General features: G+C 40.8%; 4 protein-coding genes, 3 non-coding genes and 3 pseudogenes across 20 annotated transcripts; 4 read left to right on the plus strand and 6 right to left on the minus strand.

Moving 5' to 3' along the window:
* Positions 1-866: 866 nt before the first annotated feature.
* Positions 867-19169, minus strand: MCM4 (minichromosome maintenance complex component 4). Of its 4 annotated transcripts, none has more exons than XM_045896579.3 (17): positions 19106-19169; positions 18878-18961; positions 18340-18504; positions 17831-17994; positions 17635-17736; positions 17298-17393; positions 17121-17216; positions 15748-15886; positions 13161-13381; positions 9709-9829; positions 7338-7597; positions 6514-6879; positions 5934-6061; positions 4642-4849; positions 3164-3392; positions 2474-2607; positions 867-1634 (listed from the first exon to the last, which is right to left on the minus strand). In XM_045896579.3, the coding sequence occupies exons 2-17, from the start codon at positions 18945-18947 to the stop codon at positions 1542-1544; spliced, it is 2592 nt and encodes an 863-aa protein (XP_045752535.1). In that variant the 5' UTR covers positions 18948-18961; positions 19106-19169; the 3' UTR covers positions 867-1541. The 4 variants fall into 4 exon arrangements, with proteins under 4 accessions (XP_045752535.1, XP_064444433.1, XP_064444431.1 ...); XM_064588363.1 differs by having other exon boundaries at positions 19063-19107; XM_064588361.1 differs by lacking the exon at positions 19106-19169 and having other exon boundaries at positions 18878-19056.
* Positions 19170-19834: 665 nt separating this feature from the next.
* Positions 19835-264827, plus strand: PRKDC (protein kinase, DNA-activated, catalytic subunit). 4 transcript variants are annotated; one of them, XM_064588357.1, is made up of 86 exons: positions 19835-20027; positions 21736-21812; positions 21914-22006; positions 23547-23621; positions 24378-24486; positions 25257-25369; positions 25463-25562; positions 31845-31900; positions 31984-32014; positions 32510-32667; positions 36078-36224; positions 37977-38141; positions 38603-38771; positions 39083-39132; positions 39743-39868; positions 41157-41309; positions 43041-43156; positions 43487-43646; positions 44376-44462; positions 44903-45022; positions 45434-45593; positions 57546-57652; positions 59700-59790; positions 60878-61041; positions 61713-61865; positions 67924-68031; positions 78528-78754; positions 86533-86627; positions 88115-88214; positions 89748-89881; positions 94331-94585; positions 98449-98672; positions 99364-99575; positions 99965-100097; positions 100535-100693; positions 101542-101745; positions 109105-109290; positions 109682-109786; positions 110855-111022; positions 112700-112827; positions 129162-129369; positions 132394-132572; positions 134255-134423; positions 134691-134756; positions 135864-135936; positions 137019-137167; positions 139342-139479; positions 139678-139797; positions 159568-159711; positions 163489-163640; positions 164258-164389; positions 165584-165695; positions 168171-168295; positions 168381-168530; positions 169840-170013; positions 170841-170939; positions 172755-172962; positions 174635-174824; positions 175980-176195; positions 179874-179986; positions 182017-182148; positions 192280-192459; positions 202782-202987; positions 204985-205123; positions 205999-206187; positions 207080-207304; positions 209079-209187; positions 210784-210895; positions 232820-233009; positions 238349-238523; positions 239906-240096; positions 240902-241079; positions 241886-242046; positions 245359-245570; positions 247367-247454; positions 247545-247688; positions 253521-253725; positions 254906-254973; positions 255660-255880; positions 256242-256334; positions 258685-258774; positions 259199-259270; positions 259344-259545; positions 260363-260551; positions 261145-261284; positions 263423-264827. In XM_064588357.1, the coding sequence occupies exons 1-86, from the start codon at positions 19874-19876 to the stop codon at positions 263625-263627; spliced, it is 12405 nt and encodes a 4134-aa protein (XP_064444427.1). In that variant the 5' UTR covers positions 19835-19873; the 3' UTR covers positions 263628-264827. The 4 variants fall into 4 exon arrangements, with proteins under 4 accessions (XP_064444427.1, XP_064444428.1, XP_064444429.1 ...); XM_064588358.1 differs by having other exon boundaries at positions 170841-170872; positions 172754-172962; XM_064588359.1 differs by lacking the exon at positions 41157-41309.
* LOC123860686 (small nucleolar RNA SNORA62/SNORA6 family) lies at positions 101780-101931 on the minus strand. Its single transcript, XR_006794805.1, has one exon. It is a non-coding gene; the product is annotated as a small nucleolar RNA SNORA62/SNORA6 family (small nucleolar RNA).
* A 47494-nt stretch (positions 264828-312321) lies between the features above and the next one.
* On the minus strand, positions 312322-883367 carry SPIDR (scaffold protein involved in DNA repair). 8 transcript variants are annotated; one of them, XM_064588365.1, is made up of 20 exons: positions 883232-883367; positions 834852-835007; positions 833742-833808; positions 819597-819758; positions 811388-811551; positions 666816-667060; positions 643476-643576; positions 614030-614243; positions 466216-466411; positions 463969-464216; positions 392605-392745; positions 361764-361851; positions 360470-360613; positions 360318-360377; positions 346110-346296; positions 345266-345418; positions 328490-328583; positions 327309-327423; positions 326964-327017; positions 317285-321263 (listed from the first exon to the last, which is right to left on the minus strand). In XM_064588365.1, the coding sequence occupies exons 1-20, from the start codon at positions 883262-883264 to the stop codon at positions 321108-321110; spliced, it is 2778 nt and encodes a 925-aa protein (XP_064444435.1). In that variant the 5' UTR covers positions 883265-883367; the 3' UTR covers positions 317285-321107. The 8 variants fall into 8 exon arrangements, with proteins under 8 accessions (XP_064444438.1, XP_064444435.1, XP_064444434.1 ...); XM_064588364.1 differs by having other exon boundaries at positions 346110-346320; XM_064588369.1 differs by lacking the exon at positions 833742-833808 and adding an exon at positions 836630-836716 and having other exon boundaries at positions 346110-346320; positions 819581-819758; positions 883232-883323.
* CEBPD (CCAAT enhancer binding protein delta) lies at positions 318420-319637 on the plus strand. The gene has a single exon (XM_045896585.3). It carries the CDS (start codon positions 318420-318422, stop codon positions 319239-319241), a length of 822 nt encoding a protein of 273 aa, XP_045752541.1. The 3' UTR covers positions 319242-319637.
* Positions 405601-405704, minus strand: LOC123860677 (U6 spliceosomal RNA). Its single transcript, XR_006794794.1, has one exon. It is a non-coding gene; the product is annotated as a U6 spliceosomal RNA (small nuclear RNA).
* LOC123860238 (E3 ubiquitin ligase RNF121-like) lies at positions 781224-782026 on the plus strand (annotated as a pseudogene).
* Positions 782712-783609, plus strand: LOC123859091 (small ribosomal subunit protein uS5-like; annotated as a pseudogene).
* A 43374-nt stretch (positions 883368-926741) lies between the features above and the next one.
* Positions 926742-926881, minus strand: LOC123860750 (U1 spliceosomal RNA; annotated as a pseudogene).
* Positions 926882-982214: 55333 nt separating this feature from the next.
* Positions 982215-982378, minus strand: LOC123860748 (U1 spliceosomal RNA). Its single transcript, XR_006794860.1, has one exon. It is a non-coding gene; the product is annotated as a U1 spliceosomal RNA (small nuclear RNA).
* Between the last annotated feature and the right edge of the window lie 171055 nt (positions 982379-1153433).

Here is a 1153433-nt window from a genome sequence, read left to right on the forward strand (position 1 = left end):
CAAAATATAAGGCATTTTGCAAACCTGTCAAGAACAGCACCTAAGAATGATGACTGACAAAAAGAGTTTGATGAAAATTTGACTCTAAGGGCACCTGGGTGGCTCAGTCAGTTAAGCATCCGACTCTTGGTTTCAGCTCAGGTCATGATCTTGGGGTCATGGGATTGAGCCCTGTGATGGGCTCTGCACTTAGCGCAGAGTCAGCTTGAGATTCTCTGCCTCTCCCTCTACCCCTCCCCCTTGTTCACATATGCTCTCTCTAAAATAAATAAGTAATAAATAATAAATAAAATCTAAAAAAAAAAGCCTCTAAATATCATTCCAATGTTAACATTTTAATGCTATTTAACCATTCAGTTAGTCCTATCATTTCCTACGATACTGGATTAATGAATGTTGATCCTAAATTATAAAAAAAAAGGCTAACTCATATAATAACTTCAGTGTTTCAGAGATTATTTATTATAGTCCTATTTCCATATAAAATTCCAGCCTATGGTGGTTTTATAAGAATAATGCCTGCTACGGGATGCCTGGGTGGCTCAGTTGGTTAAGCAATCTGCCTTCGGCTCGGGTCACAATCCCAGTGTCCTGGGATTGAGTCAGTCTCGCGTCAGGCTCCTTGCTCAGCAGGAAGCCTGCTTCTCCCTCTGCCTGCCACTCCCCCTGCTTATGCTCTCTCTCTGATAAATAAATAACATCTTAAAAAAAAAAAAGGATAATGGCTGCTAGGATTGAAATAAATTGGAATTTATAGTGAATTTTTTTGGTGCGTTCTAAAGTTCTTACCACTATCATGAATTTCCATGAATACAGTATTTATTAAAGCTTTTTTTCTTAATGAAAAATAATACCAGATAACCAAATATTACTTACTCAATCCTTTATTTAGGAAAAAGTTCACATATTAGGAAAAAGTAGAAGTTAACCTAGAATCTAATCATTTCCAACCACCTATTTTTTTTTTTTTTAAATCTTATGGAAGCCATCAGAACAAGCCTCTAGAAGGAATTACACTTGAGAGCTGTAAGAGGGAGAAAGGCTCTGGTCCTTCATTACCTCACACTGAATGATATGCACTGGCTAAGTTTTATCTTATATTACAAAAACTTCAAGCATATGGATGATTGCCTTTAGAAAGTCCAGCACAAAAAACATGACCCATGACCCAGACTGCCATCTCCAAAAAAGACTGACATCCTCACATATACATACATACATACATACATATATGGCAATACAGATTAAAAGCCCTGGTGCTAAAATAATGGCACTTAAAAAAAAAATAGCCTCTACTGTAAATTGTAAATTGGCACAGCATTTTCACTTAAAATGTTAAACAAGTGAAAACATACACTTCACTATGAAAACTGAACCTAGGTTAGAAAATTTTTATGGAGCCTAATAATGACTTTAGGAATCTATTTCCACTGACAGCAACAGTGGCAGCCGATTGGCCCCTATGCAGCACACATATGGTACACAACTACAACACCCAAGTGCAGATAAGCCACACACAGACAGCACTGCTCACAAGAGCTTCAGAGCAAGCGGACAGTTTTGCCAGTTACTGTTAAGAAGTCATCATCAGCCAAGGCACGCAGGGCTTCTTCAAACATATCTTTGGTAATAGCCTTGGGGGAAGAGATGAAAACAATTATTTTACATGTCAAGTACTCCCTTAACTGTTAGGTACACATTGATTTCAATGTAAAGAATCACCAGTCTCTTTTCTTTTTGGTGGCTATACACATTCCTTAGGTTCTAACTCAGGAGGGGCAACCATTTCCTGTAGAGGGCCTGATGGTAAACAGACAGGCTGGACGTCTACCCATATGGTCTGTAGAAGTATAGAAATATTCAACTCTGCCCCTGTAGTGCTAATGCAGCCGCAGAAAATATGCAAGTGAAGAGGCATTATGAAAACGAGCAAATGGCTGGACTTGGACCCTCGAGTTCTTTTCACTGGGCAACCCAACTTTATTTACAAAAGGGAACCTGATCATTTCATCATTAAAATAAGATGCATGGCTAACATGCATGGTTAACACTATGTATAATCGGAAGAAGCTGCAAACATCCTAAATATCCAACAATTGGTTAGGAAATGATGGAATAGGCATGCAAAGGGATCTTACCCAATCATTATAAAGTCTATTTGCCATCACAGATGTTAATAGCATATTTTTAATAAAAACCCAAAGAAAAAGCAAGTTATATAACAGTGTAACTCTAATTGACTATGTTCATTTTTCAAAGAAAAGACATGTGTACATATACACATACAAAAACTATTAAAGGAATACAGCAAAATTTTGTGATTATTTCTTGGGTTTATGGGTGATTTTACTTTTTTAAAAAAATCCAGATCTATATTTAATACTGAAATGAAAGACTTAAAAAAACCTTAAAAGAAGTACTAAATTAAAAAAGAAAAACTCCATTATGCAAAAAATACTTATAAAACACATACTATGTCAGATTGTCCCCGGATGTCTTCAAAAAGTTGCTGATATTTTAGAGCTGGTGTTTTGCCCTTAGATAAAATAAGTTTTTTCAGTGCTTCAGCTAACTCTTCTTTCCGTTTACGAGAGGTGGCACTCATTCCTGATTTAAAAGAAATGAAAAAAAAAATTAATGAAAGTATTTCTGCTACAAGGAATTTGAAATATTTCAAATTTCCATAAATATTTCTTTAGCAGTGCTGCTACAAAAAAAGGTTAGTGGACAGTGGCTGAATGCGAAAATATATTCAAAATTGTGAGTTCTGAACTCTCTGCTGTTTCCAATTCTCTATAAGCCAGTAACTGCTTGTTTCCACTGAAACACAGTCCACATAATCTGTATAGCAAGTAGACAGCGCTCATTAAGAAATGAATTACTTCTTTAAAATGGACTAACAACGGGTGCCTAGATAGCGGAAGAACACTGTGAAATTAGATACAACACTGTGTGTGTGCATGCAGTGTGCTAGGCATATTTTTCTCAACTTTTAACAGATTCTCAAAGAGGCCCTAATCTGAAAAAGGTTAAGAGCCTCTGCCACTTCAAATGATTTGTTAGCTCAAATATGAAATATAAATTACTTGTATGTTAAGTGTATATATATATATATGCATTAAAAAATTCTCATGTGCTCTTATGTTCAATGTGAACAACAGACCTGTAGTTAAAATAGATATGTCCACAATGCCAGTCCGGGGGTCAGTGGCAGACTGCTTTAGAGCTTCCCGATGGAGACGTTTTGCTTCTTCAACATCAACTGCTTCAACTTTGCTGGAGAATCGTACTTTAGCATGGGCTTCTGCTAGTCGAATTAATGACTCCAGCTGTCGAGGGTATGCAGAAACCATTCCTCGGCTGCTACCAATCTTCCTCATGTCTACATAAGCCTAGTGTAGACAGGAGGAAAAAAAAAAAAAAAACACCCAAAACTCCTTGTAACAATACTTCAATTTTGTGGCTAAACTCTGAACAGTTAGGATTCTATTAAATAAACTACCAGCTGCCACGTGCAGTACTAAGGGGAATTAGAAGTCGGATCTTAGCCTTGGGCCTTATAGCTCATCAAGAAGGTGGTATCTGATGTGGCTATGAGGAATGAAGAATGGGAGTGGGCAGGGAGGTGTGTGAGGCTGGCACTCAAGGGACATGGTGTGTTGGGGTAAAGGGCAGGTCACAGTTATAGCAGAGGACTATCAGAGTGCTGTCTGAAAAAGGTGCTCAGGTACCAACTCTGGTTTATGCCCCTGCTGAGGGTTCATTTAATGAGTGAGGCATGCAAAGATTACTGGAATAATGAATAAATAATGAATAAAGCTGAGTTGTATTAAACTCACATATATATAACATAACTTTATTTTTTTTTGAGCAACTCTCAAGTATATGATACAAATGGAAAATTACAAATCACCTATAACCTTCTTTGGGTATTTTCAGGTGTTTAGTTAGGATGTAAAGGCATCAAAACACCAAGAACCTTCTTAATATCATAACGTATGAATAACTGAAGGTGTCATTATGCACTGCTGTCCATGTGAAAGGATACTGAAAAGTGAACACCAAGTACTCACAAGTCATTTTGCTTTTTAGAAACAAGCAAATGGAAGCTCAGAAAAATTAGATGACTTCTCCAGAGTTACAAAGTTACTAAGTAGCATAACTTCTATTTCAACTCATGTATTCCGATCTTAAATTCACTGTGCTTAGAAATATTTAATTATAGGGGCGCCTGGGTGGCTCAGTCGTTAAGCGTCTGCCTTCGGCTCAGGTCATGATCCCAGGGTCCTGGGATTGAGCCCCGCATCAGGCTCCCTGCTCCGCGGGAAGCCTGCTTCTCCCTCTCCCGCTCCCCCTGCTTGTATTCCCTCTCTCGCTGTGTCTCTGTCAAATAAATAAAATCTTTAAAAAAAAAAAAAAGAAATATTTAATTATAAAAAGTTTGTACGACATATATAAAAAAAAAAGCTTTTCCCCTTTTTTATCTTTGGAAAAGTCAATTTTGCAACGGAGGAGGAAAAAGTAGTTATAGGAAGTAGGTTATTAATAAAATTACTTTTTTAAGGGAGATAGTCAGCTAGTTACATTAATGCTACTGGCTATAGGCTCAACAAAAACATTTTTCAGGGTTTAAACACGGACCTCAATGAGAGCCTGGCTGGCTTCCTGGCTCAGACGAGGCATGACCATGCTGTGGGCGTAAGCAATGTAGTCCTTCAGCACTGCCATGTCCATGAACTCCTCCTCCACTTGCTCCTCGCTCTGGTAGTACAAAGCGACAAGGTGGTGGGCCAGACGCCTATCATAGGCTTCGTCCTGAGGGTCCAGCATGAGGAATATCAAATCAAACCTGAGAAAATATTGTAAAAACACTGTTTTCCTGCTTGGGACACCAACACAGCCACATATGTAACTTAAAAATTGCTCCTGGGGATCCTGGGTGGCCCAGTCGGTTAAGCCTCTGACTCTTGGGTTGGGTCATGATCTCATGGGTTGAGATTGAACACTGCATCGGGGTCTGGGGTCCATGCTCAGTGGCATGTCAGCTGGAGATTCTCTCTCCCCCTCTCTGCTATCCCCCCTCCCCTAAGTGCTCTCTAATTAAATAAATCTTAAAAAAAAAAATTGCTCCTGAGCCACCTAGGCATGTACAGTGAACATGTGTGTAGTCAGGGCTGCTGAGGGAGAATTAAGAGTCTGCTGTCCAGTTGTCTGGTGAGCCTTCAGATCAATCCCCTTCTCCCTAATCTGGCCCCAGCAGGCACCCACTCTTCTGGCCATTAGGTCTGCCCAGGAAATGGCTGGTCACCAAACAGCTCAGTCAAAGAAGTAAGATTCTTTCAAGGGAACTGTTATTGTAATTTTGAAGACTGGAAGATTTAAAGGAAAAAGCATTTAACTGTTTTGGGAAAAAAACAACAAAACACAACTTTGGGAATAATTAAAATCTAAAATCCATTTATGAATACTGTAAATACTATTATAATCTAAAATACTATTTATGAAATACTATTACAATCCATTAATGAAATATTTGTAGCAGTATGGTTGAGAAAAACTGTGGACTACACAACTCTAACAAATTTAATTTTTTAGAACCTTATCTGTCATGTGAAGCTTTTCTCTGTACTTTGATGATATTCTTTAGCGACTTTAAGACTGAGATGAGCAGTAAGTGATGGGCTTCTGAAAAAGATGTCAAGGTGAAATGTGTCCTAACAGCTTCAAAGAATGAGTAAATGTTAAGGTGCTACCTACAGCTGAGTAGAGAAACACAGGCTTTGCCATGAAAACCTGACTACCCATGTTAGAAAACTTTGCATTAGAGGGAAGAACTTATGATGCTACCACTTGTTGAATTTTATTATTTCCTTTTATCTCAACCTGAAAATTCTACAAATGAGCAAAGTAAGATCATCTTTATGTTCTCATACCTTGATAATAATGTGTGAGGTAGCTGGATATTTTCAATGGTAGTTTTTTTAGGATTCCATTGAGACTCAATAGGATTTGCTGCTGCCAGGATAGAGGTACGGGCATTGAGCTGGCAAATAATCCCAGCCTGTCAGAGAAAACAGTGCAGTTAGAAGCTTCACCCTGGTGCTAGCAGGAATAGCGTGAGCTATCTTCACCTGGTGTGCCCTTTGCCATATATCCACTGTCACCAAGAGCCACACACATCACCTTGGAAGGATGGTATCAACAGATTTATCTGGGACAATGCCATCCTCAGATTCACGCCAACAACTGTATTTTAGACAAATGTATGCTGGAACCACATTCTTCTCAGAAACTAAACCCCCTGCATGACCTTTAGGACAAACTCAAGTTCTGTGAATACCATGTATTAGTGGGTTAGTATAGCAAAAAAGATGAAAGAGGAAATACTCAAAGACACTTAGCTGAAACCTAATAGGAAAAGTATTCATGAGTTTCCCAAAGTTAGAACCAAGGTGAATACAGATGCTACATTTCTAAGTGTGCCCATGTTTACACATGGAGAATGGGCCTCACCTTTGCAATGGAAAGAGTCTGCTGTTCCATAACTTCATGTAGTACTGATCTTGTACTTTCATTCATCTTGTCAAACTCATCAATACAGCAGATACCATTGTCACTCAGGACAAGGGCACCAGTCTGCAAGACAAGCTGCCTTGTCTCAGGGTCTTTCATCACATACGCAGTGAGGCCGACTGCACTGGAGCCTTTCCCGGACGTGTACTGGCCCCTGGGGACCAGATTGTACACATACTGCAGCAGCTGGGACTTGCTGGTCCCAGGGTCACCACACAACAGGATGTTGATCTCAGCACGAAATTTGCCTCTTCCTGTGTGACTAAAATCCTTTCTTGTTCCACCAAAGAGCTGAAGCAAGATTCCCTAAACAAACATGTTTAAACATTCACTTACTACAGAGTAACTGAGATCTAGTTTAAATGTTAGAGGTATTTTCTTATCCTGTGAATAAAAAATTGTAATTAAATTAAGGGAAGGTATAAACACGACAGTGCTTTAAGTTATCACTAACCAGTTTATATAGAAGCACATACAACTGTGCCAGAATGGTGGCCATGTAAATCCCTATTCTGACCCCATCTGGCTTTTGCTATGTTTAGAAACATGTAAGTTCAATGTAGATATGAGGAAATGAACAAGGATGCTGGGATTCTTATCAACCAACAACCAAGTTAGATGGTGAGCACCTTGCTCTGTGATCAGGCAACAGTTCTTATCCTTTAGGGGTGGGGGGGGAGGGTGATGGCAGTAGCGGGGGATGTTCATGCCTTTTGATCTCAAAGAACTATAAATCCTGATCAAAGTTAAAAGTCCACTGCTACCTTCTTTATATCTTCGTGTTCATAAATGCTTGGAGCCAAGGCTGACGCAAGTCTCTCATAAATGTCTGGCTTTCTAGAAAGTTCCTTGAGCAATTCCACACGCTTCTCTGAAAAAAGTTTCTGCTCTGCTTCTTCATCAAGGCCATGCAGACGTTTTGCATCAGTTTTCCGATAGTGAATGACATCAATGTGGGTTTTGTAGACAGACTTCACATTACTCACTCTTGAGTTGACTCGAATAGGAACAGCTCGATAGATGCCTGAGGGCACAACCAAGAGATGTTTTTACCTTCCCTAAATGGCTCATAAACTAGCAGGCAGCACTTAAAAGATCTGAGGGCTGGCAGTGGAAGTGAGCTTTGAGCACACTGCCTTCATGGCCCTCCTAGAATCAAGGACTCAGGCCTATATTGCAAAGCTCCCTGCTGAAGGAGGCAAGGCAAGTTGGGAAGAACACAGGTTTTTGAAAAAAGCAGACCTAAAAACATGTTCATCTGTGACCATCCGTTAGCTCTATGATCTTGGGCACCTATCTGAGTATAACCATACTGCACATAATCATTCTGAGACTTAAATGAAATTACTCTGGCTTTAGCACAATGCTGGCCTACAGCTGTGTTCAATCAATAGTATTTTTAAATAGTATTTTCATTTCTCTTAAGTTGAATGTACAGAATCTGCTTAGTAATTATTTGGCTAGAACAAAGTACTAAAATCCTGTACCAAAAATTTGGGAAGGAAATCCTAAAAGCTCTTTTAAAAATGACTCGAATAAATAAATAAAATCTTTTAAAAAATTACTCAAAAATTATTTCACAGACAAGACAGTCTACTGAATCAAAGGTAAAGATATGGTAAAGGAAAAATTACTACATGTTAATAATAAGAAGTGTTTCTAGGTGAATGGCCATAACCTCACATGCTTCCTAAAGAATTTAATTTAAGAACATTAAAAGAAATAAATGAACAATCAACACTTCAACCATACCAACTCATTTCTTCTCCAGGAAGAAGTTTCCCAAACTGACATTTGTGATGTTTATCTTTTTTGACTTTCAATCTAGAAGGCTTGGGCTCTGGGACAATCCAATTTCTTGCTGTTTCCTGAGGAGCAAGCATCTGCTCTCTCTATCACAGGCTTCTTAGCAACTTACCATAGATCACCAATCCTTTTGTTTATTTAACAGGTCAATGTAATTCTTTTTCAAAACATAAAAACCAGTTTATATGTAACATTCTGAGAGTACACAACCTTCTTCATAGCAAGCTGAATTAGGGATGGATGACTAAAGTGGCCTAATTATCTTTACTGGTGCTTGCAATGATTCATCATCACAGAACAACATCAATACTTATTTTACATCTATATGGTGCTTTCCACAGCCCCCATCCCCAAATACGTTCACCTGTATCATCACATTAATTCCACTTGGCAGTTGAGGATATTACAATAGCAGATTAAACACTTTATCAAAAGATTCAGACAAGTAGGATGGCAGAACGAGGACTGCACATCTTTCACTAATGACACATTCTTTCACATTGTTAATGGACTACAAGTGCTTTTATAACTTAAGATTGCTATGGGCAGCTGTTGGGCTTCATACTGGGGAGACACATGATGAGAAGTCCCAACTCACTGAATACAACCAATGGGCTACACCAAGAGCCACGGCCACTCCCTGGACTCAGTCCCCACCTTGACCTCAATGAACTGTGCCTGCTGTCCACACAAACACAGCCCCTTTGAGAAACCAGTGCTCATGCTGCTCTGAAGCATCAAGAGAAAGACTGGCATATTCACATGGTACAGTGGAACGAGCACTTTCTTGGCCAGAAGAGAGGAGGAACCCTGTGTCACAGATTACCATAGAACCTCAGCTACAGTGAGCTGCAAGTCTCTGAATCTCCGCTTCCTCTAAAAATACCGTAATGTAACTCCTGTATGGAAGCAAGGTGCTCTGACCCATTTCCTCTCTATAATAAGTAAATGTTAACCCTTGGCTGTACATTTGGGAAGTAAGTAGCAAATTACTTAAAATTCCAAAATTGGTGAGTACTGCTTCCTGGAGCTGCTGGTATAACTCCAATCTTACCAATACTAGTCTTGTCTGAGTTGTTTTTTCAAGATACCAATGCTATCAGGTCAAATTACACTCACAGCTCTGGAACACTGAGAGCAAAGAACAAGCAACTGCAAGGACAACGCACTGAAAGGTTCCATACTGCTAGGTAAAAAAGTGATTAAAGCATTACAGGCAGGACCAAGCCTCATGCCAATGAATTCATGATCAAGCCAAAGGACTGACTAAAAAGTATCAAAAAAAAAAGCAAGACATACTTATCTCATTAATACAGCCTTCATTCTTACCTGTAACGTTCACTCTGTCTCCAGGCTGAACCTTGTCAACAAGATCATTGTGAGCAAAAAGGATGACAGTATGAGGTGTCTGCCCTGCAGGCATATCTTCAGGAGACTCTTGAAGTTTGATCTGAAAGAGCAGTGGAAACAGAAAACTCAGGAAACGACAAGCATAATTCAGACAAAACTGCCAGTCTTTGTACCACTCTATTTTTTATGTTTACCACATTTTTATTTTATTAAAAAGATTTCATTTATTTAGAGAGAAAGCATGCATGCATGTGTGTGCACCTGAGTAAGGGAGGGATTGAGGGAGAGGGAGGGAAGCAGACTCCCAGCTGAGCATGGAGCCAGCTGCAGGCCTCGATCTTACAACCTGAGCCAAAAGCAAGAGTTCCACACTCAACTGACTGAGCCACCCAGGCACCCCTACCACATTTATTTTTAAAACACCATTCTTGGGGCACCTGGGTGGCTCAGTCAGTATAATATCTGCCTTTGCTCAGGTTATGATCCCAGGGTTCTGGGATCGAGCCCCGCATCGGGCTCTCTACTCAGTGGGGAGCCTGCTTCTCCCTCTGCCTCCCCCAGCTTGTGTTTGTGTTCTCTCTCAAACAAATAAATCTTAAAAAAAAATAAAACACCATTCTTTGTTTTTATCTCCAGATAGCTAACATTTTTCTTTTTTTTAAAAAACCTTTAATGTGATATGAACATACATTTTGTAAAGATATTGTGTATTTACAAATTCTCCTATCTGGGGGGCGTGGTCAGTGATTTATGTGACTATTTTTCGCCATTTCAAGGTTGTAGTGGATATTGCTTTGTATAAATGTTTGTCTAAATTTCTAATTATGTTTTTAGCAGTTACTTCTAGAGATTTCCTGGGTGGAGAAGTACACACTTTTCAGGTTCACGGTTAAGCACTTTTGTGCATCTCTCCTAGTCACTGCGTGCACCTCATAAACACTTAGCCTGGTTACTCATCTAACAGGTATTTGCTGAGCACCTGGCATGTGCTGGACCCTGGTTCTAGGTGTTGGGGACTCCACAGTGAATGAAGTCTTCCCTCAGAGTGGAGTGAGGACAGACAATAACATTTGACAGTGACAAATGTAATGGGCAGAAGAAAAAAAGAGCAAGGAACAATGGGCAGTGGGGGTGGAGGAGATGCTTTTCATAAAGCAAGGTTAGGGAAGGCCTTTCTCAGGTCAAGGAACCTCTAGGAAGAGGTCTAGGGGACGTTAGGGAGGAAGCCATGTGTTCTGAATGGTAAGAACAGCAAGTGCAAAGGTCCTGAGGCAAACCTGTGCTTGGCTGAGAAGCCCTGTATAAGGAAGTGGTTGAGACACCATCAGTGAGGTCTGTGGGTACAAAGGTGTGTTGTGGTGATGATGTTGGGCCACATAGTTTGGAGACTACTCTAGGATACTAAGTTTTATTTCAAGTCAGTTTGGGAGTCTTTGAAGCATTCTAAGAAAGAATATTACACTATAAGCTCCTTGGGAGCATGGTTCCACATTTGTATCTCTAGCTCTCAGCACCATGCTGGCATGACTTGAGGTACATTTGCTCCAATAATTGACAGCAATATTAGATGAAAATTTAGATCTATAACTTTCAATTCTTTGGTTAGTAAAAACATTGAACACTTTTTCACATTTGCTAGTATTTTTCTTATTGAGTCCCCATATGGAAATTAGCTTTGTAGTATTTTTTTTTTAAAGATTTTATTTATTTATTTGACAGAGAGATAGAGAGAGAGCACAAGTAGGCAGAGAGGCAGGCAGAGGGAGAGGGAGAAGCAGGCTCTCTGCTGAGCAGGAAGCCTGACGTGAGGCTCGATCCCAGGACCCTGGGATCATGACCTGAGCCGAAAGCAGCCGCTTAACCAACTGAGCCACCCAGGCGCCCCAACTCTATAGTATTCTGAACATATTTTATTTAAATTTTAAAAAGTTGTTTAAACATTGTAACAAAATTAAAAAAACTTAACAGTCCTTGTCCCTGTGCCTACTTTAACACCATTATAATCAAGGCAAATAAATGATTTTGACTTTTCCCACTTATTTCTATGTTGTTTTAATAACTTCATCTTGACATTTTCATTATTAAAGGGGTGCCTGGGTGGCTTAGTCAGTTAAGCATCTGACTCGTAGTTTCGGCTTAGGTCATGATCTTGCAGTTGTGAGACTGAGCCCCGTGTGGGGCTCTGCACTCAGTGTGGAGTCTGCTTCATTCTTTCTTCCTCTCCCTTCCTTTTTGCCCCTCCCTGTGCGCACACTCTCTCTAAAATAAATAAAATCTTTTAAAAAAACTTCATTAAATGGGCACCTGGGTGGCTCAGTCGTTAAGCGTCTGCCTTCGGCTCAGGTCATGATCCCAGGGTCCTGGGATCAAGCCCCGCATCGGGCTCCCTGCTCCACGGGAAGCCTGCTTCTCCCTCTCCCACTCCCCCTGCTTGTGATCCCTCTCTCGCTGTCTCTCTCTCTGTCAAATAAATAAATGAAATCTTTAAAAAAAAAAAAAAAATTTCATTAAAGACACAAAAGCCAAACTTCCTTTAAAATGTGTGAGAAAAACTTCAGAAAAATTGTCAACTCATTCTGTACCAGTGGAACAGCTGCAAAATGACAAAATTTAACCAAGTAATTTTTACCAATATATTTTTCAAAATATTTTAAAGTAATCTCTACACCCAATGTGGGGCTCAAACTTCTAACTCAGAGATCAAGAGTCACATGCTCTACCAACTGAGCCAGCCAGGCACCCCAATTTTTACTGATCGTATGTTTTATATGCTTTTGTCTGATATACTAAATTTTTTCACAAGCTTAAGTATTTCCTATAGAAACATCTCATGTTAAAATTTTTTTTAAAGATTTATTTTAGGGCACCCGGGTGGCTCAGTCAGTTAAGCATCTGCCTTCGGCTCAGGTCATAAGCCCAGGGTCCTGGGACCGAGCCCCGCATCGGGTTCCCTGCTCAGCCGGGGAGCCTGCTTCTCCCTCTCCCTTTTCCCCTCCCCCATGCTCGTGCATACTCTCTCTCTCAAATTAATAAATAAAGCCTTAAAAAAAGATTTTAGAGAGAGAGGGGAAGGGGGAGGGGTGGGGGAAGGACAGAGGTAGAGGGAGAAAAAGTCTAAAGCAGACTCTGCACTAAGCACAGAGCTGGATGTGGGGCTTGATCTCTCAAGCTGAACAGAAACCAGACGTTTAACCAACTGTGCCACCCAGGCACCCCTCACATTAAATTTAGTAAGTCAAAAAGTGGAGATAATAGTGAAATAATGCATTTTTCTTATTACAAAGTATCTTAGGCCATGAGAACGTGGCATATATAATAACAACCTGGTGCTCACTGGCAATTAAAAAGGAACATTCCCATCCCAAAGCTGAAGCCTTAAGCACTAATATGCCAAAGGGGAGGCCTCCCAGGGTACCCAAGAAGGCACATACCATCTGCTTGTCAGAGAACACAGAGCGGTTGTGGATCAGCGCCATGCTGTGGGTGGTGTGGCAGCGCTCACAAACAGAGGGCTCGGCAATGCGGCCACGGTCAATCTCCACCCGAGTTGTGTGGGCACACACTTGGCACTGGAAGAAGGCCTCTTGCATCTCTGGAATCAGCTGGGATGTCCTGATTACCATGCCACTGATGGCAATAAGCTGGTCGATGTCTACAAGGAGTTGGGGAGAGAAGTCAGCTTATCCATCAGCCACTGCCCACAGCCCAGCCAGAGGTGGTCTCTTCCCTGAGCTATATTCCTGCCAGGGCAGGTCTGGGTCTGCCATCAAGCCCAGGAGAATCTTACTGGGAGATGCAGAGGTACCTGGGGATGGCTGGGGTCACAGGTAGGTGCTGTGGCCAGGGCATGAATGTTTCACTGGGTATCCTCAGGTCTGGCCTGGGATGCCCTTCCTGTGTTGTCTCCCTTCTTCTCAACTCCGATGGACCTCTGGCCTTCTGCCCCATGGCAGGCATCCACCACCTTCCTGCTCATCTACCCCCTGCTCTCCACCTTCTGGGTTTGCATTAGAAACTTTACACTTTTGCCTTCTTTGCCCCATGGACTTCTGCCTCATGCACTGTATCATGTGGAAGTCCTGCTGTCTCAGTGTATGTGAAATGCATTGGCTCCAGAGCCAGATGGTCTGGGCTGAGTACCTGTGTGACCCTGGGGACACCCTTAGCCTCTCTGTGCCCATCTACACATGGCATTAATGACACCTACCTTACACTTGTTGAAGATTAAGAGCCTGCATACATCAAGCCTAAAAAGAACAGTACTTGGCAGAAATAAGCACTATATAACTTAGCCAATCATTACCATCTATATAAGAAAGCCCTTGTATAGAATATTTTTCACTCTTGCTCCTGGTTTGGACTTTCCCTGATAAGAAAACTTTAACCTAACTAATTCCCACTGCTGGTTCCAAACGAGTTATACTGTTACTCATAATCAACAAAACATGGCCTGTAGTTAGCCACAGCTGGCCTTGTAGTTTATCTCAGCCTTCCAGTACTTATTGCTGCTTCACAAGGTCTTTCCCACTTGGTCTTGTCCTCCCTTCTACCTATTTACAAATCTTCCTTTCTTCTCTCCCTACCAATCCTTATTTTACTTTAAAAAGTAACCTCCGTAGTATGTTACACAAATCAACATAAAAGTTAAAAACTTTTAAAATCAGTTAAGTATCTGGCAATTCCTCTTCCTCTGAAATTATGATAATCTCCAGTCTTACCCTGAAATTCTTCATGTACCAATGCTCTGCCTCTGAAAAACGAACTATAGCACTCTCAGTCTCCTACTTCCTCCAATGTCTCCACTGAATACCCTATCACAGAAGTGAGGTCGGGAACCAATTTCATAAGAAAGTATGTATTCCTTTATTCAACAGTGAACTCCAACACTTGCTCCTTTGTTAGCTGTTTTGTTTTCTTATAGTGACATTTGTGTCTTTTGCGCATTCATCTATAGGGCTGTTTATAAATTCTCAATAGTGTTTATATCTTAATCTTCACACATAGCAAATACCATGTTTGTCCTGAATTTCACTCTTATGGTCGCTGTCCAGCTTAGGACCCTGCTGCTCCATACTGGAGCTACTATTAAAGTCTCTTAACTGAACTTCAAAATACCTTGCACACTAGACCCACCATGAACTTCTCAAGAGTAGCAAAAGCTTTCTCACTTTCTTCTGAACAAGTATCAGTGGCTCCCTACTGACTCTGGAATAAAAATCTGTATTAAATTGGAATTCAAAGCTCTTCGGGACCCAGGCTTTCCAGTCCTCACACAAACATTTCCTCCCTTACTTTCTGCATCAGCCAGCACTTATAACCTGCATATAGTTCTGCTTTGCTTCTGCCTACATCCCCTTTGTGCTGTCCAGCGTGAATTCTGCTTTTCAAATCCTTATTATAATTCAAATTTCTCTTTTACCATGAACTCTTCCTACCTGAGTCTAGCATTCTCCTTCCCTCCCTGGGCTGAGACATCTCCTGCACTGCTCTCTTGTTCTCTGTTTTCTTTTATTTACTTTCCAAACTAGATTTTTTTTTTTTAAAGGTTTATTTAATCATTTGAGAGAGGGACAGAATCCTCAAGCAGACTCCCTACTGAGTATGGACCTGAGATCATGACCTGAGCCACAATCAAGAGTCGGATGCTCAACCCACTGAGCCACCCAGGTGCCCCCCAAACTAGATTCCTTTCTTAAGCTCCAAAGAAGGGATTATATTTTGTATTTGTTTTCTGCAGTGATTTTGAAAACGTGCCTACTTAGTAACTGTAAAATTATTACATTTGGGCAAGTTCACCTTAAGATAGAGAATTGTCAAGAGTTACAACCTCTTTTATGTAATTTCAGTTAAGTTAAAAGAAGGTAGGGTGGGTTGAAAGGCATATAGGGTAAATGAATCTGCCATATATTTAGTCAATTTATAATCTATTACCACCACTATCACATATACCAATTCTTTTAAAATTCCTTGACGAAATAAGATTTTATTTTTTATTTTCCTGCTATTAAAAAACATTACCTTCTGGATTCAGGTTCCTCATATTTTTCGTCTTTAATGCATTGAATGGTCTTACTTGAATCTGATGTTCTAAGATTGAGTCAGGGTAACAGTCAAAGAAGATCTCATTGACAGCCATGTCAAAGGTTGGGATAACTTCCTATAAAAATGAATGTAAAGAAGCCAAGCTGTGTTTATATTTCCATCTTAGAATTAAAGACAAGAAATAAGGCATTTCATATTAGCAAAGTATAAAAACAAATACATCTGGCATAATCCTTAAGTATCATCTCTATATAATCACGAACATGCTGTTTAAAAACATTAGGTACATTGAGACTGAGCTCTCTCACCTCTGCATATTCTCATTTGGGTTAAATGTGGTCATATATATGAAACCTTCACAATGTACTGACATACCTTAGGCTTTTAATTAGTAATGAAAAGTTTCTGAACTCAGAAACTCATAACTTTTATGTTAGGGAACTCGACCAAGGTCACACAGCTATTAAACAGCAAGATCAAGATATAAAATAAATATAGCTGATACTTCAATAATAAAATCTGACATAAAGCTTAAAATAAAAAGGTTATAAGGGTGCCTGGGTGGCTCAGTTGGTTAAGCGCCTGACTCTTGATTTTGGCTCAGGGCATAATCTCAGGGTTGTGAGATTGAGCCCCGTGTCAGTCTCTGCGCTGGGTCTGGAGCCTGCTTAAGATTCTCTTTCTCCCTCTCCCTCTGCCCCTCCCACCCCAAATTAAAAAAAAAAAAGAAAGAAAGAAAAAGATTACAACATGGTTAACATAATCTGCTACGGACAACACACAGTGTAATGCATTTATTTATAAAATATTTTTGCTTAAAGGATGCCTGGGTGGCACAGTTAGTTGAGTGTCTGACTCTTCATTTCAGCTCAGGTCATGATCTCAGGATCATGAGATCCAGCCCCAACTGGGGCTCTGCACTGAGCCTGGAGTCTGCTTAAGACTATCCATACCTCTCCCTCTGCCCCCACACCCCCCGCCACCTCCTGCGTGTATGCACTCTCTGAAATAAATAAATCTTAAAAAATTTTTTTTTTCACTTAAGGTAATTTACTTCATCCAACCCAAGCAGCTATGAATTTTAAGATTCACCATTATTTTAAATACTATTAAGGAACAACCTGCCAATTAGACTATGACCTGCCACTGACAATAATACACATCCTAATTTTGGAAACGTGAAAGTGTGAGGAAATGTTCATCTTAAAGGAGAAGAAATATGATTTTCTTAAGTTGTGGTGCTCTGGAGGCACATTCTTTTTGCTATCCAGGAAATTCTGCTACTCAAAAACCCTCTAGGTGTTCTGGGTGTTTACTATAATCCATCAAGGTCAAAATCAAAGTCTTACCTGTGGGTAGCAGATGAGCTGTCTGTATAGATTTTTGTCAAATGATTTTATGTGTTCACAGTTTACATTTAAAAATGGCTCCCCGATGACATTTATCTAGAAGAGAAAACAAACAAGTTATGTTCTGCTGATTGTTTTAAAATGCATTAATTTGATTTTATAAGACTATTTGATTACCTCCCCAAGTCGTTGCATGTACAAAGGTTCAGTAATATCTATGCCAATATTTTCCTCTTCTTTAGCCAGAAGGTCAATAAAACGCTGAAGGAATCTCTTGATGTGGAGAGAAAAAGAGTAAGTTTGATGCATTAGGAATAACAACTACTTACAATGCAAAATATTATGAGTATGTCACTATTTGGAGACAGACGTAAATAGTATTTTTTCTTTTTAAAAACATCAACAATTCTAAGCCACCTAAAATTCTACCCCAGTGTTACAGCTACTGAGGTACTGTTTCTAAACCTTTTCTCCCAGCATTTTCAGAACCCTAAAGTATTAAGGTACAGCTCACCTGAAAATTTTCTTTGCATGTCGCCACATTTACATCTGTTCCCCAAATCACAAGTTTTTGGCCTAGAGACTGCTCACTCGCCACTATATCTTCTGTTGCTGGCTATACAGAAAAATATGATAGAACCAGTTAGTAGGGAATTACCCATTTTATGTTCCCCAAATGCCCCTATCAGAAAACTGTACTGTGTACTCACCACATCAGACTGCAAATCCACCTGCAGGCCCTTCCGTGCAGACCCCAGGTCAGGCCTCTGCCTCACAGGTGTGCCTCTAACACCACTCCTTGGAGTTCCCTCTACCCGAGAGCTGGGAGTGCCATATGTCAGCGGTGAACTAACGTCAAAGTCAAGGGGAACTGCTATAAAAACAAATTTGAAAGCCTACAATAAAATTCTGGTAGCCTATCAAATCCTAAACTACAGCATGTTGATTTAAGTCATCTAAGCACAAGAGCAAATAATATTCCTTGTAACCTGTGGTGGTGAAGATTCTGAGGACTATTAAACCTTCTAGTATAAAAAAGCACCAACACTTTTTTTCTCTGTTCACTAAGCCCGAACATGTACCTATCTTTGTACTCTTAGTGAACATATTAGCTCATGTCGGGTTACATCAACTACCCGTTAACAAACCAGCAAATCTGACCGGCTAAAGCATCATCCATATATTAACCACAGTAGAACTTAGATCGCCAAAAACATACTTGAGGAATGTATTTGAGCAGGGCTGGAAAATAACATATCCTGCGCGGCAGGGCTCTGCAGGTCAGCTCCAGGTGAGGTCGGCATAGGCTGTAACTCTCCTGTAGAGGTAGAATCTTCGCCTCTACGTCTCTGATATGGTGACGACCTGGCATCTTCACTTCGAGCTTGTGACACAGAACACAGAAAAGATGGCCATCAATTCTCACGTTTGGTCTTCCGGGAGTTCCATCAAGTCTCTTGGGAACAAATACAAACCAAACAAAACAGAGACAAATGGGCAGGGACATGCTTAACAATTAGGGTGGAAACGAGGGCCCAGCACTGCCTGCCTCACAAAAAAAGTATCTGCACGCTAGAATTGACAGAGCATGAGCAAATGCTCGCCGTCCTCACATCTTACTCCACCTGGGACTTAAAGCCTGCGCTCAGAGCCAGAAATCAGGCGCACAGCCCAGGTCTCTCTGTGGTGGCCGGAAAAAGCCAGAAGAGGGGAAGGGAGGGTAACGTGGCGGGCTCGACTCACGGTAAGGGACTTACGCGTCTGCGCAGGGGTCAACCGCCCGCGCCGGCTGCCGCGGCGGCTCGGGGTGGACGCCGGGGACGACATGGTGCTCGTGGAATCTGCGCGAGAAAAGGGCAGTTTCCACCCGCATCCGCCCCGGCTTCCTCCCTCCCCACCGCACAGATACCCTCTCTGGGCTCCGCAGCCCACACGCTGCTACCGGGGAAGCTCGCCTCTGACGCCCGCAGGGCACCCGGACGCACCTGGTGGGTCCCCGTCCTACACCGCACGAGCGGAACAAGGTTTCGCGCCTTCGGCACCATTGTCAACGCCCTCGGCGGTGCCCCACCAATCACAGCAGCGCTCTCGCATGGCTCCGCCTCCGGAAGGTGCCACTGTGCACCAATAGGGGGTACTGAACGGCCTCCTTAGGCGCCCCACGGAAGGCAGACTCAAGCCTCGCTCGGTGCCCCCCTCCGTTTAGATGGTCTGGCCCCCTGCTCGACTGCGTTTTCGCGGGAAATCTGGGGAGTCCCGCCAGACTGTGTTCACGGAAGGGTTGATCTACACTGTATTGTTGGATAAGGAGAATATTCTTTATCCCTTAAGCATCTTCATTTCTAAACACATTACACATGCATTTTTCACTCTTTATCAAGGGACTACTTCGTAGATCTTAACCCAAGCCTCTAGTTTCTTTTTTATCTGCCTCCGGTGTTTAGTCAACTCTAATTCACCAGCCATCCTCCCCCTCTATTTCCGGAGGTCAAACCGCTAGATTCCTGTTTCTCTATAAGCTCCGATGTATGCATGCTAAGTGTATTGTATGCAACACATGCCTGCCAATATCTTAATTGACATCTCAATGGGCTCTTCCTACGGAGAAGACCCCTCTTTTCAGGGTCCCCCGGAAGTTTCCCGCCACCGCGAGCCCCGCCCCTGCCCTGGGAACTCCGCCCCCGTACCCGTGAGCCCCGCCCCCGAGCCCCGCGGCATTTTGGGGCGCATGCGCAGTGCCAGGTCTGGGCGTGATGGCTGACTCCGCGTCTGGTATGCGGGGTTCTCTACTGCAGTTGCAGGAGTCCTTGTCTGCCGGCGACCGCTGCAGCGCCGCGATGGCCAGTTATCAGCTGATCCGGGGCCTGGGACAGGAGTGCGTGTTGAGCACCGGCCCCGCGGTGCTGGGTGGGTACTGCCCCGGCCGCGCCAAGGAGGGTCCCAACGCGCTTGCGCGTTTGGGTTTTCGCGTTTTCCGGTTGTGCCGGGGCGGCGGGGCCTAATAGTCTAGAGTTTCTGTCGTGGTGGGTTTATCTAACAGTGTTTTGAAAAAGTCCAGTCGTTTGATTCTGGATTGTCGAAATTTCTGTGGTTGTGTATAAAAACAGGTTTGTCGCTGCTTTTTTTCTTAGCAGGGTAAAGATGTTTTAAAAGTAAAGTTGGTGAAAATACCCTAAATTTGGCAATCATTGCTATGCAAAGGAGGCAGAGGGAACCAAAGGAATGTATTTTCTTTCACCTTTTTTAAAAGCGCCTAAACCCACCAGTACATTTTTGCAACTCTTACGTTTGCTGTTCCTACTTCTGAGAAGCATTGCAGAAATCTAACTATAGTTCTGCAGTTTTTTTAACTTTTTTAGCAGTCCCTGAATGAGAATCTTTTGCTCCTTTGTAGTGAAAGTGCCTCTTTTCAGCACTTTTAAAATATATCATTGCAAGAAAACTTTTGATGCCATCTAGTACCTGTAATATTGTCAAGGATATATTATTAATGGGGGGAAGTAAATTTTAAAAAGTAACATGTAAATGCTTTCTAGTCTCAGGGTTTTTTTGTGTGTGTGTGTGTGTGTTTTAATTTTAGAGAGGGGGTAGGGGCAGAGAGAGAGAGAGAATATCTCAAGTAGATTCCCCACTGAGCATGGAGCCCCATGCAGGAGTCCATCTCACTACCGTGAGATCATGACCTAGGATGATATCAAGAGTCCCATGCTTAACCGACTGAGCCACCCAGGCACCCCTAGTCTCAGAGTTTCTAAATTAGAATTCCTTTTTTGTTCCTTTAGTTAACTTGTTTATAAAGCAGTTCCAAGTTTACTCTGAATGTTTAGTATATGTTTTTTCAGGTGGAAGGTTATAGAGGAATGTATTAGTTTTCTGTTGCTGCAGTAACAAATACCACAAGCTGAATGGTTTAAAACAACAGGTTTAACAGTCTTAAAATTCTGTAGTTAGAAGCCCAACAGGGGTCTCAACCAAACTAAAACCAAGGTATCAGGCAGGTCACTTTACTTTCTAAAGGCTCTCGTGTAGAATCCATTTCCTTTTTCATTCAGGTTGGCAGAATTCTTTGCAATTATAGGACTAAAGTTCCTTTTTCCTTCCTGATGTTCCCTGCTTGTAGAAGCCACCCTCATTTCTTGAATCATGGTCTCCCATCTTCAAAGCCAGCATGGGTCTAGTAAATCCTGTGCTTGAAATCTCTCTTCTCTCCTGTTCTCTTTCCATTTTTCTTCCTCTATCCTCCACTAGTAAGGGCCCATGTTATTATATTGGACCCATGGATAATCCAGGATAATCCCCCCCCACCTCTTTTTAAGTCAACTGATTAACCTTAATTCCATTTGCAGCCTTAATTTCCTTTTTCCATGTAAAGTTAGTGTATTCACACGTGTGATATTGGGATTAGGGTTCAGGTATTTTAGGGTCCGTTATTCTGCCTGTGTCATCCCAGTGGAATATCACCTAGAGTTTCCTGTTTTTCTTGTTTAAATACAGCAGCCTTAAGTTAGTGTATACTTGCTTATAAGGCTGAATTGAGAAACATGCAGCCCATTTAGGGTGGGCTTATGGAGTGCTTCTTGGCAGCTCTCTTACCTTTTTTTTTTTTTTTATCCAGCGTTACAGATTTCCTTAGTTTTTTCCAAAGATTTTGGTTTGCTTGTATTTGTTCGGAAGTCACTTAGCATTGATGAAGTAAGTTGAAGATTTCATTTTCCTTTTCTTGTACATTCCTTTATGTTGGAGTGACTCTTTCTTGCCCATATTTACTACAATGTTTCTTTCTTTCATTATAGTTTCGTGATTGTAGAGAAGAAGTCTTAAAATTTTTATGTATTTTCTTAGAAAAAATTGGCCAGAAGATCACACCTTATTCTCTTGAAATTAAGGTAAGGAGAAAAAATGTATCTCATTATATACCAACATCTATTTTAACTTATGCTGTAAGTTAAATTTGGGTTTATATTTTATTCCTGCTTTTCTCATCAAGGAGTTTACTTATTTGTGCTTGATTGTGGACTAGAAATGTAGTGGGCTATTCTTTTTATAGATTTAATAAGGTAAGGCCCTTGTCAGAAACTACTTTGATAACTTTTTGCACATAGGATAAATAATGGATTTTATAAAAAGTCATAATAAATTTGGTTTTTTTAATTGTGAGGAGATTTCAAAACACTAAAAATTTTAAAGAATTCTTCTGCTGGGTAAGATTCTTATTTCATGTCCTTCCTGTGTGCCCTTCGGCAGCAGTTTGAAGTTTGCCTTTCTTGTGCGTCCGTTCTCTTTCCACCTGCCTTCCCCATGTGTCCTTATAATTTACTGTGGAATTAGTGCTCATAAAGTTGTTCTTTCTCAGGCTTGTTTATACTTTGAACAAGTGCCACAAGTTAAGTTGTTTTTATTGGTCCCGAATTGCTTTTAGTTCTTGGATGCTAAGATTTGATGAAGAAGTATATATTCAATCTGGGGTAATTTATAAGAAGCTATTTTATTAATTATAATTAACTCTAATATATGACATAATAATCATCAATCTTTTTTTTAATAGGTTTTAATTTTATTTTCTTTTGATTTCTAGCCTTTTGAGTTTGGAATCCTAACACAGTTGACCCTTGAACAATAGGGGGTTAGAGACATTGACCCCCTGCATGCAGTTGAAAATCCATGTATTTGACTTTTGACTCCCCAAAAAGTTAACTACCAGTAGCCTACTGTTGACTGGAAGCTTTACTGATAAACATAAATAGTTGATTAGCACATATTTTGTATGTTATGTGTATTACAGCTTGTATTTTTATAGTTGAGTAAGCTAGAGAAAAAATATTCAGGAAATCATAGGAGAAAATACATTTACAGTACTGTACTGTATTTATCGGAAAAAATCTGAGTATCCAAGTGGACCTGCAGAGTTCAAGCCTGTGCTGTTCAAGAGTCAACTGTATTTTAAAAAATTGCTTCAACAGTAGAAGTAACTAACATCTGTAGAGTGCTCCATTGTTTACAGAGTTCTTTCATGGTACAGTTTGTCTTACTTATTTTTACCAGAACTCTTTGAGGTAGGTATTTTTAATCTCTTTAGCTTACAAATGAGACTTAGAAGTTAAGAAACTTCACCCAAAACGTGGAGCCAAGTGGCCTCCTTCCAGAGTGCCTGCTTGTTTTATTAGACTGAGCTGTTCTGTTCCCAACCATTCTTCTCTGAATTGTTTTAGTTACTTTTAAAATTTTTGATGCTTGCTTTCTTGATATATGGCAACAAGTGCTATGGGAGGTATGCATGGAAGCATAACTTTTTTTTTTTAATCCTGCTCACGTGTCCATTTACTTTGTGTTTTTGTGACTATTGCTCCCCTCAGAGATGTACTTTTAGCTGTTGTGAAGAACTGAGATCTTATTGATGATTTTGATATGTCTCCTTTTAAAACCTAGAATACTTGTACCAGTGTTTACACAAAGGATAAAGCTGCTAAATGTAAAATCCCAGCCCTAGATCTTCTTATTAAGGTAATTGTATTATTCTAAGTACATGTATTTCATATTAAACATACAACTTAAAAAGCAGAAAATTAGAGTTTTAAGTTATGTTTTGAGTGAGAGATGTTGGAGGCTAGGCTTTGGTCACATTGATGTATGGACAAGATTTTCTGACCATCACCTGTTAATACCCTGACCTTTTGCTCTAAGTCTCTTCGGGGTAGCAGAGGAAGGATTTTGGGTTGTGAGGGGAATTAAGAGGAAAAATAAGCAAGGAATGTACTGCTCCTGTTTATTCTCATCACCCTGACTCTTAAAACCTAAGGCTACTAAGAGTTGCCAGAATTCGCATCATTGTAGCTTTGAGTTCTTTCCTAAACCATACCATGAAAATGGGTCTCTATGTTGTATTTAAGTGCTTCTTGGGGGCTCACTGTCACCTCTTTCTCTCTCAGATGCATCTCTTTTATTGCATCTCTATTTTAGAATTCCTTTGGGTCTTGTTAGTCCTTGTCTTAAGTGCCTCCGAGAGAATGGTTCTAGTCATATTGGTTTCTTGGGAAGGTAAATTTAAGTCTACACCCTCTTTCCTTTGTAACCCCTGTGTTCTACCACCCACCTCAACCTCTGCCTCCCAAATAATCAGGCTAGATAGGAGTGCTGAGAGGCCAAGGAAATCCCTTAGAGACACGTGATTCTGGAGCTTTGTTTGTGTAGAAACAGTGCAGAAGAGGAAGCCTTGTCATTATTTTCCTATTTAGACAATGCTAGTTTGTATTATTTTAGTTACTTCGGACTTTAAGAAGTTCTAGACTCATGGATGAATTTAGAATTGGAGAGTTATTTAGCAAATTCTATGGAGAACTTGCATCGAAAACAAAAATACAGGATACAGGTGAGATGCATTCAAATGTTATTTTTATTTTTATTTTTTTTAATTTTTTTTTAAGATTTTATTTATTTATTTGACAGAAAGAGACATAGCAAGAGAGGGAACACAAGCAGATGGAGTGGGAGAGGGAGAAGCAGGCTTCCCGCTGAGTAGAGAGTCCGATGCGGGGCTCGATCCCAGTACCCTGGGACCATGACCTGAGCCGAAGGCAGATACTTAATGACTGAGCCACCCAGGCGCCCCCAAATGTTATTTTTAAATATTTTAACAAATTGACGTTAAAAAATTAGTGTAAAACTTAGGTTTTTCTCTATTAAAGCATTTATATGTTTTACAGATGAATCCTTTTTGCTGAAAACAAACCCAAATGGAAATAAACAAAAACATGTGAAGACTTCTGCTTCTGAAAGTTTAATCTTGATGAAATGATTTATTTTAAGTAGGCTCCACACCCAATGTGAACCCACAACCCTGAGATTAAGAGTTGTGTGCTCTACTGACTGAGCCAGCCAGGTGCCCCATGAAATGATTTCTTTAAATAGAAAGCTCACAAAAAAAAAAAAAAACCTCACAACACATGTCAAATGTTACTTAGTTTATAATAGTAGATTGGCATAAAATTTATCAGGAAAGATTCTGATACATAAAACTAGATATTTTCTGTGTCTTATTATGAAATTACTTTTGAACTAAACACTCATTTTGTTATTCATACATTTTTGTTTATTTAAATGTAAATTTTGGCCTTCACTTATCTTAAATTTATTTTTCAGTTTTAGAAAAAATATATGAGCTTCTAGGAGTATTAGGTGAAGTTCATCCTAGTGAGATGATAAATAATTCAGAAAAACTGTTCCGGGCTTTTCTGGGTGAACTTAAGACCCAGGTATGGCAAACTTTATGCTGTTCTGCTTCCAAAGATTTGATTGTGTTTTTCTCTTTTTTAACGATACCTTCTTTAAAACACTTTTTTTTTTAGATGACATCAGCAGTAAGAGAGCCCAAACTGCCTATTCTGGCAGGGTGCCTGAAGGGATTGTCTTCACTCATGTGTAACTTCACCAAATGCATGGAAGAAGGTATTGTTTGACTTCACTTGATTTTCTTCTTGGTTCAAAAACTATAATTCTAGGGTGCCTGGGTGGCTCAGTTGGTTAAGCAACTGCCTTCGGCTCGGGTCATGATCCCGGAGTCCTGGGATCGAGTCCCACATCGGGCTCCCGGCTCAGCGGGGAGCCTGCTTCTCCCTCTGAACCTCTCCCCTCTCATGCTGTTTCTCTGTCTCTCTCTCTTTCTCTCAAATAAATAAATAAAATCTTTTAAAAAAAAAACTATAATTCTAAAATGAATTGCCTGTTTATTTTTTTGAACTTTTAAACCAATTGTGGATTCACACACAGCTGTGAGAAATAATACAGAGAGGTTCCATTTACTCACTTTCTACTACTAGTGATGACCTCTTTTATAACTAGTATAGTAGCGTAACCAGGATATTGACATTGATAAATCTGCCAACCTTATCCACATTTCACTAGTTTTATGTGCACACCTTTGCATATGTGTATTTCATTCTCTGCAGTTTTATCATGTATAAATTTGTGTATGCATCACCATAGTCAAGATACTAAATAGACCGTCACCATAAGCACTCCTGCTATCCTGTAATAGCCACAGCCACCTTTCTTCCCCACCACCGCCCTCCCTCCACCCCAAACCACTACTTTTTGACTTGTGAATATGCTGCTAGAAAGTGCAAATACCTTTTGGAGTCCCTGCTTTCATTTTTTGAGGGATATACCCAGAAGCGGAATTGCTATATTATATGGTAATTCAGTGTTTAATTTTTTGCCATATTGTTTTCCAAAGCAGCAACAACTATTTTATATTCCCACTAGCAATGCATAAGGATTTCAGTTACTCCATATCCTTGCCAATACTTGATATTTTCTGGTTTTTGATAATAACCATCATAATGCGTGTGAAGTCGCATATCATTGTGGTTTTCATTTACATTTCGTTTATGACTAGTGATGTTGAGTGACTTTTCATGTGCTTATTGGTTATTTACATATTTTCTTTGGAGAAATATAATTTAAGTTCTTTGCCCAATTTTTTGATGGTATCATTTTACTTTTTGTTGTTGAATTGTAGGAGTTCTTTGGTATTCAGATATCAATTCCTTACCAAATACATGATTTGCAAGTGTTTTCTCCCATTTTATGGGTTACCTTTTTGTCCTCTGATGTGTAACAATTTTTTATTTTGATGAAGTCGTTATCTGTTTTGTGGCCTGTGCTTTTGTCATGTCCATGAAATCATTGCCAAATCACTGTTGAAATGTTTATGTGCCTTTGTAAAAAGTTACTTGGGTGCATATGTGTGTGCAGTTCTATTTCTAAGTTCTCTATTCTGTTCCATTGGTCTATGTATTTATCTCTCTGCCAACACCACACCATCTCTTTGACTATAACTATAGAGTAAGCCTTAATGTCGAGTAAAGTCCTCCCATTTTATTCTTCTTTTTCAAAAGAACTGCTTTTTTTTTTTTAAAGATTTTATTTATATGTTTGTCTGAGAGAGAGAGCACACAAGCAGGGGAAGCAGCAGGAGAGGGAGAAGCAGGCTCCTTGCTAAGCAAGGAGCCCAATGTGGGACTCGATCCCAGGACCATGGGATCATGACCTGAGCCGAAGGCAGATGCTTAACTGACTGAGCCACCCAGGTGTCCCCAAAAGAACTGCTTTTGAAATCATTTATTTATTTACTTTTTTTTAGTAAACTTTTTAAAGATTTTATTTATTTGAGAGACAGAGAATGAGCAGTGGGGAGGGGCAGAGGGAGAGAGAAAGGGAGAAGCAGACTCCCCACTGAGCAGGAAGCCCGATGCAGGACTCAATCCCAGGACCCTGGGATCATGACCTGAGCTGAAGGCTTGACCTGAGCAGACGCTTAACTGACTGAGCCACCCAGGTGCCCCTATTTACTTATTTTTTTAAAAGATTTTATTTATATATTTGAGAGAGAGCAAGAGAGGGGGAGCACAACCGGGGGGTGCAGGGGAAGGGGCAGAGGGGGAAGCAGACTCCCCGCTGAGCAGGGAACCTGGTGGGGGCTCGATCCCAGGACCCTGGGATCATGACCAGAGCCAAAGGCAGAGGCTTTGCTGACTGAGCCACCCAGGTGTCCCTGAAATCATTTAAGTGCTATGCTTTTCCATGTATATTCTAGAATAAGTTTGTGTCTACAAAACACCTTGCTTGGATTTTGATAGTCATTGCATTAAACCTGTGTATTAATCTGGTGAGAACTGACATCTTTGCTATGCTGAATTTTCCAATCCATGAACACAGTTTATCTCTCCATTTATTTAGGTCTTCTTTGATTTCTTCCATCAGTATTTTGTAGTTTTTAGGATATAGATTCTTGCCTATGAATTTTAAAGTTTGCTTATTATGCTTTTCTTTATAGTTCTAACGTTTCCTTGTATCTCAAAATTAAAGTTTTAGAGGATAATCTAGCTAGGATGGCATTATATGCATTATGAAATACATTTCTTTTTAAAAGGCAACGAAAACTTTTAACCCTAAAAGATTCTTTAAATGACAAAAAATTCTCTATTTACCCTTCCTTACCGTTTCTGTTCAAGTAATTGCCAAATTTTTGTACCTCCTGTGTGTTTGCTTTTATTAGGTTGAAACCCAACATCCAATGATTTTTGACCTACAAAAACAGCAATTTCATGTTTCAACCTAATATTTTTACTCCTCTGTTGCTTACCAAGGATGTTGTAGTAGCTCTGTGTGATTTCTCTTCCTTTATTTTCTCTCATCTGTCCCATATTCTGTTGCCAGCTTCCCATTTCATCAGGTTCTGGCTCACAGATCACCCATTTGAAACTTTTATGATTCCCCTGAGATGAGTCACTTCCTCTGGCTTCTGTATTCTCCTGTTACAGCACTTCCTATGATATATTTTTAATTTATCAGGTTATGTGTTTATTTCTGTCACTTGCACCTGCTGGTAGGTAATGTTGCTGATTTGTCTTTGTATTTGCTTGGCATATTAATTGATATTCAGTGAACACATACAGTTTAAGAAGAATAACAGCACTTATTGCGCATTTACCGTGTGCTAAAGACTATTCTAGAATAGTTGCAGGGAAAATTCCAGTAATAGCTCTGGAATTTTCTAGATTAGGAAACTAGAACTAAGACAAGTTGCTTGTCCAAAGTCACACAACTGATGTGGTAGCAGAGTAATGGCTCCCAATGATGTCCTCATTCTAATACCCTGAAGCCTATATAAAGAAATACAGCCCTTCTGACACCCTGATTTTACCTCAGTGAGACCCATTTCAGATTTCTCATCTCCAGAACTGTATAGTAACAAATTTCATGATAGTTTGTTATAGCAGCAGTAGTAAATTATATAACCAATAAGACTAGGATTTAAACTTTGGTCTGAGGCTATAATTTATAGTTTTTCTGTCATGCCATGATCATGTGACATCAAGCACTAAATACTAATACTAATATTTTCATTCATATAGTATGTGTTCCTTGGGTGCCTTCTATCTAAAGAATGATGAGTTAGGTGTTGGATTCAGTGATCAGAATCACCAGATTCCTACCATCTTGAACTCAGTTTAGTAGAGGAAACAGACAATAAATAGATGAATAAGCTATTACAGATTTCAGGGTTCAATTTTGCAAACAGTTTGGGTACAGTGAATAGGAATACCAGAGTGTGGAGAGGGTAGAGGATGTATATAGCCTGCTGGTTCTTTGTGAGGAGGCAACAAGAAGCTAAGGCCTGCAGGATGGCAAGGAGACAGCTGGGAAAGAGCTCAGAAGAGCATGCCAGGCAAAGGGACCAGCAAGTACCAGGCCTCAAGCCTGGCCAGCGCACAGTGGTCAGAAGGGTTCAAGAGAACTGGCATGTCTGGAGTAGAGTGGCACACAGAGAACTGGGGAGAGAGTGCACAGGATGTGGGGTCAGTGTGTGAGGGGATTTTGAGTTGGAATTTTATTTCAAATGGCTTGAGAAACCATGTTTTTTCTCTGATGAATAGGTATGGGGTAGTTGATGTTTTACAGGGGTCTACTTGACTGCTATCAGATGTGAGATTTGTTTTGGCGTAGGATTGAGAGACTTTGCTCATGAATGTGGCCGTGAGCAGCTGAAGTAGGTGCAGTGGTGTTTAACCTGGGTGGGGCAGGTTTCAGGCAAAACCTGGCTTTTTGTTTTGGACATGTTTAACCATAGATGCTATGGAGTGTCTCAGCTTAGATGTTAAGGGTGGGGTTGTATATGTAAGACTGGATCTTGCAGGAGAAATTAGACTTTAAGATATAAATTTGGAAGTTTTCAGCAAACAGGTAATATGTGAAACTCTGAGTATGAGTAAGATTAGCTGGGGAGCAGGTGCAGAGAGACTGGGGCAAGGATGTAAGATGCATTGCTGTGGGTGGAGTCTGAATGCAAAGCCACCAGAGCTGCAGAGTGGGTCCAGGCAGGTTCAGTTGAGTGTTAGAGGACAAGCTGGACAGAGCAGGTTAAGGGTTAATAGGGTGAAGACAAGCTGGAATGGAAGGGAGGAAGTGGAGACTATCTGCAGAAAACCTTTTAGAGAAATCTTAACAGAGGAGACCAAAGAAATGTATAGCTGAAGGGAGACAAGGTGGTAAGAGAGAGTTTTTAGAAATAGATACCAGAATTCGTACATTTATGTTCCTAGCAACACTACCCATAATAGCTAAAAGGGAGAAATAACCCAAGTGTCCATCAACAGTTGAGTGGATGAACAAATGTAGTATCAACACACAACAGAATATTATTCGGTCTTAAAAAAGGAGGGAAATACTGTCCCATGCTACAACATGTGGACTAGAGGACATTATGCTAAGTGAGGTAAGCAAGTCACAAAGGTATAAATACTGTATGAGGTAGCAGGAACAGGGAAATTTATAGGTTCAGAAAGTAGAATCAAGGGTACCTGGGGCTAGGGGGCAGGGGAGTTAGTGTTTAATGGGTACAGCCTTTCTGTAGGGGATGATGAAAATGTTTTGGGTATAGATAATGGTGGTGAGTACACAACAATGTAAATATTTAACACCATTGAATTTTACACTTACACAGAGTTAACACTGTAAATACTCTGTTATATATATTTTACCACGATAAAAAAGTAAATACAAGAGCATCCTTGTTGAGGGAGTGGTCCACTAGAAAGCAGAGGTGCACATAGGAGAGCGGACAGTGGAAGGCAGAGCCTGGGAAGGGTCACGGAGGTGAAGACCATTGCCACTACTGAGAGCTCAGGCCTTTGCATTCCTGCACCTCGCTGTGTTCACCTGAGTCCCCCCATTCTAGACCAACTGTGTGCTGACAAGTACCTCACGCCCTTGAGTCTGTACACCTCTGTCTACATGGTCACTTTTTATTAGTATTAGAATGACCTTTTTTTTGAATTAGTTCCCATTCTTTTAGGCCCAGCTCAAGTGCTGCCATATCTGTAAAGCCTGTCTTGAATACTTAATAGCCAGAAGAAATCTCTCCTTATATTAGATATAAGGAGCTTTTTAAATATTTCTTTTATGGAATTATCCTACAGACATGCTGATGTTTCTCTCCTCTTAAACCCTCTCTGACCCCTTTTCCCTCTATCTTCTTTGACAGTTGGGTTCTGTTTTTAAATGTATATCAGTCCTTTCGATCAAAGCAAACAATTTTTGAGCCTCTGCTATTTGCAAGTCACTGTTACAAAGGCAGATAACTTAGCGATGAGTAAAGCTTGATTTCTGGACAGCTGCAGTGAATATTGGTGGGAGACCGTTAAACAATTGTGGTGTCTGTCAGGTCAGAATAAGAGTCTTGGGTTATACTTGTATAGCTGTTTTATCTTTAGGTGATAAGTTTACTAAGGTCAAAGCTCATATTTTATTCATATTTGTAATTCCCATAGTAATTTGGTGTACTGTGTGCTGAATAAAAGCCTGGCAGTACAGGGATGATGATCATGTGCTTGGCCTTATATAATCCTCCATACAACTCTCAAAAAAGCTGTATAGTGTCCCTTTTTATAGATAAGAAAACTGAGGCCCTGAGAGATTACCTAACAGAGCTTGTAAGTGATGAGGTGGAATTGAAACCCATGTCCTTGTTATACATTTTTTTCTTACTTTACTGTAGTAATAACTGCAGCAGTCATAGCTTGCAGCTCTTCAGCTGAAATGAATGATAGAAGACGTGATTCCTGAATTTGAGCTGTATGAAATAAAGCTGTTGGTTGTGAAGAGTTTCTGAGGTTAGATGATACTGCTGGGATTTGTAACGGAGGCTTCTTTTTGTTTTCTCGCCAGATCCCCAGACTTCAAGGGAGATTTTTGATTTTGCATTAAAGGCAATTCGTCCTCAGGTAGGATTAATATTACTCTAATTCTTTTATAGCTGAGACTTGCAATTGTCAAACACTGATGGTAATTTTTTTTTTTTTAATAGATTGATCTGAAGAGATATGCGGTACCCTTAGGTAAGATTGTATATTTAACAAGATGGAATATTTCAGATTTTTAAATTAATGTCTTGAGTAAACTTTTGCTTAGACTATGAATGAGAGTCTTATGATAATGTCTCTGATGTTTCACATACAGTTACTTGGAGGCTCTTGGAGACTTTGTTTTTAGCATGCAAACTCTGGTTAAATGGTCACGCTTAGATTACATGATTTAAAAAAAATTACTTTGGAACATCTTTTAGGGGATCCAGATTGTTTGATACTGATTTTATCTAAATAAACCCTGATCCTACTTCTGAAATTTGTTCTGGGGGTCACTGGCCCATTGATTCAAATGAAGGTTGGCAGTGTTAGAACTCTGATCAGAATCCCTAAGTTATTACAGTATAGTGATAGTGGATCTTCATGAACAGTTTTAGTTTTGACATAGACATACACTTAAAGCTTTCTTAGTTTTTTATTCTGCTTTTTGTTGTTCTATTTTAAATACAATGGTTTTTGCAATTGCAGCTGGCTTATGCTTATTTACGCTGCATGCATCTCAGTTTAGCACCTGCCTTCTGGACAACTACGTTTCTTTATTTGAAGTACTGTCAAAATGGTGTAGCCATACGAATGTAGAATTGAAAAAAGCTGCACATTCAGCTCTGGATTCTTTTCTGAAACAGGTATTCAACTTTTATTTAAAAATATTTTTTCCACGCAAAAAATTAAATTTCAGTTTTGTGCATGCACATTTGAAAAATGAATACAGGTTGATCTATTAGCTTCTGTAGTATTTAAATAAAAAAGCTTGGTTATTGATCAGCTGCATGGGTGGCAGCAGGACTGAAAGAAGGGTAGGAAGATACCAGATCTGATCACAGCCTCAGAGGCAAGACCGGGGGAGTCTAATGGACATGAGAAATGGCAATGAGGAGGTAGAAGGAAGAAAGGCTGGGGGGTCGGGGATCCTCTGAGCCAGGGGCAGCCACGTGGGGGTGAGGGCCAGCTGTCATGTTAAGATGTTTGTGTTCCACCTTACTTCGAGAATAAGAAGAATCCATTTGCCCTTGTGTATTTTCCATCTAGTTAGGATGTGATTGTCAAATTGAGCCTGTAAATTTGGAAGTGCTAGAGGGAATGTACTTGTGACTCTGAGCATCCAGAGGTGTCTAGAAATACCTGCTGTTCAGGCCAGGTATTACGGAATTAGACTGGTTGGGTTGTCTCTGATGGAAAACTCTTTTAAGAATCACCAAAGTTTTGTTTGGAGCAATGTTATAAATGGTAGTTAAATTTACAAGCTATTCCATGAAGACCTGTCTGAACTGTGGCACAGACAGTATCCCGTTGTAAGGATATACACAGTCTGTTTATAGACACTTGAGTTGTTTCCAGCTTGGGGCTATTTTAAATAAAACAGTTAAGAACATTGTGACGAAGTGTTTTTGTGGACATACGCTTTCACTTCTCTTGAGTAAAAACCTAGAAGTGGAATTGCTGGGTCATATGGTAGGTATATATTAAAATGTAAAAAAACTGCTGAACTCTTTTCAAGCTGCTTCCACCAGTTTAATTCCCACCAGCAAAGCATGGGAGTTTCTGTTAGCCCACATCGGCATCAACACAGGGTATTGTTGGTCTTTTCAATTTTATCTCTTCTCATGGATGTATGATGTTACCTTACTGTGGTTATAATTTGAATTTCCATGGAGACTATTGATAATGATCTTTTCTTATAGTTACTAGTCTTCTTATATTTTGTGAGGTACTCATTCAGATATTTGGTTTATTTTAAAATTAGGTTGTATGTCTTTTTATAAATGAGTTGTGACAGTTCTCTACATCATTTGGATACAAGTCCTTTTCTAAAAATATTGCAAATAATTTCTGTGGCATCTTTGAAAAAGCAGATGTTTTCTTAGCAGCATCTTTGAAAGAGCAGATGTTTTAAAGTTTAAGTCCAGTTTACTAGTTTTCCAACTTGTTCTTCCTTTCTGTGTCCTGAAAATTTTTGCCTATCTCATGGTCGTAGAGATTTTCTCCTACTTTTTTTCAAGAAGTTTTATAGTTCATAGTTTTAACATTTACAGTTAGGTCTATAGTCCATTTTGAATTAGTTTTTGTGTATGGTACAAAGTAAGGATTGCAAGTTGATCCCCCATTTTTAGCTGTGAGCATCATTTGTTGAAGACTTTTCTTTCCCCAGTGACTTACCTTGGTACCTTTGTCAAAAATCAATTGATAGGGTTTATTGGTGGACTCTCTATTTTGTTCCATTCACCTGTCTGTCCTTACATCAGTACCTCACTGTCTTGATTATTCTAGCTTTATATTAAGTGTTGAAATTAAGTGGTGGATGTCCTCCAGCTTCTGTCTTTTCCATTATTATTTTGACTATTGTATGTAAATTTAAACATTGCTCCTGAGGGAAAGAAATTTTTCAATAGATTTATATAAAGTTCTTATAAACATTGTAGGATAGCAGCATAGAATTCAAAAAAATGTAGAAGGGTACAAAGAAGACTTAAAATCTTCTGGAATCCTACCATTAAGGAAAAAAAAATCACCATTTTAGTGGCATTGCTTCTAGACCTCCTCCTTCCTTTCTCTGTCCCTTACTCTCTCCTCCTTTCTCTCTCCCTTTACCTCCTTTCATTCCCTTTCTTCCCAAGGGAAAGGAATGGGGATGGAAGAAGAGCAGTGTCTTAACATAAAGGAATATTCATAATTTCTGTGACTTTATGATTTTCCATTATGTTGGATGTTGTCCTGATAGTGCATTGAGAGCTACATGATTAATTTGTAATGGCAACATAATTGATACATAAAATTATACTTATATTTAAGTCCATATTTATATTTGTCCTCTGCTGTTGGATAATTGTTTCCAACTTTTTGCTACTATATGCGGAAAACAATTGGATAATAATGTATAAAAAGGATGTTTGCTGAAAGCACAATAATAAAAAATTAGAAACAGTTTATAAATGTATAAGCACTATAGTTTATTCATAAAGTGAAAAACTATTCTGTGATTAAGTTGATGGTGTTTCCTAACATCTTGAGGAACATGTTCCTGATATGCTTATGAAGAAGGAAATTTTGAGGCAGTATGTATGATACCTCATTCTTCTAAAATAAATGGGGTTTCATTCAGGATTAGGGTATGTGTTGGTAGGTTGACAATGAAAGGTAGATACCTTTTTTCTGCCTTTGATAATTATCTAGATTCTTTCCATACTTGTCTTTTAGACAGTCTTTATGCTGAAATTAGGAATGATTTTTTGAACATTTGTATTAGTTCTTGCATTTAGGTTACTGTTGCAGTATGGTAGATGGAGATCAACTTGCTTCTCAAAGTACTTTTTTCCCTTGCCTCACCTAATTCAAGCTTTATAGTTTGTAGCTTATTTTTTTGAAAGATGAGATGCTTTGTCTTTCTTACTGATCATGAGTCCTGAGCTCTGTTTTGTGTTGCCCTAATGAGACACTGAGTCTGTTAATTCTGAACTCGCTGGCCGCTGGGCCTGCACGACTCTACACCACGCTGTGAGTTACAGACGAGCTCTAACTATGCTTTCTGCTTCATCAGGGAGCCTAAATTCAAAACCTGGTTTTTGTGCATGTCTTCCTACATTGGCCTGGTCTCTTTCAGTGCCTTTCTCTCGGAAAAAGGCATCACATGTAATAAAGAGAGTGTTTTTTCTAAATTTGGTGCAGCCTAAGCAAATTGAAGTGTAGTTCTTTATCAATAAAAGCGATTGTGGGGGCGCCTGGGTGGCTCAGAGGGTTAAGCGTCTGCCTTTGGCTCAGGTCATGATCTCGGGGTGCTGGGATTGAGCCCCGCATCGGGCTCCCTGCTTGGCGCGGAGCCTGCTTCTCCCTCTCCTCTGCTGCTCTTCCTGCTTGTGCCCTCTTGCTTTCTCTGTCAAATAAATAAATAAAGTCTTTAAAAAAAAAAAAAGCGATTGTGTGGAATTATAACAACACATTGATAATATCTAATTAAACAATGCTAACCTTTTTACATTATAATAGATTCCTTTGTTTTGCTATTAAATATTTCTAAAAAGTAAATATTATGCAATTGCAGATTTCTTTTATGATGGCGAAAGATGCAGAAATGCATAAGAGTAAGCTACAGTACTTTATGGAGCAATTCTATGGAATCATCAGGAACATGGATTCAAACAGCAAAGATTTATCCATTGCTATTCGTGGATATGGACTTTTTGCAGGAGTATGGCTCGTTAATTTATTCTTTTTATTTCATTTTGAGCATTTAAAGGAATATAATTTATTGCATTTTTTAATAGCATCTCACACTTGTGACAATATTGTTGTTACTTGCTTTGTTGTTAACTTGTTTTTTTCAATGCCAACTATGTGCTAGGATTCTGAATACGTATTATCTCAAATTCTCATAACTCTCCTACAAGCTTTTAGGAGTATTATTCCACTTTTCAAATGAGGAAACTGAGACCTAGAGAAATTAAGTAACTTGTCAAAGGACACACAGTTAATAATTTATAGAGCCAAGACGTAAATTCAAGCCTGAAGACTTGAAACAACATGTTTTTTCTACTGTGCTATGCTGCCCATTATTTATGAAGTAAAATTATAGTTGATGTCACTCAGTGTTTTAGAAAGAGAGGTTCTTGGGGCGCCTGGGTGGCTCAGTTGTTAAGCGTCTGCCTTCGGCTCAGGTCATGATCCCAGGGTCCTGGGATTGAGCCCTACATCGGGCTCCCTGCTCCACAGGAAGCCTGCTCCCTCTCCCACTCCCCCTGCTTGTGTTCCCTCTCTCGTTGTGTATCTCTCTGTCAAATAAATAGATAAAATCTTAAAAAAAAAAAATAGGTTCTTACGACAGAAGTATATTTAAGAATATTAATGGGGTGCCTGGGTGGCTCAGTCAGTTGAGCATCCGACTCGATTTCCGCTTAGGTAATGATCTCAGGGTTGTGAGATGGAGCCCCACGTCAAGCTCTGTGCTGGGCGTGGAACCTGCTTAAGATTCTCTCTCTCCCTCTCGCCTCCCCCCGTCTCACCCCAACCCTCTCTAAAAAAAAAAAAGACTATTGATAATAACTATAGTTATTTCCGTCTTAGTGGATCTCTGTGACTTCTACTTTATGGAGAAAATCACTTCCTACCTCTCTTTCTACAGATCTCCCCATCAGTGTCTACTCCCTTTTTCAGGGTACGAGAGCCCTTCTTCCCAGCTTTCTACTCTCACTACTCATTCCATTTCTGATCATTTCCCCATTTGCTTCCAAATGATCCTTCCTTCTCTTGCTCTTTTTAATTTTCATCTTCATTTGTCTCTGTTGGCTCCTTTGAATATATATAGGGCAGAAGAACCAGTATGTGAGAAGGCTTAGAGGTAAATGAGAACATGGAATTTTCAATTTTATACACTATGGTCTAACCAACTTAAACTTGTTCACTGTAGTTAGAATATGTTCACAGTGTAGCTGGAGCATGATAGACAAAAAGGGAGAGGACTCTAAAAAGATTAGTCAGATCCTCAGGGAAACTAGATTAGATCTGAGGTCCAAAGAAGCCTTTGAAAAATCTGAAGCTGAGTAGTAGCATTATCAGATTTGTGAGTTACAAAGATGGCTCTGGGTGTAGTGTGCAGAATGGTATCGTAGCTATTCCAGCTCTGAGTTTACGTCTCGGTCCCCCTTTAGGTGACTACCTCATGGGGCGCAGACTGCATCTCATTTGTCTTTGATAGCTACCATCTAAGCAATATCTAGAATAGCTGACTATCAATAGATTTTTTTGTGTATAAATACATATTTAGAATATAATTACAGATTATTTCTAAAAGCATCTTTATGAGATATATTGTATTTTATAATTTTCATTTCCATTAAAAAGCTTGTTAATATACAGCTTATCACATGGCTTAACATGACACCTTAAATAACATTATTTTGACATTGATAAGATTGGTAAAGACTTTTGTTTACCTTTCCAAAAGCCTTGCAAGGTTATAAATGCAAAAGATGTTGACTTCATGTACGTAGAGCTCATTCAGCGCTGCATGCAGCTGTTCCTCACCCAGATAGACACTGTTGATGACCACGTTTACCACATGCCAAGTTTCCTCCAGTCTATTGCAAGTGTCTTGCTTTACCTTGATACAGTAAGTGAAATAATTAAATTGAGCACGATTTTAACTATTTAATCTCAGTTCGTCAGATAATTTCACGGAGTCATATGAATTATATGCATTTAGTACAGGCACCATTGTGAACAAGGTGACATTTTTAGTTATACTTTGTGTTAATAGAATTATTGTCATGAAAGTTGACTTTTTGTTATCCAAAGCAGGAAAAATTATTTGTTACTTGTTTTATCTTTCTAAAAGATTAAGATTGCTTCTTGAGATAGAATTGCACCTTAGGTATCGTTCAGACAGCTTTACTCTGATTTTTTTAGGCAATCACAATAAGTGTTCAGCTTATTAGTAGATTGGATATAAGCCAGGTTTTTCATTTATCTAATATGTGTCCACTTGAGTTGTAATTACTTTGGATATTTGTATTATTCCTATATATATTTATTCCCTCCTCTAACTTTCAGTTTGCTCTCCATTTCTGATAGGTTCCTGAAGTGTATACTCCGGTTCTGGAACATCTCATGGTGGTACAGATAGACAGTTTCCCACAGTATAGTCCAAAAATGCAGTCAGTGTGTTGTAAAGCCATAGTGAAAGTTTTCCTAGCCTTGGGGGGAAAAGGACCAGTTCTCTGGAATTGCATCAGTACCGTGGGTAAGTTTGGAACTCACCCTTGTTTTTATGATGATGAATGACGAATACTTAACGTGTTGTTTGATATAGATACCTTTCATATCTTTTGATGCCTCTTGGAAAACTCATGTTTTGGTGGATCAAAACCTCCTTTCCCATCCTTTTTTTGAACCTTTTTTTAATTCCTTTTGCTTCTGAATCTTAATAATCCAAAATTTTAAACCAAAGAAATTAAACTTAAAGGAAAGAATTGAGAGGTATAGTTACATTCAGTGAAATAATGGTTTGCTTTTTGTTGTTTCCTTCATTTTTATTTACATTTTCTTTTTCAGTGCATCAGGCTTTAATCAGAATATGTTCTAAGCCAGTGATCGTTCAAAAGGTACATTCCAAATCTAAAGTTTTGGTATTTAGTCTTTTGTCACTGAAAGTTAGAAGTGATACTGGGGTTTTTAGTCTGTAAATATACAAAAATGGCCTTTTAATTATTAGTCATGCCTCACATTTTGAAAAGTGTAAGACATAATGCCTCTCTATTTTTTCAGGTGAATAAACTTCTCCTAAGTTATGGAACATCCTTAAATGTAACTTTACTATTATTTACACATTTTTATAAGAAGGGAATGTTTTCTCTCTTGAAACTTTGAGACAAAATGCTTAGGTTTGTCATGGAAGGCATATCTTAGTTACTCGAAGTTACAGGAAATAGGATGAGGTGGAAGATTGACCTGAGTAGGAAAGTGAGATAAATGACTTGGGTATTGTTTTGAAATATTTGTTCTTGCATCACTATTTTAGTCCCTGTTAGAAAAATCATGATTTCTTTTTCAGCTTGCTTATCCTTTCATGCTATACTGTCTTCCTCAATCAAATTATAGTCTCCTACTAGTGGGTGTTTTAGCTTAGAAGACTCTGAAAATCAGAACGTTCTGGCAGCCTTGCTTATTTTGTGAATCCACCAGTAAATATTGGCATGTTGTTTTCCTGCCCAGGGTGTTGAGTCTGAATCTGAAGATTATCGTGCATCAGGGGAAGTTAGAACTGGCAGATGGAAAGTGCCCACATATAAAGACTATTTGGATCTTTTTAGAAGTCTCCTGAGTTGTGACCAGATGATGGTAAAAATGACTGTTTTAAAGTTATGAAAGTACCGTTGTTCCTCTAATTAGTCTCCACAGTTTAACCCTTAGGACTTTCAGAATTAAATTTTACTAACTTTTCCATTGGTTTTTTTTTAAGTACTTTGAGTAATAAAAAATTAAAATGGTATAAGTTAAGAACAAAATCGTACAACTCATGTAAACTTAATAATTGCCGTAGCTGAGTCCTCATTTCATCCATGAGTAGCCAGTGTAGTATTTTTGATGCTAAGTTATTCTTCCTAACAGATCCAGCCTCTTAGGTAACAAAAGTGTAACAGTATTGTCACCATGGGAGAGCTATTCTCTTTATTTGTTAAAGATGAAGATTAAAAAGAGATAAATCTCACTGATTCAGTTGGTGTGAAGAAGATTGGTACACAGTTATTTACATTATTTATGATTAGAATAATGCCTCCTGCTTAATGTTTCTGGTAGATCTTTCTCTGATGTCAGCTTTAAGCCTGGTTCTAGCCACCATTTTATCATAGACTTTGACAAAGCATTATAGCCTAGGAAAAACAATTTTTGTCCATAGATGATTTCTATCCTGTGAAAAATCTTAGGAGTTTTTAGTTGTTTTCGTATTGAGATAAAATAGTATAGCAGTGTTAGTAATTTTACTTAATATTTCTTTCTTATATGTGACATTAGATATTCCTATAGTTTGAGGTCAAGTTCCATAGAATATTTGAGTGAAGGCAGAGTAATTGGTCTATGTTTTTGGAATAGTAGAATATTTTCACTTTTACAGAAATGACAAATTATACTTTTAAGTCCATTCTGAGGATAGGTATACATTTTTTCACATGTATGTATGCTTACATGTGTATATATATGTGCATGCATGCATATTTTTGTGTTTATACATAAATGTATAAGGATGTGTATTTCCACAAACATAAGTATATAATGTATGTGTGTGTATAGTATACATATGTGTTTTTACACACACACACACACACACACACACACCAAGTGAGATAAATGCCTTGACAAGGATTGGCCTAAATCTTCTCATTTGCCACTGTGTGCTTTGTATCTGTTACATGCCTGGGTAGGTCATATCTGACTGAAATGATACTGTCCTAGTAATTTAGGAAAGTGTCTACATTTTTCAGCTTGAAAACTTCCAGGTAAATCTGCTGTAGTTTACACAGAAGTTTCTATAATACCTAATTATGCGTATACATATATGCATTGTAATGCTTATACAGATACTTGTTTACATTAAATTTTGAAGTTTATTATTTTTCTTTATTTAAAGGAGTCTCTTTTAGCAGATGAAGCATTTCTCTTTGTGAATTCCTCCTTTCAAAATCTGAATCGTTTGCTATATGATGAATTTGTCAAATCAGTTTTGAAGATTATTGAGAAATTGGATCTTACACTAGAGAAACAGAATGTTGGGGGACACGAGGTTAGAGGTTTTGTCAATAATAATTTTCCATCATTTTTATACCAGCTCTCTTTGTATGTAAGCATCCAGGGAATAATAGCACATTTGTAGAATGTTGTAGGAAATTGATTTCTGCGGCATTCATGTGTGTCATTGATACTTTGCTATTTGAATAGCCCAGTGTGTAGAAAATGTTATTCCTATATTTGTTCAAAAAGTAATTTATATGTTTAATATTTTGAAACCACTTATTTTTAAAAAGTTGTTTACTAGGTTTTTACTCATTTCTTAGCAATAGTAAAGAGTCAAATCTTACTTTGCGTAGAGGTGACTTTTTGTAGTAGGGTAGGGAAACCTGGAATTCCTATTGTTTATAGCTAAGGAAACTCCAAAGTCTGGGTGCAAAGTATTAAATGTATTCTTGAGATAGTAGAATATAGGCAATAGGCAGAAAATGAAGAATACACATTCCCTTTTTTCTGTATCCAGATTTCCCGGCCTGGATAGAAGGTAAGTCATGGTTTAAGGCCGCCAGCTAGAAGCTGCTCTGCTCTTATCTGAGGACAAGTTTTAGTAAAACACTATGGTAATGACACTAGTGTTGAAGGGCTTGAGTTCCAGTGGAAAACATCTAATTTGCTTTTCAGCCCAGTGATTTTTTTTTTTCCCTTAGATTAGATTATGCATGTTAGTACATGTGTACTTCTACTGCAGTACCGTGAAGTTAGACAAGAGATAATGGGGTGGATATGCAGAGGATAAATAAAGGAAGCAGTAAAAGGCCATTTATCACATTGACTGTATTGCATTTGTATTGTTCTATTTTTTATGCTAGTTGATGGGAACACCAGTGTGTGTTCTATTACTTTTTATGCTTTGTTTATGTCTAAAATAATTTCATTGAAAAAGTTGCTGAAGGGGCTTCCTGGAACTGTGTCAGCCAACAAACGTGCTTTTTAGGATACATGTCTTTGTCACTTTCGTTGTCTTCAGTGGCTTCCCTTGCACTTTCTTTCTCTTCTTGTTTTCTGCTCTCTTCTGTTTCCTGATGTTTTTACTTCACCTCCAGGAGGTCAGTGGTCACCTCTGTGAGCATTTCCCAGTAAGCCTATACTCCGCCTTATACCCTCCTTTTTTACAGCTTCCAGTCTGCATTTCTTTTCCTTTTTTTTTAAGATTTATTTATTTGAGAGAGTGTGCTTGTGCACGCAAATTGGGGGAGGGGCAGAGGGAGAGAATCTCCAAGCAGCCTCCCTGCTGAGCACAGAGCCCAGCACAGGGCTTTGTCCCAGGACCTTTAGATCATGACCTGAGCCGAAATCAAGAGTCGGCCGCTTAACTAACTGAGCCACCCAGGCGCTCCCCGGTCTGTATTTCTAACTGCTTGTTTAACATTTCCACCTGAGTTTCATAACACAAGCACAGTATGTTCATAGTAAGTTACTGTTACTTAACATGGTCAATTATTCCTCTGGTTCTCAGCTTGAAACCTGCAAGTCATTACTGACACTTTTTGTGTTCTGAAATTCTACCTCTGTCAACAGGTTTTTTGCTTCAAAAAGTTACAGCCCCCCCTTTATATTTTGTATTTGCACCACTCACCTCACTTTGTAACTTCCTATGTGTCCTTTTCTTTAATGTTTTCTGCAAGCTCTGTCAGCTTTATTAAATTGTATTAGTTGTAATTTTGAGGACCCATCTGTACCTTTCTCACTTTGATACAATGTTTGTTTGGGTACATCTACTTTTAAGGATGAAAAGGAAGTTACTGGTGTTTGGGTGATCCCGACCTCAGATCCAGCTGCTAACTTGCATCCTGCTAAACCCAAAGATTTTTCAGCTTTCTTTAACCTGGTGGAATTTTGCAGGTATTTTTTAAAATTCTAATTATTTAAGGGTGGAAATCACCAGTTATTAGCTATAATATAGGAAAACCACGTACACAGATGTATGAAATGAAATAGTTTTAAACTCTAAAATTGCTTATATGAACCATTAAAATATATCTATAAACATACCAGCTTAGAATTACCATTGTTTTTCTCTTTAAAAGATGCTCAGGTGGGGAAAAAAGGGAATATGAAAATGTTCATATAATGGAATCATATACCTTTTTGATTATGTCCCTTATAATTTTGAAGCTAAATAAAAATATATGGTAGGAAATTCTACATTAAGCTTTTAATTTGTTTTTACAGAGAGATTCTTCCTGAGAAACATGTAGAATTTTTTGAGCCATGGGTACATTCATTTGCATATGAATTAATTTTGCAGTCTACACGGTTGCCTCTCATCAGTGGTTTCTACAAATTGCTTTCTGTTGCTATGAGAAATGCCAAGAAAATAAAATATTTTGAGGTAAGCTTTTTTTTTTTGTGGGAACATTGAATATTCTTTTGTTTTTTAGGTTGTATGAGTATGTATAAAGGCATTATAAAAGATTATAGTATATTGCAGTTTTAAAATCTCATTGTATTTTCCGTACTTTTAAAAACTGATAGTGTGAGTGGCAATTGAATGACACTGTTAAAAAAATTAATAGCATTTCCTGTTCTGATTTACAAACACTTGGCTAATAAGGTTAGATTAACAGAAGTTCTCAAAGTGTGGTCTAGGACCAGTATCAGCATTACTTGGGAAATATATGCCCTCTGCAGACTTATCTAATCAGAAACTCTGGGGGCAAGGCTGAGCAGTCTGTGCTCACAAACCACCCAGGTCATCTGTTGGCTAGCGACATTTGAGAATAACTGAATTAGTATAGCTAACACTCTATAGTCAATCATGAGTGGTCCAACTGGTTACATACAGGGTGAGCAGTTCTCTTGGTTCATAGGTGTATGTATTGGAAGACAGGGAAGGGGGGAATGGATTTAGCTAGGCCTCTGGCTTTTGACCAGCCGTTCACTTTCCATCCTATGCTTTCTCACTGTCCTCTGCCTGAAGTGTTATCAGAGCCAGTTTTTTTTCCTCTCTGCATAAGACCTTGGCAAAGTGAAAATGGAGTCACCCCTTAGAAGTGCTAGGTTAGGACACACAAATCCATGATTATTGTTCACTTTACTAATTTACTGCTTTATTCGACAGGGAGTTGGTCTGAAGGGTCAGACACAGTCTCCTGAGGATCCAGAAAAGTATTCTTGCTTTGCTTTGCTTGCAAAATTTGGTAAAGAGGTAACTTTTAAATGATTTTTGCAGTGTTATCATGGGCTATTTAAAAAGGAAAGTATGTTGATAAAAAATCTTAGTGATCATAAATTATCTAATTACTTAAAAATTGGTTTGCTTAATCCAGATTGGGATTAAGGGATTAGGAAACACTGATAGAGGAAAATCATTGTGTTTCAAAAATCCCTTGAGTTTTCATGATACACCTTGACTGATTTCAACTTGAAACTAATGGATTCTTTAGCTCTCTTATAATGAGAATTAAGTACTTCAACAAATGAACTTTTCCTCGAGATTAGTGCTTAATTTGTAATTAAGCCATGTCATATAAAAGCTGCATGATCACTTTTTATATTTGAGAATAAGGTAAATATTTTTTAGTTGATTTTCAAATTATAGGCTCTAGTCAGGTGCATAGCACTGTATTTCTCTTCTTTCTTGTTAAGGTTTCAGTTAAAATGAAGCAATACAAAGATGAACTTTTGGCCTCCTGTTTGACCTTTATTCTGTCCCTGCCACATGACATCATTGAACTTGATATTAGAGCCTACGTTCCTGCATTGCAGGTAGATGCATTATCTTAAATCCATTTTCTTCACGTAATGTTATGTTTTCTAGAAAACATGGAAATATCAAGGTCTTGCCACTGCAGTCACAGTAGGTGCTTACCCATCAGACACCCCTGGTTCTGCCACTTAGTAGCTTTGGGACTTGGGATACTTGGCTTGGCCTCTCAGAGCTTCCCTTACAGGTGGACATGAGGATTAAACCTATGTGTTCAAAGTCTGCAGTGTAACACCAACTACATAGACTGATGGTGTTTGTTTTCCCAATAATGACATGGGATGCACTACTTACCTCCAGAAATATCTGTCAGTAGAAGGGTTTATTCATTAGAAACCAAAACTAACTGGTGTTTTTTCTTTAAATGTTAAATTTCCTACATTTCAGCTTACCCTGTTTGTATTAATATATAGATGGCTTTTAAACTGGGCCTGAGCTATACCCCACTGGCAGAAGTAGGCCTGAATGCCCTAGAAGAATGGTCTGTTTACATTGGCAAACATGTAATTCAGCCCCATTATAAAGACATTTTACCCAGCCTTGATGGATATCTGAAAACTTCAGCCTTATCAGGTAAGGTTTAGAAGAATTGTGATGTGTATCTTAAATAAAATAGCAATGTAATAACTTCAATAGGACTATTTGTATTTTTATAATTTCTGAAATTTGAACATATTTAAAATATGTTTGATATTTTTGTTATCTCCCCAATTTAGTCAGTATAATTGGGACATAAGAAATAACATTGGGACATATAATTGAGGTATTAAACCTGTTTTTCATTTTACTCACTTATATCCTACCAAGATTTATAGAATCTTCAAGGGCAAGAGCTCTATCTTTAATATCATGAACGCCTTATAAATCCTAATACACTGCCTTGAAATAAATAAATAAATACATTGTTAAATGGGAATTAAAACTATAAAAATTCAATATTAATTTTACATTTTGTTGATTTTTATTGGCTTTCCAAATATAATTGATGAAGTACTAATATTAGCCAGTTATGAAGAATTATCATAGTAGATACAGGTTTAGGAAAAGATTCAAAGGGAAAAAATCATTGGCCAGGCAAAAGTATACTGGTCAAGAAAAGTAGTAGAGTTCAGAAGACAGATTTACTTGAACCAGAATGAAGATGAACATTGTTATTAGATGGAGCAAAAAGAAAGATTCAGATTGGAGAAAGACACTGAAATATTGCTAAGAATTTAAACATTACTGTCATGAAAAATTAAATGAATTAAGTGGAAAATTAAGTGTTAATTGTATCTATGTAAGTCATTTTTTGTTCAACTTAAGTTTTGTTGGTTTGGAAACATTTAAGTGGAAGTTGTGTGACACATTTTATTCAGAGTCTGGTTTTTATGACAACCTTGATGCATATTCAGAGTTTAAGAAGAGTCACAATTTTGAGAGATTTTTCTGTAAATGCTAACAATAACAAGCATTATTTAGAGACAAAAAAATATAAGCTAGTTAATGTTTATAGCTTACTTAGGCTTTAGAAATTCACATTATATAAGGATTGCTGCTATTTGAGTAAATCACTAAAATACATGGACTTAGTTTAAAAAATGAATATATCTAGTAGCAAATGGTACTTTTTGCTTTCTGGAATTTAGTTCAGTCAGTTAGCTCATTGAAAAGATTTATGTTTCTTTTGGGGCACCTGGGTGACTCAGTCAAGCATCTGACTTTGGCTCAGGTCATTATCTCAGGGTCCTGGAATCAAGCTCTGTATCAGGCTTCCCACTTAGCAGGGAGTCTGCTTCTCCCTCTTCCTCTCTCTCTGCCTCTCCCCGCACTCGTGCTCTGTCTCTCTCTCAAATAAATAAATAAAATCTTTAAGAAAAAAAAGGAAATGATGTGTTTCTTTTATTTTTTTTTAAAGATTTTATTTTTATTTGTCAGAGAGAGAGAGGGAACACAAGCAGGGGAGCAGGCAGAAGGAGAAGCAGGCTTCCCGCTGAGCAGGGAGCCTGATGCGGGACTCAATCCCAGGACCCTGGGATCATGACCTGAACTCAAGGCAGACGCTTAACCGACTGAGCCACCAAGGCATCCCATGTTTCTTTTAAATGAATAAGGGAAGATACTGTGATTCTTCTAAGCAGAGGATTTATCTACTCATAAATATGTATAATGTAGATAATTAGAAGATAGGGAAAAACAGTGAGTAAAATTAAATAACAAGAGAAAATCCATAATCTTAAAAACTATTTTTAGTAATGTTTTATTTGAAATGATCAAACTTTCAGGATAGTTGCATTAATAGTGAAAGGAACTCCTGTATACACTTTACACAGATTCCACAGGTAAGGTTTTGTTCCCTTTGCTTTATCATTACATGTACACTCCTTGTATTTCAAGATAATATAGGTGTGTGTATTTACACATGACATTTTTTTCTGAACCCTTTGTGAGTAAGTTGCAGGCATCATGGATATTTATGCCTAAATGTTGCAATGTGTATTTCTTTCCTTTTTTTTTTTTTTTTTTTTAAGATTTTATTTATTTATTTTAGAGAGCGCTTGAGCGGGGTGGGGAGCAAAAAGAGAGGGATAGGCAGATTCCGCACTGAGCACGGAGCCTGACGTGGGGCCCAACCCCATGACCCTGAGATCACGACCCAAGTCAAACACCAAGAGTCAGCTGCTTAACCAACTGAGCCACCCAGGCGCCCCATCCCCCTCTTTCTTTTTCTCTTCCTTTCTGGCTCTCTCTCTGTCTTTCTCTCACATGCACATACTTATATACATACATATATGGATAAGTAAATGTAGAAATAGAAATGAAAGTGTGTGTGTGTGTATGTGTATGTATATATAATACATGCATACATTTCAGATCAGTCCACTGAAAGGACCTGCCTTGGAGTAGTGATACCTTAATAGTAATGAGCAAACCTATTGCCCAGATTATAGCTTCTAAATATCATTTTACCCTGGGGCGCCTGGGTGGCTCAGTCGTTAAGCGTCTGCCTTCAGCTCAGGTCATGATCCCAGGGTCCCAGGATCCCCCCTGCTTGTGTTCCCTCTCTCACTGGTCTCTCTCTGTCAAATAAATAAATAAAATCTTTAAATAAATAAATAAATAAATATCATTTTACCCTAAAAGAAACCAGTACTCCTTGAAGAGATGACTGGCTCCAGCTTGGAACAGGGAAAATACAAGATAAACCTAGAATATTATATTTTCTGAGACATCAGGAAATTAAGGAAGTGTTCAAAGAATGATGGAGAAATGTCACAGGCCAAATTGGGGATAATTTGGATCAGCAAAAGAAGATAATCACAGGGGAGGATCAAGATGGTGGAGTAGGAGAATCCTGAGTGCACTTCCTCCCATGGACACACTGAAGCTACAATCACATATAAAGCACCTCTCTCTGAGAATGACCTGAGACTAACAAAACAGCTCTTTTATAGCTAAAGATAAAAAGTCACATTGAGACAGGAAGGGCAGAGGTGAAGACTGGCCAAGACCCTTACTCCCAGTGCAGTGACCCACAAGCAGGAGGAATATCATAGGTGTGGAGGTCCTCCCTGAGGAGCAAAGGGTTTAAACCCTATATTGGGCACCCTTCCCTGGGAACCTGTACCAGGAAGATGAGCCCCATGACATATGACTTTCAAAACCACTGAGACTTAATTCTGGAAGAGCTGGAAGGCTATGAGAAACCAAGACTGCACTTTTAAAGGGCCCGTACACAGACTCACTCACTCTGAGACCGAGCACAGGCAGCAGTTTGAAAAGCACCTGGATCATATGTGAAGGAGATTTATTGACTGATTTAAGAATGTATGCTGGAGGGGTAGGGCTGTGTAGGAACTTTCTCTGGGAATATACATACATATGTATGTATATAAGTATGTGCATGTGAGAGAAAGACAGAGAGAGCCAGAAAGGAAGAGAAAAAGAGAGAGGGGGCTGGGGCGCCTGGGTGGCTCAGTTGGTTAAGCGACTGCCTTTGGCTCAGGTCATGATCCTGGAGTCCCAGGATCGAGTCCTGCATTGGGCTCCCTGCTCAGCGGGGAGTATGCTTCTCCCTCTGACCCTCCCCCCTCTCATGGCATCCAGTGTTAATGGATGCCAGGTCTGACACTCTGTCTTGCTGGCACCAATTACCCTGCGCTGGTTTTCCTCTGTGAACCAGCCCTGTGCAACCTGCCCACCTTGGCAGACACCCCTCCAAAATGGCTCCCACCCCACTGTACTGGCAGGTGACTTTGGCCTGGACCAGTGCTCCCCAACCCCAAGTGGCTCCAACCCCACCACACCCTGTAGTCAACCTCAGCCAAGACTGCCTCCCCACCATCAACTCCTGCCTTGCAGGGGCAGCCCCACCACCAGTATACCCAGAACAGTCATAGCCGGCCCTCACAGCCAGCAGATTAGATGATATAGAAGAATGGATCAGTGATCTAGAAGACCGGGTGGTGGAAATTACTCAAATGAAACAGGAAAATGATAGGAAAAGAAAAATGAATTTTTAAAAATAAGAATAAGGGCTCTTTGGGACAACATCAGGCATACTAACATAGGCACTATGGGAGTCCAGAAGAAGTAGACAAAGGGGCAGAAATTTTACTTGAATAAATAATGGCTGAAAACTTCCTAACCTTGGGAAGGAAAATAGACATCCAGGTCCAGGAGGCACAGAAAGTTCTAAACAAGATGAACCCAAAGAGGTCCATAGCAAGCCACATAATTAAAATGGCAAAAAAATAACAATAAAATCTTGAAAGTAGCAAGAGAAAAGCAACTAATTATATAGAAGGAGAACCCCACAAGTCTGTGAGCTGATTTTTCAGCTGAAACTGCAGACCAGAAGAGAGTGGCATGATATATTTAAAGTGATAAAAAAAAAAAAAAAAAAAAACTACAATCAAGAATACTCTTCCCAGGGGCACCTGGGTGGCTCAGTTAAGTGGCTGCCTTCAACTCGGGTCATGATCCCAGGGTCCTGGGATTGAGCCCCGGATTGGGCTCCCTGCTCATCAGAGAGCCTGCTTCTCCCTTTCCCTCTGCCTGCCACTCTGCCTACTTGTGCTCTCTCTCTCTCTCTCTGTCAAATAAATAAATAAAATCTTTAAAAAAAAAGGAATACTCTTCCCAGTGAGGTTATCATTCAGAATTAAAGGAGAGAGAGGTTTCCCAGACAAACAAAAACTAAAGGAGTTTATCACTATAAGCCAGGCCTTACAAGAAATGTTAAAGGGACTTCTTTAAGTTGAAAAGCGAGGGCATTAATTAGTAACAAGAAAATACATAAAAATACAAATCTCACTAGTAAAGGTAAATACATAGTGAAGATAGTGGATTAATCACTAAACAAAGGTAGTAAAAGCAATTATACCTATGATAGTTAAGAGGTATGCAAAATAAAGAGATGTAAAAATATTGAGTAAAAAAAAATATTGAGTAAAAAACATGGGGGAGTAAAAATGTGCTACTTTTAGAATATGTTCAATCATAAATGACCATCAATTTTTTTTAAAGATTTTATTTGAGAGAGTGAGACAGAGCATGGGGGGGGCAGGAGGAGGCAGAGGGAGAGGTAGAAGCAGACTCCCCACTGAGCTGGGAGCCTGACGTTGGGCTCAATCCCAGGACCCTGAGATCATGGCCTGAGCTGAAGGCAGACACTTAACCTGACTGAGCCCCCTAGGTGCCCCTAATGACCATCAATTTAAAATAGACTGCTATAGGGCGCCTGGGTGGCTCAGTTGGTTAAGCGACTGCCTTCGGCTCAGGTCATGATCCTGGAGTCCCTGGATCGAGTCCCACATCGGGCTCCTTGCTCAGCAGGGGGTCTGCTTCTCCCTCTGCCCTCTTCCCTCTCGTGCTCTCAGTCTCTCATTCTCTCTCTCTCAAATAAATAAATAAAATCTTAAAAAAAAAAAATAGACTGCTATTTACATAGGGTGTTATAAACCTCATGGTAACCACAACTCAAAAACCTATAGTAGATACACAAATAATAAAGAGAAAGGAACCCAAATATGCAGTGAAAGTCATCATATCACAAGGGAAGAGAGCAAGAGAAGAGGAAAGGAATGAGAACTTTAACACAACCAGAGAACAATGAACAAAATGGCAATAAGTACATACCTATCAGTAATTACTTTAAATGTAAATGGACTAATGCTTCGATCAAAAGACAGAAAGTGAATGGATTAAAAAAACTAAAACTAAACAAGACCCATCAATATGCTGCCTATAATGACTCACGTCAGACCAAAGGACAAAAAGACACATACAGACTGAAAGTGAAGGGATGGAAGGATCTTCTCTGCAGCTGGAAATTAAAAAAGAAAAGCCAGAGTAGTAGTATTTCTATTGGACAAAATAGACCTTTTTTTTATTTGAAATTTTATTTTTTTTAATTTGTATTTTTTGAGAGAGGCTTGGATTGCTATGTACTGCTATCTTAGGACTGCCTTTGCAGTATCCCATAGATTTTGAACCAATGTATTTTCATTCTCATTAGTTTGCATGAATTGTTTAAGTTCCTCTTTAATTTCCTGGTTGACCCATTCATTCTTTAGCAGAATGCTCTTTAGCCTGCAAGTGTTCGAGTTCCTTCTAAATTTCTTCTTGTGATTAAATTGAGTTCAAGTTTGAAAGCATTGTGGTCTGAAAATTGCAGGGAATAATCTCAGTCTTTTGGTATTGGTCTAGACCTGATTTGTGATTCAGTATGTGATGTATTCTGGAGAAAGTTCCATGTGCACTGAGAAGAATGAGTATTTTGTTGATTTAAGATGGAATGTTCTGTGTGTATATGTGTGTATATACACACACACACACACACACACACCAGCCAAGTCCATCTGGTCCAGTGTGTCATTCAAAGCCCTTGTTTCTTTGTTGATCTTCTGCTTAGATGATCTACATTGCTGTGAGTGGGGTATTGAAGTCCCCTACTATTAATGTATTATTATCAATGTATTTCTTTATTTTGGTTATTAATTGTTTTATATAATTGGCTGCTCCCACGTTGACATATTTATAGTTGTTAGATAGACCCTTTAAGTATGATATAGTGTCCCTCTACATCTCTTACAGTAGTCTTTGGTTTAAAATCTAATTTGTTTGATATAAGGATTGCTACCCCAGCTTTCTTTTGGGGTCCATTAGCATGGTAAATGTTTCTCCAACCCCTCACTTTCAGTCTGGAGGTGTCTTTAGGTCTAAAATGAGTCTCTTGTAGACAACATATGGATGGTTCTTGCTTTTTTATCCAATCTGATACCCTGTGTCTTTTGGTTGGAGCATTTAGCCCATTTACATTCAGAGTAACATTGAAAGATACGAATTTAGTGCCATTGTATTGCCTGTAAAGTCCCTGTTTCTGTAGATTGTCTCTGTTACCTTCTGGTCTGTGTTACTCTTCGGGTCCCTCTTTGCATACAGAATCCCCCTTAATATTCTTGCAGGGCTGGCTTGGTGGTCACATATTCTTCACTTTCTGTCTGTCCTGGATATTCTCTCTCTTTCAGTTCTGAATGACAGCCTTGCTGGATAAAGTATTCTTGGCTGCATATTCTTCTCATTGAGTACCCTGAATATATCTTGTCAGCCCTTTCTGGCTTGCCGGGTTTCTGTGGATAGGTCTGATGTTATTCTTATGTTCCTCCCTCTGTAGGTAAGGAACCTCCTCTTCCTAGCTGTGCTCTCAGTATAGCTTCTTTTTCTCGATGATTTGCAAGCTTCACTATTACATTTCAGGGTGTTGATCTATTTTGTTATTTTATGAGGGGTCCTCTCTGCTTCTTGGACATGAATGCTTGTTTCCTTCCCCAGTTTAGGGAAGTTCTCAGCCATGATTTGCTCAAATGTACCTTCCAGCCCTCTCTCTCTCCACGCCCTTTTAATCCCAATAATTCTAACATTGGTTTGTTTCAAGGAATCATTAAATTCTCAAAGGCTTTCTTCATGGGCTGTTAGTTGTCTTTCTCTCTTTTCCTCAACTTCCTTCCTTTCCATCAGCCTGTCTTCTAGATCACTTATTCTCTCTTCTGCTTTATTGACCCTAGCTGTTATAGAATCTCATAGCATTTTTAAGTTCCACCTGATTAGTTCTCATTTCTGCCCTTAGAGATTCTGTATTGTCATTTATGCTTTTCTTTCAAGCCTAGCTATTTTTTTTAAAGATTTTATTTATTCATTTGAGACAGAGCCATACAGAGAGAGAGCATGAGCAGGGGGAGAGGCAGAAGCAGGCTCCCTGCTGAGCCAGGAGCCCAATGTGGGGCTTGATCCCAGGACCCTGGGATAATGACCTGAGCCGAAGGCAGATGCTTAATCATCTGAGCTACCCAGGGGCCCCTCAAGCCTAGCTATTAAGTTTATAATTGCTATCATGAATTCTATCTCTGACATCTTACTTATATCCATATTGATTAGCTCTGTGGCAAATAACATTGCCTCTGGTTCTTTCCTTTGTTGTGAATTCCTTCTAGTCATTCTGTCCAGGGAAGGATGAGTGAGCGAATGAACAGAGTCCAAAATGTCAACCATGACCCAAGCAAAATGCACCCTGGAAAAAAATCCAAAGTGGTCGGATGCCACCACAGAAAAACAAACAAAGCCAAAATGAAACTAAACAATAAAAAAGGGTGGGGAAGAGAGACTCTAATCTCACAGTGTGGACAAAGCAGGGTGATTCACTTGTTCCTGATTGAATTTTGGTCTGTGTGTTAGAAAACACTACATCCCAAAATTGCAAAGAAAGCAAAACTTTATATATGTATATATTTATATATTCAATAAAATTGAGTAGAGTGAAAAAAGGACTGGAATGAAGCATGTGAAAAAATAGAAGTTAAAAAGTGACTTAAAATGTAAGTGGGTAAAATAAGAATTTAGTTGAAACAGCAAAAAGGTAAAAAAAAAAAAAAAAAGAAATTGAAAATTTTAGACTGAAGGATAAATGAGTTGTGAAGAAACACCTGGAGCTCAATTTACTATTTTCTGCTGGTGCTAGGGTTTTACAGTCTTGTGGGATCCATAAGCTTGTCATTCACCTGTACCTCCAGTCTATCTTCTCGTGGAGGGGTGTGCTGTGTTGCTTCTCAGGTATCTTTGCCTAGGCAGAGTTGGTTCAATGTAAGCTGGTCGTCTGTGTGGCTTCTGTTCCCTGGAAGTTTCCCACGCCTCTTCAGAGGGTCAGAGCAAAAATGGCCATGCCCACATCTCCAGCCCAGAGCCGCAAGATTGCGGTCCCCCCTCTTCAATAAACCGTCCTGGTCAAACTGTCTCCACTTCTGTGTGCGCCAGACTCTGCAGACTCCCGTGGCTCGTGCCCACTGCAACTCTCCAGGGAGGTGGGGAGTTCAAGGGACCCTGGAGTGTCTCTGCGCTTTGTGTCTTTGCAACCGCAAGTGGTTTGGGCTCACGCGCGCACCCTTCTGTGCTGCTCTCAGGTCACGGTTGGGTGCTGCCCTACTGCCCTGTCCAGCGCCACCACCAACCTGAGAGCTGCTGCCCAGTTGTGGGCATAGACGTTTCATCCCTATCGGGATGGTAAACGGCCTGCACCTTCTAGTCCTTTTCAGGGTGCCCAAAGAGCCGTCTCCCTACCGGCCTTGCTTACAGTTTATGTCCACCGGAGATGAGAGTCCCTTCTGGGCCCGCTGACCATAACCAGTTTCCCCACTCCACTTCCTGGGCTCTCTGTCGGTTCAGGCACCCCAGTTCTTTCTGTGTCTCCTGGGATCTGGAAACTACAATGACCCTGAGCCCCTTTTAGAAAGGGATGTCTTTCACTGGAGCAGATTTCTAAGGGTCCCAATTTTGTGCTCTGGTGTTCTATCACTTTCCAGGAGCCAACTTATGGAGGCTCCCTCCCCCTCCATTTATCTTCCAGTAGCTCCCTGCAGATTCACGACTCTGCGCCTCTTATCTTGCAAAAAGCAGTTGTTTTTCTTTTCTTTTTTTTAAAGATTTTATTTATTTATTTGACAGATAGAGAGCACAAGTAGGCAGAGAGGCAGGCAGAGGGAGAGGGAGAAGCAGACTCTCCACCGAGCAGGGAGCCCAACGTGGGGCTCGATCCCAGGACCCTGGGATCATGACCTGAGCTGAAGGCAGCCGCTTAACCAACTGAGCCACCCAGGTGCCCCAGCAGTTGTTTTTCTGCTTCTTGAGTTCCAGATATATTTTCTTACATCTCAGGCTGAATTTGTGGGTGTTTAGAATGGTTTGATAGATACCCAGCTAAATTCGAGGGACCAGATGAAACAAGGTCCCCTACTCTCCCGCCATCTTAAGAATGCCCATTTTTTCTTTTTTTTTTTTTTTTAAGATTTTATTTATTTGTGAGAGAGAGAATGAGAGAGAGCATGAGAGGGAAGAGGGTCAGAGGGAGAAGCAGACTCCCTGCTGAGCAGAGAGCCCGATGTGGGACTCGATCCCGGGACTCCAGGATCATGACCTCAGCCGAAGGCAGTCACTTAACCAACTGAGCCACCCAGGCGCCCCTTAAGAATGCCCATTTTAAAAGTTTAAACCAAAATTATTAAACTTGTCTCGTTTGCCAAAGATGTGCCTTAATTATGTAATATGGTTTCCTAAAATGTTTCTGAATTAGTTTTTCTAAGATTTTTTTTTTAAAGTATGGCACATTTAAAGCCTTATAGTGAATGCTGAAAGCATTTTCACAGAATTACAGGAATATTCATTTTACATTTTACTTTATAAGGCACAACAGAGGTCTTTAAAGAGATTTATAATCTAATCTATTAATACCCTCCAAATATAGGAGAACATTATGCACGTAGGGAGAAGTAAAGGCCTTTGTCAATTCAGGCACATATATACGCCAGCAGATGCAGAGCATATTGCTTTAGTTCTGCAATTTGAGTCATAGCTCAAGAGACTCAAGAGTGAGACAAGAGACTCAAGAGTGAGACAAAACACTGACTAGTCCAGGTATCAAAGAGCTGTTTTTCCCAGTGTGTGAAATTCTGAACTAATTTGAGCTCAAAGAAAAAATACCAAAAAACCCAAAACAAACAAAAATCCAGATCCTCTCTTTATCTCTGGACCATCAGCTAGTGGATCTCTAACATCCGTACACAAAAGGTCACAAAGTGGTAAGCAGAGAAATTCTTAGTTATTGCTCCAACCCGTGGAGACTAGCTTATTGGGCATAAGCAAACCAAAAGCACAAAATTATAGAGAGGAGAACTAGACAAAGAGAAAGCAGAGGTAAGGTTCTGTTATCATTTGGGATTCACTTCGGGAGCCAAGAAAAGACATGCTGGGATTAAACCATCCCTGAGGTGTCTTCCAGCAAAGCAGCTTACCTGGCTCTGTCAGCCAAAACACTGGACATCTCCAGAACTAGTGAAAAATAACTTTATAGTTTTAAAACTGTAACTCTACATTGGTATAAAGTGCACGTGTCAAAGATTTTATTTAACTCAGTAGTAATAAAGGAACTAGTAAAATGTTAAACTGGCTTCTACAACCTGAATCTAATCATGAGAAAACATTAGACAAATCAAATAGAAGGACAGTATACAAAATTCCTGGCATATAATTTTTTAAGTGTTCAAATCATGAAATTCAAGGGAAGACTGAAGAACTGTTTCAGTTTAAAGGATACTAAAAAGACAGGACAACTAAATATGTCATGGTTCTGAACTAAAGACGTTATTAGGATCGATGCTGGAACATGAATGGAGCTGAGGATTAATTGTGGGTCATGTCTCAAGACAAGTATCCAGATTTGGATAGTTGACGTGGCTGTCACATAGGAGAATGTCCTTGCAGGACTGAAATATTCAGGGATGAGGGGGCATCAGGTTGGTAATTTACTCTTAAGTGGTTCAGGAAGGAAGTTTTGTATCATACTTTAAAATTTTCTCTAAGTTTATGATCATTTCAAAAAAAATTTATAAGGAGATATTTTACAGCTCCTCATTGCTTCTCACTGAGTTTTCACCATAATAGTTTTAGTGTCCCTTGATGATTATTCCTAATATTCATTAATGCTGTGATCGTTGCAAAATAGTAATTTTCCAACTCCATCATTCCTGTATACTAGTTGGCATTTTACTATAAGCAGTAACTTTCTTTTCTCACCTATTTTTATTAGTAGGGACTTGTGGATCCTTACTTTTCCAATGACTCCAATCTTTTATTATTATTAATTTTGAAGCTCAGATTGTTTCAATTTGGCTTTCATATAAAGAATGGGGGCTGGCTGCATTTCTTCAAGCAGCTCCTTACTTCTGGAACCACAAAGTGATTCAGGCTCCTCTTATAAATACAGGTCTGCCCAGTCTCTGGAGTTAGCCACTTCTCCAAGGAACCATGTTCCTTTTAGTAGACAATGATATTTAAACCAGGACAACCACTATAATTTCCTTTTGTTGTCAAAACATTTTAACCATAATTAAAATTAGGATTTTAATGCTTCTATTTGGCAATATTGTGTGTTCCCTAGTATTCATCAAAAAACTGAATGAATGCTATTTAAAATTGATTTTTGTTTATTGTTGATAGATGAGACCAAGAACAATTGGGAAGTGTCAGCACTTTCTCAAGCTGCCCAGAAAGGATTTAATAAAGTTTTATTAAAGCATCTGAAAAAGACAAAGAACATTTCATCAGTAAGAAATCCCTTGTATTTTCTTTACCTTAAACAATGCAGAGATTAGATTCTAATGCTTATGAAAAGTAAAAATCTTCATTTAAAATGTTAATTCTTATATATAAATTGCAGTATAGAAATAATTTCAATATGTTTTTAGCTGTAAGAATGTAAGAAATATTAACTCTTTGGTTTATTGTCTTGATCTTGTTTTCCTGTTTTCTTCACCTTCAGATGTATTTAGTGGATAATAAAAAGTAGTATGTTTCATATTCAATAAGCAATCAGAATATTGATATGGGTATGTAAGAGTGAATCATTTACATACTAGATCTTAAAATATATCATTTTATCAAATTTAATTCATGCCAGTTTTTGTGTTTTTTGGTGATGATTTCTTAAGATCAGGTTTTTGAGATGTGGCGTATAATGTAATAGGAAAAAAAGAATAAAGAGAGAAAACAGTATAGAGAAAATATGTATTTTAGGTATGAAGTGAAAATTAAAATTTGAAAAACTTCTTATGTTTAGAACTGATAATGCAAGCTCCAGGGTAAATTCTTTCTACCTCATTATCTTTGACAGCTTTTGATTGAGAGACTGCATACAACTAGAAATGTCTGTCTAAAATATTTAAATTATTTTATCACATATAAATAAGGCAAGTTAAAATTACTTGAGAATACCTCAAGTTTTGCAAATAAAATTTCTTTACAGATACATAATCCCATATTCTCTAGGTGAGTGGTTCTTGAAGTGAGGACCCCTGTGGGTTCCAGGGTACAAGGCCAAAACTATTTTTACTCAGTGACATTTGCACTGTGGTGTAATGGTGGGTAACACTGTTGGTTCCTTAGCACTTTATTAAATCTTGACCCTTGAAGGCATGTCTTTTTAATGTTCTGTGTGATGAAACAGGAAGTATGCATAAAACAGTCTACTGCATAGTGCAGTGTAACAGTTCTCTTCAGGAAAAGCACTTTTGTAATGCTTTGAGCTGTGAGCTCAAGTAGCGACTTATTTCATGAACACCATTTTTACTTGAAAGAACAACTGACAAGACAAACTGTAGCTATTCAGTATTTGGCAGAGATTTTATCTAAAATAAATAGAGTGAGCCTGTCACTTCAAAGAAAACATTTGAGATTATTTGTTGCCAATGATAAAATTCAAGCTTTTTAAACAAAAATTAAATTTTGGAAAACTTGAAACCATCACCATGAGCTTGACAGCTTCTCAGTACTTAAAGATTTTTCTGAAGAGATTGGTGATATTAACAAATGTGATTTTTTTTTTCCATATGTAATGAAATGTGTAAACATTTGGAAGATCTGCATAACCGAATAAACCAATATTTTGAGATGACCAGTACATTATGCTACCAAATCATGCATGGGTAAAAAAAAAATCCACTCAAAGTGCAAGATAGACCAATGGATTTTAATGTAACAGACCTTACCACTTGTTCAGTTTTAGAGTAGTGTCAAAGAATAACCACAGTTATCTAAAAAGATTATTAAAATACACCCCCCTCTTCCAAGCATGGCCCAAACAACGTATCACCATAGTTGTTTTCTAGTGAGCCAGACAAAGAGATGCACAAATGTGAAAGTGTCACTTTCCTGAGGTTTTTAAATTTTATTTGGAAAATACAGTTACTTTTCCTAAAACTATGTCATTTGTTAACGTGTAATGGGTTTCATATTTTTAAATAAAATAATAACAATGTCAAGGTTTTAATCTCTAGTATGATAAATATTGATAAATATGACCCACTTTAAAAGTTCTTTGGGGATCCTCAGTATTTTTTAAGGGTATAAAGGGTCCTGCCAAAACTTTGGAACTGCTGGCCTTGGAAATGGATATCTAACTGCAAAACTGGAAAACATGTGACTTCTTTCCATGAATTTGCAATAATATTAACAGCAGTACTATGTAGATATAATGAGCCATTAAGAGACATTAATAACAGAGAGGGTCGTAAAATAGTTTATTTTTTCCTCTCATAATTCTCTTAATTTTTAACTCTCTTATCATCACATGTATATCATTGTTCAAATTTGCAGAATGAAGCACTGTCCTTAGAAGAAATAAGGATTAGAGTAGTACAAATGCTTGGCTTTCTAGGAGGACAAATAAACAAAAATCTCCTAACAGGTAAACTTTGCTTTAAAATAAATTTACCTCTGTAGATGTATTTGTACTTTAATTTGGATGTGTAAAGATCATGGTATATTCTGGTATTTGCTCCTATATGTGATTTATATATTTTCAAATAAGATTACAAAGAACAGTATTTTGCCTAATGAAATGCTTTGACTATACCCATGCAATCTGGATAATTCACCACTAGTTGGGAAAATGTTCTAGCCTGATTTGTTAAGTACATTTTCCATTTTGAAACAGAATCTAGTTTGACATTTTTTTTAAAATATTAAACATTGTGTCAGGAATTCAAAGTTAATCTTTTTTAAATCCGATATTTTTACACTAATCAAAAACTAATGATGTAATGTATGGTGATTAACATTACATAAAAAAAATACGATATTCTTAGTATTTGGATATTTCTAGAGTGTTTTTGACTGGAATCAATATTTTAGATTAGTAAAAATTCATCTGTATTTTTAGTTTTGAAATTTCATATTAAGTATACTAGTGACTTTTGGTTATTTAGGAAGTTAGAACCTATACTGAGAAAATAAGTTTTACAAAGGGGAGATTTTTAATAAAAATATTGTTCTTTTATCATTTTTCCATGTAACACCTAAAATAATTCTTACTGAAAATGGAAATTAAACATTCCTAGACTGTTAAATTTGTTTAAAAATAATTTTACTTTTTTTTTTTTTTAAAGATTTTATTTATTTATTTGACAGACAGTGAGAGAGGGAACACAAGCAGGGGGAGTGGGAGAGGGAGAAGCAGGCTTCCCACTGAGCAGGGAGCCCGATGTGGGACTCAATCCCAGTACCCTGGGACCATCCATGACCCTAACCGAAGGCAGACACTTAACGACTGAGCCAGCCAGGCACCCCAAAAAATAATTTTACTTTAAATCGAAGTTAGAAATAGTTTGTCAGTGGTTTCTAATGTTGTAATTACATGTCTGAAGTAAAACAAAACAGAAAAGGAAAGATGAATAACATACTTAACACACTCTTCTTTCACTAATGAATTGTAGAGCAATTGCTATTAGAAAGATTTTGAATGAAAACATGCTCTTCCTGATTTTTTTTAACAGTTGCATCCTCAGATGAAATGATGAAGAAATGTGTGGCATGGGACAGAGAAAAAAGACTCAGTTTTGCAGTACCGTTTATAGAAATGAAACCTGTCATTTATCTGGATGTGTTCTTGCCTCGGGTCACAGAATTAGCTCTTTCAGCTAGCGACAGACAAACTAAAGTACTTTTTTCATTACACATTATTTAGAATCTCTGCTTTTTAAAACCTGAATTCCAATATCACTAATTTTATATTTTCCATAATATGGTAATTAGACAATGATTCAGTTATCAGAAGTAGTGTCACTGATAAAAAGGAAATATCTAATAGATAATAACCTGGCAAAACATTAATACACCAAGATTGTTCATAATAGAAAATACAGTACAAAGGGCATTTAAAAGTGATTTCCAGTCTGTGCACCGTTATCTCCTTAACCTGGGAGATTAGAAACACATAATCTCAAGTTTTTATGAAATTCATTTGTAAATTTCTGAAGTACTTTAAAAGTATATTTACTAAAAGTGATGGTTGAAAATGTGTTAACAATCGAAGCAAAGTTCTGTAGTAATGGCCACAGTGAAATATATTTCTATGAATGTACTAGTCCCAATTTGTCTAAATCTTTTAAGTTTCAATTCTTACCTCTTGGATACAGACTAAAGTGCCCAGAGCGTTAATTTTACACAAGAAGTGCTACTTCCAGCTAAGTATAATTATATAAATTTATATATTTTACATCTGCTGTAAAAAGTTTCTTTTTAAAGGGCTAAATGGAGTTAACATTTCAAAATATTCTTCCCTTGTAAACCTGGAAACTTAAACTCGGTTGAACTCCTGGCTTATTTTAGGTTGCGGCTTGTGAGCTTTTACACAGCATAGTTATGTTTATGTTGGGAAAAGCCACTCAAATGCCTGAAGGTGATCAAGGTTTCCCACCCATGTACCAGCTCTACAAGCGAACTTTTCCTGTGCTACTTCAACTTGCATGTGATGTAGATCAGGTAAGTGAATGATTTTGAATCTGACACAGTTGCAAAGTTGGGTCTAGTTCAGTGATCGTCAGAGCTTGCTGCAGGTTGGAATGCCCTGGGGATCTTAAATACTGCTACTTGGCTGCTGCCCCTTCTGACTGATTTAATTCCTCAGGGATTTGACCTTAGGGATTGGGACTTTTAAAAGCTCTCCTGGTGATTTTTAATGTGCCACAATTTGGGAATGAATCACTGAACAGTTACTGATAGGGTAGGCATCTAAAGCTGAGTTGGCAGTCTCCCCTCATGTAGGGACTTACAGTCTCAAGGAGTGAAGGAGAGATAGGTAACCATGTACAAGATTGCAAATGTTGACAAATGGCCTCTGCCTGATGAATTTGTGGTAAATTCTCCATTGCTGCAATGAAGGAGAAAAAACTAGAATTCTCAGTTCAGTTGATGAAGCTAGTATATCTCTGATACTAGGGTGCACACATAAAAAAGGAAACTAAATGAAAAACTCATTTGAGGGGCGCTTGGGTGGCTCATTCATTAAGCTTCTGCCTTCAGCTCAGGTCATGATCCCAGGGTCCTGGGATGGAGCTCCACATTGGGCTCCTTGCTTCACAGGGAGACTGCTTCTCCCTCTGCCTGCCACTCCCCCTGCTTGTGCGCTCTCTCTCTTTCTGATAAACAAAATCTTAAAAACAAACAAACAAACAAAACCTCATTTAAAAATATAGATGGAACATTCTTCACCATATATAAATGAATACAATCCAGCAAAGTATTAAGATGTGCTGTGAATAAATAGGATTTTTGTTTAAAACTGGAAATTCACCACAGAATCAGATTTCAGAAGCAGTGATTGTCACCATAGAAGCCTAAAAGGTATTTGTCCTGCTAAACTAGGAAGAGTTTAATGTTATCTTTAATACGATAAAGAATGTCTCCCTGAAGACTAGAGCCAAATCATCCCCAGGCATGAGGCACTAATGCCTTGTGCTTGGGCCAGGACAGAAGCCCAAGGTGAGGCAGTGAGTTGGCCTGTTGAGGGGCACCTCCAGCACCTAACCAGAGCAGTTCCTGTAGTATGGAGTGGTTGTTTAGTATTACTTCACGTGCATTTAATTAATTATTTGAAGTGGTTAGTATTTGAGCCTCTCACCAGGCTGAGTTCCCTGAGGACAAGGACAGTAGAAAGGAAGGAGAAGAGATTATTATTTTGATTATAATTTTTTTTATTAAACCTGGAAAGCCCAAAAATACCAACTGCTAAACTCGAGGAGTTAGTAAAGGAAGAAGCTGATGAATTACAAAATTCTCATATATGAGTATTCTCATAAATACATACATATATATAGCTTTTCTTTTAGAGAGAGAACTGGGGGGGGAGGGGCAGAGGGAGAGAAAGAGAGAGAATCTTAAACAGACTCCACCCTCAGCGTGGAGCCTGACACTGGGCTTGATGTCATAACACTGAGATCATGACCTGCGCCTACATCAAAAGTCAGACACTCGACTGACTGAGCCACCCAGGCGTCCCAGCATTCTTATATATCTTTAATATTAGTATTGACCACTTGGAAAATATGTAAATATGTTTACAGCATCTCATTAATAGCAGCATCAAATATATATATATAAAATGTCTTTAAATAAATTTTAATATGCCAGGTGATGTATATTTTATGAATATAAAATGAGCATGCTCTGGGGCGCCTGGGTGGCTCAGTTGGTTAAGCAACTGCCTTCGGCTCAGGTCATGATCCTGGAGTCCCGGGATCGAGTCCCACATCGGGCTCCCTGCTCGGCGGGGAGTCTGCTTCTCCCTCTGATCCTCCCCCTCTCATGCTCTCTGTCTCCCATTCTCTCTCTCAGATAAATAAATAAAAAATCTTAAAAAAAAAAAAAATGAGCATGCTCTGTACTTGAGATAGAAGAATCAATATTGTGGGGCACCTGGGTGGCTCAGTTAGTTGAGCATCTGCCTTCGGCTCAGGTCATGATCTCAGGGTCCTGGGATTGAGCCCTGCATTGGGCTCCCTGCTCAGCAGGGAGCCTGCTTCTCCCTCTCCCTGTGCCCCTCCCCTTGTTTGTGCCCCCCCTCAAATAAATGAATGGAATCTTTTTTAAAAAAAAAGAAGAATTTGGGCGCCTGGGTGGCTCAGTTGGTTAAGCGACTGCCTTCGGCTCAGGTCATGATCCTGGAGTCCCTGGATCGAGTCCCGCATCGGGCTCCCTGCTCGGCAGGGAGTCTGCTTCTCCCTCTGACCCTCCCCCTTCTCATGTGCTCTCTGTCTCTCTCATTCTCTCTGTCTCAAATAAATAAATAAAATCTTTAAAAAAAAAAAAAAAAAAAAAAAAAAGAAGAATTAGTATTGAAAAAATGCCAGCTCTTCCCTAATCAGTCATTAAGTTTGGTATCATTCCAGCAGAAAGCCCAGAATTAATTTCATTTTAACCCAAAAAGTAATCTGAAAGAATAATTGCTTGAGCCTAACCAAGAAAAATTTTGAAAGGGTAGAGTACTAAAGGAAGTCTTGCCTTAGCAGATGTTAAAATGAAACCATGTTAAATATAATAGCATTGAACTAGGCACAGATAGATTGGTGGGAGGATCTTATAGCTGCCAAGTGGACTCATGTGTATACATAAAAATTGTATATATGGTAGAAGAGGCTTTCTAAGTTAGAAATGGATCATTTAGTAAATCATATTAGGCCAGTTGGCTAACATGAAAAATTAATTTCAAATTAAGAGAAGGAAAAACAAACTATATTACAGAAAAATGTAATGAGTTATAACATGTCTGTGTGTATCTTTGGATCAGAATGGTCTTTTTTATTGATAAAATATGTTACTTAATATAGAAACACATGAAGCTAAAAGTGAATCTCCCATCTCATCACCTCTTTCCCACTCTTATTCCCCTGGAAAAGCCACTTTCTCCCCTGCTGAAAGGTTGGTGAATATATGCCCAGATCTTTGTAAAAACATGTTTTCACAAACATGCATATTCAAAAACTTTTATGTACAAAATGTGATTTCTGCTACTTGGATGGACTTTGTTATCATTACATTATAGGCATCCTTCCACGTCTTTCCCTAAAGTCTGCATAGAAAGGGAGATTTTCCTACAAAATATAGAAGCAGATATATGGAAGAAAAATATTAACGTCTTGACAGTTTTGACTTTATAAATGCTTAAAAATACTGAATGGCACAAAAAACACAATTTTTCTATGTACATAACGTAGGGAAATTTTTTTGCAACACTCCACTGAGGATAAAAGAGCCTTAAATGGGCAAGTGGATAAAGAACACAAATAGAGGGGCACCTGGGTGGCTCAGTCGTTAGGCGTCTGCCTTCGGCTCAGGTCATGATCCCAGGGTCCTGGGATCGAGCCCCACATCGGGCTCCCTGCTCCACGGGAAGCCTGCTTCTCCCTCTCCCACTCCCCCTGCTTGTGTTCCTGCTCTCGCTATCTCTCTCTCTGTCAAATAAATAAAATATTAAAAAAAAAAAAAAAAACACAAATAGACAGTTGATAAATAAGAGATATATATAGCCAATGAAAGATACTTTTAAATATTTCATCTTTTTAGTAAACAAGGAAATTCAAATTAAAATATTGTTTACATCTATTGTCAAATATTTTATCTTATTATTATTTTTTTAAAGATTTTATTTATTTATTTGAGAGAGAGAGAGAGCACAGGCACGGGGACCAGCAGAAGGAGAGGGAGAAGCAGCCTCCCCAGCTCTGAACAGAGAGCCCAATGTGGGGCTGGATCCCAAGACCCTAGGATCATGACCTGAGCTGAAGGCAGATGCTTAACTGGCTGAGCCACACAGGCCGCCCCTATTGTCAAATACTTTAAAAAATTGACAGTGTTTAGTGTTGACAAGCATGTAGGGAAAGGACCTTGAGAGTTGTGGCTGGTGGGAATGTGAATGGACCCAGGCTATAGGTGGGCAGAGCAAAAGGCTGGGTGACCTGCACCCTGGACCAATACTTTGATTACTACAGATGTGCTCAGAACAGTGTATGTGACTTTTCAGTGATTTCTTCCTAATAGTCAGAAATACCTGCATTTCTAATAATAGGATTTGGGCAACTGGATCATGGTATATCTATATATGAGATACGAGGCAGCTAATAAAATATTGATATAGCTTATGTATTTATATGAAAATACTCAAAATTAAGAGGAAAAGTGGTTACAAAAATGTGTATTTATTTTTACATATGCATATATGTATATTTAAATGTGTGTAAATAAAATATTTTGAAAGTTACAGTGATTTTGAATGTTCTCAGTCATTATCTTTGGGATATAGGATTGTAGATATAGTTTTCTACATTTTCTGTAGTTTCTATAAGGTGTGTATATGTATATATATACATTTGTGTGTATGCATGTGTATTATATGTATATAATTTACTTACTATGGATAAGAGAGTGTAATTCTTTTGGGGAAAAAAAGTGATGCTTTAAGACCAAGTTAAACTTCCACACTTAAAGGTAAGAACTTGGGGCGCCTGGGTGTCTCAGTTGGTTGAGCATCTGCCTTCAGCTCAGGTCATGATCCCAGGGTCCTGGGATCAAGCCCCGCATCGGGCTCTCTGCTCGGCAGGAAGCCTGCTTCTCCCTCTCCCACTCCCCCTGCTTGTGTTCCCTCTCTCGCTGTGTCTCTCTCTGTCAAACAAACAAATAAATAAATAAATAAAAAATAAATAAAAAATGAAAAATAAAAAAATAATCAATCTTTTACTTTGATTAATCCTAAGGTTAGAAAGATACTCTTTTGGGAAAAAATATCCAAGGGCAAGAGGACTGTGTTGTTTAGTCTGAGTCCCAAGACATTTTACATGGTTTTGACATGATATACATACCAAAGTGCTTCATTCTTGAGCTCAGTGTCAGTGGGGAGATAGAACTCCCCTGGATTTCTTGGTATTTCTATAGGAGCCTTAGCCTTCTGAGACACAGAAATATTTAAGATACAAAGTTTGCCTTCATTTCTGCCATAAACATTTTACTTTTCATATATAATGAGGATTAGATGTGTAATCATTTGTGTAGGTAATTGCTATGATCCAAAAGGATAATAAGACCTCTTTTAACTACCCAAGAGATCACATGGTCACACCAGACTAGGCCACCACGTTAAGCTCCCAAGGTTCCAGGAAGATGAGTACTGTCTCCCTGGGTATTATCTTTCAGAGGGGAGGAGTCCAGGCCTGGCAGACATCTGGGATTGTAAAAGCCAGAGACCCACAAGGCTCTCTGCTCCCGGAGAAACTTTATTTACATTCTAGAAGGTTGGAGTGAGAACCCAAGATCTTTTCCATCCCAAGCTCTAAGTAGTAAAGATTTTACTCCTTCTTTTTGGCAGGGTGAGAGAGTTGATTCTTTGTCCTTTATCTCTTCTTCTGTGATATGGGCTTTAAAGTTTGTATACATAGGGTGTTGATCTGACTTTCATTTTGTCACCACAAGGGTGTGAATCATGCTGTAGGGAACCACGTGGTCATTATTTGCCTTTTTTGGGGGAGAGAGAGGGAGAGGGAGAACAGGGTGGGGGGGGACGGGGCCAAAGGAGAGGGAGAGAGAGAATCTTAAGCAGGCTCCATGCTAGGCATTGGGGCTCAATCTCATGACCCTGAGATCATGACCTGAGCTGATATCAAGAGTTGGATGCTTAACCGACTGAGCCACCCAGGCACCTGGTCAGTATTTGCTTTTTAGTTGAATAATGATAATGTCTCTGATCCAGAATACCTTATATGCATGTTTAGGATCAAATTAATGAAGATAAATATTTTTAAGAAACAAACAATATCTGCCTCCATAATTGAAGAACAATAAGTTTTAGTATGCATATTTTTCTCTGCTGGACTCAGGAAACAGCGAAGAAGAGCTAGAAAGAACATGTTCATCATTGAATTTTAACTAGAAAAGGAAACTAATAAAACCATTGTATTATTACTTAATTTTTCCTGTCATTTAGACAGAACTCTTTCCAATATTAAATTACTTTACCATAAAGAAAATAAACTCTAATGGTATTGTTCTTCAGGTGACAAGGCAACTATATGAGCCCCTAGTTATGCAACTGATTCACTGGTTCACAAACAATAAGAAATTTGAAAGTCAGGATACTGTCGCCTTACTAGAAACGATATTGGTAAGTAATGGTTGATTCTTTTCCTGTTATTTGCATTTATCTGTGTTTAGAACTTTAAGAAAAATTACCTGTCAAGATATCAAAATGTAGCTTGTAGCTAGGTCATATTGTCTTTTTCTTTTGTTTTAGAGAATTTGTGAAATGACATTTTAACCGACAGGATGCCATAGTTATTTACTGAAGTGTTACTTTTAAATATCTACAAGCAGTGGGCACATTTTTTAAGATTTACTTATTTGAGAGAAAGAGAGAGAGAGCACACACAAGTGGGGGAAGGGGCAAAGGGAGAGAATCCTCAAGCAGACTCCCTGCTGAGTGCAGAGCCTGACATGGGCCTCGATCCCATGACCCATGAGATCATGACCTGAGCCAAAACTAAGAGTTAGATGCTCAACCGACTGAGCCACCCAGGTGCCCCTGCACATTTTGTTGTTGTTATTTTGTCCTCTTTTTTGGGAGAGTGGTTGTAAATTGACAGACTTCATTATGTTAAGGCTCTGTGTGTGTGTGTGTGTGTGTGTGTAGAGTAGGAGGAGTGAATAAGAATGTGCTTAGACTTTTCATCAGTTGCAATACCCTCTTTTTAAAAAAAAAAAATCTATAGTACAATAATTAAGAGTAAAAGGAATTTTTTGAGCTTATCCAGTTTTCTCCTGCATTCAGATTCGACAACTAAAGAGCCCTAGAAAGAGTATCCATTTCTGTAGAACTATCCTGAGACTGTAAAGTAGAATCATTAAGATTTGATCACTAGTTCATTGAAGGCAGAAGCAGGGAGGTCAGCTAAAGCCTTAGTGTCTTTTGACACTGATTTTATTATAATTTTCTGAGTTTTTGCAAATGAGTTTACATTGGATTCCTTTAAATGTCATCATATTTGCTTTTACCTGTTTTTTCATCCAATAATTTGGTTTTGTCATATATTGACTTTGGAATCAGAAGCTCCAGTTAAGTGGATAGCAAGTTCATCCAAACAGACTTCTTTTAATTCCATGTTTTTGTAAACTGATTCCAATTTGAATGTGTGTGTCACTTTCTGTTAACTTTGAGAGGAGCCAGAGGAAATGAGGAATTTGACATTGGGCATCTGGACAGAGGAAATAAAGGCAGTAGGTGCTTGGTGTGTTTGTGAGGATTTCGGCTGTTGTGTTTTGCTTGCATGGGAGCATATTGTGAGGCAGGCTGGGAAGACATGTCAGGCAGAGCAGCAGAACATTGCATGTAGGGCAACCACATGCTCCAGTTTTCCCAAGACAGTCCTGATTATACTGGTTGTGTATGTGTCTCTCTTCATTCTCAGAGTTACCCTAGTTGGATGCCATGTTGTGGGCAGTGGGAGTTACTGAACATTTTAAATTAGGATGGTGACATGGTATCTGTGGTTTAATTCCCTGCAGTGTCTACCAGTGAGTCTTGCCTATAATAAATACATTTAATTAAATTTAACTTGCGGCTTATTTTCATTCAGATGAATTTATTCTAATGTTTCTATTCTGAAGTTTCTGTCTAAGCTGTTTCTCTTGCCCTCTTGATCCTTGAAGGGGCTTAAGTAAGGGTTTCAGAAAGAAATCAGATAAGATCATGATAATGTAAAGTGAGATAGTTGAGGAAAGGAAAGATAAAGGAGGAAATGTGAAGTTGGTACAGCGCTTGAGTGAAAGCATGTCTATAGGTTTCCCAGGAAGAATTGCTAATTCCCTAATGTTACCACATGCTTTATTTACCACTGCTCTGAGAAGCAGTAAGTATCACCTCTTCACATTTCCACAGTTAATTGCTTCTTGAATTCGAAATAGCACTGTAATCAGAGATTTTGCATGTAGCAAATAACTGGGATGTTAGGTAGAAGAACTCCCTTATTTCAGTGTTCAGTATAGTTTTTCAAGTTAAACCTTTCCTACACAGATCTAAGAGGGAATTAGGTCTAGAATGAAACAAAAACATTCAAATTTCCTTCTTTGCATTTTTTTTCAGATACTTAAAAATGGCGCCTCTAGGAGACTGCTTTTATGGAAACTTATATTTTCAGAACCACATTTCCATGTGATTTTTCTTTTTTTTTTTTTGTTTCTGTATTTCTTTTTTTTTTTATTAACATATTATTTGTTATGGGGTACAGGACTGTGATTCATGGGTCTTACACAATTCATAGCGCTCACCATAGGACATACCCTCCCCAATGTCCATCACCCAGCCACCCCATAACTCCCACCCCCCTCCACTCCACCAACCCTCAGTTTGTTTGCTGAGATTAAAAGTCTCTTATGGTTTGTCTCCCTCTCTGGTTTCATCTTGTTTCATTTTTCCCTCCCTTCCCCTATGGTCCTCTGTCTTGTTTCTCAAATTCCTCATATCAGTGAGATCATATGATATTTGTCTTTCTCTGATTGACTTATTTCACTTAGCATAATACCCTCTAGTTCCCTCCACATTGTTGCAAATGGCAAGATTTCATTTTTTTGGATGGCTGCATAATATTCCATTGTGTGTGTGTGTGTGTGTATATATATATATATATATATATATATATACACCACATCATCTTTTTTTTTTTTTTTAATTTTTTTAAAGATTTTATTTATTTATTTGAGAGAGAGAGAACACCTGAGAGGGGATAGGGTCAGAGGACGAAGCAGACTCCCTGCTGAGCAGGGAGCCTGATGTGGGACTTGATCCCGGGACTCCAGGATCATGACCTGAGCCGAAGGCAGTCGCTTAACCAACTGAGCCACCCAGGCGCCCTATACCACATCATCTTTATCCATTCATCTGTTGATGGACATCTTGGCTCTTACCATAGTTTGGCTATCGTGGACATTATTGCTACAAACATTGGGGTGCATGTGCCCCTTCAGATCACTACATTTGTATCTTTGGGAAATATCCAGTTGTGCAGTTGCTGGGTCATAGGGTAGTTCTATTTACAACATCTGGAGGAACCTCCATACTGTTTTCCAGAGTGGCTGCACCAGCTTGCATTCCTACCAACAGTGTAGGAGGGTTCACCTTTCTCTGCATCCTCGCCAACATCTGTTGTTTCCTGACTTGTTAATTTTAGCCATTCTGACTGGTGTGAGATGGTATCTCATTGAGGTTTTTTGATTTGTATTTCTCTGATGCCAAGTGATGTTGAGCACTTTTTCATGTGTCTGTTGGCCATTTGGATATCTTCTTTGGAAAAATGTCTGTTCATGTCTTCTAGCCATTTCTTGATTGGATTATTTGTTCTTTGGGTGTTCAGTTTAATTAAGTTCTTTATAGACTTTGGATACTAGCCCTTTATCTGATATGTCATTTAAAAATATCTTCTCCCATTCCATAGGTTGTCTTTGGGTTTTGTTGACTGTTTCCTTTGCTGTGCAAAAAGCTTTTTATCTTGATGAAGTCCCAATAGTTCCTTTTTCCCCTTGCTTCCCTTGCCTTTGGCGATGTGTCTAGGAAGAAGTTGCTGTGGCTGAGGTCAAAGAGGTTGCTGCCTGTGTTCTCCTCTAGGATTTTGATGGATTCCTGTCTCACATTTAAGTCTTTCAACCATTTTGAGTCTATTTTTGTGTGTGGTGTAAGGAAGTGGTCCAGTTTCATTCTTCTACATGTGGCTGTCCAATTTTCCCAACACCATTTGTTGAAGAGACTGTCTTTTTTCCATTGGACATTCTTTCCTGCTTTGTTGAAGATTAGTTGACCATAGAGTTGAGGGTCCATTTCTGGGCTCTTTTCTTTTCCACTGATCTGTGTGTCTGTTTTTGTGCCAGTACCATACTGTCTTGATGATGACAGCTTTGTAATAGAGCTTGAAGTCCGGAATTGTGATGCCCTCAGCTTTGCTTTTCTTTTTCAACATTCCTCTGGCTACTTGGGGTCTTTTCCGGTTCCATACAAATTTTAGGATTATTTGTTCCAGCTCTGTGAAAAATATCCATGGTATTTTGATAGGGATTGCATTGAATGTGTAGATTGTTCTAGGTAGCATAGACATTTTCACAATATTTGTTCTTCCAATCCATGAGCATGGAACGTTTGTCCATTTCATTATGTCTTCCTCAGTTTCTTTCATGAGTATTCTATAGTTTTCTGAGTACAGATTTTTGCCTCTTTGGTTAGATTTATTCTTAGGTATCGTATGGTTTTGGGTGCAACTGTAAATGGGATGGACTCCTTAATTTCTCTTTCTTCTGTCTTGTTGGTGGTGTATAGGAATGCCACTGATTTCTGTGCATTGATTTTATCTCCTGCCACTTTAATGAATTGCTATATGAGTTCTAGCAGTTTTGGGGTGGAGCCTTTGGATTTTCCACATAAAGTATCATATCATCTGCAAAGAGTGAGAGTTTCACTTCTTCTTTACCGATTCGGATGCCTTTTATTTCTTTTTGTTGTCTGATTGCTGAGGCTAGGACTTCTAGTACTATGTTGAATAGCATGATGAGAGTGGACATCCCTGCCGTGTTCCTGACCTTAGGGGAAGAGCTCTCAGTTTTTCCCCATTGAGAATGATATTTGCTCTGGGTTTTTCATAGATGGCTTTTATGATATTGAGGTATGTACTATCTATCTAAACCCTCTGAAGAGTTTTGATCAAGAAAGGATGCTGTACTTTGTCAAATGCTTTTTCTGCATCTATTGAGAGGATCATGTGGTTCTTATTCTTTCTTTTATTAATGTTCTGATTTGCGGATGTTGAACCAACCTTGCAGCCCAGGGATAAATCCCACTTGGTCGTGGTGAATAATCCTTTTAATGTACTATTGGATCCTATTGGCTAGTATTTTGGTGAGAATTTTTGCATCCATGTTCATCAAGGATATTGGTGATCAGGCAAAAAAAAAATGTGATCAGGCAGGAGACTAGAACAAAGCCATACACTAGCCATAATTCTCCTTTTTGATGGGGTCTTTGTCTGGTTTTGGGATCAAGGTAATGCTGGTCTCGTAAAATGAATTTAGAAGTTTTCCTTCCATTTGTATTTTTTGGAACAGTTTCAGAAGAATAGGTATTAATTCTTCTTTAAATGTTTGGTAGAATTCTCCTGGGAAACCATCTGGCCTTGGGCTCTTGATTGTTGGAGATTTTTTTTTTTTTAAGATTTTTATTCATTTGAGACACAGAGATACACAGAGAGAGAGCATGAGCAGGGGGGAGAGGCAGAGAGAGAGGGAGAAGCAGGCTCCCCGCTGAACCAGGAGCCAGATGCAGGGCTCAATCCTAGGACCCTGGGATCACAACCTGAGCCGAAGGCAGATGCTTTACCATCTGAGCCACCCAGGTGCCCCATGTTGGGAGATTTTTGATTACTGCTTCAATTTCCTTACTGGTTATGGGTCTGTTCAGGTTTTCTGTTTCTTCCTGGTTCAGTTTTGGTAGTTTATAAATCTCTAGGAATGCATCCATTTCTTCCAGATTATCTAATTTGCTGGCATATAGTTGCTCATAATATGTTCTTATAATTATTTGTATTTCTTTGGTATTGGTTGTGATCTCTCCTCTTTCATTCATGATTTTTTTTTATTTGGGTCATTTTTGTTTTCTTTTTTTTTTTTTTAATTTTATTTATTTATTTGAGAGAGTGAGAATCAGAGAGAGAGAGACTATATGAGAGGGGGGAGGGTTAGAGGAAGAAGCAGGCTCCTTGCCGAGCAGGGAGCCCGATGTTCTTTGGGTGTTCAGTTTAATTAAGTTCTTTATAGACTTTGGATACTAGCCCTCGATCCAGGGACTCCAGGATCATGACCTGAGCTGAAGGCAGTTGCTTAACCAACTGAGCTACCCAGGCGCCCCCATTTCTGTTTTCTTTTTGATAAGTCTGGCCAGGGGTTTATCAATCTTATTAATTCTTTCAAAGAACCAGCTCCTAGTTTTGTTGATCTGTTCTACGTTCCTCTGGTTTCTATTTCATTGATTTCTGCTCTGAAATTTATTATTTCTTGTGCTCTGCTTGGTTTAGGCTTTATTTGCTGTTCTTTCTTCAGCTCCTTTAGGTGTAGGGTTAGGTTGTGTATTTGAGACTTTTTTTGTTTCTTGAGAAAGGCTTGTATTGCTATATACTTTCCTCTTAGAACTGCCTTTGCTGCATCCCAACAATTTTGAAAGTTTTGTTTTCATTTTCATTTGTTTCCATGATTTTTTTTAATTCTTTAATTTCCTGGTTGACCCATTCATTCTTTAGTAGGATGCTCTTTAGCTTCCATGGATTTGAGTTCTTTCCAACTTTCCTCTTGTGATTGAGTTCTAGTTTCAAAGTATTATGGTCTGAAGATATGCAGGGAATGATCCCAGTCTTTTGGTACCAGTTGAGACCTGATTTGTGACCTAGGATGTGATCTATTCTGGAGAATGTTCCATGAGCACTAGAGAAGAATGTGTATTCTGTTGCTCTGGAGTGAAATGTTTTGAATATATCTGTGAAGTCCATTTGGTCCAGTGTGTCATTTAAAACCTTTATTTCTTTGTTGATCTTTTCCTTAGAAGATCTGTCCATTTCACTGAGGAGGGTGTTAAAGTCCCCTACTATTACTGTATTATTGTTGATGTGTTTCTTTGATTTTGTTCTTAATTGGCTTATATAATTGGCTGCTCCCATGTTAGGGGCATAGATACTTAAAACTATTAGATCTTCTTGTTGGATAGACCCTTTAAGTATGATACAGTGCCTTCCTCATCTCTTATCGTAGTCTTTGGTTAAAAATTTAATTTGTCTGATATAAGGATTGCCACTCCAGCTTTCTTTTGATGTCCATGAGCATGGGAAATGGTTTTCCACCCCCTCACTTTAAATCTTGAGGTGTCTTTGAATCTAAATTGAGTCTCTTGCAGACAGCATATCGATGGGTCTTCCTTTTTAATCCAATCTCATACCCTGTGTCTTTTGATTGAGGCATTTAGCCCGTTTACATTCAGGGTAACTATTGAAAGATATGAGTTTAGTGCTATTGTATTGCCTGTAAGGTGACTGTTACTGTATATTGTCTCTGTTCCTTTCCGGTCTCTGTTACTTTTAGGCTCTCTCTTTGCTTAGAGGACCCTTTTCAGTATTTCTTGTATGGCTGGTTTTGTGTTTGCAAATTCCTTTAGTTTTTGTTTGTCCTGGAAGCTTTTTATCTCTCCTTCTATTTCCAATGACAGCCTAGCTGGATATAGTATTCTTGGCTGCATATTTTTCTCGTTTAGTGCTCTGAATATATCATGCCAGTCCTTCCTGGCCTGCCAGGTCTCTGTGGATAGGTCAGCTGCCAATCTAATGTTTCTACCATTATAGGTTATAGAGCTCTTGTCCCGAGCTGCTTTCAGGATTTTCTCTTTGTCTCTGAGACTTGCAAGTTTTACTATTAGATGTCGAGGTGTTGACCTATTTTTATTGATTTTGAGGGGGGTTCTCTGTGCCTCCTGGATTTTGATGCCTGTTTCCTTCCCCAAATTAGGGAACATTTGCTCCAATATACCTTCTGCCCCTCTCTCTCTTTCTCCTTCTTCTGGGATCCCAATTATTCTAATATTGTTTCATCTTATGGTATCACTTATCTCTCAAATTCTGCCCTCATGATCCAGTAGTTGTTTCTCTCTCTTTTTCTCACCTTCTTTATTCTCCATCATTTGGCCTTCTCTATTACTAATTCTCTCTTCTGCCTCATTTATCCTAGCTGGTAAAGTCTCCATTTTTGATAGCATCTCATTAATAGCCTTTTTGATTTTGACTTGGTTAGATTTTAGTTCTTTTATTTCTCCAGAAAGGGTTTCTTTAATAACTTCCATGCTTCATTCAAGCCCAGCTAGTATCTTTAAAATCATCATTCTGAACTCTAGGTCTGACATCGTAGTAATGTCCGTATTGAGTAGGTCCCTGGCAGTTGGTACTGCTTCTTGTTCTTTTTTTTTTTGAGGTGATTTTTTCTATCTTGTCATTTTGTCCAGATAAGAATAGATGAATGAGAGAACAAAATACTAAAAGAGTAACAATGACCCCAGAAAAATATGCACTAAACAAATCAGAAGAGACCCAAAACCAGGGTTAAAGAAAGGAAAAAAAAGGGAAAGAAAAAAAAAAAGAATATGATCAGGCTGGTGAATAGAACAGAGCCACACACTAGATTTTGGGTGTATTTTGGTCTATTAGAATAAACTGCCTCCCCCCAAAAAAAAGAAAGAATAAAGTGCCTCCCCAAACTTTAAAGAATAAAACACTTATGTATATCCAAAAATAAGAGTAAATACATTGAACTGATGGAATATGACTGTAAAGATGAAAATTAAAGATTTTTAAAAAGGAATTGATAAGAAGTTGGTTGAAAAAAGAAAGAAGAAAAATTTAAAAAAAAATGTGATCAGGCAGGAGACTAGAACAAAGCCATACACTAGAGATTTAGGGTATATTTTGGTCTGTGAGAGGAAACTGTATCCCAAAATTTTAAAGAAAGAGAAACATGTATATATATATATATATATATATATATATACACAAAAGATAAGGTTAAATACAATGAAGGGATAGAATATGGTTGTAAAAAGGAAAATTAAAAAAGATTTTTAAAAAGGAATTGGGGGCGCCTAGGTGGCTCAGTCGTTAAGCGTCTGCCTTCGGCTCAGGTCATGATCCCAGGGTCCTGGGATCGAGCCCCACATCGGGCTCCCTGCTCGGCGGGAAGCCTGCTTCTCCCTCTCCCACTCCATCTGCTTGTGTTCCTGCTCTCGCTATCTCTCTGTGAAATAAATAAAATCTTTAAAAAAATAAAAATAAAAAGGAATTGATAAGTTGTTGGTTGAAAATGAAAGAAACATTTTTTAAATAAAGAAAATTTAAAAAATTAATATGGAAGACTAAAGAATCATGGGAAAAACGCCATGATTTCTATGTGCTGTATTCCCCTAGCTCTGGAGTTTTGCAGTTCTCATTGATTGTTAAACTTGGTCTTGGCTGGATGTTTTTGCTGATCTTCGGCAGGAGGGGCCTGTTGCCATGGTTCCCAAATGTCTTTGCCCGAGGCTGAATTGCCCTGCCCTTCCCAGGCGGACTAAGTAATCTGCTCAGGTTTGCTCTCCGGAGCTTTTATTCCCTGAAAGCTTTCTCTACAGCTTTGGACGACGAGAGTGAAAATGGCAGTCTCCCGATCTCTGGTGCTGGAGGAGCTGAGAATTTGGGGACCCACTCCTCAGTGTGGCCTCAGAGAAAAGCAGTCAATCACTCCCGTCTCCCCAGTCTCCAGCTGCACTCGTGCTCACCCAGCCTGTGACCGAGCGTTTCTATCTCTGGCACACGACCCAGTGTGGAGTCTCCAAACCCAGCAGATCCCTGCAGTGCGCTCCCGCGCCGCTCCTCCCAGGGGAGGAAGGGGAGTCTCCCCAGATCTGCTGCTTGTTGGGTCCCACTGCTCGACTGTGCCGTGGATCATGGTTTATGGCAACTCTGAGCTGAGAGCCCACTCCTCGGCTCCGTCTGTGCAGCCGGTTTCCCTGCTCTGATACCTGGGAGTTCTGCCACACTCAGGCACCCCTGGTCTTCCTGTGACCCCGAGGGTCCTGAGACCACACTGTCCCAGCAAGGGTTCCACCCCCCGCTTAGCCACTGGAGTCATGTCCCTCAGCAGAGCCGACTTCTTTAAGTTCCGATTTTGTGCCCCGCTGCTCTATCACTTGCTGGTAGCGGCTGATGGAGGCTCCCTCCCCCCGCCATTTATCTTCCCAAATATCGCCTCGGATTCACTTCTCCGCACATCCTACCTTCCATAAAGTGGTCATTTTTCTGTTCAGATAGTTGCTGCTATTCTTCAATCTCATGTTGAGTTTGTAGGTGTTCAGAATGCTTTGATACCTATCTAGCTGAATTCCTGGGACCAGACGAAATTTAGGTCTCCTCCTCCACCACCATCTTGCTTCTCCCCCATGATTTTTCTTTATGTAGCATTACAGTTCTCTTGGAACCCAGAAGGATCTTATTTTCTTTAACCTCAATAAAGCATCTCAAATACTGTTATAAAGTAAAATCACCAGAGAAACTTTTAGGATATAGCCATTGGGTTTCTTCAGGGAAAGGAAGAAATTTTGTTACTACGTAATTAAAATAGTCTTTCTTTTTTTCATGGATTTTTCAGTTTCTTAGTTTTTTGTTTGTTTTATGTTTTGTTTTTTAAAGATTTCATTTATTTGGCAGAGAGGGAGAGAGCAAGCAGAAGCAGGGGGAGCAGCAGACGGGAGAAGCAGGCTCCTCGCTGAGCAGGGAGCCCGATGTGGGGCTTGATCCCAGGACTCTGGGATCGTAACCTGAGCTGAAGGCAGCCACTCAGCTGACTGAGCCACCCAGGCGTCCCGTTTCTTAATTTTTTGGAAAGAAAGTGTTTTCATTATGTCAAAAGGACATTGTTATTAGAGTTTAGTTTCTAAACCGTCTGATTGGTTTTACTTGTGCTTATTTTTTCTTGAATAGTGCTCTAAATTAATTTTCACAACATGTTGTAGTTATACTCAGAAAAGACCAGGGTGTTCAGTTGACATCTTATGTTTTGTTTTAGGATGGAATTGTAGACCCTGTTGACAGTACTTTAAGAGATTTTTGTGGTCGGTGTATTCGTGAATTCCTCAAATGGTCCATTAAGCAGACAACACCGCAGCAGCAGGAAAAAAGTCCAGTAAACACCAAATCGCTTTTCAAGCGACTGTACAGCTTTGCCCTTCACCCTAATGCTTTCAAGAGGCTAGGAGCATCACTTGCCTTTAATAATATCTATAGGGAATTCAGGTAAGTAAGCCATATGACAGGGAAGAATATAAAATAAGTTCTTGAAATTTTTAGTAGTGATTGTGAAAAGTGCTGTTTATGTATCCATGTATTCATATATCAGGCATTTAGTTAACTATTATGTGTCAGATGCTGTGCTATTTTCTGGGGATTAAAAAATGAATTAAAATACAGTTCGCATTCAGGAAGCTCAGAAACTACTGAGAAATACGTACAAACATAATACCACAGCAGTCTTTTAAATGCAACAGAGGACATAATCTTTGGAGCACAGAAGAGGAGTATCTAAGCCAGCTTGAGTAGGTTAAAGAAGTCTTCCTGTAGTGTTTATACTTAGATGAAGCTTAAAGGATAAATAAATCAGCCAAAGCATTTCAGATCAAAGAAATGGGGTAGAGATAAAAAATAGGATGTTATATAAGGAGATGAAGACATTTTATTTTCCTTGACTGTGGAGTTGGAAGTTTGAAAGGGAGCATAGTGAGACTGGCCTGCAGCTTTTGTTTGTATTGTTAAAAAACAGGTTACTTCTAGTGACAACAAGTTCCTGGAGTTTTGGGAGAAGAGAGCTGCATGTTTAAATTTCTTCCTAAAATCCACCTGCCCATAGCTATATGGAGAGTAGATCTGAGTGATATAAGACAGGGCCAGGACACCAGTGAAGGGGTTGTTTCAGAAATCAAAAAAAAAAAAAAAAAGAATCATTAGTCCCTGACCTAAGGTTTTAGTAGTGTTTGTTCATTCATTTATTGTTACTTATTAAGAATATTATGTGCCAAGCACTGTGCCAAATGCTGATGATAAACAGATACAACCATTCATGAGGATTACATTTTAAAAAAGAGATAGATAATAATTAATTACATAGATAATTGTAAAACTTGTTGCTGAAATCAGTTCTTTTAAGTAGTAGTAGATGATTACAAGTAATCTTATAATGAGGAACCTGACTTTGTTTGGTCCAGATAGTTCTCTCATGAAATGACAGTTATGATAAAGAAGAAGGAACAATTGTAAAAGTAAGATAGATGATAGAGAAGGATGGATGGATGGATAGGAAACTGTGTATGTGTATATGTGTACATGTGCACATTTATATGAAAATTGACTAAAGTTTGAAGCCACTATGTTATTTTTTTTTAGCTTTTTAAAATTGTGAAACTTATATGTACAGAAGAGTGTTTAAAACATATGTATGAATCTGTCACAATTTTCAGATGACACAGTATTATATAGAGAAAACCCTAAAGACTTCACCAAAAAACTATTAGAACTAATAAATGAATTCAGTAAAGTTGTAGGACACAAAATCTATATATACAAATCTGTTGCATTTCTATACTTTAATAACCAAATATCAGGCTGTGAAATTAAGAAAACAATCCCACTCATAATCACATCAAAAAGAATAAAATATCTAGGAATGAATTTAACCAAGGAGATGAAAGACCTATACATTAAAAACCATAAGACATTGGTGAAAGCAACTGAAGAATCAGTGGAAAGATAAACCATGCTCATGTATTGGAAGGATTTATATTGTTAAAATGTCCATATTCCTCAAAGCAATCAACATATTCAGTGCAATCCGTATCAAAATTCTAATGGCATTTTTCATAGAAACGAAACAATCCTAAAATTTGTGTGGAACAACAAAATACATTGAAGAGCCAAAGCAATCTTGAGAACGAAGAACAAAGTTGGAGGCATCATGCACCCTGATTTCAAACTATACTACAAAAGCTGTAGTAATCAAAACAGTGTGGTATTGGCATAAAACAGGTTAATGGAACAAAATAGCCTAGAAATAAACTCAGGCAAACATGGTCAATTAATTTTTGACCCAGGAGTGAAGAATAAACAGTGGAAAAAGGACAGTCTCTTCACTACATGCTGGTGTTCGGAGAACTGGACAGCCACATGCAAAAGAATGAAACTAAACTCTAGTATCTTACACCATGCACAAAAATTAACTCAAAATGGATTAAGGACTTGAATGTAAGACCTGAGAAGCCATAAAATTCCTGGAAGAAAACATAGGTGGTATGCTGTTTGACATCAGTTTTGGCAATGATGTTTTGGTTCTAACTCTAAAAGCAAAGGCAACAAAAGCAAAAATAAATATGTGGGACTGTATCAACTAAAAGCTCCTGCATGGCACAGGAAACCATCAATAAAATGAAAAGGTGACAAAAGGTGATCAATATCACTAGTCATCAGGGAAATGCAAATCAAAACCACAAGGAGATATCACCTCATGCCTGTTAGAATGGCTACTATGAAAAAGACAAGAAATGACAAATGTTGGCAAGGATGTAGAAAAAGGGGAACCCTTGTGCACTGCTGATAGGAATGCAAATTGACAGACCCACTATGGAAAATAGTATGGAGGTTCCTCAATAATTAAAAATAGAAGTACCATATGATCCAACAATTCCACTTTTGGGTATTTATCCAAAGGAAATGAAACATTCAAAAAGATGTATGCACCCCCACGATTATTGCAGCATTATTTAAAATAGCCAAGATATGGAATGTGTCCATCAGTGGATGGATGGATAAAGAAAATGTGGTATATGTATACAACGGAGTATTATTCAGCTGTGAAAAAAAATGAAATCATGCCATCTGTGAAAACATGGATGGACCTTGACAGCATTATGTTAAGTAAAATAAGTCAGAGAAAGACAAATACCTATGGTCTTACTTATTTGTGAAATCTTAAAAAAAAAAAAAAAAAAGACAAAATTCAAAGATACAGAGAAGAGAGAGATTGGTGGTTGCCACGGGCTGGGAAGAGAGGTAGGCAAAATGGGTGACTGGTCAAAAGGTACAAACTTCCAATTATGAAATAAATAAGTCAGGAATGTACAGACATTCCTCATTTTATTGTGCTTCATTTTTTAAAAAAGATTTTATTTATTTATTTGAGAGAGGGTGAGCGAGAGAAGATGGGGGGGCAGAGGGAGAAGCAGACTCCCTGCTGAGCAAGGAGCCCGATGCGGGACTTGATACCGGAACTCTGGGATCATGACCTGAGCCGAAGGCAGGTGCTTAACCGTCTGAGCCACCAAGCATCCCTTATTGTGCTTCATTTTATTGCTCTTCACAGATACTGCATTTTTTACAAATTGACTTTGAGTAGGCACTACTTTTCCAACATTTACTCACTTTGTATCTCTAAGTCATGTTTTGGTAATTCTTAAATTATTTCAAACTTTTTCATTATTCCTGTATTTGGTGTGGTGATCTCTGATGGTGATCTTTGATATAACTATTGTAATTGTTTTGGGGTGCCATGAACTGCTCCCAAATAAAACAATGGCCTTAATTGATAAATGTGTGTGTTTTGACTGCTCCACCAACTGGCTGTTCCCCTATCTCTTTCCCTCTCCTCGTGCCCCCCTATTCCCTGAGACACAACAGTTTTGAAATTAGGCCAATTAATAACCCTACAATGGCCTCTAAGTTTTAAAGTGAAAGGAAGAGTTGCACATCTCTCAATTTAAATCAGAAACTAGAAATGATTAAGCTTAGTTCAGAAGGCATATCAAAAGTCGAGATAGGCCAAAAGCTAGGCCTCTTACACCAGTTAGACAAGTAGTGAATGCCAAGGAGAAGTTCTTGAAGGAAATAAAGCTGACACTCCAGTGAACACATGGATGAAAAGGATGTGAAACAGACTTATTGCTGATATGAAGAAAGTTGTAGTGGTCTGGATAGAAGATCAGACCAGCCATAAAACTCCCTTAAGCCAAAGCCTCATCCAGAGCAAGGCCCTAACTCTCTTTAGTTCTATGCAGTGAGAAGGTAAGGAAGCTGCAGAAGAAGAGTCTGAAGCTAGCAGAGGATCCATGAGGTTTAAGGAAAGAAGCTGTCTTCATAACATTAAAGTGCAGGATGAAGCAGCAGGTGTTGATATAGAAGCTGCAACAGGTTATCTAGAAGATCTAGCTAAGATAATTAATGAAGGTGCCTACAGTAAGCAACAGATTTTCAGTGTAGATGAAACAGCCTTCTACTGGAAGAATAATCCATCTAGTACTTTCATAGCTAGAGAGAAGTCAGTGCCTTGCTTCAGAGCTTCAAAGGACAGGCTGACTCTCCTGTTAGAGGCTAATATAGCTGGTGACTAAGTTAGAGCCAGTTCTGATTTACCATTCCGAAAATCCTAGGGCCCTTCAGAATTATGCTAAATTTACTCTGCCTGTACTCTCTAAGTGGAACAACAAAGCCTGGATGATAGCCATCTGTTTACAACCTGGTTTACTGAATATTTGAAGCCCACTGTTGAGAATTGCTCAGAAACAAAGATTCCTTTCAAAATATTACTGCTCAGTGACAATGCACCTGGTCACCCAAAAGCTCTGATGGAGAGATATCATGAGATTATTTGTTTTCATGCCTGCTAACACAATATCTGTTCTGCAGTTAATGGATCAAAGAGTAATTTTGACTTTCAAGTCTTATTATTTAAAACATACATTTCGTAACGCTATAGATGCCATAGAGAGTAATTCCTTTGATGAATCTGGCAAAGTAAATTGAAAACCTGGAAAGCATTAACCATTCTAAATGCCATTAATTACATTCATGATTCATGGCAAGAGGTCAAAACATCAACATTCACAGCGGTTTGGAAGAAGTTGATTCTAACCTCATGGATGACTTTGAAGTCAAGGTTTAAGACTTCGATGGAGGGAGTAACTGCAAATGTGGTGAAAAGAGCAAGAGAGCCAGAATCAGAAGTGAAGCCTGAAGGTGTGACTGAATTGCTGCAATCTCATGACAAAACTTTAATGGATGAGGAATTGCTTCTTATGGATGAGCAAAGAAAGTGGTTTCTTGAAACGGGATCTACTTGTGTTGAAGATTATGTGAAGATTGTTGAAATGACGATAAAGGATTTAGAATACTGTATAAACTTAGTTGATAAAGCAGTGGCAGGGTTTGAGAGGATTGATTTCATTTTGAAAGAGACTCTGCTGTGGGTGAAATGCTACCAAATAGCATCACATGCTTTAGAGAAATTGGGTCTGGAAGGAAGAGTTGATCTATGCAGCAAACTTCTCTGTTGCCTTATCTGAAGAAATTGTCACAGCCGCCCAACCTTGAGCAGCCACAAACCTGATTAGTCAACACCAGCCATCAACATCGAGGCAAGACCCTCCACCAGCAAAATGATAGTGACTTGCTGAAAGCTCAGAAGATGGTTAGCATTTTTTAGCAATAAAGTATTTTTAATTAAGGTATGTACATTTTTAGACATAATACTGTTGTGCACTTAATATACAGTACAGTGTAAACATAACTTTTGTATGCCCTGGGAAACCAAAAAATTCACTTCACTCCCTTTTTTGAGATAATTGCTTTATTTTGGTCACCTGGAACCAAACTCGTAAGATCTCTGAGGTGTGCCTATACAGTACAGTATGGTGACCATAGTTAATAATACTGTATTGCATATTTAAAAGTTGCTAGGACAGTTGATTTTAAATGTTCACATCACAAGGAAAAAAATTTTGTAACTGTATGGTGATCCATGTTAACTAGACTTACTGTGGTGATCATATTGTAACATATACAAATGCAGAGTTATGTTGTACTCCTGAAATTAATATAATGTTATATGTCAAGTACGCCTCAGGTTAAAAAAAAAACTCTGTAAAGTTTCTTGAATGATAATAAAACAAGTTTTTGTATACTCACCCCCTCGGTTAAGAAATGGAGTATTTTCAGTATTTCAGACCTTCCTCTGCTCTGAACTAATCATTCTTTCTTTACATTACTTATTCCCTTGTTTGTGTTTGTTTCATTTTGTATGTATATACCCTAAATGATATACTTTTGGATTTTGGAAAGCAGTAAAAGTCAGTGTTTTCGCTGTTAGGTGAAGTATCCTGGGATATTCTGTTCAGTGGAGACTGGTTTCAGCTTCCATGAAAGATTACAGAAGCGCATTCCAAGGAATTAGAGTGACAAGGTTCATGTTAGTTTTGGGAAGCAGAGCTCTCCAGAATGGTGTGAAGTAGACTACAACTGACATCTGGGAGAAATACTGTCTGGGAGTGTGGACTGCCCTTTAAATTCTGCATCTCAGTTCCCATTGGTCCACCCCCATGTGTCAGGAGCATGTCAAAGCAGAATTCTCTTGTGGGATAAAGGAGGACTGTCAGCTGCTCCAGATTGAACATGGACAGGAGAAGAACTTTACCTGATCGTGGTAGGCCAGATTAAGAGGAATTTAGGCTTTCTTCTTTATAGGTTGAAAAATCCATACGGTGGTGTTTTGGTGGAGACAGCTTTAACAAGTCTCTTTTTTGGATCCTTGCTCACCTGTCAAGTCTGGGTCTCCTTGCCTCTCCTCTTGGATGTCCTCTGTACTTCCTCCCTGTGTTTGATCTTTTGTTTCCTTTTCCTCTCTTGTCTTCCTTTTTGGATACTATTGATTTGTTGGATCACATTCGAAGTGGCTTTTTGAGAAAAGGTGCATGAGTGATAAATTTTTTGAGGTCTTGCATGTTGAATACTATAGATACAAGTTCTCTTTTTTCCTTTCTGCGTGCTAATGAACTGTTTTGTACACCTTTCTTTGGAAGCACAGTTTTAGGGCATCATTTTGTCATGTCATTTCTCTAATTACCTATTTTAGTTGGTGTTGATACATAAGCTAAAAACTATTATGCTCAGCCTGGCCTTTCAAGACCCCCCCCACCCCAACTTTTGCAATCTCATCACAAACTGCTCTTCCAAGTGAACCTTTTCTTCTAGCTTTGCCAGTTTGCTTGCTGTCTCCTGTGTTTTTCATCTTGCCTCCATGTCTTTGCCCATACCACACATTTATGGGGAATGTCCTTTATTTTCAGTGTCAGATCGGGGTGTGTGACACTAGGGGAGATGTGGAGCTTGTGGAACTCTGACAGGCCCTGCCCCTCCTAGGATTCAAACTTTAAAAAAAAGAAAAAAAAAAAGAAACTGGGACAGTATTCCTGCCAAACCAAGCATCAGTTTGTAATTCTTGTTCTAAGTGCTCTCCGTCCTCCAGCACCTCACTCCAGTTCTGTTTGTTCCAGGAATGCACTCCTTCCCGTGGGCTGTGCAGTGACCCAGCACTTCATCACACAAGTAGAACTTCCAACTCGTGCTATTCTCTGAACTCCTCTGAGACTTAGTACCTAGCCCTGTCATTTTATACTTAATCATTTGCTGTCCTGTGTTATTAAGGAACAGATTTTCGAGGGAGAGATCTGCCCTCTGCCCTTCACCCACCCATGAGTTTACTCTATATAAGAAGATGGTCCACAGACATTGTTGATTGAATTAATTACTTTCATGTGCCTGATGTGCTTGTAAAAGGCTTAGCGTTTACTGTTGGTGTTGACTTACTTTTGGATAGGGTGAGAGCTCTTGAAATTCTTTTATTCTGAAAGAATGTGGATGTGGTATGAGACCTTTTCTATTAAGCTTAATGAGGTGTGTGGAAGTGTGCTCAGAACAGTGGTTCAGAGCTTATGTGCTATGAGCAGTTCTACAGATGGAAGGGTACTTGTGTGCACAGAAAAAGCCACTGTTGTCTCTTGGTTTATGTACTTTTTGGTCTGCTCTTGAGGAAGTTTTCTTTGAGAAGTATTTTAGGTTGCTTTATGTTTCAAAACATTTGAGCCATTTTTTTTTAAAACAAGTTTAATTTATGTGTTCTTTGATAACATTACTTTTTTCCCTTGTCACTCCTGCTTTATTGTTTTCCTAGGTGAGGTTCAATATTCTTTATTTTACAGGGAAGAAGAGTCTTTGGTAGAACAGTTTGTGTTTGAAGCATTGGTTACATATCTGGAAAGTCTGGCCTTAGCACACACAGATGAGAAATCCTTAGGTAGGTCTTATCTGAGCTTTTTGTTTGTACACCAGTTCTGTTTGCCTGACAAATCTATAAGAGCTTTTCCACTCGGGTTAAGCCTCAAGTAGTTCTCTCATAAGGTGGTGGTTTCTTTTCTTTCATCTCCCATTTAGAATGGTAAGTGTGAAGGGGAGATATGAGATATGCCCCTCTGGTGCCCCTTCAGTGCCTGCCTCCTCTAAGGCCCACAGATTTTCCAGGGAGTGCCCTTGGTGGCCACTGGGCTTGACCCCTGGCTGGTCAGAGATCCTGCCCAGGGCAGGTGGGACAGTTTTATTGTGAAGCTCCAATGAAGCCAGCCAGTTACTGTGATGACACGAAATGTGAGAATGTACGATTGCACCATGTAAAGAAAGCTGGGTATGATAACCATTGAGATGTGGCCAGTGTCTCACTGATGACAATTTGAAACATGGAAAATAGATCTCATTACAAGATTGTGATAAAGCTGTTTTGACCATAATTAAGAAATAATACAAAATAGTAAGTCAGACATAGATTTAAATTAGCTAAGAGAGTAATAAATGGTAGTCTTTACAATGAAATTCTGTCTAGCGTGTATTATGAACATCCTGGAATTTCTGGGCTAGAAGTCTTCTTAGACATCTTACCCAGAGAACACAAGCGACTGATGTAGGTCACATAGCTGTGTGTGGCAGAATGCTCTTTCACTTATCCAGATTTTATTTTGTTTTTTCAAAAGACAGGTTGAGCTCTATTACTCTTCATGTTGATAGCCTGCTATGGGTAAAAATGCTTAAAATTTAGCTCTTGTCATCAAAGAGCTTAAAATTGTTTATCTTAACAGCTTATATAGGTGAATTTTCTCAACAAGTGAAACTTAACTTTTAAAAATCACTGCCATATTTTCAAAGCATAAAAAGAAAACTTTTTCTTGGTTACAGAACTCAAGTTCTGTAAGGCTCCTTTCCTGAATAACCCGAGATGTCTGTGGATGGTTTTACTAATTTACTTTGGTTCTCCTCCAGTGGCTATATTATCAAGCTATCGAATGGCTTAACCTACATAAGAACAAGGGGAGGTCAAGGAATTTATACCCCTTAAATAATAGGCTTAAATTGAGGTAAATAGGATCTGGCCTGGTATGTGAGTTTTGTAATACCCATAGAGTCTCTTCCACCTCAAATCCATTATGTGAGGCTGTGCTTTGGCTGGCTGGGGACTGGTGGAGCAGTTTCTCATTAGGTGCAGTATTGCTGTGAGTGTGTTTGTGCATGTGCACTATACTATCCTGCAATCTTAAATGTGGGTTTTGTTTTTGTTTTGGGACAATATAAATCATTTATTTAAAATTTGCATTCTGAGGGATGAAACAATATTAACTCTATTGTAAAATTACCTTTTTAGTTAAAAAACTAGGTCAATAAACTTATAATGCTATTTTATTAATAATAATTAGCTATTTATCTCCTTTGGAAATATATTTTTATACTCGAGAACAGGTACAATTCAACAATGTTGTGATGCCATTGATCACCTAAGGCGTATCATTGAAAAGAAGTATGTATCTTTAAACAAAGTAAAAAAGCGACGTAGGCCACGGTAGGTGCTAATTGCTTCCCTTTTTTATTTTTTCCAACATAAAACTAATTCTCAGTTAGTAAAAGAATTTGGAAGGAATGTGAGGAAGCATAAAGAATCAATTTTCTAAACAAGGACTGCGTGGAAATAGGAGTTAATTTCTAGGACACTAAAAAGCTTTGTGTTTGAAAATGCTTGGTTTAAGGTATAAATTTGTAACACATTTTATCTGCACTAATTTTTTTTTTTTTTTGAGACAGAGATAATGAGAGACAGAGAGCATGAGAGGGAGGAGGGTCAGAGGGAGAAGCAGACTCCCTGCCGAGCAGGGAGCCCGATGCGGGACTCGATCCCGGGACTCCAGGATCATGACCTGAGCCGAAGGCAGTCGCTTAACCAACTGAGCCACCCAGGCGCCCTGCACTAATTTTGAATACAAATTTGGTGTGGAATTATTTGACTAGAAAATGCATGAGCTATTATGGAGTAAATTTGAAATATAAAAACTGAAATATTGAAATAGTAGCATTTTGACAGCCATGGAATTACAGAATTATGAAATGAAGCTACCCAAAGCCAAGGCAGGCTTATTAACCAGTGGTATCCAGTCTTGACTGTTAATTCCATCCTAGCAAGGTCTTATTCTCCAGAAGGATGGGGTGTGCCATGCATCAGCCCCTCCAGATCTGTGCAGGGTGTCTAGGGAGTCTGCTGGCTGCTACCACTCTGCAGAAGCATTGGCACATGTAAATTAGACATTAATATTTTCTCTGTTGTTTTAAAATTGATCCCTTCAGATCCTATTGTTAACTTTTGACCTCTCTAGATCATTGGTTCTCAAACTGAAACATGCATCAGAATTACCTGGAGGTCTTGTTAAAACATAGGTTGCGGGCGCCTGGGTGGCTCAGTTGGTTAAGCGACTGCCTTCAGCTCAGGTCGTGATCCTGGAGTCCCGGGATCGAGTCCCGCATCGGGCTCCCTGCTCGGCGGGGAGTCTGCTTCTCCCTCTACCCTCCCCCCTCTCATGCTCTCTCTATCTCATTTTCTCTCTCAAGTAAATAAATGAAATCTTAAAAAAAAAAAAAACAACAACAAACATAGGTTGCTGCATCCTGCCCCCAGAATCTTTCAGTAGGTCTGGAGTGGGGCCAAGAATTTGCATTTTCTGCCAAGTTTTACAGATAATATTGATGCAGCTGGCTCAGGGACCACAATTTGAGAAACATTGCTTTAGATTTCAAATCCCCCTTTGTTTTAAGGTACATTGAAAAGGAAACATGAAAATATTGGTACTGTTGTTTTAAGAAATACTTTTTAACTTTTCCCTCGAGTTAACAAAAAATGAAGGTAAACAGCATTTAGGACCAATATATTTAACCTGTGACATTTTGATGGCATACTAGTGATAATACATTAAAAATAAATTGAATGCCTTTTGATGAAGTTTCTACATGTGTGGCAAAATTGAGTTTATGGTTTCTGTACTAACACTTAGCTAAATGCTAAATGTTGGGGCATGTGTATTAAATATAGTGTCTTATCTCCATTTAGAGGATTTCCACCTGCGGCATCATTGTGTTTACTGGATGTGGTCCAGTGGCTGTTAGCCCACTGTGGGAGGCCCCAAACAGAATGTCGACACAAATCCATAGAACTCTTTTATAAATTTGTTCCTTTATTGCCAGGTATTGTGATCTTTATGTCCTATAAATTATAGGTTTTGCTGTTACCAGTAGTAAAAGAGATGTATACTTATTTAAAATGTAACCTTTCCATTATATAGATGAGTGTAACAAATAATACATTCCTAATAAAAGGATAAGTATATTCAGTAATCATTACAGATCATTTGTATGACAAAGGATAAACTATGGGGTGTACATTTATCAAAGATTTATAGAAGGAAAGAAAAAAATCCTATTTTGATGTCAAACGATACAGAGGAAGTAAATTTAGAATTTCCCAGTATCTTTTTTATCCTACTACATTTTTGCTTTTTTAATCTCATTTAAAGGAAATGAAAAAGGGTTGGATAACCAGTGCAGTCAACATGATATTCAGTTAATAGTGAAATAATGCAGTTGTTTTATTTCACCATGTGATTAATAAGAAATTGCTAAACTGCTAAATCTGAATGATCTCAGATTATTGTGATATTAAAGGAAAGCAATGAACCCATGCTTTTTAATAATTATTGCACTAAGCCATTAAACAATACTTACAGACTTGAAATATTACTAAATTTTTTAGTACAGGAATAAATGTATTCTGTTTTCTCCAGTTAAGTCCAGACCGAGGTTTGGGAGTGTAGGTGTGGGGAAACTGTGCCTCAGGAGGGACCGAGGCCCTGGCTTCCCCCTATGGAATGCACTGTGCAAGAGTCCAGAACCAAGAGGTGCTATGGTGTCTGGATAAGAAAGGTCATGGTACTCTATAAAACATGAGGAAGACCCAGTTCTTTTTAGAAAATAGGGTGGAGTACTACTTTGGGGCTTTTTCCTCATGGAAGAAGAAGTGACAATTACTTGGTATAGTTCTAAAACTTAGAAGATTCTATTCTATATTTTATTACATTATGGAATGTATTATGATGATATATGCCATAGATTTATATAGCATATGTTGCAGTTGTATTAGTACTACATATACTTTCTGGTATATAAATATTTGTCTATATTTATTTACTATAATTATATATATAAAGTGGTAATGTGTATTTGGATTTTTAATGTAGAGAATTGTTTAAAAAACACCACTAGTATTTTATATTTGCTTATTGCTTTTAGTTAACAAAGTTAGTCTTATATGTTGTCATTCTTACAATACACCTATAAAGTCCATGAAGATTGGATGGGTGGAAGGGTGGGGCATGTTTTCCTTATTTTTATTTTTATTTTTTTTAAGATTTTATTTATTTATTTGACAGAGAACACAAACAGAGGGAGTGGGAGAGGGAGAAGCAGGCTTCCCACGGAGTAGGGAGCCTGATGCGGGGCTTGATCCCAGGACCCTGGGATCATGACCTAAGCCGAAGGCACATGCTTAACAACTGAGCCACCCAGGCGCCCCAATATTTTCCTTATTTTTAAATGAAACTTTGGCCCAGATATTATATGGGTGCAACTGCTAGTTGGCAGACCTTACCTCCCTCCCAGGCAGATCTCTGACTCTCCCTCAGCCCACACAATTTCTAGTGTTGTCAGCTTGACTGATCCTAGACATTTCTATTGTTCTTCTCAGTTGCCTACAATAGAGACCTCACGTATTTTCAATGAAATAAGTAGAACTCTGCTTCTCAGAATTGTTTCTGTTACACAAAGGATACCAAGTAGTAGATGAACCTTGCCCTGCTGCCAATATATATTTTGTATAAAAGGAATGAACATTCCTTCACTTATGCTCCTCTGTGCCCTCCAATGTTGCATCCACCATTCTCTCTCTGTTTTCCCCCCAGTAGTTTTTTTCCCTTAAGTTTTTATTTTAATTCCAGTTAGTTAACATACAGTATCATACTAGTTTCAGGTATACAGTATAGTAATTCAATAATTCTATATATTACCTGGTGCTCATCATGTCAAGTACACTCTTAAGCCCCACCACCAGTTAAATGATCCTTTAACCATCAGTTTGTTCTTTATAGTTAAGAGTCTGTTCCTTGGTTTGCCTCTTTTTGCCCCCATACGTTCATTTGGTTTTTTTGTTTGTTTGTTTTTTAAGATCTTATTTATTTGAGAGGGCACAAGCAGGGTAGGGGCAGAGGGAGAAGCAGATCCTGCTGAGCAGGGAACCCAACTTGGGCCTCGATCCCAGGACCCCAGGATCATGATCTGAGCAGAAGGCAGACGTTTAACTGACTGAGCCACCCAGGAGCCCCTGTTTTGTTTGTTTGTTTCTTAAATTCCACCTTTGAGTGAAATCACACAATGTTTGTCTTTTTCTGACTCGCCTAGCATAATGCTCTCAAGCTCCATCCATGTCATTGTAAGTGGCAAGATTTCATTCTTTTTTATGGCTGAATAATATTTATACTGCATCTTCCTTATCCACTCATCAGTCGATGGACACTTGGGCTGATTCTATATCTTCGTTGTAAACAATGCTGCCTTCAGTGGTTTGTGTGTGTGTGTGTGTGTGTTTTAAGAGGGTGGGGAGCGGAGGAGGGAGAGAGAATTTCAAGCAGGCTCTACACCCATCGTGGAGCCCAACAGGGGGCTCAATTGATCCTACAACCCTGAGATCATGACCTGTGCTAAAATCAAGAGTCAGATGCTTAACCAACTGAGCCAACCAGGTGCCCCACCCCCAGTGGTTTTTAAGGGTCAGTGTTAGTTGTCTTTTTAGATCAGAAATCCTGTGTCCTAAAAGAGTACGCTGTTGTCAGGGCTGCTGGGCAACACCTAGATCAGTGGGCCATAATGACAAGTATACAGACATGTCCCTACGACATGTGTCAGGGGCTTCTGACTGCTGAGACTCATGTTGGACAGAAAGCCAGGGTGACAGCAGCCGTAGTTCAGAGGAGGAGAGTGAGAAGGAGGCAGGGATTTGGGAAGGTTCCCGGCAATCCAGATGTGCTTTCCCAGGCCCGTCTCTTGGTCCTCATATTCCCTTATCCTCTTCTTTCTCTACACCTGTCTCTCTCTGTCCTTTCTGTCCTTTCTTTTCTATGACTCTTAGCTAGTATTTGATATAGAACTTAAATATTATTTTTACTCATTATATTATTTTATTTTTCAATATTTAGTGAAAATAATGGAATGTTTAATAGTTCTCCCTAAAACAAACCTGAAAACATGATATTAAATCTTTTACTTCTATAGCGGTGATAGGTATATTTTAACACGATAGGAAAACTACTTCTTTTTACTACATCAGAAATACATTAGTGTTTTGAATTCTTTTCTAACTTCATTAGAATCAGGATGATTTGACCTTTTGAGCGTCACTGATTTCAGAGCATACAAAATAAAATTTAATGTTTTTTCTTTAGTTTAGAAAATGATTAATACCTAAAGGAAAAAATGCTTTTAAAAAGCAGTTAATTCGGGGCACCTAGGTGTCTCAGTCAGTTGAGTGTCTGCCTTTGGCTCAGGTCATTGATCCCAGGGTCCTGGGATTAAGCCCCGCATTGGGCTCCCTGCTCAGCGGGGACCCTGCTCCTCTCTCTCCCTCTGCTGTTCCCCCTGCTTGTGTGTGCACCCTCCCTCCCTCTCTCTCTCTGTCAAATAAAATCTTTAAAAAATAAATAAAATAGGGACGCCTGGGTGGCTCAGTCAGTTAAGCGTCTGCCTTCAGCTCAGGTCATGATCCCAGGGTCCTGGGATCGAGTTCCACATCGAGCTCCTTGCTGAGCAAGGAGCCTGCTTCTCCCTCTGCCTGCCTCTGTCTCTCTCTCTCTGATAAATAAATAAAATCTTAAAAAATAAATAAAATTAAAACATAATTCAACTCTTATTTAATAAAAACTGCATTTAACTGAGTGATAGATGCTATTCTAAGCACTATTTCAAGTATTAACTACTTCAATTCATTTACTCTTTGTAGGAACCTCAGAGGTAGATACTGTTAGGATTCTCATTTACAGATGAGGAAACCGGGACATGAGAGAGGCCAGGGCCACATAACCCGGAAGTAGAATAGGAACTTGAGAGTCACAGTGCTCTTTTTGTGTTCATCCTTTAAATTAGTCCTGAAAAAAAGGGATAACAATTGTCAAGAAAAAAGGCAAGGGAAAGGATATGATGTTTATAACTGTTCAAATGGTATCCAACCATTTTTATAATGTTTAAAGTAACTGAAGAGGATGGCTTTGGTGGAAATACCTTCTTGGCAGTAATTACAGTGAAACAAGTTGTGATTGCTATAGTTAAAAAAAAAAAGATTATCCCTTATCATTCTGAAATTGTATTGCTCTGGTAGGTACTTTATATGGGACTTTTATGGAAACTATATTTGAAATACTGTGATATTGCCGGTCTTGTTCTGGTCTGAATATGTTTGTTAACATATCAGACTTTTAATTCTTATTTTTTATTATTGGGGGATGTTACTTTTAATTAGGTACCATGATTAGATTAATTTTAATTATGTGAAAGTTATTTATATGTGTGTTTTAATCTTGTTTCTTTTTTAAGGCAATACATCCCCTTCTTTATGGCTGAAGGATATTCTCAAGAACAAAGATACTTCCTTTCTCATAAACATATTTGAGGGGGGAGGAGGAGACTGTGATCGGCTGTCAGGCATCCTTGCTCAGCCCACCCTCTTCCATCTGCAAGGGTCGTTCAGCCTGAGAGCTGCCCTGCAGTGGATGGACATGCTTCTGGCGGCTCTGGAGTGCTACAACACATTCATTGAAGAGAAAACCCTTGAAGCATCTGAGATCCTGGGTAGGTAAAACCTACACCCCCAGTTAACTGTGGCCCAGTTCTACCTGGAGTCATTCTGCGCAAAAGAGCAATGGGGTGTTTGACTAGACAGGCACCACTGTCTCAGAATCCCAGAAACAAAGGCGATAGCAGGGAGCATTAATTTAGTACTTGCATTCTTGAAGCTCACAGTGAGGGCAGGGTTCTGGTGTATATGACAGCACTGAGGCTACAGAAACCTGCCCAGTCTGTACTTCTGTGCCCTGTTTACAGGTTCTTGATGATCCTTTTATCAAATAACCTTTTGAGGTTTTCATTTGCACATAACACATTAAAAGAGTTCTTCCTGGGTGTCTGGCTGGCCCAGTTGATAGAGCATGCAATTCTTTTTTTTTCTTTTTTTTAGAGAGAGTGTGCAAGCAGGGTGGGGAGGGGTAGAGAAGCAGAGAGAGAGGCGGAGGGAGGGAGAGAAAGAATCTTAAGTAGGCTCCACGCTCAGTGTGGAGCTGGATGCAGGGCTTGATCTCATGACCCTAAGAACAAAATCAGGAGTTGGAAGCTTAACTGAGTCACTCAGGCACCCGGAGCATGCAACTCTTGATCTCAGGGTTGTAAGTTCCAGCCCCACGTTGGGTGTAGAGATTACTTAAAAGAATAAAATCTTAAAAAAAAAATGTTTATGGGGGCACTTGGATGGTGCAGTCGGTTAAGCAGCTGACTCTTGGCTTTGGCTCAGGTCTGATCTCACAGTCCTGAGATCAAGCCCTACATTGGGCTCCATGCTCAGCACTGAGTCCGCTTCACATCCTCTGCCCCTCCTGCTAATGTTCTCTATCTCTCTCTCCCTCTCTCAAATAAATAAATAAATCCTTAAATGTTTATGAAATAAATGAATTCTTCCTGACATGAGGCTCTGTGATCTTATTCCATGGTTTTTGAGTAGCATGTCTTTATTTTTCTTACATTTTCCTATTCCTTAGTGTTTTTATTGTAGCATGATGATAATAGTGTTGTTTACAGAGGATAGAATGCAGGGTGGAGTGTTTTGTGTGCTCCTTAGCCCTTGCTGGGAAGAAGGAGATGGGAGGCTCCATCCTTCTAGTGACCTAAATGGGACCTCAGAAGGCGGGAGATGGCTCCTGGGAGGTGGGTCTCTCCCAGAATAGAGTACCCGGGAGCAGAACATAGCTGAGAGGTAAGTTGCTCTGGGCTTCGAGGTTCTCTGAGCAAACTATTTTAGTCTTCGGGGGTTTCACCTAAATCCTCTCTCATGGGCTGAACATCCAACTTACCACTCAGACATGTCCTGTTATTTAAATGATTTTCAGTGTAGACAGAGCATCCATTCTGGTGGTGGCTGACTAAAGGAACTACAAATCTCTAATTCTGTCAGAGCTGAAGTCTGTATTTCAGGAATTTGGGAGAAAGAACCAGGCTGTCTTGTCTTCCTTCTAGCTTGAGGAAGTCGGAGCCAGACATGGTGGGGAGTGTGAAATTTGGGTGTGTACACACATGCTGGGGTTCAGGGAAACAGATTCTATGCTTTTGAGATCTGACTCTCTAGCATGGGATTCTGCATGATTCTAGTATGGGATTTTAGAAGGATAGGTCAGATAAGTTCTGAAACTTTAAAAACAGCAATAGTATAGCTGTTCACTTACAAACAGTACCTTAAATTTGTTGTTTTAAGAGATCTATATCATTTTGAAATTTTCTTTTTTTTTTTTTTTTAAGATTTTATTTATTTGACAGAGAGAGATACAGCGAGAGAGGGAGCACAAGCAGGAGGAGTGGGAGAGGGAGAAGCAGGCCTCTCGCGGAGCGGGGAGCCTGATGCAGGGCTTGATCCCAGGACCCTGAGATCATGACCTGAGCTGAAGGCAGACGCTTAATGACTGAGCCACCCAGGCGCCCCTCATTTTGAAAATTTCAACAAGGAATAAAAGCATAGGAAATATGTCAGCCCCTCTCCCCTAATTGCATTACCTAGTGACAAACACTAAGACAGTATAGTCTTTACTTTTCTAAACTTTTTCTATACATATAATATATATTTTAATTTTTATTTTATAACTTAATGCAATTATTGCATGCTTTACTGTAATTTGCTTTTTAAAAAGAAACTTAACTTTTAAAGAGAAACTTAACCTATTGGATGTCTTTTTAGGTCAGTAAATATACCTTGAGCTAATTTAAATGAGCACATATTACTAAATTAAGTGAATGTGTCACAATTAAGCAGTCTTCAAACTGTTTTATTCATTTACCTTGTGAGGAGTGGGGAACATTAAAAACAATGTACCTTCTTTCAAACTTGACAAAAAATTCCCCGTTGCTTTCAGTTGTAATTTCTGGTGTATCATAAATGTGGGTATTTTAACATAAAACTGTTAGCATTACTTAAAAAATGTATTCAGTGGAGCCTAAGTACTGTAGAGGTTTTTTTATTTAACATCAACAGCCTTAACAGTTTCTTTACTGGAAATTTTGCAAAGTTCCTGAATTATTCTTACCATTCTATACCCTTAACATTTTTTTTATTCTAAGTCTTCTGTGTTTTTATGCTTATGTTTTTACTCATAACTCTTTGTCTTTGCAACAAAATGGTCTACATGTTACAGGTTTCTTCTGTGTTGCATTATCATTGCATTTGTTATTAGGGCACTTTATGTTTATTACCACTGTAACGAAATAAGCATAGTAAAAATTTTGTTGAATAATTATTACATATAAAAAGTAAAATTATATGGTTAGAATTCTATTTTTGTTTTGTATAGATTTTACTAAAAAATAACTTTTTCACATAAACAAGTGCCATATTTGAGTGGTGCTAAATGAACTTGCTAAAATGCTCATTTTTTTCCACATTTAGCATATCTGTGATTGGAATGTGTCATACAGCCCCTGGTCTGTTGGATTCAAGGATATTTGGTGTTTGAAAATGAAATTCTTAATATTTTTCTCTCATTTCTTTGAATACATAGTGATCTGTCATCAAAATTATTTTTAATGCTCTGTCGAGTTGGCAATTTGATGAACTTAAATTTTATGGAAACAAAGAATTAGAAACCCTCAGACTTACAAAAGCATTTCTTTTTTTTTTTCTTTTAGATTTTTATTTATTTATTTGAGAGAGAGAGCATGAGCGGGAGGAGGAACAGAGGGAGAGGGAGGAGCAGACTGCTTGCTAAGCAGGCAGCCTGATATGGGGCTCGATCCCAGGACTCTGGGATCATGACCTGAGCCGAAGGCAGACGCTTAACCTACTGAGCCACCCAGGCACCTCTATAAAAGCATTACTTACTCAGTCATTACCTTTACTCTTTCAACATGTATACCGCTTTTTAAGACTGTCCCTTTGTTTGGGAGGTCTTGACTCTCTGGTACAAAACTACAGTAAGACTAAGTAGAGGAGAAAGTTGTTTTGTCTTTCTTCCATAAGCAAGACTGGGGTAATCATGAAAGAAGTAGGGATGGGGGGACAGAGAACCAGTACCTTTGTGTTTTTAGACATGTGAGTTTTATGAAAAAGTCTCTTTGGGAGTTGATGCAATTGTTTCCATAAAAAGACCACTGCCAGAATTTGTTTCTCTGTTGCCTCTTTGAAGGACATTTCAGTTGTTTCTGTTTCTTCATTATTAAAAACAAAGCTAAAATGAACATCCATATAAACACATCTTTACAATTCTGCCATTATTTCATTTGGATAAAATTTCAATGCTGGATCAAAGCATATGAGCTTTTTTAACATTTGATAGAAATTGGTGTGCATATTTTTTAAAGCTTTTTTGAATTTTGACTAAAAGTATATCATGCCTATTTACATTAATCATAGTGGAGTTAGAAGAAAGCATATGTTAATAATTCAGTATAATTTTTTTTAGGTACTGAAACACAGTCTTCACTTTGGAAAGCGGTGGCTTTCTTTTTAGAAAACATTGCTATGCATGATATTATGGCAGCAGAAAAGTGCTTTGGCACTGGGGCAACAGATCACAGACCCAGCCCGCAAGAGGGAGAAAGATATAATTACAGCAAATGCACAATTGTGGTCCGGATTATGGAATTTACCACAACGCTGCTCAGCATCTCCCCAGAAGGCTGGAAGGTAGGTCACTCCTGGTGCTCTTAGTTTGAGGTCAGTACTTGGCACTGGAAAAATATTTTCTAGTACCTATTAAAAGTGGTTTTGGTTTTCTTAGAACTTTCCATTGCTATAGGAGTTATGTGTTTTTGAAAGTAATAAAATTCTTCATGTACATCAGATTCTTATTGTGTGAATAAAATACAAAATAGTTTTTCTAAATGTTTTATTGGATATTGCATTTTATGCTATGATCAAACGTTTGCGTTAGGAAACATGCATTAACAAATATTTGTAAATGTCTGTGAGGCTTATTATATAAACAAAGTCCAGTCGGTGTATCCATTTAATACATACTAAGTGTCTACTCTAAACCCGGGGCCATAAAACTATGGTCCACAGGCCAAATCCCACCTGCTGCCTGCTATTGTAAGGAAGGTTTCATTGGAACTTGTCTAAGCCCATTTGTCCATGTATTGTCTGTGGCTGCTTTCACATTATAATGGCAGTTAGTTCAGCAGCTGCAGCAGAGACCATAGGGCCCACAAAGCCTAAAATATTTATTTTCCAACCCTTTACAGAGAAAGTTTGCCAACTCCTGCCCTAGCCGGCAAAAATTCCCAGCTTCATGGACCTTACACTAGTGAAAATTTAAGTGCTGACTAATGGATGTGGTTTGTTTTTTTTTTTTTTTCCCCCAAATCATCTTTTACAGCTCCTTGAGAAGGATTTATGTAATAACAAAAACCTTATGAAACTCTTGGTGAAAACCCTATGTGAGCCCTCGAGCATAGGTTTCAATATTGGTGATGTCCTAGTTATGAATCATCTTCCTGATGTTTGTGTAAGCCTGATGAAAGCACTAAAGAAGTCCCCATACAAAGACACCCTTGAGATGTACCTCAAGGAAAAAATAACAGCACAGAGGTGGGCATTCAGATCATGCTTGGGATCAGTGTTGTGTTGGAATTTAAGGTTGTAACATACTTTGGCAGCTGTGTGTGTTTCTGCTATAGCCCCATTTCCTAAAGTAAAGGATCTCATCAGTTGTTTGATTTTCATGCTTTCCCTGTACCTTATGGTAAGCAAGCCTCTGATGTGGCTTAGCCCCATGTTGATTTCCACGGTTGGATTAGCTCATGGGCCCTGTGTTCATTGTTAACCCATGTTTGCTTTCCAGGGTCATGTAATGAATTTGAGTGTCAAGTAATCAGTAAACACATGTATAACAGAACACACATAGTTTTTCAGTGTATCCTGCTAGTTTAGTGAGATTAATACTCCTCTTGTTTCTTTTTGTTTTTCTTACATGGCAGCATTGAGGAGCTCTGTGCTGTTGACCTGTATGGCCCTGATGCTTATGTGGATAGGGCCAAGCTGGCGTCTGTCGTGTCAGCTTGTAGACAACTTCACAAGGCTGGTTTTTTGCATGTTGTATTACCATCTCAGGTAACCACAGCCAATCTGTTTTTACATTTCTCTTAGCTTTATTAAGCTAATTAGTCCATTTATTTATATATATGTTTTAAACATCCTTTATGTATGGAATATGCTGAAGTGGGTGTTATAGAATTACTTGTGCCAGACATGTGTTAACTTAGAATATAAATATAAAAATTTATAAATATAAAATAAAATGAAGGACATTTATATTTCCAACAGGCTTTTGAAGAACTTTAGGGACGAACTGCTATCGTGCCTTTGTGGGTAGGCAATATAAATGAAAAAATATAGCATAGAAAGCAAAGTTGAGTGAAGATTTTCCTGACAATTAGAATGCAATCAGTGTTAATGAACACGGATTTTTTTTAATTCATGAAAGGTTTGAAATTGTGTTTCTATAAAATATCTTATTGCTGGATGTTTCAGTGTTGACTTTATTTTAGTCTGCAGATCAGCATCATTCTGTTGGCACAGAACTTCTTTCCCTGGTTTATAAAAGCATTGCACCTGGAGATGAACGAGAGTATTTTCCTTCACTAGACCCCAGTTGTAAGCGATTAGCCAGTGGACTTCTGGAGTTGGCCTTTGCTTTTGGAGGACTGGTAGGAACAGCAGCTACATGCTATGCTATCCTAATGATGTAAATATATAGTTCACTTACAGTGTGTTCCTAAAAACAAGAATTTAGCTGGAATTTAGTAAGTTCTTAGCTAAGCAAGTACTTTAATAGATTTATATGATCTGACTTCCTTTCTAAAAGGTTTTTTTTTAATAAAAGAAATAGGACAATATTCTTCTTAAATTGGGGTTTTGTCTATTGCACTTTGTTTCCAAAAAGACTTTATAAGGCAGAGAACATTTTGTGAATATAAAGCTGAACTGTGTTGACACAGTGGCTTCCTCTTCCCCTATCCTTTGTGATTTTCAGATGGCTGATTTGGGAGCACCCCTGGAGGATAATTCCAGAGGCACCACAGAAAGATATCTTCATGGATTTTCAAACTGTTCAGGGCTGGTCTCACACAGTCTCTGCTGTAGCTGAGATCTGCTAGCCAGTCCTTTGTGTTCATTCCTTCTACCTGTCTTCCCTTTCCTGTAGCAGAAAGCTCTTCTTTGCCCATTTGTTCACTTAATATAAACAAATCACGTGTTTAAATGGTCTAAAAATGCCCTTACTAGCCTCTCCCCTCAAGAGCAACAACAACAAGATTTTCTGGAAATTTGGGAGAAACATGAGTCAAGGAAGATTTCTTTCCCAAAATGAAACCTAGAAAATGCAAGCTTGTTGAAATGTATACAATTCAAACTTGAACCCAGGCCTTCAAATACCAGGTTCTCTTTAGACCTTACTGTGTGATTTTCCACTTCCAAAGGTAGCAGCTTCCCAGGAGTCTTTCTCTAATGGGTAAAATACATACTCCTGTCATTGTACCTTTCCTTGCTTTTTCAGTGTGAGCACCTTGTGAATCTTCTCCTGGACACAGCAATGTTGTCTAAGCCAGCCCCAGGAGTGTCCCAGAGAAACATGGTCAGCTTCTCTCACGGAGAGTATTTTTATAGCTTGTTCTCAGAGACAATCAACACTGAATTATTGAAAAATCTAGATCTTGCTGTATTGGAGCTCATGAAATCATCTGTGGATAATCCCAAAATGGTAATGAATTTTTTTTTATTTTTACTTTTTTTTTACTTGTAGCAAGAATTACCATCAGACTCCACTCATTGGGCCAGAGACCCTTGTGGTGTTAGCCAGAGATTTGCCCCCCACGTCATACACTACCTACACTTGTGAGTTCATTGTGAAATTTTTACTTAAGTGAAATATGTTTTCTTATATAATGCCTATAAAAAGATTGCCATATTCTTGAAAAATGTCTAAACAAAACAGTTTCTCTTCCCGGAAGGTTTAAAGCTCTTGCCAATGTTTGAAAACAAAATCAAAGGAAAGAAAACCCAGCTTTAATGAACATTTAATAATGTTAAGTGGACATTGAAACAGTGATTATTTTTTTTAATCTCTCACTCCCTCAGAATCTCTAGGCCGAATATTACAAGGCACAGCTATGTAGTATAAACTTTTGTGAAGAAGTGGTTTTGGATCTCATAAGCCTGTCATGAGGCCTGAGCCTGCCTTTGTTTTTGCACCAGCTGCCAGCTGGTTTTGTGCACTCCGGTGCTTTCTGTAGTCATGGTCCTTTCACAGGTTGGTACAGAGAGTCATTATTTCCTGTGTGCTCCTGCTGTAGCCCACTTTGCCCCCTCACGTTGAACCTTGGATCTCAGTATTTAATACATAGTTGACTTTGGTTTGCTAAACTTGTAAAATTTTGAAATTTAACCCAGTCTGTAGATGGTCAGGAGCTGGGAACTATTGGGAATGACCATTTTAAGGGAGAATGCATAATTTCCTACTGAGTTAAGCTTTTATTCCAAACAGTGCTTGTTGTCTGTCGTAGGGGAGTATTTTGTGGCAGGTTGTACTAGGTTTTTGTATTTAAAGTTAGAAATGAACTTTTAGTAGACCCGTGACACCCAGGAAATAGAACATTATGATCTCTGAAGCTGTTCAGACTTCTGGTGAAGGTAATGGATAAAAACCATACATATTTACTCTACTTTCTCTTCGGTTCCCGCTAAAGTGACAGAAATGGGTCTTTTTCGTTTTCTTTTTGTTTTTAAAGCACAATTAAAACACAAAAAAATGTGTTTTTAAAGACACATTAAAGGAGGAAAGACAAGAGTGACAGCATTTTGGAAGCTAGAAAGCAAAAAGACAAGTTATAACAGACTTTAGAGTCCAAGAAAACTGCAGTGTAACATAGTGGTGGGGGATGGGCAGCTGATTTGTGCTGCAGAACCCAGACTTTCTGGGGTCTGGTGATGGAGTCCCAGGCCTCCAGAGTACCGGAAGCAGGATGTGAAGGAGAGGCTGAAAAGAGGAGGACTGTGTGAATGTTAGGAACTCAAGGAACTGATCCTTCTGCACTTGAGGACACTGGGGGCAGCCACATCTCTGGAAGGGATAAGTATCTCTGCACTGGGGCACTCTAGGCAGAGTTGAGTGTAAGATACCTTTTCTTTAAATTTTTTTCTTTTTAATTGAAAGACCTATAAAGATAAGAGTCATGTTCTGTATATAAACACCAGTATTTCTTTGAGCAATGACATAGAGTTTGAAATACGTCACACTATATAAAAAACATTTTATTATTCCATAAGTGAGAACTCTTGTTTTGTACTTTGATCTCTCAAGTTTAATGTCACTTCTCCCACTCTTCTGACCTTAGTCTCCCACTAGTATTTTTGAACAACCAAAATATTTCTGGTGTGTGCTGTATTTTTGTATTTTGCCCATTTTTCTTTTGGGGTGAAACTTCTTATTAATTTTTAAGAGATTTTTGTATATTAAGGATAGTAGACCTCTGTCATGTATGCAGAAAGTACTTTTTTCTATTGGCCATTTGTCTTTCAATCTCACTTAGAGTGTTTATTCTATACAGAAATATTTATTATAGTTAAATTTATTAATCTTCTTTTCTATCATTCCTATCTTCCGTGTCATACTTAGAAAGGCCTTCTTCACCCCAGTATTATCGGTCTAAAATCTGCCCATCTTTTCTTCTGTTACTTTCATAGGTTCTTTTTTTAACAAATATAAATAATGCAAAGAGCACACTTGCATATTCTTGAAAGTGAAATTTAGAATTGTTTTTTTGGGTTATCACCCTTTCCACAACATGGTAGGGATTTTAAGTGATAATACACCGAATACTGAGTAAATTTAAACCAAATTGACCTTTTTAAACATAAGCCTACTTCTTCTAAGGTACATATTTCCATTTATTCAACCCTTTACTCATATTCTCAAATTTTTTTTGTCATACTATTATGTAGAATGCTATCATTTTATTCATCTAGTTACTGCACATTTCTTAAGAACATTTCTAGATATTGGATGCTATTCAGTTGTAAATGTAAATGGAACATTTTCCCTTTATATTTTTTTTTTGGAAAGATTTATTTATTTGAAAGAGAGAGAGAGAAAATGAGTGGGGGAGGGCCAAAGGGGGTGGGGGAGAGAGAGAGAGAGAGAGAGAGAGAGAAGCAGACTCCCTGGCTGAGCATGGAGCCTGACACAGGGCTCAGTCTCATGAACCTGAGATCATGACCTGAGCTGAAATCAAGAGTCAGACTCTTAACTGACCGAGCTACCCAGGCTCCCCACCTTTTTATTTTCTTTTCAAGGATGTGGTAATCAGAAAACTACTGATTTTGTTTATTTTATAACCATTCACATGAATGAATATTCTTTTTCTTTTTTCCAAATTTATGGAGATATAATTGATATATAACATTTTGTAAGTTTTAGGTGTACAACATGCTGATTTGATTTAATCAAATTTGATAATCATACAGAATGATTACTGTGATAAGTTTAATGTTCATCACCTTATATTGATAAAATTTTTTCCATACAATGAGAACTTTTAAGCACATCAGCATTTTTCGGATATGTGATACAGATTTTTAACTTCAGTCACCATGCTGTACATTACATCTCCAGAACTTAATTATCTTATAACTGGAAGTTGTACCTTTGACCACTTTCATTCATTTTGCCCAACTTCACATCCCCTGCCTCTAGCAAGCACCAGTCTGTTCCCTATGAGTTTGATTTTTTAGATTCCATGTATAAATGATACACAGTATTTAACTTTCTCTGTAGGATCCATTTCACTTAGCATAATGTTGTCAGGGTCAAATCTATGTTGTGACAATTGGCAGAATTTTCTTCTTTATAATGGCTGAAAAAACTTCATTGTATATGTATATACCACATCTTCTTTATTCATCTGCTGATGGACACTTAGTTTGTTTCCATGTCTTTGGCTATTGTATATAATGTTGCAATGAACATGGGGATGCAGATATATTTTTTAGATAGTGATCTCCTTTTCTTCAGATAAATACCCAGAAGTGGAATTGCCGGACCATATGGTACTTCTGTTTTTAATTTTTGGAAGGACTGCCACACTGTATTCCATAGTGGCTGCACCAGTTTACACTCCCACTAGCAGTGCACAAGAGTGCCCTTTTCTTCACATCCTCACCAACACTTTTGTCTTTTTGATGCTAGTTGTTCTTACAGGTATGAGATGATACCTCACTATGGTTTTGATTTGCATATTCCTGATGATTAGTGATGTTGAGCATTTTCATGTATCTTTTCATGTACCTTTTGACTACCTGTCTTCTTTGGAAAAATGTCTATTCAGTTCCTCTGCCCATTTTTAAATTAGATTGATTTTTTCTGCTGTTGAGTTGTATGAGTCCTTCATATATTTTGGATATTAACCCCTTATCAGATACAAGATTTACAGATATTTTCTGCCATTTTATAGCTTGCCTTTTCATTTTGTTGGTGATTTCTTTTGCTGTGCAGAAACTTTTTAGTTTGATGTAGTTCCACTTGTTTATTTTTACTATTGTAGCCTTTGCTTTTGGTGTGAAATCCAAAAAAACAATCATTGCTAAGACCAATGTCAAGGAGCTTATCCCTTAAGGAATTTTATGGCTTCAGGTCTTAAGTTCAAGTCTTTAATACATTTTGAGTTGATTTTTATGTATGGTGTAAAATAGATTTCAAGTTTCATTCTTTTGCATGTAGCTGTCCGGTTTTCCCAGTACCATTTATTGAAGAGACTATCCTTTCTCCATTGTATATTCTTGGCTTCTTTGTCCTTCATTGTATATTCTTGGCTCCTTGCATGTGTTTATTTCTGGGCTCTCCGTTCTGTTCCATTGATCTATGTGTCTATTTTTATGCCAATACTGTATTGTTTTGATTACTTTGACATAGCATGAAATCAGGAAGCATAATGCCTCCAGCTTTGTTGTTCTTTCTCAGGATTGCTTTGATTATTCAGGGTCTTTTGTGGTTCCATACAAATTTTAGGATTGCTTGTTCTATTTCTATGAAAAATTCCATTGGAATTTTGATAGGGATTATATTGAATCTGTAGATTGCTTTGGATAATACCAACATTTTGGCAATATTAATTATTCTATTCCATGAGTACAGGGTATCCTTCCATTTATTTGCATCTTCAGTTTTTTTCATCAGTGTCTTCTAGTTTTCATCATACAGGTTTTTAATCTCCTTGGTTTAATTTATTCCTAGGTGTTTTATTCTATTTGATGCAATTGTAAATGGGATTGTTTTCTTAATTTCACTTTCTGATAGTTGGTTATTAGTGTATAGAAATGCAACAGATTTTTGTATATTGATTTTGTGTCCTGCAACTTTACTGAATTTATTGATTCATTTTAATAGTTTTTTGGTGGAGTCTTCAGGGTTTCCTATATATAATATGCCATCTGCAAACAGAGATAGTGTTACTTCTTCCCTTCTGTTTTTGATGCTCTTTCTTTTTCTTGTCTGATTGCTATGGCTAGGACTTCCAATACTATGGTGAATAAAAGTGCTAAGAGTGGACATCCTTTTCTTGTTCCTGACTAGGGAAAAAGCTCTCAATTTTTCACTATCAAGTGTGATGTCAGCTGTGCATTTATCATATATGGCTTTTACTATGTTGAAGTATGTTCCCTCTGTACCCGATTTGTTGAGTTTTATCATGAATGGTTGTTGAATTTTATCAAATGTTTTTTCTGTATCTATTAAGATGATCCTATGATTTTTGTCCTTTATTTTGTTAATGTGGTATATCACGCTAATTGATTTGCAGATGTTGAACCATCCTGGCATCCCTGAAATAAACCCCACTTGATCATGGTATATGATCCTTTTAATGCATTGTTGAATTTGGTATGCTGATGTTTTGTTGAGGAGTTTTGCATCTTTGTTCATCAGAGATATTTTCCTGTAATTTTCTTGTAGTTTCCTTGTCTGGTTTTGGTATCAGGATAATGCTGGCCTCATGGAATGAGTGTGGAAGTGTTGACTTGTCTTCTAGTTTTTTTAGAAGAATTTGAGGATTGGTCTTAGTTCTTCCTTAAATGTTTGGTAGGATTCACAGTGAAGCTATCTGGTCCTGAACTTTTGTCTGTTGAGAGGTTTTTGATTACTGATTCAACCTCCTTACTATTAATTGGTCTGTTCAAATTATCTCCTCAAGATTCAATCCTGGTAAGTTGTATATTTCTAGGAATTTATCAGTTTTTTTCTAGGTTGTCCAATTTGTTGGTGAATAATTGTTCATAATGGTCTTTTATGATCCTTTGTATATCTTTGGTGTAGAAATACCTTTTTGAAACAAGGAAGTTAAGTGAAAGCCTCCCTGAATTCTGAACTTTGAGGCTTTTAGCTCTCTTCCCCCAGTTTGGCTCCCAGAATATGGTTGGTTAGGTATAATACCTTCAGGCAGGATATCAGAATATTTTGACAAGCCTAAGAGAAAATGAAGATTAAGTGTCATCATTGCCCAGCCAACCTTCACTGATCCTTATTGCCAGTGACCTTGCCACTGCCCAGTACTTTTAGTCAGTATCTCAATATGTGCCAACAGCCAGGGAGCACCAGGCATCGAGGAAATGGATTCTAAAAGGGATAGGCAGGTAAAAAGCTATTTGACACAGAGACTATTCAGTGAAATGGAAATGTAAAGAGAAAAGAACCACAGAAATGAAAGAAGATAGCTTATTGACGAAATAAGAATTGCTACTGAAAAGAACACTGAACAAAAAAGAACATTTGAGAATTAAGCATAGGCATCAGAAATTAAAAAATGAAATGGGTTTGGAAGATAAAATTTAGAAACTCTCCCAGAGAATAAAGTAAAAAGACAAAACAGAAAGTAATAGAGAAAACATGATGAAACTTGGGATCCACTGATAAGGTCCAGCACCAGGACCTCCTCCTCAGGGGGAAGATACGCCCTCAAGAGAATGTCCCAGAAATGAAGGCCTTGAGCTTCCAGATGGGAAAGGGCCATTGAGTATCCAGCACAGTGTATGAAAGCAGCCTCACATGGAGCAAATTTCTTGACAGTTCAGAACCCCAGGGGCTTCACCATGAGAAAAGATTCTAAAAAGTTTCTGCAAGAGAACCTGATTACATTTTAAAGGATCAAGAAATCAGATGCCGTTTGTCTTTGCAACTGCAGAGTGGACACTAGAAGACTGTAAGCCAAATTCCTTTCACAATTCAGCAAAGAAGATTCCAACCTAGAGTTCTGAATCTGGCTAGACTATCAGTCATGTGTGAGAGTTGAATGCAGATGTTTCAGATGTTCCAGATCTCAAAGGAATCTTATCTCCTATGCGCTCTCATCAGTCAGCCAAGAAAGTGGAAAATGTTGGATCTGGGAAGTTGGCTCAAACACAGAGAAGGGGACCATTCTCCTGGAGGGTGCTGAAGTGACACCCAGAGGGCAGTGATCACAGACATTCCAGAGTGGGAGCTATGTTGCCACTGAGATGGAGCTGATAGACTTCCTGATGTGTTTAGATGTCTTGAGGTGACTTCATTAATTGGGGAGAGTTTGATGGCAAATAATGATAGGCACATTGAAAACAGCAAAGAAAGCAGGCAAGTTAATACTTCAGGGAGATCAGAATGTTGTGTAAAAATGATTGCATTGTCATAATGATAAGAATATTGAATATTAATCTAACCAAAATTAGGATTTCATCTACTGGAAAGGTGTTGGGACAGGAAATGTGTGTGTGTGTGCAAGCATGTGTATATGCTTCTGTGCATGTGCCTGTATAACAGAGGAGAGTTAATTCTTCCTCTTATCGAGAATGCTCCCAACTAAGAAAATAAGCAATAGGATGAACATGATTTCATAAAGGAGACCACCTTATGCTTTTGTGGGAAAATTTACATGTTAAGTTTTTCTTCTCAAATTTGAGGAGTTATGAAATAAATAGCTATTACAGAAATAGCATCTTTATTTTCCAAGAATAGCTTTGAACTGAAAGTAGATTTTGTTATATATCCATCAGTCTCGATACTGAGGATTTTTCTTCAAGTACCACACACTTATTTCAGGTAAGCACCGTTCTGAATGGTATGTTAGATCAGAGCTTCAGGGATCGAGCCAGCCAGAAACACCAAGGACTGAAACTTGCGAGTACAATTCTGCACAACTGGAAGAAGTGGGACTCCTGGTGGGCCAAAGATTCTGCTCCTGAAAGTAAAACAGCAGTGCTGACCTTACTGGCCAAAATTTTGCAGGTACCTTGAGAAACCTTAAAAAGGAAGTTGTTTTGGACTCTGTAAGTTTTATCTTTAAAAATGTGATGGAGATTTCTTAAGAAGCTCATTGCTTTGATAAGTAAAAAAATATTTTCACTGGACATTGGCTGATTACCTTACATTTTATACTTTTTCCATTATTATCATTTATATTCATTATCCTTTCCTATACTTTACCTTTTAGTGTCTTTACATGCATTGTCTTAGCCCATAAATTTAAAATATTTCAGAACAAGAATTGTTAAAATATTGTTGAAGCCGAAGAACAAATTTCTAGATTATTTCTGAAATTAAAAAACTTAGAAACTGTGTTAAAGGAAATTAGAGGCATAATACAGAAATGTATCATGTTTTATTTCCTCTCCTTTAGATTGATTCATCTGTATCTTTTAATACAAATCACAGTGCGTTCCCTGAAGTCTTTACAACATATGCTAGTCTACTTGCTGATTCAAAGTTGGGTTTACATTTAAAGGTAAGTGATGAAAAAGATTTTTCTTTCGGATTACATTCTCCATTATTTTCCCATTTTATATTTTTACATATTTGTGATGTTTTCTGTTTTTTATTATGGAAAATTTCACACATACTAAAAAGCAGAGATTACGTGACCCTTGTGTACCTGTCACTCAGCCTCAATAGCCATCTGTCTATGGGCATGTCTGTTTCAACTATGCAGCCACTCCTACCCTTGAAAGATACCCCTGGCATCATGTTACTTGATCTGCACATACTTTTTTATGTCTCTCTAAAAGATAAATATAATCACAATGAGTTTCCCATACTTAGAAGAATTAATATTTGTCTTTTTATATGTGTGGTTCAAATTGGCTTTTTTGAGAATTGCTCTATTAGTGAATGACAGAATTTAAACTATTACTCAGTCATTTTTCTATTAATAACTATATCTTGGTAATTTTTAGAGTCAAGAACTTAATATTATAATTTTAAAGTCCTATAATAATTAGATTTTATGTTCTAATAAAATATGGCCTTAATGAAAGACGTCTTTTTAGTAGACTGTAAGGATATTTCTTTGGAATTTTCTGTTCTGTGGTTAATCAAGTTTCTCATTCCTCAGTATGAGGGAGCCTGGGAACTTTCTTGCCACGCAAGGGAGATGAGAAATACCATCTAGTTTCTTTTACTCTTGTTATAAACTTCTGAATTAGCTCTATGAGAAATATTTATAAATTTTCCCATAGGTTGTTCAGTATGCTCTTTCCACACCAAACTTATCCAGTGTATCTGTATGAGAGTCTGTATTTGTAGAAGGAGAAATCACACAGCATCATCATACAGTGTCCTATTTAATTACATGTATAGCCCTGAGTTGGCCTGCTGGCCTCCAGAGTAGAAGCTGAGATACAGTATTATGTTCAGGTTGGTTTTCAGTGTAATCTAGAAGGTATTCTGAAGTCATTCATTGAATCCACACAATGCTTTATTTGCAAAGCCTTAAGAAAGCAGTAATTTTATTTATTCTATAGGATTCATAAGCCCTGACTGGTGCAGTTTCATTATGTCTGCATTGCTCCCACAGGGTCAGGCTGTAATTCTTCTTCCATTCTTCACCAATCTTACTGGAGGCAGTCTTGAGGACCTTAAGCATGTCCTTGAAAAGCTTATCATTTCTAATTTCCCCATGAAGTCTGAAGAATTTCCCCCGGGAACTCTGCGGTACAATAATTATGTAGACTGCATGAAAAAGGTTAGTTTTTAGTAGTACCAAGTAGTGAAGTTAAAACATTGTATTTCTGTTAAATTTCTTGATGAAAAGAAGTAAGTGAAATATTCAGAGCCAGAGAGGTATTGTAACTTTAAGAATTCAGTTCAATTCATTTTGAAAGCTGGGTAGCTGTGGAGGCAGATGCATGTCTAAATCCTTTGGAATTCATTCCCTCTTGTTTTAAATTGAAATCTTTTATACAGAAAAACAGTGTGAAATATTCTATGCATAATGTATAAATTTTGAAAATTAATGCCAAAAAGAGCTAAGAAATAGAATAAAGTAGTGGTTATTTGAGAAACATTTAGTGATTATCACCTATATTATTTAATATATAGATGAGGGTCTCTAAAATACCAGTGGCTTAAACAAGGTGGTAGATTGTTTTTCCGTACAATACTAGATTGTTGTTATTTATAGCAACTATATACAGGTTTCCCCTGCTATCCAGAAGTGGAACATTTCTGTGAAAACTTTTGTAAGCCAAAATGTCATAAAGCAAATAAGCAGTTACCATTAATTTGTATGGAAATTTTTTGAGCATTCCCAGAACCAAAAAATATCCTCTCTTAGACTCTTTTGATACCAAAGGACACATCTTGCTAACAGGTGCACAGAATAAATTGAGATAACGCACAGATGCTCAAAGACAACAGTTCAAAGCTATGGTGGCTTGATGCTGAGATGCTGAGTGTAGTTTCTGGGGAAAGAGCTTGGTGGTGCCACTCTCAATGCTCAGGATACATGCTGCCTCTAGCTTGCCAGTCACCTTTCTTGAATGGTGCATTCCTGTAATCAGCAGGTCATTAATGGGGTGACACCATTATGTAGGTGCCATCTAAGCATCCTGTTTCCCAAGCAGTCTGTTACCTAACGGTTAGAGTATCCGCAAAGCTTCTACATAGATCTTTGGTACTTTCTCTTAATGTAAATGTGCTAATGTAAATATAAGTACAGTCACTGAACATTTGAGAGAAGCTTCCAACCTTAAAAGATGTAAACCAACAGGAAAAAGGAACTCAGAGGGAACTGAGTCAACAAAGGGAGATGGGAGGTGAGAACATCAAAGAAACTGTGAGAGTAGTTTCAGAGATGAGAGAAGGCATTGTGTCTGTGAAGTAGAACAAATAAGTGCTCTTGGAAATTAAATATATAAAAGCAAAATTTTAAAAAAATTCACAAAACAGAAGATAAAATTGAGGCTATTTCCTAGAAAGTAGAACAAACAAACAGACATCAAGATGGAAAATGGGGGAGTAGAGAACATTAGATGAACAGCCTAGAACAGCTGCTGTGCAGTGAAGATGGTGTGGAAAAGACATGTCTCCAAAATAAAAAAGCCCCCAGAGTACCTGGAATGGTGAAGACAAAAACCTCAGTAAAGTCACATCATCGTGGAATGTCAGAACCTGGAATCAGATCTTTCAGAAGATCCTGCCTGCTGTAAGAGAAAAAACATCTGCAAAACCTTAAAAGAATCAAAACTCAAATATTTAGCAAACGTCATTATATGCCAGGCATTCACTGTAGCTGCAGAAATGGCAAAAATGTTAGCATTTGTTACTTCTCTGTGAAATCCGGTTTTAATTTTCCATTTTGTTATTACTGGTAAGAACAAAACAAAAATAAAGATCCAAGAAAAAAATTTTTTTTCTCTAGTTTCTAGATGCATTGGAATTATCTCAAAGTCCTGTATTGTTGCAGTTGATGACGGAAATTCTTTGTCGGGAACAGCAACATGTTATGGAAGAATTATTTCAATCTACTTTCAAAAATATTGCCAGAAAGTAAGTCATCCTATTCTAGTCTGGGACCGGAGACACCATATACTTTTTATTTCTGTGGGGAATTATCTTCTCTGTTCCAAAAAAAGTTGAGTAGCAATTGCAGTCAACTCTTACAACTCAATTTTATTTTGTTTTTCTTGATGGAGAAAAAAAGACTTACTGTGAAAGTTTCAAACATTTTTTTTATTGTGAAAGTTTCAAACATATGCAAAGCTAAAGGGTAAGCCTGTAACTGAACATCCAGATCAAACACGCATTAAGCACTTTCCAGCCTTATCAACCCTATTTTAGCCTCTTTTTTTTGTGCTGTAGTTACTGAAATAAAGCAGATCCCTGATGCCATGTCATTTCACCTCTAATTCTTTTTTTGTTTCTTTTTAATTTTAGTTAACATACAGTGCGTTATTGGTTTCTGGGGTAGAATTCAGTGATTTATGACTTACAACACCCAGTGCTCATCACAAGTGCCCTCTTTAATAAACATTACCCATCTAGCCCATCCCCCACATTCCTCCATCAACCCTCAGTTTGCTCTCTATTGTTAAGAGTCTCTTATGGTGTGTTTCTCTCTCTCCTTTTTTTCTTTTCCCTCTTCCCATATGTTCATCGGTTTTCTTGGGGTGGGGGCGCAGGCAGACGGAGAAAGAATCTTAAGCAGGCTCCATTGTGGGCTCCATCTCATGACACTGAGATCATGACCAAAACTGACTCAAGAAGAAATAGAAAATCTGAGTATATCTTTAATCAATAAATAAATAGAATTACTCATTTAAAATCTTACAAAGGAAAGCCCAGATCCAGATAGCTTCCCTGGTGAATTTTCATCAGATATTTAAAGGAGAAATAAGACCAACCCTTCATAAACTTTTCAGAAAATAGAGGAGAAAGGAATACTTCCCAGCTTATCCTGTGAAGCTACTATAGACAGATAACAAAGCCAGACAGAAACATTGCAAGAAACGTATAGACCAATATCCTTCATAAATATAGACACAAAATTTTTCAAAACTATATTAAAAAAAAATTCCAACAACATATATATATTCTACAATATAATCAATTGGGATTTGTCCTAGGAATGCAAAACTAGTTCAGCATCTAAGAATCAGTTAATAGTATATACTATATTAAAAGACTAAAGGACAAAACCACATTATCATTTCAGTAGATACAGATAAATTTTCAATGAGATCCAAAATCCATTCATGATAAAAAGGACAAAGGTCATCTATGGAAAACCAACAGCCAACAAAATTTTTAATAGTAAAAGACTGAATGTTATTCTCCTGTCTATGAACAAGGCAAGGGCATTTGCCCTTTTCAATTCAACATGCAGTTTTGGGGCACCTGGGTGGCTCAGTCAGTTGAACTTCCTGGAGTTCAGAACTGGAGGTTCTAGCCAGTGCAGTCAAGCAAAAGAAAGATATAAAAGGCAACCAAATTGGAAAAAAAAGGAGCAAATTCTTTTTTTTTTTGAGAGAGAGAGAGCATGTGTGCATATGCGGGGGAGTGGGGTGGGATTGAGTGGGCCAGGTGGAATGGGGCGGGGTAGAGAGAGAGAGAGGGAGAGAAGCCCAAGTAGACTCCGAGCTGAGTACAGAGCCTGACTTGGGGCTCAATCCCATGATCCTGAGACCATCACCTAGCCGAGAACAAGAATCGGAAGTTCAACTGACACCCAGGTGCCCCAGAACTCTCTTTATTCACAGATGGCATGAGGTAGAAAATCCTAAAGATCTACAGAAAGCTATTAGAACTAATGAACAATTGTAGAAAATTTGTAGGGTATAGGATCAATGTTAAAAAATCAATTGTTTTTTTTATATATGAGCAGAAAACATTTAGAACTATAAATAGGAATATAATTGCATTCATACTATCACCAAAAAGAACAAAGTACTTAATAAATTTAACAAATGAAGTACAAGACTTGTACACTAAAACTTAGAGCCCATGTTCATGAATTTGAAGATTCAATATTGTTAACATGGCAGTTGTGTAAATTTAATGCAGTCCCTATAACAATTGTAGCAATACATTTTTTGTGTGTGCAGTTTAAAATTTTCATTTTAATTATAACTTACTTAGAATATACTCTCTGAGGATACACAGTGAAAGTTAATTTCTAAAATCCCTTGGTAAATTATTTTTCAATATGTGGTTATTAAACCAATTAGGTATGCTTATTTTAATTAATTTTCAGAAATAGAAATTGTTTATCTTTTGCCTTTTGATCTAATTTTCTTTTTGAAAATGTAAAATATTTACATGATTTGGAAGTCATAACTATATAATGAACTGTATTTAAGAGTCTTGCTTCTGTCCGTGTCCCCTCTCTTATTCCTCCTCATCTCCCTTTTATTCCACCTCATATCTTCTACAGATAACTCCATGTCAGTACATAGAGATCTTCCTCAATCCTTTTTTAATTTAAATAACTGTATAATTATTCACTGTACAGAAATAGCATAGTATTTTAAAGCAGATTCCTACTGGTAAACTTTTGGGTTCAATATTTTGCTATTAAAAATAATAACACAGTGAATAGCCCTATGTATGTGTAATTTTTTTTTGCCTATATATATATTTTTAAATTTTATTTTATTTTACTATGTTAGTAATCATACAGTATATCATTAGTTTTTGATGTAGTGTTCCATGATTCATTGTTTTTCTATAACACCCAGTACTACGTGCAATACATGCCCTCCTTAATACCCATCACCGGGCTCACCCATCCCCCCACCCCCCGCCCCTCTAAAACCCTCAGTTTATTTCTCAGAGTTCATAGTCTTTCTTGGTTCGTCTCCCCCTCTGATTTCAGCCCCTTTCATTTTTCCCTTCCTTCTCCTAATGTCTTTCATGCTATTCCTTACGTTCCACAAATAAGTGAAACCATATAATAATTGACTTTCTCTGCTTGACTTATTTCACTTAACTAATCTCCTCCAGTCCCATCCATGGTGATGTAAAAGTTGGGTATTCATCCTTTCTAATGGCTGAGTAATACTCCATTGTATATATGGACCACATCTTCTTTATCCATTCGTCTGTTGAAGGGCATCTCAGCTTTTTCCACAGTTTGGCTATTGTGGACATTGCTGCTATGAACATTGGACTGCATATGGCCCTTCTTTTCACTACATCTGTGTCTTTGGGGTAAATACCCAGTAGTGCAATTGCTGGGTCATAGGGTAGCTCTATTTTTAATTTTTTGAGGAACCTCCACACAGTTTTCCAAAGTGGCTGTACCAACTTGCATTCCCACCAACAGTGTCAAAGAGGTAACTGCCTATGTTCACCTCTAGGATTTTGATGGATTCCTGTCTCACATTGAAGTCTTTCATTCATTTTGAGTTTATCTTTGTGTATGGTGTTAGAGAATGGTCGAGTTTCATTCTTCTGTATATAGCTGCCCAATTTTCCCAGCACCATTTATTGAAGAGACTGTCTTTTTTCCATTGCTTATTTTTTTCCTGCTTTGTCAAAGATTATTTGACCATAGAGGTGACGGTCCATATCTGGGCTCTCTATTCTGTTCCACTGGTCTATATGACTGTTTTTGTGCCAGTACCATGCTCTCTTGGTGATCACGGCTTTGTAATATAGCTTGAGATCAGACAATGTGATGCCCGCAGCTTTGTTTTTCTTTTACATTTCCTTGGCGATGCGGGGTCTTTTCTGATTCCATACAAATTTTAGGATTCTTTGTTCTAGGACTTTGAAAAATGTCATTGCAATTTTGATCGGAATGGCGTTGAAAGTATAGATTACTTTAGGCAGCATAGATATGTTAATAATGTTTATTCTTCCGATCCATGAGCATGGAATGTTTTTCCATCTTTTTGTGTCTTTTTCAATTTCTTTCATGAGTGTTTTGTAGTTCCTAGAGTATAGATCCTTTACCTCTTTGGTTCGGTTTATTCTGAGGTATCTTATGGTTTTTGGTGCTATTGTAAATGGAATCATTTCTCTAATTTCTCTTTCTACAGTTGCATTGTTAGTGTATAAGAAAACAACTGATTTCTGTGCATTGATTTTATATCCTGCCACATTACTGAATTTGCTGTATGAGTTCTAGTAATTTGGGGGTGGAGTCTTTTGGATTTTCTACATAAAGTATTATGTCATCTGCAAAGAGAGAGAGTTTGACTTCTTTGCCAATTTGAATACCTTTTATTTCTTTTTGTTGTCTGATTGCTGTTGCTAGGACTTCTAGTACTATGTTGAACAATAGTGGTGAGAGCGTGCATCCTTGTCGTGTTCCTGATTTTAAGGGAAAGGCTCTCAGCTTTTCCCCATTGAGGATGATATTTAACTGTAAGTTTTTCATAGATGCATTTTATGGAGTTATGAAATGTTCCCTCTATCCCTATATTCTGAAGTGTTTTACTCAGGAAAGAATGCTGTATTTTGTCAAATGCTTTTTCTGCATCAATTGAGAGGACCACATGGTTCTTCTCTCTCCTCTTATTAATGTGTTCTATCACATTGATTGATTTGCGAATGTTGACCCACCCTTGCATCCCGGGCATAAATCGCACTAGGTCGTGGTGGATGATCCTTTTAATGTATTGTTGAATCCTGTTAGCTAGGATTTTGTTGAGAATTTTGGAATCCATATTCATCAGGGATATCGGACTGAAATTCTCCCTTTTGATGGGCTCTTTGCCTGGTTTGGGGATTAAGGTAATGCTGGCCTCATAGAATGAGTCTGGAAGCTATCCTTCTGTTTCTATTTTTTGAAGCAACTTTAGGAGAGTAGGTATTATTTCTTATTTGAATGTTTGGTAGAATTCCCCAGGGAATCCATCAGGCCTTGGACTCTTGGGGAGGTTTTTGATCACCGCTTCAATCTCATTACTGCTTATTGGCCTATTCAGGTTCTCAATTTCTTCTTGTTTCAGTCTTGGTAGTTTATAGGTTTCCAGGAAGGCATCCATTTCTTTTATTTTATTTTATTATGTTATATTAGTCACCATAAATTACATGATTAGTTTTGATGTAGTGTTCCATGATTCATTGTTTGCGTATAACACCCAGTGCTCCATTCAATACGTGCCCTTCTTAATACCCATCACTGGGCTAACCCATCCCCCAACCCCCCTCCCCTCTAAAACCATTAGTTTGTTTCTCAGAGTCCATAGTCTCTCATGGTTCGTCTCCCCCTCCAATATCCCCCCCTCATTTTTCCCTTCCTGCTATCTTCTTTTCGTTTTTAAACATATAATGTGTTATTTGTTTCAGAGGTACATGTCTGTGATTCATCAATCTTACACAATTCACAGGGCTCACCATAGCACATACCCTCCCCAGTGTCTTATCACCCAGCCACCCCATCATTCCTATCCCCCCACCACTCCATCTTTCCTATCCCCCCACCACTCCAGCAACCCTCAGTTTGTTTCCTGAGATTAAGAATTCCTCATATCAGTGAGATCATATCATACTTGTTTTTCTCTGACTTATTTCGCTTAGCATAATACCCTCTAGTTCGATCCACGTTGTTGCAAATGGCAAGATTTCATTTTTTTGATAGCTGCATAATATTCCATTGTATGTATGTATGTATGTGTGTGTGTGTGTGTATATATATATATATATATATATACCACATGATCTTTATCCATTCATCTGTTCAGGACATCTTGGCTTTTCCCATAGTTTGGCTTTTGTGGACATTGCTGCTATAAACATTGGGGCGCACATACCCCTTTGCATCAATACATTTGTATCTTTGGGGTAAACACCCAGTAGTGCAATTGCTGGGTTGTAGGGTAGCTCTGTTTTCAACTTTCTGAGGAACCTCCGTATGTTTTCCAGAGTGGCTGCACCAGCTTGCATTCCTACCAACAGTGTAGGAGGGTTCACCTTTCTCTGCATCCTCGCCAACATCTGTCGTTTCCTGACTTGTTATTTTTAGCCATTCTGACTGGTGTGAGATGGTATCTCATTGAGGTTTTTTGATTTGTATTTCTCTGATGCTGAGTGATGTTGAGCACTTTTTCATGTGTCTGTTGGCCATTTGGATATCTTCTTTGGAAAAATGTCTGTTCATGTCTTCTGGCCATTTCTTGATTGGATTATTTGTTCTTTGGGTGTTCAGTTTGATTAAGTTCTTTATAGACTTTGGATACTAGCCCTTTATCTGATATGTCATTTAAAAATATCTTCTCCCATTCCATAGGTTGTCTTTGGGTTTTGTTGATTGTTTCCTTTGCTGTCCAAAAGCTTTTTATCTTGATGAAGTCCCAATAGTTCCTTTTTCCTCTTGCTTCCCTTGCCTTTGGCGATGTTTCTAGGAAGAAGCTTCGGCTGAGGTCAAAGAGGTTGCTGCCTGTGTTCTCCTCTAGGATTTTGATGGATTCCTGTCTCACATTTAAGTCTTTCATCCATTTTGAGTCTATTTTTGTGTGTGGTGTAAGGAAGTGGTCCAGTTTCATTCTTCTGCATGTGGCTGTCCAATTTTCCCAACACCATTTGTTGAAGAGACTGTCTTTTTTCCATTGGACATTCTTTCCTGCTTTGTTGAAGATTAGTTGACCATAGAGTTGAGGGTCCATTTCTGGGCTCTTTTCTTTTCCACTGATCTGTGTGTCTGTTTTTGTGCCAGTACCATACTGTCTTGATGATGACAGCTTTGTAATAGAGCTTGAAGTCCGGAATTGTGATGCCCTCAGCTTTGCTTTTCTTTTTCAACATTCCTCTGGCTACTTGGGGTCTTTTCCGGTTCCATACAAATTTTAGGATTATTTGTTCCAGCTCTGTGAAAAATATCCATGGTATTTTGATAGGGATTGCATTGAATGTGTAGATTGTTCTAGGTAGCATAGACATTTTCACAATATTTGTTCTTCCAATCCATGAGCATGGGATGTTTTTCCATTTCTTTATGTCTTCCTCAATTTCTTTCATGAGTATTCTATAGTTTTCTGGGTACAGATTCTTTCCCTCTTTGGTTAGATTTATTCCTAGGTATCATAGAGTTTGGGGTACAATTTTAAATGGGATCGACTCCTTAATTTCTCTTTCTTCTGTCATGTTGCTGGTGTATAGAAATGCAGCTGATTTCTGTGCATTGATTTCGCATCCTGCCACTTTACTGAATTCCTCTATGAGTATAGTAGTTTTGGGGTGGAGCCTTTGGGTTTTCCACATAAAGTATCATATCATGTGCAGAGAGTGGAGTTTCACTTCTTCTTTGCCAATTCGGATGCCTATTATTTCTTTTTGTTTGATTGCTGTGGCTAGAACTTCTAAGTACTATGTTGAATAACAGTGGTGAGAGTGGACATCCCTGGCATGTTCCTAACCTTAGGGGAAAAGCTCTCAGTTTTTGAGAATGATATTCACTGGGTTTTTCATAGGTGACTTTTATGATATTGAGGTATGTACCCTCTATCCCTACACTCTGAAGAGTTTTAATCAAGAAAGGATGCTGTACTTTGTCAAATGTTTTTTCTGCATCTATTGAGAGGATCATATAGTTCTTGTTCTTTCACTAATATATTGTATCACATTGATTTCCGGATGTTGAACCAACCTTGAAGCCCAGGAATAAATCCCACTTGGTCGTGGTGAATAATCCTTGCAATGTACTGTTGGATCCTATTGACTAGTATTTTGGTGAGAATTTTTGCATCCATGTTCATCAGGGATATTTGTCTGTAAATTCTCCTTTTTGATAGGGTCTTTGGTTTTGCGATCAAGGTGTAATGCTGGCGTCATAAAATGAGTTTGGAAGTTTTCCTTCCATTTCTATTTCTTGGAACAGTTTCAGAAGAATAGGTATTAATTCTTCTTTAAATGTTTGCTAGAATTCCCTTGGGAAGCCATCTGGCCCTGGACTCTTGTTTTTTGGGAGATTTTTGATGACTGCTTCAATTTCCTTAGTGGTTATAGGTCTGTTCAGGTTTTCTATTTCTTCCTGGTTCAGTTTTGGTAGTTGATACATCTCTAGGAATGCATCCATTTCTTCCAGATTATCTAATTTGCTGGCATATAGTTGCTCATAATATGTTCTTATAATTGTTTGTATTTCTTTGGTGTTGGTTATGATCTCTCCTCTTTCATTCATGATTTTTTTTTATTTGGGTCATTTCCATTTTCTTTTTGATAAGTCTGGCCAGGGGTTTATCAATCTTATTCTTTCAAAGAACCAGCTCCTAGTTTCGTTGATCTCTTCTGCTGTTCTTTTGGTTTCTATTTCATTGATTTCTGCTCTGAAATTTATTATTTCTCTTCTACTGGGTTTAGGCTTTATTTGCTGTTCTTTCTCCAGCTCCTTTAGGTGTAGGGTTAGGTTGTGTATTTGAGACCTTTCTTGTTTCTTGAGAAAGGCTTGTATTGCTATATACTTTCCTCTTAGGACTGCCTTTGCTGCATCCCAAAGATTTTGAATAGTTATGTTTTCATTTTCATATGTTTCCATGAATTTTTTAAATTCTTCTTTAATTTCCTGGTTGACCCATTCATTCTTTAGTAGGATGCTCTTTAGCCTCCATGTATTTGAGTTCTTCCAACTTTCCTCTTGTGATTGAGTTCTAGATTCAAAGCACTGTGGTCTGAAAATATGCAGGGAATGATGCCAGTCTTTTGGTACTGGTTGAGACCTGATTTGTGACCTAGAATGTGATCTATTCTGGAGACTGTTCCAAGGGCACCAGAGAAGAATGTGTATTCTATTGCTTTGAAATGGAATGTTCTGAATGTATCTGTGAAGTCCATGTGGTCCCGTGTGTCATTTAAAGCCTTTATTTCCTTGTTGACTTTTGCTTAGATGATCTGTCCATTTCAGTGAGGGGGGTGTTAAAGTCCTCTACTATTACTGTATTCTTGTTGATGTGTTTCTTTGCTTTTGTTCTTAATTGGTTTATATAATTGGCTGCTCCCATGTTAGGGGCATAGATACTTAAAACTGTTAGATCTTGTTGGATAGACCCTTTAAGTAGGATATAGTGTCCTTCCTCATCTCTTATTATAATCTTTGGCTTAAAATCTAATTTGTCTGATATAAGGATTACTACCCCAGCTTTCTTTTGGTGTCCATTAGCATGGTAAATGGTTTTCCACCCCCTCACTTTCAATCTGGCTGTGTCTTTGGGTCTAAAATGAGTCTCTTGCAGACAGCATATCAATGGGTCTTGTTTTTGTATCCAATCTGATAGCCTGTGTCTTTTGATTGGGGCATTTAGCCCGTTTACATTCAGGGTAACTATTGAAAGATATGAATTTAGTGCCATTGTATTGCCTATAAGGTGACTGTTACTGTAGATTGTCTGTGTTCCTTTCTGGTCTATGTTACTTTTAGGCTCTCTCTTTGCTTAGAGGACCCCTTTCAATATTTCTTGTAGAGGTGGTTTGGTGTTTGCAAATTCTTTTAGTTTTTTTTTTTGTCCTGGAAGCTTTTTAACTCTCCCTCTATTTTCAGTGACAGCCTAGCTGGATACAGTATTCTTGGCTGCATATTTTTCTCGTTTAGCGCTCTGAATATATCCTGCCAGTCCTTTCTGGCCTGCCAGGTCTTTTTGGATAGGTCTCCTGCCAATCTAATGTTTCTACCATTGTAGGTTATAGAACTCTTGTCCCGAGCTGCTTTCGGGATTTTCTCTTTGTCTTGCAAGTTTTACTATTAATTGTTGGGGTATTGACCTATTTTTATTGATTTTGAGAGGGGTTCTCTGTGCCTCCTGGATTTTGATGCCTGTTTCCTTCCCCAAATTAGGGAAGTTCTCTACTATAATTCGCTTCAGTATACCTTCTGCCCCTCTCTTTCTTCTTTTTCTGGGATCCCAATTATTCTAATATTGTTTCACATTATGGTATCACTTATTTCTCAAATTCTGCCCTCGTGATCCAGTAGTTATCTCTCTTTTTCTCAGCTTCTCTATTCTCCATCATTTGGTCTTCTATATCACTAATTCTCTCTTCTGCCTCATTTATCCTAGCAGTTAGAGCCTCCATTTGTTATTGCACCTCATTAATAGCCTTTTTGATTTCAACTTGGTTAGATTTTAGTTTTTTATGTCTCCAGAAAGGGTTTCTCTAGTATCCTCCCAGCTTTTTTCAAGCCCAGCTAGTATCTTTATAATCGTCATTCTGAACTCTAGTTCCGACATCTTACTAATGTCCGTATTGATTAGGTTCCTAGCAGTCGGTACTGCCTCTTGTTCTTTTTTTTTTTTGAGGTCAGTTTTTCTCTCTTGCATTTTGTCCAGAGGAGAATAGATGAATGAGAGAACAAAAGGCTAACAGGGTAACAGAGACCCCAGGAAAATGTACACTAAACAAATCAGAAGAGCCCCAAAACCAGGGGGAAAGAAAGGAAAAGAAAGAAAAAAAGAATATGATCAAATATGATCAGGCTGTTGCATAGATCAGTAGATCTACACTAGAGTTTGGGCATATTTTAGTCTGTTAGAAGAAAGTGCCTCCCAAAATTTTAAAGAAAGAAAAACTTATATATGTACAAAAATAATGGTTAATACGATGAAGGGATGGAATATGATTGTAAAGATGAAAATTGTAAAGGATTTTATAAGAGGAATTGATAAGATAGGAAGTTTTTTGAAAAAAGAAAGAAGGGAAATTAAAAGAAAAAAGAAAACGTGATCAGGCAGGAGACCAGAACAAAGCTATACACTTGAGATTTAGGGTATATTTTGGTCTGCTAGAAGAAACTGTATCCCAGAATTTTAAAGAGAGAACAATTTATATATATATACACAAAATATAAGGTTAACTACAATGAAGGGATAGAATATGATTCTAAAAATGAAAAAGATTTTTTAAAAAGGGATTGATAAGATGTTGGTTGAAAAAGGGAAAAAAAAATCAAAAAAAATAGAAAAAGAAAAAGAAGAAAAATTTAAAAGTTAACTTTGAAGACTAAAGAATCATCGGGGAAAAAAGCCATGAATTCTATGTGCTGTATTCCCCTGGTGCTGGAGTTCTACCGTTCTCGTTGATCAGTAAACCTGGTCTTGGCTGGCTGTTCTTGCTGATCTTCTGCGGGAGGGGCCTGTTGCAGTGATTCTCAAATGTCTTTGCCTGAGGCAGAATTGACCAGCCCTTGCCAGGGACCAGGCTAAGTAATCTGCTCTGGTTTGCTCTCGGTAGCTTTTGTACAGTTTTCTGTACAGCTTTGGAGGACGAGAACTCGGGACCCCACTCCTCAGTGAGCCCCCAGAGAAAAGCAGTCAATCACTGCCATCTCTCCGGTCTCCAGCCACACTCCATGCTCACCCAGCCTGTGACCGAGCATTTCTATCTCTGGTACAGGATGCCGTTTGGAGTCCCAAACCCAGCAGATTCCTGCAGTGCAATCCAACGCCACCCCTCCTCAGGGAGGAAGGGCAGTCTCCCCAGCTCTGCCGCTTGTTGGGTCCCTGCTGGAAGAGTAGTGGCCTGACTGTGCCGCGGATCATGGTTTATGGCAACCCTGAGCTGAGATCCCACGCCTTGGCTCCGTCTTTGCAGTCAGCTTCCCTGCTCTGATACCTGGGAGCTCTGCCGCACTCAGGCACCCTTGGTCTTTCTGTGACCATGAGGGTCCTGAGACCACACTGTCCCAGCAACAGTTCCACCCCCTGCTTAGCCACTGCAGCAACGTCCCTCAGTGGAGCAGACTTCTAAAAGTTCCAGTTTTGTACTCCGCTGCTCTATCACTTGCCGGTATCCGGCTCCCTCCCACCGTGGTCTGTCTTCCCAGGTATCGCCTCGGATTCACTTCTCCACACGTCCTACCTTCCAGAAAGTGGTTGCTCTTCTGTTCATAGAATTGCGGCTATTCTTTTCTTCGATCTCCTGTTGAATTTGTAGGTGTTGAGAATGGTTTGATACCTATCTAGCTGAATTCCTAGGACCAGACAAAATTTAGGTCTCCTACTCCACCATCTTGCTCTCCTCCGAAGGCATCCATTTCTTCCAGGGTCCTCAATATTAGGATATAGCTGTTGGTAATAATTTCTAATAATTGTTTCTATTTCCTTTGTGTTAGTCATGATCTCTCCCCTTCATTCGTAATTTTATATAGTTTGGGTCCTTTCTCTTTTCTTTTGGATAAGTCTGACCAGTGGTTTATCGATCTTATGGGAGATCTTCTTTCAAAGAATCAGCTTCAAGTTTCGTTGATCTGATCTACTTTGTCTCTGCTTTCTAATTTATTGATCTCTGCTCTAATCTTAATTATTTCTTTTCTAATGTGTTGCTTAGGCATCGTTTGTTGTTTTTTCTCCAGTTCTTTAAGATGTAAACTTCGTTGATGAATTCGGGATTTTTCTGGTTTTTTGAGTGAGGCTGGGATGGCTATGTATTTCCCTCTTAAGACCACCTTTGCAATATGCCATAGGTTTTGGACAGATGTGTTTTCGTTCTCATTGGTTTCCATGAATTGTTTAAGTTCTTTGATTTCCTGTTTGACCCAAACATTCTTGAGCAGAGTGGTCTTTAGCTTCCAAGTATTTGAATTTCTTCCAAATTTTTTCTTGTGATTTGAGTTCCGGTTTCAAAGCATTATGGTCTGAGAATATGCAGGGAATAGTCTCAGTCTTTTGGTATCGGTTGAGACCTGATTTGTGGCCCAGTATGTGCTCTATTCTGGAGAAGGTTCCATGTGCGCCCAAGAAGAATGAGTATTCTGTTGTTTTGGGGTGGAATGTTCTGTATATATCTATGAGGTCCATCTGGTCCATTGTGTCATTCAAAGCTCTTGTTTCTTTGTTGATTTTCTGCTTAGATGATCTGTCCATTGCTGAGAGTGGAGTATTGAGGTCTCCTACAATTAACGTATTGTTATCAATATGACTCTTTATTTTGGTTAACAGTTGGCTTATGTAGATGGCTGCTCCCATGTTGGGGGCATAGATATTTACAATTGTTAGATCCTCTCGTTGGATAGACCCTTTAAGAATGATATAGTGTGAGGGATGCCTGGGTGGCTCAGTTGGTTAAGCGGCTGCCTTCGGCCCGGGTCATGATCCCAGGGTCCTGGGATCGAGTCCCACATCAGGCTTTTTGCTCAGCAGGGAGCCTGCTTCTCCCTCTCTCTCCCTCTGCTTGTGCTCTCTCTGTCAAATAAATAAAAATCTTTAAAAAAAAAAAAAAAGAATGATATAGTGTCCTTCTGTGTCTCTAACTACCGTCTTTAACTTAAAATCTAATTTGTCTGATATGAGAATTGCTACCCCAGCTTTCTTTTGATGTCCGTTGGCATAGAAGATGGATCTCCATCCCTTCACTTTCAGTCTGAATGTATCTTCAGGTTCAAAATGAGTCTCCTGTAGACAGCATATGGATGGGTTCTGTCTTTTTATCCAATCTGCAATCCTCTGCCTTTTTATGGGAACACTTATGCCATTCACCTTCAGAGTGATTATTGAAATATATGAATTTATTGTCATCATGTTGCCTGTGAAGTTCTTGATTCTATAGATTGTCTCTGTAAATTTCTATTCTATATCACTCTTGGGGTCTCTCTGCTTTTATAGAACCCCCCTTAATATTTCTTGCAGGGCTGTCTTAATGGTCACATGTTCTTTCAGTTTCTGCCGGTCGTGGAAGCTCTGCATCTATACATCCATTCTAAATGACAGCCTTGCCGGATAAAGTATTCTTGGCTGCATGTTCTTCTCATTTAATACCCTGAATATGTCTTGCCAGCCCTTTCTGGCTTGCCAGGTGCCTGTGGATAGGTATGACGTTGTTCTGATGTTCCTCCCTGTGTACGTAAGGAATCTCTTCCCCCTAACTGCCCTTAAGATGGTTTCCTCGGTTCTAAAGATTTGTGAGTTTTACTATTACATGCTGGGGCTTTGGTCTGTTTTCCTTGATCTTGGGAGGGGTCCTCTCTGCCTCTGGGACACGAATGTTTGTTTCATTCCCCAGATTAGGGAAGTTCTCAGCTACAATTTGCTCAAATATATTTTCTAGTCCTCTCTCTCTCCACCCCCTCAGGGATCCCAACAATTCTGTCATTGGAATGTTTCACTTATTTCTCTAATTATGTTTTCATGGATTTTAAGCTGTTTCTCCCAGGCCTCCTCTTTTTCCTTTTCTATCAATTTGTCTTCTAGATCACTAATTTGTTCTTCTGCCTTGTTTACCCTAGCTGTTAGAGTATCTACATTAGATTGGATCTCATTGATAGCATTTTTTAAGTTCTGCCAGTTCAGCTCTCATTTCTGCCCTTAGGGACTTTATGTTGCCATTAATCTATTTCTCCATTCTAGCTATCGTCTTTATAACTGAAGTCCATTTCCAACATCTTGCTTATATCTGTATCCATTTGTAAATCTGTGGCAAAAGTCACAGTCTCTGAGTCGTTCCTATTTTGGGGGGTCCTCCTAGTCATTCTGTTGTGGGGTGGTTGAGGGAATATACAGAGTCCAAATTACTCATCACAATCCAAGCGAGATGCACCTGTTTTATAGGGGCCTTAGTATTGTCGGCCTCTTGTTCTCCCAGCCTGTCTTCCAGGGGAGGGACCTGTCATGCAGTTACTCAGGCAATCCTGTTTGGGCCGGTGGGGGGGGAATTGGGTTCAGTGAAAACCGGCTTTTTGGGGCTTTTGTTGTCTGTTGGCTTTCCCTGGTGGCTTTGCACGTCTCTTCTGAGAGTCAGAGCAGAAGAGACCGTTTCTAGCCCTCTGCCTTAGAAGAGAGAGATCGCAGTCTGTTCTTCAGTGAGCTCTCCAGGCCAAGCCATCTCCGTTTCTGTCTGTGTTGCTAAAAACGGCAGCATCGTGAGTTGTGTGCCCCTAGCGGTGCTCCCAGCTCTTCCTTCCAATTCCAGGCACGTCTTTGCCCTTCTAAAACCACCAGCCACCCCCAGTTCTCACATGTGGCCCCACCACTCCAGGTTTCAGTCCAGGGGGCTGCCCTAAAGTCCTTTCCCTACCTCTACCGGTCTGTGAGTCTGTGCCCCATCCCCAGCACCAGAGGCTTTCAAGCACTGATGGTGCAGGATCCCGAAGGCTCCCTCCGCCTTCCTTTTATCTTCCGATATCTGCCCGCGGAATCACAGCTCCCTGGATCATACCTCGAAACCAACTGCCTGCAATATTCTGTTTGTAGAGATTCAGATATATCTTCTTACATCTCATTCTGATTTTGTGGGTGATCAGAGTGGTCTGGTAGATATCCAGCTCAATTCAGGGGATCGGTTGGAATAAGTTCCCCTACTCCTCTGCCATCTTTTCCTCTCCTTCCTTGCTAATATATCTTTAGCATGGATTCCAAAACATAATTCAAAAGGTAAATGCGTTTGTAATTTTGCCAGCTTTCACCGCATCCTTCATTTGGGGGCTATAATTTGTTGCATTTCCTCGGCAGTGTACAAGAGTGCCTATTTCATCACAGTCTTGCCAGTAGAGTATATTGTGATTTTTTCCAATTTTATAGGTGAGAAAGAATTTCTCAGTGTTGCTTTAATTTATATTTCTCTTATTACGAATGAAATAGAGCATATAGTCATATATTTAAGCTCATTTGCATTTATTTTCAGTAAACTATCTGCTGGCCCGTTTTTATAATCAGATTTTGCTCTTTTTCTTTTCCTCTAACTCCTTTTAGCTTTCTCTGTAAGAGTTTTAAGGCTGTGCATCTCTGCTGTGCTCACTATCAGGAAGCTCCTCAAAAGAATTTAAATCTAAGATAGTGCCCAAATAAATATTACAGAAGCCCATGTAGCATTTAATAGTGTCCTGAGCCTTAACATTTTATGACTGAATTACCTTCTAAATCGAACCTTTTTGCCCTGGTTAATATTTAACTACTGAGTATCAGGATTTTAGAACTGGAAAAGGATTTTAATGATCCTTGAGTCTTAACCTCATATTTTTGTAGGTGAGGAAACTAACTCTGTATTCTTGGTTTATAGACAAAATCTTACAGATGATCATTAAACTATCTTATATTCCAGATGAGAATATAAAGGGTCAGATGAATATATCTCTGTATAGGAGATAGGAATGGCAGTTTGTTACTAGGAAGAGACTAGAATTTTTAAATTGTAACTCCTGAGTTTCAAATTCTGGACCTGTGATCATCTTCAGACCTGAGACTATCCCAAAGCCTTCCAGATGTTTTCTAAAGAAATCAGATTTGAAAGTAAATGAAAACAGTTCTTAATGCCTAAATTTGGCATGAAGATTTCTGGGGATGAGTACAATAATATGGTTCATGTACAAATGCTTTCTGTATTTTGTGGTTTTTATATATAATAATCTTTAAAATTATTTATAGTCATTGGTGTTTATTTTGCTTGTTATGTGGGTAGGCACTCGTAAAATATTTGTTCAAAGCAGGGATGTTCATATAATTTTCTCTTTTTCTTAGGAGTTCATGTGTCACACAATTAGCCCTTTTGGAAAGGGTGTACAGAATGTTCAAGAGGGACGACCTACTTTCAAATGTTACTCGCCAAGCATTTGTAGATCGCTCCCTTCTCACCCTTTTGTGGCATTGTAGCCTGAGTGCTTTGAGAGAGTTCTTCAGCAAAATTGTGGTGGATGCCGTTGATGTGTTGAAGTCTAGATTTACAAAGGTATTGTACATCTATTATTAAATTTAATATTACTAAGAATTGACAAATCTCCTTGATCGGTGTCCTTAAAAATTGCAGTGTGTTCACTCAGAGGATCTTTAGTGCTCAAGGAGTGTTACCTCAACAGTTTGGTAACAATCTGTAGTTACATGGGTTCTGCATTAGGTTCCTGAGGGTGCTGTAAGAAATTACCACCAATGTGGCTTAGAACATCTTTATTCTTTTAGTTCTGCAGGCCAGAAATCAGCATCCTTGGGCTTCAGTCAAGGTGTTGCAAGGCTCCAGAGGCCCAAGCGGCAAATCCGTGTTTTGCCTCTTCCCGCTTTTGGTGGCTGCCAGCATTCCTTGGCTTGTGGCCCGATCACTCCTCTCTTTGCTTCTATGGTCACATTGCTCCTCCTCTTCTAACTGCTCTCTGCCTCCCTCTTATAAATATATGATTGCATTTAGGAACCACTTAGATAATCTCCCCATCTCTTTACATGATTTTATCTGTATAATCCTTTTTTATCATATAAGGTAACATTCACGGTTCCAGTGATTAGAACATGGGTATTTGTAAGGGGATATTATTCAGCTGAATACAGTCCACCTGCACCAAATATTCCCACTTGCAAAATACATTTATCCCATCCCAATATCCCCCAAAGTCTAAATGCATTACCTCATCAACTTTTAAGTCCAAAATTGTGTCTGAATATCATCAGTTCAGGGTCCTAACTTTCATCATTTAAATCATAATGAATCAGGGCGCCTGGGTGGCTCAGTCGTTAAGCGTCTGCCTTTGGCTCAGGTCATGATCCCAGGGTCCTGGGATCGAGCCCCGCATCGGGCTCCCTGTTCGGCGGGAAGCCTGCTTCTCCCTCTCCCACTCCCCCTGCTTGTGTTCCTGCTCTCACTATCTCTCTGTCAAATAAATAAAATCTTAAAAAAAAAAAAAATAAATCATAATGAATCAGATATGGGTGGGATTCTGCGTGTGATCTGTCATGGGGCAAAGTTCTTTCCATTTGTGGACCTGTGAAACTAGAAGACAAATAATGTGTTTCCAGAAGACAGTGGTTCAACAGGTGGGATGATTATTATATTCATTCCTGTTCCAAAAAGGAGAAAATGAAGTAAAAAAGAAGTTAGTGTTCCATAGCACTTTCAAGGTCCAGGCAGGCAAATTCTGTTAGGTTTCAAGACCCGGGAATAATGCTTTGTTGCTTAATATTCTGCCCTCTGGACCAAAGTCTCCATTCTTGGAGTCATTCTTCTTTTTTCTTGAAGGGTAGCATATATTGCAGCTGAGTAGTTTTATCAATCTGTTTCTTGCCTGTAGAATTCAGGGAGTACAAGAGCCTTTTTTTTTTTTTTTTCCCATTTCATTTTGTCTCTGTCCCTTTCAGTCCAAGCTGGTGGTGCTCCTTCTGGTATGATGTTCTCAAAAACTATAAAGCTCTCCTATTTGTGTCTTGGAGGTTTACTCCATTAGATAAGAGAGTCCTCCACAGATCTTTGATGGATAATGGCATCTCTGTTCCTGGTTCTGCTGAAATGGTTGAGGGCATCCATGAGTACCATGCTTAATTTTTTCAGCACTAGCTCAAGATTGTCCAGCCACATCCTTGTTCTCTCCAGAGCCACTTTTCTAACAGTGAATCTCCTAATGTTAGCATCTTTTACCGTCTGGGTAAGCTGAGAATTTCTCAAGTCATCACATTTTGGTTCCTTTTGCTCAGTAGTTCTTAACTTTTTGTTTTGCACCTCACATTGTATTATAAGCAGCAAAGAATTGGAAGCAGGCAGCACCTTCAACAAATTTGCTTGGAAATTTTCTCAGCTAAATATTCAAGTACATGGCTTACAAGTTCTGTTTTGTGTGTAACTATAGAACACTTACTCAGCTAAGTTTTCTGCCGCTGTAAAACAAGGATCCTCTTTCCTCCAGTTTCCAAAAATACGTTATTTCCTTTTGAGACCTCACTGGCAACTACTTTAACCTCCAATTTCTACCAAAAATGTGTTTATGATGATTGAGATGTTCTGTAAGACAGTTTTAGCTTTTTCTGCCATGCTTTTCATTTCCTTCTGAGTCCTCACCACCAGTGCCTTCAGTGTTGGTATTTCTACTAGCAGTCACTATAGGCAGTTGGCTTTTTCTGTCTTGCATGGGAAATTTCTTTTAGCCTCTACCTATCATCTGTTTGTTAGAGCAGATCCAACTCTTGATACCAGAATGTGTATTAGTTTCCTGAATCTTCAGTAACAAATTACCATAAGCTTGGTGGCTTAGAACACCAGAAATTTATTCTTTCCCAGTTTTGGAGGCCAGAAGTCCAAAATTAGTTTCACTGAGCTGAATTTATGGTTTTGTCATGGCTACACTTGCCCCAGCGGCCCTGAATATCCACTCCTTGCCTCCTCCAGCTTCTGATGGCTACTGGCATTCCTCAGTATGTGGCTACATCATTCTGGCCTCTAATTCTGTCATCACATTGCCTTTTCCTGTATGTCTCATCCCTCTCTCTGTCCTCTTACAAGATTACATGTGGTTTCATTTATGGCCCACGGGAACAACCCAGAATTGTCTCCTTATCTCAAGATCCTTAATCACATTCGAAAAGTCCTTTCCTGCCTTATGAGATTGCATTCACAGGTTCTAGGGATTAGGATGTGGTATCTTTTAGAAACTACTGTAAATAGTTGAACATTTTGTTTTTTAATACATTGAAGTTTCACCTGCTATTGTCATGCCTTCGATAAGATTTTCTGCAAAAGCCCTATACTCATGTCCTAAGTTTACTATTTGGACATTGTACATTACTTCCTGCCACACTCAATATAACACATAAATATTTAGACCTATGTTCCTGACCTTGGGTCATCTCCTATTGAAGTGATTCAATATCTATGTTAAAACTGCATTCTATGTAAAGAGCATTGAATATTAAATATATTTAATTGAATATTCAGTATATTCAATAAACTATTTTTCGTGTTTGGTAAGACCAAAGATAATCATCTGTTACCTTTTCTTAGCTAAATGAATCTATCTTTGATACTCAAATCACCAAGAAGATGGGCTATTATAAAATGCTAGATGTGATGTATTCTCGTCTTTCAAAAGAGGATGTTCACTCGAAAGAATCTAAAATTAATCAAGTTTTCAACGGCTCATGTGTTACAGAAGGAAATGAACTTACAAAGACACTTATTAAGTAAGGTTTTAGTTAACTTTGTTATTTGATTTGTATTTGATTTGTTGTATTTGATTCGTTAATATTTTTGATGCATATATTTTTATGCTTGCATATAATGTGAATAAATGGTTAAGTTTGTTTAAATACCAGTTTTTATAGTTCTCTTGGTTTTTTTCTTAGGTACAAACTACTTAGATAGACTTTAATGTAGCAGGTTATTAGGTAGCATGTTTATCCTATACTCATCTTTTACAAGGAATAAAACTTTTTTCTGTTGTTATTGTTTTTTTCCTACCATTTTCCCCCCTTAATAGCTTGATATATTTTTAATGGTATGATTTATAATATGAAGGTATTTTATTTTTCCTGACTGTAATTTGAAATGAAAGGAATGGCAGTATGTTCAAGCAGGTATTCTATAAAATACAAAGTAATCGAATACATTTTCTCTAAAACTGGCCTTCTAATGAAGTTCTCTTTTAGTGAATATTGAATGCACACATTGCCATAGCTCATTTTGCATATCCCAAACAAGCTTATCCTTACTTTCCTCTTACCCTAATTCTTATTTTATATCCTCTAGGAATGACATCACCATCCATTCATTTGCACCGAGAGCCCTGTTTTATTTTTGCTTCTTCATCTCTCCAGTCTCCATGCATACCCTGTCAGTCACCAGATCTGGTGGATTTTATCTCCTCAGCCTTCCCAAGACTGGGGCCCTTCTTTCATCTTCCTTCCTTCATACAGTGTTGTAGCGCCTGGTGTTCTTTGGTGAACCACTGAAGTGCAGTCTCCTTTGTAGTTATTCTCCCCACTCCTGGGCTTGTCTCTCAGTTTTTCCATATTACTGCTAGTATGATAATACCTCTGCAGTATGAACCTGATTGTTTCATTCTCCTACCTAAAACATTTCAGACTACCTAAAACACTTTAAAAGAACTTCATCTTCAGTATCAGGGACCAGCAAAATTTTTCTGTAAAGGGCTTGCCTGGTAGTAACTGTTTTCAGCTTTTCAGGCTGTCTGGTCTCTTGCAACTACTACACAGTACTGGAAAAGCAGCCATAAATAATATGTAAATGAATGGGCATGGCTGTGTTCTGACAAAACTCTTCAAAAGTAGTTGGTCACCTGGGCACTGTTTGGAGACCCCATCCTGCAGAATGAAGTCTGAGCTCCTTAGCATGGCAGGCAAGCTCTTGTAGGAGCACACCCCTCTCCACCTTGTGCTCACTGCCAGCCACTGCTGTACCCACCTCATCTTCTGAACACACTGTGTGGCTTAGCTCTTACTGTAAGTGACACTCTTCTCTCTGTTCATAATCCTCACATACATTTTCCCTTTGACTAACTTAGAATTCAAAACACAGTTCTTATAATTTCTCTTAAAACCTTTTGTTGATTCCTTCACCTGGGTTACTATCCATCTTCCTTGCTTCCATCTCTTAACTTGTGCTGGTTGCTGTTGCTATGCTTACCAGTGTGGTGAAATCCCTGGACGCTGCCTTTGCCTTGAGATGGGCATGGGTTCAGTGACTTGCTTGTCTTTTATTTCCAGTACGTGGTACTATGCCAGACACAAACTTGACACTCAGAAAAGGCTGAACTGAATTGAGATCCTGTTATCTAGCATTGTTGGGCTTGAGCAACGATTTCCCTGTTACATGAATTAATTTTTAACCTGGATCTACTCTGCAGATTGTGCTATGATGCATTTACAGAGAACATGGCAGGTGAGAATCAGTTGCTGGAGAGGAGAAGACTTTACCACTGTGCTGCATACAACTGTGCCATTTCTGTTATCTGCTGTGTCTTCACCGAGTTAAAATTTTACCAAGGTTTTCTCTTCAGTGAAAAACCTGAAAAGGTAGACTTCTGAAATTTTCACAGTTGTTATCACTGTAGGATTTCAAGTTAGACTATATAAATTAAAGTTATATCATAATTTGCACGTTCTTATAATATTAAAGATGTAGCTCTTGTAGTTCTGCATACATACATATATGCACACCCATATATATTAAAGCTGAAGTGCTTCCACATGAGTTATTAAGTAAGCATTAATTCTATAGTAGCATCAGCAATAAGGATTTCCACTATTCAGATATTTTTACATGATTCTTTGGATTTACAGAACTTGCTTATTTTGGAAAATCTGATTGACCTGAAGCGCTGCTATACATTTCCTGTAGAAGTTGAGGTGAGTGAAATTTTTCAGTGGTTTCCTGAGTTTAAAAAATTTACCAAGTACTTATAGAAAAAAAAAATGTTTTGTTGAACATGTTAAATTCTCAATATTCAAGTCTGCTTTGAACTATAAAATCTGGTAGTTTAATGTAGTTCAGCCCGAGGTATAATCTCAGGCAATTATAAAAAAAATTATCATAACTTGATTTTTCCCTTTCTTAACTAGTAAAAGATAGAAAATGGCAATAAAAGGAGCTATTCGGACATATCCAAGAAGTTGTTTGCTGAGTAAATTCCTCTAGTCAGTGAAATTGAGATCCATCCAGATACAGAATTATAATGCTGTGGCCTGCTTGGGTGATTTGGCAGGATAATGGAGGTGCTGTGAGCAGAAGTCATGGGGATAATTGGAAAACTTTGCTGTGGCAAATGTGACAAGCTTGATTTTAGTCACGCTAAGTTTGACATGCTAGCCTCAGCAATTGGTGGGACGTTGTAGGTGCAACCTTTCACAGCCCACTGGAAATGGGAATTGGGCAGAGTGCCAGAGCTTGTGCACCATGGTCTAGGTCAGGAGCTGTCACTCATGTTAGTGTCCATGGCTGCTGACTTCACCATGTGTGAGTGGTTCATGAGTTCATGTAAACAGTTGCTTCCTGCCTTGTGCCCTTTTGAAACAAGACTGGGAACATTTTTCAAGGTGTATGTTCAAGGAATAAACAAACAAACAAAAATAGCACTCAGACACTCGCTATATGTTACTTCTGAACTTTACTATAGCACTGTATAGTGCTATGATATACCATAACTGTATAGTTAAGGAAACTGAGGCTCATAGGTCAAGTACAGACTATTGGTAATCTGGGCATGTGGCTACCAGAACTTAGTCTGCACTGGGTCCCAGAGCCCAGAGCGGGGAGGCAAATGCCTCAGTGGGGTTCTGCGGGAAATGCGTTTCGTAAGGGTACTCACCTGTCTTTGTGGATACTTTTTGGTGATTTTAAATTTGATAAAAGTCTTGTTTAAAAATTAATTTTTTTTGCCAAATTGCTACTAAAATTGAAAATGTGTGATCATGATTCTAAAAAGTTTTAAATTGTGTATTTGTTTTGCCTAATAGGTTCCTATGGAAAGAAAGAAAAAGTACATTGAAATTAGGAAAGAAGCCAGGGAAGCCACAAATGGGGATTCAGGTAGGATGTTTTCAAAATGATGAGAATGATTCCAATTTGTTAAGTAACAAATGATATTTGCTATGTAAATAAAAAATATTTTAAATATCCAAAAACATTGAAATTGAGTTTGAAAAGATTTTAAGTGGCAAATAGAATTATATTTTGAAAGAAATGCAATGAGCTAAACCTCAGAATGGCCAAAGAGGGCTGAGAAATGGTATGCTTTTCTTAATAGTGCAAGATAGGTTGATAGTTATTTGTTTGCATATGGATTATATTTATATTTTGTTTAAATACATTCAGAAATATGTTAAAATATAAGTCCCATCCTGCCACTCCTCTGCTCCAAACCTCCCATCAGCTCCCACCTCCCTGAGGACAGAGCTGCCTAAGGCCCCTGACCTACCTGCCTCCTCCCTGCCACTCTCCTTCCTGCTTACTCTGCTCTAGCAGCACTGTTCCCCTGCCTATGCTTGTAGGCACCAGGCTCACTTTGGCCCCAGGGCATTTGCATGTGATGTTTCCTAAACCTGCAATAATCTTATTCCCAGATATCAGCGTTTTGTTTAATACTAACCTTTGAAGGAAGTTCTCCCTGGCTTCCCTATTTAAAATTAACTCTCTTGCTCCACATGAGCCTTGTTTTAGTTTTTTGCTTAATTTTTCTTCATAGCTTTTTTTTCTTGACTTGAGAATAAAATTTGAACCAGTGTTGTAAATTCCTTACATATGTGGATTGTGGATTAGTTGTTTTTCAGTAGTATCTTTTCCCACATCTGTGTTAGACTTTATGTGCAAACTGTACCCCATCAAAATTTTAAATGCAAGGAAATTATGTTACTGTCATATCCAAAAATTGTGTATAGTTTAACTTAATTTCTCTGTCCATGATAGTAGAGAATAATTGCTCAATAATAACAAAACCAAAGGAGGTCTTTCCCCGTTTCCTTTTGCTTTGTTAATCTGGATAATCTGTTGAGAATCACAGAAAAGAAAAAAGCCTTAGTTAACACAGTCTTTTAATTTTAGTATCATTTGAGCTTAGAGAAATACATTTTTTTATCAATTTAAATAAATATATTTTCTTCTTTATATTTCAGGTGCCCCTCATTATCTATCTTCCTTGTCGTATTTGGCAGACAGCAGCCTGAGTGAGGAAATGAGTCAATTTGATTTTTCAACTGGAGTTCAGAGCTATTCATACCGTTCCCAAGACCCTAAATCTACCCCTGGTCATTTTCGGAGACAGGTGATCACATTTTGTATATTGAAAAATATTGTTGACATTTGTAAAGGAAGGGGGGCTTCATTGTTAGGGGAAGCCAGTTCTCTGTGGGTAGTCCTCAGACAATAGCGTTTGGAGAATTTACCAGGATCTAAGTCCCAGCCTTGCATCCTATAGGCAATTGGATTTCATCAGTAGGATGAAAGGAGGAAAGAAGGCTCTCTCCCAAGGGCTGATTCACATTAGCCAGTCTCCATGAAATTAGTGTTTGAGGGGCGCCTGGGTGGCTCAGTCGTTAAGCGTCTGCCTTTGGCTCAGGTCATGATCTCAGGGTCCTGGGATCGAGCCCCACATCAGGCTTTCTGCTGGGCGGGAAGCCTGCTTCTCCCTCTCCCACTCCCCCTGCTGTGTTCCCTTTCTCGCTGTCTCTCTCTCTGTTAAATAAATAAAATCTTGAAAAAAAAATTAGTGTTTGAAATCAACTGCATTTAAGGGTCTCCAGTGAGAAAGATAACTACTGTAGAGATTCACATACCATGCTGATGTGACTGTTGTATTATCCTCTGTGGAAAATGAAGAAGCTGCTCAAATATTTGATGTTATCAAACTGAAATAACTAAATGCATCTGTGTTCACAAATGATAGCTTAACCTCATGAACAGAGCTAGGAAACGTGTCGGTAGATACATATCTGTGCACTTACAGAGGCACACCCATGTGTACAAATGTGTAAAACCATGAGCTCCAAATGTGTAAAACCATGAGCTCCTGGATACCAAAAATGGTATCCAGGGTTCATTCAAGTTTTTCCCTTTCTGGTTTCTTAGACATGCACTGACTCACCTCTTCCTTCCCTCAATCCCTCTGCTGTCCTCTGAATGCTGATGCCTTCCTGGAGTGGGTCCTGAACCACAGGCAGGCACCCCACTCTCTCCCTCCCCACTCCCAGACACTGCCAGGCAGCTCTTGTCCCACTCTGGTCTGCCAGAGTGGCTTTTTGCCTGAGGAGGACAGGAGCAGTACAGTGTTTTTGAAGTTGAGTTTGACTGTACTTTATGTTGCCCCTATGGTGGGCTTCTTCCTTTTTAATGAATGCTTCAAGGAGGAGCCCATTCATTAATTCTTTCACCCAGATTATGTCGTACATCTGCGCTGGGCATTAAAAAAGTACAACTTTGTTCTATTATGGCTACATTGTCTAGTGAGACTCATCCTTCATGAATAGGCCATTTACATTGAGGCATCTTGGGTTCAGTCCTCATGCCTTCAATTTGACTGCATGACTTGAGTCTCCAGTTTCAGATCTATCCAGTCCTTGTGAGAAGCATCCTGACAAATAATTTTGGCTAAAAAACATGTCGAGTAGATCTGAATGCAGTCAGATACTGTGATTAATTCCTTTGACACCTTACCAGGTATATGGAAAAAGGGACATTAAGATTACTGATTGATTTTTATGGCTCATTATTTTTTTTTTGTTTCTTATAACCCTGATTGGATAAAATTTACTGTTTATTATTTACAATTTATTGTTCCACTGTGTGTGTGTGTAAAATTTACTATACGTGTATGTAAAACTTCAGTTCATCATTACACTTATAAAATGATTACCTCTGCTATAATTTCTAAGAATTTTAGGATCAACAGTGGTTTAAAAGTTTTGTTCTTTTATTGATTAAAATTTCAAGGCAAATTAAGGATTTTACATTTTTTAGTTTACTGAGAAAAAAATATAGGTGAAAATTTATCTTACAGTTGTGTTTCAGTAATTCTGCTTTCTCCATAATGTGGCAACTAAGAATCATGGAGACTGTTGCTCTCAAGGTGTTCAGAGTTCTGGGGCCTCCCCGGACACAAACATTTGGAAAGATCTTAGTGTTTGTACAAAGCAACGTGTGTCCGCATGGATGGTGTGAACTAAGTATGACCCCGGAGGGAGTGACCCTGCATATAAAGATCAGAGGGAAAATATGTATCTAGAATGTAAGGAAGACATGAGGTCTTGGGGGTTTTTTTGCTTTTTTTTTTTTTTTTAAGTTGTTTAATAAGAAAACCCAACAAATGTGTTTAATATTATTACCAATTTATCATTGTTACCTTACTGTGTGTTTTATGATATTGCCCCAAAAGGCAGAATATCATATACACTAAAATTTTAACAGTTTACTCTGCATCATTGGATTCTTCCCTTTTCCTAGGAGCATAAAGACCCCATGGTCCAAGATGCTGTCCTAGAGTTAGAGATGGATGAGCTCAATCAACACGAATGTATGGCAACCATGACAGCCCTGATTAAGCACATGCACAGAAATCAGATACTACCTAAAGGAGAAGAGGTTTGTTTCTGCTAATCTTGTCTCATTTAATACTGTTTATTGGTATCATAGTAAGAATGAACACTTAATATCGAATACCAAATTCTATATCTACTAAACATTTTTTGTTGCTCATGTCTTACTTTGTCATCTCATAATATCAAAATGTGAAGTTATTTTCTTCCACATTTTAAGGTACTCATGAATGTATCATTTCAGGGTTCAGTGCCAAGAAATCTTCCTCCATGGATGAAATTTCTTCATGACAAACTAGGAAATCCATCGGTATCATTAAATATCCGTCTCTTCTTAGCCAAGCTTGTTATTAATACAGAAGAAGTAAGTAATTTATTATTTGCTTAAAAATTCTTTGCAATTAGTAAGAAGGTGGAGGAATAGGAGGATGCTAAGTTTGTCTCATACCTCGAATGCAACTAGATAGTTACCAAATCATTCTGAACACCTGAGAAATCAGTAGGAGATCTGAGAAAACAAATGCTGCAAGTTTACCAGTAGAAAAATATGACCACAGGGGTGCCTGGGTGGCTCAGTCAGTGAAGTGTCTGCCTTCAGCTCAGCTCATGATCCTGGAATCCTGGGATCAAGCCCTCAGTCGGGCTCCTTGCTCAATGGGGAGCCTGCTTCTCCCTCTTCCTCTGCCCCTCCCCCCATTCCTGTTTTCTCTCTCTCTCTCTCAAATAAATAAGATCTTTAAAAACAAATGACCACATTTTGGAAGGTAGGAGGTATGGAGACTTGAATCCAGTGTGATATAGCTGAGGATACAGCTGAGGGGTGGGAGCCTGCTTAAAGAGAATACCACAAAATATTAATAAGCAATGGAATGCAAAATCGGAACTTTTAGAAGTCTGCTACAGTGGGGCATGTTCCTGGCTTAAAGGTGCTCAAATGGTGAAGCAGGGCAGAATTCCAGGTGTGACAGCGTGCTCTCAGGATCCCCGGGGTCTCAAGAAGAACAGGTGGTGCCTGAGTGTGGCAGAGTTCCTAGGCATAAGAGCAGGGAAGCCGGCTTAGAACAGTGAGTTTAGGTGCCGACTTTCTCCTCTCTGTTGCCATTAAGTGTGTAGCAGTCATGCAACCAGTTTCCTGGGAGGGGTCCAGCAAAAAGCAGAAATGTGGTAAGAACCACCCCCCCCCCCCAGAAGAACAGCATGGGTCTGCCCCACAGGAGTCCCTAAAATTTGGAGTTTTGAAACTCAGTCTTGTGCCTGAGATAAAAATGCCTGGTCACGGGGCAGGTGAACACAGAGTTCTCATGGAAACTGGGGAGACAAGACTGATTGGTTGCTTTTCTGTGAGGGCTCACTGAAGAGTGGAGGGCGTCTGCATATTCATCCTGCCCATCAGTGCTGAAAGCCTTCGGGGAGCAAAACAGTGCCACCTAGTGGAGTCCAGAGCTGCTTACACCAAGCCCTACCTCTGCTCATTGGAGGTGTTTTTTCACTAAGGCGAGTCCACCTGAGAATCAGTGCAATAGACTCCCCCCGCCCCGCAGAAGACCAGCACAAACAACTCACTCTCACCAAGTTTATTAATCATAGGGGGTTACAAAGCTTCAGCTTGGGGAAAACACTATATAGCATTCTTCACATTTTTATTCATTAGTCTTTTAGTATTCCTTTTTGTTATTTTCTTACTTTTCCAAATCTTTTCTTATTCTTTTAAATTTTTATCTACTTATATGCTTTATATATTATTTTTGCTTTCTTTCATTGTATTTTATTTAATAATTATATATGCATATAGATATAGATATATTTCTCTTTCTTCCTTTCATTCATTCATTCAACATTTTGGGATCTAGTTTCTTTTAACAAGACCAAACACAACCAGGATCTACTTTTATGTTTTGTTCAGTTTGTTTGTTTGTTGTTTTGTTTTCTTTTTTCTGTTGTCATTGTTATTGTTTATTCTCCTTTTTTTTTCTGGACAAAATAACAAGACAGAGAAATTCACCACAAAGGAAAGAACAGAAGGTAGTACTCACTGCCAGGGATTTAATCAATATGGATATAACCAAGGTGTCTGAACTAGAATTTAAAACAATGATTATAAAGATACTAGCTGGGCTTGAAGAAAGCATTGAAGACACTAGAGAATCTCTTACTGTAGAGATAAAAGAACTAAAATCTAGTCAGGCCAAAATTAAAAATGCTATAACCAAGATGCAGTCCCAAATGGAGACCAAAAAAAGAGGATGAATGAAGCAGAAGAATGAATCAGTAATATAGAAGATAAAATGGATGGAAAATAAGGAAACTGAAAAGAAGAGGGAAAGAAACCTATTAGATCAAGAAGGTAGACTGAAGAAACAGCGATTCCATAAAGCAAAATAATATCCATGTTACAGGAATTCCAGAAGAAGAGTGGGAGAAAGGGGCAGAAAGTGTATTTGAATGACTTATAGCTGAGAACTTCCCTAAACCGGGGAACGAAATAGGTCTTTAAGTCCAGGAGGCACAGAGAGCCCCCCTCAAAATTAAAAATAGGTCAACATCTTAACATATTATAGTGAAACTTGCATATTACAAAGATAAAGAGAAAATCAGGGTGCCTGGGTGGCTCAGTCGGTTAAGCATCTGCCTTCAGCTCGGGTCATGATCCCAGGGTCCTGGGATTGAGTCAGTCCCATGTCAGGCTCCTTGCTCAGCAGGAAACCTGCTTCTCCCTCTCCCTCCAGTGGTGCTCTCTAATGCTCATTCATTTGCTCTCCCTCTCTCAAATAAAGAAATAAAACCTTAACAAAAAGAAAAAGAGAAAATACTGAAAGCAGCTTGGGACAAGAGGTTCTTAACCTACAAGGATAGAGGTATAAGGCTGGTAGCAGACCTGTCCACAGAGACCTGGCAGGCCAGAAAGGACTGACATGATATATTCAACGTGCTAAATGGGAAAAATAGCAGCCAAGAATACTTTATACAGCAATGCTGTCATTCGAAATAGAAGGAAAGATAAAGACTTTACATGACAAACAAAAACTAAAGGAATTTGTGAAACTAAACGAGCCCTGAAAGAAATATTAAAGGGGATCCTTTGAGCGAAGAGAGAGCCCAAAAATAAAGATCAGAAAGGAACAGAGACAATCTACAGGAACAGCGACTTTATAGGTAGATAATACAATGGCACTGAATTCATATATTTCAAGAATTATTCTGAATGTAAATGAACTAAATGCTCCAATCAAAAGATATGGGGTATCAGAATGGATAAAAAAAACAAGACCCATCAATATGCTGTCTACAGGAGACTCGTTTTTAGACCCAAAGACACCCCCCCAAAGATTGAAAGAGGGGGTTGGGGTGCCTGGGTGGCTCAGTCGGTTAAGCAGCTGCCTTCGGCTCAGGTCATGATCCCAGAGTCCTGGGATTGAGCCCTGCGTCAGGCTCCCTGCTTGGCAGAGAGCCTGCTTCTCCCTCTCCCTCTGCCTGCCTCTCTGCCTACTGTGCACTCTCTCTCTCTGTCTCTGTCAAATAAGTAAATAAATAAAATCTTTAAAAAAAGAAGAAACTTAGGGGATTGAGCACCATTTATCATGCCAGTGGACATAAAAAAAAAGCTGAAGTAGCCATCCTTATATCAGGCAAACTAGATTTTAAACCAAAGATTAATAAGAGATGAAGGACACTATCTCATAATAAAAGTGTCTATCCAATAAGAAGATCTAAGAATTGTAAATATTTATGCCCCTAACTTGGGAGCATATATAAACCAATTAATAACAAAATTAAAGAAACTCTTTGATAATAGTACAATAATAATAGGAGACATTAACACCTCATTTATAGAAATGGACAAATTATCTAAGCAGAAAATCAACAAAGCAACAAAGGCTTTGAATGACACACTGGACCAGATGAACGTAACATATATTCAAAGCATTTCATTTTAAAGAAACAGAATACACATTCTTCTTGAGTGTACTTCCCACATACTGGGTCACAAATCAGGTCTCAACCACTACAAAAAGATTTGAGATAATATGCATATTTTCAGGCCACAATGCCATAAAATTTGCAGTGAACCACAAGAAAAACAAATACATAGAGGTTAAAGAACAGCGTACTAAAGAATGAATGGGTCAACCAGGAAATCAAAGAAGAATGTAAAAAATACATGGAAGCCAATGAAAATGAAAACATTACAGTTCAGAACCTTTGGGATGCTGCAAAGGTGGTCCTAAGAGGGAAATATATAGCAATACAGGCATTGCTCAAGAAACAAGAAAGGTCTCAAATACACAACCTAACCTTACACCTAAAGAAGCTGGGAAAATTACAGCAAATAAAGTCTAGATCCAGCAGGAGAAGAGAAATAATAATAATTAGAGTAGAAATCCATGATAAAAAAAAGTAGAACAGATCAACGAAAGTAAGAGCTGGTTCTTTGAAAGAATTAATAAGATCGATAAACCCCTAGCCACACTTACCAAAAAGAAAAGAGAAAGGACCCAAATCAATAAAATCATGAATGAAAGGGGAGAGATCACGACCAACACCAATGATAGACAAACAATTATAAGAGAATATTATGAGCAGTTATATGCCAACAAATTAGGCACCCTGGAAGAAATGGATACTTGCCTACAAACATATAAACTACTGCAACTGAAACAGGAAGAAATAGAAAACCTGAACAGACCATAATCAGCAAAGAAATTGAATCAGTAATCCAAAATCTCCCAACAACAAGAGTCCAAGGTCAGATGGTCCCCCAGGGGAATTGTACTAAACATTTAAAGAATTAATACCTATTCGTCTGAAACTGTTCCAAAAAAAAAAAAAAAACAAATGGAAGGAAAACTTCCAAACTCATTTTATACAGCAAGCATTACCTTGATCCCCAAAAAGGCAAAGACCCCACTAAAAAGGAGAATTACAGATGAATATCCCTGAGGTACATGGATGCAAAAATTCTTAACAAAATACTAGCTAATAGGATCCTTCAGTACATCAAAAGGATTATTCACCATGACTAAGTGGGATTTATTCCTAGGCTACAGGGGTGGTTCAGCATCTGCAAATCTCTCAAGGTCATACACCACATTACTAAAAGAAAGGACAAGAGCCATGTGGTATCCTCAATATATCTCTCTGACATGAATGGATAGAGGGAACGTTCCTCAATACCCTAAAAATCATATAGGAAAGACCATACCTATAAAAAGTCATATAGGAAAGACCCACATAAATATCATCGTCAATGGGGAGAAATTAAGAGCATTTCCTCTAAGGTCAGGAATACAACAGGGATGTCATCTCTCACCACTGTTATTTAACACTGTATTGGAAGTCCCAGCCTCAGCAGTCAGACAACAAAAAGAAATGAAGGGCATCACATTGGCAAAAAAGAAGTCAAACCTTCACTCTTTGCAGACAACATGATACTCTATATAGAAAACCCAAAGGATTCCACCAAAAAATTGTCAGAACTGATACAGGAATTCAGGAAAGTTGCAGGATATAAAATCAATGCCCAGAAGTCAGTTGCATTTCTATTCGCTTAACAGAAGAAGAATGAGAAATCAGGGCATCGATCCCACTCACAATTGCAGCAAAAGCTGTAAGATATCTAGGAATAAGCCTAAGTAAAGAGGTAAAGAATCTGTACTCTGAAAACTATAGAACACTCATCAAAGAAATTGAGGCAGACACAAAAAAATGGAACAACATTCCATGTTCATGGATAGGAAAACAACTATTTAAAAAATGTCATGCTACCCAAAGCAGTCTACACATTCAATACAGTCTCTATCAAAATACCATCAGCATTTATCACAGAGCTGGAACAAACGATCCTAAATTTTGTATGGAACCACAGAACATCGAAATAGCCAAAGGAATGTTGAAAAAGGAAAGCAAAGCTGGAGGCATCACAATTCCAGACTTCAAGCTGTATTACAAAGCTATAATCATTAAGACAATATGGTACTGGCACAAAAAACAAGACACATAGATCAGTGGAACAGAACAGAGAATTCAAAATTGGACCCTCAACTCTATGGTCAACTACTCTTTGACAAAGCAGGAAAGAATATCCAAGCAAAAAAGGATAGTCTCAGCAACAAATGGTGTTGGGAAAATTGGACCGCCACATGCAGAAGAATGAAACTGGACCATTTTCTTACACCATACACAAAAATAAAGTCAAAATGGATGAAAGATTGAACTGTGAGTCAGTTATCCATCAAAATGCTGGAGGAGAACACAGGCAGCAACCTCTTCGGCCTTGGCCACAACACCTTTTTGCTAGACATGTCTCCAAAGGCCAGGGAAACAAAAGCAAAAATGAACTATTGGGACTTCAAGATAAAAAGCTTTTGCACAGCAAAGGAAACAGTCAGCAATGAAAAAGGCAAGCTACCGAATGGGAGAAGATATTAGCAAACGACATATCAGATAAAGGGCTAGTATCCAAAATCTATAAAGAACTTATCAATCTCAACACCCCAAAAACAAAAAATCCGGTCAAGAAATGGGCAGAAGACATGAACAAACATTTCTCCAAAGAGCACATACAAATGGCCAACAGATACATGAAAAAAATGCAACAACATGTTGGTGAGGATGCAGAGGAAGTAGAACCCTCTCACATTGTCGATGGGAATGCAAACTGGTGCAGACAGTTTCCTCAAAAAGTTAAAAATAGAACTATCCTATGACTGAGCAGTTGCACTAGTAGGTATTTATCTAAAGGATACAAACATAGTGATTTGAAGGGGCACATGCAACCCAACATTTATAGCAGAAATGTCCAGAATATGCAAAATATGGAGAGTGCCCACATGTCAATGGACAGATAAATGGATAAAGAAGATGTGTGTATATATATATATGCAATGGAGTACTACTTAGCCATCAAAGAAAACTAAATCTTGCTATTTGCAACAACATGGATAGAACTACAGGGTATTAAACTAAACGAAATAAGTCAGAGAAGGACAAATACCATATGATTTCACTCATGTGGAATTTAAGAAACAAAACTGATGAACATAGGGCAAGGGCAAGAAAAATAAAATGAAAACAGAGAGGGAGGCAAACCATGGGAGACTTTTAATTGTAGGAAACAACAGAGGGTTGCTGGAGGGGAGGAGAGTGGGGGTATAGGGTAATTGGGTGATGGGCATTAAGGAGGGCACTTGATGTGATGAGCATTGGGTGTTATATGCCACTGATGCATCACTAAATTCTAGCCCTGAAACTAATAGTATAGTATATGTTACCTAAATTGAGTCTAAATAAGAAATTGAAAAACAAGTCTTTGCAGTTATATATATCTACTGACAAGAAAACCTGTAATAAAGAAACAAAGCATGACATTTTTGTTCTCTGAATAAGTTAGCCAACCATATTTATTTGTTCAACATCATTCTTCTGTCATTTTTTTAAACCTGAAAATTAAAATTGTTAGAAATGATCTCTGTATGAATTACATGTGTTAGCAAGTTTCTTTTTTTTAATCTTTTGTTTAATTTAAATTCAATTAGCCAAGGTATGGTACATCATTAGTTTCTGATATAATGTTCAATGATTCATTAGTTGAATATAACACCCAGTGCTCATCATATCATGTGCCCTCTTTAATTCCCATCACCCAGTTACCACATCCCCCCACCTAACTCCCTTTCCACAACCATCAGTTTGTTTCCCAGAGTCAAGAGTCTTTCATGGTTTGTCTCCCTCTCGGATTTCTTCCCATTCAGTTTTCCCTCTCTTCCCCTATTGTCCTCTGCACTATTCCTTCTGTTCCACATATGAGTGAAACCATATAATTGTCTTTCTCTGATTGACTTATTTCATTTAGCATAATACCCTCCAGTTCCATCCATGTTGATGTAAATGGTAGGTAGTCATCCTTTCTGATGGCTGAGGAATAATCCATTGTATATATGAATCACATTGTATATTTGAATCACTTCTCTATCCATTCATCCGTTGAAGGACATCTTGGTTCCTTCCACAGTTTGGCAATTGTGGACATTGCTGCTATGAACATTGGGGTGCAGGTGCCCCTTCTTTTCACTACATCTGTATCTTTGGGGTAAATACCCAGTAGTGCAAATGCTGGGGCATAAGGTAGCTCTATTTTTAACATCCTGAGGAACCTCCATACTGTTTTCCAGAGTGACTGTACCAGCTTGCATTCCCACAAACAATTTAAGAGGGTTCTCCTTTCTCCACATCCTCACCAACATTTGTTGCTCCCTGTCTTGTTAATCTTAGCTATTCTGACTGGTATAACGTGGTATCTCATTGTGGTTTTGATTTGTATTTCCCTGATGCTGAGTGATGTGGAGCATTTTTTTCATGTGTCTGTTGGCTGTTTTTATGTCTTTGGAGAAGTGTTCATGTCTTCTGCCCGTTTCTTGACTGGATTTTTTGTTCTTTGGGTGCTGAATTTGATAACTTCTTTGTAGATCTTGGATACCAGCCCTTTAACTGTATTGTCATTTGCAGATATTTTCTCCCATTCCGTAAGTTGCCTTTTAGTTTTGTTGGTTATTTCCTTTCCTATGCAAAAGCTTTTTATCTTGAAGTCTGAATAGTTCATTTTTGCCTTTGTTTTCCTTGCCTTTAGAGATGTTTCTTGTAAAAAGTTGCTTTGTTCAAGGTCGAAGACATTGCTACCTGTGTTCTCTAGGATTTTGATGGATTCCTGCCTACACATTTAGATCTTTAATCCATTTTGAGTTTATCTTTGTGTATGGTATAAGAAAATGGTCCAGTTTCATTCTTCTGCATGTGGCTGTCCAATTTTCCCAGCACCATTTATTGAAGAGACTGTCCTTTTTCCATTGGATATTCTTTCCTGCTTTGTTGAAGAGTAGTTGAGGGTCCATTTCTGGGCTCTCTCTTCTGTTCCATTGAAATATGTTGTTTTTATGCCAGTACCATGCTGTCTTGATGATCACAGCTTTGTAATATAGCTCGAAGTCGGGAATTTTGATGCCTCTAGCTTTGGTATTCTTTTTCAGCATTCCCCTTGCAATTTGGGGTCTTTCTGGTTCCATACAAATTTTATGATTTTTTTGTTCCAGCTCTGTGAAAAATGCCAATCGTATTTTGATAGGCGTTCCATTGAATATGTAGATTGTTCTGGGCAGCATGCATTTTCACAATGTTTATTCTTCCAATCCATGAGCATGGAATGTTTTTCCATCTCTGTGTCTTCTGCTATTTCTTTCATAAGTGTTCTGTAGTTTCTAGAGTATAGATCTTTTACCTCGTTAGTTAGGTTTATTTCTAGGAGTATCTAATGGTTTTTGGTGCATTTGTGATTGGGATCGATTCCTTAATTTTTCTTTCTTCAGTCACATTGTTAGTGTATAGAAATGCAACTGATTTCTGTGCATTAATTTTGTATCCTGCCACATTGCTGAATTGCTGTATGAGTTCTAGCAGTTTGGGGGTAGAGTCTTTTGGATTTTCCACATAACATATCATGTCATCTGCAAAGAGAGAGAGTTTGTCTTCTTTGTCAATTTGAATGCCCTTTATTTCTTTTTGTTGTCTGATTGTTGAGGCTAGGACTTCTAGTACTATGTTGAACAATAGTAGTGAGAGTGGGCATCCCTGTCGTGTTCCTGACCTTAAGGGAAAAGCTCTGAGTCTTTCCCTGTTTAGAATGATATTTGCTGTGGGCTTTTCATAGATGGCTTTTATGATATTGAAGTATGTTCCCTCTATCCTTCTACTTTGAAGAGTTTTAATCAGGAAAGGATGCTCTATTTTGTCAAATGCTTTCTCTGCATCACTTGAGAGGATCATATGGTCCTTGTCTTTTCTTTTATTAATATGCTCTATCATGTTGATTGATTTGCGAATGTTGAACCACCCTTGCATCCCAGGAATAAATCCCACCTGGTTCTGGTGAGTGATCCTTTTAATGTACTGTTGGATCCTATTGGCTAGGATCTTGGTGAGTATTTTAACATTCATGTTCATCAGGGATATTGGTCCGTAATTCTCCTTTTTGATGGGGTCTTTGTCTGGTTTTGGGATCAGGGTAATGCTGGCCTCATAGAATGAGTTTGGGAGTTTTCCTTCCATTCCTATTTTTTGAAAAAGCTTCAGAAGAATAGTATTAGGTTTTCTTTACATGTTTGCTAGAATTCCCGTGGGAAGCCATCTGGCCCTGGACTCTTGTTTTTTGGGAGGTTTTTGATTACTACTTCAATTTCCTTATTAGTTATTGGTCTGTTCAGATTGTCTATTTCTTCCTGTTTCAGTCTTGGTAGTTTATAAGTTTCCAGGAATGCATCCATTTCTTCCAGATTGCTTAATTTGTTTCCATATAGTTGCTGGTAATAATTTCTAACAATTGTCTGTATTTCCTTGGAATAGTCGATCTCTCCCCTTTCATTCATGATTTTACTAATTTGGGTCCTTTCTCTTTCTTTTGGGTAAGTCTGGCCAGAGGTTTATCAATCTTACTAATTCATTCAGAGAACCAGCTTCTAGTTTTGTTGATCTGTCCTACTGTTTTTCTGGTTTCTGTTTCATTGATTTCTGCTCTATATTTATTATTTCTCTTCCCCTGCTTAGTTTAGGCTTTATTTGCTGTTCTTTCTCCAGGACTTTTAGGTATAGGGTTAGCTTGTGTATTTGGGATTTTTATGATTTTTTGAGAGGCTTGGATGGCTGTGTACTTCCTTCTTAGGACCATTGCTGTATCGCACAGGTTTTAAACTGATGTGTTTTTATTCTCATTAGTTTCAATGAATTGTTTACATTCTTTTTTAATTTCCTGGTTGACCCATTCATTCTTTTAGCAGGATGTTCTTTAACCTCCAAGTGTTTGAGTTCCTTCTAAATTTCTTCTTGTGATTGAGTTCCAGTTTCACAGCATTGTGGTCGGAAAATATGCAGGGAATAATCTCAATATTTTGGTATCAGTTGAGACTTGATTTGTGACCCAGTATGTGGTCGATTCTGGAGAAAGTTCCATGTGCACTCGAGAAGAATGAGTAATCTTCTCGATTATTAGAATGGAATGTTCTGTATCTATCTGTGAAGTCCATCTGGTCTAACGCGTCATTCAAAGCTCTTGTTTCTTTGTTGATCGTCTGCTTAGATGATCTGTCCATTGCTCTGAGTGGAGTATTGAAGTCCCCTACTATTTTTTTTTTTTTTTTAATTCATAAGAGACAGAGAGAGGCAGAGGGAGAAGCAGGCTCCCCGCTGAGCAGGGAGCCCAATGTGGGACTCGATCCCAGGACCCTGGGATCGTGACCTGAGCTGAAGGCAGACGCTTAACCATCTGAGCCACCCAGGCACCTGAAGTCCCCTCCTATTAATGTATTATCATTGTGTTTCTTTACTTTGGTTATTAATTGTTTTATATAATTGGCTGCTCCTATGTTGGGGACAATAGATATTTACAATTGTTAGATCTTCTTGTTGGCTAGACCTTTTAAGTATGATATAGTGTCCCTCCAAATCTCATACTGCAGGCTTTGGTTTAAAATCTAATTTTTTAATATGAGGATTGCTACCCCAGCTTTCTTTTGAGGTCCATTAGTATGGTAAATAGTTCTCCATCCCTTCACTTTTAATACGGAGGTGTCTTTAGGTTCAAAATGAGTCTCGTAGACAGCATATGGATGGGTCCTGCTTTTTTTGTCCAGTCTGATACTCTGTGTCTTTTCATTGGAGAATTCAGCCCATGTACATTTAGAGTAACTATTGAAAGATATGAATTTAGTGCCATTGTATTGCCTGTAAAGCCCCTGTTTCTGTAGATTGTCTCTGTTACTTTCTGGTCTGTGTTACTCTTCGGGTCTCTCTTTGCGCACGGAATCTCCCTTAATATTTCTTGCAGGGCTGGCTTGGTGGTCACATACTCTTTCAGTTTCTGTCTGTCCTGGATATTCTCTATCTCTCTTTTCAGTTCTGAATGACAGCCTTGCTGGATAAAGTATTCCTGGCTGCATGTTCTTCTCATTGAGTACCCTGAATATATCTTGTCAGCCCTTTCTGGCTGTCTGGGTTTCTGTGGATAGGTTATTCTAATGTTCTTCCCTCCGTATGTAAGGAATCTCTTCCCCCTGCTGCTTTCAGGATAGCTTCTTTTTCTCTGTGATTTGCAAGCTTCACTATTATATTTCAGGGTGTTGATCTATTTTTATTGATTTGGGGAGGGGTCCTCTCTGCCTCTTGGACATGAATGCTTGTTCCTTCCCCAGTTTAGGGAAGTTCTCAGGCTTGATTTGCTCAAATATACCTTCAAGCCCCCTCTGTCTCTCCACCCCCTCTTGGATCCCGATGATCTGATATTGGTTCTTTTCAATGTATTATTAAACTCTCTGAGTCTTTCTCTATGTGCAGTGAGTTGTTTTTCCCTCTTTTCTTTAATTTCCTTTAATTCCATCAGCCTGTCCTCTAGATCACTTATTCTCTCTTCCACCTCATTGACCCTGACTGTTAGAGTATCCAGTTTAGACTGCATCTCATTCATAGCATTTTTAAGTTCAGCCTGATTAGATCTTATTTCCACTCTTACAGATTCTGTATTGTCACTTATGCTTTTTTCAAGCTTAGCTATTAACTTTATGATTGCTTTCCTGAATTCTGTCTCTGACATCTTATATCCATATTGATTAGCTCTGTGGCAGAGAATACTGCTTCTTGTTCTTTTTTTGGTGAGTTCTTCCTTCTAGTCATTCTGCCCATAGAATGATGAGTGGGCAAAGGAACAGAGTCCAAAGTATCAACCACAACCCAAGCAAAATGCACCCTGGAGCTCAATATACAATTTTCCCCTGGTGTTGGAATTTTACAGTTTTATGGGATCTATAGGCTTGTTGTCCACCTGTTCTTCCAGTCTGTCTTCTGGGGGAGGAGCCTGCCACATTGTTTCTCAGTTATTCCTTCCTGGGTGGAATTGTCCCACTCCCTGTCAGGGGGATGGACTCATTGCAAACTAGTCCTCTGTGTGGCTTTTTTTCCCTGGAGGCTTTCCACACCTCTTTAGAGGATCAGAACAAAAATGGGCTATGCCCATTCCTCTCTGGCTCAGAGCAGAAAGATTACAGTCTGCCTTCCTTAACAAATCCTCTGGGACAAAGTCTCCACTTCTGTATACGCCCAAAACTGCAGCCTCCCATGGTGCACGCCCTCTGCAACTCTTTCAGAGGTAGTCCCAGGGGCCCTGGAGCACCACTGCCCTTTGTGACTTAAAACCACAACCATCCGGGGGCTTGCACTCGCACTCAAAGCTCGTAGATCATGTCTGGGTGCTGCCCTAATATCATTTCTGGGGCGCTACTGCCCTGTGAGTTTTTGTCCAGTCACAGGCACAGGCTCCATTCCTTTTCAGGCTGCTCAGGGAAAGAGAGATTATTGACTTGCCGGGCTCGCGGTTTACAGCATCCTGAGCCAAGAGTCCCCTCCTGGGCTTGCTGACCATAACCTGCTTCCTGGCTCCACTGCTTAAGCACTCTACTGGTTCAAACACCCCCTTTCGCTTTGTGACTCCTCAGATCCCAAGACCACAATGCCCCACCTAGAATTCTGCCTTTTCATTTCCAGAGCCCCTTTCAGAGAGGATGTCATTCATTCCTTAGAGCAGATTTCTCAGGGTTCCGATTTTGTGGTCTGGTGTTATATCACTTTCCAGGAGCCAGCTTATGGAGGCTCCTTCCCCCTTCTTCTTTATCTTCCAGTATCTCCCTGCAGATTCACGACTCCACATGTCCTACCTTGCAAAAAGCAGTCGCTTTTCTGCTTGTAGAGATCCAGATATATATTCTTACATCTCAGGCGGATTTCGTGGGTGTTCGAAATGGTTTGATAATCTAGCTAAATTCAGGGGACCAGTTGAAACGGGGTCCCCTACTCCTCTGCCATCTTGCCTCTGTCATATGTTAGCAAGTTTCTTATGGCTTCCATTGTAATTGGTTTTAGTAGCAAAAAAAATGTTGAAAATATTCCTGATAATGGTATATGAAAAATAGGTAACTCTTTAGGTAGGTGCTAAGTTTATCAGTTGGTTTATGTATAGCACCACATCAGGGGAGAGCCTCTTCCACCAGTGGGCTTAGGGTAGATTTTTCAGAGAGCCCTTGAATGATGTGTAATGTGCAGTGGGAATTTATATTCTGTGTAGAAGGAACACTGTGGGGCAGGGATGGCCTCTGAGAGAGCCAGTCATGTCTGCACTGAATGCACAGACCATGGTACACGGTCTAGAGAAGAGTCAGTGGCATGGTCACATATCCTCAGGCCGGTGAGCTAGGCCAGGTTATCAGGATCCATATAGAGGGTGCGGCTCATTTGATGAGCAGTAGGGAGCCACTGATGGGTGCTAGGTGGAATGACTTGATCCAGTTTGCTCTATAGAAAGTCCTTCTAGGAAGCACTGCAAATGTGGGACTGCAACAGGGCCTGTGTTCCTCAGGGTCACACTTGATTTCTAGCTCCTAGGGCTGCTGTAACAAGGGTTACCACAAACTGGGCAGCTTAAACAACAGAAACTTACTGTCTCATGGTTCTGTAAGCCAGAAGTTTGATATCAAGATATTGGTAAGGATGGTTCCTTTTGAGAGCTCTGAGGGAGAATATGTTCCAGGCCTCTCTCCCAGGTTATGGTGGCCACAGGCATTTTTTGGCAAATGGATGGTATTTTTCAAGTCTTCACATTGGCTTTCCTCTCCACATCTGTTTCAGTATGTACAAATTTTCTCTTTTAATAAGGACGTTGTCATTAGATTAGAGCCCACTGTAATGACCTCTCTTAACTTGATAATGTTCAAAGACCCTATTTCTAAATCAGGTCATGTTTATAGATGCTGGGAGTTAGTACTTGAGCATCCTTTTGGAGGACACAGTTCAACCCATAATGCTTGGGATCACATGTGATTTCTGGCTCCTGAGTGCTGACTTGATGGCTACCAAAAAGGGAACTGTTGTCTTTATTTGGGGATGATTTCTTCGTAGGCTGGGAGTGGGTAAGCAGGTTGACAAAGAAGCATGCTGAACTTGTTGACAAATGTAGATCTGAAGTGCCTCTGAGATGTCACGGGGAGATTCCCTGGGACTTGTGCATTTCCAGAGCTCAGGAATGACCAGGAGAATGGGTTCCAAAAGGAGATGTTCCAGACAGCCGTTGTCTTTTTTTTTTTTTTTTTTTTTTTTTTTAATTTTTAAATTCAATTTAGTTAACATATACTGTAATACAAGTTTCAGGGCTAGAATTTAGCGATTCATCCGTTGGATGTAACACCCAGCGCTCATTCCATCACGTGCCCTTCTTACTGCCTGTCACCCAGTTACCCCATCCCCCCACCCACCTCCCCTCCAGCAGCCCTCTATTTGTTTCCTACAGTTAAGAGGCTCTTACGGTTTGCCTCCCTCTCTGTTTCCATCTTATTTTATTTTCCTTTCCCTTACTCTATGTTCATCTGTTTTGTTTCTTAAATTCCACATTTAAGTGAGATCATATGGTATTTGTCTTTCTCTGAATGACATGTTTGCTTAGCATAATATCCTCTAGTTCCATCCATGTCATTGCAAATGGCAAGATTTCATTCTTTTTTTTTTAAAGATTTTATTTATTTATTTGACACAGAAAGAGAGCACAAGCAGGGGGAGTGGCAGGCAGAGGCAGAGGGAGAAGCAGGCTCCCCACAGAACAGGGGGAGCCCAATGTGGGACTTGATCCCAGGACCCCGAGATCATGACCTGAGCCAAAGGCAGTTGCCTAACCAACTGAGCTACCCAGTACCCCGCAAGATTTCATTCTTTTGGATGGCTGAGTAATATTCCATTGTGTGTATATATACACCATATTTTCTTTATCCATTCATCTAGAGAGTCCATTGTCTTATGGAAAGAAAGATTAGAACTTGTGTTTACATTTATTATTAAAATTTTAACTTTATTTTCCTCATTATTTTAAGTTTTTATTTAAATTCCAGTTAAAGTGTATTATTAGTTTAGGTGTACAATTTAGTGATTCAGCACTTATATACAACACCCAGTGCTAATCACAGGGGCACTCCTTAATCCCCATCACCTGTTTAACCCATCCCTCTGCCTCCCACCCCTCTGGCAACCATCAGTTTGTTCTCCATAGTTAAGAGTGTGTTTCTTGGTTTTCTTCCCTTTTTTCCCTACTATGTTCATTTGTTTTGTTTCTTAAATCCACATATGAGTGAAATCATATGGTGTTTGTCTTTCTCTGACTGACTCATTTCCCTTAGCATAATACCCTCAAACTCTATCCACACTGTTGCAAATGGCAAGTTTTCATTCTATTTTATGTCTAAGTAATACTGCCATATATATATATACATATACACACATATACAGATACATATATGTATGTGTATACACACCCCCCCACAACTTCATCATTCGATGGACACGTGGGATGTTTCCTTAATTTGGCTGTTGTTGATCATGCTGCTATAAACATCGGGGTGCATGTATCCCTTCAAATCTGTACTTTGTATTCTTTGAGTAAATACCTAGTAGTGCAGTTGCTGGATTGTAGGGTAGTTCCATTTTCAACTCTTTGAGGAACCTCCATACTGTTCTCCAGAGTGGCTGCACCCGTTTGATTCCCACCAACACTAAGAGGTTCTTCTTTCTTTGCATCCTCACCAACATCTGTTGTTTCCTGAGTTAATTTTATCCATTCTGACAGGTGTGAGGTGGTATGTCATCATGGTTTTGATTTGTATTTCCCTGATGAGTGCTGTTGAGCATCTTTTCATGTGTCTGTTAGCCATCTATTCATGTTTTCTGTGCATTTTTTAACTGGATTATTTTTTGGGTATTTTTATAAGTTATTTTTATATTTTGGATACTAGCCCCTTATTAGATGTGCCATTTGCAAATATCTTCTCCCATTCCATAGGTTGCCTTTTAGTTTGTTGATAGTTTACTGCTGTGCGGAAGCTTCTTATCTTGACAAAGTCCCAGTAGTTCATCTTTGCTTTTACTTCCCTGCCTTAGGAGACATATCTAGTAAGAAGTTGCTACGGCCAATGTCACGGATTAGTTACTGCCTCTGTTTTTCTGTAGGAATTTGATGGTTTCCTGTCTCACATTTAGGTCTTTCGTGCATTTCAAATGTATTTTTGTGTATGGTGTAAGAAAGTGGCCCAGTTTTATTCTTCTGCATGGTCCTAATTTTCCCACCATCATCTGTTGAACAGACATTCTTTTTCCCAGTGAATATTCTTCCCTGCTTTGTTTAGTTGACTATAGGGTTGAGGGTCCATTTCTGGGTTCTGTGTTCTGTTTCAGTGATCTACATGTCTGTTTTTATGCCAGTACCATACTGTCTTGATGACTGCAGCTTTGTCATATAGATTGAACTCTGGAATTATGATGCCTCCAGCTTTGCTTTTCTTTTTCAACATTCTTTTGGCTATTCGGGATCTTTTCTGGTTCCATACAAATTTTAGGATTGTTTGTTGTAGTTCTGTGAAAAATGCTGGTGGTGTTTTGATAGGGATTGCATTGAATGTATAGATTGCTTTGGGTTAAATTGACACTTTAACATATGTGTTCTTCCTATCCGTGAGCGTGGAATGTTTTTCCATTTCTTTGTATCGTTTTTAATTTCTTTCATAAGTGTTTTATAGTTTTCAGAATACAGATCCATTACCTCTTTCGTTAGGTTTATTTCTAGTTATCATATGGTTTTTGGTACAATTATAAATGGATCAATTCCTTGATTTCTTTCTTTGCTGCTTCATTATTGGTGTATAGAAATGCAACAGATTTCTGTATGTTGATTTTGTATTCTATGACTTTGCTGAATTTGTGTATTAGTTTTAGCAATTTTTTGGTGGAGTCTTTCAGGTTTTCTATATACAGTATCATGTCATGTGCAGATAATGAAAGTTTGACTTCTTCCTTGCCAGTGTGGATGCCTTTTATTTCTTTTGTTGTCTGATTGCTGTGGCTAAGACTTCCAGTATGGTGTTAAATAACAGTGGTGAGAGTGGACATCCCTGTCTTGTTACTGACCATAGATGAAAAGGTCTCAATTTTTCCCCACTGAGGATGATATTAGCTGTGGGTTTTTCGTAGATGTCCTTTATGATGTTGAGGTATGTTTCTTCTAATCTTACTTTGTTAAGGGTTTTTATCATGAAGAGATGTTGTACTTTGTCAAATGCTTTTTCTGCATCTATTGAAAGGATTTTCTTTTATTATTGTGTATCACATTGATTGACTTGCAAATATTGAACCACCTTGCGGCCCAGAAATAAATCCCACTTGATTGTGGTGAATGATTCTTTTAATGTGCTGTTGAATTCATTTTTCTAGTATTTTACTGAGAATTTTTACATCCATGTTCATCAGGTATTTGGCCTGTAGTGCTCTTTTTTTTTTTTTTTAAGATTTTATTTATTTGAGAGAGAGATTGAGAGAGAGAGAGCACATGAGAAGGGGGAGGGTCAGAGGGAGAAGCAGACTCCCTGCTGAGCAGGGACCCCGATGCAGGACTCGATCCTGGGACTCCAGGATCATGACCTGAGCCGAAGGCAGTCGCTTAACCAACTGAGCCATCCAGGCGCCCAGTAGTGCTCTTTTTTAATGGAGTCTTTGGTTTTGGTTAAAATTTCAACTTTAATTTATTGGTTATACAGATCTTCCTTGACTTAGAATGAGGTTACATCCCAGTAAACGCATCATAAGTTGAAACTATCATAAGCTGAAAATGCATGTAGTACACTTAATTTGCCAAACATCATAGTTTAACTTCACCTACCTTAAACGTGCTTAGAGCCCTTATGTCAGCCTCTAGTTGGGCAAAATCATACACAAAGCCTATTTTATAATAAAGTGCTGAATATCTCATGTAATCTGTACTGAAAGTGAAAACCAGAACAGATATATGAGTGCAGTATGGTTTTAAGTGTATCATTTGTTCACCCTTGTGATAGCGTAGATGACTGGGAGCTGCAGGTGCTGCTTGCCTCTGCAGCATCTCGGGAGTATCGTCCTGCACATCACAAGCTCAGGAAAAGATACAAATTCAAAATACAATTTCTACTGAAAGCATATTGCTTTTACAGCATCATAAAGTCCAAAAATCTTAAGGTGAACCATTGTAAGTCAGCGACTGTCTGTAATTTAATAATAAAGTTTGTATTTGTAAATTATAAATCAACCAGTAGACATATATGGAGAGTGTTCCAACTTTTTTTACTTATGGGGTGCATAAACAAAAAAGATTTCAAAGCACACAGATTTAAGCTGTAAGAGAATCCCTGAGGAAGCATATTTAATAAAAAACAAAGCAGCAAAGGTTAAGAAGATAGGTAGCTTGAATTATACTTTAGTCTATTCTTTTACATCAAAATAGCTTTCTCTTGAAATTTCTAAAATAAACTAGATGGAATTTAGTGTATGGATGCATTTTATTTAGATTTCATAGACCTTGGGCAAATGAAGTCTATAACATAGTGACTTCTATAAGAATAGATGAAAAAAAATTAGCCACATGCACCTACCTAATTTTTGTGTTCTCATTTTTCATATACCCTATGCATTTGCATAAAATAACAGAATTCTCTAGAGCCACATATTATTCATATGGGACAAGATTGATATAGAATACTTTGATTTTGATTTTTAAGAGCATAGTTATATCACGTTTTCAATAAAGAAAAGACCAGTAATCCATTTCCTTCGAATTGTGGTTTCAGGGACCCATGAGGAGAGAATTCAACAAAGAATCTGATCTGATTAAGCAGAGTAATTGCTGGAATTTACACCTGTTTCAGATTTAGGTCAAGTCATAATATTAAATTTAGCTGATGAAAGACTTTTTTTTAAAGATTTTTATTTATTTATTTATTTTAGAGATACAGAGGCGGAGAGCATAAGCAGGGGGGGCGGGCAGAGGGAGAGGCAGAGAGAGAATCCCAAGCAGACTCCATTCTGAGCATAGAGCCTGACATGGGGCTCAATCCCAGGACCCCGAGATCATGACCTGAGCTGAAACCAAGAGTTGGACGCTTAACTGACTGAGCCACCCAGGTGCCCCTGGAGGACAGATTCTTGAATTAATATTTTGCTTATTCAAAACAATTTTTTTATATTTGACTTTTAAATTCTCTTGTAGGTCTTTCGCCCTTATGCGAAGTACTGGCTAAGTCCCTTGCTGCAGCTGGTAGTTTCTGAAAATAACGGAGGAGAAGGAATTCACTATATGGTGGTTGAGATAGTGGTTACTGTTCTTTCATGGACAGGAATAGCTACTCCTGTGGTAAGAATGGATACATCTTTTATGCAGTACTATATATCAGTCTCTTGCTGATATAAATGGAATTTATGACAAGCTTCTCTTAATGACAAGAGTCATCATTTTTAGCATTAATTGTCATATTGCTGTGGTGCTGCTATACTAAATGGCCTCATACTGCTTTAGTTCTCTTTTCTTTTGTGTCTGCTTTTGATAATTCCTCTGACTTTGCTTTTATTTTTAAGCTATCAGGTGTTTTTTGTTTGTTGCTTTTCTCGGAGCTTGGAAACTAGATAACTGATTTATTAAAAATACGTGTGAAATAAATGTCAATAGGCCCTGAATATGAGGTCCTGAAAAATTCTGCTAAAACTAATGTCCATAGATTTTTTGGCATTTGTTTTGCCAGCTTACCTACTTCCCTAATACTGTCTCTAGCCCATTAATGGTTGAGATTGCCAAAGAAAAGTGAGTACCAGGTGAATGATACTGTGTCATACTGAGGCAGTCTTGTGGCTTCCCCCAGTACAGATTCGTGTGTGCTGGAGCTTTGCCCATCACTTAAAAACTTTAGCACAAAAGGTTTCATGTAATAGTATCCTGGGAACATTCCTTAATAAACATAATATATGGACATAGAGTTTTTACATGTGTCTATGTCTGGATGCGCCTGTCTTATTTCACAGTAAACCGAATTTAGATTTCTTAGCTTTAATGTGATAAAATAATTTGTACTCTGCTAATACATGAAAAAATTGTGAAAGTGTATAGTTTAACTTAGGAACCATTGGGAAAGATTGAGTTCAATGTCAGGTGCTTGGCTGAGCTTGAGAAACTGAACTGCTAGGTGTCAGAATAGCTGCATAAAGCAACAGTGAGTCAAAGTGAGAATCAAGTGAAGCCTTTAATCATTTATTGTGGTAGTACAAGCAAGAGGCTAAAGCCAGAGGAAGCGTTGACTCCCCTTGTCTGTTTCCCCCATGAACATTACAACATGGTCTGGTCTGATCGAGGTTCAGGTGGATTAGCACAGATCTGAGTGTCATCTTACTGTTGAGGGAGACCTGAATTAAAGGCTCAGCAGTTTTATGGGACCCTGGAGTTGAGAGGAGGGTGAGGGGGAAGGGATGGGAGTGGAAAAGCCCTGAGGACTGAATCAGCAAAGGGAAAGTGTTCTCAGAGTTGCCCTTCCTCCCTATAAGGAGGTCTCAGCAGAGACCCCTAAAGAAGATAAAGAGACCAAGGAATGAAGGTGCCTGGGCTAGGAATGCAAACATGTGACACAGCATGACCATTCTGGGGGTTGCAGGTCATGGATGGCTAGGGGTCTAACTGCAGCTACCCTTGGAGACTGCAGAGCACTGGCTGTGTTCCAGCCTGCTGCATGAGGTTAGCTTGCCCATGAGCCCTGCCAAGTAAAGCCTTTTTCACTGCCTGTGGTTGGAACTGAAAAATCACCCATAGGCTTTTCATCAGAATCCGGAAGCCTCAGTAGACTGGTGGATTTCTTTTATAAATGGACTTTTGGATTCAAAAAATGCTTTTCTAAGCATTCCATGCTCATGGATTGGAAGAACAAATATTGTTAAAATGTCTATACTACCCAAAGCAGTCTCCACATTTAATGCAATCCCTATTGCATTAAATAATGCCAACAGTCCTAAAATTCGTATGGAACCACAAAAGACCCCAAATAGCCAAAGCACTTCTGAAAAAGAAAAACAAAACTGGAGGCATCACAATCATGGACTTCAAGCTCTTTTACAAAGCTGTAATCATCAAGAGTATGGTATTAGCACAAAAACAGACACATAGATCAATGGAATAGAATAAAGAACTCAGGGCGCCTGGGTGGCTCAGTTGGTTAAGCAACTGCCTTCGGCTCAGGTCATGATCCTGGAGTCCCTGGATCGAGTCCCGCATCGGGCTCCCTGCTCGGCGAGGAGCCTGCTTCTCCAACCCTCCCCCCTCTCATGTACTCTCTCTCTCTCATTCTCGCTCTCTCAAATAAATAAATAAATCTTTAAAAAAAAAAAAAAGAATAAAGAACCCAAAAATGGACCTTCAAATCTATGGTCAACCAATCTTCGACAAAGCAGGAAAGAATATCCAATGGAAAAAAGTCTCTTCAACAAATGGTGTTGGGAAAATTGGACAGCCACATGCAGAAGAATGAAACTGGATCACTTTCTTACACTATACACAGAAATAAATTCAAAATGGATGGAAGACCTTAATGTGAGACCGGAAACCATCAAAATCCTAGAGGAGAACACAGGCAGGAACCTCTTTGTCCTCCGCTGTAGCAGCCTCTTACTAGATACATCACCACAGGCAAGGGTGGGACCTCATCAAGATAAAAAGCTCTGCACAGTGAAGGAAACAATCAACAAAACTAAAAGGCAGCCTGTGGAATGGGAGAAGATATTTGCAAACAAGTTATCTGATAAAGGACTAATATCCAAAATCTACAAAAAACTTATAAAACTCAACACCCAAAAAACAAATAACCCAGTTAAGAAATGGGCAGAAGACATGAGTAGACACTTTTCCAAAGAAGACATTCAGATGGCCAACAGACACTTGAAAAGATGCTCAACAACACATCATTAGGGATATACAAATCAAAACCACTACAAGATACCACCTCACACCAGTCAGAAGGGCTAAAATTAACAACTCAGGAAACATGTTGGCGAGGATGCAGAGAAAGAAGAACCTCTTAGTGTTGGTGGGAATGCAAAGTAGTGCAGCCACTCTGGAGAACAGTATGGAGGTTCCTCAAAGAGCTGAAAATAGAGCTACCCTATAATCCAGCAGTTGCACTACTAGATATTTACCCAAAGGATATAAAAATACAGATTTGAAGGGATACATGCACTCCGATGTTCATAGCAGCATTATCAATAGTAGCCAAACTATGGAGAGAGCCCAAATGTCCATCGCCTGATGAATGGATTGAGATACATATCTACAATGGAATATTACTCAGCCATCAAAAAGAATGAAAACCTGCCATTTGCAACAGCATGGATGGAGCTAGAGTGTATTATGCTAAATGAAATAAGTCAGTCAGAGATAGGCAAATACCATATAACTCATATGTGGGATTTAAGAAACAAAAGATTAACATATGCAAAGGGGGAAAAGAAAAAGAGAGGGAAGCAAGCCATAAGAGACTTTAATTATAGAGAAGAAACTGAAGGTTGACAGTGAGAGGTGGGTAAGGGATGGGCCACATGGGTGATGGGTATTAAGGAGGGCAGTTTCATGATGAGGACTGGATGTTGCTCGTAAGTGATTGATTAATCACTGAATTCTACTCCAGAAACCAATATTGCACTGTATGTTCACTACCTAAAATTTAAATTTAAAAAAATGCTTTTGCTAAGTGAAATAAGTCAATCAAAGAAAGACAATTATCATATGGTTTCACTCATATGTGGAACGTAAGGTATAGTGCGGAGGACCACACGGGAAGGGAGGGAAAACTGAATGGGAAGAAATCAGAGAGGGAGACAAACCATGAAGGACTCTAGAAAACAAACTGAGGGTTACAGAAGGTAGGGGGGTGGGGGGATGGGTAACAGAATGACAGGTATTAAGGAGGACATGTGTGGTGATGAGCACTGGGTGTTATACACAACTAATGAATCGTTGAACACTACATCAAAAACCAATGATGTATTATATGTTGGCTAATTTGAACATAATACAAAAATATAACAAAAAATATTTTTAAAAAGTGCTTTTCCAGAATGGAATACTGCATATTAATATAGAGTTTCTGTACGTTTTTAGGGTGTCCCTAAAGACGAAGTGTTGGCAAACCGATTGCTTCATTTCCTAATGGAACATGTTTTTCATCAAAAAAGAGCTGTGTTTAGACATAACCTTGAAATTATAAAAACCCTTGTTGAATGCTGGAAGGATTGTTTATCTATCCCTTACAGGTATAAATTTACTAGATTTTGCAATATCATTTATACATTTTTTAAATGTAGCATGTTTAAATGGTGATTACAGTGAAATTTCATTACCTGAAATGATAGAAAAAGGAAGATAATTTGAAATCAAATCATTTGTAAGGGTGTAATATTGCTACTAGTAAAATTACAACCTCTAAAGTTTGATACTAGAAGCACCTGTGGACAGGTTACTCCAGGTGGCCCCTGTTCCATCTCCCAGCTCGCCTCTGGCTTTGCTCACACACTAGGGTTATGGGGTGCCCTCTCTGCCTTTCACTGTCCCAGCCCAGGGGTAGACTGTAAGACTTTCCTTTGATTCCTTTTAGCACAGCCTGAGGCAAGCTAAAACTTTCTTAAGGTTTCAGTATCAACTAAGGGAGAATTGGGGCAAAATTAGATCGTAAGAAATACAGACCTGTCCGTGTTGCACAGCTAGAATAACTTGAATGCACACAAAGAGGGTATTAACAAGAAGGGCGTTAGATGTAGGGAAAGACAAAGTATTTCTTACCCTGAAAATTAGCCATCGAAAATTTTATATCTTCTTGCTGCTTATTTTACTGTATGATAACCTATACTTGTTCTTTATGCTTATGTTTCAGGTTAATATTTGAGAAATTTTCCAGTAAAGATCCTAATTCTAAAGACAATTCAGTAGGAATTCAATTATTAGGCATTGTAATGGCCAATAATTTGCCTCCTTATGACCCAGAATGTGGCATAGAGAGCATAAAGTGAGTATCGAGGAGTTTTGGCTTTGCTTCTTTTTTAGGTTAAAGTATAGATGAATTGGATTGACGGATTGGAGTGTGGTCTAATTTTGATAAATGTAAGGACCTAGACCCATGTTAAAAATATTTCTACCAAAATTTAGGTAGTTGGGCTTAGAGGTCATTTGGGAGAAGAAATATGTTAATGGAGTGAATGAGGAAAGTTATGTTTTTCAAAATTAGTGTAATTTTTTTCAAGTGTGATTTAGCAAATAGGAAGTGTTAGGTATTTCCTAAAGTCACATTTTCAGTATTTGCTCTGAAAGCGACATGAACTCTGGACCATTCATGACCGGATCATGACCTGAAATGGATGCCTAGACATTGTGCTGCCCTGTCGCTGTACTTCTACTGTAGCTGCAGCCCCTGCTCCCTCTATCAGGACCCTTTGCAGGTGGGGGTGGATGCCGCCCAATGTCTGGAGGGGGGTGCTGCTAGTAAGATAATCCTGTACCATCATGGAATGGAACTTCATTGTCCTACTATTTCAGGATTTTTGAAAAGTCAGCGTTCACATCATGGTTACTGGAGATTTCAGCATGTCCCTTCTGAGCTTTTCCCATTACTTTGGAAGTGTCCCACTCTGGTTGGTCCTCCTGTGTTAGCCTCCTGGCACCAGTTGCACCAGTCACCTGGTATCATAGACAGACATGTGGCTCCGCACAGATTTAATGGGAAATAGTTTACTTTTAGACAAATTACCATTTTTGAACTTTGATTCCCCCAATGACAGCCAAACTTGAGGCTAACATGATGTGGCCTCTGGAGTCTGGGGGCACTGCACTGGTACTCACTCTCCTCATTTTATTGTCCTCCTCTTGTCATAGCAGATGGCTTTCAAGGGTTGTCAGTAAATCATGATATTGGATAGTAGCTTTCTTTTTACTACAGTTTTTATAGCATCCAGCACTGTGTTTTGCTTTGACTACAGCAGGTCCCCTGTGATTGAACTGTGGACTTTAATGTGCCTTCCAGGTCATGATGTCAGAGCCTTAAGTACATCTTCATATATGTTTTCACACAAATAATTTCAGTCATGTTTTATGTTTCATATTTTCTCAATTTGTGCTATTAATGTGGAATGAGGAGCAAAGTTGTTATATTTTTATGTCAATAGAATGTAGTATTGTGCATGTTTATTTTCTGTATTTGTTACAGATACTTTCAAGCTTTGGTCAGTAATATGTCCTTTGTAAAATATAAAGAGGTATATGCAGCAGCAGCAGAAGTTCTAGGACTTACTCTTCGATATATTACCAAGAAAGAAAATGTGAGTGTGTTATACAATTTTAAATAAATACTTCTTTTTCAGTTTTGATTTATCATAACCCTCGTTACTTATATCCTCTATAAGATAATAAACCAAAGTGGGCATTCTGCATTTATTAATACTCCACTCTTCCCTACTGTATACAGTGCTCAGGGGTTTTTTTATATTTTATTTATTTATTTGTCAAAGATCAAGAGAACACACACAATCAAGGGGAGTGGCAGGCAGAGGGAGAAGCAGCCTCCCCGCTGAGCAAGGAGCCTGATGTGGGACTCAATCCCAGGACCCTGGAATCATGATGTGGGTCAAAGCCAGACACTTGACCGACTGAGCCAGCCAGGCATCCCCAGTGCTCAGTATTTTTTAAAGAGGACATAAGATTTTTTTAAACACTTGGAAACTTGGTAAACATTTAAAGATTGGTAACTTTTTATTGTGAAAGTCAGGATATGAGTCCTTAACCAGCTTTCATTCCTCTGAAGGTAGTGTCAGGATTTCCTTTTGGAGAAAATTACTCTGTTAGATACCTGCTGTGGTTAGTTAGGGCTAAGTTAACTAGTAAAATCCCCCACTTCCATTTTGGGACATAATATAGCTGTCAGACAGGACAGGGCACCTCAGGGAGCTTTCTCAGTCGTGTGTGCCCTGCCCACTTTACAAGATTGTGAGAATAACCTAACTGAATCTTTTAGTGCAATATACATTCAGAGTACTGCAGTCCTCAATAGAATGTAATTATTACAAATGTATGTAAATTTCATGGGCCAGTGTATGGAAATTCATGTTCTAACTTGAAAAAAGCATAGTGGAGCGATGTTTACTGCTACATCCCATGATGCTTACTGTCCTCCCATGGTTAGTAAGTGAGGTGCTGCATGTTTTGGAGCCTCCAAAACCTCTGTCACTCATTGTGATAAGCCACTCTTGCCACGTCTCATTGCAGTCTGTCCAGGATGACACAGTTGATCATTCCTCCTGATTACCTTTGTCATTGCTTCTAGGACACTCTCTCGACTCTCTTCCAACTTCCCTGGGAGTTTCCTCTCCCTTCTTTAGTGCCGTGTTTCCTGGCCACCTCCCTAGCTCTGATATTGGTCCTCTTCTCCTTCCCTGCTCCCCTGTCAACCATCCAGCTTGTGTTTGAAAACTGCCTCTGTGTTCATGATTCTCAACTTCATACCTCCAGTCCCCATCCTCTCCTGAAGGAAAAGATGGAGAGTGGAGAGTGGGCTACTTTCACTCTCTGGCTGGATGAGGAGAGGTTTAGGCAAGTCGGGAGGTCCTGAGGGCAACCACAATATCCCAACACAGTGAATTGGACCCCTGCCCATTTTGCTAGTCAGGCATTTATTTGTGTTTAAAAGAAAATTAAGGGAAATAGACCCATTTAGGGAGATCAGTCTTCACTTATAATTTATTTTAGGGATTACCAGCTATTTTTGTAAAATAAAATTTATAAATTCAGAATAACCTTGTTATTATTACATGATTCTAATGTCCCTAGAAGTTGGGTTTCAGTTTATATAATATGCTAAGTTTTCAGTACAGATGGAGCAAATTATAGCAGATCCCAGGTTTAATCTCTCTTCACTTAAATTTCAAGTTAGTAAGAATGATAAACACTTTTGTTTTACATAGTTCTTTTCTGAATATAAAATGGTATTGATTTAGTGTAGAAAATAGAAAAACAGAGTAAAATATAAAGAAGTCAGTGAGAGTCACTCATATTCTAACCACGGAATTGCTTTTGGCCCATGAGATGTAGTCTCCAGTCATCAGTACGTATGTGCATGCACTTGTCTTCTGTTGTTCACCTATATTGAATTCTTTTATAATTTTGGTTATGTATGTTGGGTACTTACTGGCTGGCTCTGGGCTCTAGGGGTGCAGCCAAGGAACAGGGCAGGCCAAGCCCCTCCCTGCCTCAGGTAGATAGCATTTGGTGAGGGGAGATAGACAATACACAAACAAATCTATCATGGTAGATAGTAGTATGTGATGAAGAAAAAACAGGATATAGGGAGATAGACAGTGAGGGGTTGGTTGTTTAGATAAAGTTGCATGAACATTCTGATTTATGTGAATATTTGACCAGAGATGTGAACACTGGCGTCATAAAATGTGTTTATACAGCATTTAGTCACTGATTTTAGTTCAGCTTCTCAAATACTCGTTAGCAGTAATCTTTATCAACCTGCCATCTGACAGGCGCTAGACGCTACCAATGGTAGAAGCACAAAGCAGGCGTGGCCGTGGCCTGGCTCACCCAAACGCACAGCCCCAGGGCCTCTTGTGCCCAGTGTTTATGCCAACCTGGGCATGCTCCTGGCACTATACCCTGTGAACACCTTTACCTTGTAGGTGATAGTATTCAACACCTTCCTTGGGTTCACTTAACTATTCAAGACAAACCTATTTTCAGTAACCAACAGAAGTTTCCACCTTTGTGAATTTGAAAAAAATTTACTTTTTCAGGTATTGGAGGAGTTGGTGTATGAACTGATCATAAAGCAGTTGAAGCAACATCAGAATACGATGGAGGACAAATTTATTGTGTGCTTGAACAAAGCAGTGAAGAACTTTCCTCCTCTTGCTGATAGGTAAGATGTCAGTTGTGGTGGATGTCCTGTTGCGGGAGAGGGTCTGCAACTGCCCTCTTACTCATTGGCCATGTCCACTGTTTAGGTTTATGAACACCGTCTTCTTCCTGCTGCCAAAATTTCATGGCGTGATGAAGACCCTCTGTCTGGAGGTGGTGCTGTGTCGTGCAGAGGAAATAACAGATCTCTACTTACAGTTAAAGAGCAAGGATTTCATTCAAGTCATGAGACACAGGTAAGTGTGAAGCTAGCCCTATATTCTCAGAGGCAGCTGGCTCATAAAATTTTGATTTGTTCAGCTTTCTCCTTCAACTCAGAAAGAACTTGTAGGTTTTCATAAAATATATATTTGTTAAATTTTAATCAGAATTAAAGGTGGTGGGACCTGACCCTCCTGCCTCTACTAACCTGGCACTTTGGAGAAGCCACATCTCAAGCATTGTCTAAGGCTCTTCTCAGATTTAAAATGCATGGTTTTGAGTTCTGTACCCATTTTGCCAACTAGGAGGCTTCCATTATTTGTTAAAAGTGTTCATTTATTTTCACATTATACTATTAAAATAAATATTAAAAGATGCTTTGATCACTTACAGTATTTTTATTTCTCTGTATTTATTTATTTCTCTCTTCTTTTCCACTCTTGTCTGTATACATTTTTTTTTTTAAAGATTTTATTTATTTATTTGACAGAGACACCGCGAGAGAAGGAGGAACACAAGCAGGGGGAGTGGGAGAGGGAGAAGCAGGCTTCCCACTGAGCAGGGAGGGTCATGACCCGAGCCGAAGGCAGACGCTTAACGACTGAGCCACCCAAGCGCCCCAGTGTATACGTATTTTTTACATAGGGACAAATTATTGATAAATGCCAATAACAAAGAATCTATGTTGTTACATTGTAATATCCTTCATTAGAAAATTATTCAGTATCTACTGTGTGTAAAGCATTAAGTTGGGTGCTTCAAGGAAGAAAAGATACATAAAAACAGGTGTACACAGTAGGGGCCCAGACTACCCTAACTTGCTTTTGACCTGCCAGGTGGCCTGACTAGCACTTGAAATCGTTTTTTCAAAATGTGAGATCCTTTATATTTAGTTTATTTTGTTTGACATTTCAGGTTTTTTAAAATATGCTTTTATTTTAGAATAACTGTATATTTATAGAAAATTTGAAAGATAATACACAAAGTTCCCACATACCCTTCATCCAGTTTTTCTATGTCACATATCGTGGTACATTTGTCAAAACTAAGAAATTAACATCAGTAAATTAATGTTAACTAAACTAGATTTTATTTGGCTTTTACCAGTTTTCCCACTAATGTTCCTTTTTCTATTCCAGGATCCAATCCAGGATACCACAATGAATTAATTTAGTCATTTTTAATATTCTAGCTCATGATAATTTTTTAAGATACAAGTTTTATGTTTCCATTGTAACAAATTTTGAAATACAGAAAAGCACAAAGAAAATGTTACCTGTCATATCTGAAAGTATAATAAAAGTTGTTAAATTTGTGTGTTTTAAAAAATCTCTCTTGTTACAGAGACGATGAAAGACAGAAAGTGTGTTTGGACATAATTTATATGATGAAGGCAAAATTGAAACCAACAGAACTCCGAGAACTTCTGAATCCTGTTGTAGAATTCATTTCTCATCCTTCTCCAGTGTGTAGGGAACAAATGTATAATATTCTAATGTGGGTTCATGACAATTACCGGTAAGGTGTACATTAACTTTTTTTTTTTTTTTAAGATGGGGTTGGTGGTAGAGGGGCAGAGGGAGAGGGAGAGTGAGAATCTTAAGCAGACACCACACTCAGCATGGAGCCCAACATGGGGCTCAATCTCACAATCCTGAGATCATGACCTGAGCCAAAATCAAGAGTTGGACACTTGACCGACTGAGCTACTCAGGCACCCCACTACATTAACATTTTATATTACTATTTTTAAGGGAGCATTTGGGTGCTTATAGCAATCTGGAACAGATTATAATAATAAAACATTTTTAAACATGATTAATAATTAAAACAAGTTTATTTTAGTATATTGACATGTATCCTTATTTTAACTCCTTTTATGTACCTGTGGGATTTCAGAATGTGCAGTTACTGGTTGAGTTAGTTAATAGTGTAATCTGTTTTTATAGTTATCCCTTTAAAATTTACAAAATTAAGGAAATGATCTCTGTGGGATGTCTTCATCCTACAGGACTTCCATCACACCACTTCCCGTAGGGTGTGAGCCTGTCCTAGGACCTCTTAGCATTCCCAGGGAGCCCTCTGCAGCCCTCCTCCCATTACCACTCTGCCCCATGCACCTGAGCCCTATCACATTGCAGGTGGAGCTGTGACAGGCACTTGGATAGGCTTGCAGAGGCACCAAAGAAGGGTGTCAGGGTACATACTCATGAGGGTAGGTTCTGCTGTGATTTGGGAAGTTAAAGTACCATGGGAAAAGATTATTTTTTAATGATGGTGTTATCGGGATTGCACAAAAGTGATAAACAATATTAATGTTTTGTCATTTTGTTATTTTTTCTCAGAGATCCAGAAAGTCAAGCAGATGATGAGTCTCGGGAAGTATTTAAGTTGGCAAAAGATGTGTTGATTCAAGGGTTGATTGATGAGAACGCTGGGCTTCAGTATGTGCTTCTCCTGGAATAATTGGGCCAGGACAAATAAAGTTAGGGATATTTCTTCCTAGATTTGCACTGAGTATTTTTCAGCACTTTTAGAATTATATTTATAGTATTAGCATTTTCTTTGCTTTCTCCATTCATAGTGTTTAATAAACCACATTAAGACTTAAAAATCCTGACAAGTTATTTTAATATAAAAGTCTTACAAAAGTGGTATGAATAAAGCTTTCTCTGCTCATGCAGTGAATCAGTGTCTCAAAATGAAAAAATCTGTAATGACAATTACTATGTTTATCATTTAACTCAAATAGTTGAGATCACACTATACGTATTAATAATGAGTGAAATGTTTGAAACTTTAGAAATAAGAGAGAACTATAATATTGACTATATGGGGAAGTATAAATGATGATTATTTTCTTTCGGGTTTGGCCAGCAAACCCTGAGATGGTGAATGAAAGGATTTCTCCCAACACCTTCGTAGGAGAAAGGGGAGGCCTGGGGGCCAGACGCTCAAGTGGCGAAAGGCCTTGAGCCAAGCTCAGTTTCCGCTTTTATCATGAGTTTAACTAATACACCATGTGCAAGGCAAGGAGTTCGTGAAGTATGTGACCACTACAGGTGCCTGTATTTTAAACCCACGCCCTGGATGAGACCCTTGAGCTCAGTAAGAATCCGGCTGCGTTCAGCCAAGAAACTTCAGAGGAGGCCCAGCATCCGGGCACTCCTCCTTTGATTTTCAATTAGTCTTATCCAGGGAGGTATATACAAGTCAGGTTTTATCTATCCAGGCACTGTGAATCCTCAGTTTTCCTCTAAAATGCCAACCGTGTTAGTTTTATGAATGTTTTATCAAGTACTAATTATATAAGAAGGGACATAAACTTTTTGTATGGTTCTATATTTCAATTTTCCATTCTGCCACAATTTTAAACTCATTTTGCTTTTCAGAAATGCATTTGCATTTCATAAGCATTCATAAATTGTAAAACCTAACCTGTATTTTTCTTTAGCGGGGGGAAGGACAGAGGGAGGGAGAGAGAGTCTTAAGAGAGAGAGGATCACACCCAAGAGAGAGAGAAAGCCCCCAATGTGGGCTTTGATCTCACAACCCTGAGATCATGACCTGAAATCAAGAGTCAGACTCTTCATCACCTGAGCCACCCAGGCGCCCCGAGCCTAACCTGGTTTTTGTTTTTTGTTTTTTTTTAAGATTTTATTTATTTATTTGACGGAGAGAGACACAGCGAGAGAGGGAACACAAGCAGGGGGAGTGGGAGAGGGAGAAGCAGGCTTCCCGCGGAGCAGGGAGCCCGATGCCGGGCTAGATCCCAGGACCCTGGGATCATGACCTGACCCGAAGGCAGACGCTTAAGGACTGAGCCACCCAGGCGCCCCCCCCCAACCTGGTTTTTAACTGGTTTAAGTTTTGAATATTTTATGGCACTAATTTTTGGAGTGAATTTTTTTAGCAAGGCAGTGAAGGAATACATATTTCTTAAGGTGTTTCCTCGGTTTCCAAATAGTTAATATTATATACTCATTGAAAACTTCCCAAACAGTAGAGATGAGAATAACATCATCCAGTTTTTCACCTCTTGTTAAATATGTTAAGGTTTTGGAATATTCCCTTCCTTCAGTGCATATTATTGTTCATAACTCAGATTAAACTCTTTATACAATTTTGGGTGTGGTTTTCCTCTGTGTTAAGCTTTATAGAGATGACAAACTGCCTTCTCCACATGACACTGTGTATAGGACATTCTTTCTTATTTGCCAGTATCTGAGAAATATGCTTCTTTCCTCTCTGCTTTTCAGATTAATTATTCGAAATTTCTGGAGCCATGAGACTAGATTACCTTCCAGTATCTTGGACCGATTGTTGGCACTAAATTCCTTATATTCTCCGAAGATAGAAATGCACTTTTTAAGTTTAGCAACAGATTTTCTGCTTGAAATGACCAGCATGAGCCCAGATTATCCAAACCCTGTGTTTGAGCATCCTCTGTCAGAATGTGAATTTCAGGTGAAGTACTTATCTCTGTAATAATAAATTTTATAAGCTTTTCCTGTCTTTTAGTCAACAAACATTTTCTAATAGAGTTAAACTAGCTGTCTTTTATTGAAATATAAATGACGTATGACATACTAGTTTCAGTTGTACAACATGATTTGATATTTGTTTGTATTGTGAGATGATCACCACAGTACCCCTAGTTAACATCCATCACCACATAGTTACAAATATTTTATCCTTGTGATGAGAACTTTTAACATCTACTCTCTTAGCAACTTTCAAATATATAATACAGTATTACTAACTATAGTCACCGTGCTACACATTCTATCTCCATGACTTATTTATTTTTTAACTGGAAGTTTGTACCTTTTGACCCCCTTCACCCATGTCCCCTTCCCCCCATCCTCTGCCTCTGGCAATCACCAGTCTGTTCTCTATATCTCTCAGTTCACTTTTTTTTTGTTTTGATGTTGTTGTTTAGATTCCACATGTGAGATCATGTGGTATTCGCCTTTCTCTGTCTGAAATATTTCACTTAGCATAATGCCCTCAAGGTCCATCCATGTTGTCACAGATGGCAGATTTCCTTCTTTTTTATGATTCAATAATAGTCCATTGTATATGTGTGTATATGTGTACACACACATACACATCACATTATCTTTATCCATTCATCCATCGATGGATACTAAGGTTACTTCAACGTCTTGGTTACTTTGAATAACGCTGCAGTGAACATAGAGGTACATATATCTTTTTGAGTTAGTGTTTTGTTTCCTTTGGATAAATACCCGGAAGTAGAATAGCTGGATCATTTCTTTTTTTAATTTTTTGAGGACCTCTATACTGTTTTCCTTAGTGTTTGCACCAATTTATATTCCCACCAACAGTGTATAAGGGTTTCCTCTTCTCCACGTCCTCACCAACACTTGTCATTTCTTGTCTTTTTTATCATAGCCACCTGACAGATGAGAGGTGATATCCCATTGTGATTTTGTTTTGTGTTTCCCTGATGATTAGGGATACTGGGCTTCTTATTTTACTTGAAATACTCAACACATTCCTTTCTGAAACACATTTGCTTCAGCCTCATCTGCTCACACTCTTCATATGCTCACACTTGTCCCCCTTTCAGCCTCCACTTAGATTTTCCTTTCTCCATAATGCCATTCTCCTTCCTCATCATCTCCCCATCAATTTGGTAGATACCGAGTTTGCATTTTCTCCAGGCAGGCTTAACAACCTGTGATGATTTACATATATGGACGTGCTCACTTCATCTCTGCCAACCTGGGCAGCAGAGCCTGACTGTTTTGCTTGCACTTGTCCTAGTGACTTTCCTAGTGTCGAGCACATGGTAGGACTTTGGAAGGAGTTGAGCCCTTTAGCTTGTTACTGTTGTGGTGACATTATTGAGGTGGCATTAAGCCATTTAATGCAAAATGTGAAGGAGGAGAAATACGGTTTTTCTCCCCCAGTACTAATCAGTATTTCTAGTTGGCAAATAATTATTTAGTTAAAATTTTTAAATTCAGAAAGGTGGTTCTTCAGCTGCTTCCCACAGAGATACATGAAATTATAGTACATATTTGCTGATAGTAGCAATGGATTTTAATAAAAATATTTCAGTGTTGGTAAAGAAGGACCATTATTTCACTTGGAGCTCTCTTATGTGCAGGAATATACCATTGATTCTGACTGGCGTTTCCGAAGTACTGTTCTCACTCCAATGTTTATTGAGACTCAAGCCTCCCAAAGTGCTCTCCAGGCCCGGACCCAGGAGGGATCCCTCCCAGCTCAAGGGGTGATGGCTAAGCAGATACGGGCCACCCAACAACAGTATGACTTCACACCTACACAAACTGCAGGTAACTGTCCACCTGAACACCTGCCTGCTCTGCACCAGGCAATATGATCTGTGGAAGTGGCCTCTACTACAAGAACATTGACTGTAAGAGAAGTGAAACAATAATAGTAAAAAGTGGTAAGAACCACAGAAAAGATACATCAGTCAAAGGAGAAAAGCATTGGGGTTCCAAGAGTCATCAAATTCTTAGAGTTGGAAGGGGGAGGGCTGAGGAGGAGTGATGGGGAGCTGGTGTTTAAAGGATATGGAGTTTCTGTTTAAGAAGATGGAAGGTGCTCTGCAGGTGAATTGAGGCGATGGTTGCCCAACTGTGTGACACCATAGTACTGTACACTTTAAATGGTTAAAATAGTTAATTTGGTGTTCTCTAAATTTTCAGTAAAAAAAAAAAAGGGATTATTTTTGACTAGGAAAAACAAAAGTTACAGTACATGTATGTATGTTTTATTTTGGTTTTGTCCAGAAAAATCCATTTAGTGCATCATATTTAAAATCCCTTATCTCAAAAGCAAAGTACTGAAGAGCTAAACCAAAATCATTTACTGTGTTTATAGTTTATTAAACTTTTCTTTTTTAAATCATTCACCTATTTCCTTTGATCAGAGAAGTACAAGTTGTGGAGTAAAACACCTAAATCATTTCATATAAGCATTTCAAATGTTTTTCCCTTAAATGAATTTTTTCATGTTCCATTGGTTCTAGAAGTATGAATGATTTGAATAATTACCATAGATATTTTATGACATTATATTAGAAGCCATGAATCTTTAGTACCTTATAGTAGATACAAAGTATCATTCCTATAATGATCACAGTGGCTTGAAAGAGTGCGTGGGGTGTTTCCTGCTTCACAAATGAGGACACTGAGGCTCAGACACCTAAGCTTCCTCGGGTCGCTCACTAGTAACCTGATAGAGCTTCTGCCTAGTGTCTTTCTGCTGTGACGTGGCTGTCTACCTGGAGGAGCTGTCCCCAGTGACTATGGCAGGTGAGCCCGTGGAGGCCCCAGGTGCCACCAGGATGATACATCCCTTGTTGCTCACAGTGTGTCTGGCAGTTGGCACTGCTCCAGATGCAGTGCTGGGGTGGTATGGGCTTGGCAGGGTTGTGCATTGCTGAGCATGCTGTGACATGCTCTGGTCATGCCTGTTTGTAGATGGCAGAAGCTCCTTTAATTGGCTAACTGGGAGCAGTATTGACCCACTGGTGGATTATACAGTCTCCTCATCATTGGATTCCTCATCTTCCTCCTTGCTGTTTGTCCACAAGAGGAGTGAAAAGTTACAGAGAGCACCCTTGAAGTCAGTGGGACCTGATTTTGGGAAAAAAAGGCTGGGCCTTCCAGGAGATGAGGTGGATAACAAAGCAAAAGGTAAAGTAAGCTTGCTGAAATATACTTAAAATAAGTTAATGCAGAAGATTAGATAAAGAAAGTACATTTCTGACTGCATTCACGTTTCCTTATAACCTGTGAATAAGCCAATTAAAATTTAATTCGGGGGCTCTGGGATGGCTCAGTCAATAGAGAATGCAACTCTTAATCTTGGGATCATGAGTTCGAGCCCCATGTTGGGGGTAGAGTTTACTTAAAAAAATAATAAAATTTAATTCAGTAAATGTTGTTTGGGCACTTACCACGTTGAAAGCCTAGTTTGAGGTGTTCCAGAAAAGCTATTGAGTAAATTGGACTCAGTCCATTCATTTAGTGACTTTCTGAACATCAGGGCTTGGTAAGTAAACAGGTAGGTGACCTTGAGATGAGGCAGAATTAGTAAGTCTCAGAGAGAGAGAATGAGAGAGTGCCAGGAAGACCTGGGGAAGAGGCTGCCTTTGGGACTAACCTTGGGAGCTAGGGGTGTGGGAAGGGGGAGGGTAAACAAGGATTGAGGCAGGAAGTGTGGAGCATGTTTGGGAAGGGGAGGGGACCCAGATCAGCTTAAGATTGTTTAAGGACTGGCAGGCCTTGTAGAAGTCTAGCCTGTGCGACAAGCCCACTGGGAGCATAGAGCAGACAGCTAGGGATGTGGGCCTGCAGCTATTGGAGGCAACCATGGCTTTCTGTAGTGAACCAAGCAGACAGGCAGGGTTCTCTGGATGACCTCTTGGAGGGGGTCTGCATGGAGCAGCATGTGGGGTGCCTGAAGAGGCCCTGGAGGCCAAGGCCACAGGCACCCCCACCCCACCACACACCCAGGGTCCTGGTGGGGAAGATGAGGGGAGATGTGTCACAGGGGCTGCAGGGAAGTGCTAGCAGAGCTCTAAGACCCAGTACTGGCTGAAAAGCAACTCAACTTTTTATGAGAATGGCAGCTCTGGGAGTGAGTCAAAGCCCAGAGGAAGAAAACGGAGAGAGAGAAAAGGTCCCAACACAGAGCCTTGGGGAAATGCCAACCATATGAATTTAGATATAAAGAAGTAAAATTAGGAGCAAGGATAAATTCCTTTTATTTATTTTTTCTTTTTTATTAAGTTTTTTATTTTAATCGCAGTATAGTTAACATACATTGTTATATTAGTTTCAGATGTACAATAACATAGTGATTTAACAATTCTATACATCATTACTCAGTGATCATGATAAGTGTACCCTTAATCCACTTCCCCTACTTTACTCATCCCCCCACTCACCTCCACTCAGATATGCTTTATTTTATTTATTTTTTAAGATTTTTTTAAGTAATCTCTATACCCAACATGGAGCTCAAACTCACAACCCCAAGATCAAGAGTTGCACACTCTACTGACCGAGCCAGCCAGGTGCCCCTGATACCCTTTATTTTAAATGAGTAAGGGTAAATTCCTTTAGGAACTAAACACATACATGAAATACTTTCCTCATTTCCAACCACTCTTTTTCACATTTATGTTGCAGATCTGTGGCCATACATAATTCTGTGAATTAATGTAGGTGAGGTAAATCTAGCTTGCTTTCTCTCACCACTCTGGGTTTAAGGGGGCTAATGAGCCCCCTCCTGCTCCTGTCTATTCTGCTCCCTGCTTGCTTGCCTCCCACCAGTCTTCTTTCTTTTATATCCTCTTCCTCTGCTGTTTCTCTGCCAGACTGTCATCCAACCAGAGTGCATAGTTCTCTTGTCCTTCTGTAACTGACGATGAAAGTCCCGAAGTTAAAATGCAGTCCCAGAATGACTATATTACTTTCCCGTGACTCATGAAGTGTCTTGCTCACCTCAAACCCATGGCACATATATCTTCCCACAGAATTGTTGAGGTGTGCATTTGGGGCAGCCTGAAGTCCAGTTAATGCTTGATGATTGCCCATGACCCACTCATTAATAATTATTCTGGTTTAGATTTCTACATATTATTACTTGATTTCCTCTGAGTTGTACCACTGTCTTTTACTTTTACCCAACACATAAATGTTTCATCTCAAAAGAAATCTCTCCTGGAGCTTCTGAGCTACCCTGATCCAGGCTACTTGCTCTTGGGGTGTCTGCTCAGCTATGGTCTAGAGACCACCTCTTCATCCTGAGGGTCTTTTCACCTCTCTTGGATCTGATTCTTCTTCCTTGGCTTGTTCCTTCTTTCTGGTGAAGCACTTCTTGAGTATTCCTCAGAAGAGGGGTCAGAAACAGCTGTTTTTGATGCTTTGATGGCACTCATACCTGCTGGGTAATTTAGCTATAGAATTTTGAGTGTGAATTCATCAGGGTTTCCTAGTCCCCAGGGTTGGGTTGGGAAACCTGGTGGCATTCATTTTGTTGATTCTTTGTAAGAATTGTACTTTTTTCTCTGCAGAAGATCTTAGGATCCTTTCTTTTAAATCAATTAGGAAATTTCACAAAGGGTCCTTTGGAGCATGCAGATCTGTTTTAGTCCATTTTTCTGGGCACTAGGAGGGTCCTTTCAGACTGCTAACACATTTTCCAGTTCTGGAATATTTTTTCTTGGATGATTTAGTTGATGATTTCCTCATATCAGTTTTCTTTTTGGAATCCTGTTGCTTGGATATCAGACCTTATCAAATCTTGTAATTGTCTTGGTGGTTTTTTTTTTTCCTTTTTGCTTTGTATTCTGGGAAATCACTTTAACCTATCTTCTAACCCTTGCTTTTAAGTTATGATATCATATTTTTAGTTTCCATGAGCTTTTTATATTCTCTGAATGCCTTTCCAGTCCTTGATCCACTGTTGCAATTTCTACTTTTGTCTTTTTGATAAATGATAATATTTTGAAATTTTTTTCCCCTGGATGGACTGCTTTCAACAGTTGCTCTTTCTCTATTGCTTTTTTGTTTTGTTTTTTCATTTCTGTCTTTCATGTTTGAAGCTTTCCTCAAAATGTCTGGTGACTTGGCTTTTAGCTTATACTCCCAGATGGGGCACTAAAAAGCCATTTGGAATAGCTACACATTGGGAATGTGGAGGTCAGACTAGACCAGGACACTGAAACTCCTGACGTGTTGATATCGTTGCCTGTGCTTTTGTGCTGGTGGATTACCCAGAGGCAAAATCTCCAGTCTCTTGCCTGCAGGCTAGCAGGCCAGGGTGCCAGCACTCTAGACGCCAAGCAGAAGCAGGCAGCTACAGGTTCCAGAAGCCCTTGTGGTCGCTCGTGGTGTAGTTGCTGTGCCTGCAGCTGTGCCGACCCTGTGCACCCATGGGCCGTGTGTCCTCTCCCAGGGTCCACACCTGCAGCACGAGGGGCAGTGCTTTCTAACCGCACCTCCTGCTGCAGCCTCACTTTCCTCCCTTCCCGTAGACATGCCTGCTGCTGCCAGGTCCAAAGCCTTCCAGGTCTTCTCCACTGTCCTTGCTTTGTCCCTGTTCTCTGCATGGTGGCACTGGGGTTGGGCTGAGTTAGTGACAACTTTCTACTCTCTAGCTTCCAAAACTGGTTAGTGGTCTCCTCTGCTATTCTCTGTTCTTCATAGACTTATGCCATTAAAACAAAACAGAACTGCTAGATGAAAGTAAAAAATGGAGGTAAGCAAATAATTCTACTTTTATTTTAGGGGATTCTAGAAAGGAGGTAAAGTAAACTACAAACATCAAATTGGCTATCTGTAACAAACCTTTATATTCTTCAGGTATAGACAATCGGGCAGAAATATTAAGATTACGCAGACGATTTATAAAGGACCAAGAAAAGCTCAGTTTGATTTATACCAGAAAGAGTATTGCTGAACAAAAACGAGAGAAGGTTTGTATCTGTTTCGAGAATTTGAGTGGTCAGAGATATTTACTTTATATCAAAGGATATATACTAAAGAAATAAGTTTCTTGTCAGATATTTCTTCCATAACAAAATTACAGAAGCAGCACTATGAGTTAAAGTTACTTATGAACCAAAGATTATTCCTCTGACTAATGTAGATGTAAAGGACAGTTGTGACTCACTAATGAGGTCATGGGAATCTTGGAATGGGGCCTGTGTGGGTAGTCCTTTGGATCTGCGGTATGTTGTGGCTCACAGGCACTGCCAGGACCTCATACCTGCCCCTTATCTCAGACTCACTGCAGCTTGGCTTTGTTCTTCTCTGTGACAGCCTGGCTTTCTCCATGTGATAGAGACACAGCCTCCAATCATTCCTGAATGGTCTTACAACTTTAGCTGCTGGGAAGAATTAGCCAGAGCCTTGACCCACTTTGGGTCTGGAGCCACTGTGGGACCACATCACAACCAGCCACTCTCCTAGGGGTACCTGGATAAAGAGGGAATGGTGAGCCCAGAGAAAGCGGTGAGCAGGCCAGGCGGATGGTCCAGGGTTATCTGCTGAAAGCAGTTGACCTAGCATGGCATAAATTAAACGTTTATCAAAATGTGGAAATAATGAAAGAGTTTGTTTAGCCATAGCTTCAGTATTACTTACAAATCAGTAATTATGACAAAATTTTCAAGAAAGACAAGATTGTGAGTTAAAAAAAAAACCTGAGTTTGTTCTAATTCAGTTTAAATCCTCAGTCACTTAATTAACTTGCAAATCTGAGTATGAAGTAGTTGAATGGTTCCACTATATCTTCTGTGGAAAGAAAAGGTACATTTCATCTTTCTCTTGTCTCTGTAAGTACAGCTATTCTCTTGAAGATGAGGGTCCAAAATCAGTGCCCCACAGTCATCCCACCTCCTTCTCACTGGCCCCACCACACATGGAGAGCGTTCTGCTTTTTCTACTCGGAGAAGTAACCACAAGCTACTAATTAAGCCTGAAACCTAAGTAGGTGTGCCTGAAGGAAATAACAAGCAGAATATAAACAGAAGGAAAAGATAAAACCAGGATTGTTGGGTAGAAATCACAGGGAGATATTTTGGTCTGATACAAAGAAAGTCCTTTAAATAATTAATAAATGTGGAATGGCCTGCTGTGTGAGGCCATGCATTCCCTGTGACACAGCTGTTTTCATCTGAAGTGGCTGACCTCTCAGTAAGAATGGCATGGAGGTAATCAAGCATCAAAAGTCCATGCGCTTTATTTGTTGGGAGCATTGTGCTCAGTGTCAGGCACTACTCTCAATGCTAGTGGTACAGAGGCAAATACAATACAAGCATTCATGGAGCTACAACCCAGGGTGTACAACAGAACAACAATAACAAAAAAAATGAATGAGTTAAGATTATAACGTGCAGTGTTGAAATTAAGTGATGACTATGTGTGGGAAGACTGTTAAAGAGGAAGTGAGAAAGCAAGCCTCTTTGAAGATGATATCAGAGATGGGAACCAAATGATGAGAGAAAAACTGTGAAAAGACATTCTAGGCAGAGATGAACAGGTCCCACAGTCTTGTGTGGTGGGGAGTCGGGGGTGACTCAAGAGCAGGTTCAAGGCTAGTCTGGCCTGAGCAGGTGAGCAGGGTAGGGAGGAGCTGGGATTTAGGGGCTGTGGTGATATCACTGGGCCTGATAGCCAAGGTTTTTTTTTTTTAAAGAGGAAGTACAGCCCTCTGAGATATGGCTTTAAAAAGTTTTAATTCAAGTTCTGTGAGTTTATAAATATTCACATTATTTTGTGAGGAATATTTAAATAATCTTCTTACTACTCATTTGATAGCAATTTTTATTTTGGATTTATTGTCTACCATAGACTGTAGTGACCAAACCATTTTGGATAAAAATTGTCATCAGGATCACCTTTATGTTAAAGATAAGTACTGACTAACTGTTTCATAGTTCATGCACTACAGATTTCTTCAGTAAGAATTCTAATCTTCTTTCTCTGGTTCTAATGATTATAGGAGATTAAGAGTGAATTAAAAATGAAGCACGATGCCCAAGTCATTTTGTACAGGAGTTACCGTCAAGGAGACCTTCCTGACATTCAGATTAAATACAGTAGCCTGATCACCCCCTTGCAAGCTGTGGCCCAGGTTGGTCCTTGAATGCTGCATTTTTCTATTGACAGAAAAAAAACTGTTTTAACAGTTTCAGGGGGCTACTATGTGCAAGGAGAAATGGTTGATGCTACACTGTATCATAAATGAGGTGTTGATTTGTCTTTAACAATGGACTTGGTTAAAAGACATTGGTCCAAGTCTTGGCCCTGCTGTTTCCTGGCTCTAAAACTTCTTTTCACAGGTGCAACTCACTTAGAGTCATCTAGAAGATAGCCCTGCAGGTGGGATCCTTGTCAAGACATTTAATGCTCTGAGACAGAGCTTCTTCACCTATAAAACCAGGGAGTGAAATCTATTTTTCTTACCAATAATATTGGTCAGTGAAATAATGTGTAATAAATTTTAAAATGCTAAGCCACTTAAATCATTGCTTATACAAGATCCTTTTGGAGGGCTGGGGGGATCAGGAGACTATCAGTTTATGGGTGGAATTAGTATTTTACTTCTCTGTTAATTTTCTTAATAGCGGAGGATTGGAAATATTTTTCTAAGTTGTTAGGGTTGAGAGTGAACGAAGTTTTCTAGCTGAATTCTCTGACAAAACCAGGATATTTATTCCCAGAAAGCCTAATTAATATTTCTTTGACTTTTATCAAAAAAACTTTAAAAATTATGCTAGGTGCTGAAATATAATGCCATATATTTTATTATATGTAAATTTTCAGAACTAATATTATGTGTAATACTAAGTTATATCTGCATAGTCTTTTACTCTTTTTTTAAGCTTTTTATTTAATCTGAATAAATACAGATTGACAGGAATTTGCAAAAATAGTACTTAGTCCCATATACTCTTTTTTTTTAGTCCCATATACTTTTTTTTTAATTTTTTTATTCTTATGTTAATCCCCATACATTACATCATTAGTTTTAGATGTAGTGTTCCATGATTCATTGTTTGTGCATAACACCCAGTGCTCCATGCAGCATGTACCCTCCTCAATACCCATCACCAGGCTAACCCATCCTCCCACCCCCCTCCCCTCTAGAACCCTCAGTTTGTTTTTCAGAGTCCATCATTTCTCATAGTTCGTCTACCCCTCCGATTTCCCCCCTTCATTCTTCCCCTCCTGCTACCTTCTTCTTTTTTTTTTTTAACATATATTGCATTATTTGTTTCAGAGGTACAGATCTGAGATTCAACAGTCTTGCACAATTCACAGCGCTTACCAGAGCACATACCCTCCCCAGTGTCTATCACCCGTCACCGCATCCCTCCCACCCGACCCTCCACTCCAGCAACCCTCAGTTTGTTTCCTGCGATTAAGAATTCCTCATATCAGTGAGGTCATATGATACATGTCTTTCTCTGTTTGACTTATTTCGCTCAGCATAATACCCTCCAGTTCCATCCACGTCGTTGCAAATGGCAAGATCTCATTCCTTTTGATGGCTGCATAATATTCCATTGTATATATATACCACTTCTTCTTTATCCATTCATCTGTCGATGGACAACTTGGCTCTTTCCACAGTTTGGCTATTATGCACATTGCTGCTATAAACATCGGGGTGCACGTACCCTTTCGGATCCCTACTTTTGTATCTTTGGGGTAAATACCCAGTAGTGCAATTGCTGGATCATATGGTAGCTCTATTTTCAACTTTTTGAGGAACCTCCATACTGTCTTCCAGAGTGGCTGCACCAGCTTGCATTCCCACCAACAGTGTAGGAGGGTTCCCCTTTCTCCACATCCCTGCCAACATCTGTCCTTTCCTGACTTGTTAATTTTAGCCATTCTGACTGGTGTGAGGTGGTATCTCATTGAGGTTTTGATTTGAATTTCCCTGATACCGAGCGATATTGAGCACTTTTTCATGCGTCTGCTGGCCATTTTGATGTCTTCTTTGGAAAAATGTCTGTTCGTGTCTTCTGCCCATTTCTTGATTGGATTCTTTGTTCTTTGGGTGTTGAGTTTGATGAGTTCTTTATAGATTTTGGATACTAGCCCTTTATCTGATACGTCATTTGCAAATATCTTCTCCCATTCTGTCGGTTGTCTTTTGGTTTTGTTGACTGTTTCCTTTGCTTTACAAAAGCTTTATATGTTGATGAAGTCCCAATAGTTCCTTTTTGCCCTTGCTTCCCTTGCCTTTGGCGATGTTTCTAGGAAGAAGTTGCTTCGGCTGAGGTCAAACAGGTTGCTGCCTGTGTTCTCCTTTAGGATTTTGATGGACTCCTGTCTCACATTGAGGTCTTTCAACCATTTGGAGTCTATTTTTGTGTGTGGTGTAAGGAAATGGTCCACTTTCATTCCTCTGCATGTGGCTGTCCAATTTTCCCAACACCATTTGTTGAAGAGACTGTCTTTTTTCCATTGGACATTCTTTCCTGCTTTGTCAAAGATTAGTTGAACATAGAGTTGAGGGTCCATTTCTGGGCTTTCTATTCTGTTCCATTGATCTATGTGTCTGTTTTTGTGCCAGTACCATACTGTCTTGATGATGACAGCTTTGTAATAGAGCTGAAGTCCGGAATTGTGATGCCGCCAGCTTTGCTTTTCTTTTGCAACATTCCTCTGGCTATGCGGGGTCTTTTCTGGTTCCATACAAATTTTAGGATAATTTGTTCCATATCTTTGAAAAAAGTGGATGGTATTTTGATGGGGATTGCATTGAATGTGTAGATTGCTCTAGGTAGCATTGACATCTTCACAATATTTGTTCTTCCAATCCATGAGCATGGAACGTTTTTCCATTTCTTTGTGTCTTCCTCAATTTCTTTCATGAGTATTTTAGAGTTTTCTGAGTACAGATCCTTTGTCTCTTTGGTTAGATTTATTCCTAGGTATCTTATGGTTTTGGGTGCAATTGTAAATAGGATCGACTCCTTAATTTCTTTCTTCTGTCTTGTTGGTGTATAGGAATGCCACTGACTTCTGTGCATTGATTTTATATCCTGCCACTTTCCTGAATTCTTGTATGAGTTCTAGCAGTTTTGGGGTGGAGTCTTTGGGGTTTTCCACATAAAGTATCCTATCATCTGCAAAGAGTGAGAGTTTGACTTCTTCTTTGCCGATTTGGATGCCTTTTCTTTCTTTTTGTTGTCTCAATGCTGTGGCTAGGACTTCCAATACTATGTTGAATAGCAGTGGTGATAGTGGACATCCCTGCCTCGTTCCTGACCTTAGGGGGAAAGCTCTCAGTTTTTCCCCATTGAGAATGATATTCACTGTAGGTTTTTCATAGATGGCTTTTATGATATTGAGGTATGTACCCTCTATGCCTATACTCTGAAGAGTTTTGATGAAGAAAGGATGCTGTACTTTGTCAAAAGCTTTTTCTGCATCTGTTGAGAGGATCATATGATTCTTGTTCTTTCTTTTGTTAATGTATTGTATCACATTGATTGATGTGCGGATGTTGAACCAACCTTGCAGCCCAGGGATAAATCCCACTTGGTCGTGGTGAATAATCCTTGTAATGTAGTGTTGGATCCTATTGGCTAGTATTTTGGTGAGAATTTTTGCATCCATGTTCATCAGGGATATTGGTCTGTAATTCTCCTTTTTGATGGGGTCTTTGTCTGGTTTTGGGATCAAGGTAATGCTGGCCTCATAGAATGAGTTTGGAAGTTTTCCTTCCATTTCTATTTTTTGGGACAGTTTCAGAAGAATAGCTATTAATTCTTCTTGAAATGTTTGGTAGAATTCCCCTAGGAAGCCATCTGGCCCTGGGCTTTTGTTTTTTGGGAAATTTTTGATGACTGCTTCAATTTCCTTAGTGGTTATAGGTCTGTTCAGGTTTTCTATTTCTTCCTGGTTCAGTTTTGGTAGTTGATACATCTCTAGGAATGCATCCATTTCTTCCAGGTTATCTAATTTGCTGGCATAGGGTTGCTCATAATATGTTCTTACAATTGTTTGTATTTCTTTGGTGTTGGTTGCGATCTCTCCTCTTTCATTCATGATTGTGTTGATTTGGGTCCTTTCTCTTTTCTCCTTGATAAGTCAGGCCAGGGGTTTATCAATCTTCTTAATTCTTTCAAAGAACCAGCTCCTAGTTTCGTTGATCTCTTCTGCTGTTCTTTTGGTTTCTGCTCTGATCTTTATTTCTCTTCTCCTGCTGGGTTTAGGCTTTATTTGCTGTTCTTTCTCCAGCTCCTTTAGGTGTAGGGTTAGGTTGTATACTTGAGACCTTTCTTGTTTCTTGAGAAAGGCTTGTATTGCTATATGCTTTCCTCTTAGGACTGCCTTTGCTGCATCCCAAAGATTTTGAATAGTTGTGTTTTCATTTTCATTGGTTTCCATGTATTTTTTTAATTCTTCTTTAATTCCTGGTTGACCCATTCATTCTTCAGTAGGATGCTCTTTAGCTTCCATGTATTTGAGTTCTTTCCGACTTTCCTCTTGTGACTGAGTTCTAGTTTCAAAGCATTGTGGTCTGAAAATAGGCAGGGAATGATCCCAATCTTTTGGTACCAGTTGAGACCTGATTTATGACCTAGGATGTGATCTATTCTGGAGAATGTTCCATGGGGACTAGAGAAGAACGTGTATTCCGTTGCTTTGGGATGGAATGTTCTGAGTATGTCTGTGAAGTCCATTTGGTCCAGTGTGTCATTTAAAGTCTTTATTTCCTTGTTGATCTTTTGCTTAGACGATCTGTCCATTTCAGTGAGGGGGGTGTTAAAGTCCCCCACTATTATTGTATTGTTGTCGATGTGTTTCTTTGCTTTTGTTATTAATTGCCTTATATAATTGGCTGCTCCCATGTTAGGGGCATAGATATTTACAATTGTTAGATCTTCTTGTTGGATAGACCCTTTAAGTAGGATATAATGTCCTTCCTCATCTCTTATTACAGTCTTTGGTTTAAAATCTAATTTGTCTGATATAAGGATTGCCACCCCAGCTTTCTTTTGGTGTCCATTAGCATGGTAAATGGTTTTCCACCCCCTCACTTTCAATCTGGTGTTGTCTTTGGGTCTAAAATGAGTCTCTTGCAGACAGCATATTGATGGGTCTTGTTTTTTAATCCAGTCTGATAGCCTGTGTCTTTTGATTGGGGCACTTAGCCCAGTTACATTCAGGGTAACTATTGAAAGATAGGAATTTAGTGCCATTGTATTGCCTGTAAGGTGACTGTTACCGTATATTGTCTGTGTTCCTTTCTGGTCTATGTTGCTTTTAGGGTCTCTCTTTGCTTAGAGGACCCCTTTCAAGATTTCTTGTATGGCTGGTTTTGTGTTTGCAAATTCCTTTGGTTTTTGTTTGTCCTGGAAGCTTTTTATCTCTCCTTCTATTTTCAATGACAGCCTAGCTGGATATAGTATTCTTGGCTGCCTATTTTTCTCATTTAGTGCTCTGAATATATCCTGCCAGTCCTTTCTGGCCTGCCAGGTCTCTGTGGATAGGTCTGTTGCCAGTCTAATGTTTCTACCATTGTAGGTTACAGATCTCTTCTCCCAAGCTGCTTCAGGATTTTCTCTTTGTCTCTGAGACTTGTAAGTTTTACTATTAGATGTCGGGGTGTTGACCTATTTTTATTGATTTTGAGAGGGGTTCTCTGTGCTTCCTGGATTTTGATGCCTGTTTCCTTCCCCAAAGTAGGGAAGTTCTCTGCTATAATTTGCTCCATTATACCTTCTGCCCCTCTCTCTCTTTCTTCTTCTTCTGAGATCCCAATTATTCTAATGTTGTTTCATCTCATGGTATCGCTTATCTCTCGAATTCTGCCCTCGTGATCCAGTAGTTGTTTATCTCTCTTTTTCTCAGCTTCTTTATTTTCCATCATTTCGTCTTCTATATCACTCATTCTCTCTTCTGCCTCATTTATCCTAGCAGTTAGCGCCCCCATATTTGATTGCACCTCATTAATAGCCTTTTTGATTTCTACTTGGTTAGCTTTTAGTTCTTTTACTTCTTCAGAAAGGGTTTCTCTAATAACTTCCATATTTTTTTCAAGCCCAGCTAGTATCTTTAAAGGAATGATTCTGAACTCTAGATCTGACATTGTACTAATGTCCGTATTGAGTAGGTCCCTGGCAGTCGGTACTACCTCTTGTTCTTTTTGTTGAGGTGATTTTTTTCATCTTGTCATTTTGTGCAGGGGAGAATAGATCAATGAGAGAACAAAATGCTAGCAGAGTAACAACGTTCCCAGAAAATATACTCTAAACAAATCAGAAAAGACCTGAAGCAGTGGGAAAAGAAAGGGAAAGAGAGAAAAAAGATAAAGATAAAGATAAAAACAAACAAAACAAAACAACAACAACAACAAAAACCCAGAATGTGTTCAAATATGATCAGCCTGGTACATAGATCAGTGCCACACACTAGATTTTGGGTGTATTTTGGTCTGTTAGAAGAAAGTGCCTCCCAAAATTTTAAAGAAAGAAAAACTTATATATGTACAAAAATAAGGGTTGATATGAAGGGATGGAATATGAATGTAAAGATGGAAATTTAAAAATTTTATAAAAGGAATTGATAAGTTGTTTTAAAAAGAAAGAAGAGGATTTAAAAAAAGAAAAAAAAAGGGATAGAATGTGATCAGTCAGGGGAGTAGAAAAAACTATATACTAGAGATTTAGGGTATATTTTGATCTGTTAGAAGAAACTATCTCAATTTTAAAGAGAGAACAACTTACATATATATGCCAAAAATACGGGTAACTACTACGGAGGGATAGAATATGACTCTAAAAATGAAAAATAAAAATGTTTTTTAAAAAAGGGATTGATAAGATGTTGGTTGAAAAAAGGAAAAAGAAAAATTCAAAAAAAAAAAAGTTAAAAAAAAAATTAACTTTGAAAGACTAAAGAATCATTGTAAAAAAGCCGTGAATTCTATGTGTAGTATTCCCCTAGTGCTGGAGTTCTGCCGTTCTCATTGATCGGTAAACTTGGCCTTGGTTGGCTGTTCTTGCTGATCTTCTGGGGGAGGGGCCTGTTGCCGTGGTTTCCAAGTGTCTTTGCCGGAGGCGAAATTGCCCCGCCCTTGCCTGGTCTGGGCTAAGTAATCTGCTCGGGCTGCTCTCCAGAGCTTTTGTTCCCTGCGAGCTTTCGGTACAGCTTTGGAGGCGGAGAGTGAAAATGGCGGCCTCCCAATCTCCGCCCCGGAGGAGCCGAGAACTTGGGCCCCGCTCCTCAGTGAGCCCCCAGAGAAAAGCCGTCAGTCACTCCCGTCTCCCCAGTCTCCGGCCGCACTCCGTGCTCACCCGGCCTGTGACCGCACATTTCTATCTCTGGCACCCGACCCCGGGTGGAGTCTCCAAACCCAGCAGATCCCTGCAGTGCACTCCTGCGCGGCTCCTCCCCGGGGAGGAAGGTGAGTCTCTCCAGATCTGCCGCTTGTTGGGTCCCTGCTGGAGGAGCAGGGGCCCGATTAGGCCATGGATCACGGTTTATGGCAACCCCGAGCTGAGAGCCCGCGCCTGGGCTCCGCCTCTGCAGCCGGCTTCTCTGCTCCGTTACCTGGGAGCTCTGCCACACTCAGGCACCCCCAGTCTTTCTGTGACCCCGAGGGTCCTGAGACCACACTGTCCCGGAGGGTTCCACCCCTCTCTTAGCCACCAGAGTGATGTCCCTCAGTGAAGCAGACTTTTAAAAGTTCCGATTTTGTGCTCCAGGGCTCTATCACTTGCCGGAAGCAGCTGACAGAGGCCCCTCCCCCGCCGCCTATCCTCCCGAATATCCCCTCGGATTCACTTCTCCGCACATCCTACCTCCCGGAAAGTGGTCGCTTTTCTGATGAGAGAGTTGTTGCTATTCTTTTCTTCGATCTCCTGTTGAGTTTGTAGGTGTTCAGAATGGTTTGATCCTTATCCAGCTGAATTCCTGAAAGGAGACGAAATCCAGGTCTCCTACTCCTCCGCCATCTTGCTCTGCCCCCCCCAGTCCCATATACTCTTTACCTGGCTTCCCCCACTGGTGGTATCTTATTTAACCATAGTACATTATGATCTAGAAATTGACATTGGAACAACAGTGTTAACTGGACTGGTGTTAACCATTTTTCCCTTCACATGCACACGTGTGTGTGTGTGTGTGTGATTCTCTGCAATTGTAGCATGCCAACTGATTGATGTAATTACTATCACAAAAGAGCCCTTGGTTGTTACAGAGTGCTTTCACATTTCTTTCATTAGATTCTCCCAGTAATTTTGTGACATAAAGACACATTTACAGATGAAGAACTGAAGGTTAGCAAAGAATGGATAATATGGTTCAAACTTTGTATCTTGCTGGGTGTGGAACTAAGGCAACACCCCCTCCTTTGTTTTGACACCTGGCCTTGTGCTATTCTTCACCCCCATTATTTCCCAGTTTTTCTAGTGCACTGCACACATGTATTCACATCACTGCCTCAGAAATGATGCTGCCACCTGCTCTCCTAGGCATGGTTTGCATCTGCCCATGTTGGATAGGTATGTAGTATGTACTGATGGTAGCAGGTTATAGGCCTGATACAGCTGAGAGACCCATGTCCAAGTCAGTTCATCTCATTGGTGCTTGGAAAATATTAAGATGGTGAATATTGTTTTGAAAAAAACATAACTACATTTTTTCTGTCCTTTGAAAAAGAATGTGTTTCCTTATATTTCTCAAATTCCAAAACTTTATTCAAATACTATATATGGAGCAACTCCTTCTGGATGCCTGGGACTGCTCTAAGCACTGAGGTGCAGCTCTGGACAATACAGACAAGGTCTCTTCTGCTGTCCAGGGGCTCCCCTTCTTCATCATGAGCATTACACGCTAGAGAACTGAAGAAGAGCCTGTAAACTAGCCATTGTCCAGCAGCAGCATTTTGTTGCTCTGAAAACATTATCTTAAGTACCATTGCATTATCGTAACAGAAGGAGCATTTGGAACTCCCTGGGCAATGAGGGAATTTGTGCATACGACTCAAGAATTGGGTTGTAGACATGGGAACCTGTCTGCCGCAAGTTAAGTGAATAAAGTTATCAAACAGATACCATATGAGAGAGTGTGCGTGTCAGTAAAAGACCAACCCATGGCAGTGAGTGTCTTCATGTAGTGTAGTATGAGTGATACTTTCTTTTTTTCCTAATTTATATTTTCTGAAATTTTTTATAACAACCATATAACTTTCTGTAATACAAATACATAAATAATAGAGAACACAAGTTGTACTTTTTATTCAGACATAGTTTTTATCAAGGAAAATAATTTTGAAATCTTATTAATTCATGCATTCATGCCTTCCTTTAAAAAAATACAGACAATGCATGCTGGGACTGTTCTTAGTACTGATGTCATAGGCACAGATAAAGGATAATGTTCCTGTGGTCATGGAGTGTGAGGGTTAAAGCCATAAAAGATCAGGTAGCATTCTGTTAGAGCTGAGTACACCAAACATGAAAAGCACAAAAATGGCTACTGATGGTTTTAACAGTTTAAGTGGTCATAATGATGGGACTCTGAAATTTTAAGTTGGCATTTTATTTAAGCTTATCAGTTATCTTTAGCTTTATGATGATGCTAATATGACGATGGTTCCTAAAAATCTCATTTAGGGCGCCTGGGTGGCTCAGTTGGTTGGGCAACTGCCTTCGGCTCAGGTCATGATCCTGGAGTCCCGGGATCGAGTCCCACATCAGGCTCCCTGCTCGGCGGGGAGTCTGCTTCTCCCACTGACCCTCCCCCATCTCGTGCTCTCTCTCTCTGTCTCATTCTCTCTCTCAAATAAATAAATAAAATCTTTAAAATAAATAAAATAAAATAAAAATCTCATTTAATCTTTCTTGAAGATCTTATCAATTACTGCAGTGGTCACTTGATATGCATTATCTTGGCTAATCCTTACCACAACGCTGGGATGTGTTGTTATCCCCACTTTCAAGATGAGGTATCTGAAGGTCCAGACTCACCCATGAGTTAAACTATGTGGCTACATATGTGATTGAGCCAGCTTACATTATTTCTGGGTCCAAAATCCATGATATCACAGGTATATTTGGTTAAATTTCAAATACTAGCTATGTCAATGCCTGTTAAAACTTTCTAAACAGAATTGAGATGTAAATTAGATATGCTTGCAGCAGTTTGTGTTTTCAAATAAAGCTCTGATAGTATTAGTGAATTATAGCATTCTTACTTCAGATCCTAATTTGTCTTTGTTTTGGATATTTTACAGAGAGACCCAATAATTGCAAAACAGCTCTTTGGCAGTTTGTTTTCTGGAATTATAAAAGAAATGGATAAATACAAGACCAAGTCTGAGAAAAACAACATTACTCAAAAGTTGCTCCAGGACTTTAATCATTTTCTTAACACCACTTTCTCTTTCTTTCCACCTTTTGTTTCTTGTATCCAGGTAAGTTTGTACACATGCTTCATAAATATTGCATTATCTACTTTGCCATCACATGACTGTGTCATAATAACTTCATTTGTTTCACAAGCTGAAGCACAAGGTGTTTGAGTAGATGTGCTCTGTATGGTTACCTCTTCCCAGATGGGTGGGTGTGATTTATTTGTTTTTGTTTTTTTTTTAAACAAGCATATAGGGGCGTCTGAATCTTGGTTTCAGCTCAGGTCATGATCTCAGGGTCCTAGGATCAAGCTCCACGACAGGCTCCATGCTCAGCGGGGAGTCTGCTTGAGGATTCTCTCCCTTAGCCCCTCCCCCCCATTTGCACCTGCTCTCTCACTCTTTTTTCCTCTCTCTCTCTAAAATAAATGGATGAATCTTTATTTAAAAAAAAAAAAAAAAAAACCCAAAACTCCAAACTTATATTTGACTGAATAATTAGAAATCAGCCTTGGTATAAAAGTGCTGTGATTTTTTTTTTTTTTAAAGATTTTATTTATTCATTTGAGACAGAGAGAATGAGAGACAGAGAGCATGAGAGGGAGGAGGGTCAGAGGGAGAAGCAGACTCCCCGCTGAGCAGGGAGCCCGATGCGGGACTCGATCCCGGGACTCCAGGATCATGACCTGAGCCGAAGGCAGTCGCTTAACCAACTGAGCCACCCAGGCGCCCAAGTGCTGTGATTTTTAATAAGCCATAAGCCAGTCCCTTCAGTGTTTTGGTTAAGCCCTGCATGTCATTATATACTGTTTCACCAGATTATTTCCTGCCTCACGATTGCCTTCAACAGATGTTGATTGAGCATATTCCTAACTTTGTTCTAAGTGGTGGGGATGGTGAATGGGGCAAAGAAGCACAAATCTCTGCCCTCCTGGAAATACAATGGGTGACAAACAATAAACAGACAAATATAGAAGATAACATGAAGTAGTCTTAAGTGTCATAGAACTTGAGTACTACAGAAGGACTAGTGTAATATAGGGTAGTAATGAAGCAGGGAAGGAGACAGCCTCTTGAACAGGGTGGGGTGGTGGGTATGTACCATGATAGATATTTAGATGGGAGTGGTCAGAGAAGGCCTTTCTAAGGCAGTACAGTTTGAGCAGATGTTAATGTAGGCATTGTTTCAGTTACTACTTAAACATGCTTACTGGAAGGTTACTTTTTCATATAAGAAATGTTTCCTTTGCCGTTGAAAACATGGATCGTTACAAAGTCCCTAATATAAAACTGTTTCAATTCATTATAGTATTTAAAAAATTTTTTTATTTAAATTCAATTTAATTAACATAGGGTATTGTTAGTTTCAGAGGTAGTATTTAGTGATTCATCAATCTTATATAACACCCAGTGCTCATTCCATCAAGTGCCCTCCTTAATGCCTACCAACCAGTTATGCCATCCCCCCACCCACCTCCTCTCCAGCAACCCTCAGTTTATTTCCTATAATTAATTAGGAGTGTCTTATGGTTTGTCTCCCTCTCTGTTTTCATCTTTTTGTTTTTCCTTCCCTTCCCCATGTTCATCTGTTTTTGTTTCTTAAATTCCACATATGAGTGAAATCATATATTTGTCTTTCTCTTATTTCGCTTAACATAATACCCTCTAGTTCCATCCATGTCATTGCAAATAGCAAGCTTTCATTCTTTTTGATGCATGAGTAATATTCCATTGTATATATACACCACATCTTCTTGATTCATTCATCTGTCGATAGACATCTGGCTCCTTCGATATTTTGGCTATTGTGGACATTGCTGCTATAAACATTGGGGTGCATGTGCCCCTTCAAATCACTATGTTTGTATCCTTTGGATGAATACCTTAGTGGTGCAATTGCTGGGTCATAGGGTACTTCTATTTTTAACTTCTTGAGGAACCTCCATACTATTTTCCAGAATGGCTACACCAGTTTGCATTCCAACCAACAGTGTAAGAGGGTTCCTGTTTCTTCACATCCTCGCCAACATCTGTGTTTCCTGAGTTCATTTGAGCCATTCTGACGGGTGTGAGGTGGTATCTCACTGTGGTTTTGATTTGTATTTCCCTGATGCCAAGTGATGTGCATTTTTTCATGTGTCTGTTGGCCATTTGTATGTCTTCTTTGGAGAAATGTTTATTCATGTCTTCTGCCCATTTCTTCACTGGAGTTTTTGTTTTTTGGGTGTTGAGTTTGATAAGTTCTCTATAATATAATAATAGTAATATATTTTGGATACTAGCCCTTTTTCTGATATGTCATTTGCAAATATCTTCTCCTATTCTGTAGCTTACCTTTAGTTTTGTTGACTGTATCCTTCACTGTGTAAAAGTTTTTTATCTTGATGAAGTCCCAATATTTCATTTTTGCTTTTGTTTCCCTTGCCTTTGAAGATGTGTCTAGCAGGAAGTTGCTGCAGCCGAGGTCAAAAGGTTGCTGCCTGTTCTCTAGGATCTTGATAGATTCCTGTCTCACATTTAGGTCTTTCATCCATTCTGAGTCTGTTTTTGTGTATGGTGTAAGAAAGTGGTTGAGTTTCATTCTTCTGCATGTGGCTCTCCAATTTTCCCAACACCATTTGTTGAAGGGGCTGTCTTTTTTCCATTGGATATTCTTTCCCGCTTTGTCAAAGATTAGTGGACCATAGAGTTTGAGGTTCCATTTCTGGGTTCTCTATTCTGTTCCATTGATCTATGTGTCTGTTTTTATACCAGTACCATACTGTCTTGATGATGACAATTTTATAATATAGCTTGAAATCTGGAATTGTGATGCCTCCAGCTTTGCTTTTCTTTTTCAACATTCCTTTGGCTATTCAGGATCTTTTCTGTTCCATACAAATTTTAGGATTGTTCCAGCTCTGTGAAAAATATTTGTGATATTTTGATAGGGATTACATTGATGTGTAGAATCTACTTTGGGTAGCATAGACATTTTAACAATATTTGTTCTTCCTATTCATGAACGTGGAACGTTTTTCCATTTCTTTGTGTCTTCCTCAATTTCCTCATAGGTGTTCTGTAGTTTTCAGGATACAGATCCTTTACCTCATTGGTTAGGTTTATTCGTATTATGGTTTTTGGTGCAATTGTAAATGGGATCGATTATCTGGTTTCTCTTTCTTCTTCATCCTTGTTAGTGTATAGAAATGCAACTGACTTCTGGGCATTGATTTAATATCCTGGGACTTTGCTGAATTCCTGTATCAGTTCTAGCAATTTTTTGGTGGAATCTTTTGGGTTTTCTACAGAGTATTATGTTGTCTGCGAAGAGTGAAAGTTTGACTTCCTCTTTGCTGATTTGATGCCCTTTATTTCTTTTTGTTTTCTGACTGCTGAGTCTAGGACTTCCAGTAGTATGTTGAACAATGAGGTAGTAAGGGAGGACATCCCTGTCGTGTTCCTGCCGTTAAGGAAAAGCTCTCAGTTTTTCCCCATTGAGAATGATATTCGCTGTAGGTGTTTTGTATTTGGCTTTTATGATATTAAGATATGTTCCCTCTAACCCTACATGGCAGAGAGTTTTATGAAGAAAGGATGCTGTATTTTGTCAAATGCTTTTCTGCATCAATTGAGAGGATCGTATGGTTATTGTCCTTTCTTTTATTAATGTAGTATATCACCTGAATTGATTTGTGGATGTTGAACCACCCCTGCAGCTCAGGAATAAATCCTACTTGGTTGTGGTAAATATTTCTTTTGATGTACTATAGGATCCTATTAGCTAGTATCTTGGTGAGAATTTTTGCATCCATGTTCATCAGGGATATTGGTCTTTGTCTGGTTTTGGGATCAAGGTAATGCTGGCCTCATTAGAATGAGTTTGGAAGTTTTCCTTCCATTTCTGTTTTTTGGAACAGCTTCAGAAGAATAGGTATTAATTCCTTAAATGTGTGGTAGAATTCCAGTGGGAGGCCATCTGGCCCTGGACTCCTGTTGTTGGGCAATTTTGGATTTCTGATTCAATTTCTTTGCTGGTTATGGGTCTGTTCAGGTTTTCTATTTCTTCCTGTTTCAGTGGGGTAGTTTATATGTTTCTAGGAATGCATCCATTTTTTCCAGGGTGCCTAATTTGTTGGCATATAATTGCTCATAATATTCTCTTACAATTGTTTGTATTTCTTTGGTGTTGGTTATGATTTCTTCTCTTTCATTCATGATTTTATTGATTTGGGTCCTTTCTCTTTTCTTTTTGGTAATTTGGGCTACAGGTTTATCGATCTTATTAATTCTTTCAAAGAACCAGCTCCTACTTTTTTTGATCTGTTCTACTGGTTGTTGTTTTTTTTTTCCTATATCATGGATTTCTGCTCTAATCTTTATTATTTCTCTTCTCCTGCTGGATCTAGGTTTTATTTGCTGTTCTTTTCCCAGGTTCTTTAGGTGTAAGGTTAGGTTGTGTATTTGAGACCTTTCTTGTTTCTTGAGGTAGGCCTTTATTGCTATATACTTCCCTCTTAGGACTGCCTTTGCTGCATCCTAAAGGTTCTGAACTGTTATGTTTTCATTTTCATATGCTTCCATGTATTTTTAAAAATTCTTTAATTTCCTGGTTGACCCATTCATTCTTTTTTCTTTTTTTTTAAAGATTTTATTTATTTATTCATGAGAGACAGGGAGAGAGAGAGAGGCAGAGGCAGAGGGAGAAGCAGGCTCCCCACTGAGCAGGGAACCCAATGTGGGACTCAATCCCAGGACCTCGGGATCATGACCCGAGCCAAAGGCAGACGCTCAACCATCTGAGCCACCCAGGTGCCCTACCCATGCATTCTTTAGATGGATCCTCGTTAACCTCCATGTATTTGTGTTCTTTCCAAATTTTCTCTTGTGATTGCATTCAAGTTTTAAAGCTTTGTGGTCTGAAAATATACATGGTATAATCTCAGTCTTTTTCTACTGGTTGAGACCTGATTTGTGACTAAGTATTGTCATCTATTCTGGAGAACATTCCATGTACACTTAAGAGGAATGTGTATTCTGTTGCTTTAGGATGAAATGCTCTGAATATATCTGTGAAGTCCATCTGGTCCAAGGTGTCATTCAAAGCGTTGTTTCCTTGTTGATCTGCTTAATGATCTGTCCATTGGTATGAGTGGGGTGCTAAAGTCCCCTACTATTATTGTATTATTATCAATGAGTTTCTTTAATTTTGTTACTAATTGGCTTATATATTTGGCTGCTCCCAAGTTAGGGCCATGAATATTTATAATTGTTAGGTCTTCTTGTTGGATAGACTCTTTTATTAGGAGGTAGTGCCCTTATTTATCTCTTATTACAGTCTTTGGTTTAAACACTAGTTTGTGTGATATAAGGATGGCTACTCCAGCTTTCTTTTCATGTCTATTAGCATGGTAAATGTTCTCCATCCCCTCACCCCTCACTTTCAATCTTTGGGTCTAAAATGAGTCTCAGCATATCAATGGGTCTTATTTTGTTATCTAATCTGATACCCTTTGTCTTTTAATTGGAGCATTTAGTCCATTTACATTCAGAATAATTCTTGAAAGATATGAATTTATTGCCATGTATTACTTAAGTCACTGTTCCTATAAATTGTCTCTGTTCCTTTGTGATCTTTGTTACTTTTGGGCTCTCTTTTCCCTCAAAGGATCTCCTTTAATATTTCTTGCAGGGCTGTTTTAGTGTTTACAAATTCTTTCAGTTTTTGTTTTTCCTGGAAACTCTTTATCTCTTCTCCTATTCTGAATGACAGCCCTGCAGGATCAAGTATTCTTGGCTGCATATTTTTTCCCATTTAACACATTGATTATGCCATGGCAGTCTTTTCTGGGCCTACCAGGTGGAAGGGTCTCCTGCCAGCCTTATGTGCTCTTGTAGGTTAAGGACCTCTTGTCCTGAGCTGCTTTCAGGATTTTCTCTTTATCTCTGAAATTTTAAGCTTTACTATATATTATGTCAGGGTATTGACCTATTTTTATTGATTTTGTGGGGGATTCTCTGTGCCTCCTGGACTTGAATGTCTGTTTCCTTCCCCAGAGTAGGGCAAGTCTGATCTATAATTCGTTCAAATAAACCTTCTTCCCCATCTCTCTCTTCATCTTCTGGGACCTCTATTACTAAAATTTCACTTTATGGTATTGCTGATTTTTTGAAGGGAGACTTCATGATCCAGTAGTAGTTTATCTCTCTTTTTCTCAGCTTCCTTATTTTCCATCATTTTATCTTCTGTATTACCGACTCTGTCTTCTGCCTCATTTATCCTAGCTGTTAGAGCCTTCATGTTTGAGTGCATCTCAGTAATAGCATTTTTAATTTTGGCCTGATTAGATTTTAGTTCTTTTATTTCTACAGTAAGGGATTCTCTAGTGTCTTCTATGCTTTTTTCAAGCCCAGCTAGTATCTTTATAATTGTTTTGATTTCTAGTTCCGACATCTTACTTATATCCATATTGATTAAATGCCTGGCAGAGAGTAGTACTGTCTGTTCTTTCTTTTGCAGTGAATTTCTCCTTCTAGTCATTGTATTTAGGAAAGTAGGGGGAAAGAGAAAAACAAAACAGCAAAAACAGCAATAATAACAACAGAAACCTCAGGAAGTTGTTTCTGCTGTATGCTGTGTACACTCTGCTGTTGTATTTTGGCTGCTCTTTCCTACTGGTCCTTCCTCTACAGAGTTCCTCCTTGCTTGCAGTGGGGAGTGTTTTGACCTTTAAGTACATGTGGTTTGATTTGTTTGTCGTTAAGCTTGTAAAGGAAAAAAGAAAGAGAAGGAAAAAAAAGACAAAACAAAGCCTGATCCAAAACAAGAGAAAGGGAAATGGAACAAAAGTGGATACAAACAGACAAACAATAAACTATAAGCCTGATTCTAGAAAATAAGAAGGAAGGAAAGAAGAGTTGGGAAAGAAGAAAAGAGAGAAAAAAAGTAGCCAGGTCCAAAAAATAAGAGAAGGAAACAGTCGAACCAACAACTGAAAAAAAAGATTATCAGCCTGATTCAAAAAAAGAGAAAAGGGAAAAAAATAATTAAAGGATGAAGAATAAAAAATAAGATATAGAAAAATACAAAGTGAAAAAATAGCTTAGGGGTGGCTGGGTAGCTTAGTCATTAAGCATCTGCCTTCAGCTCAGGTCATGATCCCAGGGTCCTTGGATCAAGCCCCGCATTGGGCTCCCTGCTTGGCAGGAAGCCTGCTTCTCCCTCTCCAACTCCCCCTGCTTGTGTTCCCTCTCTGGCTATGTCTGTCTCTGTCAAAGCTGGAACCAGGTTATAGGCAATCTGCACTCAGCTCTGTCCCCTACTCCCCTCTGTCCCAGAAAAGACTTTGCAGAGGCTTGAATCTGTTGTGGCTGACCACAGAAACTACGGCCAGGTTAATTGCAGTGTGCTCCAGTCTCTGCTTTCTGCTCAGTTCAGCTACAGAAAAGCAGCTACGCAGAGTGCACACAGAGGTTTAAGCCTGTTGTGGCTCACAGCAAAAAGTTGTTTAGAGGTTTTCTGCCCTCTCTATGTACCTGTGACCCTGCTGTTTGAGCACTGCTCAATGGTTCCAACTGAACTTTGGTCCTTGGAGAGGCAAAATACCTCTTCCAAATGCCCTCTGGAATGGGTGTGATCTCTCCCTGTGCAACCCAGGGGATCTCCTCACTGTGGCTTATTGTGTGGTTCCTACCCACCGGGCTGTTTCCCACTTTCTCCCTCTTCCTGACGTAGCTCTGAGAAATGGGTTCTGTCCCCTTTGTGGCCTTGTGGCTTTCCTCTCCCCCAGTCCAGGGCTCTGAACCTTATATCTGCCCCATTCTATTGCTCCCAACTGTGCAGATTGTTTTCTTAATCCTCTGATAGTCCCAAAATACTTGAATGTTGATCTAGCTGTATTTGAAGGACATGGCAAGGTCAGGGTCCCCCTACTGCTCCACCATCTTAACTCCAACCCCCAAAGCCCATTTTAGTAATTTTGTAACTAGTAACCTCCCTGGAATAAATTAAAGTATATATTCTTTAATATTATTTGTCAGTAGCTTTGGTTTGCAAACTAATTGTATAATAATTCCCTGAGATGAAATACTAGGTTTTCCTGTTTTGTTCTTTCCTATGTAGCATGAAGCTATTAATATTTTAAAAAGCTAGCTTTTTCCATTGTTGTTTGAGAGAGTCATTAACTGTCATTAAGTAAATAAATGACTTCTCACTCTGGAGCTTGTTACTTGGCATTGCGTATGGAAAAAGCAGCATGAATGTAAGTCAGTGCCTGCAATTTGCAGCATTTGCTGTTATGACTTTCTATTTGTGGTTCATATGTGAAAGTATGATTTTTTTCCTCTCTCCATGGCATCTTAGTACATTTGGCATAGCGTTCACGTGAGTTCTTATTCTAACGAGCACTCTCTTTGAGATGCCACTGCCCAACCATGACATCCCAGAATGAGTTTCTTGTCTGCTGTATATCCTGTATTTGTCAGACTATCCTCACTATATCCCTCAGACTGGAAGAGAAATCCATTTAGCCATTTTTCCATGACACAGTCAGTGACTGGCAAACATATACTAATTTGGTGTCCTACATATATGCTGTCCATTGCTTGTTTGACCTTTATAAAAATTTGGATTTTCTTTACAAAGCACTTATTGAGGATATTGTATGTGTGCATTTCTATTTAAGAACTATGGAATATTTGAAATGAAGAAATGTATCTTGCCTTCACCTAATAGGTGTGAGGTAAGGGTCCAAACAAAGATCATTGTTATTCCAGTAGATCGTCAACTTTTGAAAATTAGACTTCATTACTTTATTCTGTTTTGGAATTTATGAAAAGTGAAACCAGCTGAAGATTTCTTGCTTAGCCAATCATTCTTTATAAAGTAAAATGATACTGTCGACGAGATTATACAGAATAGTCAGTCTTCTTGAAAATAGACTTACAGAACTCATTTAAATTATGAGGGTGCATTTACGTATAAAGGAATGATACACCAGTAATAGTTGTTTACTTATTTAAAACTTTCAGAAAAGACTTCTGTTGCAAATGGGAATAAATCTTAAGCTACATGCAGTCAGGGACAGCATTGTTTACTACAACATCTGGAACATAGAAGGCATTCAGTAAATATAGAATGAGTTGATTCCTTGAAAATTAAAAGTATATTTATTTTAAAGATTTTATTTATTTGAGAGAGTGAGAGTGATCGCGTGTGCACATGTGTGCCCGTGCACTAGCAGGGAGAGGGACAAAGGGGGAGGGAAAAGGAGAGAGAGAATCTCTCCAGCAGACTCTGCTGAGCAGGGAACCCAACGTGGGGCTCGATCTCGTGACCCTGAGATCATGATCTGAGCTGAAACCAAGAGTCAGATGCTCAACCAACTGAGCTACCCAACAGCCCCCCAAAATATATTTATTTTAAAATAGTCTTATGTAATTCAGGATTTCACTCTCTAAATTAGAATGATGATATCTCAAAATCTGACAGCTCAGCTAAGACCAAGACTTTGCTGTGTTATTAACTGAAACAGAATTTTATTTGGATTTTCTTTCCTCTACCACTAGTTCCTTCTAAGAGTGACATTTTTGTTTGCTAGCTTGCTTTGGAGAATCTGCATTTTTTCAAGTCCTCTAATGTAGAACTTAAGTTGCCTTGGTCAGACTTAGCACGTGGTCCTTGTATGGCACAGCTGCGAGGAAAGTGTCATGTTTGTGGCTTAGGCGGGACTGTCTTTACTGTCTTTCCAGATACCTGCCTATATGTGTATGCATAGACATACACACAAGAATTATGTGCATACATGCGGGTTTGTTTTAATGAAAATGCTGCCGTACTATTTATAATGTTCTGTATATTGATTTGTAGCTTATTTTTATTGGTGTATATAGGACTCTCAAATTGAGAGTTACAAAGTAAGGTCATATAAAAATTCCTGAAATCCTCTAATTCAATATTATTGTGAATAAGTTAGCCCCTAGGTGGAAGGAGATGGGAAAAACGATGCTAAATAGTGTAACAGAGATAAGTATACCTACTACTTGGTGATTGGATATAAAATCTGTGTTTCAGCTGCTTTTCTCACCTATTCAGTCTAAATATTCCTGGGAACTACAATTGTTGTTTGGATATATAAATTATATATACAAAATTTTTTATGTTTTGCTAGTGGTTTTCTTGCTTTAAATTAACCTCTGAATTGGAAGTGTAAAAATAAAAGGTCATTTCCTCCTTTGAGCAAGCTGAATGTTGAGGAAATTTTGTTAATAGAATTACACAGAGAAATTTTTGGTTATATCACTACTTACATCAAAATGTTCTAAAATGTTTAGTAAAATGACTTATTTACTTGTGAAGATACAAAGTACCACAGGCAAAATAGCTGCATGTGTTTGTGGTTTCACAGGAAATCAGTTGCCAACACACAGACTTGCTGAGCCTCGACCCAGCTTCTGTCAGTGCTGGCTGCCTGGCCAGTCTACAGCAGCCTGTAGGCGTCCGCCTTCTCGAGGAGGCCCTGCTCCACCTGGTGCCTCAAGAGCCACCTGCCAAGAGGTTTCGGGGGAGGACTGTCCTCTCTCCTGATGTCGTCAGATGGATGGAACTTGCTAAGTAAGCTCTGTGATCCAGACTGTTGGGAGAACAGTGAATTTGACTGAAGCAATACAGAAAAAACTTCACTCTGGTAGAAAATGAGCAAATAAAGTTGATAGTAACACTTCTGTGAAATTTTTTGAAAAATCTCTCTGGCGAAGTACCATTCCATAAGTCAAGAATAGCTGTCACACAAGGAATGTCTTGCTTCAGGAAAGAGAACATCAGTTAAACCTGTTCTCTCAGTATACAATCTTTTTGGACTCGGTGTTATTTACCAAGTTTAGTTTCCTGTAAAGTGTGGCCATAATTTACAGTTTTATATGTTTTTACTGATTTACTAAACTGAATAGAGGATAATCCATTATTTTTAGCAGGACTCAAACTTTTAGAAACAATTTAATCCAATTACTTTGTTTATTTGGGAAAAACAAGTTCCATTTTGTCATTATGCCGTTTTGCATTATGTCTGGTCTTTTTCCTTACTTGTGGTTTTATCATAAGAAAGCCAGTGCCTAACTCTGAGAACAATGTTAGGTTGAAATTAAATTTGAACTTCTATTTTATAGTGCTGATTTTTAGATCTTCAGGTTTTAGGAAAAAAGAGTAAAGGTAAGGGTGGGGAATCTTTACACTATTAGCTGTTTTAGAATCATTCATATCTTAATTGAGCACTATATGTGAGCAATACATTGTATCAGGTGCTGAGAAGAATTAGACATGTCTCCTAGACTAACAAAACTAGCCATCCAGTAGGAAATGTATGTGCTTACATGCATAACTAACCATAGGTGAAATGGAAAGTGGTGAGTTTCTTGAGAGGCAAGATAAATACCAGGGCAGTTCAGAAGGTGCATCTTGGCTAGTACTGATTCTACCTAGTAACCATTTTTATCCTGTTGTTTCAGATGTGTAAGTGAACGGTCAGTAACACTGTATATTTAATATTTTCTGGGAATGAGAAACTCATCTAATGTGTATTTACTGGGTAAATGAAGTACACAACTTTTAAGGGCCTAAACTTTAAACATTTGTTTCTAACTTTATTTAATACTTCCTCATACTTTTGGGCACCTGGGTGGCTCAGTCAGTTGAATATCCAACTCTTGGTTTCGGTTCAGGTCATGATCTTAGGGTCATGAGATCAAGCTCCGCTTTGGGCTCCACACTCAGTGGGGAGTCTGCTTGGGATTCTTTCTCTCCCTCTGCTCTCTTTCTCTCTCTCTAAAATAAATAAATCTTTAAAAGAAGTACTTCCTTATACTTTTGTGTATATAATATTTTGCATTCCTGGGGCGCCTGGATGGTGCAGTCGTTAGGCGTCTGCCTTCGGCTCAGGTCATGATCCCGGGGTCCTGGGATCGAGCCCCGCGTCAGGCACCCTGCTCAGCGGGAGGCCTGCTTCTCCCTCTCCCACTCCCCCTGCTTGTGTTCTCTCTCTCACTGTGTCTCTCGCTCTCAAATAAATAAAATCTTTAAAAATATATATATATATTTTGCATTCCTTTGAAACAGAGTACTAAGAACGTAATTTTTGCCTGTTCATGATGTCATGGTCATCATTTTGACCATATTATAGTGTGTATCATCCCAGGAACATGGGGCCAGTGCAAGGTGGATATGACACTGATCTCTTTTCTTGACTACATTCCAAATTTTAGGTATTGACAGGATTTCAGATAGGTCACCCACTGAAATGTGCAATGTTACTATAATGGATTAACACAATAATCTTATTGTAATGAGGCAATTTATCCATTGTAAATTTATGATATTTTCAGATTTCACTCTAAATGTACTTTAGAATAATCTCTGTCTCCTGTATGGCTAAAGTAGCAAAACCTAATAGTAACTTCACAATGCCTAAGATTTTATATTTTTATAAAACAAAAATAACATATCCTTTTTGGCTAACATAATGTGGCCTCTTGATTTAATATCATTTTGTTAGAATAAACACTTTAAAAATATTTGCATATTCATTGATTTGGATTTTTGTTTGTTTGTTTTTTTAGACTGTATAGGTCAATTGGAGAATATGATGTCCTCCGTGGTATTTTTAGCAGTGAGATAGGAACAAAGCAAGTCACTCAGAGTGCGATATTAGCAGAAGCAAGAAGTGATTATTCTGAAGCTGCTAAGCAGTATAATGAGGTAAAATTGATCTCTAGCAAATATGTCAGTTGCTTAAACACGTTAGTTTTCTGAATGGAAAAACTTTTAGCTTTAGAATTCAGAGCTTCATAATGTTTAAACTTTATTCCTTAGTTTTTACACAAAAATTAATATCCGGGAATAGTTTCATAATAACCAAATGTGAAATAATTATTGCTTTATCTCTTACTCTCTTTAAGAAAACATCACTGAATAAAAGAGAAAGCATTTCATACCAAATACTATAAAACTATAAGATGTTATTTCAGTATCTGCTGTTACTATATAATTCTATTTGGGTAGATTGTTTTCCTTCAGTAAATAAAAACTTTATGAAGAGGTAGATAAGAATTGGTTTTGGGAAGGTGACTATAAGGTCAATTTTGTACATTTTGTGTTTTGAGTTGCCAGTGGCTATCCAGGTATAGATGTCTAACAAGTAGTTAAAATTCAGAGTCTGTGATCTGTGAGATTCTTGAATGAGCAGTCCAGGTTGTAAAGTCATCTGCAATTTTCAGTAAATGTTCTATTTTCTAATTTTCAATCTAAGAACTTTTTAAATGGTAAATAACCCACAGTATTGATTTAAATCAAATTTTGGGTCATTCAGACAGAATCTTTAGTTAATTGGCTTCATTTGTAAGTTTCTCAGAGAAATAGTTTCCTCTTGGTTTTTATGTTCATTTGTTCCCATAAATTTGTTTTGGTTTATTTTCTTCCATTCAGTGTTACTCTATTTTCCTTTTTCTCTCCCCTTGTCATAAATCTGAAAATGATTATCCTTAGCATGAATGTTAACACTACCTATAATGCAGTGTTTTCATTTATATTCTTTCCAACTTTGTAAAATAAATTTATGAACTTTTCTTCATGAGGCTCTCAATAAACAAGAGTGGGTGGATGGTGAGCCTACAGAAGCTGAGAAGGATTTTTGGGAACTTGCATCCCTCGACTGTTATAACCAGCTTGCTGAGTGGAAATCATTGGCATACTGTTCTATAGTCAGCGTTGATAATGAAAACCCTCCAGATCTAAATAAAATGTGGAGTGAACCATTTTATCAGGTGGGTAGAATTATTTTTTTTTAAGATTTTTTTATTGATTTTAGAGAAAGAGCACGAGCAGAAGGGGCAGAGGGAGAAGGAGAGAGAATCTGAAGCAGACTCTGCACCCAGTGTGGAGCCCAACTCAGGGCTTGATCACATGACCCCGAGACCATGACCTGAGCTAAAACTAAGAGTCAGATGCTTAAGTGACTGCACCACTCGGCATCCCCAGTAGAATTACTTTTCAGGTCACTAAGATAAATATTTTAGATGGTAAGCTGTTTTCTAATTAATGAAGTTGTTTAAAACTTCTAAAAAACAAAGTAGTACTTGTGAAGTATTAGGATATTTGTATAGCCCAACTCTCCCCATGAACTCCATAATATTGTTTAAATCTCTTACCACTTTTGGCTGACCCTTTCCAAATAAATGGGATGCATTTAAAAATAAATATTAACATCCATGCTATGACTTCGTGGAAGAAAATTTCATGGTGTCTCTGCCTTGAGTCACAGGCTATGCATGGGATAGCCCTGACCCCTGGAGTGGGATGGTTCCCCTCCCATGGGATCACCCAGACTCTTGGAGGGAAGCGGCTCACCTGGTTCCCACAATACAGCTGTCTTGGCTGTGGTTGTAAATTCCTCACTTGTATGTAACACCCAATGATCTTTCAGCTAAAAGTGGTTCTCATCGTCTATAGAACATATTCCCATGTATTTTGTGGTTACAAAATGAATAATTTTAAGTGAACGTGTTTTAAAAATTGTAGTTTTAGGTTTGAAACATCAGACATCATCACAGTAGCTCTAAATCTTGACCTAAAAAATTATACCGAAAGATATTATAAAATAATTAGGCATATTCATATGGCTTTCTAAAGTTAAAAGTAGAGTCTTCTGTTCCTTAGGAGACCTATCTACCTTACATGATCCGCAGCAAGCTGAAGTTACTGCTTCAAGGGGAGGCTGACCAGTCCTTGCTGACATTTATTGATGAAGCTGTGAACAAAGAGCTTCAGAAGGCTCTTATAGAGCTGCATTATAGTCAAGAATTGAGTCTTCTTTACATCTTACAAGATGATGTTGACAGAGCCAAATATTATATTGAAAATTGCATTCAGATTTTCATACAGGTAATGCAGATGCACCAGTCTGAAATGTACCATTTCTATGATACTTTTAAAAGTCAGTAAACTCTTGAATAAAAAAAAAATCAGCAAGCAAAAATTTTCATTTACTATTTGATACCACCCATTTCCTTCTTTTCTGTTCTTCCGGTTTCTTCTAAAATCTCTTCACTCTGTCCTTTGTTTTAATGCATTTTTAATCCTTTTTTTTTTCTGTTTTAAAAAGTTCCATTTTTTTTGTTTTTCCTTAGGTTTTTATCTTTCTCACACTGTTAAAGAACACTTGGGAGTAGACTTTTCATCTAGATTGGCTGAATGAAAGTTTGATTGCTTTGTGAAGAACATGAACTAATTTTCCCTGTTCGTTTTTTACCATTGTGCCTTCTTTCTTTTTTGCTTTTATGAGAATCTTTGATGTTTTTAAAGTCAGTGTCTTTATAGAACCTGTTAACATTTATCATTGGCTTGTATTGATCAGAAAAGCATACCCACTCATTGTCTTTATTTTGTATTTATTGATTGTTTGTTTTATTTATTTTTTTATTATGTTAGTCACCATACATTTCATCATTAGTTTTTGATGTAGTGTTCCATGATTCATTGTTTGTGTATAACACCCAGTGCTCCGTGCAGTACATGCCCTCCTTAATACCCATCACCAGGCTAACCCAACCCCCTTCCTTCCCCTCTAAAACCCTGTTTGTTTCTCAGAGTCCATAGTCTCTCATGGTTCATCTCTCCCTCCGATTCCACCCCCTTCATTTTTCCCTTCCTTCTTCTAATGTCCTCCATGCTATTCCTTATGTTCCACAAATAAGTGAAACCATATGATAATTGACTTTCTCTGCTTGACTTATTTCACTTAGCATAATCTCCTCCAGTCCCATCCATGTTGATGTAAAAGTTGGGTATTCATCCTTTCTGATGGCTGAGTAATATTCCATTATATATATGGACCACATCTTCTTTATCCATTCATCTGTTGAAGGACATCTCGGCTCTTTCCACAGTTTGGCTATTGTGGACATTGCTGCTATGAACATTGGGGTGCATATGGCCCTTCTTTTCACTACATCTGTGTCTTTGGGGTAAATACCCAGGAGTACAATTGCTGGGTCATAGGGTAGCTCTATTTTTAATTTTTTGAGGCCCCCCCACACTGTTTTCCAAAGTGTCTGTACCAACCTGCATTCCCACCAACAGTGTAAGAGGGTTCCCCTTTCTCCACAACCTCTCCAACATTGTTGTTTCTTGCCTTGTCAATTTTTGTCATTCTAACTGGTGTAATTTTATTTTTTAAGTAGGCTCCATGGCCAGTTTGGAGCCATTGTGGGGCTTGAACTCACGACAGTGAAATCAAGATCTGAGCCAAGATCAAGAGTTGGTCACTCAACCAACTGAGCCAACCAGGCACCCAAAATTTTGAATTTGTTTAGTACATTCAAGGGGAAGTTTATCGAAGAAGTAATTGACTTCTGTTGTTGGCAGTTTTATATTATAGGACATAGTGATTTTTAAAAATTGGTGGTGAATAGAGGCAACAATGCCTAATTATATTGATTTTATTGACTTCTTTGAACCAAAATGTGATTAAAAACCTAAATTATTTTTAAAAACTTAAACCATTTGTTAATTATTTCTGTGAGTTAACTATTAACTACTCTGAGACACATTTTGTAATTGATGTAGGGTAGTCGTGATATTTTATGTTTTAGGGAACTGTATTAAAATTTAAAGTAGTAAATTGATTTATAAACAATGTTAAATATCTTTTTTCTAGAATTACTCAAGTATTGATGTCCTCTTACACAGAAGTAGACTCACCAAATTGCAGTCTGTACAAACTATAATAGAAATTCAGGAGTTCATCAGTTTTATAAGCAGACAAGGTAATTTTTTTTAACCTGCCATTTTTTCTTTTATAATTATGGAAAAATTTTGGTATGATTTTTTTTTTTACTTAGTGAAAGTACATGTTTCTTAACATATGGGTTAGAAAATACCTTGAGTTCATTCTACAAATATATATTTTGACATCATTGAAATAAATGTTTAAAATGGTCAAGCACTATTCTAGACACTGGGGATGCAAAGCCAAATAAAACATATTGCCTAGCTTGAAAAAGCTTTCAAAAGAGTGGGGTAATCCCCACACAGTGTGATCCTACTGAGGCAGGGAAGTCCCATGTCAAATACAGATAACAGAATATGCCCTGGACTGAAGGGTGCAGGAGGTTCCTGGAGGAAGTGCCTGAGTTGAGTGTGTAAAAGACTCGCAGAAGGTCTGTCTTATAGAAAGCCTGCAGTGTCCAGATGGGCTGGAAGTTCAATGACTGGGTGCCACATGCCCTGGCCTGAGGGGAGGTGAAGCTGCTGGTGGCAGTGTGCAGACCCTGAAGGTCTTTCTGCTGCCAGCAAGTAGATTTTATCCCGGCACCTATGGGAGGCCACCCAGAGTCAAAGGGAAAGAGTACATCTTTGCATCAGGTATATATCTTAGTTATAAATTGGAATTTCAGCTTGTTTGCTGAATAATTAAAAATAAAAATGAAAGACTCTCTCAGAGTACTAATAAAAACTGGTATTCCTATATATCTATAGCTAATCATACTCTGCTTTAAATTTGGAGAATTCTTTTTCAAGTACATATTGTTAATGACATAGTTAATGATCACTCATTAAGTGTTTTCTACTTTCCAGGACTTAAGTTAATCTCTTTTTTCTATATTACATAGTTTTTATGAAAGCCTTACAGGATTTAGATTTTTTTCATCTCATTTTATAGAAACATAGGTTAAATAACTTGCCTAACCTAGTGTGCAAAAGATTCTGATCTTGAACCCAGGACTGTCCGATTTAAGCTTGTGTTCTTAACCACTGCTTTCCCACCAATAGAAAGAGAGAAAACTAAAGCCTTAAACATTAGTAATGTGAGATTTAAATTTTTGAGAGTTATCATGAATCTCTTAAGGCCAGATTGCTTTGTTTATTAATTATTATGATGTAACCTTGTGCACATACCAGGGTCTGGGGCAGTATTCCATCATTCAACAGTGATGTCCCTCCAGCTTAAGAGGTGAATATTCACATAAATGGCATAAACCAAGACTATAAGTAGCCCTATGCTGATTCAGACCAGATTTTGCCGACAAGAAAATTGGCTGCAACCCTATGAAACTTTTCAAGTTTCAGTGCTTTTTTAGATTTTGGAATTGTGGATGAAGGACTGTGAACCTATGCTAAATTTAAAAATTGTATGTTTATTTCCCCAGTCTTACTCTGTGTCCTTAAGAAATTGAGTTTTGATTGTCAAAATGTATTAGATTTACTGCGGTATCTTTTTGTTCCTGTTGTGAAAGACAAAACAAAAGTTTTTAATTTGGTCAAGAAATTTGAATTAAGTTTCTATTTACTAATGGCAGCCCAACTTTGTAAATTGGTCTTGTCATTGAGCTGTGGATATAGTCATCTTCTAATATTTTTAGGTAGTTTATCATCTCAAGCTCCCCTTAAAAGACTTCTAAAAACCTGGACAAACAGATACCCAGATGCTAAAATGGACCCAATGAACATCTGGGATGACATCATCACAAATCGGTAAGATGTGAGCTTTTTCATCTGAATATGGATTTTTTTCTGAAATTGCCAGAAAGACTTTTCTCCAAAACTATGGTTTAGGAAAATGTGAGATTTGAGTCTAGTGTAGATAGCTCTCATCTTGCTGATTTCCCATGTAAGTTCTTAGTTCTCAGAAGACTCTCCATTTCAGCAGTGTGTCTTTTGTCCCAGCTTGTCCCCTGTGAGGAGATTGCAGCCCACTAACATTGAATTTGTCATGTGCTGGGAGGTTGGTTATGAACATCCTTCTGGCAGTGAGAGAAGGCAGGCGAGCAGTGGGGGCAGTGGTCCATCTGCTTCTGTCTCAGGGCTGAATGTTAGCTAGTGAAATGGCAGCAAAGAAAACACTGCTCAGTGATTTTTTTATTCTATTATAAATTGGATTTTTGACACTCCTGACTCTCTTACATAACTGTATGTATCACTTTACCAGGCTTGAGATCATTTCATATGCTCAGTTTTTCCTTGCCCTGTGACAACCCTGGATAATCCATGAGGCAGATATATTTCAGAGACAAGGCAGCAGAATCAGAGATGTTGTGAACTATTTTATGCAAATATACACAGTAACTAGGACTCAAGGACTGTGACGCTATGTTTGGTGTTCTTGCCATTATATCCTTTTTTTTAAGATTTATTTATTTATGTATGTATTTGAGAGAGAGAGAGAAAGCATAAGCGGGAGGGGCAGAGGGAGAGGAAGAGAGAATCTGAAGCAGACTCACACTGAGCTCGGAGCCCAATGTAGGGCTTGATCTCATGACCTTGAGATCACGACCTGAGTCGGACACCTAACCAACTGCACCACGCAGGCACCCCTTGCCTTTATATCCTATTTCCTCTGCTGCCATAGTGTTTTTTGTGGGTTTTTTTGGTTTGTTTTTGTTTTTTACTTTTTATAGTTTTTATTTTTTGTATTTTTTTTTTTACTATTTATTTTGAGATAACTTCTTATCTATAGAAAAGTTATAAGAAAAGTTAGAACTCCCTTCTGTATCTTTTACTCAGATTCACTGTTTTTAAACATTTTTAACATGTTGCCACATTAGCTTTTTTTTTCTCCCCACGCATACATATTCTGAACCATTTGAATTTAAGTTGCATATATATGTCTCTTTATCTCTTCATCAGTGTACATTTCCTAGGAACAAAAGGAACAAAATTTCCTAAGAAAAAGTATTCTCTCATATAACCTCAGTACAATAATAACTTCACTGTTTTCATTTTTAATCTACAGCCCCAATTTCCGTTTTGTCAATAGTCCCATTAATGTTCTTTGAAGCATTTTATCCCCTTCTAAGACAGAATCCCGTCCAGAATCTCATACTGCATTTAATCAATATGTCTTTCTGGCCTCTTAATCTGAAACATTTCCTCAGCCATCTTTCATGACATTGACACTTTAGAAGAATGTTCGTCAATTTGGGTTTGTCTGTGTAGTCTCACATTTGTATTCAGGTGATACATCCCTAGTTAAAATATTACTTAACTAAAGTATTATTCTCAGGGTATCACATCTGGAAGCACAGAGTGTCCACGTGCTTTTTACTGGAGATAGTAATTTTTATTGCCTGGTTAAAATATTGTCTGGTCTCTCACATGGAAAGATGTTTGACATCACTCATCATCAGGGAAATACAGATCAAAACTACAATAAGATATCACCTCATACCTGTCAGAATGGCTAAATCAACAATATAAGAAATAACAGGTGTTGGCAAGGATAGAGGGAAAGGGGAACTCTCTTGCACTGTTGGTGGAAATACAAATTGGTGCAGCCACTGTGGAAAACAGTAAGAAGGTTCCTCAAAAAGTTAAAAATAGAAGTACTATGCAGTCTAGCAATTGCACTACTAGGTATTTACCCAAAGGATACAAAAATAATAACTTAGAGGTATATGTGCACCCGAATATTTATAGCAGCATTATCTGCAATAGCCAAAGTATGAAACAGCCCAAGTGTCCATCCACTGACAAATAAAGAAGATGTAGTGTGTGTGTATACACACACACACACACACACACACAATGGAATATTACTCAGACATAAAAAGGAACAAAATCTTGCCATTTGCATTAACATGGATGGAGCTAGAGAGTATTATATTAAGCAAAATGAGTCATTCAAAGAAAGAGAAATACCATATTTATTTCACTCGTATGTGAAATTTAAGAAACAAAACAAACAAGCAAAGGGAAATAGGCAAGCCAAGAAACAAACTCAACTACAGAGAACAAATTGATGGTTACCAGAGGGGAGGCGGGTGGGGGGAAGGGTTAAATAGGTGATGGGGATTAAGGAGTGCACTTATGATGAGCACTGGATGATATATGTATGTAAGTGTTGAATCACTATATTATACATCTTTACTGTAAGATTGTTAACCAACTGGAATTAAAATTAAAACCTTAAATACATACATAAGAAAATAAAAAAGCACAACTCAGAAAAAATATTGTCTGGTCTCTCCAGTGTGTAATGCTTGGGATTTGTTGTTGTTTTAATGCCTAGTTTTTTTCTCACATTCAGCAATGTGAGAGATTGTTTGAAACATGCATATATCCTGCTTCTCATAAGACTTAATCCTTTATATTTTGCATCTGTGCATGACTGTTAGCCAAAGCCAATCTTGACAATGATAGTTGCAAGGTGATGATTTTCTAAATCCACCACTTGTTCCGTGTTTATCAGTCTACATCTTAGTGTAAGGAAGAGCCTTCTCTTCTCTATTTATTTATTCACTTACTTAAATTTTAGTTACCAATATAGAATCATGGATTCCAGTTTTATTTAATGGAATATAATCCATTAATGTTCTTATTTATATCATGTTCAAATTGTCTCAGATTTGGCCAGCAGGAGCCCCTTCAAACTGATATTACAGGCACATCTTGCAAAATTATTCCATGTTTTTTCTAGAAATGTTATAGTTTTAGTTCTTACATTTAGGTCTATGATCCAAAGATTATATTTGTAGATGGTGTTATGTTCATATAGCTTTTTCATATGGCTATCTAGTTGTCTAGTCCCATTGTTCAAAAGTCTTTTCATAATTGAATTGCCTCAACAGCTTTTTTGAAAATCAATGACCATATGTGTGTGGGTCTGTTTTTGAATACTCTATTCTATTACTTGTTTATATATACATTTTTTTTCATATATCAAACTCTCTTCATTACTGTTGCTTTATGTCTTGAATCACATAGGTGAGTACTCCAGCTTTCTTTTTCTTTATGAAAATTACTTTGTTTTAGGTTATTTATATTTATTTATACATTTTAGAAAACTGCTTGTCAATTTCTACCAAAAACAAAAGCACTGACATTTTGGGATTTTGTTGACTAGATCAAGTTTGGGAATTGCCATCTTAGCAATATAGAGTTCTCCAGTTCATGAATATATGTCTTTCTAATTAGGTTTATTTAGGTTTCTTTAAAAAAAATTTTTCTTTTCATTTTAAGCGTACTCTTAATTCCCTTTATCTATTTCACCCACGCCCCACCCATCTCCACTCTGGCAACCCCCAGTATGTTCTCTGTAGTTAAGAGTCTGTTTTTTGTTTGTCTGGTTTTTTTGTTTGTTCATTTGTTTCTTAAATTCTAGATATGAATGAAATCATATAGTATTTGTCTTTCTCTGACTTATTTCACTTAGCATTATACTCTCTAGGTACATCCATTTTATTACAAATGGCAAGATTTAATTCCTTTTTATGACTGAGTAATATTCCATTGTATACATACCACATCTTTAGTATCCATTCATCCGTCAGCAGACACTTAGGTTGCTTCCATATCTTGGCTATTGTAAATAATGCTGCATTAAACATAGGAGTGCAGATGTCTTTTCAAATTAGTGTTTTCGTTTTCTTCAGATACCCAGTAGTGAAGTTCCAGGATCACATGGACGCTCTGTTTTTAATTTTTTGAGAAACCCCCCCCATACTGTTTTCCACAGTGGCTGCACCAGTTTACATTCCTACCAACAGTGCATGAGGGTTTCTTTTTCTCCACATCCTCACCAATACTTGTTATTTCTTGTGTGTTTTATTTTGATCACTCTGACAGGTGTAGACAGGTGTAGACAATGAGGTCTACCTCTTAATGTAAGGAAGAGCCTTCTCTTCTCTATTTATTTATTTACTGATTGTGGTTTTGACTTGCATTTCCCTGATGATGAGCGACTTTGAGCATCTTTTCGTGTGTCTGTTGGCCATCTGTATGTCTTCTTTGGAAAAATGTCTATTCAGGTCATCTGACCATTTTTAAAATCAGATTATTTGCTTTTTTGGTGTTGAGTTGTGTAAGTTCTTATATATTTTGGATATTAACTCATCACATATGTCATTTGCAAACATATTCTTCCATTCATTAGGTTGCCTTTTTGTTTTGTCAGTGGTTTCCTTCACTGTACAAAAGTTTTTTTATTTTGGTATAGTCCCAATAGTTTATTTTTGTTTTTGTTGCCCTTGCCAGAGGAGACATCTGGAAAATTGTTTCTATGGCTGATGTCAAAGATATTACTGCCTGTGTTCTCTTCTAGGAGTTTTATGGTTTCAGGTCTCATAGTTAGGTCTTTAATCCATTTTCAGTTTATTTTTGTGTATGTTTTAAGAAAGTCGTCCAGTTTCACATTTTGCATGTAGCTGACCAGTTTTCCCAGCATCATGTCTTTTCCCCGTTGTATATTCTTGCTTCCTTTTTCATAGGTTAATCGACCATATGGTAAGGGTGGGTTTATTTCTAGACTTTCTGTTCTGTTCCATTGATCTGTGTGTCTGTTTTTGTGCCAGTACAATACTGCTTTGACTACTGTAGCTTTGTAGTATATCTTGAAATCTTGGATTCTGATACCTCCAGCTTTATTCTTCTTTCTCAAGATTGTTTTGGCTATTTGAGATCTTTCATGGTTCCATACACATTTTAGTATTATTTGTTCTAGTTCTGTGAAAAATGTTTTTGATATTTCGATAGGGATTGCATTAAATCTGTAGATTGCTTTGGGTAGTATGGACATTTTAATAAGACTGGTTCTTCTAATCCATGAGCATGGAATATCTTTCCATTAGTTTCTGTCCTGTTCATTTTTTTTTTTTTTTAAAGATTTTATTTATTTATTTGACAGAGACACAGTGAGAGAGGAAACAGAAGCGGGGGGTGGGGGGGAAGGGAGAAGCAGGCTTCCTGCCAAGCAGAGAGTCCAATGTAGGGCTCGGTCCCAGGACCCTGGGATCATGACCTGAGCCGAAGGCAGATGCTTAACTACTGAGCCACCCAGGCACCCCCATTTTTTTTAATCAGTGTTTTATAGTTTTCCAAGTACAGATCTTTCACCTCCTTGGTTAAGTTTATTCCTAGATATTTTATTCCTTACAGTGTATTTATTTGTAAATAGGATTGTTTTCTTAATTTCTCTTTCTACTACTTCATTATTAGTGTATAGAAATGCCGTAGGTTTCTGTATATTTTGTATCCTACAGCTTTACTGAATTCATTTAATACTGCTAATAGTTTTTTTGTTGGCATCTTTATCGTTTTCTGTATATAGTGTTATGTCACCTGCAAAAAGTAAAAGTTTTACCTCTTCCTTTAATTTCAGTGACTTTTTTTTTTTTGATAAGGATTCTTAGATGTCTTTTGTTAGATTTGTTCCTAGGTATTTTATGTTTTTCAGCAGTGTTCCAGTTATTTGCTGTTCATATTTTCTGAGTTTTATCTTTTTCTTTTTTTTTTTTAACATCACAAATATGATTTTTTATTTGTCACCATTAAATGTCTGACTTTTAAACAGATTCTTGGACTGGTAGGTCATATCCATCAGCTCGTTCAACTTTAGCACCAGTCTCATCCCCAGAAGCTTTTCCAGAACTACTACCTTCACCATGAAGCTCCATGAGCTTTCCCAATTCAAATTTGAGCTTCTTCAGCATTTTTACTTTTCTAACGAATGCATGGGTGTTGAATTTTATCAAATGCTTTTTTTCTGCATCTATTTAATTGATCATACGCTTTTTCTCCATGGTTTATGTTTGTTAGGTCTGTAGTCTATAGTTTTGTCTATAGTGTTGTGCACAAACACTGTTTCCTTATTGACTCTCTGAATGATCTGTCCATTTTGAAAGTGAGATATTAAAGTCTCCAACTATTACTGTATTATTCTCTAATTTTCCTTTTAGTATTTGCTTTATATATTTGCGTGCTCCAGTGTTAGGTGCCTAAATATTTACAATTGTTATATCTTCTTGATGGATTGACCACTTTATCATTATATAATGACCTTCTTTGCATCTTTTTACTCTGGTTAGCTTAAGGTCTGTTTTGTCAGATTTAGTATAGCTACCTCTGATTTTTTTTTTTTTTTTTTTTTTGGTTACCATTTGCTTGAAATATCTCTTTCTATGCCTTCACTCTCAATCAGTGTTGTCTTTAAAGCTAAAGTGAGTCCCTTGTGTGCAGCATATTGTTGGATTTTGTTTTTTTATTAATTCAGCCATTCTATGTCTTTTGATTGGAGAATTTAATCCATTTACATTTAAAGTAGTTATTGATAGGTAAGGGCTTACTTTTGCCATTTTGTTCTCTGACAGTTTTGTAGATCTATTGTTCCTTCTTATCTTGCTGTCTTTTGTGATTTGATGACTGTTTGTATGGATATACTTTGACTTCTTTATCATGATCTTTTGTAATTACTAAGGCCTTTCCTCTGTGTTTACCATGAGACTTACATAAAGTACCTTATAATATCCTATTATAAGCTGACAACTGTGATAGCATTTTTAAATTTTTACACTTTTACTTCCTCATGCTCCTCACGTATTAGGTTGTTGATGTTATAATTTATATATTTTTACATTGTGCATCTAATAACAGATTACTGTAGTTATGGTTTTTAATACATTTGTTTTTTTTTTAATTTAAACAGCATTATAAGTGAATTACCACCATTACCATATTAGAGAATCTTTCTTTGGCTCTATATTTACCATTACCTGTGAGTTTTGTATAACTTCACATGTTTTATGATATTAATTAGCAGTGGTTTATTTCTACTTGAAGAACTCCCTTTAGCATTTTTTTTTTTTAAAGATTTTATTTATTTATTTGAGAGAGCGAGAACGAGAGACAGAGAGCAGGAGAGGGAGGAGGGTCAGAGGGAGGAGAAGCAGACTCCCCGCTGAGCAGGGAGCCCGATGTGGGACTCAGTCCCGGGACTCCAGGATCATGACCTGAGCCAAAGGCAGACGCTTAACCATCTGAGCCACCCAGGCACCCCCTCCCTTTAGCATTTCTTATAAGCCAGGTCTAGTGGTGAATATACTCCCTTAACTTCTGATTGTTCAGGAAAGTCTTTATTTCTCCTTCATTTTTGAAGGACACGTTTGCCAGGTATAGTATTCTTGGTTGACAGGCTTTTTCTTTCAATATTTTGAATATATCATTCCATTGTCTTCTGGCCTGAAAAGTTTCTTTTGAGAACTCCACCTATAGTCTTATATGGAGGTTCCCTTGTATATGATGTGTCACTTTTGCTACTTTCAGAAAGTCTGTCTTTGACTTTTGATAATTTAATTATGTGTCTTGGTGTAGTCCTGTTCAGATTCAATCTATTTGGGGTCCCTTGGGCCTCATGGATCTGGAAATCCATTTCTCTGCTCAGGTTTGTGAGAAGTTTTCAGCCATTATTGTTTTAAATATACTTTATGTCCCTTTCTCTTCTCCTAGCATTCCCATAATGGGTTTATTATTTCATTTTGCTGCCCCATAAGTCCATAGACTTTCTTTACTCTTTATCTTTATCTTTTTGGGGGGGGGAGGGGGCTTCTCTGGTTGATTTCACTGATTCTTCTGCATGGTCAGGTCTGCTTTTGAAGCTTTCTAGTGAATTCATCAATTCAGTCTTAGTATCCTTTGGCTCTAGGATTACTGGTTTTTTGGTTTTTGTTTTGTTTTATTTTGTTGTTGTTGTTATAGAACTTCTCATTTTGTTCATGCATTGTTTTCCTAATTTCATTTAATTGTCTGTTTCTCTATTCTTGTAGTTCACTAAATTTCTATAAAAGTATTACTCTGAATTCTTTTTCTGACATTTCATAGATCTCCATATCTTTAGGGTCATTTATTATAGCTTTGTTATTTTCCTTTGGTGGTGTCATGTTTATCTGATATTTCATGATCCTGATTTCTTACATTGGTGTCTGCACAATTGAGTAAGTTGTCTCTTCCTCCAGACTTTACAGGTTTGCTTTGACAGAAACAGTCCTTCACCAGTCAGCTCAGCTTGGGGTTCTGGATGTGTCAGCTGGTAGCATCCTTGAGCAGGTGGGGATTATCTTAGGATATGTTTTAGGGTGAGGCCACTGCCCAGGTTCTGCAGTTGGGGTAGGGTGGTTGCCACTGGCTGCAAACAACTGAAAAGAACTGCTGACTTGTTTCCCTGCTGAAGTGCAGCTGTAGGATGGTCTCTGCAGTTTCCTTTCTTCTCTGGTCAGTGTTCTAGACAGTCAGGACTAGGTACTATACTCAGCAGTGGGCAGGGCTCTGAATTAGCTTCCCCTCACCCCAAGGTGGGACAGCAAATTGGCCCCAAGGCCAGCAGAGCTTTGTTTAGGGGCCCAAATCGGGCAGGGATGAACGCTGCATTTTCCTGCCAGAGGGGGCCACATTTTGCCCTGCAGAGAGGGAGAAGTACTGGCTATTCTCTTTGCTCAAGTACTACTGTAAGTGGAGCTATGGGATGGGCTACACAGCTTCCTGTGTACTCTGGTTAGATTCCATGGGCAGGCAAGCTGAAGGTTCTATTCAGTAGTGGGTTTAAACAAATGAGTTTCCCTGCCCATGCAGGGTCATTATACAAGCCCCAAGATGGGCAAGTTTCTTGTTTGGGAACCATATTAAGCAGACCTGTGTACCAAGTTCTGTGGCCTGGTGGACCACTGTCCTGGCTCTATAGATGGATAGGGCCACCCATCAGGTGCTCTGCTGAAGTGCTGCTATAATCACAGTTGCAGGATGGACTATGCAGATTCCTGGTCAGCTCTGGTTAGGTTGGAGGCTGTATTCAGCAGTGGTGGGGCTATAAAGTCACTTCCTTGTCTGGTTGGGACTTCAGAACAGGCCCTTAGGGCTTGCAAGGGTCTTTGTTTAGGAGACCAAATCAGGCAGAACTGTGCACCAAGCTCTAGTCAGATGGGGTCACCATATTGCCTCTGTAGACACAGGGCTGCTGATCTGGCTCTCCATTCAAGTGCCAATTTAATAGGAGTTGAAGGGTTAGCTTCACAGATTCCCAGGAACTGGGATTGGATAGGATTGGCAGGGTTGGAGGCTGTATTCATCAGTGGGTGGGGCTAATTACCTTCCCTGCATGGATGGGGGACATGGAACAGATACCAAAGCAGGCAAGGCTCTTATTTGGGAAGCAAATTAGGCAGAACTGTGCAGCAGTTGGGGCCACTGGCTTGGCTCTGTAAACAGGCAGGACTCTCTGCTTGTGTGGACTTTCTGCCCCAGTGCTGCTGGGTTAAGCAGCTTCCTAGGTGCTCTAATCAAGTTTCATGGTCAGGTAGGACAGAACCAAGAGTGACACTCAGAAATAGGTGGAGCTATAAATTAGCTTCCCTCCCCTGGCAGAGTAGCTTGTTGTTTGGGGTCTAACATCAGGCAGACCTGTGCCCTGCCTACTTCCCTGGTCAGACTGGGCCACTGTGTTGGCTCCACAGATAAGCCAAGCCACTGGTTAGAATTTCTACTTGGGCACTGCTATGAATAGGAACTCAGTCTGCCAAGATCTGAGTGCTGGTTGCTGTAAGCCCAAACCCCCTTTCTGTCACAGTCTGATTCCCAGTCATCAAGTCCTGCTGCAGGTTCCTTCATGATCCCTAAGAGATGAGACCCAAGCGGGCTTCCTGATTTGCAAACTAGATGTCCCTCTCGGGGAGGACATTTTTCCTACTGGAAAAACTTCAGACTTGGGGGCAGAGCCCTCTTGGTGTGGTACTGTCCCATCCTGAGGTAGGGACCATACAGTCATACAGTAGCTACTTCTTTTTCTCTTCCTATGTGATCCATCTGAGTCTCTGTGGTGTTTCAGGCTTATCCCTGTGTTCTAAGATTTTCTCAATGGTGTCTTGTCTATGAATAGTAGTTAGTTGGTTTTGTTTGGTTTTGTTTTTGTTTTTGTTTTTTGAGGGAGACTGAAGTCAAGACTGACCTATGTCACCATCTTGGTGGTGCCAGTCTTCCTTGTAGTTTATTACATTGACTGATTTTTGAATATGAAACAAATGTTGCATTTTGAGGGTAAATCTTGTGTCATTACAATGATCCTTTTTATATATTCTCAGATTTGCTAACATTTTGTTAAGAATTTTATTGTGTATATTCAAGTGGGATATTGGTTTGTAATTTTCTTTTTTATAATGTCTTTGTCAGGTTTTGGTATTAGGTTATAAAATAAGTTGGACATGTTCCCTTCTTTCTTCTTGGAAAAAGTTTATGTAAGAAGATCCTTCTTATTTCTTACATGAATATTTGATAGAATTCACCAGTGAGACATTAGTAGTTTTCCTTAGGTAAGATTTTTGATAATGCATGTAATTTCTTCGGTAGATGGGGCTATTTAAATTTTCTATTTCTTTTTGTGTCGATTTTATTAAATTGTATTTTTCACTATATTTTTCCATTTCATTTAAGTTGTCAAATTGTTCACATAAAGTTGCTCATATTATTCTCTTATTTTTTTATTACTTGCAGTATCTGTGGTGGGAACCCCTTTTTCACTCCTGATACTGGTGATTTGTGTTCTCTGTTTTTTCTTGATCAGTCTAGCTAGAGGTTTGTCAATTCTGTTGATCTTCTCAAAGGACCAGCTTTCGACTTTGCTAATTTTCTTTAGTATCTGTGTTCTATTTCATTGATTTCTGGTCTCATCTTTAGTATTTTCTTCTTTCAACTTACTTTTGACTTACTTTGCTCTTCTTTTTTTAGTTTCTTAAGGTGGAAACTTTGATGGTTGATTTTATACTTTTTTCCCCTCATCTAAACATTTAAAGTTACATGCATCCCTCTAAGCTCTGCTTGCTGCATACTGCAAATTTTGATATATAGTATTTACATTATCACTTAGTTTAAAATATTTTCTAATTCTCTGGGGCTCTTGGGTGGCTCAGTTGGTTGAGTGTCTGACTCCTGATTTTGGCTCAGGTCATGATCTCAGAGTCATGGGATCAAGCCCCATATCAGGCCTTGCACTCAGCAGAGTCTGCTTGAGATTCTGCTTGAGATTCTTTCTCCCTCTCCACCCACCCCACCACGCAGCTTGCACATGTGCTCTCTCTAAAATAAATTAAATAAATAATAAATAAATAAAATCTTAAAAAATATTTTCTAATTCTCATGTGATTTCATTTTTGATCCTTGGAATAGTTATAAGTGCTTTGTTTAATTTCCAAATAGGTGAGGGTTTTTTGTCTCTTATTAATTTCTCAATTCCACAGTGGTCACAAAACACACTGCATGGTTTTAGCTTTTTAAAATTTATTGAGACTTGTTTTACAGTTTAGCATATGGTCTATTTTAGTAAATATACTATGTGTACTTGAAAATCCTGTATATTATGCTGTTCTTAGATGTAATGTTTATAAATTTCAATTAGATCAAGGTGGTTGATGGTAGTTTTCAGAACTCTATGTCTTTATTGATTTTTTGGTCTATCCCATCAGCTGCTGAGATACATAGGGATTTCAAAATCTCTTACTTTGTGAAATTGTCTATTTTTCTCTTTAATTCTAGTTTTACTTATTGTATTTTGAACTTTGTTATTAGGCATATACATATCAGTAATTGCTAGGTCTTCCTGATGAAATGTCCTTTTTATTATTATATGTCGATATAATGTATGACGTAGCATATAGTGAAAACACTAATAGATAATATTATATTTTTGCTTTAATATATAAAACAAAGCAGTCAGGGGCGCCTGGGTGGCTCAGTTGGTTAAGCGACTGCCTTCAGCTCAGGTCATGATCCTGGAGTCCCTGGATCGAGTCCTGCATCAGGCTCCCTGCTCGGCAGGGAGTCTGCTTCGTCCTCTGACCCTATCCCCTCTCATGTGTTCTCTCTCTCTCATTCTCTCTCTCTCAAATAAATAAATAAAATCTTTAAGAAAAAAAAAAAGTCATACATATTTGAAAGAACTTAGAGGAGAGAAAAAGTCATTTTATACTTACTATTTCTGATGCTCATTATTTGTAAAGACCCTAGTTTTCCTCCAATATCATTTACCTTTAGTTGAAAATTTTCCTTTAAGCAATTCTTGTAGTTTAGGTCTGCCTTTGATGAATTCTCTTAGTTTTCCTCTATCTGAAGATATCTTTATTTCACTGTGTTTCCTGAAGAATGTTTTCTGCGGATATCGAATTCTGGGTGGATCCCCCTTCCTCCTCAGCAGTATCATTTGCCCTCCATGTTTCTAAAGAGAAAGTAATGATTATTCAAATTGTTGTTCCCCTGTATGTAATCTATCATACTCTTTGACTGGTTTCAGGATTTTTTTTTATCATTGGCTATCAGCAGTTTGATTATGATGTGTTTAGGTATACTTTCCTTTGAATTTACCTGCTTAAGGTTTGCTGAGCTTCTCAAATCTGTACATTTATGTCACTAAATTTGGGGAATTTTCTGTTATTTTTCATCAAATATTTTTTGCTCCAATTTTTCGGTCTTTGTGGGGTGCCCATTATATATATATTAGACTTTTTGACATTGTCTTACACAGGTCCCTGAAGCTCTGTTCATTTTTATTCAGTCTTTTTTTCTCTTTATTCTTCAGATTAGATCATTTCTATTGAACTGTCTTCAGGTCACTGTCATTTTCCTCTTTTGTCTTAATTCCTCTTTTAAGTTTATGTAGCAAATTTTTTATTAATTAGTTTATTTTTTCGGTTGTAAAATTTCCATTTGGCTTTTTAATACTTACTTTTTCCTACTGAGATAGTTTAAGATAACTTAAAAAGCCTTTCCATTATTTCATGTTATTTTTTTGACCTCTTGGAGCATCGTTAAAATAGCTGCTTGGGGTGCCTGGGTGGCTCATTCGGTTAAGCGTCTGACTCTTGGTTTCAGCTCACGTCATGATCTCAAGGTTGTGAGATCAGGCTCTGCACTCATTGTGGAGTCTGCTTGTCCTTTTCCCTCCCCCTCTACCACTCCCACCCCTCCCTGCTCACTCACTCACTCTCCTTCTAAAATAATAAAATTTTTTTAAAAAATAGCTGCTTTAAGGTCCTTTATGATCATTCCAGCATATGGGTCATCTCAGAGTTGAATCTGTTGACTGTCTTTTCTACCGAGAATGGATACATTTCCCTGGTTCTTTGTATATCAAGTAATTTTGGATCTTAGAAATTGTTAATATTATCTTGTGTAGACTCTGAGCTCTATTATAATTCTGAGGAATTATTGCTTTAGCAAGCAGTTAGCCCAGTTAGATTTGGATAGTGGACTGTGTCTTGCCTTCTTGATTTACATCTTAGTTCAGGACTCAAGCCTTTCCTTCACTGTTTACAGTCAGTCCTACACATGCATATTTCAGGAGGCAGGCTGAAACTTGTGTGGCTTCATTTATAGAATTAGAGGGCTTCTTCTCTGGCTCCTCACTTCCAGGATTCCCGCTACAACCTTTGGTCTGCCTAGGTTCCCTTGCAGGTTTCTCCAGGCAGAATACAGCAGGATTCCTTTCGGAATCTTAGCCACTCTGGCTACCATACCCCTTATCAGCCATGGTTACCCTCATGGAAAAACTGGAAAAAGAAAGGAAAACAAAAACTCGGGCGCCTGGGTGGCTCAGTTGTTTAAGCGACTGCCTTCGGCTCAGGTCATGATCCTGGAGTCCCTGGATCGAGTCCCGCATCGGGCTCCCTGCTCGGCAGGGAGTCTGCTTCGTCCTCTGACCCTATCCCCTCTCATGTGTTCTCTCTCTCTCATTCTCTCTCTCTCAAATAAATAAATAAAATATTTAAAAAAAAAAAAAAGAAAACAAAAACTCATCCTAATGGCAGTCACCTTTGGCCTCCCTGCACATAAGTCTGCCATCTTGGTTTTTTTTTTAATTTTATTATGTTATGTTAGTCACCATAAAATACATCATTAGTTTTTGATGTGGTGATCCAGGATCCATTGTTTTCGTATAACACCCAGTGCTCCATGCAATATGTGCCCTCCTTAATACCCATCACCGGGCTAACCCAACCCCCCTGCCCCCTCCCCTCTAAAACTCTGTTTGTTTCTCAGAGTCCATAGTCTCTCATGGTTCATCTCTCCCTCTGATTCCCCCCCCCTTCATTTTTCCCTTCCTTCTTCTAATGTCCTCCATGCTATTCCTTATGTTCCACAAATAAGTGAAACCATATGATAATTGACTTTCTCACTTAGCATAATCTCCTCCAGTCCCATCCATGTTGATGTAAAAGTTGGGTATTCATCCTTTCTGATGGCTGAGTAATATTCCATTGTATATATGGACCACATCTTCTTTATCCATTCATCTGTTGAAGGGCATCTCGGCTCTTTCCACAGTTTGGCTATTGCGGACATTGCTGCTATGAACATTGGGGTGCATATGGCCCTTCTTTTCACTACATCTGTGTCTTTGGGGTAAATACCCAGTAGTGCAATTGCTGGGTCATAGGGTAGCCTTATTTTTAACTTTCTGAGGAACGTCCACACTGTTTTCCAAAGTGGCTGTACCAACCTGCATTCCCACCAACAGTGTAAGAGGGTTCCCCTTTCTCCACAACCTCTCCAACATTTGTTGTTTCTTTCCCTGTCCATTTTTGCCATTCTAACTGGTGTAAGGTGGTATCTCAATGTGGTTTTGATTTGAATTTCCCTGATGGCTAATGATGATGAACATTTTTTCATGTGTCTGTTAGCCATTTGTATGTCTTCTTCAGAGAAGTGTCTTTTCATATCTTCTGCCCATTTTTTGACTTGATTATTTGTTTTTTGGGTGTTGAGTTTGAGAAGTTCTTTATAGATCTTGGATACCAGCCCTTTATCTGTAGTGTCATTTGCAAATATCTTCTCCCATTCTGTGGGTTGCCTCTTTGTTTTCTTGACTGTTCCCTTTGCTGTATAGAAGATTTTTATCTTGATGAAGTCCCAAAAGTTCATTTTTGCTTTTGTTTCACTAGCTTTTGGAGATGTATCTTGAAAGAAGTTGCTGTGGCCGATGTCAAAGAGGTTCCTGCCTATGTTCTCCTCTAGGATTTTGATGGATTCCTGTCTCACATTGAGGTCTTTCATCCATTTTGAGTTTATCTTTGTGAATGGTGTTAGAGAATGGTCGAGTTTCATTCTTCTGCATGTGGCTGTCCAATTTTCCCAGCACCATTTATTGAAGAGACTGTCTTTTTTCCATTGCATGTTTTTTCCTGCTTTGTCGAAAATTATTTGACAATAGAGTTGAGGGTCTATGTCTGGGTTCTCTATTCTGTTCCATTGGTCTGTATGTCTGTTTTTTTGCCAGTACCATGCTGTCTTGGTGATCACGGCTTTGTAATATAGCTTGAAGTCGGGCAACAGGATGCCCCCAGCTTTGTTTTTCTTTTTCAACATTTCATTGGAGATTTGGGGTCTTTTCTGAGTCCATACAAATTTTAGGATTGTTTGTTCCAGCACTTTGAAAAATGTCATTGGAATTTTGATCAGGATGGCATTAAAGGTATAGATTGCTCTGGGTAGCATAGACATTTTAACAATGTTTATTCTTCTGATCCATGAGCATGGACTATTTTTCCATCTTTTTGTGTTTCTCCAATTTTTTTCATGAGTGTTCTGTAGTTCCTAGAGTATAGATCCTTTACCTCTTTGGTTGGGTTTAGTCTGAGGTATCTTATGGTTTTTGGTGCTGTTGTAAATTGAATCATTTCTCTAATTTCTCTTTCTACAGTTGCGTTGTTAGTGTATAAGAAAGCAGCTGATTTCTGTGCATGGATTTTGTATCCTGCCACATTACTGAATTGCTGTATGAGTTCTAGTAATTTGGGGATGGAGTCTTTTGGATTTTCCACATAAAGTATCATGTCATCTGCGAAAAGAGAGAGTTTGACTTCTTCTTTGCCAATTTGAATACCTTTTATTTCTTTTTTTTTCTGATTGTTGTTGCTAGGACTTCTAGTACTATGTTGAACAATAGTGGCAAGAGTGGGCATCCTTGACGTGTTCCTAATCTTAAGGGAAAGGCTTTCAGCTTTTCCCCATTGAGGATGATATTCGCTGTGGGCTTTTCATAGATGGATTTTATGAACTTGAGGAGAGTTCCCTCTCTCCCTATACTCTGAAGAGTTTTTTCAGGAAAGGATGTTGTATTTTGTCAAATGCTTTTTCTGCATCAATTGAGAGGACCATATGGTTCTTCCTCCTATTATTAATGTAATCTGTCACATTGATTCATTTTCGAATGTTTAACCACCCTTGCCTCCTGGGGATAAATCCCACTTGGTCGTGGTGGATGATCCTTTTAATGTATTGTTGGATCCTATTAGCTAGGATTTTATTGAGGATTTTGGAATCCATATTCATCAGGGATATCGGATTGAAATTCTCCTTTTTGATGGGGTCTTTGCCTGGTTTGGGGATTAAAGTAATGCAGGCCTCATAGAATGAGTTTGGAAGTTTTCCTTCTGTTTCTATTTTTTGAAACAGCTTAAGTAGAATAGGTATTATTTCTTCTTTGAATGTTTGGTAGAATTCCCCAGGGAATCCATCAGGCCCTGGAGTCTTGTTTTTTGGGAGGTTTTTGATCACTGCTTCAATCTCGTTACTGGTAATTGGCCTATTCAGTTGTCAGTTTCTTCCTCTTTCAGTCTTGGCAGCTTATAGGTTGCAGGAAGGCCTCCATTTCATCCAGATTGCTCAGTTTATTGGCATATAGTTGTTGATAATAATCTCTAATAATTGTTTCTATTTCCTTGGTGTTAGTCATGATATCTCCCTTTTCATTCATAATTTTATTAATTTGGGTCCTTTCTCTCTTCTTTTGGATAAGTCTGGCCAGTGGTTTATCGATCTTATTAATTCTTTCAAAGAACCAACTTCTAGTTTCATTGATCTGATCTACTGTGTTTCTGCTTTCTAATTCCCTGATCTTTGCTCTAATCTTAATTATTTCTCTTCTCATGTGTGGCTTAGGCATCATTTGTTGCTTTGTCTCTAGTTCTTTAAGGTGTAGAGTTAGTTGGTGAATCCGGGATTTTTCTGTTTTTTTGAATGAAGCTTGGATGGCTATGTATTTCCCCCTTAGGACCACCTTTGCAGTATCCCATAGGTTTTGGACCGGTGTGTTTTCGTTCTCGTTGATTTCCATGAATTCTTTAAGTTCTTTGATTTCCTGTTTGATCCAAACATTCTTGAGCAGAGTGGTCTTTAGCGTCCAAGTGTTTGAATTTCTGCCAAATTTCTTCTTGTGATTGAGTTCCAGTTTTAAAGCATTGTGGTCTGAGAATATTCAGGGAATAATCTCAGTCTTTTGGTATCGGTTGAGACCTGATTTGTGGCCCAGTATGTGGTCAATTCTGGAGAAAGTTCCATGTATGCTCAAGAAAAATGAGCATTCTGTTGTTTTGGGGTGGAATGTTCTGTATATATCTATGAGGTCCATCTGGCCCAGTGCATCACTCAACGCTCTTGTTTCTTTGTTGATTTTCTGCTTAGATGATCTGTGCATTGCTGAGAGTGGAGTATTGAGGCCTCCTACAATTAACGTATTGTTATCAATATGACTCTTTATTTTGGTTAACAGTTGGCTTATGTAGATGGCTGCTCCCATGTTGTGGGCATAGATATTTACAATTGTTAGATCTTCTTGTAGGATAAACCCTTTAAGAATTATATAGTGTCCTTCTGTGTTTCTAACTACAGACTTCAGTTTAAAATCTAATTTGTCTGATATAAGAATTGCCACCCCATCTTTCTTTTGAGGTCCGCTGGCATGGAAGATGGATCTCCATCCCTTCACTTTCAGTCTGGATATATCTTTAGGTTCAAAATGAGTCTCTTGTATGGGGCGCCTGGGTGGCTTAGTCGTTAAGTGTCTGCCTTCGGCTCAGGTCATGATCCCAGAGTCCTGGGATCGAGCCCTGCATTGCGATCCCTGCTCAGCGGGAAAGCCTGCTTCTCCCTCTCCCACTCCCCCTGCTTGTGTTCCCTCTCTCGCTGTGTCTCTCTGTCAAATAAATAAATAAAATCTTTAAAAAAAAAAAAAATGAATCTCTTGTAGACAGCATGTGGATGGGTCCTGCCTTTTTATCCAATCTGTAACCCTGTGCCGTTTCATGGCAGCATTTAGGCCGTTCATGTTGAGAGTGATTATTGAAAGATATGAATTAATTGTCATCATGTTGCCTGTGAAAACATTGTTTTTATAGATTGTCCCTGTAAATTTCTGTTCTATATCACTCTTGGGGTCTTTCTCCTTTTATAGAACCCCCCTTAATATTTCTTGCAGGGCTGGCTTAGTGGTCACATATTCTTTCAGTTTCTGCCAGTCGTGGAAGCTCTGAATCTCTCCATCCATTCTAAATGACAGCCTTGCTGGATAAAGTATTCTTGGCTGCATGTTCTTCTCGTTTAGTACCCTGATTATGTCTTGCCAGGCCTTTCTGGCTTGCCAGGTCTCTGTGGATAGGTCTAACGTTATTCTGATGTTCCTCCCTCCGTACATAAGGAATGTCTTCCCCCTAACTGCCCTTAAGATGGTTTCCTTGGTTCTAAGATTTGCGAGTTTTACTATTACATGCTGGGGTGTTGGCCTATTTTCCTTGATCTTGGGAGGGATCCTCTCTGCCTCTAGGACACAAATGTTTGTTTCATTCCCCAGATTAGGGAAGTCCTCAGCGACGATTTGCTCAAATACATCTTCTAGTCCTCTCTCTCTCTCCACTCCCTCCAGGATTCCAATTATTCTGACATTGGAACGCTTCATGGTGTCACTTATTTCTCTGGTTCTATTTTCATGGATTCTGAGTTGTTTTTCCCTGGCCTCCTCTTTTCCCTTTTTATCTCTTAAATTGTCTCCCAGGTCGCTTATTTGTTATTCTGCCTCACATACCCTAGCTGTTAGATTATCTAGGTTAGATTGGATCTCATTGATAGCATTTTTAAGTTCTGCCAATTCAGCTTTCATTTCTGCCATTAGAGACTCTATGTTGCCATTAATTGATTACTCCATTCTAGCTGTTGTCTTCACAATTGCTAGCCTGAATTCCGTCTCCAACATCTTGGTTATATCTGCATCCATTTGTAAATCTGAGGCATAAATCATAATCTCTGAGTCTTCTAATTTGGGGGTTCCTCCTCCTAGTCATTCTGTTGATGGGTGGTTGAGGGAATATATAGAGTCCAAATTATTGACCAGAATCCAAGCCAGATGCACCTTTTTTCTAGGGACCTTAGGGTTGCTGGCCTCTTGTTTTCCTAGCCTGTCTTCTGTGGGAGGGGCCTGCCGTGCTGTTACTCAGGCAACCCTGTTTGGGCGGAGTTGCCCTGCCCCCCTGTGGCGGTGGATGGTCTCAGTGGGAATCAGTTTATTGGGGCTTTTGTTCTCTGGCGGCTTTCCATGTCTCTTCTGAGAGTCAGAGCAGAAGAGACCATTTCCAACCCTTTGCCTCAGAGCAGAGAGATCACAATCTGTTCTTCAGTGAGCTCTCTAGGCCACACTGTCTCCGTTTCTGTCTGTGCTGCTATAAAGTGCAGCGTCCTGCATTGTGCACCCCTCTGCAGCTCTCCCAGTCCTTCCTCCAGGTCGTGGCATGTCTCTGCCCTTTGTGCTTCTGAAACGCCAGCCGCTCCCAGTTCACATGCGTGACCCCACTTCTCCGGGTTTCCATCCTGGGGGGCTGCCCTAAAGTCCTTTCCCTGCCGGTACCGTCTGTGAGTCTGTGCTCCATCCCCAGCGCGTGAGGCTGTCACTCACCGGTGGTGTAGGATCCCCACGGCCATGCTCCCTCCCACTGCCGTTTATCCTCCGATACCTGCCTGCAGAATCAGGGCTCCCCGCTTCCTACCTTGAAACCAACCGCCTGCGATACGCTGTTTGTAGAGATCCAGATCTATTTTCTTACATCTCAGGCTGATTTCGTGGGTGCTCAGAGTGGTCTGGTAGATATCCAGCTCAATTCCAGGGACCAGTTGAAATAGGGTCCCCTACTCCTCTGCCATCTTTTTTTCTCACAGTCTGCCATCTTGTATTCACTCTCAGCGATCTCGGGTGGTTGTATTTGGTATTTTATCCAGCGTGTTATCAGCAGAAGGATGGGCTGTAGGATGTATACACTGTCATGTAAGAGCGAGAATTCTGTTATTTTGGGGAAGATGATTCTCTTCCTGGCTCCAGCCTCACCAGTCTGATACAAGAACATGTCACACACACTAACACTTCTCTGCCTTTGTTTAATTTGTTTCTTCTATCTAGAACTTCCTTACCTCCTCTACTACATGAAATTAAATGCATTTTTCAAAGCCCAGGAAAAAGTCTTTCACTTTGTGAAAACTAATCCACCTCACCTTGTTGCCCCCCCTTCCTATTTCTGTGCACCCAGGGCACTTTACTCATACTGATAGTGTAACATTTATGTTTCAAAGCATGTTTCATAAGTATTCCTCAAATATTTTTTTTAAGATTTTATCTATTTATTTGAGAGAGAGAATGAGATAGAGGGCATGAGAGGGGGGAGGGTCAGAGAGAGAGGCAGACTCCCCACTGAGCAGGGAGCCCGACGACGTGGTACTCGGGACTCCAGGATCATGACCTGAGCCGGAGGCAGTCGCTTAACCAACTGAGCCACCCAGGCGCCCTATTCCTCAAATATTTATCAAATACCTATCTTACACCACTTTTTCTTGTTTATTCTTTTAAATAAAAACAGTGAAAGCTTAAAAAACAGGAGCTCTTGGGAGGGGGGGCTCTTGTGTGTTGGGTAGAGGGCTAGGAACACAGAAGCAGATAGATGACTAGAGAGGCTTGTATCTTGGGAATTACAACGAACAAAAGAAAGAGATATATGGGACATGCTAGTCTATCTGCCCACAGTGTTTCTAAGAAAATGGAAATTAGTCACTGGATGAATAAAAAACTTAGTTGATATTGATCAGGGATGGATTTTATATGTTAAGGTCCTTGTCAGTGGTATTGACATGAAAATAATGAAAATGAAATCACTAGAACAGTCAGATATGTAAATTACAATACAAATACAAAGAATTTTATAGCAATACAGCCTTATCTTTTCATATCCCCAGTGATTTTAACCTGTTTGCTGCTTTACATGTTTCACCTTTGGGGTAGGGACCTTAGATTAGGAGATATGAAAAGAGAAACGGCTTCTGGCCCAACATAGGGCATGTCACCCATTCATTAAGAGAGAACATTGTGCATTTTAAATGCTTTATTTTGTGGAGGTATAGGCAATAAATGATATCTGGAAAAATATCTTTTAAAAGAGTTGGTTAATTAAAGATGGATATTGAGTCTGGTACCTAGAGTATACATTTACAGTCTAAAAAATGAGCAAAAAAAAAATGTTTTTTAATTTATTTACTTTTAGAGAGTGTGTGAGCAGGTGGATGAGGGTCAGAGGGAAAGGGAAAGAGAGACTCTCAAGTAAACTCTCCACTCAGTGCAGAGCCTGACACAGGGCTCGATCCCACAACCCTGAGATTGACCTGAGCTAAAATCATGAGTCCGATTCTCCACTGACTGAGCCACCCAGGTACCCCCAGAAATGAGCAAAAATTTAATAACTGTAGAATTTCTGTCTGTAAATGCCATCTAGTAGCTTCCTATATGTCAAAGATTTCTTTCATGAGTCTCTGGCATTAACTTTCATTTTTCTTTCTTTTGTGTAGATGTTTCTTTCTCAGCAAAATAGAAGAGAAACTTACTCTTCCTCCTGGTGATCATAGTATGTCCATGGATGGTGATAGAGATTCTAGTGATACAGTGGAAGTTCAGGAGCAGGGAGAAGAGGTCTGTTCTCTGATTAAGAGCTGTATGTTCTCCATGAAAATGAAGATGGTAGAAAGTGCAAGAAAGCAGGTGGGTACTTATATTTGTGGTCCTCTGCTGTAGCACCAGAATTTTCTTAAATTAGCTGGTTTTTTTAACTTAGCTTTTCCTTAAAATCTGAAGCTTAAAGGTAATTGAGTAGTAATTTTTTCTCCTTAAAAGAAAGTAAAATTGAAGAAACAGTTAAAATTATCCAGAAGGCTCTAAAGTTTACTGTGTCTTGTTAATCATGAGAAAATAATTATTTTCTGTTATTAAAAAGCAAAATAAACCCAACATCAGGTTTGATCTTGTTTAACAAAATCAGTGCTTTCCAGTTAGTTACAAATTGTATTTAGGTTTATTTTGTGGAAATATGTCATTTGATAATATCCTTTCTTGAAAATAAGTATACTTTGCTTATAATTTACATATAAACTAAATATATTAAATCACACTTTTCATGTAATTAAATCACATTTTAATATACTGGAGGAGCTTGCTCTTTTAATGACCCTGTATTAATAGATTGCTGTTATAAAGCAAAGAATGTTATTCCAGTAGAAATAATTAATATTTCTGTTTGTAAGTTTAAATGCTCATTTATAGGTTTTTCTTTGAGATGGGTGTTGTATCAGTTAGGAATTTTTATATTTCAAATAACAGAAAACCCAACACAGAGCAGCCTAAGTGAATAAAAGAAATCTATTAGTTCCCATGAATAAAGAAGTCTAGAAGATCTGGCTTTTAAATACTCTGAAATATTATCACCAGGAGCCTGCTTTCTCTCCCTCAGTTCTCTCTTCTACCATATTGGTTTTGACCTCCGATTCTTACGTAGTGAGTCCCTCTGGCAGCGCCAGGCTCACCCTTTTTAGTTGGAAATGGCTGTAGATGTTCCATATCTTCCTTCCTCTACACTATGTTTTCTTGGAATTAGAAACAGTCTCTCTATTTCTTGCAGAAAGAAGGAAGATCCTTTTCATTAGCTCTAATTGCAGCTGGGGCCATCTTCCAAGGCACACAGCTAAGGAGGGGTATGTGTGGCTTCTTAGCAGGAAGTTAGGGTACTTGGGCCAGATAGAGAGACAACACATGCTACCTAGTGCTGCTCAAACTTCTCCAAAGTGGGGAGGGTCCTGATGAGAGAGAGGAAGGAAATGAGCCACAAGTACATTATTTAGAAACATGTAAGAATCACTAGGATCGCTAAAAACCTTTTATAGGACACGGTGGCTTTTCTTAGGAATTTTTTGATAATAAATAAGAGCTATCAATACCAGTAATACTGGAGGTGAAGAGAAAAAATAGTTCCAGTCTGAAGATTACATAAAACCTTCAGTGTGTTTCAGTTTACCTGCCCATACTCTTCAAAACTCTTGAAAAGTGGAAGTGAAATTTGAGTTTTGCCTCTTCATCACCAAGCACAACATTAGGTGCTGGAGATACCACGCTGAATAAAATATGGACATGTAGACAAACAATTATAGTATGATAATACTAAAGGACAGTCACATGGGAAGGACACCTGACTTGCCTTGTGGGAACAGAAAGCTTCCTGGAGTTGGAGGTCATATCTAAGTTGGGAACTGAAAGGTGAAATATGATGGAGGGAATAACGTAGAAGACCCAGGAATGACCCTGGGCATTTGGTTTCCTAAGTGGAGTGGTAGTTGAACTTGAACACCTACTTAATGGCTGTGCTGCTTTGTGCAGGAAGCCCTGGGATGGAGGTGACCGGATAAACAGTTTTTTGGGTTTTTTTTTTAAGATTTTATTTATTTATTTATTTATTTATTTGAGAGAGAGCACGAGTAGAGGGGGAGAGGCAGAGGGAGAAGCAGACTCTCCACTGAGCAGGGAGCCCGATGTGGGACTCAATCCCAGGACCCTGGGATCATGACCTGAGCCGAAGGCAGACGCTTAACTGACTGAGCCACCCAGGCACCCCAGATAAACAGTTTTAAAACAGTGTTTTGACTGTAATGAGAGAAACGATTGGAGGAAGGGCAAAGGGTTGCCCAGCTTCGGTATTAGTCCATGTAATTGATAAGGGCAGCCAATCTAGGTTAGAGTCTGGGAAATAGAGATAAGTGTACAAGTTCAAGAAAAAGGCATGGATGAGGCACTGTGACTGGTTCTGTTCAGGAGGGGAAAGTAGGATTCCCAGGCTTCTGCCTGTGTAGCTGGGTGGATGGGAACGCAGGAAGAAGAGCAGTTTGTAGGGCAGATGGTGCATTCAGTTCAAGACATATTGAATGTGGGAGGCCTTTAAGACAAGCAAGTTGTGATTTCTATTAGATAATTAGTACATAAGAAATCTAAAGTTCTGGGGTGCCTGGGTGGCTCAGTCGTTAAGCGTCTGCCTTCAGCTCAGGTCATGATCCCAGGGTCCTGGGATCGAGCCCCGCATCGGGCTCCCTGCTCTGCAGGAGGCCTGCTTTCCCTCTCCCACTCCCCCTGCTTGTGTTTCCTCTCTCGCTGTGTTTCTCCCTGTCAAATAAATAAATAAAAATCTTAAAAAAAAAAAAAAGAAATCTAAAGTTTTGGCGAAAAAGAGCTGTGCTTGCAATAGAGGTATGAATGTGATCGGCACGTGGACTGTCACTGAAGCCACAGGAGTGGATAAAGTGACGAGGGCCAGTTGCCAAAACAGACCTACAGCTTTGGGAGGAGCAGAGGGAGAGGTGTCCCCAAAGGAGCTGAAACCAGCTTGTGACATTAGAGGATGACCAAGAGGCTGAGCCCACAGGGAGGGGCAGAAATCATCAGTGCCTGTTATCCAGGAGGACAAAGGCGTGCAGAGACTAAAGTGCCCTTGCATTGAGGAGGGGAGGCTTGTGCTGACTTCAGTGAGAACCATTTCACTGAGGCAGAAGTCCGATCATAGTGGGTAGAAGAAAGATAAGGGTAGAGATATGGGGACAGTGAGCACAGGCTGCTCCTAAGGAAGCCATGATGAGGAAGAGCAAGTGGGCTCAGGGAAGGGTTTGGATTTTTAGGTTGGAGGAGACTGGGGATGTTTAAAGCTTAATGGTAGGGAAAGAATGGACATACAGTGAGGAATAACTAGTTAAATAGGATTTCTTGTGGAGTTGATGGGGACAGGATTCAGGCAGAGGTGAATGGAAGAACTCCTCTGTTCTCTCTGGGAAGCGGGCAGTGAGGCCCTCTGCAGAGGCTGAGCTGAAGAGATCTGAGAATAGTGGGGGAGTGGTGGGTTATTCTGGGCTGTGGTGGAGGGGCTGGCGAGCCATGGAAGAACTGTCAGTGCTGTCTCTGGTGAGTCTGAGTAGAGGAGCAGACAAGGCATGCACTTCGATGTACCCAAGAGTGTGGTTTTGCCAGGTGGGCATAACAGGGACAAAGGCCGGTGATCTGAGAGTATTGCAAAGAGAGTGGTGTGAGTAGCTGGCTGGCTTAATTGCACATGGAAGGAAGCAGAAACAAAAGGAAGGCAGGTAAAGTTACCAGAGGTCTTAAGGTTATATAGCAAACGTAGCAAGAATTTGGTGGGTAGAGTGGGTTTGTAGTCAGAATGGTTATGATTTGAGGTTAGGAATTTGGTGGTGAGGAAGTTCTGAGTAGTGATGAGGATCACAGTGTGGCTAAGAAACTGCACCCAGCAATGTCAGGGGCGGGGTTGGGAAGCTACTATTCCTGCTCTTGTGATCACTGTCTAGCGAGACAACAAGAGCTGCACTTCCACCCAACAACAGCACAAGATGGTTGAAGAAAAAAGAGGTCACCATGCTAGGAAAGCCCGGAGAAGAGGAGAGATTCTGCCTGGTAGGAGGGCTTGCTGGAGAAGAAGGCATTTGGATGGGGCTTTATGGAAACGGTAAGGTTTGCACTTTGAGAAGAGAAAAAGGTGTACAGATACAAGATATATTCAAACAAAATCATGGAGGTGAGAAGCTGGGAATTGCAGTTTGCTTTGGACATGGTGGCTCAGTTGGAATCTATATGGATGATTGCTGAGGAAAAAGCAGAGAGACTGTGAAGTCTCAAACTAGGAAAGCGGTGGTAGGAATGCAAACAATGTGAAAGATGCTCTAGAAGTGATGTAAGAAGCCCCGAGACAGTAAGAATGATGGAGAGGATGCAGTTGAGGATGGCTCAGGTTTTTAGCCTACGTAGTTGAAAGGATAGCAATGAACAAAACATGGGTCTGATGAAAATGTCTTTGAAACTTGGTAGAGAAAGCTTAAAAGACATCCACATAACAACCAAACAAATAAAAAAATAGATAAATGATACATCAAAATTTAGAAATTCCTGTGCCTCAAATAACACACTCAAAAAAGTGATGAGACAACCCATACAATGTGAGAAAATATTGGGAAATCATATATCTGATAAGGGTCTACTACCCAAAACACATAAGGGAACTCTTTATAACTGAACAACAAAAACTCAAACAATCCAACTTAGAAAATGGACAAAGAATTCTAAATAGACATTTCTCCAAAGCAGATATACAGATGGTTAACAAGCACATGAAAAGATGTTCAACATTATAAGTTATTAGGAAAATGCAAATCAAAACCACACAAGATACAGCTTCACACCCACTGTAATCAAAGAGACAATAACAAGTATTGGTGAAGATGTGGAGAAATTAAAACCCTCATACATTGATGATAGGAATGTAAAATGGTGCAGATGCTGTGGAGAACAGTCTGACAGTTCCTCAAAAAGTTAAACATAGAGTTACCATGTTACCCACCATTTCCACTCCTAGGTGTGCAGGAAAAATGAAAGTGTATGTCCACACAGAAATTTGTACGTAGATGTTTACAGTAGTAGTATTCAAAAGGTGGAAACAGCCCCAAAATCTATCAATAGATAAATGGATAAATGTGTTCTATCCATGGAACAGAATATTACTCGGCCATGTGAAGGAATAAAGTATGAATACACACTGTAACTTGGGCAAACCTGGAAAAGACTTTGCTAAGTGAAAGAAGACAGATAAAAATCACCATGCTTTCTGATTTCATTGATAGGAAATGTCCAGAATAGGCAAATCCATAGATACAGTAAGTAGTTCAGTGGTTTGCCCATGGCTAGAGGGAATGGGGATCAAATGCTCATAGATAAAGGGTTTCTTTTTGAGTTGATCAAATGTTCTGGAACTAGATCGTAGTGATGGTTGCCCACCTTTATAAATGTATTAAAAGACAGAACTGTACACTTGAAATGTGAATTCTATCCCCATGATAAATAAAAAGACATCTACATAATTTAAGCTGAGGAGATGGGTTCGCTGCTCTAAGGTGAGTTACATCATGCAAAAAGGGAAGCAGGCCAATTAAAAATTTCTGTCAAATAATTTTATTTCTAAGTAATCACCTGTGTGTTATCATACCACTTTCTCTCTTCTCTAGCACAGTTTCTCACTTGCCATGAAACTACTGAAGGAGCTTCATAGAGAGTCAAAAACAAGAGATGACTGGCAGGTGAAATGGGTGCAGAGCTACTGCCGGCTCAGCCACAGCCGGAGCCAGGGCCAGAACTGCCCTGAGCAGATTCTCACGGCGCTGAAAACAGTCTCCTTGCTGGGTAGGAGGCTGTTCTTATCTATGTAAATAAGTTCAACAGTACTATTTTATGTTATGTCTCTGTGTCTTTTAAAACTTCTTTTGCTGCTTTATCTGACATTTGGGAATTAAATCTTGTAATAATCTTATTAAATATTTGGAGCCAAGGTACTTTGTATCCTAATAATGCTATTGAATATGGTACTTGGAGATTTTATTTCTTTACTGATCAAATAAAATTGAAATTAAGCTTTTTTCTTTAATACTTATGCAAATTATGGGTCTAATAGTTTAATTATTTTGAAAACCTTGTTTACTTACAAGAATTGCCTTTTAAAAAATTGAACATGAAACACCTTTTTCCTCCTCAGCTTTTCTTTTTTTATAACATAGCCTTCAAAACTGAGGGGAGAAAAAAATTTCACTATGTGAGTTTTGGATCCACTGCATCTGCTTTGCTGCCCTATGTCCCAGGGTACGTAGCAGCACTATTACTGACCGTGCTCACAACCATATGGCAGGGAATTATATCAGCGTATCAGTCCCGGTAAAAATGCAAATAGGAGAAGCAGGCCTTCCATATTTATCAGGATCAGAAAATCATCCTTATGACTGCTTAAATATTTTTAGGGTTTTTGGATGGGGGGAATGGAGGAGAGGAGGAGGAGTTAGCTGATACTAAGATAACATCAGTACTCCTAATAATAATTCTACAGTTTTAGTAGTCATACTATGGCTGTAGTTTGTAACTGCCTTGTGAAATAGTAGGGCCAAGTAGTTTTGAACATGTATCTGAGGGTAATCTGGCAGAGTATTTTCATGGATGGATGAGCAGGGCAGAATGGTTGTTGGGACTTGCTGGGTGACAGCCCCTTCTTTTTTGTGCCCCTTCTTGTACCTTCTCTGTAAGCTGCAGGCTTGACCAGGGCTGGTAAGCTCCTTCCCCAGAGTAAGACATAGAACTAGACCTTTACATGCAGCAGTATCTGTTGTTTTATCAGCTATAAATCACATTAGCAACTTAAAAATCTACTCTGGTTATTAATATATATGCACAAATGCATTAAAAAGAGACATTTTCTTTCCTTTATAATAGATTTAGGTGCTTTGACAAAATGCAGAATGATGCTGCTTGAATAAAAGTTTATTCAGTGTTTTAATTACCTTAGCCTCTGTAGACTTTGATACAGTCACTGCTAACAAAGAACATTTTTCATTAATGTGAGTTCAAGAAATTCCCTAACCAATGTTTGAAGCCAGTTTCTTATACTTAACAAGATTTATTTTAATTTCTTAATAGAAAACAACTTTTGTACACTATGAGTATCTTTTTTTTAATTTATGGCATTCATTTATTTCTGAGAAAATCATGTGTGAGTATGTGTGTGTTTTTTAATCCAACAGGTGAGAGCACATCAAGTTACTTAAGCAAAAATGTTCTGGCTTTCCATGACCAGAATATTCTCTTGGGTACAACTTATAGAATCATAGCTAATGCTCTCATCAGGGAGCCAACCTGCCTTGCTGAAATCGAGGAAAGCAAGGCTAGAAGAATCTTGGACCTTTCTGGATCCAGCTCAGAGAATGCAGAAAAGGTAATGAGTGAATTTGTGTTTGTGTGTTGTACGTCTGTAATGTGCAGCCTTCTAGCTACACAAAAGAAATAAGGAGAAATGATGATTGCTTTGTGTTTTGAAAATGTATTTGACAGTTATGCACAGCCAAGTTTCTTATGTGGAAAACTGACCTACTCCATATGTTTCCTGCTTATTTGAATAATATAGATTGTTTTAGTATTAAAAGTGAGAAATTTGTGTTGGATTGATGTGGACAGTTCTTCCAAGAATTTTGTTAGTGGATTTCACCACCAGTCGCCATTCAGATGTCCCATTAGCTTGTGGAGCAAACCAGCCTTTTCCACTTTTTTATGTAGTGTCTGCTTTGCCTAGCTTTTCTCAGATGATTTTGTATTTTCTTTCCATAGTTAGCAGCCTCTCCTTATCTCCCTATGCCCACCTCACTTTAGTTGTTAGCCTCACCTTCTTCCTCCTCAATGTTACTACCAACATCTGTGCAGGGCGGTAAGGGTAAAGCGCCAACTTCCATCTCTTCTTCAGTTCCTGACAGGCTGCATGACCCCCCATTGATCTTTGGTGCCAGCTCTGCATGACCAGTGGGCCATCTGGGTTTTAAAAGTACTGAGGATCAAACTGGAATCACTCACTGTTTCAGAATCAGGGCAGACAGACTCCCTTTTCCATTTAACCAGCTTTCTGTGTTATCTCATGGCTCACAAATCACAAGTATTCTTTCTGTATCATCACAAGTAGAAAGTAGAGTTCTTCCAGAAAATTTAAGCTGTACTCACAGGTTCATAGCTGAGACCTCTGTGAATTCTAGGTGATCGCAGGTCTGTACCAGAGAGCATTCCATCACCTTTCTGAGGCCGTGCGGACAGCTGAGGAAGAGGCCCAGCCTTCCCTCAGGGGCCACGGTCCTGTAGCCAGCCTCACAGATGCTTACATGACACTGGTGGATTTCTGTGACCAGCAGCTCCGCAAGGAGGAGAGTGCATCAGGTGAATCACAAAAGGAAAAACCATTTAGTTTGTAACATTGTGTTAGCCAGAGTCTTAAGACTTCTGTAGATACTTTAGGTTTCCTGTTTGCTTGTTTTTATTTATTTATTTGTTTATTTAAAGATTATATTTATTTATTTGAGAGAGAGAGCACATGCACACATGAGTGGGTGGAGGTGCAGAAGGAGAGCGAGAGAGGGAATCTCAAGCAGACTCCGAGCTGAGCTCAAAGCCAGACGCAGGCCCGATCCCACAACCCTGAGATCATGACCTAAGCTGAAATCAAGAGTCAGATGCTCATCTGACTGAACCACTCAGGAGCCTCTGCTTGTTTTTAAATGACAGGTATTCTGAGATAATTTTGTCTTTTTAAGAGGCAATGACATCTTCAAGCAACACGACCTGCATATAAACAGAGTCAAGCTATCTTGTCTTTCCATTTGCTTATAGTTTCTACATTTTACTTGTAGCTTTGGTAATATTGGCTTTGTGACCTGCCTCTTGGTCCTGAAATAAATTCAATAACCAGGAGCTGCTCTATGTTCCCACCCAGCCCAGGAAGGAAACTACGCTGCATGCAGAATGCATGATCCAACGAAGAGTTCAGCTTCAAGATGGAAGCTTTTACATACGGACCAAAACTGCATCTGGTGTTTGTTGATCTAAAGTACTTGTTAAAAAAAGAGAACAGTGACATATTACAAAATATAAGCCCAAAAGGGAAATATAGTTATTTGTTAAATTTATAGTTTATGTATGTATAAGTGGATACTGACCATTGTTTTCTTCTCTCCTGTCCTTGGTAGTTACTGAGTCTGTAGAACTTCAGACGTATCCAGCCCTTGTGGTGGACAAAATGTTGAAAGCTATAAAACTGCATTCCAATGAAGCGAGGCTGAAGTTTCCCAGACTGCTGCAGATTATAGAGCTATATCCAGAGGAGACCCTGAGCCTAATGACAAAAGAGGTTAGTGTCTGTATTCTAATGATGAGAACTTTACAGAACTTAGACATGTTTCTGTTTATATCTAAACACATCAGTATGTGCAATGCATATGTTACAGGTTTTCCTAACCAGCATTGCATTTTACTATATTCTGAGAACATATATAATTTAAAGCTATATAAAAGAGTGTTCACATTTACCCATTTTCCTCTGTGGGTGTTGATAAGAACACTGTGTCTGAACAAGGACCTCAGGAAGAGGAGGAGATATGTCTGGGACAGAGGTGGGAATTTTCTATAGCACAGTTTGCTGGCCAGAATTACTAAGCTGTAGTCTGGAACATCTGTTGGTGCCTTATGCTCAGTTTATTATTTATCTCAGAGAGAGGGAGTACATTTCAGCTGGCATCCCACCCCCGGTGACTGTAGTGCCTGCTGGCAGTACCACGTTCATGAGGATCCCGAGGCCTCCAAGCATGCAGGGAGCAGCTAGGGTGTGCGGGCACTCCCCCACAGTGTTCTGTTCACTACTTGTATGTCCCGTGCAGGCCTCTCCTGACACGGGGCTGCATCAGCCTACTGTCTTTCTGTTATTTGAGCCATCTGAAAGACTGCTTAATGACTTTTGTAGATGTTTAACTGCAAAATAGGGCCAGGCTTTGAGTCGATAATATAATAGTTCAAAAGGGTAACATAGCACTCTGTTGACTTTACTAGTAAATTTTTAAACAGTGCTGGTTTCTGAGCTGTGGAGACTCAGTGCCTGGCAGGGCTTTACTACATACTCTGACCCTCTTGTGGATTTGGAAAGATGGGATTTTTTTCAATACGTCCTAAAAAGGGGATTAAAGTAACTTCAGAAATGTAATAGATACATGTTTGTATGTTTTTCTTAAAGATTAGTGAAGAAATGATTAAATAAATTATGATTTTAGTTTTCCCAAAATAATATTTATGTATGGTGAAGATAGCATTTCAAATTTGTGAGGAAATAAATGGAATATTCAGTCAGTGTTGTTATGGCACCAGGGAATCACTTGAGATGGGGAACTAACCTTTATTGAGCACTCCCTGTGAGCTATGTGGACCGATGCCTTTTATCCCCACATACTTTGCTCTTTCCTCATTTAGTAGATGAGGGTAGGAAGCTTGCCATGTTCACTCCTTATACCAACATTCCAAGTGCATCAGATTTTATCTTAAAATTAACACATTAAAAAAGCATTAGAGGAGGAGCCGCCTGGGTGGCTCAGTTGGTTAAGCGACTGCCTTCTGCTCGGGTCATGATCTCAGGGTCCTAGGATCGAGCCCCACATCGGGCTCCCTGCTTGGCAGGAAGCCTGCTTCTCCCTTTCCCACTCCCCCTGCTTGTGTTCCCTCTCTCTTTGTCAAATAGATAAATAAATAAAACTTAAAAAAAAAAGCATTAGAGGAAAAAAAAGATACATGAGCAAATTTTGAAAGTGACCTTGGAATAAAAAGACAAAATCCAGAAGCTGAAAAGGAAAAGAATCAATACTTCCCTGCAGGGGAAAAAAACAAAAATATATACAAAGTTAAAAAACTGCCAGAAAAATATTTGCAACACATATTAGAGACAGAGCTGATGTCTCCCTCTAAAAAAAAATAGACCAGTAGAAAATGGTCAGAGGAAATGCATGCATGATTTAATATGTAAGAAGAATAAAGATAGACCATTTACCCTTACTAAGAAAGAAACATGAAAATTAAAATTAGATCTTTTTACCTCTCAGATTGACAATAAATTAAAAAAATTCATTGTCTCCTGTGTTGGATTTGTAGTCAACTGAATACACTGTTTTTTAATTGAATATATAATTGACATAACAATATCATAAGTTTCAGGCATACAGTAAAGTGATTCAACAATTCTGTGCATTATTCAGGGCTCATCACGACAAGTATAGTTACCATCTGTCATCATACCATGTTATTACAGTATTGTTACTGTATTCCCTATGCTGTACTTTACATCCCGTGACTTATGTATTTTATAATTGGAAGTTTGTACTTCTTAATCCCCATGAACTATTTTGCTCATCCTGCCACATCCCTCCCCTCTGGCAACCCCTAGTTTGTTCTCTGTATTTATGCATCTGTTTCTGTTTTTTGTTTGTTCATTTGTTCTTTAGATTCCACATATAAGTAAAATCATATAATATTTGTCTTTCTTTGACTTATTTCACTTAGCATAATACCTACTAGGTCCATCCGTGTAGTCACACATGGCAGGATGTCATTCTTACATAAACCACATCTTCATCATCCATTCATCTATTGATGGACACTTGGGTTGCTTTTATATCTTAGCTATTGTAAATAATGCTGCAGTAAACATTAGGGTGCAGATATCTTTTTGAATTAGTGTTTTTGTTTTGAATAAATACCTAGAAGTAGAATTACTGGACTGTATGGTATTTCTATTTTTAACTTTTTGAAGAACCTCCTTACTGTTTTTTCCACAGTGGCTGCACCAATTTACATTCCCACCAACAGTGCACAAGGGTTCCCTTTTCTCCACATCCTCACCAAAACTTGTTTCTTGTTTTTTGTTACTAGCTATTCTGACAGGTGTGAGGTGATATTTCATTGTGGTTTTGATTTGCATTTCCCTGTTGATGAGTGATGTTGAGTATCTTCATGTGTTTGTTGGCCATCTGTATGTCTTCTTTGGAAAAATGTTTACTCAGGTCTTCTGCCTATTTTTAATCAGACTGTTTTTTTGGTGTTGAGTTACTTGAGTTTCCATTATGCTTTTAAAAAATAAAAATATGAAAAATCATTTTGGACGGAAATCTAGCAATGTTTTTTTACAGTTGTTAGTGTTCACACAGTAATGTTACTTCTAGAAATTTATCCTATGGTTACACATAGCACAAGTACAAAGAGAGAAACATGTAGAAATGTCCACTGTAGCATTATCTGTAATAGCAAAACTTAGAAAATAACCTAAAAATTCATTATACATCAGTAATTAACTAAAACAGAATACTATACAGCTGTTAAAAAGAAAAGTAAATCTATCTATTCACCTAAGAAAAACCAGCAACAGTATATCTAGTCTGATTCCATTCTTTACAAGAATGGATATTTGTGTACATACATACAAAACATCTAAAAGAATGGAATGGTGCTTCAGTGGAATAAGAACCAAGAGGGCTGAGGGAGAAAAGATGTTTTATTTTAGACTTATGTCTGTTTTTATGCTTCTGATTATAGATACACATTTTTTATATTGGGCACATAATACTTTTATAATAAAACAGTGTTAAAAGTTTTATTCATTATTAAATTACAGCTCTCTTTGTTTTAGATTTCTTCCATTCCTTGCTGGCAGTTCATTGGCTGGATCAGCCATATGGTGGCCTTATTGGACAAAGAGGAAGCTGTTGCTGTCCAGCACACTGTGGAAGAGATTGCTAATAACTATCCACAGGCAATTGTCTACCCATTTATAATAAGTAGTGAAAGCTATTCCTTCAAAGATACTTCTACTGGTCATAAGAATAAGGAGTTTGTGGCAAGGTGGGTTGATCAAGTACTATAGGTTATAGAGTGTATGGTAGAAGCAAACATATGGGGGCTCAGTCAGTGGAGCACAGGACTCCTGGTCTTGGGGTCCTGAGGTCAAGCCCCATGTTGGGCATAGAGCTTACTTAAAAAAACAAACAAACACATGGAAGCTTGTGTTTGTCTTCAAATTAATTAGAGCCGTCATTTAAAAAATAGAAAATCTTAGACATCTATTTGTTGAATGTATCTACCCCAGGTATGTTATTTGTCACAGAATTTCTTCCCTTTTTTAAAAAGATTGTATTCATTTATTTGAGAGAGAGAGAGTGTGAGAGAGAGAAAGCATGAAAGGGGAGAGGGTCACAGGGAGAAGCAGACTCCCCACTGAGCAAGGAGCCCGATGCAGGACTCGATCCCAGGACCCTGGGATCATGACCTGAGCTGAAGGCAGATGCTTAACCCACTGCTTTTTTTTTCTTTTAAAGTAAACTACACCCAACGTGGGGCTCCAAATTACAACCCAGCGATCAAGAGTTGCATGCTCTACTGACTGAGCCAGCCATGTGCCCCTGAATTTCTTTCCTTTTTTAAAATAAATTTCATCTTAGAATGATATTCGTGAAACATTCTGTCTTATAATAGTAATAGTTGACAGTAATAGCTGATTGAGGCAGACTAGATGGGATGCTTTTTGAAATCAGTTCCTGAAATTGTTCTTTAATTCAAAATACCTGGGAAGTCCCTCTTAATAAGGATTCAGTAGGCTGCCTGAAGTGCCATCCTTTTCATTTTTCCATTTGATTTATAGGTGGAGACTGTTGACATAACTAGCAATGATGTATTAGTTTTGCAAGAATACTTGGTAAATACATGGTGTTTTAGGCATTCTCTGTTAAGAGCTTTTTTTGTCATGAGTTCATTTGTCTTATTAGAGTGTTTGTTTCTGAGAAGACAAGAGTAAGACACCACTTTTGTCATGGTTTGTGGTGGGTTGGCTGCGCAAATCCCATCTACCACTGATGGTACACTGCCCACCCCCGGTGGTGTCTCTCAACACAGTCAACTGCAACATGATTAATTTTTTTTTTTTTTAAAGATTTTATTTATTTGACAGAGCACAAGCAGAGGGAGAGAGAGGGAGAAGCAGGTTCCCTGTTGAGCAAGGAGCCCGATGTGGGACTCGATCCCAGGACCCTGGGATCATGACCTGGGCCGAAGGCAGCCGCTTAACCGACTGAGCCACCCAGGCGTCCCCATGATTAATTTTTTTTAAAAGAAAAAATAGGGGCGTCTGGGTGGCTCAGTCGGTTGAGTGTCCAACTCTTAATTTCAGCTCAGGTCATGGTCTCAGGGTCGTGGGATGGCAAGCCCATTGTCAGGCTCCTTGCTCAGTGGGGAGTCTGCTGGAGATTCTCTCTCTCCCTCTGCCCCTCCCCCACCTTGCGCACGTGCACGCTCTCTCTCAAATAAATCTTTTTAAAAAAAAGAAAAGGGAAGGGTTTGAAAGTGTGTTGAGAAAGTGGCCTTTTCTTTTATAACTTCAGAAACTGTATGTATCGAATTGTGTACATCAAAATATGAACATTTGCAAAGAGATTTGCTTTCCCCTTGTCTAAAAAGCTCACCTCTTGATAGAATACATACTTTGTACTTCATCTAATATTGAACAAAATTTTAAAGTTGCTCCTTCCCTAGACTATTGGTAATATATAGTTTTATATATGACTATAAATAATTGTATATAAATAACTGTGGGCCTTGATCTTTGGAGGATGTTTGATTACCTAAACTTGGTAATTGTTTTATAGGATTAAAATTAAGTTGGATCAAGGAGGAGTGATTCAAGATTTTATTAGTGCCCTAGAACAGCTCTCTAATCCTGAAATGCTCTTTAAGGTAATGTAATAGCTTCTAGCTCATAAAACATAGAATTTGGATAAAACGTACTTGCAGTCAACTTGGTTTTTCTTTTTTTTTTCTGCACAGGATTGGATTGATGATATCAAAGTCGAACTGGCAAAAACCCCTGTTAATAAAAAAAACATTGAAAAGATGTATGAAAGAATGTATGCAGCTTTGGGAGACCCAAGGGTTCCAGGCCTTGGGGTTTTCAGAAGGAGGTTTATTCAGGTATGGATAGGTGGCAGCCTGCCTTTATAATGTAATCATTGTGAAGATCACTATTTATATTTGCTGGTTTGTTAATAATCCTGGTTTTAAAATGTCTGTTAAATTTGTAAACTTTTCTTCAGATCTAATGCTTTCTGAGAGATAGTGATGCACATATTTAGGTGAGATAGTGGCAGGTGGGGCTATTAATAGATAAAACCATGGGGTTTGTATTGCATTCTGTTCTTCATGCTCAGATTTTTAGATTTGAAGGTTATATGTAGTTTAATATATTTGTTAATTTTTTTTAATTTAAATTTTATTAGTTAACATATAGTGCACTATTGGCTTCTGGGGTAGAATTCAGTGGTTCATCACTTACATACAACACCCAGTGCTCACCACAAGTGCCCTCCTTAACGCTGTAGTTTAATATTTTTAATTCTTGTAACAATTTGAATGTTGGATCAAGAAAATATTTGTATTGGGGGTGCCTGGGTGGCTCAGTTGGTTGAGCGACTGCCTTCGGCTCAGGTCATGATCCTGGAGTCCCGGATCGAGTCCCGCATCGGGCTCCCTGCTCGGCGGGGAGTCTGCTTCTCCCTCTGACCCTCCCCCCTCTCATGTGCTTGCTCTCTCTCATTCTCTCTCTCTCAAATAAATAAAAAAATCTTTAAAAAAAAAAGAAAATATTTGTATTGTGTACAAGTTGGTGACCATTTTGAGCCCTTCCCTCTGTCCAAGGCATACGCCTGGATGCTACAGGACATACAAAGAGAAGACAGACCCAGTTCCTGAATTCAAAGAGATTGTCTGACAAATACAGTATATAAAGAACTGTGGCTTGAGAACAAGTATGATACATGAAATCTGTTTCTGAAGTTGCCCTAGAGTTGAAAGGAAGAGAATACCCCCCAGTTTGGAGGGAATCAGGAGAGCCCCTTGGAGCCAGTAGAGAACAAAATGAACCTTGAAATGTCCAGATTTCACAGCACCATGCCTTGTGCTTGTTGCTCCCTTTACATGGGTTTACCTTGTCTCCGTCCATCTGGAGAACTCACGCTTAGACACTTGGCTTATGCATTATTTCTCCTCTAGAGCCTTCCCTGAACCTCCTTACCCAACAAGATTTAGATACTCCTTCTCTGTTGTGTAACACACCATATGTATACCTCTGTTAGCATTAATCACTGATTTTTGTTCTAATTTTTGTCAAATTACCTTTGTTTCATAAACTTCAAGAAATATAATAGCATTAGGAGAAGTCCTGGTACTCATATTGCCAGAGTTCTCAAGTTTCACAGTCTCTAGTGCAAAGGAAGATCTTTGTCTCTTCTGGTTTTTTTGAATAACTGCTTTATTAAGATATAATTCACACATCCTATAATCCATCTGTTTTAAGTGTACAATGTGGGGCGCCTGGGTGGCTCAGTCGTTAAGCGTCTGCCTTCAGCTCAGGTCATGATCCCAGGGTCCTGGGATAGAGCCCCACATCGGGCTCCCTGCTCCATGGGAAGCCTGCTTCTCCCTCTCCCACTGCCCCTGCTTGTGTTCCCTCTCTCGCTCTTTCTCTATTAAATAAATAAAATCTTTAAAAAAAATAAAGTGTAAAATGCTATAGTTTTTTTGTATTAGTTTTTATTATATTTACAGAGCTGTATAAACATTACACATCAGTTTTAGAACATTTTCTCTTTTTTTAAAGATTTTACTTATTTGAGAGAGAGCGGGCACGAGTGGTGGCGGAGGGAGGGTTGGGCAGAGACAGGAGAAGCAGGTTCCTCACTGAGCAGGGAGTCCATTGTGGGGCTCAATCTTAGGACCCTGGGATCATGACCTGAGCCAAAGGCAGTTGCTTAACCGAGTCACCCAAGCACCTCTTTTTAAAGATTTCATTTATTTATTTCAGAGAGAGAGAAAACAAGTGTGAGAGCAAGCATGAGGTGGGAGGAGAGTGGGAGAAGCAGACTCCCCACTGAGCAGGGAGCCTGATGCAGGGCTTGATCCCAGGACCCTGAGATCATGGCCTGAGCTGAAGTCAGCTGCTTAACCAACTGAGCCACCCAGGCGCCCCCAGAACATTTTTATCACCCCTGAAAGCCCATACCTGTTAGCAGTTACTCCCAATCCCCCCTCTCCTGTCACCCCAGACAACCACTAAAGTACTTTGTTTCTGTAGATTTGCCTCTTCTGGACATTCTGTATAAATGGAATCTTACAACATGTGACTGGCTTCTTTCACCCCGTGTGATGTTTTCAGAGTTCATCCATGCTGTAGCATGTATCAGTGGTCATTCCTTTTTATTGCTGTATATTCCACTGTAAGGACATGCCACATTGTGTTTATCCTTTTGTCAGTGGATGGACATTTGGAGTGTTTCCATGTCTTAGCTGTTATGAATGCTGCTGCTGTGAATATCTGTGTATAGGTTCTTCTGGGGAGATCCTTGGGAGTGGAAAACCCTTTTTCTCTTTAGCTCTTCCTTTAATTTATGAATTAATTAGACTTGTGGACAGGGATTTTGTCTTGTTCACCTCTTCTCTCCACCTCCTAGAATGCTGCCTGACGTGAAACTGGCATCTTGAATTAGATGAATAATTAGTATAGTTTTGATAAGTAGAGATAGATTTTGGTGGGTTCTTTAGGTACATTTCTACTTAGGGTAGTTTTTGTTAATGGTATGAATGCGGGATCATACAGGACTATCTGTTACCTACACGTGACCAGTGATGTATCCTTAAAAGTGAAGATAAAACCATAACTCTCTGTACTTCATGTTATGACATAATAGTGCTAGGCTATACATCGTATCAAATCTGTCTCATAGTACTGAATATACAAGAACCTCAGAACAGGAAATAGACATACTGCAAATATACTTAAAGTCAATGTACTAGCATTAATAAAATTTATAAAATTGTAGAACACTAGATTTGGAAAAGTATTTCTGTTTGTTTTTTCTTAAACCAGTGGTCTACATGTGTTTTCTGTAAAGGTCCAGATTTTCGATTTTCAGGCCGTATCATTCTCATGTTACGAGTACTCAAATCTGTCATCCTAGTGCGAAAGCAGCCCTGGACAGTATGTAAATGAATAGGCATGGTCGGCAGGAATCCAATAAAATTTTATTTATAAAAACAGGCAGTGGGCTTTGACTTGCAGGCTGTAGTTTGCCATACCTTGTTCTAAACAAAGAAGCTAGGTCTGACAAACAGGAGACTTGCCCTGTATCAAATGGAGAGAATGGCAGAACGGCAACTGATGCCAAGTCCTCTAGCACAGTGGGACTGGTCCATCACCTGTGAGAAAACTTTACTGTTCTGCAGCCTTCCCCCATCTGCCCTGCTCTCAGGATGCTCTGACCCCTGCCCCAGAGAGAGGGCAGGGTATTTCATCATAGTTTGCTATCTGTTTCTCTCCTCAATCAGTGTGAGAATATCAACAGCGGCCCTGTTCATTGGTTCATGTAGAATATTACTGTGCAGTCCCCAGTGAAGACTGAATTCATGTCCATTTCTTTTCCCTCCATGCTGGGTACCAGAAGGCTCTACCCTGGAAATCTATTAGGGTAGATCACTGTTCTTCCCAGCTGTTGCTGAGCACAGCTGCATCCAGCTCTAACCTAGGGAGAATATCATATCGGCAGAAACATATACCTCCATCATTCCTACCAGGCATGATACTTGTTTTGAGGTTTTAATTCTAGTACCTTGGAAAATCAATCTAGAACTTTCTGCTTCATACCAAATTAACACATAATTCTCATTAATTAAAATAATAATCTACCAAAACAGAATTGCCTCAGATTTCACTTCAGAGGGCATTATGCCATTCACATATGTTGTTGATGCTGATTATGTTTGGGAAATAGCTAATCTTTTCATGTATTCTAAGAACTGGAGATTGTTTCTATACTTTCAATCCATTTATAGATTAAAGAATAAATTTGTTTTATATATGTCAATTTTCCTGTAATGGATTATCTTAAAATAGGACATATATTTCATTTATACCAGATTTATGTTTTGGGATGAGTTTTAAATTTGGTAAAAAAAAATTTTTTTTTTTTTAAAGATTTTGTTTGTTTGACAGAGAGACACAGCGAGAGAGGGAACACAAGCAGGGGGAGTGGGAGAGGGAGAAGCAGGCTTCCCGCCGAGCAGGGAGCCCGATGCGGGGCTCGATCCCAGGACCCTGGGATCATGACCTGAGCCGAAGGCAGACGCTTAATGACTGAGCCACCCAGACGCCCCCAGTAAAAAATTTTAAAAAATTAAAGATGATTGGGGGCGCCTGGGTGGCTCAGTCGTTAAGCGTCTGCCTTCGGCTCAGGTCATGATCCCAGGGTCCTGGGATTGAGCCCCACATCAGGCTCTTTGCTCAGTGGGAAGCCTGCTTCTCCCTCTCCCACTCCCTCTGCTTGTGTCCCCTCTCTCGCTGTCTCTGTCTCTGTCAAATAAATAAATAAAAATCTTTAAAAAAAAATTAAAGATGATTGGGTAAATCTTGATGACTATTATTAAGCCACTATTAGTGATTCTCTTTTGTTTTTTGGGTTTTTTATTTTGATATCAGGATTATAATTTAAATAAATATTTGAGTAGAGACTAATACAAATATTTGTTATGTTCCAAGATAAAGTACTTCTAATAATTGCTTTTATAAATATAAATTATCTATAAAAGTACAGATTTGAAGGGGTACATGCACCCCAATGTTTAGAGCAGCATTATCAACAATAGCCAAACTATGGAGAGAGCCCACATGTCCATTGACTGATGAATGGATAAAGAAGATGTGGTGTATATATACAATGGAATATTACTCAGCCATCAAAAAACGAAATCTTGCCATTTTCAGTGACATGGATGGAGCTAGAGTGTATTATGCTAAGTGAAATAAGTCAGAGAAAGACAAACACCATTTGATCTCACTCATATGTGGAATTTAAGAAAGAAAACAGATGAACATATGGGAAGGGGGAAAAGAAAAAGAGAGAAAGCCATAAGAGACCCTTAAAGATAGAGAACAAACTGGGAGTTCACGGAAGGTGGTGGGTGGGGCTGGGCTAAATGGGTGATGAGTATTAAGGAAAGCACTTGTTGCGATGAGCACTGGGTGTTGTATGTATGTGAGGAATCACTGACTTCTACTCCTGAAGCTGGTATTACACTGTATGCTTACCAAAATTTAAATTAAAAAATAATAATAAAAGAAATATAAATTATCTAAATAAAGTTTATACTGGCTTGTGATCCAAAATAATGGTTTAAAGACCTTTATTGCTCTTTAGCTCTGATGAAGAATCACAGGCTTTTCATTTTTGTTCAATTACTCCCTTTATTTAGTACCTCGTTCCTAATTACTCCTGCTGTCATAATGATGTAGATTAGTAGGGGCACTTGGGTGGCTCAGTTGGTTAAGCGACTGCCTTCAGCTCAGGTCATGATCCTGGAGTCCCAGGATCGAGTCCCACATCAGACTCCCTGCTCGGCAGGGAGTCTGCTTCTCCCTCTGACCCTCCCCTCTCTCATGCTCTGTCTCATTCTTTCTCTCTCAAATAAATAAAAAATCTTTAATTTAAAAAAAAAATGATGTAGATTAGTAACTAGACAATGGACACAAAGTGGTTAAAAGGTTTTTAAGCCCTTAATAGAACCTATGATTAGAATTTATGATTATAAGTCATTACTAACTGTATCCTTTCTGTCTTTTCAGAGGAACACACAAAGGCAGGCTTCATTGAGTTTAGAGTATTAAAACATTCAAGGAAAGCAAAAGTATAAATCTAGAACCTTTCCCAAATTTCAAACTAAACATTAATATTTAATGTAAATTATTATTAATTTCAGGCTTTTGGAAAAGAATTTGATAAACACTTTGGGAAAGGAGGTTCTAAGCTACCTGGAATGAAACTCCGTGACTTTACCAACATTACCGACTCACTATTTTATAAAATGTGCAGAGACTCAAAGCCACCTGGGAATCTGAAAGAATGCTCACCCTGGATGAGTGACTTCAAAGTAGAATTTTTGAGAAATGAGCTGGAGATTCCTGGTGAGTTTACCTTTGGGGTGACAAAACTGGACTTTAAGGAGAATAGTGGTATATAGCAGGGACTCTTTATTTCTAAAAATAGGAATTTTGGGTTCTTGATAGTTACCTTTTTTTTTTTTTAAAGAATTTAAGATTTTGCCATACCTTTTTGTCATTAGGAGAATCTATAATTACTATTCATGAGTACACTGAACTAAATGTCTAATTAGATTATAGTTTTCTTACTTTTCCCGATTATACAAGTATTCAGACTTCCATTTAATAATATAACTGGTAATTTCCTCTGAACATACCCATGCTTTGCTCCTAAATAACTTTTCTTCAGAAATGTAGTACAGGTATAAATGCAAATCACTTCCGTGGATGTGTATGTTGGTCCCATTTAAAATGACGAGATAATGATAAATGACTTACCTTCAGGACAAAGAAGTGTGACATTGAGGATAGAGACACACAGCAAGTTGTTCTGATGTGAACACAGCATGATTTTTCAAAGACAATCTTTATACATTCCATGTTCTTCACCCTGGAATTTGCCAAAGAAATGTTTTATTATGGTTATTCATATTCTTATCTAGTGAATATAAAAACAAATTGGAGACTTTTCTTTGTTATTATTAACAGCTCTGCATTGCATGAAGAAAAACTGAAAATGTAAGCCTCCTCATATGTAGCTAGATTCTCCTTGAAATAAAGTGTTCTAGCTTAATGCATATTTTTCCTGTTTGGAATTTGTCTACTCCATTAGAATAGGAAGCTAACTTCCATTAGTCAAATTGAGAAATAATAGCATTACTTAAAACAACTCAAATTTTGGGGGGCGCTTAGGTGGCTCAGCTGGTTAAGCATCCAACTCTTGCTTTCAGCTCAGGTCATGATCTCAAGGTTGTGAGATCAAGCCACCATCAGGTGCCGCACTTAGCGGGGATTCTGCTTGAGAGTCTCTCTCTGCCCTTCTCCCCCACCCCACCTCCCAAACATAGGTGCTCTTTCTCTGTTTCTCTCTTTAACATAAATAAATAAATCTTTTTAAGTCACATTTTTTTAAAATGAAAACTTTTAGTAAAAAATTGTATCATACAGCTTTTTAAAAATTATTATTAGATCAATAGGTATGTGTTAAAAATACAGGGTTCTGTAACAAACTATATCTAAGTAAGGCTTCTGTGGTTTGTCTTAGGTCAATATGATGGAAAAGGAAAGCCAGTGCCAGAATACCATGCACGAATTGCTGGGTTTGATGAGCGGGTAGGTGCCAATGTTTGACAAGTTTTAGTGAGTAACTGTTGGATGAAGGAAGAGGAAATAGTCATAAATAGCTTTAAGGCCTGTTTCTCTTCATTGTACTCTATTCTGTCCTGAAAGTATTTACATAGGAGCAAATTTCTCATCAGTCACAAATGATTTCTGTAAAGATTGTGAGTGTGGGTCTTCAGGTATAAGAATGACGTATTTGTCTTTACTAAAGAAAAAACAGTTTCCCGTCTTGATCTCAAATGCACGGAGTATTCTGATCCTATCACATATTGAATCTCTTAATATAATGCTTCAGTGTTACAAACTCAAAGTGTACAAACTCAATAAATTCTGTGTGTGTGTGTATCTATTTTAAAACATATGTAGAGTTAAATTAAGTAATTTTAGTAAGTTTGTATGTTGCTCATTACTAAGGATATCCACATTTATAAGCAATTATTTGTAACAAGGGATATGAAGTTTCTAGAGGTACAGCAGTAGGGCATAAACAGGTAACAAATATTTTGCTGGCAGTAGGTTCTCTATTATTTTTCTGTCACTGACTCTGTCCTCAAGAGAGGTCTCTCTTTGAGGAATGTATGCCAACCAGCCTTACTTTTCCTCTTTTGATAATGATATGATCAGCTGTTTTGTCAATTTCTTAGACTGCATCTAAAATATTTTCATAATTTTTAAAGGTAAAAGTAATGACTTCTATCAGAAAGCCGAAGCGCATCATCATCCGAGGCCATGATGAGAAAGAGTACCCTTTCCTTGTCAAGGGGGGTGAAGACCTGCGGCAGGACCAGCGGATTGAACAACTCTTTGAGGTCATGAATGTCCTCCTTTCTCAGGACGCTGCCTGTAGCCAGAGAAACATGCAGTTGAAGACCTACCATGTCATACCCATGACCTCCAGGTGGGACCAAAGCACATGGTCATTCTAGAACAGATCTATGTGATCTAGAGTAGTAGTTCCCATGCCTCCATTTCTAGGTATTTTAACACATACCTATTGATCTAATAATAATTTTTAAAAATTCCATACAGAGATGGGATTGGAGGTCACTTGACAATTTGGTATTTCAGCTTTCACAAAGACTGGGTTAAACAGAACTAATAAACACTTGTAAACCTATGATTTTCAAATTTAATGTGGAGAAGGTAAATGAAGAACTGACGTGAAGAACTCTGTTCTGCTTTGATTCTACAGAACTTTTTTCTAGTGAAGAAAGAACAGTTTAGATTTGTGTTCATAAACTATTTATTCTCCTTTTCAGATTAGGACTAATTGAATGGATTGAAAATACTTTTACCTTGAAGGACTTTCTTTTGAGTAACATGTCACGAGAGGAGAAAACTGCTTATACAAGGTGATGTGGAGCCTAAATACTCCTCCTTCAGCTCTGCCCAGACACATCCAGCAAGCCTGTTACTCCCCAGTCATAATCTCCCTGAGTAATGTTGTTTTATATTAAATTTCCTCTACCTTGTGTTTCCAGTGACATTTCTGGGTTCCTTCTAATTTGGGGCTCTGAGCCACACCCTGGTTAGTTCTTTTCTCCACCTCTGGCTGGGTGAATAAACTAAATGGAGTAAAGGGTTCCAAACAGTTACTACATAGATTTTTACCACATTGCAAAAAAAAAGTATTAGCTTTGCAACAACAACAAAAATCTTGAAGGAAATAAAATAATAAGATTAGCAGCTAACATTTGATTAAACATTTTCTGCAGGCTAGGCAGTATTCTCCGTTCTTAATGTGTATAAAGTCATTTCTTTCTTACAAAAACCACAACTTATTAACATCTTTGTACAGATGAGGAAGTTAAGGCCCAGAGAGGTTATGTAAATCGTCCTAGGCTTCTCAGCATGTACTAGCTAGGATTATTAGTGATTAATTCTAAGTCATGATATTGGTGCTTTTTATTTTTCTTTATCCTTTTATATTTTCCAAGTTTTCAACAATGAACATATATTTTTAATCAGAAAGCGTTTTGTTTTTTGTTTTTTGTTTCGGTAAAGAAAAATAAGGACAACATTGAAAGACATTTTGTAGGAGTTGACAAGTTTTGATGATTAACTATTGGATGAGGGAAGAGGAAATGGCGATAAATAGCTTCAAGACCTGTTTCTCTTCGTTGTACTCTGTTCTGTCCTGAAAGTATTTACATAGGAGCAAAATTCTCATCAGTCAAAAATGATTTCTGTAAAATTAAGCATATTCTTATCAAACTCTTGCTCCTGCTAAATAAGGCTGTGTTCATGAACTTTTAATTTTAGTCATTTGAGTCCTTTGCCTACAGTTGTTTCTGAGTTCCCTGGAAGGCAGGGAAACTGATGGACAGTACTTTCTGGAGTCAGGAAGTCCAGATCTCACTTCAGTGCTAACTTACAGTGGTTCTGACTTAGAGTAGGCATCTTGAAAAGGTGACTTGCCTTTCCCTTGTTCCCATGCCTCCATTTCTAAGATGGGATAGTAATGTAAAATACATAAAGTGAACATAGGTGTTGATGGAGTTTAAAGTGCTTTTCAAATACAGAAGTGTATAAATTACTTCCCACTACCTTTTTAAAACAAGGCACTTCCAGCCCCTATTAGTAAAATCATTGCTACTTTTTTCTTAATTTACGTGTTGCAGTTTTCCAACTTAGATTTTCATCCCAAATGAAACTTGGAGAGAATTTAGACTGAAGTGGAAAGCTGTATTGTGAAATTAACTTAGTAGCAACTCAGAAAAGATTCACTTTAAGTGATTGAACTACTAACTTTGTGAAATAGTTCTATCTTTAGATTTCTTTTTAGGAAGACTTATTAAAGCTTTTGACAAACCCCAAAGTGGCCGAACATAAAAACACAGGTTTCCAACAGCCCAATATGCCTTTTGTCTGTGAAGTATTACTAAAAACAGCTTTCTAAATTCAATTCAAAGCCATTGTCATTTAAGAAAATATCTTACTGCATTTAGTATGGATTTTGTATGTATCTGCATACTGGAAATGGTGAAGAAAAAATGTGGCAATCCAAAAACAGACTTCATCCATCTTCAACACTAATTGGTGACCTTTTAGTTTGTGCAAGTAATATGGCTTATCACTTCTTGCCTACTCTGAGTAAGTTGCACGTTGTGCTGTCATCTTCCTGCTATGGGTTTTTCCACTACCAGATTTTTAGAACCATATGCCTGGATCATAAACACTCACATTTAGTTCATCTTGTTCCTGTCTGTATGAAGTGGAAATTTATTGTCTCTGATCATTTTGTGCCTGAATTTTTGCATAGGAAATAGCTCTCGTTTCTTTAGGAGTAACTAAGCATGAATAATGATATATTAAGATTCTAGATCCAGAGTAGCATGGGGTCAGTGTTAATATTAAATATGATTGGGGCGCCTGGGTGGCTCAGTTGGTTTAAGCGACTGCCTTCGGCTCAGGTCATGATCCTGGAGTCCCCGGATCAAGTCCCGCATCGGGCTCCCTGCTCAGCAGGGAGTCTGCTTCTCCCTCTCCCGCTCCCCCCCTCTTGTGCTCTCTCTCTCTCACTCTTTCTCTCAAATAAATAAATAAAATCTTTAAAAAAAATATATTAAATATGATTGAAAGTCGTATTTCTTTACCTGACTCTTCACTATTTTTCAAAGAATTCTTGGTGATCTTTGCCATTGAAATCATTATAATGCTAAATATCTTCCTAGTGCTGATTCCCTTTTTCCTACTTGTTAGTGATCCCAAAGCACCACCATGTGAATATAGAGACTGGCTGACAAAGATGTCTGGGAAATACGATGTTGGCGCTTACATGTCAATGTTTAAGTAAGTTTTGTTTTGATATTCCTTTTTACTAGCTAGTTAATTCTTCTCAAAGTAGCGTGTTACTTTTGTTTCTTAGAAAGGTTTGCCTCGGGCGCCTGGGTGCCTCAGTCAGTTAAGAGTCTTCCTTCAGCTTAGGTTGTGATCCCAGGGTCCTGGGATCAAGCCCCACATCAGGCTCCCTGCTCAGCGGGAGTCTGCTTTTTCTTCTCCCTTTACCCCTCCTGCCCTGCTCGTGTTCTCTCTCTCTCATGCGCTCTCTCTCTCTCTCAAATAAATAAAATATTAAAAAAAAAAAAAAGTTTTGCCTCAGTTCATCAAAACCTAATTATTTGATACTTGAGCTTCAATATAAATAATTTTAAATTTTAAATCTCAAGTCATAGAAATTTGTTCTAATTAGGCATTTCCTATTATTAAATCATAGGGCAGCCAGTCGTTCTGAAACAGTCACATCTTTTAGAAGGAGAGAAAGTAAAGTGCCAGCTGATCTCTTAAAGTAAGTATCCTTCTGACTACAAACAAGTTGGTGGCGTAGCAGAGACTACAGAGATCATGTCTCCCTCCCTCAGGCGGGCCTTTCTGAAGATGAGCACAGGCCCTGAGGCCTTCTTGGCACTTCGCTCCCACTTTGCCAGCTCTCATGCTCTTATGTGCATTAGCCACTGGATTCTGGGCATTGGAGACAGACATCTGAACAATTTCATGGTAAACATGGAGACAGGTGGAATGATCGGAATCGACTTTGGACATGCATTTGGATCAGCTACTCAGGTATGCTCACCTTGCTCTTGTTCTTGGCTGATTTAGAACCATAGTCATAGGACCTTCTGGAAATTGGATGGTTTTTAAGGAAGAAATGACACATCAATTAGCTTGGTTTGTCTTGGTCATTAAATTCGACATTCTTGCAGAATAAGGGATAATCTCAATTTTGTTTTGGCCTTGTTCAAACAGGTTACAGAAGATGTAATGATGAATTATATAATCAAAGCCAAGAATACAATGTGTTCCTATAAAAAGGGAAGACTAGGGGCGCCTGGGTGGCTCAGATGGTTGAACGTCTGCCTTCTGCTCAGGTTATGATCTCAGGGTCCTGGGATCGAGCCCCGTGTCAGGCTCCCTGCTCAGCGGGAGGCCTGCTTCTCCCTCTTTCTTTACTGCTCCCCCTGCTTGTATTCTCACTCTCTCTGTCGAATAAATAAATAAAATCTTAAAAAGGGAAGACTATAAGGAGGTTTAATGAAGCCCCTTAATCTAAATGTCTTCCACAAGATGTGATACAATATAAATCTTTCCTGTGACATTAAACACTGAATGTTTTCAATTGTACTTGTAAATCTGTGCAGACTTTGTGGTCCTACACACATAGGTTTGTGCATTGCAAAGATGATTGTGTTGATTACTCTTGGGCACAGTGGATTCATGTCTGTGTAGCTAATTCCAAGAAAAGAAGAGTACATATTTTCACCAACTGTGAATTATTCACTAACTGAATAATAACTGTCTATGGAATGATGCTTTGTGCCTTTTCTTTTGAGATTTCTAGTTCATATGTTCTCCTTCTTGTACATTATTTTTTTCTCTTTAGTTTCTGCCCGTCCCTGAGTTGATGCCTTTTCGTCTGACTCGCCAGTTTATCAATCTGATGTTACCAATGAAAGAAGCAGGCGTTATGTCCAGTGTCATGGTGCATGCACTGAGAGCCTTCCGCTCACACTCTGACCTGCTTACTAACACCATGGATGTGTTTGTAAAGGAACCTTCCTTCGACTGGAAAGTAGGCTTGTTTATATGCACTTTTCATTTTTATTACAATATACCAAGGACTGATCTGGCGTCTCTTATTGTATGATGGAAATACATCAGATTGTATTTATTAAAATATTTACATTGTTTTGTGTAGTATTTCTTAAAATTAACATTTGGGGGCAGTTGGCCTGAAAACCAGGTAAGAGACATAATCTTCATTTGGAGAAAACTGTTGTTTCAAATGAGTATATTTCTAAGAAGGAGTTAATACAGACCCATTGGTGGTGGGTCTGATTTCTGAGACAACTTTTAGCTTAAAATCTGTTCCACATGAGGTTCCTTGATTTGACACATAGTGCTTTCTTAAATGTTGAGGTTCTTTATAATACAGCCCCAAAAGAATGAAGCTTAGTGATGGCATCCTTGATAGGGTGTGATACATAACTGCAGTCCCTCACTGTCATTGTCACAGTTATATGTAGTACTATTAGAATGTGTATAAAAAGCTATAAAGCTCTCTCCAGTTAAAGATCCTTATTTTAAAATCATTACTTGTTCAATCTGTTTGGATGTGATCATATAAACTGTTATAATAAGCAGAGAACATCATGTTCTTTTCAGAATTTTGAACAGAAAATGCTAAAAAAAGGAGGATCATGGATTCAAGAAATAAATGTAACTGAAAAAAACTGGTATCCCCGGCAAAAAATACATTATGCTAAGAGAAAGTTAGCAGGCGCCAACCCAGCAGTTATTACTTGGTAAGGTGGTTATTTGTGAAGAAAAAAAATGCCAACATGCTGCTATTTACTGAAGAATTACTAATATATAAAGTCCTGAATACTTTCCATTTAGCATGTGATGTTAGCATTATTATCCTCATTTTACAAATGAAAAAAGAATGGCTTAAGGAGGTTGACTTCTCCAAGGCTGGGCAGGGTCCGTATCTCTGAATGCTGTGTACTTGGCCTCTGCCCTCTTGGCACAGTGTTCAGGTCAGTACCTGGAATAACCTGTACCAATGTGAGGAACAGCAGGAGCATTTTTTTTTAAAGATTTTATTTATTTATTAGAGAGAGTGAGAGCCAGCACAAACTGGGGCGGGGGTGGGAGGTGGGAGACAGAAAGAGGGAGAAGCAGACTCCCCTGCTGAGCAGGGAGCCTGACGTGGGGCTCAGTCCCGGGACCCTGAGATCATGACCTGAGCCAAAGGCAGATGCTTAACTAGCTGAGCCACCCAGGCACCCCCAGCAGGAGCATTTTTAGGCAATTACAATAATATTTTTGTATATAAGAGGAGATTTAGATTCTAAATTTGCTTTTGTCCTTTTTAGGACAAAATGTTATCTTGGTGTGCATAGCACACAGATGTGGAGAATAAGTATGGACTTATTGGACAAGAATCCACACTGGTTTAGCCTTTAGGTTAGCTTCAAAATTTTTTCTTGTTGAGGTCTAAAGCAAACAAATTTATAGAAATGTTTCACAAGAGGGAAAAAAGTTGGACTTTACAATTAAGTAATAGTAAATGGCAATCTATGGTCAGTTGTTCAGGGTATGAATGGTCTTTCCAATAAATTTCTCTGGCAAAGGAACAAAAGTGGATCCCTATCTCACACCATACACAAAAATTAATGCAGAATGGATCAAAGACCTAAATGTAAGAGCTAAAACTATAAAATACTCAAAGAAGTACAGGGATAGATCTTCATGACCTGGATTTGGCAATGACATCTGTCATTTTTAGGTACAACACCAAAAAGCACAAACAAGAAAAGAAAAAAATAGGTAAATTCATCAAAACTTAAAAGTTTTGTGCTTCACAGGATACCATCAAGAAAGTAAAAAGACAACCCCACAAAATGGGAGAAAATATTTGAAAGTCATAGCTGACAGGGGACTTGTATAATACATTAAAAAAAACTCTTAAAAAAAACTCTTAGAAACTCAATAAAAAGACAAACAACCCAATTTAAAAATGACCAAAGGATTTGAGCAGACATTTCTCTAAAGAAGGTATATAAATGGCCAAGTAGCATATAGCATATGGAAAGATTTATTAGTCATCAGAGAAATACAAAGAGAGGCACCACTTCACACCCACTAGAATGGGTATAATTAAAAAATGGAATTTGGGCCACCTGGGTGGCAGTTGGTTGAGCATCTGACTCTTGGTTTCAGCTCAGGTCATAATCTCGGGATTGTGAGATCAAGCCCCCCAAGTCAGGCTCAGCACTAAGCACGGAGTCTACTTAGGTTTCTCTCTCCCTCTTCCTCTACCCCTCCCCCTGTATTCTCTCTGTCTCTGAAATAAATAACTCTTTTTAGAAAATGAAATATAGCACATATTGTGAAGAATGTGGAGATATTGGAACCCTTGTGTGTTGCTAATATGAATGTAAAACGATGCAGCTGCTATGAAAAACAGTCTGGCAGTGTTTCAAAAAGTTAAATATAGAATTACCACTTGGCCCTGTAATTCCACTCCTAGGTACACACCAAAGAGAAATGAAAGTGTACATTTACACAAAAACTTGTAGACAAATTTTTTAACATATGTATTTTTTTAATTCTGTTAAAATTTTTATTAGGTGAGCTTTGTTTATTTTTTAAAAATAATCTCTACACCCAACGTGGAGCCCTAACTCACAACCCTGAGATCAATAGTCACATGCCCTACCAACTGAGCCAGCCAGGCACCTGTAGACAAATGTTAATAACAACATTATTCATGCTCTGTGTTCCTACAAATCCAATCTCTTGATTTCAAAGTTTTAAGCCACAGAAAATATTCTATAAGTGATGAGAGAGGGAATGTTTGGGTAGGATAGCTAGGAATGCAGGCAACAAAGGAAAAATAATGGTTCATGTTTTTGTATTTGTTTAATCTTTTTTCCAGTGATGAGCTGTTCCTGGGCCATGAGAAGGCACTTGCCTTTGGAGATTATGTGGCTGTAGCACGAGGAAGCAAAGATCACAACATCCGTGCCCAACAACCAGAGAGTGGACTATCAGAAGAGGCTCAAGTAAAGTGCTTGATTGACCAGGCAACAGACCCCAACATCCTTGGCAGAACTTGGATAGGATGGGAGCCCTGGATGTGAAGAACTGTGGAAGTCAGCAGAAAAAAAGCATGAAAGTGTTCAAAGAATCTCCTAAACTTGGGGCACCTGGGTGGTTCAGATGGTTAAGTATCTGCCTTCAGCTCAGGTCATGATCCCAGGGTTCTGGGATTGAGCCCCAGGTTGGGCTCTGCTCAGTGGGGAGCCTGCTTCTCCCTCTGCCTCTGCCTCTCTCCCCTGCTCATGCTCTCCCTCTCTGTCTGACTCTCTCTCAAATGAATAAATAAAATCTTTAAAAAAAAAAAGAATCTGCTAAACTTCCATCTACAGCCATCAATATGCTGATTTTCCGGAAGCACTGAAGAGAAGAAATCTATTTAGTGGTAAAGTTTTGTAGCAAGAGTTCAATCAAGATCCCATGATAAATAAGTGAATATTGGGATGAATGAATGATTAGGTAATAAAGATTAGGTTAGGATTATAATAGACTTAAAGTGGGAAAATATATATCTAGGCTCATACAAGCATTAAATCAAGAATATAGCATATTATAAATGCTATGACTTAGATAAACCAGCTAAATAAATGGTGTAAGTATGAACATCCCATGCAGTATTCTCATTAGTAATTATGACACATTGGAAATAACACCCAGAAGACGTCATCATTAAGATTTTCTAAGAGTAAAGCCAAAAGCATAAATGATAAGGTGTTACATTATATTAGCAGTACAGGAATAATCATGAATGATATGGCTTATATTTAGAAATGATTGCTTTTGATATTTTAGGATATTTTTCTAGCCTATTTTCTTTCATTTTATTCTCTTCTATTTTAGACATTTTATGATAGATTTGTTCTCTAGAAGAGAAAGTATTTAGAGATAAAAAACCTTGGTCTTAGCACTCACTTTTGCTACTTACAGTAAGAAGATAGATAAAAGTGCCTGGCATCCCAGACTCAGAATTTCTAACTTCAGGAATTGCAAGTATGATGACAGGGATAGCACAGAGCATTTCAATTCTAGGGAAAAAAACACACAAAACCCTATGGAAATGAATTCCTTGTTTGGAGAGAAAACATGCATTCTAAAACAAGATCAAATTATGAAACACAAAAATGGCTTCCTTTTCTTCACAGAAACTGCGCCCCTCATCTAATCCTGCATGCACCTGAACTGATTTCAGGTTGGCTCTGAGCTTTTATTGTTTCTTTAGACATTTATATTTGGAGATTCTTGTATGCTTTTGAAAAATAATCATCTTAGGAATATGAAACATTTAAATTTTTTCCCAAAGTGTAGTTTCAGAAACAAAATGTTCACCTCATGAAATAACTCATACTACTCGACAAAGTATTTCTGATAATATTTGGTTGAATGCATTATGATATTAAGAATAAACCATTATATAAGCGACTGCCTTCAGCTCAGGTCATGATCCTGGAGTCCCTGGATCGAGTCCCACATCAGGCTCCCTGCTCTGCAGGGAGTCTGCTTCTCCCTCTGACCCTCCCCTCTCTCATGTGCTCTCTCTCAAATAAATAAAATCTTAAAAAAATAAAATAAAAAGAATAAACCATTACATTCTCAACAAATGGTATTATATTAAAGGAAATTTCATCTCAAAAGAAAAATAAGTGATCATGTATGTGAAAATCCAGTATACACATGATCTAGTAAATATTTTTTGCTAAACACAAAAACCAGAACAAACTACCTTGGTGTTGATTATAATATATTGTTTAACAACAAATTAACCATCATTTTTGCTTGTCTTAATAATTTGGGATGTATTGACTAGATCCCCATGTTATGGGAAACCCTGTTTTTTAACAACTAGTTTTCATGTCAGTAAAAGATCCTTGTTACAAGATGACTGTGTATCAGTCCAGTTTCAAAGCTGTCTGCTTGAAATTGTATCCAAACCCATGAGAATGTGGTAAAAAGTTACTGTATACAGCTTTCAGAGACATTTGCACAACTGCTCAGGATGATAAATGATCTCATTACACATGGGGGACTACATGTTTAAGCCATATCTTGTCTCCAAACAGCAACCCTGTGATTCTTGGGTAAGTAAAAATATTTGTTTGGAAACCAGGAAATAAAAGAAGACATCTGTACTGATTATAAGGAAATATGAATAGTATCAAGATTTTGGGGGTTTACTATATGTAGGATCACATCATCTGATAATAGTTTAACTTCCTCTTTTCTAATTTGCTTTTTTTTTTTTTTTTTTTTTTTGAGAGAGAGAGCATAAGAGGGAGGAGGGTCAGAGGGAGAAGCAGGCTCCCTGCCGAGCAGGGAGCCCGATGCAGGACTCAATCCCGGGACTCCAGGATCATGACCTGAGCCGTAGGCAGTCGCTTAACCAACTGAGCCACCCAGGTGCCCCTGCTTTTCTTTCTTTTTTCTTGCCTAACTGCTCTGGCTAGAACATGCAGTACAATGTTGAGTAACAATGGTAAATGTGGGCATCCTTGTTTGTTCCTCATCTTTAGGGGGACATTTTCATCTTTCACTGTTGAGTATCTTCTCAGCTGTGGGACATTTACATAAATGTCCTTTTATCATGTTGATAAAGTTCCCTTCTGTTCTCAGTTTGCTGAGATTTTTATCATCATAGAGTTGTCAAATGATTTTTTTGCATTAATTGAGATGAACTTGTGGTTTTTCTTCTTCATTTATGAATGTGAATTATAATGATTGATATTTAGGTGTTGAACCATCCCAGCATTGCTGGGATAAATCCTGCTTGTCCATGGTGAGTAATCCTTTTACTATGCTGTTGGATTCTGTTTGCTAGTATTTTGTTGAGAATTTTTGAATCAGAGTTCATAAGGGATACTGGTTTCTTTCTTTCTTTTTTTTTTTTTTTAAAGATTTTGTTTATTTATTCATGAGAGAGAGAGAGAAGCAGGCTCCCAAGGAGCAGGGAGCCCGATGCGGGACTCAATCCCAGGACCCTGGGATCGTGACCTGAGCCGAAGGCAGACGCTTAACCATCTGAGCCACCCAGGTGCCCAGGATACTGGTTTCTAGTTTTCTTGTGGAACCTCTGTCTGGCTTTGGTATCAGGGTAATAATGGTCTTTTCAAATGAGTTAGCAATTTTTAACTTCTCAGGTATGTTTTAGAGAAGTTTGAGAAGGATTGGTGTTAACTCTTTTTTTTTTAAGACTTTAAAATTTATTTGAGAGAGAGAGAGAGAGAGTGTGTGTGTGTGTGTGTGTGTGTGTGTGTGTACAAATGGGGGGAGGGGCAGGTTGGAGAGAGAGAGAATCCCAAGCAGACTCCATGCTGAGTGTGGAGTCCAACATGGAGCTTGATCTCACAACCCCGAGATCATGACCAGAACCGAAATCAAGAGTCAGACGCTTAACCAACTGAGCCACCCAGGTGCCCCAGGATTGGTGTTAACTCTTAAGTGTTTTATAAAATTCACCAATGAAGTCATCTAGGTGTTGGCCAGCTCTTTGTTAGAAGATTTTTTTGCATTTATTTTTGTCTTGTTTTTCTTTTTTTTTTAATTGAAGTATAATTAACATACAGTGTTATAGTAGTTTCGGGTGTACAATATAGTGATTCCACAATTCTTTTTTTTTTAAAGATTTTATTTATTTGAGAGAGAGAGAGAGCACAAGCCAGGGGAGAGGCAGAAGGAGAGGGAGAGGAAGAAGCAGACTCCCTGCTGAGCAGGGAGCCCAATGCAGGGCTCAATCCCAGGGCCCTGGGATCATTACCTGAGCCAAAGGTAGACACTTAAATGACTGAGCCACCCAGGCACCCAGTTCCACAATTTATACATTTCTCCATGCTCATCAAGGTAAGTATACTCTTGATCCCCCTTTTCTATTTCACCCTCTCTCCCACACTCACCTCCCCTCTGGCAGCCACCAGTTTTCTGTATTTAAGAGTCTGGGGGTTTTTTAATTTGTCTTTTCTCTTTGTTAGTTTGTTTTGTTTCTCAAATTCCACATGTGAGTGAAATCATACGATATTTGTCTTTCTCTGACTGACTTATTTCACTTAGTATAATACCCTCTAGGTCCATCTATGTTGTTGCACATGGCAAAATTTCATTCTTTTTTATGGCTGAGTAATATTCATTGTGTGTGTGTGGGGGGGGTGACATCTTTATCCATTCATCAGTCAATGAACACTTGAACTGCTTCCTTATCTTGGCTATTGTAAGTAATGCTGGGTGGCTCAGTTGTTAAGCATCTGCCTTCGGCTCAGGTCATGATCCCAGGGTCCTAGGATCAAGCCCTGCATCGGGCTCCCTGCTCAGCAGGAAGCCTGCTTCTCCCTCTCCCACTCCCCCTGCTTGTGTTCTCCCTCTCACTTTGTGTCAAATAAATAAATAAAATCTTAAAAAATAAATAAATAGAGGCGCCTGGGTGGCTCAGTTGGTTAAGCAACTGCCTTCGGCTCAGGTCATGATCCTGGAGTCCCGGGATCGAGTCCCGCATCGGGCTCCCTGCTCAGCGAGGAGCCTGCTTCTCCCTCTGACCCTCCCCCCTCTCATGTACTCTCTCTCATTCTCACTCTCTCAAATAAATAAATAAAACTTTAAAAAAAAAATAAAAATTTAATAAATAAATAAATAGATAAATAAAACCAGAGGGGTGCATATATATTTTCACATTAGTGTTTTCATCTTCTTTAGGTACATACCCAATAGTGGAATTACTGGATCATGAGGAAATTCTATTTTTAATTTTTTGAGGAATCTCCATACTGTTTTCCACAGTGGCTGCACCAATTTGCATTCCCACCAACAGTGCACAAGGGTTCCTTTTTCTCCACATTCCTAGCCAACACTTGTTTCTTGTGTTTTTGATATCAGCCATTCTGACAGGTATGAGGTGATATCTCATTGTGGTTTTGATTTACATTTCCCTAATGATCAGTGATGAGTATCTTTTTATGTGTCTATTGTTCATCTGTAAGTTGTCTTTGGAAAAATGTCTATTCAGATCCTCTGCCCATTTTAATTGGATTATTTGGGCTTTTTGGTGTTGACTTATGTACATTTTGGTTATTAACCCCTTATTGGATATATCATTGGCAAATATCTACTCCCGTTCAGGAGGTTGCCTTTTCATTTTGTTGTTTCCTTTGCTGTGCAAAGCTTTTTATTTTGATGTAGTCCCAATACTTTATCTTTGCTTCTGTTTCCTTGCCTCAGGAGACCTATTTAGAAAAAATGTTTCTATGGCCAGTGTCAAAGAGATTACTGCCTGTGTTCTTCTGGGAGTTTTATGGTTTCAGGTCTCTGTTGGGAGGTTTTGATGCTAATTCAATCTTACTATATATAGGTCTATTTAGACTTTTTTTTTTTACGTTATGTTAGTCACCATACAGTACATCATTAGTTTTTGAGGTAGTGTTCCATGATTCATTGTTTGCATATAATACCCAGTGCTCCTTACAACACATGCCCTCCTTAATACTCATCACCAGTCTACAGATGTAGTGAAAAGAAGAGGCATATGCACCCCAGAGTTCATAGCAGTAATGTCCAAAATAGCCAAACTGTTTAGACTTTCTATTTCTTCTTGACTCAATTTTGGTAATTTAATATTTCTAGGAATTTATCCTTTTTAATTAGGTTATTTAACATGTTAGTATTTTTATTTCTGTAAGGTTGATATTATCCTCACTTTCATTTCTGATTTTAGTTATTTGTGTTGTCTTTTTTTTTTAGTCTAAAAGCATAAGAATTTTGTTGACATATTCAAAGAACCAACTTTTGCTTTATTGATTCTGTTATTTTTCTATACTCTATTTCTATTATCTGTGCTTTAACCTTTATTATTTCATTAATTTTCTAGCTTTGGGTTTAAATTCACTGTTTTTTCTTTAGTTCCTTATGGTGTGGACTTAGGTTATTCATTTGCCATCTTTATTTTTTTTTTAAGATTTTATTTATTTCTGAGAGAGAGCAAGAGAGAGAGAAAGTGCTCACAAGCAGGGGTAGCGGCAAGCAGAGGGAGAAGCAGGCTCCCCACCAAGCAAGGAGACTGATGCAGGACTCGATCCCAGGACCCTGGGATCATGACCTGAACCTAAGGCAGATGCTTAAATGACTGAGCCACCCAGGTGTCCCGCCATCTTTATTTTTTTTTTTTAATTTTATTAAGTTAGTCACCATACAATACATCATTAGTTTTTGATGTGGTGATCCACGATCCATTGTTTTCGTATAACACCCAGTGCTCCATGCAGTATGTGCCCTCCTTAATACCCATCACCGGGCTAACCCATTCCCCCACCCCTCTCCCATCTAAAACCCTGTTTGTTTCTCAGAGTCCATAATCTCTCAGGGTTCATCTCTCCCTCTGATTTCCACCCCCCATTCATTTTTCCCTGCCTTCTCCTGATGTCCTCCATGCTATTCCTTATGTTCCACAAGTAAGTGAAACCATATGATAACTGACTTTCTCTGCTTGACTTATTTCACTTAGCATAATCTCCTCCAGTCCCAACCATGTTGAGGTAAAAGTCATCAGAAAGGATGAATACCCGCCATCTTTATTTTTTAATGTAGGTGTTACATGTAACTGTTGTTTTTGCTGCATTATGTTTTGTCATATTGTGTTTTTGTTTTCATTTGTATCAAAGTATTGTCTGATTTCCTTTTGTGATTTCATGTTTGACTCCATTGTTTTAGGAGTGTGCTAATTTCCAAGTATTTGTAATTTTCCACTTTTCCTTCTAAAGAAGGAATTGATTTCTAGCTTCATTGCATTATAGTCAGAGAAAATATTTTGCAAGATTTCAGTCTTCAATTTACTGAGATTTGTTTGGTACCTAACATGTGGTCTGTCCTGGAGAATGCTCCGGGTACATTTAGAGGAATATGTGTTCTGCTTTTGTTGGGTGGAGTGTTCTATATGTCTGTAGGTCTAGTTGGTTTATAGTGCTGTTCAAGCCCTCTATTTCCTTATTGTTCTTTTGTCTAGATGTTCTGTCTCTCCATTATTGAAATTGGGGTCTGTGCTTTCTTTGGGGGGGGTCTCACACAAAGTCTCTTTTCTGATATTAGTAGCCATGCCAGCTTTCTGTTGGTTACTAGTGCATGAATATATTTTTCTGTGTTTGTTTTTTTTTTAACTTTTAATCTGTTTGTCACTTTGGCTCTAAAATGATCCACCTGTATATGGTATATAATTGGATTGTGCTTTTATAATCCATTCTGCCAATATCTTTCTTTGAATTAATGAGTCTAATTCATTCACATTTCATGTGATTAGGAAGCACTTCTGTCATTCTTCTATTTGATTTCTATAAGTATCATCTTTTTCCCCTGAATTATTCCAAAACTGTTTTCTTTTGTATTTAATCAATTTTGATAATATATCATTTGAAATCCTCCTTGTTTCCTTTTCTGTATGTTTGTAAGTTTTTTACTTACAGGTTATTCTGGTGATTGTAATTAACATTCTAAATTTATAACAACATGGATTGAATCAATAGTTGGGGTTTTTTTAAATTTTTTTTTTTTTAAGATTTTATTTATTTGCGAGAGAGAGAATGAGAGACAGAGAGCATGAGAGGGAGGAGGGTCAGAGGGAGAAGCAGACTCTCTGCTGAGCAGGGAGCCTGATGTGGGACTCGATCCTGGGACTCCAGGATCATGACCTGAGCCGAAGGCAGTCGCTTAACCAACTGAGCCACCCAGGCGCCCGATACTTAGTTTTAATAGTACACAAAAACATTCCTATAAAGCTCCAGCCTCTCTCCCACTTTGTGGTGGTGTTACAAATTACATCTTTGTGTATTATGTCCCCATTAATATAGAATTATTATATTATTTTGTGCAGTTGTCTTTTAAATTACATAAACAAAAATAGTAGTTATAAACCAATATTATTTATGTAGTTATATTTATCAGAGTTTCTTGGTAAGCCTTGTAATCTTTTTTTCAAACTGGAAGTTATGAAAATCCTAATGCTGGAAAATTCTTTTTTCTCCCTTCCCTAGGTTTACCATTGTTTCTTGATGGCTGCAGTTGTCTTATTTTTTTTTCTTGCTTTTTTTTTTTATTAGTTTCAAAGGTAGGATTTAGTCATTCATCAGTTGCATATAACACCCAGTGCTCATTACATCAACTGCCCTCCTTAATGCCCATAACCCAATTAATCCTTTTCCACCACCCACCTACCCTGCAGCAACCCTCAGTTTGTTTCCTACAGTACAGCATTTCTTATAGTTGGCTTCACTCTCTGTTTTTATCCTACTTTATTTTTCCTTCCCTTCCCCTATGTTCATCTGTTTTGTTTTTAAATTCCACACATGAGTGAAAGTATATGGTATTTGTCTTTCTCTAACTGACTTATTTACCATAGCATAATACCTTCTACTTCCATCCATGTCATTGCAAATGGACAAATTTCATTCTTTTTGATGGCTGATAATATTCTATTATACATACACACACATATATATAATGATATATAATGGAATATTATTCTATATATTAATATTCCATTAGATATATGTCTATAGATAACTGGGCTCTTTACATAGTTTGGCTATTGTGGACATTGCTGCTATAAATATTTGGGTGCATGAGCCCCTTCAAATCACCGTTTGTATCCTTTGGATAAATACTAGGTGGTGCAGTTGCTGGGTTGTAGGGTTGCTTTATTTTTAACTTCTCAAGGAACCTCCATACTGTTTTCCAGAGTGGCTGTACCACTTTGCATTCCCACCAACAGTGTAAGAGGGTTCCCCTTTCTCTGCATCCTTGCCAGCATTTGTTCTTTCCTGTATTGTTAATTTTAGCCATTCTGACTGGTGTGAGGTAGTATCTCATTGTGGTTTTGATTTGTATTTCCCTGATGCCAAGTGATGTGGAGCATGTTTTCATGTGTCTGTTGGCAATTGTATGTCTTCTTTGGAGAAATGTCTGTTCATGTCTTCCACCCATTTCTTCACTGGATTTTTTGTTTTTTGGGGTGTTGAGTTTGATAAGTTCTTTATAGATTTTGGATACTAGCCCTTTATCTGATAAGACTGCAAATACCTTCTCCCATTCTGTAGGTTGCCTTTTAGTTTTGTCGACTGTTTCCTTTGCTGTGCAAAAGCTTTTTATCCTGATGAAGTCCCAGTAGTTCATTTTTGCCTTTGTTTCCCTTGCCTTTGGAGATGTGTCTAACAAGATTGCTGCAGCCGAGGTCAAAGAGGTTACTGCCTGTGTTCTCTAGGATTTTGATGGATTCCTATCTCACATTTAGGTCTTTCATCCATTTGACTTTATTTTGTGTAAGAAAGTGGTCATTTCATTCTTCTGCACATGGCTGTCCAATTTTCTGAACACCATTTTTTAAAGAGACTGCCTTTTTTCCACTGGATATTCTTTACTGCTTTGTCAAAGAGTAGTTGACCTAGAGTTAAGGGTCCATTTTTAGGTTCTCTATTCTGTTCCATTGATCTATGTGTCTGTTTTTGTGCCAGTACCATTCTGTCTGGATGATTACAGCTTTGTAATATAGCTTTAAGTCCAGAATTGTGATGCCTCCAGCTTTGGTTTTCTTTTTCAACATTGCTTTGGCTGTTTGTGGTCTTTATTTTCCATACAAATTTTAGGATTATTTGTTCCAGCTCTGTGATAAATCCTGATAGTATGTTGATAGGGACTGCATTGAATGTGTAGATTGCTTTGAGTAGCTTAGACATTTTTACAATATTTATTCTTCCATGAGCATGGAATATTTTTCATTTCTTTGTGTCTTCCTCCATTTCTTTCATAAGTTATTCATAGTTTTCAGAGTACAGATCCTTTACCTCTTTAGTTAGGTTTATTCCTAGGTATCTTCTGGGTTTTGGTACGGTTGTAAATGAGATCGATTCCTTGATTTCTCTTTTTTCTGCCTCATTATTAGTGTATAGAAACATGACTGACTTCTATGCGTTGATTTTATATCCTGCAACGTTGCTGAATTCCTGTATCAGTTCTAGGAATTTTTTGGTGGAGTCTTTTGTTTTTTCTACAAAAACAAAAGTGAGTATCATACTATCTGCAAAGAGTGAGAGTTTGATTTCTTCTTTGCTGATTTGGATACCTTTTATTTCTTTTTGTTGTCTGGTCACTCAGGCTAGGACTTCCAGTTACAATGTAGAACAACAGTGGTGAGAGTGGGCATCCCTGTCATGTTCCTGACCTTAAGGGACTAGCTTTCAGTTTTTCCCCATTGAGGATGATATTTGCTGTGGGTCTTTTGTATTATAGCTTATGATATTGAGGTATGTTCCCTCTATCCCTATCCTGTGGGGAGTTTTAATCAAGAAAGGATGCTGTTTTTTATCAAATGCTTTTTCTGCATCAATTGAGAGGATCATATGGTTCTTGTCCTTTCTTTTATTAATGTGGTATATCACATTGATTTGTGGATGTTGAACCACCCCTGCAGCCCAGGAATAAATCCCACTTGGTCATGGTGAACAATCCTTTTAATGTACTGTTGGATCCTATTGGCTAGTATCTTGGTGAGAATTTTTGCATCCATGTTCATCAGGGATATTGGTCTGTAATTCTTTTTGGTGGGGTCTTTGGTTTGGGGATCAAATTAATGTCAGCCTCATCGAATGAGTTTGGAAGTTTTCCTTCCATTTCTATTTTTTGTAACAGTTTCAGAAGAATAGGTGTTAATTCTTAAATGTTTGGTAGATGGGGAACCTAAGTGGTTCATTCGGTTAAGCATCTGCCTTCAGCTTGGGTCATGATCTTGGGGTCCTGGGATCAAGCCCCATTGTTGGGCTTCCTGCTCAGTGGGGAGTCTGCTTCCCCTTCTACCTCTATTCCTCCCTCACCCTGCTCATGTTCTCTCTCTCTCTCAAATAAATAAATAAAATCTTTAAAAAAAATAAATGTTTGGTAGTATTCCGTCGGAAGCCATCTGGCCCTGGGCTCTTGTTTGTTGGGAGATTTTTCTTTTTTTTTTTTTTTTTAAAGATTTTATTTATTTGAGAGAGAGAGAATGAGAGACAGAGAGCACAAGAGGGAAGAGGGTCAGAGGGAGAAGCAGACCCCCCGCTGAGCAGGGAGCCCGATGTGGGACTCGATCCCAGGATTCCGGGATCATGACCTGAGCCGAAGGCAGTCGCTTAACCAACTGAGCCACCCAGGCGCCCTGGGAGATTTTTCATTACTGCTTCAATTTCCTTAGTGGTTATGGGTCTGTTCAGGTTTTCTATTTCTTCCTGTTTTAGTGTTGGTAGTTTATACATCTCTAGGAATGCATCCATTCCTTCCAGGGTGCCTAATTTGTTGGAATATATTTGCTCATAATATTCTCTTATAATTAATTGTATTCTTTGGTGTTGGTTGTGATCTCTCCTCTTTCATTCATGATTTTGTTGATTTGGGTCCTTTCTCTTTTTGATAAGTGTGGCTAAGGGTTTATCAATCTTATTAATTCTTTCAAAGAACCAGCTCCTAGTTTCATTGATTCATTCTACTGTTATTTGATTTTATATATCATTGATTTCTGCTCTAATCTTTATTATAGATTTAGGTTTTATTTATTGTTCTTTTCCCAGCTCCTTTAGGTATAAGATTAGGTTGTGTATTTGAGGCTTTTCTTGTTTCTTGAGGTAGGCCTGTATTGCTATATACTTCCCTCTTAGGACCACCTTTGCTACATCCCAAAGGTTCTGAACTGTTGAGTCTTCATATTCATTTGTTTCCATGTATTTCTTTAATCTTTAATTTCCTGGTCGACCCATCCATTCCTTTTTTTTTTTTTTCCCCAAGTGCTTTATTTTTTTAAATTTTTTTAATTAACATATAATGTATTATTTGCTTTAGGGGTACAGGTCTGTGATTCATCAGTCTTACACAATTCACAGCACTCACCATACCACATACCCTCCCCAATGTCCATCACCCAGTCACCCCCTCCCTCCCACCCCCCTCCACTCCAGTAACCCTCAGTTTGATTCCTGAGATTAAGAGTCTCTTATGGTTTGTCTCCCTCTCTGGTTTCATCTTGTTTCATTTTTCCCCACCCTTCCCCTATGATCCTTGGCCTTCTTTCTCAAATTCCACGTATCAGTGAAATCATATGATAATTGTCTTTCTCTGATTGACTTATTTCACTTAGCGTAATACCTTCTAGTTCCATCCATGTCATTGCAAATGGAAGATTTCATTTTTTTTGATGGCTGCATAATATTCCATTGTGTATATATATATATATATATATATATATATATATATATATATATATACCACATCTTCTTTATCCATTCATCTGTTGATGGACATCTAGGCTCTTTTCATAGTTTGGCAATTGTGGACATTGCTGCTACAAACATTGGGATGCAGGTGCCCCTTTGGATCACTACATTTGTATCTTTGGGGTAAATACCTAGTAGTGCAATTGCTGGGTTGTAGGGTAGCTCTATTTTCAACTTTTTGAGGAACCTCCATACTGTTTTCCAGAGTGGCTGCACCAGCTTGCATTCCCACCAACGGTATAGGAGGGTTCCCCTTTCTCTGCATCCTCACCAATATCTGTCATTTCCTGAGTTGTTAATTTTAGCCATTCTGACTGGTGTGAGGTGGTATCTCATTGAGGTTTTGATTTGGATTTCCCTGATGCCAAGTGATGTTGAGCACTTTTTCATGTGTCTCTTGGCCATTTGGATGTCTTCTTTGCAGAAATGTCTGTTCATGTCTCCTGCCCATTTCTTGATTGGATTATTTGTTCTTTGGGTGTTGTTTGATAAGTTCTTTATAGATTTTGGATACTAGCCCTTTATCTGATATGTCATTTCCAAATATCTTCTCCCATTCTGTCAGTTGTCTTCTGGTTTTGTTGACTGTTTCCTTTGCTGTGCAAAGCTTTTTATCTTGATGAAGACCCAATAGTTCATTTTTGCCCTTGCTTCCCTTGCCTTGGCAATGTGTCTTGAAAGAATTTGCTGTGGCTGAGGTCAAAGAGGTTGCTGCCTGCGTTCTCCTTTAGGATTTTGATGGACTCCTGTCTCACATTGACGTCTTTCAACCATTTGGAGTCTATTTTTGTGTGTGGTGTAAGGAAATGGTCCAGTTTCATTCTTCTGCATGCGGCTGTCCAATTTTCCCAACACCATTTGTTGAAGAGACTGTCTTTTTTTCCATTGGACATTCTTTCCTGCTTTGTCGAAGATTAGTTGATCATAGAGTTGAGGGTCCATTTCTGGGCTCTCTGTTCTGTTCCATTGATCTGTGTGTCTGATTTTGTGCCAGTACCATACTGTCTTGATGATGACAGCTTTGTAATAGAGCTTGAAGTCGGGAATTGTGATGCCATCAAAACCATCCATTCTTAATAGGATGCTCTTTGACTTCCATGAATTTGTGTTCCTTCCAAATTTTCTTGTGATTGAGTTTTATTTTTAAAGCATTGTGGTCTGAAACTATGCATGGAATAATCTCAGTCTTTTGGTAGTTGGTAAGACCTGATTGTGACCCAGTATGTGATCTATTCTGTAGAATGTTCCATGTGCATTTGAGAAGAATGTGTATTCTGTTTCTTTAGTATGAGATGCTAAATATATCTGTAAGTCCATCTGGTCCAGTGTATCATTCAAAGCCTTTGTTTCCATGTTGATCTTCTTCTTAGATGATCTGTCCATTGCTGTGAATGGGGTGTTGAAGTCCCCTACTATTATTATATTATTATCAATGAATATCTTTAATTTTTTATTAAATGGTTTATATATTTAGCTGCTCCCAAGTTAGGGGCATGAATATTTATGATTGTTAGATATTCTTGTTGAATAGAGCCTTTTATTATTGTACAGTTTCCATCTTCATCTGTTATTACAGTCTTTGGTTTAAAATCTAGTTTGTCTGCTATAAGGATGGCTACTTTCCTTTGATGTCCATTAGCATGGTAAATGGTTCTCTACCCCCTCACTTTCAATCTGGAGGTGTCTGTGTCTAAAATGAGTCTCTTCTAGACTGCAATTTGATAGGTTTCATTTTTTTTTTCCAGTCTGATACCCCATCTTTTGATTGGAGCATTTAGATCATTTACATTCAGAGTAATTATTGAAAGATTTGAATTTAGTGCCATTATATTTCCTGGAAAGTCTCTGTTTCTGTAGATTGTCTCTGTTTCTTTCTGATCTTTTTACTTTTGGACTCTCCCTCCACTCAAAGGACCCTCTGTGGTATTTCTTTCAGGGCTTGTATAGTGGTCACAAACTCCTTTATTTTTTGTTTGTCCTGAACCTCTTTATCTCTCCTATTCTGAATGACATCCTGGTGGGACAAAGTAATCTTGGCTGCATATTTTTCCCTTTCTGGCCTGCCAGCTCTCTGTGTACAGGTCTGCTGCCAAGCTTATGCGTTTACCCTTGTAGATTAAGGACCTCTTGTCCCACGCTGCTCTCGGGATTTTCTCCTTATATCTGAAATTTGCAAGCTTCACTCTTTTTTTTTTTTAAAGATTTTATTTATTTATTTGACAGAGAGAGAGAGAGAGCAGGAACACAAGCAGGGGGAGTGGGAGAGCGAGAAGCAGGCTTCCCGCTGAGCAGGGAGCCCGATGTGGGACTCGATCCCAGGACCCTGGGATCATGACCTGAGCCGAAGGCAGACGCTTAATGACTGAGCCACCCAGGCGCCCTGCAAGCTTCACTCTTATGTCGAGGTGTTGACCTATTTTTGTTGATTTTGAGGGGGTTTCTCTGTGCCTCCTGGACTTGAATGCCTGTGTCGTTCCCCAGATTAGGGAAGTTCTCAACTATTTGTTCAAATAAACCTTCTTCCCCTCTCTCTCTTCATCTTTTGGGACTCCTACTATTTGGGTTTTATTTTGCTTTATGGAATCACTGATTTCTCGAAGTCTCCCGTAGTCGTCTAATAGTTGTTTTTCTCTCTTCTTTTCAGGTTCTTTATTTTCTATCATTTTTTCTTCGATATCACTGACTCTTCTGCCTCATTTGTCCTCATTGCTAAAGCCTCCATGTTAGACTGCATCTCAGTAACACCATTTTTAATTTTGGCCTGATCAGATATTTGTTCTTTTATTTCTATAGTAAGGGATTCTCTAGTGCCTTCTATGCTTTTTCAAGCCCAGCTACTATCTTTATAATCATTGTTTTAAGTTCTAGTTCTACATCTTACTTACATCCATATTGATTAAATCTCTGGTAGTGTGTACTAATTCCTGTTCTTTCTTTTGCGGTGAATTTCTCCTTCTACTCATTGTGTCCAGAAAATAAAGGAGGAAAGAAGAAGAAGAAAAAAAAAATGGAAAAAACAGCAAAAATACTACAACAGAAACCTCAGGAAGTGGTTTCTGCTGTATGCTGTGTACACTCTGCTGTTGTGTTTTAGCTGCTCTTTCCCACTGGTTTGTCCTCTACAGAGTTCCTCTTTGCTTGTAGTGGGGAGTCTTTTGACCTTTAAATAGGTGTGCTTTGATTTGTTTGTCATGTTAAGTCTGCAAAGGAAAAAGGAAAAGAAAAAATGAAAATGAAAAACTATAACATGTCCTGACCCAAGACAAGAGAAAAGGAAATGGAACAAAAATGCATACAAACAGACAAACAATAAACTGATGATTCTAAAAAATAAGAAACAAGTGGGGGGGGGGGGGGGAGAAGAAGAAAAAAATAAGCCTGATCCAAAAAATAAGGAAACAAATGAACCAAAAATAAACAAAAGATGGTAAGCCTGAAACAAGGGGAAAAAATATATATGTTTATAAAGAATAAAAAATAAGAAATAGAAAAAAAATTTAAACGTTTAAAAATATTAAGAGAAGAGGGGGGAAAAAAAGGAAGCCTGGTCCTATTCACACCAGAAGGTGATGTTTTGGAGCTTTCTTTAATCAGTAGACTTGGCACACACAAAGGGCCTGTGTTGGTCTTCTGAGGAGGAGGCCTGCTGGGCTGGCTCACAAGCTGACTTGTCCTTTTAAGGATGCCCCTGCCAGGCGCTGGAGGTGCAGAGTGTAGTGTAGGGGACTCCAGACTCCACTGGAGGTGCTGTGTTTCTCTCTGAAGTCCTGCTCTGCTGGTGGGAGGGAAGTGGGGGGGGGGGGGGCGGTGTGGAGGAGGTAGAAAATGGCGTCATCCAGCCCTCTTATCCCTGGGGAGTGGAACTCCCAGCCACACTGTTCAGGAGCCCTCTTAAAAAAGCAAACAATCTCCTGTGCCCTGGACTTTAGTCAGTTCACTGCCTTTAACTTGTATGTGCCCAGGCCATCAGCACATCTGAAGCCACAGATTTCCTGTATTTTATCCCAGGCCAGTGGCTGGGATTCAAAACTCCAAGTTTTAAAGGGCCTGGTAAGGTGCAAGCCCACTCCTGTAACCTGGAGGAAAGGTTTGAGGCATGTCCAGCACGGTACCATCCCCGAAAACTTGTCTCACAGTGCACATGAAGAAGCTAGAGTTTATTGTAATGCTCAGCAAAAAGCTGGAACCCGGCTGTCTGTCCCCTATTCCCTTCTGTCCTAGAAAAGCCATCTCAGAGGTTTGAATCTATCACTGCAGACAGCAAAAAGCAGCAGCCAGGTTATCTGCAATCTGCTCCAGTCTCTGCTTTCTGCTCAGTTCAGCTGCAGAAAAGAAGCCACTCAGAGTGCACACAGAGCCGGTGAGCCTGTTGTGGCTCACAGCAAAAAGTTAAGAGGCTTCCTGCTCTCTGTGTGTACCTGTGACCCTGCTGATGAGCACTGCTCAATGGTTCCAGCTGGCCTATGGTTCTTTGAGAGGCAAAATACGCTCTTTCAAATGCCCTCTGGGAAGGGGAGCAATCTCTCCCTGTGCGACCCAGGGGATCCCCTCACCACAGCTTATTGTGCAACCCCAACCTACTGGGCTATTTCCCACATTCTCTGTCTCCACAAAACAGGTTTCACCCCCTCCAAGGCCTTGAGGGTTTCCCCTCCCCCAATTCAGTACTCTGAACTTTGCATCTTCCATGTTCTCTCACTCCGAAGTGTGCAAATTATTTCCTTAATCCTCAGATTGTCTTACATGAAAAAATGCTCAACATCACTTGGCATCAGGGAAATACAAATCAAAACCACAATGAGATACCACCTCACACCAGTCAGAATGACTAAAATTAACAACTTAGGAAATGACAGATGTTGGCAAGGATGCAGAGAAAGGGGAACTCTCCTATACCGTTGGTGGGAATGCAAAGTGGTGCAGCTACTCTGGAAAACAGTATGGAGGTTCCTTGAAAAGTTAAAAATAGAGCTACCCTACGACCCAGCAATTGCACTACTAGGTATTTACCCCAAAGATACAAATGGAATCCAAAGGGGCACCTGCATCCCAATGTTTGTAGCAGGAATGTCCACAACAGCCAAACTATGGAAAGACCCCAGATGTCCATCAACAGATGAATGGATAAAGAAGATGTGATATACAAAAGATTGAGATTATTCCCTGCATATTCTCAGACCCTAATGCTTTAAAACTGGAACCCAATCACAAGAAGAAATTTGGCAGAAATTCAAACACTTAGAAGCTAAAGATCACTTTGCTCAAGAATGTTTGGGTCAACCAGGAAATCAAAGAAGAACTTAAACAATTCATGGAAACCAGTGAGAATGAAAACACATTGGTCCAAAACCTATAGGATAGTGCAAAAGCAGTGTTAAGGGGGAAATACATTGCCATCCAAGCCTCACTCAAAAAAATAGAAAAATCCCAAATTCACCAACTAATTTTACACCTTAAAGAACTGGAGAAAAAGCAACAAACGATGCCTAAGCCATGCATTACAAGAGAAATAATTAAGATTAGAGCAGAGATCAATGAAATAGAAACCAGAAACACAGTAGATCAGATCAACAAAATTAGAAGCTGGTTCTTTGAAAGAATAAGATCGATAAACCATTGCCCAGATTTATCCAAAAGAAAAGAGAAAGGACCCAAATTAATAAAATTATGAACTAAAGGGGAGAGATCACAACTAACACCAAGGAAATAGAAACAATTATTAGAAATTATTATCAACAACTATGTGCCAATAAATTAAGCAACCTGGAAGAAATGGATCCTTCCTGGAAACCTATAAACTACTAAGACTGAAACAGGAAGAAATTGACAACCTGAATAGGCCAATAACCAGTAATGAGATTGAAGCGGTAATCAAAAACCTCCCCAAAAACAAGAGTCCAGGGCCTGGTGGATTCCCTGGGGAATGCTACCAAACATTCAAAGAAGAAATAATACCTATTCTCCTGAAGCTGTTTCAAAAAAATAGAGACAGAAGGAAAGCTTCCAGACTCATTCTATGAGGCCAGCATTACCTTAGTCCCCAAACCAGACAAAGACCCCATTAAAAAGGAGAATTTCAGACCGATATCCCTGATGAATATGAATTCCAAAATTCTCAACAAAATCCTAGCTAATAGGACCCAACAATACATTAAAAGGATCATCCACCACAACCATGTGGGATTTATCCCCGGGATGAAGGGTGGTTCAACATTTGCAAATCAATCAATGTGATAGAACACATTAATAAGAGGAGAGAGAAGAACCGTGTGGTCTTCTCAATTGATGCAGAAAAAGCATTTGACAAAATACAGCATCTTTTCCTGAGTAAAACTCTTCAGAGTATAGGGATTAAGGGAACATTCCACAATTCCATAAAATCCATCTATGAAAAACTCACAGTTGAATATCATCCTCAATGGGGAAAAGCTGAGAGCATTTCCCTTATGATCAGGAACATGACAAGGATGCACACTCTCACCGCTGTTGTTCAACATAGTACTAGAAGTCCTAGCAACAGCAATCAGACAACAAAAAGATATAAAAGGTATTCAAATTGGCAAAGAAGAAGTCAAACTCTCTTTGCAGATGACATGATACTTTATGTGGAAAATCCAAAAGACTCCACCCCCAAATTACTAGAACTCATACAGTAAATTCAGTAATGTGGCAGGATATAAAATCAATGCACAGGAATCAGTTGTTTTCTTATACACTAACAAATGCAACTGTAGGAAGGGAAATTAGAGAAATGATTCCATTTACAATAGCACCAAAAACCATAAGATACCTCGGAATAAACCGAACCAAAGAGGTAAAGGATCTATATTCTAGGAACTACAAAACACTCATGAAAGAAATTGAAGAAGACACAAAAAGATGGAAAAATATTCCATGCTCGTGGATCAGAAGAATAAACATTGTTAAAATGTCTATGCTGCCCATAGCATCCATACCTTCAATGCCATCCCAATCCAAATTCCAATGACGTTTTTCAAAGTGCTGGAACAAACAATCCTAAAATTTGTATGGAGTCAGAAAAGACCCCGAATCGTCAAGGAAATGTTAAAAAAGAAAACCTGGGGGCATCACGTTGCCTGACTTCAAGCTATATTACAAAGCTGTGATCACCAAGACAGCATGGTACTGGCACAAAAACAGACATAGACCAATGGAACAGAATAGAGAGCCCAGATATGGACCCTCAGCTCTATAGTCAAATAATCTTCAACAAAGCAGGAAAAAATATGCAATGGAAAAAAGACAGTCTCTTCAATAAATGGTGCTGGGAAAACTGGACAGCTATATACAGAAGAATGAAACTCGATCATTCTCTAACACCATACACAAAGATAAACTCGAAATGGATAAAGACCTCCATGTGAGACAGGAATTCATCAAAATCCTAGAGGAGAACATAGGCAGTAACCTCTTTGACATCCTCCACAGCAACTTCTTTCAAGATACATCGCCAAAGGCAAGTGAAACAAAAGTGAAAATGAGCTTTAGGGACTTCATCAAGATAAAAAGCTTCTGCATGAACAAAGGAAACAGTCAACAAAACAAAGAGGCAACCCACAGAATGGGAGAAGATATTTGCAAATGACACTACAGACAAAAGGCTGATATCCAAGATCTATAAAGAACTTCTCAAACTCAACACACAAAAAACAAATAAGTCAAAAAGTGGGCAGAAGACATGAACAGACACTTCTCCAAAGAAGACATACAAATGGCTATCAGACACATGAAAAAAATATTCATCATCATTAGCCATCAGGGAAATTCAAATCAAAACCACACTGAGATACTACCTTACACCAGTGAGAATGGCAAAAATTGGAAAGGCAAGAAACAACAAATGTTGTAGAGGTTGTGGAGAAAGAGGAACTCTCTTACACTGTTGGTGGGAATGCAAGTTGGTACAGCCACTTTGGAAAACAGTGTGGAGGTTCCTCAAAAAATTAAAAATAGAGATACCTTATGACCCAGCAATTGCACTACTGGGTATTTACCCAAAAGACACAGATGTAGTGAAAAGAAGGGCCATATGCACCCCAATGTTCATAGCAGCAATGTCCACAATAGCCAAACTATGGAAAGAGCCGAGATGCCCTTCAACAGACGGAATGGATAAAGAAGATGTGGTCCATATATGCAATGGAATATTACTCAGCCATCAGAAAGGATGAATATCAACATGGATGGGACTGGAAGAGATTATGCCAAGTGAAATAAGTCAAGCAGAGAAAGACAATTATCATATGGTTTCACTTATTTGTGGAACATAAGGAATAGCATGAAGGACATTAGGAGAAGGAAGGGAAAAATGAAGGGGTGGGGAATCAGAGGGTGAGACAAACCATGAGAGACTATGGACTCTGAGAAACAAACTGAGGCTTTTAGAGGGGAGAGGAGTGGGGGGATGGGTTAGCCCAGTGATGGATATTAAGGAGGGCACGTATTGCATGGAGCACTGGGTGTTATACAAAAACAATGAATCATGGAATACTACATCAAAAACTAATGTACTGGGGGCGCCTGGGTGGCTCAGTCATTAAGCGTCTGCCTTCGGCTCAGGTCATGATCCCAGGGTCCTGGGATCAAGCCCTGCATCGGGCTCCCCGCTCAGTGGGAAGCCTGCTTCTCCCTCTCCCACTCCCCCTGCTTGTGTTCCTGCTGTCGCTATCTCTCTCTGTCAAATAAATAAATAAAATCTTTAAAAAAAAAAAAAAAAACGAATGTACTGTATGGTGACTAGCATAACAATAGAATAAAATTTAAAAAAAAATTATGGATATGGAAAAAAAAGATGTGTATATATATATATATATATATGCAATGGAATATTAGCCATAAAATAATGAAATCTTGCCATTTGCAACGATGTGGATGGAACTAGAGGGTATGCTAAGCAAAATAAGTCAATCAGAAAAAGATAGTTATCATATAATCTCACTGATATGTGGAATTTAAGAAACAAAACAGGATCATAGTGGAGGAGAGAAAAAACGAAACCAGAGAGGGAGACAAACCAATTGAGACTCTTGTTCATAGGAAACAAACTGAAGGTTGCTGGAGGGGAGGAGGGTGGAGGGATGGGGTAACTGGGTGGTGGACAATAAGGAGGGCATGTGATGTAATGAGCACTGGGTGTTATATAACACTGATGAATCACAGACCTGTACCATTGAAACCAATAATACATTATATGTTAATTAATTGAATTTTAATTTTTAAAAAATTGAAAAAAAAATCTGATCGTCTTCCTAGTTGTTCAAAATAGTTGAATGTTGATTTAGCTCTACTTGAAGAATGAGGCAAGTTCAGGGTCCCCCTACTACTCCACCATTTAATTCCTGAGAGTATTTCTGCACATTTTTAAGGTTTTTTTCTTAGTGGTTACCCTGGGGATTACTATTAGTATTTTAATCTTATAACAACTACGTATTAATTAATACCAACTAAGTAGTACAAAAAAACAGTAGTAAGCAAAAACTATTTTAATTTTTTTAAAGATTTTATTTTTGAGAGAAAACACGTTAGCACAAGTTGGGGGAGAGGCAGGGGGAGAAGCAGTTGTGGGATTGAGCCCTGCGTCAGGCTCTATGCTCAGTGTGGAGTCTGCTTCAGATTCTTTCCCTCTCCCTTTCATTCACTCTCTCTCTCTCTCTCTCAAATAAGTAAATAAAATCTTTAATAGTGATCATATGGTATGTATAAAGTTGGATATATTAACTTTCTCATTGTCATTATCTCTTTAAAATCTATACAGAATTAAAAATTTTTAATTGTATTCTTAATTGAAGTATAATTAACATACAATAAATACATGAGTTTCAGGTGTACAACATAGTGATTTGAGAACTCTGTACATGTGCTTATGCTCACCACAGCTGTAGCAACAATGTCATCATTGACTATATTCCCTATGCTGTGCCTTTTTCCCCGTGACTTATTCATTCCATAAATGGAAGCCTGTATTTCCCATTCCCCTTCACCCATTTTGCCCATCCATCTACCCCATCCCCTTTGGCAGTCACTGGTTTGTTCTCTTTATTTATGGACCTGTTTCTGCTTTTCATTTTTTGTTTATTCATTTGTTTTGTTTTTTTAGTTTCCACATATAAGTGAAATTATATGGTATTTGTCTTTCTCTAACTTATTTCACTCATAGATAAACCATATCGTTACAAATGTGTTGAGGTCTCATTCTTTTTCATGGCAGAGTAATATCTCAGCATGTGTGTGTGTGTATGTGTGTGTGCCATACTTTTTTATCCATTTATCAATCAGTGGACACTTGGGTTACTTCCATATCTTGGCTATTGAAAATAATGCTGCAAAAAACCTAAAGGTGTATATATCTTTTTGAATTAGTGTTGTTGTTGTTGTTGTTGTTTTTGAATAAATACCCACTAGTGGAATTACTAGATCATATGGTAGCTCTATTTTTAATTTTTAAGGAAACTCCATACTGTTTTTCACAGTGGCTACACCAGTTTACATTCCCATCAACAGTGCATAGGGTTCCTTTTTCTTCATATCCTCACCAACACTTGTTATTTCTTGTCTTTTTTATTCTAGCTGTTCTGACAGGTGTAAGGTGATATCTCATTTACATATCCCTGATGATTAGTGATGTTGAGCATCTTTTAATGTGTGTGTTGACTATATATCTTCTGTGAAAAAGTGTCTACTCAGGTCTTCTGCCAATTTTTAATCAGATTATATGGGGTTTTGGTGTTGAGTTGTATACTTCTTTATATATTTTGGATATTAATCCCTTATTGGATATATCATTTGCAAATATCTTCTCCCATTCAGTATGTTGATTTTTTGTTTTGTTGATGATTTCCTTTGCTGTGCTAAAGCTTTTGTTTTGATGTAGTCCCAATAGTTTAATTTTGCTTTTGTTCCCTTGTTATACACATCTAGAAAAATGTTTCTATGGTGAGTGTCACAGAAATTACTGCCTATGTTTTCTTCTAGGAATTTTATGGCTTCAGCTCTCACATTTAGATCTTTAATCCATTTCGAGTTTATTTTGTATATGGTGTAAGAAAGTAGTCCAGTATCATTCTTCTGCATGTAGCTATCCAATTTTCCCAACACCATTTGTTGAAGAGACTGTCTTTTCACCACTAAATATTCATTCCTCCTTTGACCATATAAGCATGGCTTTATTTCTGCGTTGTCTATTCTGTTCCATTAATCAATGTGTCTGTTTGTGTGCCAGTACCATATGCCACCAGGATTTTGATAGGCATTCCACTGAAAGTATAGATGGCTTTATGTAGCACGGAAATTTTAACATTAACTTTTCCAATCCATGAACATGGGATGTCCCTCCATTTGTGTCTTCTTTTTTAAAAATATTTTATTTAAATTCAATTTAGATAACATACTGTATTATTAGTTTCAGGGGTAGATTTTAGTGATTCATCAGTTGAATATAACACACAGTTCTCATTACATCAACAGCCTTCCTTAATACTCCATTCCCCCACCATCCTCCCCTCCAAAACCCCATTTGTTTCCCATAGTTAAGAGTCTCAGGATGCCTGCCTGGGTGGTTCAGTCGGTTAAGTGTTTGCCTATGCCTCGGGTCATGATCCTGAGGTTCTGGATCGAGTCCGACATCAGGCTCCTCACTCAACAGGGAGCCTGCTTCTCCTTCTGCCTGCCACTCCCCCTGTTTGTGCTCTCTCTCTCTCTCTGACAAATAGATGAAATCTTAAAAAAAAAAAGTCTCTTACAGTTTGTCTCCCTCTTTGATTTTGTCTTATTTTATTTTTCCTTCCCCTTCCCTATGTTCATCTGTTTTGTTTCTTAAATTCCATACATGAGTGAAATCATATAGTATTTGTCTTTCTCTGACTGACTTATTTCACTTAGCATAATACCCTAGGTTCCTTCTACGTCACTGCAAATGCCAAGAGTCCATTCTTTTTGATGGCTGAGTAATATTCTGTTGTATATATAAAGCACATCTTGGGGCACCTGGGTGGCTCAGTCGTTAAACGTCTGCCTTCGGCTCAGGTCATGGTCCCAGGGTCCCGGGATCGAGCCCCGCATCGGGCTCCCTGCTCCGTGGGAAGCCTGCTTCTCCCTCTCCCACTCCCCCTGCTTGTGTTCCCTCTCTCGCTGTGTCTCTCTCTGTCAAATAAATAAATAAAATTTAAAAAATAAATAAATAAAGCACATCTTCATCCATTGATCTTTTGATGGACATCTAAAGGCTCTTTCCATAGTTTGGCTATTGTGGACATTGCTGCTATAAACATTGGGGTGTATATGCTACTTCAAATCACTATGTTTGTATCTTTTGGATAAATACCTACTAGTGCAATTGCTGGGTCATAGAATAGTTCTATTTTTAACTTTTTGAGGAACCTCCATGCTGTTTCCAGAGTGACTTAACCAGTTTGGATTCCCACCAAGAGTGTAAGAGGGTTCCCCTTTAACACATCCTAACCACCATCTGTTGTTTCCTGAATTGTTCATTTTTTTAATTTAGATTCAATTACCCAACATATACTACATCATTAGTTTCAGATGTAGTGTTCAATAATTCATCAGTTGCATATAACTCCCATGCTCATCACATCACGTGCCCTCCTTAATGCCCTTCACCCAGATACCCCATCCCCCCACTTACCTCCCCTCCAGCAACTATCAGTTTGTTTCCTATAGTTAAGAGTCTCTCGGGGCGCCTGGGTGGCTCAGTCGTTAAGCACCTGCTTCAGCTCAGGTCATGATCCCAGAGTCCTGGGATCGAGCCCCGCATCGGGCTCCCTGCTCAGCGGGGGGCCTGCTTCTCCCTCTCCCACTCCCCCTGCTTGTGTTCCCTCTCTTGCTCTGTCTCTCTCTGTCAAATAAATAAATAAATAAATAAAATCTTTAAAAAAAAAAAGAGTCTCTCATGTTTTTTTCCCTCTCTGATGACTTCCCAGTTTTCCCTGCTTTCCACTATGATCCTCTGCACTGTTTCTTATATTCCACATATGAGTGAAACCATATGATAATTGTCTTTCTCTGATTGACTTATTTCACTCAGCATAATACCCTCCAGTTCCATCCACGTCAATGTAAATGGTAAGCCTTTCTGATGGCTGAGTAATATTCCATTAAATATATATACCACATCTTCTTTATCCATTCATCTGTTGATGGACATCATGACCTTTCCACAGTTTGGCTCATGCTGCTATAAACATTGGTGTGCAGTTGCCCCTAGGGATCAATAATCTGTATCTTTGGGGTAAATACCTAGTAGTGCAATTGCTGTGTTGTAGGGTAGCTCTATTTTTAACTTCTCAAGGAACCTCCATACTGTTTTCCAGAGTGGCTGTACTACTTTGCTTTCCCACCAGCAGTGTAAGAGAGTTCCCCTTTCTCTGCATTCTTGCCAACATTTGTTCTTTCCTGTCTTGTTAATTTTAGCCATTCTGACTGGTGTGAGGTGGTATCTCATTGTGGTTTTGATTTGTATTTCCCTGATGCCAAGTGATGTGGAGCATGTTTTCATGTGTCTGTTGGTCATTGTATGTCTTCCTTGGAGAAATGTTTGTTCATATCTTCTCATTTCTTCACTGGATTTTTTGTTTTTTGGGTGTTGAGTTTGATAAGTTCTTTATAGATTTTGGATACTAGCCCTTTATCTGATAAGACATTAGCAAATACCTTCTCCCATTCTGTAGGTTGCCTTTTAGTTTTGTCGACTGTTTCCTTTGCTGTGCAAAAGCTTTTTATCCTAATGAAGTCCCAATAGTTCATTTTTGCTTTGTGTTTCCCTTGCCTTTGGAGATGTGTCTAGCAAGAATTTCCACAGCTGAGGACAAAGAGGTTGCTGCTTGTGTTCTCTTCTAGAATTATGATGGATTCCTGTCCTACATTTAATTCTTTCATCATTTTGAGTTTATTTTTCTGTATGGTGTCAGAAAGTGGTTGTTTCATTCTTCTGCATGTGGCTGTCCAATTTTCCCAACACCATTTTTTAAAGAGACTGCCTTTTTTCCATTGGATATTCTTTACTGCTATGTCAAAGAGTAGTTGACCATAGAGTTGAGGGTCCATTTCTGTTCCATTGATGTATATGTCTGTTCCATTGATTTATGTGTCTGTTTTTGTGCCAGTACCACACTGTCTTGATGATTACAGCTTTGTAATACAGCTTGAAGTCCAGAATTGTGATGCCTCCAGCTTTGGTTTTCTTTTTCAACATTTCTTTGGCTGTTTGGGGTCTTTACTGGTTCCATACAAATTTTAGGATTGTTTGTTCCAGCTCTATGAAAAATGCTGATGGTATTTTGGTAGGGATTGCATTGAATATGTAGATTGCTTTGGGTAGTATAGACATTTTAATAATATTTGTTCTTCCAGTCCATTAGCATGGATGTTTTTCCATTTCTTTCTATCTTCCTCAAATTCATTTATAAGTGTTCTATTGTTTTCAGGGTATAGATCCTTTACCTCTTTAGTTAGGTTTATTCCTAGGTATCTTCTGGTTTTTGGTGCAATTGTAAATGGGATCGATTCCTTGATTTCTCTTTCTTCGGCTTCATTGTTAGTGTATAGAATTGCAAGTGACTTCTGTGTGTTGATTTTATATCCTGCAACTTTGCTGAATTCTTGTATCAGTTCTAGGAATTCTTTTGTGGGGTCTTTTGTTTTTTTCTACAGTGAGTATCATATTATCTGCAAAGAATGAGAGTTTGACTTCTTTGCTGATTTGGATGCCTTTTATTTCTTTTTGTTGTCTGGTCACTGAGGCTAAGAGTGGGCAGCCCTGTCATGTTCCTGACCTTGGGGGAATAGATTTCAGTTTTTCCCCAATGAGGATGATATTAGATGTGGTCTTTTGTATTTGGCTTTTATGATATTGAGGTATGATCTCTATCCCTACGCTGTGGGGAGTTTTAATCAGGAAAGGATGCTGTATTTTGTAAAATGCTTTTTTTGCATCTATTGAGAGGATAATATGGTTCTTGTCCTTTCTTTTATTAATGTGGTGTATTACATTGATTGATTTATGGATGTTAAACCACCGCTGAAGCCCAGGAATAAATCTCACTTGGTCGTGGTGAATAATTCCTTTAATCTACTATTGGATCCTATTTGCTGGTATCTTGATGAGAATTTTTGCATCCATGTTCATCAGGGATATTGGTCTGCAATTCTCCTTCTTAGTGGGGTCTTTGGTTTTGGGTCAAGTTAATGCTTGCTTCATAGAATGAGTTTGGAAGTTTTCCTTCTATTTCTGTTTTTTTTTTTTTTTTAATAGTTTCAGAATAATAGGTATTAATTCTTCTCAAAATATTTGGTAGAATTCCCCTGGCAAGCCATCCTGCCTTGAACTCCTGTTTGTTGGGAGATTTTTGATTACTGATTCAATTTCTTTGCTTGTTATGGGTCTGTTCAGGTTTTCTATTTCTTCTGTTTCAGTGTTGGTAGTTTATACATCTCTAGGAATGCATCCATTTCTTCCAGATTGCCTAATTTTTTGGCATATAATTGCTCATAATATGCTCTTATAATTATTTATATTTCTTTGGTGTTGGTTGTGATCTCTCTTCTTTCATTCGTGATTTTGTTGATTTGGGTTCTTTTTTCTTTTTGATAAATCTGGCTAGGGGTTTATCAATCTTATTAATTCTTTCAAGGAACTAGTTCCTAGTTTTGTTGATTTGTTCTGTTGTGTTTTTTTTTTTTTAATTTTATATATCTTTGATTTCTGCTCTGATCTTTATTATGGATCTAGGCTTTATTTGCTGTTCTTTTTCCAGCTCCTCTGGGTGTAAGATTAGGTTGTGTATTTGAGACTTTTCTTGTTTCTTGAGGAAAGCCGGTATTGCTATATACTTCCCTCTTAGGACTACCTTTGCTGCAACAGAAAAGGTTTGAATTATTGTGTTTTCATTTTCATTTGTTCCCATGTATTTTTTAAATTCCTCTTTAATTTCCTCGTTTTCCCATTCATTCTTTAATAGGATGCTCTTTAACCTGCATTTGTGTTCCTTCCAAATTTTTTCTTGCTGTTCAAGTTTTATAGTATTGTGGTGTGATCTCACTCTTTTTGTACCAGTTGAGATCTGATTTGTGACCCATTATGTGACCTATTCTGGAGAATGTTCCTTGTGCACTCAAGAAGAATGTGTATTCTGCTGTTTTAGGATGAAATGTTCTGAATATGTCTCTTAAGTCCATCTGGTCCAGTGTGTCATTCAAAGCCCTTGTTGCCTTATTGATCTTTTGCTTAGATGATCTGTCCATTTCTGTGAGTTGGGTGTTAAAGTCTCCTACTATTTTTGTATTATTATCATTGTGTTTCTTTAACTTGTTATTAATTGGCTTATATATTTAGCTGCTCCCAAGTTAGGGGCATAAATATTTACAATTGTTAGATATTCTTGTTTTATAGGCTCTTTTATTATCATATAGTGTCCATCTTCATCTCTTATACAGTGTTTGGTTTAAAATCTAGTTTGTCTGATAGAAGGATGGCTACCCCAGCTTTCTTTTGATGTCTATTAACATGATAAATGGTTCTCCACCCCCTCTCTTTCAATCTGGAGTTGTCTTTGGGCCTAAAATGAGTCTCTTGTAGGCAGTATATTGATGGGTCTTGTTTTTTGTTTTTTTTTTTTTAATCCATTCTGATACCCTATGTGTTTTGATTGGAGCATTTAGTCCACTTACATTCAGAGTAACTCTTGAAAGATATGAAGTTAGTGCCATTGTATTATCTGTTGTCACTGTTCCTGTAGATTGTCTCTGTTCCTTTCTGGTTTTTGTTACTTTTGAGCTCTCTCTCTTTAGTCAAAGGATCCCCTTCAACAGTTCTTGTAGGGTGGCTTAGTGGTCAAAAATTCCTTTAGTTTTTGTTTGTCCTGGAAACTCTTTATCTCTCCTTCTATTCTGAATGACAACCTTGCTGGGTTCCTGGCTGTATATTTTTCCCATTTAGCATGTTGATTATATCATGCGAGGTCTCTTTGGACATGTCTGCTGCCAGCCTATGTGTCTACTCTTGTAGGTTAAAGACCTCTGTCATGAGCTGTTGCAGGATTTTCTGTTTATCTCTGAAATTTGCAAGCATCAGTATAATATGAGGAGATGTTGACCTTTTTTGCTGATTTTGAGGGGTGTTCTCTGTGGCTTCTGGATGTGACTGCCTGTCATGACCTTCCTTCTCCAGATTAGGGAAGTTCTGAGCTATAATTTGTTCAGATAAATCTTCTGCCCCTTTCTCCTGCTCCTCATCTTCTGGGACTCCTATAATACAGATATTATTTCACTTTATGGAATTGCTGAGTACCCTTAGTCTACTTTGTGATCTAGGTCTCTTTCCCTCTTCTTCTTCTTTTTTTTTTTTTTTAAGATTTTATTTATTTATCTGTCAGAGAGAGAGCACAAAGCAGGGGGAGTGGCAGGAAGAGGGAGAAGCAGGTTCCCCACTGAGCTAGGAATCCAATGCGGGACTTGATCCCAGGACCCTGGGATCATGCCCTGAGTCAAAGGCAGATTCTTAACTGACTGAGCCACCCAGGCATCCCTCTTTCTCTCTTATTTTCAGGTTCCTTATTTTCCATCATTTTATCTTCTATATCATTTATTCTTTCTTCTGCTTTGTTCATCCTTGTTTATATGACCTCCACTTGGGACTACATCTCGGTAATATCATCTTTAATTCCAGCCTAGCTAGATTTTAGTTCTTTCATATCTGTAGTAAGAGATTCTCTAGTGTCTTGTACACTTTTTTTCAAGCCCAGCTTGTATCTTTATGATCGTTGTTTTAAATTCTAGTTCAGACATCTTAGTTATATCTGTATTGATTAAATCTCTGGCAGTGTGTACTGTTTTCTGTTCTTTGTTTTGGGGTGAATTTCTCATCATTTTGTCTAGAAAATAAAAGAAGGAAAAAGAGAAAACAACAACAGCAATAACAGAAAACAACAAGAACAAACAGTAGATCCTGGGTGTGTTTGGTCTGCTTGTGAAAATAAACTAGATTCCAAAATAGGAAAGAAAAACATATGAATAAAATACAATGAAAGGGGGCGCCTGGGTGGCTCAGTTGGTTAAGCGACTGCCTTCGGCTCAGGTCATGATCCCGGAGTCCCCGGATCGAGTCCCGCATCGGGCTCCCTGCTCGGCGGGGAGTCTGCTTCGTCCTCTGACCCTATCCCCTCTCATGTGTTCTCTCTCTCTCATTCTCTCTCTGTCAAATAAATAAATAAAATCTTTAAAAAAATACAATGAAAGGAAACAAAAAATAAAAAATATATAGAGAAAGTATATATAAAAATTAAAATTAAATGAATACAAGAAACAATTGAAAAAATAAGATAATAACAAAAAATAATGTAAAGGACTAAAGAATAAAAATAGAAAGAATGGTATATATTGTTTTCCCTAAGAGCTGAAGCTTTACAGCCATCTATGATCAGTAAACTTGGTGAGTGCAAGTTATTTGTGCTGGTCTTCTGGGGGAGGAGCCTGTTGCCCTGATTCTTAGGTGCACTTGCCCTCCTGGAAGTGCACCTCCAGTGTGCAGAGGCAAGGCTTGGTGTAAGTAGTTCCGGACTCCACAAGGTGGCACTGTTTTGCTCCCTGAAGGCTTTCAGCACTGATTGGTGGGATGATATGCCCCACCCCCCTCTCTAGCCCCAGAGCTGATAATTCATGCCCCCTACTCTTCAGTGAGCCCTCACAGAAGAGCAATCAATCACTCATCTCCCTGGTTTCCATCAGAACTCTGTGTTTACCCAGTCTGACTGAGCATTTCTATCTCAGGCATGCAACTGAATTTCAAAACTCCGAATTTAATGGACTTCCATAGTGCCGACCCGCCCTGTTCCTCCCAGGGAATAGGGGGCATTTTGCCATGCTTTTGCCTTTTGCTGGACTGCTCCCAGGAAAGCTACAGGACCCTATAGTGGTTTGAAGTTTATGGCAACACAGAACAGAAAGCTGGCATCTAGACTCGCTGTTTTCATCTTCCCCACTCTTGTGCCTGGGAACTCTGCTGCACTCAGGCAGCCCCATTCTTGTGACACTGGGGATCCTGAGACACTGTCACACCTGGGACTCCACCCCACTTTGCTGCCTGAGCACCTTTGAGCCAAGGACATACCCCACTCTAGCCAACTTCTAAAAGTTTTGATTTTGTGCTCTACAGCTTTGCAGTTGCCTCTTCAAGCAGGCTCCCTCCCCTCTGCTGTGTCCTCAGATATATCTTCCCAGATTCAAGTCTCCACACCTCCTGTCTTCCAAAAAGTGGTTGCTTTTCTACTTGTAGAGTTGCAACATTTCTTTTCTCAGATATCTCCAATTGATTTCACAGGTGTTCAGAATGACTTGATAACTATCTAACTGTATTCCTGGGATGAGACAAACTTAGGGTCCCCCTAATCCTCTGCTATCTTAACTCCCATTTATGTCATCTTTGATTTCTTTCAGCAAGTCTTATAGTTTTCATTGTACAGATCTTTCACTTCTTTGGTTAAATTTATTCCTAGGTGTTTTGTTGTTTTTGATGCTACTGTGAATGGGATAGTTTTTATTTTATTTTTATTTTTAGATATTTCATAGTGTGTAGAAATGCGACTGATTTCTGTGTATTGATTTTATATTTTTTAACTTTATGAAACTCTTTGATTATATCCAACAATTTATTAATTGAGTCCCTGGGATTTTCAAGATATCATACTATCTGCAAATAGTGACCCTTTTATTTCTTCCCTTCCAATTTGGATGCCTTTTCTTTGCCTTGCCTGATTGCTCTAGCTAAGACTTCCGGTACTATGTTGAATACATGGAGAGATACCCTTGTCTTGTTCCTGGTCTTAGAGGAAAAGCATTATATTTTTTCCCATTGAATATGTTAGCTGTTGGTTTGTTTCATATGGCCTTTATTGTGTTGAGGCATTTTCCTTCTGTACCCAATCTGTTGAGTGTTTTTATTATAAAATGATGTTGCGTTTTGTCAAATGCTTTATCTCCATCTATTGAGATAATAGTATGATCTTTATCTTTCATTCTAGTAAAGTGGAGTATCACATTTATTGATTTGCATACGTTGAGCCATTCCTGCATCCCAGTGATAAATCCTGCATGGTCATGCTGTATAATCATTTTAATGAGTTCTTGTGTTCAGTTTGCCAATATTTTGCTGAAGTTTTTGCATCTCTTTTCTTTAGGGATATTGGCCTGTAGTTTTATTGTAGTGTCCTTATCTGGCTTTTGGTATCAAGTTATTACTGGCTTCACAGAATGAGTTTGGAACTGTTCCCTCCTCTTCAATTTTGTGGAAGAGTTTGAAAATGATTGAAGTTAATTCTTTAAATGTTTGGTTGAATTCACTAGTGAAAGCCATCTGGTCCTGAAGTTTTCCATTTTGGGCCATTTTTGATTATTGATTCAATCTCCTTACTCATTATTGGTCTGTTCAAACCTTCTGTTTTTTTTTTTCCTGTTTCAGTACTGGGAGGTTGTATGATTCTAGGAACTTAATCCATTTCTTCTAGGTTATCAAGTTTGTTGGCAGATGATCCTATGTATTTCTGTAGTGTCTATTGGAATTTCTCCTGTTATATTTCTGATTTCATTTATTTGAGTCTTGTCTTTTTTCTTAGTCCACTAAAGGTTTGTCGAGTATATTTATCTTTTTGAAAAAACATCTCTTATTTTTGTTGATCTCTTCTATTGTTTTCCTGGCTTCTATTTCATTTATTTCCACTGTAATCTTCATTATTTCTGCTAATATTACTTCTGTTAGTTTTAGGCTGAATTTGTTCTTTTTCTGATCCTTTGAGGTGTTAAGTTAGATTGTTTATTTTCAGTCTTTAATACCATTATATATAATATAATATATATAATATATAAAATATATATAATATAATTAATATATATAATAGTATTATATATATATAAAATCTTAAAACTGCTTTTGCAGCATCCCATAAGTTATAGTATGTATGTATGTATCCCATAAGCTATAGTATGTATATAGTAAGTTATAGTATGTTGTGTTTCCATTTTCATTTGTTTTGAGATATTCTTTGGTTTCCCTTTTGATTTCTTCTTTGTTCCATTGGTTGTTCAAGAGCATGTTGTTTAGTTTTCATATATTTGTGGATTTTCCAGCTTTCCTCATGTTGTTGATTTCTTGTTTCATGTCATTGTGGTTAGGAAAGTTACTTGGTATGATTTTAATCTTAAATTTTCATAGACTTGTTTTATATCCTATCACATGATCTGTCTTTGAGTGTTCTGTGTGTACATGAGAAGAATTTGTATTCTACTGTTGTTGGGTGGAATGTTCTATAGATGTCTATTAGGTCCTTTTTGCCTAATGTTTGGTTCAAGTGCATGTTTCCTTGTTGATTTTCTTTCTGGATGACCTTTCCATTGTTGAAAGTGAGGTACTGAAGTCCCCTATGATTACTTGTTTATTTTCCCCTTTATTTCTGTTAGTATTTGCTTAATATATTCAGGTGCTCCCATGTTGGATGTATATATATTTATGATTTTACCTTTAATAGTGTGTTGTGTACTTTGATATGTTTTCATGTCACTGACTAGTGTCTTTTTATTTTGGCTCAAAGAACTCCTTTCAACCTTTCTTGCAAAGCAGGTACAGTGGTGGTGACTCCCTTAGCTTTTTGAGTTTTTGTGGGAAAGCCATTATTTCCCCTTCATATCTGAAGAGTAACTTTGCAAATACAGTATTCCTGGCTGGCACTTTTTATGTTTCCACACTTTGAGTATCTTATTTCACTCTTGCCTGGCCTGTAGGATTCTGCTGATAGCCTAATGGGGATGCCCTTGGAGAGTACATTTTCCCCCCTCTGGCTGCCTTTAAGATTACTTCTGTACCATTGATTTTTGACAGTTTCACTATATGTATTTTGGAGAGGGTCTTTTTGCATTGGGATAACATGATATATTTACTTTATGGAGTTGTACGTTCAACTCCACCCAGATTTTGGGAGTTCTCAGCTATTATTTCTTTAAATATACCCTCTACCCCTTTTCCTTCACTTCTCCTTCTGGAATACGATTATTCTGATATTTATCTTTTGGATGGAATCGTATAGTTCATGTAGGTTTTCTTCACTCTTTTAAACCTGTTCTTTCACTTCTTCTCTGTTATTTCAAAATTCCTATTCTCCAAGTCACTTACTCTTTCTTCCATCTGGTCTGCTCTGTAACAGAGGCTCTCTATTGCATTTTTCATCTCATTAAATTCTTCAGCATAAAATTTTCTGTCTGGTTCTTTTTTATAATTTCAATCTCCTTGGAAAATAATTCATTTTGCTCATATATTTTATTCCTGATTTTATTGAATTGCTTTCTTAATTTTGTTGTAACTTGTTGAGTTTCTTCATAACCACTATTTTGAATTCTATATAAATTAGATTGCAATATTCTATGCCTTTGAGCTTAGTTGCTCATTTTCCTTTTTGGATGCCATATGTCCTTGATTTTTTTTATTATGTCTTGTGGCTATGCATTGATGCTTTCACATGTGAAGTAGCAGACACCTCCTTAACTGTTAATTGCCTTCAGCAGTTGGAGTGTTATGTTCTATAGTATTGTTGTTATGTGATGTCACTCCTATGCTGATGTCACTCCTATGCACTTCCTCTGTGTTTGTGAAAGTAAACCTGCTCCACTCTTCTTGCTCTCTCATGCCAAATTTTTTAAAAAATTTTTATTTAAATTCAATTTAATTACCATGTAGTGTATTATTAGTTTCAGAGGTAGAATTTAGTGATTCATCAGTTGCATATAACACCCAGTGCTCATTCCATCAAGTGCCCATTACCTGGTTACCCTATTCCCCCACCCATCTCCCCTCCAGCAACCCACAGTTTGTTTTCTACAGTTAAGGGTCTCTTATGGTTTGTCTCCCTCTCTGTTTTCATCTTTTTATTTTTTCCTTCCCTTCCCATATGTTCAACTGTTTTGTTTCTTAAATTCCACATATAAGTGAAATCATATGATATTTTTCTTTCTCTGATTGACTTATTTCACTTTGCATAATACCCTCTAGTTCCATCAATGTTGCTGCAAATGGCAAGATTTCATTCTTTTTGATGACTAATATTCCATTGTATGTATATATATATCACATCTTCTTTATCCATTCCTCTGTTGATGGACATCTGGGCTCTTTCCATAGTTTGGCTATTGTGGACATTGCTGCTGTAAACATTGGGGTGCATGTGCCCCTTTGAATCTTGATGTTTGTATCCTTTGGATAAATACCTAGAAGTGCAATTCCTGGGTCATAGAGTAGCTCTATTTTTAACTTTTTGAGGAACCTCCATGCTATTTTCCAAAGTGGCTGCACCAGTTTGTGTTCCCACCAACAGTTTAAGAGGGTTCCCCTTTCTCCGCATCCTTGTCGTGTCTGGCTATTGGAAACCTCTCCTTTTTTCCAGAAGGTGGTGTTATAGCTCTGTATAGTTTCTTCCTTGCCCATATACAGTGGCCTGCTTTCTGAGTGTGCTCACCTGTCTACCAGAGCTTGCTCTCAAGTCCTACTGGTGATTGTGTGCAAGGAGCCAGCAGGACCGTGGGGGAGAGGTGTGAGTTTAGCATTTGGCATGTTGGGGGTGCCCTTGTATCCTGCAGGAACATCTCCAGGGGTGGTACTCCCAGAGGTTCGTGGGTGGACTTACTTCCAAGTAGAGTCCCTTTAATGGCTTTGAAATTAATCTTCCTTTTCCCATTATCCTCCCTCCCCTCAGTGGTGAGCTTCTACCTTAGTACTCTGCATGCTGTTGAAGACAGATGGGTTTCTGCAGCTGTGTCCTGCCTGCCTGAGGTAACCAGGCATTTACTTACTAACTTCTGTTTCTCCCATGGGAAAGGTTGCCTCCACCAGACAAATCAGCTATATTCAGTGTTTCTTTAGGGGAGGGGCAGTGTTGGGAAAGTTTCTCCTAGTGTTTCCACTGCAACCAAATTCACTTTTCCCCCCAGTAATGTGCTGGAGTTTCCCTTTGGGAAGGCTGGTGTTCTACAATTTCTGTCTCATGTGTGAGTGCCTGCCTTTAGGTCAGCACTCACCCAACTTTGCCTGACAGTGATGGGAAGGGTCCAGGCTGTTTTGCTGGATTAGCTGGTTCTGCAGCCTGTTTGGAGGTTTGTCTGGTTCTTAATGGCTGCACTGATGAGTGAGATGCTTCCTTTTGCTATGTCCCAAAAGACCCCCTAAGATACTTTTGTTTACATATGAATATCTTTTGATTGATTAAAAAGGGAGATAAACAAAAAAGGTATGTCACACTGCCATGTTGCTGATGTCACTCCTATGCATTTTGTCTTTTAAACCAAATAGTAAAACAGAAGAAGAGTTTACAAACCAAAAATAAAATAACACTGGCTTTTACATTTACCTGTATAAAAGGTAGCTATCTTTACCATCCTTCATTTCTTTATATGCCTTTGAGTTACTGTCTAGTGTCTTTTCATTTCAGCCTGAAGGACTCCCTTTAAGATTTTTTGGAAGGGTAGGTCTGCTAGTGAAATACTCCCTTAGTTTTTGTTTATTTGGGAATGTCTTAATTTCTCCTTCATCTGTGCTAGATATATTTATTGGCATATATTTCTTTAACATGATGCTCCTGGCTTCCATAGTTTCTGAGGTGAAATTGACTATGAATTTTATTGAGAATTTCTTGCTTGTCATGAGTCACTTTACTCTTGCTGCTTTCAAGATTCTCTTTGTGTTTGGCTTTTCACAATTTGATTATGATCGTTCTAGATATGAATCTTTTTTGAGTTTATTCTACTTGGCATTTGTTTGGATTCTTTGTTGTGTAGGTTCATGTCTTTCATAAAATATGAGAAGTTGTAGGACTTTATTTCTTCAGATAATCTTTCTGCCCCTTTCTCTCACTCTTCTTCTGGGACTCCCATTGTGCATGTGCTGGTGTTCTTGACCCAACATCCCGTAGGTTCTGTTTACTTTTCTTCATTCTTTTATTTTTATGCTTCCCTGATTGGATAATTTCAATTGTCTTATATTCAAGTTTGCTGAGTCTTTTCTTCTGTTTGTTCACTTCTATTATTGTAACCCTCTAGTGAAATTTTCACTTAATTGCAGCTTCAGAGTTTGGTTCTTTTTGATAATTTCCTGAATCTCTTGATAGTCTATTTGGTGGTACATCATTCCTGGTTTACTTTAGTTCTTTGCCCATGTTTTCCATTAGCTCTTTGAGCATATTTAATACAGATGATTTATTATTGTGATTATGATCGAAATATAGTTGACATACAATATTATATTAATTTCAGGTGTACAACAGTGATTTGATATTTATATACATTATGAAATGATCACCATAAATCTATCTAACATCACCTATTCCCCCCATCTCCCCTTTTGCCAACCATCATTTTGTTCTCTGCATTATGAGTCTGTTTCTGTTTTGTTTTGTTTGTACATTTGTTTTTAAGATTCCACATATAAGTGAAATCATATGGTATTTGTCTTTCTCTGTCTCACTTATTTCACTTAGCATAATGAACTCAAGGTCCATCCATGTATTCACAAATGGCAAGATTTCATTCTCCTTATGACTGAGTAATATTCCATTGTGTGTGTGTGTGTGTGTGTGTATATACATACATATATATATATCAATCATACATTTTCTTTATCCATTCATCTGTCGATGGACACTTAAATTGCTTCCATATCTTGGTTATTGTATATAATGCTGCAGTGAACATAGGGGTTCATGAATCTTTCCAAATTAGTGTTTTTGTTTTCTTTGGATAAGTACCCAGAAGTGGGATTTCTGGATCATACTGCAGTTCTATTTTTATTTATTTATTTATTTATTTATTTATTTATTTATTTATTAAAGATTTTATTTGTTTGACAGAGAGAGACACAGCGAGAGAGGGAACACAAGCAGGGGAGTGGGAGAGGGAGAAGCAGGCTTCCTGCCAAGCAGGGAGCCCGATGAGGGGCTCGATCCCAGGACCCTGGGATCATGACCTGAGCTGAAGGCAGACGCTTAATGACTGAGCCACCCAGGCGCCCTGCAGTTCTATTTTTAATTCTTTGAGGAACCTCCATACTGTTTATCATAGTAGCTGCACCAATTTTACATTTCCACCATCAGTACAAGGGTTCCCTTTTCTTCACATCCTTGCCAATACTTTTATTTCTTGTCCTTTTGATTCTAGCCATTCTGCCAGATGTGAGGTGATATCTCACTGTAGTTTTGATTTGCATTTCTCTGATGATGAGTCATGTTGAGCATCTTTTATGAGTATGTTGGCCATCTGTATGTTTTCTTTGGAAAAGTATCTATTCAGGTCTTCAGCCAATCTTTTAATCAGACTGTTTCTTTGGTGTTGATTTGTGTGAGTTCTTTATATATTTTGGGTATTAACAACTTATTGGATATATTATGTGCATATTCTTCCATTCAGTAGCCCCCCCCCTTTTAAATGGTTTTATTTATTTATTCATGAGAGTCAGAGAGACAGAGAGGCAGAGGCAGAGGGAGAAGCAGGCTTCCCACCTAGCAGGGAGCCTGATGTGGGGCTCGATCCCAGGACCCTGGAATCATGACCTGAGCTGAAGGCAGACGCTTAACCATCTGAGCCACCCAGTAGCCCCCCTTTTTTAAATTTAAGTAGGTTCTATGCCAAATGTGGGGCTGAACTCATGACCCCCTAGATCAAGAGTTGCATGTTCCACCAACTGAGCCACCCAGGTGCCCCTCAGTAGCCCTTTTTAATTTTAATATTTATTTATTTATTTTAAAGATTTATTTACCTTAGAGAGGGAGCATGTGTAGTGGGGGAGGGGCAGAGGAAGAGAATCCCAAACCTACTTCTAAGCATGGAGCCCAACGCAGGCCTCAATCTCAGTACCCTGAGATCACAATCTGAGCTGAAATCAGGAGTTGGATGCTTAACCAACTGAGCCACCCAGGCCCATCAGTAGCTCTTTTTTAAATTAAGTTTTTAATTCCAGTATAGTTAACATACGGTCTTATATTAGTTTCAGGTATACAATATAGTGGTTCAACAATTCCATACATCACTCAGCACTCATCAAAACAAGTGCACTCCTTAATCTCCATCACCTATTGTACCCCACCCACCTCCCCTCTGGTGACCATCATTTTGTTTTCTATAGTTAAGAGTCTGTTTCTTTTTTTTCTTTTAATTTTTTTATTGTTATGTTAATCCCCATACATTACATCATTAGTTTTAGATGTAGTGTTCCATGATTCATTGTTTGTGCATAACACCCAGTGCTCCATGCAGAATGTGCCCTCCTCAATACCCATCACCAGGCTAACCCATCCTCCCACCCCCCTCCCCTCTAGAACCCTCAGTTTGTTTTTCAGAGTCCATCGTCTCTCATGGTTCATCTCCCCCTCCGATTTCCACCCCCTTCATTCTTCCCCTACTGCTATCTTCTTCTTCTTCTTTTTTTTTTTTAACATATAATGTATTATTTGTTTCAGAGGTACAGATCTGTGATTCAACAGTCTTGCACAATTCACAGTGCTCACCATAGCACATACCCTCCCCAGTGTCTATCACCCAGCCATCCCATCCCTCCCACCCCAACCCCCACTCCAGCAACCCCCAGTTTGTTTCCTGAGATTAAGAATTCCTCATATCAGTGAGGTCATATGATACATGTCTTTCTCTGATTGACTTATTTCGCTCAGCATAACACACTCCAGTTCCATCCACGTCGTTGCAAATGGCAAGATCTCATTCCTTTTGGTGGCTGCATAATATTCCATTGTAGGGGCGCCTGGGTGGCTCAGTTGGTTAAGCGACTGCCTTCGGCTCAGGTCATGATCCTGGAGTCCAGGGATCGAGTCCCGCATCGGGCTCCCTGCTCGGCAGGGAGTCTGCTTCTCCCTCTGACCCTCCTTCCTCTCATGCTCTCTGTCTCTCATTCTCTCCCTCTCAAATAAATAAATAAAATTAAAAAAAAATATTCCATTGTATATATATACCACATCTCCTTTATCCATTCATCTGTTGATGGACATCTTGGCTCTTTCCACAGTTTGGCTATTGTGGACATTGCTGCTATAAACATCGGGGTGCACGTACCCCTTCGGATCTCTACATTTGTATCTTTGGGGTAAATACCCAGTAGTACAATTGCTGGATCATATGGTAGCTCTATCTTCAACTTTTTGAGGAACCTCCATACCGTTTTCCAGAGTGGTTGCACCAGCTTGCATTCCCACCAACAGTGTAGGAGGGTTCCCCTTTCTTCGCATCCCTGCAAACATCTGTCGTTTCCTGACTTGTTAATTTTAGCTATTCTGACTGGTGTGAGGTGGTATCTCATTGAGGTTTTGATTTGGATTTCCCTGATGCCCGAGTGATGTTGAGCACTTCTTCATGTGTCTGTTGGCCATTTGGATGCCTTCTTTGGAAAAATGTCTGTTCATGTCTTCTGCCCATTTCTTGATTGGATCATTTGTTCTTTGGGTGTTGAGTTTAAGAAGTTCTTTATAGATTTTGGATACTAGCCCTTTATCTGATAGGTCATTTGCAAATATCTTCTCCCTTTCTGTCAGTTGTCTTTTAGTTTTGTTGACTGTTTCTTTTGCTGTGCAAAAGCTTTTTATGTTGATGAAGTCCCAATAGTTCATTTTTGCCCTTGCTTCCCTTGCCTTTGGCGATGTTTCTAGGAAGAAGTTGCTGCGGCTGAGGTTGAAGAGGTTGCTACCTGTGTTCTCCTTTAGGATTTTGATGGATTCCTGTCTCACATTGAGGTCTTTCAACCATTTGGAGTCTATTTTTGTGTGTGGTGTAAGGAAATGGTCCACTTTCATTCTTCTGCATGTGGCTGTCCAATTTTCCCAACACCATTTGTTGAAGAGACTGTCTTTTTCCCATTGGACATTCTTTCCTGCTTTGTCGAAGATTAGTTGACCATAGAGTTGAGGGTCCACTTCTGGGCTCTCTATTCTGATCCACTGATCTATGTATCTGTTTTTATGCCAGTACCATACTGTCTTGATGATGACAGCTTTGTAATAGAGCTGGAAGTCCGGAACTGTGATGCTGCCAGCTTTGCTTTTCTTTTGCAACATTCCTCTGGCTATTCAGGGTCTTTTCTGGTTCCATACAAATTTTAGGATTATTTGTTCCATTTCTTTGAAAAAAGTGGATGGTATTTTGATGGGGATTGCATTGAATGTGTAGATTGCTCTAGGTAGCATTGACATCTTCACAATATTTGTTCTTCCAATCCATGAGCATGGAACGTTTTTCCGTTTCTTTGTGTCTTCCTCAATTTCTTTCATGAGTATTTTAGAGTTTTCTGAGTACAGATCCTTTGCCTCTTTGGTTAGATTTATTCCTAGGTATCTTATGGTTTTGGGTGCAATTGTAAATGGGATTGACTCCTTATTTTCTCTTTTTTCTGTCCTGTTGTTGGTGTTTAGGAATGCCACTGATTTCTGTGCATTGATTTTATATCCTGCCACTTTACTGAATTCCTGTATGAGTTCTAGCAGTTTTGGGGTGGAGTCTTTGGGGTTTTCCACATAAAGTATCATATCATCTGCAAAGAGTGAGAGTTTGACTTCTTCTTTGCCGATTTGGATGCCTTTTATTTCTTTTTGGTGTCTGATTGCTGTGGCTACGACTTCTAATACTATGTTAAACAGCAGTGGTGATAGTGGACATCCCTGCCATGTTCCTGACCTTAGCGGGAAAGCTCTCAGTTTTTCCCCATTGAGAATGATATTCACTGTAGGTTTTTCATAGATGGCTTTTATGATATTGAGGTATGTACCCTCTATGCCTATATTCTGAAGAGTTTTGATGAAGAAAGGATGCTGTACTTTGTCAAAAGCTTTTTCTGCATCTATTGAGAGGATCATATGATTCTTGGTCTTTCTTTTGTTAATGTATTGTATCACGTTGATTGATGTGCAGATGTTGAACCAACCTTGCAGCCCAGGGATAAATCCCACTTGGTCATGGTGAATAATCCTTTTAATGTAGTGTTGGATCCTATTCGCTAGTATTTTGGTGAGAATTTTTGCATCCATGTTCATCAAGGATATTGGTCTGTAATTCTCCTTTTGACGGGGTCTTTGTCTGGTTTGGGGATCAAGGTAATGGTGGGCTCATAAAACGAGTTTGGAAGTTTTCCTTCCACTTCTATTTTTTGGAACAGTTTCAGAAGAATAGGTATTAATTCTTCTTGAAATGTTTGGTAGAATTCCCCTGGAAGCCATCTGGCCCGGGCTCTTGTTTGTTGGGAGATTTTTGATGACTGATTCAATTTCCTTAGTGGTTATAGGTCTGTTCAGGTTTTCAATTTCTTCCTGGTTCAGTTTTGGTAGTTGATACATCTCTAGGAATGCATCCATTTCCTCCAGGTTATCTAATTTGCTGGCATATAGTTGTTCATAATATGTTCTTATGATTGTTTGTATTTCTTTGGTGTTGGTTGTGATCTCTCCTCTTTCATTCATGATTTTGTTGATTTGGGGTCATTTCTCTTCTTTTTGATAAGTCTGGCCAGGGGTTTATCAATCTTGTTAATTCTTTCAAAGAACCAGCTCCTAGTTTCGTTGATCTGTTCTATTGTTCTTTTGGTTTCTATTTCATTGATTTCTGCTCTGATCTTTATTATTTCTCTTCTCCTGCTGGGTTTAGGCTTTATTTGCTGTTTTTTCTCCAGCTCCTTTTGGTGTAGGGTTAGGTTGTGTACTTGAGACCTTTCTTGTTTCTTGGGAAAGGCTTGTATTGCTATATACTTGCCTCTTAGGACTGCTTTTGCTGCATCCCAAAGATTTTGAACAGTTGTGTTTTCATTTTCATTGGTTTCCATGCATTTTTTAAATTCTTCTTTAATTTCCTGGTTTACCCATTCATTCTTTAGTAGGATGCTCTTTAGCCTCCATGTGTTTGAGTTCTTTCCGACTTTCCTCTTGTGATTGAGTTCTAGTTTCAAAGCATTGTGGTCTGAAAATAGGCAGGGAATGATCCCAATCTTTTGGTACTGGTTGAGACCTGATTTATGACCTAGGATGTGATTGATTCTGGAGAGGTTCCGTGGGCACTAGAGAAGAATGTGTATTCTGTTGCTTTGGGATGGAATGTTCTGAATATGTCTGTGAAGTCCATTTGGTCCAGTGTGTCATTTAAAGTCTTTATTTCCTTGTTGATCTTTTGCTTAGAAGATCTGTCCATTTCAGTGAGGGGGGTGTTAAAGTCCCCCACTATTATTGTATTGTTGTCGATGTGTTTCTTTGCTTTTGTTATTAATTGCCTTATATAATTGGCTGCTCCCATGTTAGGGGCATAGATATTTACAATTGTTAGATCTTCTTGTTGGTAGACCCTTTAAGTAGGATATAATGTCCTTCCTCATCTCTTATACAGTCTTTGGTTTAAAATCTAATTTGTCTGATATAAGGATTGCCACCCCAGCTTTCTTTTGGTGTCCATTAGCATGGTAAATGGTTTTCCACTGCCTCACTTTCAATCTGGTGTTGTCTTTGGGTCTAAAATGAGTCTCTTGCAGACAGCATATTGATGGGTCTTGTTTTTTAATCCAGTCTGATAGCCTGTGTCTTTTGATTGGGGCACTTAGCCCATTTACATTCAGGGTAACTATTGAAAGATAGGAATTTAGTGCCATTGTATTGCCTGTAAGGTGACTGTTACCATATATTGTCTGTGTTCCTTTCTGGTCTATGTTGCTTTTAGGGTCTCTCTTTGCTTAGAGGACCCCTTTCAAGATTTCTTGTAGGGCTGGTTTTGTGTTTGTAAATTCCTTTGGTTTTTGTTTGTCCTGGAAGCTTTTTATCTCTCCTTCTATGTTCAATGACAGCCTAGCTGGATATAGTATTGTTGGCTGCATATTTTTCTCGTTTAGTGCTCTGAATATATCCTGCCAGTCCTTTCTGGCCTGCTAGGTCTCTGCGGATAGGTCTGTTGCCAATCTAATGTTTCTACCATTGTAGGTTACATGTCTCTTCTCCCAAGCTGCTCTCAGGATTTTTTCTTTGTCTCTGAGACTTGTAAGTTTTACTATTAGATGTCGGGGTGTTGACCTATTTTTATTGATTTTGAGAGGGGTTCTCTGTGCTTCCTGGATTTTGATGCCTGTTTCCTTCCCCAAATTAGGGAAGTTCTCTGCTATAATTTGCTCCAATATACCTTCTGCCCCCCTCTCTCTTTCTTCTTCTTCTGGGATCCCAATTATTCTGATGTAGTTTCATCTTATGGTATCGCTTAGCTCTCGAATTCTGCCCTCGTGATCCAATAGTTGTTTATCTCTCTTTTTCTCAGCTTCTTTATTTTCCATCATTTGGTCTTCTATATCACTGATTCTCTCTTCTGCCTCATTTATCCTAGCAGTTAGCACCCCCATTTTTGATTGCACCTCATTGATAGCCTTTTTGATTTCAACTTGGTTAGATTTTAGTTCTTTTATTTCTCCAGAAAGAGTTTCTCTAATAACTTCCATGCTTTTTTCAAGCCCAGCTAGTATCTTTAAAATCATCATTCTGAACTCTAGTTCCAACATCTTACTAATGTCCGTATTGAGTAGGTCCCTGGCTGTTGGCACTACCTCTTGTTCTTTTTGTTAAGGTGATTTTTTTCCATCTTGTCATTTTGACCAGAAGAGAATAGATTAATGAGAGAACAAAATGCTAACAGGGTAACAATGTTCCCAGAAAATATACTCTAAACAAATCAGGAAAGACCTGAAGCCAGGGGAAAAAGAAAAGGAAAGAAAGAAAAAAAGAAAAAGTGAAAAAAAAAGAAAAAGAAAAAAACAGGAAAAAAACCCAGAACAAAACAAAACAAAAAACCAGAATATGATCAAATATGACCAGGCTGGTACATAGTGCCACACACTAGATTTTGGGTGTATTTTGGTCTGTTAGAAGATAGTGCCTCCCAAAATTTTAAAGAAAGAAAGGCTTATATATGTACAAAAATAAGGGTTGATATGATGAAGGGATGGAATATGACTGTAAAGATGAAAATTATAAAAAAATTTTATAAAAGGAATTGATAAGTTGTTTGAAAAAGGAAAAGAGGATTTAAAAAAAAAAAGAAAAAAAAGGGAGACAATGTGATCAGGCAGGAGAGTAGAACAAAGCCATACACTAGAGATTTAGGGTATATTTGATCTGTTAGAAGAAACTATCTCAAAAATTTAAAGAGAGAACAACTTATATATATATATGCCAAAAATAAGGGCTATGAAGGGATAGAATATGACTCTAAAAATGAAAAATAAAAATATTTTTTAAAAAAGTGATTGATAAGATGTTGGTTGAAAAAGGGAAAAAGAAAAATTCAAAAAAAAAAAAAAGACAGTTTAAAAAAAAATTAATTTTGAAAGACTAAAGAATCATGGTAAAAAAGCCATGGATTCTATGTGCATTATTCCGCTAGCGCTGGAGTTCTGCCGTTCTCATTGATCGGTAAATTTGGTCTTGGCTGGCTGTTCTTGCTGATCTTCTGGGGGAGGGGCCTGTTGCCGTGGTTCCCAAATGTCTTTGCCAGAGGTGGAATTGCCCCCCCCTTGCCCATCCCGGCTAGGTAATCTGCTTGGGTTTGCTCTCAGGAGCTTTTGTTCCCTGCAAGCTTTCCATAAAGCTTTGGAGGCTGAGAGTGAAAATGGCGGCCTCCCAATCTCCGCCCCAGAGGAGCTGGAGGAGCCGAGAACTCAGGGCCCCGCTCTTCAGTGCGCCCCCAGAGAAAAGCCGTCAGTCACTCCCGTCTCCCCGGTCTCTGGCCGCACTCCGTGCTCACCCGGCCTGTGACCGAGCGTTTCTATCTCTGGCACCTGACTTGGTGGGGAGTGTTGAAACCCACCAGATCCCTGCGGTGCACTCCCGCACTGCTCCTCTGGGGGAGGAAGGTGAGTTTCCCCGGATCTGCCGCTTGTTGCGTCCCTGGTGGAGGAGCAGTGGCCTGACTGTGCTGCGGATCACAGTTTATGGCAACCCCGAGCTGAGAGCCCGCTCCTCTGCTCTGTCTCTGCAGGCGGCTTCCCCGCTCCGATACCTGGGAGCTCTGCCGCACTCAGGCACCCCCGTCTTTCTGTGACCCCGAGGGTCCTGAGACCACACTGTCCCACGAGGGTTCCACCCACCGCTTAGGCACCGGAGCGATGTCCCTCAGTGGAGCAGACTTTTAAAAGTTCCGATTTTGTGCTCCGCGGCTCTATCACTTGCCAGAAGCGGCCAACAGAGGCTCCCTCCCCCGCCGCCTATCCTCCCGAATATCGCCTCAGATTCACTTCTCCGCACGTCCTACCTTCCAGAAAGTGGTCGCATTTCTGTTCAGAGAGTTCTTTCTATTCTTTTCTTCGATCTCCCGTTGAGTTTGTAGGTGTTCAGAATGGTTTGATCCCTATCCAGCTGAATTCCTGAGACCAGACGAAATCCAGGTCTCCTACTCCTCCACCATGTAGTCTGTTTCTTGGTTTGTCTCTTTCTCTATCTTTTTTTTACTTTGCTTGTTTGTTTTGATCTTAAATTCTCCATATGAGTGAGATCATATGGTATTTGTCTTTTCTGACTGAGTTCACTTAGCATTATACTCTCTAGCTCTATCCATGTCCTTGCAAATAGCAAGATTTCATTCCTTTTAATGGCTGAATAATATTCCATATTGTGTGTGTGTGTGTGTGTATGTGTATATATACACACACACCACATCTTTTTTATCCATTCATCTATTAATGGGCACTTGGGCTACTTCCATAATTTGAATATTGTAAACAATGCTGCTATAAACATAAGGGTGTTATGTATCCATTCGAATTAGCGTTTTTGTGTTTTTTGGGGTAAATACCCAGTAGTGCAATTACTGGATCGTAGGGTATTCTGTTTTCAACTTTTTGAGGAACCTTCATACTGTTCTCCATGGTGGCTGCACCCATTTGCATTTCTACAAATAGAGCATGAGTGCTTTTCTCCACATCCTCACCAATACTTGTTGTTTCTTGGGTTTTTGATTTTAGCCATTCTGACAGGTATGAGGTGATATCTCACTGTAATTTTGATTTGTATTTCCCTGATGATTTGTGATGTTGAACATCTTTTCATGTGTCTGTTGGCCATTTGTATGTTGTCTTTGGAGAAATGTCTGTTCATGTCTTCTGCCCATTTTTTAAACTGGACTGTTTGTTTTTTGGGTGTTGAGTTGTATAAGTTCTTTATATATTTTAGATACTAACCCTTTATCAGATATGTCATTTGCAAATATCTTCTCCCATTCTGTAGGTTGTCTTTTAGTGGGTTTTTTTTTTTTTTTAAGATTTTATTTATTTATTTGACAGAGAAAGACACAGCGAGAGAGGGAACACAAACGGGGAGTGGGAGAGGGAGAAGCAGACTCCCTGCCGAGCAGGGAGCCCGATGCGGGACTCGATCCCGGGACTCCAGGATCATGACCTGAGCCGAAGGCAGTCACTTAACCAACTGAGCCACCCAGGCGCCCGGTTGTCTTTTAGTTTTGATGATTGTTTCCTTTGCTCTACAGACGCTTTTTATTTGGTGTAGTCCCAATAGTTTATTTTTTCTTTTATTTCTCTTACCTCAGGAGACATATCTAGAAAAATGTTGCTATGCCAATGTTAGAGAAATTATTGCCTGTGTTCTCTTCTAGGATTTTTATGGTTTCAGGTCTCACATTAAAGTCTGTGATCTATTTTGAATTTATTTTGGGTTGTTAGAAAGTGGTCCAGTTTCATTCTTATGCATGTAGCTGCCCAGTTTTCCCAACATCATTTTTTTGAAGATATTTTTTCCCATTGGATATTCTTTCCTGCTTTGTCAAACACTAATTGACCATATAATTGTTGGTTTATTTCTGGGTATTCTATTCTGTTCCATTGATCTATGTGTCTATTTTTCTGCCAGTACCATACTGTTTTGATTACTATAGGTTTGTAGTATAACTTGAAGTCTGGAATTGTGATATCTCCAGTTTTGTTTTTCTCTTTAAATATTGCATTGGTTATTTGGGGTCTTTTATGGTTCCATACAGATTTTAGAATTGTTTGTTACAGTTCTGTGAAAAATGCTGGTGGTATTTTGTAGGGATTGCATTAAATCTGTAGGTTTCTTCGGGTAGTATAGCCATTTTAACAATATTTGTTCTTCTAATACATGAGCATGGAATGTCTTCCTTTCTTTGCGTCATCTTCGATTTCTTTCATCAGTGTTTTATAGTTTTCAGAGTACAGGTCTTTCATTTCTTTGGTTAGGTTTATTCCTAGGTACCTTATTCTTTTCAGTGCAATTGCAAATGCACTTAATTTCTTTTTCTGCTGTTTCATTATTAGTGTATAGAGATACAACAGATTTCTGTACATTGATTTTGTATCTTGCAACTTTACTGAATTAGTTTCTCAGTTCTAGCACTTTTTTGGGTGGACTCTTTCAGGTTTTCTATATAGTATCGTGTCATCTGTAAACAGTGCAAGTTTGGAGGTCTTTTATTTCTTTTTGTTGTCTGATTGCTGAGGCTAGGACTTCCAGTATTATGTTGAATAAAAGTGGTGAGAGTGAAAACAGTAATGTAGGTTCCTCAAAAAGTTAAAAATAGAGCTACCCTGTGACCCACCAATTGCACTACTAGGTATTCATCCAAAGAATACTAATATAGTGATTCGAAGGGGCTCATGTACCCCACTGTTTATAGCAGCAATGTCCACAGTAGCCAAACTATGGAAAGAGCCCAGATGTCCATCGACAGATGAGTGGGTAAACAAGATGTGGTGTATATATATGGTATATATAATGGAATAGTACTCAGCCATCAGAAAGAATGAACTCTTGCCACTTGCAGTGATGTGGTTGGAACTAGAGTGTAGTATGCTAAGTGAAATAAGTCAAAGAAAGACAAATACCATATGACTTCATTCATATATGGAATTTAAGAAATAAAACTGATGAACATAGGAGAAGGAAAGGAAAAATAAAATAAGATGAAAACAGGGAAGTAAACCGTAGGAGACTCTTAACTCTAGGGAACAAATGGAGTGGCTGGAGGGGACGTGGGTGGGGGAATAGGGTAACTGGGTGATGGGCATTAAGGAGGGCACTTGATGGAATGAGCACTGGGTGTTACATGCAACTGATGAATCACTAAATTCTACCCCTAAAACTAATAATACACTATATTTTAACTAACTTGAATTTAAATAAAATAAAATTAAAAAACGGCGAGAGTGGATGTCTTTGTCTTATTCCTGACCTTAGGGGAAAAATTTTCAGTTTCTCCCCATTGAGTATGATGTTCACTGCAGGTTTTATTAGACCTTTATTATGTTGAGGTATGTTCTCTCTAAACCTATTTTGTTGAGAGTTTTTATCATGAATGGATGTTGTACTTTGTTAGATGTTTTTTCTGTATCTATTGAAATGATCATATGGTGTTTATCCTTTGTCTTATTGATGTGATGTATCATGTTGATTGATTCACAAATATAGCCTTTCTTTTAAAAGTTACCTTAAATGCCTAAAGCCAAAAGTAAAATATATATACCCCCCACCAAAAAAATACACTTCTAGTTTTTGCAGATTGTTTGTTTGCAGATTGGATGCTTAGCTAGGCTTTTATTAATTCTGCTTTAGCTTTCAGTCCCTGAATGAGTGGAGCATGAAGTACAGCCAGAAGTGAAAGACTGGGGTATTGTATGGCCCTTTCTGAATATGCAACCCATCCTGAGCATGCACGTGGAATTCTTGATTTCCTGGCATATGCAGGAGCTTTTAAAAGGTCTTTCCCCCAATTTCTCTCCTTTTCCAAAGGCTTCCTTCCCCACGTTTTTGGTCTTTCTATTGTTTGCCCTCGGTTTTGCTCTTACATGCTTTTGGCAAATGCCCAAATGCCCCGCCTTGCTCCACTCCCTCGGGGAGTCACTGGACAGATCCAAACACACATCCTCAGTTCCTTGTGAATAGAGTCTGCATTGCTCCCTCTGGCACTAGCAACCTGCACCAGGAATTCATAGTGCTGTCTTCATGACCGCCAGCAATCTGGAGAATGGGAGACAGTAAGCAGGAAATTTAAAATGCCACAACACTCTCTTATTGCAGCGGAGGAGCTTCTTTCTTTATTATGCTTTCCTCGGGTTGTTGTAAGTTTTTGGCCAGATTTTACACTTCACTGTGGAGGTTGATTCTGACAGTTTTGCCAGTTGTTCTTGTGGAGCGACAGAGCCCCGATGTCCCCTATTCCACTATTTTTAGTGACTTTGCTGCTCTCATTTTCTTAAAATTACTAATTTGTACTCATATAAAGAACTCAGTCTCCTTTAGATACTGATTTTAATAATATATCACTCTAATGCATATGTAAACAGGAAAATGTAAGTCAGCTATATTGCTTAAGATATTTCTACACTTCACATTCACTGCCTGCCTGCTCTGAACCACTTTTCAATTCAATCTTTGATGTTTGGGCTTTCTACACAACACTGCTCTCTGTTCCCCCTGGAGAGTTTATGATCTAGAACTTTTTTTTTTTAAGATTTTCTTTATTTATTTGACAGAGAGAGACACAGCGTGAGAGGGAACACAAGCAGGGGGAGTGGGAGAGGGAGAAGCAGGCTTCCCCCCGAGCAGGGAGCCCGATGCGGGGCTCGATCCCAGGACCCCGGGATCATGACCTGAGCCGAAGGCAGACGCTTAACCGACTGAGCCACCCAGGCGCCCCCATCTAGAACTTCTTAAACTACTTAAACTACTGTCATCCCCAGGACTTCACGCCAAGCCTGTGACACCTGTATACAATCAATGACAAACATCATAACTGACACACTGGCCAGTAGTGACGGTCATATGAATCCCAATTTCAACAAAATATGAAGAAATATACATCCAATAATTGGCAGTATGTGGGATGTATTTTTCTTAGAGACCAGATGAGGAAATGATTAATTTGGCTAACATGGGACACAGAAAGCAACAGAAAAACACCATTTTGGGAGGGCTAGAGAGTTGATGGAAGGATCTGGCCAGCCAAGCAGTAGTGGAAGAGCCCTGTCAGCAGAACCATCAGCATCACACGCAGGAGACCAGGCAGGTCTCTCGGATATTCAGAGTTGAGTCACGTGTCAGTTGCTTGTGGTAGGAAATGGATTTAAAGAAGTGGGCAGTGGAAGGTTCATGCTTGGAAAGTGAAACACTATTGTCTTGGCCAAGGACTTTTCAGAAGATTCTGAGGAACGGAGTAATGTGATGACATCTTCCTCTTCAAAGATCTCTTGGAGGCCTTGTGAGGAATGGATTGCATGTGGAGGACAGATTGTGAGATCTGTGGCTCTGTGGGTGAGCAAGTGTGACAGAAGTGCCATCAAGGGGGTGGCTGAGGAGCTGGGCTGTGGTAGGGAGGAGGGAGACAGGATCAACAAGTGTAGGCTGACTGGGGGATAAGTCCATTTGACAGGTTGGGAAGGCAAACCACTTCTCCTTTGTGTTCTTATTATTGGGAACGTGAGCAAATATATGGCAGGTTGGACAACTGACCCACATAATCAAATACCTGTTCTCAGCTCTGGCTACTGTTTAATCTGGGGGCTCAGTCTCACAAATTACAGAGGCTGAAGTGAATGCAGAAATGTTTACCTATCACAGTAGGTTTTTAATAAAATACATAGAATTTAACAGCACCAGGGATGTAACCCCAATGCACATGGACCTTGTGTTGTTACTATGTTGGCCCTTGTCTTGCCTTTTCAAAATTAATACATTTGGAATAAGGTTTATCCAAGAAAGTCTGTATTTGTAACCTCACTATTGTCTAACATAAAACACGTAAAAATATACCGTGTAGTTAAAATTAGCCCTAAGGGAGGTTAACAAAATATATAATGTGATAGTTGAGAATAATAATCTGAAGAGGGCACTAAAGTCAGCCAAGTTTCTTTCCTCTTCAAACTTCATTTTTACATTTTAGATAGCACTGTTCACAAAACATTTGTACTAGACTTTAATTGGGAGGAGACCTGTTCTTGTTTCACATCTTGTGCCATATGAAGTGTGGCAAAATGATCCCTCATTAGAACTGAGTTATGGTCACTGTGTTATGAACCTGTGTTCATAGAAGGAGGAAACCCGCGTACTAGAGCATACTGAACATTTTAAGCATTTTCAGCCTCCTGGATTTCTTTTTTTTTTTTTTTTTTTTAAGATTTTATTTATTTATTTGACAGAGAGAGACACAGCGAGAGAGGGAACACAAGCAGGGGGAGTGGGAGAGGGAGAAGCAGGCTCCGAAGGAGCAGGGAGCCCGATGCAGGACTCGATCCCAGCACCCTGGGATCATGACCTGAGCCGAAGGCAGTCGCTTAACCAACCGAGCCACCCAGGCGCCCCCAGCCTCCTGGATTTCTAAAAGACTGATGTGTTTAGAAAGTCCACAGGCAATGGACTTCATCTAACATCTCAACTGTGCTCAACATAGATGTGTCCTCATAAACATGGGGAATCTAAAGCCTCCAATGTTTTACAGGAATGCTTTCTTACTTGATGCCTTCCTTTCGGCAGTTCTGCTCAGAATACCAAAAACTCAAGAAGGCTCAAGTAATTACTTGAAACAGATCCCTAACAATGAGAAATGATGAACAACTCAGTATTTATCTTGAACAAATTTATAGTAGAGCTAGGAAAGGGCAGAAAGTAGAGATTTCAAGAACTGACTATGAACTACCATCAAAAAAACTAAACTGTTTATTATTTTTAAAAAAGTAATTTGCCCTAAAATGTCACCACAGAGCCATACTTTGCTGGTCTATGACCTCTCCTTCTGGAAAAAGGAAGAAAATATTGAAATCTAAAAGTGATTATTAATTAGTGCATAATACATTTTAAAAATGTTGGCCTAGCATCTCTTTCAAGCTCAATCCTAATCTGATATCTGAATCTACTAATCTCATTGAAGTTTTATGAGAATATAGTTCCTCTCTATATTCATTTTACATCCTCTAATTGATTGGAGAGGGCTTCAGTAGTGTTTCTATGGGTTCCTAAATAAATAAGAACTAAGAAATTAGTCTGGGTATGCATGAGCCCACACTACATGTGTCACTCGGCTTTACCCTTCATAGGAAATTAATCAGTAGTGTAACATCAACACCGTGTGCCCTCTCCAAGCAATTCTAAAGCAATGGGTTTGTCCTTGTAGGAAACCTATTAAATATCCATAGTACATCATTAAGAAATTACCTCTGTAATTGACTGCAGAAACTCCGGTGCAATTTGTGGAGCATTAGGTGTTTGGACATAAAATCTGGTAATGAGAAGCCTAAGCCAAGCATAGATGTGAGATGGAGGCCATGTTTGAATAGGGGCAGTGATTTAATAAATGGAGTTGACCAGAAATGCTCCAAATTTAGGGAAACTTAATGAACAAAATCAATCCATACTGTGTTTTCATGCATTTTACAGTATGAAGAGCTAGCAATTTAATACTCTATCAGAGCTGCAAGTACAAATCTTCTCTTTCTCCTAAAGACCCAACTGCTTTAGATTCAAAAGAACTTCTCCGGAATACTGAGCGGAGAAAAAGAGCCCGAAACTAAAAATAGAACTGGAGCAGGACACCGCCGCGAGATGGCACTGCTGTAGAAGGGCTAGAAGGGACGTCAGCGCGTGGGGAGCGCGGGCCCTCGGGTCCGCGTTGCTCTGCGGGGTTCCAGCCGGCCGTCGGGCCTGGTCGGGCTTGCGCGCGCTGGAACCTGTTGCTTTTAGGGCGGCCGGCAGCTCAGACCTGTGTCGTGACTCCTCTCCCATTTGCTGCGCTTCGCAGTCCCTGCGGCCTGGAAGTTCCAGCTGCGACGCCGAGCTCTGACCCCCAGGGCCTTCGACCCAGATGAGACGGGCCAAATCGGGCCCCGAATTCCTGGAAACGTGCGAAGCAGCAACCCCCCCTCCCCGCGCCCTCCCCGCCGCCCAAGCCGCGGACCAGGGTCCCCGGGACGGGAGCCGTGGCTGGAGAACGTAACCAGGCTCTGTCCTCTTTGCCAGAGCCACCCTCTCCGTTTCGGCTCCCTCTGACGATGGGAACCGGCCCGGGACACGCGCGCCGCGGCCAAGTCCAGGTTTTGATTTCACTGCCGGCTGCGAGAGCGAAGAGTCTCCAAACACAACAAACAGGAAGGAGAGAAGGAGCCGGAGTGCGGGCAGAGGGAGGGTCATTCCCAGCAGAGGCGCAAGGGCCGGGCCGGGCCGGGCCGGGGGCGGGGAGGAAGCAGCGCCCCTTCCCCTCCCGCGCGGCCGGGGGTGGGGGCGCGGGAACAGCGGAGAGTACGGCAGCGGCGGCGGGGGGTGGGGGTGGGGGTGGGGGGCTTGAGGGCGGCTCCGGGGCCGGGCGGAGTGCTCGGGGCGGGGCGGGGGCTCCCTGGACGCTGCCGCCCGCAGCCCCCCTCCCCGCGGCCCCGGGGCGCCCCCGCGGTTCTGGAGCCGGGGCGGGGCTTGCGCGTCAGCTCGGGCTAGAAAAGGCGGCGGGGCCCGGCCCAGCGAGGTGACAGCCGTGCTCGGACAAGGAACCTGGCTCGACGCCGCCATGAGCGCCGCGCTCTTTAGCCTGGACGGCCCGGCGCGCGGCGTGCCCTGGCCCGCGGAGCCCGCACCCTTTTACGAGCCGGGTCGGGCGGGCAAGCCGGGCCGCGGGAGCGAGCCGGGAAGCCTGTCCGAGCCAGGCGCCGCTGCCCCTGCCATGTACGACGACGAGAGCGCCATCGACTTCAGCGCCTACATCGACTCCATGGCCGCCGTGCCCACCCTGGAGCTGTGCCACGACGAGCTCTTCGCCGACCTCTTCAACAGCAACCACAAGGCGGGCGCGGCAGGCGCCGCTGCCAGCGCCCTGGAGCTGCTGCCCGGCGGCCTCGCGCGTGGCCACGGCCCGGGCACAGCTGCCCCGCGTCCGCTCAAGCGCGAGCCCGACTGGGGAGACGGCGACGCGCCCGGCTCGCTGCTGCCGGCGCAGGTGGCCGCGTGCGCGCAGACCGTGGTGAGCCTGGCGGCGGCCGCACAACCCACACCACCCACGTCGCCCGAGCCGCCGCGCTCCAGCCCCGGGCCGAGCCCTGCTCCTGGCCCGGCCCGGGAGAAGAGTGCGGGGAAGAGGGGCCCGGACCGCGGCAGCCCGGAGTACCGGCAGCGGCGCGAGCGCAACAACATCGCGGTGCGTAAGAGCCGTGACAAGGCCAAGCGGCGCAACCAGGAGATGCAGCAGAAGCTGGTGGAGCTGTCGGCCGAAAACGAGAAGCTGCACCAGCGCGTGGAGCAGCTCACGCGGGACCTGGCCGGCCTCCGACAGTTCTTCAAGCAGCTGCCCAGCCCGCCCTTCCTGTCGGCCGCCGGGGCCGCCGACTGCCGGTAACGCGCGCCCCGGGGGCGGAAGAGACTCAACCAACGACCGATACCTCAGACCCGACCGGCCAGGGAGCGGAGCGCGCCCCGCCCGGACGCCGCGAGAGCCGCTCGGCGCCGGCTGCAGTTTCTTTGGGACGCGGGAACGAAGGAACCTACAGCCTGGACTTAACCACCACTGAACTTCGAGAGAAGCTATATGTGTTTATTTTCCCTTAAATTATTTTTATAATGGTAGCTTTTCTACATTTTATTCCTATTGATGCAGCTAAGGTACATTTGTAAGAAAAAAGAGTTTTCAGACAAATCCTTTGTATTGTAGATAAGAGGAGAAGACCGAGCATGCTCACTTTTTTTTATATTAATTTTTACAGTATTTGTAAGAATAAAGAAGCATTTAAAACCACCCGATTCCGGTATTCACAGTGACTCCTGAACGCTGGTTAGCCCCCAGGACCTCGCTGGGGAAGGGCATGCAGCAAGGCACCGGGGAGGCCGCGGGACCCAGGTGTGTGTCCATGAGGGGGAACCAAGGTCCCTAGAAGAGGGGGTCTGCTTTGCTTTTGAAGCCAGACACGGTCTACCTACAAATGTTACTTATCTGCCTAAGATTGGCGAAGCACGACTAAGCTTATGTTAAGCTAGCAGCTTTCTGGTGGAAGGTGCTCCCAAAGAAGTAGCCAGACTCGGGGAGGGGGCTGGCTGGCCGACTGTCCCTGAGCTGATTTAGGGGCTCTATGAAGAAGAGCTGAAGGGCGCCCTAATTTTAGTTGGCTGCTCGAGGGGTGAGGGGGTAGTGGAGGGCTCTGGTTACCCGAAAAGCATGTCTGACTCATCTTTGGCTTTCATGGGACTTTGCTTTCACTTTCCTCAGTCTTAGGTACTGCTTCGAATACGTTTCTCAAAAGTGGGTATTAAGTACACAGTAGTCCTGTTGTAGTAGATGCAAAGGACAGTCAAAAAGCTACTCAAAACCGGCTATCTTGCCAGTCATTGTAATGTTTCAAAGCTGAATCAGGACAAATAAAGTCGTTTGCCTTTCTTCCAGTTAAAGTGGGTACTAGGCACCCTTTCTTGCTCTGGGCTCCTAGGTCTATATTGTGTAATTAACCATGGCCTGTCATGATTGATTTTAAGGGAGGAAACAATCTTCATTGTCTAAAGATAATTTATTCATCATTTTATGTTAATTTAAATCTCTGCCAACAAAGCAAACGATAAGCAATCACTCCTCTTGAATCTGTTATCTTGGCTCTCTGTGCACAGTACCCAGCAAGATTAAACAGGCCTATCTAGAGTGAGCTATCTATACCTCTGTGCAGTATGGTGATAATCACACCGGGTAACTTATCTATACTTTATGGGTAACCGTTCTACCTCTGACACAGTTTCCCAAAACATTTTCCAAAAAATAAATATTAGACTGCAAAATGCTTAAGTTGGACATGTACTGTGTAGAACAGTAACATTACAATTTAGGACAAATGTCTCAGCTTTGCAGGGTATTCTTTGGGACAATGTTGAATAACTACAAGAAAAACATGTTGAATCATGGTAAAATTTAAACACTTAAAAAATTACAAGTGAACGAAATTTTTTTCTTGCTGTTTTAATATTATTGACTAAGATGAAATACAAAATGAAGACCTCAGGCTTATTTAAGTTTTAACAGCATGTTCCTAAATTTGCAAAAACTAGAAAAAATTATTTTTGATGTTTAGTTCACAAAATCATCTTACTAACATTTGACCCAGAAAAATCTAAGTTCCATTTCAAGATCATACATTTGCTCTGCCCATAGTTAACAAATAACTACCCCAAGCCGCCACCACCTCCATCCACCACCATTGTGACTGCATCACAAAGTTCACAAATCCTATGGCAACCGGCAGTGTTCGGAAGAGGCTCTTCCTGCACTCAGGAGCTCAATTTCCTCCAATCCAACGCAGCTAGCTGGGTGGGTGGTTATGGACTGGACAAAACAATTCAACAACCCCACCTCCTTTCCGAGGACACTCTTCACTTCATAACTCTGCAGTGATAGAAGGCATGCTGGTTAAAGCAAACAGAGCTAGTCCTGGACATTCTGTTCCCAAAAACACAGAACACCAAAGAGCAGAGCATAAGGTCCTTTCCTCAGTCTGTGACCTTCCACTTTTCAAATGGTAAGAACAACATGGGTAAGGAGGAAAATAATTAAGGGCTTGATAAAAGCTCTATTTATTATGGCAAATGAAGGAACTCCTTTTTTCTGCTGTTAATGGATGCAACGACAAACGTGTCCCACCTGGCTGTCCTACGGAGAGGAACTGGGGACAGACATACTAAGGGATATGCCCTGTTCTCTAGCAGGAAGGCTGGGGGCTGGGCATGCATCATGCTTGCAGCTGTCTCCCATTTCCTTTGGGACACTTCCCCAATCTAGCAACACTTCTGGTCAAAGGATTTCCTGGTACTTTGCCCCAAACCTCCCTCCTCAGTTAGGATCCCATTTCTTCTAGAGTAACACTGAGCCAAAAATTTCTATGTTGTAAAAAGCTTTTTCTTCACATTGTTTGATGAGTATCTTACGGTGATTGGTTAATCTTGGGCAGGTTTCATCTCTAGATGAGAACTCAGGGCGCTGGGCAGCAGGGGTACCAGATGACTAGGCTAGGAAGGTATGGCAGGGCCTCGGTGGTCTCAAACCTCAGAACATTTTCTTCCTGGGGTGGGGGTGGGGCTGAAAATAAAGAGCAGCTCAAATGCGTGGGGATAAGTCAGATCTGTGGCTTTACCAGAGACCAAAGCCCTAGAGGGTAATGCGTTCTTTCAGAGACTCCTTTGCTGCCACTTGCAGAGTACTATCTGGGGTACCTCACTCTTCTGGGCAAGACACTTAACACATCTCTACAGTAGCTCAGTTCAGTATGTTTTAGCTCACCCGTTCCATCATTAATGTGTCTTGGCAAAGGAGATTGAGGCCGGAGGGCTCCGACAACGCAGCCAAAGTCGGCACATGTCTGTGGCTCCTTGGTGCCCTCCCATCAAAGGTGGGCACCTCACTGCCGTCACCCTGGATCCTGGGCTGGGCTCAGTGACTGCTTCTTATGAAGAGTGTGGTGGAAGGGACACTGAGTGGCATCCCCAGCTTGGTCAGGAAGGTGCCCAGCCTCTGCCTGCCTCTCTTGGGATCCAGACACATGCCCTGAGGGAATCCAGACGGTGTGGCGTCTGGCCTGAGCCCCGGAAGGTCCCAGGCAACAGGAGTACAATAGCCGGCCAGGGACTGAAGGGCGTTCTGTGACTCTAGCCCAGCCGTTGGGGTACCAGCTGATGTCCTGTGGGGCAGAGATGAGTTGTCCTGGCAGAGCCCTATGCAAATTGCAGGTCTGTGTGCAGAGTAAGTGTGGAGGCCACGAAGCTTTGAGATGGTTTGTTCTGAAGCAATATATACCAGGATCAATCTGGGATGTGAGCACTGCTCTAATGCCAAACCACTGTGACCATTTTGCTTTCCTGTCTTTTAAGTTGGGCATGGTGTGAAACACCGAGCATATTCAATATGATTGGTAGAGTTCAGGCTTCTTTAGTAAAAAAAATCAGAGTACGGTCAACAGAGTGGTTTAATGGAGGGATGGGGGAGTAAAAGTCATAATCAAGACAGGTGAAGAGATGGAACTGGACAAGTCTCTTGACTGGACAACCATGGCTGAGACCTTCCTCCGCTTAGCTCATCTGTGACAGATGTCAGGTTCATAGCCCACTGCTTTGATCATTAATCAAGGGCTTGCTATGAACCCATGAGGCGCCTGACCCTGAAAAGATGGCAGAGAACCAGACAGCCACGGGGGTGCTGGTGCGGAAGGCACGCACAGGGCCGTGCAGAGTGAGGGGTTGTTGTCCAGGTCTGGGAGGACTGAGGTAGGCCAGCTGGATACTCCTTTGCTGTCTCTTCCCACTTTAGCTAGCCTTGCACATTTGTGTGTCGGGAAGTAGAAGGCCCAGGCACTCCTACACTCACTTGGGGTAAAAGTACAGAATTCTAACTTGAAAAAAAAGTCAGCAACAGATCATTTCTTTTTACAATGTCAGGTTTCACAGCTAAAGTTTATAATAACTATACCATAGTCAATAATAACTATATCATTTATAAACAAAGATCAAATGATAAATATATTTTGGGGGGAATTAACATGGAAAGGTAAAAAACAATCACACCAGCAAATGCAAACACACTGTTCATATGAATGTAATGAATGTGTAAAACGTGTCTCTATTTTTAAAAGGCACACTATATTTTCCTTTAACTTTTCTTTTTCTGAAAGTAAGGAAACAAACGGCAAATTTCATATTACTGTAATGTGACTTTTGAGAACTGACATGTACAACAGTGGCGAACTCCATTGTTTTCACATCTGTAGCTTGAACACATTAAAGTTATGGCATAAAACTTAACACTCATGTGTCCTAACCAGAAACAGTACATCTGTTCCAGGGAATAGAGTTCTTGTGGAAAGCCTAATTTGATTCTTTGGATTTTGGCCAATGTGCATTCTCACCCAGACAACTGACAGAATCCAGACTGGAAAACTCATGCTCGTGTCTACACCTAGGTCCTTCTTGTACCCATCTTCTATCAGCTTTTTTTTTTTTTTTTAAAGATTTTATTTATTTGGGGCGCCTGGGTGGCTCAGTTGGTTAAGTGACTGCCTTCAGCTCAGGTCATGATCCCGGGGTCCTGGGATCGAGCCCCACGTTGGGCTCCCTGCTCTGCGGGGAGCCTGCTTCTCCCTCTCCCCCTCCCCCTGCTTGTGTTCCCTCTCGCTGTGTCTCTGTCAAATAAATAAATAAAAATTTTTTTTAAAGATTTTATTTTTAATAAATATCTTTTTTTTAAAGATTTTATTTTTAATAAAAATCTTTTTTTAAAGATTTTATTTTTAATAAAAATCTTTTTTTTAAAGATTTTATTTTTAATAAAAATCTTTTTTTTTTTAAGATTTTTATTTATTTGACAGAGAGAGACACAGCGAGAGAGGGAACACAAGCAGGGGGAGGGGGAGAGGGAGAAGCAGGCTCCCCGCAGAGCAGGGAGCCCAACATGGGGCTCGATCCCAGGACCCCGGGATCATGACCCGAGCTGAAGGCAGTCGCTTAACCAACTAAGCCACCCAGGCGCCCTCTTCTATCAGCTTCTTGCAGGTCAGATGTAAAGCCCTGATTATCCACTGTGAGTAAAGCTGGAGGAGGGGGAATGAGTTCTGTCCCTCCAGGTTGCAATTTACCCTAATTTGACTGGCGTCAGCTCTGATAACAGAGCACCCAGAAAGGTGATACCTGAGGCTGTTGCCACCCTGTGCCCTTCACCCAGAGCACATGTGCACACACAGGCACACACTCAGGCACACTCATGTACACATGAGCACACATAGGTGTATACACACATTCAAGCACAACCATGGGCAAACCCACCTACACTCAGATACACATACACACACACGTATGGCTGTACACATGCCCTAGCTCTTTATAAGTAGCGCTTTGCCTACGGGTGTACTGTAGTTAAGAAGTGTAATGTGTGAGAGGTACAAGTCAGCCTCAGTCAGAAGGAAATCAAATGAAGAGGCAGGATTTCTGCCAGGGCCTCCTCCTGGTCTCTGGGTCCCTATAGGGAGTTAGGGTAGTCAAGGGCAGTCCATGGCTGGAGGCTTTCTAGAAGAAGCACCAGTCTGCTCTCCTGGGGAGCCTGTGAGAAACCAGTGGGAGCTCAGGCTTGAGCCTGGTAGGGCCCAGTCAAGGCCACCTGAGGAACTGCAGGGCAGGCCCTGCACTTCTGTGCTGTGTGGGACTACAGGGAGCTAGGCACCATCCCAAGCACTGTTGGTTTTTGTTTGTTTAGGTTGTGCGTTTTGGTTCATTTGCTCTGTGTTCTCCTTAAGCAGGAGTTTTCCCCAACACTTTCCCTCAACCTTTTCCATGGAAATATCTTCCCCTGATAACTTAGATCTGCCATTTTTAGCACCTGTTTAAAGAACCCTCCAAGTCATCAGCCTTACCCAGCATCACGCCCTTCTTTCTTCCTCCTCCCCCACCTCAAAGACAGAGGTGAGGTGACAAGGGATCAGCCAACAGGTACCACTGTCTCATCACACATTAAACATATAAACTTCAGGAAGAATAGAAACATACACAGGAGGACCCTGTCACCCTCCCCCCACTCTGTTAGGTGGTCACTTGTGGGGATAACAATGTACCCAACAGAGACCGTGACCGTGAGCCCTGCATTCTTGTTTCTTTAGTGGTAAAATGTGGATCCTGCACCACTGAGATGTTGGAGAGATTAAATAAGGCAATGTGTGAGAAAAGTGGTGAGCATAGTTCTTAGTCCATTACAGTTATTTACTTACATTTTACTTGTAAACAATCAGGGAACAACTAGCTCATAAACCCTCCTACGGCCTGGTCTACACATCAATCCCTACATGTGAAAGAGCCCTTTAGATAAAGGTTTGGTGCTGGGCTGGGGGTGTCACGGAGTTGCTTTAGGGAACTATGCGCAGGCTGGTGGGCTTTATCCCAGGGACGGAGCCGGAAACTCTTTTTAGAGCTCCACAGGCAGTTCCACCCTGAAATCAGGGTTGGAAACCACAGTCAGACCAGTGATCCTCAAGGATCCTATCCATGGATTTATCCACGTACCCAATGAATCCAAACTTTGAAAGCCATGGTTTTTGAGGACTGAGTGCAAATGGCTGCCCTGCCTCCTCATGCTGCCAGCCCTTCCTAAGGGGCAGAAGTCCCTCACAGCTCCAGAGGATGGATAAATTCAGCCTTGTATTCAGACTGCAATCAGAGGTGGAATTTAACCATGGGACCCCATCAGAAAGTTCTGTAGATTATCAGCCCCCTTTTCACCACAACCTCCCCAGCTGGCCCAAGTCTGCTACTTGGATGTGGACCCTAATACTGGCCATGGATAACTTTTGTGACGTGGGGGCTGTGCCCTGGCATCACCCCAGTGGGGTCAGTTCTCAGTGCTCTTCTCTAGGGTTCAGTTCAGCAGTTCCTGAAGCCACTTGTGGTGCTTTTAATTGGTTTTGACAAGACAGAGGTGACGTCTCAAGGACAGAGCTCTCTTGTTTATGAGGGCCAAATTTCACAAGGAAGAAACTGTCTCTAGACCGTAAGTTATATATATTTAGGTGGTGGTTTTCTTGGAGGAGCACACCACTTTACTAAGCCTCACACCATAGTAACTCTCAGGGAAGGCAAAAGAGTTCTGAGAAATAATGGTCAAGTTTCCAGTTACTCAGACTCTGGAATACCTAGCAATTAAAAAACACAAAATGTGTGTCTCAGATATTTCTGTTCTATTAACATGAATCATGGCAGTAGTACTTGAAATGTTGCTGGTCTAACTATAATCAAAGCCAGGGGGGCATATTCATGTATCTACTACAAGATTGGTTAGGAAATCACCTCGATTCCAAAAAGAAAAGGATCTCATGAACAGACACAGGTATTTGTCAGGGAGTAAGACTTATTATTGACTATGGTATAGTTATTAACCACAGTAAGAGTTATCCTTGTCTTGGTATAGTCTAAACACTTAGCATGCACCCAATGATATTGTGGCACTTTGTTGTAATTGAAAGTACATGGGACAGGGATCTTCACCTGGAGATGATCCACTAACTTGGGGCTTAAGAACACAGGGGTGCACACCTGGGCTGCATGTTCCTGGACTTACCCCATCCTCGCAGGCGGCAAACCTCAGGAGTGAAGAAATACTGGCCTGGGACAGCTGCAATAACAGTGGGGCGGGCTGATTAAACTCCCAGGACTGGGGCAAGAGCTCACGCCCACGCGTAGGGGGGTAATGTTCGATCCCTTCGTTTCTTTAGCAGCTTCCACCTCAGAGCCTTATGTCAAATGTGAGTGTAAGCCCTGGATGTGGAAAGACTGTTCTCCTGAGGGGTGTCCTTCCCATCCCCTCCCCAGGGCAGGAACAACAGATGCTGGCCGCTTGGCTACTGCGGCAGAGCAGTTCCATGAGGTGGAGTAGGATGCACATGAGCTCCTGCACCGCTCCTACCTTGACCCTCACTGTGCACTGGGGTCGAGACGGACAGTCCAGGAACACCTGCAGGTGCCTTCTGAGGAGAGGAGAGGTGACCACACGGGAGCAGTCCCCACAGGAAAAGGTGCCTCTGTTGTTTGGAAACACACAGGGAAGAGAACACTTGAAAAGGCACAAGTCAAAAGAGTCTAGCAGTAGACAGACATTTTTTTCTGAACCTAAGTGTTTGCTGATATAGAAAAGGGGGATTTACTCTCAGAAACCAAGTTCCTGAAATAGGCCAGAAGAAGCTCAGCCTGTTCTGAGGGATCAGCGTCAGCTTCCGGCTAACTGCTGCATGGGCAATTGACGCCCCAGGGGATGGAAGGGACACTCAGGCAGGGAAGCCTCATTCAAGCTGGGCATAGAGGATGACAGCAAACATCCCATGAAGCAAACTGGAGGCCCTCTGCTCAGCAAGGGGAAGTCAGGGCTTCCCATCTGCCTGAACAGGAAAACCTACTTCTAATTACCAGTAGCTATGCTCCTTATTGCTACCAAGTAAACCTGTGATACATACTCTTCTTGTCTCTAGAATGATCCAGTGATGACTTGTTTATACATAAGACCACCAACCCAGGAGGCATCAAGAAAACACCTGTGCTTTGGTTATTAAGAAGCAGAAGAGTAATGAGCATGTCCCTTTCTGTCAGGTAACAAAGTCACCTTGGGAGCCTGGGGAACTGGCTCAGAATGACACTGATACCCAGCCCCAGCTCCCTGAGCCCCAGGGAGGATATGCAGTAACTCTGGTCAGGGAAGGAATGGATGTCTGATTATATAGCTGTTCACTGGTCCCTGGAAAAGTCTGCACCCCTGCAAAAGACAAGCTGTACAGTTACCAAGTTTGTCTCATTTATTCAGGTTTGCCCTGAGTTTTTCTTTTCTCTCCTAACTGATAATAAAGGACCTGAGTACAAAACCTGGCTCTTTTCTCTTTTAAGATGGGAGGAAATGAAAGGACCAGCAAAAATCCCTGTTACAAAGAAGTAAACACACCTAGTGCCATGGCCTCCAAGCGGCAGCACGGGAACTTGGTTTCCCAGTGGCGGCCCTGCCCTAGCAGGGGAAGCTGGCCCGAGGCAGTGCGGCCGTGGGGACCCTTGGACTGGCTGCGGCTGCCCCAGGGTCTTTCAGCCCAGCTCCTGCACCCTCACCTGTCTCCTGGGCTCTGTTCCAATCTCTCGTTGCCACACAGGTCACAAGTGGGCCAGGAGAAAGCAGTGCTCTCGTCTACACCAACCACAGTGCCTAGGCCCAAGAGAAAGCAAAAGCTGGAGTCCAGAGGCAGTGTCTTCCCTCCCAACTTCTCTTTGCCCCTCAAGACATAGATGGCAATGTGAGATTCCTCAGACTTTTTTTTCTCACTTCTGAGTTTATATAAATGTTCCCAAGCTTTTTATAATTTCCATGTACTGCACAAACAAAATTACAACAATAAAAAGTAAGTTTTAAAAGTTGCCCGCATTACTACCCAACCAAGTATTTCCATTGTGCCTCATCTTTTGTCTTTTTTTCCAGATGCACATGTACTGAAATCATTATAAGTAAGCCGTCAGGGCAATGTCTCATTCTACTTTGTAGGTTGCTGTAGAGCTGTTGTAAGGACTGTCTTATCAATATTCCATTTAGGTGATGTGTCACAGTTCCCTCCATACTGGACATGTAAGTCTGAGGCAGTGGACAACTTTCCACATAAGGCCTTTCCTGTAGTGAGATACCTTCCTTAGGATAGATTCCTGGAAGCAGAATCACTCTATCAAGAATATGAGTATTGGAGATGCAGAAACACCCTTTCAGAAGGTGTTTCCCACAAGGACTTTCTTTTTTTTTTTTTTTTTTAAAGATTTTATTTATTTATTTGAGAGAGAGAGAGCACATGAAAGGGGATAGGGTCAGAGGACGAAGCAGACTCCCTGCCGAGCAGGGAGCCCGATGCGGGACTCGATCCAGGGACTCCAGGATCATGACCTGAGCCGAAGGCAGTCACTTAACCAACTGAGCCACCCAGGCGCCCCCACAAGGACTTTCTGATTCACACTTTCACCATCCATTTACAGAGTGCTAGCTTCACTGAGCTGCATGCTAGTATCACCTCAGTATTTGCCTCCTTAATAGGTGTAATGGAATTCCTTATCTCAGTTTCCACTTCTTTAATAAGGAAAGAGAAATATTCTTTTTTTTTTTTTTTTTTTTTAAAGATTTTATTTATTGGGCGCCTGGGTGGCTCAGTCGTTAAGCGTCTGCCTTCGGCTTGGGTCATGATCCCAGGGTCCTGGGATCGAGTCCCACATCGGGCTTCCTGCTTGGCGGGAGGCCTGCTTCTCCCTCTCCTGCGCCCCCTGCTTGTGTTCCTGCTCTCGCTATCTCTCTCGCTGTCAAATAAATAAATAAAATCTTAAAAAAAAAAGATTTTATTTATTTATTTGACAGAGAGATAGAGAGAGAGAACAAGTACGCAGAGAGGCAGGCAGAGGGAGAGGGAGAAGCAGGCTCCCCGCTGAGCAGGGAGCCCAATGCGGGGCTCGATCCCAGGACCCTGGGATCATGACCCGAGCCGAAGGCAGACGCTTAACGACTGAGCCACCCAGGCGCCCCAAGGAAAGAGAAATATTCTTATTGCTTTGTTCACATCTCCTCTTACGTGATTTCTCTGGTTTCCTTATTTCTTTTTTAATTCAACATTTGTGACTTATTTATTCAACAAACAAATATGTATACAATGCTACTTAGTGTGGGATATATGTGTAGCATAAAAAATGTAATGATGAATGCTACAGTCCCTACTCTTGTGAACTCCATAGTCTGGCCAAGATGAACAAATAATGAGAAAAACATCATGAATATGGGAGAAAATATTCACAAAAAAACACATCTGGTAATGGACTGTTACCCAAAATATACAAAGAACTCTTAAAACTCAACAACACAAACAACCCAATTAAAAGATGGGCCTAAGAACTTCATAGATGCCTCACCAAAGATGATATACAGCGTATGAAAGATGTCAAACATCATGTGATTAGGGAAATGCAAATTAAAACAAGGAGAACACCAAAAAAATCCAAACGATGCAATTAAAAATGGGCAGAGGACCTGAATAGACATTTTCCCAAAGAAGACATTTGGCTGGCCAACAGACACATGAAAAGATGCTCAACATCACTCATCATCAAGGAAATACAAATCACAATCACAGTGAGATATCACCTCACCTGTTAAGATGGCTAAAATCAAAAAGATGAGAAAAAACAAGTGTTGGTGAGGATGTGGAAAAAAGGAACCCTAGTGCACTGTTTGTGGGCATGCAAACCGAGGCACCCACTCTGGAAAAGCGTATGGAGGTTCCTCAGAAAATTAAAAATAAATGCCATATAATCCAGTAATTCCCTTACTAGGTATTTACCCAAAGAAAACAAAAACACTAATTTGAAAAGATATATCCATCCTGATGTTTATAGCAACATTATTTACAATAGCTAAATTATGAAAGCAGCCCAAGTGTCCATTCATGGATGAATGGATAAAAAAGATATGGTGTGTGTGTGTGTGTATATATATATATATAACAATGGAATATTATTCAGCCATAAAAAGGAATGAGATCTTGCCATTTGCAACAAAATGGATGGACCTACAGGGTATTATGCTAAGTGAAATACGTTAGAGAAAGACAAATATTATATGATTTCACTCCTATGTGGAATCTAAAAAACAAAACAAATAAACAAAAAGCAGAATCAAACCCATAAATACAGAGAACAAAGTGGTAGTTGTCAGAGGAGGGAGGAGTGGGGGGGATATAGGCTTCCAGTTACGGAATGAATGTAATGAGGATGAAAGCTACAACATAGGGAATATAGTCAATGAACCTGTGGAGCTGTATGTTGACAGATGGTAGCTACATTTGCAGTGAGCATAGCATAACGAATAAAGTTGTCAAGTCATTATGTTGTACACCTGAAACTCATGTAACATTGTATAGCTACTTTGGAAGACATTTTGGCAGTTTCTTATAAAACTAAACATAGTCATACCATATGATCTAGCAATTGCACTTGGTGGTATTTATCCAAAGGAGCTGAAAACTTACATCCACACAAACACCTGTATAAAGATGTTTACAGCAGCTTTATTCTTTTTTTTTTTTTTTTAAAGATTTTATTTATTTATCTGACAGAGAGAGACACAGTAAGAGAGGGAACACAAGCAGGGGGAGTGGCAGAGGGAGAAGCAGGCTTCCTGTGGAGCAGGGAGCCCGATGTGGGGCTTGATCCCAGGACCTCAGACACTTAACGACTGAGCCACCCAGGTGCCCCTATAGCAGCTTTATTCTTAATTGCCAGAACTTAGAAGCAACCATGCTGTCCTTTAGTAGGTGACTGGATGAAATTGGTACCTCCAGACAATGGAATATTATTCAGCACTAAGAAGAAATGAGCTATCAAACCATGAAAAGACATGGAAAGAACTTAATGCACATTGCTTAGTGAAAGAAAACAGTTTGAAAAGGCTATATACTACATGATTCCAACTATACAACATTCTGGAAAAAGCAAAACTATACAGTCAGAAAAAAAGAAAAAACTACACAGACAGTAAAAAGATCAGTGGTTGCCAGGTGTTAAGGGGGAGGGAGGGATGAATAGGTGGAGCAGAGGAATTTTAGGTCAGTGACACCATTCTGTATGATACCATGGATACATGTCATACATTGTCTAACCCCATAGAATGTACAACACCAAGAGTGAACTCTAATGTAAACTCTGGACTTTGGGTGATTATGATGTGACAATGTAGGCTCATCAACTATAACAAATGTACCACCCTGGTGGGGGATGTTGATAGTGGGGGATGCAGTGCATGTGTAGGGTATGGGGAATCTCTTTGCTGTAAACTTAAAACTGTTCTAAAAATAGTCTATTAAAAATTACCATGAAATAAATGCTAAACTGAGAAATGGAAAAGGCCCCTGGAGGTAGAGAAGAGAGGCCCTCTATGCTAGCTTGAGGTCAGGGAATGTTTCCCAAAAGAAGAGACTTGAGGTGGGGCTGCAGGTGGGGTGGAGGGCACAGGCTGACCCTGCACCCTGAAGCAGGGCTGGAGGCCAAAGGGGCATGAAGGAAAGGCAGGTGACATGGCTGTGAGGTTGGGAGACCCAAGTCATCCAGGGTCTTGCTGGGGATTTTAGACCTGGAAGGCATTAGAAGCCAGTGAGGAATTTTAAACAGGAGATTGAGATGGTCTACTTTCTTGAAATGTGAAGCATTATAGATATCATCTAGATATGCTGGCAAATCACAGACCATTCCTGTTGAAAAGTGGTGAAATTAGACATTTGAAAACAAGTAAGATGTGACCTAAGTTTCCAGAAAAATAGAAGACTCATCCCTCCCACTCCTGGAACAAAAAATTTCATTCCCTATTAGAATAAGCATAAAGAGAAAATTTATCTGTAGAGGATAAAACAATTGTTACAACTAAGTAGGCTTGATTTACTAAAACGCATTCATGCAATGCCCACTTGAATGACTTTTTAAAAATGAAAATAATAGATCTTGATTGTCCCAGCTAATTTCATTGTCCTTGCAAATCTAATCAAGATTGAATCAAAGGGATGAAAAGTAAAGTCAATAATGGCTTATAATACAGCCGGAAAGCAGTGTTGACCAATTCACAACAGGCAGAGGCGTAAGTAGGGTCAAGCAGGATGAGCGGCTCCCATTCCACGGGTGGGTGTGCCCAGCAGTACTTAGTGTCTGCTACATGCACTAATAAAAAGAAGACTGCTACCAACTGAAGTTCCTTTTTATCCTAGGATATCTTTGGGTGTTAACTTCATTTACATTTAGATGGGATTAAGCAATTTCCTTCCAGTAGGGAGCTGAAGGGACACAGCTGAAGAAATCTATTTTATCTAGGGTCTACACACCACTGGAAATGCCTTCTGGTAACTCTAAATAAATTCCAAGGGATTACTGGGAAGTGTACTATTAAACTGTTAGTATCTAGAACATTCATTTATATGAACATCAGAAGGAAAAAAAAATTTTGTTAGAGTTTGATGGTTTTGACACCACACTCATCATTTGGCTGCAGTCTGCTATTGAAAGCTTTTACTTTCCTTATTTACAGAAATCTCTTGTAATTAGGCTTGGGAAAGGTATATCACATATTTATTAAAACATCTTTTTAAAAAGGTTTTTTCAAAGGCTCCTTCCTGGGAACTGCAGTCGCTCCTTTCTAGTAGGGCACATAGCATCTACATGCTCTGGTATTTTCTTCAGTGACTTTTAACTCTCCGCCACACCCTCCTCTCCAAACTTTTTTTCTGACGGAAATTAGTTGGGGCTCAGAAGTGTTTCCTTCTAGTTAGAGGCCAAAGCCTGGTTTGAAGACAGGACTTGGCCACGCCTTCCCAAGGAGACAGTACAAATGTGCACTTGCTGAGTTCATGCCCACGGTGGTGAGCAAGACCACCACCCACTAGTAAGGGGTGTATAAATAAGTGGCGAGCAATGCAAAGATAGAAAAGTCAATGCTGCAAAACTTTGTCATCCTAAAAAAATAAACTGGGAGGAAGTCTTTGCATGGTCTGGATGCTGATGTTCGGGAAATGAGATGAGAAGTCCTGAACACCCAGGGAAGCAGTGAGCACTATCCCCTCACAGAGGCTCCATTTCCTAGAAGCACTTACGCAGATGGACAGATGTTATTTCTCAGTGTGCAACTGACTCACAGGGCTGTACTCTGAGTTTGTTCAAGCCCTGCCTAGGGAAAATGCTCAATGTTCTACAAGGTCCACACCATTGTTGGAGACCCCGATCCCCAGCTGATTTAGCTGCTACAGAGAGCTATCCAACTCTCAGCACTGACTTCCTACAGATGATGAAAGAGCCTGCTTAGGGCTATCCTTGGACAAGCCATCACTGGACTTTCTGGTACAGGGATGGGCAGAGTAGGGAAGGGTGAGTTGCTGAGAAGGGGGTATCTACTACTGTTACTTCACAAAGTAGAGAGGACTCTAGCCTTGCATGGCTTTGATGGAGTGGGATCTGGGTGAGCCCACAGCTGGCTGGAGAGCAGGGCAGGGAGCCTCTGTGCCTTTCTGTCTGTCCGTGGGATCTGGTCAGTGCCCGTGTTCCTGCATGGGAGGCTGGGCCAATCTTTGTTATTTTGCAGCTGGGTTTTGTTTTCTCTTAATCCTTAGTTGACTGGTTCTTATCAGAGGATCTGGCAGCACTGTGATAGCAGTGTTTACATATCCACCTGACCCACCCAGAGGCCTTCAGGACAGCTTCAGAGAGAGACCCACAGGGAACTCTACATTGAAATGGTGACGTGTGAAGGAAAATAATATAGGTCAGAAACTGGATCTACATAAACTAAAGGAAGAGCATTAGAGAAGGAATAAATGAAGGTAAAAGAAAATCTTTTACATTTGTTATTCTAAATTTATCTAAAATATAATAGTTTATTTAAGTAATAATAACAACAATGCATTCAGTGACTATACCTTATGGGTAAGTGAAGTGAATGTCAGCAATGTTCTAAGGAATGGAAGGGAGGAACTGAGAATATCCTTATAAGATACCTGTACTACCCTGGAAGCAGGATAGTGTTATTTGAAAGTGGACTTGATTGGTTGTAAGTGCATCTAGGGCAACCACTAAAGAATGTTAAAAAAAAAAAAAGTGTTAATATGCTGAGAGAGAGGAGAAAATAGAATCATCAAATGCTCAATTAAAATGAGAAAAGGCAGAAAAGGGGTGGGAGATGAAAAAAGAAACAAGAGCAATGAACAGAAAACAATTATAAATATGATAGATATTAATCCAATTATATATGAGTATTGACTTTAAATGTGAGTGGTCTAAAAACACAAATTAAAAGAGACTATCAGAGTGGACAAAAAACAAGAGCTAACTCTATGTTGTCTACAAGAAACCCATTTCAACTATAAAGACACATAAAGATTAAAAGTAAAGTTATAGAAAAAGATATACCCTGCTAACACTAATAAGAGTTAAAATAGTTAAAATTAATTTCAAGCAGAGCAGACTTCAGATCAAGGAAAATTATCAGAGATAGAGAAGAGCATTAAATAATGATAAAGGGGTCAATTTGCCAAGAAGATATAACAATCCTTAATGTGTATGTGCCTAACAACAGACTGTGAAAATATGTGAAGCAAAATGATAGAACTTCAAGGAGAGATAAACAAACCCACCATTATATTTTATTTATTATTCTTTGAGACATCAATACCCTTCTATAAATGACTGACAGATCCAAAGGCAAAAAATCATAAAGACATAGTTGAACTGAACAGCACCATCAATCAGTTGGATCTAATTGACATTTATAGAATATGCCATCCAATGACAGTAGAATAAACATTTTTCTCAAGCTCACATGGAACATCCATCAAGACAGACCACAAAGTGGGGCATAAAACACATTTAAAATTATAGAAATCATATAGAAATCATATTAAGTATGCTCTTAGACAATAATGAAATTAAACACAAGTCAATAACAGAAAGATAGCTGAAAAACTCCCAACTAATTGGAGATTAAATAATATACATCTAAGTAACACATGGGTCAAAGAATAAATCTCAAGAGAAATTTTAAAATATTTTGAACTAAATGAAAATAAAAACACATCAAAACTACAAAAGCAGTGCTTAGAGAGAAATTTATAGCACTGTATGCGTATACTAGAAGATATCTAAGATCAATAATCTAAGTTTTCATCTTAGGAAAAAAAGAAAAAGAGAAGCAAATTAAAACCAAAGCAAGAAGAATATAAGCAATAACAAAAATTAGAGCAGAAATCAATAAAATTAAAAACAAGAATTCAATAGAGGAATTCAAGAAACCCAAAAGTTGATTCCTTCAAAAGATCAATAAAAATTGATAAACTTCAAGCTAGGCTAATCAAGAATAAAAAATTATTTCTATCAGAAATGAAAGAGGGGCCATAATTACTGATCCCATGGAAATTAAAAGAATAATAAGATAGTGTTATGAACAACTCTATGCCCCTAAATTTGCTAAATTATGTGAAATGGACCAATTCCTTGAAATACACAATCTACCAAAACTCACACAAGAACTAGATGATCTGAATAGGCTTACATCTATTAAAGAAATGGAATCAATAATTCATAATCTTCTAAAACAGAAAGAACCAGGCCCAGAAGGTTCACTGGCAAATTCTACCAAACATTTAAGGAAGAAATGATACCAATCCTCTAAAATCTCTTCAGAAAAATATAAGCATAAGGAATACTTCTTAAACTCATTCTATGAGGACAGCATTAACCTAATACAAAACCAGATAAAGACATTACATGAAAAGAAAACTACAGAATAACATCTCTCATGAACATAGATGCAAAGTCCTTAACAAAATATTAGCAAATCTAATCCAGTATATATATTAAAAAAAAGTACCATGACCAAATGTGGAATTTATTCCAGGTATACAAGGCTGGTTCAATATTTTTTTTTAAAAATCACTTAATGTAATCTATCATATTAATGGACTAAAGAAAAAAACTCATATGATCATATCAATAGATGTGGAAAAATAATTTGATAAAATCCAACATCCAATCATGATAAAAACTCTCAGCAATCTAGGAACAGAGAAGAGCTTCCTCAATTTGGTAAAGAACATGTACAAAAACCCACAGGTGGAATACACCAATAAAGTAGCCTTGTGTAGGAAAGAGTGAGTTAAACCTAAATGATTAATATGAGGGTCCCAGGACAATAGCTGAGAGTAGAGCAACTAGTCAAGATTGGTTCAGAGGGACAGAAAGCTCTAGGAGGAAATTACAAAGGAAAACTCCAATGATTTGTCACCATTTTTGAAGATGTGGAAAAAAAAAAGGATGTAGTGCAGGCAATGCAAGGAAAATAAAAGTCAATATAAATTCATGAGAAATCACACAAGAAAGGAAATAGAAGTGCATTATACTAGTTTCCTGTTCAGTGAAAATATTTATATAATCACAATAATAAAAATGCCACTTACTTATTTTCATCTTTGAAAATCAATCTGTTAAAAAAAAAGAAAAAATCTGTAGACAAAGTGTTCAGGTTTAATTATGGTTATAGAAAAGAATATCATCAATCTTGACAATATAAAGTACAGAAACAACTGTAGAAAGGTTGAAAGAAAGAGTAGAGTAAAAGAAGGGCTGAAGGGGGCGCCTGGGTGGCTCAGTCGTTACGCGTCTGCCTTCGGCTCAGGTCATGGTCCCAGGGTCCTGGGATAGAGCCCCGCATTGGGCTCCCTGCTCCATGGGAAGCCTACTTCTCCCTCTCCCGCTCCCCCTGCTTGTGTTCCCTCTCTCGCTGTGTCTCTCTGTCATATAAATAAATAAAATCTAAAAAAAAAAAAAAAAAAAGAAGGGCTGAAGAACTAACACTTTTGCTTTCAAAATATGGAATGAAGAGATACTGTCTTTAGCAGAAAGAATGACAAACAAATAAACAAAACCCCTACAGCCGACATCATACTTAATGGTGAGAAAGTAGATGCTTTCCCCTTAAGATCAGGAATAGAGCAAGGAAATCCCCTTGCGCTGTTTCTGTTCACTTTATAATGGAAGTACTAGCTAATACAATAAGACACAAAAAGGAAATAAAAGGTATACAAATTAGGAAGAAAGAAAAAAACATCTTGTTCACAGATGACATCGTTTTCTATGTAGAATATCCAAGGAGTCAACCAAAAACCAAATATGATTGTAGCAAGGTTGTAGGATACAAGATTAAAATACAAAAATCAACTGCTTTCCTATATGTTCTCAATGAACAAATGGAATTTGAAATTAAAAACACAACACCAGGGAAGCTGATCCATCCCAACCACCGCCTCATGGCCGCTTATGTGCAGCCCACACCTGCTCCCGCACAGCGCTGCATCGCAGACTACGAGGCTGCCTCAGCTGGGCCAGCTGTTGCTGCTCAACAGTCCGGAACCTTACCACCAGGCAGCTAGCCCTCCCCAGCCCCGGGAAGGGAGGCACTGGATGGACCCTCAGACTGAAGGAGCCAGTGGACCTTGGGCTGGATGCAGCCTGTATATAGAGCGAGGGGTTATCTGAGAGCTAGGTACTATTGCTCCTTTTCCTGGAGCCAATAAACCCGCTTTTACTCAAAAAACAAACAAAAAAACAAAAAAACCCACAAAAAACCCAAAAACACAACACCATTGGGGCGCCTGAGTGGCACAGTCGGTTAATTGTCCAAATCTTGGTTTTGGCTCAGAATCCTGAGATTGAGCCCCACATAGGGCTCTGTGCTCAGCATGGAGTGTGCTTGAGATTCTCTCCCTCTCCTTCTGCCCCTCTTGCTCATGCTCTCTCTCTCTAAAATAAATAATAATTAAAAAAAAAACAAACCCCAACACACCATCATTTACATCAACATTAAAATAAGTAAAATACTTAGGTGCAAATGTAACAAAGTATGCACAAGATCTATATGAAGAAAACTTCTTAAAAACTCTGCTGAAAGAAGTCAAATCTAAATAGAGAGATATCCATGTTCAGGGATAGAAAGACTCAATAGGGTTAAGATATAAATTTTTCCTAAATTCATCTACAGATTCAACACAATCCCAATCAAAATCCCACCAAGTTATTTTATGGATATAAACAAACTAATTTTAAAGTTTATATGGAAAGAGAAAAGAACGCCTAGAATAGTCAAGACAATATTGAAGAACAAAGTTGGAGGACTAACACTACCCAGATTATTCATAATATCAAAAACAGACATCAACTGATGAATGGATAAACAAAACTTGGTATATTCATATAATGGACTATTATGTTATAAAAAGGAACAAAGTGCTGATAAATATTACAACCTGGTTGAATCTTGAAAATGTTCTGCTATATGAAAGCAACCAGAAACAAAAATAACACATATGATTCTATCAAATGAATTGTCCAGAAGAAGCAAATCCACTGAGACAGAAAGTAGATTAGTGGTTGCCACAGGCTGGACAGAGTGGGCAGTGACTGCTAATGGACATGAAGTTTCTTTTTGGGGTGATAAAAATATTCTGGAAATAGTGGGGATACTTGCACAACTGCATGAATACACTAAAAAACACGGAGTTGTTTTATAAGGGTGATTTTCATGGTATGCGAATTACATCTCAATTAAGCTGTTATTAAAAAATAGAATGCGGGACACCTGGGTGGCTCAGTCATTAAGCATCTGCCTTCGGCTCGGGTCATGATCCTGGGGTCCTGGGATCAAGCCCTGCATCAGGCTCCCTGCTCAGCGGGAAGCCTGCTTCTCCCTCTCCCACTCCCCATGCTTGTGTTCCCTCTCTCGCTGTGTCTCTCTGTCAAATAAATAAATAAAATCTTTAAAAAAAAATAGAATGCAACTTCATTTTCAAAGCCACTGAGTTGGCAAAAGACAAAATATAAAATAGGAGATAGTGGAACAACATTGTCAATGTACTAAATGCCACTGAATTGCTCACTTAAAATTTTTTTTTTACTTAATTATGTGTTATATTACTTTCAGCTGTACAATATAATGATTCAACAATTTTTTTAAAAAGATTTTATTTATGCATTCAACAGAGAGACAGTGAGAGAGAGAAAGAGATCACAAGTAGGCAGACAGGCAGGCAGAGGGAGAGGGATAAGCAGGCTCCCTGCTAAGCAGGGAGCCTGATGCGGGACTCGATCCCAGGACGCTGGGATCCTGACCTGAACCAAAGGCAGACGCTTAACTGACTGAGCCACCCAGGTGCCCCGATTCAACAATTCTATATGTTGGGGCACCAGTGCCTTTAGTTTTGTACACATATGAGTCTCAAGCAGACTCAGTCGTTAAGTGTCTGCCTTTGGCTCAGGTCATGATTTCAGGGTCCTGGGATTGAGCCCCGCATTGGGTTCCCTGCTCAGTGAGGAGTCTGCTTCTCCCTCTCCCTCTGCTCCTCCCTGTGCTTGTGCTCTCTCACTCTCTTTCAAATAAATAAAAATCTTTTAAAAACATAACAAAACAAAAACAATTCTATATGTTACCAAATGCTCATCAAGATAAGTGTACTCTTGATCCTCTATCTATTTCACTTATACCCTACCCACCTCTCCTCTAGCAACCACCAGTTTATTCTCTGCATTTAAGAGTCTGTTTTTTTGGTCTCTTTTTTTCTTTGTTCATTTGTTTTGTTTTTTAAATCCTAGGTATGAGTGAAATCATATGCTATCTCATATGCTTTCTCTGACTTATTTTGCTTAACATTATACCCTCTAGGTCCTTCCATGTTGCTGCAAATGGCAAGATTTCATTATTTTTTATGTCTGAGTAATATTCTACTCCATATATATACACCACATCTTCTTTATTCATTCATCTATCAGTGGACACTTGGGTTACTTCCGTATCTTGGCTATTATAAATAATACTGCAATAAACATAGGGGTGCATATATCTTTTTAAATTAGTGTTTTTGTTTTCTTTGGATAAATGCCCAATAGTGTAATTACTGGATCATATGGTAATTCTATTTTTAATTTTTTAAAAAGATTTATTTATTTATTTTTAGAGGGAGAGCGAGAGCATGTGCACGAGTCGGGGAGGGGCAGAGGGAGAGGGAGAGAATCTCAAGCAGACTCCCCACTGAGCACAGAGCCCGACATGGGGTTCAATCTCATGGCCCTGAGATCATGAACTGAGCAAAATCAGGAGTTGGACACTTAACTGACTGAGCCACCTGGTCACCCCTTATTTTAAATTTTTGAGGATTCTCCATACTGTTCTCCACAGTGGCTGCACTAATTTGCATTCCCACCAACAGTGCACGAGGGTTCCTTTTTCTCCACATCCTCACTGACACTTGTTATTTCTTGTACTTTTGATTTTAGCCATTCTGACAAGTATAAGGTGATACCTCATTGTGGTTTTGGTTTGCACTTCCCTGATGATTTGTGATGTTGAGCATCTTTTATGTGGCTTTTGGCCATCAGGATGTCTTCTTTGGCAAAATGTCTATTCAGGTCCTCTGACCATTTTTTAATTGGATTATGTTTTTTTGGTATTGAGTTATATAGGTTTTTTTATATATTTTGGATATTGACCCTTTATTGGATATATCATTTGCAAATATCTTCTCCCATTCAGTAAGTTGCCTTTTTATTTTGGTAATGGTTTCCTTTGCTGTGCAAAAGCTTTTTATTTTGGTGTAGTCCCAATAGTTTATTTTTCCTTTTGTTTCCCTTGCCTGAAAAGACATACCTAGAAAAATGTTACTATAGCCAATGTCAAAGAAATTATTGCCTATGTTTTCTTCTAGGAGTTTTATGGTTCCAGGTCTCACATTTAGGTCTTTAATCCACTTGAATTTATTTTTGTGTATAAGAAAGTTTTCCCAGCACCATTTGTTAAAGAGTCTTTCTCCACTGTGTATGCTTGCCTCCTTTGTCATAGGTTAACTGACCACATAAGCATGAGTTTGTTTCTGGGCTCTCTATTCTGTTCCCTTGATCCATGTATCTACTTTTGTGCTAGTAGTATGTTTTAATGACTACAGCTTTGTAGATACCTACAGCTGGGATTGTGATACCTCCAGCTTTGTTCTTCTTTATCAAGACTGATTTGGCTCTTTGGGGTCTTTTGTGGTTCCACACAAAATTTTGGAGAGTTTGTTCTAGTTCTGTGAAAAATGTTGTGGTATTTAGACAGAGAAAACATTAAATCTGTAGATTGCTTTGGGTAGTATGGACAATTTTTAAAATGGTTATAATTTTATATTTTATAAATCCCACCTATAAATTATTATTTTTTAAAAAATATGAAGTTCTTCAGAAACTAGAAAAATTAGGTCTTCTCTTTCCCCACAAGAATCTACACGTTTTCCTCTTTTTGCATCTCTGTGGCATTCACTGGCTATGGATAATGTGTCAGGTTTCAAACCCTCCTTTAGAAGCCAAACTCTTCAGGTACATATTTTCTCATAATACGGTGCTATGGGTGGTGGTGATTCTTATGGTCTTATAATAACAGGGTCCCATACAGCTTTTTTTTTTTTTTAAGATGTATTTATTTGAGAGAGAGAGAGAGGCAGGGCAGAAGGAGAGAATCTTAAGCAGACTCCATGCTGAGCACTGAACCTGAAGCAGGGCTCGATCCCATGACCCATGAGATCACAACCTAAGCCAAAATCAAAAGTCAGATGCTCAACCAACTGAGCCATCCAGGTGCTCCAGGGTCCCATGCAGCTTAAGCAGTGTGGATGGGTGGTGGTCCCTCTCAAATGTGGGGCAGAGAACACTGCTGGGAGACTGTTCCCACACCCTTCTCTCTCTTCTGAGCCCCTGACCAATCCTGGGCTCTTAGAGAGGTGAGGGGTGGGACGAGAACAGATGGCAGCCAATGAAGAGAATGAAGGTGGAAGGGAGGCCTCTGGAGGTGGTGAGATGTGCAAGTGGTAGCAGGTTGTGGGCAGAGTGACAAGGACAGGTGCACAGAGCAGCTGCTGCAGGGCGTGTGTCTGCACTGTGTGCTGTCCTCACAGCCTGTGCCCAGGGGCCCAGCAGAGCCAATTCTTGGAAACCCCCACAGTCCACTTAGCCTCTGCAGACTCTCAGTCCTTCCTTCCCTGCATGGTTCCAAACAGCCTGTCAGCAACAAATCCAGCTTTGTACCATAGTCTATCTATGGTGCTGACAGAATTGCTTCATTTAAGAAAACAAAATGATATACAACCTCCTTAGCATTCTGGGAATAGCAGAACAAGACAGAGCCAACTCCATCCCAAGAAGGCCCTGCCTCCTCCAGCACATAAAGCTTTTACAACTGCCCCTGGCACCTCTATGGGTTTTCCATATGGTCTTCGTCTGTCTGGAAGACCTTCACCACTCTGTCTGACAAATCCTAACAGTCCCAAGGCCACCTACCTACTGCCTCACTGGCTCTTGCCCTCAGCCAGCCCTCCTGGTCTGTAGAAGTAGAAGCACTGAGATGTCATCCTTCTCCACTAGTCTGTGAGTGCTCCAAGCCCCCAAAGTCTCATGTGCATTATCTTATTTAATCCTCAACAATGCTTTAAGATGTATTCTATTAGCCCTGTGTTATAGATGAGAAAATGGAAGACCCAGATGACAGGTAGCTTGTTAAGAGTCTGCTTTCTTCAGGACCACTAGGCTATACTGCTCTCATTTCTCATTTACAATCACAATCTTAGTTATGTTTTGGTACTAACACTAAAAGAAGATGCACAGAAAAGAAAATCCAAATGGCCTCAACACAATGAATGAGTGCTCAACCTCACAAGCAGGCAGGGGAATGTAAATTAAAGCAACAACAATGGGATCAGAGTTCTGCTATTCATAAAAATTATAAAAAGATTCAGAAATCTAGTAGTGGGCAAGGCTGGAGGAAATAGGCCTTCTTAGAAATTACTTTTGGAAATGTGAATTTTTGTATGCTTTTTGGAAATTAACTTAATATCTTTTAATATTAAGGATACACCAACAGTATGGCCACTTTGGAAAACACTTACACATTTCTTCAAAAAGGCTAAGCACAGGGTTTCCCATATGACCCAGCAATTCCACTCCTAGATACATACCCAAAATTTGAAAACACGTTGTTCAAATAAAAACTTGTCCATAAATATCCATAGCAGCACTGTTTACAATAGCCAAAAAGTGGAAACAACCCAATGTCCATCAGGTGATGAATGGATAAAACAAGATGTGGTGCAACCATACAATGAAATATTCAGCCATAAAAAGAAATGAAGTGCTGGGGTGCCTGGATGGCTCAGTTGTTAAGCGTCTGCCTTCGGCTCAGGTCATGATCCCAGGGTCCTGGGATCAAGCCCCACATCGGGCTCCCTGCTCAGCAGGGAGTCTGCTTCTCCCTCTGACCCTCCTCCCTCTCATGTTCTCTGTCTCTCATTCTCTCTCTTGCAAATAAATAAAATCTTAAAAAAAAAAAAAGTTGGTTAAAAAATATATGAACCCTAAGATCCTGAAATCAGCTACTGAAACATCTCAGATATATCAAAAACACCTAAACTCTCCAAGACAGAGCTAAGATTGTTCTCTCAAAGCTGGCCTCTTCCACCATGTCCTACTCCATTGAACAGTTCTACCATTGCCTTGTTGCCTAAGCCAGAATCTCAGAGGTCATCACATACATTCTCACCCTCCATCTACGCCTTGCTCCCTCTGTACTGAATTCACTACCCAACCTGTCTGTTTCCCCCAACTAAACCCACTTCCAGATTTACTTTGCTTCATCACTTGTCTCACATCTTGGGACTGGTGCTTGCCCTCCCACTTGCTACCACCCAAGGCCCTGTCCCTTCCACTCTGCAGAGACAAAACCTGGAGTACCCGTCTCTCTGTTGATGACAGAGTACACTCCTGCTAGGGCCACCGACTTGGGCAGTGGTTGGGCCCTTCAGCCTAATCACTCCATCCATCCAGATGCCTTTCCTGCCCCCTTCCAGACTCTGGTGCTCCCCCACTCTACCCTGTCAGCAGCCTTTATATGTCCTATTCTTTTTCTGTCAGATATCCTTCCTGCCCCTACTCATTCACCTAATTGGCTACTTCCTATCCTTCAGATCTCAGCACAAGGCTGCTGTCCTTGAGGAGACTACAGTGAGCTCCCTGACAAGGTGAGGTCCCAGCAATCAGCACCTGGAGCACTTGGAACATTGCCGTTCTATACTTGATTGTGTGCACAGCTCATTGAGGTCTTCTGTATGCACTAGAAGTCTAAAAGGCAAGAACCTCTTCTGATTTTGTTTCTTAGGTATCCAAAGTTTGGAACATGTCAGACATAAAAAACTTGTTGAATAAATGAAATGAATATGAAGTATGATATTTTAAAAAATATAAATACCATTTCCACCAGGATTGACTACCCACCTTGAACGCTGCAAACGGAGTTGACCTGAGTGACAGAATCCAGTTCATTGAGCTTCACAGGGCCAGTCAGTTCACAGGAGCAAGCACCGGAGTCCACACCCGAAAGGGGCTTTTGAAGCAAGAGGACACTTCGTTCAACACAAACAATCCGACCTGCCAACAGAGACACTTCAGATTATTGAAGCACTGAAGAAAAAAGTGAGTTCTCCTGCCAGTAAAGACAGTGTCCTTTGCCAACCCCCCTGTGGGCAGAGGACACAGTTTTGAGGCCCGTCCATTGTATCCAATGACACATGCACTGTACGGAAAGGAAGTGCTAAAGCCACTAGTGTACTAAGTGGGGAAAGCACACAAAACTAGATTCAAATTCATTTTAGAGAGGTGAATTTTGTGGTATGCAAATTATACCTCAACAAAATAAAGTAAAAATATACAGTTTGGGCAGGATTCTAGTTTGATTCCTGGCAAAAAAGAGCTAACTGATCTAAGTGTGTATTTATAATGTTCTAGCTTTTTGTTTGTTTTCAAAAGTGATGTTCCAGGCAATGGCTTCAAGTGGCTTCTGCACCTGTAATGTGTGCTACCAAGAGACAATCCTCGAGTAACCAATGGCATCTTTCACAGGGAGAGTCAGCCCTGCATGGGTTCTGGTTCTGTGCAGGTGGCCATGACAGGGGCCACTGAAAGCTGAGGGCTGGTACCGTGGGTCTCTTCCACTCCATGTGTCATGTCCCAGGTGGCTTCATGAAGGGGCCAGCAGTTCCAGAGTAAGGCAAAGCCACAATGCCATTTTATGGCATCTATCAGTCACCACTGGGTCAAAGCTAGGAAGAAGAAAGCATACCCTGGGCTCGGAGAGTGTCCCTGAAGAGAAAGCTGTGAGAGACCGCCTCGGTGAGCGCTTCCAGGACGTCCTGGCTCAACACACATGAGGGGGCCACACAGACTGGCATGGTTTTGGGGAGGCCAGAGTTATTCTCATCCTGCATCTGCAGGGTGACATCAGTCACCATCAGCCAAATCTCCCTTTGCTGCAGAGGAAGCAAATTGTTTACCTACAAATCAAAGACACAGTCACGTCTATTAACTTTAATAGCTATTCTTACTATCCAAATTTTTAAAAAAATTTTTTAAATTAATTTTAATGTATTTAATCTAAATATCCAGAATATACTTTCGTCATATAATAAATAGAAACAATAGAGATATTTTTTTAAACAATGTTTTGTTTTTAAAGATTTTATTTATTTATTTGAGAGAGAGAGTGAGAGACAGAGAGAGAGCACATGAGAGGGGGGAGGGTCAGAGGGAGAAGCAGACTCCCCGCCGAGCAGGGGCCCTGATGCAGGACTCAATCCAGGGACTCCAGGATCATGACCTGAGCCGAAGGCAGTTGCTTAACCAACTGAGCCATCCAGGTGCCCGAAACAATAGAGATATTTTATCTTCTTGTTTTTTTGTACTAAATCTTCGAAATCCAGTGTGTACTTTATTATGTTAGTCACCATACAGTACATCATTAGTTTTTGATGTAGTGTTCCATTATCCAGAATTTTAAAAAAGCAATTATGTTAGATGATTATTACTAACAATTTTAGTTTTCAATCCAACAAATATTTTCAAATATACAATAGATTCTGCCGGTCTTGGTCACTAGCCCCCACTGACATGGCTGTGCCTTGAGAGTGCAAACCCTGGACCTGTTTAAAGGACTCCTTTACTGGGATACAGTCTGCCCTTCCCTGGCACTACTGTACTTGTCCTTGAACTACTCAGGGAGATTTTCATTGTTCTTTTCCTCCAGATCTCAGAATGTTAATTACCACATTGTTTTATATTTAGTCCATACACATTCTTCTTTCTTGTCAGATTTAAGTTTCCTAAGGATCAGTGATTGTTATGAACTGAATGTTTATATCCACCCCTAAGTCCCCAATTCATATGCTGAAGTCCTAACCTCCAATGTGATAATGGTAGGTGGGGCCTTTGGGAGCTAATTAGGTCCTATGTAGAACCCTCATGATGGGATTCCTGTCCTTCTAAGACAAGAGTTTGTTTCCTCACTCTGCCCTTCACATTGTGAGGATACAAGGAGATTTCCTATTGTAAACCAAGAGAGTGCTCACTAAGAACCTGACCTGGTGGCACTTTGATCTCAGACTTCAATATTCCAGACCTGTGAGAAATAAACTATTGCAGTTTAAGCCACGCAGTATATGGAATTTTGCCATAGCAGCCTAACCTGACTGAGACGGGAATACTTGTTACTTGCCCTCAGATTTTATATAGGGCTCTGATATAAAGCAGGTATAAAATATTTGTTGTATCTACAGCAAATTTACTTTTCGTTTTTTTTTTTTTTTTTAATGTTTTTTTCTTTTTTTATTTAAATACAATTTTGTTAACATACTGTATTACTACGTTCAGGGGTAGAATTTAGTTTTTCATCAGTTGCATATAAGACCCAGTGCTCATTAAATCAAGTGCCCTCCTTAATGTCCATCACCCAATTACCCTATCCACCCATCCACCTCCCCTCAACAACACTGTTTCCCACAGTTAAGAGTTTCTTACGGGGGCGCCTGGGTGGCTCAGTTGTTAAGCGTCTGCCTTTGGCTCAGGTCATGATCCCAGGGTCCTGGGATCGAGTCCCGCATTGGGCTCCCTGCTCGGCAGGAAGCCTGCTTCTCCCTCTCCCACTCCCCCTGCTTGTGTTCCTGCTCTCGCTATCTCTCTGTCAAATAAATAAAATCTTTAAAAAGAAAAAAAAAAAGTTTCTTATGGTTTGACTACCTCTGTTTTCATCTTATTTTATTTTTCCTTCTCCCTCCTTTTCCTTCCCTTTCCTTCCTCTATGTTCATCTGTTTTGTTTTTTAAATTCCACATATGAGTGAAATCATATATTTGTTTTTCTCTATTTCCCTTAGCATAATACCCTACAGTTCCAGCCACATCATTGCAAATGGCAAGATTTCATTCTTTTTGATGACTGTGTAATATTCCATGGTATATTATACCTCATATCTTCTTTATCCATCCCATCCCTCTGTCAATGGACACTGTTCTTTCTACAGTTTGGCTATTGTGAACATTGCTGCTATAAACATTGGTATACAGGTGCTCTTTCTGATCACTATGTTTTTATCCTTTGGATAACTGCAATTGCTGGGTCATAGGGTAGCTCTATTTTTAACTTTTGGAGGAACCTCCAGAGTGGCTGGGCCATTTTGCATTCCCAACAGTGTATCTTTCTCCACATCCTCGGCAACATCTGTTGTTTCCTGAGTTGTTAATTTTATCCATTCTGACTGGTGTGAAGTGGTATCTCATTGAGGTTTTGATTTGTCTTTCCTTGATGCTGAGTGATGTTGAGCATTTTTTCATTTGTCTGTTGGCCATTTGTATGGAGAAATATCTGTTCTTGTCTTTTGCCTATTTCTTGGCTGGATTATTTGTTTTATGGGTGTTGAGTTTGATAAGTTCTTTATAGATTTTGGATACTAACCCTTTATCTGATAAGACATTTGCAAATATCTTCTCCCATCCCATAGGTTGCCTTTTAGTGTTGTCAACTATTTCCTTTGATGTGCAAAAGCTGTTTATCCTGATGAAGTCCCAACAGTTCATTTTTGCTTTTGTTTCCCTTGCCTTTGGAGACATGTCTAGCAAGGGTTGCTGTGGCTGATGTCAAGAGGTTGCTGCCTATGTTCTCCTCTAGGATTTTGATGGATTCCTATCTCACATTTAGATCTTTCATCCATTTTGACTTTATTATTGTGTATGGTGTAAGAAAGTGGCCGAGTTTCATTCTTCTGCATGTGGCTGTCCAATTTTCCCAACACCATTTGTTGAAGAGACTTTTGTTTTTTCCATTGGATGTTCTTTCCTGCTTTGTTGAAGATTAGTTTACCATAGAGTTGAGGTCCGCTTCTGGGTTCTTTATTCTGTTCCACTGATCTCTGTGTCTGTTTTTGTGCCAGCACCATACTGTCTTGATGATGACAGCTTTGTAATACAGCTTGAAGTCCAGAATTGTGATGCCCCCAGCTCTGGTTTTTTCTTTCAGCATTCCTTGGGCTACTTGTGGTCTTTTCTGTTTCCACACAAATTATAGCATTGTTTGTTCCAGCTCTGTGAAAAATGCTGATGGAATTTTGATAGATTGTTATTGAATGTGTAGATTGCTTTGAGTAGCACAGACATTTTAACAATATTTGTTCTTCCAATCCATTAGCATGGAATGTTTTTCTATTTCTTTCTATCTTCCTCAATTTCATTTATAAGTGTTCTATAAGTTTTCAGAGTACAGATTCTTTACCTCTTTAAGGTTTATTCCTAGGTATCTTCTGGGTTTTGGTGCAACTATAAATGTGACCAATTCCTTGATTTCTCTTTCTTCTGCTTCATTGTTAGTGTATAGAAATGCAATTGACTTCTGTGCATTGATTTTATATCCTGGGACTTTGCTGAATTCCTGTATCAGTTCTCACAATTTTTTTGGTGGGGTCTTTTGGGTTTTCTATAGAGAGTATCATGTCATCTGCGAAGAGTGAAAGTTTGATTTCTTTGCTGATTTGGATGCCTTTTACATCTTTTTGCTGTCTGATCGCTGAGGCTAGGACTTCCAGTACTATGTAGAACAAACGTGCTGAGAGTGAACATCCCTGTCGTGTTCCTGACCTTAAGGGAAAAGCTCTGTTTTTCCCCATTGAGGATGATATTCACTGTGGGTTTTTTGTATATGGCTTCTATGATATTGAGGTATGTTCCCTCTATCCCTACATTGTGGGGAGTTTTAATCAAGAAGGGATGCTGTATTTTGTCCAATGCTTTTTGCATCAATTGAGAAGATCACATGGTTCTTGGCTTTTCTTTTATTAATGTGGTGTACCACATTGATTGATTTGCAGATGTTGAACCACCCCTACAGCCCAGCAATAAATCCCACTTGGTCATGGTGAATAATCCTTTTAATGTACTGTTGGATCCTATTAGCTAGTATCTTGGTGAGAATTTTTGCATCCATGTTCATCAGGGATATTGGTCTGTAATTCTCCTTTTAGCGGGGTCTTTGGTTTTGGGAATCAAGGTAATGCTGGCCTCATAGAATGAGTTTGGAAGTTTTCCTTCCATTTCTATTTTTTGAAACAGTTTCAGAGGACTTAATTCTTCTTGAAATGTTTGGTAGAATTCCCCTGGGAAGCCATCTGGCCCTGGACTCTTCTTTGTTGGGCGATTTTTGTTTTTTTTTTGTTTTTTTTAAAGATTTTACTTATTTATTTTGAAAGAGAGAATGAGGGAGAGAAAGCACACGAGAGGGGGAAGGGTCAGAGGGAGAAGCAGACTCCCTGCCGAGCAGGGAGCCCGATGTGGGACTCGATCCAGGGACTCCAGGATCATGACCTGAGCCAAAGACAGTCGCTTAACTGACTGAGCCACCCAGGCGCCCCTGTTGGGTGATTTTTGATTATTGATTCAATTTCTTTGCTTGTTATGGGTCTGTTCAGGTTTTCTATTTCTTCCTGCTTCAGTTGGGGTAGTTTGTATGTTTCTAGGAATGCTTCCATTTCTTCCAGATTGCCTAATTTGTTGGCATATAATTGCTCATAATATTCTCTTATAATTATTTGTATTTCTTTAGTATTGGTTGTGATCTCTCCTCTTTCAGTCTTTCAAGGAACTAGCTCCTAGTTTCATTGATTTCTGTATCATTGATTTCTGCTTTAATCTTTAAAGATTGCTGTTCTTTTTCCAGCTCCTTTAGGTGTAAGGTTAGGTTGTGTATTTGTGTATTTGAGACTTTTCTTGTTTCTCGAGAAAGGCTTGTATTGGTATATACTTCCCTCTTAGGACCATCTTTGTTGCGTCCCAAAGTTTCTGAACTGTTGTGTTTTTATTTTCATTTGTTTCCATGTATTTTTTAAATTCTCCTTTAATTTCCTGGTTGACCCATTCATTCTTTAGTAGAATGTTCTTTAGCCTCCATATATTTGTGGTCCTTCCAAAGTTTTTCTTGTGGTTGACTTCAAGTTTTATAACATTGTGGTCTGAAAATATGCATGGTATGATCTCAATCTTTTTGTACCAGTTGAAACCTGATTTGTGACCCAGTATGTGATCAATTCTGGAGAATGTTCCATGAGCACTCGAAAAGATTCTGCTGCTTTAGGATGAAATTCTCTGAGTGTATCTGTGAACTCTATCTGGTCCAGCGTGTCATTCAAATCCCTTGTTTTGTTTTTGATCTTCTGCTTAGATGATGTGTCCATTGGTCTGAGTGGGGTGTTAAGTCCCCTACTATTATTGTAGTATTATCAATGAGTTTCTTTCTTTTTTTTTTTTTAAAGATTTTTATTTATTTGACAGATAGAGACACAGTGAGAGAGGGAACACAAGCAGGGGGAGCGAGAGAGGGAGAAGCAGGCTTCCCGCTGAGCAGGGAGCCTGGTGCGGGGCTTAATCCCAGAACCCTGGGATCATGACCTGAGCTGAAGGCAGATGCTTAATGACTGAGCCACCCAGGCGCCCCTCTTTTTTTTTTTTTTTTTAAGATTTCATTCATTTATTTATGAGAAAGAGAGAGAGAACAAGTGGTGGGGAGGGGCAGAGGGAGAGAGAGAGAGAAAGAAGCTGACTCCCTGCTGAGCAGGAAGCCCGATGCAGGGCTCGATCCCAGGACCTGGAGGTCATGACCTGAGCTGAAGGCAGATGCTTAACCCACTAAACCATCCAGGTGCCCCTATCAATGAGTTTCTTTAATTTAATTTAATTTAATTTAATTGTTATTAATTGGTTTATATACTTGGCTGCTCCCAAGGTAGGGGCATAAATATTTACAATTGTTAGATCTTGTTGGATTGACCCTTTTATTATGATATAGTGTCCTTCCTCATCTCTTATTACAGGCTTTGGTTTAAAATTTAGTTTGTCTGATATAAGGATGGCTACCCCAGCTTTCTTTTGATGTCCATTAAGCATGAGAAATCGTTCTCCATCCCCTCCCTTTCAATCTGGAGGTGTCTTTGGGTCTAAAATGAATTTCTTTTAAGCAGAAAACCGATGGGTCTTGTTTTTTTTTTAATCCATTCTGATACCCTATGTGTTTTGATTGGTGCATTTAGTCCATTTACATTCAGAGTAATTCTTGAAAGATATGAAGTTAGTGCCATTGTATTATGTGTTGTCACTGTTTCTGTAGATGTCTCTGTTCCTTTCTGGTGTTTGTTACTTTTGGGCTCTCTCTTCACTGAAAGGATCCCCTTTAATATTTCTTGCAGGGCTAGTTTAGTGTTCACAAATTCCTTTAGTATTTTTTTGTCCTGGAAACTCTTTATCTCTCCTTCTATTCTGAATGACAGCCTTGCTGGATAAAGTATTCTTGGCTGCATATTTTTCTCATTTAGCATGTTGAATACGTCATGTCAGTCCTTTCTGGTCTGTCAGGTCTCTGTGGATAGGTCTGCTGTTAGCCTTATGTGTCTACCCTTGTAGGTTAAGGACCCCTTGTCCTGAGCTGGTTTCAGGATTTTCTCATCTCTGAAATTTGGCAGCTTCACTGTAATATGTCAAGATGTTCCTATTTTTGTTGATTTGGAGGGGGGTTCTGTGTGCCTCCTGCACTCGAATGCCTGTTTCCTTCCCCAGATTAGGGAAGTTTTGAGCTATAATTTGTTCAGTAAAACTTCTGCCCCTTTCTCCCATTCCTCATCTTCTGGGACCCATATAATACAGATATTATTTTGCTTTATGGAATCACTGATTTGTCTAAGTCTCCTTTTGTGATCTAATAGTTTTCTTTCCTTTTTCTTTTCAGTGTCCTTATTTTCCATCATTTTATCATCAATATCACTGATTCTCTCTTCTGATTCATTAATCCTCATTTTTATGGCCACCACTTGGGACTGAATCTCCGTAATAGCATTTTTAATTTCAGCCTGACTAGATTTTAGTTGTTTTATGTCAACAGTAAGGGATTCTCTAGTGTCTTCTATGCTTTTTTCAAGCCCAACTAGTATCTTTATAATGTTGTTTTAAATTCTAGTTCAGACATCTTACTTATATCCATATTGATTAGGTCTGTGGCAGTGAGTACTAACTCCTGTTCTTTCTTTTGGGGGGTGAATTTCTCTGCCTTGTCATTTTGTCCAGAAATGAAAGGAAGAAAGAAAAAAAAAAAGAAAGAAAAAACCAGCAAAAACAACATAACAATAACAACAACAACTTTAGAAAGTGTTTCTGGTGTATGCTGTGTACTCTCTGCTGCTGTGTTTTGGCTGTTCTTTCCCACTGGCCCGTCCACTACAGTGTTCTTCCTTTGCTTGAAGTGGAGAGTGTTTGTACCTTTAACTAGGTGTGCTTTGATTTGTTTGTCAAGATAAGCCTAGGGAAGAAAAAAGAAAAGAAAAGAAAAGAAGAAAAAAAAATGGATGATCCTGGAAAAGGAAAAGCAACAAAAATGCAAACAGACAAAAAACTATAAGCTTCACATCTGCCATGTTTTTTCCCTCTCACTTTTGTTAATCCTCAAATCATATTCCTGGTTGTTCAAAATAGTTGGATGCTGTGTTCCAAGGATGAGGAAGCTCAGTGTCCCCTTACAACTCTGCCATCTTAACTCCAGTAATGATCTTTCTCTTTTATTCTTTATTTTTTATTATAATTTTCTTGTATCTACAAAACTTATAATGCCATTTTAAGTTCATTATAATGGTTTTTGCCCTTTCCCCTTGGTCAGGGTTTAGGATTCAGTATATCCAAATGGGGCCAATGATTTGCCTGGGAAGACCCTTGTAGTCAGCAGGGCTGGACCATGAGAACCTGGCTGGTCTGAGGTTCCGTTGGTGCTACTGGTGTGGATGGCATAATCAGGCTGAGGATTCCATTTGGCTGGCTGACAGGACTGGGCAGAGAAAGTGACTTGCATGTGAGGAACTGTGGGTTGGGGTGAAGGGGGTAGCTCACATGGTTGGGAGGTTGATTACAGATAGGAAATTAGAGTAATATTGAGGAAAATGAAAGCCACGTTTTCTCACTGTTGGATAAGGGAGTTATAAATACGGAAATAGAGAAACCTAGAGTCAATTCTGTGGTAATGATCTACAACTGGAGATATTGGTATAAAATCATGATTTCAGATATAGATGAATAGATGGAAAGAAATAGGTATGGATTTATGTGCATATGTGCATGAGTTTACACACATATACTTCTTTGCTCTATCTGTTGGGAGGGCCTAGAGACAATAACCTCCCAATATCAGCGAGCCCATCTAGTACCCAGACCTTTGCTTCTAAATATCATTCTCCATTAAAATCAACCATGGCTCCTTCAAGAGATGGCTGTTTCCAGAATAAAGCACAGATGAGTCTGAAACATCTTACTCTGTCAGAAAGTAAGGAAATACTTAAAGAATGATAGGGACACATCCAAAGGGCTCATGAAGCAGCTTGAATCCGGTAAATTTGAACATCCAAATAAACAAAAGTGAGATTATAATCCATTGAACAAAACTGAATCCACTGGTCCATACTGATATAAACAGTGAATACATAAATAGGGAAATAAGCACATAACTATAGCTGAATGCCAACTACTAAACGTAAAAGGTATGTTGGACTTAGAAAACTACCATTTGACCACTACCAGAGTAATAACTCAGGCAAGATAGTCTCAATGCATCTTCCTATAAAATATTTGTTACATAGTTATTAATTTGTAAGTATGAGATACTTATTACTTAACTTTAGAGTGGCGAAGCCTAGAAAACACCACTTTTTTTTTCCCTTTTAAGTTCTTATTTAAATTCCAGTTAGTTAACATACAGTGTAATATTAGTTTCAGGTGTACAATTTAGTGATTCATCATTTACATACAATACCCAGTGTTCACTGTAAGTGCCTTCCTTAATACCCATCACCCATTTAGCCCATCCCCCCACCCACCTCCTCTCCAGCAACTCTCAGTTCTTTCTTATAGTTAAGAGTGTTTTCTAGGCAGCTCTTTCTGCCATGGGTCCTGTCCCCATGCTTTAATAATAATAAAAAAAAGGTCTCTTTTCTAGTTTGCCTCTTTTTTTCCCCCTTTGCTTGTTTGGTTTCTTAAATTTCACATATGAGTTAAATCATATGGTATTTGTCTGTCTCTGATGAACTTATTTCACTTAGCATAATACCCTCCAGCTCCCTCCACCCACATTGTTGCAATGGCAAGATACCATATTTTTTGATGGCTGAGTAATATTCATTTGTATATACAGACCACATCTTTAGCCATTCATCAGTCGATGGACACATGGGCTCTTTCCATAATTTGGCTATTGTTGATAGCTGCTATAAACATCGGGGTGCATGTGCCCCTTCAAATCTGTACTTTTGTATCCTCTGGATAAATACCTAGTAGTGTAATCGCTGGATCATAGCGTAGTTCTATTTTTAACTTTTTGAGGAACCTCCATACTGTTTTCCATTGTGGCTGGACCAGTTTGCATTCCCATCAACAGTGTAAGAGGGTTCCCCTTTTTCTGCATCCTTGCCAACACCTGTTGTTTCCTGTGTTGTTAATTTTAGCCATTCTGGCAGGTGTAAGGTGGTATCTCATTATAGTTTTGATTTGTATTTCCCTAACGATGAGTGATGTTGAGCATCTTAGAAAACACCTTCTTAATCAATTGATAAAATACCACAGCACTGGGACAAATCAACTGTGTGCCTCCTGATATGAAGACAGTATTTTTATGTGGTATTCCTGACAAAGATGCATAACCTGAATCTATTCATGAGATAACATCTGGCCAATCTACATGGAGAGATATTCTATTAATTACTGATCTCTGTTCTTAAAAACTGCCAAGGTCATAAAAGATAAGTGAAGATGCAGAAATATTCAATTTGAAGAAGAAGAAAGAGACATGACAACTAAGTGCAGTGCATGATACTGTATTGGACTGTGGAGTTATAAATGATTTGGGGGGAACAACTAGCAAAATCATATTTTAAAAAATGGTAGATATCTCAGGAAGGGCAAAGATTTCTACAAGATTATCTGCAGTTGGGAGTTTTTCTGACAATCTTCAAAGATTTTAGATACTCTTTGTAAATACCCTGGATTTGGCTTACTATCTCTTTTTCTTTTTCTTTTTTTTTAAGATTTTATTTATTTGACAGAGAGAGAGAGACAGTGAGAGAGGGAACACAAGGGGGAGTGGGAGAAGGAGAAGCAGCCTTCCCGCTGAGCAGGAAGCCCAATGTGGGGCTCGATCCCAGGACCCTGCCGAAGGCAGACGCTTAACGACTGAGCCACCCAGGCGCCCCTTACTATCTCTTTTTCAATCTCTCGATGAGCCAAAATGGTCTAATTTCCTTTTAAATTAACTATCAAATTATCTTTACCATTGGGGTATCCTCTGTAAAAAGATACAAATAACCAATTAATTCAAAGCAGTGCTACCAATCTAATTGTTAAAATTTTATTAAAAATAGATCTGTTCCACACAAAAATGCCCAATTATTTTTGACAAAGTTGCAAAAGCAATTCAACAGAAGAAGGACAGCCTATCAACAAATAATGCTGGAATAACTGGACATCCACAGGCAAAAAAAGGGAACCTTGACCTAAACTACATACTTTATTAAAAAAATCAACTCAGGGCGCCTGGGTGGCTCAGTTGGTTAAGTGACTGCCTTCGGCTCAGGTCATGATCCTGGAGTCCCGGGATCGAGTCCCACATCAGGCTCCCTGCTCAGCAGGGAGTCTGCTTCTCCCTCTGACCCTCCTCCCTCTCATGCTCTCTGTCTTTCATTGTCTCTCTCGCAAATAAATTAAAAAAATCTTAAAAAAAAAAAAATCAACTCAAAATGCAGCATGGACTCAAATGTAAAATTACAAATCTTCCAGAAAAGAACATAAAAGATAAACTTGGGTACCTAAAACTAGGCAAAAAGGCTTGCCTTGCCTTTATGACAAAAGCATGATCTATAAGAGGGAAAGTTAATAAATTTGACTGCATAAAAATGAAAAACTCTGCTCTGTAAAACCCCTGTTGAAAGGATGAAAAGACAAATTACAGACCCTGAGAAATATTTGCAAATCATATATCTGACAAAGGCTTTTTATATAGAATATATAAAGAACTTCCAAATTCAGCAGTAAGCAAAGAAATAATCCAAACAGGAAATGGGCAAAAGACATGTATAGACCTTTCACCAAAGAAGTTATATAGATGGCAAATAAATATATGAAAGGATTTTCAACATCATTAGTTCTCTGGATGAATCTCTAGAGAAAACAACAACAACAACAACAACCACACAACCAAATAGCTCCCAAAGGAGCTGTTACAGGTCAAATTGTGTCCCTCCAAAAAGATCAATTGAAGTCCTAACTCTAGTACCTCAGAATGTGACCTAATTTGGAAGTAAGGTCTTTACAAATTTAACCAAGTCAAGATGAAACCATGACAGCAGGCCCTCATCCAATCTGACTGGTGTCCTCATAAAAAAGGAAATTTGGACACTGATCCACAGAGGTAAGACCACATGAAGACACAGAGGGTGAGATGGCCATGTGCCTGGGGTGATGTGTATATAAAGCCAAGGAAGGCCAAGGATTGCTGGCAAACACGAGAAGCTGGAAGAGGCAAGGGAGGATTTTCCCCAGAGCTGTCATAGAGAGCATGGCCCTGCTGACACCTTGATTTCAGACTTCGAGCCCCCACAAGTGTGAAATGATAAATTTCTGTTGTTTTAAGCAATCTAGTTTTTGGTACTTTGTGCAGCTGGCCTAGGAAACAACACTGATATATATTGCATGGTTTCATTTGTGTAACGATCACAAAATAACATAATTATAATGATGACACCAGATCAGTGATGTCAGTTTCTTGGTTTGGGTGTTGTATGGTGGCTATTGTGGGCATGGGGTGTTAGTATGGGAGAGGGTGTACACTATATATTTCTTTGAAGTCTATTGTGAATCTATAATTACTATGAATCTAAAAAGTTAGAATAATTTTATTCAAAATAAAAGTTAAGGGGGTGCCTGGCTGGCCCAGTTAGTAGAGCATGTAACTCTTGATCCGGGGTTGTAAGTTTGAGCCCCAGGCTGGGTGTAGAGATTACTTAAAATATCTTTAAAACTACATCAAAAACTAATGATGTACTGTATGTGACTAACATAATAAAATAAAATATAACTTAAAAAAATAAAAAGAGTTAAATACAAAAAATATGTCTTTCACTTGCATGATTAGCCATTTGTATAATGGAAATACAATGGAATCTTCTTTGATAACTCAGGTTCTTACAGTGACTCATTGTGCCATTCTTTTTTTTTTTAAAGATTTTATTTATTTATTTGACAGAGAGAGAGAGAGAGAACACAAGTAGGCAGAGGGAGAGGGAGAAGCAGGCTCCCTGCAGAGCGGGGAGCCCAATGCGGGACTCGATCCCAGGACCCTGGGATCATGACCTGAGCCGAAGGCAGCCGCTTAACGACTGAGCCACCCAGGCACCCTCTCATTGAGCCATTCTTAAAGTCAACTGTCACTGTAGAGTGTATAGGTGATTGACTTGACCACACAGTGGCTCTGGGACTTAGCTTATTTCAATTTCTCCCTGAGGAAGCTGATTTCTGGTGATTCTCTGTCCCACAAAAACAGAATACAGGAGATAGAAAATTTTAGTGCACTGAGGAATCTGTTCCATTGGGTTCCAAGCCCCTACACTTCCTAAATACCACCAATTCTTTGGTACATACACCCACTGAAACCCATACTTGCTGGCAGACTGCACCTATGTTAGTGGAAGCATATTTCTTGGTAGAAAACTTCGGACAGGAGGGTATCAGTGTTTTCAACCAGCCACAAGGCAGGGTTCCTTCATCCAGTGAGACGGATGATCTGCAGTTTGTCTTGCTCTGTCCTGGGGCTCCCCTTCACTGGGGCCATTGTCAAGACTAGCAGTGGTGTATCTGACACCTGTTTTTTACTTTCCACCTCTGCTGTCAGCTGGGGCTTTGAGCAGGCGAGGCTCTGTGGGCAGGAACATGTGGTATACTGCCCCTGAGGACAGTATTCTATCTGCAGAGCAAATGGTGGCTGCACAGTGAACCACTGCCTGATGTCACAGCCCTACAACCTGGAATGTGTGTTAGAGTAATAGGAGTGTGCCAGAGGCCAAGCATGTCTTAAAATACTGAGCGTTCTGCAGACGGTGGGTGTGGGAGGGAGTTTGCAGTCAGCCTTCAGTTTGCTTCAGGGTTGGAAGGTAAGAGACACCTCAGGTGCCTGGACCTCCTCTTCACTATGGGCCTGTCCCTGTGTCTATTGAGCCACATTCTGGGATGGCTCACAGGAAGCACTGTGACTGACTAATGTCAATCACTCTCTTATTCCTCAGGAGATGTACCAATTCACTAAAAGGTGAACAGAGGAAAGGAAAACAAGGATTGAACAATGGGTTGTTTTGTACACCTCAGGTGACAGATTTGCATGGATGTTCCTCTCTGAGTTAAGGTCAACCAGAGGTTTCTTTTTTGCAGAACTTATACCATATGTTCCGCTTGCCAAAAACATCCCTTTCTCTTGTCTGCTTCTTGCTGATCTGTTGAGTGGGAAGGCAGCAAACTAGCAGCTCCTCTAGGCTGCAGCTCCCCAGCTCTGCTGAGGCCTCCCAGGGGCCGCAGGGCTTCCTTCCCCTATTGATGGCTCAGAGTTGTTGGACAGTTCTGACAGGTGCTAAACTCAATCCTGAGATTCCTTCCTCCCTCTCCTTTCTTTCCTTTCTACAATCTGTGTGCCAGAAAGGAACTCACAGTGCTGGGCTGAGAAACTTTCAGGTGAGCTATGCCTAGGTTGTTTCATACACAGTACTTACCACAGTGGCTGGCAGGCTGCACCTGCACAAGGAATGGATTAATTGCCTCAGCATGGATCATGCATAAATGGATTTTTAAAATGCTTTTCTATTTAGCACCCCATTAATTTCTGTGAGAGGTTATCCTTTAATAAACTTTATAACACCTTATCAGAAAGAGAAAGGAAGAGGGATTGATTACCTGTGGTCTTTGATAAATCACTCTGGCATAGAAACTGCAACGGGTACTAAGATCATTGGTCTGGAAAGGCATTGAAAATGATTAGAACACCCCACAGAGTACACATATACAGTAAAAATAATTAAAGACCCTGTTAGAAACACAGATGTTACCTGGAGAATTTCTCTTAAGAAGCGGGGAACTGGAGGCTGGTAAAGCTTAGAAATGGGGTCTTCTTCAATTATTTCAATTTGCCCCACATTTGGATGAGCAATGAGGATGTAACAGAAGCTAGGAGGAGGCACATGAATTTTTACCTGTTTAAAACGAAGGCAAAGGTAGAACGTAAATATGCTAGTAAAAGATTCAAATACACTATTAAGATCTACTCTTTAATATATAGGTATTTATTCACAGTTGCATTCTATTTCTCTGGAAAGTTGTATAAGAAATAGATTATGTTGTTTATCTCTAGGACCAAGGATAAGAACTTTGATACTTTTTGAATTTACCACGGATTCAAGACTTCATTTAAAAAATTCATTCTTCAGAGTATTCTTGAAAAAACCATTTAGAAACTTTTCCCTCTCAAATAATCTAGAATTGGGCATTTTTATTTTATTTTTTAAATTTTATTTTATTATGTTAGGTTAATCACCATACATTACATCATTAGTTTTTGATGTAGCGTTCCATGATTCATTGTTTGCGTATAACACCCAGTACTCCATTCAATATGTGCCCTCCTTAATACCCATCACCAGGCTAACCCATCCCCCCGCCCTCCCTAAAACCCTCAGTTTGTTTCTCAGAGTTAGAATTGGGCATTTTCGACAACTATTTTCCTGGTCTAGTACTGTACAGAGTCATAGTTTTAGCAGTCTGCTAGGAAGTCAGTTACCACACAAACAAGACAGCCCCCCATTTTTAGCTTTGGGAGCTATGGCCCAAAGTAGCTGCTAGTCAGTCTGCTGGATAAAACTCAGGATGAAGAAGAAGGGACACATTTTGATCAGTTTTGCTACATGTGAGCAACTACCATAAACAATTTGATGCAGCAGGAAAATGGAAATCCCTGGCTCACCTGGTGGTTGAAAGAATATCCATGGAATTTATTTATTAGGTTATGTGAGTTTGTGCTCTAATTGGTAACTGAGTGTTGGTTCTAATAGTGATTGGGAGGTGGTGGGGAAAACATCCTGTGTCTTAATTAGGACGAGGCTAAGACCCTAATTGTTGCAATGGCTGTGGCTTAAAAACATCGCCGTAAATTAACCGCAAGAAGAATGGAATTGCATAAGCAGAGAAAGCAGCCAGAGTTTGGACTTTGGAGTGAGGTGAGCAAGACTGAATCTCTGTCCTCCTGGTTCTCAGTCCCTGGACCTCCCCTTTTCAGAGATGTGGACTATGGGTGGGGCCTGGCACAGCAGGTAGTGACCAGGGGAAGCTCTTCCGATGGTGGCTTACCTCTTCGCAGGCTCGGCCATGGCCAGGTGCTTTCAGAGGCATCACTGGAGGCCACATGGTATCGATCAAACCGAAAAGCCCTGCTGTCCTGGAAAAAGAAAGGATGTTGTCCATAGTATTCATCACTTAAGTGCCTCTTTATGATCTGGTCATATGCAGTTTTGCCTAACAGACACCATCCCTAATGCCAAGGAGACACCATTCAGGATGCGTGGTGATTCAGATGGGGAAGACAGTGTCACACAGACCAACAGGCCTTTGAAACTGCACAAGAACAGGAAGGATATTGTTCATCAAATTATGATCCATCTCCCAATGAAATATTATACAGCCACTGAAATGGTTACATAGAAAATATTTAAAGACATGGAAAAATGTTTGATACCTTGCTAAGTGAAAAGCAGGCAACAAATTATAATGTCTTTATGTATATATCTATGCATGTACCCACATGTAATAAGCCAAAGGAAAAGGAGACTGAAAGATATAAAAAATGATTTTAGTGGGTATCTGAGTAGAGCTTAGAAGTGATATTCACTTTCTTCATTGGGCTTTTATGTGTTTCCTTTTTCCAAAACAGGTATGTGTTACTCACATAAGAAGAAAATTATCTATTTATCAAATTATCTAAAATAAAGAATATAGCCAGACACAAAAGGACAAATATATATTTTTTAATTAATTTATTTATTTGAGAGAGAGGGGATGAGAGACAGAACACGAGAGGGAAGAGGATCAGAGGGAGAAGCAGACACCCCGCTGAGCAGGGAGCCCGATGCGGGACTCGATCCCGGGACTCCAGGATCATGACCTGAGCCGAAGGCAGTCGCTTAACCAACTGAGCCACCCAGGCGCCCACAAAAGGACAAATATTTTGATTCCACTCATGAAGTTCCTAGGGCAGTCAAATTCACAGGGACAGAAAGTAGAATGGTGGTTGCTAGGGGCTGAGGGAATGGGAAATGGGCAGTTAATGTTTAATGGTTTGGAGTTTTAGTTTGGGAAGATGGAAACATTCTAGAGATGGATGAGAGTGATGGATGTACAATAGTGTGAATGCACTCAATGCCACTAAAAATGGTCAAGGTGGAAAATTTTGTGTTATGTACATTTTACCACAATGAGAAAATCCTGTTTTAGTTGCTATAGGTATGAGTGTGTGTGCATACATGCACACATACATGCATATCTCACAAAGGCTTCTTAGATTTTGCTCTAAGTTTCAACAATATTAATATATAATATGTTGTTTACTTTTTAAAAAGCTTGTGTCCTTAATAATTAATGTGACATATTATTTCTTTCAGTGTTTAATAGCAAGTACTGTTTTAGGTGCTTAGGATCTAGCAGTTAACAAACCTGAACAACTCAGAACCTGAAAATCATGTACTAGAACAAGACTCAAGCACTTCCCTACCTCCTTTTGGTTTCTTACACCAATTACAATAGAAAAAGCCCACGGAAGAGTGTGGCCCGTGACAAATACCCAGCTCAGTATCATTCCTGTGGATTTTCAGGTTCTGGGTCAAAATCAAGCACAAAAAATAAGCAAAGGCAGGGAATCACATGCTAAAAAAGGACTGCCTAGTGAAAATTCACTCTCTTTCTCTCATATTTTTTTATTTTTTGTTTAAAATCTTTTATTTATTTATTTGACAGAGAGAGATACACAGAGGGAGCACAAGCAGGGGAAGTGGCAGGCAGAGGGAGAAGCAGACTCCCGCTGAGCAGGGAGCGTGATGTGGGACTCATCCCAGGACCCTGGGATCATGACCTGAGCTGAAGGCAGACGCTTAACCGACTGAGCCACCCAGGCGTCCCCCTCTCGATTATTTCTGAGAAGTACACTGCTGCAGCTATTTGTGTGAGTGAGGACAGGGTTAGGTGACCCAGGGCCAACTAAGGTCAGGAAAGGCTGTCAGGGAAGGTTCAGAGGTGAGCTCATTTGACTTCTCACTGCCCTTCACCAAGACTAAGGAACTGGGTGGGCCCACTGTGCCTCTGGGTGAGGGGAAGGGAGAGGGAGAGGGAGAACAGGACACGGACTGCCTGCTTTCTCCCTGTCTGCCATGGGCCCAGGACTTCCTGTTCCCGGCTTGGCTCCTTTCTTTTCACTGAGCATGCCTCCTGACTCATGTTCCTCCGCCATCCTCCCATGTTTGATGTGAGCTCCCCAGGGGATGGGCATGGATTTGTCCCAGTTACATTTCCACTGCTGCAGAGTAGTGCCCAGTTCATACAAAGTGATCAAAAAGACTTGGTTTGGTGAATGAATAACTGACACCCACTATCACAAGTGCCTACATACTTCATTGCAGAAATCAGACCTAGCACCTTTTTTTTTTTAAAGATTTTATTTATTTATCTGACAGAGAGACACAGCAAGAGAGGGAACACAAGCAGGGGGAGTGGGAGAGGGAGAAGCAGGCTTCCCGCTGAGCAGGGAGCCCGGACGTGGGACTCGATCCCAGGACCCTGGGATCATGACCTGAGCCGAAGGCAGACGCTTAACGACTGAGCCACCCAGGCGCCCCAGACCTAGCACCTTTAATATGCTCATTTCCTATTTGTCAGTCTGAGAAATGCAATGTTCGAGCACAAACAGCTATTTTCTACACCAATAAATTTCTAAGACAAAACTAAGATGTTACTCAAGCCCCTTGTTTAAGAGGGAGTGGGTGCAGCATGGGCCTTGGAGTCAGACCTGTGTCTCGCTCTAGCTCGGCCTGTTATGTACTATGACACCTTAAAGTTGCTGAATTCCTGGCCCTTCTGTCTCCTCTTCTCTAAAACTGGGAGAGACCAGCATGTAACTGCTGTTACTGCTAGGAGTGAAATAAATAATGCATGTACAGCATCTATGAGGGTTTCTATGCTCAGAATACATGTTTCTGTTGTGTGGAGTCCCATAAACACCATGGCGACAGGGTTTCTGTGGTCAGTTAGGGTTGCGGTGTGCAGCATATCTGTGGCTTAGCAGGACACCCTGGAGTGGTAGACTCTGGAAAACCTTGTGTAAAAGACACATGTAAAATCTGGACAAATGGAAGTTTCTTCAATTTATAACCATGAAATCCTTTTTGGTGTAGTCACTATTAATATCCCAAGAAATCAGTGTTCCCTTGGAATTATCTTTGAGAAGTGCTGTACTACGAACATAGTCTTAGAAAAGTTCTATTTGAATTTAATGATGCTAATTTAGAGGATGCTGCTAATGGCTAATTTTAAAAGTTTGTACTGGTTACAAATTTATATTTCAATGTAGACTCTTATGTATAGGATCCCTACGCATTAAATAAAAAGCTTAGTCTTATAAAAAATCAGCTTCTCTCCTGTCGTGGAAAATAGATATGATTCAGAGGGCTGCTGTTGTTGTGTGAACTAGAACCTTCATCTTGGGCAAGACACACGTTCCTCGAAATGACTCCAGCCTCTGAGTGGGACAGACTTTGTGCTGAAGCTAACTTTTGGCAGAATTAGAGTGTATTGTTCTTCCCACTTCAGTTCATTCCCTTCCATTCATTTTTGCAAAAGGTTTCACTTTGTTGCATAGGAAACTCATTCTTAAAAGCCATCCCTTTAAAATATGTTTCAAACAACAAACAAGCTGCCTGACAGGGTAGAGGCTACCAAAAGTTTGTATTTTAATTTTTAAAAAACTTTACAAAATAAATATTTAATTAAAATAGAGAAAAAGGACATATAAAGTCATTATGTTTATAAATATGATTAAAAAATCTGAAAATGTCATTTTGCCAGAATAAATTTCTTAGGATATATCTTAATTTATAGATTGCATAAAGTGAATCTGCAGAAAAATTTGGGTCACATCTCAGAAAATTAGGCAGCTTCTATAGCTACATTTTTATTTATAGTAACAGATGTGCTTTTTAAATGGGAAGACATCAAGATACATGCACATATTAAAATTATATTTACCAAATTGCACACTTAAAATACATTTTGTACATTTCGTTATGTACATATGTACATATCGTTATGCATATATATTTTTTACCACAGTAAAAAATATTTACCACAAAAAATAAGTAGTATTTTGATTGGGGTCTCTGGGGACTGTTGATAGTTCATAAAAAGGGTATCCTTTCTGTGTGAGATGTGATGCAATATGAACACCCCAAATTCTTTACTGTACCATAGGAACATAGAAGGTGGTATAAACCCCATTTTTAAAAGAGATACGTCACAAATGAAAAAAATTCATACTTTTCAAGTGTACATTGCACTGATTTTTAGTGTATTCATAGAGTTGTACAACTTTCACCACTACTTTCAGAATGTTTTATCATGCCAATACTATCCCAGATACACTCCCTGCTGTGCCCATTAGCAGTCACTCTTGCTACTGATCTACTTGCTGTTTTTATGGACATTGTAAATAAATGGAATAATATAATATGTGGTCTTTTGTGTCTGGTCTCTTTCACTTAGCATAATTTTTTTAAGGTTCATCCATGTTATGGCATGTGTCAGTACTGCCCACTCCTTTTTTGGCTGAATAATATTCCATGGTATGGATATTATCCATTCATCAGTTTGTGGACATTTGGGTTGTTTCTATTTCTCAGCTGTTATGAAAACTGCCTCTATGAACATCCATGTACAAGTTTCTGTGTGGACATACATTTTCAGTTCTCTTGGGTAGATAACCTAGGAGTGATTTGCTGGGTCATATGGTAATTCTGTGCTTAACTTTTTGAGGAACTGCCAAACTGCTGTACACAGTGCTGTACCATTTTACATTCCCAACAGTGTGGGGGGTTATAAATCCAATTCTGCTTTCAAGTTAAATACATATATTTTCTAAAATTTGGAAACATGAAACTTTGTATCTGGAAGGATTTATAAAAGAATTCTTAGTGGGGTGCCTGGGTGGCTCAGATGGTTAAGCGTCTGCCTCCGGCTGGGGTCGTGATCCCAGCGTCCTGGGATCGAGCCCCGCATCAGGCTCTCTGCTCCGCGGGGGGCCTGCTTCTCCCCCTTCCTCTGCTTCTCCCCCTGCTTGTGCTCTCTATCTCTGTGTCTCAAATGAATTTAAAAAAAAAAAAAATCTTAAAAAAAAAAAAGAATTCTTAGTATTTTTTTCCTACATTCACTTTTATGCCTTTTGGACTCTGAAATTTTAACAAGAACATGTATTATTTCTTTTTTTAAAGATTTTATTTATTTATTTGACAGAGGGAGACACAGCGAGAGAGGGAACACAAGCAAGGGGAGTGGGAGAGGGAGAAGCAGGCTTCCCGCAGAGCAGGGAGCCCAATGTGGGGCTCGATCCCAGGACCCTGGGATCATGACCCGAGCCGAAGGCAGACACTTAATGGCTGAGCCACCCAGGTGCCCCAAGAACATATATTACTTTTATTATCCATCTTGAAAACCAAAAAGTTAGGGCTCTGTTAAAACACTGGTAATCACTGGAGAGAAGTGTCTTAGAGTGAAAAGAGGATCCTCTTTAGTCACACACAGTTCTGGTCTAAGTCTAGTTGTGACCCCCCACCAGTCATGGGGCTGTGGACATGTTTCCAGGGTGGTTGTGGGGACTAGAGAGAATGTATCTTTTGTGCCTGAGTGTGGCATAAATGGCAACTGCTATTGCTATTATTGGTATTTTTAGGTACTTTCAAATAAACTCCCAAAAAAGTAATATCATTTAATTCACAGTTATTTAACTATTACTGCTATTTTAAACTATTTAATCAGAAATTCATTTGATTAAAAAAAAAAACTTAGTTTGAACTAACTATAGATTCACAGAAAGTTGTAAAGATAGTAGAGAGATCCTGTGTAGCCGTCACTTTCTTATAAATAGTCTAGGTGTGTAAAGTACTAGCATATAATAAGCTAGTGATACAAGTACTCATAAATGCAAAGTATACTCTTTTCAAAGACACTTACTCCTGTGACCAATAGCATAAGCAGGATGTGGGATCAGAGATTTCCTTTAAAATGGTTTTCAACTCGGGGCACCTGGGTGGCTCAGTCAGTTAAGTGTCTGCATTCAGCTCAGGTCATGATCCCAGGGTCCTGGGATGGAGCCCCACGTCGGGCTGCCTGTTCAGCAAGGGAGTCTGCTTCTCCCTCTCCCTCTGCCCCTGCTCATGTTCTCTCTCTTGCTCTCTCTCTCAAATAAATAAAATCTTAAAAAAAAAATGGTTTTCAACTCTTCCGCTCTTTCTAACAAGAGTTACAGGGGGAGGGGACCAACTTGAGAAAACTCCAGAAAAAGTCTCATAAATTTGGCATAAGAATCTGAAATGGTGTCAACACTCAGATGCCTCTCTTGGGGTTAATAAGAGTGAAGGTGCCCCAACCTAGGACAAGAATGGTGCATGGAACTGAATAAGCTATGCATGCTCAGAAAACACCAAATGGGTATATCTACTTAGAGAACTTTTGGCTGAGAATGACAGCTCTCTGGCCCCTGACTCACAATGCTCTCAGTCATATGATGAGTTAAAGAGGACTGGGGTCAGTCCTGGGGCAGCAACAGCAGGCCCTCTGGTTGGCACTGGAAAGGAGGCTGTGAGAGTAAGGAGTGTGACTGAGGACAATATTAAAGAGGACTTTCAGAAATATATACAAATAGATGAGGAAGGAAATGTGGTTCCAGGCTCACTGCCATGTGAAACAATGCTAAGTTTATATATTTTTACACGAATTTTATAAATTCTTTGGTGCAATGAATGATTGACTTCCTCTGGTCTTATTATATCCAGTCTTATTTATCTTGACTGGTAGAAAATTAATGCCATTTGGAAAACCAACTACTCAAGTAAGGGAAACTAAGATGTTCCTGGCCCCCAGCACACTGGAAGAAGGTAAAGGTGGCAAGTTTTTCCCTCTGCATACTAGATTAACTGATGCTACCTGCTTGCTTGGCCTGTTTTCTGAGTTATTTTAGTGGCTATTTTCCTCATCTGATACTGTATTATCTAACTACTACTCTCAAGTCTTCACTGGGTAATCTAACACTGCCTGAACCACTTTCTTTTGGGTGTGGATAGAGTGGAATTTGCTCCAGGAGATTTAAACCACAATGGTGCTGTCAACTATAATAGAAAGGCAACATGTAAAGAAGCAACCTGGTCCACTGAGCTAGTTCATACTCAGATCTTTTTTTTTTTTTAATCAGGCATATATTTTGGGTATAAAATGTTCCTAAAATTTGCCATGTAGTTGGTAATTTCTCCATACCTACTATGATAGTAGTACTCAGAACTCTGCAACACAGATTATCTGAAAAATGGAATACTTCAGACCTATGTTTCTCAAAGTGGGGCTACCCTTGGAGGTCTCTGACACCTTTTTAGGTGGCCCACAAGGCCAGAACTATTTTCTAAGACCTTATTTTCCTTTCTAATGAGTGCACAGTGGAGATTTCCAGAGGCGACAGGATGCATAATACTACAACAGTTTGAACGCAAGGCAAAAATGATACTCTCTTGTATTCTAATCAGCCAGACATTAAAGAGATCAGCAAACATAAAACAATACTACTCTTCTCACTAAAGTGGTTTTGTTTTAGAAAATATTTTTCATAAAAATGCTATTTATGTTATTATTTAATGGGTTTATTATTTGGATTTTTAGGTGAACTAATAAATATTTTTTTTCAGTTTTAATTTCAAATATGCTAAGTATTTTTATAGACTCTTTTTAAATTTTTTTAAAGATTATTTATTTATTTATTTGAGAAAGAGAGAGAGAGCACAAGCAGGGGGAGCGGCAGGCAGAGGGAGAAGTAGGCTCCCCGTGGAGCAGGGAGCCTGATGTGGGGCTCCATCCCAGAACCCTGAGATCATGACCTGAGCCGAAGGCAGATGCTTAACCGACTGAGCCACCCAGGCGCCCTTCAAATATGGTAAGTATTAATTAATATAAGCCACATTTAAAAAAATCTCCTTGGGTTCTCATTAATTTTGAAGAGTATAAAGGGCTTCTGCGACCAAGAAGTTGGAACTGTTCTTTAAGCCTTAATGTTGCTTAAGACTGACTCCACCATTTTCCCTTCACATCTGTCTGTCTCCCTCTATGCACTAGATGATGGCCACCTGCCATTAGAAGACATAGGCTGCACATCTTCCTCCACACAGCACTGGCTCTACGTGCCTGAACTCCTACCCATCAGAAGACAACAAGCTAAAGGAGAAAGAAAAAGAAGGTAACAGGCTTCAGGTATTTCTCTTAAGTTGTAATGTTTAGATATAATCACAGTGCAGTCTAAGAAATAATATCTTTCTTATTCCTGAATCATCACTAATAGTGTTCAACTTAGACAGGAATATTATTTTTAGTTGTAAAGACAACTTTCTACTCTTTGTAAAATTAGGTCAATGCATCTGGTTACTTATAAATAATATAATAATTCTCATCACTTTATACTTTCTTGTGGCCCAACACTCAACAAGAATATAGTAGTTCTAGAAGCAGGCCAATTGGCAGTGTTGAGAAAGACCTATGGGGATTCTGAGGAAGATGTCTTCCTGAGGACGGGAGCAGTTGGGGGGTGCACACTTGCTCCAGGAGAGGAGGCCCACTTCTGGGAATTGCCTGCACTCCCACTATGAATGCCCTGTCAGTACCAAAGAGAACAGCAAAGGTGAAGCAGTCTGAAGGAGACTATTCCTGCAAGAACCATTGTTAACATTTTTTAAAAAATATTTATTTATTTATTTGACAGAGAGAGCGAGCTAGGGAGAGCAGGAACACAAGCAGGGGGTGCAGGCTCCCTGCTAAGCAGGGAGCCTGATGCAGGGCTCCAACCCAGGACCCTGGGATCATGACCTGAGCCGAAGGCAGATGCTTAATGACTGAGCCACCCAGGTGCCCCCATTGTTAACATTTGTGTAAGAATACAGGTATGAGAATAAGCAGAGGAGTCTCACTTGTAGATGATCAAAACCACTCTAGGAATCCTAGAAGGCAACAAATCCTCTTTTCTAGTAAGGTATTCCCTCTTGAAAACCCAGATATAAGCATAATAACAGCTACTAATAATTACTTGGTAATTTTATCATGGGCCAAGGACTGCTTTTAGCATTTTACATATATTAAGTTTCATCACAACCCTGTTTGTACAGATAAAAATCACAGCAAATTAATTGATTTGCTTAAGGTTACCCTTTCTAGTAACACATGGTAGTTTAGACTTAGGTAAAAAGAAAGTATTTCTTCAAAGGCCTTACAGCCAACATGTGCCCTCCACTGCCCATGGCCAGGTGCCTGTGGTCTTGCAGGGCTGGCTCCCTTTCTTGCAGTGTTGCTACCTCCTACAGAGGGTCCATGCCACCCCCACACCACACCATGGGAGAGCACAGAGGTTTCCGGAGCCACCACCAGTAAGCAGCAAGAGGCTGAAGCCAACTCCATATCAAACCGCCCCATCAGGATCTGGTGACATTTTAAAACTTTCTCATGACTGGGTATCATCTGGGTCAAAGTTATCTCTTATTCGCTACAGCACAGGCATCACAGCACCCAAGAAGATCCCGGCAGTCAGAATGGTAATAGGAGAGCCCTAGGAGAGCTGTGCTGGAGAGAAGCTGGCATTCCCTCATAGGCAGAGCCCCTTGGTCTGTCCTGCCTGGGAAGGTGTGCTGGAGAGGCTGGGAGAAGGGATATGTGCACACACACTTGGGGACACTGGTCTCATCCCCAAGGCATTTCTCGACCAGGCAAGGGGAGGTTACACTTGAATGGACGTCTGGAGAGAAAAAAAGTGAAACTAAAGAATCAATGAAGTCACAGAAAGAAATTTTTCAAAGTAGCTAAATGAGGGGCACCTGGGCAGCTCAGTCAGTTAAGCGTCTACCTTCGGCTCAGGTCATGATCCCAGGGTCCTAGGATGGAGCCCTGCATCAGGCTCCCTGCTGAGCCTGCTGAGCCTCCCAGCTTCTCCCTCTCCCACTCCTCCTGCTGGTGCTCTCTCCCTCTCTCTTCCATTTGAGAATTTTTCATAAGCCTTGACTTTCCTTTTAAGAAACCTATGGTTTCTAAATTTCTTTTGTCTAATCACATTTGTTTAATTAATCTAGTATCAGACTCTGCTAGTCATAAATACAGTTTTAACATAATTTAAGAAGAAAAAAGACTGTCTTCCAGAAGGTAGCTTATATCCCTTTATATCCTTTTATGTCATCTTCATTACACTCAAAAGAGAACTTTGAATTAAATAAGGTTTTGTCATGATACTGAAATGTATTTCCTTCAAAAAGGGTTTGGTCTACTAGAGAAGACATTACTAGATGGCCCAGGAGATCCTTAACAAATTGACAGGAGCCATGGAAACCTTGAGATCCTAATAAGATTAGATAACCAGTGATTTAAAATGTATCATTATGCTGGTGAGATGGTAACCTGGGGCAGTCACTTTGGAAAATAGTTTGGCAGTGACCCAGCAATCCTGATCTTGGGAATCTACCCTAGAGAACTGAGCACTTATGTCCAAGCAAAAATTGTATATGAGTGTTCACAGCAGTTATTATTACTCATGATAGTCAGCAAGTGGCAACACCCAAATGTCCATCAACTGATGAATACATAAATAAATCTGGTATATCCATATAATGGAGTATCAGGCAGCCATAAAAAGGAATGAAGTACTGCTACATGACACAACATGGATGAACCACGAAAACATTATGCTAAGTGCAAAAAACCAGGCATAAAAGACCACAGAATATATGGTTCCATTTATATGAGGTGTTCACTATATGCAAATCCAGAGACAGAAAGCAGATTAGTGTTTGTCTGGGGCTGGAAAGAATAGGAAGCAACTGCTAATGGGTATGGGGTTTCTTTTTGGGGTGATAAAAATGTTCTGAAAGGAGACAGTAATGATGGTCACACACTTTGTGAATATAAAAACTACTAAATTGTATACTTTTAGAAGGGTAAGTTTTATGGTGTGAAAACAGAATCTCAATAAAGCTGATATCTGAAAAGTATAACTAACTAAAGACAAGGATCTCCAGCAAGGAGAACTCCAACCCCGATCTGAAATAAGTCCAGTGTTACACCCTCTTCAGTTCTGCTTAATGATTTTGCTACAAACATCATCTTTCTTCCCTTTCCTAGAAGCTCTCACCCAAACGACTATCAAAGCTTCCAGAAAACCAAAGGTTGGGGACTTCTGGAATCAAACAGTGATGCTGTCATCTTTACTAGAAAGCTTACACACGGGACCCAATAAGCAGAACGAGGGCTGGGGGAAAAGAGGAGAGAGAGGCTGAGCAAAGCTAGACAATCCTTAACACCCTTCTTTTACAATGCCTGCTCTTCCCTTTCCTAAGTCAAGATAGGCAGGATGTGCGGCACTAGCTCTGTGTTCCCCTTGTTGGCGCCCCCACACCCCAGGTGAGCCAGGCATGCTGCTGACCCATGGGAGTGAGTCCATGACCCTGCACAGGCCTGCCATGAACTCTGAGATAGAGGCTGTATGTGTGCTGATGCCCAGTGCTTATGGAAGCTAAGGAGAACATGAATACTAAGAAAAATACATCATTTTCACCTGAGTTTACCTAAACATCTATACAAAGACATGGACAGCTTTTGAAATAGGCTGTTCTGACTGATGGCTGAATTTCAAGGAATGACTTCAGATTTAAACCTTTTTTGGTGATGAGAAAGATACTGAAAACAACAGAATGCATACTGTAAAACAGCTTTTCAGTAATACTGCTGGGATGGTTGTATTCACTGCGAATGCACCGCTGGCTGGGCCCGACCTCAGCACCTGTATGCACATACTCACACAGCCCTCTAGCCATTCCCCTGCAGGGACGTACCATCCCCAAGGTTGAGTAGCCAGCAAGGACATCAAATCAGGCATTGTGACCACAGAGACATTTCTCTACGAAGAATATCCCACAAATACTTTATAGAGGCAGGGAGTAACATTTTCCAAGGCTAGTCCACAGAATTTCAGGAAGGTACTTTTCAAACTGTAGATAGCTGGAGAAACTGAAAAAAGTAAATTAAATATACATCTGAAATTAAGCCTTTTGCACTGTTCCTTTTAATCACTGATTAAACTGCTATAATTACGTAAGATAAATTTGTAACTCTGAATGCTTCACATTTAACAAGATATCTACTACTTATATTTATTTATTTATATTTTTATTTTTTTTAAAGATTTTATTTATTTATTTGAGAGAGAGAGAATGAGAGAGAGCACATGAGAGGGGGGAGGGTCAGAGGGAGAAGCAGACTCCCTCCCGAGCAGGGAGCCCGACGCGGGACTCGATCCAGGGACTCCAGGATCATGACCTGAGCTGAAGGCAGTCGCTTAACCAACTGAGCCACCCAGGCGCCCACTACTACTTATATTTAAAAGTGTTCTTGATCTCAACTCTTTCTTCAAGATTTGAGATATAAAAATATTAACTAGCACAATTTTGTATAGAACACGTTCTTTGCAAGTTTCTGTTCTTAGCAGGAAATCTCTCTCTCTCACACACACACACACACACACACACACACACACACGAAAACGTTCTTTGCAGGTTTCTGTTCTACCTTAGCCCGAAATCTCTCTCTCTCACACACACACACACACTCCACTACTTAGTAAATAAGGAATTCCTGCAACATGTTGCTATCTGGAAGTCTGCAAAGTTCTAGGTCTTTCCCATGTCCCAGGTGGTATTTATTATTTCACATGTTCTATTCACTCACCAGTGTGGAGGCAGGAACACCCACATTTCCACAGAAAATCTGTCAGCCCATATTTTTTGATACATGTTTTTTACCAAACATTATTACAAGTATGCTGATACTTGGGGAAAAAAAAAAAAGAAACCTGCCTCCTTACAATCTACTATCATGACTTCACATATCAAGTAGCCTCCCTTCTTATACTCCTAAGACTGAAATAATTTACAATGGGGTATCAAATAATGAAGAAGAAAACAGTAAAACACTCTTTACCAAGTGAGTGGGCTCCAACCTAATTAATAAATCAATCTGTACTATTGCATGGACAGCTTCAGGGAAAAAACTATGGTGCTGGAAACACAGAGGTACAGGACCTTTCCCCCCAACTACTGGGGCAGGAAGCAATGTTAGCTGCCACCCTCCCCACCCCCATCCCACGTTTTCTGAAACTGGCATTTCTAAGCATATGTCATAGGAGAGGCAGGCAGCCTGCAGTGGGAAGGCTCTCATGCCTTACCTCCACCCCCACCCTACCCAATCACAGACAGTAACTAAGGGAAGGGATGGTGGTTTATTTTGTAATCAAGCATTTGGCATGGGCCACCGCACCCTGTATCCCTAAGCCCAACCCAAGTACAATCAAACTAGACTATGCTTCAGGATACCATAACAAAAGCAGAATTTGGGGCGCCTGGGTGGCTCAGTCGTTACGCGTCTGCCTTCGGCTCAGGTCATGATCCCAGGGTCCTGGGATCGAGTCCCACATCGGGCTCCCTGCTCTGCGGGAAGCCTGCTTCTCCCTCTCCCACTCCCCCTGCTTGTGTTCCTGCTCTCGCTATGTCTCTCTCTGTCAAAAAAATAAATAAAATCTTAAAAAAAAAAAAAAAAGCAGAATTTGCTTTGGAGCCATTTAAAAGTGTGTTTAAGGTAAAATATTTACTCTTGATGAGCTTTAAGTCCCTCATCTATGAAATTGATAAAATAATACTTGCTTTAAGGGGTTATTTTGAGGATTATATACACGAATGCATACCCAGCATGGCATCTGGCATATGATAAATAGTAGCCCTTGTTATTATAAACACCCTTTTGACTTCTTTTACATTTTACTGTTTCCCTTGATGCCTCAGTTAATCTCATTACCTGTAAGCAGATTTTTTGGACCTGGGGGAAGGAGACCCAGCCTCCCACTGTGCTGGGTGTGGTCCCAGGAGAGCTAAGGGTCATTTCAAAGAGGCTTATGATACTTCATGAGGCCCTGCCTGTAGGGTCACAAAAACAAGTCTAGTTACATACTCTTGGCCCAAGCAGTTCCACTTTGGGAATGCTATCCCCAAATCAAAGTACCATTCATGACCTCAGGGTATGAAAAAATTTCTTAAACAAGTGAAATGAAAGCACTAACCATAAAGGAAAAGATTGACAACTTAAGTATTTCAGCTAATAAAAAAAAGAACAAAAAGACATGCCACCTATATAACACATAAACCATGTAGAACCACTGAAGAACTCATTTTCAGAATATATAAAGCTCAATACTGCAAAAGAAAAACAAGCAACGACTTGAATAGACCCAAGAGGGAATACAAATGGCCAATAAACATAGCAAAAGTTTCTCAGCCTCAGTAAGTAATCAAGGAACTGCAATTTAAACCAAAATGAGATTCTACTATAGATCCATCAAGGTGAAAAAGAACATGAAGGGGGTGCAAATCAGAGGCGGAGACGAACCATAAGAGACTGTGTATGGACTCTGAGAAACAAACAGGGTTTTAGAGGGGAGGGGGGTGGGGGGATGGGTTAGCCCTGTGATGGGTATTAAGGAGGGCAGGAACTGCATGGAGCACTGGGTGTTATACGAAAACGGTGAATCGTGGATCACTGCATCAGGGACTGATGATGTGTTGTATGGTGACTAACATAGCATGGTAAAGTGAAATTAAATTAAAAAAATAAAATAAAGACAGGATCAGTAAAAGGGATAGTTTGACAATAAACATCTTGTAAATAATTTTGTTTCTCTTTTTTACCTTAGCTGCAGAAACCTCAGAACCAGGATCTCAAGTTCAATTATTTCAATTATAATATCCCATGAAGTATGCATGTTTGTGGTATTGCCATGCCCTTGGCACTGAGGATGGAGGGGTGGTTAATTTTCTTTTTTTTTTTAATTTAACTTTATTTTATTGTGTTGTGTTGGTCACCATACAGTACATCATTAGTTTTTGATGTGGTGTTCCATGATTCATTGTTTTCAAGGGGTGGTTAATTTTCAATTTCTATTTTATATTTTTGCTATTATTTGTTCTCCAAGTGAGTGGCACCGTAACAAAATTATCTGAGATAAAAATAAATAATAATATAGACTGAAAAAAATTTTTAAAAAAAGAAAAGAAAAATACTAATTCAAAAAGAAAAAAAAAGAACAAAGTCTGGAAAAAATAAGGAAAAGATATCTAAAGATACCAAATAATGGAAAGAAAGTAGAGCAGCAATAACAGTTTACAGTGCTAACAGGCAAGGAGACTGGAACTCCTGCCTTTGGAAAAAATCTAGAATGAAAATGAACAAACCAGAGTCACCTACAACAAATGGATACATCTTACGAAGTTTATTGGCATAACAAAGTATCAACAACACACGGGGGGCTCAATGGGAGGGCCCCCACCCTGAAGTTTCTCGGCTGCTGTGTATGGCTAGGGCCTGTGGTATCTCTTTGGTGAGTGAAAGAAGCAAAACTTAGGAATACACACGTATGGTACCATCTCTATAAAGGTCAAAAATAGGCAAAGCTAACCATATTTTTAAGAATGTACACAAAATGGGGCCCTGGGTGGCTCAGTCGATTGTCTGCCTTCCGCTCAGGTCATGATCTCAGGGTCCTGGGATCGAGTCCCCATCGGGCTCCCTGCTCTGTGGAGAGCCTGTTTCTCCCTCTCCCCCTGCTCTTCTCTCTCTCTCTGTCAAATAAATAAATAAAATCTTAAAAAAAAAAAAAAAAAAGAATGTACACAAAATGCTAAAACTATAAAGAAAAACACAGAAGAAATCTGAGGACTCCGATGATCTTCAGCAGAGGGACAGAAGAGGTCACCAGGAAGGACACTTACACTGGGGGTGGCTTCTGGACACGGATCATGTTTTGTTTCTTGAACTCAGTAGTGGCTTCATGGGTGTGCTTTATAATCATTCTACACTCTACAATTATGCATTTGTTCATAGTTTGCTATGTTTCACAGTAAAATAGGTTAATTTAAAAGATCAACAAATAAAGGAAACATGTATATATACACACACAAGGATATTTGTTGCAGCATAGCTTTGAAGCGGCAAAAACTGGAAACAACCTGAACGTCTGTCAGGAAAGGGACATCCTCATGAGATTATTCAATGAAAAAAAGCAAACCCTATCTCTTTGTTTAAAGATGTGTTAACATTCATGAAGAGAGGTATGAAGATCACACTCACTGGAATGAATACCAAGTGGAAAGAAAGATCATTACATTTCCTTTACTCGTTATTTTAATTATTTGAACAGCAATAACCAACAGTGGCTATATTATTATCTCATTTGCAGATAATATTGAAAGTCCAGGGGTGCCTGGGTGGCTCAGTCGTTGAGCGTCTGCCTTCGGCTCAGGTCATGATCTCAGGGTCCTGGGATCGAGCCCCACATCAGGCTCCCTGCTGGGCGGGAAGATTGCTTCTCCCTCTCCCATTCCCCCTGCTTGTGTTCCCTCTCTCGCTGTGTCTCTCTCTGTCAAATAAATAAATGAAATCTTAAAAAAAAAAAAAAAAAAAAGTCGTAATGTGAGGCTTTTTACAGATGTGTGGTCCAGGTTCAATGGCCTTCATGACAATCCATTCCATTGTTGGCTATTCTAGGAAGGAAGCAAACTGTCTTTTTTTTTTTTTAAATGGTAATGAAGGGCGCCTGGGTGGCTCAGATGGTTAAGCGTCTGCCTTTGGCTCAGGTCATGATCCCAGAGTCCTGGGATCGAGTCCCACATCGGACTCCCTACTCCTTGGGAGCCTGCTTCTTCCTCCTCTGCCTCTCTCTCTCTCTCTGTGTTTCTCATGAATAAATAAATAAAATCTTAAAAAAAAAAAAAGGTAATGAAAATTACCTTTCTTGGAATTTGTATTTTCATTAATAAGTGTCTAAGTAACTGAAAAAGAAAATCTCTAACTAAACCTGAAGCATTCGGTGTAATTATTTACTATGGATCTGATACTATTCCTGGTTACTCAAGATAATTCTAGTATAGATAGCTTATTGCTGTTGTTTAACAAAAACAATGGAAAACACCAAGAATCTAAATTAATACCAACACCACTGACAAAAAGTAATCAGATTTCTTATTTAAGGGCCAGGGACTATAACCATAAAGTGAATGGGAAATTTACAGAAATGAATTCCCCTAAAACTGGAAGTAATTAAATGTCAACTGCAATACCGAAGATGCTGGCTTTGGAATTTGATGGACCTGGCTTAAGGCCCAGCTCATATACTTGGAGCCAAATTATTTAATTTCAATGAGCTTCAGGATCTTCATTCAAAATAGAATAACATCACCTAATTTGCCAGCTAGTTGGAGGGTTAAATGAAAGAGGGACCTTACTGACACTGAAACTTTTTCTTTCTGTGCCCCATATTAACAGACAGATATTTCATTGGCAAATTCATAAAGATTTAAGAGTATTCTATCTAAAATTAAAAGTATAAGATTCTCCAAATCTGAAAAGCCAGCTAATGATGGAATATTTAAATTAAGTATTTGATTTCATATTTGAGATTAACAAAAGAACACACTCCCATTCAGCTTCTGAATTATGCTGTTACCTGTGCCCTCATGATAATAACTATTGCCACAGGCTACTAACCTGAGAGAGGGAGGAAAAAACTATATTCATATGTAAAATGTTTATAGGAGCAATTACCTCAATAATTACTTTCAAACTATGCTGCTGGAGCCCTAGGGAGCCAGGTAGAGAGGCTGTGGGGGTCTCTACCCATCCACCTCCCAGGTTTAAACAGAACAGCTCCACATGGATTTGTTGTCACATTTCAATTGTACTTTAGATTTCTATTTTTTAAAAAAGTTCAAAAGTTTTAAAACTACTGGCCTACTGGTAGATAATTATGACTTTTGTGAGGAAAAGGACAGCAGGGGGAAGAAAGAGGAATTGTTGAGATTTCCAAGAGAAGGAATGAATGAAAAAGAAAAAAAAAATCCTGCCCGTTTACTGAATTCTAGAGTTGTTGTGCTGCAAGGCAAATTAACCAGATAAACTGATAACCTGGAGGGACAGGTACTAGTTGTTTTTATGTTCTTGTATCAGCTGATCTTCCTTCTGGTTTCTTTGATCCTTGTTTTAACTAAATCTCTCTGTACTTTTAATTCCACTGGTGTCATTATCCATTCTTTCCCATTATGACTGGGCAATTGACAAGGCCTGGCAATTTCCAACTGGATTTCTTTTCCTTCCTGGAAAAAAGTGGAACACTTCCAATTTTTAATTATCATTCTTCTAAATTACTCTATTGTCTTTCTCTTTCCATTTTGTTTGTAAAAACAAGACAACGAAGTCAGATCAATTTAGGCCAGATTTCTACTTTTCAGTTAATCAGAAAAGAAAAAATAAAGTAGGAGGAAGAAGGAAAGAACCACTGTTTATATGGTGTTTTAGATTCTACAAAACATTTTTATTTATTATCTCATTAAATTATCCTAACAGCCTTGGGAAGTAAATGCTATTTATTCTGACTGATAACTAAGAATGGGATTAGTTTTAGTCAACCAGCAGACATAAGAGCTAATCTATAACTCAGATATATTGATTCTGAGACCAGTGCCCTTTAACAACACGGAATCCCAATTGCCTCTGATCAGTGTCCAGCAAAGTTCTTGGAAGTATGAGTTTTGTTTTTTAACCAGCAAGTCCCCTTGCATAGGCCTGGCAGATATGGTTATATAATTCCAAGTTAACTTGGTTCTATTTTGTCTCTTGGTTATGGGGGAGTATGTAGTGAAGTGAGGGAGGAAGATCAAATACAGTTTTGAGATTACTACTAAAAAATTTGTTTTATATGGCCAAGGAAAGTTTGTGACTGTTTTGGTTCTGACTTTATCATTTGATCATCAGGTTTTCATTGAAAACTATTTAACTGCTACGGAGGACACGGAAAAATAACACTTGGTTCTGAATAGTAGTCTGTTTTTGGTCAAGATAATGGGAAAATAAATTTATGGCTGGGAGAATGCTCTCCTATGGGTGTCTGCCTGGAAGCCTGATGAACCTATAAGTCACACCATGAAGGCCTTCTTGTTGAAACCTTCCTACTGACTCAAGCAAATGAGGGGGCTATCCACCCACTCCAGCAAAAAACTTATGATACTGTTATTGTTTCCAAACTGCTTCCCTGCTAGAATGTAAACTCTCTGAAAACTGGAACTAGGACATCATCCATGTGTCCATAGTAAGGTGATGTGGTAATGAATGAATAAGGGAAGAAAAAGAGACACATGAAAGTCTATAGTCAAAACAGAATTTCTTTATCTAATGGACTACAATGCAAATTTATTTTTATTGAATAGTTTTTCTAAATACTATTAAGGGCAATAATCTTGACAATGGTTAGTGCTTGACCTGTGAAGTTCAAAGAGAATCTCTTAGGTGGTTTGTGGTTGTCATTCAACCTTCCTGTGATCAACCTGGTGGGTGTGCCAAGCCTTGCTATAATCTGTTGGTTTTTTTCTTTGTATGCTTTAATCAATGTCTTGATTTTCACTATCACTGACAATAAAAACAAATTAGAGGAGATATAAAATAGCTTTCTTACCTTAAGGATCTTTCATTGAAAGATAAAGGTGATGAATGATTTAGAGGGGTGCCCATTTTAATAAATCTTTGTCTTAATTTCTCCAAAATAATGGTTAAGCTTAAATAACTGGCATTTCCTTTCTGAGCCCCTATTCCCTAGTTATCCCTTTTTGAGATATGTGAAATTATGCCCAGAGGTTCCATTTAGAAACTATTCTGCTCCAACTGGACTTAAGGAAACATTTGTAGCTGTTTTCATAACTCAGTGTAAGCACTTTTTAGGCAATCAGTTCATTTTTCTTTTGTCCTTTTCAAAAATTGAGGTAAAATTCATACAGCATAAAATTAACCTTTTTCAAGTACATGATTCAGGGGGCATTTAGTACATTGACAGTGTGGTATAACAATCACCTCTATCTAGTTCCAAAACATTTTCATCACCCCCAAGGCAGACCCTGTACCCGTGAGCAGTTGCTCCCATTCTCTCCTACACCCAAGCCCTGGGAGCCACCAGTCTGCTTTCTGTCTTCAGGGAAATGTCTATTCCAGGCATTTCATATAAATGGACTCACATATAATGTGACCTTTAGTGTCTGGCTTCTTTCTCCTAGCATAATGTTTTCAAGGTTCATTCATACTGTAGCATGTGTCAGCATTTCATTCTTTCAACTCAGTTTATTTTTGACTTACTAAAAAACCCTTTTTGTTTGCCACTTCATTTATTCTCTGGAATACATGCCTTCCTTTACTTCTGATTATACTTCTTTTCTTTTTCAGGCTGGGATTATTCATAAATTTTTTTTCTTGAGTATAGTTGACAAAATGTTACATTAGTTTCAGGTGTACAACACAGTGATTCAATTTCTCTATATATCATGGGCTATGCTCAGCCATACGTAGCTACCATCTGTCACCAAATAAGGCTATTGCAATATCACTGACTATATTCCCTATGCTGTACCTTTCATCCCCATGACATATTCATTCCATAACTGGAAGCCTGTACCTCCACTCCCCTTCACTGATTTGACCCATCTCCCCCCTCCCCTTTCCCTCTGGAAACCATCAGTTCTTTGTATTTTATAGGGCTGATTCTACTTTCTGTTTGTTTATTCATTTGTTTTGTTTTTTAGATTCCACATATGGTGAAATCATATGGTATTTGTCTTTCTCTGACTTTTTCACTTAGCATAATAGGTTCATCCATGTTGTTGCAAATGGAAAGATCCCATCCTTTAAACAATCTTGACAAAGAAGAACAAAGCTGGAGGCATCACAGTCCCAGATTTTAAGATACATTACAAAGCTGTAGTAGTCAAAATAGTATGGTACTGGCACAAAAATAAACACATGGATTAATGGAATAGAACAGAGAGCCTAGAAATAAGCCCATGCTTGTATGGTCAGTTAATCTATGACAAAGGAGGCAAGAATATACAATGGGGAAAAGATAGTCACTTCGATAAATGGTGCTGGGAAAACTGGACAGCCACATGCAAAAGAATGAAACTGGACCACTTTCTTATACCATACACAAAAATAAACTCAAAATGGGTGAAGACCTAAATGTGAGGCCTGAAACTATAAAAATCCTACAAGAAAAACAGGCAGTAATTTCTTTGACAATGGCCATAGCAACATTTTTCTAGATATGTCTCCTGAGGCAAGGGAAACAAAAACAAAAAAAACTACTGGGACTACCTCAAAATAGAAAGCATCTGCACAGTGAAGGAAACTACCCACAAAATGAAAAGACAACATACTGAATGGGAGAAGATATGTGCAAATGACATATCCAATAAGGGGCTAATATCCAAAATATATAAAGAACTTATACAATGAAATACCAAAAAAAACAAACAGTCCAATTAAAAAATGGACAGAAGACCTGAATAGGCATTTTTCCAAAAAAACACATCCAGATGGCCAACAGACATGTGAAAAGATGCTCAACGTCATAAATCATCAGGGAAATGCAAATCAAAACTACAATGAGATATCACAGCTTATATCTGTCAGCGTGGCTAAAATAAAAAAGAAATAACATGTGTTGGTGAGGATGTGGAGAAAAAGGAACCCTCATGCACTGCTGGTGGGAATGTAAATTGGTGTAGCCACTGTGGAGAACAGTACGGAGATTCCTCACAAAATTAAAAATGAACCAGTAATTCCACTACTGGGTATTTACCTAAAGAAAACATGAATAGTAATTAAAAGAACATATATGCATCCCTATGTTTATTGCAGCATTATTTACAATAGCCAAGATATCTAAGCAACCCAAGTGTCCATCGACAGATGAATAGATAAGGAAGATGTGCTTTATATATACACATACAGTGGAATATTACACAGGCTTGTGATTATACTTCTGTGTTTGCACAGAGGTAGTGTTTTGGGGTTGATATCCAGTTTGTTTGCTTTTTTCTGGCCAAGTTCTAGCCTCAGTAGGATTTTACAAGAGAGCTTTGGAGAACAAATTATAGATTAGATTTTGTCCAAACTTGAATAGGAGTTGGGCTTTCATAAATCACTCATTGGCTAAGGGCCACCTAAACTAAGAGGGACCCAAATTCTCAGATACTTCCAGCTGTTTTCACAGGCGGACAAAACAGTATCTGTGGCTGAGTGCAGTCTTTTGGAGACAGGGACAGATGTGGGACCACAGATGCAAAAGTACAAAGGAGCTGGGGATGGGGATGGGTACAAAAGAAATGATGGAAGGGCTTTAAGGGGATCTGGTCCAATGTCAATAGTTGTTTGCCACAGGGATTATTTATTAATTCTGATTAAATGATTCTCAATCTTTAAACAAATGATTCATTTAGTGATTCTGAAACATGTTCATTTTAAAAGAATTGTTCAATAGGCAAACAATTCTGTTCAGATATTAGCTTAGCCAAGGGCTACACTATAGGATATCCTTCTCCTTACTATTTCTCAAACACACCATACACAAATCTGTCTCACAGACTTTGTACTTGTTTCTTCTGCCAAGGTCTCACCCCACAGAGTGAGAAAAATATGACTTTGTGATAGAGGGATTTGCCTGTTTCACCCTGATCCCAGGCTTGCTATCATTGATTAGATGTTGTGTACCTCTTAATGTGATGCAATATGAAGTATACAACATCATCATAGAGTATTCTTGACCAAAACTATTTAAATAGACTTTGATCAAACTTTTCCTAACTTCAGGTGTACAATATAAATATTGTTTTATATAGTCAGTGTTACTTGGGAGTACTGGGTTTGCCCACATATTTACCACTTGGTTTGCTCATCCTCCCTTCTTGCACCTCACGCATTTCAGTTTGGTTTAATTGTATCCTTTTGAATTTTCTTATTGGTATTATGTCCCGTATTCTTCTGACCTGGGCTTATGAATTCCTTCCTGTTTTTGTTTTTATTTTTCTAAATTAAACCACTGAATACTAGTGACTATTTAGCTGATAATAAAAATAAAGAAACCAAGCTTTGATGCATGATACGGCTTGGGTTACCTTATTTCTTCTATACATCTCCTTCTTATCATGTAAAGATCTCCTTGTATCAGAATTAATTAATTAATGTGATTACAGCAAAGCAATCAAATATATAAGGAAGCAATTCAACAGTTGAAGTCTAGAGTTGTAAATCTAATCATGATTTGTGTGACCTGGGACTGTAACCTCAGATTTCAAAAAGTACTTTCCCTCTAAATAAAAATAAAAGGTATGATTTCTATTAATCTTGGATTAGAATCTAATAAAAATAACTGTCAGTTCACAGTAACAAAGACACTCAGAAATAAAGTGATTAAAGCAAACAATAGTTAGGAAAATAGACATCATCTTCCTAAAATGTTTCTATTTCAAAGAAAGTTTTGTAGAACTTGTTTTACCTTCCAAAATGCTCTACGTTGAAAGTCACAATCTAGCTGACTGTAATCCTTACTTTATAGACCTTACAAGGTTTACTATGTTTATTACGCTCTGCCAAAGATGTATGCTCCATACCTACCAAAGAGATGGCAACTTTGCAATTTTATGTGTAAGAAGATTGTTTAAACAAGAGGTTCAATATTTTCTTTAAGGAAAAGATGTTCAAGTGGAAAAAGTATCTTTGTGTACAAAGCTAAAAATAAAAGCCTCCCTGAAAGGGAAAGTAATAACCTTAAACCTAAAGAGGCCTGAAGGTTATTTGGTCTAGTCATTTCATTTCCAGATGCATCAGGGGCCAGAGCTACTGATACTGGTAGCACAGCCAGGAGTGCAATCCAGGTCTCCTGATTTCAAGTTAAGAGTCTTTCCACTCTATGCAGAATGTCCATTTGGGTGCCCTCAAACTAGAGGACACCACAGCAGCAAAATAACGGGGTGTGGGCAGCACAGATATATAAGAAATTCTCTATAATGTCAGGAAAGAAATACATCAGAACACAAAACAACACATACACAATATTAACCAAGAAAGGTTGAAGAAGGGGGGGATACAATCTTGAAAAGATTTGCTTAGTTAAACTTCTATTTACTGTTTTATTGTTGTTTATGCTTCCCTGTACAATTGTTTAAATAGAGACCAAAAATAATCCCACTTCAAAGGACAATAGAAAGATTTCATTTTGAATTAAAATACTCATGTTAAGAAACAATGGCAGAGAGAAAACAATAAAATCTATAGGGAAAACACAAAACATACTTCTAAACTGATTAAGGGCTTAAATTAATAGCATGATGCTTGTTTAGTGGGAGCTTCCTTTTGCTTCTTTGAGCATCATTGATTTTAAGATTTAGTACATTCTCTTTCACTGACATTTTATTCACCTTCCAGAAACTTATGTGAACCCCAGGAACAATTTTATTTTTCAAAATCATGAAATTATTATTAAGAACATCCCTGAAAGGGAGGGTTTCCAATCACAGCAATTAACAAGAGTTTCTGGACCTCAAATCCCAAGGAAAGTGTGTGGCTCTTTAAAAGGGTGGCCTTTTTGAAGAGGGAAAATCAAAGGAAGGAAATTACTACGTACGTTTCTTACCCAAGGAGAGCTCTCACCACCACATATTTCCTGTTAAAGGAGCATCTGAAATGGTTCCTCAATAATAACCCTAACCCAACCCAGTCAATTTGCACTGAATAATTCCTAATGATTCCCTTCTACTGCACTTCTCCGAACTCTGGGTCACACCCAACTGGAGTGAAGGCAAAGGTCTCCACAGGAGACTGAACACCCTAGTGTCAAATCAAACTGGAGCTTGACCCTGGCCAATCATCCTCACCTCTAAGATGGGAGTGAGAACAGAGTCTTCTCCTTTACTGACTCTTGTTAGGGCTAAAAAGGACAAGAAAATCAAAATGCAATGCATGGAAAACTTTTTTCTGTTAAATATTAAGTAATGAATATTCACACTCTCCCCCTCCTTGATAAAGTGTTTTCACAGCACAACCCCATGCATGTCCTCTTAGACTTTGCGAGGAAACCAAAGGTCTATGTCCAGAGGTTCACAGAGAGCAGGTTCATAGACCTGCACTGGATGCAAGTCTTGGGGCCAAACGGTTTCCATTCTTCCTGCTAAAATTGAGCTCCAATAATTACCACTAATTACATACAAAAATATACATCCAAATCTTGTGGAGGAAAATTCTAAGATAAACCCAAGCAAACAACTAATGTCCATTTCACAAATATTTATTATGAGCATGTCATGTGCTAGGAAATATAATGGTGAACAAGAAACAGCACCTGCTCTCACAGAGCCTAACGATGGGCAGAGTAGCTTGAAATACTGGCCACCAGGCATTCTTTTTTTTTTTTTTTTTTAAATATTTTATTTATTTATTTGAGAGAGAGAGAGAGCACATGAGAGGGGGAGGGCCAGAGGGAGAAGCAGACTCCCCGCCAAGCAGGGAGCCCGATGCGGGACTCGATCCCAGGACTCCAGGATCATGACCTGAGCTGAAGGCAGTGGCTTAACCAACTGAGCCACCCAGGCGCCCGCCACCAGGCATTCTAATCAACGTCAACTTTTACTGATTGTCTACATCATGCAAAGGAATGTGACAATGACCAAGACAAGGTCTGATGTCTTAGTGTGACTCAGAGCCAGGCACATGGTGCAGGACAGCTTGGGAGAGCCATTCCAAGATTCCTCATAAAAGTCTTGATGTTTGTACATTATTGCTAAAAAAATGGACACATTCAAACTTATGCCTATGATGTCACTCTTATTTACATTAAAGTATACCTCTGTGGTGGGACACAGGTCAGCAGGAATCCCAAAGAGTCCTGGGCATGGGCATTGAAATGAGTAGCATTATGACCATTGGATGCCCAGGTGGAAGAGGGGAGGAGGTGACCCAGCAGTAACTGCTGTAGGAGATAAAGGAAGTGCTGGGTACAGATAAAGAAGTGCTGAGTACAGGTGCCAGGAGTCTTAATGAAGGAGCATCTTAAGACTGGCCTATGAGGGAAAGGTGGGACTTAAATAAGGCCCAGGAGAAAAGCAAAGTGTTCTAGGTCTAGGGCATGGCACATGCCTGAGTGGTGGGACTAAAGGTCACAAGTGCAGCAGGCTGGGGACTAGCATGGGGGCTTGTAAAGGACTTTTGAATCCTGCCTATGGGGTTAGTATTTGAGCATATTGACTAAACTTGGCTTCTAGTATAAAAATTATCAGTACTTAATCTGTTACCTTGAAAACAAAAGTTGACATTTAAACTAACTATTAATTGGATCACTCTCTGAAATGCACCACCCCACACACAAAGTGCCCACCCCTCACTCTATCATGAAAGCTGACCAGACAGCAGTGCTCTCCTTATCTTCAGTCTGGCTCCCAAAGGAGATAATGGAGACAGTCTTCCTTCCCTTTCTCATTCTAGTCCTTAGCCCCAGGCCTTACCTGTTCTCTTCAGGGTTCCTAAATCTTGACCTGCCCTCCGAACCCCCCTCAAAGGTGGCTACTATCAGCCCACAGCTCTCTGTATTAGGCACTTGCCAGTCAGTGTCTGCTTGGGTTACCCCTGGCTCTCCTGCTGGTCCATGAGCTCTTGGAGGGAAAGGTCTATTTTTACACTCCTGGTGGAGCTGCCTGCAGGTATCAGAAATTAAGATTAGTTTCTAACTGGTTCTTTGTTCTCCTTCTCTCAATTGCTACAGAAGTTTCCAAATCTGTAGCCCTGCCCCAATCTCTCCCTGTATCTTAAATCCATTATAGGTACAACATCAGGATAATCTTAACTCCATTTTTATTTTTATTACGTCTTCTTTTCTTCTCTCAAGATCTCACAGAGGCCCTAATTTTCTCTTGGATTGATGCGGAATCCCTAAAAAAAGGACCTAAGGCTTTATCTAGTTGACTTTATACCCCAGTATATTCTGGTTTAGGATAAATCCCAAAAATCTAGTACACAGCTCAGTGCCACAGCCATTAGCCAGGGGCATAGCACAAAGAGGCACTAAATCCTTATAGAATAAATGAGTGAATTATCTTTTCATTTCCTCTTTTGCATACATCTCTCCTGATCCTACGTGTATGTTTTCACAGATAACATCTTACCAATCTGAAGAGAACTTTTCTTTCTGACAGGTCAGGATGTTTAAAGCATTTGTTCTCACTAACTTCTTTTATGAAATCTGAGATTATAGCCAGTTAGGATCTAGTCACTTAAAACATTAACTGCTCCAATATTTGTGCCTGTCTAGTTTTCTGTTCAAAGGGTTGCAATTCAAGGTCAAAGAACATGTCAAATGCTTCCTTGTCATTCTGGGTACTCAGGTAGAGCTTTCTGTACATGGTGAGTACTGACTAAATACTCTTCAATAAATCTTCTCTTAAAGGGCCAGTCAACAGATCTAAATCAAATAGCATTTACAAATTAGTGATTTTAGACAGAGATCAGTGGGTTTTAACAAGTTGGGATATAAATACGAGTAGGATTTTGAACTGAAAGAATTTCCCCTCCCCCACAAAAAATTTGGGTAGCTATATTTTCCATTTTTATAGGGTTAACACATATTTTTGGAATTCTTTTCCCCCTCAGTATAGCCCTATCATATAAAAATAAAAATGTATAATAATCAACAATAAAAAGATAAAGTTCATACACAGAATTATGAGATCAAGGTCATGTGACTTTTCCGCTCATTTGACCTGCTAAACTGCTGCACAGGCCACGTGGGAAGACAAAGGTCAGGGGATGTGCCTTAGAAGGAGAGTCACTGGACAAATAGCAGGGAGTGCTCTAGAGAGGAAGAAAGCACAGACAGAGCTCCACATTCTGTTTAATGAGCATGTGTCAGCAGTGTTTTTCTGAAAATTGTAGTTTTTTTCCTTTAAATCTAGGCTATTTTTCTGAGTCTTTTTGCTTTAAGCAGTCAGTATGGACATGCAGCTCCAAAAATATATCAGAGAAATACAAAAGATAGGATTGTTGTTTTTATGCAAGCCTTCCCAAATGAGGCAGGTGGACAGAGCAGCAATCCCCACACACTGGTCCAACAGCACGTCTGTCTGACTTGACAGCTTTGAGGTCATCGGTCCACTTCATAGCCCTTGTGGGGAGTAGTGATTTTCCATCACTAGAAGCATGGATCAGATGAAATCTGGTAGCCAAGATCTAAAAGACTTCATGACTTAGCCTAAACACACAACTATTTTCCAACTGGCAAAAAAGTTATTTTCTGTATTAGATATTGGAAGTATACAATTATAATTAATCATTTTAGCTTGAATTTTGGGAAATAAATGTATTTTGTTAAGGTTATGAGAAGTATATTTTGTTAGAGTTTATGGGAGTTGCCATGAAACACAATAATTTGGGGGAAAATAAAAGACAATTTGTGTTTACTGGGCCATGGATGGATGACTGACAATGGATGATATCACTAATAGGCAATTATAACATCCAGCATTCCTAAATGATTTAATAATTTGTTTTGAAGAAATATAGTTTCCAAAAGAACAAAAAGACAATCTAAACATTTATTTGGACAGCTGTGTGCCAAAATAAAATAAAATAAAATAAAATATATAAGTAAAGAAATTAATCCCAACCTAAAAAAAAAAAAAAATATTTAGTCACAAACCTAAAAATGCTACGGGTTCCAAAAAGTCTGTAAATGAATTATTTGCAATACTCAGTGCATCTCCTGTGGAAAAAACATTTCCTATGGGAATGTTGTAGATAGTAGTAGGGCTCCCCTTGTAACCCACAAAAAAGTAGATTAAGTCTTAGGAACACATATGACCGTAAAGCATAGTGGTAAAAGAACATGAACTTTACAGAGCCAAAGACTCGGGACTGCAGTGGCTTTGTCATTTACCAGTAGAACTGCCACAAGAAGTTACGTGCTACAGTCTCCAGCAAGAAGTAAGCCTCCCAGAGCAGCCTCTGTCTGGCCTACACCAGGGAAGCTGGCAGCTGGAGCAACTCTGCTGCCCCATAGGGAGGATTTCCCATGATGGGGAGCTCACTTGTATCCTGGTGTGCTCAGGTGGGAGGCTTATGTGTAGAGTTCATGTTGAGGAAGATTACCTCCCACATGGCCCTGATAGAGTTAATGCTGTCAGGTCAATATGCTGGGGCAGCAATACCATTTAAAACTGTACTATAGTCTTTTCAGATTCTTGTAATTCTTTTTTTTTAATTTATTTTTATTTTTTATTATTTTTTAAAGATTTTATTTATTTATTTGACAGAGAGAGAGGGGGAGAGAGATCACAAGCAGGGGGAGTGGCAGAGGGAGAGGGAGAAGCAGGCTCCCCGCTGAGCAGGGAGCCCGATGCGGGCCTTGATCCCAGGACCCCAGGGATCATGACCTGAGCTGAAGGCAGATGCTTAACCCACTTAGCCACTCAGGTGCCCCCAGATGCTTGTTATTCTAAAACTTAGGACTAAAATGAGGTTCAGCCTTAATAAAGATAAGTTTCATGTGAAACTTAAGCTTTTCATACATTTAGATACGCTTTCTAAATATCTGGGTAAACTTCCCCCTACCCCCAATCTATAAGGCAATTGCATTATAATACAGCCACCTTTTTATAAACAAAAGGAAGCATTTGTTATAAGACAAATCTGCACGGATCAATGTTCTTGTGTCTATCTACCCAGGGTTTATAGGGACTCTTTCCATGAAATACATGTTTTTCAGGAAAACAAGCTCTTGGGCAGAGCCATCACTCACCTGCACAGTACCATATGAAAGCCAGATGAGACATGGAGTTATGGTCTCTGGGAATGCTGACTGCCTACATAGGTCAGTCAGGACAACACTCAATAAATGCTCACAATTTAGAATGACCATGGCTAGAATGTTCATTATGCACTGGAAGATGCTATCAATAACTGCTTCAAAATCAGAACATCATATATTCATAATGGGTTTTTTTCTCTCTCAGATACTGGTATAAGCTCAGATGTTACTATAATTAGGTAAAAAATTAACATCAAGAGAGTTAAAATAATACAGTATTCAAGTAAAGAGAGATTACAGTAAGATAGGGAAAATTGCAAATACACTGTTTACACTAATTCTCTATATGACTGAATAATTTGATTAAAAATGTTTCTTCTTTTCCCTAATTTATAGATTTAGGATGATTATTGGAGATGTAATAGCCATAGTTTGGACCAGATCTACATACCATTCTACCTTGCCTATCCAAAACCACATTTTAAGGTAGGGTACCTTGAAACTTGATAGAGAACAAAACTTTCTTACTATGGAAAGCAAAAAGATGTGACAACTTAGGAATTTTGTTTAAAGCTTATAAAATGCCTTTACAGTAAGTTATATTTTCATTTACATAAATTGACTCATGCAAAGCTATCTTATTTTTTAACTAGGAAAACATGTAGAAAAAAATCTTAGAATTAAAACACACATACAGAACATTTTTTATCTTCTTAATTTTTAATAAAATTAAGAATCACTAAACCTGCATTATTGTTTTTGTTGCCAATTATAATTTTTCCCCTATAAGTACTTTATGGGCTTGACTCAGCTCTGGCCTAGTTTTACAGGCAAACTCTAGGATCCTAGTTTATCGTCTTTAAAAATAAGAGATAAGGGGCGCTTGGGTGGCTCAGTTGGTTAAGCATCTGACTCTTGATTTTGGCTCAGGTCATGATCTCAGGTCATGATCTCAGGGTTGTGAGATCAAGCCCCAGTTCTGGCTCCATGCTCAGCAGGGAATCTGCTGGAGAGTCTCTCTCTCTCTCTCTTTGCCCGGCCCCCCGCTTGTGCTCTCTTTCTCTCAAATAAATAAGTAAATCTTAAAAAAAAAAAAGATAAAACACTAATAAAAGAACCAGCCATTGTAGCAAACTAGATGCTATTACAGAGTGTCCTCACCTTCCTCTGGTAGCCTTCTGTAGAACCTTCATTCCCATCAGGCTGCAGGACTTTCCTTCCAACTGCTGGTCCTTCAAGATGGTGCCCTCAGAGTGCACTTCACTGAACATCCCATAGGCATCTTGCACGAGAAGGCAGACTCTACAAAAAAGTATTCACATTTTTTTAGGAGACAGTTTTTGATTCACTACAGAGGTCAGGATTTCCTTCTCCTTTGTTAGAAATCCATTGTAATCATCTTCCTGAATGGGTAAATCAAGGTAAAGGAAGTTGAATTCAAATATGCACTTTAGATTTGTACTTACAGGTGTTTGGATCACTATCCACAAAATACAGAAGGAAACAGAATTCTCTTTTGGCATAGAACTAAACCCTAAGCCAAATGTGGTTTGAAAGCACACAAAGAAGATCATCCTTTCAAATAAAATATATTACCACTGCCCAAAAAGAGATTATCCTCTCTCCCCATTTTTATCCTGTCTGTTATAACAGGAAACATTTCTATTTCGTATGGATGCTCAATACTGAGAAAAGCTTCAGTGTAACACTATGATAAGAACAACAATAAGGGGCTTTCTCTGAGAAGGTACATATTTATAGACATGCATATCCCACAGGATAAAAAACCAGCATCCCTGCTGGCAGCAACACAGACATGATGGATATCCAGTGACATGATGGGATTCCCCCAAACTTTTAAGTTCAAAGGGTAGTACTTATAAAAACCTATTTATGATTGAATTTCCAATCCTCTCACTTCATAATTCAGGTAAATCAAGTCTTATTTATTATGAAATGACACATTCTCAGAAAATATTTACTGAAGCCTAAAAAAAATCAGGCAGTAAATAACACCGCCAAATAGACTGTGAGGAACAAAACTATTTTATTTTATTTTTTAAAGATTTTATTTATTTATTTGACAGAGAGAGACACAACAAGAGAGGGAGCACAAGCAGGGGAGTGGGAGAGGGAGAAGCAGGCTTCCTGCTGAGCAGGGAGCCCGATGCAGGGCTCGATCCCAGGACCCTGAGATCATGACCTGAGCCGAAGGCAGATGCTTAATGACTGAGCCACCCAGGTGCCCCAGAACAAAACTATTTTAAAGATGAGGGTGTACAGTAAAGTGCATGTTAGGAAAGAACAGATGACAAATGATGAACAAAAGAATGCTAAATCTGAAGCAATGAACTTTGTTTTAAAAAAGATTTTAGGGCGCCTGGGTGGCTCAGTTGGTTAAGTGACTGCCTTCAGCTCAGGTCATGATCCTGGAGTCCCTGGATCGAGTCCTGCATCGGGCTCCCTGCTTGGCAGGGAGTCTGCTTCTCCCTCTGATCCTAAACCCTCTCATGTGCTCTCTCTCATTCTCTGTCTTAAATAAATAAATAAAAAATCTTAAAAAAAAAAAAAGATTTTATTTGGGCGCCTGGGTGGCTCAGATGGTTAAGCGTCTGCCTTCAGCTCAGGTCATGATCCCAGGGTCCTGGGATCAAGTCCCACATCGGGCTCCCTGCTCCTTGGGAGCCTGCTTCTTCCTCTGCTTCTCTCTCTCTCTCTCTGTCTCTGAAAAATAAATAAATAAAATCTTAAAAAAAAAGAAATTAGCTAAACCTCTTAAAAAAATAAAAAAATAAAATAAATAAATAAATAAAAAAGATTTTATTTATTTATTTGTCAGAGAGAGAGAGAGAGAGAGAGAGCACAGCAGGCGGAGTGGTAGGCAGAGGGAGAAACAGGCGCCCTGCTGAGCAAGGAGCCTGATACAGGGCTCCATCCCAAGACCCTGGAATCATGACCTGAGCCGAAGGCAGACGCTTAACCAACTGAGTGACCTAGATGTCCATGAAACAATGAACTTTAAATAATGCTTAGAAGCTAGACTTCCCAATTAATTCTCCCAGGTCCACAGGGTCCCCCTGATTCACAACAGAGGCAAAGGTAAATCTTATCTGAAAGAAATCACCTTTAATTTTATCATTAGTTGTCATGGAGTAAAATCAAATAAACATGTGCCTGAATAAAAATCTCTAGTACAGGGGTGCCTGGGTGGCTCAGTTGGTTAAGCAACTGCCTTCAGCTCAGGTCATGATCCTGGAGTCCTGGGATCGAGTCCCACATCGGGCTCCCTGCAGGGAGTCTGCTTCTCCCTCTGACCCTCCTCACTCTCATGCTCTCTGTCTCTCATTCTCTCTCTCTCAAATAAATAAATAAAATCTTTAAAAAAACCCACTAGTATAAGGAAACAAATCACTACGTGTGGGAAGAGTAAAAAATAAAACAAAACAATAGACCTCCCGAGGACTTGACATATTAGAATTAAAAGATATGAAATACTGAATAACTATTTTAAAAAGGTAAAATCACAAAGATATAAATACAAAACAAAAAGCTGTACAACATGACCTGGCAGATTTGAAGAATGAAACAGACTTTCAAAAAGGAAACACTACATTTATTGAAATAAAGAAGTTATTAAATAGGTGTAAACAAACAGTTACATGTACCTGAAGAGTGTGTATATGTCAACTGGGTTATAAATCTGAGTAAATTACCTAGAATGCATGTTGAGAGCTGAGATAAAAAAACATGAGAGAAAAGAGAAGTACAGAGGATAGAATGAGAAAATCTTAATATTTGTCTAATAGGAATTTCAGAAGAACAAAATAGAGGAAGGAGAAGCAATAATTTGTACATTTAAGAACTGCAAATTTTCTCCCCAACTGATGAAAGAAATGAATCCAAAGATACAGGAAGAGAAATAAATACCAAGCAGGACAACTAATAGGAAATCCATCCTAGGACACATACTGTAATAAAACTAGAGAACATCAAATACAATGAGAAGATTCTAAAAGCAAAAAGGGTGAAAAGACCATCTGCAAAGGAATAAAAATTTGATTTACATCAGCCTCCTCAAAAGCAATGAATGAAGCCAGACAACAGTGAAATATTTTCAGAATTCTGGAAGACATTTCAAAACTGTGTACCAGCAAAACTGTCTTTCATGAATGATGGTAAAATAAAGGTATTTTTAGATAAAGAAACACTGCACACGTTTTCCACCTACAGAGCCTGAAGTATTTACTAGATATGAAGATAATTACTAAAATAATTTCTAAATTATGCATTTTAGGAAGAAGGAGAATATTCTGGGAAAAAGGGCTAAGATACAAGGACTACTCAGCATCAATATAAACAAATCAAAACAAACACAGTAGGATAAAATAACACCACCACCAATAATATCAATTAATGAAGGGGGAGCTGAAAAACTGGAAATGGAAAAAAGAATTCAAAGTTCCAAAATTACTGGATACATTACTTGATAATAAGTATTAAAACTATAGGGGCGCCTGGGCGGCTCAGTCGGTTAAGCGTCTGCCTTTGACTCAGGTCATGATCCCAGGGTTCTGGGATCGAGTTCATATTGGGCTCCCTGCTCAGCACGAAGTCTGCTTCTCCCTCTGCCTCTGCCTGCCGCTCCCCCTCCTTGTGCTCCCTCTCTGTCAAATAAATAAATAAAATCTTAAAAAAAAAACAGCCCCAAACTGGAAACAAGACAAATGTTCAGTAATAGCTGAATGGATAAATAAATTGTGATATATCTTTACAGTGGAATACTACTTGGCAGTGAAAAGAACTACTGATACACGATGTATCTTGAAAACATTGTGCTGAGTGGAAAAAAAAAAAAACTATGAAAAGTATATAAAAGGCAAAGTAAATTCACAGTAATAGCAAGCAGATCTGTAGTTGCCTGCAATTGGGGCCAGGAGGGACTGACAGCAGAGGGCATAGGAAACTTTTTCGGGTTATGGAAATAATCTATGTCTTCACCCACTGCTTAAATGGGTGCATTTTATTGTATGTATGTAAACTGTACTGCATGTAAATTATACCTTCAAAAAGTTGTTTAAAGAAAAAAAGGGTGGGGTGCCTGGGTGATTCAGTCAGTTGGGCTCCAACTCTTGATTTTGGCTCAGGTCATGGTCTCACGGTCCTGGGATTGAGCCCCACATCTGGCTTTGTGCTTAGTGTGGCGTCTGCTTGAGACTCTCTCTTGCTCTCCTTCTGCTCCTCCCCTGCTCTCTCTCTCCAAAATAAACAAACAAATCTTTAAAAAAAATAATAAATAAAAAAGGGTATAGGAGACAACTTGAAGAAGATTCCACTGGATAAACATAGGATAATTATGGAGAAAAGACAGGAAAAGTTATTGGTACCTCTGGTTCCATCTCACTGTGCTAAAAATTGGCAAACAATGGGAAAGAATCAAATGCTTAAAAATCCATTAGAAAAATATTATGGTTTGCAAAGAGGCATTTCCCCTTGTCATTATACACGAACTTTCAAAGGCAAACTGTGATATCATCTAAGCACATGTTTTTTCTTGCACATCTTCAATACTGAAAACCACTTACTTTTAGAGATAGCTCTCAGAGTATGAAATTATGAATATATTTGGATATTTAAAAAAAGGAAAAATACATTACTGATGTTTCATGAAACAAAACTTAAAATCTTATTCTTTTCATGAAATCTTCTCATTATAAGGAACCACATACAAACTACTAACTTCACCCTAAAAACATGAGGGTTGAAACTGCTCTCATGTTCTCTTTCTGAGCTATAACAGGCTCTCAAATACTTCTTCCATGTTTGAGAGAATGAATGAGGCTCTGTTGTGAACACACACAGCAAACTCACATAATACCTAATTGCACAGTGTTCACAGAAATATTCCTTCTTGTATTCAGTCACTAATGCATTCATTTGAAGCTTACTGGGCTTATACTTTGTAGGATATGTAAGGAGGGAAGTGGTCAAATAAAAATATAATTGAGAATCAAATAAAACATTGAGCAACATTAACACCTAACACTAATAAAATGTATTATGGCTAATTACAGCATTCTTGTATTATCTATTTAATTCTTCAACTGAGGAAACTAGGCAATATTGATAGATGAGGAAAGTGAGACTCAGAATGTTTAAAAAAACTACTGAAGATAGTAAGGAGGGAGCAGAATCAGGTCTTAAATGCAAAGCACTTAATTTGGTATTTTTGTGCCATAATATCACATTACAGTAACAAGTTACATGAATGTAGAAGAAGACTGATTAATTCTGCAGAGTGGAACTGGAGAGAGCATCCCAGAGCAACTAGCATTCTAGTCTGCAAGGCAAACACCAAGAAGGCAACAAGGAATATACTCATGGCAAACTGCATGCCATAACATCCAGAATATCTAAATCTAATCTTTATAGAGAGGCAATGATTTTTCCCACTGCTAAGTCAAACTATTTAAGATATACATAAACTGTAACTAGTCCATAATGAGGCTACTTATCTAGAAGAACTTTATTCACTCTGTAACTTTCAAAAGATACATTTATTATTTATTATTTATTTATTTATAGAGAGACGGGGGCGGGGGGCAGAGGAAGAGGGAGAGAGAGAATCTTAAGCAGGCTCCAGCCCAGCACCGAGTCCAACGCAGGGCTTGATCTCACAACCCTGAGATCATGACCTGAGCTGAAATCAAGAGTCGGACACTTAACTGCCTAAGCCACCCGGGTACCCCCAAAAGATACTTTTAATGTTTGACAAGAATCATATTAGAATATTAAGGTCAGAATGTAAGGGATTTATGCATCATTTTAAAGGCTGCTAGTGTAATATAATGAAAAGGAAATACTCTTCAATTAAATCACTTGAAAACAATTTTATTAACTGTTCGATACTGTATGACTTTAATCTGAACCCCAAGTGGGAAAGAATTAAAGATTACTCTCATAATATTGTCTTATTTAAAACAGTATGCCATGTGAAAGCAAGAATGAAAGTATACATTTTTGTGTTGAATTTATAATGTCTTTTTTGGTCCACAGACCATTTCGTATCATAACCTCTCGGAGGGAAGTACTTTAATGTTTTTCCCTCAAAGGCCCCCTAATTACCCCATCACCTGACCTGTCTCTCTGCTCCATGTCTAATTAGGGAGGCTGAGGCAGAACCTTGGGGAATCAGTCTTCATTTCCTAAGGAGGAAGCCTCAGGCTTCCTTTAAGAGTGTTCTTATATCAGCTCAATTAATGCCTGCTTGACTATACTGATGCATCCAGCACTGTTTTTTGTAAGTATTATTGTTTGTTAATATACGCAAAAGTCAAGATGAATATAAACATCTCCATGGATCTGCTTTGTAAAACTTAGAATTTTTGATTGCTTGTGTTTAAAAGGGAGAGATGAGGAATTAGCTAGTACCTTTTCCTAATATCTGTTATGATATTTGCCTTTATCTCAAATAACCAAGGAATGGTGCTCTTGTTTGTTCTTCTGCCCTAGAGAAGAGATATTAATACTTTCTTTCTCCCTCTTTTGTTCATGCCTGGCCACACACACTCTTCCACCTTGTCCTGCTCACACAGCTGAAGCTCAGGAGGCGCTCACTGGCTCAGGCCTGAGGTAGAATAACCGTCCTCATTGGTTCAAATGAATTGGAACTCTGTTATTCAATCGACAGTCCAAACCAGAGTTAGCTCATCAGCAGCACACAAGGAATTCCACCCTCTTGTTACCGCTTCCTGCTCAGTAAATACTATCTCCTACAATCAGTGCTAGTGTGATAGGTCTGAACAGGAAAGGGACCCCTGATCAACTTGTTTTTCCTGAATCACCAGAGATGTTCCCCATAAATAACATCATATTCAAAGGAACACAAATGGCTTCCCAGGGAGGAAAGAAATGTCATGTTAGTAACTCTGGGACCCTAAAAAAGTTACTAACTGTATGAACTTGAATTTACTCAACATGGGAATAAAGGAACCAACTGAGAGGGCTGTTAGAGCATTCGAGCAATGATACAGGGCTCAGCACAGTGACTGGCACAAATACATCAATCTTTTTCCTTTGCAGGGTCCTTAGGCCAATTTTATAATATAGTTTTCTATTTGTGTTTGATATTTTAAATAGTTTTTTTTTTTTTAAGATTTTATTTATTTATTTGAGACAGAGAGAATGAGAGAGAGAGAGCACATGAGAGGGGGAGGGTCAGAGGCAAAAGCAGGCTCCCTGCCGAGCAGGGAGCCCGATGCGGGACTCGATCCAGGGACTCCAGGATCATGACCTGAGCCGAAGGCAGTCGCTTAACCAACTGAGCCACCCAGGAGCCCAATAGTTTTTTTTTCTAAGATTTTATTTATTTATTTGACAGAGCGAGAGATAGCAAGAACAGGAACACAAGCAGGGGGAGTGGGAGAGGGAAAAGCAGGCTTCCCGCCGAGCAGGGAGCCCGATGCGGAGCTCGATCCCAGGATCCTGGGATCATGACCTGAGCCGAAGGCAGATGCTTAATGGCTGAGCCACCCAGGCGCCCCAATAGTTTTTTGTTTGTTTGTTGCTCTGTTGCTGGTGAATAGAAATACAGTTGACTTTTATATACCGAACTTTTTGTAATCCATCAATCTTACCAAAATTATTTGTAATACTTTCTATGAAGTTTTATGTAATCATTTCATCTATGCATAATGACAACTTTGCTTCAGCCTTCCCAATCCTTGTTTTTTAATTTTTTATCTTTTCTGGCTGTACTATAGGACCTTCAGCACAATGTTGAAGAGAAGCCAATGATACTGAGCATCCTTATCTTGATTTTGAATAAAGTATCGTCAGTGTTTTACAATTAAGAATGATGCCTGCTATAGGGTTTTTTGGTTGATATCCTTCATCAAGTTAAACATTCTTAGTTTGCTGAAAAATTTTTTTAATCATGAATGGGTGTTGAACCTTATCAAATGTATTTTCCATATTAACTGAAATGACTGTTTTTATCTCCTCTGCTAATGTTGTAAATGACAATTACAGCTTTTTAAGTTATTTTTTTTTAAAGATTTTATTTATTTATTTGAGAGAGAGAATGAGATAGAGAGAGTATGAGAGGGGGGAGGGTCAGAGGGAGAAGCAGACTCCTTGCCGAGCAGGGAGCCCGATGCGGGACTTGATCCCGGGACTCCAGGATCATGACCTGAGCCGAAGGCAGTTGCTTAACCAACTGAGCCACCCAGGCGCCCTTTAAGTTATTTTTTAGAAGATTTTATTTATTTATTTGAGAGAGAGAAAGAGCATAAGCAGGGAGGAGGGGCAGAGGGAGAGGGAGAAGCAGAATCCCCACTGAGCAAGGAGCCTGATGCAGGGCTTGATCCCAGGACCCTGGGATCATGACCTGAGCCAAAGGCAGATGCTTAACCAACAGAGCCACCCAGGCACCCCTACAGCTTTTTAAGTTAAAGCAATTTTTTACTCCTTAGATAAAGCCAAGATCCTATTTGCTACATTTTGTTTAGGAGTTTTCTCTGTCCATGAGTGATAATGACCTTTAATTTTGTTTTTCAAATTAGATTTAATTTTATTTCTCATATCAAGACTATTTATAGTAGTTTCATACAATCAGTTGACATGGATTCTTTTTTTCTTTGAAAAATTTGTATAAGATCTGAATGACCTGCTTTTTGAAAGTTTGAAATAATTTACTAAAAAAATAAATTGGATCTAGTGCTTTTCCTGGGAAGATTTTTAACTATCAACTCAATTTCTCTAATGATAATTGGGCTATTTGGGCTTTCTATTTTTTAATTGAGACATTTTGTTAAGATAAAAAAAATATATTTTCCTAGGGATTTGTCCATTTGGTCTACATTTTTAAATTAATTAGTTAATTAATTAAGATTTGTAGTATATATGTATATTTTATTAAGTTTTTATTTTAATTCCAGTATAGTTAACATACAGTGTTATATTAGTTTTAGGTGTATAATTAGTGATTCAACAATTCTTACAATGCCGGTGCTCATCACAAGTACACTCCTTAATCCCCACCACCTATTTAACCCATCTCCCCATCCACCTCCCCTCCAGTAACCATCAATTTTCTATAGTTAAGAGTTTGTTACTTGGTTTCTCTCTCTCTTTTTTTCCCTTTGCTCATTTGTTTTGTTTCTTAAATTCCACATATGAGTGAAATAATATGGTATTTATCTTTCTCTGCCTTATTTTGCTTAGGTCTCTAGCTCCATCCATGTTGTTGCAAATGACAAGAGTTTGTTCTTTTTTATGGCTGAATAATATTTGTGTGTGTGTGTTTGCATATCTTTATCCATTCATCTACTGATGGACACTTGAGCTGCTTCCATAACTTTGGTATTATACATAATGCTGCAAAAAACACAGGGGTGCATGTAACCCTTTAAATTAGTGTTTTTCTATTTTTTGGGTAAATACCCAGTACTTTGATTACTGGATCATAGGGTAGTTCTATTTTTAACTTTTTAATGAAACTCCATACTGTTTTCCACAGTGGCTATACCAGTTTGCATTCTCACCAACAGTGCATGACAGTTCCTTTTCCCCCACATCCTTGCCAATACTTGTTTCTTTTTTATTTTAGCCATTCTGACAGGTGTGAGGTGTATCTCACCATAGTTTTGATTTGTATTTTCCTGATGATCAGTGATGTTGAGCATCTTTGCATATGTCTATTGGCCTTCTGTTTGTCTTTGGAGAAATTTCTGTTCATGTCTTCTGCCCATTTTTTAATTGGATTATTTGGGTTTTGGGTATTGAATTATATTGATTCTTTATATATTTTGGATATTAGCCCTTTATTGGATATATCATTTACAAATATCTTCTCCCATTCAGTAGGTTGCCTTTTAGTTTTGTTGATGTTTCCTTCACTGTGCAGAAGCTTTTTATTTTGGTGTAGTCCTAATAGTTTATTTTTGCTTTTCTTTCCATTGCCTCAGGAGACATATCTAGAAAAATGTTGCTACAGCTGATGTCAGAAAAATTATTGCCTGTGTTCTCTTCTAGGATTTTTTTGGTTTCAGGTTTCACATTTAGGTCTTTCACCCATTGCGAATTTATTTTTGTGTATAGTATAAGAAAGTGGTCCAGTTTAATTCTTTTGCATGTAGCTGTCCAGATTCCCCAACACCATTTGTTGAAGACTGTCTTTTTCTCATTGTATATTCTTTCCTACTTCACTGAAGACTAACTGACCATATAATTGTGGGTTTATTTCTGGGTTTTCTATTCTGTTCCATTGATCTATGTGCCTATTTTTGTGCTAGTACTATTATTTATTTGTATCTTCTCTTTTTCTTTATGAATTTTACCATAGAAATACTTAACATTTCAAAGAGCCAACTCTGGGTTTTGCTTATTTACTGTTCCTTTATGCCATTAATTTCTACTCTTATGTTTATGATCTCCTTTCTATTTTCTTTGTATTTATTCTATTTTTAACTATTTCTTGTATTAGAGGCTTAGCTCATTAATTTTGAGCCTTCCTTCTTTCTAAAGTGAGTTGTTTAGACTACAAAATTTCTTATAAATATCAAACTTTGGTATTTAGTATTTTTATTATTTATCAGTTCTAGGAATTTAAATTTTCCATTATTGTTTCTTTTTTAATCCATAAGTTATTTGGCAGTTTTTAAATTTTTTTCTATAAGGATTTAAAATACATATTTTTTAAATTAACTCTAATTGCACTAAGGTGAGAGAATGTGTTTTCTAATAATGATTCTTTTAAATCTATAGAGACTTGTTTTATGGTCTAGAAGATAATCAGTTTTTATAAAAGGGTCAAATGAGAAGAATGCATATGGTCCAGTTGTTAAGTAGGGGGTTGTGTACATGATGTATAAGTCACGTTATTTAAGAGTGTTTTTCAAATATTCTCTATCTTTACTTTTTTGTCTGCTTCCCTGATCAGTTATTGCAGTATTTATCCCACAAATCAGAAGATTAAAATAAGAATTTTTTCACAATGTATGTGGGTTAGAAATTCATCATCTTGATGGCAGTTAGTGAGTGCCAGGCCCTTTACTATTTGCATTGTCTTACCCTCAAAAGGCCACAAAGAGCTAGGCTGGCTATTACTATCCTTACTTAGCACAAAAAAGACAGAAGATCAGAAAGATTTGGTATCTTGCCCAAGACTGTACAGCATTAAATAAGAAAATTCAAAAAATAAAATGAATATGTAGGGCGCCTGGGTGGCTCAGTTGGTCAAAGGTTTGCCTCTTGATTTTGGCTCAGGTCATGATCTCAGGGTCCTGGGATCAAGCCCTGCATCAGGCTCCCCGCTCAGTGGGGAGTCTGCTTGTTTCTCTCTCCCTCTGCCCCTCCCCCTCCTCTCACACGCACAACTCTCTCGGTCTCTCCCAAATAAATACATCTTTTTAAAAAAATCAAACTTTAAAAAAATCAATAAAATAAAATGAATACATAAACATATTTCATATATCTCTTTGAATGTACAAAAATGGGAAATTATCAACATAATTTCCAGAGCTAAGTCTCTATCATATTTCAAGTACAGGCGAAACTGATCTACATATTGCTGTACTTAGCAGTAAGTTTAAAGAAGCATGTGGTCTAAGAGAACTCTCTGTGCTGATGGAATGTAGTCTAATGTAGCCACTAGCCACATGGGGCTATGCTTCAAATGTGGCTAATGTAAGGAACTGAATTTTAGATTTTATTTAATTTTAATTAATTTAAATGTAAATAACCACCTGTGGCTAGTGGCCACCCTATAGGACAGCACCGTCTAAAGGCGTAAGAATAAAGAGAAACCAAAACTCTAAATACTTAATAATTGGTTGAAATCTTTGAAAGAACAGTAAATACAAAGTGACGGTGTAAATGAACAAGAAGTAATAGTCTATTTAAAAATATTTCCAAATTATGTTTTATCAAACACTAAAATTCAAAGATGTTAATAGGTATTCCTTGAAAATCATCACTATCATCAAAATGTTGCTAGCAATATTTTTTCTAAAATATACTTTACCAGATCTATGGAGAAAAATATATCAAAATCACATATAATTATTACTGTGCTCAATTCTCCTTGCAAATATATTTTATACCCTAGAATACCAGGAAATCCCTGATTAGTCACCTAATGAATATATGGTTTTAGGTCTGCTTATTGTGCATAAACAATATTTAGCACATGGTACCCAGAAGAATTTAACATCTAAAGACAACTAAACATTTCCACATATATGTATGACATTATTTAATATGTTGTGGCTATAAGACATTTATATAGTACAAACTTATTTCTCATGACTCTGTGAATGAAAAAAATTTTATGTAAGAAATAGGCTTATAATTAGGTCTGGATCAAACAAGTAAAAAGCTAGACTACTTCAAAATGAACAACTGGAACCTACCAAAAATGAGGGGACGAGTTGCTTAAGATAAAACAATGTTCAATCCTACTGACTTAACCTCAGGATTTAAAGACCAAAAAGAAAGTGTGAGGCAAGTTATTTGTTTCTTTTGCAATTTTGAATATTGTCCCATTGCCTCTGGCCTCCATTATGTCTAATGAGAGGTCTGTTCTTATCTCACTGGGTTCTCTTATTATATAATGAGTCATTTTCCACTTGTTTCTTTTAAGGTTTTCTCTTTATCTTTGGTTTTCAACATTTTGACTATGATATGTCTGGGTATGAAGCCCTTAGGTTTATCCTACTTGAAGCTCTTGAACTTCTCAGATGAGTAAAGTTCACCAGTCAAATTTGAAACATTTCAGCCACTATTTCTTCTGCATTTTTTTTCTTCTGATTTTTTTTTCTGCACCCTCTTCCCAACTCCCCTGACTTGCTGGCATACCCATTACATGTATGTTGGTGCACTTAATGATGTCCCACATTTCTATGAGGTTCTGTTTTATTTTCTTCATTCTTTTATTTTCCTCCTTAGGATATTTGCCATTTGGGAGATTTCTATAATAATACAGAAATGATTTATTTGGGTATGCCCTAATTCTTCGTAAAGATTGAGTTATTTAAAAGTCTTCACAAACCTTTTAATCTCTAAAATACTCGGTGGTAGTAAATTTGAGATAAAGTTTTAACATCCTATTGAAATTACCATTTGCTTTTCGGGAAGAATTTTAAATTTGATGAAAGTCTTCAAAATATGTAATGCTTTACAAATTTGTGTGTCATCCGTCTGATGGGGCTATACTAATTTCTGTACCATTCTGATTTTAGTATAAGTGATACCAAAGTGAGCACTCATCATTTTTTTTTTTTTTTAATTCTCTCTTCTTCAGATTGTGCAAGCTCAATTACTCTGGATTCATGTTCTCTAACTTTCTTCTGTCAACTGAAGTCTACTGTTGAGCCTAGCTAGTGAATTTTTCATTTTAGTTATACTTTCTAACTCCAGAATTCCCATTTGGCTCTCTTTTATAGTTTGCATCTTTTCAGTGATATTCTCCATTTGATTAGACCCTGTCATCATACCACCCTTTAATTCCTGAGACATGGTTTCCTTGAATTCTCTGAACATATTTATGATGGCTGTTTTGAAATTTTTGTCTGCTAAGTCCAACATCTGGGCCCCTTCAATTGCCTGCACTTTTTCACCCCCTGTATATAGGTCACACTTTCCTGTTTCTTCACCAATCTTGTAATTTTTTGTTGACAATTGAGCATTTTTGATAATGTATTGTGGCAACTCTAGATATGGATTCCTTCCTCTACCCCAGGGGTTGATGTTATTTGCATGGTAGTTTATTCAGTTGTTTGCTGGCTTGTCTGAACTACTTTTTTCTACAGGCTTCAGTATCTGATGCTCCTGCCCCCCATTTTTTTTTTTTTTTGGTTTGTTTTTAATCTTTTCACATGCCCCTAGGTCAGCATAAGCCACTTTTTGGTGAAAGGTTATGATTTAAACCCCTTGGAAGTTAGATTTTTACTCTTTGCCATTGGATGTACATACCTTGGAGATTGCTATTATAGTTCAAGGAAGTAGGTTTTTGCCCTCATCCCTCTCCATTAGGCAGGGCTTTAATTGCCCCTCTTTAATCACTCCTGTGAGGGTATGGTCTTGGGCCTGCCAGATTGCCAGGGATGTGTGTCATTTATTTTAAAGTCTGGCTTCTTAAGAGTTGCTCCTGGGTCAGAGCAGCTTATTGTTCATCTAGGGTGGCTGGAGGTGGTGCTGAGGCTTGCAGTGTCAGTGAGGCTTGCACCCTGTGGGTTGCTCTGACTGCTCCTGACTGGGTGCAGCCAAGCACACCCTTCTTGACTCCAAAAGTTTTATTGTGATACTAGGAGGGTTCTCCTAGGCTGTGTCTTTTCCCTGATGCTGTTAAACTTCTGATTGCTTGGCCATTTCCTTGTTGATATAGTATCACAGAGTTACAGGCACTCTTGGAATTGCTCTTCACCAAGATCCCCATTATTTTCAACAATGCCCTTGGGCACAGAATTGTACTCTGTTCCAAATAAAGCAGCCCTCTCATACAGTGCCTTAGAGTCCTTCTTCCTTATAACCTGTTTTCCTCTGGGCAGAACCTCTGAGTCACTCATAGAACTGGAGGATAAAGACAGTGTCCCCTTCTCCTGGAGTTACACCTCTGCTCTAAAGTGGGTTCTGGGGGTGGTGGTGGTGGCACTGGTCTGGGGCTGTCTCTCTGGTGCTTCTAGCCTAAGGGTGAATTGGGGTAGGACAATTGGGCAAGTATTCTTGACCTACCACACTTGGGGTAGAGACACAACATGGGCTAGGAGATCTCCTACAGTGAAACTGTACCCTAGACTGTGAGCTGAGGGGAGAGGGGACATCCTGACTGCAGTCCTAGAGTAAGGGCCCCACAATAGTCTTCATAAGACATATTGGGTTGGTGGGGGTTTAGGTCATGGCTCAAGGGCCACAGACTCTTTGTTCTTCCTAAAATTTAGTAGATTCTCTTGATTCTAATTGATGGGAGTGTTTCTCCATTTACGATATGCCTTTAGAAAATTTCCTGAGGCTTTAAATTATTAGTGTTTTTAAGCTTTCTCTAGTTAAAATGTTTATTAGGGAGAGAATCCACTGTGTCTTCACTCTGCTATTCCAGAAGCCAGTCTTCCGTTTTTATCTTCAATGTACTTCCATTAGAAATAATGATCCTCGGGCGCCTGGGTGGCTCAGATGGTTAAGCGTCTGCCTTCGGCTCAGGTCATGATCCCAGGGTCCTGGGATCGAGTCCCGCATCGGGCTCTCCGCTCCTTGGGAGCCTGCTTCTCCCTCTGCCTCTCTCTCTGTCTCTCATGAATAAATAAATAAAATCTTTAAAAAAAAAAAAAAAAGAGAAGAAATAATGATCCTCTGGATATATAGCATGTGCTGTGTAAGAAAACATAATGGCTCTTTAGCCATTATTTATAAGTTTTGGGAATATCTGGAAACTTTCCATTCTGAATTTGTAGACTTAAGTGTGAGTTGTCCCTTTTTTTCCTAAAAGACATCTTGATTTGCTTGAACACAATAAAGGAGTCTAGTACAAAATTACCAAGTCAGACAAAAGAAGTACAGTAGATGCAGTGAGGCACAGAGGTCCACAGAGTGATGATATAAACATCATAAGATTCTTTTTTTTTTTTAAAGATTTTATTTATTTATTTGACAGAGAGAGACACAGCGAGAGAGGGAACACAAGCAGGGGGAGCGGGAGAAGGAGAAGCAGGCTTCCCGCTGAGCAGGGAGCCTGATGCAGGGCTTGATCCCAGGACCCTGGGATCATGACCTGAGCCGAAGGCAGACGCTTAACGACTGAGCCACCCAGGCGCCCCCATCATAAGATTCTTAATAACAATGACACTTATGGGTTTTTCACTGTACACTAAAACAGTGCCCTGGCTTTTTGCTGAGCAGAGAGCCTGTTGTGGGGCTTGATCCCAGGACCCTGGGATCATGACCTGAGCTGAAGGCAGATGCCAAACGAACTGAGCCACCCAGGCACCCCTAAGCAAGTCTTGAAGAAGGACAAGCCAATCATGCAAAAGGTTGAGAGAAAAGGACTTAAAAGAGAGAACAGAGCATATACAAAATCCTGTGATGGGATAGAGCTTTTTCATGTTTAAGAAATTGAGAGAAGGCTAGAAAATAAGAGAGGGGGGTGGAGAAAGAAAGAAAGGAAAAGAAAAGAAAAGAAAAGAAAAGAAAAGAAAAGAAAAGAAAAGAAAGAAAGAAAGAAAGAAAGAAAGAAAGAAAGAAAGAAAGAAAGAAAGAAAGAAAGAAAATATTAGGAAAGTGATAAGAAGGTAAAGACTAATATTTGGTGATTTCAATGTATTATTCTTTTTTTCAATGCATTATTCTTAACTTAAAATCAAAGTTACATTTATAATAAAATTAAAATGTTGATAAGAATTTGTAAAGAAAGGAGAAAATGGAATGGGGAGGAAAGCACTGGGTTGGGGGAAGGAAAGAGAGGCATCATTCTGGTGGAGCCACGTGGTTGGACATGGCTGGCACAGTGACGCCTGACAGTGGCTGGGGGTAAAGGCCATATGACGATGGCCTTGTGGAGCCTGACCTGATAGGGGAGCAGAGATGGTAAATAACTGGCATGTGTGCTAGCCAGCACACCCACCTCCTGCCATCAATGAGTCAATAAAGGGGTGACACTAAAAGGTGTTAGATAAAAATTTTTGTTTCAGAAATACAATGCTTGGGACAGGGTGGAGGATGGCTTGAACAGAGAATTTTAGAGAAGGTCTCCTTAGACCAGTATAAGTTCATTGCTCTAATCAATGACAAATGTCTGATAGGAAATAGTGAAGTTACGAAGTGGTGTTCACAGGCCATGTTCAGCTGGTTGATATGTTTTCTTTGGCTTATACAGTGTTAAAACATTTATAAATTAGTTAACAAATACCAAACACTGGAGATTTTATACAAAACTCCAATTTACTGCTGTCTGGCAGCACTGGGTCAACACTTGTGGATGAGGCACGAGCTTGTCAGTTCATCTTGTGGCCCCCACCCCCACCTTTGATCCCCAACCCTTATACAACTGCTGTTCTCTCTTGGCCTCTTTGGCCTCTATCAGCATGTGAGTATGCATTAGGAAAACATTTCAAGGAGGAGACAGAACTCGGTAGTGATGATGGGTAAGGGTCAGGGAAGAGTCTACACTGGCCTAAGCTCTCTAAGGAGGTAAGCGGTAGTGGAGAGTAAAGGCAGCCTCAGGGACAGGCAGACTAGATGTGGGTTAGAGAAGTTGTACAATCCAAAGGCTGGTCAAATGACTTGAGCCATTTAGCAGACAGGACAGAGCTAATTAACACAGAACATGGAAATCCAAACTGCTCAGTGGAGGATGCAACTCAAAGCAGGGTGGCAGTGGAGTGGAGGGGTTGGAGTTCCAGCCTTTCCACTACCACTGACAGACCATAGTGACTCTCTGGCTGACAGTCCTCTTTTGTAAGACATATTTCCTCCTAATACTCTAGAGGCCTTTTCAATTATTTTAGTCTAAGATAGATTAGAACAGCATCTGAGGTCTCTGAGCAGACACTGTAACAACATATGGCCATGCTCAGCAGGATAACCAGTAGACACCAGCACTGCCCTTAGTAAGCTCTGAAATACTGTGAACTTAGCTGCTAGCCAAGTCACATGAAGATTAGGAGATTTGACTTTTTTTTTTTTAAAAGATTTTATTTATTTATTTGACAGAGAGAGACACAGCGAGAGAGGGAACACAAGCAGGGGGAGTGGGAGAGGGAGAAGCAGGCTTTCTGCTGAGCAGGGAGCCTGATATGGGGCTCGATCCCAGGACCCTGGGATCATGACCTGAGCCGAAGGCGGACGCTTAACGACTGAGCCACCCAGACGCCCCGAGACTTGACATTTTATTTTATTAATTTTTAAAAGATTTTATTTATTTATTTGAGAGACAGAGAGAGCAGAGGGAGGAGCAGAGGGGAAGGGAGGCTGACAAGCAGATCTGCGCTGAGCATGGACCCTGATGCAGGGCTCGATCTCATGACTCTGAGATCATGACCTAAGCTGAAACCAAAAGTCCACCGATTGAGCCACCCAGGTGCCCCAGGAGATTTGACATTTTAAAGTTATGTGATGGGTCAGTGTTAATAAAATTGAGTTTCTACTTTGGGAAGCAGTTGAGTATACTCTTTTGCTTTCCTGCTCTAGAATACTCACTGGACAAGGCAGATGTGCACATTCAGTAATACCAAATCTGTGCTGCCAGTGATGGGCAAGCTAGGCCTCAGGCCACAGGTGCCACTTCACACTCCACCTGGCACTGAGCACTGTTGGTAGGTACCCTATGCCTATAATGAGAGGGACACTGCTATTTTTAGAAGTGATTAACTTAGAACAGCAGAGAGAAAATGTCTCACAGGGAGGAAGTAGGATGTTAGTGGTTTGAATAAGAGCCTCAGAACTGTATTCGTTCCATGAGACAGTTTGACATTCAAAATTCTTGGAATAAAGATCTGGCAAGTGAATGCCACTTATTTAAAATCAATGTTTTACCCATGTCTAAAATGTAGACTCTCATCCATGTAAGATCCCTCTTCCTATTTCCATGATTTTAAGCATGTGGTGCAGGGGAGCAGCAGGTCTACAGAAGAGGGGCTCTGTTTTGAGCTCTGCTGTTTTAAATAGTATTTATTTATTTATTTAAGAGCAAGAGTGAGTGAGAGAGAGCACAAGCTGGGGGAGAGGCGGAGGGGCAGAGGGAGAGGGAACACACACTCCCCGCTGAGCAGGGAGCCTGATGTGGGACTCGATCCCAGGACCCTGGGATCATGACCTGAGCTGAAGGTAGATGCTTAACCGACTGAGCCACCCAGGTACCCTTGAGCTCTGCTGTTGATGGATGTGAGCCCCTGGCTACACACCTGTACAATCCAGATTTACTTAAGTCTACTTCACACCTACTAAAAGCTTATACTTAATCTGTGCTCAAAATCTTGGTTTCCTTTGCCCACTAGGCAAATTTACTATGACAAATGCAGTTAATGGATAAGATTATTCTCTAATCAGGTGGCAGCTCTCCTAAGTCTGTAAGCACGTATGTGCACCTTGGTGAAGAGGCTTGGAGAAAAGTGCTTGATAACAGCACAAAGGCACACTATCCCACACAGGAATGGCATTGCCATACATGAAACCAACCTGTGAATGGCCTTGTGATGCTGCCCTTGTCATCCAGCTACTGCAGTTCTGTTTGAAAGGTAAAGCTCTACTCTGGGTGAAGCAAGAAACAATCATGAAAATACCCAGGGTCTTCAGTTTGCCCCTGCCCCCAGCCAGCCACACCCCACTCCTCCCCTTCCCAGCGGGGAGGGGTGGGCGGCGGAGAGGGGGAGGGCGGAATAAGATAGCAGTCAAAAAGTAGTTCAAGGGACGCCTGGGTGGCTCAGTCAGTTAAGCCTCTGCCTTCGGCTCAGGTCATGATCCCAGGGTCCTGGGATCGAGTCCCACATCGGGCTCCCTGCTCCACAGGGAGCCTGCTTCTCCCTCTGCCTCTGTCTCTCTCTGTCTCTCATGAATAAATAAATAAAATCTTAAAAAAAAAAAAAAAGTAGTTCAAGAATCTCCTGTTTCAGCCATCAGGAGTCATTTGGCAGGGTTTTGATTCTATGCGTTTCTGAGCCATGAGGGTGAGGCCGGGACCATGTTGGAAGAACTGACTAAAACTGGTGCCAAATGAAACTACATTCCACAGTACATTCCCAGCAGCATAAAAGAATACAGATAAGAGGTTCACTGTTCACATTCATAGCATGTTGGAGGTATAAAAGTCCATTATGGAGTTAATATTTGTCTTTAAGAATGTTTTTTTCCTTCTCTTACCAGCTTCATGGCAGATCATGCTAATTAGAGAATACTTCAAGAATTCTAAAAATTCATGTACTGTTAATCTGCAAAAGCAAGAACAAAGCACAAGGAATAAGGAAAACAAAACTGTTGATCTGTGGAGGGAGTTTCAGTGAGACTCTAATTTAATTCCTCTTTGAAGTTTCAAATGCTCCTCCCCAACTTTTGAAAAATATTCATTTTTCCCCTTCCTTTCACTCACTGGCTCAGTTTCATAGAAACACAAGAGAAACAGTAGACTTGTGTGTATTCGTGTGTGTGCGTGTGTGTGTGTGTGTATGCGTGTACACCGAGAGGGGAGATTACGTGAACATGTGGGATGTTTACCCGGGTTATGGGAGCAGTTCTTAGCAGTCCACCAAGAATTCCCGGAATCAGAGTCAGTCCGGCCGCTTTCTTCTAGGTCAGTGTCAACTTAAGCAGCCTCTAAAGATCAACATGGTTCTCTCTCTCCACATAATTTCTTACTAAGCCTCCATTTTAAGGAAGAAATTGGAGGACACAGGGAGGGGGAAAAAGCAAGAGAAAGGAAAAGGGAGAGGGAGAAGGGGGAGAAGAGAAGAGAGTTTGGATATGAAGGGGGGGAGGAAGAGTCACAGAAAAGAGGGAGGGAAGAGGAAGAAAAGCAGGAGAGAGAGACAGCAGAGGGCTGAGTGGGTGGAGGGCCTTTCCCCAGCTCCACCAACCCACTCAGCAGACGGGAAACCAGATACAGCAGGACATTGTGTTCTTCTCCTGAAAAACAACCACACTGCGCTCCTAAAGTAAACAGTTAATCCTGTTGTTTATCTTTGTAACATGAGGAGATGTTAACAGGATGATTTCTCCTGCACAGAAATGTGGTTTTTATTCATTTAAAAAAATCATATTTTCTCTTTGATAAAATAAAATGTGACATATAAACTTTCTAATATCAGTGAACAGGAAGGAATAACAATCTTTCTTCGCTAAAAGTGACTTAACTAAAGGATGCCAAAAAAGGCTGAAAAAAGCCTTTTCTTCACTCAGACATCCTATTTATTTTTGGAAAATACTGCATTACTGAATCAAACCAAGTCAAACCAAAACAAAACCTGCTGTAAGTTTGGTCCATCCCAAACTTTGAGTTTTGGTATTGCTTGTAGAAATAAGATTATAACTGGGCCAAGACAAGAGTAAGAAGAGTACGTTTTATATGTTGATAGAAGTTTGCCCACAGAACAAATTTTCAAAGATATATAGTTATTCTTATACATTTTTACTAACTGAAATTTTTATGGAGTAATTGTGGATTCACATACAATTGTAAGATATGCTATAGAGCTTGTATGTTCTCAGTTTCCTCCACTAGTGTACTAGCAAATAATGGTACAACATCACAACTAGGATATTGACATTGATACAATCCACCAATCTTATTCAGATTTCACAAATTTTACTTGTGCTAGTGTGCATGTGTTTGTGCGTGTATTCAGTGCTATAAAGTTTTACCACCTGTGTAGGACCCCATATCCAGCACCAGTCAAGAAAGTGAACAGTTCCATCACTACAAGGATCCCTTAGGTTGCCTTATATAACCCACTTCCCACCATCTCCCCACTCCATCCCAACATCTAGACACTATTAATCTGTCCTTCATTTCCAAAATTCTGCCATTTCAAAATGTTATAAAAAACAGAATGATCTAGTATATAATCTTTGGGATTGGATTTTTTGCCCCTCAGCACAGTTCCCTGGTGATTAATCCAAGCTATTATGCCTTTTATTTTTATAGCAGCTTTGAGACATAATTTACATGCCATAAAATTCACCCCATTAATAAAAGCAGTAAGTGGAAAATACACATAATATTTACCATTTTAACCATTTTAAGGTGCAATTCAGTGGCATTAAGTACATTCACAATGTTCTGCAACCATCAACACTATCTTATTCCAGAATATTTTCATCATCCCAGAAGGAAATCTCAGTCTACTAAAGCAACCTCCTCATCTTCCCCTCCCCCAAGTACCTGGAGACAACTAATCTACTTTCTGTCTCTATGGATTTGCCTATTTTGGATACTTCACATGAATGGAATCATGCAATATGTGGCCTTTTGTGTCTGGCTTCTTTCACTTAGCATAATGATTTCAAGGTCATTCACATTGTACGTCATTCATTTTTGTTGGTGAATATTCCATTTTGGGGTTATTTCCACTGTTTTGCATTTATGAAATAATGCTGCTAGGAACATCTGTGTAGGAGTTACATGGATATATGTTTTCAATTCTCATGGCTATATACCTAGGAGTGGAATTGTTAGGTCACATAGTAACTCTATGTTTAACATTTTTTTTAAAGGCTTAAAATGTATTTTACTAAGTTGATGCTACATTACTGATCCATTTCTCAGAAAAACTCCAAAGATATCAGGGACAAATAAAACATGGTATACCAATAAAAAATGCACAGTGTAAGTACCTAAGATAGGCACACAGCAACCCTGTTCCTAAGATTGTACTATGCCTTTCAAGAAAAGCTGTGAACAAGAACATCATAGACAAAAAAGGGCCAATCCTGGGTTGTCCTTACCCAAGAAAAAGATGGAGGCAACTTTTTTTTTTTTTAAGATTTTATTTATTTTTTTGACAGAGAGAGACACAGCGAGAGCAGGAACACAAGCAGGGGGAGTGGGAGAGGGAGGAGCAGGCTTCCCGCAGAGCAGGGAGCCCCATGTGGGACTCGATCCCAGGACCCTGGGATCATGACCTGAGCCGAAGGCAGACGCTTAACGACTGAGCCACCCAGGCGCCCAAGATGGAGGCAACTTAACACAAGATTTTAAAAAAATATACTAAAATGAAAATCTCTAAGAGAAAATGTCTTCTTTAGGACATGATGGGGTAATATATAGGATATAACAGAACTGTATGTATGTCGTCTGTGACCTCTGTGGACCTTTGCCTGAATTCCCACCTGTGAGTGAACGGAGCAAGAGGACTAAGGTCATTGGGGAATGTTTTCGTGGTGTATGTGGCAATGTCTCTGGGGTTGCGAGGTATAAGAATGAAAAAGCAAAGAGAAGAGGATGGACAAAGAATGGAATGATCAAAATTAATGGGGGCTCTAACTGGATCCATTCTGTCATGGTTCCACCCTGTACCCAGGCCCTCAACAATCACCTAACACTTCAGAAAAGCACGACACAGAATCCATTAGGTTAAATAATATACCACACAGAACTGATTTGTTAATATTGCTCCTCCCTTCCCCTCTATATTTGACTTTTGAGGAACTGCCAAACTGTTTTACAAGGTGGCTGCACCATTTTACATTCCCACTAGCTGAGTATGAGGGTTCCAATTTCTCCACGTCCTCACTGATATTTATTATTGTCTGCCGTTTTTATTACGGCCATACTAGTGGATGTGAAGTAGTATCCCACTGTGGGATTTGGTTTGCATTTCCCTAATGACTAATGATGTTGGTCATCATGTACTTCTTGGACATCTGTATATCTTCTTTGGAGAAATGTCTATTCAAATCCTTTGACCATTTTTTATTTGGGTTATCTTTTTATGTTGAGTTGTATTAGTTCTTCATATATTCTAGATACAAGTCTCCTATCAGATATGTGATTTGCAAAAAATTTCTCCCATTCTCTGGGTTGTCTTTTTATTTTCTTGGTGATGTCCTTTGAAGCACAGAAGTTTTTAATTTTGATGAAATCCCATTTATGTATTTTTCTTTTGTTGCATATGCTTTTGGTGTCATATGTAAGAAACCACTGCCTAATATATAAGGTTATGAAGCTATATTCCTATGTTTTCTGAGAGCTTTGTAGTTTTTCATTCTTACGTTTAGGTCAATGATCCATTTTGAATTTACCCTTGTGTATGGTGTGAGGCAAGGGTCAACTTAATTCTTTTGAATGTGGGAAGGGAAAGGGAGGGGAGGGGATGGGACGGAAGGGAAGGGGAAAAGAAAAGTTTCAACCCTGCAGAATAGAGGATTTATTCAGAGTTTTAGAGTCTATCTTTGGCAAAGAGTTGTACAAATGCATCTATGCTCCGTAAGGTACACAGACTAAAATCGCTGCTGTATTTATTTAGGTCCAATCAATACAGAGCAAATGTCACTGGCCAGTATCTTATTTCATCTAGTTCCATTACTTTACCATCATTATGCAGAGGACTCCCAAAGCTCTATGCCTTCTGATCCAAACTTGTTCTTCCTCCTATGCATTACCTCTTTGTGTAATGTGGCCCCTACCATTCTCAGTCACTGTTTCAAAACCTGAGAGCACTCTTTATTTCCTTTTTTTCACATCCAGTTGCTACAGCCTATCCATTTTACCTTCATATTTATCTTTTTAATATCATTCTTCTTTCTCATTCCTGTTATCATTATCTTGTTTTGCTTGTGACCTTTGTTGCCCAACAATTTTCATAACCTCATTCTTCCTTTTTTTTCTAACCCCTCCTTAAGGGATAGAGTTAATCATGTCACTCAACTAATTATGGACCTTCAAAGGTATCCTAATGACTTATACATGTCTCGACACATGTGTGTGAGTCTAAGAAGATCAAGTTCCTACAACCATTTCCCCATCGAGTCTTGGCTCCCATTAGTTTCTCTCAACTAATCTGATATTCCTTGTCACTTCCACTTGTCTAAGTATGTTTATTTTCAAAGTCAAACTCAAATTCCATATCTTTCATGAAGATGTCTCTCATTCCAGTCGTAAAAACAATTCTTCCTTTTTCTTTGTAATCAAAGTGGGTTTTTTTTGCCTTTATTTTAGTTCTTATCACATTCTGCTCTGTATTATAAACATTTGAATAGATCTTTTTTCTCTACTTTTTGCCTGGAAGTTTCTTTATTTTCCCTTTTATCATTAAGCTTTTAATTTTAATTCCAGTATAGTTGAAATACAATGTTATATTAGTTTCAGGTATACAATATAGTGATTTAGCAATTCTATACGTTACCTAGTGCTCTGTACTCTTAATCTCCAGCACCCATTTCACCACCCTCTCCAAATTCCCTCCTGGTAACCACCAGTTTGTGCTCTATAGTTAAAAGTCTCTTTCTTTCTTTCTTTTTCTTTTTTTTAAATAAAGATTTTCTTTATTTATTTGACAGAGAGACAGCGAGAGAGGAAACATAAGCAGGGAAGTGGGAGAGGGAGAAGCAGGCTTCCCGGGGAGCAGGGAGCCCGACGCAGGGCTTGATCCCAGGACCCTGAGATCATGACCTGAGCCAAAGACAGACGTTTAACGACTGAGCCACTCAGGTGCCCCAAGAGTCTGTTTCTTGGTTTCTTTTTTTCTTTCCTTTGCTCATTTGTTTTGTTTCTTAAATTCCATGAGAGAGAAAAAAAAAAAAATTCCATGAGAGAAATCATATGGTATTTGTCTTTCTCTGCCTTAATTTGCTTAGCATAATACTCTTGAGCTCCATCCATGTTGTTGCAAATGGCAAGATTTCATTCTTTTTTAAAAAAACATTTTATTTATTTTTTTGACAGAGAGAGAGCAAGAGCAAGCAAGTACAAGCAGGGGGAGCAGCAGGCAGAGGGAGAGGGAGAAGCAGGCTCTCTGCTGAGCAAGGAGCCTGGTGCAGGGCTCGATCCCAGGACCCTGAGATTATGACCTGAGTCAAAGACAGATGCCTAACTGACTAAGCCACCCAGGTGCCCTGAGATTTCATTCTTTTTTACGGTTGAATAATATTCTATGGTATAGCTATACCCCCCTCTAATTTAGCCGTTCATCTATTGATGGACACTTGGGCTGTTTTCATAATTTCACTATTGAAATAATGCTGCTAAAAACATAGGAGTGCATGTATCCCTCTGCATTAGTGTTTTTGTATTTTGGGGTAAATACCCAGTAGTGTGATTGCTGGATCACAAGGTAGTTCTATTTTTAACTTTTTGAGGAAACTTTATACTGTTTTCTACAGTGGTCACACCAGTTTGCATTCCCACCAACAGTGCACAAGTGTTCCTTTTCCCCACATTCTCACCAACGCTCGTTGTTTCTTGGGTTTTTTATTTTAGTCATTCTGACATGTATGAGGTAATATTTCATTGTAGTTTTAATTTGTATTTCCCTGATGATACACAAATAAATCCACAATTATATGGTCAGTTAATCTTTGACAAAGGAGTAAAGAATATACAGTGGGAAAAAGGTAGTCTCTTCAACAAATGGTGTTGGGAAAACTGGACAGTTACATGCAAAAGAATTAAAATGGACCACTTTCTTATACCGTTCATACAAATAAATTCCAAATGGATTAAAGACCTAAATGTGAGGCCTGAAACCAAAAAAAAAAAAAAAAAAAAAAAAAAAAAATCCTAGAAGAGAGCACAGGCAGTAATTGCTCTGACATCACCCATAGTGACATTTTTCTAGATATGTCAGCTGAAGCAAGGGAAATAAAAGCAAAAATAAACTATTGGGACTACATCAAAATAAAAAGCTTCTGCACAGTGAAGGAAACAATCATCAAAACCAAATAAAAGTCAACCTACTGAATGGGAGAAATATTTGCAAATGACATATCCAGTAAAGGGTTAGTATCCAAAATACATAAAGAACTAATACAACTCAAATCCCCAAACCCAAATAATCCAATTAAAAAATGGGAAGAAGACATGAACAGACATTTCTCCAAAGAAGACAAACAGATGGCCTACAGACATATGAAAAGATGCCTAGAAGTTTCTCAGAGGCAGGGATTGTATTTCTTATTCCTTATGTACCCAACACAACTCTTAGCTCAGAGCTTTATACATTACAGATGATCCACATATGCTTGGTATACCAAGTTGAATTAATTAAGTATTTTTTCAGGCTGTTTGGGGATAGAAGGTATAAGCTGTAGTTCCTACCCTCAGGAACAGTAACAGGTACTTAAAATGCTTTCTACAGGTAATTCATAAGGTGAGACTTCTACATTGTTCTAAAGTATAGGTATGTGAAGGGAAGTATTAGTATTCCAGTGAAATACTAAGTTAGAACAAAATAAAAGCAGGAAAGGAGGGAGGCAGGAATATTAGCTAAGAAAGTTTATTACTCAAAATGTGCCAAATTAACTCAGCAGCCCTGGGCTGATTGTGGTTTTGTTTTCTCTCAATTTATTCCCCAACTCCTCTCGAATGAGGGGTCATTTGGTATTCTCACTTTTCTGTGTCTACTCAGCACTGAAACCTGAAAAGACAAAGGTCTATGACTGAGAACAGAGTAAGGAACAAGGCACACAAGGGGCATAGTTTTGATAGTGCCATAGGTAAGTTATAGTATCCCACTGATTCCTGTGGATCACCAAATATATGTCAGCAAAAGCAAGAATCATCACAGCCTTTCTCAACCAGGATTCTGCAAGGGAATTGAACCCTGAGGCTGCACTGCATGTAATGAGTAAGAACCCTCCATTGCATCTGAAATGGCACCAGTTATGTGCACTCTTAGGAGAAATGAGAATAAGCTTCAGGGTTCTATACTCCCAATGTGGGAGCCAGTTTAGAGTAAATGAACCTGAGAGTAAACAGCACTACTGTATCGGGCCCTATTGAAACAACAGGGAACAGTGTTTAATCATTCTTGGATGATTTCCTTCTGAATCAGGGTTTCACACTCTAGGCTGAGTAACTGGCCTAGAAACTCATCCTACCTAATGCAATGGCTTATAAATCATCTGTTTGTGAAGTACAGGTACACATTCTACCTACTCTGACTCTATCAAATTAAACACAAATTACCTAGGCAAAAGGCAAACATATACAGCTTACTGGTTTTTTTCTGAAATATCAATGGTGATTTTCTAAATTCTGCAATCCTAAGAATATCTGTTCTAGAAACAGTATTACTGAGAAAAATATTAAATTGCTTTATAATATTTTATAATAAAGTAATTTCAATTTCAAAGACTAACCCATACTCAGTTTACTGTATTAAGAAGAGACAAGGGGTCATTTTTAGAAGACAACTCTATTTCTCAGAGAGAAGGAAGTTTCTCACGTATGAATTTGTTCCATTTCCAGCCCGCCTACCTCAGTACATAGGACTGCATGCCACACCAGCTGACAGTCCACTGAGCTTCTTACCCACCCTCAACTTCCCACCTAACCTGGGCACCCAGGATACCCACTGCCTACAGGTCTTTCTTTTGCAATGACTACTGCTTATCCTACATCTATCTGTTCACTTTCCAAACACCAGCTTTCACATGTAGACTAGCAAACTAGCATACTCTGAAAGTTCAGAGCAGTCTCCTTTGAGCTGGTAACCTGCTTTGAGCTCTTCCTGCCAACCTTCTAGAAAGTATGGGCTTCGCTTATTTCCATTTATTCACCTCTTATTTGCTTTTTTGATAATTTAGAAGTTTTTGGAAACAATCTCAAATTTATTAAAAGTTCTAAATACAGTACAAAGAATGTTTTTTTCCTGAATCATTTGGGAATAAGTTTGTACAAACAAGGACTTTCCCTTACATAACTGCTATACAACCATCAAAGGGAGGAAACAAACACCTAATTCTCAGACCCCACTCATGCTTCACCCATTGTTCCAGTCATGTCCTTTGTAACAAAAGGAGATAATTCAGAATCATGTATTGCATTGAGTTGTCATGTCTCTTTAATCCTCTACAATCTGGAAGGGTTTCTCAGCCTTTCTTTGACTTTCATGACCTTAACATTTTCGAAAGATACAGGCCAGTAATTTTGTAGTGCACAAACCTTCAATTTGGGTTTGTTTGATATTTTGTCATGCTGAGATCCAGCCTATGTATCACTGGTAAGAATAACACAAAATTGATGCTATGTTCTTTTAAATAGTTGGTACAATATTTCAACTTATTCCATTACTAATGATGTTCACTTTCTACTTGATTAAGGTGATGTCTGTAAGGCTTCTCAGCTATTTCCTTCTGAAATTTAAAAAAATATTGTGGGGTAGATACTTTCAAACTATGTAAATATCCTATTCCTTATCAAATTTTTAAAAAAGATTTTATTTATTTGTCAGAGAGAGAGAGAGCGAGAGCAGGAACACAAGCAGGGGGAGTGGGAGAGGGAGAAGCAGGCTTCCAGCTGAGCAGGGAGCCTGACGTGGGGCTCGATCCCAGGACCCTGGGATCATGACCTGAGCCGAAGGCAGATGCTTAATGACTGAACCATCCAGGCGCCCCCCCTGTCAAATTTTTAATTCATTCATTTTTATATATGAGTGTGGACTCATGGATTCTTATACTATGGACTATAATCCATAACTATTATTTATTTTCATGTTCAAATTGTCCCAGATTTTGCTAGTATCAGTCCCTTGCAAGTTAGCTCCTGTATCCTTTTGATGTCTCCATTGTTCTCTGAGAATGTTCTTACTTTCTGACATAATGAAATGTTCAAAGCTCATCTTATATTTTCTCTCATCCAAAACTGTAATCAGCGATTTCACCAAGGAGCCCTGGTTTCTTTCAGATATTTAAAAGCTAATATCTGGGTGCTAAATGTGCTCATTGCTACCAGAGTATCACTGCCTCAGGACCTCTTAGTAGACAGAGCTAGGGAATACACACACACAAACACACACACACTCTCTCTCTCTCTCTCACACACACACACACAGTAATACACATTTACTTCTGTTTATTCATCCATTCATCTATTTTGAAAACTATGAGTTGACACCACCATGGGGTTCATTCCAGTTTTCTCCTTTTCTACAATTTGTTAACTCACAGGTACCTCAAACTCACCACGTCTAAAACCAAATATAATTTTTCTAGTTTTCTCCAAATCTGTTCACCCTCCTAAATTTCTCATCTCATTTAATCATACCATGTATTTTGTTGCCCAAACCTTAGAATCCTTCTAGATTCTTCCTTTCCCTCCACCTTCCACATCCATTCATGGAGTCCCACCTTTTCCACTTCTCAACTATTTCCAGATGTGCACCATCTTTTTATCCATTAACAGACAAGTTAGACTTCTTGCTTTTCACACAGGCATTTACAGTTACTTCCTCTTCTCTTCAGAAACTTCCAGTGTATGACATGTATCACATGTAGAGAAAAATCTGAAGACTTTGCTATAGAAAACTAGAACAAAGTTCCAGATCTTCTCATGACCAGAACACTGACCCTATTCCTCCTATCTTCATTTACAATGTATGAAAAGCCACACTGGCCTCCCTGCTGTTTTGTAAACTAGCCAACATGCCCATGCCTTGCAGCCTTTTGCACTCACCCTCTCTGCCTGGGATACTCTTCCCCCAAACAACTGCATGGTTTGTTCTCTCACCTCCTTTGGAATTTTTCTCAAATATTATCTTCTCAGTGAGGCTTTCCTTGATCCTTAGGTAAAAAGAGTAACCACTCAACATTCACTGTCCCCTTATCCAACTTTATTTAAAGCCATAACCACCATTACTTTCTTATACTGTATCTCTTTGTCTGCTGTCAGTCTTCCCCAGTGTTCCATTAATTCCATTAGCACATAGATTTGGTTTGTTTGTTTTAAAGATTTTATTTATTTGACAGAGACAGAGTGCGTGCATGTGCACAATAGGCAGAGGGGCAGGCAGAGGGAGAGGAAGAGGCAGGCTCCCCACCCAGCAGAGAGCATGACGTGGGGCTGGATCCCAGGATCCCGGGATCATGACCTGAGCCAAAGGCAGATGCTTAACTGACTGAGCCACCCAGGTGCCCCAGCACATAGATTTTGTGGGTTTTTTTTTTTTTTTGGTCTTATTTATTGTTGTATCCCTAACACCCAGAACAATGTGTGACACATGATAAATATTTGGCGAATGAATTGTTTCCTCATGGTCTTTAGTTACAAGTAGATTAATATTCTATCATGTAGTATGTCATAATTAAATAATTCTCCTTATACTGGATATTTAGGTTGCTTCTTCCCCCCCCCCCCGCCATTATAAGGCACTGCTACCACGAAGAACAGTGTGTGTGTGTGTGTGTGTGAATTTTTTTGTTTTCCATCAGTTAAATTTCTAGGGATTACTGGGTCAAAGAGTATATCTTTATTGCTATATGTTATGTACTGCTCTCCAAAATAGTTGTAATGCTTAAAAATTCCAATAGCAATAACTGTGCATAAAGAGTCCTATAATTTTTCTAAATAATATATATAATTCAAAATTTTAAAGTATTACAGAAATATGTGACACGAAGTTTCCCTCCCCTTCTTGTCCTCCATTCTCCTAGTTCCCATATGCTTACACAGATATTCTCTGTAATTTGTATTTTACATATCCTTCCTCAGTTTCTCTCTCTCTCCCTCTATCTCCCTCTTCCTCCCTCCCCACCCCATGTATATATATTCTCCAAGGAATATAGCACATTTCAAATCTGCTCCTTGTTTTTTGCATATGACCAATGTCATAAATTTTTCTTTCTTTTTTTTTAGGGAGGGGGAAGGGCCAGAGGGAGAAGAGGATCCCAAGCAGGGTCCACATCTAGCACAGAGCCCAATGCGGGGCTCAATCCCACAACTCTGAGATTATGACCTGAGCTGAAATCAAGAATCAGATACTTAACCACCTGAGCCACACAGCGCCCCAATGTCATAATTTTTTTCTATATCAGTTCATAGAATGCTTCCTCATTCTTCTTTTTGTAACAGCATAGATAGCTGTATGGCATTCTATTATATGGATGTACTATAATTTAATTTTAATCCTCTAATGATGACCATTGAGGCTGTTTCCATGCTTACTATCCCAAACAATGAGGCAAAGAATAACCCTGTACTTCATATGTATGTAAGTGTGCCTGTAGGATAAATTCCAAGAGGTGGAAGTACTGGGTCAAAGAGTTAATGCACTTAAAATTTACACTCCTGCACACATGCACAGCTCCCCCCCATATTTACTTACGCATACTAACAAAGCCATCTCTATGGGGGTAGTAACAATTTATTCTCCCTCCACCAATGTGAGAGGGTGCTTGTTTCCCCTTAGCCTCACCAAACAAATGTTACTAAAGTTTTGGATTTCTGCAAATTTGATAATAGTGTTTTTAAAATTTGCCTTTCTGCATTATGACACATTGAGTATCTTTCTATATGCTTCTTTTTATCTATGAATTGTGTGTTCATATCCTTTGCTCATTTTTATTTTGGGTTATTGACTTTTCTCTATTTTTTTCTGTGGGCACTTTCCATATTAGAGAGATGGGCTTTGTAATATGGATTGCAAATATATATTCCCAGTTTGCTCTACTTTTGACTTTACTGTGCAGATTTAATAGAATTTATTAATATTTTCTTTTGGAGCTTTTGGATGTTAACTCACAGTTAGAAAAAACTTTCACTTCAAGATAATTTTCCCGTGATTTCCTCTAGAATTGTTTTAGCTTTTATGTTTAAATCTTTGATCCATTTGGAATTTATCCTGGTGTGGGATAAGGGATACAGATCCAATTTTTTTTCCAGATGGCTCATCTGTTGTCCTTGCACAATTTACTGAAATCATTAATTTTTTCCCACTTTTCTGAAATATGTGTATTATTTACAAAATTTCTATGCATCTGGGACTGTCTTTTCTGTTCCATTGGTTTATCTATTACATTATGGGAGGAAAATCCTTTAATTAAAAAAAAAATGACTTTCATTAAATGAACAAAGGAAAAAAAATACAAACCAAAAAACAGACTCTTACTATAGAGAACAAACTGATGGTTACCAGAGAGGAGGTGGGAGTGGGGAAAATAGATGAAGGGGATTAAGAGTACACTTACCTTGACGAGTAAGATATGAAATTGTTAAATCATGATACTGTACATCTGAAACAAACATGTTAAGTATAGTGGAATTAAAAAATTTAAAAAAGAAGTGGCTTTCATTAATTTCTGCTTCTAGTAGCTAGATGTTATTTATCTTACAGTGTTTTTGTGAAAAATAAAGGAAATAACTCCTGCCTGGGCCCAGTGTCTGACTCTCATGTCCTAATCTCTCTTCCACTACAAGTTCATATCAAATTTGATTTTTCCAGCTCAGTGTTTAATGGGACTTCCATCTTAACAAAGCCATACTGGAACTCTAGGCTCCCATTGCTAAATCTCCCAAGTCCCCTCCGTCTTAGTAACCGACAACCACCAAACCAATAACCTCATACTCATCCTCCCTTCCTCCTCCACTACCCCACACCCAATCATCAGCAAGTAACATGCACTCCATCTTTAAAACAGACCCCAACCTTTCAGCTTTTTAACACTTCCTCACTAGCACTCTGGTCCAACCAACAGTCTCATCTTTCTGGATTGCTGACACAGCCTCCTCATTTGTTTCCTGTAGTCTTGTGCCTCCATATTCCATTTCATCTAGCGCAGCCAAAGCAATCTTTTCAAAGTACGGATCAGATCACATCCATCCCATGTTTAAAAGCTTAAAGGCTCCCCATCACACTTGGTATGAAGCCGCCTGCCTCCCCTCTGTGCTCATCTTCTGTGATGGCCCCTGGGTTCACTAAGCCCCAGCCCCACTAGCTTCCCTCCTGCTCCTTGAACATACCAACTTCATCCTTTTCTCTGTAATAGTTGATCTCTTTGACTGGAAAGTGTGTCTCTCAGAGCTTTTTACCACAGGCTCCACCTCTTCATTCAGGTCCTTACCTCAAAGGGCTCCTTCCTAGGCTTTCTCTTACTAGTTATTCCAAATGACTTTGATGTCCCACCCAGGTTATTCCGTATCACAACATTATTTCCCATAATGACAACAATGCCTTTTGAGCACCTAATTAAAGAGAGAGAGAGTTGACTTCGTCCTCCATTCAGATTTATGCTGTGCTTGGTTGGGTCCTACCTCACCCTCCTTGCCAGGTGTGCATGTTTAAGGGGGTGGCTGGGGAGGCCAACAGTGGAGGGTGCAATCCTCAGGGAACTTCCTCATTGGTAACCCCCCCAGTACTGGCTTGGCCATGTGACTAGGTTTGGTGTGAGTGGGAGTCATTGATAAGGACGAGCCACCAGCACTTTGCCCTCAGTGCAGCCAAGACAGACTGAGGGTGGAGCCCACAGGTTTCAGAAATGTGAACACCACACCCTAAGCCTCTGTTGACACTGTGCTTAGAGTTTAAATAGTGCAATTAAAAAGTGCCTACATGTCACTATGATGAATGACCTAAAAAAGTTTATATACTTGAATAAAACATATCATGGAAAAAACCCGACCTTTAATAAATTGATAGGATGTGTTGGGTATTGCTCTCCAAGGTCACAGTAGTATATAGCTGAATTAATATTTCATTTGGGGCAGGAAGAAAAGTCTTTCCATTTTAAATAACACTGTTCAAAGTTTTTTCATGGCAAATGCTTTTTTTTGGGTATATAATATATAGGAAATATTTCATTAACTACTGAATTGCAGCTTTTTGTAAATTAGAAGATCACAGTTATAAAAGTATAGAGAAGAACACTACAGGATGCAGAACTGAAAATAAAAGTATTTTATCTACTAATCATCTAAATATTAGTGTTTTCCATCAGAAATAAGTAGATGTGGGCTAAATTTGGCTTAAAATAACTTCAACTTAAAAAAAAAATTCCATAGTTTGTATATGTAAAATCCACATTTTAAGGCTTTTGTAAACCTCAGCAGCTATCTATCCATCAGATATTGGCTGAGAAAACCAATATACTAGCAAGGGCTGTCACTGCAGTAAAACAAAGTAGAATAAATAAGAGTATTCTAGATTCAGTCAGTACACAAGATTCAATATGCCAGAACCCTCACATATGAATGAGATCCATTCCAAGAACTTGATAATTTCCCACAAAGATTGAGAATATCTGTACACATTTTTGCCTTCTACCAAATCACATTTTTGTTGAATTTTCCGTGAACAGACACATAATTCAAAACTGCTTTTTTCAACCTTCACTGAAGTTTCCTCTCTTACTGATGATCTTTTTTAAAATAAGAAAAACATGAACATTTTATAAGTTACTGTTTATTAGAGGTCTCAGAGAAAAAGACTCAGTGCTGGTGCAGGTCACTCGCTTGGCTGCATAGAGCAAGCCTAAGGCAATTTCTTACTCTGACAAAGTCACCACCATTTACTACATGCCTTGCATGGGCTACAGGGCCATTCTCAGCCAAAGCTATGAATGCTAATCATTGCATGCAAGGGGCCACTCTAATATGTGCAGATACCACTTAGCCCAGAACACCACACCAAGGCCTGTCACTGCCACACAGACCTGCCATTGCTTCTAGGCCCCAGCAGTCTGTGACTAGGTCAGATCAGATCTCCCAAAAGTGCTGGTTTCCTTTCCTCTGCCCAATATGTCCTCTGACAAATATTCCAGTTTACTTCACCACTGAACAAGAAGTCATTTTGGGAATTTGTTAACTTCTAACCTAGCTTTTCCATGTGTTGGGTTGGGTAAAGTTGAGACAGTCAGCAAGGCTTCTGTGTGTGGCCTAGTTCCTGGACTTCATTTGGTCCATCCTCTCTTGAGGGTTTGTCCTTATCACCTTAGAGGCCAAATAAGGAAAAGCAGCTTTTAACGACATGCATCCATTTGTGCTTGCTTTATTACCACTTTTTACTTAAAAGTTTCAAGAACTCGTAAGCCCTTAGTACTATTATGCTTAAGCACTTACTTTTAATAACCTCACCATCATTGAACACTTATTTGTAATGGTCATACTCTTTAAAAATGTCTCATCTTGGGGTACCTGGGTGGTTCAGTCAGTTAAGCATCTGACTGTTGATTTCAGCTCAGGTCATGATATCAGGGACATGGGATTGAGCCCCACATCTAGCTCCGTGCTCAGCGGGGAGTCTGCTTCTCTCTCTCTCTCCCCCAACCCAACCCTGGTCACCCCCCCACTCACAACCTTCTCTGTCTCTAAAATAAATAAATAAATCTTTAAAAAAAAGTCTTATCTAAAGAAGGCACTCAAGTAGGGGCGCCTGGGTGGCTCAGTTGGTTAAGCGACTGCCTTCGGCTCAGGTCATGATCCTGGAGTCCCGGGATCGAGTCCCGCATCGGGCTCCCTGCTCGGCAGGGAGTCTGCTTCTCCCTCTGACCCTCCTCCCTCTCATGCTCTCTGTCTCTCTCTCTGTCTCAAATAAATAAATAAATAAAATCTTTAAAAAAAAAAAAAAAGAAGGCACTCAAGTAAATCTGTTGAATTGAATCTTGCTTCAGAGATAAAGCAGAAAATGAACCTAAGACAAACATTATAGAAATAAAAAATATTCAGAAATAACATAAGTGTTGCAGAGAGAAAAAGTCAGGATTGATTAGTTTTATTTATCTCATTTCTTAATTTATTTGCACTAAGATTTGCTTACTTAAAAAATTTTTAAATTGTACCTCAACTGTGCATAACTATTTTCAGCATCTACTAATTAAATTTCCCTTTTAAATCACAGCTCAATAATTGTAGTCTATACTATAAGATTTTATAGTTTTAATACTTTTTTTTTAGATTTTATTTATTTGACAGAGAGAGAGAGCACAAGCAGGGGGAGTGGCAGGCAGAGGGAGAAGGAGAAGCAGGCTCCCCGCTGAGCAGAGAGCCTGATGTGGGGCTTGATCCCAGAACCCTGGGATCATGACCTGAGCTAAAGGCAGACGCTTAACCGACTGAGCCACCCAGGCGCCCCTATAGTTTTTTTTTTTTTTTTTTAAGATTTTATTTATTTGAGAGAGAAAGAATGAGACAGAGAGAAAGCATGAGAGGAGGGAGGGTCAGAGGGAGAAATAGACTCCCTGCTGAGCAGGGAGCCTGATGTGGGACTCTATCCCGGGACTCCAGGATCACGACCTGAGCCAAAGGCAGTCGCTTAACCAACTGAGCCACCCAGGTGCCCGCCCCTATAGTTTTAATACTTATTATCAAGTAATGTATCCAGTAATTTTGGAACTTTGAATTATTATTATTTTTTTAAGATTTATTTATTTCAGAGAGAGAGAGAGCACGCACAAATAGGAAGGGCAGAGGGACAGAGAGAGAGAATCTTAAGCAGACTCTGCTCTAAAGTACAGAGCCCAATACGGTGCTCAGTTTCATGCCCTTGAGATCACAACCTGAGCAGAAACCAAAAGTTGGACGCTCAACCAACTGCGCCACCCAGGCTCCCAAGGACTTTGAATTCTTTTAAAAAAACAGAACATTAAGGTAAATGATAGAAATATATTCTGCATTCCATAGCTACTGGCATTCTAAAATGAAATTTTAGGACTGTGGGTCTTTGCTATTTTCCTCTACTTCCTTCCTACATTTTTACTTCTCTCTTCCTAGTGAGTTCTTTCTAACTTTTTTGGTGGATATGAATGATTCCAATTGCCCTCTATGGGCCTCCCTAAATTCCAGAGACTGGGAAGCAAATGCTACATGTCTGGGGTTCTCTTTGGCTAAAATCCCTGATGTGACTTAGGGCCTGTCAATTCAAAGTCAGAAGTGACACCAAGGCAGAGCGCTTGATTTTTGCTACTTCTGCTAGCAAGCGTAACAGTGACAAAGATCTCAGGATTTGGCGAATTTCTTTGAAGGGTTAAAAGGCAAGAATGAGGCTTCTAGTTTGTTGATTCAGCTTGTAGCCCACAGTGTGACTCTAGAGTGGGAAGTAGTAATGACAGCTTTCTGATCATGCAGCCCCCTACTGTTAGCTGTGGCTCAGGAGTTGGTGGAGAACTGAAGCACCAGACCTCTGGTTGTAGAAGAGAGAGCAGCTCCCACGGTGGCCTGCCTCTTCAGTGCTGCTTTGATAGTCTTTCTTAAAAGTTCAGCACAGAATCTGTTTCTTTAGTTTTCCCAATGATTCTATAAGCATCCTGAATCCTTTAATAAATTTTCTGCTTAAGTTGGGTAGAGTAGACTTTCTTCTCAATGAGCCTGACTGATTTCCTTTGATATGCAGATTCCAATCAGAAGTGGAATTGTGGGGTAAGGGAACTGTATATACTCTTCTCTGGGTAAATTAACAACAACTAAAAAGGCAAAAACAAAATCAGAAACAAAATAAATTTGGTGTTCACTTTTGTAGAAATACTGTATCTTCCTGAGGCAGGTTTGAAATCAGAAGCAGAGACCTAATTATATTTTTGGACTTGGGGGGGGGCCTGTGTGGCTCAGTTGGTTAAGCCTCTGCCTTCGGCTCAGGTCATGATCCCAGGGTCCTGGGATGGAGGCTGACATGGGCACCACCGGGCTCCCTGCTCAGCAGGAAGCCTGCTTCTCCCTCTCCCACTCCCCCTGCTTGTGCCCCCTCTCTCGCTGTGTCTCTCTCTGTTAAATAAATAAATAAAATCTTAAAAAAAATTTTTTTTCTTGGACCTGGGTCTCTTACTAAATATAATTGTTGTGATGACTTCTGCAAGAAAACATTATATGTGTCAACAACTACAGAATTTCTACATGGGAATCCATCCTGAGAAAATGCCAAATTGAGTGACACGGCAAAGGAAGAACACTCAGATTAATTTTTATATTTCTTTCTATTTATTGCTTAGCACAATTTTCATTAAACAATCACAATTAAAATACTCTTCAGCTAAGGATCCCAAGTTTCTTACGCTAAAAATGCTCTTACTATTTGACAGCCAGTAGTTAAAATACCTAGTTCCTACCTGGCCAAACATTATATATATTTTTTATTAAAGATTGATTTATTTATTTGAGAGAGAGAGAGAGAGAGAGCGCATGAGCGGGAGGTGCAGAGGGAGAGGGAGAGAAAATTCCAAGCAGACTCTGTGCTAAGCGCAGAGCCTGACGAGGGGGCTCAATCTCACAACCCTGAGATCAGGACCTGAGCTGAAACCAAGAGTTGGATGCTCAACTGATTGTGCCACCCAGGTGCCCCTGCCCAAACAATATTTTAAGAAGTATTTGAGAATGCACACTCTTTCAATACCATAGCCACAGATCATAGAAACTACAGCATCTAGGCACCAGAGGCTCATAAAATGAATGGTAGCCATTCAAGGGAGCCTTATGTCAAATAGGGACTTTTCATGCAGATGATATCCTGAAATGATTTAGAGTATGTGATAATGCTGTCATGTAAAGAAGCCCAGCAGAGGACATAAAAGAGGAGAGAGGGCCACTCAGGGATCTGGAATGGCACAGAGTCACTGAGGCTCACAGACAGAAGTTCTTATATAAGCTCCTTCAGAAATGCTTCATGATGATAGTAAATCATAGAAGTGTCATTAATGGTTGTGGTGATACTGAAAACTATCTGAGAAACAAGAAAGAAATAGTAAATGAGTACAATAATTTTAAAAAGCTCTATCTATAGGACAATTATGAGAGAAGGATCTTTTCCCTGGGCTACAGACAATCCCTCCAGGTGGTGAGAGTTACATATCAAACATTCCAAAACAGAGCATTCTTACTTTTAAAACTTCTATCTGGCCATGATTACTGAAGTTAGTATAACTTCTATAATGTTTTAAAGTGAAAGTGTATTTTAAGTCATTCTTCAACAAAGGAACCTGAGCTCCTCGGAGAAATGGTTGATTCTTGGACTGTGGCAGGAAATGTACAAAATGAGCTTGGAGTATCCTGTAGTGCTAGAAAAGAAAAGAAGTGCTCAAAACAAAACAAAACAAAACTGAAAACCCACAAGGATGGGAGTATGGCTAAGAAACAAGGGAGTTGATTGAAAGAGCTTCAGTGGCAAAAGCTGGAAGTTTGAGCAACAAAATACATACAATAGTATTGAATTATCACCCAAAGTATAAAATAAATATTCACAAGTCCATACTGATATAAATAATTGAATAAATGAGTGGGGGAGAAGAATTCCAAATAATTATTCCACCATCATGAAGGGGGATCAGAATTCACCCCTCCTTAGGTGTGGGTTATACCTAGTGACTTCCTTCCAAAGACTTCAGGATGGAAAGGGGGTAAAAGTATAACTTTACAGTGGAGAAACCTGACAAGAACTACCTCAGCAAAATGATCAAGGCCAATATCAACAATGATAAGTCATGTCAACATGTACATATCTTTGATATGATGTGATGAAAACATCACTTTACCTCTGTGATCTTCCTCCCCCAAGAACCTATAGCCTCAGTCTAATCATGAGTAATAAATCTGATAAATTTCCATTAAGGGAATTCTACAAAATACTTGACCAGTGCTCCTCAAAACTGTCAAAGTCATCAAAAAACAAGGGAAGTCTAAGAAACTGTCACAAACAAGAGGAGCCTAAGGAGAATGATTACTAAATGTAATGTACTATTCTGGATGGGATCCTGGAACAGAATAAAAACAATAGGTAAAAATCCAAAAAAAATGTGAAAAAATTAAGTACTTCAGTTAATTAAAAAACATCACATTGACATACTTTCAAAAAGCAGTACAGATCTGTGTCAGACATTATAATAGCCTATGTAGACAACGATAAATGTCTACATAGATTCTAGGACCCCCTGCCCTAAAGCTGAGGCCCCTGGTAGAGATTTGGTGATCAGTACACTGGGAAGGGATAATTCTCTCCTATTCCAGTTTTATTGAGATATAATTGATGTATAACACTATATTAAAGGGTACAGCATACACTTTTCTTGACTAGCGTGACTATTTTATTATTTTGTCACTAGTACATGTTTCCAAATAGCTACAATTTCAGATTTAATCTTATTTCTTAGTATAGCATTCACCAATTCCTTAGAAAGTGTTTCTGAGTAAATTTCTCTACACATAGGGAAATAGTTCCCTTTGTGGGTGGGTTCTCTTGCCCAAGGCTACACAGAAAGCCAGCAAGTATGTCTGTCGGATTTTTACCCACTGGGAAGTAGGTGAGCATGCCGACTTCCTATTACCTCCCAGAGGTCAGAGGCAGCTTGGCCCAAACAGCTGCTTCTTAGGGTAATCTGTTTTTATATTTGATGCTTGGTTATAGTTCTTTCACAGTTCTTTTAACTGATAACAGAGCAAACCTCAGGGTCCCATTCTCAACTAAAGTGTTACCTGATGATACATATGCTTTCTGGGTCAAGGTGTTTAATTAAGAGTTATAGTCAGAAATAGAAGAGATTCACTGGAAACTTTAGTTATCCCCATGGATGATAAAAATTTTCTTCCAGGTGTTTAATACTCCATTATTCCATTTCTGTGGGGCTGACAAACTGGAAAGCAAAAAACAGAAGCAGTGATCTTGTTGACAAATGTTTTGTGAAAGGTAAGTCAATGAGTGCTGCACAGGCTAGGTGGTACCTGGACAGGTCCTGGGCCAGGTGAGAGCAGTTCCCTGGTGCCTGTCACGCCCGGGCCGGGAAGTCAGGTTATCCTCTGGCTCAGGCTGGAGCATGATGCTCAAGGAGAAATAGTGACTTTAATGAACATCTTTGCTGATTTCAGGGTATATAAAGAGTGCAGGTTTTCCTTTGGAGGGACACCGTGAGTCAGAATATGAAGTCTTCTCTCTCACTTTTATATCTGAAAAAATTCTTTTTTCTTTGCTTTTAAAAGCTGCATCTGGGATCCAGATGAGAATCTAGGCTAGACTTGGGATTATTTTTTTATTAACATATAATGTATTATTTGTTTCAGGGGTCCAGGTCTGTGATTCAACAGTCTTAAACAATTCACAGCACTCACCATAGCACATACCCTCCCCAGGGTCCATCACCCAGCCACCCCATCCCTCCCACCCCCCTCCATTCCAGCAACCCTCAGTTTGTTTCCTGAGATTAAGAGTCTCTTATGGTTTGTCTCCCTTTCTGGTTTTGTCTTGTTTCATTTTTCCCTCCCTTCCCCTATGATCCTCTGTCTTGTTTCTCAAATTCCTCATATCAGTGAGATCATATGATACTTGTATTTCTCTGACTGACTTATTTCGCTTAGCATAACACCCTCTAGTTCCATCCACGTCATCGCAAATGGCAAGATTTCATTTTTTGATGGCTGCATAATATTCCATTGTATATATATATACCACATCTTTATCCATTCATCTGTCGATGGACATCTTGGCTCTTTCCACAGTTTGGCTATTGTGGACACTGCTTCTATAAACATTGGGGTGCATGTGCCCCTTCAGATCATTACATTTGTATTTTTGGGGTAAATACCCAGCAGTGCAATTGCTGGGTTGTAGGGTAGCTCTATTTTCAACTTTTTTTTTTTTTTAAGATTTTATTTATTTATTTGACACAGGGAGAGAGACAGCTAGAGAGGGGACACAAGCAGGGGGAGCAGTAGAGGGAGAAGCAGGCTCCTGGCGAGCAGGGAGCCTGTTGCGGGGCTCGATCCCAGGACCCTGGGATCATGACCTGAGCCGAAGGCAGACGCCTAACGACTGAGCCACCCAGACGCCCCTATTTTCAACTTTTTGAGGAACCTCCATACTGTTTTCCAGAGTGGCTGCACCAGCTTGCATTCCAACCAACAGTGTAGGAGGGTCCTGTTCCCCTTTCTCCAAATCCTCACCAACATCTGTCGTTTCCTGACTTGTTAATTTTAGCCATTTTGACTGGTGTGAGGTGGTATCTCATTGAGGTTTTGATTTGGATTTCCCTGATGCCGAGCGATGTTGAGCACTTTTTCATGTGTCTGTTGGCCATTGGATGTCTTCTTTGGAAAAATGTCTGTTCATGTCTTCTGCCCTTTTCTTGATTGGATTCTTTGTTCTTTGGGTGTTGAGTTTGATGAGTTCTTTATAGATTTTGGATACTAGCCCTTTATCTGATATGTCATTTACAAATATCTTCTCCCATTCTGTCAGTTGTCTTTTGGTTTTGTTGACTGTTTCTTTTTCTGTGCAAAATCTTTTTATCTTGATGAAGTCCCAATAGTTCATTTTTGCCCTTGCTTCCCTTGCCTTTGGCGATGTTTCTAGGAAGAAGTTGCTGTGGCTGAGGTCGAAGAGGTTGCTGCCTGTGTTCTCCTCTAGGATTTTGATGGATTCCTGTCTCACATTTAGGTCTTTCATCCATTTTGATAGACTTGAGATTATTTTTAACTTACGTTCACTATGCTTTTTTCAAGTCATACTATTGCCATGTACCCTGAATGAATATGCCTCATACAATTTTAAGTGATAGCAATGATGAATGCAATTAGTAAAAAGCACTCTCTGTCTCCTTCCCTCTCTCTTCAACCACACTTAGTGAATGTCTGCCCTGCACTAGGCCCTGGTTCCTATGCTAGGGATGCAAACCTCAATGAAACAAATTTCTTATACTGATGAAGTCTGCAGTCCTGTGGGATCTACAGAAAGATGAAGTCAGATTTTATTTTGAAGTAGCTCATGAGATATGCCCAAAGTAGGGAAAAGTAAGAAATACTCCAAATCCAAAACTTTTAGTTTAAAATTCAATGCATAGACACCAATCAGAATGGCTACATAAAAACATACTGAAAAAAAAAACAAAACAAAAACCAAAAAACTGAGAACACCAAATACTGTTGAGGATGCAGAGAAACTGAGTCACTCATAGATCGCTGGTGGGATTGTAAACTGGTACTGCCACTCTGGAAACAATCTGGCAGTTTCTTATTAAATTAAACATGTAACTATCCCATGACTGAAAATTGCACTTTTGGGCTTTTATACCAGAGAAATGAAAACTCAGGTTCACACAGAAACCTGTACATGAATGTTCATAGTAGCTTTATTCATACTAGTCAAAAACTAGAATCAGTCTAGCTGTCCTCCAACACTGAAATGTTAAGTCAAACTGTGGTAGATCTATACCATGGAGGACTACTTGGCCAAAAACAACAAAAAACAAATCATTGATGCTTGCAGCAACTTAGAATTATGCTGAGTGAAAAAAAGCCAATCCCCCAAAATATGTACTGTATCTTCATACAGTATTTATATAATATTCTTGAAAAGAGAAAATTAGAGAAATGGAGAACAGTTTAGTGGTTGCTAGGGCCTAGAGTGGGGGGGGGTGAGTGAAGTACACTGGGAGGAAGGTGGGGCAGAAGGGAAGTAGATGTGGTTATGAAAGGACAACAGGAGGGAGCACTGTAGGTGATGAAGATGTTTAGTGTCTTGATTGTGGTGGCCCATACACGAACCTATATGTGTAATAAAATTGCATAAAACTAAATACACAAATACATACAAGTACAAGTTAAATGGGAAATCCAAACAAGATAGATTACATCAATGTAATATACTGGTTGTGATATTGTAGAATAGTTTCACAGAATGTTAACTATGGCTGAAACTGGGTAAAGGATACATGGGGTCTCTCCTGAATTATATTTCACAACTACATGTAACTCTACAATTATCTCAATAAAATTTCCAATTTAAAAATGACAAAACAAGAAAATAGCACAACGTTAAAAACTTTAATGAACACATTTATAGCATTCACTACCAAAATATGCCTGTGGCCTCTGTGTCAGACAACAATTAAAATCAATTAAAATTACTATTGGTTCCAACATAAAAACATCTACCACCTAGACACAAAAAAATAGTGAGATTCAAAGAGAGCATCTGTCCAATTAAAATCTTTTTATCACAACTTTGATTTGGTAATAAAGCAAGTTTAAGCATCTATAATACTAATGGAGATTAGAACCTGAAGATGGACATGATGGAATCTTCCCAGTCATGTTCCTCCATGGTACTACGTGAGCTACTTTCATTCACTGCTCAGGAAGATCAAGGAGATGTGTCCACGGGACCCATACCAAGGGCTACACTTTCTCTTCTAGGTCTGATCCAAGTGGTAACATTTTAATCTTAAAATATATAAGTAACAATTCTACACAGTGGTATCTGACTAGAAGTGATTTTTCTTCCCTCTCTTTTTTTCTTCTTCACTTCATGTTTGACATCTACTTTTCCACATCTTTATACCTGATTTGTTTTTTTAAATTATCATTTCCATGTCTAATCTTAAAAAGGAAAAACAATTTTTCTACATCTCATGCACCACAGGCAGCATGGCATGAAGGCCTTACAACAGCAGATTGGTAACACTTCTCGTTTTCATGACCCTAACTGGTTCTGTTATCATTCCCTTCCTAAGGAAAAAGCATCTTAGTCCTTTCACTGCTACCCACACAGCTAGGAAAAGCAAGAGGTAACACTGAAATGCTCAGTAATGTTTTTTTTTTTTTCATCTAAAAGTCTAAACAAGTCTTTTTTTTTTTTTTAAGATTTTATTTATTTATTTGAGAGAGAATGAGAGAGAGAAAGCACATGAGAGGGGGGAGGGTTAGAGGGAGAAGCAGACTCCCCGCTGAGCAGGGAGCCCGATGCGGGACTCGATCCCTGGACTCCAGGATCATGACCTGAGCTGAAAGCAGTCGCTTAACCAACTGAGCCACCCAGGCGCCCTAAACAAGTCTTTTCTGATTGAAAAGATGATTTTTTGTTTAAACATATGTTTAAAGGATGCCTGGCAGGCTCAGTTGGTAAAGCATGTGACTCTTGATCTTAGGGTTGTGAGTTCAAGCCCCATGTTGGGTGTGGAGTATATGTTAAATCAATCAATCAATCAATCAATCAATCAATAAATGTTTTAGACATCAAAAAATAGTGTTATTAATATTAATTTTCTAAACACCTGATTATAGACACTTGTTTCAACAGCTGGGTTCTTTACAAGTGGAGCTGACAGTAATTGCTCATATTTCAAATAAAAATATGACTAGTATTTCTTCTATTATCTGTACCAGTGCAGGTTTCCATTCCAGTGAATAAGAATAACCATTTTTATATGACTAGCGGTTCTAAATGATTACTGTTAGAGTGAGCTACAGCATGTGAAACAAGTTAGCTGCTACATTTATAAAATCAAGTTACTCTGTGCCTTTATTTGCTTTAAAGGCTCAGAGTCACATGGACCTGGTTTTGAGTTCTAACTTAGCCTGAGATGAGTCTTCAATCTCCTGCCCTTTCAGCAGACTCCTCTAAGCAAGGGGAACACTCACACCCACCTCTCTGAGGTGCTGGCCTTTTCCATCACTGCCATGCAGAGTGCCACCAGCAGGTACTACGTGGATATTTTACATGCTTTTTTTCATAGTATCTCAAAAAAAAAAAAAACAAAGAAAAACACAAGTGCTTGGGATATCATTAGTTCCCAACAAAATTCTCTTCTTCTCCCCACTGATCCACAGTCAAATTGAAATGTTGCATAAAGACTATTATGGTTTGCTGACATTCTTTGGGCTAAGAACAAAATGTTTCATGATCTCAACTTACAAGAAGTATTATAAAAAAGACTAGAAGAGGGGCACCTGACTGGCTCATTTGGTAGAGCATGTGACTCTTGATCTTGGGGTCGTAAATTTGAGTCCCACATTAGGTGTAGAGATTTAATAAAAAAATAAATAAGAGTAGAAGATAACATACAAAATGATTATACAGGGGACGGAATTAGAACAGTTTTTCTATTTATGCAAATTTTGAAACTTTCCATAGATGTCACTGTATTGCTTTTATTATTTAAAGTTACACTAAAAATATTAATGGACCAGGCTGTCACTGCACGGTCATATTACTTCATGCATAAGAGGGGCTGTGAGCACAAACAGTGAAAGAGTGCAATGATGAGCAACGCTTCTTGTATTTTGAGTTTTGCCAAGCCTAGCCCATGCCTGGGTACCATGTGTTAGCTCTCAAATTTCAGACCAGGCAAAACTTCACCGTTTGTTTGAAAAAGATAGGATGGTAGTTCAACTTGGTATTTCACTATCAGTGTAGTCAACTACAGAGCAGAACATGTCAAAATTGAATTAAAATGTAAATATCTGTTATGGTATGTAATGAAAAAAGTTGTGAAAAAACATTTCCTAACCCCCGCCATTTTTCTAAAAATAGTCCATTCCAAAGGGTTTAATTCAAAATATGTTCCATTTGGGTGTTGGGGAGGGGGATGTGTGTGTGCAGAATTCTCTTTTACATCTGTGACTCCTGCAAAAATATCTGGCAGTACATTCAGTTCTGGGCCTTAAAACCTCACAGGGCCAATTTAAAAATAATATTATAAATGCTCATGGTTATCATCACTTAACTAATCTAAAGCAATAAAACTGTTGGACCTTTAGTCTTCCCAGATCATCCTGAGGTAACGGCTGAATTCTGGCCTCTGGTCTCATTAGAAAGACTTAGTTTGTCACAGAGTAAATTTTGTCACAGAGTAAATTTCATATAAAACAAGGAGCTATACTTCACTGCCTTTCAGAAAATAAACTACAACTATCATTGATAACTATTTTGATTCTCTGAATTTTTGGTGAATTGTGAACTCTGAAAAGTCAAAAAAGAATTATTTGTCAACTCCCCATTTCTTTTATATATGTTCTGAGCAAATAAAATCTAAATCCATTTTCCAGATACAAATTTCCTCTTTCACCATTTGCCCAATATATTTATTATGATGACTCATGAATCTAGTACTCTTCTGTGCTACTTTTTAATTTAAAAAAATGCAGTCATATTTGTGTGGTTTTAAAATTTGTGTGGTTTTAAAATTCATTAACTAATACACTAAATATGCAATATCAGGAGGTAAGACCCAAGTGATTATAAACAAATACCTACATTTTAATTTAAGAACTGTTCATAAATTGATCCTAATATAGGTTTCCCTTGAAATCTATTGTTAAAACTAAGTTCAAAGCCTTAAACCAAAGACTGTGATCTTTATTCTCCCAGTGTTATAAGACCATGGGGCAATCACAGTTCAGGTCTGGAGGCTGCCCCAGGGAAGAGCAGAGACTTGGGGCTCACATTCCCCCCTCTATCAGCCAGTGCCTACAGGAGCTTCAGCAGTTCAAGAGTGGTCAGAAACTTGGGCGCCCTCACTGAGGTGTGCCTCAGTCTCTTTATGGTTCTCTCTCTTTGTATGGAGTCCCTCATTCCTCTCCTGCCTCTCCCTTCCCTGAGGATGCCTGGGGTTGGTCCCATTTTTGGTCTAACAGTTCTCCCTTTAAGGCCTCTAATTAATTATTTAATTAATTATTTTTTATTTATGTTCAATTAACATACAGTGTATTATTAATTTCAGAGGTAGAATAGTTATTCATCAGTTGCATATAACACCCAATGCTTATTCCATCAAGTGACCTCCTTAATGCCTATCACCCAACCCTATCCCCCCATCCCCCTCCTCTCCAGCAACCCTCAGTTTGTTTCCTAGAGTTAAGAGTCTCTTATGGTGTGTTTCCCACTCTGTTTTTGTCTTATTTTTCCTTCCCTTCCCCTATGTTCATCTGTTTTGTTTCTTAAATTCCACATATAAGTGAAATCATATATTTGTCTTTCTCTGACTGACTTACTTTGCTTAGCATAATACCCTCTAGTTCCATCCAGGTCGTTGTAAACGGCAAGATTTCATTCTTCTTGATGGCTGAGTAATATTCCATTGTATATGTATGTGTATATGTATGTGGGTGTGTATATATATATTTATATCTTCTTTACCCACTCATGTGTCAACGGACATCTGGGCTCTTTCCATAGTTTGGCAAATGTGGACATTGCTGCTATGCACATAGGAGTGAATGTGCCCTATGTTTGTATCCTTTGGATAAATACCTAATAGTGCAATTGCTGGGTTGTAGGGTAGCTCTATTTTTAACTTTTTGAGGAACCTCCATACTGTTTTCCAGAGTGGCTGCACCAGCTTGCATTCCCACCAACAGTGTAAGAGGGTTTCCCTTTCCCCACATCCTTGCCAACATGTATTGTTTCCTGAGTGGTTAATTTTAGCCATTCTGACTGGTGTGAGGTGGTATCTCATCTCATTGTGGTTTTGATTTGTAGTTCCCTGATTAAGGCCTCCAATTTAGTATGACTGGCACTGTGTCTTCCTTCCAGTGGTTATAGCCATTTTACATTTTTTTGAGTCAACAGTGCTAATAAATGGACTTGATCTACACCCCACATGATTAAGAACCAGTCATGTTGCATTAGCTACACAGGTTCACCTAAAGAGCAGGGGGTTACAGGTCAAGTGACATTTGCTGAATAAGAAGTTAGTAATCTATTCTTTAGAACATTTAGCCCATATGCACCTCTCAAAGTTAGATATGTGAGCCAAGATGAATGTGTGGGTAACTAAGAGAAGCTACATGTCCTCAAGTTCTACTGCTCTGGAAAAGGTCAGCTGTACAAAATATCAGAAGGCAGCTCCAGGGGCGCCTGGGTGGCTCAGATGGTTAAGCGTCTGCCTTTGGCTCAGGTCATGATCCCAGGGTCCTGGGATCGAGTCCCGCATCGGGCTCCCTGCTCCTTGGGAGCCTGCTTCTCCCTCTGCCTCTCTCTCTCTCTCTCTGTCTCTCATGAATAAATAAATAAAATCTTTAAAAAAAAAAAAGAAAAAGAAGGCAGCTCCAAATTGTCCTTGGACCAAGGTAAGTACATCTATCATATGTACAATCAATAATGCTATTTCACAGCAATCTAAAGCTCCCAAAGCACTTTACACATCTCTTCAACACTATAAAACAATGTGTAAAATATATTATTCTCTCTGCTTAATAGTGAGAAAACTAAAGCTCAGAAGCAGTAATTAAGTTGCCCAGTATACTAAGACCATGTGGAGTACCAGAGCTGACACTGGAATTTAGAGACTTTCATTACAAATGCTAGATTCTTTCTCACCCCCCTTTACTGCTTTTCTCAGGATGTACATTAAACATTGCTTTCATTCATATATATATATATATTTTTTAAAGATTTTATTTATTTATTTGAGACAGAGAGAATGAGAGAGACAGAGAGCACATGAGAGGGGGGAGGGTCAGAGGGAGAAGCAGGCTCCCTGCTGAGCAGAGAGCCCGATGCGGGACTCGATCCAGGGACTCCAGGATCATGACCTGAGCCGAAGGCAGTCGCTTAACCAACTGAGCCACTCAGGCGCCCTCATTCATATTTTTATACTATTCACACTTACTCATCGTGTGCTTTCTATTTCCCCTGGTCCTCATTCTCTCACTTGTAAATCATAAATCCTAGTATAAAGGTTGTGATTTTTACCTTACCGTGGGGTTCATAAATTTGGTATACTATCTGTATCATTTGTAATTCAACATATTTGAGAGACGAAGTATGCAGAGAAATCCCAACATTTCTAAATGTCACATCATTTTACCCCATGGGACAGTAGCTATTTTATCTGAAAATTAATACATTAAGCCCTGTGATTTTACACATTCTTTTCTGTATGTAGTTCAAAAATGCATAAGCATAGGGGCGCCTGGGTGGCTCAGTCGGTAAAGCGTCTGCCTTCAGCTCAGGTCATGATCCCTGCGTCAGGTTCTCAGTTCAGCGAGGAGTTTGCTTCTCCGCTCCCACCCTGCTCATGCTCTCTCTTGCTCTCTCTCTCCCTCTCAAATAAATAAAAAAAAAAAACGTAAGCATATACTTGTACCTTCAAGTGTTATTTTGATGTGTAGGGTAGGAAGTTGAAACTGTAGTAAACAGTGGCTGAAAATTCTCTTATCCTTCAAAGGAAATAAAAGATAAAAAAAAATTTACCTATTTGTATGGGTCATGGGTTGGCAAACTATGGCCTATTGACCAAATGCTGCCTGTCACCTGTCTTTGTAAATAAAATTTTATTGGAACTCAGCCACGCCCATCTATTTACATACTAGTGTCTACAGCTGCTTTCACACTACAATAGCTGAGTTGAGTAACTGTAACAGAAACTGTGATGTGGCTTACCAAGTCTAAGCTACTGTTTTTGCCAACTCCTGGTCTATATAAATGAAAAAAAAAATTAAGACTTACTGTGTGGCAGGCAATGCATCCATGTTACCTCATTTAATTCCCTAAACCATCCCGTGAGGTGGGTGACAGTTGAGTACCTATCACCGTACTAACACATGTAATTACTAAATCTCCAATACTGTCATACTCTATTTTGGGGAAAACAAAAGTGGAAGGGGGAAAGGGGAAGAATCAAGGACAATTTTTTCTTAGGATACCTACCCAGGCTGGGATCCTATGAAAGATGGCTATATCTCTTCAAATAGCTGTTTTATTAAAGAAATAATCTTAGCCCTCATATTTTCATGACTTAATCATTTAGCACTTTTCAAAGGCCTAAGTTCACTTTTGCAAATAAATTAAGTTGAAAAGGGGATATATTTTCTAATTTCTGATGAGACTGATACAGGAAGTAGCTGAGGCTTACAGATTCTTGGCTAGATCAGAATACTGGCTAAATTGGTTTATTCTTTAATCTCCAAACAAGCTACACAAGAATCCAATAAACTGTTCAAAATGTTTCCATTTCCCATTTCCATTTCTCTAGATAGGAATGAATATATAATTAATAAATATAATATAAATAATATATATATTCATTTCTATATTTTATTTCTTCATTTCTGTATTTAACTTGTTAGGAATCATTTAAATAGAAATATGTATAGATAGAAATATATATATTTTCATTTCTATCTAGCTATTAATGATTTCCTAAAAAGTTAAATTTTGCCTTCAGTCAGACTTCAACTCATGAAAAGCTACAGCAATATGAACAGTTCTGTTTAACTTATCCAGAAATGGTTGGGTAAAATATTCTCTACCCCCTTTAGGATGATGATTCCTTGCTGTGGCTAGAGGAAAAACAACTTTCTCCACCCAATTTTTAAGATACTGATGGTAGAACATCCTAGCTTTCTTTAAAAGCATAATCTAAGGAAGCATAATCTGTGAAGGATGGCTAGTTTAATACAGAAAGCTATCTATATTTTTGAGTTCCTTGTTTGTTTTCAAGGATGGACCTCAGGGAGTTCCTGTATTTTAACGGAGCCATTCTAAATCACATCCCATGACAGACTGAGTGAGTTCATGTAAACACAGTCAGCGGTATCATGAGTAACAAAATCTGTTTCCATCAGAAGCCCTTTATCCTGCGTAAGAGACCTGTACACTAATGGGCGGCCAGCCGAGGCTAACATTAATCAGCTACAGCTGGTTCAATGCTATAAAAAGAACTAATGAAAACACAAATGCTAACCCTCTATTCCACTTCAGCCAGTACGTCAAGCCTGCACAAAGACAACGGTTTCCAAATACTCTCTGTGAATGAACTGGCCAGGCCTGGTTTTCTGAAGTTGTTTACCGAACAGTGTGTGCAAGGACTCAACTGAGCACTGAGGTGGGGGAGGGCAGGAATCGCATGATCTATTAGTGCACAAAGCCAACTTTCCGAATGATCTTGGATTTAGTTCTATAATAAACAGGAGGCAGAGAAAATTTTCAAAAGCAGAACTAACGTACTTTGAGCAATTTCTTAAATACACATGCACACACACACAAATACACACTTTGATTACTTAGGGTTTTGTTATGAAAATGTATTATTAAATCTGAGATAAACTGATGGCTTATCAGATATTCTAAATTCTTAAGTAAATGTAAATATTTTCTTGTAACGTGAGTTACTTTCCAAGAGGAAGCAATCTGATGAAGAAATTGTCACTATTTTAATTCTTTATATAACCTAAAAGATCTAGACTTTTAGTTAGTGCTAGAAGGGACCATGGTAATTTTCTCCCATCTTGTCATCTCACAAATGGATCATCTGGGGCTCACAGAATCCTTAACCTGCCTGCCTCAGGCCACACTGCTTGGTGGCATGAAGAACCTGGATATCCTGGCACCCAACTGTTTCTCTACTCCATCTTGTGCTAGACGTGGCTAAATGAACATAGCCAAGAAAAATGAACAGAGTGCCTGGCTTACTTCATAATATCATGGGTTTTGACCTAACCCAGCCTTTTAATGTATGAGGTTATTTGCAATGTCAACTGAAAATTTAGGGAGTTTCCTTGGCCTTTTTTTAATGTTCTTGAATAGGCTGAAAGTGTATTCAGTAAACTATTCTGCTGGATAAAAGGGCTTTTGCCTTGGACATGCAGGGCTGATGCTTGCTGCCAGAGACATTAATCTGCAGTGCAGATGCTAATTCATATGTCATCACCACATCTCCTCAGGACTCCAGTCCTGCATTTCCATCTGCCTGTGTGACATCCCACCAGGGTGTCCTGTCATCAGGTCCATTTCTACATTCTGCTGAGGCACTCACATGCAAATTAACGTCAGATACCAAACCACAAATCCAGGAAGCTCAGAGAATACCAAGCAGGATAAATGCCAAAAATAACCCCAAAACCCTACACCTTGCCATATTCTTTTCAAATTACAGCAAATGAAAGATAAAGAAAAAATCCTTGAAAGAGCCAGAGGAAAAACAACACCTTACCAAAAGATGAACAAAGCTAAGAATTACATCTAACTCTTCCCCCAGACATCGCTCAAGCAAGAAGACAGTTAAGTGAAATATTTAAAGTGCTGAGAAAAAAAAAAAAACAAAAAAACCCACCGACCTAGAATTCTGTACTGTGAAATTATCCTTCACAAGTGAAGGAGAAATTAAAATTTTCTCAGATAAACAAAATTTGGAGTCAACAAAAATTGGAGTCAACTTGTAACCTTGCAAGAAATGATAAAACAAGTTCTTCAGAAGGAAGAAAAGTAACATAGGTCAGAAACTCAGAAAGGAAGGAAGAGTAACGAGGAAGGAACAAGTGAGGTTAAAAATAAAACTTTTATCTTAATTCTTAGTTAATCTAATACATAAGTTTGTTCAAAATAATTATACCAATAATATATTCAATTATATATGTTTATGTATAAACCTTACGTATATATGTGCATATATATATATGCTTATGTATGCTTATATATAAGTGAAATGAATGACAGCAAAGGATGCGAAGAAGGAATTAGAATTATTTTGTTTGTGTTTTTTGGTTTTATTTATTTATTTGACAGAGAGAGACACACCGAGAGAGGGAACACAAGCAGAGGGAGTGGAAAAGGGAGAAGCAGGCTTCCCACGGAGCAGGGAGCCCGATGCAGGGCTCGATCCCAGGACCCTGGGACCATGACCTGAGCCGAAGGCAGACACTTAACGACTGAGCCACCCCAGGCGCCCCTAGAATTATTTTGTTATTATAAGGTACTGACACTACCTGTGGTCAGTCTTATTTGATAGTATACTTGTATTGGTTGTAAATGTATACTGCAAATTCTAGGGCAATCACTAAAAAAATTTTAAAAAAGAAGTATAATTGACATGCTAAGAAAGAAGAAAAAAGGAATCATATAAAATGCTCAGTTAAAACTACAAAGGGGACAAAGGAATGGAGGACAAAAAAGAAAAAAACAATGGCAACAAATAGAAAAAAGCAATGAATATAGTAGATATTAATCCAACTATCACTAATCACTTTGAATGTCAATGGTCTAAATGCACCAATTTAAAGGGATTGTCAGAGTGGATCAAAAAAAAAAAAAAATGACCCAACTATATCTTGTCTACAAAAAACTGACTTGAAATATAAAGATACATATAAATTAAATAGATGGAGAAAAATATACCACGCTAACATAATAACATGGTTATGGTATTATGTATGATATCATAATTTTTAAAATACTATGCTAACACTAATGAAACCAAAGCAGGAGGGGCTATTTTAAATTAATTAAAAAATTTTTAATTCCAGTATAATTAACATACAGTATTATATTAGGGAGCTAATTTAATTTTAGAGCAGACTTCAAAGGTAAGTAAGGTTATCAGAGATAAAGAAGGACATTACATAATGATAAAGGGATCATTTCTACAAGAAGACTTTAACAATTCTTCATTTATATGTCTGACAAAAGAGCATCAAACTACATGAGACAAAAACAGAACTGCAAGAAAAAAACAGATGAATCCACTATGATAGCTGGAGACTTCAACATCCCCTTTCTCACAAATGGATATATCCAACAAGCAGAAAAGCAGCAAGGACATAGTTGAACTCAACTACACTATCAATTAACTGGATATAATTAGAATCTATAGACTACTTCATCCAACAGTGGCAAACTACACATTGTTCTCAAGCTCACATGGAGCATTCACCAAGACACACCACAGTCTGGGCCAGAAACCACAATGTAACAAATTAAAAGAATAGGAACTATACAATGTTTGCTCTCAGTGGAATTAAACTAGAATTCAATAACAGAGATAACTTGAAAATCCAAAATATATGGAGATTAAAGAACAAACTGCTAAATAACACATGGGTCACAGAAGAAATCCTAAGAGAAATAAAAAAATATTTTTAAGTAAATGAAAATGGAAACACAACTTACCAAAACGTGTGGGATGATGCCAAAACAGTACCTAGAGGGCAATTTATACTATTGAATGCATTTTTTAGAAAAAAGAATAATTTAAAATCAATAATGTAAGTTTCCATCTTAACAGATTATAAAAAGAGCACATTAAATCTAAAGTAAGCAGAAGAAAAAAATATAGAGATGAGAGCAGAAATCAGTGAAATTATAAATAAGAAATCAATAGAGAAAATCAATGAAAACAAAAGCTGATCCTTTGAAAAGATCAGTAAAATCTGTAAGCCTCTAGCCAGGCTAACTAAGAAAAAAAGAGAGAGGACACAAATTACTAATATCAGAAATGAGAGAAGGCACATCACTACAGATCCCAAGGAAATTAAAAGTATACTAAAGGAATACTATTAACAACTGTATGCCCACAAATTTAATAACCTAGATGAAAAAGACCAATTTCTTGAAAGACACAACCTGCCAAAATTCATATAAGAAGAAACAGATGATCTGAATAGGCCTGTATCTATTAAAGAAACTGAATCAATAATTCAGTCTTTCAAAATAGAAAGCATCAGGCTCAGCTGGGTTCACTGGTGAATTTGATCAAACATTTAAGGCAGCAATTATTCCAATTCTCTATAACGTCTTTCAGAGGATAGAAGCAGAGAGAACATTTCCTATCTTATTCTACAAGGTCAGCATTACCCTAATACCAAAACCAGACAAGGGTATTACAAGAGAGGAAAACTATAAACCAATATATCTCCTCAATATAGATGCAAAAATCCCCAACAAAATATTAGCAAATCATATCCAATAATGTGTAACAGGAATTATATACCATAATCCCACCAAGTAGGATTTTATGCCAGTTAGGCAAGGCTAGTTCAACATTTGAAAATCAGTTAAAGCAATTCATCACATCAAGGGATTAAAAAAGAAAAATCACATGATCATATCAATAGATTCAGAAAAGCATCTGACAAAATCCAGCACCCACTCATGATAAAAACTCTCAGTAAACTAGAAATAGAGAACTTTCTCAACTTGATAAAGAATATCTACAAAAAACCTACAGCTAACATCATACTCAATGGTAAGAAACTAGAAGCTTTCCCACTAAGATCAGGCACAAGGCAAGGATGCCCCATCTCACCACTAATTTTCAACATTTTACTGGAAGTCCTTGCTAATACAATAATGCAAAAAAAAAAAAAAAAGGAAATAAAACGTATACAGATTGAGAAGGAAGGCATAAAATTGCCTTTGTTTACAGATGACATGATCATCTATGTAGACAATCTAAAAGAATTAAAAAAATAAAAACCTCCTGGAACTAGTAAGTAATTATAGCAAGGTTGCAGGATACAAGGTTAATATATAAATGTCAATTGCTTTCCTATATACCCACAACAAACAAGTGCAATTTAAAATTAAAAACACTACACCATTGGGGCACATGGGTGGTACAGTCAGTAAGGTGTCCAACTCTTGGTTTCAGCTCAGGTTGTGATCTCCGGGTTGTGAGAGTCAGGCTCTGCACTCAGCATGGAGTCTGCTTAAAAGACTCTCTCTCTCTCCTCCTCACCCCTGCACACTCTCTCTCTCTCTCTCTCAATAAATAAATAAATAAATAAATAAATAAATAAATAAATAATCTTTGACAAAAATAAAAACACTACCATTTAAATTAGCACCCCCCAAATGAAATACTTAAGTGTATCAAATTATGCACACATGCACATAAGAAAATCTACAAATCTCTGATGAATGAAATTAAAGAACTAAATAAATGGAAATTTATTCTATGTTCATGGGTAGGAAAACTCAATATTGTCAAGATGTCAATTCTTCCCAACTTGATCTATAGAGTCAATGCAATCCCAATAAAATCCCAGCAAGCTATTTTATGGATATTGACAGAGTGATTCTAAAATTTATGGATAAAGACAAAAGACCTAGAATAGCTTACACAATATTGAAGAACAACGAAGTTGGAGGGCTGACACTGCCAAATTCAAGACTTACTATAAAGATACAGTAATCAACACAGTGTGGTACTAGTGAAAGAAAGAGAAATAGATCAATAGAACAGGATAGAGAGCTGAGAAACAGACCCCTCTAAATATAGTAACTTATGTTTGACAAAGGAAGAAAGGCAATACAATGGAGCAGATAGTCTTTACAATAAATATGCTTGAACAACTGAACATCTACATGCAAAAAAAATAATCTAAAAACAGACCTTTATATCCTTCACAAAGCTTAACTCAAGATGGATCATAGAGCTAAATACAAAATGCGAAACTACAAAACTCTTAGAAGATAACATAGAAGAAAACTTAGATGATCTTGGGTATAGTGATGTCTTTTTAGATACAGCACCAACCAAATAAATGATTCATGGAAGATATAATTGATAAGGTGGACTTCATTCAAAGAAAAAACTTCTGACCTGTGAAAAACAATGTATAAAGAAAATGTGACACAAGCCATGGACTGGGAGAAAATATTTGTAGGACATATCTGATAAAGTACTCCTTTACAAAATTTACAAAGAATTCTTAAAACTCAACAGTAAAAACACAAACAACCTGATTAAAATATGGGCCAAAGACCTTAACAGATACCTCACAGGGTACACATGCGCATACAGATGGCAAATAAGCATATGAAAAGATGCTTCACATCATATGCCCTGAGGGAAATACAAATTAAAATAGAAATGAAATACCACTACACATCTATTAAAATGGCCACAATCAGGAACACTGACAAACCTAATGCTAGTAAGGATGTGGAGCAACAGGAGCTCCCATTCATTGCTATTGGGAATGTAAAATAGTACAGCTACTTTGGTAGACAGTTTGGCAGTTTCTTACAAACCTAATTCTACTCTAACCATAAGATCCAGCAATCACACTCCTTGATATTTATCCAAAGGAGTTGAAAATTTATGTCTACACAAAAACCTGCACACAAATATTTATAGCAGTTTTATTCATAATTACCAAGACGTGGAAGCAATCGAGATGTCCTTCAGTAAGTGAATGAATAAATAAACTGTGGCACATCCAGACAATGGAGTATAATTAAGCACTAAAAAGAAATGAGCTATCAAGCCATGAAAAGACAGAGAAACCTTAAATGCATATCATTAAGTGAAAGAAGCCAATCTGAAAAGGCTACAGACTGTATGCTTCTGACTACATGACATTCTGGAAAAGGCAAAACTATGGGGATTGGTGCGTGACAGGGGTGGGACAGGGGAGATGAATAGGCACAGCATAGAGGCCTTTTAGAGCAATGAAAGTACTCTGTATGATATTATAATGATGCTATTTGTCATTATACTTTCCTCTAAACACATAGAATGTACAATACCAATTGTAAACCGTAATGTAACATATGAACTTTGGGTGATTATGATGTGTCAATGGAGGTTCATTCCTGGTTAAAAAAAAAAAAAAGTACCACTCTGGCTAGTGATGTTGAGAAGAAGGTATATGGAATATCTTTGTACCTTCTTCTCAGTTTTGCTATAAACCTAAAACTGCTCCAAAAAAATAAAGTCTTAAAAAAGAAAGTGGGGAGGAATAGCATAATCGTTAGATGACAGAATCAGGATTAAAACATTGAATTGGTTCATGGGCTGAATCTGCCAAAACAAAATTTAAGAGAGATAAATATAAGGTGCTGCACTTGGCTCCAAAAAGAAATCAACTCCAAAAGCAAGGACAGAGAAGCTCATCAGCAACTTCAGAGCCTTTAATATAGGAGAACAACTAGGATTATAATGAGAACCAAGTATCATGTGTGTAAATATGCTATCATGCATAAAAGTAAACAGATTCTACATGACCCCAAGAGGAAGTGTCAGTTCCAAGGGTCAGAAAACCCAGGAAAAGAGATTTAGGCTCAAGATAGCAGAGACATTTCTTAGAGTGAGAACTGTACATGAATGGGCTGTGGCAGAGTACTTACTGTGTCTGCCACAAGAGGAGTCCAATCCTGCTGCAGCTGAGACTCAACTATCAAATCAATAACTTACAACTGGTATCTAAGGACCAATCTAACTCTAAGATTCCATGATTCTATAATATTTTTTATTAAGAGACATTTAAACCAAAAACACAAACTAATCAAACCAAAGCTGAATAACCCTACTACCTGGAAAGAAACATTCAGAGGTTCATTGTGTAGAATTGTATCTTGGACCACATGAAGGTGATTCCATGACTAAGAATAACTCGAAGTGCGGTCAACTATTAACAGACTTAAAGCTAACAATCAGTTCTGTTTTAGATAATTTACTACAAAAGGTTTTTGTAAAAAATAAGTAACACATTCAAACTCTTTCTCTTCTTCTCAACCACCTGGTTCTCCTGCCATGGGACAAATAAAGTTACCAACTTTTATGTATACTTCCAGATATATTTTATGCATATAAAAAGCATTTAAGTCCATATTGACCCCCAACCTTTGTTTTAACCAAATGGTAGTATATTTTGTATATTGTTTTGGACTTTATTCATTTGTTTTAATAGTACATCCTTGAAGATCATTTCATATTAATACACGAAGAGCTTTCACATTCCTTATTTTTTTTTAAAGATTTTATTTATTTGAGAGAGAGAGAGAGAGAGCACATGAGAGGGGGGGAGGGTCAGAGGGAGAAGCAGACTCCCTGCTGAGCAGGGAGCCCCATGCGGGACTCGATCCCGGGACTCCAGGATCATGACCTGAGCCGAAGGCAGTCGCTTAACCAACTGAGCCACCCAGGCGCCCCACATTCCTTATTTTTAAGTGACAGCATAATATTCCATTTTTGACATGGATATGGCTCCTAAAATAAGTTGTAATTCCTCATGAATAAAGCTGAAGACCAATGGAATTAACTAGTAACCATTACTTTTATTTTATTTATTTATTTTTTGTCAGAAAAGTACTTTATTTTTTTAGAAAAGTACTTTAAATGAGTTACAACTGTATACATAATATCTTATAATTTAATAGGGATACATAGAACTATGTTATTTTTATAAATTCTGTCTAAAGTATTTTATACTAAGCACTGTTTCTGTGAGCCTGTATTTCATTTTTACATGATTCATATTAATTTAGAAATTGTGGGGGAAAAGCTCAGTCCAGAATGAATTATATCATTAATCAGCAATCCTACCATTCATTGTACATATATATAAAAAAAGAGTATCATCTTTGTGTATTTCCTCCCATTACACTCTCTTTGCATGCATCCATAGTAGGGGCAAAAATATATGTAATGAACATATTTTGTAGAACTCCATTCCTGCCTCTAAGGTTGTGTGTAACCATTACTTTTAAAGTCAGTTACTTAGTTGTTCTTACCTCAAAACACACAGTTATCTTAAAAAAAAAATCTTATAATTATATAAAACAGTATCTATAGATTTTTAAAAATAAGACCTTACAGAGAGGAATAAATTGCTTCCCAGGTAATTATGGGAATATAACACATTTGTTTATCTTCTTTTTTACATGTTTTGAGAGTTTACAATTAAAAAATTAAATCATGAGAAAATATAGCTATATGAAGAAAAATTAACTCCTGTTAAAATTTAGATAGTGCTCACTGTGCAGCCAATCATCCTTGGAAATATTTTATTTTATTCAGTTTGAGTTGATGTATGCACCTAAAGAGGAAAAAACACTTATAATTCAAGTGATTCAAAGTTTGAATACATTCAGTTTGGCTTTCTTTCAAGACTGAATAAAAAATGGTTAAACTGTTTTGAACTAATTGGAAGACAGGAAAAGCCTTACAGTGATAGATACACCTTTCTTATGAAAGCTAAAGAAATGGAAGATATTTAATTAATTAAAAAAAAACCCAGCTGGGCATATCAAATAGAAATGATACACTGGAGGGATTCTGATTAAAATACAAACCACAGTATAAGAAGCCTATTAACTCTATAGTGATCTCTTGACTTCAGAGATCATCCAACACTAAACTTTTACAGCTTAGTTGGTGACTAAAGGTATACTGTGGCCTAGGTGGCTCAGTCAGTTGAGTGCTCAACTCTTGGTTTTTGGCTCGGGTCATGATCTTACGGGTTGTGGGATCGAGCCCCTAGTCAGACTCCGTGCTCAGCGCACACACTCTCTCTCTCAAATAAATAAATAAAATCTTTATTTGAGAGAGAGAGAAAGAGAGAGAGCACAAGCAGGGGGAGGGGCAGAGGGAGATGGAGAAGCAGACACCCTACTGAGCAGGGAGCCCCACACGGGGCTCATTCCCAGGACTCTGGGATCATGACCTGAGCTGAAGGCAGATGCTTAACTGACTGAGCCACCCAGGCGCCCCTAATATAAATCTTAAAAAAAAAAAAAAAAAAAAAAAAGAGTTAAGATCTACCTACCTACCTACCTACCTTTAACCAAAAAAAAATATAGCTAAGTAGTTTTTCATTCTACCATCTGAAGAAGAGGCCAGCTCCATAGGGGAAATGAGAAATTCCATGGGGCAAGTGGTATAAGACTGGGTAGTGAAGGATGCATAGGACTTAAAGAGAGAAAAATAGAAGAAGATGGGCTACCATAACTGCACCAAAGCATCAAACAACGATTTCTTTTTCCCTGCCTTAAGATACTTGAAAGAATTGCCAGGGCAATTAAGAAAGAATAAGAAATAAAACCTACCTGGATTGGAAATGAATAAGTAAAACTATCTTTATTTAAAGATTACAAAATTTCACATATGGAAAATCCTAATGAATCCACTAAAAAACTATTAGAGTTAATAAACAAGTTCAACAACACTTCAGCAAATAGGTCCATATATGAAAGTCACTTGCATACCTATACATTAGCAATAAATAATCTAAAATTAAATTAAGAAAATAATTTCATTTAAAATAGCATAAAAGAATACTTAAGTATAAATTTAACTAAAGAAGTGTTAAGACTTGTACTGAAAACTATAAAACACTGTTGAAAGAAATTAAAGAACTAATGAAATGAGAAGGCATCCCATGTTTATGGATCCAAAGACTAAATATTGCTAAAATGACAATTCTTTTAAAAATAAATAAATAAAATGACAATTCTTTTCAAAGTGATCTACAGATTCAACATAATCTCTATCAAAACCCCAATTGTTTTATTCCAAAATTGACAAGCTGATTCTGAAATTAAAATGTAAATCTAAGAGACTAAGAATTCCCAACACAATCTTAAAAAAAAAGTTAAAGGGCTTACACTCTGATTTCCAAATGTACTATTAAAGTTTTAGTAATTAAGATCATTATGGTACTGGCATAAAGACAGATATATAGGTCAATGGAAGAAAAGTGACAGTCCAGAAATAAACACTTATATCTGTGGTCGACTGATTTTCGACAAGGGTACCAAGAAAAAGAATAGTCTTTCTAGTAAATGGTGTTGGACAACTGGATACACACATGTAAAAGGATGAACCCCTGCCTCATACCACACACAAAAATTAACTCAGATGGATCATGGGCCTAAATACAAGACTATAAATTGTAAAACTCTTAGAATAAAATATAGGAGTAAATTTTCATAATCTTGGATTAGGCAACTGTTTCTTAGATGTGACACCAAAGCACAAGAGAAAAAATAAAGATAAATTGGACATTATTAAAGTTATAAACTTTTGTGTTTCAAGGGACACTATCAAAAAAGTGGAAAAAATACTCCATAGAATGGGAGAATATATTTTCAAATCATATATATGATAAGGGACTTGTAACCAGAATAAATAAAGAACTCTTACAATTCAACAAAAAAGGGACAAATAACCCATTTAAGAAAACAAGCAAAGGATCTGAAGATGCATTCTCCAAAGTAGTATACAAATAGTCAAAAAGCATATGAAAACACGCTCAACATCATTAATCCTTAGGGAACTGCCAAGTCAAAGCAACAAGGATATACCACTTCACATCCATTTGCATGGCTATAATAAAAAAGATAATCACAAGTCTTGGTGAGGATGTGGAGAGATTGGAGCCCTCATACACTGCTGGTGGGAATGGAAAATGGTAGTTTCTTTGGAAAATAGTTTAACTCTTCATAGAATTAAACAGAGTTACCATATGACCCAGCAACTCTACTCCTAAATATATACTCAAGAGAACTGAAAACATACATTCACAGAAAGAACCTGTACACAGATGTTCATAGAAGCACTATTCATATTGCTCAAAAGTATGAACAACCTAGATGTTCATCACCTGACAAATAAACTGAATAAGGCATACCCATACAATGGAATGAAATACTGATACATGTCACAACATAGATCAACATGGGTGAGCCTTGAAAATATTGTACTATATGAAAGAAGCCAGTCATAAGACCATACATTGTATAGTTCCATTTATATATGTCCAAAACAGGTAAATCCAACAGACAGAAAATTAGTGCTTGCCACAGGCTGGGGGAAGGAGAAGTAAACAGTCAATGGGTCTGAGGTTTCTTTTTGAGGTCACAAAGTTGTTCTAATATTAGATTACTGTTATAACTGCAAAACTCTGTAAATATAGGACTGCAAAGAAAATATGGCAAAATGACCTTGGTATATCATACAGACCAAGAATTGTCTTAGAGAGGAAGTAAGCAAAAGTTAAGAGCTGGGTAGCTGAGACTTAAGTGTTTACCTAAGACTTATGAATACAGAGCTAATGATTAAAAGAGGATTTAAATTCACTGAGAGAGCACAAGTAAGGAAAATCTAAAGAATGGGATATGGTTCATATCATTTATAAGAATACATTAAAAAAATGAATCCCCGCTCTCATATCTTTTGCACTGCAATAAAAATACTCAAGTCATTGAAAAAGAGTTAATTCCAACTTTTCTACAACATGAAGAAGAAAAGAAACTTCAGAAATAAAGTATGGATAACAATAACAACCTTATGAGGGTATGATGCTAAGTAGGTTAATCATCAGAATCACTCCACAGATTCTGGTATGTGGTAGTATGTAGAAGCAGAGCAGGTGAAATGGTCCTGTGTACTGTTGAGGAGATGGAGTCTTTCCTTTGGGCTCTTTCATCACTGACACATATGTATCCCTGTTCTGGAGAAAGAATGCCATGCCACTCCATCTCTATGCACAGAAAAGGAGACATAAGTCCACTTTATCATCCAGTCATTTAATAGGAAGAAAAACAAATGTTTATAAGCAGGGAGAAGAGTTGCATGCACCTAGGGAGACCTGACTGGTAAGCACACAACTGTGGAATCAATGTGCCACAGCTTACGGCCTTCTCATCAAAAGGAATCTTGCAAACTTGATACAAGTCTTTCTCTACTGTCCAAACACACACAAAAGCTAATCATCATAAAGGACACTAATCATCACACCCACAATCTACTAATTCATGTTCCTCATTCTGCTTTAATACTGTATCATTTTCACCATCAGAAATCTGGGATGTCTTTAAATGCTTTAGACAAAGACAAAAATATACCAGCCATAATTACCAGCACCATCCAATACTGGACCCAGCACTAGGGCAGTTTTCTGCCAAGTGTTTATTACAGAGGAACTTTTATGTCTCCATTATTTAGAAGGCAGTAGTCACATTTCATATGTATGAGTTTATATAAATGTTTGTTTTCTAAAGTAAATGAGCAGCAACTCCTTGTTGATGGGGGGCGGGGGGTGTGCAGCAAGGGAGGCGGTGCAAAAGGAGAGGAGTAAAAACCACCTTCAATCAAGCTTCTCCTCCAGCGAGGCAACAGACTCAACTCTAACATGAATGCTGGTTTGTAATATGATCTTCTTCTTTGTTTATTTTAGGTTTCTATTATTGTAACAATATTATTTATCAGTATTTTACAATTTTTAAATCTTTGCACTTGCTTTTAAAGAGCTAGTGAGCCACCTTCTATTGAGTCCTTATATGAGAAGCATAATGCTAAACACATTACGTATATAATCTCAGTTAATTTTCATCATGAACCTGGATAATGGAAAGAAATAATTCCAATTTCATAAATAAGGAAACAGAATTTGCCCCGTCTTCCTACTAAGTGGCAGAATCAGCATTTGAACCTAGACCAGTCTGATTCCAGACCTTCTGCTTTTCCCATTAATGGTCTGCCTCTACCTCAATTTTTAAAAATTTTAATTCCAATATATTTAACAAAGAGTGTTATATTAGTTTCAGGTGTACAATATAGTGATTTAACAATTCTATATACTACTCAGTGCCTATCACAATAAGTGTACCTCAATGCATTTTTAAAAGAAAAATGGTACCTATACTGGAAACCATGGACAGAATGCCCTCATGAGTTTTGTTGTTCTGCTGAACATTTGACATTCTCATTCTCTTATGCATCAACAAAGCACTTGCTACCAAAACCTGTCCTTCCTCCCCACCTCCCACTCACTCTTCAAATCCCCACCAACTAGCTTCCAGTCTCACCTCTCCCCTGCACCTCCTGTTCATAAAGTTACATAGGAACTTCTCAGCAATCCATTGTACATGTTTTCAGTCCTTATTTTATTAGGCTTCTCTGCACCACCAACTTAGCTGCCACTTGCACACATGGAAAATCCTGTATCTTATGTGCCTGCCACAGTACATTGGGTTTTCCTCTTCTACCATTAGCCCTTCCTCTTTAGTCTCCTTTGCTGGTCCCATCTTCTACCTGTTTTCCAATGCTACAGGACTTTAGATTTCTATGCTAGCATTTCTTCTTTTCTTCCTGTCTACTTTTTCCCTAACTTGATCTCATCTGCCACTCTGGTTTTAGACTTACTAGCTGTGACACAACACTCCTAGAAGGGGTGTGGAGAGGAGGAGCAGGAGAAACCACCTGGGATGAGGGCTGGGGGTATTTGCCTTTCACTGCATGCCCTCTAGTGCCTTTGGAGCTCCTCGACCAGCTATAGGCTGAAAACTGCCAAATGTTTATCTCCAACCTAAGATCCTTCTCTGAATGTGAGATCTTTATATTCAACTTTCTCATCTGACACCTCTCCTTAGATGTCTCAGGAATCTCAAACTAAACAGGCCCCAAACTGAATTCTTAAGCTTCCCTCCAAACCTGTTCTTATCCCAGTTTTTCTCACCTCAGTAATTAGCTCATCATTCCACCAAGCAATCAAACCAAGCATCATTCTTATTATTTCCTTGTACTTCCCTCTCCCCATACCCAATCCATTCTCAAGTCTTCACACACACCTAGAATGTGATCCTTCTCTCCACATCCCAGTGGTGCCACGCGAGACTCAGGAGCCGAGGCTGACTTGGGACTCCTACAGTCTGCCTCTTCCTGGTCTCTCCACTCCCACTGGGACCTGGTCCATGTGCCTCCTCCTCTTCCCAAACCATTTTCCATCTGACAACTAAAGTCATTTCCAAACAGGTAAAGTTTATTTTGGGTCAGTGGACAGCCATGGCAAACACTATAAACCATGTGTGCAGCCTATGGCTGGCCTGCCTCTCTGGGCTCTCCCACTGGCCCACACATCTTGGCCACATCATCTTCTCCCTCCTGTCTAGGAGCTTTCAAAGGTTTGTTTTTTGTTTTTTTAAAGATTTTATTTACTTATATGAGAGAGAGAGAGAGAGAGAGAGAGACAGAGCACAAGTGGGGGGAAGGGCAGAAGGAGAGGGAGGAGCAGACTCCCCGCTGAGCAGGGAGCCTTACCTGGGGCTTGATCCCTGGACTCCAGGATCATGACCTGAGCCAAAGGCAGATGCCCAACCGAATGAGCCACCCAGCACCCCTATGAACTTTCAAAGGTATTCTCTCTTCCACTGCAATTCTCTCTCATCTGCTTTTTACCTAACATCCACTTATCTTTCAGGTGCCAGCTTAAATAGTACTGCCTTATAATACCCATCCTTGAATCCTCTAAACTAAATCCTGCCCCTTCTCTATTGGTCTCTTTCCTAGTGTCCTACTTTTCTTACCAGAGCACATATCACAACTTATAGTCATAAATGTATTTATTTTTAATTGTTTTGTGTGGGACTTCCCCACTGGACTATGCTCCAGGAGCATAAGGACAATGTCTGATTTTGTTAATCACTGAGGACCCAGAACCTAGCCTAAGACAATGGTGGATTTTTAAAAAATATTTCCTTAGTGAAAAGGAAGAAGAAATACAGGAGAAGAGACTAAAGGAAGAGTCAAAAGATGAAAAGAGAAAATAAAATATCAAGGTTTGGAGAAAGAAAAATGAGTTCTTTTCCTGAGTTCAGCTCAATGAATTTCCATACAACTATAATGCATGATAACTATTAAACTGGGAGGTTCTGTCATTCCAGCTTTTTGTCCAAACATAAGACCACTGAGCAAACTGTTTGAATTAAATGCCCTCACAAAAGACTAACTCTCCCATTATCAATACTTCTGCAATGACAGGCAAGAAAGAATGTACATCTCTAAAGGATAAAATTAAATTATTTGTCCACAAGTTAAATATCTGAAGGAGAGAGGAGCAGATGTTTCAGAAAGGGAGAAAGAAAGTCAATATTTAATAGCAACCAGCATGGATGGGGAGTGAGGAAACATGATCCAGGGACTGCTCTGCCATGAGGTAGGGAGTCACCAGGGAATTCATTTTTTTCTTTGCCTCAGTTTCCTCTATTATAAATTATCTCCAAGACCAGTGCTCCCTTTCTGCTAAAAAAAAAAAAAAAAAAAAAAAAAAGCCTATTGCTTTATTAGTCATGCATTTATTTAACATTCATTCGATATTCAGTGATTCTAGATAAAGGTGGGTTTGGGCTCTGAACAGTCTGCCTAGATTAGTGCTTAGGGAGTGCTTTCGAGGTTGCTTTTTTGTTACTTTTGATTTTAGTGATTTATAAAACTTAAGTTTGTATTGGTTATTCTGACCTATAACACCTTGAGAAACTTTGTAGAAGTGTTTTCTTTAATAGCTTGAGTTAAAAGAAGTCATCCAGAAGAACAAGGGACAGGAGACTCTTACATGTTATATTTCTGAAATCTAAAGTATGGGTGTGTGTGTGTGTATAATCTAAAGTGTATATATATATACATGTGTATGTGTGTGTGTGTATATATATGTATTTTAAAGATTTATTTATTTGTTTTAGAGAGAGCATGAGCACGTGCAAGTGGGGAGAGGGGCAGAGGGAGAGAATCTTCAAGCAGACTCCCCAATGAGTGTGGAGCTGGACACAGGACTCTATCCCACAATCCATGAGATCACAACCCGAGTGGAAACCAAGAGTTGGATGCTCAATCAACTGAGCTACCCAGACACCCCTGAAATCTAAAGTGTATTTAGATAATGTTTCACAGCTCAGAAGAAATGAGCCTTTTGACTGAACCTATGTGAACCTGTTCAGGACTGGCTGGCTCCAAATGAATTTCCTTTTATTTCGAAGTTGGCAACAATCTGGCTGTCTGCCATCAGAAGATGAGGTCTTACTGATCTTAGAAAAGTGAGACTGCTAAAGCACTGGGAACAGATTGAGATAGACATCTATGGTTGAGGCACTAAGTACACTTAGATATAAGACTCACCACAGTGCTCCATGAGGAGTCATCTGGCCTCGTTTGGGCAGAAAAGAGAGAATTATTGTGGCAAAATATTTACCATATGACAGAGTCATTTCTTTTTTTGCAGGGCTTAATTTCTTAGGATATGGTAATTTCTGGCACTTTATGGAAAATACATAGTGATCAACATTGTCTTTCAGTTCACTGATAGAAGGATCTCGGGGGCATAGCCAGTTATGGCAAGAGAGCAGACCTGGAGCTGCCCTCAGTGTAAGGAGTCCCTATGCCATTTCCCCCGTCTGCTGCAGTCATGCCTCTGGATAAGAATGACTCCCATGTGTTGCACAGGAGTTCACCCAAAGTTATAGGTAGAAACTGTAAGTAGAAAAGAAAGGAATCTTCCGAACTATAAACTTAAGTCTTTTAATAATGTTTTCTTTTATATACATGCTACATGTATATAAATAAAAGTCTACATTAGCAAACATGTTTCTAAATGATCCTCCAAAGCAGATATTTTAATGCTTTTGATAATATATAATATGCAAAGAATTAGTACAGTGTTAAGTATAATTTTACTTCTATATTAATTTTGTTTGTAAACTGGAACTTAATCATTATTATAGCATTATGAATCTAGAAAATATTAATAATCAGTTTTATAATAATACCTTTGTGTACCCAAAAGACATCTCAGAAGCCTTGTCCTCAAACCCAAGCTCAAATGCTATGATTTTCTGTTCAAAGGTTCATTTTCTCACACAATCCAATCAATTCTCCCCAATGACTGGGCACTTTCACTACTCCTGCTGCCCAGGATGACCTGACCCCCCAGTCAGGCTTAATCTTAATCACAGCTTGGTCCTAACTCAATTTTATCCCCTTTCTTTCAGCTCCATACTCTCTACAACCCTGACATGTTTGGGATTCTATATCTCATGATGTTATTCTTTTTGTCCACCTGTATAACTGTCAGCAAGTAAGAACCTCTCTGAGGCTCAGTTTCTTCATCTGTGAAATGGGACTAATATCCTCTAGCCTCAGCATTGTATAATCTCATGTGTGTTACAGGAAATACAGCACACACAATGCATATTTAATTACATCTGAATAACTGAATAACTGAAAATAACAAGTTATTTTCTTGTTTTTGAGGTTTATGCCTGGCCTTTTTTCAATCCACAAGTTAGCACAGTCTCATTTAATATGTCCCAGTGTATTTTTAAGGTACAAATCCAAAACATTCATAATGCCAGCCATTGGCAGCAATTCACCAGAAGTTAGCTTCCAATTCTTCTTTTTGCTTAACAAGTAAAACACGTACCACCAAAGGAGCTAGAGGGACAGGATTCAAGGTGTCCATTGCTTGTGATTACTCATAAGGAAGCAACCTCACTGTCAGTTTCGCCTTGCTTTCTCATCATTATGACTCAGTCCCTGCTGTCCCCAATCTCCTCTGAGTGTGTGGTCTGTGTGCTGGGCTGGAGAAGCTTTACCAAGATCATCATTGCTTAGGTTACCCAGTATTTCCTTCTCCAAAGCCTAATGCTGGATACATTCCACGAAAAACATAAAATAAAACCTATGTCTGATCTATAACTGGCTCAGATCTATTTAGGTTTACCACAGATTTAAGTTAAAGACTATAAGACTGGTCTACACCTACAAGTTAAAAACCCTAAAACTGATATAATCATTTCAGACACACACATATTCCAAACAAAATAAAATTAAAATTTTTCCTATAAATCCAAAAGAAATATTCTCTAACTCTACACCTAAAGAGACTTTTTGAAATTCATAGGACTTTCAAATAAAGTGCCACCCACCTGAAGAGGATTCATAATTAACACAGAAATGTTTCTTGTCGCCTTTTTTTTTTTTTAAAGACCTTATTCATCCATTTGACAGAGAAAGACACAGTGAGAGAGGGAACACAATCAAGGTGGGGTGGGAGAGGGAGAAGGCTTCCCGCTGAGCAGGAAGCCCGACGCGGGGCTGGATCCCAGGATCCTGGGATCACGACCCGAGCCGAAGCCAGATGCCCAACGACTAAGCCACCCAGGTGCCCCTCTTGTCGCTCCTTCTGAATGGTATCAGAAGGCACTATAAGAATAGGATATTGTAATTACTGTTTCTTCAATATGTGTTTTAAGAGTAGATATAAAAAAAAAAAGGTTGATGAACTGGCATCTATACTTTTAATTTCCATTATAAGTCCATCTCACTGCTTTGAGGGCAGTTTCACATAGAAAGTAATATAACCTCAAAAGGTTATACCAAGGCTCTGACATAAATAAACTCTTCAGTCAATGACATGACTACAGCTATTTGAAAAAACACAGAAAGGGCATAAGTACAAGTAAAAGAAGATATCATTCCCATAGTTAGTATGAGCAAAGTACTTTGAATTATGGGTTTGGCTTATGTAGCTGTGCTGTCCACCAAGGTAGCCACTAGCCACATGGGGCTACTTAAAATAAAGTTAATTAAAATTAAATAAAACTTGAAATTTAGTTCCTCAGTCCCATTAGCCATATTCTGAATGCTCAGTAACCATACGTGGTCAGTGACTACCTCACTGGATAGTATAAATATACAACATTTACATCATTGCAGAAAGTTCTATTAAGTAGTGCTGAAATAGGTTAGAATAGCACTCTTTCAAAGCCATAGATTTACTAATTGCCGTTTATTTACTTAGGTTTTTAAGATACATAAACCTTGACAGATATTGCAGTGGTCATTTTCGGTATGGTAACCCTATGTCCTGGCTTTTCTAGAATACCAGTATTTCTTGTCTATATTACTTCCAATAACATGAACCACTAAAAGTAAAAGTAAATGTAACAAATTAAATTTTTAGTAGGACTTTTTATATTAAATAAACAGATCAGACTCCTTTGTCACACAACGTGTCCCAAATTTTGATGCAAGAAAAAAACAAAAAAATAAAAACTCATGTATATGGTGAATGCAGCCAAGAGGCTCTACTTTCTCCAGGAAGAGTCTCTACTTTCTCTAAGCGACCCTAGCACCAATGCCTGTGTCTTAATTACTCACCGAACTCTAGGTGGGTCTGATCCAGGTGGCGCAGCTGAACCACCTCCCTGCTGATATCTGCAGGGCAGATAGTAAACTCTCTGCACCACTACTCGGACCCCAACTCCTGACCATGTGGCAGCTCCCTGGCTTTCCACTGCATCCAGGAGAGAATCCCTCAGGGGAGCTTGGGCTGGGAAGTGCTGTTTGGCTTCCTCATGTCCGTGGGTGCAGTCTGTCCACATTGTAGTGAGACTACTACACATTACCTGGCCAAGACATGCAAAGGGAACAATTTCAGTTTAACTCATAACAGCATGGTATGTACCAAATCATGACATTATGAGGCAATCTTCTGATATAACTGCAGAACACCAAAGGAATGATGAAGATAAGACATTGCATGTGCCTCTGTGTCTACCAGGTAACTAATGCTGTTGAGGAGGGCAAGGTGAGCAAGATAATATGTGAACCTCAGAGTGTTTCCAATCAATAGAAGCACAGATCATTTTGGGTCTTTGAAAACATGTAAAGTCCTGCTATTACAAAACTTCATGGTAATCTAGAAAATTTTTCTTTTATGAGGTAAACAATCCCAACAGGACAAACTAAAAAACAAAAGAATGTCTAGGGTTTCAAAATTAAGTCATTATTAAGTGCTTGTTGTGTGCAGTCTACTAGGCTAGACACTTTACAGGCTCATGTAGCCTCCCAACAACCCTTTACAATAATATTAAATATCATAATAAGATAACACTTCTAGAGGACATTCCAGGTACTTTTCTTTAAGTACTGTACTTATATAACCAACATATTTAACCTCATAACTACCCAAGTGGGTAGATTATATCATTATTACCATTTTAAAGATAAAAATATTGAAACACAGAAAAATTATGTATATTGCCCAATGTTACTCAGCAATAAGTGGTTGAGGCAGAATTTGAACCAGGATTCCTGGTTCTAAAGCCTATATTCATAACCATGATGTTATACTGCAGCTTCATTGTCACTGTTGTAAGACAAAAATGTTATCTCAAGAATTTAATATCAATGGCTATTTACAACTAAATGTTAAAGCAGTAATGCACTTTGAGTCATAAATTAAATTAATTAGAGAGCCCTCTTTTCCCCATTACCCCCTTCAGATACTTCTTTTGATAATCAAAGGGAGAGTATGCTTGTTGACACATTTACAAACAAGATGCAACTTTGTTTACTTTTTTTCTTTTTTTAATTTAAGATTTTATTTATTTATTTGTCAGAGAGAGTGAAAGAGAGAGCACAAGCAGGGGGAGCGGCAGGCAGAGGGAGAAGCAGGATCCTCGCTGAGCAAGGAGCCCAATGGACCTGAGCTGAAGGCAGACACTTAACCAACTGAGCCACCCAGGCATTCCTACTTTTCTTTTTCTTATATCCCCTCATACAGTCTGTCAGCCTTAGCATTCTGTTCAGTGCTGATTCAGCTAACTGGGTGAACCTGAGATGGTGCACATAGAGTCATAGACACTTACAGCCTGGAATGATCCCTGGAGTGCCCTTCATGCCTTCTGTGAGTGAAATTTAGTGGTTCCCTAAATTTATCTTGGCCAATGATCATGACTCAGGGCCAATAAAATTTCAAAAAACAATCTACAGCATAAAATTTCAAGTTTATGCAGTTCTTTTTATCCCAAGGGATATAGATACTGTGAAAAAGAAAAATATAACTTTTTATTTATTTATTTATTTATTTATTTATTTATTTATTTATTTTTAAAGATTTTATTTATTTGCAAGAGAGAGAATGAGAGGCAGAGAGCATGAGAGGGAGGAGGGTCAGAGGGAGAAGCAGACTCCCTGCTGAGCAGGGAGTCCGATGCAGGACTCGATCCCGGGACTCCAGGATCATGACCTGAGCCGAAGGCAGTCGCTTAACCAACTGAGCCACCCAGGCGCCCTAACTTTTTAATTTGATAACTAAAAGGCTGAAGCAAAATTCTTAGGTAATTACAAAATGAGAATAAAAAAATAAAAAATCATATATTTTGATAGATTAGGATAAAGATTAAAAAAACACAATTATATAGATAAAATACTGTGAAAAGACTACTACCAAATACTGAACCACTTCATACTTTCTTCAGGCATAACAATAATAACAAGATGTTCTAGCATATATATTTACTGAATATTTGAAGGGGAACCAAAGGTAAACATCTTTGCTTATACCTTTCAAATCCAATATTATTACAAAGCATAAAACATCTAAAACAAATGAAAATTTACCTGGCTTTCAGGTGATTTATATGTTAGATTCCTAAATCTAAACATCTGAGCCAAAGTGATACTTTTTCTTGGACGGGGTGAGTCCCAACAGTGTGCTTCATGTATTATTTTTGAATCTTCTTTGGCAACAACTTTCTGACAAAAATAAGTATTCAGAATAACAGGGCAACTTCCATTTGGTATAATAAGCTTTTGCCTGAAAAAGAGAAAGAAATATAATAGTTTACAGTTACAGTTTATTTACAATGTTGGATTTCCCTCATGTTCTTGCTAAATCAGGAATACAAAGGGCAATGACTCACCTCTATGGACAGATAAAACCAAGTTAGGCCACTAAGTGACAGCTACAGATGAATGAATGGATAGAGAAAATGTGGTACATATATACACTGAAATATTACTCAGCCATAAAAAGAATGAGATCTTGTCATTTGTAACATGAATAGACTTAGTGTTATATTAAGTGAAATAAGTCTGACAAAGATAGGAAATACCATATGATCTCACTTAAATATGGAATCTAAAAACAACAGAAACAAACAAACAAAAACAAAACAGTCTCATAAATACAGAAAACAAACTGGTAGTTGTCAGAGGGGCTGGGCTTGGGGTGGGGAGATGGGCAAAATGAGTGAAGGGGATTCAGAGGTATAAACCTGCAGTTATAAAATGAATAAGTCATGGGGATAAGAAGTACCACACAGGGGACATGGTCAATAACACTGTAAAACTTTGTATGATGACAGATGGTAACCTATCATGGTAAGCATTGTGTAACGCACAGAACTACCAAAGCACTATGTTGCATACCTGAAACTAATGGGATATTGTATGTCAACTATACTTCAATAAAACAAACACACAAACAGAAGTGACACCTACCCTCACATGCTCAAGAGGGAATGCCAATGGAATTAATTTTACTTTTCCAGTGCAAGTCTGTGTCAGGAGAGGGGGAATGGAAGAAGGCCATGTCATGTCACTGCCTGGGCTTGAGCTCCCTCAGGTCTCCTACTCTGGTAGATGATTGCCTTGGAGAAATGCAGGGAGTGAGCAAAGACTATCAACAGGCTCAAGAATTGCCCAGACATTAAAATAAATGTTATTTACAAATGAAAACTTCAGACACTTTGACAGCTCTAATCTTTCAAAGAACATGACATCAAGACCCAAAGGAGCTTCTATCTTCACTATCAAATAGAACATAGTCACAGAAATGCTTCACATTTAAGTTGAAAAGGAATGTGGGGACACAGACAAAATTCTCCTGGTCCCTTTCAGACATCTGATTTGACATCTTCAACACTCATTCCTTAAAGGAGGTAGTGCTGCTTAACATTAAGGAAAATTTAGGACTTCTACTTCTGGGAAGGTGGGAGTAGACATACTTTTCCCTAATTTATCCTCTGAAGCACAACTAAAATGACTAACATTACATATCAACTAAACCTAAGACACTGAGAGGTGGAAAAAAGAAGAAGGCATACCAGCCAAGCCCTGGAGACCTTGAGACCTAAGGAACAACATAGTGGTGAGTTCCTGGGTTTTCTGTTTTCTTATATCCCAGACTTCAAACTGAAGAAGATGGCAACATGATACAGCAATAGGTACAGATAAAAAAGTCTTCTACAAAAGCTTACTCTCTCCAATTAAAAGCTAAGAAAGAGACAGCCTAGTATAATACAAAACTTTCAGAAAATGACTGCTCTAATCTAGGCAAACATCACAGAAAAACCTGTGACTCACCATCATACACACCAGAAAAGGGTGAGTGGGGAGCTCAGACTTGCACTCTCATCAGGCTGTAATAAAAAGTCTCGATAGGGGTGGTGTGAGAGAAGGCAGGATAGAATGTTGGGACTTCCATCCCTGCAGGCTTATAATGAGCCTTCCCTGATCAACTCCCCACCCCGCAACACACACACACCATGACAATGGAGATCACCTGGGGGCCTGGACTTCTATCCCCCCCAACCCCCGCCCCCACCCGACATCAGTAACCAGTACTCCTGGCTACCCTCTATCCTCATACCTTCCTCCAGTCCTCTCAGTGGAAACCATGTGGGAAGAAGCACCCCTGGCTCTCCCAGCAAGGGTGATATCAGTGGAGGCCTAGCAGGAAGCTGGAACTCACATCTGCCTAGCAGTAACAAGGAGTCCTTTCCCCCTCAGCATTAATGGAGGCCAAGTGGGGAATTTGGACTTCTTCCTCCACCTGGCAGTAACAACCCCCCACCCCCGCCCCACTCCCTCCACTTCTCTTCTCAGAACTGTATCAGACAAAGCACTCTAGAACAGATTTAAATAAGATCCAGAGTCTCATAATACCTCAAACGTATAGGTTACCATCTAAAGTCACTTCTTGTACTAAGAACCAGGAAAAATCTTAAATGAAAAAAGAATTAATAGATGACAATGCTGAAATGACACAGGTATTAGAATTATTTGACAAAGATTCTAAAGTAGCCATTATAAGCATGCTTCAATAGGTCATTATGAATACACACAGACAAATGAAAAGACAGAAAGTCTCAGCAAAGAAACAGATTTTTTTAGAATGGAAATTTTGAACCGAGAAATAAAATGAAAATAAAAACTCAATGGAAGGGTTCAACAGCAGAATGGAAGAAACAGAAAAAATCAGTTAAACAGAAAAAATCAGAAACAGAAAAAACAGAAATTAAACAATATGAACAACAAAGAAAAAATAGACTTAAAACAATCTGAACAGAACCTCAAGATCTGTGTGAAGGACGAAATAAAAATAGATATATACAGGTAAATACAATAGGCTTTCCTACTCTTCTTGGGTTTTCAAAATTGTATTTAGAGTTGCAGCAACAATTATAACACTCCCTGATATAGTTCTAAACGAATATAAAAACAATATTTAAGAAAATCATAGTTGAGAACAGTAAAGGGATATAAGAGGTAAGGTTTATACACTTCATAAAAACTGGCAAAATGTTGACCCAGGAGTCTGTGATAAAATTTAATCCTTAGAGCAATCAATAAAATAGCTATAAAAAGAGATATACACAAAAATATTATAAATAAATTAAAATAAAATTATAAAAAATGTTCAAGTAACCCACATGAAGCCAGGGGAAAGAAAACAGAAATGAAAAAACAGAAAGAGAATGTAGAGAAGACAAAAAATAAAAAGGTAGCCCTAAGTCCTAACACATCAATAATTATATTAAGTGTAAATGGTCTAAATAAACCAAGTAAAAAACAAAGATTAGCAGAGTGGATTAAAAAAACATGATCCATCTATATGTTGTCTATAAGAAATTCACTTCAAATATAAAGATATAGGTGAAACAAAAGTAAAAAGATGGGGAAAATACATCACATAAACATTAATAAAAGTATAGCAGGGGGAAGGGTATCATATGAAGTAGGCTTTAGAGCAAATAAAATTATCAGAGACCAGAGGGACATTACATAATGACTTTTACCAAATGTGCAAAGAAGAATTAACACCAATTTCATACAATCTTTTTCAGAAAATAGAAGAGGAGGAAATACTGCCCAATTCATTTTATAAAGCTAGTATTACCCTAATATGAAAACCAGAAAAAGACAGTGCCAAAAAAAAAAAAAAAAAGGAGAAGAAGAAAGAAAAAGAGAAACCACAGACCAACATACCTCAGGAATACAGATGAAAAATCCTTAATAAAATACTAGAAAATAGAATTCGGAAGTGAGTATAAGGAAGTATGCAACATGACAAAGGGGTTAATTCCAGAGATGCAAGTCTCATTTGATATTTGAAAATCACCTCCACCACATTCAAAATGAAAGAAGTCATATAGCTCATCAGTAGATGCAGAAAAACCACGTTACAGCATTCAACACTCATATAATAAAACAAAAAAATCAGAAAACCAGAAATATAGAACACTCTCAAGTTGATAAAGAGCATCTACAAAAATCCTACAGGTAGCATTATAATTAATAGTGAAGGAATGAATGCTTTCCATCTAAGAAGGGAAACAAGGCAAGGATGTCCATTCTCACCACATTTTCTTTTCTTTTTTTGTTGCTAAAAAGAGGCCTATGTTCTTTCTTCACATACAGTACTTTGAATACTTTTAACATCATTTCCCACAAAGAATGAGAGGAAATGTCAAGAAAAGAGTGAGAATTATTTACATTTTCCAAATGGAAGCAAGGAGACTCCCAAGGGCATATGAGGTCATCAGAACTCTGGGTTGCAAGCCCCATTTGGTCTTGGTTCTGCCACCAACACCATCAGGGGACACAGGAGGAGCCACAAGTGACAAGCCTGCTAACCTCAGTTCCAGCTGTGGGTCCTAAAGCAGCCCATAACCCAGATCTAGCTGGGTTTACAAACCACATATTTGATATCTAATATCACATATCTGATAAGGGATTAATATCTAAAATATACAAGAAACTCATACAACTCAATAGCAAAAAAACAACCTGATTAGGGATGCCTAAGTGGCTCAGTTGGTTAAGCGACTGCCTTCAGCTCAGGTCGTGATCCTGGAGTCCTGGGATCAAGTCCCACATTGGGATCCCTGCTTAGCAGGGAGTTTGCTTCTCCCTCCAACCCTCCCCCCTCTCATGCTCTCTCTCTCCCTCTTTCTCTCTCTCTCCCTCTTTCTCTTTCTCTCTCTCATTCTCTCTCTCTCAAATAAATAAATAAAATCTTAAAAAAAAAAACCTGATTAGAAAATGGGCACAAGATCTGAGTCAATGTTCCTCCAAAGAAGACATACAAATGACCAACAGGTATATGAAATGTGCTCAACATCATTAGTCATCAGGGAAATGCCAATCTAAACCACAAGGAGATTTCACCTCACACATGTTAAGATGGCTATTCTCAAAAAGACAAGATATCAAGTATTGTTGAAGGTATGGAGAAAAGGAAACCCCTGTACACTTTTGGTAGGAATGCAAATTGGTACAGTCATTATAGAAAACAGTATGGAGGTTCATAAAAAAATTTACAATAGAACTACCATATGATCCAGGAATTCCACTTCTGGGTATATGTCCAAAATAAATGAAATTAGGATCTCAAAGAGATATCTGAACTTCCATGTTCATTTCAACATTATTCACAATAGCCAAAATATGGAAACAACCTTTGTCTGTTGACAGATGAATGGATAAAGAAAAAGTAGTGTATATATGCACATGTGCATGTGCACACACACGAATAATATTCAGCCATAAAAGAGAAATCCTGTCATTTGTGAAAACATGAATGTGGAGAAACCTGGAGGACATTATGCTAAGTGAAATAAACCAGACACAGGAAGTTAAATACTTCATAATCTTGCTTATATGTGGAATCTAAAAAAATTGAACTGCTAGAAGCAGAGAGTGGAATTGTGGTTAACAGGGGCTACAGGATGGGGAAAAAAAGAGCTATTGGTCAAAAGATACAAATTTTCAGTTATTAGATGAATGCGTTCTAGAGATCTAATGAACAGCATGGTGACTATAGTTAATAATATATAGTTGAACTTTGCCATGAAGTAGATCTTAAGTGTTCTCACCACACACACAAGAAAAGGTAACTAAGTGTGGTGAAAGATACATTAATTAGTTTGATTGTGGTAGTTATTTCACAACATCTATCAATATATATCAAACCATCACCTTATACACTTTAAATATATACAATTTTTATGGCCCATACACCTTAACAAAGTTGGAAAAAAATAAATTTATATGGAAAGGTAAAGGAATTAGAATATCTAAAACAATTTTGAAAAAGAAGAATAGAGTGGGACAAATCACTCTATCTCATATCAAGACTTAACCATATAGTTACAATAATCAGTACTGTATGGATTGGTAGAGGAATAGACAGATCAATAAAGCAGAATAGAGAACCTATAAGTGGACGCCGCATATATGCCCAACTGATTTTTCACAAAAGTGCCAAAGCAATACAATAAAGGAAGTAGACTCCAGATATTCATAGTCAGAAAAGTATGAGCTTCAAATAAAGTCTCAAACTTCATTTGAAACTTAACTCAAAATTAATCATGAACACAAATGTAAACCATAAAGCCATAAAACTTTTAGGAAAAAAAAAGACACAGGAGAAAATCTTCAATACTTAGGCTAGACAAAGTATACTTAGACTTGAGATTAAAAAAAAAAAATTACCCATAAAAAGAAAAAGAAATTGACAACTGGACTTCATCAAAACTAAAAACTTTTGCTTTGAGAAAGACCTTGTTAAGAGGACAAAAAGAGGTGGGGGGATGGGGGAACTGGGTGATGGACATTAAGGAGGGCATGTGATGTAATGAGCACTGGGTATTATATAAGACTGATGAATCATTGACCTCTACCTCTGAAACCAATAATACATTATATGTTAATTAATTGAATTTGAATTAAAAAACAAATAAATTTTTAAAAAGAAGATAAAAAGAGAACCTACAGAGGTAAGATATTTGCAAATCACATATCCAAGAAAGGACAATAACTTAGAATATATAAAGAAATCTGAAAACTGAGTGTGAAAAAATGAACAATTAGAACATGGACAACTGTCACGAATAGACAATTCACCAAAGAGATATACAAATGGCAAATTAGTACATCAAAAGATGTTCATTGTCATTAGCCATTAAGAAAACACACATTAAAGCCACAGAGGTATATAGTACCTCTATACTATCCAAATGGTTAAAATAAAACATAGTGATACCACCAAAAGCAGATGAGGATATAGAGAACTGGATTGCTCAAACATTGCTGGTGGGAATGTAAAGGTATATAGCCACTCGGAAAAATTTTGGCAATTTTGGAAAAACATTAAATATGCAATTACCATACAACCCACTGCACTCCTGGGCATTCATTGCAGAGATGCAAACTTATGTTTATACAAAAACCTATGTAGGAATGTTCATAGCAGCTGTATTCATAATAGTCTACAACTGGAAACTTAAATGTCATCATTGGATGAGAATGGTTAAGCAAACTGTTAAATCCACATCATAGAACACTATTCAGCAATAAAAAGGAAGGAACTATTGATACACACAACAACATGGATAAATCTCCAGGGAATTATGCTGAGTGAAAAACAAATAATCCCTAAAGAGATAGAGAACATATTAGCGGTTACCAGGGTTTAAGGGTCTAGTAATTTCCACATAATCAATCCAAATACAAATTTGTAAGTGAGGTTTTAAGCCTATCGGCTATAGGTATGGTAACCAGAAGTAAGAAAAAAATTATGAGAGATGGAGACAGAGTTAGACACACACACACACACAAAGAAAAGAGAGGAAGGGAGGGACAGAGAGACAGATACAGAGTCAGCAAGAGGCTATAATAAGAGAGGAAGGGTGGGGCACAGTGTCTAGCACTGTCTGGGTACAAATGTAAATATGTTCCACACAACAAGATGGATGAAAGCTGTCAAAAACTTCCAGCCTTTTCTTTCAAATTAATTTTAAAAAACTAAGATAAAGTAATACTATTTTAAGAACTAAGTTAAGAAGAAAGTACTAGTAAAATTTTTTTTTAATTTTTTTTTTTATTTATTCATTTGAGACACAGAGATACAGAGAGAGAGAGAGAGAGAAAGCATGAGCAGGGAGAGAGGCAGAGGGAGAGGAAGAAGCAGGCTCCTCGCTGAGCCAGGATCCCTATGTGGGGCTCGATCCCAGGACCCTGGGATCATGACCTGAGCTGAAGGCAGATGCTTAACCATCTGAGCCACCCAGGTGCCCCAGTACTAGTAAAATTTTTATATTTAGAACCTTTCAGTTTACAGATAAACATTACCAATATTAGAACTGTGTTCTGCCTAATTCAGTCTTGTTTAAGGCTGTTAAGGTTAAACTGAATTAAAAATAGCAAACCAGGGGTGCCTGGGTAGCTCAGTTGGTTGAGCCTCTGACTCTTGGTTTCAGCTCAGGTCATGATTTCGGGGTCATGAGAGTGAGCCCTTCATCGGGTTCCATGCTCAGCATGGAGTCTGCTTGAGATTCCTTCTCCCTCCCTTTCTGCTCCTCCCCCACTCACATGCATGCACTCTCTCTCTCTCAAATAAGTAAATAAGTAAAATCTTAAAAAAAAGAAAATAGCAAACCACTCCAATGAAGTGAAAGCTTAATTTAGCCTTCTTTCTATGCTACCAATAATCCCTAAAATTTTCAAAATTATTTTAATGAGTTTAACCTTCTATTTATTCTACTTAGCTCAGGTCCAAAAAAGGATATCTTCCTTACTTAAATAATCACTTTTTCAAAAAGAAGGTCAATTTGCTGATTTCAATAGCATTAGATGTTCTTTGTCTCCTGGGTAGGACCACATGGCTAATTATGAGCAATTTATCTGCAAAGGTGGCATAATTTACAAACACATATGCAAACCCAAAAGGGGCTCATTTTTTGATCTCTTGTTGACAAAGTGAATAAACTCAGGATAGATGCAGGATTATTGCATCAAAATGAATAAAAAGCATTAATATATTTGGCCTGCCCTCAATGCAACTACACTAGATAACTGTACAAACATACCCATGATCTCAAGCATTATATTCTTGGTGTTTTTGCCCATTTCCCTCCATTTCCTTCTTATTTATGAGCAGACTTGAAGGGCCTCTTAAAGTGTTTCAAATGCCTTGCTAATCTCTATTATAAAGCTCACATTTTAATTAGCTAATAAAAATAAAGTTTAACACTCCATATTTTAATATTTGCCTATTAGAAACATAGGTCTCCTTAGCCTGGTGATGGGTATTAAAGAGGGCACGTATTGCATGGAGCACTAGGTGTTATACACAAACAATGAATCATGGAACACTACATCAAAAACTAATGTTGTAATGTATGGTGATTAACATAATAATAAAAATTTTTAAAAAAAGAAACATAGGTCTCTTTAATGCTTATAGCTCCCATATTCTAATTTTCCTTCGTATTTAATGTTCAGTTCTATATGAAAATATTCAAAACATATTCTTTTTATTTATTATTTTTTTATTTTATTATGTTATGTTAGTCACCATACAATACATCATTAGTTTTTGATGTGGTAATCCACGATTCATTGTTTTCGTATAACACCCTGTGCCCTCCTTAATACCCACCACCGGGCTAACACATCCCCCCCACCCCCCTTCCCTCTAAAACCCTGTTTGTTTCTCAGAGTCCATAGTCTCTCATGGTTCATCTCTCCCTGATTCCCCCCCTTCATTTTTCCCTTCCTTCTCCTAATGTCCTCCATGCTATTCCTTATGTTCCACAAATAAGTGAAACCATATGATAATTGACTTTCTCTGCTTGACTTATTTCACTTAGTATAATCTCTTCCAGTCCCATCCATGTTGATATCAAAACATATTCTTGATAAAAAAATTAACTTTGAAATTTTACAATTCATAGTAATCTGATAAGGAAGGTTGACCTGGCAGGAATCCCTTTTAGCAATAAAAAGACAGAACTCTTTTATTTATTTATTTTTTTTAAATTTATTCACAAGAGACAGACAGACAGAGGCAGAGGGAGAAGCAGGCTCCCTGCTGAGCAGGGAGCCCGATGCGGGACTCGATCCCAGGACCCTGGGATCATGACCTGAGCCGAAGGCAGACGCTTAACCATCTGAGCCACCCAGGCGCCCCAGAACTCTTTTAATTTCAAATGGGGAAAAAATGAAGTTAGCTAATAGGCAATTAACAAAAATAAACATTAAAGTGATGCAGTTTGGAAAGAACGATGTCCTTAATTAAATGTGTATCATTTTGCAATATCACAGCATTTCTGTTTACTTACCCAGCCCTCCACCTTGGTAGCAAAGTTAGGGTTAACCCAAATTCAGAATCTTCCAGATTCCCAGAAATTATAGAGATGATAATAAACAGTGTCATCCCAAACAGGCAGATTTTTTAAAGTTTTAAAAACTTTTTTAAATCATTAAAAAAGACTTACCTTGTAACTATTAATCTGGACCTCTTTTATAATTAACAAGTCACTACAAATTTAGCAAAAAGAAAAGTTTTAACTATTTTGAAATGTGGCTGAGTAATTATATATTTTCAAAAATAGCATATATATATCAGTGTTGTTATCTTTGCTTAAAAGAAAGGAAACCCAAGGTAGAAATAATGGTTATTTGGCCCAGGTGTAGGGCTCTGAGAGTGACAAGAACCCAGGACATGCTTCTGAAGCATGTGGCCAGCTCATCAACACCTGCATCTTCTGCAGAAAACAAGGGGGAACACTTATTTTAATGACGACACAAATGTGTATTTAGTTATACATAAAACAAAAATACTGAATATACACATTTAGTAAAATTGTTCCTGATTCAGGCTAATCAAACTGAATTAGTCTAGAATAGAAATAACTTGTAAGGATGCTTAGTTCATTACTTTAAATCACAAATTAAAATTATAGTCGTTAGAAAAGAGAAAGTTTTGGCAAGCCTTCTGAAATAGAAATAACTAATTTTTTTTTAAATTAAGGTATAATTGACATATCATGTTATATTGTTTCAGGTATACAAAATGAATCATTATTTGTATATATTGTGAAATGATCACAGCAAAAAGTCTAGTTAACATCCATCACCATATATAGTTACAAATTTTTTCTTGTGATGAGAACTTTTAAGATCAACTCTCCTAGCAACTTTTTTTTTCTCTTAGCAACTTTCAAATATACAATATAGTATTATTAACTATAGTCACCATGATGTACATTACATCCCCAGGACTTACTTGTTTTATAACTGGAAGTTTGTGCCTTTTGAACCCCTTCACTCATGTTTCCTGCCCCCACCCCCTGCCTCTGGAAACCACCAATCTGTTCTCTGTATCTTTGGGCAGGTATGCCTAATTTTTAACTAGCACATCACTTGTTTCTGTACAAATAGTACTGAGATTTGAAAACAATTGATTCTCTAAGGTAAACACACTTGAAATCTTGTTCAAATTTCTCATGCACTCGCAAGTACCTTTTATCTTCAAAGTTAACTACACAGGTAAACATAATCTATCTATCCATAGGATCATATTTCTGAATTAGGGAATCTGAATGAGGTTTAAAATGATTTAGCATAATATAGGAAGTATAAAATTTCAATCACAGATACAACTTTTTACACTCAAGAGGATCTGGAAATTAATTCAAATAATAACACAACTAATAATAAGATTTGGAAGGGTAGTAGATACTGAAAGACCTTAAAACCCATATCTAGGTCCATTTGATTAATTTCACTCCTTTTACTGAACATCTATGATGTGCCAGGCACTAGGAATCCAGTCAGAGACAAGAAGGTTGAGTGGACGGTTTTACTGCAAAGGAAAAGGGTGTTACTGAGATAGGATACCCCAATGGAGGACCCTCTGTGAGTAATCCCACTGCGGTTAGGGAAGTCTTCCCAGGAGAGGGAGCCAGATGAGGGGTGTCATGGATCAGGGAGGGTGAAAGCACAAAGAAGAGATGCATGGAGGCCTCCAGAGGCTGCCCAGTGGCAATGACCACAATTTAATTTCAATGTGATGAACAAATATGTCACACTACCACATCACTGAGTCTCTTCAAAAAAAAAAAAAAATTCACACGTTCAATTTCCTTTACTAGCAGGAAAAGGAAGTTAGAGCTTTTCAGCATCCACATCCATGGTTCCATCATTACTTCTCTAGATAGTATGACCTCTCAATTTCATTTTATACTGCAATCCAATACTAACTGCTATGGACCTTACAATCATCTCTTGATGTATTTTATCGCTGCAAATGTTATATAATGGCCAAAAAAGAAAGTTTACAGAGCATGTATGATTAAGATTAATATTATAGCATATTTAACTAGTATTTCTAAAGATCAAACTGAAAATAAAAACAAACCTAAGGTGTTAAACCTCACTTGACAAATCATACATACAACCAATACCAGTGAACATTATCATGACACTGAAGAATATGCATTTACTTTCTAGTAAACGCTCAGAGAATCCTTGAGATGGCAGCAGGGTGGGCTAAAATATGGGAGAGTTATACACACAAATGAAATACACAAAAAACTGGAAAGTAAGTCTTCAAAGGAGTCCATGTACTAAGGATTCTGGCAGAAATTTTTTTGTTTGTTTGTTTGTTTGTTTTTAATAGAGAATACTGTATGTTTGGGGCACCTGGGTGGCCCAGTCGGTTAAGAGTCTGCCTTGGCTCAGGTCATGATTCCAGGGTCCTGGGATGGAGTCCCGCACTGGGCTCCTTGCTCAGCAGGGAGTCTGCTTCTCCCTCTCCCTCTGCTGTTCTCCCTGCTTGTGTTCACGTGTGCACTCTCTCTCTCTGATAAATAAATAAATAAATAAATAAATAAATAAATAAATAAATAAATAAAATCTTAAAAAAAAATAGAGGATACAGTATGTTTAATAAAAATGACAATTTGTCAAAATATTTTCTGAAACCAGAAATGACTGCTCAAACACATGTTTTGCATTAAAAACCATTTCCATTTCTCCTCACCTGAGAATGTTATATATAGAACTCAAGTAAACAAGAAACAACAGACTTAAAAAAAAAATGTCTTGAGATCAGAGAAGGAAAACCATGTGAAATATCTTTTCATTTTCTATCATTTCAAAGGTTGACAATTCTATCACTATCAACACTGACAAAGTGTGAAATACCCTGTAAACAACTTGTTTTCAGGAACATTGTGAGCAATCTTTCTTTTATTTTCCCACTAGTTATGTATTCTCAAATTTTTTGTGTCTAGCAACTGATTAAATCAAGACTATATTTTGCCCTGAATAGGTTGATAAGGGTGATGGTGAATGACACATAACCCCTTAAAAAGCAAACTGTCTATTCCGAACCATAAAATAAGGTCAATTTGCTTGTTTACTATCCAGGAAGAATTCATACAAATCTGTGGTGGGAGCAAAAGGATTAACGGGTTAATAGGATTAATGCAGTGACCCAAAGAAAACAAAGACAAACAGAATTTTCTTTTCTTTTCTTCCTTCTTTCCTCTACCTTCTTTCCTTCCCTCTTCTAATGGCTAACTAGCTAAAGAAGATTGCACTAGGAACTGTAGTTGCCTGAAGAACATAATCTAGGTTTAATTTTTCTTTTCACTGAAGACATGCTTGGGAGAAACCAATCAATTTTGTTTATAGTTCAGTTTCATCTCTACGCCTTACCTACCCCAGGCCCAAATCTGGCTAGTGTATATACCAGGAGAGGCTGGGCCATTGGGTGGGGAGTTGAGAGGGCTTACGTCCATGTAGGGCCATACATCAGTGAAGCAACAAAGTGCAGTAAAACATTGTGCTACAATAGAAGGAACATGGGCTTCTATAGGGAGGCAGAGGGTAGACTTCTCCATATTAATTAAGTCTCTTCTAAAATGTCTCTGTGAGAGGTCTTGATGGGCTGGTTCAACAACAACAAAAACAAAAACAAAAAAATGTTGTTTGAATGAATGTCAGTCCTTCTAGCTTCCTTGGGAAAAGTTGTGCATTGAGAGCGCTTTTCACATTGATGTGCTTGTGTCTGTTTCTACAAAGAAATCCTCAACTACTATCAGCTGTTTCATTTTTATCTTTGTTTTTTGAATGCCAAACAGTACTTGACATCAGCAAGGAACCCAACAGATTTTCCTAAACTAATGAACAAAAATTTATTCCTATTTACCAGATATATGTATAAAGAAATGAATGTGACTTTTAAATAGCTAAATCAGACCTACTGTAACTGAGTCCTATAAGTTCCAAGTAGGAATCTGGGAATGGTACCAATTTAAAATAAGGGCTTTGAAAAATGAAAGCTCTAAAGGGAGAGCATCCAGGCCCATGAATGTCTACTGCATAGCACACAATAATTTGAGAGGCCAGAGAGAGGATATGGGTTTTGGATCTAAGATGTCTTAGATTTAAATCCTGGTTTTGCCACTTATTAGCTGTGTAGTTGTGGACAAATTCCATCTACAACTCCGTTTCTATAAAATGGGAGTATTAACAGTAGCTAGAGTTACTCCACAGATGTCTTGTGAGAATGAAATGAATGAACCGATGTGTTCTTCATTCAGCTTCACACCTGCAAGGGCTCAGGGGATGAGGCTGTCAGTGCCGCTGCTGCTGCGACCGTGAGTTTTACCTTCAGTCCTTACACATTAGTCACTGTCTACTGGGCGGCAAAGACCAGGGTTATTTAGTGTTATTTAGAAGGCCCATTTTCTTTTTCCTCCTAAAGATTAACTAGAATTAGAGGTCGCCAGAAGCAAATATTACTTCTCTGTTACCCACTCATATGCTAATTTGCCTAACACCTTTTCTGCTACTGATACTCACTGCTTAAGATTCTGCTAGGTCTTACTGCACTGGACTACACTCTTAGTACTCAGTCCTTTCAGTCTTCACTCCATAGGATAAATATGACTATCCCAATCTTCAGAGGAGGCTAAATAACAATCATTTCTATACCACGGGTCCATTCCAGGGCTGAAATACAAACAAATCGGCTTTAAAGCTAGTCTGTTCTTTTTCCAGGCCTACCTCCCTGGAACAAGAATGGGACTCACCACGTGGACACTGGCAAGAAAGGTCCTGCCATTATTCCTGGAGGAACCAAAGCATGAGAAGGGGAAGTGATACATATTTAGGAGCTGGTTAGCTAGCCCACAGGATCAGATCAGGCTAACAAGAATGCATGAAATTTAGGTGGGACTACAGGAGATTACGCTTCTTGTTCATAGCTATCAAGTGCTAGGCAGTTTGACAAGCTGCAATGGAGGGACTTTAAATTTAATTGCCAAAGGTCCCTGATGATAACAGAACTTTTAGAGCCACTTTCAATACCTGTGCCTATAAGGTAGCCACTAGTCCTTGTAGCTAATCAAATTTAAATTAAATAAATTTTAAAATGCAATTCCATAAATTGCATGAGCCACATTTCTAGTATTCAATGTGGCTAGTGCTTATCATAGAGGACAGCACATTTCCATCACTGCAGAAAGTTCCATGCCGCTATCTGAGAATTCTGATTTTCAGGATAAACAATACCACATTCTACTCATCAGTAAATGCTTTTTGATCAATTGATTAATTGATTGATTGGATGTGAAAGGGGTTACTATACCCAGTGACTTCTAAGGCTAACTTCACAAACTTTAGGACCACCCATGTCCCCTACTCTGGACACCTACACCAGTGCATGGGCACTAAATCTAAGTTAGTGACAAGACAATGTTAATGATTTTTGTTATGAATTTTTAAAAATAGCAAAATATCCTGCCCATCTTCTCAGTCATTTAAAGAATGAATGGACATTCTTTCTCCCCCCTAAAAATCAGATTTAAGAAAAATTTAAAGGGTTGCCTGGGTGGCTCAGTCAGTTAAGTGTCTGCCTTCAGCTCAGGTCATGAGCCCAGCATCGGGCTCCCTGCTCAGCAGACAGCCTATTTCTCCCTCTCCCTCTGCTACTCCCCCTGCTTGTGCTCACGCGCTCTCTGTCAAATAAATAAATCTTAAAAAAAAAAAAAAGAGGGGCGCCTGGGTGGCTCAGTTGGTTAAGCGACTGCCTTCGGCTCAGGTCATGATCCTGGAGTCCCGGGATCGAGTCCCACATCAGGCTCCCTGCTCAGCAGGGAGTCTGCTTCTCCCTCTGACCCTCCTCCCTCTCACGCTCTCTGTCTCTCATTCTCTCTCTCTCAAATAAATAAATAAAAATCTTTAAAAAAAAAAAAAGAAAAATTTAAAAACAGAAGTTCTAGGAAATCTCTCAAAACTGAAGAATTAAGCCAATTTCAGAAATAAGAACTTTCAGGCTTATACTTTATTTTTAACTTTTTTACTGTGTTCAAATGTCTTTTACCTTCCTATCCAAATTAGACTTAAGAAACTGCTAAAAACCACTGCAGAACACTGACATTTATAATTGCGTGTGCTATTTTTAAATTCCCAGAATATACTTTGTCTAATTCCCCTTTTATCCAAATAAACCTAACATTGAGGAGCAGTGTATTTCTGTTTGAAAGTGAATAGTATAGTAAATAACATTTAAGATGAATTCATAGAAGGGTATAAAATATGAGAATAAACTACCTTTGTAAAACAGAAGTCTAGTTCTCTTGACAGACATAAGACTCTGATCTGATCATTTCCTTTTCAAGGCACAGGGCCACTGGGAATGGCAATTTAAAGAAAGAACCACCATGTTTCTGGCAGTGGTTGTAAGTTTTATTTTCAAGGTACAGATCCCCCACTTTTATTTGGTAATGAAAATTCTGCCAGAACTTGACAGGAAATACAAGGAGAACAAAGCAGGAAGAAAGACCTGGTCTGAAGTCACACTGACTTGGGTTTAAATTCTAGCTCTGCCACTTATTGCCTATTTTGTTTTAATCAAATTACTTCAATTTCCAGAACTTTTTCATATCTAAAATGGGGATCATACATACCTAATGGTGTTACTGTGAGATTAGTTACATATATACAAGCCACACATGCAGATGACTTACATATAATGCCTGGCACATAGACCAGCTATTCTTTTAAACAGGAGCTAGGATCACTAGATACTGGCTATTTCTAAAATCTCTAGAGGTTAACATAATTTTTACAATGCAAGATAGGTCATCTTAGAAAAATTAAGTTTTCTCTGGGTTATTGTAGCGTATCCACTTCTATATACAACTGGGTAATTAAAGGTCTTAGAAATGTTCATATGGTTTTACTCAACAAAGTCACTGTAAAGAATCTATACCAATGAAATAATCAGAGATGTGAAGAAAAACATCTATGTATAAAAATATTAATTATACTCATTTAAATAGAGAGATATAGCAAAGAATCTAAATTTCTAACAAAAAGTAGAAAAATAAATCATGAAACAGCAATACAAATGATAGCATTAAAAATCCTAATTCAAAAATATATTTAAGGAAATTGTGGGTTATACCGTTGTTGTTATACTGCTGAATTAGAAAAACAGACTTAGGCCTGTAACAACTATGTGATCCCAAGATGGTAGGACTATATCTTACTAATATAATGTTCTTAGAAAGACAAAGTGCTAGAACAATCTGCACCAAAAAATTAAGCAATTTATCCCTAGATGAATAGGTTATATACAGGTAACTTTGTATGTTCTTCTTTGTATTACTGTATCTTTTTTCTTCCCACAATAAAAGTTTATTATTTTAATATGTATAAATAAACATTTAAATAAATCTTTTCTTGGGGCGTCTGGGTGGCTCAGTCGTTAAGCGTCTGCCTTCGGCTCAGGTCATGATCCCAGGGTCCTGGGATCGAGCCCTGCATCAGGCTCCCTGCTCTGCGGGAAGCCTGCTTCTGCCTCTCCCACTCCCCCTGCTTGTGTTCCCTCTCTCGCTGTGTCTCTCTCTGTCAAATAAATAAATAAAATCTTTAAAATAAATAAATAAATAAATAAATAAATAAATAAATAAATAAATATTTTCTTTAATAATAAATTGCCTTAAATAATTGGGTAAATTATGTAACAATCACTTCCTATTTGAGTAACTCTCAAATACGACCAAACTGACCCAAGCTAGGACTCAACATTTTCTTCATATTTTCTTTTCCCTAGCATCACAATTTTATCTCTCTCTCTCTCTCTCTCTCTCTCATTTTAGATTTGTGCTATGACAGTACCATCTCTCTACAGAGTTGGGTTTGTGACTCTAACACACAAAAGGCTGATTATCACCTTTCAGCTACTTTGCTGCATTAAAACATGTTCCACTAGGTCAACGAAGCACAAGGCTATGGCTGGGTTTCCTATAGGTATGTTTCCTATTTCCTGGGTAAAGGATTACACCTGTTCTGTTCAATGTTTTTTGAGAACGAGAAGTAGGAATCTTTATAACAAGATCCAAAATACATGCATTAACAAGTGAAGTGCATATTGCAGTCCTGAAAGAAATCTGGATACCTTAGTATCAGTTATGACTGGTCCTTATCTTTAAGGATCATTCTGACACTGAGTTGTAAGGCATCTCCTTAATATAAACCTAAATGTATTTGCATGCTTGTCAGCATTACTTCTCCCAGACCAATCTTAAATACTTATCTTTATAGTCTTTATCTCCCAGTGTGACTCCAGAACAGAAATTTTAAAACCTTAGGCATGAATCAGAACCACAGGCTTGTTAAAACACAAATTGTTGCACCCCACCCCCAAAGTTTCTGATTCAGTGGGTCCAGGGTGGGGCCCCCTTGCTGGCATTTTTAACAAGTTTCAAAGAAATGCTGATGGTGCTGGTCCTACAGCCATACTTTGAGGATTAGTATTCTAGAAAAACACACATAGCCATTTGCACAAGTACCTATAATGCACCTCAAGCTTACCCTGACAAAACACCTGCCCAGGATCAGGACTTAGCACGAGTGATAAGAAGCATTTCTATGGAGGTCTTCCGGTTTGGCCAGTACTTGTAGGAAAGCAACACTTCCTCCTTTGGGTTCCATCACATCTGGTCAAGCTTTGAAATCATTACAGCTGTAGTGTTTTAATGCTTTAACTTGTTGACATGAACAGCTTGGCTTTCTCATCCCCTAATTAACAATAAAGATCTTATTCCATGCAGCAGAAGAGATAAAAATTATCCAGCAAATCTCTGGGCCCACAGCTCAATTGCTGCAGAGAAAATTACAATTTGATACTTTTCTTCACTTGATTGAGGTAACAAAGCCTCCTATGCACCTCATCTGTAGTATCAATAAGTCAACAGTATACACATTTTTAGAAACATCCAATATGCCATTCCACATTTTTTCTAGGTGTAAAGCGTCTATTCAGAGCAGCAGGGTGGCACAGCAGAGAGAACACAGAATATAAGTCTAGAGATTTGGGTTCAAATCTCAGTTTTGTCTTGTATAAGCCAAATGATCTTGATTATATCACCTAAACTAACAGAGTCCATTTTGTCTTGTGTATGGGTACAGTAACATTTGTTAGAGCATTTTAAGGAAAAATGGATATGAAACTATTTGATATATTAAAATGCTTTATGTAAAATATTTATTATTCTTCAAAGACCAGAAAACTTTCAAAATAGTATTTTTCCCATAACAAACCATTTACAACTATAATTTCAATACAATTTAATGTAATTTAAACAAAACAATGATACTTTTTAAACTACTGAAATTGAGAAACCTTGGGGTGCCTGGTGGCTCAGCTGGTTAAGCATTTGCCTTTAGCTCAGGTCATGATCTCAGGATCCTGGGATTGAGCCCCACGTTGGGCTCCCTGCTCAGCTGGGTGTCTGCTACTACCTCTCCCTCTGTGTGCCCTCTCTCTCTCTCTCTTGAATAAATAAATAAAATCTTTAAAAAAAAAAAGAAATTGAGAAATCTTTGGAGTATCATTTTTAATCAGAAATATATACATTTTTAACACACAGGTAACAAAGCCTACTTCAACTCTAGGATGTTAATAACCACAAACCTCAACTGTGGGAACCATCTTCAAAGAATACGGAAATAAAAAGATGAAGTGCCAATACCCAAGACAATCAAATGGTCAGAGTTGGTGACTCAGTTTTTACTTAAGCTAATTTTTACTAGAGCGCTCAGAAGAAGAAACTGGCTTAGGACAGGCTGAAGATTTACTGATTTTAAATCAGTAAAAGCAGCTAGGCAGTGGTTTGGTTTGTTGTCTAGTTTTTAAATTCTAGTTGAGATGAAATGTTGATTAAAAAACCACTTTAGATGGGGAGGAGCAACCTGGTGGAGGAGTAGGAGACCTGGATTTCATCTGGTCCCGGGAATTCAGCTAGATAGGGATCAAACCATTCTGAACACCTACGAACTCAACAGGAGATCGAAGAAAAGAATAGCAGCAACTCTCTGAACAGAAAAGCAACACTTTCTGGAAGGTAGGATGTGTGGAGAAGTGAATCCGAGGCGATATTCGTGAAGATAGACAGCAGGGGAGGGGGCCTCTGTCAGCCGCTACTGGCAAGTGATAGGGCAGTGGAGCACAAAATCGGAACTTTTAGAAGTCAGCCCCGCTGAGGGCGTTGCCCAGTGGCTAAGTGGGGGGTGGAACCCTCGTGGGACAGTGTGGACTCAGGACCATCGGGGTCACAGAAAGACCAGGGGTGCCTCAGTGCAGCAGAGCTCCCAGGTATTGGGAGCAGGGAAGCTGGCTGCAGAGACGGAGCCGAGGAGTGGGCTCTCAGCTCGGGGATGCCATAAACCATGATCCGCGGCACAGTCGGGCCACTGCTCTTCCAGCAGGGACCCAACAAGCAGCAGATCCGGGGAGACTCCCCTTCCTCCCCCGGGAGGAGCAGCACGGGAGCACATTGCAGGGATCTGCTGGGTTTGGAGACTCCACACGGGGTCGTGTGCCAGAGATAGAAATGCTCGGTCACAGGCCGGGTGAGGACGGAGTGCAGCCGGAGACCAGGGAGACAAGAGTGACTGACTGCTTTTCTCTGGGGGTGCACTGAGGAAGGGGGGCCCCGAGTTCTCGGCTCCTCCGGGGCGGAGATTGGGAGGCCGCTATTTTCACTCTTGGCCTCCAAAGTTGTATGGAAAGCTTGCAGAGAACAAAAGCTCCTGAGGGGAAATCCGAGTAGATGACTTAGCCCGGACGGCAAGGGCGGGGCAATTCCACCTCCGGCAAAGACATTTGGGAACCACGACAACAGGCCCCTCCCCCAGATGATCAGCAAGAACAGCCAGCTAAGTCCAAGCATGCTGATCAATGAGAATGGCAGAATTCCAGCGCTAGGGGAATACTGCACATAGAATTCATGGCTTTTTCCCCATGATTCTTTAGTGCTTCAAAGTTAATTGTTTTAACTTTCTTTTTCTTTTTTTTTGAATTTTTCTTTTTTTCTTTTTCAACCAACATCTTATCAATCCCTTTTTAAAAAAATCTTTTTTATTTTTCATTTTTAGAGTCCTATTCATTCATAGTAGTTAATCTTATTTTTGGTGTACATACATATATATATGTAAGTTGTTCTCTCCTTAAAATTTTGGGATACAGTTTCTTCTAACAGACCAAAATATACTCTATCTCTAATGTATGGCTTTGTTCTAGTCTCCTGCCTGATCACATCTCTCCCCCCTTTTTTTAAAATCCTCTTCTTTCTTTTTTTAACCAACTTCTTATCAATTCCTTTTATAAAATTTTTTATAATTTTCATCTTTACAGTCATATTCCATCCCTTCATCATATTAACCCTTATTTTTGTACATATATAAGTTTTTCTTTCTTTAAAATTTTGGGAGGCACTTTCTTCTAACAGACCAAATTATGCCCAAAATCTAGTGTGTGGCACTGATCTATGCACCAGCCTGATCATATCTGATCATATTCTGTTGTGGGTTTTTTTTGGTTGTTTTTATCTTTATATTTTTTCTTTCTTTCCCTTTCTTTTCCCCCAGTTTCAAGTCTCTTCTGATTTGTTTAGTGTATATTTTTCCAGTGACGTTGTTACCCTGTTACCATTTTGTTCTCTCATTCATCTATTCTCCTCTGGACAAAATGACAAGATGGAAAAAATCACCTCAATAAAAAGAGCAAGAGGCAGTACCGACTGCCAGGGAGCTAATCAATACGGACATTAGTAGGATGTTGGAACTAGAGTTCAGAATGATGATTTTAAAGATACTAGCTGGGCTTGAAAAAAGCATGGAAGATATTAGAGAAACCCTCTCTGGAGAAAAAAAAGAACTAAAATCTAATCAAGTCGAAATCAAAAAGGCTGTTAATGAGGTGCAATAAAAAATGGAGGCTCTAACTGCTAGGATAAATGAGGCAGAAGAGAGAATTAGTGAGACAGAAGACCAAATAATGGAAAACAAAGAAGCTGCGAAAAAGAGAGATAAACAACTACTGGATCACGAGGGCAGAATTCAAGAAATAAGTCGTACCATAAGACGAAACAGTATTAGAATAATTGGGATCCCAGAAGAAGAAGAAAGAGAGAGAGGGGCAGAAGGTATATTGGAGCAAATTATAGCAGAGAACTTCCCTAATTTGGGGAAGGAAACAGGCATCAAAATCCAGGAAGCACAGAGAACCCCTCTCAAAATCAATAAAAATAGGTCAACACCCCGACATCTAATAGTAAAACTTACGAGTCTCAGAGACAAAGAGAAAATCCTGAAAGCAGCTTGGGAGAAGAGATATGTAACCTACAATGGTAGAAACATTACACTGGCAACAGACCTATCCACAGAGACCTGGCAGGCCAGAAAGGACTGGCAGGATATATTCAGAGCACTAAATGAGAAAAATATGCAGCCAAGAATACTATATCCAGCTAGGCTGTCATTGAAAATAGAAAGAGAGATAAAAAGCTTACAGGACAGGGGCGCCTGGGTGGCTCAGCTGGTTAAGCAACTGCCTTCAGCTCAGGTCAGGATCCCGGAGTCCCGGGATCGAGTCCCACATCGGGCTCCCTGCTCAGCGGGGAGTCTGCTTCTCCCTCTGATCCTCCCCCTCTCATGCTCTCTGTCTCCCATTCTCTCTCTCAGATAAATAAATAAAACCTAAAAAAAAAAAAGGTTCCAGGACAAACAAAAACTGAAGGAACTTGCAAACACAAAACCAGCCCTACAAGAAATACTGAAAGGGGTCCTCTAAGCAAAGAGAGAGCCTAAAAGTAACATAGACCAGAAAGGAACACAGACAATATACAGTAACAGTCACCTTAAGGCAATACAAGGCACTAAATTCATATCTTTCAATAGTTACCCTGAGTGTAAATGGGCTAAATGCCCCAATCAAAAGACACAGGCTATCAGATTGGATACAAAATAAGACCCATCGATATGCTGTCTGCAAGAGACTCATTTTAGACCCAAAGATACCCCCAGATTGAAAGTGAAGGGGTGGAAAACCATTTACCATGCTCATGGACACCAAAAGAAAGCTGGGGTGGCAATCCTTATATCAGACAAATTAGATTTTAAGCCAAAGAGTATAATAAGAGATGAGGAAGGACACTATATCCTACTTAAAAGGTCTATCCAACAAGAAGATCTAACAATTATATATCCATATGCCCCTAACATGGGAGGAGCCAATTATATAAGCCAATTAATAACAAAAGCAAAGAAACACATTGACAACACAATAATAGTGGGGGACTTTAACACCCCCCTCACTGAAATGGACAGATCATCTAAGCAAAAGATCAACAAGGAAATAAACACTTTAAATGACACACTAGACCAAATGAACTTCACAGATATATTCAGAACATTCCATCCCAAAGCAACAGAATACACATTCTTCTCTAGTGCCCATGGAATATTCTCCAGAAGAGATCACATCCTAGGTCACAAATCAGGTCTCAACTGGTACCAAAAGATTGGGATCGTTCTCTGTGTATTTTCAGACTACAGTGCTTTGAAACTAGAACTCAATCACAAGAGGAAAGTCGGAAAGAACTCAAATACATGGAGGCTGAAGAGCATCCTACTAAAGAATGAATCAGTCAACCAGGAAATTAAAGAACAAATGACCCAAATAAATAAAATCATGAATGAAAGAGGAGCGATCACAACCAACACAAAAGAAATACAAACAATTGTAAGAACATATTATGAGCAACTCTATGCCAGCAAATTAGATAATCTGGAAGAAATGGATGCATTCCTAGAGATGTATAAATACCAAAACTGAACCAGGAAGAAATTGAAAACCTGAACAGACCTATAACCACTAAGGAAATTGAAGCAGTCATCCAAAATCTCCCAAAAAACAAAAGCCCAGGGCCAGATGGCTTCCCAGGGGAATTCTACCAAACATTTCAAGAAGAATTAATACCTATTCTTCTGAAACTGTTCCAAAAAATAGAAATGGAAGGAAAACTTCCAAACTCATTTTATGAGGCCAACATTACCTTAACCCAAAACCAGACAAAGACCCCATCAAAAAGGAGAATTACAGACCAATATCCTTGATGAACATGGATGCAAAAATTCTCACCAAAATCCTAGCCAATAGGATCCAACAGTACATTAAAAGGATTATTCACCACGACCAAGTGGGATTTATCCCTGGGCTACAAGGACGGTTCAACATCCGCAAATCAATCAATGTGATACAATACATTAATAAAAGACAAGAACCATATGATCCTCTCAATAGATGCAGAAAAAGGATTTGACAAAGTACAGCATCCTTTCTTGATCAAAACTCTTCAGAGTATAGGCATAGAGGGTACATACCTCAATATCATAAAAGCCATCTATGAAAATCCCACAGCAAATATCATTCACAATGGGGAAAAACTGAGAGCTTCCCCCTAAGGTCAGGAACATGGCAGGGATGTCCACTATCACCACTGCTGTTCCACTTAGTATTAGAAGTCCTAGCCACAGCAATCAGACAACAAAAAGAAATAAAAGGCATCCGAATCAGCAAAGAAGAAGTCAAACTCTCACTCTTTGCAGATGATATGATACTTTATGTGGAAAACCCCAAAGATTCCCCCCCAAAACTGCTAGAACTCATACAGGAATTCAGTAAAGTGGCAGGATATAAAATCAATGCACAGAAATCAGTGGCATTCCTAAACACCAACAACAGGACAGAAAAAAGAGAAAATAAGGAGTTGATCCCATTTACAACTGCACCCCAAACCATAAGATACCTAGGAATAAATCTAACCAAAGAGGCAAAGGATCTGTACTCAGAAAACTATAAAATACTCATGAAAGAAATTGAGGAAGACACAAAGAAATGGAAAAACGTTCCATGCTCATGGATTGGAAGAACAAATATTGTGAAGATGTCAATGCTACCTAGAGCAATCTACACATTCAATGCAATCCCTATCAAAATACCAACTTTTTTTCAAAGAAATGGAGCAAATAATCCTAAAATTTGTATGGAATCAGAAAAGACCCCAAATAGCCAGAGGAATGTTGAAAAAGAAAAGCAAAGCTGGTGGCATCACAATTCCGGATTTCCAGCTCTATTACAAAGCTGTCATCATCAAGACAGTATGGTACTGGCAAAAAAACAGACACATAGATCAGTGGAACAGAAGAGAGAGCCCAGAAATGGACCCTCAACTCTATGGTCAACTAATCTTCGACAAAGCAGGAAAGAATGTCCAAAGGAAAAAAGACAGTCTCTTCAACAAATGGTGTTGGGAAAATTGGACAGCCACATGCAGAAGAATGAAAGTGGACCATTTCCTTACACCACACACAAAAATAGACTCCAAATGGTTGAAAGATGTCAATGTGAGACAGGAGTCCATCAAAATCCTAAAGGAGAACGCAGGCAGCAACCTCTTCAACCTCAGCCGCAGCACCTTCTTCCTAGAAACATCGCCAAAGGCAAGGGAAGCAAGGGCAGAAGAGAACTATTGGGAATTTATCAAGATAAAAAGGTTTTGCACAGCAAAAGAAACAGTCAACAAAACCAAAAGACAACAGACAGAATGGGAGAAAATATTTGCAAATGACATATCAGATAAAGGTCTAGTATCCAAAATCTATAAAGAACTGATGAAACTCAACACCAAAAGAACAAATGATCCAATCAAGAAATGGGCAGAAGACATGAACGGACATTTTTCCAAAGAAGACATCCAATGGCTAACAGACACATGAAAAAGTGCTCAACATCACTCGGCCTCAGAGAAATCCAAATCAAAACCTCAATGAGATACCACCTCACAGCAGTCAGAATGGCTAAAAGTAACAAGTTAGGAAATGATAGATGTTGGCGGGGATGTGGAGAAAGGGGAACCCTCCTATACCGTTGGTGGGAATGCAAGCTGGTGCAGCCACTCTGGAAAACAGTATGGAGGTTCCTCAAAAAGTTGAAAATAGAGCTACCCTATGACCCAGTAATTGCACTACTGGGTATTTACCCCAATGATTCAAATGTAGAGATCCAAAGGGGTACGTGCACCCCGATGTTTATAGCAGCAATGTCCACAATAGCCAAACTATGGAAAGAGCCAAGATGTCCATCGACAGATGAATGGATAAAGAAGAAGTGGTATATATATACAATGGAATATTATGCAGCCATCAAAAGGAATGACATCTTGCCATTTGCAATGATGTGGATGGACCTGGAGGGTATCATGTTGAGCAAAATAAGTCAATCAGAGAAAGACATGTAGCATATGACCTCACTGATATGAGGAATTCTTGATCTCAGGAAACTGAGGGTTGCCGGAGTGGTGGGGGGTGGGAGGGTTGGGGTGGCTGGGTGATAGACATTGGGAGGGTATGTGCTATAGTGAGCGCTGTGAATTGTGTAAGACTGTTGAATCACAGACCTGTACCTCTGAAACAAATAATACATTATATGTTTAGAAAAAAGAAGAAGATAGCAGGAAGGGAAAAATGAAGAGGGGGACATCGGAGGGGGAGACGAATCATGAGAGACCATGGACTCCAAGAAACAAACTGAGGGTTCCAGAGAGGAGGGGGATGGGGGGATGGGTTAGCCTGGTGATGGGTATTAAAGAGGGCACGTACTGCATGGAGCACTGGGTGTTATACACAATGAATCCTGGAACACTACATCAAAAACTAATGATGTAATGTATGGCGATTAACATAACATAATAAAAAAATGCTTGAAAAAAAATGACTTTATCAATAAACATCATAGTAACTATTCATATGAATAATAATTTGCAAATAGATTCAGATCATTAAAGATTAACAAAGGCAACAAGGTAACAACATACTTTAAAAGGTATAAAAAGGAATTCTAGTAATGGTCACCATACATAATGTAGGTCAGCTCAACGGAAGCAGATAATGCTCATATGTAAAAAATGTTTTAATGGTTAAATCTTTTGATTTCAACAATAAAAATTGAGATGGCACAAAATATGAGGAACAGACCCTAGTATCTGAATAGTGTACTGAGAACAGAAAGGGGTAAAAGTAAATGAAATGGACTGAAAATTTTTTTTCTAAAATCCATGAAATGTCCCAAACTGAAATTTCAGTTGAAAAATTATGAAATTCAGAACAAAAGGATTCACACTAAATAGCAAGTAAAAAGAATTTGGGAAGACAATGATCACAGAAGAGCTGAAATTGACACTACTAAAATAAAAGAATCAGTAAAATAAGACCAAGACATATTGTCCTCAAAAATTACAAAGCCTAGGTTTAATTATTACCACAAATAGGCAAATACTAAGCTTAGTCTAGCTTCAAACAGAACAAACCTCAGTTAAACTAGATAAATGTGCAACTCTGTTTAAAGGACACTGCTTTAAATTGCACAAGGAATAAGAACATTCTGGGATCAAAATTCTATTTTACAGAGAAAGCATAATTTCTCTTGAATGGCACTGCTTATTTTCACAAACAAACAAATTAGGGCAAATAAGGACAGCAGAAACCTCACAGTGTCACATAGCAACCAGAGCACAGCAAAACCATAGCAGGGTGTGTCATATGCTAACATCAAAATAATACCCCAAGGTGAGCTTCAACCACCCATGAGAGAGGCAGTACACTAACCAGAGTCAGAAACACATACACAGTTTTTGATCCTTGGAAAGTAAGACTGTTCCCCCTGAAAAGGAAAACTTTCTCTGAGATGCTAGAACTATCTGAATGCTGTAAGGCCCAGTAAGGATTAATCAGGGGAAGGGATGAAACCTCCCAAGCTTAGTGTCTCCTCTGACTTGCTCCCATTACCTTCTACCAGACTTGGCCCCTCTGACATGTCCTTCCTAGAGCTGCCTAGCTCTGGGTCAGATTATAATATGGTCCCCACAAATGTGGATGTAGAACAGGGGCATGTTTGGGCAGCCACCACCCTCATTACAGACTCAACTCTGACACTCCCAGGTTATCACAGAGGATTTCTTTTTTTTTTTTTTTTAAAGATTTTATTTATTTATTTGACAGAGACAGAGATAGCAAGAGCAGGAACAAGCAGGGGGAGTGGGAGAGGGAGAAGCAGGCTTCCCACCGAGCAGGGAGCCCGATGCGGAGCTCAATCCCAGGACCCTGGGATCATGACCTGAGCTGAAGGCAGATGCTTAACAACTGAGCCACCCAGGCGCCCCATCACAGAGGATTTCTAAGCATGGCCTTTCTGAAAGAGAAGTATGGAGCCACAGAGAAGTCAGTGTACCATTATACTGTCAACTCTCCATCCTTGAAGGCTAGTCATACAAGCTTGAAACATAAACTTAGCTAACAACCACCCGCCTCTGCATCCACCTACACTTCCATGTCTCCCCAGGTGTGAGATTGCCCAGTACTGTGCTGAACCGTCTAGGGGACAATCAGGACAAGCAGCTACTGGACTGACTCTGCTCTCAAAAGTTCATCATGTAGAAGTTTCACTTCATAATTTAGACACCTTATTTTAATTAATTAATTAATTTATTTTTAAAGATTTTATTTATTTGACAGAGAGACAGCGAGAGAAGGAACACAGGCAGGGGGAGTGGGAGAGGGAGAAGCAGGTTTCCCACGGAGCAGGGAGCCCGATGCGGGGCTCGATCCCAGGACCCTGGGATCATGACCTGAGCTGAAGGCAGACGCTTAACGGCTGAGCCACCCAGGCGCCCCTAGACACCTTATTTTAAATAGAACTTCAAGTCATTTCAACTATAGGCTAATCTGTGTTAAACTTACTATTTAAATCTTTTTTTTTTTTAAGATTTTATTTATTTATTTTGACAGAGAGAGAGAGCGAGAGAGGGAACACAAGCAGGGGGGAATGGAAGAGGGTGAAGCAGGCTTCCCACTGAGCAGGGAGCCCGATGCGGGGCTCAATCCCAGGACCCTGGGATCATGACCTGAGCTGAAGGCAGACGCTTAACAACTGAGCCACCCAGGCGCCCCCTTACTATTTAAATCTTAATGTGAATTACTTTTTTTTTTTTTTAAAGATTTATTTACTTATATGTCAGAGAGAGAGAGAGAGCACAAGCAGGGGGACTGGCAGGCAGAGGGAGAGGCAGGCTCCTTGCTGAGAAAGGAGCCCAGTGCAGGACTCTATCCCAGGACCCTGGGATCATGACCTGAGCCAAAGGCAGATGCTTAACTGACTGAGCCACCCAGGCATCCCTGTGAATGACTTTCTGCTTAACAAATACAAAATGTTCTTATTTGCTAAAATAAGACAAAGCACATAAAGATTTGTTTTCATCAATGATGGAGTCATTTTCTTCTATTCATAGGATATTGGTCACTTAATGCTCTTCTCTTTCTGGACTCTATTTAGTGGGCTTCCTTGGGGGCAGGCGATGGCAAAGCTCTAGCTCCAAAAGAGACAATGGTCAATGTGTGTGAGGGTATGAGAGAGAAACAGACCCATATGAATGGAAGCCTTTTCCATATTCCATTTTTGTCTTTAAAACATTTCTCATTTGCGGGGCGCCTGGGTGGCTCAGATGGTTAAGCGTCTGCCTTCGGCTCAGGTCATGATCCCAGGGTCCTGGGATCAAGCCCCACATTGGGCTCCTGGCTCAGCGGGGAGCCTGCTTCTCCTCCCTCTGCCTCTCTCCTTGCTCATGCTCTCTCTCTCTGTATCTCTGTGTCTCAAATGAATAAATTTAAAAAAATATATTAAAAAAACCACAAAAACAAAAAACATTTCTCATTTGCAAAGCAGATATCCAAAGAAAACAATATAAGAATCAATTGTATAAGTGTTTATATCTTTTTTTACAAGTTTATTATTGATAATATCTACTAACTGAATTCTTGGCTCCCTAAAATTTATATGTACATAAAGATTTATGTATGTTAAGGTTGTAACCTATCACTTTGAGGAGCTATAGTATTTATACCTTGGTAAAGATTTACAACACTAAAGATTATCTAGGTTCTATTACAAAATAAACCAAATAGATTATTGATATTATATTCTAAATAGTCTGTAGCATCCTCTCAGGAAAACCAAATAATATCCAGGTACTTTATATTATTTCAAAGTTTAAACTATTTCAATTAAATTATTCTCCAGGACATTTACTGAGCAGTTATTATATACAAGAAATTACTCAGTATACCAACAGATACAAATAAGAATAGGATTAACTTGATAAAGAGTTTGGTCTATTAGGAGAGGGAAAGCATAATAATGTATATTGTTATTATGTTTATCATAATGTTTAATAATTATGTTTATTATTACAATGATTTGCATTTTATACATTAGTTAAATGAGCACTTTATAGATTACTTTTCCTTAAATGACCTCATATGATTCTTACAACTATCCTGGAAGAAAGTTAGCTATACAGAATTATCTTCATTTTAGAGGTGAAGACTGCATGATTTGCATAGCAGATCCGTAAAAAGGCCAAGACTGACATCAGGGCTCCAGACTCCTAAGCTGGTAGTGATGGTATTATGGTATGACTGAGCTTATGAGACAAGTAAAGGGAGCCAACCACAGCTAACAATTCATGCTTCCTATGTGCCTGACACCTTCCAACTCATTAACTCCTGTACACCTCATAGAAGAGCCTCTGAGGCAAAGAGAAGCACAGTAATTCCCTAAAAGTACACAGCTAATAAGCTGTGGACCAAGATTTGAATACAGGCAGTCTGACTTGACAGCCCATGACCTTAATTATTACTCTTTTTTTTAATGATTTAAATAAATAATTATAAAAAAAGAAAAATAATAATTACATGTCAAGACTGAACCGTGAGGAAATAAGGTAATCAGAACAAACCAATTACTAGTATGTAGATTGAATCAGTAATCAAAACTCTCCCAACAAACAGAAGTCCAGGACCAGACAGCTTTACTGGTGAATTCTACCAAACATTCAAAGACGAATTAATACCAATTGTTCTCAAACTCTTCCAAAAATTAGAAGAGGAGGAGACACTTCCAAATTTTCTTATGAGGCTAACATTACCCTGATACCAAAACCAGACAAAGATGCCGTAAGAAAAGAAAATTACAGCCCATTACCCTGACGAACATAAATGCAAAACTTCTCAACAAAATATTAGCAAACTGTATGTAACAATACATTAAAAGGATCATACACCATGATCAAGTGGGATTTATTCTAGGGATGCAAAGATGGTTCAATGCCTACAAATCAATGTGACAAACAACATTAACAGAATGAAGGATAAAAATCATATAATAATCTCAATAGATGCAGAAAAGGCATATGACAAAGTTCAACATCCATTTATGATAAAAACTCTCAACAAAGTATGTATAAAGGGCATGTACCTCAACATAATAAAGGCCATCTATGACAAGCCCACAGCTAACATCATGCTTAACAGTAAAAAGCTGAACGCTTTTCCCTCTAGGATCAGGAACAAGACAAGGATGCCCACTCTTGCCTTCTAATTCAACGTAGCATTGGAAGTCCTAGCCAGAGTAATTAGACAAGATAAAGAAATAAAAGTCATCCAAATTGCAAAGGAAGAAGTAAAAGCATCAGTTTGTAGGTAACATGGTATTATATATAGAAAACACTAACGCGGGCGCCTGGGTGGCTCAGATGGTTAAGAATCTGCCTTCGGCTCAGGTCATGGTCCCGGGGTCCTGGGATCGAGTCCCGCATCGGGCTCCCTGCTCCTTGGGAGCCTGCTTCTCCCTCTGCCTCTCTCTCTCTGTCTCTCACGAATAAATAAATAAAATCTTAAAAAAAAAGAAAAGAAAAGAAAAGACTAACGACACCACCAAAAAGCTGTTAGAACTAAGAAATGAATTCAGTAAAGTTGCCAGATACAAAGTCAATATACAAAAATCAATTACTTTCTATACATTAACAACAATCAGAGAAATTAAGAAAACAATCCCATTTACAATTGCATCAAAAAGAATAAAATACCTAGGAAGAAATTAATCAAGGAGGTGAAAGACTTCTACACTCTAATCTAGAAGACACTAATGGAAGAAATTGAAGAAGACACAAATAAATGAAGATATCCCATACTCATACTCATGGACTGGTAGAATTAATACTGTAAAAATGACCATACTACTTTGAGTAGTTTTGAGCAATTCAGTTTAATCCCTACCACAATTTCAATGACATTTTTCACAGAAACAGAACAATCCTAAAATATGAATGGAACTACAAAAGACGCCAAATAGCTAAAGCAATCTTGAGAAAGAAGAACAAAGCTAGAGGCAGCAGCATGCTCCCTGATTTTGAACTGTATTACAATGCCAGAGTTATCAAAACAGTATGGTACTGGCATAAAAACAGATAGATCAATGGAACAGAGAGAGAGCCCTCCTCCCAAAACCCCCTTCACAAATATGGTCATTTAACTTGTGGCAAAGAAGCCAAGGATATATAATGAGGAAAGAAAAGTCTGTTTAATAAATGGTGCTAGGAAAACTAGACAGCCACATGAAAAAGAATGAAACAGGACCACTATCTTATACTATATACAAAATCAATTAAAATGAATTAAAGACTTAAACATAAGGCTTAAAACCATAAACTTCCTACAAGAAAACATAAGTGGTAAGTATGTTGACATTGGTCTTGGTGATGATTTTTTGGATTTGATACCAAAAGCAAAGGCAATAAAAGCAAAAATAAACAAATGGGACTATGTCAAACTAAAAAGCTTCTACACAGCAAAGGAAACCATCAAGAAAGTCAAAAGGCAACCTACAGAATGGGAGAAAGTATTTGTAAAATCATATATCCAATAAAGGGTTAACATACAAATATACAAATAACTTAATAGCAAAATAATAATCCAATTAAAAATGGGCAGAGGATCTGAATTGACATTTTTCCAAAGAAGACACACAGATGGCCAACAAGCATATGAAAAGATGTGCAATATCACCAGTCATCAGGGAAATGCAAATCAAAATCACAATGAGATATAACCTCACGCCTGTTAGAATAGCTAGTATCAAATAACAAGCATTGGCAAGGATGTGGAGAAAAGGGAGCGCTAGTGCACTGTTAGTGGGAATGTAAATTGGTGTAGCCACTAGGGAAAACAGTATGGAGGTTCCTCAAAAAATTTTGAAAAGAAATACCATACTACCCAGCATTTGTACTTGTGGGTATTTATCTGAAGAAAACAAAAACATTAACTTGAAGATATATGTAGCATTATTTACATTAGCCAAGATATGGAAACAGCCTGTGACCACTGACCACTGATGGAAGAATAAATAAATGAAATGTAGTGTGTATATTATTTTATTTATTCAATATTAAACATATTATACACACACAATGAAATATTATTTGGTAATAAAGAATAAATATTGCCATTTGTGATCAAATGGATGGAACTTGATGGCATTATGCTAAGTGAAATAAGCCAGACAGAGAAAGACAAATACCATAAGATCTCATTTATATGTGGAATCTTAAAAAAAAGAAAAATTGAGCTCATAGATACAGAGAACAGACTGGAGATTGCCAAAGGTGGCAGTGAAGGGAGGGCGAAATGGGTGACTGTGGCCAAAGGTACAAACTTCCAATTATGAAATAAAAAAAATCATAGGGGTATACCATGTACAACATGGTGACAATAGTTAAGAATACTGTTTTACATATTTGAAAGTTCTCATTACTAGAAAAATAAATTTTAAATATGTGATAGATGTTAACTAGACTTACTGTGGTGACCATTTCACCATATATACAAATATCAAATCATTATGTTGTACATCTAAAACTAATATAATGTATACATCAATTATATCACAATACAAAACTTCAACAGAAATACAATTTTTATTTTATTTAATATTTAAATACTTAAATAATATTTAAAAATGTTTCTAAAAGACTAGAATGACACAACAAAGATCTTTATTTTCACTTTTTTTTATTATGTTCAGTTAGCCACTGAATAGTATATCATTAGTTTTTGATGTAGTGTTCAATGATTCATTAGTTAGTATAACACCCAGTGCACATCACAACATGTGCCCTCCTCAATACCCATCACACTGTTACATCCTCCCCCCACTCCCATCCCCTCTGAGACCCTCAGTTCGTTTCCCGGGGTCCATAATCTCCCTCTCTGATTTCTCCCCCTTCAGATTTCCCTCCCTTCCCCTATGGTCCTCGAGCTATTGCTTATGTTCCACACATGAATGAAACCATATGATAATCGGTTTCACTTACTTCACTTAGCATAATCCCCTCCAGTTCCATCCATGTCGATGCAAATGGTGGGTATTCATCCTTTCTGATGGCTGAATAATATTCCATTGTATATATGGATCACATCTTCTTTATCCATTCATCTGTTGAAGGGCATCTCGGCTCCTTCCACAGTTTGGCTATTGTGAATATTGCTGCTATGAACATTGGGGTGCATGTGCCCCTTCTTTTCACTACATCTATATCTTTGGGGTAAATACCTAGTAGTGCAATTGCTGGGAATGCAAGCTGGTACAGCCACTTTGGAAAATAGTATGGATTCCTCAAGATGTTAAAAATAGAGCTACCCTACGACCGAGCAATTGCACTATTTTCACTTTTAAAAAGTAAATAAACAGTATTTCCTTAGACATACTTGAGGAACTTGGTGTAAACATTACTCCAATATTGTAACTTGAAGTTGTTTCGTTTTACTGCCCAAAGTATGCAAGTCACCCAAAGAGCAAATTAGACTTGGTCATTCAATTTCTTTTACACAAAGGAAATAAATCTAAAATAAATTTGTACCCCATTTTATTTAATATTCCAACTATTAAGAAAAACTGCTAAATAAATAGCTTAAATTGAGCAAGGAAATACTTTTAGAAATTCATTTGAGAAATGATGAAATAATATATTCATTATATGTGTGAAACTATTTGATTTTAAGAAGTCTTTGTATTTAGCTGGTGCAGCCACTCTGGAAAACTGTATGGAGGTTCCTCAAAAAGTTGAAAATAGAGCTACCATATGATCCAGCAATTGCACTACTGGGTATTTACCCCAAAGATACAAAAGTAGGGATCCGAAGGGCTACGTGCACCCCGATGTTTATAGCAGCAATGTCCACAATAGCCAAACTGTGGAAAGAGCCAAGATGTCCATCGACAGATGAATGGATAAAGAAGATGTGGTATATATATACAATGGAATATTATGCAGCCTTCAAAAGGAATGAGATCTTGCCATTTGCAACGACGTGGATGGAACTGGAGGGTATTATGTTGAGTGAAATAAGTCAAACAGAGAAAGACATGTATCATATGATCTCACTGATATGAGGAATTCTTAATCGCAGGAAACAAACTGAGTGTTGTTGGAGTGGGGGGTGGGGTGGGAGGGATGGGGGGACTGGGTGATAGACACTGGGGAGTGTATGTGCTCTGGTAAGCGCTGTGAATTGTGCAAGACTGTTGAATCTCAGATCTGTACCTCTGAAACAAATAATGCAATATATGTTAAGAAAAAAAAAAAAAAGAAGAAGAAGAAGAAGGTAGCGGGAGGGGAAGAATGAAGCGGGGGAAATCGGAGGGGTAGACGAACCATGAGAGACGATGGACTCTGAAAAACAAACAGGGTTCTAGAGGGGAGGGGGGTGGGAGGATGGGTTAGCCTGGTGGTGGGTATTTAGGAGGGCACATTCTGCATGGAGCACTGGGTGTTGTGCACAAACAATGAATCATGGAACACTTCATCTAAAACTAATGTTGTAATGTAAGGGGATTAACATAAGAATAAAAAAATTAAAAAAAAAAAATGCCAAGCTAAAAAAAAAAAAAAAAAAAAAGAAGTCTTTGTATTTAAGAAAAGCACATGTACACAATGAATTATGAAAATGTACTTAACTACCAAATTCTATAACAAGTAAATATTTTAATGTGATTTTTTTTTTAAGATTTTATTTATTCATTTGAGAGAAAGAGAGTGTGTGTGCAAGAAAGAGAGAGAGAGCGCACAAGCAGGGGAGGAACAGAAGAAGAAGCAGACTTCCTGCTGAGCAGCGAGCCCAGTGCAGGCTCAACCCCAGGGATCATGATCTGAGCCAAAGGCAGACACTTAACCTACTGAGCCACACAGGTGCCCCTTGAATGTGATTTCTTAAAAGGATTAAACGGTCCTTAAGTCTTAGAAGAATTAGATTTAAGTTCCTTTTCACACTTTGAAGATTTTTTTTTTTCTTAAAGATTTTATTTATTTGACAGAGAGAGACACAGCGAGAGGGAACACAAGCAGGGGGAGTGGGAGAGAGAGAAGCAGGCTTCCCGAAGAGCAGGGAGCCTGACGCGGGCTCAATCCCAGGACCCTGGGATCATGACCTGAGCCGAAGGCAGACGCTTAACGACTGAGCCACCCAGGCGCCCCTTGAAGATTTTTCTGTACCAAAAGATATCAACCTTAGACTTAACAGGAAAGTAATCAGGTAGCTGAAAGAATAGTCAGAGATCATGTTAAATAGGTATTTCCTCCCTCTTATTTCCAACAAGAGCAACTAAAAAAATTTTCAAAGACAGTGATCACCCAAAAGTGTCATTCCTATTGAAATACCTACTAGATTAATTTAGAGACAGTGAGCTTTTTTAGGAATGTTATTACAAAACTGATAGCATTCAAGATAAAGATTTGGGTCTTTTCAGATCCCAAATCTTATTTTCTCATCAGATCCCAAATCTTATTTTCTCATACGACTACCACCTAGACTACCCCCAGCATGTGACTGTCCTGATTTATTGTGTACAGAGGGGAGCCCAAAGGTCACATGGAGCCCCAAGGCAGAATAACAAGTGGTGTGTTCTAGTAGAGAGAATATGGGCATTGGAATCAGAAAGACTTGAGCTTAAGGAGGCCTATATGACCTGGACCCATCTCTTCCTGGGATTTTGTGAGAATTTAATGTTAGAATTTATAATAATACGTATAAAAGAACAAAACACATAGTGGTCCTTGGTGAGGATGACTTATTTCTTTCCTTCACTGGTGGAGATGACATATCAGTAAAGTACTGTTTCTAATTAGCTCAATAATTCTAAATATCAGGAAGCATCTTTGCTATAAACAAAAACAAAAAACAAAATAAAAAACCTGTTATAAATGCAAAGGGTGTTGAGAAATGCTCTCTAGACTGCAGTCAGAAACTTTCCTGATAAAATGTACAAAGACTAGATTTGAAGTAGATTCAGACTGGATGGTCAGAGCATAGCTGGAGGGGTGGTTTAAAAGGGGTGGGAGATTGCTCTGGGTAGCACAGACATTTAAACAATATTTATTCTTCCAATCGATGAGCACGGAATGTTTTTTCATTTTTCTGTGTCTTTCTCCATTTCCTTCGTAAATGTTCTGTAGTTTTTAGAGTACAGATCCTTTACCTCTTTGGTTCGGTTTATTCGTAGGTATCTTAGGGATTGACGGTTTTTGGTTCAGTGCAATCCCTATCAAAATACCATTGAAATTTTTCACAGAGCTGGGGCAAATAATCCTAAAATTTGTATGGAACCAGAAAAGACCCCGAATCACCAGGGGTGAAAAACAAAACCAAAGCTGGTGGCATAACAATGCCAGACTTCATGCTATATTACAAAGCTGAAATCATCAAGACAGTATGGTACTAGCACAAAAAGAGACATATAGATCAATGCAACAGAACAGAGAACCCAGAAATGGACCCTCAACTCTATGGTCAACTAATCTTGGACAAAGCAGTAAAGAATATCCAATGGAAAAAGGACAGTCTCTTCAATAAATGGTGCTGGGAAAATTGGACAGCCACATGCAAAAGGATGAAACTGGACCATTTTCTTACACTGTACACAAAGATAAACTCAAAATGGATGAAAGACCCCAAAGTGAAATTGGAATCCATCAAAATCCTAGAGGAGAACACAGACAACAAACTCTTTGACCTCAGCCACAGCAACTTCTTGCTTCTTGTTTCCCTCCAAAGGCAAGGGAAACAAAAGCAAAAATGAACTTTGGGACTTCATCAAGATAAAAAGCTTCTGAACAGCAAAGGAAACAGTCAAAACTAAAAGGCAACCTACGGACTGGGAGGAGATATTTGCAAATGACATATCAGATAAAGGGCTAGTATCCAAGATCTATAAAGAACTTTTCAAATTCAACACCCAAAAAACAAAAAATCCAATTAAGAAATGGACAGTAGACATGAACAGACACTTCTCCAAAGAAGACATACAAATGGCCAACAGACACATGAAAAAGTGCTCCACATCACTTGGCACTAGGGAAATACAAGTCAAAACCACAATGAAATATCACCTCACACCAGTCAGAATGGCTAAAATTAACAAGACAGGAAACAACAAATGTTGGGATGCAGAGAAAGGGGAACCCTCTTACACTGCTGGTAGGAATGCAAGCTGGTACAGCCACTCTGGAAAACGGTACGGAGGTTCATCAAGAAGTTAGAAATAGAGCTACCCTATGACCCAGAAATTTCACTACTATGTGTTTGCCCCAAAGATACAGATGCAGTGATCCGAAGGGGCACCTGCACCCCAATGTTCATAGCAGCAATGTCCACAATAGCCAAACTGTGGAAAGAGCTGAGATGTCCATCGGCAGATGAATGGATAAAGAAGATGTGGTATATATATATACAATGGAATATTACTCAGCCATCAGAAAGGATGAATACTTACCATTTACATCGACATGGCTGGAACTGGAGGATATTATGCTCAGCAAAATAAGTCAGTCAGAGACAGACAATTATCATATGGTTTCACTCTTATGTGGACTATAGGAAACAGGCAGAGGACCATTGGGGAAGGGAGGGAAAACTGAATGTGAAGTCATCAGAGAGGGAGCCAAACCATGAGAGACTCTTAACTATTAGGAAACAAACTGAGAGTTGCTAGAGAGGAGCTGGTTTGGGGGATGGGGCAGTTGGGTGATGGGCATTAAGGAGGACACGTGATATGATGAGTACTTGGTGTTATACGCAAGTAATAAATTACTGAACTGAAACTGATGATCTGAAACTAATGATGTACTATAAGTTGGCTAATTGAATGTAAAGAAATTAAAAATAAATAAATAAATAAATAAATAAATAAATAAATAAATAAATAAAAGGGGTGGAAGATGAGACTATGATAAAGGAGTGTGAGTAAGTACTTCCTACAGCTTAATCCTAAAAACAGGCATGTCCTGTAACAAATATAAAGCATTAAAAAAAAAACTCTTTAAAGAAGCCTCTATACATTCATGTATGGGGAAAAATAGGTCCTTTTTCCCTTGAGATTAAAAATTGGTAAACACATCAAGTCAGCTCTGGACTGCACGTTATCTGTAGCCTTTTGACACCCAGCAGTCACCTAAGGTGATAATGGCATTGGTTAGCTTTCTCTTTGCTGACTCTGGGACCTTCCATTGATGGAGGATCCTGAATATTTGGCCCCAAACATTTGTCTCTGCTGGGGGTGAGAGTGGAGAGTGGACAGAAAGACTATGTCAGGTCTCAAGGCAAGGCCACATTTCCAGGTCACATCAACTGTTCTCATTTTACCCCTTAGGAAAATTAAATGTTAAAGTGGCCTCTGTTGAAATTGAGAATACACAACCCCTACCATCATTTGTTACATAGGTGGCATCAATATAAACAAAAGTTATTTAAAATTGGGTATCTTTTAATTAATTAATTAATTAATTAATTAATTAATTAATTTATTAATTATTATTATTATTTAAGATTTTATTTGACCGAGAGAGACACAGCAAGAGAGGGAACACAAGCAGGAGGAGTGGGAGAGGGAGAAACAGGCTTCCCGCAGAGCAGGGAGCCTGACGCGGGGCTCGATTCCAGGACCCTGGGATCATGACCTTAGCCGAAGGCAGACGCTTAACGACTGAGCCACCCAGGTGCCCCATAAAATTGGGTATCTTTTTAAATCAGTGGAATATTATGGTATCAGTAAGAATGGTCACAAATACAACTCAGAAGAATGGACATATGTATATTATATAATGCCAAATAGAGAAGAAAGTTATGTCTAAGGCTGCAGTTAAAAATCTAGGTGAATCATACTTTCATGAATGTGAGCATTCCAAGATATATATAAAAAAGGAAGGACAGAAGCGAAGAAAGAAGTATCTTTTTCTGGTTATAAAAATAATAAATGACCATTAAATGAAACCTGGAAAAATAAAAAAAATGGAAAGGAGAAAGAAAATCATTAGGCAGACAGCAATGAACACTATGGTATAATTGCTTCTCTCTTTGAATATATTTCAGAGTTGTAATCATGCTTCAACAAGGAAAATTCAGTATTTCACTTCTCAGTGTTATTACACAAATATATATTTATATCAATATAATTAATATAATAAAATACAATATGTCAATCATTATTTATAAGGCTTCATGCTGACCTATACGATCCCTTGTATATGGGACGGGCAGGAGGTGGGCAGATACTGGGAGAGATGAGATGCGGGACCTGTCAGAGACACAGGGTGAGGAACTCACCAGAGACAGATGGAGTTGAGGGACCTATAGGAGAGGCAGGGATAAGGCAGGGGAGGAACAGGGGTGAAGCAGGAATGATCACTGCAACCAGGATGTAAGCTGGAGAAAGCCAATGGATCTAAAAATTAGTTGGTAAAGGATTTACTATGGAGTAACTGATCTCAGAAGCAAAGTGCAACTGAAGATCACTTGCAATGAGCTGAGAACAGAATGTAAAATCTCCCCATGGAAGAGAGGCTGCTGCTTGATTTTTTCAAGCTGCAAAGGGAAGGAGAGTTATGAGGCACAGCTTGAGGCAATATGGCTCATAGTTAGGTGGACAGAGGGAAGGGCTCAAGGTAAGTGATGGAGCAAGGCATTGAGAAGGTTTGAGGATTAAATGTCAGGATGTTAGAGTAATTCTGCCTGGCTGTATGTGGAAACTCCAAAATAAATATAATACTTGAAAATACTTGAAACACTGATATGCTGCTATGCAGATATGTCCAACACTTCATAGGCCCTGGTACTATAACCACGGCGCATGCCAGGAGTTTGATTTGAATGTATGTAGTGTTCAAGCCATTATTAAATTCATAGCAAAGATCTTATGAAGCACCTGTTCCACGCCAGGCATTCTGCATTCTTTACCTCAGTGAACCATTATGCTTATCCTACCAAGGAGGTGCTGTTAGTATCACAAATTTAAAGTTGAGGAAACTGAGGTGGAGATAATTTCCCAAGATCACAAAAACAGGAACAGAGAAGCTGGGTTTAAACTAACTCTGCTTTAAGCAATCTAACACTATACCTAGAAAGGATACCTTCCAGGCACAAAAGAATTGACTCAGTTTCATTTTACAGTGGAGTACAAAGGGACTGTTTGAAGTGAAATGCTCATTTCTTTGGAGAAAAACACACACAGGTACTAACTCTTGAAGTGGTAAAATGTGGGAATCACTGTGGACTTAAGAATGGGGAGGGTATGTGCTATGGTGAGCGCTGTGAATTGTGTAAGACCGTTGAATCACAGATCTGTACCTCTGATGCAAATAATACATTATATGTTAAAAAAAAAAGAAGATAGCAGGAAGGGAAAAATGAAGAGGGGGAAATCGGAGGGGGAGACGAACCATGAGAGACTATGGACTCTGAGAAACAAACTGAGGGTTCCAGAGAGGAAGGGGGGTAGGGGGGTTGGGTTAGCCTGGTGATGGGTATTAAAGAGGGCATGTACTGAATGGAGCACTGGGTGTTATATGCAAACAATGAATCATAGAACACTACATCAAAAGCTAATGATGTAATGTATGGTGATTACATAACATAATAAAAAAAAAAGTTAAATTAAAAAAAAAGAATGGATAGATGACCCCAATATAAAGGGAGAGCAGTAAGAAAAAAATTACTCTTTTCTGATTATAAAAGTCATACAACAGCCATTATAGATAACTTGGGAAAATCAGAAAAGTAGAAAGAAGAAAAAAAAATCATTAATAGGCTGCCAGCCATAATGAACATATTGGTGTAATGCTGTAACTCTGGTGTAATATGTAAAAGCAATTACATGGGGCTTCTTGGACTTTTGTCCCGGAGCAAACCCAAGAGATGTCTGGCAAACTGCCTAAATAGTCTGAACTTGTTGGCGGAAACTGGGAGGCTTTTCAGGGAACTGAGAATCCCAAAGGAACTGCTAGATGCAAGAGGACAGCTGCAAGTTGGATGAGAGAGAAAGAACATGCTCAGTTGTCTGGCACCTAAAGACGGAAGAATAGAACCTAAGTGGTTAACTTGAGGAACTCTAGAAAAGATGTGGCACCCCAAGAATCTGTACAACCAGCAGGAAGAAGTCTTCTCCTGGACCCACCAGTACTGTGTGTGAAAAGATATATTTGGAAAGAATAGTCAAAACTGTAAAAATACCCCACAAGGTAAAAGGACAGCAATTCCTATCAGGAGAATTGGGTAAATGTCAAGTTTCACATTGGCATTAGCATTTTATAGTTTAAGAAAGAGTTAATACCAGGGAATACTATGAAATATTGTTCAGTTTAGCCAACAAAAATGACCACTTTTGGTAAGATCACCTGAAATTTTAATCAGGTATGGCCTATCAACATAACATAAGCAAGGAAATTTTACCACTTTAATCTGTGTCTATTTTCCCCAAAGGGAATACGCATTTTGCTTTAAATAGATATAACACTGCATTAAATGTTATTCTTATCAGAAGGTGGTCACTCACAGGTTATATAAAAGTAAAATCAACAATCAAAGTTTTGTTTGTATTTGGTAAAGTCAATCTGATCTGAAAGAGAAAACTTATATTTGGGTCATAGAAACAAAATGCTACCACACAGAGTCTTTCCTACCAAGACTTCTTTCACTGTTGATTTCAGTTCATTTCTTCACAAGGAGAGTACGAGCCTGTGAATATGGCACCACATGCTTCTGCCCCTCGTCCTCATCTATATACCCACTCCAGTAAGCAAAGGGGATGCTTCTGTGTCAACCTGTACTGTGTTGCGTCTCTGCCCAACTACCACTGCATAAAAACTGAAGGACCTCCCCAGGTGTCAGTACCATCCCTCTTCAGCAGAGTGTACAATTGTTTCTTTATGCTGTCATGGACATTTTATAGATGGGAAAACAGAGGCATGAATGACCAGGTGACTGGCCCACAAGGAGTCCCAGAGCTGAGGAAGGGGGACCCGCTCAGGTTGACTGGGCTATGCAAGCATCTGTTTCCAGGGGAATGCATGTGTGTATGTGAAGTGAGACAACCACATCTAGGCAGAGTGCAATTGCTTTTTAAAACTACAACCTGCAGTTTTAGTCACATGGCACACTAGAATATAGGTACAGATAATTAAATGAATCAAATTTGTTCAGTACTGAATTGCTATTAATCCAAAAGCTATGTAACTTAAAAATATCCACTATTTATATAAGTGACTTTTTTACCTCTTTACACCCAAACTTTATTTTCCTTTTGTGTTAAATGGCTAATTATCTAAAGGAACACTCCATGATAAAGCAGTGACAAACCAGAGAAATAAATAAGAACAAACATTCTTCAAAGACTAAAACAAACTGCGTCACCAGCAACCACAAAGGATATTAAAGTCTACGGATAAGGATAAGCGTCAGATACTGCTCAAGACATACCAATGCATATTTCGCTGGACTGTTACAAGGTTAATGTGGAATACAAACTCTTCCTCATATTTAAAAAAAAAATTTTTTTTTTTAAGACTTTATTTGCGAGAGAGACAATGAGAGACAGAGAGCATGAGAGGGAGGAGGGTCAGAGGGAGAAGCAGACTCCCTGCCGAGCAGGGAGCCCGATGCGGGACTCGATCCCGGGACTCCAGGATCATGACCTGAGCCGAAGGCAGTCGCTTAACCAACTGAGCCACCCAGGCGCCCTTCCTCATGTTTTAAAAACAGCAAAATTTGTTACTTATCCAGAACTGGGTTTGTAAAGAATAATCATACACAAGTTCTGAGTGTAACCTTAACTTGCCCACTATTTACTGGTATCTTACTGGAATAAAGACATTGCAGGACTTTTCCTCTTTGGGAGGAAAATAATTTGTGTTCAGTTGGAGCTATGTAAAGGCTCAAGACATACTATTTACATTTGCATGCTATAAATATTTGTATCAAAGTTAAAAAAAAAGCTGTGTCTGTTTTAAGAATATTAGAACTGTACACAGCACAGTACCCTTCTGCAACAGAAGCATCAAATTATAAAACTGGTTCCTTAATCAATTATAGAACTCACAAGTTTGGTACATATAGAAGGAGATCATAGGTGTCTTTAGTAATACACCACAGATTCATCAGCTTCAAACTGACATGAACCTATGCAAAATGTTCACCAACAGCATAAGTTAAGAATTTAAAAGGTAGCCATGTAATGGAGCATTCAGGCTACCTAGGAAGAGTTAAGCCAATACTGGTTTCTGCTCTCCCATTATTTGCAATTTGATACAGTAGCAATGATGCAGCTTAAGATGTTTTAAACAATGAGAAATATATACATTGAAGACTATTTCTGACTTGCATCCAGTTTAGGAAATAACCAATCTAATCTGGTGTACAGATTAGCACAAAAGACACTATCCTTCACTCTCTACCATTCATAATCTCTCTGCAACTGCCCTTTTTGTTACCAGTTCAGAACAGAGGTTCAGTGGCTGGCCTGTTCTAAGAAAGCATTAAGGCTTATTTTTTGGTGTTCAGGGATGTTTTTCCAATTTATTAAGACATTCCTGCCCCCAAACACCTAGAGTTCTCTTCTTTTCCCAATCCCTTTCATTCTCCCCCTCGGGAGACATATGTCCACAGTATCTGAATTGGATTCAAAATTCTTTTTCTCAGAGAAATGATGTTATAAATGTGGTTAAGGAGAGATGAAGTTTTGTTATCAGTAAAATGTTAGAATACATTAGTGTGAAACAGACTTTTGGGGGCTAATCTGGGAATGGAACCATAATTTCTATTACTGTTCTTTGGGCAAATGCAGTCTAAGTTCCAAGACAAGAAGTTTTGGGAAGCAACCCATTCATACTTTATGGGGGTGTAATTTGGGGTCAGAGTAAAAAGTATACAAGGTGGGGACATGCAAACATTCTAATTTAAACTTACTAATCCTATTCCTACCACCATAATTATCTGTGACAACTTTTAGTCTTAAATATTCCCTACAGGTTTAAATTACAACATGTAGTTGGGCATTATTTGTTTATGTGTATGCACAGGATTTCATTCTGAAGGCCAGATATGTTACTATAATACACATGTGTTCCAGAAAACAAACAGCAGGAATTTTTCAGCCCAAATATCTAGGCCCCAGATGACAGTTCTGGCTTGGGAGGCACAGCTCACCCTGCATTTAGAGGAGATCATACCCAGCATCTCCCCTGGAGAATGAGGCCAGGGAGTGGGCGAAGTGGGTGGAGGCAAGCTGGGAATCAGTGTGGGACCATTGTAAGGGCCAGCTAAACCAGGGACACTCAGAGAAACACCCCCCTTCCCTGATTCCCAAGAGCCCATCTGAGGTCAGCGTGCCTTCAGATCACAGCTGTGGGTCTACACTTGAGGTCACTAGGCTTACGGGTTAGTTTTCATTAGCTGTCTTCTTTGGCGCAGCAGAGACAGAAAGTTGTCCCTGACCGACAATAGATAATGTAAAGGGAGTGTGTATGGCCTTCAGGAGCTTTAGGAAATGGGCACCTACGTCACATTAAAACTCATTAACATGCCTGAAACATGTCTACTTGTCTAAGGATTTTGATTCTATTATTTTATTCAGTTCTTATAACAACCTTGTCAGGTAGATAGGGTACTGTTAACATTCTTAATAGATGAGAACTGTTCATAACTGCTTTGCGCTCAGTGACAGTGTGATGTTCTTTCTATGCTACAGTGATTTTTACCAAATGTAGTAAAAACTCACATACACTGAATGCCTTGAATACCCAATCCCTCAGGAGAGGAGACAAACTAAATATAGAAAACCACAGGTTTCCCTTCATATCATATAGTCCAAAGAATAAACATGCCTTGACTTCCAATCCTAACCATTATTATCTCCATTAAAATGCAGTGTACACAGAAAGGAATCTGAGCTCTATTATATTCTAGCTGTCAACAGTATAGAATTAAAATATTATATATGATATATCTATATCTATATCTATATATCATGTTACTAAATCACCGATGGATCAAATGAAAAGTTACTAGACCACATCATTATAGGCAAGTATTTATCTCCCCAGTTCCTGCTGTAGAGTGTGCCAATGAGATTTTAGTGATGGGAGAGACTGGAATTACATCTTCTATTTTTTTCACCTCATACAGTATGCAGGAAGTGCTAGAGATATAGTAGGCACCAATAGATACATGTTGAAATAACTTTTTCTCAGTTCCTTCAGAAAGTCATTCTCATCTTGGCACTGTTATTTTATCTAATAGAGTGCTATGGCTGAATTCATTTCTCATATTTTCTCATTGTTTTTTTTCTTAAGAGTATATATAATGTCTTCAGAAATCTGTGCTTTTAGGGCAATAAAATAATGATCCTGAATGCGGACTTAAATAGTCACCTACAGGTTTAAATTACAACATGTAGTTGGGCATCATTTGTTTATGTGTATGCACAGGATTTCATTCTGAAGGCCAGATATGTTACTATAATATACATGTGTTCCAGAAAACAAACAGCAGGAATTTTTCAGCCCAAATATCTAGGCCCCAGATGACAGTTCTGGCTTGGGAGGTACAGCTCACCCTGCATTTAGAGATCATACCCAGCATCTCCCCTGGAGAATGAGGCCAGGGAGTGGGTGGAGTGGGTGCAGAAAGTCAAAGCAAAGCAGAGATAAAAGATACAATAAAAAGGGAAATGATTATATAACTTGTTTACTTATAAGTACTATAGATTAGATCATGACCATCTAAGATTTAGGAAAAATCTCTGAGGCAATGAGAAAGTCTCCAAGGAAATTGAAAAATACACTCTACTAAAGGAAAATGACAATAACTACACATCAAAATTGGTGGGATGCAGATAAAGCAGTGCTGAGAGGAAATCTTATAGCATTAAATGCATGTGTGAGGAAAGTTTCAAATCAATAATCTACACTCCCTCATCAATGACACAAAAAGAAGAGCAAACTAAACCCAAGCAAGCAGAGAGAAGGAAATAATATACATAAGAACAGAAATCAATAAAGTTAAAAAAAAATAGAGAAAATCAATGAAACAAAGAACTGGTTCATGGACAAGGTCAATTATATTGACAAACCTCTGGCAAGACTGACCAAGAAGCAGAAGACACAAATCATAGGGCTCCTGGGTGGCTCAGTCTGTTGAGCATCCGACTCTTGATTTTGGCTCACCCATGATCTCTGGTTTGTGAGTTTGAGCCCCCCACTGGGGCTCTGCACTCAGCAGGGAGTCTGCTTCTCTCCCTCTGCACCCCCCCAAAGAAAAAATAAATCTAAAAAAAAAAAAAAAAAAGACACAAATTACCAATATCAGAAATGAAATAGGGAATATTACTGCACACTCTGCAGAAGACATCAAAAGGATAATAAGGGAATACTACAAACAACTCTACACACATAAATTTGATACATTAGATGAAATGAACCAATTCCTTGAAAAAATACAAACTACCACAACTCATACATTATGAAATAACTCCTATCATTCATGATATCTGATGATTATCAGATTTATCTCCTTGCTTGCATTTGTTAGCACTCTTATCCAGGTATCTATAAGATGACAAATGGTTGAGTACTCATCTACCCACTCCCGTATTTCCTCTTTAGCAGTCTTGATAATTCAAAAATAGCAGGTAAGACAGTACTGCTTACAGAAATTTTCTTTCTAAAGGAATTAAGGAAACTTGCTTCAATTTCTTGTTGAGATTTTCTAGACCTTCATTTGATAAAGGTCTCCAGAATTGGGTGCTTGGTTTCTTTCAGTAAAGATCAGATGTAGGTATGTGATGTGTGTGCGTTTGTATACATATATACATAAACATGTTTTCTAATAATTTTAATTACTATGAAAATGAGATAAAACTGCTGTTTCAGAACCTTTATTTGAAATGTGCAATACTGCCATACACCTAATTCTGAATGTTGCTGATACCAACATAAAGAAAAATTAAGTATAGTATTTAAAAAAATTCTCCTACTCACTACTATACTTTAAATTGTTTCAAAAACATGTCCTTTCACCATGAGAAGATATGCACAGTCTTGTGGTGATGAGCAAAAGCACCTGAGTGGGCTGATGCCAACTGGGCCACTTACTAGCAGTGTCCACTTGAGCAAGTTTCCTAACCTGTGAAATAGGGGTGGCAGCAGTTTCTAACCATAGGATTACTGTGAAGATCAGATGAAATCATTCATGCAAAGAATTCAGTACAAAGACAAGTTTATAGTATGCTCTTTTAAGAGTGTTAATTTAAACTGTTGTTTTTCACTCCAAGTAAAATCTGAAAAATGTCCATTATCCATTAATTCACCTCATAACTACTTCATGAATACCTACTATTTCCCAGACACAAAGTTTCATAAGGCGTCTCTGACTTAAAGGTGCCTACTCCCTAGGGACAGTAAGGGAAAGACACGAAAAGAAGAAAATTTCTATAGAGTATGGCAAGTGGTACAGGTAATACTGTAAATCATGCAGGTGAGAGGTATGTCTTGGAAAATGGGAGTTCCAAAATGCTGGTCTTAATGCAGAGTGGAGTTAGAGACAGTTCTCAAAAGGAGGTAATGCCAGATCTCAGTCTTGAAATAAAAAGTAGAATGGTAGGCTGGCTACTAGAGCAGAAGAGTGCTGGGGACTGTCAAATAGAAGGTCAAAATACCCTCCCCCCCTTTTTTTTAAGATTTTTATTTATTTATTTTAGAGACACAGCGAGCGAGCAGGGGGAGGAGCAGAGAGAGAGAGACAAGCAGACTCCATGATGAGTGTGGAGCCTGACTCGACCTTAAGACCATGACCTGAGCTGAAATCAAGTTGGATGCTTAACCAACTAAGCCACCCAGGTGCCCCAAGAAGGTCAAAATACTTTATTATATTTTTGTAATTATAGTTTTTGAATACATTTCCTGGTAAGGTAATACAAGCTTTCAAAAAATCATCCTATAGCTATAGAAATACTATTTATTAAATTTATTTAAAAAATACTATTAATTTTTAAAAAGTAAATTAAAACAGCTCTTCTGTTTTCTTTTCTATTTCCATTTATTTGACTATAAAAGTCAGCACATTGTTTTTTGGATACTTTCCTCTGTGCTGCAGGCCAGCTTACCCATTCCCAAACAAATGAGAAATCTAGAGAACTACTGACTCTGTTTCATTAGAAAATTATGGCCATAAGTGATCCTTATGACCTTTTCCTGATAGTATCCATAAAAGTGTTTAAAACTCACCTATTTCACCCATCCCCCTCTGGCAACCTTGTCCTCTGTATTTCAGTCAGTTTTTTGTCTGTCTCCTTTTTCTTTGTTCATTTGTTTTGTTTCTTAAATTCTACATATGATTGAAATCATATAGTATTTGCTTTTTTCTGACTTATTTTGCTTATTTAGCATTATACTCTCAGGTACATTCATGTTGTTGCAAATGGCAAGATTTAATTCTTTTTTATGTTGAGTAATATTCCATCATATATATACCACTCTCCTCTTAGTTCCTGCCCTCTCGCTCTCTTTCTCTCTCATCTATAGAATTTACTTCTTTTTTTTTTTAAAGATTTTATTTATTTGACAGAGCGAGCAAGTGAGTGAGCAGGCAGAGGGAGAGGGAGAAGCAGGCTTTCCGTCCAGCAGGGAGCCTGATATGGGACTCGATCCTTAGGCCCATGGGATCATGACCTGAGCCAAAGGCAGACCCTCACCGACTGAGCCACCCAGGAGCCCCTAATTCTTCCTTTAAAAGCTGGATTAAGATACGGAGAAATTTGGTCCAGTGCAGTAGTAGGCATGGGCTGGGTCCCCACTCTCAAAGGAAAATGCAGCTGCTAACAGGCAGTCCTAACTGGGTTTCAGGTCTGAGAATAAGCAATCAAGACTACAGACAGCCTCCCTTAGGAAAAAGTGATTCTTAAGGAAGAAAGCAAAGGACCTTAGATTGTTACGTAGCAAGCTCCGTTTCTAAGGACTGCTGGATAGGAATCTCCAAAGAGGTTCCATGCACCCTCACTACACCTGACTCTTAAGACTTCCAGGAATCAGTTTTTTTTAAAGCAGGGAGTTCAGCTAGAACATGGCTCTTGTGTTTCATAATTAGCTTGTCATTTTGTAATTATTAGATATAAAAGTGAACATACAGTTGAGGTAATGCTTTATTGTACATTAAGTTTCTTCAACTGATTCACAAGTTTAACAGTCTAATGATCAGACCCTTCCTCTTGTGGAGATCTGTGGTGTGGGAGAAATGTCCATGGTTCCCTAAGTTAAAGAAAAGTGATTTCCACTAGCCATCACTCCATTTTTTAGGTTTCTTCTTAGCCAAGCTTCTTGAAAGAATAATTGTTTGGCTCAACCTTCAGTTGTACAGTTTCCCCCAAGGCAGTCCATTAAAACACCTCCAGTCCAGTCACTGATGACTGCATGGTGGCTAACTAAAGGGGCACTTTCTTATTTCATCTGTCTGTTGACCACCTTTTTTCCCCTGGATACTGGATAACTATCATCCCCTCTAGTCCCTGCTGCCCCTAACCAGTGGCTCATTGCTGAGGGTCCTTCTTTCCTCTTCCCTCTCTGCACACTTCTCTTGCTTGGACCCTACAAGCCTCACTTCACATGATGGTCAACCCCATGTGCTCCCCCCAGCTCCATACCTACCTGCTGATCTACAACTTGGGCCTGAACATTTTGTTTGCCCTCTACTCTAACAACTGATTGGATCATATGAATTTTAAATGAACCTGTCGAACATGGAACTAGAAGTTTTCTCTGGCTTCAGTATTACCTATCTTGGTTAACACCCCCACCAGCATGCAATTATCTAAGTCAGAATCTGGAATTTGTCTTAGACTCTTTCTTCTTCCTCAACCAAACAATCCTTCAGGGGTACTTTCAACTTTAATCACCCTCCTAAGGCTTCTCTCACAACAGCCTTCTAAGTGGCCACTCTGCCTACCTCGAGCTCATTTCTCACGCTGCTGCCAGACTGCCCACTGGACGCACAAACCTGTGCTCCTCTCACTACATCCCTGCTCCATGCTCCCTCCCATCAAGGGGTAATAGAGCATGCTGTTGAAATATTACTCAGATATTTAAGTTGTAGCAGTCTGTAAGAATGGATTCATCTACTTCTTGCAATTCTACCAGTTTTTGCCTCACATGTTCTGATAGGTCTGTCATTAGGCACATACACATTGAGGGCTGTTATGTCTTCTTGGAAAAGTGGCCTACTGATCATTACATAATGCTCTTCTTTACCCCGATAATTTTACTTGCTGTGAAGTCCGCTTTGTCTGAAATTAACATAGCTACTCCAGCTTTCTTTTGATGGATATTAACATGGTAATGCTTTTTACATCTCTTTACTTTTTTAAAACTAAGGTGTAATTGACATATAACGTATTTGTTTCAGGTGTACAACATGACTTGATATTTGCACATACTGCAAAATAATCACAGTAAGTCTAGTTAACATCTGTTATCATACCCAGTTGCAAATTTTTTTTTCTTTTGATGATAACTTTTAAGATCTCCCTTAGCAACTTTCAAATATGCAATATGGTAAGTATTATTAAGTATACTCACCATGCTACACATTACATCCTCCTGACTTATTTATTTACAGCCAGAAGTTTGTACCTTTGGACCCCCTTCACCTATTTTGTTCTCCCCTCTAACTACCTTCCCCAGCCGGCAACCACCAATCTGTTCTCTGTATCTATGAGCTTGGCTTTTTTTCTTTTTAAAGATTCCACATTTAAGTGAGATCATACGGTATTCATCCTTTTCTGTCTAACTTATTTCACTTAGCATAATGCCTTCAAGTCCCATCCATATTACAAATGGTAGGATTTCATTTTTTGTGGTTGAATAGTATTCTACTTCTTTTTATCTGTCCATCCATCCGTCGATGGACACTTAGGTTTTTCCTCATCTTGGCAACCGTAAACAATGTAACTTCCAAACTGTTTCCTACAGCAGCTGCAACAATTTACATTCCCTTACAGTGTCATTCCCTTACTTTTGATCTGTATTTTTATATTTAAGGTGTTTCTTATAGATAACTTGGTTGTTTTTTCCACTGTCAGTCACTGTCTTTTTTTTTTTTAATTTTTTATTGTTGTTACTGTTCTCTATTTATTGCTCTTGCTCTTTGTTCCTATTATTGTCTTACCCACTTTCTGCCTTCTGTGGCTTTGAATGAGTATTTTAGTTTTCTCTTAACATATGAATTATACTTCGTTCTAAAACTTTTTTAGTGGTTACCCTTGAGTTTCCAATATATATTACCAACTAATTCAATTCATTTTCAAAGAACACTATATCACTTTATGGGTAGTGTATACACTTTATAATAAAGTATTCCCAACTCCTCCCATCCCTTATAATATTGCTGTCATTCATTTCACTTATATATAAAATCACTGAATACATTGTTGGCATTGTTTGGAACAAATGATTATTTAGATCAATTAGGAATAAGAAATATATTTTATTTTACCTTTACTTATTCCTTCTCTAATGCTCTTCCTTTCCTTATGTAGACCCTAATTTCTGACCTTTCCTTATTTCTAAAGAATTTCTTTTAATGTTTCTTAGAAGGCAGTCTATGTCAACAAATTCCCTAAGATTTTGTTTGTCTGAGCTAGTGCTTCTCTTTTGCTTCTGAAGAATACTTTTGCTATATTAGGATTCTAGACTGACGGGGTTTTTTTCCTGCTAATACTTTAAATATTTCATTACAAACTCTTCTTGCTTGCATGGTTTCTGAATAGAGTGTGATGAAGTTCTTATCCTTGCTTCTCTATAGGTAAAGTGTTTTTTCCCCTCTGGCTTCTTTCAAGATTTTTTTTTGTCTTTGATTTTCTGTTTGAAGAGGGTACGTGTAGGTATAGATTTTGTTTTGTTTTTCCTGCTTGCTGTTTTCTGAACTTCCTGGATCTGTAGTTTGGTCGCTCTCATTAATTTTGGAAAATTCTCAGTCATTATACATTGCTTCAAATATTTCTTTCAGTCCTTTCTTTCTTATCTAGTATTCCCATTACATATGTGTCACACCTTTTGTAATTGGTCCATGGTTCTTAGGTATTATATTCCCCCTTTTTCATCTTTTTTTTTCTTTTTGCATTTCAGTTTTAGAAATTTCTACTGAGATTTCATCAAGCTCACTGATTCTTTCCTTGGCCATATCCAGTCTATTGATGAGCGCATTAAAGGCATTCCTCATTTCTGTTCTGGTGTCTTTTATTTCTAGCATTTCCTTTTCATTCTAGAAAAGAAAAGGGTTTTGGGACGCCTCGGTGGTTCAGTCAGTTAAGCGTCTGCCTCTGGCTCAGGTCATGATCCCAGGGTGCTAGGATGGAATCCCACATCGGGCTCCTTACTCAGCAGGGAGCCTGCTTCTCCCTCTGCCTGTTGCTCCCCCTCTTTGTGCTCTCTCTCTCTGACAAATAAGTAAAAAAATCTTAAAAAAAAAAAAAGAAAGAAAAGGATTTCTATCTCTTTGCTTACATTACTGTTCTGTTCTTGCATATTGTCTACTTTTCCTGTTACAGCCTCTAGCATATTAATCATAGTTGTTTTGAATTCCTAATCTGATGAATTCTTTTCTTTCTTTTTTTAAAGAGAGGGGAGGAGAAGCATAAAAAGAGGGGGGGAGAGAGAGAATCTTAAGCAGGCTCCACCCTCAGCACAGAGCCAGAGGAGGGGCTCAATCTCAGGGCCCTGAAATCATGACCTGAATGGAAATCAAGAATCCGATGCTTAACTGACTAAGCTGCCCAGGTGCACCCCTAGTCTGATGAATTCCAACATCTCTTCAATATCTAAGTCTGGTTTTAATGCTTGCTGTTTCTTTCAAACTATGATATTTGCTTTTTAGAGTGCTTTATAATCTTTTATGGAAAACCAGACATCAAAGGATCTAAGGAATACATGCCCGTGGCATGAAGTTTTGTGTTTATGCTATCTTTACTGTTTGCTGTAGGTATGGTTGTCAAAAGTGAAATTTTTCTCTGGTGTTTGTTGCTCCTATTGTATTTTCATTTCCATAGAGACTTCTTAAAATAAGGTCTCAGTTACATGATTCTTTCAGATTTATTTCTCTGTTATTAGGGCTCAGTCTGGATTGTGAACCTTCCAGGTACTTCTCAGCTTTCCCCGCTTAGGTGAGGTAAGAAGACTAGAGGGACTGGGAGTTGAGTATTACCCTTCCCCCACATCAGATGGGTTTTGATAAAACCCCAATAGGTTAGGCTCTGGTTAAACAGTTTCTCTTGGGGGGCGGAGCAAGATGGCGGAGGAGTAGGAGACCTGGATTTCGTCTCCTCTCAGGAATTCAGCTGGATAGGGATTAAACCATTCTGAACACCTACAAACTCAACAGGAGATCGAAGAAAAGAATAGCAACAACTCTCTCATCAGAAAAGCGACTACTTTCTGGAAGGTAGGACGGGCGGAGAAGTGAATTCAAGGCGATATTCGGAAGGATAGACAGCGGGGGAGGGGCCTCCATTGGCCGCTTCTGGCAAGTGATAGAGCCGCGGAGCACAAAATCGGAACTTTTAGAAGTCGGCTCCACTGAGGGACGTCACTCTGGTGGCTAAGCGGGGGGTGGAACCCTCCGGGACAGTGTGGTCTCAGGACCCTCGGGGTCACAGAAAGACCGGGGGTGCCTGAGTGTGGCAGAGCTCCAAGGTAACAGAGCAGGGAAGCCAGCTGCAGAGGCAGAGCCCAGGGGCGGGCTCTCAGCTCGGGGTTGCCATAAACCATGATCCGCGGCACAGTCGGGCCACTGCTCCTCCAGCAGGGACCCAACAATTGGCAGATCCGGGAAGACTCACCTTCCTCCCCCGGGAGGAGCCGCGCGGGAGTGCACCGCAGGGATCTGCTGGGTTTGGAGACTCCACCCGGGGTCGGGTGCCAGAGATAGAAACGCGCAGTCACAGGCCGGGTGAGCACGGAGTGCGGCCGGAGACCGGGGAGACGGGAGTGACTGACGGCTTTTCTCTGGGGGCTCACTGAGGAGCAGGGCCCCGAGTTCTCGGCTCCTCCCGGGCGGAGATTGGGAGGCCGCCATTTTCACTCTCCGCCTCCAAAGCTGTACGGAAAGCTCGCAGGGAACAAAAGCTCTGGAGAGCAACCCGAGCAGATTACTTAGCCCTGACCGGGCAAGGGCGGGGCACTTCCACCTCCAGCAGAGACATTTGGGAACCACGGCAACAGGCCCCTCCTCCAGAAGATCAGCGAGAACAGCCAGCCAAGACCAAGTTTACCGATCAATGAGAACGGCAGAACTCCAGCACTAGGGGAATACTGCACATAGAATTCATGGCTTTTTTACCATGATTCTTTAGTCTTTCAAAGTTAAGTTTTTTTTTTTTAACTGTCTTTTTTTTCTTTGAATTTTTCTTTTTCCCTTTTTCAACCAACATCTTATCAATCCCTTTTTTAAAAAACATTTTTATTTTTCACTTTTAGAGTCATATTCTATCCCTTCATAGTAGTTACCTGTATTTTTGGCATATATATATAAGTTGTTCTCTCTTTAAAATTTTGAGATAGTTTCTTCTAACAGATCAAAATATACCCTAAATCTCTAGTATATGGTTTTTTTTACTCCCCTGCCTGATCACATTCTCTCCCTTTTTTTTCTTTTTTCTTTTTTTAAATCCTCTTCCTTCTTTTTTCAAACAACTTCTTATCAATTCCTTTTATAAAATTTTTTATAATTTTCATCTTTACAGTCATATTCCATCCCTTCATCATATCAATCCTTATTTTTGTACATATATAAGTTTTTCTTTCTTTAAAATTTTGGGAGGCACTTTCTTCTAACAGACCAAAATACACCCAAAATCTAGTGAGTGGCACTGATCTATATACCAGCCTGATCATATTTGATCACATTCTGGGTTTTTTTTTTGTTGTTGTTTTGTTTTGTTTGTTTTTGTTGGTTTTTATCTTTATCTTTTTCTTTTTTCTCTCTTTCCCTTTCTTTTCCCACTGCTTCAGGTCTTTTCTGATTTGTTTAGAGTATATTTTCTGGGGACGTTGTTACTCTGCTAGCATTTTGTTCTCTCATTGATCTGTTCTCCTCTGCACAAAATGACAAGATGGAAAAAATCACCTCAACAAAAAGAACAAGAGGTAGTACCGACTGCCAGGGATCTACTCAATATGGACATTAGTACGATGTCAGATCTAGAGTTCAGAATCATTACTTTAAAGATACTAGCTGGGCATGAAAAAAATATGGAAGTTATTAGAGAAACCCTTTCTGGAGAAATAAAAGAACTAAAAGCTAACCAAGTAGAAATCAAAAAGGCTATTAATGAGGTGCAATCAAATACAGGGGCGCTAACTGCTAGGATAAATGAGGCAGAAGAGAGATTCAGTGATATAGAAGACCAAATGATGGGAAATAAAGAAGCTGAGAAAAAGAGATAAACAACTACTGGATCACGAGGGCAGAATTCAAGAGATAAGCGATACCATAAGACAAAACAACATTAGAATAATTGGGATCCCAGAAGAAGAAGAAAGAGAGAGAGGGGCAGAAGGTATAATGGAGCAAATTATAGCAGAGAACTTCCCTAATTTGGGGAAGGAAACAGGCATCAAAATCCAGGAAGCACAGAGAACCCCTCTCAAAATCAATAAAAATAGGTCAACACCCCGACATCTAATAGTAAAACTTACGAGTCTCAGAGACAAAAAGAAAACCCTGAAAGCAGCTCGGGAGAAGAGATATGTAACCTACAATGGTAGAAACATTAGACTGGCAACAGACCTATCCACAGAGACCTGGCAGGCCAGAAAGGACTGGCAGGATATATTCAGAGCACTAAATGAGAAAAATAGGCAGCCAAGAATACTATATCCAGCTAGGCTGTCATTGAAAATTGAAGGACAGATAAAAAGCTTCCAGGACAAACAAAAACTAAAGGAATTTGCAAACACAAAACCAGCCCTACAAGAAATCTTGAAAGGGGTCCTCTAAGCAAAGAGAGACCCTAAAAGTAACATAGACCAGAAAGGAACACAGAAAATATACGCTTACCTTACAGGCAATACAATGGCACTAAATTCCTATCTTTCAATAGTTACCCTGAATGTAAATGGGCTAAATGCCCCAATCAAAAGACACAGGCTATCAGACTGGATTAAAAAACAAGACCCATCGATATGCTGTCTGCAAGAGACTCATTTTAGACCCAAAGACACCCCCAGATTGAAAGTGAGGGGGTGGAAAACCATTTACCATGCTAATGGACACCAAAAGAAAGCTGGGGTGGCAATCCTTATATCAGACAAATTAGATTTTAAACCAAAGACTGTAATAAGAGATGAGGAAGGACACTAGATCCTACTTAACGGGTCTATCCAACAAGAAGATCTAACAATTGTAAATATCTATGCCCCTAACATGGGAGCAGCCAATTATATAAGGCAATTAATAACAAAAGCAAAGAAACACATTGACAACAATACAATAATAGTGGGGGACTTTAACACCCCCCTCACTGAAATGGACAGATTGTCTAAGCAAAAGATCAACAAGGAAATAAAGACTTTAAATGACACACTGGACCAAATGGACTTCACAGACATATTCAGAACATTCGATCCCAAAGCAACGGAATACACATTCTTCCCTAGTCCCCATGGAACATTCTCCAGAATATATCACATCCTAGGTCATAAATCAGGTCTCGGGCGCCTGGGTGGCTCAGTTGGTTAAGCGACTGCCTTCAGCTCAGGTCATGATTCTGGAGTCCCTGGATCGAGTCCCGCATCGGGCTCCCCGCTCGGCAGGGAGTCTGCTTCTCCCTCTGACCCTCCCCCCTCTCATGTGCTCTCTCTTTCTCATTCTCTCTGTCTCAAATAAATAAATAAAATCTTTAAAAAAAAATAATAAATAAATCAGGTCTCAACCGGTACCAAAAGATTGGGATCATTCCCTGCCTATTTTCAGACCACAATGCTTTGAAACTAGAACTCAATCACAAGAGGAAAGTCAGAAAGAACTCAAATACATGGAGGCTAAAGCGCATCCTACTGAAGAATGAATGGGTCAACCAGGAAATTAAAGAATTAAAAAAATACATGGAAACCAATGAAAATGAAAACACAACTGTTCAAAATCTTTGGGATGCAGCAAAGGCAGTCCTAAGAGGAAAGTATATAGCAATACAAGCCTTTCTCAAGAAACAAGAAAGGTCTCAAGTACACAACCTAACCCTACACCTAAAGGAGCTGGAGAAAGAACAGCAAATAAAGCCTAAACCCAGCAGGAGAAGAGAAATAATAAAGATCAGAGCAGAAATCAATGAAATAGAAACTAAAAGAACAGTAGAACAGATCAATGAAACTAGGAGCTGGTTCTTTGAAAGAATTAACAAGATTGATAAACCCCTGGCCAGACTTATCAAAAAGAAAAGAGAAAGGAACCAAATCAACAAAATCATGAATGAAAGAGGAAAGATCACAACCAACACCAAAGAAATACAAACAATTATAAGAACATATTATGAGCAACTCTATGCCAGCAAATTAGATAACCTGGAAGAAATGGATGCATTCCTAGAGATGTATCAACTACCAAAACTGAACCAGGAAGAAATAGAAAACCTGAACAGACCTATAACCACTAAGGAAATTGAAGCAGTCATCAAAAATCTCCCAACACACAAAAGCCCAGGGCCAGATGGCTTCCCAGGGGAATTCTACCAAACATTTCAAGAAGAATTAATATCAATTCTTCTGAAACTGTTCCAAAAAATAGAAATGGAAGGAAAACTTCCAAATTCATTTTATGAGGCCAGCTTACCTTGATCCCAAAACCAGACAAAGACCCCATCAAAAAGGAGAATTACAGACCAATATCCCTGATGAACATGGATGCAAAAATTCTCACCAAAATACTAGCCAATAGGATCCAACAGTACATTAAAAGGGTTATTCACCATGACCAAGTGGGATTTATCCCTGGGTGGCAAGGATGGTTCATCATCTGCAAATCAATCAACGTGATACAATACATTAACAAAAGAAAGAACAAGAACCACATGATCCTCTCAATAGATGCAGAAAAAGCTTTTGACAAAGTACAGCATCCTTTCTTCATCAAAACTCTTCAGAGTATAGGCATAGAGGGTACATACCTCAATATCATAAGAGCCATCTATGAAAAACCCACAGTGAGTATCATTCTCAATGGGGAAAAACTGAGAGCTTTCCCCCTAACGTCAGGAACGCGGCAGGGATGTCCACTATCACCACTGCTATTCAACATAGTATTGGAAGTCCTAGCCACAGCAATCAGACAACAAAAAGAAATAAAAGGCATCCAAATCGGCAAAGAAGAAGTCAAACTCTCACTCTTTGCAGATGATATGATACTTTATGTGGAAAACCCCAAAGACTCCACCCCAAAACTGCTAGAACTCATATAGGAATTCAGTAAAGTGACAGGATATAAAATCAATGCACAGAAGTCAGTGGCATTCCTATACACCAACAATAAGACAGAAGAAAGAAAAATTAAGGAGTCGATCCCATTCACAATTGCACCCAAAACCATAAGATACCTAGGAATAAATCTAACCAAAGAGGCAAAGGATCTGTACTCAGAAAACTATAAAATATTCATGAAAGAAATGGAGGAAGACACAAAGAAATGGAAAAACGTTCCATGCTCATGGATTGGAAGAACAAATATTGTGAAGATGTCAATGCTACCTAGAGCAATCTACACATTCAATGCAATCCCCATCAAAATACCATCCACTTTTTTCAAAGAAATGGAACAAATAATCCTAAAATTTGTATGGAAAAGACCCCGCATAGCCAGAGGAATGTTGAAAAAGAAAAGCAAAGCTGGTGGCATCACAATTCCGGACTTCCAGCTCTATTACAAAGCTGTCATCATCAAGACAGTATGGTACTGGCACAAAAACAGACACACAGATCAATGGAATAGAATAGAGAGCCCAGAAATGGACCCTCAACTCTATGGTCAACTCATCTTTGACAAAGCAGGAAAGAATGTCCAATGGAACAAAGACAGTCTCTTCAACAAATGGTGTTGGGAAAATTGGACAGCCACATGCAGAAGAGTGAAACTGGACCATTTCCTTACACCACACATAAAAACAGACTCCAAATGGTTGAAAGACCTCAATGTGAGACAGGAGTCCATCAAAATCCTAAAGGAGAACACAGGCAGCAACCTCTTTGATCTCAGCCAAAGCAACTTCTTCCTAGAAACATCACCAAAGGCAAGGGAAGCAAGGGCAAAAATGAACTATTGGGACTTCATCAAGATAAAAAGCTTTTGCAAAGCAAAGGAAACAGTCAACAAAACCAAAAGACAATCAACAGAGTGGGAGAAGATATTTGCACATGACATATCAGATAAAGGGCTAGTATCCAAAATCTATAAAGAACTTCTTAAACTCAACACCCAAAGAACAAATGATCCAATCAAGAAATGGGCAGAAGACATGAACAGACATTTTTCCAAAGAAGACATCCAAATGGCCAACAGACACATGAAAAAGTGCTCAATATCGCTCAGCATCAGGGAAATCCAAATCAAAACTTCAATGAGATACCACCTCACACCAGTCAGAATGGCTAAAATTAACAAGTCAGGAAATGACAGATGTTGGCGAGGATGCGGAGAAAGGGGAACCCTCCTACACTGTTGGTGGGAATGCAAGCTGGTGCAGCCACTCTGGAAAACAGGTGAAAATAGAGCTACCATATGATCCAGCAATTGCACTAGTGGGTATTTACCCCAAAGATACAAAAGTAGGGATCCAAAAGGGTACATGCACCCCGATGTTTATAGCAGCAATGTCCACAATAGCCAAACTGTGGGAAGAGCCAAGATGTCCATCGACAGATGAATGGATAAAGAAGATGTGGTATATATATACAATGGAATATTATGCAGCCTTCAAAAGGAATGAGATCTTGCCATTTGCAACGACGTGGATGGAACTGGAGGGTATTATGTTGAGCGAAATAAGTCAAACAGAGAAAGACATGTATCATATGACCTCACTGATATGAGGAACTGTTAATCGCAGGAAACAAACTGAGGGTTGCTGGAGTGGGGGGTGGGGTGGGAGGGATGGGGTGACTGGGTGATAGACACTAGGGAGGGTATGTGCTCTGGTAAGCGCTGTGAATTGTGCAAGACTGTTGAATCTCAGATCTGTACCTCTGAAACAAATAATGCAATATATGTTAAGAAAAAAAAAAAGAAGAAGAAGGTAGCAGGAGGGGAAAAATGAAGGGGGGGAAATCAGTGGGGAGACGAAGCATGAGAGACGATGGACTCTGAAAAACAAACTGAGGGTTCTAGAGGGGAGGGGGTGGGAAGATGGGTTAGCCTGGTGATGGGTATTGAGGAGGGCACATTCTGCATGGAGCACTGGGTGTTATGCACAAACAATGAATCATGGAACACTACATCTAAAACTAATGATGTAATGTATGGGGATTAACATAAGAATAAAAAAAAATAGTTTCTCTTGAGGGCAGGTCTGTTAAGAAGAACAGAATGCTCTGGCACATTTCAAGATGACTACAGTTCCCGTCCCTGCATTGGAAGCATGAAGGGATATTTCTCAGATCTTCACTGTGAGAGCTTGGTAGGGCTTCTGGAAGTAGAGCTCACAAAAGTATGCTTCTCCCCCACCCCTCCAAGACTGGTGCCCCTGGAGTTTTTAACTCTTAACCTAATCCATAGAGTCTCTAGCAATTTGTCAATTATACTTAAAAGTTTTTCTACCCTGATACTAGTTCTATGGGTGTGTTTCCTCCTGGGCTTCTGCTCTGGGAAGATGTGTCTCTTCATCCTCTTGTCTGTTTCTCCAGTTTGGGGGGTAATGGTGTGCCCTATGACTCTGTTGGACCTAAAAGGGTTGATGATTTTGCTTTTTTAGCTTTTTTCTTGTGAAAATAGGTATGATGATTTCCAAGTTCCTTATATGTCAGACCAGAAACTTAAGTCAGAACTCCTGTTTTTGACTGCTTCATTTTGGCCTCTGTAAACACTGTCTTGTTAGCATTCCTGGATGTCCACCTCTGCCACCCCTGCAGCACTCTGTGCTTGGCTTTGGGACTCCTGTCAACCATTTCCTCACTTCTGTACTTGTGGTTCTTCTGAACACCAGATAGCCGAATGTTCCACTTCCATAAAACATCCAGGCAGGAACCTGGTTTTCTTCTTTTTGTTCACATTCTGCTGCTATATGACAGTTAGCTGGCTTTTATCCAAAAGGAGATAGTAGGTTCCCTGTGCCCAAAATCTGTGTCTTAAATGTTCTGATTTTTCTCTTAGTACCTACCAAAGCAGTAGCAAGGTAGCAGGACTCTTTGTTAATAATAAACTCAAAATGTATTGATATTTATCCAATTAAATATTCAAATTTCTTCCAATTATATAAAAAACTAAATCTAAAGAAAAGGTAACCTGGCTCTGGTTCAATCGGCCAGACCAGAATTAAATGATAAAATCAGGATAGCAAGAAATACATATGCTGTAACATCACTAGGGCAGGATGGTGTCACTGACCCTCAGGCATCATTTCTATACTCCTTATTTCAGTACCATGTGGCACTGCCTCAACGTGAGGAAGCAGACCCTGGGAACAGCCACCAAACAGGCCAGTCTTCCTTTCTGTCCTTTCTCCAAATTAAGAGGTTGGCTCTCAGTTTAACTCAGGAGAATGACTCTAAATACATTACTCTTAAGGGCACTCAGACTGGTGCCATTGTACCCTTCTGGACATGCTCACATTTAGTGAAGGAATAATCCTTTCTATACACATTCTGCCAAGTTTTGTCAGGTGTTATCATGGAGATACCTGGAGTGACAATGAGCACACTGAGTCATATTCTTTATTACTCCAGGGAGAAGGGAGAAGCCCCACAGATCCTACCCACAAATCCAGAGGGCAGCCTGCATGACCTGGGGTTCCCTCCAGGACAACTCCGTGGGCACACTCAGGTTGGACTAGCCAGCAGTGCCACCACCCTGCCTTGTGATTTCTCCTTATAGAAGTTTTCTTTATAAACAAAACTTTGAAAAGAGGGAAAACATAAAATCTCCTACTTTTTCACCTGTATTTATTAGCAGAATAGGAGACATACCAGTCTTTGTGTTGTTTTGTTCTAGGCTTTCTCTTATTCTGGTAAATGGAATATCAGGATTCTCCACAGAATCATGTGACACAAGGCAGCAAACAGCTGCCCTCTGGCACGGTATGTAAATGAACTCAGTCACCCTTTGGGTTTTCCCCTCTTCTTTCCCTGCTCTTTATGGAGGACACAGAATCATAGGGAGTAACTAGCTTAAGTTTGCTCTGTACTTTAATAGCAGGCAGGAAGCCAAACTGCAAATACAATGACTGGATTCAGTTTTACAAGCAAACACTGGAACTGAATTCACCCTAGTCCGGGAAGAATGCCTCGGATCAGAACTAGCAGGAAATCCAATTCAAAACAGGGTGTGTCATCTTTAATTCACAGTATGGCCTTTACACCTTTAATGAAGTTCTTTGGAAATAAAAGCTTCCTTCTGTTAAAGGTCCACACAAAAGACTAAATTTTACTCAAATGATATCAGAAATGCTGTGCAGGAATGTCTGCATTCCCACAACTTGCACACTAGGAAGAGAGTGTTAGCTGTGCTCTTTCTCCTTTGAATACTGATTATAAAGCCTTAGAAGATATTAATACTTACTTAACTCTCCCAACTCCCTTCCAACCTCTGACCCCTCTCTTACATCATGTACTATCAACTCCCTTCTTATTCTCTGGGTCATTTGAATAACTGATTATGAGAACTCTTTGAGATCCTGAGAGAATGAGGACAGTCACATACTCTGGACCAAACACCCCCTTCAATGTGCCAGGAGGTTTACATGCCTGTTTCTTGTGCCTCTAGCAGGAGAGGACAGCACTCTGAGAAGGGACAAATGCAAATGCCTAGAGTCTGCAGTTCCAGCAGGGGAGTTCAGGAGAGGTTAGGACCTCATGCCCAGCTGCCCATGGTGGGTTCTTACCAACACTGTGATTATAGGAGCCCACAGGGATTGCTGTCAGGCACATGTAACAGTGAGCTAAATGCCCGTTACAAACATTCTCATTTGGGTGTATGGGAGGAGAGAACAGAAGAAAGAAGTATGAAATAAAGACTTCACAAACTTAAAGCTTTTGGTGAGGAATAAGAAGCTGTGGGGTAGCAGGGGGAGGATATTTCTCATCCCCACAATGGCATTATTTTATGCGAACTCAACATTTTATGTAATTTATAGCATCAGGTGTAGAGTTGCCAGATTTACCAAATAAAATATAGGATGGTCAGCTAAATGTGAATTTCAGATAAATGATGAGTAACTTTTTAGTGTAAATATGCCTGCTATCTTAACTGAAATTCACATTTACTTGGGTACCTTCTATCTTATTTGGTACCCTACTCAGGTGTCAATTCTAACAAACTGATGATCCCTAAAATAACCTGTATTTCAAAATACAAATAAAAACTCAGTGCTGAGATTCCAGGATTGTGAATCAAACCAATGCCAGCAAGTTGTGCCTGACACTTCATGACACTCAGTTCAGCCATCACTGTTTTCTTATGGGGATGTGGACAAAGATGCCATCTCTTCACCCAACGACAGGAAAACAGACGGGCCCACAGTTCTGTAAAAAGACTTTGCAATAACTCTTAAATACTAAAATTTTAACACCAGAGAAACTAGGTTATGTAATGGTGTATACCACACTTCTGTTTTCCTGAGGAAGTTAGCACTTCTTATTGAGAAGACTGTGGCTTGCTTGTGCTGTTATTAATATTAAAAGAAAACATGTTCTTTTGCATAGTCAAACAGAACAGTATGTAATAAAGAGAAAAGAGTGGCAAACCTGGATGTGAAGTGTTTTACATCAGGGATCAACTGTAATCTGTATCACCAACCAACATGAAGGCAGATTTGCACTGAAGTCAAAAGGACAACAGCCCCCTGGAACTGCAGCCTGTATTGCTCTGGACTCCAGATAATTTCTTTAAGTTGGTGGCTATACTGAGGAATTTCTAAACGGCTCAAGTGTTAAAGTTACGCCTTTTAAACCTCTGTATTCAGTTGGTCTTTTCCCCTAAAACACACACACTCTTCAAACTTCCATGAACAATGGGAATGTGCCTTGCTCTACTGTATCAGAGGTTCTCAGTCTATACTGGTTCTGTATTTGGCCACAGAACAGACAATCTGGGCCATAGTCCTGCTAAAGACCACCTCTGGGTGATGTCTCAATCTTACTGATTTGGTTAGGGTCAAATAGAACAAAACAGGTTTTCAATAAAATACCAAGAAGATTCACAAAAAGGAATTTAGGTGAAAATATACCAAAGTAGTACCAAGGTTCAAATTCTAAAAGAAAAACTTCTTTTAAAAAAACCCTAATTCTTAATGTTAAATGTTGCTTTTAAAACTATGGCAAAAATATCATTAGATTATTGTAGACTTTACAGATAATATATATTAAAGAGTTTTGTCAGAAATAGTAATACTAGGGGCACCTGGCTGGTTCAGTTGGTAGAGCATGTATGCGATTTATGATATTAGGGTCTTGAGTTAAAGCCCACTGGGAACAGAGCTTACTTAAAAAAAAAAAAAAAAAAAGAAAGAAATAGTAATACTACCAGGAGGAAAAAAAAATCCATCCAAAACCAAGGACATCCAGTAAATAAAACACTTTTTAGGATTAAAAAATAAGGACAAACCATGTTTTAAATATTCAACAAATACTTTCCACTTTTGTCTTTTTGAAAGAGCAAAGCAGTAGAATATTATGCAGACAACACAGTGATATTTTGTGATTTTTGATATTAACACATTTGTACCCAACCCACCCTCTGCAGAGGGGGAGATGTTGAGCAGGGGAGGGGGGACTGGTCAGCCTAAGGTCACTCTGGCAGCCAAGCACAGCAGAACTTCCTCTTTCCCTTTGAGCTCACAGGCCCTAGCATTTCCAAGCTGGCTCTGACCAAATCTTTAGCAGCTTTTCCTGCTGCTGACAACCAAATGAAAATAAATGAATTTTAAAACGGTTATTTTCTTCACAAATTTGGGGAAAGAGACCATGTAAGAAGAAACACATGTGGGTAAATACAGTCACGTATTATTAAGGATGCTGCAGAAACCAGAGAGCCAAAGTACACGCTTAATCTAAAACAACGAAGCAGGGCGGGAACAGGATGATCCTTTTAGTGCTAAAATTCTTTTTCTCCTGCTCATACATTTCTAAGAACTAGGAACATCCTTCATTAACACAAAATACTGCCCTATCTTGCTGATTAGATTTCCATCTATAAAAACTAACTGGAATATTTCCAAATATGAAATGGATTTCTCCTCTATTAGAACAACAAAAATGTCTGGGTATTTTTTTCCAGTATCTTCCTTGTAGGTTCTGTATTTTTTTCATTTACAGCCATGCACATTCCATAATACCCTGGACAGAAATTTCTGGTTTTAATTATTTGTTCTTAAAGAGAAAGTAGTAAGGAAAGGAAGATATATGAAACATAGTTATCACTAGTTTATTAGCCAAAGCAACTTCAATCAAATCTCTACAGTAAAACTGAGTGAGGTTATCCTCAAGTTTTACTTGGTGCCATCCCCCCTAAAAACAAGTCAAACTTCTGATGCCTAAGTGGATTCTATCTGATTTGCCTCTAATTTGACACTCCACTTTTAGGAGCCTCTCTGCTGGCAGATGATTTGGTTCCAACATTCACTCTCAAAATGCTACACATGCATTGTCCTCTGAAGAAGGGAAGCCTTTTTACTCTTCTTCAGAGCAAGGCCATAGCCATATTTATATGGAACCTGTATTGCACTGCAAGACAAGGTAATGCTGTTCTCTCAAAAGGAAGGTTCTGCAGTCATGTTCCTGGAAAATTTTTGAATCTCATCCAGTTTGTTTACATTTTCTCAAGGTCATTGTCATTTTCTCCTGTCATTAACAGACCATAGGAGACTCAAGAAAACTTGACTAGGTTACCTGTGTGCTAAACACTAATGCAAATCTAAGACAAAACTGGCTTTCTGAAGCCAGTTAACCAGAATACCACTCTGGAGTCTGATATGCCTAATGTCACACAGCTTTGTGACCCCTACTAGTGGTAGGACATTTAACAAATTATTTAATCTCTGACTTCAGTTTCCCCATCTGCAAATTTAAGAAGATAATGCCTCCCCTACACTGTGTTAGGGATTAAAAGACAGAATAATCTACACAAAGTATTAAATATGACTAGCTTCTTTTTTAAGGAACACATTAAGAGTTTTCATGCCAACTGCAGCACACCATCTTGGGCTGCCAACGGTTGGACAGGGAGAGGTAGGAATCAGCTCAGAGACCACGAAGGAAAAAGGGTACAAAGATTCTTAAGGTTAAATTTTAAAATGAACAAACAAAATTCTCTGGAGCCAGACTTCTTGGAACTTGCATGATACAAGCATAAAATTCAACTATTCAAGTTTTGTTCAGTTCATATCAAACAAAAACTCAAAATGTGTAGCAGTTTCAATAGGAAGTAGAAGATCAACTGAACAGGTCCCTGCCACCCCTGGGCTCACTCACACATGTTAAACTGACCATTAACAAACTAGGGAGTCATCAAAGAGCTAGGTGATCACTAGAGTGCTTATAAAACACGTCTCCCCATGTTATTAGAGGCATATCACTCTAAAATTCCTTTTCAGAATCTCACAGGAAAACTGAGAAAGAAAACTAACTAAAAGTCAAGTAACAGATACTCCATATTCAAAATCTATGCAATGATGGGGCGCCTGGGTGGCTCAGTCGTTAAGCATCTGCCTTTGGCTCGGGTCGTGATCCCAGAGTCCTGGGATCAAGCCCCGCATCGGGCTCCCTGCTTTGCAGGAAGCCTGCTTCTCCCTCTCCCACTGCCCCTGCTTGTGTTCCCTCTCTCGCTGTGTCTCTCTCTGTCAAATAAATAAATAAAATCTTTCAAAAAAAAAATCTATGCAATGAATCTGTATTATCCGCAGTAAAGTTGAGGTTATACTTTGGTAGCTAACTCTCCTCCTTCCCCCAGGATTCAAACTGAATCTGTGCTATACTGAGGATGCAAGAGTTTAATACAATGGTGAGGAGTAAAATTAAAAAATCTGTTGGACTTTGTGCTTATGGACTAGCTTAGTTGTCTTTGAAACTGATCGTGAATTTTGGTTTTGAATTTTTTAAGATCCTGTCTCCCAATCAAGCTTATTTATTTATCAAAAAGATTTATTTATTTTACAGAGAAAGAGAGCACAAGAGAGAGCACATGAGTGGGGGTAGAGGGAGAGAATCCCCAAGCAGACTCTCCACTGAACACAGAGCACAACATAGGGCTCCATCCATGAGATCACGATTCCAGCCGAGATCAAAAGTCAGACGCTCAACCCACTGAGCCACCCAGGTGCCCCTAAAGCATGTTTGTTTTTGAATTATTCATACACTGACGAAGCAAGGCACTAATTTTGGGCAAGGTTTATAGACTATCAACACAATGAAACAGAATATAGAGCAAAAAAATAAATCCTATGATGTAAAGGAATATAGTATGTGATAAGAGAAACATTTAAAAACATCCAGGGAAGGATTATTCAGAAAGTGATGCCGATAAAACTATTTGGAAAAAAAATATGAAAATTGATCCCTACCTCATTTTTAAAAAAGATTTTATTTTTTTTATTTTTGTGAGAGAGAGAGCAGGAGTGAGGGTGGAGGGGCAGAGGGAGAAGCAGACTCCCCGATGAGCAGGGAGCCCGACGAGTGACTTGATCCCAGAACCCTGGGATCATGACCTGAGCTGAAGGCAGACACTTAACCGACTGAGCCACCCAGGCGCCCTCTACCTCATTTTATACACCAAAATATAATGTAGATGTAGTCAAGTTAATTACAAATAATAAGACCATAAAGTTACTAGTAGAGAAATAAGCATTTTGTTGATTTCATGATTTCAAGATGTCCTCACTGTACAGTAATAATTTCACAACCTTTTCATTTCCAGTTATTTAATGTCTACATATTGTAGCTTTAGATTAAAAGCTCAGTTTTCCCAAGAAAACTAAAAATGAGTGAAACTGAAGATAATAATTTTAGATAATGAATCTAACACAAATATAGCAAAAGACTATGGTGTAGCAAAATTAGCTAATTAGAGGAGAACCCACTCTCTTTCTCTGAACCCTCACAGAGTAGTGGCCATCTAGGGTAACCTGTGGTCACAGATGTGCACATCACATCAAGTAACCAGTGTTTGTGGGCAAGGTGAGGACTAGAATTGGAGAAAGCTTGATGAGGAACTCTTTGCATCTTTGCTCCACACTTCTGTTTTGCAGGTAACAGAAAGTAATTGTTTACTGGGGGTATTTCAGAATTTTAAAATGTATTATGTGCTCAACATCACTATTCATTAAGGAAATGCAAATCAAAACCATGATGACATACCACTTCACACCCATTAGGATGGCTATTAAAAAAAAAAAAGAAAAATAACAAGTGTTGCTGAGGATGTTGAGAAATTGGAACCCTTGTGCATTGCCAAAGCTAGACTTCAGAAATGAAGAGCATCATGGCTTCTTGAAAGCAGTCATATGCCAGAAACTTGGTGTGCTGTTTGTAAGCTGTATGCATGCATATAAGGACATAATTTGCAATATATATTTGTATTTATTAAATTTTCCTTTAAAACATTTTTTTTTAAGATTTTATTTATTTATTTGAGAGAGAGAATGAGAGACAGCACAAGAGGGAAGAGGGTCAGAGGGAGAAGCAGACCCCCCGCTGAGCAGGGAGTCTGATGCGGGACTCGATCCCGGGACTCCGATGCGGGACTCGATCCCGGGACTCCAGGATCATGACCTGAGCCGAAGGCAGTCGCTTAACCAACTGAGCCACCCAGGCGCCCTCCTTTAAAACAGTCTTGAATATCTCTGTCTTACAAGTATTTCTATTTCCCTCATTTCCTTCATTAGATTGTTTTCTTAGCATTGCCTACTCAAATTACTTTCAATCATCAACTCTGACAGTTTTGGAATGATATCAAAAAGATCTCACAGAATTAGCAGATTTGAGTATCCTCTTCCTTTATGCCTCACTGTACTTTTAGATTTTACCACAGCAGCTGTAAAGGAACACTACACATATTTATGGACATATAATACCCCTCTGGTCTGCCAGCACCCACCACACCGCCCCCCTCCACCTCCACCAAAGAGAGAACAAGGAGCACATCTTCTTCACATCCTCAGTACCTAGTCTGTCCTGACACAGAGCAAGTTACTCAGTAAGTATTTGTAGAATTGATGGGTGAACACATCTGGGATATATTAACTATGAGACCAGAGATCACTATAGAAGGTGAATTTTTGTTATGGAAAGTCCCTCTTCCCCAAATCTAGCAGTCATTTCCATATCAAATGAATGAAACAGAAATTTCAATCAGTAATTTCAGATTTGGAGAATTTAACAAAATGTAAAATATCCAGGACAAAGACAGGCACATTAAAGGCAACAAATCCTAGTTTTTCTCTTAAATCCTGCCAAATAATATTTTTAGTTTTCAGTAAATTTTTGCTATTAGATTCAGGGTTTTCTAATCAAAGACTTTTATAAAAATATATGGTAATATGCAAAGTATATGCAATACTATAAGCCTTTTTCTGGACCAATCTCCTAGCTGCAAGCACCTCTGTGACTGACCTATTATAGACCCTGCAGTTAGTCACCATCCCAGCCTGTGGTGCCACAGGGTTCACCAGTGGGGCAAGAGGCAGAAGAGAACAGTAGGTGACTATAGCAAAAACAACCTATTTTCCAAATTCTAATAACAGACTTAGAAAAACACACATTTAGACACACACCTAATCCTAGAACTTTTAGTCATTTTAAAGCTATTAATGAGGCTCTTATCCCAAGCAACAGTCTCTTCCATCCCCACCCCATGTCTAAAAATAAAATAGTATATTACAGAGGCATATTTTGCTTGCTTCAGCCAAGAGATCAGAAAACCCCCCAAGTCCTACTGTAGCTGGATCAGTCCATTGTATACTATGAGTCAGCACTTCTCTACAACTCTGGAAATTCCTCACCAGCAACATGACCTACAACAGGAAGCCAACTTTCCATTTCAATGTATAACAGGAAGTATTCAAACACATTTCACCTAAACTGAAGAACTGCTGTTAATATAACTGCTGTTACACATCAAAATAATTAAAAATCTACAGAAAGGCATTCATTTAATAAATACTTTTTTTTACCTGAAAGTACACAGACACAAATTTTGATTTGCTAAACCAGTAAAATGGATTTGAACAAAGGTACTTCGGTGGCTAGAAGACAGGAAAATACAAATTAGGTTTAAAATTTAACTCAATTACTGTCCAATTTTCTGTTGCACACATTATTGCAGAGTTGCATGACTCTGGCAAAACCTATGTTTATTATATTAAGAGTTTGCCAAGTTTTGTTTTGAATATCTGGCTTGGCCAGTAATGTGATATACAGAAATAATAATAGAAATGTAAATATTTTGAGAAAAAAAACCCTCTACAGCAAATACTTTAACAGATATACCTCTTCCCTCAACTAATGGCTTGAAGTTATTCGATTAGCACAAAATATACTAACAGGTTCCAGAGATTTTATGTCTCAGAAGTGACTTTTTAGGAAATTAACAGACCCTAAAACAGCCTGTACATGAAACTCATGCACAAGGGTGACTGACTTTTCCTTGCTTTGCCCTAAGAAAACTGCCTTCGTAGTTAAAATGTCAGCTACAAGAAGTTGTTTTTCTATAATTCTTAAAGAGAGTTTCAAAATTTAAGTTCAGTAAAAAGCCAAATAGCTCAGCTATTACAGTCATTAATAAATGTATTTAACATTCATGCAGCATCAGAATGCAAGACATCTGGTTCTAATTTCAATTTTGGCTCAGAATAAAAGTGCCTCCCCCACAATAGTTTGATTATAAACTGTTCTTTTCCTCCTCTCTTTTTTTCCTCTTTGGAAGCTGTTGTCCTTCATTCTTGCTGGAAGCCACCTGACCATTGCCAGGAAGAGGAATGCAAAACATTCCCAGGAGCGGCTATGACGTAAGCACCACATTCCACCTCTCCGCGGTCAGGGCTGTCGGGAAACTCCAGCCTCCAGCAAAATCCCTCAAATGAGATAACAGCTGAGGCCTGCACTAAATCATACTAAAAACTCCCATGTTCTGCTTTAAAGATGGATAGTTAAAGAGAAAGAGAATTAGAGAGAGACAGACAGATGGAGGAAGGGAGGGAAAGAGAACAGAGTTGGCTTTCTAAGGCACATTTACTGTTAATCTTCAAAACCGTCTGTTAATTTGTTCCTAGGGGGGAAAACAAGGAACAAATGATTTAACAACAATGGCAGCAGACCAATCACCTTAGGACTGGTGTGTAGACAGGGTAAGATAAACAACAGAATAGGCTGGGCTTCAGCTTGCAGACCTTTCTCAATTAACCCCAACAACTGGTTTCCAAAGCCCCTTACAGAAGAGACAAGTTCTACTGAAGGATGCTTTAGACATGTTAAGAAAGTAGTAGATGCATTTTCTCTCAAGAGAAATATTCTAAGATAGAAACTGAAAGGTTTAAATATTGAAGAAAATGTTAGCATAAACATAATCCTCTTACATACAATATTCACTTGTAACTTTCTAAATTCTGTCAACAAGTGTATTTTAACATATTAACAAATATATTACACATATTTTGTACTGGTTTTTTTGCACATATTATGTGATATATTATCCCATGCTATATTATCTTTTTTAAAAAATTTTTTTAAATTTTATTTTATTATGTTATGTTAGTCACCATACATTACATCATTAGTTTTTGTTGTAGTGTTCCATGATTCATTGTTTGCGTATAACACCCAGTGCTCCATTCAATACATGCCCTCCTTAATACCCATCACCAGGCTAACCCATCCCCCTAGCCCGCCCCTCTAGAACCCTCAGTTTGTTTCTTAGAATCCATAGTCTCTCATGGTTCATCTCCCCCTCTGATTTCCCCCCCTTCATTTTTCCCTTCCTACTATCTTCTTCTTTTTTTTAACATATAATGTATTATTTGTTTCAGAGGTACAGGTCTGTGATTCATCAGTCTTACACAATTCACAGCGCTCACCATAGCACCTACCCTCCCTAGTGCCCATCACCCAGCTACCCCATCTCTCCCAACCCCTCCACTCCAGCAACCCTCAGTCTGTTTCCTGAGAGTAAGAGTCTCTTATGGTTTGTCTCCCTCTCTGGTTTCATCTTGTTTCATTTTTCCCTCCCTTCCCCTATGATCCTCTTCTTGTTTCTCAAATTCCTCATATCAGTGAGATCATATACTTGTCTTTTTCTGATTGACTTATTTTGCTTAGCATAATACCCTCTAGTTCCATCTATGTTGTTGCAAGAGTTCATTTTTTGATGGCTGCATAATATTGCATTGTATATATATACCACATCTTCTTTATCCATTCATCTGTTGATGGACATCTAGGCTCTTTCCACAGTTTGGCTATTGTGGACATTGCTGCTATAAACATTGGGGTGTACATGCCTATATTATGATCTTCTATACTTTATGAAACTCTAAGACTATAAAATGCTTCTTGGGGAGGAGAGGGGACCCATTATAAAAAAATGCTTTATACACATAATTTTTTGTTGTTGTTGCTGTTAAATGATGTCCTTGGAATAAATTTGAAGGCATGGATAACTACACTATGAAATTTCTTATGGCATTAGCTATATGCTGCCATATTGATTTCCAAAAGAACTATACTCAATTATAAGACAATTATAAGCTTCCCTGTATCCATTGTCCTCTAACTTGGTCAGCATTTGTGTGTATATTCACAAATAACTGCACATATAGTTGGCATATAATAACTTGTCAAAGATACTTTAATCTATATTTTTCTGATTAATAATTAGACTGAAGTCCTTCATGAGTTGAGTTTTGGGCAATTTTTGTGGTTAGAATTTTTAGAAAAAAAATAGTACAGTTGTAGGTATTATCAAAAAACAGATTTTACCAATCCATCAAAATGCTAAATAAAGAAACACTGAATTTGGGACCTGAATGAACCAGCTAGGTATAGGCACAAAAATTATTCAAGTATAGGTAAAAAGATAGTCTTATTATGTCTCTTTTATGGAAAAGATAATGTAGTAGGATGACATGCTATAGACTGGTTGAACATAATGCTACATGTTAGGTTTAAGTTGGTGTGGCAAACATATGAGTCTTGACCTCTTAGACATAATGCTCTCTCCCCTAGACGACAAAGGAAAAGCCCAGAAAACAGCAAAGAATTCTAGGATGGGCCTGCAGTGATATTCGAAGAATTTGGTATTATTTTTATAGTCACAAAATGGGAAATCTTCCTAGAGACTGAATGGAAAGGTTTATAAACACTAAGTATTTATTGCAACCTACAACTTAAATGTAGTTTTCAATAATGTTCTGGTTTGCCTTTAGAAATTATAATTTGAATATTACAATGTGTTAATCACAGAGGAGAATATTTAATCCAGGTTGCTTTGATAAAGAAACTGCTGACCCCAATTATTCAAGATGGAATGCATACCAATGACTGTGTTTGTTGCTCATGGAACAAACTGTGGAATGATGCAAAAGAACTGTTAGACCAGTTGGCCAAGAATGTGTTTCCCTTTGGCATGTCACTGTAACAGGGAGGGAGGGAGGTAGGATGGGATCCTCCCTCCAGCCTTGATGAAAAAACATAACATCTGTCCTCATGGTTTCAACACTGAAAGTCACAGTTAATTCTTGATATTTTGATAGTATCCACACACTGACATTACAGTCAATTTGAAAAAGAAACCAGTACCCACCTTTTTTATTCATTCACTCTCCTTTGGGTACCTCTCAATCATTCTACTATACTCTTTCAGCAAGGAAGCACTGTGTGTAATTAAGACAATCCACTTTGTTAACATAATGAACAGGCTCTCCAAATGAATACTGTGCCTTACTAATTTCTTTTCTAGCCTGTCTTTTAGAATAATGCCTGAAATGACCAGATTCTAAGAAAAGATACCCAAGGCCCCATAGGACACTCTATTTACATACAATGTCTATTTCCACTAAACCCTTTACACTTTCAGGACTAATGATCCTAGCACCCTTTGTCAAAAGATGAAGTGTTTAGAAGCTGTAATTATGCTAAACAAAAAATTGTAAACAGTTTTCATGACAGAATATATATTCCTCATAAATGCACACAGATGTTCTGCAGAACATACCATATGGTCAGTAAAATTAAAAAGACTGAAATCATACAAAATATCTTCTTTGACTACAGTGGAATAAAATTAGAAATAAATAGTACAAGGAAATCTGGGAAATTCACGAATACATGGAAATTAAACAACGTACTCCTAAATAACTAATAGGTCAATGAAAAAATAAAAATATTACAAATTATTTTGAAAGGAATAAAGTGGAAAATACAACACAGCAAAACTTATGAGATACCGGTAAAGCAGTGTTCAGAGGAATATTTATAGCTGTGGATGCCTATATTAAAAAAGAAGAAAGACATAAATCAACCTCAGCTTCCATAATAAAAATACAAAAGAGCAAACTAAACCTAAAGCAAGCAGAAAAAGAAAATCACAAAGATTAGGCAGAAATAAGTGAAATAGAGAATAGAAAAACAAGAAAAAAAATCAATAAACCAAAAGATGGTTTCTTGAAAAGATCAACAAAATTCACAAACCATTAGCTAGACTGACCAAGAAAAAATAAGAGAAGACTTAAATGGCAAAAATCAATAATGAAAGAAGAGATGGAAGCACTACCAACCTTACAAAAATCAAAGGGATTATATGGAATACTTCAATGTAATAATATGAGACACCAACAAATTGGATAAGTGAAATAAAATGCATAAGTTCCTAGAAAGACAAAAATTACCAATACTAACAGGTAGAAATAGAAAATTTTAATAGACCTATAAGAGATCAAGTCAGTAATTTTAAAACTTCCCAAAACCAAAAGCCCAGGCTCAGATGCCTTCACTAGTAAATTCTACATTTTTATTTAAAACATTTTTAAAGATTTTATTTATTTATTTGACAGAGAGCGAGAAAGAGAGAGAGAGAGAGCACAAGCAGGGGGAGCAGCAAAGGGAGAGGAGAAAGCAGGGCCTCCGCTGGGCAGGGAGCCTGATGCGGGCCTTGATTCCAGGACCCTGGGTTCATGACCTGAGCTAAAGGCAGATGCTTAATGGACTGAGCCACCCAGGCGCCCTCCACCACATTTTTAAAGAACAATTAATATCAACCCTTCACAAACTCTGCCAAGAAGTATCACAGAAGGGACTACTTCCCAACTCATTGTACAAAGCCTGGAAACACATACCACCTCAGTGTGACCTTACAGAAATTCAGACTCAGCCATTTTATCAGAGTACAAAGCATTTCTCTAAACATAAAATTTAATCCTCTATTGCACTTAAAAATTTCATTTTTCCTTGCATGAACTAAGATTAGAAATTTAAAATCTAGGGCCACCTGGTGTCTCAGTTGGTTAAGTGTTCCACTGTGATTTCAGCTCAGGTCATGATCTCAGTGTCCTGAGATCAAGCCCGGCACTGGGTTCCGGGCTCATGCTCAGTGAGGAGTGTAGATTGAAATACTCTCCCTCTTCTTCCACCCCTCCCCCCACCTCTAATAAATACATAAACCTTTAAAAAAATAAATTTTAAAATCTATTTGCCACAATTACTCTTCTGTAAAAGTGTTGTTTTTTCCTTAAAGATTTTATTTATTTATTTGAGAGAGAGAGTGAGCACAGAGGGAGAAGGAGAAGCAGACTCCCTGCTGAGCAGGGAGCCCGACGTGGGGCTCAATCCCAGAACCCTGGGGCTCAATCCCAGGACCCTGGGACCATGACCCAAGCTGAAGGCAGATGCTTAACCAACTGAGACACCCAGGTACCCCTCTACTGTAAAATAGTTTAATTTATACACTTGCTTCATAGAATTCTTAAATAAATGAAATACCTTAAAGGAACTTAGAACACTGTCCAGCACTTAGTAAATTTTGAAAAATTACCTTATTTCTTAATAACTATCATTTTAATATTCTGCATTGTTTAGTATGAGGCTTAGCATTCTGTGATCTGTGTATTTTCACTTTCTGATTTGTTCAATGTCAAATTTCTCTGTGATTTTCAATTCAAAAGTTCTGAGACTGCATGTTCATAATTACAACACATTTTGTGAGAAGTGAATTTGATTAACTAGTAGGCACTCCATATTTATTAAAATGTTTGGGGGTTTTTGAATTCACATTTATTACAGACAAAAAGGAATCATTAGGGATTTCCATCCACTTACCTCAACCTGTATCTGAATAATGACATAATTTAATCCCAAATGTTTATTTTAAACATCTCAGTATTAAATATATCAACATATTTTTCAACTATCACGTTGTTCCTTTATTTAGAAATGTAAGGTTATTCTTTGCTTCCAAAGGCTGGATTATAATCTTCATATTTCATGTAAGAATATCAGCAATATAGTAACAAATAATTTTCTCTAGTGTCATTTAAGTGCTTATTCATTAAACATTTTCTCATTATAGCATTTAAACAACAACAAAACACTTTTCTAGAACAAGGAATTTAGTTTTATTTTCTCTATACATTTGCAAAACACTTAGGACCAACAAAGAAAGATAAATAAAAACTTCTGTGAAAATAATTACAATTAAGGAAAAAAAAAAGGCCTTGAGAGGGATTAGTGCCTTAGTCCACTGTGCTACAGAAACTCTGATTGGTCCAAAGAATTGAAAAGATATTTGGAGGACATAATAAAAGGCCAAAGAATGAAAAATTATTGAGGCAAGGGCCTTGAAGTGGGCCAAAGCGGGGAACTGGAGGCCAGAGGTGAGTCTGGGTAGAGGGAGAGGACCCTGCTGGTGGCTCTTAGGTGTCGGCTGAGAGGATGAGTGTACCCATGAGGAGGCATCAGTGGAGGAGATCCACACATAGCATGTAGAGGTGTAGGACCTGGGTGACCCATGGAAATCCAAAAGGAGGCCCCCATGAGGGCATGCCCATTAGAGGAGGTCCAAGATGAGGGATTCCCAGTGGTGATTGGGAAGATGGCTACCCCACAGAGCCTGGGGGTATCCTAAGCCATGAGGGCCATGGTAACCTCATATCAGAATTAAAGATATTTCAAGAAAAGAAAACTACCAACCACTACCTCCTATGAATAGAGATGTGAAACTGCTCAACAAAATATGAGTAAACCAAATCCAGCAACATATTATTAAAACAATTATACATCATGAGTAAATATGCTTTATCTCAGGAATGCTATGTTGGTTTAATACTTGAAAATCAATTAACCATATTAAGGGAATAAAGGACAAAAAACACATGATCTCAATAGACACAGAAAAGTCATCTGATAAAATCCAACACATTTTCATGACAAAAATTCAACTAGGAATACAAGAGAATTTTCTCAATCTGACAAACAGCATCTATAAAAATCTTACAATTAATATCATATGGTGAATACAACCCAGCAATTGTACTACTAGGTATTTATCCAAAGGATACAAAAATGTTGATTCGAAGGGGCACATGCAACCCCAATGTTTATAGCAGCACTATTGACAATAGCATAGAAAGAGCTCTATGGAAAGAGCTCAAATGTCTATTGACAGATGAACAGATAAAGAAGATGTGGTGTATATATACAATGGAATATTACCTGGCAATCAAAAAGAAGGAAATCTTGCCATTCGCAATGACATGGATAGAACTAGAGTATATTATGCTAAGTGAAATAAATCAGAGAAAGACAAATACCATATGATTTCACTCATATGTGGAATTTAAGAAACAAAACAGATGAACATAGGGGAAGGGAAGGAAAAATAAAATAAGACAAAAATTCAGAGGGAAGCAAACCAGAAGAGACTCTTAAATACAGAGAACAAACTGAGGGATGTTGGAGGGGAGTTGGGTGGAGGGCTGGTCTAAATGGATGATGGGCATTAAGGAGGGCACTTGGGATGAGCTCTGGGTGTCATATGTGATGAATCACTAAATTCTACTCTTGAAACCAATACTACACTATATGTCAACTAACTTGAATTTAAATTATAAAAAAAAAAAAAAAGAGGGTGGCTCAGTCATAAGTGTCTGCCTTCGGCTCACGTCATGATCCCAGGGTCCTGGGATTGAGCCCCGCATCGGGCTCCCTGCTCAGTGGGAAACCTGCTTCTCCCTCTCCCCTTCTCCTGTGTTCCTTCTCTTGCTTTGTCTCTCTCTGACAAATAAATAAATAAAATCTTTTAAAAAAATGGATACATAAATTAACAGAAAAGAAATGACCCTCATTTGTGGGTCAACTGATTTTCATCAAGGGTGCCAAGAATAATCTTTTCAACAAACGGTGGGGGACAACTGGATATCCACAGGCAAAAGAATAAATGCAGACCTCTTTCTTACACCATCTATTAAAGTTAAGTAAAAATGGATCACAGATCCAAATGTATGAGCTAAAACTATAAAACTTTTAAAATAAAACATAGGGGTAAATCTTCATAACCTTGGATTAGGCAATGACTTCTTAGATATAACACCAAAAGTACAAGTGACAAAAGAAAAAAATAGATAAACTGGATGTCAGTGAAATTAAAATTGTTTATGCTAAAGGACACCATCAATAAAGCAAAAAGACAACCCACAGAAGGGACAAAATATTTGCAGAACATAAATATAATGAGACTTGAATCCAGAATATATAGAAAACTCTTACAACGCAATAATTAAAAGATAAATAACCCAACTAAAATATAGGCAAGGGACATGAATAGGCATTTCTCCAAAGAAGATATACAAATGGCAAAGAAGCACATGGAAAAGATACTCAAAATCACTAGTCATTAGAAAAATGAAAATCAAAACTACAATGAAATACCATTTCATATCTACTAGGATGTCTATTATCAAAAAGACAATAACAGGTGTTGGTGAGGTTGTAGAAAAATTGGTACACTATTCATTGCTGGTAAAGTAAAATGTAAAATGGTGCAGTCGCCTTGGAAAATGGCCTGGCAGATCCTCAACATGTTAAACATAGTATCAGCATATGACCCAAAAATTCTACTTCTAGGCATATACCAATGAGAAATGAAAATGAAAATTTATGTCCACATAAAAACCTGCACATGAATATTCCAAACTTGCACATGAATATTCATTGGCAGCATTATTCATAATACTCAAAAATGGAAACAACACAAATATCCATCAACAGATGAATGGATAAACAAAATGTGGTATATCCAAATAATGAAATATTATTTGGCCATAGAAAGGGATGGAGTATTGATAGATACAAGGATGAACCTTGCTACTATGCTACATGAAATAAGCCATTTACAAAGGACCATATTGAATGATGCCATTTATATGAAATTTTCAGTACAGGCAAATCCAAAGGGACAGGACATAGATGACTGCTTGTCTAGTGCTAGGGGCTTGGGGTCAATGAAAAGTGAATGCCAATGGTCACTTCTAGGATGATGAAAATGTTCTAAATTGACTGTGGTGATAGGTGTACAACTCTGAATATATTAAAAAAAAAACACTGACATTTTAAAATGAATTCTATGGTATGCTAATCATACCTTAATTTTTAAAAGCAGCTCTCATACAACCCTGTATGGATTATGCCTTGTTTTACTGAAATGATTTTAGATGGTGCCTATACCATCTAAGAGGAGAGGGAAAGAAAGTGAGGTGAGAATCTCAATATACCAAGTTCCAACTGATCTGGATATGATAAAATTCTCATTTGGTGAAAGTCAGGTCAATTTCTTGACATATGTAAATATGCATGTATAAGAATGCTTGTAGGTACCAGCAGCTCTAAAATGCATGGTGCTTGGTAGCAGTACTGCTACCATCTGATCAGATCTTTGCTCTATGCAATACACATACAAGATAGCAAGATAAAATTACAAGCAGTAACTTAAAAAATATTGTCAACTGAAATAAAATTGGCTACAACAATCCTAAAGATTCATTCGGATGGCTCTACTCAACATGGAGAAAGTTACAAGAACTACCAGTAGCCCCATGCAACCTCCCCCTCACTAGAGTGAAAACATAAATCATGGCCACATCACATGAGTAAACATTAAAAGATGCAAAAGATACAAAATTTTTCATTAGAAGATGCAACATTTTTTCAAAGGTAGACTAAAAAAACAAAAAGCATTTCACTTCAATCCTAGAACTAGCAGGGTAAGCAAATTCCTCGAAAAGTGAAAGTGAAAGAAATCCATGGATTTGGCAAGTCCTGTATGCCTGTGTAAAAGGAGGAGGGTCTCAATCTCATATCCTAACAGCCACTGTAAGATCCATACACAGTGGCATGCCACTAACATTTATTTATATATTCACTGATATACTGCATTTAAAAAATGCTACATCTCATAAAATATGGATTTCTTTCACAAGTTAATAAAATTAATTGGGGCACCTGCGTGGCTCAGTCAGTTAAGCGCCTGACTCTTGATTTTGGCTCAGGTCATGATCTCAGGGTTGTGAGATTGAGCCCTGTATCGGGCTCCATGCTCAGTGCTCTCCCTCTGCCTTTCCCCCTGCTTGCACTCACATGTGCTTTCTCTCTCTCAGTAAATAAATAAAATCTTAAAAATAAAATAAAGTAAAATAAAATAAATTAGGAAATTGTTCTTCAGATCCATCGGTCTCATTTATTCTCCTGGATAGATCCTGTTTATAACTTCCTGTATTTGGAAGAAGATTTTTCACTACATCAAAAGTCTTTAAAAATGTAATTTTTACATGGAATATAAATCTAACAGGAAATTTTGACTAGGCCAAAAACTCTTCACTAATAGTCCAAATGTCAAACAAAATATTTTATAACTCTAATAATAGGTTAGATTCTATTAAGCCTCTGGAAAATACCACCTTAAAAATATGTATATGTGTGTGTATACATATATATAAAAGTTTGTAAGTTTTTGTAAATTTATAAATTTGTCCAAACCTATAGCATGCACACCATGGCCTCCGAGTAATAATAATATATCAATGTAGATTTATCAATTGTAATAAAGGCAGCACTCTGATTAGTGATGCTGATAATGACAGGAGCTATATATATATGTGTGGGAACAGAGGGGATATAGGAAAACTGCATCTTTGGCTCAATTTTGCTGTGAACCTACTAGAGCTGCTCTAAAAAATAAAGTCTATTTTTAAAAAATGGAGTTCTCACTAAAAGGGCAGAATTTAAAAGATACCTTTAAAAAGTAAATTCAAATTCTTACTAAAAAAAAAATCTTTAAAAAAAGGAAAACAGTAAAGAAGTATACAATAATTTATCATTCCTTTCCTTTTCTCATAAGAGCCCTTTGGAGAGTTTTTCACCAAAAAACGGAACTGCAGAGGTGTATCAAAAGTGTCATGTCCAGGGCGCCTGGGTGGCTCACTCAGTTAAGCGTCTGCCTTCGGCTCAGGTCATGATCCCAGGGTCCTGGGATCCAGCCCTGGGTCAGGCTCCCTTCTCAGCAGGGAGTCTGCTTCTCCCTCTCCCTCTGCCTCTCCCCATTGTGCCCCCACCCCAGGCTTGTGCTCTCTCTCCCTCTCATTCACTCTCTCAAATAAATAAATAAAATCTTTAAAAAAGAAGTGTCACGTCCAAAGTCCAAGCCATTTGAGTTTCTTAAAATAATAATAATAAAATAATAATACATACATATATGTAAATAAATAAATAACTGATGAAAACAGCAAACACTATCTAAAAATGAACCACGACACCCAAGCAGTTGGTATAAGAGATAGCTCTAACACATGTGCCCAGAATCTCATTCTCCTGATTCACCTGGTGCTACAGGTGGCAAAATGACAGAGAAGAACCCAACCACTGAGGCATTCATGGAGGGTCTTATGAGAGCCATGTCTACAGTGCAGGGATAAGGCATGCCCTCTGTGGCCCTTCCAAATGGGGAACTGTAGAGCAGGAGGGAAACAGCCAGGCAGAGAGAGAAAACTATAGTTGGCCCAAAGACTTTGGAAAAAAATCATTCTCAAAGTTGAAAATGCTAATATATAAGAATTATCTAAAAGCTGACTGCAAGACATGTATGTATATCACACATGACATTTTTTCATTTTTTATTTGGTTCCAAAATGAAGTTTTAAAGAATGGTTCTGTTATTTACTCCTCCCTTCTGCTTTTTGAAGGAAATATTAAATTCTTTTAAAGGGATGTTCTATTTATAACAAATGAAGCTTTGTATTAACTTAAAAAAAGAAAAAGACTTATTTTTTAGTTCTAGATAGTAAACATCTAGCTACCTAAGGACTAAAATCTTACCATAATAATATAAAGAAGACCAAAATCTTAAAAATTTACCAACTCCTGGATGAAAAAGTGTCTTTAAGGAGTTGTCACTACATGGACCAGTTTTAAATCCAATGACACAATAGAAAAAAAAAAATAGAACCTCCTCATCTTCTGAGCATAGTGAGTGGACCCCCCTGCCATGCTTTGACTGGGCAGGCTGCTGGGCCTGCTGATCTCTACCAGGCTCCAGGTCTGCCTCCAGGACTAGTACAAGTCTCCAGCTTTTATTTCACAGTATTGCTGAAAAATAAATAGGCCTGAAAAATGTTGGGAAGATAAAGGCAAGTCTTAAAATTACTACTAAGAATTGGCCTGTAACGTTTTCCTATTTGATTCTGAAGTGTTAAAAATAAAGTACAACACTTAAAAGAACAATCTTTTTTTTTTAAAAGATTTTATTTATTTATTTGACAGACAGAGACACAGCGAGAGAGGGAACACAAGCAGGGTGAGTGGGAGAGGGAGAAGCAAACTTCCTGCTGAGCAGGGAGCCCGACGTGGGGCTTGATCCCAGGACTCTGGGATCATGACCTGAGCCGAACGCAGACGCTTAATGACTGAGCCGCAAAGGCGCCCCATATTTTTGGAGTCCCATAGCACTAATTTTCCTTCTTAAATGTTTTCCAGGAAATACATTTTTTAAATCTCTTTAAATTAGAATGAGTCTGGAAGCTTTCCTTCTGTTTCTATTTTTTGAAACAGCTTCAGGAGAATAGGTATTATATCTTCTTTGAATGTTTTGTAGAGTTCCACAGGGAATCCCATCAGGCCCACTCTTGATTTTTGGGAGGTTTTTGATCACTGCTTCAATCTCGTTACTGGTTATTGGCCTATTCAGGTTGTCAATTTCTTCCTGTTTCAGTCTTGGCAGCTTATACGTTTCCAGGAAGGCATCCATATCATCCAGGTTGCTCAATTTACTGGCATATAGTTGTTGATAAGAATTTCTAATAATTGTTTCTATTTCCTTGGTGTTAGTCAGGTTCTCTCTCTTTTAATTCATAATTTTATTAATTTGGGTCCTTTCTCTTTTCTTTTGGATAGGTCTGGCCAGTGGTTTATTGATCTATTAATTCTTTCAAAGAACCAGCTTCTAGTTTCGTTGATCTGATCTACTTTGTTTCTGCTTTCTAATTCACTGATCTCTGCTCTAATCTTAATTATTTCTCTTCTAATGCATGGCTTAGGCATTGTTTGTTGTTTTTTCTCCAGTTCTTTAAGGTGTAAAGTTAGTTGGTGAATTCGGGACTTTTCTATTTTTTTGAGTGAGGCTTGGATGGTTATGTATTTCCCCCTTAGGACCGCCTTTGCAGTATCCCATAGGTTTTGGACCGATATGTTTTCGTTCTCATTGGTTTCCATGAATTGTTTAAGTTCTTCTTTGATTTCCTGGTTGACCCAAACATTCTTGAGCAGAGTGGTCTTTAGCTTCCAAGTGTTTGAATTTATTCCAAATTTTTTCTTGTGATTGAGTTCCAGTTCCAAAGCATTATGGTCTGAGAATATGCAGGGAATAATCTCAATCTTGGTATCGGTTGAGACCTGATTTGTGACCCAGTATGTAGTTTATTCTGGAGAAAGTTCCATGTGTGCTCGAGAAGAATGAGTATTCTGTTGTTTTAGGGTGGAATGTTCTGTATAGATCTATGAGGTCCATCTGGTCCAGTGTGTCATTTAAAGCTCTTGTTTCTTTGTTGATTTTCTGCTTAGATGATCTGTCTATTGCTAAGAGTGGAGTATTGAGGTTTCCTACAATTAACGTATTGCCATCATTATGACTCTTTATTTTGATTAACAGTTGGCTTATGTAGATGGCTGCTCCCATGTTGGGGGCAGAGATATTTACAATTGTTAGATCTTCTTGTTGGATAGATCCTTTAAGAATGATATAGTGTCCTTCTTCTATGTCTCTAACTACAGTCTTTAGTTTAAAATCTAATTTATCTGATATAAGAATTGCTACCCCAGCTTTCTTTTGAGGTCCGCTGGCATGAAAGATGGATCTCCATTCCTTCACTTTCAGTCTGGATGTACCTTTAGGTTCAAAATGAGTCTCTTGTAGATAGCATATGGATGGGTCCTGTCTTTTTATCCAATCTGCAACCCTGTGCCGTTTTATGGGAGCATTTAGGCCGTTCACATTGAGAGTGATTATTGAAAGATATGAATAATGGTCATCATGTTGCCTGTGAAGACCTTGTTTTTATAGATTGTCCCTGTAAATTTCTGTTCTATATCACTCTTGGGGTCTTTCTCCTTTTATAGAACCTGCCTTAATATTTCTTGCAGGGCCAGCTTAGTGGTCACATATTCTTTCACTTTCTGCCAGTCTTGTAAGCTCTGCATCTCTCCATCCATTCTAAATGACAGCCTTGGCGGATAAAGTAGTTTTGGCTGCATGTTCTTCTCATTTAGTACCCTGAATAGGTCTTGCCAGGTCTTTCTGGCTTGCCAGGTCTCTGTGGATAGGTCTGATGTTATTCTGATGTTCCTTTCCATAGGTAAGAAATCTCTTCCCCTCAACTGCCCTTAAGATGGTTTCCTTGGTTCTAAGATTTGCGAGTTTTACATGCTGGGGCTTTGGTCTGTTTTCCTTGATCTTGGGAGGGGTCCTCTCTTCCTCTAGGACACAGATGTTTGTTTCATTCTCCAGATTAGGGACGTTCTCAGCTGCGATTTGCTCAAATATATCTTCTAGTCCTCTTTCTCTCTCCACCCCCTCAGGGATCCCAATAATTCTGACATTGGAATGTTTCATGGTGTCACTTAGCTCTCTGATTCTATTTTCATAGATTCTGAGTTGTTTTTCCCTGGCCTCTTTTCCCTTCTTTTCTATTAATTGGTCTTCTAAGTCACTAATTGGTTCTTCTGCCTCGCTTACCCTAGTTGTTAGATTATCTAGATTAGATTGGATCTCACTGATAGCATTTTTAAGTTCTGCCAATTCAGCTTTCATTTCTGCCCTTAGAGACTCTATGTTGCCACTAATCAATTTCTCCATTCTAGCTATCACCTTCACAATTGCTACCCTGAATTCCATCTCTGACTTCTTGGATTACCTTAATCCCCAAACCAGGCAAAGACCCCATCAAAAAGGAGAATTTCAGACCAATATCCCTGATGAATATGGATTCCAAAATCCTCAACAAAATTCTAGCTAATATTGGATCCAACAATACATTAAAAGGATCATTCACCCGACCAAGTGGGATTTATCCCCAGGATGCAAGGGTGTTTCATTTGCAAATCAATCAATCTGAGAGAACACATTAATAAGAGGAGAGAGAAGAACCATATGGTCCTCTCAACTGATGCAGAAAAAGCTTTTGACAAAATACAGCATCCTTTCCTGATTAAAACTCTTCAGAGTATAGGGATAGAGGGAACATTCCTCAAGTTCATAAAATCCACCTATGAAAAACCCACAGCAAATATCATCCTCAATGGGGAAAAGCTGAGAGCCTTTCCCTTAAGATCAGGAACATGACAAGGATGCCCACTCTCGCCACTATTGTTCAACATAGTACTAGAAGTCCTAGCCCTAGCAATCAGACAACAAAAATAAATAAATAAATTCATATTGGCAAAGAAGAAGTCAAACTCTCTCTCTTTGCGGATGACATGATACTTTATGTGGAAAACCCAAAAGACTCCACCCCCAAATTACTAGAACTCATACATTAATTCAGTAATGTGGCAGGATACAAAATCAATGCACAGAAATCAGTTGCTTTCTTATACACTAACAATGCAACTGTAGAAAGAGAAATTAGAGAAATGATTCCATTTACAATAGCACCAAAAACCATAAGATACCTTGGAATAAACCGAACCAAAGAGGTAAAGGATCTATACTCTAGGAACTACAGAACACTCATAAAAGAAATTGAAGAAGACACAAAAAGATGGAAAAACATTCCATGCTCATGGATCGGAAGAATAAACATTGTTAAAATGTCTATGCTACCCAGAGCAACCTATACCTTCAATGCCATCCCGATCAAAATTCCAATGACATTTTTCAAAGTGCTGGAACAAACAATCCTAAAATTTGTATGGAATCAAAAAGACCCCGAATCACCAAGGAGATGTTGAAAAAGAAAAACAAAGCTGGGGGCATCACATTGCCTGATCTCAAGCTATATTACAAAGCTGTGATCACCAACAGAGCATGGTATTGGCATAAAAACAGACATACAGACCAATGGAACAGAATAGAGAGCCCAGATATGGACCCTCAACTCTATGGTCAAATAATCTTTGACAAAGCAGGAAAAAACATGCAACAGAAAAGACAGTCTCGGGCACCTGGGTGGCTCAGTTGGTTAAGCGACTGCCTTTGGCTCAGGTCATGATCCCGGAGTCCTGGGATCGAGTCCTGCATCGGGCTCCCTGCTCGGCAGGGAGTCTGCTTCTCCCTCTGACCCTCCTCCCTCTCCTGCTCTCTGTCTCTCATTCTCTCTCTCTCTCAAATAAATAAATAAAATCTTTAAAAAAAAAAAAAGAAAAGACAGTCTCTTCAAGAAACTGATCTTCAATGACAGTCTCTGCTGGGAAAACTGGACAGCTATATACAGAAGAAAGAAACTCGACCATTCTCTAACACCATACACAAAGGTAAACTCAAAATGGATGAAAGACCTCCATGAGAGACAGGAATCCGTCAAAATCCTAGAGAAGAACATAGGCAGTAACCTCTCTGACGTCGGCCACAGCAACTTCTTTCAAGATTCATCTCCAAAAGCTAGTGAAACAAAAGCAAAAATGAACTTTCAGGACTTTATCAAGATAAAAAGCTTCTGCACAGCAAAGGAAACAGTCAACAAAACAAAGAGGCAACCCACAGAATGGGAGAAGGTATTTGCAAATGACACTACAGATAAAGGGTTGGTATCCAAGATCTATAAAGAACTTCTCAAGCTCAACACACAAAAAACAAATAATCAAGTCAAAAACTGGGCAGAAGACATGAACAGACACTTCTCCAAAGAAGACATATAAATGGCTAACAGACACATGAAAAAATATTCATCATCATTAGCCATCAGGGAAATTCAAATCAAAACTACACTGAGGGGCGCCTGGGTGGCTCAGTTGGTTAAGCGACTGCCTTCGGCTCAGGTCGTGATCCTGGAGTCCCTGGATCGAGTCCCGCATCGGGCTCCCTGCTCAGCAGGGAGTCTGCTTCTCCCTCTGCCCTCCTCCCTCTCATGCTCTCTGTCTCTCATTCTCTCTCTCAAATAAATAAAATCTTAAAAAAAAAAAAAAAAAAACCACACTGAGATACCACCTTACACCAGTTAGAATGGCAAAAATTCACAAGGCAGGAACCAACAAATATTGGCATGGATGCGGAGAAAGGGGAACCCTCTTACACTGTTGGTGGGAATGCAAGTTAGTACAGCCACTTTGGAAAACAGTGTGGAGGGGCCTCAAAAAATTAAAAATAGAGCTACCCTATGACCCAGCAATTGCACTCCTGCGTATTTACCCCAATGATACAGATGTAGTGAAAAGAAGGGCCATATGCACCCCAATGTTCATAGCAGCAATGTCCACAATAGCCAAACTGTGGAAAGAGTCAAGCTGCCCTTCAACAGATCAATGGATAAAGAAGATGTGGTCCATATATACAATGGAATATTTCTCAGCCATCAGAAATGATGAATACCCAACTTTAAATCAACATGGATGGGACTGGAAGAGATTATGCTAAGTGAAATAAGTCAAGCAGAGAAAGTCAATTATCATATGGTTTCACTTATTTGTGGAACATAAGAAATAGCATGGAGGACATTAGGAGAAGGAAGGGAAAAATGAAGGGGGGGATTCAGAGGGAGAGATGAACCATGAGAGACTATGGACTCTGAGAAACAAACTGAGGGTTTTAGAGGGGAGGGGGGAGGGAGGATTGGTTAGCCCGGTGATGGATATTAAGGAGGGCACGTACTGCATGGAGCACAGGGTGTTATACGAAAACAATGAATCGTGGATCACTACATCAAAAACTAATGATGTACTGTATGGTGACTAACATAACATAATAAAATAAAATTAGAAAAAAATAAAATATCTTTAAATTATATCTTAAAATAGCTAATTGTGCTATTCGTGGTATTAACTGATTTTTTTTTTATTGGTTATAGGTTTAAAGGTAATGAACAACTTTCAACCTATATGGAACAAGTGAGTTTTTCTACAGTAGCATCCCAAATTATAACAAATTCTGTCATTGAAGATCTGTTCTCTGTATGTTACTGTGCCATATCCATAGTTCCTGTTCTTAAGGAGCTAGCAATCTGCAAAGTAGGAAGATAGGAGAAACCTAAGTAACAGCCCTTACATCAGGAAAATATGACAGATGGTATATGAGACACTAATTTTAAAAAGCAAACAAATAAGCAAGCAAACAAACAAAAAATGGTAAAGTTTCAAACACTGGAGAGAGCCCAACCACCTGGAAAGAATCAGGACAGACTTCATGAGGAAATGGAATTTGAGAGGTCTTAAGTGAAGAGCTAAGACATTCCAGGCAGAGTAAGGGGGGAAATACCAGGAATATTAAGTTGGTTCATTAACTAGGCCACAGAACAAATAACAGAGCAACAGAAATACACTTGGAAAAGTTCTATGAGGAAATCATAACTTGCGCACTAGGAAGCACTGCCTATAGTTGTATGCTATAAGGAACTACCTAAGAATTGTGAGCAGATGAGCAGCATGGCCAAAGGTATGTTTCCAAAATTTGTATCAGGGTTGTGGCAACACTAGTGGTAAGATACAAAATGGTTTGGGGAAAAAAAAAAAAACAGGACCCAGGTGGTTGTGTGCTAAGAGACCTTGATATGGAATTATTTTAAAAACAAAAGGCTTGGGGTGCCTGGGTGGCTCAGTCGTTAGGTGTCTGCCTTCAGCTCAGGTCATGGTCCTGGCATCCTGGGATCGAGCCCCGCACTGGGCTCCCGGCTCAGTGGGGAGCCTGCTTCTCCCTCTCCCACTCTCCCGCTTGTGTTCCCTCTCTAGCTGTCTCTCTCTGTCAAACAAATAAATAAAATCTTAAAACAAAGCAAAACAAAGCCAAAAGGCTCAATAATGGTCTACCTGAAATCTCAGCATGCCTATATACCATCCCTTTTGGGAACACTAAGGTAAATAGCAGAGAACAACTACTCTGAGTAGTTGCCACTGAGCCTCCATATTTATATTTAAGTCACGTTCTTTGCTCTCTGAAAGTAGGTTTTGTGCTTCCTAAGATAGCCTCTCTGCTTCATTGTTTTATTTTGGAATATTTTCAGACTTACAGAAAATATGTAAGAACACTCTCATGCTATTGACCTAGATTGGTGAATGGTGAACCTTTCATCATATTTGCTTTGTCACCTTCTCCAAACACACATGCATATACATATTACTGTTGTTGTGATTGTTGGTTACTATTATCATTTTGCTGAATCACAGAGAGTGATTTCTTGGTCATCATGGTCATTTAGTTAGAAAAAAAATTTTTTAAAGCAGTTTTAAGTCATAGCAAAATTGAGGGGAAAGTACAGAGATTTTCCATATATGCCTCACCCCTACACATGCATAGCTTTCCCCCATTATCAGCATTCCCCCAACAGAGTGGTATATTTATTATAATTGATGAACCCATATCAACACATCGTAATTGCCCAAAGTCCATAGCTTACAATATAGTTCACTCGTGGTGGTGTATATTCTCTGAGTTTAGAAAAATGTATAATGAGTGATATGTATCCATCGTTGTAGTATTATACAGACTATTTTCACTGCCTACAAATTCTCCATGCTTCTCTTAGTTATCCTTCCCCCTCCCTTCCACAACTCTTGCAACCACTGATCTTTTTACTGTCTCCCTAGTTTTGTCTTCTCCAGAATGCCATATAGCTAAAATCATACAGTGTGTGGCCTTTTCAAATTGGCTACTTTCATTCAGTCATATGCATTTAAGGTTCATCCATGTCTTTTTATGGCCTGATAGCTCATTTTCTTTTCGTGTTGAATAATACTCCGTTTTCTCGATGTACTGTATAGTTTATTCACCTACAAAGGACATCTTGGTTGTTTTCAATTTTTGGCAATTATGAATAAAGCTGCTGTAAACATCTATGAGCAGGTGTTTATGTGGATATAAGTTTTCAATTACTTTGGGTAAATACTAAGGAGCACAACTGCTGACTATATGGTAAGAGTGTTTTTATTTTTTGAATTAATTAATTATTTAGATTTTATTTATTTGTTTGAGATAGAAAGAGCACAGAGGGAAAGGGAGAGGGAGAAGCAGACTCCCCACTGAGCAGAGAGCCCAGGACCCTGAGATCATGACTTGAGCCAAATGCAGATGCTGAGCTGACTGAGCCTCCCAGGCACCCCTAATTTTTATTTATTTTTTAAAAGATTTTATCTATTTATTTATTTGAGAGAGAGAAAGAGAAGAGGTTCAAGTGGGGGGAGGGGCAGAGGGGAGGAAGAGGAGACAAGCAGACTCCACATTGAGTGCAGAGCCTGACACAAAGCTCAATCTCATGGCCCTGAGATCATGACCTGAGCTGAAATCAAGAGCCAGATGCTCAACCAACTGAGCCACCTAGGCGCCCCAAATATTTTTGTAAGAAATTACCAAAGCGTCCACAGAAGCTATACCATTCTGCATTCCCACAAGCAATGAATGAGAGTTGTGGTTGCTCCATAGACTTTCCTGTTGTCAGTGATCTATATTTTGGCCATTCCAATAGGTGTGCAGTGTCGTCCCACTGTGGTTTTAATTTGCATTTTCTTGATGACATATGATGTGGATTGCCATCTGTGTATTTTCTCTGATGAGGTTTCTCTGTTAAAGTCTTTGGCCCATCTCTTAATTGGGTTTTCTTATTGTTGAATTTAAAGAGTTTTTTGAGTATTTTGTTTTTGGGGTTTTTAAATGTAAATTTTGTTAGTTACCATACAGTGCAATATTGGTAAGTAGAATTCAGTGATCCATCACTTATATACAACACCCAGTGTTCATCACAAGTGTCCTCTTTAATACCCATCACTCATCTAGCCCACCCCCAACCCACCTCCCCTCATCAACCCTGTTTGTTCTTTATCATTAAGAGTCACTTACGACTTGTTTCCCTCTCTCCTTTTTTGCTTTCCCCTTTCCCATATATTTATCTGTTTTCTTTCTTAAATTCCACATATGAGTGAGATCATATGGTATTTGTTTCTCTGACTGACTTATTTCACTAAGCATAATACACTCTAGCTCCATCCACATTGCTGCAAATGGCAAGATTGCATTCTTTTTATGACTGAATAATATTCCATTGTATGTAAATATCACATCGTCTTTACCAATTAATCAGTTGATGGACATTTGGGCTCTCTCCATAGTTTGGCTATTGTTGATAATGCTGCCATAAACACTGGGGTGCATGTACCACTTTGAAACTGTATTTTTGTATCCTTGGGGTAAATACCATAGTGGTTCAATTGCTGGATCACAGGATAGTTCTATTTTTAACTTTTTGAGGAAATTCCAAACTGTTCTCCAGATATATGCCCTATACTTTTCACAAAAATTAACTCAAAATGGTCATAAACTTAAATGTTAAATGTAAAATTGTAAAACTCCAAGAAGATTATATAGGAGAAAACCTAAATGGTCTTGAATATGGCAATTACTTTTTAGATAAAACATCAAAGGCATGATCTATGAAAGAAATAACTGACCAACTGGACTTGATTAAAAATAAAAACTGTGTAAAACGGTATCAAGAGAATGAGAAGACAAACCACAGGCTGGGAGAAAATATTTGTAAAATACACATCTGATAAAGGACCGTTACCCAAAATGTATAAAGAACTCCTTAATATCTATTCTATTATATCCACCATGTTCTGCCCTAGGGGAAGGGCAATGCTGGTGATGAATTTGGCTTGTGGAGGCACTGCACACAGGACTATGAGTTTCATCCACCACAGCCAGGTACAGCTGGACCCACCGTAGGTTAGCAGGTCCACCTCGTTGAGCCTTACCAACAAATTCACAGTAGCTCCAAAGAGCAATAAAAGAAATGACCTGCCCAGATTATTCTGGGAGACTGACTCATTTGGCCTCCAAGTGTTAATGTATATAAAGAACCTACAAGATAAGTAAGCTCTCACTAAAAGCTCCTATAGTAGGTACCCCTTATCCATGGGAGATACGATACATTCCAGGACCCTAGAGGATACCTGAAACCAGGTATTTCCAAACTCTGTATATGCTATGTTTTTCCACATACATACATACATACCTATGATAAAGTTTAATTTATAAATTAGGCACAGTAAGAGATTAACAATAATAACTAATAATAAAGCAGAACAATTACAATAATACTGTAATATAAGTTATGTGAATGTGGTCTCTTTCTCTCAAAATATATTATTATACTGTATTCATCCTTCTTGTGATGTTGTGAGATGATACAATGCCTCCATGATGAGGTGAAGTGAGGAAGGTATTGTGAGATGGTGTTAGGCTGCTATTCCCTGCTGACAATAAGCTAGGAAGTGAATCATCTGCTTCCTGTTGGGGGCTTTCTGTGAGTAACTGAAACCACAGAAGTAAAACCAGGGTAAAGCTGGATGGACTACTATTACTATCATCGCTACTATTATTTCTATTTGGTTTCTCACTTTGGTGAAAATAGCAGAACTTCAATGTCCATTTGACACCTTTATTTAGTGACTTCTTTGTGTCAGTCTATCTTCCCTTGTGGTGAACTCTTACATCCCCATCTACAGAAATTCATTCTTGAAAACCAGTTCAAATTATTCTAGAAGTGACAATCACTGAAATAGTTTGCTAACTTCAGAAAGAAGTACCAACGTTTTTAGTAGGAAGCTCTACATAGTGACTTACCAGAGTCAACTTTGGGTATCAAAATTTGAGAGCTTTCTCTAGATAAAACTCCAACTCTACCCCATCTCTATCCCAACATTCTCCTAACCATGCTTCCAGGAATGCAAATGAGCTACTTCATTGATCAGAAGGAGACCAAGAGTTTTAGATCATAATTATATCCCTCAATGGCCTTACAGCAACAATTACTGATTTTTTTTTTTTTTTAAGCTGGCTGCATCCCAGTGTGGAGCCCAGTGTGGAGCTTGAACTCACAACCTTGAGATCAAGACCTGAGCTGAGATAACGAGTCAGATGCTTAACTGACTGAGCCACCCAGGTTCCCCAGCAATTACTGATTTTATTTTGGATCATAGACCATTGTGAAAATGGGATATAAAGAGGTCTTCTCCTTAGAAAAAAGTAACATACACACACATTTCACATACTGTCTGTTTTAGAGACAAAACAGTGGTACTGTTCACCAATTTCCTTGTCTTGTCTTTGGGGTTCAGATTCTCACTCATGTCCTTGGGGCATAATCTGTGTGACCACCTATCCTAAATGGTCTATATATTCCTCTAGGCTGACTGCTTTTGGGATGGCAGTTACCCCCATGGATCAGCACTTGGTACTGGTAGTACTCTGTACCACACAGAATATTATTCAGGGCTTATTAGAATCAAGAAAAGCAGTAAGCCTGACGGTTTGGGGTATGGATTAGCTTCACAGCTTATCTCTTATGCTGCCATTTCCTATTAACTCTGTTGAATGGCAGTAAGTAAAAAGGATAAAGTTAATATAAGCTAGATGATATAAACTATAAGGATTTAAAAACAATTTTTAAAAGATTATTTATTTACTTGTCAGACAGAGAGAGAGAACACAAGCAGGGGGAGCAGCAGGCAGAGGGAGGAGCGGGCTCCCCACTGAGCAAGGAGTCCGATATGGGACTCAATCTCAGGTACCTGGGATCATGACCTGAGCCGAAGACAGATGCTTAACTGATTGAGCCACCCAGGCATCCCAAAACTATAAGGATTTTTTTAAGAGATTTTATTTTTAAATAATCTCTCCACCCAATGTGAGTCTCGAATTTATAACCCGGAGACAGATAAAGAGTCGCATGCTCTATTGACTGAGGCACCCAGACACCCCAAACTATAAGGATTTTTAACAGATACAAATAAAGCCAAAAAAAGGGACTTTAATTTAAAAGAATAATTGAACAAAGATCTAAGGATATAATAAAATCTGTTCAAAAATAAGACAAGCCTAAGAATATAATAAGAGTCACACACAAAAGCAACAGTGATAAAAAAAAAAAATTAAGCTGTATGGCCTTTTGAATAGGAACTGGTAAAATCTTTAAGGCTGAGGCAGCTAAAGAACAGGAAAGCTGGACTCGCTACCATGACTCTGGGCAATGCCCCACTGCAGAGGGGCTCTGAGGTCCATATTCCTGGCAAAACAGCCCTAGAATAAGCAGCTTTCACCTTCATATACAAATTATCATAAGCCAGGTAGTTGACATTTGTTTTTAAATATTCAGTTGCTTATTCCCTTTTCATGTTTTCAAAATTCATTACAATATACAATCTACTTTCTAAAAAAAAAAGAAAAAACAGAGACAATATCCAAACTGATATTCTTGGTATTATTTATTATCCAATAAACTATCAACCAAATCGAAGATTTATGGGGTTAGAGATGACATGGTAAGATTTACAGGATTGAGGAAGAAAAGGAGAAGAAAAACATAAAAAAATGGCTTCCCATGAAGACTGAACTGGGGAAAGAGGCAAACAAATCCAGACTGGGAAGGTCAAAGGAATCAAGGGGCTGAGCCTTTCTTGATATCCTACTAACCTCTCATCAGTGTTTGGAAGCATCTCTGAAGCCTATTTCTGGGATCAGTGTTCCAGTGGAGCCCAACATAAAATTCTCTTATGACACCTCTCACTTGTAGTTGCCTATTCCATTATTCTCTCTCTTACCAGACAGTTAGGTAGGCACCTATGTACCCTATACAGAACAGCTGTCCCATGAATATTTGCTGGCCCTGTACATGAGAATGGAAAGCAACAGCACCATTAGGAGATGGTATCCTCTAGAAATAATGAGATATTTAAGCTTGAGGAGATTAAGATTCTCAAAGGGCAAAATGAAAGGGGGCAGCAACGTCAATCAAAGGGTGATCTGGGTCTTAGAAGCAAATAAACGTAAAAATGAAAATTTCAAAGGGTATAAGTAAATACTGGATGGAGCTGCAAATTTCAGGTGCCATAGTAACATGGAGCAGCATAAGCAACAGGAGAAGAAAAATATATACTTTAGATACAAATATCTTTGTGCAAATTCACCCTGTATGTTACATAACTATAAACTGAGTACTCACATTAAAGGTAATAGATGTTTTAACATAAAGAATCACCCCCAAATATATACCTACTCTGAGGAGAGTAATGTATGACCAAAGTTGGTTTTAAATTACATTAAAAGTGACATTGTCATCCATCTGCAATTACTGCTCAAAGGAAGGCAGATCACTGCAATACCTAAAATGTAATTAATACATTAAGAATGAAGAGTTGTTTGATATAGTCCCACTTGTTGATTTTTGCTCTTGCTGTTTGTGCTTCTGGTGTCATATGCAAAAAGAAATCATTCCTAAGACCAAAGTTGTGAAGTATTTTCCCTATGTTTCCTTCTAGGAGTTTGAGGATATCAGGTCTTTGATACATTTTGAGTTCATTTTTGTGAGTAGTGTATGATAGGGGTCTAATTTCACTTTTCTGCATATGTTAATCCAGTTTTCCTAACATTTGTCGAAGAGACATTCCAAACTTAAAAGCTTCTGCACAAGAAAAGAATCAACAACAACAAAGAAGGCAACCTATGGAATGGGAGAAAATTGAGGAGAGGCAAGATGGAGGAGGAGTAGGGGACCCTATTTCAACCTGTCCCCTGAATTTAGCTGGATATCTACTAAACCATTCTGAACACCCATGAAATCAGCCTGAGATGTAAGAATATATATCTGGATCTCTACAAGCAGAAAATCTCCTGTAGTCAGGAGGTATGAAGGGCAGAGTCATGATTCTGTGGCAGATATTGGAAGATAAACAGAAGGGGGAGGGAGCTGCCATAAGCTGGCACCGGGAAGGTGATATAACACCCGGAGTGCAAAGCATCCCACACTGGGGATCGGGCACAGACTCGAAGACCAGTAGCAGTGGGGAAAGGACTTTAGTGCAGCCCTCAGACAGGATCCAGGAGTTGTGGATGTGCCTGCAAACTGGGGGTGGCTCACGGTTTTAGAAGCACAAAGGGCAGGGGCAGACCCCGGCCCTGGGATCACATCTGGGAGAGTTGCCGTGGGGCGCACCCCCGAGGGAGGCTGAAGTTTTTAGTAGCACAGACAGAAACATAGACTGTGTGTCCTGGAGAGCTCAGTGAAGAGCAGACTACAATTTGTGCTGGGTCAGAGGTTTGGGTGCACTCATTTCTGCTCTGACTCTCAGAAGAGACAAGGAAAGCAGCCAGAGAACAAAAGCTCAAAAAACCAGTTTCAAATGAGCCCGCCTCCGCCCTTCCCCCCCACCGACAGGGGACAGGGCAACTCTGCCCAAGCAGGGTTGAATGAGTAACAATGCGGCAGGCCCATGCCCAAGAAGACAGGCTGGAAGAACATGACAACCCTAGGGTCCCTATAAAACGGGTACATCTTGCTTGGGTCGAGGTTAATACTTTGGATTCTGTACATTCCCTCAACAAACCCTCAACAGAATGACGAAGAGGAAGAACCCCCAACAAAGAAAAGAATCAGAGACTATGTCCTCTGCCACAGACCTAATGGAGATGGATATAAGCAAGATGTCAGAGAGAGACTTCAGAGCAGCAATTATGAAGTTGATATCTAGGCTTGGGAAAAATATTAGTGACAATATAGTCTCTCTAAGGGCAGAAATGAAATCTAATCAGTCCCAACTTAAAAATGCTGACTGAGATGCAGTCTAAACTGGATATCCTGACAGCCAGGTTAAATGAGGCAGAAGAATGAATTAGTGAGGGGGAGGAGCAAGATGCAGGAGGAGTAGGAGACCTAAATTTCGTCTGGTCCCAGGAATTCAGCTAGATAGGGATCTAACAATTCTGAACACCTATGAACTCAACAGGATTTCGAAGAAAAGAATAGCAGAAATCTCAGAACAGAAAAGCGACCACTTTCTGAAAGGTAGGACATGTGGAGAAGCGAATCCGAGCGATAGTAGGGAAGATAGATGGCGGGGGAGGGGGGCTCCGTCAGCCGCTACCAGCAGGTGATAGAGCACAGAGCACAAAATCGGAACTTTTAGAAGTCGGCTCCACTGAGGGTCGTCGCTCCAGTGGCTAAGCGGGGGATGGAACCCTCGCTGAGACAGTGTGGTCTTGGGACCCTTGGGGTCACAGGAAGACGGGGGTGCTTGAGTGTGGCAGAGCTCCCAGGTATCGGAGCAGGGAAGCCAGATGCAGAGAAGGAGCAGGGGAGTGGGCTCTCAGCTTGGGGTTGCCCTAAACCATGATCTGCTGCACAGTCGGGCCACTGCTCTTCCAGCAGGGACCCAACAAGCAGCAGAAACAAGGAGACTCCCCTTCCTCCCATGAGAGAAGCAGCGTGGGAGCGCACCACAGGTATCTGCTGGGTTTGGAGACACCACTGGGTTTGGGTCATGTGTCAGAGATAGAAATGCTCAGTCACAGGCCGGGTGAGCATGGAGTGCGGACGGAGACCAGGGAGACGGGAGTGACTAACTGCTTTTCTCTGGGGGGCGCACGGAGGGGGGGGACCCGAGTTCTCGGCTCCTCCGGGTCGGAGATTGGGAGGCCACCATTTCACTCTCATCCTCCAAAGCTGTACGGAAAGCATGCAGAGAACAAAAGCTTCCGAGAGCAAACCCGAGCAGATGACTTAGCCTGGACCTGGCAAGGGCAGGGCAATTCCGCCTCCAGCAAAGACATTTGGGAACCAGGGCAACAGGCCCCTCCCCCAGAGGATCAGCAAGAACAGTCAGCCAAGACCAAATTTACTGATCAATGAGAACAGCAGAACTCCAGCGCTAGAGGAATACTACACAGAATTCATGGCTTTTTTCCCATGATTCTTCAGTCTTTCAAAGTTAATGTTTTTTTAACTTTTTCTTTTTTTTGGAATTTTTCTTTTTCCCTTTTTCAACCAACATCTTATCAATCCTTTTTTAAAAAAATCTTTTTTATTTTTCATTATTAGAGTCCTATTCTATCGCTTCATAGTAGTTAACCTTCCTTTTGGTATATATATATAAGTTGTTCTCTCCTTAAAATTTTGGGATACACTTTCTTCTAACAGACCCTAAATCTCTAGTGTATGGCTTTGTTCTAGTCTGCTACCTGATCACATTCTCTCCCTTTTTTTTTTAATCCTCTTCTTTTTTCAACCAACTTCTTATCACTTCCTTTTATAAAATCTCTTATAATTTTCATCGTCACAGTCATATTCCAGCCGTTCATCACATTAACCCTTATTTTTGTACACATATAAGTTTTTCTTTCTTTGAAATTTTGGGAAGTACTTACTTCTAACAGACCAAATTATGCCCAAATCTAGTGTGTGGCACTGATCTATGCACCAGCCTGATCATATTTGATCATATTCTGGGTTTTTGTTTTTTTTGGTTGTTTTTATCTTTTTCTTTTTTCTTTCTTTCCCTTTCTTTTCCCCCGGTTTCAGGACTCTTCTGATTTGTTTAGTGTACATTTTTCTAGTGACGTTGTTACCCTGTTAGCATTTCATTCTCATTCATCTGTTGTCCTCTGGACAAAATGACAAGATGGAAAAAATCACCTCAAAGAAAACAACAAGAGGCAGTACCGACTGCCAGGGACCTAATCAATATGGACATTAGTAAGATGTGGGAAGTAGAGTTAGGAATGATGACTTTTAAAGATACTAGCTGGGCTTGAAAAAAGCATGGAGGATATTAGAGAAACCCTCGCTGGAGAAATAAAAACTAAAATCTAATCAAGTCGAAATCAAAAAGGCTGTTAATGAGGTGCAATCAAAAAGGGAGGCTCTAACCGCTAGGATAAATGAGGCAGAAAAGAGAATTAGTGATATAGAAGACCAAATAATGGAAAATAAAGAAGCTGAGAAAAAGAGAGATAAACAACTACTGGATCACGAGGGCAGAATTCGAGAGATAAGTCATACCATAACATGAAACAGTGTTAGAATAACTGGGATCTCAGAGAAGAAGAAAGAGAGAGGGGGGGCAAAAGGTATATTGGAGCAAATTATAGCAGAGAACTTCCCTAATTTGGGGAAGGAAACAGGCATCAAAATCCAGGAGGCACAGAGAACCTCCTCAAAATCAATAAAAATAGGTCAACACCCCGACATCTAATAGTAAAACTTACGAGTCTCAGAGACAAAGAGAAAAATCCTGAAAGCAGCTCAGGAGAAGATATCTGTAACCTGCAATGGTAGAAATATTAAATTGGCAACAGACCTATCCACAGAGACCTGGTAGGCCAGAAAAGACTGGCAGGATATATTCAGAGCACTAAATGAGAAAAATAGGCAGCCAAGAATACTATATCCAGCTAGGCTGTCATTGAAAATAGAAGAAGAGATAAAAAGCTTCCAGGACAAACAAAAACTGAAGGAACTTGCAAACACAAAACCAGCCCTACAAGAAATACTGAAAGGGATCCTCTAAGCAAAGAGAGAGCCTAAAAGTAACATAGACCAGAAAGGAACACAGACAATATACAGTAACAGTCACCTTACAGGCAATACAATGGCACTAAATTCCTATCTTTCAATAGTTACCCTGAATGTAAATGGGCTCAATGCCCCAATCAAAAGACACAGGCTATCAGATTGGATACAAAAACAAGACCCATCGATATGCTGTCGGCAAGAGACTCATTTTAGACCCAAAGACACCCCCAGATTGAAAGTGAGGGGGTGGAAAACCATTTACCATGCTAATGGACACCAAAAGAAAGCTGGGGTGGCAATCCTTGTATCAGACAAATTAGATATTAAGCCAAAGAGTATAATAAGAGATGAGGAAGGACACTATATCCTGCTTAAAGGGTCTATCCAACAAGAAGATCTAACAATTGTAAATCTCTATGCTCCTAACATGGGAGCAGCCAATTATATAAGCCAATTAATAACAAAAGCAAAGAAACACATTGACAACAATAGAGTAATAGTGGGGGACTTTAACACCCCCCTCACTGAAATGGACAGATCATCTAAGCAAAAGATCAACAAAGAAATAGACTTTAACTGACACACTGGACCAAATGGGAATTCACAGATATATTCAGAACATTCCATCCCAAAGCAACGGAATACACATTCTTCTGTAGTGCCCATGGAACATTCTCCAGAATAGATCACATCCTAGGTCACAAAACAGGTCTCAACCGGTACCAAAAGATGGGATTGTTCCCTGTGTATTTTCAGACCACAATGCTTTGAAACTAGAACTCAATCAGAAGAGCAAAGTCGGAAAGAACTCAAATACATGGAGGCTAAAGAGCATCCTACTAAAGAATGAATGGGTCAACCAGGAAATTAAAGAAGAATTTTAGAAGTTCATGGAAACCAATGAAAATGAAAACACAACTGTTCAAAATCTTTGGGATGCAGCAAAGGCAGTCTTAAGAGCAAAGTATATAGCAATACAAGCCTTTCTCAAGAAACAAGAAAGGTCTCAAATACACAACCTAACCCTACACCTAAAGGAGCTGGAGAAAGAACAGCAAATAAAGCCTAAACCCAGCAGGAGAAGAGAAATAATAAAGATCAGAGCAGAAATCAATGAAATAGAAACCAAAAGAACAGTAGAACAGATCAACGAAACTAGGAGCTGGTTCTTTGAAAGAATTAACAAGATTTATAAAGCCCTGGCCAGACTTATCAAAAAGAAAAGAGAAATGACCCAAATCAACAAAATCATGAATGAAAGAGGAAAGATCACAACCAACACCAAAGGAATACAAACAATTATAAGAACATATGAGCAACTCTATGCCAGCAAATTAGGTAATCTGGAAGAAATGGATGTATTCCTAGAGATGTATCAACTACCAAAACTGAACCAGGAAGAAATAGAAAACCTGAACAGACCTACAACTGCTAAGGAAATTGAAGCAGTCATCAAAAATCTTGAAAAAACAAAAGCCCAGGGCCAGATGGCTTCCCAGGGGAATTCTACCAAACATTTCAAGAAGAATTAATACCTATCCTTCTGAAACTGTTCCAAAAAATAGAAATGGAAGGAAAACTTCCAAACTCGTTTTATGAAGCCACCATTACCTTGAACCCCAAACCAGACAAAGACCCCATCAAAAAGGAGAATTACAGACCAATATCCTTGATGAATATGGATGCAAAAAGTCTCACCAAAATCCTAGCCAATAGGATCCAAAAGTACATTAAAAGGATTATTCACCACGACCAAGTGGGATTTATCCTTGGGCTTCAACGTTGGTCCAACAACCGCAAATCAATACAATACATTAATAAAGAAAGAACAAGAACCACATGATCCTCTCAATAGATGCAGAAAAAGCATCTGACAAAGTACAGCATCCTTTCTTGAACAAAACTCTTCAGGGGGTTTAGATAGGTAGAGGGTACATACCTCAATATCATAAAAGCCATCTATGAAAAACCCACAGCGAATATCATTCTCAATAGGGAAAAATTGAGACCTTTCCTCCTAAGGTCAGGAAAACATGGCAGGGATGTCCACTATCACCACTGCTCTTCAACATAGTATTAGAAGTCCTAGCCACAGCTATCAGGAAACAAAAAGAAATAAAAGGTATCCGAATTGGCAAAGAAGAAGTCAAACTCTCACTCTTTGCAGATGATATGATACTTTATGTGGAAAACCTAAAGATTCCACCCCAAACCTGTTAGAACTCATACAGTAATTTAGTAAAGTGGCAGGATATAAAATTAATTCACAGAAATCAGTGGCATTTCTATACAGCAACAACAAGACAGAAGAAAGAGAAATTAAGGAGTTGATCCCATTTACAACTGCACCCAAAACCATAAGATACCTAGGAATAAATCTAACCAAAGAGGCAAAGAATCTGTACTCAGAAAACTATAAAATACTCATGAAAGCAATTGAGGAAGACACAAAAAAACGGAAAAACATTCCATGCTCATGGATTGGAAAAACAAATATTCTGAAGATGTCAATGTTACCTAGAGCAATCTACACATTTAATGCAATCCCCAACAAAATACCATCCACTTTTTTAAAGAAATGGAGCTAATAATCCTAAAATTTGTATGGAACCAGAAAAGACCATGCATAGCCAGAGGAATGTTGCAAAAGAAAAGCAAAGCTGGCAGCATCACAATTCCGGACTTCAAACTTGATTACAAAGTTGTAATCATCAAGACAGTATGGCACTGGCACAAAAACAGACACATAGATCAATGGAACAGAAGAGAGAGCCCAAAAATGGACCCTCAACTCTATGGTCAACTAATCTTTGACACAGCAAGAAAGAATGTCCAATGGCAAAAAGACAGTCTCTTCAACAAATGATGTTGGGAAAATTGGACAGCCACATGCAGAAGAATGAAACTGGACCATTTCCTTACACCACACACAAAAATAGACTCAATATGGTTGAAAGACCTCAATGTGAGACGGGAGTCCATCAAAATCCTAGAGGAGAACACAGGCAGCAGCCTCTTCGACCTCAGCTGCAGCAACTTCTTCCTAGAAACATCACCAAAGGCAAGGGAAGCAAGGGCAAAAATGAACTATTGGGACTTCATCAAGATAAAAAGGTTTTGCACAGCAAAAGAAACAGCCAACAAAACCAAAAGACCACTGACAGAATGGGAGAAGATATTTGCACATGACATATCAGATAAAGGTCTAGTATCCAAAATCTATAAAGAACTGATGAAACTCAACACTGAAAGAACAAATGATCCAATCAAGAAATGGGCAGAAGACATGAACAGACGTTTTTCCAAAGAAGACATCCAAATGGCCAACAGACACATGAAAAAATTCTCAACATCGCTTGGCATCAGGGAAATCCAAATCAAAACCTCAATGAGATACCACCTCACACCAGTCAGAATGGCGAAAATTAACAAGTCCGGAAACAACAGGGGCAAGGATGCGGAGAAAGGGGAACCCTCCTACACTGTTGGTGGGAATGCAAGCTGGTGCAGCCACTCTGGAAAACAGTATGGTGGTTCCTCAAAAAGTTGAAAATAGAGCTACCCTACAAGCCAGCAATTGCACTACTGGGTATTTACCCCAAAGATACAAATGTAGAGATCCGAAGGGGTACGTGCACCCCGATGTTTATAGCAGCAATGTCTACAATAGCCAAACTGTGGAAAGAGCCAAGATGTCCATCGACAGATGAATGGATAAAGAAGATGTGGTATATATACACAATAGAATATTATGCAGCCATCAAAAGGAATGAAATCTTGCCATTTGCAAAGATGTGGATGGAACTGGAGGGTATTATGCTGAGTGAAATAAGTCAATCAGAGAAAGACATGTATCATATGATCTGACTGATATGAGGAATGCTTAATCTCAGGAAACAAACTGAGGGTTGCTGGAGTGGTGGGGGAGAGGGAGGGATGGGGTAGCTGGGTGATAGACATTAGGGAGGGTATGTGGTATGGTGAGCCCTGTGAATTGTGTAAGACTGTTGAATCACAGACCTGTACCTCTGAAACAAATAATACATTATATGTTATAAAAAAAAAAAGAAGATAGTAGGAAGGGAGAAGTGAAGGGGGAGAAATCGGTGGGGGAGACGAACCATGAGAGACTCTGAAGTCTTAGAAACAAACTGAGGGTTCTATAGGGGAGGGGATGGGGGGATGGGTTAGCCTTGTGATGGGTATTAAAGAAGGTATGTTCTGCATGGAGCACTGGGTGTTATACGCAAACAATGAATCATGGAATACTACATCAAAAACTAATGATGTAATTATGGTGATTAAGATAACATAATAAAACTTAAAAATATTAAAAAGAATGAATTAGTGAGCTAGATGATAAGATCCTAGAACAGAAAGAAGCCAACAAGGCCTGTGATAGACACCTAAAAGCCCAAGAGATCAGACTGAGAGAGATTAATGACACCATGAAACATTCCAATGTCAGAATTATTGGGATCCCTGAGCGGGTGGAGAGAGAAAGAGGACTAGAAGATATATTTGGGCAAATCGTAGCTGAGAACTTCCCTGATCTGGGGAAGGAAACTAGCATTCGTGTCCATGAGGCAGAGTACCCCTCCCAGTTTGATGAGAATCGACCAACGCCCTGACATACAATAGTAAGACATGAAAATCTTAGAACCAAGGAAGCAATCCTGAAAGCAATTACAGGGAAGAGATTTCTTATGTACGGAAAGGAACATCAGAGTTCACATCAGACCTGTCCACAGAGACCTGCCAAGTGAGAAAGGGTTGGCAAGACATATTCAGGGTACTAAATGAGACGAACATGCAGCCAAGAATACTTTATCCGGCAAGACTGTCATTTCGAATGCATGGACAGATATGGAGCTTTCAGGAAACTGAAAGAATATGTGACCACTAAGCTGGCCCTGCAAGAAATATTAAGGGGGGGTTCTATAAAAGGACAAAGACCCCAAGAGCGATATAGAACAGAAATTTACAGAGACAATCTATAGAAACAAGGACTTCACAGGCAACATGATAATAAATTCATATCTTTCAATAATCACTCTCAATGTGAACGGCCTAAATGCTCCCATAAAATGGTACAGGTTGCAGATTGGATAAAAAGACAGGACCCATCCATATGCTGTCTACAAGAGACTCATTTTGAACCTAAAGATACATCCAGACTGAAAGTGAAGGGATGGAGATCCATCTTTAATGTCAACGGACCTCAAAAGAAAGCTGGGGTAGCAATTCTCATATCAGACAAATTAGATTTTAAGCTAAAGACTGTAGTAAGAGATGCAGAGGGACACTATGTCATACTTAAAGGGTCTATCCAACAGGAAGATCTAACAATTGTAAGTATCTATGCCCCCAACATGGGAGCAGCCATCTACATAAGCCAACTGTTAACCAAAACTAAGAATCATATTGATAATAATATTTTAATAATAGGAGACCTCAACACTCCACTCTCAGCAATTGACAGATTATCTAAGCAGAAAATCAACAAAGAAACAAGAGCTTTGAATGATACATTGAACCAGATGGACTTCATAGCTATATACAGAACATTCCACCCTAAACAACAGAATACTCATTCTTCTCGAGCACACGTGGAACTTTCTCCAGAATAGAATACATACTGGGTCACAGATCAGGTCTCAACCGATACCAAAAGACTGAGATTATTCCCTGCATATTTTCAGACCACAATGCTTTGAAACTGGAACTCAATCACAAGAAGAAATTTGGAAGGAATTCAAACAGTTGGCTGCTAAAGATCATCCTGCTCAAGAATGTCTGGGTCAACCAGTAAAGTAACGAACTTAAACAATTCATAGAAACCAATGAGAACAAAAACACATCGATGCAAAACCTATGGGATAGTGTAAAGGCGGTTCTAAAGGGGAAATACATAGCCATCCAAGCCTCACTCAAAAAAGTAGAAAAACCCCCAATGCACAAGCTAACCTTACACCTAAATGAACTGGAGAAAGAAAAGCAAATAAAACCTAATCCAAGTAGGAGAAGAGAAATAATAAAGATTAGTGCAGAGATCAATGAAATAGAAACCAGAAAAACAGTAGAGTAGATTAACAAAACTAGAAGCTGGTTCTTTGAAAGAATTAATAAGATCTATAAACCTCTGGCCAGGCTTACCCAAAAGAAAGAGTAAGGACCCAAATTAATAAAATTATGAATGAAAGGGGAGAGATCACGACTAACACCAAGGAAATAGAAACAATTATTAGAAATTATTATCAGCAACTATATGCCAATAAATTAAGCAACTTGAAAGAAATGGATGCCTTCCTGGAAACTTATAAACTACCAAGACTGAAACAGGAAGAAATTAACAATCTGTATAGGCCAATAACCAGTAATGAAATTGAGGCAGTAATCAAAAACCTCCCAAAAAACAAGAGTCCAGGCCCTGATGGATTCCCAGGGGAATTCTACCAAATATTTAAAGAAGAAATAATACGTATTCTTTTGAAGCTCTTTCAAAAAATAGGATCAAGGAAAATTTCCAAACTCGTTCTATGAGGCATTACCTTAATCCCAAAACCAGACAAAGACCCCATCAAAAAGGAGAATTACTGGGGTGCCTGGGTGGCTCAGTCATTAAGCATCTGCCTTCGGCTCAGGTCATGATTCCAGCTGAGAGCTTTTCCCTTAAGGTCAGGAACAGGACAAGGATGTCCATTCTCACCACTACTGTTTAACATAGTCCTAGAAGTCCTAGCTTCAGCAATCAGACAACAAAAAGAAATAAAAGGTATTCAAATTGGCAAAGAAGAAGTCAAACTCTCTCTCTTTGCAGATGACATGATACGTTATGTGGAAAATCCAAAATACTCTACCCCAAAATTGCTAGAACTCATACAGCAATTCATAATATGGCAGGATACAAAATCAATGCACAGAAATCAGTTGCCTTTCTATACAGTAACAATGCAACTGTAGAAGGAGAAATTAGGGAATCACTTCCATTTACAATAGTACCAAAAACCATAAGATACCTAGGAATAAACCTAACCAAAGAGGTAAAGGATCTACAGTCTAGGAACTATAGAACACTTATGAAAGAAATTGAGGAAGACAGAAAAATATGGAAAAACATTACATGCTCATGGATTGGAAGAAAAAACATTGTTAAAATGTCTATGCTTGCCCAGAGCAATTTACACTTTCAAAGCAATCCCTATTAAAATACCATTGGCATTTTTCAAAGTGCTGGAACAGACAACCCTAAAATATGTATGGAACCAGAAAAGACCCTGAATCACCAAGGAAATGTTGAAAAAGAAAAACAAAGCTGGGGGCATCACGTTGCCTGCTTTCATGCTATATTAAAAAGCTGTGATCACCAAGACAGTATGGTACTGGCACAAAAACAGACACATAGAACAATGCAACAGAATAGAAAACCCAGAAATGGACCTTCAACTCTATGGTCTTCGACAAATCAGGAAAAAGCATCCAGTGGAAAAAAGACAGTCTCTTCAATAAATGGTGCTGGGAAAATTGGACAGCTATATAGAGAATGAAGCTGGACCATTCTCTTACACCATACACAAAGATAAACTCAAAATGGATGAAAGACCTCAATGTGAGACAGGAATCCATAAAAATCCTAGAACAGAACAAGGCAATAAGCTCTTTGACATCAGCCAAAGCAATTTCTTTCAAGATTCATCTCTAAAGGCAAAGGAAACAAAAGCAAAAATAAACTTTTGGGACTTCATTAAGATAAAAAGCTTCTGCACAGCAAAGGAAAGAGTCAACAAACCTAAGAGGCAACCCACAGAATGGGAGAAGGTATTTGCAAATGATATTACAGATAAAGGACTGGTATCCAAGGTCTATAAAGAACTTCTCAAACTCAACACCAAAAAACAATCAAGTCAAAAAATGGGCAGAAGACATGAACAGATACTTCTCCAAAGAAGACACACAAATGGCTAACAGACACATGAAAAAATGTTCATCATCATTAGCCATCAGGGAAATTCAAATCAAAACCACACTGAGATACTACCTTACACCAGTTAGAATGGCAAAAATTCACAAGGCAGGAACCAACAAATATTGGCATGGATGCGGAGAAAGGAGCAAGGGGAACCCTCTTACACTGTTGGTGGGAATGCAAGTTAGTACAGCCACTTTGGAAAACAGTGTGGAGGGGCCTCAAAAAATTAAAAATAGAGCTACCCTATGACCCAGCAATTGCACTCCTGCGTATTTACTCCAAAGACACAAATGTAGTGAAAAGAAGGGCCTGCACCCCAATGTTCATAGCAGCAATGTCTACAATAGCAAACTGTGGAAGCAGTCAAGATGCCCTTTAATAGATGAAAAGATAAAGATGTGGTTCATATATACAATGGAATATTTCTCAGCCATCAGAAAGGATGAATACCATCGACATGGATGGAACTGGAGGGGATTATGCTAAGTGAAGTAAGTCAAGCAGAGAAAGATAATTATCATATGGTTTCACTTATTTGTGGAACATAAGGAATAGCATGGAGGACATTAGGGGAAGGAAGGAAAAACCGAAGTGGGGTAAGTCAGAGGGGAAGATGAACCATGAGAGACTATGGGCTCCAGGAAACAAACAGAGGGTTTCAGAGGGGAGGTGGGTGGTGGGATGGGGTAGCCTGGTGATAGGTACTAAGGAGGGCACAGGTTGTAATGAGCACCGTGTGTTATGCACAAATAGTGAATCATGGGACACTATATCAAAAACTAATGAGGTACTGAATGGTGACTAACGTAACATTAAAAAAGAAAAAAAAAAGAATGGGAGAAAATTTTAGCAAACCAAATACTAAATGAGGAATTAATACCCCAAATACATAAATAACTCATATAACTCAACAACAACAAATACCTGATTAAAAATGGGCAGAGAAACTAAATAGAAAGTTTTCCAAAGGAGACATCCAAATATCCAACAGGTACTCAACATCTCAAGATTCTCAACATCACTAATCATTGGGGAAATGCAACTCAAATGCGAAAATGAAATATCACTTCATACATGTTAGGATGGTTACCATTAAGTAGATAAAGATAACAAGTGTTGGTGAGGATTTGGATAAAAGGAAACCCTTGTACACTGCTGGGTAAAAATGCAAATTGGTTCAGACACTATGGAAAACAATATGGCGGTTCCTCAAAAAAATTAAAAATAATGCTACCTTATGAACCAGCAGTTCTATTTCTGGGCATATACCAAAATGAAATAAAAACAGGATATTGAAGAAAGAAATGAAATTGCATGTTTACTGTAACATAGTCACAAAAGCCATGGTATAGAAACAACCTAAGTGCCTTTCGATGGATGAATGCATAGACATGATATATATATCATATATATATAATCTCATGTATAATGATACATATCACTATATATCATAAATCTATCTATCTATAGCACACAGATGAATATTATTCAGTCATGAGAAAGGAAATCCTGCCATTTGTGACAATCATGGATGAATTGTGAGGGCAATATGCTAAGCAAGATAAGTCAGAGGAAGACAAATACTCTAAGATAACACCTATATATAGAAGGTTAAAAAAAACCCAACAAACTCTCTAAAAACAGAGTAAAACATGGTTACCAGGGGCTTGAGGGTAGAGAAATAGGGAAGATATTGTTTGAGGGTACAAACTTGCAATGAATAGTAAATAAGTCCTAGAGATCTAATGCATAGTATAGTGAAGACAGATAACAATATTGTATTATGATCATCAAACTTGCTAAGAGACTAGCTCTTAATTATTCCAACCACCAAAAAGAAAAGATCATCATGTGAGGTGATTCTATCACAATCACAATCATAATACAAATATATAAATGTATCAACATGTTGTACATCTTAAATTGACAAATATATGTCAATAAGAAAAGAATGAAAAACAGATACTAAGAATTCTACTATTTCCAGAAACTTCCTCTTAACCAACTTCAAATGGTCCTTTTACAGGTTTTTTTAAGCTCATTTATGCATGCTTAACCTTGTGGATCATATATTCAGCCCAGTCATTCATACCTGCTGGTCTCCCAAAATTGCTTTTCTAGCTCCACCAGTTCTTTTTTCCTTTAGTATTTATTCTAATAGTCATTCAATACAGGTTGGGTGCAAAGTATAAAGCAGGTACTATGCTAAAGGTCAGAAATTCATAAACAAAATAATGCCAGTGACAGAACAAACTGCACAACTGGAGGGAAAGAAGGGGCCATATAGTGGAATGTAGGAGGTGCAGATATGTGATTTGGGGAGAAAAGGATCATGGGTGATATAGAGTGGAGGGAGCCCTGATCACCAAGAGAGGAGAGAGGGAGAGGGAGAGAGAGAGAGAAAGAGAGAGAGAGAGAGAGAGGTGCACACAGGGGATCGTACAAGGGAAACACTTCTCCAAAGCAACTGACTGGGAAAGCAAGAGGGGCTGAATTTTTACAACCAGTGGAGCTCAAGGACTGGAATTTTAGAGGTCCACGCTTTGGGTGGTGTGGAGCAGGGGGTGGGGGTGGGCAGCATGGTAGTGCTCCTGTGGAGGAGGACAGATAGGCTGGTAGTGCAGACCCATTATCTGGGATGTTCTTGGACGCACTGGGAGAGATGTTTCTCCCTTCTTGGAGCACATCTGGGAGAGTTGGCATTGCCTCTCCGGAGACAAAAGAGCCAGTGGGTGCCGTTACATCCCCCCTCTCCCCCCACCCCAGCATAGGCTCAGAGACACCTGCTGAGGACGGCTAACCTGGACACCAGCTTTCTGCTGTGCTTTACTCCAAACTCCAAGCTCCTGTGCCTTGGTGCGACTGCACTTCTGGGATAAACCTGCACCAGCCACAGTGTGGGAAGACCTTCCCCCAGAGGACCAGCGTGGGACTGCACTAGGACAGTTCCCTAAAGTTTGGAGTTTTAAAACTCAGCTGGTCTGCCTGGAATAAAACACAAGTGCATTGCACTGCCCAGACACAGAGAGGGTGAAGACAGGGATCTGAGGGATGCCTGGGATATGCGAGGAAAGATTGCGTACTCTTCTGTTAGGGCTTACTGGACAGAGAACTTCCCTCCCTGGGTGGAGGAAGGAAGCTGGAGCCATTTCCCTCCCCAACACCCAGCATAAACTAACTTCAGTAAGCAGCACAGTGCCAACAGTGGTTGCCTAAACCTCTTACACCAAACCCTGCCTCCCTGCACTCTACAGGTACTGCTTTACTAGGGAAAGTGTGCCTAAGAACCAGAGCAGTGGACCCCTCCCCGAGAAGACCAGCACAACCCCACCCCCAACCCGTCACACACCACGTCTACTGATCATAGAATGCTGCAAAGCTACAGCTCTAGTGGAAATAATAGCATCAGGTCTCATTTAACAAGAAGACCAGAGCACACCTAGTTAAAACTCACCACACACTGACCAGAGTCCAAACACTACCCACTGTAGGGAACAAGAAACTTTGAAGAGGACTGACCTGAGGGAAAGAACAGACAAAACACAGCAGGGTGCACACAGGATACACCAGAGACACTTCCTGAAGTGCAAGGCCCTGGACAGTATAGGACCTCTTCTTTATAAAGCCATTACTCTCAGGAGAAGGAAACATAAAAGGCTTTCCTAACACAAAGAAGACAGAGACCTAGATAAAAATGCCAAAATGGAAGAATTCATCCCAAAAGAAGAACAAGAAAAGCTCATGGCCAGGGATCTAACCAAAACAGATATAAGTAATCTGACTATAGAATTTAAAGCAACAATCATAAGGATGCTTGAGAAAAGCATACAAGACACAAGGGAGTCCCTTATCACAGAAATAAAAGACATAAAAACTAGTCAGGACAAAATAAAAAATGCTATAACAGAGATGCAAAACCAACTGGATGTAACCACCACAAGGATGGAAGAAGAAGAACGAATAAGTGATATAGAAGATAAAATTACGGAAAATAGTGAAGCTGAAAAGAAGAGGATAAGAAAAATATTGGATCACACATGTGGACTTAGGGAACTCAGTGTCTCCCTAAATCATAATAACATGTGCATTATAAAAGTCTCAAAAGAATAAGAGAGGGAAAAGGGGACAGAAGACATATTTGAGTACATTATATCTGAAACTTCCCTAATCTGGGGAAGGAAACAGATATTGAAATCCAGGAGGCACAGAGAACTCCCACCAAAATCAACAAAAACCAGTCAACACCAAGACATTAACTTAGTTAAATGTGCAAAATACAGAGATAAGGAAAAAAAATCCTAAAAACAGCAAGATAAAAGAAGTCCCTAACTTACAAGGGAAGACAAAAAAGGTTAGCAGCAGACTTCTCCAAAGAAACATGACAGGCCAGAAGAGAGTGGCATGAGATATTCAACATGCTGAATGGGAAAAATATATGGTCAAGAATACTCTATCCAGCAAGGCTGACATTCAGAATAGAAGGAAAGAAAAAGAGTTTCCCAGACAAATAAAAACTAAAGGAGTTCATGACCACTAAGCCAGCTCTGTAAGAAATATTGACCCATGAGTGGGAAAGAAAGACCAAAAGTGACTAAAAAGAACAGAAATAACAACTTAACAAGTAATACAATGACACAATATTTATATCTATCAATAATCACTCTGAAGGTAAATGCAACTTATTCCTAGACACAGTGCCAAAAGCAAGGAAAGCAAGGGCAAAAATGAACTATAGGGACTTCATCAAGATAAAAGCTTTTGCACAGCAAAGGAAACAGTCCATAAAACAGTCCATAAAAATGTCTTATCAGATAAAGGGCTAATATCCAAAACCTATAAAGAACTTACCAACTCAACACCCAAAAAACAAAATGTTTCTTGACATGGACAAAAGACATGAACAGATATTTCTCCAAAGAAGACATACAAGTGGCCAATAGATATGTGAAAAAATGCTCCACATCACTTGGCATCAGAAAAATAGAAATCAAAAGTACAATGAGATACCACCTCACACTTGACAGAATGGCTAAAATGACCAACTCAGAAAGAACAGAAATCAGCGAGAATGTGGAGAAAGGGGAACCCGCTTACACTGTTGGTGGGAATGCAAAGTGGTGCAGCCACTCTTCAAAATAGTATGGAGCTTCCTCAAAAAGTTAAGAATAGACTCTGGGAAACAGTATGGATCTTCCTCAAAAAGTTAAGAATAGAGTTACCTATGGCCCAGCAATTGCACTACTAGGTATATCCAAAGGATACAAAAATAGTGATTCTAAGGGGCACATACACCCCAATGTTTATAGCAGAAATGCCCACAAGAACCAAACTATGGAAAGAGCCCAGATGTCCACGGACAGATGAATGGGTACGGAGGTGTTTATATATATATATATTTGTATTTATATATAATATTATATATGTATATTATAAATAATATATATATATGGCCATAGAATATTACTCAGCCATCAAAAAGGATGAAATTTTGCCTTTCACGACATAGATGGAAGTAGAGGGTATCATGCTAAGTGAAATAAGTCAGTCAGAGAAAGACAAATACCACATGATTTCACTCATAACTGGATTTAAGAAACAAAACAGATGAATATAGTGGAAGGGAAGGAAAAATAAAATAAGATGAAAATTGAGAGGGATGCAAAGCTTAAGAGATGCTAAACTCTAGAAAACAAACTGAGGGTTGCTGGAGGGGAGGTGGGTGGGGGGAACAGATAATTGGGTGATGGACCTTAAGGAGGGCACTTGATGTAATGAACGCTGGGTGTAATGTGCAACTGATGAATCACTAAATTCTACCTCTAACACACACACACACACACACATTAAACTTGTGCCACATTTGAAGGTACTCATGGCGTCATATTATTCACATAGCCTAGAGTTCAGAAATAGACTAGAAACAACTAGAAAAAAAAGAAAGAAAATAAGGAAGGAAGGAAGGAAGGGAGGGAGGGTGTTATCTTCAGCAAAACTGAATGTTAAAGGAAATCCTGAGATGTTCTGAGGAGAAAATATTTTATTTATTTATTTTTCAAAAGATTTTATTCATTTATTTGACAGAGAGACAGACATCACAAGTAGGCAGACAGGTAGGCAGAGGGAGAGGGAGAAGTAGGCTTCCTGCTGAGCACAGAGCCCGGTGCGGGGCTCAATCCTAGGACGCTGGGATCATGACCTGAGCCGAAGGCAGACACTTAACCGACTGAGCCACCCAGGCACCCCTGAGGAGAAAATATTTTAAAACAAGAATTTATACCCAGCCAGAGAGCATTCAAATGGGAGGGCAGTGATATTAAAGTGTTTGTAGTCACACAAGGACTCAGAAATGGACCTTCTTCTAGAGTTAAGATTTGTTCATGGATGATTTAGAGAAAATGAATATTCAGTCCAAGGAATAAAAAATATAGGATAAATAATGGTAAGCAAAGAACCCAGTAAAACTTATAGATAAGTAGAAATATATTGAATAAATTTTAAAAAATCTAAAACTAAATTCTTAAATGATTACAGCACAAAAGTAATGAGAGAGAAGGGGGAAATAATAACATGCTAAAATTTTGCCTTTTGGTAAGAAAAGATATAGAAATAAATAAATTTTAGAAGTTCATAGGGGTGCCTGGGTGGCTCAGTCAGTTAAGCATCCAGCTCTTGGTTTCAGCTCAGGTCATGATCTCAGGGTCGTGGGATGGAGCCCCACATGGGACTCTACGCTCAGTGTGGAGTCTGCTTGAGATTCAGAGACTCTCCCTTTGCCCCTCCTCCCACTCATGCGTACACATGCTCTTTCTCTTGCTAAAATAAATAAGGTATTTTTAAAAAGGAAGTTTATAGATTAGTACATGTTTATTTTTATTAGGTAATCTCTACATCCAATGTGGGGCTCAAACTCACAACTCTGAGATCAAGAGTTGCAGGCTCCACTGACTGAGGCAGCCAGATACCTCATTTTAACACGTTTAAATGTGCATGTTAAAATTGTAAGAATAACCACTTAAGCAATAGAAAATAGATGAAATAACTTCTAAAGCTAGGAGAGGAAAAGAATATGGGATGAAAAAATCAATCTATCTAATAAAAGGAAGAAATAACATCTTAAACTTGTAACAACCTAGTCTGAATAATGCCATTTTAGTTTCAATATTACATAAAATCCTCTGCTCTTATACACCTGTCTACTGCCCTTTATGTTGTTATCATCACAGCTTACATCATTATACAACATAAGCCCATTAACAAAGATTTATAAATAGTGGTGCAAGCATTTGCCTGTTACATGAGAAAAGAGAGAAATTACAAATAATACCAAAAAAAAAAAAAAAAAAACCAACCCATAAGTAAAAACCACTGGTAGCAATCTCCTGGAATTTAGAAAAAATTCCTGTGAAGACCATCTACCTGTGAAGCAACACTTTAACTTTTTAATGCCTAAACTCCCAGTTGCAGCAGCTCTAACACAACTATCATATACTGACATGATACCTGTAAGTAGACCCAAACATATGGAGTGAAAGCAGTAGCTTTATGGAGTTTTTTCTAAGGGCCACTACTAAAACTATATATCCTCTTGCAATTTTTCAAGTTAAAATGTTTGTGTTAAAATGGCAAGCCTTAAGCTGATCCTGTCTGATATCAATAGGTTATTGAGTGCTAGGAACAATTTCTGGAAGAAAAACTTCAAAGTTTTTCTTAACAGCTTATATTTCCACTTAAGTAATATTTAATTTTTAAAAGCTAAAAATAGAATAAAATGAAACCAATAACTAAGTAAATAGACCTTTTTGTTTTCTAGTTAGAATACTGTATTAGTTTAGATAGAACAGTCATAATCATCTATCTCTTTATCTTTTGGGGGTCATTTCATATGTGTCTTCTTGGCTCTAGTATCAATATGCTTATTATTTCCTTTCTTCTCCATGTTTAACACTGGACATAAAGCCAGCATTATATTCTCCAAGAGATACAAATGATAAGAAACATGTAGCCTTTTAAATAACATTTACTTCACAGAAAAGAGTTATACTCAAATGCTCAGATACATAAGAGGTTAACAATTATCTAAAAATAATCATCAAAGAATGATATTCTCCTTGAAATTTTATTATAATAGAATTTATTTTTTAAATTAGTAAATAATTTTAAAGATCACTGCATAATGTTTATTTTATTTTTCATTTTTTAAAATTTTATTTTATTTATTTATTTTTTAAAGATTTTATTTATTTATTTGACAGAGAAAGACACGCGAGAGAGGGAACACAAATGGGGAGTGGGAGAGGGAGAAGCAGGCTTCCCGCCGAGCAGGGAGCCTGATGCGGGACTCGATCCAGGGACTCCAGGATCATGACCTGAGCCGAAGGCAGTCGCTCAACCAACTGAGCCACCCAGGCGCCCTATTTTTCATTTTTTAAATTTAAATTCAATTAGTCAACATACAGTACATCATTAGTTTCTGATGTAGTGTTCAATGATTCATCACTTGTATAACACCCAGTGCTCATCACATCTCATGCCCCCTAAATTATTTTAATTATGAATCACCAGTCTAACAAACACAAGTCTATTCCTCAATAATTGGTATGATTCTTACACAAAAGGAAGGAAAGAAGTTAAAAGCAAAACTGTGTGAGACAACAGGACAGAATGCACTATCCACCATGAGTACATTCTAATCAGGGTATGTTTCTGGAAAACATGAGGCTATCAGGAGGATGATGAACTGAGTTTGGATGCTTCTGCTGGGCCACTAGCCTACCTTCCTTAATCGCTTTCCCTAAACTAGGGGAAAGGGTAAAGGTAACAATAGCTCAGCTACATTTGTCCCCAGGGCAGCATTTCAAGACAATATTGCTGCTTTCAAATAATCCAGTTAAAACCTTCCTTTCCCAACACATTCTCCTATTTCCCACTGTCACTTCCTCAGCATTTAAAGAGAATCTATGCAACATTTACTTTCAGAACATAAAGTTTCTTCCTCAGAGATCTAAAGTAACTTAGCAAATATTAAAGAATTTGTTTTCTATAAAAAAGTGTCCATTATACTACTGGTAAAAACAATAACAGATACAACTCAAGCAGATCTGAGAGCCAAGAATTTTGAAATTTAATTATGAGCCAGCCACAGACTGACTCAGTTGGTTTCACCAAACTATACTTAAACTGTATAAACTCTGCATTCTCATCTGTAAAGTTAAAGTGTAATGGTGAACACTCTGGACTCTGAAAGTGACAAATTCCACTGACATCCCATAAAAGAGAACAAGTAACAAATTAATTCTCTGTTGGACTGGGTTCTCATTTATTAAATTAAAACAATTATTTCTAAGATCCTTAGGATTCTAGAGAGAGGGAGGGGCAGAGGGAGACAGAGAGAGAGAGAGAATTTTAACCAGGCTCCACGCCCAGCTTGGAACCTGATTCAGGGCTCAAGATCACGACAGGGAGATCATGACCTGAACCAAAATCAAGAGTCGGATACTTAATCGACTGAGCCATCCAGGCACCCCCAAATAGACATTTATATTTTCTGTTGCCAGGAGACTAAGGTAAACTTTGGAAAGGGAATATAGATTCAGAACTCTGATTTTACATTACTGACTTGTCTGAAAGAGAGAATATGCAAAATGGTGACTTGACCTGTTCACAGATCTCCCAAAGGCAAAGAATTGACCTTCAATCCCATCAGAAAGAGCCCCAATGTTGAGAACCAACACCGAGAATGTGACATTGTGATGGGGGTTGGAATAATCTTTTAGGGATTGGCACTCCTACTATTCCACTCTTTGGATTATTTTAATAAGATTGTATCCCTAAAATAGCAAGGGATGGAATTTTTTACTGAGCAAACTTATTGAATAAGCTCATAATTTACAGACATTCATATTCAAAATATTACTTTTAAATCTTTTCAAAACATCCATGGATGCTTTGAGATTTTTGTATCCTTCTGATCAATTTTCATTCTTCTTTTTTTTTTAATGAATCAATTCTTTTATTCATATACACACACATCTGAGTAGGGGAAGAGGCTTAATCTTTTCAAGTTTGGGGGCTGCTGAAGGTCTTTATCCCTGTCCCCAAAAGGGTAGCTTCTGTGCCTGGATGCTGTTCTCCAGAGGTGGCTGGATTCAGAGGACAGGAATGACCTCCCACTTGCTCTATAGGAGTGGGCATCTTTGCAAATGTGCCTGAATCACTTTTGCAAATTGCAAGCACTTGTACTAAAAAAGAAGATCCTGTGCTGATGAATCCAGCCCTTCTTACAGGTGCCTGGCGGGTGGAGTGGGTGCAACCTGGCACTAATCCTGGTTCTTCTTCTAGAACAACAACCTGTGACCACAAGCAGGACACAACCTCAGCATCCTCATCTGCACATGAGGTTATCTTGCATCACAGAAGGTTAGTGGGCACTAAATAGAGTTGTGTGACACTAGCACAAAGCCAGGCCTGCTGCAGATGCTTAATAAATAAGAACTACTGCTCTGCACAGGTGGAAACTTTTTATTTGCCACACATGAAACCAGGTCAAGAGGCCAGTTTGTGGGGGTCTCCAGGAAAGTAGGAAGACCCACTTGGCTAGTGAAGCCTATATTGGGCTTAACACACAATTGTTTCTTGGACAAATGAGTGGAAGTAAACTTCTTTTTGAGCACTTTCTAAGAGCTAGCTGTGGTACCGGCTCATATAAATTCCACAAAAATTATCTCCCTTAATTCTGTCCACAAACTTGTGGGGTCTTCTGATCAATTTTTTTTCACCTAATAAGGAATGCCGAAGTGACTTTTTATAGCGTCACCATTCCAGGCTGTGAAAGAGAATATGTCTCACGTAAACTCACTTGAAGTTCAGTGATAATGCCTGCTTATACGTATTTTTCCTTGTCTGCTTGGTAATAATTTAGCAGGAGAGTTCTAGTGTTAAGTGAAGACTACCTGTCTTTGCTACTATTCTATATACTATTGCTATATACTATATACTGTCCTATAAGGCTGTGGAAAGAAAACTTCCTAAGCATTTTTATATTTTATTTTATTCTGGGTATGAAGATCTAGTAAACTATGTGCTTTTATACCTGCAAATACTAGCATACATATCCCCACCCCCATTTCTGCTTCCTCAAAAATGAGCTGGTTTTCTAAATTCAAGATTTTCTGGGAAAACATAGGGATCATATGATCATACAGGGCTTGCAAAGCCAATTTCTACTTATGCCACAGATACTAGCCTTGCACTCAAGCTCACAGTGAAGGAGGAGAGACAGAGGTGTAAACTGTAGGTGATTTTCTATTGAATGTGCTAAAATGGAGGCATGTGGAAGGAACCATGATGGCACACAAGAGTGAGAACCAAGTTTGCCTTGAGTTGGGAGGAAGATGGCAAGGAAGGTACAAAGAAAAGGAGCAGGAAAAGTATATGTTTTGACATGTACCGGGGGCAGTATGTGAAAAAACACTACAGGCAGAAAGAACAGTGCCCACAAAGAAGGGGAAACACTCAGTGACCACAATAAGCCATTACTGTTTTGACAAGACCAAAGACCACCTCTATTCTAACCTTTGTCTTATCTTCTAGATTATTATGTTGAAATTAATAAAAGGAAAAATTAAGAAAAATTAAGAAAAAAATTAAGAAAAGCTTTTTTATTCTAGCTGAGACCTATATGGGTATTATGCTTCTATAATGTGAACACACAGAAGGTGAAAAACATGATTGTTTCCAAGATGTTTTAAGCAAAAAGAAATCTATATTAAATTGTGAAATACATTTTTGTTCATATATATTATTTAACCTGATGGCTCCCAATGTGTTTGTGATCTGAAAGAATTAGTGTGCTGAGTGGAGTGTTTTTTTTTTTTTTTTAAGATTTTATTTATTTATTTGAGAGAGAGAGTGAGAGAGAGAGAGCATGAGAGGAAGGAGGGTCAGAGGGAGAACAGACCCCCCGCTGAGCAGGGAGCCGGATGTGGGACTTGATCCAGGGACTCCAGGATCATGACCCGAGCCGAAGGCAGTCGCTAAACCAACTGAGCCACCCAGGTGCCCTAAGTGGAGTGTTCTTAAAGAGGGACACACACTGGGAGAGCAATGCAGTGACACCTCTCTGCATAGGAGCTCACAGATCAGTGTACCTTGGTGGCAGGGAACTCAGGGACCATGCTCACTAACACCCCAGCCCTGGAAGACCATGGCCAGAAAGCAGAAATTTTTTAAACAGTGAAACTTTTTGTTTGCTTTTCCAATCTTTCTGTTGCGATCAAGAGTATTCATGGGCCAACTGGGAGGCTGCATTAGATATGAAACATTCCATTCATTCAATAATGTTTAATATTTAACCATAAGTTTATTGCTTTAACTGTAATGTTCTTAACAGGGCTTCAAGGCTGGATCAAAATTGGCTGCATGTTGTTGCATTAAAGTTACTTATGTTGAGATCATGATGTCGAGCCTCTCTAAAGTAAATAAACCTTGCTTTACACAGAATGAAGTATCCTCTGACCTTAATGCATGACATATTTTCAGAAACAAGTCAATAGTAAATCTCAGATCTAGGACTTCAATTTGCCCCACGTGTATGATCTCAGTAGGCAGTGCCATACTTGAAATCCTTTAATATTTACAATACTCTGCAAAATTACTTCACCATTCCCTCTGGAATTTTCACTTAAGTTTTACATGATTTTCACAGTCAATCACTGCATGAAAGTTGAAGTCTCCAAACAGTAGTTATGCAGTTGACCCTTGAATAACACAGGCTTGAACTGCACGGGTCCGCCTATACATGCATTTTAAAAATAAATATGTTGAAAAACTTTTGGAGATTTGTGACAATTTGAAACGACTTCCAGACAAACCGTCTAGCCTGGAAATATCTAAAAACTTAAGAAAACGTTAGGTATGTCATAAATGCATAAAATATATGTAAATGTTAGCCTATTTTACCATTTACTACCATAAAATATACACAAATCCATTATAAAAAGTTAAAATTTATCAAAACTTACTCACACACAGATTTCGATTAGCAGTTGAAAGAAATGTAAACAAACATAAAGATGCACTATTAAATTATATTATTAAATTACATTATATGACAACTTAAAGCAAAAGGAAGTTGAAGGATCTAAAGCTGGAATTTAATGCCAGCAAAGAATGGTTTGATAATCTTAGAAAGAGGTTTGGCTTAAAAAATGTGAAGATAACAGGAGAAGGAGTTTCTGCTGACCAAGAAGAAGCAGATGAGTTCCCAGGCACCATTTAGAAAATCATCAAGGAGAAAGGATATCTGCCTGAACTGGTTTTTAATGCAGACAAAAGTGCCCTAACCTGGGTGGAGAAAAAGAAAAAAAAAAAAAAAGCTGCAAAGGATATTTATTAATAAGGAAGAGAACCAGGATTTAAGACAGGAAGGGAATGGCTAACTCTACTGTTCTGTGCAAATGCAGTCAGGGTTAAAATCAAGACTACCCTTATCTATAAAGCTGCTAACTCCTAATCCTTGAATGGGAAAGATAAACACCAGCTGCCAGTGTTCTGGTTGTATAAGAAGGCCTGATAATGAGAACACTTCTCCTGGATTGATTCTATTGATGTTGAAGTCACGAAGTATTTTGCCAGTAACTGAGTACCTTTTCAGTTCTTTTGATATTAAAAAATGGCCCTGGGAGAAGATATTTGCAAATGACATATCAGATAAAGGGCTAGTATCCAAAATCTATAAAGAACTCATCAAACTCAACACCCAAAGAACAAAGAATCCAATCAAGAAATGGGCAGAAGACATGAACAGACATTTTTCCAAAGAAGACATCCAAATGGCCAACAGACACATGAAAAAGTGCTCAATATCGCTCAGCATCAGGGAAATCCAAATCAAAACCTCAATGAGATCCCACCTCACACCAGTCAGAATGGCTAAAATTAACAAGTCAGGAAACGACAGATGTTGGCGGGGATGTGGAGAAAGGGGAACCCTCCTACACTGTTGGTGGGAATGCAAGCTGGTGCAGCCACTCTGGAAAACTGTATGGAGGTTCCTCAAAAAGTTGAAAATAGAGCTACCATATGATCCAGCAATTGCACTAGTGGGTATTTACCCCAAAGATACAAAAGTAGGGATCCAAAAGGGTACATGCACCCCGATGTTTATAGCAGCAATGTCCACAATAGCCAAACTGTGGAAAGAGCCAAGATGTCCATCGACAGATGAATGGATAAAGAAGATGTGGTATATATATACAATGGAATATTATGCAGCCTTCAAAAGGAATGAGATCTTGCCATTTGCAACGACGTGGATGGAACTGGAGGGTATTATGTTGAGTGAAACAAGTCAAACAGAGAAAGACATGTATCATATGATCTCACTGATATGAGGAATTCCTAATCGAAGGAAACAAACTGAGTGTTGTTGGAGTGGGGGGTGGGGTGGGAGGGAGGGGGTGACTGGGTGATAGACACTGGGGAGGGTATGTGCTCTGGTAAGCGCTGTGAATTGTGCAAGACTGTTGAATCTCAGATCTGTACCTCTGAAACAAATAATGCAATATATGTTAAGAAAAAAAAAAAGAAGATGAAGGTAGCAGGAGGGGAAGAATGAAGCGGGGGAAATCGGAGGGGTGGACGAACCATGAGAGACGATGGACTCTGAAAAACAAACTGAGGGTTCTAGAGGGGAGGTGGGTGGGAGGATGGGTTAGCCTGGTGATGGGTATTGAGGAGGGCACATTCTGCATGGAGCACTGGGTGTTATGCACAAACAATGAATCATGGAACACTTCATCTAGAACTAATGATGTAATGTATGGGGATTAACATAAGAATAAAATAAAAAAAAAATGGCCCTGGCCACAGGAGTTCAACAATGAAAGGGCTGAAACGGTCTACTTGTACACAAACACATCTCTAATTCAGCCTCTAGACCGTGATGTCATAAGGCCTGTTAAGTCTCATTACACATGGTACTTACTCTATGGAAATGATTGTCAACACCATGGAAGAGAACCCCGAGAGAATATCATGAAAGCCTGGAAGGATTACACCACTGAAGATACCACCAGTGTCAGAGAAAAAGCCATGAAAGCCATCAAGACACAAACAAAACATTCCTGCTAGAGAAAAGTGTATTCAAATGTTGTGTATGACTTCACAGGATTTAGGTCAGAGCCAATCAAGGAAATCATGACAGAGATTGTGGATATGGCAAAAAAGGTGGGGGTGTGCGAAGGCTTCACGATATGTATCTTAGAGAAATTAAAGAACTAATTGACACTACACCAGAGGAATTAACAGAAGACTTGATGCAGAGATGAGTGCTTCCAAACCAGCTCCAGACAATGAGGAAGAAGACGTAGATGAAGCAGTGACTGAAAACAAATTGACATTAGACAGTCTGGCAGAAGGATTCTGATTATTCAAGACTGCTTTTAGGGGTGCCTGGGTGGCTCAGATGGTTAAATGTCTGCCTTCAGCTCAGGCCATGATCTCGGGGTCCTGGGATGGAGCCCCTATCAGGCTCCCTGCTCAGCGGGGAGTCTGCTTCTCCCTCTCCCTCTCCCTCTGCCTCTCCCCCAGCTCATGCTCTTTCTCTCTCAAATAAATAGTTAAAAAAAAAAAAAACTGCTTTTGCAACATGGACCCTTGTATGATAACAGGCATTGAAACTAAAGCAAGAGGTGGACTGGTATCATATAGAAACATTTTTAGAGAAATTAAAAAGCAAAAAAGTCAGATGGATATTAAGATTTATTTCCATGAAGTTACATTGAGTGTGCCTGCCTCTCCTTCCCCTCCTTCTACCTCTTCCACATCCTTTGCCTCTGCAACATCTGAGAGAGCAAGACTAAATCCTCCTCAACCTCTTCCTCCTCAGCCTACTCAATGTGAAGAAAATAAAGATGAAGAATTTATGATGATCCACTTCTACTTAATGAATAACAAATAATTATCATGCCGTATGGTTAATAAACTTAGCTGTGGTGTATGTGTGCAAGTATCTTTGCATTAAAATCTAATAACTGTATGAGACAATTTTGTGTCATCATTGCCTAAGTATTCATTGTGTAGAACATCATGTACAAGACTCATATGGAAGGGGAAAGGCTATCCTTACATAGGCATAAGGTGAGTGATATTTAATATAAAATTAATAACATGTTAGTTTCATACTGCTTTATAACTTTTCTTCCAAAGAATTATATTGCTGTACAGTATGCCTCTTTCTCTTAGAATTGGAGATCATTGCATATCAGCCTATCATTAGATATAAGTGTTTTTTTAAAAGAATGTTAACAATGTTTCCAATACTATATTATGAATATGACTGTAATATGGTACACCATAAAATTTTGTAAGGATTCATTCATTCATTCATTATTGTGTAGGCTAAGCTACATGAAGCAATTGTATTCATTACAATAGGCCACCATACTGCAATCATATTGCCGCTTTTTTATTAAAATATGTGAACTGTTAAACCTGTAAAATAGTGAATTTTTTCCACATTATCTTTTCATTTTTGATGCTCAGTGTTAGTAAAACATATAACACCTACAATGTTTTGTATTATATAAGACAATATTGATGTAGGTTCTAACAGACAGATGAGCCATCTTGTAAACAGATGACTTAAACTTATGGTATCGATAAATACAGTACAGTACTATAAATGTATTTTTTCTTCCTTATGATTTTCTTTCTTTTTTTTAAAAGATTTTATTTATTTGAGAGAGAGACACGCAGATAGAGCATGAGCAGTGGGGGAGGAGGCAGAGGGAGAGGGAGAAGCAGGCTTCCCACTAAGCAAGAGCCTGATATGGGACTCAATCCCAGGACTCTGGGATCATGACTGGAGCGGAAGGCAGACACTTAACCAACTAAGAAACCCAGGTGCCTCCCTTATGATTTTCTTAATAAGATTTTCTTTTCCCTGGCTTACTTTATTATAAGAATATACAGTCTATAAAACATACAACATACAAAGTATGTGTTAGTTGACTGTCTAAGTTATTGGTAAGGCTTTTGGTTAAAAGCAGGATATTACTAGTTAAGTTTTTGGGGAGTCAAAAATTATGCAAAATTCCAACTGTGTGGGGGTTGGCACCCCTAACCCCTTCATTGTTTAAGGGTCAGTTATAATTATGTTTCTATAGTGTCACAGAGAAACATAAGTGGAAACAGTTGGGTTCATAATGGACTATTAATCATTATCCTCAGTCACCTTGTGAAAAAGGCACATATAATATCATCTGCCATGTTACAAATAAACATAATGAGACTCAAAGAAATGACCAGAAATGTAGTGTTGGGCCTTAAACTCTGACAAGTGTATGCTCAGTACTCTTCCCACCAACATTCCTTGAATCTAAGGAACCGACGTATCTCTTTGTTCCCATAGGCTGCTCAACCCAGTAACAATCTCCTGGATTCTGGTCACCACTCCTCTCTCTGCTGCCACCTTATCACGGGTCACAACACAGCATCTACTGTTAGGTAATATTAATTGCCAACTCTTGAGCCTCATGACGGGACTCTGCAGGGTGACAATCCATTATTCCAGCCTCCTCTTCTCTTCTCAGAGAGAGAGAGAGACAGTGGAGAGGGAGGGGTAAGCCTTGTTCAGTACTCCTACTAAAAAGTACTTTTACAAGTATTTTTGCAGAGTTCTGCTTTGTGAGACATAAAAAGGTCTTACCATGGGCTTTCCTTAGTGAGTCTTTTTGCTTAGGTTTCTTGGTATAGAAAATAGGGGAGAAAAAAAGTAACAATCCTGAAGGGCTACTGTGAAGTTAAATAAGATTCAGAAACTGAGCACTATACCTGGAATATAATGAACACTCATGCAAATGTTAGCAATGGTCATATTTGTAGTATTTATAAGTTTAATGATGAATTAGTTGGGATATCACTGGAATTTTGGAATCCTGTGAACTCATATTTAGACTTTACAACAAAGGGATTAAATGACCTTAATTCAATATACCCATTCTTAATATTAGTATCAAATTAAATTTTATTAAACATTCTATTTAAGTTGGATTTATATATTTATAGATACAGTGTGCCTCTACATCCACATGTGTACTGCAGAGTTATGAATTTTGGTAAAATAACCGATTTATGAACTAAAACAAACACCAGAGAATAAGTAGCTCTTTTAGCTGCTCCCTTCTTTTTTCTGTGCTTGTTTTTATTGTAGTAAGACACACATGAATGTTACCATTTTAACCATTTTTAGGTGGGCAATTCAGTGGCATTAAATGTATGCATAATGGTGTATAACCATCACAACTATTTCAAGAACTTTTATCATTAGCCCAAAGAGAAACTCTGTACCTGTTAAACAGTAACTCTCCATTCCCCTCACTCCTTAGTAATTTCTATTTTACTTTCTATCTCTATGAATTTGCTTCTTCTAGGTAACTCATATAAGGGGAATCAAATAATATTTGATTTTTTGTATATGGCTTCTTTCATTAAGCATATTTTCAAGATTCACCCAAGGTGTAGCATATATTAGAATTTCACTCTTTTTTAAAGGATGAATAATATTTAGTTATATGTATATACAATATTTTGTTTATTCATCTGATGCTATGTTGTTAGCATCGGGGGGTTGTTTCCTTCTTTTGGCTATTGTCAATAATGCTGCTATGAATACTGGTTAACAAGTATCTATTTGAGTCCTGGTTTTCAATTCTCTTGGATATATATACTCAGGAGTGAAATTGCTGATATATGGTAATTCTGTTTAACTTTTTGAGGAAGAGCCAAACAATTTTCCACAGCAGCTGTGCCTTTTAAAATTCCTACCAGCAGTGCAGAAGAGTTCCAATTTCTTCACATCCTCATCAGTATTTGTTATTTCCCATGGTCTCTGATCGTAGCAATCCTGATGGGTATGAAGTGATATCTTACTGTGGTTTTGATTTGCATTTCCCTAGTGACTAATGATGTTGAGCATCTTTTCATGTGTTTATTAGTTGTTTGTATATTTTCTTGGGAGAAATATCTATTTAAGTCCCTTGCCCATTTTCAAATTGCATTGCTGTAGCAGTTCCTTATAAATTGTGGATATTAATCCCTTAACAGATATATGATTTGCAAATATTTTCTCACATTCTGTCGGTTGTCTTTTCATTTTCTTGATACTGTCCTTTGATGCACAAATGTTCTTAGTTTATGACAATGTTCGATTTATCTATTTTTTAAAAATTTCCTATGCTTTTGGTGCCATAGGCAAGAAATCACTGCCAAATCCAATGTTATGAAGATTTTCTCCTGTATTTTCATCGAACAGTTTTATAGTTTTAGCTCTTCAGTTTAGGTCTTTGATTAATTGTTAGTTAATTTTGTGTATGGCCCAACTTCCTCCTTTTGCATATGGCTATCCAGTTTCCTATCACCATTTGTTGAAAAGTCTGTTCTTCCGCATGAATTTAGTGCCCTTGTCAGAAATAATTTCAGCATATATAAGGGTTTATTTTGGGTGTCTCTAGTCTATTCCATTGTTCCATATCTCTGTCCTAATGTCAATACCATATGGTTTTAATTACTGTAGCTTTGTATTAAGTTCTAAAATGAGGAAATATGAGTCCTCCTGTTTTCCTTTTTCAAGATTATTTTGGCTATTTAGGATTCTTTGATACTCCATGAATCTCAGGATGGGTTTTCTCCATCCAGAAAAAAATGCTATTGGAATTTTGATAGAGATTGCCCTGATTCTATAGATTTCTTTGGGGACTATTGTCATTTAACAATATTAAGGCTTCCCTCCAATTCATGAACATGAAATGTTTTCCATTTATTCATATCTTTCTTAATTTTTTTCAGCAAAGTTTTTTTTTTTTTTTTTAAGATTTTATTTATTTGAGAGAGAAAGAATGAGAGACAGAGAGCATGAGAGGGAGGAGGGTCAGAGGGAGAAGCAGACTCCCTGCTGAGCAGGGAGCCAGATGCGGGACTCGATCCCGGGACTCCAGGATCATGACCTGAGCCGAAGGCAGTCACTTAACCATCTGAGGTGCCCCTGGAATTATATTTTCTTATTCTTTTACTTTCAACCACTTTGTGACCTTATATTTAAATTGAGTCTCTTGTAGACAGCATATAAATGGACACTGTTATTTTTTTTTGAAATCCAACCTGCCAATCTCTCCTTTTTAATAGTTTTGTTCCATCCATTTACATTTAATGTGATTACTGATAAGGAAGGATTTATTTCTGCCATTTATCTATTGTTTTCTGTATACTTTATATGTTATTTTTGTTTTTCAGTTCCTTCAATATTTTATAGTAAAATATTAATAATTATATATTAATGTTAATAATTATGTATTTAATATTTAGTTGATTTTTTTGTAGTGTACATTTTAATTTCTTCCTTTTCTTTTGTCTATACTTCTTTAGTTATTTTCTTAACATTTGCCTTGAAAATTACAACTAATATCTTAAACTTATAATAACCTACTTTGGAAAAGACCAACTAAGTTTCAATAGTATACAAATATTTTGTACCTGCAGTACATCTCCTTCCCTCTCCCTTTATATTGTATTGTCATAGGTTACATCTTTATACACTGTATTCCCATTAACATATATTTATGATTATTGGTGCATGCATTTTCATGTTAAATAATATAGCCAATATTATAAACAATACCCAAAGTACACTAATACTGGCTTTTATATTTACTTCTGTAGTTACCTTTACCAGTGTTCATTTTCTATTTAGGTTCAAGTTGCCAAACATTTCACCTGAAGGACTGCCTTTAGTATTTCTTGTAGGACAGGTCTACTGGTAATGAACACTGTTGGCTTTTGTTTATCTGTAAATATCTTAATTTCTCTTCCATTCTTGAAAGATCATTTTGAAAGACATACAATTCTTGGTTGAGTTTTTTTTTTCCAGGATATTTTTAAAGATTTTATTTATTTATTTATTAGAGAGAGAGAGGGAGCGCACAAGTGGGGGAGGGTAAAGGGAGAGGGAGAAGCAGATTCCCCGCTGAGTAGGGAGCTTGATGCGGGGCTCAATCCCACAACCCTGTGATCATGACCTGAGCCGAAGGCAGACACTTAACTGACTTAGCCACACAGGTGCCCCCTTCCAGGAATTTAAATATGTCATCCAACTGCTTTCTGACACCATTTTTTTCTTTAAATGAGAAATGTATCTCAATATTTTTGAGGATCCCTTGTGCATGACATGTTCCTTTTCTCTTGTCTCTCTTCCTTGGATTTTAAGAATTTCACTGTAATATGTTTTGGTGTGGTTTATCATTCTTGGAGATCGTTTAGTTTCTTGGATATGTTTATTAATGCCTTTCCTCATATTTGGAAGGTTTTTGGCCATTATTTCTTCCAATATTTTTTCTCATGTTTCCTTTTCTCTTTTCCTTCTGGTACTCCTATAAAACATATGTTCTATATTTGATGGTGTCCTTCAGGTCCGTTGGGTGCTGTTCATTTCTCTTCTTATTTCTTTCTGTTCCTCAGACTATACAAGTTCAATTGTCCTATCTTCAAGTTCACTGATCTTAAGTTTCACTTGTTCAAATATGCTGTTCAAACTAGAGGGTTCAAAACTCTCTAGTGAGTTTTAAAATTTAAATTATTGTATTTTTCAGCTCCAGAATTTCTTTTTTAAAAAATTCTTTCTGTATCCCTATTGAAATTTTCATTTTGTTCACATATTACTTTCCTTATTTCCTTTAGTTTTCTATCTATGGTTTCCTTTAATTCATTGTACATATTTAAGACAGTTGATTTCACATCTTTGACTAATAATTCCAATGTCTGGGCTTCCTCAGTGATGGTTTCTGCCAAATTATTATTATTTTTCCCATTAATGGGCCATTCTTTCCTGTTTCTTTGTGTATTTTGTAATTTTTGTTGAGAAGTGGACATTTGAGTATTATTTTGTGGTAATTCTGGAAATTTAATTGTCCCATTCTTCAGGGATTGCTGAATCTTACTTGTTGAGGGCTGGATTTATCTGTTTGACTTTTCAGTACTATTTTTTCAAGGTGTGTGTTCCTTGTCATATCTGGTGTCTGCTATTTCTATTCCATTATCTCTGTAGTCAGCTAGTGATCTGATAAAGATTTCCTTAAATGTTTGGCTCCCAAAAGGGAAAAGTAGACAAATACTGTCTCTTTAAATCTCTTGGAAACCACTTCAGCCTGTGGGGGTTGAAAAAATGTCCACTAGCCTCTGTGCCAGTTCCTCAGTGATCAAAAGCAGCTTTCAGCAATCAATACACAACCCTGATATATTGCCTACCCTGGCTCCAGCATTCTGCACCAGGATTCTAAGACTGAGGATGTGGGATGGTAGCTACTACCACTTGACAGGCTGAAATTCCTCCAAATTTACTCTTTATCAAAGTCTTCCCTGGAGTTACAAATGTTCAACTACATTCATCAGCTCCTACCAGTGCACTAGTTGTTTAGGTGGAAGTGTTTCCTACTCACCGTTTTTTGAGACATCACTACTCTTACTTCTTCTCTTGACACATTTTCTTAGATTAAGAAAAATGTGATCATTTGTTGCTCATGTTTTGCTTACATGTTCCCCTCTGTTTTGGCTTTCCCCTATTGTAAAATGTAATGGACATTTGCATATTAGACTCTGAGCAGTCTGACAGTATATTAACTAGTCCATATTTAAGTAGCCTTTCCCAAAGTTATTTGAGTGCAGAACCTTTTGGTTGTATTCCTATGAAGATCCCATGGAATAGTGTTCTGTAGCTGATAGCTGCTTTTCTTCTTTTCTCATGAAAGCATAAATGATTGATTTTGTTCTCTCTTCCCTTCTACGTTTTCAGATTTTCTAGATTACTATCATGGTATTCATTTTCTTCGTTTTCTCACTGCATTAGTTTTCTTTCCTATTTATTTCCTCTCAAGACATCCTGTAATTTTGGTGGGAAAAAAACTGCCCTTCTGGGGAACAGAAAGTCACAACAGAAAGTCAGTACCACCCAGGAAACAAGCCTTCCATCTTTAATATTGCTTTACTCCTAGCAATAAGTGTCAGTAACATCTTCATTTCAAAGAATCCCAGGTGGCAAATATAAAGGAGGAACAAAAGCAGCTGTGAATAAGCCTATGGGTTCTACCTTGGTCCTCTGGCACTTACCAAACATGGGTTACACTGAAAACCCAGACCAGACCAGCTGACAAGAGTTTCTCTTTTGGCATCACAATCTCTTTTATGTTTACTCAGGGCTTTAGCTATTGCTGGTCTCAAGAAGGTACTGTTGATTGTGCCCCCCAAATCAACCCAAGTCTCCCCATTTTACAACATGGCATCATAACTCACTTGTTTCCTTAAACAAAAAACTTAGGAGTCTTCCTTGTTTCTTGACTTTCATTCACATAGCACATCAAAACTATTAGCAAATCTTGTTGCTTCTGACTCCAAAATATATCCCAAATCTGCTGTTTACCATCCTAGTCCAAGTTATCATCTTCCTACACTCGAGCTACTTCCAAAGCCTCCAAGATGCCTTTACTCTAGCCTTCTACAGTCAGTCTCCACAAACTTCAAAGTGTGAACCATATCACATCTCTCTTCTCCTGGACAGCAGGGAGGATTCCATACCAGCTCTTTATAACATTGTACACAGGTTCTCCAGCCTCACTTGCTGCCACCCCTGCTTCAGAATTTCCACTTGATCCATCTAACACTATATATATCCCTGCAAACACCCTACACCACCATGCCATTGTGGCCTCTTGGGACTTTGCTCATTCAGTTTTTTCTACTTCAAGCCCTTATAATCCCTTCCATTGTTCTTTCCAATGTAGCATTCGCAGCTTGGATAGGGGATCACCAACTCCAGGAAGCTACCCTTGACACTCTTAAACTGTACTCTCCCCAGCATGCGTGTATGTGTGTCCGCACACACACACCTCTACTGACCTACCTATCAATTGTACTGCCCTCCTCACTGTCCTCACATCCCTCATACAGAGCTCTATTTTTATACAGTCTAGAGGCCTTTATAACTTGTTTATATTACCTTTCTCTTCCACCACACTGTGAGTTCCTTAAGGGCAGAGATGATTTGTCATATTTGTTTGTTAGTTTTTGCTTTTTATGTATTTTTGAGAGAGAGAGAGCCCATGAGTGGGAGGAGAGGCAGAGGGAGAAGCAGACTCCCCGCTGAGCAGGGAGCCCAATGCGGGACTCTATCCCAGGAACCTGGGATCTTGACCTGAGCCAAAGGCAGACGCTTAACTGACTGAGCCACCTAGACGCCCTGATTTATCATTTTGAATACTGTATCCCCATTATCTAGCACAAGGCCTTTTATAGCATATGTAAACATTCATTAAATGCTTCTTTTTTTTTTTTAAAGATTTTATTTATTTATTTGAGAGAGAGAATGAGATAGAGCATGAGAGGGGGGAGGGTCAGAGGGAGAAGCAGACTCCCTGCCGAGCAGGGAGCCCGATGCGGGACTCGATCCCAGGACTCCAGGATCATGACCTGAGCCGAAGGCAGTCGCCCAACCAACTGAGCCACCCAGGCGCCCTCATTAAATGCTTCTTAATGACTGTACAAATCAATGAAATACACTGATATATCCTCTCATTCAAAGAGGGAGCATAAGAAGACTGACAACATCTTGATGATTATTTAATACTCAACACTGATCATATAGTTATTGGATGTCTACTATGTCTGGCATTATTCTAGTCACTGGAAATACAGTAGGAAAAAAGATTGACTTAAAAGTTCTGGCTAATGTAATAAGACAGAGACAGGTAAGGAAGCTTAAGTATTAGGAAGGAAACAACAAAATTATTATCATAAGTGATATAACTATAAATAGAAATGTTTTACTACATAAAACAGGCATACAAATAGATAAGAAAGTCTGTAGAACCCCAACAAATATGAGTAAAAGTTGACACAATGAATTCTCAAAAGAGAATCTGTCATTAGTAAATAATTATAAGAAACAGTATTCACTTTGACCAGGAGCAGGTACTCTACTACGAGGTTTATAGATAACTATATCAAGATATTACAGCAGTGACAGTAACAACAAAATGTATACCTTTAACTGACTAAAACAGTTCCTAAAATCTACTCTGAAAAGCAATCTGAAATATATACTAAATTATATACATGTGTATGTCTATTAGAGTTATTTGTTAGAAAAAATGGATATATACTACATGCTGATAATATAGAAAAGAATAAAGAAATAATATCATAATGTGTAGTCATTAAATATGTTGAGTGTTGGTTGGTTAAGCATCTACCTTCCACTCAGGTCATGATCCCAGGATCCTTGGATTGAGCCCCACATCAGGCTCCCTGCTCAGCGGGGGCCTGCTTCTCCCCCTTCCTCTGCCCCTCTCCTCCCCTTGTGCTCTTTCTCACCATCTCTCTCTCTCTCAAATAAATAAATATCTTTAAAAAAATAGTTGAGTCTATATTGATGTGACTGCTGAGAAACTGGCAGCAGTGGGAACATTTATAACCTTGACAGATTACTATGGTAATAATATATTGAAAAGCTCAAAACCCACCATATTCTCTAAGCAAGAATTTTTTTCTTTTTTTAAGTAGGCTCCATGCCCAACATGGGGCTTAAACTCGTAAGCCCAACATCAAGTCACATGCTCTACCAACTGAGCCAGCCAGAGCCCCTCTAAGCAAGAATTTCTACTTTTAGAAATATCCTAGGGGCACCTGGGTGATTCAGTTGGTTAAGCCACTGCCTTCAGCCTAGGTCATGATTCCAGGGTTCTAGGATCAAGCCCCGCATTGGGCTCCTTGCTCAGCAGGGAGCCTGCTTCTCCCTCTCCTCCCCACTCGTGCTCTCTCTCGCTCTCTCACTATCTCTCGAGTCTCTCTCTCTCAAATAAATAAATAAAATCTTAAAAAAAAAAATCCTAATATCATTAGATGAGAGGATAGGCACTTTCATTCAGTACTGTTTCAAACAGCTCAAAATGGGAAGCAACCTTAAAAACTCAAAATGGAACTAGAGGGTATTATGCTAAGTGAAATAAGTCAATCAGAGAAAGACATGTATCATATGATCTCACGGATATGAGAAATTCTTAATCTCAGGAAACAAACTAAGGGTTGCTGGAGTGGTGGGGGGTGGGAGGGATGGGGTGGCTGGGTGATAGACACTGGGGAGGGTATGGGCTATGGTGAGTGCTGTGAATTGTGTAAGACTGTTGAATCACAGACCTGTACCTCTGAAACAAATAATACATTATATGTTAAAAAAAAAAAAAAAAGAAGATAGTAGGAAGGGAAAAATGAAGGGGGGAATCAGAGGGGGAGCAAACCATGAGAGACTATGGACTCTGAGAAACAAACTAAGGGTTCTAGAGGGGAGGCAGGGTGGGGGGATGGGTTAGCCTGGTGATGGGTATTAAAGAGGGCACGTATTGAATGGAGCACTGGGTGTTACACGCAAACAATGAATCATGGAACACTACATCAAAAACTAATGATATAATGTATGGTGATTAACATAACATAATAAAATAAAATTTAAAAAAACTCAATATAAGAGACTGCTTAATGATATATCCATATAGTGAAATACTAAGTAGCCATTAAAAAGATGATGATATAGACAGATATTCATGATAATGGGGAAAGTCAGATTTCATGCCTTCCCCAGATTAGGATGCTTATTGTAACGGGGGAAAATTATCTGCCACACAGTGTACTAACAAATATTTTTGAATGAAGGAGTGAATGAGTGGGTAAGGTAGGAAGTGTCCTAGCTGTCCCCTGATACACTACCACATACTCATCTTTTTCCGGTGCTCATCCTGGCTTTAGATCTGGTAGTGGGTCATATTCAATTAGCCAGATGAGTTCTACCTCTTTCTACAACTAGCATCACAGAAAACTTCTTTCTTCACATAAAAAAAAAAAAGTGTTCAACTTGCTAAAATATTTCTTTGTAATCATATTTAAAGCTTTTAGTTTCCTTTAGTAGTAAACTTTGTTTATTCATTAATTGATAAATGTTAAAACTATGTGATGGGGACATGAGATTGATCACACTGTTATATTTTTGTATGTTTGAAATTTTATACATTCATGACTTTTTTTATAAGTTGCTTAATGTTACATAATTCTATGACTATTTCATAATACAATTAATCCTAGGCAAGGCATCTTACTTCTAAATTCATTACCAGATTTATTCAGACAAAATAACATTACATCTTAAAGGAATTCAATAAGAATTTATTAAGTAATATATAAAGAGGGCTTTAAACTCCTTTGGGTAAGCAACCATTTTACAACTAAACCCACATTTATTACTAAAGGACAAATGGAATTGTCTGAAGTCTACTGATTGTTTTTAAAACTGTTTCCATGCTAAAAGCCAGTTTGAATGAACACAAAAGTCTTTTCGTGGGAAAAGAGCAGACAGCCTACAAGGAAAAAAAAAATTTAAGGTGGAAACTTGTCAAATTTCCATTAAAAAAAAAAAAGACTAGTTATTCTTATTATTTTGGCTTTTTTTTTTCAACTATCAGGGTTTTTTGTTTTGTTTGTTTTTTATTTTTTTGAGAGAGTGTGCAAGCAGAGAGGGGCAGAGGGAGAGGAAGAGAGTATCCTAAGCAGGCTCCACGCCCAGTGCAGAGCCCAATACAGGGCTCAATCTCATGACCCTGAGATCATGATCTGGGGTGAAATCAAGAGTTGGATGCTTAACTGAGCCACCCAGGCACCCCTAACTATGAGCTGTTTTTAAGTGACATCTAGACTAGCTTCAGGTAACATTTGGATAACAAAAAATAAATTCTTAATTAAAATACAGAAACTTCCAAATTATTAAGACAAATAGCCCAAATCATCTATACAAGCATACTGATAAAATCATCTTTCAAAACATTTCCCATCCATCTCTCTTCCTAAAGTACCTAAAAAATACTATTATGCTTTCTTTAAATTAAAAAAGTATCTTTTTGAGAAAAATCTATATGTATATATAACAAGACATAATACAAGACATAATACAATTCAGGAAGCTGTTTAGATGGTTGTCACATTCTCCGAGAGACACGGAACAGTGAAATCAGGTGATTGACCAAATTCACAACATTGAAATATCCAGCAGAAAAGTGCTAATTTTTATGACAGTGTTATGAACCGAACTGTGTCCCTCACAAATTCATATGTTGAAGCCCTAACTTCTGGTACCTCAGAATGCGACTATAATATGGAGATAATTACCTTTAAAAAGGTAATTAAGTTAAAATGGGACCACTTAGGAAAGGCTCTATTGCAACTGGTGTCCTTATAATGAGAGGACACTTGGGTACACAAAGAGACATCAGGAGCATGGGCCGACACAGAGGAAAAACTACTTGAGGACAGAGCAAGAGTGTAGCTATCTTCAAGCCAGAGAGAGAAGCCTCAGTGGAAACCAACCACTGGTACCTTGATATTGGATTTCCAACCTCCAAAACTGTGAGAAAATAAACTTCTGTTGTTTAAACCACCCAGCGTGTGGTATTTTTTTTTTTTTATGGGAGCCCTAGAAACTAATAACAATAGTGTGTCAAGTTTGTCTGCTGGGTAATGAGAAGGTAGCCAAGGAAGGAGAAGTGGTAATTCTCCTCCTACCCAAATGACCCTGACTGCTCCTCCTGTCTTAGTGACCCTGAGTGCAGTTTTATGACCCGCTCTCTGCAAAACTACACTGTGATATAGATATTTTTCTAGGAGAGGAAATAAAAATTTCTTTCACTATGTGAAAGATGTGCAGAGATGTGCAGAAACTTATTTATTCCACTCCATATTAATGACTATTTAGGCTGGTTTTAGATTTTAAGGTTTTTTTGTTTGTTTGTTTTTTAAACTTCTATTTATTCATGAGAGACACAGAGAGAGAGAGAGAGAGGCAGAGGGAGAAGCAGGCTCCCAAGGAGCAGGGAGCCCGATGTGGGACTCAATCCCAGGACCCTGGGATCGTGACCTGAGCTGAAGGCAGACGCTTAACCATCTGAGCCATCCAGGTGGCCATAGATTTTAAGGTTTTAAGCAAAACATTTATGACAATATCTTTTGTACATAATTGAATATTTTTAGAGGATAAGTCCCAGTAGCAAAAGTTCTGTATCAAAGTATATTCACATTAACATCTGTAACATATTGCAAAGATACAAATTACACCTCCCACCAACATTTGAGAATGATTGGTATTTTAAAATTTTGCCCAAGTATCTTGCTTTATATATTTAATACTTCTATAAATGAATTTTCATGTGTTTGTATTAAATGTATTTATATATTCATTTCCTTCTTTTGAGATGGTGATTTTGAGAAAGGTCCCAATGACTCCAGAGAAATTTATCAAATTACATCTATTTCAGATATTTTCACTTTTGTGGATTTACTAAAATTCTTAGATAGCATTAATATCTGGTACCATTTGCCTTGGATAACACAAGCATTCTAAGCTACCTTCCTAGAGAGCAAAACTCATTTTCTATTGGATGGCATAATATATAAAAACAGTAAGATCTCACATATTAAAATGAGAAAATACAGGATTTCATTTCACTCTTATTTTATAACCTATATTCCATTTATAGAGCAAAAAATCCCAAATTGAAAACCATAAGAGAGACACGAGAGGAAAAAAAATAACCAAATCAATTTTAGAATTAACAATCTCTGCATATAGAACCACAGAAGAAATTCCATATAATTCCAGACAGAAAATTTCCCCTAAAAGAACGACAGGTGCCTGGGTAGCTCAGTCAGTTAAGTGTCTGCCTTTGGCTCAGGTCATGATCTCAAGGGCCTGGGATGGAGCCCCTCGGTGGCGGCAGGCTCCCCACTCAGCGGGGAGTCTGCATCTCCCTCTCTACCTGATTCTACCCCTGCTCATACTCTCTCAAATAAATAAAATCTTAAAAAAAAAAAAAAAAGAATGACAGACACAAACACCAAGGCAGTTGCCTCAGTAAGACCCAGATCTAAAAACATTCCAAGGCCAAATGATAATAACTCATCCACTTATAAGGTCTAAGGAGCCAGTGGGATTTGGAATTTTTTTGTAAATACAAATCTTTACAGATCATCTTGATCTAATTTTACTTCTTATGAGCTCAAGAAAGTGTCCAACACATTCAATACCTCTAAAGCATCTTCCCTAAAGAACACTTACACTTAGATACTAATTCTTTTTATTTAAAAAATGCATCATTTAATAAAGGGTTTTTTTTTAAGGCAGGGGGAAGGGGCAGAGGGAAAAGGAGAGAGAGAATCTTAAGCAGGCTCTGAGATCATGACTTAAGCTGAAATCAAGTCAGATGCTTAACCAATGAGCCACTCAGGAGCCCCAGAATGTGTTTTAAAATATATAGGCATGCACAAAAATATTAGAAGTTGAGGGAGGAGATTAAAAACAAAGAATAGCAAATCACCCTTGCCACCATAGATGAACTTAGACTCTACTGAAAGCAAGACCTAAATTACACAAAGGAGCAAAACTAGGGTAAGAAAGAAGAAGATGCTTTAATGAGGACAGATTTCTGAAGGAAGACAGATTCCAGAACACTGGTGTTCTGATATATGCTGCGATTAACTCCATCAGCATGGGGAAGGGAGGAGTATCCTACCAGAGCCTGACCCAGAGACTGCTTTTTAGTCCTATTTCATGAATTTATAAATTTAACATGAAACCAATAAATGGTGCTGGGACTCCTAAGTAGTCATTTGGGGAAAAAAATGCATTTCCTACTTTATCTATTACATAAATATAAATTCCAGGACTCAAAGATTTAAATGTAAAAATTTTTTTCCAACACCATTTGTTGAAGAGACTGTCTTTCCAGTGGATACTCTTTCCTGTTTTGTCTAGGTATTTATCCAAAGGATACAATAATAGTGATTCAAAGGGGCACATGCACCCTGTTTATAGCAGCAATGCCACAATAGCCAAAATATGGAAAGAGCCCAGATGTCCATCAACAGATGAATGGATAAAGAAGATGTGAAATATATATAAATACATATATATAAGTATTACTCAGGCATCAAAAAGAATGAACTCTTGCCATTTGCAACAACCTGGATGGAACTAGAGGGTATTATGCTAAGTGAAATAAGTCAGTCGAGAAAGACAAATATCATATGATTTCACTCATATGTGGAATTTAAGAAACAAAACTGATGAACATAGGGGAAGGGAAGGAAAAATAAAATAGGATAAAAACAGAGAGGGAGACAAACTGTAAGAGACTTTTTTTTTCCTTAAGATTTTATTTATTCTTTTGAGACAGAGATACAGAGAGAGAGAGCATTAGCAGGGGGAGAGGGAGAAGCAGTCTCCCTGCTGAGGCAGGACCCAATGTGGGGCTCAATCTCAGGACCCTGGGATCATCACCTGAGCCGAAGGCAAACGCTTAACCATCTGAGCTACCGAGGCGCCCCTGTAAGAGACTCTTAACTATAAAGAACTGAGGGTTGCTGGAGGGGAGGTGGGTGGGGGGAACAGATAATTGGGTGATGGGCATTAAGGATGGCGCTTGATGTAATGAGCACTGGGTGTTATATGCAACTGATGAATCATTAAATTTTACCCTGAAATTAATAATACACTCTACGTTAACTAACATGAATTTAAATAAAACCAAAAAATAAATAAGTAAATATATAAATAAATGTAAAAATTTTCAAGTAATTAATCCATAAAAATATTAGAATAAAACAAAAAATAAATTTTTAATCTCACAGCAAGAAAGGTCTTAACTTCTTTACTACCTATGATATAAAATGGAGAAACTACAAAAGATAGATAAATTCAGTCATGGAAAAACAGACTACCCTGCTTTTCAAAACCAAACAAACAAAAAAATCCCTACCCCCTAAAAAAGTTGAAAGACTAATGACAAACTGGGATAAAACTCATTGTAATGTATATGATTGGCAAGGAGCTATTTTTATCATTTCTAAAGAGTTGACACAAATTACTAGATAAAGATCAACAATCCAAGAGAACACAGGTCAAAAGTCATCAACAGGCATTTCATAGAAAATAAAATATAAATGGTTCTTAAATTCAGGGAATGAAGCCTAAGCCCATATTACAGTAAAAGAAATGCAAATTAAAATTATAAAATTTATTTTCTAGTTTTTAAATTGGTGAAGATCAATACAGTAGGTTAGTAAAAGGAAAACAGGCACTTTATGTACTGCTAGTAGTAATGTAAAATGATGCCATTTGATAATGTCTGCTAACATTAAAGAGGTATAGATCCTCTGATCCAGCAATAATACTTAAAGAAATTAATCCTTCAGCCCTTCCTCACATATGTAGAAAATGATGTAGTCCTGTTTGTAGTAACCAAAGAGGAGGAGCAACCTACATGTTCATTCAAAGGGTCTGACTGAATAATAATTGTATCTTTAAATCAGAAGTCAGTGCCAAAAGAATGTAGCAACTATTTATATACTAGTATGCTGTTACTGAATGATCCCCAAGATGCATTTTTAAAATAGAAAAGCATGGTACACAAGTATTGTTGGATACCGTTTTTGTAAAAAAAGAATAAGGGCAGGAAATACATAAGTAAGTTTATATTATATATGCCTCTCTATATATAGTTGTGAGTGTGTCACACACACACACACAATCTCTGAATGGTATGTAAGAAACTGGTATGAATGGTTCCTTTGTGGGATGAGAATTGAGTGGCTGGGGAGAGCAAATATGGGAAGAAGACTGATGGTTCACTGTATATCCTTTCATACCTTTTGAAATCTGTATCATATGTTTTAAATACCTACTAGAAAAACCAATTAAATATTTTTTAAATGGAAGGTGAAAACCCATACTAAAAGTATGGAGATTTAGAGGCACTATGATGCTATAGGGACCTACATAACGATTCTGAGTTTAACTTTGTCCACTTTAACTTATCCAAGTTAAATCAACGTGATACATCACATTAACAAGAGAAAGGATAAAGAAATATGATCATTTCAATAGATGCAGAAAAAGCATTTGACAAAGTACAACATCCATTCATGATAAAAACCCTCAACAAAGTAGGGTTAGAGGGAACATATCTCAACATAATAAAGGCCATCTATGAAAAACCCAGAGCTAACATCCTACTCAATGGTGAAAAACTGAAAGCTTTTCCCCTAAGATCAAGAACAAGAGAAAGATGTCCTCTCACCACTTTTATTCAACATAGTCCTAGCCACGATAATCAGACAATTGAAAGAAATAAGAGGCATCTAAATTGGTAAGGAAGAAATAAAACATTCACTATTTGCAGATGGCATGTTACTACATTTGGAAAACCCTACAGATTCCATCAAAAACTACTAGAACTGATACATAAATTCATTACGTTTGCAGGATACAAAATCAATATACAGAAATCTGTTGCATTTCCATACATTAATAATAAAGTAGCAGAAAGAGTAGTTAAGGAAACAATCCCATGTACAATTGCACCAAAAAGAATAAAATAGCTCGGAATAAACTTCACCAAAGAGGTGAAAGACCTGTACTCTGAAAACTATAAAACACTGATGAAAGAAACTGAACATGACACAAAGAAATGGAAAAACATTCCATGCTCATGGATTGGAAGAACAAATATTGTTAAAATGTCATTACTACCCAAAGCAATCTATAGATTTAAGGTAATATCTATCAAAATACCAACAGCATTTTTCACAGAAATAAATAATCCTAAAATTTATATGGAACCACAAAAGACCTTGAATAGCCAAAGTAATCTTGAAAAAGAATAAAACTGGAGGTATCACAATCCCAGATTTCAAGACATACCACAAAACTATAGTAAATCAAAACAGTATGGTACTGGCACAAAAGTAGATACATAGATCAATGAAACAGAATAGAGAGCCTGGAAATAAACCCATGATTATATGGTCAATTAATCTATGACAAAGGAAACAAGAATATGCAGTATCTTCAATAAATGGTGTTGGGAAAACTGAACAGCAACATGCAAAAGAATGAAACTGGACCACTTTCTTACACCATACATAAAAATAAAGTCAAAATGTATTAAAGAACTAAATATGAGACTGTGGTGTGTGTGTGTGTGTGTGTGTGTGTCTATAAAATATATATGTATATTATTCAACCATAAAAAATAATGAAATCACATATGGAATTTAAGAAAAGAAACAAAGAAAAAAGAGACAACCCCCCCCCCAAAACCCAAAAAAACAGACTCTTAAATATGGGAACAAACTGGTGGTTACCAGAGGGAAGGCTGGTGCAGTGATGGGTGAAATAGGTGAAGAGGATTAAGAGTACTCTTATTGTAGTGAGTACTGAGTAATGTACAGAATTGTTGAATCACTATATCATATACCTGAAACTAATATAACACTGTACATTAATTATACTGGAATTAAAATAAATAAATTAAAAATATATATATAAATAAAATGAAGAAAACATATAGGGGCAAAAGCCAGGATCCAGAGTACACTAATGTTTCTTTTTTTTTCCCTTTATTTTTTTATTATTATGTTATGTTAATCACCATACATTACATCATTAGTTTTTGGTGGAGTGTTCCATGATTCATTGTTTGCGTATAACACCCAGTGCTCCATACAGAACGTGCCCTCTTTAATACCCATCACCAGGCTAACCCATCCCCCCAACCCCCTCCCCTCTAGAACCCTCAGTTTGTTTCTCAGAGTCCATAGTCTCTCATGGTTTGTCTCCCCCTCCGATTCCCCCCCTTCATTCTTCCCCTCCTGCTATCCTCTTCTTTTTTTTTTTTTTAACATATAATGTATTATTTGTTTCAGAGGTACAGGTCTGTGATTCAACAGTCTTACAGAGTACACTAAAGTTTCTAAATGTAGTTCCAAACACAACTATGCTGGAGTTTCCAGTGTCTCACTGTAAAAAACTCAGCATAGCTTGAATATACATTTTTTTTGTTGAAATACAATAAATGAAAACATAAACTGTTGTTGTATATAAGAAGATAAAATAGGACATTCTGCAAAAATCAAATATTCTCAATATTACTGAGTTTTACTATAAGCTTCCAGAAAGGACTTCCAATAAAACAGTTGAAAGAACACAAGAAATTACAGGAACAAGACCCTAGACAGTAGGAGCACTGTCAGGACAGGGAGGAAATTGCTCACTCATTCCATAGCAAAATTCTAAACTAAAATACTTTAATTTGCCTGATTGTGAAAACAAAGTAGGAAAGGACAATAAAGGGTGTGGAAGGAGGTAGTTTCCAATTTTAGGTATGGGACCAAAGGAAGGACTCTTGAGAAGGTGACATCTGAGTAAATGCCCAGAGAAGATAAGAAAACTGCAAACCATGCAGACATGGGGAGGTGTGGAACAGAGCACCCCAGCACAGGCAAGAACCCAGCACAGGCAGGAGTGCCTGGGTGGCTCAGCCGGTTAAGCGGCTGCCTTGGGCTCCTGGGATCGAGTCCCGTATCGGGCTTCCTGCTCGGCGGGGAGCCTGCTTCTCCCTCTCCCTCTGCCTGCCTCTCTGCCTACTTGTTCTCTCTCTCTGTCAAATCAATCAATCAATCAATCTTTAAAAAAAAAAAAAAAAAAAGGAACCCAGCACAGACAAGAACCCAGGCACCAGGGGGAAAGTGGTGTGGAACCTGAGGACCAGAGTGGAGTCCCAGGTGGCCACGATGGAACTGGGGAAGGAGAAAGGGGTGGGAGATAAGGCCCCAGAGCTCAGGAGGGGTTTGTGTATGAGGTGAACAGACACTGGGGCATGTGGAGACAAAAAGTGGTATGACAACTTACATATTCACAGCTGTGCTCCTTTAGTCATCTTGAAAGAGACAGAAGGAGAGCACGGAAAGAAGCAAGGAAATGATTTAAGAAACTACTGCAACAATCCCAAAGACAGACAATAATTACCTGGAAATGTTCTAAGAGTAGAGGTGGCAAGAAGTGCTGGACTCTGTGCATTTGGAAGTGGAGCTACCAGGAGGTTCCCACAGGCAGAAGGGAGATTATGAGAAAAAGAGGAGTTGATGATATGTGGAGGAACTACAAGAAGGTGGTTTCCATTTCCTGAGTTGGGGAAGAGTGGGGAAGTGGAGGGAAGGTCAGGAGGTTGATTCTGCCATGCCTTCAGCACCCAAGTGGAACCATGGCTGAGGCAATAAGGAATGCTGCTCTGGTGATGGAGCAGAGGGTGGGTCTTGGGAAGGATCAGTGTGCGGCTGGCATTTGAAGTTACAAGATGAAATGAAAGCACCAAGCAGGTGAGGTGGACAGGATAGAGAAGAGGTCAGTACTGAGCCCAGCAAGCACTTTAGTACTGAGAAGCCAGAGAAAGGCATGAGGAGGAGCACAGCGGAGGCAGGCAACAAAGCAGGAGTGAGCACTAACTGCAGGGAGACATGAGGGCCACACAAGTGACCACAGGAGAAGCAGCATGGAGGTCACTGCCAATGCCAGGGGTGTGGTATGGGGAGTGGTGGGCTGGAAGCCTAAACAAACAGGCTCAGTAGAGAATGGGAGGCAATATGGCCATGGTGGGGAGAGGAAGTACAGTCAAGATGAATTAAAAAAACATTTTTAACATAGTAGAAAAATAATGGCATGATTTTAGTATGATGAGAAATTTCAGAGAGGAGAATTAATGGCATTGTATTCTTATTTTTTATTTTATTTATTTATTTGAGAGAGAGCACAAGCACAAGCAGTGGTGGAGGGGCAGAGGGAGAAGCAGACTCCCCACTGAGCAGGGAGCCTGATGTAGGGCTCAATACCAGGACCTTGGGGTCATGACCTGAGCTGAAGGCAGACATTTAATGGACTGAGCCACCCAGGCGCCCCATTTGTATTGTATTCTTGAGTGAGCTACACAGAAAGACGGTTGGTCATTACAGTATTAATTCATAATATCCTCAAACTGAAGACACCTAACTATCAACAGAAGAACAGATGCATTAATTGCATAAATTAATATAATGGAATACTTTATAGCAATAAAAATGAACAAACTGCTAAATATAACAACATTGATGAATCTCACAAGCATAATATTAAGTGAAAGTAGTCAGGCAAAAGAGAATGCATATTGTATGATTACTGCATGGATCTTTTTTTTTTTATTATTCATTTATTTGACCCAGAGAGAGACACAGCGAGAGAGGGAACACAAGCAGGGGGAGTGGAAGAGAGAGAAGCAGGCTCCCCGCTGAGCAGGGAGCCCGATGTGGGGTTCGATCCCAGGACCCTGGGACCATGACCTGAGCCGAACGCAGAAGCTTAACGACTGAGCCACCCAGGCGCCCCTACATGGTTCTATTTATACGAAGTTCTCAAACATTCCAAAGACTCTATTATATCATAAGTCAGGATCATAGTCACCTGGTGTGGGAGGGAGAGGGAGGAAATGAGAGGGGGATGGGGTGACCCCAGGTATGCACTGCATTCTGTTTCTTGGACTGGATAGAAATTACATAGTCAGGGCACCTGTGTGGTTCAGTTAGTTAAGCAGCTGCCTTCGGCTCAGGTCATGATCCCAGGGTCCTGAGATCTAGTGCCACATCAGGCTCCCTGCTCAGTGGGGAGTCTGCTTCTCCCTCTCCCTCTGCCCCTCCCCCCGCTCATGCACACATGCTGTATCTCTCTCCCAAGCTCTCTCTCAAATAAATAAAAAATCTTTAAAAAAAAAAAAAAGAAATTACATAGTCACTTTGTGATTATTTGTAGAAATGTATTCTTATAATTTATGTATGATCCTGTATATATCTTATACTCTTCAATAAAAGATACATTAAAAAACAAAACAAAACAAAATAAATGATATCCACAGCCTGTTAGTGGAAGAATTTAAGTAAAGACTGAGAATCATTCACTATGGACACTGAAAAAAAGATCCCTGTGGGAGGGATGTTTAACTTTTAAGACCTGTAAGTCAACTTCAAAACTAAGAGTTTAGCAGATGAATGAAACTTCTAAAAATTTGCCAATAAAATTAATAGATAGCTCTTAAAACAAGGCTGCTCAAACATTCCCTCAAAAATAGTAAGATTTTCTTCTTTTTGGAGTAAAAATAACAACCTATAGAGAAGCAAACATGTGTCCTTAAAAATAATTTGATTCATTAATGACCATTTATGCTTCTAAAGATCAAACCCTCCTATGTCTTAATATATGCTTTTCATCCCTCCCAAAGTGATTAGCAAAGAAATATTAATGTGCATTATCATACTGTCACATAATGCCTCTTAACTAAAATTGTATTTCTAAGAAAGACAAAAACAGTAACAGCCAGATTTTATAAGACACCACTTAGACAGGAATCTTGATATGGTTGTTTCTACCTCGCCCCTCTGTCCTCAAATTATCAAAAATTTCCTGCCAAAAGTACAGACAAGCATTCAAATACAGGTCAGTGCTTCTGTTACATAAAATCTGTCAAATTCTGGCTTCCTTCTCCTGGCATTTCTCCATAATAAGGTGACAAAAATGTTCATCATAAAAACATCTTTTGAGACAAACTCACAGTTAGTGACTCCTGGAATCAGTTCTTTGCACTCACCAGGGAGGGTAGATATGGACGATGTCTTGGGGATGTCCCCTGAGGTGGTGAGCAGTCTCCTTGGTGAACAGAACCTTCAGGCCAGTCCTAGGGGCCTCACCTTGAGAAGGGTTGTTGGCCTGCAGCCCTGCTAAATGCTCACACATGGCAACTTGGATGGTGCATTCCTCATGCAGCTCTAGAATTTTCACAATTAATACACCTGATTTTCTACCTAGAAGGTGAAAAAAAAAAAAAAGCAAAATGAAGTATAATAGACATACGGTCCAACTGTGAATAAAATGTCATGAAAAAAAAGAACCAATTAAGATTGCTTTATTCACCTTGAGAAAATGGTTTGTATACTTTGTAACATGTAGACTCTAACACACGCACTGTAACATCTTTTTAATCAGAATAACTTACATGTTGCATTTTAAGCAACATAAAAAATAGTCTTCCATCATAAAGAAACAGTCTTGCATACACAGAAGACTCAGAACCATCATTTATACAGAGCATGTTTTTACACCAAAACTTTAACTCTTTTGATAACCACAACAAAGAGAGTAAGATTACTTATTGATCCTTCTTCTTTCTTATATGCTTCCTCTACCTCATTAACTGCTTTGATTTTCTACTTCGGAAATGATACAGGAGACCGGCTGGTTGCAAATGTTCTAATGATCATAAAGATTAAAGGTAAGAATTTCTGACGAATGCTGAATGTTAGGGCTCAAGATTTATATAGATGGAATTTAATCTAAATTTAAGTACTGGCTCTCTGATTAATTAAGTTCGGTCAGGATAGATAGCATTTCAACATTTGTTTTCTCATGTATAAAATGGGGATCATGCCACCTGCCTCAAAGAACATTTTTAAGAATTAAATGAGAGAACTGAAGTTGACAGTGTGCGTAACCTAAAACCCATATGTGTCCTAGAAACTGTTACAACACCAGGAGACCTAAATAAGGATGCATACCTCAGTACTGTTTATAAGAGCAGAAAACTGGACCCACCACAAATCAATAGGAGGAAGGGTAAACCATGCTGTGTACATACAACAGAACACTGTGAAGTTAGCAATAGTGGACCTGGTCTATATGTATTAGCATGGAGAGATCTTAAAAACAAGAGGGTATAAACAAGATAATGTAGAGTATGATACCCATAATGTTATTTTTTTTAAGCACAGAAAACAATAAGTATTGTTGAGGATACATATGTAACACAAGTATATAAATATGACTAGCAGGATACATAGAAACACATACCTAAGGAGAGAGAAAGGAGCATGACTCAGGATTTCACACTTATCTGCCATATTGTTTCTATTATAAAAATATGTGAATCAAAGACAAAAGATTAAAATGTGTTATAATCACAGGTGGTAAGTATACTTATGTTTTTCTATTACTTTGTTTTTTAATTTAAAAAAATAAATGAAATGAAATAACAAAAGCTAAGTGTCCAGCATAGTACCCTGCTAATAATGATAATAGACACTGACTGATATGAGTTTTCTTTATCACTTTAGCCAACTGGTTAATAGTGAATAATAAAAATTAATATTTAAATAGCACCAACATTCTAGTTATATAATTTAATTTCATTTCCATTTCTTTCTCCCCTTCTTCTTCATTTTCCACTCACTCCTAATTTTCCATTCCTTCCTTTCTCTAAGTGCCAACAGCATGTGTTCACATATTAAGCAAGGCCACACCACTGAGCACTGTCTTGAACTACTGTTTCCTAAGGTATGTACCTATCTTGCTACTATTTCTTAAGGTAAGGAAGGAAACAGAATGGGGGAAGGATATGAACAAGCACAATGTCAGGCTGGCGGTACTAGTCACTACGGGGGAGGGAAGTAGAGGATTGAAAACAAGTATTACAGAAAGGCACTAACTAGGAAGTAAGCACTGAGTCTTTTTCTGCCATAATAGTTGTTACTTTAATAAAAAGTGGCTCACCCTCCGTTGATGAATAGGAAAAGAAGTCAGGTCACTCTGGTACATACACCACTTTTCCCTTGTAGGGCAGCCAGAGCAATGGGTGGAGAATTAGGGTCTTTAGCAGCAGAGGGAAATGCCCTAGGTTTAAATGCAGTAGCTACAGGAGCATTTGTGGACAATATAAGAATTTTTATTTTTTTTATTTTTTTAAATATTTTTTTCTTTATTTGACAGAGAGAAACACAGTGAGAGGGAACACAAGCAGGGGGAGTGGGGGAGGGAGAAGCAGTCTTCCCACGGAGCAGGGAGATGGATGCGGGGCTCAATCCCAGGACCCTGGGGTCATGACCTGAGCCGAAGGCAGAAGCTTAACGACTGAGCCACCCAGCTGCCCCTATTTTAAGAATTTTTAAAACTTGTACCTGTAGTCAGGCCCCATCCCTAAAACTGTGCAGTAGGCATGGAACCTCTCCCATCAACCAATGACAGCAGCTGCTGTTCAGAGCTCCAGCGCCCATGAAATCAGATGGTCTGGCAGAGCACATCCTCTCGGCTCTGTGCGGCTAAGTGTCTGCCTTGGCAGCCTCCAGACACACTCAGTGGTCTGCCTGAGCTGCACAAGTTCTCTCCTTGGGTACTAATTATCGTCTTATGCAGCTCTGACTAAAAGTGAAATAGGTTTTCAGCGGTCTGCCCAATCCTACAGTTCCCATAGACCTTTGACAGATTGTATGAAGGCAAGACATTGTAGAAACATAGTTATTATAGCAGAAATACCTATATATCTAAGATGAATCATACTGCTACTAACTACACTCTTTGAAGATTTTTATGATAAATCCTGGCAATATTTCTAAAACTATGGTTTCTGCTGAAGATAAATAGCACTAAATAACTTGTAAAATAAACATGCTTCATGGTATTAACTATCACCACAGCCCAGGCACTGCAGCACAGAGTAAACATTCTTTTTTTTTTTTTTTATAGATTTCATTTATTTATTTGATGGTGGAGGGCATGAGCATGAGCACGGGGAGGAGGCAGAGGGAGAGGGAGAAGCAGACTCCCCGCCGAGCAGGGAGCCTGACGCAGGGCTCGATCCCACGACGCTGAGACCATATATGAGCTGAAGGCAGACACTTAGCCAACTGAGCCACCCAGACATCCCCAGAATAAACATACTTAGTGGTACTATCACCACAGCCCTGGTGTACTGTGGCAAAGAATCAGCATGCTGTATGATATTTCAATAAGCACACTCTATGATGCACTGCTGTGTAGAAAAAACATGCTTTATGGTAGTATCACTAGAACTCTGGTGTACTGCAGTATAGAATAACTATCTACCTTAACATAGATCGATCGATCTATCAATCTATCATCTATGGTATTGACTATCATCCTTGTGTACTGCGGCATGGAATAAACACACTGTATGGTACTGACTATCACCAAAGTCCTGGCACACTGCAGCATGCCTGGTGACTTAAATGGACTTGGTGAAGAATGCTGAGCAGTGCCATCTAGGCTGTACCACGAGGCTAGAACAGCACAATGTTCTCCACGAAGCACTCTAAAGTCTCTCATAGAAAATGTCCTCCAACACAGCCTTAGGGAGAAACCAGTGGCCTGCCTTCCCTAAAGAAATCAAGGCAGCATAATTTCCACCATGTGTGAGGGATAAAAAAGTAAAAAGCAACCTAAGACAAACTGTGTATTTGAGGCAAACTTTCAGTTTGGGGATAAGAGATACTGGTTTTACAAACAAAGATTAATTAAATGGTGGGTACGTAAAAGGCATTTCTGTGCCAGCAAGGCAACATTTTGCATAAATGATGTAAGACTCAGTCAAAATATCACCTTGACCAGCAAGGGATTACTGAATCCCAGCCAGAAGCAACTATTCCTTCCCTTTTGAAATCCTCAAATACCTTATCTATACTTATCTTCTTTTTAACAGTGTCCTCATCTTTAAACGGAGACAGTATTAGCCATTCTCAAGAACACTGCAAACATCAAGAGATGTAACACAAAAAGCCCATAGTGCAGGGCCTGGTCCATCACACATGTAATAGCAGCAGCCATTGTCACCATGGTCACTATCAATGTTATTAACTTTCCAAGGCATTTTCAAATCTATTATCATATTTGACCTACAATAACCCTATGAAATAGATAAGGAAGATATTAATCTCCCTTTTTGGCAGATAAGAAAACTAAAAAAGTTACTTGCTCACATGACTTTCTTAAGATCAGAGAGAATTACTGGCAGGTCTAATCCTAGAAATTGAGTGTCCTTACAAGTCACGGACCAAAATGTCTCTCAGGTAAATGCTGGTTAAAGATAGGAAATTGTGAGTGATGCTTTTTTCCTACTTTATTATGTTAAAATATAAGACTTGTTTAAAATGTAAAGAAAGCATATCCATTTGAGAAATGGAGGCTCTCACTATGGCTGGACATGGTCAGAGTGTCAACACTGATCATCGCACTATAAAAGAAGAGGATAACTTTGTCACAGTGCTAAATACTGACGAGTAAGTGCCACAAAGATCAAATGGAGAGCATAAATAGTAATATATAACACCAAAGACTTTAAATGATTAAGAAAGAGGAATAAAAGGATTCATATAGAAAGTATAGAAATTACTATACTTCTCTGTATTTCTATCCATATATACGAATAGCAGATAAAACAGTTCTTAGTTAAAAATGGAAAATATTTAACTTAAAGGCTAACATGTGCCAAATGAATGTGTGAATGATTTATTTTATTAGCTAACTGCTCTTAAAAAAATCTGGTCTTAAATGACTAAGAGGTCACAAAAGAATCAAGTAAATGATAGAAGAACAAAATGTATCTGAGACTCCTGGGTTAAATGACTTCTTTGAAATATACAGGTACTTGAAATATACAGGTAGCCAGGGTCCATTTACATGCAAAGTCAACTCCTAAATAGGTTATGTTGATGAATTAATATATATTATAATGATAACTTCATGAATATTTATATTAGAAATACTATACAAGAAATTAATGAAAATTGTACAAGAAAGTACCAAGTGAAACTTGTTAGTATGTGGGGATATTGAGATGTTGAGATATTGAAGTGATCTTCCTCTAGAGGACAGAAACATCTCTAAGTTTTTCTAAGAGAAATACTTCTCATAATATATTTGTTGTACTCTTAAGTTACTCCACTTAATTAACCAAACATTGGCTACATAGTACTATGGAATTTCACCCTTTATTATTACTCTCTCTTTATCTTCATAGATATCCCATTAGACTAATCTACACAGCATCTTGCTTTAAAGTATATGGCCTACTATTCTCTGAAACTGGTGTTTTTTCTCTTCTTCAGGTCAAAACATCAAAAGTGCCCACCATTCCTTTTTCCCTCAGTCCTCACCCATCATGTACTTGCACACACAGACGGACCAACAGACAGACACACACACACAGGTTGGGGTGACAGCACAGCAAGCCTTGGGGATGGACATCAGGGGATTTTGAAGTCCACCTGTTTCCAGTACAGGTAGGACCTCTTTCCTTAACAGATACTGGACACGGTTACCACCATCTGTGATTATTACAGTTATCCTTGTTGTACTCACTCTGGATTACCATGGTATAATCAGTTCACATTTTATTCTTTTTAAAGGTATTTTATAGCTTCCCCCCACCCAACCCCCAAAATGATACATGCTTCTAGGACCAAAATGGTCTTATGTGGGTGCTTCTGTTAGTTACTTGTGAAATTTTAAATAATACCTTTAAATAACTCTATGTCCTATTCTATTAATTTCTGGTATATATATAGATACCAAAGACTTTAAATGATTAAGAAAGATGAATAAAAGGATTCATATAGAAAGTATACCACAGGGATCTAGTAATTTCTATCCATATATATGAATAGTAGATAAAACAGTTCTTAGTAAAAATGGAAATCCCAGCCTTGTAAAATGAAGAAGGGCTAGAGTCCTAGGATAGGGAGAATATCCCTATCCTCAAGTTCAAATGATTGGCTATAGTACTTCTTATGTTCAGTTAAGCCCTCCAAATGCCAAAAGAAACAGGATGGTATTCTGGTGACTTCAATATCCCCACTAGAAGTCTCAGCTTTCCCCAAAAGTTCAATCCACCCCTTCAGAGAAGAGTCCATTCCTATTCTGGCTAGGACTAAATGTAGTCTGCCTAAACCTGGGTGGCAGGGGATAGGAGATCAGATGACAATGGTCAAGCAGAGAGAGACAAGGTCTTATACCATTGTGTAGACTTAGGTTATTTCCTATGAGTGTGATGGGAAGCCAATGAGGAAGGCACATAATCTGCTTTGCTGAGAACAGACCAAGGTTAGAAAGGAAGAAATAGGGAGACCAGTTAGGAGGCTACTGTGGCAAAAAAAAAAAAAAAAAAAAAAGGGAGGCTACTGTGGCAACCTAGGAAAGGTAACAGTAGCTTGTACCTGGGAAGTGGGGACAGAGTTGGTGAGAAGTGTTTGGAAACTAGATATATTTTGAACATAGAGCCAAAAGAACTTGTTGATGGACCGTAAATGGGAAATGAGAGAAAAGAGTCAAGAATGACTCCAATGTTTTGGCCTGAGAAAGAAGTACAGAGTTAATGTTTACTGAAACAGAGAAGATTTCTAGATGACCAGCTTTCTTTGTGTGTTTGTGTGTCGGGGGAGGGGGTGGCCTTGACAGGGGAGAATACTGGTAATGAAGACATCAGTTTTGGATATATTAAGATTGAGGCCTCTTAGTTAATACAATAGCCTGGCCTTAACTGACCTTTCCAGTCTAGCACCTGGCCATTCTAATCTGTGGTACATAAGGCCCACTACAGTACTCTTTTTATAAATTTAATAATAGCCATCCCTGTGCTTGAACCCTTCAATGGCTATCTACTGGATAAAATCCAAACTACTTTCCATTGTATAGAAAGGCCTTTGTTACTGGTTATTTCTTGCTGCTCTAATCTCAAATTCCCCAGCTCTACTCAAGTATTCTTAATTATTTCTTTAAGAAGTTGAAAACTAGACCATACTTTTAAGAAAGAGTTTCATCATCATCTCCCTGGTGAACTCCCTGAACACAACTTTCTTTTTCCATCCAGCTGAGTTTATTACTCCCCTTTATGTCATCACTGCACCTCTTACTTACCAACATTTTCACACACAAAATGAATACTTTTGTCTACTAAACCATAAACTCAGTGCTGTATCTGGATCAGTACCAATAACTATGTATGAACTAAATGAACCCTAATACAAATTGATGTAAAGAACTTTGGCGACTATTTTACTAGCCTTAATTTCCCTGCTAACCAAGATGATTTTAACTTACTTCCCCTTCCCTAAACTGGACGTGATATGCATCCAGAGAATGTAAATTAACTGTGATTCAAGTGATGCTCCAAGAAGAAAAATAAACAACACATTCCAAATCAAATCCAAGTGATGTTTTATCTATTCACTGTTTGTATCTTATCACTGTTTTTTTTCATTAACATGCACTGAAATCTGAATTGTATTTGTTTGTACATAATCATACTATCTTTTATTTTGAGAGGTTACAACTATGCCTAATTTTACCAATGATTCCCAAACACCTAGCAATATTATGCTCCTGTGACTATTCAATGTGTGAGACTCTTATTAATTGCAATATTGCGTTACTGTTTGTTAAATCAAAACTAGCTTCTGAGTAAATTTTGTAAGCTGCCATCAGATTCATTTCGTAATTTCATGATAAAATTCAGAAAGCTCCAAGCAGTAGGTCTAGATTATAATACCTAAAAACTATATTCTGAGGAAATTAGTATCTTTATCCTGTAAACAGCATAATTTTGTTTAAAATTTATGTTCTCCCATAAAATTTTAAGTCATCTGGCAATGATGAACAGACACATTTGTTAACCACAAGTGCTTACTGAACTATAAACAATTGTGCTTTCACTTCTTAATTCCACATTTTTTTTGCCTTTTCACCCAGTTTAAAATATTCTTCTCTAAAAGCCACAATAATCCTAAGAATGAAACAGAAATCTGAAACCCAACTCTTAAAAAAAAAAAAAGACTAGACAATACTGACCAGGCGATTGGAATGTTCATTACAGTCTGTAGTAATGAGAACAATCAGAATTTAGCAAAGCACACCAGCCACCTGGGATCACAGTGTCACAGTGCTACCACCAGGAATGTCACTGTGACTTGTTCTGCAGAGGTAGCTTGTACTGTTTTGGGAGAGGGTGAAGAGGTAATAGAAGGTCCAATTTTTTAAGAAATCCAAGTAAGAAAAAACTATACAAAGGTTCCAGGGAGACAGATTCCTAAGCAAAGTTTATACAAAACTGGACAAGAAGAGGTACTCTGGATTGAATTTGTGTCCCCCACAAATTCATATGTTGAAGTCCTAATTCTCAGTGTGGCTGTATTTGGAGATGGAATGTCCAAGAAAGTAATTAAAGTTGAATGAGGCCATAAGGTGGGGCTCAGATCTGATAGGATTAGTGTCCTTCTAAGAAGAAACACCAGAAATCTCCCTCTCTCTCTACCAAGCATAGAGAAAAGACCACAAGAGCACACCACCAGATAGCTGCTGCTTACAAACAAGGAAGAGCAGAGCTCTTACTAGAAATCTATGACCATGGTGGAACCCTGATCTGCTGTTTAAGCCACAGAGTCTATGGTATTTTGTTATGGCAGCTCAAGCTAGGTACTGCCGTAACAAATACCTAAAAATGTGGAAGTAGCTTTAGAGCTGGGTAACAGGTAGAGGCTGGAGGAGTTCTGAGGTACATTCTAGAAATATGTATGTTAAGGGTAATTCTGGTGAGGTATCAAACAGAAATGAGGAGGAGATTATTAGAAACTGGAGGAAAGGAGATTGCTATGAACTGAATGTTTTGTATCCCATCAAAATTCATATTTTGAGGTCCTAATCCCTAATGGTGTTATTTAGAGGTGGGGTTTTCAGAAATAATGAAGTCTTGAGGATGGAGGTCTTATGAATGGGATTGGTCCCTTACAATGAGACAGAAAAGAAATGATCTCTCTCTTTGCCATGATACAGCAAGAAGGTGGCCATCTACAAACCAGAAAGTTGGCTTTCACCAGGAACCAAATCTACTGGCACCTTGAACTTGGACTTCCCAGAATCCAGAACTGTGAGAATTAAATACTTGTTGTTTAAGTTACCCAGTCTATGGTATTTTGTTATAGCAGCCCAAACTGATTAAGACAACAATTTTTGTTGTAAAGTAGCAAAGAACTCAGCTGAATTGTGTTCCAGTGTTGGTTTTTTTTTTAAAGATTTTATTTATTTGTCAGAGAGAGGGAGAGAGCATAAGCAGGGGGAGCAGCAGACAGAGGGAGAGGGAGAAGCAGACTCCCCGCTGAGCAAGGTGCCCAATGTGGGGCTCCATCCCAGGACCAGAGGATCATGACCTGAGCCGAAGGCAGATGCTTAACCGACTGAGCCACCCAGGCGCCCCTGTTCTAGTGTTCTGTAGAAGATAGAACTTGTGAGCCACGAGATTGGACATACAGCAGAGATTTCTAACTAAAATGTAAAATGTATAGCCTGCATCCTCCTGATTTCCTAAGAGTAAAATTCGAGAGGCGAGAGATGAATTGAAGAAGGAATTGTTAAGCAAAAAAGGAAGCAGCACTTCAAGACTTGGAAAATTCTCAACCTGTCCATATTGAAAAAAATGAGAAAGCATGTTGGAAGAGAACACCAAGGGTATGACTAGACAGTCACTTGATAAAGAGACTGTGGGATGTAGGAGCAAAAACACTGCCATTTGAACTGAAGGAGACATACACCAGAAGGAATGAAGGCAGGCTGTCAGACTTCTTACATTCTGCAGGACAGGACAATAGGGCTATTCTTTTGTGAATGTGCATCATCCTTCAAAAAAGGATGAGGAGATCATCAGGGCTGCCACTCACCGCAGGGCTGATTATTTCCCCTGGTTTCCAAAGTATGGGTCTACCTTTTTTGTTTAGGTGGGCCAAAATGTCCCCTCCTTGCCTCAGTGGTGAGGTCTTTGCAGAAAGCCCTAAGGGTGCAAGGCCCCACAGAGCCATGGGGATAATCCTGGCATCCCAGTAGACCTGGAGGGCAGAGCACTGAACCAAAGGGAATTTTCCCTGAGCCTTAAAATCTAATGGAATTTTCCATGGTAGTTTTTGAACTTACTTGAGACTTATCACCCATTTCTTCCTTCCCATTTCTTCCTTTTGGAATGGAAATGTCTATCCTATACCTGTCCCAGCATTATATTTGGAAGCACATAAACTTGTCAGGTTTCACAGGCTCATAGCTGTTGAGGAATTATGCCACTGGATGAATGGTACTTCGACTCCCACTCACCTCTGATTTAGATGATATTTACATGAGACTTTGGACATTAGACTTTAAGTTGTTACTGGAATGACTTAAGACTTTCAGGGCTGTTGGGATGAAATGAATGTATTTTGCATGTGAGAAGGGCATGAATTTTGGGAGGCCTTGGGCAAAATGCTTTGGACTGAATGTTTGTGTCCCCCAAATTCATATGTGAAGTCCTAATCCTAACCTCCCATGTAGCTATATTTAGAGATGGTGCTTCTAAGGAAGGAATTAAGGTTAAATGAAGTCATAAGGATGGGGGCACAGATTCATTAGGATTAGTGTCCTTATAAGAAGATGCACCAGCAGTCTGTCTTTCCTCTTGTGCACAAAGAAGTCATGTGAGCACACAGCTAGATGCAGCTGTCTATAAGCCAGGAAGAAAGCTCTCACTGGGACTGGATCATGGTGGTTGACACCTTGACCTCAGAATTCCAGCCTCTAAAACTGTGAGAAATAAATGTCTGTTGTTTAAGACCCCTGATCTGTGGCACTTTGTTATGGCAACCTGGGCTGACTGAGACAGGGGCCATTACAGGTTAACCTTTCCAAGGAGTGAAGTGTATGGGACCACTGAATGTGCATACTGCCCCTTCCACTCTGAGTACTCACAAAGCAAGGTCCTCTTTATTAAAAAACTTCCTCACTTAAAACACCTTATTTCCGGGCGCCTGGGTGGCTCAGTTGGTTAAGCAACTGCCTTCGGCTCAGGTCATGATCCTGGAGTCCCGGGATCGAGTCCCGCATCGGGCTCCCTGCTCGGCAGGGAGTCTGCTTCTCCCTCTGACCCCCCTCCCTCTCATGCTCTCTGTCTCAAATAAATAAATAAAATCTTTAAAAACAAAAAAAAACCCACCTTATTTCCTAACACTGTAGGTAATATTTTTGGCCCATAAAATAGGTTTTAAGTGGTGTCCAAAAATCACACTGAAAACAACTTTTAAAAGGTCTTAAGGCTAAAGAGAAAGTATAGAAATAGATATCTAAATACCTCTTCTTTAAATGTAACATCAACTGAAAATAAATCTGTTGAGAAAAATTTCAGGAATCACTAAATAGCAACTAATTGTGGATGATTAGAAGAATGCTCTAGAGTTTGGAGGCTCACACCCACCGTCCTCTAAACAATACTGAAGAAGGCCAGAACTGCATGTGCATCTGTACAGAACAGCACACCCTCTACATGTGGAAACACTATAAATCTGTGTAGCAAAAAGAGCTGAAAATACACTTACTGATGTATACACTAATACACTAACAGAGTCCAGGGTGCCGCTACTTCCATGTTATTCTTGATACTTATTCCATATCAACCCTCAACCCACTCCCCCCCAGTAACAACTATTAATACAAAAAATAATGGAATGAAGGTTAACACTTTTATCTCTGAACATTGAATGAGATAAATTTCCAGCTGCTGTTCTCTATTTTTAATAAAGGATATTCTAATGAATAACTTCAATTCATTAGTTAAGTCACTTTATATTAGGTCAAAATGGGCAAAATCTACAATTAACCAGAGCAGTGCACATCCTAACGAGTACAGCAAATTCACAACTACTAAACAAAAGTATTTTAGTCTTGGGTGCTGTCTCTTTTCAACAACATTATAACAAACACTAACAGGGGAGAGGGGAGGAAAGGAGAAGGGAAATTAGCTTAAGGATTAAAATGAGATGATGTCATGAAAATGCCTCTTTCAAAAAGCATGCAGGGAGAGACCAGAGAGTTCCAATCATGGAAAAAGTGCAAGGGATGTAAAACACGTACAGGGACTCCTTAGTGAAAAAAACTCAGAGTGCTTTTACATGGAAACACCACATAAGACAAGGTAAAACAGCAAGACAGAATTTTAAAAATAGAAAGAACCCAACGTTTAACAATTTCAACTCTTATCAGTAAAGAAAGTGAGGCACAGATCACATGACCCACATAGGCTTTTGGCTCTGGCAGAGTTGGGACCAAAACCAGTATCTCCTTACTAGGACCATGTTTGCACTCAGATGTCATGTAATGTTTTTAAACTCACCACTGACATCTATTTATTTATTTCATAAACACTTCTTGAGGTACCAGACACTGGAATTGCTAGGTAAGCCCTATATATTTTTGCAGCACTCTGCTCAGTTATTATTTACTTATACTTTGTATAATTACAGTATAACAAGATACTGGCAGTAAAATTACAGACAAAGAGAGAAAAGTATATTAGGCCCAGTAGCCAACCATATCATGAAGGACATAGCTGACCCACGAAGGAAGTATTTAGTGTTGTGCACATGTGTGGGGTAGCACAGAATGGGGGCAGTGGGAAATGAGACTACACCAGGTAGCCTGGGCCAAGAATGTGACCAAGAATGCCACACAAGACAGCTTAAAGGTGGTGAACACTTATTCCAATGACAAGAAACAGTCAAAAGAAATTTTAAAGCAGAAGCGTGAAATTACCAGATTTGCCTTTTAGGATGATGACCCTGATAGGCTGAAAATGAGGAAAGGTCAGTGTCAGGGAGACCAGATGGAAACTGACACAATCATCCAGGCATGAGAGACTCTGAGCCTTAACTAGTAGCAGATGGTATAAATGAAGAGATCTGACTTAAGAGACAGTTCTGAGGCTGAATCACCAGAATCTAGGGGTGAGATGGATTGAAAAAAAAGTACAAGAAAGTCCAATTGAAAACTGCTCAATCAATAGACCAGGGAAGGCAAGTGCTGGGGCACACTGGGTCTGTGGAACCTGCAGAATTCTTAGGTGTCGGTGGGGCTGGGGCTGGGCCAAGAAAGGCAGCAGGACACAGAATTACCAAGCCTCCTGGCAGTCCTTGGGGAGGCAGCATAGAGATCCTCAATTACCCATCAAGGGCATATAGGACAGGAAGAGGGCTAGGACAGAAGTCTGAGGAACATCTGCTGAAGCTGCACACAAAAGAGGAGCCAGCAAAGAACCAACAAAGAAAATGAACATGAGAAGAGGCAAACCAGGAAGGAGCACTATCCTTAAAGCAAGGGTGACCAGCTGTGTGAGTGCTGCAGAAAGATAGCAATTAATGGAAATGAAGCATCACACTGGGTGAAAAGGGGTGTGAAAGCAGGCCTCCTGGCCACTCATTTAAATCACTATCACAATACAAGAACACAGCTTCTAATTTTTTTACAACTTTACAAGGCATTTTACTAATCCAAGAACTTGTTTTTTCTGTGTGCAGGCTGAAAAGGTTCCCATTTGTTAAGAAGAAAAATTACAACTGCATCTGTTCAGAAAGATAGGTGGGACTGTGTGATGAGCTGGAGCCCATTCTTAGATCACTTTCTTTTAGTACGATTCACACTGGTGACCAAACAGTGCTACCTGGCACTCTTCCTCGGCAATCTCTGCTGAAAGATAGGCACAGACAAGTCTGGGCTTGTCCTCTCAAGCCATCTACTCCAGGCAACAGGTCCCAAGTGCAAAACCTATAACCCCTTTGAAAATAAAAATGAGCTGAAGAAATCTGGAAAACTAGATTGGTGGAAAAGTTAAGACGACAAACATAAGATTTCACAGCATGGACAAATGCCAGTGTGATACTGAACTAGGCTAGAGAGTAAAAAAGACAATTGGTTCAAGAAAACCAAAAAAAAAAAAGCTGCCCTGCCAGTATTAATACTTTCCTAATGGTTGAAATCAGGGTTTTTAAGATATAGATAATGTTCATCATTGACAAGGTCCCAACTGAACACTGCGAATGAATTTTTATTTATTGAACCACATATGGAATGCAACAGGAAACATGTTTTACCTACTACATAATTCATTCAGAATGGGCTAACTGTGCAGTCTTATTTTTGGATCATTTACAACAGAAATAAAGATTCTTTTAAACCTCAGGCCTATGAGAAAACAATCTTAAAACTGTAAACTACTATTCTTCTTTTCATATAAAAAGAAATGGAGACAGCATAAATTAAGTAAATCTACAGGGAAACCGAAAGCATCACTGAATTCTGCTGTGTCACCAAACCACATTTTATAGATTTTTTACATAGAAAAATTCATAAGAAATAACTTATTTTTAAGAATTGAAGGTAAAGAGGAGCCTGGGTGGCTCAGTCGTTAAGCGTCTGCCTTCGGCTCAGGTCATAATCCCAGGGTCCCGGGACTGTGCCCCATGTCGGGCTCCCTGCTCAGCAGGGAGTCTGCTTCTCCCTCTCCCACTCCCCCTGCTTATGTTCCCTCTCTCACTCTCTCTCTCTCTCTCTGTCAAAAAAATAAATGAAATCTTAAAAAAAAAAAAAAAGAAGGTAAAAATGGATGTGGCAGAAGCAGCTAAAGTGTGACAGGTACACTAGCCAGAGAGCTGAGTTTGGTATTAAGCATTCCTTCCTCTATTTCTCAGATCCCATCATTTATTTTTAATAAAGTTATGAAATAAATTATGAAAGTCCTCTGTTAACTTACACTTAAAATGATCATTGGAAATTGTAGTTATTTAGGACATGAAATCACAGCTCTAACAGTGGACAAACTAATATCACAGTTTGTTTCCTGACTTGACTACCTCAGCCTAGAGTATTCATGTGAATTCTTCTTGCAGATGATGGCAAAGAACCATATTAAATACCATGGCTACAGTAAAATGTGGGTAGAAAAGAGACAAAATAAAGCTTAGACATGTAATTGGCTTTCTGGTTTTTTTGGTTAGAGGGAAGCTGGAGATAATCCAGAGACAGCTCTCTTGACCCCAAAGGAAAGGGGAAGTTAAGAAAAGGAACTATAGCAAACCCTCTCCAGCCAAACTGTAGTTGACCCACACTGAGTAGGTCATAGCAGTGTCCCTTCAATTGAAACTAGGGTGGTAAATAAGGTAGATCAGGGAGTTTAAGAAAAGAATTTAAGTGACTTTTTAAAGACTCTGGACTATAAAACCAACAACCCTTCTTCAATCCATGTCATTCTCATTCTGTAAATCTAAATAAACATACACTGTTTTATAAACTTGTCCTATTATGCCCAAAATCCCCTATGTCCCTACAGAAACAAAATATTTAAAAGATATAAAGTATTGCCCCAAATTGGACAAATTAAATGAACAGGTCACCACAGCTCTCTTTCCTAATTTTAAAAACACCGCTACAGGAGACTTAGATGAAATCATATGTATTTACTAACAATTATTTTTCATCTAAATAAAGGGCTCTTAATTTGCCAATCAACTTGCTTTGGTAGGAATAATCAGCCTAACATTTTCTACCCCAAATTATTCTTTAATTATGAGATTGCAGCAAAGATAAGTCTTTTAGACACACACATATCTACACAGGATTCTTGATTCTTCTTCCTGCTCACACCACTGTTTCTGTATAGAAAATGCTGGCCCTGACATTCCTTCTTCCTCTCTTGACCACTCAAGCAGTGAGTCTGAAAAATGTCCCCATTTTCAGGGGCTCCCCAGCCTCAGAGGGGTCCCTTGAAAGCAATGAGAAAGAGGCAGAGGCCATATTTCTAGCTGCCTGTTCCCAACAGGGCCAAAGGGACCCTACTTCTCAGGTCCTGCAGCCACTACTCCTGGGGTTGGCCAGAGGGACTCTGGGGGCAGTGGGTGCCCTCAGGGCCAGTGTTCTTCCATTCTCAGCCTCCCTTTGCATCAGGAGCATGGAAATGTCTGTGTAAGGTTTGTGCAGGTAACAAGGAGAGCCCCAGGAGGAGTGCCTAATGGGAACTTGTAGTGTCAGAGATTACAAAACAAAGCCTCTGAGCTTGTTCACAGTTGATCACGCTCAAGGACAAACAACACCTTATACTCTGAGTTTCGAAAACCTGCCTCACTGGAAAAACCAGGCTCATTATTGAGCTATTCACCTCCTGATACAATGGTACACATTCTAGTAGTTCATAAGTAAAATCCAAGGTGCTATTTGCTACCTCACATTTTTCTCCCTTCTTCTTTAATTATAAAAGCAATATATTTGATTTTGATAAATTTCTTCTTTTATAAAAGAAATTCTGTCCCAACACCTTTTGCTTTATTTTTATTTTTTTAGATTTTATTTATTTATTTATTTATTTGAGCGAGAGAGAGAGAGAGAGAGAGACAGAGAGAGAGAGCACAGCAGGGGCAGCAGCAGAGGGAGAGGTAGAAGTAGGCAGGGAGCTTGACACGGGGCTTGATCCCAGGGCGCTGAGATCATAACCTGAGCCGAAGGCAGACGCTTAACCGACTGAGCCACCCAGGCACTCCTCAACACCTTTTCCAATGATAATCTTTGTTTACTGGTTTTCTACAATTTATTTTATAATATTTACTAATACTTCCAAACTGTTATACAATGTGAAGAAAGCCTAAAAGCATCAGAGTTGCTCCAGAGCACTATCCTGAGTATTTATTATAGTTGATCATCAGCATAAGAAATAGTATATGGATTCCTTCTATTTCTCTTGAAATTGTATAAATAAAATATTCTTCAAGGAGTAATTCACTGTAGTCACTCTCTCTACAATTCCTAAGGACTAATACACTTTATTTCTTCTGGTCTTGTTTCTTTTTTCCTATTTTCCAAAAAGCACTTCAATAAGTAAAATTTTACAGACATTATTAAAACATCTTCAAGTGCAAAATACTGTTTTGTTTCCTTCTAAAGAATAAAGCTTTACTATTTTAAATAAGAAAGCAAGAAATAATTAATTATAATGCTATAACAGGGTCAGGCAGCTATGTCATTGGTGGCAGGATATATGTTGCTTAATAAAAGCTTGAATGAATGAATAAAAGAAATAAGAGTAGTAAGAGTAATGGTGGTTATAGTGGTACTTACTTTATATGTACATGTTAAGCTGCATGTCTACATTTTCTGGTCTTTTTTCTTTGTGTTATGTTTCAACACAAAATATAATTGAAGAAAAGGAGATATTCACATGGTAAAAATACATTTAAATAAAAATTCTGTTGCATCCCGAATTTTCCAAAGGTTTAAACTGTACTTTTATATTTCGTTGCCTGAATATAATATATACTAAGTAAATTGCCTCTTATTGGGCTTCAATAATAACCTTAAGAAATCTTCCAATTATAATGATTTTGCACAAAAGGAAAAACACTTAAAATATGGGCTATTCAGGGGGCCTTCTCACGGAGCCTGCTTCCCCCTCTCCCACTCCCCCTGCTTGTGTTCCCTCTCTCGCTGTGTCTCTCTCTGTCAAATAAATAAACAAAATCTTTTTTTAAAAAAATATGGGCTATTCAGGCCAACAGGTACATGAAAAGATGTACAACATCACTAATTACTAGGGAAATGAAAATCAAAACCACAGTGAGATATCACCTCACACCTGTTCGAATGGCTAGCATTAAAAAGAAAAACAGTAAAAAATGCTGGCAAGGATGTGGAGAAAAGGAAACCTTTGTACACTGTTGGTGGGGATGTAAATTGATATAACCACTGTGGAAAACAGTATGGAAGTTCCCCCCAAAAAATTAAAAATAGAGGGGCACCTGGGTGGCTCAGTTGGTTAAGTGTCTGTCTTCGGCTCAGGTCGTGATTTCGGGGTCCTGGGATCGAGCCACGCTTCAGGCTCCCTGCTCAACAGGGAGTCTGCTTCTCCCTTTCCCTCTGCCTCTGCCCCGACTCATTCTCTCTCCAATAAATAAATAAAACCTTTTAAAAAAATTAAAAATAGAAATACCATATGATCCAGCAATTCTACTTCTGGGTATTTATTCAAAGAAAGTGAAAACACTAACTTGAAAAGGTATCTGCACTCCCATGTTCACAGCAGAACTTTTTACAATAGCGGAGATATGGAAACTACCTGAGTCCATCAATAGATGAATGGATGAAAAAAATGTGGTATGTGTATATGTATATGTATATATATATGTATATATGTATATATATATACATATACATATACATGCATACATACACACACAATAGAATATATATATATATAAAATAATGGAACACTAATGGAATACTATTCAGCTATAAAAAGGAAATATCCTGCCATTTGTGACAACATGGAGGGACCCTGAGGGCATTACACTAAATGAAATAAGTCAAAGAAAGAAAAATATTGTATGATCTCATTAATATGTGGAATCTAAAAAAAACAAAAACAAAACAAAAAACAAAAAATACCCAAATTCACAGCGAGAGATCAGATTTGTGGTTACCAGAGGTGGAAGGGAGTGAGCACACACATGTGCATGCATGTGTGTGTGTGTGTGTGTGTGTGAGGGGAATTGGATGAAGATTATCAAAAGGTATAAACTTCCAGTTATAAGATACATAAGTACTAGGGATGTAACCTACAAAAGTGACTACAGCTAATGCTAAAACAGTAAATCCTAATAGTTCTCATCCTAAGATAATAATACTGTTTTTCTTTTTTATTTTTTTAAAGATTTTATTTCTTTATTTGACAGAGAGAGACACAGTGAGAGAGCGAACACAAACAGGGGGAGTGGGAGAGGGAGAAGCAGGCTTCCCGGCTGAGCAGGGAGCCTGATGCGGGTCTTGATCCCAGGACCCTGGAATCTGACCTGAGCCTAAGGCAGATGCTTAACGACTCAGCCACCCAGGCGCCGCTCCTTTATTTTTTTTATATCTATATAAGATGATAGATGTTAACTGAACTTATTGTAGAGTAATTTTATGATATTTGTATGGCAAATATTTATGCTGTATACCTTAAACTTATACATTGCTTTTCTCAATGAAACTGGGGAAAAAATAGAAACAGGAAAAAACTGGGCTCTTCAAAATCTCAGTTAAACAAAGTATAATTTTTCTGGCAAAAATTACTAAAGAACAAAACCTCTAATGTTTCATAAGTAGTTAGCCATCTTCCTTTGATAATCTGTCCTAGAACACAGAGGCTATAGGTACCCATTATAAATCTGAAGCTGTCTTCCATGGCCTGTCTAGTGTGTAGTGCCCACTCTCACCCCCTCACAAATCCTTTACTATGCCAACCTGCACCTATATTCTTTCTTTGCTTATCATCTACCCACTAAAATAGAAGTTCTATATGTGCAATGACCAGATCTTGCTTATTCATGGTGCACAGTGTCTGGTACACAGTAGTCCCTCAATAAGCACTTGTTGAATTAATAAATAAACAATTACCTGTCTAGCTCCTTATTTGTGACCCTCTCCTGCAAACATCCATTTCCACCACAAGATTCTAAGCACCAGTAAAGCAGGAGTATGGGAAAAGAACATGGATTTCATATAACTAAAACCAAAACAGAAATATAGGCACAGGGGCACCTGGGTGGCTCATCTGTCGGTTAAGCATCTACCTTCAGCTCAGGTTATGATTCCAGGGTCCTGGGATCGAACCCTGCATGGGGCTCCCTATTCTGCGGAAAGCCTGCTTCTCCTTCTCCCTCTGCCTTCCACTCCCCCTGCTTGTGCTTTCTCTGTCAAATAAATAAATAAAATCTTAAAAAAAAAAAAAAGAAAAGAAAGAATGAAATACAGGCACAAAAAATTTTCCTCTGCATAAATGATGTACATGACAATTTTATAGAAAAAGACATTAAATATTACTTAATTGTTTACCTTCTACAATACAACTTAAAGGAGAATCAGTGTTTTCAATTAGCTAATTGAAGCGACCTTAAACACCCAAAAAAGCTCCCCAAAACAAAAAACCCCACCCCACATTGTTTGTTTAACAATAGGCAGTGAAAAACAGGATTTAAAAGAGTAGTGGAGGGGCGCCTGGGTGGCTCAGTTGGTTAAGCGACTGCCTTCGGCTCAGGTCATGATCCTGGAGTCCTGGGATCGAGTCCCGCGTCGGGCTCCCTGCTCGGCAGGGAGTCTGCTTCTTCCTCTGACCCTCCCCCCTCTCATGTGCTCTCTCTCTCTCATTCTCTCTCTTTCAAATAAATAAATAAAACCTTAAAAATAAATAAATAAATAAATAAAAGAGTAGTGGTCCTGTCTCCCATTCCCACATCAGCTTTCTTCATTTAACAAACAATTTCTGATTCTATGGACTAACAATAGAACATTCTGGGTACTTTTATAATCTGGAAGGCATAGTGCAGTTCTGAAGCGTTCTGGAGATGATTGGTGACATGAAGAAGTGTGTAGGCACTGCCTCACTCAGTGCTTGGTGGGAAGGAGCATTCATTGGGAGCCATCACTTATATTATCTACATCAATCTAAACTCCAGTCTCACCTATTTGCATCATCTCTGAAAAACTTTCAAGTCTGGGGGCGCCTGGGTGGCTCAGATGGTTAAGCGTCTGCCTTCGGCTCAGGTCATGATCCCAGGGTCCTGGGATCGAGTCCCGCATCGGGCTCTCTGCTCCTTGGGAGCCTGCTTCTCTCTCTCTCTCTCTGTCTCTCATGAATAAATAAATAAAAATCTTTAAAAAAAAAAAAAAAAAACTTTCAAGTCTGGTATCCAGAAATCCAAGAAGAAATAACAAATGGCAATTTCCCCCCTAAATTCAGAGACTGTTCTCTGGAGGAGAAAAGAACAACAAATAAAAACAAAACCCCGTAAAAAAATAACAAAACCTTTGAAGGGGACATGTCTAATAAAATGTGACATTGGAAAAACAATAAGGAAGTGAATATAATTTTGTAAAAATCATGGTGGGAAAATTAAGGAAATAATTATTCTCAATGCAAAGAGACTAGGAAATTAAAATAATAAGAGAAAAGAGAAAATAAGAACTCCTGAAATCTGAACATATTTACTTTAAACAGATACACTAATAGTGCACAGCTATCTAATAGAGTATGGCAGTTGAATAACTCTGTGAATTTTAAGGAGACTCAGTACCTTGTCCAGGTGAACCAGCATGGGCATTCTACCAACTAACTGGGGAGAGGTTCCTGAGGGGCTGTGGTGTAAGTGGAAAGCAAGGTTTCCCTGGTGGCAGTATCAAGATGCTGTTGAGCAGTGTGGGAGAAAGGCACTACAGAAGTTATAATGTTTTGTGGCCTACACTTCACAAAATTTCAGCTGACCATGACCCAGTGGCAAAAAAAAATAATAATAATAATGAATATGCTAATACAAAAGCTATTAAATACTAATACCAATATGAATAACTAAATTTATTCTTTGCTCTTATAATACTAATGTAAGCTCAAGACAACATATTTATTATGTTTGAAACACATACACATGCACAGAAAACCTACATCATTTTTACCTTCTCAAGCATATCAAAGGGTGTTCCAAAGTGAGAACTCACACACACATGCTTAGTGACCACTCTCAACATATTTGATAGCCACAAGTTGAGGAAAAAGAAAATTCAGAGAGAATTCTGCTTTGGACACCAGTAAATGCTACTGCACTTCACTGATTTTACTTGTTTTCTCCAACCCCACCCCACAATCTTTCTCAAATTTAGAGTGAAGTTTTCAGAACAAAAATCTCATAGTGAAAAATAATTTATCTGAAGAACTTTTTTTTTTTTTCCACTTACCTTTTTTCCCCCCTACTCTCTTCCTAAGCAATACAAGGAGTTCACAGGTTTTGTCCATCCAAGAATATCCTTAACTATTTCTGGTTTAAAAAACTTAGATATCAAACATTGTGAATGTATTTGTCAAGCTCTTACTAAACACAGGTTGAACAAGGGATCAGGGCATAGACCTTGCTACACTCACATCTCCAGAACTCAGTCATGCCACAGGCATATATTCTCAGTGCCTGCCTGGATGTGCCTCCCAACAACCTACCCAGAACAAGATGGGCTATGATCATAAGCCACTGACAGTCTGATGCAAATCTGGCTCTGCTACCTGCTAGCCAGACACACGGGGCTGTGCCTGTCCACATTCTCTTAATCTTTAAATAGTATCAGAAGACCTAACTGGAAGGGTTATTGTTAGGATTAAATGGATTAACAAGCACTTGAAATGCTTTGGATATCACGTAATAAAAACTGGCCATCACAAAACAGTGTGGGAAAACTGTTGCCTCTCAAAAAGGAAGAAGAAAAATAGAATGGTTCCTGAAGAGAAATCTAGGAAATATTTTTCTTCTGCTCTATAATCATCCATTCCCTATTCCACAGCCACATTTCAAAATGCATTTCTAAGGCATCACTTGGAAGGTGGGCGAGGGGTGGGGATGGGCAAAATAGACAAAGGGGAGTATGAAGTCCAGTTATAAAATAAGTAAGTCATGGAAATGAAAAGTACAGCACAGGGAACATAGTATAGTTAACAAAATAATATAATAATATTGTATGGTGACAGACGGCAACTACACTTATGGTGAGCACTAAGTAATGTACAGAATTACCAAATCATTAGGTTGTACACCTGAAACTAATATAACACATCTTAATTACACTTCAATAAATTTTAAGAAAATTCAGTCATGGCCTCCAGGCCTTGAGTGGTCAGGCCTCTGGCCCCCTCTTCTCTGCCTGTCAACTCACACACCCATCTACATTAGCATTTATGTGCAGCACACACACTTCTCTGTCTTTAAACGGCCAACCTCAGTCCCTCCTTAATGGTCACAAAAAAAAAAAAAAAAAAAGAAAAAAGAAAAACAGCCAAGGAAATAGGCACACATTTAAAATTTATTCAAGTCTGAAGAACCTTGAGATATGTCTTTTATACTGAAATGTACTCAAAGGTAGAAACAGGGAAAACAAAACTGATTATTAAATGGTATAAGTGGGAGTTATAAAATAGCCCAGAAAAGTAAGCTATACATGAGGGAAGCAAAGAAAAATTAAAATCCACAAAGCAAAGGTGTTAAAGAAATTTTTATGTTATGTTAGAAATATTCAGTGAAATATTTGATATTAACATGCAACGTCTTATAAAACTAGACATGCAGGGGCACTTGGGTGGCTCAGTTGTTAAGCGGCTGCCTTTGGCTCAGGTCATGATCCCAGGGTCCTGGGATCGAGCCCCACATTGGGCTCCCTGCTCGCTGGGAAGCCTGCTTCTCCCTCTCCCACTCCCCCTGCTTGTGTTCCTTCTCTCGCTGTGTCTCTCTCTGTCAAATAAATAAATAAAATCTTAAAAAAACAAAAAACAAGGGGCGCCTGGGTGGCTCAGTCGTTAAGCGTCTGCCTTCGGCTCAGGTCGTGATCCCGGGGTCCTGGGATCGAGCCCCGCATTGGGCTCCCTGCTCGGCGGGAAGCCTGCTTCTCCCTCTCCACTCCCTCTGCTTGTGTTCCTGCTCTTGCTATCTCCCTCTCTGTCAAATAAATAAATAAAACCTTTAAAAAAACAAAAAAACCCAAAAAACTAGACATGCACTTACTATAACACCTGGTAATTTCTCCCCTGATCATTCATATCAGAAAAAGAAAAACCTATGTTCACTCAAAAAGTTGTACACTAATGTTCATAGCACATTTGTAATAGCCCAAATATGGAAATGATCAAAATGTCCCTCAGCATGTGCACAGTTAAATGAACTGGTACATTCATATCATGGACTACTACTCACCAATAAGAGGAAGTTGACTATTGATATACATACAAACTTGGATAAATCTTGAAGGAATTATGCTGAGTGAAAAAAAGCCAATCCCGAAAGGTTACACACCATATTATTCCATTTGTATAACATTTTTGAGATGACAAAACTACGGAAATGGTGAGATTAGGAGTTGTGAGGTGTTAGAGAGGAGGGTAGGAAAGAGGTGGCTGTGGCTGTAAAAGGGTAGCATGAGGAATTCTTGTGGTGATGGACTGTTCTGTATCCAGACTGTGGTGATGGGCACCTTAGTCTATACATGATAAAATTATATAAAACACACACACAAACTCACAAGTATATGTAAAACTGGTAAAATCTGAATAAGGTCAGTGAATTGTATCCTGGATTCATATCCTGGTTGTGCTATCATAATATAGTTAGGAAAGATGTCATTGTTGGAGGAAAGCAGGCGAAGGGCACAGAAAATCATTCTGTATTGTTTCTTACAACTGCATGAGTTACATGTCAATCTACAGCTATCTCAAAATAAAAAGCTTTCAAAAAAGGCAGAAAGATGTGTGGAAGACAATCACTCAAACGTTTCAAATCAATAAGGAAGTGCACACCCCTCCGCATTATGGATTAATTAGATAATACTCTTCAAATGGGAACAAATGTAAGAAGAAAGGCCTCAAGTAAATAATTACAATTGACACATTAATTTTGTAAACCATTACTTCTCATGTCTGAAAGAGATAAAGATAGACTGAGTGAGATATGCTATACTTAATATCTAACCAAAAGCCAAGATGTGGTTCATAAAAGTACTACTAATTCCTAGATTTCTCAGTAAACCCATTAGAAGAAGGGAAAAGCCAAGCCCGATGTATTCACCTGTTCAGTCAAAATTAACCTAGGATGAACAATCCACTTCTGTGTGTGAGAAATAAAATGGAACTCTGACTGCAATACCTTGTAAACCCAAAGGTACATCCAAACCCTAAGGAAGAGGAGGAGAAGCTGATTTTGCAGAATAATGCAGTGTCTCTTTCTTTTCCCCATCTATTGAGTGCTGACTCTGTCCTGCAGCTGTATGTGCTCCCATGAAGTATCAGATTTATTGTTAGCACAAGCTCAATAGTTGAGGTACTACTATTACACTCACTTATGATAGGGAAATTAAGAGGCTCAGAGAGTTTAGATTAATAATATAGATATCTTAATAAATCCATCATTAAATCTCAGCTATTTACTAAATTTTCATTCTTGGGATTGGGGTTAGAAGGAACTACCTCTATTTAATATTAATACATTTTTCTTTTATTTACTCAGTTACTATAAATATGTAGAAATAAGAAATGTAAACTGAAAGAAAAAGCTTCTGCCAGGCCATAAAGTAAACAAAATAGTGAAATTTTCTTCCTAATACATGTTTATAATAAGTTATATCAAAAGGAATGAGAAAAATGGCACAACGTATTACAAGACACCAAGAAGAGGATCTAATAGACCTGAAAAATAAGAAATTCATCTAAAAGAAAGGAAAAATAAAATCCAAATCTCAATCGGTAGAGAACATGACTCTTGATCTCAGGGTTATCAGTTTGAGCCTCAGGTTGTGCATGGAACCTACTTAAAAAACAAAAGAAAGTAAAACCACTGGAGATGGGCACATTCATATACCGAAGTAATGGATTCATTTTTGACTCTGTGTTTTTGTTTCATTTTGCCTTTGTCCTTTATTCATGGTATAATTGATATACCCTCTATCCCCAAATTATAAGGGACAGTCCAAATAAACTATTTGGTGCTTCTGAGCCAAATAAAAGGTCATATTTCTCCCCTTCATTTTAGGCACAGAGTCACACTTGTTTGACTTGATATTTTCCTATTCCAACTTCCAGAAGATAACTGTCTCTAGTCTGTGCTTGACAATTTGGTCAATTCACTGTAATGAGAAACCTAGACAACAATGTAGAATGACTTCTAGTATATATTAACATGAATAATTAAGAAGACAGTCTGCCACCTCCCTATCAAAATCATAAGATTTTAGGGTATCCTACACAAGATTCATGATTTATAACCTTCAAATTTATGTCCTAGACTCCTTAAAATAGTGCTGTCTCAAGAACGTGATATGGACCTTCACACTGAAAGACTACTTTTTCCCCAAACAAAATCACATTTTATCAGTATTTCTAATTTTGCTGGTTCCTTAATCACTTGCCTTCTTAAATCCTTCCTCCAGCCCAAACAGATCATCTAATGAAGGCCCACACAGATTGGTGAATAAGAACATGGACTACAGAGATAACCTCAAACCTGGGCTTACTCATCTATACCATATATTCATTCGATCTACAGCTTTTTTCTTTTTTTAATTTATTTATCTGAGAGAGGGGGAGAGAGAGAGAGAGAAAGAGAGGGAGAACGAGCAGGGGGAGCAGCAGCCTCCCTGCTGAGTAGGAATTCCAATGTGGGGCTCGATCCCAGGACCCTGGGATCATGACCTGAGTGGAAGGCAGGTGCTTAACCAACTGAGCCACCCAGGTGCCCTGACCTACAGCTTTTTCATCTGGAAAATAAGGAAAGCAAATTGAATCTTAGAGCATTATTTTGCATACTAAATGATTTAATATGTAGTAAGCCCTCAGCATTATACCTACCATATAGTAAACCTTCAAATGTGATACAACAATGACAAGGACAATGTTGAAGGAGGAAAGAAGAAGCTATTTTTCTCCAATTATTATTAGGAATTTATGGTCCAAATTAAAGTTTGTCCAACTCTTCCTCTCATCTTGATGATATTTACAATATTGCAAGCCTATAAAGTCAACAAAATTCAGGACAGATACCATACTGGACACATAAAGTCCAATCTGGGGTGTTTGTTTATTCCTTAATGTAATATCAAGAGCAAATTGGTAGAGGAGTGAAAAAATTATTTTTATGAGGCAGAAAGTGATCCCACTGAAAGAGCATGACACTGGCAGTCAGGTGGCTAGGGTTCTAGCCCTGTTTCTTCCGTTAATCTGAATAATAGAGCAAGTCATTTCCCTCTTCTAGGCCACATACTCTCTCCATCCCCCAAAAAGGAGCTGATACTATAAGATTTTTAAGAACCCTCAAGAATTAACATTCTACCTTTTTGTTAGGGAAAGGAAAAAAGGCTGTGGCATGAACACTAATGTAGCATATAGATGGCACTTCCAATGTTCAGCCTTTTAAGTGTACAGTGGCCAGACTCCAAGGAAAAGCTAAGTATCCCAGTTACTGTTTGCCATCCTCTTCTTGTCCTCCATTCTTCCCATCTTGTTTTTACCATTTTGTGGCTTATGACCCCATCCCAACCTCTCAATATAAAGCTAGTCTATATCACTAAGAAATAAAAGTTGCCGTACTGAAACTTAATAACTTAAATATTTATATCCACTCAAAAAGAAATCCAAGCTTACTATTCTCTTATATGATTACTTCAAAGGAAGGGAGGCAAAAGCAGAACAGGAACAAAGAGAAATAGATGGCAAAGCCTTGTTTTTCTGGTTCAAGCAGAACAAAAGAAATTTTAAATGCATAGAATCCCAAACTAAATTGAAAATGACACAAAGCTAAACAGAACTAGTTAGAGGTGGAGGTGAATAGATTATAGGAGAAAGTGATCTCTCAAGGACATTCATATTTGAGAGGTTAAGTATGTATATATAAGTATTTATAAATAGGAGAACATGAAAGATCACTAAAATGAGATAATATATTATTAAACCATAAATGGTACTTGTTAATTTTTATTAAATAAGTCTTAATAGAAAAAGATCACAAGTTAATCATAGGGCTAGTATAGTGCTATTTATTATATTCTACTTCAACACTGATTAGTTCCAGGACGGATACATGTCTCAGCAGATCAATGAAAATCACTTCAGAATTTCTGGTAAAATACTGAAAAAGAAAGCCTTCTTTTTATCGGACTTGTAGCTGTAAGTTACCACATGGAAAAGACCTAACAACCTTTTCAGACCAATATACCTGAAGCATGAAATCTTCTCCCTGTGGCTTTCAATTATAAGCACTATTAAATTCTTTTTTGTGCTTAAGCCAGAGTATTACTGACTTCCCTGAGTAATACAACTTGTCAACCTTTATATATGCTTGGCTTTCTGACTAATCAAATGAGTTGTAAAGATGATTATTTAATATAATCCTTGTTTTAAAAAAATGACAAGATACAAAGTAATAAATGTAACAACAGGCTGATCCATAGCACCGTGTAACAAAAAAAGTATTCTTGGGTCATCCTGATATGTATTATAATACTCTAATACAAGAATGTGAAAGAGAAAAGACAGATGCTAAAAGATAGCTGGAAAGGATTTTATTTTATTTTATATTTTATTTTATTTTTTAATTTTATATTTTATTTTTTATTATTTTATTTTATTTTATTTATTTTTTATTTTACTTTATTTAATTTTAATTTTATTTTATTAAGATTTATATATTTGAGAGAGAGACAAACAAATGAGTGGAGAAGAGGGAGAGAATATCCAAGCAGACTCCTGCTGAGCATGGAGTCCTATGTGGGACTTGATCTCATGACCCATAAGATCAGGACCTGAGACAAAACCAAGAGTCAGGCACTTAACTGACTGAGCCACCCAGGCACCCCTATTTTATTTTTAAGATTTTAAAATTTTAAGTAATCTCTACACCTAACCTGGGGCTCAAACTCACAACTCTGAGATCAAGAGTCAGATGCTCCATCAACTGAGACATCCAGGTGCCAGCTGAGAAGTATTTTAAAGATAATAAATGAGATCAGACTTAAAAAAAGTCTTCCAGAGAAATGTGCAAGAGTTGACAACATACTAGTTCAGTATTCTACCTAGCACTCTTGTTCTATTTTGCATGCTAACATTTGCCAAAATAACCTGTGAGCCATTCCAAGGATCCCCCTGGAGAGAAAACTATTAATAGATTTGGAATAGACACCATGTTCACCCACTTCTTCCCCACCTCCTGATGGAGAGACCACTCAGGAAGAAACCATGAAAAAGAACACAGTCTCACAGGAAAGGAAGCTTTTCTAGGTATATGAAATATTTTTAAGATCAAACAGTTTGTTAAGAAACAAGAGTTTCCAGTCACTTGCTTGTAGTAGCAACTTTCAAACTACATCTTGCAACTCATTAGAAGGAACCTACATCAATTTAGTGAGACTAGGATTATGGTAAAAATAAAAGAGAATGAAGAGTATATCAAACCTAGTAAGGTTAGTGCTGTTTATAAAATGTTTCAGGGGTGTGCGTGTGTGTGTGTGTTTGTGTGTGTGTGTGCATGTAAGTCATGTGTGCACTGGGAGAAGATACAAGATGTATTTCTTACTAGGGGTCGCAGTCACAAAAGTCTGAAAGCTACTGGCTTTCAGATACAGCAAAAGATACAACAAAAGAAAGGCCTAATACAGAACCCTCCAAGTAAGATCAATAATAAGTCTTCTATTGAACTGTGAGAAGTTCTATGGGGAGGGATCAGTAGACCTTGTAAGAACGGACTCATCTTTCAGAAAAATTTCTGAGACCTAAAGGACACCTGGAGAAAAAGAAAACATCATGAAAATAGTAATGATCAAATAACATACTTTCAATTGGCACATTCTTTACCCACAGTCTCAGATGTCAGTGCAGGCCTTACCTGAAAGTGTCTTTTGGTAAGAAACACACTGATGTCTCCACAAAGAAATGGCAGATCTCTCTCGATTCTGCAGGCCATTTAGTCTTTCTGCTAGCCCGCCTCTGTTTAATGAATTATAATGTATTAAGTTAGTTAAAAGAAACGCTTCAAAATAGTTGGAACATTTATATTTTATACTCTCCAACCAGAGACAAATAGATAAAACATACAAATCCTAACTTACTTGGCATTACATCGTCTTCCTAGAGGCCCAATCCTCCTAGATCAGTAATCTTTTTAAAGATTTCTTGGAAGCTCAGTTTCTGGATTCTTAGAAATACAAGCTACTTTCAGATCGATTTGACTTCCTTTCTATTCTTTCCTAGTTTATTTATCCCATAAACATATACGGATCACTTCTTTCCTGTTCTACCTAGCAAAGTGCTAGATGCCAGGAATGCAAAGAAGGCAATGAGCCATGCCATGGGGGAGCCTTACAATGTGACAAAACATATAAATTAAAGTGTGGTCAGAATTGTAGTCAAGAATAAAACCTGCAAATTGCTGATAGGCAGAACATTAAATAAGAAAATTTGGGTATGGGCTTATTATTTGGACCACAGAGACAATTGAGTATTAATCACAAGCACACAGCAAGGATACCAACATTATAAAAATAAAAAAAACTTCCAAGTATGGCAAGAAGATGATTCATAAAAATGGACATACTTCATAAAAACCCTTCCCCATCAGTGAATAATATATATATTATACCATTATATATTACTACACTAATATATCAATTATATTATTATACTATTTATATATTATATATAATATACATTATATATAATTACATATTATATAATTACATTGTTATATATATGATATAATAAATATAATAAGTATATTTTATATTAACATAATATAATGCTTATATTAACATATTAAATCATATATAATATGTATATTCATTTATATGTATATTATAAATACATATGAACATATATAAATATTTTTGATTCAGTAAACTACCTAGGGTCAGAGAAGTCAGCAGCTCCTAACACATCTGTGCTCTCAAGAAAAGTCAGGTTCAGTTGTTAACCACCATATGACCACATGCTACATAATTTATCAATATATTATCTCATACAATTATGTACCAGCTCACTGATTGTTTCAGTACACAGATAACATACTGAAGATAGATAAAAGAGATCATTTTATTCTAATAATATACCTTTATAAAGAAAGAACAAATATCAATAATTACCAAATAGATGAAAAAAACAGAGCTTAGAGAGAGGTTAAGGAAATTCTCCAATATTACATAACTAGCCAGATGATGAAATAAGTTGTTGAAACCAGAAAAGACTTATCATAGTGCCCAGCATTTAAACCTTCAAGAAATAGTCATTGGTGTTACTGATTTTGTTATGATTTTTACTTGCACCTTATGCTCTTTCCACTGAAATGACTGAAAGGTCTTATTTTTATACATATTATGTATATTATCATACTACCTACTTTGTTTTTCTTTTTCTTTTTTTTTTAAAGATTTTATTTATTTTTTAACAGAGAGAGAAACAGCGAGAGAGGGAACACAAGCAGGGAGAGTGGGAGAGGGAGAAGTAGGCTTCCTGCTGAGCAGGGAGCCCGATGTGGGACTCAATCCCAGGACCCTGGGATCATGACCTGAGCCGAAGGCAGATGCTTAAGACTGAGCCACCCAGGCGCCCCCCTACTTTGTTTTTCTATAGACACTTGTTTTTCAATGGCACTATTATTTCTAAATGTGTAGTATATAAATATATATATATAATTCTCATAATCACAAATATGCCAAAGAACCTCTACTTTATAAAAATGTCTATCTCTACTTAATATATGTGTAAGCTCCGCTTCATAGCCTTCTGTTTACAGAAAGTAACTCATTTATATTCCTTCTCTAAACATTATAAAAGTAGGTACTATTGTCATCTTCATTTTACACATGATAAACTGAGGCACTGAGAAATTAAACACCTATGCAAGGTGAGACATGTAATAAGTGGCACACCTGGATGCACACCCAGGCAGTCTGGCTCCAGAGTTCATAAGCTTAGCTTCAATGATATATCAACTGCCTCTTAGAGAGTACTACTTAAAAAGAAACTCATAATAAATACAGAAAAAAAGCAAAACACTGTATTTTTTGTTCAATGATCTAGACAGTTATTTGTCAAATGTTGGTTTTTCAATCCTATGACTACGAAGAAAAGAAAAAAGAAAAAAAGAAAAAAATGCAATCTGAAAGGCCACATCCCCAAGTAAACTGTAGAATCTCACAAGTAAACTGTAGGAATTATAAGATGAAAAGTCAAAAGATAGAGTAAAAATAAATGCAGAACAGTTCTCTGTATGTGGGAATATCTAGAGCCATAAGATAGAATCAGCATTTGAGCTTGCTTTTAGTTATTAGGAACTGTACTGGTGCTTTACAGAATATCTCTGTTCCAATCTGCCCAGAGAAATTCTCATCATATGCAACAAAACTTAGGAATGGAAACACCATGACTTCTATTCAACAATCATAATTCTAGTAAAAAACCTGTACCACATTATTTTTTTTTAAGATTTTATTTATTAATTAGAGAGAGAGAGAGTGCAAGCGAGAGAACACAAGCAGGGGGAGCAGCAGAGGGAGAGGGAGAAGCCAACTCCCCACTGAACAGGGAGCCTGACCTGGGGCTCGGTCTCAGGAAAGGCAACTGCTTAACTGACTGAGCCACTCAGGCACCCCCACACCACATTATTTAAAAAAAAAAAAAAGTCATGCAGGCAGTTCAGTAAGGCTCTGTTTATATACATACAAATTAACTTTTTTTTTTTAAGTTCCACTGAAGTATAATTGACAGATATACTAAGATATTTAAAGTGTATATTGTGGGGATTTGATATAAATTGTGAAAGGATTCCTCCCATCTAGTTAATTAACAAACCCATTACCATACATATTTAACTTTTGTGTGTGTGTATGAGAATATTAAAGCTCTACTCTCTTAGCAAATTTCAGTTGTACAATACAATGTTAACAACATTAGTCACTGTGTTTTACTTTTTCTTTTTACACTAATGCCAGATTTTTTTGTTGTTGTTCTTCAATCTGAGAACTATTATAGGTTATCAAAGCTCAAAGGCAGTAGCTATTACTGTATTTTACTTTAAATCCTCAGAACTTATTCATCTTTTACTTTAAATCCTCAGAACTTGTTCATCTTATACCTGGTACCCTTTTACCACATTCTCCATATATACACAACTGGCACTGGCAACCACCTTCTTACTCTCTGTTTTTATGAGTTTGACTTCTTTTTTGTTTTTAGATTCCACTTAATAAGTGATACCATGCAAGTACTTATCTTTCTCTGTCTGGCTTATTTCACTTTGCATAATGCCCTGAAGGTCCACCTATGTTGTCACAAATGGCAGGACTCCCAGCTTTCTCATGACTGTATAATATTCATGTGTGTGTGTGTGTGTGTGTGTGTGTGCGCGCACGTGCGCGCGCGTGCACATCACATCTTCTTATCCATTTATCCACCGGCTGAGATTAGGTTGTTTCCACATATTAACTATTCTGAATAATGCTATGATAAACATGGGAGTACAAATATTTCTTTTGATATCCTGTTTTCATTTCTTATAGATTTACTACTGAACAGTGAACTGGTAGATCATAAGATAGTTCTATATTTAATTTTTTTCTTAAGAAATCGCCATACTGTTTTCTATAGTGGCTGTACCAATTTACATTCCCACCAACAGTGCACATGGTTCCTCTTATCTTCACATCCCCACCAGTACTTGTTATTTCATCTTTTTTCCCCCCTAAAGATTTATTTATTTATTTTACAGAGAGAGAGAGAGAGTGCGCACATGCACGGGAGCAGTGGGAGGAACAGAGGCAGAAGAGCAGACTCCCAATGAGCGCAGAGCCCAAGACAGGGCTTGATCTCATGACCCTGAGATCATGACCTGAACTGAAATCAAGAGTCAGTTGCTCAACAGACTGAGACACGCAGGCTCCCACATCTCTTGTCTTTTGATGATAATCTAACAGGTATGATTGAGATCTCTGCATTTTGTCTTACATTACCTTGATGATTAGTGATGTAGAGCACCTCTTTCATGTACCTGTTGGCCATTTGTATGTCTTCTTGGATAAGTATCTATTCAGTTACTCTGCCCTTTTTTAATTGGATTGTTTGTTTTCTTTGCTGAGTTGTAGGTGTTCATTATGGATTTTGGATATCAATCTTTTAATAGATGTATAATTTGCAAATATTTCCTCCCTTTCAGAAGAATGCCTTTTTCATTGTGTTAATGGTTTTCTTTTTTGGTGTAGAAGCTTTTCAGTTTGGTGTAGTCCCACTTGTTTATTTTTGCTTTGATTTCTTTTGCTTTTGGCATCAAATCCAAAAAATCATTGCCAAGATCTATGTCAAGGAACTTACCCCCAAGTCGTCATCTAAGAGTTTTATGGTTTTGGGTCTTAAATTCAAATCTTTAATACATTTTGAGTCAATTTTTGTGTATTGTATAAGATCATAGTCTAGTTTCATTCTTTTGCATGTGGCTGTCCAGTTTTCCCAGCACCATTTATTGAAGAAACTGTCCTTTCCCCATTGTATATGCTTGGCTCCTTTGTCACAAAGAAATTGACCATATATGCATAGGTTTATTTCCAGACTTTCCATTATGTTCCATTGAAATATGTCTATTTTTATACCAGTACCATACTGTTTTGATTGCTACTGCTTTGTGATATAGATTGAAATCAGGAAATGTGATGCCTCCAGCTTTGTTCTTCTTTCTCCAGATGGTGTTGGCTCTTTAAAGTCTTTTGTGGATCCATGCAAATTTTAAGATTGTTCTATCCCTGTGAAAAATGCAGTTGGAATGTTGATAGGGGTTGCACCGAATCTGTAGATTGCTTTGGGCAGTATTAACATACTAACAATATTAATTCTCCCAATCTATGAACACATTTATTTTTTACTTTCTTGATTTCTTTCATCAGTGTCTTATACTTTTGAGTGTACAGTACTTTTACCTCTTGGGTGAAATTTCTTCCTATGTATATGAGCGATGGGAGGGGCAGAGGGAGAAGGGGAAGGAGAAGCCAACTCCCTGCTGAGCAGTGAGCCTGACCCAAGGTTCAATCCCAGGACCTTGAGATCATGACCTGAGCTGGTCAGATGCTTCACCAACTGAGCCACGTGGGTGCCCCTCTTCCTAGGTATTTTAATATTTTGATGCAATTATAAATGGGATTATTTTCTTAATTTCTCTCTTGGATAGTGTACAGAAATACAACTGATTTCTGTGTATTGATTTTGTATCCTGAAACCACTGAATTCATTTACTAGTTCTAACAGTTTATTGCTGGAGTCTTTAGGGTTTTCTACATATAATATCATGTCATCTATAAATAGAGACAGTTTTATTTTTAACTCTGCAATTTAAATGCCTTTTATTTCTTTTTCTTGCCTAACTGCTTTGGCTAGGACTTCTAGTAATCTGTTGAATAAAAGTGACAAGAGTGGGCATCATTGTCTTGTTCCTCATCTTAGGAGTATCATGTCTGTTGTAGGCTTATTATATGTGCCTTTTTATGTTGAGGTACTTTCTATACTCAAATCATTGGCATTTTTTCTTATGAATTGATGTTGACATTTGTCAAAAGCATTTTCTGCATCTATTGAGATACTCATATGATTTTTCTCCTTCATTTTGTTAATGTGGTATATATATCATGTTGATTGATTTGTGTATGTTGAACCATTCTTGCATCCTTGGAATCAATCCCAATTGATCATGGTGTATGAACCTTTTTTCAATTTGGTTTACTAAAACTTTGTTGGGGATTTTTGTGTCGATGTTGAACAGAGATATTAGTCTGTAATCTTCTTGTGGTGTCTTTCTCTGATGTTAGTATCAGAATAATGCTGGCCTCGTAAAATGACTTTGGAAACATTCCCTCCTCTTTTATTTTTTAAAAGACTTTGAGAAGGATTAGGTAGAATTTGCTAGTGAAGGCATTTGTTTCTGAACTTTTCTTTGTTGGGAGGTTTTTGATTACTGATTCAATATCCTTACAAGTAATTGATCTGTTCAGATTTTCTATTTCTTCCTGCTTCAGTCTTGGTAGGCTATATGTTTCTGGGATTTATCTATTTCTCTTAGGTTGTCCAATTTGTCAGTGTATAATTGTTCACAGTAGTTTCTCATGACCCTTTGTATTTCTGTGGTATCAGTTGTAATGCCTCCTCTTGCATATCTAATTTTATTCATTTGAGTCTTTTTTCATTTCTTGGTATGTCTAGATAAAGATTTATCTATTTTTTAATCTTTTCCAAAAATCGTCTCTTAGTTTCATTGATAGTTTCTATTGTCATTTTAGTCTCTATATCATACACTTCCACCATGATTTTGATTATTTCCTTCCTTCTACTAACTTTGGGCTTAATTTGTTTTTTTATGATTCTTTGAGGTATAGAGTTACATTGTTTACTTCAGGTCTTTTTTTTTTCTCTTACTAAAGGCATTTTTAAAAATTTTTAAATTTAAATTCAATTAGCCAACTTAAAGTACATCATTAGTTTCAGATGTAGTGTTCAATAATTCATCAGTTATGTATAACACCTAGTGATCATCACATCAGATGCCCTCCTTAATACCCATCACCTAATTACCCCATCCCCCTCCAGCAACCCTCCCTTCCAGCAACCCTCAGTTTGTTTCCTATAGTTAAGAGTCTCTCATGGTTTGTCTCCCTCTCTGATGACTTCCCATTCCCCCCCTTCCTCTATTACCTCTGTGCTGTTTCTTATATTCCACATATGAGTGAACCATATAATTGTCTTTCTCTGATTGACTTATTTTGCTCAGCATTATACTCTCCACTTCCATCCATGTTGATGTAAATGGTAAGTATTCATTCATTCTGATGGCTGAGTAATATTCCATTGTACATATATACCACATCTTCTCTTTATCCATTCATCTGTCAATGGACATCTTGGCTCTTTCCACAGTTTAGCTATTGTGGACATTGTTGCTATGAACACTGGGGTGCAGGTGCCCCTTCGGATCACTACATTTGTATCTTTGGGGGTAAATACCCAGTAGGGAAATTGCTGGGTCGTAGGGTAGCTCTATTTTTAATTTCATGAGAAACCTCCATACTGTTTTCCCAAGTGACTGCACCAGTTTGCATTCCCACCAACAGTGTAAGAGGGTTCCTCTTTCTCTACATCCTCGCCAACATTTGTTGTTTCCTGTCTTGTTAATTTTAGCCATTCTGACTGGTGTAAGGTGGTATTTCATTGTGGTTTTGACTTGTATTTCTCTGCTGCTGAATGATGTGGAGCATTTTTTCATGTGTCTGTTGGTCATTTGTATGTCTTCGTTGGAGAAATGTCTGTTCATGTCTTCTGACCATTTCCTGACTGGATTATTTGTTTTGGGGGTTTTGAGTTTGAGAAGTTCTTTATAGATCTTGGATACTAGCCCTTTATCTGATATGTCATTTGCAAATATCTTCTCCCATTAATATAGGCATTTATCTCTATGAACTTCCCTCTTAGAACTGCTTTTGTTGCATGCCATTAGTTCTGGTATATTGTATTTCTATTTCTTTGGAATTGAGATTTTTTTTTTATTCCTCTTGTGATTTCTTTGACCCACTGGAGCATATTTTTTAATCTCCATGTACTTGTGAATTTTCCAGTTTTCTTCCTATAATTGATTTCTAGTTTCAAACCATTGTGGTCAGAAAAGATGGCTATGATTTCAATCTTCTGTGTTGTTAAGACTTGTTTTGTGGTCTAACATACGATCTAGCCTGAAAAATGTTCCAGGTGCTCTTGAGAAGAATGTGTACTTTGCTGTTCTTAGATGTATTGTCCTATAAATGTCTGTTAAGTCCATCTGATGTAATGTCTCTAAGTCAAATGTTTCCTTAATGATTTTATCTGGATGATCTAGCTATAGTTGAAAGTGGGGTGCTGTAGTCCCCTAATATTATTGTATTTCTGCCTTCTTTCATATCTGTTAAATTTGCTTCATATATTTAGGTGCTCCAATGTTAGGTACATAAGCATTTATAATTGTTCTATCCTCTTGATGAACTGATACCCTTGTGATTACATAATGATCATGTTTTTATTAGAGTTTGTGGCTCAAAGTCTGTTCTGTCTAAGTATAGCAACCACTTTGGGTTTCAATTTTCATAGAATATGGTTTTCTATTCTTTCACTTTCAGTCTATGTGCTCCTTTAAGGAATGAATGAGTTTCTTAGAGGCAGCATATAGTTGGCTCTTATTCTTTTAATCATTCAGCCACTCTATGTCCTTTGATTGGAGAATTTAATCCCTTTATATTTATAAGTAATTGCTGAGAGATAAGGACTTACTATTGCCATTTTCTTAATTGTTTTTTGCCTTTTTGTAATACATTTGTTCTTTTCTTCCTTTCTTTGTCTCTTCCATATTAATTTGATGATTTCCTATAATAGTCTGTATTGATTCCTTTCCCTTTATCTATTACAGTTTTTTTTAATAAGATTTTATTTATTTACTTGAGAGAGAGAGAGCACAGAGGAAGAGTGCGAAGGAGAAGTAGACTCTGCACTGAGCAGAGACCCCCAATGTGGGGCTTGATCCCAGGACCCTGAGATCAAGACCCGGGCTGAAGGTAGACACTTAACCAACTGAGCCACCCAGGCACTGCCTATTACAGGTTTTTACTTCGCAGTTACTATGAGGCTTAAGACATCTTATAACAGTCTATTTTAACCTATAACAACTTAAATTCAAATGCAGACTAGAGCTCTATATATTTGTTCTCCCCTGTTACAATGTTTTTGATGTCACAAGTTACATCTTTTTATCTTGTTTAGCCATTAACAAAATTTTTGTATAGATTTTTTAATACTTTTGTTTTTTAATCTTCATACTATAAGTGATTTACCCACCACCATTACATCATTAGAATATTCTGAAATTAACTACATATTTACATTTACCAATGAGATTATACTTTCATGTTTTCCTGTTACTCTTTAGTGTCCTTTTGTTTCAGCTTGAACAAGTCCCTTTAACATTTCTTGCAACACTAGACTAGTGTTGATAAACTCCTTTAGCTTTTGCTGTTGTGTAAAACTCTTAATTTCTCTTTCAGTTCAGAAGGACAACTTTGCTGGGTAGTGTATTTTTGGCTGGCAGCTTTTTTTCTTTTAGCACACTGAATGTATCATGCCACTTCCTACCTGACTGCCAAGTTTCTGCTAAAAAATCCACTGACTAAAAATTCATGGGGGGTTACCTTGTACATAACAAGGTAAATTTTCTCTTGCTGCTTTAAAAATTCTCTTCTTGGGATGTCTGGATTGCTCAGTTGGTTAAGCATCTGCCTTTGGCTCAGGTCATGATCCCAGGGTCCTGGAATCAAGTCCCACATTGGGCTCCTTGCTCAGCAGGGAGCCTGCTTCTCCCTCTGCCTGCTGTTCCCCCTGCCTGTGCTCTCTCTCTCTAATAAATAAATAAAATCTTTAAAAAAAATAAAATAAAAATTCTCTTAACTTTTCATAATTTAATTATGTTTCTTGGTGTGGGTCTCTTGAATTCATCTTATTATAACTCTGTGGACTTCTTGAAACTAGATGCCCATTTCTTTCCCCAGATTAGGGAAGTTTTTAGCCATTATTTCTTCAATAAGCTTTCTGCTCCTTTCTGTCTCTCTTCTTCTGGGATAACTATATTGCAAATATTCATCCACTTGATGGTATCCTTTACGTCCCTTAAGGTATCTCTGGTCTTTTCCATTTTTTTTTTTTCTCTTTTTGTTTCTGTGTTTGGATGAATTCCACTGCCCAATCTTTGAGTTCACTGATCTTTTCTTCTAGCTGATCTAGTCTTTTGAATTTTTCTGTAGTTACTGTATTCTTTTCAGGTCTGTGGTTTCTGTTTGGTACATTCTTTTACTTTCTATCTCCTAAAATTCTCACTTTGTTCATGCATTATTCTCCTGACCATGGTAAACATCTTTATGACTATTATTTTGCACCCTTTGTCAGACAAATCACTTATCTCCATTTCATTAAGGTCTGTTTCTGGAGTTTTTCCTTGTTCTTTTTTTGGAACATGTTCCTGTTTCTTCATTATCCTTGATTCTATGTTTTGGTTTCTATGCATTACGTAAAACAGCCACTCTTCCAGTCTTTATAGAGTGGTCTTGTGTAGGAGATGAACCTTATTGTTCAGCCTGCCCTGAGCTCTTAGTTGTCTCTTTGTGGAAGTCAAAACTCCCTTTTTTTTCTTAGTAGCTCCCAGTAGTTGTGGGTGCCAATACCTGTCAGTGTGCCAAAGGGTAGGATCTCAGTCAGCACTAGATATAAGCTGACTGAAAGCTGAACCCTTAGTCAGCAGCTTTTAAAGTATGCAAGCAGACTTCTTTCAGGGAAAGACTAGGAGCAGGGCATTTATCTCTGCTCCCTCTGTTCTGAGTCCTCAAGGGATAGCCAGGTAAGAACTGCTTCCTTGTTTGCTACAGACCCGTGGGACCCACAAACCACAAGTCCCCCTAGTCATCAGAGCCAGGAGATCAAGAGATGTACCCTCTGGGAGACACTAAAGATCTACAGGGTGCACGGAGATGTCATCTGCTGACCTCCCTGATCTCTGGGGAGGATGACAGTCAGTATCTAGGTGTGTGCTAAATTAGAAGCCTGATCCTCAGGCAGCAGCAGCTTTTAAAGTACACAAATAGGCAGCTTTCAGGAAAAGAATGGAAGATGGGTATTATATACTCCCTCTGTGCTGAGCCCTGGAGGGAAAACCACAACAGGTCCAAGCCAAGTGAAGAATAGTTTGCTATAGTCTTGTGGGTCTTGTGGACACAAGCCCTGTTTCAGAACTAGGTATTTTGGGGGCGCATCTCTCCAGTGAAAGTCTTAAAAGTTGGGGTGCTAGATGCTGGGTTCAAACTCTTTGCTTCTCATGGAAAACTAGGGAGTTATGAGTTCCCTACCTATTGTATGTCACTATGCCAGGGGTGGGATTTATGGCTAGAGTGTGTCTTACCCTTTCCTACCTCTTTCAATGTGGGTACTTTCTAATTCATCCAATGTATAGGAGTCCCTCAGTTTCTGGATTTTTTACAAGAGGAACTGCTTCATGTGTAGCTATAAATTTGGTGTCTTCATGGGGAAGGTGAGTTCAAAAGGTTCTTATATTGCCATCTTGGATCAGAGCCTCCAAATTGACTATTTTCAATACAGTCACCAAAGTTATTTGGAGATAAAATTTAAAACACCAATGGAGAAAAAAAATTCACTAAGCAAGTTAAGATATTCTAATCATCTTTTATATAAAAAAGTTGATTGGTAACCTACCTGAAAAGATTCCTGGCATCAATTCAACAGGGCTAAACATTTTTTCAAAAACAATATGAAGTAAAAAAGAATAAAGATTCAAAACTATTCCAACATTTCCAGAAAAAAAGCTCATTGAAATATTTTTAATATGCTATATAAGTAAAGAAAAAAATAATTTAAATAAATGTAGTATAATATTTTCAAGTTTTGCTTTCTGTTAGATATAACAGACATTGTGAAAAATAACCTGATGATAAGAATGGAGAAATATGGCTTTATTATTGAAAACATACTTAAATATAAGACCAATTTTGCATTGACTTTTATGAGTTATGACTTAAACACAATGAAGCCATGAATCAAAAAGATAAAAATTAAAAAACAACAACAAAAACAAAGCCCAAAGAGATTGAGTAATAGTTCTCTATGGGGCAAAGCCAAGGGAAAAGGCCAATGTTTTCCAACATTGAAATGCCAATAACTACTTAACTTGATCTTTACTAGTGAGTAATTATCAGGTTAAAAACAAAACAAGAGGAGGAGCAAGATGGCAGAGGAATAAGAGACCTAAATTCCGCCTGGTCCCAGGAATTCAGCTAGATAGTTATCAAACCATTCAGAACAACTACAAACTCAACAAGAGATTGAAGAAAAGAATAGCAGCAATTTGGGGCTGGGTGGCTCAGGTGGTTAAGCATCTGCCTTCAGCTGGGGTCATGATCCCAGCATCCTAGGATGGAGCCCCGCATCAGGCTCCCTGCTCAGTAGGGAGCCTGCTTCTCCCTCTCCAGCTCCCTACCCCCGCCACCGATTGTGTTCCCTCTCTCGCTGTCTCTGTCAAATAAATAAATAAATAAAATCTTAAAAAAAAAAAAAAAAGAATAGCAGCAATTCTGTGAACAGAAAGGCGACCACTTTCTGGAAGGTAGGATGTGCAGAGAAGTGAATCCAAGGCGACTCACGGGAAGATAGACCGGGTGGGGGGGAGCCTCTATCAGCAGGCTACCAGCAAGTGATAGAGCAGTGAAGCACAAAACTGGAAATTTAAGAAGTCTGCTCTGTTGAGGGATGTTGCTCCAGTGGCTAATCAGGAGGTGGAAGCCTTGCTGGGACAGTGTGGTCTCAGGACCCTCAGGGTCACAGAAAGATTGGGGTGCCTGAGTGTGGCAGAGCTCCCAGGTATAGGAGTGGGAAAGCCAATGGCAAAGATGGAGCCGAGGAGTGGGCTCTCAGCTTCAGGTTGCCATAAACCATGATCCATGGCACAGCTGGGTCACTACTCTTCGAGCAGGGACCCAACAAGTGGCAGATCCAGGAACATGTCCCCTTCCTTCCCCAGGAAGAGCGGCACGGGAGCACACCACAGGAGTCTGCTGGGATTGGAGACTCCAAACGGGGTCATGTGCCAGAGAGAGAAATGCTTGGTCACAGGCTGGGTGAACATGAAGTGTGGTCAGAGACCAGAGAGACAGGAGTGATGGACTGCTATTCCCTGAGGGCTCACTGAGGAGTGGCGCCCTGAGTTTTTGCCTCCTCCAGGACCAGAGATTGGGAGGCCACCATTTTCACTCTCCTCCTCCAAAGCTGTAAGGAAAGCTTTCAGGGAACAAAAGCTACTGAGAGAAAACCCGAGCAGATTACTCAGCCTGGCCCCTGGCAAGGGTGGTGCAATTCCGCCTTGGGCAAAGACATTTGAGAATCATTGCAACAGGCCCCTCCCCCAGAAGATCAGCAAGAACATCCAGCCAAGACCAAATTTACCGATTAATGAGAACGGCAAAACCCCGGCGCTGGGGGAATACAGCACATAGAATTCATGGCTTTTTTCCCCCTGATTCTTTAGTCTTTCAAAGTTAATTTTTAAAATTTTCTTTATCTTTCCCTTTTCTATCTTTTTTAGTTGAGTTTTTCTTCTTTCCTTTTTCAGCCAACATTGTATCAATTTCCTTTTTTAAAATCTTTTTTAATTTTCATTTTTACAGTCATTCTATCCCTTCATTGTATTTAACCTTATTTTTTATATACATATATGTTCTTTTTTCTTTAAAACTTTGGGATACAGTTTCTTCTAACAGACCAAAATATATCCTAAATCTAGTGTATGACTTTGTCCTAGTCTCCCGTCTAATCACAGTCTCGCCTTTTTTTGTTTTTTAATTTTTTTTCATTCTTTTTTTCAACCAACTTATCAATTCCTTTTTTAAAATCTTTTTTGGGCTCCTGGGTACCTCAGTTGGTTAAGTCACTGCCTTCAGCTTAGGTCATGATCCCAGAGTCCCGGGATCAAGTCCCACATCGGGCTCCCTGCTAAGCAGGGAGTCTGCTTCTCCCTCTGACACTGTCCCCTCTCATGCTCTCTCTCTCTCTCAAATAAATAAAATCTTAAAAAAAATAGATAAAATCTTTTTAAATTTTCATCTTTACAGTCATATTCCATCCCTTCATCATATTTACCCTTTGTGTATATATATATATAAGTTTTTTTTTCTTTAAAATTTTGGGAGGCAATTTCTTCTAACAGACCAAAATACACCCAAAATCTAGTGTGTGGCTCTGTTCTATTCACCAGTCTGATCACATTCTTTTCTTTTTTTTTCCTTTATTTTTCCCCCCAGTTTCAGGTCTCTTCTGATTTATTTAGTGTATATTTTTCTGAGGTCATTGTTACCCTATTAGCATTTTGTTCTCTCATTCACCTATTCTTCTCTGGACAAAATGACAGGATGGAAAAACTCACCTCAGAAAAAAGAACAAGAGGCAGTACTGACTGCCAGGGAACTAATCAATATGGACATTAGTAAGATGTCGGAACTAGAGTTCAGAATGACAATTATAAAGATACTAGCTAGGCTTGAAAAAAGCACAGAAGATACTAGAGAATCACTTTCTGGAGAAATAAAAGAACTAAAATCTAACTATGTTGAAATCAAAAAGGTTATTAACGAGGTGCAATAAAAAATGGAGACTCTAACCGCTAAGATAAATGAGGCAGAAGAGAGAATTAGTGACATAGAAGACCAAATGATGGAGAATAAGGAAGCTGAGAAAAAAAGAGATAAACAACTACTGGATCACAAGAGGAGAAGACAAGTGATACCATAAGAAAAAACAGTATTAGAAATGTTCTGTACTCAGAAAACTACAGAATACTCAAGAAAGAAATTGAGGAAGACACAAAGAAATGGAAAAATATTCCATCTTCATGGATTGGAAGAACAAATATTGTGAAAATGTCCCCGCTACTTAGAGCAATCTATATATTTAATGCAATCTCTATCAAAATACCATCAACTTTTTTCAAAGAAATGGAGCAAATAATCTTAAAATTTGTATGGAACCAGAAAAGACCACGCATAGCCAGAGGAAGGTTGAAAAAGAAAAGCAAAGCTGGTGGCATCACAATTTCGGACTTCCAGCACTATTACAAAGCTGTCATCTTCAAGACAGTATGGTACTGGCACAAAACAGACACACAGATCAATGGAACAGAAGAGAGAGCCCAGAAATGGACCCTCAACTCTATGGTCAACTAATCCTTGACAAACCAGGAAAGAATGTCCAATGGAAAAAAGATAGTCTCTTCAACAAATGGTGTTGGGAAAATTGGACAGCCACATGCAGAAGAATGAAACTGGACCATTTCCTTACACCACACACAAAAATAGACTCCAAATCATTGAAAGACCTCAATGTGAGACAGGAGTCCATCAAAATCCTAAAGGAAAACACAGGCAGCAACCTCTTCGACCTCAGCCACAGCAACTTCTTCCTAGAAACATCACCAAAGGCAAGGGAAGCAAGGGCAAAAATGAACTATTGGACTTTCATTAAGATTAAAAGCTTTTGCACAGCAAAGGAAACAGTCAACAAAACCAAAAGACAACCAACAGAATGGGAGAAGATATTTGCAAATGACATATCAGATAAAGGGCTATTATCTAAAGTCTGTAAAGAACTTATCAAACTCGGGCGCCTGGGTGGCTCAGTTGGTTGAGCGACTGCCTTCGGCTCAGGTCATGATCCTGGAGTCCCGGGATCGAGTCCCGCATCGGGCTCCCTGCTCGGCGGGGAGCCTGCTTCTCCCTCTGACCCTCCCCCCTCTCGTGTGCTCTCTGTCTCTCTCATTCTCTCTGTCTCAAATAAATAAATAAATAAAAATCCTAAAAAAAAAAAAAAGAACTTATCAAACTCAACATGCAGAGAATAAATAATCCAATCAAGAAATGGGCAGAACACATGAACAGACATTTCTGCAAAGAAGACATCCAAATGGCCAACAGACACATGAAAAAGTGCTCAACATCACTCGGCATCAGGGAAATACAAATCAAAACCACAATGAGATACCACCTCACACCAGTCAGAATGACGAAAATTAACAAGTCAGGAAATGACAGATGTTGGCGAGGATGCGGAGAAAGGAGAACCCTCTTACACTGTTGGTGCAGCCACTCTGGAAAACAGTATGGAGGTTTCTAAAGAAGTTGAAAATAGAGCTACCCTACGACCCAGCAATTGCACTACTGGGTATTTACCCCAAATATAGAAATGTAGTGATCCAAAGGGGCATGTGAATCCCAATGTTTATAGCAGCAATGTCCACAATAGCCAAACTATGGAAAGAGCCTAGATGTCCATAAACAGATGAATGGATAAAGAAGATGTGGTATACATACACACACACACACACACACACATACACACTGGAATATTATGTAGCCATCAAAAAAAAAATGAAATCTTGCCATTTGCAATGACAAGGATGGAACTAGAAAGTATTATGCTAAGCCAAATAACTCAGAGAAAGACAAGTGCCATATGATCTCACTGATATGAGGAATTTGAGAAACAGACAGAGGATCATAGGGGAAGGGAGGGAAAAATGAAACAAGAAGAAACCAGAGAGGGAGACAGACCACAGAGACTCTTAATCTCAGGAAACAAACTGAGGATTGTTGGAGTACAGGGGATTGGGAGGAATGGGGTGGCTGGGTGATGGACATTGGGGAGGGTATGTGCTATGGTGAGTACTGTGAATTGTGTAAGACTGATGAATCACAGACCTGTACCCCCGAAACAAATAATACATTATATGTTAATTAAAAAAAATAAATAAAAGCAGGTGGCTCAGTTGTTAAGTGTCTGCCTTCGGCTCATGTCATAATCCCGGGGTCCTGGGATTGAGCCCCGCATTGGGCTCACCACTCTGCAGGAAGCCTGCTTCTCCCACTCCCCCTGCTTCTGTTCCCTCTCTCGCTGTGTCTCTTCCTGTCAAATAAATAAATAAATCTTAAATAAATAAATAAAGCCAAGCTTCACAAAAAACAAACAAACAAACAAACAAACAAAACAAAAAAGGCAACAATTCTTTTAATCACTGCTCTATTCATTCTAGTTAAGGAAAATCTATTACTTACACCTGTTTTTTTGTGCGTGTTTTTTTGTTTTGTTTTGTTTTCCTTAGCAGCAGTTTATTTCTCAGGTACTCTGTTGTCCTTCTATGACAAAAGTTGGTGATCTTTTATTGTGAGGATTATAGGGCATCAGTATTCTCAGCATTTGCATAAGAGCTCACTTCAACAAACCAAATATTTAATGCAAAACTTTCTTTGATCATTATTAGACAACTAGCTAAGAGATTTTCCTCTCTAAATGCATGATGCTCTAGTGCTTTCATTACAAAGCAGCCTATGAATCAAAATGTTACCTTTTTCCCTGCTTCAGAAGGAGGTCAACAAACTGCCATCATGGGCAATCATAAGCTTTTCTAGTCAGTTTAGTCTTTTCTGGTTCCATACAAATTTTAAAAGCTGGCTCCTATTGTCAAGGGTCTTCCAGTTCGAAAGCCTGAGACTGACAACCCTAATCACATCAAACTCATTTTTAATATTTAAACACATTAACATTAAAGGAATGGCCACAAAACAGACATCCCTTATTTAGTTATCATTTAGAAATCACAAGAAAACAATCATTTGCATATTGCTGGAGTTGCTTCAATTATCAGCAAAAACTCTTATGTCCTCAACTTCTTTGAATGTTCCTTTCATCTTACTCTTCCCCTGAGGACAACCTGGCAATGACCTTAAACTACAGCTGCCCTCCCTTCCCTCCTTTCTACCCAATGAACATGGAGGGCCAGGAAGAGACAGTCTTGCTCCTCACAAAGGCTTTCAGTTCCCTTATACTTCAATTGTGAAGCACAGAAAGAGAGGAAGAGTCCACCCCTACCCAGAGGCAGGCACCTTCAGGGCTGTCCCACCCATCCTTTGGAGCCTTGGGCTTTAGGCTACCGTTCTTGTTGATTTCAGTGCCTACCAGGCTTCTAATACCTTAACTTCCCCATTCCATGAAGTCCTCCCCCACCTCACCTCAGCCACTCATCTGCCCCATTCATTCTCTACGTCTTTAAGTTACAAACTGCTTCCCTCCACTAATTCAATTTTGAGCACCCATCATTCTTACCTTCTAGTTTATTAACTCTAGTTTCAGCACTTTAAAGGTGTTTGACCAACCTCTTCCCAATCTAGAATAGGCTGGTCCTACCCCCCATCTCCACACCCTGCCTGTTACTATTTCTGATCTTACCTGGTCTAGATTTCATGGTCCAATATTACAATCACTACATGGAACTTTTATTGACTACTTTCATTGTAATCAATTACTGGACAATCTCAAGCTCTGCCTGTTCCACATTTGCAGCCCCACAATTCAATCCATATTGACTGATCTCAAACTCAAAATGACAACTCTCAAGAGAACCTTATCTTGCCAGACAATCCTAATATACATCCCTTGTCCACTGACTCCCCCACTACAGGACTATGTCATTTACTCTCTATCTTCATTCCTCCAATGCCATCTCCTTGTAGTTACTCTAAGCTAATGAAGATACTTTCCATTTCACTGACAAAATGGAAGTGATCAGAAAGAACTTGAGTTCCCACTGCCATATATAGCTACCAGCAACCTGCACCTGAGGACGCTCTGCCCTCCCATCTGTTCACGGATGTCTATGTTCCTGACCCGGCATACCCCTCCATTTGCACACTCCTGTCACCAAATCAGACACAATACCAATAGTTATCCTTTCTTTCCCCTACTGAGGACCTTCCCCATCAATATACAACATGTGCTGTAATTCCCACCCATAAAAAAAAAAAAAATCTCAATCTCCACATTCCTTCTAGTTAACAACCAGTTCTCTACACCTCTTATAGCAAACTCCACCAAAGAATTTTCTATTCATGCTCTCTTCAGTTTCTCTTTTTCCATTCTCACTTAAACCCACAGCAACCTGACTTAGCCTAACCATACCAATGAGAAAGCCCCACATTCCTTGACTTCCACAGTGCAACCCAGCAGCATCCATCACAGTTGGTTGCCCTTTTTCCTTCTCAAAGACACATCTTTACCTGACTTCCAGGACATCACACTCTCTTAGATTCAATTCCTCCCACAGTAGCTTCTTCCTCTGGGCCCCAACCACTGCAGAATGCCTATGGCTCAGGCCTCATAGACAGATATTCCTTTTAATCTGCACTTGATCTCCTGCAAACTGACCTTGCTGGTGCTTTAAAACCATCTGGACATAGGAGCCTACATCTAGCACCAGCACTGTCAATGAGGTTCAGACCCATATCCTATTCAGATATATAATGTACAAATGAACATGGTCAAAAGTCTCATGATTTCTTTCATCTATTTCTTATAGTTTTCAGGGTAGAGCTCTTTCATCTCCTTGGTTAAATTTATTCCTATTTTATTGTTTTTGATGCTATTGTAAATAAGACCATCTTTTTAATTTATTTTTCTGTTAATCTGTTGTTAGTGTATATATAGATCTGCCACTGATTTTTGTATGTTAACTTCATATTCAGCAACTTTACTGAATTCATTGATTAGATCTAAAAGTTTTTCAAATGGAGTCTTTAGGATTTTCTCTCTATATAGAATCATGATGAAAAAAACTGCAGATAACACAAATACATGGAAAGATATCCAATGTTCATGGATTGGAAGAATTAATATTGTTAAAATGTCCCCAACTACCCAAAGCAATCTATAGATTCAATGCAATCCCTATCAAGATTTCAATGGCATTTTCACAGAAATAGAAAAAGCACTTTTAAAATGTGTATGGAACCACAAGAACCCCAAATAGCCAAAGCAATCCTGAGGAAGTATAACGAAGCAGGAGACATCACACTGATTTCAAGCTATATGATAAAGCTACAGCAACCAAAACAGTATGGTATTGGCATAAAAACAGACAAATAGACCAAAGGAATGGAATTAAAGCCCAGAAATAAACCCATGTATAAAGAGTCAACTAAAATTTGATAAGGGGACCAAGAATACCCAATAGAGAAAAGACAGTCTCTTCAATAAATGGTGCTGAGAAAACTGGATATTTACATATAAAAGAATGAAACTAGATTCCTATTCTTACACTACTCACAAAAATTAACTCAAAGTGGATTAAAAACTTAATCCATAAAACCACAAAACTCCCAGAAGAAAATATAGGAAAAAAGCTCCTTGACATGGGTCTTAGCAATAATTTTTTGGATGACACTTAAACCACAAGGAATAAAATGAACAAGTGGGACTACATCAAACTAAAAAGCTTCTGCACAGCAAAAAAAAATAATCAACAAAATGAAAGGGCAGCCTACAGAATAAGAGAAAATATTTGCAAATCACATACTTGATAAGGAGTTAATATACAAAATATATAAAGAACTTATACAACTCAATAGCAAAAAAAAACAATTTTAAAAATCGGCAAAGAACCTGAATAGACATTTTTCTAAAGAAGATATTTAAATGACCAACAGGTACAGGAAAAGGTGTTCAATGTCACTAATCATTAGGAAAATACAAATCACCACAATGAGACATTACCTCACACTTGTTGGAATGATTATCATCAAAAAGGCAAGAGATAACAAATTCTTGTTAAGATACAAAGAAAAAAAAAACTCTTGGGCACTGTTGGTGGAAATGTAAGTCGGTGCAGCCACTATGGAAAACAGTACAGAGGTTCCTCAAAAAATTAAAAATAGAACTACTATATGATCCAGCACTTCCACTGCTGGGTATATATCTGAAGGAAATAGATCACTATTTTGAAGAGGTATCTGCATCCCCATGTTCACTGCAGCATTATTTACAATAGCCAAAAAATGGAAACAATCTGAGAGTCCACTGACAGATGAATGAATATAGAAAATGTGGTACATACACACACACACACACACACTGCCCGGATTATTATTCAGCCACAAAAAAGAAGGAACTCCTGTCATTTGTGACAACATGGGTGGACCTTGAGGGCATTATGCTAAGTAAAATAAGACAGAGAAAGATACATACTGTATGATCTTACTTGTATGTGGAATCTAAAAACAAAACAAAAATAAAAACAAAAAAACCCCATCACAAACTCATAGACAAAAGATCAGATTTGTGGTGACCACAGGTGGCAGTGGGGGACAGAACTGGAAGAAGGTGCTCAAAGAGTACAAATTTCCAGTTATAAGATAAATAAATATTGGACATGTAATGTACAACATGAGGACTATGGTTAACACCGCTGTATGGTATATTTGAAAGCTGCTGAGAGAATAGATCCTAAAAGAGCTTATCACAGGAAAAAAACATTTTTTCTTTTTTTGGGGGGGGATCTATATGAGGTGATGATGTTAACTAAACTTACAGTGGTCATAATTTCAGAATATATGTAAATCAAGTCATTACACTATACACCTTAAACAGCGCTGTATATCATTTATATTTTCCTAAGACTGAAAGAAAAAAGAACACAGTAAATGTAAAAAGAGATTATTACTACTAAAAATGCAGACCAAATTTCCACTTTCAAAAACTAATGGGGTAGGTGGGTGACACAATATGACCAACTGATAGAACTGAACACACAAAATAGAAACCTTCATACCAAACCTTCTTGCCAAATACACCTGTACACATATAAAAGAATTCAATGCCAAACAGCAAAAGTAGTGGGAAAAAAAATCCAATTTTTGTTTGAAAATATAGAAGCAAAACAGTATTAAAAACTCAGACCCCAGTAAATAAACTGTAGAAAGAATGTATATGGTCAATTTACAATAAAGTAAAAGGCTAACAATTCCCTCCCGCAAAATAGTAATAATAATAATAATAATAATAAGGCCTCATGATTTTCTCACCAAGAAAAACCAAACCAACCAACCAACCAACCAAAAAGAAAAACCAAATAAAACAAAACCATCTGATCCCCTACACCACCCTCTTGCCTCACCTTAGGCAATGTCAGCTCCATGAAATGCCCTTTGCCATACCTCTTGGCTAGTCTTGACCCCTATTTTTATCTGATTTCTTTTCATAAAGTTTATCTTCTTTTGACATTACTTCTACTTTACTTCTTGGGTCCTCATCACACACTCCCCTACACAGTCAGGGCTGTAGTTGCTATGTCTCCAGGATATGCAACGGTGCCCAGCACATAGCAGGCCCTCACTAGGGTTGGGGACATGGTTTTCTGTAATTGCGTGGCATCAACTTCAACAAGGACATTCAAATCCCTCTAACTGTCTTCCTTTCCTGTTCTTTCCAGGAACTAATATAAACCACCACCATTCTCTTTTGATGCTTGAAATTTCTCTGCTTTGGGCATTCAGCCTTCTGAGTTATTTTATGTTAACATATACATATGGTGAATAAGCATGAACTGATCCACCATGCTACATCCATCCCACTAGACTGACATCTTTATGCTTGTCCCTCTACTCCTACACTTAAGATGGGCCTCTCCTCTCCTGATCCCCCTCCCCTACTTCCTTCCCTGGACACTGATAGAGCAATTATCCCTAACCACTGTGTCTCCGCTGGGTCCTCCTCATTATTCTCTAAATAGGTCTCATCTTTCCTCTGGTGACTCTCTGGACCTGAGATCCCTTTCAAGCCACTAGCAGCTAATCTCCACATCTGACTTCTCGCCTGAAATCCTAGTCCTAGCAGAAGAATCACAGCACTGTCCCTACTCTTTGTCTTGGACACTCCTTGAGTCATGGGTCCCTGGCTTCCTCCCCTGCTAGTTCACTAACATTGCCATTGAGTTCTCAGTATACACTGTACCTGCCCGCCTCCTGATGTAACCATTTCCTAAACAGATCTAAACCTGTGTTTTTCCTTGCCACATTTACTCTTTCTACTGAAACTCCTTTTTCCTTGAAACTCTACTAAATTTGCTTTAATGGCACTGCTTCCCACAAGTTCTCACTTTCATTGAAATTTTGTTTTCTTTGTTTTGTTCTAATTTCAAACACAAAGAGACCATGTATTACACAGGGTTGGGACATGGCTCTTGGAAGGCATACCCCTATCCCCTTCACATGTCCTGCTTGACCCCCATGGCCTGGCCCTTATGGTTATTCATATACATACCAACCAGTTTCCTATCTGGGTGTCTTTGCTCTCTCATACATCTTTGCATTTGCAAGTGTTCCCTTGGACAATCTCTGTAACCATATTTGTAAAAATAACCTGAATATATTTATTTCTATTTCCCTCTTTATAACTTATTCAAAAACAGGAATAGTCATTTACTTGTCTTAACTGTCTAAGTATCTGGAATACTGATACTCAATAAAATTTGATAAACCCAAATAACCAATCCCACTAAGGATTAATCATGTAAGCTGTTATGACTGAAACAGTGAATGCTTGACTTGGATAAACGGTTCCCTAAATCATCTCCAGAAATTAGAACTTCTATAATTACTTATCGAGGTTACAATTCTATTCTGTCAATTTTCTTCCCCAAGTAAACAAGTTTAAGTATTTTTAAATTAACATTTCAGGTATTTGGATTTTAAAGAAAGATAACAACTTAAAAAAAAAAAAAAGGATTTAAAAAAAAAAGGTGTAATTTAACCTTAGAAGCTTCTTCTTGTTTGCTGATGTGTCTGGAATCCTGGGAAAAGTCTGTTTCTGGGGTGTGTACAAAATGGTCTCTGCAGATTTCACCCTCTGCTTTATCAGTTTCTCCATCATCTGTCTATCATCAGATCCAAAATCCATGTGGTATTTGGGAGAGAATTCTGAATCAATGAACAAGACATTCTCTGAGTCATCTTCCTTTTCACTATCTGATGAATATTCCAAAATTTCTGTAGAACTCTGAAAGATATTAAAAGAAAGGCAGTTACTTCGGCTCGGGTCGTGGTCCTGGAGTGCCAGGATCGAGTCCTGCATTGGGCTCCCTGCTCAGCGGGGAGTCTGCTTCTTCCTCTGACCTCTCGTGCTCTGTCTCTCATTCTCTCTCTCTCAGATAAAATCTTTAAAAAAAGGGGCGCCTGGGTGGCTCAGTTGGTTAAGCGACTGCCTTCGGCTCAGGTCATGATCCTGGAGTCCCGGGATCGAGTCCCGCATTGGGCTCCCTGCTCCGCAGGGAGTCTGCTTCTCCCTCTGACCCTCCTCCTTCTCATGCTCTCTGTCTCTCATTCTCTCTCTCTCAAATAAATAAATAAAATCTTTAAAAAAAAAATTTAAAAAAAAAGAAAGAAAGGTAGTTAAATTTGGAGACTCTTTATTCAAGTCCATATTTGCATATGCCTTTATTCCATTTTCTCCTGGTTATATTCATTGAAATAACTTTGTAAATAGTTATTTATAGGTTAAACTTTTATTTTGAAATTACTATCAACAGGTCCTATTTAAGAATACGAGTCATTGCCTCTTTTTCCTAACATTTCCTAAAATGTTTCTTACTTTCTCTTACTCAAATTTCTAATTCAAAAATTTTTTTGAAAAGTGGATTATAAAACAGAGATCATATCATATAGTGAATCCTGGACAGGAGAATCAAAATTTTTTCTGTGATGTCTTCTGTTTTTACTTAGACACACACTAAAATATTTAAATGTGGTAGGTATTTTATTTTCCCATTACTTGGTTTTGCAAGTCAGTCCCATTTTGTTCTAACATCAGCAACAATTTATCCTTCAACATTCTAATTTTCCAGTGTATTAGTAAGCTCTTCTAATTTAATACCTTTATAAAAATTTAAATTTATTAAATGACAACAGTACATTTAGTTGAAATGGATCTTCTGTACCCACTCAATTTGTAGGGTAGGCACGGGGTCCTTCATGAGGAGCCCTGTTTATTTTGATGGATCAACATGGACTATGTCCCTGGCACTGTAGCAGACACTTGGTTTAAGAGAGGATACAAGTGTATGAGGGTTACTGTTGGTTAAATCGGTGTGCGTGTGAACTAGTATGTGAGTGTGTATGGTAGCACTAGAGTTTTCATCATTTGCTAATCTAATCGTAAGACAAAAAGTTTACTACATGTGGCCTTTTCTGAGGATTTTATAGTCAAATCCTTTTTAAGAGCTTAAAAAGGACATCACTCATTCCCACATCTCCAAAAAACTGCCTGGGTAGTCACCTGTTACTAGGCACATTTAAAATAAGAAAAAGTAAATGAAAAAAACTTCTCAAATAGCTTAGTTCCACTATACTTTTCACAATCTCAGTTGTATACTTAAATTACTGCAGGTAGCTGATAACCCATTAATAAGCACTAGACTCACATGTTTTCCCCACAGCACAAATTCTGAATAAATATTAATAGGCCACAAAAAGAACCAAAGCAGTTTAGACTAAAAATTAACTTGCTTGACACTAAAAATCTGCATACATTGAGAATTCCAAATTCAATTCATCTTTTTGTTATGAAATTAGTGCCCTGAAGTTTTACACTTCATCCTAAAGCAGGGTTTCTCAACCTCAGCACAATTGTCATTTGGGCTAGATAATGTGGTGGGAAGTCTCTTATGCATTGTAGGGCTGTTTAGCAGCATACCTAGCTCCTACCCACTAGAGAATAGCAGCATGATCGCACCAGTCATAACTATCAAAAATGTCTCGAGACATTGCTAATGTCCCCTGGGAGACAAAATCACCCCTAAGTATGAACCATTGTCCGAGAAAAATGTCAGCAAATGACCAACCACATTTGGCCTGTGCTGGAGACTCACATCCAGAAGTGAAGGGGACATAGCACTTCATGGGGATGGAGAGGTCAGAGTGAAACGCATTAGTACCCCCTTCGCTATGGGGATACATTTCAAGACCCTCAATAGATGCCTGAAACTACAGATAGTACTGTATCCTATACAGACTATGTTTTTTCATATACATACATACCAGTAATAAAACTTAATGTCTAAATTAGGCACAGTAAGAGATTAACAATAACTAGTAATAAAATAGAATTATATTGTAATAAAATTTATGTGAATGTGGTTTTCTCTCAAACTCTTACTGTACTATATACTCACCCTTCTTCTTGTGATGATAAAATGCCTACTTGATGAGGTGAAGTGAGATAAATGATGTAGGCACATGACGTAGTGTTGGGCTACTAATGACCTTCTGATGATAAGTCAGAAGGAGGATCATCTGCTTCCAGACTGTGGTTGACCCCAGGTAACAAACCATGGAAAGTAAAACCACAGATAAGGAGGATTACTATAGTTACAAAACAATGTGTTAGAAGTACTGTAACCGAACTATTGCTCAGGCTCCATGGGGAACATGTAAGAGGAACAAAAAAATCCAAATGGGGCACAGGGAGAAGGGAAGAAGAACTGCCACCTAAAGCTGAATGCTAAGTGTAAGTTGATTAGACAGAAAGAACAGCAAGTACATTCCAGGGAAAAGGAACAGGAGGAACATGAATATGAGGCCAGAGAGAACGGAGCACGTGCAGGAAAATCTACAAGTAGCAGCCAAGAGAGGTTGTATGAGGACCTTGAAAACCATAGCAGGGCATTTGGCTTTATTCCGAGGCAGTGGGGGAATCACTGGCAGTTTCCACAAGGGCTAACAAAATCAGATGTTAATATGGAATGATCATCCAAACCATTCTTAACAAAGTTTTTTTTTTTTTTTAAAGATTTTATTTTTATTTATTTGAGAGAGAGAGAATGAGAGAGAAAGAACACCTGAGAGGGGATAGGGTCAGAGGATGAAGCAGACTCCCTGCCGAGCAGGAAGCCCAATGTGGGACTCGATCCAGGGACTCCAGGATCATGACCTGAGCTGAAGGCAGTCGCTTAACCAACTGAGCCACCCAGGCGCCCGATCATCCAAACCATTCTGAACAACAGACTCTAATATGGAAGACAGAAGATATCAAAGACTGCCAGTAGGAAAGGAGCTGGCTAGAGGTTCTTCATAATCGAAACAGAACACAAAGAGGATGTGAGTGGGAGTAAGAACAGGAGAGGTACACTTGAAAGAAAATGAGGGAAGAGATGTAACCACACTTGAAGATTCTCATATGTGAGAAAGGAAAGTGAAGACATATTCAAAGAAGACCCTAAGCATCTGTTTGGGCAACCAGAGAAGTGTGCTCACCTAGAAAGGGAATTCAGAAAATAATCTGTAGAGGAATAGTTGCCAATATACATTTGGTTTTGATATGTTAATGTTCTGATGCTTATGGAATAGCTGAGATAAAAGTGGCCAATAGGTAGTAGCTTTATGGGTCTGGAGTTTTAATAAAGTGATACGGGATAGAGATATAACTTCAGGAATCATCAAAACAGAAACTGTGCATTAAAGTATGTGAGGTAGAAAAGACTGTTCCTCTAAATTCTGTAAAAGTGAGAAAAGAAGATCCAGGCTGGAACCGTGGGAATATGATCACCATTTAAGCTGTATTCAGGTGAGAGGAAACGGAAGTTTCGGATTTGAGAAAAAAAAAGAGATTGCACAGTTTTAAGAAAAATATGAGACCTTGGAAATAGTGTGCTATAAAGAATAAATGATGCAAAATGATCCAACCACTCTGGAAGACAGTTGGCAGTTTCTTACTAAACTAAATATACTCTTAAAATAGAATCCAGCAATCATACTCCTTGGTATTTACTGAAAGGAGGTGAAAAGATGTTCACATAAACACCTGCACACAGATGTTTAAATCAATTACTCATAACTGCCAAAACATGGAAGCAACCAAGTTGTCTTTCATTAAATGAATTAATAAACTGTGGTACATTCACACAATGGAATAGTATTTGGCACTATAGAGAAGTGAGCTATCAATCCATGAAAAGACATGGAAGAACCATAAGTGCATAGGACTAAGTGAAAGAAGCCAAACAAAAAAGAATACGTACTGTATGATTCCAACTATATTACGTTCTGGAAAAAACAAAACTATGGAGACAACAAAAAGATCAGTGATTGCCAGCAATTATGGGGTGAAGATGAATAGGCAGAGTACTCTTGGACAGTGAAAATACTGTGTATGATATAATGATGAATATATGTTATATATACCAACACCAAGAGTAAACCTTAACATATACTATGGACTTTGGAATGATTATGACACGCCAATGCAAATTCATCAATTGTAACAAATGTACAATTCTGGTAAGTGATGCTGATAATGGGGGAGGCTATAGATGTGTCACGGCAAGGGGTATATGGCAAGTCTCCAGATCTTCCTCTCAACTTTACTATAAACCTAAAACTGCTCTAAAAACATATTTAAAAAAAACCCAAAAATAGCAATAAATGGAAGGGGAGGTGAAAATAGGAGACCTGATAATTCTTTCAGAAAGCTTGGAAATGCATATTTTAATTTCTTTCAAAAATAGAAAAGACAACATAAAAAGACACATTTGCTCAGCTATGAACAATTCATATGACAAAGTTGAAGATAAAATCATGAAAATAAAAGTGTACTCCAGACTCGAGTGTATCTTCCAACCACAACCATGAGCTTTAAATGAATTTCCTCAGGAAGAATTTTTTTAAATGATTTTATTTATTTATTTGACAGAGAGAGAGAGAGACAGTAAGAGAGAGAACACAGGCAGGGGGAGTGGGAGAGGGAGAAGCAGGATCCCCACCCAGCAGGGAGCCTGATGCAGGGCTCGATCCCAGGACTTTGGGATCATGACCTGAGCCGAAGGCAGACCCTTAAAGACTGAGCCACGCAGGTGCCCCATCAAGGAAGAATTTAATAGCATTAAGATGGGTAAGATTTAGGGGCACCTGGGTGGCTCAGTCGTTAAGCATCTGCCTTCGGCTCAGGTCGTGATCCCAGGGTCCTGGGATCGAGCCCCACGTTGGGCTCCCTGCTCAGCGGGGAACCTGTTTCTCCCTCTCCCACTCCCCCTGTTTGTGTTCTCTCTCTTGCTGTGTGTCTCTGTCAAATAAATAAATAAAAATCTTAAAAAATATATTTTAAAAAGATGGGTAAGATTTAATAGAAATTTAGGTAGTAATTCAACAATTCCATATATTACCTGGTGCTCATCACAACAAGTGCACTCCTTAATCCCTATCACCTATTTCACCCACCCCCACCATCCTCCCCTCTGGTAACCATCAGTTTGTTATCTATAATGAAGAATCTGTTTCTTGGTCTGTCTCTCTCTTTATTTTCCCTTTACCTCTGTTATGTTTCTTACATTCCATATATGAGTGAAATCATATGGTATCTCTCTTCCTCTCCCTGACTTATTTTGCTGAGCATTATACTCTGTACTTCCACTAATGTCATTTTTTATAGCTAAATTAACATTCAATTGTATATATTTACATCCATTGTATACATTTACATTGTATATATTTACATGGATACATCTTTTTTTAAATTTTATTTTATTATATTAATCACCATACATTACATCATTTGTTTTTGATGTAGTGTTCCATGATTCATTGCTTGCGTGTAACACCCAGTGCTCCATTCAATACGTGCCCTCTTTAATACCCATCACCAGGCTAACCCATCTCCCAACCCCCCTCCCCTCTAGAACCCTCAGTTTGTTTCTCAGAGTCCATAGTCTCTCATGGTTCGTCTCCCCCTCCGATTTCCCCCTTCATTTTTCCCTTCCTACGATCTTTTTTTTTTTTTAACATATAATGTATTTTTGTTTCAGAGGTACAAGTCTGTGATTCAACAGTCTTATACAATTCACAGCACTCACCATAGCACATACCCTCCCCAATGTCTATCACCCAGGCACCCCATCCCTCCCACCCCCCACCACTCCAGCAACCCTCTGTTTCCTGAGATTAAAACTTCCTCATATCAGTGAGATCATATATGTCTTTCTCTGATTGACTTATTTCACTTAGCATAATACCCTCTAGTTCCATGCATGTCATTGCAAATGGCAAGCTTTTTTTGATGGCTGCATAATATTCCAGTGTGTGTGTGTGTGTGTGTGTGTGTGTGTACCACCTCTTCTTTATCCATTCATCTGTCGATGGACATCTTGGCTTGTTCCAGTTTGGCTATTGTGGACATTGCTGCTATAAACATCGGGGTGCACGTACCCCTTCATATCACATTTGTATCTTTGGGGTAAATACCCAGTAGTGCAATTGCTGGGTCGTAGGGTAGCTCTATTTTCAACTTTTTGAGGAACCTCCATACTGTTTTCCAGACTGGCTGCACCAGCTTGCATTCCCACCAACAGTGTAGGAGGGTCCCGTTCCCCTTTCTCCACATCCTCACCAACATCTGTTATTTCCTGACTTGTTAATTTTAGCCATTCTGACTGGTGTGAGGTGGTATCTCTTTGTGGTTTTGATTTGGATTTCCCTGATGCCGAGCAATGTTGAGCACTTTTTCATGGGTCTGTTGGCCATTTGGATGTCTTCTTTGGAAAAATGTCTGTTCATGTCTTCTGCCCATTTCTTGATTGGATCATTTGTTCTTTGGGTGTTGAGTTTCATCAGTTCTTTATAGATTTTGGATACTAGCCCTTTATCTGATAGGTCATTTGCAAATATCTTCTCCCATTCTGTCGGTTGTCTTTTGATTTTGTTGACTGTTTCTTTTGCTGTGCAAAAACTTTTTATCTTGATGAAGTCCCAATAGTTCATTTTTGCCCTTGCTTCCCTTGCCTTTGGCGATGTTTCTAGGAAGAAGTTGCTGTGGCTGAGGTCGAAGAGGCTGCTGCCTGTGTTCTCCTCTAGGATTTTGATGGATTCCTGTCTCACATTTAGGTCTTTCATACATGGATACATCTTTATCCATTTATCAGTCATTTTAGCCATTCTGACAGGTGTGAAGTGATAGGTCATTGTAGTTTTGCTTGTATTTCCCTGATGATGAATGATGTTGAGCATCTTTTCATGTGTCTGTTGGCCATCTTGATGTCTTCTTTGGAGAAATGTTTGTTCATGTCTTCTGCCCATTTTATAACTGGATTATTTGTTTTGGAGTACTGAGTTTTATAAACTCTTTATATATTTTGGATACTAATCCTTTATCAGTTATTGTCATTTGCAAATACCTTCTCCCATTCCACAGGTTGTCTTTTAGTTTAACTGATCGTTTTCTTTGCTATGCAAAAGCTTTTATTTTAATTAAATCCAAAAGTTATTTTTTTCTTTGTTTACCTGGCCTCAGGAGACATATCTAGAAAAAAGTTGCTACAGCCCATGTCAAGGAGGTTAGTACTTGTGTTTTCTTCTAGGATTTATATGATTTCAGGTCTCACACTAAGGTCTTTAATCCATTTTGAATTTATTTTTGTGTATGGTGTAAGAAGTGGTCTAGTTTCATTTTTTTACACATAGCTATTCAATTTTCCCAACACCGTTTGTTAAAGAGACTTTTTCCCATTGGATATTCTTTCCTGATTTGTCGAAGATTAATTGAACAAATAGCTAAGAGTTCATTTCTGGGTTCTCTATTCTGTTCCATTGATCTGCTGTGTTCATTTTTGTGCCAGTACGATACTGTTTTGAATACTACAGCTTTGTAATATAACTTGAAATCCAAAATTGTGATGCCTCCAGGTTTGCTTTTCTTTTTTCAAGATTGCTTTGGCTATTGGATCTTTTGTGGTTCCATAAAACTTTTAGAATTATTTGTCCTAATTCTATAAAAAATGCTGTTGGTATTTTGATAGGGATTGCATTAAATGTATAGATTGCTTTAGGTAGTATAGAGATTTTAAGAATATTTGTTCTTCCAATCCAGGAACACTGAATGTTTTTCCATTTCTTTTGTGTCATCTTCAATTTCTTTCATCAATGTTTCATAGTTTTCAGAGTACAGGACCAGTCTTTCATCTCTTTGGTTAGGTTTATTCTTAGGTATCATATTATGTTTGGTGAAATTATAAATGGGATAGTTTTCTTAATTTCTCTTTCAATATTGGTGTACAGAAATGCAACAAATTTCTGTGCATTTATTTTTATCCTGCAACTTTACTGAATTTGTGTATCAGTTCTAGTCATTTTTTGGTGGAGTCTTTTGGGCTTTCTACATAGAATATCATGTTATTTGCAAACAGTGGAAGTTTGACTTCTTCCTTGCCAATTTGGATGCCTTTTATTTCTTTTTGCTGTCTGATTGCTCTGGCTAGGACTTCTGGTACTATGTTGAATAAGAGTGGATATCCTTGTCTTGTTCCTGACCTTAGGGGAAAAGCTCTGTTTTTCCCCATTAATGATGATATTAGCTGTGGGTTTTTCATATATAGCTATTATTATGTTGAGGTATGATTCCCTCTATATGTATATTGCTGAGGGTTTTTATCATGAATCGTTGTTGTACTTTGTCAATGTTTTTTCTGCATCTATTGAAATGATCATATGTTTCTTATCCCTTCTCTTATTCATGTGATGTATCCGTTGATTTACGAATACTGAATAAATCCCTCTTGATTGAGGTGAATGATTTTTTTTTAATGTATTGGATTCTGTTTGCTAGTATTTTGTTGAGAATTTTTGCATCTGTGTTCATCAGCGACAATTGCCTGTAGTTCTCTTTTGTAGTGGTGTCTTTATCTGTAGTGGTATCTTTGGTATGAGGGTAACACTGCCCATAGAATGAATTTGGAAGTTTTCCCTTCACTTCTATTTTTTTGGAATAGTTTGAGAAGAAGAGGCATTAACTCTTTTTTAAATATCTGGTAGAATTGGCCAGTGAAGTCTTCTGATCATGGACTTATGTTTGTTCAGAGTTTTTGATTACTGATTGAGTTTTTTCACTGGTTATCAGTCTGTTTTCTATTTCTTCTTGATTTAGTTTTGGCAGTTTATATGTTTCTAGGAATTTATCCATTTTTTTCTAGATTGTCAAATTTGTCGGCATATAATTTTTCATAATATTCTCATAATTATTTGTATTTTCGTGGTGTTGGTTGTTATTTCTCCTCTCTCATTTGTGACTTTCTTAATTTGGGTCCTTTCTCTTCTCCTTTTGATAAGTCTGACTACAGCTTTATCGATTCTATTGATTTTTTTCAAAGAACCAGTTCCTGGTCTCACTGGTCTGTTCTATTGTTTTAGTTTCTGTATCATTTATTTTTGCTCTAAACTTTGTTTCTTTCCTTCTGCTGGTTTTAGGTTTTGTTTGTTGTTCTTTTTCTAGCTCCTTCAGGTATAAAGTTAGGTTACTTATTTGAGATTTTTCTTGCTTCATGAGATAAGCCTGTATTGCTACAAACTTCCCTTTTAGAACCATTTTTGCTGCTGCAGGTCCAAAAGTTTTGGACCATTGTGTTTTGTTTTGTTTTTTAAAGATTTTATTTATTTATTTGAGAGAAGGGGTAAGGGGCAGAGGGAGGAGGAAAGAATATCAAGCAGACTCTGCACTGAGTGTAGAGACAGACACAGGGCTTGATCCCACGATCAAGAATCTAAGAAACCAAGAGTCAGTTGCTCAACCTACTATGCCAACCAGGTGTGCCAGGACCATTGTCATTTCATTTTCATTTGTTTCCATGTACTTTTCTATTTCTTTTTATTTCCTGGTTGACTTGTTCATTATTATTTATCCTCCATTTCTTTATGGTCTTTATACATTTTTTCTTGTGGTTGATTTCTAGTTTCATAGCATTGTGGTCAGAAAAGATGCATGGTCGACTTTGATTTTTTTGAATTTGCTGAGGCTTGTTTTGTGGCCTAGCATATGCTCTATTCTGGAGAATGTTCTATATGCACTTAAAAAATTCTGTTATAGGATGGAATGTGTTGAATATATCTTTTTAATCCATCTGGCCCAGTGTGTCATTCAAAGCCTCTGTTTCCTTGTTGATTTTCTGTTTAGATGATCTACTGATTTGAGTGGAGTGTTAAAGTCCCCTACCATTATTCTATTATTATCAATTACTTTATTTTGTTATTAACTATCTTATGTATTTGGGTGCTATGTTGAGGTGCTTAAATATTTACAATTATTAGATCTTCTTGTTGGATTGTCCCCTTTATTATTATATAGTGTCCTTCTCTGTCTCTTGTTACAGTCTGTTTTAAAGTCTATTTTGTTGGACGTTTGGGTGGCTCAGTCGATTAAGCATCTGCCTTCAGCCCAGGGTCCTGGGATCAAGTCCCACATTGGGCTCCTTGCTCAGTGGGGAGCCTGCTTCTCCCTCTGCCTGCCACTCCCCCTGCTTGTTCTCTCTGACAAATAAATAAATAAAATCTTTTTTTAAAAAAGTCTATTTTGTCCGATATAAGTATTGCTACTCCTGCTTTCTTCTGACATCCATTTGCATGATAGATTTCTCCATCCCTCACTTTCAACCTGCAGGTGTGTTTATGTCTAAAATGAGTATTTTGTAGGCAGCATCCAAATGGGTCTTGTTATTTTAACCATTTTGTCACCCTATCTCTTTTGAATGGGAGTTTAGTCTATTAACATTCAAAGTAACTATTGACAATATGTACTCATTGTGATTTTATTTGTTTTGTGGTTGTTTCTGAAGATTTTCTCTGATCCTTTCTTGTCTTTCTCTCATGTTTTGCTGATTTTGTTTAGTGATATATTTGGGTTTCTCTCTCTTTATTCTTTGCATATTTATTAGTGGTTATTGATATATGGTTGCCATTAGGTTTGTATATAACCTCTCCTGAATATAGCAGTCTATATTAAGTTGATGGTCATTTAATTTTGAACCCATTCTTTCTGTGCCTCTCTTCCCCATGTTTTAGGTATTTGTCATATTTTACATCCTCTTATTTTGTGAGTTCCTTGACTGATTCTTTTAGAGAAATATTCAGTTTTACTGATTTTGTGTTTCCTACCTTCACACTGTCACTTTCGATCTTTCCTTTCCCCTCAACAAGTCCCCTTTAATATTTCTTTCAGAGCTGCCTTAGTGGTTATATATTCCTTTAGTTTTTGTTTGTCTGGGAAACTCTATCTCTCCTTTCATTCTGAATAATACCCTTGTGGGACTGAGTATTTTTGGCTGCATATTTTTCCCATTCAGCACTTTGAATATATCATGCCACTCCCCGTTAAAAAAAATCCCTGCTAGCTTTATGGAGTTTCCCTTGTATGTTACTGTCTTTATTTTTTTGATGCTTTTTTTTTTCTTTATCACTATATTTTGCCATTTTAATTACAATATGTCTTGGTGTGGATCTGCTTTTGTTGATTTTTTTGAGGAGTTCTCCATGCCTCCTGTATTTGGTTATCTGTTTCCTTCCCCAGATTAGGGAAGTTTTCAGGTATTATTTCTTCAAATAAATTTTCTGCCCTCTTTTCTTTCTCTTCTTATCCTGTAACTCCTATGATACAAATGTTATTACATTTGAAGGAGTCACTGAGTTAAGTCTATTCTCATTTTGCCTAATTCTTTTTTCTCTTTTGTTCAGCTTGATTACTTTCCATTACTCTGTCTTCTAGATCATTAATTCATTCCTCTGCTTCTTCCAGCCTGCTCTTCATTCCATCCAGCATGTTTCTCATTTCATTTATTGAGCCCTTTATCTCTGCTATGTTATTCCTTATCTCTGTGTTAAGAGTCTTCCGTCTGCTTTTTGTTTTCATGAGTATCCTTATGATCAATGCTTTAAATACCCACCAGGCATGTTACTCATATCTGTTTCACTTAGATCTCTGGCCATGCACCTGTCCCATTCTTCCATTTGGGATATATTTCTCTGTCTTCTCATTTTGTCTAAGTCTCTGTACCTGTTTATGTGTGTTAGGAAAGTCAGCTATGTCTCCCGTTCTTGAGGGTAATAGCCTTATAAAGAAGAGGTCCTCTAGTGCCTTACCATGTATTGCCCCCCCATTCCCCAGGGCCTGGTGCTTCCAGCATGTCTCCAATGTGTACTGTGTGTGCTCTGTTGTTTTGTCCTGGCCACTTTATCTTTCAGGCCAGTCATCTACAGAGACTCTCTTTGCCTACCATGGGCAGTGTTTGGCCCCTGGCCTGAATGTAGTGCATTTTAACTAGGTGTGCTCTGGTCTGCTTGTAAAATGAGACCTGTCGCCACTGCTGCCAGAACCAAGGCCTTACAAAACTCCCATGTCATGAGAACCAGTGTGAGCAGGGGTTTGGGCTGGTCTTCTGGGGGAGGGACTTGTGGCACTGGGACTGAGACAAACAAGACTGGGAAGGGTGGTTCTGCTGGAGCATTGTGTGTCAGGGGGTGCTTGATGTAAGCATGTTAGGTAGAAGTGTTAGCACTCTGCCGGTTCCCACAGGTGGCCCTGTGCTTATGCAGAAGGGTGGCAGAGGGAAATGGTGCTGGCCAGTTCCTTTTTTCCTGGAGGGTTCTCTCCATGAACACTGCATTTCTGGGACATGCACCAAAATGAGCAAATAACCTCCTCACTGTGTGTCCCAGGGACTCTTCAGATCACTGTTTACATGCTTTATGTCTGTGGGTTCCTGGCCAGCCTTCACTCCAAGAGCAGCACAGTGCCCTCCAGGCTCTATCACAGCCAAGCCCATTGACCTCTGAAACTCTAAGGCTTTAGGGGCACTTGGCTGGCTCAGTTGGTAGAGCATGTGATCTCTCTACATCTCTTACAGAGCAGATCTCTGGGTTGTAAGTTAGAGCCCCACACTAGGCATAGAGATTACCTTAAAAAAAAAAAAAAAATCTTAAAAAAAAAACAAAACCAAAAACTCCAGGCTTTAAGCTCTGCTGGTTGTCAGAAGTCAGGAAATTCCACCTCTCTCACTTTCCAAGCCAATTGCTATGGACATTCATTTTCTCCCTCTGTGCTTCCCTGTGTGTTAGTCTGTCTCTTGCCCTTCTCTGTGACAGTGGCTTCCTCCTGACTACAGTAGCCACAGATTGCTTCCCCCCTAGACCGTGTCCCCACACTTCCTACCCTCTTTGATATGGCCTCTTCTCTACCTTTAGTTGTGGAATTTGTTTTGCCAGTCTTCAGGACAATTTCTGGGGTATTTAGGATGATTTGATAGTTATCTAGTTGTATTCATGGGATGAAGCAAGCCTAGAGTCCTCCTATTCCACCATCTTCCTCTCTTCTTGTACTTTTTAATTTTTATTCTGACAGGTATGAAATATTTCACTCTTAAGTTTGCATTTTCTTGATTATTGACTCTTCATATTTCTTTTTCAGTGAATTGCTTATTCATATACTTACCTGTATTTCTAGTAGGAGAGACATTTACTTTTTACTCATATGGGTCTAAATGATGCATAGATTGAGAGGTCATCAGAAAACCATTATTACAATTTAAAAATGACAGAGGAAGACCAAGTACATAAAACTGAAATCCCTTCTAGTACCTTAAGAAAATTTTCTCAACCAAAGATTTTTTAATCATCTCTGGTAGATTGCCTAGTGCTACACAGTGACCCAGTTTACTTGGGCAACATTTTTCTTCCTTGAAAATTTTTATTCTTTACCAAATCATCTTTATATAAAATGTATTACTTTACTTCAATACTGGATCTCAAGTACCATGATAAAGCTTTATTTTTTTTCTTTTGAAACACTTATATTTTCCAATATTTTCTCCTGTTTCCTTTAGAAAGCTAACCAACTGGTGCCCTCTTAAAACTTTCATATAAAATTACTTCTTTCAGGTATACAGCCTTCCAGTATTACAGAAATAATACCGACAAGTAAATCTGGATCTTTTATAGCAGAAAATTTACTGCAGTGGTCAAATTCACAGAGCCAAAGAGTGACTATGTAGCTACGATCATTATTTGCTAATGTTTGAAACATAATACACTTATTAGTATTGTAGTAATACTCAAACATAATACACTTATTAGTATTACTATCAATACTAATAAGTGTAAAACTCCCTGTGTTGGAAATAATATCTTCCAACACCCACAGAGATTGGGTGTGTGTGTAGAGAGAACACACATGTTCTCTTACATAAAGACAAATGAAGATCTAATAACTTCAGAACTGGGAGACACCTGAATTAGTGATTAAATATCACAAATGACAAGATTAAGATATGAGCAAGGAGTAGTTCCTGTGATATCAGTCACCAAAAAACAATGACAACATTGTAAACTGTCTGTAAACTGAAACCATCTGCAACTTATCAAAATCATGAAGTGTTCAAAACTTTCTCAGTTTCCAAAAGTGAGCAATACTGCTATAATAGACAACTGTCACAATTTATTTCTGATTTCTCTTTTCAGAGAACTATCGATGGAGGAGATCGCCTTCAACATCCAAGCAGTCACAGGTGTGGCCTCATCCATGTCTAAGCAGCCATGTGTCTACTATGATTTGCCTCAGGTAGACAAGTCACCAAAGTTGGGCCAATAAGATTTTTAATTGAGAGATACAGAGTCTGGGAAGCAGAAGTTAAGACACACTAATGGCTAATCTCTAAATGAAAGATCTATGATTTCCTGCTGGTGAGGTTCCCAGAGCTGCCCTGAGACCCGGTTCATCCTTCACCTTTATCTTAGATTCCTTGGGATACACAAATATGATTCCAATAAATTTCTTCTTCTTCTTTTAAAGTAGCTAGTTTTGTTTTCTGTTGCTTGTAACCAAGAGGCTTAATATCTGCTAAATATCTCCAAGAAGAAAAAATTTTCTATTAAACAAATATTTATTCAGTACACACTATGTGCAAGATGTTATGCAAGAGAGAAAATTTGAAACATAGTTCCATAAATAGCTTGACATCAAATAAAAGAGATATTACAAGCATGGTTCACATTAAACGTTACAAGTGGGCGAAGAATGGAGCCCTTATTTCTGTCCCATCTGAAACCAGCATACATACCAGCAGAGATAAAACCTACACCAGGTCTCAAAGCATTGGAAAATTCCTTTTTTCTTTTTTTTTAAGATTTCAATCAGAGAAAGACATGTATCATATGACCTCATGATACGAGGAATTCTTATTCTCAGGAAACAAACTGAGGGTTGCTGGAGTGGTGGGGGGTGGGAGAGATGGGGTGCCTGGGTGATAGACATCGGGGAGGGTATGTGCTATGGTGAGCGCTGTGAATTGTGCAAGACTGTTTAATCACAGATCTGTACCTCTGAAACAAATAATACATTATATGTTTAAAAAAAAAAAGAAGAAGAAGAAGATAGCAGGAAGGGAAAAATGAAGGGGGGAAAATCGGTGGGGGAGATGAACCATGAGAGACTATGGACTCTGAGAAACAGAGAGGGTTCTGGAGGGGAGGGGAGTGGGGGGATGGGTTAGCTTGGTGATGGGTATTAAAGAGGGCACGTACTGCATGGAGCACTGGGTGTTATACGCAAACAATGAATCATGGAACACTACATCAAAAACTAATGATGTAATGTATGGTGATTAACATAATAATTTAAAAAAAAGATTATTTTAGAAAGAAAGAGCACGAGTGGGGGCAGGGGGAGATACAGAGAGAGAGAGAGAGAGAGAGAGAGAGAGAGAAGCAGACTTCCCACTGAGTGTGGTGTGGAGCCCAATGCAGTGCTCAATTTCATACCCCTGAGGATCATGACCTGAGATGAAATCAAGACCAACTGAGCCACTCAAGCGCCCCTGGAAAATTCTTAATAGATGAAAATGAGAAGGGAGAAGAAATCACGTAAGTCAGGAAACTAGAATGGATATTCAAGATACATAAACAAGTCCAGATAAAGTTTAGGGTTCACACTAGGAAATGAGACAATAAGAATAAGATAATAAGAACATTATAATCCTACAGATTGGGTGTGTGTGTAGAGAAAACACACATGTTCTCTTACATAAAGACAAATGAACAAACCTATCATCCATGGGGAATATGCTCAAATTTATTTCTTAGACTAATGATGGGCAAATTCTTTCACATGCATTCAAGGTAGCTTCTAAGTACCAGTGACTGGTCTGAGTCAGTGGTAAAGTCCATGCATTCAGACTTGTTTCTGTTCCCAACCCCACTGCTGAAATGCACTAACAAATTAAGTTGTGATAACAATTTAATGTACTAAAAGTAATTCAATACAATTCATTTTTGGCCTACTACTTTAATAATCACTATTCTAAAATTGTTTGGTAACCAAGAGTGCTAATGAAATACTTCAGAGGAAGAGTCAATTGGTTCAAGTGATGAACAAAGGAGGCCAAATTCAGAGACAGGATAGTGGTGCTACGAAAGGAAACAGAGAATACCTTCAGGAGCAAAGAAAGGGAAAAGAAGATATTATTTCCAACACAGGGAGTTTTAAATGATCACAGGACTAGCACAGAGACATAGAGCCACCTGGCAAGAGGCTGGAATGTGGGTGCCTGGGTGGCTCAGTTGGTTAAGCAACTGCCTTCAGCTCAGGTCATGATCCTGGAAGTCCTGGGATCGAGTACCGCATTGGGCTCCCTGCTCAGCAGGGAGTCTGCTTCTCCCTCTCACCCTACCCCCTCTTGTGCTCTCTCTCTCTGTTTCAAATAAATAAAATAAAATCTTTAAAAAAAAAAAAAGAGGCTGAATGCATCTGCTTGGTAAAGAGGTCATTGGAGAAGAAATGATCCAAGACGCCAACCTTTAAGATGCCCGAGTTGTGGACACATGTGAGAACAAACTAGCCACAGCATTCTACCTCCTGAGCTCCCTGAACATTAAGGAGTATTTATGTGACTGTAGCCTCATCATAGACAACCTCTTTCAGGTTGTAGGATAGGGATCACAAAGACTCCATGACTTCCATTACTTTCAGGGATTCTTTATTTTGGTATTCTATAATACTATACAGCCAAAATGATAAGAAAAAAGACCCCATCTCTCTCCTTTAAAATCTGCCAGTTATTTGGTAATGCACACAACATCTGGGCAACATGAAGAGCTGGGATAAAATAAGAAGCACATACATATACTTACATGAGCTGATTAAAAAAAAAAGTAAAAAAAATATACAATTTTCTAAATAGGTGTTTATTCAATAAGCACTGTTTTTCCTTTAAAAAATAAATTTTAAATAACTATCACAATTTTAAATTTAAAAATTAATTAGCATAATGCTTTATGCAATTCATCTCATACCTTTGAAGCTAATGTAATCCTATCTACAAATTTCTTCATGGAATGTTTAGGAAAGATTCCTGTTAGTGATCTCCCTGAATAAAGAGCTACTCCTGAACCGAAGTGTCCCAATTCCTGTATATCAAATCTAAATCTAAATCCATGTATGAAAGTCTACATGAGTAGGGTCCTCTTAGATAAAAACTGTGTCTACTACTAACAAAGTCAAAAAATAGAGTCTAATTACAAAAATAAGTAGTACCTCCATGGTAAAGTTACCCCTATGACAAATGAAACAAATCAGCCAGATCAAACACTGCTCTCTAACATTTAGAAATTTAAAGCTTTTAACTCTGAAATGTATTGAAAGGTCACACTAAGAACAGTAAGAGAATACTAGTAATAAATCACCACTTCTTAGTTTTAAATGACACCTTTGTAGCTACTTACTAACTCAGCTGGTAAAACAAAGAAAAGGAAAATAGTAACTAAACTAAACCATTCTTTTAGATAACCAATTATAAGACAGAAAACAGCTCACTTGACTCATATTTCATGCAAAACAAAAGTCTCAAGCCTTTGTTTTCAGCCCAGGTGAGAAACCTCCCATGAGGGGAGGGGAGGCAGGTTGGGGGTAGGGGTAAGTGAAGACACCTTGTATGCCTGGTGGTAAGGGGGCAGGTGCTGGCTGCACCCTGACTTGCAGGGCCAGGCATGTTCCCCATGCCACATCCTGCAGTACAGTGGTTTCTGCTCTCTGAGACTTCCCACTCAATTACTGACCAGGCCCAGACCTGCCCTTGTAAGATCTTATAAGATCACCAGGAGTCGGGCTATGCTAAGTTCACCATGTTTATTTTAGGTTCAGCCTCCCTTTCTTAAAGTCACACTACAAATGAGAACAGTAGTGGCATTTTAAGGAAAGAACAGAAGGATTTTAAGGCTCTGCCTGCTCAGAAGCTTTTAAATCTAATAACCACTAAATGTTTTTAGGAAAGGTTGAAGGTAAGGGCAACAGCAAAAATGCCATAGGAGATAAGCCACGGCAACTGTGGCAAACAAAATGACCAAAACCAAGACAGCTCCTAAAAATTAAAGGGAATGAAAGAGTACTGGTGACTGATAAACCAACAAATTTACTTAGCAAATGCCTTTATTTCCACTCCCAATATTAAAATGGAATTTACTCATTTAACAAATTAACTGAGTGCCTACTATGTATCAGGAATCATTCTGGGTACAATGATTATAGTGGGGGAGGCACCAAAATTCATATCCCAGTGGTCTTTAAATTCCAATGGAAACACATACACACCGCTTAATTAACATGGTCTGTTTTCTGGCTAGTTATCAAGAACTGCACAGTTGTGTGGAATAGGAAAAACACCAAAAATGGAAAGATTATATATATCAGACTCCCAGCTGCTCACAGAATTTTATTTTCTATTGGGATTAAAAATCAGTAAACACAACACAATTCTAGACAACAGAGACTTAAACTATTGATAGGAGATATACTTTCACTATTTACTTGGTATGTTTGTGACTGAAACTTTATCCATGAAAATTGGAGCCAGCTAGTGAGGAAAAACAAAAACAATAGATTTTCTCACACGCTGAAGAAAAAAAAAATCTTTTCTGAGGTAAACAGGTTTAACAAGCTACTCCCATGGTCACACCTTTGTAAACCACTTGGCTTGCCCTCCTCAAATATGTTTCCAAGCTCAAATTCCAGCCTGATGAGAATGACAGAACTCAAGTCCTATCGACCTGATCTTAAGTTCCAAAGAGCCTGCTCTGAAGAACCCAAAGAGAAAATGAGAAACATCAGGACAAGGCGCATCTTAAGAGAAAGGGAGAGAGAGAGAAATTACAATGCTCTAGAAGGAACCTACAGGGTCAGTCATAGTTCACCAAGCACATCTGAGGATGGAGAAGGTCAGAGCATATGCCCAAGGACAAAAATCCACAGCAAACAAGTGGTGACCTGCCCAGAACCAGGTCCACATAGCCTGGCTACAGTGATTATAGAGGACAAGAAAGAAAAGCACCCCCTTGTCCGAGGAAGACAGTATATAATTGTAGAATATGGATACAGTCTGTGATACAACCTATCCAACCATTTTCTCTGTTTCAAAACATGTTCAGAGAAAGACACAGCCCTGCACACTCAGGTAGGGGCAGCACACCTTGTCCCCGGTCTGCTGAAGGGTCCTCCAACTCAAACCTACACTCAAAACTGGGGCCTCAAAATTAATAGAGAAGCCAAATGAGAGCGTGTTCTAAAAATTAATCTGTTCACTTATGCAAATGGAACCAGAGGCAGGACACAGTCTGTTTCTGGTTATGAGCTAGGCTTTCCCCCCCCCCCCCCCCAAAACAAAGAACTGAAATCTTACACAATGGTGGACTGGGGAGGGAAGAAAATGGAAGAAAATCAGAGAAGCCTAGAGAAGGTAGAAAGAGCTTCAACAGAAATATTCCAGGTAAATGCCCTAAGAAAACAAAGGAAATAAAGAAAAGCAAAAGCAGTACAAAGCAAGTATACAGCCCTGTACAGCAGACCTGCGATGTGCCTCTCCAAACACAAGATCCATGTTAATAGGCATTAAGAGAAAATGATCTCTACAATCAAATCAGTTTGAATAAAGTAGGTTGAATAAAATTAAATTTTAAGATTTCTCAGGAGCTTTTATTTATTTTTTAACTTAAATTCAAATAGTCAACCTAAAGTACATCATCAGTTTCAGGTGTAGAGTTCAATAATTCATCAGTTGTGTATATCACTCAGTTTTCTTCACTCAGGAGCTTTTAATATGCCCATGTGCATTGTGACCTCTAAGAGGGGGCTGTAATATGTAGTGTTTCCTAAACATATTTGACTACAATTTGCCCAGTTTTTCACTGAGCATCTCATGGAACTGAAAATTGTAAAAACTTTTTATACTTTAATCATTTTAATGGAAATCCCTCAGAAGTGAAGTTTTCCATAACTTACTCTACTTCTATCTTCTTAAATATCATATGCTCAATACAGTTTAATATTTTCTCCACAACTCACAATTATTATTGTGGATAACCATTATTTTGGACTGTGAGGTACTGCACTTCTGCATATGCCAGATGGGTTTCCTTCCCTCCATTTACAGACTGTTGGCTGGCCTCAATTCCTATCCAGGCCCAAGTCTACACAGACCACTTGTTTGCCTAGGGTTTAGACACCAGGAAAGAGCAAAGCTCCATGTTGGACATCTGGACTACAATGATTAATAAAATACAGATTCTGCTCTTTAGAGGTTTATATCTGGCTACTTTTTCAAAACTGAGTTGAGCCACTAACAGCCCAAAACACTCACTGGAGGAGTACCTGGGTGGCTCAGTTGGTTAAGCATCCAACTCTTGATTTTGGCTCAGGTCGTGATCTCAGGGTTGTATGATCCAGCCCTCCATCAGGCTCTGTTCAGCAGGGAGTCTGCTTGAGATTCTCTCTCCCTCCCCATGGGTCCCTCCCCCCACTTGTGCACACACATGGGCGCTCTCCCTCTCTCAAACAAATAAATAAATCTTAAAAAAAAAAAAAAAAAACTCACTGCAAAGCAAATCTACTATCAGTTACTTCAGAGGCCCAGGGCCTCCTTCTACATCCATGGTTAGGTGAAAAGGCCCTAATCAGATTTCAGGTAGATGGCTCTAACCACATCTTATACATACAGGAAGATACTTCCTCAAAATAATCAAACTTGATCAAATAATCCTCACAAGATTCCTTTGAGATGAAAGTAGGCAAACTAGGTAAATTGAAACAGAGGAAGATTAAATGATTTATATGCAGTTATCCAGAGTCACACAAGTTAAGGCAATAATCTCAGGAATCCCCACTATCCACATACTATCCTACACACACTATACCAGGCTCTGTCTAGAAAATGCCAGCCATAATAGGGGAAATATTTTATAGATACACACACACACACATATGTATATATATTTAACTTCAGCAGCTACAAATATGCAGAGAGGCATAATAAATTATCTCTAAAGAAGAAATTTGTTCTCATTATTTTTCCATAACTATGAGGTTCAATAAAGGTAATACATCAAGTACTTTAAGTAATTTAAAAGGTATAATGTTTCATAATGCTTATTTCATCATTATTTCAAAAACTAAGAGAATATTTAATACACTGCTGGGAATGTTATTGGCCACAATGAGCTGAAACGATATTATGGAGATAAGTCATCTCTGCCAATCATTACTCTTTGACATTCATGCAAGAACATGAACTATGAAAAAAAGTGCCAGACTGTTTCAGTCTGTATAAAAACTAGAAAGAGCAAAGGTAGTCCTGGAAACCTCACTCCTGAGAACATATTTTGTTTAAACTGTGAATCCAAACAAAACAATGTTTATTTTTGTGAGATTTTAAAGACTCATGATACTATAAAGTTACTCTGGGCTTGATTTATGAAGTCATGTAGGTAATTTCTTACTTGCAAATAAGATAATGCTGACTAAAATAATCAAGTTACTAAAAGAACCTATTTGAAATATAACTAGCATTGTATCATATAAAGCTATATATATATATATTTATATATATATAGCAGAACATTTACAGCTAGCAAACATTTTGTGTTTATTTCTGAACATAAACCTTGTGTTTCTGACCACTTATTATGGGACATGCATGAAAATGTTAACTCAGTAAGTTGAGGTGGTACAATCATGTGTATTCTCAGAAGGGCCTGTTTTCCTGACTGGCCACTGACTGGTACTTGGGAATTGATCTCTTGGGAGTATTGTGACAATTGTTTTGCATACTCAGTACCTTGGCCACACTGTACTATTTTGTCTAGATAGTCTGTGCAAACAATGTAATTTGTGGTGAACATCTGCTTTCTTTCTGAGGGACTGGAGTTCCACTGCAGTCATGCAAGCACAGTTATCTACATGATGGAACCCCAATAAAAACTAAGCGATCTTCCCTGGTAGACAACACTTAGCACATGTTGCTACATTTCATTGCTAGAGGAATTAAGTGTGTACTGTGCAAATACCCCGGAAGAGGACTCTTAGAAACTCGTGCCTGGTTTCATCTGTGTTGCTTCTGGTGTACCTTTTCCCTTTGTTGACTTGATGTTGTGTCCGTTGCTGTAATAAATCATAGCTTAAGTATAATGATTTCAAGTCCTATGATTCCTTCCAGCAAACCATTAACCCTGAGGATTGTCTGAGGGATCCCAGACACAAAGTTTATAAGATTTTATTATTTTTAACACATTTTCCATCATTTGAGTAGAATCAGAGGTACAAGCTAATCTAATCCTGGTAATCATGTATGGCTGGATATATCTCTTTTAATAATGTATATTCAAGACAGAGAAATATCATTCCCCATCCATGGAAGCTATTTAAGGTTAGATGAATATTGTTTTAAAGCAGATCACCATCTACATAGAGGTTGGCAAAATTTTCTGTAAAGGACCATACGGTAACTATTTTAGGCTTTTGAGTCTTTTACAAATACTCAACTCAGAAATTGTACTATGAGAGCAACCACAGATAACACATAAATGAGTGAGGGTGGCTAAATTCCAATAAACATTTGCAAAGACAGGTAAGGGGCCTGATTTGGCCTGCAAGCTATAGTTTGCCAAGCCCACTGCAGAATAAGTGAGTTTCAATAAAAATGACTTTTCTCAATTTCTCTTCTAGGTAAGGAAAACTACAGATTAAAAAAATAATAAAACATATGAAACTAAGGAAAATACCAAGATTTCTTCTATAACTCAATGAATAAACATAAATTGTCTAAATTAAAACTATAAATTAATTTTATTTTATTTTTTAAAAAATATTTTATTTATTTATTTGACAGAGAGAGACACAGCGAGAGGGAACACAAGCAGGGGGAGTGGGAGAGGGAGAAGCAGGCTTCCCGCGGAGCAGAGAGCCCGATGTGGGGCTCGATCCCAGGACCCTGTGATCATGACCTGAGCCGAAGGCAGACGCTTAACGACTGAGCCACCCAGGCGCCCCTATAAATTAATTTTAAAGTTCAACTTAGTATTTACTGATACCCACTGTGACCTCAGTACATTAGTTATGAAGAGAAAACCCACATATAAGATTCTACTCAGGAGTGCCATTCAGTTGAGCGACCAACTCTTGATTTCAGCTCAGGTCATGATCTCAGGGTCATGGGATCAAGCCCTGTGTGTTGGGCTCCACGCTCATTAGGGAGTCTGCTTGGGATTCTCTCTCTCCCTCTCCCTGCAGCCCTCTCCCTGCTTGCGCGCACCACTCTCTCTCTAAAATAAATAAAGAAATCTTAAAGAAAAAAAAAAAAGACTGCTCATTGGCACTGGGATATCCCTAGGCTGGTTGACATTCCACTACACTGGTTTTCTTTTTTTAAAAAAATTTTTTATTGTTATGTTAATCACCATACATTACATCATTAGTTTTGGATGTAGTGTTCCATGATTGTTTGTGCATAACATCCAGTGCTGCATGCAGAACGTGCCCTCTTTAATACCCATAACCAGGCTAACCCATCCTTCCACCCCCCTTCCCTCTAGAACGCTCAGTTTGTTTTTCAGAGTCCATCGTCTCTCATGGATCGTCACCCCCTCCGATTCCCCTGCCTTCATTCTTCCCCTCCTGCTATCTTCTTCTTTGTTTTTTATTTTTCTTAACATATTGCATTATTTGTTTCAGAGGTACAGATCTGTGATTCAACAGTCTTGTACAATTCACAGTGCTCACCATAGCACATACATTCCCCAATGCCTATCACCCAGCCACCCCATCCCTCCCACCCCACACCACTTCAGCAACCCTCAGTTTGTTTCCTGAGATTAAGAATTCCTCATATCAGTGACATCATATGATACATGTCTTTCTCTGATTGACTTATTTCGCTCAGCATTAACACCCTCCAGTTCCATCCATGTTGTTGCAAATGGCAAGATTTCATTCTTTTTGATGGCTGCATAATATTCCATTGTATATATAGAGCACATCTTCTTTATCCATTCATCTGTCAATGGACATCTTGGCTCTTTCCACAGTTTGGCTATTGTGGACATTGCTGCTGTAAAAATCAGGGTGCACGTACCCCTTTGGATCCCTACATTTGTATCGTTGGGGTAAATACCCAGTAGTGCAACTGCTGGATCGTAGGGTAGCTCTATTTTCAACTTTTTGAGGAACCTCCATACTGTTTTCCAGAGTGGTTGCACCAGCTTGCATTCCCACCAACAGTGTAGGAGCATTCCCCTTTCTCCACATCCCCACCAACATCTGTCATTTCCTGACTTGTTAATTTTAGCCATTCTGACTGGTATGAGGTGGTATCTCATTGAGGTTTTGATTTGGATTTCCCTGATGCCGAGCAATGTTGAGCACTTTTTCATGGGTCTGTTGGCCATTTGGATGTCTTCTTTGGAAAAATGTCTGTTCATGTCTTCTGCCCATTTCTTGATTGGATCATTTGTTCTTTGGGTGTTGAGTTTAAGAAGTTCTTTATAAATTTTGGACACTAGCCCTTTATCTGATAGGTCATTTGCAAATATCTTCTCCCATTCTGTCGGTTGTCTTTTGGTTTTGTTGACTGTTTCTTTTGCTGTGCAAAAGCTTTTTATCTTGATGAAGTCCCAACAGTTCATTTTTGCCCTTGCTTCCCTTGCCTTTGGCAATGTTTCTAGGAAGAAGTTGCTGCAGTTGAGGTCGAAGAGGTTGCTGCCTGTGTTCTCGTTTAGGATTTTGATGGACTCCTGTCCCACATTGAGGTCTTTCAATGATTTGGAGTCTATTTTTGTGTGTGGTGTAAGGAAATGGTCCAGTTTCATTCTTCTGCATGTGGCTGTCCAATTTTCCCAACACCATTTATTGAAGAGACTGTCTTTTTTCCATTGGACATTCTTTCCTGGTTTGTCAACGATTAGTTGACCATAGAGTTGAGGGTCCATTTCTGGGCTCTCTCTTCTGTTCCATTGATCTATGTGTCTGTTTTTGTGCCAGTACCATGCTGTCTTGATGACGACAGCTTTGTAATAGTGCTGGAAGTCCGAAATTGTGATGCCGCCAGCTTAGCTTTTCTTTTTCAACATTCCTCTGGCTATTCGGGGTCTTTTCTGGTTCCATACAAATTTTAGGATTATTTGTTCCATTTCTTTGAAAAAAGTGGATGGTACTTTGATGGGGATTGCATTGAATGTGTAGACTGCTCTAGGTAGCATTGACATCTTCACAATATTTGTCCTTCCAATCCATGAGCATGGAATGTTTTTCCATTTCTTTGTGTCTTCCTCCATTTCTTTCATGAGTATTTTATAGTTTTCTGAGTACAGATCCTTTGCCTCTTTGGTTATATTTATTCCTAGGTATCTTACGGTTTTGGGTGCAATTGCAAATGGGGTCGACTCCTTAATTTCTCTTTCTTCTGTTTTGTTGCTGATGTATAGGAATGCCACTGATTTCTGTGCATTGATTTTATATCCTGCCACTTTACTAAATTCCTGTATGAGTTCTAGCAGTTTTGGGATGGAGTCTTTTGAGTTTTCCACATAAAGTAACATATCCTCTGCAAAGAGTGAGAGTTTGACTTCTTTGCCGATTCGGATGCCTTTTTATTTCTTTTTGTTGTCTGATTGCTGTGGCTAGGACTTCTAATACTATGTTGAGTAGCAGTGGTGATAGTGGACATCCCTGCTGCATTCCTGACCTTAGGGGGAAAGCTCTCAGTTTTTCTCCATTGAAAATGATATTCGCTGTGGGTTTTTCATAGATGGCTTTTATGATATTGTACACTGGTTTTCTTTTTTTTTTTTAAGATTTTATTTATTTATTTGAGAGAGAGAATAAGAGAGAGAGCACATGAGAGGGGGGAGGGTCAGAGGGAGAAGCAGGCTCCCCGCCGAGCAGGGAGCCCGATGCAGGACTCGATCCAGGGACTCCAGGATCATGACCTGAGCCGAAGGCAGTCGCTTAACCAACTGAGCCACCCAGGTGCCCCTATACTGGTTTTCTATTACTTCATAACAAATTACTACAAACTCAGTGGCTTAAAACAACACCCATTTATTAGCTCTGTTCTGTTACTCAAACTTTATCCGGACAAGCAAGAGTGCAGGCATGGACGCTGGGTTCTCTATTCAGGGTCTCCCAAGGCTAAAATCAAGGTGCTGAGTGGCTGCTTTCTCATCTGGAGCTCAAGATCCTCTTCCAAGCTCACGTGATTGTGGCAGGACTCAGTTCCTTGCAGTTGTCAGAATGAGGTCCCTGTTTTCTTACTGGCAATCAGCCGGGTGCTACTCTCAGCCCAGATTACTTTTTGACTGACTTTCCTTTTTGACTGACTTTCTCCACATCTGTCCCTAATCCTATTTTTGAAATTTCCCTGAAGGACAAGAAGAAAAAGATGGCTCAGTAGAAACCACCACAACACCTAGAATGAGCAAAACAAATTAACCTAAAAGAGCACAAGTCAAGAACAACTCAACTTTTATTAAAAGAAATAAAAATAATGTGATTATCATGGTTGACAACAGCACTTCAAAAGTAAGCCTCAGGGGTAAGCACTTTCCACAACTTATTTCTCCTAGGCCTGTGCCCCTGGACATTTATTAATATCTGAAAGTCATTACCTTTCAAACTTTCTCTTAATTTGGAATTTCAAAAAATGGAACTTATGCCAGAAAACATTTCTACATAATCAAATATTAACGTAGGTTTTGTAGAAATTTTAAACAATGGTAACTTGGGCCTACTACTAAAATCGTCCTTGATTTGCAAATTCTATAAAATGACTGACTGATTTTGGATCTATTGAAAACCAATGAACTGATCTGTCTAGCACAAATACTTGGAAAGCCCACATAATGAAAAGCATCGACTTTTTTCTAAACAAACAATCATTCAACTAGACTACTGCCAAATTTTAAACCTGGAAATCTCAAATGCTTTGAATGCATTTCTCCTTCAAACTACCAAAATCAGACTAATCACTAAAGTATACCAACTCATATATCTACTTTTCTCTGCACTGTAGTGTGAAACTTATATTGGATTAGAAATGTTTAAAGTACTCTAAATAAGTGTTACCATGTCTTTTGAAATGAAAACTGTCAATTTAAGGGATTTGCTTATGGAATTTTTTTAAAACTTTTTTTTTATTAAAACTTTCAATTAAGAGAAGGTTGTAATCCCTATCATTTATCTTTAATTAAAACTAGCAGCACTATTTGAAATACTACTTTTCTGATGACTGGAGATTTTCAATCAAGTTTTTAATACCATTTCAGGAATATGTTCCACAGCAGTGATCTAAATAGTTTACTGTTTACTCCCATTTTCCACAATTACATCACTAGCTTAATAATTAAGGAATACATTCTTGAAGACCTTATTCTAATTCTAACCCTTGTACCTCTTCCTTTTCATTTCCCTTTTGCCTAGCATAGTACCTAACTCAAGCTAGGAATTTTAGACATTGTTTTAATTTTTTCAAGTTACATAGCATTTGGAAAAGTGTTATTCCTGGCACAAAATGGCTCACTTTTTATACTAATTAAAAGAAAATTTTAATTCACTGTCATGTCTGTGAAAAGAAATGCTCTAGGCAATATGGGAAATACAAAAATTAATAAGACATCTTCATATTGATGCAGTAGAAAATGAACCAGCACTTGAGTCAGAGACCTAGTTGTAAATTCTAGCTTTAAGATCTACTAGTGGTATAACCTGGACAAGTTTTTAACCATTCTGAGCTTCAATGTCTCAAATTATAAAAGAGGAACAATAGTATCTACTTCACAAAGTCATCATAAGGATTAAAAGAATATAAAAAGCACTATAAGGTATTTAAGAACAGGAATAATATCTGGTCTTACTTATCCCTAATGTCCAGCACTGGCTATGCAAATTATAAGACTTTCTATCCTTACTCACCAAGCAAACTTTACATGTATACCAGACATTGTTCTAGGCTGGGGACAAAAAATAAATGAGACAGCTACCTTAACCTCAGAAACTGACAATGTTGAAGGAACAGAAAAGCAAACACATCAGTGAAATAAAGAGTGACAGGTATTACAGTAAATGTGGGGGCATGGGAGGATTCACAGGGAGCAAGGGCTCAAGTTTATGGGCAAGAAAGGCTGATGGGAAAGTCTTTCCGGAAGAGGTGACTTGAAAATGAGTACATCTTTCACAGGTGAGACAGAGGTTGGGAAGAAGAGGGCGCTCTACACAAAGACAACAGCAAGAACAGAAATATGGAGGAATAAAGAGCCTGCCATGTTTGGAGAGCTGTGATATAATTAATATGGCAGAGCCAGAGGGAAATGATTTAAGGAGTTAGGATAAAAGGTGATTGCCATATCCCAGAAAGTTTCAGGTAGAGGATTTCTAACCACCTGGTAGGATTTAGCCATGTATATATGAGTGATCCCTATCTTTTTTTTTTTGTAAGCAACCTACTTTATTTTCATGATCTCTCTTGATCCTTACTATAGCCCCAAGATAGGTAGTATTATACTCACTTTATAGAGAAGGCCCAAAAAGGTAAAGTAATTTGCTTCCAGGTACAGAGTAATTACAACATGGACTCCAACCTGGCCCATCAGAACCCATGCTGTCCATGCTCTTAAGTCTTATGCTGTCACAGTTTTCAAATTGCTTTTGACCACAATATACCCGTCAGCAGGCAAGACATACATGTCTACAATTGAAACAACAGTTTCATGAGGCAGCATATATACTTCAATGGTTTTCATTCTCTTCCCTTTAAAAAAAAAAAATCTGATTGTAGTTGTAAGGAAGAACAAATGATCAGTAGTGTCAATGCTCCTGATAAGCCATGTAGGATGAGGATGGAGAGTTTGCCTTTGGATTAAACCTAGTGTAGTTCCTTGGTGGCCTTGGGGAGTAGTACTGTTGGGGAAGGAATAAAGCTAGACAAGAGATGGAGGAATGATATTAGAGAGACATTCGAGATAGCAAACTTAGAGATGAATCTCAAGGAATTTTACTTTTCACGGGGGCTGGGGGGAATGAGACGGAACCTGCAGGAAAAGCACAGTCAAGAAAGGTGTGAGTTTGGTTTTGTTAAATATGGGAGAAGAACTCTCCCTGTCTTTTGCAAGCATAAATAAAAAGCAAGTAGCTTGACATTCAAGGCCCTCATCATCTTAATTCTCTGATCTCATTTGCTACTGCTCTTCCATTAAAAAAAAAAAAAAACCCAACTCAGCTGCACCAAATTACTGAAGTTCCCCAGAATGCTCTGCTCTGTCCTGTCCTTCCTTGTCCTTCCCTTCCCTCCCCTCCCCTCCCCACTCCCCTCTCCTCCCCTCTCCTCTCCTCCCCTCTCTTCTCTTTTCTTCATACTATTTCTTTTTCCTGGAATTTTCTTCCTCCTTCTTGCCTACCTGGCAACTCCTACTCAGTGTTGAAGACCTGGAGCATCCTTCATCTATGAAGCCTTTCTGTCCACCCCCGACATTCTATGTGAATTTTCCTGAAAGCATCCACAAATCTACCATCTAGATTCTACCTTTAATATTTTACTATACTTCCATGTATCTACTATGGAGTCTTTCCTAACCCACAGAGGTTTGTTTTTTTTTTTTAATCACCACACATTGTACCCATTTCTATACACTAAAACTATCTATACATGTCTGTCCTTTCCTTGAGATTATAAACTTCATGAAACCCTAACCAGGTTTCTGTATGCATGACTCCAAGAATATAAATTGACATAGAGAAATATACTGTAGGAGAGAATGTGAAATGAATTAATTTTGGCCACATTACTTACTGAAAACTTCTCTTTATCTAATCCCTGAATAACAAGAGCAGGAAGAAATTTTTTTTCATAATATACCTTTCCTTTATGTGTTGAGAGCCCTAGGGGCAACTGTTCCATTTGAATATCAACAAAGGGGAAATAAACTTTGTGCCACTTCTGCAGTTGACAGAGAAGGAAACTAAAGAGGTTCCTTCTGCTTTGGGAGGAGAGCAGACAGATTTCTTTCTACATTAGGTATACACACAAAAAGACCCTCCGAGAGACCACAGCCAAAATTTTAAGAGAATGTTCATTTGAGAGGTTAACCACTCTGTTCTGACCCATTGTTTTATCTAGGAAACCATCTTCTCAAAAGATAAACACAAAATCAGCACCTGCACAGAAAAGATAAGATTAACAGTACACAACAGACTGTGCAGAAAACAGGAGAGAATGGAAGATAAAACACATGGAGATTTCTTTCCATTCTGTTAAAGAAAAAGACTCATACAATTGGACAGTGGGGAAACACACAAAACATCTTAAAAATAAAAACAAATAGACAAATCAAAAAAGTCACTGTTGGAAATCAATGAATTTAATATGCCCACAAGGGAAAACAGCACTGGACAATAGGATCTTTTTTAGACTATCATAAAAAGATTTTCTTTCCCCATGTACTTTGTTTCCCAGATGATTACCCTCTTGAATGTATTCTTAGAAAAGAAGTTCTTTCTACAAAGTGTCCTCTTCATAACTGCCATTCAGAATATCAACTGCCTACCATGACACAGCAACCAAGAAACATGAGGCTTTTGTTGGAGACAGTCAACTTGTGATTTCCTGCTAGACTTTCTCAATTCATAGGATGATGAAATGGCCTAGTGTTGCAACGCATTTATGGGTTTAGGTAAAAACACAGGACATCCAAGACAGAAGTGGCAAAAGAGAACAGCACCCAGCAGGAAGTTGTTCCTACAAAGGAAATTGCAGTTTCTAAGATGAAGAGGAAGTCAAGAGGGAAAATTAAGTGTCTTAAGAACTTGAGAAAATATTGAAGAAACTACTTATGGTCTCAAATATAGCTAAAACATTAAGTAGTATATTCACGTTATCATTAAATGTAAATCTGAAGCTTTGCCAATGCAGTTTGGGGCAAAGCTCGCCCACAAAAGTCAAATCATGCCTACGTTAACTGTCTTTCTGTTAGGACCTGTAGCTCTCCTCTCTTCCTTATAGAAAGCTCTTCTGGAAAAATGTCTGATGTTATTGACAGAAAGGGACAGAGGAAGAACACACACTCATATGCTCCTACACACTGTAAGAATCTTGGTCATGTTTCTCTTCGTTTTATGATGTCCTACAATGTCCTCTTCATGTACAAGCCCATCCCACAATAAGCTTCTAGTCTCTATATACCAAACAGCTAACTTCTCCTAACATTTATTTCCACTTGCTCACAAAATGTACCCTACATTATATACATTATACACGTTACACGTTATATAGAAGAGCCCAAGCTATCATTTTTACTCTAATACAACTTTCACATAATAAGGCCTAAGAAAACCCTGGTAGGAGTTGTTTCTACCCCTATCATCTGTACACATTAGAAATTCAATAGCAACTTCATACCCTGCCTACTTATCTCTCTTTAAAAATTTTTTTTATCATGCCCAGAATTCTTTTACTGATGCTTCTAAATTATGCACAGATCTTTTCTACCATTAAACATTAGGAAACAGTATTACAGACATGTTTTTAGTTAATAGTAAGCTTTATAAATACTAGTGGTATTAAAAAGAAACCATTAGTTTTTCATAAAAGACCGCATGACTTTGTTTCCTGTGTATGGAAAGTGAGAGTAAAGTGTGTCCACCATGCCACTTTCCCTCTTTACATCAAGACCACACCACGATCACCTTTGCAAGACACTGTGAGGCACTAAGGATCTGCTGTTTATTCTAATCACTCAAATCTTATTTTAGTATTCACTATTCTACTCTGAACAATCTGAATTCAGGACTGGAAATCTCCCTAGCAAAATCATCTTTTTTATTTTTCAACTCCTTCTGACTCTGTAATGACCACTGATTTCCATCATCCTGCAGTTTCTAATTTGGCTTTTTTTTTTTTTTATAGTAATTTTATTTATTTATTTATTTATTTTTAAATCTTTTTTTTTTTATTCTTATGTAAATCCCCGTACATTACATCATTAGTTTTAGATGAAGTGTTCCATGGTTGATTGATTGTGCACAACACCCAGTGCTCCATGCAGAATGTGCCCTCCTCAATACCCACCACCAGGCTAACCCATCCTCCCACCCCCCCTAATTTGGCTTTTGAATCACTGTGTTCCTATCATCTCCATCTTCCTTTCTTCCCTGTTTTTCTTCAGCTGCCCTTTTTTCTCCAACTAGTATTTCATAATTCCTTCCTTACCTTCATTCATTTAGTAAATGCTTACTGAATACCAAGTATTCTGTTAGATGATGCTGCTACAACACCTGAGTGAGACTCATGCTGGTTATGGACAGGGAATAACAATGTAGTACACTAAGTGCTGTGAAAGGAGTGAGGACTAGGGTGCCATAGGGCACAAAGCCAGACCCAGGGGTGGAGGTCAAAGAAGAGGTTTAGGTGGTGCAGATGAACCTGTGAATATGCTAGGACATACCAGGGTGGCAGAATTTTTTGCCAGCTATTTAACTTCCTTACATTCCCATATTCCCTCTGTCTTAAATATATGGGTTTATATAATGAGGTATAACAGCTGTCCCCATCAATCACTGTTCACAAACTTTGTATTAGGTTTCTACTTCCATGTAAACAAGTTACCACAAACTCAGTGGCTTATAGCCACACTCATTTATTAGCTCATTGTTCTGTAGGCCAGAAGTCTTGCACATTCTAATGGAGTCCTCTGCTCAGGGTATCACCAAGTTGAAATCAAGGTGTTGGCTAGGCTTAGTTCTCCTTTGGAGGCTCTGAAGAAAAACCCAATTCCAAGTTCATTCTTCTTGGCAGAATTCAGCTCCTTGTGGGTTTATGATTATTTCCCTGCTGGCTGTCAGCCAGGGTTCATAATGAGCTTATAGATGCTGCCACATTCCTTGCCTTGTGGCCCCTTCCAACTTTAAACCAGCAGTAGTACATTAATCCCTCCCTGCTTCCAACCTCTGACTTTCCCTGTCTCTGATCTCTAGATCCAGATTTAAATGGCTCATGGGATCAGGTCAGACCCACAGAGGATCAATTCTCTTCTTAAAGTCCACTGTGCCACACAACAAAACCTCATCATGGGAGTAAACTCCATTCTACAGTCTCAGGGATTATGCAAGGTACAACAGGGAATAGGGATGTTGGGGGCCATTTTAGAATTCTACCTACCACAGTTTATAAAGAAAACATAAAAACTTGGCATCCAAATACTTGGCATCAAGCAAGAATTTTATGGCACTGATTAAAAATACGGTACTTGGATTCTCTCTATATAAGATTTTTTTTTTTAAAGGTTTTATTTATTTGACAGAGAGAAAGATAGCCAGAGAGGGAACACAAGCAGGGGGAGTGGGAGAGGGAGAAGCAGGCTTCCCGCGGAGCAGGGAGCCCGATGCAGGGCTCGATCCCAGGACCCTGGGATCATGACCTGAGCCGAAGGCAGACGCTTAACGACTGAGCCACCCAGGCGCCCTGATTTTTTTTTTTTTTTTTAAGATTTTTAAATTTATTTGACAGAGAGAGACAGAGCGAAAGAGGGAACACAAGCAGGGGGAGTGGGAGAGGGAGAAGCAGGGAGCCCGATGTGGGACTCGATCCCAGAACACTGGGACCATGACCTGAGCCTAAGGCAGACGCTTAACAAACTGAGCCACCCAGGTGCCCTATATAAGGATTTTATTTTTTAATCCTGACAGTGCAATAATAAAAAAATTATAGACAACTCTCAAAATCTCTTTCTCCAGCCCCTTTACACTTAATCCACTCATCTTTACAAATGTCTGAGACATTTATATTTGAATATCTCAGTCAATGTCTCATGTAAAACTGAACTAATAACCTTCTTCAGAGTTACCTCTTCAGCCCTCCAGGATCTCAGCCTTAGCACAATTATTTTATCTTTTACTCTATGTTCTCTTTGACATCAAACTGAACTGAAACTAATTCATCAATAAACAACAATTCACTCTCCTTTCCATTCTCAAGAACACTCTGTGTCTAGAACGGGATCATTAGAAACACTGGTCTCCTAACCTGACCTCCCTGCCATTTTCTTCTCTTTTTGTCCATGTACACATGGGCCCATCTTAACTAACATGTCTACCAATAAAGTCCCCAACCCAGGAACCACAGCGGCCCCTCATTCCAGCACTCAAGGCCAACACCCAGCCATTCCCTGGGTCCCACACTCCTAGTGGACAGCACATGTCTACCTCTTGGCCACCTCCCTTTCTCATCCCAGCCGCAGGCCTCTGTTCAGGGCTCTTTCAGCAAGACACACCTCAGCCTTGAGGGGTCAGCTCCACAAAGGCTTTTCTCACTCTCACCTACAACCTGCCTCAAGCTCTCTGCACCCATGAAACCCTGGTGTTCTCTGTCTCGCTCTTCTCCTACCACTGTTTAATAGGGTCATTAACCATCCCCACTATATTAAGAACTGTGTGTGTGTGTGTGTGTGTAAAGTATACACACATATACAGCTGACTCATGTTTGAACTGTGAGTCCACTTATAAGTGGATTTTTTTCAATACAGTACAGTACTGTAAGTATATTATCTTCCTCATGATTTTAATAATATTTTTTCTCTAGCTTACTTAATTTATAAGAATACAATGTGCAATACATGTAACACAGAATGTGTTAATTGACTTCTTATTAGTGAGGCTTCTAGTCAACAGTACGTTATTAGTAGTTAAGCTCTAGCAAGTCAAAAGTTATACTCAGGGCGCCTGGGTGGCTCAGTTGGTAAAGCAACTGCCTTCGGCTCAGGTCATGATCCTGGAGTCCTGGGATCGAGTCCCACATCAGGCTCCCTGCTCAGCAGGGAGTCTGCTTCTCCCTCTGACCCTCCCCCCTCTCATGCTCTATCTCATTCTCTCTCTCAAATGAATAAATAAAATCTTTAAAAAAAAAAAAAGTTATACTGAGATTTTCAGCTGCATGGGGGGGGGGGGGGGATCAGTGTCCTTAATCCCTGCATTGTTCAAGGGTCAATTGTATATTGCTTCATATCCTTCAGCTTCCTATGCAGCACACACAAGAAGCTGAACAGTTCTTTTCTCCCACAATCCAATCGACATCTCCATTCCTAACTTTTCATTTGTTTTTATAATCCCTTTCTCTCCTTGCTTAGAAGAACAGTCTTTAGAGGTTGATAAAGTAGGCATCCACTCTGGTCTCTATAGGAATGAGGTAGTAGTATAAATAACACTCCAGAGTTGCATACAAGTCAATTTATTTAATGTTTAAATTAAATAATATTTAAGACTCTTAAAACTGGAGTAAACAGATTTTAGGAAAATAAACTACTTCTAGAAAATAAATGAAAATAGAAAAAAAATAAAAATAGAAAATAAAAGTACTTCTAGGAAAATAAATTACTATTAAGGACACAGAGCATAGGAACCTTCAAAGTAAGAAGAAGAACAGAACTTGCAAAACATGCATTTCACATGCAGAATAGCATGTGCATAAGAGCAATTCTGTTTCATAAGAAAAGATGGGAAACAATCTGAAAGTCCACCCACAGAGGAATGGCTAAATGCATTAGGGTATCACTACATGCTGGAATGCTGCCCCATGGTGGTAAAAAGAAGGAGACTTCCTGAGTCTTCGGCACACTAAATGTGTACTTCAATTGCAGAGCTATGTGATAAGCATGCCGCCATTTGTCTAAAAGGGCTGGGTAACAGATCTTCATATACATCCACTTTGCGTGCTGGAGGAAGGAAACTGGCTGAATGGGGACAGGAGTTAGGAGTGTCATCCTTTCCTACGGCATACGGACCTTATAAACCTGGTACCTAAGCTGGGGCAGAGTTACCTCTGCAAATGTGGGAATGGGGCAAACTCATCTACATCTTCTTCTAAAGCTCAATGGTCCAGAAGAAGCTTGATACTTCCAGAAATATGCATATATGTCTTTACCTGACCCAGATTCTCTAGCAGAAGAAAACAAGCTAATAAATAATATGCCCCCTAACATTTGTGGACTCCTTCTTTAGCTACAGGTGCCATGCTGTACACAGCACAGATACAAGCCACAGGCCTGCTGTGAGGGCAGAGGAGGAGGCATGCAGGGGGTTCTGCCTAGGTGGCATCCACACACAGGAGGGTAGCTACCTCATGGTAAAGACCATCCAGTCCTGCCATTTGCAACCACACAGACAGACCTTGAGCACACTGTGCTAAGGGAGAGAAAGTCAGACAGAGAAACAAAATACTGTATGATATCACTTATATGTGCAATCTAAAAAAGCCAAACTCATAAAAATAGAGAACAAAATGGTAGTTTCCAGGAGATGGGAGCTGAGGGGGACAGAACAGATGTTATCTAAAGGTACAAACTTAAAACAAGTAGCAAGTAAGTCCTAGAGACTGAAATGTACGGTATAGTGAATACAGACAATATTGTATTATAATCACCAAACCTGTTTAAAAATTAGAAGTTATCCCAACCACTAAGAAGAAATGAGAATTATATAACGTAATAGAGGTATTAACTATCGCTACAATGGCAACCATATTACATATGTAAATATATCAAAGTAACATGTATGCCTTAAATTTACACACTATTGTATGTTGAATATATTCCAATTAAAAAAATTAAAAACAAACTAGAAATGAAAAGTATCTATGTGCTACCTGCCTATGGGTATGGAGGGAAAGTTTGGAAACTCACTTAAGGCTCTGAAGTATTTATGGATCCAAGACAAGCTCTGACCACAAACTCAGAGGGAAGAAACTTACTTATTAAAGACGAAGCTGCACTTTAACAAACATTTTTGGATTATGAGGCCTGTTTTACCAGAAATGCCACTGAAAAAACTTCCAGAAAAACACACAGTATTTTAGAAATTCAAATCATAGCCTGTAAGATTTGTTATAACTGAAAGAAATCAAAGGAAGACTGGATATTTTCCAAATGAGAATTCTGTTTGTGAACTGAAGAGAAAGTGGGGCCTGCCAACCGGTAATTAAACAACTGAGCAGACTTAACCAACTAGCGGATTGGTCCCTCATCCAGGAGTAGATTCTACACCTATGTGTAAGAAAAACAAAACTTGCTTTGAAACTGTAAGATCAAAAACATTGCTTGGCAGATGTTAACTAGACTTAATGTGGTGATCATTTTGCAATATATACAAATATCAAATCATTATGTTATATACCTGAAAGTGATATAATATGTCAATTAGACTTCAATTTAAAAAAGAGAAAAACCAAAACACTGCTTAGAGCAACAGTTAGGGTTGTTCTGATAGCTTTCAGGCCAGATTAGGCCAGTGATGGCAATGGCTCTTCTTGATACTTCCAGAAATATGCATATATGTCTTTACCTGACCCAGATTCTCTAGCAGAAGAAAACAAGCTAATAAATAATATGCCCCCTAACATTTGTGGACTCCTTCTTTAGCTACAGGTGCCATGCTGTACACAGCACAGATACAAGCCACAGGCCTGCTGTGAGGGCACTCTTCAAGTGAACTTCAAGTGAACTTCAACTGAGAGCTGCCAGGAGTTTCAAACTCCAGAATCTGGGCCAAGGAAGCAAGAGGCACCTACAGGAACACTCAGCTCACAGTACTGTTGGCTTGATGGCCAAGAGGGTAGAAGCCATCCAAGAGTTTGGAAGAGGCTAGGGTCAGTTTTAAGTCTACAGGATTAAAGTAATCACTTACTGTTCTAGGCAAAATATGTAATATACTCTCATCATAAGCCAAATGTTTTATTTCATAATTAACTTTAGAATAATACTTTTATAGGAGCAATAACTGAACACAGAGAGCGTATTCCCCCTTCTCCATGTCTGCCTTTGAAACAGTAAGCCAAGTGTATTTAGGACACAGATTCCTACCTTTGAATGAAGCAACAGACTCTATAGACATATCAGCCACCTTCATGTCCCCAAAATAGCTTGCAGAGCTTTGCTGGAAGAGAGTGATTTTACTTTATCCACTGAGAGACAGAGGGAGAGAGAAAGGCAGCGAGGGAGGATTGAGAGAGAGTATCACCTAGATTTTGACAGCAGGTTGCCATATTCTCCTGACTAAACGTGAGCTCTGTGGCCCCCACGCTGAATTGCTGCACAGAGCATATTTCTACTCTTCTGAATAGCAAAATCAGAAAATGAGTGTTTTTTTAAAGTACTACCTTGGTAACATGAGTTACTATCTATTATGCTTCCAAACATAAGCAAAGAAACCAGCCACCTAATGCATGTCCTTCTTGAGATTACTACCAGAGGCTAGGGCAGCAGACAAGTGAAAAAGAGAAACCAAAAAAAGCAGAGTTTGAAATATTTTTCTACCTAAATAAACAAAAAACCCTGCAATTTTTATGCCTTTTAATTCCTTCAGAGATACTTTTTTGCACGAATTAGCATATGGGACTCCCCTGGAGCTCACTGTGACATGACCCCCAAAAAACTCACTGCTTTGTCAGCTCACTAGATAAGAGAAGGAGACGTGTGGGCTGACCACCTGAAGGTGGGACAGGATTTGGTAAGTACAGATTTGATCTATAATAAGGCGATCCCATGCTTACTTCAGCAGCACATATACTGAAATAGAATTGGGTGATTTCAGTCGGAAAAAAAGAACATGGGTAAAGATGGGTGGAAAGGGCCTGAATTCTCCCTGTAATGTTTTACTTCTCAAGCTGGGTAGATTTGTGAGTGTTTGTTCTTTTTCCTCTTTACATTTTTGTGTACCTACTTCATTAAAAAAAAAAAAATAGGAAATACAATGTATATTCTACAAACAGAGGAAACCTAATATGGCTAACATGTAAACATGTGGACAAAAAGCAATAGAAGAAAATGTTTATAGGCCCACACACTAGTACCGGATGAGACAAGCTCCAAGCAGCCTTGTAGACCACAGGGCACAGAGGAAGAAAGACCTATTGGTCCAATTCTCACTAATAACACTGCAATAGCATTTTAAAATGGGAGCTTTTGATCCTGCTGCACATCACAATCACTGCTGGTCTTTAAAAATAATACAAGTGGTTTTGTCAGTACCATGAAAGAGAGGGAGGCCAAGTAACTTCGCAGCCTCCCAGGCATAACACCACATCTGTTCTCCAAGACAGCAAGGAAGGCCTCTACTATGCCAACATCAGAGGAATATGCACATACATGCACCCTTGTCCAGGCACACATACACACATACAGACACACCCCACACACACTGTACCCCTAGCACTCCATTTCCACTTCTGTTGGGCTTCAGCACCCATGCTCACACTTCTACACTGGCCACCAATATGCTTTCCTGGGGTCACTCTGGTTATTCCAAGAACTAAACCTCAGATTGTCAAAAAGATGTGAAACACATAGAGCCTGTGGGCTAGACAAGTGCACCAAAGGGCAGTCCAGGAGCAAATGCTGTGTCCCTGATGACTGAGGGTTCCTGACATTCATCACTATGGGCCTGCTCTCCCAGATCATATTAAGCCAATTAAGTGAAATCTGGCCTCAGGCTATTGTTTCTGCCCTTGACTCCCAGCCTGCACTCATGGGCCTGATCTCCCCCTACACCATGCTTGCTCCAAGGCCACTCTCCTACAGACAGGCCTCAGCACAGCTCTTCACCTCACAGCAACTCTCAAATCACAGAATCAACTGCAGAGCTTATTAAAATAAAGAGTGGCTGGGCCTCTCCAGGTCTTGACTGGGAGGTCTGTGGTAAGCCCTAGAAATTTAAGTTCCTAGGTTTTGCTGCTGTTGCTGCTTGGAGAACCACTGCTCTATGTAGTACTAGCATCTGAATATTTGGTTTTGATTTTCATTCCTGTCCACCTAACAGCCTTATCCAGTCCAAGCTTGTAACGTCTCCTGGGACAGTGGACTCCCGAACTAAGCTCCCAATCAGGCCCTTCCTGGGATCCACAGTATGTCACAGATCCACAAACCAGGATCAATGTACATTCATCTTGTCTTCTCCTTACTAGTGGTCAGATGGATGGAAGGCATGGAAAGCATGATTTATTATTTTTTTCCAGATGTACGACTTGTGATTTGACAAATTCATACATTATGCTATGTTCACCACAAGTATAGCTACCATCTATCCCATTACACTGCTATTACAGTTATCACTGACTATTTCCTTATGCTCAGCTTTTTGTTCCTGTGACTTACTCATTGCATTACAACAGGCCTGCATCTCTCCCCTTCATCTGCTTTTGCCCAATCCCCACCCTCTCCCCTCTGGCAACCATCAGTTTGTTCTCTGTATTTATAGTTCTTGTTCTGCTTGTTTATTTCTTCTTTTTAGATTCCATTTATGAATGCAACCATATGGTATCTGTCTTTCTCACTCTGAGTTATTTCACTTAGCATAACACCCTCTAAGGCTCGTCCATGTTGTCTCAAATGGCACAATCTCATCCCTTTTTTATAGCTGTGCAATATTCCATAGTACATACACACCATATTTTCTTATCCATTTTCCACAGTGGCTGTACCATGAACTGAATTATTAATAAAATAACTTGCTGCCATGACAAACTCATATAGCGCTTTACCATTTACAAAACACTTTTATCCTCAGTTGCCCCACCTGAACTTGACAACAAGTTCTAATAGTAGATATTACTATTCCCTTTCAGGGATGATCAAACTGAAGTCAGAGAGATTATAAACTTACACAAGGTCACAGCACTAGTACTTTAGATACCTCCTTTTATATAACTGTGGTCATTTAATCCATTTATCAGTTATATTTTTTTAGTGTCATCAGTATCACTCATCACTTATTTTCAATATTAAAAAGCGCAACAGCATTTAAGCAAGGTGTGAAAAAATATGTGAATACTCACCATAAACACTAAATAAATGCTGGCTGACTCGGTCTTATCCATCCTACCATGAATGCAAACAGCACCAAAGCAATGTTTATGATCCGACAGTTCCAAGAACAAGGCTGACAGGCATAAAACAACCAGCGGACAAAGTTTTGTTTTTAGTTTTTTACTTAAAAAGAGTTTTTCACTTGTGGTTTCCATTTTTCATTTGAACTAGTTACTTACATGTAGAAATTGGGAGATTTCACTTACAGATCTGGATTGATAGCTTCTCTTGAAATTGAGAATTCTGGCAAAGCTGGAAGCATATTCTTGCAAAGCAATAGCTGGCTGGAGCTTGTCCATCATCCTTGTGCTCAACAAGGGAGGCCTTTCCAGTCCAGGAGGTTTGCACCACCCACCTGGGTCCACAGGCATTCAAAAGGCCTCCTGCCCTGGAGCTTGTTCTTACATAGTTAAAATTAATCAATAACAAACAAGGTGAGCAGAATAAACTTCTCCAGGCTCACAGAATTACAGTTTTAGAGTGATAGAGTTTGGCTGCCTAGGGACTACTGAGAACTAACTAGCCACACAGCAATGAAATGGAGAGCCTGATTCTTATTACCTGTCTTCTGAGAAAGCCAGTTTCTCCATTTCTGTAAAACAGTGATAAACCGTCCCACCCTCTTTCACACAGTTTTACAAAGATGCATATATATAGACATACAATACAGTATGGAAGCCAATCCTGATCACACTGTTATGGCTTGCTGTTACTGAGGATCCATTTTTTTGTAGCAGGAAGGGTACTCTTGGAGGATAAGACTAATGGAACATTCCAAAATGAGAACTACCATTCATGACATATTTTTGAGGCACACAAAAAAACACACAACACAAAACAATGACTATATTTTCTTCAGAGATGGAATGATCTCCACCCTGAATTATAGGACACTTATAAATGCTATAGGGTATAATGTTGAGTGATCAAAATCTCAATTTTTATCTGCAGTGGTAAGTTAATTTTCTAGGAAAAGGGGGGAAAGAATTAAAACAAATCCATACCCCACCCTCATCCCTGCAAAAAAGGTAAGACATAAAATCACTATCCTGTATTCATCAACTCTCTTTTAATTTTTGCCCCTATAGGTGTAGCCCAAAAGAAAGGTTGTTTCAGGTTCCTTTACAAAGTGCTCTGGTGCACAAAACTGGGACCTGGTACTCCCAAACAGCCTTCACCTGTGGTACTTTTCAAAGAAGAGAAGCTGTTGAAGTTTGTAACTAACAGAGTGTCCCAACATACTGATAACAGAGGTGATATAAATTCTTTATCTAATGTGCTATCATGAATAATATGAAACAGAACAATACTAGAATTTATAAAAGTAAAAGGGTCTGACACCTCTGTGGCTGATTCTCATCACCATTTGTCTATGAAATTTCAGGCACACTACAGTTAGTATCTTAAAATGAAAATAAATTACACAAAAATGTTAACTCTAATTACCTCCAGCTATAGAGACTATAGAAAGTTTATTGTGATTATGAGTTAATAATGCAGAAAAAAATCAATAAGATATGTGTGTGTATCCTACATTGTAATTTCTAAATGTAAATATCTATGGGGAGGACTAAAACCCATAAAAAAAGAAAGGAACACAAAATCTTTAAAATTTTCCCACAGCAGTAGTATAAGGGTCAGATAGTGCGCTTAACCTGAGAAATTCTTATCAAACCATCTAAGCCAATGCCATTCCATGTTTAGAGACAACCACCCAGAGGAAAAAGAGTGATTTTATTTAATCATTTTCTTTTCACAAGACAGTTGGGGGGTTGGAGAGTAGGCATAGCGAGTTCTTAGCCTCAAATCTTAATGTTAAATTAAGAAAATCTGTGTTAGGTCCTGCCTCCTGCCACCACAGGAAAATGGACCAAACTCTGGAGTAAGTGTACACTGTAAAGCTATCATTTTGTTTTGTTTCTTTTGTTTTTCAACTTAACATTTATTGTAAACTCACCATAGGCAGTTGCCAAGTCCTCAGAGATACAAAGCTTTGAATACACAACTTCACTGTCAAGGACTGCAGAGATACACTAACTATGAAAACAATTTTGTGGAAACAAGTGGGAGAGAACAGTAATTTGGGTGAGAAAAAGATGACACTGGAGGGTTTGGGATGGATATTTCAGCATAAGCAAAGGTTCCGAGGTGTGAAAATACGGTCCACTTGAGAATCTCCTCTCCCCAAGCCCCCATGCCTTGAGCTTTCTTTTTAACCACTGCCTCCTCCTTTATTCTGTTTTTCCTATTTCATACTTTCAGCTTATTCAACTGCCTTGCCTCTAGTTCACCCATCTTTCTACCCACTACAACTTTTCTGGGGAGCATTTTAGCAAAGATACTTTGTATTTTAATGCTTTCAATCTAAAGCTGTCATTTTTGATATATAGTTATTTGGGAAAAAGTGAGATAATCTCTCAATATTCTTTTTTTTTTTTCTTAATTAAAAAAAAGGGGGGTCTCCTGAAAGCCCAATTACGTGTTAACAAATTTGATAAATAAGGGTGGCAACTCTTCACCAGGTTAGAGAACAAAGATTATCAGAATAAAATACATGTAAATAAAATACATGTATTTTAGTGACTAAACACTCACAAATATGCTAAAACCACAGATAAGTGTACTGTATTTAATGTTCTCTAATATCATTTACTGACCTTTATGCAGCTTTAAAACTCTACATCCTCAACACATAAGAGAGCTATCTTTGCTTTCTCCTTATTTCCTCCCCATTTCCTTACCCAACTTGTTTTTTCAGAACTTCAAATTCCAGACTGAATTTCCTTCTTATAAGTGAAAAACAAAATAAAAGCACATATATATGGAAATGAGTTTGAGGCTCACTGTGCATTCCTTCTTAGAAGTTCAGCTCAATAAATCAAAAGAACCAGAAACTGTATGGTGAATAAAATAAATGCTATCTTGATACTACAGAAAGAATGTAATCCATAAACACAGTGAAATGATGGAGTAAAAATAAAAGAAATTTGACTTATGCAAATATTCTCCTTCTCTTGACCTTCCTAAATCCCTCCACTTTGGTCATTTGTTCAGATAGATATCCTAGAACCTAGTGAGATATCTTGAAAAACTACCAGATATACACTGAGCAGAGCAGAGCACTGTCTCCCACACAGGCAAGAAAAGCACAGCAAGTTCTGACAGGTAGTGAGGGAGTGGGTGTTAGGAACCATGGTAGAATGATTTTCCCTCCCTCGGATCCAAATACCAAAGTGTGCCATGGCCCAGAAATTTGGATGGAGGACTCTAAGTAAAAGATGAACAAGAAGCAAGCTACTATAGACAATTTAATGTTGTTCTCTTATAAGCTTGGTTGATAAATTCATACTCTTTCCCTTATTCTTTAATCGCCTACTTATTTAAGAATCAAACCTTTTACATGAGCACTCAATTTAAACTGACTAGTGGAATACAGGAGATTCTCCTTTTATGATCTAATTCAAAGACTCCATTGGTTGTCCTCATCTGCCCCTTCCCAGCAGAGTAATGCCAGGCAAGTTTTTAACTTGAGATACAGTCATGTTATTCAAGATGCAAAATAAAGACAGTAATATTCATCTCAACAGGGTCATTGTGGAAACTAAATGAGAAAATATATGTAAAACAGATTCTGTGGCACCCCTACATATTAGGTAGTCACCCACAAAATAGCAGCTGTCATTACTATACAAGTTTTAAAAACTGAAGTTCTGCATCCAAGATTTCCTAGGGCTTTATACATATATTGGTCTTACTTTGGGTTTAAGACGGAACCCCTCCCTACCACTGCCCATGACAAATGGGTGGTCTGTTCAGTAATGCTTTTCATTAAAATTTCTTCTGGAAATATAAGTTATACAGATCATAACCACATATTCAATCCATGGAATACATTAGCTTTGTTAATGAGCCAGTCTACTTAAAATTTAGTTATCACACAAAACCCTGGTAATAGGTTTTCAAATGACTGAGCCATATGATCACGTGTGCTTGTTACATACTCATTTCTTTAACTATTTTTCCTAATTAAGTACAGAATCTTTCTCCAGTTAATTTTCTCAGTTGAACATTCTGGTTATATCAGGATGCATACTTTAAGTATTCTCAACTACGTACTGATGGACACTCAGAAGAAGCTGTTACTAAATGCGAAATTATGCTCCCATGACAGCAACTCCAATCTCTTAACTTTGTCTTGTCACCCTCATTACAGGCATACAACTGTGATAAAAGTAGAGAAATTTAAGGGAATAAATATAGAATAAAAAAATATAGTATCACCAATTTTGTTTTCATGAGACTTGAATATTTAGTTATATTTAGTTATGCTTTTACCATAGGTATAGGTATTTAATTCAAGAGTAAGTCTTCTGTCACCAGTTTTTAAAGAAATCGCTGCCACTATCATCCATCTGCATGCCTTGCCTCTACTTTACTCATTCATTCATTCTTTCACTCATTCATGATGATCCCAGACCTCAAGAAACTCGCAGTCTAGCTGGGAAGAAAGGCAGGTAAAGCAATGATCACTGGAAGCTATGACAAAGGGCACTGTGGAAGTAGGAAGAGCACTACCATGGTGTAATACCCAAATCCCAACTTTCAACTAACAACTACAGTGTGCCTCATGAGGAAGGAGAGGAAGGAAGTATTATATACCTCCCAATATTTAACATTCTAAGGTTTTCTGAGAAATTCATGCATATTCAATCCACATCAAAAATATTTAATGCTGGGGGCACCTGGGTGGCAGTCAGTGAAGCGTCTGACTCTTGGGGTTTAACTCAGGTCATGATCTCAGGGTCCTGGGATCGAGTCCCACATCGGGCTCCACACTCAGCGTGGAGTCTGCTTGAGAGTCTCTCTCTCCCTCTGCCCCTCCTGCTCGTGCTGTCTCTCTCTCTAAAATAAATAAATAAAATCTTTAAAAAATATATTAATGCTGTTCAGAGGTACTTGAAACTACAATAAATGATTATTTTTGTCAAACAAAGATTTGATAGGGAAAAAAAGTTTCTTCCATTCAAGCTTCATTGAAAGCACAGCCAATGTAACCCATGCAAAAAAATGTGCCAAAGAAAGTTTACATTAGAGCTTTTTGATAACATGTTTGGTTTTACATATTTAATATGTGTCTGTCAAAGCATATATTTTTGTTTTATACATTTTTATAATATAAAAGCATTAATGAATAAGAAAGACAATGATCAATCACAAAACAGAAACATTATCAGACATTAGCCAAGAAATCACATATTTGAACAGACACTAAGGCAAGTCTTTAAAACCTTCAACAGGGGCGCCTGGGTGGCTCAGTCAGTTAAGCATCTGCCTTCAGCTCAGATCATGATCTTGGGGTTCTGGGATCAAGCCCCGCATCAGGCTCCCTGCTCTGCCGGGGGCCTGCTTCTCCCTCTCCCTGCCTCTCCCTCGCCAACCCTGCCACCTGCTTGTGCTCTCTCTCTCTCTGTCAAATAAATAAAATTAAAAAAAAAAAAAAAACCCTCAACACAAACTAATCACCTTGGTTAAATGCTGCAATGAATAGGAAAAAAGTTATCTGATGGTCTAGTGAGCTAGTTATAAGGCAAGATATGTTTGTTCCCTCATTTCTACATATGTAAATTAAGTATTTTTAGAAGAAATGTGATTAAATATGTATAATTTTCAGACAAAACTCCTCTAATCCTTAGCTTTCTATATACTTATTGCATTCTGAATACAAGAGACTCAAAGCATTTCTGTGACTGGAAAACAATGATAGTAAATGAGAAAAATAATGAGAAAGAGCCATTCCTTCCAAAAAATGAAGGAATACTTAAATATACTTAAATATATCTTGGTGATAAACATTCCTTATCAAACATTGTACTTTTCCTGCTTCTAATTCACCTTTCCTAATTTTTGGTTCATATATGTGACTAAGAAAAGCACTTTCTGAGTATGTGTTTTCTTCAATGGTTTAACCAAATACCTTAAATGATACAGCAGAGTCCATATAGTACATACTATACACTTGTCTGGTATGGTTAGGTGAGTTGTGATATTTCACCAGTTCAAGCACGGCCAGTCAATTAGGCGATAGCAGTATCAAGCACTGTTTACATACGAAGTCTTAAAACAAAAAACCATCTCCCTGAAAAATAATCTTGTTTTAAAACAATTTTCTAGACCCACCTAACATGCAAAGACAAGAGGAGCATTCCTCACTCAGTTCAGGACCTACACTGAAACTTATCTGAATGAACTTGACCCTGGTTGGCAGCAAGCCAACAATCTTCGTCACTGAATGACTTAACAGGAACACTGTGTTCCTGACACAGACACCAAAAAAGGGTGTTGAAATCCATGCTAAAAAGAATCTCAGCTTACATTTTAAACCAATTTTTAAATATAATGATAAAAGATACTTAAATATGATAAGGCATTTTCAGTGTTTGGTTCATGTTTATTTCAGGTAATTTTTTATCCTTACTCCATTTGGGTCACTTCAATGCTTCCCTGAAACTGTCCCCCAAGCACAATGAACCTATGCTCTGTCCCTCCTCCTGTGCCTCCTCCTCTAATAATGTACCTGGAAAATTCCAAAGCACCCTGAGCTGGCGTATTAGGGAGGGACAGCAAGTAAAGCCAGAAACAATGTATTGACTCACTTCCGCAAAAAGCCCTGGAGAAAGATGTGGGCCACAGTTCAGTTCTCTCACACGATGCAGTTAGAACAGGTAAGAGGTAGTAAAGTTATGTCATTCCCAAACAGGTTATGTTAACTCATCCACAAAGGTAAGATGTAAATGAGAAGGCAAGTAAAACACAATTTGGCAGGGAGTCTATATACTTTCCTTTGGAAAAAACTCTAGTCTTTTCCTTTAGTTTTTGCCATCTTCCTTTTCTCCTGCTCCAAAATCCAGGTCTCCAAAAATGCTGTCCACTATAACATTAAGATAGTTTGTTCTCACCATTAGCTGAAAGCAGTCCACACTCACCTCATACTTTGGGGGAATGCTACATAAGTCCTAGTGTGTTCCGAGTGAGTAAGACTCAAACTACAAAACATTCAGCAGTCTACATTGGCAGAAATAACAAAATGACAGTTCGGGTTTTTTCACCCTTAAACCATTTAGTTTTTAGTCTTACTTCTTTACTAATTTTACAGGCCTCAGGCCTGTGTGATTAACAAATATTTGGAGGGAAAATATTTTAAAGTCATACAAATATATCCTGTTTCTCATTATTTTTAATATTCACTGATGGACCTTGCCTTCAGCAATTACTACTGTCGTAAACTAAAAGATGATTTTCTATTTCCCTCATTCCTTCTACATTTATTAGAATTCCTCTCTAAGGAAAAGTTGTTCTTTCTCTACTATTTATTCAATCATGTATCTATATCAGTATGGACTTATATATATTTATTTGGGGGGCTTATAATCCAATATTATCATTCTTTACTTCATTGCTCCAATTGTTCCAGCTTTGGCCACACAGAACACTTTCAGATTAAATGTGTCCTTTGGATCTTCCCCTCCCAACCTCTTCTGAACACTTCCGTATTTTCTGACAATACAGGATGTTCCAGGCACATCTTGTATTTTCTCTGTCCTGGCCACAGATTCAGCCATTTTACCAAGGAGCCCTGGTTCCATTCATTAGAGTGTGGTGTTAGAAACCAAGATCTAGGAACTAGGTGTGCTTATTGCTTACTGCTTCTAGGCCCCCCTCAATGGACAGAGATAGGAAAGTAAACACATACATTTATTTCTACATTAACTTCTTAAATCCACCTACATATGTGTGTGTGTGTGTTTTAAAGCACATACGTTCACAATGATACACTGAACTCCAATATAGCACCATGGAGTTCATTTTAGTATTTCCCATTGCTTATTCCTAACTTCTTTCTCCCCTAGGTCTCAATTTCTACAATGTGAAATATATTTACTTACTTCTTCAACAGCAGTACACATGCAAAGTATTTTCAAAATTGCTAAGCCATACAGCTATGAGAAACAAACTTACCAACTACAATAAAGTGTATACAGTTTTTGTCTTTAGCCTTACAGAATTTAATCCAAGATTGCTTTCCCAATTACTTAGGTCAGCTCCCCTATCCTCAAACCTTTCAGTGAACTTATATCATCTACCACAGTCTGTATCCATTTTGAGATACCCCTGACAAACCCCTGATTTATTTAGTTGATTTATTTAAATGTGCATGAGGAAAATTCACTCTTTGGGGTGTACAGTTCTGTAGATTCTGACACTTGCATAGAGTTGTGTGTCCACTGCTACAGCACATGAAGGAAAGTTCCCATGCCCTAATCACGTTGCCCCATTGCAATCAATCCCTTAGCCCAACCACTGATCTGTTTTCTATCATGACAGAATTGTAACATACTTGGTTCTGTATGCATTTAAGTTAATCTTAAAATGCATTAATCTTAAAATGCATTTAAGATTCATCCATATTGTTGCTCAATACTCAGAGTATTCCATTGTGTGATGCATCCATTCACCTGCTGAAGGACTTCTGGTTAGGTACCTAGAATTAAGACTACTGGGTCATATGTTAAATATATCCTTAACATGTATGTGTGTGTGTGTGTGTTTATTTATTTGAAATGTTTGACATATAACATTAAATTTAAGATATACAATATGTTAATTTGATACATTTATATATTGTAATATAACTGTCTTATAGCAATACTACCTCTATTAAATCACATAATTATAATTTCTTTTTTGTGGTGGGAATAAGATCTAGTCCACTTATCAAGCTGATGATTATAATACAATATGGTTTTCTATATTCACTAACCTAGGACTTACTTGTTAACTAGTTACAAGTTTGTACCTTTACACAACATCTCTCCTATTCCTCCACACTCTAGATCCTGGTAACTACCATTTCACTCCGTTTTTATGAGTTTGGTTTGTTTTAGATTCCACATAAAAGTACTATCATGAAGTATTTGTATTTTTCTGTTTGACTAATCTCACTTAGCACAATGTCCTCAGTATCAATCCATGTTGTCACAAATGGCAGCATGTCCTTATTTCATGTGGCTGAATAATATTCCGTTGCATACATACCACATCTTCTTAATCCATTCATCTGTTCATGGGTCACTTAGGTTGTTTTCCCATCTTGGGTGTTGTGAATAATACTGCAGTAAACATTGGAGTGCAAATCCCTCTGATACTCTGTTTTCATATCCTTGGATATATACCTAGAGGTGGAATTGCTGGCTCACAGGGTAGATTATTTTTGAGTTTTTGAGAAACCTCCACAACTGTTTTCCACAGTGGATGAAATAATTTACCTTCCCATCAACAGTGTACAAAGGTTCTCTTTTGTCCACATCCTTACCAACACTTGTTGTCCCTCATCTTTTTGATAATAGCCATACTAACAGGTGTGAGGCAATCTCTCATTGTGCTATTTGATTTGCATTTGCCTGATGATTAGTATTCTTAGGCATCTTTTCATACATTTGTTGGCCATTTGAATGACTTCTTTGTTTGGAAAAATGTTTAGTTCCTCTGCCCATTTTTTTAATCTTACTAGTTTTTGTTGTTATTACTGAGTTATAGGAGTTCTTGTTATGTTTTGGATACTGACCCTTATCTGATATCTGATTTGCTCACATTCTATAGGTTCTCTTTTCATTTTGTTTATTATTTCCTTTACTGTGCTAAAGCTTTTAAATATGATGTGGTTCCACTTACTAATTTTTGTTCTTATTACTTGTGATATAACTTTTTGCTCTTGTTATTTGTGATATAGCTTTTGGTGATACATCCAAAAAGTCAATGTTAACCAATGCTAAGGAGCTTCCTCCCTGTATTTTCAAGAAGTTTTATGGTATCAGGTCTTATATGTGAGTTTTTGATCCATTTCAGGTTAATTTTTGTGAGAAGATAGAGATTCAGTTTCATTTTTCTACATGTGGTTATCCAGTTTTCCCAAATTTATAAAAGAAATTATCCTTTCTCCATTAGGTGTTCTTGGCTCCCTTATGGAATATTAGTTGACTGTATATGCCAGAGTTTAATTATGGTCTCTCCATTCTGTTCCATTGGTATGTGTCTATTTTTGTGCTAATACTATAGTGTTTCAATTACTATAGATTTGTAGTATAGTTAGAAATCAGGAAGTGTGATACTTCTGGTTTGTTCTTCTTTCTCAGGATTGCTTTGACTATTCAGGGTTTTTTGTTCCATACAAATTTTACTTTTTTTTTTTTTTCCTGTGAAGAATCCCATTTAAATTTTGATAGAAATTTTGTTGCATCTATAGATGGTCTTGGGTAGTATGGACATTTTCACAATATTAATTCTTCCAATCTATGAACATGAGACATCTTTCTGTTTTTGTCTTTTTAAAATTGCTTTCAAGTTTTCATTGTACATATCTTTCATTTCCCTGGTACAATTATTTACAGATATTTTACAGGTTTTGGTGCTATTGTGAATGGGACAGTTTTCTTTATTCCTTTTGCAGATGTTTCATTATTAGTGTATAGAAGTGAAACAGATTTCTGTATATTGATTTTATATTCTGCAAGATCACTAAATTCATTGATTTGTTTCAACATGTTTTTGGTTGAGTCTTTGGGATTTTTCTATATACAAAACTTGTATCATCTGCAAATAATGACAAATTTACTTCTTCCTTTACAAATCTGGATACGTTTTACTTCTTTGCATTGCCTAATTGCTCTAGCCAGGGCTTCCAGTACTGCATTGAATAACAGTGGTTAAGAGCTGTCTTCTTCCCAGGCACCTGGGTGGCTCAGTCAGTTGGGCATCCTACTCTTGGTTTCAGCTCAGGTTATGATCTCAGGGTCATGAGATCAAGCCCCATGTCAGGCTCTGCACTCAGTGGGGAGTCTGCTTGAGATCCTCTCCCTCTCCCTTTCCCCTCCCTGTTTTCTCTCTAACATAAATAAATAAAATCTTTAAAAAAAAAAAAAAAAGAGTTCTCTTCTTCCTAATGTTAGAGCTTTTCACTGTTCAGTGTGATGTTAGCTGTGGTCTTATGGCCTTTATTATATTGAGGTATATTCCCTTTATACATACTTTGTTGAGAGTTTTTATCATAAATGGATGTTATATTTTGTGAAATGCTTTTTCTGCATCCACTGAGATGATCATCTGATTTCTATCTCATTTCATTAATGATAGATTTGCATATGTTGATCCATCTTTCATCCTAAGGATAAATCTTTTCAGTATGTTTTTGAATTTGGCTTGCTTTATTTTGTTGAGCATTTTTGCATCTATGTTCATCAGGGACATTGGTCTATAATTTTTTTTTTTTTTATTGTCCATATCAGGGTAATGCTGGCCTCAGAGAATAAGTTTGGAAGTATCCCCTCCTCTTCAATTTTTTGGAATAATTTTAAGAGGTTTGCCATTAATTCTTTTAAATGTTTGACAGAATTTGCCAATGAAGCTCTCTGGCCCTGAGGTTTTCTGTGTTGTGAGGTTTTTGATAATGGATATAATTTTTTTATTTGTTATTGGTCTGTTCAGATCTTCTATTTCTTCCTGATTCAGTCTTGGTAAGTTTGTTGGAATTTATCAATTTATGTTATCTAATTTCTGTCATACAATCATTTATAGTAGTCTCTTAGGATCTTATGTTGCTCTCATTGCAACACTTGGGAGTACATATAAGGAGTTAGCCACATAGTTGGGAGAGATGTGGGTTTAGCACTCGGGCCCTGGGGGGTGCCTGTTTGACTGGCAGGGAGACCCTCAAGTGGAATACTTCATAAAAGTTTGTTTCCTCTTATTCTTGTAACTCATCAGGCTGGCTGCTATGTGTTTCTGTAGTATCAATTGTAATGTTCCCCTTTTCACTTCTAATTTTATTTACAGGCATACCTTATTTTATTGCACTCCACTTTATTGCTCTTCACAAATACTGCATTTTTTTTTTTTACAAATTGGAGGTCTCTGGCAACCCTGTGTCAAAACTGGCACCATTTTTTCCAACAGCATTTGCTCACATTATGTCTTTGTGTCACATTTTAGTAATTCTCACAAACTCAAACTTTCATTATTATATTTGTTATGGTGATCTGTGATCACTGATTATGACCCAATGGAAACTCAGATAATAGTGAGCATTTTTTAGCAATAAAGCATTTTTAAATTAAGGTATGTACAATTACTTTAGACATAATGCTATTGCACACTTAATACACTATAGTATACTATAAACATTACGTTTATATACCTTGGGAAAACAAAAAATTCATTTGACTCACTTTATGGCAATATTTGTTTTATTGCAGTGGTCTGCAACCAAAGTTGCAAAACCTCTGAGATATGTCTGCTGTATTTCAGTCATCTCCTTTTCTTAGTTACTCTAGCTTAACCTTTGTCAAATTTGTATCTTTTCAACGGAACCAGCTCTTAGTTTCATTTGATCCTTTTTATTATTTTTCTGGCCTCTATTTCATTTATTTCTGCTATGCTGTTTATTATTTCCTTCCTTCTGCTAACTTTGGCTTAATTTGTTCATCTTTTTCTAGTTCTTTAAGGCATAAAGCTAGGTTGTTTGAGATCCTTCTAATTTTTAATAGATGCATGCTGCTATAAACTCCTCTCAGAACTGCTTCTGTGGCATCCTACAGGTATTGGTGGTTGTTTTTCCATTTTCATTTATTTTGAGATAATTTTTTTAAATTTCTTCTTTGACTCAATGGTTGTTCAGAAGTGTGTTTAGTTTCCACATATTTGTAGATTTTCAAAGTTTCCTCTTGTCAATTTCTGGTTTCTTTCCATTGCTGTCAGAAAATAGTTTGTATGATTTCAGTCTTCTTAAATTTGCTAAGACTTGTTTTATGTCCTATCATTATGATCTTAGAGAATGTTCCATGTGCACTTGTGAGGAATGAGCATATTATTGCTGTTGGATGAAATGTTCTATATATATCTCTTAAGTCCATTTGGTCTAAAGAATGTTTAAATTCTATGTTTTCTTGTTGATCTTCTGTATGGATGATGTATTCATTGTTAAAAGTGGGGTATTGAAGCCCCATACTATTATTGTATTGCTATGTATTTCTTCTTTCCAATCTGTTAGTATTTGCTTAGTAATATTTAGATGCTCTGATGTTGGGAGAGTATATAATTGTTATACTTATGTACTGAATCCTTTATCATGATAAAATGTCCTTCTTTGTCTCATTTTCATTTTTGGCTAAGTATATTTTGTCTGATAGAAATCTGCCTACTCCACTTTCTTTTCATTTCCACTTGCATGGAATATCTTCTTCAATCCCTTCACTTTGAGGTTATGTGTGTCTTCAGAGCTGAAAAGAGTCTCTTATAGGCAGCAAATAGCTGGGGCTTGGTTTTTGTTTGTTTTTTTATTTTTTTTATTTTATTTTTATTTTTTTTTAAGATTTTATTTATTTATTTGAGACAGAGAGAATGAGAGACAGAGAGCATGAGAGGGAGGAGGGTCAGAGGGAGAAGCAGACTCCCTGCCGAGCAGGGAGCCCCATGCGGGACTCGATCCCGGGACTCCAGGATCATGACCTGAGCCGAAGGCAGTCGCTTAACCAACTGAGCCACCCAGGTGCCCTGTTTGTTTTTTTTAAATTTTATTTATTTATTTGACAGAGAAAGAGAAAGAGCGTGCGCACAAGCAGGGGGAGTGGCAAGCAGAGGCAGAGGGAGAAGCAGGCTCCCCGCAGAGCAGGGGAGCCCGAGGTGGGACTCAATCACAGGACCCCGGGATCATGACGTGAGCCGAAGGCAGTCGCTTAACCGACTGGGCCACCCAGGCACCCTTTTTTTGTTTTTTTTAACCCATCCAGCCACTCTGTTCCATTTGGTGAATTCAGTCCATTTACTTGTCAAATGATTACCTATATGCAAAGACTTACTACTGCCAACTCAGTGTTTCTTTTCTGGTTGCTTTAAATCTCCATTTGTTCTTTTTCCTCTGTTTCTTCATAACCTCACAAATTGGCAGTATTCCATGGTGGTATGTTCTGCCCCTCACCTTTTTTTTATGTTTTGTGAATACACTTTAGATTTTTGCTTTGTGGTTACCATGAGGTTTACATAGAACAGCTCAAAAATAACAGACCAATTTATGCTGAAAGCAACTTATCTTCACTTGGTCATAAAATCTTCACCCTTTTATGCCTCCCCTTTCATATTTTTGATGTCACAATTTACCTCTTTTTCTACTGTGCATTTGTTAACAAGTTACAGTTATAATTATTTTTAAGACTCTTTGCCTTTAATCTTAACTATAGTTGTTAATACATTAACTTATTACAATATTGGAATTTTCTAATCTGACTATATTTTTCACCTTTACCAGTATGTTGTATACTTTCCCATGTCATTGAACTGCCCTTTCTGAGTTTTCTTGTAGCTTGTTGAATTTCTTCAATACAGCTATTTTTAATCCTAAGCTAGATCACAGTATTTTGTGTGTTTGGGCTCAGTTGTTGGGAAATGATTTATAACTTCTGGTGATGGTATATTTCTTCTTTTTTTTTTTTTTAGTTCTTTATATTTTTGTGTTGCTGCTTTCACACTCAAATTATTTTTGTTGGTTATCTTTAGATTGTGGTACTGCTCCTTAGTGTTGCTTCCCTGGGGTTTCCTAGGTTTATCGTGGATAGACCTGCTCCACTCTTCTTGCTCCCTCTTGTGGCAGAATTCTTAACCATTTTGTTTCCTCTTATTCTTATAACTCATCAGGCTGGCTGCAGGAAACCTCTTAGTTTTCAGAAGGTGGTGCTATAGCTCCAATTTGTGGTTTTTCCCCGCTGCCCACTGACCCTGGATGATTTTTCTGATACCTGCTCTCATTGCAACACTTGGGAGTACATATAAGGAGTTAGCCGCATAGTTGGGGGAAGTATGGGTTTTGCACTCGGGGCCTTGAGGGTGCCTGGTGGAGAGACCCTCAAGTGGAATACTTCATAAAAGCTTGTGGGCAAAATTCCCACTGAAGAACTAAAGCAGAAAATAAGAACCACATTCCTTTAATGCTCTTTGATATTCTTACCTGCTTCCTTCCCTTTCTCCTCTCTTCCCCCATGTCATGGAGGTCCTGCCTCAAAATCAGGGTGCTTGTATAGAGAAATGGATTTATCTGGTTCCACACACACAACTAGTATAGCTGGGTATTCACTTACCATTTTGTACCTCCTCTACAGAAGTCTCCATTGACAGCTTACCTCATGCGGTATCAGCTTGAGGAAAGAGAAGGCTCTGGCAGAGTACATCCCTCTCTACATGCAAACCTGTCTCTATATTGCTCTCAAGCTGTGCTGGAATGTCCTCTTAAGCAAAAAAACTTCTACAAATTCTTTCCTGCCTATGGGTATCTGCTCAGGTAAATGCTCTCCAGGGTTTTTTCCCTGACCAGGGAAGTCAGAGTGGAGCAAGTTCACTGACTCCCTCAATCCACAGCCCTTACCATCTTGTTTATTTTCAGATGCATAGGTAGGCTAGAAACCTCCCAGGTCCCTAGGCATGGGTGCTAAAGGTACTTTTGTTTGTGAATGGATGTCTAATTATTTGTTAAAAGACAAGAGAAAGGAGGAATGACTCATATGGCCATGGTGCTGACATCACTCATCAGTATATCCTTAACTTTATAAGAAACTGCCACACTGCTTTCCAAAGTAGATGTATGATTTTGTACTCCCAAAAGAATGTGTGAGCACTCCAGTTACTCCTCATTCTCATTAGCATTAGTTGTTGTCAAGTTGTTTGGTTTTTGGTGGTTTTTTTGGTTTATCTCCAAAAATAGTGGAGATAATACCACTTTTATTTTCCTATTTACTTCTTAGTTTTAAAACCCTAATCAAATTTTTATATTGGAAAAAAATTTTTTTAGGGAAACCTACACAGTAAAAGTACTATATTCTCAAATTTATATGAAGTAATTTTAAAAAGTGAAGAAAACAAAGATCAAACCTAACAAAAAATAAAACAAGGCTACAATCTTTAGAACATTTCCTAGGAGAAGTATTAACACGGAAAACACAGCATCTACTTAATTAGACATAATATCAAAATACTGGCATAATAATGTTAGGATAGCTAGATAATGATCCTGGAGTGCATATGTCTTAACAATTTCCAATCCAATGGAACCCTAAATGAAACCGATAAATATATTCTTTACAACTTACCTATACATTCTGAAAAGTCTGTTCATAAGTATGACCACTGGTTTTATGAACATGCAGGGATCAAACCCACAAGTACTATGTTAGTACAGTATTGCTTAATGATAGAAAGGAAAGGCAGGCAAGAGAGACATCTGCTCTAAAGATAAGTAAATATTGCAAAACCAGTAGGCATAAGAAAGGCAATAATAAGAAGGGGAGTTTACAATGTATACCCCCCAAAAACTCTTTAAAAAATAAAAATCAGGACTTATTTCAAAGGACAATAGAGGATAAATTAGAAACATAAGTAACTGTGCTCCCATTATGACTAGATAACATATGGCAAAAACTCTAAAGAGGAAAGCAGTGAGGCCAAAGAAGAAGCCATGAGTTGGCAGTTATTCTATCTGTTTCTGTCCCTGGACCTCCTCTTTGTCCAGATAATTTCTCCATTTATCAATCATGGGTCATTGAGAGTTTACTTCCCTAGTATTCAGATGATTCTATGTGAAAATAATCATATAGATAAGTTCAGGTAAGATGGCAAACAGGGAGGCTGAGCTTACCCCATCCCATGAATACACTGAGATAAGAGCTGCATATATGCAACTAACTCTGAAAACGATCTAAAAAATGGCAGAACAGACCTCCTACAGTTGATCATACAGAAGAAGCCATAATGAGAAGGGTAGAAGGGGCAGAGACAAGAATGGGAACCAAACCCTCTGGTGAGACTAATCACAAATGGGAGGGCCATGACAAGCACAGAGAAGCAAGATGATCAGACCCCACACCAGGTACTCCAGGCACTAGGGAGCTGCACTAGAAAGACAAATCCTCATAATTTCTGGCTTTGAAAACCACGGGGGCTTAACTTTGGGAGCTTTAAAAATCAATGGGGCTTAACTCCAAGTAGTTTAAAAATCATTAGGCTTAACTACAGGAAAGCCAAAAGTTGATAGGAAACTTAGTCCCCAATCTTAATAAGCTAGCATATTAATAACTTGGCCCAAGACACAGCACAGAAGCAGCAGTTTGAAAATTACCAGGGGTATATGTGAAAGAGACTTGTTATTAATCTCAGAACATGAGTTGGAGAGGCAGGGGTCTTCAGTGATAGAAAGGAAAGGCAGGCAAGAGAGTGATGGTGGGTGCCATTTCTCTTACCCTCACCCAGCCTACATGGCTAGACACTTGCAGAAGCCAACATGCACACTCTCCATCTACCTTGCAGACTCACCCCATCCAACATGCTGAATACAGCAGGCTTTCTCCAAAGTAGCTTCTACCCACCATACACCCTGTAAGCACCTAGGGCCAGTACAAGTTCAAAGTGACTCTTACCCTGGGGAGAAGGGAAGATAACCCCACACACATACCAACATGCCTGTAATTCCACCAGCCAAGCATCTCAGCTAGCTGCACAGAGAGTCAGCCCTGCTGTTTGGTATACCCATAACTGTGGCAGAGAGGCTGAATGCAGACACCTAATTTGACTGCTGGCCCTATCTAGCATTAAGGCAGTAGTAGCCTCAGCAGATAGGCTTCTCAACAGCACAGGAATCAAACCCTGCCCAGTATGCCTACAGCAGGCAAAGTGGGTCATTGCAGCTGCCTAACTGAAGGCAAGTGCAACTCAGCCAGGACAGTAGGGTATAAAGAGCCCACGCAGGAAACACTTCTGAAGTACCTGGTTCTGGTGACCAGAGAGGACTGCAATACAGAGTACCAGAGGACTTCTACACAAGGCCACTACTTTCCAGACCAGGATATGTAGCTGACCTCACTAACACACTGAAATAAACACAGAAAGTTAGAAAAAATGAAAACACAGAGGACTATGTCCCAAATGAAAGAATATGACAAAATCAGAACAAAAGAGGTAAATGAAATGGAGATAAGCAATATGCCTGATTAATGATTTAAAGTAATGGTTATAAAGATACTCATGGGAATTGAGAAAAGAGTGGATTAAAGTCAGTGAGAACGTCAACAAAGAGATCAAAAATATAAAAAAGAATCAGTCAGAGATGAAGAATTTAAAAACTATAAAAAATACACTAGAGGGAATCAATAGCAGATTAGAAGATGTAGAAGACCACATCAGCAATCTGGAAAAAAGGGATAATGGAAAGCAACCAGGCTGAGGAGCAAAAATAAAAAAGAATAACAGAAGCAAGAAAAGGTTAAGGGAACTCAGACATCATCAAACATCCCATTTGCACTACAGGGATCCAAGGAGAAGACAGAAAAGAAGGCAGAATGCTTCTTTGAAGAAATAATAGCTGAAAACTGTCCTGACCGGGGGGGGGGGGGGGGGGGGGATATCCAGAGTGAAGAAGCATATAAAGCCACCAACAGGATTAACCCAAGGAGGTCCACACCAAGACACATACTAACTAAAATGACAAAAAGTAATGATAAAGAATTTTAAAAGCAGCAAGAAAAAAGAAAACAGTTACATACAAGAGAAACCCCATAAGGCTATAAACTGATTTTCAACAGAAACTTCACAGGCCACAAAAGAGTGGCATGATATATTTAAAGTGTTGAAAGGAAAAACCCTGCATCCAAGAATACTCTTCTTAACAACAACTTTAACATTTAGAATAGGAGAGATAGAACCTCCTAAACAAACAAGTTACAGGAGTGCATCACAACTAAACCAGTCTTACAGGAAATGCTAAAGGAAATTCTAAGTGGAATGAAGAGGTCCTCATTAGGGATGCCTGGGTGGATCAGTCAGTTAAGTGCCTTCAACTCAGGTCATGATCCCAGGGTCCTGAGATTGAGTCCCGCATTGGGCTCCTTGCTCATCGGGAGACTGCATCTCCCTCTACCTGCCACTTCCCCTGCTTGTGCTCTCTCTCTGACAAATAAATAAATAAAATCTTAAAAAAAAAAAAAAAAGGCCCTCATTAGAAGAAAGTTATAAAAGACAGAAATTTCACAGGTAAAACCAAACATATAGTAAAGGTACTAGATTAGTCATTTATAAAGCCAGTAAGGAGGGTAAAACAGAAAAGTAGTCAAACCAATTATATCTACAAAAATTAAATATGTAGAACAAAAAGATGTAAAATATAATAATATATACATAAAATGTTAAGGAGGAAGTAAAACTTTAGTGCTTTTAGAATGTGTTCAAACTTAAGTGGCCAACAACTTAATAGACACATGTTATATATGAATCCAATGGTAAGCATAAATAAAAACCTATAAAAAATATAACCTATAATAGATAAGCAAAAAAGAGAAAGGAAGCCAAGCATAACACTAAAGGAAGCCATCAAACCACAAAAAAGAAAAAGGAAAGCAAAAGAAAGGAACAAAGAACTACAGAAACAACTCAAAACAATCAACAAAATGACAGTAAGTGCATACCTATCAATAATTACTTTGAATGTAAATGGACTAGATGTTCCAATCAAAAGACACAGGGTGACTGAATGGAAAAAACAAGACCCATGTATGTACTGCCTCCAAGAGACTCACTTCAGACCTAAAGACACATACAGACTAAAAGCAAAGGAATGGAAAAACATACACCATGCAAATGGAAACAGAAAAAATAAATAAAAAGCTGGGCAGCAATACTTATATCAGTCAAAACAGACTTTAAGACAAAGCCCATAACAAGAGACAAAGAAGGATACCACATAATGACAAAGGGATCAATCCAACAAGAGGATATAACAATTATAAATACCTATGCACCCAATGTAGGAACACCTAAATACATAAAGCAAAAATTAACAAAGGGAGAAATTTATAGTAATATAATAACAGTAGAGAATTTTAACACCCCACTTACATCAATAAATAGATCAGTAGAGAATTTTAACACCCCACTTACATCAATAAATAGATCAGCCAGACAGAAAATTTATCGATTTGGCTCTGAACGACACATTAGACCAGCTAGACTTAATAGTTATACACAGAACATTCCACCCAGCAGAAAACACATTCTTTTCAAGTGTACATGGAACATTCTCTAGAATAGATCACATGTTAAGCCACAAAACAAGTCAATAAATTCAAGAAGATTGAAATTACATCAAATATCTTTTCTGACTGCAATGGTATAAAACTAGAAATCAATTACAAGAAAAATCTGGAAACAACACATATACATAGAGGCTAAACAATTTGTTACTAAACAACTAACAGATCAGCCAAGAAATTAGAAGAAATTTTAAAAAATAAATAAATAGAGACAAATGAAAATGAAAATGCAAAGGTCCAAATCTTTGGGACAAAAAGCATTTCTAAGAAGGAAGTTCATAGTGATATAGGCCTACCTCAAGAAATAAGAAAAATCACAATAACCAAACCTTCCACCTAAAGGAGACAGAAAAAGAAAAAACATGACAAATCTAGAAGGAAAGAAATAATAAAAATTAGAACAGAAATAAATGAAATAGAGACTAAAAAGAACAATAGAAAAGCAATAAAATCAAGAGCTGCTTCTATGGAAAGAAAAACAAAATTAATAAACCTTTAGTCAGATTCATCAAATAAATAATATCCGAAATAAAGGAGGAGATATAACAACCAATACCACAGAAATACAAAGGATTATAAGAGAATGTTATGAAAATTTATATGCCAAAAAATGGGCCAAACTAGGAAAACAATGGATAAATTCATAAAAACATACGCTCTTCCCAAACTGAATCAGGAATAGAAAATTTAAATGGACTAATTACTACTAATAAAATTGAATTAGTAATCAAAAAAAACCCAAAAAACAAAAAACTGCCAACAAACAAAGTCCAGGAGCAGATGGCTTCACAGGTGAATTCTACCAAATAAAAAGGGGAAAAAAATTTCTAGACTCATTCTAAAGGGCAGCATTACCAAGATAACAAAACTAAACAAAGACACTACAAAACTAGAAAACCACAGGCCATTATCTCTGATAAACACAGATGCAAAAATCCTCAACAAAATATAAGCAAACCAAATTCAACAATACATTAAAAAAAACCATTCACTATGATCAAATGAGATTTATTCCAAGGATGTAAAGGGGGTTCAGTATTGGCAAATCAATCAATGTGATATATCATATTAATAAGAGAAAGGACAAAAAACATATGATCATCAATATAGATGCAGATGAAGCATTTGACAAAATACAATGTCCATTCATGATAAAAACTCTCAAAAAAGTGGGTTAAGAGGGACCATACTACAACACCATAAAGGCTCTATATGATAAAAGCTAACACCATACTCATGGTAAAAACTGAAATCCTTTCCTCTAAGATCAGGAACAACATAAGGATGCTGACTCACCACTTTTATTCAACACAGTACTGTAAGTAGCTGTAGCAATCAGAAGAGAAAAAATGCAACCAAATTGATTAAAAAAAAAAAGAAGTAAAACTGTTGCTACTTGCAAAAGACATAATACTACATATAGAAAATCTTAGACTCTACTAAAAACTAAGAACTGATAAATGAATTCAGTAATGTTGCAGAATAAAAAATTGACATACAGAAATCTGTTGTAGTTCTATACACTAATAGCAAAGTTGCAAAAAGAGAAATTAAGAAAGCAACTCCATTTACAATTGCACCAAAAGAATAAAATGCCTAGGAACAAATTTAACCAAGGAGGTGGAAGACCTATCTTAAAACTATATGACACTGAAGAAAGAAATTGAAGATTACACAAATAAATGCAGAGGTGTACCATGTTACAGAACTGCAAGAAATATTGTTAAAATGTCCATACTATGCAAAGCAATCAAAAGATTCAATGCAATCCCTATCAAATTAGCAATAGTATTTTTCACAACTATGACAGGTAATTCTAAAATTTGTATGGAAACACAAAAGAATAGCCAAATAGCCAGAGCAATCATGAGAAAGAAGAGCAAAGCTACAGGTATCATAATCCCAGATTCCAAGATACACTACAGAGCTGCACTTATTGAAAAAGTATGAGACCCATACAAAAACAGACATAAGTTTATGGAACAGAACAGATTGCCCAGAAATAAACCCAAGCCTATATGGTCAATTAATCTATGACAACAGGGGCAAGAATATATAATGGAGAAAAGACAGACTCTTCAACAAATGGTACTGGGAAAACTGTGAACAGCTACATGTAAATGAATTAAACTGGACCACTTTTCTACACCATACAGAAAAATAAACTCAAAATGGATTCAAGACCTAAATATGAGATGTGAAACCATAAAAATCCTAGAAGAAAACGCAGGCAGTAATTTTTCTGACATTGGCCTTAGCAACATTTTTCCGGATATGTCTCCTGAGGCAAGGGAAACAAAAGCAAAAATAAACTATTGGGATTACACCAAAATGAAAGCTTTTGCACAGTAAAGGCAACAATCAACAAAACAAAAAGGCACCCCAGGAAATGGGAGAAAATATTTGCAAATGATCTATCCAATAAAGGGTTAATATCTAAAATACATAAAGAACATATACAACTCAACACCAAAAAACCAAACAACCCAATTAAAAAATGGGCAGAGAACAATAGACATTTTTCCAAGGAAGACATACAGATGGCCAACAGACACATGAAAACATGCTCAACATCACTCAACATCGGGAAAATGCATATCAAAACCACAATGAGCTATCATCTCACACCAGTGAGAATGGCTAGTATCAAAAAGCCAAGAAATAACAAGTTTGGGGGAGGATGCAGAAAAAAAGGAACCCTTGTGCACTGCTGGTGGGAATGTACATTGGCACAACCACTGTGGAAAACACTATCGAGGGTCCTAAAAAAATCAAAACCAGAAATACCATATGATCCCATAAATCCATTACTGGGTATTTACACAAAGAAAACAAAAACACTAATTCAAAGAGATATAGGCTACCCTATGTTTATTGCAACATTATTAATAAGAGCCAAGATATGTAAGCAACTTAGAGTATCCACTGACAGATGAATGGATAAAGGTGATATATATATATCCAACAGAATATTAGTTCACCATATAAAGGAATGAGATTTGCCATTTACAACAACATGGACGGACCTAGAAGGTACTAAGGTAAGTGAAACAAGTCAGAAAAAAGTACATTATGATTTCACTTGTATAAGGAATCTAAAAAATAAACAAACAAAAAACTGGACTCTTAAATGCAGCGAACTGGTGGTTGCCAAAGGAAAGGTACATGGGGGGGTTGGGTAAAATAGATAAAGGGGAGTACGAGGTAAAAACATCCAATTATAAAATAAATAAGGGACAGAGATTAAAGTACAACACAGGGAATATAGTCAATTATATTGTAATAACATTGTATGGTAACTATACTTAACTGTGGTAAGCACAAACGGTATAGAACTATTGAATCAATAATGTTGTACACCTGAAACTAATATGACATTGTATATTAATTATATCTCAAATTAAAAAAAGAAAAGAAGCATACAGAAATATCTGCAAAATAGGCAAAAGCCCCTACATTTATGCTAAATTTTGGTAAAAACAGCCTTCTATAACAGTTTTCCTAAATACAAGATTTTATATGAAATATCTTTTTCAAGACCATTAGAAACAGAAATAGAGGGTGAGAAATGGGGGTGAGGATAAAATAGAAGGCAGAGTTACAATGAACATATTCTTAAAACTATTTGGAAAATGACAGAAAAAGCTAAAGCAAAATATACCTATCTCTGAGAAACATGTTCTTGTGTCATTTTTGGCAAGGTAGCAGGTGGGACAGGAAATGGGGGTAAGAGGTAGGATTACAGAGTAAAAGACTCATGTAGGAACTGCTGATACAACCAGGTGAGATAATATCAATATTTTCTATATACTATGGCAGGAAATTATAATGGATGCAATAAAGCTTTAGAAAAGGAATTAGGAAAATATTCCTGGAGGTACACAGGAATATTCACTGAAGTTGAATCCATGAGGGACAAAAGTTACTGGAGGCTCTGGAAACTAGGGGACTCAGGGAGCTGGTGTAAATAATTTAAAATTTAGACAACTTAAATCAGGGATAAAGATGTAGGTATAGAAAAATAAAATTATCCTTTGCATTAAAATTACCTGCAAAAAGGTAAAACATTTCTTTATTTTTTTTTTAAAGATTTTTATTTATTTATTTGACAGAGAGACACAGCGAGAGAGGGAACACAAGCAGGGAGAGTGGGAGAGGGAGAAGCAGGCTTCCCGCTGAGCAGGGAGCCCGATGTGGGGCTCGATCCCAGGACTCTGGGATCACGACCTGAGCCGAAGGCAGACGCTTAACGACTGAGCCACCCAGGCGCCCCTAAAACATTTCTTTAAAGTGAGAAATGAAATTTTGGAAATGGAACAGTAAATTGAACTTAGCACTGCATATTATTACAATATAAATGCATACAATATATTTTTTACTTATTTTCAAGGTCTTTTAAGCAAACAAAAAACATACACATCTGTATCTCAAAAGCCCTAAATTACAGCCAAAATCAGTATTATTTTTCCCATAGGTTTTAAGTTGCTTAAGCAAGAATTCTTTTATTACAAGAGATCTTTAATAACATAAACCTCACAACTGGAAAGAAAACATCGTGCTACTTCATAGGCTTGCTGTGAGAAGTTAATGAAATGAAGTATGCAAAAATTAGAAAAGTCTCAAATACACAATACTGTTTCAAATACACAATACTGTTTCAACCCCAACTATTCTAGTACCAACTGGGTATACCACAATTCAATTTTCATCCTAACTTCTCCAAAACAGCACAGAATCCACATATTAAGGTCAAAGTATGGCACAAAACTGTCTTTACTTTACACCAGCCACAGGTTCCATTCATCCCCATGTTGACTAGCTACAACCCCCTGCTGTTTAATAATTTACTACAACAACTCACAGAACTCAGGAAACATATGAAAAGAAACTATAGTTTTCTTATAAAGAATACACATAGGATGGAGTCTGGGAGGGTCCCAGATGCAGCGCTTCCTTGCCCTCTCCCTGTGGAATCAGGCCCTGTCAACCTCCCACTAGTATGATGTGCTCACTAGTCAAGAAGGGCCAGAGCTTCAGTGTCCACAGTTTCTACTGGAGGTTCATTATTTAGGAACGATTGATTAAATGACTGGCCTGACTAAATATCAGCCAAATGGAAGTCTCAATCCTCTCTTTCCTTGGTGTTTCTGGTGAACAACCTCCAACCTGAAGCTATTTAGAGGCCTACTTCAACAGCATAAAGAAGACATCTTATCCCTCAGGAAATTCCACAGGTGTGTAAAGCTCTGTAGTACGAACTGGGCACAAAGACTAGATGTATTCTTTCTTTTTTTTTATTTAAAGATTTTATTTATTTATCTCACAGATAGACAGCGAGAGAGGAAACACAAGCAGGAGGAGTGGGAGAGGGAGAAGCAGGCTTCCCGCTGAGCAGGGAGCCCGATGCGGGGCTTGATCCCATGACCCTGGGATCATGACCTGAGCCGAAGGCAGATGCTTAATGACTAAGCCACCCAGGCGCCCCTAGATGTATTCTTTCTTATACCACAGAGAGACCTAAAGTTAAATCTCACCTCTTCCACCTACCAGCTAGAATCCTTAGATAATTTAACTGCCTTCCAGGTCTTCCACTTGTATCTCTGTAAAAGAAGAATACTAGATGCCCTGTGCAACTGTAGAGAAAATTAACTAGAATAAGCAAGAAGATGACAGGCACAGAAGAATAAGCATAAGCTTTACATCAGTCCTGCACTCAATTCAGGTCCTACCACTAATTAGCTATGTAACCTTGAGCTATTCTTTTATTCCAAATGTCAAAGTTGCTTGCTTGCTTCTTTTTTTTTTTCTTTCCCAAAGTTGCTTTAGTCAGAAATATTCTAACATATCTACCTCACATTCTGGGGAAAAACAGGACTACTCCAAGCTGTTATAAGAAAACATCATCCATTACCATGCTCACAGCAATGGCAGATCATCTAAACAGATCAACAAGGAGACAAGGGCTCTGAATGACACACTGGACCAAATGGACTTCACATATATACAGAGCATTTCATCCTAAAGCAACAGAATACCCATTCTTCTTGAGTACACATGGATCATTCTCCAGAAGAGATCACATACTGGGTCACAAATCAGGTCTCAACTGATACCAAAAAACTGGGGTTATTCCCTGCATATTTTCAGACCACAATGCTTTGAAACTTGAATTCAATCACTAAAGGAAATTTGAAGGAACTCAAACACTTGGAGGTTAAAGAGCATCCTACTCAAGAATGAATGAGTCAACTAGGAAATTAAGGAAGAATTTAAAAAATTCAAAGAATCTAATGAAAATTAAAATACAACTGGTCAAAACTAATGGAATACAGCAAAGGAGGTCCTAAGAAGGAAGTACATAGCCATACAAGTCTCTCTCAAAAAATCAGAAAAGTCTCCTTTTTAGGGAGCAAGATGGCAGAGGAGTAGGAGACCTGGATTTCATCTGCTTTCAGGAATTCAGCTAGATAGGGATCAAACCATTCTGAACACCTACAAACTCAACCGGAAATCAAAGAAAAGAATAGCAGCAGCTCTCTGAACAGAAAAGCGACTGCTTTCTGGAAGGTAGGACGTGCGGAGAAGTGAATCTGAGGCAATATTCGGGAGGATAGACAGCGGGGGAGGGGGCCTCCGACAGCCGCTTCTGGCAAGTGATAGAGCAGCGGAGCACAAAATCGGAACTTTTAGAAGTCGGCTCTGCTGAGGGACGTAGCTCCACTGGCTAAGCGGGGTGTGAAACCCTCGCAGGACAGTGTGGTCGCAGGACCCTCGGGGTCACAGCAAGACCGGAGGTGCCTGAGTGCGGCAGAGCTCCCAGGTATCAGAGCAGGGAAACCGGCTGCAGAGACGGAGCCGAGGCGCAGGCTCTCAGCTCGGAGTTGCCATAAACCGTGATCCACAGCACAGCCGGGCCACTGCTCTTCCAGCAGGGACCCAACAAGTGGCAGATCCGGGGAGACTCCCCTTCCTCCCCTGGGAGGAGCAGCGCAGGAGCACACCGCAGGGATCTGCTGGGTTTGGAGACTCCACACCGAGTCAGGTGCCAGAGATAGAAACACTTGGTCACAGGCCGGGTGAGCACGGAGTGCGGCCAGAGACTGGGGAGACAGGAGTGACTGACTGCTTTTCTCTGGGGGCTCACTGAGGAGCGGGCCCCGAGTTCTCGGCTCCTCTGGGGCGGAGATTGGGAGGCCGCCATTTTCACTCTTGGCCTCAAAAGCTGTACGGAAAGCTTGCAGGGAACAAAAGTTCCTGAGAGGAAACCCAAGCGGATTACTTACCTGGGACCGGGCAAGGGAGGGGCAACTCCGCCTCCGAAAAGACATTTGGGAACCATGGCAACAGGCCCCTCCCCCAGGAGATCAGTGAGAACAGCCAGCAAGACCAATGTTTACCAATCAATGAAATGGCAGAAGTCCAGTGTTAAGGGAATAATGCACATAGAATCCATGGGTTTTTTTTAACCATGATTCTTTAGTCTTTCAAAGCTAATTTTTTTTTAACTGTCTTTTTTTTTTTGAATTTTTCTTTTTCCCTTTTTCTACCAACATCTTATCAATCCCCATTTTAAAAAACATTTTTATTTTTCATTTTTAGAGTCATATTCTAACTCTTCATAGTAGTTACCCTTATTTTTGACATAAATATATAAGTTGTTCTCTCTTTAAAATTATGAGATAGTTTCTTCTAACAGATCAAAATATACCCTAAATCTCTAGTGTATGGTTTTGTTCTACTCTCCTGCCTGATCACATTTTCTCCCTTTTTTTCTTTTTTTTTTAAATCCTCTTCTTTTTTCAAACAACTTATCAATTCCTTTTATAAAATTTTTTATAATTTTCATCTTTACAGTCATATTCTATCCCTTCATCATATCAACCCTTATTTTTGTACATATGTAAGTTTTTCTTTCTTTAAAATTTTGGGAGGCACTTTCTTCTAACAGACCAAAATACACCCAAAATCTACTGTGTGGCACTGATCTATGCACCAGCCTGATCATATTTGATCATATTCTAGTTTTTTTTGTTTTGATCGGTTTTTGTTTGTTTTTATCTTTTTCTTTTTCTTTTTTCTTTCTTTCCCTTTCTTTCCCCATGGCTTCAGGTCTTTTCTGATTTGTTTAGAGTATATTTTCTGGGGACGTTGTTACCCTGTTAGCAATTTGTTCTCTCATGCATCTGTTCTCCTCTGGACAAAATGACAAGATGAAAAAAATCACCGCAACGAAAAGTAAAAGAGGTACTACTGACTGCCAGGGACCTACTCATTACGGACATTAGTACAATGTCGGAACCAGAGTTCAGATTCATCACTTTAAAGATACTAGCTGGGCTTGAAAAAAGCATGGAAGTTATTAGAGAAACCCTTTCTGGAGAAATAAAAGAACTAATATCTAACCAAGTCGAAATCAAAAAGGCTATTAATGAGGTGCAATCAAAAATGGAGGCTCTAACTCCGAGGATAAATGAGGCAGAAGAGAGAAACAGTGATATAGAAGACCAAATGATGGAAAATAAAGAAGCTGAGAAAAAGAGAGATAAACAACTACTGGATCACGGGGGCAGAATTCGAGAGCTAAGCGATACCATAAGACGAAAAAACATTAGAATAATTGGGATCCCGGAAGAAGAAGAAAGAGAGAGGGGGGCAGAAGGTATATTGGAACAAATTATAGCAGAGAACTTCCCTAATTTGGGGAAGGAAACAGGCATCAAAATCCAGGAAGCACAGAGAACCCCTCTCAAAATCAATAAAAATAGATCAACACCCCAACATCTAATAGTAAAACTTACAAGTCTCAGAGACAAAGAGAAAATCCTGAAAGCAGCTTGGGAGAAGAGATATGTAACCTACAATGGTAGAAACATTAGATTGGCAACAGATCTATCCACAGAGACCTGGCGGCCAGAAAGGACTGGCAGGATATATTCAGAGCACTAAATGAGAAAAATAGGCAGCCAAGAATACTATATCCAGCTAGGTTGTCATTGAAAATAGAAGGAGAGATAAAAAGCTTCCAGGACAAACAAAAACTAAAGGAATTTGCAAACATGAAACCAGACCTACAAGAAATATTGAAAGGGTCCTCTAAGCAAAGAGAGAGCCTAAAAGCAACACAGACCAGAAAGGAACACAGACAATAAACAATAACGGTCACCTTACAGGCAATACAATGGCACTAAATTCCTATCTTTCAATAGTTACCCTGAATGTAAATGGGCTAAATGCCCCAATAAAAAGACAAAGGGTATCAGATTGGATTAAAAAACAAGATCCATTGATATGCTGTCTGCAAGAGACTCATTTTAGACCCAAAGACACCCCCAGATTGAAAGTGAGGGTGTGGAAAACCATTTACCATGCTCATAGACACCAAAAGAAAGCTGGTGTGGCAATCCTTTTATCAGACAAATTAGATTTTAAACCAAAGACTGTAATAAGAGATGAGGAAGGACACTAGATCCTACTTAAAGGGTCTATCCAACAAGAAGATCTAACAATTGTAAATATCTATGCCCCTAACATGGGAGCAGCCAATTATATAAGCCAATTAAGAACAAAAGCAAAGAAATACATTGACAACAATACATTAATAGTGGGGGGCTTTAACACTCCCCTCACTGAAATGGATAGATCATCTAAGCAAAAGATCAACAAGGAAATAAAGACTTTAAATGACACACTGGACCAAATGGACTTCACAGACATATTCAGAACATCCCATCCCAAAGTAATGGAATACATATTCTCCTCTAGTGCCCATGGAACATTCTCCAGAATCAATCACATCTTAGGTCATAAATCAGGTCTCAAGTGGTACCAAAAGATTGGGATCATTCCCTGCCTACTTTCAAACCACAATGCTTTGAAACTAGAACTCAATCACAAGAGCAAAGTCGGAAAGAACTCAAACACATGGAGCCTAGAGAGCACCCTACTAAAGGATGAATGGGTCAACCAGGAAATTAAAGAAGAATTTAAAAAATTCATGGAAACCAATGAAAATGAAAACACAACTGTTCAAAATCTTTGGGATGCAGCAAAGGCAGTCCTAAGAGGAAAGTAAATAGCAATACAAGCCTTTCTCAAGAAACAAAAAAGGTCTCAAGTACACAACCTAACCCTACACCTAAAGGAGCTGGAGAAAGAACAGCAAAAAAATCCTAAACCCAGCAGGAGAAGAGAAATAATAAAGATCAGAGCAGAAATCAGTGAAATAGAAACTAAAAGAACAGCTGAACAAATCAATGAAACTAGGAGCTGGTTCTTTGACAGAATTAAGATTGATAAACCCCTGGCCACACTTATCAAAAAGAAAAGAGAAATGACCCAAATCAACATAATCATGAAAGAAAGAGGAAAGATCACAACCAACACCAAAGAAATACAAACAATTATAAGAACATACTATGAGCAACTCTGTGCCAGCAAATTAGATAATCTGGAAGAAATGGATGCATTCCTAGAGATGTATCAACTACAAAACTGAACCAGGAAGAAATAGAAAACCTGAACAGACCTATAACCACTAAGGAAATTGAAGCAGTCATCAAAAATCTCCCAACAAACAAAAGCCCAGGGCCAGATGGCTTCCCAGGGGAATTCTACCAAACATTTCAAGAAGAATTAATACCTATCCTTCTGAAACTGTTCCAAAAAATAGAAATGGAAGGAAAACTTCCAAACTCCTTTTATGAGGCCAGCATTACCTTGATTCCGAAATCAGACAAAGACCCCGTCAAAAAGGAGAATTACAGCCCAATACCCTTGATGAACACGGATGCAAAAATTCTCACCAAAATACTAGCCAGTAGGATCCAATACTACATTAAAAGGATTATTCACCACGACCAAGTGGGCTTTATCCCTGGGCTGCAAGTTTGGTTCAACATCCGCAAAACAATCAAGGTGATACAATACATTAACAAAAGAAAGAACAAGAATCATATGATCCTCTCAATAGATGCAGAAAAAGCATTTGACAAAGTACAGCATCCTTTCTTGATCAAAAATCTTCAGAGTACAGGGATAGAGGGTACATACCTCAACATCATAAAAGCCATCTATGAAAAACCTACAGCCAATATCATTTTCAATGGGGAAAAACTGAGAGCTTTCCCCTTAAGGTCAGGAACACGGCAGGGATGTCCACTATCACCACTGCTATTCAATGTAGTATTAGAAGTCCTAGCCACAGCAATCAGACAACAAAAAGAAATAAAAGGCATCCAAATTGGCAAAGAAGAAGTCAAACTCTCACTCTTTGCAGATGATATGATACTTTATGTGGAAAACCCAAAAGGTTCTACACTAAAACTGCTAGAACTCATACAGGAATTCAGTAAAGTGGCAGGATATAAAATCAATGCACAGAAATCAGTGGCATTCCTCTACACCAACAACAAGACAGAAGAAAGAGAAATTAAGGAGTCGATCCCATTTACAATTGCACCCAAAACCATAAGATACCTAGGAATAAACCTAACCAAAGAGGCAAAGAATCTGTAATCAGAAAACTGTAAAATACTCATGAAAGAAATTGAGGAAGACACAAAGAAAAGGGAAAACGTTCCATGCTCATGGATTGGAAGAACAAATATTGTGAAGATGTCAATGCTACCTAGAGCAATCTACACATTCAAAGCAATTCCCATCAAAATACCACCTACTTTTTTCAAAGAAATGGAACAAATAATCCTAAAATTTGTATGGAACCAGAAAAGACCCCGAATAGCCAGAGGAATGTTGAAAAAGAAAAGCAAAGCTGGCGGCATCACAATTCCGGACTTCCAGCTCTATTACAAAGCTGTCATCATCAAGACAGCATGGTACTGGCACAAAAACAGACACATAGATCAATGGAACAGAAGAGAGAGCCCAGAAATGGACCCTCAACTTTATGGTCAACTAATCTTTGACAAAGTGGGAAAGAATGTCCAATGGCAAAAAGACAGTCTCTTCAACAAATGGTGTTGGGAAAATTGGACAGCCACATGCAGAAGAATTAAACTGGACCATTTCTTTACACCACACACAAAAATAGACTCCAAATGGTTGAAAGACCTCAATGTGAGACAGGAGTCCATCAAAATCCTAAACGAGAACACAGGCAGCAACCTCTTCGACCTCAGCTGCAGCAACTTCTTCCTGGAAACATCACCAACGGCAAGGGAAGCAAGGGCAAAAATGAAGTACTGGGACTTCATCAAGATAAAAAGGTTTTGCACAGCAAAAGAAACAGCCAACAAAACCAAAAGACAACGACAGAATGGGAGAAGATATTTGCAAATGACATATCAGATAAAGGGCTAGTGTCCAAAATCTATAAAGAACTTATCAAACTCAACACCCAAAGAACAAAGAATCCAATCAAGAAATGGGCAGAAGACATGAACAGACATTTTTCCAAAGAAGACATCCAAATGGCCAACAGACCCATGAAAAAGAGCTCAACATCGCTCAGCATCAGGGAAATACAAATCAAAACCTCAGTGAGATACCACCTCACACCAGTCAGAATGGCTAAAATTAACAAGTCAGGAAACGACAGATGTTGGCGGGGATGCGGAGAAAGGGGAAGAACCCTCCTACACTGTTGGTTGGAATGCAAGCTGGTGCAACCACTCTGGAAAACAGTATGGAGGTTCCCCAAAAAGTTGAAAATAGAGCTACCATACGATCCAGCAATTGAACTACTGGGTATTTACCCCAAAGATACAAATGTAGAGATCTGAAGGGGTACGTGCACCCCAATGTTTATAGCAGCAATGTTCACAATAGCCAAACTGTGGAAAGAGCCAAGATGTCCATCGACAGATGAATGGATAAAGAAGAAGTGGTATATATACACAATGGAATATTATGCAGCCATCAAAAGGAATGAGATCTTGCCATTTGCAACGAGGTGGATAGAACTGCCAGTATGCTGAGTGAAATAAGTCAATCAGAGAAAGACATGTATCATATGACCTCACTGATATGAGGAATTCTTAATCTCAGGAAACAAACTGACGGTTGCTGAAGTGGTGGGGGGTGGGAGGGATGGGGTGGCTGGGTGATAGGCATTGGGGAAGGTATGTGCTATGGTGAGCACTGTGAATTGTGCAAGACTGTTGAATCACAGATCTGTACCTCTGAAACAAATAATGCAATATATGTTAAGAAAAATAAAAAACAAAGAAGAAGATAGCAGGAGGGGAAGAATGAATCGGGGGGAATTGGAGGGGGAGACGAACCATGAGAGACGATGGACTGTGAAAAACAAACTGAGGGTTCAAGAGGGGAGGGGGGTGGGAGGATGGGTTAGCCTGGTGATGGGTATTAAATAGGGCACGTTCCATATGCAGCACTGGGTGTTATGCACAAACAATGAATCATGGAACACTACATCAAAAGCTAATGATGTAATGTATGGTGATTAACACAACAATAAAAAAATTTTTTTAAAAATTAGAAAAGTCTCAAATACACAAGCTAACCTTAACCCAAAGGGGCTGGAAAAAGAACAGCAAATAAAACCTAAACCAAGCAGGAGAAGAGAAAAATAAAGATTAGAGCAGAAGTCAATGAAATAGAAACCAGAACAGTAAAAGAAATCAATGAAAATAGAAACTGGTTCACTGAAGGAATTAATAAGATCAATAAACCCCTAGCCAGGCTTATCAAAAAGAAAAGAGAAAGGACCCAAATTAATAAAATCACGAATGAAAGAGGAGAGATCATGACCAACACCAAGGAAATACAAACAACTTTAAGAACATATTATACCAGCAATTTATGCAATCTGGAAGAGATGGATGCATTCCTGGAAACTTAAAAACTACCAAAACTGAAACAGGAAGAAATACAAAATCTGAACAGACCCATAAGCAGCAAGAAATTGAAACAGTAATCAAACATCTCCCAAAAAACAAGACTCCAGGGCCAGATGGTTTCCCAAGGAAATTGTAACAAACATTTAAAGAAGAACTAATACCCATTCTTCTGAAGCTGTTTCAAAAAAACAGAAATGGAAGGAAAAATTCCAAACTTGTTCTGTAAGGCCAGCATTACCTTGATCCCAAAACCAGACAAAGACCGCACTAAAAAGGTGAATTACAGACCAATATTCCTGATGAACAAGGACGCAAAAATTCTCACCAAGATACTGGCCAATAGGATCCAACAGTACATTAAAAGGATTATTAACCATGACCAAGTGGGACTTATTCCTGGGCTGCAAGGGTGGTTCAACATTTGCAAATCAATCAGTGTCATACATCACAGTCACAAAATAAAGGACAAGAACCATTTGATCCTCTCAATTGATGCAGAAAAAGCATTTGACAAAATACAGCATCCTTTCTTAATTAAAATTCTCCCCAGTGTAGGGATAGAGGAAACATACCTCAATATTATAAAAGCCATCTATGAAAAACCCACAGCAAATATCATCCTCAATGGGGAGAAACTGGGAGTGAAAAGCTCCCCTAGGGCAGGAACACAACAGAGATGCCCAGTCTCACCACTGTTTTTCAACATAGTACTAGAAGTCCTGGCCTCATCAATAGACAACAAAAAGAAATAAAAGGCATTCAAAATGGCAAAGAAGAAGTCAAACTCTCACTCTTTGCAGATGACATGATAATTCATGTGGAAAACCCAAAAGACTCCACCCCAAAATTGCTACATTTCATACAGGAATTCAGCAACATGGCAGGATATAAAATCAATGCACAGAAATCAGTTTTATTTCTATACACTAACAATGAGACTGAAGAAAGAAAAATTAAGGAAATGATCCCATTTACAATTGCACCAAAAACCATAAGATGCCTTGGAAATAAACCTAACCCAAGAGGTAAAGGATCTATATGCTAGAAACTACAGAACCCTTCTGAAAGAAACTGAGGAAGACACAAAGAAATGGAACAACATTCCATGCTCATGGACTGGAAGAATAAATACTGTTAAAATGTCTATGCTACCCAAAGCAATCTACACATTCAATGCAATCCCTATCACGATACCATCAGTATTTTTCAGAGAGCTGGAACAAATAACTCTAAAATTTGTATGGAACCGAAAAGGATCCCGAATAGCCAAAGCTGGTGAAATCACAATTCCAGACTTAAAGCTATATTACAAAGCTATGATCATTTACAGTATTTATACTGGCACAAAGAGAGACACATAGATCAATGGAACAGAACAGAGATCCCAGAAATGGACCCTCAACACTATGGTAAACTAATCTTTGACAAATCAAGAAAGAATATGGCATGGAAAAAAGGACAGTCTCTTCAATAAATGGTGCTGGGAAAACTGGGCAGCCACATGCAGAAGAATGAAACGACCTTTTTCTTACACCATACACAAAGATAAACTCAAATGGATGAAAGACCCCAAAGTGAGACAGGAATCCATCAAAATCCTGGAGAACACAGGCAGTAACCTCTTTGACCTCGGCCACAGCAACTTCTTGCTAGACATGTCTCCAAAGGCATGGGAAACAAAAGCAAAAATGAAATATTGGGACTTCATCAAGATAAAAAGCTTCTGTACAGCAATGGAAACAGTCAACAAAACTAAAAGGCAACTTACAGAACAGGAGAAGATATCTGCAGATAACATTACAGATAGAGGGCTAGTATCCAAGATTTATAAAGAACTTCTCAAACTCAACACCCAAAAACCAAAAAATCCAGTCAAGAATAGGGCAGAAGACATGAACAGACATTTCTCTATAGAAGACATACAGATGGCCAAAAGACATATGAAAAAATGCTCCACATTACTTGCCATCAGGGAAAGACAAATCAAAACCACATTGAGATACCACCTTATACCAGTCAGAATGGCTAAAATTAACAAGACAGGAAACAACAAATGTTGGCAAGGATGTACACTGCTGGTGGGAATGCAAGCTGGTACAGCCACTCTGGAAAATGGTATGGAGATAGCTCAAAAAGTTAAAAATAGAGCTATCCTATGAACCTGCAATTACAATACTGGGTATTTACCCCCAAGATACAGATGCAGTGATCCGAAGGGGCACTTGCACCACATATGTTCATAGCAGCAAGGTCCACAACAGCCAAACTGTGGAAAGAGCCAAGATGCCCATCAACAGAAGAATGGATAAAGAAGATGTGGTATATATATATACACTGGAATATTACTCAGCCATCAGAAAGGGTAAATATTTACCATTTACATCAACATGGATGGAACTGGAGGGTATTATGCTAAGTGAAATAAGTCAGTCAGAGAAAGACAATTATCATATGGTTTCACTCATATGTGGAATATAAGAAATAGGGCAGAAGACCATTGGGGAAGGGAGGGAAAACTGAATGCAAAGTCATCAGAGAGGGAGACAAATCATGAGAGACTCTTAACTATAGGAAACACACAGGGTTGCTGGAGGGGAGATGGGTGGGGGTATGGGGTAACTGGGTGATAGGCATTAAGAAGGGCACATGATGTGATGAGCACTGGGTGTTATAAGCAACTGGTAAATTGCTGAACACTAAATAAAAAAGAAAAAGAAAAAAAAAATCATCCATTGACAATAACTAAAATGTAACACTACAACAAAAACAGAAATGTAGAAAAATGGAACACAAAAAAGAACACAGGAATAGATACTCACATGTGAAAAGCTAATATATTACAAATTCAATGTGCCAAAATATGGGGAAAAAGAATCAATAGCTAATAAATGCTACTAGGGAAAATACATAGACTTGAACTTATACGTCACCCCACAGTAAAATTCCAAATACATTAAAGTATTTTAAATGTTTTCAAATCCAAATATTCTAAAAAAGATTAACAAAATAGAATGTTTATCTCAATAATAATTACCTTAACTATGAAGAAAATTATGAAAGACTCTCCTATAGTAAAATTGTAAATTTGTGTACCCACTGTGCATACTTTTATAAAGCACTTATATTTTTAAGGTATTTATATAAATGTCTGTCATAATTCTCCATATTATATACCCCAAAGGGATATATAAAACATACTGAGAAATCAAAAAGCAAACAAAAATTTCAAGTTCACTAAAATTTTTAAAATACTTATCAAAACAACTATCGCTCTATTCTATGTCTGTTAAATGAAAAAAGAAAGAAAATTATTTTCACTGCCATTTCCAACCTACAAGCATAGTTCTGATCTTTGGTGCCTTCTGTTCTTACCCACATAATTTCAGGGATTTCCTTTGTTGCGGACACAGAAAGGGTTAAGATTTAATGAAATTGGGAGTGGCATACATTAGTGGGTCTCTTTATTTTAAAAATCATGTTATTCTATATAAAAAAAGTATACAGAAATCTCTTGCAAACTATACAAAATCCTCCTCCTCCTCATGCAAAATATTGGTATGAATAATAGACTTTTATAATACTCAGTTGACCAAAGTAGCCCAAAATGAAAGGACCACTGCCTTCAGGCAAACATATAGCACATTCTTTCCAAAAATGTTCAATTGGTTAGTATCTACTTTCACTTGATTCCAAAGCTCCCTTCTCTGGAATGCCTTTCTAGCCATTTTCAATCCTATAAAGTGCTTTCTTTGCTCAACTTTTCTACAACTCTCATTTGACTATAAATTCTCAAAAATATTCTGTAAATAATTCATTTCTAAATAACAATACTTATTAGTATAATCAAAATGCCAAATAAGGTATGTAACAGACATAGATGGATAACAGGATAAAAAACAGACAAACAAACAAGGAGAGGTTACAGAAAAATATTTCTGATGTGTTCGAATATTTTAAGGCCTAAGTTCATTCACAGTCCTGTCTCTATTCTCACTGGTTCGACTCTAAGGAAATAATTCACCAGAAAAGAGATAAGTGCAAGTCTATATATGTCTATCTGTATGTAGACATCTCTAATAACAGTGAAAATATGGATAATCCAATCCAACAAATATTAATTATAACAAATATTTATTAAAATGTACCTACATTTAGGGCTGGGAATAAAGTAGTGAATAAAAAAAGACAAATTCCCCACTTTTATACTGTAAGTGAAAAACAGATAATATGTAAGTTATATAGGGATGCCTGGGTGGCTCAGATGGTTAAGCGTCTGCCTTCGGCTCACATCATGATCTCAGGGTCGTGGGATTGAGCCCCACATGGGGCTCCCTGCTTGGCAGGGAGCCTGCTTCTCCCTCTCCCTCTACTGTTCCCCCTGCTTGTGCTCTCTCGCTCTCTCTGTCAAATAAATAAATAAAATCTTTAAAAAAAAAAGATTAAAATATATATTTATGTTATATGTGAAAATAATTTCTTAGGAGTCCCTGGGTGGCTCAGTCAGTTAAGCATCTGCCTTCAGCTCAGGTCATGATCTCAGGGTCCTGGGATAGAGTCCCTTATTGGGCTCCCTGCTCAGTGGGGAGTGTGTTTCTCCCTCTCCCTCTCTGCCCCACCTCGTGCGCATGCGCTCACTCTCTCTCACCCTCAAAAATATAAAATATTTTTTAAAAATTAAAAATTAAAAAATATAAGATGGGTTTATTAATGTACAACTATGTTCAGAAGAAGCCAGAAACTGAACAACTTTGAGAGACTTGGTCATATCTTCCCTCCGGAACTTCCAGCCATGCAAGACAATGCCCCAAATGTATGCATTCACTGATCAAGCTCCATGATCCTCTTTTGTGTTAGAAACTGTTTATCCAGTTGGAAGGTAAAGAATGAAGGCACAACACAAAATTATAACAGCCACTAAAACCGATAAACATGAAGAACTGGAAAAAAACCACAAAATTATACCACGACTAGATTATAATTATGCAAAGACTACATTTACTCATGGATAAAAATTAAAGCAACAGTAAAAGAATGTAGTTACGTTACACTCAAGAGCTATTGCACTTAAAATTTTTTTGTTTTGTTTTAAAATAAAAACGGTGAGCTATTTATTTCATCTCTCTAAATAGATCCTAAAAATGGTAAAGAATATCTTTATTTTCTGGGTTGTTTAAGTAAATATCCATTTTCATAGGCCTTAGTACTCAATCTACTAATCTTCAGATAAATGAGAAAAATGTGGAAATTATTAAGAAAAATAATGGTTAACTTCATAAAAAGTATTATGGATAATTGCCATCTTCAAATATTTTCTTTGGCTTATAATCATAGAAACGTGGTAGGTCAATTAGTTCTCAACAGAAACATGGTTGATTTCTCAGTAAGAGCATGATTTCTTACTGAGAGATGATTGCATGATTTCTCAGTAAGAGCATGACCAGTTAGTTCTTGATAAAAACATAAGTTAATGCTAAATAGAATCATGGTAAATTAGTTCTCAATAGGAACATGGTAAATTAGTTCTCAATAGGAACATGGTAAATTAGACATAAGGAGTAATCTTATTAAAACACAACCTCAAATATATTTCTAAGGTTCCAAAAATGTAATTGTATGATATTGTGTCAAATATTAATTATGAGTGGTGAATAATCTCCTACAGAATATTTAAAATAGAAATCAGCAAATACTACATTTGAAATTATTTTAGTATATGTTACATAGTCCTTACCTATTGAAGGTTGCAATTATTAATATCCTATCATAGTTCCTTTTTTCTACAATCCAGGACCCCTCGTAGGCACTCATACTGAGACAAGATTCACAGATCTAGTTAAAGAAATTTTTACTTCCTCATAGTGAAAAAATCACCCATGAAGTTTCACTCTTCATTCAAAGTAAATAATATCTTTATGTAAAGTACAATAATTCAAGCTCAACTGATTTTACTAGTTTGTCCTTCATAAACATTCCCTATTCTCAGTTGGCTACAATTTAGGCTAAAAGAATGCCAATGCTGACATCCCACCAACAACTTGGCCCATATCTACTAATGTAACTGAGCAGGGCCACCCCTAGGGAATGCGGAGGCCATAAGAAAATAATTTTTGTGAGGTATCTGTCTGAATAAATAACCTGATTTTATAAAATTCATGAGTCCATGGGAGCTACAGTGATTTATCAACGAAGCTTTAAAATACTGGGTAGAAATACTTATTATTTATTATCTAATCATACCCACGAATATTCTTTATGGTATCTAAACACCATATCTGTGTTCTTCATTATTATATGTACTATTCTCGGCTAATCTTTTAACTCTCACCTAAGAAAAAGGTAAAAATACTGTTGTTACTCAGGATGCTATGGTTCTTAGGACATGCTGGTATTAAAACAACATATGGGGAGGGCAAGATGGCAGGAGTAGGGGACTCTGTTTAAACTGGTCCCCTGAATTTACCTGGATATTATCAAACCATTTTGAACACCCACAAAATCAACCTGAGATGTAAGAATATATATCTGGATCTCTACAAGCAAAAAAGCACTGCCTGTTGAGATGTGGGCAGAGTTGTGAATCTGTGGGGAGATATCAGAAGATAAACAGAAGGGGCAGGGAGGCGCCATAAGCTGGGGCCTGAAAAGTGATATAACACCAGAGCGCAAGATCAGAGTCCTTGGAAATCTGCTCTGGTGAGAGACATCCCTCTCTCAAAGGGGCTCTGGAAATGAAAAGGCAGAATTCTAGGTAGGGCATGGTTGTCTCAGGATACAGGGGACCACAGAGCAAAAGGAGATTCCTGAAACAGTGGAGGGCTCGTGTTGGAGCCAGGAAGCAGGTTTTGGTCAGCAACAGCGGGAAGGGATTCGCAACTAGGATCACCAGAAACCATGAACCCAATGGGTCGATAGCCATTCTTTCTTAAACAGCTTGAAAAAATCTGGAAATAAGCACTCATGAAAGGGCAAAAACTCGCAGAGCAGTATTGGCTGGGAAGGGGCTTTAGGGCAGAACTGAACCAGATTCCGAAGCCGTGGGTGCATGTGCAAGCCCACAGCCACTTGCAGTTTTAAAAGCACAAAGGACAGAGATAATCCCGGGCCCTGAAAACACTCTTGAGAGTAGCTGTGAGAATGCACCAGGGGAAGCGGCAGTTTTCAGCAGCGCAAGCAGAGGTGGAGACTCTGTCTTACAGAGTTTATTAAAGAGGGCAAACTGCAAATTCTCTGCTCGGGATCAGAGGTTTGGCTGTGGCCATTTTTGCTCTGATCCCCTGAAGTGGCGCACAAACACTCCAGACAACAAAAGCCAAAAAGAAGTCTGGTTTCCCCTAAACCCATCCCCCTGCACCATGGGAGGCTGCGGTATTCAGCAGTGCAAGTGAAAGTGGAGGCTCTCTGTCCTGCAGAGTTTACTAAAGAGGGCAAATTGAATTTTCTGCTCTGGGCCAGAGGTTTGGCTGCGCCATTTTTGCTCTGATTCCCTAAAGAGGCGCGGAAAGGCCCAGGGTACAAAAGCCACCCAGAAGTCCAGTTTCCACTGAGCCCACCCCCCATACAGGGGGTGGGGCAATTCCGCACAGGTGAGAAACAGAGTGGCAGGCCAATCTCCCCAGAAGACAGGCTGGACGAATGGTGGATGACAATCCTTTGGATCCTATAAGACTGTAAAATCCCAACAAAGGGGGAAAATTGTATCTTGAGCTCCAGGTGTGGCCTCATGACTTGTTAACTTTTCAGATATAATTTTCCATTCCTTTTGTTTCTTTCTTTCCTTTTGTTTTTTTTCCTTTTCTCATGCCATTTTCCCCTACCGTATTCTTCCTTATGGGCCTTCAACTCATTGCAACTAGATATCTATTATACCAACTCATTTTTGCATATGCACTTTTTAACTTGTGTTTTTACACACCTATATGCTTTATTTACACCTATATTTTTAATACATATATACTTTTAGCCTGTTTTTCACTCTACTCAGTTTTACCTTTATATATATATATGTTTTACTTTCCTAGTGACTTTGGTACATAGTGTCCTCTAACACACAGACCAAAATACACTCAGGAACAACTGAAACACCCTGTTTTGTCCACACTGAGAGATTATAGCCACCCTTTCCCTCTCCCCATTTTTTCTTTATTTCCTCTTATGTATGTATATATTTTTTTCCCTTTTTTTCAATTTTTAAATATTATTCTTGTATTTTATTTTGGCTTTGTTTTTTTCAGTGGTGACATCCAACCATCCCGGATTTTGCTAGGGTGCATCTGACTTGGGTTGTGGTTGGTATTTTGGACTCTGTACAGTTGTTCAACCATCTATCGACAGAATGACTAGGAGGAGGAACTCCCAACAAAGAAAAGAACCAGAGACAATGTCTTCTGCCACAGAACTAATGTATATGGATATAAGCAAGATGTCTGAGACAGACTTCAGGAGAGCAATCATGAAGTCAATAGCTAGGCATGAAAAAAGTTTTAGTGACAATATAGAATCTTCTAAGGGCAGAAATGAGACCTAATCAGGCCGAAATTAAAAATGATATGAATGAAATGCAGTCTAAACTGGATACTCTAAAAACCAAGGTAAATGAGGCAGAAGAACAAATTAGTGCCCTACAAGATAAGCTGATAGAGAAGAAGGAAAATGAAGAAGAAAGGAATAAAGAGCTAGTGGCACATGTGATTAGAATTAGATCAATGACGCCATGAAATGCCCCAATGTCAGAATTATTGGGATCCCCGAGGGGGTGGAGAGAGAGAGAGGATTAGAAGGTATATTTGAGCAAATCATAGCTGAGAACTTCTCTAATTTGGAGAAGGAAACAAGCATTCGAGTCCAAGAGGCAGAGAGGACCCTTCCCAAAAATCAATAAAAATAGAGCAACACCCTGATATGTAATAGTGAAGCTTGCAAATCGTAGAGCCAAGGAAGCTATCCTTAGAGCAGCTAGGGGGAGGAGATATCTTACGTAAAGAGGAAGGAACATCAGAATAACATGAGACCTGTCCACAGAGACCTGGCAAATCAGAAAGGGCTGGCAGAACATACTGAGGGCACTAAATGAAAACAACATGCAGCCAAGAATACTTTACCCAGCAACACTGTCATTCAGAATGGATGGAGAGATAAAGAGCTATCAGGACAGACAGAAACTGAAAGAATATGTGACAACCAATCCAGCCCTACAAGAAATATTAAAGGGGAATCAACGAGAGAAACCCCAAGAATCACACAGACCAGAGAGAAACAGAAAACCTACAGAAACAGGGACGTTACAGGCAATACAATGGCACTAAATTGATATCTTTCAATAGGTACTCTCAAGGTGAATGGGCTGAATGCTCCCACCAAGAGACACGGGGTGTCAGATTGGATAAAAAAGCAGGACCCATCCATATTGTCTACAAGAGACACCCCCCAATTGAAGGTAAAGGGATGGAAAACCATTTACCACGCCAACGAACCTCAAAGAAAGCTTTTCAAAAGAAACCTGGGGGGCGCCTGGGTGGCTCAGTCGGTTGAGCGTCTGCCTTCGGCTTGGGTCATGATCCCGGGTCCTGGGATTGAGCCCTGTGTCGGGCTCCCTGCTCGGCGGGAAGCCTGCTTCTCCCTCTGCCTGCCACTTGCCCTGCTTGTGCTCTCTCTCTCTCTCTAATAAATAAATAAAATATTAAAAAAAAAAAAATAAAGAAACCTGGGGTACCACTTCTCATACCAGACAAATTAGATTTTAAACCAAAGATTGTGGAAAGAGATGTAGAGGGACACTATATCATACTTAAAGGGTCCATCCAAAACGAAGAGCTAAGAATTGTAAATATCTAGTGCCCCCAACATGGGAGCAGCCAATTACATAAACCTATTAATAAAAAAATATAGAAACATATAGATAGTAATACATTAATAGTAGGAGACCTCAACACTCCGATCAACAAAGAAACAAGAGTTTTGAATAACACATTGGACCAGATGGACTTCATAGATATATAGAGAACATTCCATCCTAAAACAACAGAATATTCATTCTTCTCGAGTGCACATGGAACTTTCGCCAGAATAGACTGCATACTGGGTCACAAACCAGGTCTCAACAGATACCAAAACATTAAGATTATCTCCTGCATATTTTCAGACCACAATGCTGTGAAACTGGAACTCAACCACGAGAAGAAATTTAAAAGGAACTCAAACACCTGGAGGTTAAAGGACATCATGCTAAAGAATGAATGGGTCAACCAGGAAATTAAAGAAGAACTTAAACAATTCATGGAAACTAATGACAATGAAAACACATCGGTCCAAAACCTATGCGATACTGCAAAGGCAGTCTTAAGGAGGAAATACATAGCCATCCAAGCCTCTCTCAGTAAAGTAGAAAAATCCCAAATGCACAAGTTTACCTTACACCTAAAGGACCTGAAGAAAGAACAGCAAATAAAGCCTAAACCAAGCAGGAGAAGAGAAATAATAAAGATTAGAGCAGAAATCAATGAAATAGAAACCAGAAGAACAGTAGAATGGATTAATGAAACTAGAAGCTGGTTCACTGAAAGAATTAATAAGATGGATAAACTGCTGGCCAGACTTATTCAAAAGAAAAGGGAAAGGACCAAATTAATAAAATTATGAATGAAAGGGGAGAGATCACGACTAACACCAAGGAAACAGAAACAATTATTAGAAAATATTACCAGCAACTATATGCCAACAAGTTAAGCAATCTAGAAGAAATGGACACATTCCTGGAAACTTATAAACTATTTATAAACTTATAAACTACCAAGACTGAAACAGGAAGAAATACACAATCTGAACAAACCAATAAACAGCAAGAAAATTGAAGCAGTAATCAAAAACCTCCCAAAAAATAAGAGTCCAGGGCCAGATGGCTTCCCAGAGGAATTCTACCAAACATTTAAGGAAGAAAAAATACCTATTATACCGAAGCTGTTTCAAAAAATAGAAAGAGAAAGAAAACTTTCAAACTCGTTCTATAAGGCCAGCTTTACCTTGACCCAAACACCAAAGACTCCTCTCAAAAAGGAAAATTATAGACCAATATCCCTGATGAACATAGGTGCTAAAATACTCATCTAGCCAATAGGATCCAACAGCACATAGAAACTATTATTCGCCATGACCAGGTGGGATTTATTCCTGGGATGCAATGGTGGTTCAACATTCGCAAATCAATCAACATGATAGAGCACATCATTAAAAGAAAAGAAAAGAGCCATATGATCCTTTCAATTGATGCAGAGAAAGCATTTGACAAAATACAGCATCCTTTCCTGATTGAAAAGAGTACAGGGATACAGGGAACATACCTCAATATCATAAAAACTATCTACGAAAAGCCCACAGCAAATATCATTCTCAATAGGGAAAATTTGAGAGTTTTTCCCTTAAGATCAAGAACATGACAAGGATGCCCACTCTCACTAGAAGTCCTAGCCTCAGCAATCAGACAACAAAAAGAAGGGGCACCTGGGTGGCTCAGCTGTTAAGTGTCTGCCTTTGGCTCAGGTCATGATCCCAGGGTCCTGGGATCAAGCCCCACATCGGGCTCCCTGCTCAGCAGGAAGCCTTCTCCCTCTCCCACTCCCCCTGCTTGTGTTCCCTCTCTCACTGCCTCTCTGTCAAATAAATAAATAAAATCTTAAAAAAAAAAAAAAAAAGAAATTAAAGGCATTCAAATTGGCAAAGAAGAAGTCAAACTCTCTCTTCACAGATGACATACTTTATGTGGAAAACCCAAAAGACTCCACCCCCAAGCTATTAGAACTCATACAGCAGTTCAGCAAGGTGGCAAGATACAAAATCAATGCACATCAATCAGCTGCATTTCTATACACTAACAACGTAACTGAAAAAAGAGAAATTAAGGAATCAATTCCATTTACAACAGCTCCAAAAACCGTAAGATACCTAGGAATAAACCTAACCAAAGAGGTAAAGGATCTATACTCTAGAAACTATAGAATACTTACAAAAGAAATTGAGTAAGACACAAACATTCCATGCTCAAGGACTGGAAGAATAAACATCATTAAAATGTCTATGCTGCCCAGAGCAATTTATACTTTCAATGCAATCCCTACTAAAATAACATTGACATTTTTCACAGAGCTGGAACAAACATTCCTAGAATTTGTATGGAACCAGAAACGATGCTGAATTGCCAGGGGAATGTTGAAAAAGAAAAACAAAGCTGGGGGTATCATGCTGCCTGACTTCAAGCTGTATTACAAAGCTAAAGTCATCAAGACAGTATGGTATTGGCACAAAAACAGACACACAGATCAATGAAACAGAATAGAGTCTCCAGAAATGGACCCTCGACTCTATGGTCAACTAATCTTCGACAAATAAGGAAAAAGTATCCAGTGGAAAAGAGACAGTCTCTTCAATAATTGGTGCTGGGAAAACTGGACATCCACATGCAGAATGAAACTAGACCATTCTCTTGCACCATACACAAAGATAAACTCAAAATGGATGAACAATCTCAATGTGAGATAGGAGTCCATCAAAATCCTGGAGGAGAACATAGGCAGTAACCTCTTCTGACATTGCACACAGCAACTTCTTTTCAAGATATATCTCTATAGGCAAGGGAAACAAAAGCAAAAATGAACTTTCGGGACCTCTCCAAGATAAAAAGCTTTTGCATAGCAAAAGAAACAGTCAATAAAACTAAGAGGCAACCCACAGAATGGGAGAAGATATTTTCAAATGACATTATTGATAAACGGATGGTATCCAAGATCTACAAAGAACTTCTCAAACTCAATACCCAAGAAACAAATAATCCAGTCAAGAAATGGGCAGAAGATATGAACACACACTTCTCCAAAGACATACAAATGGCTAACAGACACATGAAAAAATGTTCAACATCACTAGCCATCAGGGAAGTACAAATCAAAAGCACATTGAGATACCACCTTACACCAGTCAGAATGGCCAAAAATAACAAGACAGGCAACAATAAATGTTAGTGAGGTTGTGGAGAAGGGGGAACCCTCTTGTACTGTTGGTGGGAATGCAAGCTGATACAGCCACTCTGGAAAACAGTATGGAGGTTCCTTAAGACGTTAAAAATAGAGCTACCCTATGACTCAGCAATTGCACTACTAGGTATTTACTGCAAAGATACAGATGTAGTAAAAAGAAGGGGCACCTGCATCCAAATGTTTATAGCAAAAATGTCCACAATAGCCAAGCTGTGGAAGGAACCAAGATGCCCTTCAACAGATGAATGGATAAAGATGTGGTACATATATACAATGGAATATTACTCAGCCATCAGAAAGGATGAATATCCACCATTTGCATCAACATGGATGAAACTGGAGGGGATTATGCTAAGTGAAATAAGTCAATCAGAGAAAGACAAATTACCATATGGTTTCATTCATATGTGGAGCATAAGGAATAGAGCATAGGACCACAGGGGAAGGGAAAGAAAACTGAATGGGAAGAAATCAGAGAGGGAGACAAATCATGAGAAACTCTGGACTCCGGGAAACAAACTGAGGGTTACAGAAGTGGGGGTGGGATGGGGTTACCGGGTGATGGGTATTAAGGAGAGCACATGCTGGGATGAGCACTGGGTGTTATATGCAACTAATGAATCGTTGAACACTACAACAAAAACGTATGCTGTACTATATGCTGGCTAATTGAACATAATGAAAAATATAAAAAGTAATATAAATTCCAGTTAAGATTCACCAGTGAAAATAAATAAAATAAAATAAAAACAACATACATCTGTTGAGTTCCTTAATACCATTTAACGTTGGTTACATAATTACTAATGTCACAATATCTTTCATTACAATGCCTATGAAAGCTAACTTTCATTGTCTCTCTGAAAGTTTGTTAGATTTTTATTTGTTTGTTCGAAAATCTCAAGTCTTAACCAAAATATGCAGGAATGTGTGAATGATAACTTGCTTTCTGGACATGTTGAATTTACTGTTGGGATTTCCTAGCATAAAAGTAGAACACATCTTCTAACCATGTCTACTCTTGAACTCTTCATACCATGATCACTACTAAATCATTACTAGAATGTGACCTCTCTCAATGGGGAATGCAAGTCTGCCTCCCACAGCTGACCACGAGGAAGAGGACATGGGTCTACTCACCCAGGGGAGAGATGTGGGACAAGAGGACAGAAATGGAAAGGCTCATTCTAAAATACATACGGAAATGTAAAAAACCCAGAATAGCCAAAACAATCTTGAAAAAAAGAAAAGGATTAGAGAACACTTAACTTCCCAATTTTAAAACCTACTACAAAACTATGGAATTAGCATAAAGATACACATACATATAGATCAATAGATTAGAATACAGACCTAGAAATAAAATCTGTACATCTATTGTCACCTAATCTCTGACAGGTGTGCCATGATCTTTAAATGGGTAAAGAAAGGTCTTTTAAACATATGGTGCTGGGGCAACTGTAAATCCACATGTGAAAGAATTTGGGCCTACCTAATACCATCTGAAAAATCAACTCAAAATGGACAATACATCTACATTTAAGAGCTAAACTACAAAAACTCTTAGAAGAAAATATAGATGAATTATCCATGATCATGTATTACACAGTGGTTTCTTACATATGACATGAAAAAACACAGTCAACCAAAGAAAAATTGATAAAATAAACTGTTTAAAAATAAAAATGTCTGTGCAACAAAATACAGTATCAAAAGTGAAAAGACAACTCACATATGGGAGAAAATATTTCCAAATCACGTATCTGATAAAACTTATTTATATACCCTATATATTCAGAACTTGTACAACTCAACAATAAAACCAAATAAGCCAAGTGAAAAGTGGGTAAAATATCTGAACAGACATTTCTCCAAAGAAGACATACAAGTGCTCAATAAGTACATGTAAACCAATAAGCTAAATATCATCAGCCATTAGAGAAGTGCAAATCAAAACCAAAATGAGATACCACTTCATACCCACTAAGAAGGCTGTTTATTTTTTTAAAAGATTTTATTTATTTATTTGAGAGAGTGAGAGAGCATCAGCAGGGGGGAGGGGAAGAGGGAGAGAGAGAAACAGGCTCCCTGCTGAGCACCCAGGCACCCCTAAGAAGGCTGTTAAAGAACAAAAAAGGAAAAACAAAACCTTGGAAAATAGGCAATGGCTGCTTTATCAAAGATGTGGAGAAACCAGAATGCTCATAAATTGCGAATGGGAAAGTAACATTGTCCAGCCACTCTAGAAAACAGTCTGAATGTTCCCAAAAATGTTAAACATACAGTAACCATTTGAACCAGAAATTCCACTTCTAGGTATATACATAATAGAACATAAAACTGACGTTTGTAGAAAATCTGGTACCTGGGGGCACCTGGGTGGCTCAGTTGGTTAAGTGACTGCCTTCGGCTCAGGTCATGATCTTAGGGTCCTGGGATCAAGCCCCGCATTGGGCTCCCTGCTAGGTGGGAAGCCTGCTTCTCCCTCTCCCCCTCCCCCTGCTTGTGTTCCCTCTCTCACTGTCTCTCTCTCTCTGTCAAATAAATAAATAAAACCTTTAAAAAAAATAAAAGAAAGAAAGAAAATCTGGTACCTGAATTACAAGAAGCAGTATTCCTAACAGTCAAAAAGTAGAAAAAATCCAAATGTGGATCAACTGATAAATAGAAATTTTTTTTTAAAGTGATATATCTATATTGGAGTATTACTTAGCCACAAGAAGAGTGAAGTACTAATACCTGCTACAACGTGGATAACCCTTAAAATTATGCTTAGTGGAAGAATCCAGACACAAAAGACCACATATTTTATAATTCCATGTACTTGAAAGTTTAGAGTAGACAAATCCACAGAGACTGAACACAGATTAGAGAGTTCCAGCACAAAGCAAAGGGTAGAATGGGAATTGACTACTAATGAGCACGGAGTTTCTTTCTGAGCTGATAAAAATGTTCTAGAATTAGAAAGTAGTGAGAGTTGCACAACCTTACTTTATAAATATAACTAAACATCTCTGAATTGTACATTTTAAAAGGGAAAACTTTTTGTTGTTTGAAATATATTTAACATTTTCAATGTAAAGGTTGGTGTGATGACAATGTTTCATTAAATGAAGACTATCACTAAAGATAAATTATAAAGTACAACCAAATAGAAATCCTACAGATGAAAAACACAGTAACTGACCAGAAGGGCTTAACAGTAGAATAAAGCTGGAAGAAGAATGATTTGATGAACCTGAATAATAAAGACTATGAAGAACAGATTAAAAAAATGAAAATAAACTCTATGAAAAATACGGGACACTTTTAAGTGCATCAACATACCTGTAATGGGAGTATAAGGAGATAAAGGAGCAGAAAAAAAAAAAAAATTCCAAGAAAAAATGGTTATAAATTTACCAGATTTAATAACAAATATAAACCTACATATGTAGGAAGCTCCAGAACTCCAATAAGATAAATACAAAGGGATCCACATCCAGATACATCATACTAAAAATGATGAAAGAGAAAGAAAAAAATCTTAAATGAAATAAGAGAACAATCACTATCATATGCAAGTGAACCCTCATAAAATTAACATCTGATTTTTCATCAGAAACAAAGGAGACCAGAAGAATGGTGACACACTAAAAGTGCTAAATTAAAAAAACAAACAAAAACTGTCAACCAAAATTTTTATATACAGTGTATCTATCAAAAATGAAGGTAAAATAAAATATTCTCAGATAAACAAAAATTGATCAATGGTAGCAGACCCACCTTACAAAATATATTAATAGAAGACATTAAGCCTGAAAGCAAATGACTTCATAATCCACACAAATCCACATGAAAAAAATATTGTCAATGAAATTACCTAATTTTTAAAAAATATAATGTGTATTCTTTCTCTTAACTGATTTGAAAACCAATTGCACAAGACAGTATGTATAATTATACTGCTGGACCTATAACACATAGAAATGTAATGTATCTGTCAATAATATAAAGGAGGTAGGTGCAAACAAAACTGTACTGAACCAAGGAAATGTTCACCAGATGATAATGTGATTCCATGGAAACCAATGAAGAGAACAAGAAATGATAAATGAGAAAGATTATATACCACTTTATAAATATGTGCTTGCCCTCCTTTCTTCTCTCCACTTCTATAAAAGACATAAAACTATATTAATTTATAACTGTAACAATGCATTAATGGGTTTGTAACGTATACAGATATAATACGTATAACAATAGTAGCACAAAGAAGGGTGAAAGGGAATAGAGCTATATATGAGACATTTCTAACTCACTGGAATAAAATTATTATATATCTGAGGAACATATACAGCTATATTAAAGTGTATATGGTAAACATGAGAGCAATCTCTGAGAATCTAAAAATATTTAAAGAAAAAAATCATTAAAGAAATTATATGTTACAAAAGGAAAACATCACTTTCATGCAAAAGAAATCAGAAAAAAAAACCAGAGTGGGGGGAAATGGTATACGGGATTCCAGGGAAGATGGCAGAGTAGGAGGGCCCTAGGCTAACCTTGGCCCACAGATACAACTAGGGACTACTCACACCACTGTAAAGAACCCAGAAAATGACCCAAAGACTGACAGAATAAACTCCACAACTAAATGTAGAGAAAAGGCTACACTTAAGAGGGTAAGAAGGGCAGAGACACTGTGGGAAACTAAAGGGTCTTGCAGGATGTGGAAAGGGAAAAGAAATAGACCCTCATGTCAGAGTGCCTGTAAGGGGAAGACAAATCCCCATACCATTTGGATTTGAAAATCAGAGGTGCCAAATTTCATGAGTTCTTACAACCAGTGGGGCTTAAAACCTGGAAGTTTAAATGATCAGCTGGCTTGGCTCTGGGAGAACTGGGATGGCAAGAAGAAACTGATTCGCTGCCCTTAAAAAGACAGCCCAACAAACAGCCCACAGAGATGCAGCATAGAAGCGGCAGTTGGAAAGGTGACTCAGGCCTATATGAGTAAGAGTTATTAACTATGGCAATCTCAAAGCCTGACCTGGAAGGAACAGAAATTGCTGGGTAATTCCTCCAGCAACAAAGGAACTGGCAGGTGCCATATCCCTCCCCAGCTCAGCAGCATAAAAATATGGCCACCTACAGGACTTACTACATAACTTAGCCCTGCTGCCCTATGTGCTGTCCACCCCACCACCACAATGTGCTTCTATCAATCCACCCCTCTGGACAGCCCTGCCACATTCTGGGCATGGCAGGGCTGCTCCCACAAAGGAACAGCAGCACACAAAGCTTCCTACCACTGTCACCCAACCCAACCCAAACCAACCCCAACTACATCCACCAACACGCCCCCTCCAGACGCTGTGCTTCCATTGATCAACCCTCCCCAATATGCACTTGGCTAGAGCCCATACAGAGTGCTGCTGTAGGCCTGACAGTGTGCAAACACCCCCTACAGTGCCCAGCACTATCCCGAAGTGACTCCTGTCCCAGAAAGAAGGAAAGATAACCACAAACCAGTCAGTCAAAGGCTCCAGCAATGGGCTGGAGGCCCACAAGTGTTCTGACTGCAGGTTCTACACACCAATGAAACCTTCTCAGGGGACAACACAGGGAAAGCACTCTGCAGTTTCGTGCTACTGCAACTCTGGCAAATGTCTACTCCGACTCAACTCAAGCCCAACGCATCCCCAGACTGGCTCACTAACACCACAGGGAACAAACACTATCCACAACAAGCAAAGAGAGCTACTGCAGACAATTGGACTGAAAGAAAAAACAGATAAGCCACAACAGCAAGGCACATGCATCACATATGAGATGTACCTTAAGTGCCAAGTTATGGTAAACAAAGGACACAACATGGCAGGGCACTATAGGACTTCTTCATAAGGCCATCACTTTCCAGTGTAGGAGATGTAGCTATCTTTCCTAACACACAGCAACACACACAGAGATGGAGACAAAATGAAGAGGCAGAGGAGTATGTCTCTAATGAAAGAACAGGACAAAATCACAGCAAGAGACCTAAGCGAAATTGAGATAAGTAATATGCCTGAAGAGAATTTAAAGTAATGATTATAAAGATACTCCCTGGACTTGAGAAAAGAGTGGAGGACATCAGTGAGAACTTCAACAATGAGATAAAAAAGAATCAGAGATGAAGAACATAATAAGAACTATAAATGAAATTAAAAATACACTAGATGCAATGAAAAGTAGACTAGACAAAGCAGAAGAATTTATCAGCGACCTGGAGGAGAGAATAATGGAAAGTAATCAAGCTGAGCATGTGAGAGAACAAAAAAAAAATTATGCAAAATGAGAACAGACTTAGGAAGCTCAGCAACAGTACCAAGGCTAATAACATTTGCATTACAGTGATTCCAGAAGGAGAAGAGAAAGAAAAAGGGACAGAAATTTGAAGAAATAATAGCTGAAAACATCCCAAATCTGAGGAAGGAAACAGAAATCCAAATCCAAGAGGCACAGAGATACCCCAACAAGATAAACCCCTGGAGATCCAAAACAAGGCACATAATTAAGATGGCAAAAAGTAATGATAAAGGGAGAACTTGAAAAGCATCAAGAAAAAAGAAAGCAGTTACATACAAGGGAAACCACATAAGGCTATAAGAGTTTTCAGAAGAAACTTAGCAGACCAAAAGCAAGTGGAATTATAAATTCAAAATGCTGAACGGAAAAAAATCTATAGCCAAGAATACTCTATCCATCAAGGCTATAATTCAGAATAGACAGAGAGATAAAGAATTTCCCAAACAAAAGTTAAAGGAATTCATGACCACTAAACCAGCCCTACAAAAAATATTAAAGAGGACTCTGAGTGGAAAAGAAAGACCACAAGCAGGAGTAAGGAAAGTAGGAAGCACAAAAGCAGTAAAAATATCTGTAAAAAATCTGTTAAAGGACTCACAAAATAAAAGGATATAAAGTATGACACCATATACCTAAAACATTGGGGAGAAGAGTAAAAAATGGGTTCAAAGTTAACCAACTATCCACTTAATATAGACTGCTATATGCAGAAGATGTTATACACAAACCAAATGGTAACCACAAATCAAAAACAATACATATGCAAAAAATAAAGAGAAAGGAATCCAAATATATCTCTAAAGAAAGCCAACTAATCATGACGGAAGAAAACAAGAAAGGAGAAACACTATAAAAACCACCATAAAACAAGTAACAAAATGGCAATAGACATATATCTATCAATAATTACTTTGACTATAAATGGACTAAACCCTCCAATCAAAAGACATGGGGATGGGGTAATGATATAAAGAAACAAGACCCATGTATATGCTGCCTACAAGAAATTCATTTCGGACCTAAACACACATATGCACACTGAAAGCAAAGGGGAGGAGTTAAGACAGTGGTGTAGTAGGGGGACCCTGAATTTGCCTTGTCCTTCAAATACAGCTAGATCAACATTCAACTATTTTGAACAACTAGGAAGGCAATCAGTGGATTAAGGAAACAATCTGCACAGTTGGAGAGAGAGAAGTGGCAGATGAGAGATTCAGAGCCCTAAATTGGGGGAGAGGAAAGCCAGGAGGCTGCAAAGGGAAATGAACCAATTTTGCTGAGCAAAGTCAGGAAGAGGGAGAAAGTGGGAGAGAGCACAGCAGGTTGCGACTGCATAATAAGTCAGGGTAAGGAGATCCTCTGGGTCACACACAGAGATTTGTTTCCCTTCCTGGAAGGCATTTGGAAGAACTTACATTGCCTCTCCAAGGACAAAAGGCTAGCCAGGGAGCCATTGAGCAGTGCTCAACAGCAGGGTCAGAGATGGCACAAAGGGCAGAAAACCACTTAACAACTTTTCCTGTGAGCTACAATAGGCTTAAACTTCTGTGTGCTCTCTGAGCAGCTGCTTTTTTGCAGCTGAACTGAGAAGAGAGCAGAGACTAGAGCAGATTGCAGATAACCTGGCTGCCCCTTTTCACTATCTGCCACAATAGATTCGAGCCTCTGTGACAGCTTTCATGGGACATAAGGGAGTAGGGGACTTAGTAGAGTGCAAACAGCCGATAACCTGGTTCCAGCTTTTCACAGAGCATTACAATAAACTCTAACCTCTGCATGTTTCCCGACAGGACGGTGCTAAGCACACCCTGAGCCTCTTCTCCAGGGGATGGGAGTGAGGCCATACTTCACCAGGCCCTTTAAAACTTGGAATATTGAATCACAGCCACCAGCCTGAGATAAAATACAGCGGATCTGTGGCTCTGGGCAAGCCAATGATCCAGGCACAGACAGTTTAGTGCAGGGAACTGATTAAAGTCCAGGACACAGGAGATTGTTCGCTTTCCTAAGAGGGTCTCCTGAACAGTGGGAGCCAGGAGTTCTGCTGCCCAAGGACAGGTGGACAGGGTGACACCACATTCTACCTCTTCCACCACCCCTCATTCCTCCTTCCCACTAGCACAGTGGGACTTCAGAGAGAAACAGTGCCTCCAGTGGAGTCTGGAGTCCCCTACACTAAATACTGCCTCCCTGGGATTGGCAGAAGCTTCTTTAAAAGGGCAAGTAGGCTTGTGAGCCAGCGCAGAAGGACTCTTCCACAGAAGACCAAAAACCCCCCACATCCACAAAGTCTACTGATCAAGTAAGCTCCAAAATATCAGCTATCGGTGGAAATAGAACCAGGCTTCTTTTTTTCTCTTTTCTTAATTTTCTTGAATTTTTAAAAATTTTTTATTTTCCTATTTCTTATTTTTATTCTTTATCCTTTATTATATATATACACATATATTTCTACTTTTTTTTCTTTTTTTTCCTTTTTTTTTTAATAGGCTTATAATCTTTTGTGCATCTGTTGGTTCATTTCTTTCCTTTTCTATTTTTTGGATCAGATTTCTTTTTTTCTCTCTCTTTTCTTTGTTCACTTTTCTTTTTTCCTTCCTTTAGAATCAGGCTTATGCTTTATTATTTGTCTGTATGCATTTTTTAAAATGTTTTATTTATTTATTCATGAGAGTCAGAGAGAGAAAAAGAGAGGCAGAGGCAGAGGGAGAAGCAGGCTCCCCACCTAGCAGGGAGCCCGATGTGGGACTCGATCCCAGGACCCTGGGATCATGACCTGAGCTGAAGGCAGACACTTAACCATCTGAGCCATCCAGGCGCCCCTGTCTGTATGCATTTTTGTTCTGTTTCCTATTCTCTCGTCTTAGGTGAGGGTTTTGTTTTTGTTTTCTGTTTTTTCTTTTTTCTTATTTTCTTTTCTTTTTTCCTTTACAGGTTTAATTTGTACAAACAAATCAGAGCACACCTACTTAAAGGTCCAAACACTCCCAACTACAAGCAAGAAGGAACACTGTTAAGGACCAATGGGAAAGAGCAGCCAAAACACAACAGCAGAGTGTACACAGCATACAACAGAAACACTTCTTGAAGTTTTTATTGTTGTTATTAGTATTGTTGGTTTTGTTCCTTTCCTCCCTTCTTTTCAGGACTCAAAGACTAAAAGGACAAATCTACCACAAAAGAATAGGAGGTAGTACTCTCTAACAGGGATTTAATCAATATGGATCTAAGTAAGCTGTCTGAACTAGAATTAAGCAATCGTTATAAAAATAAGAGCTGGGCTTGAAAAAAGCATAGAAGACACTAGAGAATCCATTACTGTAGAAATAAAAGAACTAAAATCTAATCAGGCCAAAATTAAAAATGCTATTACTGGGATGAAGTCAAACATGGAGGCTTTAACAGTGAGGATAAATGAGGCAGAAAGGGAGTCAGAGATACAGAACACAAACGGTGGAAAATAAAGAAGATGAAAAAGACAGAAAAACAACCACTGGATCACCAGGGAGACTGAGAAATCAATGATTACATAAAGTGAAATAATACCGGAATGATAGGGGTCCCAGAAGATGAAGAGAGAGAGAGAAGGGAGGAGTTTATTTGAATACATTATAGCTGAGAACAGACATTCAGGTTCAGGAGGTACACACAACCCCCTCAAAATCAATAAAAATAGGTTATTACCTCAACAAATAATAGTGAAGCTTGTAAATTTCAGAGATAAAGAGAAAACCCTGAAGCAGCTTGGGACAAGGTCTTTAACCTACAGGGTAGAAATATAAGGCTGGCAGCAGACCTGTCCACAGAAACCTGACAGGCACAAAAGACTTACATGATATATTCAATGTACTAAATGGGAAAAATATGCAGCTAAGAATACATTAGCCAGCAAGGCTGTCATTCAGAATATAAGAGACAAAGAGTTTCCAGGACAACGAAAAACTAAAGGAATTAGTGAACAATAAACTAGCCCTGCAAAAATATTAAAGGGGATCCTTTGACTGAAGAAAGAGGTGAAAAGTAAGACCAGAAAGGACCAGAAATAATCTATAGACAGTAACTTTAAAGGAATTACAATGGCACTATATTCGTATCATTCAAAAATTACTCTGAATGTAAATGGACTCAAATCCCCAATCAAGACATAGGGTATCAAATTGGATTTAAAAAAAAAAAAGACCCATCGATATGCTGTCTACAAGGGACTGATTTTAGACCCAAAGACACTCCAGACTGAAAGGGAGAGGGTGGAAAACCATTTATCATACTAACGGACATCAAAAAAAGTTGGAGTAGCAATTCTTATATCAGACAAACTAGATTTTAAGCCAAGGAATGTAAAAAGAGATGAAGGACACTATATCATAAAAAAGGGTCTATCCAACAAGAAAATCTAACAATTGTAAATATTTATGCCCCTGGGCGCCTGGGTGGCTCAGTCGGTTAAGCGACTGCCTTCGGCTCAGGTCATGATCCTGGAGTCCTGGGATCGAGTCCCGCATCGGGCTCCCTGCTCGGCGGGGAGCCTGCTTCTCCCTCTGACCCTCCCCCTCTCATGCTCTCTCTATCTCATTCTCTCTCTCAAATAAATAAATAAAAAAAAAAATCTTTAAAAAAAAAAAAATTTATGCCCCTAACTTGGAAGGAGCCAAATATATAAACCAATTAATAATCAAATTAAAGAAAATCTTTGATAATAATACGATAATAGTAGGGGACTTTAGCACCCCATTCACAGCAATGAACAGATCATCTAAGCAGAAGATCAAAACGGAAACAAGGGCTTTGAATGACACACTAGACCAGATGGACTTACCATATATTTAGAGCATGTCATCTGAAAGCAACAAAATATACATTCTTCTTGAATGCACATGGAACATTCTTCAGATTAGATCACATACTGGGTCACAAATCAGGTCTCAACCAGAATTAAAGACTGAGATTGTTCCATCCATATTTTCAGACCACAATGCTTTAAAACTTGAACTCAATCACAACAGAAAATTTGGAAGGAACACAAAAACATGGAGGTTAAAGAGCATCCTACTAAAGAATGAATGGGTCAACCAGAAAATTAAAGAAGATTTTTTAAATACATGGAAACAAAAAGGAAACACGACAGTTCAGAACTATTGGGATGCAGCAAAGGTGGTCCTAAGAAGGAAGTATATAGCAATACAGGCCTTTCTCAAGAAATGAGAAAAGTCTCAAATATACAACCTAACCCTACACCTAAAGGAGCAAGCAAAAAGAACAGCAAATAAAGCCTAAACCAAGCAGGAGAAGAGAAATAATAAAGACTAGAGCAGAAATCAATGATATACATATCAAAATAAAAACAGTAAAGCAGATCAATGAAACTAGGAGATGCTACTTTGAAAGAATTAATAAAATTGATAAATCTATAGCCAGACTTATCAGAAAGAAAAGATAAAGGACCCAAATAAATAAAATCATAAATAAAAGAAGAGAGATCACAACCATCATCAAACAAATACAAACAATTATAAGACATATTATGAGCAACTATATGCCAACAAATTAGGCAATCTGGAAGAAATGGATGCATTCTTAGAAATATAAACTACCCCAACTGAAACAAGAAGAAATGGAAAACCTGAATAGACTCATAACCAGCAAAGAAACTGAAACAGTAATCCAAAATCTCCCAACAAACAAGAGTCCAGAACCAGATGGCCTCCCAGCGGAATTCTACCAAACATTTAAAGAAGAATTACTACTTATTCTTCTGAAACTGTTTCAAAAAATAGAAATGGAAAATTCCAAACTCGGTTCTATGAGGTCAGCATTCCCTTGATCCCAAAAACAGACAAAGACCCCACCAAAAAGGAGAATTATGACCAATATCCCTGATGAACAAGGATGCAAAACTTCTCACCAAGATACTAGTCAACAGAATCCAACAGTACAAAGGATTATAAGAGATGCCTGGAAATAAACCTAACCAAAGAGGTAAAGAACCTGTACTCTGAAAACTAGAGAACACTTATGAAAGAAATTGAGGAAGACACAAATAGAACAACATTCCATGTTCATGGATAGGTAGAACAAATATTTTAAAAATGTCTATGCTACCCAAAGCAACCTATACATTTAATGCAATCCCTATCAAAATACCATCAACATTTTTTACAGAGCTGGAACAAATAATCCAAAAGTTTGTATGGAACCACAGAAGATCCCGAATAGCCAAAGGGATGTTGAAAAAGAAAACCAAAGCTGGAGGCATCACAATTCAAGACTTCAAGCTGTATTACAGAGCTGTAATCATCAAGACACTATGGTACCGGCACAAAAAAGACACACAGATCAATGGAACAGAACAGAGAACCCAGAAATGGACCCTCTCCTCTATGGTCAACTACTGTTCGACAAAGCAGAAAAGAATATCTAATGGAAAAGGATAGTCTCATCAACAAATGGTGTTGGGAAAATTGGACAGCCACACGCAGAAGAATGAAACTGGACCACTTTCTTACACCATACACAAAAATAAAGTCAAAATGGATGAAAAACCTACATGTGAGTCAGTTATCTATCAAAATGCTGAAGGAGAACACAGGCAGCAACCTCTCTGGCTTTAGCCACAGCACCTTTTTGCTAGACACGTCTCCAAAGACAAGGGAAACAAAAGCAAAAATGAAATATTGGAACTTCCAGATGAAAAGCTTTTGCACAGCAATGGAAACAGTCAACAAACTAAAAGGCAAGCTACCAAATGGGAGAAGATATTTGCAAATGACATTACAGATAAAGGGCTAGTATCCAAGATCTATAAAGAACTTCTCAAACTCAACACCCAAAAAACAAACAAACAAAAAAGCCAGTGAAGAAATGGGTAGAAGACATGAACAGACATTTCTCCAAAGAAGACATACAGATGGTCAAAAGACACATGAAAAAATGCTCCACATTGAGATACCACCTTATACCAGTCAGAATGGCTAAAATTAATAAATCAGGAAACAGAAGATGCTGGCAAGTATGCAGAGAAAAGGGAACCCTATTACACTGCTGGTGGGAATGCAAACTGGTACAGCCACTCTGGAAAATGGTATGGAGGTTCCTCAGAAAGTTGAAAACAGAGCTACCCTATGACCCAGCAATTGTAGTACTGGGTATTTATCCCAAAGATATAAATGTAGTGATCCAAAGTGGCACCTGCACCCCCATGTTTATAGCAAAAATGTCCACAATAGCCAAACTATGGAAAGAGCCCAGATGCCCATCAACAGATGAATGGATAAAGAAGATGTGGTATATATACCACACACAATGGAATACTACTCAGCCATCAAAAAAAAAAAAATGAAATCTTGCCATTTGCAACAACGTGGACGGAACTCCAGGGTATTATGCTAAGTGAAATAAGTCAGAGAAAAACAATTATCATATGATTTCACTCATATGTAGAATTTAAGAAACAAAACAGAGGATCATAGGGGAAGGAAGGGAAAAACAAAATAAGACGAAATCAGAGAGGGAAACAAACGATAAGAGGCTCTTAACTATAGGAAACAGGGTTGCTGGAGGGGAAGGGGGTGAAGGGATGGGGTAACTGGGTGATGGGCATTAAGGAGGGCACTGGATGTAATGAGCACTGGGTGTTTTATGCAACTGTTGAATCACAAAACTCTACCTCTGAAACTAATAATATACTATATGTTAATTAATTGAATTTAAATAATAATAATAAACAGAAGATGTAACAACCATATATATATGCTCCCAACATCTGAGCACCAAAACATATTAAGGAAATACTAATAGGTCTTAAGATAGAAATAGACAACAATACAATAAGTAGGGGACTTCAATATCCCACTATTCACAGTGGGTATATTGTCCAGACAGAAAATCAAGGAAACATTGGAAATCGAACCATATTTTAGAATAAACGGGCTTAACAGACACATATAAAACATTCCACACAACACACATTCTTCTCAAGTGCATGTGGAACACTCTCCAGGATACATCATATAATAAGCCACAAAACTATTATTACCAAATTTAAGAACACTGAAATCATACCAACTATCTTCTCTGACCACATGGCATAAAATTAGAAATCAGTAAGAAGAAAGGGAGTGTATCTTCAAATATACGGAAACTAAACAGCACATTTCTAAACAACCCATGATTCAAAGAAATCAAAAAGGATATAAAAAGTTATCTCAAAAGAAATGAAAATAAAAATATAATGTATCAAAATTTTGGGGATAAGCAAAGCAGTTCTGAGCGGAAAGTTTATAGCAATAAACCCGTATCTTAAAAAATTAGATCTCAAATAAACAATCTAACTTTACACCTTAAGGAACTAAAAAAAGAGCAACTAATTAAGCCCAAAGTTAGGAGAAGGAAATAATAAAAATCAGAGCAGAAATAAATAAAATAGGAACCAGAAAAACAACAGAAAGGATGAATCCATGAAACTTAAAACTGGTTTGTTGAAAAGATTAAAAAACTGACAAACCTTTAACTAGACTAAGAAAAAAAGACAGAAGACTCAAATAAATAAAATTAGAAATGGAAGAGGAGACATTACAATTCACATTACAGAAATACACCATTATAAGAGACTACTATAAATAATTATATGCCAACAAATTACATAACCTAGAAATGGGTACATTTCTAGAAACACACAAGATTCTACCAAGACTGAATTAGGAAGAAATATAAAAATCTGAACAGAGCAGTAACAAGTCATGAGATTGAGTCAGTTATCAAAAAATTCCAACAGAGAAAACTCCAGGGCCAGACAGCTTTGTTAGTGAATTCTACTGAACATTTAAAGAAGAATTAACACCAGTTCTCCTCAAAGTGTTCCAAAATATAGGGGAAGAGGAAACACTTCTAAACTCATTCTACAAAGCCAGTATTACCTTGATACCAATACCAGATAGACAAACATCACAACTACAGACCAATATCCCTGATGAATATAGATAAAAAAAATCTCAACATGTATTAGCAAACCAAATTCAAGAACAAATTAGAAGGATCATATACTATGACCAAATAGGATTCATCCCTGGGATGCAAGGATAGTTCAATGTATGCAAGTGAATAAATGTAATCCACCACATCAATAAAATGAAAGATCAAAATCACATGATTATCTCAATGGATGCAGAAAAAACATCCTTTCATGATAAAAAAACATTCAATAGACTTGGTATAGAAGGAACATACCTCAACATAATAAAAGCCATATACAAGAAACCCACAGCTAAGATTATACTCAATGGAGAAAAATTGAAAGAATTTCCTCTGAGATCAGGAACAAAACAAGGTTGGCTATGCTCACCTATTCAATATAGCACTGGAAGTCCTAGCTAGAGCAACTGGGCAACACAAAGACATAAAAGGCATCCAAATCAGAAAAGAAGAAGTAGAGGCACTGGGGTGGCTCCGTTGGTTAAGTGACTGCCTTCAGCTAGGGTCATGATCCTGGAGTCCCAGGATGGAGTCCTGAACTGGGCTCCCTGTTCAGCAGAGAGTCTGCTTCTCCCTCTGACCTTCCCCCATCTCGTGCTCTCTCTCTCTCTCAAATAAATAAATAAATCTTAAAAAAAAAAAAAGTAAAACTGTCACTATTTGCTGACTCTGAACTTGTATACAGAAAAATCCCATAGTCCATCAAAAAAAAAAAAAAAGGAATTAATCAACAATTTCACAAAAGTTGGTTACAAATCAACTTACAGAAATCAGTGGCTTCCTTTACACTAATGATGAAGCACTGGGAAAAGAAATAAGAAAACTATCCCAATCACGATAGCATCAAAAACAATAAAATACTTAGTAATAAATTTAACCAAAGAAGTGAGAGATCTGCACAATGAAAACTATAAGACTTTGATAAAAGATACTGAGCAAGACACAAACAAGTGGAAAGATAGCCCATGTCATGGATCAGAAAAATAAATATTATAAAAATGGCCATACTGCCCAAAGCCATCTACATATTCAACACAAACCCCATCAAAATACCAAAGGCATTCTTCACAAAAATAGAATAACAATCCTAAAATTTGTGTGGAACCACAAAAGACCCCAAATAGTCAAAGCAATCCTGAGAAGAAAGAACAAAGCTGAAGGTATCACACTTCCTGATTTCAAACTTTACTGCAAAGTCATAGTAATAAAAATAGTACGGTACCATAAAAACAGACACATTGCCCAACAGAACTGAATAGAGTCCAGAATTAAATCCTGGCATATACAAATCAACCAATAATCAACAAGAGAGACAAGAACACCCAGTGAGGAACAACAACAAACAGTGCCTGGAAAACTGAATAACCACATGCAGAGCAATGAAATTGGACCTCTATCTCATACCACACACAAAAATTCAAAACTTAAGATTTAAACATAAAACTTGATTCCACAAAACTCCTAGAAGAAAACATAGGGGAGAAGTTCATCAATACTCATCTTGGCAATGATTTTTGGATGATGTCAAAAGCACAAATAGCAAAAGCAAAAATCAACAAATGGGACTATACCAAACTCAAAGCTTCTGCACAGTAAAAGAAACAAGTAAGAAAAAGGAGATGGCAGACTAAAGAATGAGAGAAAATATTTGCAAACTACATATTAGAAAAGAGATTAATATACAAAATACATAAAGAACATAATTTAATAAGAAAACCACAAACAATCCAATTAAAACATGGGCAGAAAAATTAAATAGACATTTTTCCACAGAGGGCATCAAAATGACCACCGGGCACATAAATAAATGCTTAACATCACTAATCATTAGGGAAATGCAAACAAAAACTACAATGAGATATCACCTCACACCTGTTAGGAAGGGACAAGTACTAGGGAGGATGTTATTGAAAAGGAACACTTACACACTGTTAGTGGGAATGTAAATAAGCCCAAAGACTACATTAGACAATATGGAGGTTTTTCAAAAAATTAAAAATATATCTACCATATGATCCAGCAATTCCACTTCTAGTTATATACTCAAAGAAAATACAAATAGGATTTTGTTAAGATATATGCACACCCATATTTATCACACATTATTCAAAATAGCCAAGATGGGGAAACAACCCAAATACCCATTGATGGGTGAAAGAATTTTTTTAAAAAAAAGATGTGGCATATATAGACACAATGGAATATTACTTGGTCATGAGAAAGGAGGATCTGCCATTTGTGACAAAATGGATAGACACTGAGTACATTATGCTAAGTGGATAAGTCAGACAGAGACAAGTACTATATGATATCACCAATGTGGAATCTATAAATATCAAACTTGGAAAACAACAGAGGGTAAAATAGTGGTTACCACATGATGGGGAGTGAGGGATAAGATTTATAGTTTGTAAGGGTAGAAACTTTAACATTAGTAAAATAAGCCATAAAGATGTGATGCACAATATAATGACTATAAACAATAATACTGTACTATAACAATATAATATGATAAATACTGCTTCAAACGGCAATCAAATTATAATATATAAATGTGTCAAAGTAACATGCTGTATACCTTAAATTAACAAAGTGTAACATGTCAAATTTATCAAATAAAAAATAGATGGGAGTCACAATCTTTTTAAATAAACAAACAAATAAAAAAAGCCCACAAGGCTTCTGGTAATACTAGGTATTTTAAAAAAGAAAGTGATAAGTCAAGTTACTTAATGGAAGAAAATATTTGCCAATTATATATTTGACAAGGGTTTACTAACTAGAATATATTTTTAAAAAATCCAAACTCTCCCAGCTCAATAAGAGAAAAAAAAAAACCCAATTAAAAAAATCAATAAAGGACTTAAATAGCCATTTCTTCAAAGAAGATATACAAATGACAAGGAAAACATGGTTATCATCATTACTCATTAGGGAAATAAATACCCAAACCACAATAATATACTACTTTATATCCATTAGAACTGTTACAATAAAGTTTTTTTAAAGAGGAAAATATATGATGGTGAGGAAGTAGAGAAATTGGAACACTGTGCATTGCTGGTGGGAATGTAGAATAATGCAATCACTATGGGAAAAGGTTACTGGTTTCTCAGTGAGTTAAATATAGAATTGCCATATGACCCAGTAATCCCAGTCCTTGGTATATACCCAAGAGAATTTAAAACAGGTACTCAAACTAATATTTATACACCAATGTTCTTAGCAGCAATATTCACAATAGCCAAAGGGTGGAAAAACCCAAATATCCATCAACAGATGAACTGATAATTTTGGTATATTCATACAACAGAATATTATTCGGCCATAAAAAAGAATGAAGTACTGATGAACCTCAAAAACATTATTCTAAGCAAGAAACCAAACACAAAATGTCACAAACTATATGATTCCATTTATATGAAATATTCAGAACAGGTAAATTTACTGAAACAGAGAGAAGACTGGTATTCCTGAGGTGTGGGGTAGGGGGGATTTGGGAGTGGATGCTTAATGATACGGTGTTTCCTTTTTGGGTGATGAAAATGTTTTGAAATGAAGCAGAAGTGGTGGCTACACAACATGCTACAATGTACTGTCACTAAAATTACTTTAGGAAGTTAATTTTATATTATGTGAATTTCACCTCAATAAAATTTTTTTAAATAAATCAAGAGATCTGGGGTACCTGAGTGGCTCAGTTAGTTAAGCATCTGCCTTCAGCTCAGGTCATAATCCCAGGGTCCTGAAATCAAGCCCTGCATCAGGCTCTCTGCTCAGTGGGGAGTCTGCTTCTCCCTCTCACTCTGCCTGCCACTCTGCCTACTTGTGCATACTCTCTCAAAGAAATAAAAAAATATAAATCTTTAAAATAAATAAATAAATAAATGGAGAGACGTGATGACCAACTGCATGTAGCTAAGAAGTGTATGTGGCAAGGATAACAGATACTAAAGTTTCTTTGAACAATTAAGTGTGTAGACACCCCAATAAGAGAAAAGAATCACAACAAAGTGTATCAATTTAACAACATGTTAAAATGTATGGTCCAATAAAATAAGAAAAGACTAAGAAAAAATAAATGGATAATGTCTCACACTATTTTTCTTCCATAACTGACTGCTACTTATGGCCAGTGCCCTTTGTGAGATAAGCAGCTTTAATAATTAAAGTACTATTCTAATACATTTTGTATATTTATTTATCATTTTGGTATATTAAACAATTAACATACTTTTACTTGAGACAAAAATATATAATCATCCCTTTGACCCCAGTGTATTATTTTAGTTATTTTTTAAAGAAAATCAGTAGCAACTGGAGTGCTAACAACTAAAAGTGGAAGATATAAAATAATGGGTTTCACCATTTACACAGATTAAGTGGCTTGTATGAGACTAAATGACCTGACATCAGAGGACTTTCCAAATAAAGGGGCACACATAGGTTTTCTTGAAAAGGACTTCAAAAAGTAGAATAATAATTTCAAATTCAGAAGGTGACACTAGTGTTAATGGGCCTCCCCTATCTCACCAGTAATTGCCTCTATTCATTCTACCCTGACTTCTTTGACTCTAAGTTCTTGTCAGTTCCTGCTTACTCTCCTCAAGTGATCAGTTTCTCCAGCTCCCTGTTGAAGGGCTAGTTTTAAACTACAGTCATATCATCAGAGCCCTGGAATCTCTTTTAAACTGTCATAACAGACAGCCCTTTCCAGCCCTGTCAGAAGGCAATACCTGCAAAAGTTAGAATGTTTAGAGAAAAAAAATCCATAGTGTGACATTTCTTAGGATAAAACAAGTAACCTAAGTTAGTCTTTCTTAGGCTATAACTTTGTGAACTTGGGACCAATTCTAAAATTTGTATTTAAATGCTGTACCAATGGAAAAGGATACATTCAGTCAAATGGAAAGCAAACACTCACACTTTATTGTATATAAGAAATTGAGTGGATATAGGCTTGATTCTTTTGTGTAAAGATACAGAAATGGTCAGAAGAGAGAGTAAAGTTGTATGACCATCATCTTATTATCAACTTTAGTTCTATAAGAAGCCTTCTTTCATCTCCTTGGATAAACTCTGAAGTAGAGCTGACAGCCATGGAATGTTCAACAACCTAGATGTCTCACAGGCATTTAAGGTAAAACAGAGGAGACAGTGTTCCACATCAGTGTATCAGGGGACCCAAGACTGGCAGTCTTCCATTCTTTCAGAAAGAGCACAAATCCCAGATGCCTCTGTCATAGCTGCTGTAACTACAGCAGCCAGAGAAGAAAAAAAGGGAAAGATTTTTCTGGAGCACCAAAGAAGATGTTTTTTTGGCTTTGAAACTCAAAAAGTAAATCCCTCCCAAAATATTTATAATCTGAAAAACATTTTCATTATAATTAGTGTTTTAAAAATTGCTGGTATTTGAAAAAGGAAAAATAAACTGTGACAAAACTACTGAAATAAATCCATGAGAAATAAATCTTATCATTCCATTCCAATTTCTCATTCTAATTTCTCTTGTGGGCTCATTTCTTCATACTTTTAATAATTTTTACAACTACCCATACTATTTTTTTTCTTCTTGCCCCAGAAATGTAGATTCAGAGTGAAGAGAAAATGAAATTTCCTTGTGTTGGCTTTAATTTTAATATAGTACCTCTAACTGCTCTCCAAATCAGCATCCAATGCTGGTTTTCTCCCAAACATTCCAAGGTGACATCAACAACCACTGTACATCAACAACCCACTGTACATTTTCAACCTAATACTCTAACAGAAAACTCATATTCTTAAGAAAAATCAGTTCTCTGTTTATCAAAACTACAATGAGATATCACTTTACACCTATCAGAACGGCTAAAATCAACAATACAAGAAACAACGGGTGTTGGCAAGGATGCAGAGAAGAACACTCTTGCACTGTTGGTGGGAATGCAAACTGGTGCAGCCACGCTGGAAAACAGTATGGAGGTTCCTCAAAAAGTTAAAAATAGAGCTACCCTACAACCCAGCAACTGCACTAATGGGTATCTACCCCAAAGATACAAATGTAGTGATCCAAAGGGGCACCTGCACCCCCACGTTTATAGCAAAATGTCCACAATAGCCAAACCGGAAAGAGCCCAGATGTTCATTGACAGATGAATGGACAAAGAAGATACACACACACAATGGAATATTATGCAGCCATCAAAAAAAAAAAAAAGAAATCATGCCATTTGCAACAACATGGATGGAACTACAGGGTATTATGCTAAGTGAAATAAGTCAGTCAGAGAAAGACAATTATATGATTTCACTCATAGGTAAAACTTAAGAAACAAAACAAATAAGCAAAGGGAAAAAAAAAAAGAGAGACAGACAATCCAAGAAATAGACTCTTAACTATGGAGAACAAACTAATGGTTTCCAGAAGGGAGATGGGTGGGGGGGTGGGTTAAATAGGTGATGGGACTATGAAGTGCACTTGATGTGATGAGCACTGGGTGTTATACGTAAGTGTTGAATCACTATATCATACACCTAAAATTAATATTACACTGTATGTTAACTAAAATTTAAATAAAAACTTAAAAATAATTTTTAAATTTTTCTTTATAATACTGTTATAGGCTGAAATGTGCCCCCCCAAATTCACACATTGAAGTCCAATATGCTCACAGACTATGAATGTAGCATCATGTATGAAGTATCTCTTATAATATTTCTTCAGTTTATAGAGTTGTCCTTTTATTGCTGTAGGGGTTCGCTATACAATCTGGATACAAGTCCTTTACAGATAAATGTTTTCTATCTCTTAATGGTGGTCATTTTTTTTATTGTGATTAATTTTAATTTACAGTAGTTTTAATACTTGTTGCTTTTTATAGCCTACCAAAGAAAGCTAAGCCTATTCTCTACTTTTTCTTCTAGAAGCTTTCCCGCTTAACTTTTACATTTAGATCCATGATCCATCTTAAGTTTTGCGTATATGAGATAAGGGGTCAAGGTGATTTTTTTATCTATGTGAATATCTAATCATTCCAGCACTATTTGTTTAAAAACCTCTGTTTCCCCCATTGGATTGCTTTGTCAAAAATAATTTCTTTCTCAACTCTTATGCTGTTCCATTGATCTAATCTGTATATCTTTATCCACTATCACAATCTTGATTACTATAGCATTAGAGTAAATCAGGTAGTGTAAGTTAATGAAGTAATTCTTCTTCAACACTGCTCTACAAAACCCGATCCTTCATATTCCCATATGAATTTCATAATCAGCTTGTCAATTTCCACCTTAAGAGAAGAGGCCTGTTAAGATAATGACTTAGCCACATCAAGGTGGGTGGGAGAGACAGTGATGCAGTCCTGCCATAAACCTGACCTCAGTGCAGTAAACCACAAATGGGAGGGAACTAACAAACCCAGAGCTTCTCCCTGCAGAACCAAAGGTTTGTACCCCACATCAGGTACCCCAACTTTCCCGATCTGCACCTGAGAGATTATATTCAAAACATGTGGCTTTGAAAGCCAACTGGCCTTGGAGCTGTATCAAACTGAGAAACATCTCTTAAAGTGGTCATGCTCAGACTCACTCATCCTGCAGCCCAGCCCAGAAAAAGCTGTTTGAAAAGCACCCAGACCCTATGTCAAAGAAATACATTTGCTAATCTTAGAGTGTCATCTGAGAGGCCATAGCCTGTTGGGATACTCTCAGGGGAAGGAGGTGCGCTGAGCGCCATTGTTAAGTTCTCCCTCTAACTTACTAAAGCTAGTAAGTCCCTTTTTTTTTAACGTTAGACTTTTTTGTTCACCATGGATGCCATCTTTATCCTCCAACCAGTGCGCACTACTTTTGTACTCTCCCTCTGTGTTGCTAAAGTCAGCAGGCACCATTTTTCTTCTTCCTTCGATGGTAGGTACCATCTTTGCATGCTCACTCGGCCACACTCTGCAGCACCACTATCTCCTGAAGGGGAGCTTTTACACACATCTGGTGCCCCAGTTTTTGCAGTCGCAGCCCAGGAGTGCTCCTTGATAGCCTGGCTCTAGTGGCCAAGGAGGCTTGTTTTCTTGGATCCCATGGTACTCTACAGTCAGACACAGTTCTTGGCAGAATACCACCCCCAGGGCTCTGCACACATAGCAGAATGAAACACACCCCTAGTCTTTCTGAGAAAGTGGCCTATTTGCTTGTCCAAGAAATTTGGCTTGAGGGGTAGGTTTCTGGTCTAACACACATTTAGGTGCCCAAAGACATGCTTTCAGGAAAACGGAGGCTATTGGGTACAATCTTTGCGCTTTGCCTTGCTCTAACTTACTAGTATCTCTCCGAAAGAAGCTTATACCCTTGTCTGGCACCTTGATTTTCAGAGCTGCTGCCACAGAACATGTCTACATCATCTGGCTCTAACAGCCATTGGGGCTTACACTCACAGGTCTCATAAGATTGTCACCAATGGTGAAAGAGTTCTTAAACAGTTACCACACTCAGGACACAGCATGAGGCAAAAGACCAGGAGCTCAATCCATCTGTGAAAGATGCCTACAAGCATAGCATCATAGCTACAGCCTGAGGGACAGGCTGCTAATTAAACATACATCTAAGGGCTGATTGTAAACCTGACCAGAGATCTCAGAAGATGGGCACTATGTTCATGTTCACCCTCAGTTGCAATCCAGAGCACCAGTCTCTTGGAAGGGAGCTCTTACATGTGTTTGGTATCCCACTTTTTACATCTGGTGTCCTCGTGTTTGTGGCTGCCACACAGGGGAGGCCCTTTGAATGCTTGGCTCTGGTCAGGCTCTGGCTCTGGCCAGGGAGGCCTGTATTCCTGGCTCCCATAGGACTTTTAACAATTGGAGGGACAGTTCTTGGTAGGGTGCCACCCCCAGGGCACTGAACAAACAACAAACTGAAACACACCCCCCACCCCCCGGTCTCTCTGTTGAAAGAGACCCATTTGCTTGTCCCGGTGCTTCAGATTGATGAACAGGCTTCAGGTTTGACATACACCTTAGAGGCTATGCAGGCACTCACACGGAACACAGGTAGAGGAACACCATCATTGCGCCCTCCCTCTCCCTCACTATAGTTGCCAGTATCTCCCAGAAAGAAGTTATACACAACTCCAGATCTCATGCTATGGTGGCCAGCAAGGCTTAACCTTGTGGTCCCACAGAACTGTATGTGTAAACATACATAACATACATGTTTTGCATATATATATATATATATGCATACTTTAAAAGTATTGCCTGAAGATCTGGCTTCCAATCAGCCTGGATTTAGGCCTTAGCTGAGATATTCCCCTCTGGGACATGGATACGTGCCCCTTGGCACACCCTCAATAAGTGGGAGCTATTAACAATAAATTAGGCTGCTTGGAAAATCATAAAGGACCAAGAGACAACCAAGAACTAGGGAAAGGTTGAATGTGAAAAGTTCATCTCCTACAAGAGACATTCTTCCGAGACTGGGAGAGTTGACTGTTTCATTTAATACACAGAAACAAACACAAAGAGTCAAGCAAAATGAAGAAACAGGAATGTGTTCCAAATGAAAAAATAAAACTCCCCCCCACCAAAAAACCCTTAATGAAACAGAGGTAAGTAATTTACCCGATGAAAAATTCAAAGTAATGATTATTAAGATGTTTTCCGAATTTGGAAGAAGAATAGATAAACACAGTGAGAACTTCAAAAAAGAGTTAGAAAATATAAGAAAGTACCAAATGGAAGTCATAGAGCTGAAGAATGCAATAACTGAACCAAAAAATACACTAAAGGGGTTCAACAGCAGACTGGATGAAGCAGAAGAATCAGTGAACTCAAAATAGGGCACTGGAGATCACCCAATCAGAGCAGCAAAAAAAGAATGAAAAAAAATGAAGGGACTAATTGGAAAACATCAAACAGACTTAAAATTCACACTATACCTGTCACAGAAGGAGATGGAGAGAGAAAAGGGTAGAAAACTTACTTGAAGAAATGAATAAAATGGCAGAAAATTTCCCTAACCCAGAGAAGTAAACAGACATCTTATTCTAGAAAGTTCCCATTAAGATGAACCCAGAGACCCACACAAAGACACTTTCTAATTAAAATGTCAAAAGTTAGGGGCACCTGGATGGCTCAGTCATTAAGCGTCTGCCTTCGGCTCAGGTCATGATCCCAGGGTCCTGGGATCGAGCCCCACATCGGGCTCTCTGCTCAGTGGGAAGCTTGCTTCTCCCTCTCCCACTCCCCCTGCTTATGTTCCCTCTCTCGCTGTGTCTCTCTCTGTCAAATAAATAAATAAAATCTTAAAAAAAAAAGTCAAAAGTTAAAGACAAGGAGAAAATCTTAAAAGCAGCAATAAAAAATTATAACAAGTATTTAAAAAAAAAAAAAAAAAGACTATAGCAGATTTTCAGCAGAAGCTTTTCAAGCCAGAAGGGAGTAGCACAATATAGTCAAAGTGCTGAAAGGAAAGGAAATAAACTTCAACCAAAATACTTCACACCCAGCAAAATCATTCAGAATTGAAAGAAAGATAAAGAATTTTCTGGGCAAAGAAAACCTAAAAGAGTTCATCTAAACCAGCATTACAAGAAATGTTAAAGGGATTTCTTTAAGCTGAAAATAAAAAGTACAAATTCATAAGAAAAAAACATAAGACACCAACCTTGGGATTATCTGTACTAGTGGTTTTCAGATGGCTCAGAAGGTGACAAAAGCTGTGTCAGCAGAGAACAAGATCCAGATCACTAGGAACCTCCACCAGTGCAGTGTCACTGTGAAATAGAGGGGAACAACCCATACCTGAAAGAGGGTCACCATATTGTAGCTCTGTTTCCCCTGGACCAGGAGCAGCTGAGCCACCACCAAAGTAGCCATGAGGATGAGGACCATTTCAACATGCATGGATTCATGGCTATGGGTGTCTGGTATGCATGCATGTGTGCTCAACCCTCCACTGCTCCTTTCAGGAGAGGTCTAACATATCAACCTCATCCAGCTCCTGTTCTCCAACAATACCTCCTCCAACCTCCACCTCCACCACTGCCACCATCTTCACCACTCATACAGACACCCCAAGGTTGGTTTATAAGTACTTCTTGTTGATCTGTAAAATCAGCTATGCCACTGGCATTGTTGGCTACATGGCTGTCATGTTTACCCTCTCTGGTCTCTATTATTCAAAATCAAACCAGAAGATGCCATGGACTTTGGTATTTCTCTCTTCTTCTATGGCCTCTACTATGGAGTTCTTGAACAAGACTTTGCACAAATGTGTGCAGACTACATGGTGCCTACCATAGGGTTCTACAATGAGTCAGGCATGCCTACCAAACACCTCTCAGACAGTGTGCATGCCGTGTGTGGGCAGTAGATCTTTGTGGATGTCAGTGAAGAGGACGTCATCAAGAACATATATAAGCTGTCTTGCAATCATGTATTCCATGAGTTCTGCATCCTCAGCTGGTGCACTGTAGGAAGCAAACAGATGTGTCTCTACTGCAAAAAGAACGTGAACCTCAGAAGAATGTTCAGCAACCCCTGGGAGAGGCCTCACATCATGTATGGGCAACCGCTAGATTGGCTTCGATATCTGGCAGCCTGGCGGCCTATCATCATTGGCCTGATGCAAGGCATCAACTATATCCTAGGCCTGGAATAGTCAGGAAGAAGAGCATCCACCCACTATGGACCTCAGGGCACTCTCCTCCCTGTTCTCCAAGATGTCCTGGGTAGGAAAGACTTAAAGGGGCACTTGGGCCACTCAGGACCATTCTAGCTGTGTCCAGGCTGGGGAGGATAGATGATGGAGAGCCAGCCAGTGGGGCTGCAGCAGTAGGGGCTTTTTAAAAGAAAACTATTTTGATAAATATTAAAAACAAATATGAAAGTATAAATCTCATTAGTAAAGGTAAACATATAGCAAAAATGGTAGATTAATCACTTATAAAGCTAGCATAAAGGCTGAAAGACAAAAGTAGTAAAAATAAGTATAACTACAATAATTAGTTAAGGGATACACAAGATAAAAGTATGTAAAATGTGACATCAAAACCACAAAACATGGATGGGGTCGGGGGGAGTAAAAATGAGTTTAGAATGTGTTCAAACTTAGGTTATCAACTTAAAATACAGTTATAAATAAAGGTTATATACTAAGCCTCATAGGAACAACCAAGCAAAAACCTATGGTATATTCCCAAAAGACTGTAGAAAGGAGATTCTTCTCCAAGAAAACAAATGGCAGATGATGTTGGTGCTATGGTAGGGCCCAGGGGCTCTGGAATGGGAGACTGTGGTGGCTTCCACGGAAGCCTCAGTAGGAGCATCTCGGCCAGGGCCGAGGCCACAAAGCTCAAAGAGTCAAGGCCAAGGACAAGCAGTGGACCCCCATCACCATGCTGGGCCACCTGGTCACAGACATGAAGATCAAGTCCCTAAAGGAGATCTATCTCTTCTCCCTGTCTATCAAGGAATCTAAGATCACTATTTCCTGGGGACATCCCTCCTCAAGGATGAGGTTTTGAAGATTATGTCTATGCAAAAGCTAGACCCATGCTCATCAGCAGGTCAGGTTCCAAGGCATTTGCTGACATCAGTCTGGGTGTTAAATGCTCCAAGGAGGTAGCCACTGCCATCATCCTGGCCAAGTTTTCTTTCTTTCTTTCTTTTTAAGATTTTTTATTTATTTGACAGAGAGAGAGAGAGAGCACAAGCAGGTGGAGTAGGAGGGAGAGGGAGAGGGAGAAGCAGGCTCCCCGCTGAGCAAGGAGCCAGATGTTGGGCTCAATCCCCAGACCCTGGGAACATGACCTGAGCTGAAGGCAGTCACTTAACCAACTAAGCCACCCAGGTGCCCCATGGCCAAGCTTTCCATCATCCCATTTGGCAAGGCTACTGGGGGAACAAGTAAGCCCCACACTGTCCCATGCAAGGTGATTGGCCACTGTGGCTCTGTGCTGGCATGCCTCATCCCTGCCCCCAGAGGCACTGATACTGTCTCAGCCCATGCCCAAGAAGCTACTGATGATGGCCAGTATTGATGACTGCTACATCTCAGCTAGGGGTTGCACTGCCACCCTGGGCAACTTCACCATGGCCACTTTTGATGCCATTTCCAAGATCACAGCTATCTCACCCCTGATCTCTGGAAAGAGACTGTGATCACCAAGTGTCCCTATCAGAAATTCAATGACCATTTTGTAAAGACCCACACCAGAATCTCCATGCAGAGGACCCAGGCTCCAGCTGTGGCCACCACATAGATTTTATACTAGAAAAATAAAGTGAATGAAAGCCTGTTTAAAGAAAAAAAAAAGATTGTAAGAAAGGAATCTAAGCACACCACTAACAAAATTTATCAAACCACAAAGGAAGCGACCAAGAGAAGGAACAGAAAGGAACTACAAAACAGCCAGAAACAATTAACAAAATGGCAATAAGTACATATCCATCATTATTACTTTAAATACAAATGGACAAAGTCTACAATCAAAAGACAAGTGGCTAAGTGGGTTTAAAAAAAAAGACACCTCTATATATGCTTACAAAAGACTCATTTTAATAACTATCCTTAGACAAAATAGACTAAAGCAAAGACTATTAAAAAAAAAAAAACAAACAAGGCATTACATAATGAAGAAGGGATCAATCCACAAAAAGATGTAACATTTGTAAATATTTATGCACCCAAACTAGGAACACCTAAATATATAAAGCAAATATTAACAGACCCTAAAGGAAGGAACAGACAGCAATACAATAATAGTATGGAACTTTCATCACGGATAGATCATCTGGACAGAAGATCAATAAGGAAACACTGGACTTACACAACATGTTTAGTAGATGAATTGAACAGATATATACAGAACATTCCACCCAAAAGCAGAATACATATTCTTCTCAAGTGCACATGGAACATTCTCAAGAATAGATCATATGTTAGTCCACAAAATAAGTTCTACTAAATTTAAGAAGATTGAAATCACATCAACCATATTTTCCAACTATAATAGGATGAAACTAAAAATCAATTACAAGAAGAAAACTGGGAAAATTCACAAATATATGGAGATTAAATAACATGCTACTGAACAACCAATGAGTCAATGAAGAAATCAATGAGAAAAGATACCTTGAGACAAATGAAAATGGAAATACAATGTACCAAAATTTATGGGATATAGCAAAAGCAGTTCAAAGACAGTTCAGGAGATAAATGCTTACCTCAAGAAAGAAGAAAAATCTCAAATAAACAACCTAACATTACACTAGAAAAAGAAGAACCAGTCCAAAGTTAGTAGAAGAAAGGAAATACAGAGTGGAAATAAATTAAATAGACTAAAAAGATAATAAATAAGATCAATGAAACTAAGAGTTGGTTCTGTGAAAAGATACACAAAATCAGCAAACCTTTAGCAACGACTCAGCAATAAAAAAAGAGGACTCAAAATCAGAAATTAGGGGCACTGGGTGGCTCAGTTGGTTAAGTGTCTGCCTTCAGCAGAATCGAGCCCCATGTCCAGCTCTCTGCTCAGCGGGGAGCCTGCTTCTCCCCTGCCTGCCATTCCCCCTGCTTGTGCTTGCTCCCTCTCTCTCTCTCTCTGTCAAATAAATAAAATCTTTTAAAAAAATCAGAAATTACAACTACATACAAAGAACCACAAAATACTATTATATGGGGGCACCTGGGTGGCTCAGTCGTTAAGCATCTGCCTTTGGCTCAGGTCATGATCCCAGAGTCCTGGGATCGAGCCCCGCATCAGGCTCCCCGCTCGGCAGGGAGCCTGCTTCTCCCTCTCCCACTCCCCCTGCTTGTGTTCCCTCTCTAGCTCTCTCTCTCTGTCAAATAAATAAATAAAATCTAAAAAAAAAAAAAATACTATTATATGCCACAAATTTTACAATCTAGAAGAAATGAATAAATTCCTAGAAATATTCAGAAAGGAACTACAGTCATAAAGAAATAAGAAATTTTAAAAGACTGATTACTAGTAAAGAGATTGAATCAGTAATCAAAAATCTCCCAATAAACAAAAAAGTCCAGGACCACATGCCTTCACTGGTAAATTCTACCAAACATTTAAAGAATTAATGGCAATCTTTCTCAAACTCTTTCAAAAAAAAGAAGTGATGGGTACACTTTTGAACTCATTTTATGCAATCAGCATTACCCTGATATCAACACCATACAAGGACACCATAAGAAAAGATAGTTATAGGGCAACATCCCTGCTGAACATAGATGCGAAAATTTTCAATGAAATACTAGCTAACCAAATTCAACAATACATTTAAAGGATCATATACCATGATTAAGTGGGTATTATTCCAGGGATGCAAGGTGGTTCAACATCTGCAAATCAATCAACATGATACAGCACATAAACAAAATACAACATAAAAATCATATGACCCTCTCAACAGATGTAGAAATAGCATGACAGAATTCAAAATCCATTTATGATAAAAACACTCAACAAAGGAGATATAGATGGAATGTACCTCAACATAATAAAGGCCATGCTAATATCATACTCAATAGTGAAAAGCTGAAGCTTTTTGTCTAAGATCAGCAACAAGACAAGGATGCCCACTCTCACCATTTTATTCAACATAGTATGGAAGTCGTAGCCAGAACAATTAGGCAAGGAAAAGAAATATCAGGTATCCAAATTGGAAAGGAAAAGTAAAACGGTCAGTATTTGCAGATGACATGATATTATATATAGAAAACCCTAAAGACTCCACCAAAAAAACGGCAGAATAAATGAATTCCATAAAGTTGCAGAATACAGGGAACCTGGGTGGCTCAGCTGGTTAAGCGACTGCCTTCAGCTCAGGTCATGATCCTGGAGTCCCAGGATCAAGTCCCGCATCGGGCTCCCTGCTCAGCAGGGAGTCTGCTTCTCCCTCTGACCCTCCCCCCTCTCATGTTCTCTCTCTCTCATTTTCTCTCTCTCAAATAAATGAATAAAATCTTTTTTAAAAAAAGTTGCAGAATACAAAATTAATATACAGAAATTTGTATTTCTATACACTAATAACAAAGTAGTAAAAAGATAAATTAAGAAAACAATCCCATTTACAATTACATAACAAGAATAAAATACCAAGGAATAAATTTAACCAAGGAGGTGAAAGACCTATGCAATGAAAACTATAAGAAACTGATTAAAGTAATTAACAAAGATAAATAGATATTCCATTCTTATGGATTGAAAAATTAATATTGTTAAAATGTTAACAGTACCCAAAGCAATCTATAGATTCAATGCAATCTCTAAAATTTACAATGTCACTTTTCACAGAAATGAACAAACATTCCTAAAAATTTGTATGGAACAAAAAAAAATCCCAAAACCAAAACAATCTTGACAAAGAACAAAGCTAGAGGTATCACAATCCCAGATTTCATACTGTATTACAAAGCTATAGTAATCGGGGCGCCTGGGTGGCTCAGTCATTAAGCGTCTGCCTTCGGCTCAGGTCATGATCCCGGAGTCCCGGGATCGAGTCCCGCGTCAGGCTCCCTGCTCGGCGGGGAGTCTGCTTCTCCCTCTGACCCTCCCCACTCTCATGTGCTCTCTCTCATTCTCTCTCTCAAATAAATAAATAAAATCTTAAAAAAAAAAAAAAAAAGCTATAGTAATCAAAACAGTATGATCCTGGCTTGAAAACAGACAGATGGATCAAGAAACCAGAACAGAGAACCCAGAATCAAACCCACCTATATGTGGTCATTAATTTATGACAAAAAATTAAAGACTATAGAATGGGGAAAGAACAGACATTCCCTTCAATAAATGATGTTGGGAAAACTGGACAGCCACATGCAAAAGAATGAAACTAGGATATGATCTTACATTATACATAAAAACCAACTCAAAATGGATTAAAACCTTGAATGTGAGGCCTGAAACCATAAAACTCCTAGAAGAAAACATAGATGGTACACTCCCCAATATTGGTCTTGGCCACTGAGTTTTTGGATCTGACTGCAAAAACAAAGGCAACAAAAGTAAAACTAAACAAGTAGCTTCTGCACAGCGAAGGAAATCATCCATAAAATGAAAAGACAACCTACCGAATGGGAGAATATATTTGCAAATCCTGAATCTGATATATCTGATATAACATCCAAAACATATAAAGAACTCATACAACTCACTAGTAGAAAAACAAACTAAAAAACAGAGAACCTGAACAGACATTTTTCTAAAGAAAACATACAGATAGCCAAGAGACACATATAAAGATGTTCAACATCATCAGGGAAATGCAAATCAAAACCACAATGAGATACTACCTCACACCTATCAGGATGGCTTTCATCAAAAAGACAAAAAATAACAAGTATTAGTGAGAATGTGTAAAAAAGGGAACCCTTATGTACTGCTGGTGAGAATGTAAATTGTATAGGCACTATGGCAAACAGTATGGAAGTTACTCAAAAAATTAAAAACAGACCCACCATATGGTCCAGCAATTCCACTTCTGGGTATTTATGTGAAGAAAACAAAAATATTAATTGGAAAAAATATATGCCACCCCTTCATTCACTGCAGCATTATTTTCAATAGACAAGATATGGATGCAATCTGTCCATCCATAGATGAATGAATAAAGATGTGGTGTATATGTATATATATATATGTGTGTATATATATATATATATATGTGTGTATATATATATATACACGCACACACAATGGAATAGTGTTCAACCATAAAAAAAGGAAATCCTGTTATTTATAACAACATGGATGGACCCTGAGGCCACTAGGTTAAGTGAAATAAAAACAGAGAAAGTAAAACACTGTGGGATCTCACTTACATGTGGAATTTTAAAAACAGCATAACCAAGCTCACGGATACAAGGAACAGACTGGTGGTTGCCAGAGGTGGGGGCCGGGGGTGGGACAAAGGACTGAAGGCATAAATTTCCAGGCATAAAATAATTAAGTTATGGAGATATAATGTACAACATGTTGACTACAGTTAATAATACTGTACTGCAGGGGCACCTGGGTGGCTCAGTCAGCTAAGTGTCTCCCTTCGGCTCAGGTCATGATCCCAGGATCCTGGGATCGAGCCCCGCATCGGGCTCCTTGCTCAATGGGAAGCCTGTTTCTCCCTCTCCCACTCCCCCTGCTTGTGTTCCCTCTCTCACTGTCTCTCTCTCTCTGTCAAATAAATTAATTAATTAAAATCTTAAAAAAATAATAATACTGTACTGCATATTTGAAAGTTGCTAAGAAAGTAGATCTTAAAAGTCCTTATCAAAAGAAAAAAAATTTTTGTAACTATGTATAGTGATAGATGTTAACTAGACACTGTTGTGACCACTTCACAATATATGCAAATATGGAATCATTATGTTGGTATACCTGAAACTTATATAATGGAATATGTCAATTATACCTTAATAAAAAAAACTTTTCAAAGCTGTATCAAGTGGTGTTCTTATAACTTGAAATAAGAGAAAAATCATTATTACAAATATGGATCTGGTCTTTTACAATTAATGCAAGCTTAGAGTGACTTAAAGTAATACAACGAAGACTGTCATAGGTACTTTAAAAAATGCCCATGGAGGGCCGCCTGGGTGGCTCAATCGGTTAAGCAGTGGACTCTTGGTTTCAGCTCAGGTTGTGATCTCAGGGTCATGAGATTGAGCCCCACGTCTGGCTCCACACTCAGCATGGAATCTGCTTAAGTTTCTCTCTCCCTCTCCCTCTGTTCCTCCTCTGCTCTCTCTCTCTCTCAAATAAATAAATCTAAAAAAATAATAATAATACCTGTGGGGAAAAAATGATTTTGATCACATTAAATCTGTAGATTGGCTAGGGAAAATTACAGTTTTAATTCCAAATACTTGGACTTTTCTGCATATCTTATTATTAATGATTTCTACTTTAAATTCAACCATGGTTAGAAATTACAGTCCTCAGAATTTCAAACTTTTGAAACTTATTGAAAAGTTTTATAGCCCAATATATGATTTATCTTGGTATACATATCATGTGCACTTGAATGGAATGTGCATTCTATTGTATTCTAGTTACATGTGATGTTCTACAAATGTCAATTAGGTCAAGGTGGTTGATAGTGATTTTCAGATCCTTTATGTTCAAACTGATTTTTTTTTTTGGTCTAGATTTTCTATAATTTATAGAGAGTATGGTGTTAAAATTTCTAGCTATGATTACAGATCTTAAGCACTTACAAATGAAGGGGGGGAAAGGAGGGAGAGACAAACCATGAGAGACTATGGACTCTGGGAAACAAACTGAGGGTTTTAGAGGGGAGGGGGTGGGGGGATGGGTTAGCCTGGTGATGGGTATTAAGGAGGGCATGTATTGCATGGAGCACTGGGTGTTATACACAAACAATGAATCATGGAACACTACATCAAAAACTACTGATACTGTATGGTGACTAACATAAATTAAAAAAAAAGCACTTACAAATTTGTGGCTGATATGTCTTCCTGGTGTTACCACTATGAAACGTCCTTCTTTATCTCCAATAACACTGTCTGAAATCTATTTTACCTAATATTAATATAATCACTCCAGCTATCTTATAATTACTATTTGCATGCTACATCATCTTCCATGCATTTATTTTCAATCTATGTCATTACATTTTTTTTAAGATTTTATGTATTTATTTAAGAGAGAGAGAAGGGGCAAGGGGCAGAGGAAGAGGAACAAGCAGACTGTGGGCTGACCTTGAAGCCCAATGCAGAGCTTGATCCCACGACCCAGAGACCACAACCTAAGCAGAAATCAAGAGTCAGACACTCAACGGGCTAAGCCACCCAGGCATCCCTGTGTTATTACATCTAAAACACATCTCTAGCAGACAACAGATAGGGAGGTCTTGCATTTTACCAATGTATCAAGCTCCACCTTTTCAGTAAATACTTTATCTATTTTCATTTAATGTAATTGTTGATAGGGTTAATCTAGGTCTATAATTTTGCTATTCATTTCCTTTTTTTTAAAGATTTTACTTATTTGAGAGAAAGAGGGAAAGGGAGAGCACACAAAAGTGGGGGGTGAGGGGCAGAGGGACAAGAAGAAGCAGACTACCTGCTGAGCAGGGAGCCTGATGTAGGGCTCCTCCATCCCGGGACCCTAAGATCATGACCTGAGCCCAAGGCAGATGCTAACTGACTGAGCCACCCAGATGCCCCTATTTGTCTTCTTTTCATCTCATGTTTATATTCATCTGTTACTACCTTTATACCTCCTTTTATATTCTCTGAATACACTTTAAATTCTACTTTGATTTCTCTATTGTTTTTTAGCTATACTTATTTGTATTTTATTTTTTATTTTTAGTGTTTGTTGTAGGAATCATAACATACACCTTTAACTTTAGGGCATATAATTCCATCTACCTAGCCCAATCCCTCATTCTACAACTGTCATATTACAACAACATATGCCATAAATGCCATGTTATAGTGTTAATGTTATAATTTTTGCTTTAAATTATCAGGTTTAACTTTTCTTAGTAGGTGGGGAGATTATTCCACCCTGAAGATGTGGACCTTCCCGTCAACCTGAAGAACTTCCTTTAGCATTCTTATAATGTTTATCTGCTGCAATGAAATCTTCTAATTCTTGTTTATCTGAAAAGGTTTTTATTTTGCCTTCATTCTTAAATGATATTTTCACTGACAGAATTCTGGGTTGATTTGTTTTTCCAGCAACGTAAAGGTGTCTTATAGCCTGCTAGCCAGCACTGTTTCTGATAAGTAGTCCGCTATCATTTATTGTTATCGTATCAGTTCTCAGGGTGCTTTCAAGATTCTTTATCATTTCAACTGCTTGACTATGACGCGCCTAAGTGTGATTTTCTTGTACTTATTTTGTTTGGAGATCACTGAGCTTCTTGAATATGTAAATTTATGCCTTTCACCAATTTGGGGTAATTTTCAACCATTATTTTTCCAAAAATTTTTGCTCCGATTTCTCCTCTCCTATACATATAGGACTCCATTAAAATGTGTTGCTAGATCTTTTGATATGTCCTCCCAAGTCACTGAGGCTAACTTCATTTTCTAAAATCTTTTTTCTATTTTCAGATTAAATGCTTTCTACTGATCTATCAAGTTCATTGACTTCTTTCCCAATCTTCCTGTGTAATGAATTTTTTATTTCAGGTATTGTACATTTAATTATAAAATTTTCATTTGGTTCCATTTTTGTGTCTGCATTCATTATGTGCATATTTTCCTTTATGTCCCTAAACAACAGCTGCTGATTCTAATACATGAGTCATATCAGGGCCCATCTCAATTAATTGCTTTTTCACTTTAAGTATAAGTCATACTTTTCTGGCTGGGATAACAGGGTGACAGTGAGAGGAGGAACATTTATACTAAGAGAAATTGACAAAGCTCCTGCCCTGGTATCTCATTAGCTGAAGTTTAGACAATTAAGAAGGGAGATGTTGGAAAAATAAGGATGTAAATTCTGAAACAGATGCTATCAATTATATGGGCACATACTTCCATAGAGAATAAAAACCAAAATATGCTTGTTATGAGATCATGAACACATTTATCATATATCTATCATATATAGATCATATATACAGGCATTACCTTGTTTATTGTACTTCACCTAATTGAGTCTCACAGATACTGCATTTTTGCAAGTTGAAGGTCTGTGGAAAGCCTGCATCAAACAAGTTTATCAGTGCCATTTTTCCAACAGCATTTGCTCATTTTGTGTCTCTGGGTCACATTTTGGTAATTTTTCAAATTCACAATATTGCAAACTTTTTCATTATTACTGTATTTGTTACAGTGATCTGTGATCAGTAATTATCAGTTGCTAAAAGCTCAGATGGTGGTTAGCACTTTTTAGCAATAAAGTGTTTTTTAATTAGTAGTAGACTATTTTGTTAGACATAATGCTATTGTACACTTAAGAGACTACAGTATAATGTAAACACACTTTCACATGCCCTTGGAAACCAAAAAATTCACTTGACTCACTTTATTATGGTATTTGCTTTACTGTGGTGATCTGTAATGGAACCTGCAATATCTCCAAGGCAGGCCTTGTATAAACATAAATTATAATATAAAATAACCAAAAAATACACATTCCTCAATATAACCTCTAATATCCCTCCTTTTTTACTATAAGAACACACTAGAATATGGATTTCTTCTGAAGTGCAATGTTTCTATAATGAAATCTTCAAAATATAATAAAAAAGCCATTACTAAAAACTCCAGATTTCCTTTACAATCATTAAATTTTGTAGGTTTTTATATAAACATAATTATATTTGAGAGCCAGTTTCTAAAATGTGTTTTTGATCATAATTATTTCAAGTCCATATACGACGTATGCAATGAATAGTTCTTAGACATTAACAATTAGTACATAGTCACATCATTTTATTCCATTTCACCATTAAAACTCATTAAAAGTGAAATTAAATGTATTACTTCCAAATTTCTATATAAACAAATGAATAAAAATAAACATAAAATTGCAAATATGCTCATAAATTTAGAAATATTTTCAAGATCACTTTGTAAAGGGTTACAATATACTCCCATGTAAGAATACAAAATTTTGTTTATCCTTACTTTGTTGAAACTTTTCCATATTTCATCTTCTATGAGATACTGAATCATTTGTTCTACCACTACTGTTAACTATACAAAGAAAACATCTATTTCATAACAATGACTATGTATTTCAAATTTGAAAACCTCATTTGTTTTCTCTTTAAAATTTCATGAATTACTTTGAGATCTTTCATTTTTGTCAGCCAGCTTCTGCTGCACACCTTCAACAAAACCTGAACCTTATTCAGGTTATCAGATATTTATTATGCCTGTTAACTTGCATAGGAGTCACTACATAAAATACATGAGAATTACATAACAAAGCTCACCTAAATCCAACTTCCTTCACACTTCCTGGAAAACTGTAGGTTATGAAGAGAAATCACTGCTGTGTCTCTGCTGCCCTCTACAGGAATGGTTCTTGGAAGACACAGAAATTGTGAAAACGCAGTACCATACCAACCAGTAACAGAAAGCAACATTAATAATCAACTATATTTGTTAAATGTGCTAAAAGACGACATTACAAAGAGAAGTTATTGCTATTCTCTTTGATTTCTATCATGCTTTGCCTCCAAGTAGTTTAACATGTAGTTAAACTGTTATACTCCAAGGAATACAACCTAAGTAATTAAGAGAATTTGGGATCAGATTCCATGAGTTAGAATCTCATTCTGCCATTTATTAGCTATATCTCCATTCCCTCATCTATAAAATGGAGTTAGTAATAACATCTAGCTTACATGATCAGCACTTCAGTAAAGTGCTAACATATAGTAAAAACACAGGGTTATTGTGTTATTAATGTTATTATTGCTATTACTATTATTGACACTGTAACAAAATGGCCAGGACCACAGCTCAGAAACCAGAGCACCTGAGTTAGAATCCTGGCTCAGTCATATACTACTTTATAAACAAAGAAAAATTACTTAATCTGTCTGTGCCTTAGAATCCTCTGAAAATTAGGGATGATAACAACAGTTCCCACCTCACAAGAGCGATTATGAGGTTTAATTAAGCTAATGTACATAGCACAGCACTAAGAATGCCCCACAACAAGGAAGAATTCATAATGTTAGCATGTCCTATTATTAAGAGTTCAGTTGCCTTTACATAAGCACTACCAGAACTCTGCTCCAGAGAACTGGCAAAATTATGCTCACAGGCAAGACTGTTTCCTAAATCAACAACATTGCTCATGTCAGCCTGGGCAAGGGATTCAAAACAGACCTAAATTATAATCAATGTTTCCCACTGAGTGAAAGTATGGTTCTCCCACAGAGTTAAGTATCCACACACCATGTATGTTCTATTTCTACAAACATTCACGAATGAGAGACAAATAGCGTATTCTTCATAAAACTTATTCAATAGTAAAAGAATAAGTGAGAGTTTGCTTCTGGAGAGCTAAGTAATAGTTACAAAATTCCTAATTATAGTGTAAATCGTCCCCCCTTCCATTTTATTCAATGTACATTTAAACATTATAACAGACACTGCTGACATCCTCTCATATCTCCTCCCCTATCTTCAGTAATGCTGGCTCAAATATAGTTGATTATTGATGTTACTTTCTGTTACTGGTTGGTATGGCTGTCTGGGTTTTCACAATTTCTGTGTCTTCCAAGAACCATTCCTGTAGAGGGCAGCAGAGACACAGCAGTGATTTCTCTTCATAACCTACAGTTTTCCAGGAAGTGTGAAGGAAGTTGGATTTAGGTGAGCTTTGTTATGTAATTCTCAAATTGGAGACAATTTCCAGCAATTCCAATTCTTTGCCTCAGAGATTTCTCTGGCTGCCAGAAGCCATTCTTCCCCACCTGTGCAGTAGTCTATAAGAACCAGGAAATACTCTATCGCCCAAATTCCACCAAGGGCCAGCCCATAACCAATGAATGAAGGGCTCTACATATAAATAACCCAGCTTTCTTGCCCCTTCCCTGTCCCTCTGATGGGATAATTCTGAGGCTCCCAGAGTTCGACAGCAGTGCTAAGCTACAGGTGCCCACAATAATTAATGATCCCTTGATTGGCTGCTATCCCATCCCAGGCTCACTTGCTCAGCACTACTAGGTGTTCTCAGGGCATGCTTCTATGCAAATTCAAAGACAAATAATAAACTGAATACAGACAAGTCCACAAAAACCACACATCATATATTTTACTTTTTTCAACCTACCTGAAATGTTGAATAAACAAAAGAGGAAGGTTAAGATATCAGCATTAAGTGTTAGGAAGGAAGTGCTAGTGTGACTGCAAGATGCTGGGCAGAGCATGCAGGTATGAGTTAGTCTCCTGAGGGCAGATGCCAAGACACCATCAGCTATAGAAGAGATTCACTGAAGGAAGCACCTGCAAAGGTTTATAAAGGGGAGAAAGCAGGAGTCAAGGAGAGATTTAAGACCACAGTGCAGGTCTGAAAACTATGAAAGGAGGACAAGGAAAGAGAACTGGGTAGGAAGAGTCTCAGACTGCAGTGCAGCCCATCGGTAACATGGCCCTAGTACAAACAAAATGAAGGATCCTGAAGGATGGCAGTTGGGGCTGTCAATCAACTATGTTCCTTGCAACTGAAGATCTGAGTGCACACTTCCACAGCTGCACTGCAGGGAATGATGATGCAAAGTGACATTATCGCAACAATTTGAAAAATGTGTCTAAAAAAAACTTCCTTTCCTCCAAGATTGTTGGTTATCAATAGGTACTACTGTTTTTGCATGATTATATACTTCATATAATGCAGTATCAAACTGTACATATCCTTTGGCAAACTGGCTTACTGCCTCAATATTATTCAAGATGATAATATAGTTCTCTACTATGTACAAAACAATCTGCCTGTGTTCATATAAAATTAGCTTACTTTCAGAAGTTTTTTCTCTTCTAAACAATGCTACAATGAATAGTCATGTATATATATTCCTCTAGGCATGTGTGAAAATTCCTCTGAACAGTGGCTTTCAAATATTTTTGCTTAAGAACAGTAAAAAAAATACATTACATATTGTAATTCAACACACATATACTAATAAATGTAAGAATATAAAATTGCATGAAAATACTGTTACTAACTCATACATTCTAATGTAGTCTGTTTTATTCCACTGTATTTTTAAAACTCACTGAATCAATTACCCACTATGGGTCATAAGCCAGTTTGAAAAACTCAAGGATATTTATGTAAGAGCACAACTGCAGGGTCATAAATTATGAATAACGTCAGCTTTATTAGAACTTACCAAATTACAAAAATGACTAAAACAATTTACATTCAACAGCAACTATTCCTATTGATACATATTCCTGGCATTGGGCACCATCACCTTCCTTTTAGTGTTTTGGTAATCTCATTAATATGTAATATTTCATTTTTAATTTACACTCCCCATACTACTAGTGAGACTGAGCATCTTTTCACATACTTAGTTGACATTCAGGTTTCTCTTTCCTACTCATGACCTGATTTTCATTTGGGCTATGTCTTTTCCTTACTGGTTTGTTAAAGTTCTCAATATATGCTGGATACTACTACAGAATGTCCTTTTAGAAAACATTTTTTAATGCAAGCAATAAATGTACTTGGTTCAAAATTCAAAATAGCATACAAGGTTACTCAGTAAAAATAAGTTCTAACCACTAGAGAGAGTCCATAGAAACACATATTCTTTCCATTTTTTTTTTTTTTAATTTAAATTCTGTTAGTTAACAGTGCAATATTGGTTTCTGGAGTAGAATTCAGTAATTCATCACTTACATATAACACCCAGTGCTCATCACACAACTGCCCACTTTAATACCCATCACCCATCTAGCTGATTCCCCACCCACCTCTCTCTAACAACCCTCAGTGTGCTCTCTACTTGAGTCACTTATGACTTGTTTCCCTCTCTCTTTTTTGCTTCCCCCCTTCCCATATGTTCATGTTTTCTTTCTTAAATTCCACATATCAGTGAGATCATATGGTATTTGTCTTTCTCTGACTTACTTTACTTAGCATAATGTACTCTAGCTCCATCCACATCATTGCAAAAGCCAAGATTTCATTCTTTTTGAGGGCTGAATAATATTCCATTGTATATATATACCACATCTTCATCCATTCATCAGTTGATGGACATTTGGGCTCTCTCCATGGTTTGACCATTGCCAATAATACTGCTATAAACAGTGTATGCACACCTTTGAATCTGTATTTTTGTATCCTTTGGGTATAGTCTAGGAATGGAACTGCTGGACCATGGGGTAGTTCTATTTTTAACTTTCTGAGGAAACTCCATACTGTTTTCCAGAGTGGCTGCACCAGTTTGCATTCCCACCAACAATGCAACAGGGTTCCCTTTTCTCTGCATTCTCACCAACACCCATTGTTTCTTATGTTGTTAATTTTAGCCATTCTGACAGGTGTGAGGTCTCATCATGGTTTTGATTTGTATTTTCATGATGATGAGTGATGTTGAAAATCTTTTCATTTGTCTGTTACCATCTGGATGTCGTCTTTGGAAAAGTGTCTATTCATGTCTTCTGCCGATTTCTTACCTGGATTATTTGTTTTTTGAGTGCTGAGTTTGGTAAGTTTCCTATAGATTTTGGACACTAACCCTTTATCAGATATGTTGTTTGCAAATATCTTCTCCCATTCTGTGGGCTGCCTTTTAGTTTTGTTGATTGTTTCCTTTGCTGTGCAGAAGCATTTTATCGTGAAAAATCCCAATAGTTCATTTTGGTTTTGTTACCCTTGCCTCCGGCTAGATGTCTAATGAGAAATGACTGTGGCTGGAGTCAAAGAGATTGCTGCCTCTGTTCTCCTCTAGGATTTTGATGGTTTACTGTCTCACATTTAGGTCTTGCATCCATTTTGAATTTATTTTTGTGTATGGTGTAAGAAAGTGGTCCAGTTCTTCTGCATGTGGCTGTCCAACTTTCCCAATACCATTTGTTGAAGAGACTGTCTTTTTTCCATGGGATATTTTTTCCCTTTGTCAAAGAGTAATTGACCATATAGTTGTGGATCCATTTCTGGGTTCTCTATTTTGTTCCATTGATCTATGTGTCTGTTTTTATGCCAGTACCATACTGTCTTGATGACTACATCTTTCTAATATAGCTAGAAATCTGGAATCATGACGCCTCCAGTTTTGTTTTTCTTTTTCACAATTGCTTTGGCTATTCATGGTCTTCTGTGGTTCCAAACAAATTTTAGGATTGTCTGTTGTATTTCTGTGAAAAAGCTGGTGGTATTTTGATAGTGATTCAATTAAATGTGTAGATTGCTTTGGGTAGTATAGACATTTTAACAATGTTTGTTCTTCCAATCCATGAGCATGGAATATTTATCCATTTCTTTGTGTCCTCTTCAATTTCTTTCATAAGTGTTCTGTAGTTTTTAGAGTACAGATCTTTTACCTCCCTAGTTAGGTTTATTCCTAAGTATCTTATTGTTTTTGGTGCAATAGCAAATGGGATCAGTTCCTTGATTTCTTTTTCTGCTGCTTCATTATTTGTGTATAGAAATGCAAGAGATTCCTGCACATTCATTTTATATCCTGCGACTTTGCTGAGTTCCTGTATCAGTTCTAGCAATTTTTTAGTTGAGTCTTTTCAGGTTTTCTACAGAGTATCATGTCATCTACAAATAGTGGAAGTTTGACTTCTTCCTTGCCAACTTGGATGCCTTTTCTTTTTGTTGTCTGATTCTTGAGGCTAAGACTTCCAATACTATGTTAAATAGTAATGTTGAGAGTGAACATCCTTGTTTTGCTCCTGACCAAAGGGTAAAGGCTTTCAGTTTTTTCCCCACTGAGGATATTAGCTGTGGGTCTTTCGAATATGGCCTTTATGTTAAGGTATGTTCCATCAACCCCGATTTTGTTGAGGGTTTTTATCAAGAAAGGATGCTGTACTTTGTCAAATGCTTTTTCTGCATCTGTTGACAGGACCATATGGTTTTTATCCTTTCTTTTACTAATGTGGTATATCATGGTTTTTTAAAAAATTTTTAAAAGATTTTTTATTTATTTATTTGACAGAGAGAGACACAGAAAGAGAGGGAACATAAGCAGGGGGAGTGAGAGAGGGAGAAGCAGGCTTCCCACAGAGCAGGGAGCCCGATGTAGGGCTCAATCCCAGGACCCTGGGATCATGACCTGAGCCGAAGGCAGACACTTAACAACTGAGCCATCCAGGCGCCCCCATGTGGTATATCATGTTCATAGATTTGCAGATGTTTTTCTGTTTTCGTTTTTTTGCTTTAAAAAAAAACTTTTTTAAAAAAGTTTTTTTTTAAAAAAAGCTTTTATTTAAATTCCAGTGAGTGCTGTTTCTTTTTTTTATTATGTTATGTTAATCACCATACATTACATCATTAGTGTTTGATGTAGTGTTCCATGATTCATTGTTTGCATATAACACCCATTGTTCCATGCAGAACATGCCCTCTTTAATACCCATCACCAGGCTAACCCATCCCCCCAACCCCTCCCCTCTAGAATCCTCAGTTTGTTTTTCAGAGTCCATAGTCTCTCATGGTTCGTCTCCCCCTCTGATTTCCCCCTCTTCATTCTTCCTCTCCTGCTATCTTTTTTTTTTTTTAACATATAATGTATTATTTCAGAGGAAAAGATCTGTGATTCAATAGTCTTACACAATTCACAGCGCTCACCATAGCACATACCTTCCCCAATGTCTAGACATTGGGGAGATTTGCAGATGTTGAACCACACCTGCAGCCCAGAAATAAATCCCACTTGATCTTGGTGAATAATTCTTTTAATGTACTGTTGCATTCAATTTGCTAGTATTTTATTGAGAAGGCTTACATTTATGTTCATCAGGGATATTGTCCTGTAATCCTCCTTTTTAGTGGGGTATTTGTCTCATTCTGGGGTCAAGGCATGCTGACTTCACAGAATGAGTTTGGAAGTTTTCTTTCCATTGTCTATTTTTTTTTTTTTCTTTTTTGGAACAGTTTGAGGAGAATAGGTATTAACTCTTCTTTAACTGTGGGGTATAATTCCCCTGGGAATCCATCCAACCCTGGACTTTCGCTTGTTGAGAGATTTTTGATTACTGATTTAATTTCTTTGCTGGTTATGCGGCTGTTTAAATTTTCTATTTCTTCCTGTTTCAGTCTGGTAGTTTGTAGGTTTCTAGGAATTTGTTCACTTCTTCCAGGTTGCCCAGTTTGTTGGCACATAATTTTTCACAGTATTCTCTTTATAACTGTTATTTCTGTGGTGATGGTTATGTCTCTTTCATTCATGATTTTATCTATTTAGGTCCTTTCTCTCTCTTTTTTTTGATAAGTCTAGCTAGGGGTTTATCAATTTTATAAATTCTTTCAAAGACCGGCTCTTAGTTTCATTAATCTGTACTACTGTTTTTTTGTTTTCTATATAGTTTATTTCTGCTCTAATCTTCATTATTTCCCTTCTTCTGCTGACTTTAGGCTTTATATGCTGCTCCTTTTCTAACTCTTTTAGGTGTAAGGTTAGGTTGTGTATTTGAGACTTTCCTTGCTTCTTGAGGTGGGACTGTATTGCAACTTAAAACTGCCTTAGCTGCATCCCAAACGTTTTGGACCATTGTGTTTTCATTTTCATTTGCTTCCACGTACTTTTTTATTTCTTCTTTAACTTACTGGTTAACCCAATTATTCTTTAGTGGAACGCTCATTGACCTCCATGTATTTGTGGTCTTTCCAAATATTTCCTTATAGCTGACTTCAAGTTTCAGAGCATTGTGGTCTGAAAATATGCATGGTATGACCTCAATTTTTTTATACTTGTTGAGGGCTGATTTGTGACCCAGTATGTGATCTATTCTGGAGAATGTTCTGTATGCACTCAAAACAAATGTGTATTCTGATGCTTCAGGATGAAATGCTCTGAATATATCTGTTGAGTCCATCTGGTCCAGTGTGTCATTCAAAGCCCTGTTTCCTTGTTGATCTTCTGCTTAGATAATGTCCACTGCTGTAAGTGGGGTATAAAAGTTACCTACTATTACTGTATTATTATCCATGAGTTTATGTTTATTATTAATTGATTTATATTTGGGTGCTCCCAAGTTGGGGGCATGAATATATACAATTGTTAGATTTTCTTGATGGATAGATCCCTTAATTATGATATAATGCCCTTCATCTCTTGTTACAGTCTTTGTTTTAAAATCTAGTTTGTCTTATCTCAGTATGGGTACTCTGGCTTTCTTTTGACATCCATTAGCATTATAGATGGTTATCCCTCCCTCCCCTCACTTTCAATCTGCAGGTTCTTTAGGTCTAAAATGAGTCTGTTGTAGGCAGCACATAGATGGATCTTGTTTTTTAATCCATTCTGATATCCTGTGTCTTTTGATTGGAGCATTTAGTCCATATACATTCAAAATGATTACTGAAAGATAGGAATTCAGGACCACTGTTTTACCTGTACAGTTAGTGATTCTGATGATGTTCTCTGGTCCTTTCTGGTCTTTGTTCCTTTTGGTATTTTGTTTCTCCACTCATAGGGTCCCCTTAGTATTTCTTGCAGGGCTGGTTTAGTGGTCACAATCTTCTTTATTTTTTGTCTAGGAAACTCCTTATCTCTCTATTCTGAATGACAATCCTGCTGGATTGAATACTGGAACACTGGAATAATTCCAACTCATCACATAGAATATTTCCTTCAACTCCTTTCTGGCCTGCAAGGTTTCAGTGGCCAGATCTGCTGCGAACCTGATCTGTCTTCCCTTGTAGGTTAAGGACTTTTTTAATCTTGCTGCTTTCAGGAATCTTTCCCTATTTTGTGAATTTGACTATGGTGATGGTTGGCTCTTTTTGAATTTAATGGGATTTCTCTGTGTTTTCTAGATTTTGATGTCTGTGTCTTTCCCAGGTTAGGGATGTTTTCAGCTGTAATTTGTTTGAATAAACTGTCCCTTTTTTTCTCCCTACATCTTCTAGGACTCCTATGATACGAATGTTATAATAGTTTAATAAGTCACTGATTTCCCTAAGTCTACCTCTGTGATCCATTACCTGTTTCCTTCTTTTTTTCAACTTCCTCATTTTCCATTTTATCTTCTTTATCACTGATTCACTCCAATGATTCATTTGTCCTCATTTTTATGGCCTCCACTTGGAACTGCATCTTGGTTATAGCATTTTTAATTGGCCTCACTAGATTTTGGGTCTTTTTATCTCTGCAGTAAAGGATTCTCTAGTGTCTTCTATGTTTTTTTCAAGCCCAGCTGGTATCCCTGTAATCATTGTTTTAAATTCTAGTTAGTTATATTGATTAAATCTCTGGCTGTTAGTACTACCTGCTATTCTTTTTTCTGGGATGAATTTTCCTGTCTCATCATTTTGTCCAGAAAAGAAAGGAAGATGGGGCACTGGGTGGCTCAGTCAGTTAAGCCTCTGCCTTCAGCTCAGGTCATGATCTCAGGGTCTTGGGATTGAGCCCCGTGTCAGGCTTCCTGCACAGCAGGGACTCTGCTTCTCCCTCTCCCTCTGTCCCTCCCCCCACTTGTGCTTGCTCTCTCAAATAAATAAATAAATCTTAAAAAAATAAATAAAAGAATCTAGATCCCAAAGAAATATAAAAATAAAATGCAATGAAAGTAAACAAAAATAAAAATATAAACACCTTTTAAAAAAGAATTGCAAAAAATAAGAAAATAAATGAAAAAGAAGAAGTAAAGAATAAAAGCCCAAAGGAGGCTAAATACTATTTTCCCTTAGAGCTGAAGCTTTGCAGCCCTCTATGATCAGTAAACTTAATGTAAGCAAGTTGTTTGTACTGGTCTTCTTGGGGAGGGGCCTGTTGCACTGATTCTCAGGTAGACTTGCCCTGGAGGGAGGGGCAGGGGGGAGAGGCAAGGAGGCAGGGCTTGGTGTAAGCAGCTCCAGACTCCACCAGGTGGCCCTGTTTTGCTCCCTGAGGGCTTTCAGTCCTGATGGGCGTGTGGGATGAATATGGTGGCACCCCACTCTAGCCCCGGAGCTGAAAATTCGCATTCCCCCACTCTTCAGGGAACCCTCACAGAAGAGCAATCAATCATTCTTGTCTCCCCAGTTGCCATCAGAACTCTGTGTTCACCCTGCCTGTGCCAAGCTTTTTTATCTCAAGAATGCACCTGAGTTTCAAAACTCCAAATTTTAGGGACTCCTATGGCGCAGACCTGCACTGATTCCCTGGGGAGAGTCTTGACAGGCCTCTGCAGACCCATCCCAGGAAAAGCAGCTGAATGACCACGCAGCAGTTCATGGTTTATGGCAATACAGAGCAGAAAGGTGGCACCTAGACTCACTGTTCTCAGCCAGCTTCCATACTCCTATCCCTGAGAACAGTGCAGCACTTAGGCGCCACCCATTCTTCTTACAACCCGAGGATCTTCAGACCACGGTGTCACACCTGGGATTCCACTCCACTTTGCCACCTGAGCACCTTTAAGTGAGGCACATTCCCCCACTGTAGCTGACTTCTAAAAGTTCCAATTTTGCACTCCACTGCTTATAATACTTTTGTGGTAGCTTCCATAAGCAGGTTCTCTCCCTGCCACCATCGTATCCACAGCTATATCACACAGGATTCAAGTCTCCGCATTTCCTACCTTCCAAAAGGTGGTCAGTTTTCTACTTGTAGAATTGCAGTTTTTTTCTCTCAGACTTCTGACTGATTTCCCAGGTGTTCAGAATGGTTTGATAACTATCAAGTTGTATTCAAGAGACAAGACAAACTTCGGGTCCCCCTAATCCTCTGCCATCTTAACTCCTCTAAACCCTTTCCATTTTTCTATACAATTATTCTATATCCTGTTTTGTCATTTAAAAAGGTATTTTGAAAATTATATCATAAACACATGGAACTACATCTTTCTTGCACTTAAACTTATCAGTTTTACTGAAGTATGTAACTTAAGCATACTAAAATACACATACTGAACATATTCAATTTGACAAGTTTTGACATGTGTACATTCCTTTGAAACTTACTACCACAATCAAGATAATCAATATTTCCATCAGCCCCACTTTCCTCATGTCCCACTTTCCTTCCCCCATCTACCTTCAGCCCAGTCAACCACTGACCTGCTTCCTATCACTATAGAATCATTTGTATTTTTAAGGATTATATATAAATTAAAAAATACAGTGTATACTCTGCCTCATTCACTTGAGGGACCTGCGGCTAAACTGTGAAGGTTAAGTTATATGGACCTTGACTTTTGAGCAATGAGGAACCATCAAAAGTATTTCAGGGGCGCCTGGGTGGCTCAGTTGGTTAAGCGACTGCCTTCGGCTCAGGTCGTGTTCCTGGAGTCCCAGGATCGAGTCCCACATCGGGCTCCCTGCTCGGCGGGAGTCTGCTTCTCCCTCTGACCCTCCCCCCTCTCGTGTGCTCTCTCTGTCTCTCATTCTCTCTCTCAAATAAATAAAATCTTTAAAAAAAAAAAAAGTATTTCAGTAAGTGAGTAATAAAGTCATAATTTTTATTAAGATAAATCTACTAAAAAGACATCAGCTAAGAAATTAATTATGATGCTACTGAAACAACAGAGAATAGGTGAAAGGGCCCAATTTAGGGCAGAAGTTCTGAGGATGTTAGTTTAGAGGTCAAATCTGCACGACCCAGTAACAAAACAGACTCAGGCAGTGAAAAAGGAAAGCTATTAACTAAGACCAAAAACACAAACAGGATAAGCTTGCATTAAAAAGAAAAGAAAGGATATGGCCTGGGACCCCTTTGACTTACAGTAGCTTTAGAACATTGACGCAAATATGTCATTAGGCAGCTGTAAACCCACATGGAATTCAGGACAGCAACTGGGTTATAGAAAGATTGAACAGTTATCAGCACTTGGAAGAAAATGTTGCTTGAGAAGAAAATAACAATCTTTGTTCCCATATGAGGAAGAGAATGGAAGAAAAGGAGACAGGAGTTAAGGCCATAGAGAATACCACTGTGATTAGATAGACCACAAATCTAAAAGGATTTTCGTTATATTGTAAGAATGCTTCTCAATGTCTACTTAGAGAAATTCATTTTTGAGTCAGTGGATTCAATTTATTTATTTCAAATGATGATGTAGTATGTTATGCTTTAATGAACAAATTTATCAAAAAGGTATACTTCATGACAATTTATGTGGAAGAAGTCTTGAATTTTTTAAATACAAAGCAAGCCAAGGTCATCTCTTTTCTATGACCATATCTTTCAAAGTTCTGCCCATTTGCATGTTTCTTCCAACATAAGAAAACAATCAACGTAGATTGGGAGGCATTCAACCAACACCTGAATATTTCTATGACAAGATTTCAATCACTGATGCCTTACTACATAAGTAACTTGTTTGCAGTTACATTATCTTTTCTAACAGTTTCCTTATCTGAAAATTGGGCATAACCACATCTACTTCTCAAGATTGTTTTAAGGCTTAAATGGAAAATGTACTGCTGTATACTAAATGTTGAAACCTAATCCCTTATGTGATGGTATTTAGAGGCGGGGCCTTTGAGTGGGGCCCTCATGAATGGGATTAGGACCCTTATAAAAAGGCCCCAGAGATCCCTTACCCCTTCCAACATGTGAGGACACAGCGAGAAGACAGCCTTCAATGAACCAGGAAGTGGGCCCTCAATAGACACCATATCTGCCAGCACCTAGATCATAGAACTTCCCAGCCTCCAAAACTGTGAGAAATAAATTTGTTGTTTTAGCTACCCAGCCTATGTATTTTTGTTATAGCAGCTCAAATGGACTAATACATGTACATAAAGCAACTAGTATTAAGACCCAGTATATATGTTCAATATATGTGATCTGTTTCTCTGTTTTGTCTTTAAGGAAAAAGCCACTGACTGCTATATTTTTCTTGTTTTTTATTTAAATTGTGAAATAAATGCAACAAAGAAGAAAATAAACGTCTCCAGTAATTCTACTACCCAGAGATATGCTTTTTACATTTTAGAGAGCTATGGATGCTTACCATTTACTTCTTATAACTATATATTATTTAAGAGCTTCCCTGAAAAGTCTGTGTCATACTGTAATTTGTAATTTTAACAAGGTATGAATTGAACTGAAAGCACTATAAAACCTGAGTGCAGGAGTTTCTCAGTTAGGTAGTGAACCCAGCCAATCACCCAGCAAGCTTGATCTATGCAGCATTAGTCCTTCTCATAGTCGTGGTAATTTACAGCAGCTTTCAAAGGATGAACATATCCTCAGTTCACAGAATATTTCTCTCAAAAAAAGCCAAGAAAAAAACTAAAAGTTCTAATAAACTTATTTTCTAATAAAAAAATTAAAGTTTGTGACAAGAGTAAAATACTAAATTTTTTATTTAGTGATGGCAATAATTTATGATGAGAACAAATCCATCATTTGTTCTATTCAAAATAAGGAAAAGGAATTCATAAACTAATTTTATTAAATGCCTTATCTTATCAGTACAGAACCTGCTCACGAAATATCAGATAAAACTCTAAAATTATAAAAACAAGTAGCCTATGATATGAAGCTCTGCACAAAACTCCCACCTTTCTCAATAGAAATGAGGTGCTTTAAAAAGCCAAACGCATGAAGTAACAGATATTTCAGCCACTGAAACCACCACCACAATTAATATTAAGAAAAAATTTGGGGGCGCCCGGGTGCCTCAGTCAGTTAAGCATCTGCCTTCAGCTCAGGTCATGATCCCAGGGTCCTGGGATCGAGCCCCGTGTCAGGTTCCTCCTTGCCCAGTGAGGAGCCTGCTTCTCCCTCTCCCTCTGCCTGCCACTCCCCCTGCTTGTGCTCTGTTAAATAAATGAATAAAATCTTTAAAAAAAATTTTTAAGGGATGCCTGGGTGCCTCAGTTGGTTAAGCATCTGCCTTCAGCTCAGGTCATGATCCCAGAGTCCTGGGATCAAGCCCCGTGTCAGGTTCTCTGCTCAGTGGGGAGTCTGCTTCCCTCTCCCTCTGCCTGCCCCTCTGCCTGCTGGTGTGCTTTCTCTCTTTCTAACAAATAAATAAAGAATCTTAAAATGTGATATGTACTAAAGTAAGACCATGCTATTACAGAAGGTCTTCTTTCACACTGAAGAAGTTCATAGAAATAAAGGGTTACTAGTCTAGTCCCTATATTGAAAAGTCAAGAAAAACTTTTAGGTCATGGCACAACACTTCCTGGTCTGATTAGGTATGATTTATTCCAAGGGGTTTTGGTAGTAGTCTTGGGATTCTCCATGGTCCTTTGGGATCCTCGAGTTAAGATTTTACTGCATGTACAGTAAGTCTTTTGCTTTATCATTTAGTGTTCTCTCTAGAAACATTTTTACCATTTCAACAATAAAAAGTCCTCAAAAACATAAAATTTAATGGTAGAAAAATATTTTAAAATAAAGATATACTTTTTCATTTTTTATTGTGGTGAAATATACATAGCAATAAAATTTACCATATTAACCACTTTTAGGTGTACACCTCAATGGCATTAAGTACATTCATGTTTATAACCACTACCACTAACCATTTCTAGAACCTTTTAATTATCCCAATCAGAAACTCTGTACACATTTAAAAATAACTCCCCTTACTCTTCAGCCCCTGGTAACCTCTATTCTATTTTCTGTGTCTATGAATTCGCCTATTCTAGGTACTGCATATAAATTGAATCATACAGCACTTGTCCTTTTGTGTCTGGCTTATTTTATCTATAATAAGGTTTTCAAGATTCATCCATATTGTAGCATGTATTAGAATTTCATTCCTGTTTTTCCTTTGAGAGAGAGAGGAGAAAGGGTAGGGGCAGAGGGAGAGAGAGAATCTTATGTAGGTTCCATGCCCACCATGCAGAGACCAATGTGGTGCTTGATCTCATAACCCTGAGATCATGACCTGAGCCAAAATCAAAATCGGACACTTAACTAACTGAGCCAGCCAGGCAACCCAGAATTTCGTTCCTTTTTAAGGCTGAGTAATAATCCACTCTACATATATATAACATTTTGTTTATTCTTTCATCTGTTGATGGACATTTGGGTTGTTTCCACCATCCAGCCATTGTGAATAATGATGCTATGAACATCGATGTACAAGAATGTTTGAGTCCCTGCTTTCAATTCTTTTGGGTATATATCCAGAAGTAGAATTGCTGGATTACGTGGTAATTCCATGTTTAACTTTTTGAGAAACCATCAAACTTTCCCACAGTGGCTGTACAATTTTACATTCCCACCAGCAATGTACAAGGATTCCAATTTCTCATTTTTTTTCCATTTATGGATAATAGCCATCCTAATGAGTATAAAGTGGTATCTCATCATAGTTTGGATTTGCAACTCCCTGATGACTAATGATGATGAGCATCTTATCATGTGCTGGATTGCATGAAAGATCAGGAAGGTGGCCAAGATGGAATAATAGCAAATGGATTTGTTCTCCCACTTAAAACACCAAAACAAACAAAAAACAAGAGAGAGAGAAAGAGAAAGGAAAGAAGGAAGGAAGGAAAGGAGGGAGGGAGGGAAGGAAGGAAGGGAATAACCCAGACAAAATACATGAAACAATGGTTTTTAAGAAACTGAACATCAGGGAAGAACATAATTCCTGAAAGTCAGGAAATAAAAATTGAGTTCTACAATTGCCCTAGCTTACTTTCTTAAGAAAATTTCCAAACCACACAGTAGAAAAGGGGAACTGAGGTGGAGCCCATGGGAAGGGACAGAACTGAGAGTCCACAAAAGTAGCTAGAGTTCATAGGATGGAGTAACAGAAAAACCAGAGCTACTTAGAAAACTACAGCAATCCCCCCCTCAATTATTCAGCAGAGTTCTGATCAGCATGTGCGATCAGTATACAAGGGAAAGAATCATCTAGAGAACAGCACCCAGTGCTCACACAGGGTCAGGACTCGGCACCTATTCTTGCCAGGCAGACTGGAAAAGTAAGAGCATTAGTAGAATACTCAAAAAGATAATGGGACATAATACTGAACACTTCTCCAGATCCATCTAATAAGTCATAAAGCAACATCCAAAGGATGAAACTGTTTCCAAATAACTGCACCTGAGAATAAAGTCCCAAAATATTTAAAGACATTTTTAAAAATCCAGCACCCAACAACATAAAATTCACAATGTCTGGTATCCACTCAAAAATTTTCAGGCATGTGGAGAAGCAGAAAAATATAACCTACAATGAAGAGAAATATTAATCAACAGAAACAGACACAGAAATAACACAAATGGTAGATTTACAGAAAAGCCACTAAAACAACTATTATAATTATACTCTATATTTTCAAAACAGAAAAAAATATGAGGTTAGGAATGATAATATAAAAAGATTCATATCAAACTTTAAGAGATGACAAATATACTGGATAGTATTAACAGCAGATTAAACACTGAGAAAAAAAAGATAATTAAACTTGAAAAATATAGCAATAGAAACCATTAAAAATGAAAGGGGGGGTAAACACAGCATCAATGATCCCATGATACAACATGAAGCAGCCTCATTAATATACCTATAATTGTAGTCCAAAAGGAAAAAGGATGTCAGAAAAAAAAATGTTGAAGGCAAAAACCTTTCCAAATGTGATGAAAACTTTAAACCCATTATGTGAAGAAGAGAGTTAACAAAGCTGACCTAAGATGGGTATCCTTAGAAAGGCCTGCTTATAATGTTGGTCCTTGCCTACCTCTGGTTATTTAGACATCAGGAAAGTTACCATCAGTCCCTAATGGTAAGAGTGGCTCCCTCTGCCTAAAGTGTGCAAACAATGTGGCTTAGGCTGAATACCTGTTTGCCTTCTTAAAATCTGAAATTCTAATACACGCAAGGCAGAGAGAGTGCCTACTTTACCAGACCCCAATAAAAACTCTGGGCACTGAGTCACCAATGAGCTCCCCTGGCAGGAAACACTTTACAGAGGTTGTCAAAACTCATTGCTAGAGCAATTAAGCATATCCTGTGTGACTCCGCTACAATAGGACTCTTAAAATATTGCTGATTTTGCTTTGTATTGTTTCACTATAATAAATCATAGCCCTGAGTATGACTGTACATTAAATTCTGAGAGTCCTCCTAGTAAATTACCAAACCTCAGCAAGGGCTTGGACCCAACTCACCACATATTCAAAAAGCTTGATAAACTCCAAGCAGAATATGACATGTAGGTATAATCACAATCACACTGCTTAAAAAAAGTGATAAACAGAAAATATTAAAAAAATCAAGAATGAGAGGGGAGTCTGGGTGGTTCAGACAGTTGAAGAGCTGACTCTTGATTTCAGCTCAGGTCATGATGTCGGGTTCCTGGGATTGAGTTCTGTGCTCAGCACAGAGTCTGCTTGGAATTCTCACTCTCCCTCTCCTGCGCCTCCCTACACCTCTCTCAAATAAATAAATCTTTTTTAAAAATCAAGAATGAGAATAGCTTCAGGCTTCTTGACAGCAACTCTGGAACTAGAAGACAATGAAATAATGCCTTAAAAATTCTGAAGAAAAATAATTTCCAACCTAAAATTCTATATAAATTGTCATCCACTTATCAAAGTATGATAAATGCATCTTCTGACATGCCATTTATCTTCCATAAATCCCCTCTTGAAAGCTATTAGAAGATGTGCTCAATCATACTGAGAGTGAAAACCAAGAAAGAGGAAGACATGGAATCCAGGATAAAGTTGCTCCACATTGGAGAGAAGTGAAGGGAATTACCAGGAAGATGATGAAGAGAGACCTAAGGGTGGCTACATCCACAAAGCAGAAAGGATGAGTTCAAATTAGAGCAGCTAGGAAGTTGTGGGAACAAGTTCTCCAAAAAGACAAAACTGCTGGGCGCCTGGGTGGCTCAGTTGGTTAAGCGACTGCCTTTGGCTCAGGTCATGATCCTGGAGTCCCAGGATCGAGTCCCGCATCGGGCTCCCTGCTCGGCAGGGAGTCTGCTTCTCCCTCTGACCTTCCTCCTTCTCATGCTCTCTGTCTCTCAAATAAATAAATAAAATCTTAAAAAAAAAAAAAAAAAAAAAAAGACAAAACTGCTAGAATGCCTACTTTGCCTGAAAAACCTTAACAGGAGAGCTAAACAATGGCAAAAACTTAGTTTTATTAACAATAAATAAAGTTGGGCAAACAAAAACCCAAAGTAATTAACTCCAAGGAAAATGAAAGTTGTGAAGGAAAAATAATCATAATTAATATTTGCCTCTTACGAATATTATGCAATGCTGAATACTAATCTAACCAAACCATGATACATGTGTCCTGGGAGAATGGAGGAATGAGAAAAGTTCAATGTGTAGCAGGTGGAGGGAGTGGGTGAGGAGATGGTTACCCATGTTTAGAGGTGCATTATAGGCCTGTTTATTTAGAGACAAGGAGGTAAAGAATGAAAGAATCACTAAGAGTCAAAAGTGACTGTCCTGGAAAAAGGAATTAAAAATGAAAAACCAAAAGGCTATGATTAACAAATGTATAACCAGAATGAAAAATTTTGAGACAACTGGTTCTTACCTTCACAAGCTCAGAGAGCCTCTCTTCACTAGTCAAAGAATGATTGCTTGAACAAGAAGCACAGTCTGATATTTCCACAACACTCTCACCGTCTTCAAATTCATTATACTCACTAGTATCTTCCGTGTAACTGTCAATCTCCCAGTCAATAAACTGTAGTTCATCTAAAAAAATACAATTTTAAACAATTTTATATATCCTTTTATATATATATATATAACAATTTTATATATCCTATATATATAACAAATAGAGGATATATATATATTTTTTCTTTATTCTCAGTAGTTGACACATCCATAATGCTGAGTAATTTTTCAAAATATGTATTAAGATTGTGAAAACTCTATTCCTACACTCTTCTCTAGCCATCCTGTTTCTCCTATCTACCCCTACACCAATTCTCAGGTAACTACTTTTATTAGTTATTTTTGTATCTTTCTATAGTTTTTCCAGCATGTTCAAGCAAATAAAATATACTATAATTTTTTCCTCCTTTTTGATACACTTTTTTTTTCCTTTAACTTAACAGAGGTTTCCCATATCAATAACAGGGAGTATCCTCATTCTTTTTCTGCAACATAGTATTCTACTGCAGAGTTGACCCACAGTTTATTTAATCAATGTCCTTTTTTTTTTTTTAATTTTATTTATTTATTTCACAGAGAGAGAGGCAGCGGGAGAGGGAACACAAGCAGGCAGAGTGGGAGAGGGAGAAACAGGCTTCCCGCCCAGCAGGGAACCCAAAACGGGGCTTTATCACAGGACCCCAGGATCATACCTGAGCCGAAGGCAAATGCTCAATGACTGTGCCACAGGTACCCCTTTAATCAGTTTCCTATTAGCATACTTCTTAAAGGATTTTCACCTAAAACTTTTTTAATAGATTTTGCATCAGTAAAACAAGTATAATTTAGTTTTTCATTTACTTTATAAGCATTGTTATCTAGGTGCTACTTTTGGAAAATTTAATTTGGAAGTTATTTTCATATAGCAAATAACCAAATTTAATCTATTTTTAAAGAAATAAACGTAGTTATTAAGGATAAATTAATCTCTGAGATATCTATGAGGCATATAACATAAACCTCTCCTACAGTACAAAGCCCAAGTATTCCCTCACAGCTACTTCAGCAACTCAGAGGGCTAGTAAGATATCTTGGCCCTATTTCAGAGGTCTCATAGCAACAATCTTATTTCCAGATAGAAGTAATATTAAAAAATAACTTACTAGCTTTAATACCTGAAAGGGAATTCAAAATAAAAACCAAAAAAGACAAGAAATATTTAAGCTAAGGGTAAACGTATGGAATAAAGCAAACAAAAATGTAAGTCTTCTTTTATCTGATACTGTTGTTCCAGAACATAGAAGTCCACTATAGTGATTATAAGACTGGAGGTCAGACCAGTCTGAGAGAAGCAGATAGGTAATGGCAGTAAAATAACTGCAGGAGCCACTCTTACCATTAGGGAATGGCAGGGAAAAACCACATGCAACAACACATTTACTCATGGAAGCCAGGCAATGGAACACATAAAGAAATTCTCCAGGCTGCTGAAGCATCACAGCAGAAAACCATGGGAAAGGCAGAGTTCTGAGGAATGCAAGTGCCCCCAGAGCTACTATATTTTTGTACCATTTTTTTATTTATTCCTCATTCATTCAATAAAATCAGTGCCTACTGAGGGCCTACTACACCATCCTAGACACAAAACCAAAATAAACACAGGAGATAATTCAGAACACTGTTCCTACCCTGGAAAAGCCCACTGATGAATAACATTTATATTGCAGTTGCTGAGTGTTATAAAATGATATACCACAATGCAAACTAATAAGATCTTTATTCTTCACAATAATTTTATGAAGCAGGCAAGACAATTACTGTTAGACTAAAATTTACATTTTATACATGAAGAAACTGAGTCTCCAAAAAGTTAAGAAGTTTTTTCAAAGTTATGTAAAAGACAAATGGAGGGGGAAAATTTTTTTTTAAAAAGAAAAGATTTTGAAAATTTTAATTCAGGGCTCTTCCCTCTCAATCTCAGTTCTGGGCCTTAAGACACAGAGACTCTAATCCAATACAGCTGGAAGGAGGTCTGGGTATATTATGTTTAAAACTCACCTGGTAATTCCGTTCAGAAGCCAAGTCTGTTAAGCACCAGAACAGTGCTGAAGCACACAGAAATGAAGTTAGATATCCCTGACTATAAATATTAATTGGCACACTTGTTAACTATATGACTCTGGGCAAGCGATTTGACTTCTCTGAGTCCCAATTTTCTTCTGTAAAATGAGGGTACTCAGCTCACATGATGTAGTAGATATAAAAGGAAATAATATACATAATGTCCAGCCAAGTGTCTGGGGTAAAACAAGAAACTGATAAACAGTAATTAAAGGTAAAAAGGAGTGAGGGGAGGAGGAGAGGGAAAAAGAAGAGAAGAGAAAGATAAGCCAGCAGTTACACACATGATTACATACACCCCAAGGGATCATTTACTTGTTCCCTAATAGTCAACTTCCTTAGAGAAGTCAACAATTCATTAACTCATTTCAAAGTAATTAGCTCAAAACACCTTTCCATTCTTAGAATTTTGAAAAACACTATGTCTTTTAATAGAGAAAGACATACACAGTTTTTTGTTAAGAGAAGCTTTAATAATTCACAAAGCATACTATCCACCCATAAAAAAATATAAGTTTAAATAACGAAATGTTCTTAGATGTGTAAAGACCAAGAGTTATATAACAATGAATTTCATTTAATATGGTGGAATTAATAAAATAAGCCCTGTGAACTTATGTATAACCTTAAAATTCCACCTCACCTGTTTATTACTAGAATGTCAATGGGTAGTTACCAAGATGGCATACAAAGTGGCCAAAGGTCACCTTCCACAGGGTTTGTCTGTATAAACTTATGCTTAACCAAGTAAACAATTCACATGAAGCTTATTTGGAAAGCATTAAGACTTTTAAATAATCTAGATGAGCTTTATCTTCTAAAATCCGTAAAAGGACATGATGTTGCTAATTCTAAGTCTATGGTTCTCAACTTGGGATGATTCTGACCTTCTGTTGATATCTGACAAAATCTGGAGACATCTTTAGTTGTCACAACTGGGGCTGGGGGAGGAATGCCTGGGTGGCTCAGTCGGTTAAGCATCTGCCTTCGACTCAGGTCATGATGCCAGGGTCCTACATCGGGCTCCTTGCTCAGTAGGGAACCTGCTTCTGCCTCTGCCTGCCGCTCCCCCTGTTTTTGTGTGCACACACGCTCTCTCTCTCTCTGACAAATAGATGAATGAAATCATAAAAAAAAAAAAAAAAAAAAAAAGAACCACCCAACTGGGGCTAGTGGAGCTACTGTCACTAGTGAACAGAGGCCAAAGATGCTGCTAAAAACCCTAAACTGCACAGGAAAGCCACCCCTCCACACAACAAAGAATTTTCTGGCCCCACTGGCATTAGTGACAAGCTTGGGAAAGTTTGCTTTAAACTGTCAAAAACACAATACAATATAAAATGCCATCAGAACAGAAACTTGTGTTATTTTTCTATCACACATTTACTATAATAGTATATAAGGAAAACAGGTCAGCAAGGGGCAATATAGGTATAGCATTATACATTAGAGACCCTAAGTGGAATCCCAACCAATTCCACTTTTCAAGCTTAAGTTGTTACCTGTAAAAATAGTACTTGTTATATTTATCTCTTAGAGTTGTTGTGAGAAATACTAAATGAGAAAATGTTACTGGGGGTAGAGCAAGATGGCGGAGGAGAAGGAGACCTGGATTTCGTCTGGTCCCAAGAATTCAGCTGGATAGGAATCAAACCATTCTGAACACCTACGAACTCAACAGGAGATCGAAGAAAAGAATAGCAACAACTCTCTGAACAGAAAAGCGACCACTTTCTGGAAGGTAGGACGTGCGGAGAAGTGACTCCGAGGTGATATTCAGGAAGATAGACGGCAGGGGAGGGGTCTCCATCAGCCACTTCTGGAAAGTGATAGAGGAGTGGAGCACAAAATCGGAACTTTTAGAAGTTGGCTCTGCTGAGGAACATCACTCTAGTGGCTAAGCGGGGGATGTAACCCCTGTGGGACAGTGTGGTCTCAAGACCCTTGGGGTCACAGAAAGACCAGGGGTGCCTGAGTGCGGCAAAGCTCCCAGGTATCAGAGCGGGGAAGCCGGCTGCAGAGATGGATAAGAAACACATCGACAACAATAAATAGTGGGGGACTTTAACACCCCCCTCACCGAAATGTACAGATCATCTAAGCAAAAGATCAACAAGGAAATAAAGACTTTAAATGACACACTGGACCAAATGGACTTCACAGATATATTCAGAACATTCCATCCCAAAGCAACAGAAAACATTTTCTTCTCTAGTGCCCATGGAACATTCTGCAGAATAAATCACATCCTAGGTCACAAATCAGGTCTTAACCAGTACCAAAAGACTGGAATCATTCCCTGCGTATTTTCAGACAACAATGCTTTGAAACTAGAACTCAATCACAAGAGCAAAGTCGGAAAGAACTCAAATCCATGGAGGCTAAAGAGCATCCTACTAAAGAATGAATGGGTCAACCAGGAAATTAAAGAAGAATTTAAAAAATTCATGGAAACCAATGAAAATGAAAACACAACTGTTCAAAATCATTGGGATGCAGCAAAGGCAGCCTTAAGAGGAAAGTATATAGCAATACAAGCCTTTCTCAAGAAACAAGAAAGGTCTCAAATACACAACCTAACCCTACACATAAAGGAGCCGGAGAAAGAACAGCAAATAAAGCCTAAAGCCAGCAGGAGAAGAGAAATAATAAAGATCAGAGCAGAAATCAATGAAATAGAAACCAAAAGAACAGTAGAACAGATCAACTGAACTAGGAGCTGGTTCTTTAAAAGAATTAACAAGACTGATAAACCCCTGGCCACACTTATGAAAAAGAAAAGAGAAATGATCGAAATCAACAAAATCATGAATGAAAGAGGAGAGATCACAACCAACACCAAAGAAATACAAACAATTATAAGAACATATTATGAGCAACTCTGTGCCAGCAAATTAGATAATCTGGAGGAAATGGATGCATTCCTAGAGATGTATCAACTACCAAAACTGAACCAGGAAGAAATAGAAAACCTGAACAGACCTATAACCACTAAGCAAATTGAAGCAGTCGTCAAAAATCTCCAAACAAACAAGAGCCCAGGGCCAGGTGGCTTCCCAGGGGAATTCTACCAAACATTTTAAGAAGAATTAATACCTATCCTTCTGAAACTGTTCCAAAAAATAGAAATGGAAGGAAAACTTCCAAACTCGTTTTATGAGCCCACCATTACCTTGATCCCTAAACCAGACAAAGACCCCGTCAAAAAGGAGAATTACAGACCAATACCCTTGATGAACACGGATGCAAAAATTCTCACCAAAATACTAGCCAATAGGATCCAACACTACATTACAAGGATTATTCACCACGACCAAGTGGGATTTATCCCTGCGCTGCAAGGTTGGCTCAACATCCGCAAATCATTCAATGTGATACAATACATTGATAAAAGAAACAGCAAGAACCATACGATCCTCTCAATAGATGCAGAAAAAGCATTTGACAAAGTACAGTATCCTTTCTTGATCAAAACTCTTCAGAGTTTAGGCATAGAGGGTACATATCTCAATATCATAAAAGCCATCTATGAGAAACCCACAGCAAATATCATTCTCAATGGGGAAAAACTGAGAGCTTTCCCCCTAAGGTCAGGAACACGGCAGGGATGTCCACTATCACCACTGCTATTCAACGTAGTATTAGAAGTCCTAGCCACAGCAGTCAGACAACAAAAAGAAATAAAAGGCATCCAAATCGGCAAAGAAGAAGTCAAACTCTCACTCTTTGCAGATGATACGATAATTTATGTGGAAAACCCCAAAGACTCCACCCCAAAACTGCTAGAACTCATACAGGAATTCAGTAAAGTGGCAGGATATAAAATCAATGGCATTCCTATACACCAACAACAAGACAGAAGAAAGAGAAATTAAGGAGTCGATCCCAATTACAATGGCACCCAAAACCGTAAGATACCTAGGAATAAATCTAACCAAAGAGGCAAAGAATCTGTACTCAGAAAACTATAAAATACTCAGGAAGGAAATTGAGGAAGACACAAAGAAATGGAAAAACGTTCCATGCGCTTGGACTGGAAGAACAAATACTTTGAAGATGTCAGTGCTACCTAGAGCAATCTACACATTCAATGCAATCCCCATCAAAATACCATCCACTTTTTTCAAAAAATGGAACAAATAATCCTAAAATCTGTATGGAACCAGAAAAGATCCCGAATAGCCAGAGGAATGTTGAAAAAGAAAAGCTAAGCTGGCGGCATCACAATTCCAGACTTCAAACTCTATTACAAAGCTGTCATCATCAAGACAGTATGGTACTGGCACAAAAACAGACATATAGGTCAATGGAACAGAATAGAGAGCCCAGAAATGGATCCTCAACGCTATGGTCAACTAATCTTCGACAAAGCAGGAAAGAATGCCCAATGGAAAAAAGACAGTCTCTTCAACAAATGGTGTTGGGAAAATTGGACAGCCACATGCAGAAGAATGAAACTGGACCATTTCCTTACACCACACACAAAAATAGACTCCAAATGGATGAAAGACCTCAATGTGAGACAGGAGTCCATCAACATCCTAAAGGAGAACACAGGCAGCAAACTCATCAACCTCAGCCACAGCAACTTCTTTCTAGAAACATCACCAAAGGCAAGGGAAGCAAGGGCAAAAATGAACTATTGGGACTTCATCAAGATAAAAAGCTTTTGCACAGCAAAAGAAACCGTCAACAAAACCAAAAGACAACCGACAGAATGGGAGAAGATATTTGCAAATGGCATATCAGATAAAGGGCTAGTATCCAAAATCTATAAAGATCTTCTTAAACTCAACAGCCAAAGAACAAATAATCCAATCAAGAAATGAGCAGAGGACATGAACAGACATGTTTCCAAAGAAGACATCGAAATGGCCAACAGACACATGAAAAAGTGCTCAACATTGCTCGGCATCAGGGAAATCCAAATCAAAACCTCAGTGAGATACCACCTTACACCAGTCAGAATGGCTAAAATTAACAAGTCAGGAAATGACAGATGTTGGCGGGGATGTGGAAAAAGTGGAACCCTCCTACACTGTTGGTGGGAATGCAAGCTGGTGCAGCCAATCTGGAAAACAATATGGAGGTTCCTCAAAAGGTTGAAAATAGAGCTACCATATGATCCAGCAATTGCACTACTGGGTATTTACCCCAAGGATACAAATGTGGGGATCCGAAGGGGTACGTGCACCCTGATGTTTACAGCAGCAATGTCCACAATAGCCAAACTGTGGAAAGAGCCAAGATGTCCATCGACAGAGAATGGATAAAGAAGAGGTGATATATATATATACAATGGAATATCATGCAGCCATGAAAAAGAATGAAATCTTGCCATTTGCAGCGACGTGGATGGAACTGGAGGGTGTTATGCTGAGCGAAATAAGTCAATCAGAGAAAGACATGTATCATATGATCTCACTGATATGAGGAATTCTTAATCTCAGGAAACAAACTGAGGGTTGCTGGAGTGGTGGGGGGTGGGAGGGATGGGGGTGGCTGGGTGATAGACATTGGGGAGGGTATGTGCTATGGTGAGTGCTGTGAAGTGTGCAAGACCGTTGAATCACAGATCTGTACCTCTGAAGCAAATAATACATTATATGTTAAAAAAAAAAGAAGAAGAACATAGCAGGAGGGTAAGAATGAAGGTGGGGAAATCGGAGGGGAAGATGAACTATGAGAGACTACGGACTCTGAGAAACAAACTGAGGGTTCTGGAGGGGAGGGGGGTTGGAGGATGGGTTAACCTGGTTATGGGTATTAAAGAAGGCAGGTTCTGCATGGAGCACTGGGTTTTATATGCAAACAATGAATCATGGAACACTACATCAAAAACTAATGATGTCATGTATGGTGATTAACATAATAAAAAAAAATGTTTCTAAAGGGGTGAGCCTAGAGGAAAGGACTCAGTACAGTTATCACTAATACTGTTAGAAAAGGAATGAAGTTTTTTCCAATATTGAACCCAATATATACCAGAAAGAGGATTTCTTACCAAATTATCAGTTTACCTTCACTGGCCCCATCTTCTGGACATAACCTGTCTATTCTAGAACCATGTCCATTATGTCTCTGTGATTTAAAAAGTGTTTTATCCTCATCAGACAGATCACTTTCACTGGAACTCCATGTTATATCTATAAGTTCACCGGTACTCTTAGATGCAGTAGTTTCTGTTAAAGAAAAAGAATATATATAAACACAATCAACTGATACAGTTATTTGTCAGAATGAGATTTTATGCATGTCACTCTGCAAAAGTCACAAATAACAAAATTCTGATGATAGTGAAAACAATGTCTTATATTAGATCATCCTGCCTAAAGTTCTTTGTGCAACCTAAGATTCTTTGAATTAAAACCAAATTTTAGGGGGCACCTGGGTGGCTCAGTCGGTTAAGTGTCCACCTGCGGCTCAGGTCATGATCCCAGGGTCCCGGGATTGAGCCCCACATTGAGCCCCACATCGAGCCCCGCATCGGGCTCCCTGCTCAACGGGAAGCCTGCCTTTCCCTCTGGCTCTCCCGCTCATGCTCTCTCTCTCAAATAAATAAATAAAATCTTAAAAAAAAAAAACAAAAACCAAATTTTAAGAAGAAACAGAAGAACTAATTAAGTTAAAAAAAAAAAAAACAAGGAAAATGACTGTAGGCCAAATGAAAACTCAAAAAAAAACACAAAAAAACAAAAAACCTTGAATTACAGAATTATAACTTCCTAGAATATTTGATGAAACCAAAAGAAAAAGACAAAACACAAACCACAAAACCAATACTTATGTACAACAGGAATGCTTCTGTGTGCCTCCTGTGCCATATTAGGAGCCCTAGTAGCAGTAATGTGCTTAAAAACACTTAACAACAAACTCTTTTTTAACTAATTTTGTTATTTTGAAGTAATAGTAGATCCACATCCAGTTGTAAAAAACAATAGAGAGAGCCCTTGTATGTTTTACCTAGTTCCTTCAATGGTAACATTTTGCAAAACTATAGTGTAACATCACAACTAGAATGCTGATTCTGGTATCTATAAGACACAAAACAATTCCATCACCATGAGGACACCTTGATTACCTTTATAAAGCCACGTCATAGCCACCCCACCTACCCCAATTCTTAACCTCTAACAACGAATCAGCTTTGCGTTTCTCTAATTTTGTCATTTCAAGATTGATATATAAATGGAATCATGCTATGTGACATTTCAGGATTGGTTTCTTTTACTCAGCATAATTCCCTCAATATTCATCCAAGTTGTTCTGTTTATCAATACTTTCCATTACTGAGTAGTATTACATGATATGGATGCACCATAGTTTATCCATTCACCCACTAAAGGGCATCTGTGTTGTTTCTAGTTTGGGGTTATTACAAATAAAGCTGCTATGAACATTGCACACAGGGTTTTATATGAATGTAATTTTCATTCTCTGGGATAAATATCAAAGGGCAATTGCCAGGTTGTATGGTAATTGCATGTTTAGTCTTATAAGAAACTGCCAAACTTTTTCAGAATGACTGTACCATTTTACAGTCCCATCAAGCAACGTATCAGTTTCTCCATATCACTGACAGCATTTGGTGTTGTCACCACTTTTCATTTTAGCCATTCTATAATAGGAAACCTAGAAAGAACGGGGCTACTCCTTCTTGATGTAACAGGAAGTGAACAGGAAACTTTACTGATACTGATCAGAAAAGGAATATACACCTAAAAAAAATCAAATTTTCTGCTTATATTTATAATTGAGTTATAATGCTAAAACTTAAAAAAGTATCTTAGACACATTTCAATGAGATTAAGAGGTTAGATATTATAATTCAAGTTCTATGGAATGCATGGTCTGAAAGCACAATTCATGAAAAGAAAAATTAAATATTATATTCAAGGTATGTCACGGTGTAACAGTGGCACACAAAAAAGGAAATGCTCCACTTTCTGTTGATCAGGAAAATAGATTCACTGAAAAAATGATGTCTGAAAAAACAGCACTTACAAAAGCACAAAAACAAAATAATTATAAACATTTACTGAACACTTACTTGGTGCCATGAAGGTCCAGAATTACTAAACTTGTCTACCTTCAAAATATAAAATTAAAAATAACTAAACTTCATCCATACTGATTTAAAAAGCTAATAAAAACTAAGCTGTGTATTTATTTGCAAAAGACATTATCATATCAGTCCTTTATATTATTATGCATCTGGAAGAGTAAACTGAAAATGAAGGAGTGGAATACCACAGATAGAATGTTTATATCCCTTTAAATTCACAGTGCTGAAACTTAGTCCCCAGTGTGTGGGATTAAGAGGTGGGGACTTTGGAAGTGATTAGGTCATGAGGGTGGAGCCCTCATGAATGGGATTAGTGCTCTATATAAAGACCCAGAGAAATTCCTGGCCCCTTCCTCCATGTGAGTCCACAGAAAGATGGTACAGTCATGAACCTGGAAGTGAGTCTTCACCAGACACTGAATATACTGGACCAATTTCTGCCATTTATAAACTGCCTAGTCTATGGTATTACTGGTCTATTATTGGTCTATTGGTCTATTAGTCTGATCAGACTAAGACAGGAAGGAAGTAAAGTTATCGCTATTTTTAGATTATATAATGAATTCATAGAATTCATAAACCCATGAATTACAGACACTTTATATAACTTATGTAGATAAAACCACTACCAGGAATTTTTTAGTAACTCATTTTATTTGCTGAAAAGGGTACCCTTGAAATCAAGACCCATTCCAATGAAATTCTAGGAAGGACATCAGCTAGACTATGAATATAGCTACAACAGGTAAACATTTCTGGGCGCCCTTTGTAAGCCAGGCATTGTGCCAGCATGTGGCATTACAGGCTGAATTGTGTTACCCCAAAAGTCATTCATATGTTAAAGTTCTAATACTCCAGCATCCCAGAATGTGATTATTTGGAGAGAGGGTTTTTACAGATGTGATCAAGTTATTCTAATACAAGAAGTGCCCTTATAGGAAAGGAAAAATCTGGACACATGCGGGGAGTGAAGACAAGTATGAAGAAACACATGGAAAGACAACCATTACAAGCCAAGGAAAGAAGCCTAGAGCAGATCCTAGAAGGAACTAATCCTGCTAATACCTTCATTTTGGACTTCTAGGCTCTAGGACTGTGAGAAAATAAGTTTCTGTTATTCACACTACCCAGTTTGCATACTTTATTACTGGTACTTTATTATGGCTACCACGGCAAACTAATACACCTAAGGATATATAGAAGAGCAACAGAGAAAGCTCTGCCCTTAGGAAACCAATGGTCCAAAGAGGAGAAAAGCAGTTCAACAAATATAACAAAAAAAATTTAGCGATGCCTCTCAAGGAGCAGGAGATTTCTAACCTCAATAACAAAAATTTTAAGAAAACAGTCTGTAGGGCATTTAGGGAAAAATAATTAAACACTAGTTCCTTTTTATTTTATAGTTTCACTTTGTTTGGTTAAGCATATAAATATTTTTTTAAAGTTCTGCTTTTTAAAGTAAATCATCTACAAAGGTTCCAGGCTCTTATTTTCAAGTATATAATCTTCCTTTGTCTTCCTTCTCCCACTCCTTCCCATTGCCTGTTTCCTCCCTATTCAATCTTCTCTTGTTACACTGCCTTACAGATGAGGAAACAGAGACATGGAGACATATCTCCCCTTTTGTGCACTCTCCAAAAGTATGTTCCCCCACTTCTGCTTCCCAGCTCTCACAAAAATATTACTTCCACACCCTAAAATTTCTGTTAATATTATGTCTTAAACTAATACTTTAGAAGCTACTATTGGGGAGCTTGGGTGGCTCAGTCAGTTGAGTGTCCAACTCTTAGTTTCAGCTCAGGTCATGATCTCAGGGTCATGAGATCAAGCCCCATGTCGGGTTCCACACTGGGCACAGAGCCTACTTAAGATTCTCTCTCTCCCTCTCCCTTTGCCCCACCCCTCTCTCTCCCTCTTTAAAAGGGGAGGCGAGAGGGGAAGCTACTATTTTAAAAATGAACCAGTTCTAGGAATGCCTTGAGTCCCTCCTTCCTATCAATTTCTGTTTGCAAGTTTTTGTTAAATTTCAATACTTTCTTGCCTTAACAAGCACTTATGCTGTAAATAAAGTAATTATACATTGATACAAGTTCTTTCAGCATTTCAGAATATATTGATCATTCTATGGAGTACAAAGTACAGCTGGGTGGGTCGAACATATATTGGCACAGGGAAACCATCCCAAAAGATCTTTCGGTAATTAAACACAAGATCACAGCTTATTTTGTATTTCTTTTTTTCTTCAAGTTGAATTTGGCTATACTTGCTTAAAATCACCAGAAAAAGATAACAGCCACATTTATAAAAGAAAATCATTTCTACATACATTATGACAGTTTAGAAATCAGAATTAATTAATCCTTGAAAGTCACAGCATTTGGCAATAATAACATGAAAAGTTAAATTCTGCAGGTCCATCCGAATATTATGGAATAACAAAAGATGTGTGCCACTTTATAACATAGTGTTTTATGAATTTAAAAATCGGGAAATTTTATTTTTCTTTTTCATAAAAAGAACCCCCTAAATATTAGTGAAACAATTATATAGCTCTTGACAAACAGGGCCGCCGCCAGTCCTCCAAAGAGTTCCATTTGGGGAGAGGAGCAAGATGGCGGAGGAGTAGGTGATCTGGATTTCATCTGGTCCCAGGAATTCAGCTGGATAGGGATCAAACCATTCTGAACACCTACGAACTCAACAGGAGATTGAAGAAAAGAATAGCAACAACTCTCTGAACAGAAAACAACCACTTTCTGGAAGGTGGGACGTGCGGAGAAGTGAATCCGAGGCAATATTCGGGAAGATAGACGGCGGGGGAGGGGGCCTCCGTCGGCTGCTTCTGGAAAGTGATAGGGCAGAGGAGCACAAAATCGGAACTTTTAGAAGTCGGCTCCGCTGAGGGACGTCACTCCAGTGGCTCAGCGGGGAGTGGAACCCTCGTGGGACAGTGTGGTCTCAAGACCCTTGGGGTCACAGAAAGACCAGGGGTGCCTGAGTGCAGCAGCGCTCCCAGGTATCAGAGGGGGGAAGTCGGCTGCAGAGACGGAGCAGAGGAGTGGGCTCTCAGCTCAGGGTTGCCATAAACCGTTATCCACGGCACAGACAGGCCACTGCTCTTCGAGCAGGGACCCAACAAGCGGCAGATCTGGGGAGACTCCCCTTCCTCCCCCGGGAGGAGCGGCACAGGAGCCCATCGCAGGGATCTACTGTGTTTGGAGACTCCACATGGGGTCATGTGCCAGAGATAGAAACGCTCAGTCACAGGCCGGGAGAGCACACAGTGCAGCCGGAGACCAGGGAGACAGGAGTGACTGACTGCTTTTCTCTGGGGGCGCAGTGAGGAGTGGGGCCCCAAGTTCTCGGCTCCTGTGGGGCAGATACTGGGAGGCCGGCATTTTCACTCTCATCCTCCAAAGCTGAAGGGAAAGCTTGCAGGGAACAAAAGTTCCCGAGACCCCAGACTGGCAAGGGCGGGGAAATTCCGCTTCCGGTAAACACATTTGGGAACCATGGCAACAGGCCCCTCCCCCAGAAGATCAGCAAGAACAGCCAGCCAACACCAAGTTTACCGATCAATGAGAACGGAAGAACTCCAGCACTAGGGGAATAATGCACATAGAATTCTGGCTTTTTCCCCATGATTTTTAAGTCTTTTTCATTTTTGGAGTCATATTTTATCCCTTCATAGTAGTTAACCTTATTTTTGGCATATATATTTAAGTTGATCTCTCTTTAAAATTTTGAGATACAGTTTCTTCTAACAGATCAAAATATACCCTAAATCTCTAGTGTATGGCTTTGTTCTAGTCTCCTGCCTGATCACATTCTCTCCCTTCCTTTTTCTTTTTTTTTTTTAATCCTCTTCTTTTATTTTCAAACATCTTATCAATTCCTTTTATAAAATCTTTTATAATTTTCATCTTTACAGTCATATTCCATCCCTTCATCGTATTAACCCTTATTTTTGTACATATATAAGTTTTTCTTTCTTTAAAATATTGGGAGACACTTTCTTCTAACAGACCGAAATACACCCAAAATCTAGTGTGTGGCACTGATCTATGTACCAGCCTGATCATATTTGATCATATTCTGTTTTTTCTGTTTTGTTCTGTTTTTCTTATCTTTTTCTTTTTTTTTCCTATTTCTTTTTGCTTTCTTTCCCTTTCTTTTCCCCCGGTTTCAGGTCTTTTCTGATTTTTTTAATATATATCTTCTGGGGACATTGTTACCCTGTTAGCATTTTGTTCTCTCATTCATCTATTCTCCTCTGGATAAACGACAAGATGGAAAAAATCACCTCAACGAAAAGAAAAAGAGGCAGCACCGAATGCCAGGGACCTAATCAATACGGACATTACTATGATGTCAGAACTAGAGTTCAGAATGATGATTTTAAAGATACTAGCTGGGCTTGAAAAAAGCATGGAAGTTATTAAAGAAACCCTTTCTGGAGAAATAAAAGAACTAAAATCTAACCAAGTCGAAATCAAAAAGGCTATTAATGAGGTGCAATCAAAAATGGAGGCTCTAACTCCTAGGATAAATGAGGCAGAAGAGAGAATCAGTGATATAGAAGACCAAATGATGGAAAATAAAGACGCTAAGAAAAAGAGAGATAAACAACTACTGGATCACGAGGATACAATTCGAGAGATAAGTGATACCATAAGACGAAACAACTTAGAATAATTGGGATCCTAGAAGAAGAAGAAAGAGAGAGAGGGGCAGAGGTACATTATAGCAGAGAACTTCCCTAATTTGGAAGTTCTTAAAATTTTGAGATACAGTTTCTTCTAACAGTTTCTTCTAACAGATCTTCTAACAGAAGGACATAGGCATCAAAATCCAGGAGGCACAGAGAACCCCTCTCAAAATCAGTAAAAATACATCAACACCCCGACATCTAATAGTAAAACTTACGAGTCTCAGAGACAAAGAGAAAATCCTGAAAGCAGCTCGGGAGAAGAGATCTGTAATCTACAATGGTAGATTGGCAACAGACCTATCCACAGAGACCTGGTAGGCCAGAAAGGACTGGCATGATATATTCAGAGCACTAAATGAGAAAAATATGCAGCCAAGAATACTATATCTAGCTAGGCTGTCATTGAAAATAGAAGGAGAGAAAAAAAGCTTCCAGTACAAACAAAAACTAAAGGAATTTGCAAACATGAAACCAGCCCTACAAGAAATATTGAAGGGGTCCTCTAAGCAAAGAGGGAGCCTAAAAGCAACATAGACCAGAAATGAACACAGACAATAAACAGTAACAGTCACCTTACAGGCAACACAATGGCACTAAATTCATATCTTTCAGTAGTAATCCTGAATGTAAATGGGCTAAATGACGCAATCAAAAACACAGGCTATCAGATTGGATACAAAAACAAGACCCATTGATATGCTGTCTGCAAGAGACTCATTTTAGACCCAAAGACACCCCCAGATTGAAAGTGAGGGTGTGGAAAACCATTTCCCATGCTCATGGACACCAAATGAAAGCTGGGGTGGCAATCCTTATAACAGACAAATTAGATTTTAAACCAAAGACTGTAATAAGAGATGAGGAAGGACACTATCCTACTTAAAGGGTCTATCCAACAAGAAGATCTAACAATTGTAAATCTCTATGCCCCTATCATGGGAGCAGCCAATTATATAAGGCAATTAAGAACAAAAGCAAAGAAACACATTGACAACAATACAATAACAGTGGGAGACTTTAACACCCCCCTCACCGAAATGTACAGATCATCTAAGCAAAAGATCAACAAGGAAATAAAGACTTTAAATGACACACTGGACCAAATGGACTTCACAGATATATTCAGAACATTCCATCCCAAAGCAACAGAAAACATTTTCTTCTCTAGTGCCCATGGAACATTCTGCAGAATAAATCACATCCTAGGTCACAAATCAGGTCTTAACCAGTACCAAAAGACTGGAATCATTCCCTGCGTATTTTCAGACAACAATGCTTTGAAACTAGAACTCAATCACAAGAGCAAAGTCGGAAAGAACTCAAATCCATGGAGGCTAAAGAGCATCCTACTAAAGAATGAATGGGTCAACCAGGAAATTAAAGAAGAATTTAAAAAATTCATGGAAACCAATGAAAATGAAAACACAACTGTTCAAAATCATTGGGATGCAGCAAAGGCAGCCTTAAGAGGAAAGTATATAGCAATACAAGCCTTTCTCAAGAAACAAGAAAGGTCTCAAATACACAACCTAACCCTACACATAAAGGAGCCGGAGAAAGAACAGCAAATAAAGCCTAAAGCCAGCAGGAGAAGAGAAATAATAAAGATCAGAGCAGAAATCAATGAAATAGAAACCAAAAGAACAGTAGAACAGATCAACTGAACTAGGAGCTGGTTCTTTAAAAGAATTAACAAGACTGATAAACCCCTGGCCACACTTATGAAAAAGAAAAGAGAAATGATCGAAATCAACAAAATCATGAATGAAAGAGGAGAGATCACAACCAACACCAAAGAAATACAAACAATTATAAGAACATATTATGAGCAACTCTGTGCCAGCAAATTAGATAATCTGGAGGAAATGGATGCATTCCTAGAGATGTATCAACTACCAAAACTGAACCAGGAAGAAATAGAAAACCTGAACAGACCTATAACCACTAAGCAAATTGAAGCAGTCGTCAAAAATCTCCAAACAAACAAGAGCCCAGGGCCAGGTGGCTTCCCAGGGGAATTCTACCAAACATTTTAAGAAGAATTAATACCTATCCTTCTGAAACTGTTCCAAAAAATAGAAATGGAAGGAAAACTTCCAAACTCGTTTTATGAGCCCACCATTACCTTGATCCCTAAACCAGACAAAGACCCTGTCAAAAAGGAGAATTACAGACCAATACCCTTGATGAACACGGATGCAAAAATTCTCACCAAAATACTAGCCAATAGGATCCAACACTACATTACAAGGATTATTCACCACGACCAAGTGGGATTTATCCCTGCGCTGCAAGGTTGGCTCAACATCCGCAAATCAATCAATGTGATACAATACATTGATAAAAGAAACAGCAAGAACCATACGATCCTCTCAATAGATGCAGAAAAAGCATTTGACAAAGTACAGTATCCTTTCTTGATCAAAACTCTTCAGAGTTTAGGCATAGAGGGTACATATCTCAATATCATAAAAGCCATCTATGAGAAACCCACAGCAAATATCATTCTCAATGGGGAAAAACTGAGAGCTTTCCCCCTAAGGTCAGGAACACGGCAGGGATGTCCACTATCACCACTGCTATTCAACGTAGTATTAGAAGTCCTAGCCACAGCAGTCAGACAACAAAAAGAAATAAAAGGCATCCAAATCGGCAAAGAAGAAGTCAAACTCTCACTCTTTGCAGATGATACGATAATTTATGTGGAAAACCCCAAAGACTCCACCCCAAAACTGCTAGAACTCATACAGGAATTCAGTAAAGTGGCAGGATATAAAATCAATGGCATTCCTATACACCAACAACAAGACAGAAGAAAGAGAAATTAAGGAGTCGATCCCAATTACAATGGCACCCAAAACCGTAAGATACCTAGGAATAAATCTAACCAAAGAGGCAAAGAATCTGTACTCAGAAAACTATAAAATACTCAGGAAGGAAATTGAGGAAGACACAAAGAAATGGAAAAACGTTCCATGCGCTTGGACTGGAAGAACAATACTTTGAAGATGTCAATGTTACCTAGAGCAATCTACACATTCAATGCAATCCCCATCAAGAGACCATCCACCTTTTTCAAAGAAATGGAACAAATAATCCTAAAATTTGTATGGAACTAGAAAAACCCCGAATAGCCAGAGGAATGTTGAAAAAGAAAAACAAAGCTGGAGGCATCACAATTCCGGACACCAAGCTCTATTACAAAGCTGTCATCATCAAGACAGTATAGTACTGGCATAAAAACAGACACATAGATCAATGGAACAGGATAGAGAGCCCAGAAATGGACCCTCAACGCTATGGTCAACTAATCTTCAACAAAGCAGGAAAGAATGTCCAATGGAAAAAAAGTCTTTTCAATAAATGGTGTTCGGAAAATTGGACAGCCACATGCAGAAGAATGACACTGGACCATTTCTTTACACCACACACAAAAATAAACTCAAAATGGTTGAAAGACCTCAATGTGAGACAGGAGTCCATCAACATCCTAAAGGAGAACACAGGCAGCAAACTCTTTGACCTCAGCCGCAGCAACTTCTTTCTAGAAACATCACCAAAGGCAAGGGAAGCAAGGGCAAAAATGAGCTATTGTGACTTCATCAATATATAAAGCTTTTGCACAGCAAAAGAAACAGTCAAGAAAACCAAAAGATAACCGACAGAATGGGAGAAGATATTTGCAAATGACCTATCAGATAAAGGGCTAGTATCCAAAATCTAGAAAGAACTTCTTTTTTTTTTTTTTTAAAGATTTTATTTATTTATTCATGAGAGACAGAGAGAGAGAGAGAGAGGCAGAGGGAGAAGCAGGCTCCCAAGGAGCAGGGAGCCCGATGCGGGACTCGATCCCAGGACCCTGGGATCATGACCTGAGCCGAAGGCAGACGCTTAACCATCTGAGCCACCCAGGTGCCCTATAAAGAACTTCTTAAACTCAACACCCCAAGAACAAATGATCCAATCAAGAAATGGGCAGAAGATATGAACAGACATTTTTCCAAAGAAGACATCCAAATGGCCAACAGACCCATGAAAAAGTGCTCAACATCGCTCAGCATCAGGGAAATCCAAATCAAAACCTCAATGAAGTATCACCTCACACCAGTCAAAATGGCTAAAATTAACAAGTCAGGAAATGACAGATGTTGGCAGGGATGCAGAGAAAGGGGAACCCTCCTATACTGTTGGTGGGAATGCAAGCTGGTACAGCCAGTCTGGAAAACAATATGGAGGTGCCTCAGAAAGTTGAAAATAGAGCTACCATACGATCCAGCAATTGAACTACTGGGTATTTACCCCAAGGATACAAATGTAGGGATCCGAAAGGGTACATGCACCTGATGTTTATAGCAGCAATGTCCACAATAGCCAAACTGTGGAAAGAGCCTAGACGCCCATCAACAGATGAATGGATAAAGAAGATCTGGTATATATATACAATGGAATATTATGCAGCCATCAAAAAAAATGAAATCTTGCCATTTGTAGCGACGTGGATGGAACTGGAGGGTGTTATGCTGAGCGAAATAAGTCAATCAGAGAAAGACATGTATTATAAGACCTAACTGATACGAGGAATTCTTAATCTCAGGAAACAAACTGAGGGTTGCTGGAGTGGTGGGGGTTGGGTGGGATGGGGTGGCTGGGTGATAGACACTGGGGAGGGTATGTGCTATGGTGAGCGCTGTGAATTGTGCAAGACCGTTGAATCACAGATCTCTACCTCTGAAGCAAATAATTCATTATATGTTAAAAAAAAAAAAAAAGAAGATAGGAAGGGAAGAATGAAGGGAGGGAAATTGGAGGGGGAGACGAACTATGAGAGACTATGGACTCTGAAAAACAAACTGAGGGTTCTGGAGGGGAGGGGCGCGTAATGGGTTGGCCTGGTGATGGGTATTAAAGAGGGCACGTTCTGCATGGAGCACTGGGTCTTATGCGCAAACAATGAATCATGGAACCCTACATCAAAAACTAATGATGTAATGTATGGTGATTAACATAAAACAAAAAAAAAAAAGTGGGAGCAGGGGTCGTCAAAGAAAATATACGCTTTTCCTCTTCTGTGTAAAGAAACATGTATAGAATATCTCTTAAGTTCATAGAAGTCTATGATTATTACTAATTACAAAAGCTGAAGAAAAAGACACATTGTTTTGTTTACAATATGATTGCAGTTTCTGAGTCCTACCCATTTAATGCAGAGGCATTCAATAGATATTCTGAGCCAAAAATGAAAAAAAATAAAATAAACAGTATTTTAAGCTACTTAATCTTGGTTCAGAATTTCAGAGTATACTTTGGTAAAAACACAATAATTTTATTAAGAATCTTGTGCTTCATCTTTCACTAGCTATTTTGTAATAGGCATAAACGTTAGTTTTAAATTTATTGTACATTTTTAATTCAGGTTTAGAATTTGTGTGTGTTTGTAAAAAGGTTTTGAATTCAAATTTAAATATTGTTATTGCCAGAAAGGCCAGTAAATTTTCCTAATAAAAAAAATCCTTCTATCAAAAAAAAAAAAAAGGAATGAAATCTCGCCATTTGCAACAACGTGGATGGAACTGGAGGGTATTATGCTGAGCAAAATAAGTCAATCAGAGAAAGATATGTATCATATGACCTCACTGATATGAGGAATTCTTAATCTCAGGAAACAAACTGAGGGTTGCTGGAGTGGTGGGGGGTGGGAGGGATGGGGGTGGCTGGGTGATAGACATTGGGGAGGGTATGTGCTATGGTGAGCACTGTGAAGTGTGCAAGACTGTTGAATCACAGACCTGTACCTCTGAAACAAATAATACACTATATGTTAAAAAAAAAAAAAGAAGAAGATAGCAGGAGGGGAAAAATGAAGGGGGGTAATCGGAGGGGGAGACAAACCATGAGAAACTATGGACTCTTAAAAACAAACTGAGGGTTCTAGAGGGGAGGGGTTGGGGTGATGGGTTAGCCTGGTGATGGGTATTAAAGAGGGCAGGTTCTGCATGGAGCACCTGGTCTTATACGCAAGCAATGAATCATGGAACACTACATCAAAAACTAATGATGTAATGTATAGTGATTAACATAATAAAAAAAAATTTTTTTTAAATAATTATATAGCTCTTATTCACAGAAAGTTTTCCCACTCCGCAGAATTTTTAGCAAGCTTTCACATAGCTCTTTTTGCCATCGGACATAACAGCATTTGCTGCCATCAATTAAGCAACTACTAAGTGCAAGCCTTTGAAATAGACATTTTATTACTTTCTTTTTGTTAACAATAACCCAATGAGGCACACATTCTTATGCGCATTTCCCAGACGGAGAAACTAAGGCTTAGTGTGTTTAGCTTCTTTCCCAAGATCACACATTCAGGACCCCTAGGGGCAAAGGAGATCCCTAAGGTCTCAAGCACTGACTTTTCCTGCTTACCCACTGAGTGTAGCAGGAGAGCCAGCAGCCCCCCTCATACCCCCTTTTCTTCCTTACTAACAACATAGATATTTAAAAATCTTTAACTTCACTGAAGTCCCTTTAGTAGAGGTGACCCTATATAACAGGTTCTGGCCAAAGGTAGAGGTCCTCGGGATGGAATTACTTCCCAGAAGAAAAGTATACCTGGAGAAAATCCTCAGAACCTACAGTGGCCCAGAGAATTTAGCTTCCACCTCATGACCGCAAGAACAAACTCCGCACTAAGGCTGCACAACTCGGAACACATCTGACTCCCTGAACTTCTTATTGCAGGAGATAAATTCAACCCCATTTCTTCAAACACTCTAAAAGTTTCCTACTATCTGTATCTGAAAGCTTTCCCTAACTAATTCACCAAGTAAGAATTTCATTGCCTGAAATAGTATAGTCCTTTTATCATAGGTCATAACTGTTATTTCCCAAATCAGAATTTTTTTAAAATCCTGGAGCTGTGAGCCTAAGCTAACCTACTGAGCTCTGCTGATGACAGTAAACCCAGGAAGGACACATAAAAAATTTTAATAATTATCTATAGGAGGCAAGAAAAAAATGGGGTAAATAGTGACAAAGATGAGAGATTTCTCAAAAATTACCTTTTTACATTTTGATATTTTTAAACCATAAATATATAGTCTACCCAAACTATGTAAATAAATCAAAGAAGGATATATTAGCCTTATACCATTTCTGTCAAGAAATCAACAAAATAGGGGCGCCTGGGTGGCTCAGTCGTTAAGCGTCTGCCTTCGGCTCAGGTCATGATCCCAGGGTCCTGGGATTGAGCCCCGCATCGAGCTCCCTGCTCGGCGGGAAGCCTGCTTCTCCCTCTCCCACTCCCCCTGCTTGTGTTCCCTCTCTCTCTCTCTGTCAAATAAATAAATAAAACCTTTAAAAAAAAAAAAAAAGAAATCAACAAAATATTACCTTTCTTGGGTCTAGGGGATAATTCGAGGTGCTTTTCTGTAACAATCTTCTTTTCAGCTGTTAATGACTGCAGGAAGATGACAATAATAATAATAATGATAATATAGTAATTTATGTGAACAAGGGCTAAAACCTTAAACTACACCCTCCTTAAAATATGCCTCTCTTTTATTTATATTTACCAATAAGTATTCCCAAAGCACATACTCCTCATACATATATAAATGTATTCTTATGTTCTACCAGAATCTAAACAGAGAACTAACCATTAAGAGTTTGTAACAGTATTCCATTTTGTACATATCTATAAGTATTTCAAAATTAGCATATATACAAATATTAACCAGAATATCTTGTTGCCAAAAGATCCTGAGTATACAAGCATTTCATAAATATACTTCTTATGAAGAGTAGGATGCTCAAAGATTTCATCTTCTGGGCGCCTGGGTGGCTCAGTTGGTTAAGCGACTGCCTTTGGCTCAGGTCATGGTCCCGGGGTCCTGGGATCGAGTCCCGCATCGGGCTCCCTGCTCTGCGGGAAGCCTGCTTCTCCCTCTCCCACTCCCCCTGCTTGTGTTCCCTCTCTCGCTGTGTCTCTGTCTGTCAAATAAATAAATAAAATCTTTAAAAAAAAAAAAAAAAGATTTCATCTTCTAAGAAACTTCTCAGTAGGTATCCTACATTTACAAAGAAGTACAAAGGTTGGGCCTGGCATAAAGAGGTGATTACTAACTTGCCACAATTACTAAGGGAATTCAAGGTTGAAAAAAGAAGACTGTACCGGGACGCCTGGTGGCTCAGCCAGTTAAGCGGCTGCCTTCGGCTAGTGTCAAGATCCTAAGGTCCTGGGATCCAGTCCCACATCCCCACATCAGGCTCCTTGCTTAGTGGGGAGCCTGCTTCTCCCCCTGCCTGCTACTCCCCCCGCTTGTGCTCACTCTCTCTCGCTGATTTAAAAAAAAAAAAAAAAAAAAAAAAGGCGACTATACCAATTACTGTGTCCTGAAATAAGGTAGGGAGTTCCAAAGAAATATAATTACAGTGGCCTAAACACTCAGGAATCTAAGTATCCTTTGGCATTCAAGGAAAACAATTTTATAATTACTTTACCAGAGTCTCAGAAGTGTCCTGAAATCCTTCTCCACATCTGAGCCATGCTTCAGAGAGGGAAGCAGCTGCCCCCACTGTCTTGAGACCTGCTCTTCTGAACTTCAGTGGACTCCCTCTTGGAAAGGATGGGTATTCTATATCCCAATTTCTTTGTCTCTGTAGAGATGGTTTTTAAAGAAAAAAAATGAAAAACAAAAATCAAATAAACTTCATTAAATATACGTTAAGTTGACATTCCTGTGGAAACCCAGGAATGGCAATGGTGAAGGCATATGTTTTGAATGTCTCTGAATCCCCATGTAAAAAAAAAAAAGTAACAAGAAAGCACATAAACATGTACAATTAGAGAACAAATTCCAAAATACAAATAGGTAAGGACAAATATTCAACCCTCCAAAAGTCCTGCATATGATTCTGAGAGCAAACCTGAGAGAAGTGAAGGAGCAAAGGAGGATCTGAGTACATAAACATGTGGTGTTCACTAGGAAGTGGAGCAGGCAAGCTGAGAATGAAATGGTACCTGAAACAGGATGAGGACAAGGGTTCCACCCAAGAAGATCCAAAGGAATAGGAGCAGTCTAGGACATTTAGCACTGGTCAGCCAGGACTACCTTCTTGGACTGGGCCTCACACTGCAGAGAAATTGCTGGCAGTGGAATCTGCTCAGCAGCACAGGGATGGTAGAGACAAAGAAAAGAAAAGGTCCAGATGGAGTGGAGGAAGGGAACTGAGCCAGAAAATATCTAAATAACAAACATGTGGCCATATTTTTGCAAATTACAGGAAAATAACAGAAATTATCAAAGCTATTTTGAATCCTGCCTTCTTCTAAAAATGCACAGAAACTATAACATAAAAATAGGCAATAGAAAGGGATCAAGGTTAAATCCAGTACAAAGTTATAATTAGAAAAAATGGAATGGAGCAGAATAACATTCCAACACACAAAGAAAGCATACTAAAGACATGTTGATAGAACAGAAAAAGTGTAACCTATTATTTCAATATAAGACAACATATTTAGATTACAAAAAGTCAGAAATGAAGTAACAAAACTTAAGCAGTAGAATAAAGTTAAAAAATCAGCTGAAGGAAAGAGTCCAGATGTCCATCCACAGATGAATGGATAAAGATGTGGTTTATATACATGATATACAATGTACATACAATGGAATGAGTATATATATATACACACACATATATATACACATACACACACACACACATATCCATACAATGGAATGTTACTCAGCCATCAAAAAGGATGAAATCTTGCCATTTACAACAACATGGACGGAGCCAGAGTATGTTATGCTAAGTGAAATAAGCCAGTCAGAAAAACAAATACCATGATTTCACTCATATGTGGAATTTAAGAAACAAAACAGATGAACATGGGGGGAAGAGAAGAAGAGAGAGATGCAAACCATAAAACAGACTCTTAACTACAGAGAAAAAAATGAGGGTTTCTAGAGGGGAGGTAAGTAGAGGAAAGGGTTAAATGGGTGATGGGGATTAAGGAGAATACTTGTGATGAATACTGGGGCTATTGTATGTAAGTGATGAATCACTGAATTCTACTCCTGAAACTAATATTACACTGTATGCTAACTGGAATTTAAATAAAAACTTGAAACAAAAAATAAAATATTCTCTCAACATGGAAAAAAAATCAGCTCAGGAAAAAAAGACTAAACTGGAAGGAATCCAAAAGCAAGTAGCTATCACAGATAATATCTTAAAAAAGTAATAAGAAGGAAATTTTAAAGTTCACCTACCTCCAATGAAGAAAGTAAAAGTATTCAAGAGAAACAGAGTGATCAGTCAAGTCTCTCTTGTGATCAACACACAGATAATAGCAATCCCTGAAGAAGAAGAAAACCAAGATAATGGGACAGAACAAATATTAAAAACTGCAATTCCAGAAAAACTTTCCTGAAATCTTAAAAACAAATTGCATATTGAAGCACACCACATACCTGGTAATATCAACCCCAAAGCAATCAAAACCAAGATATATCCTAGAAAACAGATCTTTAAACAAATGCTTTGTACATCTAGGGAAAGGAATAAATGACTTACAAATGAATAAAAATTACCTTATCATAGGATGTTGACAGCAACTTTATGCCAGAAAAAAAAAAAAACAGAAAAGTGTATTTAAGATACTCAAGGGAAGAAAATGTGAGTGAAGGAGTTTTATCCAGCAACAGTGATAACACTGATTTATTTTCTCCAAATGTTTTTGTATAAGTTTTGCTTTTTTTTTTTTACAAATGTCTACAACATGCATTCATTTCATAAGATTTTAAATTTGCATTTTATTTAAGAAAAATCTTTTAGATTTGTACCACAAATCAAATTAAGGTCAACTACTATAAGTTGATCACCTGAATAATACAAAAAAAACCCTCATCAACATCACTGTGGTTAAAAAAGAAATGAATTAAGATTAAAATACACCAGTAAAACTTCCGTAACTAGAACAGAGGGAACAAATCCAAAAAACAAATTCAGCCATAACATAGATGGTATTTTAATATGTAAGAGCCCTAAGCATATTCCTCTTTATGTAGAAATTCCTATGGCAGGGCAGGACTACAAACGGAAGCATCTATCCTCAAGAGGGTATTTACCCTCCACTAGTGGCAGTTTCCCCTGACAGCTCTGAAGAAGCTCACTTTGTTAACTAGAACAGTAAATAAAGAGGAAGATAACATTTGGTCTCTTTTGAGCCAATTTTTTTTTTTAACTCCAGAATACTCTTTAATGCATTAAATCAGCCCAGGTCAGCTCTGTAAACGAATGGGTGACATGGGGGAATAGGACAGGGAAGTACAAGATGAGCCTGAAATATCCTGAACCAGACAGTAAGAAAGCACTCAAGGAATGAGAACATATAAGGACACATGAGCCTGCGTGAATGGCCTCTCACTGGCCAAATGTGGAACATTCCTGCACCAAATAAATAATGACAGTAAAGGATTATAACCTATTGAATAAAATAGGCATATGAGTCTACATTGATATAAACAGTGGATTTAGAAAATCATCAATGAAAGCTGAAACTAGTAGGTGACAGTTTAATGATGCAGAGGATATTTACATGTTCATGAAGCATCTCCCCACAAATTACTTATTAATTCCAAAGGGAAAAACAGTAACTTTAAAGTGGGGAAACCTGCCAGACACCACTTTAATCAAGTAACCAGCATCAAGTGCCTCTTGATTGGAGGCACTGAAAAGAACACAAGATTTCTGTGGTATTCCTACCAGAGAGAAATAACCTAAATCTAAACTGGGGAAAATATCAGACAAGACCACAATAACTGGACTGTACACCTCAGCAATGACAAGGTCAAGAAATACAAAGAAAGTCTGAAGAACTGTTTCAGATTAACAGAAGATTAAAGAGGCATGGAAAGGAAATGAAATGTATGATCCTAGATTGGATCTTGGACCAAAGGAAAAAAGGTCATTATTAGGCAATTGATAAAATTTGAATATGAACTGTTGACTAGATAATAATATTGTATCAGTTTTTAATTTCTTATTTTTGTAATTATACTATGCTTGTGTAAGAGAATATCCTTATTCTGGAAATAAATATTTAGAGGTAGAGGTACAGAAAAAAATTGATACACACATGCATGGGGAGAGAAAGAGGGAGAGGAGGGGGAGAAAGAGGAAAAGAAAAGAGAGAGAGGCAAAAAATAATAAACTAGTGAAATGGAGTAAAGGGTTATATTAGTTTCCTAGGATTGCTGTAACAAATGACCACAAACTCAGTGGCTTAGAACAACATAATTATTCTCACAATTCTGGAGCCAAGAAGTCCAAAATGAAGGTGTTAGCCCCTCTGGAGGCTCCAGGGAAGAATCTTTCCTGGCCTCTTTCTCCCAGCAATCCTTGCCTTCATTGGATTGTGGCTGCATCATTACCATCTCTGCCTCTGTCATCTTGTGGCCTTCTCTCACGTGTCTCCCTGTGTATCTCCTCTTCTCACAAGTCACTGGGATTTAGGGCTCACCCTAATGCAGTAGAACTTCATCTTAACTAATTACATCTGCAAAGGTCCTATCTCCAAATGAGTCTACCTTCTGGAGTTCCAGGTGGACAGGAGTTTGTAGAGGACACTATTTAACCTATTTACAGTTCCACCATAAGAAACTTCATTACACTATTCTTCCAACTCTTCTGTAAGTTTGAAATTCTGTCAAAATAAAAGTTAACAACAACAACAAAAAAACCCCACTAAATAACTACATAAGCCCAGGATGATCCCAGCAAGAAGAGAAATATAGTCAATTTTCATTATTCATAGTAGTTATCATTTAATAAAGTCACCACAAACAATGAATAGCAAATACTGAACCACTATTTCTAGGGGAAATACAGGATTGATTCCTGTCAGTATACAACCTTATTTTATGTGTATTTCTGCTTAAAAACACCTTATTTAATATATATAGTTGATTCTTTAACATTGAACTCATGGCCAACAGCACTACAACTCATACCTGAACAAAGCTGATCTAACATGAATTTTCTCTGTAAGGCACATCACAGTTGTTCTGCACTTAGGGACACCTAGACAGCACCTAAGAACTACGCTTGGGGGCCATTTTACACAGTGAAATCACACAAAGCACAAAACTGTGAAAAACATGGCATTAAGTAGACCAAGAAAGGACACACTTATTTACAGTGTAAAGAGCTGGAACAAGCAGGCAGAATGGGCCCTTGTTTGACCTCAGCTGAGAACTTACACGTCAAGCGACTCAAATTTTTCTCTGCTCTACACATGTCCACAAATTACTGTAAAAGCACCGCAAGCATTGATTTGGAGATTACAAATAAATTTGGGCAAAGAGGGGAATTTGTTAATACAGAATCTGAATAATGAGGATCGACTATACTTTGAATAGAACTTTAAAAGGAAGCAATTGAAGTGGTTAAAACACAAAAGTGTTTCATTGCTTCATTGTTTTACTATCCAGCCCCTCAGAAACCACTTTTCCTTCTTGTTGCTGCTCTGCTCAATTTTTCATTTCTTTAGATACACCATGCTTATGAATTTTATTTATTCATTTTGAAACTTTACTCCCTAAAAAAGTAAATGCATGCCACCATACATCTTTGGGCTACTCCCCCTGGAAAGTTTCTAAATAGTATTTGTTTGTGGTATCATTTTAAAAATTTGGGGAATAAATAAGATATCTAACTGAATGCAAAGGGGAGTTTTCTTGAGTATCTAAATAAATCCCAACGGCTCAAGCCATATACTTGAAGAATGTAAATGCGTTTGCACCCAGGAATTTACATACATTCAGAAGAGTGACTCAGGGATGCTCAAGTCTGAGGAACAGATAGAAAGTTTTAACCAAGTTGGCTAGTTAGCAAGCACTGTGAGGCTCAGAGCTCATTCTATCAAATATTTGCCCATTTGTTTCTTCAGAGGTCTTTCCTTCCCTCAGGTAACAGAGCATTTCTCAGGCCTGTCACTCACTGCTCTGGTTACATTTGACTGGTCCTTTGCTTCTCTAGATTTCCTCCATACTCAGATTCTTTAGGGACTAGAACCCTCTAATTAATATAAATGACAGAAATATGATGTTCTTATCTTCAGTCAACATTTATTGAGTGCCCAGTGCATGCAGACACTCTGCTAGGCCTCAGGGATACAAGATGAGCAAGAAAGACCCTGCTCTCCAGTACCTCAGGCTGTGGTGAGAGAAACTCTCCCACAAATCTGATGACATGAAAGCCTGAGCCCAAGTTCAGATACTGGCTAGCCTGGCCTTCAACGTTACTTTTCATCCATCTCCTCCACTCCCCCAATCAATCTGTTCTCCCCCTTCACACACTCAACAGAGCCTGCACATTTCCACCACCATAACTGCATCCATGGCACTCTTTGCTGGAAATCACCTCTCCACTCCCTTCAGTCTCTCCAACTCTGTCACAGATCAATGCTCTTCTCGTCCATGAAATATCCCCCAATACCTCCACATACATACCTCCTTCTGTGAAGCCATCACATCTCCAGTATATTCTACTCCTTCCATTAGAATAGGAGACATGTGCCTGATCATCTCATCACCTCAGTGCACAGTGCTCCCCTCACAGAGGTACTCATTAAAATGACTGCTCAATGAATATGTAAATTGTTTATCATACTAATCATCACTGCATCACTGATGCTAATGATATCTAAAGTAAATCAGACAGTAGGCGTAAGCTTAAGGGGAAATTCAGTATACTACATTTCCATTTTATCCATCGAATGTAACAATACCTCTACCACAGATCCCTTTACACTGTTAGTAATCATTGTATATGTCTCTCTCCAGTGTTTACTCAGCCATAGAGGAGGCACTTACAATGCAGCTTCACTGGCCTTCTCACCCAGCCATTTTTTTTTTTTTGAGGCTACTGGAAAAGATTCTCTTCTTCCCAACTTGGTCAAGGATGTGACCCCAAAGCAGCCAGCAGCCTTGTCCTATACCATATGAAGAAACCTGAGAAAGTGAGAAGAGGTACAAGTTGTGCTCCAGGTTATAGGCCAAGCATTTGAGCAATCCAGGTGCCCAGGGGCTGTGAGCTGCAAGTCTACCCATCAATCTTTTGTACCTTTGTCCAGTTTAAGTTAGGCTTCAATCACTAGCTACTGAGCTAAACTATAGCACTCAGTTTATGTTTCTCCCAAACTGAAGTGATTTACTGAGCATTCTGAAGGTATACAGCTAAAAAGTTTTCCCCCTTCAATGACCTTAGGTTCTAAGAATATGCATTAGAGTGGAGGCCAAGATTGGATTGATGGACTCAAAAATAAATGAGTAAGAGAATGTTTCCTGGTGAAAGCTGGTTTTGTCTCACATGAGGGAAAGAATGTACTTTGGTGATGGCTATACACAGGTCCTGGATTTTCCAGGATAGTCCTAGTTCCAAATATCCTGATTTATTACCCTCCCAGAGCACAGAAACATCAAGGCAATTTCACAAGCAGCACACAAGTCCTTATAGACCATGTGTTCAGGTTTTGCTGTCAGAATGCTGTCAATGACCTGTGCTACTGGTTGGCCGCATTAACAATGGGCCAGGTTATCTTCTCAAGACATGTTTCTGCATCTGTAAAATGGAGATAACATACTTACCTCAAGACCATTATGAAGATTAAATTGGTACTAATAACAATCCTATGTAATAATACTACTATAGACCACAATTACAGAAGGTAGAAGAATAGTTAATTAATATTCACAAGTTAAAATGGGAATGTGCTTTAGACATTTTTAATAAAGATGCTTTATTTTCACATGCTGTGATTCACAAAAATATTGCTTTAATCTAATGACTTACTTCAATATTTCAAACCCTAAAAGAAAAGAAAAAGAAACTTCCTGCTTAGAACTCCGTGGCCTCTCCAAGTTTAAGGAACAGAAAGGAATTAAATGAAAAACTCAGTGGAATAGGCCAGTCTATTTCTAGAGTCAGTCACTATTCCATAAGCTACAGCCCTGTGACTAATACACTTGCCTTATTTTTCTCCTAGGCTGGTCAGGCAAATGAATTAAGAAAATAAAAGTATTAGAACAAACCTGAGGAGAAAAAAATCTATAAGTAAAATGAATTTTCATAAGGCACAATGAAATTTTTGAAAACTGCCTGTAAGGTTCATGATAACTTTGTCCAAATATTGTTTTCTGCCAGGCTGCCTTTTCAATATCTTCAGCCTGACAAGATGGGCCCCTCAAAACTTGGCTCAAGGATTACCTTCTTCATGAACCTTCAGGAACCTTATACCCCTCAGTGATCCTCCTTCAAACTATTCCTTTGGGAATTAGTTACATACTACTTCCTATAGCACTTCCATTGTTACTACACAGAATGTTATTTTCATGTTTGTCTTCAATCCATCTAAATCCAGGACTTCACTTATAATTTATGTTCTATATGTGACAAGTTCTAAAAGAACTAGCTTCTAGAACTTGCTGGTTCATCCATTATTTGCTGAATATATACTTGCAATACATGTTAAATACGTCTAGAGGCTACCTAAATCATTGCTCCATTTAAGACGTCCATGTCTATACTAAAGTTTTGATTATCTTTTCCACTCATAGAAGACTTACAGGAAAGAACCCATAACCATTCCAAATGGTTTTTAAATGTTCAGTCAAAAAAGCCTTGAACCATGTACCAGCTTCAACTCATTTCTTCTTCTGTCATCAGAGAAAATAAAGCAAACAGCTGGTTGCCATATTTTGTATAGCCTTCATATACTTTCAAATTAAAGATTACTATGGCCTAAGTTGTAAATGCCTGAAATATGCCAATTATGCTTAGAGTCACACTAAAATAACTGCCTGCTTTTGGTATCTTAAAACACCAAAACTAATCAAACAACCCAGACTTATTTACCATAGGTATTCTAGAAGACTTTGAAGCTAGAACCCTAACATCTGGCAATCTGGTCCTCTTGTTTTCATTCGTCTAAACAATCTGGAACTCCCTAATATGACGATGTTGGGAATATGGTGATATGTTTTATTTCAACATTTAAAAAGAAATGCAGAATTATTTTCCACTCACTCTGTATACCAGATCAGAATACCATTTATCTGAAACTTTTTTTTCTAAAGTGGAAAATTCCTATGCTAGAAACCAATTTCCCATGCCAAGCTACCTACAACACCATCCCCTCCCTCCCCTACCCCCCACACACTTGATATGACTTTATCCAAGCATTTTTTAAGATTTTATTTATTTGAGAGAGAGACAGAAAGAGAGAGAGAGAGAGAGAGAGTGGGGTAGGGGTATAGGGAGAGGGAGAAGCAGACTCTCCTGCTGAGCAGGGAACCTGACGTGGGGCTCGATGCCAGGACCCTGGGATTATGAACTGAGCCGAAGGCAGATGCTTAATGGACTAAGCCACCAAGGCACCCCTAATCCAAGGATTTAAAGACAAAAAATAATGACAACTGCTAATGTATCACAGTCTGGGTCCAGTTTTATTTTATCAATCACTCCCCACTCAAAAGCAATTGATGGATTTCCTGCTTCCTCACTGTTAGCAAGTTGAGGCACAATAACCTATACACTCAGACTGTGATAGATTTAGTCTATTACAAAGGTAAGATATCATCAAGATCCCTGAAAAGGCTCTAAATTCAAGTCTCTGTCCCTTATTCCCTCAAAGTCCTCTAACGGAATCTCTGCCGTATGGTTCAATACTAACCCTCCTACTTTTCAAAACAGGAAGTCTGAATAAAATACAACAGACTTTAACTTAAGAGCGATCACTTAAAAAGGTGTTAAGCCAGTCTTTCAATTAAGTCTCTTACCTAATTTAAAGCACCTCACACATACTTCTGTAATCACATACTGCTAAGCACAACAAGCTCCAATGAAAACAGGCACAATTATTTAGCTAGACTGAATGTTTGTATCCCCCCAATAATTTATATGTTGAAACCTAACCCCTACTGTGATAGTGTTTGAAGGTTAAGGACTTTGGGAGGTGATTAGGTGATGAGAATGGAGCCCTCATGAATGGGATTAATACCCTTAATAAACAGGACCCAGAGAGATCCCTTCTTCTGTTTCTTCTACTATGTGTGGCTGCCTAAGAACTCAGAAGCAGGCCTTCACCAGACACTGAATGTGCCATTGCCTTCATCCTGAACTTCCCAGCCTCCAGAACTGTAACAAATGTGTTGTTTATAAACCACTCAGCCTATGGTATTTTGTTACAAGCAGCCCAAATAGACTAGGACAATTTAGTAGGTGTCAGACACTATAGCAAATGTGTCATGTATATTACCTCATAAAGATTCTAGATGACATAGTATACTGAAATGAATAGTACCAATCCTATGTTATAGATAAAACTAAGTGTTGAAGAGATTATCTAAGATCATACATCTATAAATGGCAGAGCCAGGATAAAAATCTAGGCTAGTCTAAGCCCAAGGACCATAGTCTCAATAGGGCCACATTTTTCTGCAAATGAGAAAAGATTCTCCTACTCAAGTCACTATACTTCAATCTACCGAAAAATTGTCATAATATATTGATTAGGAAATACACTTTATTACCATCTACTGGAAGAGTATCATAATAAATACACATTTTTCAGGACTTAATTATGAATGGGGCCTCTGAGGGCACTGCAGGTCTCAACCTGCACAACTAAATACAGCCGTTCTGGTGGTTAAAAGCAAATGGAATTTCAATATATTTTTATTATTATTGAAAACTAAATCCAACAAACTGGGCTTTATAATAGTTCAAGTACAGAAGACACAGATATATATCATGAACCCTGTCCTCAAAAAATAAATATGATCAATGGGTATGTTACAAAACACAATAACATGGAATGAGAGTAATATCAAAGTTAGTAAAAGGCAGTATGAAGAATGGAAAGATTAATTCTAAAAATCATTTTTTTAACTTCTCTCATTCAAGCCTTACGGTAACTCTGTGAGTTAAATAGGACAGGAATCACATACTTCAAAATGGGGACATTGAATGTGCATTAGTGAGACACATTTGTGAATTAAAAAAGAGGATTTCTGTTTGTTAAAATGTGGGCTCTCAAAGTGTGAAAAGAAAGACAACCATGAGTAATGCACTTCTTAGGAAAAAACTGAGAAGACAAATGTATAATAAAGAATTTAACCTTACTAAAAATGAGGTCTGGCCTTTGTTGTTGGCTTCTGGGAAATAATCCCTAAATCCTTGAAATATCATGGCTGAGAGGGTATCTTTCTTTGCCTGATGACCTCAGTTACACTGGATGGTCTAACAGTGTGATTTAGGGTGGGGGCTAGCCATAACCTATAGTGTTAACATAGGGACTGGTGACACCAGAAAGACAATGTGATTTAGAATGGGGGCTCTGGGTCACACACAGAAGAAGTAGAAATGGAAGACAGAGATCAGCTATGTGGGCAATCAATCATGCCCACAAAATGTTGTCTTAGTCTGTTCAGGCTGCTCTAACAAAATACCATAAACCAGATGCCTTATAAACAACAAACACTTATTTCTCATAACTCTGGAGGACAGAAAGTCCAAGATCAAGGCATCAGCAGATTCAGTGTCAGGTGCTGGTGATACCTAATGAAGGCTCACTACATAAATGATGCTATCTTCTGACTACAACCTTAGAAGGCAGAAGGGATTAGGGATGTCTCTGGAATCTCTTTGATAAGGGCACTAATCCCATTCATGAGCTCCACCATCATAACCTAATCACTTCCGAAAGGGCTCATGTCCAAACACTAGAATATTGGGGATGAGGTTTCAACAATAAATGGGGTGGGACACAAATATGCACTCTACATCAAAGGCCCCAATAAAAACTCTGAACACCAAGGCTCAGGCCAACTTCCTTGATATTATCACACTATACATACCAGAAAATTAACCATTCTGACTCCAGAGAAAACAAGAGAAGCTCCGTATCTGAGACCTTTACTGGATTCTGCCCTATGTGCTTCTTTCCTTGGCTGATTTTAATCTCTATCCTTTCTTTATAATAAACTGTAACCACAGGTATAATAGCTCCCAGCAAATTCTGTGAGTCTTTTTAGTGAATTATTAAGCTTGAGGTTGGCTTTGGGGACTCTGGGAGCCTGAAGTTGGTGTCACAGGTGACAGTGATCTTACGTGGGGCAACTGGCTAAAATTCTAACTCCTCACAAGAGAGACAGTAAGCTAGATAAGAGGAGGTGTACTTCACAGATCAAAAGAGAAGCCACAGGGGCGCCTGGGTGGCTCAGTTGTTAAGCGTCTGCCTTCAGCTCAGGTCCTGATCCCAGGACCCTGGGATCGAGCCCCACATCGAGCTCCCTGCTCCGCGGGGAAGCCTGCTTCTCCCTCTCCCACTCCCCCTGCTTGTGTTCCCTCTCTCGCTGTCTCTCTCTGTCAAATAAATAAATAAAATCTTTAAAAAAAAAAAAAAAAAAAAGAGAAGCCACAAATGAGATTAACGAAGAAGAGGAGTGAGAAGAATGACTAATTAGTCATTAGGTAAAATAAAGTTTAGATTTAAGAATGATTTTTTGGGGATGCCTGGGTGGTTCAGTAGGTTAAACGTCTGCCTTCAGCTCAGGTCATGATTTCAGCATTCTGGGATCGAGTCCCCAGTCTGGCTCCTTTCTCAGTGGGGAGCCTGCTTCTCCCTCTGCCTGCAGCTCCCCACTTGTGTGTGCTCGCTCTCTCTCTCTCTGACAAATAAATAAATAAAATCTTAAAAAAAAAAAAAGAAAGAATTTTCTTCTTTTAAATATTAGGAAGTAACCTAGAATATACATCTAAACCTGAGGAGCTATGTTTGAAAAAACATCCAGAGGGTAAAAAAGGGAATGTTAAGAAGTCTAACAAAACTGCAAAAGAAATCAGAGTTGAACTGGAAAAACAAATAGCACTCTCCAGGTACCAAAAAAAGGGAGAAGAAAACAAAAATATATTGGAATTTGTAATATGCACATGTGAGCATACCCATACAAACACAACATATAACCCTGAAGCAGGTTTTGGCACTCTGACCACTTAGTGGACTGTAACAGTATTAATACCACTAAAGAAACAAAACAAGTGAAATGCTAAGATGACTTGAGGCCACTGTCTTTAAGGAGTTCCTAAATCCTTGAGAGATAACAGCAAAAGTGATCAGCCATAAAGCAAATTAAGTCCCTGCTATCCTATAACAAAAAGAAATAGTATTCCATGTTTTTACTATCCTACTATGCTAGGGTAGAATTGAAAGAGCCCAGTATAAACAAAGAGAAGTAAAAGTCTGAGACAAAGGTCTTGTCTATTGCATACTGGAACAAATTACTTAACACCTGAACAACTGACTGGCTATTATACTGGACACCTTTTTAAGGATATCTTCCATCACAGATTTTATAATTCTAAGAATGAGTGCCTGGTAAATAGCTATTAAACAAAGACATTCAATGAATGAAATATCTGAATCTCCATATCCTCATATGTAAAATGCAGGCATTTAACAGCATGACCTCAAACATTCCATCAAGCACTAAAATTCCATAATTCAAGCGACCATGACCTCAAAGTCAAAGGGCCCCAACTTATCCAACCTTGCTAACACCAATATAAACAAATATTTGCTTCATCATCTGGCCCTGAAATTTACAAATTGTACTCTTATAACAAAAAAGATGAACTCTGGAACCTAGTTGAAAACTTACAACAGGGAGAGCCTTGGTGAAGAAAGCAGCTACTACTTTGCAGTAAAAGAACACCATGGCATTTTAAATTGCACACCTACCACCCGTTGCACACTAGGTCAGCAGGGGTCATGAAGACAGCAGCTCACACTCCTGGTACACGTTACTAGTACCAGGGAAATAATATGGACTTTATTGTAAAATAATTGTGCTTGTGTGTTTCGACCTGTCTTGTGGCTCCCTATGGACCGAAGCAAGGGTTTTGGTTTCCCTTTATTCCATACAGCTTGGAGCATCTCCCAGGCAGGGGTAGCTTCCTGTGTAGTGTTTGCCAAAAGGACTTAAAGAAACAATTACTGGCCACCGTAATCTAGGGCAAGAGATAAGAGAGGGACAAGAGTCAGACAGAATGAAATGCCTGAAAAAGGACAGGTTGTGAAAGGAGATACAAGGATGAAAAATGCTATTAAAAGCTCTTGGGGTGTACAAAATAGCCAAAATATGGGAAAAAACCCAGATGGAAAACTGGATAAAGACAATCTGGTGTGTGTGTGTGTGTGTGTGTGCGTGCACACGCACGCACGCAGAATATTACTCAGCCATCAAAAAGAATGAAATTTTTGCTATTTGCAACAATGTATATGGAACTAGAGGGTATTATGCTAAGTAAAATAAGTCAGTCAGAGAAAGACAAATACCATATGATTTCACACATATGTGGAACTTAAGAAACAAAACAGATAAACACAGGGGAAAGGAAGGGAAAATAAAATAAAATGAAAACAGAGAGGGAGGCAAACCATAGGAGACTCTTAACTATAGGAAACAAAAGGAGGGTTGCTGGAGGGGAGGTTGGTGGGGGGGATGGGTAATTGGGTGATGGACATTAAGGAGAGCACTTGAAGTAATGAGCAATAGCTGTTGTATGCAACTGATGAATCACTAAATTCTACGCCTGAAACTAATACTACAGTATATATTAGTTAAGTTGAATTTAAATTTTTTTAAAAAAGCTCTCTGGTATACAAAGTAATCAAGAAAGCTACAGGCATCCCCAGCATGCTTAGAAAAGGCTTGAAAACACCCTAAACCTTTATTTCTAGTTGACAATCAGGTTCCATGCAAGCAGAAGGTGAAGGTTAACACACAATCATAAATTGCCTGGCTACATGCTGAAGGAATGCCCCAACACAGAGCCAATCTGCAAACCTAGAGAATTTTTTTTCCTGTTTCTTTTCATTTGAGGAAATTGTCAAAACACTAGTTTACAAAGGACCACAGACTTCAGTGGTAACATAAAACTTCAAGTTATAGTTTGGAAAAATCAATAAACAACAACCCATAAGCAGCAACAACAAACTTGTAGAAGGGGAGAATCTGATTTGCAGAAGAGTCACGTTATAATCATGACCAGTTTTAAACAAAATTTAAACAAGCATGTGAAGAAGCAAGAAAGTATAATATACACTGGGAAGTACAGACACTGACTGAAAGAGACAAAGACATTTAACAGCTTTAACTATACTTACTCAAAGAGGTATAGGAAACACAAGCCACAAAAAAAAAAAAAAAAAAAAAAAAACCTAAAGAAAACTAAGAAGAGGAAATATCAATGTAAAAAATAAATAATGCCAATAAAGAGATATGTTATAAAAATGAAACAAATAGAAATTCTAAGACTAAAAAATATAACTGAAACAAAAATTCACTAGAGGGCTTCAACAGCAGATTTGAACAAGAAAGAAACAGTGAATTTGGAGACAGATCAACTGAGCTTATCCAGTCTGACAAGGAAAAAAAAAAAAGAAAAGAAATGAACAGAATGTGACAGACCAGTATGTCACCATCAAGGATAACAATATAACACATAATGGGCATCCCAAAAAAAGAGAGAGAGAGAAAGGGACAGAAGAACACCCGAAGAATAAAAATGGTTAAAAATTTCTCAAGCGTGATGGAAGACATAAATGGACACATCCATGAAGCCCAACAAATTCTAAAAAGGACAAACTCAAAAAGATTCACATTAAGATACAGTACAAACTACTGAGAGTCTAAAACAAAGAGTGAGTTTTGAAAGCAGCAAGAGAAAATGAATTTGTCACATAAAAAAGGTCTTTAATACAATTAATGGCAGATTTATCATCAGAACCCAGGGAGGTCATAAGGGAGAGGGATGACATCTTTAAAGTTCTGAAAGGAAAATATGTCAAGGAATAATCCTATACCCAGCAAAACTAGCATTCAAAAATGAAGCAGAAATTGAGACATTCGCAGATGAACAAATGTCATGGGAACAAATAACTAGCAAATTGTCCTACAAGAGATACTGAAGGGAGTTTATCAGGCTGAAATAAAAGAACATTAGACAGTAACATGAAGGCATACACACAAAATGAACACTGATAAATACAGAAACATAGGTAAACATACAACAGTAATATTGCATGTTTTTGGTTTTTAACTTTTTCCCCCATATGATTTTAGAAATAAAGGCATAAAACAATAACTACAAGTTAATATCAATGGGCACACAATGGAGAAAGATGTCATGTGTGAAACTAATATAAAGGGAGGCCTTAGAGCTATACTGGGGAAGAATTTTTGCTATTCCACCTAAGTTGGCATTAATTCAAACTGGACTGTTATGAATTGCAGACGTCACTTATAAGCTGAAGAACAACTAAAGAAAAAAAAATTATTAAAAAAAAGAAACAAAAAGGGAATCAAAATAGTACACTACCAAAAAACAATCTTCACAAAAAAAATGTTAACAGCAGCAGTAATGGAGCAACTGAAAATAAAAAAGGTATGACAGATACAGAAAAAATATAAAAATGGCAGAAATCTTTCATTCTCAACAATAAATTTAAAAGTAAAGGAATTAGGGCGCCTGGGTGGCTCAGTCATTAAGCGTCTGCCTTCAGCTCAGGTCATGATCTCAGGGTCCTGGGATAGAGCCCCACATCGGGCTCTCTGCTCCACGGGAAGCCTGCTTCTCCCTCTCCCACTCCCCGGCTTGTGTTCCCTCTCTCGCTGTGGGTCTCTGTCAAATAAATAAAATCTTAAAAAAAAAAAAAAAAGTAAAGGAATTAATCTCTCCAATTAGGAGGCAGAGATCGGCAGAACGTATTAAAAGAGCTCAATACAACTTTATGCTATCTATAAGAGATTCTTTTTAGGTGCGAAAACACACATAGGTTGATTATAAAAGGATGGAAAAATACAATCCATGCCAGTAATAAACAAATGAGTGCCAGTGTGGCTCTATTTATATCAGACAAAATAGACTTTAAGATAAAATTGTTAGAAAAGACAAGGTACATTTTATGTTGATCAAGAAGATACAACAATTACAAAAGTATACACACCTAACAACATAGAATACATGAATCAAAAACTGACAGAGTTTAAGGAAGAAATAGGCAGCTTTCAAAAAACTTGGGAGATTTTAACATCCCACTTTCAATAGAACAACTAGACAAAAATAATGGATTTGAATGGAAGAGTTTGAATATATGATGAACTAAAACCTTTTTCTTTCAAGATTCTATTTTTAAGTAATCTCTACACCCAACGTAGGGCTCAAACTCATAACCCTGAGATCAAGACTCACATGCTCTACGAACTGAGCCAGCCAGGCAGCGCACCCCTCCCCCGCAACTAGACTTTATACACATATATAGAATATTCTACCCTACAAGAGCAGAATACAAATTTTTCTCAACTGCACATGGAACATTCTCTAAGATAAATTTATGGAAGTCACAAAAATAAGCCTCAATTAATTTTAAAAAAGTGAAATCATACAAAACACCTTCTTCAGCGAAAATGAAATAAAACTAAAAATTAACAAAAGGGAAAATAGAAAACTAACAAATATGTAGAAAATTAAAAAAAAAAAAACTTAAGCAATCAGTGGACCAAAGAACTAGAGGAGGATGGGAGCAAGATGGTGGAGGAGTAGGAGACCTGGATTTCATCAAGTCCCAGGAATTCAGCTGGGTAGGGATCTAACAATTCTGAACACCTTCGAGCTCAACAGGAGATCGAAGAAAGGAATAGCAACAACTCTTTGAACAGAAAAGCGACCACTTTCTGGAAGGTAGGACGTGCGGAGAAGTGAATCCTAAGCGATATTCCGGAGGATAGATGGCAGGGGAGGGGGCCTCCGTTGGCAAGTGACAGAGTCGCGGAGCACAAAATCGGAACTTTTAGAAGTCAGCTCCATTGAGGGACGTTGCTCCAATGGCTAAGTGGGAGGTGGAACCCTCGCTGGGACAGTGTGGTCTCAGGACCCTTGGGGTCACAGAACGCCTGGGGGTGCCTGAGTGTGGCAGAGCTCCCAGGTATCGGAGCAGGGAAGCCGGCTGCAGAGACAGAGCCGAGGCGCGGGCTCTCAGCTTGGGGTTGCCATAAACCGTGATCCGCGGTAGTCGGGCCACTACTCCTCCAGCAGGGACCCAAAAAGTGGTAGATCCGAGGAGACCCCCTTCGTCCCCCGGGAGGAGCGGTGTGGGAGTGCACCGCAGGGATCTGCTGGGTTTGGAGACTCCACACTGAGTCAGGTGCCAGAGATAGAAATGCTCGGTCACAGACCAGGTGAGCACTGAGTGTGGCCGGACACCCGGGAGATGGGAGTGATTGACTGCTTTTCTCTGGGGTCTCACTGAGGAGTGGGGCCCCGAGTTCTCGGCTCCTCTGGAAGGAGATTGGGAGGACACCATTTTCACTCTCATCCTCCAAAACTATACGGAAAGCTCACAGGGAACAAAAGCTACTGAGAGCAAACCCGAGCAGATTACTTAGCCAGAGCAGATTACTTAGCCCAGATCCGGCAAGGGTGGGGCAACTACACCTCTGGCAAAAACATTTGGGAACCATGGCAACAGGCCCCTCCCCCCCAAGATCAGCAAGAACAGCCAGTCAAGACCAACTATACCGATCAATGAGAACGGAAGAACTCCAGCGCTAGGGGAATACTGAACATAGAATTCATGACTTTTTTCCCATGATTTTTTAGTCTTTCAAAGTTAATTTTTTTAAACTATCGTTTTTTTTTTTTTTGAATTTTTCTTTTTCCCTTTTTCAAACAACATCTGATCAATCCCCTTTTTAAAAAATATTTTTTATATTTCATTTTTAAGGTCATGTTCTATCACTTCATAGTAGTTAACCTTATTTTTGGTGTACATATTTAAGTTGGTCCCTCTTTAAAATTTTGGATACAGTTTCTTCTAACAGATCAAAATATACCCTAAATCTCTAGTGTACGGCTTTGTTCAGTCTACTGCCTGATCACATTCTCCCCCATTTCTTTTTTTTTTTTAAATCCTCTTCTTTCTTTTTTCAAACAACTTCTTATCAATTCCTTTTATAAAATTTTTTATAATTTCCATCTTTACAGTCATATTCCATCCCTTCATCATATCAACCCTTATTTTTGTACCTATATAAGTTTTTCTTTCTTTAAAATTTTGGGAGGCACTGTCTTCTAACAGACCAAAATACGCCCAAAACTAGTGTGTGGCACAGATCCATGGGCAGCCTCATCATATTCGATCATATTCTGTTTTTTTGTTTTGTTTTGTTTTTGTTTTTTTGGTGTGTTTGTTTTTCTTTTTGCTTTCTTTCCCTTTCTTTTACCCTGGTTTCAAGTCTTTTCTGATTTGTTTAGTGTATATCTTCTGGGGACATTGTTACCCTGTTAGCATATTGTTCTCTCATTCATCTATTCTCCTCTGGACAAAACGACAAGACAGAAAAAATCACCTCAACAAAAAGAACAAGAGGCAGACCGACTGCCAGGGACCTAATCAATATGGACATTACTACGATGTCAGAACTAGAGTTCAGAATGATGATTTTAAAGATACTAGCTGGGCTTGAAAAAAGCATGGAAGTTATTAGAGAAACCCTTTCCGGAGAAATAAAGGAACTAAAATCTAACCAAGTCGAAATCAAAAAGGCTATGAATGAGGTGCAATCAAAAATGGAGGCTCTAACTGCTAGGATAAATGAGGCAGAAGAGAGATTCAGTGATATAGAAGACCAAATGATGGAAAATAAAGAAGCTGAGAAAAAGAGAGAGTAACAACTACTGGATCACGAGGGCAGAATTTGAGAGATAAGTGATACCATAAGATGAAACAACATTAGAATAATTGGGATCCTAGAAGAAGAAGAAAGAGAGAGGGGGGCGGAAGGTATATTGGAACAAATTATAGCAGAGAACTTCCCTAATTTGGGGAAGGAAACAGGCATCAAAATCCAGGAAGCACAGAGAACCCCTCTCAAAATCAATAAAAATAGGTCAACACCCCGACATGTAACAGTAAAACTTACGAGTCTCAGAGACAAAGAGAAAGTCCTGAAAGCAGCTTGGAAGAAGAGATATGTAACCTACAATGGTAGAAACATTAGATTGGCAACAGACCTATCCACAGAGACCTGGCAGGCCAGAGAGGACTGGCATGATATAGTCAGAGCACTAAATGAGAAAAGTATGCAGCCAAGAATACTATATCCAGCTAGGCTGTCATTGAAAACTGAAGGACAGATAAAAAGCTTCCAAGACAAACAAAAACTAAAGGAATTTGCAAACACGAAACCAGCCCTACAAGAAATATTGAAAGGGGTCCTCTAAGCAAAGAGAGAGCCTAAAAGTAACATAGACCAGAAAGGAACACAGACAATATACAGTACAGTCACCTTACAGGCAATACAAGGCACTAAATTCATATGTTTCAATAGTTACCCTGAATGTAAATGGGCTAAATACCCCAATCAAAAGACACAGGCTATCAAACTGGATACAAAAATAAGACCCATCAATATGCTGTCTGCAAAAGACTCATTTTAGACCCAAAGACACCCCCAGATTGAAAGTGAAGGGGTGGAAAACCATTTGCCATGCTCATGGACATCAAAAGAAAGCTGGGGTGGCAATCCTTATATCAGACAAATTAGATTTTAAACCAAAGACTATAATAAGAGATGAGGAAGGACACTATATCCTACTTAAAAGGTCTATCCAACAAGAAGATCTAACAATTATATATCCATATGCCCCTAACATAGGAGCAGCCAATTATATAAGGCAATTAAGAAAAAAAGCAAAGAAACACATTGACAATACAATAATAGTGGGGGACTTTAACACCCCCTCACTGAAATGGACAGATCATCTAAGCAAAAGATCAACAAGGAAATAAAGACTTTAAATGACACACTGGACCAAATGGACTTCACAGATATATTCAGAACATTCCATCCCAAAGCAATAGAATACATTTTCTTCTTTAGTGCCCATGGAACATTCTCCAGAATAAATGATATCCTGGGTCACAAATCAGGTGACAACTGGTACCAAAAGATTGGGATCATTCCCTGCATATTTTCAGACCACAATGCTTTTAAACTAGAACTCAATCACAAGAGCAAAGTCGGAAAGAACTCAAATATATAGAGGCTAAAGAGCATCCTACTAAAGAATGAATGGGTCAACCAGGAAATTCATGGCAACAAATGAAAATGAAAACACAAACGTTCAAAATCTTTGGGATACAACAAAGGCAGTACTGAGAGGAAAGTATATAGCAATACAAGCCTTTCTCAAGAAACAAGAAAGGTCTCAAGTACACAACCTAACCCTACATCTAAAGGAGCTGGAGAATGAAAAGCAAATAAAGCCTAAACCCAGCAGGAGAAGAGAAATAATAAAGATCAGAGCAGAAATCAATGAAATAGAAACCAAAAGAACAGCAGAACAGATCAACGAAACTTGGAGCTGGTTCTTTGAAAGAATTAACAAGATTGATAAACCCCTGGCCAGACTTATCAAAAAGAAAAGAGAAATGAGTCAAATCGACATAATCATGAATGAAAGAGGAGAGATCACAACCAACACCAAAGAAATACAAACAATTAAAAGAACATATTATGAGCAACTCTGTGCCAGCAAATTAGATAATCTGGAAGAAATGGATGCATTCCTAGAGATGTATCAACTACCAAAACTGAACCAGGAAGAAATAGAAAACCTGAAGAGACCTATAAACACTAAACAAATTGAAGGAGTCGTCAAAAATCTCCCAACAAACAAGAGTCCAGGGCCAGGTGGCTTCCCAGGGGAATTCTACCAAACATTTCAAGAAGAATTAATACCTATCCTTCTGAAACTGTTCCAAAAAATAGAAATGGAAGGAAAACTTCCAAACTCGTTTGAGCCCACCATTACCTTGATCCCCAAACCAGACAAAGACCCCATCAAAAAGGAGAATTACAGACCAATATCCTTGATGAACACGGATGCAAAAATTCTCACCAAAATACTAGCCAATAGGATCCAACACTACATTACAAGGATTATTCACAACCAAGTGGGATTTATCCCTGGGCTGCAAGGTTGGCTCAACATCGGCAAATCAATCAATGTGATACAATACATTAATACAAGAAAGAGCAAGAATCATATGATCCTCTCAATAGATGCAGAAAAAGCATTTGACACAGTACAGCATCCTTTCTTGATCAAAACTCTTCAGAGTTTAGGCATAGAGGGTACATACCTCAATATCATAAAAGCCATCTATGAGAAACACACAGCAAATATCATTCTCAATGGGAAAAAACTGAGAGCTTTCCCCCTAAGGTCAGGAACACGGCAGGGATGTCCGCTATCACCACTGCTATTCAAAGTAGTATTAGAAGTCCTAGCCACAGGGCGCCTGGGTGGCTCAGTTGGTTAAGTGACTGCCTTCGGCTCAGGTCATGATCCTGGAGTCCCGGGATCGAGTCCCGCATCGGGCTCCCTGCTCTGCAGGGAGTCTGCTCCTCCCTCTGACCCTTCCCCCTCTCATGTGCTCTCTCTCTCATTCTCTCTCTCTCAAATAAAAAAAAAAAAAAATCCTTAGAAGTCCTAGCCATAGCAAACAGACAACAAAAAGAAATAAAAGGCCTCCAAATCGGCAAAGAAGAAGTCAAACTCTCACTCTTTGCAGATGATATACTTTATGTGGAAAACCCCAAAGACTCCACCCCAAAACTGCTGGAACTCATACAGGAATTCAGTAAAGTGGCAGGATATAAAATCAATGGCATTCCTATACACCAACAACAAGACAGAAGAAAGAGAAATTAAGGAGTCGATCCCAATTACAATGGCACCCAAAACCAGAAGATACCTAGGAATAAACCTAACCAAAGAGGCAAAGAATCTGTAGTCAGAAAACTATAAAATACTCAAGAAGGAAACTGAGGAAGACACAAAGAAATGGAAAAACGTTCCATGCTCATGGATTGGAAGAACAAATATTGTGAAGATGTCAATGCTACCTAGAGCAATCTACACATTCAATGCAATCCCCATCAAAATACCATCCACTTTTTTCAAAGAAATGGAACAAATAATCCTAAAATTTGTATGGAACCAGAAAAGACCCCGAATAGCCAGAGGAATGTTGAAAAAGAAAAGCTAAGCTGGCGGCATCACAATTCTGGACTTCAAGCTCTATTACAAAGCTGTCATCATCAAGACAGTATGGTTCTGGCACAAAAACAGACATATAGATCAATGGAACAGAAGAGAGAGCCCAGAAATGGACCCTCAACTCTACGGTCAACTAATGTTCGACAAAGCAGGAAAGAACGTCCAATGGAAAAAAAGTCTCTTCAACAAATGGTGTTGGGAAAATTGGACAGCCACATGCAGAAGAATGAAACTGTACCATTTCCTTACACCACACACAAAAATAGACTCAAAGTGGTTGAAAGACTTCACTGTGAGACAGGGTCCATCAAATTCCTTGAGGAGAACACAGGCAGCAACCTCTTCGACCTCAGCCGCAGCAACTTCTCCCTCCCAAAGGTAAGGGAAGCAAGGGCAAAAATGAACTACTGGGACCTCATTAAGATAAAATCTTTTGCACAGCAAAAGCAACAGTCAACAAAACCAAAAAACAACTGACAAAATGGGAGAACATATTTGCAAATGACCTATCAGATAAAGGGCTAGTATCCAAAATCTATAAAGATCTTCTTAAACTCAACACCCCAAGAACAAATGATCCAATCAAGAAATGGGCAGAAGACATGAACAGACATTTTTCCAAAGAAGACATCCAAACGGCCAACAGACACGTGAAACAGTGCTCAACATCACTTGGCATCAGGGAAATCCAAATCAAAACCCCAATGAGGTATCACCTCACACCAGTCAGAATGGCTAAAATTAACAAGTCAGGAAATGACAGATGTTGGCGGGGATGCGGAGAAAGGGGAACCCTCCTACACTGTTGGTGGGAATGCAAGCGGGGGCAGCCAATCTGGAAAACAATATGGAGGTTCCTCAGAAAGTTGAATATAGAGCTACCATACGATCCAGCAATTGATCTACTAGGTATTTACCCCAAAGATACAAATGTAGGGATCTGAAGGGGTACGTGCACCCCAATGTTTATAGCAGCAATGTCCACAATAGCCAAACTGTGGAAAGAGCCAAGATGTCCATCGACAGATGAATGGATAAAGAAGAAGTGGTACATATATACAATGGAATATTATGCAGCCATCAAAAGGAATGAAATCTTGCCATTTGCAATGACCTGGATGGAACTGGAGGGTGTTATGCTGAGCGAAATAAGTCAATCAGAAAAAGACATGTATCATATGACCTCACTGATATGAGGAATTCTTAATCTCAGGAAACAAACTGAGGGTTGCTGGAGTGGTGGGGGGTGGGAGGGATTGGGGTGGCTGGGTGATAGACATTGGGGAGGGTATGTGCTATGGTAAGCCCTGTGAAGTTGCAAAACTGTTGAATCACAGATCTGTACCTCTGAAGCAAATAATACATTATATGTTAAAAAAAAAAAAAAAGAAGAAGAAAAAAAGAAGAAGATAGCAGGAGGGGAAGAATGAAGGGGGGGAAATCGGAGGGGGAGACGAACCATGAGAGACTATCGACTCTGAGAAACAAACTGCGGGTTCTAGAGGGGAGGGAGGTGGGAGGATGGGTTAGCCTGGTGACGGGTACTAAAGAGGGCACGTTCTGCATGGAGCACTGGGTGTTATATGCAAACAATAAGTCATGGAACACTACATCAAAAACTAATGATGTAATGTATGGTGATTAACCTAACATAAAATTTTAGAGGGACAATCCAGTAATCACAGTACTGGATATTTACCCCCAAAATACAAAAACAGTAATTCAAAGGAATGCTTGCACCCCTGTGTTTACTGCAGCATTATTTATAATAGTCAAGATATGGAAGCAGCCTAATGTCCATCAACTGATAACTAGATAAAAAAGACACGGGGTGTTTGTGTGTATAACTATATATAGAGAAAAAGATACACAAACACGGGGCGCCTGGGTGGCTCAGTTTGTTAAGCGACTGCCTTCGGCTCAGGTCATGATCCTGGAGTTCCGGGATCGAGTCCCGCATTGGGCTCCCTGCTCAGCAGGGAGTCTGCTTCTCCCTCTGACCCTCCCCCCTCTCATGTGCTCTCTCTCTCTCTCTCTGTCATTCTCTCTCTCAACTAAATAAATAAAATCTTAAAAAAAAAAAAAGATACACAAACACACATATATAATGGAATATTACCCATAATAAAGAATGAAATCTTTACAATTGCAATGACATGGATGGACCTAGAGAATATAATGCCAAACAAAATAAGTCAGAGAAAGACAAGTACCATTATGATTTCACTCATATGTGGAATTCAAGAAACAAATAAACAAAGGAAAAAGATAGATAAAACAAGAATCAGACTCTCAACTATAGAGAATAAACCGATGGTTACTAGAGGGGAGGTGAATGGGGAGGATGGGGGAAGTTAGGCGATGGGACTTAAAGAGTACACTTATCAGGATGAGCACTGAGTAATATACAGAATTGTTGAATCACTATATTGTACACCAGAAACTAATATAACAGTATATGTTCACTAGAACTAGAAAACAAAAAATACCTACCTTGGCAAAAGAATAAAGTGGAAAATTACTCTATCCAATGTTAAAACTATTATATGGCTACATTAATCAGAACAGTGATTTTGGCAAAGAAACAGAAACACAGATGAGTGGGAATTTTAAAAACTGGAAACAGACACTGACATATGTGCTCAACTGGTTTTTGACAAAAAATTAAAAATAATTCAATGAAGGAAGAACTAGACTTTCAGTATACAGTACCACACAACTAAATATCCATAAGCAAAAAAAAAAAAGATTTCAACCTAACATCTTATACAAAAATTAACTGAAAATATGTGACAAACTTGAATGGTAAGAGTCATCTCCTAAACAAGGTCACTTTATCAAGAATGGTAGAAGTACCTTTCTGCCTATTACAGAAACACACAGTCAAGCAAAATGAGGAAAGCAGGAATAGGTTCCAAATGAAAGAACAAGATAAAACTTCAGGAAAAAAAATAAAGCATAAAAAACTAATTTACCTAATAAAGAGTTAAAAATAATGGTCATAACAAAGCTCATCAAATTGGGAAGAAGAATGGATTAAGCACAGTGAGAACTTCAAAAAAGAGATTAAAAAGGGTAAGAAAAGTACCCACTTAAAGTCAAAGAGCTGAAAAATAACTGAAAAATACAATAGCAGGGTTCAAAAGACTAGATGAAACAAGGATTAGTGAACTGGAAAACAGGGCATTGGAACTCACCCAATCACAGAAGGAAAAAAAAAATGAAAAAAGTGAAGATAGCTTACTTACAAGACAACATCAAGTGGTATAACATTTGCATTATAAGGGTCCCAGAAGGAGGAGAGAGAGAGAGAGAAGAGTCAAAAAACTTATCTGAAGAAATAATGGCTGAACACATCCCTAGTTTTGGTAAAAAAAAGACATCCAGATCCAGGAAGCCCAGAGAATTCAAAAAAAAGATGAGGGGCGGGGGGTGGCTCAGTCGTTAAGCTTCTGCCTTCGGCTCAGGTCATGCTCCCGGGGTCCTGGGATCGAGCCCCGCATTGGGCTCCCTGCTCGGTGGGAGGCCTGCTTCTCCCTCTCCCACTCCCATTCCCCCTGCTTGTGTTCCCTCTCTCGCTGTGTCTCTCTCTGTCAAATAAATAAATTATTTAATTTAAAAAAAAGATGAACCAAAAGAACTGCAACAATACACATTATAAACAAAATGCCAAAAGTTAAAGACAATGAGAGAATCTTAAAAGCAGCAAGAAAAAAACAACTTTTTATGTACAAAGGAAACCCCCATAAGACTATCAGCATATTTTTCAGCCAGGAAAGAAGGGAGTGGCACAAAGAACTAGGAAGAAAAAGCAACTTACAACCAATACTATACTCTACCTGGCAAGGTTATCATTCAGAACTGTAGGAGAGAGAAAGTAGTTTTCCAGGAAGAAAAAAAAAATTAAAGGAGTTGATCACCACGAAACCAGCAACAGAAGAAGTACTAAGAGACTTCTTCAAGCTGAAAAAAGGCACTAATTAGTAACAAAAAAACATAAAAATATAAATCCCACTGGGAAAGGTAAATATGTAATAAAGGCAGTGGATTGATCACTTATAAAATTAGTGTGAAGGTCAAAAGATGAAAGTAGACAAGAGACCACTAAAACAGATAAGGCAAAAACAAAATAAAAATATGTAAAATGTGGCATCAAAAAAATTAAACTGGGGGGTTAGAGAGTGTAAGGAATAAAAATGTAGTTTTAAAACACATTCAAACTCAGGCTATTATCAACTGTAGGTAGATTATTGTATGTGCAGACTATTATATGTGAGCCAAAAACAAAAACCTACAGTAGATAATGAGAAAGAAAACTAAGCATAACACTAAACAAAGTCATCAAACCACAAGGGAAGAGAGAAAGAGAAGAAAAAAGGAACAGAGAGGAACTACAAAACAGCCAGAAAACAATTCAACAAAACGGCAGCAAATACATAACTATCAATTACTTTAAATGCATGTGGACTAAATTCTCCAATCAAGACACAGAATGGCTGAATTGATTTAAGGAAGAAAAAAAAAAACTATACTACCTACAAAAGACTCACCTGAGATGTGAGGAGGTACACAGACTGAAAGTGAATGGATAGAAAAAGATGTTCGATGTACTGGAAACCAAAAGAAAGCTGGGATGGCTATAGTTATAAGAAACAAAACAGACTCTAAAAGAATGTAATAAAGGACAAAAAAAGGGTATTACATAATGATAAAGGTGTCAATCCAAGAAGAGGATATAACATTTCTAAATACTTATTACATACCCAACAAAAGACCATCCAATTATAAAAGCAAATATTAACAAATCTAAAAAGAAATTGCCAGCAATAGAATAATAGTAGGGGACTTTCATACTCCACTTAAATCAATGGATAGATCACCCAGATAGAAAATCAACAGGAAACATGAGCCCTAAATGATACAATCAACCAGGCAGACTTACTGGATAAATACAGAACATTCCAGCCGAAAGCAAAAGAATACACATTCTTTTCCAGTGTATTTGCAACATTCTCCAGGATAGAGCGTATGTCAGAACACAAAATAAGGTGCAGTAAATTTAGAAAGATTAAAATGTCAAGCATCTTTTTCAACCAAAATGGTATGAGCCCTCTTACAGAAAACAAATCAAATACAAGAAAACTGGAAAACTCACAAATATATAGAGCTTAAACAGGCCACTGAACAACCAATAGGTAAATGAAATCAAATGTGAAATCAGAAATAACTGGAAACAAATGAAAATGGAAATACTACATACTAAAGGCAGGATGCAGCAAAAGCAGTTCTAAAAGGGAAGTTGACAGGATACATGCCTACCTGAAGAAACTAGGATGGAGGATATGTATCATACACATACACACACACCATGGAATAATGGTCATAAAAAGAAATCTGACCAAGCATGATAATATGAATGGATCCTGATGATTTTATGCTAAATGAAATAAGTGAGACAAAGACAAAAACAAACACTGTATGATCTCACTTATATGCAGAATCTTTAAAACAAATGAGCAAAACAAAACAAAAAACTCAGAGAGAGTAGAATGGTGGTTACAAGGGGAGGAGGGCTGAGGGTGGGTGAAATTGGTGAAGGGGGTCAAGAACTATAGACTTCCAGTTATAAAGTAAATAAGTCATGGAAATGTAATGTACAGCATAGTGACCGTAGTCAATAATATTGTACTGCACATTTGAAAGTTGCCAAGAGAATAAATCTTAATCACAAGAAAAAAACGTTTTGGTAACTTTTTGTGGTGATGGATGATAACTGACTTACTGTGGTGATCATTTTGCAGTGTACACAAATAACAAACCATAATGTTTATAAAACCTAGTTTATAAAACCTAAAACCAGAATGTTATATTGCCAATTAAACATCTATTTTTTAAAAAATGGGTAAAAGGGGCGCCTGGGTGGCTCAGTTGGTTAAGCAACTGCCTTCGGCTCAGGTCATGATCCTAGGGTCCCAGGATCAAGTCCCACATCAGGCTCCCTGCTCAGCAGGGAGTCTGCTTCTCCCTCTGACCCTCCCCCACTCTCATGTGCTCTCTCTCTCTGTCTCATTCCCTCTCTCTCAAATAAATAAATAAAATCTTTATGAAAAAAAAAAAGGGTAAAAGACATGAATGGATAGTTCACCAAAAAGGATGGATGGCAAATAAGTACACAAAGACATGTTCAACATCATTAGCCATCATGGAAATATAAATTAAAATCAGGATTAGTTATCAGCACACACTTACCAGAATGGCTAAATTAAAAAATGTGATGGTCAAACTTGCAGAATAAGGAGTAAGGACCTCTAATAACCCACTCCTCCATAAAAGGAACAAGAAGAGTGGCAAAAATAGTCAAAATCTAATTTTTCAGAGCTTAACTATAAGCTCTTAACAATCTGAATAGCATTTACCCAAGAAAACAGCTGAATCTCAACAAGAACAGTAAACTTTGTGGTGTTTTAACTTGCCCTAGACTCATGCCTAGGTTGCCACACAGCGAGAGAAGGAACACAAGCAGGGGGAGTGGGAGAGGGAGCTCCATGGCAGCCTCAATAAAACAGTAATTTCATAACCAGAGTAGCTGTGCAAACCAGCAGCCTAGCAGAGAGGAAACTAGGCTTAGAGCTCCTCACAAGGCCCTATCCCCAGAGTACTATCACTATCTGACCTGCCTGGTAGCTTTTGGGAAAAAACTTATTCATGGGACTTATAATTTGATTCAGCAGTTCTTCGGTGGGAAAGCCCTATCCCCAGGCCATTTCTTTAAAACAATCAGCAGCAATGAATTATTAATTATAAATTATTACTAAGCAAATTATTATTGCAGATATCTGAACCAGCAATAGTGGTTTAAGGAATCAAGACTGGCCAAAAATACCTAAGAAAGAAGATCTGGAAAATGTCCATAGGTAGTCAATGCTACTATTGGTGTAGGGCTTTGTTTTCCACTTGGCACTCATTAGCTCACTGATGTGGATCAAGCTGGTGGGTGACAGGAGAAAATGACTTTGCCCTGTCCTCTTGTCTCTGGACAAGAGGAACATATTCCTCTGTTTGCTCATTTTACAGGTGAACTGACATATTCTTTGGGATCTTGAATGCTATTTGTATGAACAGAACTGTGCGTGCTGAGGAAAAAAACTAAGAAGGCCCAAATCCCTCAACTCTGGAAAACCCTGAGGCCCTGTACAAGGAGAAAGTAATGGTCAAGTTAATTATAAACTGCCAGAGGACAGAAGGCATGCTTCCAAAAAACACAGAATCCCTTGGTAAAGGATGAAAGACTTACTGACTCAAGGCACTTAAAGAAATCTCTGTTCTTTTGTTTTTTTTTTTTTTAAAGATTTTATGTATTTATTTGACAGAGAGACAGGGAGAGAGGGAACAGAAATCTCTGTTCCATTCAGACAACTAAACTAACCATATAGTGTCTTTTTGTAGGTACACACAACAGAAAACACGAACTTTACAAAATTAGCCGAGAAAGGGCATTAAACAAAGCAAATTGCAACAACAATAACAACAAACCTCTGGAGAGGGAGTAAGGGAACTTAATGCCCAGAGTTGTTACATTATATTATTTAAAATGTTTAGTCTTCACAAAAAAACTGAAAGATACATGAAAAAATAGGAAAGTATGACAGGGAAAAAGCAATCAAGAGAAAATGTACCTGAGGGAGCCCAGAAGTTTGATTCAGCAAAGACTTTAAGTCAACTGTTACAAATAAGCTCAAAATTCAAAATAAGGAAATTATGTCTAGAATACTTTATCATTATGAAAATGCCTCACCAGATAGAGAATATAAAGACATATCAATCATTTAACAAGGAAAAAAAAAAAACAGGAAACAATACAATCAAATAGAAGTTTAATAGGGAATAGTACAAAAACTAAAATGAAGCAGCTGTTACATAGACAAAAAATTTGAGCTGGTAGAAGAAAGAATCAGCAAACTTTAAGACAGGACAAAACACAGAGGAAGGGTAAATGGCAGAGAAGTAGGGCAACCCTAAGCCTGTCTCCTCAGTTGAACACAGCTAGATAAAGATGGGATCATTCTGAATACCTACAAAATCAATCAGAAGTATCAAAGAACAAAGCTCTACATCTACAAACCAGAAAAATGACCCATGGAAGGCAGGAACTGCAGAGACCCTGGGAGAAAAGAGCGGTAGATGCTCCCCAGGGAGGAGTCCTGACTGAAGAGGGAGTAGCAAAGAGACAGAAAAAGCATGGGGAAAAAAAGAGAAAAAGAGAAAAAAGTGAAAACAAGCACAGGGAGCTGCACAAGAAAACTATTGCTCAAAACCACTGATGGGGGGGAAAGGAGAGAGTTACCACCAGTTTTCTGTAGATAGCAGAGGGCAGATTCTGAGAGTTACCACCAGTTTTCTGTAGATAGCAGAGGGCAGATTCTAAGGTATCAGAGGATTGCGACATAGCCAGGTTCATGCTTGGGGAACTGAATGGTGCCCTGATGGGGGAGCAGAGTTGAGACCCACCAGCACGCAGCCTAAGGATCCCCAGGGTCACACAGGGAGAAGTAGTTCCCCTGCTTGGAGTGCATTTGGGAGAGGTGACATGGCCTAAATGTCCAATCAAAAGACATAAGGTATCAGAATGGATTAAAAAAAAAACCCAAGACCCACTGATATACTGTTTATGAGACTCATTTTAGACCCAACAACACCTACAGATTGAAAGTGAAGGAGTGGAGAAACATTTACCATGCTAATGGACATCAAAAGAAAGCTGGATTAGCCAACCTTATATCAGACAAACTAGATTTTAACCCAAAGACTGTAATAACAGATGAAGAAGGACACTACATTATAACAAAGGGGTCTATCCAACAAGAAAATCTAACAACTGTAAATATTTATGCCCCTAACTTGGGGTAGCCAAATATATAAACCAATTAATAACAAAATTAAAGAAATTCATTGTTTACGATATAATAATAGTAGAAGACTTTAATATCCCATTCACAGCAATGAACAGATCTTCTAAGCAGAAGATCAACAAGGAAACAAGGGCTTTGAATGACACAATGGGCCAGATGGACTTCACAGATATATTCAGAGCATTTCATCCTAAAGCAGAATACACATTCTTCTCAACTGCACATGGAACATTCTCCAGAACAGATCATATCCTGAGTCACAAATCAGGACTTAACTGGTACAAAAAGACTGAGATCATACCCTGGACACTTTCAGACCACAATGCTCTGAAACTGGAAGTCAACCACAAGAAGAAATTTGGAAGGACCACAAATACATGGAGGTTAAAAAACATCCTACTAAAGAACTGAATGGGTCAACAAGGAAATTAAAGAAGAATTTTTAAAATACATAGAAGTAAATGAAAATGGAAACACAACAGTTCCAACCCTTTGGGATGTAGCAAAGCCAGTCCTAAGAGGGAAGTATATAGCAATACAGGCCTTTCTCAAGAAACGAGGAAAGTCTCAAATATACAATCTAACCTTACACCTAAAGAAGTTGGAAAATGAAAAGCAAATAAAGCCTAATTCCAACAGTAGAAGATAAAAAATTGATCAGAGCAAAAATCAATGACACAGAAACCAAAAAAAAAAAAAGTAGAACAGAGCAATGAAATTAGGAACTGGTTCTATGAAACAACTAACAAGATAGATAAACCTCTAGCCAGACTTACAAAGAGAAAAAAGGAAGGACACAAATAAATGAACTCATGAATGAAAGAGGAGAATCACATCCAACACCACAGACATAAAATTATAAGAGAATATTATGAGCAATTATATGCCAAAAAATTAGGCAATCTGGAAGAACTGGATGCATTCCTAGAAACAAATGAACAACCAAAAGTGAAACAGGAAGAAATAGAAAACCTAAACAGAACCATAACCAGCAAAGAAATTGAAGCAGTAATCAAAATCTCCCAACTAACAAGAGTCCAGGGCTGTATGGCTTAGCAGGGGAATTCTACCAAACATTTAAAGAGAATTAATACTTATTCTTCTGAAACTGTTTCAAGAAACAGAAATGGAAGGAAAACTCCCTAACTCATTCTCTGAGACCAGCATTACCTTGATCCCAAAATCAGACAAAGACCCCATCAAAAAGGAGAATTTACAAACCAACATCCCCGGTGAACATGGATGCAAAAATTCTCAGCAAGATACTAGTTAATACAGTAAATTAAAACACTATATTAAATTCACCACAACAAAGTGGAATTTATTCTGGGGCTGCAGGGGTGGTTCAACATCAGCAAATCAACTATTGTGATACATCACATTAATAAAAGAAAGGATGAGATTCATATGATCCTCTCAACTGATGCAAAAAAAAAAAGAAAAATATTTTTTGACAAAATACATCACCCTTTCTTGATAAAACTCCCCAAAGTGTAGAGATAGAGGGGACATGTCTCAATATCATAAAAGCCATATACAAAAGACCCACAGCAAGTATCATCCTCCATGGTGAAAAACTGAGAGCTTTTCCCCTAAGATGAGGAACACAACAGGGATGTCCACTCTCACCACTGTTGTCCAATACAGTATGGGAAGTCCTAGACTCAGCAATCAGACAACAAATAGAAAAGGCATCCAAATCGGCAAAGAAGTCAGATTCTCACTCTTCGCAGACGACATGATACTGTACGTAGAAAATCCAAAGACTCTACCCAAAAATTTCTAGAACTGATAAAGAAATTCAGCAAAGTCACAGGATATAAAATCAACGCACAAAAGTCTGTTGCATTTCTATATACTAACAATGAAGCAGCAGAAAGAGAAATCAAGGAAATGATCCCACTTAAACTATATCAAAAACCATAAGATACCTAGGAATAAACCTAACCAAAGAGATTTCTGTACTCTAGAAACTACAGAACACTAATGAAAGAAATGGAGGAAGACACAAAGAAATGGAAAAACGTTCCATGTTCATGGATAGGAAGAACAAATATTTTTAAAATAAAACCAATCTACACATTCAATTCAATCCCTATCAAAATACCATCAGCATTTTTCACAGAGCTGGAACAAATAATCCTGAAGTTTGCATGGAACCAAAGAAGACCCCGAATAGCCAAAGGAATATTGAAAAAGAAAACCAAAGCTGGAGTCATCACACTTCCAGACTTCAAGCTGTATTACAAAGCTGTAATCATCAAGACACTACAGTACTGGCACAAAAACAGATACATAGATCAATGGAACAGAATAGAGAACCCAGAAATGGACCCTCTACTCTATGGTCAACTAATCTTTGACAAAGCAAGAAAGAATATTCAATGGAAAAAAACCAGTCTCTTCAACAAATGGTGTTGGGAAAACTGGACAGCCGCATGCAGAAGAATTAAACTGGACCATTTTCTTACACCATACACAAATAAATACGAAATGGATGAAAGACCTAAATGTGAGATAGAAATCCACCAAAATCTTAGAGGAAAACACAGTCAGCAACCTCTTTGTCTTCAGCCACAGCAACTTCTTGCAAGACACATCTCCAAAGGCAAGAGAAACAAAAGCAAAAATGAACTATTGGGATTTCATCAGGATAAAAAGCTTTTCCAAAGCAAAGGAAACAGTCAACAAAACAAAGGCAACCTGTGGTATGGGAGAAGGTATTTGCAAAGGACATACTGGATAAAGGCCTAGTGCCCGAGACCTATAAAGAACTTATCAGGGCACCTGGGTGGCTCAGTTGATTAAACACCTGCCTTCCACTTACATCATGACCCCCAGAGTCCTGGGATGGAGTCCCGCACCAGGCTCAGCAGAGATTCTGCTTCTCCCTCTCCCTCTCCCTCTGCCTCTCCCTCCTGCTTGTGCTCTCTCTCTTGCTTGCTCTCTCAAATAAATAAAATCTTAAAAAAAAAAACTTATAAAACTCAACACCCAAAAAAAACAAAGTCCAGTCAAGAAATCATCAAAAGATATGAACAGACATTTCTCCAAAGAAGAAATACAAATGGCAACAGACATATGAGAAATAGCTCAACATCACTCAACATCAGGGAAATACAAATCAAAACCACAATAAGATTCCACCTCATACCAGTCAGAATGGCTAAAATTAAGGAAACAACAAATGTTGGTGAGGATGCAAAGAAAGGGGAACACTCTTACACTGTTGGTGGGAATGCAAACTGGTGCACTCTGGAAAACCGTAGGAGGTTCCTCAAAAAGTGAAAAATAGACTTACCCTATGACTCAGCAATTGCACTACTAGGTATTAATCCAAAGGACACATAGTGATGTAAAGGAGCTCATGCACCCCAATGTTTATAGCTGCAATGTCCACAATAGCCAAACTATGGAAGAGCCCAGATATCCATCAACAGATGAATGGATGAAGATGTGGAGTATATACGTATATACAATAGAATATTACCCAGCCATCAAAAATATACAAATATATGTAAATATATACACATATATGTGTGTGTATAATGGAATATTACTCAGCCATCAAAAAGAATGAAATCTTGCCATTTACAATGATGTCGATGGACCCAGTGAGTTATGCTAAGCAAAATAAGTCAGTCAGAGAAAGGCAAACACCATATGATTTCATTCGTGTGGAATTTAAGAAACAAAACTGATGAACATAGGGGAAGGGAAGAAAAAATAAAATAAGATAAAAACAGAGTAGAACACAAATCACAAAAGACTGTTAACTATAGGAAACAAACTGAGGGTTACTGGAAGAGAGATTGGATTGGTAGGGAGAAGGGATAATTGGGTGGTGAGCATTAAAGAGGGCACTTGATGTAATGAGCACTGGGTATTATGCAACTGATGAAACACTAAATTCTACCCCTGAAACTAATAATACACTATATGTTAACTAAATTGAATTTAAATATAAAATTTTTTAAAAAGTTGAAAAATGAAATTTAAGGAATCCCTTAAAAAGGATTATGAAATTTTATTTTAAATAGTTCTGAAGTGCCCCCCTTCCAATTTAATTTATGTGGAAGATATGACCAGTTTAGTATTCAATAACTTCACTGATATTTACCAACGTATCTATAACACACTAATAACTAAAGGAGCAGGTCTAACTTTGTTCCCATTATGTAATAGCATAACTTATAATATGTCATTTCATTTTTTTTTTTTTGCTTTTGTTTCTATGTGTTATGGGTGAGGCTTCATTCATCTTTTTTGCATGGGATCTTAGAGGATTAAAGAGGAAATGATAACTTAAAATGTTTTTATACTTGAAAGATAAATGAGTATAAAGATTCAATTTATATGGAGCTTAAAATAGTCATCTACCTTCTCCCTTCTCAGACCAATCTTTTAGAATGGAATATTACTCATAGTTAAAGGATTAACTTAAAATATACTTGTCTTTAACTCACTTAATCTGAAAGTACAGTTTTCCCTAAATTTCTTCCCATTTTTATAGGTAAAACATTAGAGGAACATAGCAAGGGGTAAGCTTTTCTATTTTATTTTTTATTGAACCTGTGCTGGGAAGGAGTAGTTTTTCTTTGCCTTTATACTTGGTGAGAAGTCAAAAGAGAAACTGAAGACAAGGTAGATTATGTTCTTAGTTTAGTCTCTTTCATCCCAGCTCTTACTTCCTGCCCCATCCTGCTTTCCTTACTGTCCGGATTAATTAGATAGCTGATTTTATTTTTTTTTATTTATTTTATTTTTTTAGTAATCTCTACACCCAATGTGGGGCTCGAACTCACAACCCCAAGATCAAGAGATGCATGCTCTTCCAACTGAGCGAGCCAGTAGCCCCAATAGCCTGCCACTGTAACGTTTAAATAAAAGTCACACATTTCTACTTTGAAAACATCATAATCACTCTTCACTTCAGAGTTTGCTTTGCTTCTCTGTACGGTTATACCTTAGGGATCTTTTTCCTCCTTTAAATTACTGATAAAAATGATCTTGCTTTATATGTTGTATATTTTGAAAGCATAGTATTTTGTTAAATATATATTAGAAAAGATAAGAAAGGCAAGGAGGTAGAATGATTTTTATAAATCTGCATGGATTCATTTTAGATCTGTAGATAACGTGTCTTTTTCCAACTCTGTTTAGTTAAGGTGTACAGTATTTATTTAACCTTTCTAGTCAACATTTTAGAAAAAGTCTGTGCTTTTGAAATAAGGGAAAGAGTCACTGACTTTGAAACCACCATTTTCCTTTTTAAAAAAATGTCATTTTTTGCTTTGGTTTTTGATCATCAAATATAATTTTGTAGGTTAAACAGTCTAGATGCACTGATCTTGAAAAGGGAGACTTTGTTTAAGTCCTATGTCCACCATGAATATTGAAACTGTTTCATGATATCGTATGGGTTTTTTTGATTTGTGTTTGATACAAATGAGTTTATTGACTAAATATTAGCTTAATAAAGAATTATAAAACTCACAGAAGAATAAGAGTTCAGCAAAGTTGCAAAATACAATCTCAATATAAAAAATCAATTGTATTTACACATACTAACAATGACCAATACATAAATGAATTTTAAAAATTGTGCTAATAAAACCATAAGAAACTCAACTAGAGAGAATAAACAGAGGGTTCCTGGAAGGGAGGTGGGTGGGGGGAGCTAAATGGGGTGATGGGTATTAACGAGTGCTCTTGTGATGAGCACTGTGTGTTGCCTGTAAGTGATGAATCATTAAATTCTACCCCTGAAACTAATAATACACTATACGTTAACTCAAATTTAATCTAAAAAAAAAAAAAAAATGCACTAATAGTACCAAAAAGAATAAAATACTTAAGGAATAAATGTAACCAAAAAAGTGCAAGACTTTCAAAGTGAAAACTATAAAATACAGTTGAAAGAAATTAAAGATCTAAAAAAAATGGAAAGACATGGATTGGAAAAGGAAAACAATTTTTTCTGAGAGAGTGAGAGTGTAGGGGGAGGGGAAGAGGGAGAGACAGAATCTTAACCAGGCTCCATTCCTAGCATGGAGCCTGACTATGGTCTCAATCTCATGACCCTGAGATCATGACCTGAGCCAAAATCAAGAGTCGGACCTTTAACCAACTGATCCACCCAGGTGCCCTGGAAAACTTAATATTAAGATGACAGTACTCTCCAATTAATCTACAGACTTAATCCAATAAAAATCCCAGATGGCTGTTTGCAGAAGTTGACAAGCTGATGTTATTATTCACATGGAAATTCAAGGAACCCCAAACACTTTAAATAATCTTAAAACCTAAAAAAATTAGAGACTTCACAAGCTACAATAATTAAGAAAGTATGGTACTGGCATAAGGACAGCACACACATCAGTGGAAGAGAATTCATAATCAAGAAATAAACTCTTACATTTATGGTCAATTGAATTTCAAAAAAAAAATAAAATATAGTGGAAAAAGAATAATCTTTTCAACAAATGGTGCTGGGACAACTGGATATCCACATGCATAAAAATGAAGCTAGACACCTTATACCACACACAAAAATTAACTCAAAGTGAACCAGTTTTAAGTGAAAAAGCTAAAACTATAAAACTCTAAGAAAAAAACTCTTAGAAATAAATCTTCATGGAGCACCTGGGTGTTTCAGTCAGTTAAGCGCCTGCCTTCAGCTCAGGTCATGATCCTGGAGTCCCAGGATGGAGCCCCACATCAGGCTCCTTGCTCAGCGGGGAGTCTGCTTCTCCCTCTCCCTCTGCTCCTCCCCCACTCATGCTTGCTCGATCTCTCTCAATCGCTCACTCTCAAATAAATAAAATCTTTTTAAAAAGGCGGGGCACGCCTGGGTGGCTCAGTCAGTTAAGCGTCTGCCTTTGGCTCAGGCCATGATCCCAGGGTCCTGGGATTGAGCCCCACGTTGGGCTCCGTGCTCAGGGGGCAGGGGGGAGTTCTCCTTCTCCCTCTGCCCCTCCACCTCCCACTACTTGTGCTCTCTCTCTCCCTAATAAAGAAATAAAATCTTTAAGAAAATAAAAGAGGGGCGCCTGGGTGGCTCAGTTGTTAAGCGTCTGCCTTCGGCTCGGGTCATGGTCTCAGGGTCCTGGGATCGAGCCCCACATCGGGCTCCCTGCTCCATGGGCAGCCTGCTTCTCCCTCTCCTACTGCCCCTGCTTGTGTTCCCTCTCTCGCTGTGTCTCTCTCTGTCAAATAAATAACATCTTAAAAAAAAAAGAAAAAAGAAAAGAAGAGAAAAAAAAAAGAAATCATGATCTTGGGTTAGACAATAATTTCTTAGGACACCAAAAGTATAAGCAATGAAAGTAAAAACAGATTGGACTTCAAAATTTTAAAATACTTGTACTTCAAATGACACCATCAAGAAAATGGAAAGATAGCCCACAGAATGGGAGAAAATATTTGCAAATCATATATCTGATATAGGAGTGGTATAAGAACTTATAAAAAACACTTTATAAAAGTAAAAAGATAAATAACCCAACTAAAGCATGGGCAAATAACTTAAATAGGTATTTCTTCAAAGAAAACATAAAAATGGCCAATAAGCACTTGAAAAGACATTCAACATCATTAGGAAAATGTAAACCAAAACCAAAACAATGAGATAACACTTTCTACCCATTAAGATGGCTAAAATCAAACGATAGGCAATGACAAGTGTTGACAAGGACGTGGAGAAATTAGAATCCTCATTCCTTTCCGATGAGACTATAAAATGATGCAACCTCTTTGGAACAAAGTTCGGCAGTTCTTTAAAATTTAATCACAGAATTACCATACGACCCAGCAATTCTATTGGTATGTTTATAGCCAAGAGAAATGAAAACTTAGGTCAACCCAAAAACTGGTACAGAGAGGATCATAGTGTTACTCCTAACAACAAAATGTAGAAATAATCCAAATGTCTATCAATTGATGAATGGATTTTTTAAATGCAGTATATCCATGCAATGGAAAATTATTCAACTATAAAGAGGAATAAAGCAACAACGACGGGTGCACCTTGAAAACACTACGCTAAATGAAAGAAGCCAGTATAAAAGACCAGATATTATTCCATTTATATGAAATATCCAGACTAGGCAAATCCATACAGACAGAAAGTAGCTTTGTGGATGTCATGGAGTTTTTTTTTAGGGTGATGAAAATGTTCTGTAATTAGAAATATTTGCCCAACTCTGTGAATACACTAAAAACCAATGAACTGTATACTTTAAAAGGACAAATTTATTATCTCTGAATCACTCACACATTGCCAGTCACTGTAATATTGTACAGCCACTGTGAGAAACAGTTAGTTTACTATAAAACTAAACATCCAAGGGTACCCGGCTGGTTCAGTCCACAGGGCATGCAATTCTTGATCTCGGGCTGCAAGCTTGAGCCCCACATTGGGTGTAGAGATTACTTAAAAATTCGATCTTAAGGGACACCTGGGTGGCTCAGTTGGTTAAGCATCTGCCTTCGGCTCAGGTCATCATCTCAAGGTCCTGAGATGGAGTCCCACATTGGGCTACTTGATCAGCAGGGAGCCTGCTTCTCCCTCCGCCTGCCGCTCCCTCTGCTTGTGCCTGTGTGCACGCACTCTCTCTCTCTGACAAATAAAATCTTTAAAAAATATATAACCTTAATAAAATAAAACTAAACATCCAATTACCATATGACCCAGCAATTATATTCTTGGGCATTTATCTTAGAAAAAAGAAAACCTATGTTCAAACAAAAATCTGTACACAAGTGTTCATAGCAGTTTAGTCATAAGAGCCAACAGTGGAAACAGTCCAGATATCCTTCAACAAGTAAAATGTTGAGCCAAACGGTAGTACATTCATTCCATGGAATACTACTCAGCAATAAAAACGAACAAACCAACTTGGATTAATCTCCAGAGTATTATGTTGAGCAGAAAAAAAAAAAAAAAAATCCCAAAAGATTATAAACCATACAATTCCATCTCTATAACATTTTTGAAATGATGCAATGTTTAAAATGCTAGGGGTTAATGGTGGGAGTTACTAGAAGGGAGTGGGTATGATTGATTATTAAAGGGATCCCTGTGCTAATGGAACTGCTCGGTATCTCTAGTGGGGGTGGATACATGACCCTATACATGTGTAAAAATGTACAGAACTAAATACACAAAGTCTAGAGAAATCTGTACAAGATAATTGGATTGTATTAATGGCAATATATCTGTGGTGATGCTGTACTACAGTTTTGTAAAATGTTACTACTGGAGCAAACTGGGTGAAGGATACAGGAGATCTCTATTACTCTTTACAACTGTATGTAATTCTATAGTTATCTCAATTTTAAAAAAGTAATTGCCTCTCAGGGACAGAATTAAGTACAGGAAAGAATAGGGCAGGGATTGCTGGTTTTCATGAGAAACTTTTTTGTACTATTTCATCTTATTTGTAAGCATATATTATTGATTAAAAAGAAAGAACACCTTCTCCCTTAAATGAGGCATATACGTGAAGTACTTGACAATAAACATTACTCTCTTTCCCTTCCATTTTAAGGATAATGTAGACTAAGATGTCAATACTAAGTAGTCTAATTCTGAATAGAGCCACCAGTAAGTCATCCGATGAGATTATCAAGGGCTAAAATTGGAACCTTAAGGTATTCCTACCAAGATAACTATGAGAGAATCCCTCACCATCACTGAACAACTTTAAAACTAAGCCCTCTTCCTAGTCCTTCTTCAGCAAGCTGAAAGAAGTAATTCCAGGGAAATCTAGAGGCAAAGTAATAGAGGATGTATGATAGGTTTGTCCTCATATAAAAATCCTTTCATTATCATGGTGTTTTATTATTATTAACTGCTTTCATTACCGCTAACACTGAGTGCTTATGTGTTCAGCATATCATTTCATGCATTCTCATCATTTAATCCTCATACTAATGCTGAAAGATATAGGTATTATTTCCATTTTGTAGACAAAAAAACTACAACTTAGAAATGTTAGGTCTTTGCCCTAGTCAGAGAGCTAGTAAGCAACGTCAATATTTTCCCCCATGTACATCTAATTACAGAAATAGGGATTCTAGCCACTGACTCTGCATTATCTCATCTTAACAAAAGTGCCTAACAATAACTATAATGTGCACCTTCCACACAAAGAAGGTACCACTGGCTGAGTTTCTGACTGAGTATTTGGGAATTCTCTGAGTATCTGGGAATTCACTGGGACATTTTTAAGTCTCAAGCCCATTCATTTTATCAGTCACTAGCTTGCTCCCAATCATGATGTCTCCTCTACCATTCTGCACTCTATGGCCAACAACTCCAGTATTGCCTTTCAAGCATTAAGACTCCTTCCCTTCTACCAATTCACTTTACCAATCACCAATCCACAGGGCTACTGTAAAAAGACCCTAAAATGAGAACTTCCTTCCTATTTTCTTATTACATGTCCTTGGGCAATGCTGGTAAACAGTCTTAATCATTCCCTAGCTCTCTACTCACACACACATACACACAATCACATACATACACCAATTCCATACCCACACTTCCCTTTACTTCTCCATGTCACTGTCATAGCTCAAGTCATCACATCTTCCCCAAGGTTAAAATCTGAGTTCTCCTTCCCTATGGTCTCAGAGTAAAAATGTTCCTAGTCTTCGAAATTAAGCCCTTTCTGTAACAGAATCCAATCTTTGTAGTAAAGGGTCCTTATTTTCTCCACTGGCTCCATCTTTCCTGCTTCAAAGAAGGAAAATGTTTCCTTTCTTGAGAAACACTTTTCACTTGAAATGTAGCCCTGTGTACTCTTCAATTCAAACAGACATATACACTGCATTTAATTAATACTTACCATCATACCCTTGTCATTATGCAAGAAGCACCAGAAATAAAGTAAGTTTTTTGATGAGAACCCAAAAGATTAAGGAAGGAGGGTGTCACCAGGAAGATATAATTTCCCTTTTCTCCCTTTTAGGATCTTGCCAAGATAGTTTTTCCTTCGGTGGGAAAAGAGTGGAGAGAACAGGGAGAGCTACAATTCAGTCTGAGGAGGTAAAAGGAACTGTGAGTAAAGGGGAAGACCAGGAAATCTCAAAAGGTAAGCAACTGGGAGAGAAAGGGAGTATTTGTGGTCATTCCTGGCTTTTAGCAAGGAAAGGGAACACAAAGCATAAAGGAAAAAAGAACTTGAAGCGACAGTGAGGGGCCTAAGTCAGGAGGGAAGAAAGAACTAAAATACTCCTAGCCTTTGAGCAACTGCCTGCCACAATCTATCCCCTGGGCTGAAGTTTCACATATCTGTACATCCTAACTCAGGTAAGAAGCAACTAATTCTCTTCAACCTTTCTGTTTTTCAGAGGTTCAACTTCTGGATCACCATTGATTCTCCCCTCTTCATCTTTCAATTTCAGTGCCTATCTCCTCTTCCATTTATAATTTATCAACTCAGTCCTCTCCCAACACCATTCCCAATTCTACTGCTTTAGTCCATGACCATATCAACTGTCATCTTAAGAGTCCAGAAAGATTTCTGTGGCTTGTCCAAAATCACAAAATTAGTTATTTGCAGAGCTGAGGCTGGTACCCAAGTCTTCTAAGTTATTTCCCTATGTTTCTTCAGAGCTAGAATACTTGCAAATCTGGCTCCTGGGTGGCTCAGTCGTTAAGCGTCTGCCTTCGGCTCAGGTCATGATCCCAGGGTCCTGGGATCGAGCCCCGCATTGGGCTCCCTGCTCTGCGGGAAGCCTGCTTCTCCCTCTCCCACTCCCACTGCTTGTGTTCCCTCTCTCGCTGTGTCTCTCTCTGTCAAATAAATAAAATCTTAAAAAAAAAAAAAAAAAGAATACTTGCAAATCTTCTGAACTAGTACCCCTTCCATTCATTCATCAGATATTTAAGTCTCTGTTGAAAGCGGAGGGGCCGTGGGTAACAGCTGGGACACCTTCTGTAGGATTCCTATCGCTGGCTTAATATGCACAAGGGGTTATGGCAGGTGCTCTGGGGGACATGGCGTGAAGACATAATCTTAAAATGTCTACATTATTAAGATAGGTACAAGTAAACCTAATACAAGACATGAAGCTATAAGAATGATATGTACAAAGTTTCACAGGAATACAGAATAAAGTCCATTTACAACTGGGATGATCAGAAAGAAGGTGGGATTTGAGGTGGACCTTGACAGATGATCAAGGTTCCAATAAGCAGAAATGGAAGAAATGGCATTACTCCAAACCAAGAACATGAGTAAATACCAAGAAGCAAGAAAGTACCGTGAAAACAGTCATTTACTTTACCTAAAGGATAAATAATGAACAAAGTTAAGGAATAAGGTATGGCCACTTTGTAGAAGCTGTGAATAACAGGATGAGAGCCTGAACAAAAGCAAGGTCTGGAAGTGACTACCTGTGTACAAATCCTGGCTTCTTCACTTAATTGCTTTGTGACCTTGGGCAAAGTACTTAACCTCTCTGCTATACCTCAGTTTTCTTGTCCATAAAATGAGACCAACAGAACCTGTTTAAAAAGACTGTTGAATTAAATAAGTTAATACATATCACGTATTAAGTCCAAAATAAATGATTATGTAGTCAATAAGAAGTAAAATGATGCTTAAGCAGAGGAATAACAATATAACTAAAGTGGTGTCTCTAAAGGAAAGTCATCTCAGAAGATGGAACAGGAACATGCTTCATGGCTGGTACCACAAAACCACTCCAAGCAGGGAGTACTTTGGACCTGACCTAGGGTGACAGAAAAGGGGGGGAAAAAAACCTGAGGATCTGTACTGTGGGAATCTGGCCAAGCTCCCAAAGTATATGTGGAGCAAACTAGTTTTGGTCCAGCAAACACTAAAATTACTTGGCCCCTAGACTCCTACTATAAAATAAGAATAATAGTCAGAATTTGCTAAGAAAAAAATTTTCATAAGGACTAAATATTTTGACATAAGGATACTGAACCTGACAGCAATGAGAAAAATGCATAGTGCTAACTACTGGTGACCCAGACATGGATAAAACAGATACGTGTTTCTCCTCGTGGAATTTGAAGCATGTTCCCTGTGGAGTTCAGATGGTATTCTTTGACAAGACAGTGAACTCTTCATGATTCTAAAAGAGTCTTTACCCCTTTGTTTCAAACCTCTTGTATTTTAGAGATACATTTTATTATAACATCTTTATAATAACTAGAAATAATTTTAAATAGGAAGTATGTGATTGAAAATTGTGCCTTGTTATCTGTTCTTACCGTATTATAATTTAACCAAGAAAGTTGAGAAGAGTGAAAGCATATGTATTAAAGTAAGGGAAATGTACAATTCACCTTGTAACCATTTATAACACCTTATGTAATTTTCCCAGACTGGTTTATCATGTAACAATAAAGAAAGCTTTTCTAGGGGAAAAAAAAAAAAACCCTGGGGAAAAACTATTGGTAGCTAGCCTCCAAGATGGCTCCCTATCATTCCTACCTTTTAGCATTCACATCCTCTCTAGTCCCCTCTCACACTGTACCAGGTTGATCTGTGATGAAGAGAACAGGATGGAAGAGATGATATGTCACTTCTGACACTGTTATAAAAGACACCAGGGCCTCTTTCTTAGCCCATCCCTCTCTCTTTCTCTTCAGAAAGCCAGTTGCCATGTTGTGAGAACTGCCCTATGGAAGTGGCAAGGAACTGACCCTTGCCAACAAACAGATGGGTGAATTTAGAAGTGGATCCTACAACCTCAGTGACCCTTTGACTGCCACTTGTAGGAGACCCTGAGCTGGAACCAGCCAGTTGACCCATTCCCAGATTTCTGACCTTCAGAAACTATATGAAAAAATAAGCATTTGTTTTAAGCTGCTTCAGTTTTGAGATAATTCGTTAAACAGCAATAGATCACTAATACAATTATTGAAAAGAAAAACTGATAAGTTCCTGAGAGCCTCAAGTCAAAAACTAAGAGTTCTAAGTTAGGATGTAATATGAATGCCTGACACTAAATTTTTCGTTGCCAAGGCATCCATTTCAGAAGACATCATCTTGAATAAACATAGCACCAGTTACATGACAATTACTAGCAGATCGGCATGATAAGGAATTAAGCCGTCCCTCCCTCCTCATGAAGGTCCCGCTTTCAAAACACCTTTCAAAACACCCTCGATAACCTACAGTTAAACCTACATAACTGACCATTTGAGTGACCCTGCTTCTTCCTTCTGGTGCCCTAATTCCCACTCTTAGGCTTTAAATTAGCCAATAAAGGGGCGCCTGGGTGGCTCAGTTGGTTAAGCAACTGCCTTCGGCTCAAGTCATGATCCTGGAGTCCTGGGATGGAGTCCCGCATCAGGCTCCCTGCTCGGCAGGGAGTCTGCTTCTCCCTCTCCCGCTCCCCCCTCTTGTGCTCTCTCTCTAATAAATAAATAAAATCTTTTAAAAAATAAATAAATAAATTAGCCAATAAATAATTAACCTCCAAAACCCTAGATATCCCACCCTCAGACCCTAATAAAATCAGACCCCAAGTTCTCTTGCTCTCCTTCTCCCCCAGCCTCCCTCAACCTCGCAGTGTGGCCCTTGGGTGTGCAATATACCCTCCAGGACCTGTGAGTAATAAATCTCATTCCTCAAAGTTCCCTGATGGATTTTGCTGAAGTGCATCCTGCAATCATAATAACCACAAGGTCTGCTCAGCCACAACAGTGGCTCTGGTTGGGAGAAATGGCTTGCTACAAGTAATGTGGGGGCCCAGGCAAGTGCCTCAGGCATTCCTAGCCAAGCATCACATTGAATAGGATGAGACCAACACAACGCAAAAGAAACTATTAGGGCTTCGTGGACTAAGGATACGAAATTAATGACTTCATGATACACTGAGTTTAAACTGAGCCCAAGGAAAAGTCAGCTATATAGAGTGACAGCTAACATCAATCTATGAGATTGCAGAGAACAAATTTGTAAAAAAAAAAAAAAAAAGCACCAGGTCAAAAATTAGAACATGGCAGCAAAAGAGTAAAGAGAAGTAAATAAGGGGTGCCTGGGTGGCGGCTCAGTCAGTTAAGCATCCAACTCTTTGATTTTGGCTCAGATCATTATCTCAGGGTTGTGAGACTGAGCCCAGAGTCCAGCTCTGCACTCAGTGGGGAGTCTGCTTGAGATTCCTCCCTCTCCTCCTGCCCCTTCCCCCACCTCATGCACTCACACTCTCCTCTCTATATAAAAATAAATCTTTAAAGAGAAGTAAATGAGCAGATGCAAGACAGGAAGAGAATCAGGATAGCAAGTCAGGCACACTTGGGCCCCTCCTCAGAAAAAAAAAATTAAATAAAAGTAAGTGATGTGTCAAATGCTACAGTGACCATGAGTTAACAATTTCATGTAATTCCTTGATTTTTTTTCACATTTGAATATTTCTGGAATCAGAATGTGTCTTACAATCAATAGGTATGTTTGACATAGGTTTCTTTTACTCCCTATCATCAGTTACAAAATTCACAGTGTCTGACAACTGATGATATTCCAGAAGCAAAGAAACATAATAAGCAAGTTAAACCTGTATATGTGGGCTATTTTTTCAAGAAGGTTTTTTTATTTTTGTTTTGTTTTGTTTTTCGTAAAAGGAAAAGGAGTCAAAAAGGAGGCACTCAGAGACATCTGGGTGGCTTAGTCAGTTAAGCCCAACTCTTGATTTCACTCAGGTCATGAGATCAAGCTCCCCTCCCCGCTCCCCTTCCCCCCCCCCCCCCGCTCCCCGCCGTGGGCTCTGCGCTGAGCATGGAGCCCCCCTTAAGATTCTCTACCTTTCCCTCTGCTCCTCCCCCCTGATGGAGCGCTCTCTCGGGGGAAAAAAAGAAAGCACTGTGTTTGCTTTTTAAAATTTTGTTTTAATATGATGAGACAAGCATATCTGTAAGCAAGGAACTTAGAAACAGCTTAAAAAGGTAATGGACACGTGAGTGCCAAGACAAACACAACTCACGGAAGAAAAAGATGTACTCACAAATACAGGTACAATCATCTAAATATCATTAATGCAAGACTTCCTTTACACGTACTCCGTGTCCAGACACTGTGGTATAAGTTGGTATACACAGTTTGGCAGCGGTTAGCTTTAGACTCCTCTCCCACTGACGCAGGAATAGAAGATTCAGAAACAGTTTAGAATAGAAAGGAAAAGTGTGGCAACAGAGATCTCTGGGGAAAAAATGGTACATCCATTCCAATATCTACCGCTGTCTTCGTGTGTACCGGACAGTCAAAAAGAGACAATGCCAAACACTAAAGAGCGTAAATATATCTCACATGCTAGTTCCAGATTCAACTCCTGTTGCTCACTTCCATCACCTCTCCGGCTGCGACCTCTCGCCTTTCCCAGAGAAGTGGCTCTACCCTCCGCACCTCCAGTGGTTTTTCTCCCGGCCCTCCCATCCCACCGGGAAGGCGCGACCCCGACGGCCCGCGGAGGCCTCAATACGCACACCTGTGCAAGAGACCGACCTCAGAAGAGGCAAACAGCGACGCGGGTTCTAGCCATGCTCACCCACGGAAGCTGCCGCAGCCTAGCCTAAGATCACCGTCTACACAGCGCCCACCTCTCACCCCTACCAGCCTGAGGCCAGCCACGCGCTCCTTGAGCCCCGTTTGCCCGGCCCATGGGGAATAGAGAGGAGTGGGGACACACTGGCGCGCGGAGGGGGAAGGAGGAGGGCGCTCCAGGGCGACCAGCAGAGACAGCGCAGACCCGCTTGGCCTGACGCGGGTTCCCAACCCAGAACTTACTTACCTTCCGGCCACTAGAGCTACTGCTGCGGGACATCTCCAGGTACACCGCCTCCGCCCACGCGCTCAGGCTCCCCAAAGGCGCGCTTCTTGCTCAAGGCGCCGGAAGGCTGCGCGCCTCCGAACGCTCAGGGCGCGTCATATCGCGCGCTGCAATTGGCGGGCGCTCGGGCAGGGGGCGGGGCTTCTCCGGGCGCCCTGCCCTCTCGGCTCTTTGCGCCACGCGTGCGTTGCGATTGGAGGACCTCGGATGTGGGGCGGGGCTTCTCAACCACTCGACTGCACAGAGTTAATATGGCTGGGTTGTGACCGGAGTCGTCCGTGTTCACCACCTCTGTGAGTACGCTGCTCATGGCACTTATCGCTGAGGCTTGGGATTCTGTGGAGTGAGCTCTGGGAGGGCTGCATTGCTGCCCATGGAGTTCCTGGTTGGGGAGCTGCTGGGCGGGTTCTTGGGGGGGGTCAGACTCCAAGTGTTTTTCAAATAAAGTTCTTAGGTGGTCTGTTTTGTCAAGCAACAACTGACCTTAAATAAAAACTCGAGGGGCCCCTGGGTGGGTCTAGAGTTATCACTAGGACCAGTGGTCAGCTGACACCCAGAACTAATAATGAGCAGAACCAAAGGAAGTCTCTGGGGGCCCAAGACCTATTAAATCCCTTTGAAAAGGGGAGGATTTTGGCAGCAAACTGTCAGATTTTTCAGACCTGACCCCTCTATGTCTGACCACTTCATTTTTTTTTTTTTTTTTAAGATTTTATTTATTTGACACACAGAGAGATAGAGAACACAAGCGGGGAGAGCGGCAGGGAGAGGGAGAAGCGGGCTCCAGGGAGCCCGATGTAGGACTCGATCCCAGGACACTGGAATCATGACCTGAGCCGAAGGCAGACGCTTAACCGACTGAGCCACCCAGGCGTCTGACCACTTCAAAAAGGCAACTGCCGCCCAAGGCTCAGCGGGATTGATCTCCACACAGAACCGAGATCCTTCACTGCTTGAACATAATAAGCAGTAAGTGCTGAGAGCTGACCAGACTAGACAGAGGCCCTATCTCAACTGCAGTGCCCACAGACTAACAGCGTTTGGTTCGTTAACTTCCTACACCTTTCCATTATTTTTTTGTTGTGTGGTTTGTCTTATGCCCTGCTCTGTGTGCTGTGTAAGAAGCCAAGTATAATCAATCACATGGTGAAATATCATTGAGTTTGGAATCCTGAACCTGCTTTATAATTGTGATTTAACTTTGCTTTATGATTGAATAAAGCTTGACATTGTGAAAAGACACAGCTCGTGTGTGTGCCTTCATAGCATGCTCATGACAATGGCTGTCAGTTAAGCCTCCAACTGTTGATCTCAGCTCAGGTCTTGATCTCAGGGTGGTGAGTTCAAGCCCAAGGCTCCCAGTGTGAAGCCTACTTAAAAAACAAACAAAAAAACTTTGAAGTAGGCTACAAATTCGATAAGCAATACTTAAGGAATGGTTCTAGCTGCTCAAACCAAAAGAAAGGAGTGTTCTTTCCCCATCTATTGAAGTGGGGGTAGGTTAGGTATCCAGAGCAGAAATTCTCAAATTTAGGACAATTAAAATCACCAAGGGGATTTGCAATAACAGGGATGACTAATTTCGGATTCTGTAGGTCTAAGGTGGTGCTAGAGAACTTGTATTTCTGACAAGTTCCCAAAAGTTATTTGATGGGGAGAACAAATGTAAAAGACATAGAAAAAAAAATTAAACTGCTTTCCAACGTACAGCCATTGACAAGTACTTGAGACAGGCAGGAGTATAGCTGCGTCGATGTTAATACTTTGCTAGATAGAGGCAAAAGGCAACCTTAGCTTAACATTAGCCTAACCTTCAGGATCCTAAGGCCATACCACCCTGAACACGCCTGATCTCGTCTGATCTCGGAAGCTAAGCAGGGTCAGGCCTGGTTAGTACTTGGATGGGAGTCTCCTTTAACCTAAAAATTCCTCGGGAAAGTTCCTTTATCTCGGTCCACCCCCCAAGATATATGTTAGCAATCATCCTCCAAGCATATCGCCCATGATACACATCTAAAGGGTCTCATGACAAAGGTTTTACTGGAGAGTAAATGCAGTAAATGACCTTTTCCTAACAACAGCTAGCCTCTCTAGGTCCTGGAAACCTTGCTTCCAAATTTCTGAGAGACTTACACTATCCCTAACTCACTCCCAACTTGAAAGTATATAATCAGCCATACCTCACAACCCCAGCACAGCTCTTTCTGCCCACACGTCCTGTTCCTATGCTTTAATAAAACCATCTTTTTGCACCAAAGACATATCAAGAATTCTTTCTTGACTGTTTGCTCCCAAACCCCAACATTTTCACATCAATATTGTTGATGCTGGTCCTGTAACTCACTTTGGGAAGTAGAGGCAACCACCATTTCTTAGATCCCACAAGTGTCTCAGCACTTTGAGAAGTAAATATAAAACAAAACACAAGGGGAAGAGGAGCTGGGACTGAGTAGAAACTGAATTAGATCATGAAACCTAACTAGGTAGGAATATTCTATAATAAAAGCGTCTGTTGTAGAAAAAACTAAAATGATGATTTAAGCAAGTTGAGAAAGTGTCAGCCTGGGGAAGAGAAAAGAATTCTTTATTGTACCCTCAAAAGTATAGTGGAAGTGGAGTTTGGTCTTCTGCTTCAATTTATCCATTTTCCCTATACATCTGCCATTGTTACCTCAATTAGGCCTTATAACACAGTTTGACCATCTTATTGCATCTCTGCTTTGGCTCTCAATTTTATATCTACAATCAGACCTCTCCATGTTGCTCAGCTATAGCCCCTTAACACTACCTGCGTGTCATTGCCACCTGAATGTCTGAGAAACTCTTCAACCTAAATTTTTCTCCTCCCCAAAAATGATAATTCTCCATCTCAGTAGTGGCACTGACATCCACCCAGTAGCTCATGCTGAAACCTGGGATTTTCGTGAACATTTTTGTCTCTCTTATCAAAATCCGGCCTGTCCCACCTCCCATTTATAAATTTCTCACCTATCCACTCATTCTCCACTGCCACTACCATATTCCAGGCCACTAATTTCTTTTGCCCAAACTACTCAGTAGCTTCTAACCAGTATCCACTAATACAGTCCTGCCCCCATCTACCATATACATAGAATCCATTCTCCATATACACATTCCAGTGATGTCTACGCTGTCCATATTAGTCTTCCTTTCAGTTGCCAAAGGTACCCTGGGGCCTCCGGGTCTATGAATCTGCTACTCCATTTGCCTGAAAGGCTCTGGCCTTCTTCTGCCATGTCACTTCATACACAGCTATTGAAAATTGTTGACCCTGGGAGATAGGTACATAGAGATTTAATATATTACTACTTCTACTTTTCAAACATTTGAAAATAATTTTTAAAATTTTAAGTTGGGGGCGGCTGGGTGGCTCAGTAGTTGAGCATCTGCCTTCAGCTCAGGTCATGATCCCAGGGTCCTGGGATCAAGCCCCGCATCATGCTCCCTGCTCGGCGGGAAGCCTGCTTCTCCCTCTCCCACTCCCCCCGCTTGTGTTCCTGCTATCGCTATCTCTCTCTGTCAATAAGTGAAATCTTTAAAAAAAAAATTTTAAGTTGAGATTTTTAAAAACTAAAAACAGAAAACAAACAAAAACAAAAACAAAAAGAAACAAACAAAAAACCCAGAACTCGATCTTAGTTTCTCTGAACTCTCAAAGCTGAGCCTCCCTGTTCATTTTTATGGACCCTATGCTTCTTTGAAGGTGTTATAATAATCATAATCTAAAAATTATAATTATCATCTGGTTCCACCTCCACCAAAAGGTAGTACCATTTCTGTCTTCTTGACCTTTATATCCCCAGCACTTAGCACAATGTCTTCCATATACAAAGCACTCAAATATTTGCTTGAATGAATGAATAAACTAATAATTATTAAATAATTATTTCTAATAATTTGTTGAGGTCTCACAGCTACAAAGTGTTTAGGATTAGAACTCATGTGTGACACCAAGGTCCATGTTTTCTCCATTCTACCATTCATAAAATAGTATAATTATGAGGAATTTTCAGTTGAACAGAGAGGCTTAGCAAAAGTCAATTATCCATAAGAAAGATAAGCCTGTGCTGGAATGCATTTTTGAATATTTGTCTTGTCAACAAATATTTGATGCCAAAACATAAAAACAAGTGCAAAAACTTTTCTTTTAACTCTTTTCTCATCAAACTTTTTGGCCTAGTTCTTGTTTTGCAGATATCTGGGGTTTTTTGTGTGTGGTTTTCACTCTGCTTACAAGGATCCTAAGCATTCCATAAAAGGGCCAGTGGAGTCTGTGATGGGGGCAACAATCACAACAGATCTCTACGATACCACCAGGGCAGCTCTTCTTCCCTCTGTTTTAAAAATAGGTTGAGACTTCATATAAAGAAAAATATAAGGGTGAAATGTTTGAAATCTACTAGTCTATATCCTTTTCTAGCCTAGTAGTTAAGAATGCAGTGGACTGCAACTGAAGCCAAGATTTGAATGTGAAAAAATGAAACTGTAAAGGTATCAGAATAAATAATAATCAAAATTCATTTACAATCTTGGGGGGGTGTTTCTAACTATGACTCAAAATTCACTATTCATGATAGAGAAGATTGATATACTCCTCATGATACAAAAGATTGATATACTCCTCATGATATAAAAGATTGATAAATTCAACTGTGTAAAAGCCTTAATTTATGCATGGCAAAAACTACAACAAATAAAGTAAAAGACAAATGACACAGTAGGAAGAATACTTGACACTCCTCTCATGTAAAAAATACTCCCCTAAAGTATAAATTACTCTTGAAATCAGGAAAAGAATGACCAACAACCCAATAGAACATGGGCAAAGACATGAAGCGTTCAAAGAAAAAGGGACACAAATACCCTTTATATATATGAAAAATGTGGCACCTCGTGAGAAATACAAATTAAAACTGCACACTGAAAATATTGGTTAAAATCTAAATATTTGATAAAACACATTAGGGTAAAGGCATTCTCATAAACTGCTAATGGAAGTACAAAATCGTAACACTCCTATCAAGGGGAATTTGGCAATATTTTTCAAAATTACAAGTGCATTTATGCTTTAAACTAGTAATCTCCTTCTAGGAATTATTTCTACAGATATACATGCACACATATGAAATGATATGTATATAAGGATATTTATTGCAGTATTACTTGCAACAGTAAAAGATTAGAAATAACCAAAGTACTCATTTACATAAAGGAGACTATCAAATAACCCATGGTACACCTTCACAATGATCCCTAGGATATATTTTAAAAAGCAAAGGGTGGAATAGAGTTCATAGCATGTTTCTTTTCTAAGGGTATGAAATCAGGGAAAGACTTACTATTTGTATTTGCTTGTGTCTGCATGAAGATACACATATAGAAGAAAAAACCTTATTTTTTTTTTTTCATCTAACATCTTCTATCCTTTTTAAAAAAATATTTTTACTGGGGCGCCTGGGTGGCTCAGTCATTGAGCATCTGCCTTCGGCTCAGGTCAGGATTCCAGGGATCAAGCCCCGCATCGGGCTCTCTGCTCATCAGGAAACCTGCTTCTCCCTCTCCCACTCCCCCTGCTTGTGTTCCCTCTCTCACTGTCCCTCTCTCTCTGTCAAAATAAATAAATAAAATCTTTAAAAATATATATTTTTATTTAAATTCAATTAACCAGCATATAGTAAATCATTAGTTTTTTTTTATTATGTTATGTTAGTCACCATACAGTACATCATTAGTTTTTTTTTTTTCACAGTTATCTTTTGTTTTATTTTATTTTATTTTTTTTAATTTTTTTATTCTTATGTTAATCCCCTTACATTACAACATTAGTTTTAGATGAAGTGTTCCATGATTCATTGTTTGTGCACAACACCCAGTGCTCCATGCAGAATGTGCCCTCCTAAATACCCACCACCAGGCTAACCCATCCTCCCACCCCCCTCCCCTCTAGAACCCTGTTTGTTTTTCAGAGTCCATCGTCTCTCATGGTTCGTCTACCCCTCCGATTTCCCCCGCTTCATTCTTCCCCTCCCGCTACCTTCTTCTTCTTCTTCTTTTTTTTTTTTCTTAACATATATTGCATTATTTGTTTCAGAGGTACAGATCTGAGATTCAACAGTCTTGCACAATTCACAGCGCTTACCAGAGCACATACACTCCCCAGTGTCTATCACCCAGTCCCCCCATCCCTCCCACCCCACCCCCCACTCCAACAACACTCAGTTTGTTTCCTGCGATTAAGAATTCCTCATATCAGTGAGATCATATGATACATGTCTTTCTCTGTTTGACTTATTTCACTCAACATAATACCCTCCAGTTCCATCCACGTCGTTGCAAATGGCAAGATCTCATTCCTTTTGATGGCTGCATAATATTCCATTGTATATATATACCACATCTTCTTTATCCATTCATCTGTCGATGGACATCTTGGCTCTTTCCACAGTTTGGCTATTGTGGACATTGCTGCTATAAACATCGGGGTGCACGTAGCCCTTCGGGTCCCTACTTTTGTATCTTTGGGGTAAATACCCAGTAGTGCAATTGCTGGATCATATGGTAGCTCTATTTTCAACTTTTTGAGGAACCTCCATACAGTTTTCCAGAGTGGCTGCACCAGCTTGCATTCCCACCAACAGTGTAGGAGGGTTCCCCTTTCTCCGCATCCCCGCCAACATCTGTCGTTTCCTGACTTGTTAATTTTAGCCATTCTGACTGGTGTGAGGTGATATCTCATTGAGGTTTTGATTTGGATTTCCCTGATGCCGAGCGATATTGAGCACTTTTTCATGTGTCTGTTGGCCATTTGGATGTCTTCTTTGGAAAAATGTCTGTTCATGTCTTCTGCCCATTTCTTAATTGGATTCTTTGTTCTTTGGGTGTTGAGTTTGATGAGTTCTTTATAGATTTTGGATACTAGCCCTTTATCTGATATGTCATTTGCAAATATCTTCTCCCATTCTGTCGGTTGTCTTTTGGTTTTGTTAACTGTTTCCTTTGCTTTGCAAAAGCTTCTTATCTTGATGAAGTCCCAATAGTTCATTTTTGCCCTTGCTTCCCTTGCCTTTGGCGATGTTTCTAGGAAGAAGTTGCTTCGGCTGAGGTCAAAGAGGTTGTTGCCTGTGTTCTCCTTTAGGATTTTGATGGACTCCTGTCTCACATTGAGGTCTTTCAACCATTTGGAGTCTATTTTTGTGTGTGGTGTAAGGAAGTGGTCCAGTTTCATTCTTCTGCATGTGTCTATCCAATTTTCCCAACACCATTTGTTGAAGAGACTGTCTTTGTTCCATTGGACATTCTTTCCTGCTTTGGCGAAGATTAGTTGACCATAGAGTTGAGGGTCCATTTCTGGGCTCTCTATTCTGTTCCATTGATCGATGTGTCTGTTTTTGTGCCAGTACCATGCTGTCTTGATGATGACAGCTTTGTAATAGAGCTTGAAGTCCGGAATTGTGATGCCACCGGCTTTGCTTTTCTTTTTCAATATTCCTCTGGCTATGCGGGGTCTTTTCTGGTTCCATACAAATTTTAGGATTATTTGTTCCATTTCTTTGAAAAAAGTGGATGGTATTTTGATGGGGATTGCATTGAATGTGTAGATTGCTCTAGGTAGCATTGACATCTTCACAATATTTGTTCTTCCAATCCATGAGCATGGAACGTTTTTCCATTTCTTTGTGTCTTCCTCAATTTCTTTCATGAGTATTTTATAGTTTTCTGAGTACAGATCCTTTGTCTCTTTGGTTAGATTTATTCCTAGGTATCTTATGGTTTTGGGTGCAATTGTAAATGGGATCGACTCCTTAATTTCTCTTTCTTCTGTCTTGTTGTTGGTGTATAGGAATGCCACTGACTTCTGTGCATTGATTTTATATCCTGCCACTTTACTGAATTCCTGTATGAGTTCTAGCAGTTTTGGGGTGGAGTCTTTTGGGTTTTCCACATAAAGTATCATATCATCTGCAAAGAGTGAGAGTTTGACTTCTTCTTTGCCAATTTGGATGCCTTTGATTTCTTTTTGTTGTCTGATTGCTGTGGCTAGGACTTCCAATACTATGTTGAATAGCAGTGGTGATAGTGGACATCCCTGCCGCGTTCCTGACCTTAGGGGGAAAGCTCTCAGTTTTTCCCCATTGAGAATAATATTTGCTGTAGGTTTTTCATAGATGGCTTTTATGATATTGAGGTATGTACCCTCTATCCCTATACTCTGAAGAGTTTTGATCAAGAAAGGATGCTGTACTTTGTCAAAAGCTTTTTCGGCATCTATCGAGAGGATCATATGATTCTTGTTCTTTCCTTTGTTAATGTACTGTATCACATTGATTGATTTGCGGATGTTGAACCAACCTTGCAGCCCAGGGATAAATCCCACTTGGTCATGGTGAATAATCCTTTTAATGTACTGTTGGATCCTATTGGCTAGTATTTTGGTGAGAATTTTTGCATCCATGTTCATCAGGGATATTGGTCTGTAATTCTCCTTTTTGATGGGGTCTTTGTCTGGTTTGGGGATCAAGGTAATGCTGGCCTCATAAAATGAGTTTGGAAGTTTTCCTTCCGTTTCAATTTTTTGGAACAGTTTCAGAAGAATAGGTATTAATTCTTCTTGAAATGTTTGGTAGAATTCCCCTGGGAAGCCATCTGGCCCTGGGCTTTTGTTTTTTGGGAGATTTTTGATGACTGCTTCAATTTCCTTAGTGGTTATAGGTCTGTTCAGGTTTTCTATTTCATCCTGGTTCAGTTTTGGTAGTTGATACATCTCTAGGAATGCATCCATCTCTTCCAGGTTATCTAATTTGCTGGCATAGAGTTGCTCATAATATGTTCTTATAATTGTTTGTATTTCTTTGGTGTTGGTTGTGATCTCTCCTCTTTCATTCATGATTTTGTTGATTTGGGTCATTTCTCTTCTCTTTTTGATAAGTCTGGCCAGGGGTTTATCAATCTTGTTAATTCTTTCAAAGAACCAGCTCCTAGTTTCGTTGATCTGTTCTACTGTTCTTTTAGTTTCTATTTCATTGATTTCTGCTCTGATCTTTATGATTTCTCTTCTCCTGCTGGGTTTAGGCTTTATTTGCTGTTCTTTCTCCAGCTCCTTTAGGTGTAGGGTTAGGTTGTGTACTTGAGACCTTTCTTGTTTCTTGAGAAAGGCTTGTATTGCTATATACTTTCCTCTTAGGACTGCCTTTGCTGCATCCCAAAGATTTTGAACAGTTGTGTTTTCATTTTCATTAGTTTCCATGTATTTTTTTAATTCTTCTTTAATTTCCTGGTTGACCCATTCATTCTTCAGTAGGATGCTCTTTAGCCTCCATGTATTTGAGTTCTTTCCGACTTTCCTCTTGGGATTGAGTTCTAGTTTCAAAGCATTGTGGTCTGAAAATAGGCAGGGAATGATCCCAATCTTTTGGTACCGGTTGAGACCTGATTTATGACCTAGGATGTGGTCGATTCTGGAGAATGTTCCATGGGCAGTAGAGAAGAATGTGTATTCCGTTGCTTTGGGGTGGAATGTTCTGAATATGTCTGTGAAGTCCATTTGGTCCAGTGTGTCATTTAAAGTCTTTATTTCCTTGTTGATCTTTTGCTTAGATGATCTGTCCATTTCAGTGAGGGGGATGTTAAAGTCCCCCACTATTATTGTATTGTTGTTGATGTGTTTCTTTGCTTTTGTTATTAATTGCCTTATATAATTGGCTGCTCCCATGTTAGGGGCATAGATATTTACAATTGTTAGATCTTCTTGTTGGATAGATCCTTTAAGTATGATATAGTGTCCTTCCTCATCTCTTATTACAGTCTTTGGTTTAAAATCTAATTTGTCTGATATAAGGATTGCCACCCCAGCTTTCTTTTGGTGTCCATTAGCATGGTAAATGGTTTTCCACCCCCTCACTTTCAATCTGGGGGTGTCTTTGGGTCTAAAATGAGTCTCTTGCAGACAGCATATCGATGGATCTTGTTTTTTAATCCAGTCTGTTAGCCTGTGTCTTTTGATTGGGACATTTAGCCCATTTACATTCAAGGTAACTATTGAAAGATAGGAATTTAGTGCTATTGTATTGCCTGTAAGGTGACTGTTACCATATATTGTCTGTGTTCCTTTCTGGTCTATGTTGCTTTTAGGGTCTCTCTTTGCTTAGAGGACCCCTTTCAAGATTTCCTGTAGGGCTGGTTTTGTGTTTGCAAATTCCTTTAGTTTTTTTTTGTCCTGGAAACTTTTTATCTCTCCTTCAATTTTCAATGACAGCCTAGCTGGATAGAGTATTCTTGGCTGCATATTTTTCTCGTTTAGTGCTCTGAATATATCCTGCCAGTCCTTTCTGGCCTGCCAGGTCTCTGTGGATAGGTCTGTTGCCAATCTAATGTTTCTACCATTGTAGGTTACATATCTCTTCTCCCGAGCTGCTTTCAGGATTTTCTCTTTGTCTATGAGACTTGTAAGTTTTACTATTAGATGTCGGGGAGTTGACCTATTTTTATTGATTTTGAGAGGGGTTCTCTGTGCTTCCTGGATTTTCATGCCTGTTTCTTTCCCCAAATTAGGGAAGTTCTCTGCTATAATTTGCTCCATTATACCTTCTGCCCCCCTCTCTCTTTCTTCTTCTTCTGGGATCCCAATTATTCTAATGTTGTTTCGTCTTATGGTATCACTTATCTCTCGAATTCTGCCCTCATGATCCAGTAGTTGTTTATCTCTCTTTTTCTCAGCTTCTTTATTTTCCAGCATTTCATCTTCTATATTACTGATTCTCTCTTCTGCCTCATTTATTCTAGCAGTTAGTGCCCCCATTTTTGATTGCACCTCATTAATAGCCTTTTTGATTTCTACTTGGTTGGATTTTAGCTCTTTTACTTCTCCAGAAAGAGTTTCTCTAATAACTTCCATATTTTTTTCAAGCCCAGCTAGTATCTTTAAAGTGATGATTCTGAACTCTAGATCTGACATCGTACTAATGTCCGTATTGAGTAGGTCCCTGGCAGTCGGTACTGCCTCTTGTTCTTTTTGTTGAGGTGATTTTTTCCGTCTCGTCATTTTGTGCAGAGGAGAATAGATTAATGAGAGAACAAAATGCTAGCAGAGTAACCACGTCCCCAGAAAATATACTCTAAACAAATCAGAAAAGACCTGAAGCAGTGGGATAAGAAGGGGAAAGAGAGAAAAAAAAAAAAAGAAAAAAAAGAAAAAGATAAAGATAAAAACAACAACAAACAAAACAAAAGAACAACAACAAAAGAAAAACCAGAATGTGATCAAATATGATCTATATGGTATATAGATCAGTGCCACACACTAGATTTGGGGTGTGTTTTGGTCTTTTAGAAGAAAGTGTCTCCCAAAATTTTAAAGAAAGAAAAACTTATATATGTACAAAAATAAGGGTTGATATGATGAAGGGATGGAAAATGACTGTAAAAATGGAAATTATAAAAAATTTTATAAAAGGAATTGATAAGAAGTTGTTTGAAAAAAGAAAGAGGATTTAAAAAAAGAAAAAAGAAAAAGAAATAAAAAGGGAGAGGATGTGATCAGGCAGGGGAATAGAGAACACCATATACTAGAGATTTAGGGTATATTTTAATCTGTTAGAAGAAACTATCTCAAAATTTTAAAGAGAGAACAACTTATATATATAAGCCAAAAATATGGGTAACTACTATGAAGGGATAGAATATGACTCTAAAAATGAAAAATAAAAATGTTTTTTTTAAAAAAAGGGATTGATAAGATGTTGTTTGAAAAAGGGAAAAAGAAAAATTCAAAAAGAAATAAAAAGACAAAAAGACAGTTAAAAAAAAATTAACTTTAAAAGACTAAGGAATCATGGTAAAAAAGCCGTGAATTCTATGTGCAGTAGTCCCTTAGCGCTGGAGTTCTGCTGTTCTCATTGATCGGTAAACTTGGTCTTGGCTGGCTGTTCTCGCTGATCTTCTGGGGAGGGGCCTGTTGCCGTGGTTTCCAAATGTCTCTGCCGGAGGCGGAATTGCCCCGCCCTTGCCCCCTCCCGGCTAAGTAATCTGCTCGGGTTTGCTCTCCGGGGCTTTTGTTCCCTGCGAGCTTTCCGTACAGCTTTGGAGGCGGAGAGTGAAAATGGCGGCCTCCCAATCTCCGCCCCGGAGGAGCCGAGAACTCGGGCCCACTCCTCAGTGAGCCCCCAGAGAAAAGCCGTCAGTCACTCCCGTCTCCCCGGTCTGCAGCTGCACTCCGTGCTCAACCGGCCTGTGACCACGCGTTTCTATCTCTGGCACCGGACCCGGTCTGGAGTCTCCAAACCCAGCAGATCCCTGCGGTGCACTCCCGCGCGGCTCCTCCCGGGGGAGGAAGGTGAGTCTCCCCGGATCGGCCGCTTGTTGGGTCCCTGCTGGAGGAGCAGGGGCCCGACTGGGCCGCGGATCGCGGTTAATGGCAACCCCAGCTGAGAGCCCGCGCCTGGGCTCCGCCTCTGCAGCCGGCTTCCCTGCTGCGTTACCTGGGAGCTCTGCTGCCCTCAGGCACCCCCGGTCTTTCTGTGACCCCGAGGGTCCTGAGACCACACTGTCCCGGAGGGTTCCACCCCCCGCTGAGCCACCAGAGTGACGTCCCTCGGCGGAGGTGACTTTTAAAAGTTCCGATTTTGTGCTCCGCGGCTCTATCACTTGCCAGAAGCGGCTGACGGAGGCCCCTCCCCCGCCGTCTATCCTCCCGAATATCTCCGCGGATTCCCTTCTCCGCACGTCCTACCTTCCAGAAAGTGGTCGCTTTTCTGATGAGAGAGTTGTTGCTATTCCTTTCTTCGATCTCCTGTTGAGTTTGTAGGTGTTCAGAATGGTTTGATCCCTATCCAGCTGAATTCCTGAGAGGAGACGAAATCCAGGTCTCCTACTCCTCCGCCATCTTGCTCCGCCCATCATTAGTTTTTGATGTAGTGATCCACGATCCCTTGTTTTCATATAACACCCAGTGCTCCATGCAGTACGTGCCCTCCTTAAAACCCATCACTGGGCTACCCCATCCCCCCGCCCTTCCCCTCTAAAACCCTGTTTGTTTCTCAGGTCCATAGTCTGTCATGGTTCATCTCTCCCTCCAATTCCCACCCCCCTCATTTTTCCCTTCCTTCTCTTAATGTCCTCCGTGTTATTCCTTATGCTCCACAAATAAGTGAAACCATATGATAATTGACTTTCTCTGCTTGACTTATTTCACTTAGCATAATCTCCTCCAGTCCCATCCATGTTGATGTAAAAGTTGGGTATTCATCTTTTCTGATGGCTGAGTAATATTCCATTGTACATATGGACCACATTTTCTTTATCCGTTCATCTGTTGAAGGGCATCTCGGCTCTTGCCACAGTTTGGCTATTGCGGACATTGCTACTATGAACATTGGGGTGCATATGGCCCTTCTTTTCACTACATCTGTGTCTTTGGGGTAAATACCCAGGAGTGCAGTTGCTGGGTCATAGGGTAGCTCTATTTTTACATTTTTGAGGAACCTCCACACTGTTTTCCAAAGTGGCTGTACCAACTTGCATTCCCACCAATAGTGTAAGAGGGTTCTCCTTTCTCCACAACCTCTCCAACATTTGTTGTTTCTCTCCCTGTCCATTTTTGCCATTCTAACTGGTGTAAAGTGGTATCTCAGTGTGGTTTTGATTTGGATTTCCCTGATGGCTAATGATGATGAATATTTTTTCATGTGTCTGTTAGCCATTTGTATGTCTTCTTCAGAGAAGTGTCTTCTCATATCTTCTGCCCACTTTTTGACTTGTTTATTTGTTTTTTGGGTGTTGAGTTTGAGAAGTTCTTTATAGATTTTGGATACCAGCCCTTTATCTGTAGTGTCATTTGCAAATATCTTCTCCCATTCTGTGGGTTGCCTCTTTGTTTTGTTGACTGTTTCCTTTGCTGTGCAGAAGCTTTTTATCTTGATGAAGTCCCAAAAGTTCATTTTTGCTTTTGTTTCACTAGCTTTTGGAGATGTATCTTGAAAGAAGTTGCTGTGGGCGATGTCAAAGAGGTTACTGCCTATGTTCTCCTCTACGATTTTGATGGATTCCTGTCTCACATTGAGGTCTTTCATCCACTTTGAGGTTATCTTTGTGAATGGTGTTAGAGAATGGTCGAGTTTCATTCTTCTGCATGTGGCTGTCCAATTTTCCCAGCACCATTTATTGAAGAGACTGTCTTTTTTCCATTGGATATTCTTTCCTGCTTTGTCAAAGATTAGTTGACTGTAGAGTTGAGAGTTGATTTCTGGGTTCTCTATTCTGTTCCACTGATCTATGTGTCTGTTTTTGTGCCAGTACTATGCTGTCTTGATGATCATAGTTTTGTAATAGAGCTTGAAGTCCAGAATTGTGATGCCACCAGCTTTGGTTTTCTTTTTCAACATTGCTTTGGCTATTTGGGGTCTTTTGTGGTTCCATACAAATTTTGGGATTATTTGTTCCAGCTCTGTGAAAAAAGTTGATGGTATTATGAAAGGGATTGCATTGAATGTATAGATTGCTCTAAATAGTATAGACATTTTAACATTATTTGTTCTTCCAATCCATGAGCATGGAATGTTTTTCCATTTCTTTGTGTCCTCCTCAATTACTTTCATGAGTGTTCTATAGTTTTCTGAGTACACATTCTTTGCTTCTTTGGTTAGATTTATTCCTAGGTATCTTATGGTTTTGGGGGCGATTCTAAATGGGATCAATTCCTTAATTTCTCTTTCTTCTGTCTCATCATTAGTGTATAGAAATGCAACTGATTTCTGTGCACTGATTTTATATCCTGCCATGTTGCTGAATTCCTATAATAACTGTAGCAGTTTTGGGGTGGACTTTTTGGGTTTTCCACATAAAGTATCATGTCATCTGCAAAGAGTGAGAGTTTAACTTCTTCTTTGCTGATTCAGATGCCTTTTATTTCTTTTTGTTGTCTGATTGCAGAGGCTAGGACTTCTAGTACTATGTTGGACAACACTGGTGAGAGTGGACATCCCTGCCGTGTTTCTGATCTTAAAGGAAATGCTCTCAGTTTTACCCCATTGAGAATGGTATTCACTGTGGGCTTTTCCTAATGGCTTTTATGATATTGAGGTATGTTCCCTCTATCCCTACATTCTGAAGAGTTTTAATCAAGAAAGAATGCTATATTTGTCAAATGCTTTTTTCTGCATCCATTGAGAGGATCGTTATGGTTCTTGCCCTTTCTTTTATTGATGTAGTGAGGATGTTGAACCACCCTTGCAACCCAGAAATAAATCCCACTTGGTCATGATGAATAATCCTTTTAATGTCCTGTTGGATCCTATTAGCTAGTATCTTGGTGAGAATTTTTGCATCCATGTTCATCAGGGATATTGCTCTGTAATTCTCCTTTTTGGTGGTAATTCTCATCTTTGTCTGGTTTGGGGATCAAGGTAATACTGGCCTCATAGAAAGAGTTTGGAAGTTTTCCTTCCATTTCTATTTTTTGAAACAGCTTCAGAAGAATAGCTATTAATTCTTCTTGAAATGTTTGGTAGAATTCCCCTGGGAAGCCTTCTGGCCCTGGGCTTTTGTGTGTTGGGAGATTTTTGATGACTGCTTCAATTTCCTTAGTGGTTATAGGTCTGTTCAGGTTTTCTATTTCTTCCTGGTTCAGTTTTGGTAGTTGATACATCTCTAGGAATGCATCCATTTCTTCCAGGTTATCTAATTTGCTGGCATAGAGTTGCTCATAATATGTTCTTATAATTGTTTGTATTTCTTTGGTGTTAGTTGAGAGCTCTCCTCTTTCATTCATGATTTTATGTATGTGGGTTCTTTCTCTTTTCTTTTTGATAAGTCTGGCCAGGGGTTTATCAATCTTATTAATTCTTTCAAAGAACCAGCTCCTAGTTTCGTTGATCTGTTCTACTGTTCTTTTGGTTTCTATTTCATTGACTTCTGCTCTAATCTTAATTATTTCTCTTTTCCTGCTGGATTTAGGCTTTATTTGCTGTTCTTTCTCCAGCTCCTTTAGGTGTAAGGTTTGGTTGTGTATTTGAGACCTTTCTTGTTTCTTGAGAAAGGCTTGTATAGCTATATACTTCACTCTAGGACCACCTTTGCTGCATCCCAAAGGTTTTGAACAGTTGTGTTTTCATGAATTTTTTAATTTCTTTAATTTCCTGGTTGACCTATTCATTCTTTAGTAGAATGCTCTTTAGCCTCTGTATATTTGAGTTCTTTCTAAATTTCCTCTTGTGATTGAGTTCCAGTTTCAAAACATTGTGGTCTGAAAATATGTAGGGAATAACCCTAATCTTTTGGTACTGGTTGAGATCTGATTTGTGACCCAGTATGTGATCTACTCTCGAGAATGTTCCATGTGCCCTTGAGAAGAATATGTATTCTGTTGCCTTAGAATAGAATGTCCTGAATATATCTATGAAGTCCATCTGGTCCAGTGTATCATTCAAAGCCCTTGTTTCCTTGTTGATCTTCTGCTTAAAAGATCTGTCCATTGTAGTGAGTAGGGTGTTAAAATCTCCTAGTATTATTGTATTATTATTGAGGTGTTTCTTTTTTATTTTGTTATTAATAGGCTTATAAAATTGGCTGCTCCCTTGTTAGGGGCATAAATATTTACAATTTTTAGATCTTCTTGTTGGTTAGACCCTTTATTATGATATAGTGTCCTTCCTCATTTCTTATTACAGTCTCTGTTTGAAAATCTAATTTGTCTGATAAAGGATCACAACCCAGCTTTCTTTTGATGTCCATTAGCTTATAAATGGTTTTCCATCCCCTCTCTTTAAATCTGGAGGTGTCTTTGGGTCTAAAATGAGTCTCTTGCTGACAGCATATCGATGTATCTTGTTTTTTTATGAAATCTGGTACCTTGTGTCTTTTGATTGGGGCATTTAGCCCATTTACATTCAGAGTAACTATTAAAAGATATGAATTTAGTGCCTTGTATTACCTGTAAAGTGACAGTTACTTTATATTGTCTCCATTCCTTTCTAGTCTATGTTACTTTAGGATCCCTTAGAGGATCCCTTTTAATATTTCTTGTAGGGTTGGTTTGGTGATCACAAATTCTTTAAGTTTGTTTGTCCTGGAAGCTTTTTACCTTTCTTTCTATTTTGAGTGACATCCTAGCTGGATAAAGTATTCTTGACTGCATATTTTCCTCATTTTGCATGCTGAATATATTATGCCTGCCCTTTCTGGCTTGCCTTGTGTCTGTGGATAGGTCTGATGCCAATCTAATGTTTCTACCCTTGTAGGTTACCGACCTCTTGTCCTGAGCTGCTTTCAGGGTTTTCTCTTTGTCTCTGAGATTTGTAAGTTTACTGTTATATGTTGGGGTGTTGACCTATTTTTATTGATATTGAGGGGGGTTCTCTGTGCCTCCTGGATTTTGATGCCCGTTTCCTTCCCCAAATTAGGGAAGTTCTCTGCTATAATTTGCTCCAATACACCTTCTGCTCCTCTCTCTTTTTCCTCTTCTTCTGGGATCCCAATTATTCTAATATTGTTTCACTTAATGGTATCACTTATCTCTCGAATTCTCCCCTTGTGGTCCAGTAGTTGTTTATCTCTCTTTTTCTCAGCTTCTTTATTCTCCATCATTTGGTCTTCTATATCACTAATTTTCTCTTCTGCCTAATTTATCCTATCAGTTAGAGCCTCCATTTTTTTTTATTGCATCTCACTATTAGCCTTTTTTATTTCAACCTCATTGGATTTTAGTTATTTTATTTCTCCAGAGAGGGATTCTCTAGTGTCTTCTATGCTTTTTTCAAGCCCAGCTAGTATCTTTATAATCGTTATTCTGAACTCTAGTTCCGACATCTTACTTATGCCCATACTGATTAGGTCCCTGGCAGTCAGTACTGCCTATTGTTCTCTTTTTTGAGGTGAGTTTTTCTGACTTGTCATTCTATCCAGAGAAGAATAGATGAAGGAAAGAACAAAATACTAAAATGGCAACTATGACCACAGGGAAATCTACACTAAACAAATCAGACAAAACCTGAAGCTGCAGAAAAGAAAAAGAGAGAGAGAGAATATAATCAGACAAGTGAGCAGAATGGAGTAATACACTGAATTCTGTGTGTATTTTGGTCTGTTTTTTTAGAAAACTAGGTCGAAAATTGTAAAGAAAGAAAAACATATATGTATAAAAATAAAGTTAAATACAATGAAAGGATAGAATGTAAGTGTAAGAATGGACATTAAAAGACAAGAAATAACAAAAGAGAGAAAAAAACCAACAACAACAAAAAAGGAAGGGATATAAACAGACAGGTGAACAGAATAGAGCAATACACTATCTCCTGAGTGTATTTTGGTCTTTTTGTTAGAAGAAACTACATCTCAAAATTGTAAAGAAAGAAAAACTTATATATACAAAAATAAAATTAAATACACTGAAAGCATAGAATGTAACTGTAATGATATTTACATTTGGAGTATTTACCCCAAAGATACAGATGTAGTAAAAAGAAGGGACACATGCACCCCAATGTTCATAGCAGCAATGTCCACCATAGCCAAACTGTGGAATAAGCTGAGGTGTCCTTCAACAGATGAATGAATAAAGAAGATGTGGTTTATATATACAATGGAATATTAACCATCAGAAAGGATGAATACCTCCCATTTGCATCAACATGGATGGAACTGGAGGATATTATGCTAAGTGGAATAAGTCAATCAGAGAAAGACAATTATTATATGGTTTCACTCATATGTGGAATATAAGGAATAGTGCAGAGGACCATAGGGGAAGGGAGGGAAAACTAAATGGGAAGAAATCAGAGAGGGAGACAAACCGTGAGAGACTTTGGACTCCAAGAAACAAACAGGGTGCAGAAGGGAGGGGGGCAGGGGAATGGGGTAACCAGGTAATGGGTATTAAGGAGGGCACGTGACGTGATGAGCACTGGATGTTATATGCAACTAATGAATCATTGAACATTATATCATAAACTAATGATGTACTATACCTTGGCTAATTGAATTTAAATTAGAGAAAAAAACAACCAAAAAAAAGGAAGAAGACAAAGAAAAAAAAAGAAAACAACAAAAAAATTAAATATGATCAGACAGGTGAATAAAACAGAGCCATACACTAGATTTTGGGTGTATTTTGGTCTATTACAAGAAACTGCATCCCAAAATTGTGAAGAAAGAAAAACTTACATATATACAAAAATGAGATTAAATACAATAAAGGGATAGAGTATAAATATAAAAATGAAAATTAAAAAAGATTTTTAAAAAAGAGTTGATAAAGTAAGAAATTGGTTGAAAAGTAAAGAAAAAGTTAAAAAAATTAAAATTGAAAAACTAAAGAATAATGGGGGAAAAGCCATGAATTCTATGTGCTTTATTCCCCTAGCACTGGAGTTTTGTAGTTCTCATTGATGGGTAAACTTGGTCTTGGCTGGATGTTCTTGCTGATCTTCTGGGGGAGGGGTCTGTTGTGTTGATTTTCAAGTGTCTTTGCCCCAGGCGTAATTGTGCTGCCCTCACCAGGGGGCCAGGCTAAGTAATCTGCTCCAGTTTGCTCTACGTGACTTTTGTTCGTGAAGCCTTTCCACGGAACTTTAGAGGATGAGACTGAAAATGGTGTCCTCCTAATCTCCCACCCTGGAGCGGAAAGCTTAGAGGCCCCACTCCTCAGTGAGCCCTCAGAGAAAAGCAGTCAATCACTCCTGTTTCCTTGGTCCCTGGCCACACTCTGTGCTCACCTGGCCTGTGACCAAGCATTTCTATCTCAGGCAGGGAGGAAGGGGGGTCTTGCCTGTCCTGCTGCTTGTTGGGCCCTTGCTCAGAGAGCAGTCACCCAACTGTGCTGCAGTTCACGGTTTATGGTAATACAGAGCTGAGAGCCTACTCCTGGGCTCACTCTTTGCAGCAGCTTCCCTGCTCCAATGCCTGGGAGCTCTGGCGCCCTCAGGCACCCCAGTCTTCCTGTGACCCAAAAGTCCTGAGACCACAATGTCCCAACTAGGGTTCCACCCCTGCTTAGCAGCCTGAGTGATGTCCCTCACCAGAGCAGACTTCTAAAAGTTCCTACTTTGTGCTCCACTGTTATATCACTTGCCAGTAGGTGGCTGATGGAGGTTCCCTCCTCCTAAGGTGTATCTTTCCATATATCGCCTTGGATTCATTTCTCAACTCCTACCTTGCAGAAAGTGGTCACTTCTATTTGTAGAGTTGCAGCTATTCTTTTCTTAGATCTCTGGTTGAGTTTGCAGGTATTCAGAATGATTTGATAGCTATCTAGCTGAATTCCTGGGACCAGATGAAATTAAGGTCTCCTACTCCTCTGCCATCTTGGACTTTTTTCTGCCTATTTCTTGACTGGAGTTTTTAGTTTTTGGTTGTTGAGCTTGATAAGTTCTTTATAGGTTTTGGATACTAGCCCTTGGATAAGTCATTTGAAAATACTTCACCCATTGCATATGTTGCCCTTTAGTTTTATTGACTGTTTCCTTGGCTGTGCAAAAGCTTTTTATCTTGATAAAGTCCCAATAGTTCATTTTTACCTTTGTTTCCCTTGCCTCGAGGATTTGTCTAACAAGAAATAGCTGTGGCCTAGGTCAAAGAAGTTGTTTGCCTGTGTTCTCCTCTAGGATTTTGATGAATTTCTGTCTCACATTTAGGGCTCCCATCCATTTGGAGTTTATTTTTGTGTATGGTATAAGAAAGTGTCCAGGTTCATTCTTTTATGTGTTATTTAACATAGTCCTGGAAGATCTGGCCTTAGAATCTAGTTGAAACTGCACCGTGCTTAAAACCATGTGTCAAGTCCCTTCATTATTCCCTTCATTAAAATATGAGTGTTGTAATGTGATATAAGTGATATAACGTGTAGAACAACTAGGAAAAATCCATGTGTTTACCCCTTGAAATGACACTCTGCTCAAAGTGTCCTTCAAGTAATGTCTTTTTTTCTTTTGAGCCTTTTGTGAAGACACATTAGTGAAAAAATGTGCTTAACTCCTTGAAACTACTCTGTGCTTAAAGCATCATTTAAGTAACAACTTTCTTTTTCACATATATGTTCATAAACTTATGTGTATAAGCCTTAGAAATTGGCCTTGTATTTAATTCCTTGAAACTATAATGTACTTAAAATATCTTCAAGTAACGTCAGAGTCTCATAAAGTTAAGCAGTATTTTCACACCTGTAGTTTTAACACAAGGAAATGGCTTTGTCCTTATTCTCTTGAAACTACACTGTTTTTAACCATACAGCAACATCTTGCTTTCCTTAGAATATAAGTGTTTTTAACCTATGTGAATAAGACTACTAAAAGCCATTTGTTGAACTCCTTGTACCATCACTGTGCTTAAACCACTTGCCAAGGAACATCTTCCTTTCATGAAGATATATTTTTTCACTAAGATGTAAACCAACTGAGCCACCCAGGTGCCCCTGTAAGTGTTTTTAAACTTATGTGTATAAATACAAGGGAAAAGGCATGTGTTTAACTCCTTGAAACTACGTTGTGTTTAAAGTGTCCCCAAAGTAACATCTTTCTTTCATTAAGACATAAGAACTTTTTGTGCTGGATTTCCAAGATGGTGGAGTAGTAGGGGGATCTGGAACTTGCCTTGTCCTTTGAATACAACTAGATCAATATCCAACTATTTTGAACAACTAGGAAGGGGCTAGGAGGAGTAAGAAAACAATCTGCACAGTTAGAGGGAGAGAATTTGGCAGAGGCGAGGTTCAGAGTACTGAATTGGGGGATTGGGAAGCCACATGGCTGGGAAGGGGAAGAAGCCTGGTTCACAGAAAGTCAGGAAGAGGGAGCAAGTTGGAAAGAGTGCAGTGTGTTGTGACCACACAGTAAGCTGAGGTGAGGAGATCCTTTGGGTTACTCAGGGAGAGATTGCTGCCCTTCCTGGAGGGCATTTGGAAGTGTGTATTTGGCCTCACCCAAGACAAAAGGCCAGCCTGGGAGTCATGGAGCAGAGCTCAGCAGCAGGGTCAGAGGGGGTGCTCAGAGGGCAGGAAACCTCTTAACTTTTCAGTGTGAGTCACAGTAGGTTCACAATTCTGTGTGCTTACCCATTGGCCACTTCTCTGGGGTGAACTGAGCAGAGTGCAGAGACTGGGGGAGATTGCAGTTTAACCTAGCCACCCATTCTGCTGTGAGCCACAATAGACTTAAACCTTTGTGCACAAAGATGTTATTTGAAAGATGCTCTCTACACAGTGTTGTTTCAATGAGTTAGGTATAAGGCACATTCCCTACACTACCACACATACATTTGATAAGGCTACTATCTTCATGATAGATGTTAGTTGTAAGATGCTTTTCTACACAGTGATGTTTTGATGAGGGAAATAGTGGCACATTCTCTATGTTTCCACAGATATATTGAAAAATGCTTCCATCTTCATGAACGAGGATGTTAGTTGAAAGATGCTTTCTACAGGATGCTCTTTCTTTTTCCTTTCTTTTTTTTTTTTTTTATTTAAATTCAATTAGCCAAGGTATAGTACATAGGGTGCTGTTTCATTGACTTAAGTACATGGCACTTTCCTTATGTTTCCACACATACATTTGAAAGTACTTCCATCTTCGTGAAAGAAGATGTTAGTTGAAAGATGCTTTTTACATGTTGTTTCAATGAGTCAAGTATATGGCACTTTCCTTATGCCTCAACCCATATATTTGAAAACGCTATTATCTTCATGAAAGAAGATGTCATTTGCAAGATGCTTTCTACACTGTGCCATTTCATTGAGTTTAGTATTTTGCACTTTCCTTAGGCATCCACAGATACATGTGAAAATACTTCTATCTGCACGAACCCTGATGTCCGTTGAAAGATGCTTCCCACACAGTGTTGTTTGAAGGAGTCAAGTCTATAGCAGCTGCCTTATACTTCCACTCATACATTTGAAAACACTTCTAACTTCATAAAAGAAGATGTTAGTTGAAGGACGCCTTCCCCACAGTGTTGTTTCATGGAGATAATTATTTGAGACTTTCTTTATGCATCCACACAGACACTGGAAAACATTTATATCTTAATGAAAGAAGATGTGAATGAAGGGTGCCTTACACGCCCTTTGGTTTCAGTGAGTTAAATATATGGAAGTTTCTTTATGCTCCACACAGACATTTGAAAATGTTTCTATAATCAGATAGAACCTGTTAGCTGAAAGATGCTGTCTACACAGTGTTGTTTCATTAAGTATATTGAGACCTCCTTATGCTTCCTCAGATACATTTGAAAGCACTTGTATCATAATGAAAGAAGACATTAGTTGAAAAATGCTTTCTACACAGTGCTGTTTGATTCCAGTATATGGCACTTTCCTTATACATCCCCACACATACATCAGTAAACACACAAAACTGCATGAAATCACAAGATTTAGCCCAAGATTACATGAGATCTGGTGAAGGCAAGAGGTGGCTTATCCTGCTGACACACACACAGATAGCCTTAACATGTCGAATGCCTTGAAAATCTCCCCTGGAAGCCTGCCTGTGTCTTCACATGTCCAGCTCTTGGGCCGGTTTTCCTGAAACTTTGTGATATTTGTTCACAGATCGCATGAGATTAGCCCTGAGAACTCATGAGATTTGGGTCAAGGTGTCATGGGTTGTGGCCTGAGATCCCAGTGCAAATTTCCCCATGATTTCCTGAGCTCAACCAAAAGAAAGAGGTGGCTTCTGTCTGCAGGTGGCAACTCTCACACAAACTGTCCTGAAAAGTTGAAAGCCTGGGACAGCACCCAGGGAGGCTTCCTGGGTGTACAGATGAGCCAGCTCCCAGGCTCCTGGCCTCTTCCTGTAACTGATGCCTTCCCATGTCTCTCCCTTCTCACGTAATGTCAGTAAGGGACCTCGAGCCCATTCATCCATAATTCAGTGCTGGGTTTGGACCCCAACATCTAAATGGCATCTGTGGGCTTTGTGGAATGCCAGGTGTTCCCATGGTCCCCCAGACAGGAATGTCCAATGGCCAGCTATTATGCTGCACAAGCATCAAGGTTAGGCATTTCCCACCCCTGCTGAGTTCCGGAGAGACTTCTCCCCAGGTCTCATGGGATTTAGTTATAGATCTTGAGAGACATGCCCTGATGTCTCAGGGGATTTTGGCCCATTTCCATGGAGTGGATGTTGATCTCACCAGATTTGTCAGAGTACTCCTGAGATTTAGAATGAGGATTCCTGAGAGACAGCCAGAGAATTCTGAGATAGGCCCCAGATTACTTGAGATCCTGCTAAAGAAAGAGTTATATTTTCTTTTTATTCTGGGGTGTTGTGAGGTAAACACGGAGAGCTCAATGTGTTCAAAGACTGGGACTGCCCCCAGGGAGCCTACCTCTGTGTTCACATGTCCTTCCCCAGGGCACATTTCTTCTGCCTTCTCCTCTTATCCTCCTGTTTCTATCTCCTCTGGTTTAATGTGAACAAGGGTCCACAAGGATGATTCATGCTGAATTCGATGCTGCCTTCTTAACTGCTCTTCACCCAGGATGCTGAAACACCAGGGATTTAGGTGTGAGATACCTCGGTCTTCTTGCAGGTCATGTCTGGGACCCATTAGGAAACCGGTCAAATTGGAAGTTCTGCCCAGTCCTGGCATGTGCATCCCCTACTGACATAAAGAGCTCCAATCAGGCTCTTCTAGGGAGTGCCAGATCCTCCCAAGTGCCGTGAAGTTTGGCCACAGACCCATTGGGGTTTAGCTCTAGATTTAAATGGCTGGGCATGAGATTTCATGAGATATGGATGAAATCTCATGAGATCTGGACCTAGATCTTGGGGGATTTGGATGAGATCTCCCGAGATTTGGACCCAGACCTCACGAGATTTTCCCCAAGATGGTGTAAGGTCTGGCTCTAGAAAGAGGTATATTTTCTTTCATTTCTGGGGTGTTGTGATGCTAATAATTTGAAAGCCTGGGAAAGCCCCAGAGAGCATGCCTTTGTGCTCATTTGTCCTGCTTGGGCGTCCCCTTGCTTCTTCCTTCCACTCCAGCTCCCCTGTTTCTATCACCTCTGATTGAACGTGAATAAGAATCCACCAAGCCCATTCATCTGACTTCTGCTCCCTTCGTACATACTCTTCACCCAGGATGCTGAAACACCATGGATTTGGAGTGGAGGCACTTTGTGTTTTCCCTGCACGTTGTGTCTGGGGCCAAGTAGGTACTATTCAAGTTTGGCCACATCATGGCATGAGCCATGCCTACTGACATAAGGATCACAATTTAGGCTCTGCTAAAGAGTTCCAGATACTCCCAAGGGCCCGGTAGATTGGCCTCAATGGCTGGGCCTGTGATCTCATGAGATTTGGAGGAGATCTCACAAGATTTGAACTGAGGTCTCCCGAGATTTTCCCCCAAGATCACCTGAGGCCCAGGAAAGAAAGAGGTAACTTTTCTTTTTTGCTGAGGGGTTGTGAGGCGAAGACATACAGCTTTAATATTTTCAAAGCCTGGGAATGCCTCAGGGAGCCTGCCTGTGTGCTCACTTGTCATGCTCGGGGTCAGGAGGTGGGGGAAGGGGACATTGCTTCTTCACTCCAGTGGTGCTTTCCTGTTTCTATTGCCTCTGGTTGAGGGTGATTAAGAGTACACAAGGCACATTCTTCCTGAATTCAATGCTTCCATCATAGCTGCTCTTGACCAGGATGCTGAAACCCCAGGGATATGGTGGGAGACACCTTGTGGCTTCCAGCAGGTCAGGTCTGGGACCAATTATTCACCCTGACATTGGAAGTTCTGCATAATCCTGGCATGTGCATTCAGTACTGACATAAGGAGTGCCAAGAAGGCTCTGCTAGGGAGTGCCAGTTCCCCCCAATGGCCTGGGTGTTTGGCCACAGATCCATCAGGTTTTGGCTCTAGATGTCAATGGCCGGGCCCAAGATATCATAAGATTTGGATGAGATCTCACAAGGTTTGGCTAGAAATCTCTTGAGATGTGGGTGGGATCTGATGAGATTTAGACTGAGATCTCAGGAGATTTGGAAGAGATCCAATGAGATTTGGACTAAGATATCACAAGATTTGGGTAGAAATGTCGCTAGATATGTGTGAGATCTGACGAGATTTGGACTGAGATCTGGCAAGATTTGGAAGAGTTCTCACGAGATTTGGACTGAGTACTCACGAGATTTGGACTGAGATCTGGAGAGATTTAGATGAGATCTCATGAGTTTTAGACAGACCTCACCAGATTTACCCCCAAATCACCTGAGGTCTGGCGAAGGGAAAAGTATATTTTCTTTTTTTTTTTTTCTGGGGCATTGTGAAGCTAATACAGACAACCTTAAAGTTTTAAAAGCCTGGGAAAGCCCCCAGGGACCCTACCTCTCTTCTCACCAGTCCTGCTTTGGGGCCTTTTGCTTTTTCCTTCCCCTACTACCTCCTGTTTCTCTCACCTCTGGATGAGAATTAGTAAGAATCCACTGTGCCCATTCATCCTGAATCAATGCTCCCTTCTTACCTGCTTGAAGGTGGGATGCTTAAACACCAGATATTTAGGTGTGAGACACTTTGTGTCTTCCTGAAGGTCGTGTCTGGGGACCAATTATGAAAGTAGAATTCTGCCCCATCCTAACGTGCATTCCCTACTGACATAAAGAGTGCCAAGAAGGCTCTGCTAGGGAGTGCCAGTTCTCCCCAAGGGCCAGGGTGTTTGGCCACAGATCCATCAGGTTTTGGCCCTAGGTGTCAATGGCTGGGCCCAAGATATCACGAGATTTGGATGAGATCTCTAAAGATTTGGACTGAGATCTCACAAGATTTTCCCCAAGATCATGTGATGTCCGGCTACAGAAAGAGGTATCTTTTCGTTTTTCTTTTTTTCTGGGTGGTTGTGCAGTTAATACAGACAGCCTTAATGTTTTCAATGCCTGGGAAAGCCTTTGTGCTCACTTGTCTTGCTCGGGGGGTACATTGCTTCTTCCTTCTTCTCCTGCTCTCCTCATTCTTCATTTGGGTTTAGTGTGAATAAGTGTTCACCAGGCCCATTCATTCTGAATTCAGTGCTCCCTTATCACCCTCTCTTCCCCCAGGATGTTGCGATACCAGGGATTTAGGTATGAGACAGCTTATTTCTTCCTTCACATTGTGCCTTGGAGCATTTTTAAACTGGAGATATTGGATGTTGTGCCCACTTCTGGCATGTGCCAACCCTACTTACCTAAGGGGCACAAAGCAGGTTCTGCTAGGGAGTGCCAGTTCCATCCAAGGGCCTGAGAGCTTTGGCCAGAAACCTCACGAGTTTTGGCCCTAGACCTCGCTGGCTGGCCCGAGGTCTCATGGGGCTTGAATGACATCTCACAAGATTTGGACTGAGATCACATGAGATTTGCCCCAAGATCGCATGATATCTGGAAAAGCCAGGAGCTGGCTTCTTCCTGCAGTTGGTGAATCTCACACAGTCTGTCCTAAAAGGTCGAACGCCTAGGATAGCACCCAGGGAGTCTTCCTTTGTGTTCAGATGAGCCAGCTCTCAGGCTCCTTCACTCTTCCTGTAACTAAAACCCTTCAGTGTCTCTCCCTTCTCACGTAATGTCAGGAAGGTTCCTTGAGCCCATTCATCCCTATTTCAGTGCTCTGTTTGGACCTCAACATCAGAATGTCGTCTGTGGGCTTTGTGGAATGCCAGGTGTTCCCAGTTTCCCCAGACAGGAATGTCCATGTGCTAGTGATTATGCTGCCCAGGCATCTTCTCCCACTCTTTACGTTGTCTTTTGGTTTTGTCGACTATTTCCTTTGCTGTGCAAAGACAATTTTATCTTGATGAAGTCCCAGTTGTTCACTTTGGGTTTTGTTTCCTTTGCCTTTGGAGACGTGTCTAGCAAGAATTTGTCAAACAGGTTGCTGTGTGTGTTCTCCCCCAGGATTATGAATAAAGGCTCAGCTCAATATCACTCGACATCAGGGAAATACAAATCAAAACCACAGTGAGATACCACCTCACACCAATCAGAATGGATAAAATGAACAACTGTGGAAACAACAGATGTTGGTGGGGATGTGGAGAAAGGGGAACCATCTTAAAGTGTTGGTGGGAATGCAAATTGGTGCAGCCCTCTGGAAAACTGTATGGAGTTTCCTCAAAATGTTACAAATAGAGCTACCCTATGACCCATTGATTGCACGCCTAGGTGTTTATCCAAAGGATGCACACATACTGATTTGAAAGGGCATGTGCACCCCATTGTTTATGGCAGCAATGTCCAAAATACCCAAACAAATTCCCTATTCCCAATTTTATTGTGGATTTTTGGCCTTCCTTGTACCATTTCCATCCCCTTGCTGATTTTTTATTTAGGGTTGATTTACATATGGGGGCCTGGGGGATTTTACCCACATAGCCAGCACCCAAGGATTGGCTGTGAGTTCCCACTTCGGTCCTGTACTATATGAGAGCATCCATGTCTGATATCCGAAAGGAAAGGTGGCCATCCTCTCCTTGAGCTTGAGATGCTCCTTCTGAAGAACAGAACTGTCACCAAGATGCTGCATGCTGAAGGATCTGGTGAGTTCAGGAAGTGCCCTTTCAAGGCATATTGCACCATGGCCTGCATCCAAAAGCTTGAGCATCAGCTGGGAGTCCCAATGTACTATACCTGAATCACTGCAGCCTCTATCCATTCATGGGAAGAGCAATTAAAAGAAGCTAACACCAGATTTCCCTCTCTTTCTGAAGGAAGAATGCAGAATTCTTGCTGATAGGGCTCCCAGGTGTAGGCAATGGAGATTCCCCACCCCCCACCCCCACCCCAGTCACCCAAGCCCACAGTTGTTTCTCATTCCTGGGAATGAGAATTGGGTTGCTAGGAGATTGTCCTAGTCACTTCACTAAAAACATTATGTCTCATCTCACCTCTAATAAACACATTTGGCTCACCATATATCTATTTCCATTCTCTTGCACTTTTTCAGTCTAGGTTCACCCTGTGGGCTATTCAAATCCAGTGTCTCAGAGCAATATCCTCTTCTTTAAACTGGGAAGTCTGGAAGATTCCTTGTGACTGTGGGGAAGTGTGGGCCATGGGGCCCCCTTGAAATTTAGTTTCAGAACTATATTTGCATGAGGAGACCTAAGGCATTTGAAGGTTCCAAACAGTGAATGTGTGTGTGTGTGTGTGTGTGTGTGTGTGTGTGTGTGTGTAGGCTTGGTCAGAGGATTTTAGAAGGTGCTGGCCTTACTTCTTGGGTAAGGAGAAAAAACTAGACATCTCATTACAGATTTAGCCCATTCCCATTTTAAATGTAGATTATTGGCCCTTCTAATATACATTCCTATAGTCTTGCTGATTTTCTATCTAGCTCTTTGTTCACATTCGGGCTGGAAGGTGCTTTTACTCACAGCCAGCACCTAGGGATTTCTGGTGAGTTCCCCTTCTAGTCCTCTGTGAAGTGAGAGAATTAGTGTCTGTTATGCAAATAAAAAAATGGTTGGTCCTCTTGTCCCTGAGCCTGTGTGGCTGCCTTGGGTAAATGTGTGGATGGGTGGTCAGGGCACATCTCTCCCCAAACTGATTGAGAAGCCTTCATTCTGGAGAACCTAGTTTGAAAAAAGATCAAAGGAATAGAAATGGACACCGAGGGAATGAGGACTTTCTTAGTGTTGAGAATAAAATAATGTTGAGAATAAACTGTCTAACAAAATCTCTTTGCAAGCTGGCAGTCTCAGGACTAAGAAAGGCCTGTTGGCTCAGGCAATGGGAAACCTCCTTTGGCTACATCTGGGGCCAAGTAAGCAAGAGGCCTTCATTCTTCATTCTGGATTTGGATTTCTCTTGCCTTTCCTCTTGTGGGAAATATACACAAGTTATTTAGGGTTACCACATTGGTTCTCCCAGCTGATGATGTATTTGGAAATGGTCATTGGACCAGTATTCCCTGAAAGAGCTCTTTCTACACTGACCAGGTCTTGGAGCATAGTGCACATGTATGATCTCTTTGCTCTTCAGAATGGAGACATCTCTGTCACCTAGGGGAGGAAGACAAGCTGGCTACCAATCACAGCATTTAAAACAGCAGGACAAGAACAAAGCACTCAGAGGCAGGAGGGGAATCTTTCCTTTTGGCTCTCAGATACTTATTGCTCTCACATAACAGAGGATCCGAGTGGGAACTTGCCACTGACACTGGCCACTGGCTGTGTGATGCCAACCCTATTACTCCTAAATGTAAACCAACATAGGCTACAAAAACAACAAGAGGATGGATGGGAATGGCTCAAATTTCCACATTTCAAGATGGAAAAGAAAGTTATCTGGGATTGAGATGTCTAACTTCATCTGCCCTTGCCCCCAAAAAAAGGCAAGCTCCCACCCAAAATCTCTGGCCATGCCTACACAAAAACAGTCTTTTGAGCTCATTCAAACCCTCTAGCCTTCCTGATGTCAACATTGTTCTGAAGCCAAATGACAAGGGGCCCTGTGACACAACCTATCTCAGAGTCACAGGGACTCAGTCAGATTTCCCAGTTTCAATCCGAAAATATTGCTCTGAGAACACTGGCTCCTCTCAATGGCCTCCAGAAAGAACCTACTTTAAAAAAAGAGCACAGAGATGTATTTATGTGTGCAAGGAGGCAAGGTTCTTTATTGTTCCAAGAAGGAAAAAGTACTACATTTCAAATGGGAATTGAATAAATTTGGGATGGATATGTCTAACTTAATTTCTCCTTACCCCAGAAATGACACCAGCTCCCTTCCAAATCCGCTAGCCCAACCTACACACATTTTCTAGTGGGCACCTTCAAATTCCCCAGGTTTCATGATGTCCACAGAGTTCTTAAACTCAACGTCAAGGGGCCCTGTGGTCCAAGGTATCCCACAGTTCCAAGAACTCTGCCAGACTCCCTAGATTAAAGCAGAAAATATGGTTCTGAGACACTTTTTCCGAATGGCCCCCTAGATTGAATCAATTTTGAAAAAAAAAAAGAGCAAATAAATGGAAATGGACACATGGAGGGCCAAAGTGCTTCATGGAGACTACAATGGGATAATATTAAGAATGAAGTGGCTAGCACAATGTCCTAACCATCTGGCCATTTTAGGAATAAGAAACTCCAGTGCTTTTGCACAAAGGGAAACATCCATTGGCTACACCTGGGAACTGAGTAAACAAGAGGCCTTCATTGCTTTTTTTTTTTAAGAGACAGAGAGAGAAAGAGAAAGAAAGAGAGAGAGAGCACTCAGGGTGGGGGAGAGGCAGAGGGAGAGAGAGAATCTCAAGCCGGCTCCACGCCCAACACAGAGCCTATGTGGGACTCAATCTCACAACCCTGAAATCATGACCTGAGCCAAAATCAAGAGTGAGGTGCTTAACCACCTGAGTCACTCAGGTGCCCCAAGACACCTTCATTCTTCCTTCACAAAGAGAGGGAAAGCTTCTGACATTGGAGGTTTTCCTGCATTTCCATCCGTGCATAGAGGCAGCAGTGATTCAGAGGTACCAGGCTGCAACTCCCAACTGATGGTCAAATGTTTGGAACTGCTACTTGGAGCATTATTCCTTGAAAAAGCTATTTCTGTACTGAACAGATCCTGGAGCATAGTAGGCCATGCACAACACATCTGTTTTTTCAGAACGAAGGCATCTCAATCAGCCAGGAGAGTGTGGCAAGCTAGGTCCCCATCGCTGTTTCCTCAGCTGACCAAGAACCAGGTGCTCAGGGACAGAAGGGCAAACTTTCCTTTCCAATATTAGACACTGATTGTTCTATCTTAGCACAGGTCCAGAGTGGGAACTCACCACCAATCCCTGGGTGCTGTGTGAGTTAAAACACCATGGCTCATGAAGATGACCCAAGACCTTGTTAGAGAAACAATAAGGACATAGGAATAACTACAAAGAGTACCAAAGTTCTGCATGTCAAGTGGGAATGGGATGCATCTTGCAAGACAGTATCTACCTTTGCTTCCACTTGCGCCAGAAATGAGGATGGCTCCCTCCCAAAACCTCTGCCAGAGCCTACACACAAACATTCTCTGCTGGACCCCTTCAAATTCCTTAGTCCTCCTGATATCAATGCACTTCTGAAGCCAAGTTACCAGAGGTGTTTTGACCTAACCTATCCCATAATGACAAGCATTCATCCACACAGTTCAGTTTCAAGCACAAGATATAGCTCTGAGACACTAGGCCGGCCCCCAGGGAGAACCCAGTTTGAAAAAAAGAACAAAGGAATGGAAATAGATACACAGAGGGCCAATGTCCTTCATTAGGGATGAAAATGGGATCATGCTGAGCATGAAGTGATGAGCACAATCTCCTAACAAGTTGGCAATTTTGGAAATAAGAATCACCCATGGATTTGGGTTAAGGGCAACTTCCATTTGCTACCCCAGAAAAGCTTTAGCCAGAGGCCTGCATTCTTCCTGCATGAATGGAAGGGATGTTTCTGGTGGTGGCTGTTATTCCTGCTTTTTAAAGGTAGCAGGGATTCAGGGGTAGCAGGTTGGTTCTCCCACCTGATGACCAAGTATTTGGGAACTGTTTCTTGGTGCAGTATTCCTTAGAAAAGTTCGTTCTGCACTGACCAGCTCCAGGGACATACTGCCCATGTGGGAATGGTCTGTTTTTCAAAATGAAGGCATCTCAATCAAACAGGGGATGGAGGCAAGCTGGCTACCCATCAGTACACTTACCTAACTGGCAAAGAAGCAAGTGCTCAGCAACAGGAGTGCCATAGTTCCTTTGGGAATATCAGTTACTGACTCCCCTTGCTTAGCACAGGACCAGACTGGGAACTTGCCACCCTTCCCTGGGTACTGGCTGTGTGAGTGACAGCACCATGGCCCCTGATGGTGACCCAAGACCTCATTAGAAAAATAGTAAGAAAATGGGAATATCTGCCATGAAATTCAAAGTTCTACATTTCAAATGGGAGTGAAATAAATCTGGGAATGAGATGTCTATCTTTGTTTTCCCTTACCCTACAAATGAAGGAAGCCCCCCCAAAATCCTCTGGCCATGCCTACACATGAATATTCACTGATGGTTACCTTCAAATGCCTAATCCTGCCACAGTCAAAATAGTTCAGAAGCCATGATAAGAGAGGCCCTGTGGCCCAAGCTGTCCCACAGTTTCAAGGACTTGGCCAGACTCTCAGTTGAATGCAGAGGTTATCACTCTGGGATATTGGATCTGGACAGCCCTCAGGGAGAACCTAGACTGAGAAAACATCAAAGGGATGGAAATGAAATGCTTGGGAAGCCTTCATTAGAGATGAGAATGGGATAATGTTGAAAATGAAGTGACTAGCACAATTTCTTAGCAAGCTGGCTGTCTCAAGACTAAGAGTGGCAGGCTTGTGAAACCTCCAGTGACCAAACCTGGGAGCCCTGTTAGAAAAATCCTGCATTCTTCCTTCAGAAAGAGAAGGAAAGCTTCTGGCCTTTGCTGTTTTTCCTGCCCTTCCAACCAGGGGATCCGGGCAGTGTTAGTTCAGTTCTGTCAGGTGGTTGCTCAGGCTAAGACTCAAGTGTTTGGAATAAAGCTTTGGGCTGAAAGGGCTCTTTCTGCACTGACCAGGTCCTGGACATGCTGTGCATGTGCAAACCATCTGCTCTTCAGAATGAAAATATTTTGGGCAGCCAGTGGTGGGAGGCAAGCCAACTACCCATATCTGGGCTTACTCCAGCTGGCCAAGAAGCCAGTGCTCTGGGACAAATAGGCCATCTTTTCTGGAGTTATCAGACGCTGATTGCTCTTGGTTAGCATAGGAACACAGTAGAAACGGTCTATCAATTTCCTCATGCTGTCTGCATGAGTTACAGCCCCATCGCCCCTGAATGTGAGTGAAGATCAAGTTAGAAATACAGCAAGAGAATGGGAATGGCAACCAGAAGGGCCAGGTCCTACTTTTCAAATGGGAATGGAATACATCTGGGAAGCAAATGTCTAAATTCATTTTCTTTTATCACAGAAATGAGGGCACCTTGCTCCCAAAACCTGTGGCCCAATCTATACACAATCATCCTCTACTGGGCACCTTCAAATGTCCTAGACCTCCTGATGTCCAAATCCTTCTGAAACCAAATTTTGAAGGACTCTTTTGCCCTACCTATCCTACAGTCCCAAGGACTCAGCTGGACTCCTCAGTTTCAAGCAGAGGATATTGCTCTAAGAACTGTCGTCCATGGATGTTGAAAATGTTACTAGCCCAATCTCCTAGCAAGCTGGCCATCTTAGGAATAAGAACCACCAGTGCAATTTGGTTAAAGGAAACCCCCATTGGCTACATCTGGGAAGTCTGTCAGCAAGATGCCTGCATTATTTGTTCACAAAAAGAGAGGATGCTTTCAGCCTTGGCTTTTTCTCCTGCAATTCCCATCAGTAGATTGGGGCAGCAGAGGCTCAGTGGTAACAGGTGGGTGCTTGCGACTGATGCTCAAGTGTTTGGAACTGGAGTTTGGGGCAGTATTCTCTGAAAGGGCTCTTTCTGTATTGAGCAGTTCCCAGAGCATACTTCACATGTGTGAACCTCCTGCTTTTCAGAATGCAGGCATCTAGGTCAGTTAAGGGTGGTCAGGAAGCTGGCTGTCGATCACCACCTTTGCCGCAGCTGGCTAAGTAGCAAGGATTCAGGGACCACATAGCCAGTTTTGTTGTTTTGTTTTGTTTTGTTTTCCAGGGTGGGGGGATATCAGACACTGATTCACTTGCATAGCAGAGGACTAGAGTGTGAACTCACCAGCAATCCCTGAGGGCTGGCTGTGTGAGTCAGAGTCCCATTGCCATGGAATATAAACTTGTTAGAATAGAATTGTTAGAAACATAGCAAGGTGGTGGGAATGGCCACAGGAAGACCAAAGTTCTACATTTCGAACAGGAATGGGATACATCTGGGAATGAGATGTCTAAATTTGTTTGTATTGCCCCAGAATGAGGCCAGCACCCTCCTAAAACCTCCTGCCCAGCCTACATATGCCCTAGGCCTCTCACCATGCAGATAGTTCTAGAACCAATCTTTGAGGGGCCCTGTGGCCATACTTATCCCACATTCCCAAGGACTCTGCCAGACTCCCCAGTTTAAAATAGGTGAAATTGCTTTGAGACACTAGCTCATAATTGCTCGAAACGTGAGTCTAGTTGTGAAAAGGAGCAAAGGGATGGAAAGGGCTACACAAAAATGCCACAGTTCTTCATGACAGGTGACAATGGGATAATGTTCAGAATGGAGCTACTAGCACAATCTCCTAACGAGTTGGCTTTCTCAGGAATAAGAAACACCTCTGGGCTCAGGCAAAGGGAAACCTCCAATGGCTACACCAGAGAGTTGAGCAGCAAGAGGCTTCCATTCTTCTTTCAGAAATAGAGGGAAAACTTCTGGCCTTGGATATTTCTCCTGCCCTTCAAGTCAGTGAATAGAGATAGCATTAGTTCAGAGGAAGCAGATGAGTCCTCTCTGCTGATGCTCATGTGTTTGGAACTGGGCCTTCAGTCAATATTCATTGAATATGCTCTTTCTGCACTTACCAGGACCTGGAGAATACTCTACCTGCCCACACCATCTGGCCTTCAGAACAGAGGCATCTCAGTGAGTCAAAGAATAGAGCAAGCTGACTACCCATTACAGTACTTACTCCATCCAGTGAAGCAGCAGGCCATTAGAAGAAAGAGCACCAATTTCCTTGTCGGTATCAGATACTGATTGCTATCATTTAGGGCAGGACCAGAATGGAAGCTTGCCACCAACCACTGAGTGATGGCTGTGTGAGTGACAGCTACCTAGCCCATGAATGTGAACCAAGGTCTAGTTGGAAATACAGCAAGCTTATGATAATGGCTACCCGGAGGTCCAAAGTTCCCCATTCCAGTGGGAACGAAATAAATCTGGCAAGATGTTTGTTTCCCTTTGCTACAGAAATGTGACCAGTTGCCTCTCAAAATCTCTGGCCCAGCCTACACACAAACATCCTATGCTGGCATATTAAAATTCCCTATCCCTCCCAATGTCCACATATTTCTGAGACCAAATTGCAAGCGATCCTGTGGCCCAACCTAATGCACAGGCCCAAGGACTCAGCAGGACTCCCAGTTTAAGATTTTATTTATTTATTTGAGAGAAAGAATGAGATAGAGAGAGCATGAGAGCGGGGGAGGGTCAGAGGGAGAAGCAGACTCCCTGCTGAGCAGGAAACCCAATGCGGGACTTGATCCCGGGACTCCAGGATCATGACCTGAGCCGAAGGCAGTCATTTAACCAACTGAGCCACCCAGGCGCCCAGCAGAACTCCCAGTTTAAAGGAGAGAATATTGCTCTGAGACTCAGGATCTGAATGGCCTCAAGGTTGAACCTAGTATGGAAAAAGAACCAACGGATGGAAATGGATACAGAGGGCCAGAGTTCTTCAGTAGAGATGAGAATGTGATAATGTTAAAAATGAAGTGACTAGCACAATTTCCTAGGGAGATAACCATATTAGGAATAAGAAACACCTGTGGGCTTGAGCAAAGGGAACCTCCATTGGCTTCACCTGGGAGCCCTGTCAGCAAGAGGCCTGAAGTCTTCCTGCCAAAAGAGAGAGAAAGCTTCTGGCCATGGCTCTTTTTCCTGTCCTTCCCATCAGTGAATACAGGTAGCAGTGGCTCAGGGATCGCAGGGGTGGTTTGGGAACGAATCTCAAGTGTTTTTAACTGGGACCCAGTGCAGTATTCCATGCAAGGGCTCTTTCTGTGCAGGCCATGCCATGAAGTGTTCTGTGCATGGGTGAACTATCTTTTCTTCATAATGAAGGCATGTCAATCAGCCAGGGGAGGAAGACAAGTTGTGTATGTATCAGCAGGATGACACCAGCCAACCAAGAACTAAGCAGGTGTGCGTGTGTGCATGTGTGTGTATGTGTGTGTATGTCTGTGTTGTGTTCATTATATGAGTAGTGTGTGGTGTGGTATATGTGTGTGTATGTAGATGGTGTTTGGGTGTGATGTGAGTCAGGTGTTCTGGCTTGTGTGGTGTATGTGTGGTATATGTAGGTGTGTTGAATATGTGGGTATAGCTTTGTGGTAGAGGGGTGGTGTGTGTGTGCAGTTCTTGAGTGGTGTGTATGTGGTGTGTGTTTCATGTGTTGTATGTGTGGTTTGTGTGTGATGGAGATGTGTTTTGTATGCTGTATGTTTGGTGTTTGTGTAGTGTATATGGTTGGGGGTGTGTGTGGTGTGTATGTATGATATACGTGCAGTGTGTTTGTGGTGTATGTGTTGTGTGTGGGTTAGTTGTGTGCTATGTGCATAGTGTATGTGTGGTGTGGTTTGGGTTGGTATATGTGTGCTGAGTGTGGTGTATCTATGGTGTGTGCATGGTGTGTGTGTGTGTGGTGCCTTTTTATGTGGTCTATGTGGGGTATGTTTGTGGGAGATGCGTGGTGTGCATGGTGTATTGGTGTGTGTGTGTTGTGTATTTGGTGTGCTTTTCTGTGGTTTGAGTGTTGTGAGTTTCTGGTATATATGTGGCATGTGTTGTTATGTGACCTGTGCATATGTGGTATATACATGTAATTTATGTTGCATGTGCAGTGTGCATTATATTGAGTAAAGTATTTATGTGTATGTTGGTTTTTGTGTGGTTTATGTGTGTGCGTTTGGCATATGTCTGGTGTGTGTGTGAGATAAATATGTTGAATTTCTGTGGTAAGTGTGTGGTGATGTGAGGCATGAGTGAGTGGTAGAGTTGTAGTGTGTAGATGGTATATGCGGGGTGTGTGGGTGTTGTATATGTGCTGATTTTTTGTTGCATGTGTAGTGTGCATGAGGGGAATATGTGGGATGTTTGTGTACAGGTGTGTGTAGTGTATTTATGGTGTTGTGGGGGGTTGTGTTTTGTATATGTGTAGGGTGTGTTTGAGATATGTGTTATGTATGGAATATGTGTAGTGTATGTGTTGTACAGGGTGGTGTGTGTGGTTTATATGATGTGGGTAGGTGCATGTGGTATATGTGTTGTATGTGTCATGCATGTGTTGTTTGTGAGGTACATGTGGTAAATGGGTCAACTATATGAATCTGTTGTGTTATACAAATGGTTTCAATGTGGGATGTGTGGGGTGTCTTGTGTGGCATATTGTTTGTATGGTGTGTGGTGTGTGTTTGCATTGTATGGGTGGCGTGTGTTGTAGGTGTGATGTGTCTGTGATGGAGGTGTTGTGTATGTTTGGTGTCCTTATGGTGTGTGTGTGCTATGAGTCTTGTGTGTGGTGTTCACATGTTTTCATGGTGCATGTGTGAGTGTGGTATATGTGTGGTAGCTCTCTGTGTGTTATTCACATGTGCTGGTGTTGTATGTGTGGTGTGACTATTATGGGTAATGTGTGTTCAGTTTCTGGGGTTTATTTATGGTATGTGTGTTTGGCATTTATGTGGAGTTTGTGGGGTTTCTGTGTGGGTAGTGTATGTGTAATTGTGTGGTGCATGTGTGATGTCTGTGTGTGTGTGTGGTACGTGTGGTGTGTATTTAGTATTTGTGGTGCATGTCTGTAGGCATTGTGTGTGTGTTTGGCAGTGTGTGTATGTTACATATGTGTTGTGTGTGTGAGGTGTATTTGTGATGTATTTGTGTGGTATAGGAGTGGTGAATGTGTCATCTATGAGGTATGAGTGTGGTGTCTGTGGTGCGTGTGAGTTTCTGTAGGATATGGGCTCTGTGTGCCTTCTGTGTGTGCATGTGTAACGTCTATGTTCTGTGTAGGTGATGTATGTGTGCTAAATATATTGGGCATTTTTGGTGTGACCGTGTTGTATGTGAGGTAAATGAGATGTATGTGTGGTATATGTCTGCTGTGTATGGTTTTTGGCTGGTGTGTGTATAGTAGGTGTGTGGCATGCATTGTGCATGTTGCATGGGGTGTGTGTAGTGAATTGGGTGTGTGTTCTGTATGTTTGTTATAGGTGTGTGCTACATGTGTTGTGTGAGAGGTTTGTGTGTGGCACATGTGTGGTGTCTGTTGTATATGTGCACTGTGTGTGTGGTGATTGTGTGGTATATGTGTTTCTGCGTGTGGGGTATAGGGGTGTGTGGTGTATGCATATTCTGTGTGTTTTGTGTGTGAAGTGTGAGTGCAGTGTATATGTATGTGTTCTGGGTATGAGTGGTGTGTTTATGTCTCCTATGGGTGTGCTCTACGTGTGGTGTGTAGGTGTTTGGTGTATGTGTGCTGTGTGTGATGTATTGGTGCTGTGTCTGCAGTCTATGTGTTGTGTGCGGTATATATGAGTAGTTTGTGCTGTTTGCGTGTGATGGAAGTGTGTCAGTGTCTGCTGTTTTTTGTGGTGTCTGTGAGGTATGCATTTGTATGTGGTATATGCAGGTGTGAGAATGGCATGTGTGTGGTGATTGTACGGCTAACCGTCAGTGCACTTACCACAGTAGTCTAAGCAACAACTGTACAGGGACAGGAGGGCCATCGTTTTGGTGGGATATCAGACACCAATTATGCTCACTTAACACAGAAACAAACTGAGAACTCATCAAAATCTTCAGATGATGGCAGTGTGAGTGAGCGCTCCATCAGCCCTGAATGTGAGCAAAGACCTAGTTAGAAATACGGAAGATTGTGGGAATGCCTACTAAGAGGTTCCACATTCTACATTTCACACAGGAATGGGAAAAAAATAAAAACAAAAAACCTGGGAAGGAGCGAACTAATTGTTCCCCATAGCCCCAGGAATGAGGCCACCTCCCACCCAAACCCTATAGTTTGGCCTACACACAAACATTTTCTGCTGAGCCCCTTCAAACACCCGAAGTTTCCTGATGTCCAAATTGTTCTGAAACCAAATTTTTAGGGGCCCTGTGGCACAACATATTCCACAGTCCTAAGAACTCTGCCTGAGTCCCCACTTTAAAGCAGAGGACATTGCTCTGAGACACTGGCTCGGAAGGGTCCCTTGGGTTAATCTAGTTTCAGATAAAGAGAAAAGGGTAAGGGCACCTGGTTGGCTCAGGGGGTTAAGCATCCAACTCTTGGTTACAGCTGAGGTCACGATCTCATGGGTTGTGGGATGGAGCCCCATGTCCGGCTCTGCGCTCAGTGGGAAGTCTACTTCAAGATTCTCATTCTGCCTCTCCCCCAACTCATGTGCAGTCTCTATCCCTCTCTCTCAAATAAATAAATGAACCCTAAAAAAGAATAAAAGGGTCAAAATGAATACACCAAAGGTTAAAGTTCATTATGAGAGATGAGAATGGCCTAATGTGGTGAACAGAGTTGCACCATCTCCTGACAAGACCATCTCCTGGCCAGACAGCCGCCTCCAGAATAGCTGACATCTGTGAACTTGGGCAAAGAGAAATCGCCATTGTTTACATATGGGAACCCTGTCAGCAAGAGACCTACATTCTCCCCTCAGAAAGAGAGGGAAAGCTTCTGGATTTAGCTGTTTTCCCTACCTGTCTCACTGGTGGATAGAGACAGCAGGAGGAGTTCAACAATGCCATGTAGGTGCATGCCACTGATGCTCACGTGTTTAGGATGGGACCTTGGTGCAGGATGCCTTGAAAGGGCATTTTCTGCACTAACCAGGTCCTGGAGCATACGGCATATGCACGGCTTATCTGCTCTTCATATTGAAGGCATCTGGATCAGCCAGGGGAGGGAAGGAAACTGATTATTGGGCACTATGCTTACACCAGCCATCCAAGCAAGTGCTCAGGAACATGAATGCCATTGTTCTTTTGGGATATCAGACACTGATTGCTCTCCCTTACCACTGGATCAGAGTGGGAACTTGACACCAATCCTTGGGTGCTGGCTGTATGGGAGCCCCACCACCCCTGGATGGGAACGAGGCCTGGTTAGAAATTATGCAACAATATGGGAATGGCTACAAAAAGAGTTAAGTTCTACATTTCAAAGAGGAATGGGAAATATCTGGGGAGGTGTATTCATGTCCATTTGACCCAGAGATGAGACCAGCTCTTTTCCCAAGAGGGATGGCCCAGCCTACCCACAAACTTTCTTTGCTGGGCAATGCCATGGGAGGCAAAGACAGCAAGTCAGGGGGCAATCATTGAACAGGGCCTGCCACTCACACAGTGCTGGGAATAGAGAAGATAAATGAGCAAAAGGAACCCTCCTAATTTCCGAGGCATAGGGTGGAGGACTCAGGGAGGTCTTGCCATAGTACTGGCAACTCGTTAGCCCTCCACAGAGCACTGCTCTGGACCACTGAACAAATCATTAAAGCAACACCAGAAATGATCATGCTGTTTTCAAGTAACTTATATGGGTCTCTGTACAAAGCTCAATATTACAGAAAACAAAAACATCCAGCAACTAATAAGGTAACCTTCATACTGTCTGGCATTCCATCCAACAGTCTGAGGTATGCAGAGAAGCAGGGGAAATGAGCCTTCATGGGGATCATTCATTCATTCATCTGAAAATGACCCAGAACTGACACAGACGTGAGAATCACCCAAGAAGGACAAGAAAGCATTTCTTAAAACTGCATCCCATTGGTTCAAACCATTCAACAGATACATGGAAAATGTAAAAAAGAATCTCACGTTAAGAGATGGAAACCACAATGTCTGAAAGGAAATGTACTGCGAGGGGCTGATGACAAAGAAAACAGAAGAAAAAAGTTTGATAGGAATTCTGTGGAACCTGCAGATCGTGGTGTTGCCTTCTTAACCACCTTAACCCTTCCAATCCATGAACACACATTGTCTTTCCACTTCTTTAGGTCTTCTTTACTCTCTTGCAGCAATGTTGTATAGTTTTCAGTGTACAGGTTTTGCACATCATTGACTCAATTATTCTTAGATACTGTATTCTGGTGGGTGCTATTGTACATGGAATTGTTTTTTTAGTTTCCTTTTCCGATTGTTCACTGCTAGTGTATAGAAACACCTGATTTTGTCTGTCTTGTACCCTGCAACTCTGCTGAATTAGATTATGGACTCTAGTAGCTGGGGTGTGTGTGTGTATGTGTGTGCGTATGTATTTGGTATTTTTCTCTATATAGGAGCATATCATCTGAAAATACAGATACAAATTGTTCCTTGAAAAACCTGTGGGTTAGGGGTACAGATTCCCACAACTGAATATCTGTGTATAACTTATGACTCCCCCAAAACATAACTACTAATACCCTACTGAAGCCTTACATATAACAAAAAGTTCATTAACACATATTTTGTATGTTACTTGTATCATATACTTTATTCTTAGGATACAGTGAATTAGAGTGAAAATGTTATTGAGAAAATCATAAGGAAGAGAAAATACATTTACACTACTATACTATATTTATCCAAAAAAATCCACCAATAAGTGGACATAATTCAATTCAATTTGAAACAACGTTGTTCAATTCAAATCAAACACATATTGTTCCCCAGTCAACTATAGTCTTATTGCTTCCTTTTCAAATGTTTTCCCCTCACCTTCAGGTTTTTAAAATTGATTTATAGTTGATACACCATGTGACATCAGTTTCACATGACAACATAGTGATTGGATAATCTATAAATTATGTTATGCTGACTAGAAGTGTAGCTACACTCTGTCACCATGCAGAGCTGTTATTGTACCACCGGGTATATAATATGAGATCTATCCTCTTAACATTTTTTTGAATCTTCACTGTGGATGATGTTTTGACAGAGTGTAGAATTCTATGCTCTACCCCTCCCCCCACCACTACCATGGGCCATCTTAGGAGGTTCCCTATTTTAGGTCATCTCAGCCCCTGATCTTGGACCAGGATGCTCAGCCTAGACCACAGAAATACAGATCAGCCAGAACCCTTCTTTGCAAGCCCAGCTCCAGTTTGAAGGACCAGGGTGACTTCACCAGGATGAAGACCCAAGAGCTGGCCCTATATAGGCAGTCAGAAAAGGGCAGTTCCCCCTAAACCCAGCCCAAACTCCCCCATTTTGACTTAGGAGAAGGTTAATGGCACCACAGGCACTTTTCTCTATGCTGAGCTGGGGAAGGGAGCCTCAGTGCCAGTGCAGGAGAGAGCATCAAAAGGAACCTTTGCCTGTTAACCTAAAGGTTGAGGGGTAGAGTCCACCCAGGGGACCAAGCCTACTTAAGATCCATCTAGATCTTGCCAGCTGCTTTTATGTGTCCTGCAGCCCTCACTTCCTCCCTGAATCTCCAACTAGCTCCTCCCGGCCCCCCTTGGGGGAGGGAGGAAGGAGAAAGGACGCTGACTTGTGTTCTGTGGGGAGTGAAAGAAAGCACCTTTGCCTGGTACTGAAATATAAGCAGAGATACTGAAGGGCTCTGGTGGGCACTCAGCGCACTGCTCTATGAGAGACACCAGGAAAAACCCGACACCCAAGATGTTCTTTATGACCTGCCGACAGAAACTCTCCCGTGCATTTCTGATGAGAAACAGCGGAAGCCAGCTTCTCAAGGAAGGCGGCGGCACCCACCTCCCTGTATTGGTGTCGCCATGGTCAAGGATGTGGTCCTCCAAAGTGAGAGAAAAAGAAAAGAAGGCAAATAGAAACCGTTAGACATCCATCTCCAGGGGAGAGTGCGAACGCAGTCCCCTATTATCACAAATCAGGCAGTCAAGTTTCCCACATTTGGGGAAATCATAGGGCAGCGCCTCCGCGGTGCAACGAACAAGTCTCACTCTGGGAAAACCACTTGCCAGGTAAGTATGACTCACTCCGCCTCTGCCCCACACCCGCCTCACCCGCCTTCCACCATACACACACGCTCACTCGCCTAACTACACCCCAAAGCTCTCACACCCACTCCTGTCCCAAGCATCCTCACCCTCCACACAAGTCTTCCTAATACAGTGTAAGGAACAGCTCTGCTACTTCCACAGCCCCGGAATTCTACCGCAGAGAACCGCACCCCAACGTTGTCTGATTTATATCAGATACGGCCCATCCATGACATCAAGGGCCTTGCTTCCGTCCCTCCCCCACCCCAATTCCGTCTCCCTGCCCCCAGCTCCCCTCTCACCTTGGATTTCAGTTCTGATGCCCCTCCTCCTCCTCCTCTTTCCCCTCTTCATTTCCCCCTTCCTTCTCCTCCTCCTCCTCCCCCTGCCTCGGCTTTCTTCCTCTCTGACCCAGTCTCCTCCACCTTCTTCTCTCCAGCTTGATTTGGTTAGCACTCTTCCGCCCCCTGCAGCTCTGGCCCCCGACATCCAACCCCCCCCCCCGCCCCGCCCCGGCCCAGCACAGGGAAGGCTGCGCCAGCTTGAGAGGAACATGAGCGAGGATTTTCCACCAGCCGGCCAAGCACAGATACAAACCCCCCCTCCCTCTCGTCAGAACCTGGTTTGGAGGAGACAGAAGGCGATGGCTGCACCTGTTGAGCTCAGCCAGTTCCCCACGCACCACCACCCGTCCCTCCAGGCCTGGACGGGGCGGGGGGCGGGGGGGCAAAAATCAGCAACCTCTGGGCACTCCGACTGACACCTGCCCGCAACACCCCATACACTGAAAACAGCCGGGGGCCTGCTTCTTCGCCAAGCGGCCTCCTAGGGCAGGGATGGGACGCCCTCTCGTGGCCACTGAGGGAGGTGCACAAGGATCCCCTGTTGAGGGCAGGGCAGAAGGAAACCATCCCTTCTGCTCACTTAGACCAGGCTCAGGAGTTCACAGCAGGGTGTTAGTGGGGTCCCAGGCGCCCCACTTTGCCACCGCCTTCCCTCCCTTCACCGCTGGGCGTTTACCCTTGGTTGAGATTTCTGCAGTCAAAGTCGGCCTTTCAAGGGAAAAAAGCCAGGTTTGGAAAAGGAAACAAAACAACTACTCCGAAGAGATATACTTGGGCAATTTTATGGTCATGGATGGAGAGCCCTAGGGTTCTGATTTGCCTTTGTCTTGATTGCGCCTTGAGGTAGTGGTTTACTTTTACCGGACTGTTGAAATTAGAAAAGATTGGGGGGGGGCAACTTTAGTTGTCACCTGAGTTAATAGTGTGGTTGATGTAGAAAAGATGTTGGGGTTCAAAGCCGAAGGCCAAGAAAAAATTCTTGAGAAGTCTTTTGTGCAAAAAGGTGGTTTTATTAAAGCATGGGGACAGGACCTGTGGGCAGAAAGAGCTGCACCGGGGTCATGAGGAGTGACACATTATATACTTTCAAGTTGGGAGGGGATTAGGGATAGCGTTGTCTCTAGGAATTTTGGAAAGCAGGGTTTCCAGGACCTTGAGGGAGGTAGTTATTGCTGGGAAAAGGTCATTTATTACCGTCTAATAAAACCTTAGTCGTGAGACCCTTCAGATGTATATTGGCGGGCCATATTCTTGCCGGGGGAGGGGGGTGATTGCCAACATGTATCTTGGGGGTTTAGAAATAAAGGAAATTCATAAAGGAATTTTTATATGTTAAAGTAGGCTTAAAGGATCCTGGGGGGGGGGGGGGAGGGCTCAGGCTAGGATTGCCGTTTGCCCTTAGCAAAGTGTCAACATCGAGGCAGTTGAGTCCCTAGAGGAATGTCCCTCTGCCTGATTCAAAGACTTGTCAATGAGCTGTAAGTAGTATGGAAATTTAATAATTTTTCTTCTGCCTTTGCTTCCCACATCATTTCCCCCTGAACAGTTTTGACCCTTAAATCTTTAAGGTTGCTGAGGGTGGAAGGTCTCATCTTTGTAACTTCTTCCTGCTGAATAGGGGTGTAGAGCTGTCCCTACACATGGGTCAACGTTGGTCAGTTGGGGCTTATATAGATATAGGAGTTATAAAAGGCAGAGGCAGCTGAATCCAAGGGAGACTGCACGTGTGGATCTTCCCGAGTGGAAAGGATCATCTGTTGGCTTGAAGTTATGGCAGTGAAGGAGTCTTTTGATAGTTGACAAAAATCCTTTTCCAGTCCAGAAGTTTAACCAATCATGAAAGGAAAGAGTGAGATCCTTTAAAGCATCAATTTGTGTATTCATGTCAGAAATCCAGAAATATCTTGTGGTAATCTGGAATATATACATAGCATTTTGTTTTTATTATAGCACAAATTCCACATTGTGTAGCAGTTAAAACATCTAATACCATTCTATTTTGTAGAGTATCACTTAGGGCTTTGACCATGTACTTATTAAGAGCTTCCATGTGCCAAACAACACCCTCCAGTCCCAAAGAAGGAACAAAGATGGATGTTAGTTGGTCATACCAATGAGACATAGAACATGTCCACCATTGTTTTAAATTTGGAAGTTTGGCTGGGTTGGTAATGGATTTAATAATGCATCCATGTATCCAGGCAAAACCCAGAGTACAGTGGCCTATCCAGCCTGGGGGAAGTCATGAACACAAGTTAGAGCCACATAGCCATTGGGTCCCCTTATGAGACAGTCATCTGATTCTGGGCCTCCTTTAACTGGCAGTCAAGTTATCAAGGGCTATTCAGTTTTGGAGGGCCATCTTTTGAATGTGTAATAAAAGACAGTCTGTTATTACTTTGTAGGGGCCAAGGGATTCCAAATCTAGGGACAATTTCTCTTAGCAAAGTTTTTGTCACCTCAGTGGCCTTTTTACCCAAATGAGTAACTCGGTGTAAACCCTGCATTACCTTCCATTGGTTATTTTTGGGTGTAAAGATTTTTCTTTTATTATTAACAAGCCAGTCCTGTGCATTTCTTGGTCTGAGTAGACTGAACTTATGGACTTTATTGGAGTTAAGACTGGTAAAAGACTTACCATTTGTTTATTTTGTGCTGACTGATTGGCTGCACAGCCTAGTGAATTGTTTCCTTTAGATTCTAAGGTCATATCCTTTTATGTCCTTTGAGGTGAATTACAGCTACCTTGTTAGGTATGTGTACAGACTCAAGAAGATTAATAATTTCAAGGAGTTATGGCTTGATTATGATCCCCTTCTCTTCCAAATTGCTCCATGGGCACATAGGACTAGGAAAACATATTTGGAGTTAGTGTAAATATTAATTTTTAAGGCTTTGGTAATTGCAAAGCAGGAGTGAGCACTATAGCATACTTAGCTTTTCTTATTCCTTTTTTCCATGAAACTATTGCCATTGGTAAACCAACTGTCATCTGCACTTTTTAAATGTGGTTGAATAGAATAAACAAGATCAATAACCTCTGAACAGTTATGTTCTATAGAAGTATGACGGTCAGGTCCAGGCATAAGGGTAGCTGGGTTTAAAGTCTGACAGGTTTCAAGTATTATTTCAGACATATCTGTAAGTATAACCTGGTATTTAATAAGTTAACCTCCCTTTGGTTTCAAAGACACTCTGGACCTGATGTGAAGTCATTACAGTTAGGGATTGTCCCATAGTAAGTTTTGAGGTTCCTACCGGGAGGATTGTTGTATACTTGGCTAAAGTCTGTGTTTGCAATTGTACCTCAATAGAGGTGGCTTTTAGGATAAATATGGCTAAGGGATAATACCATCAAGAAGACCTCTTTGAGGTCCAGCATTAACAATATCCTAATTACAAGGAATCACCGGCAAGTGGGAGAAGACTTGTCTCAGGAGATAAGGACATCCCCAAGTGCATTATCCAATCCAATCATAAAGAAAGTAAGGTCATCCATAGCTCCATAATTCCATAGTTAACCCAATGGAGTGGGGGTATGCTCTGGCCTTTAAGGATCAATTTTGTCATTCCAGCCTCACAGAATTGGTCAAGGTGATAGCTGAGTTATACAATCATTGGGGAATCTATCCCATTTTTCAGCTGTTGAAATAATCATATGCCCATGGGGTCCTGTTATTATCCCCACAGAATAAAAAGCACAAAGATTGTCTATATGAGCGATCCTGAAATTTCTCTGAAGCTTACCTCAAGTTGTCTAGCTTAGGTAAACAACAAACATTTAGAGACCATCCAATCTAGAATTTAACATCCACAAAGGTGTGTTATTGAAATATAATTTTTCTCTCTAAAATCACCCTTATTTCTAGAGATAGCCAAATCAGGACTAATTTATTTGAAAAACAAGCCCAGTTTTAACAACCTTAGCCTAATGATTTAAGAAGCTCAGCAAGAATAATGATTGATCATATAGATCTTTTAGATTCTCATTGTGAAAATGTCTATGCTGCCCAGAGCAGTCTACACTTTCAATGCAATCCCTATCAAAAATACCATCGACATTTTTCACAGAGCTGAAACAAACAATCCTAAAATTTGTATGGAACCAGAAAAGACTCCAAATCACCAGGGGGACTGTTGAAAAAGCAAAGCAAAGCTGGGACATCACAATGCCTGACTTCACGTTATATTACAAAGCTGTGATCATCAAAACAGCATGTTATTGGCACAAAAAAAGATAAATGGACCAGAATAGAGATAAATAGATAAATGGACCAGAATAGAGACCCCAGAAATGGACCCTCAACTCTATGGTCAACTAATCTTCCACAAAGCAGGAAAGTATATTCAATGGAAAAAAGACAGTCTTTTCAATAAATGGTGCTGGGAAAATTGGATAGGGATACACAAAAGAATGAAAGTGGACCATTCTCCTACACCATACACAAAGATAAACTCAAAATGGATGAAAGACTTCAATGTGAGACAGGAATCCATCAAAATCCTAGAGGAGGCCCCAACAGCTTCTTTCAAGACAGGTCTCCAAAGGCAAGGGAAACAAAGCAAAAATGAACTATTGGGACTTCATCAAGATAAAAAGCTTCTGAACAGCAAAGGAAACAGTCAATAAAACTAAGAGGCAACCCACGGAATGGGAATAGAGCTATATCCAAGATCTATAAAGAACTTCTCAAACTCAACCCCCCCAAAAACAAATAATCCAGTCAAGAAATGGGCAGAAGATGAACACAAACTTCTCCAAAGAAGACATACACACAGCTAACAGACACATGAAAAAATGTTCAACATCACTAGCCATCAGGGAAATACAAATCAAAACCACAATGAAATATCACCTTACGCCAGTTAGAATGGCTATTAAAATTAACAAGACAGGAAACAACAAATGTTGGCGAGGATGTGGAGAATGGGGAACCCTCTTACACTGTTGTTGGGAATGCAAGCTGGTACAGCCACTCAGGAAAACAGTATGGAGGTTCCTCAAAAAGTTGAAAATAGAGCTACCATACGACCCAGCAATAGCATTACTAAGTATTTACCCCAAAGATACAGATGTAGTGAAAAGAAGGGGCACATGCACCCCAGTGTTCATAGCAGCAATGTCCACAATAGCCAGACTGGAAGGAGCCAAGATGTCCTAACAGATGAATGGATAAAGAAGATGTGGTTCATATATACAATGGAATATTACTCAGCCATCAGAAAGGATGAATACCCACAATTTACATCAATATGGATGGAACTGGAGAGGATTATGCTAAGTGAAATAAGTCAAGCAGAGAAAGACAATTATCGTATGGTTTCACTCATGTGGAGAACATAAGGAATGGTGTGGAGGACCACAGGGGAAGGGAGGGAAAACTGAATGGGAGGAAATCAGAGAGGGAGACAAACCATGACAGACTCTGGACTCTGGGAACCAAACTGAGGGTTACAGAAGGGAGGAGGGTGGGGGTATGGGGTAACTGGGTGATGGGTATTAAGGAGGCCACATGTTGTGATGAGCACTGGGTGTTATATGCAACTAATGAATCCCTGAACACTACATCAAAAACTAATGATGCATTATATGTTGGCTAATTGAACATATTAAAAAAAAAAAGATCTTTTAGAATCTGCTTTGCTGGAACTTTTTATAGGGAATCTCTATGTTGAACTTTTAGTAGCCTCTCCAGGCCAGAAGCCGAGCCTTGCCACCAGACATGCCTGTGATACCTGAAGATGTGGGTGGATTCCTCTTCTTGAGGTCTCCAATATACCCTGAGGTTCCTGCACCTGCCAGGAAGTGACATTCTTTATTAACCTGGTGAGGCTGCTGGGAATTTCCAAGGGGCTTTATGGCTCCATGTGTCATAAAGTCAACCTTAGTTCCTCAAAGCTGTTTGGTCATATCTGAACCTATGCATGTCTCTCTCAAATATGACATTCTAGTCAAAGCTTTGGTAAAATAACCAATGTTTCCAATGGTGTCCTATTACAAGGAGAACAGATCTTTATTGACTTATGCAAATGATTATGATTGCCATGGGAGAAAGAATACTTATTGAGACCTTCTGAACTTCAGAGGGTTTAGGTAAGAGAGAAAAGTTAAATGCTTCAATTTGTTCACAAGTGAATACTTTATCATGTTTCTGTAAATCATAGATATCTTAAGAGAAAGTTTCCTTAATCTGGGAGAGTAAACATTAGAGAACCAGCAATGTTTCAAACAAGAGTCACAAAACTATAATCATCTTTTTAGTTCATTTAGTCCCATATTACTAATTCTTGTGTAATTTGAATGCAACTTTTTAGTCAGTTCTGGAAATTCTTACCCATTTCAGTTTTATGATCCTAAAGATATTGAATACATGTTTTGTCCTAAAAGTCCTTTCTATGCACCTCCTTGAAGATGAAACTTATTTTGCAAGAGAATAAGAACAATTATAAATGACAAAGCTCAGAAATGGACATTGTTAATGATCTGATATGAGAGTTCATTATGATGCAATTGACAAGGACACTCAGTTATTTCTGTGACACATAACACTTCGATAATCAGAATATCAAGTGATGACTTCATACCAGAAGGCAATATACAAAATAAATAAGCCTAATTAGTCAAGGAGACTGTTTACGATTTAAATCTTGGGGAAGTTTGTTAAAACCTTAGAGAGTTTGGGGGCAGAGCAAGATGGCAGAGGAGTAGGAGACCTGGATTTCGTCTCCTCTCAGGAATTCAGCTGGATAGGGATCAAACCATTCTGAACACCTACAAACTCAACAGGAGATCGAAGAAAAGAAGAGCAACAACTCTCTCATCAGAAAAGCGACCACTTTCTGGAAGGTAGGACATATGGAGAAGTGAATCCGAAGCGATATTTGGGAGGATAGACGGCGGGGGAGGGGCCTCCGTCGGCCGCTTCTGGCAAGTGATAGAACCACGGAGCACAAAATCAGAACTTTTAAAAGTCTGCTCCGCTGAGGGACGTCACTCTGGTGGCTAAGCGGGGGGTGGAACCCTCCGGGACAGTGTGGTCTCAGGACCCTCGGGGTCACAGAAAGACCGGGGGTGCCTGAGTGTGGCAGAGCTCCCAGGTAACGGAGCAGGGAAGCCGGCTGCAGAGGCGGAGCCCAGGCGCGGGCTCTCAGCTCGGGGTTGCCATAAACCGTGATCCGCCGCACAGTCGGGCCACTGCTCCTCCAGCAGGGACCCAACAAGCGGCAGATCCGGGGAGACTCACCTTCCTCCCCCGGGAGGAGCCGCGCGAGAGTGCACCGCAGGGATCTGCTGGGTTTGGAGACTCCACCCAGGGTCGGGTACCAGAGAGAAATGCGCGATCACAGGCCGGGTGAGCACGGAGTGCGGCTGGAGACCGGGGAGACAGGAGTGACTGACGGCTTTTCTCTGGGGGCTCACTGAGGAGCGGGGGCCCGAGTTCTCGGCTCCTCCGGGGCGGAGATTAGGAGGCCGCCATTTTCACTCTCCGCCTCCAAAGCTGTATGGGAAGCTCGCAGGGAACAAAAGCTCCAGAGAGCAAACCCGAGCAGATTACTTAGCCGGGAGGGGGCAAGGGCAGGGCAATTCTGCCTCCGGCAAAGACATTTGGGAACCATGGCAACAGGCCCCTCCCCAGAAGATCAGCGAGAACAGCCAGCCAAGACCAAGTTTACCAATCAATGAGAACGGCAGAACTCCAGCGCTAGGGGAATACTACACATAGAATTCATGGCTTTTTTACCATGATTCTTTAGTCTTTCAAAGTTAATTTTTTTAACTTTTTTCTTTTTTTTTCTTTTTTTTGAATTTTTCTTTTTCCCTTTTTCAACCAACATCTTATCAATCCCTTTTTTAAAAAAACATTTTTATTTTTCATTTTTAGAGTCATATTCTATCCCTTCATAGTAGTTACCTATATTTTTGGCATATATATATAAGTTGTTCTCTCTTTAAAATTTTGAGATAGTTTCTTCTAACAGATTAAAATATACCCTAAATCTCTAGTATATAGTTTTTTCTACTCCCCTGCCTGATCACATTCTCTCCCTTTTTTCTTTTTTTAAATCCTCTTCTTTCTTTTTTCAAACAACTTCTTATCAATTCCTTTTATAAAATTTTTTATAATTTCCATCTTTACAGTCATATTCCATCCCTTCATCATATCAACCCTTATTTTTGTACATATAAGTTTTTCTTTCTTTAAAATTTTGGGAGGCACTTTCTTCTAACAGACCAAAATACACACCAAATCTAGTGTGTGGCACTGATCTATATACCAGCCTGATCATATTTGATCACACACTGGTTTTTGTTGTTGTTTTGTTTTGTTTGTTTTTGTTTGTTTTTATCTTTATCTTTTTTCTTTCTTCTTTCTTCTAGTCAAAGCCTTGGTAAAATAACCAATGTTTCCAATGGTGTCCTATTACAAGGAGAACAGATCTTTATTGACTTATGCAAATGATTTTTCTTTTTCTTTTTTCTCTTTCCCTTTCTTTTTCCACTGCTTCAAGTCTTTTCTGATTTGTTTAGAGTATGTTTTCTGGGGACGTTGTTACTCTGCTAGCATTTTGTTCTCTCATTAATCTATTCTCCTCTGCACAAAATGACAAGACGGAAAAAATCACCTCAACAAAAAGAACAAGAGGTAGTACCGACTGCCAGGGACCTACTCAATACGGATATTAGTACAATGTCAGATCTAGAGTTCAGAATCATCACTTTAAAGATACTAGCTGGACTTGAAAAAAATATGGAAGTTATTAGAGAAACCCTTTCTGGAGAAATAAGTGAACTAAAATCTAACCAAGTAGAAATCAAAAAGGCTATTAATGAGGTGCAATCAAATATGGGGGCGCTAACTGCTAGGATAAATGAGGCAGAAGAGAGAATCAGTAATATAGAAGACCAAATGATGGAAAATAAAGAAGCTGAGAAAAAGAGAGATAAACAACTACTGGATCACGAGGGCAGAATTCGAGAGATAAGCGATACCATAAGACAAAACAACATTAGAATAATTGGGATCCCAGAAGAAGAAAGAGAGAGGGGGGCAGAAGGTATAATGGAGCAAATTATAGCAGAGAACTTCCCTAATTTGGGGAAGGAAACAGGCATCAAAATCCAGGAAGCACAGAGAACCCCTCTCAAAATCAATAAAAATAGGTCAACACCCTGACATCTAATAGTAAAACTTACGAGTCTCATAGACAAAGAGAAAATCCTGAAAGCAGCTCGGGAGAAGAGATATGTAACCTACAATGGTAGAAACATTAGATTGGCAACAGACCTATCCACAGAGACCTGGCAGGCCAGAAAGGACTGGCATGATCTATTCAGAGCACTAAATGAGAAAAATATGCAGCCAAGAATACTATATCCAGCTAGGCTGTCATTGAAAATTGAAGGACAGATAAAAAGCTTCCAAGACAAACAAAAACTAAAGGAATTTGCAAACACAAAACCAGCCCTACAAGAAATCTTGAAAGGAGTCCTCTAAGCAAAGAGAGACCCTAAAAGCAACATAGACCAGAAAGGAACACAGACAATATACGGTAACAGTCACCTTACAGGCAATACAATGGCACTAAATTCCTATCTTTCAATAGTTACCCTGAATGTAAATGGGCTAAATGCCCCAATCAAAAGACACAGGCTATCAGACTGGATTAAAAAACAAGACCCATCGATATGCTGTCTGCAAGAGACTCATTTTAGACCCAAAGATACCCCCAGATTGAAAGTGAGGCGGTGGAAAACCATTTACCATGCTAATGGACACCAAAAGAAAGCTGGGGTGGCAATCCTTATATCAGACAAATTAGATTTTAAACCAAAGACTGTAATAAGAGATGAGGAAGGATATTATATCCTACTTAAAAGGTCTATCCAACAAGAAGATCTAACAATTGTAAATATCTATGCCCCTAACATGGGAGCAGCCAATTATATAAGGCAATTAATAACAAAAGCAAAGAAATGCATCAACAACAATACAATAATAGTGGGGGAATTTAACACCCCCTCACTGAAATGGACAGATCATCTAAGCAAAAGATCAACAAGGAAATAAAGACTTTAAATGACACACTGGACCAAATGGACTTCACAGACATATTCAGAACATTCCATCCCAAAGCAACGGAATACACATTCTTCTCTAGAGCCCATGGAACATTCTCCAGAATAGATCACATCCAGGTCATAAATCAGGTCTCAACTGGTACCAAAAGATTGGGATCATTCCCTGCCTATTTTCAGACCACAGTGCTTTGAAACTAGAACTCAATCACAAGAGGAAAGTAGGAAAGAACTCAAATACATGGAGGCTAAAGAGCATCCTACTGAAGAATGAATGGGTCAACCAGGAAATTAAAGAAGAATTTAAGGGGTGCCTGGGTGGCTCAGTCGGTTAAGTGGCTGCCTTCAGCTCAGGTCATGATCCCAGGGTCCTGGGATCGAGCCCCGCATCGGGCTCCCTGCTCAGCGGGGAGCCTGTTTCTCCCTCTCCCTCTGCCTGCCTCTCTGCCTACTTGTTCTCTCTCTCTCTATCTCTCTGTCAAATAAATAAATAAAATCTTAAAAAAAAAAAGAAGATTTTAAAAAAATTCATGGAAACCAATGAAAATGAAAACACAACTGTTCAAAATCTTTGGGATGCAGCAAAGCAGTCCTAAGAGGAAAGTATATAGCAATACAAGCCTTTCTCAAGAAACAAGAAAGGTCTCAAATACACAACCTAACCCTACACCTGAAGAAGCTGGAGAAAGAACAGCAAATAAAGCCTAAACCCAGCAGGAGAAGAGAAATAATAAAGATCAGAGCAGAAATCAATGAAATAGAAACTAAAAGAACAGTAGAAAAGATCAACGAAACTAGGAGCTGGTTCTTTGAAAGAATTAACAAGATTGATAAACTCCTGGCCAGACTTATCAAAAAGAAAAGAGAAATGACCCAAATCAACAAAATCATGAATGAAAGAGAAGAGATCACAACCAACACCAAAGAAATACAAACAATTATAAGAACATATTATGAGCAACTCTATGCCAGCAAATTAGATAACCTGGAAGAAATGGATGCATTCCTAGAGATGTATCAACTACCAAAACTGAACCAGGAAGAAATAGAAAACCTGAACAGACCTATAACTACTAAGGAAATTGAAGCAGTCATCAAAAATCTCCCAAAAAACAAAAGCCCAGGGCCAGATGGCTTCCCAGGGGAATTCTACCAAACATTTCAAGAAGAATTAATACCTATTCTTCTGAAACTGTTCCAAAAAATAGAAATGGAAGGAAAACTTCCAAACTCATTTTATGAGTCCAGCATTACCTTGATCCCAAAACTGGACAAGACCCTATCAAAAAGGAGAATTACAGACCAATATCCCTGATGAACATGGATGCAAAAATTCTCACCAAAATACTAGCCAATAGGATCCAACACTACATTACAAGGATTATTCACCACGACCAGGTGGGATTTATCCCCGGGCTGCAAGGTTGGTTCAACATCCGCAAATCAATCAATGTGATACAATACATTAACAAAAGAAAGAACAAGAATCATATGATCCTCTCAATAGATGCAGAAAAAGCTTTTGACAAAGTACAGCATCCTTTCTTGATCAAAACTCTTCAGAGTATAGGCATAGAGGGTACATATCTCAATATCATAAAAACCATCTATGAAATCCCACAGCGAATATCATTCTCAATGGGGAAAAACTGAGAGCGTTCCCCCTAAGGTCAGGAACGTGGCAGGGATGTCCACTATCACCACTGCTATTCAACATAGTATTGGAAGTCCTAGCCACAGCAATCAGACAACAAAAAGAAATAAAAGGCATCCAAATTGGCAAAGAAGAAGTCAAACTCTCACTCTTTGCAGATGATATGATACTTTATGTGGAAAACCCCAAAGACTCCACCCCAAAACTGCTAGAACTCATACAGAATTCAGTAAAGTGGCAGGATATAAAATCAATGCACAGAAGTCAGTGGCATTCCTATACACCAACAAGACAGAAGAAAGAGAAATTTTGGAGTTGATCCCATTTACAATTGCACCCAAAACCATAAGTTACCTAGGAATAAATCTAACCAAAGAGACAAAGGGTCTGTACTCAGAAAACTATAAAATACTCATGAAAGAAATTGAGGAAGACACAAAGAAATGGAAAAACATTCCATGCTCATGGATTGGAAGAACAAATATTGTGAAGATATTAATGCTACCTAGAGCAATTTACACATTCAATGCAATCCCCATCAAAATACAGTCCACTTTTTTCAAAGAAACGGAACAAATAATCCTAAAATTTGTATGGCACCAGAAAAGACCCCGAATAGCCAGAGGGATGTTGAAAAAGAAAAGCAAAGCTGCCGGCATCACAATTCCGACTTCCAGCTCTATTACAAAGCTGTCATCATCAAGACAGTATGGTACTGGCACAAAAACAGGCACATAGATCAATGGAACAGAATAGAGAGCCCAGAAATGGACCCTCAACTTTATGGTCAACTAATCTTTGACAAAGTGGGAAAGAATGTCCAATGGCAAAAAGACAGTCTCTTCAACAAATGGTGTTGGGAAAATTGGATAGCCACATACAGAAGAATGAAACTGGACCATTTCCTTACACCATACACAAAAATAGACTCCAAATGGTTGAAAGACCTAAATGTGAGATAGGAGTCCATCAAAATCTTGAGAAGAACACAGGCAGCAACCTCTTTGACCTCAGCCGAAGCAACTTCTTCCTAGAAACATCGCCAAAGGCAAGGGAAGCAAGGGCAAAAATGAACTATTGGGACTTCATCAAGATAAAAAGCTTTTGCAAAGCAAAGGAAACAGTCAACAAAACCAAAAGACAACCGACAGAATGGGAGAAGATATTTGCAAATGACATATCAGATAAAGGGCTAGTATCCAAAATCTATAAAGAACTCATCAAGGGCGCCTGGGTGGCTCAGTCGTTAAGCGTCTGCCTTCGGCTCAGGTCATGATCCCAGGGTCCTGGGATCGAGTCCCACATCGGGCTCCCTGCTCGGCGGGAAGCCTGCTTCTCCCTCTCCCACTCCCCCTGCTTGTGTTCCCTCTCTCGCTGTCTCTCTCTGTCAAATAAATAAATAAAATCTTTAAAAAAAAGAACTCATCAAACTCAGGGCACCTGAGTGGCTCAGTCGGTTAAGCATCTGCCTTTGGCTCAGGTCATGATCCCGGAGTCCCGGGATCGAGTCCCGCATTGGGCTCCTTGCTTCGTGGGAAGCCTGCTTCACCCTCTCCCACTCCCCCTGCTTGTGTTCCCTCTGACTGTGTCTCTCTCTGTCAAAAAAATAAATAAAATCTTTAAAAAAAAAAAGAACTCATCAAACTCAACACCCAAAGAACAAAGAATCCAATCAAGAAATGGGCAGAAGACATGAACAGACATTTTTCCAAAGAAGACATCCAAATGGCCAACAGACACATGAAAAAGTGCTCAATATCGCTTGGCATCAGGGAAATCCAAATCAAAACCTCAATGAGATCCCACCTCACACCAGTCAGAATGGCTAAAATTAACAAGTCAGGAAATGACAGATGTTGGTGGGGATGCGGAGAAAGGGGAACCCTCCTACACTGTTGGTGGGAATGCAAGCTGGTGTAGCCACTCTGGAAAACAGTATGGAGGTTCCTCAAAAAGTTGAAAATAGAGCTACCATATGATCCAGCAATTGCACTACTGGGTATTTACCCCAAAGATACAAAAGTAGGGATCCGAAAGGGTACGTGCACCCCGATGTTTACAGCAGCAATGTCCACAATAGCCAAACTGTGGAAAGAGCCAAGATGTCCATCGACAGATGAATGGATAAAGAAGAAGTGGTATATATATACAATGGAATATTATGCAGCCATCAAAAGGAATGAGATCAGGGCGCCTGGGTGGCTCAGATGGTTAAGCATCTACCTTCGGCTCAGGTCATGATCCCAGGGTCCTGGGATCGAGCCCCACATCAGGCTCCTGGCTCAGCGGGGAGCCTGCTTCTCCTCCTCCCTCTGCCTCTCTCCCTGCTCATGCTCTCTCTCTCCCTCTCTGTGTCTCTGTGTCTCAAGTGAATAAATAAAATCTTAAAAAAAAAAAAAAGGAATGAGATCTTCCCATTTGCAATGACGTGGATGGAACTGGAGGGTATTATGTTGAGCGAAATAAGTCAAACAGAGAAAGACATGTATCATATGACCTCACTGATATGAGGAATTCTTAATCGCAGGAACAAACTGAGGGTTGCTGGAGTGGGGGGTGGGGTGGGAGGGATGGGTTGACTGGGTGATAGACACTGGGGAGGGTATGTACTCTGGTAAGCGCTGTGAATTGTGCAAGAATGTTAAATCTCAGATCTGTACCTCTGAAACAAATAATGCAATATATGTTAAGGGAAAAAAAAAAGAAGAAGAAGAAGGTAGCAGGAGGGGAAGAATGAAGCGGGGGAAATCGGAGGGGTAGACGAACCATGAGAGACGATGGACTCTGAAAAACAAACTGAAGGGTTCTAGAGGGGAGGGGGGTGGGAGGATGGGTTAGCCTGGTAATGGGTATTGAGGAGGGCACATTCTGCATGGAGCAATGGGTGTTATGCACAAACAATGAATCATGGAACACTACATCTAAAACTAATGATGTAATGTATGGGGATTAACATAAGAATAAAAAAAATTAAAAAAATAAAAAAACCTTAGAGAGTTTTAAAGCACATGCCTAAACAGATTTAGGGATGGTCAAAGACCTGATAAAGGCAAAACATAGAAACTGCTTTTTCTGGGCAAAGAGAAAACAACTGTGTACATTTTCTTATCAAGGGCAGACCAACAATTCAAGAAAACTTGTCTTTTTGAACAGAGAGAAAACAGACTTTCTATCTTACATCAGTGTACTTTATAATCCATTCATTTCAATCTTAGTCTGTCCTGACCACACCTAAAATTCCGTTCCAAAGTTTTCCCATCACAAACCTCTACAACCTTCTTTGAATACAGATTTTGTCCCAAGCAATTTCTTTCCAAACAACCAGTCTCATTTAGGATAAAATTACCTTCTTTTCCCTTCAACAAAAATGCATTCCCATTCCTTTTATCTTTCTTACATGTCTTCTACTTTTCTACATACAGAGTTGTTTCCCTTATTCCCATCAATCTTAATTACATCTAGCACAATTTTGCACTCTTAGAAACCTTAGTCTCCAGTGAAGACTAAGTAGTAAATGATTGTGAACTGTTTCACCAGAATTCTTTAGATAGCAATTTTATGAACCGGTTAAGCACAAAGCATCTTTACCACCAGACCCAAATATCTTTAGTTTTTTTGCAATAAGAAGTCAAAAAGCACAAACCTATGTCCAATTATCAGTGATTTAGCACTTTATCCTGTTTGGAAAAGACCTAGATGTCCCATGAATTTAATCCCATTTATCATTCAAGCAAAACCTTAAAGTTTCAGGTTACCAAAGACTTTGAAAGTTATCTTAACAATTACCTATGAACACTTGGAGACAGATGAGATTAACCACCATTTCAAGTCATCTTTTTGCTAACAAATTGCAACAGAGATAATATGAGCTTATTTGACCTTCCACAAACCTCGATAGAATAAGTTTTACATTTAGTGCTGATAACTTTAAAGACATGTCTATCTTAATTAAACCGAAAAACTTAACTTAGTTTAAATACTGAATTATGTTCCACCTGGATCCTTCCCATTGTCAATTTTCACCTGAGACACTGGTCAGGAAATCTGGATTGGGCGGTGTTAGGTCCAGGGGGTGCTCTTCGCTCCTTGATAGGGAGGGGAGATGGAGCCATGGTGCCTAAGACACTGAGGATAGTACAGAAGTCAATGAGGCAGGCTGCCCCCAAGGTGTTGCAGAAACAGAAGTAGGAGGGGGAGACAGAAGAGGCAAAGTGCTGCCAGAAGGCAGAGAAAGGGTTTCTGGTTTTAGAGCTCATCAGCTCCAAAAAAGAAACAGACATCATGTTTTCCTGCCAATTGGGGGGTGGGGTGGGGGGTGGTGAATAGGCAGTCCATGTCGGGCCAGAGAAGACAGGGAATTTCCTTGAAACAAAGGGAGTTTCAGCAGCTGCTTGGGAATATTCCTTAAAGTCCCCGTCCTGAGGTAGATTAACCACAGTTGGCTCCAAATGTAGCCATTAACCCAGGAAATGAGTGAGGGAGAGGCCCCCACATCTGTTAGGAGGAGGAACAGTGAGAGAGAGAGAGTCAGAGTCCCCTTTGCTAGGGAGGGCCTGTGTTTCCTCCTGCAACCTGGGTTTATTTGGAGGAGGCCTATTTAGATAATTATCCAATATGTTGGGAGGGGGTTTACTAGCCAGCCACATTTGGGCAAACACATTCTGCCTTCTTTCCTGCAGAAGAGATCTAACTGACAGATCCTACTGAGGCCATGCAGTGTTGCAGGAGCTCAGTACTTTCCTAAGTTTTGCAATACGAATTGTTTCCAGTGGGTTAAAAGGCACCCCAAGGGAGAGTCCTTGGGAACCAAAGAAGAAGCATACTGAGGACAAGCTCCCAGAAAAGTAAAGAATGTCCATTACTAAATCCCCTTCAACTCCCAGGTGGCATCCCACGCAGGATATGTCATTCCCGTGTGTTAAAAGCGACTGGAGGCATCCCTCAAACAAAAAATCACTATTGATCACAATCCTGCCTCCCTGTGAAGGCATTCCTGCCATAAAAGACCCCATAGGAGGGATGCCGGCATCCCTCCCCTACCCAATCACATCCTAGGCTGCTGATGGGTGCCTGGTGAAAGGACTGAAATACCATGCCGTGCCATCCTATGCCCTGAAGGTTGCATACTGCCCTGCCATTTTTAACCCATGGAAAATACTAGAAGAAAAGTTTCACAAGGGGGAAATTACCAAATTTTGTAGTTTAAGTAGTTAGTAGAGGACATTGACAGAAACAGTAAAGATAGAAGTCCATCATGATCTAAGTGACATTCCAACACATGTGGTCTTTACAGCCCAACTTCCCTAGGAAATGGTCCCCGGTTGGGTTTTAATTCAATCGGGTACTGGTTTTGGCCAGCTCCTAGTGGAGGTCCTGGGGTCAGAAGCGTCTAGACCAGGGATGTGAAAGGGATCACATTAATCAATCAGGAGGAAACTTTACTCAGGAGTCAAGATTGGCAGCCATCCTGGTGACTTAGGTGGCTGTCCCATGCCAAGACAGACAATTTGTATAAGGACAGGAATAAAGAGAGGGCATCAAGTTTCTCAGTCTTATTACCATTCTGGCCAGGGTATAAACTTCCACCCAAAAGGCAGCCTATCCCTTCCTTGTAGAGTGGCCACCAGCTAGAGGATTGCAGCCTGAGCAATTGGCATGTAAGTGTTCCAATAAGACCTCATTCTTTGAAGGGCCCCTGAAATGAGAGTAAAGGAAGAGAAGAGAAAGTACTTACCAAGTTTGCACTGTGGCTCAGAGTCCAGATGAGACTCTGGACTCAAAAGACCCACGTTGACCTGCAGGATCCTGGGGCGGGGGTGGGGGGGTGGGGGGCTGGGAGGGAGGGGTCAGGCTAGGATTGCCTTTTGCCCTTAGCAAAGTGTCAACATTAAGGCAGTTGAGTCCCTAGAGGAATATCACTCTGCCTTTTTCAAGGACATGTCAGTGGGCTGTAGGTAGTAACGAAATTTAATAATTTTTCTTCTGCCTTTGTTTCCCACATCATGGTGGTTGGCAGTATAATACCAAATTTTGTAGTTTAAGTAGTTAGTAGAGAACATTGACAGAAACAGTAAAGATACAAATCCATCATGATCTAAGTGACATTCCAACACATGTGGTCTTTATAGCCCAACTCCCCAACTTCCCTAGGAAATTGTCCCCAGTTCTCTCTAGGAGGTCCCCATGCTAATACCAGGAACTTGTGCACATGTTCCATCACACAGCAAAAGGGACCCTGCAGAGGTGCTTATGTTAAGGACCTTAAGATGGGCAGATGTTCCTGGATTCTCCAGGTGGCCCCCTGCAATGACAAATGGGTCTTAAAACTGCAAGAGGCAGAGAAGGATGTCAGAAAGATGTTCTGTGAGGAGGACTCTGCCTGCTGGGCTGGGGCTGAGCATGGAGGAGGGGCCTCCAGGAGCTGGAACAGGCAAAGAGACACACTGTCTTGTTAACCTAAAAAAATAGAAACCTCCAGTTATTTTACCAGCAAAAATGGGACTTGTGGGGAATAAAAGGGAAAGGTGATCTGGCACAAACAAGCTGTGGCAAAACCATAGGTGAGTCTGGAGAACAAAGGGGAGGTAAGCTCTTCTTTTTAGAGAAAAAGGGTCAGTTGGGAAGGCTGTTATAAAAGTCCATCGGGGTGAACTGTGAGTTGGAAGTGTGCTGGCGACTCCCTGGGGGACAAGGCTAGCGTTTCTTACTCTGGCCGGGTTAGTAGAGGCCTATCCATGTGCGATGTCAAGTCCCTGTAAGGTCAGATCAGTCTCTTCCCCTGGGGGCTGCGATGCCCTAGGAGGTAAGGAGGGCAGAGGAGCTCCCTTGCTGAAGCCTCAGGACTGCATTTTAGTGAGGTTTCCCTTGACTTATTTCCACCCTCTCCTAGAGCCTCCAGAAGGGAAGGTGGCCCTGTGGACATTTGATTTTAGTCCAGTGAGGTCCTTGTTGGGACTTTGCACCCTTAGAACTGTAAGATAAAAAAAATGTGTTTTCTTTTAAGGCACTACATTTATGGCGACTTGGTATCACAGTAATAGAAAACCAATGTAAGCGTCTAGCTCATTCACCTCAGTGGTAATGAGATCTGGGGGATGTGATAAATTCTGTACAAATTCTGCAGGTTGTCTGTCTTAGGTTGACAGGTCGAGGCTAGTTTTATTAGTGTTTACGTATTACCTTTAGGTAATTGCTGATGTGATGTGGGCCAGGAGCAAATGGTCAAGAAAGAATTCTTGAGGTGTCTTCAGGGCAAAAAGGTATTTTTATTACAGGTCAGGGACAGGACCCCTGGGGAGGAAGAGTTGCCCTGGGATTGTGATGAGTGATTGATGATATACTTTACGTTGGGGGTAGAGGGTAGAGATAAAGAAGTTTCCAAAGGGATTTTTAGGCGTTAAAGGAGACTTCCAGGATCCTAGAGGTTTGGCTATTTTCTAACTAAGGTGCTTTTTTGCCTCTAGCAAAGCATTACCATTAAGGCAGTTGTGAGTTCCTGGAGGGTTGTCCTGCTCTGCCTGTCTCAGGTATGTATCCATGGGCTGCAGGTTGTAAGGAAATTTACTTTTATCTACATTTGATTTGCCTTTGTTCTCCTCATCACCTGCCATCTTTTTTCTTTCCATTCTTTTCTGTGGGATTCACAGTCTGTTCCCTGCAGGGACTCAGCAAGATTCTTATGTGAATTATGCAAAATGGAAGCCATTGGTGGTCATACAGAAAGATTATTAATTTTTAAGAGTGAGTTCTGTTACTTTCACAGGGAGGGGTAGGACGTAACTTACAAAAAAGTTAAAATTGGGCAATCCTCCCACCAAAGGTACATTTTTGTTGCAAGGAGTTCTCTTAAGGCACAGAGCTACTTTTCAACATTTCACAAAGGGTGAAATGCAACGGTTTTAGGGCTTTTCCCCAAAACTGATCTGTGACTGGATCCTGAGCAGAGTGAGGTTTATATGATGTCATATGCTGTTACTTTCCTAAATGGTATATACCTAAAATGAATTTTGTAGAAGCAATATTTGAGTTCTCCATTGATTACTGACTATAGCATCAGTGACCTCCAGCCCTGGCAGCACAGGGATGGAGGAGGAATTGCTGGGATGCTGGAATAACCACAAGGCAACATGGTCTCACACTTGGTTTCCTTGTCTTTTATTTTTTTTAAGATTTTATTTATTTATTTATTTATTTATTTATTATTTATTTGACAGAGGGAGAGAGCACAAGGAGGGAGAGCAGCAGGCAGAGGGAGAAGGAGAAGCAGGCTCCCTGCTGAGCAAGGAGCCTGAGCAAGGAGCCTAACTTGGAGCTCAATCCCAGGATCCTGGGATCATAACCCAAGGCACAGGCAGGTGCTTAACTGACTGAGCCACCCAGGTGCCCTCCTTTCCTTGTCTTAATAGTTTACTGACTTTCATCCATTCTGCTGATTGGGCCAGCGAGTTCCTCTATATTGACAGCCAAAGGCCTTCATGGAAACACTTGAACAACAGAGTGTGAGAGCAGATGCAGGGTCACTCCATGGACTATACAAGTAGGAGGCATCCCTATCTCAGGTGTGTCTTTTCTTTTCTTTTTTTTTTTTAAGATTTTATTTATTTATTTGACAGAGAGAAACACAGCTAGAGAGGGAACACAAGCAGGGGGAGTGGGAGAGGGAGAAGCAGGCTTCTCGCGGAGTGGGGAGCCCGATGTGGGACTCTATCCCAGGACTCTGGGATCATGACCTGAGCCGAAGGCAGATGCTTAATGACTGAGCCACCCAGGCACCCCAGGTGTGAGTCTTTTCTTGGGTCTTTTTGTTACTGGTGGTGGTGGTGATGGTTGTGAAGACAATAATGGAGGGTTTTGTTTGTTGTTGTTGTCCGTGATTTTTAACTCTTTCTAGGAAACAATTGTGGAGTAACAGCTTTATAGTAATTCTTGGAAGGAAAAAAGACATAACTAAGGACTCTTCCCAAGGAACATTTGCAGATCTCTATGCCAACATTTATGGAAGGACTTATACACGTTTCAATTAAAGGTTATCAATCAAAGTAAAACAACTGTATTTATACTTTTGGGTCAATGTTAGAGAACAACAGCTTTAAACTGTTGTCTGCAGCCCACCTGCACCAGAATCACCTGGGGTATTTATGTAAGAAATGCAGATTCTGGGGCCCCACACAATGAAATCTCTTGGGATTGGGACCCTAAGGCTCTCCAAATCTAAGAACCAGTCTCTTATATTTTTAGATTGGGGATTCTTAAAAAATGACAGAGAAGGCAAAACTTCTTTTAAACTTAGACTTAGGGCATTAGACTATGACCTTCTTAGGGAGAGTGTGTCTTTCCTACTCTTACACACTCAGCCTAGAGACCGGTAATGAAATCAGAAACAGAGAAGGTGAAGAAAAACATATTTCTTATTTATTTATTTATTTATTTATTTATTATTTTTTTAATTTTTTGTAGTTTTTAATTTTATTATGTTATGTTAGTTACCATACAATACATCATTAGTTTTTGATGTAGTGATCCACGATCCATTGTTTTTGTATAACACCCAGTGCTCCGTGCAGTACGTGCCCTCCTTAATACCCATCACTGGGCTAACCAATCCCCCCTCCCTCCTCCCCTCTAAAACCCTGTTTGTTTCTCAGGTCCATAGTCTCTCATGGTTCATCTCTCCCTCCAATTCCCCCCGCCCATTTTTCCCTTCCTTCTCCTAATGTCCTCCATGTTATTCCTTATGTTCCACAAATAAGTGAAACCATATGATAATTGACTTTCTCTGCTTGACTTATTTCACTTAGCATAATCTCCTCCAGTCCCATCCATGTTGATGTAAAAGTCGGGTATTCATCTTTTCTGATGGCTGAGTAATATTCCATTGTATATATGGACCACATCTTCTTTATCCATTCATATGTTGAAGGGCATCTCGGCTCTTGCCACAGTTTGGATATTGCGGACATTGCTGCTATGAACATTGGGGTGCATATGGCCCTTCTTTTCACTACATCTGTGTCTTTGGGGTAAATACCCAGGAGTGCAATTGCTGGGTAGCTTTATTTTTACATTTTTGAGGAACCTCCACACTGTTCTCCAAAGTGGCTGTAGCAGCTTGCATTCCCACCAACAGTGTAAGAGGGTTCCCCTTTCTCCACAACCTCTCCAACATTTGTTGTTTCTTTCCGTCCATTTTTGCCATTCTAACTGGTGTAAGGTGGTATCTCAGTGTGGTTTTGATTTGGATTTCCCTGATGGCTAATGATTATGAACGTTTTTTCATATGTCTGTTAGCCATTTGTATGTCTTCTTCACAGAAGTGTCTGTTCATCTCTTCTGCCCTCTTTTGGACTTGATTATTTGTTTTTTGGGTGTTGAGTTTGAGAAGTTCTTTATAGATTTTGGATACCAGCCCTTTATCTGTAGTGTCATTTGCAAATATCTTCTCCCATTCTGTTTTGTTGACTGTTTCCTTTGCTGTGCAGAAGCTTTTTATCTTGATGAAGTCCCAAAAGTTCATTTTTGCTTTTGTTTCACTAGCTTTTGGAGATGTATCTTGAAAGAAGTTGCTGTGGGCAATGTCAAAGAGGTTACTGCCTATGTTCTTCTCTAGGATTTTGATGGATTCCTGTCTCACATTGAGGTCTTTCATCCACTTTGAGTTTATCTTTGTGAATGGTGTTAGAGAATGGTCGAGTTTCATTCTTCTGCATGTGGCTGTCCAATTTTCCCAGCACCATTTATTGAAGAGACTGTCTTCTTTCCATTGCATGTTTTTTCCTGCTTTGTCAAAGATTATTTGACCATAGAGTTGAGGGTCCATATCTGGGTTCTCTATTCTGTTCCATTGGTCTGTGTGTCTGTTTTTGTGCCAGTACCATGTTGTCTTGGTGATCACTGCTTTGTAATATATCTTGAAATCAGGCAACGTGATGCCCCCAGCTTTGTTTTTCTTTTTCAACATCTCCTTGGCGATTCGGGGTCTCTTCTGATTCCATACAAATTTTAGGATTGTTTGTTCCAGCACTTTGAAAAATGTCATTGGAATTTTGATCGGGATGGCATTGAAGGTATAGATTGCTCTGGGTAGCATAGACATTTTAACGATGTTTATTCTTCTGATCCATGAGCATGGACTATTTTTCCATCTTTTTGTGTCTTCTTCAATTTCTTTCATGAGTGTTTTGTAGTTCCTGGAGTATAGATCCTTTACCTCTTTGGTTTGGTTTATTCCGAGGTATCTTATGGTTTTTGGTGCTATTGTAAATGGAATCATTTCTTTAATTTCTCTTTCTACAGTTGCATTGTTAGTGTATAAGAAAGCAACTGATTTCTGTCCATTGATTTTGTATCCTGCCACATTACTGAACTGCTGGATGAGTTCTAGTAATTTGGGGGTGGAGTCTTTTGGGTTTTCCACATAAAGTATCATGTCATCTGCGAAAAGAGAGAGTTTGACTTCTTTGCCAATTTGAATACCTTTTATTTCTTTTTGTTGTCTGATTGCTGTTGCTGGGACTTCTAGTACTATGTTGAACAACAGTGGTGAGAGTGGGCACCCTTGACGTGTTCCTGATCTTAAGGGAAAGGCTCTCAGCTTTTCCCCATTGGGGATGATATTTGCTGTGGGGTTTCATAGATGGATTTTGGGAACTTGAGGAATGTTCCCTCTATCCCTATACTCTGGAGAGTTTTAATCAGGAAGGATGTTGTATTTTGTCAAATGCTTTTTCTGCATTAATTGAGAGGACCATATGGTTCTTCTCCCTCCTCTTATTAATGTGTTCTATCACATTGATTGATTTGCGAATGTTGAACAACCCTTGCATCCCGGGGATAAATCCCACTTGGTCGTGGTGGATGATCCTTTTAATGTATTGGATCCTATTAGCCAGGATTTTGTTGAGGATTTTGGAATCCATATTCATCATGGATTTCGGTCTGAAATTCTCCTTTTTGATGGGGTCTTTGCCTGGTTTGGGGATTAAGGTAATGCTGGCCTCATAGAATGAGTTTGGAAGTTTTCCTCCTGTTTCTATTTTTTGAAACAGTTTCAGGAGAATAGGTATTTTGTCTTCTTTGACTGTTTGGTAGAATTCCCCAGGGAATCCATCAGGCTTTGGACTCTTGTTTTTTGGGAGGTTTTTGATCACTGCTTCAATCTCGTTACTGGTTATTGGCCTATTCAGGTTGTCAATTTCTTCCTGTTTCAGTCTTGGCAGCTTATAGGTTTCCAGGAAGGTCTCCATTTCATCCAGATTGCTCAGTTTATTGGCATATAGTTGTTGATAATAATTTCTAATAATTGTTTCTATTTCCTTGGTGTTAGTCCTGATCTCTCCCCTTTCATTCATGATTTTATTAATTTGGGTCCTTTCCCTTTTCTTTTGGATAAGTCTGGCCATTGGTTTATCAATCTTATTAATTCTTTCAAAGAACCAACTTCTAGTTTCATTGATCTGATCTACTGTGTTTCTGGTTTCTAATTCATTGATGTCTGCTCTAATTTCAATTATTTCTCTTCTCACGCATGGCTTAGGCATCGTTTGTTGCTTTTTCTCTAGTTCTTTAAGGTGTAGAGTTAGTGGGTGAATTCGGGATTTTTCCATTTTTTTGAGTGAGGCTTGGATGGCTATGTATTTCCCCATTAGGACCGCCTCTGCAGTATCCCATAGGTTTTGGACCAATGTGTTTTCGTTCTCATTGATTTCCATGAATTGTTTAAGTTCTTCTTTGATTTCTTGGTTGACCCAAACATTCTTGAGCAGAGTGGTCTTTAGCTTCCAAGTGTTTCAATTTATTCCAAATTTTTTCTTGTGATTGAGTTCCAGTTTTAGAGCATTGTGGTCTGAGAATATGCAGGGAATAATCTCAATCTTTTGGTATCGGTTGAGACCTGATTTGTGACCCAGTATATGGTCTATTCTGGAGAAAGTTCCATGCATGCTCGAGAAGAGTGAGTATTCTGTTGTTTTAGGATGGAATGTTCTGTAAATATCTATGAGGTCCATCTGGTGCAATGTATCATTCAAAGCTCTTGTTTCCTTGTTGATTTTCTGCTTAGATGATCTGTCCATTGCTGAGAGTGGAGTATTGAGGTCTCCTACAATTAGCGTATTATTATCAATATGACTCTTTATTTTGGTTAACAGTTGGCTTATGTAGATGGCTGCTCCCATGTTGGGGGCAAAGATATTTACCATTGTTAGATCTTCTTGTTGGATAGACCCTTTAAGAATGATATCGTGTCGGGGTGCCTGGGTGGCTCAGTTGGTTAAGCGACTGCCTTCAGCTCAGGTCATGATCCTGGAGTCCCAGGATCGAGTCCCGCATCAGGCTCCCTGCTCAGTAGGGGTTCTGCTTCTCTCTCTGATCCTCTTCCCTCTCGTGCTCTCAGTCTCTCATTCTCTCTCTCTCAAATAAATAAATAAAATCTTTAAAAAAAAAAGAATGATATCGTGTCCTTCTGTGTCTCTTATTACAGACTTTAGTTTAAAATCTAATTTGTTTGATATAAGAATTGATACCCCAGCTTTCTTTTGAGGTCCGCTGGCATGGAAGATGGATCTCCATCCCTTCACTTTCAGTCTGGATGTATCTTTAGGTTCAAAATGAGTCTCTTGTAGACAGCATATGGATGGGTCCTGTCTTTTTATCCAATCTGCAACCCTGTGCCATTTTATGGGAGCGTTTAGGCCATTCACGTTGAGAGTGATTATTGAAAGATATGAATTAATTGTCATCATGTTGCCTGTGAAGACGTTGTTTTTATAGATTGTCCCTGTAAATTTCTGTTGTAGATCCCTCTTGGGGTCTTTCTCCTTTTATAGAACCCCCCTTAATATTTCTTGCAGGGCCGGCTTAGTGGTCACATATTCTTTCAACTTCTGCCGGTCATGGAAGCTCTGCATCTCTCCATCCATTCTAAATGAAAGCCTTGCTGGATAAAGTATTCTTGGCTGCATGTTCTTCTCATTTAGTACCCTGAATAGGTCTTGCCAGGCCTTTCTGGCTTGCCAGGTCTCTGTGGATAGGTCTGACGTTATTCTGATATTCCTCCCTCCGTATGTAAGGAATCTCTTCCCCCTAACTGCCCTTAAGATGGTTTCCTTGGTTCTAAGATTTGCAAGTTTTACTATTACATGCTGGGGTGTTGGCCTGTTTTCCTTGATCTTAGGAGGGGTCCTCTCTGCCTCTAGGACTCGAATGTTTGTTTCATTCCCCAGATTAGGGAAGTTCTCAGCTACAATTTGCTCAAATACATCTAGCCCTCTCTCTCTCTCCACTCCCTCCGGGATTCCAATTATTCTGACATTGGAACGCTTCATGGTGTCACTTATTTCTCTGATTCTATTCTCATGGATTCTGAGTTGTTATTCCCTGGCCTCCTCTTTTCCCTTTTTATCTATTATATTGTCTTCCAGGTCGCTTATTCCCTCTTCTGTCTCAGTTACCCTAGCTGTTAGATTATCTAGATTGGATTGGATCTCACTGATAGCATTTTTAAGTTCTGCCAATTCCCCTTTTATTTCTGCCCTTAGAGACTCTATGTTGCCATTAGTTGATTTCTCCATTCTAGCCATTGCCTTCACAATTGTTAGCCTGAATTCCATCTCTGACATCTTGGTTATATCTGCATCCATTTGTAAATCTGCAGCATAAGTCATAATCTCTGAGTCTTTTCTGTTTTGGGGGCTCCTCCTCCTAGTCATTCTGTTGATGGGTGTTTGAGGGAATGTATAGAGTCCAAATTATTGACCAGAACCCAAGCAAGATGCACCTGTTTTCTTGGGACCTTAGGTTGCTGGCCTCTTGTTTTCCTAGCCTGTCTTCTGTGGGAGGGGCCTGCCGCGCTGTTACTCAGGCAACCCTGTTTGGGCGGTGTTGCCCTGCCCCCCTGTGGTGGGGGATGGGCTCAGCGGGAATCAGTTTTTGGGGCTTTTGTTCTCTGGCGCCTTTCCCTGGCGGCTTTCCGCGTCTCTTCCACGAATCAAAGCAGAAGAGACCGTTTCCAACCATCTGCCTCAGAGCAGAGAGACCTCAGTCTGTTCTTCAGTGAGCTCTCCAGGCCACACTGTCTCTGTTTCTGTCCGTGCTGCTATAAACTGTAGCGTCCTGGGTTGTGCGCCCCTCCGCAGCGCTCCCAGTCCTGCCTCCAGGTCGGGGCACATCTCTGCCCTTTGTGCTTCTAAAACTGCCAGCTGCTCCCAGTTTGCACGCTTGCGAATCCACTGCTTGGGGTTCCATCTGGGGACTGCAGTTCGCATGCGCACGACTCTGCTGCTCCATGCTCGGGGTTCCCACCCCAGGGGTTGCAGTTCACCTGCGCGACTCCAGCGCACCAGGTTTCTGTCTGGGAGGCTGCCGTTCGGGTTCGCGTGAAGGTCACTCCAGTTTCGGGGGGGGGGGCTGTGGTTCGCGTGCGCGCGACGCTGCTGGTCTGGTTTTCCACCCAGGGGGCTGCCTTAAGTCCTTTCCCGATGCTACCAGTCTGCGAGTCTGTGCCCTGTCCACAGCGCACGAGGCTGTCACTCACCAGCGGTGTAGGATCCCCACAGCCAGGCACCCTCCCACTGCCGTTTATCCTCCGATATCTGCCTGCAGAATCACAGCTCTCTGCTTTGTACCTCAAAACCAACTGCCTGCGATATTCTGTTTGTAGAGATCCAGATCTTCTTACATCTCTGGCTGGTTTCGTGGGTGCTCAGAGTGGTCTGGTAGATATCTAGCTCAATTCCGGGACCAGTTGAAATAGGGTCCCCTAGTTCTCCGCCATCTTCCCCCCCTCCGAAAAACATATTTCTTTATATACATTTTACTTTCATAGCCACCAAAAGACTATGTTTCTTTTTAAAAAAAGATTTTATTTATTTATTTGTTGGAGGGTGAGAGAGAGTGCACACAAGCAGGGGGAGCAGCAAGCAGAGGGAGAAGCAGGCTCCCCGCTGAGCAAGGAGCCTGATGCCAGACTAGATAGCATGACCCTGAGATCATGACCTGAGCCGAAACCAGACACTTAACTGACTGAGCCACCTAGGCGTCCCAAGACTGTGTTTCATTTCTTCTAACAGACCCTGTCCACCAATTATGTTGCCCTCAACATATCACTATAGCAACATATATAAATATCTATTGTACATTTATGCACATGTACATGCCTTCTAAAGCACTGTCAGGACACAGACTAGGTTTTCTCACAACTGGGGTTTCTCAGGTGCCACTTAAAAATGATCACTGGAGGGCGCCTGGGTGGCTCAGTTGGTTAAGCGACTGCCTTCGGCTCAGGTCATGATCCTGGAGTCCCGGGATCGAGTACCGCATCGGGCTCCCTGCTCGGCGGGGAGTCTGCTTCTCCCTCAGACCCTCCCCCCTCTCATGTGTTCTCTTTCTCATTCTCTCTCTCTCAAATAAATAAATAAAATCTTTTAATAAAAAAAATGATCACTGGTGGGGGGCGCCTGGGTGGCTCAGTCGGTTAAGCGTCTGCCTTCAGCTCAGGTCATGATCCTAGGGTCCTGGAATCTAGTCCCACATCAGGCTCCCCGCTTAGCAGGGAGCCTGCTTCTCCCCCTGCCCCTCCCCCTGCTCATGCTTTCTCTCTCTCTCAAATAAATAAATAAAATCTTAAAAAAAAAAAGATCACTTGTGGGGCGCCTGGGTGGCTTGGTCAGTTAAGCATCTGCCTTTGGCTCGGGTCATGATCCCAGGGTACTGGGATCAAGCTCCTCATTGGGCTCCTGCTCAGCAGGGAGGCTGCTTCTCCCTCTCTCTGCCTGCCACTCCCCCTCTCCTGCTTGTGTGCTTTCTATCAAATAAATAAATAAATAAAATTTTTATTAAAAAAATGATCACTGGTTTGTCTTACATAGGACTTTCAATGGGCTTGGGCTGGCCATGAGTCCCAGTTCCCCAGAGAGGAGTTACGGTGATGAAAGGGGACAGCATATTTAGAGTGAGCTGGACACACTTTGGAGGTCACAAAAGAATGGAAATAGGAGGTGGTAGGCTAAGCAGGAGATGGCATGTGGGAAGTCACCGCTTTCACCATGTACATTCGAAGAATTCAGGAGCTGCGTTGTAGACTGACACCCAGCCTAATGGTGTCCCGGCTGAGTTGGCCCCAGGGAAGCATGGGTTTGGGGGTCGTGCTGGCTGAGCCCCACTGGCCCTCAGGGCACCACTGTCACTCATGGGCTTTAGAACGGGTTGAGGAGCTCCCTTGTGGGGACCAGGTGTCCCATCTTGTAGAAACAGGGTCCTGTGTCCCCTGAGGTGACCATCTGAGTATAGGCGCTAGAGCGAGAAATGGCCATTGCTAGTTCCCAGGCCAGGGCAGCGCTTAGAAGTAGTGTCATGAACTCCTCTATAAACCGTGCATGTTTTGCTCAGTGAGGGGCTGAGCAGACCCTGGTGGATGGTGTTCTTTAACCACAAGAAAAGCTGTCTGCCCTCTGCCCTCCTCCACCAGACCGGCCTCGAGCTCTTCCTGGATCCTCCAGCAGGTGTGGAGGAGTGGGGTCCAGGTCTCTTCAGCAGATTGGGATCTACACAAAATGGGGGGCAGGCCCATCCTTCCTGCTGTTTGGAGGACCTCTTGTGGCTCCTCTTCTTGTGTGGCTCCAGAAAAGCAAGGGTTACAAGACTGGGATGCACGGCAGAGCCCTTAGGGACTTCATCTGGAGACAAAAACGGAACATGGTGAGAGTCCAGGATCAGGGCCTGCTGGTGGCTCCCTGAGCTGCAGTGAGCACTGGGCGGTGGCAGAGCCAGGAGATCAATGAGATCCTGTCAAGGAGGATGTGCCCAGGGGAAGAGGTGTGGTCCTGAGGAGCCACTGGTGCCACCAGGCTAGAGGGAAAGTTCCCCACCACCTCGGACTGGTGATGGCGATGCTCAGAGCCACTGCACACGAGGTTCTCAGATCACACACTCCCTCTTCATGGGCCAGTTCACTCCCCAGTTCACTTGGAGCAAAATGATGGCTTTTGTGACCTCCCGGGAAATGAAGTGCTTAGTATGAAACATGCCCATGTAGAAACAGCCTGTTGTAGGAAGGAGAGGATGTTGTGCAGGGAAGTCCCCTGTTAAGGTCATGTCCCACTTAATGAAGAGAAAGAGGGGCCCAGTCAGCAGGGAGTTCAGAGACATACCCCCCCGCCCCCGTCTAGTGCCACATCTTACAGATGAGGGGCGGCGGGGTCACCGACACTGAGGGGCCAGCCACAGGGCCGGTTTGTGACAAGCCTGGGATTAGAACCCAGGCCTTAGGCCCTTTCCATTGGTCTCTGGGAAGTGCAGAGGAAACTTCCAAACAAGGGGAAGCCAGTGGATGTGTGGAGATGTTGCGTTACCCTTGCTGGGACAGGAATAAGGCTTTACAGAGGCCATCTTGTAAGTGTTTTTCTAGAGAGGCTCAGTAAAGAAAGGAATCATCAGAGAAGAGCAAAAGGGAACTAGCTAAAAAAAAAAAAAAAGGAGGTTGAAGTCATGGCTGGACCCATTTTCATACAGTGGGATCAACATTCTCTCAGGCTACATAAGGAACATTCCTAGGAATAGGCCCAATTGCTTATAGCAGAGCTTTAAGTTCAAGGCGAAAGCTTTTTCTGATTTACAGCCATTTGCTCCAGTTCACATGTTCCTTTAGGGTACTTGCTAGGGAATGTGTTAGTATTTCAAGTAAATGTGCAGAATGTCTGTCATATAGATAAAATATTTCCTTTGAAGTTTCATTTTTATTTACTATCAAATTCCCATTTAGGTCAAGAAGACCCAGTGTTTTTTTTTTTTTGGTAAAATAAAAATGAAAACTGAATTGCTGTTCTCAGCCTGATAGACTGTGCAGTAGAATCAACCAATTTGATGGCATCTTGGGTTTATTTTTTCATGAAGTGAGAGGTGCTATAGGAAACACTAGAGCTGGCCCCAGAGCCCTTTCCTGGAAGCTAATTCAGAGGCAGACTCCCCATGTTCTCTGATCTTGGGAATCAACTCACTTGCTTTCCTTGGACTTCTGACTGGCCTAAAGGAGAGAAGAAGTGGGGTGAGGAGAGAAGAGGGTGACAATGTGACAGAGAGCCGAGATGGCAGGGGAGGGATGAGGGTGGGAGAGGTGATGGGGAGGGAAGCTCTAAGGACACTTAGTGAGGACCCGAGTCCTAGGAGTGGACTGGAAATCCTCTCCTGGAAGGTCAGAGTGGTTCGGGGATCATTGCAGACTCTAAAGATAGGTGGGAATGGATTTGGGCTGGGTTCTGTGGCTCTGGTGGGTGCAGCAGTCTCCTTACCTCCAAGTCCTTGCCTTCTTCAAAATATCATGTGTCCTGGTCTCTGAAACAACAAAACAGCCCAACAGGACCAGCTGGGCCCATACTTGTCTGGTGTGTTCTAAAGTGTGTCTTTCTGGTTGCTCAGCTCAGGGTCTTCTGCTGCTCCCATGTGCCCCTCCCTCTGCACCCACAATTACTCATGGCACAGGAGGTTTGGGGACATTACATCAGTCTGCACCCCCCCGTCTGTCTGGTCACAGTCCATCTGTAGCACAAGTGGGGAGTCTGGAAGTCCCCCCACCCCTAATTTCCTCTCCCACTCCCTGGCTCAGGGGTACCCACACTGGCTGAAGATGAACTGCTCAGTGCTCTCCTTCTGCTGGTTGGTGGTCTTCAGATGCTCCACTGTGCTCTGAAGGAGACTCTCCTGTTTGGACAGTTTGGTTCTCAGTTCCAGAAGTTCCCTTTTCATAGACTGTCCCTGGAGAAGGGAAATGTCAATGGACAGAAGGCCTAAAGCACCCCATGCATTGTGGCTCTTGAAAATCAAAAGTGGGATTCTATAATCTTCTCAACTATTTCTGGACTGGAGTCCCCCCATTAAAGCCTCTAAAACCCTCCAGCTGAGGCCAGCTTAGAATGAGGCCATTAGGTTGGAACACTGAAAACCTGGGAGCCCCCATGCAGATGGACACAGGCCTCCACTCCTGTTCCTGAAGAGAACCAAGGCAGCTCCAGAACTCCTAGCGGTGGCACAAGAGCTCACATTTAGCACTGACATCAGTTCTAGTGCCTTGGCATAAACAGATAAGACTTGGTAGTTGGGAATGTTATGCCTGGGGAGACAGTCTGCGATTTTGTAAATCTTTTGACCAACTTCAAGATGGCAAAACACCCTCTCCCTTGGAACTGGCCTAGTTTGGTCCCATAAGGTGTTAGTGATATTATTCTGGCCTTAGAATCATGTCACCAGGGCCTGGAAGGGGGGTAGATTGAGAAACCTTGCTGTCCAGGGTCACTCCAATCAGAACCCAGTCCTCAAGGCTGAGGGCACCAAGGGGGGAAAGGGTCTATTTCCTAGCTGTTGAATTTCCCAGGTTGTGGAAGTAGTCCAAGAGATGTTGTTGAATTTTGTTTTGAGTTGTGTGGAAGGGCTGAGAGGCTTGAGAAAAGAAGGGGTGTGGAACTTTTGGGGGGCACAAAGTGATTATGTTTGTACATTGTGAAGCATATGGGCATATGAAGCTATGCTGGGATGGAAGGTTGAAACATCCTACATATTTTGTAAGATAAAACAGAGGTACTGGATGTCCCTTTTTCACAGTGGGGCTTTTTTTGTTTTGTTTTCTGTTTGTCATATACTGACCCCTTCTGTTTGCCCAGTGCAAGTAGTCTGTCTTTGTATTTTTCAGACTTTGGTGCTGTGTTCACCTACTCCCTATTGAATACAAGCTCAGATATCTGGCTTATTTAGTGTTTTAGAAAGTTCAGACAAGTTCTGTTGAAGTGCTTTTGGGGGCAACCCTTAATAAGCAAACCTAACCAGTACCATTCTGTAAACCCTTGGGTTAATCAAAATAACTGAACTTAGGGACAGCAAGGGGTGGGGAGTGTGGTGGGTAGGACAGGGGCTGCTCTTCTACCATGGGGTGTGCGTGTGTGTTTGTATAGATGTATCTGCTTATTTCCCTGACTTCCACCCCCTCTTTAGATTTCCTGCCTTATATGCAGATAGCAATACCCCCACTTGCAAACAATATCCAGCCCTGTTGCCACTGCTTAGCAGGGAAGGTGCAGGTGTATTTTCTACCAATAAGATGAGAGAGACCCCGTGAGTGGAGCCCTTTCTGGGGTCTCTTTGGAAGCAGCCCTGCAGTGCCTGGAGGGGGCTAGGAATCCCTGCCCCTCCTTTAGGGCCTAGGTTGCAGTCCAGAGATTTGACACATCTGATGGCTTCCCTCTCTTCCTAGGGAACAGAAGTGAGCCCTGGGTTCTGTGTTACCCATGAGACACCGCAGAAAGGCTCTGAGAAGAAAGCCTGAACTTCCCATGAGGCCAGTTTGTATTCAAGCTCATCCTTCCTGTGGAAGACATTTGAGAGAATAGAAATGAGCAGGGCATGTTCACATGCTTTAAGGATCCATGCCCACTGGCAGAGGACAGGTTTTCACCACAGACCTCACAGCACCATCCACTCAAGCCCCTGCACAAGGGGTGGTGGGTCTCCTTCACTCTCCCCCAGCAAAAACTGTCTCAGAAAAGCTGACAAGATGGTGGCAGTGGAGCAACAGGAGAAGCACACCTTCCCACGTTCCCTTGCAACCCTCGGGGGGGCCTCAACTGGTTGTTGGATGGGTCCTAAGAGCTGTGGCTGCCTCTGTACAGTGCCCCCCAGCAGCGGAGGCTGACCCGGGTTTGATGGAGGAGGCGACACTCACTGCTGAAGCCCCTGGGCAAGGCCAGGAAGGAGGCTCCCTGTTGGAGAAGTCCCAGGGGGTTAAGACGCACCTGCAGGACACCATCCTCCTGCCAGAGATGGTGGGCAGCATGGTGAGTGTCTACAATGGCTAGACCTTCAATCAGGTAGAAATCAAGCCCAAGAGGATTGGTTACCACCTCAGTGACGTCTCTATCACCTACAAGACTGGGAAGCAGGGCAGCCCCTGCATAGTCATCCTGGAACCACCCACGCCTCCAGCTTCATCCTTCTCAAGTAGCCTGTTGGGCCAATAAGGGCACAGGCTTGTCTTAAAAATAACAAAACAAAAACTGCCCTTTGACCCGGTGCAGTGCTGTGGCGCCTGGGTGGCTCAGAGTGTTGAGCGTCTGCCTTTGGCTCAGATCATGATCTCCAGGATTTGGAGATTCCTGGAATTGAGCCCCACGTCGTTGAGCTCCCAGCTCGGTGGCGAGTCTGCTTCTTCCTCTCCCTCTGATACTGCCTCTCCCCTTCTTTGTACTCTCTCTCTCTCTCTCAAATAAATAAATATTTTTAAACAATTTTTATTATGTTATGTTAGTCACCATACAGTACATCATTAGTCTTTGATGTAGTGTTCCATGATTCATTGCGTATAACATCCAGCAATTGCACCCCAAAGATACAGATTTAGTGAAAAGAAGGGTCATATGCACCCCAATGTTCATAGCAGCAATGTCCACAATAGCCAAATTGTGGAAGGAGCTGAGATGCACTTCAACAGATGAATGGATGAAGATGTGGTCTATATATACAATGGAATATTGCTCAGCCATCAGAAAGGATGAATTCCCAACATTTGCATCAACATAGATGGAACTGAAGGAGATTATGCTAACTGAAATAAGTCAAACAGAGAAAGACAATATCATATGGTTTCACTTATTTGTGGAACATAAGGAATAGCATGGAGGACATTAGGAGAAGGAAGGGAAAAATGAAGGGGGGGGGTATCAGAGGGAGAGATGAACCATGAAAAACTATGGACTCCGAGAATCAAATTGAGGGTTTTAGAGGGGAGAGGTGGGGGGATGGGTGAGCCCAGTGATGGGTATTAAATAAATCTTCAAAAAATAAAAAAATAAAAAGAACTGGCGCAGTGCTTTGTAAATACAAACTTTAAGCATTTTCTTACTTCAAGGTTTCACCCTGGCTCTGGCGATTTTCTACATTCTGTAAAAGTCTGTGTTTAGAATCTAGTTGACCTCTCTCAACTTGCTTTTATAATATGAGAGCCACACCAGTACAGACTCAGGGGAACTGTATTTACTCTCTTGCCTGAAAAAACAAAGCAACTAAAAAGACACACAAGATGCATGAAATGCAGATTTCCAAGATACATCAGGCAAAGAAGATAGCCTTCCCAGACAGGGAAACACACAGGTGAGCGGAGCCCTACAGCTGCTCCAAGGTACTGCCTCCAGAGAGTTTCCAAGCAAGGCATGGGGGGAGGGGAAACTGAGAGGAGTCCAGTGGACCTCCTGGAATTGAGGACACTGAGCTGAGAGGACAGCGTCCTGGGGAGGACAGAGCTGCGGAAAGTCACCTAGCCAGAGCTGTGGAGGGGCCCTGGGGTGGCGGGCAGTGTGGTCCTGCTGAGGGCCTCCATGGGAGGCAAGGACAGCAAGTCAGTGGGCAATCATTTGAAAGCCTTAGAGGGAACAGGGCCTGGTGCTCTCACAGGCAAAATGACCCCTAATCAGGAGACAGATCAATCATATGAAAATAATCCAGAGCTGACACAGATGTGAGAACCACCAGAAAAGGACATTAAAACATTTATTATAACTGTTTTCCATCAGTTGAAAATGTTAAATAGGTAAATGGAAAATATAAACAAGACCCTATCTATCTTTTTTTAAAAAGATTATTTATTTATTTATTTATTTATTTATTTATTTGATAAAGAGAGAGCACAAGTAGGCAGAGAGGCAGACAGAGGTGCAGGCAGAGGGAGAAGAGAAGCAGGCTCCCTGCTGAGCAGAGAGCCCGATGTGGGGCTCTATGTGGGGCTAGATCCCAGGACCCTGGGATCATGACCCAAGCCAAAGGCAGATGCCCAACCAACTGAGCCACCCAGGCACCCGACCCTATCTATCTTTATGAGATGAAAACTACAATGTCCAAAAGGAAATGTACTGCAAGGGATTGACAGCAATTAGAAAATGCATAGGAAAAAAATTTTGATAGCACTGTATTGAATCTATAGATCCCTTTGAATAGTATTGCCATATGAACTACATTCAATCTTCCAATGCATGCATCCAGCTTTTTTCCCCATTAGGTCTTTAATCTCTTGCAGCAATGTTTTATACTTTTCAGTGTACAAGTCTTGCTTCTCCTTGAATGAGTTTATTCCTAAATATTTTACTGTTTTGGGTGCTATTGTAAATGGAATTGTTTTCTTAATTTCCTTCTCAGATTGTTCATTGTCAGTGCTTAGAAACACAAATGATTTTTGTATATATGGTACCCTGCAACTTTATGGAATGAATTTATGGACTCATATTTTTGTGTGTGGAGAATTTGAGATTTTCCTATATTTAGGAGCATGTCATCGGTAAATAGAGATACAGGTTGACCCTTGAACAATGTGGGGTTAAGGGTGCTGAGTCTCAAGGTCAAAAATCTGTGTATAACTTTTGACTCCCCCAAAACCTAACTACTAATAGCCTCTTGTTGACTGAAAGCCTTACTGATAACAAAGAGTCGATTAACCCATATTTTGCAAGTTATATGTATTCTACACTGTATACTTATAGTAAAGTAAGCTAGAGAAAAGAAAGTGTTATTAAGGAAATCATAAGGAAGAGAACATGTATTTAGAGTAGTATGCTTTGTTTATAAAAAAATGCATGTATAATTATACACATACTGTTCCAACCTGTGTTGTACAGGTCAACTGTAGTTTTATTTCTTCCTTCACACACTCTTTTTTCTCACTTTCAGTTTTGAAACATATTTTGGCCATGTATAGAATTCTATACCTCTGTTTTGGGCCACCCCAGGGTTTTGCCAGCAGAGAGCAGCAGTGACAATGGGAATTTCCCTATTTTGGGTCACCTCAGCCCTGGAGTCTTGGATCAACATCCATAGCCTAGGCCAAGGAAATAAGACTGGCAGGAGCCCTTAGTCTTTGCACACCCATTCCATTTGGAAGGACCACAGTGTCCCCCTGAGGCCCCTGCAAAGAGGACTCAGAGCACTGGAGCTGCCCCTGGCAAGAGGCCAGAGCCAATCTCTCCCTCTCTCCTACCCTCCCTCCCTCTTTCTTACTCTCTCTCCCTCTCTCCCCTTCACACTCCAGGTTGCCTACACCCCATCCTTTTGCTCCTCTTCAGCTTTCCATGTGCATCCCTTTCTTTGCCACCAACATTCCAGACTGAGGCCGCTAAGCTGTTCTGGGTGGGGAGCTCAGTGTTGTTCCAGGTGTTGTCTCTAGACATTTCTAAGAGGTTTGCTTGAATCTAAATCAGCTGCTAGAATAAAGGTTTTTTATAGAACAGCCGATGTGAAAAATCTAGGTTCCTCTAGGAATGCAGACTTAGAGTGGCATTGGAATTCTCGGTGCCCACCACCCCTGTGGCAGAATTCACCCTTCACCCAACATTTAGTGGGCGCCTACTAGGTGCCAGGCTCTGCTCTGAGCAAGGGGCTGCATGGTGAGTAGACCCCAGGTCCTGCCTCATGGAGCCCTGCTCTGCAGGCACAGAGAGAGAGAGTGGCATGTAGGGGCACAGGTGGTCTGGCCCCCTGCCCCTGCATGGGGGACTCACGGTGAGTGCGACAGGTGACACGCAGGGAAGAATGGCAATTGGAGGTCTTCAGCCCAGGAGTTTGGTCTTCATTCCTAGAAGGGCAGCTTCTGCTAGGTGGGGAGGACCCTGGGCCCCACTTTCCTGCATCTGAGTGCCTGCTGACTCCAGCTCAGTATCAACGTGCAGATGCGCCCAAAGAAAAGACTCAGTGTCTCTGGCCTGGGTGGGTTGGATGGGGCAAGAGGAATTTGAAATCTCTTTTCAGCTGGAGATGGCAGGGACCAGGAGTTTCTTCCCATTCTATAATATCAACCGTCAGTCTCATGCTAGCTCCCCTCCGTGGTCGTCAGTTGGAGCCTTTGGCTGTTACCCTTCAGGTTGGTGGCTAGAGCCCACCCAGGGGACCAAACCTACTTAAGATCCATCCAGATCTTGCCAGCGGCTTCCATGGGTCCTGCAGCCCTCACTTCCTCCCCGAATCTCCAGCCAGCTGGTGCCCCTGTCTTTGCTGCTGCCCCCTGGTCTCCTTGGGCCACCTGGAGGGCTCCTCCCTTAAGTCGTCTGCCGCGTGGTGGATTCCAGGGGAACTGCCGGGGCGGAGGCTGAAGGCACAGACACTGAATCCCTGATTCCAGTTGGAAGGTCAGAAACCAGGCTCTGAGTCACCACCTGCTGGGACTCCAGGATGTGGCCCCTCACCAGGCAGTTTGCCTGGAGACTCCAGGACCCATTGATGTGGGACTCTCACCTTTTATCTTTTTTTTTAAATGAAATTTACATACAATAAAGTTAACCCATTGTAAAAGTACCCTACAATGACAGAATTGTTCAGCTAGTACCCTAGTTTGTTTTAGAGGCTTCCTTCACCTTCCCACACTCCCTCCAGCCCCTCTGCAGACAATCTCTGCTCCCTCCTCCAACCCCAAGCAACATTGATCAGCTTTCTGTCTCTATACATTGCTCTTTTCCGGACATTCCATACAAATTGAATAAGACACTATGTAGCATTTTGTGACTGGCTTCTTTCACTTTAGTATAATGTTTTTGAGGTTCGTCCATGCTGTAGCTTGCATCAGATTTCTTTGCTTCTTATTTTGCTGGATAGAATATATATATACTTTATATACTACATATATACCACATTTTGTTTGTCCATTCACCAGTTGATGGGCATTTGTGTTGTTGGTCCACATATAAGTGAAACCATATGATAATTGTCTTTCTCTGCTTGACTTATTTCACTTAGCATAATCATCTCCAGTTCCATCCATGTCAATGCAAATAGTGGGTATTCATCCTTTCTGATGGCTGAGTAATATTCCATTGTATATATGAATATGTATATAACCATGGATTATATGTATATAACCACATCTTCTTTATCCATTCATCCATTGAAGGGCATTTCAGCTCCTTCCAGTTTGGCTATTGTGGACATTGCTGCTATGAACATTGGGGTGCATGTGCCCCTTCTTTTCACTACATCTGTATCTTTGGGGTAAACACCTAGTCGTGCTATTGCTGGGTTGTAGGGTAGCTCTATTTTTAACGTCTTGAGGAACCTCCATACTGTTTTCCTGAGTGGCTGTACCAGTTTACATTCCCACCAACAGTGTAAGAGGGTTCCCCGTTCTCCACATCCTCACCAACATTAGTTGTTTCCTGTCTTGTTAATTTTTGCCATTCTAACTGGTATTTCATTGTGGTTTTGATTTGTATTTCCCTGATGCCTAGTGATGTTGAACATTTTTTCATGTGTCTGTTAGCCGTGTGTATGTCTTCTTTGGAGAAGTGTGTGTTCATCTTCTGCCCATTTCTTGACTGGATTATTTGTTTTTTGGGGGGTTGAGTTTGAGAAGTTCTTTATAGATCTTGGATACAGCCCTTTATCTGTAATGTCATTTGCAAATATCTTCTCCCATTCCGTGGGTTGCCTCTTAGTTTTATTGACTGTTTCCTTTGCTGTTAAGAAGATTTTTATCTTGGGCGCCTGGGTGGCTCAGATGGCTAAGCGTCTGCCTTCGGCTCAGGTCATGGTCCCAGGGTTCTGGGATCGAGTCCCACATCGGGCTCCCTGTTCCTTGGGAGCCTGCTTCTCCCTCTGCTTCTCTCTCTCTCTCTCTGTCTCTCATGAATAAATGAATAAAATCTTAAAAAAAAAAAGAAGATTTTTATCTTAATGAAATCCCAATAGTTCATTTTTGCTTTTGTTTCCTTTGCCTTTGGAGACATGTCTTGAAAGAAATTGCTGTGGCCAATGTCAAAGAGGTTACTGCCTGTGTTCTCTCTAGGATTTTGATGGATTCCTGTCTCACATTGAAGTCTTTCATCCATTTTGAGTTTTTCTTTGTGTGTGGTGTAAGAGAACAGTCCACTTTCATTCTTCTGCATGTAGCTGTCCAGTTTTGCTAGCACCATTTATTGAAGAGACTGTCTTTTTTCCATTGGATAGTCTTTCACGCTTTGTCAGAGATTAGTTGACCATAGAGTTGAGGGTCCATTTCTGGGGTCTCTATTCTGTTCCATTGATCTATTCTGTTTTTGTGCCAATACCATGCTGTCTTGGTGATCACAGCTTTGTAATATAGCTTAAGGTCAGGCATTGTGATGCCCCCAGCTTTGTTTTTCTTTTCAACATTCCCTTGGCAATTTTTCTGGCTCCATACAAATTTTAGGATTGTTTGTTCTGACTCTTTGAGGAATGCCAATGGTATTTTGATAGGGATTGCTTTGAAAGTGTAGACTGCTCTGGGCAGCAGAAACATTTTCACAATGTTTATACTTCCAATCCATGAGCATGGAATGTTTTTCCATCTCTTCGTGTCTTCCTCAATTCCTTTCATAAGTATTCTGTAGTTTCTAGAGTATAGATCCTCTACATCTTTGGTTAGGTTCATTCCTACATATCTTATGATTTTTGATGCTATTGTAAATGGAATCGAATCCTTAATTTCTTTTTTCAGTTACATTGCTAGTGTATAGAAATGCAACTGATTTCTGTGCATTGCTTTTGTATCCTGCCACCTTGTGGAATTGCTGTATGAGTTCTAGTAACTTGGGCATGGAGTCTTTTGGGTTCTCCACATAAAGGATCATGTCATCTGTGAAGAAAGTTTGACTTCTTCTTTGCCAATTTGAATACCTTTTATTTCTTTTGTTGTCTGATTAGTGAGGCTAGGACTTAATAGTACTATGTTAGAAAATAATGGTGAGAGTGAGCTTCCCTGTCGTGTTCCTGACCTTAAGGGAAAAGCTCTCAGTTTTTCCCCATTGAGAATGATATTCACTGTGGGCTTTTCATAGATGGCTTTTATGATATTGAGTTATGTTCCCTCTATCCCTGCACTTTGAAGAGTTTTAATCAAGAAAGGATACTGTATTTTGTCAAATGCTTTCTCTGTATCATTGAGAGGGTCATATGGTTCTTGTCTTTTCTCTTATTGGTGTGCTCTATCATGTTGATTAATTTGGGAACATTGAACCACCCTTGCATCCCAGGAATAAATCCCACCTGGTCCTGATGGATAATCCTTTTAATGTATTGCTGGATCCTATTGGCTAGGATCTTGGTGAGTATTTTGGCATCCATGTTCATCAGGGATATTGGTCTGCAATTCTCCTTTTTGAGGGGATCTTTGTCTGGATTGGGGATCAGGGTAATGCTGGCCTCATAGAACAAGTTTGGAAGTTTTCCTTATATTTCTATTTTCTGAAACAGCCCCAGTAGAATAGGTATAATTTCTTCTTTAAATTTTTGGTAGAATTCCCCTGGGAAGCCATCTGGCCCAGGACTTTGGTTTTTTGTGAGGTTTTAATTACTGTTTCAATTTCCTTATTGGGTATGGGTCTGTTCAGATTGTTTATTTCTTCCTGTTTCAGTCTTGGTAGTTTATAAGTTTCCATGAATGCATACATTTCTTCTTGATTGCTTAATTTGTTGGCATATAGTTGCTGGTAATAATTTCTAATAATTGTTTCTATTTCCTTGATGGTAGTCGTGATCTCCTCCTTTCCATTCATGATTTTATTTAATTTGGGTCCTTTCTCTTTTCTTTTGGATAAGTTTGGCCAGTGGTTTATCTATCTTACTAATTCTTTCAATGAACCAGCTTCTAGTTTCATTGACCTGTTCCACTGTTTTTCTGGTTTCTATTTCATTGATTTCTGCTCTGATCTCAATTATTTCCCTTCTCCTGCTTGGTTTAGGTCTTTAGTTTCTGTTCTTTTTCCAGGTCCATTAGGTGCAGGGTTATTGTGTGCACTTGGAATTTTTCTAGTTTTTTGATAGAGGCTTGGATGGCTATGTATTTCCCTCTTAGGACCTCCTTTGCAATATGCCATATGTTTTGGACCAATTTGTTTTCATTCTCATTAGTTTCCATGAATTTTTTAAGTTCTTTAATTTCCTTGTCGACCCATTCGTTCTTTAGCATGATGTCCTTTAACCTCCAAGAGCTTGAGTTCCTTCCAAATTTCTTCTTGTGGTTGAGTTCCAGTTTCAGGGAATAATCTCAATCTTTTGGTATCGACTGAGACCTGATTTGTGACCCAGTATGTGGTCTATTCTGGAGAAAGTTCCATGTGCACTCAAGAAGAATGAGTATTCTGCTGTTTTAGGATGGAATGTTATGTATATATCTAGGCAGTTCATCTGGTCCTATGTGTCATTCAAAGCTCTTGTTTCTTTGTTGATCTGCTTAGAAGATCTGTCTATTGCTGTGAGTAGAGTGTTAAGTCTCTTACTATTAATGTATTATTATCAATATATTTCTTTATTTTGGTTATTAGTTGGTTTATGTAATTGCTTGCTCCCATGTAGGGGGCATAGATATTTACAATTGTTAGATCTTATTGTTGGATAGAACTTTTAAGTGTGATATATATAGTATCCCTCTACACCTCTTACTACAGTCTTTGGTTTAAAATCTAATTTATTGATATGAGGATTGCTACCCCAGCTTTCTTTTGAGGTCCATTAGTGTGGTAAATGGTTCTCCATTCCTTCACTTGCATTCTGGAGGTGACTTTAGGTTCAAAATGAGACTCTGGTAGACAGCATATGGCTTGGTCCCACTTTTTTTTATCCAATCTGAAACCCTGTGTCTTTTCATGGGGGCATTCAGTCCATTTACATTAGGAGTAACTAAGTATTGAAAGATATGAATTTAGTGCCATTGTATTGCCTGTAAACTCCCTGTTTTTATAGATTTTCTGTTTCTTTCTTGTCTATGTGACTCTTGGGTTTCTCTTCGCTTATAAAATTCCCCTTAACATTTCTTGCAAAGCCTGCTTGGTGGTCACATATTATTTTAGGTTCTGCCTGTCCTGAAAGCTCTTTAATCTCTCTATCCATTCTGAATAACAGTCTTGCTGGGTAAAGTATTCTTGGCTGAATGTTCTTTTCATTTAGTACCCTGAACATGTCTTGCCAGCCCTTTCTGGCTTGCTGGGTTTCTGTGGACAGCTCTGATGTTATTCTGATGTTCCTCCCTCTGTACGTAAGAAATTTCTTCCCTTAGCTGCTCTCAGGATAGCTTTCTTGGGTCTAAGATTTGGAAGCTTCATTATTACATGTTGGGGTGTTGATTTATTTTTATTGATTTTGGGAGGGGTCCTCTCTGCCTCTTGGACAGGAATGCTTGTTTCCTTCTCCAGATTAGGGAAGTTCTCAGCTATGATTTACTCAAATATACCTTCCAGTCCTTTCTATCTCTGTCCCCTTGTGGATCCCAATAATTCTGACATGGGAATGTTTCATGGCATCGTTGATCTCTCTAAGTCTATTTTCATGGGCTACTAGCTGCCTATCCCTATCTTCCTCAGCTTCCTTCCTTCCTATCAGCTTATCTTCTAGATCACTGATTCGCTCTTTTGCCTCATTCCTCATTTACACTGGCTATTAGAATAATCAGTTTAGACTGCTTCTCATTCATAGCAGTTTTTATTATGTTATGTTAATCACCATACATTACATCATTAGTTTTTGATGTAGTGTTCCATGATTCATTGTTTGTGCATAACACCCAGTGCTCCATTCAATATGTGCCTTCTTTAATACCCATCACCAGGCTAACCTATCCCCCACCCCCATCCCCTCTAGAACCCTCAGTTTGTTTCTCAGAGTCCATAATCTCTCATGGTTTGTCTCCCCCTCCAATATCCCCCCCTTCATTTTTCCCTTCCTACTATCTTCTTCTTCTTCTTTTTAAAAAATATAATCTATTATGTGTTTCAGAGGTACAGGTCTGTGATTCAATAGTCTTAAATAATTCACAGCACTCACCATAGCACATACACTCCCCAATGTCTATCACCCAGCCACCCCATCCCTCCCACTCCCAACCACTCCAGCAACCCTCAGTTTGTTTCCTGAGATTAAGAATTCCTCATATCAGTGACATCATATGATACATGTCTTTCTCTGATTGACTTATTTCACTCAGCATAATACTCTCCAGTTTCATCCACGTCATTGCAAATGGCAAGATTTCATTCCTTTTGATGGCTGCATAATATTCCATTGTATATATATACCACTTCTTCTTTTTCCATTCATCTGTTGGTGGACATCTTGGCTCTTTCCACAGTTTGGCTATTGTGGACATTGCTGCTATAAACATCGGGGTGCATGTATCTCTTTGGATCCCTACATTTGTATCTTTGGGATAAATACCCAGTAGTGCAATTGCTGGATTGTATAGTAGCTCTATTTTTAACATTTTGAGGAACCTCCATATTGTTTTCCAGAGTGGCTGCCCCAGCTTGGATTCCCACCAACAGTGTAGGAGGGTCCCCTTTCTCTGCATTGTTAATTTTAGCCATTCTGACTGGTGTGAGGTGGTGTCTCATCGAGGTTTTGATTTGGATTTCCCTGATGCCAAGCGATGTTGAGCACTTTTTCATGTGTCTGTTGGCCATTTGGATACCTTCTTTGAAAAAATGTCTGTTCATGTCTTCTGCCCATTTCTTGATTGGATCATTTGTTCTTTGGGTGTTGAGTTTGATAAGTTCTTTATAAATTTTGGATACTAGCCCTTTAACTGATAGGTCATTTGCAAATATCTTCTCCCATTCTGTCGGTTGTCTTTTGGTTTTGTTGACTGTTTCTTTTCCTGTGCAAAAGATTTTTATCTTGATGAAGTCCCAATAGTTCATTTTTGCCCTTGCTTCCCTTGCCTTTGGCGATGTTTCTAGGAAGAATTTGCTGAGGCTGAGGTCAAAGAGGTTGCTGCCTGTGTTCTCCTCTAGGATTTTGATGGACTCCTGTCTCACATTGAGGTCTTTCAACCATTTGGAGTCTATTTTTGTGTGTGGTGTAAGGAAATGGTCCAGTTTCATTCTTCTGCATGTGGCTGTCCAATTTTCCCAACACCATTTGTTGAAGAGACTGTCTTTTTGCCATTGGACATTCTTTCCTGCTCTGTCAAAGATTAGTTGACCATAGAGTTGAGGGTCCATTTCTGGGCTCTCTATTCTTTTCCATTGATCTATGTGTCTATTTTTGGGCCAGTACCATACTGTGTTGATGATGACAGCTTTGTAATAGAGCTTAAGTCTGGAATTGTGATGCCGCCAGCTTTGCTTTTTTTTTTTTTTCTTCCAAAATTCCTCTGGCTATTTGGGGTCTTTTCTGGTTCCATACAAATTTTAGGATTATTTGTTCCATTTCTTTGAAAAAAGTTGACGGTATTTTGATAGGGATTGCATTAAATGTGTAGATTGCTCTAGGTAGCATTAACATCTTCACAATATTTGTTCTTCCAATCCATGAGCATGGAACGTTTTTCCATTTCTTTGTGTCTTCCTCAATTTCTTTCCTGAGTATTTTATAGTTTTCTGACTACAGATTCTTTGCCTCTTTGGTTAGATTTATTCCTAGGTATCTTATGGTTTTGGGTGCATTTGTTTTTTGGTTTTGTTTTTTAAAGATTTTATTTATTTATTTGACAGAGAGAATGAGAGAGCACAAGCAGGGGGAACAGTAGAGGGAGAGGGAGAAGAAGGCTCCCCGCCAAGCAGGGATCCCAATGCAGGGCTTGATCCCAAGACCCTGGGATCATGACCTGAGCCGAAGGCAGATCCTTAACCATCTGAGCCACCCAGGCGCCCCTTGGGTGCATTTGTAAATGGGATTGACTCCTTAGTTTCTCTTTCTTCTGTCTTGTTGTTGGTGTATAGGAATGCCACTGATTTCTGTGCATTGATTTTATATCCTGCCACTTTACTGAATTCCTGTGTGAGTTCTAGCAGTTTTGGGGTGGAGTCTTTTGGGTCTTCCACATAAAGTATCATATCTGCAAAGAGTGAGAGTTTGACTTCTTCTTTACCAACTTGGATACCTTTTATTTCTTTTTGTTGTCTGAATGCAGTGACTAGGGCTTCTAGTACTACTTTGAAGAGCAGTGGTGATAGTGGAAATCCCTGCCATGTTCCTGACCTTAGGGGGAAAGCTCTCAGTTTTTCCCCATTGAGAATAATATTTGCTGTAGGTTTTTCATAGATGGCTTTTATGGTATTGAGGTATGTAACCTCTATGCCTATACTCTGAAGAGTTTTGATCAAGAAAGGATGCTGTACTTTGTCAAATAATTTTTCTGCATCTATTGAGAGGATCATATGGTTCTTGTTCTTTCTTTTATTAATGTATTGTATCACATTGATTGATTTGTGGATGTTGAACCAATCTTGCAGCCCAGGAATAAATCCCACTTGGTCGTGGTGAATAATCTTTTTAATGTGCTGTTGGATCCTATTGGCTAGTATTTTGGTGAGAATTTTTGCATCCATGTTCATCAGGGATATTGGTCTGTAATTCTCCTTTTTGATGGGGTCTTTGGTTTGTGGATCAAGGTAATGGTGGCCTCATAAAATGAGTTTGGAAGTTTTCTTTCCATTTCTATTTTTTGTAACAGTTTCAGAAGAATAGGTATTAATTCTTCTTTAAATGTTTGGTAGAATTTCCCTGGGAAGCCATCTGGCCCTGGGCTCTTGTTTGTTGGGAGATTTTTGATGACTGCTTCAATTTCCTTAGTGGTTATAGGTCTGTTCAGGTTTTCTATTTCTTCCTGGTTCAGTTTTGGTAGTTGATACATCTCTAGGAATGCATCCATTACTTCCAGATTATCTAATTTGCTGGCATATGGTTGCTCATAATATGTTCTTATAATTGTTTGTATTTCTTTGGTGTTGGTTGTGATCTCTCCTCTTTCATTCTTGATTTTATTTATTTGGGTCATTTCCATTTTCTTTTTGATAAGTCTGGCCAGGGGTTTATCAATCTTATTAATTCTTTCAAAGAACCCGCTCCTAGTTTTGTTGATCTGTTCTACTGTTCTTTTGGTTTCTATTTCATCTCATTCATAGCATTTTTAAGTTCGGCCTGATTAGATCTTATTTCTGCCCTTAGAGAGTCTATATTGTCACTAATACTTTTTTCAAGCCTAGCTATTGATTTCATGATTGCCATCCTGAAGTCTGTGTCTGACATCTTCCTTATATTGTTATCCATTAGTTCTGTGGTGGAGACAATGTCTCTGGTTCTTTTCTTTGTTGTGAGTTCCTCCTCCTCCTAGTCATTCTGTCGAGGGATGATTGAGTGAATGATCAGAGTCCAAAATATTAACCATGACCCAAGGTAGATGTACCCTTGCAATACCCAGAGTGGTCCAAAGCCACCACCGAAAAAACAAAGCCAAAATAAAATACAAGAATAATATTTAAAAATGAAAAAATGTTTTTAAAAAAGCGGAATGTGGGGAAGGGGGCCATAACCTCTCAGTGTGGACAAAACAGGGTGTTTCAGTTGTTTCTGGGTGTATTTTGGTCTCTGTGTTAGAGGACACTACATCCCAAAAATCCAAGGGAAGTAAAACTTGTATATATGAAAAGGTAAAACTAAATAAAGTGAAAAATGGGCTAAAATAAAGCATATATCTATAAAAAATATGTGTGTAAAAATACAAGTTAAAAAGCGACTATGAAAAATGAGTTGTTTTAATAGACATCTAGTTGAAATGAGGAGAATATAAAAAGAAGAATACAATAGAGGGGAATAAAAGCATGAGAAAAGGGGAAAAAGAAAGAAAGAAAGAACAGAAAAGGAGAATTAAATCTGAAAAATAAACAAGTCATGAGGCCACACCTGGAGCTCAATATAGAATTTTCCCTGGGTGTTTGGATTTTACAGTCTTAGAGGATTCATAGGATTGTCATCCACCTGTTCTTCCAGCCTGTCTTCTGGGAGAGGGGACTGCCAAGCTGTTTCTCAGGTAACCCTGCCTTTGTGGACAGGGGGATGGGCTCAGTGGAAACCAGTCTTCTGTGTGGCTTTTGTTCTCTGGGGGCTTTCGGTGGAGCCAAATGGCCAAAGCCAAACTTCTGGCCCAGAATAGAAAATTCACAGTCTGCCCTCTTCAATAAACCCTCCAGGACAAAGAGTCTCCACTTCTGCATGCACCACTGAAAACTGCACCCTCCCACAGTGCATGTCCACAGCAACTCTCTCAGTGGTAGTCTCAGGGGCCCGGGAGTGCCACTGCCCTTTGTGATTCTAAAACTGCCAGGGGCTGCTGGCTCATTCGTGCACCCGAAGCTCTGGAATCAGGTTTGTGTTCTGCCCTAAAGACTTTTCCCAGCCACTACTGTTCTGCAAAGTTTTTGCCCAGTCACCAGTGCTGGTTCCAGATTTTTTTCAGGCTGTTCAAGCAAAGAGTGGATATCGACCCGCCCAGCTCGAGGTTTATGGTGATCCAAGCCGAGAATCTCTTCCTGGGCTCACTGACCATAACCTGCTTCCTGGCTCCAAAGCTCGGGTCCTCTAGCATTTCAGGAATCTCCTTTTGCTCTGTGTTCCCTCGTAACCTGGGACCACAATGCCCTACCTAGAATTCTGCTTCTTCATTTCCAGAGCCCCCTTCAGAGAGGGCTGTCTCTTACTAAAGCATATTTCTAAGTGTTCTGATTTTGTGCTCCAGTATTATATCATTTTCCAGCCAGCTTATGGTGGCTCCTTCCCTTTCTGTTTATCATCCAATATGTCCCTGCAGATTCACCACTCCACACATCCTACCTTGCAAAAAGCAGTCACTTTTGGGCGCCTGGGTAGCTCAGTTGGTTAGGCGACTGCCTTCGGCTCAGGTCATGATCCTGGAGTCCCGGGATCGAGTCCCGCATCGGGCTCCCTGCTCAGCAGGGAGCCTGCTTCTCCCTCTGACCCTCCTCCCTCTCATGCTCTCTGTCTCTCATTCTCTCTATCTCAAATAAATAAATAAAATCTTAAAAAAAAAAAAGCAGTCACTTTTCTGCTTATAGAGATCCAGATATATATTCTTACATCTAGGCTGATTTTGTGGGTGTTCAAATAGTTTGATAGATATCCAGCAAAATTCAGGGGACCCTTTTGAATGGGGTCCCCTACTTTCTGTCATCTTGCCTCCCAGACTGAAAGCATCTTTCAACTACCATCTTCCTTCATGAAGATAAAGCATTTTCCATTATATCTGTGGAAACTTAGGAAATATGCCATTATTTAACTCATCAAAACAACAGTGTGTAAAATAGCATCTTACAACTAACATCTCAGGAAGATGGTAGCCTTATCAAAAAATATATGTGTGGTAGCATAGGGAAAGTGCCATATGCTTAATTCATTGAAACACCACTGTGTAGAGAGCATCTTTCAAATAACATCTTTGTGCAAAACTGTTTAAGCCTATTGTGGCTCATAGCCAAAAGGGGCAGCCAGGTTATCCACAATCTGTTCCAGTCTCTGTGCTCTGCTCAGTTCACCCCAGAAAAGTGGCCAATCAGTGAGCACACAGATTTTTTTATCTTTCTTATCCTTTTTAAAATTATGTTCAATTAACAAACATCATTGGTTTTTGATGTAGTGTTCAACGATTCATTAGTTGCAGATAACACCCAGTGCTCATCACAACATGTGCCCTCCTTAATACCCATCACCCGGTTACCCCATCCCTCCACCACCCTCCCTTCTGTAACCCTGTTTGTTTCTCAGAGTCAGTAGTCTCTCATGGTTTGTCTCCCTCTATGATTCCCCCCCCTTCAGTTTTCCCTCCCTTCCCCTATGGCCCTCTGTGCTATTCCTCATGTTCCACGTGTGAGTGAAACCATATAATTATCTTTCCCTGCTTGACTTATTTCACTTAGCATAATCCACTCCAGTTCCATCCATGTCGATGCAAATGGTAGGTATTCATCCTTTCTGATGACTGAATAATATTCCACTGTATATATGAACCACATCCTCTATATCCATTCATCTATTGAAGGACATCTTGTCTCATTCCAGTTTGGCTATTGTGGACATTGTAAGCACAGAATTTTGAGGCTACTGTGAAGAGTAAGTTCAGGTCCTGATCTCATCGGTGGTGAGATAGAGCCCAGAGTAGGGCTCCATGCTCAGGAGGAAGTCTGCTTGAGATTCTGTCCCTCTCCCTCTGCCCCTCCCCCCACTCACTTTCTCTCCCTCTCTCTCAAATAAATAAATAACTCTTCAAAAAAATTTTTTCCAGACTATTTTCTAGAGTAATTGTACAATTTAACATTCCCATCAGCAGTGTATGAGATTTCTAGCTCCTACACATCCTTGCCAATATTTGGAATGGAGATTCTTTTCACTTTTGCCATTTTGATTGGCATGTAGTGGTTTAAATTTGCATTTTCCTAATGGCTAATGAAGTAGATCTTGTCATGTTCTTATATGCCTTCCATATATATTCTTTGCTGAACTGTCTTTACAAATTGCTTACCCATTTTATTTTATTATTTTATTTTTTTAAGATTTTATTTATTTATTTGAAAGAGAGAGAGCACGAGGAGGGTGGAGGGCAGAGGGAGTGGGAGAAGCACACTCCCAACTCAGCAGGGAGCCCAATGGGGGTTGGGGGGTTGGCTTGATCCCAGGACCCTGAGCTCATGACCTGAGCCAAAGGCAGTTGCTTCACTGACTGAGCCACACAGGTGCCCCTCTTTTATCCATTTTTAAATTGGATTGTTTGTCATCTTATTATTGAGAGTTCTTTCAATGTTCTATATAGGAGACCTTTATCAGATATGTAACTTATAAATATTTTCTACCTATATGTGACTTGCCTTTGCATTCTCTCACCGATGTCTTTTGAAGAGCAAAAATTTTAAATTTGGGAGCACCTGGGTGGCTTAGTTAGGCATCTGCCTTCAGCTCAGGTCATGATCCCAGAGTCCCAGGATGGAACCATGCATCAGGCTCCCTGCTCAGCAGGAAGTCTGCTTCTCCCTCTGTCCCTCCCCCCTTCTCATGCTCTCTCTCACTCTCTCTCTCTCTCTCAAATAATTAAATAAAATCTTTTTCTAAAAGTTTTAAATTTTGATGAAGTCTAGTTATCAATTTTTTCTTTCATTAATTACAATTTGGTATCATATCTAAGAAATCATTGTCCAACTTAAGCTTATATAGATTTTTTTTAAAGATGTATTTATTTAATTTTAGAAAGTGACTGAGAAGAACTAATCTGTACTGAGTATTTACTCCCTACCAGGCACTGGGTTCAGTGCTTTGCCTGCACATCTCATGTAACACCCGGGACAACCCATGTAGCAGAAACTCCTATTGGACCCATTTTGAAATGAGAAACTGAACCACAGGAAATTCAAGAAACTTAGTCAAAGTCACACCGCTCCTCAGCCAACCTTGCACCTATATCTTGTCTATCCAGAGTGCTCTCTTTTTATGACCTCTATTGTAGGGATTTCCAGGGAGAAAGAACAATCCCAGCCTCTGATGCCCTGAACTGCTCTGATACTCCCCGCCTGTTTGGTTCTCATGCTGGAAATTAACAATCTCAGAAATGGAATATCAACCTCAGACAAGATTACTCTAAAATGACACAATACAAGGCTACTAATGATTCTGAACAGGCCCAGCCAAAACAAAGGCATTGTGCAACCTACAAAATCCCAAACATCCTCCTCTTTTCATAAGGAAATGACTGCATCTTCTCACTCCACTCATAGAATTGCCAGTACTAACAGTAGTATTCCATATAGAACAAACCCTTCTTCCTTCCATCCTCCCCCAAAGCCCAGATCCTAGAATAGGTTCTTTCTAATACCTTCTTCCTGGGGTGTGTTCTTCTTGGCTGCAAGGAATAAAACCCCCAGCATGTTTCATGGGAGGTGTATACCTGGTGATTTGGCTTAAGGGAATTGCCATCAACTAAGGCTATGCCAGGGCATCAGGGAACAATTTTTCACTTGTGGGTGGTGTCACAGATTTCCCAAAAATAAACGTACTTCTTCAAGGTAAGATTGCTCACTGTACTTCATCTTTTCTTATCCCTGCTGTTTTCCTAACTATGAGAAATTGTATAACATGTAGATAGTGAGTTATGATAGATGGGGTCTATCCCATTTGGGATTGAATGAGAGCTGTCATAATCCTGAACTTCCAGGGAATTGATCACAAGGACCACAAGTTAGCAGGGCAATATGCCTTTGGGCTTTTGGAGTTGCAAATGGGCACGTGCAAAAGAACAATACATGGTTTTGGAAGATATTTTAGCAAAAAAAATTAGCCATAAAGGCATTAAATTTTTAATCCATAATCCACCAGTCACTCTGTACAGAGATTATCCTGCTTTAACTTTGGTCAATGGCAATTATTTTAAGAAAAACGAGAGAATTGCATAAGAGCACATCCAGTGAATATGGGGATGACATAAAAGGTTGCATTGCCAAATCAGTCCCCTCAAATCATAAATCTTATCCAGTATCAAGTTTTACTCACATTTTCAAGGGTAAAATTGTGAGGTACCAGCAAAGCAACTGAGACCACCAACACTAACTGCAAAAACCTGCTTCCCACATGAGGACATGCTCTGGTCCAGACGAAACATATATGGTCTCTAAGTGATGTGTGAGCTCCCCACACAAAGTGGAGCTGTTTGGGGTGATTTCCCATGGTGATGCTTACAAAGCTAATGTGACAGTTTCTAGGGAACAAAGCCATATTAATCCACAGATTCTTGGTTTGGTTCCCTAAATAGTTCTGCACAGACCAGATACACCCTCCTGAAAATATACCTTAAGGGGGCCCTCCCAAAAGTAACCACCCTTTAGGTGTTTGCCAACAGGTTCTTCACTAAATGTTTACAAAGAAAATTGACTGGGATTCAATCATTCCTCCCTTCCTCCCTTCTTTCTTTCCTTCCTTCCTTCTTTCCTTCCTTCCTCCATCCCTCCTTTCTTTCCTTTCTTCCTTCTCTCTTTTCTTCCTCTCTTTTCTCCCTTCCTTCCTTTCTTCTTTTTTCTTCCTTTTTTCCTTTCTTTCCAGGCCAGGCCCACTAAAGGGGGCCAACTGCAAAGAACACCGTTTCCCTTCTTTTCCCCACATTGTGTAGGTAGAGTTTGTTGGCACCCCTTGTAAATCAGCAACAATTCAATTTTCTTTACCTGGGAAAAGTTATGTAGGGAATATATATATATTTAAAAATGAAATGCCATGGTCCTCTCTGGAATCATAACCCACTTATGAGCACACTTTATTTAACCATCCTCTCCCCATTTCTCTTTATTACCTGTCTCACCTACATCTTTCCCCAATGATGGAGCCACCTTAAATGTACTGCTTAACCTGGAGGTGGGGCCAAAGAGAAGTGCACACATGGCTAGAATCCTACAAGCATTTAGAAAGGAACCATGAGAGACTATGGACTCTGAGAAACAAACTGAGTGTTCTAGAGGGGAGGGGGGTAGGGCAATAGGTTAGCCTGGTGTTGGGTATTAAAGAAGACACGTATTGAATGGAGCACTGGGTGTTATACGCAAACAATGAATCATGGAACACTACATCAAAAACTAATGATGTAATGTGTGGTCATTAACATAACATAATAAAAAAAAAGAAAGAAAGGAGCCTAAAGTACCATTAGGAATAAGCACTGCCACATTTAGTGGTATGGATTTTAGGTTTGGTACTGATATCAACTTCCTTGTACAAATATGTTTAGACTCAAGAGTGAGACCATGGGATCAGACAAAATGAAAGAAAACTGTGCCAAGTGTGAAGATACTAAGTTACCAAAGTTACTCTGAGTTGTGTAATTGCCTTGTCCCTTAGGCCCTCATTTCCACCTGCAGAACCTAGAAAACGTTCAATAGAGTCTCCACTTGCCATCAAATTCAATCTGAGGACACAATAATATAAACTGTTAACCCAAACTTTCCATTTTTTCCTTAACCTGTATTGAATGCAAGGTATTTCAATTGCCCATTCCCATTTTAGGTGAGATTGCAGTGAAGGCACAGAGTAATGTGGTACATCCAGGTAATATTCTGTTTCTTGGTCTACTTCTGTACTCAGCATGTCAACTTTGTCTGCCAGTGAACCTCTGAACACACACGGGAAACCCAACAAATATTAAAAATATGGGGTCTCTGGGTTGATCTTGGGAAATAGGCAACATTTAGGATTCTCTCAGGGCTCAGAAAGGCTCTTGATCTGCAAGGACCATGGTAGCTGCCCCAATTTCCATAGGGGGTGTAACTCTGGATTCCTGATGCATGCACCTTATTTATTTTTTATTTATTATTTTTATTTAATTTTAGTTAAGCTCCATGACCAGTGTGGGGCTCTAACTCATGACCTTGAGATCAAGAGTTGCATGCTGTGTTGACTGAGCCAGCCATGTGTCCCTCGGGCAGCTTTGCTGGCCAGGCACAAACCATGATTTTCATGTTAGCAGAAAGGTTTAAAAATCTAGGAAATGCCTTCAATCTGCTCCACTCCTACTGGGCATGTTTCCTGAGTTCCTGCTATGTGCGAGTCCTCTTTCCCACCTACCCATAGAAAACCCTCTAGGAACCCAACCCAGGTCCTCTGGGATCCCTTTTATCTTTTTTGTGTAATCCTCTCCTGCTCTCAATGTGTTTGTGCTTCTAAAGACACCTGTGAGTAGGACTGCCCTGGGGCTCCTGGAGCTCCTTTGTACCCAGTCCCAGAGAACGGGGAGTACATGCAGTATACAACCACCAGCCCCATTTATCTCTCCTCCTGAAAGGCACTCAGCCCATCTCTAACAGTGCAGGAGTGTGAAATCCCTTTTCCTGGCCTGGGGGAAACTAACTCTGGAAACAAGTTACCTCCAGGTTCTCCTACACCTGTCAGGACAAATCTCCTCCAAGGCTGTTGGAAATCAACATACACAGTAATGAACTCAAAATGGTCATTGTGGTTTTCATCTCTTAACATGAGATTTGGTCTTTTTTTTTTTTTTTTTTTTACAATTTCCATGTATCTGCTGAATGTTTTGTACATGATGGGATGTGGTTACAAGAAATGCTTTCTTGTCCTTCTTGGTGATTCTCACCTTGGTGTCAGCTCTGGGTCATTTTCAGATGAGTGATCTGTCTACTCATGAGGGCTCATTTCCCCTACTTCTCTGCATACCTCAAACTGTTGGATGGAATGGCAGACAGTGTGAATGTTACCTTATTGCTGGATGTTTTTGTGTTTTCGATAAAACGCAAACACGACAACCAAGGTTTCTTTTCTAAACCTGCAGATAGAAACTCTCCTACATTTTCTATGAGAAATAGCGAAAAGCTGCTCCTTCACAAAGCAAGCCTGAAAAATGGCGGTGCATTTCTCACTGCACTGGTGTCACCAGGGTCAACTCTGTGGCCTAGCAATGCAAGAAAAAAAAAAGCAAGATGAAAAGCAAAAACACTTTATTGTTACACACCCGTTACCAGGGGAGAGCGCAAACACAGTCACCCACTACTACAATTTATGCAGTCGAGTTTCCCACCTTTGGGGAAATCTCAGAGTTCAGCACATCCTCAGTGCAACGGACAAGCCTCGTTCCGGGAAAATCGCCTGCTTGATCGTGGTATCTCCCCTGCCAGGTAAGTGTGACTCGCCCCGCCTCCTCCCTACACCAGCCTCACGCGCCTTCCACTTACACACAAGATCATGCGCCTAGCCACACCGTAACCATCAACACCTATTCCTGTCCCAAGCATCCTCACCCTCCACACAATACTTTCTAATACAATGGAAGCAACAGCACTGCTACTTCCACAGCCCCAGGAATTCTGTCCAGAACCGCACCCCAATGTTGTCTAATTTTACCTCAGACACGCCGGGTCCATGACGTTGAGGGCCTCGCCTCAGTCCCTCCACCCCAACCCCTTTCCCTCTCCCCAGCTCCCATCCCACCTTGGATCTGTTCTGACGTCCTACCTCCTCGACCCCCTCTTCCCTCTCCTCTTCCCTCACACCCTTCTCCTCTCCTCCTCTTCCCACTGCCTTGGCTTCCTTCCTCCTCTTGCCAGTCACCTGCGTCCTGATTTTGTTACCACTTCTCCTCTGCCCCCCTGCAGCTCTAACCCCCCACCCCTACACAAACACACACACACACACACACACACAGCACTCAGCATAAGGAAGGCTGCCCCAGCCAGACAGTAACATGAGGGAGGACTTTCCACCAGCCAGAGAAAGGCAGATATGTATCTCTCTCGCTCTCGCTCTCTCCTCAGAACCTGGTTTGGAGGGGACAGAGTGTGATGGCTGCGCCTGAGGAGCTCAGCCTCCAAGCCAGGCCCCACCCAACCCCCCAGGCCTGGACACTCTTGGGGGGGGTGGGACCAAAAGTCTGCAACTTCTGGCCACTCAGGATGACACCTGCCCACAACACCCCAAGTGCTGAAAACATCTGGGAGCCTGCATCTTCACTAGGCAGACTCCAAAGGAAGGGTCGCGGCCCCCCCTTTGTGGCCTCCTGGGGGAGGTGCACAAGGATCCCCCTGTTGAAAGGAAGGGGCAGGGCAATGGAAACCATCCCTTCTGCTCCCTTAGACTGGGTTCAAAATTCATAGCAGGGGATGAGTGGGGTCCCAGGCGCCCCACTCAGCCACTGCCTTCCCTCCCTCCACTGCTGGGCACTTCCCCTTGTGATGAGGGAGCAGAAGACAAGCTGAAGACAAAGCTTAAGCTGACACCATGCAAACTTCCCCCACCTCCCACTCCTGGCTGGGATATGTGTGATATTCTTCTATGGAGCTCCCAACTGTCCTAATGTCAATGCTGTACTAGATGGGAAAAACAACCTTAACTTGACATGGCAAGGCCTCCTACAGTATCCTGTGAGTTGTTAACATTTGAAAATCCTTTTGAAATCTCTCTTTTCCTTACCTCCTCCAATTCCCAAGTATATAATCAGCCATTCCTCACAACCCCAGGGCAGCAGCTCTTTCTGCCCTACTGGTCCTGTCTGCCTTTCAAGGGGGAAAAAAAACAGGTTGGGAAACAAGCCAAAAAACAACTACTCCAAAGAGACTAGTACTTGGGCAATTTTATGGTCATGGATGGAGTGCCCTAGGGTTCTGATTTGCCTTTGTCTTGATTGTGCCTGGAGGTAGTGGTTTATTTTACCAGACTGTTGAAATTAGAAAAGATTGGGGGGGAGGGGCATCCAAATTTACTTGTCACCTCAGTTCATAATGTGGTGGTGGGGAGAATAATGCCCCCTCCCTAAGAGTTCCCCATTCTAATGCCAGGAACCTGTGCGCAAGTTCCATCACACAGCAAAATGGACCCTGCAGAGGTGCTTATGTTAAGGACCTTGAGATGGGGAGATGATCCTGGATGCTTCAGGTGGCCCCCTGGAATGGCAATGGGGCTTTAAAACAGGAAGATGCAGGGGTGCTTGGGTGGCTCAGTTGGTTAAGCGACTGCCTTTGGCTCAGGTCATGATCTCAGGGTCCTGGGATCGAGCCCTGCATCAGACTCCCTGCTCGTGGGAAGCCTGCTTCTCCCTTTCCCACTCCCCTTGCTTGTGTTCCCTCTCTTGCTGTCTCTCTGTCAAATAAATAAAAATCTTTTTAAAAAAATAGGAAGAGGCAGAGAAGGAGGTCAGAAGGATGCTGTGTGAGGAAGACTCTGCCTGCTGTGGCTGGGGCTGAGTATGGAGGAGGTAACTCTAAAAGCTGGAACAGGCAAAGAGACACAATGTCTTGTTAACCTAAAAAATAGAAAGCACCAGTTATTTTACCAGCAAAAATGGGACTTGTGGGGAATAAAAGGGAAAGGCGATCTGTGACAAACAAGCAAAACCATAGGTGAGTCTGGAGAACAAAGGGGAGGTACGCTCTTCTTTTTGGTGAAAAATTCAGTTGGGAAGGTTGTTATAAACTGAGTTGGAAGTGCGCTGGCCTCTCCCTGAGGGGTCAAGGCTAGCATTTCTTAACTCTGGCCGGGTTAGTAGAGGCATATGCCTGTGCAATGGGTCAAGTCCCTGGATGGAGTTCTGGTGAGATTTGGATGAGATCTCATGAAATTTGGACTGAGACCCTCACGAGACTTGGACTGATCTCACGAGATTTAACTAGAAGTCATGAGACATGTGTGAGAGATCTTATGAGATTTAGATTAAGATCTCACAAGATTTGAAGGAGATCTCATGAGATTTGGACTGAGTTCTCACTAGATTTGGACAAACTCTCAAAGACTTGGTTAGGAATCTCATGAGACCTAAGTGAGCTCTCACAAGATTTGGACGGGTTTCCTTCAAGATTTGGATGAGATCTCACAAGATTTGGACGGACTTCTGGTGAGACTTGGATGAGATCTCACAAGATTTGGACTGAGTCATCATGAGATTTGGCCTAAGATCGCACGATATTTTTGTAGAAATCTTGTGAGACTGTGTGACATGTTCAAGATTTGGACTGAGTTTTCATAAGATTCGAGCTGAGTTCTTACCATGTTTGGACTGATCACAGAGATATAGCTAGAGGTCTCGTGAGATGTGCATGAGTTATCATGAGATTGGGACTGAGATCTTTTGAGAATAGGATGAGATCTCATGAGATCTGGACTGTTCTCTCAAGACTTGGACTGATCTCACATATTTACCTAGAACTCTTGAGAGAATGGTGAGAGATCTCAAGAGATTTGGACTGAGATCTGGCAAGATTTGAAGGAGATCACATGAGATTTGGACTGAGCTCTCCAAGATTTGGACAAAATCTCAAAGATTTGGTTAGGAATCTAGTGAGACCTAAGTGAGATCTCATGAGATTTTGGTGGATTTCCTTCGAGATTTGGATGAGATCTCACAAGATTTGGATGGACTTCTGGTGAGATTTGGATGAGACCTCATGAGATTTGGACTGAGATCTGGCAAGACTTGGATGAGATCTCACAAGATTTGGACTGAGTTCTCACGAGATTTGGTCTGAGATCGCACAATAGTTTTGTAGAAATCTTGTGAGAGGTGTGTGACGTGTTTGAGATTTGGACTGAGTTTTCACAAGTTTTGAGCTGAGTTCTCACCACATTTGGACTGGTCACAGAGAGATAGCTAGAGGTCTTGTGAGATGTGCATGAGCTATCATGAGATTGGGACTTAGATCTTTCCAGAATAGGATGAGATCTCATGAGATTTGGACTGTGTTCCCTTGAGACTTGGACTGATCTCACGTATTTACCTAGAACTCTTGAGAGAACTGTAAGAGATCTCATGAGATTTGGATAGAGTTCCTGTGAGATTTGGATAAGATCTCATGAGATTTGGACAGGCTTCTGGCAAGTTTGGATGAGCTCTCATGAGATATGGACAGAATTCTGGCGAGATTTGAATGAGATTTCACGAGATTTGGACAGAGACCTTCACAAGACTTGGACTGATATCACAAGATTTAGCTAGAAGTCTAGACACTAGACTAGCTAGAGACATGTGTAAAGATCTCATGAGATTTATATTGAGATATGGTGAGATCTGAAGGAGATCCCACAAGATTTGGGTAGAAATCTTGTGAGACATGAGTGAGATTTCACAAGATTTGGATGGTCTTCTGGTGAGATTTGGATGAGATCTCACGAGGTTTGGAAAGAGATCTCATGAGATTCAGACTAAGTTCTCTCCAGATTTGGACTGAGCCCTGTTGAGATTTGAATGAGAGCTCACAGGAATTAGAATGAGTTCTCATGAGAGTTGGATGAGATCTCACGAGATTTGGAGTGAGATCTCATGAGATTTGGGTAGATCTTGCTAGATGTGTGGTTGAGTTCAGGAGATTTGGATGGAGATCTGGTGAGGTTTGGAAGAGATCTCACAAGATTTGGACTGACTTTTTAGGAGATTTTAACTGAGGTTTCATGAGATTTGGATTAGCTGGCGACATTTGAACTGAGATCTCATGATATTTGGACAAAGATTGGTGAGATTTGAATGAGATCTCATGAGATTTGGACTGAGATCTCACGAGATTTGGACTGTGATCTAGTGAGATTTGGGCAGAAATCTCAGGAGATGTGCATCAGATCTCATGAGATTTGGACTGTGTTTTCACAAACTTGGAGTAAGATATCATGAGATTGGGGTAGAAATCTGGAGACATGAGTGAGAGATCTCACGGATTTTAGAATGCAGTTTGGTGAGGTTTGAAGGAGATCATGAGATTTGGGCTGAGTTCTCATGAGTTTTGGGCTGAGTTCCCACCATATATACACTGATCACAGAGATTTAGTTAGATATCTTGGAAGAGGTGCGTGAGCTATGATGACATTTGGACTGAGATCTGGCAAGAATAAGATGAGATCTCATGAGATTTAGACTGTGTTCTCACGAGACGTGGACTGATCTCATGAGATTTAGCTAGAACTCTTGAGAGAAGTGTGAGAGAACACAGATTTGGATTGAGATCTGGCAAGATTTGAAAGAGATCTCATGAGATTTGGACAGAGTTCTCATGAGATTTGGACAAAATCTCACAGATTTGGGTAGAAATCTTGTGAGACCTAAGTAACATCTCACAAGATTTGAGACGGACTTCCTGAGAGATTTGGATGAGATCTCACGAAATCTGGATGGAGTTCTGGCTAGATTTGAATGAGATCTCATGAGATACGGACTGAGATCCTCATGTGACTTGGACTGAAGTCATGAGATTTAGTTAGAATTCCTGAGAAAAGTGCCAGAGATCTCACGAGTTTTAGATTGAGATCTCACAAGATTTAAAGGAGATCTCATGAGATTTGGACTGAGTTCTCATGAGATTTTGACAAAATCTCAGAGATTGGGTAGAAATCTTATGAGACCTGTGTGAGAACTCATGAGATTTGGATGGATCAAGTGAGATTTGGATGAGATCTCACAAGATTTGGAAGGAGATCTGGTGAGATTTGAATGAGATCTCATGAACTTTGGTCTGAGACCCTCACGACACTTGGACTGATCCACGAGAATTAGCAAGAAGTCTTGAGAATGTACGAGAGATCTCATGAGATTTCGATTGAAATCTGGTGAGATTTGAAGGTGATCTCACAAGATTTGGACTGAGTTCTTGAGATTTGGACAAAATCTCAGAGATTTGGGAAGAAATCTTGTGAGACCTGAGTGAGATCTCACGAGATTTGGATGGACTGCTGGTGAGATTTGGATGAGATCTCATGAGATATGCATGGAGTTCTGGTGAGATTTGAATGAGATCTCATGAGATTTGGACTGAGACCCTCAGGAGACTTGGACTGATCTCAAGAGATTTAGCCAAAAGTTGTGAGACATGTGGGAGAGATCTCAAGAGATTTAGATTGAGATCTTGTCATATTTGAAGGAGATCTCATGAGATTTGGACTGAGATCTCATGAGATGTGGACAACATTTCAAAGATTTGGTTAGGAATTTTGTGAGACCTAAGTGAGATCTCACAAGATTTGGACAAATTCTGGTGAGATTTGGATGAGATCTCATGAGATTTGACTGAGATCTGGTGAGAATTGCATGAGATCACAAAAGATTTGGACTGAGTTCTAGTGAGACTTGCATGAGATTTCATGAGATTTGGACTGAGTTCTAGTGAGACTTGCATGAGATCTCACAGGATTTGGACTGAGTTCTCATGAAATTTGGTCTAAGATCGCACGATAGTTTTGTAAAAATCTTGTGAGAGGTGTGTGATGTGTTCGAGATTTGGACTGAGTTTTCATGAGATTTGAACTGAGTTCTCACCGAATACAGAGATTTAGTTAGAAGTCTCCTGAGCCGTGCATGAGCTGTCATGAGATTGGGACTGAGATCTAAGAATAAGATGAGATCCCATGAAATTTGAACTGTGTTCTCTCAAGACTTGGACTGATCTCACATATTTACCTAGAACTCTTGAGAGAACTGTAAGAGATCTCACGAGATTTGGATGGAGTTCCTGTGAGATTTGGATGAGCTCTCATGAGATATGGATGGAGTTCTGGTGAGATTTGAATGAGATCTCACGAGATTTGGACTGAGACCTTCACAAGACTTGGACTGATCTCACGAGATATAGCTAGAAGTCTTGAGATGTGTGCAAAGATCTCACAAGACTTAGATTGAGATAGGTGAGATTTGAAGGAGATCCCACAAGATTTGGGTAGAAATCTTGTGAGACCTAAGTGAGATCTCATGAGATTTGGATGGTTTTCTGGTGAGATTTGGATGAGATCTCATGAGGTTTGGAAGGAGATCTCATGAGATTTGGGCTGAGTTCTCATGAGATTTTGACATAATCTCAGAGATTTAAGTAGAAATCTTGTGAGACCTGCATAGAACTCATGAAATTTGGATGGACTTCCTGTGAAATTTGGATAAGATCTAATGAGATTTGGAAGGAGTACTGGTGAGATTTGAATGAGATCTCACGAGATTTGGATGGACTTCTGGAGAGATTTGGATGAGATCTCATGAGATTTGGCTGGACTTCTGGTGAGAATTGGGTATGATCTCACAATATATGGAAGTTCTAGGGAGACTTGGATGAGATCTCACGAGTTTTGGTCTGAGTTCACATGAGAATTGGACTGAGATCTGGTGAGATGTGGACTAAGGACTCATGAGATTTTTGTCACAATCTCTCAAGAGTTGCATGAGATCTCAGGAGACTTTAAATTGAATCTGGTGAGAATTGGATGAGATCTGATGAGATTGGACTGAGTTTTCACAAGATTTGGACTGAGATTTGTTGAGATTTGGACAAAGACCTCAAGAGATTTGTGTAGAAAGCTCACAAGATGTCAGTGACATCTCATGACATTGGACTGAAGAGTGGTGAGACTTGGATGAGATCTCACAAGATTTGGACTGAGATGTGGTGAGGCTTGGATGAGATCTCATGAGATTTGGACCAACTCTCTGAGATTTGGGTATAAATCTTGTCAAACCTGGATGAGATCTCATGAGATTTGGACCAACTCTCTGAGATTTGGGTAGAAATCTTGTCATACCTGAATGAGATCTCACGAGGTTTGGACGGGCTTCCTGCGAGATTTGAATGAGATCTCACGAGTGTTGTACTGAGATCTCATGAGATTTGGATGGAGTTCGGGTGAGAGTTGGATGAGATCTCATGAGATTTGGACTGAGGCCTTCACCAGACTTGGCCTGATCTCACGAGATTTAGGTAAAAATCTTGACACTTGTGCAAGAGATCTCATGAGATTTAGATTGAGATCTGGTGAGATTTGAAGAAGATCTAATGAGATTTGGACTGAATTCTCATGAGATTAGGACAAAATCTCAGAGATTTGGGTAAAGTCATGTGAGATCTCATGAGATTTCGACTGAATTCCTGCAAGATTTGGATGAGATCTCATGAGATTTGGACAGAGTTGGTGTGAGATTTGAATGAGATCTCACGAGTTCTGGAATGAGTTCTCATGAGAACAGGATTGAGATCTGGCGACATGTGCACTAAGAAACTCACGAGATATTTGTTGCAATCTCGTGAGATGTGCATGAGATGTCATAAGAATTTGAATTAAATCTGGCCAGAATTAGATGAGATCTGATGAGAGTGGACTGAGTTCTCACAACATTTGGACTGATATTTGTTGAGATTTGGATGAAGACCTCATGAGATTTGTGTAGAAATTTCACGAGATGTCAATGAGAACTCATGAGATTAGACTGAGGACTGGAGAGACATGGATGAGATCTCATGAGATTTGGACCAAAATCTCAGAGGTTTGGGTAGATATCTTGTGAGACCTGAGTGAGATCTCAGGAGCTTTGGATGAAATTTTGGCGAGACTTGAATGAGATCTCACGAGATTGGACTGAGATCTGGAGAGATGTAAACTGAGAAACTCATGAGACTTTTGTTGAAATATTGCCAGATATGCATGAGATCTCATGAGACTTTGAATTAAATCTCGGGGGAATTGGATGAGATCTCACAAGATTTGGACTGACTTCTCAAGAGATTTGGACTGAGATTGGTTGAGATTTGGACAAAGACCTCACAAGATTTGCATAGAAATCTCACAAGATGTTGGTGAGATCTCAAGAGATTGGACTGAGGGAAGTTGAGAATTAGATGAGATCTCATGAGACTTGGACTGAGATCTAGCAAGATTTGAATGAAATCTCAAGAGATTTGGACTGAGTTCTCATGAGATTTTTGCAGAGATCTAGTGAGAGGTGTGTTAGTTGTCACAAGATTTGTACTGTGTTCTCATGAGTTTTGGGCTGAGTTCTCACCACATTTGGACTGATCACAGAGATTTAGCTAGAGATCTTATGAGACGTGCATGAGGTATCGTATTTGGACTTACCTGACGAGAATAGGATGAGATCTCACGAGATTTGTACTGCGTTCTCATGAGACTTGGACTGATCTCACAAGATTAAAGTAGAACTCTTGAGAGAAGTGTGAGAGAACTCAGGAGATTTGAATTGAGATCTGGCTAGATTTGAAGGAGATCCCACGAGATTTGGACTGAGTTCTCACAAGATTTGAACACAATAACAGATATTTGAGTAAAAATCTTGTGAGACCTGAATGAAATCTCTTGAGATTTTGACTGAATTCCTGCGAGATTTTGATGAGATCTCACGAGATTTGGATGGATTTCTGGTGAGATTTGAATGAGATCTGATGAGATTTGGACTGAGACCCTAATTAGACTAGGTCTGATCTCAATAGATTTAGCTAGAAATATTGACACATGTGCAAGAGATCTCATGAGATTTACATTGAGATCTGGTGAGATTTGAAGGAGATCTCAAGAGATTTGGACTGAGTTCTCATGAGATTTGGACTGAGATCTGGTGAGATGTGAACTAAGAAACTCATGAGATTTTTGTTGAAATCTCACAGGATGTGCATGAGATCTCACAAGACATTGAAATAACCCTGGAATTGGATGAGATTTGACAAATTTGAACTGAGTTCTCACAAAATTTGGACTGAAATTTGTTGAGATTTTGATGAAGTACTTGTGAGATTTGAGTAGAAATCTCACGAGATGTCAGTGAGATCTCAAGAGATTGGATTGAGGACTGGTAAGACTTGGAAGAGATCTCACGAGTTTTCAAGATTGGATTGAGGATTGGTGAGACTTGGAAGAGATCTCACGAGATTTTGACTGAGTTCTCATGAGAGTTGGACAAAATCTCAGAGATTTGTGTGGAAATCTTGTGAGACCTGAGTGAGAGCTCATGAGATTTTGACTGAATACTGCAAGATTGGGCGAGATCTCATGAGATTTGAATGGAGTTCTGGAAAGATTTGAATGAGATCGCACAGGTTTTGGACTGAGTTTTCACGAGAATAAAACTGAGATCTGGTGACATGTGGACTAAGATCTTGTGAGATGTGTATGAGATTTCACAAGACTTTGAATTAAATCTAGTGAGAATTGGATGAGATCCAACAAGATTTGAACTGAGTTCTCATGCGATTTGAACAGAGATTTGTAGAGATTTGGATGAAGACCTCATGAGAGTTGTGCAGAAATTTCAAGAGATGTTGGTGAGATCTCACGAGATAAGACCTAGGAATGGAGAGACTTGGATGAGATCTCACGAGATTTGAACTGAGTTCTCAGGAGATTTGGACAAAATATCAGAGATTTGGGTAGAAATCTTGTGAGTCCTGAGTGAGAACTCAGGAGTGTTGGATGGACTTCTGGCAAGATTTGGATGAGATCTCATGAGTGTTGGACTGAGTTCTCACAAGATTTGGACTGATCTGATGAGATTAAGCTAGAACTCTTGAGAGAAGTGTGAGAGATCTCAGGAGATTTGAAATGAGAGCTGGTGAGGTTTGAAGGAGATCTCATGAGACTTGGACTGAGTTCTCACAAGATTTGGACAAAATCTCAGATATTTGAGTAAAAATCTTCTGAGACCTTAGTGAGATCTCATGAGATTTTGACTGAATTCCTGTGAGATTTTGATGAGATCTCACAAGATTTGGACAGAGTTCTAGCAAGATTTGAATGAGATCTGATGTGATCTTAACTGAGACCCTCACAAGACTTTGCCTGATCTCACGAGATTTAACTAGAAGACTTGACACCTGTGCGAGAGATCTCACAAGATTTACTTTGACATTTGGTGAGATTTGAAGGAGCTCTCACGAGATTTGGACTGAGTTCTCATGAGATTTGGGCAAAAGCTCAGATATTTGGTTAGAAATCTTGTGCGACCCAGGTGAGATCTCATGAGATTTGGATGGAGTTCTGGCGAGATTTGGATGAGATCTCACAAAATTTGGATGGAATTCTGGCAAGATTTGGATGAGATCTCATGAATTTTGGATTGAGTTCTCATGAGAATTGGTGTGAGATCTGGCGAGATTTTTGTCGAAATCTTGTGAGCTGTGCATGAGATTTCACGAGACTTTGAAATAAATCTGGAGAGAACTGGATGAATTCTGACGAGTTTGAACTGAGTTCTCACAAGATCTGGACTGAGATTTATTGAGATTTGGATGAAGACCTCATGAGATTTGTGTAGAAATCTCACGAGATGTGTGTGAGATCTCAAGAGGTTGGACTGAGGAATAGTGAGAATTGGATGAGATCTCATGAGAATTGTACAGAGATCTGACAAGACTTGAATGAAATCTCATGAGATTTGGACTGAGTCTAAGATCTCATGAGATGTTTGTAGAAATCTCGTGAGAGGTGTGTGAGGTCTCGTGAGATTTGGACAGACTTCTCACAAGTTTTGGGCTGAGTTCTCAATACATTTGGAATGATCAGAGATTTAGTTAGAAATCTCATGAGACAAGCATGAGGTATCATATTTGGAATGAGATCAGGTGAGAATAGGATGAGATCTCACGAGATTTGTACTGTGTTCTCATGAGACTTGGACTGATCTCATGAGATTAAGCTAGAACTCGAGAGAAGTGTGAGAGATCTAAGGAGATTTAGATTGAGATCTGACATGATTTGAAGGAGATCTCACGAGATTTGGACTGAGTTCTCATGAGATTTAGACAAAATCTCAGATATATGAGTTAAAATCTTGTGAGACCTGAGTGAGATCCCATGAGATTTCAACTGAATTCCTGTGAGATGTCAATGAGATCTCATGAGATTTGGACTGAGTGCTCACAAGATTTGGACAATATCTCAGAGATTTGGATAGAAATCTTGTAATACCTAAGTGAGATTTCATGAGCTTTGGATGGAGTTCCTGTGAGATTTGGATGAGATCTCATTAAATGTGAATGGATTTCTGGCGAAATTTTAATGAAATCTCATGAGATTTGGACTGAGGCCATCACGATTTTTGGCCTGATCTCACAAGATTTAGCTAGAAATCTTGACACATGTGTGAGAGATCTCACAAGATTTAGATTGAGATCTGGCATGATTTGAAGGAGATCTCATGAGATTTGGACTGAGTTCTCGTGAGGTTTGGACAGAATATCAGAGATTTGGGTAGAAATCTTGTGAGACCTGAGTGAGATCTCATGAGATTTGGACTGTATTCCTGTGAGATTTGGATGAGATCTCACAAGATTTGGATGGAGTTCTGGAGAGATTTGAATGAGATCTCACGAGTTTTAGACTGAGTTCTCACGAGAATAGGACTGAGATCTGGCAACATGTGGACTAAGAAACTCATGAGATCTTTGTCAAAATCTCGTGAGATGTGTATGAGATCACACGAGACTTTGAATTAAATCAGGCAAGAATTGGATGAGATTCATCGAGAGTTAGAAAGAGTTCCCACGAGATTTTGACTGAGATTTGTTGAAATGGATGAAGACATCACAGGATTTGCGTAGAAATCTCACAAGATGTTGGCGAGATCTCAAGAGATTGGAATGAGGAATGGTGAGAATTGGATGAGATCTCATGAGATTTGGACGGATTTCTGTGTGATTTTATGAGATCTCATGAGATTTGTACTGACACCATCATGAAATTTGGCCTGATCTCAGGAGATTTAGCTAGAAAACTGAGACATGTGTGAGAGATCTCACGAGATTTGGTTTGAGATCTGGCAAGACTGGAAGGAGATCTCATGAGATTTGGACTGAGTTCTCACGAGATTTGGACAAAATCTCAGAGATTTGGGTAGAAATCTTGTGAGACCTAAGTGAGATCTCAGGAGCTTTGAATGGACTTCTGGCAAGATTTGAATGAGATCTCATGAGTGTTGGACTGAGTTCTCATGAGAATTGGACTGAGATCTGGTGAGATGTGAACTAAGAAACTAATGAGATTTTTTTTGAAATCTCATGAGATGTGCATGAGAATTGGATGAGACCTGACGAGACTTGGTAAGAGTTCTCACAAGATTTGGTTGGAGATTGGTTGAGATATGGATGAAGACATCACAAGATTTGTGTAGAAATCTCATGAGATGTTGGCAAGATCTCAAGAGATTGGAATGAGGAATGGCGAGAATTGGATGAGATATCACGAGATTTGGATGGATTTCTGGTGAGACTTCAAGGAGATCTCATGAGATTTGGGCTAGGACCATCACAAAATTTGACCTGATTTCATGAGATTTAGCTAGAAATCTTGAGACATGTGTGAGATCTCACAAGATGTAGATTGAGATCTGGTGCAATTGGAAGGAGATCTCACTAGATTTGGACTGAGTTCTCACAAGATTTGGACAAAATCTCAGAGATTTGTGTAGAAATCCTGTGAGACCTGTGTGAGATCTCCTGAAATTTTGACTGAATACCTGCGAGATTTTGATGAGATCTCACGATATTTAGCTAGAATCCTTGACACATGTGTGAGAGATCTCACAAGATTTGCTTTGAGATTTGGCAAGATTTGAAGGAGAGCTCATGAGATTTGGACTGAGTTCTCATGAGATTTGGGGAAAAATCTCACATATTTGGATAGAAATCTTGCACGAACTAGGTGAGATCTCAGGAGATTTGGACGGAGTTCCTGCAAGATTTGGATGAGATCTCATGAAATTTGGACAAATTTCTGGCAAGATTTGGATGAGATCTCACATTTTGCACTGAGTTCTCATGAGATTTTTGAAGAAATCTTGTGAGAAGTGTATGAGTTCTCATGAGATTTGGACTGAGTTCTCAAAAGTTTTGGGCTGAGTTCTCAACCCATTTGGACTGATCACAGAGACTTAGCTAGAAATCTTATGAGATGTCCATGAGGTATTGTATTTGGACTGAGATCTGGTGAGGATAGGATGAGATCTCATGAGATTTGTACTGTGTTCTCATGAGACTTGGACTGATTTCATGAGATTAAGCTAGAACTCTTGAGAGAAGTGTGAGAGATCTCAGGGATTTGGATTGAGATCTGGTGAGATTTGAAGGAGATCTCACGAGATTTGGACAAGATCTCACGAGATTTGGACAAAATCTCAGATATTTGAGTAAAAATCTTATGAGACCTGAGTGAGATCTCTTGAGATTTTGACTGAATTCCTGCAAGATTACAATGAGATCGCATGAGATTTGGCTTGAGTGCTCACAAGATTTGGACAAAATCTCAGAGATGTGGATAGAAATCTTGTGAGACCTGAGATCTCACGGGATTTGGACAAAGTTCCTGCTAGATTTGGATGAGATCTCACGAAATTTAGACAGAGTTCTGGCGAGATTTGGATGAGATCTCACGAGATTTTTATGGATTTCTGACAAGATTTCAATGAAATTTCATGAGATTTGGACTGAGACCATCACGAGATGTGGCTGATCTCACAAGATTTAGCTAGAAGTCTTGAGACATGTGTGAGAGTTCTCATGAGATTTAGATTGAGATCTGGCATGATTTGAAGGAGAACTCATGAGATTTGGACTGAGTTCTCATGAGATTTGGACAAAATATCAGATATTTGAGTAGAAATCTTGTGAGACCTGAGTGAGATCTCAAGAGATTTGGACTGAATTCCTGTGAGATATGGATGTGATCTCATGAGATTTGGATGGAGTCTGGCGAGATTTGAATGAGATCTCATGAGTTTTGGACTGAGTCCTCATGAGAATAGGACTGAGACCTGTGACATGTGGACTAAGATACTCATGAAATCTTTGTTGCAATCTCACAAGATGTGCGTGAGATCTCAGGAGACTTTGAATTAAATCTGCAGAGAATTGTTTGAGATCCGTCGGGATTTGAACTGAGTTCTCACGAGATTTGGACTGAGATTTGTTGAGATTTGGATGAAGACCTAATGAGAATTGTTTAGAAATCTCACTGAGATGTTGGTGAGATCTCAAGAGATTGGACTGAGGCATGGTGAGAATTGGATGAGATTTCACAAGATTAGAACCGAATTCTGGTGAGATTTGAATGAGATCTCACAAATTTTGGCCTGACTTCTCATGAGTTTTGGTCTAAGATCTCACGAGATTTTTGTAGAAATCTCGTGAGAGGAGTGTGAGGTCTCACAATATTTGGACTGAGTTGTCAACACATTTGGACTGATCACAAAGATTTAGCTAGAAATCTCATGAGACATTCATGAGGTATCGTATTTAGACTGAGATCCAGTGAGAATAAGATGAGATCTCACAAGATTTGTACTGTGTTCTCATGAGACTTGGACTGATCTCACGAGATTAAACTAGACCTCTTGAGAGAAGTGTGAGAGATCTCAGGAGATTTGAATTGAGATCTGGTGAGATTTGAAGTGAGATTTGGACTGAGTTCTCATGAGATTTGGACAAAATCTCAGATATTTGGGTAAAAATCTTGTGAGACCTAAGTGAGATCTCATGTGATTTGGACAGAGTTCCAGTGAGATTTGGATGAGATCTCACAAAATTTGGACAGAGTTCTGGTGAGATTTGAATGAGATCTCACAAGTTTTTACCTGAGTTCTCATGAGATCTGGTCTAAGATCTCATGAGAATTTTGTAGAAATATGAGAGGTGTGTGAGTTCTCATGAGATTTACACTGAGTTCTCACAAGTTTGGGCTTAGTTATGAAATCTTTTGTACTGATCACCGAGACTTAGCTATAAATCTCGCAAGTCGTCCATGAGGTATCATATTTGGACTGAGATCTGGCAAAAACAGGATTAGATCTCATGAGATTTGTGTGTTTTCGTGAGACTTGGACTGACCCCATGAGATTAAGCTAGAACTCTTGAGAGAAGTGTGAGAGATCTCAGGAGATTTGAATTGAGATCTGTCGAGATTTTAAGGAGATCTCACGAGATTTGGATGGAGCTCTTTTGAGATTTGAATGAGAGCTCACAAATTTGGACTGAGACCCTCAGGAGATTTAGACTGATCTCACTAGCTTTAGCTAGAAGTCTTGACACATGTTGCAAGAGATCTCATGAGATTAAGATTGAGATCTGGCAAGACTTGAAAGAGATCTCATGAGGTTTGGACTGAGACCCTCACGAGATTTGGACAAAATCTCAGAGATTTGGGTAGAAATCTCTTGAGACCTGAGTGACTTCTCATGAGATTTTGACTGAATTCCTGCAAGATTTGAGTGAGATCCACCAGATTTGGACTGGACCCACACGAGACTTGGACTGATCTAAAAAGGTTTAACTAGAAGTCCTGACACATGTACAAGAGAGCTCATTAGATTAAGATTGAGATCTGGTGGGCGCCTGGGTGGCTCAGATGGTTAAGCGTCTGCCTTTGGCTCAGGTCATGATCCTGGAGTCCTGGGATCGAGTCCCGCATCGGGCTCCCTGCTCTGCAGGAAGTCTGCTTCTCCCTCTGCCTCTCTCTCTCTCATGAATAAATAAATAAAATCTTAAAAAAAAAGATTGAGATCTGGTGAGGTTTGAAGGAGACCTTACAAGATTTGGACTGAGACCCTCATGAGACATGACCTGATCCCACAAGATTTAGCTAGAAGTCTTGACACAAGTGCAAGAGATCTCATGAGCTTTTGATTGAGAGCTGGCAAGATTTGAAGGAGATCTCATGAGATTTGGACTGAGTTCTCATGAGATTTGGGCAAAATTTCAGAGACTTGGGTAGAAAGCTTGTGAGACTTGAGTGAGAACTCAGGTGTGTTGGATGGACTTCTGGAGAGGTTTAGATGTGATCTCACGAGTGTTGGACTTAGTTCTCATGAGATTTGGACTCAGATCTGGAGAGATGTGAACTATGAAACTCATGAGATTTTTGTCGAAATCTCATGAGATGTGCATGAGATCTCACAAGACATTGAATTTATTCTGGTGAAATTGAATGAGATCCGATGAGGTTTGGACTGAGTTCTCATGATATTTGTACTGAGATTTGTTGAGATTTGGATGAAGACCTCATTAGATCTTTGTAGAAATCTAATGAGATGTTGGTGAGATGTCATGAAATTGACCTGAGGACTGGTGAGAGTTGGATGAGATCTCATGAGATTTGGACTGAGATCTGGCGAGACTTGGATGAGATGTTTCGAGGTTTGGACTGAGTTGTCATGAGATTTGGTCTAAGATCTCACGAGATTATCTAGTGAGTGCTGTGTGAGGTCTCACAAGATTTGGACTGAGTTCTCACGCATTTTGGGCTGAGTTCTCACCACATTTGGACTGATCACAGAGATTTAGCTAGAGATCTCACAAGACGTACATGAGCTATGATGAGATTGGGACTGGGAATCAACAAGAATAGGATCAGATACCACAAGATTTGCGCTGCATCAAACAAGATTGTCCTGATCTCACGTGATTTAGATGGAACTCTTGAGAGAAGTGTGAGAGAACTCAAGAGCTTTGAATTGAGATCTTACGAGATTTGGAGGAGATCTCACAAGATTTGGACTGAGTTCTCATGAGATTTGTACCAAATCTCAGAGATGGGGTAGAAATCTTGTGAGATCTGAGTGAGATCTTATGAGATTTTGATTGAATTCCTGCAAGATTTGGATGAGATCTCATGAGATTTGAACAGAGTTCTGGTGAGATTTGAATGAGAGCTCACGAATTTTGGACTGAGACCCTCATGAGACTTGGACAGATCTCACAAGATTTAGATAGGAGTCTTGACACATGTGCGAGAGACCTCGTGAGATTAAGATTGAGATCTGGCAAGACTTGAAAGTCTCAAGACTTTCACGAGATTTGGACTGAGTTCTCACGAGTTTTGGGCTGAGTTCTCACCACATTTGGACTGATCACAGAGATTTAACTAGATACCTCATGAGACATGCGTGAGCTATGATGAGATTGGGACTGGGAATCAGTGAGAATAGGATGAGATCTCATGAGATTTGCACTGTGTTTTCACAAGATCATCCTGATCTCACGAGATTTAGCTGGAACTCGTGAGAGAACTCAAAAGCTTTGAACTGAGATCTTTTGAGATTTGAAGGAGCTCTCACGAGATTTGGACTGAGTTCTCACGAGTTCTGGGCTGAGTTCTCACCACATTTGGACTGATCACAGAGATTTAGCTGGATATATCGTGAGACGTGTGTAAGCTATGATGAGATTGGGACTGAGAATCAGCAAGAATAGGATGAGATCTCATGAGATTTGGACTGTTATCTCTCCAGACTTGTCCCGATCTCATGAGATTTAGCTGGAACTCTTGAGAGAAGTGTGAGAGAACTCAAGAGCTCTGGACTGAGATCTGGTGAGATTTGAAGGAGAGCTCATGAGATTTGGACTGAGTTCTCACAAGATTTGGACAAAATCTCAGATACTTGGGTAGAAATCTTGTGAGACCTAAGTCAGATCTCACGAGATTTGGACAGAATTCCTGCAAGATTTGGATGAGATCTTATGAGATTTGGATGGAGTTCTGGAGATATTTGAATGAGATCTCACAAGATCGGGACTGAGGCCTCATGAGACTTGGACTGATCTCACGAGTTTTAGCTAGAACTCTTGAGACAAGTTTGAGAGATCTCATGAGATTTGGACTGAGTTCTCAGGAGATTTGGACAAAACCTCAGAGATTTGTGTAGAAATCTTGTGAGACCTGAGTGAGATATCATGATAATTGGACTTAGTTCCCCACGAGACTTGGACTGATTTCATGAGATTAACTATAAGTCTTGACACATGTGTGAGAGATCTCATGAGATTTAGATTGAGATCTGGAGAGATTTGAAGGAGAGCTCATGAGATTTGGACTGAGTTCTCACGAGATTTGGACAAAATCTCAAAGATTTGGGTAGAAATTTTGGGAGACCTGAGTGAGATCTCATGAGATTTTGCCTGAATTCCTATGAGATTTGAATGAGATCTCACCAGATATGGATTGAGACCCATATGAAATTGCACTGATCTCATGAGATATAGGTAGAAGTCTTGACACATGTGTGAGAGATCTCACAAGATTTAGATTGAGATCTGGGGAGATTTGAAAGAGATCTCATGAGATTTGGATGGAGTTCTCATGAGATTTCAATGAGATCTCACCAGATTTGGACTGAGACCCTCATGAGACTTGGACTGATCTCACAAGCTCTAGCTAAAGTATTGACACATGTGCAAGAGACCTCATGAGATTAAGATTGAGATCTGGCAAGACTTGAAAGAGATCTCAGGAGATTTGGACTGAGATCCTCACAATATTTGGACAAATTCTCAGAGATTTGGGTAGAAATCTTGTGAGACCTGAGTGAGATCTCATGAGATTTGACTGAATTCCTACAAGATTTGAATAAGAGCCCACCAGATTTGGACTGAGACCCATACAAGGCTTGGACTGATCTAAGAGGTTTAGCTAAAAGTCTTGCCACAAGTGCAAGAGATCTCATGAGATTAAGATTAAGATCTGGTGAGGTTTGAAGGAGACCTCACGAGATTTGGACTGAGACCCTCATGACACATGGCCTGATCTCTTGATATTTAGCTAGAAGTCTTGACACATGTGTGAGAGATCTCATGAGATTAAGATTGAGATCTAGTGAGACTTGAAAGAGATCTCATGAGATTTGGACTGAGACCCTCACAAGTCATGGCCTGATCTCATGAGATTTAGCTAGAAGTATTGAGATGAGTGGAGAGATTTCATGAGATTTTGATTGAGATTTGGTGAGATTTGAAGGAGATCTCATGAGTTTTGGACTGAGTTCTCACGAGTTTTGGGCTGAGTTCTCACCACATTTGGACTGATCACAGAGATTTAGCTAGATATATCGTGAGACGTGCATAAGCTATGATGAGATTGGGACTGAGAATCGGCAAGAATAATATGAGATCTCACGAGATTTGGACTGTTTTCCTGTGAGACTTGTCCCGATCTCACAAGATTTAGCTGGAACTCTTGAGAGAAGTGTGAGAGAACTCAAGAGATCTGGATTGAGATCTGGTGAGATTTGAAGGAGAGCTCACAAGATTTAGACTGAGTTCTCAGGAGATTTGCACCAAATCTCAGAGATTGGGTAGAAATCTTGTGAGATCTCATGAGATTTCAACTGAATTCCTGCAAGATTTGGATGAGATCTCACAAGATTTGGACAGAGTTATGACGAGATTTGAATGAGAGCTCACAAATTTTGGGCTGAGACCCTCAGGAGACTTGGACGGATCTCACATTATTCAGGAAGAAGTCTTGATACATGTACGAGAGATCTCATGAGGTTAAGATTGAGATCTGGTGAGAACTGAAAGAGATCTCATGGGATTTGGACTGAGACCCTCATAAGATTTGGACAAAATCTCCGAGATTTGGGTAAAAATCTGGTGAGACCTGAGTGAGAGCTCATGAGATTTTGACTGAATTCCTGTGAGATTTGAATGAGATCTCACCAGATTTGGACTGAGACCCACATGAGACTTGGACTGATCTAAGAGGTTTAGCTAAAAGTCTTGCCACACGTGTGAGAGATCTCATGAGATTAAGATTGAGATCTGGTGAGATTTGAAGGAGAGATCATGAGATTTGGACTGAGTTCTCATGAGATTTGGACAAAATCTCAGATACTTGGGTAGAAATCTTCTGAGACCTAAGTCAGATCTCACGAGATTTGGATGGAATTCCTGCAAGGGTTGGATGAGATCTCGAGATTTGGATGGAGTTCTGGCGAGATTTGAATGAGATCTCATGAGATTGGGACTGAGACCATCATGAAATTTGGACTGATCTCACGTGCTTTAGCTAGAAATCTTGACACATGTGCAAGAGATCTCATGAGATTAAGATTGAGATCTGGCAAGACTTGAAAGAGATCTCACAAGATTTGGACGGAGACCCTCACGAGATTTGGACAAAATCTCAGAGATTTGGGTAAAAATCTTGTGAACCTGAGTGAGATCTCATGATATTTTGACTGAATTCCTGTAAGATTTGAATGAGATCTCACTAGATTGGGACTGAGACCCACATGAGACTTGACTGCTACAACGAGGTTTAGCTAGAAATCTTGATACACGTGCAAGAGATCTCATGAGATTAAGATTGAGATCTGGTGAGGTTTGAAGGAGACCTCACAAGATTTAGACTGAGACCCTCATGACACATGGCCTGATCTCATAAGATTTAGCTAGAAGTTTTGACACATGTGTGAGAGATCTCGTGAGATTAAGATTGAGATCTAGTGAGACTTGAAAGAGATCTCATGAGATACGGACTGAGACCTTCACAAGTCATGTCCTGATCTCTTGAGATTTAGCTGGAAGTATTGAGACAAGTGGAGAGAGCTCATGAGATTTTGATTAAGATCTGGCGAGATTTGAAGGAGATCTCACGAGATTTGGACTGAGTTCTCACAAGATTTGGACAAAATCTCAGAGATTGGGTGGAAATCTTGTGAGATCTGAGTGAGATCTCATGAGATTTTGACTGAATTCCTTCGAGATTTGAAAGATCTCACCAGACTTGGACTGAGACCCACACGAGACTTGGACTTATCTAATGAGGTTTAGCTAGAAGTCTTGACACATGTGCAAGAGATCTCATGAGATTAATATTGAGATCTGGGGAGACTTGAAAGAGCTCTCACAAGATTTGGACTGAGAGCCTCATGAGACATGACCTGATCTCACAAGATTTAGCTAGATGTATTGACACATTTGCGAGAGATCTCTTGAGGTTTCAATTGAGATCTGGCGAGATTTGAAGGAGATCTCACGAGATTTGGACTGAGTTCTCATGAGATTTGGACAAAATCTCAGAGATCTGGGTAGAAATCTTGTGAGCCCAGAGTGAGTTCTCACGTGATTTGGACGGACATCTACTGAGATTTGGATGAGAACTCACGATGTATAGACTGAGGTCTCATGAGAATTGGACTGAGATCTTGGGAGATGTGGACTCTGAAACTCATGAGATTTTTTTGAAATCTCGTGAGATGTGCAGGAGATCTCACAAGACTTTGAATTAAATCTGGTGAGAATTGGATGAGTACAGACAAGGTATGACTGAGTTTTCACAAGGTTTGGACTGAGATTTGTTGAGATTTGGGTGAAGACCTCTCCAAATATGTGTAGAAATCTCACAAGATGTCAGTGAAATCTCATGAAATTGGCCTGAGGACTGGCGAGACTTGGATGAGATCTCACGAGATTTGGACTGAGATCTGGTGAGACTTGGATGAGATCTCATGAGGTTTGGACTGAGTTGTCATGAGATTTGGTCTAAGATCTCAGGAGATTATCTCATGAGAGCTGTGTGAGGTCTCACGAGATTTAGACTGAGTTCTTATGATTTTGGGGCTGAGTTCCCACCACATTTGGACAGATCACAGAGATTTAGCTAGATATCTCATGAGACGTGCGTGAGCTATGATGAGATTGGGACTGGGAATTGGCGAGAATAGGATGAGATCTCATGAGATTTGCACTGTGTTCTCACGAGATTGTCCTGATCTCACAAGATTTAGCTGGAACTCTTGAGAGAAGTGTGAGAGAACTCAAGTGCTTTGAATTGAGATCTGATGAGAATGGAAGGAGATCTCATGAGATTTGGACTGAGTTCTCAGGAGATTTGGACCAAATCTCAGAGATTGGGTAGAAATCTTGTGAGATCTGAGTGAGATCTCATGAGATTTTGACTGAATTCCTACAAGATTTGGATGAGATCTCATGAGATTTAGACAGAGTTCTGGTGAGATTTGAATGAGAGCTCACAAATTTGGACTGAGACCCTCATGAGACTTGGACACATTTCACGAGATTTAGTTAGAAGTATTGACACATGTGCGAGAGATCTCATGAGATTACGATTGAGATCTGGCAAGACATGAAAGAGATCTCACGAGATTTGGACTGAGACCCTCACAAGTCATGGCCTGATCTCATGAGATTTAGCTAAAAGTATTGAGACAAGTGGAGAGATCTCACGAGATTTTGATTGAGATCTGAAGGAGATCTCACGAGTTTTGTACTGAATTCTCACGAGTTTTGGGCTGAGTTCTCATCACATTTGGACTGATCACAGAGATTTAGCTAGAAATCTCACCAGATGTGCATGAGCTATGATGAGATTGAGACTAAGATCTGGTGAGAATAGGACGAGACCTCACAAGATTTGGGCTATGTTCTCATGAGACTTGGACAGACCTCAGGAGACTTAGCTAGAACTCTTGAGAGAAGTGTGAGAGCATTCAAGAGATTTGGATTGAGGTCTGGCGAGATGTGAAGGAGATCACGTGAGATTTGGGCAGAGTTCTCACAAGACTTAGACAAAATCTCAGGTATTTGTATAGAAATCTAGTGAGACTGAAGTCAGATCTCACGGGATTTTGACAGAATTCCTGCAAGATTTCAATGAGAGCTCACCAGATTTGCACAGAGTTCTGGTGAGACTTTAATGAGATCTCATGAGATTGGGAAGGAGACCATCATGAGACTTGGACTGATCTCAGGAGATTTAGCAAGAACTCTTAAGACAAGTGCCAGAGATCTCATGAGTTGTAGATTGAGATCTCACGAGATTTGAAGGAGATCTCACAGATTTGGACTAAGTTCTCATGATTTGGATAAAATCTCAGAGATTTTGGTAGAAATCTTGTGAAACCTGAGTGAGGGCTCATGAGATTTTGACTGAATTCCTGCAAGGTTTCGATGAGATCTCATGAGGTTTGGATTGAATGCTCACAGGATTTGTTAAAATCGAAGAGATTTGGGTAGAAATCTTGTGAGACCTGAGTGAGCTCTCCTGAGATTTTGACTGAATTCTTGCGATATTTGGTTGAGATCTCACGAGATTTGGATGGAGTTTTGGCGACATTTGAATGAGACATGAGGTATGGACTGAGTTCTCTTGAGAATAAGACAGAGATCTGATGACAAGTGGACTAAGAAACTCACGAGATTTTTATTGATATCTCACGAGATGTGCCTGATATATCATGAGACTTAAATTAAATCTGGAGAGGATTGGATGAGATCCAAGGAGATTTGGACTGACTTCTCATGAGATTTGGACTGAGATTTGTTGAGATTTGGATGAAGAACTCACGAGATTTGTACAGATATTTCACAAGATGTTGGTGAGGTATTAGGAGATTAGACTGAGGACTGGGGAGACTTGGATGAGATCTCACAAGATTTGGACTGAGTTCTAACAAGATTTGGACAAAATCTCAGAGATATGGGTAGAAATATGAGTGAGAACTCAGGTGTGTTGGATGGAATTGTGGCAAGATTTGGATGAGATCTCACAAGTGTTGGACTGAGTTCTCACGAGATTTGGACAGATCTGGAGAGATGTGAACTATAAAACTCATGAGATTTTTGTCAAAATCTTATGAGATGTGCATGAGATCTCACGAGACACTGAATTAAATCTGGCGAGAATTAAATAAGATCCAATGAGGTTTGGACTGAGTTCTCATGAGATTTGGACTGAGATTTGTTGACATTTGGATGAAGACCTCACGAGATTTGTGTAGAAATCTCACGAAGTTTTGGTGAGACCTCAAGAGATTAGAATGGGGACTGGTGAGACTTGGATGAGATCTCATGATATTTGGACTGAGTTCTCACAAGATTTGAACAAAAATCTCAAAGATTTGGGCAGAAATCTTGTGAGAACTGAGTGAAATCTCATGAGCATTCGACTGAAATCCTTCAAGATTTGGATCAGATTGTCCGAGATTTGGACAGAGATGTGGCAAGATTTGAATGAGATCTCACGAGATTTGAATTGAGACCCTCATGAGACTTGGACTGATCTCACGAGATTTAGATAGAAGTCTTGGCACATGTGCGAGAGATCTCATGGGATTTAGATTGAGATCTCAGGAGATTTGAAGGAGATCTCAGGAGATTTGGACAGAGTTCTCACCAGGTTTAGACAAAATCTCAGAGATTTGGGTAGAAATCTTGTGAGACCTGAGTGAGACCTCATGAGATTTTGACTGATTTCCTGCTAGATTTGGGTGAAATCTCATGAGATTTGAATGGAGTTCTGGCGAGATTTGAATGAGATCGCACGGGTTTTGGACTGAGTTCTAATGAGAATAGGACATGTAGACTAAGAAACTCACAAGATTTTTGTCGAAATCTCGTGAGTTGTGCGTGAGATGTCACGAGAATATGAATTAAATCTGGTGAGAATTGGATGAGATCTGACGAGTTTTGGACTGAGTTCTCATGAGATTTGGATGGAGATTTGTTGAGATTTGGACAAAGACCTCATGAGATTTGTGCAGAAATCTCACGAGAGGTCAGTGAAAACTCTCGAGATTAGACTGAGGATTGGCAAGCCTTGGATGAGATCTCATGATATTTGGACTGAGTTCTTACAAGATTTGAACAAAATCTCAGAGATTTGGGTAAAAATCTTGTAAGACCTGAGTGAGATCTCAGGAGCTTTGGACGGACTTCTGGATAGATTTGGATGAGATCTCACGAGTGTTGAACTGAGTTCACTTGAGAAATGGACTGAGATCTGGCGAGATGTGAACTATGAAACTCATGAGATTTTTGTTGAAATCTCGGGAGACGTGCAGGAGATCTCATGGGACTTTGAAATAACCCTGGTGGGAATTGGATGACATCTGACGAGTTGGACTGAGTTCTCACAAGATTTGGACTGATATTATTGACATTTGGATGAAGACCTCACGAGATTTGCATAGAAATCTCACGAGATGTCAGTGAGATCCCAAGAGATTGGACTGAGGACTGGTGAGACTTGGATGAGATCTCACGAGATTGGGACTGAGTTCTCTCGAGATTTGGACAAAATCACAGATATTTGGGCAGAAATCTTGTGAGTCCTGAGTGAAAATTCATGAGAATTTGACTGAATTTCTGTGAGATTTGCATGAGATCTCACAAGACCTGGACTGAGTTCTCACGAGTTTTGAATGAGATCTCACGAGATTTGGATTGAGACCCTCACAAGACTTGGACTGATCTCATGAGATTTAGATAGAAGTCTTGACATATGTGCGAGAGATCTCATGAGATTTACATTGAGATCTGGCAAGATTTGGAGGAGATCTCACGAGATTTGGACTGAGTTCTCACGACATTTGGACAAACTCACACAGATTTGGATAGAAATCTTGGGAGACCTGAGTGAGATCTCATGAGATTTTGACTGAATTCCTGCGAGATTTGGATGAGATCTCATGAGATACGGATGGAGTCCTGGTGAGATTTGAATGAGATCTCATGAAGTTTGGACTGAGTTCTCACAAGAATAGGACAGAGATCTGGCGACATGTGGACTAAGAAACTCAGGAAATTTTTGTTGCAATTTCACGAGATGAGCATGAGATATCATGAAACTTTGAATTAAATCTGGCGAGAATTGGATGAGATCCAACGAGGTTTGTGAGGAGTTCTCACAAGATTTTGACTGAGATTTCTTGAGATTTGGATGAAGACATCATGAGATTTGTGTAGAAGTCTCACGAGATGTCGGCAAGATCTCAAGAGATTGGACTGAGGATTGGTGAGACTTGGATGAGATCTCATGCAGTTTGGACTGAGTTCTCACAACATTTGGACAAAATCACAAAGAATTGGAAAGAAATCTTGTGAGACCTGACTGAAATCTCATGAGCATGAGACTGAATTCCTGCAAGATTTGGATGATACCTCACAAGATTTGGACAGAGTTCTAGTGAGATTTGAATGAGATCTCACGAGATCTGGATTGAGACCCTCATGAGACTTGGACTGATCTTACAAGATTTAGATAGATGTTTTGACACATGTGCGAGTGATCTCACGAGATTTAGATTTAGATTTGGTGAGATTTGAAGGAGATCTCGTGAGATTTGGACTGAGTTCTTTTGAGATTTGGCCAAAATCTCATAGATTTCGGTACAAATTTTGTGAGACCTGTGATATCTCACGAGGTTTGGACTGACTTTGGTGAGATCTGGATGGGATCTCACGAGTTTTGGATAGAGATCTCATGAGAATTGGCCTGAGATCTGGCGAGATGGGGACTAAGAGACTCACGAGAGTTTTGTAGAAATCTCGTGCAATGTGCGTGAGATCTCATGACACCTTGAATTAAACCTGGCCAGAATTGGATGAGATCCAATGAGATTTGGACTGAGTTCTCATGAGATTTGGACTGAGATCTGGTGAGACTTGGATGATATCTCACGGTATTTGGACTGTGTTCTCACAGGACTTAGATCTCACGAGCTTTAGCTAGAACACTTGATAGAAGAATGAGAGATCTCAGATTTGAATTGAGATCTGACGAGATTTGAAGGAGATCTCATGATATTTGGATGAGTTATCAGGAGATTTAGGTAGCAATCATGTGAGACTTGAGTGAGATCTCCTGGGATTTTGACTGAATTCCTGCAAGATCAATGAGATCTCACAAGATTTGGACGGAGTTCTGGTGAGATTTGAATGAGATCTGATGAGATTTAAACTGAGACCCTCACGAGAGTAGGCCTGAACTCACGAGATTTAGCTAGAAGACACATGTGCGAGGGATCTCACAAGATTTACACTGAGATTTGTCGAGATTTGAAGGAGATCTCAAGAGATTTGGACTGAGTTCTCATGAGATTTGGAGAAAACCTCAGAGTTTCGGATAGAAATCTTGTGAGACCTGTGTGAGATCTCACGAGATTTGGATGGAGTTCCTGCGAGATTTTGATGAGATCTCACCAAATTTTGATGGAGTTCTGGCAAGATTTGGATGAGATCTCATGAGATTTGGACTGATTTCTGGCAAGATTTCAATGATATCATACAAGATTTGGACTGAGACCAAATCTTGAGATTTGGCCTGATCTCACGAGATTTAGCTAGAAGTCTTGAGACATGTGTGAGAGAGCTCACAAGATTTAGATTGAGATCTGGCATGTTTTGAAGGGGATCTCATGAGATTTGGACTCAGTTCTCACTAGATTTGGACAAAATCTCAGAGATTTGGGTAGAAATCTTCTGAGACTTCAGTGAGATCTCATGAGATTTCGACTGAAGTCCTGCGAGATTTCAGTGAGATCTCATGAGATTTGGATGGAGTTCTGGTCAGATTTGAATGAGATCTCATGAGGTTTAGACTGAGTTCTCACGAAAATAGGACAGACATCTGGTGACATGTGGACTAAGAAACTCACGAGATATTTGTTCGGATTTGAATGAGGTCTCACGAGATTTGGTTGAAGATCTCAGATTTGTGTGAAATCTCGTGAGATGTGTGAGATCTCACCAGATTTGGACGTAGATCTGGGGATATTTGGATGAGTTCTCATGAGAGTTCACTGAGTTTTCATGACATTTGGACTGAGATCTCATGAGATTTGGACTGAGATTTCACAATTTTTGGACTAAGATCTCATGACATATGGGTAGAAATCCTGTGAGATGTGCTTGAGACCTCACAAGACTTGGACTGAGATCTGGGTAGATTTGGATGAGATCTCATGCATTTTGGACGGATCTCACCAGATTTACCCCCAAATCACCAGAGGTCTGGTGAAGGGAAGAGGTGTATTTTATTTTCTGGGGTGTTGTGAGGCTAATACAGACAACCTTAAACTTTTGAAAGCCTGGGAAAGGCCCCAGGGACCCTACCTCTATTCTCACCAGTCCTGTCTTGGGGCCTTTTGCTTTTCCTTTCCCCTACCACCTCCCATTTCTCTCACCTCTGGATGAGAATGAGTAAGAATCCAGTGTGCCCATTTAACCTGAATCAATGCTCCCTTCTCACCTGCTCGAATGCAGGATGCTTAAACACTAGATATTTAGGTGTGAGACACTTTGCGTCTTCCTGAAGGTCATGTCTGGGGACCAATTATGAAAGTAGAATTCTGCCCCATCCTCACATGTGCATTCCCTACTGACATAAGGAGTGCCAAGAAGGCTCTGCTAGGGAGTGCCAGTTCTCCCCAAGGGCCAGGGTAATTTGACAGATCCATCAAGTTTTGGCCCTAGGTGTTAATAGCTGGGCCTGAGATATCATGAGATTTGGATGAGATCTCTCAAGATTTGGACTGAGATCTCCTGAGATTGGTTGAAATCTCAAGAGATTTGGACTGAGATCTCACAAGATTTTCCCCAAGATCATGTGATGTCTGGCTACAGAAAGAGGTATCTTTTACTTTTCTTTTTTTCTGGGTGGTTGTGTGGTTAATACAGACAGACTTAATGTTTTCAATGCCTGGGAAAGCCTTTGTTCTCACTTGTCTTGTTTGGGCGGCACACTGCTTCTTCCTTCCTTCTCCTCTTCCCTCCTCATTCTGTCATTTGTGTTTAGTGTGAATAAGTGTTCATCAGGCCCATTCATTCTGAATTCAGTGCTCCCTTATTTCCCCCACTTCCCCCAGGATATTGCAGTACCAGGGATTAGGTGTGAGACAGTCTGTTTCTTCCTTTATGTCATGCCTGAGAGCATTTCTAAACCTGGAGATATTGGATGTTGTGCCCACTTCTGGCATGTGCCATCCCTACCTACTTAAGGGGCACAAAGCAGGCTCTTCTTGGGAGTGCCAGTTCCATCCAAAGGCCTGAGAGATTTGGCCAGAAACCACATTGGTTTTGATCCTAGATCTCGCTGGCTGGCCTAAGGTCTCACTGGGCTTGAATGACATCTTACAAGATTTGGACAGAGATCACATGAGATTTGCCCCAAGATCACATGAGATCTGGAAAAGCCAGGAGCTGGCTTCTTCCTGCAGTCGGCGAATTTCACACAGTCTGTCCTGAAAGGTTGAACGCCTAGGATAGCACCCAGGGAGTCTTCCTGTGTGTTCAGATGACCCAGCTCTCAAGCTCCTTGACTCTTCCTATAACTAAAACCCTCCTGGAGTCTTCCTGTGTGTTCAGATGACCCAGCTCTCAAGCTCCTTGACTCTTCCTATAACTAAAACCCTCCTGTGTCTCTCCCCTCTCACGTAATTGTCAGTAAGCTTCTCCCAGCCCATTTATCCCTATTTCAGTGCTCTGTTTGGACCCCAACACCAGAATTGCATCTGTGGGCTTTGTGGAAAGCCAGGCGTTCCCAGGTTCCCCAGACAGGAATGTCCATGTGCTCGTGATTGTGCTGCCTAGGCATCTTCTCTCATTCTTTACGTTGTCATTTGGTTTTGTTGACCATTTCCTTTGCTGTGCAAAGGCTTTTTATCTTGGTGAAGTCCCAATTGTTCGTTTTCGATTTTTTTCCCTTGCCTTTGAAGATTTGTCTAGCAAAAATTTCTCAGACAGGTTGCTGCCTGTGTTCTCCCTTAGGATTATGAAAATAATCAGCTCAACATCACTCGGCGGTCAGGGAAATACAAATCAAAACCAAAATGAGATACCACCTCACACCAATCAGAATGGATAAAATGAACAACTGTGGAAACAACATATGTTGGCAGGATGTGGAGAAAAGGGAACCATCTTACACTGTTGGTGGGAATGCAAACTGGTGCAGCCCTCTGGAAAACTATATGGAGTTTCCACAAAACGTTACAAATAGAGCTGCCCTATGATCCATCAACTGCATGCCTAAGTGTTTATCCAAAGGAGGCACACATATTGATTTCAAAGGGCACAGGCACCCCAAAGTTTATGACAGCAATGTCCACAATACCCAAACCAATTCCCTATTCTCAATTTTATTGTAGACTTTTGGCTTTCTTCGTACCATTTCCATCCCCTTGCTGATTTTTTTTATTTTTTTTTTAAGATTTTATTTATTTATTTGAGAGAGAGAATGAGAGAGAGAGAGCATGAGGGGGGGAGGGTCAGAGGGAGAAGCAGACTCCCTGCCATGCAGGGAGCCCAATGCCGGACTCGATCCTGGGACTCCAGGATCATGACCTGAGCCGAAGGCAGTCGCTTAACCAACTGAGCCACCCAGGCGCCCCCCTTGCTGATTTTTTATTTAGGGTTGGTTTACATATGGGGGCCTGGGTGATTTTACCCACATAGCCAGCACCCAAGGATTGGTTGTGAGTTCCCACTTCTTTCCTGTACTATGTGAGAGCATCCATGTCTGATATCCCAAAGGAGAGGTGGCCATCCTCTCCTTGAGCTTAAGATGTCCTCCTTCTAAAGAACAGAACTGTCACCAATATGCTGCATGCTGAAGGATCTTGAGCTTGAGATGCCCTTCTTCTGAAGAACAGAACTGTCACCAATATGCTGCATGCTGAAGGATCTGGTGAGCTCAGGAAGTGCCCTTTCAAGGCATATTGCACCACGGCCTGCATCAGCTGGGAGTCCCAACGTACTATATCTGAATCACTGCAACCTCTATCAATTCATGGGAAGGGCAATTAAAAGAAGCTAACACCAGGTTTCCCTCTCTTTCTGAAGGAAGAATGCAGAGTTCTTGCTAACAAGACTCCCAGGTGTAGGCAATGGAGATTTCCCATCACCCAAAGCCACAGTTGTTTCTCATTCCTGGAAATGAGAATTGGGTTGCTAAGACATTGTCCTAGTCACTTCAATCAAAACATTATGTCTCATCTCACCTCTAATGGACACACTTGGCCCATCATATATCCATTTTCATCCTCTTGCTCTTTTTTGGTCTAGGTTCACCCTGTGGGCCATTCAGATCCACTGTCTCAGAGGAATAGCCTCTTCTTTTTTTAAAAAATTTTTTAAAAAGATTTTATTTATCCATTTCATAGAGAATGAGAGGGAGAGAGAGCATGAGAGGGGGAAGGTCAGAGGGAGAAGCAGAATCCCCGCTGAGCAGGGAGCCCAATGCAGGACTCGATCCGGGGACTCCAGGATCGTGACCTGAGCCGAAGGCAGTTGCTTAACCAACTGAGCTACCCAGGTGCCCTGAATATCCTCTTCTTTAAACTGGGAAGTCTGGAAGATTCCTTGTGACTGCGGGGAAGTGTGGCCCACGGGGCCCTCTTGAAATTTAGTTTCAGAACAATATTTGCATGAGGAGACCTACGGCATTTGAAGGTTCCAAAGAGTGAATGTGTGTGTGTGTGTGTGTGTGTGTGTGTGTGTGTGTGTGTAGGCTTGGCCAGAGGATTTTAGAAGGTGCTGGCCTCATTTCTTGGGTAAGGGGAAAAACTAGACATCTCATTACAGATTTAGTCCATTCCCATTTTAAATGTAGATTATTGGCACTTCTTATGTACATTCCTATAGTCTTACTGGTTTTCTATCTAGCTCTTGGTTCACATTCAGGCTGGAAGGTGCTTTTACTCACAGCCAGCACCTAAGGATTACTGGTGAGTTCCCCCTCTGGTCCTGTGTGAAGTGAGAGAATTAATGTCTGTTATGCAAATAAAAAACGGTTGGTCCTCTTGTCCCTGAGCCTGTGTGGCTGCCTTGGGTAAATGTGTAGATGGGTAGTCAGATTGAGAAGACTTCATTCCAGAGAACCTAGCTTTGAAAAAAAAGATCAAAGGAATGGAAATGGACATCGAGGGAATGAAGACTTTCTTAATGTTGAGAATAAAATAATATTGAGAATGAAGGGTCTAGCAAAATTTCTTCTCAAGCTGGCAGTCTCAGGACTAAGAAAGGACTGTTGGCTTGGGCAATGGGAAAGCTCCGTTGGCTACATCTGGGGGCCACGTTAGCAAGAGGCCTTCATTCTTCTTTCTGGATTTCTCTTGCCATTCCTATCTTGGGAAAAAATACCCAAGTGATTTAGGGTTAACAGATGGGTTCTCCCACCTGATGGTGTATTTGAAAAGGGTCACTGGAACAGTATTCCTTGAAAGAGCTCTTTCTACACTGACCAGGTCCTGGAGCAATAGTGAACATGTGTGAACTGTCTGCTCTTCAGAATGAAGACATCTCTTCACCCAAGGGTGGGAGACAAGCTGGCTACCAGTCACAGATTTAAAACAGCATGACAAGAACCAAGGCCTCGGAGGCAGGAGAGAGGAATCTTTCCTTTTGGCTATCAGACACTTAGTGCTCTCACATAGCAGAGGATCTGAGTGGGAACTTGCCACCAACACCGGGCACTGGTTGTGTGATGCCAACCCTATTACCCCTAAATGTGAACCCAGCTAGACTACAGAAACAACAGGAGAATGGGAATGGCTCAAATCTCCACATTACAAATGGAAATGAAAGTTACCTGGGATTGAGATGTCTAACTTCATCTGCCCTTGCCTCCGAAAAAAGGCAAGCTCCCACCTAAAATCTCTGGCTGTGCCTACACACAATTTTTGAGCTCATTCAACCCCTCTAGCCTTGGGGCCCTGTGGCACAACCTATCTCAGGGACTCAGTCAGATTCCCCAGTTTCAATCCGAAAATATTGGTCTGAGAACACTGGCTCCTCTCAATGGCCCTAAGAACTTAGTTTGAAAAAAGAGCACAGGGATGTATATATGTGTGCAAAGAGACAAGGTTCTTTATTGATCCAAAAAGGAAAAAGTTTTACATGTCAAATGGGAATGGAATAAATTTGGGACCGAAATGTTTAACTTAATTTCTCCTTACCCCAGAAATGACACCAGCTCCCTTCCAAATCCTCTGGCTCAACCTACACACATTCTCTGGTGGGCACCTTCAAATGCCCTGGGTTTCATGATGTCCACAAAGTTCTGAAACTCAATGTCAAGGGGCCCTGTGGTCCAGGGTATCCCACAGTCCCAAGAACTCTGCCAGACTCCCTAGATTAAGGCAGAAAATTTGGTTCTGAGACTTTTCCGAATGTTCCCCTAGATTGAATCGATTTTGAAAAAAAAAAAAGAGCAAATAAATGGAAATGGACACATGGGGGGCCAAAATGCTTCATGGAGACAACAATGAGATAATATTGAAAATGAAGGGGCTAGCACAATGTCCTAACCATCTGGCCATTTTAAGAATATGAAACTCCAGTGCCTTGGCGCAAAGGGAAAAATCCATTGGCTACACCTGGGAACTGAGTAAACAAGAGGCCTTCTTTCCTATTTTTTAAGAGACAGAGAGAGAGAAAGAGAGCACTCGGGGTGTGGGAGAGGCGGAGGGAGAGAATCTCAAGCAGTCTCCATGCCCAGCACAGAGCCTATGTGGGGCTGGATCTCACAGCCCTGAAACCATGACCTGAGCCAAAATCAAGAGTGAGGTGCTTAACCACCTGAGTCACTCAGGTGCCCCAAGACGCCTTCATTCTTCCTTCACAAAGAGAGAGAAAGCTTCTGACTTTGGAGATATTCCTGCTTTTCCATCCGTACATAAAGGCAGCAGGGATTCAGAGGTACCAGGCTGCAACTCCCAACTGAAAAAGCTATTTCTGTACTGAACAGATCCTGGAGCACAGTAGGCCATGCACAACACATCTGTTTTTTCAGAACGAAGGCATCTCAATCAGCCAGGAGAGTGTGGCAAGCTAGGTCCCCATCGCTGTGTTTCCTCAGCTGACCAAGAACCAGGTGCTCAGGGACAGAAGGGCAAACTTTCCTTTCCAATATTATGCACTGATTTTTCTATCTTAGCACAGGTCCAGAGTGGGAACTCACCACCAATCCCTGGGTGCTGTGTGAGTTAAAACACCATGGCTCATGAAGATGACCCAAGACCTTGTTAGAGAAACAGTAAGGACATGGGAATAGCTACAAAGAGTGCCAAAGTGCTACATGTCAAGTGGGAATGGGATACATCTTGCAAGACAGTATCTACCTTTGCTTCCACTTGCGCCAGAAATGAGGCCAGCTCCCTCCCAAAACCTCTGCCAGAGCCTACACACAAACATTCTCTGCTGGACCCCTTCAAATTCCCTAGTCCTCCTGATGTCAATGCACTTCTGAAGCCAAGTTACCAGAGGTGTTTTGACCTAACCTATCCCATAGTGACAAGCATTCATCCACACAGTTGTTTCAAGCACAAGATATAGCTCTGAGACACTAGGCCGGCCCCCAGGGAGAACCCAGTTTGAAAAAAAGAACAAAGGAATGGAAATAGATACACAGAGGGCCAATGTCCTTCATTAGAGATGAAAATGGGATCATGTTGAGCATGAAGTGACGAGCACAATCTCCTAACAAGTTGGCCGTTTAGGGAATAAGAATCACCCATGGATTTGGGTTAAAGGAAACTTCCATTTGCTACCCTCAGAAAAGCTTTAGCCAGAGGCCTGCATTCTTCCTGCATGAATGGAAGGGATGTTTCTGGTGGTGGCTGTTATTCCTGCTTTTTAAAGGTAGCAGGGATTCAGGGGTAGCAGGTTGGTTCTCCCACCTGATGACCAAGAATTTGGGAACTGTTTCTTGGTGCAGTATTCCTTAGAAAAGTTCGTTCTGCACTGACCAGCTCCAGGGCCATGCTGCCCATGTGGGAATGGTCTGTTCTTCAAAAAGAAGGCATCTCAATCAACCAGGGGAGGAGGCAAGCTGGCTACCCATCACTACACTTACCTAACTGGCAGAGAACCTAGTGCTCAGCAACAGGAGTGTCATAGTGGCTTCGGGAATACCAGTTGCTGACTGCCCCTTGCTTAGCACAGGACCAGACTGGGAACTTGCCACACTTCCCTGGGTACTGGCTGTGTGAGTGACAGCACCATGGCCCCTGATGGTGACCCAAGACCTCGTTAGAAAAATAGCAAGAAAATGGGAATATCTGCCATGGGAATCAAAGTTCTATATTTCAAGTGGGAGTGACATAAATCTGGGAATGAGAGTCTAACTTTGTTTTCCCTTACTCTACAAATGAAGGCAGCTCCCCACCCCAAATCCTCTGGCCATGCCTACACACAAATATTCACTGTTGGGTACCTTCAGATACCTAATCCTGCCACGGTCAAAATAGTTCAGAAGCCATGGTAAGAGGGGCCCTGTGGCCCAAGCTGTCCCACAGTCTCAAGGACTTGGCCAGACTCCCAGTTGAATGTAGAGGGTATCACTCTGAGACATTGGATCTGGACGGCCCCCAGGGAGAACCTAGATTGAGAAAACTTCAAAGGGATGGAAATGAAATGCTTGGGAAGCCAAAGTCCTTCAATAGAGATGAGAATGGGATAATGTTGAAAATGAAGTGACTTGCATAATTTCCTAGCAAGCTGGCTGTCTCAAGACTAAGAAAGAGTGGCAGGTTTGTGCAAAGGGAAACCTCCACTGACCAAACCTGGGAGTCCTGTTAGAAAAATCCTGCATTCTTCCTTCATAAAGTGAAGGAAAGCTTCTGGCCTTTGCTGCTTTTCCTGCCCTTCTAGCCAGGGGATCTGGGCAGTGTTAGTTCATTTCTATCAGGTGGTTGCTCAGGCTAAGGCTCAAGTGTTTGGAACCAGGCTTTGGGGTAGTGTCTGAAAGGACTCCTTCTGCACTGACCAGGTCCTAGAGCACGCTGTGCATGTGCCAACCGTCTGGGATGAAGTAGGAGGAATTTCTGGGATGCTGGAATAACCACAGGGAAACTTGGACTCGCACTTGGTTTCCTTGTCTATTTTTGTAAAGATTTTATTTAATTAATTAATTTATTTTTATTTATTTATTTATTATTTATTTATTTGACACAGAGAGAGGGAGCACAAGGAGGGGGAGCATCAGGCAGAGGGACAAGGACAAGCAGCCTCCCTGCTGAGCAAGGAGCCTGAGCAAAGCAGCCCAACATGGAGCTCGATCCTGGAACCCGGAGGCACAGGCTTGAGCCACCCAGGCTCTCTGCTTTCCTTGTCCTAATAGTTTACTGACTTTCATCCATTCCCCTGATTGCGCCAGCGATTTCCTCCATATTGACAGCCAAAGGCTTTCATGTATACCCGGGGGTTTCAAGAGAACGTGGGGAAGGTGTGCTTTTTCTGTTGCTCCACTCCCGCCATCTTGTCAGCTTTTCTGAGATAGTTTTTGCTGGGAGAGAGTGAAGGAGACCCACCACCCCTTGTGAAGGGGCTTGAGTGGATGGTGCTGTGAGGTCTGTGGTGAAAACCTGTCCTCCGCCAGTGGGCATGGTTCCTTAAAGTATGTGAACATGCCCTGCTCATTTCTATTCTCTCAAATGTCCTCCACAGGAAAGATGAACATGAATACAATCTGGCCTCATGGGAAGTTCAGGCTTTCTTCTCAGAGCCTTTCTGGGGTGTCTCATGGGTAACACTGAGCCCAGGGCTCACTTCTGTACCCTCGGGAGAGAGGGAGGTCCACCAGTTGTGTCAAATCCCTGAACCCCCTTCTGCTGTCCCTAAATTCAGTTATTTTGTATAACCCAAAAGTTTACAGAAAGGTACTGGTTAGGTTTGCTTCTTTAAGAGTTGCCTCCCAAAAACACTTCAACAGAACTTGTCTGAAATCACTAAAACACCAAATAAGCCAGCTATTTGAGCTTGTATTCAATAGGGAGTAGGTGAACACAGCACCAAAGTCTGAAAATACAGACAGACTGCTTGCACTTGGGCCAACAGAAGGGGTCCGCATATGACAAATAGAAAACAACAAAAAAAGCCCCACTGTGAAAAAGGGACATCCAGTACCTCTGTTTTATCTTACAAAATATGTAGGATGTTTCAACCTTCCATCCCAGCATAGCTTCATATGCCCATACACTTCACAATGTACAAACATAATCACGTTGCTCCCCCCAAAAGTTCCACACCCCTTCTTTCCTCAAGCCTCCCAGCCCTTCCACACAACTGAAAATAAAATTCAAGCAACACCTCTTGGACTACTTCCATGACCTGGGGAATTCAATTGCCGGGAAATAGACCCTTGCCCCCCTGGTGGCCTCAGCTTTGAGGACTGGGTTCTGATTGGAGTGACCCTGGATGGCAAGGTTTCTCAATCTATGCCCCACCCCCCTGATGACAGGATTCTAAGGCCAGATTAATATCACTAACACCTTATGGGACCAAACTATGCCAGTTTCAAGGGAGAGGGTGTTTTGCCTTCTTGAAGTTGGTCAAAAGATTTACAAAATTGCAGAATGTCTCCCCAGGCATAACATTCCCAACTACTAAGTCTTATCTGTTGATACCAGGGCACTAGAACTGATGTCAGCATTAAATGTGAGCTCTTGTGCCACCTCTAGGAGTTCTGGAGCTGCCTTGGAACCCTTCAGGAACAGGAGTGGAGACCTGTGTCCATCTGCATGGGGGCTCCCAGGTTCTCAGTGTTCCAACCTAATGGCTTCATTCTAAGCTGGCCTCAGCTGGAGGGTCTTAGAGGCTTTCATGGAGGGACTCCAGTCCAGAAATTGTTGATAAGATTATGGAATCCCACTTTTGATTTTCAAGAGCCACAAACCATGGGGCGCTTTAGGCCTTCTAAGCATTGACAGAGAGCCTGTTTCCGTTTTTCAGGGACAGTCCATGAGTAGGGAACTTCTCAACCAGGAACGAAACTGTCCAAACAGAAGAGTCTCCTTCAGAGCACACCAGAGCATCTGAAGATCTACATTGTCTGTATTAGCCTCACAACACCCCAGAAAAAAAAAATGCCTCTTTCCTTCACCAGACCTCAGGTGATTTGGGGTTAAATCTGGTGAGATCAGTTCAAAATGCATGAGATCTCATCCAAATCTATCCAGATCTCAGATCAAGTCTCGTGAGATCTCAAGCATGTCTCACAGGATTTCTACCCATATGTCATGAGATCTTAGTCCAAAAATTGTGAAATCTCTGTCCAAATCTTGTGAGAGCTCAGTCCAAATGTCATGAAAACTCAGTGGACTCTCGTGAGAACTCATCCAAATATCCCCAGATCTACATCCAAATCTTGTGAGATCTCACACACATCTCATGAGATTTCAACCAAATCTTGTGAGATCTTTGACCAAATCTCATGAGACCTCATTCAAATCCCAACAATCTTTGTCAAAATCCTGTGAGAACTCAGTCCAAATCTCGTGAGAACTCTTCCAAATCGCTCCAGATCTCAGTCCAAATTTTGCGGGATCTCATGCACATCTCGTGAGATTTCTACCCAAATCTCACAAAAATCACATTCCAAAACAGTGCAAATATCGTGAGATCTCTTTTAAATCTCTCCAGATCCCAAGCTCATTTCATGAGGTTTCTGAACAATTCTCATGAGATCATAGTCCAAATTTTGCCAGATCTCAGTCCAAATCTCATCAGACCTTATGCACATTTTGAGAGATTTCTACCAAATCTCATGAGATCTTAGTCCAAAGTTAATGAGAATGCAGTCCAAATCTCGTGAGATCTCATGCACATGTCCTGAGATTTCTGCCCAAATCTCAGCAGATCACAGTCCAAATCTGATGAGATCTCATTCAAATCTCACCAATTTTGTCCAAGTCTCATGAGATCTCAGTCCAAATTTCGCCAGCTCTAGATGGAAATCTCGTGAGAACTCTGGAAGCCTCCTAAAAACTCAGTCCAAAACTTGTGAGATCTCTTGCAAATCTCACCAGATCTCAGTCCAAACTCCTGAGCTCAAACACACATCTAGCGAGATCTACTCAAAACTCATGAGAACTCATTCCATATATTGTGAGATCTCATCCAAATCTCAGGAGAACTCATTCCAAATTTCATGAGCTCTCATTCAAATCTCACCAGGTCTCAGTCCAAATCTCATGAGATTCCTTACAATCTCGCCAGATCTATGTTCAAACCCCATGAGGATTCACACACATCTGATGAAGTTTTTACCCAAATCTCAAGAGATCATAGTCCGAATGTCATGAGATCTCAGTCCAAATCTCAGGAGAACTCAGTCCTTATCTCGTGAGATCTCATCTAAATCTCACCAGACCTTGGTCCAAATCTTGTGAGGTTTTACACACATCTCAAGTGATTTCTACTCAAACCTAGTGAGACCTGGCCAAATCACATGAGAACTCAGGCCAAATCTCGTGAGATCTCATCCAATTCTCACCAGATCTCAGTACAAATCTCATGAGACCTCATGATATCTCTACCAAAATCTTCTGAGATCTTAGTCCAAATCTCAGAGATCTCAGTCCAAATCTCTTGAGTTCTCATCCAAATCTCGCCAGATTTCTACCCAGATCACATGAGATTTCAGTCCAAATCTCAAGAGTACTAGTCCAAACCTCACCATTTCCCCCCCAAATCTCACCAGATCTCAGTACCAATCTTGTGAGATCTCAGTCCAAATCTCATGAGATCTCATCCAAGTCTTGTCAACTCTCAGTTCAAATCTATAAGCCCTCAGGTCAAACCTTGTGAGGTGTCTTAAAATCTCACCAGATCTATGCCCAAACCCCAAGAGGTTTCACACACATCTCATGAAATTTATACCCAAATATCAAGAGATTGTACTCCAAATCTCATGAGACCTCAGTGCACATCTCAAGAGAACTCAGTCCTTATCTCATGAGATCTCATCTAAATCTCGCCAGATCTCAGGCCAAATCTCATGAGGTCTCACACACATCTGGCATGATCTCTACACAAACCTCGTGAGAACTGTCTGAATCACGTGAGAACTCAGTCCAAATCTCGTGAGATCTCTTCCAATTCTTGCCAGAACTCAGTCCAAATCTTGTGAGATCTCATGCACATCTCGTGAGATTTTTACACAAATCTCTTGAGATCTTAGTACAAATCTCAGAGATTTCAGTCCAAATCTCTTGAGTTCTCATCCAAATCTCACCAGATATCTACCCAAATCTCATGAGATCTCAGTCTAAATCTCATGAGCTCCTTTCCAAATCTCATCAGATCTCAGTACAAATCTCATGAGATCTTAGTCAAAATCTCACACACATCCAGTGAGATTTCTACACAAATCTCATGAGATCTTAGTCCAAATCTTGAGATCTCATTCAAATCTCCCCCATCTTTTCCCAAATCTCATGAAATCTCAGTCCAAATCTTGCAAGCCCTCAGACCATATCTTGCCGGATCTCAGTCCAAATCTCGTGAGATCTCAGTCCAAATCTCATGAGATCTCATTCAAATCTCACCAATCTTTGTCCAAATCTGGGAGATTTCAGTGAAATCTCCTGAGTTCTCATCCAAATCTCTCCAGATTTCTACAAATCTTGTGTAATCTCAGTCCAAATCTCGGGAAAACTCAGTCCAAGTATCCTGATATCTCTTCCAAATCTCACCAATCTTTTCCCAAATCACATGAGACCTCTATCAAATCTTGCCAGCTTAAATCCAGGTCTCATGAGATATCGTTCAATCTCATGAAATCTCAGTCCAAATATAGTGACAGCTCTGCCAAATCTCGCCTATCTTTTCCCAAACCTCATGAAATATCTGTCCATATTTCACCAGCCCTAAATCCAAATCTTGTGGGATCTCAATCAAATCACAGGAAATCTCAGTACAAATCTCATGAGATCTCTTCCAAATCTCTCAGGATCTCAGTCAAAATCTCATGAGGTCTCACATATGACTGCCAGATTTCTACCTAAATCTCATCATATCTTAGTCCAAAGTTTGGGATAATGCAGTCCAAATCTCATGAGATCTCATGCACATCTCCTGAGGTTTCTTCCCAATTCTACCAGCTATCAGTACAAATCTCATGAGATCTCACCTACATCTCATGAGAGTTCTACACAAATCTTGTGGGGTCTTCATCCAGATCTCAACAAATCTCAGTCCAAATCTCATGAGAATTCAGTCCAAATCTCGTTGGACTCATCCAAATCTTGCCAAATCTAAATTCAAAGTCTCATGAGATCTCATGCACACCTTGTGAGAATTCTACAAAAATCTTGTGAGATCTCTTCCAAATCTCGCTGGATCTCAGTCCATACCTTGTGAGATGTGACTCAGACTTTGTGAGATTACTAGCCAAATCTTGAGAAAACTCATTCCAAATCTCGTGAAAACCCAGTCTAAATCTCGTGAGATTTCCAAATCTCATGAGAACTCACGACCCTCTTGATGCAACTTCTACCCACATCTCATGAGATCTTAGTCCAAATATCATGAGATCTCATCCAAATCTCGCCACATCTCAATCCAAAATTTGTGAGATCTCATGCACATCTTGTGGGAATTCTACACATCTCTCATGAGATCTCTTCCAAATATCATCAGATCTCATTCCAAATCTCTTGAGAGAAGTCTCTCATGAGACTTCTACAAAATGTTGTTTCTTAGTCTAGATCTCGCCAGATCTCAGTCCAACTCTCATGAGAACTCAGTCCAAAACTTGTGAGATCTCATCCAAATCTCACCAGATGTCTGTCCAAATTTCATAAGATTTCACTCAGGTCTCACAAGATTTCTACCCAAATCTCTGTGATTTTGTCCAAATCTTGTGAGAACTCCATCCAAATCCTTCAAATCTTGCCAGATCTCAATTAAAATCTTATGAGACCCCTCACACATGTCTCAAGAGATCTAGCTAAATCTTGCGAGATCAGTCTAAGTCTCATGAGAGTCTCAATCCAAATCTCTTGAGATCTCATTCAAATCTCACCAGAATTCCATCCAAATCTCACAGGTAGTCCATCCAAATCTCGTGAGATTTCCCTCAGGTCTCATAAGATTTCTACCCAAATCTCTGTGATTTTGTCCAAATCTCGTGAGAACTCCATCCAACTATCATGAGATCTTCAAATCTTATCAGATCTCAAAGTAAATGTCATGAGATCTCTCGCACATGTCTCAAGAGTTCTAGCAAAATCTCGGGAGAACAGTCCAAGTCTCATGAGTGTCTCAGTCCAATTATCGTGAGATCTCATTCAAATCTAGCAAAAAGTCCGTCCAAATATCATGAGGTCTCAATAAGGTCTCACAAGATTTCTAACCAAATCTCTGAGATTTTGTCTAAATCTCATGAGAATTCAGTGCAAATCTCATGAGAGCTCCTTCAAATCTCACCAGATCAATCTAAATCTCTTGAGTTATCTCACACTTATTTCAGAGTTCCAGCTAAATCTTGTGAGATCAGTCCAAATCTCGTGAGAACACAGTCTAAGTCTAGTGAGATCTCATCCTATTCTTGCCAGCTCTCAGTCCCAATGTCATGATAGCTCACGCATGTCTCGGGAGATTTCTAGGTAAATCTCTGTGATCAGTCCAAATGTGGTGAGAACTCAGCCCAAAACTGTGAGAACTCAGTCCAAATCTTGTGTGACCTCACTCAACTCACCAAATCTCATGAGAACTCAGTCCAAATCTCATGATATCTCACTCCAGTCTCACAAGATTTCTACCAAAATCTCAGAGATTTTGTCCAAATCTCGTAAGACCTCACACACCACTCACAAGATTTCTACCCAAATCTTGTGAGATCTTAGACCAAATCTCATGAGAACAGTCCACGTCAGATCTCATCTAATTCTCATGAGATTTAATTCAAAGTCTCCTATGATCTCATGCACATCTTGTGAGATTTTTACAAAAATCTCATGAGTTCCTTAGTCCTTAGTTCCTTTGCCAGATCTCAGTCCAATTCTAGTGAGGACTCAGTCCAAAACTCGTGAGATCTACTCCAAATCTTGCCAAAAGTCTGTCCAAATCTCGTGATATCTCACTCAAGTCTCCCATGATTTTTTACCCACAATCTCAGAGATTTTGTCCAAATCTCATGAGACCTCACTCCAAATCTTGTGAAATCTTCAAATCTCACCATATCTCAATCTAAATCTCGTGAGATCCCTCACACATGTCTCAAGAGTTCTAGCTAAAACTATGGAATTCAAGAAACAAACAAGTTTTTGGGGGGATGGGTTAGCCCAGTGATGGATATTAAAGAGGGCACGTACTGCATGGAGCACTGGGTGTTATATGAAAACAATGAATTGTGGATCACCACATCAAAAACTAATGATGTACTGTATGGTGACTACATAACATAATAAAATAAAATTAAAAAAAAAAAACTCATGAGATCAGTCCAAGCCTCGTGAGGGTCTCAGTCCAAATCTCCTGAGATCTCATCCAAATTTCACCAGAACTCCATCTAAATCTCTTGAGATCTCATCCAAATCTCATAGGAATTCTGTCCCAATCTCCTGATATCTCACACAGGTCTCAAAGATTTCTACCCAAATGTCTGAGATTTTGTCAAAATCTCATGAGAACTCAGTGCAAATCTCATGTGATCTCCTTCAAATCTCGCCAGGTCTCAATCTAAATCTCGTGTGATATCTCACACATGTCTCAATAGTTAAAGTTAAATCTCGTGAGATCAGTACAAGTCTCGTGAATGGACAGTCCAAATCTCGTGAGAACTCAGTCCAAATATCCTGAAATCTCCTTCAAATCTGGCCATTCTCAATCTGAATTTTGTGAGATCTCGCACATGTCTCAAGAGTTCTAGCAAAATCTCGTGAGAACAGTCCAAGTCTTATGGGGGTCTGAGTCCAAATCTCATGAGATCTCATTCAAATCTCAGCAGAACTCTGTCCATATTTCATCAGATCCAACCAAATCTCGCCAGAAGTCCATCCAAATCTCATGATACCTCACTCCCATCTCACAAGATTTCTACCAAAATCTCAGAGATGTTGTCCAAATCTCGTAAGACCTCAGTCCAAATCTTGTAAGACCTCACACACTACTCATAAGATTTCTATGAAAATCTCATGAGATCTTAGACCAAATCTTGTGAGAACAGTCCAAGTCTCATGAGGTTCTCAGTCCAAATCTCGTGAGATCTCATTAAAATCTCATCAGAACTCCATCCAAATCTTGTGAGATCTCATCCAAATCTCACAGGAATTCAGTCAAAATCTCCTGAGATCTCTCCAGATTTCTCCCAAATCTCTGAGATTTTGTGTAAATCTCATGAGGACTCAGTCCAAATCTCGTGAGAACTCACAAATCTCACCAGATCTCAATCTAAATCTTGTGAGATTTCTCACATGTGTCTCAAGACTTCTAGCTAAATGTCGTGAGATCAGGCTATGTCTCGTGAGGGTCTCAGTACAAATCCCGTGAGATCTCATTCAAATCTGGCCAGAACTCCATCCAAATCTTGTGAGATCTCATCCAACTCTCCCTGAATTTGTCCAAATCTCCTGAGATCTCACTCAGTTCTCACAAGATTTCTACCAAATCTCTGAGATTTTGTCCAAATCTTGTAAGAACTCAGTCCAAATCTCGTGAGATTGCCTTCAAATCTCACCAGATCTAAACCAAATCTCTCACCCTTCATTCAAGAATTCTAGATAAATCTCGTGAGATCAGTCCAAGTCTCATGAGAACATTGTCCAAATCTCATGAGACTAATTCTACTCTCCCCAGTTCTCAGTTCAAACCTCATGATAGCTCAAGGAAGTCTCATGAGATTTCTCACTAAATCTCTATGATCAGTCCAAATGTGGTGAGAACTCAACCCAAAACTCGTGAGAACTCATTCCAAGTCTTGTGAGACTTCAGACACATCTCACGAGATTTCTAAAAAAATCTTGTGAAATCTTAGAAAAAAATCTTGTGAGAACTCAGTCCAAATCTCGTGAGATCTCATCAACTTCTCACCAGATCTCAGTCCAAAATTCATGAGATCTCATCCAAATCTCACCAGAAATCCATCCAAATCTCATGAGATCTCACTGAGGTCTCACAAGATTTCTACACAAATCTCTGAGCTCTTGTCCAAATCTCATGAGAACTCAATCCAAATCTTGTGAGATCACCTTCAAATCTCACCAGATATCAATCTAAATCTCCTGAAACTCTCGCACATGTGTCAAGACTTCTAGCTAAATCTCATGAAATCAGTTTAAGGCCCGTGAGAGTCTCAGTCCAAATCTCATGAAATCTCATTCAAATCTTGCCAGAAATCCATCCATATCTCATGAGATCTCATCCCAATCTCACCAGATCTCCATACATATCTCATGTGATCTCATCCCAATCTCTCCAGAAGTCATTCCAAATCTCATGAGATCTCATCCAAATCTTGCCAGAAGTCCATACATAGCTCATGAGCTCTCATTCAGGTCTCATAAGATTTCTACCCAAATCTCTGAGTTTTGTCCAATCTCATGAGAACTCAGTTCAAATCTCATGAGATCTTCAAATCTCACCAGATCTCAATATAAATCTCGTGAGATCTCTCGCAGATATGTCCAGCTTCTAGCTAAATCTCATCAGATCAGATCAAGTCTCATGAGGTTCTCAGTCCAAATCTCATGAGATCTCACTCAAATCTCACCAGAACTCCAACCAAATCCCATGAGATCTCATCCAAATGTTACAGGAATTCAGTCAAAATTTCCTGAGATCTTACTAAGTTCTTACAAGATTTCTATCCAAATCTCAGATATTTTGTTCAAATCTTGTGAGAACTCAGTACAAATCTCATGAGATCTCCTTCAAATCTTGTGAGATCTCAATCCAAATCTCTTGAGTTCACTCACACTTCTCTAAAGAGTTCTAGCTAAATCTTGTGAGATCAGTCCAAGTCTTGTGAGGGTCTCAGTCAAATCTCATGAGAGCTCATTCAAATCTCGCCAAAACTCTGACCAAAACTCGTGAGATCTCATCCAAATCTTGCAGGCATTCAGTCAAAATTTCCGGAGATCTCACTCAGGTCTCACAAGATTTCTACCCAAATCTCTGAGATTTTGTCCAAATCTCATGAGAACTCAGTCCAAATCTCATGAGATCTCCTTCAAATCTCGCCAGATCTCAATCTAAATCTTGTAAGATCACTTGGTCAGGTGTCAAGATTTCTAGCTAGGAGGGGGGAAAGATGGCAGAGGAGTAGGGGACCCTATTTTAACTGGTCCCCGGAATTGAGCTGGATATCTACCAGACCACTCTGAGCACCCACGAAACCAGCCTGAGATGTAAGAAGATTTGGATCTCTACAAACAGAATATTGCAGGCAGTTGGTTTTGAGGTACGAAGCAGAGAGCCGTGATTCTGCGGGCAGATATTGGAGGATAAACGGCAGCAGGAGAGTGCCTGGACGTGGGGATCCTACACTGCAGGTGAGTGACAGCCTCATGTGCTGCAGACGGGGCACAGACTCACAAACTGGTAGCATTGGGAAAGGACTTTAGGGCAGCCCCTGGGGTGGAAAACCAGACTGGCGGGGTCGCGCGCACGCGAACTGCAGCCCCCCGGACAGAAACCCGGAGCGACGGTCACGCGCACGCAAACTGCAGCCTCCGAGATGGAAACCAAATGCGCTGGGGTCAAGCAGGTGAACTGCAACCCCCAGGGTGGAAACCCCGAGCAGCGGAGTCGCACGTGCGCAAACTGGGAGCAGCTGGCAGTTTTAGAACCACAAAGGGCAGAGACGAGCCCCAACCTGGAGGCAGGACTCAGGGCGCTGCAGAGGGGCGCAAACCCAGGATGCTGCAGTTTATAGCAGCACGGACAGAAATGGAGACAGTGTGGCCTGGAGAGCTCACTGAAGAACAGACTGCAGTCTCTCTGCTCTGAGGCAGAGGGTTGGAAACGGTCTCTTCATCTCTGACTCGCGGAAGAGATGCGGAAAGCCACCAGGGAAAGCTGCCAGAGAACAAAAGCCCCCAAAACTGATTCCCGCTGAGCCCATCCCCCACCACAGTGGGGCAGGGCAACTCCGCCCAAACAGGGTTGCCTGAGTAACAGCGCGGCAGGCCCCTCCCACAGAAGACAGGCTGGGAAAACAAGAGGCCAGCAACCCTAAGTTCCCAAGAAAACAGGTGCATCTTGCTTGGGTTCTGGTCAATAATTTGGACTCTATACATTCCCTCAAACACCCATCAGCAGAATGACTAGGAGGAGGAGTCCCCAAAATAGAAAAGACTCAGAGATTATGACATATGCTGCAGATTTACAAATGGATGCAGATATAACCAAGATGTCAGAGATGGAATTCAGGCTAGCAATTGTGAAGACAATGGATAGAATGGAGAAATCAACTAATGGCAACATAGAGTCTCTAAGGGCAGAAATAAAAGGGGAATTGGCAGAACTTAAAAATGCTATCAATGAGATCCAATCCAATCTAGATAATCTAACAGCTAGAGTAACTGAGACAGAAGAGAGAATAAGCGACCTGGAAGACAATATAATAGATAAAAAGGGAAAAGAGGAGGCCAGGGAATAACAACTCAGAATCTATGAGAATAGAATCAGAGAAATAAGTGACACCATGAAGCGTTCCAATGTCAGAATAATTGGAATCCCGGAGGGAGTGGAGAGAGAGAGAGGGCTAGAAGATGTATTTGAGCAAATCATCGCTGATAACTTCCCTAATCTGGGGAATGAAACAAACATTTGAGTCCTAGAGGCAGAGAGGACCCCTCCTAAGGTCAAGGAAAACAGGCCAACACCCCGGCATGTAATGGTAAAACTTGCAAATCTTAGAACCAAGGAAACCATCTTAAGGGCAGTTGGGGGAAGAGATTCCTTACGTAGAGAGGGAGGAACATCAGAATAACGTCAGACCTATCCACAGAGACCTGGCAAGCCAGAAAGGCCTGGCAAGACCTATTCAGGGTACTAAATGAGAAGAACATGCAGCCAAGAATACTTTATCCAGCAAGGCTTTCATTTAGAATGGATGGAGAGATGCAGAGCTTCCATGACTGGCAGAAGTTGAAAGAATATGTGACCACTAAGCCGGCCCTGCAAGAAGTATTAAGGGGGGGTTCTATAAAAGGAGAAAGACCCCAAGAGGGATCTACAACAGAAATTTACAGGGACAATCTATAAAAACAACGTCTTCACAGGCAACATGATGACAATTAATTCATATCTTTCAATAATCACTCTCAACGTGAATGGCCTAAACGCTCCCATAAAATGGCACAGGTTGCAGATTGGACCCATCCATATGCTGTCTACAAGAGACTCATTTTGAACCTAAAGATACATCCAGACTGAAAGTGAAGGGATGGAGATCTATCTTCCATGCCAGTGGACCTCAAAAGAAAGCTGGGGTATCAATTCTTATATCAGACAAATTAGATTTTAAACTACAGTCTGTAATAAGAGACACAGAAGGACACTATATCATTCTTAAAGGGTCTATCCAACAAGAAGATCTAACAATTGTAAATATCTATGCCCCCAACATGGGAGCAGCCACCTACATAAGCCAACTGTTAACCAAAATAAAGAGTCATATTGATAACAATACATTAATTGCAGGTGACCTCAATACTCCACTCTCAGCAATGGACAGATCATCTAAGCAGAAAATCAACAAGGAAACAAGAGCTTTGAATGATACATTGGACCAGATGGACCTCATAGATATTTACAGAACATTCCATCCTAAAACAACAGAATACTCATTCTTCTCGAGCGCACATGGAACTTTCTCCAGAATAGACCATATACTGGGTCACAAATCAGGTCTCAACCGATACCAAAAGACTGAGATTATTCCCTGCATATTCTCAGACCACAATGCTCTAAAACTGGAACTCAATCACAAGAAAAAATTTGGAATAAATTGAAACACTTGGAAGCTAAAGACCACTCTGCTCAAGAATGTTTCGGTCAATGAAGAAATCAAAGAAGAACTTAAACAATTCATGGCAATCAATGAGAACAAAAACACATTGGTCCAAAACCTATGGGATACTGCAGAGGCGGTCTAATGGGGAAATACATAGCCATCCAAGCCTCACTCAAAAAAATAGAAAAATCCCGAATTCACCAACTAACTCTACACCTTAAAGAACTAGAGAAAAAGCAACAAACGATGCCTAAGCCATGCGTGAGAAGAGAAATAATTGAAATTAGAGCAGACATCAATGAATTAGAAACCAGAAACACAGTAGATCAGATCAATGAAACTAGAAGTTGGTTCTTTGAAAGAATTAATAAGATTGATATACCACTGGCCAGACTTATCCAAAAGAAAAGAGAAAGGACCCAAATTAATAAACTTATGAATGAAAGGAGGAGATCAGGACTAACACCAAGGAAATAGAAACAATTATTAGAAATCATTATCAACAACTATAGGCCAATAAACTGAGCAATCTGGATGAAATGGAGGCCTTCCTGGAAACCTATAAGCTGCCAAGACTGAAACAGGAAGAAATTGACAACTTGAATACGCCAATAACCAGTAACGAGATTGAAGCAGTGATCAAAAACCTCCCAAAAAACAAGAGTCCAGGGCCTGATGGATTCCCTGGGGAATTCTACCAAACAGTCAAAGAAGACAAAATACCTATTCTCCTGAAACTGTTTCAAAAAATAGACACAGGAGGAAAACTTCCAAACTCATTCTATGAGGCCAGCATTACCTTAATCCCCAAACCAGGCAAAGACCCCATCAAAAAGGAGAATTTCAGACCAATATCCCTGATGAATATGGATTCCAAAATCCTCAACAAAATCCTAATAGGTTCCAACAATACATTAAAAGGATCATCCACCACGACCAAGTGGTATCTATTCCCAGGATGCAAGGTTGGTTCAACATTCGCAAATCAATCAATGTGATAGAACACATTAATAAGAGGAGGGAGAAGAACCATATGGTCCTCTCGGTGCAGAAGAAGCATTTGACAAAATACAACATCTTTTCCTGATTAAAACTCTCCAGAGTATAGGGATAGAGGGAACATTCCTCAAGTTCATAAAATCCATCTATGAAAAACCCACAGCGAATATCATCCCCAATGGGGAAAAGCTGAGAGCCTTTCCTTTAAGATCAGGAACACGTCAAGGGTGCACATTCTCACCACTCTTGTTCAACATAGTACTAGAAGTCCTAGCAACAGCAATCAGACAACAAAAAGAAATAAAAGGTATTCAAATTGGCAAAGAAGAAGTCAAATTCTCTCTTTTCACAGACGACATGATACTTTATGTGGAAAACCCAAAAGACTCCACCCCCAAATTACTAGAACTCACTCAGCAATTCAGTAATGTGGCAGGATACAAAATCAATGCACAGAAATCAGTTGCTTTCTTATGCACTAACAATGCAACTGTAGAAAGAGAAATTAAAGAAATGATTCCATTTTCAATAGCACCAAAAACCATAAGATACCTCGGAATAAACCAAACCAAAGAGGTAAAGGATCTATACTCTAAGAACTACAAAACACTCATGAAAGAAATTGAAGAAGACACAAAAAGATGGAAAAATATTCCATGCTCATGGATCGGAAGAAGAAACATTGTTAAAATGTCTATAGTACCCAGAGCAATCTGCACATTCAATGCCATCCTGATCAAAATTCCAATGACATTTTTCAAAGTGCTGGAACAAACAATCCTAAAATTTGTATGGACTCAGAAAAGACCCCAAATTGCCAAGGAGATGTTGAAAAAGAAAAACAAAGCTGGGGACATCACGTTGCCCGATTTCAAGCTATATTACAAAGCTGTGATCACCAAGACAGCATGGTACTGGTGCAAAAACAGACATACAGACCAATGGAACAGAATAGAGAGCCCAGATATGGACCCTCAACTCTATGGTCAAATAATCTTTGACAAAGCAGGAAAAAAACATGCAATGGAAAGAAGACAGTCTCTTCAATAAATGGTGCTGGGAAAATTGGACAGCCACATGCAGAAGAATGAAACTCGACCATTCTCTAACACCATTCACAAAGATAACCTCAAAGTGGATGAAAGACCTCAATGTGAGACAGGAATCCATCAAAATCCTAGAGGAGAACATAGGCAGTAACCTCTTTGACATCACCCACAGCAACTTCTTTCAAGATACATCTCCAAAAGCTAGTGAAACAAAAGCAAAAATGAACTTTTGGGACTTCATCAAGATAAAAAGCTTCTGCACAGCAAAGGAAACAGTCAACAAAACAAAGAGGCAACCCACAGAATGGGAGAAGATATTTGCAAATGACACTACAAATAAAGGGCTGTTATCCAAAATCTATAAAGAACTTCTCAAACTCAACACCCAAAAAACAAATAATCAAGTCAAAAAGTGGGCAGAAGAGATGAACAGACACTTCTCTGAAGAAGACATACAAATGGCTAACAGACACATGAAAAAATGTTCATCATCATTAGCCATCAGGGAAATCCAAATCAAAACCACACTGAGATACCACCTTACACCAGTTAGAATGGCAAAAATGGACAGGGAGAGAAACAACAAATGTTGGAGAGGTTGTGGAGAAAGGGGAACCCTCTTACACTGTTGGTGGGAATGCAAGCTGCTACAGCCACTTTGGAGAACAGTGTGGAGGTTCCTCAAAAATGTCAAAATAGAGCTACCCTATGACCCAGCAATTGCACTCCTGGGTATTTACCTCAAAGACACAGATGTAGTGAAAAGAAGGGCCATATGCACCCCAATTTTCCTAGCAGCAATGTCCTCAATTACCAAACTGTGGAAAGAGCTGAGATGCCCTTCAACAGATCAATGGATAAAGAAGATGTGGTCCATATATACAATGGAATGTTACTCAGCCATCAGAAAGATGAATACCCAACTTTTACATCAACATGGATGGGACTGGAGGAGATTATGCTAAGTGAAATAAGTCAAGCAGAGAAAGTCAATTATGATATGGTTTCACTTATATGTGGAATATAAGGAATAGCATGGAGGACATTAGGAGAAGGAAGGGAAAAATGGGTGGGGGGAATTGGAGGGAGAGATGAACCATGACAGACTATGGACCTGAGAAACAAACAGGGTTTTAGAGGGGAGGGGGGAGGGGTGATTGGTTAGCCCGGTGATGGGTATTAAGGAGGGCATGTACTGCATGGAGCACTGGGTGTTATATGAAAACAATGGATCGTGGATCACTACATCAAAAACTAATGATGTATTGTATGGTGACTAACATAACATAATAACATTTTTTTAAAAAAGATTTCTAGCTAAATATTGTGAGATCAGTCCAAATGTCATAACAGTCTCAGTCCAAATTTCTGAGATCTCATTCAAATCTCGGCAGAACTCTGTCCAAATATCTTGATTTCTAATTGAAATCTCACCAGAATGCAGTGCAAAATCATGAGATCTCACTTAGGTCTCACAAGATTTCTATCCAAATGTCTGAGATTTTGTCCAAATCTTGTGAGAACTCAGTCCAAATCTCTTGAGATCTCACTCAGGTATAACAATATTTCTACCCAAGTCTCTGAAACTTTGTCCAAATCTCGTGAGAACATAGTAAAATCTCATGAGATCACCTTCAAATCTCGCCAGATCTCAATCTAAATTTCGTGAGATCTCTCGCACTTGTCTCAAGAGTTCTAGCTAAATATTGTGAGATCAGTGCAAGTCTCGTGGGGGGTCTCAGTTCAAATCTCCTGGGATGTTATTCAAATCTCACCAGATATCCATCCAAATCTTGTGAGATCTCATCCAAATCTCTCAGGAAGTCTGGACAAATCTCGTGAGATCTCACTCAGGTCTAACAAGATTTCTATCCAAATCTCTGAGATTTTGTCCAATTCTCGTGAGGGTCTCAGTCCAAATCTCTGAGATCTTATCCAAGTCTCACCAGTCCACAGTCCAATCTTGTGAGATCTCACCCACATCTCATGAGATATCTACGCAAATCTCATGAGGTCTTCATCCAAAACTCAACTAATCTCAGTCTAAATCTCATGAGAACTCAGTACAAATCTCATTGGATCTCATCCAATTCTCAACATATTTAATTCAAAGTCTCATGTGATCACATGCACATCTTGTGAGATTTTGACAAAAATCTCGTGAAATTCTTAGTCCACATCACCAGATCTCAGTCCAATTCTTTTGAGAACTCATCCAAAACTCTTGAGATCTCATCCAAATCTCAACAGAAGTCCATCCAAATCTCGTGAGATCTCAGTTCTCAAATGATTTCCACCCAAAGTTCTGAGATTTTGTCCAAATCTTGTGAGAACTCAGTCCAAATCTCATAAGATCATATCCATTATCACCAGAAGCCTGTCTAATCTTGTGAGGTCTCACTCAGATCTCACAAGATTTCTACACAAATCTCAGAGATTTTGTACAAATCTCATGAGAACTCAGTCCAGATCTCGGGAGATCTCCTTCAAATCTCACCAGATCTCAATCTAAATCTCATGAGATCTCTCACACATGTGTCAAGACTTCGCTTGTGAGATCAGTCCAAGTGTCCTGAGGGTCTCAATCCAAATCTCATGAAATCTCATTCAAATCTTACCACAACTTCATCCATGCCTCATGAGATCTCATGAAAATGTCACCAGAAGTCCATCCAAATCTCATGAAATCTCATTGAAATCTCGCAGAGAAGACTTCCAGAGCTTGTGAGATCTCATTAAGGTTTCACCAGATTTTTAACAAAATCTATGAGATTTTGTCCAAATCTCATGAGAACTCATTCTAAATCTCATGAAATGTCCTTCAAATCTTGCCAGATCTCAATTCAAATCTCCTGAGATCTTCTCACACTTCTCTCAAAACTTCTACCTTTATCTCATGAAATCATTCCAAATCTCATGAGAACAAAGTCCAAATTTCGTGAGATCTGAACCTATTCTCACCAGATCTCATTCCAAATCTCATGATACCTCACACACATCTCACAAGATTTCTAGCTTAGTCTCTGTGATCCGTCCAAACATGGTGAGATCTCAGTCCAAAACTCATGAGAATGCAGTCCAAATGACATGAGACCTCACACAGCTCTCACGTGATTTCTACAAAAATCTCGTGAGATTTAAAAACAAACCCCATGAGAACTCAGTCCAAATATCATGAGATCTCATCCACGTCTCACCAATTCTCAGTCCAAATCTCATGACAACTCAGTCCAAATCTCCTCTGATCTCATCCAATTCTCGCCAGATTTAATTCAAAGTCTCATGAGATCAAACTCATATCTGGTGGGATTTTGACAAAATTCTCATGTGTTTCTTAGTCCACATGTTGCAGGATCTCAGTCTAATTCTCATGAGAACTTATTCAAATCTCGCCAGAACTCTGTCCATATCTCTTGAGATCTCATCAAAATCTCGCAGGAGTTCAGTCGAAATCTCATGAGATCTCACTTAGGTCTCATAAGATATCTACCCAAATCTCTGAGATTTTGTCCAAAACTCATGAGAACTCAGTCCAAACCTCCTGAAATCTCCTTCAAATGACACCAGATCTCAGTCTAAATCTTGTAAGATCTCTCACAAATGTCTCAAGACTTCTAGCTAAATCTCATGAGATCTCATTGAAATCTCACCAGAAATCCATCCAAATCTCATGAGCCCTAATCCAAATCTCACCAGAATTCCATCCAAATTTCATGAGATCTCATCCAAATCTCGCAGGAACTCTGTCCAAATCTCCAGAGATCTCACTCAGGGCTCACAAGATTTTTACCCAAATCTCTGTGATTTTGTCCAAATCTTGTGAGACCTCAGTCCAAATCTCATGAAATCTCTTTCAAATATTGCCAGATCTCAATTCAAATCTCTTGTGTTCTTTCACACTTCTTTCAAGAATTCGAGCTAAATCCTGTGAGATCAGTCCATGTCTCATGAGAACACAGACTAAATCTCATGAGATCTCATCCTATTCTTGTCAGATCTCAGTCCCAATCTCATCATAGCTCATGCACGTCTTCTGAGATATCTAGCTAAATCTCTGTGATCAGTGCAAATATGGTGATAACTCATCCCAAAACTCGTGAAAACTCAGTCCAAATCTCGTGAGATCTCATCCAAGTCTTGCCAGATTTAATTCAAGTTCTCGTGACATCTCATGTACATCTCATGAGATTTTGACAAAAATCTCATGAGTTTCTTCGTCCACATGTCACCAGATCTCAGTCCTATTCTCATGAGAACTCAGTCCAAACCTCGTGGGATCTCATTCAAATCTCACCAGAACTCAATCCAAATCTCATGAGATCTCATCAAAATCTTGCAGGAATTCAGTCGAAATCTCATGAGATCTCAGCTCTCACAAGATTTTGACACAAATCTCTGAGATTTTGTCCAAATGTCATGAGAACTCAGTAAAAATCTTGTGAGATCTCTTTCAAATCTTGCCAGATCTCAATCTAAATTTAGTGAGATCTCTTGCACATGTGTCAAGACTTCTATCTAAATCTCGTGTGATCAGTCCAAGTCTCGTGAGGGTCTCAATCCAAATCTTGTGAGATCTCATCCAAATCTCACAGGTATTTAGTCAAATCTCATGAAATCTCACACAGGCCTCAGAAGATTTCTACCCAAATCTCTGAGATTTTGTCCAAATCTCATGAGAACTCAGTTCAAATCTTGTGAGATCTCCTTCACATCTTGCCAGATCACAAATTAAATCTCATGAGATCTCTCATGCATGTCTCAGACTTCTAGCTAACTCTCATGAGGTCAGGCCAAATTTCGTGATGGTCTCCATCCAAATCTCATGAGATCTCATTGAAATCTCACCAGAAATCTGTCCAAATCTCGTGATATCTCCTCCAATTCTTGCCATTCCTCATTCCAATCTCTTGAGATCTCGCTGAAATCTCGTGAGACTTCTAAACAAATCTCATGATCTCTTCGTCCAAATCTCAACAAATCTCAGGTAAAATCTCTTGAGAACTCAGTCCAAACCTCGTGAGATCTCATCCAATTCTCACCAGATTTAATTCAAAGTCTCGTGAGATCTCATGCACATCTCATGAGATTTCGACAAAAATCTGAGTTCCTTAGTCCACATGTCGCCAGATCTCAGTCCTATTCTTGTGAGAACTCAGTTCAAAACTCGTGAGACCCATTCAAATCTCACCAGAGCTCCCTTCAAATCTCATGAGATCTCATCCAAATCTCACAGGACTTCAGTTGAAATCTCATGAGATCTCCTTCAGATCTCAACAGATCTCAATCTAAATCTCGTGAGATCTCTTGCACATGTGTCAAGACTTCTATCTAAATCTCGTGAGATCAGTTGAAGTCTTGTGAGGGTCTCAATCCAAATCTTGTGAGATCTCATTCAAATCTCAACAGAATTCCATCCAAATCTCATGAGATCTCATTCACATCTTACAGGAGTTCTGTCAAATGCTCATGGGATCTCACTCAGATCTCATAAGATTTCTACCCAAATCTCTCAGATTTTGTCCAAATCTTGTGAGAACTCAGTCCAAATCTCAGATCTCCCTTACATCTCGCAAGATCTCATTCTAAATCTCATGAGATCTCCTGCACATGTGTCAAGATGTCTAGCTAAATCTCATGAGATCAGTCCATGTCTCATTAGGGTCTCAGTCTAAAATATGAGATAACATCAAATCTCACCACATGTCCATCCAAATCTCTGGAGATATCATCCAAACCTCATAGGAAATCCGTCCAAAGCTCATGAGATCTCATTCAGGTCTCACAGGATTTCTATCAAAATATCTGACATTTTATTCAAACCTCATGAGAACTCAGTCCAAATCTCATGAGTTCTCTTTTAAAGTTTGCCAGATCTCAATCTACATCTCTTGAGTTCTCTTACACTTCTCTCAAGAGTTCTAGCTAAATCTGTGAGATCAGGCCAAGTCTCGTGGGAACACAGTCCAAATCTTGAGAGATCTCATCCAACTTTTGCAAGTCCTCAGGGCAATATCTTGAGACCTCACTGATATCTTGTGAGATTTGTACAAAATTTCATGAGCTCTTATACCAAATCTCATGAGAACTCAGTCCAAAGCTCATTAGATCTCATCCAAGTCTCTCCAACTCTCAGTCCAAATCTCATGAGATCTCATCCAAGTCTCTCCAGTCTTCAGTCCAATCTCTTGAGATCTCACCAACATCTTGTGAGATTTCTACACAGATATCGTGAGGTCTTTGTCCAAATCTTGTGAGAACTCAGTCCAAATCTTATCAGATCTCAACCAATTCTCATCAGATTTAATTCAAAGTCTCTTGAGATCTGATGACATCTCAAGAGATTTCAACAAAAATCTTGTGAGTTTCTTAGTCCAGATCTCACCAGATCTCAGTCCAATTCTCGTGAACTCAGTCCAAAACTCTGAGATCTCATCCACATCTCACCAGAAGTCCGTCAAAATCTCGTGAGATCTCCTTCAGATCACCCCAGATTTCAATCCAAATCTCTTGAGTTCTCTCACACTTCTCAAGAGTTCTAGCTACATCTCATGAGATCAGTCCAAGTCTCATGAGAACACAGTCCAAGTCTCGGGAAATCTCATCCTGTTCTCACCAGATATCAATCCAAATTTCATGACACCTCATGCATGTCTCCTGAGATTCCTAGCCAAATTGCTGTGATTAGTCCAAATGTGGTGAGAACTCAGCACAAAATTTGTAGAACTCAGCCCAAATCTCATGAGATCTCCTACAAATCTCTCCAGATCTCAATCTATCTCGTGAGAACTCTCAAACATGTGTCAAGATTTCTAGCTAAATCTCATGAGATCAGTCCAAGTCTCGTGAGGGTCTCAGTCCAAAACTTGTGAGATAACATCAAATCTCACCAGAAGTCTGTCTGAATCTCGTGACGTCTCATCCAAATCTTGTGGTAAGTCTGTCCAAAGCTTGTGAGATTTCATTCAGGTCTCACAGGATTCCTACCAAAATATCTGACATTTTGTTCAAATCTCGTGAGAACTCAGTAAAAATGTCATGAGATCTCCTTCAAATCTTGCCAGATCTCAATCCACATCTCTTGAGTTCTCTCACACTTCCCCCAAGAGTTCTAGCTAAATCTTGTTAGATCAGGTCAAGTCTTGTGAGAACACAGTCCAAATCTCATGAGATCTGATCCAATTTTCATCATAACTCATGCAGTTATCATGAGATACCTAGCTAAAACTCTGTGATCAGTCCAAATGTTGTGAGAAAGCTCAAAACTCATGTGAACTCTGTCCAAATCTCGTGAGATTTCACAAACCTCTCATGAGTTTTCTACAAAAATCTAGTGAGATCAGAGCAAACCTCATGAGAACTCAGCCCAAATCTCATGAGGTCTCATCCAAATCTTGCCAGAAGTCCATCCAATGCCCATGAGATCTCACTCAGGTCTCACAAGATTTCTACTGAAATCTCTGATGTTTTGTTCAAAACTCGTGAGAACTCCTTCCAAATCTTGTGAGTTCTCATCCAAATCTCGCCAGGTCTCAGTCACAAGCTCATGATTGCTCATGCATGTCTCATGAGATTTCCAGCTAAATCTCTGTGATCAGTTCAAATGTGTTGAGGACTCAGACCAAAACTTGTGAGAACTCACTCCAAATCTTCTGAGACCTCACAAACCTCTCTTGAGATTTCTACAAAATTATCATGAGATCATAGACCAAATCTCATCACAACTCAGTGCAAACCTCATGAGAACTCATCCAACTCACCAGATCTCTGTCCAAATCTCAAGAGATCTCATCCAACTTCTCCCAGTCCTCAGGCCAATCTCTTGAGAGCTCACTGATATCTCATGAGACTTCTACACAAATCTCGTGAGGTCTTCATCCAAATCTTAACAAAGTTCAGTCCAAACCTCATGAGAACTCTGTCCAAATCTCGTCAGATCTCATCCAATTCTTTCCAGATTTAATTTAAAGTCTCATGAGATCTGATGACACCCCTTAGAGATTTCTACAAAAATCTCATGAGTTTCTTAGTCCAGATTTCACCAGATCTCAGTCCAATTCTCATGAGAACTCAGTCCAAAATCTGAGATCTCATGCATATTTCTCCAGAAGTCTATCCAAAGCTTGCGAGATCTTCAAATCTCACCAGATCTCAATCCAAAACTCTTGAGATCTCTCACACTTCTCTCAAGAGTTCTAGCTAAATCTGTGAGATCAGGCCAAGTCTCATGGGGACACAGTCCAAATCTTGTGAGATCTGATCCTATTTTTGCTGATTCTCAGTCCCAATCTCATCATCGCTAAGCACATCTCATGAGATACCTAGCTAAGTCTCTGTGATAAATCCAAATGTGATGAGAACTCAGCCAAAACTCTTGAGAACTCAGTCCAAAACTTATGAGACTTCACACATCTCTCAGATTTCTACAAAATCTTGTGAGCTCTTAGACCAAATCTCGTGAGAACTCAGTGCAAACCTCCATAGATCTCATCCAAGTCTCTCCAGATCTCAGTCCAAACCTCGTGAACCCTCACAAAATTCTCTCAAGATTTCTACCAAAATCTCATGAGATCTTAGACCAATTCTGATGAGAACTCAGTCCAAATCTCGTGAGATCTCATCCAAGTCTCGCCAGATCTCAGTCCATATCTCATGAGATCTCAAACAAATCTCACCAGTCCTCAGGTCAATCTCTTGAGACCTCACCAATATCTCATGAGATTTCTACACAAATCTCATGAGGTCTTCATCCAAATCTTGACAAATCTCAGTCCAAATCTGGTGATAATTCAGTCCAATCCTTGTCGGATCTCATCCAATTCTCGCCAGATTTAATTCAAAGTCTTGTGAGATCCCATGCATATTTCATGGGATTTTGACAAAAATCTCATGAGTTTCTTTGTCCACATGTCGCCAGATCTCAGTCCTATTCTTGTGAGAATTCAGTCCAAACCTTGTGAGATCTCATTCAAATCTCACCAGAACTCCATCCAAATCTCGTGAGATCTCATCCAAATCTCACAAGTATTCAGTTCAACCTCATGAGATCTCACTCAAGTCTTACAAGATTTCTACCCAAATCTCTGGGATTTTGTCCAGATCTCATGAGAACTCTGTTCAAATCTCGTGAGACCTCACAGAGCTCACATGATATAATCTCGTGAGATCTTATACCAAATCTTGTGAGAACTCAGTCCAAACCTTCTGAGATCTCATCCAAGTCTCGCCAGATCTCGGACCAAATTTTGTGAGTAATCATCCAATTCTTGCCATTCCTCAGTACAATCTCGTGAGATCTCACTAACATATCATGAGATTTCTATACATCTCGTGAGTTCATCCAAATCTCAACAAATCTCAATCCAAATCTCATGGGATCTCATCCTATTCTTCCAGATCTCAGGACCAATCTCATGATACCTCATGCATGTCTCAGAAGATTTCTATCTAAATCTTTGTGATCAGTTCAGATGTGTTGAGAACTCAACCCAAAACTCCTGAGAACTCAGTCCAAATCTCCTGAGAGCTCACACACCTCTCATGAGATTTCTACAAATATCTCATGAGATCTTAGACCAAATCTCATGAGAACTCAGTCCTAATCTCGTTAGATCTCATCCAAGTCTTGCCAGTCCTCTGTCCAAACTCGTGAGATCTCATCCAAGTCTCACCAGTCCTCAGTCCAATCTCGTGAGATCTCACTGACATTTCCTGAGATTTCTACACAGTCTTGTGTGGTCTTCATCCAATCTCAACAAATCTCAGTCCAAATCTCATGAGAAATCAGTCCAAATCTCATCAGATCTCATCCAAATCTAGCCAGATTTAATTCAAAGTCTCATGAGATCTCATGCACATCTCACAAGTTTTTGACAAAAATCTCGTGAGTTTCTTAGTCCACACCTCGCCAGATCTGAGTCCAGTTCTCGAGAGAACTCAGTCCAGGATTCTACAGGCAGATATAGGAGGATAAACGGCAGTGGGAGGGAGCCTGGCTGTGGGGATCCTACACCACCGGTGAGCGACAGCCTCATGTGCTGGGGACAGGGCAGACTTGCAGACCAGAAACGGCGGGAAAAGGGCTTTAGGGCAGCCCCTGGGTCAGAAACCTGGAGCGGCGGGGTCGAAAGTACGAACTGGGAGCGGCTGGTGGTTTTAGAACCACAAAGGGCAGAGACGTGCCCCGACCTGGAGGCAGGACTCGGGGCGCTGCAGAGGGGCGCAAAACCCAGGACGCTACAGTTTATAGCAGCACGGACAGAAACGGAGACAGTGTGGCCTGGAGAGCTCACTGAAGAACAGACTGCAGTCTCTCTGCTCTGAGGCAGAGGGTTGGAAATGGTCTCTTCATCTCTGACTCGTGGAAGAGATGTGGAAAGCCGCCAGGGAAAGGCGCCAGAGAACAAAAACCCCCAAAACTGATTCCCGCTGAGCCCATCCCCCACCACAGTGGGGCAGGGCAACACCGCCCAAACAGGGTTGCCTGAGTAACAGCCCGGCAGGCCCCTCCCGCAGAAGACAGGCTAGGAAAACAAGAGGCCAGCAACCCTAAGGTCCCAAGAAAACAGGTGCATCCTGCCTGGGTTCTGGTCAATAATTTGGACTCTATACATTCCCTCAAACACCCATCAACAGAATGACTAGGAGGAGGAGCCCCCAAAATAGAAAAGACTCAGAGATTATGACATATGCTGCAGATTTACAAATGGATGCAGATATAACCAAGATGTCAGAGATGGAATTCAGGCTAGCACTTGTGAAGACAATGGATAGAATGGAAAATCAATTAATGGCAACATAGAGTCTCTAAGGGCAGATATGAAAGGTGAATTGGCAGAACTTAAAAATGCTATCAGTGAGATCCAATCCAATCTAGATAATCTAACATCTAGGGTAACTGAGGCAAAAGAATGAATAAGCGACCTGGAAGACAATATGATGGATAAAAAGGGAAAAGAGGAGGCTAGAGAAAAACAACTCAGAATCCATGAGAATAGAATCAGAGAAATAAGTGACATGAAGCGTTCCAATGTCAGAATAATTGGAATCACGGAGGGAGTGGAGAGAAAGGACTAGAAGATGTATTTGAGCAAATCATCGCTGAGAACCTTCCCTAATCTGGGGAATGAAACAAACATTCGCATCCTAGAGGCAGAGAGGACCCCTCCTAAGATCAAGGAAAACAGGCCAACACCCCAGCATGTAATGGCAAAACTTGCAAATCTTAGAACCAAGGAAACCATCTTAAGGGCAGTTAGGGGGACGAGATTCCTTACATACGGAGGGAGGAATATCAGAATAACGTCAGACCTATCCACAGAGACCTGGCAAGCCAGAAAGGCCTGGCAAGACCTATTCAAGGTACTAAATGAGAAGAACATGCAGCCAAGAATACTTTATCCGACAAGGCTGTCATTGAGAGTGGATGGAGAGATGCAGAGCTTCCACGACCAGCAGAAACTGAAAGAATATGTGACCACCTAGCCGGCCCTGCAAGAAATATTAAGGGGGGTTCTATAAAAGGAGAAAGACCCCCAAGAGTGATAAACAACAGAAATTTACAGGGACAATCTATAAAAAGAAGGTCTTCACAGGCAACATGATGACAATTAATTCATATCTTTCAATAATCACTCTCAACGTGAATGGCCTAAATGCTCCCATAAAACGGCACAGGGTTGCAGATTGGATAAAAAGACAGGACCCATCCATATGCTGTCTACAAGAGACTCATTTTGAACCTAAAGATACATCCAGACTGAAAGTGAAGGGATGGAGATCTATCTTCCATGCCAGTGGACCTCAAAAGAAAGCTGGGGTATCAATTCTTATATCAGACAAATTAGATTTTAAACTACAGTCTGTAATAAGAGACACAGAAGGACACTACATCATTCTTAAAGGGTCTATCTAACAAGAAGATCTAACAATTGTAAATATCTTTGCCCCCAACATGGGAACAGCCATCTACATAAGCCAACTGTTAACCAAAATAAAAAGTCATATTGATAACAATACGTTAATTGTAGGAGACCTCAATACTCCACTCTCAGCAATGGACAGATCATCTAAGCAGAAAATCAACAAGGAAACAAGAGCTTTGAATGATACATTGGACCAGATGGACCTCATAGATATTTACAGAACATTCCACCCTAAAACAACAGAATACTCATTCTTCTCAAGCACACATGGAACTTTCTCCAGAATAGACCACATAGTGGGCCACAAATCAGGTCTCAACTGATACCAGATGATTGAAATTATTCCCTGCATAATCTCAGACCACAATGCTTTAAAACTGGAACTCAATCACAAGAAAAATTTGGCAGAAATTCAAACACTTGGAAGCTAAAGACCACTCTGCTCAAGAATGTTTGGGTCAACCAGGAAATCAAAGAAGAACTTAAACAATTCATGGAAACCAGTGAGAATGAAAACACATCAGTCCAAAACCTATGGGATACTGCAAAGGTGGTCCTAAGGGGGAAATACATAGCCATCCAAGCCTCACTCAAAAAAGTAGAAAAATCCCGAATTCACCAATGAACTCTACACCTTAAAGAACTAGAGAAAAAGCAACAAACGATGCCTAAGCCATGCATTTGAAGATAAATAATTAAAATTAGAGTAGAAATCAATGAATTAGTAACCAGAAACACAGTAGATCAGATCAATGAAACTAGAAGTTGGTTCTTTGAAAGAATTAATAGATCGATATACCACTGGCCAAGACCTATCCAAAAGAAAAGAGAAAGGACCCAAATAAACTTATGAATGAAAGGAGAAAGATCAGGACTAACACCAAGGAAATAGAAACAACTATTAGAAATTATTATCAACAACTATAGGCCAATAAACTGAGCAATCTGGATGAAATGGAGGCCTTCCTGGATACCTATAAGCTGCCAAGACTGAAACAGGAAGAAATTGACAACCTGAATAGGCCAATAACCAGTAACGAGATTGAAGCAGTGATCAAAAACCTCCCAAAAAACAAGAGTCCAGGGCCTGATGGATTCCCTGGGGAATTCTACCAAACAGTCAAAGAAGATGTAATACCTATTCTACTGAAGCTGTTTCAAAAAATAGACACAGGAGGAAAACTTTCAAACTCATTCTATGAGGCCAGCATTACCTTAATCTCCAAACCAGGCAAAGACCCCATCAAAAAGGAGAATTTCAGACCAATATCCCTGATGAATATGGATTCCAAAATCCTCAACAAAATCCTAATAGGTTCCAACAATACATTAAAAGGATCATCCACCACGACCAAGTGGGATTTATCCCTGGGATGCAAGGGTGGTTCAACATTCGCAAATCAATCAATGTGATAGAACACATTAATAAGAGGAGGGAGAAGAGCCATATGGTCCTCTTAATTGACTCAGAAAAAGCATTTGACAAAAACGCAACATCCTTTCCTGATTAAAACTCTTCAGAGTATAGGGATAGAGGGAACATTCCTCAAGTTCATAAAATCCATTTATGAAATACCCACAGCAAATATCATCCTCAATTGGGAAAAGCTGAGAGCCTTTCCCTTAAGATCAGGAACACGTCAAGGATGCCCACTCTCGCCACTGTTGTTCAACATAGTACTAGAAGTCCTAGCAACAGCACTCAGACAACAAAAAGATATGAAAGGTATTCAGATTGGCAAAGAAGGCGTCAAACTCTCTCTTTCCGCAGACGACATGATACTTTATGTGGAAAACCCAAAAGACTCCACCCCCAAATTACTAGAACTCCCATCCAGCAATTCAGTAATGTGGCAGGATACAAAATCAATGCTCTCAGAACATTATAGGTGGATCTTTGGGGTCTCAGGATCCCAGGAGACTCAGAAAGAACAGGGGAGCCTGAACTGATAGGATGCCCAAGCAGTGGAGTGGGGAGACTGAGCCGAGAAGGAGCTTCCAGCTCTGGTCGCCAAGAACTCCTCATGAGCCAGACTGGTAGGGAGACCGCTTTTTTCCTGAGTACCCTGAAAAAGATGAGAAGGTTCAGGCTGTTTAACATCGCAGGGCAGATATGAAACAGCTGTGCCCATAATTGGGCAACAGCTCTCACGGTGGCAGCCACCATGGAAAGGAATCTTAGGGCAGCACCCAGCGGTTACCTGGGACAGTGTAAGTAGGTGCATAGGCGAGCCCACAACCACTCAGTCACAGAGACACAAAGTGCAGAGATGCTCCTGGGTCATTGGAACTCCTCCTGGGAGAGTGGCAGCGGGCATGAACAACGAGATTTAGTAATATGGCACTAAGGCTGCACCCATGACTGGGCAACAGATCTCAGGGCAGTGTGACCCCAAAAAGACACTGGGGTGGCACCCAGCCATAACTTGGGATCAGTGGAAGAGGGTGAACGTGCGAGCCCACGGCCACTCGCAATTGCAAAGGCACAAAGTGCAGAGATGCTCAAGGGTTTCCAGATCTCCCCTATGCAGCTGGTACGAATAGCATGGTACATACAGAAGTGGAAAGGGTTTGACCTGGAGGGTTTATTGAAGAAAGGTGACTGTGACATTGCGGCTCTGAGCCAGAGATTCTCACGTGGCCAGATTTGCTCTAACCCTCTAAAGAGAAGCAGAAATCCGCCAGGGAACAAAAGCCACACAAACGACCAGCTCATGTTAAGTCCATCTCCCTGACAAGGAGTGGCTAAGATGCCTGAGAAACTGAACAGCAGGCTCCTCCCCCAGAAGATAGACTGGAAGCACAGGTGAATGATAAGCTTATTTCACACAGGACTGTAAAAATCCAGCACCAGGGGAAAATAATATAGGGAGCTCCAGGTTTTCCCTCAAGATTTGTTTGCCCTTAAGGCTAAAATGTTACGATTATTTTTTTCTTTTAACACACTTCCCTTTTCATATAGATTCTTATTTCCCATCGTATGTTTTTAAGTGGCTTTTTAACTTTTTTTTTCACATCTACATTTGACACATTTATGCCCTATACTAGTCCAATTTTCACTGTATTCAATTTTATCTTGATACATAAGTTCTGATTTCTTTGAAATTTTGTGATATAGCGTCTTCTAACATACAGACCAAAAATCAACCAGGAACAGGCAGATCACCATGCTTTGATCACCCTGAGAGATTATAGTCCCCCGTTTTTTCTTGTTTTGGATTATCTTGACTTTGGTGCATATCTATGGTAGAGTCCAACCACTTCAGATTTTTTTCTAGGGGGCATTTTGCTTGGGTTATGGTTGATATTTTTGGACTCTGTTCATTTGCTCAACCACCCTTTGACAGCCTAGGAGGAGGAATTTCCAACAAAGAAAAGAACCAGAGGCAATGTCCTTTACCACAGAACAAATGGATATAGATACAAGCAAGATGTCAGAGATAGAATGGAGGATAGCAATCACGAAGTCAATAGCTAGGCTTGAAAAAATCATACATGACAATAACAATCTCTAAAGGCAGAAACGAGATCAATCAGGCCGAACTTTAAAATGCTATGGAAGAGATGCAGTCTAAATTGGATGTTCTAATAGCTAGGGTAAATGAGGCAGAAGAGAGAATAAATGATATAGAAGAGAAGATGATGGAAAAGAAGGATTTTAAAGAAAAGAGAAAAACAACCCATAGCCCATAAAAAGAGACTGAGCGAATTTAATGATACACTGAAAAGAACCAATGTCAGGATTATTGGGATCCAAGAGTGGTGGAGTGAGAGAGAGAGAAAGGGCTAGAAGGTATATATTTGGGGAAATTTTGGCTGAGAATTTCTCTAATCTGGGGAAGGAAACAAGCATTCATGCCTAAGAGGCAGAGAGGACCCCTCCCCAAATCAATAAAAATAGATCAACCCCCCACATATAATAGTGAAGCTTGCAAATCTTAGAGCCATGGAAGCTATCCTGAGAGCAGCTAGGGGGGAGAGATTTCTTACTTATAGAGAGAGGAACATCAGAATAACAGACCCATCCACAGAAACCTGGCAGGCCAGAAAGGGTTGGCAAGATATATCCAGGGTACTAAAGGAGAAGAAAATACAGCCAAGAGTACCTTATCCAGCAAGGCTATCATTCAGAATGGAAGGAGAGATAGAGTTTCAGGACAGAGAGAAAATGAATGGATATGTGACTGCTAAGCCAGCCCTGCAAGATATATTAAGGGGGATACTGTAAGCAAAGAGAGACCACCAGAATAACAGACCAGAACGTAACAGAGGCAGTCTATGGAAACAGGGACTTTACAGGCAGTACAAAGGCATTAGATTCATATCGTTCAATACTCTAAATGTAAAGAGACACAGAGTTTCAAACTGAATAAAAAAGCAGGACCCATCCAAATGCTGTCTACAAGAGACTCATTTTGAACCTAAAGACACCTCCAGATTGAAAGTGAAGGGATGGAGAACCATTTACCATGCTACTGGATCTCAAAAGAAAGCTGGGGTAGGAAACCTCATATCAAACAAATTAGATGTTAAACAAAATACTGTAGTTAAGAGATGTAGAGGGACACTATATCATACTCAAATGGTCTATTCAACAAGAAGATCTAACAATTGTAAATATCTATGCCACCAATGTGGGAGTAGCCAGTTACATAAACCAACAAATAACCAAAGTAAAGAAATGTATCGATAATAATACATTAATAGTAGGAGACTTCAACACTCTACTCAGAGCAATGGACAGATCATCTAAGCAGATCAACGAAGAAACAAGAGCTTTGAATGACACATTGGACCAGATGGACTTCATAGATATACACAGAACCTTCCATCCTAAAACAACAGAATCCACATTCTTCTGGGGTGCACATGGAACTTTCTTCACAATAGATCACATACTGGGTCACAAATCAGGTCTCAATCAATACCAAAAGACTGAGATTATTCCCTGCATATTTTCAGACCACAATACCTTGAAACTGGACCTCAATCACAAGAAGAAATTGAAAAGGAACTCAAACACCTGGAGGCTAAAGAACATCACGCTTAAGAATGAATGGGTCAACCAGGAAATTAAAGAATTTAAACAATTAATGCAAACCAATGAAAATGAAAACACATCAGTTCCAAGCCCATGGGACACTGTAAACCCGGTCCTTAGAGGGAAGTACATAGCCATCCAAGCCTCTCTCAAAAACTTAGAAAAATCCCAAATGCACAAGCTAACTTTACACCTAAAGGAGCTGGAGAAAGAACAGCAAATAAAAAGCAGAAGAGAAATAATAGGGATTAGAGCAGAAATCAATGAAATAGAAGCTAGAAGAACAGTAGAACAGATCAAAGAAACTGGAAGCTGGTTCTTTGAAAGAACAAATAAGACTGATAAAGCTTGGGCCAGACCTATGCAAAAGAGAAAAGACCCAGATTAATAAAATCCTAAATGAAAGGGGAGAAATCACGACCAATACCAAGGAAATAGATACAATTACTAGAACTTATTACCAGCAGCTTGGGGGATTGCCAACAAATTAGGCCATCTGGAAGAGATGGATGCATTCCTGGAAATATATGAACTACCAAGACCAAAACAGGAAGAAATAGACCATCTGAACAGCCCAATAACCAGCAAGAAAATTGAAACAGAAATCAAAAAGCTCCCAAAAACCAAGAGTCCAGGGCCAGATGGCTTCCCAGGGGAATTCTACCAAACATTTGAAGAAGAAATCATACCTAATCTACTGAAGCTGTTTCAGAAAAACAGAAATGGACCACTGGGTGTTATACATGAAAACAATGGATTGTGGATCACCACATCAAAAACTAATGATGTATTGTATGGTGACTAACATAATAAAAGTAAAAAAAAACCCAAAAAAACCAGAAATGGAAGGAAACCTTCCAAACTTTTTCTGTGAGGCCAGCATTACCTTGATTCCAAAACCAAGACCCCAACAAAAAGGAGAATTACAGGCCAATATCCATGACGAACATGGATGCAAAAATACTCACCAAGAGACTAGCCAATAGGATCCAACAGTTCAATATTGTTGGATTATGATAATAAAAGGATTACTCACCACAGTCAGGTGGGATTTATTCCTGGGATGCAAGGGTGGTTCAACATCCACAAATCAATCAACGTGAAAGAGCACATTAAAAAAAGAAAGGACAAGAGCCATATGATCCTCTCAACCGATGCAGAAAAAGCATTTGACAAAATACAGCATCCTTTCCTGATTAAAACTCTTCAAAGTATAGGGATAGAAGGAACATACCTCAATATCATAAAAGCCATCTGTGAAAAGCCCACTGCAAATATTATTCTCAATGGGGAAAAACTGAGAGCTTTTCCCTTAAAGTCAGGAACATGACCAGGGATGCCCACTCCCACCACTTTTGTTCAATGTAGCACTAGAAGTCCTAGCCTCAGCCATCAGACAACAAAGCAAAATAAAAGGCATTCAAATTGGCGAAGAAGAACTCAAACTCTCTCTCTTCCCAGATGATACATTTTATGTGGAAAACACAAAACACTCCACCCCCAAATTGCTTAGAACTCATGCAGCAATTCAGCAGCGTGGCAGGATACAAAATCAGTGCACAGAAATCAGTGGCATTTCTATATACTAACAATGTGAATGAGGCATGAGAACTTAAGGAACTGATCCCATTCACAATCACATCAAAACCCTTAAGATACCTAGGAATAAACCTAACCAAAGAGGTAAAGGATCTGTACTCTAGAAACTAAGGAACACTTATGAAAGAAATTGAGGAAGGCACAAAGAGATGGAAAAACATTCCATGCTTATGGACTGGAAGAATAAACATTGTGAAAAAGTCTATGCTGCCCAGAGCACTCTACAATTTTAATGCAATCCCTATCAAAATACCATCAACATTTTTCACAGAGAGGGCCCAAACAGTCCTAAAATTTGTATGGAACCAGAAAAGATCCCGAGTGGCCAGGCCAATGTTGAAAAAGGAAACCAAAGCTGGGGGCATCACAGTGCCTGACTTTAAGCGATACTACAAAGCTGTGATCATCAAAACAGCATGGTATGGGCACAAAAACAGACACACAGATCAATGGAACAGAACAGAGAACCCAGAAATCGACCCTCAACTCTACGGTCAACTAATCTTTGACAAAGCAGGAAAGCATATCCAGTGGAAAAAAAGACAGTCTCTTCAATAAATGGTGCTGGGACAATTGGACAGCCACATGCAGAAGAATGAAACTGGACCATTTCCTTACACCACACACAAAGAGAGACTCAAAATGGATGAAAGACCTCAATGTGAGACAGGAGTCCCTCAAAATCCTAGAGGAGAACACAGGCAGTAACCTCTTCAACCTTGGCTACAACCACTTCTTGCTCGACATGGCCCCAAAGGCAAGAGAAGAAAAGCAAAAATGAACTATTGAGACTTCATCAAGATAAAAATCTTCTGCATAGCAAAGGGAACAGTCAACAAAACTAAAAGGCAACCTATGGAATGGGAGAAGATATTTGCAAATGACATACAGACAAAGCGCTGGTATCCAATATCTATAAAGAACTTCTCAAACTCAGCACCCAAAAAACAAATAATCCAGTCAATAAATGGGCAGAAGACATGAACAGACACTTCACCAAAGAAGACATAAAAATGGCCAATAGACACATGAAGAAATGCTCCACATCGATTGCCATCAGAGAATAACAAATCAAAACCACAATGAGATACCACTTTACACCAGTTAGAATGACCAAAATTAAAGAAATAAAATCTTAAAAAAAAAAAAAACTACATCCAAAATGAATGATGAAATCTATGTTGGCTAATTGAACATAATGATAAAAAATTTTAAAAAAGGATTCAGATTTTCTGTAGAACTACCCTACAGCCCAGCAATTGCACTACTAGTTATTTATCCAAAAGCTACAAACTTAGTGATTTGAAGAGGCACATGCACCCCAATGTTTACAGCAGCAATGTCCACAATAGCTAAAATACGGAAAGAGTCCAGATGCCTATCAACAGATAAAAGGATAAAGAAGTTATGGTGTATATATGCAATGGTATGTTACTCAGCCATCAAAAACCATGAAGTCTTGCCATTTGCAAAGATGTGGATGGAACTAGAGGGTGTTATGCTAGATGAAGTAAGTCAGTCAGAGAAAGACAAATACCATATAATTTCACTTGTGTGTGGAATTTAAGAAACAAAACAGATGAGCATAGGGGGAAGGGAAGATAAAATAAGAGAAACGCAGAGAGAAAGTCAAGTCGTAAGAGACTCTTAACTCTAGGAAACAAACTGATGTTTGCTGGAGGGGAGGTGGGGGGGCATGGGGTAATTGTGTGTTGAGCATTAGGGAAGGCACTTGAGGTAATGAGCCCTGGGTGTTCTATGCAAATGATGAATCACTACCCCTGAAACTAATAATACACTCTATATTAACTAAAGTGAATTTAAATAAAACACCAAAAAAAAAAAAAAGGAATTCAGAATTCCTGGAACTTTGGGAGATTCAGCAATACCTGGTCCATTTTCTCACTGGCTGCCCTTGTCTGAGGCTGAGTCCAGGCTGTCTCCTCCGGTTAGGAACAATGCCATGGCACATGGCACATTAAGAGTGAGAAGTAGGACATTCTTGGGGCCAAGGTGTAGTATACACAGGGGCTTGCCTAGGGCTTTCAGAGGTCAGAGTGGTCAGGAGTGGCTGGGGCAGAGAGAGAAGGCTTCATGACTACTGGACAGAAAGGCCGGTAGAAGTGGAAGAGGAGACCGTCATCTCTGATGGAAGGGGAGAGGTTGGAAGGAGTGAGGAGTGAAGGGAAGGCACCCATAGTAAGACCCCATATGTACTTCCTGGGTCGAGGGCCCAGGTGCCAATTCTTCAGCAAATGTGAGATCTTCCATATGCCAAGTCCCAGGGTATGTGCTTGGGAGGATATGAGCATGAATTAGAATGCCTGTTGAGGATGTACAGGCAACTGTGAGACAAAGGCAAAATACGTAAACAACAGTATTCCAGGAGAAAAAGTGCTGAGAGCCAGAAGTGGTTTGTGAGCAAATTTCTGGGAGGAAGAGATTATTTCCAATTAGGAAGAACAGAGCAAGCTCCTGCATGAGGTGTTCATATCTGTGGTAGCTTCCAACCACTTCAGATTTTTCTTTTTTTTTTTTAACCTTTTTAAAAATTTTTATTGTGTTATGTTAGTCACCATACAATACATCATTGGTTTTTGATGTGGTGATCCACGATCCACTGGTTTTGTATAACACCAAGTTCTCCATGGAGTACGTGACCTCCTTAATACCCATCACCGGGCTAACCAATCCTCCCTCCCCCATCCCCACTAAAACCCTGTTTGTTTCTCAGATTCCATTGTCTCCAACTCCCACCCCCCTCGTTTTTCCCTTCCTTCTCCTAATGACCTCTGTGCTATTCCTTATGTTCCACAAATAAGTGAAACCATATCATAATTGACTTTGTTTGACTTATTTCACTTAGCATAATCTCCTCCAGTCCCATCCATGCTGATGGAAAAGTTGGGTATTCATCCTTTCTGATGGCTGAGTAATATTCCATTGTAGCATTTTAACGCGAAGAAACAACACTGTAGTGAAAACGTGCTTTAGCTACCTTCGGAATACTCTGTGGGAGGAAGCCGTTTAGGGTGTACTGTGGGTGAGAGCCTGGGGACGGGTTCCATTTCGGAAAATCAGGGGACAGACAGGCCGGTACAGAAGGCAGCTCTCAACACACATCATGATTATGGGGCTAGTACCGTTGACCTGAGTGTGCGTGCAGGCTTAAAGACAACCACCTAAGTGGAAGGAAAAACTCGGTAGAGAATCCGTGCTTCAGCGAAAACAGCCACTCCTGAGGGTGGAAGACTTTTGTTGTGTGCGTGCATGAGAGCACTGCAGGGGAGTCCCAAACCTAATTCCGAGTGAGACTCAGGCCCTCCCAAATGGCAGAACACGACTCCCCGTGTGTTTGATCTAGCTAGCACTGCGGCCCTACTTTTGCATGGAAGTCTAATCGCTAGCGTTCTAACTCGGAGAAACAACACTGTAGAGACACTGCGCCTTAGCTAATGTCAACCTCTCTGTGGCAGGAAGCCTTTTAGTGTGTACTGCGGTTGAGAACCTGTAGACGGGTTCCTTTTCGTAAAATAGGGAGAGAGACAGGCTGGTACAGAAGAAAGCTCTCAAATCATATCATGGTTATGAGGCTACTACCGTTGACCCGGGTGTGCATTTAGGATTACAGACAATCGCCAACTTGAACGAAAACTCAGGAGAGAATCCTGAAACTCTGTTCCTTCGAGTTAGGGGGTTGCCTTCAAGCCTGCACGCACACACGGGGCAACGGTACCAGGCGCGTAAACAAGAGGTGAGTTGAGAGCTGCCTTCCGCGCCGGCCTTGTTGCTCCCTCGATTTTACGTATGGAACCCGTTCCCCAGGCTCTCAGCTACAGTACATTCTCCGTGGGAGACTCGGGCCCCGGAAGAAGGCCGAGCACGACCCCTCGGTGGTGTCATGGTCTGTGGGGGGAAGCAGTTTACTCTGCACTGTGGGTGAGAGCCTGGGGACGGGTTTCATACGTAAACTCGATGGAGAAACAGGCCGGTGCAGAAGGCAGCTGTCAGCTCCCTCCTGGGTTACGGGGCTGGTACCGTTGCCCCGTGTGTGCCTGCAGGCCTAAAGCCAAGCACCTAAGTCGAAGGAACAAGTGTGGAGAGAATTCCTGCTTCAGCGGAAACAGGCCTTCCTGAGGCTGGAAGCATGTGGCTGTGTGCATGCGTGAGCGCGCTGCAACGGAGTCCCAAACCATTTTCCGTGGGAGCCTCAGGCCGCTGCAGAAGGCAGCGCACGACTCCCCACTAGTTTCATGAAGCTAGCGCTGCGGCCCCACTTCTGCATGGAAGTCTAATCGCTTGCGTTCTACCTCGAAGAAACAACAGTGTACAGAAACCGTGCTTTGGCTACCGTCGACCTCTCTGTGGGAGGAAGCAGTTTATGCTGCAGTGTGGGTGAGGGCCTGGGGGGCGGGTTCCATAGGTAAAATCGAGGCAGAACCAGGCCGGCGCCGAAGGCAGCTGTCAACTCACTCCTTGTTTCCGAGGCTGGTACCGTTGCCCCGTACGTGCGCCTGCAGGCCTAAAGCCAAGCCCCTGAGTCGAAGGAACAAGTGTGTGGAGAATTCCTGCTTCAGCGAAAAGAGGCCTTCCCGAGGCTGGAAGCATGGTGCTGTGTGCATGCGTGAGAGAACGGCAAGGGAGTCCCCAACCATTTTCCGCGGGAGACTCAGGCCCCGGAAGAAGGCAGAGCACGACCCCCCACTGGTGTCGTGGTCTGTGGGAGGAAGCAGTTTACTCTGCACTGTGGGTGAGGGCCTGGGGACGGGTTCCATACGTAAACTCGATGGAGAAACAGGCCGGTGCAGAAGGCAGCTGTCAGCTCCCTCCTTGTTTACGAGGCTGGTACCGTTGCCCCGTGTGTGCCTGCAGGCCTAAAGCCAAGCACCTAAGTGGAAGGAACAAGTCTGCAGAGAATTCCTGCTTCAGCGAAAAGAGGCCTTCCTGAGGCTGGAAGCATGTGGCTGTGTGCATGCGTGAGAGGACTGCAAGGGAGTCCCAAAACATTTTCCGTGGGAGACTCAGGCCCCGGAAGAAAGCAGAGCACGACTCCCCACTGGTGTCATGGTCAGTGGGAGGAAGCAGTTTACCGTGTACTGTAGCTGAGAGCCTGGGGAACGGGTTCCATACGTGAAATCGAGGGAGCAACAAGGCCGGCGCGGAAGGCAGCTCTCAACTCACCTCTTGTTTCCGCGCCTGGTACCGTTGCCCCGTGTGTGCGTGCAGGCTTGAAGGCAACCCCCTAACTCGAAGGAACAACTCTGCTGAGAACCCGTGCTTCAGCCCAAAGAGCCGTTCTTGCGGGTGCAAGCATTTTGCCGTGGGAATGCGTGAGTGCACTGCAAGGGGGTCCGGAGGCATTTGCCGAGTGAGACTCAGGCCCTGGCCGAAGGCAGCACACGACTCCCCACTTGTTTCAGGAAGCTAGCTCTGCGGCCTCACTTCCGCATGGAAGCCGAATCGCTAGCGTTCGAACTCGAAGAGACAACACGGTAGAGAAACCGTGCTTTAGCTGCCATCCACCTCTCTGAGGGGGGAAGCAGTTTCCAGGCTACCGTGGGGGAGAGCCTGGGGAACGGGTTCCTCACGTGAAACCGAGGGAGAAGAAGCCCGGGCCAGAAGGCACCTCTCGAGTCCGCTCTTGTTACCTGAAGCTCACCCTTACTGCCCCATGCGTGCCTAGGAATGCTAAGGGCTCCACGCTGATTTGGCAGAAAAAAGCCGGTAAAGCAGCCCGGCTTCAGCTCATTCAGTGCCTCTCCACAGGGTGGCAGCCTTTTCAACTCTGCTTCAGGGCAAACGTGGGGAGTGAGTCCCAGCAGAATTCCGAGGGAGAAAGAAGCATGGGCAGAAGGCACCCCTCGACTCAACTCTTGTTTCGGGAACCTAGGTCGGCTCTCCCGCGGGTGCGTGGAGTCCTACGGGCCGTCCACCCGACGCATAGGAACAACACTGGAGAGAACCCGTGCCTCGGCACAGATCGCCCTTCCTGAGCGTGAACTTCATCTCGTGTGTGTTTCTGTGAACGCATGAGAAAGGGAACCCAAACGGAACCCGGAGTGAGAAGCAGGCCTGTAAGGAAGGCTGCTGTCGACTCCGCTGTTGTTTTAGGAGATCCGCCCTGCCCTGCCCTGGGTGCCTGGATGCCTGGTTACCGGGCTACTAACACCAAGCATCGATGCTAGAGAGTTCCTGCGCTTTAGTTAACATTGCCGTTCCTGAAGCCAGAGGAATTTCACAGAGCTCGTGGAGGAGAGACGGGGGAAAGGGTCCCCTCCGTGAAATGGAGCGGGAAACAGGCCGGTGCGGAAGGCCGCTCTCAACTCACCTCTTGTGGAGGAGGCCGGTCCCCTTGCCCCGGGTGTGCCTGCAGGCCTAAAGCCAAGCACCTAAGTCGAAGGAACAAGTGGGTAGAGAATTCCTGCTTCAGCGAAAAGAGGCCTTCCCGAGGCTGGAAGCACTTTGCTGTGTGCATGCGTGAGAGAACGGCAAGGGAGTCCCCAACCATTCTCCGTGGGAGACTCAGGCCCCGGAAGAAGGCCGAGCACGACCCCTCGGTGGTGTCATGGTCTGTGGGGGGAAGCAGTTTACTCTGCACTGTGGGTGAGAGCCTGGGGACGGGTTCCATACGTAAACTCGATGGAGAAACAGGCCGGTGCAGAAGGCAGCTGTCAGCTCCCTCCTGGGTTACGGGGCTGGTACCGTTGCCCCGTGTGTGCCTGCAGGCCTAAAGCCAAGCACCTAAGTCGAAGGAACAAGTGTGGAGAGAATTCCTGCTTCAGCGGAAACAGGCCTTCCTGAGGCTGGAAGCATGTGGCTGTGTGCATGCGTGAGCGCGCTGCAACGGAGTCCCAAACCATTTTCCGTGGGAGCCTCAGGCCGCTGCCGAAGGCAGCGCACGACTCCCTACTAGTTTCATGAAGCTAGCGCTGCGGCCCCACTTCTGCATGGAAGTCAAATCGCTTGCGTTCTACCTCGAAGATACAACAGTGTACAGAAACCGTGCTTTGGCTACCGTTTATGCTGCAGTGTGGGTGAGGGCCTGGGGGGCGGGTTCCATAGGTAAAATCGAGGCAGAACCAGGCCGGCGCCGAAGGGAGCTGTCAACTCACTCCTTGTTTCCGAGGCTGGTACCGTTGCCCCGTACGTGCGCCTGCAGGCCTAAAGCCAAGCCCCTGAGTCGAAGGAACAAGTGTGTGGAGAATTCCTGCTTCAGCGAAAAGAGGCCTTCCCGAGGCTGGAAGCATGGTGCTGTGTGCATGCGTGAGAGAACGGCAAGGGAGTCCCCAACCATTTTCCGCGGGAGACTCAGGCCCCGGAAGAAGGCAGAGCACGACCCCCCACTGGTGTCGTGGTCTGTGGGAGGAAGCAGTTTACTCTGCACTGTGGGTGAGGGCCTGGGGACGGGTTCCATACGTAAACTCGATGGAGAAACAGGCCGGTGCAGAAGGCAGCTGTCAGCTCCCTCCTTGTTTACGAGGCTGGTACCGTTGCCCCGTGTGTGCCTGCAGACCTAAAGCCAAGCACCTAAGTGGAAGGAACAAGTCTGCAGAGAATTCCTGCTTCAGCGAAAAGAGGCCTTCCTGAGGCTGGAAGCATGTGGCTGTGTGCATGCGTGAGAGGACTGCAAGGGAGTCCCAAAACATTTTCCGTGGGAGACTCAGGCCCCGGAAGAAAGCAGAGCACGACTCCCCACTGGTGTCATGGTCTGTGGGAGGAAGCAGTTTACCGTGTACTGTAGCTGAGAGCCTGGGGAACGGGTTCCATACGTGAAATCGAGGGAGCAACAAGGCCGGCGCGGAAGGCAGCTCTCAACTCACCTCTTGTTTCCACGCCTGATACCGTTGCCCCGTGTGTGCGTGCAGGCTTGAAGGCAACCCCCTAACTCGAAGGAACAACTCTGCTGAGAACCCGTGCTTCAGCCCAAAGAGCCGTTCCTGCGGGTGCAAGCATTTTGCCGTGGGAATGCGTGAGTGCACTGCAAGGGGGTCCGGAGGCATTTGCCGAGTGAGACTCAGGCCCTGGACGAAGGCAGCACACGACTCCCCACTTGTTTCAGGAAGCTAGCTCTGCGGCCTCACTTCCGCATGGAAGCCATATCGCTAGCGTTCGAACTCGAAGAGACAACACGGTAGAGAAACCGTGCTTTAGCTGCCATCCACCTCTCTGAGGGGGGAAGCAGTTTCCAGGCTACCGTGGGGGAGAGCCTGGGGAACGGGTTCCTCACGTGAAACCGAGGGAGAAGAAGCCCGGGCCAGAAGGCACCTCTCGAGTCCGCTCTTGTTACCTGAAGCTCACCCTTACTGCCCCATGCGTGCCTAGGAATGCTAAGGGCTCCACGCTGATTTGGCAGAAAGAAGCCGGTAAAGCAGCCCGGCTTCAGCTCATTCAGTGCCTCTCCACAGGGTGGCAGCCTTTTCAACTCTGCTTCAGGGCAAACGTGGGGAGTGAGTCCCAGCAGAATTCCGAGGGAGAAAGAAGCATGGGCAGAAGGCACCCCTCGACTCAACTCTTGTTTCGGGAACCTAGGTCGGCTCTCCCGCGGGTGCGTGGAGTCCTACGGGCCGTCCACCCGACGCAAAGGAACAACACTGGAGAGAACCCGTGCCTCGGCACAGATCGCCCTTCCTGAGCGTGAACTTCATCTCGTGTGTGTTTCTGTGAACGCATGAGAAAGGGAACCCAAACGGAACCCGGAGTGAGAAGCAGGCCTGTAAGGAAGGCTGCTGTCGACTCCGCTGTTGTTTTAGGAGATCCGCCCTGCCCTGCCCTGGGTGCCTGGATGCCTGGTTACCGGGCTACTAACACCAAGCATCGATGCTAGAGAGTACCTGCGCTTTAGTTAACATTGCCGTTCCTGAAGCCAGAGGAATTTCACAGAGCTCGTGGAGGAGAGACGGGGGAAAGGGTCCCCTCCGTGAAATGGAGCGGGAAACAGGCCGGTGCGGAAGGCCGCTCTCAACTCACCTCTTGTGGAGGAGGCCGGTCCCCTTGCCCCGGGTGTGCCTGCAGGCCTAAAGCCAAGCACCTAAGTCGAAGGAACAAGTGGGTAGAGAATTCCTGCTTCAGCGAAAAGAGGCCTTCCCGAGGCTGGAAGCACTTTGCTGTGTGCATGCGTGAGAGAACGGCAAGGGAGTCCCCAACCATTCTCCGTGGGAGACTCAGGCCCCGGAAGAAGGCCGAGCACGACCCCTCGGTGGTGTCATGGTCTGTGGGGGGAAGCAGTTTACTCTGCACTGTGGGTGAGAGCCTGGGGACGGGTTCCATACGTAAACTCGATGGAGAAACAGGCCGGTGCAGAAGGCAGCTGTCAGCTCCCTCCTGGGTTACGGGGCTGGTACCGTTGCCCCGTGTGTGCCTGCAGGCCTAAAGCCAAGCACCTAAGTCGAAGGAACAAGTGTGGAGAGAATTCCTGCTTCAGCGGAAACAGGCCTTCCTGAGGCTGGAAGCATGTGGCTGTGTGCATGCGTGAGCGCGCTGCAACGGAGTCCCAAACCATTTTCCGTGGGAGCCTCAGGCCGCTGCAGAAGGCAGCGCACGACTCCCCACTAGTTTCATGAAGCTAGCGCTGCGGCCCCACTTCTGCATGGAAGTCTAATCGCTTGCGTTCTACCTCGAAGAAACAACAGTGTACAGAAACCGTGCTTTGGCTACCGTTTATGCTGCAGTGTGGGTGAGGGCCTGGGGGGCGGCTTCCATAGGTAAAATCGAGGCAGAACCAGGCCGGCGCCGAAGGCAGCTGTCAACTCACTCCTTGTTTCCGAGGCTGGTACCGTTGCCCCGTACGTGCGCCTGCAGGCCTAAAGCCAAGCCCCTGAGTCGAAGGAACAAGTGTGTGGAGAATTCCTGCTTCAGCGAAAAGAGGCCTTCCCGAGGCTGGAAGCATGGTGCTGTGTTCATGCGTGAGAGAACGGCAAGGGAGTCCCCAACCATTTTCCGCGGGAGACTCAGGCCCCGGAAGAAGGCAGAGAACGACCCCCCACTGGTGTCGTGGTCTGTGGGAGGAAGCAGTTTACTCTGCACTGTGGGTGAGGGCCTGGGGACGGGTTCCATACGTAAACTCGATGGACAAACAGGCCGGTGCAGAAGGCAGCTGTCAGCTCCCTCCTTGTTTACGAGGCTGGTACCGTTGCCCCGTGTGTGCCTGCAGGCCTAAAGCCAAGCACCTAAGTGGAAGGAACAAGTCTGCAGAGAATTCCTGCTTCAGCGAAAAGAGGCCTTCCTGAGGCTGGAAGCATGTGGCTGTGTGCATGCGTGAGAGGACTGCAAGGGAGTCCCAAAACATTTTCCGTGGGAGACTCAGGCCCCGGAAGAAAGCAGAGCACGACTCCCCACTGGTGTCATGGTCTGTGGGAGGAAGCAGTTTACCGTGTACTGTACCTGAGAGCCTGGGGAACGGGTTCCATACGTGAAATCGAGGGAGCAACAAGGCCGGCGCGGAAGGCAGCTCTCAACTCACCTCTTGTTTCCGCGCCTGGTACCGTTGCCCCGTGTGTGCGTACAGGCTTGAAGGCAACCCCCTAACTCGAAGGAACAACTCTGCTGAGAACCCGTGCTTCAGCCCAAAGAGCCGTTCCTGCGGGTGCAAGCATTTTGCCGTGGGAATGCGTGAGAGCACTGCAAGGGGGTCCGGAGGCATTTGCCGAGAGAGACTCAGGCCCTGGCCGAAGGCAGCACACGACTCCCCACTTGTTTCAGGAAGCTAGCTCTGCGGCCTCACTTCCGCATGGAAGCCGAATCGCTAGCGTTCGAACTCGAAGAGACAACACGGTAGAGAAACCGTGCTTTAGCTGCCATCCACCTCTCTGAGGGGGGAAGCAGTTTCCAGGCTACCGTGGGGGAGAGCCTGGGGAACGGGTTCCTCACGTGAAACCGAGGGAGAAGAAGCCCGGGCCAGAAGGCACGTCTCGAGTCCGCTCTTGTTACCTGAAGCTCACCCTTACTGCCCCATGCGTGCCTAGGAATGCTAAGGGCTCCACGCTGATTTGGCAGAAAGAAGCCGGTAAAGCAGCCCGGCTTCAGCTCATTCAGTGCCTCTCCACAGGGTGGCAGCCTTTTCAACTCTGCTTCAGGGCAAACGTGGGGAGTGAGTCCCAGCAGAATTCCGAGGGAGAAAGAAGCATGGGCAGAAGGCACCCCTCGACTCAACTCTTGTTTCGGGAACCTAGGTCGGCTCTCCCGCGGGTGCGTGGAGTCCTACGGGCCGTCCACCCGACGCAAAGGAACAACACTGGAGAGAACCCGTGCCTCGGCACAGATCGCCCTTCCTGAGCGTGAACTTCATCTCGTGTGTGTTTCTGTGAACGCATGAGAAAGGGAACCCAAACGGAACCCGGAGTGAGAAGCAGGCCTGTAAGGAAGGCTGCTGTCGACTCCGCTGTTGTTTTAGGAGATCCGCCCTGCCCTGCCCTGGGTGCCTGGATGCCTGGTTACCGGGCTACTAACACCAAGCATCGATGCTAGAGAGTTCCTGCGCTTTAGTTAACATTGCCGTTCCTGAAGCCAGAGGAATTTCACAGAGCTCGTGGAGGAGAGACGGGGGAAAGGGTCCCCTCCGTGAAATGGAGCGGGAAACAGGCCGGTGCGGAAGGCCGCTCTCAACTCACCTCTTGTGGAGGAGGCCGGTCCCCTTGCCCCGGGTGTGCCTGCAGGCCTAAAGCCAAGCACCTAAGTCGAAGGAACAAGTGGGTAGAGAATTCCTGCTTCAGCGAAAAGAGGCCTTCCCGAGGCTGGAAGCACTTTGCTGTGTGCATGCGTGAGAGAACGGCAAGGGAGTCCCCAACCATTCTCCGTGGGAGACTCAGGCCCCGGAAGAAGGCCGAGCACGACCCCTCAGTGGTGTCATGGTCTGTGGGGGGAAGCAGTTTACTCTGCACTGTGGGTGAGAGCCTGGGGACGGGTTCCATACGTAAACTCGATGGAGAAACAGGCCGGTGCAGAAGGCAGCTGTCAGCTCCCTCCTGGGTTACGGGGCTGGTACCGTTGCCCCGTGTGTGCCTGCAGGCCTAAAGCCAAGCACCTAAGTCGAAGGAACAAGTGTGGAGAGAATTCCTGCTTCAGCGGAAACAGGCCTTCCTGAGGCTGGAAGCATGTGGCTGTGTGCATGCGTGAGCGCGCTGCAACGGAGTCCCAAACCATTTTCCGTGGGAGCCTCAGGCCGCTGCCGAAGGCAGCGCACGACTCCCTACTAGTTTCATGAAGCTAGCGCTGCGGCCCCACTTCTGCATGGAAGTCAAATCGCTTGCGTTCTACCTCGAAGATACAACAGTGTACAGAAACCGTGCTTTGGCTACCGTTTATGCTGCAGTGTGGGTGAGGGTCTGGGGGGCGGGTTCCATAGGTAAAATCGAGGCAGAACCAGGCCGGCGCCGAAGGGAGCTGTCAACTCACTCCTTGTTTCCGAGGCTGGTACCGTTGCCCCGTACGTGCGCCTGCAGGCCTAAAGCCAAGCCCCTGAGTCGAAGGAACAAGTGTGTGGAGAATTCCTGCTTCAGCGAAAAGAGGCCTTCCCGAGGCTGGAAGCATGGTGCTGTGTGCATGCGTGAGAGAACGGCAAGGGAGTCCCCAACCATTTTCCGCGGGAGACTCAGGCCCCGGAAGAAGGCAGAGCACGACCCCCCACTGGTGTCGTGGTCTGTGGGAGGAAGCAGTTTACTCTGCACTGTGGGTGAGGGCCTGGGGACGGGTTCCATACGTAAACTCGATGGAGAAACAGGCCGGTGCAGAAGGCAGCTGTCAGCTCCCTCCTTGTTTACGAGGCTGGTACCGTTGCCCCTTGTGTGCCTGCAGACCTAAAGCCAAGCACCTAAGTGGAAGGAACAAGTCTGCAGAGAATTCCTGCTTCAGCGAAAAGAGGCCTTCCTGAGGCTGGAAGCATGTGGCTGTGTGCATGCGTGAGAGGACTGCAAGGGAGTCCCAAAACATTTTCCGTGGGAGACTCAGGCCCCGGAAGAAAGCAGAGCACGACTCCCCACTGGTGTCATGGTCTGTGGGAGAAAGCAGTTTACCGTGTACTGTAGCTGAGAGCCTGGGGAACGGGTTCCATACGTGAAATCGAGGGAGCAACAAGGCCGGCGCGGAAGGCAGCTCTCAACTCACCTCTTGTTTCCACGCCTGGTACCGTTGCCCCGTGTGTGCGTGCAGGCTTGAAGGCAACCCCCTAACTCGAAGGAACAACTCTGCTGAGAACCCGTGCTTCAGCCCAAAGAGCCGTTCCTGCGGGTGCAAGCATTTTGCTGTGGGAATGCGTGAGTGCACTGCAAGGGGGTCCGGAGGCATTTGCCGAGTGAGACTCAGGCCCTGGACGAAGGCAGCACACGACTCCCCACTTGTTTCAGGAAGCTAGCTCTGCGGCCTCACTTCCGCATGGAAGCCGAATCGCTAGCGTTCGAACTCGAAGAGACAACACGGTAGAGAAACCGTGCTTTAGCTGCCATCCACCTCTCTGAGGGGGGAAGCAGTTTCCAGGCTACCGTGGGGGAGAGCCTGGGGAACGGGTTCCTCACGTGAAACCGAGGGAGAAGAAGCCCGGGCTAGAAGGCACCTCTCGAGTCCGCTCTTGTTACCTGAAGCTCACCCTTACTGCCCCATGCGTGCCTAGGAATGCTAAGGGCTCCACGCTGATTTGGCAGAAAGAAGCCGGTAAAGCAGCCCGGCTTCAGCTCATTCAGTGCCTCTCCACAGGGTGGCAGCCTTTTCAACTCTGCTTCAGGGCAAACGTGGGGAGTGAGTCCCAGCAGAATTCCGAGGGAGAAAGAAGCATGGGCAGAAGGCACCCCTCGACTCAACTCTTGTTTCGGGAACCTAGGTCGGCTCTCCCGCGGGTGCGTGGAGTCCTACGGGCCGTCCACCCGACGCAAAGGAACAACACTGGAGAGAACCCGTGCCTCGGCACAGATCGCCCTTCCTGAGCGTGAACTTCATCTCGTGTGTGTTTCTGTGAACGCATGAGAAAGGGAACCCAAACGGAACCCGGAGTGAGAAGCAGGCCTGTAAGGAAGGCTGCTGTCGACTCCGCTGTTGTTTTAGGAGATCCGCCCTGCCCTGCCCTGGGTGCCTGGATGCCTGGTTACCGGGCTACTAACACCAAGCATCGATGCTAGAGAGTACCTGCGCTTTAGTTAACATTGCCGTTCCTGAAGCCAGAGGAATTTCACAGAGCTCGTGGAGGAGAGACGGGGGAAAGGGTCCCCTCCGTGAAATGGAGCGGGAAACAGGCCGGTGCGGAAGGCCGCTCTCAACTCACCTCTTGTGGAGGAGGCCGGTCCCCTTGCCCCGGGTGTGCCTGCAGGCCTAAAGCCAAGCACCTAAGTCGAAGGAACAAGTGGGTAGAGAATTCCTGCTTCAGCGAAAAGAGGCCTTCCCGAGGCTGGAAGCACTTTGCTGTGTGCATGCGTGAGAGAACGGCAAGGGAGTCCCCAACCATTCTCCGTGGGAGACTCAGGCCCCGGAAGAAGGCCGAGCACGACCCCTCGGTGGTGTCATGGTGTGTGGGGGGAAGCAGTTTACTCTGCACTGTGGGTGAGAGCCTGGGGACGGGTTCCATACGTAAACTCGTTGGAGAAACAGGCCGGTGCAGAAGGCAGCTGTCAGCTCCCTCCTGGGTTACGGGGCTGGTACTGTTGCCCCGTGTGTGCCTGCAGGCCTAAAGCCAAGCACCTAAGTCGAAGGAACAAGTGTGGAGAGAATTCCTGCTTCAGCGGAAACAGGCCTTCCTGAGGCTGGAAGCATGTGGCTGTGTGCATGCGTGAGCGCGCTGCAACGGAGTCCCAAACCATTTTCTGTGGGAGCCTCAGGCCGCTGCAGAAGGCAGCGCACGGCTCCCCACTAGTTTCATGAAGCTAGCGCTGCGGCCCCACTTCTGCATGGAAGTCTAATCGCTTGCGTTCTACCTCGAAGAAACAACAGTGTACAGAAACCGTGCTTTGGCTACCGTTTATGCTGCAGTGTGGGTGAGGGCCTGGGGGGCGGGTTCCATAGGTAAAATCGAGGCAGAACCAGGCCGGCGCCGAAGGCAGCTGTCAACTCACTCCTTGTTTCCGAGGCTGGTACCGTTGCCCCGTACGTGCGCCTGCAGGCCTAAAGCCAAGCCCCTGAGTCGAAGGAACAAGTGTGTGGAGAATTCCTGCTTCAGCGAAAAGAGGCCTTCCCGAGGCTGGAAGCATGGTGCTGTGTGCATGCGTGAGAGAACGGCAAGGGAGTCCCCAACCATTTTCCGCGGGAGACTCAGGCCCCGGAAGAAGGCAGAGCACGACCCCCCACTGGTGTCGTGGTCTGTGGGAGGAAGCAGTTTACTCTGCACTGTGGGTGAGGGCCTGGGGACGGGTTCCATACGTAAACTCGATGGAGAAACAGGCCGGTGCAGAAGGCAGCTGTCAGCTCCCTCCTTGTTTACGAGGCTGGTACCGTTGCCCCGTGTGTGCCTGCAGGCCTAAAGCAAGCACCTAAGTGGAAGGAACAAGTCTGCAGAGAATTCCTGCTTCAGCGAAAAGAGGCCTTCCTGAGGCTGGAAGCATGTGGCTGTGTGCATGCGTGAGAGGACTGCAAGGGAGTCCCAAAACATTTTCCGTGGGAGACTCAGGCCCCGGAAGAAAGCAGAGCACGACTCCCCACTGGTGTCATGGTCTGTGGGAGGAAGCAGTTTACCGTGTACTGTAGCTGAGAGCCTGGGGAACGGGTTCCATACGTGAAATCGAGGGAGCAACAAGGCCGGCGCGGAAGGCAGCTCTCAACTCACCTCTTGTTTCCGCGCCTGGTACCGTTGCCCCGTGTGTGCGTGCAGGCTTGAAGGCAACCCCCTAACTCGAAGGAACAACTCTGCTGAGAACCCGTGCTTCAGCCCAAAGAGCCGTTCCTGCGGGTGCAAGCATTTTGCCGTGGGAATGCGTGAGAGCACTGCAAGGGGGTCCGGAGGCATTTGCCGAGTGAGACTCAGGCCCTGGCCGAAGGCAGCACACGACTCCCCACTTGTTTCAGGAAGCTAGCTCTGCGGCCTCACTTCCGCATGGAAGCCGAATCGCTAGCGTTCGAACTCGAAGAGACAACACGGTAGAGAAACCGTGCTTTAGCTGCCATCCACCTCTCTGAGGGGGGAAGCAGTTTCCAGGCTACCGTGGGGGAGAGCCTGGGGAACGGGTTCCTCACGTGAAACCGAGGGAGAAGAAGCCCGGGCCAGAAGGCACGTCTCGAGTCCGCTCTTGTTACCTGAAGCTCACCCTTACTGCCCCATGCGTGCCTAGGAATGCTAAGGGCTCCACGCTGATTTGGCAGAAAGAAGCCGGTAAAGCAGCCCGGCTTCAGCTCATTCAGTGCCTCTCCACAGGGTGGCAGCCTTTTCAACTCTGCTTCAGGGCAAACGTGGGGAGTGAGTCCCAGCAGAATTCCGAGGGAGAAAGAAGCATGGGCAGAAGGCACCCCTCGACTCAACTCTTGTTTCGGGAACCTAGGTCGGCTCTCCCGCGGGTGCGTGGAGTCCTACGGGCCGTCCACCCGACGCAAAGGAACAACACTGGAGAGAACCCGTGCCTCGGCACAGATCGCCCTTCCTGAGCGTGAACTTCATCTCGTGTGTGTTTCTGTGAACGCATGAGAAAGGGAACCCAAACGGAACCCGGAGTGAGAAGCAGGCCTGTAAGGAAGGCTGCTGTCGACTCCGCTGTTGTTTTAGGAGATCCGCCCTGCCCTGCCCTGGGTGCCTGGATGCCTGGTTACCGGGCTACTAACACCAAGCATCGATGCTAGAGAGTTCCTGCGCTTTAGTTAACATTGCCGTTCCTGAAGCCAGAGGAATTTCACAGTGCTCGTGGAGGAGAGACGGGGGAAAGGGTCCCCTCCGTGAAATGGAGCGGGAAACAGGCCGGTGCGGAAGGCCGCTCTCAACTCACCTCTTGTGGAGGAGGCCGGTCCCCTTGCCCCGGGTGTGCCTGCAGGCCTAAAGCCAAGCACCTAAGTCGAAGGAACAAGTGGGTAGAGAATTCCTGCTTCAGCGAAAAGAGGCCTTCCCGAGGCTGGAAGCACTTTGCTGTGTGCATGCGTGAGAGAACGGCAAGGGAGTCCCCAACCATTCTCCGTGGGAGACTCAGGCCCCGGAAGAAGGCCGAGCACGACCCCTCGGTGGTGTCATGGTCTGTGGGGGGAAGCAGTTTACTCTGCACTGTGGGTGAGAGCCTGGGGACGGGTTCCATACGTAAACTCGATGGAGAAACAGGCCGGTGCAGAAGGCAGCTGTCAGCTCCCTCCTGGGTTACGGGGCTGGTACCGTTGCCCCGTGTGTGCCTGCAGGCCTAAAGCCAAGCACCTAAGTCGAAGGAACAAGTGTGGAGAGAATTCCTGCTTCAGCGGAAACAGGCCTTCCTGAGGCTGGAAGCATGTGGCTGTGTGCATGCGTGAGCGCGCTGCAACGGAGTCCCAAACCATTTTCCGTGGGAGCCTCAGGCCGCTGCAGAAGGCAGCGCACGGCTCCCCACTAGTTTCATGAAGCTAGCGCTGCGGCCCCACTTCTGCATGGAAGTCTAATCGCTTGCGTTCTACCTCGAAGAAACAACAGTGTACAGAAACCGTGCTTTGGCTACCGTTTATGCTGCAGTGTGGGTGAGGGCCTGGGGGGCGGGTTCCATAGGTAAAATCGAGGCAGAACCAGGCCGGCGCCGAAGGCAGCTGTCAACTCACTCCTTGTTTCCGAGGCTGGTACCGTTGCCCCGTACGTGCGCCTGCAGGCCTAAAGCCAAGCCCCTGAGTCGAAGGAACAAGTGTGTGGAGAATTCCTGCTTCAGCGAAAAGAGGCCTTCCCGAGGCTGGAAGCATGGTGCTGTGTGCATGCGTGAGAGAACGGCAAGGGAGTCCCCAGCCATTTTCCGCGGGAGACTCAGGCCCCGGAAGAAGGCAGAGCACGACCCCCCACTGCTGTCGTGGTCTGTGGGAGGAAGCAGTTTACTCTGCACTGTGGGTGAGGGCCTGGGGACGGGTTCCATACGTAAACTCGATGGAGAAACAGGCCGGTGCAGAAGGCAGCTGTCAGCTCCCTCCTTGTTTACGAGGCTGGTACCGTTGCCCCGTGTGTGCCTGCAGGCCTAAAGCAAGCACCTAAGTGGAAGGAACAAGTCTGCAGAGAATTCCTGCTTCAGCGAAAAGAGGCCTTCCTGAGGCTGGAAGCATGTGGCTGTGTGCATGCGTGAGAGGACTGCAAGGGAGTCCCAAAACATTTTCCGTGGGAGACTCAGGCCCCGGAAGAAAGCAGAGCACGACTCCCCACTGGTGTCATGGTCTGTGGGAGGAAGCAGTTTACCGTGTACTGTAGCTGAGAGCCTGGGGAACGGGTTCCATACGTGAAATCGAGGGAGCAACAAGGCCGGCGCGGAAGGCAGCTCTCAACTCACCTCTTGTTTCCGCGCCTGGTACCGTTGCCCCGTGTGTGCGTGCAGGCTTGAAGGCAACCCCCTAACTCGAAGGAACAACTCTGCTGTGAACCCGTGCTTTAGCCCAAAGAGCCGTTCTTGCGGGTGCAAGCATTTTGCCGTGGGAATGCGTGAGTGCACTGCAAGGGGGTCCGGAGGCATTTGCCGAGTGAGACTCAGGCCCTGGCCGAAGGCAGCACACGACTCCCCACTTGTTTCAGGAAGCTAGCTCTGCGGCCTCACTTCCGCATGGAAGCCGAATCGCTAGCGTTCGAACTCGAAGAGACAACACGGTAGAGAAACCGTGCTTTAGCTGCCATCCACCTCTCTGAGGGGGAAGCAGTTTCCAGGCTACCGTGGGGGAGAGCCTTGGGAACGGGTTCCTCACGTGAAACCGAGGGAGAAGAAGCCCGGGCCAGAAGGCACCTCTCGAGTCCGCTCTTGTTACCTGAAGCTCACCCTTACTGCCCCATGCGTGCCTAGGAATGCTAAGGGCTCCACGCTGATTTGGCAGAAAAAAGCCGGTAAAGCAGCCCGGCTTCAGCTCATTCAGTGCCTCTCCACAGGGTGGCAGCCTTTTCAACTCTGCTTCAGGGCAAACGTGGGGAGTGAGTCCCAGCAGAATTCCGAGGGAGAAAGAAGCATGGGCAGAAGGCACCCCTCGACTCAACTCTTGTTTCGGGAACCTAGGTCGGCTCTCCCGCGGGTGCGTGGAGTCCTACGGGCCGTCCACCCGACGCATAGGAACAACACTGGAGAGAACCCGTGCCTCGGCACAGATCGCCCTTCCTGAGCGTGAACTTCATCTCGTGTGTGTTTCTGTGAACGCATGAGAAAGGGAACCCAAACGGAACCCGGAGTGAGAAGCAGGCCTGTAAGGAAGGCTGCTGTCGACTCCGCTGTTATTTTAGGAGATCCGCCCTGCCCTGCCCTGGGTGCCTGGATGCCTGGTTACCGGGCTACTAACACCAAGCATCGATGCTAGAGAGTTCCTGCGCTTTAGTTAACATTGCCGTTCCTGAAGCCAGAGGAATTTCACAGAGCTCGTGGAGGAGAGACGGGGGAAAGGGTCCCCTCCGTGAAATGGAGCGGGAAACAGGCCGGTGCGGAAGGCCGCTCTCAACTCACCTCTTGTGGAGGAGGCCGGTCCCCTTGCCCCGGGTGTGCCTGCAGGCCTAAAGCCAAGCACCTAAGTCGAAGGAACAAGTGGGTAGAGAATTCCTGCTTCAGCGAAAAGAGGCCTTCCCGAGGCTGGAAGCACTTTGCTGTGTGCATGCGTGAGAGAACGGCAAGGGAGTCCCCAACCATTCTCCGTGGGAGACTCAGGCCCCGGAAGAAGGCCGAGCACGACCCCTCGGTGGTGTCATGGTGTGTGGGGGGAAGCAGTTTACTCTGCACTGTGGGTGAGAGCCTGGGGACGGGTTCCATACGTAAACTCGTTGGAGAAACAGGCCGGTGCAGAAGGCAGCTGTCAGCTCCCTCCTGGGTTACGGGGCTGGTACTGTTGCCCCGTGTGTGCCTGCAGGCCTAAAGCCAAGCACCTAAGTCGAAGGAACAAGTGTGGAGAGAATTCCTGCTTCAGCGGAAACAGGCCTTCCTGAGGCTGGAAGCATGTGGCTGTGTGCATGCGTGAGCGCGCTGCAACGGAGTCCCAAACCATTTTCTGTGGGAGCCTCAGGCCGCTGCAGAAGGCAGCGCACGGCTCCCCACTAGTTTCATGAAGCTAGCGCTGCGGCCCCACTTCTGCATGGAAGTCTAATCGCTTGCGTTCTACCTCGAAGAAACAACAGTGTACAGAAACCGTGCTTTGGCTACCGTTTATGCTGCAGTGTGGGTGAGGGCCTGGGGGGCGGGTTCCATAGGTAAAATCGAGGCAGAACCAGGCCGGCGCCGAAGGCAGCTGTCAACTCACTCCTTGTTTCCGAGGCTGGTACCGTTGCCCCGTACGTGCGCCTGCAGGCCTAAAGCCAAGCCCCTGAGTCGAAGGAACAAGTGTGTGGAGAATTCCTGCTTCAGCGAAAAGAGGCCTTCCCGAGGCTGGAAGCATGGTGCTGTGTGCATGCGTGAGAGAACGGCAAGGGAGTCCCCAACCATTTTCCGCGGGAGACTCAGGCCCCGGAAGAAGGCAGAGCACGACCCCCCACTGGTGTCGTGGTCTGTGGGAGGAAGCAGTTTACTCTGCACTGTGGGTGAGGGCCTGGGGACGGGTTCCATACGTAAACTCGATGGAGAAACAGGCCGGTGCAGAAGGCAGCTGTCAGCTCCCTCCTTGTTTACGAGGCTGGTACCGTTGCCCCGTGTGTGCCTGCAGGCCTAAAGCAAGCACCTAAGTGGAAGGAACAAGTCTGCAGAGAATTCCTGCTTCAGCGAAAAGAGGCCTTCCTGAGGCTGGAAGCATGTGGCTGTGTGCATGCGTGAGAGGACTGCAAGGGAGTCCCAAAACATTTTCCGTGGGAGACTCAGGCCCCGGAAGAAAGCAGAGCACGACTCCCCACTGGTGTCATGGTCTGTGGGAGGAAGCAGTTTACCGTGTACTGTAGCTGAGAGCCTGGGGAACGGGTTCCATACGTGAAATCGAGGGAGCAACAAGGCCGGCGCGGAAGGCAGCTCTCAACTCACCTCTTGTTTCCGCGCCTGGTACCGTTGCCCCGTGTGTGCGTGCAGGCTTGAAGGCAACCCCCTAACTCGAAGGAACAACTCTGCTGAGAACCCGTGCTTCAGCCCAAAGAGCCGTTCCTGCGGGTGCAAGCATTTTGCCGTGGGAATGCGTGAGAGCACTGCAAGGGGGTCCGGAGGCATTTGCCGAGTGAGACTCAGGCCCTGGCCGAAGGCAGCACACGACTCCCCACTTGTTTCAGGAAGCTAGCTCTGCGGCCTCACTTCCGCATGGAAGCCGAATCGCTAGCGTTCGAACTCGAAGAGACAACACGGTAGAGAAACCGTGCTTTAGCTGCCATCCACCTCTCTGAGGGGGGAAGCAGTTTCCAGGCTACCGTGGGGGAGAGCCTGGGGAACGGGTTCCTCACGTGAAACCGAGGGAGAAGAAGCCCGGGCCAGAAGGCACGTCTCGAGTCCGCTCTTGTTACCTGAAGCTCACCCTTACTGCCCCATGCGTGCCTAGGAATGCTAAGGGCTCCACGCTGATTTGGCAGAAAGAAGCCGGTAAAGCAGCCCGGCTTCAGCTCATTCAGTGCCTCTCCACAGGGTGGCAGCCTTTTCAACTCTGCTTCAGGGCAAACGTGGGGAGTGAGTCCCAGCAGAATTCCGAGGGAGAAAGAAGCATGGGCAGAAGGCACCCCTCGACTCAACTCTTGTTTCGGGAACCTAGGTCGGCTCTCCCGCGGGTGCGTGGAGTCCTACGGGCCGTCCACCCGACGCAAAGGAACAACACTGGAGAGAACCCGTGCCTCGGCACAGATCGCCCTTCCTGAGCGTGAACTTCATCTCGTGTGTGTTTCTGTGAACGCATGAGAAAGGGAACCCAAACGGAACCCGGAGTGAGAAGCAGGCCTGTAAGGAAGGCTGCTGTCGACTCCGCTGTTGTTTTAGGAGATCCGCCCTGCCCTGCCCTGGGTGCCTGGATGCCTGGTTACCGGGCTACTAACACCAAGCATCGATGCTAGAGAGTTCCTGCGCTTTAGTTAACATTGCCGTTCCTGAAGCCAGAGGAATTTCACAGTGCTCGTGGAGGAGAGACGGGGGAAAGGGTCCCCTCCGTGAAATGGAGCGGGAAACAGGCCGGTGCGGAAGGCCGCTCTCAACTCACCTCTTGTGGAGGAGGCCGGTCCCCTTGCCCCGGGTGTGCCTGCAGGCCTAAAGCCAAGCACCTAAGTCGAAGGAACAAGTGGGTAGAGAATTCCTGCTTCAGCGAAAAGAGGCCTTCCCGAGGCTGGAAGCACTTTGCTGTGTGCATGCGTGAGAGAACGGCAAGGGAGTCCCCAACCATTCTCCGTGGGAGACTCAGGCCCCGGAAGAAGGCCGAGCACGACCCCTCGGTGGTGTCATGGTCTGTGGGGGGAAGCAGTTTACTCTGCACTGTGGGTGAGAGCCTGGGGACGGGTTCCATACGTAAACTCGATGGAGAAACAGGCCGGTGCAGAAGGCAGCTGTCAGCTCCCTCCTGGGTTACGGGGCTGGTACCGTTGCCCCGTGTGTGCCTGCAGGCCTAAAGCCAAGCACCTAAGTCGAAGGAACAAGTGTGGAGAGAATTCCTGCTTCAGCGGAAACAGGCCTTCCTGAGGCTGGAAGCATGTGGCTGTGTGCATGCGTGAGCGCGCTGCAACGGAGTCCCAAACCATTTTCCGTGGGAGCCTCAGGCCGCTGCAGAAGGCAGCGCACGGCTCCCCACTAGTTTCATGAAGCTAGCGCTGCGGCCCCACTTCTGCATGGAAGTCTAATCGCTTGCGTTCTACCTCGAAGAAACAACAGTGTACAGAAACCGTGCTTTGGCTACCGTTTATGCTGCAGTGTGGGTGAGGGCCTGGGGGGCGGGTTCCATAGGTAAAATCGAGGCAGAACCAGGCCGGCGCCGAAGGCAGCTGTCAACTCACTCCTTGTTTCCGAGGCTGGTACCGTTGCCCCGTACGTGCGCCTGCAGGCCTAAAGCCAAGCCCCTGAGTCGAAGGAACAAGTGTGTGGAGAATTCCTGCTTCAGCGAAAAGAGGCCTTCCCGAGGCTGGAAGCATGGTGCTGTGTGCATGCGTGAGAGAACGGCAAGGGAGTCCCCAGCCATTTTCCGCGGGAGACTCAGGCCCCGGAAGAAGGCAGAGCACGACCCCCCACTGCTGTCGTGGTCTGTGGGAGGAAGCAGTTTACTCTGCACTGTGGGTGAGGGCCTGGGGACGGGTTCCATACGTAAACTCGATGGAGAAACAGGCCGGTGCAGAAGGCAGCTGTCAGCTCCCTCCTTGTTTACGAGGCTGGTACCGTTGCCCCGTGTGTGCCTGCAGGCCTAAAGCAAGCACCTAAGTGGAAGGAACAAGTCTGCAGAGAATTCCTGCTTCAGCGAAAAGAGGCCTTCCTGAGGCTGGAAGCATGTGGCTGTGTGCATGCGTGAGAGGACTGCAAGGGAGTCCCAAAACATTTTCCGTGGGAGACTCAGGCCCCGGAAGAAAGCAGAGCACGACTCCCCACTGGTGTCATGGTCTGTGGGAGGAAGCAGTTTACCGTGTACTGTAGCTGAGAGCCTGGGGAACGGGTTCCATACGTGAAATCGAGGGAGCAACAAGGCCGGCGCGGAAGGCAGCTCTCAACTCACCTCTTGTTTCCGCGCCTGGTACCGTTGCCCCGTGTGTGCGTGCAGGCTTGAAGGCAACCCCCTAACTCGAAGGAACAACTCTGCTGTGAACCCGTGCTTTAGCCCAAAGAGCCGTTCTTGCGGGTGCAAGCATTTTGCCGTGGGAATGCGTGAGTGCACTGCAAGGGGGTCCGGAGGCATTTGCCGAGTGAGACTCAGGCCCTGGCCGAAGGCAGCACACGACTCCCCACTTGTTTCAGGAAGCTAGCTCTGCGGCCTCACTTCCGCATGGAAGCCGAATCGCTAGCGTTCGAACTCGAAGAGACAACACGGTAGAGAAACCGTGCTTTAGCTGCCATCCACCTCTCTGAGGGGGAAGCAGTTTCCAGGCTACCGTGGGGGAGAGCCTTGGGAACGGGTTCCTCACGTGAAACCGAGGGAGAAGAAGCCCGGGCCAGAAGGCACCTCTCGAGTCCGCTCTTGTTACCTGAAGCTCACCCTTACTGCCCCATGCGTGCCTAGGAATGCTAAGGGCTCCACGCTGATTTGGCAGAAAAAAGCCGGTAAAGCAGCCGGCTTCAGCTCATTCAGTGCCTCTCCACAGGGTGGCAGCCTTTTCAACTCTGCTTCAGGGCAAACGTGGGGAGTGAGTCCCAGCAGAATTCCGAGGGAGAAAGAAGCATGGGCAGAAGGCACCCCTCGACTCAACTCTTGTTTCGGGAACCTAGGTCGGCTCTCCCGCGGGTGCGTGGAGTCCTACGGGCCGTCCACCCGACGCATAGGAACAACACTGGAGAGAACCCGTGCCTCGGCACAGATCGCCCTTCCTGAGCGTGAACTTCATCTCGTGTGTGTTTCTGTGAACGCATGAGAAAGGGAACCCAAACGGAACCCGGAGTGAGAAGCAGGCCTGTAAGGAAGGCTGCTGTCGACTCCGCTGTTATTTTAGGAGATCCGCCCTGCCCTGCCCTGGGTGCCTGGATGCCTGGTTACCGGGCTACTAACACCAAGCATCGATGCTAGAGAGTTCCTGCGCTTTAGTTAACATTGCCGTTCCTGAAGCCAGAGGAATTTCACAGAGCTCGTGGAGGAGAGACGGGGGAAAGGGTCCCCTCCGTGAAATGGAGCGGGAAACAGGCCGGTGCGGAAGGCCGCTCTCAACTCACCTCTTGTGGAGGAGGCCGGTCCCCTTGCCCCGGGTGTGCCTGCAGGCCTAAAGCCAAGCACCTAAGTCGAAGGAACAAGTGGGTAGAGAATTCCTGCTTCAGCGAAAAGAGGCCTTCCCGAGGCTGGAAGCACTTTGCTGTGTGCATGCGTGAGAGAACGGCAAGGGAGTCCCCAACCATTCTCCGTGGGAGACTCAGGCCCCGGAAGAAGGCCGAGCACGACCCCTCGGTGGTGTCATGGTCTGTGGGGGGAAGCAGTTTACTCTGCACTGTGGGTGAGAGCCTGGGGACGGGTTCCATACGTAAACTCGATGGAGAAACAGGCCGGTGCAGAAGGCAGCTGTCAGCTCCCTCCTGGGTTACGGGGCTGGTACCGTTGCCCCGTGTGTGCCTGCAGGCCTAAAGCCAAGCACTTAAGTCGAAGGAACAAGTGTGGAGAGAATTCCTGCTTCAGCGGAAACAGGCCTTCCTGAGGCTGGAAGCATGTGGCTGTGTGCATGCGTGAGCGCGCTGCAACGGAGTCCCAAACCATTTTCCGTGGGAGCCTCAGGCCGCTGCCGAAGGCAGCGCACGACTCCCTACTAGTTTCATGAAGCTAGCGCTGCGGCCCCACTTCTGCATGGAAGTCAAATCGCTTGCGTTCTACCTCGAAGAAACAACAGTGTACAGAAACCGTGCTTTGGCTACCGTTTATGCTGCAGTGTGGGTAAGGGCCTGGGGGGCGGGTTCCATAGGTAAAATCGAGGCAGAACCAGGCCGGCGCCGAAGGGAGCTGTCAACTCACTCCTTGTTTCCGAGGCTGGTACCGTTGCCCCGTACGTGCGCCTGCAGGCCTAAAGCCAAGCCCCTGAGTCGAAGGAACAAGTGTGTGGAGAATTCCTGCTTCAGCGAAAAGAGGCCTTCCCGAGGCTGGAAGCATGGTGCTGTGTGCATGCGTGAGAGAACGGCAAGGGAGTCCCCAACCATTTTCCGCGAGAGACTCAGGCCCCGGAAGAAGGCAGAGCACGACCCCCCACTGGTGTCGTGGTCTGTGGGAGGAAGCAGTTTACTCTGCACTGTGGGTGAGGGCCTGGGGACGGGTTCCATACGTAAACTCGATGGAGAAACAGGCCGGTGCAGAAGGCAGCTGTCAGCTCCCTCCTTGTTTACGAGGCTGGTACCGTTGCCCCGTGTGTGCCTGCAGACCTAAAGCCAAGCACCTAAGTGGAAGGAACAAGTCTGCAGAGAATTCCTGCTTCAGCGAAAAGAGGCCTTCCTGAGGCTGGAAGCATGTGGCTGTGTGCATGCGTGAGAGGACTGCAAGGGAGTCCCAAAACATTTTCCGTGGGAGACTCAGGCCCCGGAAGAAAGCAGAGCACGACTCCCCACTGGTGTCATGGTCTGTGGGAGGAAGCAGTTTACCGTGTACTGTAGCTGAGAGCCTGGGGAACGGGTTCCATACGTGAAATCGAGGGAGCAACAAGGCCGGCGCGGAAGGCAGCTCTCAACTCACCTCTTGTTTCCACGCCTGGTACCGTTGCCCCGTGTGTGCGTGCAGGCTTGAAGGCAACCCCCTAACTCGAAGGAACAACTCTGCTGAGAACCCGTGCTTCAGCCCAAAGAGCCGTTCCTGCGGGTGCAAGCATTTTGCCGTGGGAATGCGTGAGTGCACTGCAAGGGGGTCCGGAGGCATTTGCCGAGTGAGACTCAGGCCCTGGCCGAAGGCAGCACACGACTCCCCACTTGTTTCAGGAAGCTAGCTCTGCGGCCTCACTTCCGCATGGAAGCCGAATCGCTAGCGTTCGAACTCGAAGAGACAACACGGTAGAGAAACCGTGCTTTAGCTGCCATCCACCTCTCTGAGGGGGGAAGCAGTTTCCAGGCTACCGTGGGGGAGAGCCTGGGGAACGGGTTCCTCACGTGAAACCGAGGGAGAAGAAGCCCGGGCCAGAAGGCACCTCTCGAGTCCGCTCTTGTTACCTGAAGCTCACCCTTACTGCCCCATGCGTGCCTAGGAATGCTAAGGGCTCCACGCTGATTTGGCAGAAAGAAGCCGGTAAAGCAGCCCGGCTTCAGCTCATTCAGTGCCTCTCCACAGGGTGGCAGCCTTTTCAACACTGCTTCAGGGCAAACGTGGGGAGTGAGTCCCAGCAGAATTCCGAGGGAGAAAGAAGCATGGGCAGAAGGCACCCCTCGACTCAACTCTTGTTTCGGGAACCTAGGTCGGCTCTCCCGCGGGTGCGTGGAGTCCTACGGGCCGTCCACCCGACGCAAAGGAACAACACTGGAGAGAACCCGTGCCTCGGCACAGATCGCCCTTCCTGAGCGTGAACTTCATCTCGTGTGTGTTTCTGTGAACGCATGAGAAAGGGAACCCAAACGGAACCCGGAGTGAGAAGCAGGCCTGTAAGGAAGGCTGCTGTCGACTCCGCTGTTGTTTTAGGAGATCCGCCCTGCCCTGCCCTGGGTGCCTGGATGCCTGGTTACCGGGCTACTAACACCAAGCATCGATGCTAGAGAGTTCCTGCGCTTTAGTTAACATTGCCGTTCCTGAAGCCAGAGGAATTTCACAGAGCTCGTGGAGGAGAGACGGGGGAAAGGGTCCCCTCCGTGAAATGGAGCGGGAAACAGGCCGGTGCGGAAGGCCGCTCTCAACTCACCTCTTGTGGAGGAGGCCGGTCCCCTTGCCCCGGGTGTGCCTGCAGGCCTAAAGCCAAGCACCTAAGTCGAAGGAACAAGTGGGTAGAGAATTCCTGCTTCAGCGAAAAGAGGCCTTCCCGAGGCTGGAAGCACTTTGCTGTGTGCATGCGTGAGAGAACGGCAAGGGAGTCCCCAACCATTCTCCGTGGGAGACTCAGGCCCCGGAAGAAGGCCGAGCACGACGCCTCGGCGGTGTCATGGTCTGTGTGGGGAAGCAGTTTACTCTGCACTGTGGGTGAGAGCCTGGGGACGGGTTCCATACGTAAACTCGATGGAGAAACAGGCCGGTGCAGAAGGCAGCTGTCAGCTCCCTCCTGGGTTACGGGGCTGGTACCGTTGCCCCGTGTGTGCCTGCAGGCCTAAAGCCAAGCACCTAAGTCGAAGGAACAAGTGTGGAGAGAATTCCTGCTTCAGCGGAAACAGGCCTTCCTGAGGCTGGAAGCATGTGGCTGTGTGCATGCGTGAGCGCGCTGCAACGGAGTCCCAAACCATTTTCCGTGGGAGCCTCAGGCCGCTGCAGAAGGCAGCGCACGGCTCCCCACTAGTTTCATGAAGCTAGCGCTGCGGCCGCACTTCTGCATGGAAGTCTAATCGCTTGCGTTCTACCTCGAAGAAACAACAGTGTACAGAAACCGTGCTTTGGCTACCGTCGACCTCTCTGTGGGAGGAAGCAGTTTATGCTGCAGTGTGGGTGAGGGCCTGGGGGGCGGGTTCCATAGGTAAAATCGAGGCAGAACCAGGCCGGCGCCGAAGGCAGCTGTCAACTCACTCCTTGTTTCCGAGGCTGGTACCGTTGCCCCGTACGTGCGCCTGCAGGCCTAAAGCCAAGCCCCTGAGTCGAAGGAACAAGTGTGTGGAGAATTCCTGCTTCAGCGAAAAGAGGCCTTCCCGAGGCTGGAAGCACTTTGCTGTGTGCATGCGTGAGAGAACGGCAAGGGAGTCCCCAACCATTTTCCGCGGGAGACTCAGGCCCCGGAAGAAGGCAGAGCACGACCCCCCACTGGTGTCGTGGTCTGTGGGAGGAAGCAGTTTACTCTGCACTGTGGGTGAGGGCCTGGGGACGGGTTCCATACGTAAACTCGATGGAGAAACAGGCCGGTGCAGAAGGCAGCTGTCAGCTCCCTCCTTGTTTACGAGGCTGGTACCGTTGCCCCGTGTGTGCCTGCAGGCCTAAAGCCAAGCACCAAAGTGGAAGGAACAAGTCTGCAGAGAATTCCTGCTTCAGCGAAAAGAGGCCTTCCTGAGGCTGGAAGCATGTGGCTGTGTGCATGCGTGAGAGGACTGCAAGGGAGTCCCAAAACATTTTCCGTGGGAGACTCAGGCCCCGGAAGAAAGCAGAGCACGACTCCCCACTGGTGTCATGGTCTGTGGGAGGAAGCAGTTTACCGTGTACTGTAGCTGAGAGCCTGGGGAACGGGTTCCATACGTGAAATCGAGGGAGCAACAAGGCCGGCGCGGAAGGCAGCTCTCAACTCACCTCTTGTTTCCGCGCCTGGTACCGTTGCCCCGTGTGTGCGTGCAGGCTTGAAGGCAACCCCCTAACTCGAAGGAACAACTCTGCTGAGAACCCGTGCTTCAGCCCAAAGAGCCGTTCCTGCGGGTGCAAGCATTTTGCCGTGGGAATGCGTGAGAGCACTGCAAGGGGGTCCGGAGGCATTTGTCGAGTGAGACTCAGGCCCTGGCCGAAGGCAGCACACGACTCCCCACTTGTTTCAGGAAGCTAGCTCTGCGGCCTCACTTCCGCATGGAAGCCATATCGCTAGCGTTCGAACTCGAAGAGACAACACGGTAGAGAAACCGTGCTTTAGCTGCCATCCACCTCTCTGAGGGGGGAAGCAGTTTCCAGGCTACCGTGGGGGAGAGCCTGGGGAACGGGTTCCTCACGTGAAACCGAGGGAGAAGAAGCCCGGGCGAGAAGGCACCTCTCGAGTCCGCTCTTGTTACCTGAAGCTCACCCTTACTGCCCCATGCGTGCCTAGGAATGCTAAGGGCTCCACGCTGATTTGGCAGAAAGAAGCCGGTAAAGCAGCCCGGCTTCAGCTCATTCAGTGCCTCTCCACAGGGTGGCAGCCTTTTCAACTCTGCTTCAGGGCAAACGTGGGGAGTGAGTCCCAGCAGAATTCCGAGGGAGAAAGAAGCATGGGCAGAAGGCACCCCTCGACTCAACTCTTGTTTCGGGAACCTAGGTCGGCTCTCCCGCGGGTGCGTGGAGTCCTACGGGCCGTCCACCCGACGCAAAGGAACAACACTGGAGAGAACCCGTGCCTCGGCACAGATCGCCCTTCCTGAGCGTGAACTTCATCTCGTGTGTGTTTCTGTGAACGCATGAGAAAGGGAACCCAAACGGAACCCGGAGTGAGAAGCAGGCCTGTAAGGAAGGCTGCTGTCGACTCCGCTGTTGTTTTAGGAGATCCGCCCTGCCCTGCCCTGGGTGCCTGGATGCCTGGTTACCGGGCTACTAACACCAAGCATCGATGCTAGAGAGTACCTGCGCTTTAGTTAACATTGCCGTTCCTGAAGCCAGAGGAATTTCACAGAGCTCGTGGAGGAGAGACGGGGGAAAGGGTCCCCTCCGTGAAATGGAGCGGGAAACAGGCCGGTGCGGAAGGCCGCTCTCAACTCACCTCTTGTGGAGGAGGCCGGTCCCCTTGCCCCGGGTGTGCCTGCAGGCCTAAAGCCAAGCACCTAAGTCGAAGGAACAAGTGGGTAGAGAATTCCTGCTTCAGCGAAAAGAGGCCTTCCCGAGGCTGGAAGCACTTTGCTGTGTGCATGCGTGAGAGAACGGCAAGGGAGTCCCCAACCATTCTCCGTGGGAGACTCAGGCCCCGGAAGAAGGCCGAGCACGACCCCTCGGTGGTGTCATGGTCTGTGGGGGGAAGCAGTTTACTCTGCACTGTGGGTGAGAGCCTGGGGACGGGTTCCATACGTAAACTCGTTGGAGAAACAGGCCGGTGCAGAAGGCAGCTGTCAGCTCCCTCCTGGGTTACGGGGCTGGTACTGTTGCCCCGTGTGTGCCTGCAGGCCTAAAGCCAAGCACCTAAGTCGAAGGAACAAGTGTGGAGAGAATTCCTGCTTCAGCGGAAACAGGCCTTCCTGAGGCTGGAAGCATGTGGCTGTGTGCATGCGTGAGCGCGCTGCAACGGAGTCCCAAACCATTTTCCGTGGGAGCCTCAGGCCGCTGCAGAAGGCAGCGCACGGCTCCCCACTAGTTTCATGAAGCTAGCGCTGCGGCCCCACTTCTGCATGGAAGTCTAATCGCTTGCGTTCTACCTCGAAGAAACAACAGTGTACAGAAACCGTGCTTTGGCTACCGTTTATGCTGCAGTGTGGGTGAGGGCCTGGGGGGCGGGTTCCATAGGTAAAATCGAGGCAGAACCAGGCCGGCGCCGAAGGCAGCTGTCAACTCACTCCTTGTTTCCGAGGCTGGTACCGTTGCCCCGTACGTGCGCCTGCAGGCCTAAAGCCAAGCCCCTGAGTCGAAGGAACAAGTGTGTGGAGAATTCCTGCTTCAGCGAAAAGAGGCCTTCCCGAGGCTGGAAGCATGGTGCTGTGTGCATGCGTGAGAGAACGGCAAGGGAGTCCCCAACCATTTTCCGCGGGAGACTCAGGCCCCGGAAGAAGGCAGAGCACGACCCCCCACTGGTGTCGTGGTCTGTGGGAGGAAGCAGTTTACTCTGCACTGTGGGTGAGGGCCTGGGGACGGGTTCCATACGTAAACTCGATGGAGAAACAGGCCGGTGCAGAAGGCAGCTGTCAGCTCCCTCCTTGTTTACGAGGCTGGTACCGTTGCCCCGTGTGTGCCTGCAGGCCTAAAGCAAGCACCTAAGTGGAAGGAACAAGTCTGCAGAGAATTCCTGCTTCAGCGAAAAGAGGCCTTCCTGAGGCTGGAAGCATGTGGCTGTGTGCATGCGTGAGAGGACTGCAAGGGAGTCCCAAAACATTTTCCGTGGGAGACTCAGGCCCCGGAAGAAAGCAGAGCACGACTCCCCACTGTTGTCATGGTCTGTGGGAGGAAGCAGTTTACCGTGTACTGTAGCTGAGAGCCTGGGGAACGGGTTCCATACGTGAAATCGAGGGAGCAACAAGGCCGGCGCGGAAGGCAGCTCTCAACTCACCTCTTGTTTCCGCGCCTGGTACCGTTGCCCCGTGTGTGCGTGCAGGCTTGAAGGCAACCCCCTAACTCGAAGGAACAACTCTGCTGAGAACCCGTGCTTCAGCCCAAAGAGCCGTTCCTGCGGGTGCAAGCATTTTGCCGTGGGAATGCGTGAGAGCACTGCAAGGGGGTCCGGAGGCATTTGCCGAGTGAGACTCAGGCCCTGGCCGAAGGCAGCACACGACTCCCCACTTGTTTCAGGAAGCTAGCTCTGCGGCCTCACTTCCGCATGGAAGCCGAATCGCTAGCGTTCGAACTCGAAGAGACAACATGGTAGAGAAACCGTGCTTTAGCTGCCATCCACCTCTCTGAGGGGGGAAGCAGTTTCCAGGCTACCGTGGGGGAGAGCCTGGGGAACGGGTTCCTCACGTGAAACCGAGGGAGAAGAAGCCCGGGCCAGAAGGCACGTCTCGAGTCCGCTCTTGTTACCTGAAGCTCACCCTTACTGCCCCATGCGTGCCTAGGAATGCTAAGGGCTCCACGCTGATTTGGCAGAAAGAAGCCGGTAAAGCAGCCCGGCTTCAGCTCATTCAGTGCCTCTCCACAGGGTGGCAGCCTTTTCAACTCTGCTTCAGGGCAAACGTGGGGAGTGAGTCCCAGCAGAATTCCGAGGGAGAAAGAAGCATGGGCAGAAGGCACCCCTCGACTCAACTCTTGTTTCGGGAACCTAGGTCGGCTCTCCCGCGGGTGCGTGGAGTCCTACGGGCCGTCCACCCGACGCAAAGGAACAACACTGGAGAGAACCCGTGCCTCGGCACAGATCGCCCTTCCTGAGCGTGAACTTCATCTCGTGTGTGTTTCTGTGAACGCATGAGAAAGGGAACCCAAAAGGAACCCGGAGTGAGAAGCAGGCCTGTAAGGAAGGCTGCTCTCGACTCCGCTGTTGTTTTAGGAGATCCGCCCTGCCCTGCCCTGGGTGCCTGGATGCCTGGTTACCGGGCTACTAACACCAAGCATCGATGCTAGAGAGTTCCTGCGCTTTAGTTAACATTGCCGTTCCTGAAGCCAGAGGAATTTCACAGTGCTCGTGGAGGAGAGACGGGGGAAAGGGTCCCCTCCGTGAAATGGAGCGGGAAACAGGCCGGTGCGGAAGGCCGCTCTCAACTCACCTCTTGTGGAGGAGGCCGGTCCCCTTGCCCCGGGTGTGTCTGCAGGCCTAAAGCCAAGCACCTAAGTCGAAGGAACAAGTGGGTAGAGAACTCCTGCTTCAGCGAAAAGAGGCCTTCCCGAGGCTGGAAGCACTTTGCTGTGTGCATGCGTGAGAGAACGGCAAGGGAGTCCCCAACCATTCTCCGTGGGAGACTCAGGCCCCGGAAGAAGGCCGAGCACGACCCCTCGGTGGTGTCATGGTCTGTGGGGGGAAGCAGTTTACTCTGCACTGTGGGTGAGAGCCTGGGGACGGGTTCCATACGTAAACTCGTTGGAGAAACAGGCCGGTGCAGAAGGCAGCTGTCAGCTCCCTCCTGGGTTACGGGGCAGGTACTGTTGCCCCGTGTGTGCCTGCAGGCCTAAAGCCAAGCACCTAAGTCGAAGGAACAAGTGTGGAGAGAATTCCTGCTTCAGCGGAAACAGGCCTTCCTGAGGCTGGAAGCATGTGGCTGTGTGCATGCGTGAGCGCGCTGCAACGGAGTCCCAAACCATTTTCCGTGGGAGCCTCAGGCCGCTGCAGAAGGCAGCGCACGGCTCCCCACTAGTTTCATGAAGCTAGCGCTGCGGCCCCACTTCTGCATGGAAGTCTAATCGCTTGCGTTCTACCTCGAAGAAACAACAGTGTACAGAAACCGTGCTTTGGCTACCGTTTATGCTGCAGTGTGGGTGAGGGTCTGGGGGGCGGGTTCCATAGGTAAAATCGAGGCAGAACCAGGCCGGCGCCGAAGGCAGCTGTCAACTCACTCCTTGTTTCCGAGGCTGGTACCGTTGCCCCGTACGTGCGCCTGCAGGCCTAAAGCCAAGCCCCTGAGTCGAAGGAACAAGTGTGTGGAGAATTCCTGCTTCAGCGAAAAGAGGCCTTCCCGAGGCTGGAAGCATGGTGCTGTGTGCATGCGTGAGAGAACGGCAAGGGAGTCCCCAACCATTTTCCGCGGGAGACTCAGGCCCCGGAAGAAGGCAGAGCACGACCCCCCACTGGTGTCGTGGTCTGTGGGAGGAAGCAGTTTACTCTGCACTGTGGGTGAGGGCCTGGGGACGGGTTCCATACGTAAACTCGATGGAGAAACAGGCCGGTGCAGAAGGCAGCTGTCAGCTCCCTCCTTGTTTACGAGGCTGGTACCGTTGCCCCGTGTGTGCCTGCAGGCCTAAAGCAAGCACCTAAGTGGAAGGAACAAGTCTGCAGAGAATTCCTGCTTCAGCGAAAAGAGGCCTTCCTGAGGCTGGAAGCATGTGGCTGTGTGCATGCGTGAGAGGACTGCAAGGGAGTCCCAAAACATTTTCCGTGGGAGACTCAGGCCCCGGAAGAAAGCAGAGCACGACTCCCCACTGTTGTCATGGTCTGTGGGAGGAAGCAGTTTACCGTGTACTGTAGCTGAGAGCCTGGGGAACGGGTTCCATACGTGAAATCGAGGGAGCAACAAGGCCGGCGCGGAAGGCAGCTCTCAACTCACCTCTTGTTTCCGCGCCTGGTACCGTTGCCCCGTGTGTGCGTGCAGGCTTGAAGGCAACCCCCTAACTCGAAGGAACAACTCTGCTGAGAACCCGTGCTTCAGCCCAAAGAGCCGTTCCTGCGGGTGCAAGCATTTTGCCGTGGGAATGCGTGAGAGCACTGCAAGGGGGTCCGGAGGCATTTGCCGAGTGAGACTCAGGCCCTGGCCGAAGGCAGCACACGACTCCCCACTTGTTTCAGGAAGCTAGCTCTGCGGCCTCACTTCCGCATGGAAGCCGAATCGCTAGCGTTCGAACTCGAAGAGACAACACGGTAGAGAAACCGTGCTTTAGCTGCCATCCACCTCTCTGAGGGGGGAAGCAGTTTCCAGGCTACCGTGGGGGAGAGCCTGGGGAACGGGTTCCTCACGTGAAACCGAGGGAGAAGAAGCCCGGGTCAGAAGGCACCTCTCGAGTCCGCTCTTGTTACCTGAAGCTCACCCTTACTGCCCCATGCGTGCCTAGGAATGCTAAGGGCTCCACGCTGATTTGGCAGAAAAAAGCCGGTAAAGCAGCCCGGCTTCAGCTCATTCAGTGCCTCTCCACAGGGTGGCAGCCTTTTCAACTCTGCTTCAGGGCAAACGTGGGGAGTGAGTCCCAGCAGAATTCCGAGGGAGAAAGAAGCATGGGCAGAAGGCACCCCTCGACTCAACTCTTGTTTCGGGAACCTAGGTCGGCTCTCCCGCGGGTGCGTGGAGTCCTACGGGCCGTCCACCCGACGCAAAGGAACAACACTGGAGAGAACCCGTGCCTCGGCACAGATCGCCCTTCCTGAGCGTGAACTTCATCTCGTGTGTGTTTCTGTGAACGCATGAGAAAGGGAACCCAAACGGAACCCGGAGTGAGAAGCAGGCCTGTAAGGAAGGCTGCTGTCGACTCCGCTGTTGTTTTAGGAGATCCGCCCTGCCCTGCCCTGGGTGCCTGGATGCCTGGTTACCGGGCTACTAACACCAAGCATCGATGCTAGAGAGTTCCTGCGCTTTAGTTAACATTGCCGTTCCTGAAGCCAGAGGAATTTCACAGTGCTCGTGGAGGAGAGACGGGGGAAAGGGTCCCCTCCGTGAAATGGAGCGGGAAACAGGCCGGTGCGGAAGGCCGCTCTCAACTCACCTCTTGTGGAGGAGGCCGGTCCCCTTGCCCCGGGTGTGCCTGCAGGCCTAAAGCCAAGCACCTAAGTCGAAGGAACAAGTGGGTAGAGAATTCCTGCTTCAGCGAAAAGAGGCCTTCCCGAGGCTGGAAGCACTTTGCTGTGTGCATGCGTGAGAGAACGGCAAGGGAGTCCCCAACCATTCTCCGTGGGAGACTCAGGCCCCGGAAGAAGGCCGAGCACGACGCCTCGGTGGTGTCATGGTCTGTGGGGGGAAGCAGTTTACTCTGCACTGTGGGTGAGAGCCTGGGGACGGGTTCCATACGTAAACTCGATGGAGAAACAGGCCGGTGCAGAAGGCAGCTGTCAGCTCCCTCCTGGGTTACGGGGCTGGTACCGTTGCCCCGTGTGTGCCTGCAGGCCTAAAGCCAAGCACCTAAGTCGAAGGAACAAGTGTGGAGAGAATTCCTGCTTCAGCGGAAACAGGCCTTCCTGAGGCTGGAAGCATGTGGCTGTGTGCATGCGTGAGCGCGCTGCAACGGAGTCCCAAACCATTTTCCGTGGGAGCCTCAGGCCGCTGCAGAAGGCAGCGCACGGCTCCCCACTACTTTCATGAAGCTAGCGCTGCGGCCCCACTTCTGCATGGAAGTCTAATCGCTTGCGTTCTACCTCGAAGAAAAAACAGTGTACAGAAACCGTGCTTTGGCTACCGTCGACCTCTCTGTGGGAGGAAGCAGTTTATGCTGCAGTGTGGGTGAGGGCCTGGGGGGCGGGTTCCATAGGTAAAATCGAGGCAGAACCAGGCCGGCGCCGAAGGCAGCTGTCAACTCACTCCTTGTTTCCGAGGCTGGTACCGTTGCCCCGTACGTGCGCCTGCAGGCCTAAAGCCAAGCCCCTGAGTCGAAGGAACAAGTGTGTGGAGAATTCCTGCTTCAGCGAAAAGAGGCCTTCCCGAGGCTGGGAGCATGGTGCTGTGTGCATGCGTGAGAGAACGGCAAGGGAGTCCCCAACCATTTTCCGCGGGAGACTCAGGCCCGGGAAGAAGGCAGAGCACGACCCCCCACTGGTGTCGTGGTCTGTGGGAGGAAGCAGTTTACTCTGCACTGTGGGTGAGGGCCTGGGGACGGGTTCCATACGTAAACTCGATGGAGAAACAGGCCGGTGCAGAAGGCAGCTGTCAGCTCCCTCCTTGTTTACGAGGCTGGTACCGTTGCCCCGTGTGTGCCTGCAGGCCTAAAGCCAAGCACCAAAGTGGAAGGAACAAGTCTGCAGAGAATTCCTGCTTCAGCGAAAAGAGGCCTTCCTGAGGCTGGAAGCATGTGGCTGTGTGCATGCGTGAGAGGACTGCAAGGGAGTCCCAAAACATTTTCCGTGGGAGACTCAGGCCCCGGAAGAAAGCAGAGCACGACTCCCCACTGGTGTCATGGTCTGTGGGAGGAAGCAGTTTACCGTGTACTGTAGCTGAGAGCCTGGGGAACGGGTTCCATACGTGAAATCGAGGGAGCAACAAGGCCGGCGCGGAAGGCAGCTCTCAACTCACCTCTTGTTTCCGCGCCTGGTACCGTTGCCCCGTGTGTGCGTGCAGGCTTGAAGGCAACCCCCTAACTCGAAGGAACAACTCTGCTGAGAACCCGTGCTTCAGCCCAAAGAGCCGTTCCTGCGGGTGCAAGCATTTTGCCGTGGGAATGCGTGAGAGCACTGCAAGGGGGTCCGGAGGCATTTGCCGAGTGAGACTCAGGCCCTGGCCGAAGGCAGCACACGACTCCCCACTTGTTTCAGGAAGCTAGCTCTGCGGCCTCACTTCCGCATGGAAGCCATATCGCTAGCGTTCGAACTCGAAGAGACAACACGGTAGAGAAACCGTGCTTTAGCTGCCATCCACCTCTCTGATGGGGGAAGCAGTTTCCAGGCTACCGTGGGGGAGAGCCTGGGGAACGGGTTCCTCACGTGAAACCGAGGGAGAAGAAGCCCGGGCCAGAAGGCACGTCTCGAGTCCGCTCTTGTTACCTGAAGCTCACCCTTACTGCCCCATGCGTGCCTAGGAATGCTAAGGGCTCCACGCTGATTTGGCAGAAAGAAGCCGGTAAAGCAGCCCGGCTTCAGCTCATTCAGTGCCTCTCCACAGGGTGGCAGCCTTTTCAACTCTGCTTCAGGGCAAACGTGGGGAGTGAGTCCCAGCAGAATTCCGAGGGAGAAAGAAGCATGGGCAGAAGGCACCCCTCGACTCAACTCTTGTTTCGGGAACCTAGGTCGGCTCTCCCGCGGGTGCGTGGAGTCCTACGGGCCGTCCACCCGACGCAAAGGAACAACACTGGAGAGAACCCGTGCCTCGGCACAGATCGCCCTTCCTGAGCGTGAACTTCATCTCGTGTGTGTTTCTGTGAACGCATGAGAAAGGGAACCCAAACGGAACCCGGAGTGAGAAGCAGGCCTGTAAGGAAGGCTGCTGTCGACTCCGCTGTTGTTTTAGGAGATCCGCCCTGCCCTGCCCTGGGTGCCTGGATGCCTGGTTACCGGGCTACTAACACCAAGCATCGATGCTAGAGAGTTCCTGCGCTTTAGTTAACATTGCCGTTCCTGAAGCCAGAGGAATTTCACAGTGCTCGTGGAGGAGAGACGGGGGAAAGGGTCCCCTCCGTGAAATGGAGCGGGAAACAGGCCGGTGCGGAAGGCCGCTCTCAACTCACCTCTTGTGGAGGAGGCCGGTCCCCTTGCCCCGGGTGTGCCTGCAGGCCTAAAGCCAAGCACCTAAGTCGAAGGAACAAGTGGGTAGAGAATTCCTGCTTCAGCGAAAAGAGGCCTTCCCGAGGCTGGAAGCACTTTGCTGTGTGCATGCGTGAGAGAACGGCAAGGGAGTCCCCAACCATTCTCCGTGGGAGACTCAGGCCCCGGAAGAAGGCCGAGAACGACGCCTCGGTGGTGTCATGGTATGTGGGGGGAAGCAGTTTACTCTGCACTGTGGGTGAGAGCCTGGGGACGGGTTCCATACGTAAACTCGATGGAGAAACAGGCCGGTGCAGAAGGCAGCTGTCAGCTCCCTCCTGGGTTACGGGGCTGGTACCGTTGCCCCGTGTGTGCCTGCAGGCCTAAAGCCAAGCACCTAAGTCGAAGGAACAAGTGTGGAGAGAATTCCTGCTTCAGCGGAAACAGGCCTTCCTGAGGCTGGAAGCATGTGGCTGTGTGCATGCGTGAGCGCGCTGCAACGGAGTCCCAAACCATTTTCCGTGGGAGCCTCAGGCCGCTGCAGAAGGCAGCGCACGGCTCCCCACTACTTTCATGAAGCTAGCGCTGCGGCCCCACTTCTGCATGGAAGTCTAATCGCTTGCGTTCTACCTCGAAGAAACAACAGTGTACAGAAACCGTGCTTTGGCTACCGTTTATGCTGCAGTGTGGGTGAGGGCCTGGGGGGCGGGTTCCATAGGTAAAATCGAGGCAGAACCAGGCCGGCGCCGAAGGCAGCTGTCAACTCACTCCTTGTTTCCGAGGCTGGTACCGTTGCCCCGTACGTGCGCCTGCAGGCCTAAAGCCAAGCCCCTGAGTCGAAGGAACAAGTGTGTGGAGAATTCCTGCTTCAGCGAAAAGAGGCCTTCCCGAGGCTGGAAGCATGGTGCTGTGTGCATGCGTGAGAGAACGGCAAGGGAGTCCCCAGCCATTTTCCGCGGGAGACTCAGGCCCCGGAAGAAGGCAGAGCACGACCCCCCACTGGTGTCGTGGTCTGTGGGAGGAAGCAGTTTACTCTGCACTGTGGGTGAGGGCCTGGGGACGGGTTCCATACGTAAACTCGATGGAGAAACAGGCCGGTGCAGAAGGCAGCTGTCAGCTCCCTCCTTGTTTACGAGGCTGGTACCGTTGCCCCGTGTGTGCCTGCAGGCCTAAAGCAAGCACCTAAGTGGAAGGAACAAGTCTGCAGAGAATTCCTGCTTCAGCGAAAAGAGGCCTTCCTGAGGCTGGAAGCATGTGGCTGTGTGCATGCGTGAGAGGACTGCAAGGGAGTCCCAAAACATTTTCCGTGGGAGACTCAGGCCCCGGAAGAAAGCAGAGCACGACTCCCCACTGGTGTCATGGTCTGTGGGAGGAAGCAGTTTACCGTGTACTGTAGCTGAGAGCCTGGGGAACGGGTTCCATACGTGAAATCGAGGGAGCAACAAGGCCAGCGCGGAAGGCAGCTCTCAACTCACCTCTTGTTTCCGCGCCTGGTACCGTTGCCCCGTGTGTGCGTGCAGGCTTGAAGGCAACCCCCTAACTCGAAGGAACAACTCTGCTGAGAACCCGTGCTTCAGCCCAAAGAGCCGTTCTTGCGGGTGCAAGCATTTTGCCGTGGGAATGCGTGAGTGCACTGCAAGGGGGTCCGGAGGCATTTGCCGAGTGAGACTCAGGCCCTGGCCGAAGGCAGCACACGACTCCCCACTTGTTTCAGGAAGCTAGCTCTGCGGCCTCACTTCCGCATGGAAGCCGAATCGCTAGCGTTCGAACTCGAAGAGACAACACGGTAGAGAAACCGTGCTTTAGCTGCCATCCACCTCTCTGAGGGGGGAGCAGTTTCCAGGCTACCGTGGGGGAGAGCCTTGGGAACGGGTTCCTCACGTGAAACCGAGGGAGAAGAAGCCCGGGCCAGAAGGCACCTCTCGAGTCCGCTCTTGTTACCTGAAGCTCACCCTTACTGCCCCATGCGTGCCTAGGAATGCTAAGGGCTCCACGCTGATTTGGCAGAAAAAAGCCGGTAAAGCAGCCCGGCTTCAGCTCATTCAGTGCCTCTCCACAGGGTGGCAGCCTTTTCAACTCTGCTTCAGGGCAAACGTGGGGAGTGAGTCCCAGCAGAATTCCGAGGGAGAAAGAAGCATGGGCAGAAGGCACCCCTCGACTCAACTCTTGTTTCGGGAACCTAGGTCGGCTCTCCCGCGGGTGCGTGGAGTCCTACGGGCCGTCCACCCGACGCATAGGAACAACACTGGAGAGAACCCGTGCCTCGGCACAGATCGCCCTTCCTGAGCGTGAACTTCATCTCGTGTGTGTTTCTGTGAACGCATGAGAAAGGGAACCCAAACGGAACCCGGAGTGAGAAGCAGGCCTGTAAGGAAGGCTGCTGTCGACTCCGCTGTTATTTTAGGAGATCCGCCCTGCCCTGCCCTGGGTGCCTGGATGCCTGGTTACCGGGCTACTAACACCAAGCATCGATGCTAGAGAGTTCCTGCGCTTTAGTTAACATTGCCGTTCCTGAAGCCAGAGGAATTTCACAGAGCTCGTGGAGGAGAGACGGGGGAAAGGGTCCCCTCCGTGAAATGGAGCGGGAAACAGGCCGGTGCGGAAGGCCGCTCTCAACTCACCTCTTGTGGAGGAGGCCGGTCCCCTTGCCCCGGGTGTGCCTGCAGGCCTAAAGCCAAGCACCTAAGTCGAAGGAACAAGTGGGTAGAGAATTCCTGCTTCAGCGAAAAGAGGCCTTCCCGAGGCTGGAAGCACTTTGCTGTGTGCATGCGTGAGAGAACGGCAAGGGAGTCCCCAACCATTCTCCGTGGGAGACTCAGGCCCCGGAAGAAGGCCGAGCACGACCCCTCGGTGGTGTCATGGTCTGTGGGGGGAAGCAGTTTACTCTGCACTGTGGGTGAGAGCCTGGGGACGGGTTCCATACGTAAACTCGATGGAGAAACAGGCCGGTGCAGAAGGCAGCTGTCAGCTCCCTCCTGGGTTACGGGGCTGGTACCGTTGCCCCGTGTGTGCCTGCAGGCCTAAAGCCAAGCACTTAAGTCGAAGGAACAAGTGTGGAGAGAATTCCTGCTTCAGCGGAAACAGGCCTTCCTGAGGCTGGAAGCATGTGGCTGTGTGCATGCGTGAGCGCGCTGCAACGGAGTCCCAAACCATTTTCCGTGGGAGCCTCAGGCCGCTGCCGAAGGCAGCGCACGACTCCCTACTAGTTTCATGAAGCTAGCGCTGCGGCCCCACTTCTGCATGGAAGTCAAATCGCTTGCGTTCTACCTCGAAGAAACAACAGTGTACAGAAACCGTGCTTTGGCTACCGTTTATGCTGCAGTGTGGGTAAGGGCCTGGGGGGCGGGTTCCATAGGTAAAATCGAGGCAGAACCAGGCCGGCGCCGAAGGGAGCTGTCAACTCACTCCTTGTTTCCGAGGCTGGTACCGTTGCCCCGTACGTGCGCCTGCAGGCCTAAAGCCAAGCCCCTGAGTCGAAGGAACAAGTGTGTGGAGAATTCCTGCTTCAGCGAAAAGAGGCCTTCCCGAGGCTGGAAGCATGGTGCTGTGTGCATGCGTGAGAGAACGGCAAGGGAGTCCCCAACCATTTTCCGCGAGAGACTCAGGCCCCGGAAGAAGGCAGAGCACGACCCCCCACTGGTGTCGTGGTCTGTGGGAGGAAGCAGTTTACTCTGCACTGTGGGTGAGGGCCTGGGGACGGGTTCCATACGTAAACTCGATGGAGAAACAGGCCGGTGCAGAAGGCAGCTGTCAGCTCCCTCCTTGTTTACGAGGCTGGTACCGTTGCCCCGTGTGTGCCTGCAGACCTAAAGCCAAGCACCTAAGTGGAAGGAACAAGTCTGCAGAGAATTCCTGCTTCAGCGAAAAGAGGCCTTCCTGAGGCTGGAAGCATGTGGCTGTGTGCATGCGTGAGAGGACTGCAAGGGAGTCCCAAAACATTTTCCGTGGGAGACTCAGGCCCCGGAAGAAAGCAGAGCACGACTCCCCACTGGTGTCATGGTCTGTGGGAGGAAGCAGTTTACCGTGTACTGTAGCTGAGAGCCTGGGGAACGGGTTCCATACGTGAAATCGAGGGAGCAACAAGGCCGGCGCGGAAGGCAGCTCTCAACTCACCTCTTGTTTCCACGCCTGGTACCGTTGCCCCGTGTGTGCGTGCAGGCTTGAAGGCAACCCCCTAACTCGAAGGAACAACTCTGCTGAGAACCCGTGCTTCAGCCCAAAGAGCCGTTCCTGCGGGTGCAAGCATTTTGCCGTGGGAATGCGTGAGTGCACTGCAAGGGGGTCCGGAGGCATTTGCCGAGTGAGACTCAGGCCCTGGCCGAAGGCAGCACACGACTCCCCACTTGTTTCAGGAAGCTAGCTCTGCGGCCTCACTTCCGCATGGAAGCCGAATCGCTAGCGTTCGAACTCGAAGAGACAACACGGTAGAGAAACCGTGCTTTAGCTGCCATCCACCTCTCTGAGGGGGGAAGCAGTTTCCAGGCTACCGTGGGGGAGAGCCTGGGGAACGGGTTCCTCACGTGAAACCGAGGGAGAAGAAGCCCGGGCCAGAAGGCACCTCTCGAGTCCGCTCTTGTTACCTGAAGCTCACCCTTACTGCCCCATGCGTGTCTAGGAATGCTAAGGGCTCCACGCTGATTTGGGAGAAAGAAGCCGGTAAAGCAGCCCGGCTTCAGCTCATTCAGTGCCTCTCCACAGGGTGGCAGCCTTTTCAACTCTGCTTCAGGGCAAACGTGGGGAGTGAGTCCCAGCAGAATTCCGAGGGAGAAAGAAGCATGGGCATAAGGCACCCCTCGACTCAACTCTTGTTTCGGGAACCTAGGTCGGCTCTCCCGCGGGTGCGTGGAGTCCTACGGGCCGTCCACCCGACGCAAAGGAACAACACTGGAGAGAACCCGTGCCTCGGCACAGATCGCCCTTCCTGAGCGTGAACTTCATCTCGTGTGTGTTTCTGTGAACGCATGAGAAAGGGAACCCAAACGGAACCCGGAGTGAGAAGCAGGCCTGTAAGGAAGGCTGCTGTCGACTCCGCTGTTGTTTTAGGAGATCCGCCCTGCCCTGCCCTGGGTGCCTGGATGCCTGGTTACCGGGCTACTAACACCAAGCATCGATGCTAGAGAGTTCCTGCGCTTTAGTTAACATTGCCGTTCCTGAAGCCAGAGGAATTTCACAGTGCTCGTGGAGGAGAGACGGGGGAAAGGGTCCCCTCCGTGAAATGGAGCGGGAAACAGGCCGGTGCGGAAGGCCGCTCTCAACTCACCTCTTGTGGAGGAGGCCGGTCCCCTTGCCCCGGGTGTGCCTGCAGGCCTAAAGCCAAGCACCTAAGTCGAAGGAACAAGTGGGTAGAGAATTCCTGCTTCAGCGAAAAGAGGCCTTCCCGAGGCTGGAAGCACTTTGCTGTGTGCATGCGTGAGAGAACGGCAAGGGAGTCCCCAACCATTCTCCGTGGGAGACTCAGGCCCCAGAAGAAGGCCGAGCACGACCCCTCGGTGGTGTCATGGTCTGTGGGGGGAAGCAGTTTACTCTGCACTGTGGGTGAGAGCCTGGGGACGGGTTCCATACGTAAACTCGTTGGAGAAACAGGCCGGTGCAGAAGGCAGCTGTCAGCTCCCTCCTGGGTTACGGGGCTGGTACCGTTGCCCCGTGTGTGCCTGCAGGCCTAAAGCCAAGCACCTAAGTCGAAGGAACAAGTGTGGAGAGAATTCCTGCTTCAGCGGAAACAGGCCTTCCTGAGGCTGGAAGCATGTGGCTGTGTGCATGCGTGAGCGCGCTGCAACGGAGTCCCAAACCATTTTCCGTGGGAGCCTCAGGCCGCTGCAGAAGGCAGCGCACGGCTCCCCACTAGTTTCATGAAGCTAGCGCTGCGGCCGCACTTCTGCATGGAAGTCTAATCGCTTGCGTTCTACCTCGAAGAAACAACAGTGTACAGAAACCGTGCTTTGGCTACCGTTTATGCTGCAGTGTGGGTGAGGGCCTGGGGGGCGGGTTCCATAGGTAAAATCGAGGCAGAACCAGGCCGGCGCCGAAGGCAGCTGTCAACTCACTCCTTGTTTCCGAGGCTGGTACCGTTGCCCCGTACGTGCGCCTGCAGGCCTAAAGCCAAGCCCCTGAGTCGAAGGAACAAGTGTGTGGAGAATTCCTGCTTCAGCGAAAAGAGGCCTTCCCGAGGTTGGAAGCATGGTGCTGTGTGCATGCGTGAGAGAACGGCAAGGGAGTCCCCAACCATTTTCCGCGGGAGACTCAGGCCCCGGAAGAAGGCAGAGCACGACCCCCCACTGGTGTCGTGGTCTGTGGGAGGAAGCAGTTTACTCTGCACTGTGGGTGAGGGCCTGGGGACGGGTTCCATACGTAAACTCGATGGAGAAACAGGCCGGTGCAGAAGGCAGCTGTCAGCTCCCTCCTTGTTTACGAGGCTGGTACCGTTGCCCCGTGTGTGCCTGCAGGCCTAAAGCAAGCACCTAAGTGGAAGGAACAAGTCTGCAGAGAATTCCTGCTTCAGCGAAAAGAGGCCTTCCTGAGGCTGGAAGCATGTGGCTGTGTGCATGCGTGAGAGGACTGCAAGGGAGTCCCAAAACATTTTCCGTGGGAGACTCAGGCCCCGGAAGAAAGCAGAGCACGACTCCCCACTGTTGTCATGGTCTGTGGGAGGAAGCAGTTTACCGTGTACTGTAGCTGAGAGCCTGGGGAACGGGTTCCATACGTGAAATCGAGGGAGCAACAAGGCCGGCGCGGAAGACAGCTCTCAACTCACCTCTTGTTTCCGCGCCTGGTACCGTTGCCCCGTGTGTGCGTGCAGGCTTGAAGGCAACCCCCTAACTCGAAGGAACAACTCTGCTGAGAACCCGTGCTTCAGCCCAAAGAGCCGTTCCTGCGGGTGCAAGCATTTTGCCGTGGGAATGCGTGAGTGCACTGCAAGGGGGTCCGGAGGCATTTGCCGAGTGAGACTCAGGCCCTGGCCGAAGGCAGCACACGACTCCCCACTTGTTTCAGGAAGCTAGCTCTGCGGCCTCACTTCCGCATGGAAGCCGAATCGCTAGCGTTCGAACTCGAAGAGACAACATGGTAGAGAAACCGTGCTTTAGCTGCCATCCACCTCTCTGAGGGGGGAAGCAGTTTCCAGGCTACCGTGGGGGAGAGCCTGGGGAACGGGTTCCTCACGTGAAACCGAGGGAGAAGAAGCCCGGGCCAGAAGGCACCTCTCGAGTCCGCTCTTGTTACCTGAAGCTCACCCTTACTGCCCCATGCGTGCCTAGGAATGCTAAGGGCTCCACGCTGATTTGGCAGAAAGAAGCCGGTAAAGCAGCCCGGCTTCAGCTCATTCAGTGCCTCTCCACAGGGTGGCAGCCTTTTCAACTCTGCTTCAGGGCAAACGTGGGGAGTGAGTCCCAGCAGAATTCCGAGGGAGAAAGAAGCATGGGCAGAAGGCACCCCTCGACTCAACTCTTGTTTCGGGAACCTAGGTCGGCTCTCCCGCGGGTGCGTGGAGTCCTACGGGCCGTCCACCCGACGCAAAGGAACAACACTGGAGAGAACCCGTGCCTCGGCACAGATCGCCCTTCCTGAGCGTGAACTTTATCTCGTGTGTGTTTCTGTGAACGCATGAGAAAGGGAACCCAAAAGGAACCCGGAGTGAGAAGCAGGCCTGTAAGGAAGGCTGCTGTCGACTCCGCTGTTGTTTTAGGAGATCCGCCCTGCCCTGCCCTGGGTGCCTGGATGCCTGGTTACCGGGCTACTAACACCAAGCATCGATGCTAGAGAGTTCCTGCGCTTTAGTTAACATTGCCGTTCCTGAAGCCAGAGGAATTTCACAGTGCTCGTGGAGGAGAGACGGGGGAAAGGGTCCCCTCCGTGAAATGGAGCGGGAAACAGGCCGGTGCGGAAGGCCGCTCTCAACTCACCTCTTGTGGAGGAGGCCGGTCCCCTTGCCCCGGGTGTGCCTGCAGGCCTAAAGCCAAGCACCTAAGTCGAAGGAACAAGTGGGTAGAGAATTCCTGCTTCAGCGAAAAGAGGCCTTCCCGAGGCTGGAAGCACTTTGCTGTGTGCATGCGTGAGAGAACGGCAAGGGAGTCCCCAACCATTCTCCGTGGGAGACTCAGGCCCCGGAAGAAGGCCGAGAACGACGCCTCGGTGGTGTCATGGTATGTGGGGGGAAGCAGTTTACTCTGCACTGTGGGTGAGAGCCTGGGGACGGGTTCCATACGTAAACTCGATGGAGAAACAGGCCGGTGCAGAAGGCAGCTGTCAGCTCCCTCCTGGGTTACGGGGCTGGTACCGTTGCCCCGTGTGTGCCTGCAGGCCTAAAGCCAAGCACCTAAGTCGAAGGAACAAGTGTGGAGAGAATTCCTGCTTCAGCGGAAACAGGCCTTCCTGAGGCTGGAAGCATGTGGCTGTGTGCATGCGTGAGCGCGCTGCAACGGAGTCCCAAACCATTTTCCGTGGGAGCCTCAGGCCGCTGCAGAAGGCAGCGCACGGCTCCCCACTAGTTTCATGAAGCTAGCGCTGCGGCCCCACTTCTGCATGGAAGTCTAATCGCTTGCGTTCTACCTCGAAGAAAAAACAGTGTACAGAAACCGTGCTTTGGCTACCGTCGACCTCTCTGTGGGAGGAAGCAGTTTATGCTGCAGTGTGGGTGAGGGCCTGGGGGGCGGGTTCCATAGGTAAAATCGAGGCAGAACCAGGCCGGCGCCGAAGGCAGCTGTCAACTCACTCCTTGTTTCCGAGGCTGGTACCGTTGCCCCGTACGTGCGCCTGCAGGCCTAAAGCCAAGCCCCTGAGTCGAAGGAACAAGTGTGTGGAGAATTCCTGCTTCAGCGAAAAGAGGCCTTCCCGAGGCTGGGAGCATGGTGCTGTGTGCATGCGTGAGAGAACGGCAAGGGAGTCCCCAACCATTTTCCGCGGGAGACTCAGGCCCCGGAAGAAGGCAGAGCACGACCCCCCACTGGTGTCGTGGTCTGTGGGAGGAAGCAGTTTACTCTGCACTGTGGGTGAGGGCCTGGGGACGGGTTCCATACGTAACCTCGATGGAGAAACAGGCCGGTGCAGAAGGCAGCTGTCAGCTCCCTCCTTGTTTACGAGGCTGGTACCGTTGCCCCGTGTGTGCCTGCAGGCCTAAAGCCAAGCACCAAAGTGGAAGGAACAAGTCTGCAGAGAATTCCTGCTTCAGCGAAAAGAGGCCTTCCTGAGGCTGGAAGCATGTGGCTGTGTGCATGCGTGAGAGGACTGCAAGGGAGTCCCAAAACATTTTCCGTGGGAGACTCAGGCCCCGGAAGAAAGCAGAGCACGACTCCCCACTGGTGTCATGGTCTGTGGGAGGAAGCAGTTTACCGTGTACTGTAGCTGAGAGCCTGGGGAACGGGTTCCATACGTGAAATCGAGGGAGCAACAAGGCCGGCGCGGAAGGCAGCTCTCAACTCACCTCTTGTTTCCGCGCCTGGTACCGTTGCCCCGTGTGTGCGTGCAGGCTTGAAGGCAACCCCCTAACTCGAAGGAACAACTCTGCTGAGAACCCGTGCTTCAGCCCAAAGAGCCGTTCCTGCGGGTGCAAGCATTTTGCCGTGGGAATGCGTGAGAGCACTGCAAGGGGGTCCGGAGGCATTTGCCGAGTGAGACTCAGGCCCTGGCCGAAGGCAGCACACGACTCCCCACTTGTTTCAGGAAGCTAGCTCTGCGGCCTCACTTCCGCATGGAAGCCATATCGCTAGCGTTCGAACTCGAAGAGACAACACGGTAGAGAAACCGTGCTTTAGCTGCCATCCACCTCTCTGAGGGGGGAAGCAGTTTCCAGGCTACCGTGGGGGAGAGCCTGGGGAACGGGTTCCTCACGTGAAACCGAGGGAGAAGAAGCCCGGGCGAGAAGGCACCTCTCGAGTCCGCTCTTGTTACCTGAAGCTCACCCTTACTGCCCCATCGTGCCTAGGAATGCTAAGGGCTCCACGCTGATTTGGCAGAAAGAAGCCGGTAAAGCAGCCCGGCTTCAGCTCATTCAGTGCCTCTCCACAGGGTGGCAGCCTTTTCAACTCTGCTTCAGGGCAAACGTGGGGAGTGAGTCCCAGCAGAATTCCGAGGGAGAAAGAAGCATGGGCAGAAGGCACCCCTCGACTCAACTCTTGTTTCGGGAACCTAGGTCGGCTCTCCCGCGGGTGCGTGGAGTCCTACGGGCCGTCCACCCGACGCAAAGGAACAACACTGGAGAGAACCCGTGCCTCGGCACAGATCGCCCTTCCTGAGCGTGAACTTCATCTCGTGTGTGTTTCTGTGAACGCATGAGAAAGGGAACCCAAACGGAACCCGGAGTGAGAAGCAGGCCTGTAAGGAAGGCTGCTCTCGACTCCGCTGTTGTTTTAGGAGATCCGCCCTGCCCTGCCCTGGGTGCCTGGATGCCTGGTTACCGGGCTACTAACACCAAGCATCGATGCTAGAGAGTTCCTGCGCTTTAGTTAACATTGCCGTTCCTGAAGCCAGAGGAATTTCACAGTGCTCGTGGAGGAGAGACGGGGGAAAGGGTCCCCTCCGTGAAATGGAGCGGGAAACAGGCCGGTGCGGAAGGCCGCTCTCAACTCACCTCTTGTGGAGGAGGCCGGTCCCCTTGCCCCGGGTGTGTCTGCAGGCCTAAAGCCAAGCACCTAAGTCGAAGGAACAAGTGGGTAGAGAATTCCTGCTTCAGCGAAAAGAGGCCTTCCCGAGGCTGGAAGCACTTTGCTGTGTGCATGCGTGAGAGAACGGCAAGGGAGTCCCCAACCATTCTCCGTGGGAGACTCAGGCCCCGGAAGAAGGCCGAGCACGACCCCTCGGTGGTGTCATGGTCTGTGGGGGGAAGCAGTTTACTCTGCACTGTGGGTGAGAGCCTGGGGACGGGTTCCATACGTAAACTCGTTGGAGAAACAGGCCGGTGCAGAAGGCAGCTGTCAGCTCCCTCCTGGGTTACGGGGCTGGTACCGTTGCCCCGTGTGTGCCTGCAGGCCTAAAGCCAAGCACCTAAGTCGAAGGAACAAGTGTGGAGAGAATTCCTGCTTCAGCGGAAACAGGCCTTCCTGAGGCTGGAAGCATGTGGCTGTGTGCATGCGTGAGCGCGCTGCAACGGAGTCCCAAACCATTTTCCGTGGGAGCCTCAGGCCGCTGCAGAAGGCAGCGCACGGCTCCCCACTAGTTTCATGAAGCTAGCGCTGCGGCCCCACTTCTGCATGGAAGTCTAATCGCTTGCGTTCTACCTCGAAGAAACAACAGTGTACAGAAACCGTGCTTTGGCTACCGTTTATGCTGCATTGTGGGTGAGGGCCTGGGGGGCGGGTTCCATAGGTAAAATCGAGGCAGAACCAGGCCGGCGCCGAAGGCAGCTGTCAACTCACTCCTTGTTTCCGAGGCTGGTACCGTTGCCCCGTACGTGCGCCTGCAGGCCTAAAGCCAAGCCCCTGAGTCGAAGGAACAAGTGTGTGGAGAATTCCTGCTTCAGCGAAAAGAGGCCTTCCCGAGGCTGGAAGCATGGTGCTGTGTGCATGCGTGAGAGAACGGCAAGGGAGTCCCCAACCATTTTCCGCGGGAGACTCAGGCCCCGGAAGAAGGCAGAGCACGACCCCCCACTGGTGTCGTGGTCTGTGGGAGGAAGCAGTTTACTCTGCACTGTGGGTGAGGGCCTGGGGACGGGTTCCATACGTAAACTCGATGGAGAAACAGGCCGGTGCAGAAGGCAGCTGTCAGCTCCCTCCTTGTTTACGAGGCTGGTACCGTTGCCCCGTGTGTGCCTGCAGGCCTAAAGCAAGCACCTAAGTGGAAGGAACAAGTCTGCAGAGAATTCCTGCTTCAGCGAAAAGAGGCCTTCCTGAGGCTGGAAGCATGTGGCTGTGTGCATGCGTGAGAGGACTGCAAGGGAGTCCCAAAACATTTTCCGTGGGAGACTCAGGCCCCGGAAGAAAGCAGAGCACGACTCCCCACTGGTGTCATGGTCTGTGGGAGGAAGCAGTTTACCGTGTACTGTAGCTGAGAGCCTGGGGAACGGGTTCCATACGTGAAATCGAGGGAGCAACAAGGCCGGCGCGGAAGGCAGCTCTCAACTCACCTCTTGTTTCCGCGCCTGGTACCGTTGCCCCGTGTGTGCGTGCAGGCTTGAAGGCAACCCCCTAACTCGAAGGAACAACTCTGCTGAGAACCCGTGCTTCAGCCCAAAGAGCCGTTCCTGCGGGTGCAAGCATTTTGCCGTGGGAATGCGTGAGAGCACTGCAAGGGGGTCCGGAGGCATTTGCCGAGTGAGACTCAGGCCCTGGCCGAAGGCAGCACACGACTCCCCACTTGTTTCAGGAAGCTAGCTCTGCGGCCTCACTTCCGCATGGAAGCCGAATCGCTAGCGTTCGAACTCGAAGAGACAACACGGTAGAGAAACCGTGCTTTAGCTGCCATCCACCTCTCTGAGGGGAGAAGCAGTTTCCAGGCTACCGTGGGGGAGAGCCTGGGGAACGGGTTCCTCACGTGAAACCGAGGGAGAAGAAGCCCGGGTCAGAAGGCACCTCTCGAGTCCGCTCTTGTTACCTGAAGCTCACCCTTACTGCCCCATGCGTGCCTAGGAATGCTAAGGGCTCCACGCTGATTTGGCAGAAAGAAGCCAGTAAAGCAGCCCGGCTTCAGCTCATTCAGTGCCTCTCCACAGGGTGGCAGCCTTTTCAACTCTGCTTCAGGGCAAACGTGGGGAGTGAGTCCCAGCAGAATTCCGAGGGAGAAAGAAGCATGGGCAGAAGGCACCCCTCGACTCAACTCTTGTTTCGGGAACCTAGGTCGGCTCTCCCGCGGGTGCGTGGAGTCCTACGGGCCGTCCACCCGACGCAAAGGAACAACACTGGAGAGAACCCGTGCCTCGGCACAGATCGCCCTTCCTGAGCGTGAACTTCATCTCGTGTGTGTTTCTGTGAACGCATGAGAAAGGGAACCCAAACGGAACCCGGAGTGAGAAGCAGGCCTGTAATGAAGGCTGCTGTCGACTCCGCTGTTGTTTTAGGAGATCCGCCCTGCCCTGCCCTGGGTGCCTGGATGCCTGGTTACCGGGCTACTAACACCAAGCATCGATGCTAGAGAGTTCCTGCGCTTTAGTTAACATTGCCGTTCCTGAAGCCAGAGGAATTTCACAGTGCTCGTGGAGGAGAGACGGGGGAAAGGGTCCCCTCCGTGAAATGGAGCGGGAAACAGGCCGGTGCGGAAGGCCGCTCTCAACTCACCTCTTGTGGAGGAGGCCGGTCCCCTTGCCCCGGGTGTGCCTGCAGGCCTAAAGCCAAGCACCTAAGTCGAAGGAACAAGTGGGTAGAGAATTCCTGCTTCAGCGAAAAGAGGCCTTCCCGAGGCTGGAAGCACTTTGCTGTGTGCATGCGTGAGAGAACGGCAAGGGAGTCCCCAACCATTCTCCGTGGGAGACTCAGGCCCCGGAAGAAGGCCGAGCACGACGCCTCGGTGGTGTCATGGTCTGTGGGGGGAAGCAGTTTACTCTGCACTGTGGGTGAGAGCCTGGGGACGGGTTCCATACGTAAACTCGATGGAGAAACAGGCCGGTGCAGAAGGCAGCTGTCAGCTCCCTCCTGGGTTACGGGGCTGGTACCGTTGCCCCGTGTGTGCCTGCAGGCCTAAAGCCAAGCACCTAAGTCGAAGGAACAAGTGTGGAGAGAATTCCTGCTTCAGCGGAAACAGGCCTTCCTGAGGCTGGAAGCATGTGGCTGTGTGCATGCGTGAGCGCGCTGCAACGGAGTCCGAAACCATTTTCCGTGGGAGCCTCAGGCCGCTGCAGAAGGCAGCGCACGGCTCCCCACTACTTTCATGAAGCTAGCGCTGCGGCCCCACTTCTGCATGGAAGTCTAATCGCTTGCGTTCTACCTCGAAGAAACAACAGTGTACAGAAACCGTGCTTTGGCTACCGTCGACCTCTCTGTGGGAGGAAGCAGTTTATGCTGCAGTGTGGGTGAGGGCCTGGGGGGCGGGTTCCATAGGTAAAATCGAGGCAGAACCAGGCCGGCGCCGAAGGCAGCTGTCAACTCACTCCTTGTTTCCGAGGCTGGTACCGTTGCCCCGTACGTGCGCCTGCAGGCCTAAAGCCAAGCCCCTGAGTCGAAGGAACAAGTGTGTGGAGAATTCCTGCTTCAGCGAAAAGAGGCCTTCCCGAGGCTGGGAGCATGGTGCTGTGTGCATGCGTGAGAGAACGGCAAGGGAGTCCCCAACCATTTTCCGCGGGAGACTCAGGCCCCGGAAGAAGGCAGAGCACGACCCCCCACTGGTGTCGTGGTCTGTGGGAGGAAGCAGTTTACTCTGCACTGTGGGTGAGGGCCTGGGGACGGGTTCCATACGTAACCTCGATGGAGAAACAGGCCGGTGCAGAAGGCAGCTGTCAGCTCCCTCCTTGTTTACGAGGCTGGTACCGTTGCCCCGTGTGTGCCTGCAGGCCTAAAGCCAAGCACCAAAGTGGAAGGAACAAGTCTGCAGAGAATTCCTGCTTCAGCGAAAAGAGGCCTTCCTGAGGCTGGAAGCATGTGGCTGTGTGCATGCGTGAGAGGACTGCAAGGGAGTCCCAAAACATTTTCCGTGGGAGACTCAGGCCCCGGAAGAAAGCAGAGCACGACTCCCCACTGGTGTCATGGTCTGTGGGAGGAAGCAGTTTACCGTGTACTGTAGCTGAGAGCCTGGGGAACGGGTTCCATACGTGAAATCGAGGGAGCAACAAGGCCGGCGCGGAAGGCAGCTCTCAACTCACCTCTTGTTTCCGCGCCTGGTACCGTTGCCCCGTGTGTGCGTGCAGGCTTGAAGGCAACCCCCTAACTCGAAGGAACAACTCTGCTGAGAACCCGTGCTTCAGCCCAAAGAGCCGTTCCTGCGGGTGCAAGCATTTTGCCGTGGGAATGCGTGAGTGCACTGCAAGGGGGTCCGGAGGCATTTGCCGAGTGAGACTCAGGCCCTGGCCGAAGGCAGCACACGACTCCCCACTTGTTTCAGGAAGCTAGCTCTGCGGCCTCACTTCCGCATGGAAGCCGAATCGCTAGCGTTCGAACTCGAAGAGACAACACGGTAGAGAAACCGTGCTTTAGCTGCCATCCACCTCTCTGAGGGGGGAAGCAGTTTCCAGGCTACCGTGGGGGAGAGCCTGGGGAACGGGTTCCTCACGTGAAACCGAGGGAGAAGAAGCCCGGGTCAGAAGGCACCTCTCGAGTCCGCTCTTGTTACCTGAAGCTCACCCTTACTGCCCCATGCGTGCTTAGGAATGCTAAGGGCTCCACGCTGATTTGGCAGAAAAAAGCCGGTAAAGCAGCCCGGCTTCAGCTCATTCAGTGCCTCTCCACAGGGTGGCAGCCTTTTCAACTCTGCTTCAGGGCAAACGTGGGGAGTGAGTCCCAGCAGAATTCCGAGGGAGAAAGAAGCATGGGCAGAAGGCACCCCTCGACTCAACTCTTGTTTCGGGAACCTAGGTCGGCTCTCCCGCGGGTGCGTGGAGTCCTACGGGCCGTCCACCCGACGCAAAGGAACAACACTGGAGAGAACCCGTGCCTCGGCACAGATCGCCCTTCCTGAGCGTGAACTTCATCTCGTGTGTGTTTCTGTGAACGCATGAGAAAGGGAACCCAAACGGAACCCGGAGTGAGAAGCAGGCCTGTAAGGAAGGCTGCTGTCGACTCCGCTGTTGTTTTAGGAGATCCGCCCTGCCCTGCCCTGGGTGCCTGGATGCCTGGTTACCGGGCTACTAACACCAAGCATCGATGCTAGAGAGTTCCTGCGCTTTAGTTAACATTGCCGTTCCTGAAGCCAGAGGAATTTCACAGTGCTCGTGGAGGAGAGACGGGGGAAAGGGTCCCCTCCGTGAAATGGAGCGGGAAACAGGCCGGTGCGGAAGGCCGCTCTCAACTCACCTCTTGTGGAGGAGGCCGGTCCCCTTGCCCCGGGTGTGCCTGCAGGCCTAAAGCCAAGCACCTAAGTCGAAGGAACAAGTGGGTAGAGAATTCCTGCTTCAGCGAAAAGAGGCCTTCCCGAGGCTGGAAGCACTTTGCTGTGTGCATGCGTGAGAGAACGGCAAGGGAGTCCCCAACCATTCTCCGTGGGAGACTCAGGCCCCGGAAGAAGGCCGAGCACGACGCCTCGGTGGTGTCATGGTCTGTGGGGGGAAGCAGTTTACTCTGCACTGTGGGTGAGAGCCTGGGGACGGGTTCCATACGTAAACTCGATGGAGAAACAGGCCGGTGCAGAAGGCAGCTGTCAGCTCCCTCCTGGGTTACGGGGCTGGTACCGTTGCCCCGTGTGTGCCTGCAGGCCTAAAGCCAAGCACCTAAGTCGAAGGAACAAGTGTGGAGAGAATTCCTGCTTCAGCGGAAACAGGCCTTCCTGAGGCTGGAAGCATGTGGCTGTGTGCATGCGTGAGCGCGCTGCAACGGAGTCCCAAACCATTTTCCGTGGGAGCCTCAGGCCGCTGCAGAAGGCAGCGCACGGCTCCCCACTACTTTCATGAAGCTAGCGCTGCGGCCCCACTTCTGCATGGAAGTCTAATCGCTTGCATTCTACCTCGAAGAAAAAACAGTGTACAGAAACCGTGCTTTGGCTACCGTCGACCTCTCTGTGGGAGGAAGCAGTTTATGCTGCAGTGTGGGTGAGGGCCTGGGGGGCGGGTTCCATAGGTAAAATCGAGGCAGAACCAGGCCGGCGCCGAAGGCAGCTGTCAACTCACTCCTTGTTTCCGAGGCTGGTACCGTTGCCCCGTACGTGCGCCTGCAGGCCTAAAGCCAAGCCCCTGAGTCGAAGGAACAAGTGTGTGGAGAATTCCTGCTTCAGCGAAAAGAGGCCTTCCCGAGGCTGGAAGCATGGTGCTGTGTGCATGCGTGAGAGAACGGCAAGGGAGTCCCCAGCCATTTTCCGCGGGAGACTCAGGCCCCGGAAGAAGGCAGAGCACGACCCCCCACTGCTGTCGTGGTCTGTGGGAGGAAGCAGTTTACTCTGCACTGTGGGTGAGGGCCTGGGGACGGGTTCCATACGTAAACTCGATGGAGAAACAGGCCGGTGCAGAAGGCAGCTGTCAGCTCCCTCCTTGTTTACGAGGCTGGTACCGTTGCCCCGTGTGTGCCTGCAGGCCTAAAGCAAGCACCTAAGTGGAAGGAACAAGTCTGCAGAGAATTCCTGCTTCAGCGAAAAGAGGCCTTCCTGAGGCTGGAAGCATGTGGCTGTGTGCATGCGTGAGAGGACTGCAAGGGAGTCCCAAAACATTTTCCGTGGGAGACTCAGGCCCCGGAAGAAAGCAGAGCACGACTCCCCACTGGTGTCATGGTCTGTGGGAGGAAGCAGTTTACCGTGTACTGTAGCTGAGAGCCTGGGGAACGGGTTCCATACGTGAAATCGAGGGAGCAACAAGGCCGGCGCGGAAGGCAGCTCTCAACTCACCTCTTGTTTCCGCGCCTGGTACCGTTGCCCCGTGTGTGCGTGCAGGCTTGAAGGCAACCCCCTAACTCGAAGGAACAACTCTGCTGAGAACCCGTGCTTCAGCCCAAAGAGCCGTTCTTGCGGGTGCAAGCATTTTGCCGTGGGAATGCGTGAGTGCACTGCAAGGGGGTCCGGAGGCATTTGCCGAGTGAGACTCAGGCCCTGGCCGAAGGCAGCACACGACTCCCCACTTGTTTCAGGAAGCTAGCTCTGCGGCCTCACTTCCGCATGGAAGCCGAATCGCTAGCGTTCGAACTCGAAGAGACAACACGGTAGAGAAACCGTGCTTTAGCTGCCATCCACCTCTCTGAGGGGGGAGCAGTTTCCAGGCTACCGTGGGGGAGAGCCTTGGGAACGGGTTCCTCACGTGAAACCGAGGGAGAAGAAGCCCGGGCCAGAAGGCACCTCTCGAGTCCGCTCTTGTTACCTGAAGCTCACCCTTACTGCCCCATGCGTGCCTAGGAATGCTAAGGGCTCCACGCTGATTTGGCAGAAAAAAGCCGGTAAAGCAGCCCGGCTTCAGCTCATTCAGTGCCTCTCCACAGGGTGGCAGCCTTTTCAACTCTGCTTCAGGGCAAACGTGGGGAGTGAGTCCCAGCAGAATTCCGAGGGAGAAAGAAGCATGGGCAGAAGGCACCCCTCGACTCAACTCTTGTTTCGGGAACCTAGGTCGGCTCTCCCGCGGGTGCGTGGAGTCCTACGGGCCGTCCACCCGACGCATAGGAACAACACTGGAGAGAACCCGTGCCTCGGCACAGATCGCCCTTCCTGAGCGTGAACTTCATCTCGTGTGTGTTTCTGTGAACGCATGAGAAAGGGAACCCAAACGGAACCCGGAGTGAGAAGCAGGCCTGTAAGGAAGGCTGCTGTCGACTCCGCTGTTATTTTAGGAGATCCGCCCTGCCCTGCCCTGGGTGCCTGGATGCCTGGTTACCGGGCTACTAACACCAAGCATCGATGCTAGAGAGTTCCTGCGCTTTAGTTAACATTGCCGTTCCTGAAGCCAGAGGAATTTCACAGAGCTCGTGGAGGAGAGACGGGGGAAAGGGTCCCCTCCGTGAAATGGAGCGGGAAACAGGCCGGTGCGGAAGGCCGCTCTCAACTCACCTCTTGTGGAGGAGGCCGGTCCCCTTGCCCCGGGTGTGCCTGCAGGCCTAAAGCCAAGCACCTAAGTCGAAGGAACAAGTGGGTAGAGAATTCCTGCTTCAGCGAAAAGAGGCCTTCCCGAGGCTGGAAGCACTTTGCTGTGTGCATGCGTGAGAGAACGGCAAGGGAGTCCCCAACCATTCTCCGTGGGAGACTCAGGCCCCGGAAGAAGGCCGAGCACGACCCCTCGGTGGTGTCATGGTCTGTGGGGGGAAGCAGTTTACTCTGCACTGTGGGTGAGAGCCTGGGGACGGGTTCCATACGTAAACTCGATGGAGAAACAGGCCGGTGCAGAAGGCAGCTGTCAGCTCCCTCCTGGGTTACGGGGCTGGTACCGTTGCCCCGTGTGTGCCTGCAGGCCTAAAGCCAAGCACTTAAGTCGAAGGAACAAGTGTGGAGAGAATTCCTGCTTCAGCGGAAACAGGCCTTCCTGAGGCTGGAAGCATGTGGCTGTGTGCATGCGTGAGCGCGCTGCAACGGAGTCCCAAACCATTTTCCGTGGGAGCCTCAGGCCGCTGCCGAAGGCAGCGCACGACTCCCTACTAGTTTCATGAAGCTAGCGCTGCGGCCCCACTTCTGCATGGAAGTCAAATCGCTTGCGTTCTACCTCGAAGAAAAAACAGTGTACAGAAACCGTGCTTTGGCTACCGTTTATGCTGCAGTGTGGGTAAGGGCCTGGGGGGCGGGTTCCATAGGTAAAATCGAGGCAGAACCAGGCCGGCGCCGAAGGGAGCTGTCAACTCACTCCTTGTTTCCGAGGCTGGTACCGTTGCCCCGTACGTGCGCCTGCAGGCCTAAAGCCAAGCCCCTGAGTCGAAGGAACAAGTGTGTGGAGAATTCCTGCTTCAGCGAAAAGAGGCCTTCCCGAGGCTGGAAGCATGGTGCTGTGTGCATGCGTGAGAGAACGGCAAGGGAGTCCCCAACCATTTTCCGCGAGAGACTCAGGCCCCGGAAGAAGGCAGAGCACGACCCCCCACTGGTGTCGTGGTCTGTGGGAGGAAGCAGTTTACTCTGCACTGTGGGTGAGGGCCTGGGGACGGGTTCCATACGTAAACTCGATGGAGAAACAGGCCGGTGCAGAAGGCAGCTGTCAGCTCCCTCCTTGTTTACGAGGCTGGTACCGTTGCCCCGTGTGTGCCTGCAGACCTAAAGCCAAGCACCTAAGTGGAAGGAACAAGTCTGCAGAGAATTCCTGCTTCAGCGAAAAGAGGCCTTCCTGAGGCTGGAAGCATGTGGCTGTGTGCATGCGTGAGAGGACTGCAAGGGAGTCCCAAAACATTTTCCGTGGGAGACTCAGGCCCCGGAAGAAAGCAGAGCACGACTCCCCACTGGTGTCATGGTCTGTGGGAGGAAGCAGTTTACCGTGTACTGTAGCTGAGAGCCTGGGGAACGGGTTCCATACGTGAAATCGAGGGAGCAACAAGGCCGGCGCGGAAGGCAGCTCTCAACTCACCTCTTGTTTCCGCGCCTGGTACCGTTGCCCCGTGTGTGCGTGCAGGCTTGAAGGCAACCCCCTAACTCGAAGGAACAACTCTGCTGAGAACCCGTGCTTCAGCCCAAAGAGCCGTTCTTGCGGGTGCAAGCATTTTGCCGTGGGAATGCGTGAGTGCACTGCAAGGGGGTCCGGAGGCATTTGCCGAGTGAGACTCAGGCCCTGGCCGAAGGCAGCACACGACTCCCCACTTGTTTCAGGAAGCTAGCTCTGCGGCCTCACTTCCGCATGGAAGCCGAATCGCTAGCGTTCGAACTCGAAGAGACAACACGGTAGAGAAACCGTGCTTTAGCTGCCATCCACCTCTCTGAGGGGGGAGCAGTTTCCAGGCTACCGTGGGGGAGAGCCTTGGGAACGGGTTCCTCACGTGAAACCGAGGGAGAAGAAGCCCGGGCCAGAAGGCACCTCTCGAGTCCGCTCTTGTTACCTGAAGCTCACCCTTACTGCCCCATGCGTGCCTAGGAATGCTAAGGGCTCCACGCTGATTTGGCAGAAAAAAGCCGGTAAAGCAGCCCGGCTTCAGCTCATTCAGTGCCTCTCCACAGGGTGGCAGCCTTTTCAACTCTGCTTCAGGGCAAACGTGGGGAGTGAGTCCCAGCAGAATTCCGAGGGAGAAAGAAGCATGGGCAGAAGGCACCCCTCGACTCAACTCTTGTTTCGGGAACCTAGGTCGGCTCTCCCGCGGGTGCGTGGAGTCCTACGGGCCGTCCACCCGACGCATAGGAACAACACTGGAGAGAACCCGTGCCTCGGCACAGATCGCCCTTCCTGAGCGTGAACTTCATCTCGTGTGTGTTTCTGTGAACGCATGAGAAAGGGAACCCAAACGGAACCCGGAGTGAGAAGCAGGCCTGTAAGGAAGGCTGCTGTCGACTCCGCTGTTATTTTAGGAGATCCGCCCTGCCCTGCCCTGGGTGCCTGGATGCCTGGTTACCGGGCTACTAACACCAAGCATCGATGCTAGAGAGTTCCTGCGCTATAGTTAACATTGCCGTTCCTGAAGCCAGAGGAATTTCACAGAGCTCGTGGAGGAGAGACGGGGGAAAGGGTCCCCTCCGTGAAATGGAGCGGGAAACAGGCCGGTGCGGAAGGCCGCTCTCAACTCACCTCTTGTGGAGGAGGCCGGTCCCCTTGCCCCGGGTGTGCCTGCAGGCCTAAAGCCAAGCACCTAAGTCGAAGGAACAAGTGGGTAGAGAATTCCTGCTTCAGCGAAAAGAGGCCTTCCCGAGGCTGGAAGCACTTTGCTGTGTGCATGCGTGAGAGAACGGCAAGGGAGTCCCCAACCATTCTCCGTGGGAGACTCAGGCCCCGGAAGAAGGCCGAGCACGACCCCTCGGTGGTGTCATGGTCTGTGGGGGGAAGCAGTTTACTCTGCACTGTGGGTGAGAGCCTGGGGACGGGTTCCATACGTAAACTCGATGGAGAAACAGGCCGGTGCAGAAGGCAGCTGTCAGCTCCCTCCTGGGTTACGGGGCTGGTACCGTTGCCCCGTGTGTGCCTGCAGGCCTAAAGCCAAGCACTTAAGTCGAAGGAACAAGTGTGGAGAGAATTCCTGCTTCAGCGGAAACAGGCCTTCCTGAGGCTGGAAGCATGTGGCTGTGTGCATGCGTGAGCGCGCTGCAACGGAGTCCCAAACCATTTTCCGTGGGAGCCTCAGGCCGCTGCCGAAGGCAGCGCACGACTCCCTACTAGTTTCATGAAGCTAGCGCTGCGGCCCCACTTCTGCATGGAAGTCAAATCGCTTGCGTTCTACCTCGAAGAAACAACAGTGTACAGAAACCGTGCTTTGGCTACCGTTTATGCTGCAGTGTGGGTAAGGGCCTGGGGGGCGGGTTCCATAGGTAAAATCGAGGCAGAACCAGGCCGGCGCCGAAGGGAGCTGTCAACTCACTCCTTGTTTCCGAGGCTGGTACCGTTGCCCCGTACGTGCGCCTGCAGGCCTAAAGCCAAGCCCCTGAGTCGAAGGAACAAGTGTGTGGAGAATTCCTGCTTCAGCGAAAAGAGGCCTTCCCGAGGCTGGAAGCATGGTGCTGTGTGCATGCGTGAGAGAACGGCAAGGGAGTCCCCAACCATTTTCCGCGAGAGACTCAGGCCCCGGAAGAAGGCAGAGCACGACCCCCCACTGGTGTCGTGGTCTGTGGGAGGAAGCAGTTTACTCTGCACTGTGGGTGAGGGCCTGGGGACGGGTTCCATACGTAAACTCGATGGAGAAACAGGCCGGTGCAGAAGGCAGCTGTCAGCTCCCTCCTTGTTTACGAGGCTGGTACCGTTGCCCCGTGTGTGCCTGCAGACCTAAAGCCAAGCACCTAAGTGGAAGGAACAAGTCTGCAGAGAATTCCTGCTTCAGCGAAAAGAGGCCTTCCTGAGGCTGGAAGCATGTGGCTGTGTGCATGCGTGAGAGGACTGCAAGGGAGTCCCAAAACATTTTCCGTGGGAGACTCAGGCCCCGGAAGAAAGCAGAGCACGACTCCCCACTGGTGTCATGGTCTGTGGGAGGAAGCAGTTTACCGTGTACTGTAGCTGAGAGCCTGGGGAACGGGTTCCATACGTGAAATCGAGGGAGCAACAAGGCCGGCGCGGAATGCAGCTCTCAACTCACCTCTTGTTTCCACGCCTGGTACCGTTGCCCCGTGTGTGCGTGCAGGCTTGAAGGCAACCCCCTAACTCGAAGGAACAACTCTGCTGAGAACCCGTGCTTCAGCCCAAAGAGCCGTTCCTGCGGGTGCAAGCATTTTGCCGTGGGAATGCGTGAGTGCACTGCAAGGGGGTCCGGAGGCATTTGCCGAGTGAGACTCAGGCCCTGGCCGAAGGCAGCACACGACTCCCCACTTGTTTCAGGAAGCTAGCTCTGCGGCCTCACTTCCGCATGGAAGCCGAATCGCTAGCGTTCGAACTCGAAGAGACAACACGGTAGAGAAACCGTGCTTTAGCTGCCATCCACCTCTCTGAGGGGGGAAGCAGTTTCCAGGCTACCGTGGGGGAGAGCCTGGGGAACGGGTTCCTCACGTGAAACCGAGGGAGAAGAAGCCCGGGCCAGAAGGCACCTCTCGAGTCCGCTCTTGTTACCTGAAGCTCACCCTTACTGCCCCATGCGTGCCTAGGAATGCTAAGGGCTCCACGCTGATTTGGGAGAAAGAAGCCGGTAAAGCAGCCCGGCTTCAGCTCATTCAGTGCCTCTCCACAGGGTGGCAGCCTTTTCAACTCTGCTTCAGGGCAAACGTGGGGAGTGAGTCCCAGCAGAATTCCGAGGGAGAAAGAAGCATGGGCAGAAGGCACCCCTCGACTCAACTCTTGTTTCGGGAACCTAGGTCGGCTCTCCCGCGGGTGCGTGGAGTCCTACGGGCCGTCCACCCGACGCAAAGGAACAACACTGGAGAGAACCCGTGCCTCGGCACAGATCGCCCTTCCTGAGCGTGAACTTCATCTCGTGTGTGTTTCTGTGAACGCATGAGAAAGGGAACCCAAACGGAACCCGGAGTGAGAAGCAGGCCTGTAAGGAAGGCTGCTGTCGACTCCGCTGTTGTTTTAGGAGATCCGCCCTGCCCTGCCCTGGGTGCCTGGATGCCTGGTTACCGGGCTACTAACACCAAGCATCGATGCTAGAGAGTTCCTGCGCTTTAGTTAACATTGCCGTTCCTGAAGCCAGAGGAATTTCACAGTGCTCGTGGAGGAGAGACGGGGGAAAGGGTCCCCTCCGTGAAATGGAGCGGGAAACAGGCCGGTGCGGAAGGCCGCTCTCAACTCACCTCTTGTGGAGGAGGCCGGTCCCCTTGCCCCGGGTGTGCCTGCAGGCCTAAAGCCAAGCACCTAAGTCGAAGGAACAAGTGGGTAGAGAATTCCTGCTTCAGCGAAAAGAGGCCTTCCCGAGGCTGGAAGCACTTTGCTGTGTGCATGCGTGAGAGAACGGCAAGGGAGTCCCCAACCATTCTCCGTGGGAGACTCAGGCCCCGGAAGAAGGCCGAGCACGACGCCTCGGTGGTGTCATGGTCTGTGGGGGGAAGCAGTTTACTCTGCACTGTGGGTGAGAGCCTGGGGACGGGTTCCATACGTAAACTCGATGGAGAAACAGGCCGGTGCAGAAGGCAGCTGTCAGCTCCCTCCTGGGTTACGGGGCTGGTACCGTTGCCCCGTGTGTGCCTGCAGGCCTAAAGCCAAGCACCTAAGTCGAAGGAACAAGTGTGGAGAGAATTCCTGCTTCAGCGGAAACAGGCCTTCCTGAGGCTGGAAGCATGTGGCTGTGTGCATGCGTGAGCGCGCTGCAACGGAGTCCCAAACCATTTTCCGTGGGAGCCTCAGGCCGCTGCAGAAGGCAGCGCACGGCTCCCCACTACTTTCATGAAGCTAGCGCTGCGGCCCCACTTCTGCATGGAAGTCTAATCGCTTGCGTTCTACCTCGAAGAAAAAACAGTGTACAGAAACCGTGCTTTGGCTACCGTCGACCTCTCTGTGGGAGGAAGCAGTTTATGCTGCAGTGTGGGTGAGGGCCTGGGGGGCGGGTTCCATAGGTAAAATCGAGGCAGAACCAGGCCGGCGCCGAAGGCAGCTGTCAACTCACTCCTTGTTTCCGAGGCTGGTACCGTTGCCCCGTACGTGCGCCTGCAGGCCTAAAGCCAAGCCCCTGAGTCGAAGGAACAAGTGTGTGGAGAATTCCTGCTTCAGCGAAAAGAGGCCTTCCCGAGGCTGGGAGCATGGTGCTGTGTGCATGCGTGAGAGAACGGCAAGGGAGTCCCCAACCATTTTCCGCGGGAGACTCAGGCCCGGGAAGAAGGCAGAGCACGACCCCCCACTGGTGTCGTGGTCTGTGGGAGGAAGCAGTTTACTCTGCACTGTGGGTGAGGGCCTGGGGACGGGTTCCATACGTAAACTCGATGGAGAAACAGGCCGGTGCAGAAGGCAGCTGTCAGCTCCCTCCTTGTTTACGAGGCTGGTACCGTTGCCCCGTGTGTGCCTGCAGGCCTAAAGCCAAGCACCAAAGTGGAAGGAACAAGTCTGCAGAGAATTCCTGCTTCAGCGAAAAGAGGCCTTCCTGAGGCTGGAAGCATGTGGCTGTGTGCATGCGTGAGAGGACTGCAAGGGAGTCCCAAAACATTTTCCGTGGGAGACTCAGGCCCCGGAAGAAAGCAGAGCACGACTCCCCACTGGTGTCATGGTCTGTGGGAGGAAGCAGTTTACCGTGTACTGTAGCTGAGAGCCTGGGGAACGGGTTCCATACGTGAAATCGAGGGAGCAACAAGGCCGGCGCGGAAGGCAGCTCTCAACTCACCTCTTGTTTCCGCGCCTGGTACCGTTGCCCCGTGTGTGCGTGCAGGCTTGAAGGCAACCCCCTAACTCGAAGGAACAACTCTGCTGAGAACCCGTGCTTCAGCCCAAAGAGCCGTTCCTGCGGGTGCAAGCATTTTGCCGTGGGAATGCGTGAGAGCACTGCAAGGGGGTCCGGAGGCATTTGCCGAGTGAGACTCAGGCCCTGGCCGAAGGCAGCACACGACTCCCCACTTGTTTCAGGAAGCTAGCTCTGCGGCCTCACTTCCGCATGGAAGCCATATCGCTAGCGTTCGAACTCGAAGAGACAACACGGTAGAGAAACCGTGCTTTAGCTGCCATCCACCTCTCTGATGGGGGAAGCAGTTTCCAGGCTACCGTGGGGGAGAGCCTGGGGAACGGGTTCCTCACGTGAAACCGAGGGAGAAGAAGCCCGGGCCAGAAGGCACGTCTCGAGTCCGCTCTTGTTACCTGAAGCTCACCCTTACTGCCCCATGCGTGCCTAGGAATGCTAAGGGCTCCACGCTGATTTGGCAGAAAGAAGCCGGTAAAGCAGCCCGGCTTCAGCTCATTCAGTGCCTCTCCACAGGGTGGCAGCCTTTTCAACTCTGCTTCAGGGCAAACGTGGGGAGTGAGTCCCAGCAGAATTCCGAGGGAGAAAGAAGCATGGGCAGAAGGCACCCCTCGACTCAACTCTTGTTTCGGGAACCTAGGTCGGCTCTCCCGCGGGTGCGTGGAGTCCTACGGGCCGTCCACCCGACGCAAAGGAACAACACTGGAGAGAACCCGTGCCTCGGCACAGATCGCCCTTCCTGAGCGTGAACTTCATCTCGTGTGTGTTTCTGTGAACGCATGAGAAAGGGAACCCAAACGGAACCCGGAGTGAGAAGCAGGCCTGTAAGGAAGGCTGCTGTCGACTCCGCTGTTGTTTTAGGAGATCCGCCCTGCCCTGCCCTGGGTGCCTGGATGCCTGGTTACCGGGCTACTAACACCAAGCATCGATGCTAGAGAGTTCCTGCGCTTTAGTTAACATTGCCGTTCCTGAAGCCAGAGGAATTTCACAGTGCTCGTGGAGGAGAGACGGGGGAAAGGGTCCCCTCCGTGAAATGGAGCGGGAAACAGGCCGGTGCGGAAGGCCGCTCTCAACTCACCTCTTGTGGAGGAGGCCGGTCCCCTTGCCCCGGGTGTGCCTGCAGGCCTAAAGCCAAGCACCTAAGTCGAAGGAACAAGTGGGTAGAGAATTCCTGCTTCAGCGAAAAGAGGCCTTCCCGAGGCTGGAAGCACTTTGCTGTGTGCATGCGTGAGAGAACGGCAAGGGAGTCCCCAACCATTCTCCGTGGGAGACTCAGGCCCCGGAAGAAGGCCGAGCACGACCCCTCGGTGGTGTCATGGTCTGTGGGGGGAAGCAGTTTACTCTGCACTGTGGGTGAGAGCCTGGGGACGGGTTCCATACGTAAACTCGATGGAGAAACAGGCCGGTGCAGAAGGCAGCTGTCAGCTCCCTCCTGGGTTACGGGGCTGGTACCGTTGCCCCGTGTGTGCCTGCAGGCCTAAAGCCAAGCACCTAAGTCGAAGGAACAAGTGTGGAGAGAATTCCTGCTTCAGCGGAAACAGGCCTTCCTGAGGCTGGAAGCATGTGGCTGTGTGCATGCGTGAGCGCGCTGCAACGGAGTCCCAAACCATTTTCCGTGGGAGCCTCAGGCCGCTGCAGAAGGCAGCGCACGGCTCCCCACTAGTTTCATGAAGCTAGCGCTGCGGCCCCACTTCTGCATGGAAGTCTAATCGCTTGCGTTCTACCTCGAAGAAACAACAGTGTACAGAAACCGTGCTTTGGCTACCGTTTATGCTGCAGTGTGGGTGAGGGCCTGGGGGGCGGGTTCCATAGGTAAAATCGAGGCAGAACCAGGCCGGCGCCGAAGGCAGCTGTCAACTCACTCCTTGTTTCCGAGGCTGGTACCGTTGCCCCGTACGTGCGCCTGCAGGCCTAAAGCCAAGCCCCTGAGTCGAAGGAACAAGTGTGTGGAGAATTCCTGCTTCAGCGAAAAGAGGCCTTCCCGAGGCTGGAAGCATGGTGCTGTGTGCATGCGTGAGAGAACGGCAAGGGAGTCCCCAACCATTTTCCGCGGGAGACTCAGGCCCCGGAAGAAGGCAGAGCACGACCCCCCACTGGTGTCGTGGTCTGTGGGAGGAAGCAGTTTACTCTGCACTGTGGGTGAGGGCCTGGGGACGGGTTCCATACGTAAACTCGATGGAGAAACAGGCCGGTGCAGAAGGCAGCTGTCAGCTCCCTCCTTGTTTACGAGGCTGGTACCGTTGCCCCGTGTGTGCCTGCAGACCTAAAGCCAAGCACCTAAGTGGAAGGAACAAGTCTGCAGAGAATTCCTGCTTCAGCGAAAAGAGGCCTTCCTGAGGCTGGAAGCATGTGGCTGTGTGCATGCGTGAGAGGACTGCAAGGGAGTCCCAAAACATTTTCCGTGGGAGACTCAGGCCCCGGAAGAAAGCAGAGCACGACTCCCCACTGGTGTCATGGTCTGTGGGAGGAAGCAGTTTACCGTGTACTGTAGCTGAGAGCCTGGGGAACGGGTTCCATACGTGAAATCGAGGGAGCAACAAGGCCGGCGCGGAAGGCAGCTCTCAACTCACCTCTTGTTTCCACGCCTGATACCGTTGCCCCGTGTGTGCGTGCAGGCTTGAAGGCAACCCCCTAACTCGAAGGAACAACTCTGCTGAGAACCCGTGCTTCAGCCCAAAGAGCCGTTCCTGCGGGTGCAAGCATTTTGCCGTGGGAATGCGTGAGTGCACTGCAAGGGGGTCCGGAGGCATTTGCCGAGTGAGACTCAGGCCCTGGACGAAGGCAGCACACGACTCCCCACTTGTTTCAGGAAGCTAGCTCTGCGGCCTCACTTCCGCATGGAAGCCATATCGCTAGCGTTCGAACTCGAAGAGACAACACGGTAGAGAAACCGTGCTTTAGCTGCCATCCACCTCTCTGAGGGGGGAAGCAGTTTCCAGGCTACCGTGGGGGAGAGCCTGGGGAACGGGTTCCTCACGTGAAACCGAGGGAGAAGAAGCCCGGGCCAGAAGGCACCTCTCGAGTCCGCTCTTGTTACCTGAAGCTCACCCTTACTGCCCCATGCGTGCCTAGGAATGCTAAGGGCTCCACGCTGATTTGGCAGAAAGAAGCCGGTAAAGCAGCCCGGCTTCAGCTCATTCAGTGCCTCTCCACAGGGTGGCAGCCTTTTCAACTCTGCTTCAGGGCAAACGTGGGGAGTGAGTCCCAGCAGAATTCCGAGGGAGAAAGAAGCATGGGCAGAAGGCACCCCTCGACTCAACTCTTGTTTCGGGAACCTAGGTCGGCTCTCCCGCGGGTGCGTGGAGTCCTACGGGCCGTCCACCCGACGCAAAGGAACAACACTGGAGAGAACCCGTGCCTCGGCACAGATCGCCCTTCCTGAGCGTGAACTTCATCTCGTGTGTGTTTCTGTGAACGCATGAGAAAGGGAACCCAAACGGAACCCGGAGTGAGAAGCAGGCCTGTAAGGAAGGCTGCTGTCGACTCCGCTGTTGTTTTAGGAGATCCGCCCTGCCCTGCCCTGGGTGCCTGGATGCCTGGTTACCGGGCTACTAACACCAAGCATCGATGCTAGAGAGTACCTGCGCTTTAGTTAACATTGCCGTTCCTGAAGCCAGAGGAATTTCACAGAGCTCGTGGAGGAGAGACGGGGGAAAGGGTCCCCTCCGTGAAATGGAGCGGGAAACAGGCCGGTGCGGAAGGCCGCTCTCAACTCACCTCTTGTGGAGGAGGCCGGTCCCCTTGCCCCGGGTGTGCCTGCAGGCCTAAAGCCAAGCACCTAAGTCGAAGGAACAAGTGGGTAGAGAATTCCTGCTTCAGCGAAAAGAGGCCTTCCCGAGGCTGGAAGCACTTTGCTGTGTGCATGCGTGAGAGAACGGCAAGGGAGTCCCCAACCATTCTCCGTGGGAGACTCAGGCCCCGGAAGAAGGCCGAGCACGACCCCTCGGTGGTGTCATGGTCTGTGGGGGGAAGCAGTTTACTCTGCACTGTGGGTGAGAGCCTGGGGACGGGTTCCATACGTAAACTCGATGGAGAAACAGGCCGGTGCAGAAGGCAGCTGTCAGCTCCCTCCTGGGTTACGGGGCTGGTACCGTTGCCCCGTGTGTGCCTGCAGGCCTAAAGCCAAGCACCTAAGTCGAAGGAACAAGTGTGGAGAGAATTCCTGCTTCAGCGGAAACAGGCCTTCCTGAGGCTGGAAGCATGTGGCTGTGTGCATGCGTGAGCGCGCTGCAACGGAGTCCCAAACCATTTTCCGTGGGAGCCTCAGGCCGCTGCAGAAGGCAGCGCACGACTCCCCACTAGTTTCATGAAGCTAGCGCTGCGGCCCCACTTCTGCATGGAAGTCTAATCGCTTGCGTTCTACCTCGAAGAAACAACAGTGTACAGAAACCGTGCTTTGGCTACCGTTTATGCTGCAGTGTGGGTGAGGGCCTGGGGGGCGGCTTCCATAGGTAAAATCGAGGCAGAACCAGGCCGGCGCCGAAGGCAGCTGTCAACTCACTCCTTGTTTCCGAGGCTGGTACCGTTGCCCCGTACGTGCGCCTGCAGGCCTAAAGCCAAGCCCCTGAGTCGAAGGAACAAGTGTGTGGAGAATTCCTGCTTCAGCGAAAAGAGGCCTTCCCGAGGCTGGAAGCATGGTGCTGTGTTCATGCGTGAGAGAACGGCAAGGGAGTCCCCAACCATTTTCCGCGGGAGACTCAGGCCCCGGAAGAAGGCAGAGAACGACCCCCCACTGGTGTCGTGGTCTGTGGGAGGAAGCAGTTTACTCTGCACTGTGGGTGAGGGCCTGGGGACGGGTTCCATACGTAAACTCGATGGACAAACAGGCCGGTGCAGAAGGCAGCTGTCAGCTCCCTCCTTGTTTACGAGGCTGGTACCGTTGCCCCGTGTGTGCCTGCAGGCCTAAAGCCAAGCACCTAAGTGGAAGGAACAAGTCTGCAGAGAATTCCTGCTTCAGCGAAAAGAGGCCTTCCTGAGGCTGGAAGCATGTGGCTGTGTGCATGCGTGAGAGGACTGCAAGGGAGTCCCAAAACATTTTCCGTGGGAGACTCAGGCCCCGGAAGAAAGCAGAGCACGACTCCCCACTGGTGTCATGGTCTGTGGGAGGAAGCAGTTTACCGTGTACTGTACCTGAGAGCCTGGGGAACGGGTTCCATACGTGAAATCGAGGGAGCAACAAGGCCGGCGCGGAAGGCAGCTCTCAACTCACCTCTTGTTTCCGCGCCTGGTACCGTTGCCCCGTGTGTGCGTACAGGCTTGAAGGCAACCCCCTAACTCGAAGGAACAACTCTGCTGAGAACCCGTGCTTCAGCCCAAAGAGCCGTTCCTGCGGGTGCAAGCATTTTGCCGTGGGAATGCGTGAGAGCACTGCAAGGGGGTCCGGAGGCATTTGCCGAGAGAGACTCAGGCCCTGGCCGAAGGCAGCACACGACTCCCCACTTGTTTCAGGAAGCTAGCTCTGCGGCCTCACTTCCGCATGGAAGCCGAATCGCTAGCGTTCGAACTCGAAGAGACAACACGGTAGAGAAACCGTGCTTTAGCTGCCATCCACCTCTCTGAGGGGGGAAGCAGTTTCCAGGCTACCGTGGGGGAGAGCCTGGGGAACGGGTTCCTCACGTGAAACCGAGGGAGAAGAAGCCCGGGCCAGAAGGCACGTCTCGAGTCCGCTCTTGTTACCTGAAGCTCACCCTTACTGCCCCATGCGTGCCTAGGAATGCTAAGGGCTCCACGCTGATTTGGCAGAAAGAAGCCGGTAAAGCAGCCCGGCTTCAGCTCATTCAGTGCCTCTCCACAGGGTGGCAGCCTTTTCAACTCTGCTTCAGGGCAAACGTGGGGAGTGAGTCCCAGCAGAATTCCGAGGGAGAAAGAAGCATGGGCAGAAGGCACCCCTCGACTCAACTCTTGTTTCGGGAACCTAGGTCGGCTCTCCCGCGGGTGCGTGGAGTCCTACGGGCCGTCCACCCGACGCAAAGGAACAACACTGGAGAGAACCCGTGCCTCGGCACAGATCGCCCTTCCTGAGCGTGAACTTCATCTCGTGTGTGTTTCTGTGAACGCATGAGAAAGGGAACCCAAACGGAACCCGGAGTGAGAAGCAGGCCTGTAAGGAAGGCTGCTGTCGACTCCGCTGTTGTTTTAGGAGATCCGCCCTGCCCTGCCCTGGGTGCCTGGATGCCTGGTTACCGGGCTACTAACACCAAGCATCGATGCTAGAGAGTTCCTGCGCTTTAGTTAACATTGCCGTTCCTGAAGCCAGAGGAATTTCACAGAGCTCGTGGAGGAGAGACGGGGGAAAGGGTCCCCTCCGTGAAATGGAGCGGGAAACAGGCCGGTGCGGAAGGCCGCTCTCAACTCACCTCTTGTGGAGGAGGCCGGTCCCCTTGCCCCGGGTGTGCCTGCAGGCCTAAAGCCAAGCACCTAAGTCGAAGGAACAAGTGGGTAGAGAATTCCTGCTTCAGCGAAAAGAGGCCTTCCCGAGGCTGGAAGCACTTTGCTGTGTGCATGCGTGAGAGAACGGCAAGGGAGTCCCCAACCATTCTCCGTGGGAGACTCAGGCCCCGGAAGAAGGCCGAGCACGACCCCTCAGTGGTGTCATGGTCTGTGGGGGGAAGCAGTTTACTCTGCACTGTGGGTGAGAGCCTGGGGACGGGTTCCATACGTAAACTCGATGGAGAAACAGGCCGGTGCAGAAGGCAGCTGTCAGCTCCCTCCTGGGTTACGGGGCTGGTACCGTTGCCCCGTGTGTGCCTGCAGGCCTAAAGCCAAGCACCTAAGTCGAAGGAACAAGTGTGGAGAGAATTCCTGCTTCAGCGGAAACAGGCCTTCCTGAGGCTGGAAGCATGTGGCTGTGTGCATGCGTGAGCGCGCTGCAACGGAGTCCCAAACCATTTTCCGTGGGAGCCTCAGGCCGCTGCCGAAGGCAGCGCACGACTCCCTACTAGTTTCATGAAGCTAGCGCTGCGGCCCCACTTCTGCATGGAAGTCAAATCGCTTGCGTTCTACCTCGAAGATACAACAGTGTACAGAAACCGTGCTTTGGCTACCGTTTATGCTGCAGTGTGGGTGAGGGTCTGGGGGGCGGGTTCCATAGGTAAAATCGAGGCAGAACCAGGCCGGCGCCGAAGGGAGCTGTCAACTCACTCCTTGTTTCCGAGGCTGGTACCGTTGCCCCGTACGTGCGCCTGCAGGCCTAAAGCCAAGCCCCTGAGTCGAAGGAACAAGTGTGTGGAGAATTCCTGCTTCAGCGAAAAGAGGCCTTCCCGAGGCTGGAAGCATGGTGCTGTGTGCATGCGTGAGAGAACGGCAAGGGAGTCCCCAACCATTTTCCGCGGGAGACTCAGGCCCCGGAAGAAGGCAGAGCACGACCCCCCACTGGTGTCGTGGTCTGTGGGAGGAAGCAGTTTACTCTGCACTGTGGGTGAGGGCCTGGGGACGGGTTCCATACGTAAACTCGATGGAGAAACAGGCCGGTGCAGAAGGCAGCTGTCAGCTCCCTCCTTGTTTACGAGGCTGGTACCGTTGCCCCGTGTGTGCCTGCAGACCTAAAGCCAAGCACCTAAGTGGAAGGAACAAGTCTGCAGAGAATTCCTGCTTCAGCGAAAAGAGGCCTTCCTGAGGCTGGAAGCATGTGGCTGTGTGCATGCGTGAGAGGACTGCAAGGGAGTCCCAAAACATTTTCCGTGGGAGACTCAGGCCCCGGAAGAAAGCAGAGCACGACTCCCCACTGGTGTCATGGTCTGTGGGAGAAAGCAGTTTACCGTGTACTGTAGCTGAGAGCCTGGGGAACGGGTTCCATACGTGAAATCGAGGGAGCAACAAGGCCGGCGCGGAAGGCAGCTCTCAACTCACCTCTTGTTTCCACGCCTGGTACCGTTGCCCCGTGTGTGCGTGCAGGCTTGAAGGCAACCCCCTAACTCGAAGGAACAACTCTGCTGAGAACCCGTGCTTCAGCCCAAAGAGCCGTTCCTGCGGGTGCAAGCATTTTGCTGTGGGAATGCGTGAGTGCACTGCAAGGGGGTCCGGAGGCATTTGCCGAGTGAGACTCAGGCCCTGGACGAAGGCAGCACACGACTCCCCACTTGTTTCAGGAAGCTAGCTCTGCGGCCTCACTTCCGCATGGAAGCCGAATCGCTAGCGTTCGAACTCGAAGAGACAACACGGTAGAGAAACCGTGCTTTAGCTGCCATCCACCTCTCTGAGGGGGGAAGCAGTTTCCAGGCTACCGTGGGGGAGAGCCTGGGGAACGGGTTCCTCACGTGAAACCGAGGGAGAAGAAGCCCGGGCTAGAAGGCACCTCTCGAGTCCGCTCTTGTTACCTGAAGCTCACCCTTACTGCCCCATGCGTGCCTAGGAATGCTAAGGGCTCCACGCTGATTTGGCAGAAAGAAGCCGGTAAAGCAGCCCGGCTTCAGCTCATTCAGTGCCTCTCCACAGGGTGGCAGCCTTTTCAACTCTGCTTCAGGGCAAACGTGGGGAGTGAGTCCCAGCAGAATTCCGAGGGAGAAAGAAGCATGGGCAGAAGGCACCCCTCGACTCAACTCTTGTTTCGGGAACCTAGGTCGGCTCTCCCGCGGGTGCGTGGAGTCCTACGGGCCGTCCACCCGACGCAAAGGAACAACACTGGAGAGAACCCGTGCCTCGGCACAGATCGCCCTTCCTGAGCGTGAACTTCATCTCGTGTGTGTTTCTGTGAACGCATGAGAAAGGGAACCCAAACGGAACCCGGAGTGAGAAGCAGGCCTGTAAGGAAGGCTGCTGTCGACTCCGCTGTTGTTTTAGGAGATCCGCCCTGCCCTGCCCTGGGTGCCTGGATGCCTGGTTACCGGGCTACTAACACCAAGCATCGATGCTAGAGAGTACCTGCGCTTTAGTTAACATTGCCGTTCCTGAAGCCAGAGGAATTTCACAGAGCTCGTGGAGGAGAGACGGGGGAAAGGGTCCCCTCCGTGAAATGGAGCGGGAAACAGGCCGGTGCGGAAGGCCGCTCTCAACTCACCTCTTGTGGAGGAGGCCGGTCCCCTTGCCCCGGGTGTGCCTGCAGGCCTAAAGCCAAGCACCTAAGTCGAAGGAACAAGTGGGTAGAGAATTCCTGCTTCAGCGAAAAGAGGCCTTCCCGAGGCTGGAAGCACTTTGCTGTGTGCATGCGTGAGAGAACGGCAAGGGAGTCCCCAACCATTCTCCGTGGGAGACTCAGGCCCCGGAAGAAGGCCGAGCACGACCCCTCGGTGGTGTCATGGTGTGTGGGGGGAAGCAGTTTACTCTGCACTGTGGGTGAGAGCCTGGGGACGGGTTCCATACGTAAACTCGTTGGAGAAACAGGCCGGTGCAGAAGGCAGCTGTCAGCTCCCTCCTGGGTTACGGGGCTGGTACTGTTGCCCCGTGTGTGCCTGCAGGCCTAAAGCCAAGCACCTAAGTCGAAGGAACAAGTGTGGAGAGAATTCCTGCTTCAGCGGAAACAGGCCTTCCTGAGGCTGGAAGCATGTGGCTGTGTGCATGCGTGAGCGCGCTGCAACGGAGTCCCAAACCATTTTCTGTGGGAGCCTCAGGCCGCTGCAGAAGGCAGCGCACGGCTCCCCACTAGTTTCATGAAGCTAGCGCTGCGGCCCCACTTCTGCATGGAAGTCTAATCGCTTGCGTTCTACCTCGAAGAAACAACAGTGTACAGAAACCGTGCTTTGGCTACCGTTTATGCTGCAGTGTGGGTGAGGGCCTGGGGGGCGGGTTCCATAGGTAAAATCGAGGCAGAACCAGGCCGGCGCCGAAGGCAGCTGTCAACTCACTCCTTGTTTCCGAGGCTGGTACCGTTGCCCCGTACGTGCGCCTGCAGGCCTAAAGCCAAGCCCCTGAGTCGAAGGAACAAGTGTGTGGAGAATTCCTGCTTCAGCGAAAAGAGGCCTTCCCGAGGCTGGAAGCATGGTGCTGTGTGCATGCGTGAGAGAACGGCAAGGGAGTCCCCAACCATTTTCCGCGGGAGACTCAGGCCCCGGAAGAAGGCAGAGCACGACCCCCCACTGGTGTCGTGGTCTGTGGGAGGAAGCAGTTTACTCTGCACTGTGGGTGAGGGCCTGGGGACGGGTTCCATACGTAAACTCGATGGAGAAACAGGCCGGTGCAGAAGGCAGCTGTCAGCTCCCTCCTTGTTTACGAGGCTGGTACCGTTGCCCCGTGTGTGCCTGCAGGCCTAAAGCAAGCACCTAAGTGGAAGGAACAAGTCTGCAGAGAATTCCTGCTTCAGCGAAAAGAGGCCTTCCTGAGGCTGGAAGCATGTGGCTGTGTGCATGCGTGAGAGGACTGCAAGGGAGTCCCAAAACATTTTCCGTGGGAGACTCAGGCCCCGGAAGAAAGCAGAGCACGACTCCCCACTGGTGTCATGGTCTGTGGGAGGAAGCAGTTTACCGTGTACTGTAGCTGAGAGCCTGGGGAACGGGTTCCATACGTGAAATCGAGGGAGCAACAAGGCCGGCGCGGAAGGCAGCTCTCAACTCACCTCTTGTTTCCGCGCCTGGTACCGTTGCCCCGTGTGTGCGTGCAGGCTTGAAGGCAACCCCCTAACTCGAAGGAACAACTCTGCTGAGAACCCGTGCTTCAGCCCAAAGAGCCGTTCCTGCGGGTGCAAGCATTTTGCCGTGGGAATGCGTGAGAGCACTGCAAGGGGGTCCGGAGGCATTTGCCGAGTGAGACTCAGGCCCTGGCCGAAGGCAGCACACGACTCCCCACTTGTTTCAGGAAGCTAGCTCTGCGGCCTCACTTCCGCATGGAAGCCGAATCGCTAGCGTTCGAACTCGAAGAGACAACACGGTAGAGAAACCGTGCTTTAGCTGCCATCCACCTCTCTGAGGGGGGAAGCAGTTTCCAGGCTACCGTGGGGGAGAGCCTGGGGAACGGGTTCCTCACGTGAAACCGAGGGAGAAGAAGCCCGGGCCAGAAGGCACGTCTCGAGTCCGCTCTTGTTACCTGAAGCTCACCCTTACTGCCCCATGCGTGCCTAGGAATGCTAAGGGCTCCACGCTGATTTGGCAGAAAGAAGCCGGTAAAGCAGCCCGGCTTCAGCTCATTCAGTGCCTCTCCACAGGGTGGCAGCCTTTTCAACTCTGCTTCAGGGCAAACGTGGGGAGTGAGTCCCAGCAGAATTCCGAGGGAGAAAGAAGCATGGGCAGAAGGCACCCCTCGACTCAACTCTTGTTTCGGGAACCTAGGTCGGCTCTCCCGCGGGTGCGTGGAGTCCTACGGGCCGTCCACCCGACGCAAAGGAACAACACTGGAGAGAACCCGTGCCTCGGCACAGATCGCCCTTCCTGAGCGTGAACTTCATCTCGTGTGTGTTTCTGTGAACGCATGAGAAAGGGAACCCAAACGGAACCCGGAGTGAGAAGCAGGCCTGTAAGGAAGGCTGCTGTCGACTCCGCTGTTGTTTTAGGAGATCCGCCCTGCCCTGCCCTGGGTGCCTGGATGCCTGGTTACCGGGCTACTAACACCAAGCATCGATGCTAGAGAGTTCCTGCGCTTTAGTTAACATTGCCGTTCCTGAAGCCAGAGGAATTTCACAGTGCTCGTGGAGGAGAGACGGGGGAAAGGGTCCCCTCCGTGAAATGGAGCGGGAAACAGGCCGGTGCGGAAGGCCGCTCTCAACTCACCTCTTGTGGAGGAGGCCGGTCCCCTTGCCCCGGGTGTGCCTGCAGGCCTAAAGCCAAGCACCTAAGTCGAAGGAACAAGTGGGTAGAGAATTCCTGCTTCAGCGAAAAGAGGCCTTCCCGAGGCTGGAAGCACTTTGCTGTGTGCATGCGTGAGAGAACGGCAAGGGAGTCCCCAACCATTCTCCGTGGGAGACTCAGGCCCCGGAAGAAGGCCGAGCACGACCCCTCGGTGGTGTCATGGTCTGTGGGGGGAAGCAGTTTACTCTGCACTGTGGGTGAGAGCCTGGGGACGGGTTCCATACGTAAACTCGATGGAGAAACAGGCCGGTGCAGAAGGCAGCTGTCAGCTCCCTCCTGGGTTACGGGGCTGGTACCGTTGCCCCGTGTGTGCCTGCAGGCCTAAAGCCAAGCACCTAAGTCGAAGGAACAAGTGTGGAGAGAATTCCTGCTTCAGCGGAAACAGGCCTTCCTGAGGCTGGAAGCATGTGGCTGTGTGCATGCGTGAGCGCGCTGCAACGGAGTCCCAAACCATTTTCCGTGGGAGCCTCAGGCCGCTGCAGAAGGCAGCGCACGGCTCCCCACTAGTTTCATGAAGCTAGCGCTGCGGCCCCACTTCTGCATGGAAGTCTAATCGCTTGCGTTCTACCTCGAAGAAACAACAGTGTACAGAAACCGTGCTTTGGCTACCGTTTATGCTGCAGTGTGGGTGAGGGCCTGGGGGGCGGGTTCCATAGGTAAAATCGAGGCAGAACCAGGCCGGCGCCGAAGGCAGCTGTCAACTCACTCCTTGTTTCCGAGGCTGGTACCGTTGCCCCGTACGTGCGCCTGCAGGCCTAAAGCCAAGCCCCTGAGTCGAAGGAACAAGTGTGTGGAGAATTCCTGCTTCAGCGAAAAGAGGCCTTCCCGAGGCTGGAAGCATGGTGCTGTGTGCATGCGTGAGAGAACGGCAAGGGAGTCCCCAGCCATTTTCCGCGGGAGACTCAGGCCCCGGAAGAAGGCAGAGCACGACCCCCCACTGCTGTCGTGGTCTGTGGGAGGAAGCAGTTTACTCTGCACTGTGGGTGAGGGCCTGGGGACGGGTTCCATACGTAAACTCGATGGAGAAACAGGCCGGTGCAGAAGGCAGCTGTCAGCTCCCTCCTTGTTTACGAGGCTGGTACCGTTGCCCCGTGTGTGCCTGCAGGCCTAAAGCAAGCACCTAAGTGGAAGGAACAAGTCTGCAGAGAATTCCTGCTTCAGCGAAAAGAGGCCTTCCTGAGGCTGGAAGCATGTGGCTGTGTGCATGCGTGAGAGGACTGCAAGGGAGTCCCAAAACATTTTCCGTGGGAGACTCAGGCCCCGGAAGAAAGCAGAGCACGACTCCCCACTGGTGTCATGGTCTGTGGGAGGAAGCAGTTTACCGTGTACTGTAGCTGAGAGCCTGGGGAACGGGTTCCATACGTGAAATCGAGGGAGCAACAAGGCCGGCGCGGAAGGCAGCTCTCAACTCACCTCTTGTTTCCGCGCCTGGTACCGTTGCCCCGTGTGTGCGTGCAGGCTTGAAGGCAACCCCCTAACTCGAAGGAACAACTCTGCTGTGAACCCGTGCTTTAGCCCAAAGAGCCGTTCTTGCGGGTGCAAGCATTTTGCCGTGGGAATGCGTGAGTGCACTGCAAGGGGGTCCGGAGGCATTTGCCGAGTGAGACTCAGGCCCTGGCCGAAGGCAGCACACGACTCCCCACTTGTTTCAGGAAGCTAGCTCTGCGGCCTCACTTCCGCATGGAAGCCGAATCGCTAGCGTTCGAACTCGAAGAGACAACACGGTAGAGAAACCGTGCTTTAGCTGCCATCCACCTCTCTGAGGGGGAAGCAGTTTCCAGGCTACCGTGGGGGAGAGCCTTGGGAACGGGTTCCTCACGTGAAACCGAGGGAGAAGAAGCCCGGGCCAGAAGGCACCTCTCGAGTCCGCTCTTGTTACCTGAAGCTCACCCTTACTGCCCCATGCGTGCCTAGGAATGCTAAGGGCTCCACGCTGATTTGGCAGAAAGAAGCCGGTAAAGCAGCCCGGCTTCAGCTCATTCAGTGCCTCTCCACAGGGTGGCAGCCTTTTCAACTCTGCTTCAGGGCAAACGTGGGGAGTGAGTCCCAGCAGAATTCCGAGGGAGAAAGAAGCATGGGCAGAAGGCACCCCTCGACTCAACTCTTGTTTCGGGAACCTAGGTCGGCTCTCCCGCGGGTGCGTGGAGTCCTACGGGCCGTCCACCCGACGCATAGGAACAACACTGGAGAGAACCCGTGCCTCGGCACAGATCGCCCTTCCTGAGCGTGAACTTCATCTCGTGTGTGTTTCTGTGAACGCATGAGAAAGGGAACCCAAACGGAACCCGGAGTGAGAAGCAGGCCTGTAAGGAAGGCTGCTGTCGACTCCGCTGTTATTTTAGGAGATCCGCCCTGCCCTGCCCTGGGTGCCTGGATGCCTGGTTACCGGGCTACTAACACCAAGCATCGATGCTAGAGAGTTCCTGCGCTTTAGTTAACATTGCCGTTCCTGAAGCCAGAGGAATTTCACAGAGCTCGTGGAGGAGAGACGGGGGAAAGGGTCCCCTCCGTGAAATGGAGCGGGAAACAGGCCGGTGCGGAAGGCCGCTCTCAACTCACCTCTTGTGGAGGAGGCCGGTCCCCTTGCCCCGGGTGTGCCTGCAGGCCTAAAGCCAAGCACCTAAGTCGAAGGAACAAGTGGGTAGAGAATTCCTGCTTCAGCGAAAAGAGGCCTTCCCGAGGCTGGAAGCACTTTGCTGTGTGCATGCGTGAGAGAACGGCAAGGGAGTCCCCAACCATTCTCCGTGGGAGACTCAGGCCCCGGAAGAAGGCCGAGCACGACCCCTCGGTGGTGTCATGGTGTGTGGGGGGAAGCAGTTTACTCTGCACTGTGGGTGAGAGCCTGGGGACGGGTTCCATACGTAAACTCGTTGGAGAAACAGGCCGGTGCAGAAGGCAGCTGTCAGCTCCCTCCTGGGTTACGGGGCTGGTACTGTTGCCCCGTGTGTGCCTGCAGGCCTAAAGCCAAGCACCTAAGTCGAAGGAACAAGTGTGGAGAGAATTCCTGCTTCAGCGGAAACAGGCCTTCCTGAGGCTGGAAGCATGTGGCTGTGTGCATGCGTGAGCGCGCTGCAACGGAGTCCCAAACCATTTTCTGTGGGAGCCTCAGGCCGCTGCAGAAGGCAGCGCACGGCTCCCCACTAGTTTCATGAAGCTAGCGCTGCGGCCCCACTTCTGCATGGAAGTCTAATCGCTTGCGTTCTACCTCGAAGAAACAACAGTGTACAGAAACCGTGCTTTGGCTACCGTTTATGCTGCAGTGTGGGTGAGGGCCTGGGGGGCGGGTTCCATAGGTAAAATCGAGGCAGAACCAGGCCGGCGCCGAAGGCAGCTGTCAACTCACTCCTTGTTTCCGAGGCTGGTACCGTTGCCCCGTACGTGCGCCTGCAGGCCTAAAGCCAAGCCCCTGAGTCGAAGGAACAAGTGTGTGGAGAATTCCTGCTTCAGCGAAAAGAGGCCTTCCCGAGGCTGGAAGCATGGTGCTGTGTGCATGCGTGAGAGAACGGCAAGGGAGTCCCCAACCATTTTCCGCGGGAGACTCAGGCCCCGGAAGAAGGCAGAGCACGACCCCCCACTGGTGTCGTGGTCTGTGGGAGGAAGCAGTTTACTCTGCACTGTGGGTGAGGGCCTGGGGACGGGTTCCATACGTAAACTCGATGGAGAAACAGGCCGGTGCAGAAGGCAGCTGTCAGCTCCCTCCTTGTTTACGAGGCTGGTACCGTTGCCCCGTGTGTGCCTGCAGGCCTAAAGCAAGCACCTAAGTGGAAGGAACAAGTCTGCAGAGAATTCCTGCTTCAGCGAAAAGAGGCCTTCCTGAGGCTGGAAGCATGTGGCTGTGTGCATGCGTGAGAGGACTGCAAGGGAGTCCCAAAACATTTTCCGTGGGAGACTCAGGCCCCGGAAGAAAGCAGAGCACGACTCCCCACTGGTGTCATGGTCTGTGGGAGGAAGCAGTTTACCGTGTACTGTAGCTGAGAGCCTGGGGAACGGGTTCCATACGTGAAATCGAGGGAGCAACAAGGCCGGCGCGGAAGGCAGCTCTCAACTCACCTCTTGTTTCCGCGCCTGGTACCGTTGCCCCGTGTGTGCGTGCAGGCTTGAAGGCAACCCCCTAACTCGAAGGAACAACTCTGCTGAGAACCCGTGCTTCAGCCCAAAGAGCCGTTCCTGCGGGTGCAAGCATTTTGCCGTGGGAATGCGTGAGAGCACTGCAAGGGGGTCCGGAGGCATTTGCCGAGTGAGACTCAGGCCCTGGCCGAAGGCAGCACACGACTCCCCACTTGTTTCAGGAAGCTAGCTCTGCGGCCTCACTTCCGCATGGAAGCCGAATCGCTAGCGTTCGAACTCGAAGAGACAACACGGTAGAGAAACCGTGCTTTAGCTGCCATCCACCTCTCTGAGGGGGGAAGCAGTTTCCAGGCTACCGTGGGGGAGAGCCTGGGGAACGGGTTCCTCACGTGAAACCGAGGGAGAAGAAGCCCGGGCCAGAAGGCACGTCTCGAGTCCGCTCTTGTTACCTGAAGCTCACCCTTACTGCCCCATGCGTGCCTAGGAATGCTAAGGGCTCCACGCTGATTTGGCAGAAAGAAGCCGGTAAAGCAGCCCGGCTTCAGCTCATTCAGTGCCTCTCCACAGGGTGGCAGCCTTTTCAACTCTGCTTCAGGGCAAACGTGGGGAGTGAGTCCCAGCAGAATTCCGAGGGAGAAAGAAGCATGGGCAGAAGGCACCCCTCGACTCAACTCTTGTTTCGGGAACCTAGGTCGGCTCTCCCGCGGGTGCGTGGAGTCCTACGGGCCGTCCACCCGACGCAAAGGAACAACACTGGAGAGAACCCGTGCCTCGGCACAGATCGCCCTTCCTGAGCGTGAACTTCATCTCGTGTGTGTTTCTGTGAACGCATGAGAAAGGGAACCCAAACGGAACCCGGAGTGAGAAGCAGGCCTGTAAGGAAGGCTGCTGTCGACTCCGCTGTTGTTTTAGGAGATCCGCCCTGCCCTGCCCTGGGTGCCTGGATGCCTGGTTACCGGGCTACTAACACCAAGCATCGATGCTAGAGAGTTCCTGCGCTTTAGTTAACATTGCCGTTCCTGAAGCCAGAGGAATTTCACAGTGCTCGTGGAGGAGAGACGGGGGAAAGGGTCCCCTCCGTGAAATGGAGCGGGAAACAGGCCGGTGCGGAAGGCCGCTCTCAACTCACCTCTTGTGGAGGAGGCCGGTCCCCTTGCCCCGGGTGTGCCTGCAGGCCTAAAGCCAAGCACCTAAGTCGAAGGAACAAGTGGGTAGAGAATTCCTGCTTCAGCGAAAAGAGGCCTTCCCGAGGCTGGAAGCACTTTGCTGTGTGCATGCGTGAGAGAACGGCAAGGGAGTCCCCAACCATTCTCCGTGGGAGACTCAGGCCCCGGAAGAAGGCCGAGCACGACCCCTCGGTGGTGTCATGGTCTGTGGGGGGAAGCAGTTTACTCTGCACTGTGGGTGAGAGCCTGGGGACGGGTTCCATACGTAAACTCGATGGAGAAACAGGCCGGTGCAGAAGGCAGCTGTCAGCTCCCTCCTGGGTTACGGGGCTGGTACCGTTGCCCCGTGTGTGCCTGCAGGCCTAAAGCCAAGCACCTAAGTCGAAGGAACAAGTGTGGAGAGAATTCCTGCTTCAGCGGAAACAGGCCTTCCTGAGGCTGGAAGCATGTGGCTGTGTGCATGCGTGAGCGCGCTGCAACGGAGTCCCAAACCATTTTCCGTGGGAGCCTCAGGCCGCTGCAGAAGGCAGCGCACGGCTCCCCACTAGTTTCATGAAGCTAGCGCTGCGGCCCCACTTCTGCATGGAAGTCTAATCGCTTGCGTTCTACCTCGAAGAAACAACAGTGTACAGAAACCGTGCTTTGGCTACCGTTTATGCTGCAGTGTGGGTGAGGGCCTGGGGGGCGGGTTCCATAGGTAAAATCGAGGCAGAACCAGGCCGGCGCCGAAGGCAGCTGTCAACTCACTCCTTGTTTCCGAGGCTGGTACCGTTGCCCCGTACGTGCGCCTGCAGGCCTAAAGCCAAGCCCCTGAGTCGAAGGAACAAGTGTGTGGAGAATTCCTGCTTCAGCGAAAAGAGGCCTTCCCGAGGCTGGAAGCATGGTGCTGTGTGCATGCGTGAGAGAACGGCAAGGGAGTCCCCAGCCATTTTCCGCGGGAGACTCAGGCCCCGGAAGAAGGCAGAGCACGACCCCCCACTGCTGTCGTGGTCTGTGGGAGGAAGCAGTTTACTCTGCACTGTGGGTGAGGGCCTGGGGACGGGTTCCATACGTAAACTCGATGGAGAAACAGGCCGGTGCAGAAGGCAGCTGTCAGCTCCCTCCTTGTTTACGAGGCTGGTACCGTTGCCCCGTGTGTGCCTGCAGGCCTAAAGCAAGCACCTAAGTGGAAGGAACAAGTCTGCAGAGAATTCCTGCTTCAGCGAAAAGAGGCCTTCCTGAGGCTGGAAGCATGTGGCTGTGTGCATGCGTGAGAGGACTGCAAGGGAGTCCCAAAACATTTTCCGTGGGAGACTCAGGCCCCGGAAGAAAGCAGAGCACGACTCCCCACTGGTGTCATGGTCTGTGGGAGGAAGCAGTTTACCGTGTACTGTAGCTGAGAGCCTGGGGAACGGGTTCCATACGTGAAATCGAGGGAGCAACAAGGCCGGCGCGGAAGGCAGCTCTCAACTCACCTCTTGTTTCCGCGCCTGGTACCGTTGCCCCGTGTGTGCGTGCAGGCTTGAAGGCAACCCCCTAACTCGAAGGAACAACTCTGCTGTGAACCCGTGCTTTAGCCCAAAGAGCCGTTCTTGCGGGTGCAAGCATTTTGCCGTGGGAATGCGTGAGTGCACTGCAAGGGGGTCCGGAGGCATTTGCCGAGTGAGACTCAGGCCCTGGCCGAAGGCAGCACACGACTCCCCACTTGTTTCAGGAAGCTAGCTCTGCGGCCTCACTTCCGCATGGAAGCCGAATCGCTAGCGTTCGAACTCGAAGAGACAACACGGTAGAGAAACCGTGCTTTAGCTGCCATCCACCTCTCTGAGGGGGAAGCAGTTTCCAGGCTACCGTGGGGGAGAGCCTTGGGAACGGGTTCCTCACGTGAAACCGAGGGAGAAGAAGCCCGGGCCAGAAGGCACCTCTCGAGTCCGCTCTTGTTACCTGAAGCTCACCCTTACTGCCCCATGCGTGCCTAGGAATGCTAAGGGCTCCACGCTGATTTGGCAGAAAAAAGCCGGTAAAGCAGCCCGGCTTCAGCTCATTCAGTGCCTCTCCACAGGGTGGCAGCCTTTTCAACTCTGCTTCAGGGCAAACGTGGGGAGTGAGTCCCAGCAGAATTCCGAGGGAGAAAGAAGCATGGGCAGAAGGCACCCCTCGACTCAACTCTTGTTTCGGGAACCTAGGTCGGCTCTCCCGCGGGTGCGTGGAGTCCTACGGGCCGTCCACCCGACGCATAGGAACAACACTGGAGAGAACCCGTGCCTCGGCACAGATCGCCCTTCCTGAGCGTGAACTTCATCTCGTGTGTGTTTCTGTGAACGCATGAGAAAGGGAACCCAAACGGAACCCGGAGTGAGAAGCAGGCCTGTAAGGAAGGCTGCTGTCGACTCCGCTGTTATTTTAGGAGATCCGCCCTGCCCTGCCCTGGGTGCCTGGATGCCTGGTTACCGGGCTACTAACACCAAGCATCGATGCTAGAGAGTTCCTGCGCTTTAGTTAACATTGCCGTTCCTGAAGCCAGAGGAATTTCACAGAGCTCGTGGAGGAGAGACGGGGGAAAGGGTCCCCTCCGTGAAATGGAGCGGGAAACAGGCCGGTGCGGAAGGCCGCTCTCAACTCACCTCTTGTGGAGGAGGCCGGTCCCCTTGCCCCGGGTGTGCCTGCAGGCCTAAAGCCAAGCACCTAAGTCGAAGGAACAAGTGGGTAGAGAATTCCTGCTTCAGCGAAAAGAGGCCTTCCCGAGGCTGGAAGCACTTTGCTGTGTGCATGCGTGAGAGAACGGCAAGGGAGTCCCCAACCATTCTCCGTGGGAGACTCAGGCCCCGGAAGAAGGCCGAGCACGACCCCTCGGTGGTGTCATGGTCTGTGGGGGGAAGCAGTTTACTCTGCACTGTGGGTGAGAGCCTGGGGACGGGTTCCATACGTAAACTCGATGGAGAAACAGGCCGGTGCAGAAGGCAGCTGTCAGCTCCCTCCTGGGTTACGGGGCTGGTACCGTTGCCCCGTGTGTGCCTGCAGGCCTAAAGCCAAGCACTTAAGTCGAAGGAACAAGTGTGGAGAGAATTCCTGCTTCAGCGGAAACAGGCCTTCCTGAGGCTGGAAGCATGTGGCTGTGTGCATGCGTGAGCGCGCTGCAACGGAGTCCCAAACCATTTTCCGTGGGAGCCTCAGGCCGCTGCCGAAGGCAGCGCACGACTCCCTACTAGTTTCATGAAGCTAGCGCTGCGGCCCCACTTCTGCATGGAAGTCAAATCGCTTGCGTTCTACCTCGAAGAAACAACAGTGTACAGAAACCGTGCTTTGGCTACCGTTTATGCTGCAGTGTGGGTAAGGGCCTGGGGGGCGGGTTCCATAGGTAAAATCGAGGCAGAACCAGGCCGGCGCCGAAGGGAGCTGTCAACTCACTCCTTGTTTCCGAGGCTGGTACCGTTGCCCCGTACGTGCGCCTGCAGGCCTAAAGCCAAGCCCCTGAGTCGAAGGAACAAGTGTGTGGAGAATTCCTGCTTCAGCGAAAAGAGGCCTTCCCGAGGCTGGAAGCATGGTGCTGTGTGCATGCGTGAGAGAACGGCAAGGGAGTCCCCAACCATTTTCCGCGAGAGACTCAGGCCCCGGAAGAAGGCAGAGCACGACCCCCCACTGGTGTCGTGGTCTGTGGGAGGAAGCAGTTTACTCTGCACTGTGGGTGAGGGCCTGGGGACGGGTTCCATACGTAAACTCGATGGAGAAACAGGCCGGTGCAGAAGGCAGCTGTCAGCTCCCTCCTTGTTTACGAGGCTGGTACCGTTGCCCCGTGTGTGCCTGCAGACCTAAAGCCAAGCACCTAAGTGGAAGGAACAAGTCTGCAGAGAATTCCTGCTTCAGCGAAAAGAGGCCTTCCTGAGGCTGGAAGCATGTGGCTGTGTGCATGCGTGAGAGGACTGCAAGGGAGTCCCAAAACATTTTCCGTGGGAGACTCAGGCCCCGGAAGAAAGCAGAGCACGACTCCCCACTGGTGTCATGGTCTGTGGGAGGAAGCAGTTTACCGTGTACTGTAGCTGAGAGCCTGGGGAACGGGTTCCATACGTGAAATCGAGGGAGCAACAAGGCCGGCGCGGAAGGCAGCTCTCAACTCACCTCTTGTTTCCACGCCTGGTACCGTTGCCCCGTGTGTGCGTGCAGGCTTGAAGGCAACCCCCTAACTCGAAGGAACAACTCTGCTGAGAACCCGTGCTTCAGCCCAAAGAGCCGTTCCTGCGGGTGCAAGCATTTTGCCGTGGGAATGCGTGAGTGCACTGCAAGGGGGTCCGGAGGCATTTGCCGAGTGAGACTCAGGCCCTGGCCGAAGGCAGCACACGACTCCCCACTTGTTTCAGGAAGCTAGCTCTGCGGCCTCACTTCCGCATGGAAGCCGAATCGCTAGCGTTCGAACTCGAAGAGACAACACGGTAGAGAAACCGTGCTTTAGCTGCCATCCACCTCTCTGAGGGGGGAAGCAGTTTCCAGGCTACCGTGGGGGAGAGCCTGGGGAACGGGTTCCTCACGTGAAACCGAGGGAGAAGAAGCCCGGGCCAGAAGGCACCTCTCGAGTCCGCTCTTGTTACCTGAAGCTCACCCTTACTGCCCCATGCGTGCCTAGGAATGCTAAGGGCTCCACGCTGATTTGGCAGAAAGAAGCCGGTAAAGCAGCCCGGCTTCAGCTCATTCAGTGCCTCTCCACAGGGTGGCAGCCTTTTCAACTCTGCTTCAGGGCAAACGTGGGGAGTGAGTCCCAGCAGAATTCCGAGGGAGAAAGAAGCATGGGCAGAAGGCACCCCTCGACTCAACTCTTGTTTCGGGAACCTAGGTCGGCTCTCCCGCGGGTGCGTGGAGTCCTACGGGCCGTCCACCCGACGCAAAGGAACAACACTGGAGAGAACCCGTGCCTCGGCACAGATCGCCCTTCCTGAGCGTGAACTTCATCTCGTGTGTGTTTCTGTGAACGCATGAGAAAGGGAACCCAAACGGAACCCGGAGTGAGAAGCAGGCCTGTAAGGAAGGCTGCTGTCGACTCCGCTGTTGTTTTAGGAGATCCGCCCTGCCCTGCCCTGGGTGCCTGGATGCCTGGTTACCGGGCTACTAACACCAAGCATCGATGCTAGAGAGTTCCTGCGCTTTAGTTAACATTGCCGTTCCTGAAGCCAGAGGAATTTCACAGAGCTCGTGGAGGAGAGACGGGGGAAAGGGTCCCCTCCGTGAAATGGAGCGGGAAACAGGCCGGTGCGGAAGGCCGCTCTCAACTCACCTCTTGTGGAGGAGGCCGGTCCCCTTGCCCCGGGTGTGCCTGCAGGCCTAAAGCCAAGCACCTAAGTCGAAGGAACAAGTGGGTAGAGAATTCCTGCTTCAGCGAAAAGAGGCCTTCCCGAGGCTGGAAGCACTTTGCTGTGTGCATGCGTGAGAGAACGGCAAGGGAGTCCCCAACCATTCTCCGTGGGAGACTCAGGCCCCGGAAGAAGGCCGAGCACGACCCCTCAGTGGTGTCATGGTCTGTGGGGGGAAGCAGTTTACTCTGCACTGTGGGTGAGAGCCTGGGGACGGGTTCCATACGTAAACTCGATGGAGAAACAGGCCGGTGCAGAAGGCAGCTGTCAGCTCCCTCCTGGGTTACGGGGCTGGTACCGTTGCCCCGTGTGTGCCTGCAGGCCTAAAGCCAAGCACCTAAGTCGAAGGAACAAGTGTGGAGAGAATTCCTGCTTCAGCGGAAACAGGCCTTCCTGAGGCTGGAAGCATGTGGCTGTGTGCATGCGTGAGCGCGCTGCAACGGAGTCCCAAACCATTTTCCGTGGGAGCCTCAGGCCGCTGCCGAAGGCAGCGCACGACTCCCTACTAGTTTCATGAAGCTAGCGCTGCGGCCCCACTTCTGCATGGAAGTCAAATCGCTTGCGTTCTACCTCGAAGATACAACAGTGTACAGAAACCGTGCTTTGGCTACCGTTTATGCTGCAGTGTGGGTGAGGGTCTGGGGGGCGGGTTCCATAGGTAAAATCGAGGCAGAACCAGGCCGGCGCCGAAGGGAGCTGTCAACTCACTCCTTGTTTCCGAGGCTGGTACCGTTGCCCCGTACGTGCGCCTGCAGGCCTAAAGCCAAGCCCCTGAGTCGAAGGAACAAGTGTGTGGAGAATTCCTGCTTCAGCGAAAAGAGGCCTTCCCGAGGCTGGAAGCATGGTGCTGTGTGCATGCGTGAGAGAACGGCAAGGGAGTCCCCAACCATTTTCCGCGGGAGACTCAGGCCCCGGAAGAAGGCAGAGCACGACCCCCCACTGGTGTCGTGGTCTGTGGGAGGAAGCAGTTTACTCTGCACTGTGGGTGAGGGCCTGGGGACGGGTTCCATACGTAAACTCGATGGAGAAACAGGCCGGTGCAGAAGGCAGCTGTCAGCTCCCTCCTTGTTTACGAGGCTGGTACCGTTGCCCCGTGTGTGCCTGCAGACCTAAAGCCAAGCACCTAAGTGGAAGGAACAAGTCTGCAGAGAATTCCTGCTTCAGCGAAAAGAGGCCTTCCTGAGGCTGGAAGCATGTGGCTGTGTGCATGCGTGAGAGGACTGCAAGGGAGTCCCAAAACATTTTCCGTGGGAGACTCAGGCCCCGGAAGAAAGCAGAGCACGACTCCCCACTGGTGTCATGGTCTGTGGGAGAAAGCAGTTTACCGTGTACTGTAGCTGAGAGCCTGGGGAACGGGTTCCATACGTGAAATCGAGGGAGCAACAAGGCCGGCGCGGAAGGCAGCTCTCAACTCACCTCTTGTTTCCACGCCTGGTACCGTTGCCCCGTGTGTGCGTGCAGGCTTGAAGGCAACCCCCTAACTCGAAGGAACAACTCTGCTGAGAACCCGTGCTTCAGCCCAAAGAGCCGTTCCTGCGGGTGCAAGCATTTTGCTGTGGGAATGCGTGAGTGCACTGCAAGGGGGTCCGGAGGCATTTGCCGAGTGAGACTCAGGCCCTGGACGAAGGCAGCACACGACTCCCCACTTGTTTCAGGAAGCTAGCTCTGCGGCCTCACTTCCGCATGGAAGCCGAATCGCTAGCGTTCGAACTCGAAGAGACAACACGGTAGAGAAACCGTGCTTTAGCTGCCATCCACCTCTCTGAGGGGGGAAGCAGTTTCCAGGCTACCGTGGGGGAGAGCCTGGGGAACGGGTTCCTCACGTGAAACCGAGGGAGAAGAAGCCCGGGCTAGAAGGCACCTCTCGAGTCCGCTCTTGTTACCTGAAGCTCACCCTTACTGCCCCATGCGTGCCTAGGAATGCTAAGGGCTCCACGCTGATTTGGCAGAAAGAAGCCGGTAAAGCAGCCCGGCTTCAGCTCATTCAGTGCCTCTCCACAGGGTGGCAGCCTTTTCAACTCTGCTTCAGGGCAAACGTGGGGAGTGAGTCCCAGCAGAATTCCGAGGGAGAAAGAAGCATGGGCAGAAGGCACCCCTCGACTCAACTCTTGTTTCGGGAACCTAGGTCGGCTCTCCCGCGGGTGCGTGGAGTCCTACGGGCCGTCCACCCGACGCAAAGGAACAACACTGGAGAGAACCCGTGCCTCGGCACAGATCGCCCTTCCTGAGCGTGAACTTCATCTCGTGTGTGTTTCTGTGAACGCATGAGAAAGGGAACCCAAACGGAACCCGGAGTGAGAAGCAGGCCTGTAAGGAAGGCTGCTGTCGACTCCGCTGTTGTTTTAGGAGATCCGCCCTGCCCTGCCCTGGGTGCCTGGATGCCTGGTTACCGGGCTACTAACACCAAGCATCGATGCTAGAGAGTACCTGCGCTTTAGTTAACATTGCCGTTCCTGAAGCCAGAGGAATTTCACAGAGCTCGTGGAGGAGAGACGGGGGAAAGGGTCCCCTCCGTGAAATGGAGCGGGAAACAGGCCGGTGCGGAAGGCCGCTCTCAACTCACCTCTTGTGGAGGAGGCCGGTCCCCTTGCCCCGGGTGTGCCTGCAGGCCTAAAGCCAAGCACCTAAGTCGAAGGAACAAGTGGGTAGAGAATTCCTGCTTCAGCGAAAAGAGGCCTTCCCGAGGCTGGAAGCACTTTGCTGTGTGCATGCGTGAGAGAACGGCAAGGGAGTCCCCAACCATTCTCCGTGGGAGACTCAGGCCCCGGAAGAAGGCCGAGCACGACCCCTCGGTGGTGTCATGGTGTGTGGGGGGAAGCAGTTTACTCTGCACTGTGGGTGAGAGCCTGGGGACGGGTTCCATACGTAAACTCGTTGGAGAAACAGGCCGGTGCAGAAGGCAGCTGTCAGCTCCCTCCTGGGTTACGGGGCTGGTACTGTTGCCCCGTGTGTGCCTGCAGGCCTAAAGCCAAGCACCTAAGTCGAAGGAACAAGTGTGGAGAGAATTCCTGCTTCAGCGGAAACAGGCCTTCCTGAGGCTGGAAGCATGTGGCTGTGTGCATGCGTGAGCGCGCTGCAACGGAGTCCCAAACCATTTTCTGTGGGAGCCTCAGGCCGCTGCAGAAGGCAGCGCACGGCTCCCCACTAGTTTCATGAAGCTAGCGCTGCGGCCCCACTTCTGCATGGAAGTCTAATCGCTTGCGTTCTACCTCGAAGAAACAACAGTGTACAGAAACCGTGCTTTGGCTACCGTTTATGCTGCAGTGTGGGTGAGGGCCTGGGGGGCGGGTTCCATAGGTAAAATCGAGGCAGAACCAGGCCGGCGCCGAAGGCAGCTGTCAACTCACTCCTTGTTTCCGAGGCTGGTACCGTTGCCCCGTACGTGCGCCTGCAGGCCTAAAGCCAAGCCCCTGAGTCGAAGGAACAAGTGTGTGGAGAATTCCTGCTTCAGCGAAAAGAGGCCTTCCCGAGGCTGGAAGCATGGTGCTGTGTGCATGCGTGAGAGAACGGCAAGGGAGTCCCCAACCATTTTCCGCGGGAGACTCAGGCCCCGGAAGAAGGCAGAGCACGACCCCCCACTGGTGTCGTGGTCTGTGGGAGGAAGCAGTTTACTCTGCACTGTGGGTGAGGGCCTGGGGACGGGTTCCATACGTAAACTCGATGGAGAAACAGGCCGGTGCAGAAGGCAGCTGTCAGCTCCCTCCTTGTTTACGAGGCTGGTACCGTTGCCCCGTGTGTGCCTGCAGGCCTAAAGCAAGCACCTAAGTGGAAGGAACAAGTCTGCAGAGAATTCCTGCTTCAGCGAAAAGAGGCCTTCCTGAGGCTGGAAGCATGTGGCTGTGTGCATGCGTGAGAGGACTGCAAGGGAGTCCCAAAACATTTTCCGTGGGAGACTCAGGCCCCGGAAGAAAGCAGAGCACGACTCCCCACTGGTGTCATGGTCTGTGGGAGGAAGCAGTTTACCGTGTACTGTAGCTGAGAGCCTGGGGAACGGGTTCCATACGTGAAATCGAGGGAGCAACAAGGCCGGCGCGGAAGGCAGCTCTCAACTCACCTCTTGTTTCCGCGCCTGGTACCGTTGCCCCGTGTGTGCGTGCAGGCTTGAAGGCAACCCCCTAACTCGAAGGAACAACTCTGCTGAGAACCCGTGCTTCAGCCCAAAGAGCCGTTCCTGCGGGTGCAAGCATTTTGCCGTGGGAATGCGTGAGAGCACTGCAAGGGGGTCCGGAGGCATTTGCCGAGTGAGACTCAGGCCCTGGCCGAAGGCAGCACACGACTCCCCACTTGTTTCAGGAAGCTAGCTCTGCGGCCTCACTTCCGCATGGAAGCCGAATCGCTAGCGTTCGAACTCGAAGAGACAACACGGTAGAGAAACCGTGCTTTAGCTGCCATCCACCTCTCTGAGGGGGGAAGCAGTTTCCAGGCTACCGTGGGGGAGAGCCTGGGGAACGGGTTCCTCACGTGAAACCGAGGGAGAAGAAGCCCGGGCCAGAAGGCACGTCTCGAGTCCGCTCTTGTTACCTGAAGCTCACCCTTACTGCCCCATGCGTGCCTAGGAATGCTAAGGGCTCCACGCTGATTTGGCAGAAAGAAGCCGGTAAAGCAGCCCGGCTTCAGCTCATTCAGTGCCTCTCCACAGGGTGGCAGCCTTTTCAACTCTGCTTCAGGGCAAACGTGGGGAGTGAGTCCCAGCAGAATTCCGAGGGAGAAAGAAGCATGGGCAGAAGGCACCCCTCGACTCAACTCTTGTTTCGGGAACCTAGGTCGGCTCTCCCGCGGGTGCGTGGAGTCCTACGGGCCGTCCACCCGACGCAAAGGAACAACACTGGAGAGAACCCGTGCCTCGGCACAGATCGCCCTTCCTGAGCGTGAACTTCATCTCGTGTGTGTTTCTGTGAACGCATGAGAAAGGGAACCCAAACGGAACCCGGAGTGAGAAGCAGGCCTGTAAGGAAGGCTGCTGTCGACTCCGCTGTTGTTTTAGGAGATCCGCCCTGCCCTGCCCTGGGTGCCTGGATGCCTGGTTACCGGGCTACTAACACCAAGCATCGATGCTAGAGAGTTCCTGCGCTTTAGTTAACATTGCCGTTCCTGAAGCCAGAGGAATTTCACAGTGCTCGTGGAGGAGAGACGGGGGAAAGGGTCCCCTCCGTGAAATGGAGCGGGAAACAGGCCGGTGCGGAAGGCCGCTCTCAACTCACCTCTTGTGGAGGAGGCCGGTCCCCTTGCCCCGGGTGTGCCTGCAGGCCTAAAGCCAAGCACCTAAGTCGAAGGAACAAGTGGGTAGAGAATTCCTGCTTCAGCGAAAAGAGGCCTTCCCGAGGCTGGAAGCACTTTGCTGTGTGCATGCGTGAGAGAACGGCAAGGGAGTCCCCAACCATTCTCCGTGGGAGACTCAGGCCCCGGAAGAAGGCCGAGCACGACCCCTCGGTGGTGTCATGGTCTGTGGGGGGAAGCAGTTTACTCTGCACTGTGGGTGAGAGCCTGGGGACGGGTTCCATACGTAAACTCGATGGAGAAACAGGCCGGTGCAGAAGGCAGCTGTCAGCTCCCTCCTGGGTTACGGGGCTGGTACCGTTGCCCCGTGTGTGCCTGCAGGCCTAAAGCCAAGCACCTAAGTCGAAGGAACAAGTGTGGAGAGAATTCCTGCTTCAGCGGAAACAGGCCTTCCTGAGGCTGGAAGCATGTGGCTGTGTGCATGCGTGAGCGCGCTGCAACGGAGTCCCAAACCATTTTCCGTGGGAGCCTCAGGCCGCTGCAGAAGGCAGCGCACGGCTCCCCACTAGTTTCATGAAGCTAGCGCTGCGGCCCCACTTCTGCATGGAAGTCTAATCGCTTGCGTTCTACCTCGAAGAAACAACAGTGTACAGAAACCGTGCTTTGGCTACCGTTTATGCTGCAGTGTGGGTGAGGGCCTGGGGGGCGGGTTCCATAGGTAAAATCGAGGCAGAACCAGGCCGGCGCCGAAGGCAGCTGTCAACTCACTCCTTGTTTCCGAGGCTGGTACCGTTGCCCCGTACGTGCGCCTGCAGGCCTAAAGCCAAGCCCCTGAGTCGAAGGAACAAGTGTGTGGAGAATTCCTGCTTCAGCGAAAAGAGGCCTTCCCGAGGCTGGAAGCATGGTGCTGTGTGCATGCGTGAGAGAACGGCAAGGGAGTCCCCAGCCATTTTCCGCGGGAGACTCAGGCCCCGGAAGAAGGCAGAGCACGACCCCCCACTGCTGTCGTGGTCTGTGGGAGGAAGCAGTTTACTCTGCACTGTGGGTGAGGGCCTGGGGACGGGTTCCATACGTAAACTCGATGGAGAAACAGGCCGGTGCAGAAGGCAGCTGTCAGCTCCCTCCTTGTTTACGAGGCTGGTACCGTTGCCCCGTGTGTGCCTGCAGGCCTAAAGCAAGCACCTAAGTGGAAGGAACAAGTCTGCAGAGAATTCCTGCTTCAGCGAAAAGAGGCCTTCCTGAGGCTGGAAGCATGTGGCTGTGTGCATGCGTGAGAGGACTGCAAGGGAGTCCCAAAACATTTTCCGTGGGAGACTCAGGCCCCGGAAGAAAGCAGAGCACGACTCCCCACTGGTGTCATGGTCTGTGGGAGGAAGCAGTTTACCGTGTACTGTAGCTGAGAGCCTGGGGAACGGGTTCCATACGTGAAATCGAGGGAGCAACAAGGCCGGCGCGGAAGGCAGCTCTCAACTCACCTCTTGTTTCCGCGCCTGGTACCGTTGCCCCGTGTGTGCGTGCAGGCTTGAAGGCAACCCCCTAACTCGAAGGAACAACTCTGCTGTGAACCCGTGCTTTAGCCCAAAGAGCCGTTCTTGCGGGTGCAAGCATTTTGCCGTGGGAATGCGTGAGTGCACTGCAAGGGGGTCCGGAGGCATTTGCCGAGTGAGACTCAGGCCCTGGCCGAAGGCAGCACACGACTCCCCACTTGTTTCAGGAAGCTAGCTCTGCGGCCTCACTTCCGCATGGAAGCCGAATCGCTAGCGTTCGAACTCGAAGAGACAACACGGTAGAGAAACCGTGCTTTAGCTGCCATCCACCTCTCTGAGGGGGAAGCAGTTTCCAGGCTACCGTGGGGGAGAGCCTTGGGAACGGGTTCCTCACGTGAAACCGAGGGAGAAGAAGCCCGGGCCAGAAGGCACCTCTCGAGTCCGCTCTTGTTACCTGAAGCTCACCCTTACTGCCCCATGCGTGCCTAGGAATGCTAAGGGCTCCACGCTGATTTGGCAGAAAAAAGCCGGTAAAGCAGCCCGGCTTCAGCTCATTCAGTGCCTCTCCACAGGGTGGCAGCCTTTTCAACTCTGCTTCAGGGCAAACGTGGGGAGTGAGTCCCAGCAGAATTCCGAGGGAGAAAGAAGCATGGGCAGAAGGCACCCCTCGACTCAACTCTTGTTTCGGGAACCTAGGTCGGCTCTCCCGCGGGTGCGTGGAGTCCTACGGGCCGTCCACCCGACGCATAGGAACAACACTGGAGAGAACCCGTGCCTCGGCACAGATCGCCCTTCCTGAGCGTGAACTTCATCTCGTGTGTGTTTCTGTGAACGCATGAGAAAGGGAACCCAAACGGAACCCGGAGTGAGAAGCAGGCCTGTAAGGAAGGCTGCTGTCGACTCCGCTGTTATTTTAGGAGATCCGCCCTGCCCTGCCCTGGGTGCCTGGATGCCTGGTTACCGGGCTACTAACACCAAGCATCGATGCTAGAGAGTTCCTGCGCTTTAGTTAACATTGCCGTTCCTGAAGCCAGAGGAATTTCACAGAGCTCGTGGAGGAGAGACGGGGGAAAGGGTCCCCTCCGTGAAATGGAGCGGGAAACAGGCCGGTGCGGAAGGCCGCTCTCAACTCACCTCTTGTGGAGGAGGCCGGTCCCCTTGCCCCGGGTGTGCCTGCAGGCCTAAAGCCAAGCACCTAAGTCGAAGGAACAAGTGGGTAGAGAATTCCTGCTTCAGCGAAAAGAGGCCTTCCCGAGGCTGGAAGCACTTTGCTGTGTGCATGCGTGAGAGAACGGCAAGGGAGTCCCCAACCATTCTCCGTGGGAGACTCAGGCCCCGGAAGAAGGCCGAGCACGACCCCTCGGTGGTGTCATGGTGTGTGGGGGGAAGCAGTTTACTCTGCACTGTGGGTGAGAGCCTGGGGACGGGTTCCATACGTAAACTCGTTGGAGAAACAGGCCGGTGCAGAAGGCAGCTGTCAGCTCCCTCCTGGGTTACGGGGCTGGTACTGTTGCCCCGTGTGTGCCTGCAGGCCTAAAGCCAAGCACCTAAGTCGAAGGAACAAGTGTGGAGAGAATTCCTGCTTCAGCGGAAACAGGCCTTCCTGAGGCTGGAAGCATGTGGCTGTGTGCATGCGTGAGCGCGCTGCAACGGAGTCCCAAACCATTTTCTGTGGGAGCCTCAGGCCGCTGCAGAAGGCAGCGCACGGCTCCCCACTAGTTTCATGAAGCTAGCGCTGCGGCCCCACTTCTGCATGGAAGTCTAATCGCTTGCGTTCTACCTCGAAGAAACAACAGTGTACAGAAACCGTGCTTTGGCTACCGTTTATGCTGCAGTGTGGGTGAGGGCCTGGGGGGCGGGTTCCATAGGTAAAATCGAGGCAGAACCAGGCCGGCGCCGAAGGCAGCTGTCAACTCACTCCTTGTTTCCGAGGCTGGTACCGTTGCCCCGTACGTGCGCCTGCAGGCCTAAAGCCAAGCCCCTGAGTCGAAGGAACAAGTGTGTGGAGAATTCCTGCTTCAGCGAAAAGAGGCCTTCCCGAGGCTGGAAGCATGGTGCTGTGTGCATGCGTGAGAGAACGGCAAGGGAGTCCCCAACCATTTTCCGCGGGAGACTCAGGCCCCGGAAGAAGGCAGAGCACGACCCCCCACTGGTGTCGTGGTCTGTGGGAGGAAGCAGTTTACTCTGCACTGTGGGTGAGGGCCTGGGGACGGGTTCCATACGTAAACTCGATGGAGAAACAGGCCGGTGCAGAAGGCAGCTGTCAGCTCCCTCCTTGTTTACGAGGCTGGTACCGTTGCCCCGTGTGTGCCTGCAGGCCTAAAGCAAGCACCTAAGTGGAAGGAACAAGTCTGCAGAGAATTCCTGCTTCAGCGAAAAGAGGCCTTCCTGAGGCTGGAAGCATGTGGCTGTGTGCATGCGTGAGAGGACTGCAAGGGAGTCCCAAAACATTTTCCGTGGGAGACTCAGGCCCCGGAAGAAAGCAGAGCACGACTCCCCACTGGTGTCATGGTCTGTGGGAGGAAGCAGTTTACCGTGTACTGTAGCTGAGAGCCTGGGGAACGGGTTCCATACGTGAAATCGAGGGAGCAACAAGGCCGGCGCGGAAGGCAGCTCTCAACTCACCTCTTGTTTCCGCGCCTGGTACCGTTGCCCCGTGTGTGCGTGCAGGCTTGAAGGCAACCCCCTAACTCGAAGGAACAACTCTGCTGAGAACCCGTGCTTCAGCCCAAAGAGCCGTTCCTGCGGGTGCAAGCATTTTGCCGTGGGAATGCGTGAGAGCACTGCAAGGGGGTCCGGAGGCATTTGCCGAGTGAGACTCAGGCCCTGGCCGAAGGCAGCACACGACTCCCCACTTGTTTCAGGAAGCTAGCTCTGCGGCCTCACTTCCGCATGGAAGCCGAATCGCTAGCGTTCGAACTCGAAGAGACAACACGGTAGAGAAACCGTGCTTTAGCTGCCATCCACCTCTCTGAGGGGGGAAGCAGTTTCCAGGCTACCGTGGGGGAGAGCCTGGGGAACGGGTTCCTCACGTGAAACCGAGGGAGAAGAAGCCCGGGCCAGAAGGCACGTCTCGAGTCCGCTCTTGTTACCTGAAGCTCACCCTTACTGCCCCATGCGTGCCTAGGAATGCTAAGGGCTCCACGCTGATTTGGCAGAAAGAAGCCGGTAAAGCAGCCCGGCTTCAGCTCATTCAGTGCCTCTCCACAGGGTGGCAGCCTTTTCAACTCTGCTTCAGGGCAAACGTGGGGAGTGAGTCCCAGCAGAATTCCGAGGGAGAAAGAAGCATGGGCAGAAGGCACCCCTCGACTCAACTCTTGTTTCGGGAACCTAGGTCGGCTCTCCCGCGGGTGCGTGGAGTCCTACGGGCCGTCCACCCGACGCAAAGGAACAACACTGGAGAGAACCCGTGCCTCGGCACAGATCGCCCTTCCTGAGCGTGAACTTCATCTCGTGTGTGTTTCTGTGAACGCATGAGAAAGGGAACCCAAACGGAACCCGGAGTGAGAAGCAGGCCTGTAAGGAAGGCTGCTGTCGACTCCGCTGTTGTTTTAGGAGATCCGCCCTGCCCTGCCCTGGGTGCCTGGATGCCTGGTTACCGGGCTACTAACACCAAGCATCGATGCTAGAGAGTTCCTGCGCTTTAGTTAACATTGCCGTTCCTGAAGCCAGAGGAATTTCACAGTGCTCGTGGAGGAGAGACGGGGGAAAGGGTCCCCTCCGTGAAATGGAGCGGGAAACAGGCCGGTGCGGAAGGCCGCTCTCAACTCACCTCTTGTGGAGGAGGCCGGTCCCCTTGCCCCGGGTGTGCCTGCAGGCCTAAAGCCAAGCACCTAAGTCGAAGGAACAAGTGGGTAGAGAATTCCTGCTTCAGCGAAAAGAGGCCTTCCCGAGGCTGGAAGCACTTTGCTGTGTGCATGCGTGAGAGAACGGCAAGGGAGTCCCCAACCATTCTCCGTGGGAGACTCAGGCCCCGGAAGAAGGCCGAGCACGACCCCTCGGTGGTGTCATGGTCTGTGGGGGGAAGCAGTTTACTCTGCACTGTGGGTGAGAGCCTGGGGACGGGTTCCATACGTAAACTCGATGGAGAAACAGGCCGGTGCAGAAGGCAGCTGTCAGCTCCCTCCTGGGTTACGGGGCTGGTACCGTTGCCCCGTGTGTGCCTGCAGGCCTAAAGCCAAGCACCTAAGTCGAAGGAACAAGTGTGGAGAGAATTCCTGCTTCAGCGGAAACAGGCCTTCCTGAGGCTGGAAGCATGTGGCTGTGTGCATGCGTGAGCGCGCTGCAACGGAGTCCCAAACCATTTTCCGTGGGAGCCTCAGGCCGCTGCAGAAGGCAGCGCACGGCTCCCCACTAGTTTCATGAAGCTAGCGCTGCGGCCCCACTTCTGCATGGAAGTCTAATCGCTTGCGTTCTACCTCGAAGAAACAACAGTGTACAGAAACCGTGCTTTGGCTACCGTTTATGCTGCAGTGTGGGTGAGGGCCTGGGGGGCGGGTTCCATAGGTAAAATCGAGGCAGAACCAGGCCGGCGCCGAAGGCAGCTGTCAACTCACTCCTTGTTTCCGAGGCTGGTACCGTTGCCCCGTACGTGCGCCTGCAGGCCTAAAGCCAAGCCCCTGAGTCGAAGGAACAAGTGTGTGGAGAATTCCTGCTTCAGCGAAAAGAGGCCTTCCCGAGGCTGGAAGCATGGTGCTGTGTGCATGCGTGAGAGAACGGCAAGGGAGTCCCCAGCCATTTTCCGCGGGAGACTCAGGCCCCGGAAGAAGGCAGAGCACGACCCCCCACTGCTGTCGTGGTCTGTGGGAGGAAGCAGTTTACTCTGCACTGTGGGTGAGGGCCTGGGGACGGGTTCCATACGTAAACTCGATGGAGAAACAGGCCGGTGCAGAAGGCAGCTGTCAGCTCCCTCCTTGTTTACGAGGCTGGTACCGTTGCCCCGTGTGTGCCTGCAGGCCTAAAGCAAGCACCTAAGTGGAAGGAACAAGTCTGCAGAGAATTCCTGCTTCAGCGAAAAGAGGCCTTCCTGAGGCTGGAAGCATGTGGCTGTGTGCATGCGTGAGAGGACTGCAAGGGAGTCCCAAAACATTTTCCGTGGGAGACTCAGGCCCCGGAAGAAAGCAGAGCACGACTCCCCACTGGTGTCATGGTCTGTGGGAGGAAGCAGTTTACCGTGTACTGTAGCTGAGAGCCTGGGGAACGGGTTCCATACGTGAAATCGAGGGAGCAACAAGGCCGGCGCGGAAGGCAGCTCTCAACTCACCTCTTGTTTCCGCGCCTGGTACCGTTGCCCCGTGTGTGCGTGCAGGCTTGAAGGCAACCCCCTAACTCGAAGGAACAACTCTGCTGTGAACCCGTGCTTTAGCCCAAAGAGCCGTTCTTGCGGGTGCAAGCATTTTGCCGTGGGAATGCGTGAGTGCACTGCAAGGGGGTCCGGAGGCATTTGCCGAGTGAGACTCAGGCCCTGGCCGAAGGCAGCACACGACTCCCCACTTGTTTCAGGAAGCTAGCTCTGCGGCCTCACTTCCGCATGGAAGCCGAATCGCTAGCGTTCGAACTCGAAGAGACAACACGGTAGAGAAACCGTGCTTTAGCTGCCATCCACCTCTCTGAGGGGGAAGCAGTTTCCAGGCTACCGTGGGGGAGAGCCTTGGGAACGGGTTCCTCACGTGAAACCGAGGGAGAAGAAGCCCGGGCCAGAAGGCACCTCTCGAGTCCGCTCTTGTTACCTGAAGCTCACCCTTACTGCCCCATGCGTGCCTAGGAATGCTAAGGGCTCCACGCTGATTTGGCAGAAAAAAGCCGGTAAAGCAGCCCGGCTTCAGCTCATTCAGTGCCTCTCCACAGGGTGGCAGCCTTTTCAACTCTGCTTCAGGGCAAACGTGGGGAGTGAGTCCCAGCAGAATTCCGAGGGAGAAAGAAGCATGGGCAGAAGGCACCCCTCGACTCAACTCTTGTTTCGGGAACCTAGGTCGGCTCTCCCGCGGGTGCGTGGAGTCCTACGGGCCGTCCACCCGACGCATAGGAACAACACTGGAGAGAACCCGTGCCTCGGCACAGATCGCCCTTCCTGAGCGTGAACTTCATCTCGTGTGTGTTTCTGTGAACGCATGAGAAAGGGAACCCAAACGGAACCCGGAGTGAGAAGCAGGCCTGTAAGGAAGGCTGCTGTCGACTCCGCTGTTATTTTAGGAGATCCGCCCTGCCCTGCCCTGGGTGCCTGGATGCCTGGTTACCGGGCTACTAACACCAAGCATCGATGCTAGAGAGTTCCTGCGCTTTAGTTAACATTGCCGTTCCTGAAGCCAGAGGAATTTCACAGAGCTCGTGGAGGAGAGACGGGGGAAAGGGTCCCCTCCGTGAAATGGAGCGGGAAACAGGCCGGTGCGGAAGGCCGCTCTCAACTCACCTCTTGTGGAGGAGGCCGGTCCCCTTGCCCCGGGTGTGCCTGCAGGCCTAAAGCCAAGCACCTAAGTCGAAGGAACAAGTGGGTAGAGAATTCCTGCTTCAGCGAAAAGAGGCCTTCCCGAGGCTGGAAGCACTTTGCTGTGTGCATGCGTGAGAGAACGGCAAGGGAGTCCCCAACCATTCTCCGTGGGAGACTCAGGCCCCGGAAGAAGGCCGAGCACGACCCCTCGGTGGTGTCATGGTCTGTGGGGGGAAGCAGTTTACTCTGCACTGTGGGTGAGAGCCTGGGGACGGGTTCCATACGTAAACTCGATGGAGAAACAGGCCGGTGCAGAAGGCAGCTGTCAGCTCCCTCCTGGGTTACGGGGCTGGTACCGTTGCCCCGTGTGTGCCTGCAGGCCTAAAGCCAAGCACTTAAGTCGAAGGAACAAGTGTGGAGAGAATTCCTGCTTCAGCGGAAACAGGCCTTCCTGAGGCTGGAAGCATGTGGCTGTGTGCATGCGTGAGCGCGCTGCAACGGAGTCCCAAACCATTTTCCGTGGGAGCCTCAGGCCGCTGCCGAAGGCAGCGCACGACTCCCTACTAGTTTCATGAAGCTAGCGCTGCGGCCCCACTTCTGCATGGAAGTCAAATCGCTTGCGTTCTACCTCGAAGAAACAACAGTGTACAGAAACCGTGCTTTGGCTACCGTTTATGCTGCAGTGTGGGTAAGGGCCTGGGGGGCGGGTTCCATAGGTAAAATCGAGGCAGAACCAGGCCGGCGCCGAAGGGAGCTGTCAACTCACTCCTTGTTTCCGAGGCTGGTACCGTTGCCCCGTACGTGCGCCTGCAGGCCTAAAGCCAAGCCCCTGAGTCGAAGGAACAAGTGTGTGGAGAATTCCTGCTTCAGCGAAAAGAGGCCTTCCCGAGGCTGGAAGCATGGTGCTGTGTGCATGCGTGAGAGAACGGCAAGGGAGTCCCCAACCATTTTCCGCGAGAGACTCAGGCCCCGGAAGAAGGCAGAGCACGACCCCCCACTGGTGTCGTGGTCTGTGGGAGGAAGCAGTTTACTCTGCACTGTGGGTGAGGGCCTGGGGACGGGTTCCATACGTAAACTCGATGGAGAAACAGGCCGGTGCAGAAGGCAGCTGTCAGCTCCCTCCTTGTTTACGAGGCTGGTACCGTTGCCCCGTGTGTGCCTGCAGACCTAAAGCCAAGCACCTAAGTGGAAGGAACAAGTCTGCAGAGAATTCCTGCTTCAGCGAAAAGAGGCCTTCCTGAGGCTGGAAGCATGTGGCTGTGTGCATGCGTGAGAGGACTGCAAGGGAGTCCCAAAACATTTTCCGTGGGAGACTCAGGCCCCGGAAGAAAGCAGAGCACGACTCCCCACTGGTGTCATGGTCTGTGGGAGGAAGCAGTTTACCGTGTACTGTAGCTGAGAGCCTGGGGAACGGGTTCCATACGTGAAATCGAGGGAGCAACAAGGCCGGCGCGGAAGGCAGCTCTCAACTCACCTCTTGTTTCCACGCCTGGTACCGTTGCCCCGTGTGTGCGTGCAGGCTTGAAGGCAACCCCCTAACTCGAAGGAACAACTCTGCTGAGAACCCGTGCTTCAGCCCAAAGAGCCGTTCCTGCGGGTGCAAGCATTTTGCCGTGGGAATGCGTGAGTGCACTGCAAGGGGGTCCGGAGGCATTTGCCGAGTGAGACTCAGGCCCTGGCCGAAGGCAGCACACGACTCCCCACTTGTTTCAGGAAGCTAGCTCTGCGGCCTCACTTCCGCATGGAAGCCGAATCGCTAGCGTTCGAACTCGAAGAGACAACACGGTAGAGAAACCGTGCTTTAGCTGCCATCCACCTCTCTGAGGGGGGAAGCAGTTTCCAGGCTACCGTGGGGGAGAGCCTGGGGAACGGGTTCCTCACGTGAAACCGAGGGAGAAGAAGCCCGGGCCAGAAGGCACCTCTCGAGTCCGCTCTTGTTACCTGAAGCTCACCCTTACTGCCCCATGCGTGCCTAGGAATGCTAAGGGCTCCACGCTGATTTGGCAGAAAGAAGCCGGTAAAGCAGCCCGGCTTCAGCTCATTCAGTGCCTCTCCACAGGGTGGCAGCCTTTTCAACTCTGCTTCAGGGCAAACGTGGGGAGTGAGTCCCAGCAGAATTCCGAGGGAGAAAGAAGCATGGGCAGAAGGCACCCCTCGACTCAACTCTTGTTTCGGGAACCTAGGTCGGCTCTCCCGCGGGTGCGTGGAGTCCTACGGGCCGTCCACCCGACGCAAAGGAACAACACTGGAGAGAACCCGTGCCTCGGCACAGATCGCCCTTCCTGAGCGTGAACTTCATCTCGTGTGTGTTTCTGTGAACGCATGAGAAAGGGAACCCAAACGGAACCCGGAGTGAGAAGCAGGCCTGTAAGGAAGGCTGCTGTCGACTCCGCTGTTGTTTTAGGAGATCCGCCCTGCCCTGCCCTGGGTGCCTGGATGCCTGGTTACCGGGCTACTAACACCAAGCATCGATGCTAGAGAGTTCCTGCGCTTTAGTTAACATTGCCGTTCCTGAAGCCAGAGGAATTTCACAGAGCTCGTGGAGGAGAGACGGGGGAAAGGGTCCCCTCCGTGAAATGGAGCGGGAAACAGGCCGGTGCGGAAGGCCGCTCTCAACTCACCTCTTGTGGAGGAGGCCGGTCCCCTTGCCCCGGGTGTGCCTGCAGGCCTAAAGCCAAGCACCTAAGTCGAAGGAACAAGTGGGTAGAGAATTCCTGCTTCAGCGAAAAGAGGCCTTCCCGAGGCTGGAAGCAC

This window comes from Mirounga angustirostris, unplaced genomic scaffold (genome assembly GCF_029215605.1).
Source record: "Mirounga angustirostris isolate CCGP_5_RB_7025 unplaced genomic scaffold, mMirAng1.0.hap1 SCAF_4, whole genome shotgun sequence".
Lineage (NCBI taxonomy): Eukaryota > Metazoa > Chordata > Mammalia > Carnivora > Phocidae > Mirounga > Mirounga angustirostris.

Coding starts and splice junctions, on each gene's coding strand:
- MCM4 (XM_045896579.3), bottom strand. CDS start 18,947: ATGTCGTCCCCGGCGTCCACCCCGAGCCGCCGCGGCAGCCGGCGCGGG. Junction 17,995..18,339: donor TGCTCAAATACATTCCTCAA/GTATGTTTTTGG, acceptor TTGTTTTTATAG/CAGTTCCCCTTGACTTTGAC. Junction 17,737..17,830: donor TGGATTTGCAGTCTGATGTG/GTGAGTACACAG, acceptor TTTTCTGTATAG/CCAGCAACAGAAGATATAGT.
- PRKDC (XM_064588357.1), top strand. CDS start 19,874: ATGGCTGACTCCGCGTCTGGTATGCGGGGTTCTCTACTGCAGTTGCAG. Junction 36,225..37,976: donor GATATGGACTTTTTGCAGGA/GTATGGCTCGTT, acceptor CCTTTCCAAAAG/CCTTGCAAGGTTATAAATGC. Junction 134,757..135,863: donor CATTTCCTGTAGAAGTTGAG/GTGAGTGAAATT, acceptor TTTGCCTAATAG/GTTCCTATGGAAAGAAAGAA.
- CEBPD (XM_045896585.3), top strand. CDS start 318,420: ATGAGCGCCGCGCTCTTTAGCCTGGACGGCCCGGCGCGCGGCGTGCCC.
- SPIDR (XM_064588364.1), bottom strand. CDS start 883,264: ATGTCCCGCAGCAGTAGCTCTAGTGGCCGGAAG. Junction 819,759..833,741: donor ATCCCCTAGACCCAAGAAAG/GTAATATTTTGT, acceptor TTTCTTTAACAG/AAACTACTGCATCTAAGAGT. Junction 361,852..392,604: donor CAGAAGGCTACCAGAGGAAG/GTGAGGACACTC, acceptor TTCTTTTTCCAG/GACAGCAGGGCTTTTCGGTT.